The sequence below is a fragment of the Staurois parvus genome, unplaced genomic scaffold (genome assembly GCF_062004578.1).
Source record: "Staurois parvus isolate SC_StPar_1 unplaced genomic scaffold, SC_StPar_1.0 ptg000081l, whole genome shotgun sequence".
Taxonomy (NCBI): domain Eukaryota; kingdom Metazoa; phylum Chordata; class Amphibia; order Anura; family Ranidae; genus Staurois; species Staurois parvus.
Window position 1 is genome coordinate 12999378 of NW_028317877.1, and position 1153433 is coordinate 14152810.

The 1153433-nt window shown below is 42.1% G+C and overlaps 3 protein-coding genes, 1 long non-coding RNA gene and 2 pseudogenes across 6 annotated transcripts; 1 reads left to right on the forward strand and 5 right to left on the reverse strand.

Annotated features, from left to right (window-relative positions):
* Positions 1–795: 795 nt before the first annotated feature.
* On the forward strand, positions 796–37472 carry LOC149468694 (cofilin-2-like). The gene is made up of 4 exons (XM_089669792.1): positions 796–941; positions 24990–25261; positions 29722–29798; positions 32967–37472. Exons 1-4 carry the CDS (start codon positions 939–941, stop codon positions 33074–33076), a joined length of 462 nt encoding a protein of 153 aa, XP_089525918.1. The 5' UTR covers positions 796–938; the 3' UTR covers positions 33077–37472.
* A 37716-nt stretch (positions 37473–75188) lies between these two features.
* Positions 75189–347649, reverse strand: RIN2 (Ras and Rab interactor 2). 3 transcript variants are annotated; one of them, XM_089669795.1, is made up of 13 exons: positions 258837–258967; positions 258669–258755; positions 211368–211468; positions 207136–207266; positions 167494–167680; positions 155382–155493; positions 147233–147305; positions 133589–133680; positions 121805–122899; positions 96097–96402; positions 93272–93403; positions 85819–85982; positions 75189–83803 (listed from the first exon to the last, which is right to left on the reverse strand). In XM_089669795.1, the coding sequence occupies exons 4-13, from the start codon at positions 207264–207266 to the stop codon at positions 83468–83470; spliced, it is 2628 nt and encodes an 875-aa protein (XP_089525921.1). In that variant the 5' UTR covers positions 211368–211468; positions 258669–258755; positions 258837–258967; the 3' UTR covers positions 75189–83467. The 3 variants fall into 3 exon arrangements, with proteins under 3 accessions (XP_089525921.1, XP_089525919.1, XP_089525920.1); XM_089669793.1 differs by lacking the exons at positions 207136–207266; positions 258837–258967 and adding an exon at positions 347358–347649; XM_089669794.1 differs by lacking the exon at positions 207136–207266.
* Positions 347650–384471: 36822 nt separating this feature from the next.
* On the reverse strand, positions 384472–911153 carry SLC24A3 (solute carrier family 24 member 3). Its single transcript, XM_089669796.1, has 17 exons — positions 910530–911153; positions 778401–778553; positions 578843–578919; positions 508786–508860; positions 506886–506970; positions 497081–497184; positions 460421–460495; positions 438361–438386; positions 436431–436484; positions 434369–434502; positions 429516–429676; positions 428398–428668; positions 422829–422995; positions 421294–421408; positions 420251–420363; positions 400660–400725; positions 384472–398971 (listed from the first exon to the last, which is right to left on the reverse strand). Exons 1-17 carry the CDS (start codon positions 910726–910728, stop codon positions 398819–398821), a joined length of 2028 nt encoding a protein of 675 aa, XP_089525922.1. The 5' UTR covers positions 910729–911153; the 3' UTR covers positions 384472–398818.
* LOC149468697 (U2 spliceosomal RNA) lies at positions 779523–779664 on the reverse strand (annotated as a pseudogene).
* Positions 911154–1004241: 93088 nt separating the features above from the next.
* LOC149468698 (uncharacterized) lies at positions 1004242–1005192 on the reverse strand (annotated as a pseudogene).
* Positions 1005193–1075891: 70699 nt separating this feature from the next.
* On the reverse strand, positions 1075892–1081607 carry LOC149468699 (uncharacterized). The gene is made up of 3 exons (XR_016311658.1): positions 1080454–1081607; positions 1079282–1079441; positions 1075892–1076891 (listed from the first exon to the last, which is right to left on the reverse strand). It is a non-coding gene; the product is annotated as an uncharacterized LOC149468699 (long non-coding RNA).
* Between the last annotated feature and the right edge of the window lie 71826 nt (positions 1081608–1153433).

Genomic DNA, 1153433 nt, shown 5'->3' on the forward strand with positions numbered 1-1153433 from the left:
GGGGTCAGTAGGGGGCGCCATGAGATGCCCCTGGTACCTTTCATAGGCTTTTTTGGGTGTGGGTGAGGACACAGGGGCCCCATGATCTCCTATTGCCTGGGGGCCCCATGAGTTGTCAGTCCGCCCCTGCCCCAGCATGTTATCCTATGTGTCCATGCACACATAGACTGTAATCAACGTTTTTTGGCAGTGACATGTTTTGGCTGGAAAAAAAACCCAGGACTAGTGGGTTTCTAGAGGAGTTTTTTAGCTGTAAAAATGCTCTAACGCTGAAAAACGTGGCAAAACACGGTAAAACATTGCAAACCGGCATTTTTGGACTTTTTTGCCCCCCTCCCAATTTTTTTCTGGTAAAGAAAACACTAAAACCGCAAACGTGGAAAAATGCGGCTAAACGCTGATGCAAAAAAATTTTTTAAAAAGATGAAAAGCTCTGATTTTTAACGCGACTTTACACAGCTAACGTTACCAGCATTATCAAAACGTCCAGTGTGCATGAAGACGTACAATCAAGCTCCCCAACAATGTATTTTTATCAATGAAATTGGCCATAGACCTCTTCTAACCAACAGATCATAGGTGCATACCCATTCATCGTGTATTTGACATATCCCAAGGATAACATACTGTATATATTTGAATATATATATATCAACATACAATATATCTTTCAGCTTTTATTACTCTGCCCCACCTCTTCTTTTTTGAATAGCCTATAAGGCAGTGCCACTGCTGCATGGCTAGAAGCTGACACAAGGATAGGCTGTCATCAGTGCTATTCTCTGCCCTTGCAAAGCGCCTCACCTGTAGGAGTGTGAGATATATTACAGACAGAGCTCAGCTTCAGCAGGTGCACACACAAAGGACAGCCCTGCTTCTTAAGTTACCGATAACTCCATCCAGCTTATCCTGAGCTACAGCCAAGCACTCTACCAGGAATGGTAAGTCATTATTTATTGCAAAACTTGCATACTTCTTTGTTTAATATCTATAACTAACATCCTATATAAAAACCAGCTATGTTGTATAAAGTCAATGCCAAGCTTTTACCAAGGAAAACTAATCTAAAATAGCAGAATAAAACAAAGCAAAATAAATAAATAAATAAATAAAGGATCTACGTATTGCCAATGTCTTTCTAATACAAATACGTAGATTTTCTTTCCTTTGATGGAGGATTTGAAGGATGCACGGTACGGGTAAGCAGTTCTGTAAACAAATCATTCAATGTAAGCAGAAGTGTACTATTGAAATACGTGACAATGTGTTTACTTTCTTCAATCATTTGTCCATGAGTCTAAGATATCACAGATAAATCAGATTGTTAAATGAAAAAAAAAAATGACTAAAATATTCCTCTGTTCCGTACTATCCATCGTAACTATTGAATGTTTAAAAAATGTTTTTTATCATAAGAGTTTTCCTTTCTTCTTTTATTTTTTTAACCTGATGTTTTCCATTTGCTTTATAGTTCTTAGAACTTTAAACAATTTCATTACGTATATTTAGCAGTCGTATTAAAAAGATGACATGGATTATGTAGTTAGGCTGAAACCCACAAATGATTAAAGGGAAAGAGGATGACTCAGTACAGCTGTATTATAGAATGACAAAGCTAAGTGGAATAGTCAGCCCTTTCTGAGCCGAAGCTATAGAAGGCAGTGAGTGTACTTACATCATTAATAAGTTATGTGCACCCTCGTTCTTAGGATCATCTCAAAGCTCCAGTCATCTGCTTTCATCTAGGAAATATGTTCTTCGTAAAAGATGATCTTAAGCTTCAATCCTCCTAAACGTATTTGGTTCTTAACTGGAATGTGGCGAGACTGGGAGACCCACTGCTTTTTTATCCTCTATATTTCTAGAAATGAAATCACCACGCAGGGGCGGACTGACAGCTCATGGGGCCCCCGGGCAATAGGGGATCATGGGGCCCCTATGTCCTTCGCCCACACCCAAAAAAGCCTATGAAAAACCCAATGAAAGGTATCAGGGTCACCTCATGGGGCCCCCTACTGACCCCGGGCCCTCGGGCAGTGCCCGAGTGCTCGAATGGTCAGTCCGCCCCTGTCACCACGCCATACTTACCAGCTCTGCTCCTGTCACATGTATGTACTCACCCCCACATACACTGATTAAAAAGGGGTGTTCCTGCCATTGATAGCCCCTGCGTGGGTGTACCTTTTGCCCTGTTGGCATTAGAGCACTGTTTTTACTTTTTTTTATTTTGCATTTTTTTTATCTGTGCAATTGATAGCCCCTGTGTGGGAGTGTTTTATTGCCTCTGCTTTATATTGTTTAAAAAATTAATAAAAACCATTGAAATAGAAAAAGGGGTGTTCCAATGAAACAGGGCAAGTCAGACGGTACTTGTAACCTGCAGTTTACTACACAGGTGCAAAGTCGGAAGCAGTAATGCAATACAGGCTCAGGATGGCAAAGAGCATGCATACACTGCAGAATAATACAGAGCAGATTATGAAAGCTGCACAAACATGGATGCTTCATAGCAATGTCTTTGTGATTCAACCAGTGTAACATGTGGCCTCATAGCCTAAACTCTAAAAGACTTTATAATAACAGAGGGTCTAGATGAGAATAACTAATTCAGTAAAATAGTTCAGAACATAAGCAGCTATTTGCAATTATCCTCATAAAAACCATTCCTCTCAGTGAAGTCCAGGGTAGTTCTGATAACACAGGTGGACAGCTGGAGGGGTCCTAGGCCTGTGGATGGAACGTTATTATTGTGATAGCAATGGAGGTGGGGCTGTTCATAGTAGCTGGGGCTTTTGGATAAGCATCATGCTAATAGGCTTTGGCCTGGCTGCCTGCTTGCTAGTTCTGATTGTGAAGGGCCTCTCACCTGGCTGTGAATCACTGGCCAGCTACCTCTGCTCTGCCAGGCATCACCTCTCTGAGCTGCTGAGGCAGGGAAGTAGATATACTTATTCAGGAACTTATGGAGTTGGGGAAAATGGAGTATGGTGCATGGTGAGTAAATGGGCACTCTGATACAACAACTTCTCCTATTGCAATCTCTATAATGAAAAATAATGGAAACATATATCAGAAAAAATACATAGCCAATGTAGACCAAGGTATAGGGGGCTGAGCCATATGCAACCACTCACACATCATATTGCTATCAAAAAACACATTCCTATGTGTTATGAAAGGTTCCAGACTTCTAACTACCACAGCATTACAGTCAAGTCCTCATTGCTGCCCCTGCATAGTTTTTGTATTTGCGTTTGGTGGTATAGTAGTATAGCGGTGGTAAATATCTTACAGTCTGGCCTACTCTGGCTCCATACGCCTAGAAACGCAATTAATGTCAGAGGCATTTTTCGTACTGTTCGTTTGTCTCAATCCTCTAACTGCTACTATATCTGGATAACAGACTTACTGGCTGGATCGCCAGGGGAAATAAAGGTAAAGTGCTAAAATAAGAAAGCTAATACAGCCACCATATCTAAGAACTTCAACTTAATACCTTTTTTGCTTTGGGTATTATACCACTTTAAGGCTGCCTATTGTGAGTATGATCCAGGATAACAATGTAAGAAGAGACTAGCATGACCAAGCTGTTGCCTTGTTTTTGTGCACATAAATAATGCGCAATTTAATGGTTCAGTTCTGTTACCGGTATACATTTAAATACAAAAAAACCCTAACTGAATTTCATTTACTTGCAAGCAATACCAGGTCAATTCACAAGCTGTTTTTAGGTATTACTTCCTTGATACAGCACCTTATCTTCCACATAATTCCTAAATCTTAAATTATAGGATGTATAGCACACTTTAGCCCATTCTGTGTGTGGTGGTAGTTTACCAACAATAGTGCTTTTATTAGCCTGCCATGTTGTTTTATAGGTAGTTATGGAACAAAAATCAGAATAAAAGTCCATTCATAAGGATAACAGGTTATCACTGCTTAGGATAAAGCCAGCTGCTGATAACTGAGACTACAGTATCTATAGAGGAAAGCAGAAAAGATGTTTAAGGTGGTGATGAAATAATACTTTACAAGTAGAGATAAGCTTTGGCATGTTTGGATGCTCTCCCGAACTCTCCTGGCTGAGACCACCAGAGAGCTATCAGAGGGGTATGTATACTTGTGGCTGCAGGGAAGGGGGGGGGGGGGGGGGCGAGAAATGCCTTGGCCAAAGATGATTGACCTATTACAGGTGACAGCTTTCTGGTGGGCTTGACCACATGGGTTCAGTAGAACATCCAAATACAGCTAAGCTCATCTCTATTCTATATTATAAGACAAATAAAAACCTGTTTATGAGAACATAAGGTTTTAACTGGTAAATGTTAATTTCTTGTGGGAAGTTTACACAACTCTGTGATTTTTATGTTGTTAAATGTAAATTTTTTTTGCAAAACCTAATGATAACATATCCATTTAGGTGAAATTTGCATATCATAAAAAAGAACTATTTAAAAAGATACTTTTTTTTATTTATTTCTTCATTTATTTATGGATTTTGCATATCAACAGTACTAATCTCCAGCAGCTTATTCGCAGCCACATTCTGCCTACATGCATGTGCTCCAACAATTGCATCATATCTCAGGGTGGGTTTCCAGATGGTGACAACAGTGGATCATTACTGTGCAGTGCAGAAGCACAAGTGGCAGACAGGAACAGAGCATTGGCACCAAGGGCCAGAACAAGGACCTTCATAATAGGATCTCCAAGTATTATACTAATGAAAGTTTCACATGTGTCCAAGATGGTGACCGGAGCAGATGCATAGAGAAAGATCTCCGTCGCATCTTGCTGTAATTTGTCTCCATCCAGGGAGTAGATGGGTCCCGCTGACATCGGGGACTCTGGGGGACATTTGTCACTGCTTGGTGAGGGGATCTGGGTTGGATTGACCCCCTCCACGGCCCGGGCGGATCGCTGTCTACGAGGCCTGCCACGGCCTATGCGGGGCCCGGACCCGGCCTGTACTCCATCCAGTCCTGGCAGCTTGGGCCCCGCTGGCATCGGGGACACCCGCAGACCTCTGCTGTTGACTGGAGGGAGGATCCAGATCAGATTGTCCCCCATCCACAGATCTGGAAGATCGCGGCCTACTGTGGTCTACGAGACCTGTTGCAACCCATACTGCACCCAGGCGCGGCTTGGATCCTGGCCAGGTGAGCTGCTACCTGGGGGAGCGGGTACCCTCTGTTGCACCTACATCTAGATCTGATGGACTCCCGCCCGATACCACTCTCTTCATTACTGTGGCTTCCCCTTATTCATCGTCCTTCACCTCTTAGTCCGACGTTGACGTACGCGCTTCAACTTTGGGATTCTATTAATTATTCTGCTGGTCTCATTCTGCCCATTTGCCTTTGCTGCGTTTGCTCCATAACCCATTATTTCCCCCAGGCTTTGACAATCCCGGACAGTTCACATGGTGGCTAGCCCATGGCTTCTGCGATGTGCATTCTTTGCTTTCTCCCACCTGGATGCTCACCTTTGAGACTCTGCATTCTTCTTATGATATGCTGTTGTGGGAGCACTATGACTACCTTCAAGTTCGTCACTTTATCAATTTATTAGCACATGCACATTCGGGACCTATAGGCTTGATCTCTCTTGTCTACTCCGCTATTATTTCTTATAGAACACCCCCGGTTCATTCTTGTCATCAACAATGGCAGTCAGAACTCGTGGGAAATGTCTGGATCAGCAAGAGTGGCAGATCATGACCCAGGCATTGTCTAAATGTTCAAGGAAAGTTATTATTTTAGAAAATGCCCATAAGGTCCTCTATAGATTGTATTACACTCCTGCACGTCTGGCCTGTTTTAATCCCTGCATACTCCCCGACTTGCTTTCAGTGTTGTCAACAAGTAGCCACCATGGCCCATATTTGGTGGACTTGCCCCAAGGTTTGCAGACTGTGGATCAGGGTTTATGCCTTTCTTTGCACTATGTTTCATACAGACATTAAGCACAACCCATACAAGGCACTATTATTTAAACCATTAGTGGGCCTACTTTGTCCTGAGCGGCAGCTGGCATCGCATCTATTCATGCCCACCAAACTAATGATCACAAAGGCCTGAAAGACCCCCCTTCTCAGCTTCAAAGCAGTCAAAAGTCGGATGAATTTTATAATGGTTAATGAGAAACTGACGACTATGCTGTTAGACACTCACACAAAGTTTCTACAGATCTGGCGTCCCTGGCTTGATATAGCCCACCAGTCCAGATTTGACCCTTTTGTCAACATAAGATTTTTTCCATCGCCACCTCCTGGAGCCCTTTATTTGTCTTTTGTCTTTTCTTTCTTCGTTCCTTCCTTTCTCTTCTCTGTTCTGCTTGTTTTCATCATATTTGCGCTGATTGTAACTTTTTTATTTTATATATATATAAGAACCGCACCAGCAATATTATATCTACCTGTTAGACTTCCATGGGAGTCTTGGGCATGGTGTGCCAATGTGCATCTAGTGAGGCTCTGTGTTTCATTTTTCTTGCCTTCTGTATACAGATTTTGTAATAACCTTTGATCTTTGTTTACTAATTTCTTGGTCTCTAAATTGTCTGCCATTTTTGCAAATCATTATGCTTTATTTTATCTTTTCATATACTGTGCTTGTGTACTCAGTTTATTTCCTTGTCTATATTTCAGTGCACTTATTGTACTATTCATCAGAAGACTTGTATGTTTTATTTCTGTTGGTCAGTGCTCTTGTTTATAACCGTTTCTCTGATGCTGTTTATTCTATAATAAAATCCATTGTAAAATAAAGTTTCACATTTAAGAATTTTGAAAACTTTTCAAATTACTTTACAATGACTGGGTTTCGTTATACATTAATGTACACACGTCATGCAATTTCTGTACATTACAAAAATTCATGGTTTATACGAGGCATCGGCAACCTCTGGCATGCTTGCTCAGGTGGGGATATTATGCCTTTTGCACTAGCACCAGTTGCCATTGCAGCAGGTACAATATGTAACACCCCTACATTCTAAAAGGGTAGGGTTTTGAGCTGCTCTAAGGGTTAATGGTAAAGGATTTGAGGCTGATCTGAGGTCTAACATTTAATGCATCGAGGATGCTCTGAGGTCTAAAATTGCATGCATTGAGGTTGATCTGAGATCTGAAGCATTCATTGAGACGGATCTGATATCTGAAGGTGCATTCATTAAGGCTGATCTGAGGTTCAAAGGTGCATGGATTGAGTCTGATCTTAGGTCTGAAGGAGCATGCATTGGTGCTATTATTATGTAGCACTACCCTCAGGGGAGCCGCTTGGTAGATTGGTTTCCCTGTTCATCTACCTTGACTCTGCGAACAACCTCAGCCCTTGATATTAAGCCTGTGAAAATACGTCTCTCTCTCTCCCCCCCCTCTCTCTCTCTCTCTCTCTCTCTCTCTTTCTCTCTCTTCGCAGCTCACATTGGAATTGTAGTCCAATAGTCCATAGTAAAATGTCTTTCCAAAACTTCATCTCCCATGATTCATTGCTGCCAACCATCAAGTCTCCAGAGCTCCTTCTGCTTGTCAGTTCCCCCGGTGGATGGAGACAAGGTAGTGTTAACCAATTCAACCTGAACTCCAGTGGAGACACAGAGACTACTACAGCACAGTGTCCTACATTTCTCTCTGGCTCTAGCCAAGCATCTGGCTACATATATAATATTTTTTATAATTAATAATAGTTTACTTGCTCTTAGCAGTACAACTATACTGTAAGTGCAAAAATTGAAAACGATTTAAGACTACCAAATACTATTTTTCACTGGCACATCGGTTGTCTAATGCTTGTAAAAATGAAACCTTATGTGGAAAAGTTTGCTGGCCCTGCTCTATACAGTCACAGAAGGGACATGCTGTCAAATGATCACAAGAACTGCATGAATGCATCTGTTCCCTTACTCTATCTATACATGACTCTCAGAGCTCCTAATAAAATACAAAATTGTACTTTTAATTATTCAGAGCTGTAATATCTCTAAAAACACACAAAAAAAATTACTGTGTGCATTAGTAAGGAGTAATGTGTAATTTTCCTATTGCTATGGTAACATCTGTTTACCTGGCAATTGTATGGTGTTGGAATACAGGTACTCATAGTTATTTGAAACCTTCAGTAGTGTTTATTAGTGATGAAGAGGTGATGTTACCACTTATTGGATATCACACCATTATCTGCTCTGCCTCTCCACAAACTCCTACAGGAAGTGTGGCAAAATGGACTTCCCCATCTTTGGGGCCGTTTCATACTATTATGGGTTCATTGCTTTAAGGCAGCCTATTCATTTTAAAGGGTTGTTTACATACCAAAATGCACCACAAAAAGGTGCAAGTACAATTTCTGGCAGTGCATGCCCACTGGGAAGGTGCATTGGGGTACCCTTCTTCTATTGCCCATAACATAGAGCAGCATTATTAACCACTTCCCATCCGGCCCATGTACATAAACGGCCAGATGGGAGCAGTGCAGGAGCAGATGGCCGTTTATAAACGTCCTTCGGCATTCCCAACCTGTGCTTGCTCCCTGATTGATTGATTGATTAAAAACTAATTTGGGTAATTTTTTTTACTAAAAAGATAGCTGAATAAATTCTGGCCAAGATGTATGAAGAAAGATTATTTATTTGCAAAATTTTATAAGAAAAACACTTTTTTTTCAAAAATATATAGCAAAAAAATAAAAATCCCAGTGGTGAATAAATACCACCAAAATAAATTTTTATCTTTCTCAAAAAAATGCTGAAAAATTCATATGGGTACAGTGTTGCATTACCGCGCAATTGTCATTCAAAGTGTGATAGCACTGAAAGCTAAAAATTGGCCTGGACAGGAAGAGGGTAAAAGTGTCTGGACTTGAAGTGGTTAATGTAATTAATAATATTCAGAATGAATGGCACTGCAACCCATTGACACATGTAACACAATAAATGGGCAGTCGGCGAAGGAAACAACTGCTTGATTTTTACATTATTACTTCAATAAGCTACATATGGATATGCAATTAAACTATATCTAAACTCCAAAAACAAACATTTATTATAAGGCAGGTTACCAGTCCTTAGATGTAGTGGCTGCAATACTTTTTTTTTTTTTTGGTTGTTTCAGGCTTTTTTCCTATAACTTTAACCTTGTGATTCTGCCAGTAACACACTTGCAATCCTAGGATAACAACACCTACTTGCTGTTCTGTATCAGGACAACAGAAACAAGATAGGACTAAAGAACCCATCTTTTCTCTTATTGTTCATAATGTAGCGGAATGTGTTTCTGTCCTCCTAAGAAAACAATGTAATTGACAACAGTCAGCATCGGCAGGAAGCACAGAAAGCATCAGCTCACAAGATTACAATGCCAGGGTATTTTAAATCTTTGACTTCATGCCAGGGGCGGACTGACAACTCATGGCGCCCCGGGCAATAGGGGATCATGGGCCCCTGTGTCCTTGCCAAAACTTAAAAAAGCCTATGAAAAAGGTACCAGGGGCATCTCATGGGGCCCCCTGCTGACCCCAGGCCCTCGGGCAGTGCCCGAGTTTCCAAATGGTGAGTCCGCCCCTGCTTCATACTTATCTTATGAGACCTCCCAGCAATAGTTTTTGTAATAGACATACAGTAACAAAATTCTAAATGCCTGTCCTTATTCCAGACAGCCATGGCCATATCTATTATAAATGAAAGCTTGTTTTGTAACCTAGACTCACATTTAGACACATGACGTGGGTTCCCTGGAAAGTACCGGGGCTACTGAGAGCTGCATTCAGCACTGACAACTTGTCGGTTGTTCTTGTTCTGCCAACTTCTTGGGTTCTCAGCACCAGGAACAGGGGTGAGAAGGAGATCAGAGGCTAACTAGATCAATCTATCACCTGCAGTGAGAAAGGGTGGCAACAGAAGTCCATTTACAGAACACCTAAAGAGTGCCCCACCCGCACCCTACGCACACTCCCAAGCATGGGGACAGGTTTGTGGGCTACTCACAACCACCTGCAGAAGCAAAAAGATGGCCTGATGATAATATGACCTGCCCTTTAAAGCACACTTGATTTTAAAATGATGGCTTTCAATTATTCTTTTTAGATATACAGTTGCAAGAAAAAGTATGTGAACCCCCTGGGATTACGTGGAGTTTTGCATGAATTGGGCATAAAATGTGCTCTGAACGTCATCTAAGTCACAACAATAGAAGAACACAGTCTGCTGAACATAATACTACACAAACATTAGATGTTGCCATGGTTTAATTGCACATAACATGTAAACATTCACAGTGCAGGGAGGAAAAAGTATGTGAGGCCCTAGCTTAATGACTTCTCCCAGAGCTAATTGGAGCCAGGAGTGAGCCAACCTTGACTCCAATCAGTGTGATTATATTGGATGTGTTGCTGACAGCTGCCCTGCCCTTAAAAAACACACACCTGTTTTGGGTTTACTGGTTTTAAGAAGCACTTTCTGATGTGAACCATGCCTCGCAGAAAAGAGCTCTCAGAAGACCTACGATCAAGAATTGTTGACTTGCATGAAGCTGGAAAGGGTTACAAAAGTATCTCCAAAAGCCTTGATGTTCATGTGTCCACGGTAAGACAGACTGTCTACAAATGGAGAAAGTTAAGCACTGTTGCTACTCTCCCTAGGTATGGTCGTTCTGTAAAAATGACTGCAAGAGCACAGCGCAGAATGCTGCATGAGGTAAAGAAGAATCCCAGAGTGTCAGCTAAAGACCTACAGAAATCTCTGGCACATGCTAACATTTTGTTGACACATCTACAATAAGGAAAACATTAAACAAGAATGGAGTACATGGGAGGACACCACGGAGGAAGCCATTGCTGTCCAAAAAGAATATTGCAGCACGTTTGAAGTTTGCAAAAGAGCACCTGGATATTCCACAGCACTACTGGCAAAATATACTGTGGACAGATGAAACCAAGATTGAGTTGTTTGGGAAGAACACACAACACTATGTGTGGAGAAAAAAAGGCACAGCACACCAACATCAAAACCTCATCCCCACTGTAAAACATGGCGGAGGGAACATCATGGTTTGGGGCTGCTTTGCTGCCTCAGGGCCTGGACGGATTGTTGTCATTGATGGGAAAATGAATTCCAGAGTTTATCAAGACATTTTGCAGGAAAACGTACGACCATCTGTCTGCCAACTGAAGCTCTGCAGAGGATGGGTGATGCAACAGGACAATGACCCAAAGCATACAAGTAATTCAACAAAACAATGGCTGCAACAGCACAGAATACGCCTTCTGGAGTGGCCCAGTCAAAGTCCTGACCTCAACCCGATTGAAATGCTGTGGCATGACCTTAAGAGAGCGATTCACACCAGACATCCCAAGAATATTGCTACACTGAAACAGTTTTGTGAAGAGGAGTGGTCCAAAATTACTCCAGATCGCTGTGCAGGTCTGATCTGCAACTACAGGAAACGTTTGGTTGAGGTTATTGCTGCCAAAGGAGGGTCAACCAGTTATTAAGTCCAAAGGTTCACATACTTTTTCCTCCCTGCACTGTGAATGTTTACATGTTATGTGCAATTAAACCATGGCAACATCTAATGTTTGTGTAGTATTATGTTCAGCAGACTGTGTTCTTCTATTGTTGTGACTTAGATAACGTTCAGAGCACATTTTATGCCCAGTTCATGCAAAACTCCACGTAATCCCAAGGGGTTCACATACTTTTTCTTGCAACTGTACAAACAGAATAGATTTGCTTGATGTAAATAGCCTTATCAATGTGTGGTTTATTATTAAAAAAAAAATCATATTTCTATGTATAATTTGTAATTGTATACAGTATATAAACATGGGAGTAGTAATATCTGTTCACTGCATACTTCGGCTCTGCATCCTCAACTTGTTCACAACAGCATACCCCCTGTGGGGCTAAAATCTCAATACTCATTAACTACTTCCCGTCCAGCCCATGTACATAAACGGCCGGATGGGAGCAGTGCAGGAGCGGGTGGCCATTTATAAACGTCCTTCCGCATTCCCTGCCTGTGCGCGCTCCCTGTGCGTCGCTGTACGGGACCTCTGTGTGAGGTCCCGATCATGTGATCACTGATTGGCCAAGCAGTGATCACATGAATAGTAGTAAGCAAGATGTCACTTGCTGACATCATTGCTTACTACTAGTGAAATCTGTGAATGATCACAGAGGTCACATGGTACAAGGCTATTCACAACAGCCTTGTACAGGGGTGGGCAAACTTTTTGACTTGAGGGCCGCAATGGGTTCATATATTGGACCCGGGGGCCGGACCAAGAGTAGATGAATGATGTGTATGTGTCATCCATAGTAAGTATAGTAATATTCCCCCATAGTAAGCATAGTAATTAATCCCCCATATAGTAATTCATCCCCCATAGTAATTCATCCCCCATATAGTAATTCATCCCCCATAGTAATTCATCCCCCATAGTAATTAATCTCCCATATAGTAATTCATCCCCCATAGTAATTAATCCCCCATATAGTAATTCATCCCCCATATAGTAATTCATCCCGCATATAGTAATTCATCTCCATAGTAATTCATCCCCCATAGTAATTCATCCCCCATATAGTAATTAATCCCCCATATAGTAATTCATCCCCCATAGTAATTCATCCCCCATATAGTAATTAATCCCCCATATAGTAATTCATCCCCCATAGTAATTCATCCCCCATAGTAATTCATCCCCCATATAGTAATTCATCCCCCATAGTAATTCATCCCCCATAGTAATTCATCCCCCATATAGTAATTCATCCCCCATAGTAATTCATCCCCCATATAGTAATTCATCCCCCCTATAGTAATTCATCCCCCATAGTAATTCATCCCCCATATAGTAATTCATCCCCCCTATAGTAATTCATCCCCCCTATAGTAATTAATTCCCCATATTAATTCATCCCCCATATTAAGTCCCCCCTGTGTCAATTCACTTACCTTTGCTCCGCGCGTTCCTCTCGCCGTGTTCCCGCGCGGTTCCGGTGTAGCATGAAAATCTGTCTCCTATGAGGATCTGTCCCCCTCGACGTATCTGCGCATGTGCCAGTTTCAGGCATTAGCAGCCGATCTGCGATCTCCGGCACATGCGCAGATACGTCGAGGGGGACAGATCCTCATAGGAGACAGATTTTCATGCCACACCGGTCTTCAGGGCGGACTGTGAGAGGAGCCTAGCGGGAGCCTAGCTCCGCGGGCCGGATTAAAAGGTCCGCCGGGCCGTAGTTTGCCCATTTCTGGCCTTGTACCACGTGACAAGCTGTGACCAATCATATTTCTCACAGTATTTCTCAATGGCTGCAAGTATGCAGCCAGAGAGAAGGAGAAATTATTGCTTTTACAGCCTTTATGGGTGTAAAAGCAGTCAGTATATAAAAAAAAAATCTTCATCAACCCCCACAAGTAGTGTCATTATGGTGACACTGTACTGTCAGGGTGACAGCATGTTAAAAAAAACACATAAATAAGAATATAAAAAAATAAAATAAAAATGTAAATTTTTGGTTAGAAACTAATTTGGGTTTTGGGTACAGTGTTGCATTACCGCGCAATTGTCATTCAAAGTGTGATAGCACTGAAAGCTGAAAATTGGCCTGGACAGGAAGAGGGTGAAAGTGTCCGGACATGAAGTGGTTAAGCAGGGAGCATGAGTTAGGTCGGCATTTCCCAATCTGGTGTATGCGTATCCCCGGGGGGTTTCTTTTTTATGTTGGAAAAAGGCTGTGACAATGGGAAGACAGATCTTCAGTAGACGGCCCCTCAGTCAGCTTTAGTAGGACCCAGGTCCCAGCATTCAGGCCCTCAGGTAGCCCACCTGAGGCTGCGCAGCAGTAGTTGCCTGGGAGGGCAACGTGCCCTCTCCCAGGCTGGAACGATCCTGTACAGGAAAGGCCCAGAGCCAGGTGTGCTCACTGAATATATATAGCTACCCAGCATGCCATCAGAGCCAGTCTCTCTGGGATAGGCCAGGGCTGCATCAATATTTATGCTGCCATCTGCAAAGCTCCACACCTATTATCCAAAAGCTTCCCAATCTTTCTGGATGCAGAGGAAGCTATCAGGCTGGCAGAGGCTGAGCAGACCTAACTAGCAGAACACAGCAATGCTGATTAGTGTGCAAGTTTTGCTTTTAGCTAGCAACAATTACATCCACACTGTCTACAGAGAGACAAATAAATGTACCTATCAAAATACAAACTAAATCTAACTATCTACACCTAGCACCTATCTAGGAGGGTGCTACATACACAACCACTATTTAATGGCCTGGTGATCTATTTTTGATTAAATCAATTTTTACTGTGTTTTTCTGCCTCCTTGTTACATCCTCTGAATGCTCCTGAACCTCTTCCTTTCTCTCTCAATTCCATTTGTTTGGAATGAGCAGTTCATGTTACAGTCATGCGCACTGCTCTATGCACATCACAAATCCCATGGTCCATAGTAGGGGCGGACTGACAACTCATGGGGCCCCGGGGCAAAAGGGGATCATGGGGCCCCTGTTTCCTTGCCCAAACTCAAAAAAGCCTATGAAAAAGGTACCAGGGGCATCTCATGGGGCCCCCTACTGACCCCGGGCCCTCGGGCAGTGCCCGAGTTTCCAAATGGTCAGTCCGCCCCTGGTCCATAGTTCCTAGTCCATCTCAGGAATGAGCAAGAGAGGGTGACTATGTTCCTCCACAGTGGTAACATGGAAAATGAACATAGCAACCCTCTAACTGGAAGTTGGATCAGAACAGAAATAAATAGAATTTGGAGGTTGAGAACAATAGATGGTACTTTAGGATTTAACAAAGCATGTTTGATAAGAATTTTATTTTATTGTTTTAAACTAGGGTTTAGTGCCACTTTACACACAGCGGAGTTCAAACTCTGCCTGCTGAAGAGGTCTCCAGGGCTTTTTTCAGCCGGAACGTGCCCACCACTAACTGCAGTCACTTCCAGTTACCAGTGACAGGTTCCTCTGCTGGAGGTTCACAAGCTCTTTTCCTAGCGGTGCGCACCTCTCCTGGTGATTTGCGCACATCCCTCCCTGCCCTGCACGATCTCTATGAGAGCAGAGGAGGGAGGGACCAGGGGATGTCCGCAGCCACTTTAGTGTTGTAAGCTGCCCCTCTCTCCTCTCTATGGTGCTCTAGATGAAGGAGAGAGGATCTGGGTGAGAAAGGATGCTTTGTACTGGAACGTTGTGTTAGGTGTGTTTGGAGGGGGGGACCTTTGTACTGGGATGGGAGATAGCTGAAAATTTTGGGTAAACTAACCTGTGAAATATGCTGTTAACCCTGCAACTTGTTCATAGCAAATTCCCAAGCCTTGCAGCCTGTACAAAGCACATTCTGAACACTTCACCCCTTACATAGCACACTCTGAACCCTGCGCTCTGTACGTAGCGCACTCCTGGACCTTCCACCCTGTATATAGCTCACTTCTGAGCCCTTCACCCTGTATGTAACACACTCCTGAACCCTCTGCCCTGTATATAGCTCACTCCCGAGTCCTACACCCTGTACATAGTGCACTCCTCAACCCTGCACCCTGTATGTAGTACACTCCTGAGCTTTGCACCCTGTACATAGCACACTTCTGAGTTCTGTATCCAGTACATAGCACACTCCTGAAACTTGCACCCTGTACGTAAAGCACGCCTAAGCCCTGCACCCTGTACATAGAGCACTCCTGAACCTTGCGCCCTGTACATAAAACACTCCTGGGCCCTGCACACTGAAAACTGTACGTAGCACACACCTGAGCTTTACGCCGTGTACATGGCACACTCCTGAACCCTGAACTCTTTACGTAGCACACTAGTGAGCCTTGCACCCTGTACATAGTGTACTCCTAAGCCTTATGCCCTATACATAGCACACTCCTGAACCCTGCACCCTGTACATTTTTGGGATATCTCTTTGCTGGATAGGGATGTTTCCTTGCTGAATTGGGGATGTCTCCTTGCTGGATAGGGATGTCTCTTTGCTGCATAGGGGACATCTCTTTGCTGGATAGGGAATGTCTCTTTGCTGGATGGGGGTATCTTTTTGCGGAATATTTTGGGCTGTCACTTTGCTGGATTGGAATGTATCTTTGCTGGATTGGGTCATCTCTTTGCTGAATATATGGGGATGTCTCTTTGCTGGATGAGGGGGCATCTCTGATGAATATATGGGGATGTCTCTTTGCTGGATATAAGGGGGCTGTCTATTTGCTGGAGTTCAGGATGCTGTCTCTTTCCTAGATATATGAGGGGGCTGCTTCTTTGCTGGATATATGGGGGACTGTCCACTGTTGCTGAAGAAATCTATTCTTGCTGTAGTGGGTCTCTTATTGCTTTTACTTAAATAACAAATTCTAAGGACTCATGCTCGCCCCTCCAGGTTCCTTGTTCTCTATAGGGAGCCATTCTAAGGGTTGTTCTAGGGGCAGGGACAAGCGTGACCTAGGGGAGAAGGGTGAGTTCCTGCACCTTTTTTCTGAGAGAAAAATCCCTGGCAGTTTCTATTGTACAAAGCCTTTATTACATTTAACAGAGATCACTTACATACAAGTGTGCAATATGTGTTTCATTAATGCATGTGAAAAATATAAAAACTTGCACATATTTAACAGAACTAAAACGTTAATCAGCTGGTTTTGAATTTAAGGAAAAAAACAAAGCAACTTTGGGAACATGTTACCCAAGCAGTGCTTGAAATATAAATACAGTATTTGTAATCCAACTTTCAAAGGTATTCACTGTGATACTCCATTCAAGACAAAATAAAACATTGGCCTGCAGCCTGGGAAACGATTCAATCTTTTCAGGAAGAATGATCTAGCCAGTTGGTTTTAAATTACTCTTCAATCTTTGTGAAAACGTTTCTCTGTCTCATGTTCTATGTAGTTTTTCTCTCTTTATTAATGACCTGAATTAAAATAATTTTGACTAAAAATCGTTTACACTTTACTGGGTTTACTGTGTGTTATCTGCTGAAATTGGCAAAATATTAGGGGAATTTGGATGCAATGCAACAGGTGCAAAGACAACAAGGCATAGCTGGTGCCTTTTATCATTTTACATGTTTTATTATGTGTTACTGGTTGCACTTGCACTGTTTTTGGTTTAAAAAAAAAAAAGTATATATAAACTCAGTTTCTACAATTTATCCTATAAGCTTTATAGTAGAACTATGTCCTTCTTTAAAATAAAAAAAAGAATAAATATATATATATATATATATATATATATATATATATGTGTGTGTGTGTGTGTATCTGTGTGTGTGTGTTGCAGCACATAATCATACATGCATATACATTTACTCTTAGGTCATCCATAGAAGGTTCATTTTTTTTTTTGAACAGCCAACAGACTGGCATCCAGACATGCAAGATGAATTGGGGAATTCTCCCCGTTGCAGCAGAAGTCAGAATACACTGATCAGCGGCTGCAGCCAGCTGACCAACAAAAGTTTTCCAACAGTCCCATTCCACAAGAGTTGATTGTTAGATTAACTTCTGAACTAATGCTGAAGCAGCCGAATTTCAATTATTCTGTGGACAGCTTTAATTCCCCTGCAAAGTCCTACAAATACCAGTTGATCCTAGCAGTGAAGTCCGCCTAATGCATCTTCTTGTGATGTGCAGGCAACAATGCTGCACTGCTTCTGAATTCAGGGCAGAGTTGCCATTCTCAAAAAGGCTGTTCCTGCTTGCACTACCGTGGGATGAAAGAGTGTTTCAGGGGAACGGCTATCAGCATTGTCACATCTGATTCTCAAACCCGTAGCTAGCCAGGCAGCACCTGCCCACACCCAGTCCTGTCCAACTGCTTTATGGATTAGCAGCCCTGCCTCTGTTTCTGCCACCCTTCCACTGTGAGCTGCAGTGCCTGGGGAGGGGGAGGATGTGAGACACAAAGGCTTCATGCACACTGCATCGCCTTCCAGTCTCAGAGGAGTATTTCATATTTTATAAAGAATTGGCACCTAGCCCCTCCTACTATAGCCATCATCTCATGCCTAATGGTTATGTTTTGGCTCGCACCTTCCACCCATTATTTATAATACAAGAAAGCTCACCACATCTCCAGTGCCAAAAAAAAATTAATTTATTAATGTATCTGTGAGATTTTTTTTATAAATATAAACTGATTTACTATGAAATGTAAAATTTATGGAATGTTATTTTGACTTAAGAACACACTGGACTTTTTTAACACTGCTGTTGGGGATGTCTGGCCTTTTCTTTTTTTTTTGCCTCTAAATGCCCCTGTATGTTAGCCTATGTCCTTACACATACAGTTGCAAGAAAAAGTATGTGAACCCCTTGGGATTACGTGGAGTTTTGCATGAACTGGGCATAAAATGTGCTCTGAACGTTATCTAAGTCACAACAATAGAAGAACACAGTCTGCTGAACATAATACTACACAAACATTAGATGTTGCCATGGTTTAATTGCACATAACATGTAAACATTCACAGTGCAGGGAGGAAAAAGTATGTGAACCTTTGGACTTAATAACTGGTTGACCCTCCTTTGGCAGCAATAACCTCAACCAAACGTTTCCTGTAGTTGCAGATCAGACCTGCACAGCGATCTGGAGTAATTTTGGACCACTCCTCTTCACAAAACTGTTTCAGTGTAGCAATATTCTTGGGATGTCTGGTGTGAATCGCTCTCTTAAGGTCATGCCACAGCATTTCAATCGGGTTGAGGTCAGGACTTTGACTGGGCCACTCCAGAAGGCGTATTCTGTGCTGTTGCAGCCATTGTTTTGTTGAATTACTTGTATGCTTTGGGTCATTGTCCTGTTGCATCACCCATCCTCTGCAGAGCTTCAGTTGGCAGACAGATGGTCGTACGTTTTCCTGCAAAATGTCTTGATAAACTCTGGAATTCATTTTCCCATCAATGACAACAATCCGTCCAGGCCCTGAGGCAGCAAAGCAGCCCCAAACCATGATGCTCCCTCCGCCATGTTTTACAGTGGGGATGAGGTTTTGATGTTGGTGTGCTGTGCCTTTTTTTCTCCACACATAGTGTTGTGTGTTCTTCCCAAACAACTCAATCTTGGTTTCATCTGTCCACAGTATATTTTGCCAGTAGTGCTGTGGAATATCCAGGTGCTCTTTTGCAAACTTCAAACGTGCTGCAATATTCTTTTTGGACAGCAATGGCTTCCTCCGTGGTGTCCTCCCATGTACTCCATTCTTGTTTAATGTTTTCCTTATTGTAGATGTGTCAACAAAATGTTAGCATGTGCCAGAGATTTCTGTAGGTCTTTAGCTGACACTCTGGGATTCTTCTTTACCTCATGCAGCATTCTGCGCTGTGCTCTTGCAGTCATTTTTACAGAACGACCATACCTAGGGAGAGTAGCAACAGTGCTTAACTTTCTCCATTTGTAGACAGTCTGTCTTACCGTGGACACATGAACATCAAGGCTTTTGGAGATACTTTTGTAACCCTTTCCAGCTTCATGCAAGTCAACAATTCTTGATCGTAGGTCTTCTGAGAGCTCTTTTCTGCGAGGCATGGTTCACATCAGAAAGTGCTTCGTAAAACCAGTAAACCCAAAACAGGTGTGTGTTTTTTAAGGGCAGGGCAGCTGTCAGCAACACATCCAATATAATCACACTGATTGGAGTCAAGGTTGGCTCACTCCTGGCTCCAATTAGCTCTGGGAGAAGTCATTAAGCTAGGGCCTCACATACTTTTTCCTCCCTGCACTGTGAATGTTTACATGTTATGTGCAATTAAACCATGGCAACATCTAATGTTTGTGTAGTATTATGTTCAGCAGACTGTGTTCTTCTATTGTTGTGACTTAGATGACGTTCAGAGCACATTTTATGCCCAATTCATGCAAAACTCCACGTAATCCCAGGGGGTTCACATACTTTTTCTTGCAACTGTATGTATATAAAACAATTGCGGGCATATCCTTTTTTCTAAAACTGCGGAATTTGCCACCCTTTTTAAGTTTCTTTTCAGTACAACAGGCTTTAAAAGGTTACAAGAAATTACATTTTAACGTGGATTTGAGACAGGCAATTACCCCTCATTTGCTGGAGTGCTTGGGTTACGCTACATCTACTGTGTGTTTTTCCCATTTTGAATCCATATTGTTTAGATCTGTCTTTTCTTTGGCTTTTTTTGCAGCGTTAAGAATTATTATTATAATTATTATTATTCAGGCTTTATATAGCGCCAACAGTTTGCTCAGCGCTTTACAATATAACGGGAGACAATACAGCAACAATACAGTTTAATATAAGAGGGTTAGGAGGGCCCAGCTCCTTGGGGCTTACAATCTAAGTGATTTTTTATTTACTTGCTGCTAGTAAGAACTATCATTCTCAGCTGCAGTTTCAAGATATTTTTATTCATGATAATTTTTTACATCTTTTTATTGGTAAATCAAAAAAGAATCGGCTTGGCAAAGGTTTTTGGATAAGGCTTAATGAATAAAGTGGTTCACCAATTTGTCCTGTAACTCAGATGAAGGATTATTTGCAACTCTGAACTTCCTCAGGTACTGTGCTTTTTATACATGCTGACGGTTCTCCTCTCACGAAATATCAATTTAATAAGGTGCGTAACCTCCTTGGCGGTATTCCCGAGTGTAGCTCGGGGTAAAATTTCAGTACCAAGAGCGGTAACCCCGAGCTACACTCGGGCTTACCATGCGGCGTTGCTCAGGGAGTCCCTGCAGCACTTACCTTGTCCTTCGCTCCCACGATGTGTCCCCTGCAGCGTCCCCGGCCATCTCCTCCTCCGGCTTCCGTGTTCCAGTCTCTGTGACGTCGGGACGTACAGGCGCCGGAACCGGTGGCAAATTTGAAATTTTTTAAAAATGTCATTTTTTTAAAAAATTATTATTATATAGTAAAACATTGCTGTTTCAATGCATTTCACATATATTTTGTCCCTACTGCTTTGTCCTGTGCCCTGCCTACATTTTGACTGTTCTTTCTGTCTGGAAACTTAGAAAAATCCATGGCGTCCAAAAAGCGTCCCTTTAGGTCAAAATCTGTTTTAGACCGGCTAGAGAACAGTGATAGTAAATCAGAACTACTTGCAGAATTGCGTGATAATGATGCAGGGGGGAAATTCATCATCAGACACTGAAAATGATTTTGCGACTTTGTTCAGTGATGTGCGAACTTGGCGCTATATTTCAAATTTCAGTGTTTTTGGTTTGATTATATTATTGAATTCAATTTATTATTATTATATTATTATTTTTTATGAGTATTTATTAAGTAAGTAATTACTAAGAATTGCAGGCCTACAATACATAACACCAAATTTCCATGCAAAAAAATGGTACCGCTTTTGGTGCAAAATTCCTGACATAATCATACCGCCAGGGAGGTTAAGAAATGTCTTTATAAATTGGAATTGTCTCACATAAAAATATCCTCTCATTCATTTCATATAGGAGCAGTCACAGAAGCTTCTAGGTTAGGTTTAGATGAGACAGTTATTAAAAAAATTCGAAGATGGAAATTGAATTGTTTTAAATCATATATCAGACCTGATTCTTACCATTAAAGTATTTAGGTGTCGCTTGGGTGGTCTGGATATTGGGACATTCCTTCATCAATTGGTTGCATGCCCGAGCTGCCAACAGAGTGGACTTGATATTTCGCATAAAAGATGACGTTCAGTTGTTACACTCCTATTATCCAAAGATGGTAATTGTTTTCTCAGAAATAATAGCATGTTTGCGTTGGTTGAAGACATTGTCTCTTAAACCATTTGAAAAAATTTGTAAAAGAATTAATAGGGCTATTCATAAAGTTTTGAGGCTGGTTAATGGGTTTTCATATTGTCATTTGGAATTGGAAGGTGGTTTTATTAATCTGTATAGAGATGACGGCATACATTTATCTGATATAGGTTTAGATATATTGAATGCTGACCTTCATACTTGTTTCGAATTGGCCGCGGTGTGGGTAGTTGTGTGACAGGTGGGGTTTGTTTACCCCCCTGTCTAATGGTATGGTTGATAAGTGTTGTGCTAATAAGTACAGCTTGAGTCGTAGTGGCTAAGCTGGGGCTTTGAGTAATATTAATTTAAGTAAAAATGTTTTACAATTATTAGTAAGATAATATGTAAAAATAAAGAGTTATTATAAAGAATATTTACACCAATAATAAAATAGCCGTGGCCAACTTAGCACCAAAACAATAAGAGTTGTGGTCTTTTATTGTTAAAGAATAAAGAATACTGCCTACAGTCCCATGGTGATTCCGACAAAAAATGTATTTTAATCTCATATACAGAGAGAGAGAGTAGACTACATAATATAGAAATTCTCGACCAATTTATTAGGAAAAACAAGGGTATATACTCAAAAACAAGAAAAGAAAACAATCTGTGGAGCTAAGCAGTAACTCTCTCACACCGGCTCGGAAGGGCAGCAATTGTAGTGATCTGATTGCTTGCTTTCCTTGTTTGTGTGAATGCCCTTTGTTTCCTACTCCAGACCACAGTGACAGGAAGTGATGTACATACAGTAGTTATACATACAACTATGTATAACAGTAGATGGCAGTAGATCCTTAAATTAGATGTATACTTATATTAGTCACAATTACATTTCTATTATCTATCCAGGTAGATAGGTTTTTCCCCTTTTATGATGATAACATTGTACTGCATAACCCTCTTCCAGTCAGTAGGGGGAGTTTCAAGTCTAGCTAAACCATAGACATAATGCAGAGCGCCTGGGATCCTGGGAGGTGTAGTTCGAAGCTGCAGCCATGTATTGGTACAACTGAACTACAGGCCCCTTCAAGTCCATACTGCACCAATACCAACTCTGAGCTGCTGTTGTATCAAATAATTACTATCTCTGGCCCACTTCTCTTCCACCTTGCACTGAACTGTATTGCACCTTTTGCTATTTTACCACATATAAGTTTAAAGAACCATCATAAGTGCACCAGTGCTCATTTTTAAGGGTCCCAATATTAGCCGGCAGAAGATGATCTATAAAGACTGCCTCTATTATCCATCTTGCAAGCCTCACTCATTCCCCTTCACTGTTTATGTTGCTTAGTTCTGGCAGTGCCTATCCAGTCACTTTCGGCCTAGCATAACCACCAATGGTGTGCACTGGCAGTATAGCCCCTGCATTATTAGATCAAGTAGCATTACTGCTTTCTGTTGCATTCTAGGTGGCATTGCTACTGTTTATGCTGATCTGAGTGTTCTATGCCATTTATACTTAGCCCTCACTGTTAGCCACTCTGTATGCTGAACTGTGTTACCACAATTCTTGATTGGTTATTAACTTTACTGAGTAATAACACATTAGGTTTACCCTTGCTAACTGCTTTGGTGCCTGCTTTCAAGATAGTGCTATTATTGGGTGATACGAATTATTTGGCGTGTTTCATTGTTACTTGCTTTTTGCTTAACCTGGTGTGTCAGAGGGGCTGACGCCCTTGAGGAGGTTGCAGCAAAGAACCGAGTATCCATCTTAACCAGGGGCTCTTCAGGGGTAGCATCATGCAGCACTACCCCCTTGGGAGTTGCTGAAGTTTTGGGTCTACCTATAGTCCTACACAGCCAGGTAACACACATTTCTCTCAGTCAGACTTGCATCCAGGAGATAGAGACCAGTCTTTGAGCTTGATTTTTTTGGATTTTATTAGGGGAATTGAACTTGGATAGGGTAAGGGATGTACTGAATGCCCAAGGATAATGACAACAAAGGACAACTCCTTAGCAACTATGTACAAGTCTCTACAGCAAAAATGTATCTCCTATAGTACCACCCTAGATGAATCCTCTCCTCGTCCAGCTGTACTGAGTGAATCCCTGAGCAGGGTATCCAGTGCCTGCCACTGCAGTGTGAACAGTCCCGTGTAAAAAGCTAATCCAGTTTCCCACCAGAGTACTTATTTCCATTTACTTGCCCAGTGGGTGCAGGTTTCCTCACTCAGTCCTTCTCCTGTGCTGCTGGTGGATTGGTGGATGCTACCAGGCTTTCTGGCTGGGTCACTCCTTCCCTGCTGCACAGGTGATCCTCTCTTTGGGGGCCGGTGATGTCTGAGAGCTTTCCTCCCTCCAAGGTCCACTGCCTGTAGGTGAGCTCCTCTCCATCTGGGCCTCCTCCCAGGCTCCTGACCTCCAGCCTCACTTCCTCTCCATCTTCCACCCGAACTCTCCTGCTTCTGGGCAGGCTCAGTTACTCTTAAAGGCTGTCCTGGCCCCTTACCAAGCCTCCTGTTGGGGATTGGCAAGGATTCTCTAAGATTACAGACCAGCCACTCCTCAACTCCGCCCACTGCGTCTAGATCTTTCTCCAAAGTTCTAGTGCAGGTGGGAAGTTCCAGAAAGCTGTTCTGCAGAGCCTCACAGCTCTGACCACAATTTGACCCAGTTAGCTATTACACCCAATCTGCTACTCAGCCCTGCTAGCTAACAATAGGATTCTAGCTCCCCCTAGCTGACTAGGAGGGTGCTACAATTACAATTAGCTTGTGTTTTGTTGTAGTCCTGCTGAAAGGGGAGTTTTTTCTGACCTCCAAAACATCTTGGCTGTTTTTTTTAGTGTAAACAAATCAATTAATTTGGATTCTTTTATCTTTTGGTCTGGTACTCCTTCCATTGGTGTATGTTTTTTTCTGGTAACTGCTGGGTACCCACAGGAGAGTAGCCCTCTTTGTTGTGAGCAGCCTAACCTGAGCCAGTGAGTGTCCTTTCACTGTTTTGTATGAACTCATATTAAAGTAACAGCACCTCTTGGATGCTTTTTTCTTCATTTCAATTGAAATATGACTGCTGTCTAGTTGCAATAGATTGCTTTTTAGTTAATATGTCTGCCATAAGTGACATTTTCATATGGTAAAAACTTTGTTTTTTATTTATCAACATTACCTTTATAGAAAGTCAACCAAATTAAACCTAAACTGAATGAAAACTCAAGAGAGCGATATGCCATGATCTTACCAATGACTATACACATTGTTCTCTATGCAGGCATCAGGTGTCCAGGTTGATGATTCTGTTACCCTCTTGTTCCAAGAGATGAAGTTGAAGAAGTCTGGAAAGAAAGCCGTTTTCTTTGGCTTCAGCAGTGATGAAAAATATATCATTGTGCAGGAGGGGAAGGAAATCTTGTCAGATGACTGTGCAAATTTTTTCCCGAGGTTGAAAGCTCTTTTCCCAGAAAACAAGTGCTGTTACGCTTTGTTGGATATTCATTATGTTACTGGGGAATCAAAGAAGCAAGACCTGATATTTGTAATGTGGTAAGTTATTGGGAACTAACATGCATGCAAAATGTGTTCTTTCCCATGATGGGCTAAGGTCTGTTTTTTAGTTTGTAAACCCAACATTTAATATTCCTGATATGTGCCTGCTGTACAATGTATGAAAACGTATCCTATTTTCTTTGTATTTCCTTTGTGTGAAACCCCTGGTGTTCCTGCCAGTCCCCCTGCTTTTCTAATAAAACCTGACACGGTAAACATGGTAGTACACCATGGTCAGTTCTCTGGCTATGCTGGGAACCCAGCTTGCTCGTCTCCAATTATCAGACACATCCCCCCTGCCTGCTCAGCCTTTCACTGGGAAGATGAGTGTGCTACTGTTTCTCCCCCCCAGCTTTTAAGTAGTTTAGAACAGTGGGAATGTGATCACTTATAAAAAGGGGGGGGGGGTTAGTATTTATAATTTTTATTTAATAACTATACATAAATGTTTTGCCTTTTATTTTGATTTTAAAACTGTGTTGTTTTGCACGGGGAGGGTTTACAATCACTTTAATGCTGCCCTAGGCATATATGAATGATGATATTTTTTGTTTTTTTACAGACTACTTCTTGGCATAATCAGTGCTGCAGGGTTATTATTGCACAATGTTATTTAGAATGCAATGCTGACAATATACTCTCTTATTTCTCTTAATAAAAAACAAAACCCTAAAGTGTCCATTAATTGAGAAACCAATGGTAGCTGGGTATTAAAGTAGAACTTAAGGCAAAACTTTTTTTATTTTATTTTGGATAGAACAAGGAGAGCTATAATCCGTCAGATTTTTTTTTTCGCCATCTGTGTCTCACTACAGAGATTTCCTTTACTTTCTGTCCCATAGCCAAACAGGAAGGGAAAGGAAATCCCTGCAAATTAAGGGAATTTATGGGGACCCCCAGGTCACCAGAACTAGTAAAACGTTAGAAGAGTTCCCCTCTGTTACGTTTCTGGAGACAACCCAAAATATGGGATTTTCTTTTACTTTCACTTTCAATAATAGTAAAGGACAAATAGAGAGGGTGAATCTCTGCAATAGGGACACAGACAGCAATAAAAACTGACAAGCATCAGAATCCCTCTGCATTCTTTCTAAAACTAAAAAAAAAGTTGTAGATATACTTTAAAGTTAAAGTGAATTAAAATTGTAAAGTCTTATCTTCAAGACAACAGTAATAACCCTTCAATATTCCGTAAACACTTCTACTTTAAATAATTCGTAAAATTGCTGATAAATGCCATTTTTCTTGTTTTGTTAGTGAAAAACACGTGACCGCTATGTAACCTTTTCTTCCACATGCTCCGAGGTATGGGGGCGCTTTTCTGAGTCTGCCACTAAAACTACTAAAAGCAGCCCAGTGATAGCTTACACCTTCACTAATATGGTGGCTTTCACCATACCTCTAAATCCACTTTAAAAAAGTAGTATTCCTCACCTAAAAAAAATAAAAATAAAAAAAATCTCCTGCCGGGTATTGGCATAACGTGCTAGTATGCATCACATACTAGGATAGTATGAAGGACTTACCTTAAAACAAAGCACTCCAGTGGCGCACTGTCAATGCTTCAGAGGCTTCCATGTTCACCCTTTTTTCCTTCTGGGTTCACGGTCTCTGGCCGTCTGACTGGCCGAGCCGCAATGACACCACTCCTGTGCATGCACGCAGGAGTCCCGGGCCAGGGCACAGTGCTCTGAAGAAACAGCACGGATATGCCATTCCTTCAGAGCGCATGCGCTGGCTCTTAAGAGTGAATATCTCCTAAACGGTGCATTTTTAGGAGATATTCATTTTACCTACAGGTAGGCTTTATTATAAGTCTACATGTAGGTAAAAGTATACAAAAAGAGTTTACTGCCACTTTAAGTTGGCTTGGCAGAAGTGTCAGAATAGTTATTACAAAGCCAAGCCTGCACAGATGCCTCTTCAGTGCCCTCTAAGTAATTTCAGCAAGAGTATCTGCCTCAGCTGTCAAGATAGAGTGCCTTTTGATCTCACCCTGTGCACCCTATTGTTACTTCACTTCTGTAGCATGATAAGGAAGAATTCACAAACAGTATGGACACAACCCCTGGTATTCTTCACACCATTCTCCAAATTATAGAATCCCTCCTTCCTACCCAACAGTCCCATTCCACCAAGTGGTGTATTTAGGTTTTTGTGCTGCCCTAGGCAACACAAAAATTGGTGCCCCCCCCGCAGAAAGAGTCTGACATTGACCATGAACACATTACAATTCCTCCTGCGCTCCAGGACCCAGGCCGGTGGCGAGTAGGTGAAATCAAACCCAAACGAAATGACCACCAGAGCATGAAAGGTCGTGCAGCTCCAAAACAAGGCTGGGGAAGCCCAAACAATACTGCAAAGTGAAAAAACCAACCTTGCGCATTACCTCAGTAACCAAAATTTATTAGTAAAGGAATGGTACTCACAAACAGCGAATAAAAACAGGCATGTAAGTCCTCCAAGGGACTTCAGAGACAAGAGGCCAGCACGAATCCCATCATGGGGGTAGACACTCAGTCCACTGACGCGTTTCAAAGGTCGTACCTTCTTCCTCAGAGCCCTTTACTAATAAATTTTGGTTACTGAGGTAATGCGCAAGGTTGGTGCGCTTCTTGTTTTTTTCACTTTGAAGTATTGACCATGAACACCCCTGCCCTCCACCCGAGCCTTCCACTACCACTGCCCCCCATACACAAGCCACCATCCCCCATGGCGAGATAGAGAAAGGCACTCACCTTCACAGCTCCGGACATCCTCAGGAACGAGAGTCGGGCTGTGCATACACCGTCATGAAACCCGCAGCCTCTCTCAGAACCCACTAGGTCCCCATACCACATGTGTCCCCTCTTCCATCCCTTCTTCCAAGGGGCAGTGCTGCCCCCCTCCCTGAAAAATGCCACCCTAGGCAGATGCCTTGTTTGCCTTGTGGTAAATACACCCCGGATTCCACCCACAAACCAATCAATAAGGCTCGCTCCACTCTGGCAACACAGTACACTCTTATTTTCACATTTGTGCTTCCCTTCTCCCATAGGAAGAAAGCCTAAATAAAACCATTGGATTAGTAGTCTACAAGTTATACCTCTACTGCTCTATTGGATGAGATGATGCAGTGGAAGACCAATGTACAGTAGATGAAATGTCATGCTCTGTTGACAGTTGTATTCTGACATGAAAAGATTAAAGACTAGCCAACAGTGAATATTAAACATTAAGATGCACAGAGCCACCATAGCCTATGGGCTAGTAGGGGTTCAGTTTTTCATCCAGACATTGCAGTACTGCACCAGCTCCCCTCCTGGTGACCCTAGAGCCATTTGCCTCACATCATCACACTTGTTACAATCTGATTGTATGGTCGCCTTTAGAACTAACAACAATTATGTAGTGTAAGGGTCTGCCTGATTGGATATAAATATTATATAGATTTGTCGCATGTGAAGCAGTTGATACAACTATTGTACAGTCAGATATTATCATGCATAGTGAGTTTTAGGGACTTGAAAAGATTTCCTTTTGGGTATAGGCAAGTACAATTACATGTAAAAAAGTGGGGAATGGTGTGCTCCAGCCTACCAACCCAGACATTACCATGACCTTGAAAAGTCTATAGAGCCTCTACGAATATTCTTATTGTGTGAGGACGTAAACATTTTCTCATGTGAGGGCAGTTTACCTTTACTGAAGCCAAGCAGGCTCAATCATATAAATATTTCATGGTGCGGGAACACAGAACATAGGATATAATAAAAATAAACTTTTATTTTCACTAGATGTTGCTATTTTAATGACAGATATCATGTACGTATTGATGTCCATAAATCATTTATATTATTTCATTTGTACAGTATGTGTGGAAGTCTCAAAACCTATTTATAAAATTTGAAAATAAGAGAAAAAAAGGCAAGGCATTACCGGTGGACACTACAACAATTTCAGATAACACATCCAGCAACAGAGGGCAGAGCAGTCCTTGTATTACTTGTCGGTGAATTTGTGACACTATGCTATACAGGCAGTTATGGGCACCAGAACATTGGTCACTTGGGTGATCCGAACCTTATTTATGATTCTTAAAGTCGTAAAATGTAAATTCAATATACGTAGCAGTTTGGCATGTTTAGATTTGTATTGAAACATTTTCACTGCACTACACTAAACTACACTGCATGGTAACCCCAGGTCTGAGATGCTGTGTGCTTATACAGACAGTGTACTGAGATCCAAACGCCAGGCATTTTTCTTTTCTTTCCAGTTTTGGATATTGTGGGGAAGAGTAAAAAAACGTGTAGCGGTGTGTTACGGAAGAAAAGGTTTTGCTCTGCATGGAGAAAGCAAGAGTTATGATGCCACATGACATATTGTTTGAACATTGCTTTTCACCAATTATTTGATTTTCTGACATTTTAGTTTTGGGTGATTATTTTTTATTAATATACTTTATTTATCTACAGGGCTCCAGAAGATGCACCTATTAAGGAAAAGCTATTATTTGCAAGCTCAAAACCCTACTTAAAACAAGCATTCTCAGGTACAAGGGGAATCAGATTACATTAGATAACATAATTATTCATAATGCCCAACTCTAAATAAAACATTTTTTGATAGGTTCTAAACCTTTCTCACTCTTTGTCATTGTTTTATTGATCTCCTCATCTTGGCAGAACAGGCAGTAAATGAGATTCTACCCACTTCTTGTTTATTTGACTTGTGTTTGACAGAACAGGAAATTAGGGTCAGTCTCCAAACATTCTGTCTATGTCAGGGGTCTCCAAACTTTCTAAACACAGGGCCAGTTTATTCAGACTTTAAGAGGGCCAGACTGTGGCCAGTAGGAGTGGAAATTTTCCTGGCATCAGTAAACATCACCACATAGGCACCACATGGTATCATTGTGAGGAATAGTACCCTATTGTTGGTGTCAGTTGGAGAAATGGTGCCCAATTGTTGTCACCAGTTGGAGAAATGGTGCCCCATTGTTGGCATCAGTTGAAGAAATGGTGCCCCATTGTTGGCATCAGTTGAAGAAATGGTGCCCCATTGTTGGCATCAGTTGAAGAAATGGTGCCCCATTGTTGATGTCAGTTGGAAGAATAGTGTTTCGTATCAGTGGGAGGAATAGTGCCCCAAGGGCCAGATAAAGACAAGTGAAGAGCCGCAGTTTGAGAACCACTGGTCTATGTGACTGGTGTCAGAACAAGAATTGAGGGGAATCCCCCCCACCTCTGAAGGTGACACAGAGAAGTTGATTTATTAAAAGCATATAGACTGTTTACTTTGCAAGTTCATTTGCACCTTGCAAGAAAATTTTCCACAGAGCTTAGTGAATGAGGTAAAACTCTGCTGACTTCCATTATCCAATCATGTGCAAGCAAAAATGCTGTTTTTTTTTTACATGTTTATTGCATATGATTGAGTATTCTTTGCCAAGTGAAGCTTTACCACATTCACTAAGCTCTGGGGAAAATTCCCTTGCAGAGTGTATTTGCCTTTACTAAATCAACACCACAGTGTAATAAAAGCACATTTTCTAGTGTAGTGAAGAAAGATTAGAGCCTTTGTCAGGCTTTTAATGCTGTCACTGCCTCCATGAGGGAAATTTTCCATCACTTTCTGTCCAGGTGATGGGAGGCAGAAATAACAGGAAGTAAAGGGAGATGTCGCCTAACAAAAAAATAAAGGTAGAATGTAAAGCTGACCAAATTTAATAAATAGATTGAAAAAAAACTCATTCCATTCCTTCCTTGCGAACATTGTTGCTGGAAGTAATTTCTTAAACAAGGAAAAGCCGATAAGTTGAACAAGCCTTACTCTTTTTATTTTTTTTTTTTTATATATAGGCATTCTTCACATTGTTCTCAACTATGGTAATGTTGGTTGAAATCCTTCATAGGGTCTAATCCAAAAAACCAACATAAACAAAATAGAGGAGCAAAGTAAGGACTTCACCCTTTAAGAATTCTGTTTGCTATGGACAACTCAAGTTCTTAGTTTCTTTCTAACTTTGATGGCTCACCTCTGAAATATGAAATACTAATCGGGGAGCTAAAAGGAAACATGTAGATAAACTTTAACAAACAGTGCTGTGCAAGACTCATGTGCTATGGACAGGGTTAAAAACTTATATAGTGCATAACATATGTGTAAATCCTCCTTATAAAGTGCATGTAACAACCAATGTGCAAATATCACAAATACAATATAATAGTTTTGCAATATTTAACTCCCACATGACTGTTCAAATCCTTATGAATTGTGCAAAAGTCCTCTGTTTAAAATGTCAATATATTCTCATTCGTGCAACCTCCTGCCGTGTTGAAAATGCCTTCCCCACCAACACACATATATATTCTCACCTCCTGTATTTGACCTATATGTATTTAGGTCAAATAGCGCTTTTCCCTTATAACCCAGGTAGGTATGTTTTTCTCTTTCTATCCAGTCTCCGTCACACTCTAATCCAGATTGATCTTCCTATTCTTTATAGAGCATATCCTCCAAAAATTCAGAAAAATGCACATCATAGTGTATCTCTTGCATCCACCAACATTTATTAAAAATAAGTTGCACTCAGATAAAAAATGCCCAACTGGGACACTGCAGTTTAACAGCCTGTATTCACTTTCCAAGTCCGGCGTTCTTGGGTAACTCATAAGATGGCGACTTGCAAACTTCCAGTAGTGCGGCTGGACGTCATCGGCCTACAATATGTGGTACATCACAACACGTGACTTCATAGAACCTGAAGAGAGAAGCCTAAGCTTGCACTAGGTTTTTTGTCCTAAATGGACTCAAAAAGTTGTATAACTAATGGGGGTTTTCAAACTGTCTAGTTTTCTCCACTACCATGCACAATATACCTAAATCATAACTTCTGACAAAATCCTTTTCATACCTTTAGGGTCCTACATAGTCCTTTTTCAGTGCAATTAGGTAACATCTTTTTTCTACAGACTTGCTAAAATGCCTCCCCTTTCTCTTCCTTGGACAGCACAATTCCTGGTGTATTTTCAGCTATCACCAAAATCAGCAAGGTTACCAAACAGATCAGTACCGGTGTTGTATCACTGCCCCCTCTACTTGCTTGTGTCATTCACAAAGGTTAACCTGTAATGATGCTGCTATTTTTTAGCACAGCATTAGATGGACATTAACCAATAAGAATTTGATGCAAATTGTCCAATGACAATACGCATAAATTGACCAATCAGCAGATCACAAAGCTAACCAATTAGAAAAAAGTAATGTACCCAAAGCCAAGTCTTCTCAAATATAATGAGACTATTGTTAAGACATACAAAGGGACATTCCAGTAAGTGGGGCCCATCCTGTGTGTGGGACGCCTCTAATCTTTGACTAGCAATTCACATACGCTGTTTAAGCAATAGTAATATACTAACATAGAGAAATTAAAATAAGAGTCAATAACAAAAAAAATACCTCTCACAGGGCAATATGTTCTATTAATTTACCTTGTTTTAAACAAATCCGTTCCTGGGAGAAGTGATTAAGACTTGTCACTAATTGAATAAGAGAAAGATAAAAGAACGATGATGGGTAAACTGATAAGTACCACACTCTAACACGAAGGAAATAGAGTTATTTTCTATCATATAAACTAATCATATGATCTCATGTTGTTAAATGACTATGGAAGTATGATCTTACATTGGTAACAACATTTTTTCTCTGTGTTTAGGAGTGAACAAACAGTGGGAGCTTCACAGCCAAGATGACCTTACAGTCGATCAGCTGGCACAAAAACTTACAAGTTGCAAAATGAAATCCTTGGAAGGTCATCAATTGTAGACAGCCATTCAGTGCCAGTAACATAGACAGTTTGCAAATGTAGCAACACTATTTCTGGTGGAGCTGAACCCCAAAAATGTAAATATTAAATGGAATAAAAGTACATATCCAGAAACACTACAACATGACAGCAATGTGCTTCTATTAGGACAGAATAAGATATACCAAACACTTTTTTTCATTTTAGATAGTTTGGGAATGGTTGCAACCCATGTCAGGTTATATTGTCAAGTGTGTCTCAGAGGGGAAATTTCTCTTCACGTTCTGCCTTATACAGTACACAGGGCAGGAAGTGAGAGGAATCTCTTCAAAGTAAAGGAATCCCTTTTTAATTATTTGAGCAAGTGTCTCTGCTAAAAAACGAATTCTCCTCTATTCTTGTTCTAAGGACAATGCAAAATGTTTGTTTATCTCTCGTTTTCTCTCCTGGTGAAAATTAAAACAAAAATAGTATGAACAACTTCAAAACTGGGCATTTATGACATTTCTCACATGCATGTAACAATCGGCATTGTTTTGCTAGAAAAATACGTAGAACCCCCAAACACTATATATTGCCTGAAAGCAAAGTCCCTGGAAAATAATATACTGGGTGTTTCAAGTGTTTACATCACATGATGTTTGCACAGCAGTTTATCAAACACAAATTTTCAGGGAAAAATAAATTTTAACAAATCAAAACCGGAAGTGACTAAATCCTTGCCTCCAGTTTCTGATATTACAGAGGGGGAGGAACAATGGAACTTCCTCTCATTCTTTGCAGTGGGATGGGAGAGCCCAGTAAAGGCGGTGGTGGGAGGAGAGGTTCCCCCCTCCAGGGTCTGTAAAAATGATCAAGCAGCTGTACAGCCACTTTAATCACATTTTCTAGATGGGGAATCGCCCGCTGAAAGGAATGGTACAACCATCATGTCTGTAGGTGCAACCATGATCCTGGTATAACCACCTCAATACGAGGATGTATATATGTACGGCAGTATTAACCACTTGCCTACTGGGCACTTTTACCTCCTTCCTGCCCAGGCCAATTTTAAGCTTTCAGTGCTGTCGCACTTTGAATGACAATTGCGCGGTCATGCAGCATTGTACCCATATGAAATTTTATCATTTTTTCACACAAATAGAGCTTTCTTTTGATAGTAATAAAAAAAATTTGAAGAAAAAAAGGGTCTCTTTCTTTCTATTATAAAATTTTGCAAACAGGTATTTTTTTTTTTTTACTGATGTGCATTGATGAGGCTGCACTGATGGGCACTGATGGGCACTGATGAGGCGGTACTGATAGGTAGCACTAATGAGGCAGCACTGGTGGGCATTGATGAGGAGACACTGATGATGCACTGATATGCAGCAATGATGGGCACTGATAGGAGGCACTGGCTGATAACACCGACTGGAGGCACTGACAGACAGCACTGATGGGTGGAACTGATAGGCACTGCTGGGCAGCACTGATGGTTGACACTGCTGGGTAATACTGATGAGTGACACTGCTGGGAATACTGATGAGTGACACTGCTGGGTGGCACTAATAATCAGGGCATTGATCTCCCCTGTCACATTTGCCGGTTATCGGCACTACTTTCCTCACTCTGTGACTGTATTTACATTCACTGGACTGGACACAGCTGATCATGTGGTTAAAGGCCGCTGTCACTGGCCTTTTACCTCATCCATGATCAGCTGTGTTCGTAGGACACAGCGATCACCAACAGTGCCGGGGGAGCACAGGGGGTGTGTTCTGGGAGGACGTCCATGGGCGCCCTCCCAGAACTGGACAGCCGCACTGTAGCCGTCTTTCAGCTATAGCACGGTTGGCAAGCGGTTAAGGTGGTTAAGACAGGTTCCAACCCCTCACCAATCTATCTAAAACTTGAAAACGTTTTGATTTTACATTATTGTCACCAAAACACAAAGAAGGAGGAAACCAACATTTTTTCAGCTGTGACCTGAACAGGAGGAGAGGGGAAATCTTCCAAGGGACACTTTTGTAGTGACTACTACTACTCTCTAAGAGGATTACCTCTCACGTTGAAATTCTTATGATTTTCATATGCATTTTTTTGACTGATATTTGCAACAAGTTTATTTTTGGGGTTAAGTTCCACTTAGGGCAATATTTATAGTAGCTTGGTTTAAATATTTTACTACAGTACAGTTTTTTTTTTATATTTTACAAAACTCAGTCATATGTACTAGGCAAGCTTTTCAAATGTAAAGCTCTTTGTAATGTCAATATCTGAAAGTATATTTCAAATGTTACCTTATATGAGAAATAACCTGCTGGCAAGAATCAAAATCAATATATGCCTTCCTAGCTTCAATGTGGTTGTCTAGTTTAGGACAGTAAATGTCATATTTAGACATCCGTTGTCTATATGCAATTTGATCACTGTAGAACATCAAAACTATTAATAATTTAACCCACTTGACAGTTTTTAAACGGTTAAAAACCTCAATAGAATCATCAGTTTTAGAAATAATATACCGTATTTTTCGCTCCATAAGACGCACTTTTTCCCCCCAAAAAAATGGGGGGGAAAGGTCTGTGCGCCTTATGGAGCAAATATGGCCATGTTAGAATAGCTGGCCGGCTGCTCGACTGTGAAGAAGAACCCGCTCCTCTGTCCTACTTGTTCCTCGGTCCAGCAGTGTCCCGCTTCCATCAGCTGTCTTCTTCCCCTTGCGTCGGCATCTTCAGTGTGGGCACCCGGCTATGACAGCTTGTGGCTTCACAGCCAGGTGCCCTCTGTGGATGTGCGAGAAGCGCTGCCCTTTGTCAATGGCCCTGTAGTCTTGTGGGACCTGCCACGTGCCCCTCAAGACTATGAGGGGGAGAGGGGGAGGACAACTCCGCAGAAGTGGGAGCGGGTACCTGTTAAATTTGGGTACCACCCCCCCCCCCCCAAAGGTCCGCAGTCTCTGGTCATCTCCTGTACTATGTACGCAGTCTCTGGTCTTTTCCTGTACTGTGTCCGCAGTCTCTGGTCATCTCCTGTACTATGTCCGCAGTCTCTGGTCATCTCCTGTACTATGTCTGCAGTCTCTGGTCATCTTCTGTACTGTGTCCACAGTCTCTGGTCATCTCCTGCACTGTGTTCGCAGTCTCTGGTCATCTCCTGTAGTATGCCCGCAGTCTCTGGTCATGTCCCGTACTGTGTTCGCAGTCTCTGGTCATCTCCCGTACTGTGTCCGCAGTCTCTGGTCATCTCCCGTACTGTGTCCACAGTCTCTGGTCATCTCCTGTACTGTGTCTGCAGTCTCTGGTCATCTCCTGTACTGTGTCCACAGTCTCTGGTCATCTCCTGTACTGTGTCCGCAGTCTCTGGTCATCTCCTGTACTGTGTCCGCAGTCTCTGGTCATGTCCTGTACTGTGTTCGCAGTCTCTGGTCATCTCCTGTACTGTGTCCGCAGTCTCTGGTCATGTCCTGTACTGTGTCCGCAGTCTCTGGTCATCTCCTGTACTCATCTCCTGTACTATGTAGACAGTCTCTGGTCATCTCCTGTACTGTGTCGGCAGTATCTGGTCATGTCCTGTACTGTGTCCACAGTCTCTGGTCATCTCCTGTACTATGTCCGCAGTCTCTGGTCATCCCCTGTACTGTCCGCAGTCTCTGGTCATCTCCTGTAGTATGTCCGCAGTCTCTGTCATCTCCTGTACTGTGTTCGCAGTCTCTGGTCATCTCCTGTACTATGTCTGCAATCTCTGGTCATCTCCTGTACTATGTTCGCAGTCTCTGGTCATCTCTTGTACTATGTCTGCAGTCCATTGGTACAGAATGTTTTTTTTCTTGTTTTCCTCCTCTAAAATCTAGGTGTGTCTTATGGTCAGGTGTGCCTTATGGAGCAACAAATACGGTATATTTCTTGCTTATGTGTTTTTAGAGGTCTAATCTTTAATTCCTATTAGTTAAGGAATGTTTGAGTAGATAAAGCATTGCTAATATCCCATTGCTATTCTGAATACTGCCCATCTCTATAGATAGATATATGAGCTTCCTGCCAGGAATATATAATGTATGTTGTACATTTTTCAGCACTTTCCTTGCACCAGATACACGATACAAGCTGACGATTCTCTGGGATTACCAGTAACAAATGATTCACATAGAGATCAACTAACCAAACATCCTAATGTGTTCCTTTGTAGTAGTACCTCCTGTTTTTGATTGGCACATTTTAAGGTTGGCTTTGATATGTTCGCCTTTCCAGGATGTCCACCCGCTGTGATAGTAATACTATGTGGTTTGAGGAATTGTACAATCCATATTTCTAAAGTATGAAATGTAGGGAATGGTGATGCAACCTGCTAAATTCAATGAAATTATTTTAAATGACTGAAAACTGACAAAATTATGAAATGTTGTAAGCAAAATAAAATCAAGCAAATATGAACTGATTTTCATTCTTTGTGTTTTGCCCCATTGAAAAAAATATTACCCCAGTAAAAAAAATATTTTTTCACTTACAATCATACCCTTTTGAAACATTAAAGTAAATAAAACATTGATAATATGATTTATATGAACCATGTTGGAGCTACCAGCGGTGCAGAATGCTTTTCGCACAGCGCAGGATATTTACACTGGGATCTCAGAGCTTGGGAGGTCTCTTCTGGACCTAGGAGTCTTGTATATGAGGAGAAAAGTTTCTGTAAGTACAAGAATATTTTCTGCACAAGCAAAAGTGTGCTGCCAGGGCAATACCCTGCCAAGCAGGCCAAGGAGGGACCAGGGGTGGACTGACAACTCATGGGGCCCTCGGATCATGTGGCCCCTGTGTTCTTGCCCAAACTCAAAAAAGCCTATGAAAAAGGTACCAGGGGCATCTCATGGGGCCCCCTACTGACCCCGGGCCCTCGGGCAGTGCCCGAGTGCTCAAATGGTCAGTTCGCCCCTGGAGCAGACAGCTTACACCACGGGTGTCAAACTGGCGGCACTCCAGCTGTTGCCAAACTACAAGTCCCATGAGGCATTGCAAGACTGACAGTTACCAGCATGACTTCCAAAGGCAGAGGCATGATGGGACTTGTAGTTTCGCAACAGCTGGAGGTCCACCAGTTTAACACCACACTGACAGCCTGCAGGAGCCATGGATTGTGGAGCTGCTGATCGTGGGTGCAATGTTTTACAGGCTCCTAATAAAACAAATAAATGCACATTTTTGCCTGCAAAAAGATGTCCATTTATTTTTCTTTTTTAAAGGTGAATTTTTCCTTTAAGGGAATTGTACAAAAACAGGAATAACATAAAAACTGTAGAATATATTGCCTCGAGAGCAGAGGTGTCAAACTGGAGGCCCTCCAGCTGTTGCAAAACTACATGTCCCATCATGCCTCTGCTTTTGGAAGTCATGCTTGTAACTGTCAGTCTTGCAATGCCTCATGGGACTTGTAGTTTGGCAAAAGCTGGAGGGCTGCCAGGTTGACACCCATGATGTAGGATGTCAAGGCTCTGCCCCCTGATGTAGCTTCACCATGGCGTCTTTCATTCACAGTGTACTGATATAGAGAGTGGCACTGACGTCATCATGTCAGCACAGCTCTCTTCAACAGTAAGGACCGCTCAGTCCAGAGAAGAGGTAAAGATGTAAAGGACCGTGTAGTATTACATTTCTGGCCTGAAGACTTTGGAAAAGGTTAGTATAAAAGATAAAACAAAATATTTAAGGGGAAGGGGGGGCACAAGGACAAGCGGGTTGTTTAACCACTTGCCCTCCTGAGGATTTACCCCCCTTCCTGACCAGGCCAGTTTTTTGCGCTGCGTCACTTTAACTGACAATTGCGCGGTCATGCAACGCTGCACCCAAATTAAATTTATGTCCTTTTTTCTCATGAATTGAGCTTTCTTTCGGTGGTATTTGATCGCCTGTGCGTTTTTTTTGCACTATGAAAAAAAAAGGCTGACAATTGTGAGAAAATTAACAATATTTGTGACTTTGCTATTAAACATGTCCAGTAAAAAAAAATAAAAAAATAAAATTTCATCATAAATTTAGGCCAAAATGTATTCTGCTACATGTCTTTGCTAAAACAAAATCCCAATACCTTGGTCTATGTGAAAGTTATAGCGTTTACAAATGGTTTACAAATGGTGGTATATATACTGTGATTTTTTATTTTATTTTTTATTTTTACTAGTAATGACAGTGATCAGCGACTTATAGCGGGACTGCGGCAGTCATTCTGACACTGGGGGGAACTGACTTGGTGTCACTGACATCCCCAGTGACACCAATACAGTAATCAAAGCTAAAAAAAACACTGACACTGTACTAAGGGCACTGGGCAGGAAGGGGTTAACATAAGGGGCGCTCAAAGGGTTAATGGTGTGCTGTTTTACTTGTGTCTGTGCTTTACATTGTAATCACACTGGTTTGGATGGCAGTGCTGTGCACAGCCATCCAAAGCAGTGTGCACGAGCTGACAGGGAGGAGAACTGTATTGTTTGCTACTGAGATGCTCGGCAATCACCGGGTGCCAGCGAGCTCTCTACCCGGAAATGCAAAATCACATATAAGGTGCCCTGTAGCAGCATATCTGCTATAGGGAGGTCGGGAAGTGGATAAAGAATAAGTTCATCTTTCCACAAAAATTAATGCACTTTTTTGCAGGTTCAAAATGTGTGTTTATTATTTTTTTGTGTTAGGAGCCTGTAAAGCATTGTCCCAGCGATCAGCAGACCAGCAGATTGCTGGTGTCACACAGGTCTCCTGCTCCACTGTCAGTGTATCTGCTTGCCCATACATCACATACAGACAAGCCGGTAGTTGCTGACAGGAAGACTCAATGAACACTCTGGTAGTTCATTGAGGACTACAAACCGCCCGCTCTGTTTTTGAAAAGTGTCAGCTAGTACGGAAAACTCACGTGCTTCTGTAACGGGGAAGAAGGGGTGGATAATCGGGCAGCGACTGCAGGACCAGGAGCATGTTACACCCTAAAAACGAGTGGTACATGTAACATTTTCCCAAAGGTGGACTTATCCTTTAAAGCCGAATTCAAAGCACAATAATTTCCATATATTTCTCAATAGCAAAAAAGGATATAAATCCACTTTGTGTGCACCAAATGCCTTAGTAAACCAAGATGTTACTTTGTAAAAGTAGCAGAGACATCAGGGCTGCTGTTAGAAACCATAGCCCCCCCCAAAAAAAAATAGTTTACTGTGATTCCGTTATGAATGAGCACAGTGCGTGATCAGTACTGATGACGTACTGTGTTCATTCAGGAAAGAATTGGGCTAGTAAATGTGACATGTTTAATGGACCCTTCCCCCACTCTCCATCCTGAAGGATGCTATTGTATGCCTGCAGCTGCCGGTAAGAATGAGAGGAGGGAAGCCGGCAGCACTGTGGGAGTACACAGGGGGGCCTGGGCAGCAGGGGGAAAGGTATAGTGCACAGGGGGGGTGATGGGTGTGACGAGGTAGCAATTACTGGAACAGATCCCCTGTATGTCTCTCTCTGCAGCAGCTGAAAGCAAGTGGGAGGGAGAGGAGAGGAAGCCAGCTTCCAGCTGCTGCAGAAAGAGCCATATAGGGTTCCAGTAACTGACCCCCTGCCATGCCGATCACCCTTCCTGCCCACATCCAATTCACCAAGGGTGTCTGGGCCCCCCTGCTGGACTGGGCCCCGTACAGGAGGGCTGGTGGTACCCCCTCATCCACAGCCCTGGACATCATCACTGTGCTGTACATAGCCCGTGCAGAGAGCAGAAGTGCTTGACCTACCACAGGCTGCCTGCAGAAAATGTCAGGAGGGGGACAGATAGAAGACCATCCAGTACAAGGAAGGAGAGCAGCAGTGACCGGTCTTCATTACAGGAACGTCTTGCACTGAGGGAAAGGTTCACACTGGATTACTGCACACATCTAAAAGTATACGACAAAGCATACCAAGAGCCCAGTAAGAATACACATGACTCTTATATTTATACAGTATATTCTGGAGTTCAGCTTTAATGTGTTACTAAACCCCGGACCCTGCATTCACTATATCTGGTCTCCCACAGTACACACAACATGGAAATGCAATTATTTTAGTAAATATAAACTGCTAAATACCTTCTCTCATCAGCAGTTACAGCAGTCTTGTGACTTCTATCAGTGTCTGGCTGAGCACTGGTTAAAGCTTGTAAGAGTTTTCATTCTGCTCTAGGAAGATGCAAGACCCCTGACCTCTGTCTGGACAGTGCTAATTGGCCCTGTGCTAATCACGTGCACTCTCCCAGGAAAAATTAAACCTCTCTAGCAATACAAACCAAACTGAGCATGTGACTACACACATATGTCTTAGGAGATAAGAGGGGGGCACTGGAAGAAGGGGAGGATCAGAAAAGCCAGGATTAAACAGCCTTTTTACACAATGCAGATTAACCCCTTAGGTTCCACAGTGAGTATAAGAAGCATGCTTTACTGCATATACAGACTGGTTTTACTGTTGTGGGTTTAGTAACACTTTAACCGCCTCCCGTTCGGCCGTTGTATATAAACAGTGGCAGTGCAGGGGCGGGTGGCCATTTATAAACGGCCTCCCTGCCCCCTATTTGTGCACACTCCCTCTGGACACAGTGGAACACCGATTGTCATATGGGACCTCAGTGATTACATGTAGAGTAGTAAGCAAGATGTCACTTCTGACATCATTGCTTACTACTTGTGAAATCTGTGAATGATCACGGAGGTCACATGGTACAAGGCTATTCACAACAGCCTTGTACCATGTGCCAAGCTGTGACCAATCACAGCTTACACAGTATTTCATAATGGCTGCAAGAATGCAGCCAGAAAGAAGGAGAAATTATTGCTTTTACAGCCTTTATGGGTGTAAAAGCAATCAGTGTAAAAAATAAAAAATTTACATCACCCCACACAAGCAGTACAGTGTCACTATGGTGACACTGTACTGCTAGGGTGACAGTATGTAAAAAAAAACAAAAAACATAAATAATAATATAAAAAAATAAAATAAGAATGTAAAAAAAAATTAAAAGATTATAATATTTGGTTATAAACTAATTTGGGTTATTTAGTTTTTTTACTAAAAAGATAACAATGCATTTTGGCCAAGATTTATGATGAAATAATATTTATTTGCAAAATTTTATAAGAAAAACATTTTTCAATATTTTTGGACTTTTTCATTTATATAGTAAAAAAAAAATAAAAATCACAAGCGGTGAATAAATACCACCAAAATAAACCTTTATCTGTCTCAAAACAATGCTAAAAAATTCATATGGGCACAGTGTTGCATGACCGCGCAATTGTCATTCAAAGTGTGATAGCGCTGAAAGCTGAAAATTGGCCTGGACAGGAAGGGGGTAAAAGTGTCCAGACTTGAAGTGGTTAAGAAGGGAAAAGCAAGAAAACTGCAGTTGGGCTTTAATACTAAGATTTATATTACCATAATAATAATAATAATAATAATAATTTATAGTGCCATCAGTCTGTTGCTATACAAAGTGGCTAAATGGTTAGCATTTCCACCTGGCAGCACTAGGGTCATAGGTTCAAGTCCCAGCCAAGGCACCACCTGCCTGGAGTTTGCATGTTCTCCCTGTGCCTGTGTGGGTTTCCTCTGGGTACTTCAGTTTCCTTCCACACTCCAAAGACATGCTGGGAGGTTAATTGGCTCCTCTCTAAATTGCCCCTAGTATGTGCATGTATGAATGTAAGTTAAGGACCCTAGATTGTATGCCCCTTGAGGGTTAGGGACTGATGGGAATGTACAATATATATGTAAAGCGCGTAAATTGACGGCGCTATAGAAGTACCTGAAATAAATAAATAAATACAAAGTCATAGTCATAAAAGTGACATATTCCTAGCAGAATAGTTCTGGTTCACACTGATTTCTTTCACTAGGTTTCAGTGCCATCTGGAGTCACTGTTCAGTAGTTACATTACTGTATATCTTCTGATTAAATAAAACCTGTCCATAGGGAAATATGGGGCTGCCATTTTCCATGAGCTACCATGATGATTATCATTAACCTGAGCTGAGACCAAACTCCAGATATAAAAGGCACAAATGAACACAGCTCTGTATTCATGAATAAATCATTAAATTGATTTTTTAATGTTTACATGTAAATACTCAAGATGGACCTTGTATCAGAAGTCAAAAGTAAATGGTGAGCGCTAGAGAGCTGGAGCTGCTTGCACCAAAAAGGAAGTGACAAACCCAAAGTATAAATATATCAAAGCAGTGAACATATAACATATATACATATTATGCAGCTGAGCATTGGATTACCAGAATAAATAAATAAAATATTGCAAATCAATATATAAATAGAGCTCTTTAAAGTGCAACAGTTTAAAGTCTTTCTAGTGACAGTCCTATAAAGAGTCTCTCCAGTAAAACAATTCCAAAAATTGCTGAATCCCAAAAAGTGCTCCTCTCCTTTGCAAGGTCCTCCTTCACCATGCACTCACTAGAAGGCCACTTGATCAATAGCCTGTAGCTCAACCAATAGGGAACCTCCGTTTCTCACTCCTCAATACCGTTACCAATGCGACCAGGAGCCTAGAGAAAAACACAAGATGGCTACCGATCCGGACTTCAAAAATGGCGACATGACGTCAGAACGTAGGCTCCACTTAACGCATTTCATGCACACGTTCATCCTCAGGGATCCTCAGAAGGTTGTTTACCGTCATGTATAGAATGCATAAAACCTTGAGCCTTTAGAACCAAATTTAACCACTCGCCTACTGGGCACTTTTGCCCCCTTCATGCCCAGGCCAATTTTCAGCTTTCAGCGCTGTCACGCTTTGAATGACAATTGTACGGTCATGCAACACTGTACCCATATGACATTTTTATAATTTTTTCACACAGATAGAGTTTTCTTTTGGTGGTATTTAATCACCACTGGGGTTTTTATTTTTTGCTCTATAAACAAAAAAAGAGCAAAAAATGTGAAAAAGAAAGTTTTTCTTAGTTTCAATTATAACATTTTGAAAACAGGTAATTTTTCTCCTTCGCTGATGTGCGTTGATGAGGCTGCACTGATAGGCAGCACTGATGGGCACTGATAGGCAGCACTGATGGGCACTGATGAGGTGGCACAGATAGGCAGCACTGATGGGCACTGATAGGCTGCGCTGATGAGGTGGCACAGATAGGCAGCACTGATGGGCACTGATGAGGAGGCACTGATGATGCTGCACTGATATGCAACAATGATGGGTACTGACTGATAGCACTGACTGATAGCACTGACTGGCAACACTGCTGGGCAGCACTGATGGGCACAGCAGCTGGGTAGCACTGATGGGTGGCACTGCTGGGCACTGATCATTAGGGCACTGATGATCAGTGCCCTGATGATCAGTGTCGATCTGCTCTGTGACAGCTGCCGGTTATCGGTAGATCTTTCATCACGCTGTGACAGCATAAGGAAAGTACTGCTGATAACCAGCCACTGTATTTGGTGGTTATCCACTTGCCTACCAGGCACTTCTATCCCCTTCTTGCCCAAACCAATTTTCAGCTTTCAGCGCTGTCGCACTGTGAATGACAATTGCACGATCATGCAACATTGTACCCATATGAAATTTTTATCATTTTTTTCACACAAATAGAGCTTTCTTTTGGTTGCATTTAATCAGTGTTTTATTTTTTGCGCTATAACCAAAAAAAGAGCAAAAAATTTGAAAAAAAAAGTTTTTCTTCATTATAGCATAAAATTTTGCAAACAGGTAATTTTTCTCCTTCACTAATGTGCGTTGATGAGGCTGCACTGATAGGCAGCACTAATGGGCACAGATAGGCAGCATTGATGGGCACTGATGAGGTGGCACTGATAGGAGGCACTGATGATGCTGCACTGATAGGCGGCACTGATGGGCAGCACTGCTGGAAAGCATTGATGGGTGGCACTGCTGGGCACAGGTGGGTGTCCCATCAGGGTGCAGGTGGGCAGCACTGCTGGGCACAGGTGGGTGGCACAGGTGGGCGGCACTGCTGGGCACTGATCATCAGTGCCGATCACTTCTCTGACAATTGCCGGTTATCATTAGTACTTTCCTCACGCTGTGACAGTGAGAGGAAAGTGCAGCCGATAATCGGCAACTGTATTTACTCGGTGATTTGCTGTGTCTTTGGACACAGCTGATTACGTGGTAAAAGGCCACTGTGATTGGTTGTTTATGGTAGGACACAGCGATCACCAGCGGCGCCGGGTGTGCATCACTGGGGGTGAGAAGAGGGCATGTTCTGGAATGACATCCATGGACGTTGTCCCAGAACCAGATAACCGCTCTGTAGCCGTCCTTTGGCTATAGCACGGTAGGGAACTGGTAATTGGCTATAGCACAATAAAACTGGTAATTACCACTGGGTTTATTTTTTTTGCTAAATAAACAAAAAAGACCAAACATTTTGAAAAAGAAAAAACATTTTTCTTAGATTGTGTATGAAATTTTGCAAATAAGTAATTGTTCATCTTCACTGATGTGCTCTGATGAGGCTGCACTGATGGGTACTGATTGGCTGCACTGATGGGCAGTGATGGGCATAGATGAGAAGGCGCTGAGGAGGCTGCACTGATAAGCAGTGATGGGACTGCACTGATAATCAAGGCACTGATGATCAATGCACTGCTTATCAGTGTAAATGTCCCCATCACAGGATTGCTGTTTATCGACTTTTCTTTCCTCACACAGTGAAAACACTGAGGAAAGGAAATGCAGATAGCCTGCAACATGCAATATGTGATCAGCTGTAATTGGACACAGCTGATGACATGGTAAAGGGCCACTGTGATTGGCCCTTAACCTCAACCTGTAATCAGCTGTGTCCAAAGGAGATATGGTGCGCAGGGGGCGGTGCTTTGGGAGCCATTATTCGGCTTTAGCCCGGTTCTAAAGTGGTTAAGAGTAGACAGACACTACACCAGATGAAAGGCTAAGGGATCATTGTGGATAGTAAGAGTTCCTATGACTCCCCCATTGCCCGGCGGGGGCAACCAATATAGGCGGCCATGTTGTTCAGCCCCCCAAAAAGTCAACCATGAGATTTTATTTGTTATTCTCTTTTTCTGTTTTAAACAAGAGACCAAACAGCTCTGATCCCTCTGTCGGGACATAGCTATAATTCCAAAAGTACATCTTCAGGCATTCAGCTTGAGTAAACAAGGGTCTAGGAGTCTGGACACTTCAAAAAGCTTAGGCATAAACATTCTGCTATTTCATACTTAGCAGATAAATAATAAACAGCCATTTGCAAGCTGCAAATAACTAATAGAATGCTTTAGCAATAAATTTGTAACAGGAACATTCTTATCAGTCCATTGAGATGACACATGCAGGCCCTCTCACACTTATTAACCAATACACAAATCAGTCTGGGTGCCAAAGCAAACTATTCAGCTTGACTACTTATGATCTTAACAGATATCCATCCTGGTCTCAAACCCCTTATGAGTTGTAAATAGCTCAGCTGGTGGACAGCCTAAATCCACATTCCTGTCTGACTGGATATTAGCAAAGAACCCAGAACATTGGTGTATTTCATAACATCTTAAATTATAACAATACAGCCAGAATAAAGGAAATATTTACCTTTATCAGTTAATTAGCAGCTTTCTGAGCCCAAACACCGCTACCTTAGGTAGTACCAAGAGCAGAACTGGACCAATTCCTCTAAGTGGAACAGATATCCTACATTCCTCATATTTACTGTATATTCATTCAAAAGGCATTTTCACACTGGACAGTAATATGCAAGTTAGCATATTGTAACCTTTAGCTATACAAAGATATTGATACCTATAGAAAACTGGATCTGTGGTATGATCCTAAACGCAGCAACATCCCAGCGTAAATAATTATTTGCCTAATTACCTAAACCCAGTGACAATCACTCTGTCTGTTGGCTTTTAGATTATGGTCCCACAATCTTTGTGAATGATGAGTCTCAGAGTGTCATTGTTGCATATCAGTGACTTGTATGAAAAAGTATCATATTCTCCTTGTATTGCTTCCTTTTGTGTAAAATTCCTGGTGTTCTGTCAGTTACTCTGCTTTCTTATCACAAACTGACAACACTAGGCATGAGAGCACAGCATGGCCAGTTTTCTAGCTGTTCTGGGAACTCAGGCTGCTCTCCTCCAATGATCAGACTTGTCCTGCCACCTCCCATCTCAAACAACCATTTACTGGGAAGACCGTTGTACTGCTGTTTCTCCTCAGCTCCCTTAGTTCCTTGTACAGCTGAGAAGAGAGGTTATGTGATCATTTATATAAAAAAGAGGGAAAAAATATATTTAAAATGTTTTTATATTTGTACATAAATGTTTTCCTTTTCTTTTCTATTTTACACTGCATGGGTTGTAAGGGTCTACACATACTGTACTTTTAATATGCCATCATGAATAAGTTGCATAATTATCTGTATGGAGCTAAGAATGGATAATAGTCCTTTGATGTATGTCCTAACCACAGCTGTGGTTGCCACAAAACGTTGCTGGCTGGCTGCCTTATCCAATGATCAATTCACTCTGAAGTATAAACCTAGCCCAAAGCTTTTATTATCAAAAACAGTGAATGGGAAGATCATTCTGGTCCCAGATTTGGGGATCTTTGTGCTATTGCTGTAATAGTTGAAGATCAAGTGGCCTTTTTTGAGATTCAGCTTATAGACTCCATAGGCAGTTGACCAGAAACTGTGCCGGACAATTTAGCCTACCCTGCTGCATTGGGATAATTTGAGAACTGCTCCATATCTCTACAGTGGATGATCAGATGTCAAAAGACTAACCCCTAACTGGTCCTCTGTATAGTGCCAAAGACCAAGAAATGTTGAGTGTAGTCAGTCCGTAAGAGATTGAGAGAAATTTAAGATAGATAAAGAACTGCTCTGTTGTGTGGTATTGTATTATGACCACCATGGGATAGACAACTCCCATATTGTTTCCAAAAGATGTTTTTCAGAAGTCTGCATGATCACAATGGTCATCTGGGACCTGAAAAAACATATGGCCTATTTCAGGACCATTTTTATTGGCCCAAGATGAGAGATACCTTGACTAGTCTATGTAGACATTGCCTCAGGTGTTTACAGGGGAAAGCCCTGACAGCTTAGGCTCCTCCAATGAAGAACGTACAGAGTTTGGGCTCTATGGGCTTAGTCTGTATAGATTATCTCTGCACTGACAATGATTCGAGAGGAATTAGAAATGTACTGTGGTGACCAACCACTTTACTCGATACACCCAAGCTTTTCCTACCAAGGATCAAAAGGCAATTAGAGTTGTGAGAGTGCTTTGTGCCTACCCCACAGATTACACTCAGATGAGGGCAGATATTTTGAGAGCAAGCTACTTAAAGTTTTCCTTCGGCTGCTGAATATTCCCAGAAGTCAAACCACCCCTTATGAAAGTCATGCTCTCCCTGAGAGATTCAACAGGACCTTATATGCCAAGTACCCTGCAGGCTGACAAGCATACCTGGAGCCACAGGGTTGAAGCCTTGGTCCATGAGGGCATAGAACAGGTACTAATGCTGGCAGGGCGGAGGACAGGGGTCACCATTGGCAGGGCGGAAGACAGGGGTCACTGCTGGAAGGACAGAGGATAGGGACCACCGCTGAAAGGACAGAGGACAGGGGACACCACTGGAAGGACAGAGGACAGGGGACACCACTGGAAGGACAGAGGACAGGGGTCCCTGCTGGAAGGAGAGAGGACAGGGGTCACCGCTGAAAGCACTACAAAACAAGGAAAAGGTCACCACGGGAAGGAGCACAGGCAGCAAGTTCTCCTCTTTGGCTCTTCCCCACACAACACAGAGCTGAAATCCAATTATCATTCACTCAGCTACGATCTGGACATTGTGCACATCATAGTTGAGTGAAAGAGAATCGGATTTCAGAGGGAGGTAGAAAACTGAGAGAGAGAAAGTCCTAGACCACATGTCCTGTACATGAAAAAGCTGCTGCTAAATCCAGACCAGAAAGGATCAAAGCGGAGTTCCAGCTGGGAAAAAAAAAAAGTCAGCAGCTACAAAAACTGTAGCTGCTGACTTTTAAAACACAGCCACTTACCTGTCTCTCGGTTCAGCGGTGTTCTCACCATGGCTGGTTTCACCAACCGTCTTCTCTCCCTGACACCGGCATCTTCAGTGTGGGCACCCGGCTGTGACAGCTTGAGGCTTCACAGTCAGGTGCCCACTGGGCTTTGTGAATGGCCCCGTAATCTTCTGGGAAATACAAATGCTCCTGCGCTTAGGGATGGACTCGATGCAGGCTACAACCACATTAAGAATGTCCTGGAACATGCACACCTTGCTGCCCTCAAATGGACCGGGGGAATCCAAATATACTGAATGGGGAAAAAAAAAGAGAGGGCGCACAGGCCTAGTGCATTACCATAAAAAATGTTTAATAAAAAATAAAGTAGGTGTTGTACTCACAAATGACAATATAGTCAAGGTACATCATAAGGAACAGCTGGGTCAACACTGTGCTGAATAACAGTCCGCAATAGGGAGTGTAGACATCCAATAGTCTGACGCGTTTCGAGGAAATGCCTCTTCCTCAGAGCCACTCAGAGTTATTTTTTATTAAACATTTTTTATGGTAATGCACTAGGCCTGTGCGCCCTCTGTTTTTTCTTTCCTCATTTGTTATCTTCTGGGACCTGTCACGTGTCCCAGATGACTACGTGGAGGGAGGGAGTGGAGGACAACTTCTGCTTCCGATCTCCTAGGTGATCGCAGTGGAGCGGGTACCTGACAAATTCGGGTACCCGCTCCCCAAAGGTGCCAATCTTTAATGGGGAGCGGGGGGCAAACCATTAAAGCGGAACTTCCCCTTTTGGGTGGAACTCCGCTTTAATAGGCAAGTTCTTCTATGTTAAATAGTTTATTATTGTTGCAAATAGCTTCTGGGTGTATATAAACAAAACTCTAAAGACTGGTGAGAGAAGTATATTTGTCTCCTAATTATCTTACATGCACTATACCAGATAATAAGGACTGCGATAAAGTGTGCGTTGTGAGCACTCACGTCAAATGGTAGCGCATTAAGGACATAGCCACTCAATGAAACCTTCTTTTTAAAGGCTTTTCTTGCCCATTTTTATTAAAAGACATTTTAAAAAACAAAACTGGTCAGTCTCCCACACAGAGGTTTTCAGCTTTACATACAAAGAAATGTGCAGTCTCATGGCTTGAACATACATCACTGTAGCTCAGGCTTTACTCTTCAAGCCCTTGTGTGTCTCCTACAGACCATGACAGCGTACCACTGCGGACCTCTCTTGAAAGCTTGGTCCTTACACTTGGCAGCCCGTTGCTGCTCTGGCTCCCATCTCCACCTCTGGGCAGAGACCTCCTCTATCTGCTGGGATAGAGCCCAGAACCCTAGTTAGGTTATTACTTAAAGCCCTGCATACACCTGTACAATTAGTGTGCTGGTGGTTCACAAAACATGGACCCAGTATTGGAGATTTCATCCCTCTCAGATCACTTTGAAATCTCAAGGCTCCAGGTCCCAAAATGGACTTTACGAATCAATGAGAAAACTGAAAAGCCAGTTTCCTCTGCATTACACAAACCCCCTGGAGCACCTCAACATGCCTGGTTGAAAATCCTGGGTTATAACTAGAGATGAGCGAATCGAAGTATCCGAAGTGGAATTCGAGTCGAATATCGGAAAAATTTCGATTCGTGCCGAATCCGAAAAATAGCCTAATTCGGACGCGCGAATCGAAATTTTTCAGAAAATGGCGGCTGACATGTGCGGCGACGGAGCGGGGATGTCTGGGAAGGCGCGCAGACAAGGCGCGCTGACCCATAATGCATTCCTCAACTACATGTGATCGCATCAGCCAATCAGCAGCCAGCCAGCCAGCACTGTGTAATGGTCGAGCTATAAATAGCGGCCATTTTGGAATTCTTCATTTGCCTGCAGTTATTGAACAGAGGCAGACCGCTCTGTACTAGGGACAGGGACAGAGTTAGGGCCACAGAAACGATAATTGGGGACAGAGAAAAGTTACTTAGGGACAGAGAACCATTACTCAGGGACACAGACTTGTTAATGAGGGCCACAGAATCGTTATTTAGGGACAAAGAAACGCTAGTTAGGGCCACAGAATTCATAATCAGGGACAGACAGAATTGTTACTCAGTGCCAGAGAATTGTTACTTAGGGCCACAGAAACGTTATTAGGGCCACAGAATTTTTACTCAGGGACAGACAGAATTGTTACTCAGTGCCAGAGAATTGTTACTCAGGGACAGACAGAATTGTTACTGAGTGCCAGAGAATTGTTACTTAGGGCCACAGAAACGTTATTAGGGCCACAGAATTTTTACTCAGGGACAGACAGAATTGTTACTGAGTGCCAGAGAATTGTTACTCAGGGACAGACAGAATTGTTACTGAGTGCCAGAGAATTGTTACTTAGGGCCACAGAAACTTTAATTAGGGCCACAGAATTTTTACTCAGGGACAGACAGAATTGTTACTGAGTGCCAGAGAATTGTTACTCAGGGACAGACAGAATTGTTACTGAGTGCCAGAGAATTGTTACTTAGGGCCACAGAAACTTTACTTAGGGCCACAGAATTTTTACTCAGGGACAGACAGAATTGTTACTGAGTGCCAGAGAATTGTTACTCAGGGACAGACAGAATTGTTACTGAGTGCCAGAGAATTGTTACTCAGGGCCCCAGAAACTTTACTTAGGGCCACAGAATTTTTACTCAGGGACAGACAGAATTGTTACTGAGTGCCAGAGAATTGTTACTCAGGGACAGACAGAATTGTTACTGAGTGCCAGAGAATTGTTACTTAGGGCCACAGAAACTTTACTTAGGGCCACAGAATTGTTACTCGCACAGACACAGAATTGTTACTCGCACAGACACAGAATTGTTACTGAAGGCCACAGAACTGTTACTTAGGGCCACAGAATTGTTACTCGCACAGACACAGAATTGTTACTCGCACAGACACAGAACTGTTACTGAGGGCCACAGAACTGTTACTTAGGGCCACAGAATTGTTACTCGCACAGACACAGAATTGTTACTCAGGGACACAGAACTGTTACTTAGGGACAAAGAAACGCTAGTTAGGGCCACAGAATTCATACTCAGGGACAGACAGAATTGTTACGGAGTGCCAGAGAATTGTTACTCTGGGCCACAGAAACTTTACTTAGGGCCACAGAATTTTTACTCAGGGACAGACAGAATTGTTACTGAGTGCCAGAGAATTGTTACTCAGGGACAGACAGAATTGTTACGGAGTGCCAGAGAATTGTTACTCAGGGCCACAGAAACTTTACTTAGGGCCACAGAATTTTTACTCAGGGACAGACAGAATTGTTACTGAGTGCCAGAGAATTGTTACTCAGGGACAGACAGAATTGTTACTGAGTGCCAGAGAATTGTTACTTAGGGCCACAGAAACTTTACTTAGGGCCACAGAATTGTTACTCGCACAGACACAGAATTGTTACTCGCACAGACACAGAACTGTTACTGAGGGCCACAGAAACTTTACTTAGGGCCACAGAATTGTTACTCGCACAGACACAGAATTGTTACTCGCACAGACACAGAACTGTTACTGAGGGCCACAGAACTGTTACTTAGGGCCACAGAATTGTTACTCGCACAGACACAGAATTGTTACTCAGTGCCACAGAACTGTTACTTAGGGACAAAGAAACGCTAGTTAGGGCCACGGAATTCATACTCAGGGACAGACAGAATTGTTACGGAGTGCCAGAGAATTGTTACTCAGGGCCACAGAAACTTTACTTAGGGCCACAGAATTTTTACTCAGGGACAGACAGAATTGTTACTGAGTGCCAGAGAATTGTTACTCAGGGACAGACAGAATTGTTACGGAGTGCCAGAGAATTGTTACTCAGGGCCACAGAAACTTTACTTAGGGCCAGAGAATTTTTACTCAGGGACAGACAGAATTGTTACTGAGTGCCAGAGAATTGTTACTCAGGGACAGACAGAATTGTTACTGAGTGCCAGATAATTGTTACTCAGGGCCCCAGAAACTTTACTTAGGGCCACAGAATTTTTACTCAGGGACAGACAGAATTGTTACTGAGTGCCAGAGAATTGTTACTCAGGGACAGACAGAATTGTTACTGAGTGCCAGAGAATTGTTACTTAGGGCCACAGAAACTTTACTTAGGGCCACAGAATTGTTACTCGCACAGACACAGAATTGTTACTCGCACAGACACAGAATTGTTACTGAAGGCCACAGAACTGTTACTTAGGGCCACAGAATTGTTACTCGCACAGACACAGAATTGTTACTCGCACAGACACAGAACTGTTACTGAGGGCCACAGAACTGTTACTTAGGGCCACAGAATTGTTACTCGCACAGACACAGAATTGTTACTCAGGGCCACAGAACTGTTACTTAGGGACAAAGAAACGCTAGTTAGGGCCACAGAATTCATACTCAGGGACAGACAGAATTGTTACGGAGTGCCAGAGAATTGTTACTCAGGGCCACAGAAACTTTACTTAGGGCCACAGAATTTTTACTCAGGGACAGACAGAATTGTTACGGAGTGCCAGAGAATTGTTACTCAGGGACAGACAGAATTGTTACGGAGTGCCAGAGAATTGTTACTCAGGGACAGACAGAATTGTTACTGAGTGCCAGAGAATTGTTACTTAGGGCCACAGAAACTTTAATTAGGGCCACAGAATTTTTACTCAGGGACAGACAGAATTGTTACTGAGTGCCAGAGAATTGTTACTCAGGGACAGACAGAATTGTTACGGAGTGCCAGAGAATTGTTACTCAGGGCCACAGAAACTTTACTTAGGGCCACAGAATTTTTACTCAGGGACAGACAGAATTGTTACTGAGTGCCAGAGAATTGTTACTCAGGGACAGACAGAATTGTTACGGAGTGCCAGAGAATTGTTACTCAGGGCCACAGAAACTTTACTTAGGGCCACAGAATTTTTACTCAGGGACAGACAGAATTGTTACTGAGTGCCAGAGAATTGTTACTCAGGGACAGACAGAATTGTTACTGAGTGCCAGATAATTGTTACTTAGGGCCACAGAAACGTTATTAGGGCCACAGAATTGTTACTCAGGGACAGACAGAATTGTTACTGAGTGCCAGAGAATTGTTACTTAGGGCCACAGAAACTTTAGTTAGGGCCACAGAATTGTTACTCAGGGACAGACACAGAATTGTTACTGAGGGCCACAGAACTGTTACTTAGGGCCACAGAATTGTTACTCGCACAGACACAGAATTGTTACTGAGGACCACAGAACTGTTACTTAGGGCCACAGAATTGTTACTCGCACAGACACAGAATTGTTACACAGGGACACAGAACTGTTACTGAGGGCCACAGAACCGTTACTTAGGGCCACAGAATTGTTACTCGCACAGACACAGAATTGTTACTCGCACAGACACAGAATTGTTACTGAGGGCCACAGAACTGTTACTTGGGGCCACAGAAACGTTAATCAGGGACACAGAATTGTTACTGAGGGCCACAGAACTGTTACTTAGGGCCACAGAATTGTTACTTGCACAGACACAGAATTGTTACACAGGGACACAGAACTGTTACTGAGGGCCACAGAACCGTTACTTAGGGCCACAGAATTGTTACTCGCACAGACAGAATTGTTACTCGCACAGACACAGAATTGTTACTCGCACAGACACAGAATTGTTACTCAGGGCCACAGAACTGTTACTGAGGGCCACAGAACTGTTACTTAGGGCCACAGAATTGTTACTCGCACAGACACAGAATTCTTACTCGCACAGACACAGAATTGTTACTCAGGGAAACAGAACTGTTACTGAGGGCCACAGAACTGTTACTTAGGGCCACAGAATTGTTTCTCGCACAGACACAGAATTGTTACTCGCACAGACACAGAATTGTTACTGAGGGCCACAGAACTGTTACTTGGGGCCACAGAAACGTTAATCAGGGACACAGAATTGTTACTGAGGGCCACAGAACTGTTACTTAGGGCCACAGAATTGTTACTCGCACAGACACAGAATTGTTACTCAGGGACACAGAATTGTTACTCAGGGACACATAATCGTTTAATTAAAGAGTATGTCAGACAACATGCAGAGGAGTGGCAGAGGAGGCAATGTTTTAGGAGCGAGCAGACGTGGCAGCAGAGGAAGGGGTCGAGGCAGCACTATTCGCAGCCAGAGGCCAGTGCTCCCGGTGTCATCCAGCGGTCGTGTCTCCACCGACAACCCTGCCGTCGTCGATTGGTTGGCTCGGTCGTCTTCCTCTTCCCAGGTCACCTCTGACACCTACAGCCAACGGTCGGTGGGTACGTCAGACACAACCGTTAGTTGGCATGGCCCGGGACCAAGCCCACTGAAATCACGTGTCCTCTACCTGCCCCTGTCCTTTGGTGTTCCCTCACCAAGCGAAGTATCGCATGCTGTGGGCTCAGCCCCACTGTACAGTGAGGAAGAGCTAACAGAGGGCGGTCAGGAACGGGGAGAGACATCCGCCTTTTCAGCAGCCAGGCGAAGAAGTAGTGGCGAGGAGAGTGGCTCGGTAGCCGGTCTAGAGACAGGTCTGTCTCCTGACCCAGACGCAGCCGAGGGGGCTAGTAGTGAGGCGGAGACCCTACTTGATGATGAGGAGGTTGATCGCACTTGGCAGCCTCGTCGTCATCAGGCAATTTCTTCCGCATCATCAGGAGAAGAGGGTGGCAGCTTGGCAGCGAGCAAAACAGTCGGTGGGTTGCCCAGGAGACAGCAGCAGGGTCGCAGCAGTGTCAGTGGAGCCAAACGGCCACGGAGTAGAGCACCAGCTCCACTGCAGCCTACCACCACGGCCAGTAGTGGTGCCGGTGTGCACGGAGGAAGCAGCAGTCAGCCAGTGAGGAGTATCGGGGGCAAAGTTTCCTACTCGGCGGTGTGGCAATTTTTCGTCAAGCCGCCCGAGGAAGTAAACGTAGCCGTATGTCGACTATGTGGCCAGAAAGTCAAGCGTGGCCAGGGGGCCCATGTTGGGACTACAGCGTTGCGGCAGCATATGCAGCGTCGCCATTTGGTGGCCTGGGAAAACCGTGATAAAGATACGGCGGTTCTGCCCGCCCCAGCCCCCGCTCCATCACCCGCTCCGTTACTTGCTCCGTCACCCGACGTCAATCGCCCTCCATCAGCCAGTCAAGGCTCCAACACCTCTGCTGAGGGGAGTTGTCGCTCGTTGGCATCTTCCGCTCGTTCAGATGCTCCTTCTCCTGCTACTCCTCTTCACGGATTCCGTCAGCAGTCTTTCTTGGAATCCGTTTCCAAGAGACAACAGTTTGCGAGCACGCACCCGACGGTGCAAAAGCTGAACGTCCTCCTGTCCAAGTTGCTGGTGCTGCAGTCCCTCCCTTTCCAAGTGGTGGACTCAGCACCTTTCAGAGAAATGATGGCTTGTGCCGCGCCGCGGTGGAGAGTGCCAAGCCGTCATTTCTTCGCCAAAAAGGCAGTGCCAGCCCTGCATTCACATGTAGAAGACATGGTGGGCCAGTCTTTGAGCATGTCGGTCTCTGCCAAAGTGCACGGCAGCGCCGACGTGTGGAGCTGTAACTATGGTCAGGGACAGTACATGTCATTTACGGCCCACTGGGTGAACGTGGTGATGTCACAGCCGCACCAGCAACTTGGACAGGTCACGCCGCTTTTGCCTCCACGTTTGCACGTCCTTGGTCCGGCAAAGATGTCCGCCTCTACCACCTCTTCTTCCGCCGTGTCCTCAGCCGCCACCCCCGTGCCAAGTCCCATTACCCGACCGGCATATCACATGTGCAGGGCGCAACGGTGTCACGCTGTTCTGCACCTGGTATGCCTTGGCGAACGTAGTCACACAGGGGAGGAACTTCTGAGTGTAATGAAGAGAGAAATCGACAGATGGCTGTCTCCGCGCAAACTGAAAATCGGAACCATGTTGACCGACAACGGAAAGAACATGGTGTCTGCTCTGCGTCAAGGAAGGTTGTGCCATGCGCCATGCATGGCTCACGTGTTCAATCTGGTTGTCAAGCGGTTCTTAAAATCCACCATCCCACTGCAAGACATCCTTAAAATGTCACGTAAACTTTGCATGCATTTCAGCCATTCCTACACCGCAAAGCACACCCTCCTTGAGCTGCAGCGGCAGAACGGAATTCCACAGCATCGCCTGATCTGCGACGTTGCAACAAGGTGGAATTCAACCCTACACATGTTAGACCGCCTTTACGAACAGCGAAAGGCCATCACCGATTTCCTGATGTTACAAGCGGATAAAGGTACTCCCCTGTGTAACTTCGATGTCAGCCATTGGCAGCTCATGCGTGACACCTGCCGCTTGCTCAGGCCCTTTGAGGAGGCCACGCTATTCGTGAGTCGGCAGGACTATGGGATGAACGACGTCATTCCTCTGTTGCACGTCCTTGAACAAATGCTGTTAACAATGGCTGGTCAGGGTGAGGTAGACGTGGCGCACAGATCTCAACGCCACATGACCCCTGTGGGGGCAGGACAGGAAGAAGAGGAGGAGGTAGAGGAGGACATTTGTGCTCAGGAATTATTGAGTGAAATGGGTGGTTTTTCCACTCAGCGGACAGGAGTGGAGGAGCAGGAGCATCTGGTAGAGGAGGAGGAGGAGGAGACAGAGGACCCAGACGCACCGTGGCAGTATGCTGTGGAGATGGAGGCAGGGAGTCCCTCGCATTCCTTGGCACAAATGGCCCATAGCATGCTCGGTTGCTTGCGTAGCGACAGCCGAATAATAACCATCAGACAGAGGGATGACTTTTGGCTGTCCACCTTGTTGGACCCTCGCTACCGTTCCAAAATGGTGGCCTTTTTCACACCTGCTGAGAGGGAGGCCAAAATAACGTACTATAAAAACCACCTATGTAGTCAGTTGGTCTCTGCCTTTGTGCGCCAACGTCCATCCTCAGACACTGTGGGCCCTGTGTGCTCGCGTTCCGCTGCCATGGCAGCAGGGGAGGGGTGGGGTGGTAGGAGCAGTGGCAGCTCCACCAGCAGCGGCTGCCTCAGTCTGCAGTCGATGATGAGTAGCTTTCTTCACCAGCGCAGTGAGGAAACTACTAACCAGCCGCAGCAGCAGCAGCAGCATCAGGTGGACCTGGAGCAGGACCTCAAACAACAGGCTTGGGCCTACTTGGACAGCACCCTGCCAACCGAGGTAGACAATCCCCTTGACTACAGGGCAACGAAACTTGACCTTTGGCCCCAACTAGCTGAATTTGCCCTTGAAAGGCTGTCATGCCCGGCCAGTAGCGTGGCATCGGAGCGCGTGTTTAGTGCGGCAGGAGGTATTGTAACTCCGCGGAGGACACGACTGTCCACCCAAAGTGTGGAGAGACTCACGTTTGTGAAAATGAATCAGGCGTGGATTAGTCTGGATTTCAAACCACCAGTTCCTGACACAACTGACTAAATCCGCCATGAATCATGCCTCAAACATGTGCCACTTTGAGGTCTCCTCACACACTGCTGGTGTGTTGAATTTTTTGACATAGGGTGCTGGCAGATTATGGGCCTCCTATAGCTGCTGCCAGGCCCCTAATCTGCCATAGGCCCCTATATACCGCTTCCTCATGCTGCTGCCAGGTCCAGAGTCTCTCATGGGTCCCTGTACGGCCTCCCATTGCTGCTGTCTCCATCGCCACACTCTGCCATGTGCCACTTTCAGGTCTCCTCACACACTGCTGGTGTGTTGAATTTTTTGACATAGGGTGCTGGCAGATTACGGGCCTCCCATAGCTGCTGCCAGGCCCCTAATCTGCCATAGGCCCCTATATACCGCCTCCTCATGCTGCTGCCAGGTCCAGAGTCTGTCATGGGTCCCTGTACGGCCTCCCATTGCTGCTGTCTCCATCGCCACACTCTGCCATGTGCCACTTTCAGGTCTCCTCACACACTGCTGGTGTGTAGAATTTTTTGACATAGGGTGCTGGCAGATTACGGGCCTCCCATAGCTGCTGCCAGGCCCCTAATCTGCCATGGGCCCCTATATACCGCCTCCTCATGCTGCTGCCAGGTCCACAGTGTCTCATGCCATGTGCCACTTTCAGGTCTCCTCACACTGCTGGTGTGTTGAATTTTTTGACATAGGGTGCTGGCAGATTATGGGCCTCCTATAGCTGCTGCCAGGCCCCTAATCTGCCATAGGCCCCTATATACCGCTTCCTCATGCTGCTGCCAGGTCCAGAGTCTCTCATGGGTCCCTGTACGGCCTCCCATTGCTGCTGTCTCCATCGCCACACTCTGCCATGTGCCACTTTCAGGTCTCCTCACACACTGCTGGTGTGTAGAATTTTTTGACATAGGGTGCTGGCAGATTATGGGCCTCCCATAGCTGCTGCCAGGCCCCTAATCTGCCATAGGCCCCTATATACCGCCTCCTCATGCTGCTGCCAGGTCCAGAGTCTGTCATGGGTCCCTGTACGGCCTCCCATTGCTGCTGTCTCCATCGCCACACTCTGCCATGTGCCACTTTCAGGTCTCCTCACACACTGCTGGTGTGTTGAATTTTTTGACATAGGGTGCTGGCAGATTACGGGCCTCCCATAGCTGCTGCCAGGCCCCTAATCTGCCATAGGCCCCTATATACCGCCTCCTCATGCTGCTGCCAGGTCCAGAGTCTGTCATGGGTCCCTGTACGGCCTCCCATTGCTGCTGTCTCCATCGCCACACTCTGCCATGTGCCACTTTCAGGTCTCACACACTGCTGGTGTGTAGAATTTTTTGACATAGGGTGCTGGCAGATTACGGGCCTCCCATAGCTGCTGCCAGGCCCCTAATCTGCCATAGGCCCCTATATACCGCCTCCTCATGCTGCTGCCAGGTCCAGAGTCTGTCATGGGTCCCTGTACGGCCTCCCATTGCTGCTGTCTCCATCGCCACACTCTGCCATGTGCCACTTTCAGGTCTCCTCACACACTGCTGGTGTGTTGAATTTTTTGACATAGGGTGCTGGCAGATTACGGGCCTCCCATAGCTGCTGCCAGGCCCCTAATCTGCCATAGGCCCCTATATACCACCTCCTCATGCTGCTGCCAGGTCCAGAGTCTCTCATGGGTCCCTGTACGGCCTCCCATTGCTGCTGTCTCCATCGCCACACTCTGCCATGTGCCACTTTCAGGTCTCACACACTGCTGGTGTGTAGAATTTTTTGACATAGGGTGCTGGCAGATTACGGGCCTCCCATAGCTGCTGCCAGGCCCCTAATCTGCCATAGGCCCCTATATACCGCCTCCTCATGCTGCTGCCAGGTCCAGAGTCTCTCATGGGTCCCTGTACGGCCTCCCATTGCTGCTGTCTCCATCGCCACACTCTGCCATGTGCCACTTTCAGGTCTCCTCACACTGCTGGTGTATTCCATTTTTTGTCATAGGGTGCTGGCAGATTACGGGCCTCCCATAGCTGCTGCCAGGCCCCTAATCTGCCATGGGCCCCTATACCGCCTCCTCATGCTGCTGCCAGGTCCAGAGTCTCTCATGGGTCCCTGTCCAAGTTGCTGCTGCCAGGCTCGTAATCTGTCATGCGCCCCTGTACCGCCTCCTCATGCTGCTGCCAGGTCCAGAGTGTGTCATGGGCCCCCGTACCGACTCCAAATGCTGCTGCCAGGCCCGTAATCTGTCATGGGCCCCTGTACCGCCTCCCCATGCTGCTGCCAGGTCCAGATTGTGTCATGGGTCCCTGTACGGCCTCCCATTGCTGCTGCCAGGCCTGTAATCTGCCATGGGCCCCCGTACCGACTCCTCATGCTGCTGCCAGGCCCGTAATCTGCCATGGGCCCCTGTACCGCCTCCTCATGCTGCTGCCAGGTCCAGAGTGTGTCATGGGTCCCTGTACGGCCTCCCATTGCTGCTGTCTCTATCGCCACACTCTGCCATGTGCCACTTTCAGGTCTCCTCACACTGCTGGTGGTTTCCATTTTTGTCATAGGGTGCTGTATGGCCTCCCATTGCTGCTGCCTCCACCGCCACACTGTGGCTCCACACTCTGGTTTTGGCCCCGTGACTGGCCAAATGAGTGAAGTGTGCGGTGATTCTAAGATCGACGGCACTCATCTGCATGTCATACTGCCTGACAGTATTATTTCTCTTCCCCAGCAGACTCCAAGGGCATTTAAATTAAAGGTACAGTGTTCAGCACTAATATTAAGTCTCTCTGAAGCCTAGAAACACCCTTTTTTAAGTTAAATTCACAGCGAATATATTCGACTCGAATCAAAATTTTTCTACGAATTCGCCGAATCAGTCGAATCGAATTTTTGAATACTTCGCTCATCTCTAGTTATAACCTCTTTGCACACCATGGTAGGGCACAGAACTGCCACGGCATGTATAGTGGTCACCTTCCTGTATGTTAGTTGGTGAACATGTTTATTGCAATAGATTTTATATGCAGCTCCTTTTAGTCTAGTTAACCCTGACCATTCTGGTCTGGGATTCTATATCTAGGTTTAGCTCAAGGCTCAATAACCAGCATAGGCTGGAGCCAGGATAGGCATCCAAAGACCACTTCTGGTAGTTAAAGGTCCGGTTGCATGACAGATTACTACTAGGGACTAAGCACAGAGTAGATAGACTGACTCTGAGTTCCAGCTGAACGCATTGAGCAGAATAAAATAAACATTCCCCAATAGACAATAGTCTTACCCCAGCACTCACAGTTTACAACTTCAAATCAGGGTTGCTGTTGGAAATCATGGGGCCCCATCAGCCAACCTGACAGGGTCCCCTTCCCATACACAAAAAACACAGTTTATTATGCTTCAGTTATAAATTAACACATTGAGTGATGGCTACCAATTGCTCATTTTGTTTATTCAGGAAAAGAAGGGGTTGGTAACTGGACCCTTTCTCCATTCTCCATCCTGAAGGATCCTATTGCAGCTTTCAGTGTACTGCAGTGTGCTTCAACTGCTGGATGGAGAGGAGAGAAGCCAACAGCATTGCAAGGGTGAGGGGGGCCTAGGCTGCAGGGAACAGTATTGTACACAGGGAGGGTGATGGGTGTGGTGGGGGGGCTTTGAGCAATTAGTGGAATCAATCCTCTGCATGGCTCTCTCTACTGCAGTTGAAAGTCAGCTGGCTGTAATTGCCCCCCGCTGTGCTGATCACCCTCCCTGCCCACATCCTATTCACCCAGATTCCTGGGCCCCCTGCTGGCCTGGGCCCCGTACAGGAGGACTGGTGGTACCCCCTTATCCACGGCCCTGCTTCCAATGCTGCTCTCAGTGCTGTTTCTCTGAACTTACATTCTTCAAAGGAAAACGTTAACAGTGGACAGTGCAGTCTCCAGTCAGTCTATTCGTTGGGAGGAGCAGGGAAATGCCTTACCATCCTAGGCTATGGGGCTGTCTGTTTTCATTGATACACACAGTGTAGGTGTCAGGAATGGAGATTTTTTATTTAAATGTATTATGAGCATACATATCCATCCTTAACTTATATATAAAAGTACAAAATATAATAAATAAATACAAAACTAAACAAAGAAACTGAAAAAATCCCAACAACCCCTGTGGGAGAAATAATAAACAAAGAACATAAAAGTCCATAACCTGAAAGGAAAAAACGGAATTTATGTACAATATTTACAGTACAAGGCCTTTATGGCCAAGACCATATAAGTAGGAGCCTCTATGGCTCAGACATAAACATAAACCATAAACAATTTCCCTTCAAACCTGCCGCTTACGGCCTATATAGCCTAAACTATATATAAAAAACCTAACCATTATATACACTATGGGGGAGGGCTAAGGAACCCGCAGATCTTCCAGATCTGACCCCTACAACCTACCATGCAAAAGGCTACCAACGAAAAAGCTAGGGAGTGCAAGAGGCAGAAAACAGGGACAGTTCCCATCACCCGAGATCAACAGACCGCAGCAACAGGCTTGATGTTCCTCCACGCCTCCATCCAAGCCCTACGCCGCAGCCAGTCTTTCTCAAGACCCCGAATTTTCCCAACCTCACCAAGGATGTCACTCACCATCACCTGAACAGGGAGGACCTTCTGCCAAATGGAGACCTGACACCGTGCCATCCAAGTGTAGTAACGGACAACTAAGTTAACTAGAAACAAGGTGTCCAAATCAAAACCCATGCGACGCTCGAATGCTCCGTACACCCACTCCGCATACGATATGCGATGGAGGAAAGGGACACCCAGAGCCCCTCCCACCTGTTTATACACCTCTACATTAAAGGGGCACTGAAGCAAGAAGTGGTCCATAGTCTCCACTTCACCCCCACACTCCGACCTCGGAAAACCACGGTCATCCGGAGGACGGTACTTCAGGTTACCCCTCACGTAGAGCCTGCCGTGGAAGGCGAGCCAGGCCTGGACCCGCAACTTCAGGGGGATCCGCTCCAGATTTATCAATCGCAAACCCTCCCTCATAACATGGCTCAGGCAATCTCTCAAGGCCAGCGACGCATGGAAAGCAGATGCCACAATCCTCTCACCCAGGAGCCTCCTAGGGAGGGACCGGACCTCCTCCACAGTCACATTGCACCGCCGGAGTAACTTCAGGCATGGGGCCACATAAGCCGGGAGCTCACCATGCTTGACCCGCAGGCTTCTCACTGGCCCGCCATTCTCCCAACTGCGCAGAAAGGGTCCAAACCAGATCCGGAACAGTCCTACCCATGCAGGCGGTCTCTCTGCCAACATGCTACCAAAGTTATGTTTCAAGAACATCAGAGAGAAAAAGACCACCGGGTTGACCATACCTAGGCCACCCTCCCGCCTGGATGAGTAAGTCACGTCCCTCTTGACGAGGTTCAGCCGATTCCCCCATAACATCTGGAAGAAACAGCTATAGATCCTCGTATAGAGCGATTCTGGCAAAAGGCAAAGGAAGCTGACGTACAAAAAGACTGAGAGCAGGAAAGTCTTGATCAAGTCAACCCTTTCCCTCAAGGAGAGGCGCCACCCCTTCCAGCATCTCACTTTGACCTCGGCATCCGACAGCTTGGATTCCCAATTTTGCTTGCTGTAATCAGCAGGGCCAAAATTGATGCCCAACACTTTGATGTTTGGCCGAGACACCGGGAAGGCATCCGGGAGTGAGAAGCTCTCACCCTCCCTGCCCATCCAGAGAACTTCACATTTGTCCTGATTGACCTTGGAACCCGATGCCTCGGCATACTGATCCATTACTGAAACCACCTCCTGCGCCTCCTCTGGTCCAGAAATGAAAACAGAAACGTCATCAGCAGAAGCCACAACTCTCAAAGGCGGATCTCCAGTGGCAACCACCGGCACCCCACTCACCGCCCCGCCATCTAGCCTCCTGACGAAGGGGTCGATGGCAAAGGCATAGAGCAAGGGACTCAGCGGGCACCCCTGGCGCACCCCAGATCCAACCTCAAAGGGCTGCCCAACCCAACCATTCACCAACATGAAGCTCTCAGCCCCTTGGTACAATGTCTTCAACCAGCCGATGAACCTCCCCTCCAAACCATACCAGTCCAGGAGATGCCAGAGGTACTTGTGATCAACTCAATCAAAGGCCTTTGCCTGATCCACCGCCAGCAAGTACTTTCCCCATCCTTCAGCCTTACATCGCTCCAGAGCCTCCCGGACAACTAACACCGCTGTAAAGGTACTCCTGCCCTGAACCGAGCAATGCTGCTGACGAGAAAGCAAACTGTCTGCCACTGACGACAAGCGCCAGAACAAGATCTTCGCCAGAACCTTTCTATCGACATTGAGGAGGCTGATGGGGCGCCAGTTCTCAAAAGCCGAAGGATCCTTACCCTTTGACAGGAGGATAACTGCAGACTGTCTCATGGAAGGAGGGAGAGATCCCTCATCCAGACAGCTGTTATACACTTCCGCGAGACGAGGTGCCAGGCAGGATTTAAAAGCCTTAAAAAATTTGGCTGTCAGACCGTCTGGCCCAGGAGAATTTTTAATGGCCAGACTATCAATCGCTCTGGACACCTCTTCTGCAGTAATCTCCCCAGTCAAACTCGCCAGAGGGACATCACTGTCCAGACCAGGCGTGGATTCCAAAAAGCTCGACATCCCTCTCCGGTCAAGGTGCTTCTCACTCAGTAAATCCGCATAAAAGGACCTGGAGACCTCCAGAATCCCCAACCTGGATTTAGTCAGGGACCCCGTACTATCCCTCAGAGCAGAGATCGTCTTAACTGCTGCACTCCGTTTGCAATTCTGGAAAGGATCGGGCGAGTGGTATTTCCCATAATCCTTCTCCAGAACCAAAGAGGCATACTGGAGTTTCCTAAGGAGAAGCTTCACCTCCGAGATTGCCCCCGAATCTCCACCGCTAGAAACAAGGCGGTCGAGCTTCCTCCGCAACTGCTGGTAGGCGTTATACTGTTTAAACTGCCCTCTCTTACCAATAGCCTTGAAAAACCTGCTGATCCGCACTTTGGTGAGCTCCCACCACTCAGACTTACTGCCGCAGAAATCCAGCACCGTCTCCTCCGCCTGAAAGAACTCCTCGAAAGATTGTCTCACCTCCTCGTCCTCCAGCAGAGACGAATTCATCCTCCAGATGCCCTTTCCTCTCAGCGGCGTGTCTGAAATATTCAAGGTGACAGATAGCATAAGGTGATCGGAAAACTCCACCGCCCGACACTCAGGTGCCAAGAAGGCAGAGTTCTCCTTCAAAAAAAACCTGTCTATCCTACTCTGGCTATTACCTCTCCTATAGGTGAAACCCGTGCCGTCTGGGACACTTTGAATCCAAGCGTCAACCAGACCTGCCTCCCTGACTATAGCATTTAGAAAAACGCTATCATATCCCAGCCTGTCAGTGAAGCCTCTCCTGTCCTTGGGCCTAGTAATGGTGTTAAAATCACCTCCAAAGACTACCAGCCGGGATGTAAAGAGGTAAGGTTTAATCCTCGCAAAGAGGTTCTTCTTGTCCCACTTGGACTGTGGACCATAGATATTAATGAGACGGAGCTCTTGCCCCTTACGAGAACATCCAGAATCAGACATCTTCCAATCTCTACCTTATCCGCCGACACATTACCATGCCGGTAAAAAGGCTGTAAGGCTCAGCCGCAAGAGACCAGTAGGAGGGCCCACGCCTCCACTCACGCTTGGCCAGATGGACATCAGCCAAGGTGGGCAACCTGGTCTCCTGCAAAAAGAAAATATCAGCTTCCATCCCACTGATCATAAATAAGGCTGTTTCTCTAGCACTTACAGACTTCAGGCTGGCAACATTAATAGTTGCCACCTTTATCGGAGCGGGAACTGCCATTAAGATAATTGAGAGGGACGTTTCTTAATCCTCCTCTTGACTTTCTTGGCAGGGTCCCTCACTCTCTTAAGAGACCCCCCAGCATCCTCGTCCTCCATCGGGGAAGCGGGATCACCTGACCCCTCCTCCTCCCCTGACAAAGCCCCAAACCTATTCCCCAGGGCCACATCCCCCACCTCTAAAGAGGACACCGACCCCGCTGAGGACAAAACTGGCTTACTCCGCCTACCCACCAGGGACCACCCCTCCTCCACCTGAGCCCCCGCTGGAGCAGAACCCTGGGACTCCCGGGACTCCCTACCGGGCTTCCCACTCCGCCGCAGCAGCAAGAGCACGGGGGGAGCAGACACTGAGGGACTAGACCTAGCCTCAACCATCCCGGCCCCTTTAGCAGCCTCCCTCAGCTGTTTCTTACTCCTGGGAGGAGGAACCGGCACACAAGGGGGAACAACAGAGGTCTATGACCTCTCTCCTGCTAAGGGGGGGGCCCTCCCCTGACCATTTGAGCTGAACAACATTTCGCCTTGCAGCGGAAGTGGGTAGGTTACCTGCCCTTGCCCGGGCCGATCCCACTGACCCCTGACCTCCCCTAACTGCAGCGGAGTAACTGAGCCCTGATCTAGCCCCAGGGGCACTCAACACCAAGGGGGCATGACCAGGGGAAGCTGCCACACCAGCAGCAGCAACTGAAGGGGCAGACGCAGATGAGCCAGGACCTGGGGGAGCCCGGGGCTGAGGACCACCCATACCAGCAGGAGAACCCACTTGAGCCTGACCCGCAGGAGCCTGGACCTGAAAACCTGGAGCCCCTTGAGGAGAAACCGGGTGACCTTCTGGTTGCACACAAGAGGCCACCATGCCCCCCAAAGGGGCAGGGCCTAGTGGGACCACCAACGGAGGGGAAACACCCTTAGCCAGAACTTTAGGGCTAACCTGCACCTCAGACAAATTTGCAGGCATTATACCCGCTACCCCAGTGTCCACAACCATCTCACCAACACACTCAGCAGAGTCCTTCTCCTTCTGTACAGACAGTGGCTCCCCTGCCTTTGCCAACACGTCCTTGGGGATGCGTTGCAGCATGACAAAGACATGCTCTTTCACCACCGGCTTAGCCGGCTTGCGGGGGATGACATCACTTTCAGCTTCTTCCTCCGAGTCCTCGGACGTAAACCTGAAGTCGGCTCCACGCAGCTCCGCAACCGCCTCTGCCAGGAACCGCAATCCGCCCACCATCTCTGCCTCCTCCACCTGGGTCCCCCAATCCACAGGCAGCTGCCCAGGGGGGAGGGACTCTGATGATCCTGCGACCACGCTGTCTTCCATTTTAGGCACCATTTTCTCTGAGGGTGCTGCGGGCTCAGCCTGCCCCTGCTCCTGCTCACCTTCCACCGGCAACTCCCCCGACAATTCCTCCACCGAGGAGGCCTCCTCCACCGGACCCCGCATCGCCGCAACTCTGCAGCTTCTTGCAGCCTTAAATCTCGCTTCATTCAGATACTTTTCACTTAGGACGCCGCTCTTGCGCTGCAGCGTCGCCACATACCTCCCCTGCTGGGACACACGTAATTCCAGCGCCTGCAGGCTTGGTTTCATGGCCTGCCGCTTTGTAGACCATACCCAGTCGTAAGATGACCGGAGCTTCTTTAGCTCGAGAGTCAGTTTCTGGAGCTTGGCTTCCTCCTTCTCTACTAACCTGGCCCGAGCGGCCACACGGTCCCGGTAGGCAGAGTAAACTTCCCTCTTCCTAGGGGCCGTTCCCAGGTCCTCTACTGGTGGAAAAGAGAGGCCGGTACTAGGCCCCTCCAGGGCCTTCTCCTCGCTGGACCCAGGCCCAGGATCCGCCATCCTGCCCGGGCTGGGCAGGGCACTTTAGCCCCAGGCTTCTCGGGCCTACCTGGGGCTTAGCAGAGCACAGTCCAACACAGCCTCTCCACATGGTGTCAGGAATGGACTCACCAATAGTGGTGGGACGCACCTGCCTTGTGGGCTGCAGTACCAGGGCTGGCCAGCGGGTGCTCTCAGCAAGCAGAAGCTCACTCCTGCAGTCAGCCATCAGCTGAAGCTGATTGCAGGAGGTGTATTTGAGCAGGACCAGGCCTGTGATCAGTGCCTTGGTCTATTGTTTCCCATGAGCCCCTGTACCTGGTATCCTGTGTTCCTGTTCTACTGACTATCTCATTTGTTGCCGACCCTGCCTGATCCTGACCTCTGCTGACTTCTCCTGCTTGATCCCTGGCTTGCCTGACCATCCTTCTGCCTGATCCTCTGTACCGCGCTGCCCGTGAGTTACTGAACCCGACTTGTGACCCTGACTATTCTCTGCCTGCTCCTCGGTACCTCGCTGCCCACACGTTGCTGACCTGGCCTGCCTGACTACACCTGACACTACCCAGACGATCCATCCATCCCGCACGGATCTGTCCCTGTTACCAGGTCTGCCAGCCTCTTCACGTCAGGCTTTCCCACGGTACATACCCTTGGCGGACCCCTCTACCACAGTTGGGTGCACTCAGGGGCCGCGACCTGGTCTCAGTCCTGCGCCAAGTCCATCCCCACCATCAGGGGCTCTGGTGAAAAGGCAGACTGGGGCTTAGACTCCACGCCCTGGGGAATCCCGTTCTGTGGGTACTAGAGATCCCGCCGGGTGGTGCCTGACAGCACCTAATGGCCTGCCTGACGATTCCACCTCTCCAGCCCTGACTACGCCTGTGTTCCTGAAGCCTGCTACTTCCCTGTGTCAGTCCACACATTTCTGGTCATACCCGGATCCCTAACAGTAGGGATAAACAACACCAGTCCTTGCATGCAAGGGTGGCTCCATAGGGTACTGCAAAAAAAGGAGACACCCTGAAACAGGAAACCTGGGCCAGCGGTCATGGTATCAGCCTAAACTGGAACAATGGCAAGGATTAAAAGATAAAGAGTCTGTATACCAAGTAAGGGATTAAATTAGCTGCTGAAATTGAGGATTTAATCTTACCTTAATGTTTAGGCCTCAGGATTAATTACTGGTTATGTTACAAAAACTGGCTTTCACAAACTTGTGTTCTAAAAAAAAAAAACCTTGGTATTAGGAGGATAAAATACCTATAATAACTTCCTTCTTCTTTGGAAGATGTAGTTTTGCTATATAGCCACTAGGTGGTAGCGCGTGGTAAGAAAAGAAGAAACCAACTTTTATAAAAGCAAAAACTGTCCTAAAGTAATATTTTTTTTTCATAAAGAAACATTGTCACTTTGTCTTTTCAGGGCACCCAAGAGCAGCAATCAGGACAAATCAGCATGCATTCATTCACTTTATGTATTAAAATAAATACTAAACAAAAACCTGAACTGGATGACATTTTATTTTTTTTCTTAAAAAAAAAAACAGAAAACAAAAGCGTTTTAACGTTTGTCATGTTCTGTTGCATCTCAGTCCAGCCTCTACCTGTCACTGGTCAGAGCGGGTTCTCTGATGATGAACATGCTTGTGCAATAGGCGTTTGAATGGCTGCTTAAATGTTCCACTGGAAGCACAAAGGACAGAGTGGCAACCCAGGAAAGAAATTGGGAGACAGGGAAATAGTGTAGTCACACCAGAAAGTTTCTGGGCAGAGACCTTCATGGCAGGATAAACTGGTTTCATTTTATTAAATGCAGCAGACTTAAAAAGATTGATATTTACTTAGCATGATAACCCCTTAATAACCAAGATCAAAAAAAATCCTTATGCCTGAGCCCAGTTCTGTAACGTTGTCAAATGTTAGTAAGATTGTGGGCTTTCTCTTGGTGGTAACTGGTAATGTATATGTACCAAAACTTTGGCTGTATGATTTTATGCTATTACCATGACCTACCAATGAGAAAAACCTCCAAATTAAATGTTCTTAAGCCTGGCAATCATGTTGAGACCAAATATACATTGCTCACAAAAATGAAAGGAACACTTTGAACACACATCAGATCTCAATGGGGAAAAATCTCATGTTGGATATTTATACTGATATAGACTGGGTAATGTGTTAGGAATGTAAGGATGCCCCATCGTTTGATGGAAATTAAAATGATCAACCTGCAGAGGACTGAATTCAAAGACACCCAAAAATCAAAGTGAAAAAATGATGCAGCAGGCTAGTCCATTTTGCTGAAATTTCATTGCAGTAGCTCAAAATGGTCCTCAGTAGTTTGTATGGCCCCATGTGCTTGTATGCATGCCTGACAATGTTGGGGCATGCTCCTAATGAGATGATGGATGGTGTCCTGGGGTATTTCCTCCCAGATCTGGACCAGGGCATCACTGAGCTCCTGGACAGTCTGAGGTACAACCTGGCAGCATCGGCTGGATAGAAACTTGATATCCCAGAGGTGTTTTATTGGATTTCAGGCGAGTGTGGGGGCCATTCAATGGTATCAATTCCTTCATCCTCCAGGAACTGCCTGCATAGTCTCACCACATGAGGCCGGGCATTGTCATGAACCAGGAGGAACTCAGGACCCACTGCACCAGCGTAGGGCCTGACAATGGGTCCAAGGATTTCATCCCGATACCTAATGGCAGTCAGGGTGCCGTTGTCTAGTCTGTAGAGGTCTGTGTGTCCCTCCATGGATATGCCTCCCCAGACCATCACTGTCCCACCACCAAAATGGTCATGCTGAACGATGTTACAGGCAGCATAACTTTCTCCACGGCTTCTCCAGACCCTTTCATGTCTGTCACATGTGAACCTGCTCTCATCTGTGAAAAGCACAGGGCGCCAGTGGCGGACCTGCCAATTCTGGTGTATAATGGCAAATGCCAATCAAGCTCTATGGTGCCAGGCAGTGAGCACCCACTAGAGGATGTCAGGCCCTCTGACCACCCTCATGAAGTCTGTTCCTGATTGTTTGGTCAGAGACATTCACACCAGTGGCCTGCTGAAGGTCATTATGTAGGACTCTGCCAGTACTCATCCTGTTCCTCCTTGCACAAAGGAGCAGATACCTGTTCTGCTGATGGGTTAAGGACCTTCTACAGCCCTGTCCAGCTCTCCTAGAATAACTGTCTGTCTCCTGGAATCTCCTCCATACTCTTGAGACTGTGCTGAGAGACACAGCAAACCTTCTGGCACCTTGTTCCTAGGAAATGTAATGAGGAATAAATGCTGAAGTCATAGAGGCAAATCACATGGAAACATTTTGATCTTGTCATTTATCCATGCAATTGGGAAGTATTCCCCAGATAGTGACTTGTTTGTCCAGTTGCTCATTCACCATACTGTATCTGTAGAGGAGCAGTGTAGTCACCAATTGACAAGAAATGTATTAAGACTACAAATACCTCCCCCCTCCACAACTCCATAAAATAAGGGGATGTGTTAAATAAAGCAGAGTTCCACCCAAAAGGAGAAGTTCTGCTTTAAAGACTGGTCATCCGCTCACCATTAAGGATTGGCACCTTTGGGGAGCGGGTACCCGAAATGGACAGGTACCTGCTCCCACTTTTGCTGCAATCTCTTAGGCAATCGGAAGCTGTCCTCCCTCCCTCCCCGTAGTCTTCTGGGACACGTGACAGGTCCCAGAAGACTACGGGGCCATTCAGGAAGCGCAACGCTACTTGCACATGTGCAGTGGGCACCCGGCTGTGAAGCCGCAAGCTGTCACCGCCAGGTGCCCACACTGAAGATGTTGCGCCTGGAATACAGGATGGCCGATGAAACGGGCTACTGGGAGGACACCGCGGAATCATGGGACACGTGAATGGCTGTTTTATAAAAGTCAGCAGCTACAGTTTTTGTAGCTGCTGACTTACTTTTATTACAGTGTGAGTGGAACTCCGCTTTAAGTAATTCACAGAAGGAACAATGCTAACTTAAAGTATTACTAAACACAGAACCCTGAATTCACTATATCTGGTCTGCCACAGTACACAGAACATGGAAATGCAATCATTTTGTAAATATAAACTGCTAAATACCTTTTCTCATCAGCAGCATATAGCAGTCTCGTGACTTCTAGCAGTGTCTGTCCAAGCACTGCTAAATCTTGTAGGAGTTTTCATTCTGCTCTGACTGTCCTATGAGGCTGCATAACCCCTGACCCTCTCTTTGGACAGAGCTGATTGACCCTGTGCTGATCACATGCACTCGCCCAAGAAAAAAAAAATCTAGCAATACACACTAAATTGAGCATGGGCAGAGTGATTCCTAGATCTCTGTATTATCAGCAGATGTATTGGGGACAGTAGAACGAGGGGAGGATCAGAGAAGACAGGATCAAACAGCCTTTTTACACAATGCGGAGGATTAACTCCGTAGGTTCCACAGTGAGCTTATCAAGCATGCTTTACTGGAAATACAGACTGATTTTACTGTTGTGGATGAGGTAACAAGCACAGGAAATGATCCGCTCAATGGATTTCTGGCAGTATCACAAGGTACATTTGCACTTATCGAACAGATATAAAACAAATAAATATACAAATAAAAGAAATCCATTATTAGGGCTATTTCACTTGACAATTTACTCCACCAGATCACCCTAAGCAGGAAGCTCCGCTTTTAAGAATCACCCCCCCCCCAACATTATTGGCAAGTTATTTGGGGGGGGGGACAGTTTTGGCAGGTACCTACTCCCACCTCTGTTGGAATCACCTAGGTGATTCCGCTGGAAGTTCTCATGCAGGCACGGAGGACCCAAAAAATCATCTAAGAAACGGCCTGGGTGAGAACGATGTTGAATCCCTGGACAGGTAAGTGTCCTTTTATTAATAGGCAGCAGATAAAATGTTTGTAACTGCTAACCTTTATTTTCTTATTCTAGCGACTGACGATCCTCTTTAACCGCTTGCCCTCTGCCCTGTAGTAGAAGCAGTGGTGTATTTATGTTTTGTGCTGCCCTAGGCAACACAAAAATTGTGTGCCGCCCCCCCCCCCCTCCCCCATTGAGAGAACAAGAGAATTCAATGAGTGTGTGTATATGATTCTCTTCCCACTGTCTTCTCCATCTCTCCCCCTCTTTCTCTCACTCTCTTCTCTTTCCCCCTCTTCTCTATGTCCCCTACTAGCACATATTCCCCCTATTCCTTCTAGCTAATATCACCCCCCCTTCCCAAAATCCACATGACACTTCCTAGAAAAAGTGGAGAGGAAAGAGCCAGGAGGAGGTGAGCTATGTTGTGTTCTCTGGGCTCTCCCTCCTGTCGTCAATGCAGCACATGATAGATCGTATGGGACTGCGCACACACACAGTATGATTACCACACCCTACCTCCTCTAAGGGCTGCTGATCTCCGGGCAGCAGGAAATGTGGGTAGGGGGTGGTAATCATACTGTGTGTGCAAGCAGTTCCATACAATCTATCCTTGATCCTGTTTCATGTGCTGCATGGATGACAGGAAGGAGAGCCCAGAGAACACAACACAGCTCACCGCCTCCTGGCTCTTTCCTCTCTGCCACATCTCCTCTCCCTGCTCCAGGCTTTCCCCTGGTCACAGCTCTAAGTGCAGGTGGGGGAAGGAGCACAGCGGCACCTCAGGAAAACCAGGGCACCCCCTTGATCCAGCCAGGTCTGTCTCTCCCTCCAGCAGCAAAAAAACGGCGGGAGGGAGAGGGGGAGAAACTGGGTTTCTGCTGCTGGAGGGAGAAATACACAGGGCATCGTTCTGCAACTGCTCTCCCCCACCACACCGATCCTCCTGCTGTCTGGGCCACTTACTGCAGTACTGGTGGTACCCCTCATATGGCGGCCCTGCATGGGTCAGTCCACCGCTGCTCACCAGGTCCCTTCTTCTGGGGGGCAGTGCCGCCCCCCTAAAATTGCCGCCCTAGGCAAATGCCTTGTGTGGCTCGCGGTAAATACACCGCTGAGTAGAAGTACTGCTACAGGATGGTAGGGCTGCACAAAATCACGTATATATGATTTGCACTTCTGGGTAGGATGCGCATGCACCGCCCTACTCACGCCGCTAATTGGCAGCAAGGGATATCAGTCACCGGGTCCAAGCAGGCACTCGGCGATCATTGGCGAAAGCTGACAGGGGAGAGACCTGTGTGTAAACAACACAGGTCTCTCTCCTGTCAACAAGGACATGCTGCTTTGTATTTCTCTGCATAGCAGAAAAATACAAAACAGCATGTTTCCATAGTAAAACAGCATACAGCACGTCAAACACACACAGCACACAGTTAACCCTTTGATCGCCCCAGATGTTAACCCCTTCCTGCCCAGTGTCATTAGTGCAGTCAGTGCCTTTTATTAGCACTGATCACGGTATTAGTGTCACTGGGGATGTCAGTGGCAGTCAGTTCCCACCCAGTGTCAGAATGCCCGCTTCAGTCCCGCTATAAGTCGCCGATCGCTGCCATTACTAGTATAAAAAAAAAATAATTCCAATTTATATACCGCCATTTGTAGCTGCTATAACTTTCAAGTAAACCAATTAATTTACATGTATTGGGATTTTTTTTTTTGGCAATGACATGTAGCAGAATACATTTTGGCCTAAATTTATGATGAAATATGATTTTTAAATTTTTTTTACTGGATATGTTTTATAGCAAGAAGTCAAAAATATTGTGTTTTTTTTCAAAATTGTTGGTCCTTTTTTGTTTATAGCGCAAAAATTAAAACCACAGACGTGATCAAATACCTCCGAAAGAAAGCTATTTGTGGGAAAAAAAGGACAAAAATATCATTTGGGTGCAGCGTTGCATGACCTCGCAATTGTCAGTTAAAGTAACGCAGCGCCATATCGCAAAAAATGGCCTGGTTGAGAAGTGGGGGTAAACCCCCTTGAGGGCAAGTGGTTAATATACAGTTGTTTGCTTCCAAAAAAGTTTATTATAAAAGAAACACTAGAGTCTTAACCAAAACCACAATACCATTTATTATGTGCAAAATACATAAATGTCACAAGGTACAGTTAAACGCAGGAAGGCTCATCTACTTTACGCAAAGCTGACCAATTTTACAAGTCACCTTTCACCTGATACAGATTGAAACATAACTTTATGCTTTGCATTGAATACACAAATATTTCCTTATATTTTTTCCATTTTTCCTTTTATCCTAAAAGCAACCTACATAACAAATGACTATAAATAATTAGTGTTTTATGATATCATATACGTATCTTGCACAATCTAACTAAAATTTCGGGTATGTTCCAGCAAACCCATCTCAAGATTTCTTTCAAATTCTCTTCCAATACATTGTGTGAGATGTCTGGACCAGCAGACCAGTACAGTACTGTTACAAACCTATATTACAAATACGTATCACTTACTACATCCTTCTTATCATCTGCCGCTTCTCTTATAAAAGACCTTGCCTGACTTCTCTCAATACCTTCCAGAATCCCTTTCAGTGCTGGCACAACAGAACATTTCGAAGGGCTGCATCTAGGTACCCATTACCAACCCTTAATTATTCTAATTCGCTTTGCACATACTGCTCTCCTAATTACCAAAATTGGGAGTTACGAAAATGCTTTTCTGCCCTTTAAAATCTAAAGCTTATTTCACCAATACGTTCCAAACCTGTGCATGTGATGATTTCACTTAATATAGTTTACCTGGTGCAGTATTTTATTACAATATCACTAAAGGCATTTTTTTTTCAGATTTTGGATAGAATATTGAGGGGTCAGACCACTGTCAGGTGTTTATTGCTGACTGTGTCCCCCATTATGAAGATTCACTCTTATTGTCCTGAATAAAAGTAAGGGCGAATCCAACATGTTGTCACCAAAACAAGAATAGGAGGGGAAACCTTCCAGTGGGGACTCTCTGGGGTTTATTTACTAAAGCTGGAGAGTCCAAAATCAGACTCCCTTCTGCATAGAAACCAATCAGCTTCTAACCTCAGCTTGTTCAATGAAGCTTTGGCAATGAAACCTGGAAGCTGATTGGTTTCTATGCAGAAGGGAGTCTGATTTTGGACTCTCCAGCTTTAGTAAATAAACCCCTCTGTGACAACTGTCTAAGAGGGTAATTTCTTAATTCTGCTAACATATCTTCTCATTTCCTGTTGTATCCACAGTACAGAAAGTGACGGGAAATCTCCCCAATGAAACTCTAACTGCAAAAAACCCCCCAAAAACTGACAGCAATTTCAGCCCTCTCCTTAATCTATTATGAAACTACTGCCATGGTTTTTTTTCTAATAAACTAGTTGTTTTCACTATTTTAACTCCTTTGTTATATCTTGGTGCTGCTAATCTCCTGCAGCCTCATGTATATACTCCAGTGATGGGTGCATGCCATTGCTCCGGTGGGTTTCCGGACAGTGACAACAATGTATCATGCTTGTTCAATGTGCGTCACCACAGCTGATTGTGGTGTCCACTGCGAGAGCATGTAACAGGTTGACAACGCAGGAACGCTATTAACGGGCTGGGACAGAATGTTGTCACCCAATAACAGGAAATGCCTGAACAGAAGACATTCTTTCTATTGAAAGATGCAGATTTAGAAATACTGAAAAGGATTATTAAAATGACAAAAAAAAGTTAAAACTTAGCGACTGGGTTTACGTATACTTTAAATACTAATTTAAACCAACCCATCGTTCTTTACACATTCATGAATAAGCATTTAGGCCAGAGTCAATGTTAACAAAAGATACATGATTGAAATACATGGGTACAAGAAGGAAGGGGCTTTGTTAGTATTATTAATTACTAAAAATTACAGAAAAATCACTTTTATATCAGAGTTAATTTTTTTAATATAACATGTACATAAAAATAAGACAATGCCACTATCTTCTATCACCAGACAGACTCAATATTTTTATCCCCAGCAGTTTGGACCAGAAATTATTTTTGACTGGAACGTGAGCACATTTTTATTGAAGTCAGCAGTACAAACTGTAGACTTTTTAAACTCAAAATAAACATATTCTTGTGGATTAGCCAAAACATAAATGGAGATTTGGACCCCCAACTGGTAAATTTGCAAGAGTGGCAGTCTGTAGTCTCTTAATAATCAGGGGGAGTTGTTGATAGCAAAGTCCTGCAATATGAATACCTATACAGTGCTACGAGCATCGGTGACACAAGGGACACTACACCACCAGCCACCATCATTCCACTGGATGGGGGGTTCACTTTTCACTTGAAGAGACCCTGCCAATAAAACAAAAAATTGTTGCAGGTATGTACATACCTGCAGCTCCTCCTAATCCCTCCTGTGAACTCTACACCTACAACTATTTTTTTTATTTTTTATTTTAATCACAGATTTTCTAAAAATTATGTTTTATGACATCTCGAAACAGTAATTTTTCTACATTTTGGAAGAAAAGACAAACTACTGTATTACTGTATTTAAAATTCTTCATCATGTCAATAGTATTTTTCAAGACATTGCTCTACAGAAACATAATTATAGAAACGGCCACACATTGTACAAAGTACATTATTTTAACAGGTCTACAATTTTGTAACACATTCTGACATCAAAATGTTATTTCTTTCTGCTCTAAAAAGATAAACTTATCATGGGGGGGGGGGTAAAATATTACAGTCCATTCACATATCTTCACACAGCAACGTTTGTTTCCGTGAGTTGAGGTGCATTGCATTCAGTTTGAATGTGCATTCAACATGGTTCAAAATACAAAAACTGTCCCTGCGATATTTTAGGCAACACAGTGCAACAAAGTCAACAGACCATTAAAGTATAACTAAAAGTAAAACTCTTTTTTATTTTTTACATTTGGATAGAGTGGAGATGGATTAGAACACCTATTAGGTTTTTATTTCAGTCTGTGTCCCTGTTAGGGGGATTTACCGTCTCTAATTATCTTGTTTATCATTATCATCAAAAGTGAAAGTAAAAGAAAACCCAAATTTTGGTTAGTCCTAAAAAAAGTAGGGGAGGGGAAATTTTCCAATGGACACACTAATTCTGGTGACCTGAGGGTCCCCAAGGAACTCCTTTAATTTGTAGGGAATTCATCTCACTTCCCCAATGGTGAATTCATCTCACTTCCCCAATGGGACACAGATGGTAGAAAATAAAACTATCAGGGATTATACATCTCTCCTACTCTATCCAAAATGAAAGAAAAAAAAAGGTTTTGCCTATAGTTCTACTTTAAAATATCTGCATTGTGGTGCATTATAGGACAGGTGCATTAGGGTTCACTGTATACACATTGGGGTGGCATTTAGAATGAATGGCAGCACCCCGGTATGTTGCAATACTGCGCATAGTGCTAATCTACAGTAAAACCCCCTGCTATGACCCCAGCCTTAAATTACTCACACGACCCAATTGTAATATACAAAAGATTCTGTAGATCACATTAAATCACTTCAATGTGCCAGAACATGGACAATTGACATTATCAAGTAGATAGGTTGAACATTTTTACGGGTTGTTTTTTTCTATTACAGTCATGATCAAATGGAACAATTATCTAAAAATTAAGCAAATACAAAAAACTGAATTTCAGTGTCATTCAATGCATATCCCTGTATAAATGGGCAACATAGTTTATATTATTTATTATCAGTTTTATTTTGTTATCAGTTTTATGGTATTATCAGTTTGGATAAAAAGGATTTCAATGTTTGGAATAAGCAGTAGTTTGCAATGGAGCAACACATTCGTAGTCCACTGCCCTATCGCCATCCTTCACTTGCACATATCCTCTCTTTTACTTCTCCATCTTTCCTGCAAAAGGTAGACACGGCATGTAACAGACTCCTTTTGACAGCAAAGATACAAAAACACATACACGATCAACCTTCTAAAAACATTATGAAAATACAAATCAAACAATCTCATAAAGCAGAAATTGTCAATGACAATTTGTGTTATATGCAGTAAAAATACAAAGTCTACTACAACATATACTGTAAATGAGATACTCTAGAGCCAGCAAGAGATATTCTTTATATATTAAATGTTAACCCACATGCATATTACTGACCTATAGATAAAATAAGAAATCCTTACAGTTTGCCTGAAACTGCCATAGAACTCTATGCATGTATCTAAAATGAAAAACTAGTCTTTTTTTTATGTATTTTTCAACTTTTAAATAATATATATAGATTACTGTGATGCACTGCATCAAACAGCCTTGTCAAATAAGTGCTGGAAATGGCAAATATCCAGCAACTAAATAGATACTTAGACATCGAAAGATAATATTTTGGCATACTTTAAAGAGTGTGTTGTATTAACCAAAGCTGAAATAAAAGTAACTGTATTTTGCACAGTGGAAAAAAAAATATGGCACAAGCCTTCCCTTACAAGCATATTTGAAGTCTTGAAAGAATTTGGTTTTAAAAAGTAAATAACAGATCATTTGACAGTAAATAGTATGGAATGTGTTTTCCATATACACAATACTAGGATATCAAAGTTCCCAACTCAAAGAGAATCTAAAGTTTTCCAAAAGAAAGGTGTTTGGTTTTTTAGTTTACAGTATATTTAAAGGGTCCTGTGTGACAGTCTAAACCAGGGGTCTCCAAACTATTTAAGCAAAGGGCCAGTTTACTGTCTTTCAGGCATTAGGAGGGCCGGACTGTGGTCAGTGGGAGTCAAAAATGCCCCTGTATAACGGGAGGAATAGTGCCCCATTGTTGCTATCAATGAAAATAATAGTACCCCATTGATGGTGTCAGTAGGGGCAATGGAGCTCCAACATTGGTGTCAGTTGGTGGAATACTGCCCCAAGGGCCAGACAAAGACAAGCAAAGGGCCACAGTTTGGAGACTACTGGTCTAAACAAATCCCAAATCCAGTTACAGTGTGATCCACAAGCCCTAACAAAAGGAAAAAAAAACCCCTTTCCCCCACCACCAATTCAACCAAATCCTCCTTTATGTGTTTCTCACAGTCTTCCCCTCCCAGACATTGAAGCTCACAGTGGGAGGGTTTCAGCCACAGAGGAGTCCTGCCATACCATAAAATGGTGGGTTGAAATAGGAATGCCAGGTCCTGACTGGCTGGCTACAGTGAAAATGCTGATAGCCATGCCCCATGCAACATCACAAGATGTAATAAAAATATACTATAATTTCCCTTTAGTAGACTGCAGAGCTCATTGGAATATGTATAATTAGGGGCAGACTTTGTCAACTTTTTTTTAGCCCAGAAGACACCTTAGAATCATTTTCAGATATCAGGGACTCCCTGCTTAGGGAGTCATTAGGAAAATACCCCTTATCTTGGTGGTCAGTGGGAGAATGTCGCTCTTACAATGGTGGTTAGTCAGCTAAAAAGGTCATTGGTGTCATGCTTCTGGCTCTGCCAAGTGGTGATGGACCTGAAACTATCAAGGCACCATTAGATCAGAGGTCATTTAGTCACAGCTCAAGGAACCCCCAATCATCCTCTGCAGAAAACCTGGGTCTGAGAATGGCTAACGTAGAGGAACTAAGCTCCCCAACATCCACATAAATATTACTTTTGCTCTGAAATCAGCATTTACTTTCTTTCATCCTGCCTTACCTAGCTGGCAGCCTTCTAAGCAAACTGACCGACCAATACTTTCATAATAATTATACAAGGGACAAATGACTCATTTGTCTCTGTATTGAAAGCAAAAAGTTCAAGAACCACTAAGCTAGGCAAACCAAAATGAATCTGTGTAATAATCTATGTGAATTGCTTGATTCTATCCTAAAACAGCAATTGAAAAACTTGCTCCATAATACTTATATTAGACAGATATATTTAAGTATTGTGTTATTTACATGGTCTTGGCTCAGCAAAAGCTTTGTATGAACAAATGAAGTTATTTTTTTCGCAAGGAAAGACTGAATATAGAAGAATATGTAATACTATGATTATATGTCTGACATCTGAAATGGGGATTTTGATGAACTCATGCTTCTAAACCACTGGCCACCCCCCAGTAGTGCTGATATTAACAATGTTAAAGCCGAAGGCAGGATAGATGATGCGATTTTCTTTCCTGCAACCCGTGGTGCTCGATTTCCCCATCAACACAATCAGTGTTGATGGGGGAATCCCTCCCGCAGAGCTATTTTGTTCTCTTGGCGTGGGGGCATGGGGAGCTGTCCCTGCCAGGAGAACACAGTGATTATTGCTAGCGGCTATAGCTGATGGCAATAATCACATGCTAGAAATCCAACATGCTGGTTGTACCAAAGTCTATTGGTGGATTGATTTGGGTAACATCAGCCTTAGCATACATGGATCGAATCTCAGCCAGTCCCTGCTGAACTGGCAGAGATTCAAACCATCTATGGCTGGCTTAAGTTTGCCTTGAACAAAAAAAATCCGCACAAAGGATACGACTTGCATTCAATGAGGTGGGTTGTGCTGGTGTGTCCTCCTTTCACTGAAATCTTCCTTCTTTGATGGCCACCCCCACCCCTACAATATTCGGGTGCTTCAGGCATTTTTAGATCTAAAGGAGATGTCATCAAGTGTGACAACCAGCTCTTTATGGCCAGCTCCTCCATTCATGGAAAACGGTACTACAGCTTCTATGAATAAAATACAATTTCTGAATGGAGGGAATAGACCTATCAATCATCTGTTCACCCTCCATTCATAGATCATGTCTCATTCATGGAAACTGTAATAACAACTTCTATGAATGCAGCAACTGAGTTTAAAGGACAGGCATAATTGAGCACTCCTGATGAGTGCCTGTAACAGCTCTTATTTCTATAAATCCCTCCACGCCAAAATATTACAGCGGCAGGGGTGGGGGGGGGGGGCATGGGAAGAGGAAGATTTTAGTGAAATGAGAACCCAGCAGCACAAGGGACACATCCTACTGAAGGCAAGTCATATCCCTTGTGCTGATTTTAATATGTTTTAGCAATTTCAAATCAAGGGAAGTACAAGAGCAATATTATATTTACAGAACACCTAGCTATACTATAGACACCGGTGCCTGCCAATTTTTGAATTGGAAATTCTTGAGAATTCTAGTAAAGAAACACTAGAACCCAAGTGGAATTCTTGTGCAGTGTAACTACATTCCTTGTGTTGATTTACATCTGGAGTAAAAAAAGCTGGAGCAAAAGGAGAGCAGTCTGAGGGCCCCTTCACAACACAACAAGTGTAGTGTTGCACATGAAACAGCTGTTAGAAGGGCCTATTTTGTTGTCCTGTGAGATGTTTCAAGAAATAACATTTTGTATAGGTAGCAAGTGCTTTGGAACCTTTTCTGGAGTGAAGAAATAATGCTCTATTTTAACATCAGCTGCGAAAGGCAGCAAAGAGAGTGAGCCTGACCAAACACAAGAATAACTGTCTAGATGTGAAGGGACCCTTAATCTTTCAAAGGAAGCAATATTAATATTTTGCTGGCACATGATAGGTAATTTCAGTGTTTCAAGTTCAGGCAGAAACACAAAGTTCAAAAAAGTAAATCAATGGGCATCTTTGTATTTATAAACACTACTAGCCTATAAATTTGCACGTAAAGTTTTGTCCCAAGCATTAAGACACGAAAGACTGAAAAGGTGTTATAGAACCCATGTCAGCTAGTTTTGTCTAGTGATAACACCAAATTTATTATATTTAGCCATTTTACCATAACCTAAACACTAAAAATGTTTATGTTACCATATGATTGACAATAAAATAGCTGCTTATAAAAAAAGTAAATTATAAAAGTACATGATGCATACATAATACAAAAAATGAACATCATTCCTAATCCACAACTCTGGAAATTTACAAGTATGACAAGTCTTACAATGTGTGTTTTATAGAAAATTTCAGTGCTGACAAATGCTGTAGTTACTCCCATACACTTAACTGTGAAAAAAAACAAAAAACAAAAACCCGTTTGATAAAATAAAAAAAGATGCACAGAGGATTTATGGTCCTTCACACTGTTACTTTTCAATTTGAAATATCAAATACTAATGCCAACGGCATGGGACTAAAAGCCATGACCTCTAGGTAGGGGATTGCTTCTTTCTGTGTAAGTCCACAGCTCAAAGTGATATTCTGGGCTTGGAGAAAACCCCATCCCGATGCAGTCAGTACTTCTTCACATCCTGACCTCTGACATACATTTTTACAGGAGTAAAAGAGTACACAGAATGCCCAACAAAGCAATTTTCTGCCCCTAGATTACAATCACTCTGACGGACTGCCATTCTGAGCGCCAAATTAGCCAAGGTGACGGCTCTCAGAAATCTGCATCTTCATCGTTCTCATCGTTGTCATCATTATAGTTGATGAGCCCTTGAGGGTCGTTATTGATGCGTTTGTATACAAAATGAAAGACTTGGAGGTTTGGTCGACTGTGAAGTTCAGCTTTAATTTTCTGTGGGTATGTGTCTTCACTGAGCTGCTGCCAAGTTTCATCAATATAAAGGAAGAGACCATAATTTTCAGGGTCCTGGATGTTAAACCGCTGAGCGCACATCTGGCAGACATCTTCGGTCGTGGTGTAAGGCCTAACAATTAGTGTCTTGCCGGTACAGCCATTATCTACTTCTTGAAGGGCAACTCTCAAATAATTCTGTAACCGTGAAAAAAAAATACAGAACGTCACCGAATTACATTTAGACCAGGATCATAATTCTGCATAGCCATCACACTGCCATACACATATTGTATGGCTGACAGATGTTCCCTCAAGATAAAAACAAAATGGCAGGGTTCTCTTTAAGGTTCAAATACTAAGGGGGCATCCAAATAATTAGATGGCACTGTATCCAACCACCATCTCATATCCCAATTCTCCTCAATATATTGTATATCTGAGTAAAGCAAAACTCTGTCCTTGCTTGCCTCTTTCCCTCCAGCTTCAGCACAGGCCTGACAGGCCAAACTGAAGTGCGCAAGAAATGGCCAAAGAATCTATTAGAGTGGTTAGGGTCTGTAAAGTATCATGCCCCAGAAGTGGTAGTGCAGATTTTATTGCATACACACTTTTTTTTAGCTATCAAGATATAATAGTCAAACTATAGATGCTATTGTTTTTATTGATGCCTAGCAGTTTTGCTGTGTTCATATATCATAACTACACATCATTTCTATGCAGTGGATGGATACAATTTTACATACCAAAGACATCTGACAACTGAAATTAGTACGTTGTATTGATCAATGCACATCAATTTACTAATCTGTCAATTTTATCAACAATAATTTATTAAATATGCAGGACATCATTAACAGGAAAAATGACAAATGATATAATGACTGCGCTCTTAAAGTGGTTCTACAGCATAAGGTTTTTTTTTCTTTTAACTTAATGCGTGCTAAAATTGTTTTTTTTTTTTTAACTTAATGCATTCTAAAATTGTTTTTTTTTTTTAACTTAATGCATGCTAAAATTGTTTTGTTTGTTTTTTCACCTTAATGCATTCTATGCATTAAGAAGGTAAAAAACCTTCTTGAGGTTATTTACTAAAACTAGAGCGTGGAAATCTGGTGCAGCTCTGCATAAAATTCGCATGAAGCATCAGCTTCCAAGTTTTATTGCCAAAGTTTAATTGAACAAGCGGAATTTAGAAGCTGACAAGCTACCATGCATAGCTGCACCAGATTTTGAGTGCACCCGTTTTAGTAAATCTCCCCCTCTGTCTCACAGGATCCACCCTTCACCCCCCTTATACTTACCTGAGCCCATTCTCAATCCACCATCGTGCATGAAAGCAGCGGCTCTCTCCCTCCTCACAGGGCAAGATTGATAGCAGCAGGATACATTGCTTCCCACTGCTGTCAATCAAATTCTGTAATGAGGGAGTGGAGGGCAGTGACGAGCTGTGCTGTCTGTGTCCATAGACGCAGACAAGGTGGCTTGGGATCAGAAAGCAGCTTTCTATGGGGGCACTCGCCGAACAGTTGGAGCCAGGAGCACTGGCAGGGGACCCCAGAAGAAGAGAATCGGGGCTGCAAAACCACGGCACAGACCAGGTATGACATGTTTGGTTTTTTATTTAAAAAAATGAAGTTTTACAATCACTTTAAACTTGCTAAAGTTGTCAGTACATACTGTAATTTGACGTAAATCTAATTCAAATTTACCAACATCTAATTATTGTGGGGATATAATGTATTCTCTTTAGATCAAATCAGGTAAGCTCCTGAATTTCAGAGTTTTTGGCAAATCTATAGGATATTGTTAAATCAGATTGTTAAATATTTGGGCAGCTTTACTCTCCCATCTCCTATTCCATCTTCGCATTTTTTTGGTGTTGTGTAATGTAGGGAAGGGTTAGAACATGTGCTAGGTTATTGTTGCTATTGTTATCTATGTCCCTATATGGGAGAGTTCTCCTCATTTCGTGGTGGTGAATAAACAGAAAATGAGAGGAGTTTTCCCAACAAAGGCTCAGACTACAAAAAATCCTACCATAAAAAGGAGGTTCTAACCCTTGCCCATTCTGTGAAAAGAAAACCCGGTGTTATTGCTGTGTGCTTCCTCTTCTGATGATCACAACGGGGACACAAACAGAGATGAAACAAATTAAACAATGGCTGGAGGAGTTCCAGTTTAATATAATGGGCCTGAGGTGTTAATATTACCTGGAAGTCATCAATGGATGGAATGGTCCTGTTTGCAGTTCTTCTCTTGTGCCATTGCTTTAATGTGTCTCTGGTCTCTGAATTTAACAGTCGAGCTGCTTGCTCTTCCTGAAAGTTCTTTATCAAGGAAAGTGCTCCATATGCACTTGTCAAGTAATAGCCTCCTAAGGGAATACAAATATACCATGTAAATGTACAGCTAAGAACAATATGACAGTTTTTTTTGTAGTTTGAACAGACCTGTTACCCATGTGCCTTTGGGGCGGCAATTTTGATGGTTAAATTAGTGTAGGTGTAGTGATATCACTAATTCATGAGCACCTGGTGCCCTCTAAGGTCCTAGTGAACTCAGACGCATATATGATCATCTTGGAATTTACAAAGTCACGGGGCAAGTCTGCTTCTATTATGTATGGCTGACTTGTACGATTTGAAGAAATAGTGCATTTATGTGCATTAAATGCTTTACATAAATGGCTGGATCAATACTATGTTTCCTAAATTCATGATATCTATATAGCACATAGACAAGATGACAGTGTTTCTTTAACCACTTCCAGACCGGACACTTTTACCCCCTTCCTGACCAGGGCAATTTTCAGCTTTTAGCGCTATCACACTTTGAATGACAATTGCGCGGTCATGCAACACTGTACCCAAATGAATTTTTTACCATTTTTTTGAGATAGATAAAGCTTTATTTTGGTGGTATTTATTCACCACTGGGATTTGTATTTTTTTTGCTATGTAAATGAAATGTCCAAAAAATTTGAAAAAAAGTGTTTTTTTTATAAAATTTTGCAAATAAATAATATTTCATCATAAATCTTAGCCAAAATTTATTCCGTTATCTTTTTAGTAAAAAAAAAAAATCCAAATTAGTTTATAAGCAAAAATTATAATTTTTAAACATTTTTTTTTACATTTTTATTTTATTTTTTTATATTATTATTTTTTATTTTTATTTTTATTTTTTTACATACTGTCACCCTAGTAGTACAGTGTCACCATGGTGACACTACTACTTGTGAGGGGTGATGAAGATTTTTTTTTTTTTTTACACTGATTGCTTTTACACCCATATAGGATATAAAAGCAATCATTTCTCTTTCTCTCTGTCTGCATTCTTGCACTCATTGAAAAGAACTGAGTGAGCTGTGATTGGTCATAGCTTGTCACATGGTACAAGGCTTTTGTGAATAGCCGTGTACCATGTGACCTCTGTGATCATTCACAGATTTCACACATAGTAAGCAATGATGTCAGAAGTGACATCTTGCTTACTACTTTGCATGTGATCACTGATTGGCCAATCAGTGATCACATGATCGGGACCTCGTACAGAGGTCCCGTCCGACGATCGGTGTTTCACTGTGTCCGGAGGACACAGCGGGCACCGGATCGCGGTGCTGCGCGCTCCCAGGGAGCGCGCACAAGCAGGGTGCGGGGAGGCCGTTTATAGACGGCCACCCGACCCTGCAGTGCCACCGTCCGGCTGTTTATATACAACGGCCGGTCGGGAAGTGGTTAAAGAACATTAGAATTAAGGAAAGGGTGGATCTGTAAACTTGCTTAACCACTGCCAGTCTGGCCCATGTATATAAACAGTTGGACGGGAGCAATGCAGGAGTGGGTGGCTGTTATAAACGTCCTCCCCGCTTCCCTGACTGTATGAACTCCCTGGGAGCGCGCGGCAACCGCGATCTGGTGCCCACTGTGTCTGGAGGACACAGCAGAACACTGACCACTGTACGGGACCTCTGTTTGAGGTCTCGATCATGTGATCACTGATTGGCCAATCAGTGATCACATGAATAGTAGTAAGCAAGATGTCACTTCTGACATCATTGCTTACTACTAGTGAAATCTGTGAATGATCACAGAGGTCACACGGTACAAGGTGTAGCATTTGTACGTACAGAGATGGATGTGAACCTCCATTTTGCCAAAGGCCCTCCATCTTGTATCATTTCTACTCCAAATCAGCTTCCCCCCTCCCTTTCTGTTGAGTGACACGTGGTCCCTGTGTGCTGGGTTCAGAAGTGCACAGGCAATCAGGCACAGCGGGACAGCTTCATGGTTATAAATCCCAAATTAGCTGGTGCCTGGGTGTCTGTTAGCTTCTCAATCTGAGATAATGGTAAAGCCATAAACCAGTCCTTCACTGGGCTTCAAACGCATTCCTAGGTAGCCGTAAAACAGGCCTCACATTTAAAACCCACTTTTCCCTATAATTTCATATCTTAAGGTAGGAATTAATTACATAAAAATAAAGCACATATTCGAATAGCTCAGCTTAATGCGAGTCATCTGATATCTTACACCCCTGGATTACGTATGCAGGAGAGCAGAAAGCCATATAGTTCTAGCTGGAATAGTGAACTATGCCATATTTGATGTCTGGACGTTCAGAATATCATTCTGCAGATCATCCTACCCATGGATAGAATTGACCCTGGTATAAGGGATTTTGGTTCTAGCCTGAGTCCCCCACCTAAAACACCCCTCCCCAAATGAGGCGATTGGGTCTCTGCTGTAAGAAGACACCCTGCTGAGTTCCTAGAAAAAAAGATGTCAGGTTTGGAGAAGTAAGTTGAAGTTGAAGAATTCTCCCTTTTTAACATCAGGAACCAACTTTGGGAGAAAAGGACCCTTTTGCTGTGACCCTTGAAGCTGTTTAAACCAAGGCTGACGGCAAGTATTCTACCTCTCTAACTTTCTTTCTGTTATCTCTCTGTTGTGTTATTGCTCTCTGTATTTATATATATATATTGGCTACATCTTTTTCTGTAAATATTTTTATTGCACCATTTTGACCTTTTTAGTAATAAATCTTATTTTATGAAAAGTGTTGAACTGTTTCTAAAGCTCTTTATTGCAAACTAAGAATCCCTGTCTCTGAAGAGCGCTACTGTGTGTTTTAAACTTCTGTATATCTCTGCCTGCGATGACAGTGTGTATACAGACGCTTATTCAAACATCATAGTGTTATTGCTAAGATTGGTGAGTTTCCTCTTTCTCTGTACAAAAAGGCGGTGGTAGCAGTGTGAAGGGTTAATTGCATAATTAACCTGACCCAGTAACAATCGCTCTCAGGCTGCGGTACATAGATTGTGGTCCATTAGCTGGAAAATCTTTGTGCAGGGTGCAGCTGAGCGTGGTATTGTTACGCAAGTGACAACGCAGATTTAGATTGGCTAGTCCTTTGGGCACGAGTTGGTGAGAAGGGCTGGGGGTCTGATGCCGTGTCCGTCACACCACCTACCTCCAGTCCGATCTAGTCTGCTAAAGAAAGAAAAACATGGAAGGGGATCTGCCCCTTTCCACCTAGGTGGACCAGAAGGCAGTTGAGTGTTAACGGACAGCGGAATCTGTTTATTCCTGGCTGCCCAAAGAGGCAGGCTCTATTAAATGTGAGCAGATATCCTGCTGATCGGTGAAAGGGGCCTAAAGTTTGACTGTACAATCAAGATTTACCAAAACTATGTAACATAAGGGCCTATTCAAACAGTCCATTCAATTTGTATCCAATCAGGTAGCACATTCTTGTGGGGGATTATATAGACAGTTTGTAACGAGTATCTTGAACATAACAGATTTCCCTGGGTTTTGGGATTGTTCAGGAATCTCTAAAACCAACCTCAAAGAGCCAGTATATGGAGATGCCTACTATTCAATTTAAGTTATGTTTTCGGAACAACATCACAACTTATTTTAAACTGAGACTTCAGCATTGTAAGTATTTTAAGTGTCTGGCAGGTCTACTTATCCTGTTATCTTACTTCAAAAGAGCTTTGCCTTTATACGTATTTATATCCAATTTCTCTCTTCTTTATGTTCGTTATCTCTGGTTATCAGGCTCTGTACTGTGAAATATTTTTACCATGTCACAGCACAGTTTCTATTTGCAGGCATGGGGTAGGCAAGTTCAGGAAGGGGGGAGGAGGTCCCCTCCGGTTATCTAAGACATACCACTCTCTCAACAGGATGGAACTATTTAGCTAAATTTGACCATAATAACATAGGAATTCTGTAATGGAAAAATCAGCTGTAGAGAATAATGTTCCATGGTTTCAAGAAAAAAACAGAACATAGTTACATAGCCTCTCTCTTCATGGTAGCAGTACAGAATCATGCAATGGTTTATATATCCATATTTTAGGTGTTACAGTACCATGGGTAGGCAGCCTTGGCACTCCAGCTGTGCTACAACTACAAATCCCATCATGCCTCTGCCTTGGGGAGTTGTGCTTGTCAGTCTTGCAGTGCCTCATGGAACTTGTAGTTCTACAACAGCTGGAGTGTTGCGGTTGCCTACCCCTAAACACCATTGTGTGACACTCAGAGATAGAAAGAAGCGCCATTATTTCCAAACTGAAAAATGTTGAACATTATCAAGTTAACACTGCCAAGGCTTTTAAAGTGGAACGTTAGTCAGAAAATGAAGACCTGCTAGATTACTTCAGCCTGGCCCCATTTGCAAGTAATACTTATCTCACCCTCCTCTGCAGATGCTCAGTAGCTCTGTGCTGAAAATCTAGAGGCCGATCTACTGAAAACCTAAAGATTTACTGCTGCTCAGGGGCTCTGGGCTTAAGCAAAGTGGCAGAAGAATCAGGAGCAATGTTGGAGGCAATTTACAGCACACATTCATTTTGGTAGCATAATTTTTAATGTGGAATGTATGTTCCCTGCTAAAGAACATTACTTTTTGTCAAGTTGTTATGGGTAAAGTTTTGTTTTAAAGCGGTAGTAAACTGCAGCTTTGAAAAAAAAAATTTTTTTTTAAAGAATCCCCTGTAAGGTAATGTCATAATGTATTAGTATGCATCACATACTAGCAAATTATGAAGGATTTACCTTAACCACTTCAAGTCCGGACACTTTCACCCCCTTCCTGTCCAGGCCAATTTTCAGCTTTCAGTGCTATCACACTTTGAATGACAATTGCGTGGTCATGTAACACTGTACCCATATTAATTTTTTAGCATTTTTTTTTAAACAGATAAAACTTTATTTTGGTGGTATTTATTCACCACTGGGATTTTTATTTTTTTGCTATATAAATTACAAAGTCCAAACATTTTGAAAAAAAAAAAGTGTTTTTCTTATAGAATTTTGCAAATAAATATTCCTTCTTCATAAATCTTGGCCAAAATATTTCCTTTTAGTAAAAAAAAAAAAAAATAACCCAAATTAGTTTATAACCAAAAATTGTAATTTTTAAAAAAATGTTTTACATTTTTATTTTTTTTTATATTATTATATTTTTTTTCTTCAACACCATTGACACCATATTGACACTGTACTACTTGTGGGGGGTGAACATTTTTTGTTCTTTTTTTACACTGATTACGTTTACACCCATAAAGGCTGTAAAAGCAATCATTTCTCCTTCTTTCTGGCTGCATTTTTGCAGCCATTGAGAAATACAGTGAGAGCTGTGATTAGTCACAGCTTGTCACATGGTACAAGGCTGTTGTGAATAGCCTTGTACCATGTGATCATTCACAGATTTCACTAGTAGTAAGCAATTTTGTCAGGAAGTGACATCTTGCTTACTACTATTCATGTGATCACTGATTGGCCAATCAGTGATCACATGATCGGGACCTCACGCAGAGGTCCCGTACAGCGATCATTGTTCCGCTGTGTCCGGATTGAGGTACGCCCGCTCACAGGGAGCGCGCACAGGAAGGGAATGCAGGAGGACGTTTATAAACGACCTCCCGCTTCTGCACTGCTCCCGTCCACCCATTTATGTACATGGGCCAGATGGGAAGTGGTTAAAAAGAAGCCCTCCAGCGGTGCGCTGTCTTCTTCACTCAGTCTTCCTTCCAGGTTCATGAGCTCTGGCCGTTTGATTGACCAAGCCATGATGATGTCAGTCCCATGCATGTGTGCGGGTATGCCATTCCTTCAGAGCGCATACGCTGGTGATGTCACCGGCTGGTGCTCACTAGAATATCTCCTTGACGGTGCACATATAGGAAATACTCATTTTACCTACAGGTAAGCTTTATTATTAATTTATCTGTAGGTAAAAGTATAAAAAAAGAGTTTACTACCATTTTAAATCAGAATTTATAGATCTACTCAAATGAAAGAGAAAACATTAAACCTGATGTTTTGTTAGGCTACATTCACATTAACAGCCTGTACCTGTATTATTATGCAGCACACTAAAATAACTGTAACTCTGAGCAAATGGTGCCAAACTGTACCGGCCATTTACATTTATTTAAGTATACTGACAGATTTATTTTAGTATTGTTATTATTATACAGGATTTACATAGTGTCAACAGTTTACGCAGCACTTTACAACAAAAGGCCAGACAGTACAATTACAATACAAATGAATTCAGGAAGATTCAGAGGGCCCTGTACATTATTAGTGTAAATATATAGTGTATATATCAGATTTGACTATATCAGGTAAGCTGATATGTGGCACTGATGTGCACTGGTAAGCACTGATGAGCACTGACAGGTGGCATTGATGGACACTGACAAGTGGCATTGATGGACACTGGCAGGTGGCACTGATGGGGCTACACTGATCATCAGGGCACATTGATCATCAGGGCACTGATGATCAGTGTACATGTCCCCTCTGAGTAATGCCGATTACCGGCTCTCCTCTCCTCACAAGCTGTCAGCTTGACAGCTCATGAGGAGAGAAATGCAGATAACCGGCATTTCCTTTTTTACATGCGATCAGCTGTGATTGGACACAGCTGATCACATGACAGAGCCGACGTCTTCAGCTCTTTCCATTGATCAGTGATCCGCTGTGTCCCTGGGACACAGCGCTCCACTGATTGCTGTGATGCGCACCCCCGGGGGAGCGCACGCGTGGTCATAGTGGGAGAACTGCCTTGCGCCCCTCATTTCTTTATGGGAGGCGGTTTAGTAAACATCTTTGAGAATGATCAGGATTGGTCATCATGCTAAATACAAGAAGCAATCATGAGTGTTGATTTATCCAGTCTCTGTGATCCTTTTTTAAATACAAGTAATGCACTCTAAAGCAATCCAGCTTTTTAAAAGATCTCTTGCGTGACAATATTTAACCAGGTGAGCTTTTTATAGGGACAGTAAATGCAACATTAACGTGGGCATTTGGAATCACTGCAAAGTCAAGTCAAATAAATGTAAAACCTCCATGTATATTAACCCATACAGTTCAAATACACTGGAAGAGTTACTGCTGAGAGATGACCTTTCCTTTCTCAGGTGTATATAACAAGTCTGTTTATACAATACCACTCCTAAACCAGAAAGATGAAGAGCCCACATGTGCTTCACTGTGGTGGGTGCAGTAAATGAGTCCTTTATTGCAAGAAAAATCTGCAGCATGCACAATCTTTTAACACACTGCAACTTTAATGATAGGGCAGAACTCTTTTCACACGATTTCTTTATTAAAAAGGTTTAAAAGCAAATCCTACCTTCTCCGTGCAGTAGAGCTGGGTCCAATAACTCCATCATGTACTCAATTTCAGTGTCAATTTCCAGCATGTCACACTGAGCAATGACATAAGTTAGAACTGGCAAAAAATCATCTGCTCCATACATCCTCCCTAGAAGACAGATTAAATATAATTAAATCTAGACAGGGGGAGAAGATTGTATTATATACTGAGCAACATAAGATGATCAATGTCATGTTATGAATATTTTCATATATTCCTGTGTCCTATTCACATCAGGTCAATGGGACTGCATTGGGTGGTCCTGCCCAGCGCAGTCCCAACAAATGGACAAGGCAAACTGCCTTATGTACTATTTGTGCAATTCACACCACTTCACTGGCTGAAGTAGGCCAGGCACTATTTTTTTCTTCATTGCAGCGTGTCACGGCGAACCAAGAAACATGAACAGAATGTAATTTTGTGACAAACCAAAAAGGTTGAAAAAAGTAAACAGTCCAATATGCTGTAATCAGTTCATCAACGCTGTGTACTTCAAAGCACACACTAATGGCCGAATTAGAACGCCGGCACCAAAAGAAACTGATTAGTGAATGTCAGATTCCATTAATTTACTTTCACAAAATATTTTTACAATGTAGACTGGATTCTAACATACAGTTGTTTATTTTGAACACAGTAGGGAAGGAACAATGTGGAAATCAGATTTTCAGATTTTGCTTTGTTGTCTGTGTTCCCACTGAGCAGATTTCACTCACCTCGTCTGTCATCACTGGGACACAAAGTAGGGGGAAATTTCTCCTCCAAATGACCAGACAACTACAAAACGTAGATTTTATAACACTTCCTCACTCTATTCTACATAGAACAAATTCTGAAACAGCATCACACAAACTTCCATATGGTTTTTCTCCACCATATATGCAGCAGGTAATATTGCAATCTTATCATTGTGCTGGTAGTATTTGTCTTAACAGCAAGTGGTGCTTGGATTTATATGAAGTGACTTCCTGGAAAAGAATACTGTATACTGACTCTAGTGGTGACAGCATTAGAAGGGACATATTGATCAAAAAGAGAAGTTTAGGATTTAAAAACCCCCCAAAATTTATACTCACCTAGATGGATGCAGCATTGGTCTGATATTGCATCTGTCTCCCGCCTCTATACCAAGAACTGTGAGATCAAAGACTGCTGATCGCTCAGTTCTCGGTCTTCAGTGAGCAGAGAGTTGCAGACTGTCAGTCACCAGATCTCTGCACAGCCACTCCAGGGCTCTCTGAACGCCAGGCTTCACAAAGGGCGGAAAGGGGTGGCTAAGGCTCTCAGCAGTGCAGTGAGAGACTGGGCCAACTGCCAGTCCAGGCATCTTGGTGGATTCCAACATTAAAGTTGGGATCTCTCCAGACCTGGACCAGCTGAGTGACATCAGTCAACAGAGGGCTTTAGCCTTCTGTCGGCTGAATAGGGGTCACATGAGTGCAGAACTAAGTGATCTCCAGAAGATGTAGGGCCAAAAGAGCTTTGTCCCTACTTCTCCTTTAATACATGGCCCAGATGATTACATCTGATTCGATGAGCTTCAGTGTTCATTCTGGAGAATCTAATCCTACACTTGATTCTTTTTGAATATCAAGGCACTGGCCAAATTGGCAGGAAAATCAAGAGGATGCAATTCCATAACTATATGGTAGGTAAGTTGTAGAAAATATGAGCATGTGGTAAAACTAATGGGTAAAATGGACAATGGGGGGAGAATTACTAAAACTGGAGTGAGCAAAATCTGGTGCAGTTCTGCACAGAAACCAGAAATCAGACTCCAGGTTTTAATGTCAAAGCTTAGCTGAACAAGCTGAAATTAGAAGCTGATAGTCTATCATGCACAGCTGCCACAGATTCTCAGTGTACTAGTTTTAGTAAATTTTCCCCAATGAGTCATTACAACTATGACAATGTTGCAAAACCAAAGGTGGGTAGCACAGGTAATAACATCCCCTTTTGGCCCTGAAACACATTCCATACAGTTATAATTATTTTATCAAGTATTCTTGAGCTGACTGTATAATAGAACACAGCACAGGTGACTCTTACGAAAATATCACCTAAAGATCTAGCTTTTTCTTGCTTTACCTTTATGTTAGTTCAGTGTGCAAAAGTGATACAAGCTAAGCAGTATGTGTTGATACATGAATTTGTGTTGTACCATGACAATGTCTCTAGATCAGTCTCTCAACCATTTTAAGAAACAGGAATCCGTGAAATAACTTTCCAGTATCATGGAGTCCCTGCTAAAAATTATTATATCTACAGCTCTTGACACATTAATGTGATGATCACTGAGAAGAATGCTCCCTATGGCTTCATGCACACTGGGCTCTTCTAAACACTTCAATAAGCACCCATTAAGCCGCGTTTTTACAAATGTGTTTTAGGTATTTGGCACTTGGGCATTTATTCATTTCATTGGCCAGAATATTAATTTATTATGGCCACTGAGATGAAAAACGCTCAAGCGTTAGTTTTAACACACGTTTACCCGCGTTTGGGCATGTCATGTTTTTCTTTTTTTTGTCAAAACGCTTCTCTTTTTGATGTTTTTTTTCTGCCTCTAAACTCCTGTAAAAGCCTATAGTGTGCATGGTTACCTAGGTTAACACGGAGGGGAATTTGGAGACAGAGAAAAAAATTCTCAAACACCTGCAAAAGCTGCATATTTGAGCTCAAGTGTGCATGAGGCCTAGATTCCCTGTCAGTGGTTATTCATCAGGTGTACTGTAGATATATGTGTGCCACAGGTGAATAATAACATGACTCCTTGCCCATTACTACCAGTTCCAATGTACCTGAGTTATTCTCCATGCACGTATAGATGAGTTTGCAGATTCTCAGTAGCAGCATCACTTTCTTCTCTGGGGAGTACATTTTTTGCATGGTGTACAACTTGACTTTGATCTTTTCCACATCGACAGATTCTGGGGTTGGGGTGAGAACCCCCAGCTCCTGAGGGGTCCTCTGTTTTACTAATAACAGGTTCTCCTTCAGCTGCCTCCACGAACCGTCTGCAGTACGGAAGTTCTTTAGCATGTTTTCTATATATCCTTTCAGTGGCTTTAATATACACTTGTGCATTGCTTTTTCCAGGACTATATCTGAAAAACAGAAGGGGAGCATGTTATTGTAATCAAGGTGAATTAGTAATAGCCTTTCCAGTATTATATTGAAAAAAAAAACAACAAAAAAACAAACAATGTTGAATTGTCAGGTGACTATCTTGCAGAGCTGTGGCGTCTTCCATCCCAGAAGGATTTTCTTACCTCCCACCCAAGTCTTTCAGTATATTTAGTTTGCCCTAAACCTTCGGGACCAAAATCATCTTCTTTCAGCCTCCCTTGACACCTTGAGCCTGTGAAGACAGACTTTAGGATTGTATCTATGGACAAATACAGCATAACAGGTATGGTCTATTTGCATTTGAAATCAGTTTGAGAGGCTTCTAAGAACATTCAAAGTTCATTACCAGTTAGGTGCATGTGATTTTCAGATTATCCCCTCCAGACCTTTAAAGTGTTACTAGACCCATGACCCTGCATTCACTATATCTGGTCTCCCACAGTACACACAACATAGAAAAACAATTATTGTAGTAAATATAAACTGCTAAATACCTTTTGTCATCAGCAGTTAGAGCAGTCTTGTGACTTCTATCAGTGTTCAGCAGAGCACTGGTTACAGCTTGTAGGAGGAGTTTTCATTCTCCCCTGATTGTCCTGTGAGGCTGCATAATCCTTAACCCTCTGTCTGGACAGTGCTGATTGGCCCTGTACTGAACAAATGCACCCTCCCAAGAAAAAACAAAAAACCTCTCTAGCAATACACACTGAACTGAGCATGTGCTGATAGAGGCTCTATTCTATCAGCAGATGGATTGGGGACTGTGGAAAAAGGGGAGTATCAGAGAAGAGAGGATCAAACAGCCTTTTTACATAATGCAGGGGATTAACTCCTTAGGTTCTACATTGAGTATAACAAGCAGACTGACTTTACTGTAGTGGGTTTAGTAACACTTGTATCATTCCTGTCTGATGCTTTATTGCTTTGCTATCTGCAAGAATTACTTCTGACAAGTTTTCCTGCGTGCTTTGCTGCATATACAAACTGATTTTACTGTTGTGGGTTTAGTAACACTTTAAATTCTCTTGGTATGACCTTACACAGTCATTTGACACTTGAATGGATGTACTGATTCAGTTATCTGTATGATACAGCATAAAAAGTCACATTTGCCTTTGGCCATGTGAATTGAAAAGGCTGTTGATTCTGGTATGATGACTTCTTGTGGATTGAGCCAATAATGACTTCTATCAGTGTCCGCCGAGCACTGGTTAAAGCTTGTAGGAGGAGTTTTCTTTCTGCTCTAGGAGGATGCAGAACCCCTGACCTCTGTTTGCACAGAGCTGATTGGCCCTGTGCTGATCACATGCACTCTCACAGATTAGCTGTCTTTTTTTTTTGTGGTGTTTGGATGTGTTCCAGCTCATTTCTGTGCAGACATTATTGCAGCAGTGTCTAACATATTTTCTTTCATGTGAAACCTCAAAGTATGGTGTACCAGGTCCATTTGAGTACCGGGAAAATGCTTTGCAAGCATTTTTCATGATGAAAAAAGCCTCTGGACAGCATCTGGAAATGGAAGAGTTAAAAAAAAATTTGAAAGACAAAAGCTTATAAACGCGGTTAGCCGTGTTTGAAACGCTGATAAAATCTACTCCTGAACGCAAGTTTGGTGCATTCAAAAAAACGACTGTAAACTCAACTGCCTTTAAATGACTGTAAACGGCATAGTGGACATGGACACATAGGAAAACATTAGGGAGAGTTCAGGGGCTGCTAAATAAAAACGCAGAAAAGCTCCTAAACGTGAGTTTACCAGCCGCAGTGTACATGGAGCCTAAGTGTCACATTATTACAAGGGAATGCTCATTAGCGTCACATAGAAAGTACATTCATTGTAGGGACAGCCCAAGTAGCTGATAAAAGCCAAAAAAATCAGGTGTCATAATATCACAATCTAGTATCTATAATTAGAAAGGGCTTTCATATTTTGTAAAGAATTTCTACATAGAAATTCCAAGTACTAGAATAGCTTCAAGCTCCATGTAACCTAAATAGCAATACCACAATAGAGACTTCTCACATGCTTGTCAGTGTTAACAACAAAGCTTCTACAGTTTACTAACAGAAATCCATGTGAGACCCAACCATGGTTACTTTATAAATCACATAAATACAGCAAACGAAAATGTTAGTCAGTGAAAATGACAAACATAAAAACTCACTAATTGATAAATGCATTATGACTTTTGTCCCTTGTTTTTCTAATTATTAGCGCTTATTCACACTGTATTTGTTTTAACCACTTGCCCTTCAGAGGATTTACTCCTCTTCCTGACCAGGCCATTTTTTGCATTACTTTAACTGACAATTGCACGGTCATGCAACGCTGTACCCAAATGAAATTTATGTCCTTTTTTCTCATAAATGGAGCTTTCTTTCAGTGATATTTAATCGCCTCTGCATTTTGTTTTTTTTTTTTATGCTATAAACAAAAAAATCGATAATTTTGAAAAAGAAAACCAAAATTTTTGAATTTTTGTTATAAAACATATTAAAAATAAAAATAAATTAAAAAATCTAATTTCGTCATAAATTTAGACCAAAATGTATTCTGCTAAATGTCTTTGCTAAAAAAAAATAACAATACGTGTAAATTAATTGGTTTACGTGAAAGTTATAGCGTTTACAAATGGCGGTATATATACTGGAATTTTTGTTTTTGTTAATACTAGTAATGGCGGCGATAAGCGACTTATAACAGGACTGCAGCATTCTGACACTGGGGGGGGAACTGACTGTCACTGACATCCCCAGTGACACCAATACAGTGATCAGTGCTAATAAAAAGCACCGACACTGTACTAATGACACTGGGCAGGAAGGGGTTAACATCTGGTATGATCAAAGGGTTAACTGTGTGCTGTTTTACTGTGTTGTCTGTGTGTGCTTTACTATGTAAGCATGCTGCTTTGTATTACTCTGCTATGCAGAGCAATACAGAGCAGCATGCTGCTGCTGACAGGGGGGAGATCTGTATTGTTTACATACAGACCTCTCCCCTGTCAGTGTTCCTCGGCGATCGCCGGGTGCCGGCAAGGAATCTCTGTGCGGGACCCAGTGATCGACAGCTGTAGCCGCCAATGGCGGTGTGGGTAGGGTGGAACATGTGCGCCTGTACCCGCAAATGCAAACTCACATATATACATATATATACACACGTGACTTTGCACAGCCCTGCCGCCCTGTAGCAGTAGTTCTGCTATAGGGCGGTAAAGCAGCGGTTAATAAAGTTATAAAAAAACAACACTGCAGTGCATCATAACAATGCACTGCATCGCTCCTTCACAGTGCACACAGGTGCTCTTTTTAACTCTGTATTACACATGCTTCTGTAGTAAATGGGCCTAAAGTGTACTTAAGCCAAACCCTTCATGTTTTTTGTTTGTTTAGGACAGGGAGGGCAACAACTTTTATCAGGATTACATCACCAATCTTGTCTCCAAATTTCACCCAAACCGTCCTCTCCGCTCCTCGTATGACCTCCTGCTCTCTAGTTCCCTTGTCTCCTCCTCCCATGCTTGTCTCTAGGACTTCTCCAGAGCCTCCCCCACCCTCTAGAACTCTCTACCCCAATCTATCAGACCATTGCCTACTCTGCCCACTTTTCGGCGATCTCTGAAAACCTATCTCATCAGGGAAGCCTATCCTGCCTTCAGCTAATAACCGAATCTTCTATTCCTCCTACCAGTCCATTCCCCACATTTATTACCTTTTGTACCACTAGCCCCTCCCTTTTAGATATTAAGCTCCAAGGAGCAGGGCCCTCCTTTCCCTCTTGTATTGAACTGTATTGTTGCTGTATTGTCTCCCTTTATTTTGTAAAGCGCTGAGCAAACTGTTGGCGCTATATAAATCCTGTATAATAATAATATTGCTGCCTTTGTGGCTGGTGAGGAGATATACTCTCTGTAATTGTCCTGATATTTATTGGGAAACCTAAAATTTTACAGATATCACAGAAACAGGCAGTGAGAGGAAATCCTCCAAAGGGGATCCCATTGTGTCTCCATGACGGGACAGGAAATGTCAACAACTGGACACATAGCATAAAAAAAAGAAAAATTGATAGGGATTTGAGCTGTTCTTTACATTATCTAAAAAAAACCAGGGTGGTGTTGCCCCAATCATTGTGTCTTATCGGGTCATTTTTTAAAAAAAATTTTTTAAAATCTAAACATTGAAAGATAGCCTTGGAACAAGAAGGACTTACCATGAAAATTTAACTGTTAGCGCAAAAAAAATCAGTACTCAACTATGTTGCTGCAGGTACAACAATGCGGCTACAATCACCTTAAAGTAGAATTCCAGGTTACAATCTTACTAGTCTTAAAAATGTTCCCTCCCTGTGTCGGCCAGTAATGGCCGCTCAACAACGGCTGATAAAACCTAAAATGGTGACATCACCCATAGGCCCCAATGGCCCATGTGTTGTTGGAACGCCCTCTTCTCCCCTGCAGCCGCCGCTGGCTGACACAGGGGAGCCGAATCACGTGACTGGATCGGAGCAGGCTGAAAATAGTACATACGTCTTTCTTACACAGGTTAGTTAACATAGGTGTTGGGAGGAGGAGCATTTTTAAGGTTTGCCTGAAATTCTACTTTCAGCATGAGTTTTAAGCAAATAAATGGCTTGCATGTGGTCGGAATTTGTTTTTCTTATTATTTATAACACTCAGTTCTGCTTGACCTACATTTGACATGAATATGTGTACCCTCAAGGTTCTTGACAACAGGTCCAGATGAACCACACTCATGGGCCTGCTGGCACTGAAGTTCATCATATTGGGAATATGTACCTAATGACACCTCAGTCTTCTCTATGCCAAGCAGTAAAAGTCCTTTTGGCATATTATTACAGTGAAAAGTTATTATTCACTTTACAGTTTCCTTTATTTTGACAGATTTACATTGTTTGGTCAGATCTTGTTGTCAGTGCTTGTAGCAGATGAATAAAATGTCCCTGGGGTGGAAGATGTTTTTACAGGATGATGACTTTACCATGTAGGAATATTGCACTGCTTTGTGTCATTTTGTAATAGAGATGTTTGAGTGCTTGTGTTTGAGAGTGATCGAGATATACAAAAAATATTGTGAAGCTTACTAAAAAAAAAGAGTGGATCCAAACAGGGGCGGACTGACCATTTGGAAACTCGGGCACTGCCTGAGGGCCCGGGGTCTGTGGGGGGCCCCATGAGATGCCCCTAGTACCTTTTTCATAGGCTTTTTTGAGTTTGGGCTAGGACACAGGGGCCCCATGATCCCCTATTGCCCGGGGGCCCCATGTGTTGTCAGTCTAAAAAAAGTCCAGGGACGTATTTACTACAAGGCAAACAAGGCATTTGTCTAGGGCAGCATTTTTCAGGGGGGCAGCGCTGTCCCCCGGAAGGGATGGAAGAAGGGGCACATGCAGCATGGGAACCAGGAGGGATTCGAGAGAGGCTGTGGGCTGCTTGATGGTGTATGAAGAGCCAGACTCTTGTTCCTGGGGATGTCAGGAGCTGTGAAGGTGAGTGTCTTATCTCTCTCTCCGGGGGGGGGGGGGGGGGGTTGTGGTAGTGGAAGGCTCTCTTCGGTTGGGGGGGGGGGATGGGGGGTTTTGGTCAATGTCAGGCTCTCTTTGTGAGGGAGGGGGGTGATGGTCGGGGTCAGGGTCTCTCCATGGGGGGGGGGGCTGATTTTTGTGTTGCCTAGGGCAGCACAAAACCTAAATACACCACTGCTTACATCACTTTTTAAAGTTGGGAAAAACAACATATAGATTATGGTTTAATTTCTCAATTCTTTCAGTTATTCATTCTTTTCCATTTTATTTATTTATTTCAGTTACTTATATAGCGCCATCAATTTACGCAGTGCTTTTACATACATATTATATATTCACATCAGTCCCTAACCCACAAGGGGCGTACAATCTAAGGTCCCTAACTCACATTCATATATACACATACTTGCCAATTTAGACTGGATCCAATTAACCTACCAGCATGTCTTTGGAGTGTGGGAGGAAACCGGAGTACCTGGAGGAAACCCACGCAGGCACAGGGAGAACATGCAAACTCCAGGCAGGTGGTGCCGTGGTTGGGATTTGACCCGATTACCCTAGTACTGCCAGGCAGAGGTGCTAACCATTTAGCCACTGTGCTGCCCTAATGACGGATGTTTCTTCTCAGAGATGCCTCTGAAATTGTCCACATCTATGTCAAACTCCACTTCAAAGTGCCCCAGTTTGTTAAAAAGAAGTCAACATAAACGTGCGCTGCCTTAAAGTGGTTCTAAAGCTAAAACATTTTTTACAATAATACAATCTATGCACAAGGGTCCTTTCACATGGTTTCGTATGTCCGTTTTTCATCGGTCTGTTTACGGATGAAAAAACTGACCCCCGTGTATTTCTATAGACTTGCGGATGTAAACGGATGAACATCTTTTTACATCCGTTAATGTCCGGCATCTGTTTTTTTGAATGGAAGAAAACCCTATTTTTCTTGCGCAAAAACCCCTGGAATGAACGAAAAACGGATGTCGACGGATGTAAACGGACCAAAAACAGATGTAAAAGGACATAAATGGGTGAAAACTGACAAAAACTGATGTAAACGGATAAACAGATGTAAACCAATGTAAACAAATGAAAAATTGATGTAAACGGATGAAAAAAACGGATGTAAACTCATTCATTTTTTTCTTTGAAAAAATATGACTGAACTGAAGAAAAAACGCCTGTGTGAAAGGACCCTAAAGGTACTAAAAGTTTTGGCACTTGCTGTGGCCCCCCCCCACTTACCCAAGTTCTCTATCCAGTGCTGTGCCCTTCGGCAGTTCTTCTCCTCTGTCTTTCCTTTCACATAGGAGGATTGGGCAGCAGCGGGAGCCACTGGCTCCCTCTGCTGTCAGTCAAATCCTGAGCAAGCGAGGGACGGCACCGAACTGGGCACACACACAGCCTGGCTCAGGAGCGAGTCTGCGCATCTGCCCCCCACAGCAAGCAGCTTGCTATGGGGGCGGACACAGAAAAGGAGTGGACAGGGCCAACGAGGGAGCCCAGAAGAGGAGGTTCAGTTAGGTATTAAATGTTTCTTTCTAATTTTAAAAATGCCTTTAGCCCGGGTTCACATATATGTGGTGCGTTATATCGCATTTGATTCGCACAGGAACCGCACTCCTGTGCAAATCACATGCGATTTGTGTGCGGTGTGATCGCAGCCATACATCGCATTGTGCCCTCACCAAAAACGTGCAGAACCCTTTTTTTGGTCTGCACTAGAATTGGATCGCATGGGTATTCACACCTATGTGATCCAATTCTTCACATCGCACTGCGTTTTGTCCATATCAGAGATGTGTTACTCAAAAGACATGCAAGCATCACTAATCAGACCAATCCTCATTCTCGCGTTCCCCTCGTGCAATGTGCTGCTTATAGCATTGTCCAAATGACTGGAGCTAACTCATTGGTTTCACTATGGAATATTTGGATATTGAAACAAAAGTCTGACTGTTCCTACAGATCAACAACTTTAATGCTTCATATTAATGGTTAGCTCAAATAAAAGAGTAAACTGTTGTGAATTGCAGTGTAGTTGTATAGAGCAATCGCATATAAAAGCACCATGTTTATTCCCGTAAGATAGCGCCACACTGGAATCCTGTGCTGTCATCAGTGCAAAAAGTAAATATAATTTCTCCAATGAGGCACATACAACAATAAAAACCTGACAGATGTTCTAACCCTTCCGCACTACAAAAAATCCTCATGTAGCACCAGCCAAACAATAAAATGAGATATTGTAAATTACAGTACCTTGACTTACAGTGGGCCTAGCATCCCATATATATTTTCTATAGGCATTTATTTTGCCTCTGAAGGAGATCATAATACTGCACTGCAGCTTGACATTGATTTTTAACAGTCCGCTGACACACCGCCTGCACAGAACATCTTGGCCTCCCGAGTGCATAAACATGAGCTTTCTGCATTCTGATGGGCTTCTGCGCCCATGTAAATGAGCCCTCAAGTGCTGTCCAAAGATACAGTTATTTGACTGTAACTCATTTACTGCTTTTTATGAAAGAAGATGCACCTTTTTATATACATTTGCTGTATATTACTTTATACTAGGGATCCCAAATGAGTGGTCTGACGACTTCCGCTTCCAATCGCCTAGATGATCGCTGCAGAAGTGGGAGCGGGTACCTGGCAAATTCGTGTACCCCCCCCCCCCCTTCCGCTCCCCAAAGGTGCCAATCCTTAATGGGGAGCAGGGGACCAATCTTTAAAGCAGAATTTCCTCTTTTGGGTGGAACTCTGCTTTAAATACCAGATTTTCTGGTTTATGATTGCTCATTAAATCATCCAGTACACAATTCTAATAATTTTTTTTAATAGGAATAATAAGAAATGACAACAATGTCATTTACTGTGGAGATGGCAAGAAAAGTAATAAGGGACACTTGTACAAGTACAAATATATGGAACCAAATGCAAATGAAAATAATGCATTCTTCACCCACTCCTCAATGAGAATGTGCTCCTTGACTTTCCTCGTCTATCCTCCATCCTACTTGGAATAATACATATTTATCTGACCTTATTACAGGTCCCTTCAATTGGACGTTATTCTTTATGCATTAAAGTGGACCTTTCATTAATACATCATTAATACTTTTCCGAACTGTCAAAATGTAATGAAACAGTATAATTTTTTTGAAAAATTCTGTACCTTAATCAAATAAAGCAGGCATTGAACTGAAGATCAGTGTGTTACGGGCAGACTCCCTTAGGATATGATTTTGATGCGGTTTGCAGTGGGATTATGTACTGCGACTTTTGTTGCATTTTGGATAAGGTTTGCTTATTCTATGGGGCAAAATTGCACTGTAAATCACACCAAAGTAACAAAGGACCCTTTCCCAAAGATGGATCGCACCTCTGCTGCATTGATGTGAACAGGCACCATAGGAAGCAATGTGATTTCCCTTGTCATGCAATTACGTGAGATCCATTTCACATCTGAAATCACATCAGTGATCAGATTGCAATATTGGAAAAAAAAGCAGATGAAGGGGCAGCACAGTGGCTTATTGGTTATCACTCTTGCATTGCAGCATTAGGATACTTGGTTTGAATCCTGACCAGGGCACTAACTGCATGGAGTGTGAATGTTCTCCCTGTGCTTGATTAGGCCTTCTTCCACACTCCAAGGACATTTTTATTTATTTATTACAGGTACTTATATAGAGCCATCAATTTACACAGCGCTATATATATATATACAGTGGGGATCGAAAGTTTGGGCACCCCAGCTAAATATTTGTATTAATGTGCATAAAGAAGCCAAGGAAAGATGGAAAAATCTCCAAAAGGCATCAAATTACAGATTAGACATTCTTATAATATGTCAACAAAAGTTAGATTTTATTTCTATCATTTACACTTTCAAAATAACAGAAAACAAAAAAATGGCGTCTGCAAAAGTTTGGGCACCCTGCAGAGTTAATATCTTGTACTGCCCCCTTTGGCAAGTATCACAGCTTGTAAACGCTTTTTGTAGCCAGCCGAGAGTCTTTCAATTCTTGTTTGAGGTATCTTTGCCCATTCTTCCTTACAAAAGTCTTCCAGTTCTTTAAGATTTCTGGGATGTCTGTCACGCACTGCTCTTTTAAGGTCTATCTATAGATTTTCAATTATGTTGAGGTCAGGAGATTGTGAAGGCCATGGCAAAACCTTCAGTTCACGCCTCTTGATGTAATCCCCCGTGGATTTCGAGGTGTGTTTAGGATCATTATCCATTTGTAGAAGCCATCCTCTCTTTAACTTCAGCTTTTCACAGATGGCATCAAGTTACCATCCAAAATTTGCTGAAATTTTATTGAATCCATTTTTCCTTCTACTCGTGAGATGTTCCCTGTGCCACTGGCTGCAACACAACCCCAAAGCATGATTGATCCAACCCCATGCTTAACAGTTGGACAAGGTTCTTTTCATTAAATTCTGTGCCCCTTCTTCTCCAAACGTACGTTTGCTCATTCCGGCCAAAAAGTTCAATTTTAACCTCATCGGTCCACAGAACTTGTTTCCAAAATGCATCAGGCTTGTCTATATGTTCATTTGCAAAGTTTAAACGGTGATTTTTGTGGTGAGGACGTAGAAGAGGTTTTCTTCTGATGACTCTTCCATGAAGACCATATTTGTACAAGTATCTCTTTATAGTGGAATAGTGTACCACAACTCCAGTGTCTGCCAGATCTTTCTGGAGGGATCGTGCAGTCAAACGTGGGTTTTGAATTGTTTTTCTCACAATCCTGCGAGCTGTTCTGTCTGATATTTTTCTTGGTCTTCCAGATCTTGCTTTAACTTCCACTGTTCCTGATGACTGCCATTTCTTAATTACATTCCGAACAGAGGATATTGACATCTGAAAATGCTTTGCTATCTTCTTATAGCCTTCCCAGCTTTGTGAGCGTCAACTATTTTCAGTTTCAGTTTTCTAGACAACTGCTTAGAAGAACCCATGGTGCTGATTGTTGGGGCAAGGTCAGATGAGTCTGGGCATTTAAAACCTTTGAGATTGACATCACCTGGTCTTCCCAGACGATGATTGAGAACAGTCCATGACACTGGCAGGTCTCAGCTTTGCAAAGGGGGCAGTGCATGCTATAAATTCTGCAGGGTGCCCAAACTTTTGCAGTCGCCATTTTTTTGTTTTCTGTTATTTTGAAAGTGTAAATGATGGAAATAAAATCTAACTTTTGTTGACATATTATAAGAATGTCTAATCTGTAATTTGATGCCTTTTGGAGATTTTTCCATCTTTCCTTGGCTTCTTTATGCACATTAATACAAATTTTTAGCTGGGGTGCCCAAACTTTCGATCCCCACTGTATATATATATATATATATATATATAGTAACATAGTTAGTCTGGCTGAAAAAAGACAAACGTCCATCCAGTTCAACCATTAAAAAAAAAAAGAAAGAAAAAAAAAGTTATGATCCTATACCCACAGTTGATCCAGAGGAAGGCAAATAAAACCCAGCAAAGCGTATTGCAATTTGCTCCTGCAGGGAAACAAATTCCTTCCTGATTCCCCGAGAGGCAATTGGATATTCCCTGGATCAACTTTACCTATAAATGTTAGTATCCAGTTATATTCTGTGTATCCAAGAAAGAATCCAGGCCTTTTCTAAAGCAATCCACAGAACCAACTCTTGAGGGAGTCTATTCCACTTTTTCACAGCTCTCACTGTGAAGAAACCTTTCCGTGTTTGGAGATTTCTTTTCCTCCAGACGTAGTGCCCCCTTGTCCTCTGTGATGACCTCAGGGTGAATAGCTCTACACTGAGTTCAGCATATGAACCACTGATGTATTTATACATGTTGATCATATCCCCCTTAATCTCCTCTTCTCAAGAGAGAATAAATTCAGTTCCTCTAATCTTTCCTCGTAGCTGATCTCCTCCATACCTCTTATCAGTTTGGTTGCCCTTCTCTGTACTTTCTCCATTTCCCCAATGTTCATTTTGTGAATTGGTGCCCAAAACTGAACTGCATATTCCAGATGAGGTCTTACTAATGATTTGTACAGGGGTAATATGATATCTCTCTCTCTGGAGTCTATACCTCGTTTAATACAAGAGAGGATTTTGCTCGCTTTAGAAACCGCAGCTGGGCATTGCATGCCATTATTAAGCTTGTGATCTACCAGAACCCCCATATCCTTCTCCACCATTGGTTCCCCCAGTTGTACCCCCCCCCCCCTAGTATGTATGATGCATGCATATTCTTAGCCCCCAAGTGCATAACCTTACATTTATCAACATTAAATCTCATTTGCCGCATAGTTGCCCAATTAAACAGTGCATTATATATATTGCATATTCACATCAGTCCCTAACCCTCAAGGAGTGTACAATCTAAAGTCCCTACCTTACATTCATACATACACATACTAGGGCCAATTTAGACAGGCTCCAATTAACCTACCAGCATGTCTTTGGCATGTGGGAGGAAACCGGAGTACCCAGAGCAAACCCATGCAGGCACAGAGAGAACATGGAAACTCCAGGCAGGTGGTGCCGTGGTTGGAATTCAAACCAACGACCAGTACTGCCAGGCGGAAGTGCTAACCATTTAGCCACTGCTGCCCACGACCTGCTAGTAGGTTAGTTGGCTCCTGTCAAAATTGACCCTACTACACAGTATGTATGTGAGATAGGGACCTTAGAATGTAAGCTCCTTGAGGGCAGGGACTGATGTGAATATACAATATATAAACAGTATATATATATATATATATATATATATATATATATATATATATATATAAACATTCACAGTGTGAATTACTGGCTCCATATGAATACCTGTAATAAAGTTTAATAAATAATGAAGGCATGGTCAAGGGCAGTACTATTACAAATTTTACATGTACATGAAACAGAGGAGTGTACAGCGATAAGGGAAGCAAGACAATATGCAAGGTTTGCCCTCTGTCTCACACCTGCGAAAACCGACCAGCTAGCAAATCCCCCGAGTATCCAAAAAACCTAATCTGTGCACAGGAAAAACATTAAAACAATGCACACTCTCTAATTCTCAAGCTGGTACCATTCACAAATTACAAGCTTTTTGAGAATCCTTGCAGCAGACTGGCACACAGACTGTGCACACCAGGGGCGGACTGACCATTTGGAAACCCGGGCACTGCCTGAGGTCAGTAGGGGGCCCCATGAGATGTCCCTGGTACCTTTTTCATAGGCTTTTTTGAGATTGGGCAAGGACACAGGGGCCCCATGATCCCCTATTGCCCAGGGGCCCCATGAGTTGTCAGTCCGCCCCTGGTGCACACTGCTCTCACTAGCAGTTAAAGCAGAACTAAAGGGGTTAATACTCACTTTTCACACTCCCTCACTGGTTCCAGCACGTTATCCTGTGTGCCAATCTCTGGCCACCTTCATTGGCAGGTGCGGGATGACGTCGCCCCTGCACATGCCCAGGAGGCCGTCATCACAACACACAGAGACCAGCACATCACTGTAAACTAAGCTCTGCATGTGCAGCTCAGTTTACGGCACCAGAAAAGACAGTAAGCAGGTGGGTAAAGGCATTTTATTGCAGAAGAGACATTGCATGTCTGGGCCGAAGCCAGGTGCACTCTATGCCTTAGGGACCAGCCAAAGCTGGTCCACCAAGTACCTGGTGAGGGGTCCTCCTCTGGATGGGAAGACACAAAAGACCCAAAGGCCACAAACCCGCCCTCCAACTCATTATTACACAATCAGATGATATTTAAGCTCAGTACATTTTAAAAAGTAATTAGAATATCTTGGGTGGAAACATAAAAATTATTATACAGCAGCTCATAGAGATCGCTTGTGTGAGAAGAACACTAAAGTACACAATGGAAATGCAAATATTGAAACCATGAGCTCACAACATACATTTTCATTGCCAGACTTCATAAATAATAAGTTGTATAATATTTTCATTTATTCTCATCTTTTGCCAACTTTTTAAACTGTTCTAAAATGATCTTTTGTGCCAATACTAAAATGAAACAGAAGAGCAATAGGCTGGCCAATCACCTTACAGACTTTTCTTACAATCCACTTCTCTGGCCCATGCAATAAATTCCAGTGCTACCACAAAAGCTGAATCTGATGGTGATTGCATGTATCTCAATGTGATATCCTACTGGCAGCCACAAAGACTTGCACACTTCATATAAGACATTCTTCTCAATGAGATATTTGTCTTCTGTAGCACTGGGGCCCACTAGTCAGGCACTAAGGCTACTGTATGGCGACTGTCCAAGTTGAAAGCCTCTGTGTACAACATGCCAATACTTCTGCCACTGGAAGGACACTGTATTGGCCAATTCTTGCCTGAGGATCATGAAATCAGGAGTAAGAATCAGCAGTTAAATGGGCTCCCTAATACAATCATTTAATTTTATTACTGCAGTTTTTCTCATATGTCAAGTGGAGATTATTGTTTAATACCATGCAGGCTTAATAGACCCCAAAATCTGATTGTAACTTGAACTGTGACACCAACATAACTACAGGCATCCAGGTACTGGAAAGGTCCAAGTACCTGAGTGCTCTACATCTGCCGATTCATTTGCTGAGCACATAGCTGTGAGGGCGTATGGCTCATAGTCTTGGAGGGTCTGTTACAGTGGATCCAGGAGAAAGTGCATATAATCCATACTTCACCGTTCTTCAGTGGGCATTTTCTCATTGACCTTCATCATACAAGCACTTTTAAATCATTAACCCACAACTTTTAGTGAAAAAGCACGACAACACAATAAACATATGTCTGTTTAAAGTGAAGAAATATAATAGTATTAGTGGGCTTGTAAACCTGGTTGATAATGCCTATTATACAAAGTAAATAAGTTACCACAATGCTTGATCCCTATGTAATCCAGTAATAAAGCCTAATCTTGAAATAACTAGCTTTGTCCAATTAAGCTTTCTATGTATGTGGTGAGTATGAAACTGAAAAACTTTAGTAGTGTGTATAAAGCTCTTGTATGACAGCTGCTGACCACATAAGCTGGATAAGTTAGATTTGGCAAACAAATTTCCATATTTGTTACAGATCAGGATACGCGTGGTAGTTTTATGTATGGGCCTCTATTAGGTTCCTGCTCAGCATTACCAAGGATCCTAGATACCAGTAATGTTGAGAGGACTGGAAGACAACTGGGCTACCAACAGGCCACCCTTGAATGCACCATCAAATTTCACAGCAGAGAAACATGCTTGATGATCTTCTACAGGTTGCTTTCATCCCCAGCTGTGCCTTTGGTTTATCTATGGACCCTTACTATACTTCAGGATACAGTAGTGACAAAGAGGCTGGTGGAACCAGGGACCAGTTTCACAGCAGAAAAACTTGCTTGAAGATCTTCTACAGGTTCTTTCATCCCCAGCTGTGCCTTTGGTTTATCTATGGACCCCTATTATACTTCAGGATACAGTAGTGACACATAGGCTGGAGGAACCAGGTACCAGGTTCACAGTAGAGAAACTTGCTTGAAGATCTTCTACAAGTTCTTTCATCTCCAGCTGTGCCTTTGGTTTATCTATGGACCCTTACTATACTTCAGGATACAGTAGTGACACAGAGACTGGTGGAACCAGGGACCAGGTTCACAGCAGAGAAACTTGCTTGAAGATCTTCTACTGGATGCTTTCATCCCCAGCTTTGCCTTTGGTTTATCTATGGACCCTTACTATACTTCAGGATACAGTAGTGACACAGAGGCTGGTGGAACCAGGGACTGGGCATTTAACACACTATGTAATGCTGAATGTAGAAGCACTTTAAGCTAGCTTCTTTCTTCAACGCAGCGGAGTTCAGCGGCATAAGTAGTGGGATGGGTAAGTATTAAAAGAAGAATTACACTCTTTTCTCCTTTAGAACAAAGGAAGCTGCCATCTTAGCCTCTGTTTGATCTGTAGCTGCCATAGTGCACATGTGATCAACTATGATACCAGCCATTTGATGGCTTGACAGTTTGGCTGACAGAAAGAGCAACTCTGACTGTGTTTTGTGAAACTGTTAAATCAATAAGTTTAGTTCCACTTTAACCATCTATTTTGCATGGTTTCATTTTTTGGTAACCCTGCTTAAAGCAGAACTAAACCCATTGATTTAATGGCTTCAAAAAAGAATTACATTCCCAGTATCCCGGGAATACTGTCACATTTGCTTGTGGTCTCAACCAAACTGTCAAACCAGCAAATGCCTGGTGTCATAACTGATTACATGTGCAGCATCATGGCAGCTGTAGATAAAAAGAGGCTAAGATGGCAGCTTCCTTGGCTGAAAAGGACAGTAGGGTTTAGTTCCACTTTAACTTTCCATGAAAAATCCTGTACATTCCTTCCATGTTGCCAAAACCTCTTCCCATATGCGTGCTCCATATACAAGATCTGACAAAAATATACAACCTTTGGCAAGAGTAAAGACATGCATAGAAAATACACTAAAGTATTTTTATCGTCAATATTTTTAAAATTTGTAAAGAGTTCATAAAAGTTAAAACTCCTGTCAATCTATGACCTAATAGAGAGATTTCCTTCATTTCTTTTCCTATAGATCACATAGGAAGTGAGGAAATCTTGTTATCATCAGTACAAATGCCCACATTGCAAGATTTCCTCTCTACTACTGTTCTGGTAATGAATCAAAATTTTGGATTTTCCATCACTTCGTGACAGTGACAATGGTCACCAGGACAAATAGAGAGGGTGAAATCTTCCAAGTGAGCACACAGGCAGCAATATAAACCTGACAGTGGATCTAAGCCTTGACCACTTTATCCTAAACTAAAGAAAAAAAAAAGTTAGTCATTGTAACAGGTTCCCTTTAATGGTACCCACATTAGCGTGAAGGGCAATTCATATCAACACCAATATTTGTAGGATACAAGTATACATGTCTATGTACTTGTTGGGGAAAACATCTTTCAATAGCTAGATAATTTATGTGGCTGTTAACTAATAGAACACTAAAAAGTTTAAGGAGATAACCTCTCCATATATCATTTATATGTTCTGAATATTAGTGTATTTCAAAATAATTTCAAGAACAAAGTTTATTTTTAGCTGGATAGCTGCGTTGACATGCATTGCAAAAATTAAAACCAACACAGCTGAAAAAGTTAAAAATAGTATGACAGCTTCATAGGCATTGACTATAGGTTTAACAATAAGGGAAAACTCCCCCCACCCACAGGTAAGTTTTTAATAGCGCTTACATACTATTAGTAGAGAGGTTGCTGAAGGGAATGTCGTCCTATAAATAGCCATATTGTTGTTATTCTGGTCTGTTTACCTCCTTGGGAAATTCATCTCCTCCGCAATGCTGACTACATCAATGGTTAAATTATTTCACTCCAAACCGCAGCTAAGTTTCAAGTATTAGTCACAAGTTTCTGTCTGCATTATTGAGCAATCATGTGGGATGGCAGACAGGTTATATCATGACTTCAGCATTAAAAAGTAAACATGGTATAGACAAAATAACTTCGTAATGGCCAATCAGCTTATTTGCTGCACCCATCTTCTTCAATGGTCACCACTTTGCACCTTCAATTTTGCTCTAACACTGGCAATTAAAATGTAGCAATGGTAAGTAAGCCCGGGAGATCATAATACATAATAGGGGAAGGTTACTAAAACTGGTGAACACAGGATCTGGTGCAGCTTATACCTTCAGCTTGTTCAATTAAACTTTGACAATAAGGCCTGGTTCACACCTGTGTGGGTGGTTGCGGAAACAGCAGCGGTTCCCACACCCGCAACCAATTTGCGCTGATCTGTAGAGATGCGGAGCGATGCCATTTATTCTTAATGGCACCCCCACGCATCTCAACCCGCAGCAGGTTTGCGGGTGCAGGTACCACAGGGAAATCGCATGGTGCAAAAGCACCATATGATATCCTTTTGGCTGTGTTTTGAAAAAGTGAATGCACCTTTTTTCTGCAGGAGCAAAAGGCACAGCAGCCCATTCAAAAGAATATGCACAGGTGTGAACCAGGCCTCACTTAGAAGTTTACTGGTTACAATGCACAGCTGCTCCAGAATCTGTGTGCACAAGTTTTAGTAAGGCCAATTTCACACGGGAGTTCCATTCGTCTGTTTTTCAACTGTCCTTTTACGGATGAAAAATGGACACCCATGTATTTCTGTGGACTAGCAGATGTAAATGGATGATCATCTATTTACATCCGTTAATGTTCGTATCCATTAACATCTGTTTTTTTTTTTTTAACGGAAGAAAACCCTATTTTTCTTCCGTTAAAAAAACAGAACAGACAAAAAATGGATGTAAAATGGACAAACACGGATGTAAATGAATGAAAAACAGATGTAAGCGGACCAACACTGATGTAAACGGACAAAAACAGATGTTACCGGATTAATGTAAGTGGACAAAAACGGATGTAAACTGATAAAAAAACAATGTGAACTGATGAAAAACTGACATAAACTGATGAAAACTGATCCCCTTTTTTATTGTAAAAAACGTGACTGAACTGATGAAAAAAACAGAACGCCCCTGTGAAAGGGGCCTCCCTCCCCCCCTTAGTGTAAAAGTAATACAGGAGTACCTTGGTTTACAAATTTCATGTGTTCTGTGGGACTTTTCGTATTGCAAAAAAATCGTAAACCATAAGAATGCATTGAAAACCAATTAATCCGTTCCGGAGGTCAGAAAAAAGTAAAAAAAAAGTATTTTCTGTGCAAAACTCTTTATAAAGTGCACTTTAAAGGCATAAATACTGTACAAGGACATGATTAAAAATTAATTTGTGAATGCATTGAAAACCAATTAATCCGTTAGTATTGTGAAAAAAACTTGTAAATGCATTGAAAACTAATTATTCTGTTCCAGGGGTCAGAAAAAATAAAAAAAAAGTCTTATCTGTTCAAAACTCTTTATAAAGTGCACTTTAAAGGCATAGTACTGTACAGGGACATGATTAAAAAAAATGTGTAAATGCATTGAAAACCAATTAATCCGTTTGTATTGCGAAAAAAGTTTGTAAACCGAGGCATTAGTTTCAATGAATTTTCATTCATAAACCGAAAATGACGTTAACCGAGGTGTTCATAAACCGAGGTACGCCTGTACTAATGTTTATAAATATACTATTAGTGGCTGAATGAGGAAGTTAAGGGAAGAATAAAACTTCCCAATGATAAAACGGAAGCATTTTATCATTTACACTAGTAGGATGCAGCAGTGTACTAATATGAGTGTAATGGTAATGAATGGTGCCAATCAGATGGTTAGCCCTCACTTACACAAGGCAATTACATTCGTACCCCATGCAGGGCAGTGATTTAATGGCACAGGGAAGCACAGTTGTTGTGTGCATCCCCATGCCAGCAACCGGGGTGCATTTGGGGCCATGCACCAGCATGTCACATTGGAGGCAGCGGCTGTATCTATGCAGCCACTATGTTCCAACAGACAACAAAGGTTTGACTGCCGGAATAGGTAGGCATGCAACACCTTTGCATCCCCGTGTTGAACTTCACAATGTGTCTGATTGCTGTCTACAAATAAACTAGTATGTGTATTTTAATCAGTTTATTTTGTACGAAATACACATTGTAGTCAACCTGTTGGGGGGGGAGACCAAAACACAGCCACCCCACCTTGTGCAAGGACCCCCCCCCAATGCCTATACTTAATTTGACTACTACCCAGATCTCTGTCACTGCCCCTACACAGTTACCAGCAATTGTTAACAATACCAAATATTGTTGACAATTTCACACTCAATGCATGCCCACTTCTTCCATGTCATAGCATTTGGGCCTACTGACTGGCCACTCATTGCAGGAAGGCGGAAGGCATGTCACATGCTCCTAATGGTGGGAAACAGGTGACATGTCACATGTGCCTCCATACCTCAAAGTACCAGGTTGCATAGTAATGGATATAGGTCTGAGCAGTAGTAACATTCTTATAGACAGAAAAGATTCCCAGCACTGAATTTGAAGGTAGGCTGGTCCCCCCCTCCATTGGGGTGGCTTCATCTGATATAAATTGATGTGAATGCACTTTCCTTCAACACACATTTATGTGTTGCTGAAAACCCCCAATTCAGTAGATGTTGCTGGTGTAAAATAAACCTAATAGTGAACACATGGGCAATTTTCTTTTTTTCTTTTACATTGTAGAGCTCTAAAGAACAAAGACTGTTTTTATATATGTCAAGCCTATATCCCTTCAGGCATTAAAAATATATAAAAACATATATACATTCTGTAGAACAGACCTGCTAATATATGTGCATTGGGAATGGTACCAGGAATAGCTACCCACAGAAACCCGTAGGTGGAACAGATACTTGTATGGGTTATTCATGTCTATAGATGGAGGGAGGGAGAATACACTTGTAGACAACACTCGAGTCACAGGTAGAAACTTTCCCTGAATGCTGCCACTCCTCTCCACGAAGAAGCAAGCGTAGGCCACCTTCAGCTGTTATGCTATTGTGGAATTATACATTTCGTCATGACATGCCAGGCAGGTAATGTCTAACGCTGGGAGCTTGGATCCAAAATGTTCTTTTTCTGACACTTCACAGGAAAAGAAATGTTCCTTTTATTGTCTATGTGCAATACAAATAGAAGAACATCTCAGGTTAAATACAGACATAGGACCCAAGAGTTTACAATGCACTGTGCCATTTGTAAAAATATTGTTTAATGCAAATGCAATACCCATAGGCCTTTTCAGTCACCTATAGAGCGTGGCTGAAACATTCCAAGTGTTTACATTCCTATATCCTGACGTATATCCAGGACACTTGAAGTGGTAGACTGACGGTCCTGGAAACTTAGGTCAAGAATTCTTTTGTGCTATTGCAGCACTTAGCAAACCTGTGCTGGTAGTATCCTGTATCCCTCATGATCTGATCCGTGGAGCTGCCACAGTAACCTCGGAATATGGAAGTAATATTTGAGTCTGAAGATTAAGGTGCCACACATTATTCCAAACGTATAATAGATGTTACAGCCTGAAATGCATCGGCAGCAGCATCTATGATACATTTGAAATCAAATCTCATTTTGAACTCTAACACATTACTATGGTGTCTTAATCTTCACACTCAAATATTCAAGGACACAGCAGACATTAGGCAGGAGTGAGTGCGTTTCATGGTTTAAAAGCCACACATGCTGTGCATGCCCAGTGTGTTCTCTCTCACCCTATCCTAGCAGCAGCTGAACTTGGCAGCGTTGGTGTATATATATACATATACAGTTGCAAGAAAAAGTATGTGAACCCCTTGGGATTACATGGAGTTTTGCATGAATTGGGCATAAAATGTGTTCTGAACGTCATCTAAGTCACAACAATAGAAGAACACAGTCTGCTGAACATAATACTACACAAACATTAGATGTTGCCATGGTTTAACTGCACATAACATGTAAACATTCACAGTGCAGGGAGGAAAAAGTATGTGAACCTTTGGACTTAATAACTGGTTGACCCTCCTTTGGCAACAATAACCTCAACCAAACGTTTCCTGTAGTTGCAGATCAGACCTGCACAACGATCTGGAGTAATTTTGGACCACTCTTCTTCACAAAACTGTTTCAGTGTAGCAATATTCTTGGGATGTCTGGTGTGAATCGCTCTCTTAAGGTCATGCCACAGCATTTCAATCGGGTTGAGGTCAGGACTCTGACTGGGCCACTCCAGAAGGCCTATTCTGTGCTGTTGCAGCCATTGTTTTGTTGAATTACTTGTATGCTTTGGGTCATTGTCCTGTTGCATCACCCATCCTCTGCGGAGCTTCAGTTGGCGGACAGATGGTCGTACGTTTTCCTGCAGAATGTCTTGATAAACTCTGGAATTCATTTTCCCTCAATGACAACAATCCGTCCAGGCCCTGAGGCAGCAAAGCAGCCCCAAACCATGATGCTCCCTCCGCCATGTTTTACAGTGGGGATGAGGTTTTGATGTTGGTGTGCTGTGCCTTTTTTTCTCCACACATAGTGTTGTGTGTTCTTCCCAAACAACTCAATCTTGGTTTCATCTGTCCAAAGTATATTTTGCCAGTAGTGCTGTGGAACATCCAGGTGCTCTTTTGCAAACTTCAAACGTGCTGCAATATTCTTTTTGGACAGCAATGGCTTCCTCCGTGGTGTCCTCTCATGTACTCCATTCTTGTTTAATGTTTTCCTTATTGTAGATGTGTCAACAAAAATGTTAGCATGTGCCAGAGATTTCTGTAGGTCTTTAGCTGACACTCTGGGATTCTTCTTTACCTCATGCAGCATTCTGTGCTGTGCTCTTGCAGTCATTTGTACAGGACGACCGCGCCTAGGGAGAGTAGCAACAGTGCTAAACTTTCTCCATTTGTAGACAGTCTGTCTTACCGTGGACACATGAACATCAAGGCTTTTGGAGATACTTTTGTAACCCTTTCCAGCTTCATGCAAGTCAACTATTCTTGATCGTAGGTTTTCTGAGAGCTCTTTTCTGCGAGGCATGGTTCACATCAGACAGTGCTTCTTGAAACCAATAAACCCAAAACAGGTGTGTGTTTTTTAAGGGCAGGACAGCTGTCAACAACACATCCAATATCATCACACTGATTGGAGTCAAGGTTGGCTCACTCCTGGTTCCAATTAGCTCTGGGAGAAGTCATTAAGCTAGGGCTTCACATACTTTTTCCTCCCTGCACTGTGAATGTTTACATGTTATGTGCAATTAAACCATGGCAACATCTTATGTTTGTGTAGTATTATGTTCAGCAGACTGTGTTCTTCTATTGTTGTGACTTAGATGACGTTCAGAGCACATTTTATGCCCAATTCATGCACAACTCCACGTAATCCCAAGGGGTTCACATACTTTTTCTTGCAACTGTATATATATCTATATATATATATATACACACACATCGGCCACTTTATAGGGCATACCTGTTCAATTGCTTGGTAACATAAATGACCAATCAGCCAATCACATGTCAGCAGCTCAATGCATTTAGGCATCTAGACGTGGTGAAGACGACTATTCAATGAGCGTCAGTTGTGTGGACGAAAATGCCTTGTTGATGTCTGAGGTCAGGGGAGAATGGGCAGACTGGTTGCTGCGACATTCAGATGGTAGGGTCAGAATTTGGAGTACACAACATGAAAGCATGGATCTATCCTGCCTTGTATCAACAGGCTGGTGGTGGTGTGATGGTGTGGGGGTTATTTTCTTGGCACTAGCAAGGTGTACCTCCTAATAAAGTGGCCAATGAGTGCATATATAATCTCTACATACACACACTATAAAAACAACACAACACAGTTAAAGATACACTATATTGCCAAAGGTATTAAGACACCCCTCCAAATCATTGGATTCAGGTGTTCCAATCACCTCCATGGACACAGGTGTATAAAATCAAGCACCTAGGCATGCAGACTGATTCTACAAACATTTGTGAAAGAATGGGTCGCTATCAGGAGCTCACTGAATTCAAGCGTAGTACCACTAGATGCTATCTGGTGCAATTACCTGAAGATCTCCACTGCTACACCTGAATACTGGGTCATTCTGATAAAGTAGTAGTATTAAAACCTGCCTCTTCCCCTTTCCTTTTGGTCCATTACTATGATGGCCTGCCTTACTGGGCAGTAAGAAATGTGTATGAGCAGGAAGGGGCGGGCAAACTTTGACACTGACAGGAAGTGAATGACAGGCATTTGCATGTAGCAGGAGGGATTTGTAGTCTACTATAGCTACGTACAGGCATCCCTACTAACACTACCAACCACAGGACACTCTCCAAATAACTAAATGTGTCAAGTTCTGATTTGTTGTAATTCCATGGCAAATGTTTGATTCTGTATGATGGACAGTTAATGTTTTGGAAATGCTTTAATCTTATCAAAGCTAACCCATTTGGATCGGAACCACCACCTCTCACTTGTTCAGTTTAGGCGATGGAAACCTAGAACTATCAGATTTGTACATTCATGTTTATTATCAGATCTGTTAGGGCCATGTATGTGCAGGGGCGGACTGACAACTCATGGGGCCCCCGGGCAATAGGGGATCATGGGACCCCTGTGTCCTTGCCCAAACTCAAAAAAGCCTATGAAAAAGTTACCAGGGGCATCTCATGGGGCCCCCTACTGACACCGGGCCCTTGGGCAGTGCCCGAGTTTCCAAATGGTCAGTCTGCCCGTGTATGTGAGAACCTCAAACAAAAGCTGGTACTTTACCTAATATAAACAGCACCTATTAAATAATCTTGAAATTTACTTTTGTGGGATTACATTGCATATCTATGGATGATTATCACACATATCAATATTCTTCAGGATAAAACATAGGGGTTGATTTACTAAAACTGGAAAGTGCAAAATCTGGTGCAGCTGTGTATGGTAGCCAATCAGCTTCTAATTTCAGCTTGTTTGATTAAGCTTTTAAAAAAAAAAATAAAATCTGGAAGATGATTGGTTTCTATGCAGAGCTGCACCAGATTTTGCACTCTCCAGTTTTAGTAAGTCAACCCCACTGTGTTCTGCAGCTTAGGAGTTAAGAACATTTATGCTGGCGAGTGAGACTAGCAGAAGACTATTTTAATTAGTGTTGCTGGTGCCAGTCCAGAGACATGTTATTCTGAATTTTATTTCCACATGAAAACCTGGATTCAAAGCTGGGAGTAGCTTGGCAGGGCACCTTCTTGGCTAAAAACAAAAAAAACAAGAAAAATGGGGTGGGATCAAGGAGCAGAAATTCCTGAGGGCAGCTAAAAGTGCTGGGACTGGTGAAAGTGAATCTCTGAACTGCCAAAAGAGATGACTGTAATACAACACCAAAACATAGAATAAAACTTCATTTTAAAAGTCTAGATCATTGGTCCCCAAACTTTCTAAACAAAGGGCCAAAATTATTGTCTTTCAGACTTTAGGGGACCAGACTGTGGCCAATGGGATTTGATTATTTCCTGACATTAGTGCGAGTAAACATTGTCACTTTGGTATTAGGGGGAGGGCCCTATTGTTGGTGCCAGAGGTAGAATAGTCTTGTATCAGAAGGGTAAAACAGTGCCTCAAGGGCTGGATAAAGGCAACAAAGGGCCGCAACCAGCCCCCAGACCGAAGTTTGGAGACCACTGGTCTAGCTCTTTGTAAAAGACCAACTAAACCGCACACACCACCACATATAATTCTTTCCAAAATTCACATACTTTAAACTCTATATTCATTACTTTTCATGCACACAACGCTAATTTATTCTGTAATAACCCATGAAGGCCATCTAACCACAAAGCTATAGACTTTTGCAAAATGTTATGATTACCCAAGTCAATGATCACGTGCAGCCACAGCCAGAATACAGAGACGTCAACAGTACAGAGTATCCTGTCCAGGACTAGAACAGCATCAGTTTCCCCGGCAAAATATTACGCAATACACAGCAAGTGTGTTCTATTATTTATGGCGAGTCCCCCCCCCCGTACTATGTTTATACATCTTGGGTTATGACTTTAATGGATAAATATAAAACATCTGGGGGTCGTGCATATGTGTATATGGGAGCTGCACTGATGCCCTGATATCACATAAAAGACAAAAACAGAGCAAACCAAACATATGTTTAACATACTTATTTTTGAAGTGCTAACAAAAATATTCCATGTCACTTCTGGATAATAATTCATACTTAAGGGCAACAATTTTAAGGTAGATCGAGAAAAAGAAAAACTGCATATGTAGGGTGAAATGAGTTCCAGAGGGTAGCTTTCATGTGACTTTCAAGATGTTGTGTAATCAGTACCTGCTGTGTGTGACTGTTATAGAAGAATTGAATTTCCTCTTACCTATCTGATCTTCTGGAATCAGGGATTCGATTGGTGGGTCCAGTTCGGAGCTCTGTGACAAATAGTTTTTGACTTGTGTCATAAATTGTCGGATAGTGTGTAACATATCTGTGCTAGAGACGTGGCAGTCCTTGTTTTCCTGCAGAAAGCTGATATAATCCTGCACAAGGCATCCAAAATAAGTCCGTTTGTCCCTGGACATGGCTGTAATCTTTTTGACCATCTTCTTCTCTGGAGTCACCAAAGAGTTGAAGACTCCACTAACTTTACGCAGGTGAGTTTTCATAATTTTGGACAGACCCAAAGAAGTCCCTCTTTTTTTCCGAGACTTAACGGGTGGTGCCATGCTTTCTTGGTCGCTTTCTTCCTCACAATCTTCCAAGCTGTCACCTTCGTAAAAAGGGGGCACCATGCGGTCATACTCAAAGGAGTCCGATGATGACGTAGAGATGCTCATATCACTCAAGCGCTGCACACGCAATGTGCCAGATGACTTGCAGTTCTGAGTCAAAGTAACATTCTGCATGGTCTTCTGTGGAGGCGATTCCTCGGGCTGAGATTCAAAAGATGATCTACAGGAACTACTTAGCGATGGTGTTTGGTCGTTGCTTTGCCACCTGTTAATGGTGGCCTGCTTCTTCAGGCGAGGAGGAGGAATCGGTGTAGCAGTTTTAGAAGGGGAGTCTAAGTTAATGTTCCTGCTATTAATAAGTGTTTCTGGCATGCTTGGCTCTGGCTGCACAGCTCTGAACAGCTGAAGGCTTGTGCGATGACTGTTAATGGAAGGGGGAGGGGGTCTGGGAGGTGGTGATCTTGTCTTCTTTATGCCATTTGCTTCATGGGCTCTGCTGCTCTCCCTCTTCAAACTTCCCCCTGAATCCTCACTGTGCACTTTTAAGAACAGAGGATTTATGAAACACAGAGCTCCGTTGGTCTGGCTACATTCCAATTCTGAAGGCGTTCTGGTGTGGAGAGAATGCACGCCGTTTATAAGAGGTAGATGTTGAGACTCCCTCTTGACGTGGCCCTGGGGGAGAGGCTTGTGAAAAGCTGGAGCATATTTTGATTGTATGTTTATAGGAGACTTCCAAAAGTCTGCAAAATGTAACACAGAAAAAAATCTTAGAATCAATGTGTGAAAACACTCATTTAAGCCTACTGCCAACAATGATTTACAAAATCAATGACTCTCACAAGTTAATAAGTAACAATTGAAAGAAGTAAAAAAAATAAAGAGTTGAATACAAATGCATATTAAATATAACATTATAGCAAAAGAGTACGAAAAACAAACCATGACACTTTCATACACTGATGAGTAAATCTCAAAAAAGGTCTAGAGAGTTTACAGCCTTCCATATGAGTTACTAAAATTGTCTCATCATCACTGTAAACATCCTTGATTATTGCAGCATAGACTCTGCTTGTGCAGTTTTCAGTTGGCATGGCTCCAGCTCTATCTATGCTACTAAAATGACACTAAGGCTAGGTTTCCACCTATGCAGGTTGCGTTTGAGCTGTTTCTGCATTGCGTTTTTTAAGCATTTTTGCCATGTTTTTAAAGCGTTTTTTTTCTTCATTTTTTAAAAACAATTTTCTTGCTGCTAGGCAGATTTAAAATGCAAAACGCGTCAAAAACGCAATACATGTTTTTTTGCAGCGCCTCCACTGAAGTCTATAGAACCAAAAACTTTGCATTCAAAAAAGTTCCTGACCCTTTCCAAAAAACGCGTTGGGTGAAAATATGCAGATGTGAACATGTTCCATTGGAAATCATGTAAACTGGACTGTACTGGGTTTCTGCAAAACGCAGCAGAAAACGGTGTGAACCTAGAGGTACCGGATTTTTGCTGCATAAGACGCACCTGACCATAAGACACACCTAGGTTTTAGAAGAGGAAAACAAGAAAAAAATATTCTGAACCAATGGACTGCATACATAGTACAGGAGATAACCAGGGACCGCGGACACAGTACAGGAGATGACCAGGGACTGCGGACACAGTACAGGAGATGACCAGAGACTGCGGACATAGTACAGGAGATGACCAGAGACTGCGGGCATAGTACAGGAGATGACCAGAGACTGCGGACATACAGTAGTACAGGAGATTACCAGAGAATGCGGACACAGCACAGGAGATGACCAGAGATTGTGGACACAGCTCAGGGGATGACCAGAGACTGTGGACACAGCTCAGGGGATGACCAGAGACTGAGGACATAGCACAGGAGATGACCAGAGACTGTGGACATTATTATTTTATTACTATTAATATTATACAGGATTTATATAGCACCAACAGTTTGCTAAGCGCTTTACAATATAATAGCACAAGGAATGACCAGAGACTGTGGACATAGCACAGGGGATGACCAGAGACTGTGGACACAGTACAGGGAATGACCAGAGACTGTGGACCTTTGGGGGGGGGTACCTGAATATGACAGGCACCTGCTCCCACTTCTGCGGAGTTGTCCTCCCTCCCCATCTTCTGGGACACGTGACATGTCCCAGAAGACTGCCGGACCATTCACAAAGCGTATCGTTTCTCGCGCATGAGCAGTGGGTACCCGGCAGTGAAGCAGCATCCTGTGTGATTCATAGTGTGAACCTAGGCTTAATAATAGAAGACCAGCATTTCACATTTTGTAAATGAGATCGGATAAGTAAAAAAAAAATAAATACATTTAGAATTAAGTTTTTTTATGAAAACTGAAAATACTCAGGGCTGCTAATAAGCAATTTACTAAAACTACTTCATCTAGTAAGGCTTCATGCACATTGGGACATTGGGTGTTTAGCCCTTGTGCATGACATTCTGGCATTTTCATGCACAGATGCCTCATCTAGCCCCATTGCCGGCAGCCTGGAAAGCTCTATGAGAAGTTAAAATCTGTGACAGATGTGAAACGGTCTGAAGAAGCCGTGGAGAACGTTATGCTGCCCCTAACATTGCTCAGCATGACCGTTTTTTGGTGGTGGGTCAGTGATGGTCTGGAGAGGCATATCCATGGAGGGATGCACAGACCTCTACAAGATATACAATGGCACCCATACTGCCATTAGGTATCGGTATGAAATCCTTGGACCCATTGTCAGACCCTACGCTGGTGCAGTGGGTCCTGGGTTCCTCCTGGTGCAGGACAATGCCTGGCCTCATGTGGCAAGAGTATGCAGGCAGATCCTGGAGGATGAAGGAATTAATAACAATGAATGGCCCCCTCGCTCACCTGACCTAAATCCAATAGAATAACTCTGATATAATGTTTCGGTCCATCCGATGCCGCCAGGTTGCACCTCAGACTGTCTAGGAGCTCGGTGATGCCCTGGTCCAAATCTGAGAGGAAATACCCCAGGACACCATCTGTTGTCTCATTAGGAGCATGCCCTGACGTTGTCAGGCATGCATACAAGCATGTGGGGGCCATACAAACTACTGGAGTACCATTTTGAGTTGCTGCAATGAAATTTCAGCAAAATGGACTAGCCTGCTGCATCATTTTTTCACTTTGATTGTCTGGGTGTCTTTGAATTCAGTCCTCTGTAGGTTGATCAATTTCATTTCCACCAAATGATGGGGCATCCTTATGTTTCTAACACATTATCCAATCCATACAAGTATAGATATCCAGCATGATATTTTTCCCCATTGAGATTTGAAGTGTTTTCAAATTGTTCCTTTAATTTTTTGAGAAGTGTACATTAAATAACTTTAGGACCAATCTAGAATATATGAAAGCATAGAAAAACTAAAGCTTTACCCATATCAGCCAGATTAATACTTTTATTGTCTGCTCTGTCTTGGAAAAATAAGATATGGAATCTGACTAGTTACTATAAGCAACAATGACCCTTTATCATCCAGCAATATGAGTCCATTTATGCATTCAGTAAACTCCACAAACATGCAGTGATTTTCATACATTTTGAATTTCAACACCATTTCTCTATGCACAGAGTACAAAGCGTGACTAACACAATAATGTTTTATGCTTACTGATTTAGAATGAATGTATGTTCTCTTGCATAGCACATAAAGACAGTTTTGCACAAAGAGCATGCAAGGCAAAAGAGCTGAAAAGATCCTCTTTTTCTCTCCCACTCAGTAAGCCTCTGCCCAGATCATCAGCTGCTTCATTTTTTTTTCTCTGCTTAGCGCCTGTAAACACACAGCTGCACGAGTCTGGATTGCAAAACTTGGATTTGTGCATAGTGCGTGTTAAGAAAAATGACATGCTCTGTGCTTTTCAAGATTCTAACAATGAGTAACAGGAAACTCTGTTAATAAATCTAACATATGTCTGCCCTACTTGTCGGAGGCCCAAGACAGCACTAGCATCGCAAAAAAGACGAGCCAATCTGTTTATCTTAAATGGTCCAAGTAGGTTGACTGAAAATCTGTTTTTAGTAAGATGCCAAAGTTAGTAAGATTGGATTTAGCTTTAAGATTACAAAAGCAACAGAGTTTTATTCTGTGTATTATGCTTTCAAGAGGTCCTTTTAAATGAACAAACTGGTCCGCAACATAAGTAAAGAAAGCCATGAAAATGTAAGATCTACTTATGCAGGGTCGAATTCCAAATAAATTTTCTTTATAAAATTAGAATTTTCGTGCATTTTGTAATCCGATGGTGCCACCATTGATTTCGAAATTTGACCAACCAAGCCTTCAATTTCACCTCGTGTTGCTACAGAAAAGAATTTTCGTGGCCCAGAATTTTCTTTTCATCTCACAGCTCATGCTCATCTCTTTCTCGTTTACATCTCCTGCATGATTCTCCCATCATTGATTCAAAATTAGTTAATTTTTTAAAAAATTTCCAACATGCCCGATCACTCAAATTTGATGGTCACACGCAAATCGTCTGTTTCTGTGACCCACTAATGGTGTTAAATTCGAACGAAAATTCTTAGAAAAGATTTTCTAAAGAAAATTCTTTCTGAATTCAATCCAAGTATGGCCGGATTTACCTGGGCGCTCCTCGCCTCCTGATTATACAACTCTCAGTAATATGTATCAAAAAAGATTGTAGAAAAATGAAAAAATACCCACCTAACACCATGGCTCCTAATTTTATCCCGTAGGCACCAATGACATCACTGGGCCACTCCACTGGATCTTGGGAAAGCTTAGGATCCCGAATTTCATGAGAAGGTGCACTGTGTAGGTTCCGGCACTTGAGCGATTTAGGATAGTCAGCTTTCCCAGGATCCTGCAAAATGATCCAATGACATCATTCACACATATACAAGCCCTCTGGGAGTAGGGGTGTATAGTAAATTTTTTGTTCATTATTTTTCAATTTTTTGTTTTCTAAACTGAGCTTCTTTTTTAATCATAAAAGGACTGCTATAAATGAATCACCTTGAAAAACAAAGTGATGTTTTTTCCTTTTATTCTCCAGAAAAAGAAAGTATCGGATTAAACTGTTCTTATTGCAGATATTGAAGAGATAATAAAAGTGATAAAATAGGAATCCTAGCTGGCAACATTAAAGATAAACTGCACTCCCCTTTCCTCCTCCTTTTCTGTATATTATCTATATTAGGGGTTAAAATTTCGAGTCCAGACCTACTAGCCAGTCACAAAACTTAATCTCCACCAGTTGCCCCACCCAACCTTGCCCAGGTCCGCCCCCAACCCTGGCCCGCCCCAAACCTGGGAGCTGGGTTATACATTACTGTATACATATAAAGATAATGGAAAGAAGCGCCTTAGTACTTTATGTTGTAAAGCTGCTAAGCACAAGTGAGGTACCAATAACCCCTAAAAGTCCGTAATGTATATGTAAATAAAGTGCAGCGCTTAAAAAATCACAAAAATGGCAAGTATTAGATCAAGATAAAAAGTCCTCCTGCAAATCAATGAAAGAGTATAGGTGCTCAGGTGTCTTGATCCTGGTATCCGTGTACATATATGATAAAGCAATGCGCACTCACCAGACCCGCATAAAGTATGCGCCTTTGTATATAAATAATCCAGATGTCATCCGGTAATGGGTGGTCCTCCCTCTGCTGTGTATGAGGCTGTTGATCCTCTCCAATTGGGGGTCCACCTGGTGTTTACTGGTGAGAGATATGGTCCGGGTCCTTCCGGTATATCCAGGAGTAGGTCTGTAAATTAGAGTGCTCTCACCAGCTCCGCGTGTGACAGCAGCCAGCAAGGTGAAAAATCCTGGGTACAGTCAGTGTACAGAGCAAGACAAAAGCCCTCCGCCAACTCCGTGCTCCCCTGCCTGACTGCACCACAACCTTGCTGGCTGCTGTCACACGCGGAGCTGTTGAGAGCACTCTAATTTACAGACCTACTCCTGGATATACCGGAAGGACCCGGACCATATCTCTCACCAGTAAACACCAGGTGGACCCCCAATTGGAGAGGATCAACAGCCTCATACACAGCAGAGGGAGGACCACCCATTACCGGATGACATCTGGATTATTTATATACAAAGGCGCATACTTTATGCGGGTCTGGTGGGTGCGCATTGCTTTATCATATATGTACACAGATACCAGGATCAAGACACCTGAGCACCTATACTCTTTCATTGATTTGCAGGAGGACTTTTTATCTTGATCTAATACTTGCCATTTTTGTGATTTTTTAAGCACTGCACTTTATTTACATATACATTACTGTATACATGTCATATCACTATAATGGAGTACAGGGGAGCTGGGATATACATTACTGTATACATGTCATATCACTATAATGGAGTACAGGGGAGCTGGGATATACATACTGTATACATGTCATATCACTATAATGGAGTACAGGGGAGCTGGGATATACATTACTGTATACATGTCATATCACTATAATGGAGTACAGGGGAGCTGGGATATACATTACTGTATACATGTCATATCACTATAATGGAGTACAGGGGAGCTGGGATATACATACTGTATACATGTCATATCACTATAATGGAGTACAGGGGAGCTGGGATATACATTACTGAGTAATGTATTTCCCAGCTCCCCTGTACTCCATTATTGTCATAGGACAAAAACTCGTGTCCCGTGTTGTGACAAAAACTTTTTTTAAATCCACTGACCGCATTAGTTACATACACCATCCGTTTTTTTAATTCTACACCCGTTTTTCTTTTGACACATCCCGGAGTGTTAGTGGTATTCTCCCCACATTCCGGAATTGTGACCACTATCACTATCATTTGGCTTCGGGAAAATGGTCACCGGTATTTTTTGATTGGCCACTCCTTCCGGGTCTCCGAGAACATGGTGCCGCATAATTGATTTTGCGCCTTGCAGGCTATTGAAATGGAGCCTGCATGCAACGTTAGCAGTGGGCATACCCCTGAAGACGTGCATGCGCACGAAACGTGTCAGAGTGGAGCCACACTTGCTGCCGAATGCCGGAGCGGTGGCCATCTTGGTACTCTATTTACATCTTTTACTATATACTCCATGTGGATTGTTTTTACTGATTCTTACAATAAAATACTGCACTATATACCATTTCTGGGCTCCTGTGGTGAGCTGTTCTTCCTAGGAGAGGGTCCATCTGCAGTTTGCCCTTGGTGGAGCATTCCATATAGAGGCGTCTGGCTGTTTCCTATTTCCTGATGTGATGTGCTTACATGCTGTTTACCAGTAGTTTTCTGGTGAGTTTACATCTGACAGAGGTGGTGGATTCCTTCACTGGATCATTTCACAGTTTTTACACCGTGATTGCTGTGCCTTATAGTCCCACAGACATTATTTATTATAATATATATGGACTTTATTTATTTTCACTTTATATGTTACCTTTGTGCTAGCTGCTTTAGATTTATTTCCAGTGCTCGCCTATACTTGACATTCTTTATTTACATACTAGAAAAAAAAATTGTGGGAGCGGTGCACCGGAGCCCCCACCCGCTGCAGCCCGAAGCTCAGCCGCAGCGCCCGGCAAGGCAGGGCGGGGCCTCCCGCGCGGCCTAAGATACCGAAGCCCGCCAGGCCAGCAGGTGGACGACAGCCACCGGGAACCCCCCGACCCTCCGTGCTCCTGGATGGGGGAGCGGTGCCACCGTAGCCCCCACCGCGCAGCCCGGAGCTCTGGCACTACAGTGCCCGGCCAGGCGGGGCGGTGCCTCCCGCATGGCCTAGGACACCACAGGCCGCTGGGCCCTGGTCACCACCGGCCTAGCTCAAACTACCACCGCCCACACAGCAGCAGGGAGGAGGCCACCATAAGGCCCCATAAGCCTCCCTGGGCCTCCAACAGTCCGCCACGGCGCCAGACCCAGCAGGGCCTGCTGCAGCCTACAATGACCTTTCCATCACAGCCAACAACGCCACCATCAGCCCCACCCCGCAAGCCAGAGTACTAGGTGTCATTCTAGACTCCAATCTGTCTTTCAAGCCCCAGGTCCAATCGCTGACAAATTTATGCAGACTCCACCTCCGCAACACCTCCAAAATACGCATGTTCCTAACTCCAGAAACTACAAAGCAACTCATTCACTCCCTTATTATATCACGACTTGACTACTGTAACTCCCTCCTCGCTGGCCTACCTCAACACAGGCTATCCCCGCTTCAGTCTATCCTGAATTCTGCGGCCAGACTCATCCACCTTACTAACCACTCCATATCCACCACCCCCCTCTGCCAATCCCTCCACCGCCTTCCGATTGCCCAACGCATAAAATTCAAATTATTAACATTGACGTACAAAGCTGTTCATAACACTGCCCCAAACTACATCACCGACCTGATATCCATCTACCACCCAAAACGCACTCTCCGCTCCTCACAAGACCTCCTACTCTCTAGTTCCCTGGTCTCCTCCTCCCATGCCCATCTCCAGGACTTCTCCAGGGCTTCCCCCAACCTCTGGAACTCACTACCCCAATCCATCAGACTGTCACCTACCCTCCTCACCTTTAGGCGCACCCTGAAAACCCATCTCTTCAGAGAAGCCTACCCTGCCCTCACCTAATTGCCGATCTCCTCCCCTCTTCCCACCACTCCAACCCCCACAGCTATTTCCTCCTGTACCACTCTCCCCTCCCTCCTAGATTGTAAGCTCCAAGGAGTAGGGCCCTTGAACCCCTTGTGTATTGTATTGTATTGTTACTGTACTGTCTCGTATTATAATGTACAGCGCTGAGCAAACTGTTGGCGCTATATAAATACTAAATAATAATAATGTACTGGTACTGATTCCTCTTTTATGTGAAGGATGAAATAAAATTGTATTTTTCTATTTTTTGAGATGCTGAGGTGCTGGATTTACACTTTTACACTGGATGTTGCTATGCTATAGTACTGCAGTTATCCAGGCACGCTGCTCTCTATCCCATCCGAATGATTGCTGTGGGCTGTAGGGGTTGCAGCACTATTCCCATTGATACATAGGAATTGTGTAGACATCCAAAACCTCTGAGACTGCTTCCTAGAGCTATCATTCAAGTGACATTCTATAGTGGTTCACTTTGCTCCTTACCCAGCAGCTGCATAAAAGGTTTTTGTAGAGAGGTGAAGGGAGAGGCAAAAAAACTGGGCCAGCACAGACAGTAAACAGACACAAGAGAGTGAAGGCCCATGAGTTAGAAAGGAGGCTCTCTGCTAGGGAGGTGACTCTCCTGAAGTACCTCGATTTACGAACGCCTCGGTTAATGTAATTTTCGGTTTACGAATGAAAATCTATTGAAAATAATGCCTCGGTTTACGAATTTTTTTGCAATAAGAACGGATTAATTGGTTTTCAATGCATTTACAATTTTTTTTGTAATCATGTCTCTGTACAGTACTATGCCTTTAAAGAGCACTTTATAAAGATTTTTGAACAGATAAGACCTTTTTTCTACTTTTTTCTGACCTCCGGAACGGATGAATAGGTTTTCAATGCATTCCTATGGGAAACCGCATTTCAGTTTACAAATTTTTCGCAATACGAAAAGTCCCACAGAACAAATTGAATTCGTAAACCGAGGTACGTCTGTAGTCAAATTTTCTAATAAGTTCACAACCATGCTGCAAGTCAATAAAAAATTATTTATGCAGAAGTAGAACATTTCATGTGAGATTTTGTTATGTGCTTTTAACGTTCACTTCTTTGGTGACAGGGTCGATTTTTGTTTTAACCACTTCAAGTCCGGACACTTTTACCCCCTTCCTGTCCAGGCCAATTTTCAGCTTTCAGTGCTATCACACTTTGAATGACAATTGCGCGGTCATGCAACACTGTACCAATATGACTTTTTTAGCATTATTTTGAGACAGATAAAGCTTTATTTGGGTGGTATTTATTCACCACTGGGATTTTTATTTTTTTTGCTATGTAAATGAAAATGTCCAAACATTTTGAAAAAAAATGTTTTTCTTATAAAAGTTTGCAAATAAATAATATTTCATCATAAATCTTGGCCAAAATTGATTCCGTTATCTTTTTAGTGAAAAAAATATAACCCAAATTAGTTTATAACCAAAAATTATAATTATTAAACTTTTTTTTACATTTTTATTTTATTTTTTTTATATTATTTATTTATTTTTTTCCATACTGTCACCCTAGCAGTACAGTGTCTGACACTGTACTACTTGTGGGGGTGATGTTTTGTTTTTTTTTTTACACTGATTGCTTTTACACCCATAAAGGCTGTAAAAGCAATCATTTCTCCTTCTCTCTGGCTGCATTCTTGCAGACATTGAAAACTACTGTGATTGGTCACAGCTTGTCACATGGTACAAGGCTGTTATGAATAGCCTTGTACCATGTGACCTCTGATCATTCACAGATTTCACATGTAGTAAGCAATGATGTCAGAAGTGACATCTTGTTTACTACTCTGCATGTGATCACCTCACACAGAGTTCTCGTACGACGATCGGTGTTCCACTGTGTCCGGAGGACACAGCGGGCACCGGATCGCGGTGCTGCCCGCTCCCAGGGAGCGCGCACAAGCAGGGGGCGGGGAGGCCGTTTATAAACGGCCACCCGACCCTGCACTGCCACCGTCCGGCCATTTATATACAATGGCCAGATGGGAGGTGGTTAAAGAGAATATGCTACAAAGCAAAGGCCCCTGCTTTCCTTTTAGATGGCCTACATCTAAGGCAGTGGTATTGAACCAATTCTGCATCATTTAAGGAGACGTCTTTGTCCCTAGTCCTCAACAATAATAACATGTCAGAATGTATACCTTTCAACAGTTTGATAGAAGTGGCTCAATAAAAATAAAAGAAGTTTTCATCTACTTGTATTGTGAATGCAAAGTACGCCTATACACAAACCCAGTTTTTAAGGGCTCATGCATACGGGCATATTGGGGTAAATTAAGTAAGATATGGCCCTATTTTAATGCCCGGGAGCTACAGGTGTTGTGTATAGAAAGGGACACTAGTATTTTACGAATTGATGCCTATAGCTATGCCTATCTGAAGCCATGAGCTTCAGCCTATCAGATGACGTTTACTAATCTACTATATGTGTAGTAATTTATAGACCTCTTAGCCTCATTTTCTTAATGCCATGCCAGACAGATAATTCCTTCAGATTTTTTGACTTGAGGTTGTCACCCTGTATGATATGCTGAATCTGTATAGCGTTGTTGATTTCTCACCTGTTTGCCGCTTTACACCTATTCTGTAATGCCTTCTGAGAAATGTACACCAATTCTTATTGTTGGTATGACTCTCTTATTCAATAAAAAATATTATGGTAAAAAAAAGAAAAGAAAAAAAAAAAAAGGGCACTGGGAACAGGTTTACCCACATTAAAAGGGTCTAATTAAAGCTCTTTTTTTTGTTCTACTTACCGATTCCCAGCTGAGAAATCTCTTCTAGCTCAGCTTCAGATTTTGCTGTTGCAATAGCATGAGGCAACTTCAAGGTGAAGGGTAGAACATCCCTGAAGGTAGAAACAAATATCAATAAATTATACTGTAGCTGTTACTGTCATACGTAGGAAAAAGTACAAATTGACAAGAACATTTCTCAGAATTACATTATGTGTGCCTAAGACAATCTCTTACATCCTTAGCCTCAAGCTGATTCTTTTGCAATGGACAGTCTACAAAAAAGTGTGCATTTACGTCTTGGGAACCAGAACAAAGTGTTAGGATAACAGCAACACAACTAGAGCAATACGCGTGCAGACATTTATTCCTTGAAGGGATTATTTTAAGGCCTAATGCACACTGGATGTTTAAAATTTACAAGAGTTTGACTTTTTTTTTTTTTGCCTCCAAACGCCCCTCTATGTTGTCATGTATCCATGTACACATAGGTGTTTACGAGCCTTTAGAGGTAGGAAACAAACCCTCAAAACTTTCAGAAGAGGAGTGTTTTAGTGGAAAAAATGTCAAACACCCAAAGGCACAGTAACGTTAGACGCATTTAGCATCATTCACACGTTATTGCATTCTAATTGCCAGAATACATTATTATTCTGGCCAATAGAAAGCATTAACACCAAATGCGCATCCAAAAGGCGGCTTCAAGTGCGTTTTTTGAACCTGTGTTTTCCTCCCGTGGAGCAAAGGCATCCAGGGGAGGAAAAAAACGTCCCGTGCACATGAGGCCGAAGGCTGAATTCTGGACAGGTATAAAGCTTCACAAAACCACAGTAGAGATGTAGGAGTAATCTGGAGGAACCAGTGCCTTCAGCAGGGGCAGGATTTACAACAGACCTTGGAAGTGTTGGTAGACAGCGAGCTGTAGCTCACCAGTTAAAGCTTGTAGGAGGAGTTTTCTATCTGCTCTAGAAGGCTACAGAACCCCTGACCTCTGTCTGGACAGTGCTGATTGGCCCTGTGTTGATCGCATGCACCGTCCCAAGAAAAAAAAAGAAACATCTCTAGCAATACACACCAAACTGAGCATGTGCAAAGTGACTCCACATCATATGTCTTATCAGGATATAAGAGAGGGAGACTGGAAGAAAAGGTGGATCAGAGAAGTCAGGATCAAACAGCCTTTTTACACAATGCAGAGGCTTAACCCCTTAGGTTCCACAGTGAGTAGAACAAGCATGCTTTACTGTATATACAGACTGATTTTACTGTTGTGGGATTAGTAACACTTTAAGCCAACAGGGAGAGAGCACAGCCTCCTCCAGCAACCCAGGAAGCTGTGCAGGCCTCCCGTGAACCACCTAGTAACCAATGAAGTCATGGATTGCTAAGGGCATGTCGGGTGGCCCACACAGCTTCCTGGGTTGCTGACAGAAGTACAGATAGCAGCAGGGAGGAGAAGAGAGGCAGGGAGAGATGCAGGCTGTGCTCTCCCCCTCCTGTCTGTACACAGGTGTTAACATAGGATCGCTCTCTGATTAGACTGTACAGGGCTTGATTTAAATCCCGGTCTCCTCCCCACACTGTTTCTGTCCCAGCAGGTAAAATTGTGGGTACAGCGAGGTAATCAAACCCTGCAAAATCTGATCTAAGTGTGTTCTGCGTTCTCTCTGGGATACTGTCAGGTGGGAGAGGAGATGGAGGAGGTTGGGGGAGAGCACAGCCCACGCCTCCTCTGGTTTTTTCCTCCTCTTTGCCACTGTCACTACTCCTGTAGTGATCAGAGGTTTGTGATAGGAGATTTGGAGGGGGGGGGGGAGGAGAAACAGAACTTTGTGCTAGGAGGTAGGATTTTGGGAGGGGGGTGGATTTACAACCTACCGACCACTTAACTCTGCCTTACAAACTACATTTTAGTGTGTGGAAAGCGGTAAAACATGCAAAATCACGCATTATCCCGCACTGCACAAACTGTGCTGCCTTTTACAGACTCGGGTGGGTGCCATTAATTCCCAATGGCACTCCCACGCATTTATCAAATGTGCGTACGTTGGCGCCTGCTAAAACACATGGTCTCGCCAGACCACATGTTTTGTGCGGCGCAATTTAAAAAAAATCATGCCAGCAACTTTTTTGTGTGTTTCACGAGTATAGAGCAACCCATCAAAGAACCTCTTGGTGTGAACAAACCTTCAGACTGGTGTGCCCTGGGATTGTGCGCAATTCTAAAGGGTGTCTTGACTGAACATTTTTCTTAGGCAGTATTGATATTTTAGGAGTTTTCTAAGAACAGATCTGAAAAATCTGGACTTATCCCAGTACATTAAAAACCTTTATTAGTTTAGTTTGCAGATACCGTTTTACCAAGAAACTGTACATTCTGGCTCACAGAGCCACACTCATTTCACACAGAAAACTCACATGCTATTCATTCATGCAGACCTTTATTTCTGTAAGCTGTTGGACAGCTTCCAGGCTGCTGTATACAATGGGGTTTTTGGCCTATCCTTCCTATATAACCTCAAATAAACTTTTCTTTCAAGCTGTGTTTAAAGTCTGCTGGGTCCTGCAGGCGAACAAAGCTTTTTGAGGTTAGTTCATGTGATCTTTCCTTGTCCTCCTTCTTTTGACCTAACTGCTTATAGGATGCTAATTCCACATAACAAAGGAAACATGAAACCCATCCCTGGGCAAAATGTTGAATTGTCTTTAGTACTCTTGTCATGGAAGTCTTTTGTGTGTGAGACAAAGAATTGCTTGCTGTCAGAACCTTATGAGATAAAAACATTGTATTCTGAAAAAGTATAAAATGTGCATTTCATGGTCCTCAAAAAAAAAAGTCCCCGTCTTTGGACCAAAACTTTGCAAGGTGTGTGGACAAGGCAACCTCTGTCAAAGTGGAAAAACCAATCCCTAATTCTGTTTTGGACCGTAATCACCATCTCCAGCATTACCCACATGAAATCTTGTTTTACCCAAGCAATTTGACAGCAATTCACCCTTCCAGCCAAGTAACTCCAATGGTTATGGTCAGACCCAAGCTCAATGGAAGAATAGTGATGGGACTATGTCATTAAAACAGGCGGTTTCGCCAAAATTTGGGGATCAAGTCCTTAGGCCCCAAGAGTAAAAGACTGGATAAACAGAGTGGAAAATATCTATAGGTTGGAGGAGTTACATAATATTAAGGTAGATAAATTAAATAAATTTAGAAAAACATGGAGTAGCTGGTTAAATTTTAAAACATCTACAAAATATCTGAACGTAATTGCAGTCTAACTAGAATATATTAGAGGAAGTCTAACTGAGATCCCGAGAGAAAGAAAGGATGTAAGATGGAGGGGTATAGAAATGGACAGAGAACCATGAGGGAGGAAAATGGAAGTGGAAGAGAATGTGGACAGGGGTATGAGGGGGGTGGGAGGGGGGGAAGAAGGGTGGGGAAGGGAAAATGTGTTTCAAAGGGAACTTAGATATTGGGGATGTACTTGTGATGTGTATTTCCATCTTATTTTTATTATGTTTTGGATGTTCTTCTTTGTATCAGAAAAATTTAATAAATAAATTATATAAAAAAAACAAAACAGGTGGTTTAACACATTTTTCACACCTCCCATCCTATTTTGGAGTATAATTTTGAGCAAATCTACATCTGTCTTGATAGTGATCGTAAAAGGGTTTACCTGGGTGACTATAAGGCCTCGTTCACACCTTTGGGGAAGAGACTAAAGTTTTTCTGCTTACGTTCTGCAAGGGCATAAAGAAAACAATTGTTCTTCATGCGCCCTGTTCACACCACAACACTAGTATTATGAGTGTTTTTTTTCTGTGCAGGAACCTCTGCAAGTGAAATCTGTGCATTTTTTTCCATCACTTTTTATGCATATATGGTGTGAACGAGGCCTAAACGTTTGGTTCCTGGCACTCATTAAAGCAGAGGAAGCTACTTGTGTGGGTGGCAATATATAGATAAAGCGAAGCTCCTCCTAAAAGGGGAAGTTTCGCTTTAAGCCTTTGTCCCCCACTCCCCATTAAGGATTGGCACATTTGGGGTGCGGGTACCCAAATTTGACAGGTACCCGCTCGCACTTCTGCTGCGATCGCCTAGGCGATTGGAAGTGGAAGTTGTCCTCCACCCACCCTCCCCGTAGTCTTCTGGGACATGTGATAGGTCCCAAAAGACTACGGGGCCATTCGCAAAGTGCAGCACTTCTCAAGCATGCACAGTGGGCCCCCGGCTGTGAAGCTGTAAGCTGTCACAGCCGGGTGCCCACACTAAAGATGCCAGCGCCAGGGAAAGAAGATGGCCGGTGAAACCAGCGGTGGTGAGGACACCGCTGGACCAAGGGACAAGTAAGAGGCTGTATTTTAAAAGTCAGCAAATACAGTTTTTGTAGCTGCTGACTTTTATTTATTTTTTTCAGCTGCTTTAACATTATAGAGCAAGTCCAGTTGAATGCTACTAACTACCATGACCTGATTAAATGAAAACCTTCACAGACTGACATATTACCATTGCTCTAACTTAAAGTGTTACTAAACCCATGACAGTAACATCAGTCTGTATATACAGTAAAGCATGCTTGTTATACTCACCGAGGAACCTAAGGGGTTAATCCTCCGCATTGTGTAAAAAGGTTGTTTGATCCTGACTTCTCTGATCCACCCTTTCTTCCAGTCTCCCCCTCTTATCTCCTAATAAGACATATTGTGTGGAGTCACTTTGCACATGCTCAGTTTGGTGTGTATTGCTAGAGAGTTTTTTTTTTTTCTTGTGACGGTGCATGCGATTAACACAGGGCCAATCAGCACTGTCTAGACAGGGGTCAGGAGTTCTGCAGCCTCCTAGAGCATAAAGAAAACTCCTCCTACAGGTTTTAACACGTGCTCACCTGAACACTGATAGAAGTCACAAGACTGCTCTAACTGCTGATGAGAAAAGGTATTTAGCAATTTATATTTATTCAGGAAATCCTTTGTCATATATTAAAGCTCAGATTCAGGGAAAACACAAATTATTGCAGATCTGTATTCATTAATACATCATCAAATGTACTTTTTTTTTTGTTACAACGAAGCAGGTATACAGCTCCCATATATGTATTTTATCTTTGTATTTAGCTTTTTACCTGGATCTCATATTTGTTTGTTGAAAAAAGACAACAAATAAAACACATCAGTTAAAAAATGTAGACAATATTATAGAAGTAAAACAGACTATTTAATGGTTTATTTTATTTTCCAGTTTCCCCTTAATGAGAACTCACTCGTTTTTTTTTTACAAACTGAGGCTGATATATTAACGACCATTTCTTGACAGATGACAGAAAAGTTCAATGAGTTTTGTAGTGTGATTCATTGTTCCTCTGGTTTTCTACACACTGAACCTGCTTCTGTTTTGTTTATACACACGGGTTAGGGAAAAGTCCCTTAGGAAGTGGAAAATAAGATCACATTGCACCCAGCAGTGGCACAAACCCATCATTAGCCTGCTCAGTCCTGAGAGTACTCCGGAGCATTGGGTGCAGATGACCTTACGTCCCTTCCATTCACAGGAGCAGATATTATTACATCTTTCCTTGGTCTGCAGCCCAGACAAACATTATCCTCAATGACCCGATAACATGAGCATGTCACTAACATTCCTTAATAAAGGCTCTTTACACACACATCCTATAATAATGCTTCTACTTTGCGGCTGAAACCACAGATTTCTATCATCACAATGCAAGCACCAATGGATTTTACAGAACATTTTAAATCAGGACACTGAAAGTTCAAGAATAATAATGACAATAAATAGGCGGCAGCAATAATAAAATGGTTCTCCAAGTTTATTACAAACCTCTCATTAAAAAACGCATGTTTACACAATAAAAATAAGCTTTGATAATAAAGAAGAACTCCACCCACACGTGTTTAGTTTTCACCATAGAGTAATTATAGTGCCTTGTGTGTACAATTAGGCCTCCAGAGACCTGTTCTGATGTTCCCCTGATGCCTTCTACCCCTTTCTGCTCCCAATGCTGAGCCTGACAGTATGGAGTCCAAATAGTTTGCAAACAAATGAAAGGCTAACACATGGAGCAAGGGAAAGTAAGACATATTTATAGGGGGGGCTACAGTATACGGACGTCTGACCACCGCTAGTGGCCGTCCTGAACAGTATCTGGTCAGTGTTTACTTCCATTTCATTTTATCCTTACCATTCATTGTTTTGTTACCTTCTGATATAATAAACTCAGTGTATATGGTACCACGCTATGTGGTGTCCCTGATTGGGCTCTCTTCAATGAGAGTCCCCACTTGCAGAACCTGCTCAAAAAAGGGCAGATGGTGACACGTTTGAGACACGTTTAAGAATCTTGGAGTGCCTACCCCGAGTTGCGATTGGAAGGTGTATGACCCTGACCTTACCTTGGCAGTAGATGACCGCTACCTGATGTAACAGGATAAATCTCACATGCGTATTTTTGACGCACTTCTGGTGAGTGCGCATTTTTTACCCCAGATTCACCGTGTGGTACACTGGAACTCTGCCCCACGCACTCATTAGGATCTATTGGATCCCCACGTTAAGCCTTCATTTATCTTGGGACTTTTTATTCACTCAATTTCACCTCAGTGTGATCTGATATTTGCACTTGATTTTATGCTATAATATGATGTTTTTATTTATGTTATTTTAGCGCTGCACCTTATATGTATGTACTCTGTTGGAAGGTTTTTTCTTGGTTACCTTTTTTGGTGTTCTAGCTGCTATCTTTTATAGATTCTTGGATAGCGCTCACATATTACCTCTTTAAGACATATTTATAAGGCTAGGTGCGGTGCAGATTGAAGCTCGGGTTTCACAGCTAATTGATACAGTACTTGTTCACAGGTTCACGTTAGGTTCAGCACAGGATTAGCTCAGGATCTTATCTTGTTCACACATGTGCGGTTTATAAAACGGTTCCCATAGAAGTCAATAGCCTGTAATCCGCACCTGAACCTGAAGCCACTGCTCAGAAATCGTACAGGACTCTTTTTCAAACCGCAATTAGTCCGCAGCGCCCGTGCACCGGACATATGTGAACAGGCACCATAGGAAGCAATGGTATTTCACATGTCAAGTGGGTTGGATGCGGTTCAAACCGCATCCAATCAGCATATATGTGAACTGACCCCTAATTTTTTTCTTAGGCCTCTTTCACATGGGTGGCAGAATTCACTGCCACTTTAGACCTAATGTCAGGGCTCTGTCCTCGGCAGAGGTGTTAGGAGACTTGGCACCCCTGCCAGTACCTTGCATGGCCGCAGAAGTTCACATCGGCTCAAATTTGGCTCCAAATAGCCTTTATAAGGAAGCCCTGTCCTACTCTCAGGTGCTGGTTGATCTCTGGCTTCTGTGATTTCCTGATACCGACTCAGCTTGCTTTTGGACCTGTCTTCTCTACTTAACCCCTGATCGGACCAAGTCTTGGCTAACGAATATTCCCTCTTGCTCCTCTGTGTATGACCTCAGCTATCCCATCTGACTACGTCTGCTCTGATTTCCAACTGGTACCTGACCTTGGCTTTGAACTGGCTATCCTGTGATCCTGTTTCCCAGAAGGCTACATACCTCACACAGGCACCACCTGTCTGCAGATCCCATCTCAGTGCATCAGCTGTGCTCCTGGGTGGACCACCAATGAGCACTCCTACAGGCAACCTGTGCCACTTTGGGTCTGACTCCTGCTGTCCCACTCTCAGGGGCGTCTGGAACTTAGCCGCAAGGGAAGCCCTCTCTCCATTGGCCTCCATCACCAGGTACGTGATACCTAAGTTGATAGGCGGATCCCTTTGATAACATGTGCACGAAATGCGTCCTGCATATTGACGTCACGCCGCCGCACCCTCACGGAAGTCGGGTGGCCAATTTTGTTAGCGGAATTTACATGCCATTTGTTTGCTCCACGTGGATACCTTTCATATTTATTTTGCTCACTATAGCGCCGCTTCAGGGCACTTCACCCATAGTACTTTGTTGTGCTTATTCACCTATAGTCACTTAGACATTTTATTCATGTATTTAATTATTTGATTTATAACGCTGTATTATTGAGTGATTTATCATTATCTCATTTTCTTTATGAGCGCTGCACTTCCCTTTTTGCTTTATCTAAGCTGACAGCCGGTTTACAGACACTTAGGAGGTAATACTGCTGGCACATGCTCATTTTTTGGTTTCAAGGGAATTTTTCCTACCTCCATCACCCCAATTTTATGTTGAACAACCACGTTGCAAGTGCCATCCCGATGTTAGGCATGTGTTTGCAGCATAGTCCCATTGGCATCAATGGCAATGTTTGATGGTGTCAGACTTAAAGCGGTTGTAAACCTCAGACATGAAATACGAACAAAGCATATCCCTCTATAGTGTGTACTTGTCTCAGTTAGGGGCATTAAGGGTCGGTATCACACCATGCCTGCATCAGAATCGCACAGCAATGCGCTGTGCATTCCTGCTTGACTCACATGCGGCTATGTCAGGTGCAATTTCAAGCCCAATCAATCATTTTGAGAAAAAAAAAAATCGCACCATACAGTGCCAAAAGTAGTGTGTGCACTACTTTTTAAAACACACTGTAACTGGATTGCATAGTAGAAAAGTACCATGTGATCCGGTGTGGGAAATGCACTGCGTGTGTGACCTGTGTTTGGACTGTTTAATGACACCCGCTGCAGATTCCAAAAGCAGTGCGTTTTGCATGCAGGTTGAATCACACAGGAACGCACAGTGCAAATCTGATGAGGGCATGGTGTGAAGAGGCCCTAAAGTGATACTAAACCCAGGACCCTGCATTCACTATATCTGGTCTCCCACAGTACACACAACATGGAAATTCAATTATTTTAGTAAATATAAACTGCTAAATACCTTTTCTCATCAGCAGTTCGAACAGTCTTGTGACTTTCTATCAGTGTTCAGAAGAGCAGAGCACTGATTAAAGTTTGTAGGAGGAGTTTTCATTCTCCCCTGATTGACCTATGGGGCTGCGTAACCCCCGACGCTCTCTCTGGACAGTGTTGATTGGCCCTGTGCTGATCACATGCACTCTCCCAATAAAAAACAAAAAAACCTCTAGCAATACACACCAAACTGAGCATGTGCAATTTGCCCCCAAGGCTCTGTTTCATCAGCAGATGGATTGGGGACAGTAGAAGGGGAGGATCAGAGAAGACAGGATCAAACATCCTTACACAATGCAGAGGATTAACCCCTTAGCTTACACAGTGAGTACAACAAGCAGACTGACTTTACTGTGGTGGGTTTAGTAACACCTGTGTCATTTCTGTCTGATGCTATAATTCCTATGCTATCTGCAGGAATTACTTCTGATAAGTTTTCCTGACATCAACCTAACAAAAAGGTAGCAGGGAGGGACTTCCAGCACACAGTCTGTGATTGCCAGCCTCAGATTTGTTCCTGTGTGCTGTGGGAAGGGGAGGGGGGGGGTGCCCCTTCTTCCCAATCAACTCTCAGAGCTCTCCTCACTGAGCTCTGCAGAGTGCAACTTCTCTGCCCCCTCACAGGAGCCTGCTGGAAAATATTTGGCTAAGCAGTTGCTGCATCCAATTAAATGCTCAGCAGGGGGATTTGTCCCTCCACGCTGTTTAGCATTGTAAAGGTACTTGCAGACTGAACCAAAGAAATCTAACAGTGTATGGTCAACCAATCAGAATCTTCCCTTACAGGGAAGCTCATCTTTTAAATAAAAATGACCCCATAAAATTGACCCCATATCTCTCCATAAAGAGGACCTGTCACTAAATATTTCTATCACAAGAGATGCATGCATTTCTTGTGATAAGAATAAAAAAGATTAAACAATTTTTAAAGGGACAGTGCAAAAAAAAAAACAAAACATAATTTTTTTTTAAAGTTTAAAGTGCCCCCGTCCCCCCCGTGCTCTCAAGTAGTGGTATAATCTAGGCCATGCCCACATATGTAAATGGAGTTCAAACCACACACGTGAGGTATCGCCATGAACGTTGGAGCAAGAGCAATAATTCTCGCACTAGACCTTCTCTGCAACTTTACACTGCTAACCTGTAGAAATCTTTAAAGCATCACCCATGGAGATTTTTAAGTACCGCAGTTTCACGCCATTCCATGAGTGTGCGTACTTTTAAAGTGTGGCATGTTGAGTATCTATTTACTAGCCGGAACATCCTCTTTCATATTTTACAAAACAATTGGGGTATATATTTGTTTTTTTTCATCAAAGTGTATTTTTTTCCCAAAAATATATATGCATTTTTAAAAACTGCGCATTTCGGTTTTGCGGCACCAGAATTTCGGTTTTGAATTTTCGTTTGCGGCACCAGAATTTTAATTTCGGTGCACCACTAGTTAATGCATGATCTGATACTTGGTAAAATTGATGTTAATGTGTGATACCCATAGCGAATGTCAGTAACACCCAAAAAAATGTTTGATTAAAATGTAATTTAAAAAAAGTTATACATTGTAATCTAATGTGATCTACCATGAATGCCAACCGATTTAAAGGGGAATTACCAATACAATAGCAACTACTAACACCACATAAGCCTAAATAAAGTAAAATGTGTCCAATATATCACAGCATAGATACAGAAACCTGGCAGTCTTAACCCAGCCATAGCTTTTGGACAAGGCCCGTCTTTCAAAAGCTCCAAAAGATGGTATAATGCACATTTGGTTCTTTCATAAACATGTGCAGCATAGTGCTAGTGATCCTGAAAAGCAGGGACAGTCTCTGCTTTCACAGGATGTTCCCTAAAAGAATGTGCTCGTGTTTTATTTTATTTTTCATTTCCACTCTGCATCTGCCTATGATTTGCTCTTTTTTATTTAGGCTGCCTGTCTTGAAACTGTACTTCTCACCAATAGTCAATGAAGGAGAAATTTTGTTGGGCTAACCTAGTATCCACTCACTTTATTCATTTGGCACTATAGTTAAAAATACACTGAGGACACATGGATACATGTATTCCCCATTTTCGGAGCATACAAATGATGAAATGCATTTTATGACTTGTTTAGGGCTCCAAAATGTTCCTTTGCAAGGTGGTGCTTTAATAGAGCCACCCAACACGTTTGTATTAAGCCTTGGATCTTGGTGGTCCAAGTGGATCATCTTAAAGCCTAAATGCAGCCAAAATAAAAAACAGCAAAATCAGCACAGGGGACATAACTTGAAGTCAGTAGGATGTGTCCCTTATAGTGCTGCCTCTCTTATAAGTTAAATCTTCCTATGTCCAATGTCTCCCATCACCGCAATTTTCAGGTGTGGTAGGGGTTAACAGAACAAACACTGTTACAGACCTTCTTCTATGAAAGCAAAGATCTACGAATGGAGGGGATGAAACCTTTCAACCATCCACCTGTTCTCCATTCAGAGGTTGCTTTCCATTCATAGAAGCTGTAGTATCAGCTTCTACTGTATGAATGGAGCCACTGGGCAGAAAGGGCAGGCATAGTTATTCAGTGACTTGGGAAGCATGGACAGAGGAGGATTTCACGTAAAAGAAGACCGATCAGCACAAGGGACACTTCCTACTGAATGTAAGTTATGTCCCTTGTGCTGATTTTTCTGTTTTTTGTTTTTTTTTTTATTTTGGATGCACTTAGGCTTTAAAATCTCCTACCCATAAGTGCATTAGGTGCATACAATGTAACATTCTCGCTTTTGTCCATGCTCCAGGGAGACAGTACAGTGGCAATACAACAAAAAACAAGAGTATTAAGAGGGCCCGGCTCATAAGAGCTTACAATATAATTGAGTGGGGCATGCAGAGACAGATATAATGCCTGACAGTACTAGGATAGAATAAGAAAGTGCCCAGATAATGCAGATATGCAAAGGGAACCTACAGAGCCATGCACGATTATGCTTATATCCTTGCGTTTATGCTGGGCACTGGTAGGAGAGTATGGCATCTAGATCAGGGGTCTCCAAACGATGGCCCTCCAGGTATTGAGGAACTGCAAGTTCCATGAGGCCTTGCAAGACTCTGACCGCCACAGGAAAGATTCCCAGAGGCATGATGGGACTTGTAGTACTTCAACAGCTGGAGGGCCATACTTCGGAGACCCCTGATCTAGATCAGAGGTCTTCAAACTGCGGCCGTTTGCTTGCTTTTATCCAGCCCTTGGGGCACTATTTTATCCACTGAAACCAACAATGAAGCATAATTCCCCTCACTGATACCAATGATGGGGCACAATTCCTCCCAATGATGGAGCACAGTTTCTCCTAGTGACTCCAGCAAGGGGGGCCCCAATGACACCAGAGAAGGGGCACAATTCCTCCCACTCACACCAATGATGGGGCACAATTCCTCCCACTGACACCAAAGAAGGTGCATTGTTTTTTTCCCCACTGACACCAGGACCTTTCTACTCCCAATGGCCACAGTGCAGCCCCCCTAAAGTCTTAAAGCGGAGTTTCAGTTGATTTAAAAAAAAAAAATAGAAGTCAGCAGCTACAAAAACTGTAGCTACTGACTTTTAAAATACGGACACTTACCTGTCCCTCGGTCCAGCGGTGTCCTCACCACAGCTGGTTTCACTTCTCTCCCCAGCGCTGGCATCTTCAGTGTGGGCACCTGGCTGTGACAGCTTGTGGCTTCACAGCAGTGTGCCACTGCACATGTGCGAGTAGCGCTGCGGTTTGTGAATGGTCCCGTACAGGGGCGGACTGACAACTCATGGGGCCCCCGGGCAATAGGGGATCATGGGGCCCCTGTGTCCCTGCCCAAACTCAAAAAAGCCTATGAAAAAGGTACCAGGGGCATCTCATGGGGCCCCCTACTGACCCCGGGCCCTCGGGCAGCGCCCGAGTTTCCAAATGGTCAGTCCGCCACTGGTCCCGTAGACTTCTGGGACCTGTCATGAGTCCCAGAAGACTATGGGGAGGGAGGGGGGAGGACAGCTTCCTTAGGCGATTGCAGCGGAAGTGGGAATCTGTCAAATTCAGGTACCCCCTCCCCAAAAGGTACCAATCCTTAACAGGGAGCGGGGGACAATGCATTGAAGCGGGAACTTTCCCTTTTGGGTGGAGCTCCGCTTTAATGACAGTAAACTGGCCCTTTGTTTAGAAAGTTTGGGGACCCCTGATCATGATCATAGAGAGCCATACAAGATAGCACAATATGTATATGCCAACCAGTGTTTTAAAAGAACAATTACTTACATTTTTTGAAGAGCTTGCAGCAGGCAAGCACGTGCGTACTCGGTGGGCAGAGCAATGCTTCTACATACATTCCCTGCACTGTATTATGTGCCTGCGATAATCGCCCAGTGCGGGCCCAAACAGAAAACAACCGCTTCCTTGCATCCACAAGTCTGCAAGAAATCGAATTAACTTCCCCACTAACACCGACTGATTGATACAAGTTATGCTTCTCTGCCGCTTACCCTTCATCCAAAGCCGATCACAACCAGGCCGCAGCAGAGATGAAGCACAAATAACTGATGTATACTAAACCTTCCCCAACTGCAATTTTATACTGGGTATTCAACAACTATTAAATCTACTGCCAGTTGGCAATATGTTTTGAATACTGACCCTTTAAATAAAACATAACTAGTGATGTGTCAGAACAGCATCAAGAAATGTTTAACACAATATCATACAGAAGCATCCATCTTACCTGCTAATGCAGTAGAACGCAACAAGCCTGAAGAGATCTGCAAAGCTGATTCCAGAGCCTTCCAAGGAAAAAGCTGCGGAGACAAAAGATAATAGTCACCATTTAAGACCACAAACTCGATGAGGTTAAATCTGATCCTGGTGTTTTTCTGCAGAGGGTAAGCAGTAATGTTTTGCAACTATCAAACAAAGCAGTGTTCTCCTAATTGAAAACAACTGTGGCGGGTGCACTTCTTTGCCAAGACAGCAATTCAGCTAAATATACGGAGCCTGGAAGTTGGGTCCTTTTCCTCATTCCAGGAACATGCTCTCATCCACAAAAAATGGGTCAAAACAGATCCGAGTTGCACAACGCAAAAGTAACAAAACAAAACAAAAGCCCTCACATGATTCTCTGCGCAGTCTGTTGTCGTTCACTGAAATCTACTATTAGTAGTAGTTTTCTCTGCATGGTTTAGCATCAGTAACAACTATGGATGTTTTTCTTTTGAAGGGAACTTTCCCCTACGGGTATTTGTGGAAATAAACTTGAAGTGGAACTTCACTCTCTCAATCAATATTAATCCTAATGCTGCTAGTATTAATAAACAGATAGGAAAGTATATCATGTTTACTTGTCTTAAACCTTTTTTTTCTTTTATATTTCTTTAGTTATTTCCTGGTTTCCATGCCTAGGAAAATTATGACGTACATCTTAGGTAGCTTCAGGAGGGAAGGGAGGGTTCTCAGCTCAGCTAAAGCCTGAGCTAAGGACAGATGGATTCCAGGAAGTAAATGCTATATAAATCAGGGCTTGACAAATCTGCTTTGAATCTAGGAGCCAGGTGGGGGGCAGTGTGACAGGTGGAAGGGCAGCATCGCAGGAGGGGGGCAGTGTCGCAGGAGGAAGGCAGCAGGATAGGAGGGGGGCAGTGTCACAAGGACAAAATGAAGGCAGCGAGACAAGGGAACAGCGTCACAGGGGTGGCAGTGGGACAGATGGGGAGTAGTGGGACAGGTGGGGGAATTGTAATGGGAGAGGGCAATGGGTCAGGTGTTGGGCAGCGGGACAGCATCATAGGAGGGTTGCGTCACATGAAGGGAGCAAATCCAACACAACAAACACTTTACTCCTGCGCTAGGAAAGGACTCAGTAGACCCAATAGGAATGTTCTGGAATTTTTTGGAATATGCACTGCTTGCTGCCCTCAACAGACCGGGGTGGTCCGAATACACTGGATACAAATGGAGAAACAGAAAAAGGGCCCTTTTCCTGTTTCTCCATTTGTATCCACATGAAGGGGGCAGCATCACAGAAGGGGGGAGGGAAATAGGTGGGGGGCAGCATCACAGGACGGGAGCAGTGGGACAGGTGGGGAGCAGCATCACAGGTGGGAAGCAGTGTCACAGGAGGGGGGAAGAGGGATAGGTGGGGGACAGTATCATAGTAGGGGGGCAGCAAAATAGGTGAGGGACAGTGTCACAGGAGGGGGGCAACGAGACAGGTTGGGGCAGTGGGACAGATGGGGGGCAGTGTCACAGGAGGGGGACAGGGACAGGTGGGGGACAGAGAGACAGGTGGGAAAGTAGCAAGACGAGGGGGGGGGAGAAGTAGCAGGACCGGGGGGGGAGTAGAAGGACAGGTGGGGGAGTAGAAGGACCAGTGGGGAGTAGCAAAACAGGCGGGGTGCAGCAAGACAGGTGGGGGGGCAGCGGGGCAGCTCTTACTTGTCTAGCAGTGGCTCCTCCAGATGCCTGCCTGCTTGCTGTCGTTGGTTAGAGGGGGGGGGGAGCGGCACGGTGCTGGAGGTGGGTTGTCCTCTATCGCACAGGTGGCGTCCTCCGCTTCATGGGCTCTAGGGGGGTTCTGTGGTGTTCTCCAGGGGGGTGGCTTTTGTGGAGCTGTGCAGCTCTGTGTTCCACCTGGACTCTGTACACGGGGAGGGATGGGGGAGACTCTGGGGGTCCACTCTGTGCGGAGGGGTAGAGGTGCCGGCCGAGGACGTGGGGTGGGGAACAACAGAGCAGTGAGGCCTGAGGGGGCCCAGACGCCAGGACGTAATTTCTGGTCACCATGGCGATCTGGGAATTGTCGAGCCCTGATATAAACAAGATGGCCATTGCCAGAAATACCAGGGGTGGTTTTTAAAATGAAACCTCAGCAAAATAAAGCGTGGAGACGTAGATGGATGGGGGAGTTTGCTTTGAATAGTAACAGTGAATTAAATAGCATTTTTGGTTTGTAATGCTCACATTCAGTGCAATTCCACTTTAACTCTTAAAAACTGTGAGTGTGTTATATCAAACACTTACCTTCCTGCCTGCAATTGTCTATTGAATGGACACTAAGCTTCGCATTCCCGTGCCGGAATGACTGACTCCTGTGTATCTGAACAGGATGGTGTCGCTCCCCAACCGGCAATCAAAAGGTTTAAAATCTGGCACCTGGTAGTAGCTTGGAAGAAGATGACAGCGGCCAGTGAGAGGTGTAACCACTGCATCACTGGAAGGTGGAGGTGAGCACTTTGGGGGGTTTAGTTCCACTTTAAGTACATAAGTTATATATCACTGCAATAAACCAATACAAGAGGTGAGGGGAAATCTTCCTATGGCAACTGATGACAAATGTCGAACATTTCCCTCACAATGTAGGAATTTTCTCTCCTCTTCCTTGGCAGTCTCACCAATGGGCTCATTGGTAAAAATAAATTGGCAGGAGTTTTCATCCTTTCACTATCAGATGCAGCTGTGCACAGTGCTGGATTGCTTCTCCCCTCTCTTCCCCTTCCCACAAAGAAGGGAGAGGATAGAGACATATAAAATGTTTTTACCTTAAGGCAAGGAATACATTTAGGTAAAAAAAACATTTTTAGTATGACTTTAAGCATATTAGGTATCACTTTGGAAGTAATCAACATTAGCCATTAATGAGTGCATCTTTCTCATTAACCTTCGTAGAACATTCAAATGAACATGGGATTTATAATCCACAGTTTGGGATTAGATTCATTCATCATTCTCCGGTTTGCACTAAAACAAAACGAAACTAAAAAAGCTAGAATCTTGAGGGCCAGTGTGTACTTGTCTTATTGCACGCTTTCTGTGAAGGCATATGAAGATTATAGCAGCGGGTGAGGAGTGCCAGGCATAAATATAAAGTCTTCAAAACACCATTCAGTTGAAGTACAATGATCACTTATTAGTATATGACATAAAACATAGCCACCACGTTTCATGGAACTGGAGCTCCCCCTTCGTTAGAGCTTTGGTTCTGTTGGCCAAGGACATTGAAGTCAATATGTGTGTTCCAGAATGTCTGCTATGCTTGCATGGTTGAAGGGACTTACTCTAAGGACTTTACCCTAGTCAAGTCCCCCCAGACCTTCTCACTACCAACAAGCACTACCTCCCAAACACACTACAAAAGATCTGTGAAAGCAAGCAGATATAATCCTGCATTTGTTTGGCACAGCAAGGCACATCCTGGTGTGAGTATGATGTTGTGTGCTTATGTGTTAGACAAATTTTCTCCTGAATACTAGCTTGGCACATAAATGGCACATTTAAAATCAGGGACAGATACCAGGGTTCTAAAAAAAAAAAAAGTAGAGGCAATAATGAACAATCTGCATTATGCATAAGACAACAATCATTGCAGCGACCCTTCTCCTCTACTTTTCTCCCAAATAGGACTCAAGACTGCCAGTTTTGCCCAATGTACAGGTGGAAAGGGTTAATGGCTTGAGAACCATATTGGTGTAACTAAATACAGCCAAACTGGTTACGATAAATAAAAGCACAATACATTTTGTCAGTGAACTGCAGAAAGCCAAAAACAGTCTTTTTTTCAAGTAAGTATAGTAGTTTCAGTTATTTATGCTGAACTTTATTTGACACAAACAGTTGCAACCCCATATATTCCATTTTTTTGTACAGTACTGCAGAACCTGTTAAAACACTTTGTTCTACAACAATGCCTATTTTAGACTTTTTTGGGACAGAGTCAAAAAGAAAATGTAATTTCAGCTTGGGCAGGGGATGAAAGAGGGCTATCACAGAGAATCTGAGAATGAGACATGTCCTGAGCCCACTGTCTCCATACAGTAGAATGCAGCTCTGTCAAAGATCCTCAACTAATAGACAGGAAACCACCAAATCACCCTCGATGTGAAAACCACAAATCTTCCTACAGTAACAGCCCTAGAAAACCAAAAACATTAATTCGTTTTTATAGAAGAGCTTTTATGTACAGTAGGTTACAATTTCCATATGCACACTGTACTTCGGATACATTAGACTGCAATAACGTCTTGCTGGAACTGGTGTCCTCAATGGATGAGTTACCCTCACATCCTGTTCTGGTGACAAATATATATATTTTTTTATTTCCCATCACTCTTTGGAAAATTTCTAACATTTCCTTATTTCAAATAAAATGTTTTGGGTAAAGATACAATTAAAAAAACTCATCTTCAGTCACGCAGGAGAAAACAACGTCCAATAAACATCCCTTTATATAAAGAACAAAGTAATTTAAACTCATTGGCCCTTTAATAATGAAGTAGTGAACTACAGCTCTTGTGAATGTCCTAATTAAATCATTTTGCTTTCAACTGTTAGGTCTCAGGTTAATCAAATTAAAAGACAAGTGCCCTCAAATGAACTCACACAGTGCTGCCAAATAGGTTTTTGTTGGCGCACAGAAGACACTCCATCACCTCCACACAATGCAGAGATTGGTTTAGTTGGCAAAAACAAACCAAAACCCATGGATTCTCAAGGAACAAACGAAAGACGAAGACGCCTGAAATACGCGGATTATTTTTTATACTGATAGGGCTCAGCGATTAGCCTCTTTTTTTGGGCTTTGTATGAACAGATTTGTACACTGGGATCAGCGATGACAGTAACCAACAGTACAGCATGGTGAGATACTTACAACTGCAATAAGTCACTGGGAGGTGTGCTGTGAGTTACATCTCATATACTGTGAGTGTTTTATAACATATTTTAAAGCAGACCTTTACTGCCATTTGCTAATTATTTATTTCAGGTACTTATATAGCGCCGCCAATTTATGCAGCACTTTACATGTATAGTGTGAATTCACATCAGTCACTGCCCTCAACGAGCTTATAATCTAAGATCCCCAACTCAAATTCATACATACAGTCAGGTCCATAAATATTGGGACATCAACACAATTCTAACATTTTTGGCTCTATACACCACCACAATGGATTTGAAATGAAACGAACAAGATGTGCTTTAACTGCAGACTGTCAGCTTTAATTTGAGGGTATTTACATCCACATCAGGTGAACGGTGTAGGAATTACAACAGTTTGCATATGTGCCTCCCACTTCTTAAGGGACCAAAAATAATGGGACAGAATAATAATCATAAATCAAACTTTCACTTTTTAATACTTGGTTGCAAATCCTTTGCAGTCAATTACAGCCTGAAGTCTGGAACGCATAGACATCACCAGATGCTGGGTTTCATCCCTGGTGATGCTCTGCCAGGCCTCTACTGCAACTGTTTTCAGTTCCTGCTTGTTCTTGGGGCATTTTCCCTTCAGTATTGTCTCCAGCAAGTGAAATGCATGCTGGATTCAGGATTCAGGTCAGGTGATTGACTTGGCCATTGCATAACATTCCACTTCTTTCCCTTAAAAAACTCTTTGGTTGCTTTTGCAGTATGCTTTGGGTCATTGTCCATCTGCACTGTGAAACGTCCAATGAGTTGTGAAGCATTTGGCTGAATAAGAGCAGATATTATTCCCGAAACACTTCAGAATTCATCCTGCTGCTTTTGTCAGCAGTCACATCATCAATAAATACAAGAGAACCAGTTCCATTGGCAGCCATACATGCCCACGCCATGACACTACCACCACCATGCTTCACTGATGAGGTGGTATGCTTAGGATCATGAGCAGTTCCTTTCCTTCTCCATACTCTTCTCTTCCCATCACTCTGGTACAAGTTGATCTTGGTCTCATCTGTCCATAGGATGTTGTTCCAGAACTGTGAAGGCTTTTTTAGATGTCGTTTGGCAAACTCTAATCTGGCCTTCCTGTTTTTGAGGCTCACCAATGGTTTACATCTTGTGGTGAACCCTCTGTATTCACTCTGGTGAAGTCTTCTCTTGATTGTTGACTTTGACACACATACACCTACCTCCTGGAGAGTGTTCTTGATCTGGCCAACTGTTGTGAAGGGTGGTTTCTTCACCAGGGAAAGAATTCTTTGGTCATCCACCACAGTTGTTTTCCGTGGTCTTCCAAGTCTTTTGGTGTTGCTGAGCTCACCGGTGCGTTCCTTCTTTTTAAGAATGTTCCAAACAGTTGTTTTGGCCATGCCTAATGTTTTTGCTATCTCTCTGATGGGTTTGTTTTTTTTTTTCAGCCTAATGATGGCTGGCTTCACTGATAGTGACAGCTCTTTGGATCTCATCTTGAGAGTTGACAGCAACAGATTCCAAATGCAAATAGCACACTTGAAACGAACTCTGGACCTTTTATCTGCTCATTGTAATTGGGATAATGAGGGAATAACACACACCTGGCCATGGAATAGCTGAGAAGCCAATTGTCCCATTACTTTTGGTCCCTTAAGAAGTGGGAGGCACATATGCAAACTGTTGTAATTCCTACACCGTTCACCTGATTTGGATGTAAATACCCTCAAATTAAAGCTGACAGTCTGCAGTTAAAGCACATCTTGTTCGTTTCATTTCAAATCCATTGTGGTGGTGTATAGAGCCAAAAATGTTAGAATTGTGTCGATGTCCCAATATTTATGGACCTGACTGTATACTGGGGTCAAGGAAGACAGAAGCCAATCTATCAGCATGTCTTTAGAGTATGGGAGAAAACTGGAGTACCCGGTTGAAACCCACACAGGCACAGGGAGAACATGCAAACTCCAGGTGGAAAGTGCAGTGCATGACGTTCAAACCAACGACCCAAGTGCTGCCAGGAAAAAAGTGTTAGCCACTGTGCTGCCCATTGTTATTACTCCCCATCTCCTTTTAGTAAATTGCAAATACATTTTTTGGGGGTGGGGGACTAGGCAATACTGACATCCTTCCACCCAAAGCCTCCTGGGATATCTACATCATGCTACCCAAGAGGCTTCGGGGCTATCTTAACACCCTGTGCATGCATTATCAGGGGCAGGATGCTAGGACCCGGAAGAGACAGCTGGCTCCAGATGCAGAGAATACAGCTGCGTGAGACTCGGAATTTGGCGGCCTTCAGATTAGGACTAAAGAGTATGCTGGAATTGCTAGACATGTGAGTATTGGAAGATAATGTAGGAAACCAGGTATGACAGCAAAGAGAAAAAAACTAATATGGGGTGGGGGGGCTAAGTTCCTCTTTATGTCAAAAATATATATATTTTTTGGTTTTGGATAGGGTATGAAAGTTTTTTTTTTCTCTCTCTCTGTCCCATTCATTCCCATTTGCCACAGGAAGGCAAGCAAATCTCCTCAAAGTGAAGGAAATCAGTTTACCCCGAAACAGGTGTTATCCATTGGAAGACAGAAATAAAATATACCTGTGCTCAAATCCCATTAGCTTGTACATGTATATAATCAATCAGGTGATAAAGGGGCATGACCACATGTTAACACTAGAAATTCTGAATGAACCCCCTGTGCAATGCTATATACCCTTTCTAGCAAACTTTGCAATAAAAAACAGGGATTTTTAGTTCACACATATTACAATGAATGTTTAGGATGGCCAACTACGTCAAAGTTTGCCCCATGTTGCCACTGTGTCTACAGTAGCATGTGTAGAGCAGAGTTGGTCTGGTCCTTGAACAATAGCTATGATGCAGTTAGCCAGCTTAAACATCACTGTTTTTATTGCAAAGTTTGCTAGAAAGGGTATATAGCAGTGTGCGTAGGGTTCATCCATTGGAAGACTTTGCAGAGTTCCAGTGGCAACTCAAAGGATTGACTTTTCCCTTACTTTCAATGGTCACCAGGACCAATAGAGAGGGTAACCTCCACAGTGGAGACAAAGACAGCAATAAAAACCAGACAGGGCTGCTAACCCTTTCTACACTAACCAAAACAAAGCAAAAAGAAAGCTTGGGCTTTGGATATACTTTACAACAAAGGAATATAACACTAGTAAATAGCATTTGGTGACTTACTGTAAGAGCTTTCTTTTATCACAAACTCCTGGAAGCAGGATCCAAACTCATCTGGCACTCGAAGAGATATGACTTTTTTCTGAAGCTTTGAAGACTTTCGCACCAAAAAAGTCTGTGAACAGGAAAATTTAAAAGGGAAAATGAAAATACTTTCTGGGAATAGTGCTATATACAGTTGACTGTAATATAATTGTATATTTCATGCAACAAATTGTGAAGACTGAAAATAAATACATTCAGGACACGTTAGGCTACATGCACACAAGCAGCTGGGGTTTTAGGGCACCCGGGAGACACATGTGCAGCGTCCAGCCTTGCTTCCAGCAGCCTGTCAAAATCTATCATATCTATACATGGAGCCTGGACACTGTATGTGCTTTTAGGGCCATATACACTTTCAAAGTACTCAAACCCCAAGCAGATCGAGGCATAGAAAAAACATGAATACTTGTAGAGAACAGTTATACGTTCTGTTAGGCCCCTTTCACATGGGGCGGACTCAGACTGCAATCCACTTGCTCAGTGGGGGATCTGTCTACTGATCCCTACTGAGCAGGCAGATGACAGGTCTGTGTCCGCTCCACTTATGCAGAGCGAGCACGGACACAGCCCACTCTCCTGTATGGGCAGGCGGATGTAAACGGACCACCTCAGGGGCGTATTTGCCACAAGCCAAACAAGGCATTTGCCTAGGGTGGCATTTTTAGTGGGGCGACACTGCCCCCTGGAAGAAGGGACATATGCGGCATGGGGACCAGGTGGGATTCGAGAGAGGCTGCTTGATAGTGTATGCAGAGCCCAACTGTTATTCCCAGGGATATCCAGAGACAGGAAGGTATCTTTCTCTCTGTCTCCATGGGTGGGGGGGTAGGGGAGGTATTAGTGGAAGGCTATCCTGGGTGGGGGTGTTTTTAATCACTGTCAGGCTCTCTCCACAGGAGGGGGGACGGGGACACTGGTGTTGGTAGGTGTCAGACTCTCTCTGCCGGGGAGGCCTAGGGCAGCACAAAACCTGAATACACCAATGGACCACCTGTCCGTTTACACCTGACTACCATCCGATCTGCTGGACATCTTTTGGAGGATCAGATCGGAATGCATGTAGTTGGGTGTAAACGGACACATGACCGTTTACACCCACCACTCCATAGAAGAAAATGGAGGTTCTGATCAGATCCACCCGAAACACCGACAGGTGGACCTGATCAGAACATTCATGTGAAAGGAACCTTACAGAATATATTTAATGAATACACTTTCATATAATATAATTCATAATACTACATAACACAGTTCTTCTCATTAATCACCAAACAGCCAAGCACACTGAATGTGAAACATATGAGATCTTGCAGCCAGACCTCAGTGTAAAGCCATGTGATCTCTAAAGTCCCATTTACACTTAGTGCATTAATACAATGCATTATTGTACGCAGACCCTCATGAACCACAATGTACAAATTGTTCACATCTGTGTACTGTGGTTTGCTAAACTGAAAATGCTTTGAGGTATGCTGGCAAAGTGTGTTGGGGGTGCCATTCTAAATAAATGTCAATGCAATGCACTACAGATATTGCTGCAGTAAGGCACATTTTGGGACCTTAGGCTGGAAACACACAACTGAAACCAAAGCAAACCCAGCAATACGCATGCCAATGAGTGTTGTAATAACAGAGGCAGGGCCGTGGATAAGGGGGTACCAGTGGTTCTCCTGTACAGGGCCCAGACTAGCAGGGGAGCCCAGGCAGCTGGGTGAATCGGATGTGGGCAGGGAGGGTCCTCGACACAGCGGGGACCTGATCCCATGTATGGCTGTCTCTGCAGCACCTCCCGATGCACCATACATTTCCCCATGGTGCCCAAGCCCCTTCTGCGTGTCCCTCCACCCCTGGAATGCTGCCGGCTTCTCTCCTCTCCTTCCCAGCAGCAAACACACTATAGGATCCTCAGATGAATAGTGGGGGAAGGGTCCATAAATATGTCAAATTTACCAGCCCTTCCTTTCCTGAATGAACACAATGAATGATCGCTACCGATCACTCGCTGTGTTCATTCATAACTGAAGCATAGTAAACTGTGTTTATGTTGGGGGCCCTGTCACGTCATGATTTCTAACAGCAGCCCTGAACACAGGTCAATGCATATTGATATACCTTAATGCTTAGTGCAATCACAACGCATCTTTAGAAGCACATCAACATATACTGACATGAGTTTAGATGGATTTCCTTTTTAGTTCAATGGAAAATATTATAGGGGAATACACACCAAAACGGGAAGCTGCGTTTCTGGCCTTAGGGGCCCATTCACACCTTGGTGTGCTGCATTGACATGTGTCTTTTTGTGTCATGTTAAGGCAAAATGAGTGGGCTCGCAACATTCAAAAATGTCTAAACAAAAAAAAACAGCCATGCATCATTTTTTGCAATGCAGTGCGCCACAACACATTACCATGTCTCATGGTGTACTGCAAAGTATGTATGTTGTGTGCTGCAAAGCATATGTGTTAGAGCTGTGTTGTCTTTGTGCATTGGGGAAACATTCAAAATGAATGGCACTGCAACAGGTGAATGAATGCAACATGCATTATTGCAATGCAAAAGTGTGATTCGGCTCTAAAGGATATGCTATACCTGCTAAAGGTCACATATGAGAGATGCAAAAGATGTCTGGGAAATTGGGAGAGAGGATAAACTGTCAGACATATATAATTGTATGACAATTTTGTATGCCCTTATAGCAACTATGAGTAACAATGGTATATTCTCCATGCTTTTAAAATAAATTAAATAATTATTGAAAAACAGGCTTTGAATAAACAACTCATGTGGCTTTAAAACGTTAAACAACAAAAAAAAGTCAAATGATTTATTTAGCCATACAGAGGCATACTGTACACTATCCATTGATGGGATCACATTTTCCATACAGTCACACACGTGAATAGGAAGGCCGGAGGAATACCAGTCAGCCTCCGGTATGAAAGATAAGAGTACTGACTCTGTGCTGTGACTCATATTTAAAGTGGCACTAAACTCAATTCAAGTATGTATTCTTAACGCAAAAAGTGCCTTCTATTGCTCTCAGCGTCCTTCAAATTCCTTTTTGGTTTTTTTTGCCGCTGTGATCTGACTTCCTGTTAGAGGGTGGCTATGTCTGTTCTCAATGGTGACACAGTATGGGGGAATGTAGCCAACCTTTTTTTGCTCGCTCTCAAGATGGACTAGGGACTATGGGATTTGTAGTGTGTATATGACTACAACGAACATGTCCTGCTGGTTCCAAACAAACAGAAGTGAGGGGGAAAAGGACAGGAGCAGGACAGGACCTCACAGAACTTTCCAAGGAGCCAGCAGAACACGGTAAGAAACAATTCCAGGAAAGATAGATTGCAGGACCTTAAAGCGGGGCCTCACCCGAATGGGGAAGTTCCTCTTGTCTGCCTCCCCCCCAACCCTCCTCTGTCTAAAATGACCCTTTTTTTTTTCTGGAGGGGGGGATTGCCTAGCTGATTGCCTATGCGATCCAAGTGGAAGTTCGCCCCTTCACCTGCAACTATCTGGGACACGTCACAGGTCCCATAAGGCTGTGAGACCATTCACAAAGCGCACTGCAAGCAGTCAACGTCCCAAAGTAAACATGCCGGGGAGCCAAAGACAGGCAAAAAGCTGACTTGAATAAGCATGGAACTGGATCCCTGGACAGGTAAGTGTCCTATTACTAAAAGTCAGCAGCTACAGCATTTGTAGCTGCTGACTTTTAATTTTTTAATTTCTAGGGTGAAGAACTTTAACTAGTGGATATGTAAGGAATTAATCTAGTGTCAATATAACTCTTTCCACACTGCAGCAAAACCAATCACAACCCAGTAATAAAAATACGTTTACCTGCACACTTTATATAGGTTTGAATCTTTTATTATTTTTTTTTTGGGCAGTTGATGGCAGCCAGCTTTTCAAACATAAAAAACCAGAGGAAAACACATAAAAGTACTCCAGTTTTATCCCCAATGTACACCCTGACTGAGCTGATCAATAAAAAATAGATGTAAACCCTTATTATCTCACGACTCGACTACTGCAACTCCCTCCTCACCAGCCTACCTCATCACAGACTATCCCCGCTTCAGTCTATCCTGAACTCAGCGGCCAGACTCATCCACCTTACCAACCGCTCCGCATCTGCCACCCCTCTCTGTCATTCCCTCCATTGGCTTCCGATTGCCCAACGCATTAAATTCAAACCACTAACATTGACATACAAAGCCATTCATAACACTTCCCCAAACTACCTCACCGACCTGATACCCAAATACCACCCAACCCGTACTCTTCGCTCCTCACAAGACCTCCTACTTTCTAGCTCCCTGGTCTCCTCCTCCCAAGCCCGACTGCAGGTCTTCTCCAGGACTTCCCCTATCCTCTGGAACTCACTACCTCAATCCATCAGACTGTCACCTACCCTCCTCACCTTTAGGCGCACCCTGAAAACCCATCTCTTCAGGGAAGCCTACCCCACCCTCACCTAACAGCCGATCTCCTACCACTCCATCCCCCATAGCCACTTCCTCCTGTACCACTATCCCCTCCCTCCTAGATTGTAAGCTCGAAAGAGCAGGGCCCTCGAACCCCTTGTGTATTGTTTTGTTACTGTATTGTCTCATGTACTGTCCCCCACTATATTGTGCAGCACTGAGCAAACTTTTTGGCGCTATATAAACACTGTATAATAATAATAATTGAATGGTATTGTGTTTAGTATATCACATGACCTTAATAAACACCTATATTCATTAGTTGTTCAAGCTCTCAGAAATTCATCAAGCTGTATACGGAATGTGTGCTTTTCATAGTTTCTAGGGTGGAGATTTCCTTGAGAGAAGAAATGAATGGCAAGGTTCCAGTCCAATTCACTGCACTCCAAGAGCACACAGCGCCAAGCTCTATTTTATCCTGTGAAGCTCAGCATATTTCCAGCCCGCACAAATCTAGTAGCTCAGAAGTTCGATCAAAGTTTGGAAACATAATCACTGAGCAGTTCTAAGAAAACACACTTTCACTAAGCAAAGATGAGCAACTCCAAAAATAATTTAGCTGTGCACCTTTCACTACCAACACTTGTGTTACATAAAAATAGTATAACCAACTGATGTGTGCGTTCCAATAGCTGCAGCTGTTGAGGTCCAGGAATGTCATACGGAGGATGAGATCCAGAGGGAACTGTAAGTTTACATAATGGACTATTGTTTCGGACTGTTAACATTTGCAAGCAACAGGTGCTAGGCAGTACAAAACTATTCTGCATTTGACCGTATGTGTGATTTACATGTGCTATGATCTCTGTAAGTATATTTAAAAAGGAACTGTTGGGGAAGGTTTCTAATATAGCAAAAGGAATCCAGTCATTTAACTCTATGGGTATGTCAGGCCCAACGATGCCTGTGTCTTATTTTGGACCTTCTGATAAGTGCAAAAAATGCAAGATTTCTAGCATGATCAACAAGTTGATCATTTTCTAGGCTCTCTGCCAATGCCACATTTTCATAATTTACACTATATGAAGCTATCTGGGAGGATTAAAGCTTAAAGTGGTTGTTAATTCTCAAGGTTTTTACCTTCATGCATTCTATGCATGAAGGTAAAAAATCTTCTGTGTTGAGTAACCCCCTCCAGCACCCCTAATACTTACCTGAGCCCCATCACGATCCAGCAATGTGCACGAGAGCCTTGGCTCTCCAGGGACTCTCCCTCCTCACTGGCTAAGACAGCAGCGGAAGCCACTGAACAAACTCCACCAACTCTTGAATACAAAATTCTATTTTCTTTATCATTCATTGAGGAACACAGAAACTGATGGGTTCAAATGGCATTTTTTGATGTGCTAAAGCAAGGGTGTCAAACTGGCGACCCTCCAGCTGTTGCTAAACTACAAGTCCCATGAGGCATTGCAAGATTGACAGTTACAAGCATGACTCCCAAAGGCAGAGGCATGATGGGAAATAGTTTTGCAACAGCTGGAGGGCCGTCAGTTTGACACCTGTGTGCTAAAGGAACCAAATCGAAATCCCACAGAGTGACAGGAGAAATAAAAGGTGTAGACATATGAGAAACACCCTACATGAAGGTTAGAGGTCTCTGAAAAAAAATTGGAAGGGCTGAGATTTTCCCCTTGATGGTACATGGGGTCAAATGCTTGCCCAGAACTAATTCTAAAATGTTAGGATGTTTCACAGAACATTTTCTGGGATTACATTTTTCTTTTGCACAAAGCAAAGCAGGGGAATACTTTCCAATTGTAATGGTAGACTTTACTGGTAAGTGAGTTTCCTGGATTTTGGCATTGTAGGAATCACAAAGGCCCCTATTACTCAAGACCTTGACTTCAACATCCATGTCGTTATAGCCAGTGACCGAGAAAACAGGATGGTAAACCAATTCTTGTGACAGAAGGTCAGGACAATCTGGAAGAGCCCACAGAGGGCCTGCCAACAGCCTGATCAGGCCAGAGTACCACATCCATCTGGGCTATTCCGGAGCTATGAGTATCACTGGAATTAACTCCATCCCCATCCTGCAAAGCAAACAAGGAAGGAGTTCTATGAGAGGAAAGGTGTTGATCAGAGTGTACTGATCTCACTGAGCCACAAGACCATCCACAGCTTCTGCCAAAGGATCTCTGAATTTAGAGACAAACATGTCCAGTTTGTTGTTGAACCTGGAGGTCAAGAGGTCCACATGCATCTGTGACACAGGTTCTTGAGCAGCTCCAGGTGTAGGGCCCATTATCCCAGATCTGGTTGAGAACATCTGCCTGCCAAATGCTACGCCTGTAACGCAAATGGCGGACTATGCTAGAACAAGAAGTTCTGTCCAGCACAAAATCATACTACTTCTCTTGCTGCAGCAATATCTCTTATTCCTCCTTGATGGTTGCTGTACGCCACTGCTGTGGAGTTGTCCAACTGTATCTCGATTGGATGACCCACCAGCCGGGTGTCCAGAATTGTAGGTTTAACTAAGTTGCCTAGAGCTACAGAATGTTGATTAGAAGATAGGAGTACAGGAGAAACCAAGTCTCCTGTACTATAAGGTGTTCAGGACCACTCACCAACCTGTCAGACTGCCATCTTTAGTGAGAATTCTTCAACAAATTGCAGGTACTTTCCCAACTCCAGAGCTGGATTTGCAAACACAATCCGTGGCTCTGCTCATGCAGTGTAATCATTGCACATGCAGAGAAGAATCTGAGCTATCTGCAAACATCTCACCTCTTGTACACACTGTGTAATCTGGAGGGGATCTATGTTCTTGAATACTGCTACAACCCCTTTGTTAACCAGGTGCAGTCCCAGCACCATTTTTAATTTCATACCTGAAATAGGTCTATCTGCTTTGGTAAAGGGGTGCATGCCACATGTACCAGCTATACTTAGTTATTTCTCCCCCATGAGTCTTCACCGACAGGGTCACACCAGAGGCTGTGCGAAACTCTGGACCTGGAAAGCGCTCTGCCTTAGTACACAAAGGTCTGGAAAGTGCCACAATGTCGAACAAAGTACCCAAACTCACATTTCAGACAGGCCCCACGTTTGATCAATCTAGCAGGGCACAGGTATGGCCTGCAAAGCTATTGCTGAGGATACGCTGATTTTTCTCTGCTGCAGTAACATAACACACACAGGTCTCGTTTCTTTCCCAGCTTGAGACTGGACAGTAAAATGAGAAGAAACTCAATATTCTGCTACTCTGCTCTCTTCTCCTATTAGCATACCCCCTTGGTAGCATTTGAGCACTGCAGTACAACTAAACTGACTGGCTCCTTGAGCGGATGCTCCCTCTCCAAGTCTGAGCTGTGCTGTATAGGGGACTGTCAAGTCAATTGTAAGTACTGATATATATATACTGTATATCATCAGGTACTTAGCTACATTAGTGTATTAATAAATACAGAGCGGCATTATTTATATTAGCTTAGAGCTCATATTTAGGCTCCATGCACACTGGGTGTTTTGAGAACGCAGGTAACGTTAGTTAAAAACTTGACTTTTTCAGCTTCTTTTAAGCATTTTTTCTTTAGTGTTTAGTGGCATTGTCCCACGGTTTCCGTGTATGCAGTTTTTAGCTTTTTTGTCTTACCAAAAAAAAAAAAATTTTTCTGATCATAAAAACACCCAAAATTGCAGTTTTACCACGGTTTTCAGCATTAGAGCATTTTTACAGCTAAAAAAAAGGCCTCTAGAAACCCACTAGTCCTGGGTTTTTTCTCCAGCCAAAAAACATCCCTGCCAAAAAATGTTGATTACAGTCTATGTGCATGGACACATAGGATAACATGCTGGGGGGTTTACTGGCTGTAGAAAGAAACGTCAAAAGCCAAAAACAACCGCTCTAAAAATGTCCAGTGTGCATGAGGACTTAAAAGAAATTTCTGTTATAAGCAAAAGGTGAAACTCAATTCAAACACTTAACATGTTCTTCCTTTACTCTGTATGACAAAGACGCATGGGACAGTTAATGATAACCATTTCATATACGGTAACCGATAACCACATACTATAACACTATAAAAGAAGAGTAGCGATGCAAGATATCTAATCACCAGTCCTGGCCAATGACAATCAAGGAGAGGAGATTGTTTCATATATTGGTCAACTATCTAGGGGCGGCACAGTGGCTAAATGGTTAGCATTTCCGCCTGGCAGTACTAGCGTCACTGGTTCGAATCCCAACCATGGCACCACCTGCCTGGAGTTTGCATGTTCTCCCTGTGCTTGCGTGGGTTTCCTCGGGGTTCTCCGGTTTCCTCCCACACTCCAAAGACATGCTGGTAGGTTAATTAGCTCCTGTCTAAATTGTCCCTAGTATGTGTATGCAAGTTAGGGACCTTAGATTGTACACCCCTTGAGGGTTAGGGACTGATGTGAATATACAATATATATATGTAAAGCGCTGCATAAATTGACGACGCTATATAAGTACCTGAAATAAATAATAAATAAATAACTATCTACCAGATGATTTGGCTGAGATTTTTAATATTAAACTCTGCAATTAGACATCTGAATTCCTGCGAGTAGCTTCCCCAAAGTAACTCCCGCTGAAGCGCCCCCTAAAAACATTGCAAGGGAAGCCATATTACATGCTACAAACTGCCTATAATTTGACTTCATATAGGCATCTTCTGATATAAGCAGTGAACCAATGACAGAACCAGGGGGTGGGAGTGAAGAATTCTAAATTCACAATATGAATTATATTACCATTTTTTTTGGAAGACAGAAATATAAAATCACTGTTAGCGCAATAATTATAGCTAACTGCAATAGAAACACTTTTTTCGAAAATATTAAACTACAAAATGGCTTGGCCAAGTGTTACACATTATATATACAGTATATTATTAACTACACTGGTCACTTCTATGAGGAATAAATAATTGTACTGGAGGATAAGAGAGCACTGGTGAATACTTGACATCCGTGCACACCCACCATTACAGCAAATATCAGAACATCTTTTTCAAGCCTGTAGCTGACCACACACAGATAAAAAAACTTTCCCCTACATGCCAAGTATCCCATAACTTCCGTGACACAGTAGTGTGGTGTTCTGGCAATGACCAACATTACAAAAGCATTCTGGAGAGGAGAGTCATTCATGGGGGTCAGTCGGCCAAGTGGATGTTTTGTATGAATTATTTGGTTATGACTCTGTTGTGCACCCAACTAGTAAGAAGATTAACCTTTGAAGCTATGTTTATTTGGGAACTACTGTATCTTTCCACTTTAATGGCCAAATTTAATAAATACAAGGACGTAATCTCAGGAGGGGGTGGAGAAAACACAATCTTTAAATAACCAGGAATGAAGATACTTTAAAGTGGTTGTAAACCCTTAAATATGTCCAGTAAAGTGACTGGCCGCAGGTGCTACACAGGGATGAAACAAATCATCATACATAAGTTATACCTGTTTATCTGCAGCCCTCTCTCCTTTGCAGAATTTATACAGCTTGTCAGAAAGCAGGGGGCGGGGAGCTGAAGTTACACTTTGCAGAGCTCAGTGATTGGAGGGAAGAGACTCTACCCCTCCCCCCCTTTAAAAAGGAACAGAGCTGAGTGTCAGAAACCATAATCCCGGTGGGGACAGAAAGTGCAGTTAAACTCACACCTTTAATGATATAGCAAAAATAACACAGTTTAAGAATGTAGTCAAAAACAGAAGCCAGGGTTTGGATGACAGCAGGTAATTAGATAAGCTGGGGACAGGAAACCAGAAGTCGGCGTAGCCAGGAGAAAAAAAACAGGAACAGGAATTATAAGAGCAGTGAGCCAGACAGAGTTGTACACAGGGACACTAGAGATAATAGATCACGCAATGGCAAGGAGGAAATGAGCAAAGCTGCTAAAACAGCAATTAGGGCTGGCTGTGGACTGGACTAATAAGACAGGTAACGGTATCCAGGTGAGTCACTGTGGAGACATTGTTGGCTGGTAATTAAACGACAGCTGAGCAGGTTCTGAGCACTGAAGGAAAAGTACTGCTCGTTAAGTAGCTGGAGCCCAGCCCTGACACTGAGGCTGTCAATCACAGGCTGTGTGCTGTAAATCCCTCCCCTGTCACTTTTTTCTCAGAAAAACTTGTTAGAAGTGACTCATACAGATAGCAGAGGACCGAGGCAGCGATTGAGAGAAATACACACTCTAGAGTATATATTATATATATATATCTATATATATATATATATATATATATATATATATATATATATATATATATATATATATATAGAGTATAGAGTATATATGTATATATTTCATGTCAAAGATTTACAACCTCTTTAACCACTTCAAGTCCGGACACTTTTACCCCCTTCCTGTCCAGGCCAATTTTCAGCTTTCAGTGCTATCACACTACCAATAACAATTGCGCGGTCATGCAACACTGTACCCATATGAAATTTTTTTTTTTTTTTTTTGAGACAGATAAAACTTTATTTTGGTGGTATTTATTCACCACTGGGATTTTAATTTTTTTTTTTGCTATATAAATGAAAATGTCCAAAAATTTTGAAAAAGTGTTTTTCTTATAAAATTTAGCAAATAATCTTTCTTCATAAATCTTGGCCAAAATGTATTCAGTTATCTTTTTAGTAATAAAAAAAAAAAAAAAAAAAATAACCCAAATTTTTCTAAATTTTGTTTTACATTTTTTATATTATTATTTATGTTTTTTTTACATACTGTCACCCTAGCAGTACAGTGTTGTCACCATAGTGACACTGTACTACTTGTGGGGGTTGATGAAGATTTTTTTTTTTTTTTTTTTTACACGGATTGCTTTTATACCCATAAAGGCTGTAAAATCAATCATTTCTCTTTCTCTCTGGCTTCATTCTTTCAGCCATTGAGAAATACTGTGTGAGCTGTGATTGTTCACAGCTTGTCAAATGGTACAAGGCTGTTGTGAATAGCCTTGTACCATGTGATCTCTGTAATCATTCACAGATTTCACATGTAGTAAGCAATGATGTCAGAAGTGACATCTTGCTTACTACTCTTCATGTGATCACTGGTTGGCCAATCGCTGACCACATGATCGGGACCTCACACAGAGGTCCGGTACAGCGATTGGTGTTCCGCTGTGTCCGACACCGGATAGTGATGCTGCGCACTGCCAGGGAGAGCGCACAAGCAGGGAGCGGGGAGGACGTTTCTAAACGGCCACCCGCCCCTGCACCTCTCCCGTCCGGCCGTTTATATACATGGGACGGACAGAAAGTGGTTAAAGCCTTACTTTGGGCCAGCTTTGTCTCTCCATAGAAGGGAGGAAAAGGGGGGGTTGAAGAGAGTGGGGAGAAAAGAAGAGGTAAAAAAGGAGAAACTAGGACTGATAGGAGGGAGGTGAAGAAGGGTTAACAACCAGTCATATTATCAATTTTACTGTCATACAGGAACAAAATAGGAGAATCCAGTCACTGCGTACCATAAGACATTTAATAAATAAAATATGTTTTAATGCTAAAAGTATCTCTGATCACTAGTGAACACCAGTGCATTATTTCTTAACAGATAAGACAGGGCTATCAGCAAAACAAGGTAAGTGGTACGTACCGCGGGTGGCTGGTCCTGCAAGATATCCCCAACACTGTCATCTCCCAGACTAAGTTGAAGCCAGATGGAGTGAGTGTGTAGAAGCTTATCCAGGATGCTGGGCTTGTAGGCCACACTCTCATAGCCAGAATCTCGAAGGAAAGCTTTTTTCTCCAGAAGTATGTTTTTCTCCATCTCTTTCTCAATACTGCAGAAAAGAAACAGAAAACATAAATTAAACCTCCCAGCACTGCCCACAAGCGATGGAAACACATAACATGTACAGATTTGGTTTATGCATCTAGTGTAACCAAAGTGGCAATCATGGACTAAATCATTTTTGCATTAAAAGCAGTCCTGGTGCCAGATGGAAAAAAAAACAAAAACAAGGACAATAGTGGAACTGGGACTTTCTGAGCTGCCCTTGTGTTTAAATCAACTGCTGCTTTCAGCATGTTGGCAGTAAATATCTTTATTGCAGCTCATCCTAGATTTGTAATATGAACTGCGATCATTTCATACATGACCCCCAGTGAAGGCTTGTCAAGCCTTAAACATGTTAGGTACGTGGCATAGCCGCTTTGAATTAAAGTCCATTTGTTTTTTTTGTACAAACCTCTCTGAAATACCAAAAACTACTGAACTAGCTGTAGGGTATGTTTCTTTCTATAGGACCTTCTCACGTCAAATGGAGGGCGATTTTCAATGTTGTATACTGTACAGTTCCTCCTTGGAAGATTCACCCTATTTGTCCTGATAAACATTATAACTGGGACAGACAGTGATAGGAATCCAAAATTTTACAGCTGCCACGAGAACAGGAGTAAAAGGGGAACTCTTCCAATGGAGACAGTTGTTCCATTGACAACTTAGGCTCCTTTCACACAAAGGGTCCAATCCACCTGTCAGTTTCTCAAGCAGACCTGATCAGATGGTCTATTCACCCCTATGGACCGGTGGGTATAAATGGACTTGTGTTCACTTACACCCACCTAACTCTGGTCTAATCTGGTCTAGCATGTTCTTGTTGGTAGGAGAAAGACCTATGTTGTTTATGCACAGGTCTCTCCCCTACCAGTGTTACTTGGCAATTGCCGGGACTCTACAGCCGGGACCCGGTGATTGACATCTGTAGCTGCAAATGGCAGCACAGGTAGGGCGAAGCAAGCACACACACGCACCCCTATCTGGAAATGCAAATCACGTATATATACACGTGATTTTGCACATCCCTGCCACTCTGTATATAGGGCAGAGCGGAAGCGGTTAAACATTTAAAGCTCAAAGGGAAAGCTACATGAAGTTTTCAGCATAGAGGTTTCACAATGCCTTGTTGACAGCATCAGCCCTTAGTTTAAAATGTTTCCAAACATTAGTGTCTCATTAATTAATTCCATATTGTTGGAAGTCAGGCGTAATTCGTAGTTTCTTCTCTACAGCCTCTGTATTGCATGCTCTTTAAATTTAATGTGCCATTCCTGCTGGAATTCTTTATTAGGGTGTTGATGTCTGAGCAAGTGCACATTCCTCACCACCGCCAAGCTGTGTAGCAATGCCGCCTGCCTGCTTGTCGCCTGAACTGCTGCTCTGTACTATAGGGAAAACAATCCAATAAACAAGGCTGTTAATGGGCTTGACAAAAGAATTGCAGGTTTGGTTCTAGATGCTACCAGCTAACAGATGACTAATTCTATGTTACAGAGCAGTGTCTATGATCATCACTATCACATTACACAGTTTTCTACTAACCAGTCCAGTTATCTGGTTCTCGCACTCCCCCTACTGGGCACAAAGATTATGAACTCGGAAAACAAAAAACCATAAAAGTTAGGTGATGAGGTGCATGAAAAGTACTGTTCACGTGGTTTTTATATATATATATATATATATATATATATATATATATATATATATCCTTGCAAATTCCTTTAACAATAAAGAACTTCAATATGATCTACAATACCCATATACAAAAATAATATAAAATAACCATGCAATATATTCCATTATCATCTTAGGAAAACTACAATCATTCCTTTGTAGAAAAATACAAAGCAAACATGATTAGCATTACCTTCCCATATCTGCCACTGTCAGGGATCTTTCCCATCTATAATCCTATAATAAGCACAAACAGCTCTCATCAATAGAACGCTATATGTCCTTCCTCTTCTCATTGAAGAGCACAATGTAAGCTGTGCTTTCACCCAATACCATAGAGCAAGGGGGTTGATGGGTGAGAATATGTGATTGGGGGACTCTCTGTTGGGGACTCTGATGTGATGGGGAGACTCAAGTGTAGGGGCCCTCTGATGTAAACGGGCAAAACCTCTGATGTAAACGGGCAAAACAGAGGTTTTTGAACTTCTAGTTAAGAATGTTAAGGACTGTTGTCAAAATCTGAACTAAGCATTTGGCTACACAGGTATTTTTTTTATTAATATTATTATTATTAGGTTTTGCTTTAAACATACAAATTCAGAAAATACGGAGCAGTGGTTAAACACATGTACACCACCATGTTTAGAAGGTAACCGTTGCACTCAAGACAGGAAAATAAAGACAACCCAGCTCCAAGCAATGTGTCCTTGGATATTGATAATTGTGTGTAGACCACAAAGGCAGTGAATATGTTAAAATATTATATAGATTTGCCCTGGTGACTTTTCATCACTGAATCATGTTCCACAGCGCAAAGACAAAACGAATTGCAATGAATTCACACTGAGATTGGTAATGAATCTGTGTTGGTTACTGTCCGGAGAGTAAGCCAAAGATGCTGTAGAAAGAAGAGAAAAAGAGTGGAAAGATAGGAAAACAGAAAGGGGGATAGTAATGGGCATGGGGAAGAGTATGTGTCCAAACATGGGGGGGTGTATTAGGGGTGACATCTGCCCTTATTATGTAAATTTGGGTCCAAAAGTTCCGGATTATATTGTTTTTCTCTAGGTTATGGTTTATTCTTGCTGATAGAGGCTCCCTAGGCTCACATCATTAACACAATTAAGGAGTTCTAGTTTGGGTGGGGGGGTAGTAGAATTTTTTTCCATTTTAGTCCTATCAACCACAGCATGACTGTTAGTACATGTGAAATGAGTTTATTCTTGGACGATGTTAGGTGTGGGAATTGTAGTCCTAGTACATGATGGGTGGGATTAGGAAGCACCTAAGAGCCAAGGATCTTGGATATTATGTCCTACACATTTGTCCAAGAAAGTCTTCATACCGAGACAAAACCAGTGCATGCTAAATGCTTATTTTACTTTCTGGCAGTCAATTGACTAGGCAAGGACTACACAAACATTTTAAGTAGCTCAAAACTGCTGTGAAGATCTAAAATAGGGATCAATTACTAGAAGACTCACAAGAAACAAAAAGTAAAAAAAAAAAAAGTGCATACACGCTGAGTTCCTATATTGGTGGGTGAATGCACAAGTCATTACATTCTGAACCCGTTACTATTCCCCCCCAAAAATTCAAATAACAAGTGGGTAAGTGCACTTAACATTGTTTTCTTTTGGGAAAGGTGTTTTGGCCATACTTCTCATGGGGGCCGCACAAATACATACATACATATATATATATATATATATATATATATATATATATATATATACTTACATACTGTAGTTCTGCACTCCTGTGAGCCAGATTAAGCCGACAGCCAGCTACAGCCCACTACTAGTTGAGTCGGTACAGACAATGGAAGGATCCCACTATATTGTCGGGGTTCACCCAGATGACTCACCGAAGACTGGCTCAGCCTCTCAGCCTGAGCCAGCAGCACCCACCCCCTGCACTGCCCCGTGCTCCAGCAAGCACTGAAGGGGCACAGCAGACAGTCGGTGACTGACAGTCACAGCTCTCTGCTCAGTGGAGACTGAGAACTGAGCAATCAGTGGTCATGTGATCATTCAGTTCTCAGTCATAGAGCCGGCGGGGGACAGCTGAAGCATCAGATTGATACTATATCATGCAGGTGAGTATGAATGTTTATTTGTAATCGTGCACTTCTCCTTTACACTTGCCATACACTTAGAAAAAGAAAGTGGTTGGTTTAATCAATTTTTGTTGAAGGACCCTTCTAGAAGATTTTCCGCTGAACAGTGGTTGCATCCAGTCAGATGCAACCTCTGTTCAAGTACTTTAGCTGTCAAAGTACAATAGCTCTGGTGTGAGATTCATCCATTGAGACTGTACAGTGTGGATGGGGTAAACCGTTTGTCCCAATGGATGGGGTACACAGTTTGTCTCAATGCAGAGTCCTTTCTAGCCCTTTAGCAGCGGCAGCCACTGAGGCAAGCAAAGGGATACCATTTGGACTTTTAAAGACTTTCTCTTTTTTGCCATAAACTACTGAAGCCACTCGAACTCGATTTCTATCAGTGTGCCAGACATCTTTTTTTCTTTAGTGTGAATGGGGTAACTTGTCAGGTTTTTTTCGTTCAACCCTCAAGCTGAAAGGAAAAAAAAACTGTGTATGGACAACTTCTCTGAAGTTTTTCACTCTACAAACAAAACAAAACAGAAAAAAAAAAATCAGAATACCACCTTAAGTCTAGCTCCTCTGTCTCATACTTATCAAATCCAATTTAGGCACTGTGTAATCTCAGATGCCAAAGCTGTCCTTGCCTTAGGGAGCTCACAGAGAGCCCAATCTTTGCTAGTGAAAACCATAAAGAGTACTTGTCATTGTACACAGAGGTTTTTTGAGTCATTTTTAAAAAAAAAATTATAGATGTGCGTGAAACTATTTCCCCCTTTTTTATACAGAAATACAACAAGACTGTCAGCATAAATGCATCATCCCAGTCCTGGACACTAACTCTGCAGACCCTGATGGTATAAGTAGCCATTTTTTGTGAGATACTTACCAATTTGGCAGTCTCTGGAATTGTAAATGTTCAGTACTGTTTGAATGGTATTTATGATACCTACTGTTTAATAACAGTACTGAACATTTGCAATAGAATGGTTTTCTGCTTTGCTTCTGAAAGATAAAATTCTATTGCAAATGTTCAGTACTGTTATTAAACAGTAGGTATCATAAATACCATTCAAACAGTACTGAACATTTACAATAGAATTTTATCTTTCAGAAGCAAAGCCGAAAACCATTTTCTCCAAAAAGGCAGGTCCAGGTTTTCACATGAAAAAAAGATTATGACATCAAGTGTTCTTTATTATGTCAAACATTCCATTTCGGGTTTTTTTCCCAATTTGAAAAAATTATGCAAAATAGGAGTTTCATAATTGGCACTTGGAGAAGAATGTATATAATTTGAAAAAGAACTGCTACTGCCATCTTTAAATTGCAAGCTCCGGGCTGTCATCTGTATCCTTCCTTCACTACTTGGGTGTCTCTCGTCTCTAGAAAAAGCATCTTAAAAGAGAAGTGTGGGTTTGTTTTTTTTCCCCCAAAATTATACTTACCTAGGTGGATACAACATCGGCCCGTTGCTGAAACTGTCCCCCGCTGGCTATAAGGGTAAGAACTCAGCAATCACATGACCGCTGATTGCTGAGTTCTCACCGCCGCTGTGAGCAGATAGCGGCGACTGTCAGTCACCACTGTCTGTTCTACCCCCCCAAGCTCACTGGAGTGCCGGGCTGTGGAGGGGAGGGAGCGGCTGGCTCAGGTCACTGAGAAGCTGAGCCAGGTGCAGCTCCAGACTCCAGGGTGGATCCCGACTTTAAAGTTGGATCTTTCCCCAGCCTGGACCGGCTGAGTGACCTCAGCTGGCAGCAGGCTGAAGCCCACTGTCAGCTGAAAACAGGTCACAGGAGTGCAGAACAAACAACACAGGAGAAGTACAGCCAAAAGAGCTTTTACTGTACTTCTTTAAGCTTGGTTCTAGGTGCACCAAGAAGCAAAGACAGATTACATTTCTATAACTCTTTCCTCCAAGAACCAGCCAACAAGGGAAACTATATCGTATATACAGTATATCCTAGTAGGTTGTCTTTGAAGTAGATCCATATTCCAAAAGTGGATATCTACTGCTATCTAATAAAGCAGACATTATCAACCAGGGTTCCATTGAACTCTAAGATTTCTCTAAAAGGTTGCTAGGGGTTCCTTAAGCTGTGGCTAATTGATCTACCATTTGATGGAGCCTTTGATGAGCTTTAAAGCAGTCTGTACGGGTGGCATTCTAAACACCACTGTAAGGGGTCATTCTTTCTACTTACCACCAATGTAGGGGGTTTTTACCTAAAGACACCCAATAGACCAACCATAGCAGAGACCCTGAGACATTCACATTTTTTTTTTCAAGGGTTCTTCTGTGGTAAAATTGTTGAGAAAGGTGCTCCTGCTTACTGTAGTCTCAGGCGCAGTATCAGAATATTACACACACTACTGATTTTAAAAGAGAAGTATGGCCAAAGCTATTTTGGCTATACATCTCCTATGTATCACAGGAGTACACTTCAGTCTGTACTCCTGGGACCCATTTTCAGTCAACAGCAGGCTAAAGCCTGCTGTGGGCTGACGTCACCTCTCCTACGTATCACTGCAGTGCACTTTGTTCTGCACTCCTGGGACCTGTTTTCAGCCAACAGCAGGCTAAAGCCTGCTCTTGGCTGACATCACTCAGCCGGTCCAGGCTCTGTAAAGATCCAACTTTAAACTCAGCCTCCACTTAGACCGCTCAGTTTTTGGTCTTAGAGGTGCCGGGGGACAGATGCAGCACCAGACCTAGGCTGCATCCACCTAGGTGAATATGATATGTGTTTTTGAAACCCAAACTTCTCTTCTAGTGACTCCTAATCTCACAATATCTGGAGTATCCTCAAAGAACCACAGTACTAGGGTCTCCACAATCCTACTTCAGTTCTGTGGATTTGTGCTTTCGCTTCTTCCTCTGCTGCTTCTTGATCATTCACCCCACCAGTTATCAGGAGGTCCACACAAAGACACAGCATGGACAAGGCATGGAAAACCGGTCCTGGGAAAAGATCAGCCTATAGAAAATACTGCTGATTAGTCGTTTGTCCTCTGCTTGACTTTTTGGGGCACAGCTTTCACAGTACAATCCTTTTTAAACTATTCTACATCAGTAGGCTTCCTTAACATAAAAAAGAAAATGTATTCAGAAGAAAATCATATCATGTTGCTTTACTTTACTTCTGCCACTTTGCTGCAGTGCATATTACGCTATTCATTATATATATCTATATCACTGAATGCACATAGCAGAGCGTTCCACGTACAAGAAATCAGACCTTTGCAAGATGACTTGTCCCACTCACCCCTCTCTGTACTATGTACAATAAGTATTGTAAGTGTGTTTATAAAATTTCCTGCATCCCACAGTCCAGCACATCCTGTATGACTTCTCATTGCTGCCGACAATTAGAAATATGCAGTCCTGGCGGCAGGACTTCTGGGGAAAAAATGAGAACATCAGAGAAAATCTGGTAAACACATTAGAAATGGAAGTTCTGCTTTCATTTTATAGCCAGCTGGATGGACCTCATTCAAATGAAACCAGTCTCTGTGCATGGCAATAACAAATACAAACCAATCCCAATTATTCTTTTCCAAATATATTTACATTTTTTTTTAAACATTTCAAACACACAGGAAAGTAATTCTTACTTGGAGGAGCTCCACCAACAACTTTTAATTTAGTTTTGTGGGTAGAGAAAAGGGTAGATGGAAATACAGAGAAAGATAACGTAGCTCCCAAATGTCCCTGATTTGGATGGACTATCCCTCTTATGGAACCTCTTTCCTCCTCATTTGTCCCTTTTTTGGAACCCCTCTGCACCTCTTTCCTCCTCATTTGTCCCTCTTTTGGGACCCCTCGGTACCTCTTTCCTCCTCACTTGTCCCTCTTCTGGAACCCCTCTGTACCTCTTTCCTCCTCATTTGTCCCTCTTCTGGAACCCCTCTGTACCTCTTTCCTCCTCATTTCTAACTCTTCTGGAACCCCTCTGTACCTCTTTCCTCCTCATTTGTAACTCTTCTGGAACCCCTCTGTACCTCTTTCCTCCTCATTTGTCCCTTTTTTGGAACCCCTCTGTACCTCTTTCCTCATTTGTCCCTCTTCTGGAACCTCTCTGTACCTCTTTCCTCCTCATCTGTCCCTCTTTTGGAACCCCTCTGTACCTCTTTCCTCCTCATTTGCCTCTCTTTTTCATCTGATGTATAGACCTCTATAAAGAAATATACTAGAAAAATTATATTGCAGTAAACCTTATATCCAACAACTAAATCATCACATCTGATCGCTTGAAATGCTAATACAGAAAAAGTAGTGTTAAAATAATAACCTGTTGGTTAACCAATCGTTTTTTGTATATCTATTCTTCATGACCACCATGATGTCACATGGTCCTTTACCTACATACCTTATACTAAAAAAGGTGTCCCTCTTTCTCATATTAGAAAGGTGGGAGGTATATGATAAAAATAATGGGAAGACAAACCATTTAGGGCTCATTTGTACTTGCACTAGCCCTCTAAAGAGAGGTCCACATTGGATCATTTTACAGAGGGCACTTGGCAGGCAGTAAGGAGCCAGTATGTTGCCTCCTCAACGCTTGTGTTAACCCATAAAAGCCTGCATCATCACTTAAATAAGTCATATTGTGTGGACAATACTGCCCAGTGAACGAGGCAGGAGGAACCATTTTGCTGCATGGGCCACGGCAAGTGTATATACCCATATAGCTGCCTTTGTAGGCTAATAAGGGAGTAAGAATGCAGCTCAACTACCTGTTTTTACCGCCCCGTCACCTCCCCAGCCTTCTCAACTGCAAGTGTGAACTAGGCCTAAGTGCTATCTTCAATTTAATCTGATTTCATCCTTTTGCTCCCTGTTTTGAAGAGTAACAGCAAGAGTTGTGTCCTGAACTGGAAGTAACTAAAAAGGGATGGATTGCATTTTTGTGTTTCAGCACCAATGCCATGACCCTTCTGACCGTACTAGTGGCTACAGCTATAGGATGGAGGCCAAGGTGTACAGAGAATATTCACAGAAAGGCTTCCTGTGGTCTTCTTCCTGAAATGAAATGGACCACACAGTATTGCACAGATTAGATGAATCCATAGCAGCAGTGGTTTCACATACCCACTTCCCATGGACACCAAAGCATTTTTAATACATAGTCAGGGCCATGGACAATGGGGTACCACCAGTCATCCTGTACAAGGCCCAGGCCAGCAGGGTCTTGGGAATTGGATGTGGGCAGGGAGGGTGATCGGCATCACGAGGGCACAATTACTGGAACTGATTCCCTGTATCGCTCTCCCTGCAGCAGCTGAAAGCTGTTTTTTTCTCCTCTCCCTACCGCTGACTTTCAGATGCTGCAGAGAGAGCCACACAGCGGATCAGTTCCAGTAATGGCCGGCTACACTCCTCTCCTTCCCACCGGCAGCTGCAAGCACATGATAGGATTTTTTTTAGGATGGAGAGTGGGGGAAGGGTCTACATTTACCAGCCCCTTCCTTTCCTAAATGAACACAATGAGTGATCTTTTTTTTTTTTGGGGGGGGGGGGTGGCTGTCAGCCTAGCTGTATAGGGCCCTGTGGTTTCTAATAGTTGCTCTCAAACCTTCTTCTCATTAGTTCCAAAGAACGATGCAAGCCAAGTGCTTCTCTGTACTCCACATCCAAATGACAAAAAGAGCAGCAACATGTTCAATGTCTGAAACAGCTCTTTATTTACGATTTCTAATGCCTAATGGAGGGTTTTGGAGAAATGGTCCTAAATTGTATCTAAATCTTAGGATATTATGTCTGAAATATGTCATCTGTATACTGAAGTTGTAACTAAAGAACTATTTCATACATTGCATGTCCTACTATCTGCTGTCACCTGACATCAATTTTTACTTAATTTCCATTTAAATGATGGCCTCGGGGCACCTCCACCACACACCCTTGGATCACAATTTAGAACGTATGTTCTGTATCCACTTTGCATGATTGAATCATTCAAAGGAATTGCTAGAAATTGCTTATTTCCAGTATATTTTGGCTTGGAATACATGATGAAAACGGATTCCAAAGCTCGCATTAAGCAAATAAACAACATGCAAAGCAGCAGAATAAAAGCCAAGCAGATACAAAACCTTCAAAAAAAAAAAAAAAGACTCAGGGAAAATAAATCCGTATCACTGAATATCCCTGAATTGTTACAGTGCTGGAAGGCAGGTTAAAGCACTGCCAATAGAACTACCTTTCTGGCAGTGATAATAAACCCTCCAGTTTTTTAAGCACTTTCAAGAGCTGATTTAATTATTTACAGAGTACGCAGCTTTTTATCTTTTAATCTTTCCCTACGTTCCTGTTTAGGCTGGTGCCGTGATCACTGCCCCAGGTCTTCAGGTTACACAGGGGCTCCTTACTTTTGCGGTGTCCTGTGAAGTCACCCTACCGTGCAGGGACGAGAGTTGTGCCTTCTTACACTGTGTGCATCAATAGAAACACACAGCCCCATAGCCTAGGATAGCAAAGCACTAGCAACTACTAAATACATAAACAATACATATGTTTTAGGACATACAGCCATATTTAACATAAAAAAAAAGTTCCTACAAATCTGAATTTGAACTTTCATTCATAAGATTACAGCCAATTCAAACTGAATTGGTGAACAGAAACACTGATCTTTATATTGCTTCATAGGATATTATTTTAAAGCCACAAGTTAAGAATTTTTAGAACCCAAAGATGAAACCATATTAAACAGTTCACTATGTGAAGACTAAGGACCTGGTGTACACTTCAGTGCACTTCATAGCACATTGTGGTGTCACTGAACATGTATTCTCTGCAGTTTCCAGGAAGGATGGGTCTTCTGCAGATCTATCCATGAAAATAAAAGTGTATTTTACATACAGTGCTACTCCTCCCTATGATCCATACCAAAATGCCCAGATAAAAACTGTTCCACTAACAATGAAACTACACAATTCTGTACAGAAGTCAATTCTTACGCTTTTGATGTGGTTTTTGTGTGGCACAGCTCATTTAAAACACTACGAACCGTTTATACGAAAGAGTGGAGAGAATGCGAGATTTTAATCATGTTTAGAGGGAAATACAGCTTTTACTGGATGTTTAAAGTTTTAAAGCCCAACTCCAGCTAAAACGTTGTATTGTACAAAGGAAATAAGGCCTGGTTACAAGGTATCTTACAGCAGAATTCTGGGATATCACTAACTAATCTTGGAACTGCTCCCACACCCTTCTAGCACCTATACTAACTAACCTATAGAAGGTTTCTCAACCTTTTCAACACAGAGGAACCTTTGAAATAACTTTAATCCGGTCTCAAGAAACCTCTGCTAAAAATTACTGTATCTATATGAGGACATAGTAATAAAAACTTAATGTATATCTAAAATTATACTAGATAGATACATAATGAGAGTGGAGAGGGATAGGAACACCTGTTTTTAAAGATGTCTGTTCCTCATTAAGGAGATTCACCCCTCTCTAATTGTCCTTTATATCATTATCACCGAGAGTGAAAGAAAAAGAAAATCTCAAATTCTTGGTTGCCACCAGAACAGAAATAGAGAAGAATTCTTCCAATCGGGACACTAATTCTGCTGACAACCAGGGATTTGCTCACTTTGGAAGGATTTCCTCTCTCTTACGGTTTTGGCTGTGGGACAGAAAGTGAAGAAAAATCTCCCCAATGGGACTCTATCCAAAATGTAAAAAAGTCAGCCTAGGTAGACCATGGTGTACCTTGCCTCTATCAGGAGTCTTGAGCCCTGGGAGGTTCAGGCTAGAGGCTCTTTCTCTTCTGAGGATTGGCCATACCATTCCCTCTGTGCACTTTTTTGTGTGCTATGATTTCACGGTTAACTTTCTTTGTTCACAGGGGTTTGGACAAATCACCACACCAAGGAATGTAAAATAATTAAATAAATAAATAGGAGTGTCCTTGGGGAAGCAGATGATTCCCACAGACATTCATGCTCTGCTCCCTGAAGGTTTTAACCCTTTAAAATTTGACATAATATTCATTCAATCATCACTGGTATAATAAGCCCTGATTAAGGAGCTCCTTAACTCTCCATGAAACGCATTGGCTTGTTTCATTGTGATATACCATTTTTAAATGAAAATATTTGGTCTCCTCAACCAGTATTGTGTTGCTCCATCTCTCTTAAATCCCCTTGATATTGTCCAAAGCAGCTCCTGGAAGTAACTCTGCAAGAAAGAAACCTAACCCAAGTCACCGCATTTCACTTTCCATGTTCCACTCTGCATTGTGAACGTAAACCCACTTTGAATCATGCACCTCTGACCCACTTCTTCTCAACTGGAAGAGGTTCAGTTTTTTTTTCCCAATATAAAAATTGTTTTTAAAAAGCTGAGTCTATATTTAGGTTACTTCTGTAGAAATGATGAAATTAAAACTAAGGGCTCATGTACACTGCAGCTGATAGGAGCTGTTCAGCATTTTTTCAGCAGCCCCTGAACTCACCCTAATGTTTTCCTATGTGTCCATCTACACATCGTCGTTTACAGGCAGTTGAGTTTACGTTCGTTTTTTTGAACGCAGAAAACTTGCGTTCAGCAGTAGATTTTATCAGCGTTTCAAACGCAAAATGCTTTTAAATGTGTGTAAACGCAGCTAAACATGGCTAACTGCATTTATAGAGATTTGCATTTGAAACATTTTTTTTAACTCTTCCATTTCCAGATGCTATCCAGAGCGTTTTTTTCATCATGAAAAATGCATGCAAAGCGTTTTTCTGGTACTCAAATGGACCTGGTACACCATACATTTAGGTTTTGCATGAAAAAAAAATCTGTTAGACACTGCTGCAATAATTTCTGCACAGAAATGAACTGGAACATATCCAAACACCACAAAAAAAAAAAAGACAGCTAATCTAATCTTTATTTCTCTCAAAATGTCTGAAATAGTTAATTCCATACTGTTTTTGTATGCCCAGTGCATTCTGGGCATTTTGGAAGGTCTCCTGAGGTTAGCTTTCAAAAAACCGCTTCTAAACGCAAACACGCTATGCAAATGCAGCCAGACTTTTTTTAACCACTTGCCCTCCTGAGGATTTACCCCCCTTAATGACCAGGCCTCTTTTTGCTACTCGGCGCTGCACTAATTCAACTGATAATTGCGTGGTCATGCAATGCTGCACCCAAACAAAATTTACGTCCTTTTTTTCACACAAATAGAGCTTTCTTTCGGTGGTATTTGATCACCTGTGCGCTTTTTATTTTTCATGTTATAAACAAAAAAAGGCCAAAAATTTTGAAGAAAAACAATATTTTTTACTTTCAGCTATAAAAAATATATAGTAAATTCAAAGTTGGTTATAAATTTAGGCCAAAATGTATTCTGCTACACGTTTTTGGTAAAAAAAAATCCCAATGAGTGTATATTGATTGCTTTGTGTGAAAGTTATAGCGTCTACAAACTATGGTATAGATACTGCAATTTATGCCATTTTTCTGCTATACAGCGCTGCGCTAGTTTAACGGACAATTGCGCGGTCATGCACATAAATGAAATTTACATCCTTTTTTTCCCACAAATTGAGCTTTCTTTTGGTGGTATTTGATTGCCTGTGCGATTTTTATTTTTTGCGCTATAAAAAAAAAAGGCTGACAATTTTGAGGGAAAAAAACAATATTTCTGACTTTTTGCTATAAAACATGTCCAGTAAAAAAAAATGTAAAAATCAAATTTAGTCATAAATTTCTGCCAAAATGCATTCTGCGACATGTCTTTGCTAAAAAAAAAAACCAATACATGTAAATTAATTGGTTTACGTGAAAGTTATAGCGTTTACAACTGGCGGGAAAGACACTGGGATTTTTAGGTTTTTTTTATACTAATAATGGCGGCGATCAGCGACTTATGGTGGCGATCAGTGACTTATGGCGGCGATCAGCGACTTATGGCGGGACTGCGGCGGACATTCTGACATTGGGGGGTACTGACTTGGGGTCACTGACATCCCCAGTGACACCAATACAGTGATCAGTGCAAAAAAAAAAAAAAAACACTGACACTGTACTAATGGCAATGGAAGGGGTTACGTTTATTTTTAGGGAAAGGGTTAACTGTGTGAGGGGAGTGTTTTACTAGGGGGCGGGGGTGTGTACTGCAGGGAACACCGCTGATCGGGAGACAGAAACTCTTCTGTCCCGATCAGCATGTCCTGGAGCTGTCAGGGAACTGACAGAAAGCACAGCTACTGCAGCTGTGCTCTCTGTCAGCGATTACCGCCGCTCACCGGGACATAGCCGGTAACGACCGGCTGTGACCCGGCGACTGACATCCGCGGCTGTGACCGGTGGGACAGGTAGGGCGGCAGCGCGCCACGCGTGCGCCCTCTACCTGTTGACAAAAAATAAACGTTTTAAAACATGCTTTTGCCCAGCCGTGCCGCCCTGCCGCCGTATTTATACAGTGGCTGGGCAGCATGTGGTTAACATATGTTTTCCAGCAGTCGGTTTCCATCATTCAGAAGTGCCTCGTGTACATGGGGTCTAAGCTTTACACAAAGCCACCAAAAAATCTACAAAATATTTGAAGGTGATTTTTAGCTACGTGTACAGTCCACAACCTGAAGAGACTTCTATATTTGCGATGCATATTTATAGGTTCTAGGGGAATTTCGGCAACTAGAGTGATAAAGTTTTATAAGAAGTAAAACTGTTCTCTAAACCTTATAGACAGATTCCTGTAGTGTAATCACGCTATAATTTAAATTGCAGAAGTGCTTTGTTGGCTATTCATGATGTTAAAGAATGCCATTACCTTAGATGTACACATTTAGTGCCGCGTGTTGCAATAAGGGGCTCATACATGTATTTATTATCAGGCAGATTGACATGGAAGAAAAGGCATAACTGTTGCTTCGTCATTGCTGTGATATTTCCTGCACATTTTTTTCCCACTAAATTGCCATCTAAATATGTTTTTTCAACTTTTTCTATTTGGTCACCTGAACGCAAAGCTAAGGCTGGTCCGTGTGTCTCTGCTGGCCCACAACGCTATTAAATCCCACAGTGCAGTTACAACACTCCCCAGCGTCCAATCCGAAGTGTTCGGCAGAGTGTTCACACCGTTCAAATCGCAACAATAATAAAAAGAGGATAGAGCTGGAGCTTTCTAAACGTTTCTAAACGTGTCCCCCCCCCCCCGCATTCATTGCCTGTGAACGCGCCCTAGGCACTGCAATCGCTGTACGGGACCTCTGTGTGAGGTCCCGATTCATGTGATCACTGATTGGCCAGTCAGTGATCACATGAATAGTAGTAAGCAAGATGTCACTTCCTGACAACATTGCTTACGACTAGTGAAATCTGTGAATGATCACAGAGGTCACATGGTACAAGGCTATTCACAACAGCCTTGTACCATGTGACAAGCTGTGACCAATCACTGCTCACACAGTATTTCTCAATGGCTTTAAGAATGCAGCCAGAGAGAAGGAGAAAATTATTGCTTTTACAGCCTTTATGGATATAAAAGCAATCAGTGTAAAATAAAAAAAAAATCTTCTTAACCCCCACAAGTAGTACAGTGTCACCATGGTGACACTGTACTGCTAGGTTGACAGTATGTAAAAAAAAAAAAAAATAATAATTAAAAAAAATTAAAACAAATTATAAATTTTAGTTATAAACTAATTTGGGTTATTTTTTTTCTACTAAAAAGATAACTGAATATATTTTGGCCAAGATTTATGAAGAAAGATTATATATTTGCAGAATTTTATCAGAAAGACACTTTTTTTCAAAATTGTTGGACTTTTTCATTTATATAGAAAAAAAATATAAAAATCCCAGTGGTGAGTAAATACCACCAAATTAAAGCTTTTATCAAAAAATTGGCCTGGACAGGAAGGGGGTAAAAGTGTCCAGACTTGCAGTGGTTAATAATTATGTTGTTGTGTAGCTGTTCCTTCAACTTTAAGTTGCTTCAAGCTCAGATATCAAAATAATTGGACGATGTGTGTTGGTATATGAGAAGTGCATCTGTCTGTTTATGAAGCAACTGAAGTGTATATTAACCACTTGACCTCCAGAGGATTTACTCCCCTTAATGACCAGGCCTCTTTTTGCTACTCGGCGCTGCACTAATTCAACTGATAACTGCGTGGTCATGCAATGCTGCAACCAAACGAAATTTACGTCTTTTTTTCACACAAATAGAGCTTTCTTTCGGTGGTATTTGATCACCTGTGCGCTTTTTATTTTTCACGCTATAAACAAAAAAAGGCCAAAAATTTTGAAGAAAAACAATATTTTTTACTTTCAGCTATAACAAATATATAGTAAACTCAAAGTTAGTTATAAATGTAGGCCAAAATGTATTCTGCTACATGTTTTTGGTAAAAAAAATCCCAATAAGTGTATATTGATTGCTTTGTGTGAAAGTTATAGCGTCTACAAACTATGGTATAGATACTGCAATTCATGCCATTTTTTTTGCTATACATCGCTGCGCTAGTTTAACGGACAATTGCGTGGTCATGCAATATGGTACATAAATGAAATTTACATACTTTTTTTTCCCACAAATTGAGCTTTCTTTTGGTGGTATTTGATCGCCTGTGCAGTTTTTATTTTTTGTGCTATAAAAAAAAAATGCTGACAATTTTGAGGAAAAAAAAAATATTTTGGACTTTTTGCTATAAAATATGTCCAGTAAAAAAAAATGTAAAAATCAAATTTAGTCATAAATTTCTGCCAAAATGCATTCTGCGACATGTCTTTGCTAAAAAAAAAAACCCAATACGTGTAAATTAATTGGTTTACGTGAAAGTTATAGCGTTTACAAATGGCGGGAAAGATACTGGGATTTTAGGTTTTTTTTATACAAATAATGGCGGCGATCAGCGACTTATGGCGGCGATCAGTGACTTATGGCGGGACTGCGGCATACATTCTGACATTGGGGGGTACTGACTTGGGTTCACTGACATCCCCAGTGACACCAATACAGTGATCAGTGCAAAAAAAAAAACACTGACACTGTACTAATGGCACTGGGGAGGAAGGGGTTAAGTTTATTATTCAGGAAAAGGGTTAACTGTGTGAGGGGAGTGTTTTAGTAGGGGCGGGGGTGTGTACTGCAGGGAACACCACTGATCAGGAGAGAGAAACTCTTCTGTCCCGATCAGTGTGTCCAGGAGCTGTCAGGGAACTGACAGAAAGCACAGCTACTGCAGCTGTGCTCTCTGTCAGCGATTGCCGCCGATCGCCGGGACATAGCCGGTAACGCCCGGCTGTGTCCCGGCGACTGACATCCGCGGCTGTGATCGGAGGGACAGGTAGGGTGGCGGCGCGCCTCGAGTGCGCCCCCTACCTGTTTTAAAAACACACGTTTTAAAACGTGGTTTTGCCCAGCCGTGCCGCCCTGCCAACGTATTTATACAGTGGCTGGGCGTTATGTGGTTAAGGTATAACTAAAGGCAAATCTTTATGGTCTTAGTTGTGGATAGAGTGGAGTTGGATTAGAACACCTATCAGGTTATTACTGTTGTCTGTGCCCCCATAAGGGAGATTCACCCTCTCAATTCATCCAGTTTACCAAAGTGAAGTAAAAAAAAAAAAAAAATCACAAATTTTGGGTTGTCCCCAGAAAAAGAAAAGAGGGGAAATCTTCCACTGGGGACACTAGTTCTAGTGACCTTGGACTCCAATAGATTCCCTTAATTTGTAGGGATTTCCTCTCCTGTTTGGCTATTCAACAGGAAGTGAAGGTAAATCTCCACAATGAGACACAGATGGTGAAAAAAAAAAAAATATGAAAGGGTTTATAACCCTCCCTTACTTTATCCAAAATTTAAAAATTGTGTGCCTATAGTTCTACTTTTACCTATTGTTTACTGCCCTGTATTGCTTAACTGCCATTTTTGACAATGGGACTGTTTTACTATGGGCTTGTTTACATGTGCTGCTCTCGCCTGCTAAAGCCTAGTACATACATTCATAAAATTGTCTGAAAAAAATACTGCTTTCGAAGCTTTCGTTCGATAATCTGACCGTTAGTACACAGCTTTCGTCCGAAATTATTTGAAGGGACAAGCACGTAAAGTTTTCTCATCAAATCATATGGTTTTGTTTAATCAGTACAGTTTTCGACCGAAAATACAATACAAATACATTGCATCACTTCCCAATTTTCTTTCTGTTGTACAAGAATTCTCATAACTTTAGTAACTTCTTCACTTTCAATATGAGACTAGCATGCAAAAAAAAAAATGGACAATCATTTCATTTTCGTTTCAATTTTTTTTTCTTTTTTGACAGCTGAATGGGCTTTTTGAATGAAAAAACACACTGACACCACAAGCCTAGACTCTGGTTCACAGTTGTGGCACAGAACCATTAGTTGAGTATGCACGCACCACAGGGGGCTCATTTTTGCTGTGTCACAGAGCAAAGCATAGGGGCTGCAGCATGGGCACACCCTCATCTGGCTGTCTTTAAGTGTTACTAAACCCAGGACCCTGCTGATTGCCCCTGTGCCGATCATATGCACCCTCCCAAAAGAAAAAAAAAAAAAAACCTCTAGCAATAGACACCAAACTGAGCGTGTGCAGAATGCCTCCTAGAGCTTGGTACTATCAGCAGATGGACAGGGGACTTTGGAAGAAGTGGAGGATCAGAGAAGACAGGATCAAACAGCCTTTTTTACACAATGCAGAGGATTAGCCCCTTAGGTTCCACAGGGAGTATGACAAGCATGCTTTACTGCTTATACAGACTGATTTTACTGTTGTGGGTTTAGTAACACTACAAGTTTAAGGGTGGGGGGTGGGTGTAAAAATGCCGCTCAAGTGCCTATTTTGTACTGCCCCCAACCTCTCAACCACAAGTGTAAACTAATACAGGCCATAGACGGGCGGTTTATCGGCCGAATTGTCGGGCGATAAACAAAAAATCGGTCGGTGCCGTTACCGATGCTGCCACCATCGTCCATGAAAAACGGCTGTTTTTCGTGGATTTTCCAGCATGACCAATAAAAGTAAACGAGACGATCCACCAAAAACGGCTGACGGGTGGGCACCACTAACGGTGTGAATATAGGCCGATTTTTCGTGCGGATGAAAAATCAGCCGATGAACGACCCGTCTATGGCCTGCATAAGGCTAAAGGATTTAATCATTTGCCGCCCGCCCTATGGCCGAATGGCGGCCGGCAAATGTCATCAGCATTCCGGGTGGACGCCATATGGCGTCCTCCCGCACATGCGCAGATTGTGCTCCTGCAGAGCCGCGCAGCGACGCGATCTGTCACCGGCCGTGTACCTCGGACACGGCCGATGACAGATCTGAGTATCGGCGCCCGTTGCCCCAATCGCAGCAGGTCACATGACAGTTATATACAATGGATGGCTTCATTCATGCCATCCATTGTATAATAGTGTCTAGCTGTGAATGGTCACAGCTAATCACATGCACATGTCATGTGATTAGCTGTGGCCAAATCACAGCTAAGCACAAAAAAAAAAAAAACCTGTATGAATCGATGTCATTCAGGTAAGTGCTTGCTTATAGCAAAGTAATTCTTTGCTATAAGCAAATTGTGTAAGAAAAAAAATACTGATCACTTCCCCAAAGTAGTACAATGTTACTATGGTAACATTGTACTACTTTGGTCATTGTGAAATATGAAAAAAAAAATCTTAAAAAAAGAAAAAAAATGTAATAAAAAATAAAAAAAATAAAAAATATATATATATATATATTTTTTTATTTTTTCATACTGTCACCAGTCAGTGTCCCTGATCACCGCCATGCCAGTTATATGATGACGCTGTACTGCACTGGTGACAATTTGAAAAAAAAAAACAGTGGAAATAATGTTTTTAATTTTTTCATTTTCCGAAAAATTATGACAAAAAAAATACAACTTCAAAAGACTCGCCATGCCTCTTATGAAGTACGTTGGACTGTCTACTTTGCAAAAAGGGGTCATTTGGGGGATATCTGTACTGTTCTGACATTCTTGGACCTCAAGAAATTAGATTGGCTGTCAGTACTTCAGGATTGATCAATATTCAGATTTATACCATAGTTTGTGAACTCTATAACTTTCCTACAAACTAAAAAATACATCCTAATTTGGGTTATTTTCACCAAAGACATGTAGCAGAATACATTTTGGCCTAAATTTATGAAGAACAATTATTTATTTGCAAACTTTTATAACAGAAACAAAGAAAAACGAGTGTTTTTTTCAAAATTTTTGGTCTTTTTTTGTTAATTTAGCAAAAAATAAAAACCCCAGCGGTGATTAAATACCACCAAAAGAAAGCTCTAGTTGTGTGAAGAAAATTATAAAATTTTAGTTTGTATGACCGCGCAATTGTCATTCAAAGTGTGAGAGCGCTGAAACCTGAAAACTGGCCTGGGCAGGAAGGTGTAAAAGTGCCCGGTATTGAATTGGTTAAGAATCTTTACACTTTACATTTTGTGAATGTTTGTGGCCAAATCTATGAAAGTTCTGGCTGTCCAAACTCAAGCTGGTAAGAATGAAAAACAAGGGCTCGAGCCCGAAAGCATGGGCATCCCTTATTTAAAAAAAAAAAATTCTCCTCAGGAATAGGTAGGAATTAGGTTAGGGCCCCTTTAAGAAATCTGACAGGGAAAAAAGCGGGAAGAGAATAACCACGTGGCCTTGGAAAAAGCAGGGGAAAAAAATCACTTGACATAGAACATTCTGGAATTTTGGGGGCTCATTACATAAAGGGCACTCCGTGACAGAATTCTCACAGTTGGTCAGAGTTGGCCAACGGGCTCCCTTGTCGCAAGGCACTGACTATGTGGTTTGTGTCACCTTTTCTATAGAAAAGGGGGACTTATTGATAGAAATATTTCAGATAGCTCGAGTCCTTAACCCCTTGGCGCCAGCGTCTCCTGGCCCTTTAAGGGTTTCAGAAGCAGAGGCAGGGTTTAGAGTCATGTGACCGCCGTGACACGCCGTCACATGATCGGGAAAGGTCCCGATCGAAAGAGGAGATCGGGAGCTTTCCCTGAGTACCAGACATGTGTGCTGGGGGCGCGCACTTTCAGCACGTTTTTTTTTTTAATAGAACGCAAATGTGCGGACGCTCAGCGTCTAGGCCCAGACGCCGGGAAGCCGCACATTTGCTTTCGGCCAGCGCCAAGAGGTTAACGTCTGAGCAAGTTTATTCATGGTTGATGATTAAAGTGTAATAGTTTTGAATAAATTATATTGCAAATTTAATTTATGTTATGTGTAATTACCAATAAAAGTGCCGCGGCCAAAAATGTATGCCAAAAGAAGAAATATTGTGTGTGTATCATTATATAAATTGAAATGAATTAAGTATAGTTATTTCGGGGAAGAGGGATAACATGATCCTGCATTCCCATGATATCTACATGTGGAGAACAGTGTACACGCTAAAACCAGTTTGGTAATGTACAGTAAAAACGCTCATTAATTGACCCAGACACTGCACTAGCGACCCCTTGATTGCACATTTCAGTGCAGATGGAGGCACTGAAGCCATCAGAACTTGGAACAGCAGGAGCGTTTGCTACACATTACTTAACCTCTTCATGCCGGCCGCACACAAATTTGTGGCCTCCTGGCGTCTGGGCCTAGACGCCAAGCGGTCGCACATTTGCGTTCTATTAACAAAGGACATATGTGCCAAGAGCGTGCGCCCTGCGCGCTCCCAGCACGCGTCCGGTACTCACAGAAAGGTCCCGATCTTCTCTTTCGATCGGGACCTTTCCCGATCATGTGATCGCTGTGATGGCGCGTCATGGCGGTCACATGTCCCTAAACCCCGCCCCGCCTCCCGGCATCTGGAACCCTTAAAGGGCCGGGAGGCGCCAGCGTGAAGGGGTTATAGTAGAGCTCCAGTCTCAAATAAAAGTCAGCAGTTACAAAAACTGTAGTTGCTGACTTTTAGCAACCATTCACCTGTCCCTCGATCTAGCAGTGTGTTCACCGCAGACGGATTTACCACCCGTCTCTGTCCCCAACATCTAAGTGCGGACACCAGGCAATGACAGTTTGCGGCTTCACAGCTGGGTGCCCACTGCTCATGCACGAGTAGCGCTGAGCACTGTGAATGGTCCCGCAGCCTTCTGGGATCTGTCACATGTCCCAGAAGACTGCAGGGGGAGTGGGGGCTAAAACCCCCACTTCTGATCACCTAGGTCAAGGGTGTCGGACTGGCGGCCCTCCAGCTGTTGCGAAACTACAAGTCCCACCATGACTCTGCTCTTGGCAGTCATGCTTGTAACTGTCAATCCTGCAATGTCCCATGGGACTTGTAGTTTGGCAACAGCTGGAGGGCCACCAGTTTGACACCCGTGACCTAGGCTATCAGAGCGTAAACCTGTCAAAATCGGGTAACCGCTCCCCAAAAGTGCCAGTTCCTAATGAGGAGTGGGGGACGAGTCATTAAAGTGGAATGTCCCCTTTTGGGTTGAGCTCCGCTTTAAGTTCTTTGCAATGAGTCGGATGGTTTGAAAAAGCCATGCCTGTTCTTGAACACAAAAGTAAATGGTCTAAAACACATGAATTCACAGTCCATTTGCCTTGCTTTATTTTTCGCTGATTTTAATTTTGTTTGCAACGTTTGACAAGCATTAGTGACTTGTAAAAGTTATAAAAACCTCAATTCAAGTCAACTGCAGAGCACCATGAAATCACTATAAATGCTCATAAGGTGGTCTGCCCGAGTTTCCTTAGAACTCAAACCAAGTTTTTTTTATTTTTTTATAGTGTTCTGAAAACTTCAGACAACTCTTTACAAACACCTCTTAAATATATCTAACACACATAAAAACTATAGGTGTTTCTGAAGGACTTTAACAAGATTTTCTTTCAACACTCTTGGTGCTGGGTATTACTACCGACACGCTTCTGGTCTGGCAAATATGTAAAGCTTTGTAAATTTCAGGTTGCAACCCCAAAGAAGTTCGCAAATCAGCTTGTGTAACAGCCAGCAAAAAAAACAAAAATAAATAAATAAATTAGGAGCAAGTGTATGGTTTCATCTTCCAAAAGAAGCAAATCATCTGAGGTTCCCAAACTGATTGCCCATGAACCAATTGAACAATCCTGCACAGTGATCTACAGTTCAACACCCTAAACCAGAAAAAGCTACTATTAATGGACTGCCATGGGCTTTGCATAGATAATCCTAAAAAAACTGACAAAAAATGGAGGACTAACAAAATAAACTAGACACCAGCCATATTCCCTTATAGCATATGTAAAACCTCACCTTGAAAAAAACCTATTCAGTTTGAAATAGAAATGAAAGGCAAATCACTTTTTTCCCCTGTTTTATAAGTGATAACATACCCTTTAAGATCTTTATGCAGCTGAGAACAGAGAACTGGGGCAGGAGATACAGCAGTACACAGAACTTCCTGGTGAATGAATGTGTGGGAGCAAGGGGGGTGGCGTATGAGCAGAAGTCTGATTATTGGAGGAGAGCAGATTGAGTTTCCAGCACAGCCAGCAAACTGATCACACTGTACTCATATGGCTAGTGTGGTCAATTTTTAATAGGAAAGCAGAGGGACTGTTAGGAACACCAGTGATTTCACACAAAGGAAGCAATACAAAGAACAGAATACTTACATACATGTACATGCTACAGCAGAAGCATGTCAGGAATAGGAAATGTTGAGTTTACATATTCTTTATTGAGCATATATTGAACAGAAAAGTATTAAAACACATATAGGTATACCGAATTCCCTTGTTTGGTATAGGTGTAGGGTGTGTGTGTGTGTGTTTAATATATATATATATATACACACACACACACACACACACACACACACAGTTAGGTCCATATATATTTGGACACAGGCACAATTTTAGTTTTTTTCAGGTATTTACCAAAACATATTCAAGCTATAGTTATATAATGGATATGAACTGAAAGTGCACACTCTCAGGTTTAATTTGAGGGTATGTACATCCAAATTGGAGGAAGGGTTTAGGAATTACAGCTCTTAAGAGTAGCCATCCACCTTTTTCAAGGGACCAAAAGTAATTGGACAATTGAATATAATCATAAATAAAATGTTCATTTTTAATATTTTGTTGAGAATCCTTTACTGGCAATGACTACCTGAACATGGTGGTGGCAGTGTGACTGTTTGCGGCTGCTTTGCAGCTTTAGGACCTGGACAACTTGCCATAATTGATGGAATCATGAATTCTGTGCTGCACCAGAAAATCCTGAAGGAGAATGTCCAGTCATCAGTCCAAGACCTCAAGCTCAAGCGCACTTGGGTTATGCAGCAGGACAATGTTCCGAAACACACCAGCAAATGCATTTCAGAATGGCACAGGAAAAAAAAAATTAAGGTTTTGGAGTGGTCTAGTCAAAGTTCATACTTGCATTCAATTGAGATGCTGTGGCATGACCTTAAACAGGCTATTCATGCTCAAAAACCCTCCAATGTGGCTGAACTAAAACAATTCTGCATAGAAAAGGGGGCTAAGTTCCTTCACAGCGATGTGAAAGAGTCATTGGCAGTTATCACAAACGCTTGATACAGTTGTTGCCACCAAGGGTGGCACAACCAGTTATTAGGTTTTGGGGCCATTACGGTACTTTTTCACATAGGACTAGGCAGGTTTCCTTAATAAATGAAATCATCATTTAAAAGCTGCATTTTGTATTTATTGGGTTATCTTTGTGTAATATTAAAATTTGTTTGATGATCTGAATCATTTAGGGGTGACAATTATGGCCTATCCACTGTGCTTTGTGTTTCATAAGTGCACAGAAAGTGGCGGTCATACTGACAGTGAAGCCCAACTAATAACACTGGGGTAGACACTCTTCCAATGGATTTAATATTCTGGACTGTTAGTTTGACAGCCCAGTATTGTAGAGTGAAGGAGAAGGTTAAGGCAATACAGAGCCAGAGCAGACGCCTGCCTCAATTTCTTCCCCCATCACTATCACCACAGCACCCCAGGCCAGAACCTCGTCTGCCTCTGCATCGGGACTAACTTTGTGGACTAACCAATGTCGCCAGCAACATTAACCCTACCTATAGCCTAACACTAACCTTCCCTGTAACCCCAAGCCTCCCACTAACCCTGCCTTACAATAACTTAATCTCTTGATGCATATTCACCTCAACAGCATTATAGGCAAAACTAGTTCTTATAAGCAGGGACCTCTTCTGCTGAAACACTGAATACATAGATCAGTGCTGCAGCCATTGACTGCATGTGCTGATCGAATGCCGATTTTTCAGCTTGATTATTCAACAGAAGCTGGTCATTAGAACAGACAATGGTACACACGAACCAAAAGTTGGACAGGTCCCTGCTGAGCCAGCTGACTTTTGGTACATGTACAGTGGGGCAAAAAAGTATTTAGTCAGCCACCAATTGTGCAAGTTCTCCCACTTAAAAAGATGAGAGAGGCCTGTAATTGGCATCATAGGTAGACCTCAACTATGAGAGACAAAATGAGAAAACAAATCCAGACAGACAATCACATTGGCTGATTTGGAAAGAATTTATTTGCAAATTATGGTGGAAAATAAGTATTTGGTCACCTACAAACAAGCAAGATTTCTGGCTCTCACAGACCTGTACCTTCTTCTTTAAGAGGCTCCTCTGTCCTGCACTCATTACCTGTATCAATGGCACCTGTTTGAACTTGTTATCAGTATAAAAGACATCTGTCCACAACCTCAAACAGTCACACTCCAAACTCCACTATGGTGAAGATCAAAGAGCTGTCGAAGGACACCAGAAACAAAATTGTAGACCTGCACCAGGCTGGGAAGACTGAATCTGCAATAGGCAAACAGCTTGGTGTGAACAAATCAACTGCGAGAGCAATAATTAGAAAATGGAAGACATACAAGACCACTGATAATCTCCCTCGATCTGGGGCTCCACGCAGTGGGGTCAAAATGATCACAAGAATGGTGAGCAAAAATCCCAGGACCACACGGGGGGACCTAGTGAATGACCTGCAGAGAGCTGGGACCAACGTAACAAAGGCTACCATCAGTAACACACTACGCCGCCAGGGACTCTGCTTAAGCCAGTACATGTCCGGGCCCATCTGAAGTTTGCTAGAGAGCATTTGGATGATCCAGAAGAGGATTGGGAGAATGTCATATGGTCAGATGAAACCAAAATAGAACTGTTTGGTAGAAACGCAACTCGTCCTGTTTGGAGGAGAGAGAATGCTGAGTTGCATCCAAAGATCACCATACCTACTGTGAAGCATGGGGGTGGCAACATCATGCTTTGGGGCTGTTTCTCCGCAAAGGGACCAGGACGACTGATCCATGTACAGGACAGAATGAATGGGGCCATGTATCGTGAGATTTTGAGTGCAAACCTCCTTCCATCAGCAAGGGCATTGAAGATGAAACGTGGCTGGGTCTTCCAACATGACAATGATCCCAAACATACCGCATGGGCAACGAAGTAGTGGCTTTGTAAGAAGCATTTCAAGGTCCTGGAGTGGCCTAGCCAGTCTCCAGATCTCAACCCCATAGAAAACCTTTGGAGGGAGTTGAAAGTCTGTGTTGCCCAGCGACAGCCCCAAAACATCACTGCTCTAGAGGAGATCTGCATGGAGGAATGGGCCAACATACCAGCAACAGTGTGTGCCAACCTTGTGAAGACTTACAGGAAACGTTTGACCTCTGTCATTGCCAACAAAGGATATATAACAAAGTATTCAGATGAACTTTTGATATTGACCAAATACTTATTTTCCACCATAATTTGCAAATAAATTCTTTCCAAAGCAGCCAATGTGATAGTCTGGATTTGTTTTCTCATTTTGTCTCTCATAGTTGAGGTCTACCTATGATGCCAATTACAGGCCTCTCTCATTTTTTAAGTGGGAGAACTTGCACAATTGGTGGCTGACTAAATACTTTTTTTCCCCCCTGTATACACAGCTTAACCATATGTTTTCATAGGTCAAGAATACATTTTAATGACAGGTAGACAAGGCAGAAACGACTTGGTCTAGGCTGCGCTTTGGGAAAGAATGGTCCTTTATTATTTTGAGATAACATACTGTACCTCTTTCTTACCAGGAATAAACAACTGTTGTTCCCCAACGCCCAGCCTAGACCAAATGGTTGCTGTCTACCACCAATCATTACCTGCAGTAAGTTGCCCATGCAGGCTTAGATTTCCATTAGAATGTTCAAAGAAAAAACAAACATTCATTAGAACATTATTTCTTGCCATCACAGAGTCAATTAAGTTAGTTCAAAAGTCCTAACATTTCATCCAGACCAGCTATTTGAATGGCGTCCCAGATGTATCAAATATGTTTCATTACAATAGGTGAGATGTTTCCAGAACAAAAATCATATTCACAGTTAGAAATTTGTTCTCTCAAGAAAAAATTTCCATCTATCTTCTTTTGAATTTTCTTGTCACCACAGTCAAAATAAACTTCAATTTGACCTCACCTTTATAAAATAAAAAGTTTTGATAACAAACATTTTTTAATGAATTTCTACTGGTGTATGGCTAGCTTAAGTGGAAGCAAAGTCTCCATTTAAAAAATTGTGAGCAGGCAGGCTCTATATTGCTGAAGAAACATGCAATGTCTCCTCTGCAATAAAATAAACCTACCTACCTGCTCGCAGTCTACTTTAGAAGGTATGCATGCGCAGCCCAGTTTATATTCTGACACAGATCCTGTACCCCTCTCCATCCAATGAAGACGGCCACAGTCCGATACCTGGAAGAGGCTAGGTAGAAGATACTGACGCTTGGTTTGTTAAAGGAAAAGCAGAAATAGTGGACATTAGTTCTGCTTTAGGTCTATAGTTTTCTTTTTATTAGGATTCAATAACTAATAGGTCAGCATTGCCTGATCACATTATTATTTTAAGATATTGTACTCCTTTCTTGACAGTAATAATGCCCACCTATTGATTCAGCTAAAGTATGAATTGTAATGACCGGTCTACTTTAAACAAAACTTTTCCTTGTCTCCTCCTCCCATGCTCATCTCCAGGACTTCTCCAGAGCTTCTCCCAATCTCTGGAACTCTCTACCCCAATTTATCAGGCTATCGCCTACTCTGCTCACTTTTAGGTGATCTCTGAAAACCTCTCTCTTCAGGGAAGCCTATCCTGCCCTCAGCTAATAAAGGAATCTTCTATTCCTCCTACCAGTCCATCCCCCACAGATAGTACCTTTTGTACCACTAGCCCTTCCCTCTTAGATTGCAAGCTCCAAGGAGCAGGGTCCTCCTAACACTCTTGTATTGAACCAGGGGCGGACTGACCATTTGGAAACTCGGGCCCTGCCCAAGGGCCCGGGGTCAGTAGGGGGCCCCATGAGATGCCCAGTACCTTTTTCATAGGCTTTTTTGAGTTTGGGCAAGGACACAGGGGCCCCATGATCCCCTATTGCCCGGGGGCCCCATAAATTGTCAGTCCGCCCCTGTATTGAACTGTATTGTTGCTGTATTGTCTCCCATTATATTGTAAAGCGCTAAGCAAACTGTTGGCGCTATATAAATCCTGTATAATAATAATAATAATTTACTTTATATTTACCTGCAAGTAACAAAGCTTTTACATAATTTTCCCTGGAATGTCCCAATGCAAGCATTTGTTTGCTCAGATTAATAACTGTAAATTAGAGATAGTCCATACTAATTTACATAGTGTGTTTGCATAGCTGGATCATGTGACTACTGGATAAACAGAAACGGTTCTGATTAGTCACCAAGACTTTTTTCCATGAACTCTCAATCTTCAGGCTCAAAGCAGCCTACAATATGGCTGACACAAAGCATTCATTAATGGCTCAATCCACATAGAAGTCATCATACCAGAATCAACAGCCTTTTCAATTCACATGGCCCAAGGCAAATGTGACTTTTTATGCTGTATCATACAGATAACTGAATCAGTACATCCATTCAAGTGTCAAATGACTGTGTAAGGTCATACCAAGAGAATTTAAATTGTTACTAAACCCACAACAGTAAAATCAGTCTGTATATGCAGTAAAGCATGCTTGTTATACTCAATGTGGAACATAGGGGGTTATTCCCCGCATTGTGTAAAAAGGCTGTTTGATCCAGTCTTCTTGGATCCTCCCCTTCTTCCACAGTCCCCAATCCATCTGCTGATAGAACAGAGCCTTTGGGGGCATACTGTACATACTCAGTTTGGTGTGCATTGCTGGAGAGTTTTTTTTTCTTGGGAGGAAGCATTTGTTCAGCACAGGGCCAATCAGCACTGTCCAGACAGAGGGTTATTCAGCCACACAGGACAATCAGGGGAGAATGAAAACTCCTCCTACAAGCTGTAACCAGTGCTCTGCTGAACACTGATAGAAGTCACAAAACTGCTATATACTGCTGATGAGAAAAGATATTTAGCAGTTTATATTTACTAAAATAATTGCATTTCCATGTTCTGTGTACTGAGTAAGACCAGATATAGGGAATTCAGGGTCCTGGATTTAGTAACACTTTCATTAGAATTAATGTAAAGCTGAATATACAGGGGTTTTTTTTCATTCAACCAGCGGCTTGAACGAAAAAAACCGATAGATCCCCACATGATCCCCAGCTGACTTTCGATACGTGTGTAACGGGCCTTAGATATATGTCTGCAAAGTCTCTCTTCTTAAATAATGCCAACTAAATTAAACACTGTGTCCAGGGTGTGTCCATCTTCGCCAAGTCTGTCTACTCTTACTGCTTGAATGGCCGGGCCATGATGACGTCACTCCATACATGTGCAGGGGAGTCACATCATCATTGCACAGGTTAGGTGCCATAAATGCATGCTGAGCTTCACATGCGTGGTTCAGTATACATGACAACTGGCAGGCAGGAGGAAGCATTTATTACAGAAGAGACTCAGGTGCAAGTAAGCATTTAAAATACTTAATTCTTCTGTGCTTGTATCTGCATTTTTTTAAGATGATGACAGAGTATCTTATGATTGTCCTACAGTGATAATATCATACACTGTCACTGTACTAATGACACTGGCTGGGAAGGGGTTAACATCTAGGGCAATCAAGGGGTTAAGTGTGTGCCTAACAATGTATAATGTGTGGATTATGTGCTGCTTTTACTAAAACATCTCTTTGTATCATCACCCACAATCACAGTGGGTGTTGGCGGGGGTGGGGAGAAGGTGTGCATGCGCAAGCCCTAAACTAGGGAACGTACCAGTATGTCGCTGTGCTTGCACGGGCCCTCTTCCTCAGTAAAGGCGGACGGCGGGCAATCTAGAAGTAGTTGATGATCTATCCCAAGTGATTTTATATTTTGAACAAAAACCTTTAGGTTCCATGCGCACTAGCTTAACCATTTGCCCTCCAGAGGATTTACCCCCCCCCCCCCTCCTGACCTGGCCATTTTTTTTGCGATACGGCGCTGCGCTACTTTAACTGACAATTGTGTGGTCATGCAACACTGTACGTAAATTAAATGTATGTCCTTTTTTTGCCACCGAGATTTCTTTTGGTGGTATTTGATCACCTCTGCGTTTTTTAGTTTTTGCGCTATAAAGAAGAAAAAAGACTGACACTTTTGAAAAAAAAAAATATATATATTTTGACTTTTTGCTAATAAACATGTCCTTTAAAAAAAAAGTAAAAAATTTAATTTCTTCATAAATTTAGGCCAAAATGTATTCTGTTACATGTCTTTGCTAAAAATAAAATCCCAATATATGTAAATAAATTGGTTTACAAGAAAGTTATAGTGTCTACAAATGGCGGTATATATACTGGAATTTTTAAGTTTTATACTCGTAATGGCGGCGATCAGCGATCTGCTGTGCAGAGAAATACAAAGCAGCATATTCTTGCTGGCAGGAGAGAAACGTGTTGTTTACACACAGGTCTCTACCCTGTCAGCTTTCCCCGACGATTGCAGGGTACTGGCAGGGTAGGGAGGCGCACGCGCTCCCTACCCGGAAATGCAAATCATATGTGTATATATATATATATATATATATATATATATATATATATATATATATGTGTGTGTGTGTGTGTGTTTTTGTGTAGCCCTGCTGCCCTTTAGCAGTAGTTCTACTATAGGGCGGCGGGAAAGCGGTTTAAAAAAAAAAATGCTGCTAGAGGAGTTTAGCATTTTGCCTGTAGAAGCAACCAATGTTATCCTGTGTTCATGCAAGGTAATCTAGAGGTGTTTTTTTAAGCCCAGCATTTAGAGGCAGAAAAAAAACCTTCTCTTTTGCATTATTTATAGGCAAATAAAAAACGCTAGTACAAAAAACACTCAAAATTAGTGTTTTTTTTCCTACCAAAAGCACTGGCATTTTTTAACACCTTCCTGCACGCCTATAGCAGATTGATGCCCAGGCGGGACACTCCTCCTTGTGCTTGCTGTCATATGACGTCCTGTCAAAACAAGCCATCAGCCACCAGCTGTGTCCACAGGACACAGCCAATGACATATCACTACACCAGCCCATTGCCAGTGTTATGTGACCGATGTGACCAATCACAGCAGATCACATGTCCGTTGTATACAATGGATGGCTTCCTGTCATGCCATCCATTGTATACAATTAAGTTTTAGCTGCGACTGGTCAAAGCAGTCACATGACACAGACGGGGCCATTCACAGCCCATCTGTATCATGTTATCAGCTTTGCCCAATCACAGCTAATCACAACAAAAGACTGAATGAATCAGTTTCATTCAGTAACAATGATTGCAAATATCAATGAAATACATTGGTATTAGCAATCATAATGTGTTAAAAAAGAAAAAAAAAATCCTGATCACTTGCCAAGAGTAGTTCAATGTTACTATGGTAACATTGTATTGCTTTGGTCACAGTAAGTTGAAAAAAAAAAAAACAAGCTAATAAATAAAAATATTATAGAAAATTTGAAAAAAATACAAATTAAATCATTATTATTATTAGTTTTATTATTTTCACCAACGAAATGTAGCAGAATACATTTTGCCCTAAATTTATGAAGAAATGTTATTTATTTGCAAAATATTATAACAGAAACAAAAAAAAAATTTTTTTCAAAAGTTTCAGGTTATTTTTGTTTTATTTAGTAAAAAATAAAAAAACTCAGTGGTGATTAAAAACCACCAAAAGAAAGCTCTATTTGTGTGAAAAAAATGATAACAATTTCATATGGGTACAGTGTTGCATGACTGCGCAATTGTCATTCAAAATGCGACAGCGCTGAAAGCTAAAAACTGGCCTGGGCAGGAAGGGGGTAAAAGTGCCCGGTATTGAAGTGGTTAAGCTAATGTGCATGGAGCTTTAGGGCTCATGTACACGGAACGTTTGGAGAACACTGCTGAACGCTGGAAATTGACAGCAGGAAAATGCAGGTTAAAAAAAAAAAACCTTCATTTTGCCACGTTTGCATACCGCATTTATGCACGTTTATGTGTGTTTGTGTTTAGAATCATTTTTTAAAGATAAGGACAGGAGAACCTCCCAAATGCCCAGAATTCACTGAAAAGTGGCAAATTATTAACTATTTCAGACTGTTTCAGAGAAATACACAGAGTAGAAGCAGAGACAGCAGTATGTGTTGACATTATCTAGGTGTGAGTTGCTCATTAACATTTCTTTTGTTTCCAAGGGTAGCAAAAGGTGTCTGCTGGAGTGAGTCATTAAGGCCACCTGACAATGGGTCTTCATGAAGAATTTGAGGTGTGAACGATCATTAACATATCTTTTGTTTCCAAGGGTGGGAGAGGTCAGAGGCGAGAACTGGTCATCACAATGTGTGACAAGCTTGGTAGGAACCTCCTGTGTTAAGTGTTTTGTCCATCTGAGCACCTTGAAAATTCTTTGCATGCATTTTTCACGATGAAAAATGGCTCTGGACAGCATCGGGAACTGGAAGAGTTAAAAAAAAATTTCAACCGCAAACGCTTATAAACGTGATTTGCCGCGTTTTGCGTTTGAAACGCTGATAAAATTGATGTCTGAACGCAAGTTTGTTGTGTTAAAAGAAACGACTGTAAACTCAACTGCCTGTAAACGAAGATGTACATGGACACATAGGAAAACAGGGTGAGTTCCTCAGGGGCTGCTGAAAAAAACGCTGAACAGCTCCTAAAGGTGCGTTTATCAGCTGCAGTGTACATGAGCCCTTAATAACACAGAAAAAGACACAAAAACATTGACTGTAGCTTATCGCTATTTCTAGCTGTCCACCAAGATGCCAGAAGTGCATATGGCTTAGGTCTGACGGGGATTAGCAACTACTTGCCTACAGTAATGTTAACAAGAAGCTTTATTTGGATTCATTTTATAATACCATAGTGGTCAGTAAAACATGCAGTCAGACTAAACTATAGAAAACGGCTAATAATTCCCAGAAACATTCTACATATGGAATTCAGTTAACGTCAACTGACGTATTCAAGATGCTTAGTACAGAATTAATATTAGTGTGTCAGCAATTATAACCACAAATTACAAATTCATGCACTTAGGTTTCTGGTTAGTTGGAAACGAAGAACTACGACTTGTCTGAAAAAACTAAACATTTTATTCAGGCTCGTGCCATCAGCTCAGTATTTACACACACTGTAATTTTCTGGGTGAGACATACGTTAATTGGGAAGGAAGTCATGATTCCAGTCACTGGAGCTGGTTTACTAAAGGCAACTAGGGAGTTCACTTTACAATGGCAGTTGCAGTTTTCAAGGGAATGTGCCTCCGAGTTTAGTGAATGAGGTGAACCTCTTCCTTAATCCAATTATATGCAAGCATAAAATGCTGGTTTTTATTTCCCTTGTACGTGATTGGGTATTCACATTCCCTAAGCTCTTGGGAAAATTCCCTTGCAAAGTGAACAGCCTATCTGCTTTTTGTAAATCAAACATTTATCATATCACATAGGGCCTGAATATGGAGTATTTCGTTTTTTTTATTTGTAAACTATGCCATGCACAGCACAGTATTTACCGAATTTTACAGCGTATAAGACAACTTTTTATACTTAAAAGCATACCCCAAAAAATCAGGGGTTGTCTTATACGTGGGGTATACAATGTGAACCTTTAGTTTGTTTGGGCCAAGCTGGCTCAAAACAAACATCCCTAATTTGTCAGCCCGATGAATGTGCGGTAATACCGTTTGTACGTAGCTTCACATCACGGCGAGAGATGTATTCTATTATTGAATACAGAGCCTGCTCGGATTGGCTGAGTCAGAGAGGCAGGCTGATGATCTCACAACCTCAGCCAATCCGAGCAGGCTCTGTATTCATTAATAGAATACATGGCTCGCCGTGATTGGCTCAGCGCATCATACTGTATATAGCTGAAGCTACGTACATACAGTATTACCGCACATCCAGCGGGATGACAAAGTAGGGATGTTTGTTTTGAGCCAGCTTGGCCCAAACTAACTAAAGGTTCACATTGTATACCCCGCGTATAAGACAACCCCCGATTTTTGGGGTATGCTTTTAAGTATAAAAAGTTGTCTTATACGCTGGAAAATTCGGTTCAGTTCGTTTTTAGCCAGCTTGGCTCAGCTCGGTATACTGTATAACTGTATACTGTATGTAGCCGAAGCTACGGTACATACAGTATTACCGCACATCCAGCGGGCTGACAGATTAGTGGGTGTATATTTACTCAAATCTGATGTTTTAAAATGGTGTTGGCTCAGAAGGGAGGTAGTCTTATATGGCGAGTATAGCCCAAAACCTATGTTTTAACTGGAAATTTAGGGGGTCGTCTTATACACCCAGTCGCCTTATACGCAGGCAAATATGGTACATATTCTGAAAAAGCAATAAAAGCTTTTTGAAATATTCCCCCATTTGCCTCTCTAAGCACAAGCATTGTGGAGGAATACATTTTCAAAGTTCACAGCACAGACACTAAATTTGTAGATTTTTTTTTTTTCCAGCCGATGTTTCTAAGCTGTTAGAAACCAACTCTGGAGTCTTTGTTGTGATCTTTAAGGATGGTTAAGAATGAAAAACTTCACATTTAAAGCAGCTAGAGAGGTCATGTATGGCTTGTTTTATTTGCTTTTAGGTTGGTCTCACACTGATATGCTGCGGTTTGGCCGCAGTATGGGTGTATCTGCGATTTTCATGCAATTTACCAGTGGTTTTTGCCACGGTCCCATAGAATTCTATTTGGTCAAGCATTTTTGCCACGTTTTCAAATAACATGGCAAAAACACACAATCTCATAGAAAGCGTATGGGACTGCAGCTAAAAATGCAGGTGAAAAGTAAAAATCACAGATACACGTGCGTAAACTGCAGCATACCAGTGTGAAACCAGGTTTACATGTGCATGTCAGGTAAATATTGTCTGCTAAAAGGAGATTATGTAACAGATGGGTTCAACCTTAATTTAAACATTGGGGTTGGTGTAATAAAGGCAAATGGGCTGTTCACGTTGAAGGGAAGTTGCACCAGAGTTTAGTGAATAAGATGACGGTCTGCTGACTTCCATCACCAATCACACACAAGCAAAACTGCAATTTATTTTTATTGATTTTCCTTGCAAGTGATTGAGTATATTTTTGTCTCATTCACTAAACTCTGGGGCCACTTGCCTTGTAAAGTGAACAGACTATTTGTCTATAGTAAAGCAACCCCCATGTGTAAATATTACTACCAGAGTCTGATGGCACAATAAAGCCATCTAAATAGAGATAATGGCTCTCAAAGGTTGATTTTAGAGAACTAGGGATGTAATATGAGCAGCAAGCACCTCTCAATGCAAACATTTAGGCCTCATGCACACAGGACGTTTAACTCTTCTAGAATCCAGAAGTGTTTTGCAGAAAAAAATGCCTGATGCTTGTAAGGTCTCATGCACACAGGACATTAAAAAAAACTCTCCCAGAAGCCAGGCAGCAGAAAAAAACACTGATGCTTGTAAAAGTGTCTAACACTTTTACAAGCGTTTAGGAGCGTTTACAGGCATCAATCGCTTAGGCGTTAATTCATTTAATTGGTCATAATAATAATTTATTGTGGAAATTGAAATTATTTAGCACGCAAGCGCTAAACACGCCTAGCATTAACACACGTTTGGGCACATTTGCAAGCAGCAAGCATTTTTTTCAGCCAAAACGTTGCTGCTCCAGGACGCACTGGCTCTGGTTTTTTTTTACTGCCTGTAAAAGCCCCTGTCACTAAAAGCTTTTAAATGCCATAGTGTGCAGGAACACATAAAATAACATGCAAGGGAATTTAGAAGCAGTAAAATAAAAAAAAAAACACCTGAAGATCCAAGCGGCAGGAAAAACACCCTGTATGCATGAGACCTAAAAGCATCCAAAGCTTTTACAAGCTTTTAGAGGCGTCAAGCTCTTGGGTGCGGATTCATTTCATTGGCCGGAATAAATCATTTATTCTGGCCATTAAAATGAATTCATGCTCAAGAGCTAAAACATACCTAGCGTTAACACACGTTTAGGCACATTTGCAAGCACCAAGCATTTTTTTCTGCCAAAACGTTGCTGCTCCAGGACGCACTGGGCCTGGGGTTTTTTTTTTTTACTGCCTCTAAAGGCCCTTGCCACTAAAAGCTTTAAAACCATAGTGTGCATAAACACATAAAATAACAAGGAAGGGGAAAAAAAAGCAGCAGGAAAAATGCCGTGTATGCATGAGGCCTAAAAGCGTCTAAAGTTTTTACAAGCTTTTAGAGTCATCAAGGTCTTGGGTGCTGATTCATTTAATTGGCCAGAATAAATCATTTATTCTGGCCATTAAAATGAATTAATGCTCAAGCAGCACGTTTAGCAGCTTTGAGCAGCATCAAGTGTTTTTTATGCCCAAACTCTGCTGCTTCTGGACGCACTGGCCGTGAGGTTTTTTTCCTGCCTCTAAAAGCCCCTGCCACTAAAAGCTTCTAAAAGTCTGTGTGTGCATGGACACATAGGATAACATGGAGGGGCGTTTGGAAGCAGTAAAAAAAACAAACAAACAAAAAAAAAATCTTGATGCTCCTAAAAATGGCTGCAAAAATGCCCTGAGGTCTTAAAGGTGTCAAATTTATCTCAGCTAAAACATGAGTTCCTATCTATCCCACCCTATTAGATTGTAAGCTCTTGTGAGCAGTGCCCTCTTGTATGCTATTGTATTGCAACTGTACTGTCTCCCTTTATATTGTAAAGCGCTGCAGAAACTGTTGGCGCTATATAAGTCCTGTATTATAATAATAATATCTAATAAAAGAGATCCTAAACCTCAGCAAAAATATTGGCCATCAGAGACTGTAGTTGTCCAGTTCTGGGATACATACTATTTTAACCCCCCTGGCAGTATTCCCGAGTGTAGCTCGGGGTAAAGTTTCAGCACCACAAGCGGTAACCCCGAGATACACTCGGGAATACACTGCAGTGTTGCTCAGGCATCCCTTCTGCACTTACCTTGTCCTTCGCGATGTCCCCCCTGCACCGTCCCCAGACATCTCCTCCGGCCGATGCCGGCATCTGTCTTCCGGATTCCGTTCCCTGCAATGTTGGGACGTATGGGGGACGGAACGGCGGGAAATTTAAAAATGTCAAAAAGTGACATTCGCTAATTACACTAAAATCACACAGCATAACATTACTGTATCAAACCATTTCACATACATTTTGTCCCGAGTGCTTTGTCCTGTGCCCTGCCTGCATTTTTACTGTTCTTTCTGTCTGGAAACTGAGAAATGTCCATGGCGTCCAAAAAGCGTCCCTTTAGGTCAAAAGCGGTTTTAGACCAGCTAGAGAACAGTGATAGTAAATCAGAACCACTTGCAGAATTAAGTGATAATGATTCGTGGGGAAATTCGTCATCAGACACTGAAAACGATTTTGTGACTTTGCTCAGTGATGTGCGAACTTGGCGCTATATTTCAAATTTCAGTGTTTTTGGCTTGATTACATTATTGAATTAAATGTATTATTATTATATTTTTATATTTTATATTATTATTTTTTTATGATTATTTAATAAATTATAATTTATGATTTCATGTTTCAAATTTTAACATACCCGGGATGTTTACTAGACTCTTGTTCGGACTGATTTGAGTTATTCCTAAAAATTACAGGCCTACAATAAAAAAAAATACTTATTTCCATGCAAAAAAATGTAGCGCTTTGATCACAGAAATACTGTCATAATCAGACCGCTAGGGAGGTTAATAATGTCAATGTACCATGTTAATACTGTCCATATATCGAGTGAACACATAAAATAATACACTTTTTAAACTATAATTTAATTGAAATTTTATTAATTTAAATTATATTATTTAAATTTAATTAATAATTAAAAAGTTACACTATATAACTAGTTATCTTCCCTTAAAGCAAAAACTTCAGGCAAATCTTTTCTCTTTCGTTTTACATGGATATGAAATGGTGAGACGCTCTGTCCGGTATGTCAGGATGTCTGTGTTGCTGTATGGGAGATAACAGAGACAGAAAGGGAAACCCCAAAGTTGGCAACCATCGTTGGAGAAATAGGGGAGGGGAAATGTCCTGGGCAGATTTCCTCTTGTTTTCTGTAATGTCTCCAGAACAGGAAGTGAAGGGAAATGGACCCAGTGGGGACATAGAGGGTAACTCAAATCTGACAGAGGATCTAAGCCTTTCCCACTTTAAAAAAAGAACCTTTTGGCTTGAGTTCTACTTTAGGCTTTCATAATCTTATTATGTGAGCACATACGGTGAAAATGCCACACACATCATAGCTATTACACATAGTTTGAAACAATGGATCTGGCTGACTTGACAAATATGTCAGTTTATGTAACTTGTCCGACATGCAAACATCATTTCTTATTATCACTGATTATCTCTGTTCTTAAAGTTCATAGCATGCAGGGAATCTGTACATCCTACTTGTACTGTGGTCAATAACCTAGATGTTATCACATTCAATGGATATGTGGGTGTACACAGCAGTCATTCGCTAGTCAGTTCTGATAATAAAATGTTACTAAACCCACAACAGTAAAATCAGTCTGTATATGTAGTAAAGCATGCTTGTTATACTCATTGAGAAATCTAAGGGGTTTTCTCTTCTGCATTGTGTAAAAAGGCTGTTTGATCCTTTCTTCTCTGATCCTCCCCTTTTTCAAGCGACCACCTCTTATCTCCTGATAAGACAGACTGAACCGTAGGCATTTTGCACATGCTCAGTTTGGTGTGTATTGATAGAGAGGTTTTTGTTTTCGTGGGAGAATGCATGTGATCAGCACAGGGCCAATCAGCACAGTCCAGGCAGAGGGTCAGGGGTTTTGCATCCTCCTAGAGCAGAAAGAAAACTCCTAGAAGCTTTAGCTAGTGCTTTGCTAACCACTGATAGAAGCCACAAGACTGCTCTAATTTCTGATGAGAAAAGGTATTTAGCAGTTTATATTTACTAAAATAATTGCATTTCCATGTTGTGTGTATTGTGGGAGACCACATATAGTGAATGCAGGGTCCTGGGTTTAGTAACACTTTCAGATAATTCAAGACAAGTATATAGCTTGCTAAACAATCAAATAACTCTATTTCTTTTCAAACATCAAGTTCTAGTACAGGGGTTTTAACCTGGGATAATGGAACCAAATGAATGGAATGTGGGACTGGATATCTTAAAATTGTTAGATTACAATCTAACTAATAATCTGACCATTAAATTATAATAACTATCAACATTTTCACTGGCAGTATTGGGGTCGCTCACCAACCAGATGTCTGATCGCTCAGCTCAAATTGGCTTGATGTGTCAGATGACATGTGAGTAACATTGTCAGTAATTGTCAGGCTCGATTGCACAAAAGCAACAGCTAAATCTTGTGATTTGACATACAGCATCTGTAAACAATCATACAGTATACATATACAATTATTATTAAAGTGTATCTCCACTTTCATGGGGAAAAAAATGGCACATGAAAAAAAATAATATAGTGTACACAATTGTGACACATGTCATATTGTACTTGAATGTTATTAAAAATGACCTTTCCTTTTCAATCTGCTGTGCTATAATTGTATGTAAAATGCAAATGCAATATGGCTACCAGAAGGAATTCTGCACACAGATGGTGTACAGAAAGCCCGACAGAACTGTCATGTCCTGCTTGTGTGTTTGGCTTAATGATTTTCCCAGAAGTCTGCACTAAGATATAAGTCAGATTTTGGGCATCCCGGGAACAAAAATGTCATTTTTGGTGAGATACCCCCAAAGGGAAATCATCCGCCTGCTTAGATGGTGCCTTTGTGACTGAAGTTGCCAATTTATTTGCGGTGTCACGAGGTACAGTAGTAAAGGTTATGATGGCCTATACAGTTTCTGGGAAAACGTGGTCTGATCAGCATAAGCAAACTCAACATGGTCAACTGGCCGAAAGAGACAAAATGACAGTGCACAGGATTGTGACCCGGAACAAGAAAACAACTGCTGCAAAAGTGACTGCTGAGCTCAATCTCAGTCCCAGGAAGATTGAGATTGAGCTCTGCAGTCACTTTTGTGTGTATGTATATATATATACACACACACACACACACATATATATACATTCAGGTCCATAAATACTGGGACATCGACACAATTCTAACATTTTTGGCTCTATACACCACCAAAATGGATTTGAAATGAAACAAACAAGATGTGCTTTAACTGCAGACTCTCAGCTTTAATTTGAGGGTATTTACATCCAATTCAGGTGAACGGTGTAGGAATTACAACAGTTTGCATATGTGCCTCCCACTTGTTAAGGGACCAAAAGTAATGGGACAATTGGCTTCTCAGCTGTTCCATGGCCAGGTGTGTGTTATTCCCTCATTATCCCAATTACAATGAGCAAATAAAAGGTCCAGAGTTCATTTCAAGTGTGCTATTTGCATTTGGAATCTGTTGCTGTCAACTCTCAAGATGAGATCCAAAGAGATGTCACTAACAGTGAAGCAAGCCATCATTAGGCTGAAAAAATAAAACAAACCCATCAGAGAGATAGCAAAAACATTAGGCGTGGCCAAAACAACTGTTTGGAACATTCTTAAAAAGAAGGAACGCACCGGTGAGCTCAGCAACACCAAACGACCCGGAAGAGCACGGAAAACAACTGTGGTGGATGACCAAAGAATTCTTTCCCTGGTGAAGAAAACACCCTTCACAACAGTTGGCCAGATCAAGAACACTCTCCAGGAGGTAGGTGTATGTGTGTCAAAGTCAACAATCAAGAGAAGACTTCACCAGAGTGAATACAGAGGGTTCACCACAAGATGTAAACCATTGGTGAGCCTCAAAAACAGGAAGGCCAGATTAGAGTTTGCCAAACGACATCTAAAAAAGCCTTCACAGTTCTGGAACAACATCCTATGGACAGATGAGACCAATATCAACTTGTACCAGAGTGATGGGAAGAGAAGAGTATGGAGAAGGAAAGGAACTGCTCATGATCCTAAGCATACCACCTCATCAGTGAAGCATGGTGGTGGTAGTGTCATGGCGTGGGTATGTATGGCTGTCAATGGAACTGATTCTCTTGTATTTATTGATGATGTGACTGCTGACAAAAGCAGCAGGATGAATTCTGAAGTGTTTCGGGCAATATTATCTGCTCATATTCAGCCAAATGCTTCAGAACTCATTGGACGCCGCTTCACAGTGCAGATGGACAATGACCCAAAGCATACTGCAAAAGCAACCAAAGAGTTTAAGGGAAAGAAGTGGAATGTTATGCAATGGCCAAGTCAATCACCTGACCTGAATCCGATTGAGCATTTCACTTGCTGAAGATAAAACTGAAGGGAAAATGCCCCAAGAACAAGCAGGAACTGAAGACAGTTGCAGTAGAGACCTGGCAGCGCATCACCAGGGATGAAACCCAGCGTCTGGTGATGTCTATGCGTTCCAGACTTCAGGCTGTAATTGACTGCAAAGGATTTGCAACCAAGTATTAAAAAGTGAAAGTTTGATTTATGATTATTATTCTGTCCCATTACTTTTGGTCCCTTAACAAGTGGGAGGCACATATGCAAACTGTTGTAATTCCTACACCGTTCACCTGATTTGGATGTAAATGTCAAATTAAAGCTGGAAGTCTGCAGTTAAAGCACATCTTGTTCGTTTCATTTCAAATCCATTGTGGTGGTGTATCGAGCCAAAAATGGTAGAATTGTGTCGATGTCCCAATATTTATGGACCTGACTGTATAGATAGATAGATAGATAGATAGATAGATATGTATACATAGATACACATATATACACATATACTTAAGTCCTTATAATATATTTTCTTTCAACTGTTCTGTTCTTGGCTACCCATATTTAATGTAAAATCAAACTACTGCATCTTGAGAAGGTTTACTGGTATTAAACCCACCTGATTTTTTTTTACAGTCTGGTGAGAATTTATAGGGACACAGTATATTGGGGAATTTCATATGGGTCTGTAATCAAACAAAGTTACAAAATCCCTGCAGTAGCAGAGTCTCAGCTTTTTCATTCTTCTAGGACATATTAATTAAAAACATTCTAAAATAACTTTTTTTTTTTAATATTCTGCACTTAAGATTCCATGATGATAGTTCAATAACACAGTCTTGGTATGTTTGAAAGACACATTTGGAAAAAAACTCCATATAGCTAAGCAGCATGGTATCCGTGTGTCTTACTAGTAAAACTTTGAAGAGTAATGGCAGAAGGAAGACCAAGTGGTCCATCAAGCCTGCCCCATTTTTTTCTATATGTTTTTTTTTTCTTTTTACTTTTTGATAGGAGTATAGAGCATGGCAGTTATGATAATGTTCTCCTAAAAACAGCATATATAGAACATTAGGTGTTTGTGCCATTGAGAGTTTTTTTTTATTGTTTAAATCAAATTAAAAAAAAAAAAGGAACATTGATTTGGATCATTTTTTTTCTGTGTTTTAGTGGATGTTAGACTACTTTCACACTGTTCCGCTGAAAAATGCATCAAAAACACGTGTTTTTGCTGCTTTTTTGCTGTGGTGCGTTGCCTTTTTGATGCATTCGTGCTGCGTTTTTCCCCACAGGACAAAGCACTTCCCACAGGTGCGTCGCGTTTTTGCAGTTTCCATTAATTTCAGTGGACAGATGCTTTTTTTTGTGTGTTTTTTTTAAACTGAACACTCATGCACCAAAAATGCAGCAAGCAGGATTTTTTTTCCACTACTAAAGCGCAACGGATCAGTGAGAAGTTTTCTTCCGCCTTTCTTTCACTTCGTTAACTGAAGAATGCACCAAAAGCGGATCAGTGTGAAAGCAGCCTTACTTGGGGCTTCCACCTCGGTATGTTGGTGAAGGGGATGATTCCACGTCAACTCTTAAGGTCTCACTGGCATGCAAAAAGACTTGAGCACCTCTACATGGACTATCGCGTCTTATCAACATGAAATGTTGTAATTTCAGTAAAATCTAATATAAAACAATCATCACACAATAAGCGACCTAAGAAAGTTCAACAGTCAAATATAACTACTAAGATCACCCAATATTAATACTCACAAATAAATACAGGAGAGTTATTCATAAATATGGTTGGTGAACTAAATGCTTGAAATTATTTGTTCATGATCCATTGGTGGCATAAAAGAGGAAAAAAGTAGAGCTGAAAATCTCAGCAACAACCTACTAAGTGGAGACCAACAAAAGAGGTTATATTGAATAAATTGCACTGATTTTTTATTTATTTTCTTATATAATGTTTCTGTTTTTTTTATTTCTGCTTTAATTAATTATAAGTTCTACAAAGGCTCAAAATAAAGGTCAGCATGTTCAAATGCCAAAGGTAACAGCAAATAGTGACTCAGTACTGTGTAAATAGAGACCTATCAGCACAGAAAGCTTCTAACAACTAAATTCAACAGCTCTAGTTAACTTCATACGTAAAAAAACAAAATCTCAAAAAACTGAGACAGGTAAAAAGTAAGGCTTTGTAGTCACCTCAAGCACTTGTCGGGCTCTTCTTCATCTCGGACACTGAATTCTGTCTGGACCATCTCCTGTTTCAGTTCTCCGATCTCTGTGGCGATGGTGTCAATGAGCTGGGGAAGGACAAAACACACTGACGTGAGCTGGTTGGAGAGGCGTGTTAGCAGGCAGGTTTAGTCACTTTGCTGTGAACAGGCAGCATAACTGTACGCCCTGAACTTCCCGTATCAGACAAGAGCATGAATCAGTGGCACAGAGGATGCAGCAAAGTAAACACGTCATTTTATACAATACATATAACAAATGACACTAGATCCCCCCCACCTCAGGCAATAACATACTTTCCCAGAGCATTTCCAAAACCCTTACCAGTTATCAACCACCGTCCTTACATCTATGGGATCAAAGTATCACAGGTACTAAATATTATGACTTAAAGCGATACTAAAGGTTCATTAAAAAAACAAACAAACATGTTATATTTACCTGTTCTGTGCAGTAGTTTTGCACAGAGCAGCCCAAAACCTCCTATTCTTGGGTCTCCCGCCTTCCTGTTGGGTGCCCCCATAGTAAGCAGTTTGTTATGGGGGCACCTGAGTAGGCGCACTCTCAAGCCTCTGCTCTGTGTGTCCATTCACACACAGAGCTGTGGCTCGGCCCCACCCCCTCTGTCTCCTCATTGGCTCACTGGCTGTGATTGACAGCAGCAGGAGCCAATGGTTCCTGCTGCTGTCTCAGCCAATGAGGAGGCACAGACTAGAGACAGTCGAGGTTCTCATGGACATCGCTGGATCGTGATGGGGCTCAGGTAAGTATTAGGGAGGCTGGGGGACTGCTGAATACAGAATGGTTTTTACCTTCATGCATAGAATGCATGAAGGTAAAAAACCTTGAGCCTTTACAACCACTTTAAAGGTAACATTTTACACTCAATTTCTCAAAGGGATTCTACTTTTCAAAATAACATTCTTCACTTTTTCCCACTTTTGTGATTACATAGAAAGAAAAGAACAGAGGAGAACAAAACAATGTGGCTAAGGGCTCATTGACACGGGCAGCAAAAAGTAGGTGGTTGAGCAATTGTTTTAAAGAACTGGGATAAGCAAAAAAAATTGTGATGCAACGATATATCAGCCAGCGAAGATGATAGGCTAAAAATATTGTTATCGGAGTTTTGCTGATAGAAAAAAAAAAAGCGCTGATAATGATAACTGACTTTAAAGTAAAATCGCATCCTATTGACTTTAATGCAAAATCGAGTCCAACTTACTTCAGTGGAAAAACACCCACTATTGACTTCAATGCAAAATTGCATCCCACTGACTTCAATGCAAAAATGCATCCCATTGACTTCAATGCAAAAAATGTGTCCCACGGACTTCAATGCAAAAATGCGTCCCATTGAATTCAATGCAAAAATGTGCCCCACTGACTTCAATGCAAAAATGTGTCCCATTGACTTCAATGCAAAATTGCATCCCATTGACCTTAATGCAAAAGCACCCCTATTGACTTCAATGCAAAATCGTGTCCCATTGATTTCAATACAAAAACACTCTAAGATTTTAATTTTATATATATTTCATTTTATTTTCTGTCCAATTTTTGTGTTTCTTTCAGTAAAAGTTATTTTACGTTACAGGAATGTATTTTTTATATTCATATTCATTTAAATTCATGATTTTAATTAAAACATTGAACATAATACAATTATATAAAAAGAATATATATATATATATATATATTTTTTTTTTTTTAATTTATTTTTTTTTTTAACTGTCAATTTTGGTTTTCAGCCAATTGCATCTGGAATTTTTTGTTTTGGTCAAGAATTTTCATTTTGGTGCACCAATAAAAAAAAAAAAAAAAATCACGCATTTGTACACAAAACACTAAATGAATACCATTTTGAAAATCCTTACTATTTTGGAGAAAATTCTCATGATTTCATCTCTGTAATTCAAAAGATAACAGCATCTGTTCTGCCAAAAAGGAGGTGTAACAGCAGGGATTGCATCATATCCTCTCCTCTCTCTCTGCAGCAAAAGGAAACTACAGTTCCCATCAACCACAGGGAATTGTAGTAAATGTGGGCGGGTACACTAGGCCTTTACATGTTAATTATGTCTGTGAGTCTCAGTCTGCGCACCACTGCAAGTTGGGCTGAATTACATCACTGCTTTCTGGAGAAAGAACTACAGAAGGGAGGCGCCTAGACCTAGGCTGGGGGAATAAGAGGCATAGCAGCCACCGGCTTTACAAACAGGAAACCAAAGCGAATTAACGGTTTGATTTAAAAACTAATAGGCTTTTAAAGAACAACTACTTAGTGAAGCAGAAGATGGATGACATATTCAGTGAAGGCAGGAAATCAGCAACAAGGACATGTAAAGAAGTTTTTGCCTGTAGGTCTGCAGTAAACAGACTAGCAAGGAGTACCAGATAGTGAAATTTAAAGTGTTACTAAACCCACAACAGTAAAATCAGTCTGTATATGCAGTAAAGCTTGCTTGTTATACTCACTGTGGAACCTAAGGGGTTAAGCCTCTGCATTGTGTAAAAAGGATGTTTGATCCCGACTTCTCTGATCCTCCCCTTCTTCCACGTTATCCATTTCATCTCCTGATAGAACAGAGCCTTCGGCACTCTGCACATGCTCAGTTGGGTGTGTATTGCTAGAGAGTTTTTTATTGTTCTTTGGAGAGTGCATGTGATCAGCACAGGGCCAATCAGCACTGTCCAGACAGTGGGTCAGGGGTTATGCATTCTCATAGGTCAGCTAGAGCAGAATAAAAACTCCTCCTACAAGATCAACCTGTGCTCTGCTGGACACTGATAGAAGCCACAAGACTGCTCTAACTGCTGATGAGAAAAGGTATTTAGCAGTTTATATTTACTACAATAATTGCATTTCCATGTTCTGTGTACTGTGGGAGACCAGATATAGTGAGTGCAGGGTCCTGCGTTTAGTAACACTTTAACCACTTCAAGTCACCCCCTTCTAGTCCAGGCTAATTTTCAGCTTTCAGTGCTATCACACTTTGAATGACAATTGCACAGTCATGCAACACTGTAACCATATGAATTTTTTAGCATTTTTTTGAGACACATAAAACTTTATTTTGGTGGTATTTATTCACCACTGGGATTTTTATTATTTTGCTATATAAATGAAAAAGTCCAAAAATGTTCAACAAAAAAAAGTGTTTTTCTACAAACATTTTGAAAATAAAAAATCTTTCTTCATAAACCTTGGGCAAAATGTATTCATCTATCTTTTTAGTAAAAAAAAATAATCCAAATTAGTTTATAACCAAAAATTATAATTAAAAAAAAAAAATTACATTTTTATTTTATTTTCCCATAAAGGCTGTAAAAGCAATCATTTCTCCTCTCTGGCTGCATTCCTGCAGCCATTGAGAAATACTGTGAGAGCTGTGATTGGTCACAGCTTGGCACATGGTACAAGGCTGTTGTGAATAGCCTTGTACCATGTGATCATTCACAGATTTCACTAGTCGTAAGCAATGTTGTCAGGAAGTGACATCTTGCTTACTACTATTCATGTGATCACTGACTGGCCAATCAGTGATCACATGAATCAGGACCTCACACAGAGGTCCCGTACAGCGATCGCGGTGCCTAGGACGCGTTCACAGGCAATGGATGCAGGGGGGACGTTTAGAAACACCCCCCCCGCATTGGCAGCGCTCCTGTCCGGCTCTTTATCTACATGGGCCGGACAGGAAGTAGTTAAGAGAGAAATATCAGCGATCTTGTCTAGGGGCTGTATTCACCTAAAGCCTGCCATACATGGCTCAAATTTTGACAGATTCCTTGTAACGTCCTCTGTGAGCTCTCAAACCTCTCCATTTCCTCGCACTTCTATTTGTTTGGAACAAGCAGTCCATGTTAGCTGCGGTCCCATACACTGCTCTATGCACACTACACATCCCATAGTCCATCTCAGGAGTAAACAATAGAGGGTGGCCATGTTCCTACATGTATTGGGACCATGGAGAGCAAATGTAGCCACCTCTACCAGGAAGTCAGATCTCAGCAGCAATGAAAATTGGAGGCGAGCAATAGAAGGGACTTTTTGAGGCAAGAATGCAGAGTTAAATAGAATTTTCCTTAAAGCAGAGCTTAGTGTCACTTCAAATATCACATTTTGGGTAAGGGTTAAGTGTTATTGTCAGGCAATAAAAAAGGAGAAAAGGATTATGGGCCAAATACTTCATGCTGGGCTCCTGTCACAAACAAATCTCTCCAAACTATGGCCCTCCAGGTGTTGAAGTACTACAAGTCCCATCATGCCTCTGCCTCTAGGAGTCTTGCCTGTGGCTGTCAGAGGCTTGCAAGGCCTCATGGGACTTGCAGTTCCTCAACACCTGGGGGGCCATAGCTTGGAGACCCCTGCACCTAGTCTAAAAATGATTTGTTAATCTTAGATATTTGTGAGGAGGGAATTGTGATGTCTTTGTGAAAATTTGGAGGGCTCTATATGTATCACTTACACTGCACTTATTACATCACTGGACAGTCTTAATGGTGCCCATAGACAACACTCATTAATAAATCTGCTTCTCCTCAAGAGAATAACTTTCTACCACGTTACTCCGTCTACTCATACCGGGCCAGAATATTACTGACACCAATGATAAGGCACTATTCCTCCCACTGACACCAATGATGGGGCACTATTCCTCCCGCTGACACCAAAAATAGGGCACTATGCCTCCTACCGACACTAATGATAGGGCACTATTACTCCCACTGACACCAATGATGAGGCACTATTCCTTCCACTGACATCAATGATGGAGCACTATTTCACCCACTGACACCAATGATGGGGAACTATTCCTTCCATGGACACCAATAATGGGACATTACTCCTCCCACTGAAACCAATGATAGGGCACTATTCCTCTTACTGACATCAATGATGGGGCACTATTCCTCCCACTGACACCAATGATGGGGCACTATTCCTCTTACTGACATCAATGATGGGGCACTATTCCTCCCACTGACACCAATGATGGGGCACTATTCCTCCCACTGACACCAATGATGGGGCACTATTCCTCCCACTGACACCAATGATGGGGCACTATTCCTCCCACTGACACCAATGATGGAGCACTATTCCTCCCACTGAAGCCAACAATTTGAAACTATTCCTCCCACTGATGGGGCACTATTCCTCCCACTGACACCAATGATGGGGCACTATTCCTTCCACTGACATCAATGATGGAGCACTATTTCACCCACTGACACCAATGATGGGGAACTATTCCTTCCATGGACACCAATAACCAATAATTACTCCTCCCACTGAAACCAATGATAGGGTACTATTCCTCTTACTGACATCAATGATGGGGCACTATTCCTCCCACTGACACCAATGATGGAGCACTATTCCTCCCACTGACACCAATGATGGAGCACTATTCCTTCCACTGACACCAATGATGGAGCACTATTCCTCCCACTGACACCAATGATGGAGCACTATTCCTCCCACTGAAGCCAACAATTTGAAACTATTCCTCCCACTGATGGGGCACTATTCCTCCCACTGACACCAATGATGGAGCACTATTATTATCACTGAAGCCAACAATGGGACACTATTCCTTCCACTGACACCAACAATTTGAAACTATTCCTCCCACCGATGGGGAACTATCTCTCCCGTTAATACAAATGATGAGGCATTGTTTACTCCCACTGATGAAAGGACATTTTCTTCTCCCACTGGCCACAGTCCGGCCCCCCTAAAGACTGAAGGTCAAATAAACTGGCCCTTCGTTTATAACAGTTTGGAGACCCCTGGTCTAGCGGATCAGATGACAGTCAGATGTCAATGGACAGGTGGTCCATTTACATCTGACTGCCTCATAGAGAACAGTGAGCTGTGTCCGTGTCCGCTCTGCACAAGTGGAGTTGACATGGACTGGTCATCCGCCTGCTCAGCGGGAACAGCGGACAGGTCCCCTGCTGAGCAGGCAGATCCGCTTGGTGGAGTCCACCCTGTGTGAAAGAGGCCAAAGTGTAGAAAAGTGCAAAAATGCTTCCCTGGGAACTTGAGTGCGGGGCATTTTTTTTACGCCCCTGTACATTGTGTGTAAATACGTGCTTATCGCCTTAAGAGGCATTAAAAAAAAAAATGCCAGCCACCCCTGAAAGCAGCGTTTTAACGGCTGGGTGCATAAGACCTAAAGTTGGCCAAACACTTGTAGATTTTCAAACATTCACACAAGCTTTCTCATCAGTGAATTCAATGATGTGATTAAAGTACTTCCTTGCTTGTAACATTGGGGAATTAATGGACTTTCCCTAACAAAAACTACATTCATTTCTTGGAAAACCTTTTTTGGAATCGAACACATGTCTTTCTGTTCCTTTGAATTTTATCGCCAGAGTGGTCCAAAGCCACTGTCGATCTGATAGCACTAATGATTAGAAAATCGAAGGAGTGTTCTTCTGCTAGTGTATGGCCAGCTTTAGGCCATCCTAATCTACACACTTTGCCCGTATTGAGCACCCAGTTTATAACCACCACTGTGCAACCTACCAATCAGATCTAATCAGGTCCGCCTGTCAGTTTTTCAGGCAGACCTAACTGGTCGGATGGTCCATGGACAGGCGGGTGTAAATGGACTGGGATCCCCTATGACTAAGTCAGGAGTGACGAAACGCGTCAGGGCGTGGCTGTGCGACGACCAAAAGTGACGCTACCCGGAACCGGAAGTGATGCGGGAGCATCTGAGACAGAAGGCCGGCGATGGTGAGAGCACTGATTCGGCTTTCCTTACACTAAGAGGTTACTAAAGCTACCATCTTTGGGCTTTTCATTTATTTTCATCTTGTAAGTGGCACTCTATTGTAGCAATAAAGAATCGTTTAGTTGGTACTGCACCATTTGGGCCTTTCTCGGTTTTTTTTCTCCTACATGGTCATTTGAGTTTGGATCATTGGGAGGAGGAATTTGTGTGCTGGAGTTTGGGAGAGCTTGTCCTGGGATTCCAATGTTTCAAGATTAAGGAGAATAAAACATCACAGTGGTCTGATTAATTTCTTGGAAAATCATCCATTAAAGCCTAGTGTGCCAACCATGAGAGTGGGAGGCAACACTTTTTGGTGAGTGCACACCTGAGAGGGGAGCACTGCACATATATTAATGTATTTATTTTTGCACAAGCTTTCCTCACGGGGTGATTGTTTTGTGGACAGATTCATTTGGACTTTCTTTTTGGAATATCATTAATTTTCGCTATTTCATTAATTATTTTTTATGTGCAAAATATTATTTATTTTATTTATATATTTTTATAAGAGGTCTCTGCACTGATAATTGATTTATGCGCCACCTGAATACTTTTTGATGTGTTTTCTTTCTTTGAGACTCAGATTAAGCCTGCTAAAAAAAAAAGATGAATGGAGGAGGGCTGCATCCTCTTCCGTTTGAGTGGACTGGATCAGAGGCAGCTGGGTGTAAACAGAGAGTCCATTTACACAAGGCTTTGTCCGTTTCCACTCAATCCCATAGACACCTGTGGAGAGATCGCAAAACAGGCGTTGGGAAAAGGAACCCTTCCAATCTGAGAGACCTGAAGAAGTTGGAGAAAGAAGAGTGATCCAAAATTTCAGTAGAGAGGTGTAAGAAACGCATTGATGGTTACAGGAAGCCATTGACTTCAGTTCCAAGGGGCGGGCTGCCAGATATTAAGTTGAGGGTGCCAATAATTTTGTCCAGTCCATTTTTGGAGTTTTGGGTGGAATGTGTCTGATTTGGCTTTTTATTTCTCCACTTTTTTGTGTCATACCAATACAAAGAAATAAACATGAGAAGACTTAAACACTTGTAATTGCAACAATTTTCTGGGCAAAGTGGTGCATAAGACATGCTGGCAGGTTAATTGGATCCTGTCTAAATTGTCCCTAGTATGTGTATGTATGAATGTGAGTTATGGACCTTAGACTGTACACCCCTTGAGGGTTAGGGACTGATGTTAATGTTCAATATATATGTGTAAAGCGCTGCGTTAATTGACGGCGCTACATAAGTACCTGAAATAAATAAATTAATTATCTGACAGAAATGCAGGGGTGCCAATATTTTGGCCATGACTGTGTACGGATATAACTTCTGACTCTTTTACATCCTGAATATTTAAATGTTCATAAGACATTTGTAATTTTATGAGCCTATGTGTATTATTGCACGTTAAGAGTAAATACCACCTGGCATCGGCTTCTCTTCCAATCTTTCTTTTCTCCTCTTACCCCCACTTTTTCTATACTACCTCTTTACATACATTGTTCTATGAATATCATTATAGCCATCATCTGCTCTCTCTTAGACAGACATACTTCATATCATAAATGTTATATCTGTTGAATTATCCCAGGATCGGGCCATTGATCAAAATTCCCTATTGACTCAGTCAATTCAATAGTACTCAATATCCACGGGCGATATATTCCTGTGTAAATGATACTCTTAGTTTTCCAGTTTTAACCATATAAATGACCATGCACAGATATATACTGTTTTTTGGTATCATGTATTTCCTATGTATTACTTAATGAACGGATATTAAACTACCGGGCACTTAAACCCCCTTCCTGCCAAGGCCAATTTTTAGCTTTCAGTGCGGAATTTGAATGACAATTGCACGGTCATGCAACACTGTACACATGGAATTTTTATCATTTTTTCACACAAATAGAGCTTTCTTTTGGTGGTATTTACTTGCCGCCGGGTGTTTTTTTTTTTTGTGCTACAAAAAAAAAGAGCAAAAAGTTTACATTAAAAAAACATTTTTCCTTGTTTCTATTATAAAATTTAGCAAACAGGTATTTTTTCTCATTCACTGATGTGCGTTGATTAGGCAGCACTGCTGGGCACTGATAGGTGGCACTCATGAGGTGGAACAGATAGGCAGCACTGATCAGTAGCTTTGATGAGCTGACACGGATGATGCTGCACTGATATGCAACAATGATGGGCACTAACTGGCGGCACTGCTGGGTGGCACTGCTGGGCACAGGTGGGTGGCACTGCTGGGCACAGGTGGGTGGCACTGCTGGGCACTTGTGGGCGGCACTGCTGGCACTGATCATCAGTGCCGATCCTTCCTCTGACAATTGCCCATTATCGGCAGTACTTTCCTCGCGCTGTGACAGCGTGAGGAAAGTGCAGCCAATAAACTGCAACTGCATTTACTGGTGATCTGCTGTGTCATTGGACACAGCTGATCACGTTCTAAAAGGCCGCTGTGATTGGCGTTTGCCGGGTGCGAGCGTTCTAGGAGGATGTCATATGACACCCTCATAGAACTGGACAACCGCGCTGTAGCCATCATTTGGCTATAACGTGGTTGGTAAGTGGTTAAACAAAATAATATCTTGTGGACTATCATGCTTAGGTTCAAAAAGATAGAAGAGAGTTTACTACCATTTAAGAAATATGAAAAATGCACAGAATTCTATACTGTGTACTTATCTCTCTCCAAAGCTCTGAATGCCATTTTTCTCTGCTGTTCTACTCTTCTGTTATCAACATGAGTTACATCTGGCAGCTTTTTCCGACACCAAGACCTTAAAAGGTGACAGGGGAGGGAGCTGCAGCACTCAGCCTGTGACTCATATCCACAGCTGCACTTGTTCTGCATACTGTGTGAAGGGGAGTGTGTCCCTTCCCTCCAGTCAGGGCTCAGAGCTGTCGGCTCAGTAAAGACTTTAGATCCCTGCCCCCTGCTGCTTGAGTGAAGAAGAAATCCTTTCATCTTTGTGTTTTCAGAAAGATCTACAGAAGAAGAAATGTATGCAGATACACAGCTAGAACTAATGTAGGAGATTTTGTTTAATCTCTGTGTATCACCTAATGGTAGCCACTTCACTGGGTATATGTAAGGGTTTACAACCACTTTGCACTAAAATCTTATAAAAGCTTTAAAATGTTAATTAGTTACTTTTCTGTGTATTTACAGTTTCCTAAAAAAAAATGAATGTTGCTATACTGCATTTATTTCCATAAATACAGCAGATTTCTCCATTACTGTCATTCTCAATGACAGCTCTACCCATCCATGGCCACTCCAAGAATATTTTATGGGATGGTTTCCCTTATACACGCATAATAAAACACAACTACCTTTCTGGAAAAAAATAAAGCACAAATGCTGGCAAAATCTGTCTTCTGCTGAATTATTAGCTTGTAGTGGGTGGCAGCTCGTTGTTTCAGAATAACGCTAGGCATCAGATGAACTTTGTAAGGAAGGCTACAGACCAGGGGTCTCCAAACTTTCTAGGCAAAGGGCTAGTTTACCTTCAGACTTTAGGAGGGCTGGACCTGAGTAGAAAAGGTCCCGATGTCAGTGGAGCAAAAACAATGCCCCATCTTTGGTGTCAGTTGGAGGAATTGTGCCACATTGTTGGTGTCAGTGAGAGGAATTGTGCCCCTTCATCGGTGTCATTGGGAGAAATTGCGACCCATCGTTGGCGTCATTGGGAGGCAATGTGCCCCATAATTAGTGTCATATGGAGGAATAGCGTCCCATCATTTGTGTCAGTAGGGGAAAGTATGCCCCATCAGTGGTGTCAGTGGGCCCCATTGTTGGTGTTACTGGGAGAAATTGTGCCCCATAGTTGGGTGTCATTGGGAGGAATTGTGCCCCATCATTGGTGTCAGTGGGGGGAATTATGCCCAATTGTTGAGATCAGTGGATGAAATAGTGCCCCAAGGGCCAGATAAAAGCAAGCGAAGGGTCGCATCTGGCCCTCAAGCCGCAGTTTGGAGACCACTGCTATAGACTGCAATTTTTCTTTCCTGCTACCACGGGTTTCAGGAAACAAAATTGATCGATTCACTGATCGACACAGTCAATGCGGGAAGCCATCCCTGCTTGGAGAACACAGTGATTACTGGCAATAATTGCATGCTAAAAATGGATTGACTTGGGCACAATCAGCCTGCCTATAGATGGATCAAATCTCAGACAGTTGCTGCTGAACAGGCCAAGATTTGAACAATCTATGGCCTGCTTAAATATAAGTTCACTTTTTAAAAAATGATATAAAAAATGCACATTTTTTTTCAGGTATAAAGATGCGCATATACTATTTTTTTAAGGAGCCTGGAAAGCATTGCACCAGCGATCAGCAGATCGCTGGTGCCATGCAGGACTCCTGCAGCCTGTCAGTGTTAGCTGTCTGTCTGTACCCACTCCTGCAGCCTGGCAGTGGGAGCGGTCTACCTGTACCCACTCCTGCAGCCTGTCAGTGAGAGCTGTCTGCCTGTGCCCACTCCTGCAGCCTGTCAGTGAGAGCTGTCTGCCTGTGCCCACTCCTGCAGCCTGTCAGTGAGAGCTGTCTGCCTGTGCCCACTCCTGCAGCCTGTCAGTGGGAGCTGTCTGCCTGTACCCACTCCCGCAGCCTGTCAGTGGGTGCGGTCTACCTGTACCCACTCCCGCAGCCTGTCAGTGGGAGCTGTCTGCCTGTACCCACTCCTGCAGCCTGTCAGTGGGATCTGTCTGCCTGTACCCACTCCTGCAGCCTGTCAATGGGAGCTGTCTGCCTGTACCCACTCCTGCAGCCTGTCAGTGGGAGCTGTCTGCCTGTACCCACTCCTGCAGCCTGTCAGTGGGAGCTGTCTGCCTGTACCCATTCCTGTAGCCTGTCAGTGGGAGCAGTCTGCCTGTACCCACTCTTGTAGCCTGTCAGTGGGAGCTGTCTGCCTGTACCCACTCCTGCAGCCTGTCAGTGGGAGCTGTCTGCCTGTACCCACTCCTGCAGCCTGTCAGTGGGAGCTGTCTGCCTGTACCCACTCCTGCAGCCTGTCAGTGGGAGCTACTGATCAACTAACATATATGAAGGGGTTCCAATGACAAGACACAAATTTAAAAAAAAACAAAACAAAAAACCTTCAAGTAGTTGAAAAGTCTAAATTTGTTAATGCATTCTCTGTAAAAATGCTCCAGTACCTGTCCTAGCTTCCTCATCCAAAAACACTTACCTAACTTCATGGTTCCAGCGCTGCATCCTAATGTCATGGCTCCAGAGCTGCATCCGGCTCCAGCACCGCTCCCCCACTTCCGGCTTTCACAGAAGAAACTAAAGGCAGCAAAGCCATGGGCTCCTGCTGCCATCAGTCAATAGGGGAAACATGGCTTACTAGTGCTGTTTCTGTCTATGGAAGCACACAGCCCGGCTTGGGAGCGCACCTCCTTAGCATCCAGCTTGAGAAGCCAACAGTGCCAGTGGGGACTGCTAGAAGTGGAGGAAAAGAGGAAAGCAGAAAGTATAACCTCTTTTTTTTTTAGGATTACTTTAAAGGGTAACTCCACTTTTGTTAAGAAAAAAAAACAATCCCACTGGGTGACAAACGTACATTATAAGGATTTTAAAAGTAGATTCCTACCTGTTACTTTAGAAGTGATTAACCCTTTAGGGGAATCTCACCAAAACTAACATTTTTGTTGCAGAGAATGCCTAAAATCTAACTTAGTATCATAGTGCAGACTTCTGGGAATATCATTAGGCCAATTACACAAGCAGGAAATGACATCTCTGGTCGCTGGTACTCTGAGTACAGAACACCTCCAGGATGCCATATTGCATTGAATTTTTTTGAATTTGTCACGTGTCCCAGAAGACTACACGGGAAGGGGGAGCAAAACTTCTGCTTCCGATTGCCTAAGCAATTGCAGCGTAAGTGGGTACCTGTCAAAATTGGGTACCATCTCCCCTCCCCCCACTTCCCAAAGGTGTCAATTCTTAACAGGGAGCAGAGAACGAGACCTTAAAGCGGAACTTCCCCTTTTGGGTGGAGCTCTGCTTAAAATTTTGCCCCAATAGCACTGATCGAATGTACCAGGATTTTCGCTGGACAAACAAATAAGCACATTTTTTTTTCTTAATACACCGCCTAAAGGTGGGCCTCAACGCCAGTAGGACCAATAGTTTACAATCATCAATTCAACTATTTCCAAAGCAAAAAATCTGCATACGAATGTTCAAATATCTCAAGAGTTTTTCAAACTCTGCCATACAAAAATGTCTATTTCCTACAGGATGAATGTATATATGCAGTGTAAATCCATTATCATTCTGACAGATAACTCCTGACCTTGTATTTCAAATAAGTATCCGCTATAATGTGAGGAGTGGGGATGAGTACTTCCGGTTTCCAACGTTTGGGAATTGTAATCGCAGTCACCTTTCTAAGGCAATTTCCCTTTGTGAAGAATAAGGGAATATGTCGAATTTTAAGAAGAATTGCTTTTTTTTTTTTAACTACTAGCCTACAGGGCACTTATACCCCCTTCCTGCCCAGGCCAATTTCCAGCTTTCAGCGATGTCACACTTTGAATGACAATTGCGCAGTCATGCAACACTGTATCCATATGAAATTTTTTGCATTTTTTTGTGACTAATAGAGCTTTATTTTGGTGGTATTTAATCACCTCTGGGTTTTTTATTTTTTCTCAAACAAACCAAAAACCACAGAAAATTTTGAAAAAAAAGTTTTTCTCTTAGTTTTTGTTATAACATTTTGTAAATAAGTGATTTTTCTCCTTCACTGATATGTGCTAATGAGGCTGCACTGATAGGCTGCACTGATGGACACTGATAGGTGGCACTGATGGGCATTGACAGGCATCACTGATGGGCACTGAAAGGTAGCACTGATATATGGGACTGATAGGCGACACTGACTGGCACTGACAGGCGGCACTGATGAGCACTGATAGGCGGCACTGACTGGCGCTGATGGGTGACACTGAAAGGTAGCTCAGATGGGTGACACTGAAAGGCAGCTCAGATGGGCACTGATATGTGGCATTGATGTGCACTGGTAGCACTGATATGTGGCACTGGCACGAGGCACTGATGAGCACTAACACAATGGACACTGACAGGTGGCACTTCTGGGGTTACAATGATCATCAGGGCACACTGATCATCAGTGCCCTGATGATCAGTGTACATGTCCCCTCCGCGGAAAGCCGATCAGCATGACAGCTCGAGAGGAGAGAAATGCTGATAACCGGCATTTCCCTGTTACATGTGATCAGCTGTGATTGGACACAGCTGATCACATGACCGAGCCGACACCTTCGGCTCTTTCCGTGATCGGTGATCCGCTGTGTCCGAGGGACACAGCGCACAGCCAATCACCACACTGTGCACTCCCTGAGCCACGCATGCGCGGTGAGAATGGGAGGAGATCATATGACGTCCTCCCAGAACGAAAACCACCTTGTGTCCGTCATATTACTATATGGCGGGCGGAAGGTGGTTAAATCTTTTATTAAACTCTTTTTTTTCCATTACAAAAACACAGCAAAGTATCATTTACAAAATATAAACATTCCCCTAAGTTTTGCAATCCAACCTCCCCACTCACCCTCCCTCACCCAAATCCCCTTACAATTTACCCTGGTCCATATAGCTCTTCCCTTCTCTTTCCAACTCTCCATTTTATACCGGTGATCTTTCTCCTCAGTCCTCACTTCCGACTCTTCCGATTGCTTCTAACCGACTAAGTGCAATTACTGCAAATACAATGAACAAGAACGGCAAAGTGCGTAATCCTAGACTGCTGTACAGCCGGCCTGATGATGTTTCTATGGTATTTCTATTGTTAAATCATTTCGTAAGTAAAAGATCAAATAGAGAATACAGTGAGTCCTCAGATACACATTGGCTTATTTATCAAGGGAGTAACAAAAGAAATATTGTTGTAATCCAGAGAAACCAATCATATCAGAATGGTGCTCCAAGGATTTCGAAGGTCCTGAGACCACTTCAACCCAAGTCACAGATGCCAGAGCCCAACTTTTGACTTCACCAGTCAATAATACACTCAACCAAACCATTTCTCTTGTACACTGTGTCTAGGTGACGATAAACTACATCTAAACATTTGACATTCACAATATATTGCTGATTTACTGAAGACTGTGCACTTTGCAAGTGCAGTAGCACTCATTTTCCCCAGAACTTTGTGAATGTGGTGAGGGCTCTGTTGATTTCCATCTCCTCTTCCACAGTCTCCAATTCATCTGCTGATAGTACAGGGCTCTAGGAGTCACCCTGTACATGCGTGGTTTGGTGTGTATTGCTAGAGAGGGCGCATGTGATCAGCACAGGGCCAATTAGTGCTCTCCAGAGAGGGTCAGAGGTTATGCAAAGAGAAAAAAAAAAGCCACTTATAGACCTGGGTAGGTGACCAGTTTTTTCTTTGTATGTTAATTTTGAGGTTCAGTGGGTGCAATGGACACCCTGGCTGCCGTTGTGCTACATGCTGGGTGTCAGGTGCGCTCCCATGACCTTAATGAGGTTCACCTGCCCTTGTTTCTATCCATTTAAATGCATGTGCCTCCATTGTGAGGACTCTCAAGATTTATAGAGTTAGGACCACAGATACTCAGGGTGTCGTGATGTGGCTCTGTGGCTTACGTATGTATTTGCAAATGTGTGCTAACTAAACCCCTGTTTTTAAACGCATGTTCTTAGACAGGTTAATTTGGTTTTTGATAGTTGGCTAACTGGCTGTCAGTTTGAACTGGCTTTCTTATCCCCCTCTTTTGATAAGTTATACTTTTCCATGTTCCTTGCCGACAATAGCCATTATTAGACTGGGGTAGGCTGGCAAGTTGAACTGGATAGTCCTATTTTTTACTCAGAGGTTATGCAGCCTCATAGGACAGTCAGAGGAGAATGAAAACTCCTTCTACAAGCTTTAACCAGTGCTCAGCTGGACACTGACAGAAGTCACAAGACTGCTATAAACTGCTGATGAGAAAAGGTATTTTGCAGTTTATATTTACTAAAATAGAATTTCCAGGTTCTGTGTACTGTGGAAGACTGGACATAGTGAATGCAGGGTCATGGGTTTAGGATTGAATTCTTCCCACCAAACACCTCTGTAAGGGGCATCCTTTCCTTGACCACCAAGGTAAGGGACACACTTCCTCTCACTGAACATAACTGTAAGGAGTCACCTCTCTCATTGACCATTATGGAAGCGGTCACTTTCATAGTGGCCACCAATGTATGGGGACATCTCTCCCACTGATGACATGATTAAGAAAAACAGTGAACACCAATGCAATAACATATTTCTACGTTACAAATTATTTTACCATTCAGAGCAAGGGGGTGCTAAAAATTGATCCACATTGGGTGTAAAATACTTTAGGTATACCACATGTGCTTGAGAAGCCAATCACCATGACATTGTTATGTGAGAAGGAAGCAGAAATGGTAACCCTGGGTAAGTGACAACACAGGGCTCCAACACAGTAACTCAGCAGTAGAAGAGTGTGGGGATGGTTCGAGTTATATACCTAGTGAAGTGATTGGCCTTATGTCATACGCAGAGATGAAACAAATCCTCCTATTAAGTTGCACCTGTTTATTTGCAGTTTTTTCTTGAATGTGTTGAATTTATAAAGCTGTTCTAAGCTGTCAGAAAAAAGGGGTGCGGGAGCTAAAATTACACTCTGCAGAGCTCAGTGAGGAGAGCTCTGAGAGATGATTGGAAGCAACACACCAGAAAAAGGGGCAGAGAGTTGAAATTACACTCTTCAGAGCTCAGTGAGGAGAGCTCTGAGAGCTGATTGGAGGGAAGCAACCCACCAGAAATAAGGGGCGGAGAGCTGAAATTACACTTTGCAGAGCTTAGTGAGGAGAGCTCTGAGAGCTGATTGGAGGGAAGCAACCCCTCCCCGTGCCATCTGTACAGCGCACAGGAACAAAGCTGCGGCTGTCAATCTGTTGGAGATCTATCCCGTCACCATTTTTCTCTTGGTGTCAGAAAAACAAATAGCAGAGGCATGAGGAAGCAGACAGAAATGACACTTAAAGTGTTACTAAACCCACAACAGTAAAATCAGTCCTTATATGCAGTAAAGCATGCTTGTTTTACTCACTGTGGAACCTAAGGGGTTAATCCTCTGCATTGTGTAAAAAGGCTGTTTGATCCTGTCTTCTCTGCCCCTCCTCCTGTTGATATTACCACCTGATACAGACTGAATCCTTGGTCACATTCACATGCTCAGTTTGGTGTGTATTGCTAAAGAGGTTTTTTTTTTCCTTTGCAGGGTGCATGTGATCAGCACAGGGCCTATCAGCACTGTCCAGACAGCGGGTCAGAGGTTTCACATCCTTCTATAGAAGAAAGAAAACTCCTCCTACAAGCTTTAACCAGTGCTCTGCTGAAGTCACAAGACTGATATATACCGCTGATGAGAAAAGGTATTTAGCACTTTATATTTATTAAAATAATTGCATTTCCATGTTCTGTGTACTGTGGGAGACCAGATATAGTGAATGCAGGGTCCGGGGTTTAGTAACACTTTAATGCCTTGAATAGAAACACATTATAGATGGATATACTTTGTTCACATTTCATGCCTGAGGTTTACAACCACTTTAAGCACCAGTGGATGAGGGGTCTCTTTTCAAGGATAGCCTGTCAAGTCTTTAGGACCTTGTTTACTCTAGCAGACAGGCACAGTAAAAATAGGAGGCTAAGCCACAGTTTTAATGCCCCATTACAACCAAGGTGCAAGTTAGCATAGTTACCAGCCACGTTAGTATGTACTGCCACTGTTGCACTGTGGACTGGCAAAAATTAAACCAAAGGTCATGTTGGGCAGGCAGTACTGCTGCTGGCCATTCAAGTGAATAGGGCTGCAATGCTGCAGGCTTTATTAAGGGTGAAAACAGACATCCAGAAGGTGACATTATGCCTCCAAACTGAATGTCAAATATTTTGAAATGCAAACCACCACGGATCACTTTTTAGGTGGGAAGCAATAATGGCTGGAAGTGTAAACAAGCCCTAAAGTCAGACAAATGCACACTCCAGGATATGCCACTATGCACATTACAACTTTGATTTCAACTGCATTTTTCAGTTCTGCCGCCATCGTACAAGAAACATATTGTTGCTATGTTTGTGTCTCCTATTAAACATTGTGAGACATGGCAGAGTTATGCTTTACATCCTCCCAGCTACTTCCTGCTACTGTACAAATTGTCTTTGGAAATGAGCCAAACATAAAATAATAAAATACTGGATGGATCCGCTTTTTTTAGAATTGAGAATAATGAACGGATGTAGATGTGACCTTGCCAAGACACTAGAAAAATTTCAGAGGAACGGGATTTCACAATACGTACATCTATAAAACCACTAGATTTAGTTTTTTTTTTAGGAAAAGGAAACAACGTTCAGCATGGATTGCAATACATATGGCTGCCCATCCCTATCTACCTGGGCTTGTTCTCCACATTGCCGGAACCATACGACTTTTATCCCAGACTAGCTTCACATCGCTGTTGTGATTCATGAGTAAAAAGCTATTTCCTTTCCTTCACTTTATAAATTCAGTAACCAATCGGGGTTGCGTTACCAAACATGTTGTTTTAAACCAGTACATTCACGTGAATGGGCTGCCAATGAACCCCAATGGAGGAAGAAATGTCACTGTCCTTCCTGATACAGCATACCACCATATACATGCCAGGAGTGGTGCACTGTAGTGCGAACGTGTTGTGTCCGAGTGTTGGATGCCATTCCAAATAAATAGCAATGCTGTACACATTTCCATGCATTGCAGTCATTTTATCAGATGTTAGCGCAAGGCATGGGTGGGAATGGGCACTTACCCCACTTCCCTCCAATCAGAACTTTTTTGTGTTGCTTGCTAGGTGTCACACAGCCACCACTCAGCAGTCTTTTTGACAAGCTCTTCAATACATGCACAAAAGAATCTCCCTTCATTCTTGGGCTCCATGTACACGGGATGTTTGGAAAACACTTCTGAACGATGGAAACTGACTGCTGGAAAACGTAGGTTTAATAACGTCTGTTTAGCCGCGTTTACATATTGCGTTTATGCGCATTTGCTTTTAGAAGCGTTTTTTTAAAGATAACCTCAGGCAACCTTCCAAAATGCACAGAATGCCCTTAAAAACAGTAAAAAATTTTACTATTTCAGACATTTTGAGAGGAATAGAGAGAGCAGAAGCAGAGAGAGCAGTGTGTGTTGAGATTAGCTGTCTTTTCTGGTTGTATTCACTATGGATCCCATCGTGAGCATAATGTGGCATGTTCTACCATTTTTTCCTTCACACAAAACCTGGAACTGACTGCGCTGATGTACTGGGTCCATTTAAGTACATGTTAAACACTTTGCATGCATTTTTTATGATGAAAAAAGCTCTGGACAGCATCTGGAAATGGAACCGTTAGAAAAAACGCTTCTAAACGCAAACACTTATAAACACGATTAGCCGCGTTTACAAGTGTTTGAAACGCTGATAAAATCTACTCCTGAAGGTACGTTTGGTGCGTTCAAAAAACTGACTGTAAACTCAACTGCCTGTAAATGACATAGTGTACATGGACACATAGGAAAACATTAAGGAGAGTTCAGGGGCTGCTGAAAAAAAACACTGAACAGCTCCAGAACGTCAGTTTATCAGCTGCAGTTTACATGAACCCTTGTGGAAAGATTGTCTATTTTGTGCCCCAATGGTGGATGGTAGGGATCAACAGAGACTGAGAAGAGCCTGGCCAGGGGATTTTTCAAGAGTGGCAGCTGTGCGGCACCCAGCAGGCGGCACAGCAAAGACCTCAGAGAAGCAAGGACATCCAAGGATGGCACTTGGGGGGAGTTGCTGGCAGAGGACAGGGGGAGCATTATGCCCAGGTTCACATATATGCGGCTCGATACATCTCATGTGATTCGCACAGGAACTGCACTGCATTCCTGTGCAAATCACATGTGACTTGTGTGCGCTGCGATTGGAGCCATACATTTTGTATGGCTCTAATCGCACCGCACCCACACCAAAAAGGTGCAGGACTCTTTTGGGTCCACACTAGGAACGGATCGCTTGCGTATTCACACCTATGAGATCCGATTCTGCACATCGCACCGCATTTTGCGGACTGATTTCGGGTTGTTAACTCAACATACACACCCACAGCGGTTCGCATGAATGGGGCTCGATTCTGATGTGGTGCGGAATTCGCACAGAAAACGCTGCAAATTCTGCACCACATGATTGTGAACCCAGGCTTAACATGGTTGTAAACCTCATGCATGAAATATGAATAAAGCATAAATAAATCTCTCTATAGTGTGTACTTGTCTCAATCCAGAGCACTAACCAGAGGAAGGAGACAGCAGAGAGAAATGACACTATCAGCATGAGTCACTTATGATGAATTTTCCTGATACCAAGAGAAAAAATGGTGAGAGGTCTGTGATTGACAGCCTAAGCTCTGTTCTTGTCTGCTGTGTTATGGGGTGTGCATCCTTTTCCTCAAATCAGCTCTCCTCACTTAAGTAACTTCAGCTCCCAGTCCCCAGATTTTCAGAGCTGAGAGATCCTGTGTAAATCCTGCACTGTAAATGGATGTGGGGGAAATATGGCTATAGATAAACTGGTACAAATTATGTATCAGGATTTCTTTCACCTCTGTGTATCACCTGAGTCCAGTCACTTCTCTGGGTATATGGAAGGGTTTACAACCACTTTAAAGGATAATAGTTTCCCATTAATGTGGAAGTAAACTTGTAAAATGCAAAATCCGTTGACAGGCAGAGCTTTTATAACAGAAGATACCCTAGAGGTCTCTTCTGTCATAAATCTTCCCCCGTCTGTCAATGGGTAATGTGATTGGAGCCGCACATGCGCAGTTCAGACAACCAGGGGCCTCTCTGCATGCTGAAGCAATGTGACGCCCATGCGCAGGAGTGACGCCACTTCTGCCTGGCCATTCAGGCGGCCCAAGATTCCAAAACCGGAAGGAAGACCGGATGAAGATGGAAGCGCCGGGAAGCTGTGGTAACGCAGCGCTGGAGGGCTCAGTTTGTACGTACGTCTGCAGTATGCACTAGTATTCGATGCATACTAGTATATTATGACTCACACCTGCAGTGGGGCACATTATTTTATATTGTAAAAGAGACTTTAATACCACTTTAAAATGGTAATAAACTTTAAAGTAAATATATTATAGCTTACCAGTTCTTAGATGGCTGCATTAATTTTCTTTTTTTCTTTTATTTTCATCTGGTGATATGACCAGTAAGTCTGTTGTTTTTCAACAGAACAAGCTCTACTGCAAATGTATAAATTAAGAGTGTTGAGACAAACCATTTACCACTGACAGCGCGCTTACAATCATCAGCGTTTTTTTTTTTCAGGCAAAACCTTTATCCCAAAAGAAAAAAAAACAGCTAATGTAACTGCTTCTGTAACTGCAGTGTGAGCTGCAGTTTGGTTTCAATATGTTGGTGTATCTAAATCTGCTAGTACATCTAACACTAACCCTCCTTCTCCCAGGATTAACAATGCTGCTGCCTGCTGTGCCCCCTGTGCTCCTTCATCCAGTAGAATATGGCACTTTAATACAGGTGGTGTGTTACTGGCCAGATCACAAGGTGAAACAGAAGAGAAAAAAAGCGTTAAAAAGAAAACTAATACAGCCACTACATCTGATGGTTGGTAAGATGATATTTATTACATGGTTTTGCGTTTAATACCACGTAAAGCAAATCGCTGTGCAACGTCAAAGCTTTACTCTAAAATCTCAGGCGTAACTAAACCGCAAGATCCTCAGAGTAGTTTAATTTAGACCTAAATCCAACCATCAAAAAATTAAATACTCTTTTAACATGTTAATAGAATTTTGAACGTAAATTTAAAGCTGAATTTCAAGCAGATATAAAAGATACAAATGAATGAAACTCTGCATGAATTCATGTAATGAATTGCAATCCACTGTGCTTAGACTGGGAGAGAAAGAAGCAGCACAAGGAGCCAACCAGATGTGCTGCAGTGCTCATGTGCCAACAAGGAACATTCTGATAGGACAGAGTTGCGGAATCACTGCATTGCTTCTCCTTCAGTTACCAGTCCCAGGCTGGGGTAGGGACAAGGCATGTAAGTATTACTTAACTGCAGTAGAGGAAACTTGTCTGCTGCCCTGCCAGAGATTGTGCTGTTTGACAGAGCTGTATAAATCTGAAAACTGGATGGACAGCTGCCTCCTGCCCCCCAAATATTTACAGGAGCCCGATCTCGATCCAGCTCTGTGCCAGAGAGCGGTAGTGCAGCTCTCTCTCCCCCTACTCACTGGACACAGTGAGAGCAGCCATTGGCTCCTGTAGCTGTCAAACAAATCCAGTGATGAGGGAGCAGAGGGCAGGGTCAAGCAACTCAGGATCAAGCCCACACGAGTACCCCTCTAGCAAGTGGTTTGCTGGGCTTGGGGGGGTACTTGGAAAGCAGGAGGAGCCAGGAGCACTGGCGGGGAGCCCCAGAAGATGTGGATCAGGGCTGCTCTGCACAAAAAAAGATCCTTTACAGTCACTTTACATGTTTGTATATGAATTTCATCTGTATTTAGCTGGCTGCCTGGAGTTCACTTTTACAGTCATTAAAATAATACCTAATAGTCTCCTTTTATGAAGGTCTTTGTACAGGCACTTCCTGTTATGGTGTGACAACGCTTTGTCCTGGTTTCAAACTGCTCTTCAGTGAGGTCTGTAAGTGGCCATATGTAGGCATATAATTGCAATTAATAAATTCATTTAGAACATGATGAGAAGATTATTTTCAGCAATCCTTCTCTTTATATGTATATACATTAGTAAAAAGACTATACGTTCCCTTTCAAGTGTATGTCAGGACATAATTAAAAAAACATTAAAAAAACATGTGCAATACATTTTTCCAATGCACGCCCATTTCTCCATGCTTTATTCCTTTAAAGTCAAGTACTGGAAAATAAAACTGGTGTCAGCCCTGCCCAGTTTTATTTTGCTGAGTTACAGAATATCTTCTGTTCTTCTAATTTCCGTAACATGGGAGAGGGAGAAAGAACTAGGGATGGGGCTGATTAGACTCCTTGAAATAACAGATACATGTATATGTATGTATAACAAAACACTTTTCAGCTGAACATTTAACAGACTGAAAGGTTCTGGAAAGGGAAATGGACAGGAAACTTTACAGTATTTTATATTACCCACAGAGTTTAGAGACAGGATTGGGAAAGTTCAGTTCTTCCTTTACTCTTTCAAGTGTTTATTATCCCATTTAAAAGTAACATATACTAGTTTACTGAAAAATGCCTTAAAAAATAAATCAACTGCTTTAACACATTAAATAAAAACCAAATAACAGTGTTATTAAAAAATATTTAAGGATTCCTTTATTACGATCTTCATATCGGATTGCGTTCAGTGAATTTCCCAAGTATCCTTCAAAATAGGCATAAAGCATAACAAAGGAAGTACACATTCAAACAATCATGCTGAACAATTTCTATTGACATGGAAAGTTTGTTTATGCTTGAGGTCATGGAGTATTGAGTCTTGGCGTATTTTCTGAACCTCTTCCTTCTAGAAGATCATTGGTTTAAACGTTTAAAGAAAACATGGTAAGTAGGGACTTTCGGCTGTCCTTCAAATACTGGCTATAAGGAAACTTCACAAGACAAATGGAAATGTCTGTGAACAGCAATAGTTAGGAAGCAGGTAAACAGATTCACAATCATGAAAAATGATTTTTAGTACTGAACAGGAAATAAAAGAAAAAATAATGTAAAGAAAAGAGACAAAAGAAACAAAAATCGTAAAGTCGCTCACATTTGGTATTCATGGGGAAATGCAGCTTTATAGTGGTGGCTAGTGGAAAAATAGAGACCCTTATATTGGTTGTCAATGGAAAAGAGAACCTTAGATTACTGGTCAGTGTAATAGAGAACACTACAGTTGGTGTCAGTGAAAGAGAGACCCTTATATTAATAGTCAATGGAAAAGAGAATGTTACACTGGTGGTCAGGCAAATAGAGACCCTTATATTGGTGGTCAGTGGAAAAGAGAACCTTAGATTACTGGTCAGTGGAATAGAGAACACTACAGTTGGTGTCAGTGAAAAAGAGACCCTTATATTATTGGTCAATGGAATACAGACCCTTACATTGGTGGTCAGTGGAAAAGAGACACTTATACACGGCTTATAAAAATTAAAGGAACACTTTGAAAACACATTAGATCTCAATGGGGGAAAATATCATGCTGGGTACCTATACTGATATGGACTGGGTAATGTGTTTGGAATGTAAGGATGTCCAATCGTTTGATGGAAATGAAAATTATCAACCTACAGAGGACTGAATTCAAAGACACCCCGAAAATCAAAGTGAAAAAATTATGCAGTAGGCTATTACATTTTGCTTAAATATCATTGCAGCAATTCAAAATAGTACTCAGTAGTTTGTATGGCCCCCACGTACTTGTATGCATGCCTAACAACATCAGGGCATGCTCCTAATGAGCCGACAGATGGTGTCCTGGGGTATTTCCTCCCAGATCTGGACCAGGGCATCATTGAGCTCCTGGACAGTCTGAGGTGCAACCTGGCGATGGACCGAAATATGATATCGCAGAGGTGTTCTATTGGATTTAGGTCAGGTGAGCATGGGGGCCATTCAGTGGTATCAATTCTTTCATCCTCCAGCAACTGCCTGCATACTCTCACCACATGAGGCCGGGCATTGACATGCACCAGGAGGAACCCAGGACCCACTGCACCAGCATAGGGTCTGACAATGGGTCCAAGGATTTCATCCTGATACCTAATGGCAGTCAGGGTGCCATTGTCTAGTCTGTAGAGGTCTGTGTGCCCCTCCATGGATATGCCTCCCCAGACCATCACTAACCCACCACCAAAACAGTCATGCTGAACGATGTTACAGGCAGCAAAACATTCTCCACGGCTTCTCCAGACCCTTTCACGTCTCTAATATGTGCACAGGGTGAACCTGCTATCATCTGTGAAAAGCACAGGGTGCCAGTGGCGGACCTTCCAATTCTGGTGTTCAATGGAAAATGCCAATCAAGCTCTATGGTGTTGGGCATTGAGCACAGGGCCCACTAGAGGATGTCAGGCCCTCAGGCCTCCCTCATGAAGTCTGTTTCTGATTGTTTGGTCAGCGACATTCACACTAGTGGCCTGCTGGATGTCATTTTGTATGGCTCTGGCAGTGCTCATCCTGTTCATCCTTGCACAAAGGAGCAGATACCGGTCCTACAGGTGGGTTAAGAACCTTCTACGGTCCTGTCCAACTCTCCTAGAGTAACTGCCTGTCACCTGGAATCTCCTACATGCTCTTGAGACTGTGCTGGGAGACACAATAAACCTTCTGGCAATGGCGCATATTGATGTGCCATCCTGGAGGAGTTGGGCTGCCTGTGCATCCTCAGTACAGTCCAGGTATTGCCTCATGCTACCATTAGTGACACTGACCCTAGCCAAATGCAAAACGAGTGCAAAACTGTCAGAAAAGATGAGTAGGAAAACAAATGTCAGTGGCCTCCACCAGTAAAACCATTCCTGTTTTGGGGGCCGTCTCATTTTTGCCCATCTAGTGCACCTGTTGTTAATTTCATTAACACCAAAGCAGCTGAAACTGATTAACAAATCCCTCTGCTACTTAACTGACCAGATCAATATCCCAGGAGTTTAATTGGCTTGATGCTATACTCTGATTAAAAAGTGTTCCTTTAATTTTTTAAGAAGTGTATTAATGGCTAGGGGAATAGAGATCCTTACATTGGTGGGCAACAGAATAGAGACCCTTATATTAGTGGTCAGTGGAAAAAGAGACTCTTATATTATTGGCCAGTAGAAAAGATACCCTTACATTTGTGGCCAGTGGAAGGAGAGTCTTACATAAATGGTCAGGGGAAAAGAGGCCCTTATATTAATGGCCAGTGGAAAAAGATATCCTTACAATTGTGGTCAGTGGAAAAGATACCCTTACAATTGTGGTCAGTGGAAAAGATATCCTTACAATTGTGGTCAGTGGAAAAAGATATCCTTACAATTGTGGTCAGTGGAAAAGATACCCTTACAATTGTGGTCAGTGGAAAAGATACCCTTACAATTGTGGTCAGTGGAAAAGATACCCTTACAATTGTGGTCAGTGGAAAAGATACCCTTACAATTGTGGTCAGTGGAAAAGATACCCTTACAATTGTGGTCAGTGGAAAAGATACCCTTACAATTGTGGTCAGTGGAAAAGAGACTCTTACATAAATGTTCAGGGGAAAACAAGCCCTTATATTAATGGCCGGTAGAAAAGATACCCTTACAATTGTGGTCAGTAGAAAAGAGACTCTTACATTAATTGGCAGTGGAGAGAGACCCTGAAATTGGTGGCCAGTGGAAGAAGGCCCCCCTACACATGTAGGAAGAACACTCTGATATATTAGTGGTCAGTGGGAAGAATTACAATTACAGTGGTCAAAGTGCTATTCACCTATGTTGAGGATTGCTTGTACCATGCTGTCGGCCCTGCTGAGCAACATTTGAGCAGGAACTATGCAGGCCCTTTAAGATGGGAGACTAACTTACCCCTGCTCAAAGGACCCCTAACAACATCTGGATTGAGGAAAGCTATATATAATTCCTGATTAGAAGCAGTAGAGCAATTCTACTCAAGTGACATATTTTTCTAGCCTAACGGAAGCCTATCAGGAATTCTAGCAGCCCACTCCTGCCTCAGATTACATTGATGGTATTTTCAAGGGGAACAGGAAGAGCTGGCGGAACATGAACAGGAATTATCTAGTGATAGTTTGCACCTCCACTATTATGCTGGTTGTCTTGCACCACACAGCACTGTAGAATGGATGACAACGTGAATCTAGGCAAAATATCAGCTGCAGAATGTGTGATGGATAAGGTTACCTGAGTCCAGGTCTCCATCCCAGTGTATTCAAAGACACAGTAAACCAAACCCCATTGCTCTTTAAATTGCTCTTCAAATTGTACAAGCAGTTACTGACCCCTCCATGATGTACAAGCAAGATTCCATCCAACTTTCTGCACAGAATAGGATTGAAAAATATATTACCTTTCCCCGCCTCATGAAATTACAAAATGCAGGATATAGGAAAGAATAAAGTAGTAACTCGATCAAAGAATATGAAGAAAACAGAAAGCAATGTGTGGTTATTTCCTCATTATAAATTCACGTATGTATATTGTTATAAAACAGAAAATGATTCTAATGGTTTGTTTTTCTTTTTAATACCAAGCATGTTATACTTACCTGCTCTGTGTAATCATTTTGCACACTGCAGCCCCAAATCTCTTCTGGGATCCCCTGCCGGCGTTCCTGGCTCCTCCTCCATTCTGAGTGCCTCCATAGCAAGCTGCTTGCTATGGGGGCACTCGTTTGGGCTCACTCCCGAGCTGGACACTGTGGGAAATATTTAATATATTGAACAGTGAAAACTCTGGTACAACTCTGCATACTAACCAATCAGCTTCCAGGTTTTATTGCCAAAGCTTAACTGAATAAGCTAAAGTTAGAAGCTGATTGGCTACCATGCACAGCTGTACCAGATTCTGAGTGCATCAATTTTAGTAAAATCTACCATGCACAGCTGTACCGGATTCTGAGTGCATCAATTTTAGTAAAATCTACCATGCACAGCTGTACCAGATTCTGAGTGCATCAATTTTAGTAAAATCTACCCGTGTGACCATTGACAGCATTGAGCATATACAGTACAGGCATTTTTGGCCCAAAGAAGTGCCTGTAAACATGCGTATTCATTCGTGGTTTAATGCCCAAAGAATCCCAGTCCTATAGAATACTCTCCTTTCATTGCCTAGCCCAGAATGCAAATGCCTGAAGCTTAATACCCAAACAAAAAATGCATTTAAAAGGCTTGCAAAATGCCTAAAAAAAGCCTGAAAAAACAAACCCCAAAAAACTTTAAAATTTAGAATCTGCTCTGCTCATGTGTGAACTGCATAGGTGAAGTTAGAGCTGAAAACTACAACAAATGCAATTTTTAAACACATCAGGAACTGCATATGCATATGCTGTTGTTATAGGCCAATGTGCTACACAGGAATCTGTCACATATGCAGAGATATCAGGCATTAAAAAGACAACACAATATCTGGTGAAAATTTAAAAAAAATAAATAAATATAGTTCTCTACACTGACATGTTGAATATGCTGGTTTCTCCTCCTCCTCTCCAGTGCTCTATGCTGACATATTAACCACTTGCCCTCCTGAGGATTTACCCCCCTTCCTGACCAGGCCATTTTTTGGATTACGGCGCTGCGTTACTTTAACTGACTTTAATTGCGCGGTCATGCAACACTACACCCAAATTCAATTTACGATCTTTTTTTCCCCACAAACTGAGCTTTCTTTTGGTGGTATTTGATCACCTGTGTTTTTTTATTTTTTGTGCTATAAAAAAAAAGACTGACAATTTAAAAAAAAAACAATATTTTAGACTTTTTGCTATTAAACATGTCCAGTAAAAATTTTTTTAAAAAATCAAATTTCACCATAAATTTAGGCCAAAATGTATTCTGGTACATGTCTTTGCTAAAAAAAAAATCCCAATTTATTGTAAATTAATTGGTTTATGTGAAAATTATAGTGTTTACAAATGGCAATATAGATACTGGAATTGTTTCTTTTTCTACTAGTAATGGCGGCAATCAGTGACTTATAGCGTGGACTGCGGCTGACATTCTGACACTGTGGAGAACTGACGTGGTGTCACTGACATCCCCAGTGACACCAATACAGTGATCAGTGCTAAAAAAAAAAAAAAAAAAAACACTGACACTATACTAATGGCACTGGGCAGGAAGGAGTTAACATGAGGGGCGATCAAAGGGTTAACTGTGTGCAGGGAGTTTTTTTACTAGGGGGCGGTGTTTGTGTGCTTCACTGTAATAACACTGCTCTGGATGGCTGTGCTGTTCTTACGAAAATTACAATTTGCAAAAATAGAAAAAAAGACATAACATTTAAAACAGATACAAAGGTTATTTAATTGTATTATACTTAATCATCAAGGTCCTGACTCCGAAGCAGAATTTTTGTGGCAGACACATGTTTCCAAATGTGCTATCCAAGCTCTTTTGCAAACCAGCAAGATTGAAAACTGGAACCACAGTGCTAGGCTGCAGGAACTGAGTGCAGTAGAAAAGAAACCCACCAAGCTTACTTCCCTTCGAAACCGGAAAATATCTACCACATCACTGGCTGAAGCTATTGGGACCCTGGTACACCCATCCACACTGGAAACAGAATAGTTCGGAGAAGAGCTGTGACCAAGAAGGACTGCAAGGTGTAAACAAAGCCAAGCTACTTACAGTGCCTTGAAAAAGTATTCATACCCCATGAAATTTTCCACATTTTGTCATGTTACAACCAAAACTTTAAATATTTTATTGTATTCAGCCCCCCTGAGTCAATACTTTATAGAACCACCTTTCGCTGCAATTCCAGCTGCATGTCTTTTTGGGTATGTCTCTACAAGCTTTGCACAGCTAGAGAGTGAAATTTTTAAAATAGCTCAAGCTCTGTCAGATAGGATGTAGGGTGTCTGTAAACAGCAATTTTCAAGTCTTGCCACAGATTCTCAATTGGATTTAGATCTGGACTTTGACTGGGCCATTCTATCACATGAATATGCTTTGATCTAAACCATTCCATTGTAGCTCTGGCTATATGTTTAGGGTCGTTGTTCTGCTGGAAGGTGAACCTCCGCCCCAGTCTCAAGTCTCTTGCAGACTCTAGCAGGTTTTCTTCTAAGATTGCCCTGTATTTGGCTCCATCCATCTTCCCATCAACTCTGACCAGCTTCCCTGTCCCTGCTGAAGAAAAGCATCCCCACAACATGATGCTGCCACCACAATGTTTCACGGTTGGGATGGTGTGTTCAGGTTGATGTGCAGTGTTCGTTTTCTGCCACACACACAGCGTTTTGCTTTTAGGCCAGAAAGTTCAATTTTAGTCTCATCTGACCAGAGCACCTTCTTCCACGTTTGCTGTGTCCCCCACATGGCTTCTCGCAAACTGCAAATGGGACTTCTTATGGCTTTCTTTTAACAATGGCTTTCTTCTTGCCACTCTTCCATAAAGGCCAGATTTGTTGAGTGCATGACTAAAAGTTGTCCTGTAGACTTATTCTCCTACCTAGGCTGTGAATCTCTGCAGCTCCTCCAGAGTTACCATGGGCCTCTTGGCTGCTTCTCTGATTAATGCTCTCCTTGCCCGGCCTGTCAGTTTAAGCGGATGGTCATGTTTTGGTAAGTTTGCAGTTGTGCCATACTCTGTTTTCGGATGATGGATTGAACAGTGCTCAGTGAGATGTTCAATGCTTGGGATATTTTTTTAAACCTAACCCTGCTTTAAACTTCTCCACAACTTTATCCCTGACCTATCTGGTGTGTTCTTTGGCCTTCATGATGCTGTTTATTCACTAATGTTCTCTAACAAACCTCTGAGGGCTTCACAGAACAGCCTGAGTTCACACTCAGTACAGAGTGGTATATCGCATGTGATTTGCACAGGAACAGCACCGCATTCCTGTGCAAATCACACGCGAATTGGTTAAGGTGCAATTTGAGACATACATTTTGTATGGCTCAAATCGCACCGCATCCGCACTAGAATTCTGCACATTGCACCACGTTTTGCAGACCAATTTCGGGGAGTTGTTAACATACACACCCGCTACGGTTCGCATGAACAGGGTGCGACTGTGATGCGGAGCCGCGAATTCCGCAACGCATCAGTTTGAACACAGGCTTATACTGAGATTAAATTACGCACAGGTGGACTCTATTTACTAATTAGGTGACTTCTGAAGGCAATTGGTTTCACTAGATTTTAGTTAGGGGTATCAGAGTAAAGGGGGCTGAATACAAATGCATGCCACATTTTTCAGATATTTATTTGTAAAAATGTTTGAAAACCATTTATCTGTTTTCTTTCACTTCTCAATTATGTGCCACTTTGTGTTGGTCTATCACATAACATCCCAATAAAATACATTTACATGTTTGGTTGTAACATGACAAAATGTGGAAAATTTCAAGGGCTATGAATACTTCAAGGCACTATATGCAATAAAATACAAGGACTGCGTTGCATGGCTAGCAAGTCAAAATCTGACTCTAGCAGAAGACCGTGTATCCACCAAAGGGCTGGAAAATAGCACATGTATACGGAGACATGGTGGAGTTTCATGCAATACCTTCTAGGAGGTGTCTCAACAGAGTCAAAATCTGTAGCAGAAAGAACAACAAGGAATTATGCAACAGATAGTATGACCTCCTTAACCTCCCTGGCGGTATGATTATTTCAGATTTTTGGTGCTGAAAGCAGTACATTTTTTTGCATGGAAATATGTATTTTTTTTTATTGTAGGCCTGTAATTTTTAGAAATAACTCACTGAAATCTGTCCGAACAAGAGTCTAGTAAACATCCTGGGTATGATAAAATTTGAAACACAAAATCATAAATTCTAATTTAATAAATAATCATAAAAATAATAATATAATAATAAATTTAATTCAATAATATAATCAAACCAAAAACACTGAAATTTGAAATAGAGCGCCAAGTTCGCACATCACTGAGCAAAGTCGCAAAATCGTTTTCAATGTCTGATGACGAATTTCCCCACGAATCATTATCACTCAATTCTGCAAGTGGTTCTGATTTACTATCGCTGTTCTCTAGTTGGTCTAAAACCGCTTTTGACCTAAAGGAAAGCTTTTCGGACGCCATGGACGTTTCTCAGTTTCCAGGCAGAAAGAACAGTAAAAATGTGGGCAGGGCACAGGACAAAGCACTAGGGACAAAATGTATGTGAAATGGTTTGATACAGTAATGTTATACTATGTGATTTTAGCGAATGTCACTTTTTGTCATTTTTGAATTTCCCGCCGTTCACTCCCCCGTACGTCCCGACGCTCACAGGGGACGGAACCCAGAAGACAGCTGCCGGCATCCGCCGGATTACATTACCGGGGACACTGCAGGAGGGACATCGGGGGAGCGCAGGACAAGGTAAGTGATCGAGGGATCGTGGAGCAGCGCCGCACAGTATTCCCGAGTGTAGCTTGGGGTTACCGCTTGTGGTACTGAAACTTTACCCCGAGAATACTGCCAGGGAGGTTAAAGACCTGATCACACCACCATCAAGCCAGTCTAGGATTATTTGCAAAGACAGAAGGATGCAAGACATCCAAAGTCCTCTGGAACTATGGCAAGTTCTCCAGAAGACCTAAAACAACCTACAACACAAGCACATTCAGAAACTGCCCCAGAGAAGTGCTTCAGTGTTAAAAGCAAAGAGTGACAGTCCATATTCCCATCGTATACATTCCCGGAATGAGCTCTTGAAAGTACCGGGTGCTACAGCAACCACCAACTGGATACTGGAGCATGCAAGACACTATGTACATTTTCGCCAACACAATGTGGATCTTCAATTTAGTCCAAACATTTTTTAACTGAAGAAAGATCACAGAGAAATGCAATGTTTCGGAGCTGTGTAGGACCCCTTCATCAGGCATGTAAGGTGGAAAGCAAAGCATGGCCAGACTGACTAAAGACATTTACAGGAGAAGTTGAGGTTTGCCCAGAACTTTCTCTATATATACAATATGTATGGTTCAGCTGTTTTGACTGAATATAACTTCTGCTCTTGTTTTTTTTTTGGTTTTCCAATTTCAGCCTGCACAGCATACAATATTTGACCTCTAAAAGGAATAGCATGATTGTAGTGACCAACCAGATAGCGCTGTTTGAGTTCCCACCAGCACTCCTTCATTCAAGGTTCTAATTTTACTGTAAACTCATGACGTCGCTGCCCCAAGTTACATAGATATTGGAGTGAGGTTCTCCAATTTATTTCTCTAGTATCGCAATACACTGTCCTCCAGGAACCCTTGCAATGTCTGCTGGGGGCACTGGACCAAGAACTGTTCCAACCAGGAGTGTATATTATGGTATCTAGACTTTTATATCTGGCTAGGAAGTTGATAGCAAGGTACTGGCTATCATCGGCTGCCCCGACAATGGATAGATTATGTTAATTCTTTACTCCGGCAGGAAAAATTCATGTACCAACATCACAATGCTTATCGTAAGTTCCAGCTGGTATGGCAGGGTTGGCTGGATACACCTGGGCTTGGCCCTCCTCAATTGATAGCGGATCGACTTTTGCAGGTGTGATATTTTATATCAGGTGTGTGGCTCCACTCCTCCCCTTGGAGGAGATCATGTGCATCTCCCATTTTTTCTGATGAGACATCTTGGGTGAACCAGAGGTGTTGATGATATGGGTTTTTTTTATAGTTTGAAGGCATGTTTTGGGCTTTGTTCCTTTCGCCCCCATTTCTGCTTGCATCTGTACAGGAACGAATAAAAAGGAAAAAGCAAGGTACGGTCAAGAAAGTTTTGAATCCTTGCGGTCTCTGTTTTGTTTGATTATTATTTCTGTTATTCTGTCCATTACGGGATCTGTGTATCCACATTGCTCTATTAATGTGTAATCCTGCTGATGCATTAATGTCATTGTGGATTCTGTAAGTACTGTGCCATTTTCTCTATTATCTTGACAATAAAAGTTGTTTGGATTTTTACATTTAAAAAAACCCATGACGTAGTCACAAAGATCTTTATGAGCCAATTTCACTTTGATATTGGAATCTTCCACAAAGGTTCACTGTAAAGGTCTATTATCCAACAGTTTTTTCTGTGTTTTTATAAACTACATGTTAGATGCAGGTCATCCAATCACATTTTTTAATGTCCAACCTCTTTCTCCGTGGTAAAAAAATAATGATCCATCTCATAAATGAGAAGAGTATTTTATTTGTAACGTGAGCAGCAAGGCATGCAGGGCGTGATACCAACATCCTCCTGTGCACAGCCATGTCCTCAGATGATCTGCCACACTCTCAGCATGCACCCAGGAATATTCCGCTACACAACAAAGGAATACACTCTTGGCAGATTGGGCTAAAATTGAGAAACCTTTGAAGACACTTCGAAAAAAATAATGTTTGTTGTAAAAATAATTAATTGCTTACAGCATCAAACCTGCCAAATCGGAAAGACTTTGTGGGAAGACGTGTCGTGTGTCATGTTTTTATTGTGCGCGTGCTGAAAGTTGCTGAAACAGATTAACAGCACTTGAATCTGTTGGTTTATTTTGAATACAGTAGTGGAAAAAATGATTTTTAAGGCTGATTTTAAGGAAGAGCCTATTTAATACCCTTGTATCTTAACATTTGTCCCACGTTCTTCTTCTAGATTTGACCATTACTTATTACAGGTATTTATAAAGCACTGACCATTTGCACAACACTTGACATATTGTATGTTCACATCAGTCCCTGCCCTCAAGGAGATTATCATTGAAGGTCCCTATGCCACATACATACTGTACACATACTAGCACCAATTTACACAGGAGCCAATTAACCTACCACCATGTCTTTGCAGTCTTGATGGAAGCCAAAGTACCCAAAGGAAACTCATGCAAGCACAAGGAGAACATGCAAACTCCATGTAGGTTGGGATAGAAACTGATGACCCTTTGTTTTGTTATGTTTTTGGGGTTGTATTTGATATGTGCAAAGAGAGATCACAGAAATGCTTATAACTATAACATTTATTACAAGTAATGACAGATACAGATAAAGAAATTATAACAAGAATACTCAACTAAAGATGCTGTTTCCACCATAGGTCCCTCCAATTATATGGCATAGGTGGCCACAGACGCATGCATAACGCAGCTCTGACACGAGACAAATATTTCCAGCCTAGCTGTTTGTTATATACTGGACTTGTGGGTAAGGAATGGACAACCCACCCCTCCTGCAAACAACATGATGACCTAAGAAAGATGGCAGAAGAGTGGCCTGGCTTGTCCATATAGGCCCATTTCTTTTGTTATTTAAGGTAATCAGACTTTGTCCTTGTATAGCCCTTTAACCAAGGCTTGGAGGCATTCTTAAACATTAGTGAGCCATGATATTAATAAGGAAATATGTAATATGCAATTTCCCCATCACCCTTATTGCCCTTTCACATGGGGTGGCTTCTGTCCTGATCAGCAGGGGATCGTTCTGATGATCCCCTGTTGATCGGAGCAGAGCGGGCAGATGACAGGTCCGTTTCCCCTCAATTTATGCAGAGCGGACACTGACAGAGCCCACTCTGCTGTCCATTTAGAATGGCTGCCTCTGATCCAGTCCACCCAAATGGAAGAGGACGGACTTCCCCTCCATTTTTTTTTCTAGCGTGCCTGATCGGACCCAAAAGTAGGCAGTTCATTTACATCCACCAGTCCTTAGGGAGGAATGGACCTTCCAATCAGGTCTGCCTGAAAAACTGACAGGCAGACCTGATTGGGTTCACCTGTGTGAAAGGGGCCTAATGTTGCAAGGCAGAAATCATAACCATGAACTACTGTGCTGCCCCAACAGAGGTCTTTGATTTTGGAATCTCCAGGAGTCAGTAGTTTACACAATGGAAGTGAGACTCTCAGTGAAATCCTAAACAGTTAAATGAGAACACAGAGGTGTCATGATGACAGAAGATGCAATGTTGACAAAAACCAAAAGGGTGTATTACTGTCATTAGTACAGTTCACAGTTTGTCACCTAAGTGAGATGCAATTCTGCAGGGAGAACAGTTGTTTTGGCCATCAGTCCAAGTGGTGGAACAGTTGTTAAAATAAGGCTCTATTCATGTGCACAAAGAGGGGCCCAGCAATAGTGACAGGAAAATATATGGTATGTTATGCAGTCATGAGGTTTTAAGTGCTGAGTGTCCAATTTCCCCAAGAGTCAGGCAGCGCTTAACTCCACTCCAATATTACACTAAGATGCCTGCGATATTAACTCATATGCAGTATTAAGTTGTGGAAATGTAAAGTAAATGATTTGCCTAGCAAATTTTAAAATGAAAAATGCACAAAAATGCAGCGTTCACTGCATTATTCAGGTTCCCTCTGGCACTGTCCCTTGCAGAGATTCCACCCCCATGTCTAACCATGAGTCCCTTTCCGGGTTGAATGACAGCAAGCATCATTCAACTCACTTCCTGAGCACCCAGGCTGTCAGGGATGAAATATGTCGCCAGAAAACCGACATGCTTGTGTCAAAATGCAATTCTCTTTATCATTTTTGTTTAATCACATAGAAAGGCAACATTTTGGAGATTATGCAGACACCCATCATCACTACAGCTTGTAGCAGAAAACAAACACAGGAAATCCAGGGTACCTGCAAATAGTGTGTGCTGTGGTGAACTAGCAAATGGCACTGCCACAACAAAAGTCCAAAAAAAATTACATCACCAGCACATCATATCCCAAAATGCAGGCAGAACATTTAATCATCATCTGTGATGTTTTGAGACCACCAGGGACACCATTATCAGGAAGCAGGTCTCTGCTGCCAATATATCCCAGACCAATTAGCTGAGCTCTGTTCTTCAGCATTTGGTTCACAGCAAACTAATTCAGGTATTACTGTTTAGAGTGAAACTAAACCACTAAATAAATGGCCTCCTGTCCCACCATCTTAACAACTTCGGCATATGCACATACACTATGTTGCCAAAAGTATTGGGACGCCTGCCTTTACATGCACATGAACTTTAATGGCCTCCCAAGCTTAGGTTGTACGGTTCAATATTGAGTTGGTCCACCCTTTAGAGTTAGAACAGCTTCAACTCTTCTGGGAAGGCTGTCCACAAGATTTAGGAGTGTGTCTATGGGAATGTATGATCATTCTATAGATAGTTAATTAGATACTGTTTAAATTGCCCCTAGTATGTGTATGTATGAATGTAAGTTAGGAACCTTAGATTGTACGCCTCTTGAGGGTTAGGGACTGATGTGAATGTACAATATATGTATATGTAAAGTGCTGCGTAAATTGACGGTGCTATATAAGTACCTGCAAGAAAATAACAATTCTTACAGAAGTGCATTTGTGACATCAGGCACTAATGTCAGACGAAAAGGCCTGTCTCGAAGTCTCCACTCTAATTCATTCCAAAGGTGTTCTATTGGGTTACAGACAGGACTCTGTGCAGGCCAGTCAAGCCAGCCCACCCCAAACTTGCTCATCCATGTCATTACAGACCTTGTGCACTGGTGCACAGTCATGTTGGAACAGGAAGAGGCCATCCCCAAACTGTTTCCACAAAGTTGGAAGTATGAAATTGTCCAAAATGTCTTGGTACCTGACACCTTAAGAGTTCCCTTCACTGGAACTAAGGGGCCAAACCCAACCCCTGAAAAACAACCCCACACCATATTCCCCCTCCACCAAACTTTACACTTGACACAATGCAGTCAGGCAAGTACCATTCTCCTGGCAACCGCCAAACACAGACATGTCCATCAGATTGCCAGACATTGATTGCCATGATTCATCACTCGAGAAAATATGTCCAGTGGCGGCGTGCTTTACACCACTGCATCCTACGCTTTGGTTTGCACTTGGTGATGTAAGGCTTGGATGCAGCAGCTTAGCCATGGAAACCCATTCCATGAAGCTCTCTATGCACGGATGTTGTGCTAATTTGAAGGCCACATGAAATTTGGACCTCTTTAGCTATTGAGTCTGCAGACAGTTTGTAACTTCTGCGCTTCAGAATGCACGGACCCTGCTCTGTCATTTTATGTGGCTGTTGTTCCCAGTTGCTTCCACTTTGTGAGAATACCACGAACAGTTGTACGTGCAATATTTAGTAGCAAGAAAATTTCACAGATGGACTTATTGCACAGGTGACAACCTATCACAGTACCACACTTGAATTCACTGAGCTCCTGAGAGCCACCCATTCTTTCACAAATGTTTGTAGAAGCAGTCTGCATGTCTAGGTACTTGATCTTATACACCTGTGGCCATGGAGGTGATTGGAACACCTGAATCCAATGATTTGGAGGGGTGTCCCAATACTTTTGGCAATATAGTGTATGTACCTCCGGTGTCTTCCAGGTATCTAGGACTTGGCGTGTCAAGATTTCTGCACATACAAAGAAATTCTTCCAGCTTCTGGCATATTTCCACTATACCACCAGGAAGCATTTGTGCACACTACAGCAAATCCATCGCACACGGTTGCTGCTTAGTAACACACTGGGATGGATTTACTAAAGGCAAGTAGATTGTACACCTTGCAAGTGCAGTTGCACTAATTCCCAGAGCTTATTAAACGTGGCAAAGTTTTACTTCGTAAAGAAAACCCAATCAGGTGCAAGGAAAAAAAAAAAATCTTTGCTTGCACCTGATTGGATAATGAAAATCAGCAGAGCTTTACCAAATTCACTTAGCGTTGGGGAAAATGAGTGCAACTGCACTTGCAAAGTGCACAAATCTAGTTGTCTTTAGTATATCCATCCCACGGCCTCCTTGGATAACTGTGATGTAGTTATCCCAGGAGGCAGCAGGGCCCAGCCTAGGCCAGAAACCCAGAAGTGATACTTTGCAGTGAAATAGAAATCAAAAAGGCAACAAATAGTATAAAAATGTTTAGCTTTTTCAATAGGGGGCAGGAGGGATAAAAAAAAAAAGTTTGTTAGAATGAGTTTACTTCTGCTTTAAGGCGCCTTTCAGCAAGGGGGCAGTAAAAGTAAACAGTTACATTTATGTGCATAAATAGGCATTTTAAATGCATTTATGTGATTTGCATTGCATAAAAATGCAGAAATGCAGCACAAGGCACCAGATTTTTAGAGTGAACAGGGCACAAAGCAAACAAATTGTTTTTTGTGTGCCTTTGTAGAGACCTGCCTTACAGTCAACCATAGTCTGTATGGTCCAGTTGAATTCACTGCATTGTCTACTTCCAATCTTATTATGCATTTGAAGGGAACATGGCTGGAGTGTGAATTCCTCCTTTACTAAATGAGCTTCCATGCATGAATCAAAGCTTCTGCCTAATGTCTGTGGTTTTTTTCTGCTCTTCTGATGCAAGTGTAATGAGGAATTGCTCCTTTGAGCGAGAACATCTTGAAGGACATTTACAACCTCAGACTGGCCACATGTCATCAGTTACGTAACCTCATCATGAAACAGTTCTAAACGCTTTTTTGTTCTCAGCTGAAAGTAGAATTTTTCACTAATCAGCGTGATGATGAAGTGAGTACAGATTACAGTCATATAATTATATCATATTCATGTTATCTCACATTGCCAAACTCCATTTGTATTTATGGCAGATAATACTTGGAGGGGTCTCCTGGTAATTAAGTCTCTATGTGACGGTCAGACTTTGACTCGCTAGTTGCCAGGAATGAATACTTATAAACTGGATCCAATAAAACAATTCTTTTTCAAATTTTGCATTCCTATACTATACCTATTTTCTATTATAATTAGGACAATAAAAATTTATATCTACCCAAAACATGTTTTTTAAAGGTTCAAATCAAGTTGGGAAGGTTTAGAACCTTTGTCCAATTTACACTGCTGTCTGTGTCTCCATGGATGGGTTTAACCTTTCCTATTTGTCTTGGTGACCACTGTCACCATATAACAAAAATTGATGGGAATTATGAGGGTTTTAACCAATCCATATTCTATTCATAATTAAAAAAGGGTGGCTTATTATTATACTTTTTAAAATTCATAAATTAAAAAAAAAACTCTTGGCAACTCATTTTTTTTGTAATATTTCTTTTGCACAGATTATTTTTATTACATGGTATACTCAGTTTTCTAATTAGGAAACCCATCAAAATGTGCAAACCAAATTCCAGCACTTTCTACCAATATATTCTTAATGGGGGGGGGGCATGTCCCTTCTCTGAATCAAGAAGCGTAGGGGTGTGTATGTGTTGTGTGCAATCTCCTGCTATTCAGACAGCCTTCAAAAAAGCTGATGGTTTGCCTCAAGCTAACAATTTAAAAAATAATAAAATATAACATACTCCAGCAAAAAAACAGATCCCACTAGTCACACTATATAGTACAGATGGACAAATCCCCCTGACTGGAATACTGTATTCTGACAGCCAGTGACAGCTGTTAGAATACCTAAATCAGTGACTGCATCTAAGAGGATGCAGCTGCTGTTTGGCTGATAATTTTCCTCCTGGCTCCTATCAATTTTTCAACTGAAGTAAGTCTAGCAGGAGCAGACCATCAGGGCCACCAACTAAGTGAATTTTTGCCTGTCTAGGGCAGCTTTACACTTTAAGGGAGACTATGAGGTGTGTTACGAATGAAACAAAGAACGGTGTCAAGTTCTTTAGGGAGAACAGTGAAAGACCCTCCCAGCAAAGGATCCTAGGCAGGCAAGGCACCCAAGGTCCATTTTCCTTGCACTTATGACCCACCATACTAGGTAGAAGTAGATGTGATTTCCCACAAAGGTATTCACAAACTGATGCTTGAGCATCCATACAACTGTGGAGCTGATTAATATGCAGAGGAGATTGCAGGAAGGCAATAGGGCCCACATGCGCACCAGATAAATGGCGAGAATATGTGCAGTAATTCCACAGGGAGAGAATTGCACACAAGCAGCAGGGCCTAAGAGCCCGCACAACTGCAGTAGGGACTGCTTGATTACTAGATTCCAATATAACACAGTTCCATTTTCTGCCATCAGGCATACGACCAATGTGACAGCTTGAGCCGGCCAGGCTTCCTGTACTCAGGGGAAAGTTCTATTCACCACAGCTCAAGTCCTTAGAAGGCAACACATTTAGGATCCAGGGAATGTGCTGCTCCCACTAGCCCTTGCTCCTCTGGTGGGAACACTCCCTAGCGAGTCTTTGAGAACAGGGTTTCACCAGACAGTTGCACCATGGCCACGGACCTGAAAAGCACTCTAAGGCTAATTCGCATGTTGCACACAGGTGCCTAGGCTTCTCAAAGAGTTCAGCTCACCCTGCGTTCCCTCTCCCAGAGCATGTCTCTGTGCTTACATCAGGAATTTGAAGGCTGAAGGCAACTGAGAAACTGCTGGGAGTGGGAAGCAGGGTGAGCTGAGCAGCTAGGATGACAACCTTGAAAATCTTCAATTCTTTTGATGTGATCTTTGAAGATGAATTGTTCTAAAACAGTGATGGCGAACCTATGGCACGCGTGCCAGAGCTGGCACGCAGAGCCATCTCAGTGGGCACGCCAGGAAGAAGAGGACAATGAACGCACACGGACCACGCACATTGACCAGCCATCCAGATCTCGTCCACACTGGACCCCCATCAAACTACATCTCCCACATGTCTCTGGGGTCTGGGTGGGTGTGGACGAGAAGAAACGGCTCCTATGCGGATCTGGCACCAGGGGTGATGTAGCCAGGGATGGGCGTGGAAAAGAGGAAGAGGCTCCCACACTGCTCCGGGGCCAGGGGCGACGTGTTCAGCGTGGATGGGAATGAGCTGCTGGGTTGGAAGCCACACCGACACTGCCAGAGGTGAGATTAACTGCTTGCCAACCATGCTATAGCCAAAAGATGGCTACAGCGTGGTTGTCTAGTTCTGGGAGGGTGTCCCAGAACGCGAACCCAGTGGCACACACCCTGCGCTGCCAGTGATCGCTGTGTCCTACGGATACAGATGATCACATGATAAGGTAAAAGGCCAATCACAGCAGGCTTTTACCACGTGATCAACTGTATCCAATGACACAGCTGATCACAATGTAAATACAGTTGCTGGTTATCGGCTGCACGCTGTCACGGATTGAAGAAAGTACTGCAGATAACCGGCAAATGTGACAGGGGAGATCTGCACTAATAGTCAGGGCACTGATTATCAGTGCCGTTCAGCAGTGCCCAGCAATGCCGCCCAGCAGTGCCCAGCAGTGTCATCCATCAGTGCCCAGAAGTGTCACCCGTCAGTGCCCAGCAGTGCCACCTGTCAGTGCTGCCCAGCAGTTCCACCTGTCAGTGCTGCCCAGCAGTGCCACCCATCAATAATGCCCAGCAGTGCCGCCAGTCAGTGCCGCCTGTCAGTGCCCCCAGTTGGTGCTGTCAGTGCCGCTTATCAGTGCCCATCATTGCTGCATATCAGTGCATCATCAGTGCCTCCTCATCAATGCCCACCAGTGCCGCCTCATCAGTGCTACCTATCTGTGCCACCTCATCAATGCCCATCAGTGCTGCCTATCAGTGCAGCCTCACCAACGCACATCAAAGAAGAAATATTACCGGTTTGCAATAGAATAATAGAAGCACAGAAAACCTTTTATGTTTTTAATTTTTTGCTCTTTTTTCATTTATAGTGCAAAAAATAAAACACCCAGTGGTGATTAAATACCACCAAAAAAAGCTCTATTTGTGTGAAAAAATTAGTGTTGCATGACCGCACAATTGTCATTGTCAAGTGCAACAGCACTGAAAGCTGAAAATTGGCCTGGGCAGGAAGGGGGTAGAAGTACCCGGTAGGCAAGTGGGTAATTGCAGTGTTGGCACTTTGAAATAAAAAAGTTGGTTTTGTGGTGCAGTTTTGGGCACTCGGGCTCAAAAAGGTTTGCCATCACTGTTCTAGAGTGTCTGCAGCTACAGAGGTTGGTGAATGTTTGTTTTTAAGCTCCTATACTGCTTGCTAAGAATATGGAAATAATTAAATATCCAAGGCATTTAAGGGCAATCAGTATAGCAAAATACTAAAGGAAGGGTAAAAAGACCAAACTATCTATACAAATTTGTGTCCTTTTAAAGAAGAATGTTATACATATACATATTACATATATATTCAGTTGTCTTTATCTCACATTATAGCAGAGTCCCAGTTACAACATTTCCTTTAAGTTTGGAAATATAAGAGGTAGAACTTTTGTTGTTTTTGCTGTCCTGTGCCCTGTTGGGGAAATATTCTCTCAGCTCCTGTCTTAGTCAAAATGTTACAAGTGACGCAGTTATGAGGGGAATTATTTCTAACAGGAATACAACAGCAACATTTTTTTGTTGGGCGAGGCCAGACCTTCAATTAGCTTTTTATTCCTGTCTTTGGTCCTGCTGGAAATTTCTGTTCACTTCCTCTTCCTATTACAATGTTGTTGCCAAGGCACAAAGCGAGTAAAAATCTGGCCAAAAGAAAAAACAGCAAAAATAACCTGACACAAATTCTAAATGTTCCCCCATTTTAAAATAAAAGGTTTTGCATGGAGCATTTCCTATAAGAGAGATTCCTAAAATATTTCAGTTTTTTTAAGCTGTCCCAATAATGTATATAGAAAACAAGATCTTCCTAACTGACAGCACGCTCACTTCTTACCATGTACCATGGAATGTAAACATTTTCCTTACTGGCACTGGAATAAATTGTAGGGACTGTAAAGGAACACAAACTACAGTGTGTTACATAGCCCATAATTTGTTCTATATCAGAGTGCTCCGCCATAGAGCCAAGCCTAGAACACATACGTTTCCACATGTGGTTTTGCTTTGTACAAATCTGCAGCGAAGGGAAAAGCTTATAAGCTTCCAAGCTTTACTTGGAAAATTGATGGGAAAATTGAACTGACGAAAATAGCAGGTGCCTAAATAAATCACCACTCTAGTTCAGAAGCTGTAACATTTTGTCTTTTAAGTCTTTAATGCCAGGGCCAAGAATTAAGATGTTAAAGACAAAGTAAAGTGTATATTCAGAAAGCATATGATGCAGTAATTACTGCAGCGATAGCCTATTCTTGCCATTTTCACATCTTTATATGATTGCTTGTTTCTCTTTTTTTTGATAGTATTGAAGTGGAACTGAACTCAAAAGGTCTCGTTCACATGGGACATAGAACAGCATACACCTATGTGAGGGCCTTGTTTAGCCGCACAGGTGTTTCGTGCATCCCTTTACTTGCAGTCCCATTGATGTCAACTGTGACTGACACAGTGCTGCTCCCAATTTGACATTTGTGTGGGTTCACGGCCCCCAACGCACACCTGTGCAGCCCCATGCAGGTAAGCATGGCCCTCACAAAGGCATATGCTGTCGTATGCCGTGTGTGAATGAGGCCAAAGTGAATATTTGTTATGTTATAGGGACCACCTAGAAATGTTAAATGTGCCCTAAAAACTTACCTATTGAAACTCCTATTGAAAAATAGAAGCGTATTTCCTTGTATGTGAGGGTGCCTAGGCACTCCTGTGTCTACAGCCTCATACCCAAATATCTGTAGTGAGATCTAAAGCACTGCTGCCTCTGACTTCTAGGCTCAGGAGATTTTGAGTGAGATTTGATGATTTCACAGCTATGCTGCTCTCTGCTTTGCTGGAGACTCTGACATGAGGAAGCAAAGCCCTGCCTACCTCCAAACATAGACACAGTGCGATACAAGGAATGGTAAGTCAGTAGCGGAAACAGATAATTTACAGAGGGTTCGCAAGCAATACTGGTGGCAAGTCATTTACCCTTCATTCTACTTTTTTTGTGCAGCTTCCAAATTTCAACTCCTCTATTAAAGATATTTTTATAATAAAGCCCAACTCCAGGAAACTTAAAAATGATTGCTTGTTTAGGAGTAGGGGACTAGTTAGAGAAGAGTTACTTACTGATCCTCCACTCCTTCATGCTGCTAGACTCGTTCCCACAGCATCTTCTCCCTATGCTCCACCAATGTAAAGTCCTGACATCATCAAGACCAATGCATGGCTCATAGCCCAGGGCCTGACAAATTAGCTTTGAATCTAGGAGCCAGCTAAAAAAATTAGTTGGCAGGTGGGGGGACAGCAGAACAAAAAAAGGGGCAGGGGGACAAGAGGGGGTCAGCAGGACAGGAGAGGGAAGTGTCTTGGGAGGGGGTCAGCGGAACAGTTGGGGGACAGGAGGGGGAAGTGTTACGGGAAGGGGGCAGCAGGACAGGTGGAAGGCAGCATCACAGGAAGAGGGCAGCAGGACAGGTAGGGGGGCAGTGTCACACACACCTTGGGAAGCACCAGTCCTCCCAGCTCTCAATTGTCCTGCAGCGGTTCCTCCAAATGGTGACAGTGGAGAGGATCTGATTCCAGGAGGGGTTGCTGAGCCTGTGTGCCATCTCTACCAGGATCTACGGCAGCAGCTGCCACAAATAGCGAGGGGTCCTCCACTAACACTTCCTGGCCTCAGCCACCCCGCGCAGCCTGGAGCACACTGCTGTTCCTGACTGAAACTTGCCAGACAGTGGGTCCCAACTGCTCCCTGCACACACCTGGGATCTGCCCTCCAATCCACTCTTCTCTGCATCCTGGCAGCTAGTCCGCTCTGACAGCAGCTCCACTTGGATGCACAAAGCAGTTGTGATTATATGTATGGTTTACTAACACATGTCAAAGTTGCAAAATTGTGCTTTGGCATTTACTTTTGTTTTATCCTTAGGTGCAAAGGGGTTAATAAGAATATTCACATAAAGCGGATCTGTTTTACATGTAAAATGATAATACAATATATTCATTCTAAAGATAATGCAGGAAACAATTTATAATCCGCCATGATATGAAACACATAGGCATGACATTTATTCAAACCATACATGGGTCACATCTTGACTGGTTCAGCAGGGATTGTCAGAGATTCAATCCATCTATGGGCAGGTTGGTTGTACTGAAGTCAATCCATCGATCAACTTCAGTACAACCAGCCTGTTGGATTTTTTGCATGTGATCACTGCCGGGAGGATCCCCCCAGAGGTGTAACAAGCTGGCAGTGCCTCTTCTCTGATGTGCTCCTGGATGCGGTCAAACTCCTTCCTCCTCCACGTTCAGGGTTAAAAGCCCTGCGGTGTACCTGAAGCTGCCGAAGGACTGCCAAGGTAAGAAAGCCTCGTCTTCCCCTAGCCTAGACCTTACAAACCTTTAACCCTTGCAGTGGGGAGGTGGGGGGACGCTGTTTTTTTTTCTTCGAGCCCAGGGTTAGCTTCTAAGTTTACTGGTCAGTTTTGAGCCTTGTGCAAAGTGAATATGATCTACCCAATACCATAGTGTACCTTTAGCTGACTACTATTCCTCTACCTATTCACGTTCAATAAAAATGAACAGTAGCTGACAGTGGTAAACACACAAGGTAGGCACAGACAGTGGTGGATTACAAGGACAGAATGGAGGCTGTCCTGGGACTGAGACTTTTTTGAGGGCTTATGAGGATGCTAAAAAAAAGTTAGATTTTTAGTACTGTTTGACAAGCCTTAAGACTGGCCATTACAACATACAAATCAGACTAGATGCATCCAGTTGGCTGGGTCTAAAATGTAATAAGGCAAGTCTCCAAAAAAAAGTGTAGAATACCTGTTATTCTTAGAGAACACCTGTTACAAAACCTGTTATACCTGATTAGTGCCTTACCATGCTGCTCCTGGCCAGGGTGAGATCTTTTCATGGGCCCTGAAGAAGGTGACACCTGCAGGACCTCTTTCATAGCAGGAGTGTAGACTGTGCATGGGCGGTCTTCACTTTCTGATTGACCTTTGTGAACAATCAGTCAGATGCAGGTGGGCGTATGGTCCGCACTCTGTTCATGAAATAGCCTGCTCAGGTTCCACATTCAACTTATAGGGTTCAAGGATTATTATACACAACAGGGGCTGGGTCACCTTTAGCCTGGATTGATCACCCCCAAACAAATGCCATCCATTACAATGGACTTAAGTCACCAGCACACAATGTGATTTGTCAATGCTTTTAGCTTTCAAGACTACTATGTCTGAATAAACCACTATTCTTTAACCCTATGTTATCAAAGACTCCGCTGTCTAGGTAGCCATATCCAGACAGTCTTGCAAGATACTACCAATCATGTGATAATTGCCATTTTAGCAAACCTACATGACAACAGTCAAACAGAAGCAGATATTGACCAAAATAATTAGGCAACATCCTGTTGTTCTCCAAGTAATTGCTGAGATATGCTCCAATGTCACTCGTCTCTGCAGGATGTTACCATAATGGTGTACGTGAAGGCTTTTTGATCGAATAGTTTTCTAAACAAAACTTTGCTCAATAAAAAGACCTCTCCCACTGAAAATACAATCTACCTGGCTGTCAAGCCAATCAAATTGCTTCAATCAATATATATCAGGCATTCTTTTTTGCTGCATACTTATTAGAGGTTAGAGGAACTTGTTGTGCCCCATTGCCCTTCCCTTTGTATTACCAGTCTTATGCTGCTAAAGTTTCCTTTCCCCTGTAGAGGGTATTGCTGAACCTCTACAATGTCCCACTTTGCATTATTCGGTGAAATAAATTAACCCAAATAAATAAATATTAAATCAAATGGCAAGCAAAAAATAACGAGAAGTAAAAATAAAAAAAAAAAGCAGAAAGTCCGTAGCACAGCTTAACAAACTTACCAGATCGTTTCATCACAGAGAGCCCGTGCTACTGAGCAGCTGCCTGTCTGTGCGAGACTTCTGTCCACCAGCTGCTCATTCACAAGAAGTAAAAACGGCAAGGTTTCCACTTACCTTAAAGAAGCTCTCCCCCGGCCAGCATACTTCCATTGTCATCCGGGCAGTCTTGTTCTGGATGGCTCCTCTGTTTCTCCAGTTCTTCTGAAAAGAAAGACATGTTAATGGTTAGTGTAGTCTGTAGGAAATTCCTCTGAAAGCCACAGAATCAGTCACAACACGCACCCTGCCAAGATCTTTTCCGTCAACAGTGCCCGGCTATTTCTTCCCTAGCTCAGCCCCTTCTAGCCCATTGCATGCCTGGTTCATAGGCTCGGAAAGGGGGCTGAGCACCCTCCTATAGAACTGAGTGGTCAGTGACTGGCGTGGGAAGACTGTTTACTTCTCCCTCTGCAGTTCCTCCAGAGAAGAAGAGAGAGCAATTGTTGTGTGCGAGTGTCCTTGTCACTTGATGGAGGGCACTGACAGCAATAGAGGAGTTAATTCACCCGGCACAGCTGGAATAACACCATTCCCCAGCACTCTGAGTGCAGACCTGCCAGGTGGATCTGCTACTGATTGAGAAGAAAGTCTTCCAGTTAACTATTAACTCTTAACATATGGACTTGAGAGGCCGCTAGAATGGGAAAACTTTCCCCTTTAAACCAAACATCAGTACTGCCTGAATGTAGGAACCTTTGATGTATTCTACAGAAAATTCTAGACATTATGTCTGCCGATGAGATCATACTCTACTGACACTGTCAATCCACCTTCCTGCTGCTGAGATTGGTGAAAGAACTACAAAAACAGATACAGAAGAGACAGTTCACCTGCTCTGGCCATAAGGCGTAAAATAGCTGCTGCAAAGGGCATCTGGTGGTTTGTTTTTTTTCAGTGCCTATGAACACAGCTGCATGTTATTTAATACGGCCATGCACACGTAGTAGATGTTTTTACGTGCAGTGTTCAGTGGCATACAAACAAAAAAAAAGATCCAAAATTTGCAATCAGGGCAAAAAGTATTGTTTGCCACTAGAACACCAAGAATCTCCAGAATGGGTCCAAAGCTTTATTCAGCGATCACATCATGGTTGCAATAACAACATTTCAGAGCCATGCAGGACCCCTTCATCAGGCATGTGACATCACATACCTGATGAAGGGGTCCTTTGTAGCTCTGAAACATTAGTTGAATAAAGCTCCATTCTGGAGATCCTTGGTGTGTCGGTGACATACTTCTTGCCTTGAATCTTCAGTTTCCAGCCAGCTGGTAACTGCAACATCCATTCACATTTACAGCCAATTTCAGGAACGTATGCATGGGAATATTGTGCTTAAAGTGTTACTAAACCCTGGACCCTGCAGGCACTATATCTGGTCTCCCACAGTACACAGAACATGGAAATGCAATTATTTTAGTAAATATAAACTGCTTTTCTCATCAGCAGTTAGAGTAGTCTTGTGACTTCAGCAGAGCACTGGTTAAAGCTTGTAGGAGGAGTTTCCCTTCTGCTCTAGGAGGCAGTGAAACCTCTGACCCTCAGTCAGGACAGTGCTGATTGGCCCTGTGCTGATCACATGCACCCTTCCAAGAAAAAAAAAACCCTTTCTAGCAATACACAGCAAACTGAGCATGTGCATGTGACCACAGGTTCGGTCTGTATCAGGTGGTCATTTCAACAAGAGGAGGGGCAGAGAAGAAAGGATCAAAACAGCATTTTTACACAATGTAGAAGATTAACCCCTTAGATTCCGCAGTGAGTATAACAAGCATGCTTTACTGCATATACAGACTGATTTTACTGTTGTAAACCCTCTCTAGCAATACACACCAAACTGAGCATGTGCACGTGACCACAGGTTCGGTCTGTATCAGGTGGTCATTTCAACAAGGAGGGGCAGAGAAGAAGGGATCAAAACAGCCTTTTATTATGGCAGAAAAACATCCAGCATATTTGGAGCATACCTGTGTGCATGAGGCCTTACAGTCAGATAGGAAAATGTGTGCAGGTCTGTGGACCAGGAATGGTCAAATTCCATGAGCCAGGTAGCCAGTGATCCTTAAAGATGAACTCTGGGACAAGTATAAATTCTCCTTTGCAGTGGGGCTGTAACTGCACTGTAAGGGTTGTATGCTGGCTTATGCCTGGGGCACTGCTGCAAGACCAGCGCCTTCTCCCCTTCACCCTGGCAGTTGGATGCACCCGACATCATCAAAGGGCTATAGCCCTGCACTGGCCGTGAGGACGCCAAGGGACAGTCCACTGCCAGAACGGTGTCTTATGGGGATAAGTAAAAAGGGAACCCCCTGCTAAAAATGGCTGTATCTAAAACTCATGATATATTTGTGTGATGGTCAGTGGGAAGAATGTTTCTTACACTTGCGGTCATTGCGAAGAATTACCCCCTTATAAATAGCTAAAAAGATCATTGTTGTCAGTGGTAACTTATCTGAGAGGCAGAAATTGCTCAAAGAGCCCCTAGAAACCTCTGGAGGAACCCCAGTTGAGAAACCCTGCCCTAGACATAAACGAACATTTAACCCTGGCAGTGTGGGCCAAGTCCCACTGCAAGGAAGGACTTTTAATTTTGGGGGAGTTGGGCTTTAAAAATCACAGTTGGCGCCTAACTTTTGAGGTTTTCTTTGATGATTAATGGAGTTGGCTCCAAAATCCTGCTGGCTCATGGACTGAACAGGCAGGCTCCGGAATTACTTATTTGTCTACCTCTGCTGTATACAATCCCAGATCATAAAAAACATTGATGAGACAAGACATCAAGGAGGCTGGATTTTAAGCAGCCATCGCTTTCACTGCTGAGCACTGCAGTTACCAGCTAATCCTCAATGCTATCCCAACCTTATAAAGTATTTTTAAAATTGAATTAAAATGACAGTAGAAATCTATGATGCAGCCATCAGCAGCAACTAATTCCACCCAGAAAACAACATGGTCAGGTGAAGTGGAATGGCTACTGCTGAGTTCTAGGCACCGTTTTACGGGAGCCATGTACATCTCAGACAGCATGGAGGTAAGCGTCATCAACAAATTTCAAAGACCTCCCACTGTACTTTCCAGATATATTTTACTCAGCTTTCCTTTAAGACAAAGTAAGAAGAAATTACGGCCACAGAATGCACTTGTTTTTGCACGCATGTATTCTACTTGTGTGACCATTTTCTTTACAATGGGGACCATCAATCAAGCAATGTACGGCAATTACGGCATCTCACAGAAGTGAGTATACCCCTCACATTTTTGTAAATATTTTATTCTATTTTTTCATGTGACAACACTGAAGAAATGACACTTTGCTACAATGTAAAGTAGTGAATGTACAGCTTGTATAACAGTGTCAATTTGCTGTCCCCTCAAAATAACTCAACACACAGCCATTAATGTCTAAACCGCTGGCAACAAAAGTGAGTACACCCCTAGGTGAAAAATGTCCAAATTGGGCCCAATTAGCCATTTTACCTCCCCGGTGTCATGTGACTCGTTATTGTTACAAGGTCTCAAGTCTCAGACATTATGTATGGCTCAAATTGCAACACATCCACACTTATAATGTGCAGGACCCGCACTAGAATCAGATTGCATTGGTATTCACACCAATGTGATCCAATTCTGCACATCGCACCGCGTTTTGCGGATCAATTTCAGGGTGTTGTTAAGTTAACCTACACACCCGCAGTGGTTCGAATGAACAGGGTGCGATTGAGATGCAGTCTCAGGTCTCAGACATTATGTATGGCTCAAATCGCAACGCATCCGCACCTAAAAGGTGCAGGACCCTTTTTTGGATCCGCACTACAATCGGATCGGATGGGTATTCACACCTATGAGATCCGATTCTGCACATCGCACTACATTTTGCGGATCGATTTCAGGGTTTTGGTAACATACACACCCGCAGCGATTCGAATGAATGGGGTGTGATTGTGATGCGGTTTGGAATTCGCTAGGAATTCCGCACCACATCAGTATGAACCCAGGTTCAATCCCCACCGCATATAAGTGAATCAGCTCTAAAGGTCCAATTTATTTTATTTATTTCAGAAACTTATACAGCGTCGTCAATTTACGCAGCGTTTTACACATATATATTATACATTCACATCAGTCCCTAACCCTCAAGGTGTGTACAATCTAAAGTCCCTAACTCACATTCATACATACACATATTAAGGCCAATTTAGACAGGAACCAATTAACCTACCAGAACCTCTTAACTACAAGAGGTTTATAAGCGCTTGATAGTACTCATACAGGTGCTGCCATACATGTTCCACCAATCAAAATCTGGGAAACAACTTCTTATTTTGTAAGAATCTAATGCTCTCTGTATAAACAATGTTTTGTTACTTCCAAAAAAGCCACCAATTATACTCACACAGCATATAAGAATAAAATGTATCCAAATATATGAATAGTAGTGAGAAAAGCTATTTACAATAGCAGTCAGAAGATCCAATCACTCATGTGCCGGTAATTGCTTACTCCCTTAGAGCCAAGTATTGGCTCAACAGAAGAGTGATGACATCACGCACAGGGGTGTGACTCCGTCCTTACAAGTTGTGTCCCAGAGGCAGGACTTCATTGGAGGGCAGCAGACACCCCGTGCTATCAACTCTTACCCTAAGTTCACACCTAAGAGTTTTTCTGCAGCATTTTGCGGAAATGCTGTACAGTCCATTTAACATGATTTCCTATGGGAAAGGTTCACATCTTTGCGTTTTCACCCGGTGCATTTTTTGGAACGGGTCAGGGACTTTTCTGAATGAAAAAAAGTTGCTTTTTGGTTCTATAGACTTCAATGGGAATGCTGCATAAAAGCATGTATTGTGTTTTTGCTGCTTTTTTTGCTGCGTTTTGCATTTAAAATTTGCCTAGCAACAAGAAAAATGTAAAAAAAATTAACAAACGCGCCAAAAACGAAAGTGCAAAAATGCAACGCAAGACGCAATGCAGAAATGCATCAAACCTGCATAGGTGTGCACCTAGACCTACATAGCGTTCAAGTGTTGTCATTGAAACCAACAAATTTGTCGCATTATGCAAGCTCTGTGCGGTATCTGTTCCATGCTACTTTACACGGATGTATTACAGACATTTTATATTGACATATGTTTAAGAAAAGCTACAAATGGCATAATCCTCATATATAACATCATTTAAACTGCATGTTCTCTCAAATTACACAGAAACATCCAAATATTATAAACGTAATCAACTATATTGCCAGCTACTGCAGTTATTTCCAGCTTCTCCAGGGGCCCCATCGAGTAGGGGATATGCATACTTCCATTATACTAAGCTGGATCAATGTAAGTATACAATACAAATACCTCCAGGAGTTCAGCTTTAATAGCTTTTCTGGGGGAAGATGGAAAATCCCTTTAAAAACCCATCCATTCAAAATGTGCTTTCCTGTCTGTACAGCTTTCCTCTGACAGCAAAGACGTTGTTTGCACTGCAACTGGATTGCTGTTGTGTGTTTCATAATCACTGACCCCCTAAGGCCTCATGACCACAGGATGTTTTTTTTTCCTCCCCTGGACACCTACACTATATTGTCAAAAGTATTGGTACTCCTGCCTTTAGACAAACATGAATTTTAATGGCATCCCAGTCTTAGTCTGTAGGGTTCACTATTGAGTTGGCCCACCCTTTCCAGCTATAACAGCTTCAACTCTTCTGGGAAGGCTGTCCACAAGGTTTAGGAGTGTCTATGGGAATGTTTGACCATTCCTCCAGAAGTGCATTTGTGAGGTCAGGCACTGATGTCGGATGAGAAGGCCTGGCTCAAAGTCTTCACTCTAATTCATCCATAGATGTTCTATTGGGTTGAGATCAGGACTCTGAGCAGGTCAGTCAAGTTCTTCCACCCCAAACTCGCTCATCCATGCTTTTATGGACCTTGCTTTGTGCACTGGTGCGCAGTCATGTTGGAATAGGAAGGAGCCATCCCCAAACTGTTCCCACAAAGTTGGAAGTATGAAATTGTCGAAAATGTCTTGGTATGCTGACGCCTTAAGAGTTTCCTTCACTGGAACTAAGGGGACAAGCCCAACCCCTGAAAAACAACTCCACACCATAATCCTCCTCCACCAAACATTACACTTGGCACAATGCAGTCAGGCAAGTACCGTTTTCCTGGCAATCGCCAAACCTAGACATGTCCATAGGATTGCCAGACAGAGAAGCGTGATTCATCACTCCAGAGAACGCATCTCCACTGCTCTAGAGTCCACTGGCAGCGTACTTTACACCACCACTGCATCTGGCGCTTTGCATTGCACTTGGTGATGTAAGGCTTGGATGCAGCTGCTCGACCTTGGAACCCCATTCCATGAAAAACTCTCTACGCACTGTTGTTGTGCTAATCTGAAGGCCACACAAAGTTTGGAGGTCTTTACCTATTGACTCTGCAGACCGTTGCCGACTTCTGCGCACTTCAGCATGCGCTGACCCCGCTCTGTCATTGTACGTGGCCTAGCAATTTGTGACTGAGTTGTTCCCAGTTGCTTCCACTTAGTATAATACCACTAACATTTGACAGTGGAATATTTAGTAGCAAGGAAATTTCACGGATGGACTTATTGCACAGGTGGCAACCTATCACAGTACCATGCTTGAATTCACTGAGCTCCTGAGAGCGACCCATTCTTTCACAAATGTTTGTAGAAGCAGTCTGCATGCCTAGGTGCTTGATTTCATACACCTGTGGCCATGGAGGTGACTGAAACATCTAAATCCAATGATTTGGAGGGGTGTCCCAATACTTTTGGCATTATAGGTGTTCGTTTATGAACCAGCGGTCAATGATCACTGCTCAGTTCTCCGGAATTCTCGGAGAACGCAGTTCTCCTGTGAATGCCTTTTATGAAACGGTGTAGATCAGTTCTGCAAACGAAGGGAGAACGGTCTACAAACGCTGGAAAACAGCTGCTTTTACTATAATCTCACAAAGATTACAGTAAAAGATCAGTTTACTAAGCAAAGGTAAATTATCGCTGCTTAGTTTGCGGATTCTCCAGCTCTGGACTGGAAAATCTGGAGGGAGAACACAGATCTCCTGTGAAGGGCTGAACATGTTCTACGCTGATCTCCTGAGTGTCATAAACTGTGAATGACCAGAGAATAGCTACGATCCTCTGAATCACAGCTATTCTCTGTGTCATAAACGGACACCATAGTGTATGTTCCAAGGGAGTAAAACACAGCTGAAAAAAAAAACAAAAAAAAAAAACACACCTAAAGCCATGTTTTGCATGCGAGTTAATGCAATCTGTTGGCCAGAATATTCATTTATTCTGGCCATTAGAATGCAATTACCAAATAAGGGTTAATGTGCATTTTGTGCTTTTTTCCACCCAAATGCTCCTCTCCTGAACACGCTGCCTCTATACACCTGTAAATGCGTTGTGTGCATGGACAGATAGGTTTAGATTTAGTAAAACTGGAGCACTCAGAATCTGGTGTAGTTGTGCATGGTAGCCAATCAGCTTCTAACTTCAGCTTGTTCAATTAAGCTTTGACAATAAAACCTGGAAGCTGATTGGTTTCTATACAGAGCTGCACCAGATTTTTCACTCTCCAATTTAAGTAAATAACCCCCATTTTTGAGGCAGAAAAAAAAAATGTTTATAAAGCTTCATGTACATGAGCAGCTCCTAAACTCGTGTTTAGGGGCTTTTGGCATTTTTTTGCCAAAGCTCCTAAATTCAACTCCATAAAAGCCTAAGTGTCCATGTACACATAGGCTTTTAGTAGAGTTTAGGAGCTGCCGCGATTAGGTGAAGTTAAACCTCCCTCTCCTGAACGCAAGATAGGAACGTTTTGACTGCTGACTGTGTGTAAATGCAAAACCGTGGCAAAATCGCGGTAGGCTCGGCTTTACTGCGATTTGCATTTTCCCGCAGCCCGCTGTCAGGGTAGGCTCATGTACATGGAGCCTAAAAGTGGGGGTTTTCTTTCGTCCTGAGTGCATGAGGCCTTAGAAGCAATGATAAGGATCTTCTCAGAACTTTTCATATAAACCACACTTGAATCTAGCCTGCCTAGGAGCTGCCGTGATTAGGTGAGGGTAAACCTCCCTCTCCTGAACGCAGGATAGGAACGTTTTGACCACTGACTGCGTGAAAATGCAAAACCGCGGCAAAATCGCGGTAGGCTTGGCTTTGCATTTTCCTGCAGCCAGGGGTCAGGGTAGGCTCGTGTACATGGAGCCTAAAAGTGGGGCGGGGGTTCGTCCTGAGTGCATTAGGCCTTAGATGCAATGAGAAGGATCTTCTCAGAACTATTCATATAAACCACACTTGAATCTAGCCTGCCTAGGAGCTGCCGGGATTTGGTGAGGTTAAACCTCCCTCTCCTGAACGCAGGATAGGAACGTTTTGACCACTGACTGCGTGAAAATGCAAAACCGCGGCAAAATCGCGGTAGGCTTGGCTTTGCATTTTCCTGCAGCCAGGGGTCAGGGTAGGCTCGTGTACATGGAGCCTAAAAGTGGGGCGGGGGTTCGTCCTGAGTGCATTAGGCCTTAGATGCAATGAGAAGGATCTTCTCAGAACTTTTCATATAAACCACACTTGAATCTAGCCTGCCTAGGAGCTGCCGGGATTTGGTGAGGTTAAACCTCCCTCTCCTGAACGCAGGATAGGAACGTTTTGACCACTGACTGCGTGAAAATACAGAACTGCGGCAAAATCGCGGTAGGCTCGGCTTTGCATTTTCCTGCAGCCAGGGGTCAGGGTAGGCTCGTGTACATGGAGCCAAAAAGTATGTTTTTTTTTCATCCTGAGTGCATGAGGCCTTAGATGCAATAAGGATCTTCTTAGAACTTTTCATATAAACCACACTTGAATCTAGCCTGCCTAGGAGCTGATGTGTATATGTTTTTTATTAATGGCAATCAAGGAGTAATTGTTCTACTCCAAATAATTAAGTCATTTGGTACTGCTGACGTGTACACTTTTGGCAAGTGTGAACTTTCAAGATATGTCCGCTTACTAACCACTGAACTGAGCTTATCATTCCAATCCTGTTCCCTTTGGGTAAACTTCCGAGCCATGACGCCTGCCTGGCACAGGTGCAGAGAGCCCTTCCCAAACACAATGGGGCCGCAGTGCAAAGGTCCATACAAAATCCTGCCTTTCAGCAACGCTCCGCCTGGCTTTATTTGTATTAAATACCCCCTACGCATAAAGGAGGGATGTGGTTTTGTTTAACTTTCTTAAGAATGTAAAGAATCCCCCCCTGTTAAGCCGGTGACCCCGCTAGGATCCCATATCAAAGTGTGCAGTACATGTCATGGAATACACTGCACCTGGAGCTGTCGTAGCCAAGCAGTGAAAGTACGGGCCCATAGAACAGATCAGCACTTATCCTGACCACACCTCGTATATGAATGTGCGGAGAACTGATTAGAATAAGTTATACGGGTTCAGATGTGAACTCATAATGGAACACAGCCAAGTTATTCTGTTTAAGCTGTGTTTTCATCCGTGCAGTTATGTAATCTGCATCCAAATTCCAAGCATAATATTAATCTTCTGAGATGTGCAAATTCCACTGCTGTGCAACTGGAATCTGAACTGCATTGGATTTTGCTAATGTATCTTTCAGCTCCCTACATCTAAGGCGATGTTTACATTTTTGGTTGAGAGCAGTAAAAGCAGGAGGTTGAGCCTCATTTTTATCACCACTCAACCTCTCCCCTTTAAGTTGCAAAGGCAGCTGGACAGGGCTGTATACTTGCTGCGCCACAGTAAAGCTGGCCATACATTATACAATTTTCTTATTCAATTTCCTTTAGATTTGCCTTCAGCTATATGTAGTCCAAGGGCCTGCCTAATTGCATACAAATTGAGAGCGTTAGACTCCATGCACACTGGCGTTTTTTTTTTTAAGCTCCTAGAAGCATTTTTTCTTTCTGCTCCTAGACGCTAAATAGTGGTATCCTATGTGTTCATGAACACTACTTTAGGCTATTAGCGTTTTTTGAGCTTCAGCATCTAGGAGCAGAAAAAAAATATTTTTGTAAAGTTTTTTGGAGCGTTTTTAAAGCAGGAAAAAAAAACACTAAACACTCCTAAAACAGCTTTTTCTTTTTTACATGTACTGTAAACATGCTAATAAAATGCTAGTGCTCCTAAATGCTACTAAAAAATGCATTACCAGCATTTTTATCCAGTGTTCACTAGTGTGTACAAGAAAATTGTACAGTTGCAAGAAAAAGTATGTGAACCCCTTGGGATTACGTGGAGTTTTGCATGAATTGGGCATAAAATGTGCTCTGAACATCATCTAAGTCACAACAATAGAAGAACACAGTCTGCTGAACATAATACTACACAAACATTAGATGTTGCCATGGTTTAATTGCACATAACATGTAAACATTCACAGTGGCCTACCTAAGAATTACACCTCCTGTCAGTACTACCCACTGAATACGATCTATTCAAGTGAGGCCACATCACAACTGCCCTGTAACCACATGCAATGCACGTACCTGTGGCATGGTGGTATCCAACTTTTAGGGGTTAAAACAGATGGTGAGGAGTCAATAAATCTTTGCTCACCACCTGTCAAATGCCCTCTTAGGCTAGGTTCACATATGTGTGGGTGGTGCGGCTGCGGATCCACACAATACCACCCGCACAGAGGAATGCGGACCAGCGCGTGGGTGCAATTAGTTCTGACACGCCGTCCGCACTGGAAAACGCAACCATACTGGGAACCGAGGTTCCCATGCAGGCTGCGTTTTCAGAAGTGAAGGTACTTCTTCCCTCAAATGAATGGGCTCTTGTGTCCGTGCAAAACGCGGCCCGCATCGCCGCATATATGTGAACCAGGGGTTAAAAGCGATCCAATGCAGATCACTCTTTAGAGGGTAATGCATGTGTAAAGGAGCCATAACAGATGATAGCGCTTCATAGAGAATTAAGATTAGTGGTTCTTTAAGACAGGGGTGCCAGTACACACTGATTTTGGGCCAGATTAGGAAGTTTTAAGGGATTCTAAACATTCGATTTTTTAAAAATAATAAACACATTATACTTCCGCCTGGCAGTACTAGGATCGCTGGTTCAAATCCCAACCCCGGCACCACCTGCCTGGAGTTCGCATGTTCTCCTTGTGACTGTGTGGGTTTCCTCCGGGTACTCCCGTTTCCTCCCACACTCCAAAGACATGCTGGTAGGTTAATTGGCTCCTGTCTAAATTAGCCCTAGTATGTATATGTATGTATGTGAGTTAGGGACTTTAGATTGTACACTCCTTGAGGGTTAGGGACTGATGTGAATGTACAATATATGTATGTAAAGCTCTGCGTAAATTGACAGCGCTATAAAGTACCTGAAATAAATAAATACTTACGAATCATTAGTAATACCTCATCTGGAATATGCAGTTCAGTTTTGGGCACCGATTCACAAAAAGAACATTGTGGAACTGGAGAAAGAACAGAGAAGGGCAACCAAACTGATAAGAGGCATGGAGGAGCTCAGCTATGAGGAAAGGTTAGAGGAACTGAATTTATTCTCTCTTGGGAAGAGGAGATTAAGGAGGGATATGATCAACTTGTATAAATACATCAGTGGTTCATATCGTGAACTCGGTGTAGTTATTCACCCTGAGGTCATCACAGAGAAAAGGGGGCACTCTTTACGTCTGGAGGATTTAGAGATTTAATCTGCAAACATGAAAGGTTTCTTCACAGTGAAAGCTGTGACAATGTGGAATAGACTCCCTCAAGAGTTGGTTCTGGCCAGCTCAGTGGATTGCTTTAAAAAAGTCCTGGATTCTTTCTTGGATACACAGAATATAACTGGTTACTATTTATAGGTAAAGTTGATCCAGGGAATATCCGATTGCCTCTCGGGGGATCAGGAAGGAATTTTGTTCCCTGCAGGAGCAAATTGGATCATGCTTTGCTGGGGGTTTTTTTGCCTTCCTCTGGATCAACTGTGGGTGTAGGATTATAACTTTTTTTTTCTTTTTTAATGGTTGAACTGGATGGACTTTTGTCTTTCTTCAGCCAGACATGTAACTTACCTGCTGTGTGTAATGATTTTGCACACAGCAGCTCCAATTCTCTTCTAGGGTCCCCCGCTGGTTCTCCTGGCTCCTCCCTCCTGTCGAGTACTCCACCAAGGAAGCTGCTTGCCAAGAAAGGTACTTATGCGGCTTTGCTCCTGACCCCTGCTGCCTGTGTCCATAGACACAGACAGTGGGGCTTTACCCTGCTCCTTGCGCCTTCGTCATAGATTCTGACTGACAGCAACAGGAGCCAATGGCTTTTGCTACTATCAATCTGCCCTGTGAGGGGGAGAGAGAGCCGCTGCTCTCGTGCACAGCACTGGATCAATAATTCAGGTAAGTATAAGGGGGCTGGGGGGGGGCTCAAATGTGCAAGTATTGGTGTACAGACACAGGTGTATTTCGGTCTGTCATTGATTTTGATAGGTTGCTGGCAGAAGCCTGTATGCTGCACTTGTGACTCTCAGCCAGAGAATTGCACCCAAACATTTGCTGCATGGTCTCCCTGCAGCTGTGTCCTTGTGTCCTTAAAGTAGTACCAGTATTCAACAACATAATTCAGGAGAGCACAGGCTGCTGCCTACGGAACAGATCCACAAATAAACAAGGGTGTCTGTTCAAGTGCATGAAAGTTACTATATTCTGCTTTGGTTTTTAACCACTTGCCCTCCAGAGGCTTTACCCCCCTTCCTGACCAGGCCATTTTTTGCGATATGGCACTGCCTCAGTTTGACTGACAATTGTGCAGTCAAGCAATGCTGCACCCAAATGAAATTTATGTCCTTTTTCCCCCCACAAATAGAGCTTTCTTTTGGTGGTATTTGATCGCCTCTGCGGTTTTTATTTTTTCTTTTGTGCTATAAACTAAATAAAACCAACAAATTTAAAAGAAAAAATTTTTTTTTTACTTTTTGCTATAAAACATATCCAGTAAAAAAAAAAAAAAAAAAAAATCAACTCTTTGTCATAAATTTAGGCCAAAATGTATTCTGCTACATGTCTTTGCTAAAAAAAAAATCCCAATACATGTAAATTAATTGGTTTACGTGAAAGTTATACCGTCTAAAAATGGCGGTATAGATACTGAAATTTTTTTTTATACTAGTAATGGCTGCAATCAGCGACTTATAGCGGAACTGAGGTGGCCATTCTGACACTGGGGGGAACTGTCACTGGCATCCCCAGTAATAAATAATAAAAAGCACTGACACTGTACTAAAGACACTGGGCAGGAAGGGGTTAACATCTGGGGCGATCAAAGGGTTAACTGTGTGCGTTTTACTAGGGAGGCATGCTGTTTTGTATTGCTCTGCTATGCAGAGCAATACAAAGCAGCATGCTGGAGCTGACAGGGGAGAGATCTGTATTGTTTACACACAGAGCTCTCCCCCGTCAGTGATACTCGGCGATCACTGGGTGCTGGCAGGGAATTTCTGGCCAGAACCCGCTGATCGACAGCAGTAGCCGCCAATGGCAGCGTGTGTAAGGCACACACTCCCCCTACCCTAAAATACAAAATCACATATGTATATACATGATTTTGCACAGGTTTGCGCCCTCTAGCAGTAGTTTTTCTATAGAGCGGTCGGGATGCGGTCAAGGCTCCATTCACAAGGCGGGTCCAATCTGGTCCACAAAAAAAAAAAAAAAAGAGAGAGATCCGTCCTTTTCCATTTTGGTGGATTGGATCAGAGGGTAGTCAGGTGTAAACAATCAGTCCATTTACTCTCGGCCACCTACAAAGCAGAGCAGGCTCTGTCCATATCCTCTCTGCAGAAGCTGATCAGCCATGGACCTGTCATCCACCCGCTCTGCTCTTATCTGAGCAGGGGATCTGTGAGTGGATCTTCTGCTGATCTGGAAGGTGTCCACACCATGTGAAACGTCACTATATGAAGTTCCCTACGTTGTTAACACATAAATACAAATTATTCTTGCTTAAAACAAGGACACCCATCTAAGGTTCTAAATATCAGCTAGTGCATCCATCTGTATAAAAAAAAACAAATTTACATACAGCATGACTTTTTGAGCAAATAGATGACAACCCCAATTCCAAAAAAGTTACATAAAACAGAATGCAATGATTTGCAAATCTCATAAGCCCATATTTTATTCACAATAGAAAACATGTCAAATATTAAAACCGAGAATATGTACCATTTTATGAAGAAAAAAAAAAAAGGTCATTTTGAAATCGATGGCAGCAACACATCCCAACTTTTCTGGAATTGGGATTGTATTTGCTTGGTATGCATCAACATTCCAAGTCTCCTTTCTATGACGCTATCAGGCATGTCTTCTCCTCAGAGACCTAGTTGAGGATTTTCTTTCTTCACATCTAGTGGACACGCCAAGATTAGCAAAGCTACAACATGTGTGCGTCCAGGTCTCCGGGGAGATTATGTGGACTGCTATGATGAAAAAAAATCTGCATAACCAAACAAGATTTTTTTTTTTAACCCACGTTTCATACATTATATTTTAATTTTAACTGCTATTTATTTCTAAAACAATTATTAAATTCCTCATTATATTATGATGAAGGATTGAGCAATGAAGTGGCAACTTTGTGCCACCCACTCTGACTCATTAACATCCAGCCACCTCCCATGTTCAAATATGTGCAGAGAGATATAGGGACAGATGATCAGGCGGCACATTTGTACTGCAAGTGTTGCTTCTATCAATTTCTGGAAAGTGTCTTCAGCTTCAATAATGATGTAACTTCAATTTTACAAAAGCTTGTTCAATTAAGCTTTGACAATAAAACCTGGAAGCTGATTGGTTTCTATGCAGAGCTGCTCCAGATTTTGCACTGTCCAGTTTTAGTAAATCAACCCCAGTGTGTGACTAAGCAAGTGACACCCTTATTGCAGCACGGTTATTATAATGCCAATTTCCTGCTCGATGAATAAGTGGCAGGAGAGGCTTCAAAACTGAAACAGTATACAGCAGCATCATTCCCGGATGTGCTGTGTGGCTATGAGAACTGCACAACCACCTGAACAGAATTACAAATATTTCAGATCGTTCCCATACATTATTATTATTATACAGGATTTATATAGCGCCAACAGTTTGCTCAGCGCTGTACATTATAATGGGAGACAGTACACAAGACAGTACAGTAACAATACGATTGAATACACGAGGGGTTCAAGGGCCCTGCTCCTTGGAGCTTACAATCTAGGAGGGAGGGGATAGTGGTACAGGAGGAAATAGCTGTGGGGGATGGAGTGGTAGGAAGAGTGAAGGAGTTCAGTAATTAGATGAGGGCGGGGTAGGCTTCCCTGAAGAGATAGGTTTTCAGAGTGCGCCTAAAGGTGAGGGAGTAGGTGATAGTCTGATGGATTGGGGTAGGGAGTTCCAGAGGATGGGGGAAGCCCTGGAGAAGTCCTGGAGATGGGCATGGGAGAAAACCAGGGAACTAGAGAGTAGGAGGTCTTGTGAGGAGCGGAGTGTACATTTTGGGTGGTATTTGGATACCAGATTGGTGATATAGTTTGGGGCAGTATTATGAACAGCTTTATACGTCAATGTTAGTATTTTGAATTTTATCCGTTGGGCAATCGGAAGCCAGTGGAGGGATTGGCAGAGAGGGGTGGCGGATACGGAGCGGTTAGTAAGGTGGATGAGTCTGGCCGCATCATTCAAGATAGACTGAAGCGGGGATAGCCTGCGGTGAGGTGAGACAATGAGGAGGGAGTTACAGTAGTCAAGGCGTGATATGATGAGGGAGTGAATGAGTTGCTTAGTGGTTTCTGGGGTTAGGAACGGATGTATTTTGGAGATGTTACATATACATATAATTCTTAGCTGTCTGCATGGACTCCCACCTCCCTTTACGGAAATAAAAGGAGTTTTAGCTTAAAATATGATCATTCTTATATACACAAATAATGAATTACATGCCAAACTGACATCCATCTATGATGAAAAGTTATATAATTGTTAACTGAAATCAAATAATAAGATTAACTACAGTATATGCCAACACATACACACAGAGAAATGTATTGAAAAACCTAACAAGCTCTTTTTAGGAACGGCGATGTGAATCCTTCCAGAGGAAAACATCAATGATCATCCATGGATCTGAACATATTTTATTATCATTACTTAGAAAAGAAAAGGCCTTCTTTCTATAGAGTTAATGAGATGCTATAATAAAGAAAGGAGAGAAGACAGAACGGGAAGGGTTCCGGATGTCGGGATCTGCACTATTTCCTTGTGGGTACAGCTGCACTAACACAAAGCTGAACTTCAGCTGCTCAGTTTATCAAATGTTGGCTCCAGCTAACCATTTTTAATGGCTGACTGCAGACCTTTAGAAAATAAGTCTAAAAAAATTCTGAGTGCATCTGTGTTCACTTGTCTTATTGCTGGACAAAAACACACAACGTAAACAAGGAAACAATTCCTTATAGAAAGGAAGCATTTTTTCCCCCCAAAAAAAAGAAATACATAATAATACAATAATAATAATACTGTTGAACATAATATTATTATACAGTATTTATATAGCGCCAATAGTTTGCTCAGCACTGTACATTATAATGGGAGACAATACACGAGACAGTTCAGAAACAATACAATACACGAGGGGTTCCAGGGCCCTGCTCCTTGGAGCTTACAATCTAGGAGGGAGGGGACAGTGGTACAGGAGGAAATAGCTGTGGGGGGTGGAGTGGTGGGGAGAGCATAACAATAGAACATAATATAGAATACCATTCTAAAATAATATATAAAAGAATTTATATCAACACTGTTTATACTCCAGAAACCCTTCCAGCAATGTTTGTACTCACAACATATCAAGAAGATATACAACATACCAATACACAACATATACAGAAAGAAAAGCTGAAGACGAATTCTTCTTAACATTGCATGGAGGGTGAGTCTAGGCTTTAGATCTCATTTCACACCAGATTTATTTATTTATTACAGGTACTTATATAGCGCCATCAATTTACACACACATACTCTTTCTACATTCGCATCAGTCCCTACCCTCAAGGAGCTTACAACCTAAAGGAGGAGCTTACAATCTAATACTGTAACGTTGATTACAGTCTATGTGTGCATGGTCACATAAGATAACATGCTGGGGGGTGTACTGGCTGTAGGAAAAATGCCAAAAGCCAAAAACAGCCGCTGTAAAAATGTCCAGTGTGCATGAGGACTTAGGCTAGGTTCACACCTGTGCAGTATGCATTTGATCCGTTTCTGCAGTGCTTTTGCATTTTTGCACATGCGTGGTTTTTTCTTTTTTCAACTTGCTGCTGGGCAGAAAAAAAAACGCAAAACGCATCAAAAACGCACTACACGCTTTTCTGCATCGTCTCCATTGAAGTCTATAGAACCAAAAACGCAACCTTTTGCATTTAAAAAGGTCCCTGACCCTTTCCAAAAAAAGCACTGGGTGAAAACGATGAGGTGTGAACCTGTCCCATAAGAAAATAGTGTTAAATGGACTGCTGTGCGTTTCTGGAAAACGCAGCGAAAAAACACATAGGTGTGAACCTAGACTTAGTGAATCTACCCTACAGTATTCAAAAAAAAAAAAAAATCACAATCCATGGAGGAAATAATTATACTCCGGAAAGGGAAACACAGTCTTATACCAGAATTATACGGGTCAGCCGGGGATAGAGAGTTTGCTGTGTTCATACGCAGCTTAACTCCACCTCTGGATGCAGCTGCACTCTGTGCCACAAATAAACTGTCCGATCAGCTGCGGCCAAAACTCAGCAGAAATGCCTTCTGCACCCAGATTTGGTTGAGGGCTCTATTCACATACAACCACTCAGATAGGGTGGCTCCCATTCCCAAGTTTTCTTTTTTCCCCGCAGAGTTATTATTATTATTATACAGGATTTATATAGCTCCTAGATTGTAAGCTCCGAGGATCAGGCCCTCAAATCCCTCTTGTATTGAACTGTATTGTTGCTGTATTGTCTCCCGTTATATTGTAAAGTGCTGAGCAAACTGTTGGCGCTATATAAATCCTGTAAAATAATAATAATATAGCGCCAACAGTTTGCTCAACACTTTACAATATAACGGGAGACAATACAGCAACAATACAGTTCAATACAAGAGGGATAGGAGGGCCCTGCTCCTCGGAGCTTACAATCTAGGAGTTCAACTTTAAGGCTTCTTTCACATTTGTGGTAGGCTGACCACCAAAGCAGATTGCTTTTTAGACGGCAGTACAGCACTGGCTGACAGGTGTTCAGGAGGCCTACTGCTACCTTCCTAATTCTTGTTTTTCACTTTTTTTTTTCTTTAAAATTGCAATTTTACTGTGTGGGTCCCTGAGTGTTTGGGCTCGTGGTCATGGTGCAGCCCCATTGAACTTTAATGGCGAGTATGACAAGCGGTGCCACCTGTCAAACTCTGCAGCTCAAGTTAAAAATGTCATGGCCATGATGCTTTCCTTCCGGGTGTACAACCCTGATTGGCTGTATTGTTACATTTTAGGTTGGCAAGCCAACCTAGGTTGGTAAAGCCGCAGCTCAGCCGCCTGTTTTTACCTCCCCACTGATCGCTTGTGTAAAGGAGGCCTAAATGCAAAATGTTTCTGCTTAACTGGGACATCCCTGGGCAGCACAGTGGCTAAATGGTTAGCACTTCCACCTGGCAGTACTAGGGTCGTTGGTTCAAATCCCAGCCACGGCACCACCTGCCTGGAGTTTGCATGTTCTCCCTGTGGCTGTGTGGGTTTCCTCCGGGTACTCCGTTTTCCTCCCACGCTCCAAAGACATGCTGGTAGGTGAATTGGCTCCTGTCTAAATTGGCCCTAGTATATGTATTAATGTGAGATAGGGACCTTAGATTGTACACCCGTTGAGGGTTAGGGACTGATGTGAATGTACAATATATGTATGTAAAGCACTGCGTAAATTGACGGCGTTATATGTACCTGAAACAAATAAATAAATCCCTGATCTGACAGCAATATAGGGGCTGCCATTGCAGACCTCCTTCTCTATATACTCCTAGATTGTAAGCTCCAAGGATCAGGTCCTCCTATCCCTCTCGTATTGTTGCTGTATTGTCTCCCTTTATATTGTAAAGTGCTGAGCAAACTGTTGGAGCTATATAAATCCTGTATAATAATAATAATAAACTAGTTTCCTGAATGTCTCGTCTCAGTACTCTGAGTGTTCCTTGTCTCTATACTTGCTTTAGGTCTCAGAATGTACTATTAGCACCACACTACAGGGCACCTAGCATTTTCAAAAGAAGAGTCCACTATGGCAGCCTACAGATTTCTTCCATGACAGATTCACATTAAATTGTCCCTCCAAATAGAAGTACAATGCAAGAAAGCTTACTGTATAAACAAATGAGTCTGCAGCCTATTAGATACCTTTCTATAAAAACAGTATATAATTACAATGTATTGGGATTTTCACTTGAAATGAATATTCTGCTGGAGACAATGCACAGCCCACAGAAAGTCAGCAGTCTTGGAATTCATTGTAATGATGACAATGGGAAAGGCCTGGCTGCTCTCTCTGCCTGTATCAGGATGGAATTCTAAACAATGTAGGGAGGGGTAGACCTCTGACAGGGCAAGTTAAATAAAGGACTGAGAATCTAAGAAGAAGGAATGTTGAAAGGTATTCCATAGGCTCCATCTACTCTAATCAAAGATACGCTGAGCACTTATTCAGTAATGCAGGCCATAGACGGGTTGTTTAATCGGCCGAATTTTCATCCGCACGAAAACAATCGGCCGATATTCACGCCGTTAGTGGGGCCAGCCCGTCAGCCATTTTTGGCGGATCTTCTCATTTATTTTTATTGGTCATGCTGGAAAATCCATGAAAATCTGCCTTTTTTCGTGGACATTGTTGGCAACATCGGCAACGGAACCGATTTTCGTTATTGGCCGACAATTTGGCCGATAAACGGCCCATCTATGGCCTGCGTAAGGTTGTACAAAGAATTCTGAGCACTAAGCCCTGGTTCACATATATGGGCTGTGCGGGCCGCATTTTGCGCGAGCACGAGAGCCCATTCATTTGAATGGACTCCCGTGCCCATTGACACGCAGGGAAGAAGTCCCTGCACTTCTGAAAATTCAACCTGCACGGGAACCTCAGTTCCCAGTATGGTTGCCGTACACATGCCCCATACCCGGAAATACCAAGATCACGTATATATACAAGAGATTTTGCGCAGCCCTGTTGGATTAGTTCTGCTATAGGGCGGACGGGAAATGGTTAAAAGAAATTTTTTTTTTCTATAGAATTGTATTGTATTCAACTTTTTAATAATATCATAAATTTAAATGAAGATGAATTTAAAAAATACAATTTAGTAACGTGAAATACATTTTATTGAAAGTAACACAAAAATTGAACAGAATATAAAATTAAATTATATACAATTAAAAAACTTAATTAGAAGCATTTTTGCGTTGAAGTCAACGGGAGGCGATTTTGCATTGAAGTTAATCATTATTATCGGCAATTTTTTATTTATTTATTTATTTTTTTCTATCGGCAAAACGTTGATAACCCTATTTTAAACTAATGACTTTCGGCGGCTGATATAGTGATGCATCACTAACAGCAACCAGAATTCATCTCACTGAAGTGCAGGGAATGATCACAAATTCAGTCATATGCTATGGGATTCTGTTTTCTCTTAAATACTATGTAATAATATGTGCCTGCTGTACCGTATACTTATATGAAAAAGTGTCCTGTTCTCTCTGTATTGCTTCATTTGTGTGAAATCCCTGGTGTTCCTGGCAGTCCCTCTGGTTTCCTAATACAAACTGACCACACTAGGCAGGAAAGCAGAGCGTGGTCAATTCTATATTTATTCTGGGAACGGTTTTATTATTTCTGTACACAAGTATTTTGTCTTTCATTTCTATTTTAAATTGAATGGATTGTTTTACATATACATTAAAGAATATACTCCCATAAGAGTTCCAAATAAACCCAAAGTGGTACAAAGCAGCACTTACATCATTCCTAACAAGAAGCCCTCAACAACAGTGTATCCAAGGCTAAGTTCACAAGCGTGCGCTGTGTTTTTGGTGCAATGCGCGTTGCGGAAGATTTTACACACGTTATTGGAGCGTTCCCATTGACCTCTAATAAAATGCGTGTTCACGGAAGTGCATCAATGATTCCAAAAGCAGGACTATCATGAAAATGCACATTTTAATAGAGGTCAATGGGAACACTCCTAAAATCATGTGTTAAACGTGCCACAAGCACCGCACCAATAACACAGTGAACACGTATGAACCCAACCTTCAATGTTTTAACTATTTTACTGGGGTTTTTTTTCCATTTTCTGTATTCGCAGGAGAACTTTACAGTTACGGAATACTGAAAATGGACAAAGAGGATATAAAAGTACTAAGATTACAAAGCAGATGGAAGAGAATTAAAATGGACCTCCAGGAAAACAATGATTTTTTTTTTTAAGTATTTTGGATATAAACGAGTTACCTCTAAGGCCCCCTTCATGCGGGTACCGCCTGGTCCATGTATAGATCCCCTACTGAATCAGAGCAGAAAGAGACAGATGTGACTTGTGACATCTGTGCCCCTGCATTATTTCCCAGCATCTACAAACCAGAGCTTTCCATACCAATGCTGAATCTACTAGCAACCAGAAGAAAATGGACTTGGGCTGATTTACATCAGACTACCTTTGATCCATCACATTTAGGTCCAGAAAAAAACAGAAAACGGGCCAGTTCCATTTTATTGCTTTGGACCTGAACGGATTTAGGGGCAACGTGGTGTAAACAGACATTCAAAGACTAACATTGAGATTTGGATCAGGTCCACTTGAAAAACAGACAGACGTTTGATCAAACCTGTGGGCCAAAGGGGCCCCCATCCATTCATTTACTCTCCCCGTCCTTTCCCCCATCCATTCATTTACTCTCCCCGTCCTTTCCCCCATCCATTCACAAAAGCGTTATATTCTGTTCAAGGTGTTCTGTATATGAACAAGGGAAGAGCCTGCCGTTTACCCTCCCCTCCTCCATTCAGTAATCAGGTGACTCTTTGGCTGCCCAAATCACTTCTACAAAAAGTCAGCAGCCCATTATAAATCATAAACAAACTCTCAGCTATTATAGAGCCCGTGAGTTAGTTTACATGCCGCTACCCTAGTGTATTTTCTTCGGGCGGCTATTTTCTTTATGTCACCGCTCCAGTACTGTCTCCAGCGCCAACACGGCTCGCAGGAGACACTGACTACACAGGAATCATAGGACCACAGGCTTCTGCTGCCGTCAAAATCCTGTGAGGAGGTATGGCTTACCAGCGCTGTGTGTGTCTATGGACACACGTAGCCCGCATTGGGAGTGCACGGGTGCCCGCATACCACACGGCTTGCTAAGAGGGCACTCGGAGTAAGAAGAAGTAGACAACGCTGGAGGGGGACAGCCAAACAGGAAGTAAGGGACCGTTCTGCAATATCGTTGCACAGAGCAGGTAAGTATGTAAGAGAAAAAACACCCTTTAATATTACTTTAGGAAATGCATACAAGTATTAAACTATTCTATTATATCCATCTTTAATTTGATTTAAACTTTTAAATCTATTTATTTTTCATGTCGATTAGCAGTATTTTGTCCCAAGAAGTGACAGTAGAATGCTAATAACAACAACAGCAACAACAAGAAGGACAGAAGACATAAATAGGAAGTATCTATATAAAGCAAAATGTCTGCTTGTTGCTATGGATGTAAATAGCAGAGAAGATTTTTGCAGTCTTAGCACTTTTAGAATTCTGATTCCAGATAATAGCGATACACACCCACAATCACAAGATCACACAATTAATTAGCTTGAGTAATACATTTACATTTATTCGTCTTTTTATCAAGTTTTCTGCAAATCTTTGTACTATTCCCACAAAAATATTAATTATGTGATTGTAAGCACATCAAATCAGACATTTCTCTACACGCAGGCAAAAAAACACTGGAGAAGAAAGTGACCTTTGCAGCCTATATGGATGTTCATTGACTTTGGCTTCATGTACACAAGCAGCTCCTAAACTCGAGTAAAAGCCTAAGTGTCCATGTACACACAGGCTTTTAGCAGAGTTTAGGAGCTGCCGCGTTTAGGTGAGGTTAACCTCCCTGGCGGTATGATTATTTCCAATTTTTGGCGCTGAAAGCGGTAACATTTTTTTGCATGGAAATATGTAGTTTTTTTATTGTAGGCTGTAATTTTTAGGAAGAACTCACTGAAATCTGTCCGAACAAGAGTCTAGTAAACATTCCGGATATGATAAAACTTGAAACACGAAATCATAAATTATAATTTATTAAATAATCATAAAAAATAATAATATATTTAATTCAATAATATAATCAAACCAAAAACACTGAAATTTGAAATACAGAATCAAATTCGCACATCGCTGAGTAAAGTCGCAAAATCGTTTTCAGTGTCTGATGACGAATTTCCCCCACGAATCATTATCACTCAATTCTGCAAGTGGTTCTGATTTACTATCGCTGTTCTCTAGCTGGTCTAAAACCACTTTTGACATAAAGGGACGCTTTTTGGACGCCATGGACATTTCTCAGTTTCCAGGCAGAAAGAACAGTCAAAATGCAGGCAGGGCACAGGACAAAGCACTCGGGACAAAATATATGTGAAATGCATTGAAACAGCAATGTTTTACTATATAATAATCATTTTAAAAAAAAATGACATTTTTTAAAAATGTCAAATTTGCTGCCGGTTCCGGCGCCCGTACGTCCCGACGTCACAGGGACCGGAAGACGGAAGCTGGATGCCGGCATCGGCCGGAGGAGATGGCCGGGGAGGCTGCAGGGGACACATCGTGGGAGCGAAGGACAAGGTAAACGCTGCAGGGACCCCCTGAGCAACGCCGCATGGTAAGCCCGAGTGTAGCTCGGGGTTACCGCTCTTGGTACTGACATTTTACCCCGAGATACACTCGGGAATACCGCCAGGGAGGTTAAACCTTCCTCTTCTGAACGCAGAAGAATAGCATTCAAGATAGGAATGTTTTGACAGCCGTCCGCGGGAAAACACGGCAAAATCACAGTACAGTGGTTGCTGCGATTTGCGTTGTCCCGCGGCCAGCGGTCAGGGTAGGCTCATGTACATGGAGCCTTAAAGTGATTTGAAAGCTTAAAAGAGAAGTATGGGATGGCTTTTTTTTTTCAAAATCATACTTACCTAGGTGGATGCCGCATCTGTCCCCCACTGGTGTGAGAACTCAACGATCACATGACTGCCGATCGCTGAGTTCTCACCGCTGCTGTAGACACTGACAGTCAAGGGGAGGGTGCAGCTGGCTCAGGCTCTAGCTGAGGGTGGATCCAAAACTTTAAAGTCGGGATCTTTCCCCTACCTGGACCGACTGAGTGACGTAGTCGATAGTAGGTTTCAGCCTACTGTCAGCTGAAAACAGGTCAAAGGAGCGCAGAATGAACTGCACTCCTGTGATCCACAGTAGTACAGCCAAAAGGCTGTACTTCTCCTTTAAGGCTTTTTTAAATAAAAAAAAAGTTATACTCACCTGCTCTGCAATGACTTTGCACAGAGCAGTCCAGATCTTTCTCTTCTAGGGCTCCCCACCGATCCTTGTCTCCTCGGCAAGTGTCCCCACAGAACCCACTTCCTATGGGGACATTCGTTCCCGAGTCACGCTACCTGCATCCATAGACACATATAGTTACATAGTTTGGCTGAAAAAAGACAAAAGTCCATCCAGTTCAACCATTAAAAAAAAAAGTTATAATCCTACACCCACAGTTGATCCAGAGGAAGGCAAAAAAAACAGTAAAGCATGATCCAATTTGCTCCTACAGGGCAAAAAATTCCTTCCTGATCCCCTGAGAGGCAATCGGATATTCCCTGGATCAACTTTACCTATAAATGTTAGTATCCAGTTATATTCTGTGTATCTAAGAAAGAATCCAGGACTTTTTTAAAGCAATCCACTGAGCTGGCCAGAACCAACTCTTGAAGGAGTCTATTCCACATTTTCACAGCTCTTACTGTGAAGAAACCTTTCCGTGTTTGGAGATTACAATTCTTTTCCTCCAGACGTAAAGAGTGCCCCCTTGTCCTTTGCGATGACCTCAAGGTGAATAGCTCTACACTGAGTTCACTATATGAACCACTGATGTATTTATACATGTTGATCATATCCCCCCTTAATCTCCTCTTCTCAAGAGAGAATAAATTCAGTTCCTCTAATCTTTCCTCGTAGCTGATCTCCTCCATGCCCGTTATCAGTTTGGTTGCCCTTCTCTGTACTTTCTCCAGTTCCCCAATGTTCTTTTTGTGAATTGGTGCCCAAAACTGAACTGCATATTCCAGATGAGGTCTTACTAATGATTTGTCCCGGGGTAATATGATATCTCTCTCTGGAGTCTATACCTCTTTTAATACAAGAGAGGATATTGCTCGCTTTAGAAACCGCAGCTTGGCATTGCATGCCATTATTAAGCTTGTGATCTACCAGAACTCCCAGATCCTTCTCCACCATTGATTCCCCCAGTTGTACTCCCCCTAGTATGTATGATGCATGCATATTCTTAGCCCCCAAGTGCATAACCTTACATTTATCAACATTAAACCTCATTTGCCACATAGTTGCCTAATTAAACAGTGCATTGAGGTTGGCTTGTAAGTTGAAGACATCCTGTAAGGACGTTATTCCACTGCACAGCTTGGTGTCATCTGCAAAGACAGAAATGGGATTTATAATCCCAGACCCTATATCGTTTATAAATATATTAAAGGGTAAGGGCCCCAACACTGAACCTTGGGGTACACCACTGACAACCCTAGACCATGCAGAGTATGAATCATTAACCACTACTCTCTGAATACGATCTTTCAGACAGTTTTCTATCCATTTGCATATGGATTTTTCCAAGCCTGTAGACTTTACCTTACACATCTAAATGATTCAGAGAAGGATTGGGAGAAAGTGCTGTGGTCAGATGAGACCAAAATTGAGCTCTTTGGCATTAACTCAGCTCCCCATGTTTGCAGGAAGAAAATGCTGATTATGACCTTAAGAACACCATCCCTACAGTCAAGCACAGAGGTGGAAACATTATGCTTTTAGGCTGTTTCTCTGCTAAAGGTACAGGCCGACATTGTTACATTGAGGGACCAATGGACCGGTCCATGTATAGTAAAATCTTGGATGAAAACCTTCTTCCCTCAGCCAGAACACTGAAGATGGGTTGTGGATGGGTCTTCCAGCATGACAATGACCCAAAACATTCCGCCAAGGCAAAAAAGGAGCGGCTTAAGAAGAAGCACACTAAGGTCATGGAGTGGTCTAGCCAGTCTTCAGACCATAGTCCTATAAAAAATTTATGGAGGAAGCTGAAACTTCGAGTTGTCAAGCAACAGCCAAGAAACCTTAAGTATTTAGAGAAGATCTGTAAAGAAGAGAGGCCCAAAATCCCTCCTGAGATGTGTACAAACCTGGTAACCAACTACAAGAAACGTCTTACCTCTGTGCTTGCCAACAAGGGTTTCTCCACCAAGAACTAAGTCATGTTTTGCTTGGGAATCAAATACTTATTTTACTCACTGAACTGCAACTCAAATTTATAACATTTGTATCCTGTGTTTTTTCTGAATTTTTGGTTGATATGCCATCTCTCTCATTTAAAATAAACCTATGATAAAAATTATAGATTAATTATTTCTTTGTAAGTGGACAAACTTAAAAAATCTGCAGGGCATCAAATAATTATTTTGCCCACTGTATATTTTGCCTGATATGGCACCATTAAAGTAAACTTGAAGTAAAGGGATATAACTTGTACTTCTAAGGGAGCATACACTATATTTCCACAGAAGAAAGAACAAGAATACCTGTGTAAGCCTTTGTACCTTGGGAGTCATAACTTGGAGCTTACACAGAGCTGTAGATACATTTCATCACACCTGATTATACTTACCTGCAGTTCAGCAGGGGAATCCAAGTGATATAACTTGTACTTACAGGTATGAAGGAGCATGTGACTCACTCCTTTCCTTCCATAAGACAGCATTTGTGCATTGGACTGGTCACTCAGATACCCAGCACTTTCACAGTGAGTCCCCAACACCACATAAGCCCCAAGCTGTATCTGCAAGATCTGAGAACTTACACAGGGTTTCTTTTCCTTTAACAAGCAAATGGAGCAGTGGGGGACCTTACAAGTTTCCTTTAAGGCCTGATGCACATTGGACATTTCTCTAGCTCTCCTAGACATCTCTCCTCTTGGCAGCAGCATTTTGGCATAAAAAATGCTTGACGCTTGTAAAAGTATTTAAAGCGTATAGACACGTTTAGACGCGTTAAGTGTTTTGTCATTAATTCATTTACCTGGCCAGAATAATAATTTCTTCTGGCCACTGAAATTATTATTATTATTATACAGTATTTATATAGCGCCAAAGGGTATGCTCAGCGCTGTACAGTAGCAAGGGGGGCATAACATGAGACAGACAGTAACAATACACTACACGAGGGGTTCGAGGGCCCTGCTCTTTCGAGCTTACAGTCTAGGAGGGAGTTGAAGGTGGCACAGGAGGAGATGGCTGTGGGGGATGGAATGGTGGGTGGAGTGGAGGAGGTTAGTTGTTAGGTGAGGTCGGGTGTTAGGTGAGGTTGGGGTAGGCTTCCCTGAAGAGGAGGGTTTTCAGGGTGCGCCTGAAGGTGAGGGGGGTAGGTGACAGTCTGATGGATTGGGGTAGTGAGTTCCAGAGGATGGGGGAAGTCCTGGAGAAGTCCTGCAATCGGGCGTGGGAGGAGGAGACCAGGTAGCTAGAGAGCAGGAGGTCCTGTGAGGAGCAGAGGGCACGGGTAGGGTAGTATCTGGGTATCAGGTCAGTTATGTAGTTTGGGGCGGCATTGTGAATGGCCAGGGTTAGCAGCTTGAACTTGATGCGTTGGGCAATCGGGAGCCAATGAAGGGATTGGCAGAGGGGGGAGGCAGATGTGGAGCGCTTGGTGAGGTGGATGAGTCTGGCCGCTGAGTTTAGGATCGACTGGAGTGGGGATAGCGTTCGTTTGGGTAGGCCAGTGAGAAGGGAATTGCAATAGTCCAGGCGTGAGATAATGAGGGAGTGTACGAGTTGTTTAGTAGTGTCTGGGGTGAGGAATGTGCGTATCTTGGAGATGTTGCGGAGGTGGAGCCTGCAAGATCTAGATAGCAGTTGGATGTGGGGTAAGAAGGAGCGGTGGAAGTCCAGGGTGACACCCAGGACTTTGGTGTGTGGGGTGGGAGAGATGGTGGCGTTGTTAGTAGAGGAGAGTTAGGAGAGTTGATGGAGAGGATGGGGGGGCACGGGGTGGGGGGGAAGACAAGGAGCTCGGTTTTGGATAGGTTAAGTTTGAGGAAATGGAACGACATCCAGTCTGATATGTCGTTTAGGAGGTGGGCGATGCGGGCAGAGAGTGAGGGGGTAAGGTGGGGGGTGGAGAGGTGTCGTCGGCACGAAATGAACACTAAAGCCTAAGATTAATGCACCTTTACATGGATCAAGCATTTTTTTCTGACAAAAACGCTGCTGCTCCTAGATGCAGTGGCAGCGGGGGGGGGGGGGGGTTTCTGCCTCTAAACACCTATGCCTCTAAAACCCTAGGTGTGCATGGACACATAGGCTAACATGCAGGGGTGATTGGAGGCGAAAACAAAATGCAGCAGAAAATATGTCCAGTGTACATGAGGTTAAAATCGGGGTCCCCTGTAGCTACTTTAACCACCTTTTGCCCGTCATATAAGGAAATGACGGGCAGGCGGTGGTTCTCTCATTCCGGGAGGATATCATATGACATCCTCCCACTTTAACTGTACATGCGCCCCGGGGGCACGCAGTGTGGCAATCAGTTGTGTGCTGTGTCCCTTGGAACACAGCGGATCACCAATCAGAGTAAAGAGCCGATGACGTCGGCTCTGTCATGTGATCAGCTGTGTCCAATCACAGCTGATCACATGTAAATAGAAAATGTCGGTTATCGGCAGATCTCTCCTCATACTGACAGCGCGTGAGGAAAGGAGAGCCTGTAATTGGCATTCCTCAGAGGGGTCATCTACACTGATCATCAGAGCACTATTGATTATCACTATCACTGCAGCCTATCAGTGCCCATTACGGCAGCCTCATTAGCACACATCTGTGAAGGAAACAATTTACTTATTTACAAAATTTTACAACAGAAACTAAGAAAAAACTTTTTTTTCAAAATTTTCTGTTTTTTTTTACTTTGTTTAGCAAAAAATAAAATTCCCGGTGGTGATTAAATACCACGAAAAGGAAGTTCTATATGTCTCAAAAAAATGATAAAACATTTGTTTTGATACAATGTTGCATGACTGCGCAATTGTCATTCAAAGTGAGACAGCTCTGAAAGCTGAAAAGTGGCCGGGGCAGGAAGGGGGTAAAAGTGCCCAGTAGACAAGTGGCTAAACCTAGCTTTTTTTCACTCCTCATCTTTACCACATGCCTACAGAAGAAGGAACAACAATCTGTGTGTAAGCTCTTGGAACTTGAAACACAACTTAGAGCTTACACAGAGGTGAAGATATAAAAATCATATTTAAAGGAATACATAGGTGTTTAAAAAGGTGTTTTTTATAACCGTGTTTCTCAACCTTTATTCAGTCAAGGCACCCTTTACAATTATGGACAGTAATGAGGCACCCCATTCTAAAATGGGGTGCCTCTAGAGACTGTCCATAATTATAAAAGGGCACTCCATTCTAAAATGTGAAAAACTATTCTATTATTTTTATATAACGCAGCAACATCTACACATGTAGGACACCCAACATTAGAGGCGGTTTATTCTTCCAAAGCAAATACACTTTTGCACACTGGTACTGACTAGTATTCCAGTGTTTCTCTTCTCCCTCAGTTTTTTTCCATCACTGAGCTAATGTGACCCCAGCACTGATGGAGAGGGGCAGGGGAGGGTCAAACTAGGATGCCGTGGAGGCAGTTGATATCCTCCTCATCAACTGATGAAGTCATTGGATGTCAGGACACCGGAGGCTAGAAGATCGTAATGGTGCATAATGAAAACCTGTGGCTTTGTGTAACTAAAAGGCAGGCTTGTTCCACCTGCTGGCTTGTATACATGTTTTGGGCAATGCACCACTGATGAAACCTCAAGGCACCCTGGTTAAAAAAGCTGTTTTATAATCTGTATGTAGTTTTAAAGGTTGATTCCCCAAAAATACACTTTTGCATCCATATGCTGCAATTGTCATTGCTGAAAGAAAAGTATTTTATTGCCTATACCAACCAATGATATTCTGGCTGTATTTCTGAACGTTAAAGCATAAAAAAAGATCTGCTTTGGTGGTATTAATCAGAATAAACAAAAAAGACCTCTAAATAAAATGTAAGATAAGTGTTCATCTGAGCCATGCCATCTGTCTCTGCCATCGTGTTATTAAAGTGCAGACAAATGGCGCTGTATGGAGAGAACAGGTGGATCAGATCACGTATCCCCAGGACCCTCAGTGTGGACAGCAAATGGACAAAACACAGATTGTGCCTTTTTTTTTTTAAATTAATCAGTACATGCACATGGGTGCATTTGCTCATGGAGCATAAACACACTGCATATTTCTGCTGCCCGGGATGTCCTAGAGCTGCGTACAGCTACCCATAGACCTGAATAGGTGTCACTCCTTTATCACTAATAAAGCATTCATGCAGAGTTTGGAGTTGCCAGCTCTTCCTGCGTTTTGTATCATGAATAGGTAAAGGCAGCTGTAAGCAGCAATTTCCGTAAAGTAGCACACAACCATAATGCACTAAACTCACCTAAAGGCCCATACAGCTGCCCTCACCCGTTCATTTCTATGGGCAGTTGTACGCAGCTCTAGGACATCCCGGACACCAAAATTACACAGTCTTTACGCTTAACATTTTGTTGTAGTCAACTACGTTCAAAGAAGATTTGATGCTATGCTATCAGTGAGATCTAAGGCAGCAGTGCCTTAGATCTCACACTGCAGATATACAGCTATGAGGCTGCAGGCACAGGAGTTCTAGTCACTCTTCGCAAACCAGAAGTGCACTGTTATTTTTCAGGACAAATTCCAGACAAAGGGTACATTTTTCAGAGTACTGATTAGTAGAATCAATATTTCTAGATATTCCTTAGAACATAGAAAATCTTACATTTTTGCGTTTGTGTCTACTGTAAAAATCTAAGGGCCCATTTTTAGTTCCATATTACGTTTGTTCACATGAACGGTTCCACAACCAACGGTAAACACACATTACATGTGTTGCTGCATTGCACTTGCATTCATTCTAAATGGCACTCCAACATACTGTAAACAGCAAAGCACCATAGTTACACATTTTGTGACAAGTCTGATTTTCAGGATATTTTGGTGCATTGGCAGCTCATTATTTTCAATGGGCTATCTTAATGAGACTCAAGTTAAGCTGTGACATAACACTCGATAACACATGTGCATGAATGCACCACAAAAATATCAATGGGCACTAAAAGTAACAATTCATAATCTGTAGGCCAAGGCCTACAGTGCCGCTTATATACTCTGTTATCTATAGGTCTATACATCATGCTAATGTCTCTCCAAGTTAGTAAATAGCCCACCATAATCACTGAAGATCTAGTTCTCATCTAGAAGACAACATGTCTGACAAAATCATTGAAGAACTAGTCTTCTTCTAAAAGATAGCATGTCTGACAAAATCACTGAAAACCTTAGTCTTCTTCTAGGAGATAGCATGTCTGACAAAACCACTGAAGACCTTAGTCTTCTTCTAGAAGATAGCATGTCTGACAAAACCACTTATATACTCTGTTATCTATAGATCTATACATCATGCTAATGGCTCTCCAAGTTAGTAAATAGCCTACCATAAATCACAGAAGGTCTAGTCTTCTTCTAGAAGATAGCATGTCTGACAAAATCACTGAAGACCTCAGTCTTCTTGAAGATAACATGTTTGACATAATCAAGGAAGACCTATTTTTCTTTTATAAAATATCATGTCTGACATTATTCTAGAAGACAAGGTCTTCAATGATTATCACTGAATACCTAGTCTTCTTCTAGAAGATAGCATGTCTGACAAAATCACCAAAGACCTTAATCTTCTTCTAGAAGATAGCATGTCTGACAAAATCACTGAAGACCTTAATCTTCTTGAAGATAACATGTTTGACATAATCAAGGAAGACCTATTTTTCTTTTAAAAAATAGCATGTCTGACAATCGCTGAAGACCTTGTCTTCTTCTAGAATAATCACTGAATACCTAGTCTTCTTCTAGAAGATAGCATGCCTGACAAAATCACTGAAGACCTTAATCTTCTTCTAGAAGATAGCATGTCTGACAAAATCACTGAAGATCTTAATCTTCTTAAAGATAAAATCTTTGACATAATCAAGGAAGACCTATTTTTTGTTTACAAAATAGCATGTCTGACAATCACTGAAGACCTTGTCTTCTTCTAGAATAATCACTGAAGACCTAGTCTTCTTTTAGAAGATAGAATGTCTGACAAAATCACTGAAGACCTAGTTTTCTTCTGGAAAATAGCATGTCACTGAATACCTAATATTTTTCTAAAAGATAGCATTACTGACATAATCACTAAAGACCTAGTCTTTTTCTAGAAGATTGCTATATCTGATATAATCACTGAAGGGCTAGGCTTCTTCCAAAAGATAGCATGTCTATTATAATCTTCTATAAATCCTAAAAATCTAGAAGATATATATATATATATATATATATATATATATATATATATATATAAATATAAAAGACGATATATTGAAGATAGCACATCTGACATACTCACTAAAGACCTAATCTTTTAGAAACAAAAGATAGCATGTCATGCAGAATCACTGAGAACCAAGAATTCTACTAGAAGACAGCATACCAAACTGATTGCCAAGGCAGGTACACCATCTTACCTTCCACATGATCTGGCATATACAAACCTGATTCACATGATCTCCACATGATCTGGCATGTACCTCCAGAAAATGCAATTTCAGGCTTATTGAGTTTAATGACTATGTGAAAAGTGCCAATGAAATCCACTCAGTCCCTTACCCAACGAGCAAATCATAATCTGACATGTTAAGATGGGTTACTGCATATTAAACATGGTAATTGTACTTTGTTCTGCTGCTGTGTGCAAACTGCTAAACCTGTCTTTCTACAAAACAAAATATGCTTAGCCTTAAGACAGAATGATGAAATCCCTTGCAGAAAAAAAAAAATTCCACTTTAAACTTTAGACGTTTCATCTTGAGGCCATTCTGAGATTTAGTTGAAAGAGACACACACAAGCCTCTATGGGGAATTCTACCATAAATGATACATCATTGACGTCATTGTGTACAGATGAGGCATTATGCTACAGGATCCTTGTCTGAACAGCACTGAAAACTGCTCAAGCAGGATTAACCAGTATCTTCCGCAACTAAAACCGGAATGCAGCGAAGTTATAACAAGCATCTTTTCTTTACAATATGCTGGGTTTGATGCACTGAGGAGGTCTATTTTCCCTTCTAAAGCCTGATGCCTTTTAGGTTTTAAATGTTATTTGTTTTAAAGCTGAACTCTAGGATTAAAGCAAAAAAAAAAATACCATTATAGCACTACATCTTCCCGTGCTACATAAAATTTTGAGGGCCATTCAAACTACAGAAAACACAGTCTGGAAGCAATTCTGCATGCGCATTTTTTATGTGTTCTGGTGCATTTTTTCCCCTCTTTTTTTTCTTCACCTTAAATAAAGATACGTGCGTTTTTCCACATTCTAGTAGAGTTCAGTGCAGAACAAAATAAATCCTGTTCTATTTTTTTTCAGGAACTGGAACACACTGGCACTGGCCACACTGGTATGAACTATGCCACTGAAAACCATATAACCTACTACCCATGCGCTTTTGATGCAGAAAAAAAATGCACTGGAGTACATGTATTGTGAACCGGCCCTAAATCTAGCAGTAGAGTAATAAGGTGTAAGATCCTGTTTCTTGCTTTGACAGGTTTCCAGAGCTCAACTCTTCAATACCCTGGGTTGTGGGTGGACTGCTGCTGTCCTCACATACAATTCTACGCATTCTATGTTAGCTGCATCATGCAGTTACCACCAGCTGTAGTGCCTTCGAGAACTGGCTTCATAGAACCGGTCACACAGGGTGGAAGAAGCCTGATGGCACAAGGAATAATCGTACCTTTAGAACATTAAGGACATCCCCAAACCTTGTGAGTTTAAGGGCACCCTGACTGTTAGGAACCTGCTCCCAGCATTCCAGGAACAAGCATGCTTCCATGTTCCTAACCTGCACTTCCAAGTTCCAAATCCCACATATGTGCTGTGCACTCTTCCTCTGATGCTTCCGGGTGAGGGACAGCATATTGTACAGTGTGTATAAAAGAATCACCCATTTTAAAATAATCACACTTTGTTGCTTTGCAGTTGTAAATGAAGGCAGACACAGTTTTTGTTTTATCCAGCTGTGCAAAAAAAAAAAAAGGTTCAAAAAAACAAAATCACCGAGTTGGAATATAGATCACCCCCCCCCCTTCTAAAATGACTCAATCAAGTTTAGCTAACCACCTTCTCAATGGCGCACAAAGCCATCTGATTTTCAACTGTGATCAGCTGTAGTCATTTTGATTAGCTCAGCATAAAAAGAGCTTTCCTGGGGGGCGCTCGTGAGCAGCAACCAGGATGGTTGCCTTTTAGATCTGTGCTGTGGCCGCCGGACACATCGGCCGATTTCTGTCCCTCAGGGGGGGTCCCCCTGCTCCTTTTCTGGCCCCTCGCTACCCTGGTGCCCCGATGGGCAAAAAAACGCCGGCCGCCCGTGCCTCCAGCTCCCGCCGGGCGGCGCCGGAGTTTGCGGCCTACCCGCCGGAGGTCGCGGCTGAAGCCGCGGCCTCGATTTTGGGCCGGCCGCCGACCACTTCCAGGACCTCGGCCGCGGATTCGCGGCTCCCGCCCGAGACCTTAAATGGAGCCCCAGCCGCAATTTTGGGTCCCATGCCATCACCATCTGCAGGTGAGTCGGATCATGGCAGTGTGGAGGACCCGTCCCAGCAGTCTCCCATGCCATTGGAGCCACCCCAGCAGTCTCCCATGCCATCTCTGCGGGATGCTGAGCTCCTGCGCCGCTTCCAGTTTATGTTACAATCAGAATTGTCCTCCGCCACCTCCAAGCTGGCCGACCGTCTCTCACGGGAAATTCGGGAGTTGGGCAGCCGGACGAGCGACCTTGAAGATAAAATGGATGCTGCGGCTACGGTCCTTGAAAATCACGAGCAGGATTTATGCGACCTCAAGAAAGAATTGGCGGACACGCTGCTACGGCTTGAGGATTTTGAAAATCGTTCCCGCCGTGGCAATTTGCGGTTAAGGGGTATCCCGGAAACGGTTACGGATCTTACCTCCACTGCTACTGCTCTGTTCCAGGAGCTGACGCCCGCCATTCCCATTGACCGTCTTGAATTTGATCGCATACATCGTGCCTTGGGCCCCAGACGACCGGATGGGCCCTCGAGAGACATTATCATCAAGTTCACTTATTACCGCACTAAGGAAACCATCCTCTTGGCGGCCAGAAATAAACCTGATCTCAGCTTCCAGGGGCATCGCTATCAGCTCTTTGCGGACCTCTCCCAGACCACTCTACAAAAGCGCCGCCAGTTGAAGCCCTTTACTTCGGTCCTGGTGAAACATAGTATTAAATACGCCTGGGGCTTTCCGTTCCGCCTCACCTTCACCTACCGGGACCGCAGTCACTCTGTGGCTACACCAGAGGAGGCTCACTCTCTCCTGGAATCCTTACACCTTCTTTCGCCGGAGGCTGCGGATCGGAGCCCAGTTCATTCATCTGGATCACCGGCAAGGCCGCTTCCTCCGAGCCGCATCTGGGAGCGGTCGTCCAATAGGAAGAGGGCCCTTTCTCAGACCCCTTCGCGATCAAGTCCTTCCTGTTCTTCTCCGGGCTGAAGATGCGTCCTGAATTTTCCATGTATCATCTCACCGATGAACTCTCTGACGGGACCGTGAGTTTGGCCCTTGGGGCTCCCCCAGTTTGTTTGCATTTCGGGTTGGTACTGCTCCTTGGGCCCCGGGGTGGGAGGTTGACCCGGTGGGCCTGGTTGGGTGGAAGGGGGTTGGCTCCTATGGTTCTCTGGGTTCCTATGGGGAGGTTATCGCGGAGGTTCCTGCTCCTGGGACTTTTAGTTTCATTACGTTTTATTACATTATATTATGTTTTTTGCTTTTTTGCCCTCTGAGGGCTTCAGTTTTGATGTTTCCATTTGCAGCCATGTGTCCGGTGGTAGAGTTACCCCTAATTGTATCCTTCATGTGTTGGATGCGCGTCACCATTGGTGTGACACAATTGCACTGTTATGTATACTTTTTATGTCTTTTTCCTTTTTTCTTTCTTTGTTCTTTTCTTTTTCTCTGTTTTTTTTCGTTTTTGTTTTCTGCAGGGTTCTGGGACGCCATGGTCCGATCACCATTGGGAGTGGAGATTGCTGGCTGCTTTGGGCTTTTTTCTGCTGAGCGTGTTGCGTTGATACCGCCATGGCCTCACCCCTTTTGAAAATACATTCACAAAATGTTCAAGGCTTCAATTCGCCTCAGAAACGGGCTAAAGTTTTTCATCATCTCAAATCGCAACAAATTGATGTGGTATGTCTACAGGAGACCAGGTTTTCTCAGTCCTCCGCTCCGCGTTATCTTTCACCTCACTATCCCATCTTTTACACGGCCTCGGCTTCTGAGAAGCGTCGGGGTGTTCTGATAGCTTTTAAACGCAATCTCCCCTTTGTCTGTTCTAGGCATATAGCGGACCCCACGGGCAGGTATTTGCTTCTGCAGGGCACCCTCTGGGACCAGGAGGTTACCTTTGTCTCTTACTACGCGCCTAACCGTTTCCAGCATAAATTCTTTTCGCATCTTTGCACCATTGTTTCTCGACATTCTAAGGGTCTTCTTCTTGTTATGGGGGATTCGAATGTTACCTTGGATTCCACATTGGTTAGGCGCTACGCACGGGGAGCGACCCCCTCTCATGACTTGGTGTTAGAGGAACGTATGCGCTCTCTTTTGCGGACGGCGGGGCTAGCGGACGTCTGGAGGGAACTTCATCCAACTGAACGCGACTTTACGTTCTATTCCAATCCCCATGATAGTTTTTGTAGAATTGATCATATATTCATGCAGGTCCAGCAGCTCCCCTCGGTCCGGCGGATAACTATTCCTTCCTCACCCTGGTCAGATCATGATCCCTTGGTACTCCTCCTTGCCCTTTCTGGGTCAGAACGGCGCCCTTTTCATTGGCGCATCAATGACTCTTTACTGACCACTCAGGCTACCTGCCAACAAATAGAATTCTTTTTACGGACATACTTTGCGGAAAACTCGGGATCGGTCTCTTCAGCAGTGCCCCTATGGGAAGCGCATAAGGCCACGGTGCGGGGTCATGTTATACAGCTGGCTGCGGTCCGGAAGCGGGAGCGGGAACGCCGACTCTTGGAGCTTCATTCTCTCCTGGCCTCTGCGGATGCGCGTTGGAAGTCATCTCCATCCGTGGCCCATAAACGCGCTCGGGACGCTCTGGCGACAGAATTGGACCTCCTCGCCTCTTCGGAGGCGGAACGGGCCCTGCGTTGGACCAGACATAAATTTTATTCCTGCGCTAATAAGCCCGGTCCCATGCTAGCCAGGAAACTCAATTCTGTGGGGAAGCCCCATAAACCAATTCGACTTCGACTTTCCACAGGTGGCTGTACTTCTAATCCCCAGCAGATTGTTTCCCGATTCTCGGACTTCCTTTCGCGCCTCTATGCTGCCCCAGATCCTTTCCCTGTGGCCCAGGCAGAGGCATTCTTTCAAGACCTCCATCTTCCCGGATTAACCGAGGCAGCACAGGCGGCCCTCAATGCTGGTGTCACCGTACCGGAAGTGCTCCAAGCGATCAAGTCTTTACGGTCCACCGCGGCCCCAGGTCCCGACGGCTTCTCCGGTCTCTATTATAAAAAATTCTCAGCCCTATTGGCGCCTTGTTTAGCGGCCTATTTCAATGAGTTACGACAGGGCTCTTTGCCCTCTCCGGATGCACTTAGGGCACATATCTCTATGATTCCTAAGACGACCGACGATGTCCAGGAACCGCAAGCCTTCCGGCCCATTTCTCTTCTTAATGAAGACCTGAAGATATTGGGCAAGATCCTTAGTTTTCGCATCAATAAATATTTGTGTAGCTTGGTCCACAGGGACCAAGTAGGGTTCGTCCCCGGGAGGCAGGCGGGTGATAACGTCCGTAAGGTGGTCCATCTTATACATTTTCTGCAACAACGGAAAATCCCAGGATTCCTACTGTCCTTGGACATATATAAAGCTTTTGATTCTCTATCTTGGGAATATCTGCGGTTTGTGCTGTCTCGTTGGGGTTTCGGGGATTCTATCCTCTCTTGGATTCAGGCCTTGTATTCCTTTCCTTCGGCCTCCGTTAAATACGCTGGGTATTTCTCGGATCCCTTTCCTGTTGGGCGAGGGACGAGGCAGGGTTGCCCGCTGTCCCCGGCGCTCTTTGTCCTGGCGCTTGAGCCACTGGCTTTAGCGCTCCGGACCGATTGCAATATATCGGGGGTTCCATATGCGGGACAGGAGTTTAAGCTGAGCCTCTTTGCGGACGATGCCCTCTTGACCCTTACTAATCCTCTGATGACGCTTCCTAACTTGCAACGAGTTCTTGAGCGCTTCTCCTTGATTTCGGGTCTACGTATCAATTTAGATAAAACCGTCGCTCTCAATATTACTTTGGCTTCAGATTTGGTTTCGCGCCTACAATCCCACTTCCCTTACCGGTGGGCTTCCTCTTCTCTGGAATACTTGGGCATTCGCTTGACCCCCACCTATGACTCCCTTTTTGCTGCAAATTATTATCCTTTGCTTAGCTCTTTATCTTCTCTTATGCATTCCTGGCAATTTCCGCACCTGTCTTGGATAGGACGGGTTCATTCAGTGAAAATGACCATTTTGCCGAAATTGTTATATTATTTTCGCACCCTCCCTGTGCGGGTTCCTCCTCACTTTCTTCGGTTGCTTCAGGCGAAGTTTATGCGTTTTATTTGGGCCGATAAACACCCCAGAGTCTCTAGAAACACGCTCTTTGCTCATAGACTCCAGGGTGGTCTTGGGGTACCCAATGTAACTAAGTATTATCAGGCGAGCCAGATTGCCCCGCTGTCTATGTTGCATGCTTCCTCCGATGTTCCTCTCTGGGTCCTGCTGGAACTACCTAATTGTGCCCCTATCGCACTGTCAACACTCCTATGGCTTCCCCCTGCCCTGCGCCCTATGGCGCTGAGTCCGATGTTGCTCCATGGCCTACAAGTCTGGGACTCAGTACGTTACTCCAGTGGCCTGATGTCACCCTTTTTGCCCTTGCTTCCAATCGTTAACAACCCTCTTTTCCCACCGGGTCTAGATCACCCGAGGGCATTCTCTTGGTGGGTGGCTCATGGTTTCTCACAGGTGCAACACTTTTTGACTTTTCGGTCCTTTCCCACCTGGAATGTCCTTCGGGAGTCTCGGGATGTTCCCCCAGCAGAATTTTTTCGGTACCTTCAATTGCGGCACTGGCTACTTTCGCTGAGGGCCACTTCTGCTTTCCCATATCAGAAATCTGCCTTTGAACGGCTTTGCCAGCAGCACCCGGGCGCCCCAGGCCTTATCTCCCTTCTTTACGCAGCTTTGAACAGACGCTCGTCTCACACTTCTCTTTCATATGTTGTTCAGTGGGAACGCGACCTGGGAGTGGCTGTGGATCCGGAGGACTGGAGTAGGGCCTGGTCACTCATAGCTAAATGTTCATTTAATACGACCACGCTGGAAGCAGCCTACAAGGTGTTGTTCCGTTGGTACTGGGTTCCAGCTCGTCTGGCCCAGGCTAACCCTGCCTGTAGTGATCGATGTTTTCGGGGTTGTGGCCATCGCGGCGATGTACTGCATATCTGGTGGTCATGCCCGAGGTTGGTTCGTTTTTGGTCTCGTGTGTTTGGCCTCCTTTTCACTTTGTTCCATCTCTCTATACGCCAGGATGCTCGGTATGCTTTGCTTCATTGCCCCATACCGGGCCTTTTGGCTCGTCAGCAGCGGTTGGCTTCCTATTTGTTTTTATCGGCTACTAGGACAATTGCTCAGGCCTGGAAGAGTCCGTTTGTACTTTTCCAGGGGGTGCGGGATCGTATGACTACTATGATGCTCAACGAACAGATGTCGAGTATATGCAACGACTCTCAACATAAATTTTTGAAAGTTTGGGAGCCTTGGTTGCAATACGCCTTTCCCACGCTCCCCCCGACCAGTGTGGGGAGGTAATGGAGTTTGGTATTGGCGCTCGTGGACCCCTGCTCTTTGGTGTGGTTTTTTTTTTTTTTTTTTTTTTTTTTTCCCTTTCTTCTCTGCTCTTCTTCTCTCCTTTTCTGTTTGTTTTGATGTGACAGTGGACAGCTGTCTTTAGTTGAGATAATCAAAGTCTCACTGATGTTACTGTAATCTATGTGCCATTGATAGCCCCTGCGTGGGCATACGTTTTGCCTTATTAGAATTAGAGCGTTGTCTGCTCTATTTTGCCTTTTTTATTGGTGCAATTGATAGCCCCTGCGTGGGCGTATTTTGTTGCTTGTGTTTTACACTGTTTAAAATTAATAAAAACCATTGAAATACAAAAAACTGGAGCAAAAGATAAAAAAAAAAAAAAAAAAAGAGCTTTCCTGCAACATTTCAGTCCCTGATAGTACAACTGAAGCAAACAATCAAGTATGGGTTGCAAGGCACTGATCAAGGTACTGATCAAAAGATCTCTGGGATAAAGTTGTGGGTAGAAAAGGAATGGCTACAAAAAAAATTTCAAAGGCTTTATCAATGGGTAGAAGCACAGTGAAGTCTATTATTAAGAAGTTGAAAGTATTTGGTACCACACAGACCCTTCCCTGGATCAGGACGTTCCTCCAAACTGGATGAAAGAGCCATGAGAAAACTGAACCAAAGAAACAAAAAAAAGGACAAATTACGGACTTTAGAGGCACTGCAACAAAAATATCTTTAACCTCTTCGTGCCGGACGCACGCAAATGTGCGGCCCCCCGGCCTCTGGGGATTGACGCCAAGTGGCCGCACATTTGCATGCAATTAAGAAAAACATATGTGCTGAGAGCGCGCGCCCTGCGCACTCCCAACACACATGTCCAGTACTCACGGAAAGGTCCCGATCTCCTCTTTTTCGATCGGGACCTTTCCCGATCATGTGACGGCGAATCACATCGGTCACATGACCCTAAAACCCCGTCCCACCTCCCGGCTTCTGAAACCCTTAAAGGGCCAGGAGGTGCCGGCGCCAAGGGGTTAAAATCACTTTATTATTTGAATGTAGACCATCACATAGCAATACATACAGATTACTCGCTAAGAATGCAAGACTCCCAGGAGAGGGGTGGCGCATTCTATGCAAATTACAAAACTCGTCAATAATTGTTAAAATTAATACAAAATAAGTACACCCTTTCCCCAAAAAGAAAGGTAGCAATTGTAATAGAGGTAAAAGATGTTGTGCTAACCTTCCAAAATTGAAGACTGCAAAATTGATATTATCGTTGATTTTAAAGCCCAAAAGGGCCACTTAAAAATATTCCCTGAAGTAAACAACGTAGAAAAGATATATTAAGGCCCCTGGAGATTCTACTCAGCCAAAATGGTTACTAACCAGCATTTGTAAAATCTGAAAGGATCAAAAAAAGGGGGGAAAAATAATGAAAATTCTTATTAGGAAGGATATTTAGACGTATTACCATTGTATTATCATACATATTAGGAGACTGGCCAGAGATCTACAGCAACTCTGAAGCAGTTGCAGCAATCTGTGTCAAAGAGTGGTCAATGTGTGCTTGTGACAATATCACAAATGCTCCACAAATGTGGCTTGTATGGGATGGCTATACTTTGGAGAATATCTCTATTACATCCATATCCAACATATCTACGTAGATTGGAACCTTTTAGCTGGGGATCAGCTTCGGTCATGCTTTGAATATGTGGTTTTGTCCACTTGGCCTACCTCTGCACCCTTTGGATCCAAATGGTTATGGTTCTTGTTGGCTTCTTATGAACTTTTTGATGCCATCATCTGAATTATATGTTATATCTCCCTGAGAAAGCAGGCTATTGTCCTGCAAAACGTGTCAGAGAAAAGATCAATGTAAAATCTTGGGAGCAATCACATCAACTATGTTTCTTATGTCATCCAGGGATATGCTTTGTATTGTCATGCAATAAGCCTGTTATTTTGTACAAGCTACACGTGCTTTTTAATATGAGCTATGTGAATGCTCAAAATCTCAACCACAACTGTGGTTTTAAGATGATTCAATAAAGCTGTAACCTTTTATATTTTGAGTATTATATCTTCGTTTTGGTGTGGTGCCTTCTAAAGCCCCATTAGCTTTTTCTAGTTAGGGTCCCTATGTTTTCCAGTGGCTTGTATGGGAGGGTTGCAAGAAAAAAGCCACTCAAAGGCCACATGCAGTGACGAGCTTTGCCAAAACAAGCCTTGAAGATTCTGAGGCCACATGGAAAAAGGTGTTATGGTCAGATGAAATTAAAATTGAATTATTTGGCCACAACACCAAACGATATATCTGGCGGAAATACAATACAGCGCACCATCCAAACAACACCATTACTACAGTGAAGCATGGAGGTGGCAATGTCATGTTATGGGGGTGTTTATCTGCCACAGGGACTGCTGCACTTGTTAGGATAGTAGGAAAAATAGATGGGGCAAAATACGGCAAATTCTTGAGGGAGTTCTGCTGCCCTCAGTCAGAAAGTTGTAAATGGGAAACAAGGTTCACCTTCCAAAGCACATAGCAAAATGACCACACAGTGGTTGAAGGAAAAAAGATGAATGTCCTTGCATGGCCTGATCAGAGCCCAGACTTAAACCCCATTGAAAATCTGTGGAATGACTTGAAGATTGCAGTCCACAAACGGTCGCCATCAAATTTAACTGAACTCAAACAGTTCTGCAAAGAAGAGTGGGCAAATATTGCAAAGTCTAGATGTGCAAAGTTAGTAGAGACATATCCCAACAGACTAAAGGCGGGAATAAAAGCAAAAGGTAGTTCAACAATATAATGACACAAGGGGGTGATCCTTTTTCCAACTCAGTGATTCTGTTTTTGATTTATTTCAATCTTTCACTTGAACGTTATAAGTTGCAGCAAATACAGCTAGATAAAACAAAACCTGTGTCTGTCTTCATTTCAGGCTGCAGAGCAACAAAATGTGATTATTTTAAAAGCGGGCGATTCTTTTCTATACCCACTGTAAATGCAAGGGTTTGCAACATATAATTGCACTCTCCCTTGGGATGCAGGGAGCAATCTCCTGACAGTCGGGATGCCTGGAACTTGGGCAAGATAGGCTGATCACTTCAGTGGTAGTCTTCTGGCAGGCTATGGGGATGTCCCAAGCTGAAGTTTATGTATGGATATTTTTTCATAGCTACATTGGTCCAACTTGGACCCATGTAAATACTCATGTTCATACCTGGCTGATCCATCTAGAAGCTGAAAATCACACCGCTACTCCAGTGATTGCAGCTAGCTCCTGGGTCTCATGCCAAGTGGCTGCCCTGCGGCTTAGTGGACACAGGAGTCCACTGACTCGGCACAGGAGCCATTCGGGCAGGTATGGAACACACACACACTGGTCCAAGCTGGACCAATGTAACTATACAAAAATGTCCATAAAGGAGAATACTGCAGTACGGCACAGTGTTTTTTTTTTTTTCACATGCTGGGGCCCCTACGCTACAAGAAGAAAAATGTTTCTATAGTTTATCTAATGGTTGAACATTGTTTAGACCTCTAAATATAGCCTTTTAACATGTTGTCTCCGTTTCTGAAACTCTTAGAGTGACTAATAGGTAAATCAGCTTTTGTTTTTATAAAATGACATTTGTTTTATGTGGCCTGTTTAGAAGCAAATAGGGATTTTTTTTGTTAAAGTGACACTAAACTCTAGTTTAAGAAAACATACATTAAATTGGTTTTTAAAGTGATTAAATCAATTTTTTTTATAAACCAAATATATATGAAAACCCTATGTATTATTTTTCAGCTCCTCACTGTTGTGTGTTGAAACACCAATAGAAATCAATATAGAAAAAGTGTACCACAACTAAAATGTGTATAATCCAATATAAATGTGCAAAAAAAATATGAAATATGTTATTTTATTTTTTTTAAAGGGAAATGCATGAAAATGCATCAAACACAATAAGTGATATAACTGATAATATGAATAAAGTGCAATGAATAACGCAATAACAAATGTGCAAAAAAATGTTTTTAAATAAAAATTGCAAACGAATGTAAATGCATAAAACCCATTAAGGGAATATATATTGAGAGAGAGATTGATTAATAATTCATATTCCCCTTATAAACTTCATAAATACTAAAAAATGCATGTAAACACATACACATTCAACTAATATCAACAAATGCAAAAAGCTAAATTCATAAAAAGTCCCAGAATATCCAGTGTTAAATTTCTTTTTTCAAAATATCATGTTTCGTGACATGCATATGTCATGCGTGCTCAATATAAAATTGCTGATGTTCTCGACCACAGTGAACCAGTATATATACACCGCCATTTGTAGTTGGTAGAACTTTCATGTAAAGCAATTAATTTACATGTATTGGGATTTTTGTTTTAACAGACATGTAGCAGAATACATTTTGGCCTAAATTTATGAAGAAATTTGATTTTTTTTTTTTTTTTTTACTGGATATGTTTTGTTTTATAGCAAAATGTCAAAAATATTGGGGTTTTTTTTCAAAATTGTCGGTCTTTTTTGTTTATAGCATAAAAATGCACAGGTGATCAAATACCACCAAAAGAAAGCTCTATTTATGGGGAAAAAAGGACATAAATTTTATTTGGATGCAGCATTGCATGACCGTGAAATTGTCAGTTAAAGTAATGCAGGCCATAGACGGTTCCTTTATCGGTCGATTTTTCATCCGAAAAAATAATCGCGGCTCCTCCGCATTTCGTTTATCGGTCATGCTGGAAAATTCGTGAAAAACAGCCGATTTTCGCAATCATTGGTGGCAACATCGGTTTAAGAGAACAATCGATGTTTAGTTTTTCAGACGAAAAATCGGCTGATAAATGAACCGTCTATGGCCTACATAATGCAGTGCCTTATCACAAAAAATGGCCTGGTCAGGAAGGGGGGTAAACAGGGGCGGACTGACCATTTGGGAACTCGGGCACTGCCCAGGGTCAGTAGGGGGCCCCATGAGATTCCCCTGGTACCTTTCATAGGCTTTTTTGGGTGTGGTTTGAGTGTGGGCGAGGCCCCATGATCCCCTATTGCCCGGGGGCCCCATGAGTTGTCAGTCCGCCCCGGGGGGTAAATCCTCTGGAGGGCAAGTGGTTAACAGAACAGGTGAGTTAAAGAATGAGAACGTGGATTGGATATAGGATTCATTTTGATCCCAGCCTGTGTTCTCTTCACAACGTTTTCTGTGCGAATTCTGCAGAATCACACCCCGTTCATGCAAACTGCTGCGGGTGCGTATGTTAAGTTAACAACACCCAGAAATCAGTGCGCAAAACACGCTGCGATGTGCAGAATTGGATTGCATAGGTGTGAATACCCATGCGAACCGATTCTAGTGAGGACCAAAAAAAGGGTCCTGCACCTTTTTGGTGCGGATGCTGTGCGATTTGAGCCATACATAATGTAGGGCTCAAATCGCACCGCACAGAGTTCGCATGTGAATGCGGTGCAGTTCCTGTGCGAATCACATGCGATGTACCGTACCGCATTAGTGTGAACCCAGCCTGAAACCGGTCTCCGGCCAGGCTGAAGAGATCGTTATTATAAAGATGCTTCAAAAAGATGGTTTAAAAAAATGCTGCTCGTTTGTTTTTCAATTGCACTCTTCCCTTTGCTCTCCTTCCAACATAGCCTTTAATCCTATTTCAAAGCAGTTCTGTGTTTTGTTACCAGGCAGTGTTGTTTTCTCCCTATGGAGAAATGGCTCCCAATCACACAACCTCCCTACATATAGTTTACTGGAGGAACAATCATGAAATGTGGAGTTGCATTAGTTTTTTTCCCACTGTTTTCACCTGGTGATAAGTCCAGTAACACACCTCTTGTATTAGAGTGCCCCCACTGTGGATGAAGGAGCACAGGGGCAACAACAGACAGCAGCATTGTTAGTCTGGGGAGAGGTGAGTTTTAGATGTACTAGCAGAGTTAAATACACTAACAAATTAAAGCCAAACTCCAGCTAATACTTTAGCAGCAGTTACATCAGACAGTTTTGTTCCTTTTGAGATAAAGGTTTTACATGAATAAATAAAAGCTGATCATTGTAAGAACCCCGTCAGTGGTAAATGGTTTCTGTCAATGCTTATAACTAATACATTTGCAGGAGAGTTTGTTCTGTTGAAAAATAAACAGACCTATTGGCAGGATCACTAGGTGAAAATAAAAGAAAGAAAGCCTAAAAAAGAAAAATGACTACAGCCATCACATCTAAGAATTGGTAAGCTGCAATATAATAAAATGTTTGCTTTTGGCTTTAATATCACTTTATTACAAACAGGGCTTAGCAGTGCCTACACTAGTAAATGCTCCATCACATGCAAACATCTTGTATAATTTTCCAGTCCTAATGAGAGAGATTGACATCGAGATAATAAATGATTTCTGGAATATTTATTTACAGTCCCTCAATATCCTGTGTACAAAGGCCAAAATGCATTCCATGTGCCATTAAGAAATTCCTCAAAATAGCCAACCGTATTGCCCCAGACGTGAATTATCCAAACTTACAACATTCCACAATGAACAGCACTTCAACTCAACATTTCCCCAGACGTAGGCTGAGCAGTATGCAGAGTATGCTTTACCTGCTTCAAAACAATCAAACTGCACAACTATACAGAGTACGACCCTTATACGATCTTCAACAAAAAGTTCCGTGGTTTTTCTACTTACCACCTAACTGAACTGTTTACCTTTAAAAAAAAAAAATGCATTCTCTACATTAAAGTGTGAATAACTGGTTTCCGCCCAGCCAACAGCAGATTGGCAGCCGGGCAGTCCTTTTGTCCCTGCAGATGGACATCATATGACTTCCCCAGAGGCACGCAGCAGTGATCGGTGGTGAGCTGTGTCCTTCGGACACAGATTATCACCGATCAGGGTGAAGAGACGTTGGCCTTTTTACCACGTGATCAGCTGTGTCCAATCATAGCTGATCACATGTAAACAAATGCCAGGCATTTCCTTTCCACAGCGCTGTGGCTTTCCTGTGACAGGTGAAGTTTGCACTGATAACACAGGTCTGCAACTAAAAAGCTGTTTGATTATTTTCATCTAATTTCCATGTATCTTGGTGTGCTGAAAACAAATAAAATATTGAAAAAACTCCTAGACGTCTTGATTTGCCACAAAATGCAAAATTGTCTTCAAATTTATCAACTTTTTTTAATTTTTGGTATTTTTTTTATATTATGGGTTTTTAACCAAATGTAAAGTCCAAATTACTATTAATTCACATAGGTGCATTTAAGAAAACCTTAAAGGGGTTGTCCAAGTTATGTAAAAAAAAATATAGCACTGTAAATCTGATGGTCAGCAATATATAGTACATAAGCTAAGCAAGTTTTAGGGAAAAAAAATTCTATTTCCTCATTTCCCTGGTTCTCTTCTGGCCCTTTGTTGTTATTTGCAGGTAAACAATCTCTGCCCCTCCCCCCCTGCAAAGGGGGTGAATACAAGTGCTGCTCTGAGTGACATGTCTGACTACTGGGATACTCAGCAGCATGCTGTATGTGTAAGCCTCAGCCCTGAGTCTGGGCTTCTAATGGTAGAAGGGGTTAATCTTCCCTGAAGAATCTAGTGGGTGGGATACCAAATAGTAAAAAATAGGTTTAGAGGTTCAAATATAAATTACTGTATCACCCAATATATGGCTTCCATCCAGTAGCCAAAAAATATGCAGACCAACAAAGAGATTTGTGAAAAGAGATTCACAAGAAAGTGGCTACATTATGGACAGAATGCGATACTCAGAAAAATTTCCAAAAATTATGCTTTATTACACATTAATGATTGACAATCGGGCAATCGCCCTGGTTTACCATCACCTCAGTATGAGACAATACACACAGACCTAAAACCATTAAAATCACACCAAGACCGGTCTGGATATATATGTGCTGCAAAGGCTATGACAACCATAGTCTAAAGCATTTGCAGCACCACACATTGGTTACACTCCCTGTAGGAGGTGTTTTCAAAAAATTGTACCATAGGTATATAATATCCCATGCTATGCATATAAGCAAATACAGTTACCACGTGGAGAGATGCATAACCCTAAGCCTATACAAGGCAATGTGGGTAAAAAATTGAATGAAAAAAGGGGGGGGATAATTCCCAGTAATATAATTATGGATTCCAAATACCCTTGTTTTCTGTGTCTATGGGACAGCCGAGACCGACAAAATCACTGGACAGCCGAGGGTGCTAACAGTCGGTGAAAAAAATGTCCTCCGAGTAACTTTGGTACCTTCCCATAAACTTCTTCTACCGCCTCTCCACATAAAATTGGGATTGATGAAGCAATTCGTAAAATCACTTCCAAGAGATGGAGAATGCTACAAATACTTGGTCACCCGGTTTCCAGGCCTGTCGGAGGCAAAATTGAAGGAAGATGAAGATGTGTTCGTCGGACCAGACATTAGAGGGCTTATAGTTGATCAAGAGTTTGTCAATACCATAACGGATCCTCAAAAAGAAGAGTGGATTGCATTTAAAGAAGTCGTACAGAAATTTTTAGGCAATAACAAAGATCCTCACTACAAAAAGATATTCGGACGAATGCTGAAAGCATTTCAAGCTTTAGGTTGCCTGATGAGTTTGAAAGTGAATTTCCTCCAGTCCCACCTTGGCTACTTTCCTGAAAAATTTGGGAGCTGTGAGTGAGGAACAAGGTGAACGATTCCACCAAGACATTAAAGAGATGGAAAGGAGATACCAGGGAACATGGAGCATTACAATGATGGCAGAGTACTATTGGATGCGGAGGATGCACCAAGAGGAGCCTCACAGGGAAGAAGAATCGAGTTTAGTGTGTGTAGGTGAGCTCATTTCAGTTCAAAAAAGGATTTTCATGAAAAAATTGTAATAAAACTTTAATAAGTCTATTTCCATTTATTTTGAGGTATTGCCTTATTTAACATAGTTACCTAAATTGTCAGGAAACGTGATGTCCTATGACAAAATGGAGGTCATTTTCAGATTCAGCGCACCAAAAAACATAAAGATTACATGGAATAACCAAAACAGCTCTTGAAAAAAAATTTTTTGCAGACCTGTGTAATCAGGGCACTGATCATCAGTGCAGCCCCATCAGTGCCAATCCATGTCCATCAGTGCAGCCTCATCAGTGTCACCTTATCAGTGACCTTCAGTGCCCATCAGCGCAGCCTCATCAATGCAGCCTATCAGGGCCCATCAGTGCACCTCATCAGCACACATCAGTGAAGAAAATTTACTTACCGGTATTTGCAAATTTTTATAACAAAAACTAAGAAAAAGGATTTTTTTTTCCAAAATGTCTTGTTTAGAAAAATATTTAAAACAAAAAATAAACAAACCAGTGGTGATTAACCAGTTCGACAGTGTTATAGCCAAAAGATGGCTACAGAGTATCGGCTAGTTCTGGGAGGGCGTCCATGGACATCCTCCCAGAATTACACCCCTGGGGCACGCACTAAGCGGGATCTGTGATCGCTGTGTTCTTCGAACAAAGCTGATCACATGAATAAGGAACGGGCCAATCACAGCTACTTTTATCATGTGATCAGCTGTTTCCAATCACAGCTGATCACCGGGTAAATAGGAAATGCTGCTTATCGGCAGTCCTCTCATGCTGGCAGCGCGTGAGAAGAGCCGGTAAACAGCATTTCGCAGGGGGGACATCTACACTGATCAGTGTCCTGGTGATCAGTGTAGCCTCATCAATGTGGCCAATAGTGCCCATCTGTGCTGGCAATCAGTGCCCATCTGTGCTGGCAATCAGTGCCCGTCAGTGCAACCTAACAGTGCCAGTGTCACCTATCAATGCCCAGTGCCACCTAACAGTGCCCATCAGTGTCATCTATCAGTGCCCATCCGTGCCACCTAACAGTGGTCATCAGTGCTGCCCATCAATGCTGCCTAACAGTGATCATCAATGCCGTCTATCAGTGCAGCCTATCAGTGAAGGAAAAAAATTACTTATTTACAAAACTTTATAACAGAAACTAAGAAACATTTTTTTTTCAAAACTTTTGGTCTTTTTTAGTTTGTTTAGCAAAAAATAAAAAAACCCAGTGGTGATTAAATACCACCAAAAGAAAAAACTCTATTTGTCTCAAAAAAATTATAAAAATTTAGTTTGGGTACAGTGTTGCATGACCGTGCAATTGTCATTCAAAGTATGAAAGCGCTGAAAGCAGAGAATTGTTCTGGGCAGGAAGGGGGTAAAAGTGCCCGGTGGGCAAGTGGTTAAGTACCATCAAAAGAAATCTCTGTCTCAAAAAACAATTAAAATTGCATTTGGATACAGTGTTGCATGACAACGTAATTGTCATTCTAATTGCAGCAGCATTGAAAGCTGAAAATTGGCCTGGGCAGAAAGGTGTGTCCAATCACAACTGATCACATGTAAACAAATGCCAGTTATTGGCATTTCCTTTCCACAGCGCTGAGGCTTTCCTGTAACAGGGGATGTTTGCACTGATCATCAGTGCAGCCCCATCAGTGCCAATCCATGTCCATCAGTGCAGCCTCATCAATACCACCTTATCAGTGACCCTTAGTACCCATCAGTGCAGCCTCATCAGTGCCACCTTATCAGTGACCTTCAGTACCCATCAGTGCAGCCTCATCAGTGCCCATCAATGCAGCCTATTTATTCTGGCCATTGGAATGAATGACCACTCAAGCACTAAACGCACCTAGTGTTTAGGCATGATTTAAATGCTTCTCTCCTGAATATGCAAGTAGTATTTTTTTTCCTTTACAGCCTGTAAATGCTCCTATAAAGCCTACGTGAGCATGGCCACATAGGCTACCATAGAGATGCATTTAGAGGCTGAGAAAAAAAAAAAAAAACGTCCGTAAAAGCGGTACTCTCAAGTCTGTTTAGAAATGAATACAACTGAGGCACACTGCTGTGCTCACTACAGGACACAGTAGCCACATGGAGGTCGGCATGAGGAAATAATGAGCACAGTGGTGGACACAAGAGACTGACAAGCCATGAAATGTTGATTTCAAGAGAGAATTTCTCTGCAAACGGATAGGCGTTAGTGGCGCAACATACGGGAGGTATTTACTTTCGTTTTCCAGAGGTTGCTTTTTTGTTCAATTCAATTTTCCTAACAAGGTTTCTTTAACCATTTGCCTACCGGGCACTTTTACCCCCTTCCTGCCCAGGCCAATTTTCAGCTTTCAGCACTGTCGCACTTTGAATGACAATTGCGCGGTCATGCAACACTGTACCCAAACAAGATTTTTATCATCTTTTTGAGACATATAGAGATTTCTGTTGGTGGTATTTAATCACCACTGGGATTTTTATTTTTTGGTAAACAAACTAAAAAATACTGAAACTTTTGATGGGCACTGATAGGCGACACTGACTAGCACTGATAGTTGGCACCGAAAGGCAGCACTGATGGGCACCGATATGTGGTATTGATGTGCACTGGTAGGCACTGATGTGCACTGGTATGTGGCATTGATGGGCAATTACAAATGGCATTGGTAGGCACTGACAGGTGGCACTGATGGGGATACACTGATCATCAGTGCTCTGATGATCAGTGTAGATGTCCCCTCTGAGGAATGCAGATTACCGACTCTCCTCTCCTCACGAGCTGTCAGTGTGAGGAGAGGACTGCCGATAACTGGCATTTCCTATTTACATGTGATCAGCTGTGATTGGACACAGCTGATCAAATGACAGAGCTGACATCATCGGCTCTTTACTCCAATCGGTGAGCCCATGTGTCTCAGGGACAAAGCGCACCACCGATCGGCACGCATGCGCAGTTAAAGTGGGAGGACGTCATAGGAACGCGAGAACCACCGCCAGCCTGTCCGTCATTTCATTATATGGCGGGTGGGAGGCAGTTAATGTAGCTCTTTCCCAATCTTTTTGGCCTTGGAGAACCCCTGTTCATATCTACAGCTAACTGTATATTAGTGTGGTGATCAGGGGGATACATTCTTCTTACATTTGTGGTCAGTGGGACAAACCTGAGAAGGTAGTTACTCATCCAAGTGGCAGAAGTGGCTCCTTGCTCCAGGAAGCCCTAGCAACCTCTGGAGGAACCTTGGATTTCATGGAACTCTGGCTGAGAAAGCCTGCTTTAAAATGTATCACTCACCAAAAGTCTTCCGCTGGTAGAACACACACAAGTGACATGTTACCTTTTACTCCAGATGATGTCACCTTTCTACAGCTAATCCCGGAAAACAAGTCTTTTCTTGTTCTGTCTGCTTCAAACTCAAAGTTCAAAGCAACATACCACAATGTGCTGAGTAATGAAAACAGAGAGAACTATCTACGGACTCCACATACATGTATGTACACAAAATATTGCTTGTGAGCAGCATGAATCGTCTTTTAGGCTCCATGCACACTAGCATTTTTTTTTTAAGCTCCATAAAAGCTGCAAAAAATAGTGGTTAAAAAAATGCTGGTAAAAGTATTTGAGTGTTTAGCGTTTTTGCAGTACATGTAGAAAAAATCCAAGAAGAAAAAAAGCTGTTAGAAATGTTTTAGTAGCGTTTAGGATCATTTAGCGGTTTTGCTGGAAAAACGCTCCAAAAACTCTACAAAAATTTTTTTTCGGCTCATAGATGCTGAAGCTCAAAAAAATACTACTTAGCTTCTAGGAGCAGGAAAAAAAAATGCTAACACCAACTTCTAGGAACTTAAAAAAAAAACGCTAGAGTGCATGGAGCCTTAATGATCTCACTGTAAGATAAGACTACCGACTGACTTCATGGCTGGGCAAAAGCTGACCATATGCTTTTCTTTTACTGTACAGGCAGTCCCCGGGTTACGTACAAGATAGGGACTGTAGGTTTGTTCATAAGTCGAATTTGTTCATAAGTTGAATCAGGCACTTTTATAAGCACTAACTACTAACCAAACGACAGGATATTAGTTTACGTTTTTGTAATAAGGTTACAGAAAGCAGTAAAACCTCAAGAGGCTCTAAACTGGTGTTTTGCATAAGAACTGCAGCTTGGACACATGTTTGCCTTAACATATTTAACTTTTATGTGCATGTAAATGTTTAAACATCAAATTCAACATTCAAATATTATACTGTAAACTCTTGTACAGTGTAGAGTACAACTTTAAACTATCTTGGCTAAACTACACTGTACTGTAATGTACTGTATGAGAGAACTCTGCTCTCCTTTACACAGCACACGCTGCCCCCTCCCCCCTGCACAGACGGAGGATCACTTCAGTGAGCAGCCTGACAGCCTCTCCTTTCCTCTCCCCGGAGGTGCAGACAGACAGTCTTAAATCACTTTGGAGATAGTGGGCAGACACTGCTAGCCCCACAAGTAACGAGCAATGGATGTCTCTGTCTCTTATGTCTCTCTGATGTCTCTTATCAGCTAGTCTCTTATCAGCTTGCTGCACAAGAATGCTGACAGCTTGACTTCCGGTCCCGAGGGAAGTGTACGTAAGTATGAGTATTACGTAAGCCGAATGTACTTAACTCGGGGACTGCCTGTACTTTCAGGGAAAGTTGCAACTATCCCCCACCCCCACAGACTACAGGAAGCCCTTGAAGTGGTTGTAAACCTCAGACATGAAATATGAACAAAGCATATCACTCTATAGTGTGTACTTGTCTCAATTAAGAGCAGGTAGTGTCCTCTGTCATCAGCATGAGCCACCTCTGGCAAGTTTTCCTGACACCAAAAGAAAAAATGGTGACAGGGGGAGGGCACAGCCTGTGAATTATATCCTCAGCTCTATTGCTGTGTGCTTTGTTGAGGAGGTGTGTCCCTTCCTCCAATCAGTTCTCACAGAACGCTGCAATTTGTAGTTTCAGCTCTGCGCCCTCTTTTTTCTGTCAGCACAGACAAGCTTAATAAATTCTGGACTTTTAACAGATGTGGAGAAGACTACAGATAGACTGGTACAGCTTATGTAGGAGGATTTGTTTTATCTCTGTGTATCACCTGAGGCCAGTCCCTTCAATGGGTATATGTAAGGGTTTACAACCACTTTACTCTGCCAGCTGTGACATATGTATGTGTGTGATCATCTCTATCTATCCATCCATTCAGTCGTATCCGACACTTGGCGATTGCATGGACCGTCACTCGCAAGCGACTTTTTACATGAATTCTCTTGTAAAATGGCTAAGGATGCAAGTAGGCCAATTTAGACAGGAGCCAATTAACCTACCGGCATGTCTTTGGAGTGTGGGAGGAAACCAGAATACCCGGAGGAAACCCATGCAAGCACAGGGAGAACATGCAAACTCCATGCAGGAGGCACCATGGTTGGGAATTGAACCCATGACCCATTTACTGCACGGCAGACGCGCTAAGCACTAAGCCACTATGCCGCCTGTGTGTGATCATAAGAAGCCATTTATTATCACATAGTTGTTTGGCTCCTTTTTAAATCATAATGATAACAGAAATCACCCAAATGGCCCTGATCAAAAGTTTCCATACCCTGGAATGTTTGGCCTTGGTACAGACACACAAAGGTGACAGACAGGTTAAAATTGCAATTAAAGGTTCATTTCTCACATTTGTGACTTTTTACATTGCATTTAGTGTCTGTGTATAGAAAATAATCAGTTAGTTTGTTAGCTCTCAGGTGGATGCATTGAGCAGGCTAGATACTGAGCCACGGGGACAAGAACTGTCAAAAGTCCAGCACAACAAGGTAATGGTACTTTATAAAGATGGAAAGGGATACAAAAAGATCTCGAAAGCTTTGAAAATGCCAGTTAGTACTGCTCAAGCACTTGTTAAGAACTGTAAGGTTCAGGGATCTCTTGATCCCAAGCCAAGGTCCGGCAGACCAAGAAGGATTGCAGCCAAAACTGCCAAAAGAATTGTTCAGGATACAAAGAAAAACCCACAGGTAACCTCAGAATAAGTTATAGGATTCTCTGGAAAAAGACGTTGTGATTTTTCATTTTTGTTTTTTAAGTAGAAAAATAAGAAAATACTTGAACAAAAATTAGCTGTATGGTTGAGTTGCCAGAAAAAAGCCTTAACTGCGCCAATGCCACAAAAAAGCCAGGTTACATTATGCCTGACAACATCTTGACATGCCTCACCAGGCTTTTTTGTAGCATTGGTGCAGGTTTCTTTCTGGCAACTCGACTATACAGCTCATATTTATTCAAGTATTGTCATATTGTGCTCCTTGAAAACAACCACGCCATCTTTTTCCAGAGCAGCCCGTATTTCTCCTGAGGTTACCTTTTCTTTGGGTTATTCTTTGTATTCCGAACAAATCTTCTGGCAATTGTGGCTGCAAACTTCCTAGGTCTACCTGACCTTGGCATCAAGAGATCCTCGAACTTTCCACTTCTTAATAGGTGATTGAACAGTACTGATTGGCATATTCAAGGATTTGGATATCTTTATCTCCCTTTCCTTCTTTATAAAGTTCCATTACCTTTTTAGCCATGTCTTTTGACAGTTCTTTTCCTGCATCTCATGGCTTATTATCTAGCCTGCTCAGTGCATTCACCTGAGAGCTAACAAACTCACTATTTATACACAGACACTAATTGCAATGTAAAAAGTCACATATGTAGAAAATTAACTATTAATTGCCATTTTAACCCGTGTGTCACCTTGTGTGTCTGTACCAAGGCCAAACATACCAGGAGGTGTAAACTTTTGATCAGGGCCATTTGGGTGATTTCTGTTATCATTATGATTTAAAAAGGGAGCCAAACAACTATGTGATAACAAATGGCGTCATATGATCACTATCATTAACCAGTTGCCGCCCGGCCTATAGCCAGATGGCTCGCCCCTCCGGGTGGACGCCACATCTAAAAAATGTGAATATAAAAAACACACCCAAATACATATGTAGCTGCTATAACACAAAACCCTCTCTCATATATGGGCAAGATCAATAAATGAATAAAAATAGCGTGCAGCGCTACAAATCGTGAAATTTCAATAGCAAAAATAATTAAATAGTGAATATAAGTGATAATCATATAAAAGTCCAAAAGAAATTGCTTCTTAATAGAATATCCTTCCTCCTGTGATCTCCTGGTGCCCCAACCTCAGAAATGTGCACAATTCCTCCACCAGATGTCTGCTCACCTCCAGCAGTGCGACCTCACATATATTATGCTCGGTCTAACCGCACTTTTGGTCCCATAATGAACTCAACTTGATGAGTAATGGATCCCAATGGCTCGCTCCAAATGCACCCCTCATCGGCAATACTCCTCATAAATAAAAAACTTCACATAGTGTGTACCCTTTAAAAAGCTTTATTTACCACTAAAACACTTCCAAAAGTGAAAAGTGTGTGCCGTCAAAGTCAGCTGAAATATACTACAGCGTTATGGGCTCCAAGCATGACACCATGTCAAATAAAAACCGTGTGACACAATAGCAAACAGGGCCCTAAAAGTGTTACCAGAGTGTTCCACGATCTGCAGTGTCTTGGAGAGATGTATACCATCGCTATGATAAATGCCGATGCCTCCTTGCGTCGTGACGTCATCTACAAGCTCCTCCCCGACACGTTTCATCACCGATCACGTGACTTTATCAAGGGGATCTGATTGGCCCATCTCTCAAAGACTTATGACTATTTTATTCTCACTTTTCCAGTGCCGCAACCATCAATGCAAAATACCTGGTGGTTTGGGGCATGGAAAAGCATGTGAACCCCTTTTGATATCGGGATGAAGAGTCATGACAACATTACATCCTCCAACAACGAGTATTTTGATGGTGCTGCGATGATGGAGGAACAGTGGGGGAGCCAGACCCTGTCACTTTGACCTGAATTGGCCAGGTGACAGGGTGTCTTCAAGTGCTCTTCACTTCACAGCAGTCATCTAGGACCTGCTCTCTGCACCTCCATCTCCCTATATACAATATGCAGGCCTCACGCTCGTATATAGAATTTATTCAGGGAAGACAGATACAGTTCCCAGAGAATCAGGGACAGAGATTTGAGTGTATATTGGACAATACATGCCCTCAAGACAATTTTCCTGATGATGTAGACGTTCCCTGCTGTTTCTGTAGGCTGTATGTCCTTGAAAAGAGACAACAAATGCATCAAATACAATACAAAACGTACAATACTAGTCTGTCAGCCTGCATGACAACATGTGTGTGAACTTGTCCTGACCACAACCATCATAGAACTTGTTTTGAAGATAACGCTCTGTGACCTTCACTCCTTTCATCTACAATCGCTTTAGCCTGGTTTCTCACTGACAGTTAAGCTTTCCTCCAGTTTGTTTTCCGTCAAATGCAGTAAAAAGATGGCAGATCAAAGAATAATTGGAGCTCCCTGGCGGCTTCTATTTATCATGAAGAAAAACTCCTTCATGGCATAATGACAATTTGTATATTTTCTCATCTTTAAGCAGGAATAGTCCTATGCATATCTTCCTGTATAGATCCACTATATACTGTAAGTACTAGGGTCGTTGGTTCGAATCCCAGCCACAGCACCACCTGCCTGGACTTTGCATGTTCTCCCTGTGCCTGCGTGGGTTTCCTCCGGGTACTTCGGTTTCCTCCCACACTCCAAAGACATGCTAGGTTAATTGGATCCTGTCTAAACTGGCCCTAGTATGTGTATGTATGAGTGTGAGTTAGGGACCTTAGATTGTACGCCCCCCTTGAGGGTTAGGGACTGATGTGAATGTACAATATATATGTAAAGCGCTGCATAAATTGATGGCGCTATACAAGTACCTGAAATAAATAAATATGTGTGATTTTCTAATTATGTAACATACACCTACACACACACATACTAATAACAACTATGGCCCACGGTAGGGAGCAGTAGAAGAAATAACACGTGTCCATTGTGCTGTTGGAAAATGAGTGACAGAAATCTGGAGCAGCGAATTAGCATTGGCAAAAGTGAGAGTGAAACTTCATCTCTGCTACAACAGGCTAACGGTGAACATTCAATGAAGAACTCAGGTGTTATTTACTGGTATGGGTGGTTTAGCCATGTGACCACTGGAAGGTTTTATCCCTCTCATGACCAAGCCAATTTTTTTGCTATTCGACACTGCGCTATCAACTTGTAATTTATAGGTCATGCAACATCACACCCAGATTAAATTTATATACTTTTTTGCACACCAATAGAGCTTTCTTTTGGTGGTATTTGATCACCACTGTTTTTTTTATTACTTATTATATAAATAAAAAGATTTTAGAATATATATATATATATATATATATATATCTCCTCTATTACTAGCATAAAAAAAATCTAGTATACCGTGTATACCTTAGTTTGTGGACGCTATGAATTTGACACAAACCGACATATACTTTGAGATTTTGGTTTTACCAAAGACATCCAGCATGATACATCGTGGCCTAAATTTATGAAGAAATTAAATTTTCAACAATGTTTACATACATATATATACATACATATATACATACATACATACACACACACATACTGTGTATACTGTATATATATATATATATATATATATATATATATATATATATGTACACATATACATATACACACACTTATTTTTTTAATTTAGTATTAATTTATATATTTAATTGCAAATATATATATATGTAGCATAATACATTGAGACCTAAATTTATGAAGAAATTTAATTTTCAAAAATGTTTAAATGTATATTAACAATCTGACAATAAGTAACACTGGGTGAGAGGTGGACAAATTGACACTATCAGTGACACTAATACTGTGATCAGTGATACTATACACTGTCACTGTACTGATGACACTAGCTGGGAAGGGGTTAACATCACAATGTAATCAAGGGGTTAAGTGTGTACCTAACAAGTGTTGTTATTTCCTCTGTGCAGAGTCCTGGACACAGCCAATCAGCAGGTCTCAGCCATGAATAATTGGCTAAAACTTGTTGACAAAATCCTGCAGTGTCCAATCACAGTGGGAGCTAGAGAAGGGAGGATTGGGGGCACCCTGAACCCAGAAGAAGGCCAACGTACAGGTATGTGATGGTGTCTGAACATGCCGCCAGCAGTAAAAATGACTGGACAGGTCGGCAAGTGGCTAATGGATACAAAGAAAAACAAAAATAGAGGGCGCACAAGCCTAGTGCATTATTGTAAAAAATGTATTGGAAGGATAAAAAGTAAGTATCGTACTCACAATAGGCAAACAGGTCAAAGGCACATCACACTAAACAGCAGTGTCCAGTCCACATAGCACATAAGTCCAAAAAAATGGAACCCTTCCAACAGGCTATGAGGAAGTGGTTGAGACCTTGAAACGCGTTAGCCTGTTGGAAGTCGAGGGTTCCATTTTTGTGGACTTATATACTATGTGGACTGGACACTGCTGTTTAGTGTGATGTGCCTTTGACCAGTTTGCCTATTGTGAGTACGATACTTACTTTTCATCCTTCCAATAAATGTTTCCGATAATGCACTAGGCCAGTGCGCCCTCTGTTTTTCTTTGTAACCAGTGACATTGGACTACCCTGGTCTGTTGAGGGCAGCAAGGAGTGCATTTTCCAGGATATCTGTGATGTTACCACAACCCTAGCCGAGTCCATCCCAAAGCGCAGGAGTACAGAGTTTGTAGCAAGTGGTTAAGGAGTGGGAAGATGTCCACAATGACACAAAGGTGGGCAGCCAAAAGCTCAAAGAACAGACGCAAATGTGGACAGAGTGCAATCCCTCATGCGCTCAAGATCGGAGACTGAATGTGCAAATGATGACAGAAGAATTGAACATGAACAGGGAAACAGTATGGCAGATTCTAATGGAGAATTTGGGAATGAGACAGATTTCCACAAAGATGGAACTCGAATCTTGACAGAAAATCAGAAAGAAAACAGTCTTCAGATTTCATGCAATGTTTTGAAAAATGCCAAAAAGGTGTTTGACAGGTTATTACAGGTCCATTCTGGGAATTAAATGGTCATAGCACGAATGTCATTTATCACATCCATATAGTGACCTAAAAAGGAACTACAATCTTCTCTCCGGTTTTTTATCCCGCTACACAAAACATATTCACAGGCCCAATGATTTAGAGGTTCTGTAGGTACTACAGCCACTGATCGAGAACATTTTCCAAAATCAATGTGTGGAGTGGGCATAGCCAACACAATGATCCAAATCTGACCAGTCCCTTACTGAATTTTGATCAGTGTACAGCCAGCTTAAGAATTAAGGCAGCCCATAAAATGAGTCAATTTTTTTAGGTTCAACTCCCCACTGAGCTATTGTATTCTGATAGCAAGGAGACTTCCCCGCCATCAGAATACACTGATCAGCATTGCGGACCATAGCTTGCAGCACCGACAGAGAATGGAAAATCCAACAGGGAGGTTGTAAAGAAGTTTATCTGCAAATCAACTTCTGTAATCCCCCCTGCCCATACATGCATTCAAATTTGGCTGACCCTGCTGAACTGGCTGTATTTTGATCCACGTATGGCCAGCTTTTGTGAGCCAAGGGGGGTTGGAGGTCTCTACAAGGACAATGAAAGAGCAAGGTGACATTGTCTCTAAGATATTCAAAGAATGAGAAGGGATGCTGAATTTGCATGTATGATCTGATCTACGTCAAGCGCACGGATGGCCTGCTGAGAATACAAACATGCCAGCTCAGGCCAAGCACGCATGTTTGTTTCTATGGAGGAGGAGAAATATGTAGGACTAGCAGAGGCTCATGGCTTCTGTTCCAGCAGACAACACAGGCAAAGGCTTTTATAGAAGCGAGTAAGTATTAGCCACTTCGGTTTAAACATTTATGGTAACTGCAATTACATATGAATAATTCATTGCATGTTAAAGTTGCCTGTATGGGCTGTATGAGAAGATTTATGGCACAATTTGTCCAGATTCCATCAGAAAGAAGCAGGTGATAAAACAACTAACAGAAGCAATTACTTTGTAGAAAAAAAAAAGTACCCTAAAAATAATTTCAAGCCTGCAGAATCATTTTAGGAACAAGAAGTTCTGCTAAAATTGAGTTCGTACATATTTGACGCTAAGAGCTTTTAACCGATTCCAGTCCGATAGCTATACCAGAAGAGAAGAAACCGTGGGAACCAAACAAGGATTAATTTATGTCTAGAAGATGCTATTAACAGAAACCACTTAGCCTCAAGGGGTCTGTGAGCAATCAATCACCAACCGTGATAGAACTCCTGAGGATTGGAAAGCACCAACCTTCTACTTCTCATTACTGTACAGCAAAGTATCAATTTTACAGAAAACCTGTACTAAGAGATATACTAGAGCTGTTCTCTCTGCAAATGCTAATTCCCCGGTTGACATGTTACTACACTTGAACCATTCTCAAGAAGCTGGACACATATCCTTAGAACTATCCCTGAACTCAAATGCAAGAAGATAAACCATTAACAGATATGGCCATACCATAATAAACACAGGCAATCCCATTTAAAGAGCAATTCCAGGCAATATGTGATGGTAATCAGTGAGCTTCTATTGGTGTCCAGAAAAACCTGCGGCTATGCAGAAGTCATAGTCACAAAGTTTACTTTAACCGCTTCCCGACCGCCCTATAGCAGAAATACTGCTACAGGGTGGCACGAGTGCACAAAATCATATATATATATATATATATATATATATACATATACATATATATACATACACACAGTGGGGATCGAAAGTTTGGGCACCCCAGCTAAAAATTTGTATTAATGTGCATAAAGAAGCCAAGGAAAGATGGAAAAATCGACAAAAAGGCATCAAATTACAGATCAGACATTTTTATAAAATGTCAACAAAAGTTAGATTTTATTTCCATCATTTACACTTTCAAAATAACAGAAAACAAAAAAATGGCATCTGCAAAAGTTTGGGCACCCTGCAGAATTTATAGCATGCACTGCCCCCTTTGCAAAGCTGAGACCTGCCAGTGTCATGGATTGTTCTCAGTCATCGTCTGGGAAGACCAGGTGATGTCAATCTCAAAGGTTTTAAATGCCCAGACTCATCTGACCTTGCCCCAACAATCAGCACCATGGGTTCTTCTAAGCAGTTGTCTAGAAAACTGAAACTGAAAATAGTTGACGCTCATAAAGCTGGAGAAGGCTATAAGAAGATAGCAAAGCGTTTTCAGATGTCAATATCCTCTGTTCGGAATGTAATTAAGAAATGGCAGTCATCAGGAACAGTGGAAGTTAAAGCAAGATCTGGAAGACCAAGAAAAATATCAGACAGAACAGCTCGCAGGATTGTGAGAAAAACAATTCAAAACCCACGTTTGACTGCACGATCCCTCCAGAAAGATCTGGCAGACACTGGAGTTGTGGTACACTATTCCACTATAAAGAGATACTTGTACAAATATGGTCTTCATGGAAGAGTCATCAGAAGAAAACCTCTTCTACGTCCTCACCACAAAAATCATCGTTTGAACTTTGCAAATGAACATAGACAAGCCTGATGCATTTTGGAAACAAGTTCTGTGGACCGATGAGGTTAAAATTTAACTTTTTGGCCGGAATGAGCAAAAGGTACGTTTGGAGAAGAAGGGGCACAGAATTTAATGAAAACAACCTCTGTCCAACTGTTAGGCATGGGGTTGGATCAATCTTGCTTTGGGATTGTGTTGCAGCCAGTGGCACAGGGAACATCTCACGAGTAGAAGGAAAAATGGATTCAATAAAATTTCAGCAAATTTTGGATGGTAACTTGATGCCATCTGTGAAAAAGCTGAAGTTAAAGAGAGGATGGCTTCTACAAATGGATAATGATCCTAAACACACCTCGAAATCCACGGGGGATTACATCAAGAGGCGTAAACTGAAGGTTTTGCCATGGCCTTCACAATCTCCTGACCTCAACATAATTGAAAATCTATGGATAGACCTTAAAAGAGCAGTGCGTGACAGACAGCCCAGAAATCTCAAAGAACTGGAAGACTTTTGTAAGGAAGAATGTGCAAAGATACCTCAAACAAGAATTGAAAGACTCTTGGCTGGCTACAAAAAGCGTTTACAAGCTGTGATACTTGCCAAAGGGGGCAGTACAAGATATTAACTCTGCAGGGTGCCCAAACTTTTGCAGACGCCATTTTTTTGTTTTCTGTTATTTTGAAAGTGTAAATGATGGAAATAAAATCTAACTTTTGTTGACATATTATAAGAATGTCTAATCTGTAATTTGATGCCTTTTGGAGATTTGTCCATCTTTCCTTGGCTTCTTTATGCACATTAATACAAATTTTTAGCTGGGGTGCCCAAACTTTCGATCCCCACTGTATATATAACATACATATACACACACACGCGCAGTTGTGTTCAAAATAATAGCAGTCAGACATCACTAACCTGATCAATCACTGTTTGTGGTAGAAATGATATTTCTACATGGCAAATACTTTACTAGCAGGTGTAGTAGAGTAATAGAAATCCAACAGACCCAACAGTCATGACATGCATGCTGCTGATTCTGTGTAATTGAATCACTAATTGAAAGGGGCATGTTCAAAATAATAGCAGTATGGAGTTCTATTAGTGAGGTCATTCATTCTTTGAAAAACAGGTGGCAATTATTGCCCTTATTTAAGGAAGGAAGGCAGCAAATGTTGTACATGCTGGTTACAGTGCATTTCTCTCTAAAATTCTGAGGAAAATGGGTCGTTCCCGACATTGTTCAGAAGAACAGCGTACCTTGATTAAAAAGTTGATTGGAGAGGGGAAAACATATAAAGAAGTGCAGAAAATTATAGGCTGCTCAGCTAAAATGATCGCAAATGCTTTAAAATGGCAACCAAAACCTGAAAGACGTGGAAGAAAGCTAAAAACTACCATTCCAATGGATAGAAGAATAGCCAAAATGGCAAGGACTCAGCCAACAATCAGCTCCAGGAAGATCAAAGAAGGTCTAAAGTTACCTGTGAGTACTGTTACAATTAGAAGACACCTATGTGAAGCCAAGCTATCTGCAAGAAGCCCCCGCAAAGTCCCACTGTTGAAAAAAAGACACGCTGAAGAGGTTACAATTTGCCAAAGAGCACATTGACTGGCCTAAAGAGAAATGGCGCAACATTTTGTGGACTAATGAAAGTAAGATTGTTCTTTTTGGGTCTAATGGCCGGAGACAGTTTGTCAGACGACCCCCAAACACTGAATTCAAGCCACAGTACACTGTGAAGACAGTGAAGTCTGGTTGCGCAAGCATCATGATATGAGGATGTTTCTCATACTACGGTGTTGGGCCTATTTATCGCATACCAGGGATCATGGATCAGTTTGAATACATCAGAATACTTGAAGAGGTCATGCTGCCTTATGCTGAAGAGGAAATGCCCTTGAAATGGGTGTTCCAACAAGACAACGACCCCAAACACACCAGTAAACATGCAACATCTTGGTTCCAGACCAACAAGATTGACGTTATGGAGTGGCCAGCCCAATCCCCGGATCTTAATCCAATAGAAAACTTGTGGGGTGACATCAAAAATGCAGTTTCTGAGGCAAAACCAAGAAATAGAGAAGAACTGTGGAATGTAGTCCAATCATCCTGGGCTGGAATACCTGTTCACAGGTGCCAGAAGTTGGTTGACTCCATGCAACACAGATGTACAGCAGTTCTCAGAAACAGTGCTTATACAAATAAATATTCATTAAGTGATTCAAAGGAAAGAAAAATCTTCAAACATTTTTCAGTTTATATAGTGAATGTTTTGAGTTTGTAAAGAAGAACACAAACACTGCTATTTTTTTGAACAGTCTAATATTCACTTTTCTTCATTTTTTTTTAGAGGAACAACACAAATATGATATATTTTTCTTCATGTTTTGATTTGGAATAGAATGTGTAGTGTTCCCAATGCATTTGTGTGTATGGAAATAAAAGCTATTAGAAGGATTTTGAGCTTTATTCACTTTTTCAACACACTGCTATTATTTTGAACACAAGTGTACGTGATTTTGCATTTACGCGGCTGTCAATCACTGGGTCACGGCTGGTGATTACTCACCGGTGCCCGGTGATTTCCGAGGATCTCTGACAGGGTGGATAACTGTTTTATTTACTAACAATTCTCCCTGTCGGCTCAAGCACACTGCTTTGGATGGCTGTGCACAGCACAGCCATCCAAAGCAGTGTGATTACAGAGAAGCACACAGATGCCGCCCCCTATTAAAACACCCCAGCACACAGTTAACCCTTTGAACGTCCCTCCTATTAACCCCTTCCTGCCCAGTGCCATTAGTACAGTGTCAGTGCTTTTTTTTTTTAGCACTGATCACTGTATTGGTGTCACTGGGGGTGTCAGTGACACCAAGACAGTTCCTCCCAGTGTCAGAATGCCCGCTGCAGTCCCGCTATAAGTCGCTGATCGCTGCCATTACTAGTAAAAATAAAAAAATCCCAGTATATATACCGCCATTTGTAAACTTTCACGAAAACCAATTAATTTACATGTGTCAGGATTTTTTTTTTTTTTAGCAAAGACATGTAGCAGAATACATTTTGATGTAAATTTATGCCGAAATTTGATTTGATTTTTTTACTGGACATGTTTAATAGCAAAAAAATCAAAAATAGTTTTTTTTTTCTCAAAATTGTTGGTCTTTTTTTCTTTATAGCGCAAAATATTTTAAAAAGAAAAAAAACGCACAGGCGATCAAATACCATCGAAATAAAGCTCTTTCGTCCTTTTGTGGGAAAAAAGGACGTAAATTTAATTTGGGTGCAGCGTTGCATGACCGCACAATTGTCAGTTAACGTAATGCAGCGCCGTAACACAAAAAATGACCTGGTCAGAAAGGGGGGGGGGGGAATCCTCAGGAGGGAAAGTGGTTAATACGAGTTTGGTGTACTACCCTGTAACCAGACCTCATACTGCTACACTAACAGACAGTAGGAATATATTTCTGTTCTCTGCGGTGTGACGTCTCCCTCTCTGCTCCCTGTTAGCAATCACAATAAGGCCCCGTTAACAATTAGCGATTCATAACTGAAATCAGAATCAGTGCAATTCTGCCTGCAATTCCAACCAGTGCTAAAATCACTGCAAAACAAGCAACAGGTGAATGCCGTTCATTCATTCATTCCTAATGGCACCCCAAACGTGATGCGATTTTGTCGTGACTGTCAAGCAACAAAACACGCCTTGCTCAGGGCCAAAATTTTGTCCCTGAGCTTCTTTGCCATGACATATGCGCATAGGGAATCCCATTCAAGTTTGCACAAGTCACTGCACTTTGCACCACATTACTGAATGGATCCAATAAGTGGTAAGATCTGTGTTCTGTGACTCATCTGACTTAAAGTGGTCCTAACGGTTCAAGGTTATTTACCTTTGTGTATGCTATGCATAAAGGTAAAAAAAAAAAAAACTTCTGTGTGCAGCAACCCCCCTAGGCCCCCCAATCCTTAGAGAACCCTCCAATCCAGCGACCTTCATGACAGCCTCTGCTGTCTGGGGACTCTTCCTTCTCATTTGCTCCTGCTGCTGTCAAACAAAGCCAGTGAGCCAACAAGTAAAGAGCCGGGGGCGAGTCGAGCTGTGGCTCCATGTGTCTTATGGACCCATACAGCATTGGCTTAGGGACAAGTACACAGTGGTGCCCCCAGTGTGAGCGGCGTGCCCTGGGGGCACTGCTCAAGGGAGAGGGGCCTGGAATGCCAGTGGGGACCCAAAAAGAAGAGGATCGAGGCAGCTCTATGCAAAATCACTGCACAGAGCAGGTAAGTATAGACATGTTTGTTATTTTAGGAAGAGAAAAAAAAAAAACAAAGCTTTAGTGTCACTTTAATACCCTTCACAAGATCCTTGTGACTCCTTTGATAAAGTGTTATTCTCACACAGAATGAGTCTGATCATGTCCTATTAAAAAACACTCTTCCTTTTAGCTCTGTAACTACAATCTCATCCAGTCTATTCCTTTGAGGTTTCCACCTTCTGCACCACCTTCCAAATACCAATTTTCCCAACTTCTCCCTCAACTACTATTTACGAAGAACTCTCTTTAAAAAAGGAAGTTATTCATCTGCATTCTTCTTCCAGACTGGAAAAGATCTGTAGGCAATGCCAAAGGCAATTGCCATTCAAAGCCCACAATCCACCCATCTCTGTGGTTTTGAGTGTTGGCCGATGGAGCCAGTCAATGCTCCCTACATAGAATGAGCAAACAAGTTGGCCGCACACCAATTACATCAGCCTTTACAAAGCTATATTATCACAGGACTAGACCACAGAAGAGTCCACCCGGACCAAGCCTCACTCTAGTTTGAGACTTGGTCTGGTCAGACTCTACTGTGACTTAGAGAGGGGCTTGATCCCACGTTGAGTGGAGCCTAGAGTGAGGCTTGGCCCCGCCTAGAGTGAGGCTTGGCCCCGCCTAGAGTGAGGCTTGGCCCCGCCTAGAGTGAGGCTTGGCCCCGCCTAGAGTGAGGCTTCAGTGGAGCCCGTCAATGCCCCCTACGTGGAATGAACAAACAAGTTGGCCACACGCCAATTACATCAGCCTTTACAAAACTATATTATCACAGAACTGGATCACAGAAGAGTCCACCCAGACCAATCCTCACTCTAGTTTGAGACTTGGTCTGGGCAGACTCTACTGTGATTTAGAGTGGAGCTTGGTCCCGCCTGCAGTGAGGCTCGGTCCCGCCTGCAGTGAGGCTTCGTCTAGGCGGACTCTTCTGTGATCTAGTGTGAGGCTTTATCTGGGTGGACTATTCCGTGCCCTAGTTTGAGGTATCGTCTGACCTAGTGTGAGACTTGGCATGGGTGGACTCTTCTGTGATCTAGTCCAAGAATACTAAAGCAATGGGAAAGTAGATGATATTGAGTACAGCCAAAACATTTGTTCAAAGGTCTGTAGACAACCTGAACTGAAGACCACTTTCAATGATCCCAGACTGATGACTAGCCATAAACAAGGCATTTAATGTATATGTACTGAAGATCACTGGCCTTCCAACCCACACTGATCAACACAACACTCCACCCCCACTGTCTACTACAGTGACTACCAGCTGCACCACACTCATCATTACTGTTTCTCTAGATCCACAGTGCTTAGAAGGCTTCATACATGTTATTATTATTATTATTATTATACAGTATTTATAAAGCGCCAATAGTTCGCTCAGCGCTGTGCATTACAAAAGGGGGACAGAACATGTGACAGAACAATACCAATACAATGCAAAACATGAGGGGATTGAGGGCCCTACTCTTTCAAGCTTACAATCTAGGAGGGAGGGGATGGTGGCACAGGAGGAGATAGCTGTGGGGGATGGAGTGGTAGGAAGAGTGGAGGAGGTCGGTCAAGTTAGCAGGGGGTGGGGTAGGCTTCCCTGAAGAGATGGGTTTTCAGGGTGCGCCTAAAGGAGAGGAGAGTAGGTGATAATCTGATGGGTTGGGGCAGGGAGTTCCAGAGGATGGGTGACACCCTGGAGAAGTCCTGGAGGCAGGCATGGGAGGAGGAGACCAGGGAACTAGAGAGAACGAGGTCTTGTGAGGAGCGGAGTGTGCGTGCTGGGTGGTACTTGGATATTAGGTCAGTGATGTAGTTCGGGGCAGTGTGGTGGACGGCTTTGTACATCAGAGTTAGGATTTTGAATTTGATTCGTTAAGCAATCGGAAGCCAGTGGAGGGATTGGCAGAGGGGGGTGGCGGAAACGGAGCGGTTGGAAACGTGAATGAGTCTGGCAGCCGTATTCAGGATCGACTGAAGTGGGGATAGCCAGCGGCGAGGCAGGCCAGTGAGGAGGGAGTTGCAGTAGTCGAGTCGTGATATGATGAGGGAGTGGATGAGCTGTTTTGTGGTTTCTGGGGTTAGGAACGTGCGGATTTTGGCGATGTTGCGGAGGTGGAGTCTGCACGAGTTTGTTAAAGATTGGACTTGGGGCTGGAAGGATAGGTTGGAGTCCAGAATGACACCAAGTACTCTGGCCTGCAGGGCGGGTTTGATATTGGTGTTGTTGGATGTGATGGAGAAGTCAATGGGGGGGTGGGGTCCGGGCTGGGGGGAAGACAAGAAACTCGGTTTTGGAGAGGTTCAGTTTAAGGAAGTGGAGCGACATCCAATCTGATATGTCGCTCAGTAGGTGTGTGATTCGGGCAGAGACCGAGGGGGTGAGGTGGGGGGTTGAGAGATAGATTTGTGTGTCGTCGGCATAGAGGTGGTAGTTGAAGCCGTGAGAGTGTATGAGTTGGCCAAGGGAGGAGGTGTAGATGGAGAAGAGAAGGGGCCCGAGGACAGAGCCTTGAGGGACCCCAACAGAGAGGGGGAGTGAGGGGGAGGTGGTAGCATTATAGGTAACGCTGAAGGAGCGCTGAGACAGGTAGGATGAGAGCCAGGAGAGAGCAGAATCTCTGAGGCCGAGGGAGTGTAGTTTTTTGAGGAGGAGGGGGTGGTCGACTGTGTCAAAGGCCGCATAGAGGTCATGGAGTAAGAGCACTGAATAGTGGCCATTAGCTTTGGCGGTTAGAAGGTCGTTGGAGAGTTTGAGTAAGGCGGTTTCGGTGGAGTGTAGGGGACGGAAGCCAGACTGTAGGGGATCGAGAAGGTGGTTGTCGTTGAGGTGAGAGCATAGGCGGGTGTAGAAGAGGCGCTTGAGGAGTTTAGATGTAAATGGGAGAAGGGAGATGGGTCTGAGGTTGTTAGGGTCATTGGGGTCCAGGGAGGGCTTTTTAAGTATGGGGGTGATGTGTGCATGTTTCAGAGGGGAGGGGAAAGTGCCTGAGGAGAGGGAGAGATTGAAGATGTGGGTGAGGGAGCGTAGGATGGAGGGGGAGGGAGGTCGTAGGAGTTGTGAGGGGATAGGGTCGAGGGGGCAGGTGGTGAGGCGAGCATCAGAGAGGATCTTGGAGACTTCCTCATTGGTAGTAAGGTCAAAGGTGCGGAGTATTGGGGGAGCTTCAGTATGAGGAATGTATGGTGGGGTGGAAGTGGAGGTCAGAGCAGTGGTGGGGCCGTGGGAGAGGGGTGATGAGGGGGTAGCTGAGTGAGGGGGAACGGGGTTGGAGGGAGTTTGTGCAGTGACGAAGTCCCTGCGGGTTATGTCGAGGGGGAGGGGGGATGAGGGGGTAGCTGTGTGAGAGGGGATGGGTTGAGAGGGCGTGTGAGTTGCGGCAATGTCCTTGCGAATTGTGTCAATCTTGTTTTTGAAGTGATTGGCAATCTCAAGGGCAGTGAGTGAAGTGCTGGGTGGAGGTGGGGGTGGCGAGAGTAGAGAGTTGAAGGTGGAGAAGAGTCGGCGAGGATTGGAGGAGAGGGTCTTGATGAGGGTCAGGAAGTAGGCTTGTTTGGCTGTGGAAGGCAGTTGTCCACTTTTATATCACCACCATTTAACAAATGGCCAGATATCTGCTAGTTCCAGAATTCCACAATCTGAGCACCCACCCTACCTCAAAATGTAAGCTGTCCTTTCTGTTTTGAAGAGGATGAAACAGATGCACAGGGGTTCATTTTGGATTACTATCAAAGTCTTCCTAAAAACTAATAAATGGATGAAACACTACCCTATTACTATGGCAGAACCTAGCCACAGTAATTTCCTAAATTTCCCAGCTGAATAAACAAACTGGAACAAGAAAATGGTTGGCTCAGGGCATTCAGACAAGTGAGTCAGAAGAATTGACAGAACTGGAATAAGGATGAAGGTGGACAGATGAATTGGCTTGGTCGAGAATAGAGCAGAATACATTATAAATAAACTACATTACTTTGCCACAGTATTCCTTCAGCATAATAAAGAACTTGTGGTTTTGGCAATATCATCAAAATGCAAAGAAAGAAAACAAAACTAAAAAAAAAAAAACCACTGTATATATCAAATAAAAGAATATCAACATTTATGCCAACAGTTTTTTTTCTCTAATACTGACCTTGTAAATTGAACTCCTGATAGATAAAAATCATTATTTTGTGCAATTTTCAGGTAGTACAGGAAAAGTAACCGAAATTAAGGTTAAAGCTGAATTTAAAGTATGGCATTTTTCTTGACCAATATTCTGTAAGTGTGTATGTGCCTTAGCTGAGCGATCCCTGGAGAAGCAGAAAAGAACTGTAGTAGGCACTACTACTCCAGTGATCACTGCCGTCTTCCAGCTCCCATGCTGAGCTGGTGTCCCGCTGCTTAACCACTTGCCCTCCAGAAGATTTACCCCCCTTCCTGACCAGGCCATTTTTTGCGATACGGTGCTGCATTACTTTAACTGACAATTGCGCGGTCATGCAATGCTGCACCCAAATGAAATTTACACCCCTTTTTCCCCACGAATAGAGCTTTCTTTCGGTGGTATTTGATCGCCTTTTTATTTTTTGCACTATGGAAAAAAAAAGGACCGACAATTTTAAGAAAAATACAATATTTTTTACTTTTTGCTATTAAACATGTCCAGTAAAAAAATAAAAAAAATCAAATTTCGTCATAAATTTAGGACAAAATGTATTCTGCTACATGTCTTTGCTCAAAAAAATCCCAATACGTGTAAAGGAATTGGTTTGAAAGTTGTAGGGGTATGTATACTGGGATTTTTTCATTTTTTTATTTTTTACTAGTAATGGCGGAAATCAGCGACTTATAGCGGGACTGCAGGGGGCAGCCTGAAACTGGGGGGAACTGACTTGGTGTCACTGACATCCCCAGTGACACAAATACAGTGATCAGTACTAACAAAAAAAAAAAAAAAAAAAAGCACTGACACTGTGGTAGGAAGAGGTTAACATGTGAGGCGATCAAAGGGCTAACTGTGTGCTGTTTCCCAATAAGCTGTGTCTGTGATTTCAACAGACTGCTATGCAGAGCCATACAAAGCAGTGTGCAGAAGCTGATAGAGGAGAGAACTGTAATATTTACATTCAATTCCCTCCCTCCATCGGTAATGTTCGGCGATCACCAGCGAGTAATCACCGGCCGGAACCCGGTGATTGACAGCCGAGGCCATGAATAGCGGCGCAGGTAGGGTGCGCGCACCCCCTCCCAGGAAATGTACTAATGGCACTGGGCAGGAAGGGGTTAACATGTGGGGCGATCAAAGGATTAACTGTGTGCCGTTTCACTGTAAACTGTGTCTGTGCTTTCATCTGTAAGCACACTGCTTTGCATGGCTCTGCTATGCAGAGCCATACAAAGCAGTGAGCAGGAGCTGACAGAGGAGACAACTGTATTGTTTACATACAGTTCCCTTCCTTCATCGGTAATGCTCGGCGATCACCGGGTGCCGGCGAGTAATCACCGGCTGGGACCCGGTGATTGACAGCCGAGGCCGTGAATAGCGCCGCGGGTAGGGCGCGTGCGCCCCCTCCCTGGGAATGCAAACGTCAAGTATATATTCACCTGATTTTGTGACCCCCCGCCCTGTAGCAGTAGATCTGCTATAGGGCAGCGGGAAAGCGATTAATTTCTTGAAGCATTGTGGATGTTAAACAACTGCCAATACCACGAGTGTGCATTACAGGATAACAGTGAGAAGAGCTGGGAGTTAGGAGCAGAACGTTGTCACCTTACAACAGGAACTGCTCCTGACATGGACCTTCATGGAGGGATCACCAGATAATATTTAGGCTCCATGCACACTTGGCATTTTAAGAACGCTGGTAGCGTTAGCTGTGTAAAAACACAAGTTTTTCAGTGTTTCTGCATTAGTGTTTAGCCGTGTTTTTTGTACACACACAAAAAATTTGCTCAAAAAAACACCCAAAAATGCTAGTTTGCCATGTTTTTCAGCGGTAGAGCGTTTTTACAGCTACACGCTCCTCTAGAAACCCACTAGTTCTGGGTTTTTTTTTCCCCAGCCAAAAAACACTGATTAAAGCCTATGTACGCATGGTCACATAGGATAACATGCTGGGGAGTTTACTGGCTGTAGTAAAAAACGCCAAAAGCCAAAAACAGCCGCTGTAAAAACGTCCAGTGTGCACGAGGACTTAAATGAAAGCTGAAGATTCAAAATGATGGCAAATAACGGCTGATGCTAAATTAACATATTGAAGCCAATATGACTTTTGACGTTATTGGGTTTACATATATTTTAAGAGGAAGATCTTCATTTTCTGCCATTCGTTGAAGAACACATTGCCCCCTCCCCTTGGTTCTCCTCATTTAGCCCCTCACCTTATCTCAGCCCCTCACTTCTCCTTCCTCCCTTGTTCCTCATTCAGTGATATATTGTAAAAATAAACTTGAATGCAGCAACGAATACAGAATGAGTGATCTTTCACATACACAGGAATCTTGATATCTCAGCAGTTATCCGCTGCAGTCATGATGGTGCATACAAGGCATGATAAACTAAATGCAGGGACAGGTCACACCTTAGAAAATTTGTTGTGTAGATATTGAGATCTAGGATTCCTGATCATACCTTCATCCAGAATAGAACACTAAGGCTCCATGTATACGGGACGTTTGGAAAACATTTCTGAACGATGGAAACTGACTGCTGGAAAATGTAGGTTAAAAAACGTCTGTTTAGCTGCGTTTGCATACCGTGTTTATGCACGTTTGCGTTTAGAAGCATTTTTAAAGATAACCTCAGGAGACCTTCCAAAATGCCCAGAATGCACTGAAAAACAGTAAAAAATTAACTATTTCAGACATTTTGGGAGAAATAGAGAGAGCAGAAGCAGAGAAAGCAGTATGTGTTGAGATGACCTGTCTTTTCTGGTTGTTTTCACTATGGATCCCATCATGAGCATAATGCGGCACGTTCTACCATTTTTTCCTTCACACGAAACCTGGAACTGACTGCGCTGGTGTACCGGGTCCATTTGAACACATGGAAAACACTTTGCATGCATTTCTGATGATGAAAAAAGGCTCAGCATCTGGATATGGAACAGTTAAAAAACCCTTCCAAAACGCAAACGCTTATAAACGTAGTTAACCGCATTTACAAGCGTTTGAAACACTGATAAAATCTACTCCTGAACGCAAGTTTGGTGCATTAAAAAAAACGACTGTAAACTCAACTGCCTGTAAACAACTATAAACGACGATGTGTACATGGACACATAGGAAAACATTAGGGAGAGTTCAGGGGCTGCTGAAAAAAACGCAGAAAAGCTCCTAAACGTGAGTTTATCAGCTGCAGTGTACATGAATCCTAAACACCAACACTTTTAGTCTCAATACATGAGCACATTTCTTAACTACTTGAGCTCCGGAGAAGGTTTTACCCTCTTCATGACCAGGACACTTTTTGCTATTCAGCACTACGCTACTCACTGGTAATTGTGCGGTCATGCAACACGTGTGAAAAAAATTATTTAAAATGTAATTTCGTGTACAAAGTAGAGCTTTCTTTTGGTGGCATTTGATTGCCAAACGGTTTCTGCTATAAAAAAGATCCAATGAAAAAAAAAAAAAAAAAAATCTAATTTCTTCATAAATTTAGGCCAAAATTTATTCTGCTACATGCCTTTGGTTAAAAAAAAAAAAGTGTATACTGATTGGTTTGTGTAAAAATGATAGCATCTACAAACTATAGTATATATACATTGGAATGTTTTATTTTTTTTTTATACTTGTAATAGTGGGAAAATGATAGTGCGGCAGACAATCTGACACTAACATCACTAAGTTTTTTAGCATTTTTACATTAGCGTTTAGCTGCATTTTTCCGTGTTTCCATTTTTATTGGCTTTTTTTTTTTTTTTTTTAAAACACACAAAAAATAAATTTTTTTGCTCCAAAAACACAGGTTTGATGCATTTTTTTAGCATTAGAGCGTTTTTACAGCTAAAAAACTAGAAACCCACTAGTCCTGTTTTTTTTTTCCAGCCAAAAACACTGATTGAAGCCTATGTGTGCATGGACACATAGGATCCCATGCTGGGGAGTTTACTGGCTGTAAAAAAAAAAAAACACCAAAAGCAGCAGCTGTAAAAACGTTGTTTAGCAACACAGGGCTCTGGGCTATGATTGGACACAGACAATCAGCAGGTCTCAGCCATGAAACATTGGCTGAAACCTGTTGACAGAATTCTGTTGTCACAATCACAGTGGCAGTTGCTTGGGGGGCACTGCCTACATACAAGTATGTGAATGTGCCTGTACAAGCCACCCACCCGCAATAAAATGCAGGCGAGCAGCAAGTGGTTAAAGGTTAACTAAACCCAAGAATAAAAATGGAACACATTGCAGCTTTCTGGTGGCTGCATTAGTGTTTTTTTCAGCAAAGAACATTTCATCAAGAACAAAAAATACTAGTGGTGCACCGAAATTAAAATTCTGGTGCCGAAACCAATACTCAAAATTCAGAAAGCATGTGGCCGAAGCCGAACCGAAAGGTCTATGTATGTGGGGAGGCTCCAATTTTTATTTTATTTTTTCTACTTTCATGTATATTTTTATTTTTGTTAACTTACGATTTTATTGCTATCACATAGGGGCCTGCCATCCTCGCCTCCTCCTGTGGGACCCGCCTACAGCGCCAGCCGTGCAACACCTTGGCATTGCAGACATCCATTTGTGAGGTGCAGCACAGATGACATCCTCCTCCTTACATATTGATGCCTGATATCTACCCACGTCTTGTGAGTTTTTATAATCTTGTGTGCAATAAACTTTTATATTCATACTGCACTTAGTCTGGCGCACTTCTCTTTCTTCTCCGGGCTTAAAGTATGAACCCGGGCTTAAAGTATGAACCCGGGCTTAAAGTATGAACCCCGGGCTTAAAGTATGAACCCCGGGCTTAAAGTATGAACCCCGGGCTTAAAGTATGTACCCCGGGCTTAAAGTATGAACCCCGGGCTTAAAGTATGAACCCCGGGCTTAAAGTATGTACCCGGGCTTAAAGTATGTACCCGGGCTTAAAGTATGTACCCGGGCTTAAAGTATGAACCCCGGGCTTAAAGTATGTACCCGGGCTTAAAGTAAAAGTGCACACCTGTAACCCACAAGATACACATGGCCAAAAAAGCTTTGGTCATACTTCTCTTAATATCCTTCTACACCCCAGTCACACCAATCCAGTCTTTGAAATCGTGCGACTTACAGAGAAGTCACAAGATTTCAAAGTCGGATGACATGCTGATTTGAGGTGCGATTTGCAAGACATCTGACACAGATGTCTGTGCAAATCACACCAAAAGTAGAGCATGCACCACTTTAACCACTTCCCGCCCGGCCATTGTATATAAACAGCCAGACGGTGGCAGTACAGGGGCGGGTGGCCATTTATAAATGGACTCCCCGCACCCTGCTTGTGCACGCTCCCTGATAGCGCGCAGTACCACGATCCGGTGCTCGCTGTGTCCTCTGGACACAGTGGAACACCGATCGTCGTACAGACCTCTGTGCGAGGTCCCGATCACATGCAAAGTTGTAAGCAAGATGTCACTTCTGACATCATTGCTTACTATGTGTGAAATCTGTGAATGATCACAGAGGTCACATGGTACAAGGCTATTCACAACAGCCTTGTACCATGTGACCAATCACAGCTCACACAGTATTTCTCAATGGCTGCAAGAATGCAGCCAGAGAGAAGGAGAAATGATTGCTTTTACAATCTTTATGGCTGTAAAAGCAATCAGTGTATCAGTGTATAAAAAATAAAAAAAAAATCTTCATCAACCCCCACAAGCAGTACACTGTACTGCTAGGGTGACAGTACATAAAAAAAAATAATATAAAAAAATAAAATAAAAATGTAAAATATTTTTTTTTTAATTATAATTTTTGGTTATTATTATTATTATACAGTATTTATAAAGCGCCAATAGTTCGCTCAGTGCTGTACATTACAAAGGGGGACAGAACATGTGACAGAACAATAACAATACAATGCAAAACATGAGGGGATTGAGGGCCCTGCTCTTTCGAGCTTACAATCTAGGAGGTTATAGGTGGTTATAAACTAATTTGGGCTTTTTTTTTTTTTTTTTAATAAAAAGATAGATGAATACATTTTGGCCAAGATTTAAGAAGAAAGATTATTTATTTGCAAAATTTTTTAAGAAAAACACTTTTTCCAAAATTTTTGGACTTTTATTTATATAGCAAAAAAAAATAAAAATCCCAGTGGTGAATAAATACCACCAAAATAAAGCTTTATCTATCTCAAAACAATGCAAAAAAATTCATATGGGTACAGTGTTGCATGACCGCGCAATTGTCAAAGTGTGATAGCACTGAAAGCTGAAAATTGGCCTGGACAGGAAGGGGGTAAAGGGACTCGAAGTGGTTAAAATCCATGCGGCTCCGACCAAGTCAGAACTGCATCTATATAACCGATGTAATTGCGGACAATAGGGTGCGACTTGCCATGCGATTTACAAGTCGTATGGCATGCAAATCACATGCCAAATTGCACCCGGTGTAACCGGGGTCTTACGTTTACCTTGTATAAATGTTGGTCAAAAAAAAAAAAAAAATCTTATTGAAAAAGCAGTTACAAGCAGCAGTCCCTGTACCGGAAAAGTATAATGCGTTTCCATTAGACACATATTTGGAGTTATTGTAGTGTTTATGTTAAAGTAATTATGACATGACTTTCACATTCTACAATCACCAAATCCCAAAACCACAATCACTGTACACTAAAGACACTACCAGGTGTCCGAACGTCCCATCAAATTCCGAACAGCACCTCCAAGGTCCTGAGAGACAACATGGATGTCAGCGCTGGTCACCTTCTTAGGCTCCATGCACACTAGCATTTATTTTTAAGATTAAAAAAAAGCTGGATAAAATCCACTGGAAATAGCATTTTTAGGAAAATTTGTGTTTTATTAGCATTTTTACAGTACATGTAGAAGAAAAAAAAAAGGGATAGAAAAAAAAGTTGTTGTTGTTAGGAATGTTTAGGAGCTTTTAGCTTTTTTTTCTGCTGGAAAAACACTCCAAAAAAACACTACAAAACTATTTTTTTTTTCTGCTCATAGACGCTGAAGCTCAAAAAATGCGAATATCCTAAAGTAGTGTGCGTGGACACAGAGGATAACACTATTTAGCTTCTAGAAGCAGAAAAAAATGCTAATAGCCTCTAGGAGCTTAAAAAAATGCCAGTGTGCATGGAGCCTTACTCTTGCTAATGGCCCATTTTCTTTAAAAATAGTCCATACTGTATACTACCAATTCTCCAAGGGTATGCAAACCTTTGAGCACAGCTGTATATTCCCTTACACATTTGTAAATCATTTTTAGATGTACAGTTAGGTCCATACATATTTGGACACAGGCACAATTTTACATTTTTTCCAGGTATTTACCAAAATGTAATCAAGCTATACTTATATAATGGATATGGGCTGAAAGTGTACACTCTCAGGTTTAATTTGAGGGAATGTACATCCAAATTGGAGAAAAGGTTTAGGAATTACAGCTCTTAAGAGTAGCTACCCCCCCCTTTTTTTCAAGAGGCCAAAAGTAAATGGACAATTGAATCAAAAGCTGTTTCATGGCCAGATGTGGGCTACTGCTTCGTTATTTGTTCATCAATTAAGCAGGTCGAAAATCGTCCGAAAAAAGAAAAAACAAAATCGGCTGATTTTTGCACTGTTATTGGTTTAGTTGGTCAGCCGGTTTTTGCACAGTTATTTTTATTGGGGAGGAGAAGGGGGGAGGAGGAGGAGGAGGGAGGGAGGAGGGGGGAGGAGGGAGGAGAAGAGGGAGAAGAAGGAGGAGGAGAAGAAGGAGGAGGAGAAGAAGGAGGAGGAGGAGAAGGAGAAGGAGAAGAAGGAGAAGGAGAAGAAGGAGAAGGAGAAGGAGAAGAAGGAGGAGAAGAAGGAGGAGAAGAAGAAGAAGGAGAAGAAGAAGGAGGAGAAGAATAAGGAGGAGAAGAATAAGGAGGAGAAGAATAAGGAGGAGAAGAATAAGGAGGAGAAGAATAAGGAGGAGAAGAATAAGGAGGAGAAGAATAAGGAGGAGAAGAATAAGGAGGAGAAGAATAAGGAGGAGGAGAAGAATAAGGAGGAGAAGAAGAAGGAGGAGAAGAAGGAGGAGGAGAAGAAGGAGGAGGAGGAGAAGGAGGAGGAGAAGAAGGAGGAGGAGAAGAAGGAGGAGGAGGAGAAGGAGGAGAAGAAGGAGGAGAAGAAGGAGGAGAAGAAGGAGGAGAAGAAGAAGAAGGAGAAGAAGGAGGAGAAGAAGAAGAAGGAGAAGAAGGAGGAGAAGGAGAAGAAGGAGAAGGAGAAGAAGGAGGAGAAGAAGATGGAGAAGGAGGAGAAGAAGAAGGAGGAGGAGGAGAAGAAGAAGGAGGAGGAGAAGAAGGAGGAGGAGAAGAAGAAGGAGGAGGAGAAGAAGAAGGAGGAGGAGGAGAAGAAGAAGGAGGAGGAGGAGAAGAAGGAGGAGGAGGAGAAGAAGGAGGAGGAGAAGAAGAAGGAGAAGGAGGAGAAGAAGGAGAAGGAGGAGAAGAAGAAGGAGAAGAAGAAGAAGGAGAAGAAGAAGAAGGAGAAGAAGAAGAAGAAGGAGGAGAAGAAGAAGAAGGAGAAGAAGAAGAAGGAGAAGAAGAAGAAGAAGGAGGAGAAGAATAAAGAGGAGAAGAAGAAGGAGAAGGAGAAGAAGGAGGAGGAGAAGAAGGAGGAGGAGAAGAAGGAGGAGGAGAAGAAGAAGGAGGAGGAGAAGAAGAAGGAGGAGAAGAAGAAGAAGAATGAGAAGAATTAGATATTTTATATGAAAAAGTCTTGCGGTTGCAATTGTATCCATTTGTATCCAAATAAAAACAAACAATGTATTTGTATTTCTGTCACATTGTATGGTGTGCTCCTCTATCTCTGTCAAACTGGTTTCTTGTCCCATTCTTTCGTGAGCATTGGTGGCAGCATCGGCAATGGCCCATCTATGGCCGGCATAAGTGTGGTATTTGCAATCTGTTGCTGTGAACCTACATCATGCGCTCAAAGGAGCTGTCCATGCAAGTAAAACAGGCCATTGTAAGGCTTCGAAAACAAAACAAATCCAGTCAGAGAGATAGCATCAACATTAGGAGTGGCCAAATCAACAGTTTGGTACATTCCGAGGAAAGAAGAACGCACTGGTGAGCTCAGCAACATAAAAAGGCATGGACGTCCACAGTGGTGGATGAACGCAAGATCTTCCCTATGGTAAAGAAAAACCCATTCACAACATCCAAACAAGTGAAGGACACTCTCCAGGAGGTGGGCGTATTGTCAAAGTCTACAATCAAGAGAAGACTTCACGAGAGCAAATACAGAGGGTTCACCACAAGGTTCAAAGCATTCACAAGCATGAAGAATAGAAAAGGTAGATTAGACTTTGCCAAAAAAACGTGTTTCAGTTGCTTTTTTTTCTGCATCCAAAATGCACAAAAAGTAGGTTATATGGTTGTCAATGTAATAGTTCACATCAGTGCTTGCAGCTCCAGTACCTTCCTGTTGCAGAAAAAAAAAGTAGAACATGCAGCATTTTTCTGCACAGAACTGTACTGGAATGCGGTCAGGCTACTTTCACACTTATTCACAGCAAAAGTGCACAGGCATTTTTACCACACTGAGCGTCTTTTAAAGGACACGTGACTTAAAAACTGCACCAAAAAACGCATCTCAGAAGCTTTTTTGAGGCATTTTCCATTAATTTCAATGGAAAGAGGTGCTTTTGGGAAATTTTTTTTAACTCACCAAACATGCCCAAAAAGATGCTGCAAGCAGGAGTTTTTACACCACACCGCAACGCAAAAACATAAATAGATATACATAGGGAAGCATTTTTCTTGAGCATTTCAGGCGCTTTTTTTAATGCAAAAATGCTTCAAAAACTCCTCAGTGTAAAAGTAGCCTAACATGCATCAAAAACGAATTGGAACGCACATGTTTCTATTTAAATTGAAGAAAAAGAGGGGGGAAAAAAATTAACTGGAATGCATTAAAAAAAACGCACAGGAACGCGTAATAAAATGCGCATGCAGAAATGCATTCGAAATGCATCTGGACTGCTTCTCTATAGTGTGAACCGGCCCTGAATGATTGAGTTACTGCCATGTGATTGGCTGATTAGCAATTTGTGTTACCAAGCAATTGAATAGGTGTACCTAATAAAGTGGCCGGGGAGTGCAGGGTTCCAGAATATGAACATAAAGCCGTACAGGCAGATACAGAGGGGAGAATCATTTCTAGCACATGGCGATCATTAATAAAAATCAATGTTACTATTACTGCTGTATGGATAACCACAGACCCAGATGACACCATCGAAGCTACCAAGTCTCTGCTTGCAGACATTCGGCGCGGAGTATAATGTGCTAGTATTTGGCACCCGTCCTTCCCTCCATCTGTCATAGATTTCATACAATCATTGCACACAAAACATTTCATTCACGGTTTCCCAGCCTATCGTAGTATACAATTCTCCAATAATAACATACATAGTAAGATTTACACTTTGCCGGCCCTGTATAATCTGTAGAATAGATCACTAAACGATATTCCCGATAGACAGCCTTCTGCATTCTGCTACCTGAATACAGACATGGCCTGGCAACATCACTTTGGCATTTGGAAGAACAGCAGATGTATCTAAGGGGAGCCAGGCTCACATCAATCAAACCAAGCAATGCAACAGATCGAAAGCTACAGTGCAGCCTGACTTCACACTTCTGCAGTGCGGAACATTGCATGTGATTCGTACAGGAACCGCATCGCAGGAACCGCACCACAGAAACCACACCGCAGAAACTGCACCGCAGGAACCGCACCGCATTCCTCTGCAAATCACATGTGAATTCTGTACGGTGCGATTTGAGACATACAATTTGTATGGCTCAAATCGCACAGCATCACAAAGGTGCAGGACCACTTTTGTTGTCCGCATTAGAATCAGATCGCATGGGGGGTATTCTCACCCATGCAATCCGATTCTGCACATCGCACCGCGTTTTGCGAACAGATTTTGGGGTGTTAGCTTAACATACACACCCACAGCGGTTCGCATGAATAAGGTGCGACTATGTTGCGATACAGAAACCAGTGCAAACTCTGCAATGCATCAGTGTGAACCCAGGATCAGGGGAAAAAATAACTTCTCACTGCCCCCATTCCCACTTGCAAGGATAAATGTTCATTTTTGCCTAGGGACCAGGAAAAGGGACGTTTAGGGCTTGCTTACGCCTGCAGTGGGGAAGAGGAAGGGGGGGAGGGGTGTTGTTTAAACTCTACTGCTGAGCCTGTACCCAGTCTGTCTGGTCCCCCCGGGCCCTGCACCCACTCTGTCTGGTCCCCCCGGACCCTGCACCCACTCTATTCGGTCTCCCCAGACCCTGCACCAACTCTATCCGGTCTCCCCGAACCCTGCACCCACTCTATCCGGTCTCCCCGGTCCCTGCACCCACTCTATCCGGTCTCCTTGGTCCCTGCACCCACTCTATCCGGTCTCCCCGGTCCCTGCACCCACTCTATCCGGTCTCCCCGGTCCCTGCACCCACGCTATCCGGTCTCCCCGCTCCCTGCACCCACTCTATCCGGTCTCCCCGGTCCCTGCACCCACTCTATCCGGTCTCCTTGGTCCCTGCACCCACTCTATCCGGTCTCCCCGGTCCCTGCACCCACTCTATCCGGTCTCCCCGGTCCCTGCACCCACTCTATCCGGTCTCCCCGGTCCCTGCATCCACTCTATCCAGTCTCCACGAACCCTGCATTCACTATATCTGGTCCCCCCGAACCTTGCATTCACTCTATCCGGTCCGTCCGTCCCCCCGGACCCTGCATCCACTCTATCCGGTCTCCCACAGTACACAGAACACGGAAGTGCAATTCTTTTAGTAAATATAAACTGCTATGTTTGCTTATTTTAAATAAAAAATTATTTAACGACATAACACCATTGCGGTCCTTTGATCATCTCCTCCGGAGGAATATCCGTGTATTGCACAAGAAGATTCCTTCTGGAGTCTGTCAGATCACGCTGAGGAGGCGGTGAAAGCATCCTATCAGTGACATGTGCGCTGAGTGCGAGCAAACAAGCATGTATTGATCTCTGGAAAGTGAGATCAATACTTTTGGTAAGAGGCTGATCATTTATTTGGTGGAGGAATCAAGTTTGCTCGCCACCTTGAATCTGGGAGAACATATGTGGGACTGAGCACTTTTTCACTTTTCATATGTCTGCTTTCACTTTTCATATGTCTGCTTTCACTTTTCATATGGCGGATTGAATTTATTTATTATAAAGTTGTGGTTTGTTAGCCCTTTTATGTATTGAGAGGATTCAACAAGTGTACATTGTATTGCTATAAATGTAGCCGTGCGCACCCAGTGTAGGAGGGCTATTATTTGACTTTTTTGGGAGCGGCACTCTTTTTGGTTTTAAGCGCAAATCCTTTTTTTATCTAAGTAGTTTTAACAAGGCCACATAAATGCAGCCGCTCTGAGTCAAGGCCCACCCACCAAGCGGCGACATATATATTTATTTTATTACAGGTACTTATTTAGCACCGTCAATTTACACAGCGCTTTACACATATATTGTACATTTATATCAGTCCCTAACCCTCAAGGGGTGTACAATCTAAGGTCCCTAACTTGCATTCATACACAGACATCCTAGGGTCAGTTTAGACAGGAACCAATTCACCTACCAGCATGTCTTTGGAGTGTGGGAGGAAACCCACACAGGCACATGGAGAACATGCAAACTCCAGGCAGGTGGTGCCATGGTTAGGATTCGAACCAACAACCCTAGTACTGCCAGGTGGAAGCGCTAACCATTTAGCCACTGCATGCGGAGGTTAAATTATCGCTTGTCCAGCAGATCCAGAGTTGTCCTGAAGCCATGCACTGCGAATTTTGGCACCCTGACCCACAATGACGCAGATGCTCTGCCCCCGGCTGTCTGTGACTTGGCTCCCGCAGCCTCCTGGGATATGTGACGGGGAGGGGTTCCCATAGGGCAGGGATAGGCAACCTGAGAGCCGCAGGACTACAAGTTCCATCATGCCTCTGCACGTCATAACTGTAACTGTCAGTTTTGTAATCTTTGCAATGCCTCATGGGAAATGTAGTTCCACAACAGCTAGAGAGCCACAGGTTGCCTACCCCTGCCATAGGGCTATAGGAGATGGGGGAACCGGCAGAAAAAAAAAAAACAGAAAAGCCACCAAAATCCTATTATTATTGTGGAGGGAGGCAAAGGCATGAAGCCAAACTTGATTTGTGGAGTGGAGTCTCGCTGTAAGCGATGAATCAAAGACTATTATTTATGAAGGATTTTCAAGCCCAGGCAGGATCTACTCCTCAGATGTGAACGCTGCAGTGTCATGAGGAACGCACAGCGAGGGACGTACAGCGAGAAACACACAGCGAGGGATGCACAGCGAGTACAGCGAGAAACACACAGCGAGGGACGTACAGCGAGTAACACACAGCGAGGGACGTACAGCAAGGAACACACAGCGAGGGACACACAGCGAGGGACGTACAACAAGGAACACACAGCGAGGAACACACAGCGAGGGACGCACAGCGAGTACAGCGAGGAACACACAGCGAGGGACGTACAGCGAGTAACACACAGCGAGGGACGTACAGCAAGGAACACACAGCGAGGGACACACAGCGAGTACAGCGAGGGAGGCGCAGCGAGGGAGGCACAGCGAGTACAGTGAGGAACACACAGCGAGGGACGTACAACAAGGAACACACAGCGAGGAACACACAGCGAGGGACGCACAGCGAGTACAGCGAGGAACACACAGCGAGGGACGCACAGCGAGTACCACACAGCGAGGGACGTACAGCAAGGAATACACAGGGAGGGACACACAGCGAGCACAGCGAGGGAGGCACAGCGAGTACAGCGAGGGACGTACAGCGAGGGACACATAGCAAGGGACGCACAGTGAGTACAGCAAGGGAGGCACAGCGAGGAAGGAACAACGAGGAACGCATAGCGAGGAACATACAGCTTCCATCCATAGACTTCATAGAGATTCCCCCTGTACCACACACTACGAGGGGTTCCCATCATATCACTTCCACACTGACCCTAGCTTCACACCTATGTGTTTTGCAAAAACGCACTACAGTCCATTGAACATGGTTTCCTATGGGACACGTTCACATCTCCACGTTTTCACCCGGTGCGTTTTTTGGAAAGGGTCAGGGACATTTTTTAAACCGCAAAAAAATTAGCGTTTTTGGTTCTATAGACTTCAATGGAAACTCTGCAGAAAATCATGTAGTGCGTTTTTGATGCATTTTGCGTTTTAAAACTGCCTAGCAACAAGAAACAAAATCAAACAACATTTTAAAAAAAGCGAAACGCAGCAAAAACGCATGTGCAAAACCACAAAACGCACTGCAGAAACAGATCAAACGTGAACTGCATAGGTGTGAATCTAGCCACAGGGCCGGTTCACACCATAGAAATGCAGTCCGGATGCATTTTGCACACGCGTTTTGGTGCATTTTTCACACGTTTGGTGCGTTTTTTATGCATTACAGTTCATTTTTTCCCCCTTTTTCTTCAATTGAAATAGGGACATGTGTGTTCCAGTGCATTTTTGGTGCGTTTCAGTGAAGTTCTGTGCAGAAAAAAATGCAGCCTGTTCTATTTTTTTTTCCTACATCTGGAACACACTGGAACTGCAAGCCCTGATGTGAACTATGACATGGACAACCATATAACCACTTTCTCTGAGTTTTGGATGAAGTAACTGAAATGCATGTAGTGTGAATTGGCCCTTAGGTGTGAATCTAGCTACAGGGCCGGTTCACACTATAGAAACGCAGTCCAGATGCGTTTCGGATGCGTTTTTGCATGCACGTTTTTGGTGTGTTCCGGTGCATTTTTTATACATTCCAGTTCATATATTCCCCCTTTCTTTTTCTTCACTTGAAATAGGGACATGTGCATTCCAGTGCATTTTTGGTGCCTTCCAGTGCGTTTTACTGCGTTCCAGTGCAGTTCTGGCCTTAGGGCCAGTTCACCCTACAGAAATGCAATCCGGATGCATACAGTTCACACCACACGCAGTTCTGATGCAGTTTTGATGCCGTTTGCCATGATCTAGTATGGTTCTGCACAGAAGAAATGCAGCACGTACTACTTTTTTTTCTGCACCGGAAACTGATTGCACTGGTGTGAACTAGGGCCATTGGGATACATGGGAAACACAGTGCATGCATTTTTGATGCAGAAAAAAAGTGCACAGAACTGCATCTAGTGTGAACTAGCCCTTAGACTCACAAGAGCCCATGGATTACCATCCCGGATTCCAGGCCCCCCACCGCTCTGCCCATTGATCTATGCCGGACCTTGTATTCACTTTTTATTGGATGACAACTGCCTGTGTCCAGGGCTGCTCAGAGGATCTGTTTGCATGGACCCGCTCAGATGAGATGATCAGTGGTAGTGACGGCCACTGATCTGCACAGAGCACATATCTGACAGCCACCTCCGCTGCTGGCCAGGTCCCAGACACTGATTGCAGGCTGGATTTAGCTAAAGAGCCAGGCAGGGATCTGCTGATCCTCAGTGGCAGCCTCCTGTGTGAATGTGGCTTTAGAAAATGAGCTATACCCCGGTGCACACAGGATTCATTTACACATGCGGTTTGGACCGCCTGCAACTGTCCCCCTTTAATTTGCAAATAGTAGCGAATGAGTGAGGGAGTTTCATTGCTGCGCTCACAATACTTCATGACAAAAATTACTCAACATGCAACAACCTGTCTAAGCAGAGAAGCATCACAACTACATGCCAAAAGGTAGGAACATTGTTGTTCAGTCGTCACCTTGCCTCCTCACTGCCTGTTCATCACCCCTGAAAAGTGATCCAAATGCAGATCGCTCTTCAGAGGAGCACAAATCTACCCGAAATGCACATGCAATAGCCTGTGGTTTTTTAATATATGTTACAAACCTTTTTGATGTTTTTGTTTCATTTGCCGTATGTTATTAATCTGCAATATATGGCGTGCTGGTGGGGAAGGAGCCCATAGGACATAATGCCTTGTTCTTGGGATGGACAGTGCTAATGTGAATGAGCCCCAATGGGAGAGTCAGCACCCTGAACATCACCTTAATACTCAGCTGGACAGGTAATGTTCCAGACCGGGGATCAAGGGGTGCTCCCCCCATTATAGTCATTGTACAAGGGGGTGCTCACTACCACATTACAGTCAGTGTCAGATCAGCGTGTGCCCCCCCCCCCATTACATTCAGTGTCAGATCAGCATGTGCCCCCCCCCCCATTACATTCAGTGTCAGATCAGCGTGTGCCCCCCCCCATTACAGTCAGTATCAGATCAGCGTGTGCCCCCCCATTACATTCAGTGTCAGATCAGCGTGTGCCCCCCCCCCATTACATTCAGTGTCAGATCAGCGTGTGCCCCTCCCATTACATTCAGTGTCAGATCAGCGTGTGCCCCCCCCATTACGATCAGTGTCAGATCAGCATGGGCCCCCCCATTACGATCAGTGTCAGATGAGGGGGGCCCCCCATTACAGTGTCAGATGAGGGGGTGCCCCCATTACAGTGTCAGATGAGGGGGTGCCCCCCATTACAGTGTCAGATGAGGGGGTGCCCCCATTACAGTGTCAGATGAGGGGGTGCCCCCCATTACAGTGTCAGATGAGGGGTGTCCCCCCATAAAATAACCAGTGTCAGAGCAGAGATGCCCCCCCCCATATTACAACCAGTGTCAGAGCACAGGGTGCCCCCCATTACAATCAGTGTCAGAGCAGAGGGGTCCCCCATTACAATCAGTGTCAGAGCAGAGGGTGCCCCCCATTACAATCAGTGTCAGATGAGGGGTCCCCCATTACAATCAGTGTCAGATGAGGGGTCCCCCCATATTACAACCAGTGTCAGATGAGGGGGTCCCCCCATATTACAACCAGTGTCAGATGAGGGGGTCCCCCCCCCATATTACAATCAGTGTCAGATGAAGGGTCTGCCATTACAATCAGTTTCAGAGCAGAGGGTGCCCCCCCCCCCCATATTACAACCAGTGTCAGATGAGGGGTCCCCCATTACAATCAGTGTCAGAGCTGAGGGTGCCCCCCCCCATATTACAACCAGTGTCAGAGCAGAGGTGCCCCCCCATATTACAATCAGTGTCAGAGCTGAGGGTGCCCCCCCCATATTACAACCAGTGTCAGACCAGAGGGTGCCCCCCATTACAATCAGTGTCAGAGCAGAGGGTGCCCCCCCATATTACAACCCCCCCCCCCCCCCCCCCCCCGTGTCCTCCTCCCTAGTACTCGGAGTAGTAGAAGTCTCTCTATAAGTTGTAGTTGATGCCAGCTGATCGGTGCAGACAGACGATCCAAGGGGGGGCACCTGCCCCGGGTGAGCTGTGATCGGGCAGAGCCCCATACACCGGGCGATCCCTCCCACAAGCCGGGTCCCCCTCCTCCTACCTGCCAAGGTGCCCCTTCCTCCGGGGAGGACAGCTGGGTCCCGGCTGCTGGTCCGGAGAGGTCCCGGTGCCCGGTGTGTGCTGGGAGCACAATGTACCTTCCCTCACCCCCCCGAGACATTCATAGAGCTGCCAGGCTCCAGGACTCATCCCAGGGCGCATGTGCACTCCCGGCCGGCCCCCCTCCCCCCCGCCGCCTGCTCCGGGTGAGACAATGACAAGACTTAGGAGGAGGAGGGGGAGGGGCCGAGCCCGGGACGAGGACCACTTCACTGTCCTGTCACCTGGGAGTGTGTCCCTGCATGGACATTGGTCATCTCAGGGGGCGGGGTCCGTGCTGCAACACAGGTACGACCTGCTCCCAGCATGAGCTCCAGTATAGCCAATGGTGTGCGACACCACCAACCCACACTGAGGGGTGCAACAGTGCTGTACTTACTGTCCACACAGAACATGAAAAACGTCCCTGTGCTGGTGGTGTCACTGAAAAGGAAAAACGTCCGTGTGCTGGTGGTGTCACTGAAAAGGAAAACTGTCCCTGTGCTGGTGGTGTCGCTGGAAAGGAAAAACGTCCCTGTGCTGGTGGTGTCGCTGGAAAAGAAAAACGTCCCTGTGCTGGTGGTGTCACTGAAAAGGAAAAACGTCCCTGTGCTGGTGGTGTCACTGAAAAGGAAAACTGTCCCTGTGCTGGTGGTGTCACTGAAAAGGAAAAACGTCCCTGTGCTGGTGGTGTCGCTGGAAAAGAAAAACGTCCCTGTGCTGGTGGTGTCGCTGGAAAAGAAAAACGTCCCTGTGCTGGTGGTGTCACTGAAAAGGAAAACTGTCCCTGTGCTGGTGGTGTCACTGAAAAGGAAAAACGTCCCTGTGCTGGTGGTGTCGCTGGAAAAGAAAAACGTCCCTGTGCTGGTGGTGTCGCTGGAAAAGAAAAACGTCCCTGTGCTGGTGGTGTCGCTGGAAAAGAAAAACGTCCCTGTGCTGGTGGTGTCGCTGGAAAAGAAAAACGTCCCTGTGCTGGTGGTGTCACTGGAAAAGAAAAACACCCCTGTGCTGCTGGTGTCACTTGAAAGGGAAAATGTCCCTGTGCTAGTGGTGTTACTAGACAGGACAAACACCCCTTTGCTGATGGTGTCACTGGAAAGGAAAAAAGTCCCTGTGCTGTTGGTGTCACTGGAAAGGAAAAAAGTCCCTGTGCTGGTGGTGTCATGGAAAGAAAAAAAGTCCCTGTGCTGGTTGTGTCACTGGAAAGGAAAAAAATCCCTTGGCTGGTGGTGCCATTGGAAAGGGAAAACGCCCCTGTGCTGGTGGTGTCACTGAAAAGGAAAAAAGTCCCTGTGAACCAGGGGTAATAGATGAAGCTGCATCGTTAGTAACTGATTAAATCACCTGCTGAAAAAGCTTAACCACTTGACAACCAGTGACACCTGTACGTGGTTATACTGGGCTGATGCCTGCAGCTGTGAAATTGTTTTTCCGTGCTGACCGTCAATTTTTCTTGTAAAAGCAATCCTATCAGCTAAGTAGCCTCTGGATTGCTTTTACAGACGATGGGAGGGGATGTCCTCAGGAGACCCGAGTGACCAACCAGCACTTCTACCGGCTGACCATAGAGGTAATCAGGGACCAGAAGAGCTCAGATCTCCTCTATGATATAGGAAACCGGAAGCGACGAGCATTCATCAGTTCCAGTTTCCCGGATTAGCATCATTTTTAGATTGGGAAAGCATTAGATCACACTACTCTTGGTGTCACCAGATTCCTTTAACCCCCCTGGAGGTATTCCCGAGTGTAGCTCGGGGTAAAGTTTCAGCGCCACAAGCAGTAACCCCGAGCTACACTTGGGAACACCATGCGGCGCTGCTGCGGGATCTGTTCTTCACTTACCTTGTCCTGCGCTCCCGCGATGTCCTTCCTTCGGTGTCCCCGGCAATGTAATCCAGCGGATGCCGGCATCTGTCATCTGGGTTCCGTCCCCTGCGAGCATCGGGACATACGGGGACGGAACGGCGGGAAATTTGAAGATTGTAAAAGTGACATTCACTAAATTCACTAAAATCACATAGTATAACATTACTGTATCAAACCATTTCACATACATTTTGTCCCTACTGCTTTGTCCTGTGCCCTGCCTGCATTTTTACTGTTCTTTCTGCCTGGAAACTGAGAAACATCCATGGCGTCCAAAAAGCGTCCCTTTAGGTCAAAATCAGTTTTAGACCAGCTAGAGAACAGCGATAGTAAATCAGAACCACTTGCAGAATTGAGTGATAATGATTCATGGGGGAAATTCGTCATCAGACACTGAAAACGATTTTGCGACTTTGTTCAGTGATGTGCGAACTTGGCGCTATATTTCAAATTTCAGTGTTTTTGGTTTGATTACATTATTAAATTAAATTTATTATTTTATTATTTTTTATGATTATTATATTATAATTTATGATTTTGTGTTTCAAGTTTTATCATACCCGGGATGTTTACTAGACTCTTGTTCGGACAGATTTCAGTGAGTTATTCCTAAAAATTACAGGCCTACAATAAAAAAACGACATATTTCCATGCAAAAAAATGTACCACTTTCAGCACAGAACTATGGACATAATCAGACCGCTAGGGAGGTTAAGGTTAGAGGCAGGGGCGGACTGACCACTCATGGGGCCCCACGGGCAATAGGGGATCATGGGGCCCCTGTGTTCTTGCCCAAACTCAAAAAAGCCTATGAAAAAGGTACCAGGGGCATCTCATGGCCCCCCTACTGACCCCGGGCCCTCGGGCAGTGCCCGAGTTTCCAAATGGTCAGTCCGCCCCTGGTTACACTTAAAATGTTTAGATAAAGAATGTTCTAAGAATGTTTATTTCACAATTCTAACCATCTGCTTTACTGGCTGGATCACCAGGTGAAAAGGAAAATGGAAAAAAAAAACTAATGCAGCCACCACATCTAAAAATTGGTGAGCTGCAATTGAATACATTTTTGCTTTCAGGTTTACTACGGCTTTAGGGTTACATTGTTTGGATTGGAAGCGAGGATAAATACCACTAAAAATTTTTGAAAATAAGTCCCGAGATACTTATTTTCCTGTAAACCTGTTGCAATAATGTCTTTAAAAAGTATTATAAACAGTCCGGCAATTTTACAAGCCCTAGGACTGCACTGCTACATGCAATGATCTATTCTAAAATAAAGACTGCCTCTCACTGAGCAGTCCTTCAAATAGATGCCATGACAATTTTGACGTTTTTAGTGCTCCTATATATATTCTTCCAGCAAAGTTCAGGGATTGAAGATCCATATAAACATCAGTTACCTACACAAGTTCTTTGTTGTGTGTACTGTCCCATATGGAAGAAAAATTTATTTGAAATATATTTTAAAAATATTCTTCCCAAATATATTGACATATATTTGAAATACTACAATTTTGGCCATATTCAATATATTTCAATATATATATATATATACATACAGTTGCAAGAAAAAGTATGTGAACCCCTTGGGATTACGTGGAGTTTTGCATGAATTGGGCATAAAATGTGCTCTGAACGTCATCTAAGTCACAACAATAGAAGAACACAGTCTGCTGAACATAATACTACACAAACATTAGATGTTGCCATGGTTTAATTGCACATAACATGTAAACATTCACAGTGCAGAGGAAAAAGTATGTGAGGCCCTAGCTTAATGACTTCTCCCAGAGCTAATTGGAGCCAGGAGTGAGCCAACCTTGACTCCAATCAGTGTGATGATATTGGATGTGTTGCTGACAGCTGTCCTGCCCTTAAAAAACACACACCTGTTTTGGGTTTACTGGTTTCAAGAAGCACTGTCTGATGTGAACCATGCCTCGCAGGAAAGAGCTCTCAGAAGACCTACGATCAAGAATTGTTGACTTGCATGAAGCTGGAAAGGGTTACAAAAGTATCTCCAAAAGCCTTGATGTTCATGTGTCCACAGCAAGACAGACTGTGTACAAATGGAGAAAGTTTAGGAATGTTGCTACTCTCCCTAGGAGTGGTCGTCCTGTAAAAATGACTGCAAGAGCACAGCGCAGAATGCTGCATGAGGTAAAGAAGAATCCCAGAGTGTCAGCTAAAGAGCTACAGAAATCTCTGGCACATGCTAACATTGTTGTTGACACATCTACAATAAGGAAAACATTAAACAAGAATGGAGTACATGGGAGGACACCACGGAGGAAGCCATTGCTGTCCAAAAAGAATATTGCAGCACGTTTGAAGTTTGCAAAAGAGCACCTGGATGTTCCACAGCACTACTGGCAGAATATACTGTGGACAGATGAAACCAAGATTGAGTTGTTTGGGAAGAACACACAACACTATGTGTGGAGAAAAAAAGGCCCAGCACACCAACATCAAAACCTCATCCCCACTGTAAAACATGGTGGAGGGAGCATCATGGTTTGGGGCTGCTTTGCTGCCTCAGGGCCTGGACGGATTGTTGTCATTGATGGAAAAATGAATTCCAGAGTTTATCAAGACATTTTGCAGGAAAATGTACGACCATCTGTCCGCCAACTGAAGCTCCGCAGAGGATGGGTGATGCAACAGGACAATGACCCAAAGCATACAAGTAATTCAACAAAACAATGGCTGCAACAGCACAGAATACGCCTTCTGGAGTGGCCCAGTCAGAGTCCTGACCTCAACCCGATTGAAATGCTGTGGCATGACCTTAAGAGGGCGATTCACACCAGACATCCCAAGAATATTGCTACACTGAAACAGTTTTGTGAAGAGGAGTGGTCCAAAATTACTCCAGATCGTTGTGCAGGTCTGATCTGCAACTGCAGGAAATGTTTGGTTGAGGTTATTGTTGCCAAAGGAGGGTCAACCAGTTATTAAGTCCAAAGGTTCACATACTTTTTCCTCCCTGTACTGTGAATGTTTACATGTTATGTGCAATTAAACCATGGCAACATCTAATGTTTGTGTAGTATTATGTTCAGCAGACTGTGTTCTTCTATTGTTGTGACTTAGATGACGTTCAGAGCACATTTTATGCCCAATTCATGCAAAACTCCACGTAATCCCAAGGGGTTCACATACTTTTTCTTGCAACTGTATATATATACTGCATGTTGAAATTTATTTTTTATATATTACAAAATATAAGAAAAATATATATATTTTTAAAATATATTCTTCAGATTTTTTGTAACATATAAAAAAGTCTATTTAACATATATTTTTACATATATTTTGAAATGCATTCCAAAAATGTAGATTTGTATTTTTAAAGACATATATTTACTTATTTTTAAAATATTTTTCATATATTTTGTAATAAAAACACACTTCATTATACAGTATATATATATATATATATATATATATATATATATATATATAAATACATTTATTTAAATATATTTTGAAATATATTGAATATGGCCAAAATTGTAGTATTTCAAATATATGTCAATATATTTGAGAAGAATATTTTTAAAATATATTTTTCTTCCATGTGGGGTGGGAGACCAGATATAGTGAATGCAGGGTCCTGGGTTTAGCAACACTTTAATTTATTTTTTCTAATCCTTAGTGGAGTCAAATTGAAGTCCCTTTTCGACAGCAGTGACGAGAAAATTTGAGGGAGCAGGATGGAAAATATTTTTTGAACAAACAAATGTCTATTGTATATCTAGTGTATATGATTTTTATTCGTTAAAAGTCCATTCATTCCAAAATCAAATGTTAAAAGTAAACAAAATCTTTTGAACAACATTCAAATGTTCAGAGAATTTTTTTACAAATTTTCCTAAGACGTTTCCCAAGAATTTTCACTCATAATGCTGTAATCCATCTGTGACCAGCTTAAAGCTATTTTCAAATTTTTTTTAACAGGCCAGGCTGTCCAGACAAAGTAGCAGCCAGAGTGTTCAGATAAACCATTTATCACTGGCAGGGGTGCTTATAATGGTTAGCTTTTATTTATTTATGCAAAACCTTTATCCCAGAAGGAAAAAAAATGCTGTAACTGCTTATAAAGTGTTATGTGGAGTTCAGCTTCAATTTGTTATTCAAGTCCATCTAAATCTGCCAGGCTAAACACTACCCTCTCCCCAGACGAAATTGTTGCTGTACAAAGGTGTCTGCTTTTCTACTTCATCCAGAATGCAGACACCCTAAAGCCTAGGTTAGCTAAGCTAAGTTTTACTGCCCCCTACCGGTCCTCCTTAACCACTTGCCTTCCAGAGGATTTACCCCCCTTACTGACCAGGCCATTTTTTGCATTACGCAGCTGTGTTACGTTAACTGGCAATTGCGCAGTCATGCAATGCTGCACCCAAATTAAATTTACATCCTTTATTTCCCGCGAATAGAGCTTTCTTTCAGTGGTATTTGATCGCCTGTGCATTTTTTATTTTTTTGTGCTATATAAAAAAAAAGACCGACAATTTTGTGAAAAAAAAAACAATATTTTTGACGTTTTGCTATTAAACATGTCCAGTAAAAAAATTTAAAAAATCAAAATTTTTAATAAATTTAGGCCAAAATGTATTCTGCTACATGTCTTTGCTAAAAAAAAATCCCAATACGTGTAAATTAATTGGTTACGTGAAAGTTATAGCGTTTACTAATGGCGGTATATATACTGGAATTTTTTTATTTAATTTTTACTAATAATGGTGGCGATCAGCGGGACTGCGAGGGGCATTCTGAGACTGGGGAGAACTGACTTGGTGTCACTGACATCCCCAGTGACACCAATACAGTGATCAGTGCTAAAAAAAAAAGCACTGACACTGTACTAATGGCACTGGGCAGGAAGGGGTTAACATGAGGGGCGATCAAAGGGTTAACTGTGTGTGTGTTACTATGTGCTGTGTCCGTGTGCTTCACTGTAAGAACACTGCTTTGCATGGCTGTGCAGTGCACAGCCATCCAAAGCAGTGTGCACGAGCTGAAAGGGAGGAGAACTGTTTTGTTTACAAACAGTTCTCCTCCCCGTCGGAGATGCAATCACCGGGCGCCGGCGAGTAATCACCAGTGCACCCCCTACCCAGAAATGCAAAATTACACACATATATATATATATATATATATTTGTGTGATTTTGCACACCCGTGTCGCCCTGTAGCAGTATTTCTGCTATAGGGTGGTCGGGAAGCGGTTAAAGCAGTAGTAAACTGCAAGAAAGAAGAAAGGAAAAAAAAAGTCCTCTGCAAGGTAATGTCATAATGTACTAGTATGCATTGCATACTAGCACATTATGTAAAACTTAATTTAAAATGAAACCCTCCAGCAGTACGCTGCAGAGGTTTCCATCTTCACCCAGTCCTTCCGTGTGTGTCCTTCCGTGTGCTATGACATCACTACCACGCATGCGCGCGGGAGTTCTGGGCCATGGCACGGGTATGCCATCCTATCAGAGCGCATGCACCAGCTTTAGGAACGACAGAATATTAATTTTATCTACAGGCAAGCTCTATTGTAAACTTACCTGTAGGTAACGTTAAAAAAAAATGAGTTTATTACCACTTTAACCGCCTCCTGCCCGCCATATAAGGAAATGACGAGCGCAAGGCGGTTCTCTCATTCTGGGAGGACGTTATATGACATCCTCCCACTCTAACTGCGCATGCGCAGCTCTGGGGGCACGCAGCGTGGCGATCGGTGGTGCGCTGTGTCCCTCGAACACAGCAGATCATTGATCAATGGAAAGAGCCGTGTCATGTGATCAGCTGTATCCAATCACAGCTGATCGCATGTAAATAAGGAAATGCCGGTTATCGGCATTTCTCTTCTCACAAGCTGGCACACTGACAGCTCGTGAGGAGAGGAAAGCCAGTAATCGGCATTCCTCAGAGGGAACATGCACACTGATCATCAGGGCACTGATGATCAGTGTGCCCTGATGATCAGTGTAGCCCCATCAATGCCAGCTGTCAGTGCTCATCAATGCCACATGCCAGTGCCCATCAGTGCCACATCAATGCCACATATTAGTGCCCATTAGAGCTGCCTTTCAGTGCCACCTATCAGTGCCAGTCAGTGCCACCTGTCAATGCCAGTCAGTGTCACCTATCAGTGCTGCCAATCATTGCTGCTTATCAGTGCCCGTCAGTGCCACCTAACAGTGCCAGTCAGTGCCACCTATCAGTGCCATATATGAGTGCTGCCTTTCAGTGCCCATCAGTGATGCCTGTCAATGCCCATCAGTGCCACCTACCAGTGCCTCCTCATCAGTGCCGCCTATCTGTGACCATCACTGCAGCCTCATTAACGCACATCAGCGAAGGCGAAAAATCACTTATTTACAACATTTTATAACAGAAACTAAGAAAAAACTTTTTTTTTTCAAAGTTTTCAGATGTTTTTGGTTTGTTTAGCAAAAAAATAAAAAACCCAGAGATGATTAAATACCACCAAAAGAAAGCTCTATCTGTCTCAAAAAAATTATTTCATATGGGTACACTGTTGCATGATCGCGCAATTGTCATTCAAAGTGTGAGAGCGCTGAAAGCTGAAAATTGGCCTGGGCAGGAGGGGGGTATGAGTGCCCTGTAGGTAAGTGGTTAAGCTGCAATGGCAGCAAACAGGGATATACACATGCTGCGGTCGCGATGCTTGGCTTGGCACTTTCAGCAAAAGTGAACCTATATTTTCGCAATCAGTGGGCAGCAAGCCAGTTAAACGCGATCCAAGTGAATGAGGAAGTTCTGCAAGTGGTTGTGACACATTTGTTCAGCAATATGGGATTAAAACAGGCAGCAAGGAAGCATCACATATTTACCGTTTTTCAGACAAACAGTCCTGCAAATCTACTTAAAAGAGAAGCATGGACAAAACATTTGGCCGTATTTGTCTTTTGGGTCACAGTAGTACGTTAACCATTGTTCTCCTTTAACCAACTGTGGCCACAAAGCATGCAAGAAAATCCACCACCTTCTGCAAATGTAATCAGTGCCACGTGTCCACCTGGACAAACAGCAGAGCCTGCCCCTGTCCTGCAGCAGGCAGCTTGCTGTGATATCAGCCCCTGCTCTGAGCTGCTGAATTTGCAAAAGGACTTCTATGTGCTCAAGACATTTAGTCATCGGTCCCACTGCTGCAATTTAAAATCACGCAATTTGTGTGCAATTTCTGGAGACTTTATTTCTACTTGAGAAGATTTTCAATGATTCCTTGCAATTTGCAATGCGATTTGCGTTATATTCTATGTATGTGAAATCGCAACTGCAGTAAAGGCAATGCAAGAACTACTGTAGAAGTCGCGCCATAGCAAATCACACATATCAAGTCAATGACATTCACATTCATTAGATGTGATTTCAGGTGTAATTTCAGTTCGCAAATTGTACCGGTATGACCGGGCACTAAGTTACTGGAGTCTACTGCGAGCAAACTCCCCGATGAAGATGTGCTGACAGCTCTGCAATCGTGTCAGTATACCTCAGTTCACTGGCTCCAGAAACAAAACGGCTACAAATACACTGAACCATATCCAGCACTTCAGCCAGAGTGCAGGGAGTGTGGGACAGGGGTAGGCTCTGCTGCAGGATCCAGGCTGACCATCGGCACTGACCACTGTAGTAGAGAGTGCTGGTTTTGCTGACATCCTCTGAGAGAAGCTGGATCACCAGCATTGGATCCAGGGGAGGAACTTGAGCACAAGGTGGTGGTTATTGGTTCTTCTGGGCTACGTTGGGCACTGTGGGCGGGATCATTTGCCCCGTACATGGGGTACCTTTGCTGTATCGTGGCCATCAATTCCCTGGAATAAGGCAGGGACCACTTTCAGGAAAAGTAAACCTTATGGATATCCTCCAGGTTAGGGATGGACTATACACTACATATATTGTGTGAATAAACGGGACTCCAGTTACCCCTCTGGTCCCATGCCAATGCACTCCTTGACAGTAACTGTTGCATTTAAGAGGGACACGCTGAGCCTATGCCCACTCCACCCTTTCCAGTATAATTCTGTCACTTCACTCCCAGTGACAGAATGGGGTCCTGTCATTCACATAGCACAGACCTCAGGCATGCACTTCTGTTCCTCTTGCTCTTCTGTACCTGGCAACTAGACTGACCCACATGGAAGAAAAATATATTTGAAATATATTTTAAAAATATTCTTCCCAAATATATTGACATATTTGAAATACTACAATTTTAGCTATATTCAATATATTTCAAAATAAATTTCAATTAAAAAAAATAATAAAATTATATATATATATATATTGTGATACCATCAAAATGATAGAGCTTTTCTTTTTAAAAGCACACAGCAACTCGCTTCTTCTTTTTAAAGGCCTTTTAGCCCAATTTTATTTAAACGAAAGTTCAATAAATGCTTCCCACGCAGGGGTATCCACCATCAATCAAATGAACCAATATTCAGCCTTCTGGCTCTCTCAGGTATACCGCTTTACATCTGTCTCTTACAGACTCCTTCCAAAAGGGCCTTTAACACACAGCTAGCCCCTTGCTGCTTCTGGCTTCCACTTCACCTAGGTGGAGCCCTCCTGACTCCTGGGAACTGACCTCTTGTCTGCCGGGGTGGAGCCCAGAACCATAGTCAGGGTCTTATTTAAAGCCCTTCACACACCTGTATCATTAGTGTGCTGGGGATTCAGAAAACATGGACCCGGGATTGGAGATTTCATCCCTCCCAGATCACTTAGAAATCTCCAGGCTCAAGATCCCAAAACATACTTTACAAATAAATGGGGAAACTGAAAAGTCAGTTTCCTCTGCATCAAATAAACCCTCTGGAGTCCCTCAACCTGTCTGGTTGAGAATCCTGGGTTATAAACTGGATTTTGACCGGATGCCGCACTGCCACAATATATATATATATATATATATATATATATATATACCGTATTTGCCGGCGTATAAGACGACTTTTTGACCCTTGAAAATCTTCTCAAAAGTCGGGGGTCGTCTTATACGCCGGTACACATGTTAGGGGGGCTGCGGCATTAAGTACAGGGGTTTGCAGGGGCTGACGTCTCTTACCTGGATCCAGTCCCACGACGATCCGGTCCAGGAAGCGCGGCGTCTCCTTCAGTTCGGTCACTGGATGTTCGTGCGGCTGCGCGGCTCCGCCTCCTCACCGGTGATTGGCCGCCAGAACTGTAGCTCGGGAAAGGCACACAGGCGGCCAATCACCGGCGAGGGGGCGGAGCCGAGCGGCCCCGCGAAAATTGAGTGCCGGAGCAGCAGGTAAGTGCTCTGTGTAGAGGTGCTGCTGCAACCACATATGCTGGCTGCAGCAGCACCGTACTAGAACAGGGTCAGCAAGTGTCAGTGGGAGGAATAGTGCCCCATCATTGGTGTCACTGATACCAATGATGGGGCACTATTCCTCCCACTGATACCAATGATGGGGCACTATTCCTCCCACTGACACCAACGATGGGGCACTATTCCTCCCCCCCACTGACACCAACGATGGGGCACTATTCCTCCCCCCCACTGACACCAACGATGGGGCACTATTCCCCCCCCCCACTGACACCAACGATGGGGCACTATTCCACCCCCCACTGACACCAATGATGGGGCAATATTCCACCCCTCACTGACACCAATGATGGGACACCATTCCTCCCACTGACACCAATGATGGGGCACTATTCCTGCCACTGATACCAATGATGGGGCACCTATTCCCCCCACTGATACCAATGATGGGGCACTATTCCTCCCACTGATGCCAATGATGGGGCACCATTCCTGCCACTGATACCAATGAAGGGGCACCTATTCCCCCCACTGATACCAATGATGGGGCACTATTCCTCCCACTGATACCAATGATGGGGCACTATTCCTCCCACTGACATCAATGATGGGGCACTATTCCTCTCACTGACACCAATGATGGGGCACTATTCCTCCCACTGACATCAATGATGGGGCACTATTCCTCCCACTGGTGTGCATTGGAAGAGGGGTAGTCTTATACGGCGAGTATAGCCCAAACACTACATTTTAGCAGGAAAAGTAGGGGGGTCGTCTTATACGCCCAGTCGTCTTATACGCCGGCAAATACGGTATATATAATATACTGCATGTTGAAATATAAATATTTTTAAAAATACATTTCAAATATACTGTGTGTCTTTAAAAAAACAAATCTACATTTGTGGAATGCATTTACAAATATATGTTAACATGACTTTTTTATATGTTAAAAAAAATCTGAAGAATGTATTTTAAAAAAAATATATATTTAAAAATATATTTTTAAAAAATATATTCTTCAGATTTTTTTTACCATATAAAGTAATTTTAACATATATTTTTACATATATTTGTAAATGCATTCCAAAAATGTAGATTTGTATTTTTAAAGAGTATATTTGAAAATGTATTTTTAAAAATATTTTTCATATATTTTGTAATAAAAGCACATTTTAACATACAGTGTGTGTGTGTGTGTGTATATATATGTGTGTGTGTGTGGGTATGTGTGTATGGACTTCTCCAGGGCTTCCCCCATCCTCTGGAACTCATTACCCCAATCCATCAGACTGTCACCTACCCTCCTCACCTTTAGGCGCACCCTGAAAACCCATCTCTTCAGAGAAGCCTACCCAGCCCTCACCTAATTGCTGATCTCCTCCGCTCTTCCCACCACTCCATCCCCCACAGCTATTTCCTCCTGTACCACTCTCCCCTCCCTCCTAGATTGTAAGCTCCAAGGAGCAGGGCCCTCGAACCCCTCGTGCATTGTATTGTTACTGTATCGTGTACTGTCTCCCATTATAATGTACAGCGCTGAGCAAACTATTGGCGCTATATAAATACTGTATAATAATAAATAATAATAGATTTATTTAGTGAATGTGGCCAAAATTGTAGTATTTCAAATATAAGTCAATATATTTGGGAAGAATACTTTTAAAATATATTTTTCTTCCATGTGGGGAGGGCCACTGTGACGCTGACCTGCTCCTGTTGCTATGCAGACAGACCACTGGGTAGAGAGACCCAGAAGCAACCCCCTCACTACTGGAGGATCCCTCGCCTTGTACCGGTCCTCACAACAGGCTGCTTGCTCTGGTTACTAGACTTCCGTTAAACTTGGCAACTACTTGCTCCTCTTCCGAACCATGTTAATTCTTGCAGAGTCTGACTTCATAACCCAATGTGATTTAACTGACCCAAGCTTCAAATGTCTATCTGTAGTGTGCCGGTTACTTTCATACACCCCTTACGAATAACTTCAGACCAGGAAGAACAATTCAAAGGTTTTACTGATTAAACTCAGCATAACAGCCCAAACAGAACAGTAAGTCTCTCCCTAACCGACTATCTGTGGCTGCCACATCATACCTGCATAGGTAGTGTCCATTAGTGGTAAATCCAAAATGGCAGTAGTCTATGATAATGGTGTCCCAGTGAGTCGGTGTCTTCAGAATGGACTATAGCTCCCAAAAAACCTTTTACATGACAGTGTTCATGCAGATCCCCAAGCAGATTTCAGCGGGGACTCTCCTGATTTGATCCCCTTTCCTTATATAAATTTCCCCTGGACAGGTAGGTCGGACCCAGCAAAATCCCGCAAGGCGTACAAACATTAACCTCTTTCCTCTGACTGTGCAGCCATAACTAACTTACAGTAGGAAAGCTACAAGCTCTTAGGTGTGAATTGAAGCTCAGGTGTCACAGGTAATTGACACAGTACTTGACACTCAAAGAGTGGAAACTGGGAGCTTATGTACTGGTGAATCAAGACTATGAAATACTAACCCAATGAGCTGCTGTTTTCAATAAACAGAAAAGACAAATGATATGAGTCACAAGTAAATCCTCATAAAAACAGCGCTTCATCTGTCATAGCCATAATAGTTTGTTTGCAATGATAACAATGATGAAACACATAGTAACAAAAAATCAAAGTGAATAAAAGAATATAATGATCAGGGGCGGACTAACAACTCATGGGGCCCCCGGGCAATAGGGGATCATGGGGCCCCTGTGTCCTTGCCCAAACTCAAAAAAGCCTATAAAAAAGGTACAAGGGGCATCTCATGGGGCCCCATACTGACCCCGCCTCTCGGGCAGTGCCCGAGTTTCCAAATGGTCAGTCCGCCTCTGATAATAATATATCTTCCACCAAAGTGTAGTAGAGTGAAGTAAGGATAAAGTCCACCACATAGATCTTTTAAGGAAAAGTCTCTATAATTCATATAGATCCGCTCCAACACCACCGTGTTTCTTAGGTGACTATCTCCCCATCAGACTACACACTCACCAGAACATGGTGTTATATAGGCACAACAATAATCCTCCTCATGGTCCCGCAATCTCCATCACAAATAATGGTCCAATTGATCCGGTTCATAAATATAAAGCACAAATGAACCACATAGCATAATTCCATTTATAAATTGAATAAAATAACACATAAAGATGAATACAATTAGCATCAAATAAAATAGTAGGAGCACTTGTCACTGCATGTAATATGCCACTGGCATCTCACCACACTTCCGTGCACAGCCCGCTGTTTCACTTCTGGGTAGGAGAGACAACATCACATCAGGTGAATATGCTGACATCATGTATGGTCACGCCCTGACACGTTTCGTCATCACAGCTGCCTCTGAGGGTGTCACGTGCTCCTACAATTTTATTTGATGTGAATTTTATTCGTCTTTATGTGAATGTTATTTTATGGGGGTTAATATGGAATAAACTGTATAAAGGGAATTACGCTATGTGGTTCATTTGTGCTTTATATTTATGAACCGGATGTGGGTGCAGTTTGACATCTTTACCCTGGGCGCTAAGTGACCTTGTCCCAGTCTTTCTGCCAACTAGTATTCTTAGGAAGAAATCACAGGGTTTCTTTTTACACTTCAGAGAATGAAGAAGAACTATGTACAGTTAATAAGCAATCAAACATATACATGAGCCATACCTAATTAACTGAGTGATGAACAGAGTATGTCAAAAACGTCTAGCATTTGCTGGCTACATTTTACAAAAGATCGTTAACACACTTTTTGATGCTGTTTACTCTAGCATTGCATTATGCTTCTGTGTGTTCTGTGCTATAGGGCAATGGTCTCCAAACTGCAGTCCTTGGGCCAGATGCAGCCCTTTGCTTACTTTATCCAGCCCTTGAAATACTAGTCTTACTGCTGATATGAGGCACTATTCCTTCTACTGACATTAATAAGGAGACACCATTGCTTTCACTGACACCAACATAAGGGCTTTATTCTTCCCATTGAAAGCAACAATGGGGAACTATTGCTCCCACTGATTCAATAATTTATTTATTTTTATTTTATTTATTTCAGGTATTTATATAGCACCATCAATTTACACAGAGCTTTACATATATATTGTAAATTCACATCAGTCCCTGACCCTCAAAGGATGTACAATCTAAGGTCCCTAACTCACATTCATACATACACATACTAGGGACAATTTAGAAAGGATCCAATTCACCTACCAGCATGTCTTTGGAGTGTGGGAGCTAACTGGAGTACCCGGAGGAAACCCACGCAGTCACAGGGAGAACATGCAAACTCCAGGCAGGTGGTGCCGGGGTTGGGAATCGAACCTGCAACCCTAGTACTGCCAGGCAGAAGTGCTAACCATTTAGCCACTGTGCTGCCCTATGGTGCACTCTTCCTCTCATTAATACCAATGATGAGGCATTCTTCCTCTCATTAATACCAATGATGTGGCACTCCTCCTACTACTACTACAAACCACACATGCTATGTAGTTTTTTTTTCTCATCCCACTGACCACCACGCCTGAGGAATTGATAATTCCCACTGGCCCCAGTCTGCCCCCCCCGAAATCTGAAGGACTGTAAACTGGCCATTTGTTTAGAGAGTATGGAGACCCTGCTATACGGCCCTAGAGTAGGCACAACAGCCGGCTGACATTTTCTGTAAATTAAATAGTTGGGGTGAATTACCCCAGCAAGTGAAATAATGCCAATGCAAAAAATAAAGTGTAAGTTATTAAGGCACATTTATGTGATTGTGCCCCTGGAGAGGCTGGTATGAACAATTTCTCCCTGTAAATGTGCCTGGTATAAATACAACAGTGAAACAAGGAGGACTGCTCAGAACAGGCCACATACCCAGAGGGCTATTCATGACACATCTCTTTATTAGACCTCCGGGTTGCCTGTAACAGTAATGACATTCTTGCAGACATAGATCAGCATAGATTTGGGTAATGATAGTCTCAGAACACATTTTCAGTGTGTAGGTAAGGCCACTAAAGCACAGTTAAATTTATTCTGTAGTATTTAAAGATTTCTGAGCTTGACAAGACAGCAGGGAACTAGTGTGTGAGCAAGATCTGGATAATAAAGACGTAGATTAATTGCCAGGGACGGTTTACCGCTGCTGCTGAGAGTAACACAGTAAAATTCAGCGTGTAAAACATAAACTGTACTCCATAAATGTAAATCCTCCTGATTGTAGCACGTTACGTCATATTGCTTTGCGCTGTTGATCTGTTGTAGAAATTAGGTTTATTTGACTGCTATTGATTCCAATCTAAAATACAAAATCTTTGCAATGATAAAGGTAATAGTATTACAATAAAGTAGTAATAATGTTTTATGTGTACTTGAAAAAAGAAAACTCTACGCACCTCTGGAAATGAAAATAGAGCCCTAGGATCAAAATAGATGTAAACCTCAACCAGGGGCGGACTGACAATTCATGGGGCCCCTGTGTCCTTGCCCAAACTCAAAAAAGCCTATGAAAAAGGTACCAGGGGCATCTCATGGGGCCCCCTACTGACCCCGGGCCCTCGGGCAGTGCCCAAGTTTCCAAATGGTCAGTCCACCCCTGACCTCAACTGAATGACATGTTTGCTAAAACCTTTTTTTACTGAATGCAAGAATAATACAATTGATATGGACAAAGGGTTCTGGACGGACACACTTCTTCTCCTAACACAGCAATAACAGACTTGCCAATTCTTCCATGCTCTGTCCAAACCTAAGAAAAAAAAATTAGTCTTTAGATACATTTTAACCACTTGCCTACTGCGCACTTATACCCCCTTCATGCCTAGGCCCATTGTCAGTTTTCAGTGCTGTCGCACTTTGAATGACAATTGTGCGGTCATTCAACACTGAACCCATATGAAATTTTTATAATTTTTTCACACAAATAGAGCTTTCTTTTGGTGGTATGTACTCGCCGCTTGGTGTTTTATTTTTTGCGCTATAAACCAAAAAAGAGCAAACATTTTGAAAAAAAAAAGTTTTTTTTGTTTCTATTACTGTATAAAATTTTGCAAACAGGTAATTTTTCTCCTTCACTGATGTGCGTTGATGAGGCTGCACTGATAGGCAGCACTGATGGGCACTGATAGGCGGCACTGATGAGGTGGCATGGATAGGCAGCACTGATATGCAATAATGATGGACACTGATGGGTGGCACTGACTGATGGCACTGACTGGCGGCACTGCTGGGCACTGATGGGTGGCACTGATGGGCACTGGTGGGTGGCACTGCTGTGCACTTGTAGGCGGCACTGCTGAGCACTTGTGGGTAACACTGATGGGCACTGGTGGGTGGCACTGATGAGCACTGACTGGCGGCAATGCTGAGCACTGATGGGTGGCACTGATGGGCACTGGTGGGTGGCACTGCTGAGCAATTGTAGGCGGCACTGCTGGGCACTTGTGGGTGGCACTGCTGGGCACAGGTGGGTGGCACAGGTGGGCGGCACTGCTGGGCACTGATCATCAGGGCACTGATTGGTGACGATCTGTCCTCTGACAATTGCCGGTTATCGGTAGTACTTTCCTCACGCTGTGGTAGCATGAGAAAAGTGCAGCCAATAACTGGCAACTGCATTTACCGGTGATCTGCTGTGTCATTGGACACAGCTGATCACGTGGTAAAAGGTTGCTGTGATTGGCCTTTTACCACATCACGTGATCAGCTGTGTCCATAGGACACCAATCATGTAGATTGCCGGGTGCGTGCCCCTGGGGGTGCGCGGGAGGGCGCATTCTGGGAGGACATCATATGACGCCCTCCTAGAACTGGCCTGCCGTGGTGAAGCCGTCATTCGGCTATCTGCGGTTGGCAAGTGGTTAAACAAGGGCCTCTTCACCTCAACTCTGGTTTGGTGGTTGTGGGGGTCTGGGGGCAGGAGACCTATCAGAAATTGTAAGCTTCCTTTAGCAATAATGCCCCCCCCCAGATACTGCCCCCCCCATGTGAATAAATAGGGCTTACCTCGAGCCGAATTACATCTCCCTGCCACTAAAATAAACGAAGGGGTAGGGTCACCCGGGTGACATCATTGACTAAACATGGACATGTCAAACATTTAGCTGTCTTTATCTTTAGGTTATTTTTTTGTAAATGAGTAGGGCGCCGTGTACCTTCATTCATTCACAAAGGGGCTTCCAGATTCTAATAAGCCCCCACCCACAGACACCCACAACTACTGGGCCAGCATTGTGGGGAAGAGGCCACACACAGTGTTGCCAACCTCCCGAAGTGAAATTTACTGACAGGACCAATTTTTTCACTGACAAAACTCATGAAATTAACTGACAGAGCCACATTTTTTACTGACACTTCAAAAAAAGTACATAATATGATTGTTTTCAGTGTCAATATCAATATTTAAACTACAAACATGTAAATAGTGCTATTTTCAAGTGTAACAAAATGTAAAAAAAATGTCATCATTTACATGAAGGTCAGGTTTATAAAACCCAGCACAGAGTTCCCCCTTACATCAGAGTCTGCAGGGTTCCCCTTTACAGTGCAAGAAAGAATTCTGCAGACCCTGATATAGAACTCTGAGGACTCTGTTGTAATGGGGGATACTGTAGACTCTTGTGTAAAGGGAAACTCTGATGTAAGTGTGTCTCTTGTCATCAGAGCCCCCCTTGCATAAGAGTTCACAGAGCTCCCCCTAACATCAGAGTCCACGGAGTTCCCCTGTACATTTGAGTCCACAAGGTTCCCCCTTACAATGTAAGTGTTAACTCAGCGGAGCCTGATGTGAAGAGGAACTATGTGGACCCTGATATGAAGGGGAACGCTGCAGACCATCTGTGATGTAAAGGGGAACTCTCATGTAAGGGGATCTATGGTATCCATAGCCCCCTATTTCCTTACACAAGAGTCCACAGAGTCCCCCCTTACAACAGAGTCTGCAGGATGCTCCCTTACAGTACAAGGGGGAACTCTGTGGATCCTGATTTAAAAGGGAATGCTAAGGACCATGATGTAAGGGAGAATGCTGGTGTAAAGGGGAACCCCGGGATGAGTCACTGGTTGTTAGGTTGGTGGCAGGTGCCTGCTCCCTGACAACAAGTATCCCTGAGCAGGAGTTGTGACATTTACCAGTGGCAGTAATACTGCTGCTAACTAAGGAGAATGCGTCCTCATGCGCTGTCACCAACTAAGAAGTAACTGTGAGCTGCTGCAAGCACCCTAATGTGTTCCCTCAAACCAATTCAAAATATACACAATATTGCCAAAAGTATTGGTACTCCTGCCTTTCCACGCACATGAACTTTAATAGCATTCCAGTTTTAGTCCGTAGGGTTCAATATTGAGTTGGCCCACCCTTTGCAGCTATAATGGCTTCAACTCTTCTGGGAAGGCTGTCCACAAGGTTTAGGAGTGTCTATGGGAAGGTTTGACCGTTCTTCCAGAAGCGCATTTGTGAGGCCAGGCACTGATGTCGGGCGAGAAGGCCTGGCTTGCAGTCTCCGCTCTATTTCACTCCAAAAGTGTTCTCTCGGGTTGAGATCAGATCTCTGTGCAGGCCAGTCAAGTTCCTCCACCCCAAACTCGCTCATCCATGTCTTTATGGGCCTTGCTTTGTGCATTGCTGCGCAGTCATGTTGGAACAGGAAGAGCCATCCCCAAACTGTTTCCACAAAGTTGGGAGCATGAAATTGTCCAAAATTTTTGGTATGCTGATGCCTAAAGAATTCCCTTCACTGGAACTAAGGGGCCAACCCCAACCCCTGAAAAACAACCCCACACCATAATTCCCACTCCACCAAACTTTACACTTGGCACAATGCAGTCAGGCAAGCACCGTTCTCCTGGCAACCACCAAATCCAGACACGTCCATTGGATTGCCAGACATAGAAGCTGATTGGTCACTCCAGAGAACAAGTCTCCACTGTTCTAGAGTCCAGTGGCAGCGTGCTTTACACCACTGCATCCGACGCTTTGCATTGCACTTGGTGATGTAAGGTTTGGATGCAGCTGCTCGGCCATGGAAACCCATTCCATGAAGCTCTTTACGCACTGTTGTGCTAATCTGAAGGCTACACCAAGTTTGGATGTCTTTAGCTATTGACTCTGCAGACAGTTGGTGACTTCTACGCACAGTGCGCTTCAGCATGCGCTGATCCCACTCTCATTTTACGTGGCCTACCACTTGGTGGCTGAGTTGCTGTTCCCAGTTGCTTTCACTTTGTTATAATCCCACTAACAGTTGAGCGTGGAATATTTAGTGGTAAGGAAATGTCACAAATGGACTTATTGCACATGTGGCAACCTATCACGGTACCACTCTTGGATTCACTGAGCTCCTGAGAGCGACCCATTCTTTCACAAATGTTTGTAGAATCAGTCTGCATGCCTAGGTGCTTGACTGTATACACCTGTGGCCATGGAGGTGATTGGAACACCTGAATCCAATGATTTGGAGGGCAAGCCCAATACTTTTTGCAATTTGGTGTATATATACATTGATGCTGTGCTACTCACAAAATTATATTCAAACTCCAGTGAAATAGTTAATAAATCAAACCTCAAAGAACCTCTATATCTTCATAATAACCATGAGTGATAGGTAAAAAGTGAAAAAAGTTTACCAAATAAATAGTATATTATAGTATAGTTAAGTAAACGGCCAGCTGAACGACCCCCTAAATGATGACACTAATATGTGGTGTAAACATACCAAAGTGTATATATAAAAGATATGTGAAATAAATACCTTGAGTAAACATCTGGATGGGCACCACTCAAAATGGTGTCACTAAATAAACATGAACATAACACAGTGCCTATGTCTGAACATAAATAAATTGCATAGAATAATTTTTAAGCACCCTGCTGAGCAACTCACCAAAACCAAGTAATATTATCAAATGAATATTATAAGTGCAAAGAATAAAGTCCCAATAAAAAAAAGATAATAAAGTTCCAAACAGTCTGTTATGCAAAATCTTCAATTCTTTAGATAAATCCACCAGTGACCTTGTACTACTGTATAAGGTAATCACCACTTGTGCTCCTCCACCTTTCAGTATGCATGCTCACCTTAATGTTTGACCTATAGACTATATCAGGAGCTGACTGACAACTCATGGGGCCCCCGGGCAATAGGGGATCATGGGGCCACTGTGTCCTTGCCCACACCCAAAAAAGCCTATAAAAAAGGTGCCAGGGGCATTTCATGGGTCCCCCTACTGACCCTGGGCCCTCGGGCAGTGCCCGAGTGCTCGAATGGTCAGTCCGCCCCTGGACTATATAGGTCACATGCGCTCTTATCAGATGAATCTCTTAATAGATCTTTTAGATATCTCTATGTAAAGTCTTCTAGGTTTGCTAGGTATATTTGTTGTTTTTTAGATAAATGCTGATTTTGGTTAGAGCAAGGGAGGGTTATAACCCTTGTCAGATTTTCTTTCTGCCACCTGTGTCCCATTGCGGAGATTTACCTTCACTTCCTGTCCCATAGCCAAAACAGGAAGTTAGAGCAAGGGAGGGTTATAACCCTTGTCAGATTTTCTTTCTGCCACCTGTGTCCCATTGCGGAGATTTACCTTCACTTCCTGTCCCATAGCCAAAACAGGAAGTGAGAGGAAATCCCTGAAAATTAAGGAAATGCCTTGGGGACCCCCAGGTCACCAAAACTAGTGTCCCCATTGGAAGATTTCCTCTCTATTAGTTTTCTGGTGACAAGCCAAAATTTGGGATATTGTTTTACTTTCACTTTCAATAATAACGGTAAACGGGATAGATAGAGAGGGTGAATCTCATCAGCGGGGGCACAGACAGCAATAAAAACTGACAGGCCTTCTAATCCCTCTGCACTCTATCCAAAAAAAAAAATTGCTTTTAGTTATACTTTAAGGGAAAGCTGTTGTGAGAGATGTCATTGCTGAATTTCGTTACTGAAGATAAACTGTTCTGTATTCACATCATTGTGTTGAGAAGGGAGCCATCTGTTGGACATTCACTGCAATTGCTTCTGAACCAGGAAACAGGAGGTTTCACTCACACAGCAGTCTTGTTTCAGTTTAGTTTCCAGAAGAACACCAGTGAAGGCCTCCTTCTCCCTTTGATACACATATGCCTGTAAGTTCATCCATTGTGATTGTTAAAGTCACATACAGTACATAGCTAGATCACATTTCAGTATATTTAATGGGATTTGTAGGTAGCTGTTTGTAAGAAATGTGTTCATTGTATGTATTTGTGAGAGACGTATTTACAAGCATATTGTAACTTCAGTGTATGTGATTGTATTGCAGTTTTACAGAACTATTCACAGAAGTAAATTCAGTTTTGCAATGAAACACAACGCTGCTTCAGTTTTGTTACCTAGCTGTTGACTAACCATTAGTAGAACTGAGCTGGGTGGAAAAATATCGACAGAACAGTCGGTGCATACTATTAGATGCAGTCAGTGTTCAACTGCATGAATACAAAAGCCAACAGTGGAAATTCCTAATAAATAATCAGCCGATTTTCGTTCTGTTAGTGAGTCAATGGCACCGGACGATTTTCATGGTTCCTCCCCTTTTCGGTGATTGGGCATGTTGGAAAATTTGTGAAAAACGACCGATTTTCGACTCAATGATGGTCAAATAGTATGATCGTTTTTCCGAAAAGAATATGCGCATGAGCCATGACCTGGAAGGAACAGAAGTTTTGCCTGTTATATGGGGTGAACCTTATGACTCGGTCAGCCAATTTTCGAAATCAATGATGGCACCATCGGATTACCGAGCAAATGACGTTTCCGATTTCCGGACAAAAAATCGTTCGGAATTCGAACCATGTATGGCCTGCATTAGTGTGGAGAGGAGAATCATTTGTTTTTTTTCCTCATTCAGCCCACAGGCTGAAAAATAGAATTCAAGTTGTGTATAGCTGCAGAATAAGGGCACAGAGGTGCCCAGTGTGGTTCCTAAAAATTGGCCACTAGATATTGCCAGGACTGTCTTAATGCATGGGCACTGCTCAGGGGCCCCAGGTGCATGGGAGCCCCATAATAATCTTACATTAGACTCTGCCACTATTGGCTGACAGGAGATGTGATAGCAGCATCACTTGCTACTCCTGTCAGCAGGGAGGAGGAGAAGCACAGCAGGGCTTCCTAGTCTTGACAAGTGTGGCCAGGCAGGGACAGGCAACTGCTATATTTTTGTAGTATTCTAGGACAGTTAACACTGAACTGCAGAGCTGGAGTGGGGAGTAATGGGAAGTAATGGGCAGAGATGTGCACGGGGAAAGCTGCATCCTGAGTCTCGACCTTTCCCTCTTCCTTTCCATGTAGTACTGTGTACATAGGCATCTTACTCGATGGTGCAAGTGCCAAAACCTGGTCAGCCAGGTACAGTAATGCAGGCCATAGATGAGTCGAAAATCGGCTGATTTTTCGGCCGAAAAAAAAAATCAGTCGATTTTCGCACAATTAATCGGTTAATTGGTCAGCCGTTTTTCTGGATTTTGGCACTTTTTTTTATCAGTAAAGTTGGAAACAAAATCGGCCGATTTTGCTGATCGGCAGATTTTCGCAGCAATGATGGGCAAATCGGCCGATCTTTTTACCGCTAAAAAATCTGAGCATGAGCCGTGACCTGCAAGAAAAAGAAGAAAAGAAAAAGAAGAAGAAAAAGAATAAGAATTCCAGTCCGCTATTATATTTGACATGAAAAAGTATTGTGGTTGCAACAATGTATCTAATTGTATCCGAATAAAACCATCTGTATCCAAAATGGATACAAATAGATACATTGTTGCAACCGCTATACTTTTTCATGTCAAATATAATAGCGGAGCTCTCTACAGGGACAGAAGTAATTAAATGCTGGCCGTAGACAGGACGAAAATCGGACGATTTTTTTTTATCGTTGGTGGTAACGTCGGCTTATTGAACAACTGATTTTTCGTTTTCTTTAAAAAAACGGCCGGTTTTCCACCCGTCTATGGCCTGCATAAGCTGTGGTTTTTCAAAAGGTTATGTATGTATGTGAGTGTGTACGTATGTTTGTGAGTTTGTGTATGTATGTAAATGAGTGTGTGTATGTATGTGTGTGAATTTATGTATGTACTATATGTATGTGAATTTGTATTTATGTGTGTGAGTTTATGTATGTGAGTGTGCATGCATTTGTGTGAGTTTATGTATGTGAACATGTTTGTATGTATGTGAGTGTGTATGAGTTCATATATGTATGTACTGTATGTGAGTGTTCATGTATGTATGTGAGTGTGTATGTATGTATGTGTGTGAGTTTATGTGTACATGTGTGTGTATGTACATATGTATGTGTTTGCATAGGTATATTTATATGCATGTATGTATGTCTGTACGTTATTATTAGGCCTTGGTCACCCGTGCGAGGGCAATATTTGTCAAGGGCCAGCCATGTTTGTTTGCACAGGCATGGGATGCACATGTACCATGCATGCTCCCAATTTGACATCCATATGGGTGTGGGTCCCCAAACGCAGACTGTGTGGATTTGGGGACCCATACCCACATAGGTGCCAGATTGTGAGCAGTGGCGGTTTCCTTTCAGTCTCTGCAACCTAACAGACATGAATGTGGCTGCCTGCATGAGGACACCCTGAACACATGTGCATTATCCTGCCTGTATGGGAAAACATGGCCCTCACACGGGTGTAGGCTTATGTATGCCCGTGTAAACAAGGCCTAACAGTAATGTACAGACATACATAAATACAGGCCACTGACAGGCTGGGAGAGGCATTTTTGACAGGGGGGCAGTGTGTACAGGGAAGGGGATAGTGTAAAAAAAGGAGAGGGAGCAGAGTGTGCTGGTGAAACGTGGGTCAGTGTATACAAGTGTAACATCCTCCAGGTTAGTTAGATAAGCTTTTTTGTTAGATGGAGGTTGAGTAGCAGCCTGGGATGAGTCAGCCTGGGAGTGAAGTAGTAAATTCACCTCAGCACAGGCTGGCAGGTTCTACAGGCCAGGGCTTATGGAGCCCTCCCACCTTTCCAGAAATCTGAGAACTTTCTGGAACAGGGGTAGGGGAGGAGGCCCAGATGTGCATGTGTAATTGACTTTGGCCAATCCCCTGGCAGGAGGCTGGGCATGGTGACCAGGGAAACCCTCAAATATGATAGAACCTGGGGAGAGAGGCAAGTCAGGCGGAAGATGGACTGAGAGGAAGACTGGAGTGGGGGAGCCTACCTTCAGGCTGGTTGCTGGACAGCAGGATCTCCACTTCCTAAAATCTCCTGGGGAGGACATCCTGAGCAGCAGGGAAGGAGCCAGCCCAGCGAAAGGTCTGAAAGCAGTTACCAACCCACCATGCTGACAGGACAGGACAGTGTAAGTGCTCTAAAGTAACTAGTCTTTACCTGGGACTGCTTAACTGAAAGCTATTTGGATGCCCTCAGCATTGTTGGGTGAAGAGGAGGATTCATCCGGGGTCTGCAGAAATTCATCAAAAACTGAACAGTCCACCCTTTTTGTACATAGTTGCTAAGAAGTTTGCCTCAAGTTCAAGCCAGCTCAAGGACTCTTTTACTGACTCTAAAAGGTACAAGTGTGAAAAATGCATGTTGCCGGGCCATTCAGAGCATAGGGGAACCCAAATAAAACTCAGCAGCCCTGACGAGGGTAGTGCTACACAAGGAAGGCAGTGTGTAGAGAAGGCTGGACAGTGTGTACAATAATCCTGTGAATGACCAAGATTCAGGGCCCCCTATCCAAGCACTATCTAGGCCTGACCCTGCTTAGTTTCCACGATTGGACAAGAACGGGTGCATTCAGGGTGGTGTGGCCTTACCCCCAATGTCTATTGTTAACAGCAATATGTGAAATCAAAATACTTTACATGAACCGTGATATTGTGATAATATGCAAAAACATAAATCAACAGAAGCATCGGATACACGCTACTGAGCATGTGTGAAGGAACGGTGGCCATCTTTGATGCTGGAATTCCATGTTGCTGTACCATGTAATATGCTGTGTTACTTCTGGATGTTTGGAAGTGCTTAGACATAAATTCCTTTTTATGGGTGGTTTTATGCTATGTGCCTCCTGTGTCCATTGCTCCTCCTGGATCCTAAGTGGTCCAGCATATATCAGGCAGGAATGGGTTAAAAAGTACAAGTGCCCCCTACTAATTTCAGCAGTTGATGCCCAGGATTACATTATGTGGTGCTTCTGCATGTTTTGAAAGTTTTATTTTCCTGAAGTTTCACCTTGTATCTGATTGCTGGCCCTGCATTCCAATGTAATGGTGGCTCCTTTGCCTGCAGGGCCTTATGGAGCCCCATTGTAGTCCCATTCATGCACACTTCTGTGAGAGACAACAGCAGACTGACGTAAGGCCCACACTACAGGCACAGGTAGCATGGGAGCTATAGACACACAGAGATATGCATTTGCTCCTCCTCCTGAGTGGAAGTATTTGAACGCAGCTTGAAATGGGCATGCACCTGGGATGGTGCTATGCATTATGGGACATGTAGTTCGGAGGAGAGGGATCAGGTAGCTTTGAGTGAAGCACTCACTCCTTGACTGGAAGTGTGCGGAAGTTACACAGAAGAAAACAATAGTTGTGGCTGTAAAAACAGAAAACGGTACGTGTTTTTGGAATTTTTTTAAAGGATTAGTTTGTTGTGTTGTACTGAATGTGTCTATACTGATGTAATTCTGAAAAATGGAGCCCATAGTAAAACTTTGAAGGCCAAATGTAAGAATTAGGCTCAATCTACCCCTGCAGTGTTAGGTCTGGGCGAGACTACATTACTTACCTAACATCCCTCTCCAGGCAGGCTTTGGTGCTCTTCTATTCTCCATCTGGTGATCTGGGCTATGGATGGTCCCTCTGCGTCATCACATACAATGCAGGGTGTGTAACTGTGGTAAGGAACACCTTAGAGAAGAGCTTTCACATGGTCACATGGATGGAGGAAGCCTACGGGTGCAAGGAGTAAGATAAGTATTACTCCTTTTTCCTGCATCCCTAGACTTAACAAGTAGGTAACCCTTTTGGTGCAAGTGGTGGGGGACGGGGAATAGAGAAGGATCAACCTGCATGACATGCTCATGCAATATTCGTAATAGATGTCACCCAAACCATTCATGAAAATTCCATTTTTCTTTTAGATACAAATGTACTTATCTGTCAAGTATTCAAGTGCTGAGGCTTAGCAAGCCACAAGCTTTCTCTACAGCACAGGCTAGCGGAGAAGTAACTCGTTCTCTTTAACAAACGTGTTTCAATGTGTCCTGAAATTCCTTTTACCACTATAGAGTGTCTCTGGGGATTTGTTGATTTGGCATTTCTTCCAAACCTAAAATCAATTAAAAAAAAAACAGTACCAGGCAATGCCTTCACCTCCTGCCGAAACTGGCACCACTTCGTTCATCACTATGATTTATATTACCCAGCCAAAAATAACAGTGAAGACAATGATGGCACCATAAAGTGCAGTGCAGCGCTGTACAAATAAATATGTATAAAATTCCTAATGAACTGAATCCGGTAATGCGACTTCAATAAATATAAAGTGCAGAAAGGATGTAAATGTTGCCACAATGAATACACTAAATATGTGCATATAAAGTGCAAAAAAACTATTAAAGCCACAGATGAGTGATTAAAGTGGATTTAATCCACTTTAATCAATAAGCTAAGCACTTAATGCATAGGGTGCAGGCTTTAGCTATTACATAAGTAATGCCTGCACCCTATGATTAAGTGCTTAGCACGAAACGCATCAGGAGAAGGGTCTACAGCATCCAGACGTCACGCCACCCCAGGCGGCCATCTTTACCTTCATGCGTCAGTGGTTTTTATTCTCCTTGTTTGTACCCTATTTGGAATAAACACCCCATTTGAAATACACTATCACGCTATGTGGCATTATTCTTGGGCTTTCTGTGAGTTTCACCACTTGCAGACGCCTTTTTAGAAGTATCCTGAGGCAGTGATAGCGTTTTGAGGGTCATTGAAGAGAATGGGAGCAACAACCTGACCTTACCTGTGATCTGGCTGACCGATTAAGACTAGTAGTGATCTCAAATGAGCATTTATTGATCACTTCTGGTGAGGGCACAATTTTTTTATTTTCAACCACATCACCTATCACTTCAGATATAGAGGAATAGAGCACTTTGAGTCAACACCTGCTACAATCCTCAAGTTATCACCTGGACTTTTGATATTTATTCCACTTTAATCACTCATCTGTGGCTTTATTAGTTTTTTTGCACTTTATATGCAAATATTTAGTGTATTCATTGTGGCAACATTTACATCCTTTCTGCACTTTATATTTATTAAAGTCACATTACCGGATTCAGTTCATTAGGAATTTAATACATATTTATTTGTACAGCGCAGCACTGCACTTTATGATTATTGGCTCTTGGAGGTTCTATGGTACCTTATGTGTCCTAGCAGCTGTATACTATTAGCACTCGCTTAAATTTCACCTTACAATGATGGCACCATGGACTGGAAAGAAGAGAAAAGCAATCTCTACTACTTACCAGGGGCAGACTGACCATTTGGAAACTCAGGCACTTGCCGAGGGCCAGGGGTCAGTAGGGGGCCCCATGAGATGCCCCTGGTATCTTTTTCATAGGCTTTTTTGAGTTTGGGCAAGGACACAGGGGCCCCATGATCCCCTACTGCCCGGGGCCCCATGAGTTGTCAGTCCGCCCCTGCTACTTACCTCAATTTTTAAAACTGCTAGCTAGATGACTAAGTATATAAAGAATCTCCTGGTTTTCTGCTTTTGACAGCCTGAATTCCAAACCTGTTGTTGTTTCCAGATTTCAAATATACTGTACATGGAACATAAAGCACAGATGTGTTTGGAGAACAGTCAGGAAAAGCTCAGCATGGGGCATCTAGACAGTAATAATATTGAAATTATTGCCAGTATAAAGTCTGTTTGCTCCAGCTTTAAAAATTGACACTTACAGTACTGGCTGTACTCTGCCATTGCATAATACGGCTACATTCACACTACCCTCCTACGTCTGGTTTATTTAAACGAAGGAAAAATGATCCGAGAAGTAATACTTCCCAGATCACGTTCTACTTGTTTAAAGGTACTTGCACTTACATGTGTTTACATACATCTACACGTAACTAATCTGCCCCTGAACACACAGACTTCTATTTTCTCTAAACACAACTACACAAAATGCAACTAATTGCAGGTAATCACACACAGAGAATTCATAAAGAGTATCTATGACACTGTTTAGAATTCTAGAAACACAGCATCAGTGGGACTTTTCTGGTACTCCACAGTATATATTCTTTGCAGTCAATTTCTAGGGATCAAACTAAACTGCTCAAAGGAGCAGGGGCGGACTGACCATTTGGAAACTCGGGCATGGGGTCAGTAGGGGGCCCCATGAGATGCCCCTGGAACCTTTTTCATAGGCTTTTTTGAGTTTGGGCAGGACACAAGGGCCCCATGATCCCCTATTGCCCGGGGGCCCCATGAGTTGTCAGTCCGCCCCTGCAAAGGAGGAGGTTTTAAAGCAAGAAGAAGATGCCCTGCAAGCCAGATTACTAACCTGGGGCTACAGCAAATTCTGTTTAAGGGCCAGTTCACACTACATGCGTTTCAGTTGCTTTTTTTTCTGCATCCAAAACGCACAGAAATTAGGTTATTTGGTTTGGTAGGTTATATGATAGTTCACATCAGTGCTTGCAGTTCTAATGCGTTCAGGATTCAGAAAAAAAAATAAAACATGCTCCATATTTTCTACACAGAACTGTACTGGAATGCGGTAAACGCATCAAAAACGCACCAGAATGCACTGGAATGTACCAAAAACGCAATGGAACACACATCCCTATTTCAATTGAAGAAAAAGAGAGGGGAAACAAATTACTGGAATGCATAAAAAATGCACTGGAACACGTCAAAAAAGCATTGGAATGTGCCAAAAACGCATCTGGACTGATTTCTATAGTGTGCACTGGCCCTTAAGAAACACACATATTAGAGAGTGGCCTAAAAACACAAGATACTCTAATATTTGGTAAGTACCCATATGTCCAAGCAGAATGTGGTAAAAACGCACCATGACAGATGGTGCGATGAGTACATACAGTTGCAAGAAAAAGTATGTGAACCCCTTGGGATTACGTGGAGTTTTGCATGAATTAGGCATAAAATGTGCTCTGAACGTCATCTAAGTCACAACAATAGAAGAACACAGTCTGCTGAACATAATACTACACAAACATTACATGTTGCCATGGTTTAATTGCACATAACATGTAAACATTCACAGTGCAGGGAGGAAAAAGTATGTGAGGCCCTAGCTTAATGACTTCTCCCAGAGCTAATTGGAGCCAGGAGTGAGCCAACCTTGACTCCAATCAGCGTGATGATATTGGATGTGTTGCTGACAGCTGTCCTGCCCTTAAAAAACACACACCTGTTTTGGGTTTACTGGTTTCAAGAAGCACTGTCTGATGTGAACCATGCCTCGCAGAAAAGAGCTCTCAGAAGACCTACCATCAAGAATTGTTGACTTGCATGAAGCTGGAAAGGGTTACAAAAGTATCTCCAAAAGCCTTGATGTTCATGTGTCCACAGCAAGACAGACTGTGTACAAATGGAGAAAGTTTATCACTGTTGCTACTCTCCCTAGGCGTGGTCGTCCTGTAAAAATGACTGCAAGAGCACAGCGCAGAATGCTGCATGAGGTAAAGAAGAATCCCAGAGTGTCAGCTAAACACCTACAGAAATCTCTGGCACATGCTAACATTTTTGTTGACACATCTACAATAAGGAAAACATTAAACAAGAATGGAGTACATGGGAGGACACCACGGAGGAAGCCATTGCTGTCCAAAAAGAATATTGCAGCACGTTTGAAGTTTGCAAAAGAGCACCTGGATGTTCCACAGCACTACTGGCAAAATATACTGTGGACAGGTGAAACCAAGATTGAGTTGTTTGGGAAGAACACACAACACTATGTGTGGAGAAAAAAAGGCACAGCACACCAACATCAAAACCTCATCTCCACTGTGAAACATGGCGGAGGGAGCATCATGGTTTGGGGCTGCTTTGCTGCCTCAGGGCCTGGACGGATTGTTGTCATTGATGGGAAAATGAATTCCAGAGTTTATCAAGACATTTTGCAGGAAAACGTACGACCATCTGTCCGCCAACTGAAGCTCCGCAGAGGATGGGCGATGCAACAGGACAATGACCCAAAGCATACAAGTAATTCAACAAAACAATGGCTGCAACAGCACAGAATACGCCTTCTGGAGTGGCCCAGTCAGAGTCCTGACCTCAACCAGATTGAAATGCTGTGGCATGACCTTAAGAGAGCGATTCACACCAGACATCCCAAGAATATTGCTACACTGAAACAGTTTTGTGAAGAGGAGTGGTTCAAAATGACTCCAGATCGTTGTGCAGGTCTGATCTGCAACTACAGGAAACGTTTGGTTGAGGTTATTGCTGCCAAAGGAGGGTCAACCAGGTACTAAGTCCAAAGGTTCACATACTTTTTCCTCCCTGCACTGTGAATGTTTACATGTTATGTGCAATTAAACCATGGCAACATGTAATGTTTGTGTAGTATTATGTTCAGCAGACTGTGTTCTTCTATTGTTGTGACTTAGATGACGTTCAGAGCACATTTTATGCCCAATTCATGCAAATCTCCATGTAATCCCAAGGGGTTCACATACTTTTTCTTGCAACTGTATGGAAGTGTAGATATGGAAAATGCACTGGAAAACGTCAAAAAAGCAATGGAATGCGCCAAAAACGCGTCAAAAACGCATCTGGACTGATTTCTGTAGTGTGAACTGGCCCTTAAGAAACAAAGCATATTAGAGAGTGGCCAAAAAACACAAGATACTCTAATATTTGGTAAGTACCCATATGTCCCAGCAGAAGGTGGTAAAAGCGCACCATGACAGATGGTGCGGTGAGTACATATGGAAGTGTCTAAGTGTACCCGAGCCACAGTTTTCAAGCCACCAAGAGTGATTTTTGGACTTAATGTAAGAGTGGAGTCTGGGATGCTCCATTTATCATGAGCAGGTCATAATCAAGCAGGCTGGAGAGAGGGATCAAACCTGGTTCAGAAAATGGCGGGTGTAAATGGACATATGTCCGTTTACACCCGCTGCTACATGGAGGTTCTGATCTGAAAAATGGGCAGGAACGGATCATTCATGTGAAAGAGCCCTATCTATAATTATTTGGAATTGGCTGAAAAGTACAGAGAGCAAATTAGAAACCAATTACCTTGCAGCCTGCAGTCCTTACCCCCATCCCAGTTAGAAGCTATAATCATCATTATTATTAATTATTTTCATTGTCATACATGTTGTAGTGTAGAAATAGATGGTTCAGTGTGGGCAACTGTCCCTGGGCCCACATAGTAATGGGAGTCACAGCAGAATTGCTCCATGCATACCAGCAGTGTGCTCACATTATATGTACAGAAAAAAGTTTTTCTCTAATTTGTGTTTTCCTGAGGGGTTTGAACTAATAGAAGGTTTACTCTGCTGCTTTAAAAATATTCTATACCATAGTTTATTCACTGAAATAACAATAAAATATGTTGAATTATAAAAGGTTGGGCTGCTCGAACTTTAAAACCCAATTAAAGTAACATAAATAGATATGTGTAGTGCTACCCCCGGAGGAGCTGCTTGTATTTTTGCCCTGGTTTCCCCTTACTTCTCCCCACAGCCAGGCACAGTGTATTTCTTCAGCCAAATACACACACAATTCCGCTCCTTGTCTCCAATGACCAGTCTAGTGGATGTTTGTTTTTGGAGTTTTATTGTAGAACTGGGGTTAGGGACAGGGGGTGTAGTAGGATACTCCAAAATTAGAATGATTCAAACTGAAGACATCTGAATTTATCTCTTAGTCGAGCAGTATTGAAGTCCTGACTGAAAGCAAATGGGGTGGGGGAGTGATTGGAGGAATAGGTGTGCTTGGATGGGGGGGATCTTAGAGACATATGCAGGCCATAGACGGGTGGAAAACCGGCCGTTTTTAAAAAAAAAAGAAACGAAAAATCGGTCGTTCAATAGGCCGACGTTACCACCAATGGTAAAAAAAAACAGCCGATTTTCATCCCATCTACGGCCGACATTTAATTACTTCTGTCCCTTGCAGAGAGCTCCGCTATTATATTTGACATGAAAAAGTCTTGCGGTTGCAACAATGTATCTATTTGTATCCATTTTGGATACAGATGTTTTTATTCGGATACAAATAGATACATTGTTGAAACCGCATGACTTTTTCATGTCGAATATAATAGCAGACTGGAATGCTTCTTCTTCTTTTTCTTCTTCTCTTCTTCTTCTCTTCTTCTTTTTATTCTTCTTGCAGGTCAAGGCTCATGCGCAGATTTTGTATCGGTAAAATGATCGGCCGATTTGCCCATCATTGCCGATCGGCAAAATCGGCTGATTTTTTTCCAACTTTACCGATAAAAAAAATGTGCCAAAACCCCTGAAAAATGGCCGACCAATAACCCATTAATGGTGCAAAAATTGGCCTATTTTTGTTTTGGCTGAAAATTTTTTGACCCGTCTATGGCCTGCAATAGATGTGCTGGGGGGGGGGGGGAGAAGTTGGACACATAGGTGGGCTAGGAGGGGGGGCATCTGTGAATAGGGCAGAGCTTCACAGAAGACCGAAAAGCTTTTAACCCCTGCAGCGGAAGTTCAGAGACAAGAAGATGGGGCATCCCTGTACAGAAGATTTCTCCAGGATCTCCAGCAGCACGGGATAACCTTCACCACTGGTAAGTATATGACCACTGGTAAGTACACTCACTAAAGCTATAGAGATTTTTTTTAGCTAACCTTTATCTTTAACCGCCTCCCACAGACCCTTCCTAGGTCAAAACTTTGCTCCAAACTGGATGAAAGAGCCAGGAGGAAACTGGACAGAGAGGCTACTGCGAGGCCTACAGCAAATTCTCCAGAAATGTGGCTTGTATGGGAGGGTTACAAGAAAAAAGGCACTCCTTAAAAAAGGACACATGCAATCATGACTGAGCTTTGCAAAAATGCACCTTGAAGATTCTGAGGCCACATGAAAAAAGGTGTTCTGGTCAGACAAGACTACATTGAATTATTTGGTCTCAATACTAACCGATGTATCTGGCAGAAATCCAATACAGCTCACCATCCAAATAACACCATTCCTACAGTGAAGCATGGAGGTGGCAATGTCATGTTATGGGGGTGTTTCTCTGCCACAGGGACTGGAGCACTTGTCAGGATAAAAGGAAAAATGGATGGAGCAAAATACCGCCATATTCTTGAGGAAACTCTGCTCTCCTCTGCAAGAAAGTTGTCAATAGGAAGAAGGTTTACCTTCCAACATGATAATGACCCAAAGCACACAGCAAGAATGACCACACAGTGGTTGAAGAAGAAAAAGGTGAAAGTCCTTGCATGGCCTAGTCGGAGCCCAGACTTAAACCCCATTGAAAATCTGTGGAATGACTTGAAGATTGCAGCCCACAAACGGTCACCATCAAATTTAACTGAACTTGTGCAGTTCTGCAACGAAGAGTGGGCAAAAATTGCAAATATTAGCTGTGCAAAGTTATTAGAGACATATCCCAAAAGACTAAAGGCTGGAATTAAAGTAAAAGGTGGTTCAACATAACTAAAACAAGGGGATGATCCTTTTTCCAACTCAATGATTCTGTTTTTGAATTTTTGAATTTTTTTTTCTAACATGTTGGTGTTATATCTTTCTCTTGGATGTTATAGCTTGCACTGAGTAAAACAAAAAATGTGTCAGTCTTCATTTCAGGCTGCAAAGCAACAAAATCTGATTATTTTAAAAGGGGGTTATTTTTTTCTATACCCACAATAATTGATAACTCTTCTAAAGCAGTGTTTCTCAACCTTTGTTTAGTCACAACACCCTTTAACCACTTCAAGTCCAGACACTTTCACCCCCTTCCTGTCCAGGCCAATTTTCAGCTTTCAGTGCTGTCACACTTTGAATGACAATTGCGCGGTCATGCAACACTGTACCCATATGAATTTTTTTGAGACAGATAAAACTTTATTTTGGTGGTATTTATTCACCGCTGGGATTTTTATTTTTTTTGCTATATAAATGAAAGAGTCCAAACATTTTGAAAAAAAAAGTGTTTTTCTTATAAAATTTTGCAAATAAATAATCTTTCTTCATAAATCTTGGCCAAAATCTATTCATCTATCTTTCTAGTAAAAAAAAACAAAAACAAATTAGTTTATAACTAAAAATTATAATTTTTCAAAAACATTTTTTACATTTTTATTTTATTTTTTATATTTTCAGTTTTTTTTTTTTTATGTTTTTACACTGATTGCTTTTACACCCATAAAGGCTGTAAAAGCAATAATTTCTCCTCTCTTTATTGAGAAATACTGTAAGAGCTGTGATTGGTCAAGGCTGTTGTGAATAGCCTTGTACCATGTGACCTCTGTGATCATTCACAGATTTCACACATAGTAAGCAATGATGTCAGGAAGTGACATCTTGTTTACTACTGTTCCTGTGATCACTGATTGGCCAATCAGTGATCAAATGAATCGGGACCTCACACAGAGGTCCTGTACAGCGACCGGAGGACACAGCGAGCACCGGATCACGGAGCCGCGCGCTCCCAGGGAGCCCGCGCAGGCAGTGAATGCAGAGACCGTTTATAAATGGCCCACCTGCTCCTGCACTGCTCCTGTCCGGCTGTTTATGTACATGGGCCGGATGGGAAGCGGTTAAATTTATTATTATTATACAGGATTTATATAGCGCCAACAGTTTGTGCAGCACTTTACAAAATGAAGGTAGACATTACAGTTACAAAACAATTTGGTACTACATTCTGAAATGTAAAAAAACCTAAACTAATAATTTCACAGAATACAGCAGCATCCACACATGGACAATCAACATTAGAGGTGATTAATTCTCACAAAGCAAATACACATTTGCACACTGGTACTGACTAGTATTCCATTGTTTCTCTTCTCTCCCAGTTGCTCTCCCTCATTCAGCTAATGTTATATCAGTAGTAATAAAATAAAATATAGTGAGCGCTTCCCAATGTAGCAGCTGGCACCTCAAGGTAACCAAATGAAACCCAAAAGTACAATAAATATAATAAAGTGCAGTGCTGAATATTCAATTATAGGTCAATCGGCAATCACCATTACAGCAGTGTTGATCCCCCACTGAAGATGTGTTTAGCATGAAAGGCTTCACGCCGCTGCAGCCACGAGTTGGTCCGGTGGCCATCTTAGCTAAGGGTCAGTCTCTCCTATGTTTGTTTTTATCCACTTTTATTGTTAATAAAGCTACTTGGAATATAAAGTCTTCACCCACGTACCGCTGTGCTGCCCATTTCTTGAAGGAGGACCCTAAGCCACCGTACCTCTTCACAAGGTGGATTTATTAATGCGCATATCCTATGCGCATCTGGTAAGTGCGCAATTTTACCAGTTTTCCCGAGCACCACTACCCTGATCTTCTGGCTCACTCGGATGTTAATATCACATATGTCTACGGACTTATTCACACTAACGACCTTATTGTGACCTATTATTGAATATTCAGTGCTGCACTTTATTATATTTAATGTTACATCAGTGATGACAGAGAGGGGCAGGGGAGGTGCAAACAAGGATGCTGTGCAGGCGTCCTCCTTATCCACCGATGAAGTCATTGGATGTTAGGACGCCGTCAGCTAGAAGGTTATTTTTGGGCAAATTTAGGCATTTTGCCAAGGTACACCTAAAGAAACCTGAAGGCACCCTGGTGGAGAAAAGGCTGTTCTAAAGAAAGGAAACATATTTTATAATTAAGTACACAAATAAGAACCCGGGACAATGTTTTCTTTTATACTTTATACCCTATGACATGAATCAAAGTGATTTTTTTCTTTTTACAATTTATTACTGGCAGTTTCTGCAATCTGTACACCACTAAATCTACAAACCATTTCTTGGCAAAACCATTCATCAGTCAAAAGTAATATATGCCATTATTTGGTGACATTTTTACATACCATTGTAGATAGAGCTCAAGAAGAAACAAAACAAACAAAAAAGCTTAGGCTGTACAGCTAGGAAGCATTCTGAAGTGTTCAAGTAAAAACTGGATATGCAAATAATTGGATGGAAATTGGATGTTATAAATAAACTTTAAAGTATGAATTATGGTAACAGCTGTTGCATAATCCACTGCCCTCGGAATATTGCTCTTTTCTGAAGTATTTACCCTATAAATATTGTTAGTGCATACCAATGTCAGTGTTACCTGATATTCTACAAACAATATTGCAATATGCACATAACAAAATAAGTGTGGAAAAATGCACTAAGATCAGTGAAATCATTTTCACTTAACATTGACTACAGGTGAATCTTCTCAGAACGTGCTATGACAGTGATTTATCTACTTGCACTACATATGTAGAGAATGTCATATTTACTTCTTTAAAAAATATGCCCCTTAGTCTGTAAGGTACAATATTAAAGGGACGCTAAGCACATTCTTTTCTCTCTTTAACACATGTATTTGCTACTCAAAAAAATATTTTGCAGCTTACCAATTCTTCAATGTGGTGGCTGCATTAGTTTTAATTTTTAGGTTTTGTTTATTTTCAACTAGTGATCCGACTGGCAAGTCTGTTATTTTTTTTCAACTTCCTTTAACAGACCAAGCTGTCCAGCAAAAGTGTCAATGTTTCAGACAAAACCATTTAACACTGACAGGGGTCCTTACAATGGTCAGCCTTTATTCATTGATGTAAAAACTGTATCCCAAAAGGAAAAAAAAGTTGCTTTAACATCTTAAAGAGCTAGCTGGAATTTAGCTTTAATGCTTTAGTCAAGTCCATGAAAATCTGCTAGTGCATCTAGCACTACGCCTTCCCCAAGTTGTCAATGCTGCTGTCCAGATAAAAATTGGTAAGCTGCAATATATTAAAATGTAATTTTTTGTGGGCTAATCCCCCTTTAAAGTGCATAGGAATTCACTATACACTTTATTAGTTTTATTTTTTTATGCCCTTTTTCTCTATTTTTACTTTGTGATTCTGCCAGTAACACACTTCCTGTCCTTGGATGACAATGCTTACTTCCTACCTGTATCTACAGTATAGAGAATCAGCATTGCCACCCTTGGACAGAAAGTGTGTTGGGACTACAGAACATTCCCCAGTCAATTTCACAGCATGGTTGGAGGTGTTCTATAGTTCTCAGAGATAACATTGCAGACTGCGCAAGGCAGAACTAGATTTCTGGCAAGATATTTAACTGACCAAAAGAGTAGCAAATAAGAGAAGTTACACTTTACCTGTCACTGTGGATGCACAATGGCGGCATGAACCATCCACCAGCAAGGTCACATTACCCTTCATCACTAAAGTCATATTATTATTATTAATATTATTATTATTATTATACAGGATTTATATAGTGCCAACAGTTTGCTCAGCGCTTTACAGTATAAGTCATACAACAAACTATTGCTCTATTAAAGTTTAATCACACCTGGAAAAGACTGGCTTGAAAGCTTTGAGAAGGAATTAAATATGTGTACATGTACGATTAGCTCTGTAATGAAAAGTATTAAAACTTTCATAGAAGCTGTAAAAGTAGGAAAATATTCTATCCCTTATATTTACAATAGACAAATAAAATAAATGATGAAAAATATGATGTTAGAATCCCTTTCATCTTGGAAGAATGTGCCAGGATTTCTGGTAGATAGGATGGATGAAACTGATGAAGTAGTCAATAAAACCTTTTTCAGAGAAAAGTGCAAATAATGATTTTTAATGAATATTTAATCAGTCCTGATTCCAAATTTATACAGTATTACTTCTACACTTCAGCTATTATAAAAATGTACTAACAATTTAAAATTCTATTTGGTTCTACTTAGGATTATTTATCCATATATATATATATATATATATATACTGTATATATACTGTATATATATTTATATCTTGATTCACAACACAAAATGCTACAAATAGAAAAATATTCTATTGCAGAGTGCTTGAATGTATTTATATCTTACATTTGTAAATGCAAGTCTGCATCTCATATATTTCCAAACGACCTCTGACCCTTACCTCTCTAGCTAAAAAGTGAATGGAACACATGTACAAAATACCAGATGTATACTTTTTTTTTTTTTGCTGTTGTATCTGTTTCATAGGAGAGTTCCCAATTACACAAAAGGGGCAAAGGCCTATACATATCTCCCAGCAAGAGGAAGTCCAATAAGTCAAAGTGCACTCCATCTTAAATCATCAAAATGAAGCACAGCTTAACCCATGGTTTTCTATATCTATCCAGACTGGTACCCCATTTGCCAGTAAGTACCCAAGAATGCAAACCATTGCTTTTACTTTAGGAGTAATTCACAAGGAACCATTGTCTTTAGATATTAGGTATCCATACATGAGTCATTTTGAATGGGATTATGACCATGACTTGCTGTTTACATGGGATCAGACTTTCAACCTTTTTACCTCAGGAGAACCCCTAAAATAATCGTCAAAATTTAGGAAACCTTTATTAAAAGCAATTCATCTGAAATCAAGGGGGGGGGGAAATGTCCCATACATTTGTGGGCAGTGGAAGGAATGCCCCCCATACAGTGGTGATCAGAATGTCACCCCAGAGATATGAAACAAGGAACTAAGCAAGCACCATCAGATGGGAGATCAGTTGGCCAAAAATCAAGCAACCCCTAGCAACCTCTGAAGGAATGCTATGGTTCCACAGAACCCTAGTTGAGACTGGCTGGATTAGATATAACAAAAATGACTGCTGATTTAAATCAACTGGGATGGTTGATGATCACAAAGGTTCATTTTATGTATAATCTTCTTACTGCTTATGTGAGCCTACAGATCAAAATGCTAGTTTTTTCTCACTTTTTTCCTTACAACAGTTTGCCCAAATCTGCCAAAGAAATGATCACCTTAACGTCCACTCAACCATATATGCTTGTTTTCTATGTACATCTTTAAAGGCGGTCATAGACGGATCCAGGAATCTATACATTTATGGGCAGCTGGTTGTACTGAAGTTGATCCACTGCTCAACGTCAGTACAACCAGCCTGTCTGGTTTATTTTTCCTGGCCATTGTCAGCAGCTTTAGCCTTATCTCCTGATCACTGTATTCTACCTGTGGGGAAGGCTCCCTGTGCTCCCCACTGGCACAACACAATAGCGCTGCAGGAGGGATCCCCCCTAAAACACTGACTTTGTTATGATGGGGGAATTGAGCAATTTTGTTTCCTTCAACACGTGGTTGATGGAAAGAAAATTACATAATGTATGCTCTGCTTAAGATACCCATACAGAAGGCCAGATCATTGTATGATTCCAGCTTAATCATGTGATTTTGGGGGGGAGTGGGTACCTGGATTTGACAGGTACCCGCTCCCACTTCTGGCTCAGTTCGCTGCAGTGAACTAACCCCGAAGTTCAGTCCCCCATCTTTCCCCGCAGCCTTCTGGAACACTTCACAGGTCCCAGAAGACTGCGGCCCATTCACAAAATTCTTCGCTCATGTGCAGTAGGAAACTGGCTGTGAAGCTGCAAGCCTTTACTGCTGGTTTACCTTAGTCAAGGTGACAGTGCCAGCACCCAATAGCCGATTGAAGAATCTGCTTGGGTAGGACACCATTGGATGCTTGGATAGGCAAGTGCCCTAATATTAAGTCAGCAGCTACAGTATTTGTAGCTGGTGACTTTTTTTTTGGGGGGGGAACTCCTCTTTAAGTTAGCACCTTTGTTATTAAAGGAAAATCAAGATTCACTTGAGGCATGTACAATATTGTGTATATTGGAGAATCAGTCTCATTAGGTTCTATGGAATCTGTATAATACTAATAGAATCCTTCATGTATGGATTACCTCCTGAAAAGCCTCAGTGGCTTCTTGGGAATCACTAACTTGTATTCTGCCTCTAGAAAATGGCTGCATTCATTGTGTAATTGGTATTTGTTCTTTAAAGAGGTTATCCAGAAATTAGTTGACTCTTTCCACTTACTCAATTCAGTTGTTTATAGCCCTTTACTCATTCTTGTTCACAGAAGAGCTGAGGCCTGAGACCGCATTTGAAACCTGCCAATACTGAGATGAACTGCTAGGCAAAGACCTACTATAGATACATATACTGCAGAACTGAAACGGTATCTGTAGTAGCATCTCTCCTAATCAATAGCTGGTCCCAGCAAAACCGATATTACATAGGGGATCTACAGGCAGGGTGTCTTCAGGCAGCCCTCACTGTTCCAACAGAAATGAATGAAATGAGGGCCGTAGATTTCCAAACATCCCTACTTAATAAGTATGAAGAGATTATTAATTTCTTGGAGAACCTTTTAAAAATAAAATTAGCCTGTGCAGACTCTAGGTTTTCAAACAATATCCTACCCATCAAATAATGATTAACAATTTAACAACACACAGATTAATGAAAACAAAGAGAAAAAAAAAATCAAACAAAAGGAGGTTAAATTAATATTGTGCAATATCAGTACATAAAGGTTTCAAAACATCCCTTTTTATCCAATTCAGCAAATATTTACATACATCTAAAATAATTCAAATTATTCCTAGATAGTATTGATCCATAAGTTAAGGTGAACAAAGCCTATATAAACAAATATTCAATATTTCTCAAATACAGCAAAATCATAATTAAAACAAAGCTATCAGTGAACAGGGGATCAGATCTCATTCTGGGTAAAGTCCAGTGATGCTTGTACGGAGTCAAAGCAGCTGTACTAGAAAGTGTTCTCACATACATGCAATAAAAGAGGGGAAACTTTACTGGGTTTCTTTTTTTTTTAACATATTTTAGTTTTTTTTAAAATCTTGAATTAAAAAATCATGTTTTCTTACAGAATCTTTTTTTTCAAGGGCCTGGGGCATATATCCAGATATTATCTACGTTATAGTGCCTTTGTAAAAGAAATTCTAAACTAATACTAATAAAACACAGCCAATAAAAAGCAACACAAAAAGATCAATACATTGTAAAAGAGAGGCAACAACAAGGAGATATGCAACAAACATAAAATAAACTCTAGCCTAAAATTAGTTTGACTACCACACTTGCATGTGTATTTTAAATGCTGATCTCTGTTACCTTTACCCTCCTTTTTACGTTTGGGAGATCTGTTTTATAGATTTTGTGAACAGTTGCACATGACGAGTTTTTTTAAGCCTAGCTATGTAACTGTGTATGAAACTCCAGCAATGCCGACTAGTGGAAGTAAAGTGTAAAGCTTCACTACAGCTGCCGACTATGGAATATATGGAAACCTATTTCAGTCATAAGCATGTATATGTGAAACTTTTGGAGATTACGTGATACCCTTTGTTGGCTGCCTGACTTAATTATGAAAACTTTCAAAACACGTTGGGTTTCCTTGTCAGGCATTATACAATACTAGTTTTAAAAACAACATATTTATTAACAGAACAATGTGGTATGATAACTAACGAAGGAACCCAATGCATTTTCAGACCCTGCACTTGTACTAACTTACAAAAGTCAATAAAGGTCCCAATAAAAAAAGCAAGGTCCATAAAGACATGCATGAGCGAGTTTGGGGTGGAGGAACTTGACTGGCCTGCACAGAGTCCTGACCTCAACTGGATAGAACACCTTTGGGATGAATTACAGTGGAGACTGTGAGCCAGGCCTTCTTGTCCGACATCAGTGCCTGACCTCACAAATGCACTTCTAGAAGAATGGTCAAACATTCCCATAGACACACTCCTAAACATTGTGGACAGCCTTCCCAGAAGAGTTGAAGCTGTTATAGCTGCAAATGGTGGGCCATTTCAATATTGAACCCTATGGACTAAGACTAGGATGCCATTAACCACTTGCCCTCCTGAGGATTCACTTTCACTTAAACACCATTGATGGTCAAAGCAGAACTCAACGTTCAAAGGCATCAAAGTAAAGCTGGCCATAGATGACTCAGGTTTTTCGATCAGCTGATGAAAAAAAAAAATGAATGGATTCCCCAATTCACACAAGGCATACAGATGGAGGAATTCTCCCTGCTTTTGTATTCTGACAGCTGGGACTGCTCCGTTGTCTGAATACAATGATCAGTGCTGCAGCCGTCTGGCTGCAGGCATTAGTTGAATGAAAATTTACCAGCAGTCCCCTTCAAGAGGTGTCGAGCATTAGGCTGATTCTTCTTGAATGGGAACAGCCATAGATGGATCAAAATTTGGCCAGTCCCTGCTGAATTTTGATTCATTAATGACCAGCTTAAGTGTTTGCTCAAAGTCCCCGCTCATACTCCCAGAGAACATATGCTCTTTATACAGTATATCTTAATCTATATAATGTAGTGGTCTTGTAATTGCTCTAGTCTCATTCTTCTCCTTCCTGTGGTATGGCAGTGGGCAGGGAGCAGTAGCTACTTGTCCCAGAAGTCTGTATGGTTCATGTTGCTGATTGTGATTTTAAATCAGTACCATAGTCCCTGCAAAGCCCTTTGGATCCTAGGCCCAGGTTTTACACAGGACACCTACGTCTTTTTAAGTTGAAATAAGCCCTGCCCTCTCAAAGCTAAGCTCCACTGCTCCATTCAACTTTTAAATGCCAAAGCCTCCAATGCCCACTGGGGCCTAAGAACAACATGGGTCTGGAACCCAAGGAACCTTATGGGGAGGAACTTATATAGCTACTTGCAGGCACCACAAAGTATTTGCACTTCAACACTATTTTTTTTTTTGGTACTTTTTTTTGACAAGAACAGGTTCACCTAAACCCTTGTATACAAGGAATTAAAGAAATTTTAACACTATAAATACACCAGAGTATGGTATTGTTGAAATGCAATTCTTTGGATGGAAGACATGTTCTGTGCACAGCAGATGTACTTTCAGAGCTCTAATTGACAGACTTTGGCATCATGTTAGGATCAGTCCACCATGCTAATGGATCAGCTGTGACAATAGAGATACATAATTTTTACTGCAGCTGCTTTACAGCATATTTGTACAGTGGAGAGGGTAAAGTAGGTATCATAAGGATCACTGAGCCCTTTGACACAAAAAAATCTCTTACCAGTTACAGAAAAAAAGAATTACCCTGGTCAAACCACTGTGTAAGCAGTAAGCAGAGAGCCAAATAATAAATTTAGCAACAAAGTTAATAGATATAAAACATTAAAATGTATCTCAAACTTTGATCAAGGTACCAAAAAACCACTGCTAAACCAAAGTAAACTAATGTTTTATATCTTGTCATACGTATACTTTGTTTTACAAATAAAAATGTAATATAGGGTCCAGACAGGACCCCAAAGCACTATGGGTTTGAAAAGAAAGAGCACAAGAGAAGCTGGTATTTTTCAGACTCTCTAAAGGGAGGAAAAAGTGAGTTCCCTGACTCATGCATGAGATCTAAATTTAAGCTTGAGCTGCTGAGCTCTGTAAACTGCTGTTTTTGAACAGAGGCGGTAATGAGTCTATGTAATACATGTAAAAACAGGCTGCGAACGCCTCCTGCTCCCTGGTATTAAACTACAAATTATTCATATAAAATACATAATTTGCCTGACTAGAAAAAAAAAAAACATTTAGAAAGAGTTACTTTTTTACTCCCAGCATTTAAATATATATACAAAATAACTATGCATTCTCTTTAAAGGGAAATTACTGCATTCTAGACTAATTGTAATATTTGTAAATATTTGTTTGTAAAACAAAGTTTTTATAAAATCTAAAAATAACATAAAACATCAGTTTCTAAGTTTGTAAGCCTGCCCCCAAAAATTACATTTCCCTTTAAATGTTGTTTTTCTTCTTGATCAGTCAGCCATTGATAAGCAGCAGCATGAAAAGCAGATGACAATCACCCCCGGCCTTAAGAAGTGTCAGTATTCTTCTACAGAACTCTTCATTGCCATTTACAAATCTTTAAATGTTTCTCTTTACAGAAGCACAGTAGAGCCTTCTTAAAACAGAAGACATCTCTCACCTTGATCACAATTCCAAAAAATAAGGGGCTTTTACCTTACTTTAGGATAGTGGAGGGGGCATGCAAATAGTTCCTTAAGGCAGGCCATAGATGGGATGAAAATTGGCAGATTTTTCGGCTGGAAAACAAAAATTGGCCGATTTTCACACTGTTAATGGGTTAATTGGTCGGCCGTTTTTCTGGATTTTGGCACATTTTTTTATCAGTAAAGTTGGAAACAAATCGACCAATTTTGCCAATCGGCCGATTTTCGCGGCAATGATGGGCAAATCGGCCGATCTTTTTACCGATAAAAAATCTGCACATGAGCCGTGACCTGCAAGAAAAAGAAGAAGAAAAAAGAAGAAAAAGAAGAAGAAGAATTCCAGTCCGCTATTCTATTTGACATGAAAAAGTATTGCGGTTGCAACAATGTATCTATTTATATCCGCATAAAACCATCTGTATCCAAAATGGATACAAATAGATACAAAGTTGCAACCGCTATACTTTTTCATGTCAAATATAATAACGGAGCTCTCTGCAGGGACAGAAGTAATTAAATGCCGGCCATAGACGGGACGAATATCGGCCAATTTTTTTTTACCGTTGGTGGTAATCTCGGCCTATTGAATGACCGATTTTTCGTTTTTTTTTTTTAAAAAACGTCCGGTTTTCGACCCATCTATGGCCTGCATTAGTCTCTGTTCACACCTATGCAGTTTGCTTTTTGTCCATTTTGCAGTGCTTTTCGCAGTTCATTTTGCATTTTTCTACATGCGTTTTTGCCGTGATTTTGCCACGATTTGTTTTTTGTTCAGCTCTTTTTTTTTTATTTACTTTTGTTTTTCTTTTGCTGGGCAGAATAAAAATTCAAAACGCAAACTGCAGCAAAAACGCACTACCATCCATTTCAGCATGTTCTCCATTGAACTCTATTGTAGCAAAAATGCTTTTTGCATTTAAAAAAATTCCCTGACTCTTTCCAAAATGGCAGCAGCTGCTCAAAAAAGCATAGATGTGAACATGTTCCATAGGAAACCATGTTAAATGGACTGTAGTGCGTTTCTGCAAAAAGCACGAAAAAACGTATTGGTGTGAACGGAGCCTAATGCTTCTAGGCCATCTGTGCAAAATGTCCTTATTGTGAAATGCAGAAAGTGACTAGTACAAAGGGAGTTACTTACTAAAGCTGTAGATTTTTAAGGTATCTAAGTAAACCTTTGTTCACCTTTAACATTAGGCCATGTGCAAATTAATTTTAAATTAAGAATTTTTCTTTACAAATTATTGAATGGAGGGCATACAACTTCACTGAGTCAAGTTAAATATATTCCAATTTTGTAAATCAACCCCAGTTGATTAAACAGTTTTTAAAAATTCAAGGTGATTCATTAAACTAAGTGGTGAGCTACTAATGCTATCCAGCAAACAAAACAATTGTGCTAAAGTTAACCCCAGGCCTAAACAATATTAATCTCAGGATCTTAATTATACACTTGATAAAAATGGCCTGCCTAAGGCAGCCCATAGATTAGTATTTTTTTTTCTTTTTTTCATTCAACCAGCAGGTTGAACGAAAAAAAAAGATGACTTGATTCCCCCATCCACACTCTCAGTGTGGATTGGAGAATCCTCCCTGCCGAGTTATTTTATTCTGACAATGGGGACACTTCCCCACCATCAGAATACACTGATGAGCACAACAGGTTTTGCCTGTTGAAAGGACACAAAAGTGTAGCAGCCAGCAGTTGCCTTGTGCTCCCCTTCTGTAAGCATACTACATACTACTTAAAAGCAATAGAAATGGAGCTCCATCTTATTTTTCTAGTCTGAGAATTGCTGTGCAAAGGATTAAAGGAGGCTGATAATATGACAAAATCTTCCCTATACTACTTTTAGGTTAAAATATGTTTAACTTTTTTTTTAATAAATACATATCTGAATGAAATTGTGCGCTATGCATGTAGTTCAACTTTCTAATTCCCTGCAGCACCTGCAGCACCTCACAGAGTCAATGGGAGTGTATTTCCTGAAACCTATGTTACACAACTTTGTCTCACTCTGTTTCTGCTTTCACTGATCATATTACAGCAGGTTTGAATGCTTGATTGTGATTGGTGGTTGAGAAACATCTTTGACTCTTTCCACATGTGACTTTCTGTAGGTGAGAGCAGGGGCGGACTGAAAACTCATGGGGCCCCCAGGCAATAGGGGATCATGGGGCCCCTGTGTCCTTGCTCATATTCAAAATACACCCAAAAAAGCCTATAAAAGGTACCAGGGGCATTTCATGGGGCCCCATACTGACCCCGGGCCCTTGGGCAGTGCCCGAGTGCTCGAATGGTCAGTCTGCCCCTGGGTGAGAGTCTTCAAAGGGTATGTATTGGACATGAACTACAAACTGGGATTCACCAGGTTACAGATAATAGGAGCTTAAGTGGACTCGTATAGTCTAAAGCAGGGGTATCCAAACTATGGCCCTCCAGATGTTGAGGAACTTCAAGTCCCATGAGGCCTTGCAAGACTCTATCAGCCACAGGAAGACTCCCAGAGGCAGAGGCATGATGGGACTTGTAATACTTCAACAGCTGGAGGGCCATAGTTTGGAGACCCCTGGTCTAAAGTACTGAGCAGGTAGCCTGTACTTCCTGGGTACAGCTAAAGATTTTCAATTATGACAGCAGCTTTCCTTCAATGTTTTAGTTATGTAACATTTTAGTCATTTCTAATACTGCTGCTTTAACTCACATTTCACGATTTACTTTAACAGATTTCACTTAATACAGATGTTAATGTACGATAGGTAATTTAACAGAAATTGTCTCACACTTAACAGAAAATAAGAATGAGGTGAATAAATTAATAACAGCTTATTGACTCTGAACAATGAATATATAAAATACAAAGCGACGTTGCAATTATGGTTTCCAACTAGGGCAGGTGACTCCAGGTAGGTAGAAAAAAAAAGAAGGCTGAAACGAAAAATGACAGACTGACAGCTCATAATCAATTCTAACACAAATGTGCCAATACTGATAACATCCAAAACAAGAGGTAAAATACCAAAGTGTAGTCTTTTATGAAAAAAATGTACAGCCTTGATTTGCTAAAGTATAACAGATGCAGGGAAGGACTGGAAAGCTTTGGCATAGGGCAGCTATATATCTTTCAAGGTAGATTTCTGTAGACTAAAAAAAATGTACCCAGTAAAGTGTACTATAGTGTTGCAGTTATTGGTGAAAGGTGGGTTTTACTAAATGATATGCTTTATTGTGTATCAACAAAATACATAGTTGTAGACTTTGTGTGGACATATAGAAGAGAAACTGAGTACAGTAAAAACAACTTTATTATGTACCATTAAAAATCTATTACACAACATTAAAAATTACTCTCTACATAGGGGTTCACAAAATGCAAAGATTCTGATTACAATTCACATGTGGATGCAAAGCGTTTCGGGAATCCTTCTTCAGGTGCACATTTGACCGATTCAGTACACTGAAACCCACTCCTAATGTTTTAATAGAGTAATATCAATCAGTAGAGTAGACTGGAATTCACAGGATAACCTCCAGGATGGATTGGCGTGAACTGAGTTTGCTTCTAAGATACTTATTAAGAGCCCCCTTTTTGGAATATATTTGCCTTGACTACCATGCTGTCTTTATGGTGACTTACCTACATTGGGTCTGAAAGGTTCCCCATTGGGAAGTTAGTCCTTCTATTTTAAGATTATGTATATAGGACCATTGGATGTTTACTGCATGTACCTGATTTTCCCACCCGAGAGGCAGTGGCTTCTCCTTGGTCTACTCATTTGCACCTCTATGCTATGAATTCCAGTCTACCCTACTGATTGATACTACCCTATTAAAGATTAGGAGTGGGTTTCAGTGTATTGATTCTGTCACATGTGCTCCTAAAGAAGGATTCCCAAAAAGCGTTGAGTCCACAAGTAAATTTTAATAGGAATCTTTTTATGTTGTGAACCTTTATGTGGAGAGTAATTTTTAATATTGTGTAATAGAATAATAAAGTTGTTTTTACAGTACTCAGGTTCTCTTCTATATGGCCACACAAAGTCCATGACTACATATTTTGTTCATAGTCATGCATGATTTGCTCATATTCAAAATACACCCAAAAAAGCCTATAAAAGGTACCAGGGGCATTTCATGGGGCCCCCTACTGTGGTAAATGCCCCTCTTCTCCCCAACCCAGTCCTCCCTTTACCAGATGTATGTCTTACATCTTTATGGCAAATAATGTTATAAGTTTATGAAGTGAGTATAATATCCATTTGGTTTTAATTTTAAATATAATAACTCTTTTGCCAAAAAATGGAATTGATAGATATTTTCCCAATGTGCTATAAAACTAAAGCCCCTCGCAACTGTATGCTAATGTTTTCACTTCACTGTTGCAAATTATTTTAAAAAATACTTCCTAATAATTACAGTTTCTGTTCCACTAAGTCATGTCTACATTCACAATATAGGCTTGCCTTTCTTCATAGGAATGGCCGGCCAATGTCACACTATATATAGTATAGATTCTGGAGCCATACTGGTTATAATAGATGTCTCTGCTCTGAAGGAAGATCATTGTAGAATTCTAAAACACAGTGACAATAAGATTTCCTATGTACAATTAACATTCATATTCTTTATCTGGAAGGATTGATAAGGGGTACAGGAAGATATTCTTAAAATGGTATCTTTAAAAAAATACACAATTTATCCATCAATAAACTCTTTATCTCATATATTATTTAGGACATTGCACCACAATGGGATAGTTGCATATTAATATATATATATATATATATATATATATATATATATATATATATATATATATATGCGCGCACACACACAAACACACACATATTAGATATATATAGATATGTTTTATATGTTTACAAAAATAAGCATTGCAGTGCATATGTCCACTAAAATCCCTGAATTACTGTTAGCTTTCATAACTTAGAGAAACTACTGCTAAATTTCCTCAGATAGAATTCCTCTCTGCATATGTATAATAAATTAAAGATTTACACTACAAAAAATGGTTGGTTTGTGGTAACTGGGGCTAACATTTGAATACATAATCTCTGCCTTGTTTAATGCCATAATAGAAGATTTATTTTCTAAAGCTCTAAATACAATATGGACAGATCCAGTGTATACATCATAAGTGTTCATGTTGTATCATCATCGAATAGCATCTGTGCAAAATATGCCTTTAAGAAACCAGTGTCCATAACTGTATTTAGCAAATTATATAAGACTAGTTTACTTAGAGATCAGGGCCTGCTATAAAACGCTTATACAAAAATACTGTACCAGGCAGATTTAACTTAGAACATATACCAAGGGACCTTCAATTATGACCATGTAGCTTTGGATATAACAATAAACTTTACATACTGCCAAATTTACCCATCTGCATCAAATTCTTCTGCTGAGCACCAGTCCAGCACTGGAAATACACAAACGGATGGGCTTTACAACCACTGTCAAGTCATCTGACCAAGTCAAGGATGCTGTGAAAACCCATCTCTAGAAAAATCTACCTTTTATCCATTTATTTTAAGAAAGAAGATTTGTTCTTTGTATAAAATGCTGTCCAATGATCTCACCGTAAAATAAATTATCAATACGATCAATTCTTCTTAAAAAGTTCATGTAACGATCATCTATTCAGTTGTCTGTTGTTGTTCTCACAGTCCATCAAAGGAGATTACTTTCATGTTAACAAGGGAAAGTGTTTCAGCTATTTTATCCCATGATATTTCTCATAATAACTGATTACTGGTAATGAATCGTTCCTATTATTCTGCAATGTTTGAACAATATCAAGTCATAAATTACATTAGTCCAAATAACTTAAAACAGAATGGTTTGTAGCAGACATAATTTGGGCTGGCTTGAGGCCAGTTAGCAGCCTTTTCATCTGGAACCCTGGTCACTGTATAAAAGGATAATTACCAACAAGTGTTGGAATTTCTAACAGTGAAAAAAAAAGTGGAACATGATTTCTGTAGAAGGTTTTGTCCCCATGAAATAAACAGGGAGAGAAGGAAGTAAGAAATTCTCATGAACAGTGACCAGTTGACGACCTCCTTGTGCAGGACACAGGTCGCACTTCTGTATTGCACCAAAGAGTAGGATGAAGTCTCATCAACCAATCGGCTCGATGGATCAGATTCCTCCCCTGCACATTGGCAAGTTCACAAATGTAAAGACATTGAATTCTGTGAGGATGGAAATACACAGGAAGACGCCATAGAGGAGAAGACATGCCACACCCAGCTTCTTGTCCAGTTTCCACTTGTTTAGATGAACACCACATACCTAAGTGAATAAACAACCAAAACAGTCAGCACCTTGCCAAGAATTCTATGACAGCCAATTAAAAAAAATGACACAAATAGGCATTACTGAAGGAAATTATGTATAATTTAAAGAATTCTGTAAAGAGAAAAAAATGGAGCTATGACCCAATACAACCAAGACATAAAAATATAATTAATTGTTAGAGGCTAGAGAGACTTTTCAAATTTTTATAAAGCAGTAGATGATTGTATAGGAAAAGAGCAGAAATTATTATTTAAAGTAATTCTGTATTGGTACAGAACATGTAAAACAAGCACAGAATCAGAGAAGCTTCAACAGGGGTTCACGTCAAAAGGTGTGCTGCGTTTTCCAGTATTTGACAGGAAAAGACTGAACTTGACCTGCTTTGCCTGCAATTCAGACTCCTGCATTTGATGTACCTGAATCACTTAGGGTCTTTTCACACGGTGTGGACTCTGCCTGCTGATCACTGCTGAGCAGGCGGATGACAGGTCCGTTTAAGCTCTGCTCTACGGTCGTATGTAAATGGACCACCTCTCCATTTACACCCGATTGCCATCTGATAGAAGGGGAACAGATCCCCATCCATCTTTTTTAGCGGATTTGATTGGATGTAGGCAGGTGTAAACAGACACATTTCTATTTACATCCACCTTTCTGTAGTGGAGAATGGAGGTTTTGATTGGGTCCACCTGAAAAATGCACAAGCGAACCCGATTGGAACGTTCATGTGAAAGGGGTATTAGGGTGCCCATCGGCATGAGCCCTAAGTTAGCTAAGCAGGTGGTGCTGCATTGTGGGATGAGGAAGGGGTGTTCCTGCTTTCTCCAAACCTAGAAGATGGGGGATTTTCTGAGGGTCCTTTGATGTTGGAAGATGGCTTTGTGTTATATAGAAGTATAATCTGGTACCCCATGGTACAAAATATATAAAACTTATCTTAACATGGTAAGAATCTATGTAGTGTTTCTTTAAAGCAAATCTAAACCCAAGAACAAAAAGTGAATATAATTCAGCTTAGCAGTCCTTAGATTTGTTGGCTTCATTAGTTTTAATTTTTAGGCTTTTGCCCTTTTTCTTTCACCTGGTTATCTGGCCAGTAACACATTTCCTGTCCTAGGGTGACCCTAGAACAGGAAGTGCTTTAGGACTACAAATCACTTCCTCTTCTTCATAACTCATGGCTAAGACCGTAAGGGTGAAACATATCAGCGAGGGGCAGTCTCCAGGTGGGGATGAGCTCTGTTGCTTGTGTGGCTGAATAAAAATTTACTGAGCCTAGTGCTGTCATCAGTGTGCATCTTCACGTTTTCTATCTATCTTCACAGTTTGAGGACAGGCTCCTTAAACCGGCACCCAATCAGCTTTACTGAAGCCACACAGGATGTTATCCTAATGCATCATCATCTAAATATTACCAAGTAACGGGATTAACTATTTTCTGGTCATTATAGCAAACAAAAAAATTATATAGGTAGGTTGGGACATCATTCTTTGGATCCAGGAAGAAAATCCACAAAATAAGGACTCGGCTTTGATCTTATAAGGTTTAACCTCTACAGAATGGAGTAGGAGTATGTTATACCACACTGCAATTGAATGTTCCTGTTTTATCACTTTTTATTTTGTTTGCAAGACACACAGCATTTTATCTATCCATGAAAACAAGAAATATAACGACATACCGTAACAAACAAGGAAGCCAGAAGCAAAGCGACAGAGTAGATCAGGCCTCTGCTGTTCAGATGGATCTATAATAGAGGACAATAAGAGTATTACATATAGAAAATAAGAATCTGACACACTGTTACATAACGCAAAGTTTTCATTGAATGGTAACATAAATACATTATTTTTTTTTACTTTTTACAGATAATAATCATTTCAGTATGCTGCTGAACAGCAATAAAATGCATGCATATACAATGCATGCCAAGTACAATATTATGTGTTTGCAATGATTTACCCTTGATGCAAAAATTCCTGCCATTGCCAGGCTGAATATGACAGAACGTTTGTTACAGCTTTAACCACCAGAGTGATGGAACCCTTACCCCCTTTCTCATTGGACTAAAGAGCACCCACAGATCATAATTCCAATATGAAAAGACCACTATCGACCTACAAGTACATCATTTAAGGGGATTTCATATACAAGTAGTATGGAATTTGAAGTTGTATACCAACCTGTCTTTTATCATGTTGTATCTCAAGTTAGGAATGCCTAATACAATAAAAACCTTTGATTTGCCCCCTATTATCATTACAGTAATATTTAGGGACACATGCTAAATTACACACATATATTTAAATTGGTAAGAGGAAGATACTACATATGGTTTGTGTCAGGGCAGGAACGCTGGAATGGGCAGGCAGGCCTATGGTACAGTCACGCTGCGACTGACGACAGCCACTACCCACAGACCAGAGTCCCTCAGGGCGCGGAGTCTAAGCCCCAGGCTACCCTTCACCAGAGCCCCTGATGGTGGGGATGGACTTGACGCAGCCTGAGACCAGGTCGCGGCCCCCGAGTGACCCCAGCTGCGATAACGACTGCCGCCAATGGCGTACAGCTGGTGGGAGCTAGATGGGAACACGAGTAGAGTAATCAGAGAAGCTGGGTCAATAACAACGGAGCAGACAGTACTAGACGGTAGGCAAAGAATACTCAGGTCACGGGCCAGGTTCAGCAACGGAAGGTCAGGTAAAGGGTTAACGCAGAGAGTAGTCTTGTCCAAGCCGAGTCGGTTACCAGGAGAGCAATGGGAACAACACAAGAACTTGCAACAGGGCAACATACAGAACACAAGTGCAGAGCACACTTGCAGACAGCAGGTTTAAATGTGCTCAACCACACCCTTCTGAGGAGGAGCCGCAGAAGCCTGAAGGCATAAAGGTTCCCACCATGCTTTGCAGAAAACCAAGATGGATGCCAGCTCATGGAGATGCACAAGCTCTGAAGAAAGGTAGGACCTTGACAGTACCTCCTCCTCAAGGGCCCCTCCCCCTCCGTGGCTCAACAAAAGGTTTCTGAGGAAATCGGGCGTGAAAAGCGCGGAGGAGGGCAGGAGCATGAACATCCGCGGAAGGAACCCAGGAACGTTCTTCGGGACCATAACCACGCCAATGGACCAAAAACTGTACCCGACCGCGGACCAACCGAGAATCCAAGATGCGGCTCACCTCATACTCCTCATGGCCGTCGACCCTGATAGGACGAGGCCGAGGCGGAGAGGCAGTAAAGTGATTACAGATCAGAGGTTTCAACAGGGATACGTGGAAGACATTGGAGATGTGCATCCCAGGAGGAAGAGCAAGGGCATAGGCAACCGGGTTCACCCTGCGAAGAATGCGGAAAGGACCAACAAAACGGGGGGCCAGCTTTGGTGCGGGCACCCGAAGCTTGAGGTTGCGAGTGGATAACCACACCCGATCTCCGACCTGGTATGAGGGAGCGGGCAACCGTCTACGATCAGCCTGGAGCTTCTGGCGCTGTGCTGAGTCCTTCAAGGACCTCTGAATCTGCCCCCATGAGGAGCGCAGAGCAGCCAGGTGGTTATCCACAGCCGGAATGTCCTGTGGAGAGAACAACTCAGGCAATACAGCGGGTTGGAACCCATAGTTGGCCATGAAGGGGGACATCCCAGAGGAGGAGTTGACAGCTGAGTTCCTCGCAAACTCTGCCCATGGCAGGAGATCGACCCAATTGTCCTGATGATCCGATATATAGCAACGAAGGAATTGTTCCAGGGCCTGGTTGGAACGCTCCACAGCCCCATTGGACTGAGGGTGGTAGGCCGAAGAGAAAGAAAGCTCGATACCCAACTGGGAGCAGAAGGCGCGCCAGAACCTGGACACAAACTGGCTCCCACGGTCCGAGACAATCACCTTGGGCAACCCGTGCAAGCGAAAGATCTCCTTGGCGAAAACCGTAGCCAGTTCTTGTGCAGTCGGCAATTTCTTGAACGGAACGCAATGGCACATCTTAGAAAAACGATCGATCACCATAAGAATGACCGTATGACCTTGAGACGCAAGAAGATCCACAATAAAATCCATGCCCAGGTGTGACCAGGGACGCTTCCCATTGGGAATGGGTTGCAGAAGGCCCAATGGAAGGTGCCGAGGAGATTCATTCTGGGCACAGACCGAACAAGCTGCTACATATGAGGCGATGTCAGAACGGAGAGATGGCCACCAGAATAACCGAGAAACGACCCAGGACCTACCAGGATGACCGGCAGTCTTGGAATTATGGTAGGTATGTAGCAAGCGGGTACGCAATCCCTCAGGTACAAAACATCTTCCAGCCGGTCTCTCAGGGGGAGCGTTAGTTTGAGCCGCCAAAATCTGCTCCCCAAGGGGAGAAGTCAGGTTGGTACGAATGGCAGCCAGGATCTGGTTTGGAGGAATGACCGAGGTCGGCTCAGTGTCCTCCCTGGACAGCTCAGAGTATTGCCGTGACAAGGCATCAGCCCTGACATTCTTGGAACCAGGCAAGTAAGAGACCACATAGTTAAAACGTGACAAAAACAGAGCCCACCTGGCCTGACGGGGTGTCAACCTCTTAGCCTCCGAGAGATATGTGAGGTTCTTGTGGTCAGTGAGAACTAGGACCGGGACCACAGAACCCTCAAGCAGGTGCCTCCATTCCTTGAGAGCCAGAATAATGGGCAACAACTCCCTGTCTCCAATCTGGTAGTTGCACTCTGCAGAGGAAAGCTTCTTGGAGTAGAACCCACAAGGAAGTAGGGGTCCCTCGGGTGACCGAAGCTGGGACAAGAGGGCGCCTACTCCTGTCTCAGATGCATCAACCTCGAGAACAAAAGGTAACCCAGGATTGGGATGAGACAGAATTGGGGCCGAAGTGAAGGCGGCTTTCAGAGCCTTGAAAGCTGAGATGGCCTCGGGTGACCACTCGTGAGGGTTACTGCCCTTCTTGGTCAGATCTGAGAGAGGTTTGGACAGTGTGGAAAAGTTCCTGATAAACTTCCGATAATAGTTGGCAAATCCCAAAAAGCGCTGAATGGACCGAAGACCACTGGGACGAGGCCACTGCAGAACCGCTGAAACCTTCTCAGGGTCCATAGAAAAACCCACCGGGGAAATGATGTAGCCCAAAAAGGCAACCTGGGATTGGTGAAATTCACACTTCTCGAGCTTACAGAAAAGCTCGTTTTCACGTAACCGTTGCAGCACCCGCTTAACATCCTGGATATGAGTCTCCATAGACGCAGAGTAAACCAGGATGTCGTCCAAGTAAACCACCACGCACTGCTGCAACAAGTCACGTAAGACATCGTTAATAAACTCCTGAAAGACCGCGGGTGCGTTACACAACCCGAAGGGCATAACCAGGTATTCATAGTGGCCGGTTCTGGTGTTGAACGCGGTCTTCCACTCATCGCCCTCCTTGATCCGTACAAGGTTGTAGGCAGCCCTAAGGTCGAGTTTAGTAAAGACCGTTGCTCCCTTGAGGCGATCAAACAACTCGGTGATCAACGGAATAAGATAAGCATTTTTAATCGTGATCCGATTGAGACCCCTAAAATCAATGCAGGGTCTCAGCTCACCTCCCTTCTTTTTCACGAAAAAAAACCCAGCTCCTGCTGGAGACGTAGACTTGCGAATGTGCCCCCAAGAAAGCGCATCCGCAACGTATTCCTCCATGGCCTGATTCTCTGCCACCGAAAGAGGATACACCCTGCCACGCGGAGGAGTAGCACCAGTTTGTAAGGTTATGGCACAATCGTAAGGACGATGAGGAGGCAGGGCACCGGCGCGCACCTTGTCAAACACGTCCAGGTACTCCCCATATTCAGTGGGCAGCACAAAGTCCGAGGAGGTGCACAGCACCTTAACCGGACCACGGATGCAACCAGCCCCACACCGTGGTGACCATGAGAGAATCTCGGCCGATCGCCAATCAGAGGTCAGATTGTGCCTCTGAAGCCAGGGATAGCCCAAAACCACGGAGTAGTGCGGGGAAGAAATTACCTGGAAACAGGCCAATTCCCTGTGAACAGCCCCAATAGCTACCTCCACCGGCAGGGTCTCGTGGGTAACCTGCGATGGCTGCAAGGGCCTGCCATCTATCGCCTCAAGAACCAATGGAGTCTCTCGAGCCTGCAGAGGAATGGAGTACTGGGCCGCAAACGAACTATCCATAAACAAACCACCAGCCCCAGAGTTTACCAGCGCCTGGGCCGTCATCGAGCCTCCTGCCCAAGAGAGGACAACGGTGATAAGCGGTTTATCTTTACGGGAAACCGGGGACGAGGAAACTCCACCCAAGATCTGCCCCCGACAGGATCTCAGGTGCGGGCATTTCCCGGACGGACCGGACAGGACTGCCGAAAATGCCCCCCGAGTCCACAGTACAGGCAGCGACCCTCCCGACGCCGAGAGGCCCGCTCCCCCTTGGAAAGGCGAGCAAACCCCAGCTGCATGGGCTCACTACCAGACAAACCATCCCCAGGAGGCGTGGGAGGAGAGGGAGGCACGGGTGGGACAGAAAACGTAGGCGCCAAACGGTTAGGAGGCCTCCGCAGCCGCTCCTTAATGAAGGCCTCTCTCTGAGCCTGGTGTCAATCAAGATTAGGAAGGAGATGAGTGCCTCTAACTCCACAGGCAGTTCTTTGGCTGTGATCTCGTCCTTCAACGCATCAGAGAGACCATGAGAGAAAGCAGCCACTAGAGCCTCATTGTTCCAACCCACCTCTGCCGCCAAAGTACGAAATTCGATGGCGTACTCGGCAACGGTTCGTGAACCCTGATGCATGGACATGAGCAATTTGGCAGCAGAAGCGGAGCGAGCGGGTACGTCGAATACCGTACGGAAGGAGGCAACGAAACGGGTAAACACGTGAATCACCGGGTCATTCCTCTCCCATAAGAGATTAGCCCAGGCCAAGGCCCTATCAGAGAGTAGCGAGATTAGGAAGCCCACCTTTGCCCTCTCAGTAGGGAAAGCGTGAGGTATTAATTCAAAGTAAATCCCCACTTGGTTAAGGAAACCACGACACTGACTCAGTTCCCCCCCCAAAGTGCTGAGGAAGAGGGGCAGAACCAGTCATACCTCTGGGTACCGCGGGTTCCGCAACAGATGCGGAGGTAGGTGCAACAACCGGAGCAACAGTGGGAGAGTCCACCGGAGTAACAACTGACCTAATAGCCCCAGGGGTAAGGTGCGCTGTGTGTGCAAGCAGAGCCTGCAACGCCTGAGCGAACTGATCCAACAAGCGATCCTGTTGGTCAAGTCTGGCGAGTAACATAGGGATCGAAGGCGTACCTGCACCATCAGGATTCATGGCACTTGTGTAATGTCAGGGCAGGAACGCTGGAATGGGCAGGCAGGCCTATGGTACGGTCACGCTGCGACTGACGACAGCCACTACCCACAGACCAGAGTCCCTCAGGGCGCGGAGTCTAAGCCCCAGGCTACCCTTCACCAGGGTCCCTGATGGTGGGGATGGACTTCACGCAGCCTGAGACCAGGTCGCGGCCCCCGAGTGACCCCAGCTGCGATAACGACTGCCGCCAATGGCGTACAGCTGGTGGGAGCTAGATGGGAACACGAGTAGAGTAATCAGACAAGCTGGGTCAATAACAACGGAGCAGACAGTACTAGACGGTAGGCAAAGAATACTCAGGTCACGGACCAGGTTCAGCAACGGAAGGTCAGGTAAAGGGTTAACGCAGAGAGTAGTCTTGTCCAAGCCGAGTCAGTTATCAGGAGAGCAATGGGAACAACACAAGAGCTTGCAACAGGGCAACATACAGGACACAAGTGCAGAGCACACTTGCAGACAGCAGGTTTAAATGTGCTCAACCACACCCTTCTGAGGAGGAGCCGCAGAAGCCTGAAGGCATAAAGGTTCCCACCATGCTTTGCAGAAAACCAAGATGGATGCCAGCTCATGGAGATGCACAAGCTCTGAAGAAAGGTAGGACCTTGACAGTTCGTTATAGATATCAACACCTTGGTCCCTCTCCCTCTCAGCAAATTCTTTGCCTTTGGGTTTCAAAACTAAACACATACATGATATGATTCTAGGAAGTAAGTAACTTTCAATAGCGCAAATGAAGAGAATTACATAATTTTCTATAATTTTATTATATATTGAATGTCTACACCTTAAGTTTCAATTTGCATTAGGATGATATATATATATATATATATATATATATATATATATATATATATACATACATATATACACACCATATATATTTAATATACTGTATATGTGTGTACTATTCAGAATACCTCTGGATTCTTGAAGAAGCTAAACTGTGAAACGTGTACAACTCTCATTGTCGGGTTTCATGACATCTGTAATATATTGTATATGGATATAGGATGCTTATGTTACATTGGATTAACTCAGATGAAATGTGAAGGTTGGCCTACAGAGAATTGGATATATATCATTATGTATGGGTTTGCGCATTGATATTAGGTGGCATCCTTTTTTTATGATGTAATTAATGTTTTAATTCTTTGTGTATAATAACATTTGTGAAGACTATTTTTAATATATACAATGTCAATCTGTTATTGATGGTAGGCAGCCTTAAAATCCACATATTCTTTAGTAATTATGTTTGCTTCCAATCTGAAGACAATGCACACAACCCAGATCTTCATCATAGATTAATAACCACACAAGGCTTCCTCAATGAGCTGATAGCTAACACTGAAGATCTCCCGTCAAGTGTTGAATCACATGCAGACCCCATCATCCTGGATTTGAAGGTAACCTGCTAGAACTGACAACATACTCCAAGCCAACCAACAATTCATGGATGGCCCAGCTTTACTTGCAGTGATCTCTCACCTACAGTATAGTGGTGTTTGTGTTCTGGTAGCAAACTGAGACAGGCAGCTGTTTTGGATACTGTATTCTGTGTGAGAGATGGAGGTAAGACGCTAACATGCCAATTGTAGTTTGATCTCATGGTCAGGATATAAACTATTTTGAAGTGTACAAGGTCTCTGGTTGGCAGTTTATGGACACGATAAGACCTCTAGGGGCAATTCATTTGAAATTCACAGTAGTGCTAGACCAAAATGTTTTGAGACTCTGAAGAGTTTATTTAATAATAAAATACCAAAAGGACAAGCTAACTTGTTTTGGGGGTATTAATGGGCACTTTCATCATGGATTAAAATTGCTAGTAATAATTTGGATGGTCTCAAGCTTGAATGAGTAAAATTATAAAAATCAAGACTTTTACCAATAGACTTCCGTACAACTAGACCAGGGGTGTCAAACTGGTGGCCCTCCAGCTGTTGCGAAACTACAAGTCCCATCATGCCTCTGCCTTTGGGAGTCATGCTTGTAGCTGTCAATCTTGCAATGCCTCATGGGACTTTTAGTTTGGCAACAGCTGGAGGGCCGTCACTTTGACACCCATGAACTAGACTGTCTGTATTGTTGCACTCAATCAGCGCCACAGGCTATAGATGGCAGCACTGGTCAGTATATTTTGAAGGTGGGAAAGTCTCTCTGTTGACAGAATACAATAACTCAATAGGAAGGATTCCCCATCCACCTTGAATGTGTGGATGGGAGAATTAGTTTTTTCTTTTTTCATTCAACTCACTAGTTGAAGGGAAAAAAACAACTAGTCTTTGGGCTGTTTAAGAATGACGTTCGGGTCTGTGGCAAATCATAAACTTTCATTTGATGGTGTCTGCAAAATTTCAAGGCCAACTCTACTTGGCAGAGCCAACTGCATGGCACTGATTTTTTTTAGCTGGGTAGCATGCTAATTATCACTGTAATGGGGACATTCTTCCCACTGGCCACCAATGTAAGGAAAATTTTTTTACTGACCTCCAATATATTGGTTTAAGCATGGGTTCACCGAGACCTGAAAATGATTTCAAGGGTTCCTCTAGGTCAAAAAGGTTGAAAAAGCCTGGTGAGTTGGAGCATGTTCACTTTAAGCACCCACTCAATAATTTCTCTTTTCTTATTAAACAAAAAGTATGAATAAAAGGTCATGAACATTTATAAAGCATTCAGAGTTTTCATTAACAGCTGAACTTTGCAAGCTGATAGTCATATCTAATAGGGAGTTTTATGTGCTGATGTAATTTGTACAGGAAATAATGTCATGCTTTTTACCAATTAACTTCACATTCCATAACTAAGAATTGCTTGAAGCTGTCAAATTCACAAATTAGGAATGTTAGTGTACAAAATGATCCTCACATTTAGACTTACATGTACACCTTGTCCCACATTCCAGCATCCTTCTTCCTTATACATTTAATGGTTGGACTGGATGGACTTTTGTCTTTTTTCGGCCAGACTAACTATGTAACTTTATGTTGCTGCCAGCAATAGCACAAACCACAGGATATAGAACAGGACTTGTCAGTGTTTTAGGAATTAACTGCCCCAGCTGCCTCTGTTAATTTGTTTACCACCATAGCTAACCTGCTGAAAACTTCAAATATACATTCTGTAGTGACTAAGTGCTGTTGAATGAAATGCATCTGTGTTTGTCAACAGATCTAATACATTTACAAAGCAACAGACCGTAATTGTATAAAAAATATAGTAAAATACTTGTTATGCGTAACTTACAGAATGTAACTATATTTGAGCACCACAAACTGAAAACACTATTTAATTCCTTTTATATAGTTACAGCCAGGGGTGGACTGACAACTCATGGGGCCCCCGGCAATAGGGAATCATGGGGCCCCTGTGTCCTTGCCCAAACTCAAAAAACCTATGAAAAAAGTACCAGGGGCATCTCATGGGGCCCCCTACTGACACTGGGCCCTCGGGCAGTGCCCGAGTTTCCAAATGGTCAGTCCGCCCCTGGTTACAGCTAACTCGCACGTCCATCCAAGTCTCTGTGTTTTATTTGGTGGACATATCACTTTGAAAAACACCCCCGAACATTTCTAGCCAAGGCCATCTTGAGTAAAGGCAGATGATTCATGCAGCATTTACTTCCTGGAATCCATCTGCTTTTAGCTCAGGCATGCAGGCAAGGTGTGCTAGGCTGAGAAAGCCCCTCCTTCAGATGAAAGAAAAACAAAAATGCTAATGAAGACTCCTGGGATGTATGACATCATTTTGGCCTAGGCCAGAAACCAGGAAGCAACTGAAAAAAATGTAGAAAAAAGGTTAAAACAAGAAAATATATAATTCCTTCCTATCTATTTAGTAATACTAGCAGCATAAGGAATGAAATAGTTAATGTTGACTGAGAGAGTTCTGCTCGTTTGCATCCTTCCCCCTCCACTGCCACATTTGGCACTTTTTGGGGGGAAGCGAGTACCTAGTTTTGACAGGTACCCACTCCCACTTCTGGGTAAGCTTGCCACGACAATCTTTCGGCTTCTCCTTCTTCCCCCCCCCGCAGCCTTCTGGGACACACACGGTCCCAGAAGACTGCGGGAGCAATCACACAGCACAGCATGGCTTGCACAGTAGACCGTTTCCCTTGCCCAGATGCCAGCTCCTGCACCCAAAGCAGATTAAAGAATTGGCTCAGGATATCGCTGGATCCCTGGACAGGTAACTGCCCTTATATTAAAAGTCAGCAGCTACAGGATTTGTTGCTGATGACTTTTAATTTTTTAGGTGGAGACTGGAGCTCAGTACTTTAAGGCACACTTGGCTTCAATATAGGACTCCTGGTTGCCTCATTGTTTTTTGGATTTAGATGTTCATGGCATGGCAAGAAGAATCATATATGGAAGCATATATGGAAGCTTGCTGTATCTGCCTTTATCTATGATTGTGTGTATGCAGCAGAGACGTGTCGCAGCCAGCATTATCAACAGGTACTTGCTATCCTCAGTCTTACTAGTAGTTTATTTCACCAAACCAGCAAAGAAGAGGCTGCTATGTCCATACCATATAACCCCTCTCCTCACCCAAATGCTAAAAGTTCACATAATCCATAAATTAAGCTTTAATATGTAATCTGCAATTAATCTACTGCAGGGGTTAAATACTCAATAGGTGTAAGTATGCCAGAATAAGGAGAAATACTTTAATCCACACCCTAGCAGGCAACCTAGGTATGGGTGACCAGTCCAGTGATACCTACTCTCTAATGGTGTGGTCACATGCTTGCACCCTTCACATGCAATTCAGTTATAGTGGTATTAAAACATTGTAAAAAAAAATCTTCTCCCTGCAAGTTAAAAGCATGATGTGCTAGTATGGATTGCATACTAGCACATTAAGAAAGACTTACCTGAAAACGAAGCCCTCCAGCGGAGCACTGTCACGACTCCTCGAGGCTTCCATCTTCAACCGGTCTTCCTTCCGAGTTCACGAGCTGTGGCCATCTGATTGGCCAAGGCGCGATGTCGTCACTCCAGCGCATGCGCAAAGAGTCATGGTCACGGCACGGCTCTCTCAATGGATGGCACGCCATCCATTGAGAGTGTGGTACACATGCATAGGGGAAGTCACCGGCACTTCTGCAGTAAATATCTCCTAAACGGTGCTGTTTAAAAGTATTTACAGTACCTACGAGTAAGACTTATTAAAGGCTTACCTGTAGGTAAAAGGTGCAAAATAGAGTTTACTTCCACTTTAATAACCCTGCATTGTGTTTGAGCGAGAAGAGGAGAGTGGTGGAGCCTGCTGGAATGGGTACTATGGGGAAATGAGGTAGTAATAGGGCCTCTTCCTCTACCCCTAGAAATAACAAGTATTTAACCTTTGCATTGTGGATGGACCTCACTGCAAGGGTATTTTTGTGTTCCAACCCGAAGTTCAGTTATAACTTGACCCTAAGGCTGGCTGTGGGGACGTGCAGCGTGGTGTGGCGGCAGTAAAGACACAGAGTCCAGTTGCAAATTAACTTGAAACTTGAATTAAAGAGAATGCTTGCCCCTGACATTCCTGGACAGCTCATTGGTCTTTGCCATGGTGGAGAGTTTGGAATTGTTTGATTGCTACTGAGCAGGGCCCTCCTATCCCTCTTGTATTGAACTGTACTGTTGCTGTATTGTCTCCCGTTATGTTGTAAAGCGCTGAGCAAACTGTTGGTGCTATATAAATCCTGTATAATAATAATGTGGACAGGTGTCTTTTATACAGGTAACAAATTGAGATTAGCAGCACTCCCTTTAAGAGACTGCTTCTAATCTCAGCTTGTTACCTGTATTTAAAACACCTAGTAGCCAGAAATCCTGCTGAATGATAGGGATCAAATACTTATTTCCCTCATGAACATCCAAATCAGTGCATAATTTGTTAGACATGCATTTCTTTTGAATTTTTTGTTGCTATTCTGCCTCTCAGTGTTACAATACACCTACCATTCGATTTTTAGACTGATCATTTCTTTGTGAGTGGGCAAACATTCAAAATCAGCAGGGAATCAAATACTTATTTCCTTCACTGTATCGTGGCACATTACAGTGCCATTCTTTTTGAATAGCACCCCAACAATAACCAAACATGCCTTCTATGTAGCTGCATTGCAGTATACCATATCAGACTACACAGGTTATAGGGTTCCTAACACCTAACTCTTTACTAAACCCTTAACCTTGTTTGAACCCTTACTTATATTTGTCTTTAACCTTAAAACACAACCAAATAAGTGGCACTGAAGATAAAATAAAAAATTAGATATGTAATGCACTCTGTCACTAGCATTAAAAACGGCATTTGTTTTTCGGAGTTCTCCCCCCAACACACATATTAGGCGAACTCTTAAAAAATATACTGCTAGGGGAAGAAGCTGATGTATTAGGTAGATATATTTTTAAATTCCAAAGTTTTATTTGTTTTTATTGTTTCATGTGATGTTTTTACATGGTAGATACAGGGGTCTAACTAATAGACCTCATATTTTAATGCAAGGTCTGCTCTAACTCCATCAAATCCATATTTACTTTGTCATCACCAAAGTGCTTAACCGCTTCCTGACCGCCCTATAGCAGAAGTACTGCTACAAGACGGCAGGGCTGCACAAAATCACGTAAATAAATGTGATTTCCGGGTATGGGGCGCGGGCACTGCCCTACCTGCGCCACCATTGGCGGCTACAGCTGTCGATCACCAGGTCCCGATCTGAGATTTTCTGCTGGCACCCAGCAATCGCCAAGGAACACTGACAGAAGAGAGTTCTGTATGTAAACAATACAGATCTCTCCCCTGTCAGCACCAGCATGCTGCTTTGTATTGCTCTGCATAGCAGAGCAATACAAAGCAACATGCTTACACAGTAAAGCACACACAGACAAAATAGTAAAACAGCACACAGTTAACCCTTTGATCGCCCCAGATTTTAAACCCTTCCTGCCCGGTGTCATTAGTACAGTGTCAGTGCTTTTTATTAGCACTGATCACTGTATTAGTGTCAGTGGGGATGTCAGTGGCAGTTAGTCAGTTCCCCCCAGTGTCAGAATGCCTGTTGCAGTCCTGCTATAAGTCGCTGATTGCCGCCATTATTAGTATAAAAAAAAAAAAATTCCTGTATATATACTGCCATTTGTAGACGCTATAACTTTCACGTAAACCAGTTAATTTCCACGTATTGGGAATTTTATTTTTTAGCAAAGACATGTAGCTGAATACATTTTGGCCTAAATTTATGATGAAATTTGATCTTTTAAATTTTTTTACTGGATATGTTTTATAGCAAAAAGTCAAAAATATTGTGTTTTTTTTATTTGTAAGGTTTTTTTATTTATAGCGCAAATTAAAAAAACGCACAGGCGGTCAAATACCACCGAAAGAAAGCTCTATATGTAGAAAAAAAGGACATAAATTTAATTTGGGTGCATGAGTTGCATGACCGCACATTTGTCAGTTAAAATAACGCAGTGCCGTATCGCAAAAAATTGCCTGGTCAGGAATAGGGGTAAATCCTCTGGAGGGCAAGTGGTTAACCATCCTATGCCAGTATCAGAGCCAGGGGCGGACTGACCATTTGGAAACTCGGGCACTGCCCAAGGGCCCGGGGTCAGTAGGGGGCCCCATGAGATGCCCCTGGTACCTTTTTCATAGACTTTTTTGAGTTTGGGCAAGGACACAGGGGCCCCATGATCCCCTATTGCCCGGGGGCCCCATGAGTGGTCAGTCCGCCCCTGATCAGAGCCCAAACTACCAAGTCTTTGTGCAAAAAAGAAGCTGTGTCAAATGCAGGGGCAACAACTAAATGATTCTAAAGACATGTTATCCAACTTTAAATGTTGCCGGTGGTGATTGTTTGCATTAACTAAGCCCATACAAATATTGTCTAAAGGTATCAAATCTGCTAATATCTCCTTCCAGCCACACAGTGTGTATGGGCAGGAAACAATTTTCTGCAAGGTATCCAATTTACGAAGAATATTATATTAATAAATATATTACTGTGTAATCAGGAATGACATAATTTATATTTTTCATTTTTGCAATCACTAAATGAAGCAAACTATAAACACATCTGCCACACAGGACAGAAGGCTTTTCTTCAGCTAGCAGTGTGTGAGTGCCCTGGGGGAAGGAATACTAGCCAAGGAATTTTCTCGGCTGGGAAGTACAAATGAGTGTGATGGATCTCATTGCTGGCCTTTCCTGGAGCATTATCTGTAATTCAGCGGACAGACACTGTGCTGGCAAGGCCTGCTCATTTCCATTTCAAGATAGGCTTAGCTACTTTTTTGATTAAAACAGACAGATAACTGAAACACATTGATCACACATTTCAATGAGTTATTATAAAGGTTATATAAAGTTACTTTATACTGATTATATTTGTACTTCGCCTGATTTTTTAATATTTTCATGATCATGTTTCTGATATCACTATATGAACAATTGAGTACTGTCCATGATCCTTTTTTTATTTGCACTAACATACAATTTTGAGGACAAGCTTTCGGGGAATGTCCCCTTCTTCAGGTCTAAGCAGTACACGCTATATAAATCCTGTATAATAATAATTATATGGATTGATGTTTTCCTGCAGTAAATATCCACATGTCACATTGAACAGAGAAAAAAAATCCATTATATACTTCAATGCTGCCTTTGTTTACTTTCCTGTACCTGCAATAGTGTTCAGTGTGGTTGATAGAACAGAGCTCCTACAGCTGGCCATGTGCTGGAAGATTTTCAAACGAATGTTCATTGTACATGTTCAAGTACATTCTAAGTACGCGGCTCAAAAAAATTAAAGGAACAATTTGAAAACACATCAGATCTCAATGGGTAAAAATATCATGCTGGATATTTATACTAATATGGACTGGGTAATGTGTTAGGAAATAAAAAATGATGCAGCAGGCTAGTCCATTTTGCTGAAATTGCATTGCAGTAAATCAAAATGGTACTCAGTAGTTTGTATGACCCCCCACATGCTTGTATGCATGCCTGAGAACATTGGGGCATGCTCCTAATGAGACGACGGATGGTGTCCTGGGGTATTTCCTCCCAGATCTGGACCAGGGCATCACTGAGCTCCTGGACAGTCTGAGGTGCAACCTGACATCGTCGGATGGACCGAAACATGATATCCCAGAAGTGATCTATTGGATTTAGGTCAGGCGAGTGTGGGGGCCATTCAATGGTATCAATTCCTTCATCCTCCAGGAACTGCCTGCATACTCTCGTTACCTGAGGCCGGGCATTGTCGTGCACCAGGAGGAACCCAAGACCCACTGCACCAGTGTAGGGTCTGAAAATGGGTCCAAGCATTTCATCCCAATACCTAATGGCAGTCAGGGTGCCATTGTCTAGCTTGTAGATGTCTGTGCGTCCCTCCATGGATATGCCTCCCCAGACCATCACTGACCCACCACCAAAACGGTCATGCTGAACGATGTTACAAGCAGCATAACATTCTCCGTGGCTTCTCTAGACCCTTTCACGTCTGTGACGTGCTCAGGGTGAACCTGCTCTCATCTGTGAAAAGCACAGGATAGCAGTAGCTGACCTGGCAATTCTTGTCTTCAATGGCAAATGCCAATTGAGCTCTATGGTGCCAGGCAGTGAGCACAGGGCCCACTAGAGGATGTCAGGCCACCCTGAAGTCTGTTTCTGATTGTTTGGTCAGAGACATTCACACCAGTGGCCTGCTGGAGGTCTTTTTGTAGGGCTCTGGCAGTACTCACCCTGTTCCTCTTTTCACAAAGGAGCAGATACTGGTCCTGCTGATGGGTTAAGGAACCTATACGGCCCTGTCCAGCTCTCCTATAGTAGCTGCCTGTCTCCTGGAATCTCCTCCATGCTCTTGAGACTATACTGGGAGACCCAGCAAACCTTCTGGCAATGGCACATATTGATGTGCCATCCTGGAGGAGTTGGACTGCTTGTGCAACCTCTGTAGCATCCAGGTATCAGCTCATGCTACCAGTAGTGACATTAACCCTAGCCAAATGCAAAACTAGTGAAAAACAGTCAATAAAGATAAGTAGGAAAAAAAATATCAATGTCCTCCAATGTAAAACTATTCCTGTTTTGGGGGTTGTCTCATTGTTGTCCATCTAGTGCACCTGTTGTTAATTTCATTAACTCCAAAGCAGCTGAAACTGATTAACAACCCCCTCTGCTACTTAACTAACCAGATTAATATCCTAGGAGTTTATTTGACTTGATGCTTTACTCTGATTAAAACTGTTCCTTTAATTTTTTTGAGCAGTGTACATTCCATGGAAAGTACTTAAAAAATGTATTTTGTTTTAACATTCAATTTTGCAATGAATAGGCTTTCCCGAACGAAAACCGCATCCATTGTTAGAAATGTGTTGATTCGAAAAAAGTTTCCCATCCTTCTCTTTCAAAATTTCTCCTCACTGCGCCTGAAAATGAACTTCAATTTGACTTCACTAATGATTACAAAATCAAATGAACATTCTTAAAATGCAAAATTTCGGATGAAATTCTACTAGTGTAGAGACAGATTTAAGCTGGCCATAGATAGCTTGCATTTCAGTCTATTGAGCAGGAAATTTGATCTGTGGATGGCCCTGCAAGCAACATCCTTATCAGATGCAGGCACTGTTGGGGTATTCAGGTAGCCATGGCTGATGAATACAACAGCTGGTAGTGGAGATTCTTCCATCCACACTCTTTAGGGTGAATGGAGGAATCAATTGTTTTTCTAAATAATCTAAACAGATGCTATGCAAGGATGGGATGCCTTAGTCAGTTGAAATTGATGGCTCTCCAGGGTATCATCCTGGGTATATACAGAGATTAGAATAAATTCAAAGTTAGGACTTTAAATATACCACTAGGAACCAAAACAAATCAAACTCTTTTCGTAAAAACAAAATATTTATTACAAGGTGTAACTTGAAAAAGTCAAAGATATGACCATCGTAAAATTTGTGTAATATATATCATGCTGTATATGCAGGTCTTGGTTGGACATACTATGCTTTCTATCTGGACAGGAAGGAGGAGGTTCCTTGAGGACACTACTACCATTTGAGTATATTTGACCTCAATATCATCAAACTAGACGATATAATCATTCAGAGCTTGTGATTGTGCTGAATTACAATACTCTATAGGGAGTTTATTTGGGGCCTTATGGAACCAGGGATCCTTCCTATGGGTCGTTGGGTGCATGTTTAGACATATATACCCCTGTTGCCATTTGATTGCCCCTCTACACTTTATTGTGAGCTTATATTTATTGTATTCAGTGAAATCTCTTGTCTTTAAACAGTCCCAAGAAACACGTAGACCTATCAAAGGACATGTGAGCAGCACTAGGGTTGTTGGTTCAAATGCCTGCATAGCATCAACATCATCTAGCAGTAGATAAAGGATCTTTACAAGCATCATCGGGAAGGAGATCACTACACTGGTATAGTTCCAGTGAGAGGAGGCAAATTAGGACATGAAGTGTCTCTTCAGGTACTTGCCATTGAACATCAATGATGGTGTTCCTTTCATTCCACGGACAACAACAGAAGTGTTTCATCCCACTGACACCAAAAGTATTTGGATGAAGGCAGGGTTCAACCCAATGATAGTAACCGAGGGGGGTAGGGGATTATACTACTGACATCACTTGGGGGAGGTTGTATAACACACTGACAGCAACTAGGGGGTGCTTGCTAGTTTTTCATAGACCATAATCCATGAAGGTTTATTTGATTATTTCCAATTTTACTGTTGGAGATTTCCAGGGTCTTGTGATTGAGATGTTTACTGCTGAGAGTGTCTAAAAAGGCTTCCAGATTCCAGGAATAGATTGGTTTAATAAAACCATGTGTGGGTCTTAAAGTATATTAATATGAGTTATTAAGTAAATAAATGAGAAGTATGTCACCAGCACACAGAGGATCTTCAGAATGGGTCCAAAGTTTTATTCAGCGATCACATCATAGTTACAAAAGTGACGTTTTAGAGCATCATAGGGCCCCTTCATCAGGCATGTGAGGCTCTTAAACGTTGCATTTGCAATTATTATATAATCACTGAATAAAGCTTTGGACCCATTCTGGAGATCCCCGGTGTGCTGGTGACATACTCCTCGCTTTGAATGGCTTTGGTTTCCACCCGGTGGTCTCTGCAGCACCCACTTACATTTACAGCCACTTTCAGGAATGTGTGCATTGGGAATATTGTGCTTGAATTAAGTAAATAAGAGTACATATGCTGCTCAAGATTTGATTTTAGAGCACGACCACAGGGTATGGCACATTATTATTATTATTATACAGGATTTATATAGTGCCAACAGTTTGCTCAGCGCTTTACAATATAAAGGGAGACAATACAGCAACAATACAGTTCAATACAAGAGGGATAGGAGGGCCCTGCTCCTTGGAGCTTACAATCTAGGATTGGGGGAGATTTACTAAAACTGGTGCACTCGGAATCTGGTGTAGCTGTTCATGGTAGCCAATCAGCTGCTAACTTCAGCTTGTTCGATTAAGCTTTGACAATAAAACATGGAAGCTGATTGGTTTCTATGCAGAGTTGTGCCAGATTTTGCACCATGCAGTTTTAGTAACTAACTTCAATTGCTCCTCTTTTGCGTTCAATTATCTACAGGATGAGTTTTCTTTTTTTTATATTTGCCTTTATGAGAGACATGTTTATTACATTCTATTAAACTGTTTGTTTAAAAAAAAAAAGAAGGAATTACAGCTTACTTGTTATGCATAGTGTGGGGCCGAGTCAAATGATGAATATGACACTTGATATTAATTCTACTGTTTTCAAAGAAGTTCACTTTCCAAGACTAGAGGCCAATAAATAACAGACTAACTTAGAACTCACTGTCTGTTTCTTGTACAGATTTATCTAAGATTGTTTATGAACTAACTGCAGGGAATCAGACATGTCTAATCCGATAGTGACAGCACTCGACCAGTGCACATAATACTCATAATACAATAATCCCAAAATGGAAACTATATGTGGCTATGTTGTTCAGTGTAGACTCCAAAGATTACATAAGAGAAGATCATCTAAACAAAAAGTCTGCGGTAGCACTGATCACAAAGTATTGCATGAACATGGCTTGATCTTTTCTGGCTTTAGAAAGCTACACATTGCAGTTACAATATAAGACTCAGGCAAGACAAATGGCTCCACATAGAACAGGTCATCAGATAGTGGGCCTTACAACCTCGACATTCAGTACATTCATCTCTGAAATTAATATTGGAGATTGCCAACTCTATGTAGATTTTGTATGTATGTGATTAAAGAACACCTTTTCTTAAACCTCACATATCCAATACTTTACTCTGTTTGGCTATATGGAGGTATCACTAGTCATTTGCCCCGTTTCCTCATAAATGGGTATTGCTGTATACAGAGGGCTGTCACTATTTAGGTCAGGGGTGGCATGAGGTGGAGGAGGTAGGGAGAGCTATTTGGGTATCAGGTGGGGGCAGGGGGCTTTAAATGTTTGGGTAACATTACACATGAGGTGAGGGAGAGCAGTCAGAAATTTGGGTCAAGGGTGGCATGAGGTGGAGAGATGGCTCAAAACTATTTGGGTCAGTTGTGGCATGAGGTGAGGAGAGGGCTGTCACTCTTTGGGGGGGGGGGGGGGGCATGAGGTAGTGGAGGACAGAGGCCCATCCCTATTTGGCTCAGGGGTGCTATTGGGTGTTGGGAAGGAGCTGTAAATATGTGGGACTTGAGAAGTAAGAGGTAGAGGGAAGGGGGTGTCACTGTTTGGGTAGGGGTGGCATAAGATGGGGTGAAGGCTGTCACTATTTGGGTCAGGAATTATGTGAGGTGTGTGTATGAAGGAGAGGAATGTCTCACAAAAGCTACAAAATTGTTAAACAAATGTAGATTGGATGTAATAACTTACATATGAGCCATAGTCCACTGCTAGTGTCTGTAGCGCCCATGGAAGTCCAAGTCCAATAAGAATGTCAAATACATTGCTCCCAATGGAATTTGACACAGCCATATCACCCATTCCTAAAAAAAGAAAGAATTAATCAGTGTGTTTCATTGTCACTCTTTTTTTCTAATTCTTAAAGAAAGCTCTGTTGGGTCCTAAGTTCAGTTCGGCACTGACACTGATTTTTATGTTCTTGCTGTGTTTTTATGGGATTTTTACCTAAATCCAAAAAACATGTTTACCTATATAACCTATATATCTGTGGGACATTCCAACTGTGAGAAAAGTGAATGTTGCTGGTCTAGGGCTCAAAGGGACGTATATGTTGGCTCCTCTCACCCTCTACACACATTAATTGAAACTTTGAAGGCCATTTTCAATCTAAAATGAATATGTCCTTTGCTGATACTTATCCTTTTTTTGCTACCCCACCACTCTATTCAGTGTTGGGAGCTGAAGGAAATACCTGGTACATCCAGATATGGGGGGACGTGTGACTCAATCTATGGGACATTGTTCAACCAATCACCGATGTCCATATCCATGTGTAAACTATGACTCCAGCAACTCATATCTTACTCAGGAGTTTACTTTACTCCCAACAGCTGAAGAGAGTAACACGAAAATAAAAGGAGGGTAAATATATGCTGCTGGGGAGACCTAAGTTAAGGTAAACATTTTGCTTTGCCTTGTGTATGGAAAGCATAGGTTCACATTAGGCACCCCAGGTGTCTGAAATGTCCAGGGGGCTACTGGGGTGATTGAGAATCTTTCCTCCTTCACACCTAAACCACACTTTTGTTTATTAATGTAATGGGCAGGCTCTATGCCCGCCAGTAAACACCGGCGATGTGCCCTTTTCAGCCATACAACCTCAGTTACACAGTATACTACTCTTAGTGCAAAAAGTATTTTGCAGGTGGGTGAAAAATTTGACCAATCCACATCCTTCATGATGATTATCTCAGGTCTCTCCATTCAGAAGATGGACTATGGACTACACTAACCTTGTCTTGCTACTATCAGGCTGGCCATACAGTCTGGTACACTTGTTCCAGCTGCTAGGAATGTGATCCCCATAATCACATCTGGAATTCCTAAGGTGTAGCCAATGATTGTGACCTGGAAAACAGCAATACAAAATGTAACCATCACCATTTCAGAAATGCTAAAATGGACAGAATTTATTTAATTTGTACGTTCTATACCATGTATGTTATACACGAAGTCTTGTTTAGGAATGCAAAATATTTACACATTGATCAAAGCTACCTTTGCTAGCAATAACACAATGCATGTCTATGTATAATAATGAGTTGTTCCCTAAGCCCCCGGTCACATCAAAGCCGATTTTGAAATCGTGCGACTTACATTGAAGCCGCATGATTCAAAAATCAGGTGACCTGCCGACTTCAGTTGTGATTTGCAAGCCATCTGATACAGATGTCTATGCAAATCGCAACAAAAGTAGTGCATGTACTATTTTAGAAATCGGTGCGGCTCCGACCAAGTCGCACCAATATGACCGCTCTAATAGAGGACAATAGGGTGTGACTTGGCATACGATTTGCAAGTCACCTGTCATGCAAATGCCAATTCGCACGATGTGACCGGGGTGTTAGGCTTTTTTCCCCACATCTAATAACTGGTAAGCTGCAATATGTTATACTATATAATAATATTTTTGTTTATGGGTTTAATACTGCCTCAATCTCTTAGGTCATAATTATTGGTTAGTAACAGAGGCGGACTGACCATTCGAGCACTCGGGCACTGCCCGAGGACTTGGGGTCAGTAGGGGGCCCCGTGAAATGCCCCTGGTACATTTTTTATAGGCTTTTTTGAGTGTGGGCAAGGACACAGGGGCCCCATGATCCCCTATTGCCCGGGGGCCCCATGAGTTGTCAGTCTGCCCCTGGTTAGTAAAATATGTCTTTGTAAAAAGTCTACAGCAAGCTCTATGGGTTCTAGTGCTATGTTTACTCTCGGGACATTACAATTAAGGTTTCTGTATTCCTTTGTCTATGGCAAGAGTTTCAAAGTTTCAACTTGGGCTTACAGATGATGATCAATGCTATGGCTGAGTTTACCAGAAGCCTTTTAAAAGAAAATATATGCAGAACACTGACTAGGAGAGTATATGTCGTTAAAGAAAATGCTATCACAATGACTGAGATTGGATGGTGACACTAAGGGGTTTATTTACTAAGGCCGGAGAGTCCAAAATCAGACTCCCTTCTGCATACAAACCAATCAGCTTCTAACCTCAGCTTGTTCAATGAAGCTTTGGCAATGAAACCTGGAAGCTGATTGGTTTCTATGCAGAAGGGAGTCTGATTTTGGACTCTCCAGCTTTAGTAAATAAACCCCTATTTGTTCTCTGCCTATTGCTCTGAGTGAAGTCTAACAAAACTGAAAACAAGATGGCAGTACCCATGATAAGCATTCAAAGCCTAACAATTTTCAACAGATTAAGAAATAAATAAACCTGATTTATTGCTCTAAACTACACAACTGAGTTATACTCAAAGGTCTTACTTACCATCCAGACCATCACATAAGAAAAAGCTGCAATCCAGATGGAGGATGAGCCAAAAGTAACCATAAACCATTTCTCCCAGCGTGGCTTAGCACAGTTAGGTACCGTGAAGTACATAAGGAAAGATAATGGCCATGTTACTATCCATTTTGCTCTGTCAGCTGCTCCAGCTGTTAGGGGAAGAGACAAAGGCATTGTGATATGTCAGATACAATAAAAGGAATGAGTATAGAAAACAAGTAAGTCCACTAGAAGACATTAAGCAAATATCTTTGTTTCTTCCCACCTGTATTTTTTCTGTCTTGTACTAAACTGCCTCAGTGTCAGGACCTGGATCACTTTCTGGTGTCCACCTGCGGGTGTCTCCCAGCAGCCAGCAAACCCCAGTAATCAATTTCTGCCTGATGCTGGCTCCTGGGAGGGTATTGAGGTCCTCCCATACTAGTGCCTCTCGCTCCAGTGTTTTTCTGCTGACAGATCCTGTTTGCCATTGATCCTGATGTTCCCCCTGCCCTCTACACTGTACTCTGTACCCTGCTGCCTTATACCTGATCTCCCTTGTTCCTGATTCCAGTTTATGTTCCCTCTTCCCATTTGCTCCCTGCACCTCCAGTTTTTCCTCATTTGCAATTATTATATAATCACTGAATAAAGTGATTTCTCTGTTCCCCATATTGTATATAGTATGCTGTAGTTAGGATTTCTGTTTGCCAGGTTTATTAGTTAGGTATTCTGTCAATGGGTTTTAAGTTCACTTATATTTTTAGGTTTGCTGTGTGCTGTTGTTTAGATGGAATTTGATCCACTGTAAAAATAAATCTCACTTAAAACATACACAGTCTGATCTCAGTCTGCTGAATGTAGCCACGCAGATCTGGCCATCTCTGCTGCAGATTCCTGACAATCAGTTTGCTATTGTTCTGTAGCATCTAGTGGCAGTTTAGGGCCATTACAACTTGTTCACTTATATGTTTTGGTGTCTCCCTCTATCCTCCCCTGTCCTGTTTAGAGCTAGTTAGTTCAGTCCTAGCTAGACCCTCCCTACGTCTTCTATGGTCCGTCAGTCAGTTTTTCTCAAAGATAACATTTAGAAAATGCATTGTCTTCTTAAAATTCAAAAGACTGGAAAATGTTCTGTCCACTACAATTAGCTCAAAAGCCTTTTGTTAGATCTGTTCGATATGTGCCTGCTGAGACTGCCATAAATCTTGTAGGCTGATAAAATCGTATGCCTCTGCTAACAGTTGTTGGTTAGTATTGTTCTTGGCCATCTCTGTGGACTAAAAATTACCTCCCACCTATGTTATGGAGAATGAGAGAGGAGTGGGTGTTCTATAGCGTTGTCCCATGGTGACAACATTGCTGCTCCATAGATAACACTTAGTGAGTGAGTGTTGTTATTCTAGGACAGGAAGTGTTTAATTTGCAGGATCCTCAGGTATAGGGAAAAAAATTGAAAAAGGAAAACTAATGCAGCCACTACAATTAAGACCAGATAACTTCACTACATTTTTTATTATTTTCTTGGATTTAGATACACTCTAAATGTGCTAGCAGCTTAAAATATGATCACAACCAAGACTGTAAGTGGCCATTGAGAGGTTAGAGGTAATACCTATGACACATGGCCTCTGGTTAGGGATGCCAACTGTCTGTTTTATATAGACAGTTTGTAAAAATATAGGCAAAATTCCTTGCCCATTAATGTTTGTTTTCTCCCTGTTAGATTGGTGGCCAGTGAAAATGCCCATTACTTTGGTGGTCAGTGTAAAATGTGCTTGTAATGGCTAGGAAAGTAATGAGATTTTCAGATTTTATATTATTCTCCTTCTGACACTGATGCCGGGTATCATCCTTTCCACTTATCACCAAAACCAGACTTTTTTCTGATTGCTGACATCACGGCATCCCCCGACTGACCAACCATGTTGGCCATTATTTTCCTCCCAAGAACCACTGATAAAAGGTCCTTTGCCCTTTTTTACCCCTAACATCAGATCTTCTCTTCCCTGCCAGAATGGTAAATTGACTTTTACATAACTGGACACTGTTCCAATAATTATTTTTTCGTGTGCTCCATTTCTAATAGAACTGGGAAGAGCCAAAAGACGAAACGGCAAAAAGTCAAGAATTAAAGCCCAATGCTTTTAGCAGAAAGCAAAACTATCTAATACCATTCCAAAAAAGCTGTGAAAACTCTGGAATCTATTTTCCGTTAGAAAGAATCCAGCTAAAGTGGCTTAAAGTAAAACCACAGGAAAAATCATTACAGATCCATTGGCCTACATTCATTGCATTCCTAAATTTATTGTAAACATTTTTGCTATTGTAGGTTGAGAATCCTACTTGTTTATTTAATAATGCTTTTTAAATCTCAATTCCAGCCAATTTCTGTGGTTTGTATACATTTTAGCTGTCATTGATGTTGAAAAATACTTATATGTGTTCATCTGCTGCCATCTAGTGGCTGCATGTAAGAAATTAGATACTACCATAATCCTCAACACCTGTCATCTATCTATCTATCTATCTATCTATCTATCTATCTATCTATCTATCTATCTATCTATCTATCTCACAATTACAGAGTTGTTTGCACCATTATACATGATGGGATGGGAGTATTACAGTTATTCCTGACAGCTATGCCGCAGAAAAGATTTGTCTGTAATATATTATTCATAAAATCACAAACTAAAATTTAGATTTTTTTTTTTTTGGTGAAATTTTGTATAATATTACTTTCACTGGGCTGTAATTGATCCCCTGTATTAAGATCCATTGGCTGAGGTTGACTGGCTTGCCTTGTTTAATACTGATTTTCACTATTAGTTACTCAAGGTTATCTTTATAAGGCAATGTAAAGAGCAATACTTTTCTTCAAATTTCACATTTTCTTTAGTTTTTAGCAGCCTGAATAATGAAAGATCATTGCTGATTAGTTTCTGTGAGATACAGCATTAGAATAGCAAAGAACAATTAAGAACACACTCAGCAATCATTTTTTTTTGTTGTTTTGTCTGCTGCTAAGAGAAGGAAGGAGAAATCAGAAAAGTTACATGCAGATACATAAAAACAAAAAGTGGTCAAAGTCTCATAGTTTGTTTTCTTTAAAATGTAGCCACAGCCTGAGTAAAAAGCCTGTCTCTTGTCAGCATGCTGCAGAATGGAGCCCTTGCTGTCTGCTGGGAAACAGTGTCACAATGAGACTACGTGTAGGAGGGGAGCAGAATAGATTAACTATGTGGAGATTAAATGAGATGCTTATACAACACCCGGATCTAGAAAAAAGGTTAAAGAAGGAATTAGAGCAATTTTTTATACTGAATGAGACTGAGGAGGTATCTGAGGCACACAAGGCATATATTAGGGGAATTTTGATCTCGATGGGGGCGGAAAAAAAGAAAGACCAGGAGAAAAAAATAAGATTGGTGACAGAGGAGTTGTATAACTTAGAACTTTTACATAAGAAGAAACTAGACTCAGAAATACTTCAGAAGATAACCCTTAAAAGAGAACTAAAAGATCTTATGGAAGTGGAAACAAGGAGGATCTTTAATAGGGTCTCAAAGGAATGGTATCAGTGGGGAATCGACTTGGGAAATTGCTAATGAAAAGACTAAAGGAAAAGAAATCAAAGAATTATATTGAAAAATTAAAGAAGAAAAAGGAGAATTGGTACTGTATATTCCACCACTGACATTGCTAATATGTTTCAAAAATATTATAGTAGGTTGTATGATGTAAAGAATGGGGACTGGAAAGCAACGGAGGAGAAAAGGAAGGGAAAAAGGCAGAAATATCTAAAGGAGGTGGGTCTACCAAGAATTCCAGAAGAAAAGTTAGAGGCCCTAGAGAGAGTCATCTCCCAGGAAGAAATTATTTTGACATTGAAGAGTACGGCAGTGGGAAAGAGTCCAGGTCCTGATGGTTATACGGTGGGTTACTATAAGAAATTTAAAGATATACTGGTCCCTAGATTGGAGAAGGGCTGGGGATGAGAGAAGAATCATTGCAAGCATATATAAAATCATACTCAAAGAAGGGAAAGACGGTGAGCAATGCGCCAGATATAGACCTATATCATTATTAAATATTGATACAAAGTTATATGCGAAAGTATTAGCAACTAGGATGAAAGAACTGATGCCGGAATGGATACATCTGGATCAGGTGGGATTCATCCCCGCAAGAGAAGGGAAAGACAATGGATTGAAATCAGAGAGAGAGAGAAGCTGCCGACAATAATATTGTCGATTGATGCCAAAAAAGCTTTTGATATGGTAGACTGGGGTTTTATGATGGATACATTAGAGGCATTGGGTTTAGGGCCTAAAATGCTAAAATGGATAAAAGGGCTTTACAGTGGACCATCAGCTGCAGTAAAGGTTAACGGGTCCCTTTCACAGTTTATTAAAATGATGACTGGTACAAGAATGTGCGGGTGTGGGAATAAGAGAACAATAGCTCACATATGGTGGGATTGCCCTAAAATTCAGAAGTTCTGGCAGGAAATAATTCAATATATAGAGGAGATATCAGGGATAATTGTACAGAGGGACCCGTGGGAGTGTATATTTTATAACACCGAGACTTCTGTGAAACAATACAAAAATAGTGTATTATATCATCTAATTAGTGCAGCCAAAAGTCTTATCCCTAAATATTGGTTAGCCCAAGAGCCCCCAAAAATAAAGGAGTGGATAAAGAGAGTCGAATACATATATAAGATGGAGGAGTTGTATCATATGGATGAGAACATAATGGAAAATTGAAAGAAGTGTGGAGTAGATGGTATGATTTTAAATCATCTGAAAGATATAGGGAAGTGGTAGGAGCTTAAGGTAGGAAGTGTGGGGAGAATTGGTAAGGGTAACTGAGTAGCTATGGAACTTTAGATGAAGGAAAGGGATATAGACTTATACAAGAAAATATAAAGGAAGATACTGAAAGAATTTGGAATGTGGACCGGGGATATGGGTGGGTTGAAAATAAGTGTGGGTGGTGTAGGGAACAGGTACTAAGTATGTAGTGTTTATGTATTTAAGAATCGGTGGACATAATATTGATTTTTGTGATGAAAAAAAAAAATTCATAAAAGAGAACACCATTAAAAAAAAAAAAATGTAAACTTAAGCCAGCCATAGATGGTTTGAATCTCAGTCATTTCAGCTGAGATTCAAACCATCTATGGGCAGGCTGATTGTACCCAATTCAATTGTTGTATGATGGCTATAGCCACTAGCAATAATCACTCCTGTTCTCCTGGCTGGGAGGGCATTCCCCACTCCACCTGCTGGGAGAGCACAATAGCTCTGCGGGAGGGATTTCTCCATTGATACTGACTGCAATGATGGAGGAGTCAATCAAAGATTTTCTTTCCTGTAACCTGTGTCTGCAGGTATTGCATCATCTAAGGCCAATTTGATTTTAAGCTCAGTAACAATAGGATCATTTTGTACCAATATTTTCTAACAATACCTGACATTATATGTTGGAGAAGTACAAACCAATATTTCATGTTTGACAATTTTCAAGGCTTTTCAACCAACTTCAGCTGAATGGGACTTACAGGGAAGCTCAAAAGGTGTGAAAGGCCCATCATTATCATCATCCTCTTCTTCTTCTTCCTCATCATTTTCATTATTTTCGTTGTCTTCATTTTCATTTTCAGTCTCATTGCCAGCTTCAGCCACATCTTCATCTTTTCTGGTACCATTGGCATTCCTCTCTGTTGAGTTCCCTGGGCCTGTCCCATTCTCAACTGCATGTTTGATTGGAATCTTTATAGAGACTTCTGACTCTCCATTAGCATAGCCTCGGCTGTTTATCAATCTCTGTCTCTGCAAGGGAAAATCCAGTGTAAAAATAATGTATGGCAAAGTTGCATTTGCTTGTTGAAAATCTGCCCAAAAAGCAAAGCTTTGGGCAGACTACGGTCTTCAAGTACTTGCAAATTCATAACAAGCAGTAAATACGCTTTAAAGAAGCTCTCACGGTCCTCTGTAGCTGTAGGCATTATGGGGCAATTAATCTTCAATTTTCACAGCAGATCTTGGCAGTCCTGCTCCACCTGCTCCTGTTTTATGCTTTATATTTACATTAGAGAATAGAAAGCTGGAAGGCTGCCAAGTCACTTCCGGAAGGAAGGGCAAGGTGACTTGAGTCACGGCAGTGAGTAAAATGTACTTAGCTGCAAACTTTTAGGAAGAATTGTTCCATAGGGCACCTACAGAGGTCAGTGAGCACTTGTTTTAAATATTTTTTATTTCTTGTTAATAATATTCAAATGGTTTAATGTCCAAAGCCTGGCCACAGGTTCACTTTAAGGGCAAATGAGATGACTTATTTTCCGTTGAACGCACAGGGGGTGGGGTGATCCCTCTCTCAGCTGGTCATATAGATGGCACTACCAAAGACAAGAGTTTCATTTTGCCTTGAACTATGAAACATGTAAAATGTACATACATGAAAAATGTAGGTAATTTTCTGGTGAAATTATGATTTTTTTTAGACTTTAGAATTTATTTGAAGAGGCTATTATATTGCACTCAGCAGCCTTCTAGTTTGTAATCCAAATCCAGCAACCTCTGCTCTGCCTAAAATTCCATACAAAAATTATTCACAGCAGTGCTGTAAATGTATGATTGTGAAATCTTTGACATTGTATACATACTGTTAAACACTTACCTCATTTATCAGCATGCGACTGGCCATAGAAAGGCGAGTCTTGGGGGGGAAGTGGCTTGTTATCATGATTCTCAGACCAGCCTCAGAGAATGATAATTGATGAGGATACGCTGACAGGATCTCATCTACCATGATCACCGACGTTTTACGATGGAAATTACCTGTAAGCAAAATGAATATAGAGCAATAGGCATGGAGTTATAGGTTTCACTCTAGAGATTTTGCTTTTGTGTGAGTTTAATTTCCATAGAATATTAAAACACATCTACATGACTTGAAGCCTACAGGCCGTGGCAGTGCCAGAAAATGTTCTTTCCTGGTGCCTTGCCAATACTTAAAATGGAAGAAAAGCCTTAGGTTGCCCATAGATGGATTAAAATTCAGCTGTTTCAGCAGGGACTGGCTGAATTTCAATCCATGTATGGGCACTGTGGTTGTACAAAAGTCAATCTAACAATCAGCTTCTGTACAACCACCTAGCTGGTGGTTGTACAACCTTGCTAGTTGAATGAAAAAACGGACTAATCTATGGCCAACTTAAGTCTTACTATTCTTAAAAAAGTTCCCTTCCCTCTCTTCCTACCTGTCCTGCCTAACCTGTAAAAAAAATTACTGTATGTGCACTTACCTATTTTTAGTCCGCTAAGGTCCAGTCATGTGATCCCACTGGGAATTCCAGAAGCTGTGCCATCACCCATAGGATTCCATGGCCCAGCAGTTGACGACTCTCCCCCTTCTCCCCTGCACCAGCCGCTCATTGACACAGGGGAGATTGTAGTAGTTATGGAATCATGTGACCAGCAGATTAAAAATAGGTAAGTACACACATCTTTTTTTTAGGGCCAGTTCACACTACAAGCCAAAATGCCAGAAAGTAAGTTATCTGGTTGTGAATGTCATAGTTCACGTCACTGCTTGCAGTTGCAGTGCATTCTGATTGCAGAAAAAAAGTAGAATCTGCTGCATTTTTTCCATACAGACTGCAGTAAAAAGCATCAAAAACGCACCGGAATGAATTGGAACGCATATTAACACACAACAAATGCACTGGAACACACATTTCCCTATTTAAATTGAAGAAAAAGAGGGAAAAAAAATGAACTGGAATGCATAAAAACACACTGGAACATGTCAAAAATGCATAAAAAATGCATCAGAACACGTAAAAAACATGCATGTGGGAAACCAATTTGGACTGTGTTTCTATAGTGTGAACTGGCCCTAAAGCTCCTTTCACGCAGTTTGCTTTTTGTCTGTTTTGCAGTGCTTTTCAGTTTGTTTTGCATTTTTCTACACATGTTTTTGATGCATTTTTACTGAGTTTTATTCAGCTTTTTATTTAACATGGAATTTTTTTTGTTGCTGGGCAGAATAAAAATGCAAAATGTGGCAAAAACGTGGCAAAATGCATTTCAGCAGCTTCTCCATTGAACTCTGTTGTAGCGAAAATGCTGCTTTTTTGCTTTTAAAAAAGTCCCCGACCCTTTCCAAAAATACAGCAGCTCAAAAAGCATAGATGTGAGCATGTTCCATAGGAAACCATGTTAAATGGACTGTAGCGTGTTTCAGCAAAGAGCACTAAAAAATGAATTGGTGTGAACGGAGCCTAAAACTTTCTCCATACTGATAAAACGCAATACCAATAAATGCAGTTGTGTGTCACGCAGGGGAGGATTGACCATTTGGAAACTCGGGCACTGCCCAAGGGCCCAGGTTAGTAGGGGGCCCCCCATGAGATGCCCCTGGTACTTTTTTCATAGGCTTTTTTGAGTTTGGGCAAGGACACAGGGGCCCCATGATCCCCTATTGCCCGGGGGCTCCATGAGTTGTCACTCCGCCCCTGGTGTCACGTAAAATAAAAACATTAAATAGGAGAGTGAGGGGCAGTACTAGAAGTCAACCAAGTATGCTGCATACAAATATACTGACAAGACCTCTTCTGATCCTTCAGGCTGGGTTCACACTGATGTGTTCCGGAATTTGCAGCGGTTTCTGTACAAATTCCACACCGCATCAGAATCATACCCCGTTCATGCAAACCGCTGCGGGTGTGTATGTTAACTTAACAACACCCCGAAATCAATCCCCAAACGCGGTGCGATGTGCAGGATCGGATCGCATAGGTGTGAATACCCATGCGAACCGATGCTGCCCAAAAGAGGGTCCTGCACCTTTTTGGTGTGGGTGCGGTGCGATTTGAGCCATACAAAATGATTGGTTCCAATCATACCACACATAAATTGCAATGCGGTGCGGTTCCTATGCGAATCACATACGATATACCAGACTGCATATATGTGAACCCAGCCTCAGTTTTCCAGTCAAAGGATGGAGAGCAGGGAGGTGACCAAGCTGTATTGTTTAACAACAACATAGGAAAATCAGGTCACCAGCTTGGCTCTGTTGTCTGCCAGAGTAATGCCAGGTACATACAATGAGTTTCAGCGGGCTGAAGGAAAAAAAAACTGGGGAGCTGGAGAGGATGTTTCTGTACTAATTATGCGATGTTAGTACAGCAATCTCCCTGCTAAAATATTGTGTTCTGACAGGGGGACTGCCCTCCTGTCAGAACCCACTGGTCAGCACTCGCAGCCATTGGCCGCAGGAGCTGATCGGATGGAAATCGACAGATGTTTTTCTAGCAAGCCCGTTTCACAGAAGCCAGACGTTCGGCCGGCTTCTGTCGGACAGGTTGCTGTACACAAGGGCTGAACGTCGGACAGTCTCTGTTGATACCAGCAGATATATGGCCTGTATGTACTAGGCTTAAATCTCAGAACTGAATGGACAGAAATTAGAGTCCTTTGCTTTGTAAAACAGCTCATAGATATTTTTTTTTTACTAGCAGCGACTTTTTACGGGACTGGGGGACTGCGGCGGACATTCTGACACTGGGGGGGGGGCTAACTTGGTGTCACTGACACCCCAGTGACACCAATACAGTGATCAGTGCTAAAAAAAAGCACTGACACTTTACTAGTGGCACTGGGAAGGAAGGAGTTAATGTGAGGGGCGATCAAAGGGTTAACTGTGTGCTGGGAGTGTTTTACTAGGGGGCGGGGAGTGTGTTCTTCTCTGTAAGCACACTGAATGGAATGGCTGTACTGTGCACAGCCATCCCGAGCAGTGTGCTCGAGCTGACAGGGAGGAAGATTGTTTGTAAACAAAACAATCTTCCTCCCCATCGGAGATGCTCGGTAATCACCAGGTGCCGGCGGGTAATTACCGGCCAGGACCTGGTGATTGACATCTGCAGCTGCAAATGGCGGTGCGAGTAGGGCACGTACATATACGTGATTCTGCGCACATGTGCCGCCTTGTAACAGTATATCTGCTATAGGGCGTTCCTAAACAGTTAAAGTGGTTGTAATCTCTTACGTACACCCAGGGAAGTGAATGGCTTCAGAGAAGCAAATCCCCCTACATAAGTTCTACCTGTTTATCATCAACCCTCTCTTCTCTACATCTGTTCAAAGTCCAGAATTTATATAGCTTGTCTGAGGGTTCTGAAAACAGGGGGCGGAGAGCTGAAATTACACAGTGCAGAGCTCTGTGAGGAGAGCTCTGAGTGCTGATTGGAGGAAAAAGATGCACCCCCTTCCACACAGCTCTCAGGAACAGAGCTGAGGCTGTCAAATTGCTAGAGGTCCTTCCCCATCATCATTTTTCTCTTGGTCTCAGGAAAACTTTTCAGAAGCGATTCATGCTGATAGCAGAGGAATGAAGCAGCAGACAGACATGACACTTAGTGCTCCTAATTGAGACAAGTATAGAGGGATATGCTTTGCCCATATTTCATGTCTGAAGTTTACAACAAAGCTAAACCACCAGAATCTAAAACTGAGGTATCAGTTCCTGTGCACTTTCTTTTTCAGATACAGGAATAATTATAAGTTGGCCATAGACAACTCGAATTTTGGCTGACTCCTGCTGAATCAGGCAAATTTCAAGCTGTGGCTGACCCTGCAATAACCATCCATCTCTGCAAAAATTGATTTATAAATCAACTGAGCCAGATGAAAAATTGTCAGCTGAACAATAACGGCATCTTCTCAGGTCCAGCCACTGTTCCGGCATTCACGCCGACATGAATGCTGTAGCTGCCTGTATAATAAAGCTGCCATTGAAGATTCTTTTATGGAGCAGCACAGTGGCTAAATGGTTAGCACTTCCATCTGGCAGTACTAGGGTCATTGGTTCGAATCCCAGCCTCGGCACCACCTGCCTGGCGTTTGCATGTTCTCCCTGTGCCTGCATGGTTTTCCTCCAGTTACTCTGGTTTCCTCCCAAAGACATGCTGGTAGGTTAATTAGAACCTGTCTAAATTGGCCCAAGTATGTGTATAAATGTAAGTTAGGGACCTTAGATTGTACACCCCTTGAGGGTTAGGGACTGATATGAATGTACAATATATATTGTAAAGAGCTGTGTAAATTGATGGCACTTTATAAGTACCTGTAATAAATAAAAAAATAAATGCACGCTGTTAGCATTGATGGGAAAATGAACTGATAATCTTTTGTTCTGCCCGAAGGCTGAATGAGAGAAGATAGAGCTGTGTATGGCCTAAATTGGGAGATATTGTTTCAAAATGAATGTTCTCCTATTATACTGTAGCTAATATGGTGAAGTTTTATTCACTTTGTTTTTATCCAATCACGTGCAAACAAAAATATATGCGTGAATACCCCAACAGTGGCTGGACCCGAGAAAGATGCAGTTACTATTCAGCTGATAATTTTTCATCTGGCACAGTTGATTTATAAATCGATTTTTTTCTTAAATCTGTGCACATCTGTTATATTCTGTAATATATTGTGCATGTAAAAAACTTACCGAGTGATTGCTATTACCTTTTTTGAGTAAGACCACAGTTGCATCACAGTTTACGTTGTCATCTAATTCCGCATTACTTGCTAGTCCATTTGCCATGTTTGCTGCTCCCTTTTTTCTCTTTTCAAAGCATTGATGTATGCAGGAGTTGAACCTAAATCAAAATATCCTTAATTAAATGTCAAAATCAGAATGCTAGGGTATTCAAAGAACATTGATATAACCACCGGACCAGTTCAATACGATATATTAACATGATCACTTAACATGACCTGTACTATATAATTTGTAATATTATTCTATCTGCAGTCTGTAGATGAACATTCCTCATGCTGTCCTGCTCTAAGGGAATGTTATCCTAAACCCTGTCCCTCATCAATTGCCCCATTTGATGCTGACAACTTCGGTCCCTAGCAATGATTTGGAATCAGAGTGGTACCTCATCATCACGTGACTGCTTTGCAATCTATTATATAACAAGCTACAGGTTCATTTAAAAAATTGCCATTACAGCATGAAGAGGGCAGGTTGCCACTGTTTAATACTATAATTGTCAAAAACAGTATGCAAAAAAAAAAAATCCTTGTTTTGCATTTCACATGCAAAGTTCTGGATCACTTCCTGACTTTTGAAAGGCTTGCCTAGGTGCTCATGTTCTTGTAGCCTCATAGCTGTATATTTGTATTGTGAGATCATCAAAGCACATGTCGTCCACTCCTTCCTCTGATAACTGCTGTGTTCATGAGATTTGAAATGTCTTCCTAAACACAGCAGTGAAAATTGTTAATGTCACTATTATACTGCTCATAGTTCTTCTGAGGCCTTGAGATCCTTTATTGTGAGTGAGCATCGCCCTGATTCATTAAAGCGGAGTTCCACCCAACAGGGGAAGTTCCGCTTTAATGCTTTGTCCCCTGCTCCCCATTAAGAACTGACACCTTTGGAGAGTGGGTATCCGAATTTGGCAGTTACCCACTCCCACTTCTGCTGCGATCGCCTAGGCTCTCTCCCTCCCCGTAGTCTTCTGGGACACGTGATAGGTCCCAGAAGACTGGGCTATTCAAAAAGCACAGCGCTTCTTGTGCATGCGCAGTGGGCACCCGGATGTGAAGCCACAAGCTGTCACAGCTGGGTGCCCACACTAAAGATGCCAGAGCCAGGGAGAGAAGATGGCCGGTGAAACCAGCTGTGATGAGGACACTGCTGGACCGAGGGACAGGAAAGTGGCTGTATTTTTAAAGTCAGCAGCTACATTTTTTGTAGCTGCTGACTTTTTTTTTCCAGCTGGAACTCCGCTTTAATTCTGTAGATCCCTTCACTAGTTATCACTTCATTAGATCAGTGTTTTACAGCCTTTTTTTTCAGCCAAGGCACCCTTTAAAATTATGCACAGTCTCGAGGCACCCCATTGTCAAATGTAAAGAACTAAATTGATAGTTTTACAAAGTGCAGCAACATCCATGAATATAGTACTTTTCTTTTGTATTTTATTCTATTCTTTTATATTCTGTTCTTTTTTCCTCTATTCTTTTCTATTCCTTTAATTTCTATTCTATTCTATTCTTGTTTTTTAATTTGTATCTGAATTTGTTTTCCGAATTTGAATTTGTTTTCAAATTTGTTTTCGAATTTGATTCGATTAGAATTTCAACCAAATTTTGATTTGTTTTTTCGAATTCATTCAAATTTCTTACTATTGTAACTTGGATACATCCGAATCTCCATATAATGAAAAATTTGTCCAAATTTCGATCCCGAACGAAACAAAACCTAGCTACTTTACCAAGATAGCCATTCCATACTGAGACATAGCTTAGAATAAGGCATTGTAGGTCAGTTGTAGGTAAAAAAAAAACAGCTGCAGGGAGACCACAGTTAAAATTGCCGACTAATTCTTTGTCCTCCACTTGACTTCTTTTTAACCCAACTTCCACAGCATAGACCCTTTTTAATTGTTATTTATACTAAAACAGCCATGCTACCTTAAACCTGTTTTTTCTCATTATATGAAAATTAACTGTATTATTGAGAACTGTTTCAGAGTAAAAATAACAGAAGTCAGAAAGAGCTATCACTACTTACTTCATTATGAGGATGTAAACTGCATACATTAGAACCAAAATCATAGACTCCCACCTTCAAAGAGAGCAAAAAAAGAATTTAGCTAACAAGACAAGCCAAATGATAATGTCTAAAAAACACATATAAAAGATACATATTTATCTAATACAGTTACATAGTTAAAGTGGAATGCCAGACAACCTTTTTTTTTTTTGTTTTAGATATTGTAAAATCACTTTCAGGTTTATATTGCTGTCTGTTTCCCTCAAGAGCCACAAAGTTATGGCTTTAGAGACACAATTAAGTTGTGTTGTAATAAAAAGTTCTAGTCCACCCTTAAAATGTAAATTCCACTACTGGTTTTGCTATGGAGACATATTTTGCAGGCATTCTGCGATTAAAGTGATTCTAAAGGCATACATTAAAAAAAAAATAACAAACGTGGCTAAAATTACCTGCTCTGTGTAGTGGTTTTGCACAGAGCAGCCCGGATCCTCTTCTCGGGTCCCCCCAGCAGTGCTACTGGCCCCTCCCTCCTGTCAGGTGCTCCCACAGCAAGCGCTTGCTATGGGGCACCCAAAAATGCGCACTCCCCAGCTGCTGCCCTGTGTGTCCATTCACACAAGGAGCCGCGGCTCAGACCAGCCCCCTCTCTCTTCTCTTTGGCTCATTGGCTGTAATTGACAGCAGTGGGAGCCAATATCTCCCGCTGTTGTCTCAGCCTATGAGAGGGGGTCCCAGGGTGGCCAAGACTCCAGTGCACATCACTGGATCAAGAGGGGGCTTAGGTGAGTATTAGGGGGGCTGGGGGGGATGCTGCATATTAAAGGTTTTTTACCTTCATACAGTACATAGAATGGATGAAGGTAAAAAACCTTGAGCCTTTACAACTACTTTAAACCTACGAAACTATAATGGTTTTCAGTCACTGGTATGCTATTATTTTATGTTCACATATTTATACATAACAATCACTTTGCAAATAATGATGGGCTTTCTAAAAAGAAAGCCTAGCACTTCCTGCTTGTTTTGTTTTAGCATTGGTGTACAACTGACAAATGTCTACTACTCAATTTTAAGCACACTGGCTGCAGATATGCTTTTCATAGAACGTTGTGCATAGACAAGATAGAAATACATACAGAATGTTGATACAAAATGTTCTAAGTAGTTAAAGTGTTACCAAACCCACAACAGTAAAATCAGTCTGTATATGCAGTAAAGCATGCTTCTTATACTCACTGTGGAACCTACGTGGTTAATCCTCTGCATTGTGTAAAAAGGCTGTTTGATCCTTTCTTCTCTGTTCCTCCCCGTTTTCAAGCGACCACCACTTATCTCCAGACTGAACTGTAGTCATGCACATGCTCAGTTTGGTGTGTATTGCTAAGGAGGTTTTTTTTTTTCTTAGGAGAGTGCATGTGATCAGCACAGGGCCAATCAGCACTGTCAAGACAGAGGTCAGGAGATTTGTATCCTCCTAGAGCAAAAAGAAAACTCCTCATACAAGTTTTAGCTAGTTGTGGGCAGGACACAGATAGAAGCCACAAAACTGCTTTAATTGCTGATGAGAAAAGGTATTTAGCAGTTTATATTTACTAAAATAATTGCACTTCCATGTTCTGTGTACTGTGGGAGACCAGATATAGTGGATACAGGGTCTGGGGTTTAGTAACACTTTAAGTATTTTTTTATTTTTAGCTCTGTGACCAATTTAGACAGAAAAGAGTGCAGCTTGTCCAGGGAACATTTTCATAGTAAAACAATTGTATCTTTTCCTAAACATTTGTATCTTTTTCCTATGGAGTAGAAATATGCACAACGATGAAGACATTTTACAAATTGCTGTAAAAGGGCATTACTATTAAATTCAATGCAAGCTATTATTGTGGATACTTTGCCAACACAACTACACTGTAGATTGAGGAGGTAATTAAAAATATTTACTTACCAGGAGACCTTTTCATCATAAATAAACTGTAAAAACAAAGTTAAAGTACACATTAATAACATGTCATCTAAAGGCCATATTTTATATCTAGGCTGTAGACTTTTTTGAGAAATTGTTTAAGTGATATAATTAGTTTATGTTACAGAATGTTTCAAAGTTTCTGAGACTGCTTCACAGATCATGTCCTTATGTGTGCAGGATCAATAAAAGTGCAAAACCAAGTCTGATCTTCATCTACATCTTCATAATAAATTGTCTCCCGTTATATTGTAAAGCACTGAGCAAACTGTTGGCGCTATATAAATCCTGTATAATAATAATAATACATTGTTATATAGAAAGTATACCATTTACAGGGCCATATTTTTACTGATCAAACAATTAAGGTGTCCTTTTATGACACAGAGAATAGCTGCGATTCAACGGATCTCAGCTATTCTCTGGTCATTCACAGTTTATAACACTCAGGAGATCATGTCAGCCCTTCTCTGGAGATCTGTGTTCTCCCTCCAGATTCTCCAGCCCAGAGCTGGAGAATCAGAGGGACCGAAAACTAAGCAGAGATAGTTTACCTCTGCTTAGTAAACTGATCTTTTACTATAATCTCGAGAGATTATAGTAAAATGAGCCGTTTTTCAGAGTTTGTAGACCGTTCTCCAGTGTTTGGAGACCGTTCTCCCTTCGTTCGGAGAACTGCTTCATAAACTGCATTCACAGGAGAACTGTGTTCTCCGAGAATGCCGGAGAACTGAGCAGCGATCTATTACCGCTGGTTCACAAACGGACACCTATGTCCTATGATGGAAATACCATGGAGTTGATTTACTAAAGGGCTGTTCACTTTGCAAGGGATCTTTCACTTTTCAGGGGTCCTTTAGCTTACTGAATGTAATGAAAATTCACTTTTGCACAAATACCCAATCACATGCAAGGGAAATTCTGGGGAACTCTTGGGAAAATGTCCCTGCAAAGTAAACAGTCTATTTGTCTTCTTGTATTCTCCCCCTGAGGCCCTTTACAAAACTGATTTGTTCAGCTCATAGTTCTGAAAAAGAGACTTTGTGTTTTTATATATGACAAAGCAAATCAAACCTGCACTGAATGGATGGGAACGTTTAACTCAATAACTGGAAGATCTAACTTTGTTAACATTCTTTTCAAAAAGTCTATATCAGCAGAAAAAAGTGTTGGGCTCTTTTAGTCTAGCCCGGCAGTTCTGACAAAAAAAAATCTAAAGAGCCTTTTTTTCCGTTTTTCCTGCTTGAGTGGCATCTGCAGGGAGGAAGAGGCTGGAGTAAGCTGTGATTGGTTACCAGTGCAACAAAGGGACAGGACCCATCCGTAGAAGCAAGTCATGATGATTCTAATTGGCTGGATGTCCAAGAAGTTAAGCCTCACCCACCATGGAGGCAAGAAAAGGAGAGTTTTCTGGGATCCATGTGGGGCAAGTGGTCCAGAGGGGAGCCCTGGAATGGTTGCAGAAACCATGTGGTCACCATGCTACTTGTCAGATGTGTGTGCTGCAAATTCCCAAGCACCATTTGGAGTATCCCTATTGTTTTGCCACAAAGTGCTGCTGCTGAAACAATTACCCAGAAACGGCTGTAGACCTGAGTGAGAACCCAGCAGCCTGCCTGCTCCACCTGATGGAGAGGTCCGTCTAATTGTACAAGTCTTCTCTTACTATCTACTTGGTGAATGTAGCAAAGGCTTGCATCCCAGCTATGTGGAAGCAGACACTACCCCCCGACTAGGTCACTGTGCTATTCCAAAGTCAACCATATTCTCCATATGGAGGACTTAACAGCAACACTTCACAACACTGAGGAGGCCTTCAGAGAAAGGTGGAGGCCCTGGAGACACTTTACCTGTACCAATAAATATCTACAGGTCATGTCTCAAGCTAACCCTGACCTTTCTTAAAGTACCCCGTGGGGGGGAGCTTATTTTCTCCAGGAATCTGAACTGGAGACTGGAGAGCAGTCTCTTCTTTTTCTTTCTTACTACTTTCTGCTACCCTTGTTCTCTTTTAGTTCCTGTCAGCAAACTTGCCACAGTAGGTAACCAGCGCTTTGATTTTGTGCAGTACCTGCACAGACAGTTCACTCAGGCAGCTCTATGTAGGTTAAGCTCTAAATTGAATATCACGTTAGAATATTTCTCTTCTTATATAACTCCGAGTATCTGATTGAAGTATGTCTGTATTACCCCATGTGTTGCAATCTCTTTTCTCATTTATGTGGGGTGAAATTCGGAAATGTGATGTAGTTATCGACTCTAATGCTCTGTATTAGAAACCTTTGTAAGAAGGTTTCCATAAATAAAGATTAAAAAAAAAACCCAGAAAGCTGGCTTGGAAGGTGTGCCCACTGCCCAGACATAGGGACAAGTCCCTTTTGCTAGCCATTGTGGGATCATTGAAGCCCCTGGAACTAACTGCCACCCTTTGACGAGATCTTTAACCACTTGCTTTTCTGTTAGTACTCCAACGCTCCATAGCATGGGCCCCATGCTTCATGTCATCAACACATTGGCCAGAAATTGGGTAGGATCAGAGCGTTAGTTATCCCAGTTGGATGTCAGGGATGTAGGATACTTTATCAAGTTGAAATTTACTTACAGGGCTTTGCAGTCCAATAAAACCCATTGAAACATTCTCAAGTGTGATGTGGTGTCATTTGGATACTGGTAAGGTATAGTCATCACTAGTGGAGAAAAGAAGGGACCTAAGCATTGAGCGCTACAAAGCCGTTCCCCAATCTGTCTAAAACTAAAAAACTTTCAGAATAGATATACCTTATCCCAAATCAGCCATTTTTAACTCTTTCCAATTTGAACTCTTTACTCCTGCTATTTTTGGTTTATTTTGTTCTTTTTCCATTTTAATTGGAGTGTGTATATCACTGTTTCATGACTCCAGTCTTCAAAGACCAGCACAAGGTCATGTTTGGTCATCTAGGCAGCTGCAAAGCTATGATAACTGGTCACAGTGTTACAGAAACTTATTTTTTAAAGATCTGTATACACTTCTAAGTATGTTCTGAAAAAAGCTGACTAAAAGAGATTAAACCACATTGAAGAAACCATTCATGCATAAATCCAAATAATTATTAGCAATTCACAAACCTTTTCTCAGAAATGTAAATGAGCTTGCTTTATCATTTAAAGTCCACAACTGCTGTAGACATTTTTTGGGGCTGATTTACTAAAAGCTTGATTTTATTTTATTTCCCTTGAGCCTGATAGGGTATTAGAGGTGAACAAATTCAGGAGTGAAAATAATAGGGTTATAGACTTATCTGTAAAAATCCTTTTCTTGGAATACAGTACAGGACAAAGGATCTTTAGTCTTAACCATGCAAGGGTGCAGGTAAGTGTTCTCATACTTCATTGATCTTCCTGGACTTCAGTAACTGCCTGCCTGTATTGGAGGTATAAGTAGAGAGCTATGCTGACAGTCTGCAGGAACCTGACATTGCTGCCGCGATCTGCTGATCATAGGTGCAATGCTTTACAGGCTGCTAAGGGGAAAAAAAACTAAATGCACATTTTTTTTTTACCTGCACCTTTTCTTTTTTTTTTAAAAGATGAACTTATCCTTTAAACCAGGGGTAGGCAACCCTAAAGAGGTGGAGATCTACCTGAACAACATGGAAGAAGTCAAAGATCACCGGGCACAGTGTTGCCTCCTCACACCTGATTTAAACCTCTAATTGCCATACTACCGTGTCACAGTCACAATAATGGGTTTAAATCAGGTGATATGGAGGCAACATAACGTCTCCTCACCACCTGTCAAACGCACTGGGATCACTTTGCAGAGGAGCAGCAGTGCCTACTGCACCTGTGAATGAGCCCTTATTTGTAATTGGCAGCGGCACCCTAAAAGCTTGTTCACATGTAAAGCTGGGGTGGGAAAACACTGTGGTTGAATCCCTACCCCCTTTCGCTGCTGAGGCAGCAGCCAAAGTTGTACATATGCCGCAGCAAGAATTACACCCCCCTGTTGCTTTTGGTGGGTGCTACCACCTGTCAACCGAGACCCATTAAAGTAAATGGGCCACTGTGCAATTGCCCTGCAACTGTATGCTTCTGCAGGGTCCAAGGCCTGACGCACGTGGTGAGAAAGCAACACACCGTTGCCTGTTTAACCCCTTGTTTGCGGTACTGCACAAGGTTGAAGGGCAATTGCAGAGTGGCCTCATTCTTTTGAATGGGTCATGCTTGGCATGTGCTACACGCACCAACCATGACAGGGTGTAAGACCAGCACTACAGAGGAGACATCAACTTATGCAGCTCTTGTTCCCTACTACAGCTCCAACTTTACAAGCAGTTCCTCTGCATTGCATTTTGTTTGATGCTCTGGAATGGCATGTCAGCAAGCCCAGACCAAGATCTACCAGTCACCTAGCTGAGATATACTGGTAGATCACGATCTACTGGTTTCTGACCCCTGCTTTAAAGCAAACCTTGAGTGCATATGAGCTTGACATGCCTTCTCTATGAGAATTTTGCAACATGTTGCAATATTCCTGAAGCCACTAGATGGCATCTTAATACTATCATTCTTGCTCCTAACTCTCACCCTGTTGTGCTGTTTAAATTTTTTTGCAAAAGGAGGAAAAAAGGCAAAAAGGTATTACCTAGGTTTGGGTGCTGAAAAAAGAAAACTGTCAATCTAGCAATCATCAGAATGGAAAATATATCAGATACACAATTTACATGTATGGGAAGTCAAAATGCTAGTGCATTTTAAAAGGCTATTGACTTTCTTGCACGAATTTCTATACATTTTAAATATACATGTATACTACTACTTCCTAATACATTGCGACTGATAAAAAAAAGAACTTCAGAAAATGCCTAGCGTTATCCTACATGGCGCTATGAATCTAAATGACCATTAGCTGCAAGAAGAGCATCGTCATCATCTTCAGATAGTTTATGGTCATATTGCACTACTTCAATTGCTGCGGCAGAGGTCGTTCCTCATTCCAGGGGAGATTTAAAAGAAATTGAAGTCAGATGAATTGTGCTGAAAATGACAGCATTTAAGGCTGAATGCGATCATAGAACACGACTTAACACCCTGAAGGAGCAATAAAGCAAAGGTTTATTCCCACAAATCACTCTTCCTACTCTCATGCACATCAGTAGTATGTACACTTCTGTAGAATCCTCCATCTGTTCACAATTCACTGTTTATTAGGAGCACACAATTGTGGATATCATGCTTTATTTTTTCTTTTTTAACCATTTAACTAGATATGTGGTACACAAGCAGCCTTGCAGAGAAGGGGGTCACAGAAGTCAAAACATATTATTTTTCCTTAACTCCCCACCTCAATAAAAACATACAGTATATGGTGTTAGTCCTTCAGCTCCTTCACTGCCTCCCATCCACAATATAAACATATAGAAGACTGGCCTTTCAGCTCCTTTAGGGCCCCCTTTTCACAACAGAAATGTACAAAGGACTAGCCCAGAGGCATAGCTTGATGCCTGGGGCCCTGATGTAAAAGCTGACCTGGGGCCCTCCCCACTACCACCCAACACTTCCACCATGCACCAAGTTTCTCCAAGTGGCTTTCGAGTTAGGCAGGTCATAGATGGTGGAATGAAAGAAAATTGTTTGATTCCTCCATCAACACAGTCAATGTTGATCCTACAGGGCTACTGTGTTCTGCCGGCAGGGAGCCTTACTGGCTGGCCAAACACAATTCTCACTGCTGGCGGCTATAGCCAACAGCAGTGATTGCATATAAAAAAATCTTACAGACTGATTTTACTGAAGTGGACTGATGAAAGAAAACTCTTCCTGTACGCACTGTTCCCTCTTGCGCACATTGTCCTCCCTGTACGCACTGCTTCCTCCTGTGCATATTGCACCCCTCCTGTATATATTACCCCCCCACCATACACATTGTCCCTCTTCTATACATATTATCCCCAGCCCTGTACACAATGCCCCCTCCTGTACATATTACCCCCCCCTACACACTTGTCATCCTTGTGATATTAGTTAAGACAACAGCCCCCTCCTGTACATATTACCCCCCTCCCTGTACACAATTCCTCCCTCTTGTACATATTACCCCCTCCTAATAAAGATTATAGCCCTCCTGTACACAATGCCCCCTCCTGTACTTATTACTCCCCCTGTATACAATGACCCCTTCCCATACATATTACCCCCTCCCTGTGCACAGTGCCTCCTCCTGCACATATTACCCCCCCCTCCCTGTGCACAATGTCTCCTCCTGTACATATTACCCCCTCCCTGTGCACATTGTCCCCTCCTATACACATTACCCCCATCCCTGTACACAATGCTCCCTCCTGTACATATTACCCCCTCCCTGTGCACATTGTCCCCTCCTATACACATTACCCCCATCCCTGTACACAATGCTCCCTCCTGTACATATTACCCCCCTCCCTGTACACAATGCTCCCTCCTGTACATATTACCCCCCTCCCTGTACAAAATTTCCCTTCCTGTTCACATTACCCTCCCTCCCCCAGACACACATTGCCCCCTTCATACTGGCGCCCATCACCCGTTCCCTACTCCCCCATATTACCCCCCTCCCTTTTACAAAATTTCCCTTCCTGAACACATTACCCCCGCTCCCTCCCCCACATACATTACCCCCCTCCCTGTGCATAATGTCTCCTCCTGTACATACTACCCCCTCCTTGTGCATATTGACCCCTCTTGTACATATTACCCCCCCTCTCTGTGCACATTGTCCTCTCCTGTACATATTACCCCGCTCCCTGTGCACAATGTCCCTTCCTGTACATATTACCCCTCTCCCTGTGCACAATGTCCCTTCCTGTACATATTACCCCCCTCTCTGTATAAAACTTCCCTTGCTGTACACATTACCCCCCCTCCCCCACACACACATTGCCCCCCTCCATACTGGCGCCCATCACCCTCCCCCTACTCCCCCATATTACCCTCTCCCTTTACAAAATTTCCTTTCCTGTACACATTACCCCCCTTCTCTCCCCCACACACATTGCCCCCTACATATTTGCCCCCATCGCCCTCCCCCTACACACTGCCTCCTTGCATGCTGTCCCCAGAAAGCTGTGAATCCGCCTCTCTCTGCTCACATTCTACCTATCACACCCCCCGGAGTACATGTAAGGACGGCAGAATGTAGCTACGTGTGGATTAGAGGCTCCCCGAAAATAAGCCTGCTGCTTACCTGGGGCAACCAGAACATTAGAGATCCAACATTCTGTTACAGGCTGTTGCTACAGGTTCAGTGCAGAATCACTGTACTGACCATCTGTGACCTCCCGGGCCCCGTGGAGCGTGGAAGGGGTCACAGGTGCGACTCTATACACGCTGGATAACAGCTCATCAATACACTTTATAACTTTTCCCTTACTTCAGTTATGCAGCATTTCTGAGCCGCTACTGCCTGCTTATACTGGACTTCACAAACCCAATAACCTGTCATCTAACTCCCTGTGAGATGAATTTGTATGTTCCACTTGAATACTAGGGAGCTGTACTCTGTACTAAACCTGTGCTTACTCCGGAGGCCTCACTCCTTCTGGGTCGCTAGGATGCCCCATACCATGATGTCAGACCCACTATTGGGGCTCCAATCACTAGAGAAAGAACGTAAGCCCTAAAGCTCTTTTACTACTAGGTCCTCTACTAGTACGGTAGTCATTAACAAAGGCAATAAGCCTCTTCTGAATAGCTTCACTGTTTCTTAGACATTTGTATTGCATCTTCTCTATCTCATCTTGTCCCTTTTTAAGCCCTGTTCTTTGTGATACACCACACATGCATTGCACCCCTTTAATTGTGTCCTCAAGAAACTTCAGACCAGGCCACACTGAACAACAATATACATTCTTTACTGAAGTAAACAAACAATTCACATGGTATCTTCAATATACATTTGTGTACATGTTTTGTTAAGTACTCCATAGCTATTCTCCTGGTGACCATAAATGCCCATGAGGTACTCATACCATGTAAAATTGAGAAAGTCTTTAAGTCCCAAAGTCCATTTAGCAGTAGCATAAGTCCATATTCCTGGTACCCCAATCGGGCTCCCAAAGGTTTAGTTAAGTGCAAGAAGAAGTTCACATCCTTAGCAGCATTCTGTTTCTTAAGTGGGGAGACCTGGAGCTGTACCTCCGGCCATCTTACTTACTGTGGCATCTCTGAGAGGGGTGTCCCTCCTTTTTTATGTAATTGCTCCAGTAGAGGGTGGTACTTCTCCAAAAAGCCCAGGAAAACCTGGTAGCAGTGTTAACCCTTATTTCTCAGGAAGCACCACCTCAGCAGGGCAAGCACAACTAAAAATAGTAATCAACTCCCATTAGAATATAAAGTTTTGCAAAGAAATGCAAAAAAAGTTATCAAAACCACAAATAGAAGGTAAAGCAGTTATTAAAAACTGGAAGGTATGCCACTGTATTAGGGCAGTAGGTTAGTCCTGGTCTACATATGTGTAACAAAGATGTTTCCGTATAACTGGTAATATCATACCTGTGAAAACAGTAATTCAATTTCATCTGCTAATATTGTAAAAAGAACTTGTTACCCATTATACATTTTAAAGTGAACGTAGCTTCAGAAACCTCTCCTCTATGCACTTTTGAACTACATTCATTGATTTCTAGGGCCTGACTTCTGAACTAAGCCCTTCATATGGCATGCCAGTGACATCACCCTTATCAATGAATAACAGTTAAAAAAATAGTCATAGAATAAAGTGAAGCCAGATCACAAGCAGCAAAAAAAGATGGTATTTTACAGTAGCCTTACAATAGAGGGTTTCTAGCTATAAAGCACAACAGAAGGAATTTTGTGGCGTTTGCTTTTAGGTATGATTTTTACTTGTAAAATTTAGCATTGGCAGGTATGGCGTGACCATCAAGCCTAATACTATCTTCAAATACTCCACAACACTATATTTCTAGTTAGGGTATGTCAAATTGAAATGTACTGTACTTTACAGCAATAGATAGAAAGAAAATAAACCTAGTACTAAGTATAGTTGAAGTTTTCAGATACAAATGGTCATCTATGAAAAATAACAGTATTTAAAGAGGCTCTTCACTGCCCACACCATTTTTTTTATCCCCGCTTACTGGGTGGTGTGTTGTTCACATTTCAGATACTCACCCACCCAGAGGATCCAGCATTGTCCTACTGACATCCTCTTTTCTTCTGCCACTGCTCGGTCCTGTCCCGCCATGTTGCTTGCGACATCATCGAGAGCCCCACCTGCTCTTCCAGGTTCAGCTGGCATGCCTCCTGATGACATGGCACTAGGCTCGCCTCCCTCCTCCTTTCTTAATGAAGGGTTATGTCTACTGGGATATGTGATGTGCATATCCCAGGAGGCACAGTGAGCACTGTGCTCATCATTCTCCTAGGCGAGCGACATGCATGGGAGTGGGGCCACACATTTTTTTATAAAATAATGTAAAGAAACACACAAACAAACAACAACAAAATAGCACTATTCACAAAGTGAAGGGGAGGAGGGGTGGATTGTAGGGCACTGTACCCAGAGGGTGAAGATCCACTTTGAGGAACAATCATTTCCTTTGCCAATATTCACAAAATTTGCAGCTAATATGCACTATTAAGCTTATAAACCACTCATCAGTCTATATCCAGTGAACAAAAACTATGCTCCAGCTTTTCTCCACAGTTATTACCTTATTATTTGGGCATCACTATCTTCCCTCTTGCACTGCACAGGGATGGAGAAGCCAGGCTGTCAACATAGACAGAGATGAGGGCATAGCTGTTGACTTTTGCTAAGAAGTCAACATTAGCATTTAAGTAATAGCACTATTTAGAGAAGAAGGGCATTTAAACACCTGGTGGAGTGGATCACAAATGTAACGCTATGTGGAATGTAAATGTAGTGTTATTATGCATAACACCATGGGGGGGGGGGGTTTACTAAAACTGGAGCAATCAGAATTTGGTGTAGCTGTGCATGGTAGCCAATCAGCTTCTAACTTCAGCTTGTTCATTTAAGCTTTGGCAATAAAACCCTGGAAGCTGATTGGTTTCTATGCAGAGTTGCACCAGATTTTGCATTTTCCAGTCTTAGTAAATAACCCCCTATGTTGTAATTAGAATGTAAAGGTTAAAGGTTTGCTTGACGCTTTATTTTGCAGCTTCCAGACATACTCCATTCAGGTCCAAATTGTTTATGGTGCATTTGTGGGCACTTGCCATAGGTCACTTTACAGCAGTATTAATTCAGGCCTTCTCTAATTAAAACTCTTGAATTGCTAGAGACAATGTTCCCTGCATACCCTGTAACCTTCTATCATAATAGAGAATCTGGATAGTATGATATGCTATGATTTATGGTTCCACAACAGCTGTAGTACCTCTGGTGGGAAAGGCTGTCTTGTAGAATTTATCTCTATTGAGAACATGACTACACAGTGCTATGCTTATAAGACAACTGTACTTTTATTGGTTGTTTTTTAAATGACCCCCTCCTGCCCTACTAATCTCCCAAAGTCATATGCTTACCTTTCCCATCTCTTCCAAGGTCTTTGCTGTTCTCCTCCCAGGGCCACTGTTTGCAAAGTCTCCTAGCTATGCTCTTCTTCCATGCCTGCAGATGGAAAGACTATTTCTTATATGTCCCAACAGTGGACAGCCTCCCCATAAATGGAGCTTTATCTTCTCTGCATGCCTAATAAACAGATAGCCCAACCAGAAGTCTTCCAGTGGCTTCCTGCTGGCCACACTGTAAAAATCTCGGAGGAAGGACAGGTAAATATAAAACTTTAAGGTTAGCTCAGAAAAAGGGGGTCATTTAAAAGAAAACTGTACTTGAATTACATTTATCCTTTAACTTTCACTAAATAAACCTAAAGGTTGCATGCTAAATATTTCAGCTCCATACTGAGTCACGATAAAGAATAATTTTCTCTAGAGCCACTCATGGTAAACATTTTATCTAAGAATTCTGGCATATTTCTGAACTGTGAGATATATTCACATAATTATGTCCTCTTATCTTAGAATGTTTATGTATTATATTAAACCGTAAAACATATTTCAGAGCTCCTTTATTTTTAAGTTGGTCTAAAGCAATTTCTTATTTCTAAATTCTATGTTAACAAGTGAGACTTCTTAAAAGAACATCAACAAATTTTTATCCTATATATATATAAACCTTTTAGTGTCAGTGAAAAATTATGTACAAAAGTCTGAATAACTATTCCTCCATATTCTGCTTTATCATCCCCGTGTATATCCAAAAAAAGCGTATACCTCCAAAAGAAAAGAAAAGTAAAATAATGTATTATCCTCAATTAAATATATACGTCACAAAAATAATATTATCAAACGTGCAAATATGAAAAAGATTCGAATCGTGAACACGTGAATCATGAAAACACTCTGTGTACACTCTATATACATATGTGAACACTCTGTGTACACTCCTATATACACATTTGTGAACACTTCTAGGTGATTGGATTGCATACAATTACCCTAAATCAAGTATTAGCAAGCCTTTAGAGTACACCCTGGGCTCTCACTCCAGTATCGGTGTTATTTCCCTCTGGACTCTCACTCCAGTGCATGTAAGACTCCCAGGATTGGATTCCAAGCTTCAATCAGGTATTAGTTCTCCTCATTCATCTAACATCCTTGTGTGTCATTCATAAATAGAGAGAAAGAAGTCCACATAGTGTAGTATATTTAAATAGATCTATTACATTTATTAATACTGCTTACACTTAGGTTTCCATCAATCAGCAGCAAATTCCCATGTCCCAGGCATGAGCAGCTTCCTGGAACGCTGAAGTGCTGAATACCCTCAACAAAGATGGCCGCTCCGCCACTTCCGGTTCCCATGTAACGTCAAATGTCACGTCCCTTGACGCGTTTCGTCACTTCCAGGCTTCCTCATAAGGGATGCACACGTCTGAACGGCAGCTCCTCTTAACTCCATCTACCTAATTGGCAGTGAGTCATGTTCAGCCATTTTTAACCAGGGCAGGATGCGATGTTGCCACAAACTAATAATACGGCTTACTTGGTCATCACAACAATCTATTCTAAAGCAATATTTTATCCTAAACTAATATTTTGTATAAATATAACCAACATATATAAGTACAAGATATACAACAGATTATATAGGGAACACAATATGTGGGGAACATATTACAAATATACAGTAGTAAACACATAAAAACTATCTATTGTTTCTTCTTCTTCTTATTATTATTATTCTTATTATTATTAATAAACATCTATTGCACTCTTATAATGGTATATCCTAGGAAATGATCTTTACTATAATAACAAAATATTAATGGGGATTATCTTATTCATTCAAATGAACCTATTTTCATACATGACAGAATAGATTGTTGTGATGACCAAATAAGCCGTATTATAAGTTTGTGGCAACATCACGTCCTGCCCTGGTTAAAAATGGCTGAACATGACTCATTGCCATTTAGGCAGAAGGAGTTAAGAGGAGCCGCCGTCAGACGTGTGCATCTCTTATGAGGAAGTCCGGAAGTGACAAAACGCGTCAAGGGATGTGACATTTGACGTTACACCGGAAGTGGCGGAGCGACCATCTTTGTTGAGGGTATTTGGCACTTCAGCTTTCCAGGAATCTGCTCATGCCTGGGACATGGGAATTTGCTGCTGATTGATGGAAACCTAAGTGTAAGCAGTATTAATAAATGTACTAGAACTATTTAAATATACTACACTATGTGGGCTTCTTTCTCTCTATTTATGAATGACACACAAGGATGTTAGATGAATGAGGAGAACTAATACCTGATTGAAGCTTGGAATCCAATCCTGGGAGTCTTACATGCACTGGAGTGAGATTCCAGGGGGAAGTAATACCGATACCGGAGTGAGAGTCCAGGGTGTACTCTAAAGGCTTGCTAATACTTGATTTAGGGTAATTGTATGCAATCCAGTCACCTAGAAGTGTTCACAAATGTGTATATAGGAGTGTACACAGAGTGTTCGCATATGTATATAGAGTGTACACAGAGTGTTTTCATGATTCACATGTTGTTCACAATTTGAATCTTTTTCATATTTGCACGTTTGACAATATTATTTTTGTGACGTATATATTTAATTGAGGATAATACACTAGTTTAGTTTTCTTGTCTTTTGGAGGTATACGCTTTTTTGGATATACACGGGGATGATAAAGCAGATTATGGAGGAATAATTATTTGGACTTTTCTACATAATTTTTCACTGACACTAAAAGGTTTATATATATAATTTTTTTTTTCAAGGGTGAAAGTGGGACTTTGGAGTGTCATATAGGGTTGTATCATATTTATTTGATTTATTTTGAATACCGAATTTATATCAACATTTTTTTATTCTAGACCTAAAGCTGAGCTGTAGTTTTCACAGTGCCCTTTTATTATTTATTGTTGTGCAACAGAATTTGAGATTTCACTCATGGTATGCTATTCCTGTAAGCAGATGGTTCAGATACAACCTGAGCATCTGTTGGAACCCAGTCTTATAAACATATAATAGCACTAACAAAACAGAAGGGATAGAATGGTCAAGGTTGAATTCACACAGCTGTTCTCCATATAATTTGATTTTAATGTCACCCACACATAGGTAAACCAAGCACCTCTGGTTTAGAATACATGTTTACCAGATTTTTTTCAGATACCTAAAACCTCATATAAACTTTATATTTCTGTAAGTGCAAAAATATACAGCATCCAATGTAGTGATCATCTGAGACTGTGTATGATATAAAGAAAACCTACACTTCCAGAACTGAGAACCTGTAAAAAGAAAGTAAGAATTGTAGCCACATTTGTATATATGAGAGATATAGAGGGTTATTTACTAAAACTGCATGGTGCAAAATCTGGTGCAGCTCTGCATAGAAACCAATCAGCTTCCAGGTTTTATTGTCAAAGCTTAATTGAACAAGCTGAAGTTAAAAAGCCGATCGTTACTATGCACAGCTGCACTAGATTCTGAGTCCTCCAGTTTTTGTAAATCTCCCCCATAGTCTTAGTGTGCATCACACTGGGCACAGTTGAACTGAACCATGTCCTAGTTCAGTTGTCCCCCCTCCTTACTCCTTTGCTGGTGTGAACTCACACTAGACTATAAGGAAGTATCCATGGGCACACCTACATCATCACCTCTGCCAAACAGACCACAGTGATATGGAGAGTTCTGTGCTCAGGCATGGTTTGCACTCACACTGATACAAACTGTACTGGGTCACAAATGAACCATGCTTGGGACCACCTCTTCAAAGAGATCCCGGGCACGCATAACCATGCCTGAGCACGGTTCGGAGCACTCACACTACACATATGAAAGAGGGGGTTGAACCAATGCAATGTGAGTACACCCTTAGTGAGTGTAACACTGTGTATTTTGTTAACAAAGCCTTTTTTTATACAGTACTGGTGAACGCATTGACACTACAATTCTGAATTATCACTTGCTTTAAAAAAAAAGTTAATCAGCATTTATGAATTGCCACTATCTTGTGTATCATAGGTAGGTTACAAACTTAAAGTTCAGATAAAGGCTCCTGTTTGACAGTTTAAACAATTACCAAATCCAGTTATTATGTGATGCACACAACTTGTATCGTAAACAAAAATCTTCCTTTACTGTCTGTGAATAAGCCAGTTGCATAATGAATTGCTGCAGCACATATTTTTAATGGAAGATTATAGTTCTACTTTAAGTTTCAAGGGCACACTGCACAACGCTTGTATTATATTATAATATTTTACTTGAGTCAGTTATAATTCTAGGGACCCACTTAAGCAGGCCAGAGACATGAGATGACAGTTGCATAATCCAGCCATAATGTCAGAAGGAAAACCTGTCCCAACCACTATTGTGTCCCTCTCTTCCAAGATTAAGTGTGTGTCAGTGCCACTTTCTTCTGCATTGTCTTAAAGTGGATGTAAATCCATACACACAGTATACCCAGTAAAGTGGCTAGCCTCAGGTAATACACAGAGATGAAACAAAATCTCCTACATAAATTGTACCTGTTTATCTGGAGTCTTCTTTTCTCTACATCCATTCAAAGTGCTGAATTTATAAATCTTGTCTGAGTAATCAGAAAAAAGGGGGCGAAGAGCTGAAATTACACACTGCAGAGCTTAGTGAGGAGACCTCTGAGAGCTGATTGGAGGAAAGAGACCCCCCCCCTTTCACACAGGAACAGAGCTGAGGCTGTCAATCTGCTGGAGGTCTCTCCACTGTCACCATTTTCTCTTGGTGTCAGGAAAACTTGTCAGAAGTGATTCATGGAGATAGCAGAGGAACAAAGCAGCAGACAGAAATGACACTTAGTGCTCTTAACTGAGACAAGTACACACTATAAGGGGGTATGCTTTGTTGATATTTCATGTCTGAGGTTTACAATCATTTCAAGGAATAAATTGTAGGCACCTGCAAAGCGACCTTCCAATAGCAACTTCCAACAGAGCTGAAAGTCACAGTTGACTCCCAAGCCACTAATTGAAGATCATTGTTCTAGGAAAAGGTACAATTTAATTGGTCTCACGGGCATAAGCAGGGTTAAAGAGCCTACTAAAACATGCCCAATAAAAGAAGACATACACATGACATAGTTCAAACTGGGAACAAATGTGGCAAATCACTGGAGGAGTCGCACTGAGAAGTTCGAAATAAGCCATATCATCCATTATTACAGGGGGAATTGGAAAACGAGCTAAAAGCCTGTGTCCATCTCCCAACTGTAACAAAAGGATTTGACTCAATTATGTATCTGTATTGTTTACAATCAATTATCTCCACATCATTTCCCATATGTAATGCAAAGGCATTATGTATCATTCATAGAGAATCTCTTCCAAATCCCGTTCATATAAACTTATTGGTCGCATGCCAAATCATTTCAGCTGCAACGGCTCGATAAGAATATTTTGCAGTCAACAATTTCCTTATCTAGCCAACGGACTGATGTAAAAAAAAAAAAAAAATCTCTCTTTCAAGCAGCTGTTGGATTGACTGTATAATGAGCCTGAGATTATGTTAATTATGATAATGCAAACTGCACTTAAATTTCAATCAGCTAAGCAGGTTAAGGTGGCAATGTGACAGAAAACATTCTGCCATAACGACACTGGACAGGGCACAGTCATCTTGCATCATTTAGATGAACTTACTTCGGTGACCGTCTCGGCATCTCTGATGCTAGACATCTAAGTAGCATGCAGATTGCTGAGCACGTAGCCGGAGAAAAGTGCCTTTTATTTTCACTTGGCAGCTGCTTCAGATGTAAGCAAATGTTAATTTATTTCTTTACATAGCATGCAGATGGCACTGAAGTTTATCAAGATGGCAGAGCTGTGTGCCTCACTGGAGACACAAAGGGGCCTATTTATAAAGCTGTCACTGAATCCAGGCATTCACTGAAGTGGATTCACCAGCTATTTTAGTTGCATTATAATAGTCTGTTAGCCAGAGCCAAATTATCCACAAAGCAACGTAAGCAGAAGCTAGGGACCCAGTGGATGTTCATGGGACCCAACTACCGCATTTATTCTCCTGAAGTTAATTAGGCGGATAGCACAATTGGTCAAAGCTCTGCACCTGCCTGTCACTTTAGTGATGATGCACTTGTAGGCAGTAGGGATGAGCCAACAGTTTGGGTCAAACTTTGGCTGTTTGGGCGTTGGGACAAATGTCCAAACTTTTGCTAATCCAGACCCCTGTTCAGCAGGAGCCGACCATCATATATAGAAATGGTATTTCTACTGATTCTGTATATAACAGTTTCCCACTATTATGCCCCTAGGAACTGCTGATATCACCAGGAATCCCTGCCACATAAATAAAGAGGGCGGGAAAGCAGTGACATCACTGCCAAAATATGGTTATGTCACCATTATCCACGCCCTGTCATTGGAGGGGTTTTTTTTTGGCGAGTCAGCAGGTGGAGGGTATCTTGACTACCCCATACTCATTAATGTGGGGAAGGTTTATTATTAAAGGGAGGCTTCCAGATTCCAATAAGCCCCCACCTGCAGACCCCAAAACCACCAGACAGGGCGGTGGGGAAAAGGCACTTGTCCTCATTAACACGGACACCCCCGAGGCATGTTATTTAAAAGAATTTGGCATTTTTAAGTTTCACATTTTCACTCTTCCTGGCTGAATGGAATTTTGTTATATTATTTTTTTTCTATTAGTACATGTTACCTTGGGCAGTTCCCCTCCCCCCCCTATGCTAGTTTTCTGAAACCTCCTTGCTCCTTAGCTCAGAAAGTGGGTATTTTTAATTTAACAGATTTGGCTCCCATTCAGGTTCGGCATCCGCACTTCTTTGAAGTTCGCCAAACCCTACTCAAACTGAACACAGGGCTGGTGGGCTCTTCCCTAGTATTCAGATAGTGTCTAAAGGGTCAGGCCATACCAGTACACACAGTACAAATGTGGCAGCTCTGCTGTGCCTTTGGTTTTCGTAAACATTGTCAATTGAGGGGATAGGGGGCTACAGGTGCTACCTTGCCTAGTTACTATGAGCAGTGTATAGGCATGAATTAGCTTGATCTATTGACCACAAAGAACTATGCTACTTTCCCGACTATTGATTCAGAATGCTATTATGAAAACATGGATATGATACTTATCCAGTCCATGTTTTTAGATTCAGTATTTATGTATACATATTTTAAAAATGCCCAAAACATATCACAAAGCAGTTTTTGTATATTTTGTCTAAATGTACACTTTAATCAATACTGGAAATTAAGCCTTAGCACCCAACTGTCCCTCATTTGTAGGGCCTATCCCTTTTTTGGAAACAAATGTGCACACCTCTATAGAAAAATGTATTATTTAACAATCAACCCAACCTCTAACCTACTGCATTTGTTATTTTGAAATCTAAGTACAAAGTAAACGTAGTGGTGAAAAATATACTTGTGGAATTAAGCAATCCTTTTCGTGTATTCATTATTTATTGTGCGTGCATTTGGGGGCATATCAGGGGTATGTTCTTTTCCCTGTAGCACCCTCCTAGTTAGGCGATAGGATTTGTATAGTTAGGTTAAGCATAGCTGTGTTTCTCTGCATAACAGAGAGACTGATAGGAAAATATAATTGGGCTCTGCTTAACAGAGTGCTGTGATGGATTAGTTAGGTCTGCTTGTGATGCTATGGGGTTGTTTGAGTTTGTCTGAGTTCTGCCTGGCTTCAGGAAGCAATGAGAGACTTCCAGAACATGGGTAGGGGCCAGGCAAATGAAGAACATGAATATGGATACAGCACTGGCCAATTGCAGGGGAAGGTGGCCCCATTGCATGCTGGGAGTGGTATTTATGTTCTATGAGCTTATGGGTTTAGCGTCTTTCCCTGGAGTGGATTGCACCAAGCCAGGCTGGAGGCAGGCTTCCTCGCTTGGTACTTACTGCCATGCAACCTCAGGTGGGTTGACCTGAGGGCCCTGGAGTTAGAGAGAGTGACCCTGGCTCTACACTAAGCTGACTAAGGGGAGCTGTCTGCCAAATATCTTTCTGGTATCATTGAAGAGAGAGTGGCATGGAAGATTGAAAGGAGGCAACCATTCTGTCCTTGGCCTTGTGAGATCTTGGGGACTCTGTGGGCTTTGCTACCCCTCTGGTGCTTGATAGTCAACGTGGGTCTGAGAAAAGGGAATACTGAGCTCCTAGTTTTCACCCCAGCCCGCGCCCCCCCCCCGACTTCTCCTTTAAGACTAACAACACACCATCAGTCCCTCCCCTCAAGCCAAAGTACTAGGTGTCATCCTAGACTCCAATCTGTCCTTGCAGCCTCAGGTCCATTCGCTGACAAACTCATGTAGACTTCACCTCCGCAACATCTTCAAAATATGTCCATTCCTAACCCCGGAAACTACTAAGCAACTCATTCACTCCCTTATTATATCACGCCTCAACTACTGTAACTCCCTCCTCATCAGCTTACCTCACCGCAGGCTATCCCCGCTTCAGTCTATCCTGAATTCTGCGGCCAGACTCATCCACCTTACTAACCCCTCTGTATGCACCACCCCTCTCTGCCAATCCCTCCACTGGCTTTCGATTGCCCAACGGATAAAATTCAAAATGCTAACTTCGACGTATAAAGATGTTCCTAATACTGCGCCAAACTACATCACTGATCTGGTATCCAAATACCACCCAAAATGTACTCTCCGCTCCTCACAAGACCTCCTACTCTCTAGTTCACTGATCTCCTCCTCCCATGCCCGTCTCCAGGACTTCTCCAGGGCTTCCCCATCCTCTGGAACTCCCTACCCCAATCCATCAGACTATCACCTACTCTCCTCACCTTTAGGCGCACTCTGAAAACCTATCGCTTCAGGGAAGCCTACCCCGCCCTCAGCTAATTACTGAACTCCTCCACTCTTCCTACCACTCCATCCCCCACAGCTATTTCCTCCTGTACCACTATCCCCTCCCTCCTAGATTGTAAGCTCCAAGGAGCAGGGCCCTCAAACCCCTCGTGTATTGAATCGTATTGTTACTGTACTGTCTCGTGTACTGTCTCCCATTATAATGTACAGCGCTGAGTAAACTGTTGGCGCTATATAAATCCTGTATAATAATAATAATACTGGCTAGTGTTCTGAAGAGCTTGTCCGACGGGTGCTATTGCAAAGGACTTTTCTCAGTGCTATTACTTCTGGACTGCTATAGTCCACCGTAACAGGTCTGTACCTGAGGAGCTCAGACCTGCAACTACTACTACTGCTAAAGGGACTTTGCTTACTCCTAAACTACTTGTTACTGCACCTTAAAGAGAAGTCTGCTATCTGCTTTCAGTCAGGATTTCAATACTGCTCAACTAAGAGATAAGTTCAGATGTCCTTAGTGTGAATAGTTCTAATGTTGGAGTATCCTACTACAATTCCCCATCCCTATCCCCAGTTCTACAATAAAACTCCAAATACAAACATCCACTAGACTGGTCATTGAAGAAAATGAGCAGAAGTGTGTGCGTGTATTTTGCTGAAGAAATATAGTACACGGTGTCTGGCTTTGGGGTGAAGTAAGGGGAAGCCAGAGCAAAAATACAAGCGGCACTCAAGAGGGCAGTGCTACACCCCACATACTATGCACTATAATATGTATGATGAAGCTTTGATAAACATACAATCAATGCAGTCAGCTTTCCCAGTATCTCGGTTTCTCATGTATAGCTGTTTTCTTGGCCCCATTCTTTCTTAAAATCCACTTGTTTCCAGTAACAAGGTATTCTGGGAATAGTAACTCTGCATTCAGGTGATTATGAAGGGAATGTATTCTGAATTCCATCCTTTCAAGGAACCCTACTCTTTTTCAGACAGAAACAAAGAAAATCTGCATAGCACAGAATTGTGTGAGACGACACTCAACCCAACAAATTAAAACCCAACTGAAGTCACAGAAATAGATTCTACTAACATCCTCCATTTCTGTTACAGCATGTTACAGCATGTCTGAATACAACTGTGTAATGCAATAGCAACCAGACATCGGCCTCTCTGCTTTGTTGGCTCCCTAATCTAATGGATCTCATCTGATACATCTCTTCTTCTCATGAGTACAAGTCTGTGCGAGGACAATTGTAATGAGTGGTGTTACTGTTATGCATCTATGCTGCAATGGAGCCCTGGAGTGGGAGGGCAGGAAGTGCATAAGAAAAAAAAACCTGTATTTTAAAGTTTATGAAAAAGCTAATTTTGTATGGATTGTTGCAAACATGTCATCTCTTTATTGTTTACAAACTATTTATTGAAAAGGAGAAAAAAAAATTTGCCAGCTATTGACCAAAGTGGCATACAAAAATACAGAAAATGTACAGCAAATACCAGGATATTCACAGCGTATAGTAATAGAAAGATAAAATAGCAGTACAACAAAAAATAAAAACCAAGTGTTCCCTAGTCACAATTGGCCTACAAAATACAGTCAAGGATGAAGCCGTATCAGTTCCATAATGAGTATAACCTAGGCTAGGAACAATGGTCATTCGGCAGACCAAGAATCCCATCTCTTTGAGAACAGATGGGGTTTGTCAATTAAGGTATAGACATTTTTTTCCATGAGCAAGATAGAATCTATTCTTGCCATAACTGTAGAATGTCAGAATGTAGAATGTAACTCAGCCAGTGATGCTGGAAGAATCTACAAAGAGGCCATTTACTGTGAACAAACTCTCTGAAAAAGGTACTTTCAAACACTCAATTAAAAAAATAGAAACCAATTTTCATTTTGTACCAGTCATCTGCATATATTTGAAATGTCATCAGTTGAGTTTTCATCTGCTTTAGGGTATCTCCAAGCAAAAACAGTTCAAATTCATAGAGGAATATAAAGAGAAGGAAAGCTATGATTATTAATTTGCGCTTTAAGGTCAATTCAGGTGACTTCATTGTCAGCCCATTTTCACTGATGTTATCAGTTCCCTGTGTCAAAGTTACCTGTTTAAAGAAACCTGTCAAAAGAACAATATGGAAACTACCATTGTAGGACTCAAGGTATTTCAAGATACACTATAGAATGTGATATTACATAAACATAAAACAGGAGTGCTCAACTTTTGGATCAGGATCCTAACTATAAACCATAATCTTTTCTGTGGAGCACCTGGTTTTCAAGATATCCTACATAATGACTCTTGAATCGTATTGTCTTGGACTAGACTGCAGAACAAGGGAAAACTGACACTTGAGTTCCCAGAGCAATGAAAAATGTCTGCTCATATACCAGTTGTTCAGAGAAAGTACTCATTTCCCTACCACATAAAGTAGGTACACATTCCACAGCACAGGCTTGCTTGTAATGACATACTGTATATAGGTTTTCCTTATAGTATCTCAATTGAGGAAAGGGTGCTATTAACATTTACTTCTGCTTCTTGCTTATGCTAAAAAGTACATTAATTTAATAAACATCTATAATGTCATATGTTAAAACATTTTATTGATAACATGATCAATTCATTGCCAGTCATTAGAAATAGTCATACATATACTTACCACAATGAGTGCGACAACAGACAGTGTGTAATAGGAGGCATCTCGCAACAAGCACCAGGAGGACAAGACGACAACCTGCCAACATATAGACATTAGAGGTATTAGAGCAGTTGAACTGGAAGCACAAGACCCATCGGGACCTTCTTGCCAAAAACTGGAGGAAAGCAAACATTTGTGTTGCCCTTCATAAGTAAAAACATTTCAGCTTAAATATTCTAATCTGCAAGACAGACTACAGCTAGAATGTGATGCTTTGGCAAAATCACCTCTTTTCCTTCCTACCTTTAAATTTAATTAATCAGTCATAGATTCTGCAGCTGTACCACAAACTCCAGTTGTAATTGTTGTAGGAGAAAACCGTAGGTAGAAAGCATATTTACCTATATCACAAAAGTATCTGGCCTGCTTAGCATAGCAATTTTTAAAGCTATTTGATTAGTAATTTTGTTCTTCATAAGACTCCTTGGTTGCCTGTGAACCAAAGGGCATTTTTAGGCCAAGGCCTCATGAGGTTTGAGGAAACCTGAGATCTGGGGCGGACTGATAATTCGAGCACTCGGGCACTGCCCGAGGGCCTAGGGTCAGTAGGGGGCTCCATGAGATGCCCCTGGTACCTTTCATTGGCTTTTTCATGGGCTTCTTTGGGTGTGGGCGAGGACACGGGGGCCCCATGATCCCCTATTGCCCGGGGGCCCCATGAGTTGTCAGTCCGCCCCTGTCTGAGATGTATGACATTTTCTCAGTTTGCTCAATGAACTACACCCTTCTTTTTCAACTGGGACCAATCACAAAAAAAGCAACCGATTGAATGAGATTGTTTATGCAATTTAAAGCCTAATTACATTTCAGACAATTGACAATAAAATGAATGACCTACAGAGAAGTCTAGTGCTGCTTGTCTTCGAGTTTGAAAGGTGCCCAGCATTATCTGACCCAATTCCTGTAAGCCCATGACATCATGGCTCAGCCTCCTACTATCACAGGAGTGCAGCACCATGTAATGAGAGCATTTGGGATCCACCTACCACTAAAGAAAGAAGAGGGCAAAAGAGACCTGTGATGTTACCAGGCTAGACATAAAACATGTGGAAAAATCTGCTCCAGTGTGGGGGGGGTAGAGGAATGGAAGCATGCCTACGAGCCCAGAACTGGGCTTTAATCCTACTGCTTGAACTCTATGTACAAACTTGTAATTATGTTAGATTAATATGATAAATATGTATGAATGTGCATAAAAATGAATGTTTAAAAACTAGCTATTGTCTATGATGTGAAACAGTTCAAATATCTTAATTAATTGATAATTAAAGAAGCCTGTCATAGGGTTGCATTTATTCAAATTTATTCTTGCTGCCTTCATAGGCTGACTGTAATGCCAATCTGCAGCAGTTGTAAAAATGGTGTTTCCAGCTAACAGTAAAAGAACATAATTCTGACCAATTAGGAAAGGAAGGATGATGCCATTGTATCAAGGTAGATGTAATTGCAGCTGTGGACATCTAATTTCTGAAGGTAAAGCTGATTCTTACACAGAGTTCTCACAGCTGCTATTACAGAATTGCTAAGGAGCCAGGGGCGGACTGACAACTCATGGGGCCCCCGGGCAATAGGGGATCATGGGCCCCTGTGTCCTTGCCCAAACTCAAAAAAGCCTATGAAAAAGGTACCAGGGGCATCTCATGGGGCCCACTACTGACCCCGGGCCCTCAGGCAGTGCCCGAGTTTCCAATTGGTCAGTCTACCCCTGTAAGGAGCTTTGACATATAGTAGGAGCTTATAACATCTTCAAAGAAAGGTATTGTTAGGAATGTAAGGGACAATTTAAGACATTCATGTGCCTCATTCGGTAATATTTGATTGTACTCATGGGCAGGCTTTGTGTACCCACTGGAGAAATTCACAACAGTCTCAAGAAGCAATTGGACAGGGAGTCTGGTAAGATATTAGATATATAAGGTTTGTAGAGTGGTCCTATTACCAAGAAAAGCTATGTAGTATAGGGGCAGAATAAGCCAAACCTTTATACCTCATTATCAACCTGCAATAACCGACTTTATCAAAATGATAGCTTTTGGTCTCCTGGAGTGCTATGATTGATCAATGCATGAAGCATCACAAGACTTTGTTACATTTCCATACAGTATATTCCAAACAAGCACAATGATATTCATGTTTCTGTCTGTAAGTGGGTGAGGGTCACAACTTTATTGTTCCACTGATTCCTCCATAGACTGCTAGATTGAAACTCCTTCTGGAGACCCATACTCAAATGATAAAACAGTTATTTATAGCTGATAAGCACTAAGCAGCAAACTACTGTCCTAGTAACTACAACAAACCTTAAGATGTTACTTCTTAAGGAGGGAAAAGAAATAGTTGGTCATCTGGGATTCATTAAAGGTGATCTTACGGAAAGCTCTTGTCACATAACCATTAGAAGGAAAAATAAAAGTAATAGATTATGGTAGTATGTATACAAAGTGTATGGCTGAATAGGTTTTTTATGTTTTATTACACAAATTACAATTTGTTATTTTCTATTGCTGGAAATGTTCAGTGCAAAGCTGTTGTGAACACTGTAGTTACCTGCTGTTTTACTGACTACTAAGCTATTCTATACGCTTATTCACCCCTTATAATTAATTCTCCTCTAGTTGCCTACTGCCTGCTAAATGCAATCTGTTGTATAAATTTTCCAGCACGGCACCACAACTGTGGCAGTGTGAATAAACATGCCTGCTGGCCATGCTAACTTGCGGCTGAGCGACCGGGGGGAGGAGGAGGGGGGGGGGGGTAAAAAGAGAATGGCCAGTACTGTTTTTTAAAATGCAACTCCGATGGGGTTTAGATGCAGCACTCAAACTTTCCTAAACGTACCCCAAATCCAAATTCAGCTCATTAGTACTCAACAGGAAGGGACAGGATATATTTCCAATGTCAGGCAAATACCCTCTTTAACAGTAAAACAGAACAAGTGTTCCTATTGGAAGAAGTTCTGGTGGGAACTAAAAATTTTGAAATGTATCCCATATTGGTGATTGAGACAATTAGAGAGAGCGAATGTCCCTAACAGGGACACAGACAGCAATTAAAACTTGATAGTGGTCTAACACCTCACCACTCTAACCCAATCTAAAAAAATGCCTTTAGTCAATCTTTAAACATACTGTTGCATTTACATTGCCCCAGAAATGCTAAATCTGTTGATCCTGCCAGTTTCTTCCTCTTTCTGGGTGACAAAGCTGATTACAGTCTCCCAATGCTGTGGCAGTGTTGTCACATTCCCATGCCTATTCCCACAAGGGGAAGGCAGGACAAGGTGTTGAAGCACAGAGTGCCTGGAAGGTCCTGTAGTCAGGTAGTGAGACCACAGGCAGCAAAGCATCCATGCCCACCCTGCAGTGTTTCTCTAACAAGGACGCACAGCTGATAGTGATGGCTCCCTCCATGACCAGAGACTTCAAATTCAATCCAACCCTCAGCAGTGCCGAGTACAGCCAACGTAGGAGTTATGGTGGTCACATGACTTCTGAAAAAAATTATAAAAGTGGTTCTAAACTTAAACTTTTTTCACCATAATGCATTCCCTGCATTAGGGTAAAAAACAGTTTACAGTTTCTCGTCCTCCCTCATCTCCCTCTCTTCACTCAGGGATGAGATAAATAGGGGAAGCAGGTCCTTACCTTGGACCACTGGAACATCTTCTTCCCTCTCTTTCCAGCCAGAGAAAACAGGTTCTTTGAGTAAGTGTTAGTACCTTTTTTTACATCTGCACAGTTGGCCCTTTAGATAACATTATGTGTGTTTATATTAGTTATTATCTATGTCTCTGTACAGATGTGTAATACATACCTCTCCCTCTGCACTGGTTCATCCCCACGTCTGTCTCACAGTGAGGGGTCTTTCCTGGTTCTGTAGATCAATCCCTGTGTGGGTCCTTGGCATCCTAGAAGTGGGTAAGCTCTACAGCTCAGCCTGGTGTTTACATGTATGTTGATATTTTGTACCCATGTTTTGCCTTGGTTAGTAATGACTTACTTTTTAGATCAAAAAATTTTACGCCTCTGTTCCTGCCTCCTAAAGAAGCTGCAAACACTGAGGATCTCATTACGGTTGCAGATTGCCTTTTCTTGTATTGTACTATACACTATGTTCTGGGGTGCTAGATCTATGGATGTATAGTTGCCAAGAGAAAACACTCTCCATGATATGAGAGGCTGTTTTAAATGTATTTGTGCATAATGGAGATTTTAAATTTGATGTTGCAATAAAACGTATACTTTTGAGACAACATTGTGGTATATGTCGATGGGGAACCAAGAAAGTCCATTTTCATTTTTATTGAATACTAGATGGTTCTGAAAGTATCTGAGTTTCTAGATAAACTTTAGAAACTTTCCTTTTTTTTTTTTTAGGAAATCTTATTTCAAAATGAAGTAAGCGACTAATTTTAACAACATACAGTTGTGTTCAAAATAATAGCAGTCAGACATCACTAACCTGGTCAATCACTGTTTTTGGTAGAAATGATATTTCTACATGGCAAATAATTTACTATCAGGTGTAGTAGAGTAATAGAAATCTAACAGACCCAACAGCCATGACATGCATGCTACTGATTCTGTGTGATTGAATCACTAAATGAAAGGGGCATGTTCAAAATAATAGCAGTGTGGAGTTCTATTAGTGAGGTCATTCATTCTTTGAAAAACAGGTGGCAATTATTGCCCTTATTTAAGGAAGGAAGGCAGCAAATGTTGTACATGCTGGTTACAGTGCATTTCTCTCTGAAATTCTGAGGAAAATGGGTCGTTCCAGACATTGTTCAGAAGAACAGCGTACCTTGATTAAAAAGTTGATTGGAGAGGGGAAAACATATAAAGAAGTGCAGAAAATAATAGGCTGCTCAGCTAAAATGATCGCAAATGCTTTAAAATGGCAACCAAAACCTGAAAGACGTGGAAGAAAGCGAAAAACTACCATTCGAATGGATAGAAGAATAGCCAAAATGGCAAGGACTCAGCCAACAATCAGCTCCAGGAAGATCAAAGAAGGTCTAAAGTTACCTGTGAGTACTGTTACAATTAGAAGATGCCTATGTGAAGCCAAGCTATCTGCAAGAAGCCCCCGCAAAGTCTCACTGCTGAAAAAAGACGTGTGCTGAAGAGGTTACAATTTGCCAAAGAGCACATTGACTGGCCTAAAGAGAAATGGACCAACAGTTTGTGGACTGATGAAAGTAAGATTCTTCTTTTTGGGTCTAGTGGCCGGAGACAGTTTGTCAGACGACCCCCAAACACTGAATTCAAGCCACAGTACACTGTGAAGACAGTGAAGCGTGGTTGTGCAAGCATCATGATATGGGGATGTTTCTCATACTACGGTGTTGGGCCTATTTATAGCATACCAGGGATCATGGATCAGTTTGAATACATCAGAATACTTGAAGAGGTCATGCTGCCTTATGCTGAAGAGGAAATGCCCTTGAAATGGGTGTTCCAACAAGACAACGACCCCAAACACCCCAGTAAACGTGCAACATCTTGGTTCCAGACCAACAAGATTGACGCTATGGAGTGGCCAGCCCAATCCCCAAGTCTTAATCCAATAGAAAACGTGTGGGGTGACATAAAAAATGCAGTTTCTGAGGCAAAACCAAGAAATAGAGAAGAACTGTGGAATGTAGTCCAATCATCCTGGGCTGGAATACCTGATCACAGGTGCCAGAAGTTGGTTGACTCCATGCAACACAGATGTACAGCAGTTCTCAGAAACAGTGCTTATACAACTAAATATTCATTAAGTGATTCAAAGGAAAGCAAAATCTTTAAACATTTTTCAGTTTATATAGTGAATGTTTGAGTTTGTAAAGAAGAATACAAACACTGCTATTTTTTTGAACAGTCTAATATTCACTTTTCTTCAATTTTTTTAGAGGAAAAACACAAATTTGATATATTTTTCTTCATGTTTTGATTTGGAATAGAATGTGTAGTGTTCCCAATGCATTTGTGTGTATGGAAATAAAAGCTATTAGAAGGATTTTGAGCTTTATTCACTTTTTTCAACACACTGCTATTATTTTGAACACAACTGTATGTGCTCATTGAGCTACATTAATGTAGAACTAAGGCACATTTTTTTCATCTTGGATAGAGCAAGGGAAGGTTATTATTTTTACCATATGTGTCTTCTTTGAGTAAATATCCACAGATCCACAGCCAAAACAGGAAGTAAGAGGAAATCTTTCCAAAGTGAGGGAATCCCTCACTGTCACCAGGGTCACATGGCAGGTGGAATGATCACATCCCAGTGGTGCAGTGAATAAGAACAGACAGGAGGTTCAGCCACTGTCAGTGGTCCTTGGTGAGGGAAATGTACAGCCACCCTAAATGGAACTCGTTGGCTCAGTCATTTTTTCTACCCTTATCTATCTTGCCGTCAACCATTCCTATTGACCTCCAAACAAAGGAACGTGCAGTGCATGCATTCTTTCCACAGGCTTTATCAACAAATCATACACCACTTCTGTTTTTCTATGAAGTGTCACATTCCTCCCTAAAAAAGTTGTTTTACTTGTAAACATCATATTCTAAAATGGATTTATGTCACATCAGATTTTTTAAACTGTAGGCTGATAAAAATCTGGATATGCTTACAACAAAAATATTGCTTCCTTTAGAGGCCTGCACCCAATGTTGACTGTGCAATCAAGTGTAAATGTAATTCCACTTAAGTGAAAGCAATCAGTGAATTGTTAATGTGGTATCTGGAATCTGTTTGTTTTATGGCTGAAAACAAGAGTTAAACAGTGTTAACACTTACCCCATGCAAGCATTCCCTTTCTCTTACCCATCACATTTCTCAGTAAAGTCCAAAGGGCAATATGTGCTTTCAATTGGCAAAATAAAAGGCAGTGATTATACAACCCCTTCTCACCTACCTGGATCCCTGTATCGGATAATCTCACAATCAAATTGCATAGCTATGCATGCTCGCCCTTATTGTAGATTAGTACTGCCATATCCCAAAAAGATTGGGTAACGTTAGACCTTGTGAGGAAATCAAATGAAAAGAAACGCGTTGAGCGGAAGTGATGTCATTGTGCAGGAGCACCCGTAAGTACCAGAATTGTGATTTTATAGGGACTTTTACATTTTATGTGGATATAATCTTTTAAAACAAAGTGCTTTGTGGTATTCATCTTTACTACACTATAGAAGTGTTGTAGTTTAATACCAGTCTGAGCTGTGCAGTGGAAGGGGTGTCTTTATTTAGAGGAGTGGAGGAGAGGATTTGGAGGAGTTCTGGTTCCTTTCTACATGGGAAAGGTCTGGTAGTGAGGAGGGGAGTACCTGGATGTCGTATCACTTGCCTATACCTAGGGAAAGCATTTCATTCTTAAGGGAGTTATGCAAATCTGGTAAGCCTTTTTTCACCTAAAGTGTTAGAACAGGAGTCTCCAAACTTTCTAATGGAAGGGCCAATTTGCTGTACTTCATATCTTAGGGTGGCTGGACTGTGCCCAGTGGGAGTAAACAATGTCCAAGGGGTGAGAAAAGTTGGCTGTCAGTGGGAGGAATAGTGCCCCATTTTAGTTTTCAGTGGAAGGAATAATGCCCCATCATTGGTGGCAGTGGAAGGAATAGTGTCCCATTGTAGGTGTTAGTAGCAGGAAGTATGCTCCATTGCTGGTGTCAGTGGCAGGAATAATGCCTCAAGGGCCAGATAAAGGAGAGCAAAGGGCCGAAGTTTGGAGACCACTGAGTTAGAATCCTTATGTTTAAAGGGGCGGTTAAACATATTGTAATGTGAGTATAATAGCCTATGAAATTAATATTATGAATCTTAACATATGCTACTCTATGGGAGTATTTTTGTTTTAATACTGGTCCTGAGGAGATGTGGTTAAAAGGTGAACCATGACCTTAACTGGAGGATTGGCAGAGAGGAGCTGGGGAGTGTGGTGGTCTCTGTACATGTTTAGAGAATCTCTGGAGAGGGGGATAGCTGTAAGGTCCTGCTGACCATGCTTACCTGTAGAAAATGCACATAGACTCACTTACTTACGAGTCAGAGAAATCTGGTGAGCCTTTCATCTAAATAAAATATTGGGATCCTTATTTCTTAGGACTTATGTCTTAAGGGTTTTTATATATGTACTTATGAGAGCATAAAACTTTGTGAATAAAACATCTTTGATATTAAATATACAGTGGGGATCGAAAGTTTGGGCACCCCAGCTAAAAATTTGTATTAATGTGCATAAAGAAGCCAAGGAAAGATGGAAAAATCTCCAAAAGGCATCAAATTACAGATTAGACATTCTTATATGTCAACAAAAGTTAGATTTTATTTCCATCATTTACACTTTCAAAATAACAGAAAACAAAAAAATGGCGTCTGCAAAAGTTTGGGCACCCTGCAGAATTTATAGCATGCACTGCCCCCTTTGCCAAGCTGAGACCTGCCAGTGTCATGGATTGTTCTCAATCATCGTCTGGGAAGACCAGGTGATGTCAAGCTCAAAGGTTTTCCTCGGCTTCTTTATGCACATTAATACAAATTTTTAGCTGGGGTGCCCAAACTTTCAATCCCCACTGTATATTACATTATGGAGATGTTTTGTATTGATGATGGTTTTGAGCCAAGGGACATAAGGAGTGGACTCGGACTGCAACCAGGAAAGTAGAGGAGAGGAGTAGGAGGCTGAGGCAGGTCCTGCTTAAGAGTGTATACAAAAGCCCTGGTGGAAAGGGATGAACCTAGATGTCTGATTAATTATATACATTTGTGGAGAGAGTTTTTGACTCATTAATTTATAAGGGGTCATGGCAATCTGATAAGCCTTGTGTATTTTACTGATTTCCATTATTATAGCACGTTTTATGGTTGCACTATATTGTCAGATAAAGCAAGTCTTGAACACTATAATAAGACATATAACATTAATGTACCAATTTGTGCAAAAATAAATAAATGTATATATTAATATATCTATCTATCTATCTATCTATCTATCTATCTATCTATCTATCTATCTATCTATCTATATATATATATATATATATATATATATATATAACATATAACAATATTGTCTAGAAAATATATGAGCAAAATATATATATTTTATTCTTAATAATACCTAAACAATTTGTAATAAAAAAAAGGCCTTCAATTCATATATTTGATTCTTGTGTTTCCTAAAGTGTTCACCACCACACCGTGCTCCTCCACCTACAAACGGTGATCGGAGACTACCTTTTTTTTATACATGCTAATTATACCAGTGTCAGTGAAGACACTGAGAAATGTGAGTGTGATGTGTGGTTTTTAAATGGAACAAAGCATTTTAAATGGTTTATGCTATGGAGCTCCCTCTTTCTTTTCTTCCATACGGTTACATGTATATGAATGAGGAACGCTCAGCCAAAGGGTTATAGGAGTTATACTGACATCTCTGCTCCAAGAGCTAATGTGCTGTAGCTAGTTTATGATTTGACCAGCCTGGAGCTCTGGTGAGTTTATTTATTTTGTTTGGTGGTGGCGGAGCACGGTGTGGTGGTGAACACTTTAGGAAACACAAGAATCAAATATATGAATTGAAGGACTTTTTTTTACTACAAATTGTTTATGTATTATATATATTTTTTGCACATATATTTTCTGCACAATATTGTTATAAATATATATATATATATATATATTTTTTTTTTTCATTTGCACAAATTGGTACATCAGCGTTATATGTCTTATGATATGCTATATGTCTTATGATGGGGGACGTTCTATGATTTGTTATATCAATTAGAATATATGGACTATATGATACATATAACACTTTTTTAGTGTTTGTTTGCATTTAGCACTTTTGTCTTTGCAATTTAGCACTTTTCTTTTATGGTTTGCATACCTATATAAGTTTGGTATATGAGAAGAGTATACTATCAGGGTGTTGGGGAGCGCTGTTTAATACCTTTTATTCAGTAACCCTATGGCGATGTCAGGGACTGCATTCCAGGCCCCCCATATAAAAAAATTTGACCACCACTGCTCGATCCTTTTCCCACTGTGTGTGTTTTTGTTGCAATTTCCATCTCCACTGGAAAGAGTTGCCATCACTTCTAGTCCTATTAACCCCCTGTAAATGAGTAGAAATAGGAACACAGAGAGCAATAAATACTAGAGAGTGGTTCAACCCCTTCCCAATGCTGCAAAGTTTTTTTTTTTTTTTGAATCTTTGAATATTTATTTGTAAAATAAATATTCTATATGAATAGTAAAAAAAACAGATATAAAGTTTACTTTAAATAAATAAATAATAAACACAAGGGCCTTACTTACCTTCAGTTAGATGTATTCCTTGTGCTGCTGTTTTCTTTTTTTTAGCAGTAACCTTCCCCCTCACCTTGCCACCATATTCTTCTGGTGATCTATGATCTGCAGGTATTGCATTCTTAGATCACAATTCATTTATAGAAGCTGTATTACCTGCTATGCAAGGAGGACCTGGGTAGAAATGGAGGGCACAGTTGGGCACTCTTGATGAGTGCCTGTGACAGCTTCCTTAGTTTTATTTAACCCCTCCACACCAGAAGATTTCTACAGCAGGGGTGGAGGGGGGTGGGGGTGCATCAGTGGAGGAAGATTTATGATAAATGAGGACACAGCAGCACAAGGGACACATCACACAGAAGTAATCTGCCTTTTGCGTTTTTTTAAATTAAATTTAGGCATTAAAGCAGTATTAAACCCAAAACCAAAAATGTAAAATATGGCAGCTTACTAATCATTAGATGTGGTGGCTGCATTCATTTTCTTTTTTTATGACTTTTTCCCTATGTTTTCACCTGGTGATCTAGCCAGTAAATAAGGCCATTGACATGATATATATATAAGTACCTGAAATAAATAAATAAATCCAGTTCAGCGGAGATCGGCCAAGATTTGAACCATGTATGGGCAGGCTGAATGTACACAAGTCGATCAATCAACTTGAGTAGAACCAGCCTGTCAGGTTTTGTATGCGATTATTGCTAGCAGCTATTATAGCCACTACTCGCTGTGTTCTTCGGGCTGGGATCTCTCCAATTACGGTACCCCTCGCTAAGAGAACACAATAACTCAGCGGGAGGGATTTCCCCAACTACACTGACTGTGGTTGCAAGGAAGAAAGACACATGGCCTATGGCTGGCTTAACATACCTCCTGTATTAGAGTGTCTATGCTCTGAATGAAGGAGCAGAGGTTCACCATTGGACAGCAGCATTGTTAATCTGGGGGGAGGTTGTTTAGATGTACTAGCAAATTTAGATTCACAAACAAATTGAAACTGAACTCAAGATAACACTTTATAAGTAGTTAGAGCAAGCAGTTGTTTTCAATTTGGAAAACAGGTTATACATGAATAAGTAAAAGCTGATCCTTGTAAGCACCCCGTCAGTGTTAAATGGTTTATCTCAACCCTCAAATTGGTACATCTGCAGGACAGCTTGTTCTGTTGAAAAAAACCAGACCTACTATCAGAATCACCAGGTTAAAATAAAGGAAATAAAGCCTGAAAAAGAAACCAAATGCAGCTATCACATCTAAGAATTGGTAAGCTGCAATATAATAAATGTTTGCTTTTGGGTTTATTACCACTTTAATAAACTTTAAAACATTTAAATAAAATTGCCCCCATAAGATTACAGTTTCTTTTTTTTCTTTTTTTAAACAAAGCTTTATTTGAGTTTTTCAATTTACATAAACTCAGCGGATGAAACACTCCAAGGATGCATCATGGCAACAAAGTAACTTATGTAACAGAACTGATAGATTGACCAATATGAGCAATATAATATTTTGCATAGAAAACTGATCAGAAAGATTCACGAAATGTCAGCAGTTAGAACCTCTGAACAGAAACTCTGAAGGCAGATGAGACAAAAGAGGGGAGGCATTGTGAGTCAGTAGAGTGTGTAGAGGATGTGTAAAGGTGAGCTATGATATATATCCAAGGATAAGAAGGTCAGGAGATATCACAGAACTTTGAATGGGAACTGGGGTGCTTAGAGTATGTCAGTTGTCATGCGTAAGACGTGGATGTTGAAGTAGAAGAGAAGCGTATGAAGAGGAGATAATCAAAAAAAAGAAGGAGCAGAGAAGATAGGTAGATCTATTCAGAAGGAGAAGAAAGTGGAGAAGGAAGCTTGTATGGAGAAAAGATGGGAAAAAAAAAGAGAGAGGTGGAAAAAATGATGTTGGAACGGGCCAGAGGATCCCCTCCCAAGAAGTCGTTGAGAATATTTGGTAATGAGCCGAGCGCTGTGTTTTGAGAGAATAGAGCTAGAGGCAACTCCCTGTATCAAAAATTGATATACGTGTTGTAAGTCCTCGCTGATTAAGAGTGGGGGGGAGAGGTTATAAAAGAATGTGCGATGAAGAGGAAGTATAAAGAAAATGGTAGAAGAGGTAGGTGAAAGGAAATATGGCTTGGTTGCCTAGGTTGGCTAGAAGTGGTGTGAGAGCAGCAACAAACGAGTATTGTAAGTGTTTTAGATATAGTCATGCACATCTTAAATCCTCATAAATCAAAACAATATGTCCGGATTTACTGGATCATGTTTCCAGATTGGGGCATCACAGAAGAGCCATGAAGGAAAAACTGATGCTCTGTGGTTGGAAAGGATTTTTGAACATAGAGTCTCCATTTTCGATTATATTGATCCTCTCTGTGCTGGAGGGATGAGGTGAGGAAGTGGAGCTGGTCCAGACGAAGAAGTGCATTAAGAGCTGACTTGACATCCGAGATATTTGGAGGACTGTTGGAGACCCATTTTTTCAATATGGCTCTCCTCGCGACCATCAGGCAAGAGGACAGCCATGGTTTTGTGGCTCGGAGAATGGCAAGCTGAAGCGGATGAGCCCCTGTGGAGACCGATTCCAAATTGCCGAAGAGAAGAGGTAAAGGGTCCCTTGGTAGTTGTAGAGAAGTGATGAAGGCAATATAGCTGAGTAGTTGGGACCAAAAAGAAGATATTAGTTGGCAATCCCAAAATCTGTGTTTCAGCGAAGGTTTATAGTGTCCACACAAAGGGCAGGTAGACACCGAGGGATTCCCACGGACATACAGGCATGGCATATAGGCACGGTGCATTAACTTTAATTGTTGCTCTCGCCAGAACTCATTTGAGTTGAAGGCACAGGTATTGTTGAAACCAGTGAGGATTTGATCCATTGAGAGTGTGTTGTCAAAGTCTCTGATCCAAGGAGAAGTAGGAGTGGAGGCCTCTAGAGGGTGCACATAGTGTAGGTTTAATGGTCCATAGATGTGGGGTATCTTGTATTTTTGATTTCTAACTAAGATGTCTATGAACGAGGAACGGAAGCGACCAGATTTAACCAATGTTATCTTGTTCACATAATTACAAACTTGCAATACATACAGAAAATGGTGAGGAGGTGGATTGAAAGAAGTTGAAATCTGAGAAAAAGATAAAGGAAAGCCAGAGGCCGTGTCGTATAATTGGCTAACTAGTTTGAGGTCCCTTTCCAACCATAGAACCATAGAGCTGCGTGTTGTTGAGGGACAGAAAAAGCAGGATTACGATGTATGGGGAGGAAACGGGAAACCCATGGGGATACACCTAATTTACGTCTGATCTCCCTCCATGTGATAAGGGTATCACGGATGAGTGGATTATATTTTAAGTGTGGAGGTAGTGAGTTAGGGTTTGAATGTAAAAGGGCTGCAAGATCGAAAGGATGGGCCATGGCAGATTCCAGTTGCAGATTAGAATAGTTGGAGGATTTGGTCAACCAATCTATACACACCCGTAAGATGCAGGAGAGATTATATACTCTGATATTTGGAAGACCAATTCCCCCCTCACATCTAGGCAGACATAGCTTATGCAGGGCAATGCGTGACCGACGTCCTTTCCAAATAAATGTAGAGAGCGCTTTGTTTAGTCTAAGTATGTTCGTATGCTTAAGTAGTAGAGGGATGGTCTGAAGAGGGTATAACAATTTCGGGAAGCTCACCATCTTGAAGATGTGGGCTCTCCCTACAAGTGACAGTGGTAACTCTTTCCATACCTCTAGTTCGCCTATAATTTTTTGAATTGTTGGTGAAAAATTGAGCGAGTAGAGAGAAGAGGCAAGTTTTCCAATTTTGATTCCTAAGTATGTAATATGATAAGGGGCAATTTTGAAATGAGAATTATGAGCCCATGAGGGAGTGCGTGCATGGAATAAGGGAAGGACTTCGCTTTTCGTGAAGTTAATACGAAGACCCGAACAGTGCCTGAAGGCTGTGAAAATATCCTGTATATAGGGCAGGTCATGAGTTGGGTTGGCAGTGAAAATTAAAATGTCATCAGCAAACAAGGCTAAACGTAGATCTTGTTGAGCTATTTGGACTCCGTGCAGCTGTGAGTGGAACAGAAGGAAGCAGGCTAAGGGTTCCAGGGCCAAATTGAAGAGCAGGGGGGATAAGGGGCACCCTTGTCTTGTTCCTTTACGCAGTTTAATAGGGGTAGATGTGTGCCCTGCAGCAACCACCTGTGCTGTAGGAGCTGAGTACATAGCTTGGACTACATGAGTGAAAGGGCCTGAGAAGCCAAATCTATGTAAAACCATCTGCAGCCACTGGAAGTTAACATTATCGAAGGCCTTTTCAGCATCAAGAGAGATTATCACTAGATCTTGGTGAGGATTAATTTTAGCATGATTTAACACTGCTAGTACTTTGCGGATGTTTGAGGCAGCAGAGCGTCCTTGTATGAAGCCCGCTTGAGAGGGATGAATGATGGAAGGCAAGATAATTGCTAAACGATTTGCGATAATTTTTGATAGAATTTTGGCATCTAAATTTAGAAGGGAGATCGGCCTATAGGAACCTGGGTCAGACGGGTCTTTGTCTTTCTTTGCTATTAATTTTATATGTGCCTGAAAGGCAGACGGAAGATAGGCACCCCCTTCTAGTATAGAGCAGTAAACTGATTGCAGGGTAGGAGAAAGGGTTGTGGCCATGAGTTTATAGAACTCAGAAGTGTATCCGTCTGGGCCAGGGGCTTTACCATTAGCCAGAGTTTTTATAGTGGATTGAATATCAGATTGAGATATAGGAGCATTAAGAGATTGGAGTGCTACGGGATCGATTTGAGGAAGAGCAATGCCTTCTAGAAAAGACAAAGCCTGTGATTGGTCAATAGGGTCGGGGCCATATAGTTTAGCGTAGAAACTTTCCAATATGGAAACAATTTCTTCAGGGGAGTGTTTCAATATACCCTGAGAGTCCTTGAGGGAGGTGAATTGTGTAGGAGTAAACGGTTTACGGCACAAGCGAGCCAGGAGTTTGCCCGGCTTGTTGCCAAATTTATGATACTGTAAATCAAGATGTGATTGGTGCATGGATTCTTGTGCTGTTGCCCATGTTTCAAATTGGTGTTTTGCCTCTAGCCAAGCTTTCCTCTGTTCATGTGTGTTGGAGTCAGCCAAATTTTTTTGAGTCCGTTGGAGTCGGTTGCTAGCTTCTGTGTATTTTAGAGCGACCTTTTTCTTATATGCCGATGTAAAGGCGATGATTTTACCACGTAAAACCGCCTTTCCCGTTTCCCAAAATAGGTTAGGATTGGATAAGTGAGCTGCATTGGTGATCTGAAAGTCTGTCCAAGTATCTTGGAGTTGACGTAACACCTCCTGGTTATTTGCTAAGAAGGAAGGAAAGCGCCACGTTTTGTGAGATTGTGTGTTGTTAAGATAGTTGAGGGTTATGGATATGGGAGAATGATCCGAAATAACTATGTCATGTATATCTGAGGAAGATGTGTATTGCAAAGCAATAGAATTGCAAAAAAAATAGTCTATTCTGGAAAGCGAATGGTGTACCGGAGAAAAGAAGGTGAATTCCTTCCCATCTGGGTGGGCTAAACGCCAAATGTCTGTTAATTGTGTTCTAGTGATTTTGACTTATCTTCAAAGGCATTCATAAGTGAATTGAAGTCCCCTCCGACTACTAAAGGTAGGTGGATGTAGGCGGACAGCTTTGAGGACAGGTCCTGAAAAAACTGTTTTGACGGTGAGTTTGGAGCATAAATATTGGTGAGGACCAGTGATTGAGAGCCTACTTTGAGGTGTACCGCTAGGAATCTGCCTGCCTCATCAGTGTTAACCGAGATTATGTCAGGTGCGAGCTTTTTGTGTATCAGAATGAGCACGCCCGCTTTATTATTGAGTGAGGGAGAACCTATAACGTGCCCTACCCAAAGTTTCTTCATGCGAACAAAGTCAGATTGGTCTAAGTGTGTTTCTTGGAGTAGTGCTATATCTGCTCTAAGTCGGCGGAGATGGCGGAGAATAGCCATGCGTTTATGAGGTGATCTTAAGCCCTTGACATTCCAAGAATAAATACGTATCATTAGGTCACGTGATAGGAGGTGAGTACAAAGGTAGTGGACTTACAGTTTTGTAGGGTGGAGCCAGCTATCCCCCCATTACCGCCCAATCTCTGATGAAGTGTGGTCGACTCCCAAGGAAGGGGTGATTCTCCAGAAAAATATAAGAAAAAAGAACAGAAGAAAGGAGAGAGAGAGTGGAACATGGTGGCCCAACTGGGGCCTATCAGAAGAGCAAAACAAACAAAAAACCATAACAGTGTATTGGACTTCACATAAATCTGCATGCTGTCCCTGTACTGCGACCAACATAACCGGGAAATAGCAGAGTAATGATCTGCAGCAGTGGCTCATTGGAGTTGTTGAGAGGGCAGGGGAGCATGGCCCCCATGCCTAAATGGCATCGCCAAAGGGAAAAGAGGCTCAACAAATCGAATGACCAGAGCGGAACCGTGGTCGAGGCAAGGCACAGAGAAGGGATGACACAGTAAGTATAAGTATATGCTATCAAGCAGAATGAGAGGAAAGTACCACAGGACCAACTAAGTTATTGCTTTCTAACAGCTGGTATAGCTATCTGTGGACTGAAGATGATAGCTAAAGGCACAAGAAACTTTTAGTCAGTTAAATGAGGCAGGTGGTCCAATTCGTGGAGTAAACCGTATAGCGCCTGAGAGAGTGCGCCAGCTCAGGATTGGCGAGATTTAGAGGGAGCAAAGTTGGTACGTGGGCGTTTCGGTGGATCCTTGCGAGGGCTTCGCTGATCTCTAGGGCCTGAGGTGCGAGGGTGAGGCGACGTCGCACCATCCGTAGCCATCAAAGAATCTTGTAAATATTGAGCGGCTTCTTCAGGGTGGACGAAAGACTTTGTATCGCCAGAAGGTGTAGTAAAGCGGAGAGTAGCCGGATAAGCCAGGGTGAATTTGTAGCCCCTTTGGTGGAGCGTGGCACATATTTCCTGAAAGGCCTTACGTTTGCGGGATACTTCTTGCGAGTAATCGGCAAATAGGAGTAATTTGTGACCATCTACTTGTAGGGATCGAGAATTGCGGAAAGAATTAAGAATAGACACTCGATCAGCATAGTTGAGATACTTCACTATCACCGATCGCGGTGTACGGCGGTCATTCGAAGGCGGCCCCAGGCGATGGGCTCTCTCGACCTGACACAAAGTGGTTAGACCTAGAGCTGAAGGTATACGTGTGGAGCATAATTCTGGAAGCACCCCGGTTGAAAATGATTCTGGAAGGCCCACTATGCGCAGATTATTTCTGCGTGAGCGATTTTCTAAATCATCCAACTTGTCTAGGATGGATTGGTGCGTACGATTGGTTTGAAGTGCACCTGAGCGCAGCGAGTGAACATCGTCCTCCAAATCTGACAGACGCTGTTCCACTTCAGTTAAACGTTTACTATGATCACCTATGTCTTTTCTGATCTGTTCAATGCCTGTGGCTATTGCATGATCCACGGCTTGTGTAATTGTGGGCAGGAGAATGGCAGCGACTGCTTGAGCAATTTTTTCATACATTTCTGAGGAACTACAGGTGCCAGGAGTAGAGGTCAGGGCTGGTATAATTATATCAGTGTGTGCAGGGAGGGTGTGTACATCTGCACCAGCGTTTATGACAGCCTCTGTGCCTGTGTCCATTGAATTAACATGGGCGGCGGCCATCTTGGCTGCAGGAGGGGGAGAGCCGTATCCCTCTCCCCTCATGGTGGGACCTGAGCTCTGAGGAGTCGGCAGGAGGAATCGCTCCATGCCGGAGGCACTGAGGATCGTGCGGGGGGGCCAGTGGGGAGCTCCTGAAGCCGCTGACAGATGTCCCCTATGCAGAATGCCGGCTTTGTATGCGGGGATCCCGGGAGCCGCGGGTCTCACCTCCTCACAGCATCAGCGCCAGAACCGGAAGTCACAGTTTCTTTTTAATATGTAAATAATGAAGATATACGTATGTATCCTGGTTGATTTGGATATGTAACAGCCTGTCCTCAGGGGCGGACTGACCATTTGGAAACTCAGGCATTGCCCGAGGGCCTGGGGTCAGTAGGGGCCCCATGAGATGCCCCTGGTACCTTTTTCATAGGGTTTTTTGAGTTTGGGCAAGGACACAGGGGCCCCATAATCCCCTATTGCCCGGGGGCCCCATGGGTTGTCAGTCCGCCCCTGCCTGTCCTATTATTATTATTATTACTACGAGTTTATATAGCGCCAAAGGGTTTGCTCAGCGCTGTACAATAGGGGGGACAATACATGGCACAGTACAACAACAACAAACAACGTACGAGGGGTAAGAGGGCCCTACTCTTACGAGCTTACAATCTATTACTATTCAGAAACCATGATTTGTAGATAAAAGGAAAGAATAATAAAAAAGTACCATACTTTCTGCATGCCGCAAACAAAATAATAATATCCCAGGAAAGAAAACAACTGGAGGTGTTTATTCTGAAAAGTGGAGCCAGAAATGACAACCTCATTTTCAGTGCCTTTTTTTAAATTTCACATTAGGTCGAGAAGGCAACTAAACGTGCCCAACAGCTTTCAGGATAAACATGCAATATGATATTGTTCTGCTTTTGAGAGGAAAGATGTGAATTTGCACAAAAATAAAGTACCTTACATTACCTAGAACAATAATCGGGAACAGACTTGGTGCAGTGCATTTGCATACCAAAGCAATAAAGTACAAAAACTTCAAAAACTTCTCAGACTGTTATCAGTGGTTGCCAGCTTTACCGAATGCATAGAGTACTAACTGTAATATTTTGAATTCCCCAAATAATGATAAAAAGATTAGGTGGCAAAGGGTCACAGGATTTATACTTTGTTTTTCTTTAGAAGAGCACGTGGCTTCCAGCTGTATGTCAGTCTATGCTGTATTAACAAGCTCTTTAGATCTCAGCACAAGGAACAAAGAATTAAAGAATGTCAGATGTTTCCTCTGAAAAAAGAACAATTACTTTGTGAAAATTCGTGAGCCATAGCAAACTTTTTTTCTTGTGTTTTATTTTAACCAGTTAGCAAACTTTGAAACCACAATTACCGAGAGCTCTGGCATACCAATGGGGTCTGAGGTTGAGTGAGCTGAGGTCAGGGATGGTTGATATGAAACCATGGGGTTCACTTAATAAAGGCAAGTAGATTTTTCACTTTGCAAGGGAAGATGCACTTTCCAAGGGAATTTTCCCCAGGTGAGGCTCTAATGACTTCTAAAATATCATCCAATCATGTGCAAGCAAAAATGTTTTTTTTTTTAATTTCCTTTCATATGTAAAGGGATGTTTGGAAGTGGCAATGAAGTTATTGTTCAAACTTGCTCCCAGTTTATGGGGTGAAAAGTAGTTCACGGTCTTACTACTAGAGGAGGCTTTTCCCCTGATTATAAGTAGGCTGAGTACAAGCACAAAGTAGAGTAAAGTAAAGAAAAGTGAGAGTAGGAGTTCCTGGTCTGGTCCCCATGGGACTTTGAAGGGCTAGGAAAGCAGCAATGTAGGAATCTGTAAAGATTACTTCCCATGGCTGGGGAACACCATGACATCCTGCATATCTTGTTAGGCACAGCCAAGAGCACAATAAAGAAGGAAACCTATTCATGAGCAGACCTGAAAACCGCATTTGAAAAGAGTGACTGTATGTGATTGCCATTGCAAGCAAGTAAACTCTTGAACAGAAATGTGGAATTATCTCTCTTACTCCAGGCTGTGACCTATTCTGGGGCAAGCACTTGGCATGGCCAGGGGGAAATAGGGCAATGTGGTGCACTGAGTGTGTCAGGATGTCACAGTAAGAACTAATCATTTATTACTCCCTCGGGGGGTCCAAGCATGAGTGTGGGCCAGAGGTCCGCTGGTGGTACCCAAAGATGTAACATAAGAACAACATTTTCTTGGCTCCGCTTAAACACGTGAATGGGTATTCTTTGCAAATTTCATCAAATTCGCTATGCTCCTTGGAAAAATCCAGCAACTTCCAATGCACAGTAAACAGACTATTTGCCTTTAATAAATCAACCCTATGAGTGATAAGAAGGAGAGCGACTTCACTAGAAAACAGGTTATGTGATGCCCAAGGCCAGGACAGGACGTTCACTCAGTTAAAATGGTACCTGTATTAAAGTGCACCCAAGTAAACTGTCAGCATGAGTTAAAGCAGAACTCCAGTCAAAAATAACAAGATAAAATGAATGACATGTATTCAATTTGGCAGCAAGCTGTTCCAGCTGTATCTAGGTGCCCTTGCAGATAAATATAACATCATCAATGAAACATATCAACATGACGAGGTTCTCGTCAAGTTTACCATTGGTCCAGATCTAGGTCATATGTGGTCCCATCTTCTTTTGTACCTCACTAGTGTTCCAAAACTGTTATGGACATCTTTACTTACCAATAGTGAGCCAAGGGAAGGGAGGCCAAATTAATTTTAGAAACAAAAGTAAAAATTTGTACAGAATGCACCAGATATTGGGTTTCCTGGACTGTCTTACAGACCCCTTCCTTTGCCTGCATTTAACTCATTCTGTTTACAGGAGTGATATTTAGTACAGGTATTTTTTAAAACACTTTCTAACACCCCCATATACTTAGCAAACATACTCATCACATCTACCCACCTTAGATTTCTTTCAGTGGATCAGCAGGCTGACAAGATCCACGCTCTAAACATATCTACCCAACCAGCAGCCTTCCCCATTGTCTACTATGACCCATTTCCTGTCACCACTTTCTTGTACGTTCCAGTGCTGACAGTGTTCACACTAAAGCTCATACTAAAGCACAAATTACAATGTGATTGTACAATCTCCTTTAGATCTACCAACAACTATGTAGTGCAAGGGTCTGCTTAAGTGGATACAAATTGATTGGATAGATTTGGTAGGTCCTCCTATTGCATAGTTTTGGTAAATCTAATGTTCACATTTCTAAAATTGTTCGGGCAGATAACAACGCCATAATCTTGTTCATGGGTTACGCTCATGTACAGAATTTTGGCTTTATTATAACTATAAGATATATTTTGCTGTGTTGGCCAACATTTTTTAGATTTTGTGTAACTCAAAATAGGTCAGTTGGTCTCTTTATCTTTCTTTCAAAAGATTTTACAGAAATTATTGGGGAAAAAACAATTAGGGAAAATTACCCCATAAATCATACTGTATTTGTGGGAATTCTGCAATAATTAAAATATTTATTTTTAACATGATGTTTAGATGTCCAGACCTGAAAAACGTTGCAGCAAAACATTCTCTTCAACTTTGAAGGAGCACTACAATCTTTTTAATGTGGTCCAAATTGAGATATTGTTTTATTTAATTTGAAACTGTGAAATATGAAGAATTTCATATTGGTTAATTTCAAGGGGCACCCATTTTAGCTTTAGGCGTGCGTTGATCCTCCAACGGTTTGGGTATTGACCTCCACACAGCCCTATATTTCCCACCAAGCTGGTTCTGGGGATGAATCTGTCAAATCAGGAAAAATGTCAATATTTTCATTAGCCTCCTGCACAGAAACAATTCACTACATGGCCATGCTTTGTGAGGCTGGCTCTTTCAGGATCTGATCACAGAGGGCAATGCAACAGAGGTAGTAATTGCTACTTATTTTACACCGCTGAGGCAAGCCAAGAAAATCCTTGTTATATTTATGTAGTGAAATGAGCTGTCATAGATCAGCAGGGAGGAAATAATAAGACATATTTTTGTTTCAGGTCTAAAACTGAAAGGCGCGTATTAAAGCTCTATTAGGATTAAGTGCCGATGAGAGAGTTGTGGGAGCCTCAGAGTGGCAATTAATAGAAAGGTAAACAAGCAGAGAGGAAATGACCTGTTGTAGAGTCTCCTAGTGTCTGACAGGCTGCCAGATGTATAACACACAGAACAAGAAGGTAAGATAGTAATACGTTATTTCAACAGGTATATTCTATTCCTCTAAAGGGACAGAGTGACGTATTGTTTGCTCTTAGCGACCAGCAAAATGTAGTGTTTCATTTTATACATTATAAGGTTGATCTGGTTTGCATGAATGATCCAGTTGCCTTCAGGCACCAAGCTTGGGCAATGGGTCCCTGATGTTTCGGTTTGTGTCAATGTACCAGGGATGAGTGAAAAAGTGAAGAACACTGGCACACCTTGTAAACTCTGCCTATCTTGGAGTTTGGGGATCAGGGCAGATTGTGATGCTGGTTGATAGCCGTGGGTCTCATGGGGCACTGTACAGGGTATGTGACTATTATCAGTGGTGTATTTAGGTTTTGTGCTGCCCTAGGCAACACAAATATTGTCTGCCCCCATGGACACCGACCATCACAACCCCCCTCCCATGGAGAGAGCCTGACATTGACCAACAACACCCCTGCCCCCCACCCAGAAGAGCCTTCCACTACCCCCCCCAGTGATAGAGAGACAAACATCTTCACAGCTCCGGACATCCCCAGGAATGAGAGCCAGGCTCTACATACACCATCAAGCAGCCTGCAGCCTCTCTCAGATCCCACCTGGTTCCCATCGTGCATGTGTCCCTTCTTTCATCCCTTCTTCTGGGGGAGGTGCTGCCTCCCTGAAAAATGCTGCCCTAAGCAAGTGCCTTGTGGTAAATACACCCCTGACTATTATACAGGGGTTGCAAAAGCTGTGGTAGTAGTTGGTTACAAAATTATATAGCACATTTCTAAAGACAAGAGAGCATAGCTAATATTTTTATGTGTCCAAAGAATATCGGAGTCTTCAGCTGGTGCCTAAGACTATGAAACATGAGCAATCAATCAGGTTTTCTGTGTCAAGAAAGACCTCCAACTCATACACACCTTGCAACTCTCAAAACAGACTGTGAAAGTCTTAACTGTAATACTACAAACACACCAGAGCGCTGGCATAGAGAATGAGATCGGATTTATTAAGTAAAAAACTGAATAATATGTACTCAGAAGCATAAAACCATCATTGCCTGTCATCAAGAATCCACTGGCCCCAAACTGTTCAAAAGATGCCAGATTTCTCTATAAACTGAGCAATGATTAAGCAGAGAGTATATGATCTGTATGATCTCAAATAAAATGCTTTTGGCTAACATCTTTCAAGGACCTGATCATATTTATTAGATTCTCTTGTGAAGCCCAGCTCACAATCCTATGGTAAACTTGTGACCTCCTAGGAATTGCCCTTACCTATGTAGCAAGTACGTCTGGGGGGACTGCATCAAACTATGCATGCAGCCTCTTAGCAGAGGTTCTTTTAACATAGGTTTCCTTTAGCCTGGGTTCACACTTGTGCGGTGCAGCATATCACATGTCATTCGCACAGGAATTGCACTGCATTCCTGTGCAAATCACATGTGAATTCTGTGCAGCGTGATTTGAGACATTGGCTTAAATCAGACAGCATCAGAAACCAAAAAGGTGCAGGACCCTCTTTTTGGTCTGCACTATAATCGGATTGCATGGGTATTGACACCTATGTGATCCGATTCTGCACATCGCACCGCGTTTTGCAGACCAATTTCAGGGTGTTGTTAATTTAACATACACACCCGCAGCAGTTCACGTGAACGGGTGCGATTGTGATGCGGTGCGGAATTCGCATTGAAAATGCTGAAAATTCAGTGTGAACCCAGGCTGAAGAGGCCAGCAACACATCTACTTTGCATGTGTGCACCCAATTACCTAAAGTGATACTAAACCCATTTGTACATGTTGGTACATATGGACTGTGAATGATAGCATTAACATCATGGTCCACATAAAACATGATGAATGAATGATTCTAAATACCTTTTTTAGATGTTCTGTAACCCAGTCATTTGATCATTTTCATGTTCCTATTCAACTCAATGGATAATATGTGGACGGAGCTTATTCCCTTCTTGTGATGCATTCCACGTACCACTGCATGATCCTGATGTTCGCCTGGGGCCACACAAAGCTGATTGGTGCTTGAAATCAATCAAAATATAATAACGTTCTTAAACTGCAGTGATGATACAGTTCATGGCTGCAGTTTCATCTCTGGCCCACAGTGCCAAGTGTCTATGCTGGACTTTACCAGGTTTAAAAATGTTGCCCTTATGCATTGTGGAATGATGGTCCTGTTATCCATACGTTGGTGTCAGTCGGACCTGATATAGTTCATGGCTGCAGTTTCATTTCCAGTCCACAGTGACAGGTATCGATAGCAGTAATATGGAATTAAAATTCCCAGAGTTTTGGTCAGTAAAATGTTCTTCCTGCAGAGGTCTAAATCACGTTCGTGCAACGACTCAGAACCTTCACATCACGGCCCCCCCACATTTATATCACAGCTCCCTTCTAACATCAATGTTCTCAGTCCCCCCTCACATCACAGCTGCCCCCTTTATGTTACAGTTACCACCCCCCCCATTACCTCACAGTTCCCCCTTCACATCAGTGTCCCCTGTCCCTCCTTAATCCAGTCTCTTCATAGCAGTGACTTCATCCCTTCTTCAGAGCAGTGCTCACCCCCTCTCCCCTTCAGAGCACTGTCTTCACCCCACCCCCATTCACCTCCACCTTCAGAGCACTGTCTTCACCCCACCCCCATTCACCTCCACCTTCAGGGCACTGTCTTCAACCCATCCCCATTCACCTCCACCTTCAGAGCACTGTCTTCACCCCACCCCCACCCCCATTCACCTCCACCTTCAGAGCACTGTCTTCACCCCACCCCCATTCACCTCCACCTTCAGGGCACTGTCTTCAACCCATCCCCATTCACCTCCACCTTCAGAGCACTGTCTTCACCCCACCCCCACCCCCATTCACCTCCACCTTAAGAGCACTGTCTGCAGGCAGGCAGGCAGTGCACAGGACAAAGCACTAGGGACAAAATGTATGTGAAATGGTTTGATACAGTAATGTTTTACTATGTGATTTTAGTGTATTTAGTGAATGTCACTTTTCAACATTTTTAAATTTCCCGCCAGTTCCGTCCCCGTACGTCCCGATGCTCGCAGGGACCAGAACCCTGAAGACAGATGCCGGCATCGGCCGGAGGACATTGCCGGGGAAGCTGCAGGGGGGACATCGCGGGAGCGCAGGACAAGGTAAATGCAGAAGGGATCCCGGAGCAACACTGCAGGGTATTCCCAAGTGTAGCTCGGAGTTACCTCTTGTGATGCTGAGACTTTACCCCGAGCTACACTCAGGAATACCTCCAGGGAGGTTAAGAGTAACTAAGCCTGCTCAGCAGCAGAAGGAGAGTTCAGATGAAAGATGGAGAGGAAGTGAGGCTGAAGAGAAGGAGCCTGGGAGGGGGCCCAGATGGAGGCGGGCTCACCTACAGGCAGAGGACCTTGGAAGGAGAAAAGCTCTGGACTTCACCGCCCCCAGAGCGAGGACCAACTTTGCAGCAGGGAAGGAGCGGCCCAGCAAAAGGCCTGGTAACAGCCATCAACCCACCAGAAGCACAGGAGAAGGACTGAGTGAGTAAACCTGCACCCCCTGGGCCAGTAAGGGAAAAGAGGCACTCTGGTGGGAAACTGGATTAGCTTTTAATCTAAATGAAAGATTGTTCAGGCACTGGATCCCCTGCCCAGGGATTCACCCAGTACAGCTGGATGAGGACAGGATTCATCTAGCGTCTGGGAAGGTACTATAGGAGATGCTGGCTAGCTCTTCAGAAGGATTTGTGCTGTAAAGACTAAGGAGCTTGTCCTCAGTTGCCATTGCCCTTGGGCATTCCATACACCCCTTACTCCATCCAAGTTCAATTCCCCTAATAAAACTTAATAACAAAGCTCAAGGACTGTTTACTGTCCAATGTAGAAAGGAGATACCACTCAGTCAAATGAAAAACAGCAAACCAAAATCGGTGCAGACCCTGTTTTGCCACCACGTAACATGCAAATGAAAAGCAGGGTTGGCTGCACATCGGAGGAATGATGTAAAAAGTACAAATAATTTATTGATCCATAGAAGGACACAAGAGACACCAGGACATGAGCATAGCTGTTAACGTGTTTCACACGATCACATGCTTAATCATAACTGATTTCTGTCTCCTGGATGAACGTCTGTGTGAGGGAAATGCGTGTTGCCTGGCTGTGTGGGACTATAAGGGGACCCAAACTTCAGCAACTCCTAAAGGGGTAGTGCTACACTTGTTAAAAAAAGTATCTATTCTTAACTTTAAAAATGCCTTCAAAATCCTATCTTAGCTGCTGTGATCTAAATTCCTGGAGGGTGGCTATGTTCATTCTCCATGGAACCATTGCAGGAACATATCCACTGCTTCTTGCTTGCTCCCCATATGGACCAGGGACTATGGACTGTGTACTATGCATAGGGCAGCGCACATGAATGCAACTAATGTACATTGCTTCTTCCAAACAAACAGAAGTGAAGGGGAGTATCAGCGGTTTGGGAGCTTCAAAAGGACATAACAAGGAGGCAGAAAAAAACAGTAGGAAATAATTTCATAAAGAAACAGATTACAGGCCCATTAAATAGTAAAAATATCCAAGAACTACCAGAAGGCTCAATACTCTGTCCTGAATTTTTATGAACGGGCCACAAAATGGGTATTGAGAAATACTATGGAGTTTATTGGAGGGTGAATAGCGGTATCTGGTCTCTTTTATAAATCAGCCTTTTAGTCTTTGCCTTTCATAAAGCATCAACATTAACAATGACCTGACAATGGGGTCTGATCTAAAAATACTATTTGCCCCACATTCAGTCCATTACACAAATGTGAGAGCTTCTTCATTATTTTATGATTTTCATATGAGATCCCACACTCCTCTTCATTTCTGTTGTTTCAGTTCAGTAATAAACACAACAGGTTAAGCCCAGAATAAATACAAAAATCACTGAAATGTAATCACACAAGCAGTGGACAGTGACAGCACAAGTCTGATTTACTTTCTGTCAGTGAAATTAAAGCTTAAAAGATTAGGCCTCATGCAAGATAGCCTTATGGAAGCACTAAACAGAAAAAAATAAATCTTAATCTCTCCAATAAACAATGCTAGCGGGATATTAAATTCATTTTTCATGAAATTCCTATGGTGTTTAAAGAATGATATATTCAAATGATTTGTTGCTGTGTTTGTCAGAATATTAAGGAAATGTTTTACACGTATATAGTTAAATAGATAACCAATATAAAATAAAACAGTTTCAAATGTGAGTAACTTTCTTCACAGGTGTAATTCATATATAAGAAAATGAAAAAAAAACCAAACCAGACAGGTTCTAAAGTGAAAATATAATTTTTGGTTTTCTTTTTTTTTCTATTGGTTGAACTGGAAGGAATTGTGTCTGTTTTTCAGCCTAGATAACTATGTGACTATGTAAGATATATAAGTGAAAGTGATACGCATAAAGTGATTCTAAAGCAGGCATCATTAAATGGCGGACTGTGGTCCAGATCCGGACCAAGTGACAATCCCATCCGGACTGACACAGTCCCGCCATTTAGGAGCCTGGTCTCATGCTCTCTTTTCAGTCAAAAGCTCCTGTGCATGGGTGTAGAGGGCTGAAGACAGGGAGGTATGGTGGAACCCAAATAAATGCGAAATTCGAATGGATAAGCCAAGCCTTGCTGCTCTTGTGTACGACAGGGGAAATCAGGAATAACTGCAGGAAAAAATGGCTCTGAGGAAGAGGATTTCCCTCAAAATGCGTCAGCCTTTCTTTTGCCCTTGGATGGCACTTCTTTTATGTTGGGGCTCTTGGTGCCATATGGAGCATATTTCCAGTGATTGTCATTTGTTATGCGATTTTTCACTTCTTGTTTGTGAGTATATTTCAACTTTCATTCAATAAATTGCTATATGGGATAATGCGCTAGGCTCATGCTCTCTTTTGCCTAGCTTCGCTGTTTACTTTCCCCAGCCTCCGTGTTATCATCCTCACAGCAGGGCAGTGAACGGGAGAGACGGTAGCTCTAAACAGAATGCGGGAGCTGCAAGCGAATGATTGGTTGCTAGGATGCTGGGCAGTCCTAGCAACCAATCACCAGCTTGTTAACAAGTAAAGTTTGGCAGCTTCTGTCCTCCTTCCAGATCTGCCCTGTAGGACTGTAAGTAACAGTGTGAAGCTGAAAACTCTGCTTTGAAAGGGAAAGGGAGGGAAGCAGTGCTCTGAAGTGAATGGGGGGGAGGGGGGGATGGACAGTGCTCTGAAGGAGCGGAGGTGAGGACAGTGCTCTGAAGGGGGGGAGGGGGAACAGTGTTGAGAAGGAGGGGATAAGGACAGTGCTCTGAAAGGGGAGGTGAATGGGGGGTGAAGACAGTGCTCTGAAGGGGTAGAGGAAGGAGGCCAGTGCTCTGAAGGGGGGAAGATGAGAGTACAGTGCTCTGAAGGGGGGATAAAGACAGTGTTCTAAAGAGGGGAGGTGAATGGGGGGTTGAGGACAGTGCTCTGATGGGGGGGGAGGGATGAGGTCAGTGCTCTGAAGGGGGGGTGAGGACACTGCACTGAAGAAGGGGAGCGGTGAGGACAGTGCTCTGAAGGGGGGAAGGGGGGAGAGATGAAGAAAGTGCTCTGAAGGGGGGGGAGAGATGATGACAGTGCTCTGAAGGGGGGGGGGAGAGATGATGACAGTGCTCTGAAGGGGGGGGGGGTAGATGAGGACAGTGCTCTGAAGGGGGGGAGAGATGATGACAGTGCTCTGAAGGGGGGGGGGGGGTAGATGAGGACAGTGCTCTGAAGGAGGATGTGAGGACAGTGTTTTGAAGGGGGAGGTGAATTGGGGGGTGAGGACAGTACACTGAAGAGGTGATGGGTATGAGAACAGCACTCTGAAAGGGGGGGGGGGGGTGAGGACAGTGCTCTGAAGGCGAGAGGAGGGTGAGGACACTGCTCTAAGGGGGGGGGGACTGCGCACTGAATGGGGGTGAGCACGGTGCTCTGAAGAGGGGCTGAAGCAACTGCTATGAAGGGATTGGGTAAAAGAGGGACAGGGGACACTGATATGAAGGGGGAAATGTGACATAAGGGTGGGGGGAACTGAGACATAAAGGGGAAAACTGTGATGTGAGGGGGGGGATTGAGGACACTGATGTACAAAAGGGAACTGTGACTTAAATGTAGGGGCTGTGGTGTGAAGGTTCTGAGTCATTGCAGAAAAATGTGATTCGGACCTGAAAGAAAATTTTACTGACTGAACCTTTGTGAATTTAAATTCTATATTACTGTTTTAAAGGCTCATCATTTTTTACCTCAATGCAATCTCTGCATTAAGGTAATAAATGTCCCAGTAATTGTATCACCCACTCGCCTCCCTATATACTTACCTGAGTCCTATCTCAATCAAGTGCTGTGTCCGTCTGCAATAGCTCTCTCCTCTCTCTGCTCACGGAGGCAGCAGTGGGAGCCATTGGTTCTTGCTGCTGTCTATCAAATCCTGTGAGCAGAGAGCAGGGGGCAGGACTGAGCCATGCTGTGTGTATCAATAGCCACACACTGCCCAGCCATGGATCGCACCAGCAGGTGCGTCCCCATAGGATGCAGCTTCCTATGGTGGCACACTGAAAAGTGGAGGACCCTGGAGTGCCAGATGGGGAACCCAAAAGAGAATGTTTGGGGCCAATTTGTGCAATACCATTTCATAGAGCAAGCATGTATAACTTGTTCGTTTTGTAAACAACACAGATCTCTCTACTGACAGTGGGGATGTACTGGTATATGCTTTGCACGGAAAAAACTGTCACATCCTCTAGTAAAACAGCACACAGTCAACACATTGCATATAGTTAGGCACACAGTTAAACATTTGATTGCCCCAGATGTTAGCCCCTTCCTGCCCAGTGTAATTGGTATAGTGTCAGTGCATTTTATTAGCACTGTATTAGTATCACTGGTCATGTCAGTTAGACAATGTCAGAATGCCCGCCATACTATCACAGTCCCACTATAAGTCACTGATCGCCGCCATTACTAGTATCTAAAAAAATTCCAGTATATATACAAATATATATTTGTAGATGCTTTAATTTTCATGCAAACCAATTAATATACACTTATTGGGATTTTTTACCAAAGACATGTAGAAGAATGCATTTTGGCCTACATTTATTGTAGTACTACCCTCGTAATGGCCGCTGTGTTGTGGGTACCCCTATGCTCTCTCTGTACAGCCAGGCAACAAGTATTTCACACACAGACTTGCATCCAATTAGAGAGTAATCAGTCCGTGGGCTTGGTTTTGTTGTTTTGTTAGGGGAAATTAACTTGGATAGGGAACTAGGGATTATGGGATGCCCAGTTTGGCTTGAATCAATGAAGGGGGGACACTTCCTTCCTATGTACAAAGGCAAATCCTGGACTGTTCTATTCTTGAAAGCTGTCAGTCGTGGTGGATCAGTACCAACAGCCCTTTATGGGCGAGAAACTATCAGCCCCTCAAAAATCAGCTTAACTTCTTGTAACTACATGCAGGGATATCTTCTTTCCCCCTATAGAGCTGCTTCCGGCTCTACAGCCTGCAAACACTACCAGCCCTCCTGGCTTCTCTGAAGATCTCCCCGAACAAGGATAAAGGCGTGAGCCCAGCACTGTCCTTAGAAAGCTTGCTATGTGTGGCAGTCTTTCCCCTTGTAGATCCCAGAGAGCGCTGCTGTACTCACTCTGTTCACTTTGCTCCCTGCTGCTCCAGGTCTCAATCCCATTCACGCTACTCTGCTGAAAGTATCCTCCTGACCCAGCCCGAGCCCAACCTAGAAGCTGGCCCCCCCTAGATCCCTCCCAGGCGCCGACAGTCTCCTTAGAACTCCATCTTCCACCCGACTATTCTGTAAGCCTGACTCAGTGGCCAGGCCACCACTCTACCAGGGCTTCCAGACCTTGGATTGGCCAGACTCCCATAAACATGCAGATTAGGTCTCCACCCCTTAGTGCTTACCGACTTCTGGAAGGTCCTATGGTCCTCCAGAGTTAGGAAGAGGCGATAGCGCTACAAACTATTAAGTCATCCAACTGACCTGCACTAACCTGACCTCAATCACAGACTCACGCAATTACCATGAGTCATACACAAGGATTTAACCTATAATACACTACACTATTCTAGTAGCACACTAGAGGGTGCTACATTATAAAGACATTTTATATTTTGATGGGATAAAGTATGTTTTATAGCAAAAAGTGAAAATATTTGTTTTTTTACAATTTTCAGCTTTTTTTCATTTATAGTACAACAAATAAACAACCCAGTGGTGATCAAATACCACCAAAGGAAAGCTCCACTTGTGTGAAAAAAAATTATGTAAATTTAATTTGTGTACAGTGTTGCATGACAGCAATAATCAGTTAAAGCAGCACAACTCCGTACAGCAAAAAATGACCTGGTTGTGAAGGGAGGTAAATCTTCCAGAGGGCAAGTGTTTATTTCTATGTATATTTTAGTTGATGTACATATGGGAGACATATTTGTTCTTGTGCCTACCCTGCTCCCTATCCTAAAATAATCTCTGCAATATTTAACGATATGAAACACCTATAAAAGCACTGACATGGTGCCATTCCTTGTAGCATGATCCTGGGGCACAGGGTGACTGGATGACGTACCCAAGAAAGTGGGTTCTTGACAATCTAGGCTCACATGAAGTGGACTGGTTGATGTTGGATGGAAAGGCAACACCATCCAATGGCACAGAGGACTTACTAAAGGGGGAAGCTCCAGCATGCCTAGCCAATTTATAAAAAAATCTATAACTGGAGTTGTGTTTTAAAAAGGAACTCAGGATACAGGATAGAGCTTCTTATACATTTCAGCTAAATTGAAATCTATTACCATTTATAGTCCTCCCAAAGACCATTTATAGTCCTCCCAAACCCCCCCTCCCTATCCTTCTCCTCCTTCGAGGCCCACTGCGTCCGACTATTCTCCCCAACCCCCCTGAAGATTGCTGTGATATACCGGCCTCCTGGATCCATACCCCGCTTCCTGGATGACTTCTCCTCCTGGCTACCCTTCTTCCTCTCCTCTGAGCTACCCACCATCATCCTTGGGGATTTCAACATCCCTGTCAACCTCGACAACCCAGACACAGCCCGTCTCCTCCACCTAACCTCCTCCTTTGCACTTGCACAGTGCATACAATCCACCACCCACTCCGACGGAAATATCCTCGACCTTGTCTTCTCCAACTGCTGCGCTCCCCACAACCTCACTAACACCCCCTTCCCTCTCTCTGACCACAACCTGATCACCTTCTCTATCTCCTCGTCCTCCAACGCCTACCCCTCCAAATGTCACACTACTACCAGCCGTAACCTCCGCAACCTTAACCCTGCCCCCTCCACTCTGCAGCTGATCAACTCCACGACCGCATCCTCCCCCTGTCCTGCCCCGACTTGGCTTTGACCGCCTACAACAATGCGCTCTCAACAGCCCTTGACTCACTAGCGCCTTTAACCACACGCAACATCAGACCCCGACCGCTCCAGCCCTGGCAGACTGATCACACCAAAACCCTCAAACGACAAAGTCGTGCCCTGGAGCGACTATGGCGCAAAACCAAATCCCAACAAGCCTTCACCCGCTACAAATCTGCCTTCCACACCTACACCTCCTCCCTCCATGCTGCCAAACAGGCCTACTTCTTGACCCTCATCAAGGCCCTCTCCTCCAATCCTCGCCGACTCTTCTCTGCCTTCAACTCTCTACTCTCTCCACCCCCCCCTCCACCCAGCACATCACTCACTGCCCTTGAGATTGCCAATCACTTCAAAAACAAGATTGACACAATTCGCAAGGATATTGCTGCAACTCACACACCCTCTCACACAGCTACCCCCTTATCCCCCCTCCCCCTCGACATAACCCGCAGGGACTTCGTCGCTGCTCAAACTCTCTCCAACCCCCTTCACCCTCACTCAGCTACCCCCTCATCACCCCTCTCCCATGGCCCCACCACTGCTCTGACCTCCTCTTCCACCCCACCCTACATTCCTCATACTGAAGCTCCCCCCACACTCCGCACCTTTGACCTTACTACCATCGAGGAAGTCTCCAAGATCCTCTCTGATGCCCGCCTCACCACCTGCCCCCTCGACCCTATCCCCTCACAACTCCTATGACCTTCCTCCTCCTCCATCCTATGCTCCCTCACCCACATCTTCAATCTCTCCCTCTCCTCAGGCACTTTCCCCTCCCCTCTGAAACATGCACACATCACCCCCATACTTAAAAAGCCCTCCCTGGACCCCAATGACCCGAACAACCTCAGACTCATCTCCCTGCTCCCATTTACATCTAAACTCCTCGAGCGCCTAGTCTACACCCGCCTATGCTCTCACCTCAACGACAACAACCTCCTTGATCCCCTACAGTCCGGCTTCCGTCCCCTACACTCTACCGAAACCGCCTTACTCAAACTCTCCAATGACCTGCTAACCGCCAAAGCTAATGGCCACTATTCAGTGCTCCTACTCCTTGACCTCTCTGCGGCCTTCGACACAGTCGACCACCCCCTCCTCCTCAAAAAACTACACTCCCTCGGCCTCAGAGACTCTGCTCTCTCCTGGCTCTCATCCTACCTGTCACAACGCTCCTTCAGCGTTACCTATAATGCTACCACCTCCCCCTCACTCCCCCTCTCTGTTGGGGTCCCTCAAGGCTCTGTCCTTGGGCCCCTTCTCTTCTCCATCTATACCTCCTCCCTTGGCCAACTCATACACTCTCACGGCTTCAACTACCACCTCTATGCCGACGACACACAAATCTATCTCTCAACCCCCCACCTCACCCCCTTGGTCTCAGCCCGAATCACACACCTACTGAGCGACATATCAGACTGGATGTCGCTCCACTTCCTTAAATTGAACCTCTCCAAAACCGAGTTTCTTGTCTTCCCCCCAGCCCGGACACCACCCCCCATTGACTTCTCCGTCACATCCAACAATGCTACCATCAAACCCGCCCCGCAGGCCAGAGTACTGGGTGTCATTCTGGACTCCAACCTATCCTTCCAGCCCCAAGTCCAATCTTTAACAAACTCGTGCAGACTCCACCTCCGCAACATCGCCAAAATCCGCACGTTCCTAACCCCAGAAACCACTAAACAGCTCATCCACTCTCTCATCATATCACGACTCGACTACTGCAACTCCCTCCTCACTGGCCTGCCTCGCCGCTGGCTATCCCCGCTTCAGTCCATCCTGAATACGGCTGCCAGACTCATTCACCTTTCCAACCGCTCCATCTCCGCCACCCCCCTCTGCCAATCCCTCCACTGGCTTCCGATTGCGCAACGGATCAAATTCAAAATCCTAACGCTGACGTACAAAGCTGTCCACCATACTGCCCCGAACTACATCATCGACCTAATATCCAAGTACCGCCCAACACGCACACTCCGCTCCTCACAAGACCTCCTTCTCTCTAGTTCCCTGGTCTCCTCCTCCCATGCCCGCCTCCAGGACTTCTCCAGGGTGTCACCCATCCTCTGGAACTCCCTGCCCCAACCCATCAGATTATCACCTACTCTTCTCTCCTTTAGGCGCACCCTGAAAACCCATCTCTTCAGGGAAGCCTACCCCACCCCCTGCTAACTTGCCGACCACCTCCACTCTTCCTACCACCCCATCCCCTACAGCTATCCCCTCCTGTGCCACCACCCCCTCCCTCCTAGATTGTAAGCTCGAAAGAGCAGGGCCCTCGAACCCCTCGTGTATCACATTGTATTGGTATTGTTCTGGCACATGTTCTGTCCCCCTTTGTAATGTACAGCGCTGAGCGAACTATTGGCGCTTTATAAATACTGTATAATAATAATAATAATAATTTATTTTAAAGCTTTGTTTAAAAAAAATACAGGGTGTGCCTATGACAATGGATTCACAAATCATTATGGATTTTTCTAAAGAGAGAATGCAGCATATACTGTTTATTTCTCTATCTTCAAACTGAGCAAACTGTAAAGAAAAGGCAGGATGGGGTAGAGTCACAGCACAGACTTTTTCGATATATATATATATATATATATATATATATATATATATAAAATTATAAATATATATATAGTAGCTTGAGCTACTGAGCACTGATAACAAGAAGCTTTTCAGCACAGCAAAAGGGTATAGACATGAAAATAATACAAAGCCACAATACATTCCCTCCAAATTTAGACCCAATGCATATATATTTATATATATATATATATATATATATATATATATATTCTTTTACATGTATCAATCCTGAAGGAGGGGTAATTCTATTATCTCTGAAACGAGTTGGTTATCAACTTATATACAATATTCATATGCAAAAAACTGTGTCATCATATTGTCCTACTTTGCACTCCATTTCTAATGCACTTGAAGGTCCCTAAACTATTTGGGGTTAACCCTGGTTTAATAGTAGCTTAATTGCTATTCTCACACAACTAACACACAATTCCCTACATCATCTGGAACTTTAAGATCCAGAGCCACTTTTGACCAAACCCTTGACATCGTAATGGTCAGCCTACGACTTACCTCGCCCACCTAAACCTTTTGCTAAATTTGATGTATAATCTCCAGATAGGTCTGTTTGAAATAATACACTAAATAGAAAAAGTCACAGTATAAATGCAAATAGGATGTTTTCCTATATAGAAAAATAAAATGTAAAAAAAACTATGCCAAAAAAAAAATGTAAATATGAAAATCTCTTATGATGGAGCTAATCTTTGATATAAATGCATGCCTAGTTTGAAAAATACCACAGGCTTATGCCATTAGATGTGAAAATGTAATAGAATGCAGTTGAAGATTAAAGGGTATTAGAAAATAGACATAAAGTAGAAAAACATGCACAACAACAAAGGGAAAGCATAAAAGCCAGAAGAAGATCAGCCAGTTTAGAAATGACACTCATTTGTTGACACACAGCACAGAAAAAATGGATCTCAGACTACTTTATTTATAAAGCATGGACAGGAAAAATGACACCAATGTTATTATGCAGTTCTAAGACCCTCAAAATGAAAAGCTCAGGGAGACATGTGCTCATAGCTTGCTTAGCTCCAAATTGCAGAATTTAGGCCAGAAGTTGCAAATGTTGAGGCCTTACTGACAAAGTGAAACCATGGACAGAGAGGCATATAACTTAATATTCCACTATATATACATCAATGATGAGCAATGCGGTCTGTAAAGTCATATGAAGCTTTTCTGCTTCCCCTATATGGCTATGGCCTTTGAGACTTGATAGTATATTGTTAAAACCTAGGATCAATATAAAATGTTGTATCTTTTTTTGTTCCAATTCTATCCATCATAAAACAATGCACGTTATGGAGTTATAAGAATTAAAATAACTCCTACCTGTCCTGCAAACAGTCCACACACTCCAATAATACAGAGAATGTTAAATACAGCTGAGCCAACAATGGTTCCAACACCAACATCTCCTTTTGTGATGAATACTCCTGTAAGAAAAGTCAAAATATGATTATGAATTTCTTATAAAATAGTATAAAGCCACTGGCTTAAAATATACCTCTAACCGGTATATCAGAGAATGCAATCTAAGCTGGGAAAAGAACTCGTTGTCTATGCTGAGCAAACAAAACTGAATATAAACTCAATGGGGAGTGGATCCCTGCTGCATCTGAGGTCTGTTTGGCAGCATATTAAAGTGATTGTAAATGTCAGACATGAAAACTGAACAAGCGTGTTCTTGGCTCAATCTAAACCACATAGTATCATTTCTCTCGGCTGTCTCCTTTCTCTGTTATTTGAGTCGACACCAGACAATCTCAGGTGACAGCCCTGTCACCCCCCTGGAGAACACCACAGGTGACTGACAGCCTCAACTGTCCATGTGATCCTATGACAGGGTGGAGGAGGTGTGTTCATTAACTTCACTCAGGTTTCAGATTACACTGAGTTGTTAATAGTGTGGGAAGATCAATCACTGGGGTTATGAATGTTTGTTGGACTCTAGCCAGTCCCTGGGAGACTGATGTAGGTGTAGTTGGGGAGAAGATAAATATTTTGGAGGATCTGATTAGTCTCTCTCTCTCCTGGGGCTTCTCCCCCAGGTGGAAGCATGTGTGTTCCAGAGAAGCTATTACTACAAGGCTTCAGCTGGTGCTGTGGGCTAAGGACCTGAAGGAAATTGCCTGACAACGCTCAGCTGGAGAGGTGTGATCCTTTCTCCATTAGCTACAGGTATAGAAGTGCTTGTTGAGGGTTAGACACCAAAAAGTGCTGCTTATACTAGTTGTAAAGGCTAAAGGTTTTTAACCTTCATGCATCGAAGGGGGTAAGTCGTGGCTCTATGTGTCTTATGGTCACATAGAGCAGGGCCCGGGAGTGAGTATGCACCCATGTCCTTATAACAATCGGCTTGCTATTGGTGGCACTGATCAAAGGAGAGGAGCCAGAAGTTCCACAAGTGGACCTCTGTGCAAAACCATTACACAAAGCAGGTAAATACGACATGTTTGTTATTAAAAGAAAACAACCAAAAAAACCCCCAAAGCTTTAATATCATATTAAGGACTGTGATTGCTCACTGCTTATATAGGGTTACAGATTAACTGACTGTCCCCTCTTCTATCATCATTATCTTTTAGCTTGCTCCTACAGGGCCTAATACTGCTAGAACATAAATATTCAGGAAGATGTCCTCCAAGATTTGTGCGTGTTTTGGGTATTCTCAACCCTCCTCCCTTCATTTTAGCGCAAGACCTGCAAAAAAATCTTATAAAGACTTTTAGACTGGAGCTTGAATTTATTGTTGTTCTTCTGGGACTAGAAACAGGGCTGAAAACCTCTGAACAGGTAAGGGGGACCCAATTTTTTCCAGCAACTCAATCAGGGGTCATTGCTACACCTACAGTATATGGACAAAGAGGAATTCTGGCCTAAAACAAGGTTCTCTAGAAATCCCTTAAAGCATGTCTTAAATACCAAGGTCTGCTAATTCCGAGGATCCTTCTTAAAATATATGTGAAGCCTCACCCGGTAAACAACCTATTCAGTTTAAAATAGTAATGAAAGGCAAAACGTGTGTGTGTGCATATATACTGTATATATATATATATATATATATATGTATATTTTTTTTTTATTAGGGTGCAGAAACATCAGCACATTGATCTTCCCAGTGAATAGCTGTACAGGAAGGGGGGAGGCATGTCACCAAAAGTCTTGGCTATTGGAAGTTAGGCAGGCTGTGCTCCCAGTACAGTCAGAAAACTGACCACACTGAGATTAATGTGCTATCGCGCCTAGCATGGTCAATGTGAAATAAGAAAGCAAAGGGACTGCCAGGAACACCAGGTATTTTATACAAAGGAAGCAATACAAAGAGTACAGGATACTTTTGAACACATTTACATGGTACAACAGATGCAAATCAGGACTATGAAATGTAGGGATAACCTATCCTTTTTTTTGCTGTTGAAAATGGATAAAGGATAACACACCTATATTTAATTTTTAAAGTGGAACTCCAGTCAAATGCCTTTACACTAGCATTACTCTTATGATCTTCTGACCAGATATCACTTAAAGTGGAGCTCTTAGCCCGCACCCCTCATGTTTTTTTGTCTTGGTCAAGAAGAGAGTATTAATTTTTGCAATTGTAACACCCTGCAGTGATACTGCTTGCAGGATGTTAGATGAACACAAGATGGCAGTGCTCTGTGGTTCAGTTATACAGACTCTATTGAAAAGAAGCCTTGTTGGACTTGTATGCTGGCAGCAGGACTTTGATGTTTAGATAACATGTGAACAGAATATATTTCCTAGAGTAGCTGGATAAGGGGTGGGGGTATATAAATACAGAAGCCTGGGAACCAAAAGGGAGGAGGTGGATGTGTGAAGACGGCTGTGCGGGATGCTGGAGACCCGGGCTGGCTCAGACCTCAGAGAGTGAAGACTTTAGAAGGAAGCACAGACTACTGGCAGCCCCTACCCCCTACTGGGAGACTATCTGCCATATTACTGAGGCTACAGACCAGGTGAGTGAATCCCATACTCCAATAATTACCAGTTGCAAGTGACATTGTAAAGTTCAGTTGCCTTCTTTTCAGTTCAGTTCAGCATACTTTGTTTCATAGTTACTCACTAAGGCCTAGATCGTCTGGTCTATCCAGCCCTGCAGCCTACTGATTATTGCATTATCAACATCTTAAATCACAGGACTTGGCTACAAAATATGCACCCTGCAGGCAAAACTACATTAGTGTCTCAGTTCCAATCTGATCTAATCACCAAGGAACTTCCTCATCACACTAGTTTACAACCCTTTAATGAGGGATTAAACCCTGCTGAATTCTGTATCTGCCCTTCTCTACAATCTCACTTTAATCCTAGACTTTATTCTTTGTGTTAAAGAGATATCATTATAATCCAACATCACTTAAAGGAGAAGTTCCTTTTTCTCCATGTCTCCAATCTTGCTTTTTCCCCAGGAAAGATCAGAACCTTTATGTGCACCAACTAGGGTCCCATCGAGTATGCAGAAGATTGGACAAATCTGTGTTAAGTAAACAAAACAAACAAGAGGGACATTGACGCATTTAACAAAAGAATCCATTTGCAGAATTAAACCCAGTCACTAGTGACTGAGAACCCAAGTGTGAGTTAGTCTGACAGTTGACAATTCCTTCCAGCTCACTTGGGTAGAAATATATCAGAGCTGGGACTGCTGTTTAAATTATGATTTGCAGGACATCTAAAAAAAATGATCAAAGTGGTACAGTGTTGCAACACTTGTTTGAATCTGTAGAGTGTTTAACTTTTATTCTACGCACATATACCACTGTCTTTTGTTGTGCTTTCATGCTTTACATTCTGATTTGAATATAACCAGGACATCAGTTCACTCTAAACTGTGTGTGGTTTCAAGTCAGGGGGTCCTCCTGGTGAAAGGTTTAAGGTGGTGTCAATAAGGGATGGGCTTCCAAGGCGGGCTTGGGACTGACAGGGAACCCAAAAATGCTCAGCGGACCTTAAGGAGGTAGCATTACACAATATCTGCTCTGAAGATACATTTAGACAGTGATGGCTAACTGTATGTTTAAGAGCAGGGCTGTTTTTCATCATGTTCCCTGCATTATCGCACACAGTACAAACAGTGTATGCAATTAACAGTTTGAAAGAGGCACAGTATGTTTATTTTCAGTTGTGTACATACTGATATTTTGGAAGCCTTCCTCTTGCTTTCATTCACCCATTTCAATCTTTTCAGAACCATTTTTATGGTCCTGAATGAAAGGAATTCTTTCCAATTAGACAAAGCAGTCTAGAAATTAACATTGTGGAAATGAGTTTCACTGCGTTTCTTTTCTGGTTAGCAGTGCTTATTATGTTTTTAACAAAAACTATGAAAAGACAGTGTCGGGAACAGCTATGAGATTAGGAATAATACATGTTTGGAAAGAGCATGGGTCCTATCCTGAATAGAAAGTGAAGTGTTGGAAGGACCCTAAAACATAAAGGGCAATTCATGTTTTTAGTACAAGCACTACAGAAGCTCTGAATTAAAAAAAAAATGTGCCAAAAAAGAACAGTGGGGCAGCAAGTTAGAAGCTGGCAATTATAGGCCATTGAGTTTAACATTGGTTGTAGTCAAGTTAATGGAATCATTCCTAAAAAGAAGGATCATTAATCACTTAAAAACACACAACTTGCTGGATCCAAAGCAGCATGGCTTTACCAAGGGCAGATCATGTCAGACTAATCTGATTGGATTTTTTGATTATATTGCCAATGATTTGGACCAGGGTGGTGCTGTGGACATAGCATATCTTGACTTCAGCAAGGCATTCAATACAATTCCACATAATGATCTAATACAAAGGTTGTACAAGCTAGGACTTAGCCCTTGGGTGGTTTAGTGGATATGCAGCTGGCTAAAGAATAGATACCAGAGTGTGGTTGTAAATGGAGTTCACTCGGAAAAGAGACCAGTCACTAGTGGTGTACCGCAAGGCTCTGTACTAGGTCCTGCTCTATTTAATCTATGTGTAACTGATATAACTAAAGGTTTGTTGGGTAGGGTATGTCTTTTTGCTGATGACACAAAGGTGTGTAATAGGGTTGATATCCCTGGAGGTGTTTATAACATGGAACATAATTTGGCATTGCTGGAAGACTGGTCAAAACAATGGAAACTGCAGTTCAATGTTTCTAAATTTAAAATAATTCACCTAGGGAAAAAGAACCCCGTGACAGAGTACAACATTGGGGGTACAGTGTTGGTCAGCACTTCAGAGGAAAAGGACTTGAGGGTACATATTGCAGATGATTGCAAAATGAGCAAACAGTGTGGCCAGGCAGCGGGGAAAGTGAAGAGAATTCTAGGATGCATCACTAGAGGGGTCAGTGTGTTGGGAGCAAGCATAGGTACAGAAGCTCGGGATTATAACTCAATTTACAGCTGCATGTATGCATTATGCAGTTGGCAGGAGGTTAACCAAATGATAGTGAAAATTAGCAACTCACTGGGAAAAAAGAATACACTGAGATATGGGGAGTAGAAAATAACTGACAAAAGACCTACATAACAAGGTAATGGCACTTTATAAAGATGGAAAAGGATATAAAAAGATATCCAAAGCCTTGAATATGCTAGTCAGTACTGTTCACTCTCTTATTAAGAAGTGGAATGTTTGGGGATCTCTTGATACCAAGTCAAGGTCAGGTACACCAAGAAAAATTGCAGCCACAACTGCCAGAAGAATTGTTCAGGATACAAAGAAAAACACAGATGTAACCTCAGGAGAAACATGGGCTGCTCTGGAAAAAGACGGTCTGGTTGTTTCAAGGAGCACAATACGACGATACTTGAACAAAAATGAGCTGTGTGGTCAAGTTTATAAAAAGAAGACTTTACTGTGCCAATATTCACAAAAAAGCCCAGTTACAATATGCCCGACAACACCTTGACATGCCTTACAGCTTCTGGCACACTGCAATCTTTAGTGACAAGCCCAAAAAAAAGCTTTATGGTTACAACCATAAGCGCTATGTTTGGAGAGGGGTCCGCAAGGCCTTTGGCAATAAGAATATCATCCCCACTGTGAAGCATGGTGGCTCACTGATGCTTTCTATTGGTGTGTGAGCTCTAAAGGCATGAGGAATCTTGTGAAAATTGATGGCAAGATGAATGCAGCATGCTGTCAGAAAATACTGGCAGACAATTTACATTCTTCCACAGGAAAGCTGCGCATGGGATACTCTTGGAATTTTTAGCATAACAATGACTCTAAGAACAAGACAAAGTTGACCCTCCAGTGGCTACAGCAGAAAAAGGTAAAGGTTCTTGAATGGCCATCACAGTCTTCTGACCTTAATATCATTGAGCCACTCTGGGGAGATCTCAAACATGAGGTTCATGCAAGAAAACTAGACTTTGCATGACCTGGAGGCATTTTGCCAAGACAATCGGGCAGCTGTACCACCTGAAAGAATTCAGGGCCTCATAGATAACTATTACAAAAGCATGTACAGTGTCATTGAGGCTAAAGGGGGCAATACAGTAATAAGAACTAAGGGTATGCAGACTTTTGAATAGGGGTCATTTTGTTTGTTTACATGTTGTCATGTTTTGTTTTATGATTGTGCTATTCTGTTACGACCTACAGTGGAATATGAATCCCATAAGACATATAGGAAATGTGTTTTGCCTGCTCACTTGTGTTTTCTTTAAAAATGGTCCATACTGTATATTGTATTACTAATTCTTCAAGGGTATGCAAACTTTTGAGCAAAACTGTATGTAAACGTTGCTCAAATCTTACATGCGTACAGCATACAGATAACTTTTTACACAGGATCTTGCTTCCAGTTTCTGCTATCAAGATCCTGTGTACTAGTTGCTGTATTTTTATATACTGTAGACAAGTGCATGTAACATTAATATGCTTTTTTAATGCTAGAAAGTGCCTGAATTGGACAGTCTCCTTCAGTCTACTGTATAGAAGAACTCAGAGTAGCACAAGGAGCCAATCAGGTATGTTGCAGTGCAAAAACATGCTAATAGGAGATGAAATCAAAGTGACAGAGAGATGAGTTCATTAAGTTGCCCAGGCATGGGTCAATTTTTTTATTCGGCCAGCCAGCTCAATGAAAAAAACTAACCTTATTTCCACATCTACACATTCGGTGTGGATGCAAGAATCCTCAGCACTGTTAGAATACAAAGACACAGCGGGGAGGATTCTCGCATCAATCACCCCCCCCCCCCCCGCCTGCTGTCAAAATACACTGATCAGTGCCACAGCCTATTGGCTGCAACACTGATAAAACTGATTAAAAACATTTCCAGCAGTCCCATTCATTAGATATCAGTTGATAGACTGACTTCTCATGAATGGGAATGGCCATACAGGTGAAACTCGAAAAATTAGAATATCGTGCAAAAGTTCTTTTTTTTCTGTAATGCAACTTAAAAGGTGAAACTAATATATGAGATAGACTCATTACATGCAAAGCAAGATAGTTCAAGCCGTGATTTGTCATAATTGTGATGATTATGGCTTACAGCTCCCCATAAAGCTCGTCTGTGGAAGGCAGCATGAAGTGCTCCAAAATCTCATGGTAGACGGCTGCGTTGACCCTGGACTTAATGAAGCACAGTGGACCAACACCAGCAGATGACATGGCTCCCCAAATCAACACAGACTGTGGAAACTTCACACTGGACTTCAAGCATCTTGCAGTGTGTGCCTCTCCATTCTTCCTCCATACTCTGGGTCCTTGGTTTCCAAATGAGATGCAAAAGTTGCTCTCATCAGAAAAGAGGACTTTGGACCACTGAGCAACAGACCAGGTCTGTTTTTCTTTAGCCCAGGTAAGACGCTTCTGATGTTGTTTGTTGTTCAGGAGCGGCTTGACAAGAGGAATATGACATTTGAAGCCCATGTCCAGGATCCGTCTGTGTGTGGTGGCTCTTGATGCACTGACTCCAGCCTCAGTCCACTCCTTGTGAAAGTCCCCAACACTTTTGAATGGCCTTTTCCTGACCATCTTCTCCAGGCTGTGGTCATCCCTGCTGCTTGTGCACCTTTTTCCTCCACACTTTTCCCTTCCACATAATTTTCTATTAATGTGCTTTGATACAGCACTTTGGGAACATCCAACTTCTTTTGCAATTACCTTTTGAGGCTTTCCCTCCTTATGGAGGGTGTCAATAATGGTTTGCTGCACAACTGTCAGATCAGCAGTCTTTCCCATGATTGTGATTCCTACTGAACCAGACTGAAAGATCATTTAAAGGATCAGGAACCCTTTGCAGGTGTTATTGCTTAATTAGCTGATCAAAATGGGACACTTTGAGCCTAGAATATTGCACCTTTTCACAATATTCAAATTTTCTGAGATTGTGGATTTGGGGTTTTCATGAGCTGTAAGCCATAATCATCACAATGATGACAAATCATGGCTTGAACTATCTTGCTTTGCATGTAATGAGTCTATCTCATATATTAGCTTTACCTTTTAAGTTGCATTACTGAAATAAATGAACTTTTGCACGATATTCTAATTTTTCGAGTTTCACCTGTATATGGATCAATATTCAGACGACTCCAGCTGATCCGCTCAAATTTCTATAAATGTGTGGCCATCTTTAGTGTACTGTTTTTTTCACTATCCAATCTCAAGCAAGGGGTGTGGAAGAGACTTGTAACTGAAAGTGAAACTGCAGCAGAAAAAGATCAGGCCCCTGCCAGACAGCACTAATCCATGTGGTATGTATTTATCTGCGTGTCTAGAAGCTTGCCCCTCTTGTTTAACTAAACTTTTTTTTTTTTACCTTTGTATAGCGTGGGGAAGGGTTAGAACCTATATTGTATTTTTAGTGTAATCTGCAGCTTCCTCACCAAGATTTAATTTATATTCCCCAGACAGAAAGTGAGAGAAGATTTCTGACAGAAATAAAGATAAAATCATTTTTAGTAGACTAGGAAAAGGACTGGAACCCTTGACATCTTTTTATTTTTGTCTGTGCTCTTACAGATTTTCACTCACTTTCTGTCTGGTGAAACTCTTGTCACTGATGAAGCCAGGTACTTGGCTATGATGAACAAGTTACGACAGTTTGCAGCAGCTCTTTAAACTATCATTGAACAGATATGTTGATTCATCTCACTGTCTGCCTCCCTCAGCAAGGGGAGCCAGGAGGTGAAGGAGCTCCATAGACTTCTATGCTGGCTGCAGTGGAATGTGGGAAATGAAGTTCAGAAAGGGAGCCATAATGTGGACTTCTATTAACCATTGAATTGCATGTCCCATAGGGAGACTGCTAAGAGGAGGGAAAATAGCTGCATTTTCTCAGGCTGTAGAGGACACAGCTTCCTTTTTTTGCCATGAAGGAAGCTGGAGAGTGCACATTTTTGTCTAGTGTGCACCATCACTGCTGCATAATGACGGCCTGAGTAAGATCCAGAGTGCTAAGTCCAGATGTGCCAACAGCCAGAGGGTAGACTAATCTCTGTGTGTGACCGGATGGTGAGCTGCAATATCACTGGGACTGGTGAGCTGCTGCGGTGGGGATGTACAATCTGCTGCTAGAGAGACTGAGCCCTTTAGGAACTGCCCATACAGCTATCTATTAGCCTTATTGTTGCCTGCAGGCTTGACTGAGGCTATTCTCATGTGCACCAGTTGTATAACTGGGCCCCAACACTAGCTGGCTGAAGAATTAGGACTAAAGACTGCCCCTTTACAGCTGCTACACAGAGACTTTTACCTATTGCTAATGCTAAGAGCTCAGGGGACATTGCACCATATCCTAGCCATTCTCCTACAGTGCACTCTAGACTAGAGTTATTATTATTATTCATATTGCAGGTAATACTTATATGCACTGTTTGTTGCTGACTTTTCAGATTCATGAGTACAGAACTCTGTTCTAAGCTACGTACCTCGGCATACTGATTATACTGTCTAGCAGACTGTGTCTGAACCTACCTTCTGTGTGTTAATTTATCTTCAAACTACCATTTATTCTAACTCGCAGCAATACACTGAGTTCATTTACCACTAAACAGACTTGTGTTTACATGAATTGGGGAACTACAGAAGATAACTCTGTCCTTGAATATAGATACATGAGCTAATGAATGAATGGCTTTATCTGTAACACAAGCATTATTATATGATATCATACCTATGACAGATGTAAAGAGCTCTGGTGCAGAACTGCCAGCAGCCATGAAAGTAGCTCCTGCCACATCTTCACTGAGTTGTAGCCTCTGCAGGATACAGATAAACATGTTTACACATGTACACATTTATGTTATAATAGATCAAGTGAATGCACATTAGTTCATGCAACAGTTCATACTTGCAATCTCTCCCACTGTAACCTTTTAACAAAATAAGCTTTGTTATGCTATTCTCTAAAATTGACTAAAAGCCTTTGTGTTCACTTCATTTTGGTGTCTTGAGCATCTCTATCTTTAGGCAGTTTTAACCCAAAGCCAACTTATCTGTTGCAGAATCCAGCTTTAATTACAGTACCACAATATGTCCATAGAACCTCAGCCCATCCTTTTTTGTTTTGAATACAGTGAAGAGGAATAAAACACCTATAATGTTTTCATTGCAGCCTTTGTTCCTTTAGGAATTATTATACTCACTTCTTATCCTCAGCACAGTGGTCACCAAGACAGTAAGTGAGGAGACATCTTTCCAACAGGGACATGAAAAGCACCATCCTATTGCATTTTTGTTATGTGAAGGACCTATTTAAGGTAAATAATGTCCTATATGTATACTCACTGGGGGGATTCCTTTAACTTACTGTTCCAGTGACATTAATTACCGGGATAGCAAATGAGGGAAAATCTTCCCAGTGTAGACACCCTGCTCAGTCTAACCCTCTCTCCTCATGGCCCAAAAATGGGAAGCTGAGAAGATTTTGTTGATGCTGAGGACTAACTCAAGATACTTATAGGTCTTGTGCTTCAATATGGGAGCACTGGAGTAATACTAGAACTTCCATGGGTCTGAAGCTATAGTCAAAATCAAACATTAAGAATGCATAGGAATCTTTGCTTTGCTTGAAGTTACTCCAGGCAGGTGGGAGTGAGGATCAGTGTGAGGAAGACTGATCATCCATATCCAGAGACTATTAGCAGTGAGAAACTGATGCAGTTTTTAGGCATTCTGTCTGTTCCTTTGCCTTTCTAAAGTTCTGCAATAAAATCCCAGAACAGGCATCCAAAGGCTGGACTGGTTTAATTTAAAGTAAATGAGTATGCTTGTGAGGAAAGATATTTACATCACAGATAGGCATTCACTTGAATTCAAAAGGTCTACCTGAATGTAAACATTGCCATATGGAAATTAAGTCCCATACCCCTAAATGAGCAGTGTTTTAGCCTTCAGTTCAGTTACCACAGGTGCAAGATATATTAGTAACCATGTGAAAATGATTGATTAGACTACCAAGATGGCTGCACATATTATATTTTACTTGTTATTAACAAGAGACATCCAAATAATTGGTTGATACATCTAAGGCCTCATGCACACGGGACATGTTAAACACCACCTTTAGAGGCGTTTTTTTTTCTACCTCCAAATGCCCCTCAATCTTAGCTTTTGTGTCCTTGCACAAATAGGGTTTACAGGCATTTAGAGGTAGGGGCGTTTAGAGGTAAAAAAAACCCAGGGCCAGCACGTTCAGGAGGGGAGCATTCCAGTGTCAAAATATGCTTGACTTGTGTAAATTAGTCTAAACACACTTTAGTGTTTGGCATGTCAAGCACTTGACCATTCATTCATTCCATTGGCCAGAATATATTAATATTCCAGCCAATGGAATGAATGAATGCCCAAGTACTTGACACACCTAAATACGCTTGGAAAATGCAGCTTTAGGTGCATTTTTAATGCTGCATTTTCCTCCTCTGTAGCATAGGCATCCAGTGGGAGGACAAAATACATCCTGTTTGCATGGGGTTTTATTGATGTATCCATCAATCAATTATTACATTCAGCCTTCTGACAACAGGAAAAGAAAGTATATTCCAATTATAAATAGTCTCACAGTGCACACTTACTTCACAAATCTTCTCCAAGGATGGGACAAAGAAGTCATCGCATACAATGGCGAGAGCATAGAACATGTACATAGCCTGAAAGGACAGAAAACAGTTTTAACTTAGACATAACAATGTATAGATATATAATAATTACTCCAACAATTGTGAAAACTTACACAATTCCTGTCCTTTATAATTAGCAATTAACAATAAATAAGAGTTTGATCCTAGATCTATACACAATAACAATGAACATATAGAGATACAGCATATGGACTATGACACTGAAACCTGTTCACGTTCTACATATTCAAGACATAATGAATAAACCTAATTTATGACATGGCTGTAACATGTATCATTGGGTATGAAAATACAAATAAAATCAGAATGTTTATTAAGCTAAAAGCTAAAGTTACTTTTTCAGTAAACTATTATTCTCACACAGCCTCTGGCACTGCACAGGCAGGACAGTGCTTCCAACCCTTCCCCACTTTTCAAAAAATAGAACATTTTAAATTGCTACTTGTGATCCCATTGGAGAGATTCCCACTTACATCTGGTCTTGATGACCACAGAAGAAAGAGGACACAAACAGTTATAAAAGCCTTCAAGAGGTTCTAATCCTACAATTATCTAGTAAAAACTTAAATATGTGTCTAAAAATCAGCTTTAAAGCAGCTTTATACCCTTACCGGATGATTTTTAGAGGTTTTACTAAAGTTGGAGAGTGCAAAATCAAGCTCACCTATACATAGCAACCAATCAGGTTCCAGGTTTTATGGCAAAAGCTTAATTTAACAAGCTGACGTTAGAAGCTGATTGGTTTCTTTGTAGAAATGAGCCTGATTTTGCACTCTCCAGCTTTAGTAAATAAACCCTTTAGTTTGCTAAAGCACAGTGTAACATAAAAAATTGCTATTTTCCCCCCAAAAAGTTTATTTTCATCATTTTTACATCTCAGCACTTCTTGTCTCCTCTACCATCTTGGAACCATTTTCTCACTATATGCACTTGCTCCATTGCTCAGGACCCATTTACTGAGAGGCACAATGGTGGACCACGATTGAATTATGATAGTTGAAAACAAACAATACTTATAATAGTAAACTCTTCAATAATAAAAGAACAGTGAGTTGTGCTGTCATTATTTTCCTGAGTGTGTAGAATATTAAAACAGATATGTAAGGCTGACTAGAATATACCATTTATCGACTATAAGGGCTGTGTCCATTCATAGTCCATTCATAGCCAAAGCTGAAGGTGCAAGGGAAGAGTCACAAAACCTTCCATATCTTCCCAAATTTTTGAGAGCTCCCCCTGGGAGTGTAAGTTAAGCTTTTTAAGTGTGGGATGGAATTCTATCTATCCAGCCACATGTTGTAGGGGGTTGGGGGATAACCAGTGTTGTAATAGTATTGTACCTATGTTTGGCTCAGGGGAACATTGATGATGGAATGTTTGATTAATAGCATCAAACACATCTTGCCAGTAGCAACCTCATTTTGATCACCACCAGAACATATAGTTAAGATCCTTCTGTCCTCAGATGTACCTGGGGCATAATAGTGAGTCTCTGTGGGAGATACAGTACATTATTTAAGGGGTCCAATATATTCTGTAAAGCAGGAATAACTATTACAACTCAAGGATATTGACATCTAAGGGATTGTTTGCAGGGCCTCAAGCCACTGCTTATCTATAAGGGTAGGTTCCCAGGTCTTAAATGTATTTTTAATTAAAGGCTAATGTTAAAGGGAGTAAGTTCTGACAAGTAATTAGATATTAAACATGATATATTTTGGATGTTAACGCCTTCTTACAGAAAGATCCAGCTATGAGTAAGATCAAGTCCATTTTGTATATTGTAAGTTCAGTGCGCTTTCCGTGTCTAGTAAGAGCATGATGCAGTTGAAAATATGTAAAAACCATAAATCGTGGGAGAGAAAACAGTTCGAAGTCACTAGAAAAATGTGAGTGTACCAGTAAGGCATAATTGCGATTGGTAGGTAATACCATATTTTTCTACAATTCTGAATCTCCAATTTTTATTAATTGAGGTAGAGATTTATTCTTCCATGGGGAAGGGTGGAGTATAATCATTACCCTGACATTTCAAAATTAGTTTCATATGGAGCCAAGTTTTGTGGCTCAAATTGAGAGTAGGGAGGGGCGTATGCTTTAGAGTGGTAGCAAATTCCAGGTTGAGATGTTAGCACATTAAAAAATGATGATGTCAGATTTCTATTAAGGATGTCCCTTAGTCAATTTGGCTGCACAAGTGGAAATACACTTGAAAGGAACTCTTCCCTCTGTGTAGTCTATGTACACTTTACACATCTGGAAAAACAGGAAAAACCCTTGGCTATGAACACGATTTACACCCTGGTGCTCCTCTGCCATATGTGTCACGAACATTGCAATAATGTGTGTATGTTTACATTGCAAGTTAAATTTTGACTTTAATCTATATAAAATGTCAGGTGCAGTAAACTGCCTTTGTTGGGGTGATCTGTTACATGGTGCAGAAGTGGCTCCTGAGCTCAGAAATGTGACACTGGATAAAGAAAGTGGCTTAGGGCAGGGGTATCTGCTCGCTGTGTGCACCCTACTCATTTATTGTCTGCCAATCGCTGACCACTGGCATCAGCTGCCAACACCAAGCAGTGGGGCCTGAGGAGGTGAGGGGAAGACACACTAACATCACGTGACACACTTACATACTTACATTGTATGTACATTTGTGACTCCTGCCTTCAAAGTTACCAATTACTTTGAGCTTTGAGCTCTGCTTTATTTGCTACTGACCCCTGCATTCTGTGTTACTTACTCTTGAGCTCTGAAGTCTGCATTACTCACAACTGACTTCTGAACTCTGCTGAATTAATTACTTTGGACCCCTGCCCTTTGCATTACAAATCCTGACCTCTGAAGTCTACATTACTCACTCCTGCCCCCTGCACTCCATACTGCTGACCCCTGAACTCTGCATTACTTACTCCTGCCCCCTGCACTCTGCACTCCATACTGCTGACCCCTGAACTCTGCATTACTTACTCCTGACCCCTGCACTCTGCACTACACTTCTGACCCCTGCACTCTGCGCTACATATTGCTGACCTCTGAACTCTGTGTTATTTACTTTTGAACAGTGCCCTCAGTACATGATACTGACCTCTGAACTCTGCGTTACCTACTGCTGATCCCTGCACTCTTCTTTACATACTATTGATCTTTGAACTCTGCATTACTGACTCCTGTAATCTGCATTATATATTGACCTCTTCGTTACTTACTGCCAGATATCTGCACTGTGAATGAAAGTGAATACCATGCTTCTTACTGAAGCTAAAAAGGTAGGATAAGTTTATGCTTTTACAGTGGCATAAATATTATTTTATTTTTCAAAGTTTTTTTTTCAAATCCTCCTTTTTCAATAGTTAATAGAGCCTTGCTAGCTTATCTCCTTAAAAAAGGGCACTGCATTCAGGTGATCTTTCTGTATTGCCACACTACAAGCCATACACGGTAAAGTAGCAACCACTTTATGGCCAATGTGCAGCTTTTTCTTCTTGATACTGTCAAGGCATCTGTCCTAACTCTGCATGCATATCTTGGTACCTCTTGTTTGACATATATTTATTTATTTTTAAAAATAGGGCCATGATTTTGTTGGTGTGGCTACAAATGGGGGTACAGTTTTATGGGTGTGGGTAAAGTGGATGTGGTCAATAGGGAGTCTCCAGATTTAATTTAGAAAATCTGGTAACTGTAGCTCAGCACCAATGGACAAAATGATCCTTACGAAGGAATGAATGCTTGCAAAGGAACATAGTGCTGTACTCATTGATATTGGAAAATTGGACTTTTAGAGCCCACAAGTGTTCTAATATGCAGCCAAAGCTGAATTCATATAGACACTTCAGTTTGTTCATATTGAGCAACATTTCTTTTATTAGACCTGAGGCTCCACAGCTAATGGAAAATCACGAGAAGTGCTGCAAGAGACAAAATACATTGCCTCATTTTAGGCACAGCCTTACCAAAAGCGTGCTGACAGCACTAAATCCAATTCTCTATATGAAGAGTTCTTCCAAACAACAGATAATAAGAAGGAATTTGATCTGCAAAATAGATCTTCATGGTCTATTCTGCAAACAGGACAATCATCTTTAAACAGAGAACTCGCCCTTTAATTTCCTACTTGCAATTGAGTTCAGGGAAACTATTTTTCTGCCAAGCTGACTTTGCGGGATGTTAGTAAATAGGATTTGATATACAAGAATATCAAATGCTTGGCCTTAAGTTCACTTTAGTAACGCTGAAGAAATGTACGAAAAAAAACCTCTTCTTTTCCGTATTCTTATACTGTGAAAATAATCAATTGTCCTTGCATGAAAGGTTTCCAGCAGCCTTTATACTTTGAGACTATTATGATTATAGAGATTCCAGAAAATATGATTTATACTTCAGTTGCATGGCATTATGTGAGAGGAAGGGATAAATGCTGCCTGTGTTGGGAGCTGTTTAATGTCCCTGTGTCCTTAGATGTCATGAAAATGATCAGAGTGAAGGAATGCACAATGAAAATTGCCCATCTCTGATGATCCTACACTGCTGTTCTGCTCTTTTGTTGTCTTTTTATAGTTCAGTATGCTGCTGGGACCTTTGTGTGCTCTCTAACCCACCACTGATAGAAAAAAAAGGGACAGATCATCCATCGATGCACTTATCACCTTAGTACTCTGTATTCCTTGCCTCTGGGAAGACTATGAAGTCAAGTTTCTATTCCACTGTGACTGCAATGAATTTTTTTCCTCTCTGCTGCCCAACTGACCCAGCTAGGCATAGATGATAACTTTAAATTGCAATGCTTCTAGCAATAGGAGAACCTAAGGTTGTAGGTCATCCCTTGGTTCACAAAATAAATGCAGCTGATAAAACTGGTATAGAAATACCACAAAATGCCACAACAGAAAAGAGCAAATCTATGCATTTGTTGCAGAAGTGAAAAAATAAAACTGTTTTGTACTTAAAAAATTAAGATTAGCCATCTAATAGGGAACATCTAGAAATGGTGATTGTGACTAAGCAATACCCATTCAAATCTACCTTTTGCCTTGAACTGATCCTGTAAAATAGCACTTAACTTCCTGACATCTGACTGTTCTTTGCCTTAAATAAAAAACAGGTTGATACTTACCTGCTTTGTACAATCCACTTCTGTGGTCCCCCTGCTGGCTCTATCTACTCTTCTGTGAGTACCCCCATAGCAAGCAAGTGTGCTTCCAAGCCTGGATGTGTGTGTGTCCATAGACTTTCTATATTACAAACCCAAAAGGGGAGAGTTGACTGATCCTATGGAGGCACTATATATTTGGCTTGGTTTCTTTCAAAATGTATGTGCACCCGTTCCCTGGTATGACCTGGCAACACTTTGGAAAAAAATTACTACATCTGCCCATTCCTACCTTAGCAACTCAGGGCAAGGCCCTGTTGAATGTTCCTTTCACAGTGGATAAGGTCCAGTCTGCAATATTGTCCTTTCCCAATGGCAAAACCCTTTGCTCAGATGGTATTCCCCCTGAGGGGTATAAACTGTATGTAGAGCAGCTGATCAGCTACTCTCTGTGACTTTTATGTGCAGTTTCATTAACTGGGGACACTGCCTAAATCCATGTATTAGACGCATGTTGTTTTTATTAAGAAGCCAGAGAAAATCCCTCTCTGCTGTGGATTCCATAGACTAATTTACTTACTCAATATGGATCTAAAAATCCTCACAGAGGTGAAAAAAACTGTCCAAGGTGGTCGATACTTTCGTGGATTTTGACCAAACCAGTTTTATTCCCCAAAAGCCCACTCACAGCAACATAAACAGATGCTCTTTACTCATATTCAGGCTTCTAACACAAATGGAGGCAGTAAGGTAGTTGTGCCTGTGGATATTGAAAAAAAATTGGATTCAGCAGACTGTGGCTACATTTGTGTGGTTGTGGAGAGAATGGGTTTTGGCAATTTCTTCCTGAAATGGATTGATATATTATACAGTCATTCCCAGGCATCCATAAAAACAAGGAATCTGTCCTCTTTCATGTGAAACTAAGTACTTGCCAGGGGTGTCCTCTCTTGCCCACCATATTTGATTAAATGATGAATCCTATAACTGTGACCCTCAACACTTCGATATATGGCCTTATACTTCATAAACTAGAGGAAAAAATGGTGTAGTACACCAACGGCATGCTCCTATTTCTGCAGGATTCTAATATTTTTTGCAATCTGCCTTTCTGTGGACTAAAAATAAATGAGGGCAAAATGTAAATACTCCCACTTGACCCCATATCAGATGTAGTGTGAGACAGCTCATTGCCTCTCCAATCAGTTGCTGAAATTACTTGGGCATATGAATAAGCAAAAAGGTAGCTGACTTTGTAAATTTGAACTTTTTACCTCTCCTGCACTTAGTTAAAATCAGCTCCCTGCGGAATGCTCCCATCTGGATTCCACTGTCCCTGTTTAAACAATTAGACTGGTACATGTCTTCATTTATACAGAATAATGGGTCCCTGCACCACAGCTTATCCACTCTGAGACTGCCCTTGACCTCTGGTGAACTAGCACCAATTTTTTTTTTCAATATTTTTTGACTGGTCACCTTTACTTGCCCACAACTGGCTCACTGTAAATGAAGACAATGCCTCCGTTGTAATGGAGGTGGCTGTTTCGGGTTCATATGAGGCACTACAATCCCTCCTTTGCAGGGGCTGTCGAGTCCCATACCCCCTTAACCCGCTCTATGAAAGCGACTATTAAAGCTTGGAATAGGTATAATGTACTCTCTAATACCAAATATGGCCAGTGGTCTCCAAGTATGCCTTTGTGGAACAATCCAAATCCCCTTCTCTTTCAGCTGCTGGAGCCAGCCATATGGACAACAAGAGGCATTAAAGTTTTAAAAGATTTGTTGGTTAACAACAAACTATTATCATTTACAGTGTTACAATCTAAATATTCTCTCCCGAGCTGGTATTTTTTATTATCTTCAGCTGTTTCATGTTGTGCTTCTCAATTTAATTTGACCAATGTCACTTTATCCACATCTAGTATGAAGTATCTCATGCAAGCTTAGCATTGTCTAAGGCCCACTCAACTTTTTACAAGGCAAATGCATAGAAAAGTTGTCATTAGATATCCCTAGTCTTGATAATGATGATTGGGAAGATGTGGGGGACTATATATTCCAACAACTAGTCTCTGCTGGGGACAAACTAATACAATTTAAATTTATCCACCACTACTACTGGCTACATTTTCAGCCGATCACTCGGTCATACAATCTTTTTACGCTCATCCAAAATTAAGCATGTATTTGTCCTAGATTATACAAGTAATTCTATCTGTCACTAATATCCAGATTCCTCTAGACCTGAATGTCTGTTTACTGAGTCTTGTGGAGCCACTTAAAAATTACCAGAACATTACTTGGTTTGCAAATTAGGCCCGGAAGGTGACTGTGATTCATTGGTGGTCTTCTGCCCCTCCAAATGGTAAGTGAAGTGGAAGTCTTTGATACGTTCTGTTCTCCCATTGTACAAGGTTGCCTACAACAGCAGAGGTTGTCCGACTAAATTTGACAAGGTCTGGTCTCCCTGATTGAATTCCAAGTCTGAGTACACGCCTCATCGATAATTTTCTGTGGAATTAGTCATGTGATACATTAGTTCCCTATTATTAGGCTTATCTACACTATCTCTATAAATATCCCTTCTGTCTTCTATCTTTAACTTTTGAATCACAACTTATGTTGTTAAGTGGCCGCATTGCTCTTTGAGAACCTGTTGGTATTGTGTGTGTGTAGGGACCTAGAGATATGGCTGAACAGCTAAAGCCCTCTTTCAGCTGACACCACAGAACCACTCAAAGCTCTGGAAGGATCCAGACCACGTTGTCAGAATCCACCAAGATGCCTAATTTGTAGCTGAAGCACATGACTGAGAGCCTGAGTCAGCCCAGTGCTCTAGTGAGTCTGTTTTTCTGGTGTGATCATGTTTCACTAAGGTGATTTGCTGATTGCTCCTGTCTGGTTCTGGAGGAAGCTTCCAGAAAAGAGAATAGGAGAGTCAATTACCGATATATGGATATGTATTAGACCCTGCTCAATCCCTGGGAATAGGGTGCCCAGAAGGTGGCTGGGGAGGTTATAAATATTTGGGAGGCCTTTTTCCCTCTCTGGGGATGGTTCCAGTTCTCCTGGAACTGCTGCTCCTAAGAGGCAGCTAATGTGTGAAAAGAGTTGGGCCTCAGCAGGTGCTGAGGGCCTGGAGAATAAATGCTAAAGTTCTTTTTGCTGGAGAGCTTAATCTTGAAGTCTGGTCTGGACAGCTGTCCTAGGGCATTATGAGTAAGACCTTGTCTTGGACTCTCAGGTGCTCATGTGCTAGAGGAAATTGAGTGCCAGAGGTTACTGGATGGACTGAGACTGCTCTGACATAGACCTTTATTACTGGTCATTCTTTATTACCTCCAGTCAAGACTGTTTCAAGAGGACTTTGTAAGAAGTTTGTCCTCCTGTTGATTTCTGGTGTGATTTGTAGTACCCTGAACTCTTAAAGTGTTACTAAATACAGGACAGTAAAATTAGTCTGTATATGCACTAAAGCATGCTTGTTATACTCGCTGTGACACCTAAGGGGTTACTCCTTTGCATTGTGTAAAAAGGATGTTTGATCCCGTCTTCTCTGATCCTCCCCTTCTTCTCCTGTCCCCAGTTCATCTGCTGATAGAACAGAGCCTTGGGGGCAAGCTGCACATGATCAGTTTCGCGTGTATTGTTAGAGAGGTATTTTTTTCTTGGGAGGGTGCATGTGATCAGCACAAGGCCAATCAACACTGTCCAGATAGAGGGTCAGGGGTTATGCAGCATCATAGGACAATCAGGGGAGAATGAAAATTCTTCCTACAAGCTTTAACCAGTGCTCTGCTGGACACTGATAGAAGTCACAAGACTGCTCTAACTACTGATGAGAAAAGGTATTTAGCAGTTTATATTTACTAATATAATTGCATTTCCATGTTCTTTGTACTGTGGAAGACCAGACATAGTAAATGCAGGGTCCTAGGTTTAGTAACGCTTTAAATATCCTGTTCACGTTTCTGCAAACAAAATCCACACAAAGATATGCCCTAGACTGAGCATGTGTTGTCAGTGTGCTTGCAACTGGGTCTGTACGATTGTGGGAGAACCCATCTTTTTTCAGCTTCTCCTCCAGAGCAGAGCACTACACAAAGAACACCCAATCACATGCAAGGAAAATAAAGTATTTTTTTTTGCATATGACTAGATGCAGCAACAGGACCTCACCTCGTTTCCTAAGCTAAGGTAAAATTCCCTTGCACAATCAACAGCCTATTTGTCTTTAGTAAATCTACACAGCTGGGACATGAACAGCAGTAGAAACAATCATCCTAATCCTTCCCTACTCTATCCAGTTATTTTGGCAACATATACACTTTAATTTTAGTCACTTGGAGAACAACTATCAGACTATAAGTAATGTAAAGAGCAGTGGTACACAGCAACAAATAAGCCATTATATTTCATTGTGAATGATCTAAACTGATAAAAAGTGAGACCGGATTGGTTGCCGCTTTGCACGTCATTATCGTTTTTTGCAGTGCTAAATAGGTCACACTATGTTCTGTATGTAATGTCCCCCAAGTGTGGCCACTGTTTTGTTGGAGATTTTATTCACTATACATTTTGTTTATAATACAGCAGGACATTTTTTTATTAGCCTAATATAGTAATTCAGAAGGAATTCAATGTGATATCCTGTTGTTTGCAGATGTTCATGAAAGGGAATGAATTTACAGCCAACTGAGCCAACCACAAGAGGTATAAGAAGTGAATGCATCAAATATGCTCACCAGGATACCCTTTGTAACTTTTGTAGAATGTTCCTTGTTTCTTTACTTTTATATGACCTAGATACGAAATGAGATGTCGAATGCTAGCTAAGAGGTCAAAAGATTATGCACATCACATGTCTGACTGAACAACATCAAACCACAAAAGTTACTGTACAATAATGCAGATCATAATCATACTTTTTGCCAACATATCCAGTGTGTCTGTGTTTGCGTGTGTTACAGTATAAGTCATCATACTTACCATACTAGTGGGCAAGGCCAGAGCTGCATGATGCCTAAATTTGAGCCAGAGGGCAGCTATGGTTTGCATACATCTAGTGGTTTCAACACCATTACTCCTTTGCTAAAAATGGAAAACCCTTCTACCTGGACATATACACTGTATGTGTGTGTATATATATATATATATATATATATATATGTGATTTTGTTTTCTCAGACTTTACTGTACATTGAAGAAGCTGCTTGTCTTGGAGTCAGACATCAAGTTTCTTGGCGTTTGTTTGAGGGGATGCTTCTCAAATACCGTTGGATATAAGGGTAACATAGATACTATTGTTGTGTTTCAGTTGACAGTTGGGTCAGTCTATTGTGCTGTAACCATGGTCAAGCACAGCTTGACCTTTTGTCATATATGACATATGGCATGTATAATACCACAGTGACATCTTGAGGTTGAATTGGAAAATGTTTCTTCCATTGAAACACATTACTGTGAAAGGAACTGACCAATCAGATGCCCTCTGGCTCCAACTGTCATCGCTGCAGGGAGAGGAAATCCCCGCAGCTTTCTCTCCTCTCCTACCAATGACACTCAGCATGGGGTAAATGCAGGAAGGTTTCCTGCACCGCTCCTGTGTGAACACGGGCTATGACAAGGCTGGGGTCACACAGGAGCAGTGAGGAAACCTCATGTGATTTGGACAGGAATCGCATTCGTGTTCATATCGCATGCTATTCTTTCCCGTGCAATTTGTGTACATTAACGCACATTGCACCGCAAAGTATCAGTTAAGGTATCAGCGAGTACTTGACCGAAAGTTTTGGTACTCGTACTCGCCGATAAAAAACACTATCAGTGCATCCCTAGACTGAATGTAATATTAGGCATATGTAATGTAGCACCCTCCTAGATAGGTGCTAGGATAAGTACATTATAGTTGGTTCCTCTGCTTAACAGGAGAACTGTTTGGAAAATCTAATTAGGCTGTCTGCTTAACAGAGAGCTGCAATTTTTAGTGGTGCTAGTTCTGCCCTGATTTCCATTGCTTTGCTACTCCTCTGGTGCTTTATAGTCAGCGTGGGTCCGAAAAAGGGGACACTGGCTGGTGTCCTGAAGAGGACTGTCCTTTAAACCCCTCTCTGACATTGGGACTTTGCTCAAGGCTGGTACTTAAAGAATTTCTGTCCTCAACTGTAATTAGTTCTATTCATGGACTATCTTACTAAATTCCCCAACCCTATCCAAGTTCTCCAAAAATAAAACAACAAAACTAACAACCCCTAGACTGAGCATTGGAGACAACGAGCAAAAGTGTGTGTGCACCTGGCTGTGAAATTCCCTTGTGCCGGGCTGTGGGGTGAAATTAGGGAAGACCTGAACCAGGGGAGGACTGACAACTCATGGGGCCCCCCGGGCAATAACTGATTATGGGGCCCCTGTGTCCTTGCCCAAACTCAAAAAAGCCTATGAAAAAGGTACCAGATGCATCTCATGGGGCCCCTACTGACTCCGGGCCCTCGGGCAGTGCCCGAGTTTCCAAATGGTCAGTCCGCCCCTGACCTGGACATTAATACTACGGCTCTTACGGGGGGTAAGCTCTACAGTAATGTTAACAAATTGTCAGAAGCGCGAGCCAGGGACCCAAGATGAGGAGGATAGAGGATGCTTTGTGCAAACACACTGCACAGAGCAGGTAAGTATGACATGCTTTTCATTTTTAAACTGCCTTTAATATCACTGTGATGCCACTACAGGTCTTCTGTTGCTGGCTGCTGACGCCTGCTTCACAATAAGTTCAATAAGGGTGCAAGATGGGCACAGGAGTTTATAAGTTAGCCCTATAGAAAAATGAGAACAATGGGACAAATCCTTTTGAACTGGCAAATATAATTTGCTCCAAATTTGGTGCCCGATGCCATTATAACCCTACATAATGACCAAACTAATGCACCCAAATTGATAATATTAGATGAAATGTTCTCTTTATCTGTGTTCCTATCTTATTGGTATTTATTAGAAGTTATTTAACTTATGAAGTCTGTCTCTTAAGACCACAAAATCAATGTTAGCTGCTTACTAACACACTACACAAAAAATTACAAGTACTGATGCTTCCATTATGAATAAGATTTACGATCACACCAAGAACAATAAACTCAGAATGAGACAAGACACATAAAAATAATCAGTACAAAAACCTCTATCCAACAAAACTAATCTAATGTGAAAATGCTAACACACAAGAGAATCTAAATATAAGCCATTACATGTTTGACGTGCCAGCAAAAAATCTTCCTGTTTACGCCGAGGGAGAAGCAGAAATTGAAATAATCTCTACAGAATTATCACTGGTATTGAAATACCACAAACAAGAGCTGCTTAGGGGCGCCATTCTTTCTTATATTCTTGGCTACCAGCTGCAGCTGAATAGCAGATGTCTACATAGCACTAACCTTACTGTTTTCTTGTCTAAGCCTTCAGTCCCTTGTCGATTCTTGCCATTTAGGATCTTCTGACAGCATGTAATAGTTTTTTTGTCTTTCATTCTTTTGCACTAAGTGACTGTCATTAATTTGCCAATCTCACTTTTTCAATTCCGCATCCATTTTTTGTCTGCCAAAATGAAAAATGAAACGACACTTCGAAATAGAGATTTTCCCTTATCAGTCCCTAACATATAGTAGATGAAGCCATCCTGAGCCTTTGATAGTTATCTATATCTCCTACTACATTACATTGTACTGCAAATAACCTGAATTTCTATGTAAGGAAGAAAAGTATGCAGCTGCTGGGGAGAACACACTTCATTCTTTACATCGTTTAATTTATAATTGTTAATAATCTTTGTCTGTAGCCTTTACACATTGTTGTACAATTGTAGCAGTATTATAGCAATAAATGGAAATTGTAGAAATATAAATGACCTCTGTGGTCATGGAATTCAAGGGCTCCAGCCATACAGACCATGTGACTGCTATTGGGCCCTAAAGCTCAGGGGACCCTATACTGGCTTTCGCCACAGTAATTTATGCAAGTAGCAATATCAGCTACCTGGATGATACATTTTCATAAAATGAATGCATAGTTGGAGAAGCTGTGTATGCTTGTTCTAAAGGCATTTAGTATTCTGTATCACTCAAGAAATAGCCACTCAAACCTTTAGAGCAGGGGTTTCTAAACTTTTTTAAAAAAGAGCCAGTTTATGGTCCCTGAGATCTTAGGGGGGGTCGGAGTTTGCCCAATGGGAATAAACAATGCCCAATTTTTGGTATTAGAAGGAGAAATAGTTGGTGTCCGTGGGAGAAATAGTGCCCCGTATTTGTTGTCAGTGGAAGAAATTATGCCCCATACTTGGTGTCAGTGAAAGGCATTATGCCCCATTTTTAGTGTCTGTGGCAGGAAATTTGCCCCATCGTTGGTGTTAGTGGCAGGAATAATACCTGAAGGGCCGGATGAAGGCAAGCAAAGGGCAACATCTGGCCCCAGGGTCGTGGTTTAGAGACCACTGGTATAAAGCCAACTAGTTTAGACACAGTAAGAACTAAAGGCAAGCAATAACCTCTGCAGTAACCAAAATATGTCATATAATTAACTTGTATCTAGCTCTTCTGTTGAAAAAAAAAACATACTTCTGACATGTGAATAAATCATCATACTTATGTACTTACATGTTCCTTGTGCCACATTTCCTGTTGCCAAAACAGCAGCTATAAAAACTTATTGTTTTAATTAGTATCTATTTCCAATGAGGCAATATCTATCCTTTTTATCATCTTATCACCAGAAAAAGAAACAGAGTTGTGTGGTGAACAACACAAAAATAATTTGCGCTAGTAAATACATAAATGTTCCAAAAAACAATTAACAAAAGAGTTGTGTGGTGTGCTACAATCAGGGCTTTTTTTCAGGTGGAGTGCGGGGGAACGCAGTTCTGGCACTTCCTGCACTGAATGTAATGGCAAAGGGTGCTGGGGTGTCTATTGATGCTGGCTGATGGGGATCTATTGTTGCTTGAAGGGATCTGTTTTTGTGGGGGAGATCTATTGTTTCTCGGGAAGACTATTGTTGCTGGTGGGGGATCTATTGTTACTAGGGGTGGGCCTTATGTTGCTGGGGGGTCAATTGTTGCCGGGAGGGTTCTACTGTTCAGGGAGGAGTCTATTGTTGCTGACTGCTGAAGGGTCTAATTATACTGGCTGCCAGTGGTCTACTGTTGCTGGAGGAGTATTTTGTTGCCGGTGATCCATTGTTGCTGTGGAGATCTAGTGTTGCTGGGGGGTGTCTATTGTTTCTAGCTGCAGGGGATCTATTTTACTGCTGTTCTTGTTATCATTAACAAATTCCATACAAATTACTTAGCAGAACAAAATGATACTTGGTTCTGTATTCTTTAAAAGTGCAGTACTGGGAGGTGGGTAGGAGGGTGGAACCAAGGAACAGTGCTCGGAGGTTGGTAGGGGCGGAGACAAGGTGTGACTTGCAAAAGAAGAGTTCCTGCACCTGTTCTTTGAGGAAAAAAGCCCTGGCTACAATGATTATCAAGTCCTGTACCAAACCAGTACAAGACCTAGTTTTAGTAGTGTTAGTACAGGGGTGTCAAACTCCATTTCATCGCAGGCCATATCAGCATTATGGTTGCCCTCAAAGGTTGTATCTGTAAGACTAGAACTCCTGAGCACCCCATCATCAGATGTCAAGAATCCCACACCCTCCCTAACATCACTGGCATCCCCTTTGGGGGCAGAGCTGTAAAATTAAAGTGCAGGGTCTGGAGGAGGACCAAAGGAGAAGTGGAGCCAGTTACCAGAGTCTGCTGAAGACTGGGACCAGGGGAGGCAGAGGTGAGGGAGTGCTGTAGCTGCACTGAGAGGTGCGGGATTTCTATTCTCCTCTCTGCTGCCAACTGCTTAGACAAGGTGGGACGTAGACAAGGGGGTGTCATAGACACCTCTTAGAATTCCATTGGGGCACAGCACCAAAAGTGTTGGTGCTTGTGCATAGTTCATGTACCTGTCTCAGACAGTTGCATGAATTTGTTCATGTCTGCACTGGGGAAGGAGGGTCCACACTGACTCCCAAGTGTACACATTAGGCCACATGGCTGTCACACTGACAGGTGCTAGGCTGAGGAGTTTTATATTAGTGGTGGGCAAAGCCTGATGGGGAACTGAGAGACTAGTTCCTCATCAGTTTTGATTGACAATGCATTGAAGTGGGCAGATCCGAACCTGCGGTCCAGTCTAATAGCAACTTTCAAATTCGCCCACTGTTGTGCACTGTCACTCAACAGTGAAGTGGAACTGATGGGGAACTAATCTCTCAGTTCCCCATGAAATATTTTTTTCAGTGGGAACGTAGTTCCGGCACCTCCTGCACTAAATGTATGTAATGGCAAAGGGTGCTGGGGTATGCTGGAGGGTCTATTGATGCTGGCTGCTGGGGGATCTATTGTTGCTTTGAAGGGATCACTACTTTTGATTGACAATGCTTTGACGTGGACATATCTGTAGCTGCAGTTCAGTCTAATAGCAACTTTCAAATCCGCCCACTGCTGTGCGCTGTCCCCCAACATTGAAGTTTACCTGATGGGGATCTAGTCTCTCAGTTCCCCATGAAACTTCCCCCACCCAGTGACAAACTTTCTTCCAAATATAGACATCAGCTGTAATTCCCACACTTTTGCCTACATTTAGAGTTTGACTGAGGAATCTCCTGGCCGACAGTCTATCTATTGATCTATTGCTATGGCATCAACAAATTCTTAAAAAGGCGGCAGTAAAAACTACCTGAATTTACCGCACTTGTCGGTAATGGTATCGGCCCTGAGCACAAATGCTTGCCTTAGTTAAGCCTAGGAAGTTCCTAAAGAATACGTCAACCCAAAATGTCATATTCCTGATGTATGCCTGCTGTACCAAGTGCCTGTAAGAAAATGTATCCTGTTCTATTTGCATTGCTTCCTCTGTGTGAAATTCTTGGTGTTTAGACATGTGCTATGTGTTTTGATTCATCTTTTTGGACAAAATTTACATTTTTGGAGATTCTGATATATCTGAATCTCCAAAGTGGACACAGAAAGGAATGGCAAGGAATAAGAAAAACATTGTAATGAAATTAAAGAATGCATTGGTTTCATTCAAATCATGTCACATGATGCAATAGTATTTTGGGACCATGGGGAAGCTAATTAAATTTTCAAATTCGTTCGATAACTTGGATTCGGATAACGAATGGATCTGAGTTTTGTTCTATTTGTTAATTTCGAATGCACATGACGCCAGTCAATATTGGTCAATAAGCTCATGCCATTTCCCTTGGTGGGTTAGACTAGCATCGAAAATATCAAACCTGATTTGAGTTCATCCGATTCGATAATATATCAAATCTTCTTGAAAAACTGCAAAATTTTCCAAATCCACCCTGACCAACGAATATAAGAAACAAATTCTGAAAATTAATTGGTTCAACATAACGAACATGACAAAACAAAATTCTTCAATGAACTAATGCATCCGAAACAAAATGAAAATTTCCTGCATTCACATGTCTGCTGGTGTTCCTGCCAGTCACTCTGCTTTTCCTATTAAAAACTGAACATGCTAGGCATGAGAGCACAGCATGGTCAGTTCTCTAGCTGTGCTGAGAACTCGGACTGCTCTCCTCCAATGATCAGACCCGTGCTGACACTCCCCCTGCACATCCATTCACAGGGAAGATTGCTATACTGCTGTTTCTTGTTCCCCCAGCTCTCTAAGATACTTATGCTGCTAAGAACAGAGGAAATGTGATCACTGATAAAAAAGGGAAAAAAACTATTTATAATGTTTTTTTATATACACAAATGTTCTATCTTTTATTTCTGTTTCTGTTTTACAAGGTGAGGGTTCACTTACACTTTAAGGGAGCTACTTCCAGAAAACTGTCCAATGAACAGCATGAATATAGATACAGTCCTGGCCAATTGCAGGGGAGTATGCCCCATTTCATGCTGGCAGCAGTATTTATGTTCTGTGAGCACATGGGCTCAGCATCTTTCCCGAGAGAGGATTGAACAAGCCAGGTTGGAGGCAGGCTGCCTCACCCAGCACTTGCTGCCATGCGGACCTCAGGCGTGTGACCTGAAAGCATGAAATTAGAGAAAGTGACCTTGGTTCTACAGTGAACTGACTGCGGGGAGCTGTTTACCAAAGATCTGTCTGGTATCACAAGAGAGAGTGTCGCTTGGAAGATTGGAAGGAGGTTGCCATTCTGTCCTTGGACTTGTGGGTACAAACACTGAGAGATCTTGGGGATTGTGTGCTTTACTACCGCTGTGGTGCTTAACCACTTACGCCTGGCCTATGATCAAATGGCGGCCAGGCGAACACTTCATCCCTCCAGGAGGGCGTCATATGATGTCCTTCCTGGATCGCACATTGCACATGCCCGCAGGGCCGCTCTGTGGCAAGATCTGTCACCGGCTGTGTACCTCGGACACAGCCGATGACAGATCAGTGTACCGGCCCCATTGCCAGTACCATGTGACCTGCTGTGACCAATCACAGCAGGTCACATGACAGTTGTATGCAATGGATGGTTTCCTTTCATGCCATTCATTGTATACAACTGTGTCTAACTGTGAATGGTCACAGCGATCACATGCACAAGCTGGGCCAATCACAGCCCATCTGTGTCATGTGATTAGCCGTGGCCAATCACAGCTAATCACAACAAAAAAACCTGAATGAATCGATTTCATTCACTTAAATGCTTACTTATAGCAAAGAAATTCTTTGCTATAAGCAATCAAATTGTGTAAAAAAAAATAAAAATACCGATCACTTCCCCAAAGTAGTACAATGTTACTATGGTAACATTATACTACTTTAGGCATAGTGTAATATGAAAAAAAAAACCCTTTAAAAAAGAGAAAAAATGTAATACAAAATAAAAAAATAATAAAAAATAAAAAAAAATTATCTTCTTTTTTTTCTTTTCGTACTGACACCAGTCAGTGTCCCTGATCACCGCCACACCAGTTATATGCTGATGCTATACTGCACTGGTGACAGTATGTAAAAAAAAATTGTGAAAATTATTATTTTAATTTCTTCATTTTCCGAAATATTATGACAAAAGAATTAAAATTTAAAAAAATTTGCCATGCCTGTTATGAAATATGTAGGACTGTTTACTTTGCAAAAAGGGGTCATTTGGGGGATATCTGTACTGTTCTGACATTCTTGGGCCTAAAGAAATTAGTTTGGCTGTCAGTGTTTCAGGATTGATCAATTTTCAGATATATCCCATAGTTTGTGAACTCTATAACTTTCCTACAGACTAAATAATAAACACTGATTTGGGTTATTTTCACCAAAGAAATGTAGCAGAATACATCTTGGCCTAAATTTATGAAGAACAATTATTTATTTGCAAACTTTTATAACAAAAGCAAAGAAAAAATGTGTTTTCTTTTTCAAATTTTTTTGTCTTTTTTTGTTAATTTAGCAAAAAATTAAAAACCCAGTGGTGATTAAACACCACCAAAAGAAAGCTCTAGTTGTGTGAAGAAAATGATAACATTTTAGTTTGGTTACAGTGTTGCATGACCGTGCAATTGTCATTCAAAGTGTGAGAGCGCTGAAACCTGAAAGTTGGCCTGGGCAGGAGGGGGATAAAAGTACCCGGTATTGAAGTGGTTAATAGTCAGCATGTGTCTGATAAAAAAAGGAACACTGGTTGGTGTTCTAAAGAGCTTATCCAACTGTTGATACTGCAAAGGACTTTGCTCAGTTCTCTTACTTCTGGACTTCCACAGTCTACAGTAACAGGTCTGTACCTGAGGAGCTCAGCCCTGTAACTACTACTACTGCTAAAGGGACTTTGCTTACTCCTAAACTACTTGCTGCTACAATTTAAAGTCGGCTATCTGCTTTCAGCCAAGGCTTCAAAAGTGCTCAACTAAGAGATCAGCTAGATGTCCTCAGTGTGAATAGTTCTAATCTTGGAGTATCCTACTAAATTCCCCATCCCTATCCCCAGTTCTACAATAAAATTCCAAAAACAAACATCCCCTAGACTGGTCAATGAAGACAACGTGCGAAGGTGTGTGTTTACCTGGCTGTGGAAAATACTTTACGCATGGCTGCGGGGGGTGAAGAAGGGAGAAACCTGGGCAAAAATACAAGTGGCTCCTCTGGGGGTAGCGCTACACATATTATTATTATTATTATACAGGATTTATATCGCGCCAACAGTTTGCTCAGCGCTTTACAATATAACGGGAGACAAAACAGCAACAATACAGTTCAATACAAGAGGGATAGGAGGGCCCTGCTCCTTGGAGCTTACAATCTAAGACATGTGCATCTGCACTTATAGTTTTCTCTTAGTACCCCTGCAAAGTTCCAGAAATATCTGTTCAGTCTGTCAGTGAGGTCTACCTTCTTGTGATGGTGTGGCAAATATGATGCAGTGTTCCTGAGTTCAGAGCAGTCCTGAATTCTCATATAGGCTACACCTGCTTATACTACAGTGGGATGAACAAATGTTGCAGGGGGCATTGTCATTGTCATCGCAGTCTTCTTTGTTGCTGAAACCCTTCTATCGCAAAAATAAAACAATTTCTCCTGCGCATGGGTGTGATGAACCTGTGAGCTGCAGAGCCTGGGAAGGGAAGCATGTGAGACACAAATGAAGGAGGATTTGGCTCAGTCAGGGAAGGTTAAGAGATAAAGAGAAGATGAGGTGTTATACCACCCAGGGGCGGACTGACCATTTGGAAACTCGGGCACTGCCCGAGGGCCCGGGGTCAGTAGGGGGCCCCATGAGATGCTCCTGGTACCTTTTTCATAGGCTTTTTAGAGTTTGGGCAAGGACACAGAGGCCCCATGATCCCCAATTGCCTGGGGGCCCCATGAGTTATCAGTCCGCCCCTGATAGCACCCTAACATATCTTCCTGTCTTGGGATGACAATGCTGCTTCTCCATGGATACAGTTAGTTAGTAGTGTTACCCAAGCCCAGGAGTCGATTTGAGGAAAGGGATTCATCCCCAAAATGCGCTAGCAAGCCGAACACACTGACAGTCGGAACACCCTGCACTTTGTTGCGGCCATCTCTATTATACAAAGCTTTACATACATGCTATGTCTGTGAGTATGTTTTTGGATAATCTTGGATAATGCACTAGGTGTTTGCGCCACCTGTTTGCTCTTTTTCCAGTTGTTGATTCCCCCATCTAAGGAGGGCTGCATCACTGAATCATTATCCATAGGCCACTCCTGTCCTGGTTCCCTTGGCCTCCCTTTGGCATTTGATTCCTGGAGCGCTTGAGAGTACACACTGTTATATAGCTTAGGTATGACAAAATCCCTGTAATGCATTTTCTTCTTTTAAAACAAAGATGAAGTTTCATTTTAAGAAAACTGAATCCATCTGACCTAATCTATGAGCCAGAATGTTGATGTACGTAATATACAGTGTCTGACAGGTCAAGCTTTGAAAGCAGTTCAGTAAGTTGAAGCTCTCAATGCATTCCTGCAAAGTTTGGATATTGAATCTTCAGCACAGCTGATTCAGACCTCTGGTTCAGGAATGAGACGGAAAGACAGCAGAAGACTAGAGACTACATGTGCCATGTTTATAGTGTCTTTAAATCCTTTGAAAACATAGAAGCAGTGAAAGCCACATAATTTTTTACTATCCACATATTAGTTGTATATTCATTTAAAACATGTTTTTTTTTTATTGTACTTTAATACTGAAGTTTAGGTATGGATAATTTTGCATAGTTATCTTGTTCTAGCTTGGACCAATATACAGTTGCAAGAAAAAGTATGTGAACCCCTTGGGATTACATGGAGTTTTGCATTAATTGGGCATAAAATGTGCTCTGAACGTCATCTAAGTCACAACAGTAGAAGAACACAGTCTGCTAAACATAATACTACACAAACATTAGATGTTGCCATGGTTTAATTGCACATAACATGTAAACATTCACAGTGCAGGGAGGAAAAAGTATGTGAACCTTTGGACTTAATAACTGGTTGACCCTCCTTTGGCAGCAATAACCTCAACCAAACGTTTCCTATAGTTGCAGATCAGACCTGCACAACGATCTGGAGTAATTTTGGACCACTCCTCTTAACTGTTTCAGTGTAGCAATATTCTTGGGATGTCTGGTGTGAATTGCTCTCTTAAGGTCATGCCACAGCATTTCAATCGGGTTGAGGTCAGGACTCTGACTGGGCCACTCCAGAAGGCGTAGTCTGTGCTGTTGCAGCCATTGTTTTGTTGAATTACTTGTATGCTTTGGGTCATTGTCCTGTTGCATCACCCATCCTCTGCGGAGCTTCAGTTGGCAGACAGATGGTCGTACGTTTTCCTGCAAAATGTCTTGATAAACTCTGGAATTTATTTTCCCATCAATGACAACAATCCATCCAGGCCCTGAGGCAGCAAAGCAGCCCCAAACCATGATGCTCCCTCCGCCATGTTTTACAGTGGGGATGAGGTTTTGATGTTGGTGTGCTGTGCCTTTTTTTCTCCACACATAGTGTTGTGTGTTCTTCCCAAACAACTCAATCTTGGTTTCATCTGTCCACAGTATATTTTGCCAGTAGTGCTGTGGAAGATCCAGGTGCTCTTTTGCAAACTTCAAACGTGCTGCAATATTCTTTTTGGACAGCAATGGCTTCCTCCGTGGTGTCCTCCCATGTACTCCATTCTTGTTTAATGTTTTCCTTATTGTAGATGTGTCAACAAAAATGTTAGCATGTGCCAGAGATTTCTGTAGGTCTTTAGCTGACACTCTGGGATTCTTCTTTACCTCATGCAGCATTCTGCGCTGTGCTCTTGCAGTCATTTTTACAGGACAACCACGCCTAGGGAAAGTAGCAACAGTGCTAAACTTTCTCCATTTGTAGACAGTCTGTCTTACCGTGGACACATGAACATCAAGGCTTTTGGAGATACTTTTGTAACCCTTTCCAGCTTCATGCAAGTCAACAATTCTTGGTCGTAGGTCTTCTGAGAGCTCTTTTCTACGAGGCATGGTTCACATCAGACAGTGCTTCTTGAAACCAGTAAACCCAAAACAGGTGTGTGTTTTTTAAGGGCAGGACAGCTGTCAGCAACACATCCAATATCATCACACTGATTGGAGTCAAGGTTGGCTCACTCCTGGCTCCAATTAGCTCTGGGAGAAGTCATTAAGCTAGGGCCTCACATACTTTTTCCTCCCTGCACCGTGAATGTTTACATGTTATGTGCAATTAAACCATGGCAACATCTAATGTTTGTGTAGTATTATGTTCAGCAGACTGTGTTCTTCTATTGTTGTGACTTAGATGACGTTCAGAGCACATTTTATGCCCAATTCATGCAAAACTCCACGTAATCCCAAGGGGTTCACATACTTTTTCTTGCAACTGTAAGCATGTATGTGTCATTCATTGCTGATCCCCATTAAAGCTGGAAATCACTGTAGTAAGCACTGTAGCCAGACCCAGAAGCAAGCAGCAATCACTGTAGTAGTGATGAGTACTACAATAATTTCTTGCTTCCATGAGGATCTTCCAGGTATGACACATGCATACTGTAACTATCCAACATATTAATTACTCAGCTTTATGCTTTAAATGTTAACACGCGGTGTTGCAATAGTTAGAGTGAATGTGTAAAGGGGTGTTAGAGGCCAGAGGGAGCCACAATAAAGACACTGTGCTGCAGCTGTTCTTGTACTCACACAGGACTCCTATGTTGATAAAGTCAGGGCAGTTCAGCCTCCACCCACTAGCGAGAACCGGTGGGACATAAGGGCTAAAAAGAATATATAGCTGCGCTAGATGGTAGAAGATGTCGTTTATAAAGAGAACAGTTGATGAAGGACAGACTAAAATCCCCAGAGGAGAGAAAGGAAAGTGGGTAGAGGGAGTGCAGTTTTCCCTGGCAAGGAAAAAAATGTCAGTGTCTTTCTGTGGGAGTGTAATAGCAACTTTGGGAATACCAGGAAAACTCCAGACATGAACTTGCGGAAAACAAGCTGTTTATTTAACCAGCGCTGGCTGACTTAGCAAGGACTAGTGTTGCAAGCTACGTGCCTTGTAAAAGCATCTCCCATGGTGTATATACAATGATTACATTACAATGCATATATTTCCTCTTTACTTGTTATACGTTTGAAATACATTCTAAGCAGTACAACACAGGATATAATCTTTTGTGGTTTGCACATTTAGCTAGCAGACTGTTCCACAGGAAATGAGGCGGAGAAAGCGAGCTGATGGCTTGGTTCTGCAAACAGATGCATTAGAAACCTTACAGCTTAAAGGGGAACTCTGCAATATTTGGGTGCTGCCACAGGAGAACTGTTTATAGTTAGCAGAGGCACCTTATGCTTGAGTTGCAAGCCAAGTCTTCAGGGACTAGAGGCTGGAGTTGCAGAGGAGAGATCCATATTGAGGGCAGAGCTAGAAGAGGTCCTAGCTACCAGGCATACAAGCTGGATTTTGAAGAGCGCACAAGGCTCATGAAGGGTCACTTGTTGTGTTCACATTACCACTGCTAACATAGGTATACTGATCTTTACTAGGAAGCATTATCATTAATCACTGAATCCATCCAAAGGGGCAGTAAAATGCACTACTTTACAGACTGGGCCCCGACAAATAGCTGGCAGAAAATTAAAAACCAATTAAGTTTTGAGTGCTCCATGGTGATCCTTCACTGAGTTTGCCCATAGCTAGCGACATCCCTTGTGAGCTGCATAACGAGGGAACTTTGGAATGTCCATTGCCTACTCTCTAATAAGAACCATTGCTATAGGTTACTATACTAGATACCACTAGATGCTGCTATTGCTCATATCATGATGTCTGCTGGATGTATCCCTGACATATAAGTGTGAGTCACCATAATCTAATGCCAATATCTACTAATCTGTTTAGAGTGCTAACTCTTTCTGACACCAACTGATATATTCTTGCAAAGTCGCTTACTCTTAATTTTATCAATATACTTTACTAGTTAACCAGTCCAGTGTCTTCTGGTGCCTTTTTATAGTTATGTACAAAATACTTATATTTGTTCATATTTTTGTACCCAGCCTGGTGTGTCAGAGGGGACACCACTATTTGCAGAGTCGTGGCACCAGAACAGAGAACCCAACACATTTAGCAGCTCCTCCTAGGGTAATATGAAATTACAATTTCATATACGTACATATCTATGGAAGAGCATCTTTATCACCCTAGGATGTTTTTCTGATTTGATCCAAAAACACCTTCCTCTATCCTCATGGGGTTGTTTTTGTAGCTTATAGAAGAGAACTGGGAAAGCTGTTTGAGATTTCAGTTCAGTGCACTGGAAGGTAATCCTCCACCACATCCAAAGATTGATAAACTACAATACAATACAATTTTGTTCTTAGGTTTAGACACACTTTGAAGATTACCATACATAGATTGATATTCGGTTAGTTCAACAGGGATTGGCAGCGCTGATCAGTGTATTCTGACAGCAGGGAAGTCTCCCTGCTGTCATAACACAATAGCTCAGAGAGAGTGATTTCCCCATCCCCCAGGTGCAGGACCCATGAAGAGAGCAGGTAGGTATTACGTTTGTTATTTTAAAGAAATAAATGTACCTTTACAATTACTTTAATATGCTAACAGCACTGAACAATGTTGTCCCAAAACTACACAGTTGGACAATTCCTAAATTGTTAATGCTGTCCTGTATCCATTAATATTTTAAGGGAACACAGTGGAGAGTTTCTTTAAGGTTCACTTAATCATTTTCGTGGAAAGGAAGCTTGTAATACTAAATTGAGGGGAAAGTTTATTGTTCAACTAAACCTTTTCTGGGGGATTAAAATCATAATTGGTTCAATGTAATTACATTTTCTCACTTTTTAAAATAACATTATTTATTTAAATTTATGGCCTGCAATCTGTTTCTGCTCTGGGTTTTAAAGTGTGTAATCTCTATTACAAGAAAGTCTGAAAAAACTGTTACTTGCCACTAGGTAAGGATTTACTTAATCTTTGCTCTTCCTTATTGCAATACCTGATTCCTAACTTTCTGAATGGGAATGAAGGAAGACTTTTAGCACCACATCATAAGTAAAAGACACCCCCAGCTTTGTGGAATCATGAATAATTCATATGTAAAATATGATCAGTTAAACACACTGATTTTTTTTTTTACCACTGTGTTTCCTATATGCTTGCATTTGAAAATAACTAATACAATTATTTAGATGTTGTATGAACACTTTAGCATAAATTAATGCTTTTGATAATGCTTCTTTTCAGTTAGTGATCTCACCTACAGCTTCCCCAAGCACTAACCAGCCCACCAGCAGTGACCAAATGACCAACATACACTCAGTCATTCTTTTCTTGCAGATTTTTTTGGCTCATTGTCCAAGGAAGAAAGGATTAGGGATTTTAGGCTATCCAAAATAGTATTCGAATGACTTCAACCCCTCTCACAGACTTGTAGTGTGCCTTTATATTGAGACCAGGGGCGGACTGACCATTTGGAAACTCGGGCACTGCTGGAGGGCCCGGGGTCAGTAGGGGGCCCCATGAGATGCCCCTGGTACCTTTTTCATAGGCTTTTTTGAGTTTGGGCAAGGACACAGGGGCCCCATGATCCCCTATTGCCCGGGGGCCCCATGAGTTGTCAGTCCACCCCTGGTTGAGACCAGCAACCTTTAGTTGTATGCCTTTAAGTCGAGACCACCAATGGAATAAGCACACATTTTCTGAAGTCACTCCCCTTTATTAGCTACCTTCCTGTCTACCAGGCCATAGTCTAGGCCTTTTTTCAATCTCTGAGACTTGACTCTAAAATGGTTTCCTCTCCAGGCAGCAGGCATGGGTAGCAAAGTGTCTCTTCTTTAGCTACAGCCAATCCTAGGAAAGGACCCTTCTAGAAAGGCTCCCCATATATTAATCTCTTTCCCTAGCCCACATCTCTGGTGATAAACCTCCTAATGATTGTAATCCATAATAATATATCTGCTTGCTGTATCTACTGCAGACAACACTCTCCAGGAGTAGGCAGAAGTAAACAATGTCCTAGGTTTAGAGGAAACCCAAACGTTCAGACTGGCTTACTATTTGGAATAGGGATACTCCAGTTTATGGCAGGTTCCCCACACTATAAAGGGATCTTCTATTAAACACCCCAGCAAATTACACTTTCTACATAGGAGTAAACAAATGAAGAGTCCAGCCAGAAAACTAATTTAGTGGTGATACATTATGAAAGAAAATGCATCCAAAGGCACCAATGAAATAAAGTGCATAAACACAGATGTCAGAATGACCAAACATGTAGGATGGGGTTAGATGACCATCTCGCACCCTAGATATAAGCTTACTGCTGGGATCTATGACTGAGATTGCTGCCCGATCCAATTACTGTTGATAACAAGTTGTGATTATTTAGTGCAACATATGCACTTGCTAAATATAAGTTTACTGGATTTGTTTTATGTGTTTTAATAAAGCAGTACTATACTATACAATATTTACTTTGTCTGATATTAGAGGTTGCATTGGACACTAGTTTATAAGATATACCACCTCACCTGCTTGCTCTTGAGTACATGCAGGAGATCGTTATAAGTACTGTGACTGTATGAGGTTCTGTCACTGTGGAATTGGTCAGCAAAAGGACACAGGGTTTGCACTTTTGCTGAGTGCAGGATGAAGGAGCATTTGTTTTGAGTGGAGAAAACTGCTTCTGCAGCTTTCTCCAGGTTTTGGTATTCCTGGGTGGGGCTCCGTAGTTTGGAAGTTCCATAGTCTCATGGGTAGAATAGAATAGAATCTCCAACCCAGTGACCGGTTTTGTGGAGGATCAGCAGGATCAGCAGGATGTGTCCTCAGGTGCTCAGAGGCCTTATGATGAAAGTTTGGTAATACCTCAGGGCTCCACCCAAGGGAGACAGAAGGACTCATACAGGAGTAAGAAAGGCTGCATGTGACAGCCAGAGCATGATTGTCTACAAGAGGCAGATAATGATCTGAGGAGCTGTGGCTACATGGTGTTAGAGTGAAGCCATCTGCACTGGAGAACCTATGGTCTGGATGACCATCATACAAAGCAGAGGTGCTGCAATTAAAGCTGACTGAGAGCTTAAGAGCCAGGTGGGCTAGCATTTTTCATTTCTACATATTGCTGGAGAAGAACCCCTGTGTGGGAAGACGTATGTGTTATAGACTTTTCATTTTTCTTTTAATAAAAGTGGGCTGATAGTTCAAACCATCTTTATCATTTAGGTTGTACTCTTGTAGTCTTGTTGTCTTGAATAATGGGGGAATGGATTTAAACCTCAACTATTTCATTGCTGTCTGTGACTTCACCAGGGCCTTCTTAATAGCATTATGGGCCCCTGGGTAAAATCATGCTTTGGGGCCCCTACCAGGCTGCCCGAATTTACACACCTACTCTCAAGAATTAAAGTATAAATAATTGATAGAAATAAACATATAGTTATTACTACTTTCACTAACAATGATTTTAAACAATAAGAAAACATGTCATAAATCAAAGACTAATCAACATAAAGGACACAGTACGGGGGGAGGCAGAAGAGCACACTATGGGGGGATAAGGAAAGCACAGTACAGGGAGATCAGGAGAGCACAGTATGGGGGTTCAGGACAGCAAAGTATGGGGGGATAAGGAGAGCACAGTATGGGGGGATCACTGATCACTCATTTTAAACAATAAGAAAACATGTCATAAATCAAAGACTAATCAACATAAAGGGCACAGTACGGGGGGAGGCAGAAGAGCACACTATGGGGGGAATAAGGAAAGCACAGTACAGGGAGATCAGGAGAGCACAGTATGGGGGTTCAGGACAGCAAAGTATGGGGGGATAAGGAGAGCACAGTATGGGGGGATCAGAAGGACACACATTAGGTTCCAAGGCACTGCCTGGGACATTGCCATCCTGGGTCAGTTTGGTAAAAAGCACGACTGTCCCAGAAAATCTAGGACAGTTGGTAAGTATGATGTAATGCAAAATTATACAAAAAAAAATCATACAAAAAGAATATAATAATTAAATAGTGGGGGCGTGTCCAAGATGGCGATCGGACAAGTCGCCTGAACTGGAGCTCCGACGGCTCATCTCCTCATCCACAGGCATCCACCTGCATCCAGCATACATCAGAGGGCAGGGGTGAGTGTGAGACTCACCTGTCCCCGCGACATCCCTGCTGGGCAGCTTCGGGCGCTGTTGGCGCCACTCGGAGGCGGTGACCGGGTGCGGCCTTGTTGCGGCCGGGTGGAGCCGCGGAGTCCACCGGCATCCAGCATACATCAGAGGGCAGGGGTGAGTGTGAGACTCCCCCGTCCCCGCGACATCCCTGCTGGGCAGCTTCGGGCGCTGTTGGCGCCACTCGGAGGCGGTGACCGGGTGCGGCCTTGTTGCGGCCGGGTGGAGCCGCGGAGTCCTCCGGGTCACATCGGGCCGGTCGGTGGTGACAGAGCACGCGGTGCAGAGGTGGGAAGGGGGAAGACTGGTCACCCCCCCTCCCACTCGTTCAGTGAACGAGCCGCCTGTCGTCCCTCCATTCCAGACGGGACGACAGGAACATAAGTGTCACCCTCCCTCCCCCCATATGTGAAACAGGGGCGGTGTGGAGTAGTGAGGCCTAGTGAGCCCAGGACCTCTCCCATCAGGGTACAGGCTGAGTACGTTTCCAGTCCAGGGAAAATCATCATACATGAGCACATTCCTTCTCCCACAGAGAACTGCCAGCACTTCACGATCCATTGGGTCACCCCCACACAAACCCAGGAAATATCGGCATATTGTAGAGGCCTTGCTACAGCCTTTACAACAGGAAGCTGTGCTGAGGATAGGCCTATAGAAGACATCCCATACAGATTCATATAAAGGGAAGGCAGTGGTAATCCCTGTATTCGCACGTCCGCACAGCAGAAACCATTGACCCCCCTGTTTTGCTTATCCTTTCCTGCACGCTGAGGCATATAGTGCAATTCTGGGCCTGTTGTAAACTACCTATTCTCATTTTCACATATCTGTTCTGGGGGATCCAGCTTGACCCCAAAGAAAATGGCAATATAATACCGTGAGCCTTGACACACGTAGGTGGGGCTACGCAATCTTCACAGAGAGACGACGCAAACATGGGGAAGGCAGACAGAAAAGCTACTACTCCTCGCTCCAGATCCCCTCGCCGTACAGGTGGTCCTGCTAATCGCAGTATCCCGGAGCTATTCCGGTCTCACACTCCGGATCACGCAGAATCCTCTTCTATTGCATCACCATTACATTCGCCTACAAAGGAGATTCCATCACAGTCTATTAGTTTGACAACAGTTGCCACAACAGCTGCCATAACTGGACATGTCGAACCTCCCCCTCTCACCATCGGGGATTTGAAAGCAGTTGCATCAGATATTAAAGGGACTCTTTCAGCGGCAATAGCTGAGTTACATATTGACCTGCAGGCAGTGGCGCATAGGCTGGATGCAGTGGAGGATAAAGTTAGTATGCAAGGCCTTGCTATTCATGAGGTGCGCAAGCAGGTTGACACGCACACAATGCACCTAAGAGAGCTCGATCGTCATATTGAGGACTTGGATAATAGGGGAAGAAGACATAACTTGCGGGTGCGCGGTGTACCGGAAGCAATAGAGTCTGACCAGCTCGCCCAAGTTCTTTTAACCATCTTTAATGATCTTTTGGAAAGACCGCATGAATCTCCAATTGAGATCGAACGTCTCCATAGGGCCCTACGTCCCAAAGGCAGAGACACTGACCCACCGAGAGATATAGTTTGCTGCCTAGTCGACTTCCGACTTAAAGAGGAAATATTACGTAGAGCTCGGGACAAACAGCGCTTGTTTTACCAGGAAACGGAAATTAAATTATTTCAGGATCTCTCCCATCTCACCCTGCAACGTAGGAAAGACCTGCGCCCCTTACTAGATTTACTTCGCTCTAAAGGTATCGCCTACCGTTGGAAGTTTCCGTTTGGTCTTGCTGCAACACATATGGGGAGATCAGCTCTCATGAGATTTCCGGAAGACCTTGCACCATTCTGTGAAACCTTGAATATCCCTTTACCGGATATACCTAACTGGTCCAGTGTTTCTTCTTTACAATTGCAGCTAGATGAAAGCCCCATGGAAGCACAATCTGCTGGCCACTTATCTGGAGAAAGACGACGCAAATCTTCACACCCAGCTTCAACTTCCCCGGTACGAAGAAGGCTTATTAATGGTGACAGTTTACCAGCATCGCCTGCACACCGCAAGGCGCGTCATGAATGACCTTTTCCCGTTTTCTGATATTCATGCTCATGAGTATAAACACCCCCACAGTCTGAGGCTGCTTTACTAGTGAATCGAGTAGGTTTTGTTATTTTTTATCCACGGTTCCTTTATGTGACATACCTAACATCACCTGTACTTCTCAGGGGTATGTGTATCGCATCAAATTGCCGAGCTTCATATATGTAATATGTATCAATCATATATATTCGTTTTGTAGGCATGTAAGTGCTGAGGTATCCTCATTTGTGTTATGTAAGAGAGATGTTGGGATCTGTGGAGCTATTGGTTGTGTACCTGCTGGTATTGAAGGGTTCTTTTTTGCTTGGCTAGTGCGCAATACTATGGTTCTGAAAAGCTATTTGTCTTGATCTTGCAGATAAATTCTCCATAAGCCTTGAAATGCCTCGGGACTAGCCTATACGCTTGTACATACCATCTTTGGTGGGACGGGGGATGGGGGCTTGTAAGGATCAGTAGTGTACCGAGATGTGTTTATCTCTCCTGAAGCATCCTAAACAATAATACCAATAATATGGATTCATGAGATTTCGTACCATCTTGGTGTACTGATGTACGTGCTTGCCTCTGACCCTTGTCTCTTAATTAGATCAATGCTAATATTATATTAATAGTCTATTCGCATTATTCATTTGCTCTCCTTACATTATGTTCGTCTTACAAAACTCTTGGAATACCTCTATCTGCAATTCAGTTTATGATATGTTACATACCTCCTAACTAGATGTGAATACTGTGGTACTTTTGATTTGGAGTATGAGCCCATACTATATGATTTTCACATGTATAGTTTACTCCGTGGATGGGTACAATTTGGCCCTATACATTTAGCTGGTCTGCTTTGACGCAGGCTCATGTTGGGCCACAGATTATAGATGCTTCTTCCCCAGCAACCTATCTCTGTTTTGTAGGCGATGGGGTGTTCAACACTACTTAGGATCCCTCAGTTGGGATTATTACTTACATTATCTTTGGAAAACGGTTTCAGGAGATATTTGGCCCTTGGCTTACATCTCAGTTTCGGCATAAGGGATTTTGTTGCTCCTGCCATGCACTGTTTCATGTACAGTAGCTATCTTTATCCGAAATTGAAATGGCCTATGCAGACCCTTTTCAAGTGACTCGAGTGTTTATGTGGTACGGTTTAAAGTATCTTTTAGGAAATGACAGATCACAGATTGCATTGTGTATAACTCGTGATAACATAATATGTATATGGTAAAATAGGCTACGCTCAATTGCATAATGTATTTCCGATGACTGTCCAAGTTATGTCATACAGTTTTAAATATTGGGTCTTATCCTTTGGCATACATTCACTTTTACACCTATTGTTGCACATCACTGTTTACGAGCCTTGATAGGGTCCAAGTGACTACCTACAACATTGAGTTTATCATGATGTTGCATATAATACTTTTAGCATACATCCCTCCCCTGCTACACTCCACTTATCTCTCGATACAAGTTAGCCACTTCCCACCTACGTATATGTGTCAAGGACACATCATATTGGATCATTCCCCCTCTACACCTTTTATTCAGGAGAGTTAGGCCTCTTTAGAACTATACTGTATATTCTTAATACGGCCGTCTCTGGGTTTGACACCTCTCCGACAGTATATTCGAGATTCTCACACAACGTCTTGCAAACAACCATTCCATAGGAGCTTTACTATGAGATAGAATAGCTGGACTATTCTGCCTCTGGAGTCGAGTTTTAAAGGAAGTTGAAGGAACATAGATTAATACATACATACGGGCATATATGAAACACACCTGACACTTCTCTTCTTTTCTACCTAATTTTTTGACTCTGTTCCTTTATAATTTAGTTTCTATTTCAACAGTTTAGAAACTCTATATTAATCTTTTTTCTTCTGATACCCCCTTGTCCCCCCCTATCACTACCCCTACCCCCTCCCCCCCCCCCTTTTTTTTTCTCTCTCTCTCTCTTTCTCTCTTCGCCTTCCCCTTCCTCTCCCTGCCTAAGCGATACGTATCAAGCACACTTATAGCCCTCAAACAACCAGTTCGTGTAGATTTCATAATGGCTAATAAACACGCATCTAAACAGTCATTTCGCACACTTTCCGTGGCCTCTCTCAACGCAAGGGGCCTAAATGTGCCTGAAAAACGCTCGCAACTACTCACTTATATGAAAAGCTTACGTGCAGATGTGATCTTTGTCCAAGAAACTCATTTTCGAGCAGACCAAGTCCCTAAATTCTCTAATGTTAACTACCCCACGGCATATCACTCAGTTAATGCGGAAGTAAAAGCTAAGGGGGTATCCATTTTGCTTTCTAAAACGCTCCCGTTTGAACTTACTGAGTCTCTTGAAGATCCCGAGGGAAGGTTCCTTTTTCTCAAAGGCACCCTCTTTAATAAACCACTTACCCTAGTCAATGTTTATAGTCCCAATACTGCACAAGTAAGCTTTTTTCGTAAAATCACCAAGTTACTTGCTACATTTCAATCGGGTATCCTGATTCTGGGAGGCGATTTTAATGTAGCTCTGAACCCACTGGAAGATACGTCCTCGGGGTTTTCCTCCATACCGTTCCAAGCACTCAAACAAATTAAAATTGAATTGAAAGACCTTCTCCTTCATGATACATGGCGTACCCTTCACCCTTCAGACAGAGATTATACCTTTTATTCTGCTCCTCACAAACGCCACTCTAGAATCGACTACTTCTTTCTCTCGCAAAAAGATTTAAATACCTTGCAGTCTGCCTCGATCGAACCAAAGATCCTCTCAGATCACCACCCGATTATGATAACTTTGCAATTCCTGGATACACCAGGCATATCCAAAATATGGAGACTGGATCCATTTCTCCTTACGGATTCATCAGTTACCCTCCAGATCCGTGATTCTTTGACAAACTACTTTCGAGAAAATACATCCTTGGAAACGACCCCTCTCGTACGGTGGGAAGCGCACAAATGTGTAATACGTGGACTTATAATGTCAATCTCAGCTGCGCGAAAACGTCGGGCTCAAGCATCATTTTATTCTTTATTGCAAAAAGTTCGCTCACTTGAGGGCACACATAAACGATCTATAGCCTTAAGATCGGCTACTGAACTAGATCGAGCACGACAACAACTCCGCGATGTCGTAGAAAAGAGAACTAAGCGTAATTTTACTCTACAACAGAAGCTTTTCTATGAACATGGCAATAAGAGTGGCAAATTTCTTGCCCGGGCGCTACAATCTAAAAAGGCAGCTCGACACATTTATCAGCTCCATTCCAAGCATGGACGCCTACTGAAAACATCGTCGGAAATCGCGGCGGAATTTGAAGAGTTTTACTCTAACCTATACAACCTACCTTTACAGCCCAAACCAACAGGTGACATTAGGCCACGTAAGACCATTATACAGGCCTTCCTCACGCAATATCTCCCCAAATCAGTTTCAAGGACACAAGCGAAAGAATTAGAGGGAGCTTTGACGCTACAGGAACTACAACAGGCTATTACACAGTTGAAACCTGGTAAAAGCCCAGGACCCGATGGCTTTATCAACTCTTACTACAAATCTTTTCTTGACATTTTAGCGCTTCCATTTCTACAGGCCTTCAACACATTAGACACACCAGGACAATCTATGAGTCATCTTTCGGAGGCCCACATTACGGTTATACCCAAAGAGAATAAGGACCAAACTTCTACAGTGAATTATCGTCCGATTTCGCTATTAAATGTTGATCTAAAGATCTTTGCTAAAATTCTGGCTAACCGTTTACTACCTGTTATAGAATCCATCATATCTCCGGACCAGGTGGGCTTTGTTCCGGGCAGAGAGGCCAGAGATAACACAATTAGGGCCATTAATATACATCACTGGCTACTTCAAAAGCGACAACCTGGATTTTTTCTCTCTTTAGATGCCGAAAAGGCGTTTGACAGACTAGCATGGGATTACCTGGAGGCAGTTTTGATTGGACTGGGACTGCCTTTGCGCTTTTTGACTTTTATTATGTCTCTATATATAGCCCCCACAGCGCGAGTGCGCGTTAATGGTCGCCTTTCGGACTCCTTCTCAATTGGCAACGGGACCAGACAGGGATGCCCCTTGTCACCCCTCTTATTTATCCTTACATTGGAACCTTTATTGAATTGCATTAAGGATAATGCTAACATCAAGGGGATTTTGATCAATGGCAAACTACATAAAGTGGCAGCCTTTGCTGATGACATACTTCTTTTCCTAACAGACCCGCATATCACGTTACCGAACTTGCTACAAGATTTCAAACTATTTCAGTACTTGGCTAACTTTAAAATCAATTTTTCTAAATCTCAAGCACTTAATGTATCATTAACTCCGGATGTGTTGAAACAAGCGACATCAAATTTTCCTTTTACTTGGCAACGTGAAGCTATCACTTATTTAGGAATCCAATTACCAACACATCTTTCGGAATTATATACAAAAAATTTTCTACCCCTCTTACGTGACATCTCCAAAGACCTACAGACATGGAATAAACCCTGGTTTTCTTGGTTTGGTAGGGCAGCTATACTAAAGATGAACGTGCTCCCCAGAATATTATATCTATTGCAGACAATACCAATTCAATTACCAAACTCATTCTTCAAATCCTATAGAACGCTCTGTACCTCCTTTCTTTGGTATAATAAACGCCCCAGAATTAGCTTTGCCCAACTCACCATGCCCAAGAAGAGTGGAGGTATAGGACTTCCGGATATTAACCGTTATTACAGGTCCTGTCACCTAGCCAGAATAGTGGACTGGACAACAAACCACACTCGTAAGGTGTGGGTTGGTGTAGAGGCTGATTTCTCAAAGATACCACTCTCCACCTCCCCGTGGCTGAAAACCTCTCACGTCCCTTCCGAGTTTCGAGAACACCCACTTATAGGTCCCACTCTATGCTGTAGTGATCAGTTGTTCCAGAAAAAAGAACTATCTTCCTTTCCGAGCCCTCTTACTCCTATCAAATTGAATCCGGACTTTATTCCAGGGATTTCTCCGACCTTTCTCGCTGGGTATGGCCGTGATGAGAATCTTACAGTGGGTCAATTCTTCAAAGATTCTAGCCTCTTATCTAAAGAAGACATTGCAAAGACGTGGCCATCCATTACACTAACACCGTGGATGTATAGACAAATCCACCATTTCTTACGTAACTCCCCACATCTAAAAGACTATTCAAGACCGCTTACTGCATTTGAGAAGCTCTGCTTTACGGACATCCCCCAGAGGCATGTAATATCTAAGCTCTATTCCTATCTTGAAAGTACTAACACATCTCATTCGCGGAAGACCTGTTCAGCCTGGCAACGTGACCTACAACTTCAAATCTCACCAGAGGACTGGGACCACATTTACGACCATATGCATAAAGGCTCCATTTGTGTCTCTACACAAGAAGGCAATTATAAATTATTTTCCAGATGGTACAGAGTTCCGTCTGTGGTTCGTAAATTTGATCCTAACGCCTCAGATCTATGCTGGAGATGTTCCCGGGCAACAGGTACTCTTCTACATATCTGGTGGGACTGCCCACGGCTGCAACCCTTCTGGAGAAAAGTTTTGGACATAATCACACAAGTAACTACATACACCCTAGACTTTACCCCAGCACAATGTCTACTTCATCATTCCTCACTTTCTGTGAGGACTTATCGTAGGTCGCTTGCTTTACACATGATAAATGCGGCAAGACAGTGTATTCCGGTCCATTGGCGATCAGAATACGTTCCCACCGTGCGAGAGTGGATTCTTAGGATCATCAGGATCGCAGAGATGGAGGAGCTGATTTCAGTGGCAAAAGAACACCCCGAGAGATTCAGGAAGACTTGGGCGTGTTGGACTCATTTCCAAACTACCGATACTTATCATTGTCTAATGAAGGAATGAGCGAGAGGAGATTTGGTGACACGGAAACCCCTAGAACGTTCACCTCAGGAATAGTTCCATTACGGGACTTTAACGAAATTGTATTTCTAAGTAAAGATTGAATCTGTCTCAGCCTGGAAGCTGCTAACTGATATGACTGGTTTGGTTATGCATATTTAGTTATATACCTCATCCTTCCCCCACTCACCTCCCCCCCCTTTTTTTTTTTTTTTCCTTTCTCTCTCTCTCTCTCTCTCTCTCTCTCTTCCTCTGTATTCGTCCCCTATGTCCCTCCTCGCCCCACTATGATATTTTTCCTCATACTCTTCCTCCATTCCCTTGCTCGTCTCATTCCCATCTCTTCTTTCTCTCTGTTTCACCTCTTTACCATATTCTAACTAACTATATTTTTCATAAGGTACAGAGTACTTACAGACACACAGGTGTAACAATACTCCTCAAATCCAATCTATAATGTTCAGGTACGGAAACCTAAGACATATATGCCTTGAGTTGCCACGACTATTGTTATATACCTCACTGTCCTGTTTCTTTAGATCTCCCTACACAAGGACTAATGTACTCCGTATTTCTATAAATTACATACTGCTAACATCATTGCTATGGATATACTATGCCTTCCCCTTAGGACTGTATTTCAGGTTGAGCTACGATTTACTTATATGTCTTGAACCCGTCTGCGTTACGGGAGAACATGCTTAAAGACTTGCGCGGACTGCGATCCGTATTTGTTTATGACTTGTTATGCCTTTCATATCTCAATAAAATTTCTTGGAAAAAAAAAAATAAAAAAAAATAATTAAATAGTTCCACTCCAAAAAATAGAATATGGTGAGTAGAATGAAATTGAAAGTCCTTATTCCAAGACCCTTGGCCAGTGTTCACACCCGATTGTGCTAAAATCAAACGGGTGTGAACACTGGTCAAGGGTCTTGGGATAAAGGACTTTCAATTTCATTCTACTCACCATATTCTATTTTTTGGAGTGGGACTATTTAATTATTATTTTTATTTGTATTTTTTTTGTATTATTTACTATATTTTTTTGAGTGTTTATTTATTTGCGCTGTTTTGATGGTTTTTTGTTATTTTATTAGTGTTGACACTAAGGAGCAGCAGCATTTGTTTGGGAATTATTTTACAATATATTTTTTGGCGCTGGTGATTTTTTGTATACATGCAAAATTATCATTAGACCCCAATCCACCTGGGGCCCATGGGCAGTGCCCAAGGGTACCCATGCATTAGGACAGCCCTGGACTTCACTATGGACATTTCTGCTTAATTTATGTTAAGAAATGGGGATCGTACAAAAGACTGGCAGCAATATTACCCTGTTACAAGGAGAGGACATGGGGGACGGAAATAAAAGCTCAATCAAAGTTCTAAGCCTTCTGTATTTGATCTAAAACAAAAGAACAGGTCTTGCTGGAGTTCATCCTAAATAATTGTACTTGTAACGCTTGAGCTGTGGACAGCAGAGGCAGTACAAAACGTCCTCTGTAATCACACTGTACATATTTCAAGGGTTTGTGTAGACCTTGACCAGTGTTTCTTCCTTCAGTCACTTACAGACATCAGTGAACATGCATTGTAATATATCATTTAAAATGATATTTGGAAAGCATTTGCATGTTACAAAAAACAGCCAGATATAAAGAGATTATGGGATTAATGAAGTTATAATTAGCTAAGCTTTAAAAGACACAAATGGCAAATAAATGCATCTGTGATTTCTTTAAGGGCACCTTGCAAATGAAAACCTGTGATTGATTTGTTTGTCAAAATACTGCTGAGGAGCGCACAGGAGAGATCATATAATGGCTTATGCAGAAATAGATTTGCTATATTTAGGTCACTTTCAAAGAAGGTTACAGAATTCGGAGGCATTAGCGATACAAAAGCTCTGTATTCCGTTGCCAATTCACCAATGCCTCACTTCTGTGCGCCCTGTATTTCAGGTATGCTATGAGTACTAGAAACAAGAGCTTATACATTATTAATTACCCTTATATATTTATTACAATACTTGATATCCCTCCTGGCACGACAGACATTTTAAGAATGTTTGGAGAGGAAGCATCAAACTAAATAGAAATGGAACCGCAGCTACACAAACCAGAATAAAAAAACTATGTGTACAGTCAAACCGTTTTCTCTTAGATACAGTAGGTAAGTTTTAGAACCCCTGACAAGTTCGTATTGCTGTCTTTGCCCTTGCTGGGTAGATTCAACTTCTCTCTTTCTCCTGCCATCTGTTATCATCAGAACAGAAAGTGATGACAAATCCAAAATTTTACAGTTGTCACGAGAACAAGAGCTAAGGAAAAATTCAACACTTTGGACGCCGGCTCCATTGCTTTTTGTGACTATAGTGAAGAAACATATTCCCAATGGAACACGACAACAAAAATAAACCGACAAAGTAACCCTACCTTGCTATATTAAAAAAACCCAAAACATTTGGCTATCTATACACTAAAGCAGGAAAACAGTTTATTAGATAGATGGAATTCAAATATGTCAATGTCAAAATACAGGTAGTTCTATACCCAAGATGTATTTGGTGCATTTCTTTTACAAAAGCTTAAACAAGAAAGGTGTCTCACCACATGGCAATTGCCGCACATGCGCAATTGTCTGCAGAATCCAGCAGCTCCATACTTCGGTGGCTATGTTGCTTGCATAGTGTGGGTCAGACCACTGGACTACGCTGACAGGGATGTTTGCTTGCCTCAAAATGGGGACTGTCCCAGCAAATAAGGATGAATAGTAACCTTACCTTAGTATGGGTCATTCCACTCCTCACTAAGGTTCTGTCTTCAAAAAGAGCTTTGACTGAGCCAAAATGGCCACCAGCTGCAGACACTTTGAGGTTGAGTTACTTAAACTGGAGAGTGCAAAATCTAGTACAGCTCTGCTCATAAACCAATCAGCTGGAGACGACAGATCTGGGGATGAATCAATTAATTCTGCAGCCAACAGCACAAGGGACACTTCTCATTGACTGTAAGTAATGTCCTTTGTGCTGATTTTTTTCAAAACATTTCTTAGACTAAGTTCAAGCTTTAACTTACTTCTGTCTGTCTTTCTGTTGGAGACCTTCCTTTACTTCCTGTCTTGTGAAAAGTTTGTCCCAGGACAAGAAGTGAATGAAATCTCTCTATATCGTGGTTGGGCACATTTTTTTTTAGTTTACTTGTTCTACAAATGTATCTAATACCAAAAAAATTTTAGCACGGGGAAGGATTGCTGTCCAGGTCTCAGTAAAGGTGGCAATGGATGGATTGAAATTCAGCAGGGGCTGGTAAAACTTTGATCCATGTGTTGCCACTGTAATTGATCTACCAATCAACTTCTGTTCAACTGTCCTGTCATATAAAAGCCAATGACTGCAGCTCTGATCTGTGTATTCTGAGTCTCCCCGCTGTCAGAATACAGGAGCACAGCAGAAAGGCTTCCCTCTTCCATTGACACAAATCGACATACATGGTTCATATTTTTCCATTCAGCCAGCAGGCTGAACAAAAAAATCTGAACCGATTCCACCACCCACACATTCAAGATGGAAGAGGGAAGTCTCTCTGCTGTGCTTCTGTATTCTGACAGCGGGGAGACTCAGAATACACAGATCAGAGCTGAAGCCATTGGCTTTTATATGACAGGACAGTTGAACAGAAGTTGATTGGTAGATCAACTACAGTGGCAACACATGGATTGAAGTTTGACCGATCCCTGCTGCATTTCGATTCATCTATTGCCACCTTTACTAGGACCTGGACAGCAATCCTTCCCAATGCTATCCAGATACATTTTTTTTGCCATTAAGTACACTTTTAGAATAAGTAAACTAAAAAAAAAAGTGCCCAACCACGATATATCCCTTTTATACATTTGTGAGCAGCATTTTACGGCACACAGCATGCTCGTTATAATTTGTTGCCACCCAAACAACACATGAATGTCTTATCACAAGCAGTTTTATTGAATAGATCTTGGCATTGTGTATAGTTCTATAAAAGCAGCTGCAGAGAGAGTTCACCCTGTACTCAGTTTGCTGTGTTTTTGGTAGACATGTCAATGTTATGTGATAGGTCCATTTTAAGGCACTATCTCTTAAATGCAGGAGTCCCTTTACCTTTGAACATTTCACAGAATGAAACAACAGTAAAAAGTCCCATAGCAGTATCTAATATAAAAAAGAGAAACACTGCACTGTTCAGTTATTGTATGTCTGTTGATGAAACATTTCCCGTACACCAAAGGTGTCCTAGTGTCATATGCCACAGAGACTGTGATTTTATAAAAGATTATTTTGTATTCCTATATCCCGTAAGCTTTGGTTTGATAACTACCTAAATGCAAGAAGACTTGCCGAGCAGAACTTTATCACGCTGCAAAGCAGACGTGATTCATCTGGAATCAAATAGTCGAGTCTACAGTGACTCACGGATCTTTTGTCCATTGCTGTTTAAATAGATTTCCTGGAGAGAAATCACAACATAAAGTTGAGCAAGAGTTCCCGTGGTGTTGATATTTTGGAAGAAAGGTTTGTTATAATTGATAGCAAGTCCCATCAAACCCTGTAGTTATTCCATCAATAAATCCACTCACTTCAGCTTTCAAATGTAAGAAAAAATAACGAATAAAATAAAGTACACTAAAAGGTTTTTTCAGGCGCTCTTACCCTGTAGGGACACTTTGACGCAAAGCGTAGTAAATGTGTTTTCAGTTCTGGGCCAGCATGTTATTTTAAGATAAATCTTCAACAAATCTTGTATAGGGTAATAATAGAAGCCAAAAACAACTATATGAGTCTATAGTATACATAAAAGAAAATATATACACTGTGTTTCCAAAATATTTTCTTGACTTTAAATATAAACTTATGATCTGGCCTTTCCAGAATAAGCAAGCTTATTTTTCCTACTATTTATTTAGGCTTGTGAAACACACACACAGCTTTCAAAATAGATTGCTGGACATAGAGGTGATGATATGGAAAGATGGTTATGAAAATGGGAATTAGGAGAGATGAGAGACTCGTACATTGCTTTAAAGTGCATCTGTGCAAAATGAAACAAAAAATAAAAAACAATACTCAATACATTTCCAATGTTTGGTCTCTCTACAAATGCTGCAAGTACAGAAAAATACCTGTTGAGCCCCTAACTTACATTTTGAGCTGACAAGCCTGCTGAAATCAAGGGCAGTGTTGTCAGCTCTGTCTGAGGTCTCTCCTTCTGGACTACAGAACACCCCTACCTCCTCAGTTCCATAACCCCTCTTTGTTCTTTAATCCAGGACTGGAGGACTGAAGAAGGGCTGAAAACACTGCTTGGGATTTTTAGAGGCACTGTGTTGTCAACTCACAAGGGGAAGGGAGGAGGTTTCTGGATTTCTGGCAAGATCAACAGTTAATTTTCTGTAGTTGCAGCATTTTTAAAGAAAAAAAAACATGGGAAATTTGCATGCACTATAGACATGTATTGAATATGTTTTTTTGCCTACACATACACCTAGACATACAGTTTATAGGACCAATAAATATATTCTTGCCCACATACTGTCAAACTGAGTAATCATTTGATTTTGTTTTGTTTTTTCAAACTGTGAAATTTTTAATCAGCTTTGTTCAAAACATTTATGTCGAATAAACAAAACGTAATTGGATTGGTTGGACAATGTTTTTTTTTTTAATCACAATAAAGTTTATTGAACAGAACACAAAAAAACTCGAGAGTATCCGTTTAATGATAAAAGAGACAATCTACACCCAATTAAATGTCACTTGAGTATACAAGCATACAAAACCGTCAACATTGTTACATAGTATATATTGTATAGTATAAGTACAACCTCAGCCCATTTAAAATAATTCAAGGTGGAAATCAAGTATTAATAATGTACATACAATTAAACAAAGAACCTGGGGGTAAATGCATACTAGGGATACTATAAAGGCCAAGGGATAGTCCTGAAGAACTGAACCTCATCCTAGCATCCGGTGGAAAACAAGCTCCACAGGGGCTAAACTAGGTACAGACAGCGATCCATCCCATATTCTATCAAATTTGATAGGGTAACCACAATATTGGTATATGATTTTTTTTGTAGCGAAGGGTAGTGTTCATATTAGTGAGCCAGTACTGCTGGGATGGGGGTAAAGATCTTTTCCAGAACTGAAGGGCCTAAAAGAGGGCTATGTCCAGAACCACAGGATCCAAGATACCAAGTATACAAGACAAAGGGACTAAAGATAAATTTAATTGATAAGCCTGATTGATTGTATGAAGGACGGTGTCCGAGTATGTTCGGCACCTAGGACAAAGAGGGTCTGCCAATAAGCCCATTTTATGAAGTTTGAGAGGAGTATAATGTACTCTAAGTAATATACACAACTGGGATAAGCATTATGACACATTCAAGGAGCCAAAATACACTGCCTCCATAGCTTCCTCCCATTGATCTCCCATCAGTTCCCCCACATCCGGCTCCCATTGTATTCTACCCTTCAGGGAAAGTTGTCCAACTACAGCTCAAGCAGCTGTGAGTAGCAATTAGATATTAAACCCTTAGTGGAAGCAACTTATTACATCATGGAAAACACTGGAGTGGGAGAGAGACAAAAATCAGAGGGAAAACAATGAGCTATCACAGCATGCCATAGTTGCATGTAATAGAAATGCATCTGCTGAGGGAGCCCAAATTTTTTCCGGAGACTTGAAAAAGACATCAACTGATTACCAACAGATACCTGCTCAACGTGGTTAATACCATATACTTGCCACTTGGTGGCATACTGAAGCTTAACTAGTTCTGGATATGTTGGATTGTTCCATAGGTACTAAAGCTAGTATACCCCACTATGCTAAACCTTATGCATCAGCCTATACTGTATGTGGGGAAAGATTTGTTTGGCTTAACAAAGGAATGGGATTCCAACCCCTCGGGCAAGGACGTGGAGTTAACAAAGCGGAGAATCACAGTCAAAGTAGTATCACAAGGGTATAAGGTGTCACAATTAGAGGGGGACATATCTATCACCATGTATTGATATATATACTCACCGGCCACTTTATTAGGTACACCTTGCTAGTACTGGGTTGGACCCCCTTTTGCCTTCAGAACTGTCTTAATTTTTCATGGCATAGATTCAACAAGGTGACATGATAGCATCACGCAGTTGCTGCAGATTTATTGGCTGAACATTCATGATGCAAATCTCCCGTTCCACCACATCCCAAAGGTACTCTATTGGATTGAAATCCGGTGAAGGTGGAGGCCATTGGAGTACAGTGAACTCATTGTCATGTTCAAAAAACCAGTTTGAGATGATCTGAGCTTTGTGACATGGTGCATTATCCTGCTGGAAGTAGTCATCAGAAGATGGGTACACTGTAGTCATAAAAGGATGGGCATGGTCAGCAACAATACTCAGGTAGGCCTTGGCATTTAAACAATGCTCAACTGGTACTAAGGGGCCCAAAGTATGCCAAGAAAATATCCCCCACACTATTACACCACCCCTACCAGCCTGAACCATTGATACAAGGCAGGATGGATCCATGCTTTCATGTTGTTTACGCCAAATTCTGACCCTACTATCTGAATGTCACAGCTGAAATCGAGACCCAACAGACCATGCAGTATTTTTTAATCTTTTATTGTAATGTTTTGGTGAACCTGTGTGAATTGTAGCCTCCATTTCATGTTCTTAGTTGACAGGAGTGGCATCCGGTGTGGTCTTCTGCTGCTGTAGCCCATCTACTTAAAGGTTCAGTGTGTTGTGAGTTCAGAGATGGTATTCTGCATACCTTGGTTGTAACGAGTAGTTATTTGAGTTACTGTTGCCTTTCTATAATCTTGAACCAGTCTGCCCATTCTCCTCTGACCTCTGACATCAAGAAGGCATTTTAATCCACTCAGGTATTTTTTGGACCATTTTCTGTAAACCCTAGAGATGGTTATGCATGAAAATTTCAGTAGATCAGCAGTTTCTGAAATACTCAGACCAGTCCGTCTGGCACCAACAACCATGTCACATTCAAAGTCACTTAAATCCCCTTTCTTCTCCATTCTGATGCTCAGTTTAAACTTCAGCAAGTCGTCTTCACCACATCTAGATGCCTACATGCATTGAGTTGCTGCCATGTGATTGGCTGATTAGCAATTTGTGTTACTAAGCAATCAAACAGCTGTATCTAATAAAGTGGCCGGTGAGTGTATAGCCATATAATATAGCTATAATATAGCCAAGGGTGTGGGAACGTAATTCTCCCTACAGATTTCGGGTGTTGAAGTTGCTCTAGCCTTATCCAAGGAGAGCCCCGTTTCCATAAAAGGGAGTGGTAAAGGGAGTTTACTATACGGAAAGTTTTAATGGGCATAGCCACAGAGGAGTTGTGTAGAAAATATAGTATTTGAGGCATCATTTATCAAGTATCATTTTAACTAAATTGGCCCGGGTTAGACAATGTTTGGTCATTTTCTATTTTGTGTTGAATAAAGAAAAGTTACTGGATGAGTTAGGCAATGTTTGGTCATTTTCTATTGTTATGTTGAAAAAAAAGTTATCATATAAGTTAGACAACATTTGGTCATGTTCAATATTTATGTTGAATAAAAAAAGTTATTGGATGGGTTGGGCATTGTTTGGTCATTTTCTATTTTTATGTTGAAGAAAGAAAAAGTTATTGGATGAGTTGGACAATGTTTGGTCATTTTCTATTGTTATATGGAATAAAAACAATATTGGATGAGTTTTACACTGTTTGTTAAATTTTTATTGTTATGTTGAATAAACAAAAGTAATTTGATGGGTTGGACATTGGTCTTTTTTTATTTTTAAGTTGATAAAACATTTTTTCAAAAAGGTTGGTGTGTGTTGTGTCATTTAACATTCATATTTCAGCTTTCTGGAGCAAAGACAATTGATCAAAGGAAAACTGCATGCTATATTCAAATTAATTTTGTTTTTGCAGGTTTCCAACTATAAATTTTAGAATTTTTAAGGAAAAAAAATTAATGAACACGTTGCAGGTGCCTAATTCATTTTTGCATGCATTTGTCATCTTGTTATGTTTTACACCGTAATGTCGATTCTCTGGCTGGTGCATAGTTTTGCGTATTCATGCCGTGCCCTGTGTTTGTGAGCCTTTGGTACTGTGGCTATATACCGTGTTTCCCCGAAAATAAGACATATATAATAATACCCATAAAATAAGCCATAGCAGGATTTCTAAGCATTTGCTCAATATAAGCCATACCCCGAAAATAAGACATAGTGATAGGCATGGCTATGCAGCGTACTGGCGCGGAGCCGGGCAGCCCTTCTCATCTCCCCCATTGTGACAGCTGCTATCTCGAAGGTGAACAGAGAGGTTACGGGCAGCCCCATCAACAAGGTCGGCTCCCGGTCATTCTTTGTGTGCTGCAAGCGGATTCATAGAGGAGGCAGTGAAGAGGTAGAAAGTGAAAGTAAAAGTCTCCTCAGTGAAGTGAGGAGCAGGACGCTCTGCTTTAGATACCGTATTGTGTCCTCAGGGGGAAGAAGTAAAGCTGTGCCTGCTGTTTTACTCAGCACTGTGGGTCTCTCTCCCCAGCACTGACCAGCAACAGTCTGTGGGTCTCTCTCACCCCCCACAAACACCAGTAAAGCTGCTGCTCCCCAGCACTGACCAGCAACAGTCTGTGGGTCTCTCTCACCCCCCACAAACACCAGTAAAGCTGCTTCTCCCCAGCACTGACCAGCAACAGTCTGTGGGACTCTCTCACCCCCCACAAACACCAGTAAAGCTGATACTCCCCAGCACTGACCAGCAACAGTCTGTGGGTCTCTCTCACCCCCCACAAACACCAGTAAAGCTGATACTCCCCAGCACTGACCAGCAACAGTCTGTGGGTCTCTCTCACCCCCCACAAACACCAGTAAAGCTGCTTCTCCCCAGCACTGACCAGCAACAGTCTGTGGGTCTCTCTCACCCCCCACAAACACCAGTAAAGCTGATACTCCCCAGCACTGACCAGCAACAGTCTGTGGGTCTCTCTCACCCCCCACAAACACCAGTAAAGCTGCTTCTCCCCAGCACTGACGAGCAACAGTCTGTGGGTCTCTCTCACCCCCCACAAACACCAGTAAAGCTGATACTCCCCAGCACTGACCAGCAAGAGTCTGTGGGTCTCTCTCATCCCCCACAAACACCAGTAAAGCTGCTTCTCCCCAGCACTGACCAGCAACAGTCTGTGGGTCTCTCTCACCCCCCACAAACACCAGGGGATAGGGGAAACGCTTCAGCTTAAGATGACTTAACTATATTTGAATAAATGTAGATTGTTTTACCATACTTAATAAAAATAAGACATCCCCTGAAAATAAGCCATAGTGTGTCTTCTTGAGGAAAAATAAATATAAGACAGTGTCTTATTTTCGGGGAAACACAGTATATGGAGGACAGGCTAGTCTCAGGAAGTCTGCTCTCTGAGTCCAGTGCGGGAAGTGCTGCCGAGAGGACCAGTCAGGATATGAATTTTGTTCTTTGTCAGGATCCCGTCAAAGGGCCTGTTCATAGGGGCCAGGAACTATGGACTTTTCTATAAGGACATTTGCTATGGACATTCTCCAATTCCAGGTATGGGTAGCACCGGTTCTCTTTATTGCGTCTATGCTATGAATCATATCATATGAATAAGTAGTAGTTTTATGTGTATGTAAAGAACCTGAACTTTACAGTAAAAACAAACTTGATTTAAGCAAGACGTTGTCAGGGGCTCTTACTAATAGAACAAGTTAAGTTTAACCTTGGTATATCCAGTAAACCTCACAATGGGAGCTAAGCCAATCAGCCTTGGACTGCAACAGAACAGTTGTACTAGGAAATTCTCTAAAAGAAGTACATCTACCATATTTAATATTCTAAGTTGGGGCACTCTACCCATGGTGGCGCCAAGGTGGCAGGTGAGGACTCGTCTTAGACAGTTGTCCTCATTGGAGCATTTCACCTTTATTCCTCTTCCTGCAACAAATTGAAAATGTTACATTCCCCATTCCCTGCCCTGGTAACAGTGGTCACCAAGACAGGTGTCTTAGAGAATCTCTACAGAGGAGACACAAGAAGTATAAGGCTCCATGCACACTGGGCATTTTGATAAGGCCGGTATCGCTAGCTAATTAAAGTCTTTTTTAGTAGTTTTTAGCGGGGGGTTTTGTCATGGTTTGCAGCGTTTTACCGCGTTTTGTCGTGTTTTTCAGCATTAGAGCATTTTTACAGCTAAAAATCTCCTCTAGAAACTCATTAGTCCTGGGGTTTTTTCCAGCCAAAAACATCCCAGCCAAAAAAACGTTGATTACAGTCTATGTGTGCATGGACACATAGGATAACATGCTGGGGGGTTTACTGGCTGTAGAAAAAAACAATAAAAGCCAAAAACAGCAGCTGTAAAAACGTCAAGTGTGCATGAGGACTAAAAATCTAGCAGGGATGTCAACACTAAAAACAAATAAAATAAGGCTTTACATATGCATTAAATGCCCCAGATATCATTTTAAAAATCAGCAAAATGCACCTCTTATCTATGGCTGTCCTCCACAGTTATTCATTTCTTTCACTAGATGTCCTCAGTCTTTAAGACTGACACCCAACATCATTCAGCCCAGAAGACTGAGGACATAATGTGAGGGCAGTATGCAATAGACCCACTTCCTGGGAAGAGGAGGGGTTCACCGTAGTTACCTGAAAAAGTATTAACAAAATTGCAAAAATCATTGCTGGAAGGCATCCTCATATGGAGATGTACTAAGGGTTGAGAATGAAAGGCTAAAATGTAAATGGCCTGTACAAGCAGTCATTCTAACTGGATCAACAGAATCTTTTCACACTTAAAATTTATCTTTATGAGTATAACTTTCCTGGACCCAGATTTACAATGTGCACAAAACAGATGCATGCTGAAACATAATGGAACCGATTCAAGAAAAATAAAATGAGCACAAACTTGGAGTTGTTGACCACAGTGAACAATGATATTTTGTGTTTTTTTTTAATTAGCAAATGAAAGGCAAAATCTGATTGGACATTGATGGCAACCACCTCCAATTCTTCCCATTTTCTTTTCTGCAGTTTGTGAATCACCCTCAATGCGTATTAAATTTTAATGTGTTTTTGAATGGACCTTGACATAATTTGAGATATTTCATCTATCATTGTGTTTGCATTTTCATGTTGCTAAGTGCCTGCTACCAATTAGATTATTTTCAAATTTATTTAAACGAAAGGCTAGGGGACTGTTCATACTATGGGTGTTGACTGGTGCAAGGCACTGCTCCCCACTTCCAGCACAGAACAGACACCAACCTGCATGCTAAATGGATTGTGTTTGCATGCAGGCATGTGGGACTGACCTCTAAAGTTTTTCTTTATCTGAGGAAAGTAGTGATATTGTAAATTTGAGTAAAGAGAGTTAAGCTTTTTTTAACACACAGTTACCTTTTAAGTGTCTGCTACTATATATTTTATTGAACAAATCTGCTATATATTTCTTTCAAACAACAGAGTACATTCATTGATGTAGCAATTGAACAGCAGTTAATGCAATGAGATGCTGAAGAAGACTACAATAAGCATGCTGTGCATGACTTACCATTCAAAACAACATAACTCAATCAGCACCATCTAGCACAAATCAATATTACATTTCAATGACAAACACACAAAGTTCCATGACCGAGATAATAAAATCACACGCACAATTAAAACTACTTCAACAGAAACATTGCTCATCACATTCCCCCAGCTCACCAACTCTATGTGGTTTCTTTACAAAAAGGTGTAGAGATTTTTCACTTTGCAGATGAATGTGCACTTTCACAAAGTATTGATTCATGAAATGGCAAAAATTCCATTTGTTTTGCTCTTGTACGTAAGTGGAGATTTATTAAAATTGAAACTTGCAAAATCTGGCGCAGCTCTGCATAGAAACCAATCTTCCAGGTTTTACTGTCAAAGCCTAAATGCACAAGCTGAAGTTAGAAGCTGATTGAATGCCACGCAAAGCTGCACCAAATTCTGAGTGCTCCAGTAAATCAATCTTACGTGTGTAAGTTATTTCCTTTGTGCAATTAATCTTTTTTGAGACCTTTCCATTGTCCAATTTAGTTGTTTTGTGCAATGCCTCTTATGTTTGCCTTTGAAATTTCTGCTACTAAAGAAAAGTGTTTTTTTTTATTTTACTCCATAGCAATAATTGTTTTGTGCTAACTTCTTGGTAATGATTCAATTATTTTATGATACTGTGCAATGTGCCGACAATCTCTTTAACATGTTGACCACTAGGACCCTTGCTTTTGTGCTAGTTTAACCATTTCTTAGTAACACTTTGTGGTCCTGTGGCACTGTATCACGTGATAGGCAGAAATGCTTTGATTCACATGGCTGGATTCCTGAATAGCCTACATAGGCTGTGGTCTGGGGGGCAAGGTTGTAAGAGGGCATACAGCCATGATGTTACTGACTGTCAGAAAAATATTCCTATGGAAAATATAATGCTTAAGACTTCTGCCATATCTGCCAGTGCCATCCATCTGGGGTCTTGTTCTTGTACATTTTCATTGGTGGAATTGTGTACATTTTGTTCCCTCACCCTTACTTTAAAACTAGAATCCAACTGCTGGCCTGATTTCACCACTCTTGGTTATCATTAGAGATGAGCGAATCGAACTTGGCGAAGTGGAATTCGTTTTGAATATTAGGAAAAATTTGATTTGCGCCGAATCCGAATATTAGCAAACTTCGGATGCGCGAATCGAATTTTCCCCAATCGGCCGATTTTCATCCCTTCTACAGCCGGCAAAAAGTGTCCCTGCAGAGAGCTCCGCTATTTCTGACAGTTCTCTGACAGTTCCTTCACATTTACAGCGGTTGAAACATTGTATCTATTTGTTTCCATTTAGGATACAGATGTTTTTATTCGGAAACAAATAGATACAATGTTTCAACCGCTGTAAATGTGAAGGAACTGTCAGAGAACTGTCAGAAATAGCGGAGCTCTCTGCAGATACACTTTTTGCTGGAATGGAATTCTTCTTATTTTCATCCTACTTCTTCTTCTTCTTCATCCTCATCCTCTTCTTCTTCTTCATCCTCATCCTCTTCTTCTTCTTCATCCTCATCCTCTTCTTCATCCTCATTCTCTTCTTCTTCATCCTCATCCTCTTCTTCTTCATCCTCATCCTCTTCTTCTTCTTCATCCTCATCCTCCTCTTCTTCTTCTTCTTCATCCTCATCCTCTTCTTCTTCTTCTTCTTCTTCCTCACCATCATCCTCTTCTTCTTCTTCATCCTCATCCTCTTCTTCATCCTCATCCTCTTCTTCTTCTTCTTCTTCTTCTTCTTCATCCTCATCCTCTTCTTCTTCTTCTTCCTCATCCTCTTCTTCTTCTTCATCCTCATCCTCATCCTCTTCTTCTTCTTCTTCTTCCTCATCCTCTTCTTCTTCTTCTTCTTCTTCTTCTTCTTCTTCTTCCTCATCCTCTTCTTCTTCTTCTTCTTCTTCTTCATCCTCATCCTCTTCTTCTTCCTCATCCTCTTATTCTTCATCCTCATCCTCTTCTTCTTCTTCTTCTTCATCCTCATCCTCTTCTTCTTCTTCATCCTCATCTTCTTCTTCTTCTTCTTCCTCATCCTCTTCTTCTTCTTCTTCATCTTCTTCTTCATCCTCATCCTCTTCTTCTTCTTCTTCTTATTCCTCATCCTCTTCTTCTTCTTCTTCTTCTTCATCCTCATCCTCCTTCTTCTTCTTCTTCATCCTCATCTTCTTCTTCATCCTCATCCTCTTCTTCTTCTTCTTCTTCTTCTTCTTCATCCTCATCCTCTTCTTCTTCTTCTTCCTCATCCTCATCCTCTTCTTCTTCTTCTTCTTCATCCTCATCCTCTTCTTCTTCTTCCTCATCCTCTTCTTCTTCTTCTTCATCCTCATCCTCTTCTTCTTCTTCTTCTTCTTCTTCTTCCTCATCCTCTTCTTCTTCTTCTTCTTCTTCATCCTCATCCTCTTCTTCTTCTTCTTCCTCATCCTCATCCTCTTCTTCTTCTTCTTCTTCTTCTTCTTCATCCTCATCCTCTTCTTCTTCTTCTTCCTCATCTTCTTCTTCCTCATCCTCATCCTCTTCTTCTTCTTCCTCATCCTCTTCTTCTTCTTCTTCTTCATCCTCATCTTCTTCTTCTTCATCCTCATCCTCTTCTTCTTCTTCCTCATCCTCATCTTCTTCTTCTTCACCCCCATCCTCATCCTCTTCTTCTTCTTCTTCATCCTCATCCTCTTCTTCTTCTTCTTCTTCATCCTCATCTTCTTCTTCTTCATCCTCATCCTCTTCTTTTTCTTCTTCTTCTTCTGCTTCCTCTTCTTCTTCAATTGAAGCTGCTTCTGCTCCGCCACTCTGCCATTGGACTCTTGATAGTCGTCTCCCCACACTGCTGCTGGGGGGACTTTTTAACATAGGCTTCTGTATGGCCTTCAATTTAAGCTGCTTACGCTTCGCCACTCTGCCATGGGCCCCTGTACCGCCTCCTCATGCTGCTGCCAGGTCCAGAGTGTGTCATGGGTCCCTGTACGGCCTCCCATTGCTGCTGTCTCCATCGCCACACTCTGCCATGTGCCACTTTCAGGTCTCCTCACACTGCTGGTGGGTTCCATTTTGTCATAGGGTGCTGTATGGCCTCCCATTGCTGCTGCCTCCACCGCCACACTGTGGCTCCACACTCTGGTTTTGGCCCGTGACTGCCCAAATGAGTGAAGTGTGCGGTGATTCTAAGATCGACGGCACTCATCTGCATGTCATACTGACTGACAGTATTATTTCTCTTCCCCAGCAGACTCCAAGGGCATTTAAATTAAAGGTACAGTGTTCTGCACTAATATAAAGGCTCTCTGAAGCCTAGAAACCCTTTTAATAAGTTAAATTCGCAGCGAATAAATTCGCATCGAATCGAATTTATTCTGCAAATTCGGCGAATCAGCCGAATCGAATTTTTGAATAATTCGCTCATCTCTAGTTATCATTGTGAGCAAGTCCATATCCTTGTGAGCAAGCCAAGAGCAGTGAAATGTGTCAAGTAAAGTTGGTTTTTGGGTGGAGACATGATTGTATGCAGTATTTTTTTCCATTCAATAAACAGAGAAAGAGTAGCTAAGTTCTGGAATTCTTAGCAAATATTTTTCATATTTCTAATGCTGCTAGATACTTATGGTCTTATTCAGTAAACAATGTTAGCACGACATAGTAACTGCAAGCTACAGCGACCCAGAGCACACAATCAGAATTCACTTTAATGAAGTCAGATCAGCATAACTGCCTTCTAATTGGTTGCTATGGGTATTGTAATTTGCAATTTGTATACAGTGCTTTGCTCCTTCTATGCTTTTATTGTATGGTAAGCCCATTTGTACTGATGAAATATAACTGTAATACTTTATTAAAACTGGAATATTACAGATGTACATGCAATCACCAAGCCTGAAAAGGCCCCTTTTGGGCATTGCCTTAGATGAGTTATTGCATGCAAGCTAGTAATGCTCCCCACTTAACAAGTTAACAAAAAAGTTATGCCTTTTATAAGTAAATATACAGAAGTCTTAGAGGTGTTTGTCCCAAGTGCTCAACCCCTTTCCCTTATCTGAGGAGCATTTTCTAGCTTTTGCTGCAATTAACATGCCATTACTCAGAATCCACTGTCCATGAACAACTGCCCTGCCTTTTCCAAGTGCTACACCCAGTGCCATTGAGGGCTATTGTCCATTCTCCTCTATAGTCCAAATGCCACACTCCATCATTCCCCTCCCCATCCAAAACCCATTGTTCAGCATCTCTTGCCCAAAATGCCACTGCCTAGCACCCTCACCACCACACAAAAGCCACTATACAGCTTCTCTTCCCTCTGCATAGGCTCCCAGTCCATGATCCACTGCAGTACACATATGTTGCTAGTATATACATATATAAATAATGTAATGTTAGATAGTTAAAGTGCTATATATTTTTTGTTGCAGAAGCCAGATGTGGTCTCACCTGTTGCACAGCCTTAAGCAACAATTGAATCACTAAGGCTTGGGCTACAGCATACACAAATAAACATATACATTTATGTTACAGCAGTATATTCCATTTAACTGCATCAGTGACTGCAGAAATCTTGTTCACTCCAAATCCAACTAAGTCCCCCCTGTGGATTTATCCTTTTGAAAATCTGAAGCCTGTGATGTGTATCCTTGCTATTTGAAATAATTCTAAGTTTCATTGTAAATAATTTCTTAATGTATATACAGTATATATATATATATATATATATATATCTGGGAAAAAGTATTTGCCCCCTTCCTGATTTTTTTTTTTTTTGTATATTTGTCACACTTAATAGATTCAGATCATCAAACATTTCAATATTACACAAAGATAACCCAGGTAAATACAAAATGCAGTTTTTAAATGATGATTTCATTTATTGAGGAGAAAAAAGCTGTCCAAACCTGCGTGGCCCTATGTGAAAAAGTAATTGCCCCCATTGCTAAATCATGAATGAACTGTGATTAACCACATATTTTTGAAAGCTGAATTCAATTTCACTTGCCACACCCAGGCCTGATTACTACCAGACCTGTTGAATCAAGAAATCACTTAAATAAAAGGTCTTTGATAATGTGAAGCACGCTAAAAGATCTAAAAAAAAGCAACACATCATGTTGCAAAATAAAGAAATTCAAGCACAGATGAGAAACAAAGTAATTGACATGTATCAGTCTGAAAAGGGTTACACAGCCATTTCTAAGGCTTTGAGACTCCAATGAACCATGGCGAGAGCCATTATCCACAAATGGAGAAAATTTGGAACAGTAGTGAACCTTCCCATGTGTGGCTGGCCTGCCAAAATTACTCCAAGAGCACAATGCTGACTCATTCAGGAGGTCATAAAAGAACCCAGAACAACATCTGAACAACTGCAGGCCTCACTTGCTTCAGTTAAGGTCAATGTTCATGATCCAACAATAAGAAAGAGACTGGACAAAAATGGCATCCATGGGAGAATTCCAAGGCGAAAGCCACTGGTGACCAAAAAGAACGCAAATGTTTGTCTCACGTTAGTCAAAAAACATCTTGACTTTTGGGCATCTTGACTTTTGGGCAAATGTTCTGTGGACTGATGAGACAAATGTTGAACTTTTTGGAAGGTGTGCCTCCAGTTACATATTGTGTAAAAAATAACATAGCATTTAATAAAAAGAACATCGTACCAACAATCAAACATGGTGGTGCTGGTGTGATGTTTTGGAGCTGCTTTGCAGCTTCAGGACCTGGCTGACTTACCATAATTGATGGAACCATGAATTCCACTTCAGAAAATCCTTACAGAGAATATCTGGCCATCGTTTGTGACCTCAAGCTCAAGCATACTTGGATTATTCAGCAGGACAATGATCCAAAACACACTAGCAAGTCCACCTCTGAATGGCTCAAAAGAAAAAAAACAGGCCATTCATGCTTGAAAACCCTCCAATGTGGCTGAATTTAAACAATTCTGCAAAGAACAGTGAGCCAAAATTCCTCCACAGCAATGTGAAAGACTCATTACCAGTTATCAGAAACGCTTGATTACAGTTGTTGCCGCCAAGGGTGGCACAACCAGTTATTAGGTTTAGGGGGAAATTACTTCTTCACATAGGGCTAGGCAGGTTTGGACAGCTTTTTTCCTTAACAAATGAAATCATCATTCAAAAACTGTATTGTATTTAATTGGGTTATCTTTTCGTAAAATTAAAATTTGTTTGATGATCTGAATCATTTAAGTGTAACAAATATGCAAAAAAAAAAAATCAGGACGGGGCAAGTACTTTTTCACTTTTTTTGTTTATGTACGTACATATATATATATATATATATATATATATATATATATATATATATATATATATATATAGGAGCTGTGTAGCTTTATCAGTGGAAGGCTGGTCGAGTTTTCATGGGCAAGCACAAAGACTGACCATGGGACCAAGTTCAATGTTAAAGCCTATGTCCACTCGACCATTTTGATTAGAGTATGGAACGATTGGAATCCCTGTTGGGTTTTTACTGATATCTCTTGGACATGGCATACACCTTAGCAGTAACTTTTTTAAACACCGGAAATACTAAAAGCTCTTTGTCTGAAATTCAAACTGTTGGAGTACATTAACTCACACAAGTTTTAAGCATTATGCAGCGTGTTAAACTGTGCTGTGTTAGAGTAGTCCCTTTATTGTAATGGGCTACCTACCACCACACCAAAACTTACCAGAAAGTTGCAAGCCCTATTTTATGTAATGCAATGCACCACAGTGCATGGTTGTGCAATACTGTACATTGTGTTATGCATTGGAATGGCATTAAGTATAAATTACACTGCAGTGCACTATCATAACGCATGGTTTGTCCCATTGCCAAAGTGGAACAGTGTGAACCCAGCCACAGACAGCATCAATTTCCTTATGTGTACCATCACACTAATATAGTGGTGTGGACAAAACACATTTGCCATATTAAAAAAAAAAAGTCGAAATCGCACAGCATTGCATAGGCCATGAACTGAAGGTCGGTGAATGGCAGCAGAGGCACCACAAATCCATATCAGAATAGGGTGGTGTGCTGCCATCAGTTCTGGCCAAAACACACTTGCACTACATCATGCTGTATATACTGTATTTTTTCCTGATGTATGGATCTTAGTGCCCTATGTTCATAAGATTCTGCATCATCTACTAAAGACGCCAAAAACAGAATTTTCAATTTTCTGAGACATGTCCTCAGGAAATGTGCCGGCTGTTAATTGCTGACCATCTTTTAATAAAAATGCTAGTTGTTTGCCAACATCTCAATTCAATACTCTGAGTCACTAACCTGGAAAAACAAGCAGTAAGTAAAGTCATACTGTAATGAGAACTCATTTGTGGGGAATTCAATAAAGCTGCTGCGCCACGTTTCTGACATTAATCACTCTTGTTAATGTACTGTGCCAAATTCATGAAACATCGACGACACTTTTGGTTCTGACAGCAAGTCGTGCACCAAAGTCAAGTATTTCTGAAATATGCCACTTTTACATGCCAGTGCCAAAATTCAAAATAAAATACAAATAGTTTGTATCTTATGAAAGTGGATCTAATTAAAGGAAACGTATAGCTATATTTCTCCTATGGTTCACAGGAGTGCAGTTAGTTCTGCCCTCTAGTGACCCGTTTTCAGCCGACAGTGGGTGAAGTCCATAGTTGGCGGATGTCACAGAGCCGGTCCAGTCTCTGAAAAGATCCCAACCATATTGTCAAGGTCCATCCAGAAGCCTGAACCGGCAACTGGGTCAGCCTTCCATTGATCTGCTGAGAGCCTGAGCCAGCCCCTCCTGCCCCCTCCACATCCCAGTGCTCCAGTGAGCGCTGGAGGGACAGAGCAGAGAGCCGGTGACTGACAGTCATGGCTCTCTGCTCAGATCAGAGGGGGAGAACTGAGGGGCAATCCGGGTGCTTGTAAGCTCAGTTCTTTTTGCAGATCCAGGGGGGCTTGGATTGATGCTACCTCCACCTAGGTGAGTATAATGTTTTTCTTTATTAAAGCCTATACTTTTTTAAGACAAACTCTCTTAGGACATACAGAGAGAGAAACTGGTGTAGACGGTTTTGCAAAAGTGTTTATCGTGCATTCTAAAAGTTGTGCAGCATGCACCAAATCAAATCCAAGTTCTAGACAGGTACATGAATTTGGCACATGCCGCACCACTTTTAGAAGGCACGAGAGACACTTTTGCATAATCTGTCTGTGCCAATGTTTATGAAATCCAGAGATTATCTGTTGAGAGGTTCCAGCTCAGTGACTCAGAAAGAACAGAAGCCATTGTTCCAGCATGACAGCCAGACAGCTAGCATTTTCAGAAGGAGAGGAAAAGAAGAGGACAGCAGTTGCTGCCTGTGTATTTCTTTCTGTATAAATTTCTTTTAATGCTCTCTGAAGTCCCTGAAAAACTGAAAAGCAGATAAAACGTATCCCTTTGCCTTTTGCTAGAAAATGGAATGAACTTTTAAAGTTTCACTTTAATGTTTCTTTTATTTAAGATGGTTATTCAAGTTTTTATCTGTCAGATGTATTCCAAACAAACCTAAAAGTATTTCTGTTTAATTAACAATTAATTGAGAGATATTTGCATAGCTTGCACTGCGTTTTTGAGTAATTTATTGAGCATAGAACATGCTATCTTTGGTATACATTATTAGCTAAAAATAGGAGAAATGATGTTACATAGTATACTGACCTACATACTGTAGCTACTAATGTAAGCAGTCACGTGGGAATGAACGATATTATGTGACTATTGCTATTACATTTTATTACATTCACAAACTTGTCTCTATAAATACATTTATAATTACATTTAAATCATTATTTGCAGTATTGCTGGTATGAATATTTGGTTATGTATACTACTATTTACGTAATGCTGGTGTGATCATTAGGTCATGAATGATATGGTATGATCTGGTTGCCATCAGAGCTGGTACTAAAGTTAAGTGCTCACGTTCCTGTGCGAATCCTGTGCGATGTGAATACGGTGTGTTTTCAGCCCATTCATTTGAATGGGCTGAAATCGCACTGCACTGCACCAAAGGTAGTGCATGCACTTATTTAAAAAAACACACTGCAACCAGATTGTAGGGCACTTCTGTGCCATGTGATCCAGTGCAGACAAATGCACTACATCTGCGACCTGTGTTTGGGGTGGTATTAGCATTGTATTCACATCCACTGCAGAACGCTAATGCAGTACAATTTGAACGCGGCGTGAGAAACCTGCACTGAACGTGGGTTTCCAGCACCACGTTCTGGTGTAAAAGGGCCCTAAAAGTACTAGAATTTCTAAAGGCACCTGCAGTACTTAGAAATGGCTGGCAAAAATTCATATGCATTAAAGCAAACCTTTCCACAGGAAACATATTTAGGCAGCAACAGTATAAGAGGTAATCACTAGAGATGAGCGAATTATTCAAAAATTCGATTCGACTGATTCGGCGAATTCGTGAAAAAATTTCGATTCGAGTCGAATATATTCGCTGCGAATTTAACTTATAAATGGGTGTTTCTAGGCTTCAGAGAGCCTAGGTGCAGAACACTGTACCTTTAATTTAAATGCCCTTGGAGTCTGCTGGGGAAGAGAAATAATACTGTCAGTCAGTATGACATGCAGATGAGTGCCGTCGATCTTAGAATCACCGCACACTTCACCCATTTGGGCAGTCACGGGGCCAAAACCAGAGTGTGGAGCCACAGTGTGGCGGTGGAGGCAGCAGCAATGGGAGGCCATACAGCACCCTTTGACAAAATGGAACCCACCAGCAGTGTGAGGAGACCTGAAAGTGGCACATGGCAGAGTGTGGCGATGGAGACAGCAGCAATGGGAGGCCGTACAGGGACCCATGAGACACTGTGGACCTGGCAGCAGCATGAGGAGGCGGTACGGGGGCCCATGGCAGATTACGGGCCTGGCAGCAGCAATGGGAGGCCATACAGGGACCCATGACACACTCTGGACCTGGCAGCAGCATGAGGAGGCGGTACAGGGGCCCATGACAGATTACGGGCCTGGCAGCAGCATGAGGAGTCGGTACGGGGGCCCATGGCAGATTACGGGCCTGGCAGCAGCAATGGGAGACCATACAGCACCCTATGACAAAATGGAAACCCACCAGCAGTGTGAGGAGACCTGAAAGTGACACATGGCAGAGTGTGGCGATGGAGACAGCAGCAATGGGAGGCGGTACAGGGACCCATGAGACACTGTGGACCTGGCAGCAGCATGACGAGGCGGTACAGGGGCCCATGGCAGATTAAGGCCTGGCAGCAGCAATGGGAGGCCCGTAATCTGCCAGCACCCTATGACAAAATGGAACCCTGGGCTGGGGCAGGCAGAACCGCCGTATCTTTATCACGGTTTTCCCAGGCCACCGAATGGCGACGCTGCATATGCTGACGCAACGCTGTAGTCCCAACATGGGCCCCCTGGCCACATGGCAGATTAAGGCCTGGCAGCAGCAATGGGAGGCCCGTAATCTGCCAGCACCCTATGACAAAATGGAACCCTGGGCTGGGGCAGGCAGAACCGCCGTATCTTTATCACGGTTTTCCCAGGCCACCGAATGGCGACGCTGCATATGCTGACGCAACGCTGTAGTCCCAACATGGGCCCCCTGGCCACGCTTGACTTTCTGGCCACATAGTCGACATACGGCTACGTTTACTTCCTCGGGCGGCTTGACGAAAAATTGCCACACCGCCGAGTAGGAAACTTTGCCCCCGCTACTCCTCACTGGCTGACTGCTACTTCCTCTGTGCACACCGGCACCACTACTGGCCGTGGTGGTAGGCTGCAGTGGAGCTGGTGCTCTACTCCGTGGCCGTTTGCCTCCACTGACACTGCTGCGACCCTGCTGCCTCCTGGCAGCAGCAATGGGGAGGAGGAGGCGGTACAGGGGCCCATGGCAGATTAGGGGCCTGGCAGCAGCAATGGGAGGCCCGTAATCTGCCAGCACCCTATGACAAAAAATGGAACACACCAGCAGTGTGAGGAGACCTGAAAGTGGCACTGCCGCACTAAACACGCGCTCAGATGCCACGCTACTGGCCGGGCATGACAGCCTTTCAAGGGCAAATTCAGCTAGTTGGGGCCAAAGGTCAAGTTTCGTTGCCCAGTAGTCAAGGGGATTGTCTACCTCGGTTGGCAGGGTGCTGTCCAAGTAGGCCCAAGCCTGTTGTTTGAGGTCCTGCTCCAGGTCCACCTGATGCTGCTGCTGCTGCGGCTGGTTAGTAGTTTCCTCACTGCGCTGGTGAAGAAAGCTACTCATCATCGACTGCAGACTGAGGCAGCCGCTGCTGGTGGATCTGCCACTGCTCCTACCACCCCACCCCTCCCCTGCTGCCATGGCAGCGGAACGCGAGCGCACAGGGCCCACAGTGTCTGAGGATGGACGTTGGCGCACAAAGGCAGAGACCAACTGACTACATAGGTGGTTTTTATAGTACGTTATTTTGGCCTCCCTCTCAGCAGGTGTGAAAAAGGCCACCATTTTTGAACGGTAGCGAGGGTCCAACAAGGTGGACAGCCAAAAGTCATCCCTCTGTCTGATGGTTATTATTCGGCTGTCGCTACGCAAGCAAGCGAGCATGCTATGGGCCATTTGTGCCAAGGAATGCGAGGGACTCCCTGCCTCCATCTCCACAGCATACTGCCACGGTGCGTCTGGGTCCTCTGTCTCCTCCTCCTCCTCCTCTACCAGATTCTCCTGCTCCTCCACTCCTGTCCGCTGAGTGGAAAAACCACCCATTTCACTCAATAATTCCTGAGCAAAAATGTCCTCCTCTACCTCCTCCTCTTCTTCCTGTCCTGCCCCCACAGGGGTCATGTGGCGTTGAGATCTGTGCGCCACGTCTACCGCACCCTGACCAGCCATTGTTAACAGCATTTGTTCCAGGACGTGCAACAGAGGAATGACGTCGTTCATCCCATAGTCCTGCCGACTCACGAATAGCGTGGCCTCCTCAAAGGGCCTGAGCAAGCTGCAGGTGTCACGCATGAGCTGCCAATGGCTGACATCGAAGTTACACAGGGGAGTACCTTTATCCGCTTGTAACATCAGGAAATCGGTGATGGCCTTTCGCTGTTCGTAAAGGCGGTCTAACATGTGTAGGGTTGAATTCCACCTTGTTGCAACGTCGCAGATCAGGCGATGCTGTGGAATTCCGTTCTGCCGCTGCAGCTCAAGGAGGGTGTGCTTTGCGGTGTAGGAATGGCTGAAATGCATGCAAAGTTTACGTGACATTTTAAGGATGTCTTGCAGTGGGATGGTGGATTTTAGGAACCGCTTGACAACCAGATTGAACACGTGAGCCATGCATGGCGCATGGCACAACCTTCCTTGACGCAGAGCAGACACCATGTTCTTTCCGTTGTCAGTCAACATGGTTCCGATTTTCAGTTTGCGCGGAGACAGCCATCTGTCGATTTCTCTGTTCATTACACTGAGAAGTTCCTCCCCTGTGTGACTACGTTCGCCAAGGCATACCAGGTGCAGCACAGCGTGACACCGTTGCGCCCTGCACATGTGATATGCCGGTTGGGTAATGGGACTTGGCACGGGGGTGGCGGCTGAGGACACGGCGGAAGAAGAGGTGGTAGTAGCGGACATCTTTTGTGGACCAAGGACGTGCAAACGTGGAGGCAAAAGCTGCGTGACCTGTCCAAGTTGCTGGTGCGGCTGTGCCGGCACCACGTTCACCCAGTGGGCCGTAAATGACATGTACTGTCCCTGACCGTAGTTACAGCTCCACACGTCGGCGCTGCCGTGCACTTTGGCAGAGACCGACATGCTCAAAGACTGGCCCACCATCTCTTCTACATGTGAATGCAGGGCTGGCACTGCCTTTTTGGCGAAGAAATGACGGCTTGGCACTCTCCACCGCGGCGCGGCACAAGCCATCATTTCTCAGAAAGGTGCTGAGTCCACCACTTGGAAAGGGAGGGACTGCAGCACCAGCAACTTGGACAGGAGGACGTTCAGCTTTTGCACCGTCGGGTGCGTGCTCGCAAACTGTTGTCTCTTGGAAACGGATTCCAAGAAAGACTGCTGACGGAATCTGTGAAGAGGAGTAGCAGGAGAAGGAGCATCTGAACGAGCGGAAGATGGCAACGAGTGACAACTCCCCTCAGCAGAGGTGTTGGAGCCTTGACTGGCTGATAGAGGGCGATTGACGTCGGGTGACGGAGCAAGTAACGGAGCGGGTGATGGAGCGGGGGCTGGGGCAGGCAGAACCGCCGTATCTTTATCACGGTTTTCCCAGGCCACCAAATGGCGACGCTGCATATGCTGACGCAACGCTGTAGTCCCAACATGGGCCCCCTGGCCACGCTTGACTTTCTGGCTACATAGTCGACATACGGCTACGTTTACTTCCTCGGGCGGCTTGACGAAAAATTGCCACACCGCCGAGTAGGAAACTTTGCCCCCGATACTCCTCACTGGCTGACTGCTACTTCCTCCGTGCACACCGGCACCACTACTGGCCGTGGTGGTAGGCTGCAGTGGAGCTGGTGCTCTACTCCGTGGCCGTTTGCCTCCACTGACACTGCTGCGACCCTGCTGCCTCCTGGGCAACCCACCGACTGTTTTGCTCGCTGCCAAGCTGCCACCCTCTTCTCCTGATGATGCGGAAGCAATAGCCTGATGACGACGAGGCTGCCAAGTGCGATCAGCCTCATCATCATCAAGTAGGGTCTCCGCCTCACTACTAGCCCCCTCGGCTGCGTGTGGGTCAGGAGACAGACCTGTCTCTAGACCGGCTACCGAGCCACTCTCCTCGCCACTACTTATTCGCCTGGCTGCTGAAGAGGCGGATGTCTCCCCCCGTTCCTGACCGCCCTCTGTTAGCTCTTCCTCACTGTACAGTGGGGCTGAGCCCACAGCATGCGATACTTCGCTTGGTGAGGGAACACCAAAGGACAGGGGCAGGTCGAGGACACGTGATTTCAGTGGGCTTGCTCCCGGCCATGCCAACTAACGGTTGTGTCTGACGTACCCACCGACCGTTGGCTGTAGGTGTCAGAGGTGACCTGGGAAGAGGAAGACGACCGAGCCAACCAATCGATGACGGCAGGGTTGTCGGTGGAGACACGACCGCTGGATGACACCGGGAGCAATGGCCTCTGGCTGCGACTAGTGCTGCCTCGACCCCTTCCTCTGCTGCCACGTCTGCTCGCTCCTAAAACATTGCCTCCTCTGCCACTCCTCTGCATGTTGTCTGACATACTCTTTAATTCAACGATTATGTGTCCCTGAGTAACAATTCTGTGTCCCTGAGTAACAATTCTGTGTCTGTCCCTGAGTAACAATTCTGTGTCCCTGAGTAACAATTCTGTGTCCCTCAGTAACACTTCTGTGTCCCTCAGTAACAATTCTGTGTCCCTCAGTAAAAATTCTGTGTCTGTCCCTGAGTAACAATTCTGTGTCCCTCAGTAACAATTCTGTGTCCCTCAGTAACAATTCTGTGTCTGTCCCTGAGTAACAATTGTGTGTCCCTCAGTAACAATTCTGTGTTTCTCAGTAACAATTCTGTGTCCCTCAGTAACAATTCTGTGTCTGTCCCTGAGTAACAATTCTGTGTCTGTCCCTGAGTAACAATTCTGTGTCCCTCAGTAACAATTCTGTGTCCCTGAGTAACAATTCTGTGTCTGTCCCTGAGTAACAATTCTGTGTCCCTGAGTAACAATTCTGTGTCTGTCCCTGAGTAACAATTCTGTGTCCCTCAGTAACAATTCTGTGTCCCTGAGTAACAATTCTGTGTCCCTCAGTAACAATTCTGTGTCCCTCAGTAACAATTCTGTGTCTGTCCCTGAGTAACAATTCTGTGTCCCTGAGTAACAATTCTGTGTCCCTCAGTAACAATTCTGTGTCTGTCCCTGAGTAACAATTCTGTGTCCCTGAGTAACAATTCTGTGTCCCTGAGTAACAATTCTGTGTCCCTCAGTAACAATTCTGTGTCCCTCAGTAACAATTCTGTGTCTGTCCCTCAGTAACAATTCTGTGTCCCTGAGTAACAATTCTGTGTCCCTCAGTAACAATTCTGTGTCCCTGAGTAACAATTCTGTGTCCCTCGGTAACAATTCTGTGTCCCTCAGTAACAATTCTGTGTCTGTCCCTTAGCAACAATTCTGTGTCTGTCCCTGAGTAACAATTCTGTGTCCCCGAGTAACAATTCTGTGTCCCTGAGTAACAATTCTGTGTCCCTCAGTAACAATTCTGTGTCCCTCAGTAACAATTCTGTGTCTGTCCCTGAGTAACAATTCTGTTTCCCTGAGTAACAATTCTGTGTCCCTGAGTAACAATTCTGTGTCCCTCAGTAACAATTCTGTGTCCCTCAGTAACAATTCTGTGTCTGTCCCTCAGTAACAATTCTGTGTCTGTCCCTGAGTAACAATTCTGTGTCCCTGAGTAACAATTATGTGTCCCTGAGTAACAATTCTGTGTCCCTCAGTAACAACTCTGTGTCCCTCAGTAACAATTCTGTGTCTGTCCCTGAGTAACAATTCTGTGTCTGTCCCTGAGTAACAATTCTGTGTCCCTCAGTAACAATTCTGTGTCCCTCAGTAACAATTCTGTGTCTGTCCCTCAGTAACAATTCTGTGTCTGTCCCTGAGTAACAATTCTGTGTCCCTCAGTAACAATTCTGTGTCCCTCAGTAACAATTCTGTGTCTGTCCCTGAGTAACAATTCTGTGTCCCTCAGTAACAATTCTGTGTCCCTCAGTAACAATTCTGTGTCCTTCAGTAACAATTCTGTGTCTGTCCCTGAGTAACAATTCTGTGTCCCTCAGTAACAATTCTGTGTCCCTCAATAACAATTCTGTGTCCCTCAGTAACAATTCTGTGTCCCTCAGTAACAATTCTGTGTCTGTCCCTCAGTAACAATTCTGTGTCTGTCCCTCAGTAACAATTCTGTGTCTGTCCCTGAGTAACAATTCTGTGTCTGTCCCTGAGTAACAATTCTGTGTCCCTTGGTAACAATTCTGTGGCCCTAAGTAACGTTTCTGTGGCCCTAAGTAACGTTTCTGTGGCCCTAAGTAACGATTCTGTGGCCCTATGTAAAGTTTCTGTGGCCCTAAGTAACGTTTCTGTGGCCCTAAGTAACAATTCTGTGGCCCTAAGTAACGTTTCTGTGTCCCTAAGTAACGTTTCTGTGGCCCTAAGTAACGATTCTGTGGCCCTAAGTAACGATTCTGTGGCCCTAAGTAACGTTTCTGTGGCCCTAAGTAACGTTTCTGTGGCCCTAAGTAACGATTCTGTGGCCCTAAGTAAAGTTTCTGTGGCCCTAAGTAACGTTTCTGTGGCCCTAAGTAACGATTCTGTGGCCCTAAGTAACGTTTCTGTGGCCCTAAGTAACGTTTCTGTGTCCCTAAGTAACGTTTCTGTGTCCCTAAGTAACGATTCTGTGGCCCTAAGTAACGTTTCTGTGGCCCTAAGTAACGTTTCTCTGGCCCTAAGTAACGTTTCTGTGTCCCTAAGTAACGTTTCTCTGGCCCTAAGTAACGTTTCTCTGGCCCTAAGTAATGTTTCTCTGGCCCTAACTCTCTCCCTCAATACAGACAGCTCTGCCTCTCTTGAATGACTGGAGGCAAATGGAGAATTCTAAAATGGCCGCCATTTATAGCTCGACCATTACACAGTGCTGGCTGGCTGGCTGCTGATTGGCTAATGCGATCACATGTCATGAATGAATGCATTATGGGTCAGCGCGCCTTGTCTGCGCGCCTTCCCAGACATCCCCGCTCCGTCGCCGCACATGTCACCGCCATTTTAGGAAAAATTTCGATTCGCGCATCCGAAGTATGCTAATTTTTGGATTCGTCGCGAACCGAAATTTTCCTAATATTCGAAACGAATTCCACTTCGCCTAGTTCGATTCGCTCATCTCTAGTAATCACCCTCAGGAACACATCTACCAATAGGCTCTGTTCACTAATCTGTAAACCATGAATTATTTGCCTAAATAATCTTTTATGAGATTGCTATTTTCATGGCTCTTATTGCTGAAAATAATGTTTGTTTTAGTTTAGTGAATTGAGCTTGCCTGTGAGAGTATCATTAGATCCCTGACATTTTATGGTGCTCTAACAATGCAAATGTCAAATTTTCTATTTAAAATTGAGTGCTCAACCACCCCTTCCACCTCCTGCATCTAGCTGTTAGTCTTTAAAGCTCAACTTGGAAATATTTTTTTGTTTTGTTTTGTTTTTTAAACCAAGGCTCCAGTCTGTGTCCCTGGCTGCAATATTTACCTCTTCTCTGGGGCCATCCACCATAGTATCTCTTCTCCACCACAAGATGCCCTCAGACTATTGGGTTGAATGATGCTGAGCTGGAGCCCGGCTTGGGCTTTAAAAAGGATAGCAGAGCTCAATAACTAACAGGTAGGCATGGAAAGCAGGTGATGACATATAAACAGTGATAATATTTCTAAGAGAGTAGACTCCTTTATCCACCCTCTGAAACTTTATCACCAGCAGTACTTTTTTGAAGGCTTTCAATTTCTATTACCTGGGGCTAGTCCCCTCTAAAACAGAGATGAGCTATTGGAATATTGTGGTATAATGGTCTAGGTATGGTGGACCATTTTGTTTTAGCATATTGTTACTGTCGCTTCCTGTTCTGTTTCTGTTGATACAGTGGTTTGCCCATACTTGCTCATCTACTGACCTTGCACAGGTAAACAACGCAGAAATTCAGACATCTCCTGATACAACCATTCAAGGTTTTGGTCTTTTCACTAAGACGTATTTAAAAAAGAAGTAGACTAAGATGCAAAAGTAGCATTTCTACATGGGAGGGCTAATGTAATAAAACAAAAAAAAACAACAAACATAGACTTTTTTATCATGTTGGCAGCCAAGCAGTCCATTGCAAAAGCATAAAAACAACAAATAACCAATATTTAGAAAGAAAAAGTTACTGAACAATTTCATGGCTAATACAAGTCTTCTGAGTGTTCTTTCACGATTCCTACTGTATAAACAATATTTTGTAGCCATAATCAATAATTTATAGGAAAAGTCCTAAAAATCTAGTCAGCCTGCATTGCCCAGGCACATGCAGGATTAACATTTTCATGATTAAATCATTACGTAATCAGATACAAGCCCTGTACAACCAGATGAACTGACTACCATCATCCACATCCAACCCAACCCAACATCTCACACTCTCCTTTCCCTGTCCATCTTCCTAAAGCTACATTTTCTTTTTCTATATTGATCCAGCTATGGGTCCAACTCTCCCAGTATGGATCTATCTGTACTACTTAGCACCCTAGAAGTACCACACCTCATGTTTCTTTCTTTTCCTCTTTTCAGACATAGAAATTCTTGCAACTTACCGTATATATATACCCATGAATCTGAAAAATATGATTCAATCCAAATCTGTACTACAATGCCAAATAATATCTGATATGACAATATATTGTATAATTTCTGTTTGAGCCATGTACACCTATTATTTCTTGCTATATATGTAACCTGAATGACATTACCTTTTTATTGGTAATGGAACTGGCATAGGAATGCACATGGTTTCAGGGCCACATAATCATGTCCTTCGTAAGTGGCTTCTGGAGCATGATGAATGATATGACAATATAGCTGTGAAATGTAGATGAAGGAGAATTACAAATGGCAATGGCACGAGGGGGCTGGATACCCCATCAGTAAGAGTGTAGACTCCTTTATCCACCCTTTGAAACCTTTTATTGGTAATGGAACTGGCATAGGAATGAACATGCTTTCAGGGCCACATAATCATGTCCTTCATAAGTGGCTTCTGGAGCATGATGAATGACACGACAATATAGCTCTGAAATGTAGATGAAGGAGAATTACAAATGGCAATGGCATAAGGGGCTGGATACCCCATCACTGGTCACGCTCTAAGAAGTATAAATAATTATTAGGCGACTGTATCAGTGTTTTTATGCAAGTGAAATTTAAAAATGACATAACTCATTTTTGTGACCTATATAAAATAACCTCTTCTGATGGCTGATGTGATTACATGTTCACAGAAATCAAACTTTCTAATTTCCATAAATTTCACAGTGAGGGATGCAGAGTACCAGTAGGTTTCAGCGGTTTTCCATCAAGACAGCTTTTCAAAGGCACAAGCAAAGGTTTTGCTATACTATTATTCTGAATTCTATTTTTACTCAAATCTTTTGGACCAAGTGGGGGGCAGGTTTCAGGATTTTACTGACATCTGTGGCCCCCACTGGAACATTCAAGTTATTTGTCCTGAGAGAGAATTAAAGGAAAATCCAAAATATAGTTGTCACCAGAGCAGGCATAGAGAGTAAATGTTAACCTATAACTACTGTCTAAAACGTGATTTCTCATCACTTTGATAATACTTCATCTTACTTCCTGTTGTGTCTCTTGAGGGGGTTAAGGAAAATCTCTCCAACTGGAAACATACAGCAAGCAAGCAAATAAAAAATGACAGAGGTTCTAAGCATTCTCCCACTCTGTCCAACCATAAAAAAGTTTTGGCTATAGATGATACAGTTAAGGTTATCATCCAATAGGTTTATCAGATAGAAATGAGGAATACCGTACTATTTTTCTAATTAATGACAACATTTCTGTACATCAGGATGATAATCTGAGTAATGCACATTTACCATGGTAGGATGAAAAGTACAGTTACACAATCTCTAAATCTATATATGTATCTGGCTATCTTACAACTTTAGCTATTATATCAAAAGAAATAGGAAGGTTTTGGCTAGAAACATCTACATCAGGCATTCTTAACCAGAGTTCTGTTGAACCCTAGAAATTCTCCAGAATAGGCTAGGGCTTCCTAGAGCTGTGGATAATTGACCATCCATCTGATGGTGCCTTCCCAGTTCCAGGACTACTGTCACTTGGCAGAGCCAGCAGCATGACACAAATAATATTTTCAGCTGATTGTAAAGGTGGCCTTCTAACAGAGTAAGGGGTCATTCCTCCCACTGACCACCAATGTATTTGGCATTTTACTTAGGACCCCTGATGAACTAATTCTAGTAAGGGTTCCCGGACACATGGAAATTTTTCCAAGGGTTTCTCTTGGATAAAACATACTGATATGAGTACATACTAAGATATGACTTTGTGTGTATATTGTTCAAATCTAAAGTACCTGCCAAGGGTGCATTTACTGCAAGGAAAACAAGGCATTTGTCTTGGGCATCATTTTTCAGGGGAAGGCACTGCCCCTCGGCATTGGCACACAGGAGCCAATATGTTTTTAAGGCTTGCTTGCATCAGTCTCTGCTACATGGGATCTGATCTGTGAGAGGACGGTGTACACCGGATCTGCAGGGCACACACAGGCTGGAGCCGGTAGAGAGAAAAAGCGGAATTTCTAGATGAGGAAGGAGCCTCTACTGATTGGTGAGTGCTGCCTGGGAGCAGCCAGAGCTTGGTTCTGCCCCTTTCCTGTGTGGGGATCTGGGGAGGGCAGAGCAGAGGGTGCTGTCTGTGGATGGGAGCCTGGCCTGAGGGGGGGGAGATACTGACTGGGGATGGAGGGGGGGGGGGGGTCACACAATTTTTGTGTTGCCTAGGGCAGCACAAAACCTAAATACATCACTGGTACCAGCTGGCAGAGACTCGCGGTAAGTAACTATTTCTTAAGGGTTTTTGTACTCAGGCGAAATAAACAGGGAAAGTAGATGAGGAAAGGTTCCTCTTAAAAGAAGAAAAGAAAATAAATCTGTCTATTGCTGGATTTACCTGTGTGCACAGATCTAATATGCCTAGGTTTGGTTTGAGAATTTTCAGTTATCCCCAATTAATGTTTATACTCTAGATATAATAGAACAGTCTTTTAGGGACTCAGTATATCTAACTCTTTTCCATTGTCTCCAATTTCCATGTGTGGTATTCTGTGGCCGATAATAATCAGGGATTAGATTTGGCTAGTTAGCAACATGATCCAAATATTTTTGCATCGAATTAGGAAAGCTCAGCTGACTAAAAAATACAAGTACAAGGTTTGTGTGCACATATATATACCAAATACAAAAGCAAAAAATAGAAACTTACACATAGTACATGTAGAATGACTGCTCCATGCCGTCTGTCCTCATTTGAGAAGATGTCACTGGGGAATTCATGAAGTGCTAAAAGGTTAAAATGACTCTGTTAGTAGAGCTGATATAATATTGCTGGTAACATCATAAACGCAACTTAAAAAAATACTCCCATAAATTACAGAACAATTGAGAATTTGCAGACTGGACACATTTTTTTTTTAACAGAGAGAGACTGTACACAAGTTTGCTAACCAAGCAATTAACAGCATAGGATTCTTAAAGTGTATCTAAGAACAAAAATGTAAGCTTAGCAGGCCTTAGATGTGGTGGATAATTCTTTTTGTCCTAAGGTGATGATGTTCACTGTATCTGTATCTATAGAGAAGCTGTCTTGTTGCCTTGAACTAAGATATATAACAGGATTTCAGGACACCTCCACCTTTTCTCTTCTCCATAACATGGGGGAGAGGTGTCCTGTAGTCTCCAGAAGTAGCTGAGAATGATATAGTGGATAACAGTGCAGAATAGGCAGAGTGTAGAGGTTATCAGCTCTCAAAATTTCTGGAGTGTTCAAGAGGCATTTTTGAAAGGCTAAAACAAAACACTTTTACCTGTAATTTTAAGACCAAAAGGAAGCAAATAAAAACAGTAAATTGTTAGGCTTTATATACACTGTAACATGCTAGCACATCATAACTTGACATTGAAAGTTTAGGAATATTTGGTGTAATCCTTGTCTGGATCTTAATTTGTATCACAGCTCTGTGCCTAGTTTACAAGGACTGTCCACTAGCCATGGCCACTGCAGCAGAGTATATCACTGTTAGAGTGTTAATTTCTATGAAATTACCAATAATGCCACAAAAATAGCAAATTTTCATTAAATGTTACAGGTTTCTTAAGTGGGGACTAGAGTTATTAACTCTCTGGTTTGGAGACCTTATTGCTTGAGTCCCCAAGAGATATACAAACTTAGTATATATTTAAGCTCACTAGCATGTAACTACAGCTGAAATGTGCATTTTTGGATGGAATAACCCATTTGTAGGATGTCATTTTGTCTCTCCTACTTTTCTCGTTAGCAAGATACTGGGCCAGTGGTGGATCAAGTCATATTAGTTTAGCACCCTCCTAGTTAGGTGCTAGGATGTGTATAGTTAGGTTAAGCATAGCTGTGCTTCCCTGCTTACCAGAGAGTGCTGTGATTGACTAGTCAGGTCTGCTCATGATGCTCTGGTGCTGTTTGAGTTGTTCTGAGTTCTGCCTGCCTTCAGGAAGCTATGAAAGCCTTCCAGAACATGGGTAGGGGCTAGGCAAATAAACAGCATGAATAGGGATACGGCCCTGGCCAATTGCAAGGGAATGTAGTCACATTCCATGCTGGGAGTGGTATTTATGTTCTGAGAGCACATGGATCAGTGTCTTTCCCGGGAGTGGATTGCACCAAGCCAGGCTGGAGGCAGGCAGCCTCACCTTGCAATGGGATGCCATGCAACCTCAGGTGGGTCAACCTGAGGGCCTGATGCTAGAGAGTGACCCTGGTTCTACAGTAAGCTGACTGAGGGGAGTTGTCTGCCAAAGCTCTGTCTGGTATCACTGGAAGGTTTCACTTGGAAGATTGGAAGGAGGCAACCATTTTGTCCTTGGGTCTTGTGAGTACTGACATTGAGGTATTTGGGGGACACTGTGTGCTTGCTACCTCCCCTTGTGTTTGATAGTCTTCATGGGTCTGGAAAAAGGGAACACTGGCTAGTGTTCTGAAGAGCTTGTCCAAGTATTGCTACTGCAAAGGACTTTGGTCAGCTACGTTACCTTTGGGCTGTTGTAGTCTGTCGTAACTGGCTTACACCTGAGGAGCTCATCCCTGTAACTACTACTGCAAAAAGGGACTTTGTTCAGTCAGAAACTACAAAGTAAAGGGAAGTCTGCTATCTACTATCAGCCAAGACTTCATACGTGTTCAACTAACAGATCAGCTAGATGTCCTCAGTGTGATTAGTTCTGATTTTGGAGTATCCTACTACAATGTCTCATCCCCAGTTCTACAATAAACTCCAAATACACTATATATAAACAAAAATGCAGCGCTCTTAGATAAAAGTATTGATAAACACAGTCCGGTGAAAACAGTGCTCCGTGATTCCCAGTGCAAATGGTAGAAATTCACACTAACCAGAAAGCGTATAAGTAATACGCATGTGTATATATATATCCTGAAGACTCCCCTCTCTTCTCAGGTCTGGTAAGGGAAATAGCTGGGAAAGATGGAAATCCTACGCCCTCATGTGGTGAAAAGGTGGTCCAGCAGGTCAGAGAAGTATCAATCTGGATAAGCCTCCACAGGAGCTGACACAGGGATCACTAGGGCTGCAAGGATTGAAGAAGCTCCTGAGTCTGGTGGCACCCTTGAAATCCCATGACACAATGACTTTAACAACTGTAAATTGTGGGCAAAGTTATTCACTGGTGGCTGCACACAGTCCTTTGATGTGGTGGTTTCATTAGTTTTATTTTTCCAGACTTTTCTCCAGACTTTTATCAATACTTTTCTCTAAGAGCGCTGCATTTTTGTTTATATATGAATTTTGGGACTTTTTATGCGTTTTCCTTTAATGTCCAGCTGCTTTAAATTGTTGATGAGCGCTTACTATATATATTTTATTATCCTCCAAATACACTATGCCTGACTGTGAGGGAAAGCAAGGTGAGTCCATGGAAAATACAAACAGCTCCTTCAGGGGTAGTGCCATATTAGGAAAAGGGGTTGCTGCACCTTGGTGATTCTGGTGCTAACTATGTGTTGCCAGTAAAGAAATCTCCTGTCTGAAATTAGCCTTACTGAAACACACCTAGAACTTAACCTTTTCACAATAAAGCAGACACCATAATGACCCAGAACATGTCTAGAATTTTACTCAAATTGACTTCCAAAGCCTATTCCTTGCCCCCCTCACCCTGCCCTATGGTTAGTTGTTACGACAGAACACATCATAAACAAAATTAAGCATGCCGGAGGATGACAGTGGCACTGGTACACACTACCCATGCTGCTTATCTTGGTTGTGGGGGAACAGTAGTAACTGGGCAAAATGTTCTAACCAGTTCATTTAATGTTCCCTGTAAGAGTAGCTGGCAAGCAGTGTTACAAATCCAGCTTCCCAAGTCTATCCAAAACTAAGAAAGAAAAAAATCTTAGCTGGATTTGAACTTTAAACCTCAAATCAAGGCAAAACTCTTTTTTAGATTTAATCGAGAAGGTAATGGTTGGAGCCTATGTTGAGTTTTTAATGCTGTCCTTGTTCTCACTGGGGAGATTTTTCCTCACGTGCTATATTTTAATGAATGTCAAACAGAATACAAAGTAGAGGAAAATCTCCTCAGCATTAAAGCAGTAACTCAAACCACAGAAATACAGAAAGCAGCTCCAGAGGAAAACTGGGTGCAAGAGTCCAAGATCAAGATCAATTTCAATTATTGGTTAAAAAAAAAAGTCTAATAAAAACAGCAAACACGTTTAAGGGACAACACCACTGCTCTTTCATAAGGGTTCAACATAGGATAAAACGTGGATGAACTTGAAGAAAACAGTGACTTCACAGATCTGTTTTAGAACCAATACTGAACTTTCCACATGAAGTAACAATTTGATAGCAGTTGGCTAGCAGTCATTGCCATTCTGCATCTCTATAGTTTGAGCCATAAAACCTGACAGAAGTTCAAACCCTTCTTCATTCTATCTAAAACTAACACTAGACATCTTACCGTTGGAAAGAATAGAAATTTTGTTTTTCTTTTTCATAAAACATTTTTTATTAGTTTTGTGGCACATTGGCAAGAGTACACAAATAGCTTTTTTATCTATGTCAAGATAAAAGCAAGTAAGATACAGTTGTACAACACAATTATAATGCCTGAATGAGATGAACAGAAATATGAAGTAAATCCTACAGATGTCTGGCTCAAGCTACCATATAAATGGTTTCTATGCAGGATTAAGAGCACTCTAAGTGAAAGGGGGCCAGGTCAGGTGCTGGACCGACCTCTAGTTGTTTAAGAAAGAATGTGCATCTCCTATAGGGTGATAATCTATGCAAGGCAGGTTTAAATTCATGTCAAAGGGGAACTATTTTAAAGGGTTTGGAGAAAGAAAGAGGAAAGGGAGAGGGAAAAAAGACAAGGGGAATAGGAAAAAAGGAAAGGGGAAGAAGAGAGGTGTCCGATGGGAGGTTTAGCCAAGCTAGATAGGAGGATGCAATCAGATTTCTTGTTTATCCTAGGAAGGGTAGGAGTTTTGGTGAAGTACAGAAATCAATCCAAGAAAACCACAGGTCCTGAAACGTTCAGTTTTCATTGGCATCTGTAGTAGCTCCTTCATCACCAAAATGTAACAATGGTAGACTTTCAGTGTTTAGGGATCAAGGCCTGACCAGTTAGAACAAGAAACTGAAACAAGCCCTATTTTTTTATGTACCCTGGGATCATGGACAGGAGAGCTACTGTATTTCTGGTGTTTCCAGCTACGTTCTTCCCATAATTAAGTTGCTTAACTAAAATATAGATTTTGAAAGTGGTCTGATCATGGGACAAGACCACTACAGGTGAAAATGTGTACCACCTGGCTCTCCATATCTTCAACATTGGTTTGAAATCAACCAAATAATCCTTTTTAATATAACCTTCTGAGCCATCTAGTCAGAATTTTGAAATTTCTGTCTTGTGCTTGTGAGCCTATAGTTAGTTTGAAGGCAAAGTGAAAAGCTTTATCCCAGTTCTCTGAGGAAAGGGCATGTTCCCTCTCCTCTCCCAGTCTCAGACATAGAAGGGGCAGTTGGGAAAAGCTTTTGATAGCAGGATGCCATATAGTTTCGGCGTGGGGGCATGTGTTAGAAAGATATAGGTCCTCAAATGGGGTCAGGTCCAGGTGAAGCTGTCCTGTCATGTTGAGTTTTTCATAGAAGTGTTGAAGTTGAAAATAGCATAGCCACTGTCTGTGGCGTGGTGAGGAAGGGGTTGTGATCTCTTGCAGGGTATGAATGCGGTTTGAACCGCATCCAATCCGCATGACGTGAAATAACATTGCTTCCTATTGTGCCCTGGCAGTGCACTGGCAGTGCGGATTCAGTTTGAGAAAGAGTCATATACAATTTCAGAGCAGTGCCATTAGATTCATGTGCAGATTACAGGCTGTTGACTTTTATGGGAACTGTTTCTAAACCGCACATGTGTGAACAGGATCAAATCCTGACCTAATCCTGTCCTTAACCTGACGTGAACCGCTGAACAACAACTGTGTCAATTATCTGTGAAACCTGAGCTTCAATCCACATCGCATGTGTGAATCAGCTCTGATGGTTGGGTGGGTGGGTCCACAGTAGTGAAAATAACAGTAATGGTGTTATGTCTCTTTCTAATTCATCCGATTGTTTGGATTGGTTGTGATGGAACCCGTGCAAGATTTTACACAGTACAGTATTACTACAGAATGGTAAAGTTTGAGATGAGGCAAGCCTGCACCTCCCGCAACTTTACACTTGACCAAAATGAGCCAGGGAGCGAGGCCAGAGACATTCGAGTAATACAGAATGTCCAGAGTGGGAAGAAATTTGGGGGACCCGAATCTGTATGGTTTGAAGAAAAAAAGAAACAGGGGGAGGATGTCCATCTAGTAGAGGGATATCCATCCTAGCCAGGAGTGCTTTAAGGTTGACCAGGGAAGTAAAGAGAAAGTTTAGTTTAAAAGGTTGTATTTATTAAAAATGTTCCTGTGTACACAAAAACTTTTCTCACACTATCCAAAATTAAAGGAAAGTTTAGCTTGAGTAGTGCTTTCAAGCTCAATTCTACTTCTGACTGAAATTCATAAATAGGCACATGATTCTCCAAATTTATTATCATTGATTCAAAAAAGATAAGATGTTTCCAAAGACTCAAGAGCATATTACTCAAAATGTACACAATACGTACAGTAAAACAAGCTAAGGAAAATGAACTTGAAATGCACAATACGTTCTTTGATGGGTAAACTGGACATAAGATAAAGCTTCACATGTAGTACAACTAGCTGTTTTTCAAAGATTCTTGTGGCACTGACTCACCCAGTGACATTAAAGCCAGCTGTTTAAGACCGGCTGTAACCACAGTTCCAGTCTAATAATTGTTGATGCAGGTTGAGGGCTAAAGAGTTTAGACTGAGAGGTCTTGGCAGGGGGCCACATGTGCCAGCAATCAACTGATTATGAAAGTACATCTGTATTGTACTTCAAAGAATGCCTGGCTGGGTTAAATCATCGCTTCCACTTACCTGATCCAAGAATACTTTTCTACAAATTGTCTTTTTATTTACTGTACCTTTCGAGTCCCATCACAAAGATATGCACTGCGCCCTTTGTTTGCTTTGCACTTGGCTGGAAAATTGGGAAACTAAATCCTGCACAAAGTGTTTTGAATCTGGCCAGACAAGCAGATGGGGAAGTTCACAGAAGAACACTAGATTTGGCCATCAATGATGCACTCAAGCCAAATGCCAGTATATTGTGAAGGACAGATAAAACAGTTTTACAAGAACTGCAGGCATACTAATAGGGTGCTTGTATTCCTGAATCTTCCATTACCAGACGTTTTTCATATCCAAGCAGTTGTTCCTGCTTACACATTCAAACGTGTAAACTACCTAACAGTTGGGATTGTTTATATGCTTGCAATCAAGAGGTATAGATCAGAATGTATACTCAAAACAGACTTGTACACCATTTTAAAGGCAGCGCCCTCTAAGTGCAGTATAAATGGTCTTAATTAGTAAAAATATATAGTAATACAGGCCACTCACAAGGATAAGTAGAATAGCGCTTGTAGTGTAAAGAACATCTGCTTATGTGAAAGAGTATGGAGCCTCTAGGCGAATGGTTAGAACCAGAATCTGGCGGTGATGTTGGTGGCTTCCAGCATGTTCTCCGAATTCCGGGATTTCCTCAGCGCAAAGGAGACGTCGCTTCCGGTCATGTGATGGCGGGGGTTGGCACACATTCGGTGCATGTGTGCTCCCTCATCAGGCCTGATATAGTCCTTCCAGGACCATTCATAAGGACTTTTATCATGTATCACTTATTATTTATTATTCATTATGTTCGCATATATATATATATATATATATATATATTTACATGCATATTTTCCTTCATCCTAAACTCTGGCCGCAAATGCTATCTTAACCCCCTCTTGGAGTGTGCCAAACACCCAATTTTCTACTTTTATTAGCAATGTTGTAGTTGTGCACCTCTCCAATCAAAGTTTCTCTATGATACCAAAGTCTTACATTGCTTAAAGTGGCACTAAACTCTGGTTTAGCAAAAACATTATTTTCAAGTATGTATTCTTAAAAGAGAAGTAGGGCTTTTTTTTCCTATTTATACTTACCTAGGTGGATGCAGCATTGGTTCAATGCTGCATCTGTCCCCCCCGGATCTAAGAGTGGGAACTAATTGATCACATGACCGCTGATCGCTGAGTTCTCCTCTCCGCACTGAGCAGAGAGCAGGACTGTCAGTCACAGCTGTCTGCTCAGCCCCCCCCCAGCACTCAATGGAGTGCTGGGCTATGGAGGGGGAGGAAACAGCTGGCTCAGGCTCTCAGGGACTTGCTGGGAGGCTGAGCCTGGTGCCACTACAGACTCTGGGGTGGATCCCGACTTTGAAGTTGGGATCTTTCCCCAGCCTGGACCCGCTAAGTGATGTCAGCCGACAGCGGACTTCAGTCTGCTGTCAGATGAAACTGGTTACAGGAGTGCAGAACGAACTTCACTCCTATGATCCACAGGAGAAGTACAGCCAAAAAAGCTTTAGCTGTATATCTCCTTTAAGTTAAAAAATACCTCCTATTTTCCTTGGCCTCCTTTGAATCTCAAAATTCAGTTTTTTGCTGCTGATCTACTTCCTGTTAGAAGTGTTTCTATGGTCCCACTGTATGTAGGAATGTAGCCACCCTCTCTTGCTCACCCCCAAGATGGACTGGGTACTATGGACCATGGGATTTGTAATGTGCATAGACCAGTGTACATGAACACAACTAATGTGCACTGTTTGTCCAAGCAAATGGAAATGGAGCTCACGGATAGTGTTAAAATGAGGCAGAAAAGCACAATAATAAACGATTTAATGAAAAATAGATTGCAGGACCATTAAGTAGTGGACATGTATGTATTAATTTTGTAGAATAAGGATATCGTTTAGTGTAACTTTTATTTTGTGGCCTGTCCCTGGATAAAAGCCATACCCACCCCTTGATTACACCCTCTCCATCTGCTTTTGACCTGTGAGTTCAGTGACCAATAAGTGCGCTTGTATTGAACAGCAGGCGGGGGTGCTTAGCTGTGGTGGGGCAGAATTAACACCTAAGTCAGAGCTGTTAAGCTCTTAGTACCGGGATCTAGGAGACATTTATAATGGGCCTTTCTAAGAATAAAGAAATTTTGCAAGGAAGACACCAAATGCATATCAAATTCAAGTCCTTTTGCATTCTATCAAGAAATTGGCAATCGTATATCTGTTTTGCAGAAAAAAAAATTCTGCACTGAATGTAAAAAAATGTATCATTGCACTTGCAATATTTTTTCACTTTAAGGAAGGGATCATACTAAAATTGGTCAGAAGCATTTTTAACCTGGTATACGGTTACAACCGACTTCAAGAGATATATGCATACAAAAGAATATGCAAACTAATACTGTAGTTGATCCATTGTAGTAATCTCACACTGCATCTCTGGCTTGATTAATTCTTCCCAATGATGGCAACTTTGAGCATGGAGGCTCCCAAAACAGCATGGTAACTTGCCTCAATTAGTGTCGCTTGAAAAGCCTAATAACTACCAAACCTTCCTCTTGGGGGCATTACATTACTGAAATAGAAAGTTCACTCACAGGGAGGGTTTTAACTGAGCTGTTAAAGTCTCAAACCTCTCTTACTCATTTTGACAGTCACCAGCTGTGATAGTGTCTGAATGATACAATATAATTAACTTTTCACAAGATGTGAGATTCTATTCTGGTGTGATGGGGATGCCCTTCACCTGTAACATATACAACATAAAACAGCTGATCCTAAAAAGACCCATTAAGTGAACAGATCTGCATTTTCATTGAGATGAATCACCTGTAGGCTTCTACCCATAGGTATTAATAATTCATCTTTAAAGCTTTCTCTATAATACCACAATTCAATTCACACATCCACACAATAATTCATGAGGATGAATGCACATTAAATGGAATGTATAGGTTTTTTTTTGATACATTGTTTATACATTTATTATGTCTAGGAATTAAAAAATAAAATGGCAAAAATGTTTTTATTCATTCAAGTAAATATAAAATAATGCTTATAAATAGATCATATTTAAAAATTAAAGCCATCAGGTGGAGTTCATTGCTTTGCTATAAAAAAAAGCCTATCATTTACAAAGCTCAATAGCTGAAGATCAATTACACAGATGGCTAGTAAGTTTCAGTTTCAGAAAGACAGTCTTGCTTGAGGTGATTGTAGCCATATTAGTGCACTTGCGACAGAAACAATTGAGTAGTGCCTGTGATACTTTTATTATTTGCACTAACGTACAATTTTTCAAGGCCAAGCATTCGGGTTGTACCCCCCTTTTTCAAGGTCCAATCAGTACTAATGAACACAGTTTTAGCAGTCTCTGTTTATGTAGTATGTTAAAAGAATGTTAAAATATGACAATCTTTAGGAAAAAAAAAAACAAAGAATGATATTTGACACAAATGATAGTGGCCTAAATCTAGACTGGGGTTTTCTAAATCACTATCCAACAGTTTTATGACCCCCTCTGTGTATTGGGTTTTTTTTTTTCAAAATTGTCCATCTTTTTTCATTTATATTGCAAAAAAATTTAAAAAAATCAGTGGTTATTAGATACCACCAAAAGAAAGCTCTATTTGTGAGAAAAAAAAATATAAAAATGTATTAGTTTGGGTAAAGTGTTGCGTGACTGCGCAATTGTCAGTTGTCGAATAGCAAAAAATAGCCTGGTCATGAAGGGGGTAAAACCTTCTGGACGGCAAGTGGTTAAACAAGAAATATTCTACACTTCATTTATACTCTAGTATGGTGTCTTTTTAATATAGAAGGATCTGTTTTATGTGACATGTTAACATCAGGAAAACAAATCTTATTTTTTCTGTCCTGAAAATAAATCACTGTCATTGGTCTGCAGCTTAAAATAGTTTCAATCCCTAATAAAGGAGAATATTGCACTGGAGGTTTGACCTGTTTTTCCATTAACCTACAGTCAGCTTGGGAAGTGTAAAGCTGAACTGGTTAACATTGATCTTTCTTGTTCCAAAAAAGGACACTGTGTATTCTTCTACCTATCAATCAGACCACAAGAATAATACCTACTAGTCTTCCAGCACACGTATCTCCATATGTTGTCTATGTTGTACTCAATGATGACGAACTTTCAAAGGATGACAATGACATCACTGTTTCCATGGGAACACAGCAGCAGAACAAAGGACATTTCTAGTGGGGAACTATCTGGTTATACGTCTGTTTAGGAAAAATGTGTATGTTCTGAACTGATGGAATAGAAAAAAAAAATCTGTATTTCTGAACTAATAAATCAATAATAAATTAATTATGTATATAATGCCAAATTATTTTTTTTTTTAAAGCACAGAATGTAATAACACTAATTGTATATAAAAAGTTCATGAGATGGCAAAGATATGGCAAAAGAAGACAGATTAATGGAAACACACAGATGTCTAAAAGATGTCTAAGATTGCCAACTTCGATAATTCATCATTACGTGGTTTTCCAGGCACAGTTCATTAAATGCAGAAATTGAGATTACATAGACTCTCAGATAAAATGAACTTTCCTGAATTTTTTAAAGCAAGTCAATGAATTTGCATCTTCCATAAATTTACTACTGACCATGTGTTGGTGTTATATTTAACATTAGATGTTCAGTTAAAGTGATACTAAACCCAGGACCCTGCATTCACTATACCCGGTCTCCCACAGTACATAGAATATGGAAATGCAATTATTTTAGTAAATATAAACTGCTAAACACCTTTTCTCATCAGCAATTAGAGCGGTCTTGTGACTTCAGCTGAGCACTGGTTAAAGCTTGTAGGAGGAGTTTTCTTTCTGCTGTAGGAGGATGTGAAACCTCTGACCCTCTGTCTGGACAGTGCTGATTGGCCCTGTGAAGATCACATGCACCCTCTCAAGAAAAAAAAAAAACCCTCTCTAGCAATACACATCAAACTGAGCATGTGCATGTGACCACGGGTTCAGTCTGTATCAGGTGGTCATTTCAACAAGAGGAGGGGCAAAGAAGAAAGGATCAAATAGCCCCTTAGATCTACAGTGAGTATAACAAGCATGCTTTACTGTATATACAGACTGATTTTATTGTTGTGAGTTCAGTAACACTTTCAACATAGCTTCACATTATAGTTTCTGTATAGCTGGACAATTTCTTTTAAATTATGGAAAGAGCAGGGAAGGGTAAAAGTGCATCTTATTCCAAGAACAAAAATGTAATGTTTTGTAAATGTGGTGGCTGCATTAGTTTTCTTTTTTTCTCAGGCTCTCTCCTTTCTTTTCCTCTGGTAATACTACCAGTAACACATTTCCTATCCTAGGGTGACAACACTCACTCACAGTATTGTATCTATGGGGCAACAGTGTTGTCACCCTAGGACAGAAAGTGTGGACAAACAGTATTCTGTCTATATAAAATGGAAGTTGCTTTATCTGTGCTGAATTGACAGAGATCACTTCTTAATTTCATACACATGGAGATCTTTGTAGCTAGGGTTGGAAAGGCAAAAACTGCTTTATGAGCTATTGTTGGAATACAATGTTCATGTATTCTTTGTGCAACAACTACACCTTAGTATTCAGTAGAGATATATTCTTCAACCAGTAGATGGCAGTGTTTATAAGTTTGTAGCTGTATCTATGACTATTATCTGAATAAAGTTCCTGTTTCCTATTTGCAGAGAAGGAGCAAATAAACACGTGGACTGTGCACTGTCTATTCTGTAGGTTTAACAGTTATCCTATATTGTCAGCCCTGTCCCAGTGTACATTTTAAAACAATTTGCAAACTAAGGGAGCGATTTAGACACTGGAGAGGTCAGGAAGCTGTTTCCCTCTTTCCTTTCTTACTGTTCTCTACAAAAATGTAGATTAAAAAGTTGATTTTTGAAAAGTGGTACTTTATTTATAAACTATGAAAGACTACACAGCGAATAGAGGCACAAGCAATATTTCTAAAGATACGTTTTCATGAAAACAATCTCTAACCTTCTCCTACCTGCACAATTCCCATAAGGAAATATTTTAAATAATTTAACTTCAAAATGTCAATATAATTACAAAAGGTTAAGTGAATATTAAACGCAGATTGTCATATACAGTCAGTTTATCATTCTGGGTGAAATCTTCTATAAGGCCTAATCATACCTAAATGCGAAAACTATGCAAATATCTACTATTTGAAAACAAGATTTAAAGACTAGATACAAAGAGAAATTCTGAACAATTGCTTCAACCATTACAGATTTAATTGTGAACAATCATAGAACAAAAATATTAATAGAGGTGAATATTTAATTAGAATTTGTTACAGGTATAAGCAAAAGAATTTCTAAAATAACAAATAATATTATCAGACAATAAAGGTTTTTTTTTAATTGCTAAGAAAAAAGTATAATACCTTATTAAGATATCTTGTGTTCTTACAACAACATTTTAATCATATTGTCATCACAACTCTAATATTTTATATGCTTTTATTTGCCAATATTATTAGTAATATTTGTATCCGCGAGAAGGAGCACTTACTAACTGCTATGGGACAATAAACTTTAAAACTAGCCAATTGAAGGGCCAGATGATGGTCCTTAGTATGCTCTAAGCACTTATCCCCACTTGTGTCTTCATATCCCATTTTGGCTCCCACTAGACACAACCCAATTATTTTTTCAGCACCTCTTAACCATCCAGAGAGTGGACCTCATGGAACATAAAAGACATCTTCTGTTATGATCTTTGCAGAGCTGCAATGTGGACAGAAGTTCACAATTGTGGTCTCTGATGGCCATGGCAGCCAACAAGTCCACCAAGCCTGCGTTATACCGAAAAAAGATAACCCTGAACATACCACTGCATCAGCCACTTGTATGTAACACTGTTCAACAAATTTTTATTTTTTGCCAGTTTTGGAAACAAAAGGATCCATTTCTTAATGAATTTCACATTCTGAGTTCAAATATAACAATGAAATTTGTCAATTGGCTCTAGTTTTTCTGTAAACGGAAAGTTTTCTACTATAGGCGTAATGACTACATAATGCACAATAATTATATAGATAGATGTCTTTCCACAAATATAAAGCAAGTGATATTGACTACATAACAAAGCCTAAATGGCATAATATATTGCATAGGATTACCAAGAAAAATTACAGCCATAAGCTAAGTTGAATCATTTTAATACTTAGGATTCTCACTAGTTTTGTCTTCAGTTTGTGTCGGTTTTGCTTCCCTTGGCTTTTCTCTTGTATTCGAGGAAAGGGCTATCTCTTACAACTGCACGTGACTACACGCTTCAGGTTCTTCCTCACTTGACTCAACCACGAAGGATTCTGGTGCTTTAGGAATTGGTAGCCCCTCTCCATGAGGAACTGGACGTATTGCCGAATATTTGGATAGTGCACAGATAACTTTTTCTTCTTATTTAGCCCTTTTACAATTGGAGGCACCATACAGAAGTAACAATTACTAACATGATCTGTTGGCTCTCTCCAAATCATTGGCACAGCGAAAGGCATAGATGCCTTTTTTCCATTCAACCATTGCTCCAGTGCCGTCCCACAAGAATTGCAGCATATATGTGGTGCCCAGCTCTTGTCCTGGTCTCCTATCTTGCAGCCAAAATACAAGTTGTAGGCTTTCTTAATCATTCCTGTTATCCTCCTTTTTTGTGAGATAAAAGTTATTTCACCGCAGATATAGCAGAAATTATCTGCTTTATTCACACAAGTTCGAGGCATTACTGAGTAGCCTATATAAGCATAAAACGAAATGTAAAGACGCTGTCGAACTACAATCAGCTACAGATACTGCAGCTTTTATGCAGTGAAGTGATGCAATTAAAGGCTAATATTGCATCATCTCAGTATACATGCAATTTTCTATTGGTCACCAGTATCAATTGCGCAATATGCAGCTGAAGTTGCATCATAATTTTGAATGGCTTACGTCATTAGATGGGTGAATATATCATGGAAACTAGAGCCAATCAACATTTTTTAGGGTCATTTTCGTTTTCAGCACCCCAAAATTATGTAAGATTAGCTAATTTTATGCCCAAAACTTTTTACCTGTTGAACAGTGTAATAAGATAGAAAGCTTTGTGCAAATGTATATATAACAAATGCCAACCAAAAAACACGAGGGGTCCTCCATTCAAAGCAAAGATTAAAAATAAAACAAATCACATTGATTTATAGTGTTATCAGTATTTATTTTCTGTCTTTCGGTCTTTTTACACGTATGTTGTCCTTACTTCTTTGTAGGCCCTAAAAATGTCATGGGTCCTGGTCATAATAAGAAAAAATTCTATACTTAGTAAATATGGTACCCACCAATCTATTTGAAGCTGAACTTCAGCCAAAAAGTGAACATACAATATGAGCTGTTTTACCTGTCAAATAATTTGTGTTTCTGTCTATCCAATTCTGAGATTTACATGGCTCTGCCATAAAGCACAATCTGATTTTTCTTTGCACCAGTAAATAACACTTACATATCTCGGCCCTCACCCAGCCTGTGACTAGACAGCTCATCTATCACTCTGTTCACTCCTCCTATCAGCATGATCCTTGTTAGCACATGAAAACTTCAGTGTAACTAATTGGCTACTTGTGCTGATTCTCCCTCCCCATGTCTGAGCTCTACTGTGCAGTGGATTGAAAGAGGCAGGTACTTACATTTCTTGTAGTTTATGATGTATTAATGAACATAGTGCTACATGAATATGTGCCTTTTGTATATCAGCTTTAAGGCTGAAAATAATTATTATTAATTAAAATAATATTAAAATAATTATTTTGCAATACAATTCTTTGATATTATTCAGAATAGCATGCTTTGGCTATATTAAGTAGTATATAAGTAGTATATCAGCAATAGTAATATATTAACAATGAATGCTGGACTGATTTCTTTTACTTATACACAAGAAAGGGGCAGCCCCTTTATTACTGACATAATCAGATGAAATGCATTTAAAGAGCTTAAAAAACTAGCTAGAGCCTTTGAGTACAACAATCATTGCATAAAAATGAATACACTTCTTTTTAGGGAAGGGAAACTTAGTGCCTAAATATTTCTGCAGTGACTGATAGGATAACTAGTAAAATATCTATGCATGAGCTAAATATAAGAGGGCTGAAAACAGATGTTTTCATTTTCTCCTGCTTAATCTGTGAAATGAGTCACTGTGTGTTTGATTCCTTACATTCAATTCGGAGGAACAAGATATGGTAAATGAAGCAAGAACTGCATGTTCCTATGCTTTACTGCACAAGGAAATGCTCAAATGGGAAGCCAATGATGCTTCAAAAGTTTTCCGAATATGACATTTAAATCTTATTAATTTGCAAAACTGTAACCTTTTGTGGCGGAACTCCTTTTGAACTCTGAGCATGATATTTACAACACTTAGAGCACAGATTTACACTTGCTGGCTTTGGCATTGGAAAGGCATGGTGATCAAAACAGTAAAAGTTACAAAAAACAAATTATATATATATATATATATATATATAATATCAAGTTAAGTAAACTCCTGGGATATTGATCTGGTCAGTTAAGTAGCAGAGGGGGTTGATAATCAGTTTCAGCTGCTTTGGTGTTAATGAAATTAACAACAGGTGCACTAGATGGGCAACAATGAGACGACCCCCAAAACAAGAATGGTTTTACAGGTGGAGGCAACTGATATTTTTTTCTCTACTCATCTTTTCTGACTGTTTTTCACTAGTTTTGCATTTGGCTAGGGTCAGTGTCACTACTGGTAGCATGAGGCGACACCTGGACCCTATAGAGATGGTACAGGCAGTCAAACTCCTCCAGGATGGTACTCCACTCATTAATCTAACTTAGTAGCACCTGTCTGAGCTCTTTAAAGACACCTGTCCACCCACAGTCAGTCAGACGCCAACTACTACCATGGGAAAGACCAAAGAGCTGTCAAAAGACACCAGAGACAAAATTGTGGACCTCCACAAGGCTAGGAAGGGCTACAGGGCAATTGCCAAGCAGCTTGGTGAAAATAGATCAACTGTTGGAGCAATTGTTAGAAAATGGAAGAGGCTAAAGACGACACGGGGCTCCATGCAGGATCTCACCTCGTGGGGTATCACTGATGATAAGATAGGTGAGGAATCAGCCCAGAACTACAAGGGAGGAGCTGCTCAATGACATGAAGAGAGCTGGGACCACAGTTTCAAAGGTCACTGTCGGTAGAACACTACGCCGTCATGGTTTCAAATCATGCATTGCACGGAAGGTTCCCCTGCTCAAGTCATCACATGTCCAGGCCCGTCTGAAGTTTGCCAATGACCATCTGGATGATCCAGAGGAAGCATGGGAGAAAGTCATGTGGTCAGATGAGACCAAAGTAGAACTTTTTGGTCCAAACTTCACTCGTGTTTGGAGGAAAAAGGATGAGTTGCATCCCAAGAACACCATCCCTACTGTGAAGCATGGGGGTTGTAACATCATGCTTTGGGGGTGCTTTTCTGCAAAGGGGACAGGACGACTGCATTGTATTAAGGAGACGATGAATGGGGCCATTTATTGTGAGATTTTGAGCAACAACCTCCTTCCCTCAGTCAGAGAATTGAAGATGGGTCGTGGCTGGGTCTTCCAACATGACAACGATCCGAAGCATACAGCCAGGATAACCAAGGAGTGGCTCCGTAAGAAGCATATCAAAGTTCTGGAGTGGCCTAGCCAGTCTCCAGACCTAAATCCAATAGAACATCTTGGGAGGGAGCTGAAACTCTATGTTGCTCAGCGACAGCCCCAAAACCTGACAGATCTAGAGGAGATCTGTGTGGAGGAGTGGGCCAAAATCCCTGTTGCAGTGTGTGCAAACCTGGTCAAGATCTACAGGAAACGTTTGACCTCTGTAATTACACACAAAGGCTTCTGTACCAAATATTAACACTGATTTTCTCAGGTGTTCAAATACTTATGTTCAGCAGTGCAAGACAAATAAATTCTTTAACAATCATACAATGTGATTTCCTGAATTTTGTTTTTTAAATTCTGTCTCTCAGAGTGGGAATGCACCTACAATGTGAATTTCAGACACCTCCATGATTTCTAAGTGGGAGAACTTGCAAAATCGCAGGGTGTTCAAATACTTCTGTTCCTCAGTGTATATACACATTAGTAGTGACACCATTGATTATAACTTAAAACTAATCATATGACTGCAATAAAATGTCTAAACTAAAGATAAACTGCAGGATGATATAAAAGATACAAATTAATGTAACTCTATATTAATTAATACATAATTAAAGTGGAACTATACTCACCTAAACTCCAGCGATGTGGCATCCCGGAGCTCCCTGCCTGACCGCTGACGTCTTTGGGTGGCTGGCTTCTGGGTGTGGATCGCCGGCCACTGTCATTTGCTGGGTGGGAATGACGTCACTCCCGCGCATGCAAGGAAGTTCAGTCAGATTCAGCATTGCCAAATTTGTACAGTGAGCTACGTTTGCACGGCTCATTGTATAGGGGCGGACATACAGGTACGTAACTTTAATGCAGAAGAGATAAAGCATGTCTCTCCTGCATTAATATTCCTGCCTGTTCGCCCTTTTTATGCTTGGACCTAAAGTTCCACTTTAAATACATTTTTAAATGCAAGCAGAGTAAATATCTGAATTTAAAGTGATTGTAAACCTCCGGATTTTATTTTTTAAAAATAAAAATATGTTAGACTTACATGCTTTATGTGCTTTGTGCACAGAGCAGCCCCGATCCTCCTCTTCTTGGGTCTCCTGCAGGTGCTTTCCACTCTCCCCCCTTGCTGAGTGCCCCCATAGCAAACCTCTTGCTATGGGGCACTCATGCTTGCTTGCTCCCTCCAAGTTAACGAGCGCCAAAGCTAATTTTACACTCTATTGGTAGCTATGGCTCAGAACACACTCAAATTCAAATGACTCAGTTTATAATCCCGATAACAAACACAAGTGGCCCCCCCTTTTTTCAGGTCCAATTTACATTTATGCGACATCACATGCATGTCAACGCATACTTGGCATCCTATTATTTTAAATAGGTCTAGTTCACATATGCGCGTTGCATTACATCACATCATGGAAAGTAGTTCAGGTAAGTCTTTCATCCATCAGTGAGCATCAGTGGCCTATAGAGGTCAACTAGAGCACATGAAAATCCATGGTTACTGAGACCAGCAACAGGCCATACACCCTTGGTATGCATATATTACATTTTTTTAGATACAGTGTCCATAGTTCCTGATGAAGCAGGAATTCTGAGAAACATGTTGAATTTCACCCTTGTTTCTTTATCATAATCAGCTTAAGACAACTGAACAATTTCCTAAATGCTCAGACATGCAAAGTGCTGATGGGTGGCCATCAAGGGTATCATGCTGCTTTGTTCTACCTCTAAAGCCTAGTACACATGATCAGAAAATTGCACAGAAAATTGTATGATAATCTGATCGCTCATACACAGCTTTCATCTGAAATAATTTGAGGGAGCAAGCATGAAACTTTTTCTTGCAAGATACCAGATTGTGTGATTTTCATTTAATTAGTATAGTTTTCGTCTAAAAATACAATAAAATATATTACATCACTTCCTAATTTATTTTCTGTCATCCAAGGATTTTCGTATCTTTAGTAGCCTCTTCATTTTTTATATGAGACTAGCATGCAAAATAACAAACGATCATTCGTCCTATATTCTCATCGTGTTTACGGGGCTTAAGCAGACAGTACTCTAGGCAAAGTGTACATGATTGGTTAGTAAAGAACTGGCAGCTTCTCTTTGAAGCAATACAAGTAACTAAATAAAATAATGATTGCTCATTTGTGAAACCTACAATACATTTTTAAAACCTGTTACTTTATTTCAATCACAGAGCTATACATAAAAGTTACTTTAATTCCCTAATTGAATAATCCTGTTGTAAGTATGCCCCAGAGCAACTTTGACATTCTGCAATCTTTGCCCTCTGAGATATACAGCGAATTACTGATTCTGCATTTTAAATACCAAAATAATAATCATTTCTCATCTTCCCAAGAAAATATACTGGAAATCAGCTTGACACCAACCCTGACATTATTCTACCTTTGATTAACGGCACCCTGTATATGTAAACTATTGCATAAATGAAGCAAAAACAGCAAGAACAAACCATTGCTATTTTTCAACTACAGTTCAATAGTACAGTCCAACTAATAAAAAGCTTATCTTAACTAAAACAAGTAAAAGCAACATAAAGCATTACAATTTAGGGGCAAAAGATTAGGTATGAGGAGGAAGCTCTCTGTGCCTACTTTTACCATCTTAAGTTTGCTTTATTAGCTTAAGTCCAAATCCGGTCAAGTTTGCTTTTTTTTGTCTTTTTTTTTTTAATTTTTGGATAATGAAAGAGTAAATACTTCTGTCAAGTTTTTATTGTTGTCCAGACCCTGTTGGAAAGATTTCACTCCAATCTCACCCCAAAGCAGGACAGGATACAGGGTGATGACAACCTAACCATTTTACTGAAAAATGTATGTAACTAGAACTGCCAGGGCCCCCGATGGAAGAAACCATGAAGGGCCCCCTGACCCCCGCCAGGGCCATTTCCACTGATCCCAGGGTGCTTTACTCCAATGGCGGGGTCCTTTATTATGGTCCTGCAAGGGGACCCTTTCACATGTTCTGCAGCTAGCCTCCTTCCTGCCAACTTGGGTCCCCCCTCACAGTGGTGGAAAGCCAGGACCCAGTCACAAGTGCGACCTTTGTGATACTGGTAGTTTTGCCACTGGTTGCAGATTTTGTTGCATCACTTTCTTCCCACTGGAGAGATTCCCCATCACTGCCTGTCCCAACAGGAAGCAAGGTAGAAAACTTCCTTTAAGGGCAACAGTCTGAAAATAAAAACCTGACAGATGTTCTACTATTTACCTGGTCTGTTAAATAAAAAAAATATCACTAGAGTTATTTTAGAGTATTTTCCCATATACGTGAATGACTATTGACCATAACCTGTAGTAATGGGAAGTTGACTCCATGCATATATCTAAGTCTATATAAATATATATTAATAATGATAAATAATTTCAAAGTCAATATCTTGGTATTTAAATATATTCATCAGTAGTTACAGGTTTAGGTCACAGGGTATGGCAAAAAATAAAGAAATTCATCCACAAAGAATTCATTAAAAAGTCATCTATAAAACAGAATGCGTTGATCATAAAAAATGCATATAGGTAGATAAATATTTCAAATAACCTTTGTAGGTAAAGGACTCATTCACTTAGAATTCATTAGAAATCATCTCATACACAGTTGTTTCAGATATCTTCAAGCCTTAAAATTCATAATGCATGCAAATAAATGACTGCAGTTAGTTCATACATTTCCAATTGCCATAGGAATATGAATTATAGGAACATTTTAAATAAACAGTAGCTGCTAATAATAGTGAGGGCCTTATTACTATGTTCAGTCTACTGCGTTTCCAGTACTGATGGCTTCTGCAATATGGATAAAGCGGTGGCTCTAGACTGCAGGTCCCACTGTTAGAGGACTGCACTTAACACCTGGATGCCAGTCTACTGGGAGTCATCTGTCATTTGTTCATATTGGAAACTGGTTGCAAATGTTGCCCTATGGAAACATTTAATACATGACTCTAAAATGTCTCTTTTTTTAATGTAATTATTCCATTAAAGGACATTTATCTGGTGTTTACAGTTATGAATCAGTTAATTTAAATTTTATAACATATTAAAAATGTTCTCCTAATTCTAAAATCTAAATATTCAATGTTTAAAAAAAACAGTTTGATAATTGTTTTAGACAGAATTATAGTAGATTATTTTAATTGTGACACAGTAAAATTGACTAAACAATCTAAAGACAAAGGCTAAAATCCTACCATATTGGGGGGAAATAGTCAATGAGGAAAGTGAAATACTGTAGATCATATTGTTATTGCTATATCATTGCTATGCATGCAGAATAGGAAAATAGAGTTATCTGTAAAGGATGATTGTGACATCTTCTTAAAATCAATGTACAATCCTTTGTGTTGCAAGGTATTATCTCAAAATACTGCCATCTGCTTAAAGTGACTCTGTCACTTATGCAGCATTCACACCTAAGCATTCCGTAAATGCAGAGAGAAACATGCTTTTCTGCTTTCGTTTCTGAAAATGAGCAAAAAATGCAGCATATAACGCATCGTGCTTACTTGTTAATGGTACCCCAAATTGGTGTAGCAGTTCTGTGTTTTGGAACAACAGCGTGACAAAACACGTGAAAATTAATAAAAATGTGCTTGGCTTAGTGCCAAAAAAAGGGTACATGAGCTATTTTGGCATTTTGGTCACGTGTAGCGCAGCCCATTCAAGTGAGTCGCATGACAAACGCGCCAAAAGCATGGCACAAAAAAACACAAAGCTTTACTCAGGTGTAAATACAACTTTAAAAAAATAAAACAGTTAGTGGGTATTAAAATCAGGCAACTAGAGGTATTTCCACATAAATGTAACAAACTTCATTGTCCCCAACAGTGCCTGAATTCCAGGTTTTTCCCAGTGAAGTGCCACTTCCTGATGATGATCCATTGATTGAAACTGGTCAAAATTTGAAGACGCAACTTCTGCTGACATAATTTCCGCCCTTTGGTATGCATGTTGGAACACTGCGGCCATCTTGGTTCCTATTCACAGGCATCAACGCTGAATACACTGAGTGCCAGGTTATGGGCACTTTGCTTGTGAGTTTTAATTTATGCGCGGTCCACATGGTATTTTGTTTGTTTTTGTGTTATTGGTTCACAAATTAGGACTGCAGTGTATACTTATCAAAGTTGCATGAATATTTATTCCTAAGCACAACAGCACTATATTTTATGTATTTAGATTTAGCAGCCTTGTAGTAAAGTAACTAAGGCGAAACCTATGAAAACACAGAGAGATAAACCAAGGGTGGACTGACAACTCATGGGGCCCCCGGGCAATAGGGGATCATGGGGCCCCTGTGTCCTTGCCCAAACTCAAAAAAGCCTATGAAAAAGGTACCAGGGGCATCTCATGGGGCCCCCTACTGACCCCGGGCCCTCGGGCAGTGCCCGAGTTTCCAAATGGTCAGTCTGCCCTTGGTATAAACGTTACTCAGTAGGCTGATTAGAATCAGACGGAAGACCCCAGTGCTACAGGGCCAAACATCATGTCACCTGTAATATTTAAATATTAGTCTTGCTTATGCCAGACAAAATTCACTCTCACAAGTACAGTCATTTCAACCTCCTCATTTTGGGTGCAGTCAAACACTGTCATGCTGCACTGTTGTGTAAAAACATTTCAACTCCAAGTAGGGTTTTATTTCAGTAATTAAATAGGAGGGGGTGGGAGAGGGATGTATGTGGCAGGCAACAGGCTGGAAAGGGGCTTTAAATAGTTAGTAGCTTCAAAACTTTATACAGGTACATATCTTTAAAAACCAAACTGCCCCTTTCCCAACATTTCTCCTTCCCTGTATGCTGGGCAGACTGACAACTCATGGGGCCCCCGGGCAATAGGGGATCATGTGGCCCCTGTGTCCTTGCCCAAACTCAAAAAAGCCTATGAAAAAGGTACCAGGGGCATCTCATGGGGCCCCCTACTGACCCCGGGCCCTCGGGCAGTGCCCGAGTTTCCAAATGGTCAGTCTGCCCTTGGTATAAACGTTACTCAGTAGGCTGATTAGAATCAGACGGAAGACCCCAGTGCTACAGGACCATGTTGCTAAACATCATGTCACCTGTAATATTTAAATCTTAGTCTTGCTTATGCCAGACAAAGTTCACTCTACAGTCAAAGTACAGTCATTTCAACCTCCTCATTTGGGTGCAGTCAAACACTGTCATGCTGCACTGTTGTGTAAAAAAATCTAAAACTTGCTAAGCTTCCTGGAATTCAAAGGCTTAAAGCTATTACACATCAATGTTATTTTACATTAGAGATTCTGCTAAGAATGTTAACATGATTTAATCAGGATTCTGGAAACCAACTACCTTTTATGTTATGGGGAGGGGGGATTAGGTTTACCTGTAAATGCTGTTTCAAATTTCAGAATAGTTCTGTATGCATTTGGTCTGCATGATGAGTTGCTGAAACAGTCCTGCTTAGTCTGATTATTTCTACAGTGTGGTTAGGCATGCTAAGTGTTGCAGGCAGCTGTTCAGTGCTTCCTGGCATCGTTCAATTTTGAGGCTGTTTGTTCAGCAACATCATCTGTAGTGCAGAGAATCTACATAGTAGTGAATCAAAGCACTGTACCGCCAAACATGGAAACACACTTCTTCAACTGTCAGATGAAACATTGCAGCTGAAAATGTATTAATTGGCATTTTGGCATAACTAAATGAACACAATGTAAATTAAGAAATTATTTGGTTATGAAAAGTGTGCTCCCCTATTATTATTTCAGGTCAATTTAGCGCTGTCATTCTATGCAGCACTTAACATATATATTGTACATTCACATCAGTCCCTAACTCTCAAGGGGTGTACAATGTAAGGTCAGGGGAATATTTATCACAAGGCAAACAAGGCATTTGCCTAGGGCGGCATTTTTTAGGGGGGCAGCGCTACCCCCCGGAGGAAGGGACATATGCGGCATGGGGACCAGGAGGGATCCGAGACAGGCTATGGGCTGCTTGATGGGGTATGCATCTGTCGTTCCCAGGGAAATCTAGAGCTGTGAAGGTGAGTGTCTCTCTGGGGTTTGGTTTTAGTGGAAGGCTCTCTCGGGTGGGGATGGGGCAGGGGTGTTATTGATCACTGTCAGGCTCTCTCCGTGGGGGGGGGGGGGTCTGGTGTTGGTCAGTGTCAGGCTCTCTCTGCTGGCGGGCATCTGATTTTTGTGTTGCACAAAACCTAAATACACCGCTGTCTAAGGTCCCTAACTTTCATTCACACATACTTGGACCAATTTAGACAGGAGTCAATTAACCTACCAGCATGTCTTTGGAGTGTGGGAGGAAACCCATGCCAGCACAGGGAGAACATGCAAACTCCAGGCAGGTGGTGGCATGGTTGGAATTCGAACCAATGAACCTAGAACTGGCAGGCAGAAGTGCTAACCATGTAGCCACTGTGCTCTCTTGTTATGTTTCAAGCCTTTTGCAAAATGTATTGTGCACAACGCCCTATGACCACAGCTTCTAAATGTCCCTCACCTGGAGGGACTGTCCTAAATTTGGCACCAAATCCCTATGCCCATTTTTTCTTAGCATTTGTCTTTTTTTGTCTAATTTGTAGACCTCAAGAAATGTGACCCACACTTCCCAGCTGAGGGCTAGTGGCAAAGACCTGACATTCCTCAGTCTGCACCACCATTCATCCATGTGACATAGACAGTTCAAACTATTTAAAATGTACTGTAAATCATGTACATATCTCCAGGGCTTGATTTGTTACCCTTTCTCTTCTTCATTTCACGCTTTACCCAGAAAACACTGGAGACACACAGGAATGTGGCATACATAAATTCTGGTTCTAAATCTCTACAAACGTATTCTTAAAGTGGACCTTTCCCCTCAAAACAAAAATCCCCTGCAGCAAGCAAGCCTGCAAGTGTTTCTCAAATCATCGGGGAGTAGTTTCTTAAATAAGAAAAAAAAATTAAATACTTGCCTTTTATTGCAGTTCATTTTCTGATTTCTCAAGGCACTGGTGACACAGCACCCAAAGGTGTACCATTTCGCTGAGATCCCACTCAGATATTTGCTCAAGATCCCACAAGATTTTGTTAAAACTTGTGAGATCTTGTGGAAAAGGCATTTATTTGTAATTTTTCAACAGATAAGAGATTGGGATCAAACACAGATGTCATCAGTGGGCAAGCACAGGGAAGAAACCAGCCATTGAAAATGTTCTTTTTTAAGATGGTGATGCAGGAAGAGGAGCACAGGCAGTATCGATTCGTGGTAGTATCCAGGACCGTTAAAAAAAGCTTGTTACTAGAGGTCAGTAAACTTATCTTACTGGATTTATTCATTAGTGCTGCAAGTGTATTGAGGGGAGGTCCACTTAAATTATGTACATTGTCAGTGATTCCATATGGGGCTTGTTCAGATGGGTGACACCTCTACGGTGGAACACTTTTTTTAGAGGGTGATTGACAAGCAGTTGGGAGGCCATGTGTCTTCTCCTCTCTATCTCTTTTAGCCAGGAAAAGGCTGAACAACCACAGCACAAGAGTGTGACTTCCATGCAGTTTCAGAATGGGTGCTTCATGGTGGTGCTGACCACATTGTGGTCAGTGGTGGTACTGCCCACTGTATGTGACGGGGGTTTAACTTTTGCTATTGGATGTGTATAGCCTTGAGCAGCTGCATATTCTTCTTTAGGTAAATGTTTTGGGGGCAGTAAGGCCACCCCCTGGCTGCCCATGTGAATGCGACCTTAATGTATTTTTTTGCACTGGTATTAAAAAAGCCTAATATATAAAGTAAACTCAACTTCTGAAGGTACCAATATTATCCTTTACATTTCACACAGATTTTATGCCTTATTTCAACAGCAGACACAACTGCTTTGAAAGTGTTTAGACTTGTTCCATACTACAACACACATTCCTCAGTATAAATGAAGTAAGTGATTCATTCAATATTTAAAAATGCACCTTGATAAATATGAAATATTGACATTTTTTTGGAAGAAGAATTTAGTGAACATATATAAGCATGTTGTTGCCATCAGCTGTGGTGCTATATTTGCATCGAAGGGACTCATACAGCAGCATACAGGTATCTGGACATTATTATGCACAAAAGAAATATTTCCAGCAATGCAAAAGACAACACAGGAAAACCGATAATATATTGTGATCTCACCAAGTTACAGAAAAAAGGAAACATCTGTCCTTTTGAATACCTAGCAACCCCCCAGTGTAGTGTTTACTACCCCTTCTGTTACCGGTTAGTACACAAATGTGAAAATTAAAGGGCAGCTGCACAGAAAATTGATATTTCAGTTTTGTATTATAGCTAGTAAGGTGAGTCACATAAGCACTAAAATACCACGTGAGTTATTTTATGAAGTCATGCGGTATTTTGGTAGGGAAAACTTGCAGTAAATTAATGCCATCAGTAGGGTATTTATTCACAGTGGTAAATGCCGCAGAAGATGCGTCCTTCAGGTCTGGTATGGATTTTAAGGAGAACCCTACATCTAAATTAAACCAGACTTCGAGGGCAACCCCACACCAAAACCATATGTCTAAATGGTGCCGGGTCCCCCCAAACCATACTGGACTTTGAGGGTAACCCCACACCAAACTTTTTAAAAAAAATGGTGTAGGGGTCCCCCAAAATCCATACCAGACCCTTATTCGAGCATGCAGCCTAGCAGGTGAGGAAAAGGGGGGCTAGCAGCATCCCCCCTCCTGAACCATACCAGGCCACATGCCCTCAACATGGGCCTCTTCCCCACAACCCTGGCTAGTGACTGTAGAGGTCTGCAGGTGGGGGGCTTATCAGAATCAGGAAGCCCCCTTTAACAAGGGGGGCCCCAGATCCCAGCCCCCCAATTGAATGAGTATAGGGTAAAATGTTTTTTGACAAATTCTTTATTAAAAAGGTTTTCTTAAAAATTGTCCTCTGATGTAGATCCAGCTTTATCATGATGAATGTCGACTGCCGACCCAAAAAAAGAGAAAAAAAAAGGCATTTCCTGATGAAGGCTCCTGCTGAATGACAGCACTGCCGCCTCCCACCGCTAAATAAAACAAAGGGATGGGGCCACCCATTGATGTCATTGGGTGACCCTAGCCCCTTATGACATCATCGACCCAGCATGCCCTGGTGACAACTGATGACTCATCGGTTGTTAAGGACATGGCACTCCACTCCTTACAACCATGTTGTTTACTGGTTGTTAAGGATGCCAGTGGCTGCCGACTCCTTAACTATCGCATGCCTAAACCACTATTTATTTACCATATATATTTATTTATTTCCTTTTGTGAACTGACTTTAGCTCCTGTTTTACGCGGTATTTACTGAGTGTTTTTGCTTCATGCCATAAACACCGCATAAAGCAATAGTGAATTGGCATTTTCAGGATCGCATTCAGTATTTGGGAAAACACCTAAATACCATATGATATTTGCTTTTGTGAATGGAGCCCAGTGTCATGCCAAATAATGTTTGCACTATGTGGTCCCCAATACTAAACTCTAAACCTGTCAAGTTTTTATTGCTGTCTGTTCGTCCTGGTGAGCAGGGGCGGTGCCCGAGGGCCCGGGGTCAGTAGGGGGATGCCCCTGGTACCTTTCATTGGCTTTTTCATAGGCTTTTTTGGGTGTGGGCGAGCACACAGGGGCCCCATGATCCCCTATTGCCCGGGGGCCCCATGAGTTGTCAGTCCACCCCTGCTGGTGAGTACTGTGATTGAGACAGACATGAAGGAAAAGTCAACATGTTGAGTTGTCACCAAAATAAGAAGAGATAAAAAATTTTTCACTTAGACTACCAGCAGTTGCTTGTGCATTTTTCCTTTGCTGGTTACACATGGATTGGAGTGGCTGTCAATGTTTGGTTTTCACCCAAGTCCTACATCTATTTCTAAACCTAATCACAGTGCCCCCCCCCTCAGCTTTACTTAATATAGCAAACATCTCCCACATGGAAGAAAATATATTTGAGATATATTTTAAAAATATTCTTCCCAAATATATAGACATATATTTGAAATGCTACAATTTTGGCCGTATTCAATATATTTCAATGTTGAAATGAGTTTTAAAATGTTAAAAAAAATCTGAAGAATATATTTAAAAAAAATATATTTTTCAAAATATATATTTTTTAAATATATTAATCAGATTTTTTGAAAAATCATGTCATGTTAACATATATTTTTACATATATTTGTAAATGCATTCCAAAAATGTAGATTTGTATTTTTAAAGATATACAGTATTTGAAATGTATTTTTAAAAATATTTTTCATATATTTTGTAATAAAATCAAATTTCAACATGCAGTATATATATATATATATAGACACACACACACATATATATACAGTGTGTGTATATATATATATATATATATATATATATATATATATATATATACTGCATGTTGAAATTTGATTTTATTACAAAATATATGAAAAATAAATATTTATTTATTTTTTAAATATATTGAATATAGCCAAAATTGTAGCATTTCAAATATATGTCAATATATTTGGAAAGAATATTTTTTAAATATATTTCAAATATATTTTTCTTCCATATGGGCTGCCTCAAAAGTGTGTGTGTGGGGGGTCTCTAATATCAAGAGTCTGAAATAAATTGGAACTTTGGAGCAAATCCATGTTTAGACCTATATAAACATTTACATTTAATACAGATATTTTGTTCAACTTTGATGTTGGCTGAAAGACATTGTAACATAAACAGCTGATATTATTAATAATATTAGCAGTAAAGGAAAAGGTGGGATAGCTCTCAGTCCCCCAAAACATCTCATATGTAGCAATTTCTGTTTGAATATATAAAAAGTTCATTTGTTTGCTTCTTAAAATAATACTAAAGTCTGCAGGTATTAAAAAAACCTTCCCCGTGCAAGTTAAGGTCATTATGTGCTAGTATGCAATGTATACTAGCATATTCTGAAAAACGTACCTGTAAAAGGGATCCCTCCAGGGGGGCGCTGTCATCTTCACCCGGTCCTTCTTCTGGGTTTGCAGGTTCTGGCTGTTTGAATGGCTGAGCCACGCAGATGTCACTTCATCATGCGCACAGGAGCCATGATCACAGCACAGCACTGTTAATGGACGGCATACTTGAGTATGCTGTCTGTTCAGAGTGCAGTGTGCATGCACCAGTGACGTCACCAGCTGCTACAAACGTGAATATTTCCTAAACATTTCCTAAGGGGTGGCGCAGTAGCTTAGTGGTTAGCACTTCCACCTGGCAGTACTATTGGTTCAAATCCCAACCACAGCACCACCTGCTTGGAATTTGCATGTTCTCCCTGTGCCTGCATGGGTTTCCTCTGGGTACTCTGGTTTCCTCCCACACTCCAAAGACATGCTGGTAGGTTAATTGGATCCTGTCTAAATTGTCCATAGTATGTGTATGTATGAATGTGAGTTAGGGACCTTAGATTCTACACCCCTTGAGGGGTAGGGACTGATGTGACTGTACAATATATATGTAAAGCACTGTGTAAATTGACAGTACTATATAAGTACCTGAAATAAATAAACTGTGCACATTTAGACGATATTCTTTGTATCTACAGGTAAGCTTAGCTGTAGATAAAATTGACCATGCAGTGTTTACTACAGCTTTAATTGCTCCAGTCACCAATGGTCTATTCAGTTATAGGTAAAAGATCAATGAAGTAATTTCCATTTAAAGTGAACCTGTAATTCACCAGTGTCCCCCAACCCATTCCACCCCTGCAGCTCTCTAAAATTCCAATGCAAATGTATGCAGGTCAAAGCATGCTCTCCACTTGCCCTTAAACTGGTTATAAACCTCAGTCATGAAAGCCATCTGGAAAAAATGAGGAAGGGTTGTAACAGCGCAAACACTGCAAAGTCCTGGGAAATGGTAGTATGGGTGATGGTGGTATTAGTGGCTACTGTATGAAGAGCGTAGGATTCCGTGTGGCACTGAGGGCAAGGCTTCCAAATAAGCTGTAGCAACTTCTGTAGATGAGAAAAAGGAGAGAAGCGCCTCTAAGTGCAATAAGTCTTTTAATTCAAGTCTAAATGTAGAAACACTCACATGTGTGAAGTAATCATAAGCATAAAAACCGTGGTTAACAATAGTTAACGGTGGGGTGGTAACCCGGGTGAAGAGCCGTCATCTCTCTGCGATGTGGGGAGGTCAGCTCTCGGCTGGAACAGCGTGGTGGCTGGAGGGGGAACAGTGGTGAGGCCAGCCTTCATGCACGTCCTCCCTCAAAGCCGGATGGAACGCACGCTGGAACGTAGCGGCGGCGTGGCCGTGATGACGTCAGATCCCAGGGTGCACTGCGACGCGTTTCGGAGCATGCACTGGCCGTGGAAGGCGGAAGTGCACTCCTTTTTCAAGCTGCTTGAAAAAGGAGTGCACTTCCGCCTTCCACGGCCAGTGCATGCTCCGAAACGCGTCGCAGTGCACCCTGGGATCTGACGTCATCACGGCCACGCCGCCGCTACGTTCCAGCGTGCGTTCCATCCGGCTTTGAGGGAGGACGTGCATGAAGGCTGGCCTCACCACTGTTCCCCCTCCAGCCACCACGCTGTTCCAGCCGAGAGCTGACCTCCCCACATCGCAGAGAGATGACGGCTCTTCACCCGGGTTACCACCCCACCGTTAACTATTGTTAACCACGGTTTTTATGCTTATGATTACTTCACACATGTGAGTGTTTCTACATTTAGACTTGAATTAAAAGACTTATTGCACTTAGAGGCGCTTCTCTCCTTTTTCTCATGAAAGCCATCTGGTGCTTAGTTACTCTGTTATAAGCATGTTTCACTTTTGACAAGTTGTCCTGACACCAGAGACAAAATGGTGACAGGGGAGGGAGCTCAGCACACAGCTGGTCTATTCACAATACAGCTCTGCATCATTCCTTTGTTCCTGTGCCCTGTGTGAAGGGGGTGTGTGCTCCTTTCAGGTCTCACAAACTCTACAAGAGCTCTAACTGCAGCTCCCCGCCCCCTCCTCTGTGATATTGACAGATGCAGAAGGATTTTACCTAAATTCAGCCCTTCTGAAGGGATGTAGAAAACAGATAAACAAGTAAAACTTATGGAAGAGTATTTGTTTCATCTGTATGTAGCATCTGAGGCCAGTCACTTCACTGGGTATATGAGAAGGTTTACAACCACTTTAATGTGACAATGATCCAGCCGATTGGACTTTCAGGCATGAAATGCTGATTTGCAGGGCTGAATGGACAGTCACATATTTATTGATACACATACATTTATAGGAGTACACAGGTGTACTGCCAGACTATTTGAAAGTTCACTATACAAAATAATAAAATAGTGGCTACATTATGGTATTACTGACCAAGCAGCAATCAGAATAAAGCAGTAAATTATTACAGCGGAAAATGGTGATATATGGTTGGCTGGGAAAAGGTAGGCTGGATCTATGATAAAGCAGCCAATCAAACAACAACAGTTAAAAGCCATTGGAATAGAAAATGTCTAACTGGCTGATGTAAGCAACATGCCAATTTTAATGAAACTGAAATGACAGGTGTTGCTCAAGGCTCTGCAGGGTCAGGGGCAGACTGACCATTCGAGCACTGCTCGAGGACCCAGGGTCAGTAGGGGGCCCCATGAAATGCCCCTGGTGCCTTTTAAAGGCTTTTTTGGGTGTGCATTGAGCGTGGGCAAGGACACAGGGGCCCCATGATCCCCTATTGCCCGGGGGCCCCATGAGTTGTCAGTCCGCCCCTGTGCCGGGTCCTCTTATATCGCAACCGTTTGGAGTTCAAACAAAGACAGAGATTGTCCCAGTTCTAGACATCTAGTGCAAAAAGGGTAAAAGTCCTGGAAGTCGCACATCTCTGGAAAATCCTGTGGGAAGGTGTGTGTGATAGCCTCGGCCCGGGCTTGTGGGGGAAAGGGTTAATCACTTTTTCTTGTCTTATGCTACTTTTAATGATTCTGATTAGAGATGAGCGAATTATTAAAAAATTCGATTCGGCTGATTCGCCGAATTTGCGGGAGAAATTCGATTCAATGCGAATTTATTTGCTGCGAATTTAACTTATTAAAAGGGTTTTTAGGCTTCAGAGAGCCTTTATATTAGTGCAGAACACTGTACCTTTAATTTAAATGCCCTTGGAGTCTGCTGGGGAAGAGAAATAATACTGTCAGTCAGTATGACATGCAGATGAGTGCCGTCGATCTTAGAATCACCGCACACTTCACTCATTTGGGCAGTCACGGGGCACGACGAAGAAGAAGAAGAAGAGAAGAAGAATGAAAAGAAGAAGAAGAAGAATGAAAAGAAGAAGAAGAAGAATGAAAAGAAGAAGGAAAAGAAGAAGAAGAAGAATGAAAAGAAGAAGAAGAAGAATGAAAAGAAGAATGAGAAGAAGAATGAAAAGAAGAATGAAAAGAAGAATGAGAAGAATGAAAAGAAGAATGAAAAGAAGAAGAAGAAGAATGAAAAGAAGAATGAGAAGAAGAATGAAAAGAAGAATGAAAAGAAGAATGAGAAGAATGAAAAGAAGAAGAAGAAGAAGAATGAAAAGAAGAAGAAGAAGAATGAAAAGAAGAATGAAAAGAAGAAGAAGAAGAATGAAAAGAAGAAGAAGAAGAATGAAAAGAGGAATGAAAAGAAGAAGAAGAAGAATGAAAAGAAGAAGAAGAAGAAGAATGAAAAGAAGAAGAAGAATGAAAAGAAGAAGAAGAAGAATGAAAAGAAGAATGAGAAGAAGAATGAAAAGAAGAATGAAAAGAAGAATGAGAAGAATGAAAAGAAGAATGAAAAGAAGAAGAAGAAGAATGAAAAGAAGAAGAAGAATGAAAAGAAGAAGAAGAAGAAGAAGAATGAAAAGAAGAATGAAAAGAAGAAGAAGAAGAATGAAAAGAAGAAGAAGAAGAATGAAAAGAAGAATGAGAAGAAGAATGAAAAGAAGAATGAAAAGAAGAATGAGAAGAATGAAAAGAAGAATGAAAAGAAGAAGAAGAAGAATGAAAAGAAGAAGAAGAAGAATGAAAAGAAGAATGAAAAGAAGAAGAAGAATGAAAAGAAGAAGAAGAAGAATGAAAAGAAGAATGAAAAGAAGAAGAAGAATGAAAAGAAGAAGAAGAAGAAGAATGAAAAGAAGAAGAAGAAGAATGAAAAGAAGAATGAGAAGAAGAATGAAAAGAAGAATGAAAAGAAGAATGAGAAGAATGAAAAGAAGAATGAAAAGAAGAAGAAGAAGAATGAAAAGAAGAAGAAGAAGAATGAAAAGAAGAATGAAAAGAAGAAGAAGAAGAATGAAAAGAAGAATGAAAAGAAGAAGAAGAAGAATGAAAAGAAGAATGAGAAGAAGAATGAAAAGAAGAATGAAAAGAAGAAGAAGAAGAATGAAAAGAAGAATGAAAAGAAGAAGAAGAAGAAGAATGAAAAGAAGAAGAAGAAGAATGAAAAGAAGAATGAAAAGAAGAAGAAGAAGAATGAAAAGAAGAATGAAAAGAAGAAGAAGAAGAATGAAAAGAAGAAGAAGAAGAATGAAAAGAAGAATGAAAAGAAGAAGAAGAATGAAAAGAAGAAGAAGAAGAATGAAAAGAAGAAGAAGAAGAAGAATGAAAAGAAGAAGAAGAAAGAAGAATTCCAGTACAGCAAAAAGTGTATCTGCAGAGAGCTCCGCTATTTCTGACAGTTCCTTCACATTTACAGCGGTTGAAACATTGTATCTATTTATTTCCGAATAAAAACATCTGTATCCTAAATGGAAACAAATAGATACAATGTTTCAACCGCTGTAAATGTGAAGGAACTGTCAGAGAACTGTCAGAAATAGCGGAGCTCTCTGCAGTGACACTTTTTGCCGGCTGATCGGGAAAAATTCGATTCGTGCATCCGAAGTTTGCTAAAATTCGGATTCGGTGCGAATCGAATTTTTCCTAATATTCGAAACGAATTCCACTTCGCCAAGTTCGATTCGCTCATCTCTAATTCTGATATATCAGCATTTAATTTCTCCCTCCCAGCTAGAGAACTTTGGTCTAATCAATACTGAATGTTTATTCTAGCCACTGTTTATTCAAATCTTTAATAGGTCATGACAGCCTGAACCGATTTCTCTAATATTAAGCTAGCTACAAGTATTGAAGTTTGATATCTGCAAACTACAGAAATTAGCTTAGTCTGTTACATATTAACAACTATTAGAATGAGATCATTTTATGGAATTTTCCTTGCTAATAATGCTTTGATTGGTTGAATTGATATTGGTTGTAATATTCTGATTGGATGGAGGGACATCCCTCCCTTAGTAACTGTTTGTATTTAATCCCATCACATGCTACCATTAAATGAGCACACTTAGAGCCTACCTGTCTTCTGGTCTTTATTGTGTGTTCCCAGAATTCTGAGGGGTCTCCCAGATCATCCGAGGGGCAAATTAACTCCTTCCTAGCAAGGCTCCAACCAGGCCATACCTCCCAATGCATTTCAGTTCTCCCCCGGAGGTTAGTCACCAAGGCTAAGCTCCAGGGGCAGAGCGAAGCGCATTGGGAGGCATGGACTGGTTGGAGCTCGGGCTGAGGCTGTCACACACACCTTCCCACAGGGTTTTGCAGATATGTGCCACTTCCAGGACTTTTACCCTTTTCCACTAGGTGCCAATTTTGTATTTCAATGTTTTTATTAATTTATAAACAGAAAGCAACAAAACATGCCCACGCAGGGGCTATCAATTGCACATAAAAAAAATAAATTAAAAAAAATTTAAAAAACAGTGCTCTAACACCAGTAGAGCAAAAGGTGACTAGGTGCCAATTTTAACCTCTAATGCAAGCCATAGACGGGTCGAAAATGGGCTGATTTTTCGTCCGGAAAAAAAAATCGTCCGATTTTCGCACTGTTAATGGGTTAATTGGTCGGTCATTTTTTGGGGTTTTGACATATTTTTTTTATCGGTAAAGTTGGAAAAAGATTTTCCTGGCATTGATGGGCAAATCGGCCAATCGTTTACCGATACAAAATCTGCGCATGAGCCGTGACCTGCAAGAAGAAGAAGAAAAGAAGAAGAAAAAGAAGAAGAATTCCAGCCCGCTATTATATTTGACATGAAAAAGTCATACGGTTTCAACAATGTATCTATTTGTATCCAAATAAAAACATCTGTATCCGAAATGGATACAAATAGATACATTGTTGCAACCGCAAGACTTTATCATGTCAAATATAATAGCGGAACTTTCTGCAGGGACAGAAGTAATTAAATGTCGGCTGTAGTTGGGACGAAAATCGGCCGATTTTTTTTACCGTTGGTGGTAACGTCGGCCCATTGAATGACCGATTTTTCATTTTTTTTTTTAAAATGGCCGGTTTTCGACCCATCTATGGCCTGCATAAGACAAACAGTATTGGCTAATTCAGTAGAAAAAAATATGTCAATTGCAGTAAAAATGAGGTTATACTTCAATGTAAACCATAATATTTAGTTTGCTAAAGTCCTGTTTATCATAAAAAGTTGCCTTTTTTAAAAAAATAAAAAACTATTTTCATCTTGTTTTATCTTTTGTTGCATTTCAGTATTGCTGATTGTCTGCAGCCTCCATGCAGCCACTTTTTGTCTACTTGCATGGATCCCAGCAACGGAAGACAGGTTTACTGACAGTGACAAAAACAGACCAGTGTGTGCCGACTGTGTTGAAATGGCCACGTGTAGCCTCCATTTAAGCCTGTCAGGAAAAGGTAACAATGCAGACACACAACCAGGGGCGGACTGACAACTCATGGGGCCCCCGGGCAATAGGGGATCATGGGGCCCCTGTGTTCTTGCCCAAACTAAAAAAAAGCCTATGAAAAAGGTACCAGGGGCATCAAAAGCCCCCTACTGACCCCGGGCCCTCAGGCAGTGCCCGAGTTTCCAAATGGTCAGTCCGTCCCTGCACACAACTGGGAGACAGTGACAAAGCACTGTCCCTCTGAAACAGGAAATGCCTAAACAAGGACTCTTATGGCAGGATCATCGGATATTATTTTATTGAAAGCTGCAAATTTAAAAATAATGAAAATGACTTTTGAAATGACATTCTATATGCTAAAGCCTACAGTATATGAGGTTTTAGTGATCAGGTTTACATATATTTTAATGAGTTTTAAATAAAACCTTTTCTTTGCACTTGCTCTAATAAAAATGTTCCTTTGTATAATCCCTTCTATATCGGAGTAAGCATTTAACCATTTGCCCTCCAGAGGATTCACCCCCCTTCCTGACCAGGCCATTTTTTGCGACACGGCGCTGTGTTACTTTAACTGACAATTGCGTCGTCATGCAACGTTGCATCCAAATAAAATGTATATCCTTTTTTTCCCCACAAATAGAGCTTTCTTTCGGTGGTATTTGATCCCCTTTACGTTTTTTTATTTTTTCAGCTATAAAAATAAGACCGCCAATTTTGAAAAAAAAAAATATTTTTGCCTTTTTGCTATAAAACATATCCAGTGAAAAAAAAATTTAAAAATCAAATTTCTTAATAACGTTTGGCCAGAATGTATTCTGCTACATGCAGTCCTTGTAGAGAATCTCCGTCCGGGACCCAGTGATTGACATCCGTAGCCGCCAATGGCGGTGCAGGTAGGCCGGTGAAAAATGCAAATCACGCTCCCTTTCGCATCATAAGCCCCTTCACATCAGAGTCCCAGTTTCCCATCAGAAACCCCCCATTGCATAAAAACCCTCCTTCCATCAGATTCCCACTTTTACATCAGGGTCTTTCTTTCACATTAGGATCTCCTTTTCACATCATAAGCCCCTTCACATCAGAGTCCCAGTTTCCCATCAGAAGCTCCCCATTGCATCAAAGCCCCCCTTCCTTTAGATTTCCACTTTCACATCAGGTTCTCCTTTTCACATCATAAGTCCCTTCACATCAAAGTCCTCCTTTCCCATCAGAAGCCCCCCATTGCATCAAAGTCCCCCTTCCATCAGATTCCCACTTTCCCATCAGGGTCTCCCTTTCACATCTTAATCCTCTTCACATCAGAGCCCCCCTCCCTTTTCTTCAGAGTCCACCTTTCACATCAGAAGCCCCATCACATCAGGGTCTCCCTTTGACTTCATAAGCCCCTGCACATCAGAGTCCCAGTTTCCCATCAGAAGCTCTCCATTGCATCAAAGCCCCCTTCCTTAAGATTTCCACTTTCACATCAGGGTCTCCCTTTCACATCATAAGCCCCTTCACATCAGAGTCCTCCTTTCCCATCAGAAGCTCCCCATTGCATCAAAGCCCCCCTTCCTTCAGATTTCCACTTTCACATCAGGGTCTCCCTTTCACATCATAAGCCCCTTCACATCAGAGTCCTCCTTTCCCATCAGAAGCTCCCCATTGCATCAAAGCCCCCCTTCCATCAGATTCCCACTTTCCCATCAGGGTCTCCCTTTCACATCTTAAGCCCCTTCACATCAGAGTCCCCCTCCCTTTTCTTCAGAGTCCACCTTTCACATCAGAAGCCCCCATCACATCAGGGTCTCCCTTTGACTTCATAAGCCCCTTCACATCAGAGTCCCAGTTTCCCATCAGAAGCCCCCCCATTGCATCAAAGCCCCCTTCCATCAGATTCCCACTTTCATCATCAGGGTCTCCCTTTCACTTCATTAGCCCCTTCACATCAGAGTTCTCCTTTTCCATCAGAAGGTCCCCATTACATCAAAGCCCCCCTTCCTTCAGATTTCCACTTTCACATCAGGGTCTCCCTTTCACATCATAAGACCCTTTACAACAGAGTCCCCCTCCTTTTTTCTTCAGAGTCCTCCTTTCACATCAGAAGCCCCCATCACATCAGAGTTGCTGTAGGTGGGGTAGAATTGGATGTGGTACACTCTCTGTAGTTTGGGGGCCCCTGCCCCAGAGCAATGACTCGGAGAGTTCTGAAATCAAAGGATCAGCATAGTATCTAAACAACTAGAAGGATCCCAGCAATGGCAGCGTACTTGTCTTCCTATTGATTTATAAACTCCAAGAAGTGCAATGAGACTTGGAATGATACAATCTTTTGATAAACTGAAATGTCCGAAACAACATAAAGATGGAACATCATCTGTTCTGCACTGTGTTGAAACGATTATTAGGATATTAACAAAACAGAACATTGCAGAATACAAGCAAGGATCAAGTTCCATAATAAATATGAACAATATAGCACAGTAAAATCAACATTTTCTCTCTTGCTCATCATGTGTTTCTTAACACACATCTAGCCCATGGCCTAATTTCATTCCTAATTATGTTTTGTCAGTTGGACATCGCATGTTCCAGGTCTGCTCCTCTGTGCGGCCAATAGACCCAGCTGTATTCTCTCTTCTTTGGCACCAGTTTACAATCACCAGGGACATCAAGGAAATACTGAGCATTAATAGACTCTGGTTACAGAATCTGTATTTTGCTAAAGTCGCTGAACTATTCCAGCTGGTTGTAATTACAAAACAAAAGAAAAGATTATTAGAACCTGGGGCGGGAGGACAACTCATGATCCTGCTCGTGTCAGAATGACATTCTCCAGCCTGAGCATTGTACTGACAGTATCCTTATAAGGGGTAATGTCAGTACTATGTAATCAGGATGTCTGACCTAGAAATCTCACTGCTCATGTCTGAAGAAACATTCGCGAGAAGGACACCAGGATGGATGTACAAGGCAAACATTTAATTGACCTTATAAAGGGCAAATTGACTGTAACATATAACTACATCCAAAGCTTTTGCTTTTTGTTTGTTCATTTTAGCCAAAGTAGGAAATGTTTAAAGCTTCTTAGATTGTAAGCTCCGAGGAGCAGGGCCCTCCTAACCAGGGGCGGACTGACAACTCCTGGGGCCCCTGGGCAATATGGGATCATGGGGCCCCTGTGCCCTTGCCCAAACTCAAAAAAGCCTATGAAAATGGTACCAGGGGCCCCCAACTGACCCCGGGCAGTGCCCGAGTTTCCAAATGGTCAGTCCGCCCCTGCTCCTAACCCTCTTGTATTGAACTGTATCATTGCTGTATTGTCTCCCTTTATTTTGTAAAGCACTGAGCAAACTGTTGGCACTATATAAATCCTGTATAATAATAAAGCTGAACTCCAGGAATTTTATTTTTTGCATTGTACATGTTTTGCTCAATGTAAGTATCCATATCTGATTTTCCAGAGGGCTGATGGCTAAGCTGACAGTCATTGCAGTAGTCTGCAGTACATGCAGTAGGAGCCATGATCTTCTGGGTTCTGTACGAGCGGCTTCCCCTTCTGCGCACTGACAACAGCTGGTTACTCCCTCAGCACCTCTGCCATTCATAGAAAGTCTTGTGTTGTTTTTTTTCCAGTGAATACAAGGCATTTTCTGATTGGATGAGGTGGAGAGGAAGGGCAGTGACATCATGATTTGACCTTATTCAATCAGAGAATGCCTTGTAATCACAGGAAAAAAATAAAAGCATTCTGTTGTGGAAGTGGTTGCAGTTCAGAATGAGTGCCCCCGTTTTTTAAGTGTGCAGAGGGGAAGCCTCTTGAACAGATCTCAGAAGATCATTGTTATATGTAGCATGGGCTATTACAAACATTTACAGTATCCATAGTGGCCCTCCAGATATCAGATATGAATACTTACATCAAGCCAAGTTGGCCCATTGTAAGTATTTAGATTCAGAATAGTTTATTAATCCTAGAGAGAAATTGTTATTATTATTAAAATAGAATTCCTGGATTTCAGCTTTAAAGCCCCTGTAAGTTTTTTTCCCTTCTCTTTTTCCAATTAGGGAGATTTCTCTTCAGTTCCTTTCCCACAGACACAACAGAAAGCAAGATGAAATCTCTCCAAAGGAAGTCATGATAGTAGTGACAAAAACAGTCATCCCAAATTGAAGATTTCTCCTTTCTTTCTGTTCTGGTGACAACTCAAAAGTTTGAATTTTCTCTCCATTCATTCCTGGTGACAATGGTCATCTAGGCAAATATCATGCATCTACTCATTGGGTGCACAAACAACAATAAAAACCTGGCAGGGCTAACCTTTCCCTTTGTTGTCCAAAACTACACTTTAAAGCAACCCTGTACACCTAGTATACCTGGACTTGCATTCTGAAAAACTGGAGCGCTCTGCTATACATTTAGCAATCAGCTGCAGCAATCACTGGCTCCAGACTACATAATACAGTGTTCCCTCGCCACTTCGCGCTTCATGTTTTGCGGCTTCAGTGCTTCGCGGGTCAGCAGCCACATTGTGGAAAGGAGTGTTGTTTCATGTTGATGCGCGAGAGAGAAGGATCCCTGCATGTTAACCAAAGAGATGAGTTGACTCAGAGTACTGTACTGTACATACCACGGGCTTTCAGAAAGGCGCGTGATTGGTTTCCAGTGTGACATCGACCAATAAGAGTACGAGTGGATTTATCCCTGTGAGTTGATTGTCTGCGCATCATTGCAGCCTCACCTAGCATCTTCTCTTGTTGTATCTCGCCAGTCTTGTCCATGATGTTGACTGTCTTGCATACATTCCTGGGGGCAAACACTACTTCGTGGTTTTTCAGCTTTCGCGGAAAGTTCTGGTCCCATTAACAGCGAAAAACGAGGGATCACTGTACACCTCATTACTAATGCTGCCCATCACAGATATAGGCCAATAGTTAGAAACAATTGTTGTACGGTAGAGCACAGCCAGTGAACACAAGAACTGGCAGCTATTTGGATTTGGGTTTGTTCACACTAGTGGCTGTGGAGCAGTAAAAGTTTGCAGTTCAACCACGCTTTTTACTGGACCCCAGCTTCTGCCCCCTTCAGAGGCGTAGCTAGGATATTTTTTGCGCCCAGGGACGAACGGCCCTGTACCTTGGTGCCCGTGTACATATGTACCCCCCTGCCCCCCCTGCTACACCTCTGGCCCCCTTTAGCTGTATAGGCAGTGGCCAGGGGTGTACACATGCCATGGTTACAAAGCTTTTTGATTAGTGGCTGTACCAGGATTTATACCCCCTGTCAAACAAATGGGGCACTCTGCAAGCGCCTCGCGACCTTGTGCAATACACAGCCCCCCCCAGAGTGCTGGGCTGTAGAGGTGGCAGAAGCAGGTAGCTCAGGCTCTCAGTGGCTTGCTGGGAGGTTGATCCAGCTGCCAGTCAGGCATCTGTGCAGATCCCAACATTATTGTCAGGATTCCTGTAGAGTTTGGACCGCCTATGTGAGGTCAGCCGACAACCGGCTTTAAGCTGCATTCACACATGGACGTTTTGTAGCTTGAAGCTCGAAGCTCCAAAAAAGCTCAGACTTAAAAAAATCAATTGTTCTCTATGTTGCCTGTTCACACCTGATCTTGGAAACAGGCACCATAGAGAGCAATTGAGTTTTTAAGTTTGAGTCTTTTTGGAACTTCGACCTTCAAGCTACAAAATGCTCAAAAGTGAATACAGCCTTAGCCGCTAGAGTGCTGAACAAAGTGCACTCTTGTGATCCATAGGAGAAATAGGGCTGAAACAGCTTTGATCATACTTCTCCTTTAAGTGCATCCCAGTTTTCAGGGCACCTGGAGGGCGCTACAGTGATTTGCATTTGATGGTATCTGCAAGTGTAGGTTTATTAACTCATACCTACGGGTATATTTTAAAGTGTATTTCCACGTTTGCAGCTTAATTGTTATAACACCTACGTTGTATTTGTTACATGTTCCCATTTACAGCATAACTTAAAAAAAAAACCTTAAAAGTTGCTACTCACCTTTTTTACATGCGTTTTACTTGCTTAAAAATACTACCTAGCTTTCCTCTTCTTTGTATAGTGAGGTGAGTGGCTGTCAAGGTATGTTTGCTATAAATAACCCTGTCTGCACTGTGCTGGCAGATCTCATTATCAGTTGTAAATTATATTAGCACACTGTCTTAACAAAGGAATAAACATTTCAAGGCTTGGATAATACATTGTACACTAATGTCTTCTGCAGTAAGGCACTGTCCATCAGTTTGTCCCACGCAATGCAATTGTTTAATAGCTTTGAGTAGTAAGTAAAACCTGCTTCAAAAAAACAACTAAAAAGAAATATGAACAAAAAAACATATTTAAAGCGGAGTTCCACTCGACCTATCAAAAAATAAAAGTCAGCAGCTACAAAAACTATAGCTGCTGACATTTAAAAAACAGCCACTTACTTGTCCCTTGGTCCCGTGGTGTGTCCCCCACAGCACGTTTTACCGGCCGTCCTGTATTCCAAGAGGCCGGCACCTTCAGTGTGGGCACCCGGCTGTGATAGCTTGCAGCTTCACAGCTGGTTACCCACTGCGCATGCACTTCATGAATGGTCCTGTAGTCTTCTGGGACCTGTCACGTGTCCCAAAAGACTACAGGGAGGGAGGGAGGACACCTTCCGTTTTCAATCGCCTAGGCGTTCGGACCAAAAGTGGGAGCGGGTACCTCTCAAATTCGGGTACCCGCTCCCCAAAGGTGCCAATCCTTAATGGGAAGCGGGGGAACAGTCCTAAAGCGGAGCTTCCGCTTTTAGGTGGAGCTCCACTTTAAGAAACACCACTATATGGTTTTTTTCATATTCCTTACCTTTTTAGTTGTTTTTTTGAAGCGGGTTTTACTTACTACTCCAAGCTATTAAACAATTGCATTTAGAGGGACAGACTGAGGGACAGTACCTTTCTGCACAAGAAATTAGTATACAATGTCATATCCAAGCCTTTGTTTTCCTTTGACTGAAAAAGTGGAAATACACTTTAATCTATTAATTTGGAACTGAGCAGGGTAAGTGCCGTGTGTCATTTATGATCACTTTTGAGTCTTTTGATCCTGGTAAAGGGGGGAGGGCAAGGGAAGAATGTAGATGGAGATTGTAAGTATTGGTTTGGTGTAAATAGCTGTGGATGTTTACTGGTTTATGATAAAGAGCCTGATCTATATTTAGCTCATGATGACTTCAGTGGGTTCCCCCATGCTGCTCAGAATGATCTTTCTGGCAGCCAGATTGGGACAATGCAAAAGACATTGCTCCCATACACACCATTGGAGGAACACAGCTATAGCCTGTATCGGTGAAGGATGCTGCCTCTCAGTGCCATCACTGGTTAAGAGCATTGGGAGCTGCTTTCACTTGCCATATGTCATCACTATTATTCACCACTTCTCATTACTTCTTCTACTTGATGTGCTTTACAGAAACAAGCACGCATAGGGGTAGGTAGAAAGATAGTAAGGTAATGTCTGTTTGAGGATCTATTCTGGGCCAGAATGGACCAGAGTTTTTGTTCACCAGTTATGCACCATTGTGTTATTTAATAGCAAAATAATTCCTACTTGGCAGTGGTAATGTCCTCATTTTTCATAACCTATTTCATATATTGTTTAAAAGAATCACTATGAGTCATCTTAAAATATGTACAGAAAATGAATAATTATTTGTAAAAAGAAAACAGGCACAAAAGTTGCTGTATGTGTATATATATTTATATATATCTAATCTCATCTAATTTAATTTAGTCTTCCTTTGTGTTTATGTTAGAAAGTCATTAAAAGCATTATTATTATTATTATAATACATGATTTATATAGTGCCAACAGTTTGCTCAGCGCTTTACAAAATGAAGGTAGACATTACAGTTACAATACAATTTGGTACAAGAGGAAACAGAGGGCCCTGCTCATTAGAGCTTACAATCTAGCATGCCATCAGTCTTCTTATAGAGAACCTGTGACCAGACTATGGACACTAAAGTATTCACATATTCTGAACAAGAAGTAAAAACACCTTAAAACTAGTCATCATTCACCTCTGTAGCTATTGGCATTGTGGAGGAATTCATTTTCAAAATACAGGAACTGAAATCTTAGCATTTTTCTATGAGGGCAGATCTTGGCTAGCTGTCAATTCTCTAAAGTAAACAACCAACTTAGTGTTTCTAAGGTGTTAGAAACCAATTGAAACCCAACTCTAAAGTAATTTTTTAGATCTTTGAGAATTTGGGGGGATAAATAACTTCCCAATTAAAGGAGCTAGAGATGTAAGTGAAGGCTTGTTTTAAAACGATTTTCTTGCTTGTTGGAATTAATATCCATAGTCAAATAGTTTAATATCCATAGCTTGGAGATTAGGGAGTCCCTTGTATGGCCCACTCTCATCCTGATATCTCTCTCTCTGGAGTCTATACCTCTTTTAATACAAGAGAGGATTTTGCTTGCGTTAGAAACCGCAGCTTGTCATTGCATGCCATTATTAAGCTTGTGATCTACCAGAACTCCCAGATCCTTCTCCACCACTGATTCCCCTAGTTGTACTCTCCCTAGTATGTATGATGCATGCATATTCTTAGCCCCCCAAGTGCATAACCTTACATTTACCAATATCGCAGGACAAGGTAAGTGAAACTGGGAATCCCTGAGCAACGCTGCAGGGTAATCCCGAGTGTAGCTCGGGTTTACTGCTTTTGCCACTGATAATTAACCCTGAGCTACACTCGAGAATACCTCCAGGGAGGATAAACCTCATTTGCCACATAGTTGCCCAATTAAACATTGAGGTCGGCTTGTAAGTTGAAGACATCCTGTAAGGACGTTATTCCACTGCACAGATTGGTCATCTGCAAAGACTGAAATGGTATTTAAAATCCCAGACCCTATATCATTTATAAATATATTTAAAATTAAGGGTCCCAACACTGAACCCTGGGGTACACCACTGACAACCCTAGACCATTCAGAGTGTGAATCATTAACCACTACTCTCTGAATACAATCTTTGTGATTTACAGTTATGTGGACTTCATTCACTCTGTTCACATCCATAGGAAGCGGTTGACAATGGCTGAAGAGAGAACGAGGATGCAGAATTTATTGAAGTTTAGGACAGGGAGCGAGGCAAACATAAGTTGGGAAGAAGTTGACCAGATATAGTGATCTTCTTCAGAGGGAATTTTCATTCACCCCTAAAAGGCCTAAAGAGAGAGGAGTATCACTGTCTGCAGCTGGAAATGCATTTGTTCAAGACTAGTAAGAACCTTGTCCAATGATGGCAGAAGACTGTCATCTTGGGATGTATGGTTGCCATCTGCCACTTCTGTTAGTGGAGAGCATTTACTGATTTCATTCATCCTTGACCACAGTGAGGAATTGAAGCTTGGCACTGCAAGCTATTTTTAAATTAATGATCTACCAGAACACCCAGATTATTCTCCGCCATTGACTCCCCAGTTGTACTCCTCCTAGAATGTATGATGTATGCATGTTTTAGTCCCCATAGTTGGACTTGTGGAGTCCACTGCATCAAATGCGTTGGATGTAATTATTGTTTTCTTCATGAGAGCATCAGTAGGCCTAAAGACAATTTGTTTACTTTAGATCTGCTTTAAACTGCTCTGACTTTCTCCGATATCATTATTAGGACTGTATAATATCATCAATCAATCATGACTACTTTATATTGTTATTGTGCATTGTAAGTAATGAGTCAAAGCTAAAGCATTTTGTACCTATATAATATTTATATTCAATACCAATTCAATTTTTTGCATGCTTTTATATGTGTTTCTTCAATACTTAGCCACCCATATATGTAATGTCATATGGTTTACATCACTATGAACAATTTCAGTTGCTATATACATATTCCTAGCGTACAGTATATAATTTGACTTCACATCATAGTTCCTCTGATGCCCGCAGCACTTTAGTATCTGGCCTTATTCTCTAATCAGGCAAACACACATTTGCAAATAAACATAAAAACCTGTCACTCCTACTGTTCATTGTCACCAACTCTCAAACTCAGACCATGCTAGGTATTATTTCTGAAACATTTCTGAAAAGTATTGTGTGATTTTAATTGCTTGTGGATGATACAGTGATACATATCAATATGACCTTCAAGTTATGTCTATGTATATTCTAGAGACTTAATGTTTTTCTGTAAAAGACATGATTTTATTCTTCTTGTCATTAAGGTACTTTAACATTTTCTTAAAAAATAGAAAATGAATTTACAAAAATACTATTTTTTATTGTAGTTTCGCTGTCAAAGGTTTAATGGTAAGCAATAGTGATTAGCAATAGGTTCTGCTTCACTGTGTCTTTTCATCAATAGATAGAAGTCAAGCTGCAGTGATTTATCTCGCTTTAACAATAATTTCTGTTTTCAAGTCCATAGTTCCCAATTTACTATTTTACTAAACATTATAAAAATGCTTTTTCCAGATGTCCATGTTGATATATTAACGGATATAAACATTTAAACTGTCAACTTTGCTGGTGGTGTTGGTAGCTGTCAAAGCAGGACTGAAATATAGCCCCCCCCCCAGCTTGCTGTAGCTGGGACCTCGATGAACATGGGCTTGGGGTGAGGGGTAGCCACCCACGACCTGAACAGGTGGAATCCCTTGCAGGAAGACAATGCTGTTATGCAACTCAAACTATTTATACTTCTTTCCAGCAACCATCTGTGTAGTCTCCCACACAGATTGGCTGAGACAGTATAAATAATCATGTTGCCTATTTACCTTACTCCACACTTATCTCCCAGAACAACCTAGAATGTTCTAGAAAGAAGGGAAGAGCAATCAAACCGGCAGTCTGTGAAATCCAGAACAGCCAAAAGCAATCGCAATCAACAATGCTCCAATGACTACAGAGGAGTCAAAAACTAAATGTACCTAACAGCCTAGCAGCCTATCTAGGAGTGTGATACACAATTATCTAGGAGGCAGGGCTGTATTTGCTTATCAATTTCTCATTCTCACCATAAGTTTTTAGTGAATAAGAACACACACAAACAATTAAAAAATGAATATTTACCTATTTTACTAACAGACTGTTGGTAACAGAAATAGCAGTCTTAGCATTATTCCCCGTGTAATTCTCAGCTGGTCCTTATGTATAGTCACCTCTTGCACTGTAGGTCACCGAGTTTCGATGTCATGAAGGCAATACTTCCTATTTTTGTTATACTGCAGCCTAAGCTTTTAATTTAAAGTGGTTGTAAACCATTACATAAACCTAGTGAAGTGACTGGCCTCGGATGATACACAGAGATGAAACAAATCCTCCTACATAAATTGTACCTGTCTATCTGCAGCCTTCTCTTCTCTACATCTGTTCAAAGTGCATAATTTATACAGCTTGTCTGACCTTTCAGAAAGCAGGGGGACGGGGAGCTGAGGTTACACTATGCAGAGTTTGGTGAGAGCTGATTGGATGGAAGGGACACCTCCCCCTTCACACAGCACACACAAACAGAGCTGAGGATGTCAATCACAGGCTGTCTGCTGGAGCTCCCTCCCCTGTCACCTTTTTTCCTTTTGGTGTCAGGAAAATTTGTCAGAAGTGACTCATACAGATATCAGAGGAACAAGGCAAGAGAGGGAAATGACACTTAGTGCCCTGGATTGAGACAAATACACACTATAGAAGGATATGCTGTGTTCACATTTCATGTCAGAGGTTTACAACCACTTTATGCAAGCATTATAAGTAACATTACATGAGCCTTGTACCCTAATGTGAAATCCTGGATGTATTTTGGCATGTATCATTTATCAGCAGACCAATACACCTTAGAAATGTAGAGAATATGTAGAAATAGAACAAAGTGCCTCCTGTTCTTTGTCTACAACTTGCAATAATGTGAGTTGTACAGAGGTGATGTCAACTTCTGGAATATTCGTTGCTTGAGCACTAATTACTCATTTCCACATTCATATTATATTTACCAATTCTCACTTAGTATTGGTTCCTGCTACACTAAAGTACAACAATTCATAATTGTCAATTACATAAGAACATTTCAATTTTCACCACAAACCAATTTTCTTGCCTATACTTGTCAAGACTACAAGCATGCAAAAATGATGTGTTTAATAAAATAAAACATCATAATGCTCTAAATACAGTCAGAAATGTGCATATTCTTGAGTTATTTCTTATCATAGAAGCTATATAAATAAATTGAGCATTGTATTAATATTCATATACAACAGTATTATTTATTACTATTATTAATGTGTTTATTTTTGGTAGTGTTTTTAACTATATTAGAACAGCGGTTCCAGTGAAACTTCAGATTTTTCTGACAAACAGCACCAGACAATAGAAAAATCTTATTATCAAGCAAACCAGTGGAGAACATAATGGACCTGATTCACTAATGGATGTGCGTGAATGTTTTCACTTTGTGCTGCAAGAGCAAGCAAATCTGCTGGAGACTTTACCATTTCTTTGCAATGTGCTCAAAACATGTGCACAGGCTATTGTAAGTACACCAGGTGAGTATTTTTTTCAGTGGCTTTTGGGTGTGTAAGTGCAGTAAGCATGTATCTACAGGAAAGAGGAACATATAGTAATACAGTACATATACAAAAAAAGTATATATATACAGTGTATATATATATATATAAATATATATACACCGGTATATATATATACACACACACACACACACACACTATACTGCCAAAAGTATTGGGACACCCCTCCAAATCATTGGATTCGGGAGTTCCAATCACCTCCATCACCACAGGTGTATAAAATCAAGCACCTAGGCATGCAGACTGCTTCTACAAACATTTGTGAAAGAATGGGTCACTCTCAGGAGCTCAGTGAATTCCAACGTGGTAGCATGACAGGTTGCCACCTGTGCAATAAGTCCATCCATTAAATTTCCTTGCTACTAAATATTTCACGGTCAACTGTTAGTGGAGTTATAACAAACTGTAAGCCACTGAGAACAACAGTAACTCAGCCATGAAGTGGTAGGCCACGTAAAATTACATAGCGGGTCAGCGCATGCTGAAGCGCACAGTGCACAGAAGTCGCCAACTGTCCGCAGAGTCAATATCTAAAGACCTCCAAAGTTCGTGTGGCCTTCAGATTAGTACATCAGTGCATAGAGAGCTTCATGGAGTGCAGGGGTGGACTGACCATTTGGAAACTCGGGCACTGCCCGAGGGCCCGGGGTCAGTAGGGGGCCCCATGAGATGCCCCTGGTACCTTTTTCATAGGCTTTTTTTAGTCTGGGCAAGGACACAGAGGCCCCATGATCCCCTATGATTGGCCCTATGAGTTGTCAGTCCACCCCTGATGGAGTGGGTTTCCATGGTCAAGTAGCTGCATCCAAGCCTTACATCACCAAGTGCAATGCAAAGCATCAGATGCAGTAGTGTTAAGCATGCCGACACTGGACTCTAGAGCAGTGGAGACCTGTTCTCTGGAGTGATGATTCACGCTTCTCTGTCTGTGTCTGGCAGTTACCATGACAACGGTACTTGCCTGACTGCATTGTTCCAAGTGTAAAGCTTGGTGGAGGGGGGAATTATGGTGTGGTGTTGTTTTTCAGGAGTTGGACTTGGCCCCTTAGTTCCAGTGAAGGGAACTCTTAAGGCATCAGCATAACAAGACATTTTGGAAAATTTCATGCTCCCAACTTTGTGGGAACAGTTTGGGGATGGCCTCTTCCTGTTCCAACATGACTGCGCACCAGTGCACAAAGCAAGGTCCATAAAGACATGTTTGGGGTGGAGAAACTTGACTGGCCTGCAGAGAGTCCTGACCTCAACCCGATAGAACACCTTTGGGATGAATTAGAGCGTAGACTATGAACCAGGCCTTCTCGTCTGACATCAGTGCCTGACCTCAAAAAGAGGAAGAATGGTCAAACATTCCCATGTACACACTCCTAAACGTTCCCAGAAGAGTTGAAGCTGTTATCTCTGCAAAGGGTGAGCCAACTCCATATTGAACCTTACTGACTAAGACTGAGATGCCATTAAAGTTCATGTGCGTGTAAAGGCAGGCATCCCAATACTTTTAGCAATATAGTGTGTGTGTGTATATATATATATATATATATATATATATACAGTCAGGTCCATAAATATTGGGACATCGACACAATTCTAACATTTTTGGCCCTATATACCACCACAATGGATTTGAAATGAAACGAACAAGATGTGCTTTAACTGCAGACTGTCAGCTTTAATTTGAGTGTATTTACATCCAAATCAGGTGAACGGTGTAGGAATTACAACAGTTTGCATATGTGCCTCCCACTTATTAAGGGACCAAAAGTAATGGGACAGAATAATAATCATAAATCAAACTTTCACTTTTTAATACTTGGTTACAAATCCTTTGCAGTCAATTACAGCCTGAAGTGTGGAACGCATAGACATCACCAGACGCTGGGTTTCATCCCTGGTGATGCTCTGCCAGGCCTCTACTGCAACTGTCTTCAGTTCCTGCTTGTTCTTGGGGCATTTTCCCTTCAGTTTTGTCTTCAGCAAGTGAAATGCATGCTCAATCGGATTCAGGTCAGGTGATTGACTTGGCCATTGCAGAACATTCCACTTCTTTCCCTTAAAAAACTCTTTGGTTGCTTTTGCAGTATGCTTTGGGTCATTGTCCATCTGCACTGTGAAGCGGCGTCCAATGAGTTCTGAAGCATTTGGCTGAATATGAGCAGATAATATTGCCCGAAACACTTCAGAATTCATCCTGCTGCTTTTGTCAGCAGTCACATCATCAATAAATACAAGAGAACCAGTTCCATTGGCAGCCATACATGCCCACGCCATGACACTACCACCACCATGCTTCACTGATGAGGTGGTATGCTTAGGATCATGAGCAGTTCCTTTCCTTCTCCATACTCTCTCTTCCCATCACTCTGGTACAAGTTGATCTTGCTCTCATCTGTCCATAGGATGTTGTTCCAGAACTTTGAAGGCTTTTTTAGATGTTGTTTGGCAAACTCTAATCTGGCCTTCCTGTTTTTGAGGCTCACCAATGGTTTACATCTTGTGGTGAACCTTCTGTATTCACTCTGGTGAAGTCTTCTCTTGATTATTGACTTTGACACACATACACCTACCTCCTGGAGAGTGTTCTTGATCTGGCCAACTGTTGTGAAGGTTGTTTTCTTCACCAGGGAAAGAATTCTTCGGTCTTCCACTACAGTTGTTTTCCGTGGTCTTCCGGGTCTTTTGGTGTTGCTGAGCTCACCGGTGCGTTCCTTCTTTTTAAGAATGTTCCAAACAGTTGTTTTGGCCACGCCTAATGTTTTTACTATCTCTCTGATGGGTTTGTTTTGTTTTTTCAGCCTAATGATGGCTTGCTTCACTGATAGGCACAGCTCTTTGGATCTCATCTTGAGAGTTGACAGCAACAGATTCCAAATGCAAATAGCACACTTGAAATGAACTCTGGACCTTTTATCTGCTCATTGTAATTGGGATAATGAGGAAATAACACACACCTGGCCATGGAACGGCTGAGAAGCCAATTGTCCCATTACTTTTGGTCCCTTAATAAGTGGGAGGCACATATGCAAACTGTTGTAATTCCTACACCGTTCACCTGATTTGAATGTAAATACCCTCAAATTAAAGCTGACAGTCTGCAGTTAAAGCACATCTTGTTCATTTCATTTCAAATCCATTGTGGTGGTGTATAGAGCCAAAAATGTTAGAATTGTGTCGATGTCCCAATATTTATGGACCTGACTGTATATATATATACACACACACACATACTCACCAGCCTCTTGATTAGGTATTTGGTTCAATTGCTTGATAACACAAATTGCTAAGCAGCCATTCAAATGGCAGCAACTCAATGCATTTAGGGATCGAGATGTGGTGAAGACAAATTGCTGAAGTTCAAACCGAGCATCAGAATGGGGAAGAATGGGGATTTAAGTGATTTTGAAAGTGGCATGGTTGTTGCTGCCAGACGGACTGGTCTGAGTATTTCAAAAACTGCTGATCTTCTGGGATTTTCACGTACAACCACCTCTAGGATTTACAGAGAATTTTCCGAAAATTAGAAAATATCCAGTGAGTGGCAGTTGTGTGGGCAAAAATACCTTGTTGATGTCAGAGGAGAATGGGCAGACTGGTTTGAGATTATCGAAAGGCAACAGTAACTCAAATAACTTGTTACAACCAAGGTATGCAGAATACCATCTCTGAACGCACAACACGTCGAACCTTGAAGCAGATGGACTACAGCAGCAGAAGACCACACCAGCTGCCACTCCTGTCAACTAAGAACAGGAAACAGAGGCTACAAATCGCAAAGGCTCACCAAAATTGGACAATAGGATATTGGAAAAACATTGATGGTCTGATTTCCCTAGACATGGTTGTGCGTGAAAATCCCAGATGATCAGCAGTTTTTGAAATACTCAGACCAGCCTGTCTGTCACCGACAACCATGCCACATTCAAAGTCACTTAAATCCCCATTTCTTCCCCATTCTGATGCTCGGTTTGAACTTCAGCAAGTCATCTTCATCAAGTTTAGATGCCTAAATGCATTGAGTTGCTGCCATGTAATTGGCTGATTAGTAATTTGTGTTACGAAGCAATTGAACAGGTGTACCTAATAAAGAGGCCGGTGAGTGTATATATATATATATATATATATATATATATATATAGTGCTCCGCATAAATGAGTACACCCCAACAGATTTGTCAGAAAACCTTTCCTTTCAGAGTCAAAATTTTCTATTGAACACTATACTACAAAATGCTACCACAAAAGCGGGCCATTGATTGCAAACAAGATCTGTTAATTTGCGCACACAAAAAAGTATTTTTTCTAACAAAATTAATTCAAGATCATATTGGAAAATGAATACACCCCAATGAAAATCTTAGGATTTTAGCTAAATTCTAGACAGCAAAATCCTAATTAACTAGAATTCAGCTACAGATGAGTCTATCATCATGAGCTTCTTGGTTCTAGGCTGTTCACACTTTTTCATCGCAGTTCGTGTTAGCTCCTCATTCTTCAACCGTTATGTTATGGCTCCGCAAAAGTGTATTAATTCGCCAGTTTCTGTTTCATCTGTGGTGAATATACAGTGTTGAAGCAACAGCAGAATATTACAGACTTTGTGAAAAAAGTATACTTTGCATACTTTGGACTAAACATTGGAGATCAAGATAAAGTTTGGGCGTCTCATAAAGTGTGCAAATGGTGTGTTGAGGACCTCCGAAACTGGTTCAAGGGTAAGAAAAAATCTTTCCGTTATGGGATTCCTATGGTATGGCGAGAGCAAAAGAACCATAGTGACGACTGTTACTTTTGTTCATGCAATGTGAAAGGGTTTAATTCCAAATGGAAGCATTCCATTTCATACCCCTATCTTCACTCAGCAATTCGTCCCATCCCCCTTGGCACAGATATACCAGTACCCAAGCCCCCTGCTACCTTGGAAGAGATACCTAGCTCCGATGAAGGTGAAGTCATACCTGAACCAGATGACGAATCAAGTTCTGACTTTGAAGATGATACAAGACCAAAATTATTTTTGGAGGAGATGAATGATTTGGTAAGAGACTTGAATCTTCCCAAAGATGCCGCTGAGTTACTCGGATCAAGGCTGAAAAGCAGGAATTTATTGTTGCCAGGAGTGTCATCTTCATGGTTCAGACATTGTGAAAAGGAGTTCGTTCCTTACTTCTCTCAGGAAGACAAGTTGGTTTATTGCATCAATCTCGAAGGTCTGATGGGTCAATTTAAAATCCAATATGATTCAGAGCAATGGCGTCTTTTTATAGATTCTTCAAAAAGAAGTCTCAAAGCAGTTTTACTCCACAACGGTGGTTTTTACGCTTCCATACCTGTAGGTCCCAGGTTTATTCCTCATTTTGCTTCACAGGCTGCTCCCCTGGCCAATTTGACAAAAGAGAAGGAGTCTGTCATGGTCAAATGCACCCCTGAAGCAGAAGCAGCTTTTGAGGCCTTAAAACGGGCCTTATGTAAACAGTTAGTGTTGTACTCCCCAGATTTTTCAAGGGACTTTGTGGTCCAGACCGATGCCTCAGATGTGGGGTTAGGAGCTGTGTGGTCTCAGGTTTTCAAGGGGGAAGAACACCCCATCATTTACCTCAGCCGGACGTTAAAGCCCCATGAAGAGAATTATGCCACCATTGAGAGAGTGCTTAGCAATAAAGTGGGCTCTAGATTCTCTCCAGTACTATCTCTTGGGAAGACAGGTTGAACTGGTAACCGATCATGCTCCCTTAACGTGGATGGCACAAAACAGAGAAATCAATAGGAGATTGAATAGGTGGTTACTAGCCCTTCAAGAATTTAGATTTGTCATAAAACATCGCCCCAGTGTTAGAATGGGGAATGCAGTTGCCCTGCCCCGAGTACACGCATACTTAGCAATCTGTGTTCCAACCCCAAGGTTGAAACAAGAGGGGGGGGGGGTATGTGACAGGAGGTCAGGAAGAAGTAAGGGATGTGTTCAGGATGGAAGGTATGTTTGTCCCAGGTTTATGTTATACACTGACTGTTTCTCCTTTGGTGCTGTGTAGTGAGCCTGTCTAGCTAACTGATGATTTAATGAGCTCAGGTATAGCGAGTTAAGGGCTCTGGGCTCTATAAAACTCTCAGGCTGCTTAGAGAGGATGCTCCAACCTGGAACCAGTCTACTGTGCAGGACAGACTGGGGAGCAACCAAACCATCCTCTGATGAGAGAAACTCTGTGTGATCTTAGACTGTGTGAACACTCTGTGTCTCAGCAGCGATAGGCTGTATTCAGACAGCTAGATAGGAACCTGTGTCTGCAGTTAGACGCCCAGTGTGGCAAGGCTTTATTTTCTATTTGTATTTTTTTTTTGCTGTTTTGACTATATGCACCATGTGTTCACCAGACTTGTAAATAAAGCACCAATTTATTCACCAAGATCCTGCTGTCATGTTGAGCCTCTTTCACGGTGCCCTGACCCATCCAGGGGGTCAAGCACAACCCGCTACTGGGCTAATCCCTCAAAATATATATATATATATATATATATATATATATATATATAATTTTTTTTTTCTAAAAACCTTTTTGCCAAGATGAGCAATTTGCAATTCTTTGAACAGTAATCTTACTTTTCTTTCACTAAAGAGAGTAAAGCATTAGGGCTAGGGAAGTGTCATCCCAACATCTTCTGCAATTTAAGACCCAACTCACGCTTAGGTCAACAAAGTCAGACTAGAGTGATGTTTCTAATTAATCATGTCTCCAGCAAATTTTACGACAGCCTAATTGGAGACATTTCCTGCAGCTAAAGTTTAACTGCTATTTTAAAATCAGTTTAGGAACAACGCCGTGTGTGTGTATTACTATTAAACAGCTATAACAATGTACTGTAGTTTACAAGAATTACCTAATCTAGAATAAAATAAAAAAATGTTATGTCTGCTTTGTTTTTAAGTCAAACTTCCCCAAAATACCCATAATACCTTTGACTACACATATCATTTATCCTTAGAAAGGACCTAAATACTGGGCTGGAGCACTGGTTAAAGGATTACTTAATACTGCACACTAGGAATTAGCTCCCAGTTCAGTATGAATTTTACTTGTTTGGAGGATCAGCTAGCAGCTGTAGTGGGAAACGAAACATAGCATGACATGCTGATGGATCCCAGGTGATGTCATTCATTAAATATGGTCATGTCAATATTTGGTCAATGATGTTACAGGCTATATACCACCCCTATGGAGCTGTCGTTTGGGGTGAGTGAGTAATAGGACTGGGTGGGCACCATTTATTGTAGTTCCTGAGGAACTGCATTGTTGGATAATGTGATTGACAGTGGATTTACATTGTGGGACTTTTTGGGGGGTTTTCTTTTTTTAAATAAATTACTTGTTGAAAAATGTGCTGTTTTTATTTACTGCTTATTCTTTGTGAATGTACTTTATGACCCTTACTTATTCGCATGGGGGATCACTTATTTTTAAAGGAGCATTCCATATTTCAATATGCCCCATGCTGGCAGACCCCTAAAACCACCAGGGTTGTAGGAAAGAGGATCTTGTCCTTATAACAGGGAACAAGATGTTTTGCCAGAGGGCTATCCCCTGGCAAAGGGGCCTTCTATGGTTCAGGAGGTTGGAGGCACATGCTTATGACTCCCTTTACTGGCTTACCAGGCTGCACGCTCAGATAAGAGTTTGATTTGGATTTTGGTGAGGACTACTCCACACAAGGGGCAGTCACCTACAAGTAAATATAGAGATAATCAGGAGTAATAGCCCAGCTCAAACCCCCTTTCTATCAACTGGTCCAAACAATACTAGACTTCCAGAATACTTGGAGGAGAATAGAAATGTTCTTATAAGGCACTATAAATAGAAAGAGAAAGATTTAAAATGATTGAATAATCTATCCTGCCTATTTCAGCTCAGAACACAGACAGAAATCTTATCAGTCCCTTTTTCCATCAGGTCTAATATGATCTCCCAACATGCTTTAGGCAGTATATCAGCAAACTATTTATGTTCCTGGTGGGGGCGGCTGCATAATGAAATCAAAAGAAATACCCTGTGGTCCTTTTATATGCACAAACCATAGGACAGGACCATATTGTGCTTAACATTAACACTCATTTATTGCCAAACAAAGCACTCAACTACAGGAGACAATAATATATTTTTTTCTTTTTGGTATTTCTAATTTTTTGCTTAACTAGTTGCCAATTGTATTGCACTTGCATTACTTATTCTATCTTAGGGTATTCAGTTTGGTTAACATAACATGATACACCTGAAGAAGTTCTGAAGGCAAAATCTAAGGCCATTGCCCTTAACTGCAAGTAAACAAGGACAAATTGTTTCTAGAAACAGCCACTAGACCAGCTTAAACTGCTAGTAAACAAGGACAAATTGTTTCTAGAAGCAACCACTAGACCAGCTTAAATGGAAGTGCCACCACTGTGTGCCTGTAGGAGTTTTTTTACCACTCTGTGACAATATGAGCACGGTTGGCAAACGAGGAGGCCACCTAGAGAACCTCCAGTGGGAGCGGGTGCTGAAGTAAAGTGGGTTAAGTTATGAATAGGGAAATACTGTATAGAAATAAATTGTGAAAAGTATAAATTCATATTGTGTGTTAATTTAACTCAAGTCTACTTTAGCCTGCCAGAGCCTGGGATATTCTATATATATATATATATATTGGTGAGCAGATAAGTATGAGAAATATGAAGATGGGTAGTCACTGTAGCTGCAGTATATACAATATGTGTATCTTGAAGGGTTGGACAGGCACATAAGTACTACAGGACTAAAAAATATTAACACTAGTAATGGGGTAGTTATGCTTGGTAGTAGTCTGTGAGAAGGGATGTCTTACTACGGACATCAAAATGTTCAGAAATTATTATGTGTAAAAAAGACCTGAGCTTTGAGCCTGTGCCCAAAAAATACTGTTGGCTCCCTGGAATAAATTGTTTTCCCCATTTTTGACATTGCAGGCCTTTGTATGTAATGTGTGTCTGTATGGAGACAGTCATCTTAGTAGAGGAGCAGGGCTTTGCTTCCTCATGGCAGAGCAGCCCCCTGATGATTGGTGGTCATATGACAGAGGAATAATCATACAGAAGAAGTAGAGATAACAGAGATCTACAAAATGGATGAAATAGGATCTTAATTTACTTGCAGAGAGCCTTATCTGTAGTTCCTCATGTACAGCTTTCTCTCCAGCAAGGAGAACACAGTACTGGCATCACCTAATCTCATTCCAAATTTTATGAGAATAGCAATCAATTTTACATTGGATGAACATACACTTAAGATATACAACCAGGAGGCTGTAGGCACAGGTATACAGTATATTCTTCAAGAGAAATTCAATGCAAAGGGTAAAAGTTTTAGGGTACTACATATTTATTACAAGAACTTATAGTACCACCTATTTACTCAGCCCTTACATATATTATACATTATACATATATTATACATTTACATCAGTCCCTGCCCTTAAGGCGCTTACAATCTAAGGTCCTTAACTCACATTCATACTAGGGACAATTTAGACAGGTACCAATTAACCTACCAACATGTCCTCAGAGCAGGGGAGGAAACCCACACAGAAACAGGGAGAACTGTTTCAAAATCAGAGCTAAACGGATCAAGACTTCACTTTTTACCTCTGTTTTCATATCTGTTTACATCTTTTCTACATCCGTTTACAACCGTTTTCCATCCGTTTCCATCCATTTTTTTTGAAGAAAAATAGGGGTTTCTTCCGTTCAAAAAAACAGAGATTAACAGATGATCATCCGTTTACATCCACTAGTCCATAGAAATACATGGGTGTCCATTTTTCATCGGTAAACGGACAGATGAAAAACAGACATACAGAACACCCATGTGAACCCTTAGAAAGGGAGAAGTACATAACTCAGCAACAATGAACACCATAAGGCATGGGCTACACCAGCAATGACATCTCTCTGCTAATTACCAGTGCAGACTTCTGGAGATCTTCACACTATGGATATGAAATTAACTCTTTAAGCTGAAGTGTGGAAAGGCCCAAATTTATGACACTATCAATTACACTTAATAGTTTCTATTCACAAAGCTAACATGCTAGGATGAGGATCACTGTTTTAAAAAAGTGACATTTTTTTTCAGCTGACTTCATATAGATTTGAAATAAAGATTTGAGATTACTGTAATTTACACTCTTATGTAAAGCTTTGTGAATTGAGCCAAATGTTTTTAATATCTCATTGTTTCTGTATTCTATTTACACAATGCGTTTGCTTAATTTACAGATTATATTTATAATGTTGCTTGTTTTTGATACACTGGTTTATTCATTCTCTTGATTATCCATTTTAGGCAAATGCATTTACTGCTGGGATGTGCATCATTTGAAGTTGAACTCTGGATATTAGACAAACTATACCCTTGCAGTGGGGCCTTACTGCTCTGCAAGGGTTAAATGCATGTTTAGTCTAGGGTGCAGGGATAAAGTGTATTGTTTACAGTATATCTTGCCCTAGTGCTTTTCTCTTTTGTTTAAAGCTCTGGTCTGTGATATTTCCTTCAATGTCATCACATACAGTGTAGGGCTATTGTATGTACGTTATGCATGAAGAGGTGAGCATGCTGCCTGATCAGGAGTGGACTGACCATTTGGAAACTCGGCACTGCCCGAGGACCCAGGGTCAGTAGGGGGCCCCATGAGATGCCCCTGGTACCTTTTTCATAGGCTTTTTTGAGTTTGGGCAAGGGCACAGGGACCCATGATCCCCTATTGCCCGGGGGCCCCACAAGTTGTCAATCCGCCCCTGTGCCTGAAGATCCTTAAAGAGGAGGCTTCACGAGAAAAAAATAGTTTTCAAAATACCCTTCTTACATAAAAATCCCACATCCCCTACAGATCAGCTGAAAATTCAATTCAGGCTGATAAAGAGAGTGGCTGCACTGGCTGCAAAGAAAAGAAGCAGAGCAGTGGGTATCAGATTCATAGTCCTTCCTATGTGAAATACAGGAGCATTATATTAAATGCAATGGTGTTGGGTAGGTGTTTACTCAAAGGGTCTGTCAATGTCCAGATATGTCAGTAGTCGAGCTGAGAATTCCTAGTGAAATTGTTTAAGAAATAAATGCAATTCACTTTTGATGATACAGTAGCTGCATAGAAACATGTTTTACAGGAGGCAGTGAATGTTACATCCATTTGAACACGCTTTTTTTTTTTCTTTTGTGGATGTACTAAGTACCAGACTTATTCACTGTGTATTGATAGATCGATAGATGCAAGGTGAAGAGAAGCCTCTGGTCCATTATAAGCAACTGTGGTCAGACCCACCAGTTTTCTTTCCATTTCCAGCGGTGTCAAAAGTAGATAGGAGAAGCATTCTGCAATGCAGGTTAAAGTGTACGTGTTGCTTGCTGCCTGATACCACTTTGACATGGCAGACCAGGAACATGTTTAAAAAATAATAGTTTTGAAAAATCATTATCATTCTCATTATGAAAAATGAAAAGGTGACTTGGGCCATATACCAGATAGAACTAAGCTGCTATAGTCTTAAGATGCCCCATATGATGTCAATAAACAGCTACATGGGACAGGCATAGATTTCTGGTGCCCAAACTATGGAGGAATGTATCTCTAGGCACTGGTGTCTATTATTCCTGATATCTTTATGTCATGGCTTACTGACACACCTTGATTTACCTAATGTTGGTTTGTTACCAACTGAAGATGGTTTTCTGCTATACTATGAATGCTATGAAGCCCCTATAATTTTTATATTTTTTGTACTCGTAATATTGATAGATACCAAAAAGCAAATTTTAACCACCTAACTGTAATTTCTCAAATTTAAACATCTATTTGATACTACTAATATCTTTTGGATGTGTTTCCTAAACATTTTTTATTTTGTTCTGTACAATTGAACTGTCTGACTTGACATGTAAATGTCAATTCTTTGAATAAAGTTTAATGTGAAAAATGAAAAGGTGAACTGACTCCAAATATGCCAGCCACCCCTCTGGACCCAGCTGCACATAGCAGGCATCATGTCCCATGCTGCTGATATAGAAGTTCATTTACCGCATGCAACAATACACAGTGGATACACTCTCCTGTGCTATGTATTGTGATGTATGGACTGCTACTCAGGCAGCACAGGGCGTCACAGCTGAGGGTTGGCCAGAATATTTGGAGTTAGTTACTCTTTTAACATTCCTCATTAAAGAATATGTTCACCTTTGGAACATGTTACGTGTTCCATCTGTATTTAGGCTTCAACATGTAACATGTTCTAACCCCTACCCCATGTCTTCTCCCCTTACCCACTGTAGTTTTTCAAAAACAGACAGAGTTGTAGTTTTAGTGGACTGCAGGGGCACTGATGGGCACTCTCTTAGTGGCTCTTAAACAGAAATTCTGTATCTCTGTAGGACATGTCTGCAGGAGCCAACATTGCACCAATGAGCTACTCAACATGCAATGCTTTCCAGACTGGACTGCTGCAGGAAAAAAATAATAAATTCACATTTTTTTTCAGCAATAATATGTTTTTGTTTTTTTTTTCTATTAAGGTGAATTTATTCTTTAAGTGTAACCTACCCTTTAAGATATCATACTAAAAAATGCCTTAATTTCATTGGCTTCAGAGGTGACAGTGTGCAGGTCTACTTGAAAGTGCTGTATATCCTAGATCCACCTAATCAACAGCTCATGAAAAAGGCTCCCTAAATCCCAATGTTCACTCCTGATCTCCTATAACTGAAAGAACCAGGCAGGCTACTGGCTCTAGGAGATGAACAAGGGTAGTGGGGGAGTGAGACAATGGAGGCTATCAAGAAAATGTGTTCTTTTCCCTGGATAGACAAACTACAAAGTTCTTATTACGTACCTTCGAGCTAATCTATTAAGGCAGTGCAGAAAGCAATGGTGGCATGTGATGGGTACTAACCTTTATGTAGCATGCAATCATCATACACTTTTCAGTTAAGACTAATCAGAAAGAGTAAATATATACAAAATGGTTGCACCTTCCCTAAATAACTGATATCTAAATGTGTGCACCAGAAACCATGTGACTCAATATATAGCTCTAAATAATCATCAATATAAAATAGTAATATTATAACAACAAGCCTTAAATTGTTACTCAGTCCCAATTAATAATATGCAAACATCTGTATAGTCTGATATATATATATATATATACTGTATATATATTATATATATACACATACATATATATATGTAACAGTGATCATTGTGACAACTTTCACCATCCGTGCTCATAAATATGAAGTGACTCCTATAACTATTCAAAATTGCAGGTCAAAGCTAACGATGAGTTCAATTTTGAATGGTGATGGGAGTCACTTCATATTTATGAACATGGATGGTGGAAGATGTCAAAATGAAATGAAGTGTTTGAAAATCACTCTTACTTATATATGTGACTAATTATACATATGTTTGCATATTATTATTCAGGACTGAATAACACTTGGAGGCTTGTGTTTGTAATATTATTATTTGATATTGGTGATTATTTACACAGCCCCATGGTTTCTGGGGCACATATTTAGATATCACTTATTTAGGAAAGATGCAACCAGGGGCGGACTGACCATTTGGAAACTCGGGCACTGCACGAGGGCCCGGGGTCAGTAGGGGGCCCTATGAGATGCCCCTGGTACCATTTTGATAGGCTTTTTTGAGTTTGGGCAAGGACACAGCGGCCCCATGATCCCCTCTTGCCCGGGGGCCCCATGAGTTGTCAGTCCGCCCCTGGATGCAACCATTTTTTTATATATTTACTTTGACTGTGGGCTGGGGGAGCCCTGTCCTTTGATTGCAGCCACCCATATAAGCTAGTTTTCTTTTCTTTTTCATCTAAGGGAAAGTGGCCCTGTGGTAGCACGGGATAACACATATTATTAATCAGAAAGAGGTAAGCTGATTTTTGGTAACATTTGCTGACCAACTCATTTGCCTTATTGAACAAGCCCAAGTGTTCTTAGAATGAATGATGTATTTGGTATATTTCATATGCTTAGATGTGCTGTTTTATATGCTGTACATGTTTCCATGTGAAGCCAAGAAAGAATATGTTATAGCGCCTATTCCACTGTCCAGGTTCCTAGGAAACATAGCGTACATCTGTCTATGTGAAATCCCTTCCTTTCACAGAGCAGTTTAAGCATGTTTTGTTTTCTCTTGACCCGTGCAAGTAAACCAAGGAGAAGAAAGCTTCAATTTTCTGCATGAATCTGCAAGAGCACTGTACGCAGCCCTGCTGTTCATAAGAATGTGTGGAGTAGGAATCCAGCCAGCCACAAGTGCTGACAGCTTCATCCAACATCCTATGTGTATGGGCAACGCACGTGAGATGACAGCTCTATCTATTCCAATTATTTCTGCACCCTATTGAGCTCAAGAGAGTGTAATGTGTAGAGATTCACAAGCTATTCTACACTTAGATTTGGGGAATACGTAAAAACTTCCACAGACACATTAATCATTCACTATTTGTTCAATAGGAAATGAGGTCTTCCTACAGATATTGAAAACCTGCCTTGAAGCACAAGCTACATCAATTACACCTAATGCCATGGATTAACTGAATATAGTGAACACAGTTCTGGAAATAAAATTGTCTGAGAGCACATCATTGATCTACAGCTACAAATGGAACTTGCTTTTGTCTCCTGTGTCTTTTTTTTATTTTGTGAAAGTATTTACTTTTGTCATGATTTCTTTTCATGCTTTTAAATAACATAACACATTGTAGTAAAAAAAATAGCAGTTTAGTAAATACAGTTTGTAGATGTATTAAACAGGTTTCATTACGATGTGGCTATTCTTTCTGAATGAAAACCACTCTCACAGTTTAAATTTTTCAAATTTCTAAGAACGGTTTTCCATCTTGATCCTTTGAATTCCCTCATCACTATTAGAGATGAGCGAAGTATTCAAAAATTCGATTCGACTGATTCGGCGAATTCGTGGACAATATTCGATTCGAGTCGAATATATTCGCTGTGAATTTAACTTAAAAAAGGGTGTTTCTAGGCTTCAGAGAGACTTAATATTAGTGCAGAACACTGTACCTTTAATTTAAATGCCCTTGGAGTCTGCTGGGGAAGAGAAATAATACTGTCAGTCAGTATGACATGCAGATGAGTGCCGTCGATCTTAGAATCACCGCACACTTCACTCATTTGGCCAGTCACGGGGCCAAAACCAGTGTTTGGAGCCACAGTGTGGCGGTGGAGGCAGCAGCAATGGGAGGCCATACAGCAACCTATGACAAAATGGAAACCAGCAGGAGTGTGAGGAGACCTCAAAGTGGCACATGGCAGAGTGGGAGCAATGGGAGGCGGTACAGGGACCCATGTCACACTGTGGACCCAGCAGCAGCGTGACGAGGCGGTACGGGGGCCCATGGCAGATTTGGGGCCTGGCAGCACCTATGGGAGGCCTGTAATCTGCCAGCAACCTATGACAAAATGGAAACCAGCAGGAGTGTGAGGAGACCTGAAAGTGGCACATGGCAGAGTGGGAGCAATGGGAGGCGGTACAGGGACCCATGTCACACTGTAGACCCAGCAGCAGCGTGACCAGGCGGTACGGGGGCCCATGGCAGATTACAGGCCTGGCAGCAGCAATGGGAGGCCCGTAATCTGCCAGCACCCTATGACAAAAAATGGAACACACCAGCAGTGTGTGAGGAGACCTGAAAGTGGCACATGGCAGAGTGTGGCGATGGAGACAGCAGCAATGGGAGGCCGTACAGGGACCCATGAGAGACTCTGGACCTGGCAGCAGCATGAGGAGGCGGTATAGGGGCCCATGGCAGATTAGGGGCCTGGCAGCAGCTATAGGAGGCCCGTAATCTGCCAGCACCCTATGACAAAAAATTGAACACACCAGCAGTGTGTGAGGAGACCTGAAAGTGGCACATGGCAGAGTGTGGCGATGGAGACAGCAGCAATGGGAGGCCGTACAGGGACCCATGAGAGACTCTGGACCTGGCAGCAGCATAAGGAGGCGGTATAGGGGCCCATGGCAGATTAGGGGCCTGGCAGCAGCTATAGGAGGCCCGTAATCTGCCAGCACCCTATGTCAAAAAATTCAACACACCAGCAGTGTGAGGAGACCTGAAAGTGGCACATGGCAGAGTGTGGCGATAGAGACAGCAGCAATGGGAGGCCGTACAGGGACCCATGACAGACTCTGGACTTGGCAGCAGCATGAGGAGGCGGTATAGGGGCCCATGGCAGATTAGGGGCCTGGCAGCAGCTATGGGAGGCCCGTAATCTGCCAGCACCCTATGTCAAAAAATTCAACACACCAGCAGTGTGAGGAGACCTGAAAGTGGCACATGGCATGAGAGACTGTGGACCTGGCAGCAGCATGAGGAGGCGGTATAGGGGCCCATGGCAGATTAGGGGCCTGGCAGCAGCTATAGGAGGCCCGTAATCTGCCAGCACCCTATGTCAAAAAATTCAACAGACCAGCAGTGTGAGGAGACCTGAAAGTGGCACATGGCAGAGTGTGGCGATGGAGACAGCAGCAATGGGAGGCCGTACAGGGACCCATGACAGACTCTGGACCTGGCAGCAGCATGAGGAGGCGGTATATAGGGGCCCATGGCAGATTAGGGGCCTGGCAGCAGCTATGGGAGGCCCGTAATCTGCCAGCACCCTATGTCAAAAACTTCAACACACCAGCAGTGTGAGGAGACCTGAAAGTGGCACATGTTTGGGGCATGATTCATGGCGGATTTAGTCAGTTGTGTCAGGAACTGGTGGTTTGAAATCCAGACTAATCCACGCCTGATTCATTTTCACAAACGTGAGTCTCTCCACACTTTGGGTGGACAGTCGTGTCCTCCGCGGAGTTACAATACCTCCTGCCGCACTAAACACGCGCTCCGATGCCACGCTACTGGCCGGGCATGACAGCCTTTCAAGGGCAAATTCAGCTAGTTGGGGCCAAAGGTCAAGTTTCGTTGCCCAGTAGTCAAGGGGATTGTCTACCTCGGTTGGCAGGGTGCTGTCCAAGTAGGCCCAAGCCTGTTGTTTGAGCTCCTGCTCCAGGTCCACCTGATGCTGCTGCTGCTGCGGCTGGTTAGTAGTTTCCTCACTGCGCTGGTGAAGAAAGCTACTCATCATCGACTGCAGACTGAGGCAGCCGCTGCTGGTAGAGCTGCCACTGCTCCTACCACCCCACCCCTCCCCTGCTGCCATGGCAGCGGAACGCGAGCACACAGGGCCCACAGTGTCTGAGGATGGACGTTGACGCACAAAGGCAGAGACCAACTGACTACATAGGTGGTTTTTATAGTACGTTATTTTGGCCTCCCTCTCAGCAGGTGTGAAAAAGGCCACCATTTTTGAACGGTAGCGAGGGTCCAACAAGGTGGACAGCCAATAGTCATCCCTCTGTCTGATGGTTATTATTCGGCTGTCGCTACGCAAGCAACCGAGCATGCTATGGGCCATTTGTGCCAAGGAATGCGAGGGACTCCCTGCCTCCATCTCCACAGCATACTGCCACGGTGCGTCTGGGTCCTCTGTCTCCTCCTCCTCCTCCTCTACCACATGCTCCTGCTCCTCCACTCCTGTCCGCTGAGTGGAAAAACCACCCATTTCACTCAATAATTCCTGAGCACAAATGTCCTCCTCTACCTCCTCCTCTTCTTCCTGTCCTGCCCCCACAGGGGTCATGTGGCGTTGAGATCTGTGCGCCACGTCTACCGCACCCTGACCAGCCATTGTTAACAGCATTTGTTCCAGGACGTGCAACAGAGGAATGACGTCGTTCATCCCATAGTCCTGCCGACTCACGAATAGCGTGGCCTCCTCAAAGGGCCTGAGCAAGCGGCAGGTGTCACGCATGAGCTGCCAATGGCTGACATCAAAGTTACACAGGGGAGTACCTTTATCCGCTTGTAACATCAGGAAATCGGTGATAACCTTTCGCTGTTCGTAAAGGCGGTCTAACATGTGTAGGGTTGAATTCCACCTTGTTGCAACGTCGCAGATCAGGCGATGCTGTGCAATTCCGTTCTGCCGCTGCAGCTCAAGGAGGGTGTGCTTTGCGGTGTAGGAATGGCTGAAATGCATGCAAAGTTTACGTGACATTTTAAGGATGTCTTGCAGTGGGATGGTGGATTTTAGGAACCGTTTGACAACCAGATTGAACACGTGAGCCATGCATGGCGCATGGCACAACCTTCCTTGACGCAGAGCAGACACCATGTTCTTTCCGTTGTCGGTCAACATGGTTCCGATTTTCAGTTTGCGCGGAGACAGCCATCTGTCGATTTCTCTGTTCATTACACTCAGAAGTTCCTCCCCTGTGTGACTACGTTCGCCAAGGCATACCAGGTGCAGCACAGCGTGACACCGTTGCGCCCTGCACATGTGATATGCCGGTCGGGTAATGGGACTTGGCACGGGGGTGGCGGCTGAGGACACGGCGGAAGAAGAGGTGGTAGAGGCGGACATCTTTTGTGGACCAAGGACGTGCAAACGTGGAGGCAAAAGCGGCGTGACCTGTCCAAGTTGCTGGTGCGGCTGTGACGGCACCACGTTCACCCAGTGGGCTGTAAATGACATGTACTGTCCCTGACCGTAGTTACAGCTCCACACGTCGGCGCTGCCGTGCACTTTGGCAGAGACCGACATGCTCAAAGACTGGCCCACCATCTCTTCTACATGTGAATGCAGGGCTGGCACTGCCTTTTTGGCGAAGAAATGACGGCTTGGCACTCTCCACCGCGGCGCGGCACAAGCCATCATTTCTCGGAAAGGTGCTGAGTCCACCACTTGGAAAGGGAGGGACTGCAGCACCAGCAACTTGGACAGGAGGACGTTCAGCTTTTGCACCGTCGGGTGCGTGCTCGCAAACTGTTGTCTCTTGGAAACGGATTCCAAGAAAGACTGCTGACGGAATCCGTGAAGAGGAGTAGCAGGAGAAGGAGCATCTGAACGAGCGGAAGATGCCAACGAGCGACAACTCCCCTCAGCAGAGGTGTTGGAGCCTTGACTGGCTGATGGAGGGCGATTGACGTCGGGTGACAGAGCAAGTAACGGAGCGGGTGATGGATCGGGGGCTGGGGCGGGCAGAACCGCCGTATCTTTATCACGGTTTTCCCAGGCCACCAAATGGCGACGCTGCATATGCTGCCGCAACGCTGTAATCCCAACATGGGCCCCCTGGCCACGCTTGACTTTCTGGCCACATAGTCGACATACGGCTACGTTTACTTCCTCGGGCGGCTTGACAAAAAATTGCCACACCGCCGAGTAGGAAACTTTGCCCCCCGATACTCCTCACTGGCTGACTGCTGCTTCCTCCGTGCACACCGGCACCACTACTGGCCGTGGTGGTAGGCTGCAGTGGAGCTGGTGCTCTACTCCGTGGCCGTTTGGCTCCACTGACACTGCTGCGACCCTGCTGCCTCCTGGGCAACCCACCGACTGTTTCGCTTGCTGCCAAGCTGCCACCCTCTTCTCCTGATGATGCGGAAGAAATTGCCTGATGACGACGAGGCTGCCAAGTGCGATCAACCTCCTCATCATCAAGTAGGGTCTCCGCCTCACTACTAGCCCCCTCGGCTGCGTCTGGGTCAGGAGACAGACCTGTCTCTAGACCGGCTACCGAGCCACTCTCCTCGCCACTACTTCTTCGCCTGGCTGCTGAAAAGGCGGATGTCTCCCCCTGTTCCTGACCGCCCTCTGTTAGCTCTTCCTCACTGTACAGTGGGTCTGAGCCCACAGCATGCGATACTTCGCTTGGTGAGGGAACACCAAAGGACAGGGGCAGGTAGAGGACACGTGATTTCAGTGGGCTTGGTCCCGGGCCATGCCAACTAACGGTTGTGTCTGACGTACCCACCGACCGTTGGCTGTAGGTGTCAGAGGTGACCTGGGAAGAGGAAGACGACCGAGCCAACCAATCGATGACGGCAGGGTTGTCGGTGGAGACACGACCGCTGGATGACACCGGGAGCACTGGCCTCTGGCTGCGAATAGTGCTGCCTCTACCCCTTCCTCTGCTGCCACGTCTGCTCGCTCCTAAAACATTGCCTCCTCTGCCACTCCTCTGCATGTTGTCTGACATACTCTTTAATTCAACGATTCTGTGTCCCTGAGTAACAATTCCGTGTCCCTGAGTAACAATTCTGTGTCTGTCCCTGAGTAACAATTCTGTGGCCCTAAGTAACGGTTCTGTGGCCCTCAGTAACAATTCTGTGTCCCTGAGTAACGTTTCTGTGGCCCTAAGTAACGGTTCTGTGGCCCTCAGTAACAATTCTGTGTCCCTGAGTAACAATTCTGTGTCTGTCCCTGAGTAACAATTCTGTGGCCCTAAGTAACGGTTCTGTGGCCCTCAGTAACAATTCTGTGTCCCTGAGTAACAATTCTGTGTCTGTCCCTGAGTAACAATTCTGTGGCCCTAAGTAACGGTTCTGTGGCCCTCAGTAACAATTCTGTGTCCCTGAGTAACGTTTCTGTGGCCCTAAGTAACGGTTCTGTGGCCCTCAGTAACAATTCTGTGTCCCTGAGTAACAATTCTGTGTCTGTCCCTGAGTAACAATTCTGTGGCCCTAAGTAACGGTTCTGTGGCCCTCAGTAACAATTCTGTGTCCCTGAGTAACAATTCTGTGGCCCTAAGTAACGGTTCTGTGGCCCTCAGTAACAATTCTGTGTCCCTGAGTAACAATTCTGTGTCTGTCCCTGAGTAACAATTCTGTGGCCCTAAGTAACGGTTCTGTGGCCCTCAGTAACAATTCTGTGTCCCTGAGTAACAATTCTGTGGCCCTAAGTAACGGTTCTGTGGCCCTCAGTAACAATTCTGTGTCCCTGAGTAACGTTTCTGTGGCCCTAAGTAACGGTTCTGTGGCCCTCAGTAACAATTCTGTGTCCCTGAGTAACAATTCTGTGTCTGTCCCTGAGTAACAATTCTGTGGCCCTAAGTAACGCTTCTGTGGCCCTCAGTAACAATTCTGTGTCCCTGAGTAACGGTTCTGTGGCCCTAAGTAACAGTTCTGTGGCCCTCAGTAACAATTCTGTGTCCCTCAGTAACGTTTCTGTGGCCCTAAGTAACGGTTCTGTGGCCCTCAGTAACAATTCTGTGTCCCTGAGTAACAATTCTGTGTCTGTCCCTGAGTAACAATTCTGTGGCCCTAAGTAACGGTTCTGTGGCCCTCAGTAACAATTCTGTGTCCCTCAGTAACAATTCTGTGTCTGTCCCTGAGTAACAATTCTGTGGCCCTAAGTAACGGTTCTGTGGCCCTCAGTAACAATTCTGTGTCCCTGAGTAACGTTTCTGTGGCCTTAAGTAACAATTCTGTGGCCCTCAGTAACAATTCTGTGTCTGTCCCTGAGTAACAATTCTGTGGCCCTAAGTAACGGTTCTGTGGCCCTCAGTAACAATTCTGTGTCCCTGAGTAATGTTTCTGTGGCCCTAAGTAACAATTCTGTGGCCCTCAGTAACAATTCTGTGTCTGTCCCTGAGTAACAATTCTGTGGCCCTAAGTAACGGTTCTGTGGCCCTCAGTAACAATTCTGTGTCCCTGAGTAACGTTTCTGTGGCCCTAAGTAACAATTCTGTGGCCCTCAGTAACAATTCTGTGTCTGTCCCTGAGTAACAATTCTGTGGCCCTAAGTAACGGTTCTGTGGCCTTCAGTAACAATTCTGTGTCCCTCAGTAACAATTCTGTGGCCCTAAGTAACGGTTCTGTGGCCCTCAGTAACAATTCTGTGTCCCTGAGTAACAATTCTGTGGCCCTAAGTAACGGTTCTGTGGCCCTCAGTAACAATTCTGTGTCCCTGAGTAACAATTCTGTGGCCCTAAGTAACAGTTCTGTGGCCCTCAGTAACAATTCTGTGTCCCTCAGTAACAATTCTGTGTCTGTCCCTGAGTAACAATTCTGTGTCTGTCCCTGAGTAACAATTCTGTGGCCCTAAGTAACGCTTCTGTGGCCCTCAGTAACAATTCTGTGTCCCTGAGTAACGTTTCTGTGGCCCTAAGTAACAATTCTGTGGCCCTCAGTAACAATTCTGTGTCTGTCCCTGAGTAACAATTCTGTGGCCCTAAGTAACGGTTCTGTGGCCCTCAGTAACAATTCTGTGTCCCTGAGTAACGTTTCTGTGGCCCTAAGTAACAATTCTGTGGCCCTCAGTAACAATTCTGTGTCTGTCCCTGAGTAACAATTCTGTGGCCCTAAGTAACGGTTCTGTGGCCCTCAGTAACAATTCTGTGTCCCTGAGTAACGTTTCTGTGGCCCTAAGTAACAATTCTGTGGCCCTCAGTAACAATTCTGTGTCCGTCCCTGAGTAACAATTCTGTGGCCCTAAGTAACGGTTCTGTGGCCCTCAGTAACAATTCTGTGTCCCTCAGTAACAATTCTGTGGCCCTAAGTAACGGTTCTGTGGCCCTCAGTAACAATTCTGTGTCCCTGAGTAACAATTCTGTGGCCCTAAGTAACAGTTCTGTGGCCCTCAGTAACAATTCTGTGTCCCTCAGTAACAATTCTGTGTCTGTCCCTGAGTAACAATTCTGTGGCCCTAACTAACGTTTCTGTGGCCCTAAGTAACAGTTCTGTGGCCCTCAGTAACAATTCTGTGTCCCTGAGTAACGTTTCTGTGGCCCTAAGTAACAATTCTGTGGCCCTCAGTAACAATTCTGTGTCTGTCCCTGAGTAACAATTCTGTGGCCCTAAGTAACGGTTCTGTGGCCCTCAGTAACAATTCTGTGTCCCTGAGTAACAATTCTGTGTCTGTCCCTGAGTAACAATTCTGTGGCCCTAAGTAACGGTTCTGTGGCCCTCAGTAACAATTCTGTGTCCCTGAGTAACAATTCTGTGGCCCTAAGTAACGGTTCTGTGGCCCTCAGTAACAATTCTGTGTCCCTGAGTAACAATTCTGTGTCTGTCCCTGAGTAACAATTCTGTGGCCCTAAGTAACGGTTCTGTGGCCCTCAGTAACAATTCTGTGTCCCTGAGTAACAATTCTGTGTCTGTCCCTGAGTAACAATTCTGTGGCCCCAAGTAACGGTTCTGTGGCCCTCAGTAACAATTCTGTGTCCCTGAGTAACAATTCTGTGGCCCTAAGTAACGGTTCTGTGGCCCTCAGTAACAATTCTGTGTCCCTGAGTAACAATTCTGTGTCTGTCCCTGAGTAACAATTCTGTGGCCCTAAGTAACGGTTCTGTGTCCCTCAGTAACAATTCTGTGTCCCTGAGTAACAATTCTGTGGCCCTAAGTAACAGTTCTGTGGCCCTCAGTAACAATTCTGTGTCCCTCAGTAACAATTCTGTGTCTGTCCCTGAGTAACAATTCTGTGGCCCTAACTAACGTTTCTGTGGCCCTAAGTAACAGTTCTGTGGCCCTCAGTAACAATTCTGTGTCCCTGAGTAACGTTTCTGTGGCCCTAAGTAACAATTCTGTGGCCCTCAGTAACAATTCTGTGTCTGTCCCTTAGTAACGTTTCTGTGGCCCTAACTAACGTTTCTGTGGCCCTAAGTAACAGTTCTGTGGCCCTCAGTAACAATTCTGTGGCCCTGAGTAACGTTTCTGTGGCCCTAAGTAACAATTCTGTGGCCCTCAGTAACAATTCTGTCTGTCCCTGAGTAACAATTCTGTGGCCCTAACTAGCGTTTCTGTGGCCCTAAGTAACGATTCTGTGGCCCTCACTAACAATTCTGTGTCCCTGAGTAATGTTTCTCTGTCCCTAAGTAACGTTTCTCTGTCCCTAAGTAACGTTTCTCTGTCCCCAAGTAACGTTTCTGTGGCCCTAACTCTGTCCCTAATACAGAGCGGTCTGCCTCTCTTGAATGACTGGAGGCAAATGAAGAATTCTAAAATGGCCGCCATTTATAGCTCGACCATTACACAGTGCTGGCTGGCTGGCTGCTGATTGGCTAATGCGATCACATGTCATTAAGGAATGCATTATGGGTCAGCGCGCCTTGTCTGCGCGCCTTCCCAGACATCCCCGCTCCGTCGCCGCACATGTCCGCCGCCATTTTAGGAAAAATTTCGATTCGTGCGTCCGAAGTAGGCTATTTTTCGGATTCGGCGCGAATCGAAAATTTTCCAATATTCTAAACGAATTCCACTTTGCCTACTTCGATTCGCTCATCTCTAATCACTATCATCACATTTGACTCCATTAGAACACATGTGTCAAACACAAGGCCCGTGTACTGAATCCGGCCCGCCAGCCCATTGCATGTTGCTCTCACACCTTTCCTGCAGCTGCTGCACCCCCCTTGCCTCCACCCAACACTTTGTCTCAGCAGTCGGTAGAACAGAGTAGGACAGAACTCCTCTGCCAGATCATGTACTTCTCCATGCAGCTGTGGAGAGGCTCATCTCCCCCCCCCCCCCATTTCAGAAGTCAGCAGCAGAGAGGAGGACAGAACTCCTTTAACAGATCATGTGCTTCTCTGCAACCACAGCACCCCCTTGTTTCCATATCCCTTAATCTCAGCATTGAACAGACTCTGGCAGCTGACACCAGCCCTCCTCTGGTCCTGCTTCAGACCCTGCACTTTCTGTTTCCCAGTTCTCCCCCAGGTTCTTCCTGGCGACAGCACAAGGAATGTGGGTGCACTGTGATCTAAGGTAGGTTGGGGGACTCCTGACTTCTGATAGTGGGGGGCTCTTGACATCTGATGTACGGGGGCTTGGACTGCTCTGGACATCTGATTATAACAATTATGAGAATAATACAATTCTATGCCAGTTGAAAAGGAGGATCGCACACCACTGGTATCATCCACAAGAAACATTATTGGAGACTGCTCAGGCAGAAAACAGTGGCAGAACCATGCTCTGTCTGAGCAGTCTCCAATAAAGTTTTTTGTGGATGATACCAGCAGTGTGCGACCTTCCTTTTCAGACTTGCACCATCTGCTACAGGGGTGTGAATGGGCTCAGTGCTGCTCTGCACCTGCCCTTCACAGCTTAAATCTTATGTTATTACTAAAACCAGTAATAATCAAATGCAGAGTCAATTGTTTAATATGATAAAGAATAGATACATTTATATTGATTGTTTTACAGATACAACTGGCCCTTTGAGGGCTACCATAATACTGATGCGACCCACAATGAAATTGAGTTAGAAAATTGAAGAAACTGGGCGAAAAAACAAAACAAAATTTTAGAACAAAATTCTACTAGTATATGGCCAGCCTAAACAATATCATTCTGAGGTGCTCTAGGAACTCCAATAGATGTCAACTGGTTACAGGAGGTGTAACTTTAAACCACATATGAGATGTATCTTTTTTTGTCTTAGAGGAAAAGATATCAATTTAATAAAGCCCTTTTTCTGAGAATGGGACAAGGTAGTGATGTAACGATGAACCAGGAAATCCTGCAGGCAGCAGTTGAAAGTGGAAACTGGCCACTATGCTCAACAAGATGTCCTATAGAATATGCATTGACTGCTTCCCTGGCTAGAAATCTGTTGATAAGTGTACATCTTCATCACTGAATGTATTGCCATGCAGATCCAATGAGTTGAATACTTTCAGAGTCACAACAGGTATGCAGATAAGGACTTCAGGGTTTTTTAAGAATTTTCAGATTTACATAATTGTTTTGGGTCATTAACTCAAGAAAGTCAATAAAGTATTAAAGTGCTTTTTTCTTACTGTAAGGAAGAAGTAAAGCCCCTATCAGGTTATGTTTTTCCCTGATGGGGAGATTTCCCTTTATTCCTGTCTTGGAGACACAAGACGTTAGATGAAATCTATCCAAAGTGAATTGAATTTTCATCCTAGAGAGCTAGTTAATTGGAACATGCTTCTCAAATGAAGGATTTTATTCCCTGCTTACTCTAGTAACAAACTATAAAATCTTGGGTTTCACCTCCCTTTCTGTCTTATTGGTAATAGTCACCAGGACAATAGAGAGGTAAATCTCCTCACCAAGGACAGCATTAGAAACTTGGAATATGTGTAACTGAGGCACTGGATTTGATTGGAGATCAAACAAATTCATTTGGGGTGCAATGACTCCAGCGAGGCTGCCTTTAAAACAAACAGGTTGGCCCTATAAACGGGAGGAACATCAAGTTTGGAAGCTATCTATATAAAGTTCAAAAAGAGGGCCAGATCAATGAACTGAGAGTCCAAAAACGTTTAATACTGGAGTTTGTTCAGCTAAACAATACAAAATAGCCAACACATTTTGAGGGGTATGCCCATTTTTCAAGGCTCGGATATTGTATAAACCTGGGAGAATTGTTAAATGCGAGAAATGTGTTAGAATCTCCACAATTAGTTGTTTTATTTGTCAGACAAATTATCCTAACAATGGCTTTTCTGTATCAAATACCCTTTAAGTACAGTTTTTATATTTACCAAAAATGAACAACAAGTACTATTTATCATCCTTTTAGCTATATTCATATGAGGACAAGTGTTGAATATTTGACATTATGCATTTCTATTAGAAGCAATGAGGAAATTAGTGAATGTATTAACAAGTTAGTCCAGATACTAATCGAGCATTGAATTACAGCTCCTGTCCCCTGGCTATACTAATCATTATGCAGATGTTTAAATGAAGAAGGGAAAAAGAAAATCATTAAATCAATTCTATGATTATGCATGTGTGCCTTGAGTGTACCACAGGAAGGCTCTACATAGTGATTTGATTGTGCATACATTAAAACAAATGAACACTCCAAACACAAGTATTTTCCTTGCATCATGTAGAAATGCATATTTATTACAAGAAATATAAGCTGGCTTAATCCTGGCATAATGTGCTCCACTTCTATTTTGTCCAATTATGAAACGATGAGCACCTGTAATTATAAATAAATATGCACCTCTGCTGACACCTATCCTTAGAAACTTTTTTCCATTTATGTTATGTCTTTCATAGTATAAACTGTGCATGTTAAATTGGTAGCTCAATTTGCTCCAAGAATGCCACTTGGTGGCCTAGTCTCAAACTGTCTTTATTTCAAAAAATATTTTCCATGGGCAGTCTGCTTAAAGCATAATTGTGGATTAATTAAAAATGACATACAGGTGAAACTCGAAAAATTAGAATATCGTGCAAAGGTTCATTGATTTCAGTAATGAAACTTAAAAGGTGAAACTAATATATGAGACAGACTCATTACATGCAAAGCAAGATAGTTCAAGCCGTGATTTGTCATAATTGTGATGATTATGGCTTACAGCTCATGAAAACCCCAAATCCACAATCTCAGAAAATTAGAATATTGTGAAAAGGTGCAAAATACTAGGCTCAAAGTGTCCCACTCTAATCAGATAATTAAGCCATAACACCTGCAAAGGGTTCCTGAGCATTTAAATGGTCTCTCAATTTGGTTCAGTAGGAATCTCAATCATGGGAAAGACTGCTGACCTGACAGTTGTGCAGAAAACCATCATTGACACCCTCCATAAGGAGGGAAAGCCTCAAAAGGTAATTGCAAAAGAAGTTGGATGATCCCAAAGTGCTATATCAAAGCACATTAATAGAAAGTTATGTGGAAGGGAAAAGTGTGGAAGAAAAGGGTGCACAAGCAGCAGGGATGACCACAGCCTGGAGAGGATTGTCAGGAAAAAGCCATTCAAAAGTGTTGGGGACTTTCACACAGAGTGGACTGAGGCTGGAGTCAGTGCATCAAGACCCACCACACACAGACGGATCCTGGACATGGGCTTCAAATGTCGTATTCCTCTTGTCAAGCCGCTCCTGAACAACAAACAATGTCAGAAGCGTCTTACCTGGGCTAAAGAAAAACAGATCTGGTCTGTTGCTCAGTGGTCCAAAGTCCTCTTTTCTGATGAGAGCAACTTTTGCATCTCATTTGGAAACCAAGGACCCAGAGTATGGAGGAAGAATGGAGAGGCACACACTGCAAGATGCTTGAAGTCCAGTGTGAAGTTCCCACAGTCTGTGTTGATTTGGGGAGCCATGTCATCTGCTGGTGTTGCTCCATTGTGCTTCATTAAGTCCAGGGTCAAAGCAGCCGTCTACCAGGAGATTTTGGAGCACTTCATGCTTCCTTCTGCAGACGAGCTTTATGGGGATGCTGACTTCATTTTCCAGCAGGACTTGGCACCTGCCCACACTGCCAAAAGCACCAAAACCTGGTTCAATGACCGTGGGATTACTGTGCTTGATTGGCCAGCACTCGCAGAAGTGCAATGCAGAAGAGCTGAAGGCCGCTATTGAAGTATCCTGGTCTTCCATAACACCTCAGCAGTGCCACAGGCTGATAGCTTCCATGCCACTCCCCATTGAGGCAGTAATTGCTGGAAAAGGGGCCCAAACCAAGTACTGAGTACAAATGCATCTTTATACTTTTCAGAGGTCCGATATTGCTCTATGTACAATCCTTGTTTTATTGATTGCATGTAATATTCTAATTTTCTGAGATTGTGGATTTGGGGTTTTCATGAGCTGTAAGCCATAATCATCACAATTATGACAAATCACGGCTTGAACTCTCTTGCTTTGCATGTAATGAGTCTATCTCATATATTAGTTTCACCTTTTAAGTTTCTGCACTGAAATAAATGAACTTTTGCACGATATTCTAATTTTTCGAGTTTCACCTGTATAATGCAGTCTATTACTGGCATAACCACAGTTTTTTTATTAGGGTGCACCCTATGGCATAGCTTTAGTACCTCTTTAGCTTGCAAGTACATCAGTTATTCTTCACTTTCCTGTAATGGAGACAATGCTGTTTGTTCTACAGTAAAATTAAACAGCAGCATTAGTTACCCTCTAAATCTCGGTATACTGCATTTGAAATGCAGCTGAAGATGCTATAGTCTTAATTGTATTATTTTGGATACCACTATCAGCTTTGATTTTCAGGTCCAACAGCCACTCATACAGTGATAATATTGGGTCACTAGCTCTTTACCTTGTCCATTCAGAAAACATTAGGTATTATTTTCACAGAATGAAAGATGTTCTATGAATGGATGGAGGGAGGGGAGATCTCCACACATGCATCAACAGAACACTTTGTATTCTGTGAAAAAAACATAAGATATTTTCTGGACGTGGTGGCAAATGAGTGACCCAATATCATAACTGTACGTGTGGAGGTTTAGCCAGAACATCAAAGCTGACAGTAAATCCAACCTCTGTAACTATAATTTCTACTGGACAGCTTGGTTTGTTACAGAAAGTTGAAGAAATAAGAGAACTACTGGCAGGATCAACAGGTAATAAAACTATGGTGTGAGGGCATTAAGAAAAACAAAAACATATTGCATTGAACACTTTCTTGACCGATAATGTACACAAGAGACTTCTTATTTTTATCAGACCTGAAAAATTCTGCAGTCTCAATCACTCCAATTATGCCAAATCACACACTTCCGTTATACCCTGAAGAGGCTAGCAGATGATATTACTATGCAGACTGTCTTTGAAAGTAGATGTTTTCAGAGTAAAGCTCAAAGGGGTGGAATTTCGTCCTTATATAAATTGTTTGTGGTGACTCCCAATAAACTCACATATAGGCTGGCTTGGGAAGGAGACCTGGAGACAACGATTAATGAGGAGCACTGCAATTCCTGGACTTCTATAATCCACAAGGGCATTTTGAATATTCAGCTGATTGAGGCCAATTATAAGATGAACTCCCGATGGTACCTAGTCCCAACCAGACTATCTAAAATGTATCCTGAGGTCTCTTCATGATGTGTTTGAGGCTGCAGTCAAGAGGGTTCAATACTACACACATGGTGAACCTGTTTAAGATTAGGAGATTCTGGACACTGGTACATGCCTTGATATTTGCTGTGACTTTGGTTAACATCCCTAAGAGTGCTCATGTAGCTCTTTTAAATGAACCAGCGGATGGTATTCCCAAACATACACAATCATTAATTTTCTACCTATTTTTAGCAGCAAAGATAGCTAAAGCCACTGCAAGGAAATTCCCAGTAGTTGATATTTCTCTTATGAAAAGGAAACTTACGTGGATCATGTTAACTGAGAAGTTAGTCAGTATACTCCAAGACAAACAGGCTAAATTCAAGAAGGTTTGGGATCTGTGGCTTTGCTACCTACAAGTCCCATCTGAATAGGCACTGACCCGTGGTGGGGGGCGGGGTTCCTGCTAGACTTTCTGTCTTACCTTTCTTCTTTTACTTTATCCCTTCTACTTTTTGATTCTTTTCTTTAGCTCTGTGCTGGACTGGTTGGTTACCTGGCAAACACCTACACCACCTGAAGGGCAATAGTTCTATGTATAGACAGAAATGGAGCCTGAGAATGTGCCTTAGCCTGTCTTGATATCATTGAAGTTTTGATAATCATGGACAATGCTGTCTCTAAGTGATTGTTATACATGTTTGACCGTTTCTTTTTTGGAAATGATGATATCTGTGTATCTTCCAACCAGTTACCCTCGCCTCTCTTCCCTTCCCCTTGTTTTCCTGACCCTACCCCTTTACCCAATATGTAAATCACTTTGCGCTTATTTGACTGAGCCTGTCATATGATAGGTGTTCTTCCACAATGTACCCATAAGAATATGGTTCTATTGTCCAGTTCAACCATTGTGTATGCTTTGATTGTAAGTTTACTGACTATACTGACATCGCTTCTTGTAAAACCTTGAAAACCCCATAAAAATCTATTGACATTAAGAAAAACAAAAACTGCTATGTTAATGCTAGTGACAAACTATATCATACTGCACTGTATACAGTATGTCATTATCTAGTTTGCCCATAGTTACACTTTAATTATTTATTCTTGATGTTCATAATAGAGTAATGAAGGATTATGGAAAGCTGTTCCCAGTTACTACATAGGACCGCATGTATGTTTTTGCCTTTTCATTTATGCTATGTCACATATAGATTTCTCTATTTTGAATGGAATGTGGAAGGGTTTGACACAAATCTGAAGAGGTGTAAAGTCCGAACAATAGTGTCATTCTCTGGCTAAACAACAGAGTGGCTAAACAGTTCAATTGCAACTTGTTGCCATTATGGAGTTTTGCTGCAAGTCAGTTACATGTGTTCCCTTTCTCTTCTCCAAGTAATCATCTGATTGTCCAACACCTTTAGTACTTGTCAAGCTTCTCCTCACACCCTTCCAGGGACATGGACTTGTTTTAACAACTGTCAGGCCTGTACTCACACCAATTCAAACGTGATTAGCTTCAGGAACACAATGATGGGGAGCAGATGGTCAACAAGGACATATTTAGGAGATGCAGACTTGTTTGTTTTGGACTTGATATGATGCCTTCTCTTATTTTTTATAATGTTTTGTAATTAAATATATATATATATTTAATTACAAAACATTATATATATATTATTATGTTTTGGAATATATATATATTACAAAACATAATATATATATATTCCAATACTGTTAGAATGAACAGGAGTAAGCCATGAGATTATTCAGAGCCAACATATTGGAGTATAATGGGAATATAATGAATGTATAGAATGTTCAGTCTCATAAATGCTAATCAATATTTAAAAAAATAGTTTTTCTGGCACATATAAAGAGGTATTTGATAAACTACAGCATAATTACGATAAACCTTTTCATGATATACCCATACTGCTCCCACTCAACAGGCTAAAGCAGACACTAAGGTTTAAAAATCATCACTGCAAAACACATATATGTTTAAGAGATAACTCGACTATTGAAAAAGGCAAAGACAGATATATATATATATATATATATATATATATATATGTATAGATAGATAGATAGATAGATATAGAAAATCTGCAGAAAAACATAAACATGTCTCACTGTTTGTCTGATTCTAAACCTTACTGCCTCTCGTCATCTATTTCCTGCTTTTATAACAATATAAACGTTTAGCAAAATTCTCCTTTCCATCACTTCCAGTGCTGCCTTTGTGTGTACAGTATGGAATATGTGCACTCCTGCTGAGAACTAAAACTGGACGTGCATCAGCTTGCTGCGCCAAAACATCCGGTGACAGATCCATTCCAGGACAGCATATCTAGGTGGGTGATTCTTCAGCTTGTAGTGTCCTATGTCTAAAGATGGTTGATTTTTTTTTTCTTGTCAGCCAACGGGCTGATTGAAAAAAAGCAAATGGATTTCCCATCCACACATACAAGGTTGATGGAGGAAACCTCCCTGCTGCACCATTGTATTTTGACAGGACTCCTCTACTGTCAGAATACACTAAACAGCGGCTGCAGCTGCTGATCGACAAAAGTTTTCCAACCATCCTATTTCACAATCATTAGATTGACTTCTGTTGAGTGGGAATGACCATAGATGGAGAGAAATTCGGCCAGCCCCGCCTGAACAGGATGAACTTTGATCCACCTGTGGGCAGCTTAAGTCTTCCCAATCATGGACTGAAGGCATCATAAACTTCTGGACTGTGTTAGGGGACATGCACAGTTCCAAAATCACTTTTTAGTCCTCATGCACACTGGACGTTTTGATAACGCTGGTAACATTAGCTGTGTAAAGTCAAGTTAAAAACATGAGTTTTTCAGCTTCTTTTAGCGTTTTTGCATTAGCGTTTAGCGACGTTTTGCCATGTTTAGCAGCATTTTCCTGCGCTTGCTTTTTAAATGTTTTTTTTACCGAAAAAAAACTTTGGGGGATAAAAAAACAGGCAAAAATGGCAGTTTGCGGTGGTTTACCGCGTTTTTCAGCGTTAGAGCATTTTTACAGCTAAAAAACTCCTCTAGAAACTCACTAGTCCTGTTTTTTTTTTCAGCCAAAAATGTCCCTGCCAAAAAACGTTGATTATAGTCTACGTGTGCATGGACACATAGGATAACATGCTGGTGGGTTTACTGGCTGTAGAAAAAAATTAAAAAGCCAAAAACAGCAGCTATAAAAAGTCCAGTGTGCATGAGGACTAAAGAGGAACAGTTCCACTGTTACATACTGTGAGCAGGGCAAGCTTTTTATCGCAGAAGAGACATGCGATCTCTCTTTTGCAATAAAATATACATACCTGTCTGCTCGCATGCGCAGCTCAGCTTACACTGGTCGGCCAAATCCCTGTGTGATAGAATGTCTAGCTTCTGCGCTGGAGTGATGCCATCCCACGCCAGCCAATGAAGATGGCCAAAAACAGTACACAGAGGAAGATACTGGTACTGGCAAGGGACCATCGAAAAGGTAAGATTTGATAGTAGCCACCTAATCCCTTTAAAACGGAATGCATATTAATTACACAGGTTCTGTGGCTGATTAAGGTGGTAATTAAACTCACCTAGTGTCTTATTTGCATTAACCTCTTTCCACCGGCTGAACGCAAATGTGCGTTCTCCTGGCATCTGGGCCTAGACGCTGGGCGGCCGCACATTTGTGTTCTATTAAAAAAAATATATATGTGCTGAGAGTGCGCGCTGTGCGCGCTTCCAGCAGACGTCTGGTACTCACGGAAAGGTCCCGATCTCCTCTTTCGATCAGGGTCATGTGACAGCTTGTCATGGCAGTCACATGACCCTAAACCCTGCACTGCTTTCTGGTTACTGAAACCCTTAAAGGGCTGGGAGGCGCCGGCGCCAAGGGATTAAATTAGCCTCAGAACCTGTGTAATTAATACGTGCTCGGTTTTAAAGGGATTAGGTGGCAACCCTAGTATCAATACTTACCTTTGGAAACCCTAATTGATACCTTTAGTTCCACTTTATGTTTAAGTATTTTTATTGAAAGATTTTAATACAAAAACAAAACAAAGTACATTTAGTTCCACTTTAAAAGGTAAGATGTCAAAAAGGTAGGAGGTGAGAGAATGTCATGAGAAATACATGAAGGTCACTGCTGACATCTGCTTTGGGAATGTCAGTCCTCTGGTTGTCATGCTCATGCATTGGCTTCACTTCTTTCTAAGTTTCTGACCTGGAAGAATGACACTCTTCTGACATTCATTTACAGCCAGAGAAAGCCAAGCAACTAGTATTTTCAAAAGAGAGCCAGCAATGGCAGTCTCCATGTTTTCTCATGAAAGAGTTACATTGAGCTAAAAACAACTTTGCCTTTAATGTATTTATTTGCCTACTTGCTTGTTTAAAGTGCCTTTGTTATGACAGGTACTCTTTACAGCATTTGCTAGAACACTGTAGTCATCGAATTAATAAAGGACTATAGCTGGTGAGTGAATGTACAGCATGAACTGGGAAAACAAAGTACAGCGCAGACACAGGGAAATCCACTCTAATTCTAGTAAAGCTGCATGCACTGATTAGATCCAATTCACTACCTAACCCTTCCTCAAGTTATGTAATGCTTGAAATCCAAATGCCCTGAAGGGCTTAAGTTATAAATCAGCTGTGATGTCATACCTCTGAACAGTTGCTAGGGAAACCGTTTCCACTACTGCCATATGTCTATGGCACAGTATGTTAGTATCCCAGATCATCGTCACATGGGAGCAAAACTCTACAGAGTTGTCACAGTCGGCAGTATATTGCACAGATGACAATTGAATGATACCTGGTTTCCATCAGCCTGGACACATTTATGTAACAACAGACATAGGCTGACCATACACTAATAGAAGTTATATGGGGCAGCACAGTGGCTAAATGGTTAACACTTCCACCTGGCAGTTCTAGGGTCGTTGGTTCAAATCCCAGCAATGGCACCTCCTGCCTGGAGATTGCATGTTCTCCCTGTGCCTGCGTGGCTTTCCTCTCCAGTTTTTTCCCCACACTCCAAAGACATGCAGGTAGGTTATTTGGATCCTGTCTAAATTGTCCCTAGTATGTGCATGTAAGTTCGGGACCTTAGTTTGTACACCCCTTGAGGGTTAGGGAATGATGTGAATGCAAAATATATATATAAAGCACTGCATAAATTGACATCACTATATAAGTACCTGAAATAAATAATTTAGTTCGAAATTTCATTTTAAGAACATTTGTATGATTTTCTAATTGTTAATGATGTCAAATAAGTGTTCATTTTAGACAGCCGAGACAAGAAAATTTGAAGGAGCAGGATGGAAATTTTTTCTCAAACATACAAGCTTCTAAAAGTGAATTTGATTTTTGTTCGTAAAGGTCCATTGTTTTCCAAAATCAAATGTTAAAAGGAAAGGAGATCCTTTTGGGCAACAATAGCCAAGTCTTTAAATGTACTGGGAATTTTTATACAAATGTTTGTTAATTCGAAAATTAACTAGTGTATGGCCAGCTATATGATGCCTTGCCATGGTTGGTTGCATTGCTTCACTTACATAGACTAGTCATTTTCTGCATATAGCATAACGCAGGGGCCTCCAAACTTTCTAAATAAAGTTTACTGTCCTTCAGAGTTTGGGGGGGGGGGGGACAATTGTGCCCAATGGGAGTCAACAATGCCCAATCTCTGGTATTAGGGGAATAAATCGTTGGTGTCATTGGGAGGAATAGTGCCCCATTGTTGGTGTCAGTGGTAGGAATTATGCACCGTTGTTGGTATCAGTGGTAGGAATTATGCCCCATTGTTGGTGTCAGTGGTAGGAATTATGCCCCATTGTTGGTGTCAGTGACAGGAATAATGCCTCATGGACTGGATAAAGGCAAGCAAAGGGCCACATCTGGCCCCAGGGCCGTAGTTTAGAGACCACTGGTATAAAGCCAACTATAGCCTTCATATACAACTCTAAAGATCCCATTCCTCTATTCCTGCTCTGGTATCCACTCAAAATTTGGGATTTTCTCCCATGTTCAGTTCCAATGATGTTGTTTACCAGGGAAAAAAGAGAGTATCTGGGCTTGTGTCAATGGCTTCAGTCTAAGATACTTCTACGATCATTTCAAATTCATTAGCAGGTGCATGTGACCTGCGGATGATCTTCCAATCTGCAAGTGACCTGTTTCAAGCAGGTTTTGCATTAATGTAGGCTTGAATAGGGGTAAAGCAAAACCCCCTTAAACGGAACAAATGCCCATAGACACATGCCCAAATCACCCTAATGCAGATAAAAATACAAAATAAAAAACAAAAAAACAACAGGGACTCTAACCACTTAAACTCAATCAAAAACTCTTTGCCTTTAGAAAAATGTTAGGCTCACAATATATGTAACAATCTTACCGTACAACAATCGATTTGTATCCTGTCAGGCAGGCCCTTGAATTAGATATTTGTGGTCGAGCTAAAGGAGATTGTACAACCGGATTGGAGTGTTTATGATCAGCCTTAGAAATGGTATTTATGCGTCATCAGAGGACGAAAATTCAGGTGATATGTTTGTTTAGGTTTATATATAGCAAAGTAAAGTTAGAATTTGTGTCAAGTTTGTATTGCTATCTGTGGGATTGGCCTACTAAAGGAAATAATCCCAGAATTTAGTGAATGCAGTGAAAATTTGCAAAGAATAACCAATAACATACAAGAAAAATAGTAAAAAAATTTGATTGCACGTGATTGGGTGATGGAAGTCAGCAGGGCTTTCACCTCATTCACAAAGCTTTGGGGAGTATTTACTTGCAAAGCCAACTTCCTTTGCAAAGTGAACATTCTATCTGCCTTTAATAAATCCACCCTGTGTCTCCATCAGGAAGATTTTCAGTTCAAGGACACGGGGGGGAGGGGGGGGCATGTTTCTAATAGGAGCATAGGAACTCATTTGTATCTTTTACACTGGTGAAGGATTGCTATCAATCCCAAAGTGTTATTGATGATTTGTCCTCCCTAGTTACCCATTGACACTAGTCATTTGCACAGGAATACAAAAAACCTTATCTTTAAATTATGCAAGACAAAACTAAAAACATATTTCATTGTTTTATCAAGTAGATCCACACAAATCATTCCTTTATGCCCCCTTAGCAAACTGTACATCTACTACTATTTATAGCTCAGATACAGCCTCCAGTATCTCTATATAGTGGGCTGCATCTGAGCTATAAATAGCAGTTTCCATATAAACGCATTTGTTTCAGTCTTGTAAACCTTTGCAATAGCAGTTATGGAGTCAGGTGATGGTGAAGGGACCATCTCCCGCCATTACCCACTGACCTCTATTTACAGGGTCAGCTGACTTAGGACTTAGTGTATGCTTCCTTGATGTGCAATGACAAGCTATGGATCGTGATTTGTCATAATGTGTTTTTAAAAGACTTAGATTTGATTGAGTTAAATGGCAAATGCAGGTCAAAACAACCAAAATGCAACATGAAGAGCACAGCAACACAATGCGCTGATGTAAGCAGGCTCAATTGAGTTCCAAGGATTTTCTGATGTACATGTATGTTGTCTGCAGTAGAAAATGTGCAAAAATGCATGAAAATACCTCTGGTGTGAACAAATCATAAAGTCCAACTCCAGCCAAAGGTTTTTAGGTTTTGGAATTATTTGGAAAAAGTAAGTCATTTTATCAAGTTTTTTGTTTTCCATTACCTTCCTAGGGAAATTGCACCTCATTTCCTGTCCTCTTGACAGTAATGCAGGCCATAGACGGGTCGAAATCTGGGCGATTTTTCGGCCAGAAAAAAACATTGGATGATTTTCGCACTGTTAGTGGGTTAATTGGTCGGCTGTTTTTCGGGATTTTGGCACTTTTTTTTATTGGTGAAGTTGGAAAACAATTGGCCAATTTTGCCGATCGGCCGATTTTCCTGGCAATGATGGGCAAATTGACCAATCTTTTTACCGATAAAAAATCTGCGCATGAGCTGTGACCTGCAAGAAGAAGAAAAAGGAGAAGAAAAAGAAGAAGAAAAAGAATAAGAATTCCAGTCCGCTATTATATTTGACATGAAAAAGTATTGCGGTTGCAACAATGTATCTATTTGTATCTGAATAAAAAACATCTGTATCCGAAATGGATACATATAGATACATTGTTGCAACCGCAATACTTTTTCATGTCAAATATAATAGCGGAGCTCTCTGCAGGGACAGAAGTAAGTAAATGACGGCCGTAGGCGGGACGAAAATTGGCGATTTTTTTTACCGTTGGTGGTAACGTCGACCTATTGAATGACCGATTTTTTAATTTTTTTTTAAAAGAAACGGACGGTTTTCGAACCGTCTATGGCCTGCATTAGGCAAGAAATCTGAAGGAAAGTTGCCATTAGGACAGGAAAATTCTATTCCATACCTTCAATGTCCAAAACGTAAAAAAATTGTTTTGGCTAAATTAGGCTTTCATCAACACCCTGAACAAATGAAACAACAAACATGTCTTACCTGTAAGGAGAGCTTTCAACAACATTTTACAAATCGTGCTTACAATAAAGTACAATCCTATCTGTGTCTGTATGAGCAGTATCAAAAAATGTATTTCATTTACAGCATATACACGATTACCAATTTTATGTACTGTGATTCTGTACTTTGTATGTTCTTAGCAGTCAAACTAATTTCAATACTGCACAGCAGCATTAAAAGGTGCCTGTTCTCTCCATCACAATGTAAAAGACATCCCGCGGTTGGAGCTAAAGTAAAATATCAATAGAGTGGAAAGCACAGCCCACTGCTTCCAAACCAACCTGAAGGGGTACTTTTCTAGTACCATACTATTTATAAAGTTCTAAAGGTTGTAATTAAAAAAAAAAACAATACCAAACATGTTATACTTACCTGCTCTGTGTAATGGTTTTGCACAGGGCAGCCCCGATCCTCTTCTTTTTGGGTCCCTCGCATGCTGTCCTGGCTCCACTCCCAGGCTACTTTCACACTAAGGAGTTTTTCAAGCATTTTTGCATTAAAAAAAGCGTATGAAAAGCTCAAAAAAACTGCTTCTCTATGTATGTAAATATATAGATATGTATGTTTTCACACTGAGGCGTTGCGCTTGCGGGGCGGTGTAAAAACTACTGCTTGCAGCAACTTTGGGGCATGTTTGGGGAGTTAAAAAAACACCTAAAAAAGCCCTTTCCCATTGAAATCAATGAAAAATGCCCATTAAACACCCATGAGAAGCGTTTCTGGTGCAGTTTTAAGTCATGTGTCTTTTAAAAAATGCAGCAAAAACGCGGTAAAGACACCTATGCGTTTTGGAGGCATTTTTGCAGCGGATCAGTGTGAAAGTAGCCTTAGAAAAGTGTGGAATAACTAACCCTCCCTCCTGGGGTATAGTAGCATTGATCTGGAAAGGCGCGGTCAGGTCAAACCCCATATAAAATAAAAACTATGTTGCAGTGTTCAAACAAAGTAAGATGGGACTGCCATAGGCAGAACTCTGAAGAGGTACAACATTTTTGGCAGCAATTTTCACTGTGGATTTCCTGCCTAACCAGTATATCTGTAGAAATAAAGTTTGTTAAGTGGGTCAGCATAGGAGGATCATTTGCTCTGTAGAGAGAATTGTGGTGGCTAGTGAGGTGTACACCCAAGTTTTACAAAACTGTGCTCAGACCAAGAAAAAGGAAACAATGTATGCAGGGTTTGGTGCTCCGCCATAGTTAAAGAGATAATCAAGACCCTATGTTGAATGCATTTGACCTCTAATACAGAAATTTGAGCAAAACTGTCAAGAAAAGGGAGTATGTTTGAGGTGGATACAAGCTGAGAGGCAAGAGAAAGTAGGACATCCACCACAAACATACAAAGCTTTTTCTGGGTGCCTGAAACCTCAACCCCTTTTTTGTGTGGATCGTTACAGATTAGTTTTGTTAGTGGGTTCAGTTGCTAGTGCGAACAGTAGGGGAGACAGGGAACACCCTTGCTTAGTCCCCTTAGTTATGGGCAACATGTCTGATTTGTATCCCACATAACGGAGATGTGCTCTTAGACTCTCATATATCGTATTTGATAATTTATCTTCATTACTATTTTTACTATAATAGTTACTGTAACTTACTTGTTTAATAATGTTAGGAACAAAGAACAGTCACCTATAACAACCAGATTTTGTTTTTACATGACTGTCTAGAGTGGGGGTCAGCAACCAGTAGATCTGGGTGACTGGTAGATCGCAGTCTGGGCTTGCTGACCCGCCATCCCAGAGCATCAAACCGAGTACAATACAGAGGAACTGTAAAGTTGGAGCTGTAGAAAGGAGCAAGAACCACATAATCCAATACCCCCTCTGTAGTACCAGCTCCCGTCCCATGCAGAGTGATACCAACTGCACTCCACCTCTTATCCCGGCTAGCGTTCTCCAGAGTAGTGCCAGCAGCAGGAAAGAAAAGATCTTCAGGTCAGTGTGAAGCAATACACTGGGCATAATAATATAGGCCAGCCAGGGGCGGACTGACTATTCATGGGGCCCCCAGGCAATAGGGAATCATAGGGGCCCCTGTGTCCTTGCCCAAACTCAAAAAAGCCTATGAAAAAGGTACTAGGGGCATCTCATGGGGCCCCCTACTGACCCGGGCCCTCGAGCAGTGCCTGAGTTTCCAAATGGTCAGTCCGCCCCTGAGGCCAGCTTTCACGCTGTTGCACTGTGGTTTACCCACACCGCGGATGCAGTGCAGTGTACCTGCAGCTTTCCTGCAGGTTTGCTGCGCTTAGCCATACACTTCTATTATATCCTGTGGCTCTGGTGCACTTTCTGAAAGCACACCAAAACTCCTGAATGCAAGCGATCCAAGTGTGTTTGACAGGTGGTGAGGAGGCGATACGTTGCCTCCTCACCACCTGATTTAAACCCATTATTGCTGCGAAATGCATGCAATTGCTAGACGGTAGTACAGCAATTAGAGGTTTAAATCAGGTGTGAGGAGGCAACACTGTGTCCAGGGATCTTTGACTACTCCCAAGAGTAAGATCTCCATGAGTAAGGTCCCAAGATCTCCACCTCTTCAAGGTTGCCTACCCCTGGTCTAGTGTAAAAATAAATCAAAGCAGGTGCAATGGGTTATTGAACATCACTATAGCTCTTTGCATTGCCTTATTAACATTTATGTGCAGATGAAAATACCAGAACAGAAACTTCAAGAAAGTATTGTAAACCATTGTCAGCAGCTGTTATCCAGCAGCCTAATAGAAACCCATACAAGTATGTGATCAGCAATTTGTGTCCATTAATAGTACTGTTCTAGCGATGCATTGTGTGCTTCCAGGCCAAAGGTAGATATTGACTTCTTGTAGTAATTATATAGCGGGACTTTGTTGGAAAGCAAAGCATTTTGCCAAAGGACAAATACAACCATCTCTCAGTAAGTCTCAGTACAAGGAGAATAGAACATTTATATATATCTATTAATCTTAAGCACAAAATACATTGTGTGAACATAAGGCACATATGCTAAAATGTTAACACTGTAGCAGGTCTATCTTTAGTTACTCTAAACTGTGGATTTTTAAAAACATCTTCAATAAACAAACCAAAATAATATACAGGCGTTACAAATTTAATGTGTTCTCCAGGACGTTTCGTATTGCGAAAAATTTGTAAACCAAAACGCAGTTTCCCATAGGAATACATTGAAAACCAATTAATCCATTCCGGAGGTCAGAAAAAAGTAAAAAAAAAGTATTTGATCTGTTCAAAACTCTTTATAAAGTGCATTTTAAAGGTATAAATACTGTACAGGGACATGATTAAAAATTAATTTGTAAATGCATTGAAAACTAATTAATCCGTTCCGGATGTCAGAAAAAAGTTAAAAAAAAGTCTGATCTGTTCAAAACTCTTTATAATGTGCACTTTAAAGGCATAAATACTGTACAGGGACATGATTAAAAAAAAATTAGTAAATGCATTGAAAACCAATTAATCCATTCCGGAAGTCAGAAAAAAGCAAAAAAAAAGTCTTATCTGTTCAAAACCCTTTATAAAGTGCACTTTAAAGGCACAGTCCCAGAGTTATAAACCTCCCAGGCGCAATGCATCCTGGAGAAACTTGCTTCGTATTACGAAAAAAATTCGTAAACCGAGGCATTATTTTCAATGGATTTTCATTCGTAAACGGAAAATTTCATTAACCGAGGCGTTCGTAAACTGAGGTACGCCTGTATATGCTGTAATGTATAGTGCCGATACCTATGCCGATACCTATGAAATAATTTCTTTAATCTAAAGTAGTTCTCTTTTTATCGCAGTCTTGCCTTTAGACACAGCCAATAACTTAACTTGCCTAAGCTCCTCTCCATTCACCTAAGCCTGAAATACTAAAGGTGCCTGCAGACATAAGAGAATGTCCAGTTCAGCTGATGACCAGCATCATTCAACCTGATTCCAGTAAGCCCAGGCTGTCATGGACACACTCCCTTTAAGTCTGTCTATACTCCAGCCTGAGGTCACAGTACTGTTGCACAGAATGGCACTGACATGTCTTTATATCCCACTAGTAGAAGAGAGAAAGGGAGGAAGAAGACCGACTTGATGATAGAGAACATGCCTTCAAAAAAGATAAAGCTGTCTAAATATTTTTTTAAATAAATGTGGTGGAGGACTCAAAGGAGACGCTGAGGGCAGAGGCCTGGGAGGTTGTTTTGCCCAACCTGGACTTTAAAATAAAACTCCAATCCAGGGGCGGACTGACCATTTGGAAACTCGGGCACTGCCCAAGGGCCCGGGGTCAGTAGGGGGCCCCATGAGATGCCCCTGGTACCTTTTTCATAGGCTTTTTTGAGTTTTGGCAAGGACACAGGGGCCCCATGATCCCCTATTGCCCGGGGGCCCCATGAGTTGTCAGTCTGCCCCTGCTCCAATCACAAATTAAAAAAAAATCTAGCATATACAATTGTGACACAAGCTATATTGTAATATAATGTTATTAAAATTACTTTTACTTTTCAACTGTAATTTTCTATTAAACGCAATGCAATATGGCAATTTCGAGGCGCTCTGTACACAAATGGCGTACAGTACTGCCCCCAGAAATGTAATTTCCCACATTTTTCATTGGCCCAGTGATTTGCCCAGAAGTCTGCACTGGTATACAAATCAGAATTTGGGCATCCCCTGCAACAAATATTTAAGTTTTGGTGAGATACTCCCAAATGGTTTCTCCCACCTAAGGGATTCAGACCCTGCCCCTTTCCTAGTTAGAAGCCTACAAGTGCAGTAGCTGATTGATAATTGTAAAGTCACCCCTATTCATATTCACTTTGCGCATGGACACAGATAGACAAACAGCTATTTCTTCAGACTAGCAAAAGGTAGAAATCTGAAACAAAGTTTGTTGAAATCCCTGCAATGTATATAGATCACCCAGAGGGGAAAGTTTTCTTCTCAATGAAAATGGAGTTACTCTTTTAGTCTTTAGACAACTCATGGCTGACCAAAATAGCTATTAAAGTGGAGCTCCACCCATAAGGGGAAGTTCCGCTTTAAGCCTTTGTCCACCGCTCCCCATTAAGAATTGACACCTTTGGGGAGCAGGTACCCAAATTTGACAGGTACCTTCTCCCACTTCTGCTCTGGTCGCCTAGGCAATTGGTGAGTGGAAGTTGTCTTCCCCCTCTCCCTCCCTGTAGTCTTCTGGGACACGTGGCAGGTCCCAGAACACCATGGGGCCATTCACAAAGCGCAGTACTTCTCGCGCATGCACAGTGGGTGCCCAGCTGTGAAGCCAGAAGCTGTCACAGCCGGGTGCCCACACTGAAGATGCCGGCGCCAGGGAGAGAAGACGGCCAGTGAAACCAGCGGTGGTGAGGACACCGCTGGACCAAGGGACAGGTAAGTATCTGCATTTTAAAAGTCAGCAGCTACAGTTTTTGTAGCTGCTGACTTTTTTTTTAATTTCAGGTGGAACTCCGCTTTAAGGCCTTAGCAGTTCATCAATCACTCTTGCTCTTTTCCCTTCTCTAATTTCAGCACCAAAAGCAGAAACTCTCACCGTGAGTTTGATCTGAAAATGCAGCTGATGTTCACAGGAAATTAAATATAATAAATATATGAAATTACAATAACCCACAGTTTACAAAAGTTTGGTAACTTCAATGAAAAAAAAAACCCCTACATGCTGTTCACAATAATTATACATTTATCTATCGTGCTTTCTTTGAGGAAGCAGGGCAACTGGAGACACGACATTGAATCAGAAGGTTACCGTTTTCTTTCAACTACTTTCTTCTGACCTTTAAAAGGTAGTGAAATGTCAGTGGCGCCGGATATGGGGTATGTGCAGACTGAGTCTTCATTTAACGTAAGACCAGAGACAGGCCAGGCTGAAGACATATTCATACTCTATTCCCTCTTCCTCTGTCTCTTGATCTTTCTCTCTCTCTCATTTATATAGCATATTTCCTATATTGGTATGCACTTGTTGCAATACTTTCACAGTAAAATAATCACTGTTTCCTTTGACTAGTAATGTTTTATGCTTTTTTCCAGCGCAAACAGAAATGAGCTATCAGCTGTATTCTTATACTGTGTTTCAGCAATTGACTTGACATTGAGGTTGAACTCCAGGCAAGTATTTATAAAAAAAAACAAACAATACATGCAGTTATATATGTATAAAATGTTTTAATGTGGTTAATATAAATAACTGAAGATCACTTTAATCTTGATTTCAGCCTCTTGCTATCAGCAGCACTCAGAGAGTGAGGGGTGGAACTAGGAGCCAATCAGGTGTCCTTCACTCACAAGTGCCTATGAGAAACATGCTTACAGGAGGAGAGGGCGGAGAGATAATCAGTCTGCTGCTGTGTTTTCATTGTCCAAACACAGGCTGGCCCAGTGAGTTGACCTCTTTGCATTTCCATTTGTGTGGGGGGTTATCCTTTTCTGTTCTTTTCTTTCCCTTATGAGGAGTTGAGTCTTGAATATTCTATTGCTGGACACATTTTCATTTATAGATATATAGATGGTTTCCACAGTTTCCTCATAAAGCAGATCTATTGTCAGGACCTGGATCACCTGCTGGTGGCACTGTGAGTCCCAGAGTGGGAGGTTGTAGTTTTGGTGTCCACCAGCAGGATTCTCCCAGCAGGTAGAAGATCCTTGTAATAAGTCTTTACCAGATGCTGGCTGTTGGGAGAGTATTTATTCTCTCTTCTGCTACTACACTTCGTGTCAGTGTTTTGCTTTGCTTTTTCCCCCTTCCCATTTGTTCCCTGCATTGCAAGTCTAACCTGTTTATCAGTGTTCCCCATATTTGCACATATTGTATATAGTTAGTTTGCAGGCTTCCTGTTACTTAGTTAGGCATTTTAGTTCTATGGGTATAGTTCACTTGTATCTTCATGTTTGCTTGATTCCTGATTGCTGGATTTTTTTTGTTTTACCATTAATAAATTAACTTTACTATATATAGTCTGGTCTCCGTTTCTAAGTGTAGCCCAGCCGCCCTGCACACCTCTGCTGCTGATTCCTGACATCGGTCTGAGAAACACATTGAATAGAACCCTGCTATTTCACTAGACTATGGTGAACTTTGTGCTACTTGAGGGTATTGTCTGTGAGCATTTCTTCAATTTACAAGCACTAGCTGCAAAACCCATCACATTAATTTTCAGATCTTTACTTTACTGTGTATTAATGGGTTTTAAAATATTGTTATAAAAATAATATTGCATATTTTTAATGAAAATCTGGTTATACATCTTGTGACTATCAGTAGCACCTGAAAGGTACCACAGTCCTTGTTGTTTATAATAAAGAATAAAAGGCAATATGTTATACAAGATATCCAAGACTATAACTGTTTAAGGAACAGATACACTGCCAGTAGCCAAAATCCAAACACAGAAAGGAATTTGACTCTGAACGCAAATAATTTCAGTTATCCATTGAGTCATCCAACTCGGAAAGTACCTTTCCAACTGACAATTCTGTTTTCAGCAACACGGAAGCTGAAGCCTACTTAGTAGCAGCTGTGCCTTTATGATTAATTCTGCTGAAAAAAAAAAGAAAATGGAAATGTGATTCTTGGAGCTCACCAAATAAATCCTGGGAATTTAGGGGATAGAATTTAAAAAGAACCAGTGATTAAGCTATCTGTCTGGGACGTTTCTGATATAAGTGGAATTTTGATTCCGATGCTGTGTACTAGCTTTGGGTCAGTAAAAAGCTGAAGACTAATCTATTTATGGTATATTTTGCCTTTCCCGGCTCCTCCCTCCAACCCTCCTCATCAACATGCTAATAACATTTTTAAATAAAATCTTTCCATTTTGATTACATATTTGTAGTGCTACTCCCATAGGAGCTATAGGAATATTTGGGGCAGTGGCCAAATGGTTATTACTTCCGCCTGGCAGTATTAAGGTCATCAGTTCAAATCCCAATCATGAAACCACCTGCCTGGAGGTTGCATGTTCTCCCTGTGCCTGTGTGGGTTTTCCCTGGGTTTCCTCCTACACTCCAAAGACAGGTTAATTGGATCCTGTTCAAATTGGCCCTAGTATGTGTATGTATGAATGTAAGTTAGGGAACTTAGATTGCACACCCGTTGAGGGTTAGGGACTGATGTGGATGTACAATATATATGTAAAGCACTGCATACATTGATGGCACTATATAAGTACCTGTAATAAATAAATAATATTGTCCAGGTCTTCCAAGCTTTGCCCCACAGCCAGGCACATGGACAAAGCTCTTCGGAACAGCAGTAAATTTCCCCTTTAGCTAGACCAGCAGCTGTCTCCATAGCCCCAGAGGGGTTTAAATAGCACACAGTCTTTCAAGTCCTTTAAAGGTGTCTGTACTCACAAGGCCCAAGAGCAGATGGTTGCCTTCCTTTGTGATACCAAACCAGATCTTCAGTAGTCAGCTTTAGCAGAACCTGGGTCTAAGCTTTCAGGTCGCTCCCCTAAGGTCTACGGCAGTAGATCCAGCAGCATTGCCCTTTCCAGGCAGGAACAATCCTATACAGGAAAGACCCTGAACACAGTCTGCTCGCTGAATATATACAGTTACCTAGCATGCCTTCAGAGCCTCTCTCCCTGGGATAGGCCAGGGTTATATCAATATTCATGCTGCCATCAGCATAGCTCCACACCTATTATCCAGAAGCTTCTCAAGCTTTCTGGATGCAGAGGGAGTTATCAGACTGGCTGCAGCTGATCACACTGAACAGACATAACTAGCAGAACACAGCAACACTGATTACAGTGTTAAGTTATGCTTTTACCTACAACAGCAAATACAGCCACAGTTTACAGGGTGACAACTAAATTTACCTATCAAAATATGAACTAAATCTATCTATCTAAACCTAGCACCTATCTAGGAGGGTGCTACATACTTTATTTCAAACCCAGTGATGCCATCATTGGATCTCTGTGCTTCTGTATGCAAGCAGATAATTGCTGGTGAGACGGGACAGCAAGATGCTTTCTCTCAAGATCCTTCAACCCAAATACAAGCAGAAGGCTGGCGCTTGGAAAGATTTATGCAAATACTAAAATGCTTTAATGAATGGATGTCATTTGCATTCCTAGGAAGGCTGCCAGTGCATGCAGACTGTCCTAAGTAACACTCAATTTTAATGCTGAGCCTCCATGATTGAAAAAACTGAAATCCTATGAATGAAAGGAGTAGGCCAGGGACAGTCATGCTAGAATGGAAAGAGCTAGATAATGCTGGACTTCACCAGCAAGGAAATAAGGCCATTTTATCTGACCTAATGCACACTGTGAGAAGCTCACAGTGTGCAGTGAAATCAGATTTCAAGCAATTTCAGTGCAGGAGACAAGTACAAGTGCCTGTACAATAGTACAAAAGTCTAAAGTAAGGCTAGATTCATACTGTGCCATTTCCCTTTGGCCGAATTTGCGCAGGCACAGTTCCCATGCATTTGTGTCTGGGGGCTGCACAATAAATAAACTATTAAGTATAACATTTAATGTGATAAATAAATACTTCACATATCAAGAATGCTGAGAGCAATTGCACAGAATTAATATAAAAGGTAAGGCACGTTAATTACCAGTAAGGATTGCTACAGATGAATACAGTGCTATTGTAGCCACATGCATAGGAATACATCTGAATTGATATCCAACAAAATTAAAGAATAATTCCATTCAACTGGATTTAGTTGTCCCTCTCTGTAAATATTACCTATAGAAATAAGCAATGTTTTACACATTTTCCATGAAACCATCTATTCTTTCTTAGGGAATGTCCCCATTCAAGCCTTGTTCTTGCACACTTTATACAGGCAGACTGTGCTGGAGGTGAAATGTACCGTGCTTAGATTTAGTGTATTTAAACAATCAGAGAAATGAAGCAACAGTCAAAACATACATGTCGTCTATGCCATCCAGTATGCCAGATTCTTGGGTACATTTTATTTAAAGGGTAAATGTAAAAGGGTGTCAGACTGAGAAATGAGCTAAAAACAGCAATCAAAAAATGCCCACTGGTAAAATTATACAAACACATTGAGCAGACTGCCACAGGGGCTATATGAATTAAAGCGGAACTAAACCCATCAATTTAACAGTTTCATAAATCAGCATGTGTCGGGAACGCTGTCACATTTGCGTGTGCTCTCAACCAAACTGTCAAACCATCAAATGACTGCTGTCATATCTGCAAGTGTACAATCCAAACGCACACGTTCCTGCATTAAAAATGGCAGTGTGTATAAGTGGGTGCTGCAGCGACCAACGACTGGAACTGTACAGAATCGGCAAGGGAGAAAGTCACCAGCACACCGTGCATCACCAATATGGGTCCAAAAATTTTAATGAATGATCACATAGTTACAGCATAGCAACGTTTCGGAGTCTTGCATGAGCCCTTCATCAGGCATGTGAAGGGGTCCTGCGAGACTCCGAAATGTTGCCTTGCTGTAACTGTGTGATCGTTCATTAAAACTTTTGGACCCATATTGGTGATCCTCGGTGTGCTGGTGACTTTCTCCCGTTCTGGTGTCATAACTGATCACATGTGCAGCATCATGGCAGTTGCAAATCAAAAAGAGGCTAAGATGGCAGCTTCCTTGGCTGAAAACAATAGGAGGGGTTAGTTCTGCTTTAAAAGCAGTATGAGTAAAATGAATCATATTGTCCCCCTTTGTGCTGTGTCATGGAAACAGTATGAGTTGTCATCCAACTGCCATTTTCTGATGTTTATGAAGTTTACAGTTACACGCTAAAGCCCAATCAAAGCCACAGAAATGCTGTAGATATGCAGTTAGATAGACGTTGTCATAGAGTTACAGTATCTTCAATCTACTGTTAGCAGGTAGACTTAGTCAGACACCTCCCCTTGCAGAGGGTCCATTCATACCAGCTGCTGGTGTGTGCTGCAATCCAGCTGGATAACTGCAGTGCTAATGCAGTGATCCCAAGGCATCACACCACTCTTTTTAAAACAAACTTTATTGAAGTGTCACATAGTGACATTTTTTTAAGTTCTATTGGCCACCATGTAGTGTGATGTGGTGGATTGCGCTGCTCTGAAAAAAAAAAGTACAGCCAGCTGTACTTCTTTCAGTGCACACCACTGCAACATGGTGGTGTGAACCAGGCATATAGGAGACAAGGCATTTTGCCTTGTCTTGTGGTTGGACTGCACTGGAAAATCTGCCCAATGAAGTCCCACAGCAGCCGGTGTGAATGAACCCTTACTGTGTCAGGATATTTTTCATGGGGCTAAACAGGCTGAACTGCTGTAATACTGACACTCAGTGGCTGAATATCTCCTTGCCATGGGAACTCTGCCATTTTGAAGTCTCTATCTGCTCAACCCAGCTCTGATGAAGAAGGGAGCACCCTTCGAAACGCGTTAGCCTTCATCCCCCCCCCCTTTCGATTTACCTGTAACCCTGTTTGGATTATGGTTACTTATGCCTGTTATACCATCACTTTGTGAGTATATTTCCTTAATAATAAAATTAGTCACTATTTATTGAGGTAATGCGCAAGGTTTGTGCGCTCTTTCTTTCATCTTCCTCTATATTTTTCATGGGGGCCATGGCTGTTATTCAACTATGCCAGAACAGACCACTGCAGTGTGAGGGTAGGAAGTAGTATGAGGGAGGTATTTTAAAGCATTTTAAAGCAAAACTTGTCATAAGATGTAGGGGTACAGGACTATAAAGAAATAAAAAGGCTTGAGACTTCAGTTGCACTTTAAGGTTCAACGTTGTGGGAGATTTTCAATTTTGAATGCTTTATTCATTTTAATTTTACTTTGTGCCAAATATTTTGTATTTCAATGATTTTTATTAACTTTTTTAAACAATTTAACATTGTGCCAAATAATTTAATACAAAATCTTATGAGTTTAAAATTGGATGTAATGTGTTTGTCAAAAGTATTTGTAAAAAATTTGCTCCCTCGCGGGCAGCACAGTGGCTAAATAGTTAGCACTTCCTCCTGGCAGTACCAAGGCTGTTGGTTTGAATCCCATCCAGGGCACCACCTGCCTGGAGTTTGCATGTTCTGCCTGTGTGGGTTTCCTCCAGGCACTCCAGTTTCCTCCCACACTCCAAAGACATGCTGGTAGGTTAATTGGATCCTGTCTAAATTGTCCCTAGTATGTGTATGTATGAATGTGAGTTAGGGACCTTAGATTGTACACCCCTTGAGGGTTAGGGACTGATGTGAATGTACAATATATATATGTAAAGAGCTGCGTAAATTGACGGCGCTATATAAGTACCTGAAATAAATAAAATAATAAATAAAATAAGTGATACCTCACATGTGTGGAGCAATTAATGTTAACTACACATGCTCACCTTGCAGGGGGCTTGTTACGTGGTGTGTGTGCGAGGATGATGGGGGTGGTTCAATTTTCTTTACTTTATTGATAATAAAAGGGGCAAAGAAGCTCCTACATAATATCATGGGCAGGTGATGAGTACTCCTAATAGAGACATTGGGGTTGCCTGTCTCCCCTGCCCTACAATGCAGCTATTCAAGCACAGATCATGCTAAAATAGCTGCATCCTTGGTTACACTAATTGAGGAATGACAGCTGTGACTTTAGAAGTGATGTAATACACTTTTCTTCTTGGGTCATAAGTCACAAGAGGGATCGGGTAATGGGTGCTCACTGACTTATTCTTTCTGTAACCAGGGAAGCTATATCCTGCTTTCCCTGGCTTTCTGGTAAAACGGGAGAGCCCTGGGAGCCACATGGTCTGCCAGCAAGGGAGGCACCCATTTGAAAATCCCGTAAAAGTGGTTGGGTAGCTCTAAAGCCCTATGCAGGCTCTTAAAGCTGGTATCAAGGTCAAAGCTGCAGCTGATTTAACCTCTTGTCTACCATGATGTTTATAAACACACCTTGGAAGACAAGTGGTTAAAGTAGAATTTTTGGCTATACCATACCTCCCATTGCTCTTCATACATTTTAGCTCGAATTGCAGTTTAAATACTGTACCTCTTCTCCTTGTTTTTCTATGCAATCATCAAAGCTCTGTCTCCTCTGTACAGTGTGTGCCTGGGGGTAGGAAACTCTCTCCCTCTCTGACAACATTTAAAATAGTGGATGTCAGTGGGTGATGTCACTGCTCTATGATATTCATCCTAATGGTTGGCACTGCACATTGCAGAGAGGAGCTGGAGAATTAAATAAAAAAGGTATCTAAATTGTGATTTATGCCAAAAAGTATAACAAAACGAAGGGAGGCACTCGGTAGGCAGCATTTAAAAGTTGGGGTATGGCATAGTTTAAAAAGTATACTTTTGTTTTTTTAACTAAAAAATGGTCGTCTATAGCCACAGTTGTATTCTACATTCATATCACAGCATCTAGTGGTAAAACCAGAATGCCAGCACTGGGCATTAATATATGATGCTCCATTAAAACAAGACAGTGCTATGTAAACAAAGACAAACTTACCTCTGTACATTATAGCACCTTAAAACAGAGCAGTTGCAAGAACATTCCACCTTAATGTCCAAATATTTACCTGTCGATACACACTGCTGAAATATGTAATCCTGGTTACTACAAACAAGGAAAGTATATCTTTTTCAGTAGCTTGCAATGAACGAGGTCTAACATGGCTCTCGATTAGTAAGCCTATAGCAATACATTTCCAGGCACCCCCCTGTAAATATTTGGTTAAGATGTATTCACTTCCCCAGTCATTCTGTGCTTCATTAGAGGCTTAACAAGATGAACCAAGGCTGAAAGGGAGTGTGATTTACGAGTCAGCACTTGAATAATATATATAAGAGCAAGGAACAAAATTCTTTTCTTCTTTCCATTAACAGCCCTGTTTAATTTCAAAACACCAACGCTATTGCCCTGCTTATCTTTGATGTCATCTGCTCTAATGATTAAGTGAAAGGCTTGAATTCAAAGCTAGTGCTATTGCATCAAATCTTGCCATGTATATCAATTTTCTTAAATCCCATCCAGGGCCAAAGTGTAAAGCCAAATATTTCAAAACAAAATGCAGTCGTACTCCTAATGTTTTATTTATGGGCACAAATTTGCCAGGTTTGTCCAAGTCTTGAAAATGAGGGTACAAAAATCCTATATTTTTAAAAAAGAAGACTATTAACCTATTGCTGCAACACCTTGAAGCCACATATATTGAATATATTGGTGCCGTTGTCATTGTTCAGTGCTGGGAGTGCACTCACTCGATGCCCCAAGCACTGTGCCAGCTGTCACCAACAGCTCCCACTCAATGTTTACAATTAGGAGGGGGTATGACAACCAATCACAGTGTTCAGGAGTCTGTCTATTGGCCTTCACTGTAAAGAACCCTATAAAAGGGGGGACGCTTATAGTAAGGAGTTTGCTCATAAAGGAAACGCTGACCTGGTGTGCACACACTTGAATCAGAAGTACACCCCTGTCTCCCTACTACATAGTCCACTTAAAGAGGAATTAAGCTTTGGAAGCTGTGCTCATAAAGGCATGACCCTTTAAAGCCCATGACCAAGGACAAGACACCAATATTGCCTGTGATCTCTCTGTAGCTGATCTTTCCCCAGTACAAACGTACAATGCCTTGTTCCTCACAGTCTCTCTGTGAGGAGGTGGCCATCTTGATACAGGCAGGGTTCATATCCTCATGTACGCACCTCCAGCAAGAGCAACAGTGAGTAGCTGTTAGGGATCCGGGTATGACCAGAAATGTGTGGCAACACAGGTGTAGTCAGGGCTGGAGAGGTGGAATGGTCAGGCAGGCCATTTGGCACTGTTAAGCACTGCCTAGCGGCGTCTCTAGCAGCCCACAGCATGGGGTTCTTTAGGGTGCGGGGTTCAAGTCCCAATCTGCTTATTCACCAGGGCCCCTGATGGTGGGGATGGACTTGGAGCAGACTGAGACCAGGTCATGACCCCTGAGTACGTCCGGCAATTGTAGAGAGCGTCCTCAGAGGTGTGCGGGGAAAGGAGCCTGACGTGAAGAGGCTGGCAGACCTTGTAATAGGGACAGATCTGTGCAGGATGGATGGATCGTCTGGGTAGCGTAAGGCGTAGTCAGGCAGGCCAGGTCAGGCAGAGAATGGTCAGGGTCACAAGCCGTGTTCAGAAACTCACGGGCAGCGCGGTACAGAGGATCAGGCAGAAGGATGGTCAGGCAAGCCAGGGGTTAAACAGGAAACAGTCAGCAGGGTCAGGAACAATGCAGAGGTCAGCAACAGAAGATTCACAGGATACCAGGTACAGGGGATCATGGGAAACAAACACCAAGGCACTGATTGCAGGCCTGGTCCTGCTTAAATAGACCTCCTGCAATCAGCCTCAGGTGATGGCTTGATTGCAGGAGTGAGACCCTGGCTGCTGAAAGCACCCTCTGGTAGGAGCTGGTACTGCAGCCCACAGAGCAAGTGAGCCACAGCACCACCAGTGGTGAGTCCATTCCTGACAGTAGCACTGTAGTGACATCACCAAATCTCACTCCAAATCCAATGAGACTAGTACTTAGAGGCAGAAGTACAATAATCTCATACTGCCTAAGTACCTTTACATACCAAGAAGGGCACTGCTATTTTTCAAGGAGAATTTCAGATAAAAGGTACCTTTCTTTAGGGTATTGTTTAGGCACAAATAACATTTTCAAATGTTTACTTCTTAAGTTCATTTCCAACTAAGAGATTTAGGAAGGGGCATTTGTAAGAATATGAATCTTCACTCCTAAAGTGGTTCTAAACTCTAAAGATTTTTTACCTTAATGCATTCTATAAAGTCTACAATAAAGTCTAAATGATAATTTAAAAAGCTAGTCCATCATATTGTATCATGACTAACACAGCAAATACCAGTTGCCTTTTTTAAATACTCTAAAGTGAATTTGTCCTTAGAAAATACTAGAAAAATAACATAACTTTGTGACAGGAGGCACCACATGATGTTGGTAAATTGCAGTTTCCTTCCATCATTTCACTCAAGGGGGGTAAAAACCTGGAGAGAACACAGTATGAAAATCTGCCCAAGGTTAGTGCTCAAGCATGCCCCTGTACTGTGCAATTAAATTCAAGCCTTAAAGATCTATTGTAAACATTGAGGAGGCCCTACTTCAGCTAAATTCAAGAATTGTATTTTGGGAGGTCACCAAGTTTGGCAACTAGCACTCATGAAGAGGAATTATGACAATACTCTTGTATTTTTCTACCAGCACTGATTATTCTAGTTCAAACAGTACATTCTAGAGATAGTTTCCCTTAAAACTGGACTCCAGGCTGGAAAGTAAGCCTTTGGAGTGGGGGCCCCCGCACTACAGGGGTAATATGCTCTTTAAGTCTAGGGGGTACACAAATAAGGAGTGATACTTATGTTATTCCTGTCTCAAGCAGGTTTCCTCCATTCATGCAACCGGTACAGCGTTGCTGCCTCTCAGGTGCTCTTGACAGCTGCCTTAGAAATAACAAGTATTCAACCCGTGCAGGGCCGACTGTAGGAATACTTTTTTTTACAATCCTTGAGTTCAGCTTTAAGTGCTTCAGACTCTTCTACATGGAGACCACAACTGTAATGATAGTTCTTTTAAGATATTTCAAGCTTTTTCTGTGTGCAGATCTGGTTTTCCATTTCAGGATCTCATTTGAGGAAAGAACTTTTCTGCCATAATACTAGTAAACCTCTGCAACAAGTGACCCAATAACTCTAACCAGTAATGAAAAGCCAAAGGATTATTCATCACCGCGAGCCAGCCTCACACAAATCCTGCTAGCTCATATCCCAACTGTACATGTGGGATGCGAATAAGCAGAAATGAAGCCAATGGAGGAAAAAAATTGCTGTGGAGCTCATACTGACTGGCCACTTCTACACTGGAGTTTTCCACATTAAACTTGTGTAACAGTACAGAGGCCACCAGTCATCCAAGCAAAGGTCCATTCACTCTGGCTCCAGTAAACAGTCTAGGGGTTGTATTTTTAAGATTTATTGCTAGAAGAACTTGCAACAGGAAAATGATTGGGGCATGGGATACTCCAAAATGACTAGAAAACAGTTAGGAGGCAATCTTCTCCCAAAGTAAATGTAAATACTGAACAGTCTACTCCCTCAGAGCTAAAGACCATGGGGGTGCAAAACACCCTGGCATCTCATTACATTGTCCCAATTAACACTTTCTGGTACCCAGTGTAGCTTTAGGACATTACACATTAACAGGGATCACTTATAGGGTCTTTACACTCAAGTCCCAGGACTGCTGTCTCCTTCCAGCTTAATCCAGACATCACTCAGTGAACGAAACAATCCTCCTCCAGACCAGTCCCCTTGAAGAAAGCTTGCAGTCTGATCCAGGCTACTGCTAGGTTCCAGCACAGCAGCTTTTGAAACCTTGCAGATCAGCAACCCAGCCCTTTAGCTTCCTCAGGGCCAACAGCCCTCCCTGAGGCTGGGAACTCTCCTTCCTGGGGAAAGACAATCTCTCCAGGAATTCATATTTATTGGCTTCCCAAGCCACCATCAGGGCACCACTTCCCAGGGATTGCCTAGGCCCTGATCACTATTCAGATTGGTCATTTGAATTCTCTCTCCCTAAGCATGAAAGACCTCTTCAAGATGCAGGGCAAGACATCAAACACCCAGCCCATGTAACCATGAACAGACCAAACCAGACAATCTCTGCTCACTTGAATACAGAAGGAACAAAAAAACTAATTTACATAGCAACCTAACTAGGAGGGTGCTACATCTGCAATCATGTTTTGTAAAGATTTAGAATCTGAATAATAATTTAGCTATTTAGTTCCACTATTTTTGTTTGATAAAAGAACCGTTATTCTTTAAAGTGTTAAGTGCGTCCTCGGGCCAGTCCACCATAAATAGGCAAGTAGCAAATCTGTTTTGTTTTAGAGTATTCTGGAAAGTTTACACAGTTCTTCTTTGTAATTCAATACAGATATTTCACGAAAACATTCTGGCAGGGAGGACTGACTCATTAAACTTGTGACCCCCGTCATCACCATTATTAACACAGAAGGGACCAGTTACCTCCAAAAAGTAAATAAATAAGGCAGCCACTGAAAGATTGGGGATCCAGCACAATGTCTGTTGTCTTCATGAATAGGAAGGAGAGGGCTCTTCTCTCAGATTTTCAGCAGCTCATCTCTCCCACACACCTGATATTGCTCCACTGAACAATAGGGTTTAATTCTTATTCTCCAATATGACAAAGGCTTTAACTTATTGTACAGTGATGAAATTCTAGAACGGTCATCAGCCATGTGCAACGTGTAGCAATGGTCATACTGACTCACTAGATGTGCAAACTATAAGAAGGATACGTGTAAGTATTGGAGAGAAAAAACATTTATCACCCCCCCCCCATTTATATGGATTGTATGAATACATTCTCTATAACTGTATCCATGTATAAAATAAAAAATGAAATATTCTGTATTCTTTGCTGCTGTTCAACCAAGAATGGAGATTGAGAACTGTCTGTGGCTAGTAAAACTCTTCCTTATAGTATATACTCATAGTAAGTAACATAAAAGAGTAGTTCCAGCTTAACCCTAACTATTCCTAAAATTGCCCCTTCTTAATACCTATGCTTACTAACATGTGTAACCAGGGGCGGACTGACCATTTGGAAACTCGGGCACTGCCGGAGGTCAACGGGGGCCCCCATGATATGCCCCTGGTACCTTTTTCATAGGCTTTTTTGAGTTTGGGCAAGGACACAGGGGCCCCATGATCCCCTATTGTCCAGGGGGCCCCATGAGTTGTCAGTCCGCCCCTGTGTGTAATAAAGATGCATATACTTATCTTTTTTCAGCTTGCTCCAGTCCCATCACATGATCTCCCCTGTGCCAGCGAGTGGCAGCTTCAGGGGAGAGGTGACAGTACACCAGAACAGCTTGCAAAGTCTGAAATGGTGACATTACCCATAGGCTTCAACAGCCCATCCATTGTCAGAGCTTCTATATATGATCAAACAATAGTGCTGCGCTCCCGTGCTAATTAATTATAATACAAAAAAATTTAAATCCATAAAAAATTACAATTGTGTCAAAAAAATTGTAAATAAATAAAGAATGAATATTTAAATCATTTTCCTAAAAAATATATATATATATCTAAAAATAATACATTTCATAAATCCCATCAACAAGTGTCCAGAAACATATAATAAAAAAAAAGGAAATGATTGAAATGATTCCCCCTGATGAAGCCACGTGACCGGTGGCGTAACACGTAGGAGAGGGGCTCTGACGTCACCACGCCCAGTCGGCTTGTCACGGTGAGTACAGCAAGTGTTCAGTGCACACAAGGATTTATACGAAGGCTTGCTTTATATTGTTTTCCTGTAAGTGGGGTTACTGGCTTGGGAATAAAGAGGTTTTAAAAGGATAAAGCACTATCTCTGGCTTTCTCTTTGTTTGCACTATATATGTGGAGTATTGGAGTGGATATAAGGAGGAAAAGACCCCTGGAGGGGGAGTATTGGAGTGGATATAAGGAGGAATAGGACCCCTGGAGGTGAGAAGGAGGAATATCCATCCATCCATTTATCCTCAGACCATAAGATACTATTAAGTGGAGAGATACCAGGTGGATAAGACCTGGTGGATGATTAGAAAACCACAGCGTGGAACCATCCAAAGGAACTTAGGAGCTCCAGCATATATATCTATCCTGTTAGGATAAGAACAGCTATTTTAGCCCACTAAATGGGCTGGAAAAAGAGGTGAGCGTACAATAGAGTATTTTTTCATGCCGCAGCCATTTAAGTGTTTGAAATATATCCATCTGCTGTCTTGATAAGATTTCATGAAAGGAGGATTTTTTTTTTATATATATATATAAATATATATATATGTTTTATTATATGTTTCTGGACACTTGTTGATGGGATTTCTGAAATTTATTATTTTTAGATATATATATATATATATTTTTAGGAAAATGATTTAAATATTAATTCTTTATTTATTTACAATTTTTTGACACAATTTTAATTTTTTATGGATTCAAATTTTTTAGTATTATAATTAATTAGCACGGGAGCGCAGCACTATTGTTTGATCATATATTAGATATTAACACTATTCATGAGTTGGTGTAAGGTGTTAGCAAACCAATTTGTGCATATATAAAAGGTGGATTGTTATTTTGGTTTATTTTTATTGTCTGAATTTCACCATATTAGCTTACGAGCAATTATTCACACTTCATTGTCAGAGCTTCCTCCTCCTCCCTGAAGATTTGCTGGCTGACACAGGGGAGCCGGATCATATGACAGGACGCCAGCGGCCTGAAAATAGGTACAAATATGCATCTTTCTTACACAACTTAGCAAAGGTATTGGGGGGAATAGATAGGACAGTTTTAAGAGTAAATAGGGTTAAGCTGCAATTGCACTTTAAAAGTACAATTATATCTGATGTATATCAATTAATTTGATCCAATCTTAAGAATTACACAGCTCTGCCATGTAGCACAGTTCTGCCTGGCAGAGGAAGGAACCTAATCTTTCTATGCAGCAGTTTCACTTTCACATACAGGTCCTCTCCCAACCCCCACCCTGTGTTTGGACAGTAAAAGGCGAAGCAGCACACAGATGAGCTCATCTTTCTGTCTCTCCGCTCTCTCCTCCTATCAGTTGCTCTCTGCAGTGCAACATAATTGGCTTCTTGTGCTGCTTTCCCTCTTCACTGAGTTCTACTGAACAGAGACTGCAACTAGACAAGCCTAATTTGTTATGTTATGAATCAAAATATGAATGAAATTTTCTTTTTTTGGAGATTCTGAATCTCTGAATCACAACAGTAAGGAGTTTCAGCTAATCTAAAATACAATAAATTATAACAAAACAACAAATTCATTTGTATTCATTTGTTTCATTTGAATGACATGATGCAATAGTTTGGGCCTTTTGTTAATGTTTGAAGCATCCAAAATAACGTAACAGCATAACGAATGATCCAAAATAATTTGAATCCATTTTGTTTTTATTTTGCATTGACATTTTTCATTATAAGAAAAAAAGCACTACATGTGAAATGAAATGTTTTTTGTAGATGAGTAAAAATAATGAATTTATTATGTATAAATACTTGTTACGATAATATAATTTCTCACATTTTGTTATCAAAGGTTTTGTTGTGCAAAGGTTACAGAGAACAAATATTTAAACCCTCACATAGGTAAAGTACAATACATTACCCAGCAACCCTCACTCAAGGAACCATTTAGGTTATTATAGCTGCCTCTTCTAGAAGCTGCATTATAGGCAATGAGGAATATTTTTGTACAATTAATTATGGCTTTCCATTCAAGCTAAGTCATAATTACTAGGTAGAAAACACCATCCATTCTTATTATCTGTTAAAACCAGTACCTGGTGTTAATTGCTACAAATCCAAGTTGTCACAATATGAATTAATTATAGCCAACAGCTCACCTGTAACAGCTGAGGTTTTAAAGGGAACTAATACCAGAAACAGGTTCATGTTCCAGGAGGGACTGTACGCAGTCAGCACTTTTCTTCCCCAAGCTTCCAGCAGTCATAATCCACCACCAACCAAGCAGAGGTTCCTATGGAGGTTTCCACTTTCTAAGCCAGTTGAAAAATTACATAACTGTTACTTTTCCTAATATGGGCAAATTAATGGTTCACTTTAGCTACTAGTCACAACTGGCTTCCTATTTGCTCTACTTTTATTGGCCTCCAACACCTGACCATAACAAATATGCCCCTCCTCCCAATTCCTCCTTTTCCCAACAGTCATACATATAATCCATATTTTTCCCTACCTCCAGGGCTGGTGCTAGACTATTTTGCACCCTAGGCAAGATCAGCTACTTGTGCGCCCCCCCCCCCAAAAAAAAAATAAATTAAAAAACAGTAGAACATATTAAATCAACAAAACATGAAACTGCTAAAATTCTTTTAATTTGCAAAAATAAGTGCCATAAGATTCCACCATCACAATATTAGATAAGACAAAATCAGTGTCACAGACAGACTGTATCTGTGGCTGGCAGTGGCAGGGTGACAGTTGCAGTGAGTGGTGGGTGATGGATCTACACTCTAGCAGATCCCAGGCTGGAATTCCCCAGGCAATGAGGGGAGATTAAACTCTGTGACAGCATGCAGGTGAACTAAACGATCCCACACAGTGACAGATCCGACACAATCCGACACAAAACACCACAGATCAACAGGCCCAGCAGGCACTAGAAGAGCAGGCTGTGGGATTGTGATGATGTCCTCACTGACTGACACATTGCCCATGTGATGGATGTCCACGAGACATCAGAGTCAGACATTACCTTCATCCACAGGTGCAGCTCCACCTGCACTGATGAATGGGAAGAGAGGGGCTGGAATTCCACAGTGATCAGCAGCCACCGGCCTTCTTGCAGTAAGTGACTGAGTCTAAGAGGAACACTGGAAGGAACCGCAGCTCAGCTGCTACACTGGTCCCAGCCACCCGGCATCTTCCTCTGTCCTTTCTTCCTCCCCTCTGCTCAGTTGAAGGATCATTCATGATGTGGCATCATCCCACACAGAGAGAATGCCCTTAGGTGGCAGTGTGCCCTAGGTGGCCACCTAGTTTGCCTAGTGGAAGCACTGGCCCTGTCTACCCAGCTTTTTTATGACTACTGAAAGGTTAATTGAATAACATTGATTATCTCATTACAATAACATCTGAAAGTCGGTGGGATATATTAGGTAGTGAGTAAACATGTTGTCCCTGAAGTTGAAAGAATGGGCGTCACAGTTTGTAGTATATGGGGCTGACCCCTGTCCACAGCCAAAAGCTCCTATAATGGGCAAGTGAGCATGAAAACTGGACCATGGAGCAAAAGAAGAAGGTGGCCTGGTTCGATGAGTCATGTTTTCTTTTACATCATGTGGATGGCAGTGTGTGTGCGCATCTCTTTCCAGGGGAAAAAATGGCACCAGGATGCAGTATGGGAAGAAGTCAAGCTGGCAGAAGCAGTGTGATAGTTTGTGCAATGTTGTGCTGGGAAACCTTACTCCTGCCATTCATGTGGATGTTACTTTGATACCTACCACTAGCTAAACATTGTTGCTGACCAAGTACACCCCATCATGGAAACGGTATTCTCTGATGGCAGTGGCCTCTTTCAGCAAGATAATGCAACCTGCCACACTGCAAAAATGGGTCAAGAATGGTTTCAGGAACACAGCCCTGATCCATCAAGGTAAGGCAACAACGACAACTTAGAGGACACGGCAACAACACAAAGTTGTTGCCTTGTCCTCCAAGTTCTCCAGATTTCAGAAAAACTGAATATCTATGAGATATGATGGAAAAACAAGTCTGATCCATGGAGGCCCAATCTTGCAAGTTACAGATCTTAAGGGATCTGCTACTGACAGCTTATTGCCAGATACCACAGCTTACCTTCAGACATCTAGCGACGTCCATGTCTCGATGGATCAGGGCAGTTTTGCCAGCAAAAGGGGCTATTTTGGTACTAAAAGTGGAACCTACTCAACATTAGGTGGGTGGTCAAAGTTATGGCTGACTGTTGTATACAGTTTATATACTGTATCCACACACACACATTAATCCCCCAGTCCCTACCACAGACACTCTACTCACCCCCATTCTCTGCAGCCACATATATTTTACTTCCCCCCTCACTTGATAAACACAACCACCCACTGTCCCATTCCAGCAAGTAGAAAGGTGGACGCTGCTCCACTTCAGCAGACAGAAGGCCATATGTAGCACTACAAAAGAATGTATACAGATTGCACCCCAGAATGTATACAGATTGCACCCCACAGCTGAATAACATATTGGCACTGTTGTGGAGGACTGGAACTACAATTCAACAAAGCCAGCACTGTTTATACAATTATCATATATAACTCACTCTTTGATGATAAACTTGGGGACAGCATGCCCAGGGTACATTTTATTTATTGTTAATAGTACTCATCAGAGCAGGCCAAATGATGGCACAGGGAGTGGTATAGGCATAAATATTGCCCAGGGGTATGCTTGCTTGTGGACTTGTCACCAGGATCTTTCCAGTGTAGTAGAGTGCTTGAAGGTTGCCACAAAGCCAAGACAACATCATATTAACAAAAATGCCATGCTGCAACATCAAGAAAATGCCATGTACCAGCCATGTCAAATTACAAAGTCAGGATACCATGACGGTACTAAAAGTGTTGTATTATACAAACACCACATTAAGTGCTATGTTACAATGCCAAGATAATGCCTTGTTAACAGATGTGCAATACTACAAGTGGGAGAAATGTCATGCTACTAAAGATAGCTTGTTATAAAGCCAATGTAATGGCATACTACTAAAGGGCGCCTTATTACAAAACTATACTAATGCCTTATTAATAGAGATGCCATGTAAGAAAGCCAGCATTAATCCAGAGCAATTACAGGTGCCATGCTACAAAGCCAATATAATGTGAAACTACAGTAATAGAGGTGCCTTGTTACAAGGTCATTGTATTGCCATGCAATTAAAGGGTGCATTGAAAAAAAAAAGCCAGGGCAATGTCATGGTATTGGAGGTGCCATGCTATTGGAGAAGTCATGTTACAAAGCCAGGATAATGCCATGCTACTAGAGGTGCCAAACTAATAGAAATGCAATGTTACCATGAAAGGATAGTGCCATGCTACTAGAGGTGTCATGTTAAAAAGTCAGAATCATGCCATTCTGCAAAGTGAAACAAAAAACAAGAAGCGCACCAACCTTGCGCATTACCTCAGTAACAGAATTTATTAATAGAAGATAGGTACTCACAAACAACGAATAAAATCAGGCATGTAGTCCTCAAAGGGACTTCAAAGTTAAGAAGCCAGCGCGAATCCCATCATGGGGGTATACACTCAGTAATACTGACGCGTTTCGAAGGCTATGCCTTTTTCTACCAGAGGTGCCATGTCACCAAGCCAGGATATTGGAGAAGTCATGTTACAAAGCCAGGATAATTCCATGCTACTAGAGGTGTCATATTATCAAGTTAGGGGAATGCCACACTAATAGAAATGCAATGTTACCATGAAAGGATAGTGCCATGCTACTAAAAGTGTCATATTAAAAAGTCAGAATCATGCCATTCTACCAGAGGTGCCATGTCACCAAGCCAGGATATTGGAGAAGTCATATTACAAAGCCAGGATAATGCCATGTTACTAGAGGTGTCATATTATCAACTCAGGGGAATGCCACACTAATAGAAATGCAATGTTACCATGAAAGGATAGTGCCATGCTACTAGAGGTGTCATTAGTGTATTGCCATACAATTAAAGGGTGCATTGAAAAAAAAAGCCAGGGCAATGTCATGGTATTGGAGGTGCCATGCTATTGGAGAAGTCATGTTACAAAGCCAGGATAATGCCATACTACTAGAAGTGTCAAATTATCAAGTCAGGGGAATGTCACACTAATAGAAATGCAATGTTACCATGAAAGGATAGTGCCATGCTACTAAAAGTGTCATGTTAAAAAGTTAGGATCATGCCATGCTACCAGAGGTGCCATGTCACCAAGCCAGGATATTGGAGAAGTCATGTTACAAAGCCAGGATAATTCCATGCTACTAGAGGTGTCATATTATCAAGTCAGGGGAATGCCACACTAATAGAAATACAATGTTACCATGAAAGGATAGTGCCATGTTTCTAAAAGTGTCATGTTAAAAAGTCAGGATCATGCCATGCTACCAGAGGTGCCATATCACCAAGCCATGATAATGCCACATTTATAATGGTGCCATGTTGCAAAGCCAGGATAATGCTAAGTTAATAGGGGTTTCATGGAACCAAGCTAGAATAATGCCATGTTACAAAGCCAGGATAATGCCATACATCTACTTTGTTTATCTCAGTTTAAAAAGGGGGCGCATACAAAAAAAGAAAGGAGATGGGACTGCCTTGTGAGGAGGCTGTGGACTACCAACATAAGTTGTACTGTATCAACACTAGTGAAGAATACTTCTGTCTCCACTAGGATCTATATAGAGGTGGTTGCTCTCAATGCTCATAGAGGTCCAAGCCTAGTTTCACTAATGGTAATAACTATGGCAGATACTTCAATGATTTACTGATAATATGGGAAGGAGGCCCAAACACCATCCAGATGTTGTCCAACTCTTCAATAATAACCAAGGATAACTTACCTTCAATAGCCATTAAGATCCACATAGCACTACTTTTTTTCCCCGCAACTCATTATCACAGAAGACCAATCTAATCTAAAACCATTTTAAAGTAGACAATAATAGCTACAATACGCTTATTGTAGGTAATTGCTATAAAAGTTGGAAAACAAATATACCATATGACCAGTTCCAACAAATACACTTTCTGTAATCAAGACAAATTATTACAAAGAAATTCAAAGCTGAAACTACAGAGTAAACCAGAGAATCTTTACTGTTCCAGAATCTAAAATATAAAAGACAACCCCAAAAATTTAACACAAATTTCATAACCAGATATAACACTAAACAGTGAAGAAATTAAAAATATTTTGAAGATGCATTGCCATATATATATTGCAATGACCCCTACACCATTATTCATGACATATTATGGCCCCAAGGATACTTATCCTTCAGCTGAGTATTTTACTAATGCACTTTTTGTATTTCTTTAATGTTTGCCTTTTACACCTGCTTTGTATATATTTTTTCTTACTATAGAAGGCTTATCCATTATGCTAAGCATCTCTATTCCTGCTGCTTTAATTGTTTCCGTGTTATTAATACATCCACCAAATCATCTACCTTGTAAAATGTGTTTGTAAAACTTTATACAAGGTTTCCAATTTTTGTTCATTTTCCCAGTCTCACAGCCCACTACCCTTGTGCCATTTAGTTGAAATGCACCGATCATCCAGGAAGGAGAACGTGCGTTCAGTATTATAGTGGCTCATGTACAACCTGCCTGCCCATACAGACTTTTCTCATTACTGAATGCCTGACGTTTCAGATTCCTTCTAGTAAGTATTCTCCTCTAGAGTTCCAGATCTCCACTTCTTCACACCACTTCTCTACAAAACGTATCTCTATGTAGCCCAGCTTCTACACTTGCTCCCCATTTGATTAAAATTCCACACTACTATAATTTATATGGCTCCTATCAACCTTGGTATCCCATTTAGATTATGAACTGATATATAAATTAGTTTATGAAGATTTGGGCCTATTATATCAACATGCATTATTGTAAGTCTGTAATTGTATCCTTTCCTTGAAGCGTAGATATTTAAAGTACCTTCTCTTTATCAATTGTTATTTTTAAGGACATGTACTATAGTAGACTTATTATTAAATGTTATTATTTTTTTATTTTCAGACATTTTATATTAGTAGGAAATCACAGTGCTTTTTTCTTTTTATAATATTATGACCTAAAGATAATAGGGTCAGTATCATATCTTATTTTTAACCACTTGCCCTCCAGAGGATTTACCCCCCTTCCTGACCAGGCCATTTTTTGTGTTACGGCACTGCGTTACTTTAACTGACAATTACACGGTCATGCAACTCTGCACCCAAATTAAATTTACGTCCTTTTTTCCCATAGAGCTTTCTTTTGGTGGTATTTGATCACCTGTGCATTTTTATTTGTTACGCTATAAAAAAAAAACAGACAATTCTGAGAAAAACACAATATTTTTTACTTTTTGCTATTAAACATGTCCAGTAAAAAAATTTTAAAAATCACATTTCATCATAAACTTAGGTCAAAATGTATTCTGCTCCATTTTGACCTAAATTTATGATGAAATTTGATTTTTAAAATTTTGCTAAAAAAAAAATCTTAATACGTGTAAATTATCTGGTTTACGCAAAAGTTATAGCGTTTACAAATGGCAGTATAGATACTGGAATTTTTTTTCTTTACTAGCAATGATGGTGATCAGGGACTGCGGGACTGCAGCAGGCATTCTGACACTGGGGGGAACTGACTTGGTGTCACTGACATCCCCAGTGACACCAATATAGTGATCAGTGCTAATAAAAGCACTGACATTGTAGTAATGGACCTGGGCAGGAAGGGGTTAACGTGTGGGGCGATCAAAGGGTTAACTGTGTGCTGTTTCACAGTAAGCTGTGTGTTTGCTTTCAACTGTAAGAACACTGCTTTGTATGGCTCTGCTATGCAGAGCCATACAAAGCAGTGTGCTGGAGCTGACAGGGGAGAGAACTGTATTGTTTAGAAACAGTTCTCTCCCCCCGTTGGTAATACGGATGCCGGTGAGTAATCATCGTCCGGAACCCGGCGACTGACAGCCGAGGCGGCGAACAGCGGCGTGGATAGAGCTCTCGTGCGTCCCCTACCTGGTGATGTAAAATCACGTATATATACAGTACATGTGATTTTGCACACCCCTGACGCCCTGTAGCAGTATTCCTGCTATAGGGCGGTGGGAAAGATGTTAATGACACGTTATTAGTTAAATATCCCCCCCCTTCCTCTCTCTTCTCCTTTTATTTTTTATTTAGAAAAGCGACCATTCAAAACAAACTTGTTATACTGGTGATAAATGGTTAATAAATGTTCAATCAAAAAGTAATCCATGCATTTTGGGTCTTTACCTCTGACTTGCAAATTCCTTCCTATTGGGGACCTTATCTACCTGAGGGTGCCTCTGCCTTTTGATATCTACAGACTTTCTCAGCTTTTCCACATTGGGTAATGCTTCACTAATACAGGTTCCATGTTACATAGCCAGGATAATCCCATGCTAATACACTGGTGAATAAATGGTCAATGAATGTTCAATCAAAAAGTAATCCATGCATTTTGGGTCTTTACCTCTGACTTGCAAATTCCTTCCTATTGGGGGCATTATCTACCTGAGGGTGCCTCTGCCTTCTGATATTTACAGACTTTCTCAGCTTTTTCCACATAGGGTAATGCTATACTAATGCAGGTTCCATGTTACATAGCCAGGATAATCCCATGCTAATACACTGGTGAATAAATGGTCAATAAATGTTCAATCAAAAAGTAATCCATGCATTTTGGGTCTTTGACTCTGACTTGCAAATTCCTTCCTATTGGGGACCTTATCTACCTGAGGGTGCCTCTGCATCCTGTTATCTACAGACTTTCTCTGCATTTTCTACATAGGGTAATGCTATACTAAAACAGGTTCCATGTTACATAGCCAGGATAATCCCATGCTAATACAGGTTCCATGTTACAAAGCCAGGATAATCCCATTCTACTACTGATGCCATGTTACAAAGCTAGGATAATGCTACGTTACAAAGCCTAGATATCACCATATTAACTTAGTTGCCGTTTTACATATAAGGGACTGCCGCATCCTACAGCTATTGGGTGTCCTTCTCCACTTGCTTCCATTAACGTATTAAGAAGCTACTGCAAAATCTTGAAAATCTTTACAAATACAGCAATGGATCTCTTAAAAATGACATCTTTTACCTTATATATAATATGTTTTCTCAGAGGTTTAGTATGTCTATACAGTTTTGTCTTGAAACAAATAAAAAATCTGTTGATTTAATTTCAGCAACTACCAGGCATAGCTGGGTTTCTACAAAAGAAAATGAAAGAAAAAATATCTGGGATGCTCTTTATAACGTGTCAGATCACAGCTGTCAACTACGTACCTGTCTGGTGTCTATACGCTAATTCCTTTCCTGCACGTTAATACAACACCCTTAATTGAGTGGGTTGCTGATACAGCTACTGACCTCCTGATATAAATTCAAAGATAATAATACACCAAACTCATTCATGACACCACCACAAACACATTTGAAATAGGCCAAGCCTCATTTATATATATACAGTATATGTTCAAAGTAAAACCATTTTGAAATTTAATACCCAGACCACAGACTGGAATCAGCCAAAATAATGTGTAAAGGCTCACAGTCCAGAAACATGACTGAATCAGCAATTTCCAAAGTTTTATTGCTCCAATAGTACAAATTAAAAAAAAATGCAGATTGTTAAACGCTGGGTTATGCCGAGTCAGGATTTTTTTTTTTTTTGGAGGGGGATGCCTTTTTATAAGGTAAATGGAAGAAAATTTTCTACTTTGTTTACAAACGTTATTATTATTAACCCCTTGGCGTCAGCGCCTCCCGGCCCTTTAAGGGTTTCAGAAGCCGGGAGGCGGGGAGGGGTTTTAGGGTCATGTGACCACCGTGATTCGCTGTCATGGCAGTCACATGATCAGGAAAGGTCCCGATCGAAAGAGGAGATCGGGACCTTTCTGCAAGTACTGGACATATGTGCTGGGAGCGCACAGGGCGCGCGCTCTCGGCACATATGTTTTTCTTAATTGCAAGCATATGTGCGGTCACTCGGCATCAAGGCCCAGACGCCGGGAGGCCGCACATTTGCGTGCGGCCTGCGCCAAGAGGTTAAGGGATAGACTGCAAGAATAGCACAACTTCATGAGGTATAGTATACATCAAGAAAAAGGCACATAAGTAATAAACAGTATTATAAAACACAATCACAGAAAAATAAAGTTCAAGTACATGGGTGAGGTAGGCAGTAAGATATGCAGAACAACCACTCAACCAACAAAGATTCAATACCAATCAATCTATGATAGTCTATCAGTCAAACAATAAATGCTGATGTGTTTTCCAACCATCTCATTTTCTGTTGAATATGTGCATCCTATCCAGCAATGTATAGTGAATACCTTCCAAGAGCATCACTATATCAACACAAAAATATTCTACTTTAACCACTGTATAGTGTAATTATTAAAAAAAAAAAAAAAAAGAATTGGGCTGTTCTAGTCAAGAACAACTACTGGAGTTGATTCCTCAAAAAAAAGGAAAAGCAGATGAGTAAAAACTGAAACTGTTGACCATTGTTGGTATTGGCAAAAAATAACATTTTTTAATAATTTTTCCATTCTCTACTTTTCAAAAAACAGACCCACAGACAGTTAGTCCCGTTGCACACTGGAGTAAAAAATGCTGAGTTTTTTTGCTGATATGAGATGCTCTATTGTCTATGGGGAACTGTTCACAGGTGAGTAAAGATCAAGCATGGAGTACAGAGCAGAAAAACAAAAATAGAAGGTTTTTCATTTGAGTACAGTAATTTACTCACGTGCAGGGGCGGACTGACAACTCATGGGGCCCCCGGGCAATAGGGGACCATGGGGCCCCTATGTCCTTGCCCAAACTCAAAAAAGCCTATGAAAAAGGTACCAGGGGCTTCTCATGGGGCCCCCTACTGACCCCAGGCCCTCGGGCAGTGCCCGAGTTTCCAAATGGTCAGACCGCCCCTGCTAACGTGTTTACTTGTTTAGTCCCCTTGCAAACAAGCATCATAAATTACTGATGTTTACTCAGGAACTTGTGACGTCCGTGTGCAAGGGGCCACAATACTGGCAATGAAGAAGAATTGTACTTATCTATACGCTTACACACCATTACTCACCTATACTCAACATTACTCAGGTCTTCATATGCAGTTTTTGGCCCCTTACACATGGGCGTCACAAGTTCCTGAGTAAACATCAGCACATTATGCAAGGGGCCTTAAAGTGGTAGTAAAGTACCCCCCCCCCCATTTCCCCTTGCATCGCATATTGGCATATTATGAGAGACTTACCTTAAAACAAAGCCCTCCAGTGGTGCGCTGTCACCACTGACAGGGCTTCCATCTTCATCCAGTCTTCCTTCCAGGTTCATGGACTCCGGATGTTTGAATGCACATGGGAGACAAGGCCACGGCACAGGGCTCTGAAAGGGCAGTGCGCATGAGCCGGTGACGTCACCAGCTGTAGAAGTAGTAAACATCTCCTAAACAGTGCACATTTAGGAGATATTCCTTGTACCTACCTGGAAGCTTTAATGTAAGCTTGCCTGTAGGTACAAGTCACCAAGCGGTTTTTACTACCATTTTAACCCCTTCACACCTAAGGGTAAAACAAATCGTAAAGCCTAAGTAAAATTTTACAACTTTGACATGTGTTAGTAAAACCGAACATATCATCACAACTACTTTGTACAGTCAGGTGAATTATACCGCGTTTTTTTCATGACAAATTGGGCTTTCATTGGGTGGTAAATGGTAATGGATATCTCCTGATTTTTTTTTATTATCAAAGGAAAACTGGCCCAATATAGTAAAAAAAATATATTTTTTTAAATTTAGCTGTGTGTTTCTTGTTACGACCATAACCTACCACCAAAGAACAACCCAAAATAAATTTTCCAGCTCTTGACGATCGCAGTGATACCATATATGTGTATGTTACTTGTTGTTTGTACCTGTACTACAGCCCAGAAACAATAGCGCACATTTTGTTTTTTTTTGGGGGGGGGGTTTACCCAAAACACATTGATACTAACTGACACTGATACCAAATTTAAAAAAAAAGAAAAATTACTGAACTTTGACCTTGACCTTGGACCCTGACCTTGACCTAAACACTAACCTTGGCATTGAACTAGATCCAACCTTGATCTAGGTATTTTTTCTTTATTTTTTATTTTATTTTTTTTAATATTTATTTATTTATCTATATTTTTTTTAACAGTTTGTTTTTTGTTTGTTTTTTTTACCTAAAACACACTGACACTAACTGACACTGATACCAAATTTAAAAATAAGAAAAATTCCTGAACTTTGACCTTTACCTTTGACCCTGACCTTGACCCAAACACTAACCCTGGCACTGAACTAGATCCAACCTTGATCTAGGTATTTTTTCTTTTCTTTTTTTTATATTTCCTTATTTATCTATCTTTTTTTTTTTTTAACAGTTTTTTTTTTCTCTCTACAAGGAGATAGATACAATGTATCTCTCTCCTCCATTCAGAGAGAAAAAAAAACAAGGGAGGCGGACTTCACAGTGACTGATCACTGTGATAGCCAATCAGAGGCTATCACAGCAATCATGTGACCTGGAATCGGGAGTCCTGGGTCCCAATCATTAGAACGGGACCCGGGGTTCTCAGTGACAGAACAAAGACAGGTACGCAAATATGCAGCCCCGGGGAAAAAAGCTCAGTTCTGTGAGTCCGCATATTTGTGTGATGTCGGCGGGAAGGGGTAATATAATAAACAATATTGTCAAAATTCTAGAAAATTATTTTTATAATCCAAACATTTATTGATGGAGAATACTATGCACAAAATACCACAGTAATGGCTCATTCACACAACCATTGAACAGTAAAAGCAGGTGATTGAGCCACAGTTTTACCACTCTCTGACCACCCACCTAAACAAGAAGATTCAGCTGTTCAGGGCTGTATACATTCCACAACCATGAAAAAATTATATCCCTTGTCACATTCAGCAGGCAAGACAAAAATGTTGGGTGACCATCGGGTGGTAGATGGCCACTCCTAGGAATATTCACAGTGTCATGTCCCTATTATGGATATACTGTATATGTCAGAAACAAAGCTTATGGACTTTAAAGGCACATAAATTCGGTACACAGAAGATAAAAGCAAATATTACTTTATTAACATGTCACATATTAAAATATGGCAACCGTGCATTAAAATTGCATTGCACAATAAACACAGCATATCCCCCCCACCACCATCAACCACAACAAAGCTGTTCCAATGGAAGTAGGTAGGAATGGTAAATATACTTTTCTCCCTTCAGAGGATGGGGAATGTCCAAGCTGTGTGAGGAATACCCAACAAGCATCGATGTGGGAGCACATTAGTTTGGTGACGGACAGTCCGAGAACCCCAACCAAAAAATCAGGTACAGAACGAATACCAGCATTATCGTCATCATAATCCAAGAAACAAGGATCAGTAATCAAGAACACCTCTGTAGATAAAGTGATGTGTCTCCTATATAAGCCTAGAGGGCATATAAGGCAACCATTACCTGTAAACCAAGGGGCTGAAAAACCCTCAGTAGATGATCTGCACTATCGAACATGAAAGGCAATTAGCGTGCTAACTCTTAACCAAAAAGAAGACCCATGTGACAGCCATAGAATGCCCTCATGTTGTTGAGGGAGACCTTAGATCATCTATTGGGGGTTTATCAACTCCTTGGTTTACGGATAATGGTTGCCTTATATATAGGCCTATATAGGAGACACGTTACTTTATCTACAGAGGTTTATGCTGTTCTGATCCTTGTTTATTGGATTATGGTGACAATGATGCTGTTATTCGCTTTCTTTCGGTGATATTTGATCGCCTGTGTGTTCTCGATTACTGATCCTTGTTTATTGGATTATGGTGACAATGATGCTGTTATTCGCTTTCTTTCGGTAGTATTTGATCGCCTGTGTGTTCTCGATTACTGATCCTTGTTTATTGGATTATGGTGACAATGATGCTTTATTTCCGTGATATTTGATCGCCTGTGTGTTCTCGATTACTGATCCTTGTTTATTGGATTATGGTGACAATGATGCTGTTATTCGCTTTCTTTCGGTAGTATTTGATCGCCTGTGTGTTCTCGATTACTGATCCTTGTTTATTGGATTATGGTGACAATGATGCTTTCTTTCGGTAGTATTTGATCGCCTGTGTGTTCTCGATTACTGATCCTTGTTTATTGGATTATGGTGACAATTAGAGATGAGCGAAGAAATGAAAAATTCGATTCGACTGATTCGGCGAATTCGTGGACAATATTCGATTCGAGTCGAATAAATTCGCTGTGAATTTAACTTAAAAAAGGGTGTTTCTAGGCTTCAGAGAGACTTAATATTAGTGCAGAACACTGTACCTTTAATTTAAATGCCCTTGGAGTCTGCTGGGGAAGAGAAATAATACTGTCAGTCAGTATGACATGCAGATGAGTGCCGTCGATCTTAGAATCACCGCACACTTCACTCATTTGGGCAGTCACGGGGCCAAAACCAGAGTGTGGAGCCACAGTGTGGCGGTGGAGGCAGCAGCAATGGGAGGCCATACAGCACCCTATGACAAAAATGGAAACCACCAGCAGTGTGAGGAGACCTGAAAGTGGCACATGGCAGAGTGTGGCGATAGAGACAGCAGCAATGGGAGGCCGTACAGGGACCCATGACACACTCTGGACCTGGCAGCAGCATGAGGAGGCGGTACAGGGGCCCATGACAGATTACGGGCCTGGCAGCAGCATGAGGAGTCGGTACAGGGGCCCATGGCAGATTACGGGCCTGGCAGCAGCAATGGGAGGCCGTACAGGGACCCATGACACACTCTGGACCTGGCAGCAGCATGGGGAGGCGGTACAGGGGCCCATGACAGATTACGGGCCTGGCAGCAGCATGAGGAGTCGGTACGGGGGCCCATGACACACTCTGGACCTGGCAGCAGCATGAGGAGGCGGTACAGGGGCGCATGACAGATTACGAGCCTGGCAGCAGCAACTTGGACAGGAGGACGTTCAGCTTCTGCACCGTCGGGTGCGTGCTCGCAAACTGTTGTCTCTTGGAAACGGATTCCAAGAAAGACTGCTGACGGAATCCGTGAAGATGAGTAGCAGGAGAAGGAGCATCTGAACGAGCGGAATATGCCAACAAGCGACAATAGGGGCCCATGACAGATTACGGGCCTGGCAGCAGCATGAGGAGTCGGTACGGGGGCCCATGGCAGATTACGGGCCTGGCAGCAGCTATGGGAGGCCCGTAATCTGCCAGCACCCTATGACAAAAAATGGAACCCACCAGCAGTGTGAGGAGACCTGAAAGTGGCACATGGCAGAGTGTGGCGATGGAGACAGCAGCAATGGGAGGCCGTACAGGGACCCATGAGAGACTCTGGACCTGGCAGCAGCATGAGGAGGCGGTATAGGGGCCCATGGCAGATTAGGGGCCTGGCAGCAGCTATGGGAGGCCCGTAATCTGCCAGCACCCTATGACAAAAAATGGAACACACCAGCAGTGTGAGGAGACCTGAAAGTGGCACATGGCAGAGTGTGGCGATGGAGGCAGCAGCAATGGGAGGCCGTACAGGGACCCATGAGAGACTCTGGACTTGGCAGCAGCATGAGGAGGCGGTATAGGGGCCCATGGCAGATTAGGGGCCTGGCAGCAGCTATGGGAGGCCCGTAATCTGCCAGCACCCTATGACAAAAAATGGAACACACCAGCAGTGTGAGGAGACCTGAAAGTGGCACATGTTTGGGGCATGATTCATGGCGGATTTAGTCAGTTGTGTCAGGAACTGGTGGTTTGAAATCCAGACTAATCCACGCCTGATTCATTTTCACAAACGTGAGTCTCTCCACACTTTGGGTGGACAGTCGTGTCCTCCGCGGAGTTGCAATACCTCCTGCCGCACTAAACACGCGCTCCGATGCCACGCTACTGGCCGGGCATGACAGCCTTTCAAGGGCAAATTCAGCTAGTTGGGGCCAAAGGTCAAGTTTCGTTGCCCAGTAGTCAAGGGGATTGTCTACCTCGGTTGGCAGGGTGCTGTCCAAGTAGGCCTAAGCCTGTTGTTTGAGGTCCTGCTCCAGGTCCACCTGATGCTGCTGCTGCTGCTGCGGCTGGTTAGTAGTTTCCTCACTGCGCTGGTGAAGAAAGCTACTCATCATCGACTGCAGACTGAGGCAGCCGCTGCTGGTGGAGCTGCCACTGCTCCTACCACCCCACCCCTCCCCTGCTGCCATGGCAGCGGAACACGAGCGCACAGGGCCCACAGTGTCTGAGGATGGACGTTGGCGCAGACAGGCAGAGACCAGCTGACTACATAGGTGTTTTTTATAGTACGTTATTTTGGCCTCCCTCTCAGCAGGTGTGAAAAAGGCCACCATTTTTGAACGGTAGCGAGGGTCCAACAAGGTGGACAGCCAAAAGTCATCCCTCTGTCTGATGGTTATTATTCGGCTGTCGCTACGCAAGCAACCGAGCATGCTATGGGCCATTTGTGCCAAGGAATGCGAGGGACTCCCTGCCTCCATCTCCACAGCATACTGCCACGGTGCGTCTAGGTCCTCTGTCTCCTCTTCCTCCTCCTCTACCAGATGCTCCTGCTCCTCCACTCCTGTCCGCTGAGTGGAAAAACCACCCATTTCACTCAATAATTCCTGAGCACCAATGTCCTCCTCTACCTCCTCCTCTTCTTCCAGTCCTGCCCCCACAGGGGCCATGTGGCGTTGAGATCTGTGCGCCACGTCTACCGCACCCTGACCAGCCATTGTTAACAGCATTTGTTCCAGGACGTGCAACAGAGGAATGACGTCGTTCATCCCATAGTCCTGCCGACTCACGAATAGCGTGGCCTCCTCAAAGGGCCTGAGCAAGCGCAGGTGTCACGCATGAGCTGCCAATGGCTGACATCTAAGTTACACAGGGAGTACCTTTATCTGCTTTTAACATCAGGAAATCTGTGATGGCCTTTTGCTGTTCGTAAAGGCGGTCTAACATATGTAGGGTTGAATTCCACGTTGTTGCAACGTCACAGCATGAGGAGTCGGTATAAGGGCCCATGGCAGATTAGGGGCCTGGCAGCAGTTATGGGAGGCCCATAATCTGCCAGCACCCTATGACAAAAAATGGAACACACCAGCAGTGTGAGGAGACCTGAAAGTGGCACATGGCAGAGTGTGGCGATGGAGACAGCAGCAATGGGAGGCCGTACAGGGACCCATGAGAGACTCTGGACCTGGCAGCAGCATGAGGAGGCGGTATATAGGGGCCTACGGCAGATTAGGGGCCTGGCAGCAGCTATAGGAGGCCCGTAATCTGCCAGCACCCTATGTCAAAAAATTCAACACACCAGCAGTGTGTGAGGAGACCTGAAAGTGGCACATGGCAGAGTGTGGCGATGGAGACAGCAGCAATGGGAGGCCGTACAGGGACCCATGACAGACTCTGGACTTGGCAGCAGCATGAGGAGGCGGTATATAGGGGCCCATGGCAGATTAGGGGCCTGGCAGCAGCTATAGGAGGCCCGTAATCTGCCAGCACCCTATGTCAAAAAATTCAACACACCAGCAGTGTGAGGAGACCTGAAAGTGGCACATGGCAGAGTGTGGCGATGGAGACAGCAGCAATGGGAGGCCGTACAGGGACCCATGACAGACTCTGAACTTGGCAGCAGCATGAGGAGGCGGTATATAGGGGCCCATGGCAGATTAGGGGCCTGGCAGCAGCTATGGGAGGCCCGTAATCTGCCAGCACCCTATGTCAAAAAATTCTACACACCAGCAGTGTGTGAGGAGACCTGAAAGTGGCACATGGCAGAGTGTGGCGATGGAGACAGCAGCAATGGGAGGCCGTACAGGGACCCATGACAGACTCTGGACTTGGCAGCAGCATGAGGAGGCGGTATATAGGGGCCCATGGCAGATTAGGGGCCTGGCAGCAGCTATGGGAGGCCCGTAATCTGCCTGCACCCTATGTCAAAAAATTTAACACACCAGCAGTGTGAAGAGACCTGAAAGTGGCACATGGCAGCAGACTGTGGCGATGGAGACAGCAGCAATGGGAGGCCGTACAGGGACCATGACAGACTCTGGACTTGGCAGCAGCATGAGGAGGCGGTATATAGGGGCCCATGGCAGATTAGGGGCCTGCCAGCAGCTATGTGAGGCCCGTAATCTGCCTGCACCCTATGTCAAAAAATTTAACACACCAGCAGTGTGAAGAGACCTGAAAGTGGCACATGGCAGCAGAGTGTGGCGATGGAGACAGCAGCAATGGGAGGCCGTACAGGGACCCATGAGAGACTCTAGACTTGGCAGCAGCATGAGGAGGCGGTATATAGGGGCCCATGGCAGATTAGGGGCCTGGCAGCAGCTATAGGAGGCCCGTAATCTGCCAGCACCCTATGTCAAAAAATTCAACACACCAGCAGTGTGTGAGGAGAAATGAAAGTGGCACATGGCAGAGTGTGGCGATGGAGACAGCAGCAATGGGAGGCCGTACAGGGACCCATGACAGACTCTGGACTTGGCAGCAGCATGAGGAGGCGGTATATAGGGGCCCATGGCAGATTAGGGGCCTGGCAGCAGCTATGTGAGGCCCGTAATCTGCCTGCACCCTATGTCAAAAAATTAAACACACCAGCAGTGTGAAGAGACCTGAAAGTGGCACATGGCAGCAGAGTGTGGCGATGGAGACAGCAGCAATGGGAGGCCGTACAGGGACCATGACAGACTCTGGACTTGGCAGCAGCATGAGGAGGCGGTATATAGGGGCCCATGGCAGATTAGGGGCCTGCCAGCAGCTATGTGAGGCCCGTAATCTGCCTGCACCCTATGTCAAAAAATTTAACACACCAGCAGTGTGAAGAGACCTGAAAGTGGCACATGGCAGCAGAGTGTGGCGATGGAGACAGCAGCAATGGGAGGCCGTACAGGGACCCATGACAGACTCTGGACTTGGCAGCAGCATGAGGAGGCGGTATATAGGGGCCCATGGCAGATTAGGGGCCTGGCAGCAGCTATAGGAGGCCCGTAATCTGCCAGCACCCTATGTCAAAAAATTCAACACACCAGCAGTGTGAGGAGACCTGAAAGTGGCACATGGCAGAGTGTGGCGATGGAGACAGCAGCAATGGGAGGCCGTACAGGGACCCATGACAGACTCTGAACTTGGCAGCAGCATGAGGAGGCGGTATATAGGGGCCCATGGCAGATTAGGGGCCTGGCAGCAGCTATGTGAGGCCCGTAATCTGCCTGCACCCTATGTCAAAAAATTTAACACACCAGCAGTGTGAAGAGACCTGAAAGTGGCACATGGCAGCAGACTGTGGCGATGGAGACAGCAGCAATGGGAGGCCGTACAGGGACCATGACAGACTCTGGACTTGGCAGCAGCATGAGGAGGCGGTATATAGGGGCCCATGGCAGATTAGGGGCCTGGCAGCAGCTATGTGAGGCCCGTAATCTGCCTGCACCCTATGTCAAAAAATTTAACACACCAGCAGTGTGAAGAGACCTGAAAGTGGCACATGGCAGCAGAGTGTGGCGATGGAGACAGCAGCAATGGGAGGCCGTACAGGGACCATGACAGACTCTGGACTTGGCAGCAGCATGAGGAGGCGGTATATAGGGGCCCATGGCAGATTAGGGGCCTGCCAGCAGCTATGTGAGGCCCGTAATCTGCCTGCACCCTATGTCAAAAAATTTAACACACCAGCAGTGTGAAGAGACCTGAAAGTGGCACATGGCAGCAGAGTGTGGCGATGGAGACAGCAGCAATGGGAGGCCGTACAGGGACCCATGAGAGACTCTAGACTTGGCAGCAGCATGAGGAGGCGGTATATAGGGGCCCATGGCAGATTAGGGGCCTGGCAGCAGCTATGTGAGGCCCGTAATCTGCCTGCACCCTATGTCAAAAAATTTAACACACCAGCAGTGTGAAGAGACCTGAAAGTGGCACATGGCAGCAGAGTGTGGCGATGGAGACAGCAGCAATGGGAGGCCGTACAGGGACCCATGAGAGACTCTAGACTTGGCAGCAGCATGAGGAGGCGGTATATAGGGGCCCATGGCAGATTAGGGGCCTGGCAGCAGCTATGTGAGGCCCGTAATCTGCCTGCACCCTATGTCAAAAAATTTAACACACCAGCAGTGTGAAGAGACCTGAAAGTGGCACATGGCAGCAGAGTGTGGCGATGGAGACAGCAGCAATGGGAGGCCGTACAGGGACCCATGAGAGACTCTAGACTTGGCAGCAGCATGAGGAGGCGGTATATAGGGGCCCATGGCAGATTAGGGGCCTGGCAGCAGCTATGTGAGGCCCGTAATCTGCCTGCACCCTATGTCAAAAAATTTAACACACCAGCAGTGTGAAGAGACCTGAAAGTGGCACATGGCAGCAGAGTGTGGCGATGGAGACAGCAGCAATGGGAGGCCGTACAGGGACCCATGACAGACTCTGGACTTGGCAGCAGCATGAGGAGGCGGTATATAGGGGCCCATGGCAGATTAGGGGCCTGGCAGCAGCTATGTGAGGCCCGTAATCTGCCTGCACCCTATGTCAAAAAATTAAACACACCAGCAGTGTGAAGAGACCTGAAAGTGGCACATGGCAGCAGAGTGTGGCGATGGAGACAGCAGCAATGGGAGGCCGTACAGGGACCCATGAGAGACTCTAGACTTGGCAGCAGCATGAGGAGGCGGTATATAGGGGCCCATGGCAGATTAGGGGCCTGGCAGCAGCTATGTGAGGCCCGTAATCTGCCTGCACCCTATGTCAAAAAATTTAACACACCAGCAGTGTGAAGAGACCTGAAAGTGGCACATGGCAGCAGAGTGTGGCGATGGAGACAGCAGCAATGGGAGGCCGTACAGGGACCCATGACAGACTCTGGACTTGGCAGCAGCATGAGGAGGCGGTATATAGGGGCCCATGGCAGATTAGGGGCCTGGCAGCAGCTATGTGAGGCCCGTAATCTGCCTGCACCCTATGTCAAAAAATTAAACACACCAGCAGTGTGAAGAGACCTGAAAGTGGCACATGGCAGCAGAGTGTGGCGATGGAGACAGCAGCAATGGGAGGCCGTACAGGGACCCATGAGAGACTCTAGACTTGGCAGCAGCATGAGGAGGCGGTATATAGGGGCCCATGGCAGATTAGGGGCCTGGCAGCAGCTATGTGAGGCCCGTAATCTGCCTGCACCCTATGTCAAAAAATTTAACACACCAGCAGTGTGAAGAGACCTGAAAGTGGCACATGGCAGCAGAGTGTGGCGATGGAGACAGCAGCAATGGGAGGCCGTACAGGGACCCATGACAGACTCTGGACTTGGCAGCAGCATGAGGAGGCGGTATATAGGGGCCCATGGCAGATTAGGGGCCTGGCAGCAGCTATGTGAGGCCCGTAATCTGCCTGCACCCTATGTCAAAAAATTAAACACACCAGCAGTGTGAAGAGACCTGAAAGTGGCACATGGCAGCAGAGTGTGGCGATGGAGACAGCAGCAATGGGAGGCCGTACAGGGACCCATGAGAGACTCTAGACTTGGCAGCAGCATGAGGAGGCGGTATATAGGGGCCCATGGCAGATTAGGGGCCTGGCAGCAGCTATGTGAGGCCCGTAATCTGCCTGCACCCTATGTCAAAAAATTTAACACACCAGCAGTGTGAAGAGACCTGAAAGTGGCACATGGCAGCAGAGTGTGGCGATGGAGACAGCAGCAATGGGAGGCCGTACAGGGACCCATGACAGACTCTGGACTTGGCAGCAGCATGAGGAGGCGGTATATAGGGGCCCATGGCAGATTAGGGGCCTGGCAGCAGCTATGTGAGGCCCGTAATCTGCCTGCACCCTATGTCAAAAAATTAAACACACCAGCAGTGTGAAGAGACCTGAAAGTGGCACATGGCAGCAGAGTGTGGCGATGGAGACAGCAGCAATGGGAGGCCGTACAGGGACCATGACAGACTCTGGACTTGGCAGCAGCATGAGGAGGCGGTATATAGGGGCCCATGGCAGATTAGGGGCCTGCCAGCAGCTATGTGAGGCCCGTAATCTGCCTGCACCCTATGTCAAAAAATTTAACACACCAGCAGTGTGAAGAGACCTGAAAGTGGCACATGGCAGCAGAGTGTGGCGATGGAGACAGCAGCAATGGGAGGCCGTACAGGGACCCATGAGAGACTCTAGACTTGGCAGCAGCATGAGGAGGCGGTATATAGGGGCCCATGGCAGATTAGGGGCCTGGCAGCAGCTATGTGAGGCCCGTAATCTGCCTGCACCCTATGTCAAAAAATTTAACACACCAGCAGTGTGAAGAGACCTGAAAGTGGCACATGGCAGCAGAGTGTGGCGATGGAGACAGCAGCAATGGGAGGCCGTACAGGGACCCATGAGAGACTCTAGACTTGGCAGCAGCATGAGGAGGCGGTATATAGGGGCCCATGGCAGATTAGGGGCCTGGCAGCAGCTATGTGAGGCCCGTAATCTGCCTGCACCCTATGTCAAAAAATTTAACACACCAGCAGTGTGAAGAGACCTGAAAGTGGCACATGGCAGCAGAGTGTGGCGATGGAGACAGCAGCAATGGGAGGCCGTACAGGGACCCATGACAGACTCTGGACTTGGCAGCAGCATGAGGAGGCGGTATATAGGGGCCCATGGCAGATTAGGGGCCTGGCAGCAGCTATGTGAGGCCCGTAATCTGCCTGCACCCTATGTCAAAAAATTAAACACACCAGCAGTGTGAAGAGACCTGAAAGTGGCACATGGCAGCAGAGTGTGGCGATGGAGACAGCAGCAATGGGAGGCCGTACAGGGACCCATGAGAGACTCTAGACTTGGCAGCAGCATGAGGAGGCGGTATATAGGGGCCCATGGCAGATTAGGGGCCTGGCAGCAGCTATGTGAGGCCCGTAATCTGCCTGCACCCTATGTCAAAAAATTTAACACACCAGCAGTGTGAAGAGACCTGAAAGTGGCACATGGCAGCAGAGTGTGGCGATGGAGACAGCAGCAATGGGAGGCCGTACAGGGACCCATGACAGACTCTGGACTTGGCAGCAGCATGAGGAGGCGGTATATAGGGGCCCATGGCAGATTAGGGGCCTGGCAGCAGCTATAGGAGGCCCGTAATCTGCCTGCACCCTATGTCAAAAAATTTAACACACCAGCAGTGTGAGGAGACCTGAAAGTGGCACATGTTTGAGGCATGATTCATGGCGGATTTAGTCAGTTGTGTCAGGAACTGGTGGTTTGAAATCCAGACTAATCCACGCCTGATTCATTTTCACAAACGTGAGTCTCTCCACACTTTGGGTGGACAGTCGTGTCCTCCGCGGAGTTACAATACCTCCTGCCGCACTAAACACGCGCTCCGATGCCACGCTACTGGCCGGGCATGACAGCCTTTCAAGGGCAAATTCAGCTAGTTGGGGCCAAAGGTCAAGTTTCGTTGCCCAGTAGTCAAGGGGATTGTCTACCTCGGTTGGCAGGGTGCTGTCCAAGTAGGCCCAAGCCTGTTGTTTGAGCTCCTGCTCCAGGTCCACCTGATGCTGCTGCTGCTGCTGCGGCTGGTTAGTAGTTTCCTCACTGCGCTGGTGAAGAAAGCTACTCATCATCGACTGCAGACTGAGGCAGCCGCTGCTGGTGGAGCTGCCACTGCTCCTACCACCCCACCCCTCCCCTGCTGCCATGCCAGCGGAACGCGAGCGCACAGGGCCCACAGTGTCTGAGGATGGACGTTGGCGCACAAAGGCAGAGACCAACTGACTACATAGGTGGTTTTTATAGTACGTAATTTTGGCCTCCCTCTCAGCAGGTGTGAAAAAGGCCACCATTTTGGACCGGTAGCGAGGGTCCAACAAGGTGGACAGCCAAAAGTCATCCCTCTGTCTGATGGTTATTATTCGGCTGTCGCTACGCAAGCAACCGAGCATGCTATGGGCCATTTGTGCCAAGGAATGCGAGGGACTCCCTGCCTCCATCTCCACAGCATACTGCCACGGTGCGTCTGGGTCCTCTGTCTCCTCCTCCTCCTCCTCTACCAGATGCTCCTGCTCCTCCACTCCTGTCCGCTGAGTGGAAAAACCACCCATTTCACTCAATAATTCCTGAGCACAAATGTCCTCCTCTACCTCCTCCTCTTCTTCCTGTCCTGCCCCCACAGGGGTCATGTGGCGTTGAGATCTGTGCGCCACGTCTACCGCACCCTGACCAGCCATTGTTAACAGCATTTGTTCCAGGACGTGCAACAGAGGAATGACGTCGTTCATCCCATAGTCCTGCCGACTCACGAATAGCGTGGCCTCCTCAAAGGGCCTGAGCAAGCGGCAGGTGTCACGCATGAGCTGCCAATGGCTGACATCTAAGTTACACAGGGGAGTACCTTTATCCGCTTGTAACATCAGGAAATCGGTGATGGCCTTTCGCTGCTCGTAAAGGCGGTCTAACATGTGTAGGGTTGAATTCCACCTTGTTGCAACGTCGCAGATCAGGCGATGCTGTGGAATTCCGTTCTGCCGCTGCAGCTCAATGAGGGTGTTCTTTGCGGTGTAGGAATGGCTGAAATGCATGCACAGTTTACGTGACATTTTAAGGATGTCTTGCAGTGGGATGGTGGATTTTAGGAACCGCTTGACAACCAGATTGAACACGTGAGCCATGCATGGCGCATGGCACAACCTTCCTTGACGCAGAGCAGACACCATGTTCTTTCCGTTGTCAGTCAACATGGTTCCGATTTTTAGTTTGCGCGGAGACAGCCATCTGTCGATTTCTCTGTTCATTACACTCAGCAGTTCCTCCCCTGTGTGACTACGTTCGCCAAGGCATACCAGGTGCAGCACAGCGTGACACCGTTGCGCCCTGCACATGTGATATGCCGGTCGGGTAATGGGACTTGGCACGGGGGTGGCGGCTGAGGACACGGCGGAAAAAGAGGTGGTAGAGGCGGACATGCTTGCTGGACCAAGGACGTGCAAACGTGGAGGCAAAAGCATCGTGACCTGTCCAAGTTGCTGGTGCGGCTGTGCCGGCACCACGTTCACCCAGTGGGCCGTAAATGACATGTACTGTCCCTGACCGTAGTTACAGCTCCACACGTCGGCGCTGCCGTGCACTTTGGCAGAGACCGACATGCTCAAAGACTGGCCCACCATCTCTTCTACATGTGAATGCAGGGCTGGCACTGCCTTTTGGGCAAAGAAATGACGGCTTGGCACTCTCCACCGCGGCGCGGCACAAGCCATCATTTCTCGGAAAGGTGCTGAGTCCACCAGTTGGAAAGGGAGGGACTGCAGCACCAGCAACTTGGACAGGAGGACGTTCAGCTTTTGCACCGTCGGGTGCGTGCTCGCAAACTGTTGTCTCTTGGATACGGATTCCAAGAAAGACTGTTGACGGAATCCGAGAAGAGGAGTAGCAGGAGAAGGAGCATCTGAACGAGCGGAAGATGCCAATGAGCGACAACTCCCCTCAGCAGAGGTGTTGGAGCCTTGACTGGCTGATAGAGGGCGATTGACGACGTCGGGTGACGGAGCAAGTAACGGAGCGGGTGATGGAGCGGGGGCTGGGGCAGGCAGAACCGCCGTATGTTTATCACGGTTTTCCCAGGCCACCGAATGGTGACGCTGCATATGCTGACGCAACGCTGTAGTCCCAACATGGGCCCCCTGGCCACGCTTGCATTTCTGGCCACATAGTCGACATACGGCTACGTTTACTTCCTCGGGCGGCTTGAGGAAAAATTGCCACACCACCGAGTAGGAAACTTTGCCCCCGCTACTCTTCACTGGCTGACTGCTACTTCCTCCGTGCGCACCGGCACCACTACTGGCCGTGGTGGTAGGCTGCAGTGGAGCTGGTGCTCTACTCCGTGGACGTTTGGCTCCACTGACACTGATGCGACCCTGCTGCTGTCTCCTGGGCAACCCACCGACTGTTTTGCTCGCTGCCAAGCTGCCACCCTCTTCTCCTGATGATGCGGAAGAAATTGCCTGATGACGACGAGGCTGCCAAGTGCGATCAACCTCCTCATCATCAAGTAGGGTCTCCGCCTCACTACTAGCCCCCTCGGCTGCGTCTGGGTCAGGAGACAGACCTGTCTCTAGACCGGCTACCGAGCCACTCTCCTCGCCAGTACTTGTTCGCTTGGCTGCTGAAAAGGCCGATGTCTCCCCCCGTTCCTGACCGCCCTCTGTTAGCTCTTCCTCACTGTACAGTGGGGCTGAGCCCACAGCATGCGATACTTCGCTTGGTGAGGGAACAGCAAAGGACAGGGGCAGGTAGAGGACACGTGATTTCAGTGGGCTTGGTCCCGGGCCATGCCAACTAACGGTTGTGTCTGACGTACCCACCGACCGTTGGCTGTAGGTGTCAGAGGTGACCTGGGAAGAGGAAGACGACCGAGCCAACCAATCAATGACGGCAGGGTTGTCGGTGGAGACACGACCGCTGGATGACACCGGGAGCACTGGCCTCTGGCTGCGAATACTGCTGCCTCGACCCCTTCCTCTGCTGCCACGTCTGCTCGCTCCTAAAACATTGCCTCCTCTGCCACTCCTCTGCATGTTGTCTGACATACTATTTAATTCAACGATTAGGTGTCCCTGAGTAACAATTCTCTGGCACTCAGTAACAATTCTGTCTGTCCCTGAGTATGAATTCTGTGGCCCTGAGTAACAATTCTGTGTCTGTGCGAGTAACAATTCTGTGTCTGTGCGAGTAACAATTCTGTGTCTGTGCAAGTAACAATTTTGTGTCTGTGCGAGTAACAATTCTCTGGCACTCAGTAACAATTCTGTCTGTCCCTGAGTAACAATTCTCTGGCACTCAGTAACAATTCTGTCTGTCCCTGAGTAACAATTCTCTGGCACTCAGTAACAATTCTGTCTGTCCCTGAGTATGAATTCTGTGGCCCTGAGTAACAATTCTGTGTCTGTGCGAGTAACAATTCTGTGTCTGTGCAAGTAACAATTTTGTGTCTGTGCGAGTAACAATTCTCTGGCACTCAGTAACAATTCTGTCTGTCCCTGAGTAACAATTCTCTGGCACTCAGTAACAATTCTGTCTGTCCCTGAGTAACAATTCTCTGGCACTCAGTAACAATTCTGTCTGTCCCTGAGTAACAATTCTCTGGCACTCAGTAACAATTCTGTCTGTCCCTGAGTAACAATTCTCTGGCGCTCAGTAACAATTCTGTCTGTCCCTGAGTATGAATTCTGTGGCCCTGAGTAACAATTCTGTGTCTGTGCGAGTAACAATTCTGTGTCTGTGCAAGTAACAATTTTGTGTCTGTGCGAGTAACAATTCTCTGGCACTCAGTAACAATTCTGTCTGTCCCTGAGTAACAATTCTCTGGCACTCAGTAACAATTCTGTCTGTCCCTGAGTAACAATTCTCTGGCACTCAGTAACAATTCTGTCTGTCCCTGAGTATGAATTCTGTGGCCCTGAGTAACAATTCTGTGTCTGCGCGAGTAACAATTCTGTGTCTGTGCAAGTAACAATTTTGTGTCTGTGCGAGTAACAATTCTCTGGCACTCAGTAACAATTCTGTCTGTCCCTGAGTAACAATTCTCTGGCGCTCAGTAACAATTCTGTCTGTCCCTGAGTATGAATTCTGTGGCCCTGAGTAACAATTCTGTGTCTGTGCGAGTAACAATTCTGTGTCTGTGCAAGTAACAATTTTGTGTCTGTGCGAGTAACAATTCTCTGGCACTCAGTAACAATTCTGTCTGTCCCTGAGTAACAATTCTCTGGCACTCAGTAACAATTCTGTCTGTCCCTGAGTAACAATTCTCTGGCACTCAGTAACAATTCTGTCTGTCCCTGAGTAACAATTCTCTGGCACTCAGTAACAATTCTGTCTGTCCCTGAGTAACAATTCTCTGGCGCTCAGTAACAATTCTGTCTGTCCCTGAGTATGAATTCTGTGGCCCTGAGTAACAATTCTGTGTCTGTGCGAGTAACAATTCTGTGTCTGTGCAAGTAACAATTTTGTGTCTGTGCGAGTAACAATTCTCTGGCACTCAGTAACAATTCTGTCTGTCCCTGAGTAACAATTCTCTGGCACTCAGTAACAATTCTGTCTGTCCCTGAGTAACAATTCTCTGGCACTCAGTAACAATTCTGTCTGTCCCTGAGTAACAATTTTCTGGCACTCAGTAACAATTCTGTCTGTCCCTGAGTATGAATTCTGTGGCCCTGAGTAACAATTCTGTGTCTGCGCGAGTAACAATTCTGTGTCTGTGCAAGTAACAATTTTGTGTCTGTGCGAGTAACAATTCTCTGGCACTCAGTAACAATTCTGTCTGTCCCTGAGTAACAATTCTCTGGCACTCAGTAACAATTCTGTCTGTCCCTGAGTAACAATTCTCTGGCACTCAGTAACAATTCTGTCTGTCCCTGAGTATGAATTCTGTGGCCCTGAGTAACAATTCTGTGTCTGTGCGAGTAACAATTCTGTGTCTGTGCAAGTAACAATTTTGTGTCTGTGCGAGTAACAATTCTCTGGCACTCAGTAACAATTCTGTCTGTCCCTGAGTAACAATTCTCTGGCACTCAGTAACAATTCTGTCTGTCCCTGAGTAACAATTCTCTGGCACTCAGTAACAATTCTGTCTGTCCCTGAGTATGAATTCTGTGGCCCTGAGTAACAATTCTGTGTCTGTGCGAGTAACAATTCTGTGTCTGTGCAAGTAACAATTTTGTGTCTGTGCGAGTAACAATTCTCTGGCACTCAGTAACAATTCTGTCTGTCCCTGAGTAACAATTCTCTGGCACTCAGTAACAATTCTGTCTGTCCCTGAGTAACAATTCTCTGGCACTCAGTAACAATTCTGTCTGTCCCTGAGTAACAATTCTCTGGCACTCAGTAACAATTCTGTCTGTCCCTGAGTAACAATTCTCTGGCGCTCAGTAACAATTCTGTCTGTCCCTGAGTATGAATTCTGTGGCCCTGAGTAACAATTCTGTGTCTGTGCGAGTAACAATTCTGTGTCTGTGCAAGTAACAATTTTGTGTCTGTGCGAGTAACAATTCTCTGGCACTCAGTAACAATTCTGTCTGTCCCTGAGTAACAATTCTCTGGCACTCAGTAACAATTCTGTCTGTCCCTGAGTAACAATTCTCTGGCACTCAGTAACAATTCTGTCTGTCCCTGAGTATGAATTCTGTGGCCCTGAGTAACAATTCTGTGTCTGCGCGAGTAACAATTCTGTGTCTGTGCAAGTAACAATTTTGTGTCTGTGCGAGTAACAATTCTCTGGCACTCAGTAACAATTCTGTCTGTCCCTGAGTAACAATTCTCTGGCACTCAGTAACAATTCTGTCTGTCCCTGAGTATCAATTCTCTGGCACTCAGTAACAATTCTGTCTGTCCCTGAGTAACAATTCTCTGGCACTCAGTAACAATTCTGTCTGTCCCTGAGTAACAATTCTCTGGCACTCAGTAACAATTCTGTCTGTCCCTGAGTAACAATTCTCTGGCACTCAGTAACAATTCTGTCTGTCCCTGAGTAACAATTCTCTGGCACTCAGTAACAATTCTGTCTGTCCCTGAGTAACAATTCTGTCTGTCCCTGAGAATGAATTCTGTGGCCCTGAGTAAGAATTCTCTGGCACTCAGTAACAATTCTGTCTGTCCCTGAGTAACAATTCTCTGGCACTCAGTAACAATTCTGTCTGTCCCTGAGTAAAAATTCTGTGGCCCTAATAACGTTTCTGTGGCCCTAAGTAACAATTCTCTGGCACTGAGTAACAATTCTGTCTGTCCCTGAGTATGAATTCTGTGGCCCTAACTAGCGTTTCTTTGTCCCTAAATAACGATTCTGTGGCCCTCATTAACAAGTCTGTGTCCCTGAGTAATGGTTCTCTGTCCCTAAGTAACTTCTCTCTGTCCCCAATTCTCGTTTCTGTGGCCCTAACTCTGTCCCTGTCCCTAGTACAGAGCGGTCTGCCTCTGTTCAATGACTGCAGGCAAATGAAGATTTCCAAAATGGCCGCTATATATACCTCGACCATTACACAGTGCTGGCTGGCTGGCTGCTGATTGGCTGATGCGATCACATGTCGTTGAGGAATGCATTATGGGGCAGCGCGCCTTGTCTGCGCGCCTTCCCCGACATCCCCGCTCCGTCGCCGCACATGTCAGCCGCCATTTTCGGAAAAATTTCGATTCGCGCGTCCGAATTAGGCTGTTTTTCGGATTCGGCACGAATCGAAATTTTTCCGATATTCGACTCGAATTCCACTTCGGATACTTCGATTCGCTCATCTCTAGTGACAATGATGCTTTCTTTCGGTGATATTTGATCGCCTATGTGTTCTCGATTACTGATCCTTGTTTATTGGATTATGGTGACAATGATGCTGTTATTCACTTTCTTTCGGTGGTATTTGATCGCCTGTGTGTTTTTTATTTTTTGCTCTATAAAAAAAAAGACCCACAATTTTAAGCAAAAAAACCCTATATTTTTGGCTTTTTGCTAATAACCATTTGACTTCCTGAGGATCCCCCCACCTTTCTGACCAGGCCATTTTTTGTGTTATTTTAACTGACAATTACGCGGTCATGCATGCTGCACCCAAATTAAATTTACGTCCTTTTTTTCCCCACGAATTGAGCTTTCTTTCGATGGTATTTGATCGCCTGTGCGTTTTTTATTTTTTTTTTGTTTACAAATAGTTCTCCCCCCCTCCTTCGGAGATGCTTGGCAATCACTGGGCGCTGGTGAGTAATCACCGGCCGAGACCTGGTGAGGCTGCAGATGGCGGCGCGGGTAGGACGCACGCTAGGCACGCACGCCCCCTACCCAGGGATGCAAAATCACATTTATATACGTGATTTTGCACACCCATGCCGCCCTGTAGCTGTAAAGGAATATCACTAAAGAAGGACTATAGGCAAGTCACTAAATAGATAGATATAACACCTATCCATAAATTCTCTTACGAACCACTCCTGAGGTTTACTCGCATCTGCCAGACAATAGAGCCTGGTACCTGCGCTAACTCTTTATCTCTACAGTTAAAGTAGTACAGCTTAATTAAAACGGAGCTCCACTTTAAACACTCATCTCCTGCACCCTGTCAAGAATTGGCACCTTTGAGGAGCAGGGAAGGAAAGTGGGTACTTGATTTTGATAGGTACCCGCTCCCACTCCCGCTCTGACCACCTAGGCAATTAGAAGCAGAAGTTGTCCTCAACGCACAGCCATGCAAAGCAGTATGCAGAAGCTGACAGAGGAGAGAACTGTATTGTTTACAAACAGTTCCCCCCCCCCATCAGAGATGCTTGGCTATCAGCGGGCGCCGGTGAGTAATCACCAGCCGGGACCTGGTGATTGACAGCCAAGGCCGCGAATGGCAGTGCGGGTAGGGCAAACACAAGGCAAGTGCACGCCCCTTACCCAGAAATGCGAAATCATATATATATTTATATATATATATATATATATATATACACGTGATTTCGCGCACCCGTGCCGCCCTGTAGCAGTACTTCTGTAAAGCTGGAAACGAATAATACATTTTATTACACATGACAGGTCCCAGAGGACTGCAGGACCATTCACAATGCTCACACAGGTGCAGTGGGCACCCAATTGTGAAGCTGTAAGCTGCCACAGTTCAGATGCTGGTACCAAGGACAGAGGACGGCTGGTGAACCCAGGAGTGAGCACACCGCTGAATCGAGTGACAGGTGAGTGAATTTTTTTTTTTATAAAAGTCAACAGTTACAGTTTTTGTAGCTGCTGACTTTTATTTTTTTTTCCACAGGAGACTTGAGCTCCTTTTTAAGTACCTACCCCAGATTGGAACAGACTAGTGAAGGAATAGGAACACACTGGGAGATGTCCTTCCAGAGTCCAGGGCAAGGATGCAGAACTGCACCTCCCTCACCCGCTGCTAATGCATGACATAGAATGGGTGTACCTCCCTGTGCTTATTCTCTGCCACCTTTGCTCCAGCTGCTCATGGTTGGCATAGGGTGAGCACTGCACATGCATGGTCAATTACTTGCTTTCTTGCAATTAGAAGGTACATAGTTTCACATACAGAGTGTGTTTTTAGTGTGAGCCGTCACAGTGTGACAGCACATCTGAAGCATGCACCCTAGGCAGCTGCCCCTCTTGCCCACCCCTTTTCCCTGCCTTGCACTGATGAGGTCATCCCTCCAGTCAGCAAACATTCTGTATCAGTACTACCTGATTATCTTACAGTACTAACTCCTTCTCTCACAGTCTGAGTTGTATTTCCATACGCTAAATAATAATTGTACCATGATTATTTATTTATTTTAGGAACTTATATAGTGCCATAATTTTACACAGTGCTTTATATATATATATTGCACATTCACACCTTGACAAATTAGACTAATTGCAAGTCTTTTATATTTGCCTTTAGTGTTGATTTAAAGGGATTCTGTAAAAAAAAAAAAGATGTTTACAGGCATACAGTGCAGGAGGTGTCTGCACATACCGCAGAAGCTTGTGCTTCCCCACTGCTTTTCCATTTGAATAGGGCAAAGTTGCACCACTTTCTGGTAGTGTCAATGTCTGCCCAGTCCTTCCTGTCTCCAAGACATTCCTGTTGACCCATCGTGCCTTACAGGCCAATAGGAATTTACAGAAAATAGAAGGGGTTGGCAAGCATTGACACTCCAGGAAGTGTCGGAGCTTTGCTCATCATTTGGACATAGTGGAGGGGAACTGCAGGCTGCTGATGATTCAAGGTGCCTGTACTTTACACCTGCTAACAGCTTATAAGCAATTTTTTTGCTGTTATATTTTAGCAAACATGGAAGTTTTTATCTCTCTGCTTTTTCTCAAACGCAAAAACAAGTCATGTGGACTATTATGAATGAAAAGCTGTGAATAGAATCTGTAATGAACATGAAACGTAGTTAGTGCTACAATGCTCTTAAGCATACAGAATATAACTGGACAACAATAATGTTTAATAAAACCTTACTGATACAAGAATAAAAACTAATTAATAATGAAGTCAGTTATGTGCGCCAATACTTTTTTTTTTTTAATAAACAGGAGAATTTAAGATTTTACTACAGAAGAGAAGTTTAAATCAAATAGTGTACTTTTAATCCTGCTTCACAGCTTTATGATACAGCCAAGGCTGAAAGGTTCTTCTACGGTATTTGTCTAAGAGTGAAAGAAATTTGATTTATTACTTACAGAATTATGTTTTTATTAAACTGGGTTGTGAAGAAGATCTGTGGGGGTTTAACCAAGACTATGACCTTGACCAAGTACAATTCTCATTGTCTGTGAATGGAGTAGATATATGACATAATACCATCTCCAAAGGTTCATCTATGTCTGTAAAAATTGATCTGTGTAATAAAGTATTCCCTAAAATATAAAATGAGTGGAATGGCTCAACTTTAAAAGAATATGTTGCCTTGTAAGTGACTGAATGGAAGTATAAAAGCTCAGTTTAAGGACCCATTCATACCACTGAGGTCCCTTGTGGTGGTCAAAATGAGTCGGTTGAATTGGTCGTACTTGCCGGGTGATACTGCCACCGGGCATGATAGTAGGAATACATTTTTCCAAACTGCAATGCAAGATATCATTTCTGTGGCATATGATATCTTGCAGCTTAAGAGGAAGTGGTAGGGGGCAGTAAAACATGGCTCATCCATGTGCTTTTTTACCAACCTCCCAACCACAAGTGTAAACAAAGCTCTAATCATGTGTTTATAAATACAAAGCTGTGTTTGTGCCTGTATTTTAATTTTTTTCAAAATGAGATGTTTTCTGTTTCATATCTGGGCGTTTTTTATAGGCAGAATCGCCATGATTATGCCCGCGATCTCAAAACACTGCAAAAAGACATATAGGGGTTGATTTACTAAAGGTACCGTAAATAGGCTGTGCACCATACAAGGTGCAGTTGCACTCTGCAAGTGGAATTGTTCCAGAGCTTAGTAAATGAGATAAACATTCACTTTGCAAGGAGTAACCAATCAAGTGCAAGGAAAATTGAAAAAAAAAAGCACTTTTGCTTGCACATGATTGGATGATGGAAGTCAGCAGATCTTCTGCTCATTTATTAACCGATTCCCGTCCACCCTATAGCACAAATACTGCTATAGGGCGGCACGGGTGCGCAAAATCACGTATTTCATCCAACACCACTTGTGCATATTACAGGAAGTGAGGGACATCCTCTCATTGGTGTCAACGGAGCAAGTGTCCCCATTAGAGGACTTGCCTTCTTTTTCACTTCCATTGACACCAGGACACCACCAGGACAAACAGAGAGGGAGAATCCCCACACCAGGGACACAGGCAGCTCTAAACACCTGACAGGGGTTCTACCACTGTATCCTAAATAAAAAAAAAAACTGTTTGGAATTTAGGTACGCTTTGGGGATGTGCTGCATTTTGTACTGGATTAGTAGAGCTTTTTTTTATTTTTTCTAAATCCTCCTCATTATAAGTCTTTAAAATGTTCTTCTCACCATAAGGAAATTAAGTCAACACAGTAGGGCAGGGCAATCTTCAAGCGATTCTAAAGGTAAATTTTTTTTGTAAAATAACAAACATGTCTATACTTACCTGCTATGTGCAGTGGTTTTGCACAGAGCAGCCTGGATCCTCCTCTTCTTGGGTCCTCCGCAGGCTCTCCTGGCTTCTTCTGTCTGTCAGGTGCCCCCACAACAAGCAGCTTGCTATGGGGGCACCCACTGCTCCGTGTGTCCAGTTACACATGGAGCCATGGCTTGGCCCCACCCCCTCATTGGCTGACTGGCTGTGATTGACAGCAGTGGGAGCCAAGGGCTTCCGCTTGCTATCTCAGCCATTGAGGAGGCAGAGACCCAGGGCAGCCGAGGCTGTCATTTACATTGATGGATCGCGTTGAGGCTCAGGTAAGTATTGGGGGGGCTGGGGGCACTACTGCACACAGAAGATATTTTGCCTTCATGCAGGTAAAAAAACTTCAGCCTTTACAACCACATTAAAGAGGTGGAAATTGACCTGAACAACATGGGAGAAGTCAAAGATCACCAGGCACAGTTCCCTCCAGTGTCACCTCCTCACACCTGATTTAAATCTCTAATTGTCGTACTACCAAGTCACAATCGCGTACATTGCATGGCACTCATGGCTTTAAAACAGGTGGTGAGAACAGGGGTGGACTGACCATTTGGAAACTCGGGCACTGCCCAAGAGCCCGGGGTCAGTAGGGGGCCCCATGAAATGCCCCTGGTACCTTTTTCATAGGTTTTTTGAGTTTGGGCAAGTACACAGGGGCCCCATGATCTCCTATTGCCCAGGGGCCCCATGAGTTGTCAGTCCGCCCCTGGGTGAGAAGGCAGCATATTGCCTCCTCACTACCTGTCAAACACACTTGAATCGACACCTCCAACTTTACAAGTCGTCTCTCTGTATTGCACTCTGTTTGATGCTCTGGGATGGCGGGTCAACAAGCCCAGACCGCGATCTACCAGTCACCTGGCCATGATCTATTGGTAGATCCTGATTTACTGTTTGCTGGCTCCCACAGTAGGGAATGCTCATGCCTGTACATACTGGAAAAGTTTACCTGCAACTGGAAATAGCTAAAAGTGGTTATTCTAGTGTACTGCTAGAGGATTTCTTTTAAGTCTCAATAAGTTCCAATCCACAATGTACCGTGAACTCTGTTCCACAATGATTAACACAATTTGAAGCAGAAGTAGCATGAATGCAGATAAGAGCCCAAAAATGAACACACTGGTTATGCAGCTGCAGGCTTGTTTCTCATAGAAATATTTTTGCAGGACCATTTTACATTCCCAGTATAAAGAACTTTTCCCTCTAAATGGGTTAAGGATGAAATAACCCCCCACCCCAGTTTCCTGGGGTCAGTGAAAAGATTCTGGCTCCTATCTGGAACCCTGTTAGAAGGAACATTAAAAATATGTTATCTCTACATTTCAAATTCCTTATATGTGGCTGTTGTACAATGTACTTGTGTTAAAAAATATCCTGTTCAATTTTCATTGCTTCTTTTGTGTGAAATGCCTGGTGTTCCTGCCAGTCCCACTGCTTATTTCAAACTGACCATGCCAGACATAGAAGCACACCCTTTCCAGCTTGGTCAGTTTTCTGGCTGTGCTGGGAGAACAGCCTGCATGTCCTCCATTGGCCAAGATGTGTGTTGACAGGCCTCCCTGCACAGCCATTCATCAAGAAAATAAATGTACTGCTTTTTCTCCACCCCTAGCTCTCTAAGTACTCACGAGAACAGAAAACAGAGATGTGATCGCTTGGGGAAAACTTTTTTTATATATATATTTAAATTATTCATACTGTATATTTATGCACACACAAATGTTTTGCCTTTCATTTCTGTTTTAAACTGAATGGTGTGTTTTACAAGGTGAGGGTTTACATATACTTTAACCACATCCCAGCAGCCCTATAGCAGATATATTACTACAGAGCGGCAGGTGTGCGCAAAATCATGTATATATACCTGATTTTGTATTTCCAGGTAGGAGTCGTGACTGCTTTGTTTACTAACAGTCCTCCTCCCTGTCGGCTCAGGCACACTGCTCTGGATGGCTGTGGACAGCACAGCCATCCAGAGCATGGTGCTTACAGTGAAACACCAACACACCGCCCCCCAGTAAAACTCCCAGCACACAGTTAACCCTTTGATCACTCATGTTAACCCCTTCCTTCCCATTGCCATTAGTACAGTGCCAGTGCTTTTTTTTCACACTGATCACAGTATTGGTGTCACTGGGGATGTCAGTGACACCAAATCAGTTTCCCCCAGTGTCAAAATGCCTACCGCAGTCCTGCTATAAGTCGCTGATCGCCACCATTACTATTAAAAATAAAAATCCCAGTATATATACCGCCATTTGTAAACGCTATAACTTTCACGTAAACCAATTAATTTACACGTATTGGGAATTTTTTTTAGCAAAAACATGTAGCAGAATACATTTTGGCCTAAATTTATGATGAATTTTGATTTTTTAATTTTTTTTTTTAATTTTTTTTTTTATAGTGCAAAAAATTAAAAATGCACAAGCGATCCAATACCACCGAAAGAAAGCTCAATTTGTGGGAAAAAAGGACGTAAATTTCATTTGGGTGCAGTGTTGCCTGACCGCGCAATTGTCAGTTAAAGTAAAGCAGCGCAGTAACGCCAAAAAATTCAAAGTGACAGTGTTCACTGTATAATAATGTCATCAAGCTGTGCCCAATGCAGATGGAAGTAAGAGCCTGCAAGAAATCATAGACTGCCTCCTGGAGACAACAGTCAACAGACAGAAAGCGGAGGATCATTTGTTCTTGAGTGTCCTTCATGAACCCTATTATTTTCATTTTCACGTTCTCTGTAGAAAATGCTTTGTTTGCTGTCCTACTACCAAACTTAAGGCAGGAATGTGCAAAGTCAGTATTGCCATGTGATGGGAAAGTGAAAGTGTATATATTTAATTTGGCATTTAGAATGTGCAAAGCTGCTTCTGATAGAAAAAAAAAATAACGTGCTTTATAGGCCTTTCGATCTTTCAGCAAGTCTTTAGTTTTATAAGAAATATACTGTTTCTGCTTATGGTCATTTCCACAACCATACACCAAGTAACTATACAGTACATCTCCCCCAGGGAGATTAGAAAATGCCCTGGCATTATTCTGAGTGGTGAGTGGGAGTATAAAATTGTTTCAAGGTTGGTGATCAGTGGAATTAAAAAAATGACCTAGGGTTTGGGGTCAGTGAAAGGAATAATGCCCCATCCTTGTTATCGGTGGAAGAAACCACAAACAAAAATGTACACCTAGGTTGATTTCTCCTGGAGTTAGACCAACGGTGCTCCAAAGCTCACAGTGTCTTTCTGGTACTTTAAACAGCTTAAGAGTATAAGGTGAAGAGCCAGCAACTTGTTGTCCCAATAAAAGTACTTTATTCATAAAGAGTACAGGGTGCAAATTACAGCAGCGTACGCGTTTCGGTAAAAAACATTATTCATATTCTATGAATAAGGTTTTTATCAAAACGCGTAAGCTGCTGTAACTTGCACCCTGTACTCTTTATGAATAAAGTACTTTTGTCGGGACAATGAGTTTCCGGCTCTTCACCTTATACTCTTATGTGGTGGAAGAAATGGTGTCTCATTATTGCAGTCAATGGTTGGTGTCAGTGGAAGGAGCAGTTTCCCATCATTGGTGTCAGTGGGAGGGATAGTGCCTCATCATTGGTATCAAAAGGAGGAATAGTGCCCCATCAATGGGATCATTGGAAGGAATAATGCCACAGATCAAGTTAATGATATGCCAAGGGCTTCTTTTGGCTCATGGGGGGGCAGTTTGAGAACCTTTGCATTAAATGGTCATATTAACGTTAAATTATTTTCTGTGTTTCCAGTCTTTGGCTCATAGTCCCCCATCTGTGGCTCCTTAAGTCTAAAAATCTAGACAACATTTTCTGCACCTAGAGTTTTTTTTGCATACCTCTCAACTTTTTTGGGACACATTGTAACTCCAAATATCCAGGGAAAGACAACAAAGACAGTAAACCACAAAGCAAAAAATCATTGATGTTTTTTCTCCATCATTTTTCATTTTTATTGGCTTTTTTAAAATACCAAATGAAACAGTTTAGAGGCTAGATGAAGGGTTTGGTACAGTAAAACACAGTTTGATAGTTAGATTCTTTATATAGGTCTATACAGTTGTGACCAAAATTATTCAACCCCCACTGAAATTGAGTGTTTTGGCCAGTTTGACATTGCTTTTGATCATTCAGTCATCTTGCTTACATTTACATTAAAGAGGCACTTGTAGGTCAGACAAATATAACATAACAGTTATAATGAAATAACCACAAATGTCTTTTCTGTGCTCACAGCATTATCAGTTTTATTCAACCCCCAAGTGACATTCAATCTTAGTACTTAGTACAGCATCCTTTTACAGTTATAACAGCTTTTAAACGTGAAGCATAGCTTGACACAAGTGTCTTGCAGCGATCTACGGGTATCTTCGCCCATTCTTCATGGGCAAAGGCCTCCAGTTCAGTCACATTCTTAGGCTTGCGCACTGCAACTGCTTTCTTTAAGTCCCACCAGAGGTTCTCAATCGGATTTAAGTCTGGTGACTGCGATGGCCACTCCAAAATGTTCCAGCCTTTCCTCTGCAACCATGCTCTAGTGGACTTGGAGGTATGCTTGGGATCATTGTCCTGTTGAAAGGTCCAACGTCTCCCAAGCCTCAGGTGTGTGACGGACTGCATCACGTTTCCATCCAATATCTCCTGGTACTGAAGAGAATTCATGGTACCTTGCACACGCTGAAGCTTCCCTGTACCTGCAGAAGCAAAACAGCCCCAAAGCATGATTGACCCTCCACCATGCTTCACAGTAGGCAAGGTGTTCTTTTCATCATAGGCCTTGTTCTTCCTCCTCCAAACATAGCGTTGATCCATGGGCCCAAACAGTTCTAATTTTGTTTCATCAGTCCACAGAACACTATCCCACAACTTTTGTGGTTTGTCCACATGGCTTTTGGCATACTGCAGTCGACTCTTCTTATTCTTTGGAGACAGCAAGGGGGTACGCCTGGGAGTTCTGGCACGGAGGCCTTCATTACGCAGTGTGCGTCTTATTGTCTGGGCTGAAACTTCTGTACCCACATCTGACAAATCTTTTCTCAGTTCCTCAGCAGTCACACGGGGACTTCTCTCCACTCTACGCTTCAGGTAGCGCACAGCAGTCGAAGTCAGCATCTTCTTTCTGCCACGACCAGGTAGCGTTTCAACAGTGCCCTTTGCCTTGAATTTGCGAATGATGCTTCCTAAGGTGTCTCTTGGTATGTTTAACATCTTTGCAATCTTCTTATAGCCATTGCCCTTCCTGTGAAGAGAAATCACCTCTTCTCTTGTCTTCCTGGACCATTCTCTTGCCTTCACCATGTTTGTAACCACACCAGTAAATGTCTAGAAGGAGCTGAGTATCACAGTCATTTTAAAGCTGCCTAATTGGTGCTTATTATGCTTGATTGCTGCTCGGTGACATCCACAGGTGTTTTCAATACCTGATGGAAAGCACCTGTATGAACCTCTGTTCTTCAGAGTGGTAGTCTTTAAGGGGTTGAATAATTGTGGCAATGAAGAAACCACATAAGAACCATTTACTACTGTATTACATAAACAATTGATGTCATTTTAGTTGCATTTGGGTAGTTACAACGTCCTTGTAGGATTTGATTCTGAATACAATTCCAAATGTACACTATAGTCCCTAAACCCCTTTACAGCATTGGGGGTTGAATAATTTTGGTCACAACTGTACATCAAACTAAAATGAGCAACAAATAAGGAGAAAAAAAGAAAAAAGGATTTTTTTTCCAAAAGAGGGACCTATGTCTATTTCAGGTCTATATATCAACCAAAAAAGTAACAAATAAGAGGGAAGAGGAACAAAGAAAGTTTGATTCCAAAAGAGGGACAGTTGCAACCTATATCTGTGTTCCACAATATGCTTCCTGAAAAGGCCTGAAATAGGCAATAATGGAGCTACTTATGTATATCTTATATACGGTACTTTATGTTTCATTTTAGCAACCCGGGTAGGTCCTTTCTCTATGTGGGTCTATGCTAAACTCATAGCTGGTGTGTAAGAGATTCTGAGAGCCTAATAATAAGAATGATTAGCTGTAATAACAAAAAATACAGCTTAACAAATACGTTTTAGAAATATTTAGCTTTAGCGATATTTACAAAACCACCCCCCCAAATGTCTATAATAAATTTTTACGTTTTGTATTTTGTTCCCGCCTGCTTCTGTTCTGAAGACATCACATTCTTATGGACTGCCAAAAATGTTCCAATTGAGAGGTTCTACAAAGAGGATGAGGTCAATATAGAGCTACTGCAAACTAGCCAACTAGCCAATTGGTTTTTTTCCAAACCAATAGCTCATCTGCCTGGCACAGATGAAAATGTGTTCTCTGTTTATAATCCATTGATTTTGTATGTTCTTTGACCAGCGTGGCAACACAATTTAAATAAGACAGATAGGTGAGTGTTAGCAGAAAAATTCTGCATAGATGTAGGGTTGAGTGTTCACATCAGATCAAGAACACGTTTGTCTGAATGGTGATTAACCTTTAACAAAGGGGATGAAGGTCATAGTAAAAAGAGGTAGATATGAGGGATATTTATATTGATCATTGCTGCTGAGGCTAGTAAAGGGAAATCTAAAACTCACAATGCTGAAACATATACATCAATCGTTAGTAGAGTGACTGGTTTAGGCTCCATGTACACCGGCTTAAAAAAATACCAGTGCTCTAGGCAGAAAAAAATACTAATTTGAAGCATTTTTTGTACTAGCGTTTAGAAACATTTATTGTTTTTTTCTGCCAGAAAAATGCTCTAAAAAACGCAAAAAAAGAAGGATTTTTTTCTGCTTTTAAACACTGAGTTAAAAAAACACCTCTAGACTAAATAATGTGCATGAACACATAGAATAACATTAGTTACTTCTTCAGGCAAAAGGTTACACTCCTCTAGGAGCATTATTGTTTAAGCCAGTGTGCATGGAGCCTTAAAAACACGAGAATTTGCAATGCACATACACATTAGAGTTTTTTCAAAATATACATTGCCATGGGGACTACGTGTTTAATATAATAATTATTGCAAATGTAATTTAAGAACCCAAAAGGGAATTAACATGATGCCTGAGAGCACCAAATTTAAGACCTTCCTCTATTAAGGCAGTAACTTTTCTGGGTAAGCCTACAAAGATTTTTCAGAGCCCAAAGCACACAAATTCAGATTTATAGTTTAGTGACCCAGAGGAATTGACTTTAAGCAGAACTACTGTAAATTGTACATCTGAGATGTAAAAAAGTTAATTATTAACCTCAGAAATAATTAGCCACAAATAACATTTGGTTGAGGGCTTTAACAGTCTGAAACTATTAATTTATTTATGTGACTTCATCATGACTGGTCCTAAAATATTTGTCTATCAATCCAAACTTGGGATGGCAACTTCTTCCCATCTGAGATGCTGGTCCACTAGTGATGTTGAGAACTGCAGAGATTGCGCTCTTGTGTGCATTCTTTTGTTAATTGCCATTGTTTACATATAGCCATAGTAACAGTGCAATGAATTTGTATAGGCGTACCATTACAACAGTAAACTGCTTTTAGGCAGGAAACTAAAGTGTCTCCCCGAGGGTGCAGTCAGCAAGTCTTACATTATAAGGTTAGTTCTTTTTGTGGCACTTGGATAGAAGCACTGGGCAGCTCTGCCTACACTACTGCCCCCACGTTAAACAGGCCTACACCCAAGCCACAGTAAGAGGTATGATGCCCCAACCACATGGTTTTAAGCAGCTGATCTTCAGCACAAAACAAAAAGCTGCAAAACATGGACCTTTATGGTGGGAACAACAGATTTGTATTAACAAAAGCTGCAGATTTGAAAATATTGATTTTTTTTTTTATGGACAAGTGTCCAAAGGAGGAGGAATCTGAAGATATGCTTCAGGGGAGTGGAACCAGAGAGTAGCCCCATTGAGGGAAAACGTGTTTGACCTGGAAATTGACAGGCCCAATTGTGAAGTTAAGTGCATGAGTGAATTGGTGGTGGAAGTCACTGCACAATTTTATGGTACATTGATCAAGAGGTGGATTTCTGGAGGATTAGGAGTCATAAATTAAAAGGAGAATAATATTAGAGACTTGAATACTCATGTATTTAATATTGAAGATTCATGCACTAGATTTAAGCATTTACTGTATTATGTTTTATTATTTTTTTTTATTTATTATGTTTATGAGAAGTATGTGAATGTTTTGGGGTAGGCGCAGAAAAACTCACATTAATTGATGTTTCAATTCAGGTTTCAGGGACTGCGTTTAAATTTACTTAACAACAAAAGCATCCAGCATGTTGGAGTAGAGTACCAGCATTTGCTACAGAAGAGCTAATGGATTCAGGCTTGCACTTTCCACTTACAAAGCAATATTTTCACTGAGTAAGCCACTGCGGCCTTACTACATCATGCTTGGAAAAAAGGACTTGAAGAAGGAAGGAGGACTGCTGGAAGCAAAGCAATAGGAGCAAGGGAGTCAGTCTTGTGGAGTAACTGGAAGTTGAAAGACCAGAATGGGGTTGTTGGGTACATGGTAGATCAGGAGTAGGTTATTGGAATCAGAGGTAACTAGGGGTGAAGAGGTTACCAGCATTCAAGAATTGGCATTATGGGTTGACACACATGGCCACAAATCTTACGGGGGGAATATTATTTTGTGACTGAAAACTGAGGTTGGCTGAGCACTGAAAAAAAAATATACTGGGGCTATGAAAAATACAGAAGGACAATGGAAAGCATAGTCAAAAGGAAGAGAGGAAGGAAAGGCTTAAAGGGCATCCAATTAGGAGGTGTAACAGAAACGTAACACTCATTCAGCTACTTGAAGATGTGGGTGGTACATAAGAAAAGGGAATGTGGGATTGCCTTGACAGCCCTCAGTGTGACATACACAAAGCATTTTACTTTAATTAACTATAAAATTGTAGTGCACTATACAGTACCTTTCATGAAAAATATTTTCAGAAAAAAGGTGAAAATGATATTGCAGTAAGAAACTAATTTGTTAAATGACTTGCTAATATGGAAAAGACATACTGATGCTTACAGCGAACGTTTTCCCCCTTTCACTGAAAATCACATCAGTATGCAGCTCCGCAGCATTTTACAATCATTAGTTAAACATTTTTGCTTTTACTTACAAGTACTCATTTTCCACTTTCTGGATGAGCAAGGCACTGGTGATGTCACCAGAGCCTCACAACAGCATACTGGGAAGTTCCTGTCACATGTCCTAGAAGACTGACTAAGGGGTCTAGGTAGAGTTCCAAGAAGTAAATAGAAATGGATTACTCTGCCCTTCGAGAAAATGGCTGTGAGAAGAACAACTAGAAAAATGATGCATATGCCATTACTTAAAATTTCTAAAGGTACCATTGTTGTAATGTATATGGTAAGGGTGAAATTTATCTTTAAAGCAGTATAACATTAGGACACCAGCATAAATTAAAAACTGCATGTGCCTGTGTTGCTGAAAATGATTTAAAAATGTCATGTTCATGTGTTCCTGAGATTTAGGTCTGAGCTTCACATACTGGAAGCATTGAAATTAATTGAAAACAGAAACTCTTTAACAGTCTTCATTCTATGAATAACTTTTTCCACTATCAGAGAATTTACAGCATGTTCTACTATTAAACATTGTATGAGCGCTAGGGTCCACATTTTATATTGTGATAGCTTTTATTTTGGATATTGTTTCAAAAGTCTGTAGATGCTACACATGGTGACGATGTGGTGATGTCTACAATGACTATACCAAATGGTTTAAAATCTTTATGTACACACCGAAAAAGTAAGTATTGAAATGCACTTCGACAGTCCCACGAATGATTTCAGAAATACAATAAAAAATTTAAAACAATACTAACTTTCCAGTTTATAATGTCATTTTCATAGAGCAAGTAAAGACAAGCAAGATAACCAATTTCTTTGCTGGTATTAAAAATTATGTTTATTCATAGCTTGGAAGAGACCATTTCATGCAAACAAAAATAGTGTAGTGCTTTAATGACCCCACACCCCCCAAACAAATGAATACCAAGTATGATGAAAAACGTGCCACAAAAAACAATATAAAAAAAAAAATATATCACGTGCCTAAATCTTAGTGCTCAATATTATGCATATAACGACTGAAAAAACATGTGACAAAATGAATGATTAAATCAAGATGAACCCCTAAAATGAGAGGGGTATACAGTGATTAAGTGAACAAATGTGATCAAACGCAGCATCAATCAAAAACAATGTCCATAAACTTGTGCTTCAAACTCCATGCATCATCGTGTGGTGAAAGAGACTGTGAATGTGTCTACTCAAATCCTCAAATGGCAAGATTGCCTCCTCACCTCCCCTTTGCGACCCAATGGGCCACTTCACTTTCAGGATCACCCAGGATCCTACTCCAACACTGGCAGGTGATTCTGGGACCTGTAGTTCCTCTCCAAAAAACCAGGTGTCACAGGAAGGTTTTCTGTTTAAAGATATCTCACACCCCACAGGGTGAGAGAAAAGAATCCTCCATAGTGTAGTATGCAATATGTTCTTTAATAGCAGAATAAAAATGCCCACTCACATAAACTGTGTCATCCACAGCAAATCCTTCATGCCTGAGTATAGTGCATGAAATAGGGGACTTTCAGGTTCCTCAAAATGGCGTCCGATGCCGGAAGTGCATCACCGCGCTCCGGAAGCTGCGTCGCGGCGTACCTACGCGTTACGTCACCAACCTTGTGACTTCCTCGGGGTATCACCATTGGTACGCAGCTCACTCCTTTTATACCCATGTAACTACGATCTCCCTGGTATCCGCTAGCAATAGTAGCGCTGAGAGGAGAAGCGGATACCAGGGAGATCGTAGTTAGATGGGTATAAAAGGAGTGAGCTGCGTACCAATGGTGATACCCCGAGGAAGTCACGAGGTTGGTGACGTAACGCGTAGGTACGCCGTGACGCAATTTCCGGAGCGCGGTGACGCACTTAAAGCGTCGGACACCATTTTGAGGAACCTGAAAGTCCCCTATTTCATGCAATATACTCAGGCATGAAGGATTTGCTGTGGATGACACAGTTTATGTGAGTAGACACATTCACAGTCTCTTTCACCACACGATGCTGCATGGAATTTGAAGCACAAGTTTATGGACATTATTTTTGATTGATGCTGCATTTAATCAAGTTTGTTCACTTAATCACTGTATACCCCTCTCATTTTAGGGGTTCATCTTGATTTAATCATTCATTTTGTCACGTTTTTTCAGTCATTGTTATATGCACTAATATTGAGCACTAAGATTTAAGCACGTGATATATTTTTTTTTTTATATTGTTTTTTGTGGCACGTTTTTCATCATACTTGGCATTCATTTGTTTGGGGGGTGTGGGGTCATTAGAGCGCTGAACTATTTTTGTTTGCATTATTTGATCACTGTTAAGCTATCAGTTAGAGTATCAGCTGCTGGTGTGTTGCTTCCACAAGCACAGGAGGACTGTTTAACCATTTTTTGGAAGAGACCATTGCTTTCTCTTACTATCCCATCTACTATGCAAACTATAATTTCCCCCTACACTCCAAAGATACTCTGGTAGATACATTGGCTCCTAGCCAAAGAAGATTGCATAATGCTTGGCCAGCCTTAGTAATACCATATTGATAAAGGGAAAATGATAGTGACCAGCACTTTCTACCATTTAGGCAGGACTGTCCTTGGATGTCATAGGGAATGGCAGTTGATGTTCTTCCTCACTCAATTCTAATAAACACGTTTGTATGGGTGAAGTAAAACATTATATAGGTACCAACATCTTAATTTATTACGTAAACCAAGCACAGTATAATATAGCAGGACTTTCAAGACACCAATATTAGTCATATCCAATCCAACTGGTAAATTGGTATCAAAATGTTTATTGACAATAATAAAAAGTGCCTTTCTATGTTGTTGTCTGTTCTTGTATGGAGGGATATAGCTTTGATGGTCATAACTTCTTCACATGAAATTGGCTTAATTACAGGATTGCTGAACTGGTTCATGGATATGAGCCTTCATGCTGGAGTGCTCCTATTTAAGGGTTTACTTTATGTCCTCCTGAATATGGACCTCTCTGCAGACTGAAATGAGATGGCACACATGGATATCGTTGCAAGCTTCTGTTTTGTGTGAATTATCTGATGTTAAACATACTAGTACTCTCTTCAAAAAGACTATGAGGGTTGATGTGCTAAAAGCAAATATACTTTTCTATTTCTAGGAAAGTTGCACTTTGCGATGGAATTTTCCTCACAGTTTAGTGAATGAAGTGAAGCTCTGCTGACTTCCATCATCAAATCATGTAGAAGAAAAATAGTGGGGTTTTTTTTTACATTTTCCTTGAACATGATATGTTTTGCAAAGTGAAATTTCACTGCATTTACTAAGCTCTGGGGAAACTTCCCTTGCAAAGTGAATGGCCTATTTGCCTTTAGTAAATCAGCCCTATGAATCCGAGAAACACATTGAGAATAATTAGCCTCACCATCATCACCCCTCACATTGATGTAGATAAAATATTGTTTTAAAAATATATGTAAAACTGATATATTGAATATTACATTCAAAGACATAAAGTTAAGGGGGAAGATGCATGTATATGAGTAACATTTTATTATTGGTATAAATAACTTACCATTTTGACAGTCGGACTGGTTATGACTTATATTGGTTCCTTAAAAGTCACACTATATTATACTATGGAATTGATTTAATAAAACTGCAGAGTACAACATCTAGTTCTAGTTTTTTTATCAAAGTTTAATTGAACAAGCTGAATTTAGAAGCTGATTGGCTACCATGCACAGCTACACCCGATTTTGCACTCTCCAGTTTCAGTAAATCAACCCCTATGTGTGGGTAATGGTCTTCCTTGCAAGTGATGAGTTCAATTCCAAAAAAATAGGCAAGTTCTGTTTAAGTCTTCCTGGGGAAGACTAATAATAACCCAAGCAAACAAAGCTGGGAGAAACTGATAAAGCTGTTCACAGCAACCAATTCGTTTTTAAAGCCCAACTGTATCCTCCTAATTTATTATTGTGATGCAGTCAGGTTTCATATACAGCAATACATATGCCTTTTTTTTAACTTTTTTATCTGCTTAGTGTTGCAAAAAGTGCTGGCAGCATAAGAGAGTCGGATTGTCCACTCACACACCATCAGCAACCCAATTCTCTGATGTGTCCCCTGAACACCGTTCTGATTAACAGTACTGTTCATGGAAAGTGATGCTGATTAGAGCTGTGTTTGGTGGAGCATGTCAGAATTCAGGAGAGCTTGTGTGTTAGAGCCACTGTCTGGCTCTCCTATGTGCTGGTAGTACAGGGCTATTCAACCCTTGCTTCCAGAAATTAGCTGATTAAAAAATAAAAAGATGGCTGGTTTAGTTGAGCTTTACCTTTAAAGTAAAACAAAGAATCAGGCTACTCCAAATAATGGTTCTAGTTATCTTTCCTCTCACTTTTGTAAATTAGTCCCGCTGTCAGAGAGACAGCTTTCTAGCCACAATGTTACACGCTGTCTGATAGTAAGTTCATGGAGAACAAGCATTAGCTTCTTCACCTACAGCTAAAGAGTGATGTCTGAAGGAAAGCCCTGGAATGTACCTAATTAACAACAGATGAGGCTACGGAAGTGTGTAATGATTAGCAATGTTCACACTTTGTGGTAATATTCTATTGGACAATTCCAATTGAAAAGACAGAGAAACTCTCCTAGATTAGTAAAACTCATTTAATGTGCACTGAACTAAATACAACATTAAAGGAAAAAAAAAAAAATCTAATTTTACCCATAGACAATTTTCTGTCATAATTACATATTATTTCCTACATATAGTGAGATATGCTCAAGTGTAAAGTGCTAATTATGTCTATGTTAATGCTGAAACTACTAATGAATATTATATGCCTGTTGAAAGCCATTAGCGTGATGTCTAGTGGCCTCCAGATTTTCAGTACTCTACATTTTTAAATACACATTCACAGATGAGCTGCTACACATATCTTGTTTTATTACATCAAGCTACATTTCTTGAGTAAGGCAATTATTTTTATTTTAACGGTGTGCATTTACATATCGGGCTGATAATCTAATTATAACTTTCATGTCAATACATTCTTAGGCTTACTATGTAAAAATAAACTTCCATTTGTGCCATCAAGTGCGTAGATCTTTTAAAATAGGATAACTCTTATTCAATACTGCTTTAGGCCATATTCACTTTGTTGCATGCATGTTGCCATTGATTGTGTGATTACATACTTAGTGGTAAGGCAGAGATGCCATTTTACTGGGTTTCCATCGTACCACAACTGATCTATCCACTGTCCCACAGCACACAGACGGTTCACATCTGTGTGTTGTGGTGCGCTAAAACATTGGCCTGTGGTGCTGCTTTGGGCAGGGGCATATTTACCGTGAGGCAAATAAGGCATTTACTTTTGGTGGCATTTTTCAGGGGGGTGCACGATTTTTGTGTTGCCTAGGGCAGCACAAAACCTAAATACACCACTGGCTTTGGGATGTGTGTCAACATGAATGGTACAGCAATGCACCATGGTAAGGAGCATGTTACCACACTGCAAATATGTGAATTTGGCCTTAAAGATATTCCTAGGCAACAGATGATTGTAGCATAGTATGTACAAATGCAACAGGATTGGGTTACAGTCTACTTTTAAGAAAAGCTAGCCAAAATGTGCCTATAATGAGAAAAGGGACCACAGTGGATGGAATTTGAATTGGTGGGTTTGGTGCTGTTCTTCATTGCTCCAATCATCTACTAAGCACAACTTTACAGGTTACAGTAAAAGCGTGATAAGGTATACAATGTACTGTGAGTTTTAGATTTAAATAGGTATGTACGATGCAATACTAGTTGGGTTGCTTCATGATGACCAAGTAACATCAGTAGGTCTACAAATGCCATGACAGCAGGCCCACAACAAAATATACTACGTGGCAAAAATGTTTAGAAGTGCCTTACCATTGCACCTACACTATATGGTCGAAAGTATGTGAACACTCCTCCAAATTAATGTTTTCAAGAAACATCCCCATGCCAATGAATTTGATGTTGAGGAACAGGTGTGGCCTACACAGATCCTAAATCTCAACCCTAATGAACACCTCTGGGATGAATGGGAATGCCAATTGTTAGCCAGGTCTTATTGTACAACATCAGTACCTGACCTCACAAATGCTCTTTTTTCCCACATTCCCACAGATACACTCCAAAATATTGGGGAAAACTTCCCAGAATAGTAGAGACTGCTATAAACTGCACTGGGGGAAGAGAGACATCTGTTTATTAATGCCCATGGCGGAATGGGATATCCAACAAGCTCAAATAGCTGTAACGAGCAGGTGTCCATGAGATATACTGTATACATTTACAACCCTTCAGACCTTTTATATAGTACAGGATGTGATCAACATGCCTGATGAAGGGGTCCTGCGAGACTCTGAAACGTTACCTTACTATACCTATGTGATCTTCATTAAAACTTTTGGACCCATATTGGTGATTCTGTTCGGTTCCAGCCGACAGTTGCTGCAGCACCCACTTATACACACAGCCATTTTTAACGCAGGAACATGTGCATATGGGTTGTACACTTGAAGTGCTGGTGACATTCTCCTTTGCAATGTGAAGACTTGACATGTGGGATATCTATTTACTTGTGCCAGTCCATATTTTATACTTTATTTTAAAAAATTCTGTAATTCCTAAACCATTATGCTAATATCATGTGACAAAACTTGACACTACCATTGATTTATTCTCTAGGGTGTCTCATTTCAGAAAATATATCATGTTTTTTTACCCCAACTTGGGGGGCTAATTAGCAGCCATTGGAACCTTTTCACTTTCAGGGCCTATGCAAAGGAGCCCTAAACTGATCTCTTTCATGCATATGTAAAAAATTATTAAAATTACTATAGTGCCCTCCTAGTTAGCTAGGATGAATCCTGATTGTCAGAGAGGAGGGCTGAGTAGCAGCCTGGATGTGATAATCAGGAGGTGAAATTTTGGTCAGGACTGAGAGGCTCTGCAGGCCAGCCCTCTGGAATTTCCCCCTGCTCTAGAGCTTTGGAGAAAGGTCTAGAGGCAGTGGGTGGATCTAAGGAGAGGCTGGCTTGTACTCTTGAGGGATCCTGGTCAATCCCCAACAGGAGGCTTGGCAAGGGGACAGGACAACCCTTAAGGTAGGGAGCCTGCTCAGCAAGAGAGGAGTAGAGGAGGAGGAAGAGGAGAAAAGAAGGAGACGTGAGGTTGAGGTGTAAGGGCCTGAGAGGGAGCCAAGGATGAAAGGGGCTCACCTCCAGGAGTGATGCTTGAAAGGAGGAAAGCTGTGGATTTCACTGGCCCCCTGAGAGAGGACCACCTGGCAGCAGAGAAGGAGCAGTCCAGCTTAAAGGCCTGGTAGCAGCCACCAACCCAACAGCAGCACGGGAGAAGGACTCAGTGACTACACCTACACCCCCTGGGCCAGAAAGTTTGGTGGGAAACCTAACTCGCTCTACAGCTGGGATTATTGTCTTTCTAGTAGTTACTACTGCATCCCCTGTCCAGGGATTCCTCCATACAGCCGGATTGAGGAGCATCTGGGGTTGGGGAGGTATATTGGAAGATGCTGGCTAGCTCTCCAGAAGAGGATTTTTGTGCATAAGACTTGTAATATAGTTTTAGGAAGTTTGCCCTCAGTTGCCATTTCCTTGGGCATCCCATACACCCCTTACCCCATCCAAGCTCTAATCCCCTAATAAAACTTCAAAACAAAGCTCAAGAATTGGTTTCTGTTCCCTGGTGCAAGTCTGAGTGAAGGAAATGTGTGACGTCTTGCTGTGCAGGTTCTTCATGAACTCCTAAGGGGGTAGTGCTACATTATTATAGTTTCTTTTATAGTACATTTTTATCAATGTAAGCATAAGCAGTCAGGTGATATAAAGAAGCTGGAGATGGAACCTGAAGTGAGCATAAAGAAGAACAATAAATATATTTCAAAGTTAATTAAATTGTTGGTTAGCAGATTTAAATGTCAGCCTTGTATTCATTATACTGAATGCTCTTGCTCTCAGCTTATAAAATGCTGAGTAACAAACTGCTCACTGCGAAATACTACAGCATGCAAAGAAAGAAACCGTTTAAATCCCAGAAATAGCATTTGTAATTCTGCTTTCGGAAGTCTCTGAATGATGTGTGTAGGCGGGTAGAAGACTTAGAATTCAGTATTTACATTCCCAGATGTCTACTTCAGATCGGTATTTAATGACAAAAGACATCATTTTATTGCTGGATGATAAAACTGAGCCATTACCCTGTACAAATGAGTGCAGTGTAGCTACAAGGGCTGCTGATTTTTCTTCTTCTACAGATTCAAAAGCTGAACATTGACTGCTGCTGGACTAAATACAGGTCCCTTAAGTTCCCCACTGTAAACAAACAGGTATTTTATAACAAAAATAAAATGTAAAAAAAAAAAAAAAGTCAAATATATGAATAACAATGCTCTGGGGGTTATTTAAAACAGTACGTTTTAGGCCTCATGCACACAGGACGTTTTGCAACCTCTCCTTTGTCTTTCCTCTTGGTGGCATTGTTTTGGCAGAAAAAACGCTTGATGCCTGTAACGTTTGTAATGTGTTTAGGCATGTTTAGCTGTGTCAAGAGCTTGGGTGCTAATTCATTTAATTATCCAGAATAATATTTTAATCTGATCATTGAAATTAATTAATGATTGAGCGCTAAACGCACCTAGCACTTAGGCACATTTAGACACCTTTACAGGCATCAGTGTTTGCAGGCGACAGTGTTTTTTTGTTCTGCCTCTAAACTCCTCTAAACACCTATGTGTGCATGGACATACAGGGGTAAGTTTAGTGACAGAAGATACCATTCAATCCTGTCCTTAATTGTGGTGTTGGCCTCAGCCGTCGCTCCGGCCATGCCCTCTGATGTGTTCACCCAGCCCACCAGGGCTTGGTCACAGATCTCATAGGCAGGGGCATATTTACCACTAGGCAAACAAGGTATTTGCCTAGGGCGGCATTTTTCAGGGGCAGCGTTGCCCCCCGGAAGAAGGGGCACACGTGGTATGGGGACCAGGTGGGATCCGAGAGATGCGGCAGGCTGCGTGACGTTGTATGCAAAGCCCCGACTCTCGTTTCTAGGGATGTCTGGAACTGTGCAGATCAGTGTCTTTCTCTCTCTCGACGTGGAAGGGGGGGGTGTTCGGTGGCCAGTGTATGGGGGGCACTAATGGAAGCCTTCCTCAGGTGGGGCAGGGATGTTGTTGGTAACTGTCAGGCTCTCTCCACGGGAGTGGGGTGGTGTTTGTTGGTGTCAGGCTCTCTCTTGGGGGGGGGGCATTTTTGTGTTGCCTAGGGCAGCACAAAACCTATATACACCACTGGTCATAGGGGTTGTTTACTAAAACTGGAGAGTGCAAAATCTGGTGCAGCTCTGCATAGAAACCAATCAACTTCCAGGTTTTATTGCCAAAGCTTAACTGAACAAGCTGAAGTTAGAAGCCGATTGGCTACCATGCACAACTACACCAGATTCCGAGTGCTCCAGTTTTAGTGAATCTCTCTCATAGGCTAACATGCAGGGGCGTTTAGAGGCAGAAAAAAAAATACCAGACGCCCCTAGGAGCATCAAAAAAACATCCAGTGTGCATGAGGCCTTAAATGGGTACCTTAGAATTTTTATTAATAGTTGTAGTAGTCATTGTAGCAATACAAACTTACTGTTACAAATACTATTACGTGCTAAAATATTAAATCAATAAAAAAAACTATTTCAAAAATATTAGTACAGAAATTACTTGAATGTAATCACAAGCAAAATAGTTAAAATGTGCGTACAGATAACATTTTTATATTTTTTGGAAAGCTTGGGAAAGGATTGGAACCCGCTGTCAGATTAGAGCAATTTCCACTTACTTCCTGTTCTCCTGACATTTATCCAGACAAGAATTGAGAGTAACTCTCCAACACCTAAACAGACAGAAACATTTTTTTTTCCTTTAGTAGAGTAAGGGAAAGCTAGAACCCCTGGCAGATTTTTATTTCTCTCTGTGTTTCTGTTCACAGATTTTCCCTCACTTTCTGTCTGGTAGAACTGTTATTAGCAGGACAGGAATTGAGGGTAAATTTCCCTATCAGAGCCTAAAAACCCAACAGGAGTTCTAATATTTTCCCACCCAATCCAATTCTTGGAAAAACAGTTTTTTGCTTGACATACACTTTAAAATGCGTCATTTTTTTAAGCATATAATGTTGGTTTTGTCTGATCAAATTAATCATCTTCATTTAAAAATACCACTAATGCTATATTTAGTATTTTTGTTTTAGATTATGTACTGAAGGGTTGGTACCCCTTTGCTTACATATGCAACAATAAAGCTGGCGATAGATGGATGCTTTTTTTTTTTTGATCAGCCAGTAGGCTGATAAAAAAACTGAATGGATCCGCTCATCCACACATTCGAGACAGAAAAGGGAATCCTCTCCGCTGTGCTACTGTATTTGGGCAAACCGAGCTCCTCCATTGCTGGAGTATACTGATGAGCAATACAGCTGATTGGCAAGTGCAGATCAAGTGAAAATATACCAACAGACTCATTTAGTCATTTAGGAGAAGTCGATCACTAGATCAACTCCACTTGAACAGGAACTGCCAAAATGTATTCAAAATGTGACTGGTCCTTTTTGAACTGGCTGAATTTTGGTCCATGTATGGCCTGCTTAACCGCTTCCCTATAGACGGCGGACGGGTAGCAGTGCTAACGCACCTGACTCACAGAATGCACACCCGGGAGCCCAGCGATCCTAGTGTCACCCGGACACAGCAGATCACATTACTGCTGTGTCTGGATGACCACATGGGATTTTACCATGTGATTGTTATGTCCAATCACAGCAATCACGTAGTAAACAATAGAAACTGAAAGTAAAGATCATTTCTCTCTGCTCTCATTGTGAGAGCAGAGTGAACCATAGCCGCAGCCTATGTGTATACAGCAGCCTGTCAGGCTGCTTCTACACTCCCAGACTGCAGTGCCAGCAATCCCAGATCATTGCCCCAGTGTCCATGATCACTGTCCAACTGTCCCTGATCACTGCCCTAGTGTAGTATAAATATGAAATGCAGCCAGGACTTGTCACCTGTCCCAGTACTCACAAAAATGCCACCATACCAGTGTCCTGATCACAGCCATACCCCATACCAGCGTCATGATCACTGCCTTATGCCATATCAACACCCTGATCAATGCCAAGCCAATGCCCTGATCAGCGCCATACACCATACCAGCATCCTGATCACAGCCATACCCCATATCAGTGTTCTGATCACCCCATATGCCATACCAGTGTCCTGATCACCGCCATACCCCATACCAGCAACCTTATCACTGCCATACCCCATACCAGCATTCTCATCATCCCATATGTCATACCAGCGTCCTGATAACCTCCATACACCATACCAGTACCCTGATCACCACCATACCAGCATAATGATCACTGCCATATGTCATATCAACACCCTGCTCACTGCCACATGCCATACCAGTGCCCTGACAACCACCATATCCCATACCAGTGCCCTGATCACCGCCATATACCATACCAGTTCCCTGATCACCGCCATACACCATACCAGTGCCCTGATCACCGCCATATACCATACCAGTTCCCTGATGACCGCCATACCCAATATCAGTTCCCTGATCACCACAATACACCATACCAGCATCCTGATCACAGCCATACCCCATATCAGTGTTCTGATCACCCCAAATTCCATACCACTGTCCTGATCACCGCCATACCCCATAGCAGCATCCTGATCACTGCAATACCCCATACTAGCATTCTGATTATCCCATATGTCATACCAGTGGCCTGATAACTTCCATATACCATACCAATGCCCTGATCGCCGCCATACTCCATACCAGTGTCCGGCATTTTAGGGTCTCAGCTGATCAATCCCATAGTTTGTAGTCTCTATAACTTTCACACAGACTAAATAATATACACTGCTTTGGGTTATTTTTACCCCAGAAATGTAGCAGAATACATTTTGGTCTAAATTTATAAGTAAGATTATTTATTTGCAAAACGTTATAATAAAAACTAATCAAAAAATTTTTTTTATTTAAATAAACAGTATTTTTTTATTTATATAGTAAAAAATAAAAACCCAGTGGTGATCAAATATCACCAAAAGAAAGCTCTATCTGTCTAAAAAAAACTGATAAAAATTTCACATGGGTACAGTGTTACATGACTCAAAGTGTAACAGCGCTAAAAGCTGAAAATTAGCCTGGTCTAGAAGGGGTTGAAAGTGTCTGGACCTAAAGTGGTTAATAAATATCCTAGAACTGAGGGATTTCCCCTCCTAGACAGTTATCACCAGTGTTGGTGTCCCTTTGGAAGATTTACCCTCACCTTTTGTTTTGGTGACAACTGGGAGACAATGGTCATGACTTCAAATAGAGGTGTGAAGCTCCTCAACAAGGCAGCAGACAGCAAACTGACAGAGGCTATAGGCCTCTATTTTTGTTTTTAAAAAAACGTTTTGCTTTTACATACACTTCAAAAGAAAATACTATTATAGGCTATTCACTTTGCAAAGGAATTTGTACTTTTCAAGGGAATTTTCCCTTATCTGAGTGATTGCTGACTTCCATCATCCAATCATGTGCAAACAAATATACTTTTTGTTTATTTTCCTTGCATGCGATTAGGTATTTTTGGCAAAATTAATTTTCACCACATTCACTATGCTGAGGGAAAATGACCTTGCAAAGCGAATAACCTACTTGCCTTTAGTAAATCAGGCCCAATGTTTGTATTTGCTTTACAAGCTAGGCAGATGCTGAAAGTTTCTATATTTGTCAAAACGAATCAAATGACCCTTATTACAGTATGGCATCCTCTGCAGTAAGAAATGAATTCACTTCTAAGAATAGGTTCATGTTTGTGATTTTCTGAGTGCCGTATTTGCGGGGGTACAGCAGCCAATTAATTTGAATGGAATGCTGGGCCTATGTTTTACTACAGGAAAAAGGTTCCTGCACCTTTTTTTAAAACATGGCCACATGAAAACTGCATGGTGTTTTAGCACCATGTGTTTCTGTGTGTGGGAAACTGAACTGCATTTTTCAGTGCGTTAGTACCACCAGCTATGCAGATGCCCCACTCAGTAGTACCCCCAGCTCCGCTGATTCCCCACTCAATATTAACCCCTGCTCCGTTGATTCCCTGCTCAGTAGTAACCCCCAGCTTTGCTGATCCCCCACCTCTGCTGATCCTGCACTCAGTATTAACCCCTAGCTCTGCTGATCCCCCACCTCTGCTGATCCTGCACTCAGTATTAACCCCCAGCTCTGCTGATCCCCCACTTCTGCTGATCCTGCACTCAGTATTAACCCCCAGCTCTGCTGATCACCTACTTAGTAGTAACCCCAGCTCTGCTGATCTCCCACTTCTGCTGATCCCACATTCGGTAGTAACCCCCCAGCTCTGCTGATTCCCCACTCAGTAGTAACTCTCAGCTCTGCTGATCCCCCACTCAGTAGTAATCCCCAGCTATGCCAATCCCCCGCTCAGTAGTAATCCCCAGCTCTGCTGATTCCCCACTCAGTAGTAACCACCAGCTCTGGTGATCCTCCTCTCTCTCACCTTCCGCTATATTGCTCCCACACTGTGAACTACATGCTAGTTTCTCCTGTTCCAGTCTCTCAGCTCTGCTGATCCTCTGCTGAGCCACCCCGCCATCTCTCTCCAGTCCCCCTCACCTTTTGCTATAGCATTCCCATGTTGCACACTACATGTGCCATCTGCTAGTTGCTCTACTCTAGTCCAGTCCCTACTCACCTTCCTGCATCAGATGTGATGTCTGCACCAAGAATATATACACATGACCTGGAAGTGACTGCTGATGACATCTTTCCGGTTTGCTTGTTGGTTTCCCAGTGCATCCTGGAAAATGTCATACCTGCAATAGCTCCAAAAAAAGCAAAACTAACTCTGAATAAATGTCCCTCAAAGCTGCAGGTGTTTCTAGCAAGCTTTGTCATAGACTTCTATGGAGGATTTGGAGAAGCTTTGAAACACCAAGAAAGTGACATAGGGTATAATTTTTGAAGTGAAGCAAAGGAGAGCAAAGTAGACACAACGTGTGAACTGGACTGTACCATGTTGTTTAGTGACAGATGCTCTGATTGGCATTCAGAGTGTTTTAACCTCCTCCTGCCCACCATATAAGGAAATGACGGGAGGGCGGCGGTTCTCTGATTCTGGGAGGACGTCATATGACGTCCTTCCACTCTAGCTGCGCATGCGCCCCCCGGGGATGTGAAGTATGGTGATTGGTGGTGCGTTGTGTCCCTGAGACACAGCAGATCACCAATCGCAGTAAAGAGCCGATGACATAGGCTCTATCATGTGTCCAATCACAGCTGATCGCATGGAAATATGTAAATGCCGGTTATCGGCAGTCCTCTCCTCATGCTCACAGTGTGACAGGAGAGGAGAGCCGGTAAGAGACATTCCTCAGATGGGATATGTAAACTGATCATCAGTGCCCTGACGATCAGTGTAGCCCCATCAGTGCCACTTGTCAGTGCACATAATTGCCATCTGTCAGTGCCCATCAATGCCACATACCAGTGCCCATCACTGCACATCAATGCCACATATCAGTGTCTACCATCAGTTCACATCAATGCCACATATCAGTGCCCATCAGAGCTGCCTTTCAGTGCCAACTATCAGTGCCAGACAGTGCTGCCAGTCAGAGCCGCTTATCGGTGTCCATCATTGCCGCCTATCAGTGACAGTCAGTGCTGCCTATCAGTACCCATCAGTGCCACCTAACAGTTTCAATCAGTGCCGTCTATCAGTGCCAGTCACTTGCGCCTATCAGTGCGCATCATTGCCGCCTATCAGTGCCATATATGAATGCTGCCTTTCAGTACCCATCAGTGATGCCTGTCAATGACCACCAGTGATGCTTATCAATGCCCATCAGTGCCTCCTCATCAGTGCTGCCTATCATTGCCCATCACTGGAGCCTCATTAGCGCACATCAGTGAAGAAGAAAAATTACTTATTTACAAAATTTTATAACAGAAACTAAGAAAAATTTTTGTTTGAAAAATTTTCAGTCTTTTTTAGTTTGTTTAGCAAAAAATAAAAACCCAGTGGTGGTTAAATACCACCAAAAGAAAGCTCTATATGTCTCAAAAAAATGATAAAAATTTTGTTTGGGTACAGTGTTGCATGACCGCGCAATTGTCATTCAAAATGCAACAGTGCTGAAAGCTGGCCTGGGCAGGAAGGGAGTAAAAGTGCCCAGTAGGCAAGTGGGTAAAAAAAAGCGTGCCCAATGTCACATTTTATATACAAGCCCTAAGCGTTAATGAGACCCCCGCGCATTTTCATAAATTAGCACATTTTTAGTGCGGCTGCATGCAAGTGCGGGAACACGTGTTTTACACGCATTCCCACACCTGCGCAAATGTGAACCTAACCTAAAGGAATGTGGCTGCTTTTAGCCTTACGTCACAGACAATGCACCAGGCAGTTATAATGAAACTAACACTCCCATTCAGTGTCTGGTCACTAGGGAAAAAAAATAGCCCGGGCAATTAATGGGTTAAGCAGCAATAAATTGCATACCTGTGTAGTTGTAAATAGAAAGTTGCATTTTATGGTCCTTCTTAGTTAAAGGTTTAGGGAATCATTACAATTTCTAATTACATATGGCATATTCAAGCATCATTAATACAACACATATGTTTTTTTCAAGATTGGTCCAGCAGAGGATTTCAATTAAAATTACAGAGTGTGAGAATATTTAAATGCCATTAAAGCAAAAATAAGTGCTTTGAAATATTTCAAAGAAAGGACCTGAATACCCAGTGCTGCAATGTTCTTCTGTTTCCATATCCAGATAAAACAACCTATATAAATATTTGATACTTTAGAAATATTAAAATATGGCTGGTGATTTTTTTAACCACACTGATTAAACTGTGCTGATCCAATGAGATACAAAGCTGCCCTGAAACATTAAAGGGAATCTGATTTGTTTTCTTTATTTTTTTCTGCTTCCCCCCCTAAAAGCGGGATTAAATCCAAAAGCAAACATTTATTATATTGCAGTTTACCAATTCTTAGATGTGATGGCTGCATTAGCTTTCTTTTTTAGGCTTTCTTTCATTTACTTTCATCTGGTAATCCAGCCAGTAAATCTGTTGTTTTCCAAAAGAACGAGCTATCCAGCAGAATGCATCAGTTTACGTGGAAAAGAAAAAACATTTAACACTGTTTTTGGGGGGGAGTTAAAACGCCGACTGTATGCAAATATTCGGCCTCCGGCAGCTGGGCCTTGATGCCGAGCGGGTCGCATATTTGCGTACCATTTGAAAACACATGTGCTAAGAGCGCACACCCTGTTGGTGTCTCACGGAAAGGTACTGATCGCCCCTTGCGATCGGGACCTCTTCCAATCTTGTGACCGCCGTGACAGCGAATCACGGCCGTCACATGACCCTAAAACCCTGCCCCGCCTCCCGGTGTCTGAAACCCCTTAAAGGGCCGGGAGGTGCCAGCGTAAAGAGGTTAATGTATTTAAATGTGCTAATACATTTACCACTCCCCTCCCTCCCAGACTGTAAATGGTGCTGTCTGCTGTGCCTCCAGCGCTCTAATACAGGAGGTGTGTTACTGGCAGGAAAAAGTGAAAAACTTCAGCCATCATATTTAACAACGTTTTTGGTTTTAGGTTTAATAGTGCTTTAAAGCAGAACTAAACTCTATCCGAGGACCACAAAAACTAAAAACACTATTTGATTCATTTTAATATTCGTAGCAAACTCACACATTTATTTTGTTGAGAAATCACTTTGAAAAACATCCCTAGTATTTCTAGCCATGGCCATCTTGAGAAAGGGCAGATGATTCATGTAGCATTTACTTCCTGGAATCCATCTGCTCTTAGCTCAGGCATCCAGACAGGAGGGTATGCTCAGCTGAGAAAGTCCCTCCTCTCCTCCTCCAGATAAAAATTTTAAAAATCTCCATGATTTCTGGGAAGTATGACATCATTTTGGCCTAGGCCAGAAACCAGGAAGCAACTGAATAAATGTTAAAAAAAAGAAAGAAAAAGAAGTAAATAAAATATACCTTGCTATCTATTTACTAGAGCTAGTAGCTTACAGATTAAAACAGTTAATGTTGTTTGATAGAGCTTAGTTCTGCTTTGATAGATGTAGTCTTATCAATGGGTGTAATTTTCAAACCTTGTTTGTATAGCATGCTTACTTTGTAATTACATATGTACATGGGACTAGCTACAATTGCATATGCAAGTCAACTGAGACTTTCAAATTTATGGGTCAGCTGAGACCCATCACGATTCAAAGAGTACAATCTCTGGAAAGCTCATTCTGTAGTCAATGTAATCTCACCTTTTATTCAGCAAAGGTAGAAGAGTAGGAAAATGTTTAAAAAATGTTTATGAAAGTTTCTTTTAAAACAACCCCCACCAGGGGCGCACTGACCATCTGGAAACTCGGGAACTGCCCGGGGTCAGTAGGGGGCCCCATGAGATGCCCCTGGTACCTTTTTCATAGGCTTTTTTGAGTTTGGGCAAGGGCACAGGGGCCCCATGATCCCCTATTGCCCGGGGGGAACCATGAGTTGTCAGTCCGCCCCTGACCCCCACTAAGGATGAGCTGAACTGCCCTGGGTTCAATTCAAGCAGAGTTCAGCAAAATTAAACAAGGTTCGAATTCTGAACCTGATCCCCACTGAAATCAATGGAAGCCGAATCTATCAAATTTAAAATGCCCATTTTCTGGGCTAATAGCCAAGAAGGTATCAAACAATAGCATGGGTCGGGGGCACTGACCTGGGAAACATGTTTCACTGCAAAAAAACTTTAAAAAAATTCCAAACAAGGGGCAGTGATTTTTAAATGCCTAAAGTAGAACATTAACATGCCTAATTCCTTTACCCGCTTCCTGACCACCCTATAGCAGAAATACTGCTACAGGGCAGCACGGGTGCAAAAAATCACACACACACACACATATATATATATATATATATATATATATATATATATATATATGATGGAAATAAGTATTTGATCTCCTGCTGATTTTGAATGTTTGCCCACTCACAAAGAAATGATCAGTCTAAAAATCGATTGGTAGGTGTATTGTAACACTGAAGAGACAAAGTAGCAACAAAAAATTCAAAAGAAATGCATGTCTAACAAATGATGCACTGATTGCATGTTCATGAGGGAAATAAGTATTTGATCCCTTCTCAAAACATGACTTAGTACTTGGTGGCAAATCCCTTGTTGGCAATCACAGAGGTCAAACGTTTACTGTAGTTGGCCACCAGGTTTGCACACATCTCAGGAGGGATTTTGGCCCACTCCTCTTGGCAGATCCTCTCCAAGTCATTAAGGTTTGGTGGCTGACGTTTGGCAACTCGAACTTTCAGCTCCCTCCACAGATGTTCAATTGGATTAAGGTCTGGAGACTGGCTAGGCCACTCCAGGACCTTAATGTGCTTCTTCTTGAGCCACTCCTTTGTTGCCTTGGCCATGTGTATTGGGTCATTGTCATGCTGGAACACCCATCCACGACCCATTTTCAATGCCCTGGCTGAGGGAAGAAGGTTCTCACCCAAGATTTGATGGTGCATTGCCCCGTCCATCGTCCCTTTGATGTGGTGCATATGCACACACACATGATTTTGCAGTTCCGGGTAAGGGGCACGCACATCACCCTAAACGCGCCGCCATTCGCGGTCACGGCTGTCAACCAACGGTCCTGGCTTGTGGCGCCCATTGATTACCGAGGATCTTTGACGGGAAGGAGAACTGTTTTGTTTACTAACAGTTCTCCTCCCTGTCAGCTCGGGCACACTGCTTTAGATGGCTATGCACAGCACAGCCATCTAAAGCATTGTGCTTACAGTGAAGCACACAGACACTGCCCCATAGTAAAATACACCTAGCACACAGTTAACCCTTTGATCGCCCCTCATGTTAACCCCTTCCTGCCCAGTGCCATTAGTACAGTGTCAGTACTTTTTTTTAGCACTGATCACTGATTTTAGCACTGGTGTTGCTGGGGATGTCAGTGACACCAAGTCAGTTCCCCCCAGTTTCAGAATGTCTGCTGCAGTCCCGCTAGAAGTCGCTGATCACCGACATTACTAGTAGAAAAATAAAAAAATATCCAAGTATATACCGCCATTTGTAAACGCTATAACTTTCACGTAAACCAATTAATTTACACGTATTGGGATTTTTTTGTAGCAAAGACATGTAGCAGAATACATTTTGACCTAAATTTACTGGACATGTTTAATAGCAAAAAGTCAAAAATATTGTTTTTTTCTCTCAAAATTGTCAGCCTTTTTTTTTATAGCACAAAAAATAAAAAAATGCACAGGCGATCAAATACCACAGAAAGAATGCTCAATTAGTGGGAAAAAAAGAACGTAAATTGCATTTGGGTGCAGTGTTGCATGACCGCTCAATTGTCAGTTAAAGTAACACAGCGCTGTAATGCAAAAAATGGTCTGGTCAGGAAGGGGGGTAAATCCTCTGGAGGGCAAGTGGTTACATAACATTTCTGGGGGTACCCTAATCCTGCCTGTGCTGGGGCACTTCTCTGTGATGTACAGAAATTTATTTTATGAATGGAGGAAGCGGGACATAGTCAGCAATCTTGAGGAGTGCATATGACACATCCTTTGGCTCTATTAAACCTCGTGGCACCGCCTGGTGTACTTTGATTTTATTTTAGAGATTTCTCCTGTCTATGGTGAAGCAGCCTACTGCAAGTGTCAGCACATGTATAGTCTAACTCTGTATATGGATTCTAATTGGTTTACAGTTTTTGTATTTATCAAGGGCATATTGCTCCCTTAGAGTGGGGGACTGGACAGTTTTTGCAGGGGTGGGGGGGGGGGATGAGGGGGCTAAAGATTTCAACTAAAGCAGCAGTTTACCAGCACAAGGGACACTTTGCATTGCCTGTGAATAATGTCACTTCTGCTTATTTTTTAAAAACATTTTTTTCACTAAACTTAGACTTTAATTAAAAATAAAACTAGAATGCTTTTTGTAGGAATTGTGTTTTGATTTTTGTATAGGGCTACTTTTATGAGAAAAGTTATGGGGCATATATGGGGCAAACCAAGAAAACAAAGTCCAGTCCCCCACTCTAAGGGAGCAATATGCCCAAGTAACTTGATAAATGCAAAAACTGTAAATCAATTAGAATCCATATACAGACTATACATGTGCTGACACTTGCAGTAGGCTTCACCATAGACAGGAGAAATCTCTAAAATAAAATCAAAGTACACCAGGGGGTGCCAACCAAGTGCAGCACATTAAAAAGCTTTAATAATAAAGTGCAATTAGCAACTCACATGCTGTAACATACAAAGCGCATTAATAGAGATGCAGAACAATGTCAGGACCCTCATGCTTGGATGTGATGTCACACTAAGGAGGACCAGCCACGGGGGGGCAAGGCAACAGGTTTCAAGGCACTCTAGCTCCTTTGTCAAACCAAAGAACCAATAGTGCTTTGAAAAGTGTTACCTCACCCCCTAGTGGCAGGTCCTCCTCGGTGTGACATCATATCCACCCTTGTGTTCCAAGGTGGTTTCTTAAGACTTCCTGGTTTGGCTGCTGAGCGGTCTTCCTATGGTCACAAGCTGCAGTGTCATTCACAGCTTTTCCAAGCACAAGGGTCCTGACATCGTTCTACAGCTCTATTAATGCTCTTTGCATCTTACAGTATGTGAGTTGCTAATTGCACTTTATTAATAAAGTTTTTTTAATAAGCTGCACTTAGTTGGCGCCTCCTGGTGTTCTTTCATTTTATTTTAGGGATTTTTTCCCATTGTACAGACTGTCAAACAAGAGAAAAGAGAGATATTTCCATGTTTTGTAAACTATAAAGAGGATTCTGACTCCTCCAAACACCCCTTGCACTTGCTTCACCCCTATGGTTCTCTTGCTGATGGGCTGAAGAGAGAAACAAAATGATCAATAATCATCATAATTTTAAGGCTTGGTGCTGCCCCTTCTAGCCCTGCTACCATATGCACCTGCCCATGCATACCTTCTGATAAATACAACCCTGCTTACAGTGTCACTCATAAATACAAGGGAGAGATAGAAATGGATAAAACGAAGAACAGACTAGAATGAGAATAGTTACTTAAACTGTCACCATGTGCAATAATTCTAGTTACATTTATGTCAAAAAGACGTCAGGATTTTACCCATCACACATGCTAATTATAAGCTGTTCATGAAGTGGGACAGGAGTCAGCAGCAAATCAATACTCTATTCATGGCTGATTGCTAGTCAATATGATGAACTGAACAGAGAAGCCCATAGCAGAGTGATGGGTACCCAGGGGGGCCTTGTAATTAACCCGCTAATGAGGAAAAGATCCATAATTTTTTTCAGAATTGAATGTAAGTGATCACTGAACTTAGAAAAGATTCAAATGCATCTACATATCTATCAGGAAATGTAAGAAACAGTTTGTGATCTTGATACATTTTAACTACTTTGTGTACATTTCACTTTTTCATATTCAAATGTGTTGAGTACAAGTGATCATCATTGCACAAATAAAACAAACTTCTATTTTTTGCATTGAAGAATGTTGATTTAGGTACTAACATAACTCCAAAGCTATGATTTGTTCCATCTTCGTTTTTGTATCTCAAAATTGCTTTTCTTTCCATTCTCTGATTCCAGAGATGTTGATTAGAGCTCAACTAAAATCTCACACTGTATCCCTTTATAGCAGGGGTCTACAAACTTTCTAAACAAAGGGCCAGTTTACTGTCCTTCATACTTTAGGGGGGACCAGACTGAGGCTACTGGAAGTAGAAATATGTTCCATCTCTGGTTTCACTGAGAGGAATTGTGCCCCATCGTTGGTGTCATTGGGAGGTATTGTGCCCCATCATTGGTGTCATTGGGAGAAATTGTGCCCCATTGTTGATGTTATTCTGAGGAATTGTACTTCTTCGTTGGTGTCAGTGGGGTGAATTATGCCCCATTGTTGATGTCACTGGGAGGAATTGTGCCCCGGCATTGTGTCAGGGAATGTGCATATCTATGCGCAGAACCCCTGTTAGCCCTGCTCGTGGCCGATTAGCGAATGCGTGTGCGCCATGATGCACACAGGTGCATGCAAGTGTGCATGTGCGATGGCGCAATGGCACCAGGCGGTCTATTTAAGCTGGGCTAGTGCCTTGCATTAGTGCCATTTGATCTATTATTTTTGAGCATCTGTGCATTCTGTTACCTGTGATTTCTGATCTGTTATTGACGGTGCTTGAACGCTGCCTGTACGGGCCCCTGGCCTGCCATTTATGCTTACTCTGCCTGCTAGTTGCCGACCCGGACCTCCTGACCTTGCCTTACTCTGCTCCTGCACCCAGATCAGCTTATCCTTGCCTGCATCCATCTCCTGCACTTCTGCCTGCATGCCATCTGCCAGTCTGCTCCTGCCAGAGTGTCGTCTTCCAAGCCTCCAAGCCATTCCTGTACTTCTGCCAGTGTGCCATCCGCCAGCTGCTCCTGCATTCCTGACGCACATCAACATCTATCTGCAGAAGTCCTACCAGGCACTCATGCACCTGTGTGCTCCGGCGCTCCCTGTTACTCTACTAGGGCTCCTGAGCCAGAGCTGTAAGGGTGGCCTTCCTCTGCACTTCAGGTTCTACCACCAGGTAACTTACACATTGGGAGGAATTGTGCTCCATTGTTCATGTCATTCTGAGGAGTTGTACCCTTTTGTTGTTGTCAGTGGGGTGAATTATGTCCCATTGTTTGTGTCATTGGGGGGAATAATGCCCCATTGTTGGTGCCAGAGGATGAAATATTGCCCCAAGGGATGGATAGAAGCAAGCAAAGGACCACATCCAGCCCCTGGGCTACAGCTTGGAAACTACTGCCTTATAGTACGGTGCTCTGTATGTTATCATGTGTGACTAATTTTGCTTGAAAATTCCTTAAAAGATGTTCCTTCCCCTCTCCAGCATTCTCTCCTGACGTAGCTGCATAGAAGCCACCCTTTCATCCCAAATGTCTTCACAGAGGCTTGTATTGTAGAGAAGAACAGTGTTTGACCAGCTATGTTACTGATTACTAAAAGTGTAGGTTGGAACTCTGGCACCGCTGTAAAATGGATGGATGTAAAATATGGTGCCTTTAGATCCCTAGTGCACACAGTTTTATATGGATCTGATCGCAGCAGTATTGTAAGCTATGGGCCCATTATCACAGCTGTGTTTTGGTCTGTAGCATTTAGCTGCCAAGAAAAATCTGCATACAAGGTTTAATTCTGACCATATTTTACGCAGTATATATGTAAACGTGTGCGCACATTTCTACATTGTGTAAATGCACATGACCATGTGCACCAATGCCTAGTGAATCCATGGCCAGGGGGAGATGTAAAAAAAGTGTATGGACCTGTATACAATCTGCAAATACCCATCTCCACTCATATGGATTTAAGTAAATATGTGTTTGTACGAGTTGTGATACACTACAGACTACTTTTTTCTGATTCTGCATAAATTTAAAACCCATGTGCAGGAGGACTAAATTATGAATATTGAGGGTGTTAATAATACCCATCTGACTATGTATAAAGTTCTATGACTTTATTGGGCTTTAAATGAGAAGTAGGGCCAACGCTCTTTTAGTCCTATTTCTTCTATGGATCACAGGAGTGCACTTCGTTCTGCACTCATGTGACCTGTTTTCAGCCAACAGCAGGCTCATGTTTGCTATCAGTTCAGGTCACAAAGCCGGTCCAGACTCTGTAGAGACCCTGACTTTCTACTGTTACCCCGTATGGTGTACACTGAAAGAGGGCAGATGCATATTTTAAGCTCCAAGCTCTCACCATCAAGAAGGTATCAGGATACAACATAATTATTCTTTGCTTATCCTTGCTGACTTTGCAGAGCAGTTGAGATTATTTTGGTCAAATTCAGCCAGAGAACTGGGGCAGGGGATTCTGAAAACTGTAGAAAAGCTGATAGCATGGCTTTCACTTGTTCTAAACCAGGGGAGTACACTATGATATAGTTCCATAGCAAAACTGCTAAGGGGTCTCATGCCTCTCTACTCTTTATCCCCAAGGCAACTCTTGGGGCTCTCCAAACCTTTTTCACCTTTTAGTGATACAGAATCCTATTTGTCTTTATGGTAATCTTATGGAGGTACCTAAAGTATACTGTATATACATTCATTTTAGGTATACATTGAATTCTTTTGCTACCAGTATACTTTATTAAATAGGTAGACATTGCTGGGCTTCATAGAAGCTGCTAGAAGTCTTGCTGTTGCTAGTTACATCCTTGTTTGTAGGCCCTTAACACATGTCAATGATAGCTATGTATGCCATCTTCAGCAAGGCCTTCTGGTTCTAATTTTCACAAGAACCATGAAAAAGGGTGGATTCTGCTAAATCAGGTAGGATCTAAAAAATAAAGAAGTGCCATCACACAAATGTCTACAGGCCTTGCGCACTGTGTATGGAACGTCTAGCACTCCTGATCCATCACAGCTGCTGGTCTCATTCCAGCATCCTGGTTTTGGCTATGATGCACTCTCCCTGTCTGTCTGCAAGGTGATTGATGTGGCCAGTCTCTAGGTGGTGACTGGCCTGATTTAAGCCAGCCAAGCCTGCAGTGTCATGCTTGTGATAGCATTTGTGACATGTGCTGCAAGCTCCCTGTCTGTCTGTCCTGCTCTGCTCTTTGGATTCCCTTGTTGAAAACTTTGGATCGGATATCAGCTATTCTCTGAACACTAAGGAGAAAATATTTGGTGCCGTGAGGGGGAAGCAAAGGTTATAAGTCCACTGGATATAATACTCCTAGATGATAATAGTCCAAATAGACCATATAGGTCAGTGACCAAAAGTCCACTCAGCAGCGATTACCGAGATGTTGGTGTGAGGAAGGAGTGCATGCTCCGCAAAGCATCACCACGTCTGTCCATCACATCCAGTCATAATGTCACATCCACCTCTCTCTGCATTTATGCCAACCAGGAAGTTCTGGGAACCTCCGGTGCAGCCTGTCAGCAGGACCACAGCAACTGTCCCATCTGATGGACCAGGAACAGGATCTGTGATGGCAGCCTATATAGTGTTACATGCTTGGTTTCACCTTTGTTTGTGAGTGCATTTTACTCTTTGACCAATAAAGCTGTTTTACTTACTACACTTAGCTGATGCTTGTCCCTTCTCCTCCTTCACTATTCTCTAAACTCGGCCTGCCTTTTGACTATGGATCTGACCCTGACTATCCTGAACTTTGCATGCCTTGTACTTGGACTGTCACTGAACCACTCTGCATGTCTGCCAATTGCAAGTACCTGTTTGCTGTGCTCAGTTCGTGCCTGCCCCGGTGTGATAGCCAGGCACTATAGCTTTGTGCATAAGTCCTGGGGCAACCGAGTACCCAGTAGGTCTACTTGCCTTATAGGAAAGCTATAGGTGAAGAACAAAGAAGCCAGCTGTGCCTGACCACCTGCGTTGGGGTAAGCATGACACTGTTGCTGCAGGCTGTTGCCTGAGGCAGGCCATGGACAAATATTCAGACAGCCAAGGCAAACTATTAAAACAAATCAGTTTTCTTTAAGCTTTTTTCCTCCAAAAAGTCAGACATGGATCTTACAAAATACCGGAAAGCAGGGAATTTACCATGCTTTTACAGTTCTGCTATTTAACACCCATTTATTGGAAAACTACCAATTACTTTTTATCTAAGGAACTATAAAAGGAACACAATCTGCTCTAAACTGAGTGATCTAGAACAGCTTAGCAAGATCAACAAGCAGAAAACCCACAGACATGCAAATACTTATACTTCAGATGTTGTTATTATATATGACTATAGAAGTTTACAGAAAAGATTTGCTTCGCTTTACAGCTGATGGCTTTAGAAGAAAAATGGAACTGCTACTGACAATTGTAAAACTTTTTTAGTGAACATGCAATATTTCTAGCAACAATTCCAGTGAACTTCTGGTGCATCTGCCACAGCTATCCAACTGGAAGTGGGAGCCAGTACCCATCAAAACCAGGTACCTGCTCTCCCCCCCAAAAAATATGTTCCAAATGTGGCAGAGGAGGGGGAGGAAGAGCGGAACTTGCCCTTTTGGGTGAAGTTCCACTTTAATCACTTGAGAATGAGCCTCTTCATCTTTAAAGTAGAACTATAGGCAAAACATTTTTTTTTTCATTTTGGTTATTATAAAATGAGTAAACCCATTTCAGGTTTTTTGCCATCGGTGTCCCATTGGGGAGATTTACCTTTACTTCCTGTCCCATAGCCAAAACAGGAAGTGATAGGAAATCCCTGTCCCCCATCACCCCTCCTGCTGCCCTCTGGTGCCTCTCTGGGCTTTCTAGTCCCACCGGTGAGCCCAGTCTGAAGTCAGTGGTTCCACTGGCTTACCATAGAGCTGACCGGAGACTGGAACATCCCCAATCATCTCTATGGTATATAAAACCGAGTATTTAGTAGCTTCCAGTTTCAGCAGCTTGTTTACAGGCCATTACAGGCAAGGGAAAGTTTCATATCAAACCAATCTAAGTTTGGTACAAAGCTTTCCGAAGCTTTCAAGTGCAGAAGAGAGATCTGGGGTCTAATAGACCACAGATGTCTCAGTAAAGAGGACCTGTCACTGCCTATTGCTATCACAAGGGATGTTTACATTGCTTGTGGTAACAATAAACGTGATTTAAATAATTAAATGGACAGTGTTAAAATAAATAAATAAATAAATGATGATGATGAAAAAAAAAATTAAAGTGCCTTCCCCCCTTGAAGGCGACTTCATATGTAGGTCACTAACTCATATGTAAATGATGTTTGCACCACACATGTGAGGTATTGTCATTAACGTTATAGTGAAAGCAATCATTTTTGCACTAGACCTCTTGTGTAACTCTAAGTTGGTAAACTGTAAAGGTTCACCTATGGAGATTTTTAAGTACCATAGTTTGTTGCCATTCCACGAGCGTATGCAATTTTAAAGCATGGCATGTTAGGTATCTATTTACTAGATGTCACTTTATCTTTTATTTTTTTACCAAATAATTGGGTATTATATTGTTTTTTGTGTGATAAAATAATGAAAGTGTTCTTTTTCCCAAGAAATTGCTTTTGAAAAACGGTTGCGCAAATACCATGTGTAGCACCCTCCTAGATATGTGCTAGGTTTAGATAGATAGATTTATTTTGTATTTTGATAGGTAAATTTAGCGGTCATGGTGTAGACAGTTTTAATTGTTGTTAGGTAAAAGCATAACTTGCACACTGTAATCAGTGCTTCTGTGTTTTGCTAGTTACAGTAGGTCTGCTCAGTATGCTCAGCCTCTGCCAGCTTGATAGCACCCACTGCACCCAGAAAGCTTGAGAAGCTTCTGGATAATAGGTGTGGAGCTATGCAGATGGAAGCAAGATGATTGGTACAGCCCTGGCCTATCCCAGAGAGAGAGGCTCTGATGGCATGCTGGATAACTGTATATATTCAGTAAGCACACAGAATTCGGGGACTTATCCTTTATAGGATTGGTCCAGCCTGGAGGGGGCATGTTGCCCTTCCAGGCAATGCTACTAGGTGTATTGCTATAGGCCTCAGGTGAGTGACCTGAGGGCCTGAATGCTGAGATCTGACTTCTGCTATGCTGATTGAGGGGCTGTTTACTGAAGATCTGGCTGGGTATCACGGAGGAAGGCAACCAGCTGATCATGGGCCTTGTGAGTACAGGCACCCCCAAAGGATCTTAGAGACTGTGTGCTACCTAAACCCCTCTGGTGCTAGGAAGTCAGCTGTGGGTCTAGCTAAAGGGGACACCGACTGGTGTCCCGAAGAGCTTTGTCTACTAAACCTCCTACCTAAAGGGACTTTGCTCTAGCTACTACTACTGCTACTGCTGCCTTAAAGTTGAAGTCTACTGTTTGTTTTAAGCATGGACTTTGTTATAGCTTATCTGAAAAAATACCTAAAGTCCTCAGCTGTACATAGTTCTTGTTTTTGGGGTATCCCACTTCATTCTCTCAACCTGATCCAACTTCTCCAAAAATAAAAACAACAAAAACATCACCCTTAGATTTGTCATTGAAGACACATGTGAGTGAGCTTATGTGCCTGGCTGGGCCTCTCGGCATTAAGGTCCATCCCCGAGAGACCGCACATATGTGTGTGGCCAGTGGGAAGGAGTAAAGGTTAGTCTTACAGACAGGTTAGGCAAACATTTTTGCTCCTAATGGAAAGTGTTTGTAATTCCTAACTTCTCTTATTTTCTCCCTTTCGAACTGTTGAAATATATGTTACCTCAAAATTTTATATTTCTGATATATACCTGCTGTACAATGTACTTGCATGAAAAAGTATCCTTTTGTATTGCTTCCTTTGTGTGAAATACCTGGTGTTTCTGCCAGTCCCTCTGCTTTCCTATTAAAAACTGACCACACTAGGTACGAAAGCACAGCCTGGCCAGTTTTCTGGCTTTTCTGGGAACTCTTCCTGCTTTCCTCCAATGATTAGACTTCTGCTGACATGCCCCCCCCCCTTCTTGCACAGCCATTCATTGGAAAGACCAGTGCACTGATGTTTCTCCTCCCCTAGCTCTCTGAGTTCCTTATACAACTGAAAACAGAGGGTATGTGATCACTTATAAAAAAAGAAAAATAAAAAAAGGTCTTTATAATGTTTTCATATATATACACAAATGATTTGCCTTTCATTTGTATTTTAAACTGAATGGGTTGTTTTACAAGGTGAGTGTTCACATATACTTTGAAGGATCTTTGTTCTAGTTGTTCAAGAAGTGCAAAAAGTACATGTTGATGATGCTGCCTCTGCACTGTTATGAGCTAGCTTTGCTCCCAGTTTTCTATGTCAGGGGTGCCAAACTGGTGGCCCTCCAAGCTGTTGCAAAACTACAAGTTCCATCATGCCTCTGCCTTTGGGAGTCATACTTATAACTGTCAATCTTGCAATGCCTCATGGGACTCATGGGTAGTTTGGCAACAGCTGGAGGGCCACCAGTTTGACACCCATGCTGTATGTGAACACCTCTCCTCTATAATTTGTAGATGATAAAAGATGTTCTGTAGTTGTAAACCACCTCCTGTGATGGGATGACTATGCTGCTCCTCCACAGATACAGTATAGTGAGTAAGCGTTGTCCTTATAGGACAGGAAATTAAAAAGGAAAATGTAAAAGAAAAATAGGCTGAAAAAAGAAAATAAATGCAGTCACCACATCCAGGGACTGCTAAACTGCAATATTTTACATTTTTGCTAATCTTTATGCTAATCTACATTTGAATTAGTTATTAACTCAAAGCTGTACTAAACACTTTAATATGAACAAGTAAAAAAATTGACATCAGGTTTTACTAAGCTTGTGATAGAAGGTCCTTTATGGAGAAGGTGGGGGGATTTTTTTAAATCTTTTTTTCTTTAACCCTATATATGCATGTCTATGTTTCATGTTTTCTTTCACACAACATTTCAATTTTAGTTTCTGTAAAAAACAATTGCTGTAAAGATACCGCTGTCCTAGAGATTTCCGCCATCAATTGCATGTGACAAAGGAAAGGGCTGAAGCTGGGACTCAGACATAAATGATCTCCTATTGAAAGCAAAGATAAAAATAGATTCGGTGGAGATGAGACAGTAATTCTTTTTATCTTTGTGCAAATGGAAGTTCAGAAGACTAGTGATCATAATCTGTAGATATTCATGATATCACAGTCACATGATACAGATAGTGAAAGGAATGCAATCTCCATAGAAACTACATTCTGCTATGTAACAAATTAAAACATCAAACATATACTAAAGACTGGACCCAAATGCTGTTAAAACTTTAAATGACTGTTGTATTATTATTATTATTATTATTATTATTATAATACAAGATTTTTACAGTGCCAATAGTTTGCGCAGGGCTTCACAATGTGAGGGCAAACAGAACAGTTTTAATACAATTCAATACAGGAGGAATCAGAGGGCCCTGCGAGTTAGAGCTTACAATTTAAAAGGGAGGGCCAAGTGATACAAAAGGTAATAACTCTGAGGGATGAGCCCATTGAGAAAATGCATGTACAGTTGTTAGGTGGGGACAGGATAGGCTTCTCTGAAAAGAAAAGTTTTGAGGGATCACCTAAAAGTGGACAGAGTAGGAGATAGTTGGACAGATTGGGGTAGGGAATTCCATAGGATGGGAGAGGCTTGGGAGAAGTCATCCAGGCGGGCATGAGAGGAGGTGACAAAGGAACTAGAGAGCAGGAGGTCTTCGGGGGGGAACGAAGAGTGCGATTTGTTGGTATTTTGAGACTAAGTTAGTGATGTAGCTGGGAGCCGAGTTGCGGATGGCTTTGTAAGTGGATGTTAGTATTTTGAATTTAATCCGTTGAATGAGTGACAGCCAATGGAGGGAAAGGCAGAGAGGGGTAGCAGACACTGAACAGCTGGTAAGGTGCATGAGTCTGACAACAGCATCCATGATTGACTGAAGGGGGAAAGCCTATGTAAAGTTAAGCCAATGAGGAGGGAGTTGCAGTTGTCGAAGCAAGAAATATCCTGGGAGTGAATTAGCAGCTTTGTGGTGTCATTGGTTAGAAAGGGGCGTATTTTGGAGATTTGCAGAGGTTGAGATGGTAAGCTTTGGAAAGTGATTGGATGTGGGGTCGAAAGGAGAGTTCAGAGTCCAGGATTACACTTAGCACTCTGGCATGTGGGGATGGGTTGATGGTTGTTGCATTGATCTTGACAGAGAAGTCAGGGGAAGGGGCACGTGGGGGAGGAAATATTAAGAGCTTGGTTTTGGATTGAGTTTGAGTATGTGAGACAGTTGCATATTAAACATTATTCATACCATATTTTTAGTGGTTTGCTGACTTTCCATTCTTTTTCTTAGCAGGGTATGCATCTCTCATTAAACACAAGGGAATTTTAGACTTAAAAGTAAAACTGAACTCAAAAAGTGAAGACTTGTTATCTTATCTGAAACTTGGCACTCCACTGAGCAGTTGAAGTTTCCATATTGGAGACCGCAGTGGGGCAGAACCCTCCTAAGGACTAAAGCCGGCCATAGAAGGTTTAAATCTCAGCTGGTTCAGCAGGCACTGGCCAAGAATTGAACCATGTATAGCAAGGCTGAATGTACCCAAGTTTTTGATCAATCAACTTGGGTACAACCAGCCTGTCAGCTTTTACATGTGAATATTGCTAGTGGCTCTTATAGCCACTAGCAGTGATCGATGTGTTCTCCTGTCAGGGACTGTTCCCCTGCCTCCCCACCACTGGAAGAACACAATGGCTCAGCAGGATGGATTCCCCCATCAACACTGAATGTGTTGATGGGAAAATCAAGCAATTTTCTTTGCTGGAGGAGGGGAGAGTTGGTGGGGTTATAGTGGAAGGGAGGCTAGGTGGGGAGGTAGGTTGAGCATTGGTGATGTCCTTACGGATTGCGCCGATCTTGTTTTGGAAGTGGTTGGCAATCTCGTGGGCGGTGAGTGAGGTACTGGGTGGGGGTGGGGGGGGGGAGTAGGGAGTTGAAAGCGGAGAAAAGCCAGCGAGGATTGGAGGAGAGGGTGTTGATGAGGGTTACGAAGTAAGCTTGTTTGGCGGCGTGGAGGGAGGAGGTGTAGGTGAGGAAGGTGGATTTGTAGAGGGAGAACGCTCGAGGGGATCTGGTTTTGCACCACAGTCACTCCAGCACGCGACTGCGTCGTTTAAGATTTTTAGTGTGGTCGTTCTGCCAGGGTTGAAGCGGTCGGGGTCTAATGCTACGTGTGGTTAGGGGTGCTAAGGAGTCTAAGGCAGCTGACAGCGAGTTGTTATATGCAGCAGTGGCCAGGTCAGGGCATGACAGTGGAAGGATTCTGTCATACAGACGGTCAGCTGCAGAGTGGAGAGGGGCTGGGTTCAGGTTGCGGAGGTTACGGCTGGTGATGGTTTGACGTTGGGGGGGGGAGGTGTTAGAGGACGGGGAGATGGAGAATGTAATGAGGTTGTGAACATATAAAAAATATAAAGCAGGTGTTATTCCAATTTGATGCAAATGTGTAAATATATTTTAAATTAATTGCAAAGACTTAGAATACTCTGCAGACAAGTGTACTAGGCAGTCAGCAAACACGGTTTTAATGGGAGTTGATGGCCTACTTCCAGAAGCACACAAGAACAGATGCCCTTTAATCCCTTTTAAGAACTTTTAAAAACACAACTTTGCTTACCTTTTTCGCACACAGAAGGCATAATATGCAGCAGGTGCTTCAACAGGCAGGTACTGACCATCTGCTAAAGAGGTTGTCATCACTATCACCGAAAGCCACATGGGGCTGTGACCACGATCACAAAAGTATCACCTTTTCAACTTTAACCATATTAGGTCTAAACAAAAGTTTCTCAATTGCCTTCTAAATTCCTTATAAAATAACATGTTTATTGTTAAAAAAAACTGCTAAGGACATAATAAATGTTTAGCATTGTTTAAATAAATCCAGGAATACATGCGTCCACTCCCACACCCACATTGTGAAATGACTATCTTATGTAAGGAGGATGCAAAACAACTGTAATATAGTATGATACCTTATGTAGGTCATATAATATTAATAAGCGTGTCTAGGGGAACTGGGGCAAGCAGCTGGTGGTATGTTACAATAAAACATTGACTGTGGTGTTAAAGTACAATGCTGAGGCTCACAATTTCAAGATACTATTCTATAACCAATGACATCTGAAATTAATTTTCAGAGGCACATAAATGTCAGGCAGGTGAATGTCATTGTTGCATTAAAAATGATAAACACCGACCTGGAATATTGCAGCTACCGATATAACCTGACCTCTGGACGTAAAATTAGAAAATGCTCTTACAATAAACCTTTCAGTAAATTTACAAGAGCAAATTCCTGAATTACTGACAATGCACAACATACATCTGCAATATATATATATATCTATATTGTTTTACTGTTAAAAGGGCAGTGGATTATTTTAGGCTGAGATGATGTCATCAGTCTTCTTCAGGCAAAAGGAAGCATTTGCTTAGTTCTTTGAGCCCAGTGATCAGACTGCAGTATAGTTAGTGTGTAGTAAATCACAAGATGAGGGGCTGCAGCAGAAGGCACATATAAATATAGTCATGAACTGCAGAATTTACATTTTGTTATCTCTACGGGTAGCAGAGTGGCTAAATGTTTAGTGCATCTACCTGGCAGTACTAGGGTCATTGGTTCAAATCCCAGCCACAGCAACACCTCCGTGGTGTTTGCATGTTCTCCCTGTGTCTGTGTGGGTTTCCTCTGGGTACTCCAGTTTCCTCCCACACTGCAAAGACATGCTGGTAGGTTAATTGGATCCTGTCTAAATTGGTCCTAGTATGTGTATGTATGAACATGAGTTAGGGACCTTAGATTGCAAACCCTTTGAGGGTTAGGGACTGATGTAAAGGTACAATATATAAGTAAAGCACTAAGTAAATTGACAGTGCTATACCTAAAATAAATAAATAAAATCTCTGAGCTGGCATCTAAGGCTGACCATGCACTATTAGATTTTTTATGCTCACCCTCTGAGCTGCACACTGAACCAGCTAGATGGTGGCCTTGGGAGCTTTCTCATACTTCTGAGCCTTGTTTATTCTCCACTCTATCACCACCTGCTTGCCCCAGGTAGCTTTTATTGTGTTGGTGGGGATACTGAAGAAGGGAAAAGAGGAGGCACACACCCCAGTGAAACTTCTGCATGTTGAATAAGGGGTAAATTGCTAAGGAGAAAGGAAAGGGTCCATCTTTAGTCTTCAGCAGTTTGGCAAGACTAAGGAGGTACCCTACAAAGCAGACACTTCTGCGACTCCATCTGGAACCCCTACTTTCTCTCCCAAGTTCATAGGGAAAACTGATTCTGTTATTTCAGACATGGACACTGTTGGGGATGCTGAGTTTCCAGATACTTTGAGTACATGTGCCTCCTCAAGTATTACTGAACAGTTTCAAGGAGAGAAGAACATATCTTGGTTGCAGTACAAGAGTGTGGCTCCTCTGTCATATTGTTGATACCCAGATTTAGGCAATTAGAGAGGAACCAACTGTGTTTTTTATCAAATATGATTTTAAAAAAAAGTTTGTGAGTTTATTTTGGCCTTGGAAGGCAGAATAAGTGATAAGGAAGATGCGGAACGTTCTTTAAAATAAGAAATTCATTCTCTTAAGTTAAAATAGAATGGCAGTGCTGATAAATTAGATGACACTGAAAAAATTTTTTTACCTCCTTTTTTGCAGTTGGGAGAGCACATAGGGTTCTGATCCAGACCCCTTTATCTGGAGGATTGCCAAGACCAGCTTGATTATTTGACTATCTGGATAGGGCTATTATCTTACAAAAAGCATGCGGCCTTCAGAAAATACCAATAAAGGGAGAAATGATCTCTCTCTAACTGGATTTTTTTTTTAGATTTAAAGGAAAAGAGACACGTTTCAGGAAATTAAAAAAACTTTAAAATTGCTATATGCTATGTTCTACCCAACACAGCTGCTACGGGATAAACTCACTTCTTTGAAACACCAGTTAATGCAAATTCTAGGTTTGATACAAATGAAAAATATTTATGATGGTTATTGCTGGGAAAATACCATGTTTGGTTTTCCTAAGGCACACCACTTTTTATTACTTTTTAAATTATGTCTAAGGGATCTATGAGAAGTGTGGGTTGTCTCTTAGTCTAGGTTCACATGTATGCGTTTTCCACTGCATTTTGCAGAAATGCACAGCAGTCCATTTAAAGTGTTACTAAACCCACAACAGTAAAATCAATCTGTATATGCAAGCAAGCAAAGCATTATACTCACTGTGGAACCTAAGGGGTTAAGCCATTGCATTGTGTAAAAAGGCTACTTGATCCTGTTTTCTCTGCCCCTCCTCTTGTTCAAATATCATCCTGATAAGACAGACTGAACCTGTAGCCACATGCACATCCTCAGTTTAGCTAGAGAGGTTTTTGTTTTTTCTTGGGAGAGTGCATGTGATCAACACAGGGCTAATCAGCACTGTCCAGACAGAGGTCAGGGGTTTTGCATCCTCCTAGAGCAGAAAGAAAAACTACAAGCTTTAACATGTGCTCTGCTAAAGTCACAAAACTGCTCTAACTGCTGATGAGAAAAGGTATTTAGCTGTTTATATTTACTAAAATAATTGCACTTCCATGTTCTGTGCACCGTGGGAGACCAAATATAGTGAATGCAGGGTCCTGGGTTTAGTAACACTTTAACGATTTCCTATGGGACAGGTTCACACCTCTACATTTTCACGGCTTCTGGAAAGGGTCAGGGCCCCTATGTCCTCACCCACACTCAAAAAACACCCAAAAAAAGCCTATGAAAGGTACTAGGGGCATCTTGTGGGGCCCCCTAATGACCCTGGGCCCTCGGGCAGTGCCTGAGTACCCTAATGGTCAGCCCGCCCCTGGCTCTACACCATTGACTGCTAAGAATAGATATTTTCCTGATATTACTGATTTCAGAAGAGAACCTATGTAAATATAAAATGGTGTTGTATGAGAGTGATGCTCATTTGTTTCCAGAAGATACCAGTTGATCTTTAGGGTCTACAATAGCTATTATGTTCAGCTTTGATCTTCTTTGAGGGATACTTATATATTTAGATACATTTTGTTACCCATTGATGATTGGAAATTCCCTTTACCCAATTCTGCTACTTCTATTAAAATTGGCACTTCTTTTAAATACTTAGCTGTTAATTTTTTTTTCATCCTAAGGAATACATGTTTTTAAATATAGATGCACTTTTTTTTTAATATAAATTTCATGCTCTGGAGAAAGAGGATTTCTAAGCCCAGCCTTACAAATGATATATAAAATGTGGAGAACAGTCAAGGATATATTGGGGATTACGCGTTTTATTTCTTTTTCACCAGTTTGGGATAATTCTTTTTTCACATGGCAAAGTTGGAGGGATTTGCTCTCTGGAAATAGAGGGGCATTTTTTGGTTTACTCAATTATATCATAACGGTTCTTTAAAGTCATTGCAATGCTTGCAAGAGGAATTTTCTATACCAAAAAAATGTTTTTCCTATATTCACAGTTGTGTGTAATTAGCTGTCAAGAGAAAATAACTTTTATGATACACTTTAACATACTAGTAATACAGGATATATTAATGTCTAACTGCACAAAGGTGTTATCTCTGTCTGTGTATAGTATTTGAATTCAAATATGTATTACCCTTAGTTACTTCATAGAGCAGATCTTACAGATAGCTCCACTTACACTTGATGTGGTCAGGCCTTGGGAGATCTTATTCATATTTTTCAGAGATACTGTAAATTGTTCCAATATTATTTGGTCTGAACCTCTGATGACAGCTTTCACAATATAGAGAAATCAAAAACAGAAGTAAAAGGTTATATTTTCAAAGTTGACTGTGTATATGAAAAGCCTTAACATGGTGGACATACCACAGGAGCAGAAAGGCCACTGCACCTAATAGACTATGGCTATGGCAAGCTTAGTAGATTGTTTTAAAAAAGTCCTGGACTCTTTCTTAAATTCAAAAAATATAACTGGATACTAATATTTATAGGTAAAGTTGATCCAGGGAATGTCCAATTGCCTCTTGGGGGATCAGGAAGGATTTTTTTCCCCACTGGAGCAGATTGGATCATGCTTTTGGTTTTTTTTGCCTTCCTCCAGATCCACTTTGGGTATAGGATTGTGTATATGAAGGTACTTTTTTTCATCTGTGAGTTGAACTAGATGGACTATGGTGTCTTTTTTCAACCAGACTAACATGTATCTATGTACACAAATATTTTCTGCTTTGGTAACTACCTTCATTTGTAATTTATGTCATTAAAGCCTTTTTTTAATATCAGCCATCTTGCAATATATATTTAGTGGCCCTTTATATATTGCTTTGCAACTTTGATGTGTATGTTGCTAGTTATTAGATAGTTAGCTTTCATATATAACATCAAATTTGTCTAGGGCGTGGGTGCTGTAAAACCTGGAGCAAACCTAGCTGATATAACTAAACAACTACAACTTGTAATTATTATGTAAGATGTTTTATGGTTAAAATAATTCACAGACAACCTAATTATAATTCCCTAGCTATACCTTTCTGTGCCATTAATAGTGTAACAAGCATGTATTTGTTTTGACAAGCATTCTTGTGCTGAGTTATATAAATTATGAAGCAAGGTACTTTTCATCTGTTAATACAGAAACTAATGAAATTTCTTTTATGATGTTTTGTCATTTTAGTATCTCACCAACTTTAACGCACATTCTAGTGAGGTACAGCAATTAACTCTGAAGCACTGATATATACTGCAGCTGGATTCACTTTTCAAAATGGAAACTTTCCCATTTTTTATACAAATTATGAACTATGTGATTTCATTTTCCAACTGCATACACAACTGTTCATGATAATAATCATAATAAGTAACGTTTTATCTTCAAATTTCCTTTCATACAATCACACCAAAGACTTAATAAAGAAAGTAGCAAACAATTGCAGCATTTCGAAAAAACTTTTTTACTAGTATAGTAAAATATGAGGTATATCAATAGCAAGAGTTTTATAACTGCACAACTAGAAATGTTCCTTTTGTGGATATGTGAAGATGTATCAAGCAGTGTGTTGGAAGTGCCATTGGGTCTTTCTGTACAGAAATTAGGCTATATAGCCACAGGATTGGCTAAATCAGACAGGGCTAAACATATTTTAGAAAACTATGTAGATGCCTTATCAAAAGTCACAATTGAAGTAACAAGGTTTGACTGAAAAAGAAAGTTGGAATTTTTTTGAACATCAGTAACATACAGGTCAGACTTTAAACTTTTTAATTTTTATTAAATAAATAATAAAGGAAAATTATGATGTGCCCATACCAAGAAAGATAAAAGAGTTCTTGTACAATGGCAATGTAGCTACCTTTAATTACCTTCAACGCTGCCCTGATCTGCCATTTGAATACCAGAAAAACCAGTACTTTTGGTAGCCCTATTTGCTTCCCATAATTCAGCACTCTCTGCCTTAGAAGCCAATGTCCAGGACTAAGCACTGTCATGATAGGGGTAGGGGCGTTTGTTTAGTGCTGTATACAATTTTAATTCCAAAAAGTCAAAATTTTGGGAGCTGTTGTTGTGGTAGGGAAGGGTCTGCAGGAAAGGCAAGCAAGCCAGGTTATGGTGAGCCTATTTTGGTCAACATACTGATTATCTTTAAACATAAACTTTGTTATACTGATGTCCCTTTAGATTGTATTTATTTCTATAGCTATATATATATATTTATTTTTCTAAATTGTACCTATTCTATTCTAAATTTATTTCCATAAGTTAACATATTTTATGTAATTTACTGCAGTCATCACAATGTGAGGTTTTTTTTGGTCAAAATGGACATAATTATTAAATAAAATTAATTCCTTAAAGTTGTATAAGCAAGAAATATAATATGGACTTAATTAAACACATCTGCAAATGGTGTTCTCTCAGACTCGCTCATGATATGCACCAGATGTCTACTGTTGCAATTGGTAGAGTACCAGGATGCTGTTGCCATGATGATCACATGAATAGATTTTAGTATGCATTGCTCGGTACTGCTGCAAAATTGTATGCAGAGCCATTAATCTACTGTAGTTTTTATAGACCTGCCCATATATCCAAATTATTCATTTGCCAAAGCAAGCTCTAGAAAAATCTCATGTACAAATTACATAATTTTATCATTATAAGAACATGAACATTCTTAACAAATGACACTCTTTAGCTTTAAAGTTTAAAATATAAAATGTATTATTACAGTGTGTGGCCCTGCCACTGTGAGCATGAGGCTAAAACACAGGATTCACACAGGATTCACACAAAGCCAGAGTGCAAAGCTCCAGGATGTTAATTTTGAATATAGAAAGCTGTGTTTTAAGCTTTCAGGTTTTGAAATCCCAGATCAGGGCCTGGATTGTTAAGGTTCCAAAGTGTTTTAAGCAGTTGCAGTTTTTTGTGAAGAATGCTGGCAGAAGAGCTGTGTGTTCCTAAAGAAGACTGCACCCCGTGTTAATGGGGTCCTTGTCCCTGGACTGTGAAAGTAGGGACAGCTACATGGATCTGAGAGACCAAGAAAGTTGAGGAGGCTAGTGAGTCCGGGGGCTGGAGGCAGTGAAATCAGGAAGTCTCTGGTAGAGTGAGCAAGCCCTGGGGGTAGGAGCTGGAGAACCTTGTTTAGTGGTCAGGAGTGGACCTGGGCAGGGAGGTGCCACAATCTAAAAGGTCTGAGGGATCAGTAATCATAGCAGTGGTGCTGTGAAAGCATAGCTAGGTGGGCTAGCATTTTCTTAAGTAAATTTTTTTTTTATGCTGAAGAACCCCTGCATAGGAATCTATGTTTAGGGATTTTGTTTTCAATAAAACTGAGCTGCCATGCCCATGAAAACTAGTTTGGACTGGTGCAAAGCTCATCTACCACACATCCCCTAGATCTCTTTATATGACCCCACACGACAAAAATGTGTAGTTTATTTGGATTTATCCTTCCTTTTTGACAAAAAGGTGTTTTTTCTCAAATATTAACTGACTATATAATGGCTTTAGGTCAGTTTTATTTTTCTAGTTTTTGTCTATAAGTTTTTAAATGGCTGCTTTATATCTTTTTTTAATGTGCAGTATAATTTTCTATTATAATTTCTAGTCTTTGTTTTACTGATTATCATTTAGTACATGGTGCACCTAGACTTCCCAGCATGGTGTGTGTGAGTGAGCACTGCAACAGCTGTTGCCTTTCAGCTTGTGCTATTGAACTCTATTAACTTGTTCAACGGGCCTAAGGAAACAAAGAAAAATACTGTAAAAGGAGCCTAAAGCTCCACCTACTGACTAGATCTAAGGTTATACGTAAAATATTTATACACAATATTTAAGAATTATATGACTAAATGGATTTTGTTATTTATAACTATGATGAAGAAAATGTATACTGAACCACTCTCCGCTACTTTAAAAAGTGATTTCGAGCATTATAAGTACTAATAACAGAGACTTTATGACATGTTGAGAAATCTTTGTATGACCTAATGTTGATTCCTTTTTTTTTTTCTTTTTTTTTTTTAACTGTGTGTTGGCTAAGCCTGGAGGAAGGTGAGAGAAAGGGTCCCATTGATAAGGTCCCAAATCTCTCACCCGCCATTGCTGGGACATCTGCTAGTTTAGAAAGCAGATAGACATCCAACAAAAACACAGATTACCAGACATAATATATATTTAAATGTTAAACACCCAGTTTTTGATAACCTTATGTTCCCCCAAAATAGAAAAAGTTTAGAAGTGATGTATTTCATACTTAACATAGAAATCCTTTTCTTACATCAGAGACCACTACTTTGCCTAACTACATAGAGGAAAAGTGTTTCATTGACGGTCACATGAGGTTAGTTAGCTAATAGCTTACAATGTTACTAATGAGAAAAACAATTTTCAACTGTAGACTAATTAAATATTGGTAGTTTTATTTTTCAAAGCTGTTTATCCTGCATATGATAATACTTAGATGAATAACGTGATTGAAAGTCTAAATGAGTAACTCCTGCTGTAATCACTTGAAACGCCCTTCTCCTGACAAAGTACAGAGATAATAGAATTAATTTTGTCTATTTACTTTTTTTGCTTACTTACCAAATTTTGAGAAAACTGTTTATATGGACATTGTTCATTCTTTTCCACAGACCCTTTAGTAGGACAAGGGACCAAAACCTGTATACTGGCCACCTGATCTCTGTCAAAGGGGAGGACCAATGTACAGGGGACAACTGTTGATTGGTGGGCTTTGAAAGAATGTCTACCTTAAGCCTTTTTAGCAAGGCCTATGGCCACATATAGAGCTTTACAATATCAAGCAATTGTATATATAGTACTTGTTTACTCTAACTGTATGATCTAACTCCATATTTAGTGGGGAAAAAGAATCAATGCGGTTGCTAATTTAGTTCTGTGACCACATACTGCGAGTTATTTTTACCATTTGTTTTTTTTTTCTATCTTAAAATAACTTTGATATGATTTTACATTTTAGATGCTTATTCCACATGTTTGTTATTGTAATAAATACGGAGATTTGTACAGAAGCCACATTTTTTGAGTTACTGTAAAATATCAGTGGCAATGGGAGTACATTGTTTCAACCACTGGCCAATTCACAGACTCACATTGTGAGATGTAACAATAAAGAATAATTATTGTATAGCAAACCAGGAAGTAGGCTCTGCATATGCAGCATGGAAAAATTGGCTACCCCATGTACTTATCAAATAACAAAAATTATTTTTTTGTTTTTTTTTACCATTAAATATTAGTAACACGATAAAAGGAGAAAACATGACCATGTAGCTAAATAGCAATTTTTGAGGACAACTGATTTTATACAACTTTTTTTGAAAGAAAACTTACTGAAAGGCTTTTTATAAACAATTATAACATACTGTATCAAATAACGACAAATGAGGCTATGCTTTTTTTTTTCCATATTTAGCAAAAACTACAAGAAATACAAAGGGTGTTACACTTTCCATCACACAACACGCGCTGAATGGACAGTGTTTTTCTCAGTGTCAAGACTGTTTACCAGCACACACTTTCAAGTTGTCACTCTGCACCAGGAACCAAAAATAGATGGGCAACCCACAGTTATTCCCTGCCAGGACAGGCATTAAAAAAGTACATGCAATGAATTATTAGCACTGCTGGCACTGAGTGCTTTTCCATCATTGATCATTCAAGAGCCAATATGACCATCAAGGTTTTGGCAAGGTGTAAAAAGAATGGCTCTGGAGGACATCCACTGCACATAATATGAATGCACTAGTGTTTGGCCATTGGGGCCAGAGAAAAAACTAGACTTTTAGGATCTCAAAAAGCTTCCATTTAGTATTTAAAGCCTTAAGGGCATGTTTGGCCTTTGAACAATACCTGGCAAATGCCAAATAATCAGAATGAGACCTTGTTTGACAGTACTGAATTGTCTTGGAACACTGTTTTATCTGGAATCAGGTTACACTGAAAAAGGATGAATAGGAATAAATGTTTGCATAAACCCATGAGGCAGGAAATCAGTGCCATCTCTCGTTTCAACATTTCCCGCTATTAAATTTATGGTGTACTTGCTGCAAACTGGAGATCATAAAGGAGACATTTAGTATCTGGTGATTGATGCGCTATATAATGAGAGAATCGGAGCCAGGATTAGTGTCATCAGCTACCCAATCTGCGAAGCTCCTTACTTTCCAACAGCTTTGAAAGGAGGAAAACTCATGACATAAATGTGTTATGATCAGTAAATGTGCAAATCACGAGTTTAAAATCAGAGCCCATAAGAAAATAAGCATTTACCCCCTCCCCACAAACACACATCACGTCAGATAAACCACAAAATCACGGCCAGACCTACTCAGCTATAATTATAGTTAATGTGGAGGGGGTTCCACTGAGGATTAGATCATGATATCTGTGCATTTAATTTAAAATGTATACATCATAAAGTTACACTGGAGTCTTTAAATAATTAAAAAAGGATTTGCCTGGAATGATGACTGTGTACAGTATGTAAGTATGGAAGCTTTCCACCAAGTGAAAGAAAACATGGGGGTCTCTTTTTTCTGTATAATGCTTTCACAGAATAGGTCATCGACTGAATAATCAGACAAAGAATAACTGTAACTTGCAGTTTACTAAACAGGTGCACAACTACAAGCAATATTGCAAAACAGGCTCAGGATAGCAAAGAGCATGTATACACTGCAGAATATTACAAACAGATTTTGAAAGCTGCAGACATGGACTATTCATAGCAATGTCTCTTTGGCTGATTCAGGGTATAAAAACACTACTCATTACTTCAGTAAAACAGTTCAAAGCCCAAACAGAAACTTGCAATTGTCATCATAAGCACTATTCCCCCAGTGAAGTCCATGGTAGCTCTGATAACACAGGAGAACAGCTGGAGGAATCCAAGGCCTGAGCCGGTTGGGGGGCCTTGGATAAATAGTAATCAGTGGAGGACTTTCACAATAGCTGGGTCTTGTGCTATTAGATTCCAGCCTTATTGCCCACATACAGGTTTTGACAGTGGAGGGCCTCTCAACTGGTTGCAAATCACTTGCCCAGATACCTCTATAAGATCAAATGTGGTCTCCCTGACCTGTTGAGGGAGGGAAGCTGCAGAACGTATTTTTTTTTGTTGGGGGGAGCTATGGTAAAAGAAGTTAAAGGGGCCCGCATTTGCATCTGAATAGGTGAATAAATGGGTACGCTGCTACAATGATGACATGATGTTCAATTTGTATTTGCACTCATTTGCCCAACATAGAAAATAACATTACAAAATAAAAAATTGTTTCCACAACAGAAATATGATAAATAATATGGTTAATATGTCTTTGTTGATTTGGATGCACTGAAACATTATACGTACTGTACATACAAACATAATACATTCAAAAAATCCAGGAAGATTAATTAAAAAGCTTTCAGGGTGGTAAGCGTTACTTGAAGCTTGAAAGTTACACATACTTCCATGGCATCCTTCATGAGATACAGTAATTTAGAATCCAGTCCCTTCAAGCTGTGCTCTCATTGCCCACATGCTTCTGGCTTTTGCGCACTGTAGTGTTTAAGACCCCGTTCACACTTGAGCGTTTTACAGCTCAAAGCTTGACACTCAGAAACACCCAACAAGTAAAATCCTATTATTTTCAATGGCCCCTGTTCACACTTGAGCGTTCTGTTGCCTGTAACAAATCGCCTGTTGCTCAAAAAAGTACTTGCGCTACTTTTTAGGCAGACCTGAGTGTTTTGTCTTCATACACTTGAATGGAAAACACCTGAACAGTAGGAATGAGCACTTTTTCAAGCGTTTTTTCAAGCATTTTTTAGGCATTTTCAGTTCAAACTGCAGCTCTTTCTATTTCTATTGGCCAAAGCAAAAATACCTAAATTAAAACCGCCTACAATATCTTTAAATCTGCTAAAAAAAAAGCTCAAAAACGCCTGAAAAAAAAAACGCTTGAAAAAATGCCTGAACGTGTGAATGTAGCTTTGATTGAAAATGATAGCCCTAAAGAATACTTTTCTTTGGGGCTAACTTCTGCAATTAAAATGCTGCAGAGCTCAAAGACTGTATTCTAAAACAGTGCAGAGTGTAGGAATGGAAATGTGCAATTTACATAAAAGTTTACGCTAAAAGGTGAAAGTCATAAATCAACAGCTAACAGTAAGCAAACCATTAGATACAAGAATGGTAAGATCAAATAAACCAAACTCATAAAACAAAAACAAAACTAATAACAGTCCAGTATGTGTATCTATAGTAAAATGTCCATGCAAGCTAAAGAACTCCACTGTGAATTATAGGTGAAATCATCTTCATATAAATCTCCACATAATAGTGTAGAAAACTCCTCCAGCTGAAAAAAAACACACTCAGTGCTCCCTCACCATTGCCTAGATCAAAGGATTACCAGAACAGTATGACCCTCAGAATGAGAAGTCATAGAACACTTGAAAGCAATTAGCTGAAATCTTGGATATGTGATGTCGCCACTTCACTCCACCATATATCGGCAGCCACTCAGGAAAATGTTCATGAAAAAATGAGAATGCGCCACATGTGTAAAATCAACGGTATCAAATATTTATTAAAAAACAGTGCTACATATTAAAACAAAGACAGTGCTGTACATATCAAACTCCCCAGAGGAATATGCAGATTGCTTCTGGATTTCGTAATACGTGATGATGTCAGGAGCTTTGGCTCTGCCCTACATGTTTCGTCAAGAATGACATCTTCCAGAGCCCTGGACTGTCAGGGAGCGAGGAGCCAGACACACAAGGAGGTGCAATTAAAGGTAGGTTCATTAATATAAAAATAAGACAAGAGTCTATGCAAGTCCAACAGCGGAAATCATAGCCAAAGCTGAGGTCAAGAGCCAGGAAGAATCGTCGCCAGAGCCGGGATCAGGAGCCAGGAAGAATGGTCGCCAGAGTCGGGATCAGGAGCCAGGAGGAGTCTTAGCGAAAGCCGAGTCGGTATCCAGGAAAGCAATGAGTAGCTAAACAGGAGCTTGCTGTTGTGCAAGAGACAGGATGGACTTGCATAGACTCTTGTCTTATTTTTATATTAATAAACCTACCTTTAATTGCACCTCCTTGTGTGTCTGGCTCCTCGCTCCCTGACACTACACGAATCCCATGGACAGCCACAAACAGCAGACTTATATGTGATAAGCCGCCACCTCCTGGGGGAGGAGCCACAGAGGGCTGAAAGCATAAAGGATCCCACAATGCTTTGCAGACACCTAAAATGGATGCCAGCACATGGAGCAGCACAAGGTCTGAGGAAAGGTAGGACCTTGACATGGACACAATGCTATTTTCCTCATCAAATTTATAATTCATTGCTTTGCATGAATCAATTAATACAATATATATAGTATATATTCACCAAGAAATAATCATACACTCAACTGTTTTTTTTTAAACCAGATAACCACCTAATTTTTTCCCCTTCCCGATTCCTCCTTTCAATGAATGACCATACTTCTGTAAGGGTTTAGAACATAATTATTTGGTGAACTGCACACTATGCCAAAATCCTGTAATTGCCCTGGAGATAGCGACTGTTATGTCTGCTATATGAATAAAATCTTGTGAAGTGTATATCAAAAAGATTATGGCATGTTATCATCATTCTAGATCACACAAGACAATTCTGGCTGTATACACAGACAGGCTAAGAGATTTATGTCCAATAGAGAAACAAAATAACACGACTCAGCCTATGGCAACCCGTCAGATTCCATCCCAGATTTTCCTCGTAAAGTACAAGTCCATTATTCAATAATTAGCTCAAGCATGGCAGAATGAGAATAGAAAATCCTGTAAAATAAAGGTACCACTTTTCATATTACTCATGCCAAAGCTGATGCACGTATATTGTAGCCAGTATATCAAATCCAGTGAAATCTTATTGGCATTTGGTTTGTGGTTTTGCAGCCAGAGCTCATGTAAGCAAACCCTAGTACAATGCATTCCATACAGTCTTACATACTATATTTGTCTTCAAACCAGAATGTATTTTTACATCTTTATGCAAACCAACTTTATTCAGCTGTTTCCTATTATGTTATACTGCCGATGTCCCTACAGCTTTGCTTTTATATTTCTGCATGTGCACAGAAAATGAAATAAACAAACTAAAGCAGAACTCCTGCCAAAAAGTTAAATGCACATCTGAAATGCATAGAGTATACAGTGTGTGCCAAAATGTTATAATTGGGTTCATATACTCTTGTGATTCACACACTGCTTCCATGCTACATAGTCAGAAGTAAGGGTGATAGCAATATTCACTATGGCAGCTATGTAGCTTCCCATGTCACTCTCCCCTCAGCCTGCTCATTGGACTTTGAGCCTGGGTTCACATATATGCGGTGCGGTATATTGCATGTGATTCGCACAGGAACCGCACCAAATTCCTGTGCAAATCACATGCCATTTGCGTGGGGTGCAATTGGAGCCATACATTTTGTATGGCTCTAATTGCACCGCACCCGCACCAAAAAGGTACAGGACCCTTTTTTTGGTCCACACTAGAATCAGATCGCATGGGTATGCACACCTATGCGATCCGATTCCGCACATTGCACCACATTTGCGGACTGCTTTTGGGGTGTTGTTAACATACACACCCGCAACGGTTCGCATGAACGCGGTACGATTCTGATGCGGCGCAGAATTTGTACTGAAAATGCTGCGAATTCCACACCGCATTAGTGTGAATGACAATTATAACAATGAAGTCCTCCCTGTGTTTTCTTGTAAAAGGCCTACAAACACACAAACACTTGCCTCCAATGTGTTATAATGACTGCACTATGCAATGAAACAGGATCATATTTTCCCTCCTTTGTACTTATTTATAAGGAGTGGATTGCTGCATAACGAACATAAGCATGGTCTATGGTGGCAGGTTTGCCTGTGGCAGTACTCAGCCACTCATATGTAGTGTTTCTGTCTCTGTAATACATTCCCATATACTATAAAAGGGTACAGACTGCTGCCCTACCTGCCAATCCATCAGGGCCCTCACTGCTGCTGAACCAGCACTTGGTGGACAATGTATTCTGTACAGTTGACCTACTCTTACTTGGTACATTATTATTATACAGTATTTATAGAGCGCCAGAAGGTTTGCTCAGCGCTGTACATTATAGTGGGGGACAGAGCATGAGACAATACAGTAACAAAACAATACATGAGGGGTTCGAGGGCCCTGCTCTTTCGAGCTTACAATCTAGGAGGAAGGGGATAGTGGTACAGGAGGAAGTGGCTGTAGGGGATGGAGTGGTAGGAGGAGTGGAGGAGATCGGCTGTTAAGTGAGGGTGGGATAGGCTTCCCTGAAGAGATGGGTTTTCAGGGTGTGCCTAAAGGTGAGGAGGGTAGGTGACAGTCTGATGGATTGGGGTAGTGAGTTCCAGAGGATGGGGGAAGTCCTGGAGAAGTCCTGCAGTCGGGCGTGGGAGGAGGAGACCAGGGAGCTAGACAGTAGGAGGTCTTGTGAGGAGCGAAGAGTACAGGTTGGGTGGTATTTGGGTATCAGGTCGGTGAGGTAGTTTGGGGCAGCGTTATGGATGGCTTTGTACGTCAGTGTTAGTATTTTGAATTTAATGCGTTGGGCAATCGGAAGCCAGTGGAGGGAATGACAGAGGGGGGGTGGCAAGGTGGATGAGTCTGGCCACTGAGTTCAGGATAGACTGAAGTGGGGATAGCCTTTGTTGGGGTAGGCCGGAGAAGGGAGTTGCAGTAGTCTAGACGTGAGATAATGAGGGAGTGAACGAGCTGTTTAGTAGTGTCTGGGGTAGGAACGTACGTATTTTGGAGATGTTGCGGAGGTGGAGCCTGCATGAGTTTGCCAGCGATTGGACATGGGGTTGGAAGGACAGGTTTGATTCTAGAGTGACACCTAGGACTTTGGCTTGCGGGGTGGGACTGATGGTGGCATTATTGGTACATCTGGAGGCAAACTGCTAGAGGACTGGGGCAGCACTTTTCTCTACTCTTTTTGTTTCTAGGTTTACTGGCAGAGTGGGTAATATGCCACTTTTAGCCCCTCTGCCTTACCTTGGTAGTGGGATACTAAACATAGCCAGTCAACTAGGCCTTGAGGGTAACACAGTTAGGGGCAGTAAGTATAAATTCAGACATATTTCTGGATATTCAGGGGCTTAAGGAAGGTAAAAGAGAAGTTGAGGGGTTTTTTTTAAATTTAATCATACTTACTTAGGTGAATGCAGCATTGATGCGATGCTGCATTTGTCCCCCACCTGCTCTAAGGGTGAGAACTGAGCAATTAGACACCACTGCTGGCTCAGTTCTCCTCACCGCTTTGAGCAGAGAACAGTGACTGTCTGCTCTGTCAAACTCCCTGGAAGGCTGGGCCAGGTGCCGGTCCAGACTCCTGGGTGGAATCTGACCATATGGTCGCGATCTTTCCCCAGCCTGGACCAGCTCTATATAAATAAATACAATGGTATTAGATATTTCCTTGGCTACAGAATCACAGGTTAAAACAGAGATATCAGTTATGGAACATAGTAGTTTCTGTAAGCTTTTGTTTTGAATAAAAACTTTTGAAATGTGCAGTTTAAAACACTGTTAAATCACATTGTACCATGGTAAGCAAAACCATTTTTGTTTATTTTACCCACAAATAAAACACATCAAGAACCTAAAAAGCACCAACAGGAAAAAGTAAAGCCAGTATTTTATCTACAGCCTTTTTATCCAGTTATGTTCAAAGCCTTGTACTGCAAACTATTCAATAACATTGAACAATAAAACGTACAGAAAATGAATACCACCTACCTGGTTCAGTGCAGTTCTTGCGATGTCTGTGGTCTCCATGGATTTCAGTGAAATTCTCCTCATCCATCCAAAGTAATCCCCTTCCATTACCATTGGAATTGACTTCCAATGGGTGTCTCTGATCACTCTCTGTAGCAGCATTGCCTCCATAGCCTGCCAATAAATGAAACAGAGTTAATTAAAAAATGACCCTTTGCAATTACTTTCAGTATTGGATAGTATATCACAGGAATTCCATAATACATACTGTATATACATAAGTACATAAATACAAAGGTGCCCAAACTATCATGTAAAATTGATATTGTAAAGTAAATTAAACTAAACCAATTAGATATTGTCATCTACAACTTACTGGTTGTTTCCTAGAAAATGTTTATAAAACAACTAAAACCTAGAACAAAAATCCACTGTATTGATGCCTACAGTTCGTAGATGTGCTGGTTGCCTTTCCTTTCTTTTTTTCTTTTTTTAAGCTAAGAACATTTTCAAAAAGTTCAGAAAATTCCCATTGATCTTGCCAGAAATGCAATGTCTTTATATTTTCCGGTGAAATGCACAGAAGAATATATTCCTTCCTAGCTTTTTGTGTTTTTGCATGGTGCGCAAAAACAAAAGAGAACCCTCGGTTCAGGGGAGGATAGAACCTAATGGCCACACATCCTCCGCCTAGACTTCAGGGAAAGGACCCAAAGACCACACCCTCCATCCAAATGAAAAGAAACACAGAAACAAAAGTGCATAGTGACAAACACATTAAGATAAAAATAATTTAAATAAATAAGTGCCAGTTCAAGTGTGTTGGCTAAGCCTTGCAACCTGGTAAGAATAATTGCCCTATCCAAAAGGACTGGACCAAGAGGCGCTGTGCAGGAAAAGCAATAGGTAATGTGGCCATGCGCTTATTTTCACTGTGGGTTTCCCACACCCAACTGATACTAAGAGCATCCCTGGGGTAATCAACTTCCAGGGGGCTCTCTGCCTGCCCAGCCTATGACTAGACCAGGTAGCACCCATCATTAAAATCAGGAGGCATTGGGCCCCTCCACTTCATCACTGTGGAATTACCCCTGTGCACCACCTTACTCAATGAGCACCCTGGTTTTTCAACAGGACAAACCTTTAGAGTCTACATCATACCAGCAGGCATACAGAACAGCCAGCCATTTTTATTAAAAAGTCAGAATGACGGCGGAGCACCCCTACTGGACACTGATAAGAACAGATACTATACTTGATCTTAACCAAAAGGCAGAGAAGCAATAGAAGGCCAAAAATATCTTCATTCTAACTATCTTCTGTAATCTACCAATTGCCATGCCCTCCATGTAATGGAGATGAAGAGATCCAGGCATGTTTGTAGTCCGTATGAGGAGAGCGGAGTGGGGTGACAACCATAGGTCCCTCTGTAGATACAGTGGAGGAGTGACGTACCCAGCCAAGGACAGGAAGTGTGTTTTTGTAGGACTACCAGGTAAAAATAAAGCAAAAGAAGTGTGCAAAAAAGAAAAAAAATATGGCCATTGCAACAAGGAACAGTAATCTACAATATATAACATTTTTGGTTTTGGGTTTAGATGTCCTTTATGGAATCCAGAAGTCTTTGAACAGCTATGAGCTACCCACTCACCACTCGGTGGGAAAGCATGAATAACTGGCTCATAGAGTCACTGTATGGATCTGAAACCTGAATTCTGTAGGAATTAGTGCCTGTACAGCTAAAAGTATAAATTAAACAAACCATGCTTGCTTAAGAATAAATAAATATTGATTTATTAATGAATATAGAGCTGAGTCAATCTGTGTATATTTGTGTATCTGTGTCTGTATCTGTGTATTATATTTGCTCGGAGTACAGCTTTAAAGCAGCAGGAAGTGAGAAGTCTGGAACCAATAGGCACGACACCAAGTAAAATTCAGGTACTCACGCTGCTTGCATTTAAGTAAAACATTTTTTTAGATATTTCAGAATAGAAAACTGCATTGTTGTGTGTCCATTATTTCTGTCTGGAGTTCAAATTTTAAAAGTAACTTTATGTCCTTAATAGCTGAGGCAGGTCTTAATCAACGAACAACATAAATCACCATTGCTGCAGTATGCGCCCCTGTATTTTATATGACTACAAATAGTTTAATGATTTTAATAATAAGTATAGTACTTTCCTACTCTTTATGCTTTTTCTGTGTGTCATGACAAACAAAATCATACTTCATATATTCTCTCTTATGTTGAATGTCGTGATTGTAGTGGTACATGGCTGGCATAATACTGGGTAAGAGATATTATTGTTGAATACCCAGAAAATATTTATAATATAATTTCCACAAAGGGCTCCACAGCAAGACACTGCAGACTAAATATCTCTTTGGATCTGCTGGATCTAGAGGGACTAGGAAGAAATGTAAATGTGAACACAACATTAAAGCAGATTACATAGAATAATGGGGAACCAGCCTACCTATCTGCCTAAATAAAGCAGGGTGGATTGGGTAAAAAAGAAAAGGAGTGATACTTACCTCTGCCCTCGCTGCCAACTATCCACCATGTCCTAAAAAAAGCTATTATATTCCTTTCCCTAAATTCATACGTTGGCAGTTCTTAGCCAAGAAAGGGCCATAGATAGTACTTGTAAATTCTAGCCTACCAGTTTGTACTCTCTGTTGGCCCCCTGTTCCAAAAAAAAGTAAGAGGTAAATGTTCACCAGCCTACTAGGGTGGTTCTCTTTAAGCTTTAATGAACCTGGACATCTCTTTGTGTGATTTCATTTTCAAACCAATATAAATTGGACAGAGTTGTTGGCTGCATTCATTTGAAAATCAAATTTCACATCCAGGACAAAGTTAAAGTGTTACTAAACCCTGGACCCTGCATTCACTCTATCTGGTCTCCCACAGTACACAGAACATGGAAATGCAATTATTTTAGTAAATATAAACTGCTAAATACCTTTTCTCATCAGCAGTTAGAGCAGTCTTATGACTTCTATCAGTGTTCTGCAGAGCACATGTTAAAGCTTGTAGGAGAAATTTTCATTGTGCTCTAGGAGGATGCAGAACCCCTGACCTCTTTCTGGACAGTGCTGATTGGCCCTGTGCTGATCCCATGCATTCTCCCAAGAAAAAAAAAACCTCTCTAGCAATACACACGAAGCTGAGCATGTGCAGAGTGTCTCCACTCAATATGTCTTATCAGGAGATAAGAGGGGGACACTGGAAGAAGGGGAGGATCAGAAAAGTCAGGATCAAACAGCCTTTTTACACAATGCAGAAGATTAACCTCTTAGGTTCCACAGTAAGTATAACAAGCATGCTTTACTGCATATACAGACTAATTTCACTGTTATGGGTTTAGTAACACTTTAAGTAACTATTAAAGGGAGACCATGTTGGTCATTCTGTTACATGTATCTCTACAACTCCCATATGTCAGAATGTCAGAGAACTAACCTCTGACCCAAAAAAGTATGGTCCCAGTATATTAAATTGAAGGTAATTTTATTACTTTCATATGGTAAATGCTATTTGTGCTGCTGCATTATTTAAGCAAAGCTAATTATAGTTAAAAAGTTAATTACACATTGAAAAATGTGATGTCAGAATATGGTGTTTTTGACATCCGTGAAAATCATACTGTTCCTTAAAAACACATACAGCTGAAGAGAATTTCTCAAGCATACAGTATGTAAGTGGTGCTTTTTCCATATTGCCTTTAGCGTGGCATTAAAAGGACCCTCTCTCCACAGTACGGTGTTTAAAAAAAGTTTTGCCTTGTTAAATGTCCCCCATGGCGATGTTCAGATCCCCATTCCCTTTTTTGAAAATAACTTGCCTATTAGACTTGAGAATGACTAGAATTCAGTATCCAGATTTGACCCCAATTGACTTGGATATCATTTACTTCTAGGTTTTGGTTTGTGACTTTCTGTTTCAATAAGGTTTTATTGAGCACATTGAATAATATGTAGGCAAACAAACATCTAGTTTCACCGTGATACATATGTAGATGTAAAGTACAAGGTGTACACAACCTGTTCTTGACGTAAATAGGAAACTTGCACAAGTGTACCACAACATGGAGACCCCGACAGTCTACAATGTAGGAATAACGTCCGACAAACTCAACAAGTCATTAGGTTCCAATAAGGATGGATAAGGGAGAGGGGAGACCCCACATTAGTGGAATAAGTTGTACACGGAGGAAAGCACCCAAAAAACACAAAGTACCTGGTAAACCTCCCAAGGGCGTCTCTCTTTAAATAGGAAATGGTGATGGGATCCCCATTTGATAAAATATGAAGTGTGAAATCTCAGCGTCAAATTCAAAGTGTTGACAAAGAAAATGGAAAAGCAGAGAAATAGAAAGATAAAGAGAGAAAAAAGTAAGGGTTGTGGGTTAGAGTTGGGCCAAGGCTGACTCCCCTCCACAGGTAGAATCTCCACGAAATGTTTAAATCTGGTCAAAGTAACCACAGTGGATCATTTTGATTCCCCACTAAATAGCTGGAAATCCAGGGATTCCATACTTTCATGATTTTTTACATTGTCATGTAGGACAACGGCTAATTTTTCATTATGAAGTTTCATGACATTTTTTGTTTCACCTGTGCTATAGTTGGGATACCCGATTTCCCGACTCTCGGTAAAGTTTATTTTGCTGCAGTAAAGATGAACCGGATTCAAAAACTCCTTGCAAACAGAACCTGGGCAGATTTTTCCTCCATTACAGGATTTTAGGCAAGTTAACTAACACATACTGGCACTGTTAATTTTGGTCTTCGTATGTAGGTTTCAAGGCCAGCCCACAGTATTTTCTTATGACAGGTGTTCTTCAAAATTAGACATCTATTAGAGTGGATGCTGTGGGGAACACTACAGCCCCTCATTCCAGTTAAGAACTGTGCATTACAAAGTTCAAAAGTTCTTGGGCTGTGGGGTACCTGATACTCTGCTGGGTGTAAAACTGCTACATTTTTCATTTGTCTGAATTTGTGTTTCTGGAGGTGAACCAGGGCTGTCTTCTGTTTCGTTAGGGCTTGGATGAGTAAGATTTAGATTTTTCTTTTCTTTTTTTCAAAAATATTTTTTATGTTTGCTTATTATGCAATGAGGGAGACTTGAATTTGGTGTTAAAGCAGAGCTCCACCCAAAAGGGGAAGTTCCGCTTTAAGGACTGCTCCCCCGCTCACCATTAAGGATTGGTACCTTTGGGGGGCGTGGGGGAGCGGGTACCCGAATTTGACAGGTACCAGATCCCAATTGCGGTCAGACTGCCTAGGCCAGTGATGGCGAACCTTTTTGAGCCCGAGTGCCCAAACTGCAACCCAAAACCAACTTATTTCTTTCAAAGTGCCAACACTGCAATGAAACCTGAATATCGAGCTTTTGGTTTAGAAAAAACAACTCGTACAGTAGTGCAAACTAATTAACAGTACAGGGATGACCAGAGACTGCGGACACAGTACAGGGATGACCAGAGACTGCGGACACAGTACAGGGATGACCAGAGACTGCGGACACAGTACAGGGATGACCAGAACTGCGGACAGTACAGGGATGACCAGAGACTGCGGACACAGTACAGGGATGACCAGAGACTGCGGACACAGTACAGGGATGACCAGAGACTGCGGACACAGTACAGGGATGACCAGAGACTGCGGACACAGTACAGGAGATGACCAGAGACTGCGGACACAGTACAGGAGATGACCAGAGACTGCGGACACAGTACAGGGATGACCAGAGACTGCGGACACAGTACAGGGATGACCAGAGACTGCGGACACAGTACAGGGATGACCAGAGACTGCGGACACAGTACAGGGATGACCAGAGACTGCGGACACAGTACAGGGATGACCAGAGACTGCGGACACAGTACAGGGATGACCAGAGACTGCGGACACAGTACAGGGATGACCAGAGACTGCGGACACAGTACAGGGATGACCAGAGACTGGGGACACAGCACAGGGATGACCAGAGACTGGGGACACAGCACAGGGATGACCAGAGACTGGGGACACAGCACAGGGATGACCAGAGACTGGGGACACAGCACAGGGATGACCAGAGACTGGGGACACAGCACAGGGATGACCAGAGACTGGGGACACAGCACAGGGATGACCAGAGACTGGGGACACAGCACAGGGATGACCAGAGACTGGGGACACAGCACAGGGATGACCAGAGACTGGGGACACAGCACAGGGATGACCAGAGACTGGGGACACAGCACAGGGATGACCAGAGACTGGGGACACAGCACAGGGATGACCAGAGACTGGGGACACAGCACAGGGATGACCAGAGACTGGGGACACAGCACAGGGATGACTGCTGACCTTTGGGGAGGGAGGGGGAGCGGGTACCTGAATTTGACAGGTACCCGCTCTTACTTCCGCTGAGTTTTTTTTTTTTATCTTACCTGTTCCTCGATCCAGCCGCGCGCTGTCTTCCCGGCTTCTGTAGTGTGGGCGCTCGTCGGACAGCCGGATGCCCAGTGCGCATGCGCGAGAAGCGCTGCGCTTTGTGATTGGTCCGGCGGCTTCTGGGATCTGTCATGTGTCCCAGGTACCGCCTTACCATTCACAAGGAGCACTGCTTCTTGTGCATGCGCACTTGGGACCCGGCTGTCACGCACACTACAGCCGGGAAGACAGCGCGCCGCTGGATTCTCCTGGCGTGCCCACAGATAAGGCTCGGCGTGCCGGCTGTGGCACGCGTGCCACGGGTTCGCCACCACTGGCCTAGGCGATCGGAAACGGAAGGTGTCCTCCCTCCTTCCCTCCCCATTGTCTTCTGGGACATGTGAGGTCCCAGTAGACTACAGGACCATTCATGAAGCGCAGCGCTACTCGTGCATGCAGTGGGCACCCGGCTGTGAAGCTGCAAGCAGTCACAGCCAGGTGCCCACACTGAGGATGCCAGCCTCCAGGAATCCCGGACGGCCAGTGAAACGGGCTGCAGGGGACACACCACGGGACCGAGGGACAGGTAAGTGGCTGTTTTTTAAAAGTCAGCAGCTACAGTTTTTGTAGATGCTGACTTTTAGTTTTTGACAGGATGAGTGGAACTCAGCTTTAACCAGCTTTATTGTCTCTTATACAGATTTATTTTGAACTTATATCTCATGATCACATGTTGCTTATTTATATATGAAAACCTTTTTTTGTTAAAATGTATAGTTTGCTTTAATAAAACAGTATCATTACTGGATTGCTTGTCTATCTAGGAATGAAACTGCTTCGGAGAAACCTTCATGAAACCTATTTAGCTTGTAGTGTATATCAGGTGTGTGCATGTAGTAGTTCTTTCAGAACAAGTAAAAAAGCCTGGGGCTCAAACATAATATGGAACTCTGATACTCACAATAAGTGCTATACTATGCCATTTATTCAGGTAGTATTTTTAATTTTTCCCCATGGTGTTATCAAAACTTTGAAGGCTGGCCATTTGCATAGACAGCATAAAACTAGAGGAAATTATATTAGATGTACTGCTCACAGTAGTCATTGCCATCTATCCCATAAGGACATTATAACATACCTTTAGTTGATCGCTACGTTCAACATTAACTTCTTTGAGAATTGGGCTTTAGCCAGAAAATGGTACATTTTGTTGACCTAACAGATCAAATCAAAGAAAACTCAAACTGATGTGCAGTCAACTTTTAGATGTTGTTAAATTGATTGCCAAGTGATTGTTGGTGATTGGAAATTGGATTTTACTGTTTATATATAAAGAACTATTTGTAGTCATATACTCTAGGTTTGATAAAGGATAATTATGCGATCCAAAATGTTGCCTTACAAGATGAAGTAATCCTTCTTTGCTGTCGACGGTGATAATGTCTATAGTGTTCTCTGCTTGGAATAAACCATGGATTTGTTTTGCAAGAAACAAACTCCCTTGTGCCAACTATTATTTATATGTGGAATATTGCGGGCCTCCCTCCAAGGTGCCTGGAGGGTTATAGTCATTGAACAGGGGCATCTCTCCTATTGTGCAATTCATTTCTTAGAGGATTAACACAAAAATTTTATGACACGTGGCAACATCTTTATGACTATGGGAACTATTTTTGACCCAATAGAGAGCCCCTACATCAGGAATGGGCAATTCATTATCCTAAGGACCAACATGAGAAACTAGGACTGCTGTGGAAGGCCAAACTCAATTTTAATTTTCGGCATAGGAAAGTCGGTATGTACTTACATACAGTACAACATACAGAGTACAAACACCTAGTGCTAGGAATAATAGGTATAACTGCTTATGAAACAGGCTTCTTTCAGACAGGCAGTTGGGCAGGGGGAACAGACAGCTGAGCCACAGTTTTAGCGCCTCCTGGCCACCCAGCCAAACTGTTAAACAATAGCCAGGTAGGGGCTGTATGCATGCCGCAGCATTTTTTCTTGGGCTGCAGGGTTTGACAAGCAGCACCCATGAGTTCAATACAATTGACACAATTTCAGTGCGGTATGTAACATTATAGAATTAATCATCCATCATCATACAATAAGTTGGAGATATAACATCTCCTCACTGTCTCTCAAATGCCCACTGAAAAGCACTGTGACTGGAAGGAGAGAGCCTGATATCAGTACAATAGGGATTTCTGCAGATCCTGACCTGGAGTGAAGAAAAAGGTGCACGACTCCTGGGGCTTGCAGGCGCTAACACAGGAAGAACTTGAGCGGGCAGGGGAGTGGTGGGAGAGTGTCAGGACATCACCTACGCAATGCTCTCTCACCAGAACTGAGCCACCCGCAGTACCAATCAGCTTCTCAGGCTCTCTCCTTCCAGTTCTTGCAGCTCTCCACACAGACACCTTTTAGTGTGCCTCATGCTGATGGTTGAGGCATCAAGGGCCGAATAGGGACAACCAAAGGGCCCTGCGGCTGCAGTTTGCCCAGGTCTGCCCTACATGGACCAATTCCTGGACTGTGTATGAACACCAAATCAAACAAACTGTAATTACAAAATTACATATGGGAACATGTACAGAGTGTCATACCACCTGGGGGAAGTTCAAACACTTCCCTTACATTAAGTGTTGATGAAGCTCTCTGCTTCAACATTAACATGGCAAAGAAAAGGATGGGGTTTCACATCCTCTGGAATTATACATTGTGACAGTATTTTATCAAACACTAATCTGCATGCTTACCTCCTAAGCATACATTACCCCTCCTCCCAGTATAAATCCACCCCCCTATTGAAATCCCCTTTTGCAGCAAAGTTTTTGCCCCCCTCCCCCAACTAAAACCCTCTCTCTACCCATATGCCCCCAGAAAAAATCACCCTCCAAAAAATGTTCCCCTCCTGGAAAAAATCCTCTAACCATCAAAAATCCCCCCAAAGTTCCCCTCCTAGCACAAACACCCCCCAAACATCCATACTAGCACAAATCCCCCCCCCCAAAAAAAATCCCCTCCTAGAACAAATCCCTTCCCCCCCTTCCATATCACCTTTTCTAGCACAATCCCCATCCTAGCACAAATCCTCTCCTCCTCCCAACACAAATCCCCCCGAAATACCACTCCTAGCATACCTCTCCAAATTTCCCTTCCTAGAACCATTCTTACCCCCCTGCCCCCATATTCCTCCTCTACCCATATGCCCCCAGAAAAAAAACCCCTCCAAAAAATTTTCCCCTCCTGGCACAAATCCTCATTCCATCAAAAATCCCCCCAAAGTTTCCCTCCTAGAACAAACACCCCCCAAACATTCATACTAGCACTAATTCCCCCCCCCAAAAAAAAAATCCCCTCCTAGAACAAATTCCTCCCCCCCTTCCCCCCAAAGCTCCCCTCCTAGCACAAATACCCCCCACACATCCATAATAGCACCCCCCCAAAAAAAAAATCCCCTCCTAGAACAAATCCCTCCTTCCCCCCTTCCATATCACCTTTTCTAACACAATCCCCATCCTAGCACAAATCCTCTCCTCCTCCTCCCAACACAAATCCCCCCAAATTACCACTCCTAGCATACCTCTCCAAATTTCCCCTCCTAGAACCATTCTTACCCCCCTGCCCCCAAATTCCTCCTGCCAGCACAAATCCCCTCCCCTCAAACTCCTTGTGGTGCTCCCCCCCCCCCACCTCACATGATACCATAGTACCCAAGGCAGCTGTTCCTCCTGCCCACCCCTTGTCCCGATCCTGACCTCAAGCCTTGTAAAAATTTCACAAGAAAGTTTGGTGCTAACATATTAGTTTTGGAAACAAAGGTTCTTTATTTGGTGATGAATGTATTATATAAATTGTCTGTAATCTTCAAACAGGTTATTAGCTATAAATCAGAGGGTAATGAGGATGTGTATTGCAGGCATTAGTAAAGCCATTGTAGGGCACGGTTCCAAATGATTATTGCACAGACAGAAAAGACAATTACTAGCACAGTTTAGGAGAAACATGAAAGATCAGTGACCCACAGTCAATCAGTTGACCCTCAATCCCATGATAAACTAACATAATGAAGAGCTTCTGTAGACTCTTATTCAGTTTGTCATGATATGTCTCCACACCGAACTGTGTGGTTCAAGATTGTGCTTGTCTTCGCTGCATGCTATTTTGTAATATTCTGAGTTCTTGGCAGCCTCTTAAATCTTCATGGAAAATAACTGCTGATTCCTGCCATACCAGTGCATCAGTATGAGAAAGTGACTGTTTCTTCAATACATTGTAATGCAATATCATGGCTGTATGCTGGAGTATACCTTCTCTCCTACTGGTGCAGAAGTCAGCATGCCGGTATTGTCTCAGCCACGATCATTTATTATTCAAGTACTGTATTCCCGGCTTGGCGAGATCTCAAATGACCTGCACGAGATGCATTAACTGTAGACAGTTATCGAGGGAAATTCTGAACCCCCACTTTCCTCATGCATATAATGCTTTCCGCTTAAAGAAGAGCTCCCGGAAAAATGCTTTGCTATACTGTATATTAGTAGATTGACAATGTATGGGCCATCTTTCAGTGCAATTCATTCAATATACCTACATCTCAAATATACATACAACATAGACACAGAAATGTATTCCAGGGAACCCCTTAAAATTTTAGAGGTACCAACTTTCCATAGGTGTAATGAAACCACCAGTTATTGTTAGTTAAAAATCATATTTTTTATACAATTGAAACTGCAAAATCCTTAAATGATCATAGAATTCTCCATTGATTACTAGAAAAAAGACACATTGAAGAGGTACTAACCCCCCAGCATCCATACAAATCCTCAAATTGATTTCAGTCACACCATCAAAGCTTGAAAGCTTTATTTTCAGGTACTTATTTAGTGTCAATTTATTCAGCGCTTCACATATATATTGTACATTCACATCAGTCCCTACCCTCAAGAAGCTCACAATCTAATGTTCCTAACTCATATTCCTACATACACATATTAGGGCCAAATTGACCGACCAGCATGTCTTTGGAGTATGAGAGGAAACCGGATATCTGGAGGAAACCCACACAGACCACAAAAACTCCAGGCAGGAGGTGTTGTGGTTGGAACTCGAACTGGTGATCCTAATGCTGCTAGTTGAAAGTGCTAACCACTTAGCTACTGTAAAATATAATATATATATACTGTATATATCTATTTATATCTATATATATATATATATACACAGGTGAAACTTGAAAAATTAGAATATCGTGCAAAAGTTCATTTAATTCAGTAATGCAACTTAAAAGGTGAAACTAATATATGAGATAGACTCATTACATGCAAAGCAAGATAGTTCAAGCTGTGATTTGTCATAATTGTGACCCCAAATCCACAATCTCAGCAAATTAGAATATTACATGCAATCAATAAAACAAGGATTGTACATAGAACAATATCGGACCTCTGAAAAGTATAACCATGCATATGTACTCAGTACTTGGTTTGGGCCCCTTTTGCAGCAATTACTGCCTCAATGCGGCGTGGCATGGAGGCTATCAGCCTGTGGCACTGCTGAGGTGTTATGGAAGACCAGGATGCTTCAATAGCGGCCTTCAGCTCTTCTGAATTGTTCGGTCTCATGTTTCTCATCTTTCTCTTGGCAACGCCCCATAGATTCTCCATGGGGTTCAGGTCAGGCGAGTTTGCTGGCCAATCAAGCACAGTAATCCCACGGTCAATGAACCAGGTTTTGGTGCTTTTGGCAGTGTGGGCAGGTGCCAAGTCCTGCTGGAAAATGAAGTCAGCATCCCCATAAAGCTCGTCTGTGGAAGGAAGCATGAAGTGCTCCTAAATCTCCTGGTAGACGGCTGCATTAACCCTGGACTTAATGAAGCACAATGGACCAACACCAGCAGATGACATGGCTCCCCAAATCAACACAGACTGTGGAAACTTCACACTGAACTTCAAGCATCTTGCAGTGTGTGCCTCTCCATTCTTCCTCCATACTCTGGGTCCTTGGTTTCCAAATGAGATGCAAAAGTTGCTCTCATCAGAAAAGAAGACTTTGGACCACTGAGCAACAGACCATGTCTGTGTTTCTTTAGCCCAGGTAAGATGTTGTTTGTTGTTCAGGAGCAGCTTGACAAGAGGAATACGACATTTAAAGCCCATGTCCAGGATCCGTCTGTGTGTGGTGGCTCTTGATGCACTGACTCCAGCCTCAGTCCACTCCTTGTGAAAGTCCCCAACGACTTTTGAATGGCCTTTTCCTGACAATCCTCTCCAGGCTGCTGTCATCCCTACTGCTTGTGCACCTTTTTCTTCCACACTTTTCCCTTCCACATAACTTTCTATTAATGTGCTTTGATACAGCACTTTGGGAACATCCAACTTCTTTTGCAATTACCTTTTGAGGCTTTCCCTCCTTATGGAGGGTGTCAATGATGGTTTTCTGCACAACTGTCAGGTCAGCAGTCTTTCCCATGATTGTGATTCCTACTGAACCAGACTGAGAGACCATTTAAAGGCTCAGGAACCCTTTGCAGGTGTTATTGCTTAATTAGCTATTAGAGTGGGACACTTTGAGCCTAGAATATTGCACCTTTTCACAATATTCTAATTTTCTGAGATTGTGGATTTGGGGTTTTCCTGAGCTGTAAGCCATAATCATCACAATTATGACAAATCACGGCTTGAACTACCGTGCTTTGCATGTAATGAGTCTATCTCATATATTAGTTTCACCTTTTAAGTTGCATTACTGAAATAAATGAACTTTTCCATGATATTCTAATTTTTTGAGTTTCACCTGTATATATACACAGTGGGGATCGAAAGTTTGGGCACCCCAGCTAAAAATTTGTATTAATGTGCATAAAGAAGCCAAGGAAAGATGGAAAAATCTCCAAAAGGCATCAAATTACAGATTAGACATTCTTATAATATGTCAACAAAAGTTAGATTTTATTTCCATCATTTACACTTTCAAAATAACAGAAAACATAAAAATGGCGTCTGCAAAAGTTTGGGCACCCTGCAGAGTTAATATCTTGTACTGCCCCCTTTGGCAAGTATCACAGCTTGTAAACGCTTTTTGTAGCCAGCCAAGAGTCTTTCAATTCTTCTTTGAGGTATCTTTGCCCATTCTTCCTTACAAAAGTCTTCCAGTTCTTTGAGATTTCTGGGCTGTCTGTCACGCACTGCTCTTTTAAGGTCTATCCATGGATTTTCAATTATGTTGAGGTCAGGAGATTGTGAAGGCCATGGCAAAACCTTCAGTTTACGCCTCTTGATGTAATCCCCCGTGGATTTCGAGGTGTGTTTAGGATCGTTATCCATTTGTAGAAGCCATCCTCTCTTTAACTTCAGCTTTTTCACAGATGGCATCAAGTTACCATTCAAAATTTGCTGAAATTTTATTGAATCCATTTTTCCTTCTACTCGTGAGATGTTCCCTGTGCCACTGGCTGCAACACAACAGCAAAGCATGATTGATCCAACCCCATGCCTAACAGTTGGACAGAGGTTCTTTTCATTAAATTCTGTGCCCCTTCTTCTCCAAACGTACCTTTGCTCATTCCTGCCAAAAAGTTCAATTTTAACCTCATCGGTCCACAGAACTTGTTTCCAAAATGCATCAGGCTTGTCTATATGTTCATTTGCAAAGTTCAAACGATGATTTTTGTGGTGAGGACGTAGAAGAGGTTTTCTTCTGATGACTCTTCCATGAAGACCATATTTGTACAAGTATCTCTTTATAGTGGAATAGTGTACCACAACTCCAGTGTCTGCCAGATCTTTCTGGAGGGATCGTGCAGTCAAACGTGGGTTTTGAATTGTTTTTCTCACAATCCTGCGAGCTGTTCTGTCTGATATTTTTCTTGGTCTTCCAGATCTTGCTTTAACTTCCTCTGTTCCTGATGACTGCCATTTCTTAATTACATTCCTAACAGAGGATATTGACATCTGATAATGCTTTGCTATCTTCTTATAGCCTTCTCCAGCTTTGTGAGCGTCAACTATTTTCAGTTTCAGTTTTCTAGACAACTGCTTAGAAGAACCCATGGTGCTGATTGTTGGGGCAAGGTCAGATGAGTCTGGGCATTTACAAACCTTTGAGATTGACATCACCTGGTCTGCCCAGACGATGATTGAGAACAATCCATGACATTGGCAGGTCTCAGCTTTGCAAAGGGGGCAGTGCATGCTATAAATTCTGCAGGGTGCCCAAACTTTTGCAGACGCCATTTTTTTGTTTTCTGTTATTTTGAAAGTGTAAATGATGGAAATAAAATCTAACTTTTGTTGACATATTATAAGAATGTCTAAACTGTAATTTGATGCCTTTTGGAGATTTTTCCATCTTTCCTTGGCTTCTTTATGCACATTAATACAAATTTTTAGCTGGGGTGCCCAAACTTTCGATCCCCACTGTATTAGTATTTATTTAGGGACCCTGTTATCTGTTTATTGTGAAATTGCTTCTTACTGTGTTTTTCTGAGTCTCAAACCTTTCCTGTTCTACCTCACATTAGTTTGGAACAAGCAGTACATGTTAGTTGATGGGGGCAATAACATCATTCGCCTAGGTGAATGACGGAGGATGGGGGGGGGTTAAACTTAGTAAAAAAACTGTAAAAAAAAAAAAAGGCCCAGACGTATGTGCAGGTGGGTTGTATACAGAGCAGTATAAATGGGTGAAAATCTGTTTTAAAGTGTTAGTAAACCCAGAACCCAGCATTCATATATCTGGTCTCCCACAGTACACACAGCATGGAAGTGCGATTATTTTAGTAAATATAAACTGATAAATACCTTTTCTTATAAGCAGTTAGAGCAGTCTTGTGACTTATATCAGTGTTCAGCAAAGCACTGGTTAAAGCTTGTAGGAGGAGTTTTCTTTCTGTTCTAGGAGGATGCAAAACCCCTGTCCTCTGTCTGGACAGTGCTGATTGGCCCTGTGCTGATCACACATACTCTCCCAAGAAAAAAAAACCTCTCTAGCAATACACACTAAACTGAGCATGTGCAGAATGGCTACAGTTCAGTCTGTCTTATCAGGAGATGAGATGTGGACATTTGAACAAGAGGAGGAGCAGAGAAGTCAGGATCAAACAGCATTTTTACACAATGCAGAGGATTAGCCCATTAGGTTCCACAGTGAGTATAACAAGCATGCTTTACTGCATATACAAACTGATTTTACTGTTGTGGGTTTACTAACACTTTAATTTCTATATCTTGGCCATAGGTTTACTTTAAATTGTGCAGTAGGCACTATTAATAGTACCGTAAAATAACCAATGTAATAAGGTCAAAGTCAGATATTAAGTGCTCTACATTTTCCTATTCTGTCAACTATTCAACCTATTTTGTTTTATCTCTTGTGCTGAAAATAGATACAGTATGGTGTCCTCGCCTGAAAATCTAGTAAGAATAATGATATGCCTGCTGGATGACAAACCTGTCCTCCTTGACTGCAAAAAATGTCAAGAGCTGATGAGTGACTTGTAAAAAAATCACAAAGCTATAATGTAGGGCTCTTCCCACAAGCTGCTGCTCCAGGAATACAGAGACTGCAAGGCAACATTGGAAGCATCAATTTTATAAGCAATAAATGTAAAAGATGTTGTTTTTGTATATGTCGTTTTTTTTTCACATATTAGAAAATTGTCTAGCTAGATGTCTTGCATCAGGAGCTGTTTTAACCTTCCAGGAGCCATATCTCCTTAAAGTGGAAGTTCAGTCAAAATCTAACTAAGGCTAAACCTGCTCCCAGCCCCGTTCTAAGACTATTCTATCTAACCTGTGAAAGAAAAGAGTACCTATCTAGCAGCCGGCTTCAGTGTAGAGGAGGGATCGCCAACAGCAAATGTCACCCATGGCTTACTATGGGGCATCCTTCAGCAGCCCCTCCTCTACGCTGAAACCGGTGCTGGGACCTGATCATGTGACTGCACTGGAATGGCCTCAGAACAGGTTAAAAAAGGGTCTTTTCTTTTCACAGGTTAGACAGATTAGTCTTAGAATGGGCGAGGGAGGAGGTTTAGTCTTAGTTAGATTTTCACTGAATTTCCACTTTAAAGACTCAGCCCACCCAAACATATTTTCATTTTTGGTAGGTGCAAAGTGATCATTTCTACTCCAAAGTCTTAAGGTGGGTACACACCTAAGAAAATCAGAAGAAAAATTCGGTATGATCAAGGATGGTTCAATTTTTGTATAGTGTGTACACAACTTTCGACATCCAATTCAGACTTTCAAAATTTACATTTCCAAAGGGTCCAATTCCAAAATTTTTCTCGTATGTGAACAGAACTAATGATTTTGTTTAATGTGTACTGTTTTCGTACCAGAAAAATTGGATAGGAAAGAATGCGCATGATCAGAAACAACATTAATCTATGCTACAACGATTCTACATTACATTGTCATTTGAGAATTTTCATACAATTAGTACCATACTCGAGTTTGACTTGAGGTAAAACATCGAGAAAAACCAGACGATCATTCGCCCAATTTTCTTATAGTATGCATCCTGCTTAACTCACCCTGCTGCTTAGAGCAGTGGTTATCCAATGTGCGAGGTGCCGTAGGTAATGTTAAAGAAGCCTACCACAGACTGCGGATATACTAGAGAAGATAGTCAGACTGCAGATTGGTACTGATCTTTAGGCTAGAAACCATCAGCAGAAGTCAGAGACTGGGGACATGTTACGTGAAACTTCTAGAAATCACTGACAATATTGACCCTTTGCCATGCAACATATAGGGCAGCACAGTGGCTAAATGGTTAGTACTTCCACCTGGCAGTACTAGGGTCACTGGTTCAAATCCCAACCACGGCACCACTTTCCTGGAGTTTGCATGTTCTCCCTATGTCTGTGTGGGTTTCTTCCAGGTACGTACTCCGGTTTCCTCTCACACTCCAAAGACATGCTGGTAGGTTAATTGGATCCTGTCTAAATTGTAGTATATGAATGTGAATTAGAGACCTTAGATCAGAGTTCCTCAACCTTTTTTTCAGTCAAGGCACCCTTTAAAATTATGGACAGTCTTGAGGCACCCCATTGTAAAATGTGAAAAACTATTCTAATAGTTTTATATAACACAGCAACATCCACATGTATTCCAATGTTTCTCTTCTCCCTCAGTTTTTCTCCATCACTGAGCTGATGTGACCCCAACACTGATGGAGAGGGGCGGGGGGAGGGTCAAACTAGGCTGCTGTGCAGGCAGCTGACATCCTCCTTATCAACTGATGATGTCATTGGTTTTTAGCACACCGGCAGCTAGAAGGTCATAATGGTGAACAATGGAAACCTGTGGCTTTGTGTAACTAAAAGGCAGACTTGTTCCACCCGCTGGCTCGTATACAAGTGTTGGGCAATAGACATTTTGCCAAGGCACCCCTTTAGAAAACTCAAGGCACCCCAGGGTGCCTGGGCTCACTGGTTGAGAAAGGCTGCTTTAGATTGTATGCCCCTTGAGGGTTAGGGACAGGGGCGGACTGACAACTCATGGGGCCCCCGGGCAATAGGGGATCATGGGACCCCTGTGTCCTTGCCCACACTCAAAGCACACCCAAAAAGCATATAAAAGTTGCCAGGGGCATTTCATGGGGCCCCCTACTGACCTGGGCCCTCGAGCAGTGCCCGAGTGCTCAAAAGGTCAGTCCGCCCCTGGTTAGAGACTAATGTGAATGTGCAACATATATGTAAAGCACTGCATAAATTGTTGGCGCTATATAAGAACCTGAAATAATAATAATGCTGACACACTGATTATTGGGGCTGCACTAGTAACTATGGGTTGCCTGTGGTCCTCATGCTGTAGGTTGGGCAAAAGGACCTCAGAGTTAATAAGATATAAGGAAAAGGGAAGCACAGTGGCTAAATGGTTAGCACCTCCACCTTGCAGCACTAGGGTTGTTGGTTCAAATCCCAACCACGGCACCACCTGCCTGGAGCTTGCATGTTCTTCTTGTGACTGCATGGGTTTCCTCCCGGTATTCCAGTTTCCTCCCAAAGACATGCAGGTAGGTTAAGCAGATCCTGTCTAAATTGGCCCTAGTATGTGTATATATCAATGAAAGTTAGGGACCTTAGAATTGTACACTCCTTGAGTGTTAGGGACTGATGTGAATGTACAATATATATATATATATATATATATATAAAGCGCTGCATAAATTGATGGCGCTATATAAGTAGCTGAAATAAATACACAATTCTATTGATAATGGCTGTAGTGGGAGGGCAAAACTGCAAGCACAAATACAAAAATCTGTGATCTAAAACATCTATGAAAACCACTCTGTACTGACCTTGCACCAGACCTGTAAAAGAGCAGCATTACCAGAAAGTCTGCTAACAAATGGAACTTTCTAAAATGAACATAACATGCACATTGTAATGTTGCATTTGTACTAATGCTTATCAGGTCTTAACGCTGCTCTAAAAGGACCCACCAGAGTAAACAGAAATTTGGAGTCCATCCAGCTCTGGGAATTAAAGCCTGTGTGAGTGTACGGATTCCCATCTGTTTTCAAATCAATAACGAGTCTTTTTCCATGAGTTTTATTCATTTAACCCACTTCCATCGTCTGGAGGGCTTTATTTGCACTATAAAAACGAGTCGGCTGATTGATTTTCATCATTATTTTTAAAGCCTTCCAAGATTTGCATTCACGGTTGTAAACTTGCCTGGATGGACGGCTAATGTCCAGAATTACATTTATAATATTTATTTGGCAGCTCATTTGAGCAGCTAATCACTAGCAATTACATCATTTAAATCAAAATTAAAAACATTATCTTGAATTGTTTTTACAGCACTTAAAACACAAACTTGTAAGCCAGACGGCTCATGTTTCGGCCTTTGTTTTTTTTTTGTTTCCCCATTTTACGATGGAGCATACAATTATTGTACTTTTATCCTCTCTGATTTTTCTAAAAGGCTAACTCAACACATTTGTTTATTAACCTGCTGAACTCGCACTAGTGGAGTGCCATACAAACAAGCTGTATAGGAGGAAAACAAAAAGCTTAGTTTTCCGTTCAAAGCCTGCTCTCCAAGCTCCAAGCTGATGCATTGTCCAAAGGTGTCCTGTCTGTCCTCAAGTACTCTCTACCCTGAACCATAGCAAGGTGCACACTAGATTGGGTATGGAACCACAAGAGCACCTCTGGAGAAGGTAGAGGGCTGGAGCTTGCAGACCTGGCTTCCATAGGTAGACTCAAATATATGTACTTATAAAGGGGAAGGGGGCATGGATTACATGCCAAAAGCTGGGCATTCAGGACATATTTGGAGGGTGAATTTCATAGAAAATAATCATTCATGAGCACAGAAAATATAGGGAAGGGAGTAGGAAAATATTTTACCTGGCATTTCCTTTAAAGCTGAACTTCAACCAAAAATGATTTTTGGACATTTGCACCGAAAACTAAATTACCACTAATGAGGTGTGTGACATGTGTGCCTGCTGCTACATTAGGGAAATCTTTTACTTTTATTTAGCTCAAACAGTACAATAAGTATCCAACTTCCAGTACTGAAACTTACAAATCTGGCTCCAGTACACAGATCATAGCAGGCTCTTCTAGTGACACTTGCATTCTTTTCACCCAATACAATTCATTCTGTGAATGGAGGAGGTGTGGATGAATGCCACAGTCTCTTCTCCTTCAATCACAGAATGCCTTGCCTTGTGTGAAAATAATGCAAGGCATTTTCTGAATGTATTAGCAATCAACCTGCTATCACCTGTATACTACAGCCGGATTTGTACATTTCAATGTGCTTGCTGTACAAACTGAAGATATGTAAAAGTTTTCCCTTGCACAGCAGCAGTCACATCTGTCACACAATAAACCCGTCCCTCAATAGTAGATCCCTCCCAACAACAATAGACCACTCCTTGAACAATAGATCCCACCAGAAACAATATATCCCAAGCAGCTAATATCAATGGACCCCCAAGCACACCCCAGTACCCCTTGCCATTAAATTAATTTATTTTTACAGTGCAAATGTCCAAAAATAATTTTTGGCTGAAATGCAGCTTTAAAGCCCAACTTCAGGAAAAACTCGCAGTGGGGTACTTTTACTTACCTGATCCTCTGCTGTCCTGGCAGATGGCGCTCCCCTGTGCTCCAATGGTGTCATCATATTCAATTCAGGGCTAAAGACCCTGCATTGGTCTTGATGATGTCAGGACATTAGAGTGCTAGAGCGTGGGATAGAAGAGGCTGAAGGGACTGATCTGGCAGCGCCGAGGAGCAGAGAAGTGGGTAAGTTAATCCAGGGCTGGGCTTTTTTTTCTTAGAGGATAGGTGCAGGTACTCCCCCCCCAATTCCAAGTCACCCCTTGTTCCCCCCCCTACCCATCTCTGAGTATCATCCCTTGGTTCCACCCCTACACACTTCCGAGTACTGCCCCTTGTAGAGAAAACAGAACCAAGTATCATTTTGTGGAGTCATTTGTATGGAATTTGTTAATGATCACAAGAAAAGCAGTAAAATAGATCCCCTGCAGCCAACAAGAATACACCCGTCAGCAACAATATATTCCTCCCCAGGAACAATAGACCCCCCCAGAAACAAAATACCCCTCCAGCAACAGTAGATCTCCCAGAAGTCAGCATTAACAGACCCTCCAGCAGCCAACACTAGACGCGTCCCTCAATAGTAGATCCCTCCCTGCAACAATAGACCACTCCTTCAACAATAGATTCCACCATCAATAGATCCCAAGCAGCTAACATCAATGGACCCCCAAGCACACCCCAGTACCCCTTGCCATTAAAAACATTCAGTGCTGGAGGTGCAGGAACTGAGTCTCCCAGCGTTCCCACTGAAAAAAAGCCCTGAATCAATCTACTTTTCTGTAGACCTAAACAATCAATTACCCCTTGCAGTGCAAGAGCAGTCCCACTGTAAGGGATCATTTTTAATTTTAAAGTTTCCTGGAATTCAGCTTTAATGTAGATTTGTGTGACAGTAACTGCAAATTTCAGATTTAACAATAAAATAACCATATTATGCTATTCCATTACATTCAGGTACAACATGCCCTAGTGCCCAAATTCTCTAGTGGTTTCCCATCCCTCACACCAATGTTGTTACTGGATGTTGTATATGGAGAAGTGCCCTGTAAACCAATTTCTTTTTTATATGATCTTCTGATTACCCCAGAGGCATCTGATTTGGCCTACTCTCTTAAATCTCGGTAACAGACATTGGGATTATTAATGATGAGGCATGGGAGTAAACTCTAGATAACTGTAAGCAGGTCTCGACTAAGTTGTCTGACCGCCTTACCCAACTCGACATAATGCATAGGGCATATCTCACTACAACTTGTTTAGCACAGTTTGGAACTGACAGGGATCCCTATTGTCCTAAATGCCATGTGTCCCTGGTCACATTTCTCCATTTGGTTTGGCAATGCCCACGGATAAATGGATTTTGGGCCCAGGTAGTCCAATTTTTACATGACCATATGGATTCTCCTGTACCCTTGGATCCAAACCCATGTTTGTTGGGAATAATTCACACTTCAGACGCTGATAGGCATTTGACTATTTTTTTTTCATGAAACGTTGTTTAGTGGCAGGAAATTGGTAGCCTGTCATTGGATACAGGCACTTCCTCCAACTTTGGAAGAGTGGATAGCAGATGTTAATAATACTCTATCCTTGAGGAAATTGATATATGTTAATAGAGGATGTCCAACAAATATAATAAAATATGGGATCGTTGGTTACAATCTACGGAAACTTGCACCTAGATGGGATGGGTCTGTTACACTGGGATGTAGTCACTGGCCAAACCGCCCCTGCAGTAAATGGCTTTATACTCTGTACAGGTCTCTATTTCCATGCCATGCTTGGTATCTTATTTACATTGTCGCCATGTTGATTTTCTTTGGTTTTGTTTACTTGGTTTTCTACAATTCCTGTATAATCTTTATACAACACAATTATTTGTACTGTTAAATTTCTGTTTTATTTTTCATTCAATAAAGATTTTGCCTTTTTTGGTAGAAAAAAAAAAAAGATAAACTAGCCAAATAGGTTTCATGGTTCTGGAATTTTTTGGGGGGCAGCCCTTAGTGCAGTGACAGGCTAAGCTTGGCATTATCTAATTATGCTCTCTGAAGCTCTGTATATATTCCTATGAATAATCTGCACAGAAATAGTTTATCACATACCGTCTTTCATATCATCCGAAGGAAAATAGGGAGTAATTACAAGTCTGCCACAGGAGTAACTTGCTTCAAATGATTAGCGAGATTAGAAGTCCCTTAAGTGTACATCAAGGCATAAAGGAAAAACTAAAATATTCATATCTCCCCATGTTTTATCCTTTTAAAATACTCCAAGCAAAGAAAAATAACTGTTCATCTGCTGGAAATCCAGTGTGCTCCAAACCCATTGTTTGAGATGACAACACAGTGGGGTTGATTTCCTAAAGGCAGGTAGGCTGCTCATTTTGCAGGGGACGTTGCACATTGCAAGGGAATTTCCCCCAAAGCTTAGTGACTCCCATTATCCTCCACTCCCCTGGTCTGCTGACTTTCATCATCCAATCATGCGCAAGCATAAATGCCTTTTTATTTTGTATTGTCCTTGCATGTGATTGGGTACTCTTTGCAAAGTGAAAAGTGTATACACATACATACAATAATCTCTTTCTCATCAAATCAGTGATGCTGCCTTGACTCCCAAGAGGCTGTCCACACACTGTGTTTGACGAAAAGGTTCTCGGGAGATGTAGTTCTGGGCTCATGCCTACATAAATAGGAATTGGTCTCCCAGTAACTGCACCTCACATCAATTTTACAATCCTGGCAATGATGTCACAGGGAGTTTTAAGGACTATTTCTTGCTAAAAGAACATGAAGAATATGATGCTAAGCTCAAAAACACTGGGACATGACCTCAAACTAGCAGGAGGAAAGTTCAAAACTAATCTTAGAAATTATTATTTTAGCAAAAGTTGATGCTTAGAATAAACTTCCAGCAGAGGATGTGAGTCAGTCAACAGTAAATGGATTCAAACATGCTTGGAACAAACATAGGCCTATACTCAGACCAAAAAGTAAAAAAACAAAGTAACACAGTTATCAAAAACGTTGGGACAGACTCAATGGACCTGGTCTTTTTTCTGCTGTCACTCTTCTATGTAAAGGGAAAAAATGTTGTGACACAGAGGAGGGGAAAGAGGTTTGGGGATTAATTTGGGTTATTCTTATACAAACTCTTAAATTGTCTTGCTATGGAGCCACATCACACATTTATGTCCCTGCAAAAGAAAAAAAAAACAAAACACATTTTTGGACAGTTTTGCTCTTTAGCTCAGTATGTAGTAAAATGTAACTTTTCATTGTTGCATTACAAATTCTCGTTAAACAGTATTTTTTTTTTCTGTTTTCTTACATCTTGCGTAACGCCATCAAAGTGTATTTTTAAAAGCTTAAGTGGTCTCCTGAAGAAGTTCTCCACAAACAATAGATATCTTACTTAAGCTCTGACTAAACAAGATAAGAAATGTCCCAGAGCCCTTTGATTTGTTTACTAATGTTCTATTTTCCAAACCCTAATCTGTGATAAAAATCTAAGTTATGTGCCAATGAAGAAGAGATGTAAATTCAGTTTCCACTGTTCCATCTGCATGCACGTCACAGAGAAGCGGTACCTCGTACCTCTGGCCATCTCGTGCATATGCAGTGTTTGCTAATACTTTAGTAAATAGGTCACCGCTCCTAGTGAGGCTGGCAGCTGCCCAATGCACCAGAGAATTCTGCCGCAGGTACATGACAGATCTGTTGCTAAAGCCTATGAAAAATGAGCAGCTGAAAGGCTTTAGGTGTTGACAGGTTAGACTCATGGATTATATTATTTTTGTATATATTGATTGTAAACTATGGACCTGAATTGTGCAAAGATGCCAAAAAAAGAATTACCTGCTAATCTCCAAATTGCTCATAAATGGAATATAATGTATCCTGTTTGTCTTTGTGTTACGAGCAAAGGATTTAAGTTACAATGCTCAATTAAACATATTTATTTGGGGCATTTTTATAAAATGGTACCTTTTTGGCAGCTAAGTGTAACTGTCCTGAAAATAATTTATGATAATGTACAAGATTAGGGTAACTGCCTATTAAGGCACAATCAGCACCTTACTGCCTTCATTCCTCAACTGTAAACCTGTGAGACAGTCCTTCCCGCAAAATAATATTCAGGTTTCAATGAACCCCTACTAAACTGAATTGACTAAAGCAGGACAAATGTCCTCCATACAATGGTCAGAATTCTTACAGACAACTAGACCTGCCAAGTGACATTGGACCCAGAATTCTGCAAGCACAGCAAATGGGAGGTCAATTGGCTATGGCTCAAGGAACCCAATATCTGAAGGATATCTAGGGTTCCACAGAACACTGGATGAGCATGACTGCTATAAAATTAGTTTTTTCCTGAAATCCCCCTAGGAGCCACAGGCTGACAAGGATCCCAATGTCTGAAGATTAAACGTTCATTAATCAATAAATTCTATCAATTCATGGTGGTGTACCTAAAGCCAATATATTTTTGGATGGAGAGTTTTTTTTATAGGTTTTTATTACTGTCTGAGCCTCTGCTGGGAAGATTCAACCTCTTTATTTACCCTGGAGACTTTTGTCATTGAGACAGAGAAGAACTGAAAATCCAAATTTTTACAGTTGTCGCAGGAACAGCAACAAGGTTAAAATGTTTAGTAGGGTCAACTGCTCTGGTGGCATCTGTCGAAGAGAGAATTTCACTTTATTTTGGACAGATATTCTTTGACTTTCTTTTGTGTCTCTGGCACAGGAAAATGTATCTAATGGGACACACACACACACACACACCTTAAAAAGTGTTAATCTTTACTTTCTTTTCAAAACTAAAAACAGTTTTGGCTTTAGATATACCTTTACATTCCATTATATTTAAAGGATATTAACCACTGGACCTCCAGAAGGTTTTATGGTTTTATTCATCATGAGGCATTTTTGCTATTCAGCACTGTGCTACTTTAATTGGCAACTGCTCGGTCATGCATATATATATATGAAAATTGATCAATCCTGATCTAATTTCTTGAGGCCCTAAATGAAATTTATATCATTCTTCCACACAAATAGAGATTGCTTTTGGTGGTATTTAATCAATAAATTCTTTTTTTTGTTTTGTTATATAAAACAAGAAAAAAAACCCCTAAATTTTGAAAAAAAGTTTTTCTTAGGGTCCGCCTGTCCGTTTTTCAGGCGGACACACTTGGACCACCCATAGACCTCCATGGTCTGCTGACACCCGCCGGCATCTGACCGGATCCTGCACGCCAAAAACAGATGGATGGGGATCCCTTTCCATCCGACTGCCCCATAGGAAAAAACAGGCTGTGTCTGCTCTGCAGCAGCGGAGTGGACACAGACCTGTCATCTGCTTGCTCAGCAGGGATCAGCAGAGAGATCCCCCACTGAGCAAACTAATCCGCTGGCAGGTCTGCCCCTTCTTTCTTTATAAATTTAGGCAGAAATGTAGTCTGCTACATTTTTTGGGTAAAAATAACCCAAATCAATATAAATTATTTAGTCTGTGTGAAAGTTTTCTAGTAGTAGTCAAAATATGGTATATATATATGAAGATTGATCAATCCTGATCTCATTTCTTGAGGCTTTAAAATGCCAGGAGAGTACAGGAAAGTAGGTATTTAGTAAGAGGTATGGTGAGTTTTTTGAAGTTGTAATTTTTGTCACAATTTTTTAGAAAATTAAGAAATTAAATAAAATTTGGGGGTTTATTTTGGCAATTTATTTTTTACATATTGACACCAGCACAGTACAGCGTTCTCATATGACTGCTGTGGCAGTGATCACTGATACTGACTGGTGACAGTATGTAAAAAAGTAAAGGATTTTTTATTAATTTTTTTAAAATTTTTAATTTTTTACCTACTACCTACCTACTGAACCTAGTATTTCAGTGTCACCATAGTGATCAGGGATTTTTTTTATACTGTTATTGCTTATAACAGGGATGATCAGTGATATAAGCAATAGTTTTAGCTGTCATCTATGTCTTTCCATTCATGACAGCTTGCTTACTGTTGACATGTGATTGGTTACAGCTAATCACATGGTATAGGGTGCCAAGTACCATGTGATAGCTGTGGTCCAATCACAACATCACAACGCTAAGCAAGCTGTTCATGAATGAAAACTGATAGTGACAGTTTGCTTACATAAATATTATCTGATCACTATGATTAGTCATAGCGAGCACACGATAGCCTGGCCGCTCACAGTGACCGGGTATAGAGCACCTTGACCCACTGTGTCCACTGAACACAGTGATCATGGTATTTCTCCCCTGTATGACCCAAGGGGGTACATTACGGTACATCACAATGCCTGTAGCTGCTGCCAGTCCCCAGTATAAGTATTGTGGGCGAGACAGCAAGTGATTAAAGGCACTACTGTAATTATCAGAAAGGTAAAATAAGGTGATGATATGTTCTTAATCTCAGCAAATGTTACATGTTTTTCCACCCACTCTCTGCTCACTGGATTTAACCGACAGCTGCAGAAACCAATGGCTCCCGCTGCTCTCAGCCAAGCCTGTGAGAGAGCAGAAAGAGGAAGAAAGACCTGCAGATGGGAAGAGCACTGGATCAATACAGGACTCAAGTAAGTATTTGGGGGGAGGGGAAAAAAAGGGCACTAAAAGGTTTTACCTTAATGCATAGACTGCATTAATGTAGAAAAAACATTATGACTTTAGAATCACTTTTAATATTCTACAAAGCATACAAAATAAATAGGTAAATGCCTAAAAATCACCAAACAAATGTGTCAATGACAAGAACAATGTAGAAAAGTCAACAAAAGACAATGAAATTGTCGACATAGCTGCAAAAGTCCACAGATAGAGTATATTTAAAATTGAATATTAATCCATGAAATACACAACGAAAAAAAAAAATAACCGAAGAGCCATCTAAAATACGACATGTCTTTCCATATGTCATTAAAGGTTCTAGATAGGAGTCCTTATTTGGTATTAGCTCTGGGAATTCTACTTCCTAAACATTAAAGTATAGTATATCTAAAGCCCAAATCTTTTTTTTTATTCGTTATGGATAGAGTATAGAGTTATTTGCCATCTGTGTCCCACTGGGTAGATTTTTGTTTCACTTCCTGTCTCAAGTAAGTGGAGATCTCTCTTAAGTAAGGGAAGTCCTCTTAGACCATTCTTACAAGAAAAAGTGTCCGTTGTGGTAATGTTTAGGTGACAGCTGTGTAAAAGTGTACATTTCATTGCTTAAAGTATCTCCAAAACCCAAAAATGTACTTTTCCTTTGAGCAGTGGGTGGCCCTGTCGGCACCCTTCCACCCGACATCCTTCAATGCAAAAATCAAAGGTGCCAGGTGGATAATTCTCAGCCAAACAGTGACATTGTTTGGCAGGGCCCATTGTATTTTGACAACCAGCAATCCTTGTTTGACAGAAGGTGATCTCATAGCCGGTTTCTGTCAAACAAGCTTGCTGGAAAACCAACGGTCAATTGGCATCTGATCAGTGCTTTCAGCCAAAGGCTGCGAGCACTGACCAGTGTGTTCTGGGGGGGCACCCCCTGTCAGAACACAATAGCTCAACGGGTATATTTGTATTACTTAATAGCATTTTTAGTTCAGCAAAAAGCGTCATACCAGAAATCTGTTGGTTTCAAATTTATGTCCATCTAGATTATAAAAGTGGTGTATTGGCAGCTGCTTTAATATACATTTGGGGATTGGTCCATAGCGCGAATATTTAATTTTTATTCTAGATGCAAAATTTTGGATTCTCCATGCCAATGGTCAGCCATATTGTATATAGAGAGTGAATCTTCCCAGCAGGGACACGGACAGCAGTTAAAACCTTTATTCAACTTCCTTTTACAATGAGTCCAAACACATGACAATTGAGGACAATTTTTTTTTAACAAGACAGACAAACTCTGTGTACATTTTAAACAAGTTACTAAATGCCAGCTCGTGATCTAAAAAATAAAAAAAAAAGTTTCTAAAACTCAAATTATTCACCATTTAAGCAAATGTCTTGCTAAATGTCTTAAAAGCATTGTAAATGGAATGTCTAAACGGTCAAGACTGTATACAATACAAACTTGTATATGCATAAACCTAAAGTGGAAATTCCTGTACAACATAGGCAGGACATCCACAGCACTACAATTTACCTTTATTTTTCAGAAGAAGTAGTGATCATGTCAAACTTTGTGTAGTAAAGCAGATGAATATCACTGCAGAACATATGTTTAGTGATTGTACTGGGCCTTTTGCCTAGATATCACTATTCTAACTGATACAATTCATACTGCATCACTTAGAGCTGCCCAAAGTCTTGGAACAAATAGAACACTTTCACGTTGGATCTGTAATCTTAAGTCTTCAGAATGGTAAATTTGCTACTTGTCCAACTGCAAACTACAATTTACAATTAACATCTCAGCATGTACTGCAAGAAACATTATTTTGGTTTGTACAGATCTTTGTTACGAAACGCCCACAAAGTTGCATATTTCAATGACAGTCACAATGGGGGCCAGATTTAGATATAGAAAAAAAGGTATATAAAATCTGCTGTCTGACATAGAAAATATAATTTCTTATGTTATTCAGTATATCATTTGGATTTTAACTCTCATTTTAAAGTAAACCTGTGTTTTACCCATGCAATGGTTCACGTTAATAGCAGCACCACTGGCAGCACACACTTAAGGTTGGAATACACGATTAGAAAATCGACCGATTGGTCATCCAACGTCCAAGAGGCGTTCGTTCGTTGGTCGAAATCGGGGCCCACATTAACCAATCTAAAAAAATCATTCAACGGGCAATACATAGTGTTGATGTCTTCTGTACAAGTGGAAGTGATGTAGTGTGCGTGTGACCTTGTAGCCGTGCTCTTCCGGCCAGAATGAGCGATATACACAACAATTAACAGCAATGAGTAGAATATAGTTTATTACATGACCTATATACATAAATAGTGATACATAAAAATATAATATGTATCATTCTGGTTTCATCATCTCATTAGGCCAATCTACTTTTAACATTTGGATTTTTTGTTCGTGTTTATGAAGATTCCTTGGACATAGACATCCGGGTCATCTTCTGTCATGCGTGATAGCGCTTGATAGATTTTTTGCATACAACCACCATACCACAGCATAGAAAATTGGTCGTTCGTATGGGAAACGACAACATTTTTCATTGTTGTTCAACCGGATTTTTTCGTTCACAATATCATTATCGGTTAAAAACATCCTGCTCATCAAGAAAGAGAAAATCGTTCGATCAGTGGTTCCACGAAATGTTTTGTACGATTTTCCTATCGTGTGTACGGGGCATTAGCTTCCCTTCAGTCTTCTGCTCATTACTTCTGAGAATGGGGATCATGTGTCTCTTTCCATTTCCTGTCTTGTGACAGCAGTAGTTTTTGGCCATTGGCCGTTCAGATACCCAGCCCAGGAGCAGGAGAGACACCCTTGGGTGCTGATTGGAGGGGGCACAGATCAAGATGGAGCTTTTCCTCACTCTGCTCTCCAGCTGTCTCCTGAGCTCTAAAAAGACCAATCCATCAAAATACAGATCAGCTTTGCTGACTATTTACACTGGGAGATCAGCTATCCCAAAGTGAAGGCTGTCCATGCACTTTTTTAGAAGCTTCTAATAAACAGATTGTAGATGAAAGCTGTTACACAGACAGCAGATCTTCACTGATTACACTGGGAGAGCTGACCTCCCAGGGTACACGAAATTTGTGGTGCTAAATTGCCAATATGTCAACATACAAAAAAAAAATCCTGATCACTATCCAAGAGTAGTACAGTGTTACTATGGTAACACTGTATTGCTCTTGTCGTAGTATGTACAAAAATGTAGTAAACAAGAAACAAAATGACAAAAAAATTAAAAAATGGATTTAAATGTTTTGTTTTTCTACATACTGTTACCTGTCACTGATCGCTGCCACACCAGTTATATGATGACGCTGTACTGCACTAGTGACAGTATGAAAAAAAAATGTGGAAATTTTTTTTCTACTTTCTTAATTTTCCAAAAAATTGTGACAAAAAAATTACAACTTCAAAAAGCTCGCCATGCCTCTTACTAAATAACTTGGACTGTCTAATTTCCAAAAAGGGGTCATTTGAGGGTTATTTATACTGTCATAGCGTTTTCAAGCAACAAGAAATGAGATAGACGTCAGTACATCAGAACTGATCAATTTTCAGATACGGTATATACAGAATACCATAGTTTGTAGACTCTATAACTTTCCTACAGACTAAATAGCATACACTTTGGATTATTTTTACCGATAAATGTTGCAGAATACATTTTGACCTAAATTTATGAAGAAAGATTATTTATTTGGAAAAATGTTTAACAAAAACATGTTTTGTTTTTTAAATGTCGGTTTTTCTTATTTATTTAACAAAAAATTTAAAAAACCCAGTAGTGATTAAATACCACCAAAAGAAAGCTCTATTTGTGTGAGCAAAATGATAAAATTTTAATTTACGTACAGTGTTGCATGACCGCACAATTGTCATTCAAAGTGTGACAGTGCTGAAAGCTGAAAATTGGCCTGGGCAGGGAGGGGGTGAAAGTGTCCAATATTGAAGAGGTTAAAATAGGTGACAGAGAGGCATATAGGGTGACAAGGGGAAGGTTAAGAGTAGGGACTATGGAAGCTAAGCAAAGGTATAAATTAGGACTAAACACTGATATTTAATAGTGCTGGAACCATGTGGAAGACTATTCAGTCAGCCACAGGTTATAATAAAAGACAGGCTGACATACTAGGCCTCTTTACCAGAGAAACTGAACCAGTTTCCTGCCCTTTTTGATCATCAAAATAATTATATAATTACTAGGTTTCCTGCGTTTGGGTATGTTAAAGGTTAATGAGAGGAAATCTTCTGGGCCTGATAACATCCCAGAGATCAGATTTGTTTGATAACTTCTGTCTTTCAAGAATCCATGCTGTCTGTTGCTTAAAATTTTATTAAACCCTCCAGTATCTTCCCAACTATAGAATTTGAACAGGTCTTTAGTTACTTGGTAAAGACTTTGATCCTTTTTTAGATATGGGCACCACATTGGCCTTACACCAATCCAGTGGTACTTTGCCAGTCATTAAAGGGTCCCTAAAAATTAGAAACAATGATAGATCTCAATTCCTTTAGGACCCGTGGGTGTATGCCATCTGGTCCAGGTGCTTTATTCACCTTTATTCTGTCTAAATATTTCAGGACCATATGAATATTGAGCCACTGTGGATCATTTGGGACTGCGCTATTATCATCCTTATTATGGACATAAGCTCCCCATGCTCCTTTGTATACACAGAGCTGAAGAAGCCTCTTTGTCTCCAGTCACCCACTCTAGATTATTTTGTAAATGGCCTACATGCTCAGACCTGACCTTTTTACTATTAATATATTTAACTAATTTTGAGGGGTTTGTCCTACTATGTTTTTTAATTTCCAAGGCCCTGATTTCCTTTTTACATATTCTGTTATATTTCAGATTATTTTGTAAATGGCCTACATGCTCAGACCTGACCTTTTTACTATTAATATATTTAAAGAATTTTGAGGGGTTTGTCCTACTATATTTTTTAATTTTCAAGGTCCGGATTTCTTTTTTACATATTCTGTTATATTCCTTGTTAGAAGTAAATGATAATAGTGTTTCTTCATTTTTATATTTTTTTAAAAGCTCTTCTCTTATGTATAGCTTTTTTAACTTTGGCTGTCAACCTTTTTAGCCTTTTAAACGTATTGCCTATGGGAATATATTTTGCAGTGTGTTTCCATACAGTCTTTTTGAAGAATTCACATTTCTGTTATGTGTCAATCGAAGCCAATATTCCCTCCCAGTCTAAGTCTTGGAGAGCAGCCCTCATCCTTGGAAAATTTTCTCTTAAAGTTGAGTGTTTCTATCTTATTAGTATGTGCTTGTTGTTTACAGCTAACATTAAATTAAATCATGTTATGGTCACTGCTACCCATATGAACATTAGTAATAGGCTCTGCATGGTCTGAGATTACTAGGTCCAGCAGAACATCATCCCTAGTTGGGGCCTCTATGAACTGTACCATAAAATTGTCTTGTAATTGGTTTATACATTTTTGCCTTTTAACTGTTCCTGCAGTGCCATTACGCCGGTAGTTAAAATCCCCCATTATTATCACTCTCCCAGTCCTTGCAGCCCTTTCGATCTGTGCAAGGAGCTGAGTCTCCACCTCTTCATTAACACTGGGTGGCCTATAACAAACTCCAATGATTACCTTTGTAGTACGCATCCCCATGTGCAGTTCCACCCATAATGCTTCAGCCTCACACTCTCCATCAACTATGTTCTCATTCACACTCACTTTGACATCACTTCTCACATACAGACAGACACCACCACTTTTCCTTTTTACCCTGTCTTTCTGAAAGAAAGCATAGCCAGGAATATTTATAGCCCAGTCATGTGAAGAATGAAGCCAAGATTCAGCAATACCAATAAAATCATAATTCTCTTCGTGCACCTAAGCTTCCAACTAACCGATTTTGTCTGGCAGACTTCTGACATTGGTGAACAAACACTTTAATGCACACGTATTTTGCTTATTTTTTTACTTTAGTACAAATCGTACCATTTCCAATGTTTTTTTGTTGCATGGGAACCTTCTTATCAGCTTTCACCTGCCTGCTAACCCTCCCCCCATCTTTCCCCATTCCAGCCATCAATAGGGACCCCTGTCTGGCCTGTCTGCCCCATTATAATTTGATTCTCCCTCCCCCCTCAATCCTAGTTTAAATACTCCTCTAGCCTTCCCATAAACCTCTCCCCCAGCACAACAGACCACCTTCCATTTAGGTGCAAACCATATTTAGCATATAGGTTGTACGCCAATGAAACGTTAGCCCAGTGCTCTAGAATCCCAAATCTTTCCCTCTTACACCAGGTCTTTAGCCATGCATTCAGTTCTCTAATCTCCCCCTGTCTTTTCTGTGTTGCACATGGCACAGGCAATATTTCAGATAATATTACCTTGGAGGTCCTTCCCTTCAACTTGCAGCCTAGTTCTGTAAGTTGATTCTTAAGGAGCCTCCACCTTCCATGTATTCTGTCATTGGTTCCAACATTAACCAAGACAGCTGGGTCATGTCTAGCTGCTCCTAGAAATTTATCAACCCGGTCCACCACATGCCGAGCCCTGGCACCAGAGAGACAGCAAACCATTTGGTTGAGGTGATCATGGGGACAGATTATTCTATCAGTCCTTCTGATTATAGAATCCCCTATTACCACAAACTGTCTAGGCATTCCCGCACTACCCTCCCAACCCCTACTAGATGAGCCGCTCTCTTGGCTGTTAGGGATAGCAGTGATATCTAGGGCTGCCACCCCTGAGTTTGCCATCATTTAAAGTTAAATGTAGCTAGGATGAAAGAAATAATTATCAATTTTAGGAGAGAAAGGGATGTAAGCTAGGAGCTTGATGGGATGGAGGTTGAGAGGGTAGAGGAGCTTCGCTTTCTGGGAACAATAATTAGGAAGGATTTGTCATGGACAGGGCACATATCATGTTGGGGGGGGGGGGCAAGGATCATAAGAGACTGTATTTTTTAAGGAAGCTAGGAAGGACGGACTTTTCAGAATGGGCCCTCATTAGCTTCTATAAAGCTGTAATTGAAAGTGTACTAACAGATCACATTTCTTTTTGGCAAGGATCGTGCATAGTCCATGCCAAAAATACCTTGCAGTGGGTAATAAAAATGGCACAGAAGATTACTGCAGGGGTACTGAGCATTTAGAAATTGGAGGAGGGCCTTTGGAAGGCGATTACTATTTTGAAAACCATTTCACATCCTGGTAATTTTCTGTATACATTGCTACCATCTGAGCATAAAAATATCTGCTCTTGCACCACCAGGTTGCAGAATAGATCCTTTCCTCGATCCATGTGGCTCTTGAATGCTAGAGGTGTTTTGGAATAAACTGATTGGGGTTTATATATTTATTATGGCATGTGTGTTGTTTTCAGTTAAGTGTATTTTTTGTTAGGTGTGGAATTATTTCAATGGGGAAGTGGGAGAGTTTAAAGCTGTATTTCCTTTTATGATTGCTATTATAAAATAATAATATTTTTTTTTTATTCTGATTAATTGCTTCATCACATTATTCCCTTAGATTTATTTTTAACATTCATTTGGTAAATTGCATTAACATAATTTAGGTGCCTTTATAAAAGGGACAAATCCACAGAATGAAATTCACTTTGGATAAGTTAGAAGATACCTTAATTCCTGGACGGAGAACTGATTTTGATTATCACTATGTTAATGAAACTCTGGTTCTGTTTCCCCAATACATATGATCAAATTGCATTAACTAAATCACTTCACAACACCTATCCCATCCTATTTGGTTTCCCATGGACCAAAACATGGTAATCTTAAGACTGTCGTTTTAATACTGGCCTAGCCAAACAGCACATGGATTTCAAATGGAATAATATATCAAATAACATACCTTTATTGTTGCTAACTTTAGTTAATTTTCTTGCATAAAGTCACAATGTACCAAATAGACTTTCCAGTTATATTATGACCAGTCAAATACTGTGACTGGTAATAAATATAACTGGAATATCTCCCAAATATAACTCACATCAACATTATTTAGCCTTAATTATTATTGAGAAAGCACTTAAATAAGCATAATTGTTTGTTTCAATACAAGCATCACATAGGCTGTAATTCTCTACTGTGCAAACTAATATTATGGTAAGTGATCCTGGGGACCCACCAGACAGAGTGCTACAAATCAGGGCCCATGTAGCTTTGATAATGACTAGTGCTGTTCTGATATGTTAGATGAACCCACCATTTATGCTTCTTATTTATATAGCACACACACCTTTCTGTATCAATTTTTAAGTGTGTATACTATATAGCCAACATGTTTTGTTCATTTTGAACAAAGAAGTAAAGGAGTAGATCCCCTGTCCAGTTTTATGGCTCTATGTCCCAACTGGGTCACACCTCCTATTTGGCCTGGGCACCACGATCACTGTGACAGAAAATTATGGGAAAGCCAAAATGTTAGCGTTGGTATTAGAACAAGCAGTGAGGGGAAATCTTCTATTGGTGGCATCTCACTTTGTGTAGACTTCCTCTTACTTGTTGCTGCATCCCTGGGACTGGTACTGAAGGGAAATCTCACCCTCCCCCATGATACAGACAGCAAAAAAAAAGAAAAAACTAGAAGGGATTTTCCATCCAAAGCTAAAAATATTTACCTATACATGAGAATAAATGAGCACGTGGAACCATTCATGTCATTCTTCAAATAGGCTTACAATCCAATGACTCCACCAGAGTCATGTTCACATATATTGGTATAACTCTAGATTATGGGAGACAATTCACAGACATATGGAAAGTACATTTATTTATTACAGGTACTTATATAGTGCTGTCAATTAACACAGCTCTTCACATATGTATTGTACATTCACATCAGTCCCTAACTCTCAAGGGGTGTACAATCTAAGGTCCTAAACTTACATTCATACATACACGGGCCAATTTTAGACAGGAGCCAATTCACCTACCAGCATGTCTTTGGAGTGTAGGAGGAAACCCACACAGGCACAAGGAGAACATGCAAACTCCAGGCAGGTGGTGCTGTGGTTGGGATTTGAACCAACAACCCTAGTACTGCCAGGTGGAAGTGTTAACCATTTAGCCACTGTGCTGTCCAAATGCAAACCCAATGCAGACAGAGTGTCTCTGGGGGAAGAGGGGTAGTCAATTCACGACTACAATAAAATAAGGTACATATGCTAGGTCCATATCCACTGTGCTACTCAACACATAATACAATTTTCAAATATGTTTTAGAATACATTTTTCTAACTATAGCATACTTTACACATATCATGCAGCACAGAAAACATTTACAATGAACACTACAGCCAAGGGTTTGACATTTTCAGTATATAGTAACTAATTGTTATACATATTTCATATGAGAAATGCTAACAGCCACATTTTCACATATAAATCCCTTGGCAGGAGTTAAATGTTAAGCTGCATGTGACCATTATGATCCAATCCATACTCTGCGGTGCTAGATAACATCTTCAATTACAATAAAAGCTCTTGAAAGTTCAATGATAACAGGGTAAGGAATCAGGAATACTCATATTCCATATGATAGCAATTTCATACCAACATGTTAATAGGTAAAAGTATGGAAGGAGCTATAGAGCTGAAACACAAAGCTGGGATTCTTTTGGATAAAAATAACTAAAAAAAATGTTATACTGAAACACTGTCTGTATGTATGCACATTGTCATATATGTCTGTATGGTGCAAAGTGACCCTTCTACCTACCCACTGACCTTACATTAGCCTAGGTTCACACTAGTGCTACTGCATGATGATATGTTTTTCAGTACGTTTTTGTACTGTGACTTCACTCTTTTTAAGCATTTTTCATGCTTCATGCATTTCTTTGTAGGAGAAGGAAAATTGATTTTATACACAGAATTAAAAAGCACATACTTGGTTTTACATGCATTTTATACATGTTTTTGGTTAGTTTTTCTTTCTTTCTCATATACATCTTGTACCAAACAATTAAATTCCTCAAGTAATTGTCAGTATGGGAATCTGATTTCAGTTTACCACCTTGGCAAAAGCTACAGAATATTGTTGAAAGCCAAGAAAATGTCATGGTGTTCAATAACAGAAGTCATACTGTATATACTGTTTTTATAAGATGGTGCTAAACTGAACCCTACGGACTAAGACGGGGTGCGATTAAAGTTCCCATCCAAATACTTTTGGCAATATAGTGTATTTGGAGGTGCTTTCTAAATAATTGACTGGGAATAAGCTGGTCAGAGGGGATTCAGAACTCCCACAGTGGAACTAAACTCAAAAGCTGAGTTATAGGGGAAAGTATAGGGAAAATTTGGAAATGCTAACTGTGCTTAAAACAGTACCTTGAAACATGTACCTTTTTGTCCAGAATCCTTTCTATAAATGGTAGTGCAGTTCCTAGTGAGGGTGCCTAGACACCCTGTGCCTACAGCCTCATACCTGTATATCTACAGCATGAGATCTAAGGCACGGATTCCTCCAACTCATCTTTAGTTCTAGGTAGTAGCTCAGAAACGACAGAAATCATTGGATGAACATAACAGCCAGAGCCGGGAAATAGCAATTTCAGAAATACAGTCCAACAATGGCAGCCTCCTTATATTCTACAAACAGGTTTCCTTTAAAAAATGATCATACCTACCTTTGTTTTGTAACTGCTTTTACTGCCTGTTTTTGTCCCTTGTTTAATGTACTGCTGGCCATATTACCTCTGATGGACTCTGCATTTATCTAATCTCTCTATTCATCGTCTCCCTATTCATTGTTATGTAAGGGATATTTACTGCATGTCGATGCTGTACAGTCAATACCGTTTTCATTTAAGATATACTGACATATCTGGTAATTAGGGAATCTGCCTGGGTTTGGACTGCAGGGGGAAGGGGTTTGTGGAATCGTGCTTGAAATCCACAAAACCCAAACCTAACTGCAAACCCCATTGAAGTCTTTGAAAGATAATGCTTAATTCTGGCCATTTTCAAGGTTAATAGGCAAACTATAATTAAAAAGAGCACAGGGAGCTAGGCAATGCCATGGGGGACATTTACCAAAGTATACCTGATACCTGATTTTTTTTTTTTTTTGAAGTGGTAATAGGCCTGTGCTGCTGATGGAACAGTTCTAAAAGTAATAGGAAAGTTTACTATTGAAAAAAATAAAGCTGGCCAGTGATAAAACATTTTAATAGTATAGTTACAAGCTTCTTTTTTCTACATTGACCTAAATGATTAATAAAATGTCATAACAATGCACAAAAAGACTAATCCCACATGCTCTGAACCCCCTAATATCCCCAGATTCGCAGCTTTTCCCAAAATATTCCAAATACAGACTTCATGTTTATATTTAGTAGAAATTGGCTAGCATTATAGCAGTATGCGAGCACTTGAATATGGAGCTAAAAAAGAGACAAAGCAGGTTTTATCTTGCGATACAAATTAGTCTATTATTAGGGAAGCAGCTTAGTCACACAGCAATGTAAGAGGGAGAGATGAAGCACATGTGTTCTTGAAGTAAAAATAAAAAAGTGTAATATTTGAGAAACAATAATCACAAATGGTGTACAGTGGTTGAACAGTGCAGATCAAGATAGCTGTAAGCTGCAAACCTAAAAAAAAGTTACAGAAACCCATCCCCAAGTCTAATGATATGAACTTTTGTCCAAGTTACCTCTACCCATTACAATCTAGTGTTTTTTGAATGGCCAGTAATCCCAGGAGACAGCGGCGAATCATGGTGACACTCATGCCACTAGGAAAAGTAAAGAAGGCGTGGCTGATGTAAGAATATATATATATATATATATATATATATATATATATATATACAGTCATGGCCGAAATTGTTGGCACCCTTGATATTTTTCCTGAAAATCAAGTATTTCACACAAAAAAGGTATTGCATTAACACATGTTTTGCTATACACATGTTTATTCCCTTTGTATGTATTGGAACAAATATAAAACAGAGGCAGAAAAGCAAATATGACATAATGTCACACAAAACCCCAAAAATGGGCTGGACAAAAGTATTGGCACCCTTAACTTAATATTTGGTTGCACACCCTTTGGAAAACATAACTGAAATCAGTCGCTTCCTATAACCATCAATAAGCTTCTGACACCTCTCACCCGGAATTTTGGACCACTCTTCCTTTGCAAACAGCTCCAGGTCTCTCTTATTGGAAGGACACCTTTTCCCAACAGCAATTTTAAGATCTCTCCACAGGTGTTCAATGGGATTTAGATCTGGGCTCATTGCTGGCCACTTCAGAACTCTCCAGCGCTTCTTTGCCATCCATTTCTGAGTGCTTTTTGACGTATGTTTGGGGTCATTGTCCTGCTGGAAGACCCAGGATCTTGGACGCAAACCCAGCTTTCTGACACTGGGCCCTACAGTGCGACCCAAAATCCTTTGGTAATCCTCAGATTTCATGATGCCTTGCACACAGTCAAGGCACCCAGTGCCAGAGGCAGCAAAACAACCCCAAAACATCATTGAACCTCCACCATATTTTACCGTAGGTACTGTGTTTTGTTCTTTGTAGGCCTCATTCCGTTTTCGGTAAACAGTAGAATGATGTGCTTTACCGAAAAGCTCTATCTTGGTCTCATCTGTCCACAAGACGTTTTCCCAGAAGGCTTTTGGCTTACTCAAGTACATTTTGGCAAACTGTAGTCTTGCTTTTTTATGTCTCTGTGTCAGCAGTGGGGTCCTCCTGGGTCTCCTGCCATAGCGTTTCATTTCATTTAAATGTCGACGGATAGTTCGCGCTGACACTGATGCTCCCTGAGCCTGCAGGACAGCTTGAATGTCTTTGGAACATGTTTGGGGCTGCTTATCCACCATCCGGACTATTCTGCGTTGCAATCTTTCATCAATTTTCCTCATCCGTCCACGACCAGGGAGATTAGCTACAGTGCCATGGGTTGCAAACTTCTTGATAATGTTGCGCACTGTGGACAAAGGCAAATCTAGTTCTCTGGAGATGGACTTGTAACCTTGAGATTGTTGATATTTTGCCACAATTTTGGTTCTCAGGTCCTCAGACAGTTCTCGTCTCCTCTTTCTGTTGTCCATGCTTAGTGTGGCACAGACAGACACACAATGCAAAGGTTAAGTGAACGTCTCTCCTTTTTATCTGCTTTCAGGTGTGATTTCTATATTGCCCACACCTGTTACTTGCCCCAGGTGAGTTTACAGGAGCATCACATGCTTGTAACATTCTTATTTATCCGCAGTTGTGAAAGGGTGCCAATACTTTTGTCCAGCCCATTTTTGGAGGTTTGTGTGACATTATGTCGAATTTGCTTTCTTTCCTCCCTTTTTTTGTTTTGTCCCAATACACACAAAGGGAATAAACATGTGTATAGCAAAACATGTGTTAATGCAATACGTTTCGTGAGAAATACATGATTTCCTGGAGAAATATCAAGGGTGCCAACAATTTCGGCCATGACTGTATATATATATATATAGTGAAGGAAATAAGTAAAGACCAAAGAGCTATCCAAAGATGTCAGGGACAAGATTGTACACAAGGCTGGACTGGGCTACAAATCTATTGTCAATCAGCTTGGTGAGAAGGTGACAATAGTTGGTGCAATCATTTGCAAATGGAAGAAACATAAAACAACTGCCGGTCTCCCTAGGTTTGGTGCACCATGCAAGATCTCACCTCGTGGAGTGTCAATAATCATGAGAAAAGTGAGGAATCATCCCAGAACTTTACGTGAGGATCTTGTCAATGATCTCCAGGCAGCTGGGACCACAGTCACCAAGAAAACAATTGATAACACACTACTCTGACAAGGATTGAAATCCTGCAGTGCCCGCAAGGTCCCTCTGCTCAAGAAAGCACATGTCCAAACCCGTCTGAAGTTTGCCACTGAACATCTGAATGATGCAGAGGAGGACTGGTTGAAAGTGTTGTGGTCAGATGAGACCAAAATCGAGCTCTTTGGCATCAACTCAACTTGCCGTGTTTGGAGGAGGAGGAATGCTGCCTATGATCCCAAGAACACCATCCCAACTGTCAAACATGGTGGTGGAAACATTCTGCTTTGGGGGTGTTTTTCTGCTAAGGGGACAGGACAACTGCACCGCATCAAAGGAACGATGGACGGGGCAATGTACTGTCAAATCTTGGGTGAGAACCTTCTTCCCTCAGCCAGGGCATTGAAAACGGGTCGTGGATAGGTGTTCCAGCATGACAATGACCCAAAACACATGGCCAAAGCAACAAAGGAGTGGCTCAAGAAGAAGCACATTAAGGTCCTGACTTTAATCCGACTGAAAATCTGTGGAGGGAGCTGAAAGTTTGAGTTGCCACCAAACCTTAATGACTTGGAGAGGATCTGCCAAGAGCGGGACAAAATCCTTCCTCAGATGTGTGCAAACCTGGTGGCCAACTACAGGAAACGTCTGATCTCTGTGATTGCCAACAAAGGATTTGCCACCAAGTACTAAGTCATGTTTTGTGAAGGGATCAAATATTTATTTCCCTCATGAACATACAAATCAGTGCATAATTTGTTAGACATGCATTTCTTTTGGATTTTTTGTTGCTATGCTGTCTCTCAGTGTTACAATACACCTACCATTCAATTTTTAGACTGATCATTTCTTTGTGAGTGGGCAAACATTAAAAATCAGCAGGGGATCAAATACTATATATATATAGAGCTAATAATATGCACTGTCACTGTACTAATGACACTGAGCAGGAAAGGGTTAACATCTAGGGTTATCAAGGGGTGAAATGTGTGTCTAACAAGTGTTTATGTGTGTACTGTGTGCTACTTTTACTGTGGATCGAGTTGTTTCATTCCCTGTTTAGCAGGGAATGAACAAACAACGAGATCCACTGTCACTGAACACAGCTCTGTGTTGTTTACATTCACAGAGCTGTGTTCAGTGAAACTTAGAGCTGAGTGCCAGCGATCAGTCATTGGCCAGGACCCATTGATCTGCATGTGCTGTAACGAATCACAGCACAGCCGGGCTAGTGGGCATGCATGCACGTGCCCCCTGCCGAAGGGTGTAAATCACATACTAGGTGGCATATAGGGGGCAGCACAGTTGCTAAATGGTTAGCACTTCCGCCTGGGAGCACTGGGGTTGTTGGTTCAAATCCCAACCATGGCACCACCTGCCCAGAGCCCACATGCCCCCCACATGCCCCCCCCCCCCCCCCCCCGAGCACCCCAGCCTCCCCTCACACTCTAAAGACATGCTGGTAGGTTATTTGGATCCTGTCTAAATTTGCCCTAGTATCTGTATGTATGAATGTAAATTAGCGACTTTAAATTGTACACCCCTTGAGGGTTAGGGACCTATGTGAATATACAATATATATGTAAAGCACTGCGTAAATAAGTACCTGAAATAAAAATAAATAAACCTTCACAATACTTTTCCACAAAGCATATTAATCATATTACAACAATCTAAACACCATAGTTTATAGCAAAATTATTAAAAGTGTTACTAAACCCACAGCAGTAAAATCAGTCTGTATATGCAGTAAAACTTGCTTGTTATACTCACTGTGGAACCTAAGCGGTTAACCTGCATTATGTAAACCAGCTGTTTGATCCTGTCTTCTCTGATCCTCCTCTTCTTCTACTGTCCCCAATCCAATTGCTAATAGAACAGAGCCTTGGGTGCAAGCTGCACATGCTCAGTTTGAAGTGTATTGCTAGAAAGGTTTTTCTTTTTTGGGAGGGTGCATATGATCTGCACAGGGTCAATCAGGGCTGTCCAGACAGAGGGTCAGGGGTTATGCAGCCTCATAGGACAATCAGGTAAAAATTAAAACTTTTCCTACAAGCTCTAACCAGTGCTCTGCTTGATACTGATAGACGTCACAAGACTGCTATATACTGCTGATAAGAAAAGGTATTTAGAAGTTTATATTTACTAAAATAATTGCATTTCCATGTTCTGTGTACTGTGGGAGACCAGATATAGTGAATGTAGAGTCCTGGGTTTAGTAACACTTTACTCTAAAACAAGGGTCCTCAAACTTTTTAAATGGGGCCAGTTCACTGTCCCTCAGACCGTTGGAGGGCTGGACTATAGTTTAAAAAAAAAACAATGAACAAATTCGGACACAGTACAGGACATAACCAGAGACTGCGGACATACAGCGGCGGCGGGAATACTGGGCTGGCTGCTCCATAAGACGCACAGACATTTCCCCCCAAGTGAGTCTTATGGAGCTAAATATACGGTAAATGCAGGACACCTTGTTGGGTCAGATCCGTGTACAATGTAAAGAGAGAGGGGGGGAAGATAAGGAGGGGAGAGAGAGAGAGAGGAGGGGGGTAGAGAGAGAGGAAAGGGGGCGGGGAGAGAGGGGGAGGGGCAGAGAGAAAGAGGAGGGGGAAGGGGAGAGAGAGAGAGGAGGGGGAGAGAGGGGGGAGGGGAGGGGAGGGAGAGGAGGGGGGGAGAGGAGGGGGAGAGAGGAGGGGGGGAGAGAGATGAGGGGGAGAGAGAGAGAGGAGGGGGGAGGGAGGGGATGGGGGAGAGAGAGAGAGGAGGGTGGGGAGAGAGAGGAAGGGGGGGAGGGGGAGGGAGAGAAGAGAGAGGGATAGGGAGAGAGGAGAGAGGGGGAAAGAGAGAGGGAGGAGATCGATAATCTATTGCACTTATCTATGGTCCGTGGCCGTGATACCCAACATGCAGCGATGGAGTCTCCTCTCTTGCTCCCCCTCTTCATGGTCAGCTCTAGGCTCCGCCCTCCGGCCATGACAGTTGCATGCACTGATCAGAATAGATGGCCGGCTGGCTGCAGAGAGGCCAGGTGAGTGGTGCGGGTTCATAAGCCAAGCCCACCTTCCCCTGTTCTAGAATTGCTGATCCCGTCCTCCTGCCTCCTGCCCGAGCCCTGCCGAGCTCTCCCGACCTGCCAAACCCCAGTCCCTTGCCTCGTGGCAGATACGCCCCTGCCCGGTGGGCCAGATAAATATCCTCGGCGGGCTGCATGTGGCCCGCGGGCCGTAGTTTGAGGACCCCTGCTCTAAAACATACATACATATAACATTATACTGTTTTTATATGTTTTCATATTTATATGTTAAAGCAAATATATTTTTCTGTACATAGTATATAAAACGTGTGCCTACACTCAGCTTTCTATTGTTGTCTGTTTTCTCCTATATGTGGACATAGCATCAGATATTTTTTCATGCTATGTGAATCTGTGATAAGTACGTATTCATGCACATTTTAAATGAACAGTCCACTTTAACTCTTTAGGAAAAATTACATTTCTATGATATTAAAGGTGTGCTTTTATTGCATTTCTGTCATTATGGGCAGGTTTCTGCTTTCTTATGGTTCAGAAGCTTAGGGGATTTAGGTCTGCTGGTTTGGTAGTACAGCAATTGTACGCATTTTTTTATCTAAAAGAATGCAATGTAAAATGAAACCCAGCTGCTGTGCACGGAAGTCAAATGTTTTATCCACTAAGCCATGCAACCTCTTCAAAGTTTAATTTGAGGTTTGGTTCTTGAAGCAAAAGGTCAATGATTAATTCTATAAGTCTTTTAGCAGGCTAGAGAGTACAGGGTATTTTTATTCTCTTTACAAACTCACTTCTAAATTGCTAACTTAGTAGATGCACAAACTATAAAACAACCTCTGTAACGTCTCTGTTACATTACTGTACAATGTAAAAAAAGCTAATAAACTTGAAATAAGTATGTTTCTAAGTTCACAGGTGGGTCAACATCACAGACATATGTAAAAGATTCAGAAATATCCCAGATGTTGAAATATTTTTTAGTATACATCTGAAAGTTATAGTGAATCTAAAGCCAACACTATTTTTTATTAGTTTGGATGGAGCATGGAATGGTTACAACCTCCCCCAACGGGACACAGCACAAAAAATAGGCTTTTTTTACCATTCCCTATTTTGTCAAAATAGAAACATTTTTCTCTGGTCCTCAGAACTCGTGAACTGTTGCACAAAATACTTATCCTGCTTTACATCAGATTATGTTATGTACCCTAAGATGTTTAAAACAAATCAGCCAACCATTTTAATTTTTTTTAAAGAAAAAGAGTATTATTATTATACAAAATTTATATAGCATCAACCAGGGGCAGACTGACGACTCATGGGGCCCTCGGCAATAGGGGATCATGGGGCCCCTGTGTCCTCACCCATACTCAAAAAAGACTATGAAAGGTACCAGGGGCATCTCATTGGGCTCCCTACTGACCCAGGCCCTCAGGCAGTGCCTGAGTGCCCGAATGGTCAGTCCGCCCCAGGTGCCAACAGTTTGCAGAGCACTTTACAACATGAGGGTAGACAGTACAGTTACAATACAATTCAATACAAGAGGAATCAGAGGGCTCTGCTTGTTAAAGCTTACAATCTAGGAGGGAGACTAAAAGCTGGCAATGAAAGGTTCTTGCCAATATTTTTGTTATCCATAAAAGTCATCTTTTCTGTGTACTCCTTTGGTCCTGGTAAAACTTCTTTGTGAAGACCTCTACTTTCCCACACTTCAGCGTTAATCTCTGCCCTTGGAGTTAGTCCATGTCCACCCACCATCCCTCAATGTCAGTGTCTTTTATCCAAATTCCCACCACTCTATAGCAGAAATACTGCTACAGGGCGGCAGGGCTGCGTAAAATCACATATATATACATGATTTTGCATTACTGGGTAGGGGGCATGCGCCAGCATTTGGAGATCGCCGAGTATCACTGACGGGGGAGAGACCTGTATGTAAACAATACAAATATCTCCCCTGGCAGCTCCTGCACATTGCTTTGTATTGCTCTGCATAGAGCCACCATTGGCAGCCTCAGCTGTCGATCACTGGGTACCGGCTGGTGATTCCCCATCGGCACCCAGCGATTGCCAAGTATCACTGATGGGGGAGAGACCGGTATGTAAACAATACAGATCTCTCCCCTGGCAGCTCCTGCACATTGCTTTGTATTGCTCTGCATAGAGCCGCCATTGGTGGCCTCAGTTGTCGATCACTGGGTCCTGGCCGGTGATTCCCCACCGGCACTCAGTGATTGCCAAGTATCACTGATGGAGGAGAGACCAGTATGTAAACAATACAGATCTCTCCCCTGGCAGCTCCTGCACATTGCTTTGTATTGCGCTGCATAGAGCCGCCATTGGCGGCCTCAGTTGTCGATCACCGGGTCCCGGACGGTGATTTCCCACTGGCATCAAGCGATCGCCAAGTATCACTGACGGGGGAGAGACCTGTATGTAAACTATACAGATCTCTCTACTGTCAGCTACTGAACATTGCATTGTATTGCTCTGTATAGCAGAGCAATACAAAGCAATGTGCTTACACAGTGAAAGACACACACAGCACACAATAAAACAGCACACAGCACACAGTTAACCCTTTGATCCCCCCCAGATGTTAACCCCTTGCTGCTTAATACCTTTAGTACAGTGTCAGTGCTTTTTATTAGCACTGATTACTGTATTAGTGTCACTGGGGATGTCAGAATGCCCGCCACAGTCACACAGTCCCACAATCCTGCTATAAGTCACTGATAGCCACCATTACTAGTATAAAAAAATTGGGATTTTTGTTTAAGCAGAATACATTTTGGCCTAAATTTATGATGAAATTTGTTTTTTTACATTTTTTACTGGACATGTTTAATAGCAAAAAGTCAAAAAGATTGCTTTTGTTCTCAAAATTGTCAGTCTTTTTTTGTTAATAGCATACAAAATAAAAACTGCACAGGTGACCAAATACCACCAAAAGAAAGCTCCATTTGTGGAAAAAAGGATATAAATTTCACTTGGGTGCATTGTTGCGTGACCTCGCAATTGTCAAGTAAAGTAATGAAAAATGGCCTGGTCAGGAAGGGGCCTGGTCAGGAAGGGGGGTAAAACCTCTGGAGGGCAAGTGGTTAAACTATGGGTCAGGACCCAACTGGGTCGAAGATATGTACCGAATGGATTGCTGCTATACTTTGTGTCCAAGAGAAAAATCAGTAAATTGTTGGCAAGTGATATTTACTAGGATTGGCAGAGCAGACACCCTAAAAACGGGTGGGACATGTAACATGTTCCCAAAGGTGAACCTATCCTTTAACCCCTTCTCAGTCAGTGTCATTAGTACAGTGACAGTGTATAGTATTATCATTGTATTATTGTCACTGGTGATGGCAGTGGCGGTTAGTCAGTGTCAATTAGTGTCCAATTGCCCTCCACATTACCCCAGCCTCATAATAAATTGCTGATTGCACTATAATTTTCACGCGCATCATCTCATCCAAGACATGTAGCAGAACACATTTTGACCAAATATTATGAATAAAACTAGATTTTTTTTTTCTTTCGGATGTTTTATAGCTGAAAGTAAATATTGTTGTTTTTTTTCAAAAATGTTGGTCTTTTTTTCTTTATAAAGCAAAAAAAAAGTAAAAAAGCCAGCAGTGATTAAATACCATCAAAACAAAACTCTATTTGTGTGAAAAAAAATTATAAAAATTTTGTTTGGGTACAGCATTGCATGACCGTGAAATTACTAGTTAAAATAGTGCAGTTTAGTATAGCACAAAATGGCCTGTTCATAAAGCGGGTAAAATATTTCGGAGCTGACATGGTTAAAACATAAATTGCACATATTGGATACTCACATTAGAAATTCTTGCTACTAATAGCATATAAATGGCTGCAGCTTAAATCGATCCAGGTGCTCAGGTCGATGGCCACTGTGCGTTATGATGTCAGCTGCCTTTCTACACGTTACATCACACGATGACATCATCAGGGGCATGTTTTAAGTAAACAGGTTTTATTCTGCTTACCGCACTATGAGGTTTGGTTTCTTTCTCTTGTTTTCCTACCTTATAAGCCTATTCAGGTAAGAGCCTGAAATAATCTTTCCCTTTGGTGTATTGGGACTAATTCTCACAAGCGCTTATGGCTACTTATTGAATAAAGAGCCATATACTTCACTGGATATATCTGCAAGCCCTGAAAGTTGAATATTGTGTCTACACTACACTTTTCATTTCACAGAGAATTGGTCACAAATTGTATTGCGTATAGTTGGCTGAATATCGGAAATTTTTCTCTTTTGTTGCTTGACAAGCGTCTCCCTTCCATGTGCTCCTTGCTGTGAAGGCCAGTTACAGACTGGGTCAGTGGACATTTGTACTGTTGAATTGTTGGTGAGATGGGCTCACTGGACACCTTGGCTGCCATTGTGCTTCATGCTGGGTGTCCAGTGCGCTCCTGTACCTTTAAGGAGGAGTGGGCTCCCTCTGGTTTACCTGCCCTTGGTCTATCCATTAAACATGTGCCTCTACTATGGGGGCTCTCAAAATTTGTAGAGTTAGGAACTACAGAATATCGGGGTGCCGTGATGAGGCTCTGTAGCTTACGCATGTATTTGCAAATGTGTGCTAACTAAACCCCTGTTTTTAATGCACACTGTTAGACAGGTTAATTCAGTTTGGTTGCAGGCTGGTTGGCAAATTGAGCTGGGAATTGTTCTCTTTTCTTGTTTGACGTGTGTGCCCTTCCACATGCTCCTTGCTGTGAAGACCAGTCATAAACTGGGGCAGTGGCAATTTTTTGTACTGTTGAATATCAGTAGTTCACTGCGATTTATCTCAGTCACTTAAGTTTGTTATGTGAAGCACAAAAGCAAATAGATTGTTATCATTCCCATTTGTACTGTTATTTTAAATATGTCATCTATTTTATATACTGTATATTTTTCATGTGCATATTGTTCATGAAATTCACTTTACTATTTTTACAGATTTTTTTAGTATTTAGCACTGCATATTTATGTTTATAGTTTCAAAAACAGTGTTTTGTCTATGTAAGGGTAAATCCTTTGAGGTGAATCAGCTGGGTAGCTACTCAACCTACAATGCCACAACATTTGGTAAAAGTTGCCTTCTTGGATCCCGTGTAGGGTAACAAATTTCTTATTTGAGTCCTCAGCAGGGCGGACTGACAACTCATGGGGCCTCCAGGCAACAGGGGGTCATGGGGCCCCTGTGTCCTTGCCCACACTCAAAGCACACCCAAAAAAGCATATAAAAAGGTACCAGGGGCATTTCATGGGGCCCCTTACTGACCCCAGGCCCTCGGGCAGTGCCTGCGTGCTTGAATGGTCAGTCCGCCCCTGGTCCTCAGATTAAAAAGTTGAAGACCTCTAGCTTTATGTAATGATATTGTCCCTACTGGCCGCAGAGGTACTCTTACTAGAGCTATTGGTATCACTGAGAGACGATTTATCTTATTCTATGACACTTCTACTTGACTGGTCAAACCAATGTGAGTTCACTGTGTTGCTGGCCAATTTTTGGCCCATGTGTACCTGGCTTAAACTGGCAGGGCTGAAAATACTGTTTAGGATTTCTATGCAGCACAAAAAGGAAGTAAGAAGCTCATTGGATTTTTAGGTTTTTCTGTACTTGATGGGTTTGTATAGGTAAATGTGTATATATTGGAGAAATGTGTATTGAATATGTTTTTTTATACTTTAAAGTTAATATTTATCAAGAAACAGCAAGTAAATAGTTCAAAGTGCTTCAAAACCAGCATTGCACAGTATTTAGAAATTTAGTTGCATCAACTTGGCAGCAAAGCTTCCTTGCAAATTCTTTTAAATTGATGAGAACTATAATTAGCTTTAAGCTTTTACTTGGGCATTTTTCAAAGATACTAATTCATTTTCAACTACGATCTGCAGAAATTACAGTTGGCTGACTGGTTGCTATAGGCAGCAAGAAATGTTCTTGTTTGTACACTTCTCAAAAATAAGCCCCTTGGCACAGGGGGGCAAGGATTCCTGGAAATCCCATCCTTAATCATGGTTAGTTGAAGGCTGTAATGAAAACACTATTTCAAAGACATTATATTACCAAATACAGGCCATCTCCAAGTTTCATACATCCAACTTCCATACAACTCAGACTTACAAATGGAGGGAGACAACAGGAAGTGAGAGGAAATCTACCCCTAGGAACGGAAATTCACTCCTGTAAGAGATATCATGGGAAAAAGGTGTCTCTACTGATGCTTTATAACTAATCCTTGTTTCCACAACAATCCAACAACTAGTGGTGCACCAAAATGAAAATTTTGGTGCTGAAACTGAAACCGAAAATTCAGGATGCACTTGGCCAAAAACTGAAACCGAAATGGACAGTTTTTAAAAATTAATATATTTTCAAACGCAATTTTAATGATTAAAAAAAACACAATATATACCCAAATGTTTTGTAAAATATGAAAGATGATGTTACGCCCAGTAAATAGATACCAAGCATGTCATGCTTTAAAATTGTGCATGCTCGTGGAATGGCGTCAAACTACGGTACTTAAAAATCTTCATGGGTGACAATTTAAACATTTCTACAGGTTGCCAGTGTAAAGTTACAGAGGAGGTCTAGTGCAAGAATTATTGCTCTTGCTCTGACGTTTGTGGTGATACCTCATATGTGTGGTTTGAACACCATTTACATATGTGGGCAGTATGCGTTCACCACTATGTGCAAGTACGGGGGGCACTTTAAACTTTTTTTTTTAATTTATGTAATTTTTTTTTTACACTGTCCCTTTAAAAAAAAAGAATTTGAATCACTTTTATTCCTATCACAAGGAATGCATGCATCACTTGAGATAGAAATAAGTAGTGACAAGTCCTCTTTATGGAGAAATGTGGGGTCAATAAGACCCCACATCTCTCCTCTACAATGTAAAGTATAAGATCAAAAAAGGCATTGCTCTAGTGCTTTACAAAAAAAATGGCCTTGCTAACAAGGTGCCAGAATCAGAAGTGACGTCGCTCCGGTCCTCCAAGGGCATAGAGATGGGTGAAGGCTATCTTTCCTTCACTTATCTCTATGCCCAGCGCCAGGATTGTTCGGTGGTTTCTCAGGTAAGACTGAGAACCACTGTGCGGAGGCGACTGGCGAGCGGCGGGGCTATTTTTTGCACCTGTATCAGTGCTTATTTTCATATTGGCCAATAGAGGTGTTTTTGGCCAAAACTTCGAAATTTCGATGCATCCCTACCAACAACCCAAAATTTTCAAAATCCAATTGTCACAGGGACAGATAGTGAGGTGAGATCTTCTGAACAGGGGCACAGACAGCAACACAAACATTTCCTATGCTATCCAAAAAACTTAAAAATAATTGTTTTGGCTGGAGTTACACTTAAAAAATGTACATGTTCCATTTTACATACAAATTCAAATTAAAAACAAACCTACAAAAAATATCTTGTTTCCTGCCTGTACTATAGCAATGGAATAATGTATACTTTATAAGCAAAGTTGGAGCTTTACTTTGGGAGTTACAGATGAAGTTCAAATAATGTTTTACCTTTTGAATGGAGTGGGAAAGGGTTATGAACTATTTTTGGATTGGACCACAGAGAGAGCTGCAAACCGTTAATGTGCAAAAGATTAGGAACGGCCACCTTCATATTCCCTGCTTAGAGACCTCCCACACTAACGCATTTTACCACATCAGATTTAGTCACATCTCAGCTGGCAGTTCCAGGAGATAGCAGGAGTGTACGCCTCAAGTGCAAGATATCTGTGTTCTATTTCTGGATTGTACTGATGTCTGTGTCCTTGTAGGGGGAGATTTCCTTCAGTTCCTCTCCCTGTAATGTGGTTTTACACTAAAGGAAAGTGATAAGAAATCCCTTTAATAGGGTAGCAACAGCAAAAAAAACTTGGTTTTAGCAAAGTGTTAGAACCTCCTGTTACCGAAGGGTCATAGTAATGGCAAATGAAGGAAAATAACACACAAAGACAAGCACTTTATCCACATGTACAAACACAAGTTTAGGCTGGAGTTGGACCAGAAAATTAAAAAATGAGTTAAATACCGTATGTGCTAATATTTTATGCAGTAGTGAAACAGTAAATTAAATATTCTTTGTCAAATCATGGATAGAATGTGTTCTGTATAAGTTAAAGTAGGACTAAAATCAGCATTATGACATATTGTGCCATATGTGACATATTGTGCCAGTTGGCTGTGATACAATAACCTCCCAAAGCACTCCTCTCTAAGGATGCAATGTTATCTTATCTATCTATGTTATCTTAAAAATCTTATGAATCTTCCTTGCTGCACTGTTGCTGCTGCTGCCATCTTTGCCCACTCACATATTGTTGTGCTGTATGCACTATATTGCCAAAAGTAATGGGACACCCCTCCAAATCATTGGATTCGGGTGTTCCAATCCCCTCCATGGTCACAGGTGTATAAAACCAAGCACCTAGACATGCAGACTGCTTCTACAAACATTTGTGAAAGAATGGGTCGCTCTCAGGAGCTCAGTGAATTAAAGAGTGGTACCGTGATAGGTTGCCACCTGTGCAATAAGTCCATCCATGAAATTTCCTTGCTACTAAATATTCCACGGTCAACTGTTAGTGGATTTAAAACAAAGTGGAAGAAACTGGGAACAACAACTCAGCCACAAAGTGGCAGAACACTTCAAATGGTCAGTGCATGCTGAAGCGCACAGTGCGCAGACGTTGCCAACTGGCTACATAGTCAATAGCTAAAGACCTCCAAACTTCATGTGGCCTTCAGATTAGCACAACAACAGTGTGTAGTGAACTTCATGGAATGGGTTTCCATGGCTGAGCAGCTGCATCCAAGCCTTACATCACCAAGTGCAATGCAAAGTGTCGGATACAGTGGTGTAAATCACATTGCCACTGGACTCTAGAGCTGTGGAGACGTGTTCTCTGGAGTGACAAATCACCCTTCTCTGTCTAGCAATACGATGGACATGTCTGGGTTTTGCAGTTGCCAGGAGAACGGTACTTGCCTGACTGCATTGTGCCAAGTGTAAAGTGTGGTGGAGGGAGATTATGGTGTGGAGTTGTTTTTCAGGGGTTGGGCTTGGCCCCTTAGTTCCAGTAAAGGGAACTCTTAAGGTGTCAGCATACCAAGACATTTTGGACAATTTCATGCTCCCAACTTTGTGGGAACAGTTTGGGGATGGCCCCTTCCTGTTCCAACATGACTGCACATCAGTGCACAAAGCAAGGTCCATAATGACATGGATGAGCGCGTTTGGGGTGGAGGAACTTGACTGGCCTTTGGGAAGAATTAGAGTGGAGACTGTGAGCCAGGCCTTCTCATCCAACATCAGTGCCTGACCTCACAAATGTGCTTCTGGAAGAATGGTCAAACATTCCCATAGACACACTCCTAAACCTTGTGGACAGCATCCCCATAGTTGAAACTATGGGGAGGCTGTCCACAAGGCTGGGAAAACTCAATATTGAACACTATGGACTAAGACTGGGATGCCATAATGGCAATATAGTGTATGTATATATATATATATATATATATATATATATATATATATACTGTATACACATGTTTAGATAGTATACAGTATATGTTTTATATGTCGTACTTACTTGGCTTGGCATATTCTAGGAGGCCTAATGAGTGAGAGAAATTTCTAATATTTCTGCATCCAGCAAATTCTTTACAATTTTAATCACATGTATGTGATGTTTTTAATTTTGTAACAATTTTGTAATAAACCTGCACCTTTTTAACAGCTTTGTGTTAGTCTGGACAACCAAAAAGTAAATTTCTATTAAATGTATCCTTGTTTTCCCAGAATGTGGTGCCCTATACCAATCCGCATACACAATTTTTTACTTGAATATCTTTACCCAGTTGTCTTCCAGGGTTGGTGTCTTCTCCAGTCCGGGATGACATAACTTGTACACATGATTTAATCCCAGAATACAAGGCATGCCAAAATTGTACGCTATGAAGAAAGTTGTTATCAGGCAAGTCAGAAGCTTAAGAAGCAAAGGAGACAGTTCCAAGAGTAGTCACGGCACACTGGCGACCATTCCCTAAAGGTTATCGCATGCGTTATGTCGGTCATGTGACCACAAATTTCATGCGATACTGAAAATGTCAATTCACTGTTGCTAGTATGCAGTATTTACCGCAAATAGTAAAAACGCTTGGTAAATACTGCATAAAAAGACCTTACAGTCAATTCACAAAAGGAAATAAATAATTAAATGCATGCGGTAAATAAGTAGTGGTCAAGGAATGCGGTATGTACTGGTAACTGTCAGTAACTGTCATGGTTATCAAGGAGTGGGCGGCCGGCATGTCCTTAAGAACCTATGAGTCATCAGCGGTCAGCAGGGTTCCCCACAATGAAAAATTAAGCAAAAAAACAGCGTGGGATTCTCCCATCCATACCAAGCCCTCAGGGTCAGGTTTGATGGGAACATCCATGCCAGAATAAAGAAAAAAATGGCATGGGGTCCCCCCAAAATACAAACCAGACCCTTATCTGAGCATGTAGCCCAGCAGGCCGTACCAGGCCACATGCCCTCAACATGAGGGGTTGCTTTGGGGCGGGGGGGCTCCCCACCCCAAAGCACCTCATCCCCATGTTGATGGGGACAAGGGCCTCTTCCCCACAACTCTGGCCAGTGGTTGTAAGAGTCTGTGGGTGAGGGGCTTATCAGAATCTGGATGGATCTGGAATGGTACCCCTACTCATTCACCAAAAAAAAGTGTACTGTAAAAATCAACAGGAGGCAGTTTTTGACAAGTCCTTTATGAAAAGGACAGTCATTTAATAACTGAGGGGTGGGGCCACCAATGACATTGCTGGGCGACCCCATCCTCTTATGTTGTCATCGAGCATGCCCCTGCCCAAAAGCAAACCCCCCCATTTTGAGGGCATGTGGCCTGGTATAGTTCAGGACCAGCCAGGCTGCATGCTCAAATAAGGGTCTGGTATGGATTTTGGGGGGCCCCTGCACCATTTTTCTTTATTTTGGCACGGGGTTCCCCTCAAAAATCATACCAGACCTGAAGGGCTTAGCTTGGATGGAAAAACCCAACCTACACCATATTTTTTCTTAATTTATAATTGCCAGCAATTCTTTTTTTTACATTCAGCTGTCAGTGGGGAACCCACTGACAGCTGATACCTTACCACATGGTTTCACTACTAAAATACTGCATGACTTAATAAAATAACTCATTATATTTTAATAGTGTTTTTTAATGAATGCCAACTTTAAAAAAAAAAAAAGTTGTGCAGTATCCCACTTCATCCAAGTATGCATTAGTGAATGGTCCCCTCTATGTTTAAAGTAAATGTCCAGGTGCTCACCTACAAAAAAATCCATATAAATCCAAAACTGGTTTAGAGGCACTGACATGTTTTGCAAAGGAGGAAGATAAAAAAAGCAGTATTTCTATTGTTAACATTTTGATGAAGCTCAGTCCATCTTCCTCAAGATGGAGACATATAGGGGGATATTTATAAAGATTCATTAGCTGGTGGTGAATTAATCACTGTCATGTAAAACACCCGCACCTAGAATACCTGCAGTGAATGTTTGTTGAGAATCAAATTCACTGCTTTATGCCCCACAGAGTTTCCTCTGAAGAAGCCTACCTGCTAGCATTTTTTACGGACTGTAGTTTCTCCTTTAAAACATATAAAATAAACATATGTTGTGTAGGATTAAAAAAAACAAGTTTGTGTTGCCATTTATAGCAAGCAAAATGGGAAAATGAGCTTCTACGAAGAGAGGGAAATGCCTTCGCAGGTAAGAGATTAGAATCACTGGTGAGAGCAAAACCTCTGAGTTAGGAATTCACTTGAGGGGTTATTTAAAATTCAAAATACTTATTGATGGAAAAAAACTGGTACAGGTTTGTTACTGGCCTGTTAAAGTAAACCTGCCACAAACATAGGTAATTCAAACCGAACAAATGGTGAAAAAACTCACAGGCATTCCTCACTCACGGGTTACCTTCACTGCATTTCAAAATGGTCAGTAGATCCAGAATCCTGAAACAGGAGAGCTAAAGTGGACCTAGACTAAAGCTGGCCACACGCCTGTGGACTGAGCGAAAAACAAATTCCTCCATCCACGCAAAATAGCACAGATGTACCAATCTTCAATCTCCCAAACCAATAATACCAATCTCCCGCTGCCACTATTGAGTCCTGAATGCTGACGCCACTGACAAAATACCTGAGCAGTGTCTCATTCTGATTGTATGCAGGTGTTGTTCACCAATTTTTCTTTCTTCCTTTGATTTTTAAAGGAATGATGTCCAGTCAGAGGTTGCCAACCAGACCAACCAACCAAAGAGCAGACTTCAGTTAGTTCATTATGCAATTCGATCTATGGATGGCCATATTAAAGTGGTTCTAAAGTAGGGTTGCCACCTCATTCTTAAAACCCGAACACATATTAATTACACAGGTTCTGTGGCTGCTTAAGGTGGAAATTAAACTCCCTTAGTGGTTTATCCGTATTAAATTAGCCTCAGAACCTGTGTAATTACTATGTGTTTGGGTTTAAAGGGATGAGGGGGCAACCCTATTCTAAAGTCTCAAGATTTTTCATCTTCATGCATTCTATGAATCATTCTAACACTCACCTGAGCCCCCTCTTGATCCAGCAATGTCCACAAGAGCCTTGGTTCTCCAGGCACTCTCACTCCTGAGGTAGCAATGGCCAATGGCTCCTGCTGCTGTCAATCACAGCCAGTAAACCAATCAGGAGAGGGAGGGGATGGGGACAAACGTCTTTTGTGTGTAAATGGACACGGAGAGCACATCTGCTTAGGTGCCCCCATAGCAAGATGTTTTTTATGGGGGCATCCAACAGGAGAGAGGGACCAGGAGCGCCGGCGGGGGACCCAAGAGGAGATGGGCTGCTCTGTGCAAAACCATTACACACAGCAGGCAAGTATAGACATGTTTGTTATTTGTAAGAAAAAAAACAAGACTTTAATATCACTTTAAGGCTCCAAGCACACTGGCAATTTAGCCCTTGTGATTGGAGATTTGGTATTTGACTGCGGGCGGAGGGCACAGGTGAGCCATCCAGCCTTGCTCCAGGCAGCCTGTCAAACTCTATGAGAAGCTGAAAACTGGTGCAGCAGGACAAGGCTGGATGGTGCGCCTAGCAGTATGTATATTTACGGCAGTACGCACCCAGGGCCGAGCGTTCGGAAACCCAGAAGTCTGTGTTCCTGGCATTCATCACTGGGTGCATACTGCCCAAAATGTACATACTGGTAGGTGCACCATCCATCCCCAGTAGCTGTCAGCATCTTATAGTTTGACAGACTGCCTGCAGAGGGACTGGACAGAACACTTGTGCCCTCCATCCACAGCTAAACACCAGAGCTCCTGCATTAGACAGCAGAACTCTATTAAAAATGAAAACATAAATACAAAGTATAGCTTTGGCTGCAATAGTCATCTTACCCCCACAGTACTTCTTGTCTGCCAATAGATGTCCTCAGTCTTCAAGGTTGAATGACAGCCAGAATCATTTAGCCACTAGTTCTGAGCCCAGGCTGTCATGAGCTTGCCCCAACCCTGTGACTAGACAGTGAAGAAGAAGCAGCACCATTATGAACTTATCTCTCTTTAATTTTGCTGTCTGCTTGTATCAGCATGCTCCTTGTCTGCAGATGAATTGATTGTCTCCTACTGTTTCAGATACTTTCACTGCTTGCATAAAATATATAAATAAATAAATGTAATTATTTATTACTGAACACAGAACTAAATTAACTAATTTCTACCATAATGCCAGCTTATATTGTTTCAGGGCTACATGGTGCAATTTCTTTTTTGTTTTGATTTTTTTTTGGGGCGGGGGGGTTTGCAGACTAGCTCATAAGTGTACTGAGAAAACGCTTGTTCTGTTTGTACTGTACAAATCCCTTCTTCATGCACTTTAATTTAAAAGGTAGTTAGAAATTGGGGTGGCTGCCACATTTGGTTACTGGAAGGCATTTCTGCTGAACTGGCCGACATTCAATCTATGTATGACCTGACCACCTTTACCCATTAACTATTCTTCCACAAAAGCCAGACAAAACATAAACATGGAGTAATTTGCACCTTTGCATATGTTTACTTTAAATATCCAATCAGATTTTAAAAAATTGAAGTTTCTGGAACATTATTATTATTATTATACAGTATTTATAAAGCGCCAATAGTTCGCTCAGTGCTGTACATTACAGAGGGGGACAGAACATGTGACAGAACAATACCAATACAATGCAAAACATGAGGGGATTGAGGGCCCTGCTCTTTCGAGCTTACAATCTAGGAACATGACTGGGCATTCCATTGTTCCACCTTCTTAAGGAGAAGCACTCCTTTAGTAGACTGTACAGAATCTTTGGTTGGCTGTATTTTTCCAATGACCACCCTCCACCACCATACCCACCTAAACTAAATGTTTGAGGATTGAATTCATTGCACACTGTTGTCCCCATAATTCAGAATGTTTTTTGGTTTTATCATCACGATGATCACAAGCTTTCTGTATGCATTTATTTTGTAATTACAAAATTGAAGACTTTTTTCACATAAAAGATTACTAAGTAATAGAAGCAGAACTGAGCATTTTGGAGGAAACTCTTTACTTAAGATTAAAAATCAAACTCTATAATAATTTCCTATAAAATACCATAAAAATAAGAGGTTTAAGGCATATGTAAAGCCAAAAATAAATAAGTATTACTGTCATGTTTCACATGACTGTCATATTGACTGTCATATGCCTTTAAGTGTTCTCTGTATTTTGTTTCTGCTCCTCCCTTTCCTTTGGTTTAGTTAATGCTGTATAGATAGCCCACCCCTTCCCAGTAATGCATTGCAGCTTCTAGCCTCATGTCATGAAGCAGGTCACATTATGATCTTTTGACCTATCAGATGTTCATTGTTGTAAGATTCTCTCAGTTAATGGAATAAACTTCACAAGATCTACAAGATATCATCTCAATTGAGTCACTGACTGTGGTATCCAACTGAGATTGGAGTTATCGCTATCTCATCACAACTGTAAGTTACAGAGATCACACTTTCAATGCTTAGATTGGAGAGACAGAACAATTACATTGCAGTTTACAATCCTTAGATGTGGTAGCTGCATTTTATTTTCTTTTAGCAGTTTTATTTCCTTTATTTTCACCTGCTATTCATGTAAGTATTACACTTCCTGTGCAAGAGTGACAACACTCACTGTAATGTATCTATGGAGGAATAGAGATATAGGGGTTGGAGGAGAAGGGTCCATGGTACATGGTGGGGAGCCCAGGCATCTAACACTCCTGAAATGAGTAATGGAGACTGAAGTGCTGGAGGAGAGGTAATGGACATGGACTGCCGGACAGGTAAGAAAATGACCACTTCTGCTGCAAGGTGCTGTCATTTTGAATCCTTAGAGCTCTTTCACATGGATGGTGGGGACAGTAAAAACAGGCACCTGAGACATGGTTTTACTACCTCCTGGCCACCCACCCAAATCCTACCGTTAAAGCCTTATTGGTCTGTAAACATCCTGCTGCCCCAATGTACCACCTGTCAAACTCTCCTGTTGAGATTAATGGGGTCAAACTGCAACCGTGAGTCAAAAACGTAGCTTGTAGTTGTGGCATGCTTTCGCAATTTAAAATTGCTGTTTGGCAATTAAACACAAAAAAGAAAGAAAACAGGGATCAGTAGCACCTCCTGAAGGCCTACTATAATACCCTCCACCCAGGGCTAGTGCTAAACTATTTTGCACCCTAGCCAAGACTTGTCTTCCACATTCAGAGCTGGCATACTCTGATGATGACTGCCATTGAGATTGCTGGTTTCTGGACTTATGGAAAGATTTTGAAGTTCTATTATTTGGGGGGGGGGGGGGAAGAATTTGCAGGGAAAAAAGCAGGGGGAGGCATCACTGAGTTAAACACTCACAAGAAAGAAATACAATGTCACTTATCATCGACAATAGTCACCATCAGTCCTTCCCACTCTAAGGATCAGCCAATATAGGTCTGAAGCCATGGATGAAGAGACAGAGAGATGCCAGGACGCCGCCGGTCAACCGAAAGGGCCTGGGCCAGTTTGGAATGCACACGAAGCAAACGTGACATCACAGGGGGAAGATCCGATGCCTTGGAGGACAGGCTATGTACTCAGAGCTCTCTGCTCCTTCTAGAAGCCTGGTAGCACACTGCTGTATCCCACTACTTATGGGCACAGCTAGGCGAACTACAGATAGCAGAATTACATTTTTTGAAACAATTTTGTCTTTAATAATGGTGCTGGCATCTTTATGTAAATTAAAATACATTTTACAGTTTCATGTTTTGTTGATTTAATATTTTCTACTGTTTTTTAATTTAATTTTTTTTTTTGGGGGGGGGGTGCAAGTAGCTGGTCTTGCCTAGGGTGCAAAATAGTCTAGCACTGGCCCTGCCTGCTGAAACGTTATTGTTGGGGATCTCTCCCCCCACTCCAGGCATTACATCTAGGATTGTGCTGTGATTTGAACACCCTGCCCCCCCTATAGAATATATTCACCTGTTTATAATCCATAAATCTCTATAATACTAATATTGTTGGCCATCCAGTTGGATTCAATTTCCAGTCACATATGTACAAATGGAGCATTACACTGCCACAAATCAATTTCCTGAGAACTGCTGGCTGATTGTCTCTATAATGTGTAAAGACTCATCAATGCATGTGGCCTAATTGTGAAACAAAGAAGGAAACGTGCTTGGTTGTTACGGTACATTCAACAAATAAAATAGGCCCATTAGCTGCAATACAATGCACTGTAATTACATTTATGGTTTTCTGATGCCAGTTTCGATCTAAAGAAAACAATGTGTCAGTGGTCTGGATGCTATGTCAGTGAGCTATGAAACCACAAACACCATGACTGACATTTCCTGACTTTGGGAAGATAAGGTTTCATAAGAGGAAAGCCATGGGTGAATATCTGTTATGGAAAAAACTGTGCTCTTTGTTATAATAAAATTGTATTTTAGGAACTTGATCAAATGCACAGTACATAACCATGTAGGGATAGCTTAATTTAAAAAACAAAAACAAAAAAAACTTCATTTTTGATGAAGGTTGTCCTTTAACCACTTGCCCTCCAGATTTACCCCGCTTCCTGACCAGGCCATTTTTGTGATATGGTGCTGCATTATTTTAACTGACAATTGTGTGGTCATGCAATGCTGTACATAAATGAAATGTATGTCCTTTTTTACCCACAAACAGAGCTTTCTTTCGGTGGTATTTAATTTTTTGCGCTATAAACAAAAAAAGACCGACAATTTAAAAAAAAAATATATTTTTTGCTATAAAACATATTCAATAAACAAATTTTTAAAATCTAATTTCTTCACAAATTTAGGCCAAAATGTATTCTTTAACATGTCTTTGCTAAAAAAAATAAATAATATGTGTAAATTAATAGGTTTATGTGAAAGTTATACCGTTTACAAATGGCAGTATATATATATTGGAATTTTTCTTTTTTTTTATATACTAGTAATGGCGTCGATCAGCGACTTATAGCGGGACTGAGGTGGGCATTCTGACATTGGGTGGGAGCTGACTAACTGTCACTGACATCTCCAGTGACACCAATACAGTGATTAGTGTAATAATAAAAAGCATTGACACTGTACTAATGACACTGGGCAGGAAGGGGTTAACATCTGGGGCAATCAAAGGGTTAACCGTGTGCTGTTTTATTGTGTGCTGTGTTTTACTAGGCAGCAGAGCAGAAAGATATAAAACAGCATGTCCATGCTTACAGGAGAGAGACCTGAGTTGTTTACACACAGATCTCTCCCCTGTCAGCTTTCCCAGACCATCACTGAGTCAGGAGGACCCGGTGATTGGCAACTCTAGCCACCAATAGCGGCGCAGGTAGGGTGGTGCGTGCGTGTGCACCTTACCCGGTAATGCAGATCACGTACATAGATAGGGTGGAGGGCAAGTGATTAAAGAATATGTTACCCCAGCATTTTATATTTGTGATATGTGCCTGTTGTACTTATGTTAAAAAAGTATCCTGCTCTCCTTCTTTGTGTTAAATACCTGATGTTCCTGCCAGTCCCTGTGCTTTCCAGCATGGTCAGTTTTCTGGATGTGTCGGCAGAACAGTGTGCCTGTCCTCCAATAATTGGGGTTGGGCTGGGCTGACCCTCGACCCCCCCCCCCCTTCCACACACACACAGCCATTCACTGGGAAGATCGATGTACTGTTGTTTCTCCACCCTTAGCTTTCTAAACCCCTTATGCAGCTGGAAATAGAGATTGTTAAAAAAAAGGTATTTATAATGTTTTATATATACACAGATGTTTTTCTTTTCATTTCTATTTTAAACTGAATGGGTTGTTTTACATATACTTTAAAGATTCTGTCCTCTCCACTCAGTGTAACCTTCAGAGCAGTATACTGTAAATACCTTCAGATATCATCTGAAGCACTGCAGACAGAGTTTATGCTGGGAGAGCTAGGTCAGTTCATGTGCTAACAAGGAGCATACTGATAGGGGAGCAAAGTGTTAAAGAAATGAGCTCATCAGCATATTGCTTCTCCTTGGCTGTCCCTTGGTTTTGGTTGGGGGAAAAGGCCTGTAGGTGTTACTTAGTTGCAACAGACTAGAATCAAGTCAACTCAGACCTGTATTTACAGAAATGCAAAACCTTTGGCAGGTTAAAATGCCCCATAGAGGATATATATATATATTTATAATCTGTGTATTTAGTGGTTTGCCTGGAGTTCAGCTTTAAAGGGCATTTTCTTTTTCCAAAAGTCAACTGTTAGGATGACCAGATAAAAATAAAGGAAGGAATGCCTGTACAGTAGAGCTTGAATGCGAGGGGAAGAGGAAGCACTGTTCATGTGCTGATTAAAAACATGCTGATAGGAAGAGAAAGCAAGTAACTCATCACTGTGCTGCTTCTCCTTTCACTGTCCAGTCACAATCTGAGGCAGGTCCAGGGCAATCAGGGCTTAGGGGAGATGGGATAAATGCAGGCCATGAGACTGAAGGCATCAAGCAGCAGAAAAATGTACTGAATGTATGTGCCCTCACCATTTTTGTGAAGCTTTTTTTTTCAATCTGGAAGCAGCTCAGTGTACATGTCAAGTACAGATGTCAATGTATTCCAATTCTGCTGCTGAATGCAGTGTGTCTGCTTGCATTTTTGAATCGTTGTGTTGAAGTAAAGCTGTGGGCATAACACTCATGTGAATCTACTTTAAAAGTTCACATCCTATGCAAATGTTCCCAAATATTTGTGGATTGAAGCTTGTTCCTTGACGTCAGAACATGTTATCCATTTTTCAATATGTCATCATAAAAGGAGTGATCGCAAAAAACACACACAGATTGGCGCAAACTTCTCGTGCATTACTACCAAACAAATTTATTAAATCCTGAAGACAATTGGACACTCACAAATATAAAAAAACCATCAGCCTTATAACACAAAAACTCCAACCGTAGGTGGTGTCCCCTGTCCTCGGACCACACAGATGGAAGGCTGAAGCATTTCAGGGAACTGGCCCCCTTCTTCTTCAGTGCAACTTTATTTCACTTAGTCCCACTACATCATAATATAATGTATGAAATTATACTGCTACATAGGCAACACACAGTTATATTTCTAAAAATTAAAGAAATATTACATTATAAAAGAAAAAGGCTCCAGCCAAAGTATTTGATGTACGTACTACAGAAAGTTTGAAGTTTAGGTGATACTCTTTGTTGTTACAGAATGCTTTCACCTATCTTTGTCAGGTTTTATATACATTTACAGGCTTTATATATATATTTGAGAACTGTATAAAGTCTGGTGAAGGGATCTGAGGCATCCCAAAAGCTTCAATCTTTATTAACTTAAAGAATATCTACATTTTCTTTACAGTTCTGTCCCCTGTGGGACAAAGTACATGGAGCCCTTTGTCTCATATTTCTAAGTGCTTTCTATAAGGTCTGACCTGCCTTCTCCCCTTCTGACGTAGATGATCAAACAACAATTTGCACCGGTTTCTGTGTGAATTCTGCACTACATCATAATAGCACCCCGTTCATGCGAAACGGTGCGGGTGTGTATGTTACGTTAACAACAGCCCGAAATCGGTCTGCAAAGCGTGTTGTGATCTGCAGAATCGGATCACACGGATGTGAATACCCATGCCATCTGATTCTAGTGAGGACCAAAAAAAGGTTCCTGCACCTTTTTGGTGCGGATGTGGTGTGATTTGAGCCATACAAAATGTATGGCTCAAATTGCACTGCAGAGAATTCGCATGTGATTTGCACAGAAATGCAGTGCTGTTCCTGTGCGAAACACATGCGATATTCTGCACCGCAGTAGTGTGAATCCCATGTTTATAAGTGGTTTTTAACCCTAATTATGAGGTTTAACCTGCCCACCCCCTCTCCAATTCAGCAACAACTTTGAAGGAGATGGGTTGACTCATAGTTGCAGGAGAAGGGATGGGCAGGTTGAACCTCATAATTAGGGTTAAAAACCACTTATAAACATGAGACACATGACAAGGGTAGAATATATGCCTTCCAACCTGAAACCTGGCCTGCTAGGCCATACCCTCCACCAACCCAGATATTCAAAAAGGACACAAACCAGGTTTGGAATTAAAATGGCCATAACAGCCTTTTATTAACCAATAAATTATTTCAATATAAATAACATAACATTCCTAAAATAGAAACAGAGGAAAAACTTGGTGGTCTTTTGAGGACAACAAACCCAACTTATCTTTTTGTGGAAAACTTTTCCTTAAACTTAGGCCCCCAGCTTCAACCTGCCATCTTGGGGACAATCCTACTTATCCCCAGCTGCAACACACAAGCTCGGAAATAACCCTACTTATCCGCAGTGACCTCCATTTTACCTATTCTGAGTTAACCCCTTGTAAACAGGAATGTACCGAGGTCCCCAAACCACCGATGGGTCCCGAACCATTCTATATCCAGAATTCTTTCCTCCTCCAAAGACCAACCACTGCCAGGCTGCCTTGACAACTCAAGCACAAGAACGATGGAGAAGGCTGCCTTGACAACTCAAGCACAAGAACGATGGAGAGTAAGGGTGGGAAGACTGGACTCCTGCGGTTCAGCACTCCCCCCTAACCTCCTGTGACCCCTCCCAGACACCAGCCCTCCAATCAGGTAAGCTCTACTTTAAATGTCCAAACTTCCTTCACTTTCTACCCTTACTAGCTTGTCCCACTATTCACCCCATCATGTCTGTCCTAGTTTTTTTATTGCTCCGGACCTAACTGTACTGTATGTACTTTGTCCCATAGAGAACAGAACTGCAAAATAAACATGCAGATCTTCTTTAAGTTATTAAAGATTCAAGCTTTTGGGATGCTCTAAATCGCTTTACCAGGCTTTATAAAAATGATGGTAGGTTCTTTAAGTTAGCAGATAAAGGGTATCACTTAAACATCAAACTTTTGGCATTATTCAATAGCTAACACAGAGGAATACTCTATGAATGCTTTCACCAAAAGCAAAAAGTTCTCTACCAAGCAACCCTTGTCTTCCACAACTTTTTCTCTTGTATTTTTAGGTCGTAAAACCTTAAAGAGTCAAAGAAAAAGACAAAGAAATAGACTTTCCTCCACTTTCCTGCTACAGGAGTTGCGCATGGTGTCGAACTATGACTGAAATTCAATACACTGTGTCCAGATGTTTGTGCTGAGTGATGTGGCCATTACTCATCTGACAGCATAGAGCACAGGAGTGTGAGTGCAGCAAGCACCATTTCACAAAGACAAAAAGGGTTTTTAAGGCATTACCAGCCAAAAATTAGTCAACATCATAACATACAGGGATACAGGAGTATAATGAGATAAACTCTTTTGGACAGTTTTTACTACTCTATTATCATCTCTTTTTATGCATTACCATGTGATTGGTATATTATTGTGTGTCTCACATGCTCAATATTGCACCATAGAAAATGTTGACAATGTTACTTCAATCATGTCCCTATATTAAAAAAAACAGATTATGCCATTCCTCTGGAACCCTTTTTAACACTTGAAGAAAACTGTCCCATCCAATCACAACCTACTTGATTAAAGTGTTACTAAACCCACAACAGTAAATTCAGTCCGTATATGCAGTAAAGCATGCTTGTTATACTCATGCTGGAACCTAAGGGGTAAATCCTCTGCATTGTATAAAAAGGCTGTTTTATCCTGTCTTCTCTGATCCTCCCCCTTCTTCCACAGTCCCCAATCCATCTACTGAGAGAACAGAGACTTGGGGGCAAGTCGCACATGCTCAGTTTGGTGTACATTGTTAGAGAGGGTTTTTTTCTATTGGGAGAGTGCATGTGATCAGCACAGGGCCAATCAGCACTGTCCAGACAAAGGGTCAGTGGTCATGGAGCCTCATAGGACAATCAGGGGAGAATGAAAACTCCTCCTATAAGCTTTAACCAGTGCTCTGCTGGGCACTGATAGAAGTCACAAGACTACTATATACTGCAAAAGGCTGTTTGATCCTGACTTTTCTGATCCTCCCTTTCTTCCAGTGTCCCCCCTCTTATCTCCTGATAAGACATATCGTGTGGAGACACTCTGCACATGCTCAGCTTGGCGTGTATTGCTAGAGAGGTTTTTTTTTTTCTTGGGAGAATGCATGTGATCAGCACAGGGCCAATCAGCACTGTCCAGACAGAGGTCAGGGGTTCTGAATCCTAGACCACAATGAAAAATTCTCCTACAAGCTTTAACATGTGCAGATCAACAGATCAGGCCACCTATTCTACTGCTTGATTGACTAACCCAGTTTGTACAAAATCTGCTCAGCCTACAATGGCTCTGGAACTTCTTGAGAGTTGTTACTACTGGTTTTCCCAAGTTAGAACCATCTACTCACTCCCCTTTTGTTTGTCTTAATAGGAACTCTTGTACAAACAGATCATTCCTGTTTAGAGCAAAAGCTGGGACAAAAGTCACCTACAGGTATTGTATGTTCATGAGGAATTGTTTTTACCACCAACTGGCCCTTAATAAGTTAACAGCTCATAAACCTTTTATGACTATATAATCTAAACACAATGCAAAATACAGCACTAGGTCACATCAAAGGACAAATAACAAAAGCGTCCTACCCACACGATCAACAATTCTTGCAACGTGTTTGTCTCATGATTTTATGTTAAGTAATTTGTATTGCATACTTTGGGCCTGATGCACGCTATTTACATACCTGTAATAATAATAATAATACTATTTTAATAATGTTAACGCTTCCAACCATAATTTTTACATTTGGTTGCTCACCGATTTCTATGGGCAACAAGATATTTTCTTCTTAGTAACCTCTTCCTACTTAAACCCCATGTGGCAAAAAAATTGTTCAGTCAGCGCAATCTTTCAAAAGTGACAAACAATCTGGTGTAAACAAAAAAGTATATAAACAATAAATAAAATAATACAAAATAAGTGTTGGAGAAGTGCAGCGCAATTCCCTATATTCACCCCCCTTCTTAACCACTTGCCATCCTGAGGATTTACCCCACTTTCTGACTAGGCCATATTTCTGACCGATGACATATCACTACACCGGCCCGTTGCCAGTGTCATGGGACCGCTGCCAGTGTCATGGGACCGCTGTGACCAATCACAGCAGATCACATGTCAATTGTATACAATGGATGGCTTCCTGTCATACCATCCATTGTATACAATTATGTTGTTAGCTGTGACTGGTCAAGGCAGTCACATGATACAGACAGGGCCAATCACAGCCCATCTGTATCATGTGATCAGTTTTGCCCAATCACAGCTAATCACGACAAAAGACTGAATGAATCAGTTTCATTCAGTAACAATGATTGCAAATATCAACAAAATACATTGGTATTAGCAATCATAATGTGTTAAAAAAAAATTTAAAATCCTGATCACTTGCCCAGAGTAGTTCGATGTTACTATGTCAACATTGTATTGCTTTGGTTACAATGTGCTGAAAAAAAAAATAGTAAAACAAAGAAAAAATTTAATAAAAAATAATAGAAACATTTGAAAAAAAAATGCAAATTCAATTATTATTATTTTCACCAAAGAAATGTAGCAGAATACATTTTGACCTAAATTTATGAAGAAATGTTATTTATTTGCAAAATTTTATAACAGGAACGAAGAATGAAGAAAAGTGCATTTTTTTCAAATGTTTCAGGTGTTTGTTGTTAAATACCACCAAAACAAAGCTCTATTTTCATGAAAAAAAATGATAAAAATATCATATGGGTACAGTGTTGCATGACCACGCAATTGTCATTCAAAGTGTGACAGCGCTGAAAGATAAAAATTGGCCTGGACAGGAAGGGGGTGCCCGGTATTGAAGTGGTTAAGAAGGGCGGTGAATATAGGGAGTTGCACTGCACTTTCTTCAGAGGAATGATCTTTGCTGGTGACAAATGTGAGAATTGCTTGCTATATGTGATCAGTTCATTACCAAAAATGTACATGAAAACAAGCTCATAAGCACCCAAAGTGCTTTACTCCTACTTCGCTGTGTTTGAAAGACTGCAATACAACATCAAGACATCCCTTTAGATCAGGGTCAGTAACCTGTAGATCGTGGCCAGGTGACTGGTAGATCATGGTCTGGGCTTGCTGAATCACCATCCCAGAGCATCAGAGTAGAATGCAGAGGGACTACTTGTAAAGTTGGAGCTGTAGTGGGGAGCAAGAGCAGCATAAGCCGATGCCTTCTCTGTAGTGCTGGCTCCTGTCCTGTCCCATATGGCTACCCCACGTCCAATTGCTATCAAGATCATGCAGGCTCTACCTCCGCAACATCTTCAAGATACGCACAATCCTCACCCCAGACACTATTAAACAACTCGTACACTCCCTCATTATCTCACGCCTGGACTATTGCAACTCCCTTCTCACTGGCCTACCCAAAACGAACGCTATCCCCACTCCAGTCGATTCTGAACTCAGCAGTGAGACTCATCCACCTCACCATCCGCTCCACATCCGCCACCCCCCTCTGCCAATCCCTTCACTGGCTCCCGATTGCCCAGCGCATCAAATTCAAACTGCTAACCCTGACCTACAAAGCCATTCACAACACCGCCCCAAACTACATAACCGACCTGATACCCAAATACTACCCTACCCATGCCCTTCGCTCCTCACAGGTCCTCCTACTCTCTAGTTCCCTGGTCTCCTCCTCCCACGCCCGATTGCAGGATTTCTCCAGGACTTCCCCCATCCTCTGGAATTCCCTACCCCAATCCATCAGACTGTCACCTACCCTCATCACCTTCAGGCGCACCCTGAAGACCCACCTCTTCAGGGAAGCCTACCCCACCCTCACCTAACAGCTGACCTCCTCCACTCCTCCCACCACTTCATTCCCCACAGCCATTTCCTCCTGTACCACTTCCCCTCCCTCCTAGATTGTAAGCTCGAAAGAGCAGGGCCCTCGAACCCCTCGTGTATTGTATTGTTACTGTCTTGTCTCATGTACTGTCCCCCTTACTATTGTACAGCGCTGAGCATACCCTTTGGCGCTATATAAATACTGTATAATAATAATAATATGGTGTGATACTAACTGCACTCCACCTCTTATCCTGGCTAGAGGTCCCCAGAGTGGTGCCAGCAACAGGAAAGAAGAGATCAATGTGAAGCAATGCACTGGGCATAATAGTATTGGGCTGCTTTCACACTGATGTGCTGCGGTTTACCCACACCGCGGGTGCAGCTTTCCTGCAGTTTAGCCATAGACTTCTATTATATCCTGCAGGTGTGGTGCACTTTCTGAAAGCACATCAAAACTCTTGAATGCAGGAGTTTTGGTGTGCTTTCAGAAAGTGCACCACACCTGCAGGATATAACAGAGGTCTATGGCAAAGCACAACTGAACAAGAAAGTTGCCAATGCACTGTTCTGCACCCTCGGTGCAGGTAAACCGCAGAACATCAGCAGCCTTATAGGGGGCTCAGAACAGTAAGGGTTCATTTACATTTGCAGTTTGGGAGGGGGGTAGTAAAACCCCATAGTTAAGACATGTTTTTACCATTACTCAGACTACTCAGTCTATCCATTAAATACATGTGCCTCTACTATGGGGGCTCTCAAAATTCATTAGGAACTGCAGAATATTTGGGTGCCATGAAAAGGCTCTGCAACGTGCGCATGTATTTGCAAATGTGTGCTAACTAAACAGTTTTTAACGCGTACTGTTAGGTTAATTCGGTTTGTTTGCAAGCTGGTTGGTAAGTTGAGCTGGGAATTTTTCTCTTTTATTGTTTGACATGCATTGCCCTTCCATGTGCTTCTTGCTCTGAAGGCCACTTATAGACTGGGGCTCAATCCATCAAAACATAACACTTTCATCTGGATTTTGAACATACCAAATTACTCCTGAGCTGTGTCAGAGAAGTAAAAAAAAGGCAGTTGGCTGCTTTGGAAGTGGAAGATATGGAAGTTTTACTGGCAGGAAGCAAGATATTACAACAGAAGAATTGCCATTGCTGACCTTTCTCTGAAGACACTAATTACCTGGCTGTCCCTGGCTTTAGCACAGTGTTGGTCACTGACCAGGAACAAGTATGCAGATTCAAAAGTTAAGCTGGCCATAGAAGACTCAGTGTCAATGGATTCCTTCATCCACACAAGCGATGGGGTTGGCTTCCCTGCTGCGATATTGTATTTTGACAGCAGGACTCCTCCGCTGTCAGAATATATTGATAAGCGCTACAGCTGATTGTCTGCAAGTGCTGATCAATAAAAATATACCAAGAGTCCTATTCAAGAGGGGTCAATCATTAGATTGACTCCTCTCCAACTGGAAAGGCCTTAGATGGACCAAATTTCGGATGCTGAACTGAAAAAATTTTGATCCATCTTTGGCCAGCTTTAGAGTGATGTCAGGACACTCCTGATCAGCATACTTGCTCCAGGTCAGTATATCTGAAAACATTAGAGACAGAAATACAGAAGGCTCTGTCCTTGGATCCCTTCTCTTCTCCATCTACACCTCCTCCCTTGTAAACTCATACACTCCCACGGCTTCAACTATCACCTCTACGCTGATGACACTCAAATTTACCTCTCCACCCCTCAACTCACCCCTACAGTCTCCGCCCGCATCACTCACCTCCTAAACAACATCTCAGACTGGATGTCGCTCCATTTCCTCAAGCTTAACCTCTCCATAACCGAGCACCTCGTCTGTCCCCCTGCCCACGACCCCCCCCACCCTATCCATCACTACCAACAACACCACCATCAATCCTGCCCAGCAAGCCAAAGTCCTTGGCGTCACTTTGGACTCAAACCTTTCCTTCCAACCTCATGTCAAATCACTTACAAACACATGCAGGCTCCACCTCCGCAACATTGCCAAGATACACTCCTTCCTTACCCCAGACACCACTAAGCTACTCGTGCACTCCCTGATTGTCTCACGCCTTGACTACTGCAACTCCCTTCTCAACGGCCTGCCCCAGCGCAGGCTCTCCCCGCTTCATAACACCCTGAACTCAGCGGCTAGACTCATCCATCTTACCAACCGCTCCACCTCTGCCACCCCCCTCTTCCTATCCCTCCACTGGCTCCCGGTTGCCCAACGCATCAAATTCAAACTGCTAACTCTGACCTACAAAGCCATTCACAACACTGCCCCTACCTACCTCACCAACTTGATTCCCAAGTACCACCCTACCCGTACCCTTCGCTCCTCACAGGACCTCCTTCTGTCTTGCTCCCTTTTGTATGTTTACTTGATTTTGTATAAAGAAAAGGTGTTTATTTATATTTTGATCAACTTTCAAACGTGGAAGTGAATTACTTTTTCTACAAGAGTGGGATTTATTTAGTTAGTCTTGTGCTAATTGATAAATATATGTCTTGCTCCCTGGTCTCCTCCTCCCACGCACGACTGCAAGACTTCTCCAGGTCCTCCCCCATCCTCTGGAACTCACTACCCCAATCCATCAGATTGTTGCCTTCCCTCCTCACCTTCAGGCGCTCCCTGAAAACCCACCTCTTCAGGGAAGTCTACCCCACCCTTACCTAACAGCCGTCCTCCTTCATTCCTCCTACCACTCCACCCCCCACAGCCACTTCCTCCTGTACCACTACCCCCTCCCTCCTAGATTGTAAGCTCGAAAGAGTAGGGCCCTCTAACCCCTCATGTGCTGTTTGTTGTTGTTGTACTGTTTCATGTATTGTCCCCCCCTCTATTGTACAGCGCTGAGCAAACCCTTTGGAGCTATATAAACTTGATGTAATAATAATAATATTTTCTTACTGCAAGTTATGTTTAAATATGTTTTAGCATCAAAGATACTACATCCCTTTCAACAGCATGTGTGACTCCCCAAAAAAGAAGAATGTTGTTCAAATCCATGCTATGTATTGTCAGTATGAACACATGTACACTATATATTTCATGAGATATTTCTTGTTTGCCCAGCTTGAATCCTTTCATTAAATGTGTCATACAGTCATGACTTATTCTGCGTTCCTGCTAATTTGACCTGTGTCTCTTTTATCTCCTCTATGAGTTCTCTATTATATCCTTTTGATAAATGAGCTCACTACACAAGCAGTTTATCATTTTCCCCTGCAACCTTTCCACTCCATCAAAAACCTATTTTTGTCTTTCCTGAATTTTTTTGGCTTGGAATATGGAGCTAGTGTACTCATGAAGAATATTGATGGGGATTTGCAGCAGAAAGTGAAGGTGATTTCAAGTGATGATGTCCATGAAATAATACAATTGCAAATCTAGGTTGTAAAATGTTCATGGTAAGTTTATACTGATTAAAGTCTATAGTAAATCAACACCAATGTAAAAATGTAGTACACAAAAAAATATATATACACTGTTCAAAACAAATTAAAGGAACACTTTGAAAACACATCAGATCTCAATGGGGAAAGGTATGCTGAATATCTATACTGATATGGACTGGGTAATGTGTTTGGAATGTAAGGATGCCCCATTGTTTGATGGAAATGAAAATGATCAACCTACAGAGGACTGAATTCAAAGACACCCCAAAAATTAAAGTGAAAAAATGATGCGGCAGGCCATTTTGCTGAAATTTCATTGCAGCAAGTCAAAATGGTACTCAGTACTTTGTATGGCCCCCACGTGATTGTATGCATGCCTGACAACTTTGGGGCATGCTGCTAATGAGACGACGGATGGTGTCCTGGGGTATTTCCTCCCATATCTGGACCAGGGCATCACTGGGCTCCTGGACAGTCTGAGATGCAACCTGGCGGCATGATATCCCAGAGGTGTTCTATTGGATTTAGGTCAGGTGAGCGTGGGGGCCATTCAATGGTATCAATTCCTTCATCCTCCAGGAACTGCCTGCATACTCTCGCCACATGAGGCCGGGCATTATCGTGCACCAGGAGGAACCCAGGACCCACTGCACCGGCATAGGGTCTGACAATGGGCCCAGACCATCACTGACCCACCACCAAAATGGTCATGCTGAACGATATTACAGGCAGCATAATGTTCTCCACAGCTTTTCCAGACCCTTTCACATCTGTCACATGAGCTCACGGTGAACCTGTTCTCATCTGTGAAAAGCACAGGGCACCAGTGGCAGACCTGCCAATTTTGGTGTTCAATGGCAAATGCCAAATGAGCTCTATGGTGCCGGGTAGTGAGCACAGGGCCCACTAGAGGACATCGGGCCCTCAGGCCACCGTCATGAAGTTTGTTTCTGATTGTTTGGTCAGAGACATTCACACCAGTAGCCTGCTGGAGGTCATTTTGTAGGGCTCTGGCAGTACTCATCCTGTTCCTCCTTGCACAAAGGAGCAGATACTGGTCCTGCTGATGGGTTAAGGCCCTTCTACGGCCCTGTCCAGCTCTCCTAGAGTAACTGCGTGTCTCCTGGAATCTCCTCCATGCTCTTGAGACTGTGCTGGGAGACACAGCAAACCTTCTGGCAGTGGCACGTATTGATGTGCCATCCTGGAGGAGTTGTGCAACCTCTGTAGGGTCCTCATGCTACCAGTATTGACACTGACCCTAGCCAAATGCATAACTAGTGAAAAACAGTCAGAAAAGATGAGTAGGGAAAAAAATGTCAGTGGCCTCCACCTGTAAAATCATTCCTGTTTTGGGGGTCACCTCATTGTTGCCTCTTTGATAATAAGAAAAAAATCAGGAGATATCCATTACCATTTACCACCAAATGAAAGCCCAATTTGTCCTGAAAAAAAACAAGGTATAACTCACCTGGATGTACAGAGTAGTAGTGATGATGTGTACGGTTTTACTAACACATGTCAACGTTGCAAAATTGTGCTTAGGCATTTAGATTTGTTTTGCCCTTAGGCATGGAGGGGTTAAAGTGGAAGTTCACTCTCTCAATCAACATGAACTATTTTGAATCCTTATGCTGCTAGTATTAGCAAATAGATAGGAAAGCATATCATATTTACTTGTTTCAAACTTTTTGGTTACATTTCTTCAGTTACTTCCTGGTTTCCATGCCCAGGCAAATGATGTCATACATCCCAGCAGTCTTCAGGAGAGCAGGGAGGGTTCTCAGTTTAGCCAATGCCTGAGTCAAACCCAGGTTACCAAACCCAGGACCCAGAACCCAAGTTACTAAACCCAGGACCCTTCATTCACTATATCTAGTGTCCCACAGTACACAGAACATGGATATGCAGTTATTTTAGTAAATATAAACTGCTAAATACCTTTTCTCATCAGCAGTTAGAGCAGTCTTGTGGCTTCTATCTGTGCCCAGCCCACTACTAGCTAAAGCTTGTAGGAGGAGTTTTCTTTCTGCTCTAGGAGGATGGAAATACCCTGATGCTCTGTCTGGACAGTGCTGGTTGGCCCTGTGCTGATCACATGCACTCTCCCAAGAAAAAAAAACTCCCTAGCAATATACACCAAATTGAGCATGTGCATGCCTACAGTTCAGTCTGGAGATAAGAGGTGGCCGCTTGAAAAAGGGGAGGAACAGAGAAGAAAGGATCAAACACCCTTTTTACACAATGCAGACGATTAACCCCTTAGGTTCCATAGTGAGCATAACAAGCATGCTTTACTGCATATACAGACTGATCTTACTGTTGTGGGTTTAGTAACACTTTAAGGGCAGAGGTATTCCAGGAAGTAAATGATACATGAATCATCTGCCCTTACTCAAGGTGACCACTGCCAGGGTATTTTTCAAAGTGATTTCTTAGCAACATAAAGCATGGAGACATGGATGGATGGGTGAGTTTGCTTTGAATATTAAAAATGATTTAACCTCTTCCCATCCTGCCCATGTTGATAAATGGCCGGACAGGAGTGCTGCTGATGTGGGTGGACATTTCTAAATGTCCCCCAGCATCCATTGCCTGGGAGCACGTGGCACCGCGATCAGTGCCCGCTGTGTCCTGAGGACACAGCGGAACACAGATCGCTATACGGGACTTCTGTGTGAGGTCCCGATTCATGTGATCACTGATTGGCCAATCAGTGATCACATGAATAGTACTAAACAAGATGTCACTTCCTGACATCATTGCTTACTACTTACCTATTCACAACAGCCTTGTACCATGTGCCAAGCTGTGACCAATCACAGCTCGCACAGTATTTTTCAATGGCTGCAGGAATGCAGCCAGAGAGGAGAAATGATTGCTTTTACAGCCGTTATGGGTGTAAAAGCAATCAGTATAAAAAAAAAGAAAAAAATATTCATCACCCCCACAAGTAGTACAGAGTCACTATGGTGACACTTTACTGCTAGGGTGACAGCATGTTAAAAAAAACATAAATATTAATATAAAAAATGAAATAAAAATGTAAACAAAAATTTGAAAAATTATAATTTTTGGTTATAAATTAATTTTATTTTTTTTACTAAAAAGATAGATTAATACATTTTGGCCAAGATTTATAAAATAATAAAATAAAATAATAAAATAATAAAATAAAAATCCCAGTGGTGAATAAATACCACCAAAATAAAGTTTATCTGTCTCAAAAAAATGCCAAAAAATTCATATGGGTACAGTGTTGCATGGGCACGCAATTGTCATTCAAAGTGTCAATAAAAACAAATTAACTTGTGAGCCACTGAGGTATACTTAAAAAATATGAGTATTAGGTCGCTGGTTAATATGCCCACTCTCATAGGATGTGCGTTTATCAACAAAATATTTAAATAATTACCATGCTCTAATACCATCAAAAAGTGTAATCAAAAAGTGCAAAGTGCTTATGAAATAAATATAAATAAAAATAATTTATATAACGTGACTGATGTAAACAAATAAATAAAAAATAAAAAAGTATAAAAATAAAATTAATACAATGATATACTAACAAATCATTATATGTGCAATCCTCATATAAATGTGCAAATATTCCATTTGTAAACCTCAGAAAAATTCATGATGTAATATAAAAAGTTCACTGTGAAATAAACAGCAATACTGTCCCAAATGTGACTGTGCAAATGAGTATCCAGCCAAGACAGATATACTCTCCTTCGGTATGAAGATAAGATCTTTGCAATAATGTTGTAAACCTGTGTGACTGCAGGGCTTTGAGGGATACTCCCTCCTTTGATCCACTCCTTAATCCTCTGCCTTTGTGTTCCTCGTATATCTCATGCAAAATAGAAATAAAGAATATGGTGTCTTATCCCAGAGGTAAAAACAGCTTTAATGTGCTTCCACAATGCACTCACATGTCATATAATACATTGCACTTTTAGATATATCAAAATCCGCAGCTTGCAGCTAAAACAGAGCAGAGGGTGTGTGTCCACACACCTTCAGTACTCGCCGTATAGTAGATAGAGTGCGCGGTGAACTCACTGCCCCTCCCCAACGCGTTGCACTACAGAGATTTCGTAGCTTCGTCCGGGGGATGATGGGCCAAGATTTATGAAGAAAGATTATATATTTGCAAAATATTATGAGAAATTTTTGGACTTTTTCATTTATATAGAAAAAAAATAAAAATCCCAGTGGTGAATAAATACCACCAAAATAAAGTTTATCTGTCTCAAAAAAAATGCCAAAAAATTCATATGGGTACAGTGTTGCATAGGCACGCAATTGTCATTCAAAGTGTGATAGCACTGAAAGATTAAAAATGACCTGGTTGTCCAGCTGTTGAGCTCGCCCTGATGTCTTCACATAGGATGCCAGACCAGTAGTGCATTGTACATGAGGACATGAGGGCCCAAACAAAACTTGGAGTGTCAAAGAGAAGAGGTAATTGACGGAAGTCTGCCTAAGCAATAAATAAGTATTGCAACTTGTTCCACTAGTCCAAGACTCAAAGGGCACTAACTTCTGAAATGGGGAAGGTAGGGGGGCCCTGCTATAATACATATATTTTTTATCATGGAATTCAGCTTTAAGTACAGCTGAACCAGGAGTGATAGGTGTTGAAATAAATAAAAGAAAATATACTTAGGTGAGTAAAGTATGTGAATTTAAGTCATTGAAATGCACACCGACACTGGGACTACAAGTCCCATAATGCATTATGCCTTGAGCTGTAAAGGGCATTAGTTTATTATTTGTTTGGACTTAACAAGCATAGCTAGTTTATGGTAAGTATCCTTGAGACACCAATAACCATAGCTCCGCCAGTGGTAGCACCCAAAAGCAGTGTCTAGATCAGGGGTGGGCAAACTTTTTGACTTGAGGGCCGCAATGGGTTCATATATTGGACCCGGGGGCCGGACCAAGAGTAGATGAATGATGTGTATGTGTCATCCATAGTAAGTATAGTAATATTCCCCCATAGTAAGCATAGTAATTAATCCCCCATATAGTAATTCATCCCCCATAGTAATTCATCTCCCCTATAGTAATTCATCCCCCCTATAGTAATTCATCCCCCATAGTAATTCATCCCCCATATAGTAATTCATCCCCCATAGTAATTCATCCCCCATATAGTAATTCATCCCCCATATAGTAATTCATCCCCCATAGTAATTCATTCCCCATAGTAATTCATCCCCCATATAGTAATTCATCCCCCATAGTAATTCATCCCCCATATAGTAATTCATCCACCATAGTAATTCATCCCCCATAGTAATTCATCCCCCATAGAGTAATTCATCCCCCCTATAGTAATTCATCCCCCATATAGTAATTCATCCCCTCTATAGTAATTCATCCCCCCTATAGTAATTCATCCCCCATATAGTAATTCATCCCCCATAGTAATTCATCCCCCCTATAGTAATTCATCCCCCCTATATTAAGTCATCCCCCATATTAAGTCCCCCCTGTGTCAATTCACTTACCTTTGCTCCGCGCGTTCCTCTCGCCGTGTTCCCGCGCCGTTCCGGTGTAACATGAAAATCTGTCTCCTATGAGGATCTGTCCCCCTCGACGTATCTGCGCATGTGCCAGTTTCAGGCATTAGCAGCCGATCGGCGATCTCCGGCACATGCGCAGATACGTCGAGGGGGGCAGATCCTCATAGGAGACAGATTTTCATGCTACACCGGTCTTCAGGGCGGACTGTGAGAGGAGCCTAGCTCCGCGGGCCGGATTAAAAAGTCCGCCGGGCCGTATACGGCCCGCGGGCCGTAGTTTGCCCATTACTGGTCTAGATCATAATGATGATGCTACTGTAGCCCAAAAAGCTACAGAGGAATGGGCAAATGATAGAAAAGTGAGGCTGGAACTGGCTGTAAATCACTTTCAGTAGCACAGCTGGAATGTTAAAGCTACACAAAACAATATCCTTATTTTTTAAAAATAATCCAATGCATCCATTACTTTATGGACATTTAACCTCTTTTTTAATTAAATTGTGTCTTACTGTGTTTCCTGCATCCTCCAAATGTACTCTGTGAGATTCTGAAACTGTTATTTTTCACCCTCATTTCTGTTTGATTGGAATGAGCAGTGCACCTTAGCTGAGGTCTTATGCTCATAGTCCAGTGGTGGGCAACCTTTTTTTTCAACTGAGCCAAATCTCGCCAAAACCACGATTGAAATTTATTTTGAGAGCCACATTTTTAAAACTGAAAATACATCCCCCATATAGTAATTCATTCCCCATAGTAATTCATCCCCCATAGTAATTCATCCCCCATATAGTAATTCATCCCCCATAGTAATTCATCCCCCATATAGTAATTCATCCCCCATAGTAATTCATCCCCCATAGTAATTCATCCCCCATATAGTTATTCATCCCCCATAGTAATTAATCCCCCATATAGTAATTCATCCCCCATAGTAATTCATCCCCCATATAGTAATTCATCCCCCATAGTAATTCATCCCCCATATAGTAATTCATCCCCCATAGTAATTAATCCCCCATATAGTAATTCATCCCCCATAGTAATTCATCCCCCATATAGTAATTCATCCCCCATAGTAATTAATCCCCCATATAGTAATTCATCCCCCATAGTAATTCATCCCCCATATAGTAATTCATCCCCCCTATAGTAATTCATCCCCCATAGTAATTCATCCCCCATATAGTAATTCATCCCCCCTATAGTAATTCATCCCCCCTATAGTAATTCATTCCCCATATTGTGTCAATTCACTTACCCTTGCTCCGTGCATTCCTCTCGCCGTGTTCCCACTCCGTTCCGGTCTTCAGGGCGGACTGTGAGAGGAGAGGAGTTCGTCACGCTGCCCCGCCTACATCCTGACAGCCAATGTTTGCCACGCTCCGCGGGCCGGATTAAAAGGTCCGCCGGGCCGTAGTTTGCCCATTGCTGGGCTAGCTGCAGAGTCCTGACTTTTGGGGCGGCCGCCCGAGAGGAGGGAGGGGAGCGGGAGCCCGGCACACAGAAGAGCCGCATTGAAGTGTGTAAAGAGCCGCATGTGGCTCGCGAGCCGCGGCTTGCCGACCACTGTCATAGTCCATTTCAGTAGAGAGCAAGAGAGGGTGGCTACGTTCCTGCATACAGTCAGGGCTGCAATTAGAAACCACGGGGCCCCATACAGCCAACTTGACAACCCCCCCCCCAAAAAAAAACAGTTTACTATGCTTCAGTTATAAATGAACACATAGGTGATCAGTATCGGTCACTGATTGTGTTCATTTAACCGTTTCAATACCGTGTGATTTTACACCTTCCTGCCCAGGCCATTTTTCAGGTTTCAGCGCTCTCACACTTTGAATGACAATTGCGCGGTCATACAACACTGTACCCAAACTAAAATTTTAGCATTTTCTTCACACAACTAGAGCTTTCTTTTGGTGGTATTTAATCACCGCTGGGGTTTTTATTTTTTGCTAAATTAACAAAAAAAGACCAAAAATTTTGAAAAAAAAACACATTTTTCTTTGTTTCTGTTATAAAAGTTTACAAATAAATAATTGTTCTTCATAAATTTAGGCCAAGATGTATTCTGCTACATGTCTTTGGTGAAAATAACCCAAATTAGGATGTATTATTTAGTTTGTAGGAAAGTTATAGAGTTCACAAACTATGGTATAGATCTGAATATTGATCAATCCTGAAGTACTGACAGCCAATCTAATTTCTTGAGGTCCAAGAATGTCAGAATAGTACAGATATCCCCAAATGACCCCTTTTTGCAGAGTAGACAGTCCGACGTACTTCATAAGAGGCATGGCGAGTTTTTTGAAGTTGTATTTTTTTGTCATAATTTTTCGGAAAATGAAAAAATTAAAAAAATTATTTTCACTATTTTTTTTTTTTACATACTGTCACCAGTGCAGTACAGCGTCTTCATATAACTGGCATGGCGGTGAACATGGACACTGACTGGTGACAGTATGAAAAAAAAAAATATATATATATTTTTTTTATTTTTTTTAATTTTTTTATTATATATAATTTTTTATTACATTTTTTTAAAGATTTTTTTTTCATATTTCACTATGACCAAAGTAGTACAATGTTACCATAGTAACATTGTACTACTTTGGGGGAGTGATCAGTATTTTTTTTTTTTTTTTTTTTATACACAGTTTGCTTATAGCAAAGAATTACTTTGCTATAAGCAAGCATTTAGCTGAATGAAATCGATTCATTCAACTTTTTTTTTTTTTTTGTGCTTAGCTGTGATTTGGTCACAGCTAATCACATGACATGTGCATGTGACCTGCTGTGACCATTCACAGCTAGGCACTAGTATACAATGGATGGCATCATGAATGAAGCCATCCATTGTATACAACTATCATGTGACCTGCTGTGATTGGTCACAGCAGGTCACATGGTACCAGCTACGGGAGCCGGTACTCGGATCTGTCATCGGCCGTGTCCAAGGTGCACGGCCCGTGACAGATCCCGCTGCTGCGCCGCTCTGCTGTGCCGCAAACTGCGCATGTGCGGGAGCACGCCAAATGGCATGCACCTGGAATTTAGGAGCGCATTTCAAGCCGCCAAACGGCCATTGGCCGGGCGGCTAATGGTTAAGAAGGGGCTGGTAAATGTGACATATTCCCTTTCCCCACTCTCCATCCTGAAGGATCCTATTGTGTGCTTGCAGCTGCCGGTGGAAAGGAGAGGAGGGAATCCAGCAGCACTGCAGGTGTAGGGGCACACAGGTAGGCCTGGGCAACAGGGGGAAATGTATGGTGGACAGGGAGGGTGATGGGTGCTACAGGAAGGGAAATTATTTTATTTTTATTTTTTTTATTTCAGGTACTTATATAGCGCTGTCAATTTATACAGCGCTTTACATATACAGGTGAAACTCAAAAAATTAGAATATCGTGCAAAAGTTCATTTATTTCAGTAATGCAACTTAAAAGGTTAAATTAATATATGAGGTAGACTCATTACATGCAAAGCAAGATAGTTCAAGCCGTGATTTGTCATAATTGTGATGATAATGGGTTACAGCTCATGAAAACCCCAAATCCACAATCTCAGAAAATTAGAATATTACATGCAATCAATAAAACAAGGATTGTACATAGAACAATATCGGACCTCTGAAAAGTATAAGCATGCAGATGTGCTCAGTACTTGGTTTGGGCCCCTTTTGCAGCAGTTACTGCCTCAATGCGGCGTGGCATGGAAGCTATCAGCCTGTGGCACTGCTGAGGTGTTATGGAAGATCAGGATGCTTCAATAGCGGCCTTCAGCTCTTCTTCACTGTTTGGTCTCATGTCTCTCATCTTTCTATTGACAATGCCCCATAGATTCTCTATGGGGTTCAGGTCAGGCGAGTTTGCTGGCTAATCAAGCACAGTAATTCCACGGTCATTGAACCAGGTTTTGGTGCTTTTGGCAGTGCGGGCAGGTGCCATGTCGTGCTGGAAAATGAAGTCAGCATCCCCATAAAGCTCATCTGCGGAAGGAAGCATGAAGTGCTCCAAAATCTCCTGGTAGACGGCTGCGTTGACCCTGGACTTAATGAAGCACAGTGGACCAACACCTATAGATGACATGACTCCCCAAATCAACACAGACTATGGATACGTCACAAGCATCTTGCAGTGTGTGCCTCTCCATTCTTCCTCCATACTCTGGGTCCTTGGTTTCCAAATGAGATGCAAAAGTTGCTCTCATCAGAAAAGAGGACTTTGGACCACTGAGCAACAGACCAGGTCAGTTTTTCTTTAGCCTAGGTAAGACGCTTCTGACGTTGTTTGTTGTTCAGGAGTGGCTTGACAAGAGGAATACGACATTTGAAGCCCATGTCCAAGATCCGTCTGTGTGTGGTGGCTCTTGATGCACTGACTCCAGCCTCAGTCCACTCCTTGTGAAAGTCCCCAACACTTTTGAATGGCCTTTTCCTGACAGTCCTCTCCAGGCTGATGTCATCCCTGCTGCTTGTGCACCTTTTTCTTCCACACTTTTCCCTTCCACATAACTTTCTATTAATGTGCTTTGATACAGCACTTTGGAAACATCCAACTTCTTTTGAAATTACCTTTTGAGGCTTTCCCTCCTTATGGAGGGTGTCAATGATGGTTTTCTGCACAACTGTCAGGTCAGCAGCCTTTCCCATGATTGTGATTCCTACTGAACCAGACTGAGAGACCATTTAAAGGCTCAGGAACCCTTTGCAGGTGTTATGGCGTAATTAGCTGATTAGAGTGGGACACTTTCAGCCTAGAATATTGCACCTTTTCACAATATTCTAATTTTCTGAGATCGTGGATTTGGGGTTTTCATGAGCTGTAAGCCATAATCATCACAATTATAACAAATCACGGCTTGAACTATCTTGCTTTGCATGTAATGAGTCTATCTCATATATTAGTTTCACCTTTTAAGTTGCATTACTGAAATAAATGAACTTTTGCATGATATTCTAATTTTTTGAGTTTAACCTGTATATTGTACATTCACAGCAGTCCCTGACCCTCAAGGGGCATACAATCTAAAGGTCCCTAATCTAAAGGTCCCAAGGAAACTCACGCAGGCACTGGGAGAACATGCAAACTGCAGGCAGGAGGTGCCGTGGCTGGGATTCAAACCAACAACCCTAGTGCTGCCAGGCAGAAGTGCTAACCATTTAGCCACTGTGCTTACTGGAACTGATCCCCTGTATGGTTCTCAGCAGCTGAAAGCCAGCAGAAGGGATAAGAAGCCAGCTTTCAGCTGCTGCAGAGACAGCCATACAGGGGATTGGTTCCAGCTCCCGCAAGACCGATCACCCTCCCTGCCCACATCTGATTCTGCCTGGGCCCCTTACAGGAGGACTGGTGGTACCCCCTTATCCACGGCCCTGAATACAGTGGGACCTTGGAGAACAAATGTACCCACCTTCTAACAGGAAGTTGGATCACAGCAGTAAAAAAAAGGAATATGTAGTTTCAGAGGAGGCTGAGAGCAATAGAAGGTGTCATGTAAGGGAATACCAGAATAAAAAAGCCAAAAATGGCAGTTCCCATATTTCAGATATGACAGGTGTGTTTTATGACTGTGATCTGCACAGTCCAGCTTTACAGTATTTGAAAAGTATTATTCTGACAAAGGAATTAGGGATCTTGCAAATTATAGTACTTTGCTTTTTTGATAATCTGCTGGATAACAGCAGGATGCAAAAGAAAAATCCGATCCCTGAGTGAGCGGGAGAGGACTAGACATATCAGAAACATTTTTCTATGTTAACAACTAGAAATTGTCACCAGTGTACAAATGGCTTAAAAACTATTAAGGGCAAGGATCAGTGACCTATTACACTAAGAATACACCTGCATATTAAAAGGCATAAATACAATTCATACAATTTTGTATAAAACACAACAAAATAGCACCTGGCTTACAGTTCTCTTTCACTGGTATATTTTGCCATCTTTAGTGATTAAAGTGATTGTAAACCTTCACCTTGTAAAGCAATCCATTCAATTTAAAATATAAATGAAAGGCAAAACATTTGTGTATAGATATAAAAAGTATAAACACCTTTTATTTCCCTTTGTTTTCAGTTGATTGAGAGATGTGGAAGGAGAAACAGCAGCACACTGACCTTCCCAGTGAATGGCTGTGCAGGCAGGGGCATGTCAGGTAAAGGGAATACCAGATACAGGAATTTTATGGGTGCATGAACAATATAATTTAGAAGTGTAAAGAAGATCAAGAACGGGATCCCCCCATGATCTGCTTGCCCACATAAGTGAAATCCTGAAAACTGGAGCTCTGCTTTAACAAAATACTTCTAACCCAAATGTAACTTTTCTGTTAACAGCCTTTAAATCAACATTGCTAAAACTAAAGGTCTGATGCTATTTATTTTCTCTGTGAAAAGCTTTTATCGATCCTCGTCAGGTTCCATACAGTTTAATATTTCCCCTTCCACTTAAAGGAATAAAAAAAACCTAATTAAATAAGCAGATAACCAAAATGAAAGCAGTAAAAGAACATTTCTCCTTTGCCTTGTGGGAGTTTTAAAATACTTGGTAATCTGCCTGTGTTATTTAAAGAACAACAGGAAAAGCCTGAACATGTCAGCCAGGAGAAAAGAATATTCATGCACAGTTGTGTTGGGAGATGCGTTGGCTAAAACCACCTGCTTAATGACAGCGTCTAGATAAATAAAAAAACATAGTAGTAAGCAGAAATTAAAGTGAAGCCTGTTTATGAAGTCGTCATTGTATATTACCCCATATGTTTAAAATATACCGAATTTTCTTCCTGGCTAAAATGCTGTATGCTGCAGTATGCTATTTGGAATCCTAGCTCAATAATCATCTTAAAGTGCAACCAGCCAAAATTTTTTCTTTTATTATTGGAGAAAATTTGGGGAAATTGGTGGAAATTTAACCTCGCTTTGTGACCTGGTGAGTGTTCTTAGTGTAGGGATATTCTAAATACTTTAAGGTCCTGTTGTGTCTTCAGGGCAGGATGTCTGGGGAAAACACCAACTAGGACAAAAGCATTTAGCCCCTCTCATACAGGCCGGATTCCATTGCCATCAGCAGGGAATCTGTGAACTCATCCCCTGTTGATCAGCACACAGTGGACAGATGATACATCCATGTCCACTCAGAGTCTAGAGAGCAGGCAAGGGCAGCCCGCTTTGCTCTATGGTCGGCAAGGAGCAAATGGAGTTTGCTGTTCATTTACACCCAGCTACCTCTTCTCCACCTAAAAACGGAAGATTTCCCAATTTTTTTTATAGGAGGACTGATCTGACCCAGAGTTAGGTGGGTCTTGAAGCACACAAGTCCGTTTACACCCGCTTGTCCATAAGGATGAATGAACCTTCTCATCAAGTCTGCCTGAAAAACTAATAAGTGGACCTGATCGGAACGCCCATCTGAAAGGGGCCCAAAAGAAAAACCTGAAAAACATCCAAATTCTCCACTTCACATCCCAATCAAATAGTCCCACTAAGTACCTGAATTTGCCTTGGTTTTAGCTTCTTGTAGTTTACTGTACAACAGAGCTCAGACAAGGGGGATAAGCAGCACAAGAAGCATGATGATGTTGAAAAGAGCACAGTCACAGAGAGATCAGCTCATCAGTCTGCTGCTTCTCTTTTCAATGTCCAGTCACAGAGTGAAGACTGAAGGGTGACCTGCAGCACAGAAAGATCAGGTACCTTCTACTACTAGACAGGACTGTGCTGTGGGACAAAGCTGTCCAAATATCCGCGCTGAATGGACAGGAATACAAGTCCTTTGACAGGTAAAACAGCCCTCATCTATTTTGTGTGCTTTATCTGTATATTTAGTTGGTCTGGAGTTCAGCATTAAAATCCAACTCCAGGAAACTATAAAATGACCTGGTGCCGTGGGGGTGTACCCACACTGCGAGGGCTAACTGCTCCTTTGGTTTAGGGGACAGAAGAAGTGACTTTACTTACCTGATCCTTTTGCTCCAACAGCAGATAGCGCTCCCCCACACTCCAGCAGCGGACTGTTCCTCAGCGTCCTCACATCCATTGCAGAGCTATAGACCCTGCTCTGGTCTTGATGACACCAGAACCTTAGACCCATGGAGCATAGAGGAGAAGATGTAGTAGGGACTGGTTTAGCAACAGGGAGGAGTGTATGAAGGGGTAAGTAAATCCGCTTTTCTATGTCTCCAAAACCTAAAGAGTTGTCAGAGGGGCCAGGGGAACGAAAAAGCCTCTTTTATGTAGTAAAGGAAGGCCCAGACTTCCAACATGGTTCAATCCCCTTCTTGCCTTGTGGGAGCAAGGTACTTTTGCTCCCATGAGGCTTTTGATGATGTCATCCAAGGTAGCACTGAAGAGACGTTCTTACTAGAAGGACTGATCTGCCAAATCCTTTTTGGAAGTCTGGTCAGCACCACCACTGAGACAGAGAACTTGGAAGGAGCAGCACAGGATCCAAGGATGCATCACAAATGTACTTCTGGACCTGGAAAACTGGTCTACCAGATCCATGTATACTTATGGTCAAGAATCAGAAAAGCTGTCCGTTAATGAACGTAAGAGAAACCTGCTTTTCTGTGTCTCCTAGACCTAAAGGAGTAGTTACACTTGTAGTATGGACACAGCCTCACTGCAAGGGATAATTTCATAGTTGACTGAAGTTGAGCTTTATAGGAACCCTACCAAAATTTATAGGCTGTGAATGGAGGTCTCTCATTCTGAAAATGAAAGTTTTCATGCTGATGTTTTAGCTTTAACACATTCTATTTCAATGACCCAGAAAAAGTGTAAAGGTTTTTTAAAGTGATCTCCCGCTTTCCTTTTTTATATACTTATTTTGCAGATCTGACTCAGAAGTACAAAAGCCAGGAATGGCAGTTCCCATATTTCTGACATGACAGGTGTGTTTTATGACTGTGATCTGCACACTCCAGCTTTACAGTATTTGAAAAGTATTATTCTGACAAAGGAATTAGGGATCTAGCAGATTATAGTACTTTGCTTTTTGATAATCTGCTGGTTAACAGCAGGATGCAAAAGAAAAATCCAGTCCCTGAGTGCGTGGGAGAAGACTAGACATATCAGAAACATTTTTCTATGTTAACAACTAGAAATTGTCACCAGTGTACAAATGGCTTAAAAACTATTAAGGGCAAGGATCAGTGACCTATTACACTAAGAATACACCTGCATATTAAAAGGCATAAATACAATTCATACAATTTTGTATAAAACACAACAAAATAGCACCTGGCTTACAGTTCTCTTTCACTGGTATATGTTGCCATCTTTAGTGATTAAAGTGATTGTAAATCTTCACCTTGTAAAGTAATCTATTCAATGTAAAATATAAATGAAAGGCAAAACATTTGTGTATAGATATAAACAGTATAAACACCTTTTATTTCCCTCTGTTTTCAGCTGAATGAGAGATGTGGAAGGAGAAACAACAGCACACTGACCTTCCCAGTGAATGGCTGTGCAGGCAGGGGCATGTCAGGAGAAGTCTGATCATTGGAGGAGAGCAGATCGAGTTCCAGCATAGCTAGAAAATTGACCACAGTGTGTTCTGCTGCCTGGTGTGGTCAGTTTTCATTGAAAAGCAGAGGGACTGTCAGGAACACCAGTAATTTCACACAATGGAAGCAATATCAAGAGAACAGGATACTTTTTCATACAAGTACATGGTGCATCATGCACATATCTGAAATACGAAATGTTGGGTGTACATATCCTCAAGTGTAAATTTTAAAATCCACTATTTATGGTCCTGTACCAACATTGTATATGGTTTTTAACTGATTACTTATTAAAAATGCATCAAAATATCTTTTTCTTTCAGTTAAAATGTTGCTTTCTCCTCTTGCACTACAGTGATCTGTGCTGACAGAGCTGAGTAACAGCAACACCCACATCACCATTGTCTTACAGCCATGTAGAGGAAGAGAGGAGGCATGTCTGATACATTTTACAGAGCATCAGTTCGATCGGCCCTTTAACATGGGTGAATTCCATGCCAATCAGCAGAGGATCCGCTCACAGATCCGCTTGTGATCGGAGCAGAGAGGGTGAATAACACATCCGTGTCCACTCAGTATCTGCAGAGTGGACATTGACAGACCCCATTCTGTTGTATGGATGGCCAGGAGTAAACGGCCACCCAAATGGAAGAGGATGTAGTCCTTCATTTTTTTAGGGGGCCTGATCAGACCTGGATGTAGGCAGGTATAAACAGACACAGGTTCGTTTACACCCACCAGTCCACAGGAATGTATGATCCACCCAGTCAAGTCTGCCTCAAAACAGGTGAACCTAATCAGATCACTCATGTGAAAGTTCCCTAACTTTTGGCCCTTTAAATTGTACAATGATTTTTAAAATCTCTGCATTGCTACTGTAACAGCAAAGTGGATGAAAAGGGAGGTTGTCTTGCCAGTTTGGGAGGAACAAGGACTGTGAGGGAGCGCAGGTATGGTGAGTATATATCTTTAGCAGGCCATATAAAAGGGATTCTGACAGTTCAAAATGGACATATCAGACCAATAAACTCATTCACAAAACAGCATGTCAGCTTATTTCTAGCTACTGGTGAACACAACTAAACACCAAACATTTTTTTAATCATATAATGTTCATCATATGCAGGGCTTTTTTTCAGCGGGAACATGGGGGAACCCAGTTCCAGGACCTCCAGCACTGAAAGTATGTAATGCCAAGGGGTTCTGGAGTGTGCTGGAGGATCTATTAATGCTGGTGGGGGATGTAAGGTTGCTGGTGGGATGTCTTATATTACTGGGGGGGTTACTGGGAAAGATCTACTTTTGAGGGTGGGGTGTATTGATGCTGGCTACTGGGGGATCTTTTGTTGCTGGGGTAGCATATTGTTCCTGGTTGCAGAGGATCTCTTTTACTGCTTTCCTTATTATCAATAACAAATTCCATACAAATGACTTAGCAATACAAAATGATACTTGGTTCTGTATTCCCTAAAAGGGGCAATTCTGTGAGGGGGGTAGGGGGTGGAACTATGGGACCAGTTTCAGCAGCTCCAGCACTGAAAGTATGTAATGCCAAGGGGTTCTGGGGTGTGCTGGAGGGTCTATTATTGCTGGTGCGGGATCTAATGTTGCTGGTGGGATGTCCTATATTACTGGGGCATTACTGGGAGAGATCTACTTTTGAGGGTGGGGTGTATTGATGCAGGCTACTGGGAGATCTTTTGTTGCTGGGGTAGCATATTGTTCCTGGTTGCAGAGGATCTCTTTTACTGCTTTCGTTATTATCAATAACAAATTCCATACAAATGCCTTAGCACTACAAAATGATACTTGTATTCCCTAAAAGAGACAATTCTGTGAGGGGGGTAGGGGGTGGAACTAAGGGATGGTGTTTGGACATGGGTGAGGGGTGGAGACAAGGGGTACCTAGGAAAGGGGGAGTACCTGCACCTATTCTCTGATAAAAAAAAAAAGCCCCGATCATATGTAATAATTTTCTTTTCATTAGTAGATTTTTTCCATGTCTGAGTTTGAATCTTCTGTAAACTGTCATAATGTAATGTGATCAAACATAGGCTCTTTTCAGCAGGTAAAATGTGGTACCATACCAATAGCAACAAATTTCCAATAGGGGAAAGTGTCTGACCCTTTTTTTATAACATTTGCAAGTCTCACTCCTTTGCAAGTTAAAGCAGTTGTAAACCTCTGACATGAAATATGAACAAAGCATATCCTTCTATAGTGTGTACTTTGCTCAACACAAAGCACCAAGTGTGATTTTTGTCTGCTGCCTTGTTCCTTCTGCATAAGTAATTTCTGACAGGCTGTGTGGACTCCGAGGGATCGAGGGGGAGCTTCAACACACAGCCTGAGATTGACAGCTTTAGCTGTGCATGTTTTCCTTTGCTATTGTGTAGAGCGGAGTGTGTCCAATCGCTCCACTTAGATCTCAGATTACACTCAGCTCTGCTGTCTGAGCTTTGTGGTGTGTGACATCAGATCCTCACCCCCTGCCTTCTGAAGCTTGGAGATGCTGTGTAAAATGTGTGTTTTAGAAGACTGTAGAGAAGAGATGGCAGCAGATAAACAGGTCCAACTTATGTAGAAGGATTTGTCTCATTTCTATGTTTCATCTGAAGCTTGTCACTGCACTGGGTTTACAATCACATTAACAAGTATAAAAATTAATATATGTGCTACCATACAGTTACATTATGTTTACTTTTTATGCAAGGTATTAGGAATTGAGCAAGCACAAATATTTGTGGTCCTAAAAAAGTCACTAGAGAGGCACTCAGTTGCAGGGTGGCATGTAGAGTAGAAAAGGTGTCCACTGGCTCAGTGTGTAAACATTCTCAGCCAATTGAATGTTTAACTTGGCACTGAGCTACGTTAAAGCAGTATTATACTCAAAACAAACATTTATTATATTGCAACTTACCAATTCTATGATGCTTCATTCATTTTCTTTTTTTTTTAGGCTTTTTAACTTTTATTTTCACCTGGCGATCCTGCCAGTAGGTCTGTAGTTTTTCAACAGAACAAGCTGCTCTGCAAATGTAGCAGTTAGAGGGTTGAGACAAACCATTTACCACTCACAGGAGTGCTTACAAGGGTCAGCTTCTTTTATTTATTTCTGTAAAACTTTTATCCCAAAAGGAAAAAACAGTTGCTGTACCTGATTATAAAGTGTTTGCTGGAGTTTGGCTTCACGTTGTTAGTATATTTAAATTTGTTAGTGCATGTAACACCCGCCCTCCCAATTAGCAATGCTGCTGTAAAAGGGTATCTCTGTGCTGTTTCATCCAGTGTGGGAGCACTCTAATACAGGAGGTGTATTACTGTCCACATCGGAAGGTGAAAACAGAGGGGAAACAGCCTAAGAAAACTAATGCAACCACCACATCTATTGAATGGTAAGGTGCAGTATAATACATTTTTAGATTTGGGTTTAATATCGCTTTAAAATTAAACAAAACTGTCTTTACTTGACACTATAGTCCAGTTTATTTGTATTTTTACGCAGAAAGGTATGTAAACAGTATTAATTTTATTGCGCAAGTGCATAGTCAAATGGTTCAACTCAAGAAAAAAAAATTGCTCAAATACCTGCAGACAATGCACAGCAAATCAGCTTTAATTCTTCACTATCTCTATTGTGTGGAAATCAGAGATGATAAAAAAATGGACACTAAAAGGGCACATCTCTCTTCCAACATTTCACGACTGTTTGAGACGCATGCTTGTTGCCAGTTAAAACCTTCATAATGTGTGCTTATCAAATAATCCTTCCAATGCAAGAATTCAATCTTCCTTCCCATTGTGCTAACAACTCTATTGGAGGCTCTGAAACACACTGTGCTGTCATACACAGAATGGACAGTCTAATCTCAGTAAATGGACATTTCACAGATTACAGAAATACCAAAGACTTTATGAAAGGTTCAATCAATATTTTGCTGTTTCTTAGGTGGCAAATATCAGTTCCAGCAGTTTCGCCTACACTACATGTTAACCTGTCTGGGAATGTCCTTATTCATTTTGATCACATTTGACAAACAGCAAAAAATTACTGAAAAAATTGTTGATAGCTTCCCTAGTCTAGACAAAGTTCAACCTATATTCAATGGCACCCACCGACAAAAAAGGGACTTTATACGATATGTACCAAAAGTGGAAGATTACAACCCAAAATTACAACATAATATTTAAACATTTAAAGGGTTAGATCAGTGGTGTATTTAGGTTTTGTGCTGCCCTAGGCAACACAAAAATCAGATGTCCCCCCTTCTCCCCGATGGAGAGAGCCTGACAGTGACCAACACCAGACCCCCACCCCATGGAGAGGGCCTGACAGTGATCAACAACACCCTTACCCCCCCCCACACGAGAGAGATTCCACTAATACTAATACTTGCCTCCAAGGGTGGGAGAGTTTTATTGTCCTTGCAGCCCAGTGCAGCGGTCCTGGGGTTTGAAAACCCTGCTGTTCTTCCTCTTCTTTCCCTTGAGAATTTGGGACAGATTAGAGCCAATCTGATTGGTCAGTGTGGTTATGTGCTGGCACTAACCAATCAGAACTGCTCTGATCTGTCCCAGCGTCCTTAGGGAAAGAAGAGGAAGAACAGCATGGATTTCATACCACAAGACCGCTGCATTTGGCTGTGAGGACAGTGAAATGTATCACCCTTCAGTAAGTGCAATGAATACTGGAGGGAGTAGGGAGGGTGTAGGGCAGCATAGTGGCTAAATGGTTAGCACTCTCCGCCTGCCAGTATTAGGGTCATTGGTTCAAATCCCAACCACAGCACCACCTGTCTGGAAATGCATGTTCTCACTATGCCTGCGTGGGTTTCCTCCAGGTACTCCAGTTTCCTCCCACACTCCAAAGACATGCGGGTACGTTGATTGGAACCTGTCTAAATTGGCCCTAGTATATGTATGAATGTACGTTAGGGACATTGGATTGTACGGCCCTTGAGGGTTAGGCAGTGGTGTATCTAGGCTATGTGCTGCCCTAGGCAACACCAACATCGTCTGCCCACATGGACACCGACCAACAGCACCCCCCCTTCCTCCTCCCACAGAGAGCCTGACATTGACCAAAAACTCCTCTGATCCCCACCTGGGAGAATCTTCCACTACCCCCCCCCCCCCCGTGATAGAAATAAAGACACCCATCTTCACAGCTCCAGACATCCCCGGGCACGAGAGTCAGGCTCTACATAGAACATCAAGCAGCCTGCAGCCTGGTGCGCGTGTCCCTTATTCCATCTCTTCTTCTGGGGGGGATGTGCTGCTCCCCTGAAAAATGCCACCCTAGGCAAGTGCCTTGTTTGCCTTGTGGTAAATACGCCCCTGGGGTTACGGACTAATGAGAATGTACAATATATATGTAAAGCGCTGCGTAAATTGACAACTCTATATAAGTACCTGTAATAAATAAATTTGCCTTTTTATTTTTTCCTGAAACCGTGAACTAACCCTTTACAAATGCATTCCTTAATTGTTCCTTTAATAAAACTTTCTTCTTATGTTGATACAAATACTAGTTGGGATCTGGATTTGCACAAAATGTAAGTGGAAGTTAGACTTCAATTACTGTATATGTATGTGTTAGTCGTTATTTTCAACACAGAGATGTGGATAAGGAAACCACTCAACCTAGTATGTCATTTTTAGAGAAGTAGGTGCTGGTAGATTTTAGTGTGGTGCTCTTGGAGCTAAGTAACAATTTGAATGCTTCCCTACCTGTACTGAATCTCTAAAGTGGTCCATAACGCGTATCCCTTAACATTGAACCTACCTCTAAAATAAGCCCTTAACTCTTAATCCAATCCCTAGTGCTTAACCCTCTACATAACCCTTAGCTCTTACCCCTTTAAAGTGGTTGTACAGGCTCAAGGTTTTTTACCTTCATGCATTCTATTACCCCAGCCCCCCAAAAAACGTACCTGCACCCCATCTCAATCCAGCGATGTGCAGGAGAGCCTCAGCTCTCTCTCCTCTCTGGCTGAGACAGCAGCGTTAGGCATGGGCTCCCATCTTCTCAATCATAGCCAGTGAGCCAATGAGAAGGTGGGGTGGGGTTGGGCTATGTGTGAATGGACATGCAGATCAGCGGCTTGGGAGTGAGCCTGCTCGGGTGCACCCAGAGCAAGAAGCTTGCCATGGGGGAACTAGGCAGGAGGAAGGGGCCAGGAGCATCAGCGGGGACCGAAGAGAAGAGGAAGATCTGGACTGCTCTGTGCAAAAACACAGCACAGAGCAGGTATGTATAACATGTTTGTTATATTTTTAATTGCCTTTAATATCACGTCAAGTTTGTCCTTATGTTGCATGGTAAATCTAAAGGAGATTGTACAGAGATTGTACAATGAGACTGTATGGTGTATGGTGAGCTTAAAATTGCTAGGAGATTGTACAGAGATTGTACAATGAGACTGTATGGTGTATGGTGAGCTTAAAATTGCTATAATCCTTTTCTAAAAAAAAATATATATATATTGAGGGGGTAAAGAAAAAAATAAAGGCAAAACATGGTGGAACAATTCAATACTGACCTTCAGTATTTCACTAACGTTCAGAAATTGGCCTCAACTGGGTTAAGTAATATCAGGGAAAAATAATACCTAACAATGAATTAACCTTGTCACTGCCACAGGGCAGAACATTTGAAGCTATTAGATGAAAAGCGCAGAATTAGAAATTATGACAGAGACATCTCACCTTGAAGTGTCCAAAACATAGACAAAATCAGAGATAGACTCAGCCCATCAGGCTACACCTGTATCTAAAATATTACTTTTGGGAAGGCTGACTCTCTAGTAAAAAAAATTAAAACATAAATGTATAAGATCTTTTTTAATTTACAATTTCAAATGTACTGTATTTCATGTTTATGCAACTTAAATCCATCTGAATTTCTTTCATCTTTAATGAACTACCATTTAGCTCTACTTAATACTTTATGCCAGAGGGTATCTTTTGGAGAGGCCCAAATTCAGAAAGCCCACAGTGAATTCTAATGTGAAGTCAAACCTATCAACTATAGTCATTCTCATGGTGGTGCTCAGGGCTTTTTTTTATATAAATTTGCTTTTCCCAATTCTTGCATATCTGTGCCAGTTATATTTTTTTTGTCCTTGGGAACCCAGTTTTCGAATAATTTTCTATCATTTGTTAGGGTGACGTTAAGGCCAATGGAAATTAATAAAGGCTCTTGCTTCGAGAGGCATGCTAACATTTATGCAGATAAAGAATCATCCTGACATGTTTTTTTTTAGATATTTCATGCATTTATTCAGCAGGTTTTGATTTGAACAGTACAGAACCAGCTAAACACTTGACTTAAACTCAAGCAAATCACTATCAGCTGCAAATCAGAATAAAAACTCCATCTAAACAAAGTTTATTTATTTAAAATATTCAGTAACCACAGCGGCTTAACTCTTACCATAGCAGGCCATGTGGCTGCTATTTCGGCCAGTGGAAGTTGTCCTGATGACAGTGCCTGCAAAAGAACAAATCCTGATATTTCTGTAGTATCTCCATCCCAATCCACCAACTGTTTAAAAGTGAAATTTATATCTGGCTCTTTCTGTGCCATCAATTAAAGGGGACTATTATCAAGGAGTGATCTAAGACACTCTTGGCCACCAAATAAAGGACATTTTATTAAGGAGGAATATAAGACACGGATGGCAACAGTTCAAGGGGACTTTTATCAAGAAGGAATTTAAGACAGTCTTGTCCACCAAATAAGGGATACTTTTATCAAGGGGTGATATAAGACATGGCTGGCCAGCAATTAAAGGGGACTATTATCAAGAAGGGACCTAAAACACTCTTGCCCACAAATAAATGATACTTTTATCAAGGGGAATATATTGGCCACCAATTAAAGGGGGCTATTATCAAGAAGGAATCTAAGACATTCTTGGCCACCAATTAAAGGAGACTTTTATCAAGGGGGTTAAAGAACACAGCTGGCCACCAATTAAATGGGACTGTTATCAAGTGGGGATGTAAGACACTGCTGCCCACCAGTTAAAGGGCACTATTATCAAGGAGGATGAAAAGACATTGCTGGCCATCAAACAATGGTGGCTTTTCAATATAGAGAGCATTAGACACCAATGATGACCAATGTAAAAGGGTGCAAAAAATGCTACCATTGCATACAAATGTAAAGGAGACTGTGAGATATAAATTAGAATGCCTGTTTGCTTTGCTGGAGCAGTGGCACTAAATGGAAACTATAAGGGTTTCTAGTCAATTCTATTAACTTTTTTAAATGTTTGCGTTTAAGGGGAGATAGCAGTGGGGCAGAACTACAGGGAATTCATGTGCCTTGTAGTTTGCTAAAAAATATTTGCGCATGTGTTTACCGTGCCAAGTATCCACAACTGGTTAAAACTATTCCAGTACTGTCAAATATAAAATTAAAGCCACTCCGCAATCCACCTACACTCATCCATACCTCAGGGAGCCCATTCAATAAAACTATCTATCTATCGCTATGCTCTTCAAAGTTCCCATTTTATTACCTTTACCATGATTTGTAAAGCATTAACTATCAAATGTACTGTACTGTATGTTTCTATATTGTTGTCTCTTCCACAATCACTTTGAGAAAATCTAGTTTGGCAGGAGGCCATAGTCTCAGCATACTCAGCAAAAAAACTGTGAACTTGAAATTCTGCCTGGCTTTAAAAAAGAAATATATCCAGTGGAAAATCATTATTTTATCTCTCCCTGTGGACTTTGTTACTATCAATAGTACAGTTACATGAAATATATATTGAAATAACACATGCCTTTTTTTTATTTCTGTTGCAAGAATAGGATCAATCACTGGTGGAGCATGCATCCAGTAAATGAAACAGATGCACACCCTTTTTGTCTGACACCCATCCCATGGAAAGGAAGTTTTACAATGGGGGCGACAGACTGCAATAAAAACCTTCCAACCATTCAGAAGCTATCTACAAATGTTTTCAATACTACCTGTGTTCCTATTTGGGATATTTTATCTTACTTACTGCTCTGATTGGCACCCACAAAAAAAGAGAAACGCATGTCTATTGAAATGTCACCCTAGGGACATGAAAATATAGAAAATCATGACATACACAATGGATGACCAAGCTTATTCTAGCATTTTGTGATAAAGGGCTGCAGAAAATGGTTTATTAAAGGGAATTACTTTTATTTTTTTTTCTTTATTTTTCTTTATAATTTTGAATATACTGTAGGTGAATGCAAAAAAAGGCTGTTCACTATGCAAGGAAAGTTGCACTTTGCAAGAAAACTTCACCGAGACCTTAGTAAGTGACATTTCACTTTACAAAGAATACCCAATCTTATGCAAGAAAAAACACCCTAATTTTTGCTTGCACAGGATTGGATGGTAGAAGTCAGCAGAGTTTCACCTCAGTCACCTCCCTCTTTAGTAAATCAACCTGTGGTGAATCTACCCAGCAAAAATACAAACAGCAATAAAAACTATAGTTTTAGGCCTTCCACAAGGTATCTAAAACTGAAAAAAAAGTTTGGGCTATACTTAAACTTAAAATATATGTGAATCCTTACTTTGTAAAATAACCCATTGCATTTAAAATAGAAATGAAAGGCAAAACTTGTGTATATATACAGTTAGGTCCATATATATTTGGACACAGGCACAATTTTAGTTTTTTTCAGGTATTTACCAAAACATATTCAAGCTATAGTTATATAATGGATATGGGCTGAAAGTGCACACACACAGTTTAATTTGAGGATATGTACATCCAAAGTGGAAGAAGAGTTTATGAATTACAGCTCTTAAGAGTAGCCATCCAGCCTTTTTTCAAGGGACCAAAAGTAATTGGACAATTGAATAAAAAGCTGTTTCATGGCCAGGTGTGGGCTACTCCTTCATTATTTCTTCATTAATTAAGCAGGTGAAAGATCTGGAGTTGATTCTAAGTGTGGTATTTACATTTGGAATCTATTGCTGTGAACCTACACCATGCATTCAAAGGAGCTGTCTATGCAAGTGAAAAGAGGCTTCAAAAACCAAGACAAATCCATCAGAGAGATAGCAGCAACATTAGGAGTGGCAGGACAGACAAACAGAACAGGATACTTTTTAACACAAGTGTATAGTACAGCAGGCGAATATCAAGAATAATAATTTTTTTGGGGTAACATATTCTTTAAGTCATTCAGTTACTTATACAGACAATACAGTACAATTCACCAGTAAAATCCAAATTTCATTATCAATAGTTACGTATATGTTTACTACCCTGGCAACCCTTTTGACCAGCTTACTCTAAACACATAATGCCTATGATTGTCTGGGGAATGTGTATTCAATATACCCAGGTTACCTATCCTAACCAAGTTCAGTGCCTAAAGCACAAACCACAACTGCTGCTTCCACAACACGAGCAAAACTACAATCACACAAACATGGGTAATGGTGTCTTAAAGAGGAGCCCCAGTCATATTTGTAAAAATTAAAAGTCAGCAGATCCAAAAACTGTAGTTTCTGACTTAAACAGACACTCACCTGTTCCAGGATCCAGCTCTGTGCTCACCCGAGCCAATTTCTTTACCTGTCTTTGTTCCCTGGTGCCGGCATCTTAACTGTGGGCTTCCAGCTGTGACCGCTTGGGGCTTCATAGCCGGGTGTCCACTGCAAATGTATGAGCTGTGCTGTGCATTGTGAATGGTCCCGCAGTCTTCTGGGACCTGTGACCCAGAAGACTGCAGAGGGGGGGGAGTAGAACTTTTTCTCCCAGGTTATCCTAGTGAAAGTGGGAGCTGGTACCTGTTAAATCCAGGTACCCCCCCCCCCAAAAAAAGGTGAAATTTCCTAAAGAGAAGCGAAGGAGGAGGAGGCCCTAAAGAACTTCTCCTTTTAGGTGAAGCTCTGCTTTAAAGGCCATATGAGTTCAAGTATGGCAAGTAATGTTTTGACTCAAACAATGATGCTCCCTGCCACATCACTCCTGACCACATTCTCTTCTGCCATGCCTCTGGTACCCAACCTCATTCCACTTGCAATGTTCTGGTCTATCCTGCGAAATGGGATTGTGGAAAATTTTGAACTATGTACAAAATAATACATATATTAAATCTATGCATGTTCTGTTTTGTCCGTAGCGTGAAAACAAGAAATCAAATTTTGTAGTTCAGCATGGATCTTTAAAAAATACAGCAATCTCTTTTTAATTAAGTTATTTATGGGATCACGCACATTAAATTTTATAAACACATTCTATATACTGTTTTTATTCATGGAAATGTATTATTTTTTTGTGTACACAATAGTAGAAACATATGAAATGTATGAAAGCCGAAAAAATAATTTTGCACGTATGCCATCCATCAATGAAATTACAGCCGTCATTTTAAAAGCACACGATGGAAGATTAAAGCAAATATCTGATTAGTTGCAATGCCAAATGACAGTAATATTGAAAATGGACCCTTTAGAAAAAGCTCCATCTGACTTGCTCCTGTAAGGTTCCTGTATCTTTGGGAGATGTGGAACAGGACGGGTGTAATGAATTTGACACAACAGGTAAATTAAAAGCGACAGCCATATCATCTTTACGGAATGCCCAGTATATACCGTATTTAAAAGCGTAGCAAGACATATAATTGATGAGTGTATGCTGGTGGTTCACATGTTGCAGAAACACACTTATTAGATACGAACTGAAAAATTCCTGTGAATAAGAGAAAAGTGTGCTTGAAAGGATACTTCATGTATGTTCACACTGCCTTTTAGAGTTTCCTTCTCATCCCTGCCATGAAGATCAAAGGGAATTATTAAGTGTGCTGGGGTGGCTTGAAAAATGAAAGTAGCCATTGACAAGCAAGAAGCTATAAAAAAGTATTTTTTTTTTTTTTCTATAAATCATTTTATAAAGAATTATAAATAAACAATTTTCTAATTTATCATAACTGTTGTTACTCTTAGGGAATTAGTAACTACTGAAATATTTGGCGTAATACACTTTATTCAGTCCCAGCAACACGGAGAAGATAGTAGACATGTGAAATGTCTGCTAAGTGCACTATTATGATTTTTGTATGTATGGGGCCTGACATGGACCCCAGAACAGTTTTTTACTGTAAGCATGTGTTCAAAGTTAGGATATGCATATTACAATCCTCATTTTCATTCAAACACAAAAGGTATTAAATTAATTGGATATCCGCTCCATGATTCCATACATCTGTGTATTTAGAATGATGAAATGAATTTAAAGCATCAGCTGGATCCCTGTTTTTTATAATAGGGTTTTTTACAATAGAACAGGAAACATGCAAATCCCTTTTCCTATCCACAGCTATGCTGAATCTATTCAATTACTGGGTTATAAAGGACATTTATCACTCTTTATGGCTTCTGGACCAGGAGAGTTTTCTCGCTCTGTCATTTATAGGACACCTTTCATGACAGAAACATGGAAGTGGCCCAGGGCTAAGTCCTTTTTCTGAAAATGCAAATTGCCTAGTTATCATCCTGAGCCTCTTGTGTCCATACATTCAAACTCTGACTCCAAACTAGTATGCACATAGGGACTTTTTATTGAATTTCTCTGACTTTCTGCTCCAGGCCTGTGATTCAGAAAATCTTAAAGCAAAACTGTCACTGATTTAGTGCTACCCCCATAAGGGCCGCTGGATATTACTTGTCCTCTTGCGCTGCTCTGACCCTGGGAACTTCTGAGCCCTTTTGACACTACAGGGGTGTCAAACTGGTGGCCCTCCAGTTGTTGTGAAACTACAAGTCCCATCATGCCTCTACCTTTGGGAGTCATGCTTGTAACTGTCAATTTTGCAATGCCTTATGGGACTTGTAGTTTGGCAACAGTTGGAGGGCCGCCAGTTTGACACCCGTGCTAGGCTCTGACATGCTGTATCCTCCTTTAAATGAACCATGGACACAACTTAACTGAACATAGCGACTTCTGTATTGATTAAAGCAAACAATGGATTTCAAGGTGTCAGACAGCCAAGCCCTGGGATAGCATCCAAAACTTGCTGGGTGGAACACCAGATAATTAGACACTTTAGGACAAAGCAAACAGTAATGAATAATAACATTTAAATATGCAAAGAATGTTAGACACTAAATATTTGAATGTACCCAGGGAAATCCCTGGTGTTAAGGAAGGGGGGAAGGGAGTTATCATTGGAGAGGGGCTTGACTGTAGGGGACCCTAAACTTATGGTGAATAGGTAAAGCGGAGTTCCAGCTAAAAAATAAATAAATAAAAGTCAGCAGCTGTTGACTTTTAAAATACAACCACTTACCTGTCATTCGGTCCAGCGGTGTCCTCACCATTGCTGGTTTCATTGGCTGTCTTCTCTCCTTGGCGCCGGCATCTGCAGTGTGGGCACCTGGCTGTGACAGCTTGCAGCTTCACAGCCGGGTGTCCACTGCGCATGCGCAAGAAGCGCAGCGTTTTGTGAATGGCCCCGTAGTCTTCTGGGACCTGTCACGTGTCTCAGAAGACTGCAGGGAGGGAGGGGGGAGGACGACTGGACGACTTACACTTCCGATCGCCTAGGTGAGGGCAGCAGAAGTGGGAGAGGGTACCTGTCAAATTCAGGTACCCGCTCCCCCCCCCACTCCCCAAAGGTGCCAATTCTTAATGGGGAGCGGGGGGCAAAACAAAACTTCCCCTTTTGGGTAGAGCTCCGTTTTAAGCTGTAATTGGGCCAACTCACATCCTGCAGATAAAAGAATAAGGGAAGTCCAAATGTCAGGCCTGAACATAGTCTTCGCTGGCACATTGGAGCTTAGTAAGTTGAAGGAAATATCCTCGGTGGACTTAAGCAATCAGTAAACAAGTAATGGGTGCACCGAAGTAGCAAATTCCTTTATGATCCGGATTATGGCGTCTGCATGCAGTGTCCATGTGCTGAGTGTTGCTGAAGAGAGGGATTTGGGCTCAAGTCTGCTCACTAGATCCTGGAATTAAAATGAAATGGATAGAAGTGTCGTGCTGCTAACAAGTGACAGTGAATATGAATATACGGACAAAAACGTGACTAAAAGTCCCAAAAGATAATGAAACATAAATAATAAATAGAATCCCTGATGAAGTCACATGGTGCGTGACGATACGCGTGGGGAGGAGTCGGGCGACGTCAGCGCTCCAACGCTGATCTGACAGGCAGGATTTTGCTCTCCTTTGATTGCTTTGGCCGTTGTTTTTAATGCATTTTTGACACAGTTACCATGTGAGTTCATATGCCTTAATAATTTATATGACTTTTAAAGAAGCATACTGCACTATGGTCTTCTTTGTGGTTGTTGAGTTTTATTCACAGAGCTGGCTGTACTGAAATCAGGTACCATATGTAAAGGTCCAGCGTGATTCATAAGGTGAAGATTGCCCACAGAAGAGCAAGTTATGTGTTACCCCCACTAATAGGGGAGATGCTTTTCTGAACTGTGTTCACATACAGGTCCATGTGAGAAGGTCCTGGACGTCTATGTTCACTTTGGTGATTCATGTTTATTGGAGATTTACAGCACTGGGAATTTGGGTGCAATCACCAGCAGGAAGATATTTCACTCATTTGGATTTTTTGAAGAATTCTATTTATTATTTATGTTTCATTATCTTTTGGGACAATTAGTCACGTTTTTGCCTGTATATTCATATTCATTGTCATTTGTTAATAGTGCGACACTTTTATCCTTTTCATTTTGTTTTTTATGTTTACACAGATAACACGTGTCTGCAGCAGCTCATTACTTAGTATCCATTTAGCTATTTGGCAGCACACAATTTCTTTTTGTTTTTTATCGGATCCTGAAAGTAGTCGGCACACACAGAAAGCAATGCAGGGTCTGCACTCCAGCCAGTGTAAGGATGGACACAACAGGTTGGATGTGAACTCATTGGCACAGGTTGGTGCCCGTAGTGCAGTGACAGGGAGTCCTCTAAAGTTGCACAGTGGTGAAGGAACAGGAATGGCTTACAGGCTCTGGGTAGGCCGTGGTCGTGGTGGGTAGCTCCGGAGTCCAGATATGCCTGAACACAAGACTACAAATCCAACTGTCCTTTGCTTCTGGTCTCAGGAATATGATGCAAGCGGCCCGGTCTAAGCATAGCACTAGAGGGAGAACAGAACAATCTGCAGCAATGAAGGTAATATCCACTGCATTCATTTTATCGTAGCTGGCACCTGGCTACACTGACATTTTAAGAAAATCAAGATAGCTTTTTAAAATACATTCCTAACACGTCCAAAAACTGTCATTATTGCTGCCGATCTTTGCTCTCTCACATAGCTACAGCCTGTTCTGGAATCTTCAAAACGTAAAGAGATTGGACACCTGGGTCTCCCAACTGCTCACTGTAGTCTCCCCACATTGCTTACCAGACTTCAGATTAATCCAAACCCAAGAACAATATATATATATATATATATATATATATATATATATATATTGTTCTTGGGTTTGGAATAATTAACTTAACTGTCTTTAGATGCTGTGGCTGCATCCATTTTCATTTTTACCCTAGAAATATATGCAGCATGTACATAATATAACTGTTGATTTTGCCAGAAAATCAGTGTCTTTGTAACTTCTTCTGAATTAGAACGACATATCATGGTCCATTTTCTAAGCTATTGTCTGTCATCTACTGATTCTCCTGCTCCTCATGTAATGCAGATGAACAGAGAAAGACATGTCTGAAGTCCAGCCTGGCTGACAACCATGGCTATCTCAATAGATACTATGGAGAGGGTGAGAGTAGACACCCTAGAACAGAAAGCATTTTATTAACAGGATTACCAGCTGGAACAAAACAGAAATGAAAGCTTGCTGAAGAAAAATCAAATGCAGTCACTTCATTTAAGGACTGGTAAGCTTCAATTTATTACATTTTTGTTTTTGTGTGTAGATACTGTATGCTTTAAGTAAAAAGAACAAATAAATTACCCCTTCTGAATGCCTCATTGTAGGCACTCTGGGGTTAATTTACTAAAAGTGGAGAGTGGGAAATCTGGTGCAGCTCTGCATAGAAACCAATCAGCTTCCAGGCTTTTTTTTCTTTGTCAAAGCATATTTGAACAAGCTGAAGTTAGAAGCTGATTGGCTACCATGCACAGCTGCACCAGATTTTGCATTCTCCAGTGTTAGTAAATCAACCCCATGGCATTTTGATCTGCATGTGTGGTTAGATAGTGGTCACCCACCACTATTTTTTATGTGAGTCCCAGAATGTGTTTAAACAAAGTATAATTCCAGGCAAACATCCTTTTTTGAGACTTTATTGTTGTCTATGGTCCCATTGGGAAACTTTTTGCTTGCTCCCTGGCATTGGCCATGCCAATTTCCATAGTATATTGGATTTCTTGGTAATGGCACTTAGGTCCACAAAAAATATAAGGGTTTCATTTGTTTTATAAACAAGACGTGTAATATATACAGTATATATCAACCCCATGGCCTTTTGATGTGCATGTGTGGTTAGATAGTGGTCACCCACCACTATTTATTATGTTAGTCCCAGAATGAGTTTAAACAAAGTATAATTCCAGGCAAACATCCTTTTTTGGGACTTTATTAATGTCTATGGTCCCATTGGGAAAATGTTTGCTCACTCCCTGGCATTGGCCATGCTAATTTCCATACAGGGGCGGACTGACAACTCATGGGGCCCCCGGGCAATAGGGGATCATGGGGCCCCTGTGTCCTTGCCCAAACTCAAAAAAGCCTATGAAAAAGGTACCAGGGGCATCTCATGGGGCCCCCTACTGACCCCGGGCCCTCGGGCAGTGCCCGAGTTTCCAAATGGCCAGTCCGCCCCTGTTTCCATAGCATATTGATTTCTTGGTAATGGCACTTAGGTCCACAAAAAATATAAGGTTTTCATTTGTTTTATAAACAAGACATGTGTAACATATACAGTACATATAGTATAGATAATATATACACATACATATACACACACACGGTATAGAGTATATTGTTTTCTAGAAGCACTGCCAGTGTCATCTGTTTTATCTTGTCCAGTATAAATATCAGTTTCTGCTTTTAAACCTGCTAATGTCAGCAATACATCAGCAAAAAAATCCAAGCTTCCCTAGTTTCATAATACAGAAAACACAAGCTGGTTTACAAACATTTTGCTGCTCACAGTGACCAATCAGTTTTCAAATGGTGCTTTTCTATTAAAAATTAGAAACAAGTTGCGTGCCTTCTTTGCAAAAACACTGAAAATAGGACAAAAGGTTGTACGCATACAAGCAAGTACGTTTTATTTAAAAACACTTTAAATAATGGTCTCCCTACAAGAAAACAAACAGTTTTTACCTAACCCACTGCTCAATTGATTTCCAGTATTTAGGATGCAAGAGTGATGTAGGAGTTGGAAGATGGAACTGTAGAGCAAAGCGGGGGACCGGGCATCCAACACGCCCAGAATTGTATCTCAAGCTGAAGATTCTTCAGCCACCAAAGCTCTTTAAGAGAGCAAAGACCAGTGGTAAGCATTAACTTTTGTCCTGGTTTGACTGTCAGTTTCAACCACCATATGACGTTATTTTCTGCCTTTTTCCTTCCATGTCTATAAGTGTCTATGTTCAAATACGTCTTTGTTTTAGCGCATTAAAAGTAATACTTTTATTTACTTTAATTACTTAAAACATATCTAAATCCAAAAACAAACCACCCTTAGACGAGTTGGCTTCATCCATTTCATTTTTCTAGGCTTTTTCTCTTGATTTTAATCTGGTAATTCTGGGAATAACACTTTTTGTCCCTGGGTGGCTACACTCATTTCTCCACTGCATCTGTAGAGGAAGCCATGGTTGTCCCACAGGCTGGGATTCAAACAGGTCTGTTTTTGCTCATCTCTATTAGGCCTCATGTACACATGAACTCCCCTAGACGTTTAACTCTCCTGACAGCAGAAAAATTCTAAACGAGGCAACGTGTGTAAACGCAGTACCACATTTAGTGCTTGGTTGTTATTCATTGGATTGGCCAGAGTATTTTCCATTGACATGAATAAATGCCCAAGTGCTAAACGCGGCTAGCATGTAGACGCATTTAGACGCATCTACATGAGTTTTTGACAAGTTTGGCATTTGTTGACCAAAATGTTCCTCTCCTGAATGCAATTCTTCTGCGTTCAGGAGAGGAACATTTAACTGCCCCTAATCTCTGCTGCTCCTAAAAGCTGGTAAAAGCCTATGTGTACATGGACACATAGGCTTTTATTGAGTTGAGTTTAGAGACTTTGGCAAAAAAACACCAAAAGCTCCTAAACTCATGCTTGGGAACAGCAGTGTATAAAAGGCCTAACTTAAAAGGATTAATTGAATGAATTCCTTTTCAGCTCACAGGAGGTGACAAGGATACTGCATTTATAGCAAGCTCGGCCAGTATTTTCTGTACATGCTAACATTTTTTGTAGCCTAAAAAATGAAAACTAATGTAGCTACCACAAGGACTTGGTAAACTGTGACATATTACATTTTTGTTTTTGGGTTTAGATACGCTTTTATTTAATTAAAGGAAATGACATTGAGCACTACTGAAATCTAATACAACCACAACACATAATCCCAATGCAAATTGAGAAAACAAAAAGAGCCCTTCAGTGGAAACAGTGGAAAAACTGTTTATGGGATCCCCATGGTTTCTAACAACCCTACACAGCATGTCACAAACCATAACAACGTGGCGGAAGGTACAGACGCAGAACTCTCCCTACTGACTGCCAGTGCTGTTGAAGCAGTATAAGCCCAGACAACAAAATGTTCTGGGTCCCTGGTTTGTCAGAATAGAAAATTTGCATATAAGAAGCATTCCCAGCTTCAGAAAAGGAGAAACATAGTCAGTGTGAAATCTAAACAACTCTGCCATAAAAAAGTAAGCAGCAAATTGTGTTTAGATTGGAGTGCTTCTGGAAACTGGTCACACTCAGTGTGCAACATCCAGTTTTTACTGATGTTCAGACTGTGGAATGCCACGGTGGCATCCCAGAATGCAATGTGGGGCACCAGGCACCTCTCAGTAAGTTGCTGAACCCCACATTGCATAGAGGGGTACTGTGGGTTGTGCTTCAGTGACAGATTAGTACAAGTTCAATTTTGTATTATACGAGTACAAACCCTACAGCAGATCTAGATTGCAACACTACAGCAGATCTAGAGTACAACACCCTACAGCAGATCTAGAGTACAACACCCTACAGCAGATCTAGAGTACAACACCCTACAGCAGATCTAGAGTACAACACCCTACAGCAGATCTAGAGTGCAACACCCTACAGCAAATCTAGATTTCAACACCCTACAGCGGATCTAGAGTGCAACACCTTACAGCAGATCTAGAGTACAACACCCTACAGCAAATCTAGATTTCAACACCCTACAGCGGATCTAGAGTGCAACACCTTACAGCAGATCTAGAGTACAACACCCTACAGCAAATCTAGATTTCAAAACCCTACAGCAGATCTAGAGTGCAACACCCTACAGCAGATCTAGAGTACAACGCCCTACAGCGGATCTAGAGTGCAACACCCTACAGTAGATCTAGAGTGCAACACCCTACAGCAGATCTAGAGTACAACGCCCTACAGCGGATCTAGAGTGCAACACCCTACAGCGGATCTAGAGTACAACAACCTACAGCAGATCTAGAGTGCAACACCCTACAGCAGATCTAGAGTGCAACACCCTACAGCAGATCTAGAGTGCAACACCCTACAGCAGATCTAGAGTGCAACACCCTACAGCAGATCTAGAGTACAACACCCTACAGCGGATCTAGAATGCAACACCCTATAGCAGATCTAGAGTACAACACCCTACAGCAGATCTAGAGTGCAACAACCTACAGCAGATCTAGAGTGCAACACCCTACAGCGGATTTAGAGTGCAACACCCTACAGCGGATCTAGAGTGCAACACCCTACAGCGGATCTAGAGTGCAACACCCTACAGCGGATCTAGAGTGCAACACCCTACAGCGGATCTAGAGTGCAACACCCTACAGCGGATCTAGAGTGCAACACCCTACAGCGGATCTAGAGTACAACACCCTACAGCGGATCTAGAGTACAACACCCTACAGCAGATCTAGAGTACAACACCCTACAGCAGATCTAGAGTACAACACCCTACAGCAGATCTAGAGTACAACACCCTACCCTACAGCAGATCTAGAGTACAACACCCTACAGCAGATCTAGAGTACAACATGCTACAGCGGATCTAGAGTACAACATGCTACAGCGGATCTAGAGTGCAACACCCTACAGCAGATCTAGAAAAAAAAAGACTCTGCAGACTGGCACTGGGCCTACGTATCAAACTGGCAGGCCTAGTTTCATACGTAGGCAGCAATATTAGCTGATCTTTAATGTAAACCTATCATGTGATTATACTGTCAAACACACTGGGAACCTTTACCTCTGCTCCCCCACTATTCCAGTGATATCTTTAAATCTACAATGGCATCAGCAATTGTGTACAATACCAAGTATTGTCAACAATATCAAACTTTATGGTACTCCCCCCACTACCACCTGCACCCATGTCAATGAGGGCCTCGTGGCTAGCCATTCAGGCATTATTTGAAAGCAAGTGGCATGTCAAATGTTCCTCTACGGCCAGATATACTGGGGTTTCTACAGATCAGAAGAGGGAATCATTGATAATGAGTGGGACAGTTTTAGCACTTTATTTAAAAATCTAATTTGCTTTAAAGTGGTTGTAAACCCTTCCATATACACAGTGTAGTGACTGGCCTCAAGTGGTACTTAGAGATGAAACAAATCCTCCACTGAAGGTGGTGCTTGACCTGAGTGGTACCACAGCTGGAGTGCAAATCAAGGGAAACAGGGTTTCTTTATAGTTTCCTGGGTTTTGGAAGCAGCGTTCTGGTTGGCTAAGCTGCATCCAGGTGACTCCTGGTGGCCATCTTGGGTCAGCAAAGCCTTTTATAAGTCCCTGCCCCCATGTTTTGGCATGCTTTTGTGAAGTGGGTAGAGTAGGGAGAGAGACCCCGCCTGTAAGGGAAAGTGATTAGTGGCAGGGAAAGGTTTCTGACGAGAAGGGACAGGTTAGAGATTCACCATCTTGCAAGGAAGCTTCTCCTTTGGGACCAGACCAGCCATGCCGAACTCCGCCATCTGAACAGACGCTGATGGCACATCTCCTCCACTGTATCTCTGCATTTGAACTAAACTGTGAGTGCTGCCCTAATGGAGCTCTCCCACTGGGGTGTTTATCGTTTAATATATTCCTCAATATAAGTCCAACATTTTATTGCAAACCAGACTCTGTGTCTTCACTGCCACCGCACCATGCTGAACCTCCCCACATACATGTAGGTTGTACCTGTTTATCTGCAGCTGCTCTTCTCTACAGCTGTGGAGAACGTATACAGCTTGTATGACCTTTCAGAAGCAGGGGGTGGGGAGCTGAAGTTAAACACCAGAGAGCTCAGTGAGGAGAGCTCTGAGACCTGATTGGAGGGAAAGTACATACCCCCCTTCACACATCACACAGGAACAGAGCTGAGGCTGTAAATCACAGCCTGTGTGCTAGAGCTCCCCCCTCCTCTGTTTTAGCTCTTGGTGTCAGGAAAATTTGTCAGAAGTGACTCATGCAGATAGCAGAGGAACACAGCAGTAAAGAGAAAAGACACTTAGCACTCTGGATTAGTACAAGTACACACTATAGTTTTACATAGTCTGGTTGAAAAAAGACATAAGTCCATCACGTTCATAGAGTGATATGCTTTGCTCATATTTCATGTCTGACATTTACAACCACTTTAAGGACATTAGGGTAAATCTCAAGTTCCTTTTCCTATGTAAATACACAAATTTACAAATAACCTTATGCATAAGGCCTCATACATATGTAGAATGTAAATGCTACAACAAAATGCATCACATCCAGCATTTACAAAGCATGTAACAAGCATCAAGATGATTTATTGAGCCCTTTATAGCACTCTTCACTTTTTGCTGAAACTGACATCAGATGTCCATATATAGGACTACAAATCCTATTATTACAGCAGGTAGTACATTCTACCATATGTTATTTTTTTTCCTAATTACCATGATCATCGGTTTTATTAAAATACATCTATTTTATATTAAAAATAAAGTTAACTAGGAATAAGAATGACACCTACTTATGGCACTATAGAAAAATTTACTTAATGCAGTGATATTGGATAAAACATCTCCATATATACATGTCAGGACTGTAAGATGTCTGCAGGAGTCCTCTGCATGATGGCTTCCAGATCAATGTCATGAGTCGTTCTCCTTCCCCACCTGCGTAATATGGAGTCATCATCTAAGAACAGCCTTGACAGCCAAGACGCTGAGCCTCAAACTTAGACCTTTAAAGGGAATCGAAAAAACAAGAGCTCTCTATACACATCACAAAGTACTACTGAAACTGGTCACAACCAGAACGTTTTCATATAGTATCCCACATGGAAGAAAAATATATTTGAAATATATTTGAAAAGTATTCTTCCCAAATATATTGCCATATATTTGAAATGCTACAATTCTGGCCATATTCAATATATTTAAAAAAAATAATATATATATATATATATATATTGCATGTTGAAATGCGTTTAGAATATATATATGTTAAATTATATGTTAAAATGACTTTTTTTTTAAATATATTCTTCAGATTTTTTTTACATATAAAAAAGTAATTTTAGCATACATTTTTATATATATTTGTAAACACATTCCAAAAATGTAGATTTATATTTTTAAAGACATACAGTATATTTGAAATGTATTTTTAAAAACATTTTTTATATATTTTGTAATAAAAATGCATTTCAACACGCAGTATATATATTGAAATATACATTGAAATATATTGAATATGGCCAAAATTGTAGCATTTCAAATATATAGCAATATATTTGGGAAGAATATTTTTAAAATATATTTCAAATATATTTTTCTTCCATATGGGATGTCACAGCTGCTTGGATCATTCATTAGACAACCTGGGGAGTAAGGTTAATGCTATATTTTAATTGAACATACATGATCACTAGAAACTTAGTGTTGCTAAAGGCAAAATGTTTTTTGGTTTTGGATACATTGGAAAGGGATTAGGACACCTGCCAGATTTTGTTGCTGTCTGTGCTCCCTTTATCATTGAAAGTGAGATAAAATCCCAAATTTTGGGTTGACATCAGAACACTAATAGAGGGGAAGTTTTCCAAAGGGGACACTAGTTTCGGTGGCCCTGGTGACACACTGGGAATCCCTCACTTTAAAGGGGATTTTCTCTCACTTCCTGTTTTGGCTATGGGACAGGAAATGAAGAAAAAATTCCCCAACGGGACACACGAAAAAAAAAAAGCTGAGGTGGGTTATAACCCACACTTACTCTATGCAAAATAAAAAAACACGTTAAGCCTAACCTAACTAACATGGAAATTAGGCTACTTGACCTCCACAGTCATAATACCAAAAGTGCAGAATGAAAAGTCAGCATAAGACAGTCTAGTAGGAATATCAAAGGGTATATAATTGTGTTTAGCTTATCTATAATAGTTATCTTTACTGCTATCGCAGTTATATGATCAGGTCCGGATTGTCATCACCGAAAGCCTGCAGGCACACTACTTCTGCCACCTAAAGCAGATTCCTATTGCCAGGATCATCCTTTTTATATGGAACATGTTCATGTTTTGCTTGAGCTGATGTTGGCTGAGAACGTTGTGACAACATGTGAATAAGCTTTAAAACTGAACTCCGGGCTAAACAAATATTGTCTTAAATACAAGATCCATGTGTAATCTTACTTAAATCTTTCTAATTTTACAAGATAATACCTAGATCTGCAAAGGCATTTGTTGCACACAAAATGGATTTATATTATTTGTGACTATTATGGAATATATTTTACAGAAAGTTTATGTCTTCAGAGTTTAAGTAATGACTTGTCCCATAGTAATGCAGGGAAAACATGCCACTTTGATTCTGCCACTTAAAGGCACGTGCCTACTGTACCTATTAGTAATCCTGGGTCTGTATGTAATTAACACCTTCCCGCCTGGCCTATGGCCTATATGACGTCCTGTCAAAACGAGCCACTCATTGGGCCGCACAACTGTGCGATCTGTCACCGGCTGTGTCCACGGGACACAGCTGATGATATATCACTACACCGGCCCATTGCTGGTGTCATGTGATCGCTGTGACCAATCACAGCAGATCATATGTCAATTGTATACAATGGATGGCTTCCTGTCATACCATCCATTGTATACAATTATGTTGTTAGCTGTAATTGGTCAAAGCATTCACATGGTACAGCCAGGGCCAATCACAGTCCATCTGTATCATGTTATCAGCTTTGCCCAATCACAGCTAATCACAACAAAAGACTGAATGAATCAGTTTAATTCGGTAACAATGATTGCAAATATCAATGAAATACATTGGTATTAGCAATCATAATGTATTAAAAAAAAAAAAGAAAAAAATTCTGATCACTTGCCCAGAGTAGTTCAATGTTACTATGGTACCATTGTATTGCTTTGGTCACAGTGTGTTGAAAAAAAATAGTAAAAAAAAGAAAGAATAATGTAATAAAAAATAGAAAAGTTAGAAAACAAAATACAAATTAAATTATTATTATTATTATATGTATTATTTTCACCAAAGAAATATAGCAGAATACATTTTGACCTAAATGTATGAAGAAATGTTATTTATTTGAAAAATTTTATAACAGGAACGAAGAAAAGTGTGTTTCTTTTTTCAAAAGTTTCAGGTTTGTTTTGTATTATTTAGCAAAAAATAAAACACCCAGTGGTGATTAAATACCACCAAAAGAAAGCTCTATTTGTGTGAAAAAAATTTTTTTCATATGGGTACAGTGTTGCATGACCGCGCAATTGTCATTCAAATTGTGACAGCGCTGAAAGCTGAAAATTGGCCTGGGCAGGAAGGGGGTATAAGTGCCTAGTATTGAAGTGGTTAAAATACACTTGTCTGACCTTATGCATAAGGAGCACCTTCAGAAGTCTAAAAAGGCACTGCTGGGCCCCAGCAAACCCGGTTTGCTCTAATCCAGCTTTTCTCAACTGGAGTGCCACCTGAGGTCCTCAGTGGTGCCGCAGCATCCTGGTTGAGAAAGGCTGTCTGATCCGACCGCTCTTGCTCCCGTTCCTCCGCCAAACTGTACATCGGCATAGCAGGCACATTTTTGGTTGTCACCCGAACATGAATGTAAACACACGCAGCAGAAATTTGCTGATCTGGGCAATGTATGGCCAGGAATGACCATATGAATACACCTGAAAGCCAAACGCAGTGCAGTGCAGCGTACCAGCTATCTTTACTGCTCTTTACCCACTTGCCCTCCTGAGGATTTACCCCCCTTAATGACCAGGCCTTTTTTTGCTACTCGGCGCTGCACTAATTCAACTGATAATTGCGCGGTCATGCAATGCTGTTCCCAAATGAAATTTACGTCCTTTTTTTCACACAAATAGAACTTTCTTTCGGTGGTATTTGATCACCTGTGCGCTTTTTATTTTTCACGCTATAAACAAAAAAAGACCAAAAATTTTAAAGAAAAACAATATTTTTTACTTTCAGCTATAAAAAATATATAGTAAACTCAAAGTTAGTCATAAATTTAGGCCAAAATGTATTCTGCTCCATGTTTTTGGTAAATAAAATCCCAATAAGTGTATATTGATTGCTTTGTGTGAAAGTTATAGCGTCTACAAACTATGGTATAGATACTACAATTTACGCCATTTTTTTGCTATACAGCACTGCGCTAGTTTAACAGACAATTGCGCGGTCATGCAATACGGTACATAAATTAAATTTACATCCTTTTTTCCCACAAATTGAGCTTTCTTTCTGTGGTATTTGATTGCCTGTGCGTTTTTTATTTTTTGCGCTATAAAAAAAGGCTGACAATTTTGAGGAAAAAAAAACAATATTTTGGACGTTTTGCTATAAAACATGTCCAGTAAAAAAAAATGTAAAAATCAAATTTAGTCATAAATTTCTTCCAAAATGTATTCTGCGACATGTCTTTGCTAAACAAAAACCCCAATACGTGTAAATTAATTGGTTTATGTGAAAGTTATAGCGTTTACAAATAGCGGGAAAGATACTGGGATTTTAAAAAAAAATTTATACTAATAATGGCGGCCATCAGTGACTTATGGCAGGACTGCGGCAGACATTCTAACACTGGGAGGGAACTGACTTGGGGTCACTGACATCCCCAGTGACACCAATACAGTGATCAGTGCAAAAAAAAAAAAACAAAACACTGACACTGTACTAATGGCACTGGGGAGGAAGGGGTTAACTTTTTTATTTACTGAAAGGGTTAACTGTGTGAGGGGAGTGTTTTACTAGGGGGTGGGGGTGTGTACTGCAGGGGAACACGCTGATCTGGAGAGATAAACTCTTCTCTCCGGACCAGCATGTCAGGAGCTGACAGGGGACTGACAGAAAGCACAGCTGCAGTGTAAACACTGCAGCCGTCCTGTCTGTTAGTGATTGCCGCTAATCACTGGGACATGGTAGGTAATGATCGGCCGTGACCCGGCGACTGCCACCCGCGATCGGCGGGACGGATAGGGCAGGCACGCGCCTCGCGTGTGCCCCCTACCTGTTTTGCAAACGCACGTTTTAAAATGTGGTTTTGCCCAGACGTGCCGACCTGCCACCGTATTTCTACAGTGGCTGGTCGGCAAGAAGTTAACAGTGGGACACAATACGGGAAACTTCTGTTCCATGTGCATTTCCCACACTGTGGGTGTCAGTATAATCCTTACAACACCCCAAATGCAGATTGCAAACGCAGTGTGTTTGCCTGCACCGGATCACATGGTGCCACAGTACCATGCAATCTGGTGCAGTGCATTTTTGAGAAGTAGTACATGAACTACTTTTGGTGACCCACAATTTCAGCCCATTCAAATGATTGCACTGAAAATCATACCACTCCGGTCCATGTTTCTGTGCATATCGGCCCTTAAAGCTGAAATTTCGTTTTTTGGCTGTTTTGTTTTGCTATGCAGCACCAGGGACATAACTTACCTGTAATGAAGGTTGACCCATGCCGGGCTGGCTGTAGACATCCTCTCCTCACAGTGCTGATCTTCCGCTGGGGTTAGCATCACCCACTGATTGCTAAAGAGTTGCACCACACAACTGTCCCTCCCATCTGCTTCGTCCAATAGAACCCATACTATTCTTTCCAAGAATGCATTTTGCTCTGTGATTGGAAAACACAGATCCTGTCATTCATCTACCCATTCTCCATTCACTGAACGCTTTGTGTTCTGGAAAAGGATAGAAAAAGAAATGGGGAATTTAATAAGGGGCCCCCCTTTTCTTATGGGACTGTGGCAGGGGGGAAATTTTAAGTCTTCCCGCTGTATATATACAGTGGAGAAACTTCTAGAACACAGGTGTCAGACACAAGGCCCGTGGGCTAAATCCGGCCCTCCAGGCCATTTCATGTGGCCCTCACACCTCTCTTGAAGGTACCCCCTCATCTCCGCCCCGCCTTGTCTCAGCAGTTGGCAGCAGAGAAGAGAATACAACTCCTCTGCCAAATCCTGCACCTCTCAGTGCAGCTGCAGCACCCTCTCATCTCTGCCTCTCCTGGTCTCAGCATTTAATAGACTCCGGAAACTGACTCCACTCCTCCTCTGGTCCTCCTCCAGACCCTGTGCTTTCTGCTTTCCAGCTCTGCCACCAAAGGGGGTGTACAGTGATGTTAGAGAGGGTGTGGGATTCTTGACATCTGATGTAATGGAGGGGTGGGGTGCTCTGGACATCTAGTCCTACAGATACAACCGGCCCTTTGAGGGCAACCATAATGCTAATAAGGCCCACTATGAAATGGAGTTTGACACCCCTCTTCTAGAAGGTCGGCAGGTTTTTAGTCCCTCTATTCAGTATGGGGTGAAGAAAAACCATTAAAAGTTTTAAGCCCCCCGTTATAAATTAATATGATGAGGAAGTTTCTAGAAAATGGGAGTTTTAAGCCACCCACTGCACCTGGGCATACCTGGAAGGCAAATTAGTCAATCATAAGAGGACTAAGAGAGAGGAGAGGGCTATAAAAGGGGGGTTCCGGTCATAGGCGAAGCAGGCACCTGGGAGGCATCTCTATGGTGCTCCCCTCCCACCCGCCCCTTTTTGTTGTCGAGGCCAATTATTATTGGTGAAGTCACCTTTTTTCAAAGGAGGACAAGTAAATAAGTATGTTTAATTGAAATAAGATGGATCGTTAGCTTGGTATGGTTAATAAGTTGCTGTTTTAATATGTACAGCTTGAGTCGTAGTGACCAAGCTGGTGTTGTGTAGTGATACTTTAAGAAAAAATGTTTAAAATATTAATATTGAGTTAATATGTACAAATAAAGAGTTATTATAAAAAAATTATACTTATCTATACCAATAATAAAATGGCCGGGGCCAAGTTATTACCAAAAAACTTGTTGTTGTCTTTTAATTGATTAAAGAATAAAGCATACTGCCTACAGTCCCATAGTACAAGCTCTATGAATGAAGGAGGCAGTCAGAAGGAGCAAGTCAGCAACAGAAGTCTTTTCCACTTGCAGTGGATGATTTGAGTGGTCCAGATGATCAGTGCTGTGGGTAGGACCCAATGGTAATGGAGAGAAGATGAGCGGCAACCGGCCATGGGGCGCATTTCTGTAGTTATCCCCTGGAACTCTCTACCGCAATTTATCAGACTATCGCCTACTCTGCTCACTTTTAGGCAATCTCTGAAAATTTATCTCTTCAGGGAAGGCTATCCTGCTGCTGCCCTCAGTTAGTAATGGAATCTTCTATTCCTTCTATCAGTTCATCCACCACAGTTACTACCTTTTGTTCCACTAGCCCCTCCCTCTTAGATTGTAAGCTCTAAGGAGCAAGGCTGTCCTAACCCTCTTGTATTGAAGCTGTATTGTTTCCTGTTACATTGTAAAGGGCTGAGCAAACTGTTGGTGCTATATTTGTTTATGTATTATTTATTTCAGGTACTTATATAGCGCCATCAATGTATGCAGTGCTTTACATATATATTGTATATTCACATCAGTCACTAACCTTCAAGGGGTGTACAATCTAAGGTCCCTAACTCACATTCATACCTACACATACTAGGGACAATTTAGACAAGATCCAATTCACCTACCAGCAAGTCTTTGGAGTGTGGGAGGAAACCCACACAGGCACAGGGAGAACATGCAAACTCCAGTGCCGTGGCTTGGATTTGAACCAACAACCCTAGTATTGCCAGGCGGAAGCGCTAACCATTTAGCCACTGTGCTGCATATAATCCTGAATAATAATAATAGTTATGTCCCTGCAGCTACATAGTGGAAAAAAAAATATTAACTAAACATCACTAAAGTTTAAAGTGACCCTGTCATGATTTTTATTCATACAACAATGCAGTTTTTAGCAGGAGGAACCAGTGAGAGTTGTGGAGGACCCAGAAAATGGAAACTCCTAGAAGTGTTGGGTTTTCAAAAGAATTGGAGGGACCATTCTATTTGATTGGATCAGTCTTTGGACATGTGGGTAGCAGGAAAGGTAAGTATGTCCAGTCTGGCAGGGTATTTGGTTTGGGCAGATAAAAGTCATGATTGGGTCCCTTTACTTTCTGAGACACTGTCCAGGAATGAACATGCAGGCAGTGAAGCCTGAACGACAGTCTCTCTGTCAGTGGCGGACTGACCATTTGGAAACTCGGGCACTGCCCAAGGGCCCGGGGTCAGTAGGGGGCCCCATGAGATGCCCCTGGTACCCTTTTCATAGGCTTTTTTGAGTTTGGACAAGGACATAGGGGCCCCATGATCCCCTATTGCCCGGGGGCCCCATGAGTTGTCAGTCCGCCCTTGCTCTCTGTATTTTCCTCTCCCGAAGCAGGAGGGTCAACATTGCTGGCATGTAGAGGAGGAGGACATCACACATACCATACCTGCTTTACAAGTGTTTAGGTTATAGGTGTGATAATAAATTACATAACCTCTCCAAGCATTCACTGTGTACAATATCTGCGACACATTTCTACATTGTTTTTACTGTTGGGTGCAGTATTATTGCTCTAGCTTTTTTTAGTTAATTGAATAGCACATATACTTATTTAATAATACTGTGTACACATACACTTCCTTCACATAAATATCTGGTAATAATGTAATAATAGAATATGTTATCCTGAATAGCATACAGTTTTTTTGTACACGGCATGTCTACATTCCAGGAGCTTTTAATCATAGTGATACAACTACGCGTCTCCCTACAGCCTTAGTCATGCTAAAATAGCGATGATCGTAAACCTGACACCGGATATTAAACAGACAACAGTAAAATCTTCTCTAAAACCCACAAATGTTAAGAAGGTTTTCATTTTAGTGACTTGACCAACGGAGGTTATACCGCTCTATTAGGATAGGTTGATTTTATTTTCTGTAACCACTTCAATACCGAGCACTTATACCCCCTTCCTGCCCAGGCCAATTTTCAGCTTTCAGCGCTGTCGCACTATGAATGACAATTGCGCGGTCATGCAACACTGTACCCATATGACATTTTTATCATTTTTTTCCACACAAATAGAGCTTTCTTTTGGTGGTATTTAATCACCACTGAGTTTTTCATTTTTTGCTAAATAAAACAAAAAAACACTCAAAGCCTTTGAAAAAAACGCACTTTTCTTCGTTTCTGTTATAAAATGTTGGAAATAAATAAAATTTCTTCATAAATTTAGGTCAAAATTTATTCTGGTACATTTCTTTGGTAAAAATAATAATAATAATTGAATTTGTATTTTTTTCAAATGTTTTTATTTTTTATAAAACATTTTCTTTTTTTTACTATTTTATTTTTCAGCACACTGTGACCAAAGCAATACAATGTTACTATAGTAACATTGAACTACTCTGGGCAAGTGATCAGGATTTTTTTTTTTACACATTATGATTGCTAATACAATTCATTGATTTTTGCAATCATTGTTACTGAATGAAACTGATTCATTCAGTCTTTTGCTGTGATTAGCTGTGATTGGGCAAAGCTGATCACATGATACAGATGGGCTGTGATTGGCCCTGTCTGTATCATGTGACTGCTTTGACCAGTCAGAGCTAACAACATAATTGTATTCAATGGATGGAATGACAGGAAGTCATCCATTGTATGCAACTGACATGTGATCTGCTGTGATTAGTCACAGCAGTCACATGACACTGGCAACGGGCCGGTATACTGATATGTCATCAGCTGTGTCCCGTGGACACAGCTGGTGACAGATCGCGCTGCTGCGTGGCCCCGTGAGTGGCTCGTTTTGACAGGACGTCATATGACGCCCAGTCACAACGGCAAGTGTCCCGCCAGGCCTATAGCAGATGAATAGCCGAGTGGGACACTCACCGTTGTGACTGGGTGTCATATGACGTCCTGTCAAAATGAGCCGTTCACGTGGCCGCAGATGTTAAAGCAAACCCATGCTGTGACCATGCAGGTACAGGTTCACTTTAAAGCTGAACACTGAGCAGGAAAACTTTTATTCAAATATATACTAATGGCCACAGGGAATGTACAGTAAATCCACTTTGTGAAGAGAAGGGTTTTCAGGGATTGCCTAAAAGTGGACAAAGTAGGTGATAGTCAGATGGATCGGGGTAGGGAGTTCCAGAGGATGGGAGAGGCTTGGGAGAAGTCTTGGAGCCGAGCATGGGAGAAGGTGACAAGGGTGCTAGAGAGCAGGAGGTCTTAGCAGGAACAAAGAGAACGTTTAGATTGGTATTCAGTGACTAAGTTAGTGATGTTGCTGGGGGTCGAGTTGTGAATGGCTTTGTAAGTTGTTGTTAGTATTTTGAATTTAATTTGTTGGGTGAGTAGAAACCAGTGGAGGGATTGGCAGAGAGGGGTAGCAGATACTGATGAGTCTGGCAGCAGCATTCATGAGATGGCAGCCTGATTAGGTAGTAACCTGAATAGGGAATAGAGATAGAGAGAGAGGAAGAATCAAATGTACAGATACTGTGTGTTGTGATAACTTAATGCCTAGTAAAGTGTTTGGTCTGAAGTCCTTCTAAAGGGGTGCAATAAGGTACCTGGTGTATCCAAAAGGGGGATGAAGAGAACAAGTAAGAGAGCCACAATGAAAGGGTTAACCATGAACAGGAGTTGACAAGAAGTCATGTCCAACGAGCAGATGCTATGGGTAACCAAGAACTGGTGGGAATGCTATAGCAGCCAGCCAGTGGGAGAGTGGTACCAGGCATGGGTGACGGTGTACTCTGGAGGTCGGTGCTCTAACTCCTGCTCTAGAATTTGGTGCCCCTAGGGCAGTGGTCGGCAAGCCGCGGCTCACGAGCCACATGCGGCTCTTTACAAACTTAAATGCGGCTCTTCTGTGTGCCGGGCGCCCGCTCCCCTCCCTCCTCTTGGGCGGCCGCCCGCTCCCCTCCCTCCTCTCGGGCGCCCGCTCCCCTCCCTCCTCTCGGGCGGCCGCCCCCCTCCCTCCTCTCGGGCGCCCGCTCCCCTCCCTCCTCTCGGGCGGCCGCCCCAAAAGTCAGGACTCTGCAGCTGTCAGGATGTAGGCGGGGCAGCCAGGATGTAGGCGGGGCAGCGTGACGAACTCCTCTCCTCTCACAGTCCGCCCTGAAGACCAGAACGGCGCGGGAACACGGCGAGAGGAACGCGCGGAGCAAAGGTAAGTGAATTGACACAATATGGGGAATGAATTACTATAGGGGGGATGAATTACTATGGGGGATGAATTACTATATGGGGGATGAATTACTATGGGGGATGAATTACTATATGGGGGATGAATTACTATAGGGGGGATGAATTACTATATGGGGGATGAATTACTATATGGGGGATGAATTACTATATGGGGGATGAATTACTATGGGGGATGAATTACTATATGGGGGATGAATTACTATGGGGGATGAATTACTATATGGGGGATGAATTACTATATGGGGGATGAATTACTATGGGGGATGAATTACTATATGGGGGATGAATTACTATATGGGGGATGAATTACTATGGGGGATGAATTACTATGGGGGATGAATTACTATGGGGGATGAATTACTATATGGGGGATGAATTACTATGGGGGATGAATTACTATATGAGGGATGAATTACTATATGGGGGATGAATTACTATGGGGGATGAATTACTATGGGGGATGAATTACTATGGGGGATGAATTACTATATGGGGGATGAATTACTATATGGGGGATTAATTACTATGGGGGATGAATTACTATGGGGGATGAATTACTATATGGGGGATGTATGTTCAGTTTTAAAAATGTGGCTCTCAAAATAAATTTCAATCGTGGTTTTGGCGAGATTTGGCTCAGTTGAAAAAAAAGGTTGCCCACCACTGCCCTAGGGCATTCAAGAAAAAAGAAAGAAAAACAAAAAAAAAACCTCTCTAGCAACACACACCAAACTGAGCATGTGCAGAGTGTCTCCACATGATATGCTTTATCAGGAGATAAGAGGGGGCACTGGAAAAAGGGGAGGATCAGAGAAGACAGGATCAAACAGCCTTTTGCAGAATATAGTAGTCTTGTGACTTCTATCAGTGCCCAGCAGAGCACTGGTTAAAGCTCATAGCACATTTTTACACAGTGCCAAGGTTTAACTCCTTAGGTTTCACAGGGAGTATAACAAGCATGCTTTACTACATATACAGACTGATTCTACTGTTGTGGGTTTAGTAACACTTTAGTGACCACTTACCCGTCTAAATTATCCTTAGCCCGCCCATATACTGCCCCAGTGGCCCATTAGGCAACAAAATGCATGCCAGTAGCAGAGTAGGCCAAGGGCATATGTGACAGCAGAAAGGACAGGAAATTGTAAACATGAGGCACACATATCCTAATAAAATGTATAAAAACAAGTAAAAGAGGTTAATAAAATGTTGGCATCCCTGCAATGGACTTTTTTTTCTCATGAAAGACATGTGTCTGTTTACAGCCAGGATGTAAACCCTAGCAGGAGGCCTTGTTTCCCCAGCAAGTTCCATACAGAGCTAGCTGCCTAAATTAACTCCAATTGAATAAATTGTACTTTACCAAAGCTCTGTGTATGCTAAATTGTTCTTTTTTTGTTTTGTTTTATTTTGTTTTTTAATTAAAATACCGGTTTTCACTTTCTTTTACCTCTACAGTCTGATTGCAGCCATTTCCTGTCTACATGCATGCACACTGGTGATGACTGCATGACATTTCTCAGGGCAGGTTTTCTGAAGGCCACAACAGTGGACTAGGACTGTATAATGTGTGAGGCCACTTGCAGCCCTTATCAGCCTGAGTCACAGGGTGACAACACAGGAGAACAACTGAGAGACAGGGATAGAGTGTTGTCACCCTATACCAGGAAGTGCTTGAATAAAAAAAACAGGTTTAATTTTAACAAATACTGATGATTGAAAAAAAGTGAAAAAGTAATTTAGGCCTCATGCAAACAGATGCTAAAATGCTGTGTTTAGATCCATGCAGTGTTTTTTGTGGGGGTTTTTTAACGCAGATCTAATAACCACTTCCCGTCCGGCCCATGTACATAAATGGCTGGATGGGAGCAGTGCAGGAGTGGGTTGCCATTCATAAGCGGCGCCTGCATTTTTAGGCTTTGCACGCTCCCTGGGAGCGCGCAGCACCACAATCCAGTGCCCGCTGTATGGTACCTCTGTGTGAGGTCCCAATCATGTGATAACTGATTGGCCAATCAGTGATCACATGAATAGTAGTAAGCAACATGTCACTTCTGACATCATTGCTTGCTACTAGTGAAATCTGTGAATGATCACATGGTACAAGGCTATTCACAACAGCCTTGTACCATGTGACAAGCTGTGACCAATCACAGCTCTCACAGTATTTCTCAATGGCTGCAAGAATACAGCCAGAGAGAAGGAGAAATTACTGCTTTTACAGCCTTTACGGGTAAAAAGCAATCAGTGTAAAAAAAAAAATCGTCATCACCCCCCACAAGTAGTACAGTGTCACTATGGTGACACTGTACTGCTAGGGTGACAGTATGCAAAAAAAAACATAAATAATAATATGAAAAAAAAATTAAAATGTAAAAAAATTTAAAAAAAATTTAAATTTTGTTTATAAACTAACTTGGGTTATTTTTTATTTACTAAGAAGATAACCGAATAAATGTTGGCCAAGATTTATGAAGAAAGATTATTTATTTGCAAAATTTTATAAGAAAAACACTTTTTTCAAAATGTTTGGACTTTTTCATTTATATAGCAAAGAAAATAAAATAAAAATGCCAGTGGTGAAAAAATACCACAAAAATAAAGTTTTTTTATGTCTCAAAAAATGCTAAAATAATTCTTATGGGTACAGTGTTGTATGACCGCGCAATTACCATTCAAAGTGTGATAGCACTGAAACCTGAAAATTGGCCTGGGCAGGAAGGGGGTAAAAGTGTCCGGACTTGAAGTGGTTAAATACAAGGTGTCCATGCACATGCGGACATTTAACTCTGCTTACTAGACTAGCATTCAGAGACTTAAAATTGAATTACTTGAGTCCTGCGTCTGGGGAAGAGTATTTTGGTGTTTTTTTTACCCATGTACAGGCCTGTCACTCTATAACAGGAAGTGCCTAAACAAAGACTTTCATTGTACAATCACTCGGTATTATTTTGATAGACATGTATATTTGAAAAAAATTGAAAATGTCAATTATGCTTAATGCTCATAAATGCCAGAAATGCTGTGTTTAGATCCATATGTTGTTTGTTTTTTCTAAGGAACTGAATGCAGTTCTGTTAGGGCGAATTTGCGGTGCAGAGCGCTAGGAACAATTCATTGCTCTGGCCGCTCTGTGTAGCCGGCTGTGCAGTGTGATGTGCAATTTAGCGAGTCACATGACTTCCTTTTTTTGTTAAGTGTGCAAAACTTGCATTTCATTCATGGCTGCGCTGCCAATGACATTGCAGTGCGATTCGGCCTGGTGAGCTGTGATTAAATGTAGCATGTCTGCATTGTGCGGCAGTACAGCTAGGCTATGTTGCAGTGTGAATGGGAAAAATAGTGATCACGTGTTTCCTTTGTGTCCCTGAGGTGATGGACATTTTACTGCGCATGTAGTGTGAATTGGCCCTTAAAGTGTTACTAAACTCAGACCCTGCATTCACTCTATGTGGTCTCCCACAGTACACAGAACATGGAAATGCAAATATTCTAGTAAATATAAACTGCTAAATATCTTTTTTCATCAGCAGTATATAGCAGTCTTGTGACTTCTATCAGTGTCCAGCAGAGCACTGGTTAAAGCTTGTAGGAGTTTTCATTCTCCTCTGACAGTCCTATGAGGCTGCATAACCCCTGACGCTCTGTCTGGACAGTGCTGATTGACCCTGTGCTGATCACATGCATCCTCCCAAAGAAAAAAATTGAGCATATGCATAGTGACTCCTATACTATCAGCAGACGGATTGGGGACAGTAGAAGAAGGGGAGGTTTAGAGAAGACAGGGTCAAACAGCCTTTTTACACAATACAGAGGATTAACCCCTTAGGTTCCACAGTGAGTATAACAAGCATGTGTTTTCTTTGTGTCCCTGAGGTGACAGACATTTTACTGTGCATATAGTGTGAATTGGCCCTTAAAGTGTTACTAAACCCAGGACCCTGCATTCACTATATCTGGTCTCCCACAGTACACAGAACATGGAAATGCAACTATTCTAGTAAATATAAACTGCTAAATATCTTTTTTCATCAGCAGTATATAGCAGTCTTGTAACTCCTATCAGTGTCCAGCAGAGCACTGGTTAAAGCTTGTAGTAGGAGTTTTCGTTCTCCTCTGACTGTCCTATGAGGCTGCATAACCCCTGACCCTCTGTCTGGACTGTGCTGATTGACCCTGTGCTGATCACATGCACCCTCCCAAAGAATGAAAAAAACTTTCTAGCAATACACACCAAACTGAGCATGTGCAGAGTGACTCCTATACTATCAACAGATGGATTGGAGACAGTAGAAGGGAAGGATCAGAGAAGACAGGGTCAAACAGCCTTTTTACACAATGCAGAGGATTAACCCCGTAGGTTCCACAGTGAGTATAACAAGCATGCCTTACTGCATATACTGACTGATTTTACTGTTGTGAGTTTAGTAACACTTTAAGTCCAATGTGTCCCTGCACATGGGGGCATTTACCTTCAGTGTTCAAAATAATAAAAACTGAATCGTGTCTTGTGTTCAGAGAAGAGTATTTTGGCTTTTTTTTTTATGCACGTAGGCACCGAAAATCCTGGAAAACGCCAGTAAATGTATGCTCACGTTTTTTTTTAAAAAGTGGTTCTAAAGGTAAAAGGTTTGTTACCTTAATAAATTCTTTGCATTAAGGTAGAAGACCTTCTCTGTGCAGCAGCCCCCTCAGTCCCCTAAATACTTACCTGAGCCTGATTGCGGTCCAGAGCTGTGTCTTTTCTCACCGGCCATCAACTCCTGCTGCTGTCAATCACAGCCAGTGAGAAAGAAGTGGGGAACAGGGCCAAGTCATGCTGTGTGTGTCAACAGACACACACAGCGCAAGTCAGGATCTAGCTCATATGAGTGCCCCCACAGCAAGCGGCTTGCTGTGGGGGCACTCTGACAGGTGGGAAGAGCCAGGAGTGCAGGAAGGGGAAACCAAAAGGGCTGCTCTGTGCAAAGCAGGTAAGTATGACATTTTTATTATGTTTAAAATAGATGATCCTTTAAAATCACTTTAATATTGTAGCCACTAGAAGGAATATATGCATGTACACTTTTGAACATTTATGCGCCATTACATGCATTTTTTACACCTGATCTTTCTGCCATCTTCTGTATGATCCAGCAATTATATGATTTTTATTTATGCTGTGCATGAGCCCTTAAAATTACGTTCACACGTTAAAGCCTACATGAGATTTGAATGATTGAAATTGCATTACTGCTAATAGGAACCCTAAATGCTTGCTATCTACAAACATGTGGGTATTAATAGCTAGGCTCCGTGTACACTGCAGCTGATAAACTCACGTTTAGGAGCTTTTCTGCATTTTTTTCAGCAGCCCCTGAACTCTCCCTAATGTTTTCCTATGTTGTTTACAGGCAGTTGAGTTTACAGTCGTTTTTTTTTAACGCACCAAACTTGCGTTCAGGAGTAGATTTTATCAGCGTTTCAAACGCCAAATGCTTGTAAATGCGTGAAAACACGGCTAACCGCGTTTATAGGCATTTGCGTTTAGAAAATTATTTTAACTCTTCCATTTCCAGATGCTGTCCAGAGCCTTTTTTTATCATGAAAAATGCATGCAAAGTGTTTTCCCTGTTCTCAAACGGACCTGGTACACCATACTTTGAGGTTTCGCATAAAAGAAAATATGTTAGACACTGCTGTAATAATTTCTGCACAGAAATGAGCTGGAACACATCCAAACACCACAAAAAAAAAAAAGACAGCTAATCTCAACAAATACTGCTCTCTCTGCTTCTGCTCTCTCTATTTCTCTCAAAATGTCTGAAATAGTTAATTTTTTACTGTTTTTCAGTGCATTCTGGGCATTTTGGAAGGTCTCCTGAAGTTATCTTTAACCCCTTCACGCCAGGGCCTCCCGGCCCTTTTAGAGATGCAGAAGCCGGGAGGCAGGGCGGAGTTCAGGGTCATGTGACCACCATGACACGCCGTCATGGCGGTCACATGATCGGGAAAGGTCCGGATCAGGGGCGGACTGACAACTCATGGGGCCCCCGGGCAATAGGGGATCATGGGGCCCCTGTGTCCTTGGCCACAATCAGAGCACACCCAAAAAAGCCTTTAAAGAAAGGTAACAGGGGCATTTCATGGGGCCCCCTACTGACCCCGGGCCCTCGGGCAGTGCCTGAGTGTTCGAATGGTCAGTCCGCCCCTGGTCCCAATTGAAAGAGGAGATCGGGACCTTTCCGTGAGTACCAGACATGTGTGCTGGGAGCGCGCAGGGCGTGCGCTCTCGGCACATATGTCCTTTTTTAATACAGCGCAAATGTGCGGCCGCTCGGCGTCTAGGCCCAGACGCCGGGAGGCCGCACATTTGCGTGCGGCCGGGGTGAAGAGGTTAAAAAACGCTTCTAAACACAAATGCTCATAGATGCGGTATGCAAACGCGGCTAAACAGACGTTTTTAACCTACGTTTTCCAGCAGTCAGTTTCCATCGTTCAGAAGTGTCCTGTGTACATGGGGCCTCACAGTGAAGAGTATATAGAAGTCATCAACAAAAATAAAGCATTTGGAAGATGGGATTTGCCCCAAGTGCAGTATAAAAGTTATCTTTTTTGTTCCATATTCACAGTCACCACTGCGATTTGCTGCGCACCGCACGCTGTATCGACCTATGAGTATCTTTGGCCAGACAAATGTAATCCATAAGCTTTGTCTGATCTCTCTTTCATGCATGTAATTGATGCTGGCTGAATCCTGGCATTAGAATCATTCCTTATATATATTTTTCCCCCCAAACTGTTTTTGCAAACTCAGTGTTTTATATAGGTCATGGCTAGGAATACTGCGGTTTTTTCAGCTGTTGAGCGAACACCCCCACGATTAAACAAACAACCAGGGATAGTTGTAGCTGCGAAACAGCTGGACAGCCACAGGTAGCCCCTGCTTCTAGGTCAGTTATTTTTGACAGCCCCCCTGTGGATTCGCCATGCTCTGCCTCCCATTTGGCGCGCTCGACCCTCTACACCTGTCCTTCACTTCATTACGCTTTAACCACAAGGTTACAAACACGTTGTCGGCTGTCAATCCAAACATTTTTCTGATCTCAGAAGACATGATCATTGTCCAGCTGCTGGAAAAGCAGCTGCTTTCTGCAAATACGCTCTGTACAGAGCAATGTCGTTTTCACCTGATCACAAAACACTTTCTTCGTCACTCTGTGTCAGTCTTCTGTGCTTCCTTCAGCAATTTGTGTCAACATGAATCACATCCTTGGAAATAAGAGCACTGGTAGCACTGGGAATTGTAACACAGTGTCCCCACAAGACAAGTTCTCCCAAATGCTCATCTACATTAAACATCGCAGCACTTTTAGCATGCGTGACATGTCAGCTCCTTTTTTTTTTTTAGCTCACAGGGGCACTTTATTCATCGTAATATTACTAAAGGGAAGGGGAATGATTGTATAGATCGATTAGAAAAGGAATGATCTCCCAATTTAAAAGGAAGTGAATGAGGAGGTCATCCCTATATTACCAAAGCTGTACTATTTCAATTGATACAGTCATGATAAACCGTGACCTTTCAGCTAAAGATTAGGAGAAAAAAATATCACAAAAAAATTGGTTTCTATTAACTGTACATGGTTAATTTATATAATAATAAATGTATTCAGTATAATATGTTTTTTCTTTTTTTTTCTAATGCCTTTATAGGTTTTTCAATATTTATTAAAGACCATGGTCTCTGGCAAAACTGATATTGGGACAAATTATAACTGTCTCATGGGGGCTCACTTTTTATTCACATTAAATTTCATTTATTTTTTATTTTATTTATTTATTACAGGTATTTTTAAATTAAATCTTATTAAATGTAAAAAAAAAACAAAAAAAAAAACACTGCTTTTGTCAACGCTCAAGCTACAAACCCGTCACTGTCATTTTTTCTGGACAGCTTACTTAATTATTCTTATCATATAGACAGTATATATTTTATTATTGATATTATTGTTATCATTATCATCATCAGTAGTAGGATCAGTCTATTATGATTACTACTACTACTGATACTACTACTGATGATGATAATGATAACAATAATATCAGTAATAGTAGTTGTATCAGTCTATTATGATTACTACTATTATTTCTATTATATCGGATTGATATAGGGCCACCAGTTTGTGCAAAATTAGGGGGACAGTACTGTTACAATACAATTTAAGACAAGACTGTTAGTATTGCCCTGCTAGTGTGAGTTTACAATCTACATATAAATTTGGAAAAAAAAATAAAGCCATGAGAATTTAAAAATATTTATATTCTGATTAATATTTCATTTATTTTATTAATATTTTCATACAGTTATCAGAATGCTTTTTTTGTTTGTTTGTGGCATGAGCCTTTAAGAAACCCTTTCAGATAGTTTGTATGCGAATGTCTAATGAACCATTGCTAGCTGCAGCAGCGACATAGTTAATTCCAGGGCACCTACCTATACCATTAGAGTAACAAGTCTTCATCTATTTCACGTCAAAGTGTTTTACCTAGTGTGAAATACTGAGCCTTGCCAACCTCCAATGTGATGAATGAGCACCACACACGGAAGGATTCACATTCTTTAAAAGGTATATTTAAGCTTGGGTAGAGAAAGCTTTATTTTAACACTGGCTGATCAACATTTCAGTGCACAATTTTGTTAGTCTTAAATGGCAGATCACCTCCAGCTTGCTGGTCAGTTTTTTTCTACTTAGAAGAATTAGCCTTGACCCAAGAGCTTCTGTCTAATATAGATAGACACAAAGCTTATAAGAAGAGTACAGATCTCCCATGTACTAGGTGAAAGAGTGTCCTCTATATTAGCAGAGTTTGGGCATACGGTAAAACCAGAAGGTGAATGTCAACAGACTGAAAAATAAACGTCACCCCTACAATAACGTATTAAATTCAGTACAAGCATATTAAGCATGAAGCATAATAAAAGGAGATCCTAGGGTATTGCAGCAGAACTGCAAAATACATGTCATTCAGTCCACTTCAAGTTCTGTGTAATTAGGTCCAGCACCTCTACTGACAGCAGTTGCATATTCTGGCAGGCATCATGTTTTAAAGGGCAGCTGACCAAGACTGTGGGTATCTGGATGATCCTGAGCAAAGCAAAACACAGTACAACTGCCCTTTGCCCCTTCTTAAATTAACTCTATAACAACCACAGACAAGCCAACTGTCACCCCCTGAATAACATAAAACAGCAACTGTTTTCAGAAGCTCTAAGGGCAGCGTGCTGGGAAGGGGCTAGTGCCATCTTCTCTGGCAGTACTGTCTGTCACCCATTAAAGTCAGCTCACACACAAGGCAGGTAGTCTGGTACCCAAGTTTAAAGACAACCAGTCATGGATGGACTTATACAAGAATCTATCTCAGCCTCTCTCAACCAGGGTTCTGTGGAACCTTAGAGTTCCTCCAGTGGTTGATAGGAGTTCCTCAATCTATGGTTGATTGACCTCTCACCCAAGAGCACCTACGTAACTGACAGTTGGCAGAACCAGAAGAATGACAGCAATCATCTTTTTAGCTGTCTAATGGTGGCATTCTAATCAGCACTCTAAGGGGAACATTCTTCACACTATCAATGTATGGGATTTTCTTCCATCTGACCTCAATTATTTAACTTTAGCAGGGGCTCCCCGAGGCACAAAAATTATGTAAAGGGTTCTTCTGGAGTAATAAGGTTCAGCAGGCTTAATGCTGGCTTTCCTATGAAGGTTTATGGTCAGTTTGAGAATGATCCTTGAAGGTAAGACTCAGAAGTGACGGTCTCATAAAAGATTGCAGTTTGGACTCGTGTTCAGAACACATCCTGTTTTACCGCTCCTAAGTAGGCATAACACTTCTAAACACAAAACCTTATAGTTCCTTACCTTCCTCTTAACTATTTAGCTCTATCCACACTTAGGAGACAAAAAGGGTTATGAGCATACAGCCTGACTTTGAGTGACCTTTCACTGCTAAATCGAAGGACTTATAGCCATCCATAGGCAGAGTAAGTTAAGAGAAACCCGTAACAAAAACATATATATATGAAGACTGCCACAATGACCCTCCAGTCACTAAAATGGAATAAGTATGCTCATCAGAAGTTATCGCTTTACCGTGGCTTTACTTGTCTGGGAGATAAAACACAAAGCCCAGCCAAGTAGCACCTTCAGAAGGAGGTCAGTAATAGTCCCGGTCACCATACATATTCCAATCTGGGAGGTCAGTAACAGTCCCTATCATAGAGGTCACCATACACTTTCCAATCCGGGAGGTCAGTAATAGTCCCTATCATAGAGGTCACCATACACTTTTCAATCCGGGAGGTCAGTAATAGTCCCTATCATAGAGGTCACCATACACTTTCCAATCTGGGAGATCAGTAATAGTCCCTATCATAGAGGTCACCATACACATTCCAATCCGGGAGGTCAGTAATCGTCCCTATCATAGAGGCCACCATGCACGTTCCAATCCGGGAGGTCAGTAATCGTCTTTATCATAGAGGTCACCATACACTTTCCAATCTGGGAGGTCAGTAATAGTCCCTATCACAGAGGTCACCATCCACATTCCAATCTGGGAGATCAGTAATAGTCCCTATCATAGAAGTCACCATGCACGTTCCAATCCGGGAGGTCAGTAATAGTCCCTATCATAGAGGTCACCATGCACGTTCCAATCCGGGAGGTCAGTAATAGTCCCTATCATAGAGGTCATCATACACGTTCCAATCCGGGAGGTCAGTAATAGTCCCTATCATAGAAGTCACCATGCACGTTCCAATCTGGGAGGTCAGTAATAGTCCCTATCATAGAGGTCATCATAAACATTCCAATCTGGGAGGTCAGTAATAGTCCCTATCATAGAGATCACCATACACTTTCCAATCTGGGAGGTTAGTAATAGTCCGTATCATAGAAGTCACCATGCACATTCCAATCTGGGAGGTCAGTAATAGTCCCTATCATAGAGGTCACCATAAACATTCCAATCTGGGAGGTCAGTAATAGTCCCTATCATAGAGATCACCATACACATTCCAATTTGGAAGGTCAATGATAGTCCAAAAAACATAGAGGTCACCATACACATTCCAATCTGGGAGGTCAGTAATAGTCCCTATCATAGAGGTCACCATACACGTTCCAATCTGTACAATCAACTTTTGCAATATGAGGACTATACCTTATCTTTCAGTCAAGCAGACCCTCACACTACATAGTTGTTGGTAGATCTAAAAGAGAATGTCCAATCAGATTGTAACGTGTGTGGTGAGCGATAGTTCTTTTTGTACATATTTCCAATCTAAATCCTCCATTGGTAAGCCTACACGTCAATGGAATATTCCGAATCTTGGCTAAACCTGGCCACGACCGGTTCTCTTCAGCATCATTTAGAGCAGATGAACTTGAAGAACTCACCTGATTTCCCTGCCCAGTGGGAGAGTGATGATCCAACCAGCATTAGACATCCCATGAAGCACATCTGCCCCAGCAGCAACGCTTTCCTTTTCCTGCGGGTCCTGCTCCTCCGCTGGCTGCTCTCCTCCAGCATCCCTGGCAGGGCAGGCAGCTGCTCTCCCCGGCTCAGCATGTTCCCCGTGCTCATGGCCACATTCATCCAAAGCACACTCACTTGCGAAGACAATAGATCTCGGTGTCCTCCGTGCACAGAGGGCAGAGGCTGCACAGCGCAGACGGCAGACACACACGCGTAAAAGTCCGGCTCCTTGCACTGTGCGCCCTAATCCATGTTACACGCGTCTGGGCTGATCACAGCGAAGAGTTTACTGTGTCGGTGACGCTGAGCAGCATGATGCAGGCAGAGAAAGGACTCTGGGCTCTGTGTGCTGCTGATGATCATGGATAGCTGCTGAGACTGAATACTGGATTAATTCACAGAGCATCTGTCTGATCAAAGATCCCCGGGGAGAGCGGGTTACACAGAGACACAGGCAGAGCTCCCATTAAACAAAGGCAAGGAGAGAGAGAGAGAGAGTGCTTACTGCTCAAACTTTACAATCAGCACGCTATTGCTTCCAATTCCTCAGACTTCTCTATTCTCCGCCCTTGCTTCTCCTTCCCACCCCTCCCAGGTTTATTTTCCTCTTTCACTGCTCTTGTGAGGCTCTCTTACCACAGGGACTGTACAATCTGGATTAGATCTCTTACATACACTCTACTCCAGTGACTCAAGTCCATGAGTCTGGGAGGAAGTCTTTATTTTCCATAGGTGATCATCGTCTGGGCCCGTCTTCACCCGTCTTCACCCTATTCTTCCCTGGAGAGATGTGGCGTAATCAAAGTTTTACTATTTATATATTTTTTTTTGTTTTTGTTTTTTTTTTTACCAGCATATCTGAACCCATAACCAGCATATCTCCAAATCATATCTAAACCCAAAAATAAAAATTTTTATATATTGCAGCTTGCCAGTCTTTAACCTCCCTAGCAGTCTGATTATGTCCATATAGTCTGTGCTCAAAGCGGTACTTTTTTTTGCATGGAAATATGTATTTTTTTTCTTGGAGGCCTGTCATTTTTAGGAATAACTCACTGAAATCTGTCCAAACAAGAGTCTAGTAAACATGATAAAATTTGAAACACGAAATCATAAATTATCATTTAATAAATAATCATAAAAAATAATAATAAATTTAATTCAATAATATAATCAAACCAAAAACACTGAAATTTGAAATAGAGCGCCAAGTTCGCACATCACTGAGCAAAGTCGCAAAATCGTTTTCAGTGTCTGATGACGAATTTCCCCACGAATCATTATCACTTAATTCTGCAAGTGGTTCTGATTTACTATCGCTGTTCTCTATCTGGTTTAAAACCACTTTTGACATAAAGGGGGAGATTTACTAAAGCTGGTTCACTCAGAATCTGGTACACTTGTGCATGGTAGCCAATCAGCTTCTAACCTCAGCTTGTTCTATTAAGTTTTGGCAATAAAACCTGAAAGTTGATTGGTTTCAGTGCAGAAGTGCACCTGATTTTGCACTTTCCAGCTTAGTAAATAAACCCCAAAGGGATGCTTTTTGGACGACATGGACGTTTCTCAGTTTCCAGGCAGAAAGAACAGTAAAAATGCATGCAGGGCACAGGACAAAGCACTCGGGACAAAATGTATGTGAAATGGTTTGATACAGTGATGTTATACTGTGTGATTTTAGTGTATTTAGTGACTGTCACTTTTTCACATTATTAAATTTCCCGCTGTTCTGTCCCCCGTACGTCCTGACGTCGCAGGGAACAGAACCCAGAAGATAGATGCCGGCATCAGCCAGAGGACATTGCCAGGGACACTGCAGGAGGGACATTGCGGGAGCGCAGGACAAGGTAAGTGATAGAGGGATCCCGTAGCAGCGCTGCAAGGTATTCCCGAGTGTAGCTTGGGGTTACCCAGGGGCGGACTGACAACTCATGGGGCCCCCGGGCAATAGGGGATCATGGGGTCTCTGTGTCCTTGCCCAAACCAAAAGCATATGAAAAAGGTACCAGGGGCATCTCATGGGGCCCCCTACTGACCCCGGACCCTTGGGCAGTGCCCGAGTTTCCAAATGGTCAGTCCGCCCCTGGGGTTACCACTTGTGGTGCTGAAACTTTACCCCAAGCTACACTCGTGGGAGGTTAAAGCATATGTAAACTCATGGAAATGAAAGGCAAAACATTTGCGTACAGATAATAAAAAAATTATAAACACTATTTCTCCTTTTTTTCACCTCAGCTGCATAGAGAGGTGGGGGAGGAGAAACAGCAGTACACTGGTTTTCCCAGTGAATGGCTGTCCAGAATTAATTGACATTAACAATTAGGCTTCATTTACATCTGCGTTTTTCTGAATGCGTGTCCACCCCCCCACCGATTTCAGAAATGCACTGCAAACGCAGATCACGCTGGTGTTTCTGAAAAAAGGGCAAAGCGCATGTTTTCTGTGCAGATCGTCGCATGTTTGGAAACGTGCAGAGGTGAACGCATCGTAAATGGCAATACGAGCATGACGCACATTGCTGCGCATTTTCAAAATATACAGCAAAGCGCACGGTGGCTTGTGGGTTGCCATGTGTCCAGAAACGCGTAGATGCGAACAAATGGTAATGCAAGTGCGACATGTGTTGTTGCTCATTTGCAAAATGCACGGCAAAGTGTGCGTGTTTCCTTACAGGTTGTCGTGCATTCAGAAACGTGCAGATGTGAATGAATGGTAAGGCAACGTTGTCAGGCGTGTTGCCAGGCGTTTTTAAAATGCATGGCAAATCGTGGATATTTCCTGCGGGTTGCCGTGCGTTTGGAAATGCGCAGATACAAAGGATAGGTAGCACAAGTGCAGCGCGCAGTGGTGCATGTTTTCAAAAAGCACAGAAAAGCACACATTTTCTGTGGTTTGCCATGCTTTCCGAAACGCGAACATGAGAATGCAGCTTATATAGTAACTCAAGCGTGACACATAGAGATGAGCGAAGTATTCAAAAATTCGATTCGACTGATTCGGCGAATTCGTAGAAAAATTTCGATTCGAGTCGAATATATTCGCTGTGAATTTAACTTAAAAAAGGGTGTTTCTAGGCTTCAGAGAGACTTAATATTAGTGCTGAACACTGTACCTTTAATTTAAATGCCCTTGGAGTCTGCTGGGGAAGAGAAATAATACTGTCAGGCAGTATGACATGCAGATGAGTGCCGTCGATCTTAGAATCACCGCACACTTCACTCATTTGGGCAGTCACGGGGCCAAAACCAGAGTGTGGAGCCACAGTGTGGCGGTGGAGGCAGCAGCAATGGGAGGCCATACAGCACCCTATGACAAAAATGGAAACCACCAGCAGTGTGAGGAGACCTGAAAGTGGCACATGGCAGAGTGTGGCGATAGAGACAGCAGCAATGGGAGGCCGTACAGGGACCCATGACACACTCTGGACCTGGCAGCAGCATGAGGAGGCGGTACAGGGGCCCATGGCAGATTACGGGCCTGGCAGCAGCATGAGGAGTCGGTACGGGGGCCCATGGCAGATTACAGGCCTGGCAGCAGCAATGGGAGGCCGTACAGGGACCCATGACACAATCTGGACGTGGCAGCAGCATGGGGAGGCGGTACAGGGGCCCATGACAGATTACGGGCCTGGCAGCAGCATTTGGAGTCGGTACGGGGGCCCATGACACACTCTGGACCTGGCAGCAGCATGAGGAGGCGGTACAGGGGCGCATGACAGATTACGAGCCTGGCAGCAGCAACTTGGACAGGAGGACGTTCAGTTTCTGCACCGTCTGGTGCGTGCTCGCAAACTGTTGTCTCTTGGAAACGGATTCCAAGAAAGACTGCTGACGGAATCCGTGAAGAGGAGTAGCAGGAGAAGGAGCATCTGAACGAGCGGAATATGCCAACAAGCGACAACAGGGGCCCATGGCAGATTAGGGGCCTGGCAGCAGCTATGGGAGGCCCGTAATCTGCCAGCACCCTATGACAAAAAATGGAACCCACCAGCAGTGTGAGGAGACCTGAAAGTGGCACATGGCAGAGTGTGGCGATGGAGACAGCAGCAATGGGAGGCCGTACAGGGACCCATGACACACTCTGGACCTGGCAGCAGCATGAGGAGGCGGTATATAGGGGCCTATGGCAGATTAGGGGCCTGGCAGCAGCTATGGGAGGCCCGTAATCTGCCAGCACCCTATGTCAAAAAATTCTACACACCAGCAGTGTGTGAGACCTGAAAGTGGCACATGGCAGAGTGTGGCGATGGAGACAGCAGCAATGGGAGGCCGTACAGGGACCCATGAGAGACTCTGGACTTGGCAGCAGCATGAGGAGGCGGTATAGGGGCCCATGGCAGATTAGGGGCCTGGCAGCAGCTATGGGAGGCCCGTAATCTGCCAGCACCCTATGACAAAAAATGGAACACACCAGCAGTGTGAGGAGACCTGAAAGTGGCACATGTTTGGGGCATGATTCATGGCGGATTTAGTCAGTTGTGTCAGGAACTGGTGGTTTGAAATCCAGACTAATCCACGCCTGATTCATTTTCACAAACGTCAGTCTCTCCACACTTTGGGTGGACAGTCGTGTCCTCCGCGGAGTTGCAATACCTCCTGCCGCACTAAACACGCGCTCCGATGCCACGCTACTGGCCGGGCATGACAGCCTTTCAAGGGCAAATTCAGCTAGTTGGGGCCAAAGGTCAAGTTTCGTTGCCCAGTAGTCAAGGGGATTGTCTACCTCGGTTGGCAGGGTGCTGTCCAAGTAGGCCTAAGCCTGTTGTTTGAGGTCCTGCTCCAGGTCCACCTGATGCTGCTGCTGCTGCTGCTGCTGCTGCTGCTGCTGCGGCTGGTTAGTAGTTTCCTCACTGCGCTGGTGAAGAAAGCTACTCATCATCGACTGCAGACTGAGGCAGCCGCTGCTGGTGGAGCTGCCACTGCTCCTACCACCCCACCCCTCCCCTGCTGCCATGGCAGCGGAACGCGAGCGCACAGGGCCCACAGTGTCTGAGGATGGACGTTGGCGCAGACAGGCAGAGACCAGCTGACTACATAGGTGGTTTTTATAGTACGTTATTTTGGCCTCCCTCTCAGCAGGTGTGAAAAAGGCCACCATTTTTGAACGGTAGCGAGGGTCCAACAAGGTGGACAGCCAAAAGTCATCCCTCTGTCTGATGGTTATTATTCGGCTGTCGCTACGCAAGCAAGCGAGCATGCTATGGGCCATTTGTGCCAAGGAATGCGAGGGACTCCCTGCCTCCATCTCCACAGCATACTGCCACGGTGCGTCTGGGTCCTCTGTCTCCTCCTCCTCCTCCTCCTCTACCAGATGCTCCTGCTCCTCCACTCCTGTCCGCTGAGTGGAAAAACCACCCATTTCACTCAATAATTCCTGAGCACCAATGTCCTCCTCTACCTCCTCCTCTTCTTCCTGTCCTGCCCCCACAGGGGTCATGTGGCGTTGAGATCTGTGCGCCACGTCTACCGCACCCTGACCAGCCATTGTTAACAGCATTTGTTCCAGGACGTGCAACAGAGGAATGACGTCGTTCATCCCATAGTCCTGCCGACTCACGAATAGCGTGGCCTCCTCAAAGGGCCTGAGCAAGCGCAGGTGTCACGCATGAGCTGCCAATGGCTGACATCTAAGTTACACAGGGAGTACCTTTATCCGCTTTTAACATCAGGAAATCGGTGATGGCCTTTCGCTGTTCGTAAAGGCGGTCTAACATATGTAGGGTTGAATTCCACCTTGTTGCAACGTCACAGCATGAGGAGTCGGTACGGGGGCCCATGGCAGATTACGTGCCTGGCAGCAGCAATGGGAGGCCCGTAATCTGCCAGCACCCTATGTCAAAAAATTCAACACACCAGCAGTGTGAGGAGACCTGAAAGTGGCACATGGCAGAGTGTGGCTATGGAGACAGCAGCAATGGGAGGCCGTACAGGGACCCATGACACACTCTGGACTTGGCAGCAGCATGAGGAGGCGGTATAGGGGCCCATGGCAGATTAGGGGCCTGGCAGCAGCAATGGGAGGCCCGTAATCTGCCAGCACCCTATGTCAAAAAATTCAACACACCAGCAGTGTGAGGAGACCTGAAAGTGGCACATGGCATGAGACACTGTGGACCTGGCAGCAGCATGAGGAGGCGGTATATAGGGGCCCATGGCAGATTAGGGGCCTGGCAGCAGCTATGGGAGGCCCGTAATCTGCCAGCACCCTATGTCAAAAAATTCAACACACCAGCAGTGTGTGAGGAGACCTGAAAGTGGCACATGGCAGAGTGTGGCGATGGAGACAGCAGCAATGGGAGGCCGTACAGGGACCCATGACAGACTCTGGACCTGGCAGCAGCATGAGGAAGCGGTATATAGGGGCCTATGGCAGATTAGGGGCCTGGCAGCAGCTATGGGAGGCCCGTAATCTGCCAGCACCCTATGTCAAAAAATTCTACACACCAGCAGTGTGTGAGGAGACCTGAAAGTGGCACATGGCAGAGTGTGGCGATGGAGACAGCAGCAATGGGAGGCCGTACAGGGACCCATGAGAGACTCTGGACCTGGCAGCAGCATGAGGAAGCGGTATATAGGGGCCTATGGCAGATTAGGGGCCTGGCAGCAGCTATAGGAGGCCCATAATCTGCCAGCACCCTATGTCAAAAAATTCAACACACCAGCAGTGTGAGGAGACCTGAAAGTGGCACATGGCATGAGACACTGTGGACCTGGCAGCAGCATGAGGAGGCGGTATATAGGGGCCCATGGCAGATTAGGGGCCTGGCAGCAGCTATGGGAGGCCCGTAATCTGCCAGCACCCTATGTCAAAAAATTCAACACACCAGCAGTGTGTGAGGAGACCTGAAAGTGGCACATGGCAGAGTGTGGCGATGGAGACAGCAGCAATGGGAGGCCGTACAGGGACCCATGACAGACTCTGGACCTGGCAGCAGCATGAGGAAGCGGTATATAGGGGCCTATGGCAGATTAGGGGCCTGGCAGCAGCTATGGGAGGCCCGTAATCTGCCAGCACCCTATGTCAAAAAATTCTACACACCAGCAGTGTGTGAGGAGACCTGAAAGTGGCACATGGCAGAGTGTGGCGATGGAGACAGCAGCAATGGGAGGCCGTACAGGGACCCATGAGAGACTCTGGACCTGGCAGCAGCATGAGGAGGCGGTATATAGGGGCCTATGGCAGATTAGGGGCCTGGCAGCAGCTATGGGAGGCCCGTAATCTGCCAGCACCCTATGTCAAAAAATTCTACACACCAGCAGTGTGTGAGGAGACCTGAAAGTGGCACATGGCAGAGTGTGGCGATGGAGACAGCAGCAATGGGAGGCCGTACAGGGACCCATGACAGACTCTGGACCTGGCAGCAGCATGAGGAGGCGGTATATAGGGGCCCATGGCAGATTAGGGGCCTGGCAGCAGCAATGGGAGGCCCGTAATCTGCCAGCACCCTATGTCAAAAAATTCTACACACCAGCAGTGTGAGGAGACCTGAAAGTGGCACATGGCAGAGTGTGGCGATGGAGACAGCAGCAATGGGAGGCCGTACAGGGACCCATGACAGACTCTGGACCTGGCAGCAGCATGAGGAGGCGGTATATAGGGGCCTATGGCAGATTAGGGGCCTGGCAGCAGCTATGGGAGGCCCTTAATCTGCCAGCACCCTATGTCAAAAAATTCTACACACCAGCAGTGTGTGAGGAGACCTGAAAGTGGCACATGGCAGAGTGTGGCGATGGAGACAGCAGCAATGGGAGGCCGTACAGGGACCCATGAGAGACTCTGGACCTGGCAGCAGCATGAGGAGGCGGTATATAGGGGCCTATGGCAGATTAGGGGCCTGGCAGCAGCTATGGGAGGCCCATAATCTGCCAGCACCCTATGTCAAAAAATTCTACACACCAGCAGTGTGTGAGGAGACCTGAAAGTGGCACATGGCAGAGTGTGGCGATGGAGACAGCAGCAATGGGAGGCCGTACAGGGACCCATGACAGACTCTGGACCTGGCAGCAGCATGAGGAGGCGGTATATAGGGGCCCATGGCAGATTAGGGGCCTGGCAGCAGCAATGGGAGGCCCGTAATCTGCCAGCACCCTATGTCAAAAAATTCTACACACCAGCAGTGTGAGGAGACCTGAAAGTGGCACATGGCAGAGTGTGGCAATGGAGACAGCAGCAATGGGAGGCCGTACAGGGACCCATGACAGACTCTGGACCTGGCAGCAGCATGAGGAGGCGGTATATAGGGGCCTATGGCAGATTAGGGGCCTGGCAGCAGCTATGGGAGGCCCGTAATCTGCCAGCACCCTATGTCAAAAAACTGAACACACCAGCAGTGTGTGAGGAGACCTGAAAGTGGCACATGGCAGTGTGGCGATGGAGACAGCAGCAATGGGAGGTCTCCCATTGTCCCAACATGGCCCAAATAGTCCCAACATGGGCCCCCTGGCCACGCTTGACTTTCTGGCCACATAGTCGACATACGGCTACGTTTACTGCCACACCGCCGAGTAGGAAACTTTGCCCCCGATACTCCTCACTGGCTGACTGCTGCTTCCTCCGTGCACACCGGCACCACTACTGGCCGTGGTGGTAGGCTGCAGTGGAGCTGGTGCTCTACTCTGTGGCCGTTTGGCTCCACTGACACTGCTTCCACTGACACTGCTGCGACCCTCCTGCTGTCTCCTGGGCAACCCACCGACTGTTTCGCTCACTGCCAAGCTGCCACCCTCTTCTCCTGATGATGCGGAAGAAATTGCCTGATGACGACGAGGCTGCCAAGTGCGATCAACCTCCTCATCATCAAGTAGGGTCTCCGCCTCACTACTAGCCCCCTCGGCTGCGTCTGGGTCAGGAGACAGACCTGTCTCTAGACCGGCTACCGGGCCACTCTCCTCGCCACTACTTCTTCGCCTAGCTGCTGAAAAGGCGGATGTCTCCCCCCGTTCCTGACCGCCCTCTGTTAGCTCTTCCTCACTGTACAGTGGGGCTGAGCCCACAGCATGCGATACTTCGCTTGGTGAGGGAACACCAAAGGACAGGGGCAGGTAGAGGACACGTGATTTCAGTGGGCTAGGTCCCGGGCCATGCCAACTAACGGTTGTGTCTGACGTACCCACCGACCGTTGGCTGTAGGTGTCAGAGGTGACCTGGGAAGAGGAAGACGACCGAGCCAACCAATCGACGACGGCAGGGTTGTCGGTGGAGACACGACCGCTGGATGACACCGGGAGCACTGGCCTCTGGCTGCGAATAGTGCTGCCTCGACCCCTTCCTCTGCTGCCACGTCTGCTCGCTCCTAAAACATTGCCTCCTCTGCCACTCCTCTGCATGTTGTCTGACATACTCTTTAATTAAACGATTATGTGTCCCTGAGTAACAATTCTGTGTCCCTGAGTAACAATTCTGTGTCTGTGCGAGTAACAATTCTGTGGCCCTAAGTAACAGTTCTGTGGCCCTCAGTAACAATTCTGTGTCCCTGATTAACGTTTCTGTGGCCCCAAGTAACAGTTCTGTGGCCCTCAGTAACAATTCTGTGTCTGTGCGAGTAACAATTCTGTGGCCCTAAGTAAAGTTTCTGTGGCCCTAAGTAACAATTCTCTGGCACTCAGTAACAATTCTGTCTGTCCCTGAGTAACAATTCTCTGGCACTCAGTAACAATTCTGTCTGTCCCTGAGTAAAAATTCTGTGGCCCTAAGTAAAGTTTCTGGGGCCCTGAGTAACAATTATCTGGCACTCAGTAACAATTCTGTCTGTCCCTGAGTAACAATTCTCTGGCACTCAGTAACAATTCTGTCTGTCCCTGAGTAAAAATTCTCTGGCCCTAAGTAAAGTTTCTGTGGCCCTGAGTAACAATTCTCTGGCACTCCGTAACAATTCTGTCTGTCCCTGAGTAACAATTCTCTGGCACTCAGTAACAATTCTGTCTGTCCCTGAGTAAAAATTCTGTGGCCCTAATTAAAGTTTCTGTGGCCCTAAGTAACAATTCTCTGGCACTCAGTAACAATTCTGTCTGTCCCTGAGTAACAATTCTCTGGCACTCCGTAACAATTCTGTCTGTCCCTGAGTAACAATTCTCTGGCACTCAGTAACAATTCTGTCTGTCCCTGAGTAAAAATTCTGTGGCCCTAATTAAAGTTTCTGTGGCCCTAAGTAACAATTCTCTGGCACTCAGTAACAATTCTGTCTGTCCCTGAGTAACAATTCTCTGGCACTCCGTAACAATTCTGTCTGTCCCTGAGTAAAAATTCTGTGGCCCTAAGTAAAGTTTCTGTGGCCCTGAGTAACAATTCTCTGGCACTCCGTAACAATTCTGTCTGTCCCTGAGTATGAATTCCGTGGCCCTAACTAGCGTTTCTTTGTCCCTAAGTAAAGTTTCTGTGGCCCTCAGTAACAGTTCTGTGTCTGTGCGAGTAACAATTCTGTGTCTGTGCGAGTAACAATTCTGTGGCCCTAAGTAAAGTTTCTTTGGCCCTAAGTAACAATTCTCTGGCACTCCGTAACAATTCTGTCTGTCCCTGAGTAACAATTCTCTGGCACTCAGTAACAATTCTGTCTGTCCCTGAGTAAAAATTCTGTGGCCCTAAGTAAAGTTTCTGTGGCCCTGAGTAACAATTCTCTGGCACTCCGTAACAATTCTGTCTGTCCCTGAGTAACAATTCTCTGGCACTCAGTAACAATTCTGTCTGTCCCTGAGTAAAAATTCTGTGGCCCTAAGTAAAGTTTCTGTGGCCCAGAGTAACAATTCTCTGGCACTCCGTAACAATTCTGTCTGTCCCTGAGTATGAATTCTGTGGCCCTAACTAGCGTTTCTTTGTCCCTAAGTAACAGTTCTGTGGCCCTGAGTAACAATTCTGTGTCTGTGCGAGTAACAATTCTGTGGCCCTAAGTAACAGTTCTGTGGCCCTCAGTAACAGTTCTGTGTCTGTGCGAGTAACAATTCTGTGTCTGTGCGAGTAACAATTCTGTGGCCCTAAGTAACAGTTCTGTGGCCTTCAGTAACAATTCTGTGTCTGTGCGAGTAACAATTCTGTGTCTGTGCGAGTAACAATTCTGTGGCCCTAAGTAAAGTTTCTGTGGCCCTAAGTAACAATTCTCTGGCACTCAGTAACAATTCTGTCTGTCCCTGAGTAACAATTCTCTGGCACTCAGTAACAATTCTGTCTGTCCCTGAGTAAAAATTCTGTGGCCCTAAGTAAAGTTTCTGGGGCCCTGAGTAACAATTCTCTGGCACTCAGTAACAATTCTGTCTGTCCCTGAGTAACAATTCTCTGGCACTGAGTAACAATTCTGTCTGTCCCTGAGTAAAAATTCTGTGGCCCTAAGTAAAGTTTCTGTGGCCCTAAGTAACAATTCTCTGGCACTCAGTAACAATTCTGTCTGTCCCTGAGTAACAATTCTCTGGCACTCAGTAACAATTCTGTCTGTCCCTGAGTAACAATTCTCTGGCACTCAGTAACAATTCTGTCTGTCCCTGAGTAAAAATTCTGTGGCCCTAAGTAAAGTTTCTGGGGCCCTGAGTAACAATTATCTGGCACTCAGTAACAATTCTGTCTGTCCCTGAGTAACAATTCTCTGGCACTCAGTAACAATTCTGTCTGTCCCTGAGTAAAAATTCTGTGGCCCTAAGTAAAGTTTCTGTGGCCCTGAGTAACAATTCTCTGGCACTCCGTAACAATTCTGTCTGTCCCTGAGTATGAATTCCGTGGCCCTAACTAGCGTTTCTTTGTCCCTAAGTAAAGTTTCTGTGGCCCTCAGTAACAGTTCTGTGTCTGTGCGAGTAACAATTCTGTGTCTGTGCGAGTAACAATTCTGTGGCCCTAAGTAAAGTTTCTGTGGCCCTAAGTAACAATTCTCTGGCACTCCGTAACAATTCTGTCTGTCCCTGAGTAACAATTCTCTGGCACTCAGTAACAATTCTGTCTGTCCCTGAGTAAAAATTCTGTGGCCCTAAGTAAAGTTTCTGTGGCCCTGAGTAACAATTCTCTGGCACTCCGTAACAATTCTGTCTGTCCCTGAGTAACAATTCTCTGGCACTCAGTAACAATTCTGTCTGTCCCTGAGTAAAAATTCTGTGGCCCTAAGTAAAGTTTCTGTGGCCCAGAGTAACAATTCTCTGGCACTCCGTAACAATTCTGTCTGTCCCTGAGTATGAATTCTGTGGTCCTAACTAGCGTTTCTTTGTCCCTAAGTAACAGTTCTGTGGCCCTGAGTAACAATTCTGTGTCTGTGCGAGTAACAATTCTGTGGCCCTAAGTAACAGTTCTGTGGCCCTCAGTAACAGTTCTGTGTCTGTGCGAGTAACAATTCTGTGTCTGTGCGAGTAACAATTCTGTGGCCCTAAGTAACATTTCTGTGGCCTTCAGTAACAATTCTGTGTCTGTGCGAGTAACAATTCTGTGTCTGTGCGAGTAACAATTCTGTGGCCCTAAGTAAAGTTTCTGTGGCCCTAAGTAACAATTCTCTGGCACTCAGTAACAATTCTGTCTGTCCCTGAGTAACAATTCTCTGGCACTGAGTAACAATTCTGTCTGTCCCTGAGTAAAAATTCTGTGGCCCTAATTAAAGTTTCTGTGGCCCTAAGTAACAATTCTCTGGCACTCAGTAACAATTCTGTCTGTCCCTGAGTAACAATTCTCTGGCACTCAGTAACAATTCTGTCTGTCCCTGAGTAACAATTCTGTGGCCCTAATAACGTTTCTGTGGCCCTAAGTAACAATTCTCTGGCACTGAGTAACAATTCTGTCTGTCCCTGATTATGAATTCTGTGGCCCTAACTAGCGTTTCTTTGTCCCTAAATAACGATTCTGTGGCCCTCATTAACAAGTCTGTGTCCCTGAGTAATGGTTCTCTGTCCCTAAGTAACTTTTCTCTGTCCCCAATTATCGTTTCTGTGGCCCTAACTCTGTCCCTGTCCCTAGTACAGAGCGGTCTGCCTCTGTTCAATAACTGCAGGCAAATGAAGAATTCCAAAATGGCCGCTATTTATAGCTCGACCATTACACAGTGCTGGCTGGCTGGCTGCTGATAGGCTGATGCGATCACATGTAGTTGAGGAATGCATTATGGGTCAGCGCGCCTTGTCTGCGCGCCTTCCCAGACATCCCCGCTCCGTCGCCGCACATGTCAGCCGCCATTTTCTGAAAAATTTCGATTCGCGCGTCCGAATTAGGCTATTTTTCGGATTCGGCACGAATCGAAATTTTTCCGATATTCGACTCGAATTCCACTTCGGATACTTCGATTCGCTCATCTCTAGTGACACACATTGACACACATTTTTTAAATGCACGGCAAAGCGTGCGATTTCTTCTGGGTTACCATGTAGATGCAAACGCAGCCTAAATGGCACCATGAGCGTGCCACACATTTGGTGGGCGTTATTACGTGTTTTCTAAACACACAGCAAAAAGTGTGTTTTCTGTGCGGGTTGCATGCCTTCAGAAAGACGTAGATGCAAACGCGGCATAAATTACAACGCTGCAAATTTGCCTCATTTTTCTAAAACGCAGATTGCTACGTTTTCAGAAATGCGCAGATGTGAATGCAGGCTAATTGTTAATGACACCCCAATCACGGTTAGCAGATGCGTGTTTTGCTGCCAAAATGAGCGCTGCATTTGTCATGCGTAGGGCAGCCCATTCAAGGGAATGGGCTAGACTAAATGCGATGTATGTTTACACGTAAAGAAACGCAAAAAAAATTCGAGCAGTGTTTCTGCTATACTCAGCTGTGCATGTGATGTACTAGGGAGGATGTTTTTAGGCAGCAAGGATGACAGGTGAAGGTTAAAAAAGACTGCCTTAGAAGTCTCAGCAAAGTGGCTGTAATTACGACAAATGTAGGACTTGCTGGAGATTTTACATTGAAGTCTATGGGAGTTGTGCATGACAAGAGTTGCCAAAAAGTAGTGCAAGAATTATTTTTTTTATCGCAGCAACTCAAGTTGTGGCAATTAGGAGAGCACCCAATAAAATCTAAGTGCTTTCCCCTACAATTTTACATGTCGCCAGAATGTTGAAAGTCGCTGAAATATCGCTCTAGTGTGAACCAGACACACATTTTTTTTGCTTGAAAAAAAAAAAAACTGCAAAAATCCACACCCACACTAAACGCAAGATGCTTGAAAATCAAGAAGTACTTTAAAATACTCTACAAACATGTCAAAACACACTCAAAGCTCAAAAAGTCGTATGAGCTACTTTGTTGCGATTGGCGCACATAGGGCAGCCCATTGGAATGAATTGGCTGTTCTATGCATGTAATCTTATGCATTCACACTATAGCATTTCATGAATGCATGGAAAATCCTGCGAGTCTGCACATGTTTACGAAACATGCAAAAAAAACAGCTGTATTGGCAGTGACACTCATTGCTACTAATGGCACCGAAAACACTGTAAAACAGACACACGTTTTTGTGCACAAAAAACATGCAGCAATGTCAAAATATGCAATGCGTGAAGCTCAAAAAGTGAATGAATACCTACTGAATGTAAGCACCATTTGTCTACTGCATTACTGACACTGCCTTGTGTTTGATAAGTGCCTAGTTGCTAATATTGATTGTGGAAGAAGGTTTAACGTTATTTTCCACTGCTGATTACTCAGCATAGCCACACATACAGTACACTATAGTGGCAAAAGTATTGGGACACCCCTCCAAATCCTTGGATTCAGGTGTTTGCATCACCTCCATGGCCACAGGTGTATAAAATCAAGCACCTAGGCATGCAGACTGCTTCTACAAACATTTGTGAAAGAATGGGTCACTCTCAGGAGCTCAGTGAATTCAAGCGTGGTACCGTGATAGGTTGCCACCTGTGAAATAAATCCATTCGTGAAATTTTCTTGCTATTAAATATTCCATGGTCAACTGCAGGGGTGGACTGACCATTTGGAAACTAGGGCACTGCCCGAGGGCCCGGGGTCAGTAGGGGGCCCCATGAGATGCCCCTGGTACCTTTTGCATAGGCTTTTTTGAGTTTGGTCAAGGACAAAGGGGCCCTATGATCCCCTATTGCCCGGGGGCCCCATGAGTTGTCAGTCCGCCCCTGGTCAACTGTTAGTGGTATTATAACAATTTTAGAATGGGGTGCCTCAAGACTGTCCATAATTTTAAAAGGGCACCCCATTCAAATGTAAAAAAAACTATTGTAATAGTTTTATAAAACACAGCAACATCCACACATGTAGGACACCCAACATTAGAGGCGGTTTATTCTTCCAAAGCAAATACACTTCTGCACACTGGTACTGACTAGTATTCCAGTGTTTCTCTTCTCCCTCAGTTTTTCTCCATCACTGAGCTAATGTGACCCCAGCACTGATGGAGACTGCCCATAATTTTACAGGGTGCCTTGACTGAAAAAAGGTTGAGAAACACTGCTCTAGATAATGTCCTGAACTGTAGTTTTTTTTTTAAATTATACAAGGGTTCTTCAAAAAGTTTTCATACTTTATTTGACTAGTCACATGACACTCTCAGATACGTCCAATAACTACTCCTCCCGCCCTCACCGTTTCCAATGAAAATATAAAAGTGCGGAAACTTTTTGAAGACTCCTCGTATTTTTAACCAGTTGCTGCTCGGCCTATAGACAGATGGCGGCCGGGTGAACAGCTCGTCTATCTGGGTGGATGCCATATGGCATCCTTTCAGGCAAGTACATTGCGCCTGCCCGCAGGGACACGGCCGATGACAGATCTGTGTACTGACCCCATTGCCAGTACCATGTGACCTGCTGTGACCAATCACAGCAGGTCACATGACAGTTGTATACAATGGATGGCTTCCTTTCATGCCATCCATTGTATAGAAGTATGGCTAGCTGTGAATGGTCACAGCAATCACATGCACAAGCTGGGCTAATCACAGCCTATCTGTGTCTTGTGATTAGCTGTGGCCAAATCACAGCTAAGCACAAAAAAAGCCCTGAATGAATTCTTTGCTATAAGCAAATTGTGTAAAAAAAATAAATACTGATCACTTCCCCAAAGTAGTACAATGTTACTATGGTAACATTATACTACTTTGGTCATAGTAAAATATGAAAAAAAAACTTAAAAAAGAGAAAAAAATGTAATAAAAAATAATAAAAAAGTAAAAAAAAAAGACCCCTTTTCCCAAGGTAGACAGTCCAACGTATTTCATAAGAGGCATGGCGAGTTTTTTGAAGTTGTCATTATTTGTCATAATTTTTCGGAAATGAAGAAATTAAAAAAATGATTTTCACAATTTTTTTTTTCATATTGTCACCAGTCAGTGTCCCTGATCACCGCCATGCCAGTTATATGATGACGCTGTACTGCACTGGTGACAGTACGTAAAAAAAAATTGTGAAAATCATTTTTTTAATTTCTTCATTTCCGAAAAAGTATGACAAAAAAATGACAACTTCACAAAAACTCGCCATGCCTCTTATGAAATACGTCGGACTGTCTACTTTGCAAAAAGGGGTCATTTGGGGGATATCTGTACTGTTCTGACATTCTTGGACTTCAAGAAATTAGATTGGCTGTCAGTACTTCAGGACTGATCAATATTCAGATCTATACCATAGTTTGTGAACTCTATAACTTTCCTACAGACTAAATAATACATCCTAATTTGGGTTATTTTCACCAAAGACATGTAGCAGAATACATCTCGGCCTAAATTTATGAAGAACAATTATTTATTTGCAAACTTTTATAACAGAAACAAAGAAAAATGTGTTTTTTTTTCAAAGTTTTTGTTTTTTTTTTGTTAATTTAGCAAAACCCCGATGGTGATTAAATACCACCAAAAGAAAGCTCTAGTTGTGTGAAGAAAATGATAACATTTTAGTTTGGGTACAATGTTGTATGACCGCGCAATTGTCATTCAAAGTGTGAGAGCGCTGAAACCTTAAAATTGGCCTGGGCAGGAAGGGGGTATAAGTGCCCGGTATGGAAGAGGTTAAAGCGAGAATGCAATTGACAGCAAGGCTCCTTTCACACAGGGGGACTCCACCAGCGGATCAGCCTGATCAGCAGGGAATCTGTCTGCTGATTCCTGCTGAGCAGGCGGATGGCAGGTCTGTGTCCGTTCCACTTATGCAGAGCGGACACAGACATAGCCTGCTTTGTTCTATGAGCGGTCGGATGTAAACAGACCGCCTGTCTGTTTATACCAAACTGCCATATGATCCAATAGACCACGGGTGTCAAACTGACGGCCCTCCAGCTGTTGCCAAACTACAAGTCCCATGAGGCATTGCAAGATTGACAGTTACAAGCATGACTTCCAAAGGCAGAGACATGATGGGACTAGTTTTGCAACAGCTGGAGGGCCACCAGTTTGACACCCCTGCACTAGACGGACGGGGAACTGATCCCCATCCAGCTGCTTTTAGCAGATCGGATCTGATGCAGGTGGGTGTAAACAGACACATATCTATTTACATCTGCCGCTTTATAGAGACCAATGGAAAGTACGAATGATCCATTTGTGTGAAAGGGACCTAAGAGTGGCCACAACATTTGGCCAATGAAACAAGATAAGAATAACAATGTACAGTTTGTTAGTAGGCTTGGTGACAAACTACCAGCGCTGTGTTCAGGAGTAAATCGTAAGAAGCAATTGGAAATCTTTTGTGTCAGTGAAAACTGTAACTTTAAATTGTAACTGTAACTTTTAATTGAATGGGATCTTATTTGCAATTAAAGTTTCAAACTAAACTTCACACTACATTGTCAGTATTGAAAAGAAAACGCGCATGACACTTATGTGCAAAACAAACTCATCAGACTATTCTGCCTGGCAGTACTAAGATCGTTGGTTCAAATCCCAGCCATGGCACCACCTGCCTGGAGTTTGCATGTTCTTCCTGTGCCTGCGTGGGTTTCCTCCAGGTACTCTGGTTTCCTCCCACACTCCAAAGACATGCTGGTAGGTTAATTGGATCTTGTCTAAATTGGCCCTAGTATGTGTATGTATGAGTGTAAGCTAGGGACCTTTAGATTGTACGCCCCTTGAGGGTTAGGGACTGATGTGAATGTGCAATATATATGTAAAGCACTGCGTAAATGGATGGCGCTATATAAATACCTGTAATAAATAAATATGTGACCAAAGCTTATGGTCAAAAGCAGTTATAAAGTAGTCTTTTTCTCCAACACCAAAGTCTTCCTCTGACCAAAACTATCACCTCAGTTCATCTAACGCAATGTAAAAAAAAGGATTTGCTCCATATGGTGTTATGGTGCAATATCAAGTCTGTTACAAACAACTCCCGTACACTCACTTCTTTAGGTGAATAAACCTACACATAAAGACAAAAAGCATATGCCAGATCCAACCAACTGCATTGCTCACATCTCTGAGTGGTGTATCTCACCCACCAGCTTCAACCCTTATGAACCGATTACCGTTTCTCTGCACCAGCCTTCCATGTACCTGTAGCAATTGGTGGGCAGTAACACTGCTGTATGTGACGTATTTAAAGCGATACTAAAGGTTCTTTTTTTTTTTTGTAAAATGACAAACATGTTATACTTACCTGCTGTGTGCAGTGAAGCCTGGTTTGCACAGTGAAGCCTGGTTCCTTTCTGTTGTGTGCCCCCATAGCAAGCAATTTGCTATGGGGGCACTCGAGCAGGCTGTTCCCAAGCCGCTGCTCCGTGTGTCCATTCACACAAGGAGCTGTGGCTTGGCTCTGCCCCCTCTATCCCCTCATTGGCAGACTGGCTGTGATTGACAGCAGCAGGAGCTAACGGCTCCTGCTTGGTGTCTCAGCCAATGAGGAGGCAGAGACCTGGGACAGCCGAGGCTGTTGTGCACATCGATGGATCGTGATGGGACTTAGGTAAGTAATGAAGGGGCTGGGGGCACTGCTGCACACAGAAGGTTTTTTTTACCTTCATGCATAGAATGCATGAAGGTACAAAACCTTGAGCCTTTACAACCACTTTAACTGAATGGTATTTCCATTCCAAAACCCTGTCGTTCTGACAGTATCCCCTCCTGAATGTTTTCAGCTGCAGATCACTCCTCAAATCACTCAGAGATTCACCCCCGGTTCACATATATGCAGCCATGTGGGCCGCGTTTTGCTTGGGCACGAGAGCCCATTCATTTGAAAGGACTCCCGTGCCCGTGACATGCAGGGAAGAAATCCCTGCACGTCTTTGGAAAACGCAATCTACATGGGAACCTCGGTTCCCAGTACGGTTGCGTTTTCCAGTACGGGTCCACATTTCTCTGTGTGGGTGGTGCGGCTGCACGGATTTTCGTGCGGATCTGCAGCAGCACCACCCGCACAGATGTGAACCTAGGGTCAGAGACCAATGCAGGTGTAAATGAGCTCTAACTCACCACTTCTCAGCTCAAATTACTCTCCATGGTTCAGTTCACTGAATTTGTGATCTGAGTTTTTGATAAATTTATACATTTTTAAATTGCTGTTTTATATCTGTGTAGCGCTACACCCGCAGGGGCCACTTGATAATGCTTGTCCCCAGTGGTTGCTCTGACCTTGCAAGCTTCCCAACACTTCTGACACTCTGGGTTCAATTATATTTCAATGGTATGAATTAATAATGCAAGAGACACGATTCTTTAGTATATTAGGCTCACTCAAATGAGTAGACCACAGAATGAAGGTTTCAGAGGTACATCCCCAGTTAATGCAAAAAAGCAAAACACTGATAAAATAAAAATAACCAAATAGCAATAACAAATGGTACGTTGTAACTATGTAACTGCAATACTAGCATCAGGAAGAGGAAGAAAAGGCTTGATGGCTTATCAGCTTCCTCTGGGCCGTCAGTGTCACAATAATGAAGGCAAAACATTATGCAAATACACTGCTCAAAAAAATTAAAGGAACACTTTTTAATCAGAGTATAGCATCAAGTCAATCAAACTCCTGGGATATTGATCTGGCCAGTTAAGTTGCAAAGGGGATTGTTAATCAGCTTCAGCTGTCGTGAAATTAACGACAGGTGCACTAGATGGGCAACAATAAGATGACCCCCAAAACAGGAATGGTTTTACAGGTGAAGGCCACTGACATTTTTTTCTCTACGCATGTTTTCTGACTGTTTTTCACTAGTTTTGCATTTGGTTAGTGTCAGTGTCACTACTGGTAGCATGAGGCGATACTTGGACCCTACAGAGGTAACATAGGCAGTCCAGCTCCTCTAGGATGCCAATATGTGCCATTGGCAAGTTTGCTTTGTCTCCCAGCACAGTCTCAAGAGCATGGAGGAGATACCAGGAGACAGTTACTCTAGGAGAGCTGGACAAGGCCATAGAAGTTCCTTAACACATCAGCAGGACCAGTATATGCTCCTTTGTGCAATGAGGAACAGGACGAGCACTGCCAGAGTCCTACAAAATGACCTCCAGCAGGCCAACAGTGTGAATGTCTCTGAGCAAACAATCAGAAACAAACTTCATGAGGGTAGTCAGAGGGCCCAACATCCTCTAGTGGGCCCTGTGCTCACTGTCTGGCACCATAGATCTCGATTGGCATTTGCCATTGAACACCAGAATTGGCAGGATCACCACTAGATTGCACCTCAGACTTTCCAGGAGCTCAGTGATGCCCTGGTCCAGATCTGGGAGGAAATACCCCAGGGACACCATCCGCCGTCTGCATAATTTTTTCACTGATTTTCGGGGTGTCTTTGAATTCAGTCCTCTGTAGGTTGATAATTTTAATTTCCATCAAACGATGGGGCATCCTTACGTTTCTAACACATTACCCAGTCCATATCAGTATAGATATTCAGCATGATATTTTTCCCCATTAAGATATGATGTGTTTTCTAAGTGTTCCATTATTTATTTGAGCAATATATATATATATATATATATATTGGCATAAATGGGTATAGACACCCTAATTTGAATAACAATGAATTAGATGCGAAAAGGTCCCTTTAACTAGAGATAGCAACTTAAGTTCTGAGATGTTCCTGATGTGATAGTAGCCATTATCTTCTGCTAGCAATGGTGGGGCCCATATACAGTAGTAAGTAATGGTAATTCAATGAAGATAACAGACACCACAGGCCACAGGCTGTGTTAAATACTTAAAGCAAAGATCTCTTGGTACTGAGGTGTAAAGGTGTCTACATTCAGTGTCTCTAGAATGCTGTCAGAAAGAGGTTGGGCATCCACCCTCTTACCAATCCCATGGATAGCACGGCCTCCTAGAAACAGGGTCTTGCACAGACCCTTGGCTGTTCACAGAGAGGTGCAGAGTTACTGCCTGACAACCTGTCAGCACAGCAAGCAGAGATGACTGGCTGAAGACTAGATAGTGACAGTCCCAATGCAGAGAAGCTGATGCAATCTTGACATGGTGATCTGCATCACCACTGTGCTGAACTGGTTAGTAGCCAGAAATCTGTCTCTGGAGGAAAACAGCAGTCCCCCTGTGTTCAGCTCTGAGTCCTGCACCAACAGAGCGAGCAAGTTCCTTGCTATAGAATATATCTGCTCTCCCAACAACCTTCTGGTTCCCTAGCTCTCTGGTAGCTGTAGGTCAATCAGCACTCAGAAATGCAGTATGCATTGGCTATAGGCCTACAGGTCCCAGGATCCTCTGCTGTCAGAAGAACTGGATCCACTCTGCTAACAGTAAGTAATGTCCAGGGCTGACCATTTGGAAACTATACTCGAGGGCCCGGGTCAGTAGGGGGCCCCATGAGATGCCCCTGGTACCTTTTTCATAGGCTCTTTTGAGTTTGGGCAAGGACACAGGGGCCCCATGATCCCCTATTGCTTGGGGGCCCCATGAATTGTCAGTCCGCCCCTGGTGATGTCCCAGTACTGGGTAAAAGGGGGAAAACGATTAACCATAGTCCGATCTGCAAATGTCCCTGAATGGCATAATGATATAGCCAGCACCTGGCTACATCTGTTTTTCATAATCCTCACAATCTTTGTTTTACAAATACACATATAACACATAAAAATAATTCTCAATGCATTATAGGTTAAATAAAGAGATGGTACAGCAAGCAACACCTGATTTTCAGCTCCCCTTGTCTGATAAAAACCTCCTACTGAGTTGTATGACCAGTTGCTCCTTTATGGTGACTCTGTGGAGTTCTGTATATGACCTTTTTCAGCACAACTGAAATTTGAGACAACTTAATATGTGAAAAAAAACTTAGAGCTCCATCTGCTGGTATAAAATCGGATCTCTGAGTGTACTACAAACTGTCAATTATGAATTAAAGGCAGTCTGACCACCGTCTGCAGAGGTCATCTGTAAGTGGTGAGCTTATTTTCACATTATAAATCAACCTCTCATTTCTTATTTACGGATGGGAGTAGTCTGATTAACCCATAGAGCATGACACTTATAGATCTGTCAGATTAAACCTTCCCCATACAAAGAATATTTAGATCTATGTTTTGGACAAAACTGAGACATGCCATGAAAACCCTGTGCAGCCACATACTTTAAATCATCAAACTGTTGTTCATCTATGGCTGACAGGATTGCCACTCCATGATAATTGGAGCGGCAGGTAGGGCTGCAAATGACCATTCTTTTATTTTTTGTTTTTGCTCCATATGACACCTGGCAGTCTTTGATAGGTTGCAGTCTGATTAACACTCAAGGAACAACTTCTGTAAGAAAGCATCATATCCAGAATTAAAAGGTAAAGCATAGGATATGGACATTATGGGGATAATTGATGTGTCCATCAGTGGTTCTGTACACTGCAATTCACTTTTTTTCAACAGTATGGATATGATTATGTTTAGTATATACTCATGGTTATTTTTAAGAAAGGACAGTCATGATTTATCCAATTCACGCTTAGGCCTCATGCACACTGGACGTTTTGATAACGCTGGTAATGTTAGTCACATTGAAAACGTGAGATTTTTAGCGTTTTTGCATTAGCGGTTTGCTGCGTTTAGCAGCGTTTTCCTGTGTTTTTCCACGTTTGCGTTTTTAGCGGGTTTTTTTAACAAAAAAAATATTTTTTTGGGAAAAAAAAAGTCCAAAAACACTGGCGTTTTACCACATTTGCCACGTTTTCAGTGTTAGAGCGTTTTTACAGCTAACAAACTCCTCTAGAAACCCACTAGTCCTGGGTTTTTTTTCCAGCATAAAAACATTGATTACAGACTATGTGTGCATGAACACATAGGATAACATGTTGAGGGGTTTACTAGCTGTAGAAAAAAACGTCACAAGCCAAAAACAGCAACTGTAAAAACGTCCAGTGTGCATGAGGACTTAGCACTCATAGGGTTAAAGGAAACCTGCTCAGAAAATATGGGTGCTACTGTTGAAGATCTCATTCTGAAGGTGATTGCTGCCTGGCTACGTCTAGCTTCACTATTTTCTAAATCCCTGATCCAGAAAAAAAACATATAGCCAGTGAAGTCAGAACTCATGATCTCTTTAATTGTCTTGGTCAGTATATAATATATGCTGTAAGCCTGTTGTGTGGGTCTGCACCAGGGGCGGACTGACAACTCATGGGGCCCCCGGGCAATAGGGGATCATGGAGCCCCTGTGTCCTTGCCCAAACTCAAAAAGGCTATGAAAAAGGTACCAGGGGCATCTCATGGGGCCCCCTACTGACCCTGGGCCCTCGGGCAGTGCCCGAGTTTCCAAATGGTCAGTCCACCCCTGGTCTGCACACAACTTGGACAAAAAATGAACTCCATGAGCATAGGAGTTGCTTGATCATAAGGCACTGATTCTCAATCATAAGTGCATATTCGTTGGAGAATAAGGTCCGCCCACTCCTTGCTGTCATCAGCTCTACATTTTCCCTCTCCTGCATAATTTTGCTGAAAAGCTACCAAGGCACACATAAAACAAATATATATATAAATACTGTATATATATATATATATATATATATATATATATATACATATATACAGTATATATATATAAAAGAGGATGTCTTCTAAACTAGCTTCAAAAATAATTTCTTCTTAGTATGCAGAGGGAAGGGAATATAGAGTTTATATAGTTTCTATTTTTTGCATACGATCAGCTCACTCCTCTGACTTCCACTAGTCATCCAAATGCCCTCCCCCTCATATAACCCCCAAATAATGCCAATCCAGGATTGATAACAAAGCACTCATTTCAGAGGGTCAGCCCTCCCCAAATTGCACTGGATGAATGCTTGCAAGATCAACGGATCACAATTCTATTGTTTCAAAATATTATTTGTTGCTTGAAAACATTTGTCTACACAACACATGAAATTTATGGTCAAATTAGATTTGATTTTCTGCCAGGAGTAATCATTGCTTCTGAAAAATGTTTTTTTTTAACCTGTAATATGATCACATTGTTAGGTTTATGGTCAGCATTATGAATATTCTGGATATCTGCATGATTGGCTCTTAAAATGCGATTTGATTTACATCTAAGCCCTGGTTCACACTGAATACGACTTTGAAATCACGCTACTTCACTCAAATGTGCAGATCAGTGTGATTTGTACCTCCGATTTCACTGCAGCTTGTGACTTCATCAACACAAGTCAATGCAAATCACAATGAAATCGTAAAAAGTAGTGTAGGGACTATTTTTTAAATTAGGCTACTTCAAATCACACGGATGAAGACAGTGCCATAGAAATACATAAGATGCAACTTCAGGTGCGATTTGTAAATTGCATGTTGCACCTGTGTGAACCAGGGCTAAAGGCACATTCACGCCTTCACATTCAGGTGTGTTGTGTTAACTTATAAACACACGTTTCGCTGGGCTCTGCATGGGTTGAATTAAGGCAAAGCATGCATTTGAATGAGCTGCCCACACACTAAAGCACACAAAAAAATACTTGCATCATTTTTAGCAATGCGGCGACCATAGCACGCGATGTAGTGGTTGGGGTGGCATTTAAAATGAACAGCATTACAGAGCAATACCACAATGCAATACTGTGAATGGGCCCCATATCATACTGATAACTAAAGACAGTCTTATTTAAATAAAAGCACAATTTGTTTTATTATGTATTTACTGAATTAATTATTAGTGGAAAAAAAGGTTGAAAAAGAAAAAAATAACTACATTTGGAGAAAAACATTTTTATCATTTCTCACAGAAATCCATCTACATGTAAATTATTAAGTGAAAATTAAGCAACTCTTTCAGTGCACACATATTGGATTGTAAAAAAATGAATAAATTAGGTACAGACAGCATGTAGTCACAGTGCAGCTATTGATCAGCAAATTCACCGCTGCTTGTACCTGCTGTGATATTGTATATTTGATCTATTCCTACTAAGAGCTAAGGGTACAGACAATCAAGCTGGTCTATGTGTCAAATGTGCCATTTGCAAAAATGTGTTGCACAACTGTTATTGTAAATTGTATATACCTAAAAGGGAAAACAGATTACTTATTAGTGTAATTGTGTGATTTCCAGCAAGCCTGACACCTGTAGTGCCTTGCCCTAGACTGGATAGATTTCGTTTTTGGCTCTGCTGTACTCAGCTGAGCAGAAATTTATTGTTTAGGTCTGGTCATGTCTCAATAAACCTGTTGGTTGATAAATCCTGTTTCTGGAAGAAGCTTCCAGAAATGAGAGTAGGATGATCAATCTTTGGGTTATGAATATTTATCTGAGCTCAACCAATCCCTGGGAGGGGGAACCCAGAATGTGTGTCTGGGGAGCAGATAAATGTTTGGAAGGGTTTCTTCAGAGGTCTCTCTCTCCTGGATTCTCCCCTTGGGAGGCAGTCTGTTTGTTACAGATGAGCTGTTGCTGTTAGGCCTTGGCATGTGCTTGGCTGAGGGCCTTGAAGGAACATGAATGGATTTGCTGGAGGACACTACCTTAGGACGTTGGGCTGGGAAAGAAACCCTTTCACTGAAGAGTCCCACAGGGAAGCTGGATATTGTGAGTAGGACTTTTTCCCTGGACTTCCAGGTGTGTATGTGCATTAAGGGTTAAACACCAGAGGTTGCTACAAGGACTGTGATAGCTCTTACAGAGTCTCATACTAGCTGCCTGTCCCCTCTACCTCCAGAAATACTTAAGTCTGCTACTGAGGAACATTGCACAGAGTCTGTCCTCCTCTGCTTGCTTGTGTTTTTTTGAAGTATCTTCCCTAAAAGTGAACCTTTGGAAAGCAACAGGTTCATTCCACTGCCGCCCTCTCCAGCTTCACATTCTAATTTTGCTATCCTCCTCACTACTCCATTGGGCTCTGAGGAGTGAAGAAAATACCTGGTACTTTCAAATATCAGGGAAATGTGATTCAGTTCTCCTACTACATGGTAGCACTAGTGATTTGCTATTGGGCACTTCTATCCAGGTCTGGTCACTGACCTTCATTGTATAGTGTACTGGCATAGTTTACCATCATTACTATAAGTAAACCAGTACAGAGCAATGATGCATAGTTGAGTGCATGTAGACAGAAAGTGTTTTTTAAAGGCTGGAGAAAATTAACAGCACTGAGTTTGTGTAGCACTACCCTCTTAGGAGTCGCTGAAGATTTGGGTCCCCTTATAGTCCTGCACAGCCAGGTAACACGCATTTCTATCAGACCTTGCACACAGGAGACAGTAAACAGTCCTTGAACTTGTTTTTTGTTTTTTTATTAGGTGTATTGGACTTGGATGGGGTTGTGGGGATGCCCAGGGGGACTGTAAACTGAGGACAAACTCCTTAGCAACTATGGACAAGTCCTTTAGTCAGCAAAGTCTCTTAGTTGGAAGAGCTCTCCAACCCTCCAGATGTACAACCTCAGACCTCAGATGAATTCTCCTCTTCATTCAGCTCCCTGAAGGAATCCCTGGGCAAGGGGACTCAGAATCTGCCACTTTAACACCTGCAGGCCCAGATGGGGGCTAGTCAGGTTTCCCATCAGAATACCCTCTCCCCTTATCTGACCCGGGGGGTTGGGATTACTCACTCAGTCCTCTCCTGCAAGCTTTTGGGTTGGTGGTTGCCTCCAGGCCTTACGCTGGGCTGGCTCCTTCCCTGCTATCCAGGTTGTCCTCTCTCAGGGGATAGTTTAGGATAAGAGATCCTCCCTTCCAGCTCCTGTCTGCAGGTGGGCCCCTCTCCTGGGCACCCTCCCAGGCTCCTCACTCCAGCCTTCTCACTTCATCTTCCACTCCAACTCTCCTGCTCCTGAGCAGGCTCTCTCACTCTTAAGGGCTTTCCTGAACCCATACCAAGCCTCCTGCTTGGGGATTGGTCAGGATCCCCTAAGAGCGCAGACCAGTTCTTCCTCACACCAACCCATTGAGTTCTAGAGACTTCTCCAAGTCTCTAGATCAAGGGGGAGGTATCAGAGAGCTGATCTGCAGAGCCTCTCAGCAGTGACCCAAATTCGACCCTCTGACTATAACCCAGGCTGCTTCTCAGCCATCTAACTAAAAAAATAATTAGTTAGCTCCCCCTGACTAACTAAGAGGGTGCTACATTTGTGATACACAGTGCTTTAGCAAACTAAATTAATTCTAGCTACTACATTTGTTTGTGCCCATCCAACAACCTTCTTTCTCCTGATGAGCATCTCATATCTGAAGCACAAATTGATGCACAGTAGCACCCAGCACTCGTGTTTGAGCCCTTACTGGTTCCTGTTGGTTGGATTAAAGAATCTTTTATATAACACTTAGTTAATATAGAAACCATTTAGTCAGTTAAATACTAGCATAATCTTTTATATTGTTAAAGCTAGTAGGATCATTAATATTAATAGAAAAATTATCCTTATTATGACAAAGCCGGAAAAGATTTCTGAAAATAAGACACCAGCAGTTTGTTGGCATAAGGGATTTGCACATAATCCTGGAATTACATGTTGGAAAACTGCAGCCCATACTAAAAGTAATTCTCTGTTGTTGACTGAAGGGTCCTTAACATTTTGCATGTGTCACCAGATCAGTGCTGTCATATTTGTCCTTCTGGTGCATGAGCAGGTGGACATAGAGAAAGTGAATACCTTGAAAACAGGCCCTTTCATTACCACTGGGTGAGCTCTTCTAGTGAAGCAATAAAAGTTAACAGGGACAGAATCATCAACTCAAGCCACCATTATCTCCCAATGCTAACAAAATAATAATAAAACATTAAAAAAAAAAATTATTAATTACAGTAATTTATTATAACAAAGTGAAATTAAAAAATAAAGCATTAAAAAATTAAATTAAAATATTTAAATAAAAATTGGGCAGAGAGTTTCGCAAACAGTTGGCTTTGGGTATTACCCAGGATCAATGTGTGACAAATAATCTTATTTTGGTGCTCATGTGTACATTGCATGATAGTGCTGGAAGGTTCAGGGAGAACAGATGAGCCGTGTAATGGGGGGCTGGTAAGTATCTCGGGGGGAAAGGAAGACAAGCCATTGCAATTATTCATTCTATATAACACAGCACTTTAGTGTGGGATGCACAGCATAAGATAAATTGGCTAACACTACTGGGCTGCAGACCTAATTGCATTCCATGCTGTCTCAGTGGGATATTGGCATACTTTAGGGGCTTGGAAGGTGTCATTCCATTTTCATCAAATGAAATGCATAAAAGCTAAATTTCACAGCACTCTAGGAAGTAGAAAACACTGAAATGCTATTAATACCTGAAATAAAATATAACTAATTTACTAGTATAAAACAATTAATTTTGTTTTCATATCAGTGTGCAGCTAAAGCTTTAATGTACACTGTAGACTGGAGCTCATGTTCACACCTATGATATAGAAAAACAGTCTTATTCAGTAAGGCAATGACCCAACTGCAAGGTGTAATAATCTATAACAGCAAATCAAAATTCATCTTTTAAAGAATTGGCTTCTGTATAATGAATCAGATCTAATCTGCAGCACATTACAGAAAAAGCATAAAAGTGTAAAATTATAAAATGAAAAACAAAACAAAATACTGTTGGGTCTATAATTAGGCCTCATTAAAAAAAAGTGCCCTTCTGGGGTTTTCTGCAAATGCTTGCAGCTGAGATCCCAGGTGTTCCAATCAATGGTGACTGCTGATCTTATACAGCTGAATGATAGGCTTTCTCCACTGTAGGTGGCGCTTGACTAGAGCTGTACTGCAGCTGGAGGGGAAGTCAAGAGAAACTTGGTTTACTCTATGGTTCCCTTGGTCCTCTAGAGCAGTGTTTTGGTTGGCTTTGCTGTATCCAGGTGACCCTGGTGGCCATTTTGGGTGACGCAGAGTTTTTAAGTTTTTTAAACATATATATATATATATATATATATATATATATATACACTTTTTTTCAAGAAATGTATTCAAGTTTTTAGGATGATACACGTAAACAGATCAGTAAACAGTAATATAAGCAATGTAAATTCTGGGGAGTGGGATCATGTACCCTTCAAGAAATGGGGGTATAGGGGTAGAACAATTCCCTTTCCAATGCAGTTTGGCTATATGATGGAATTGTTAGTGGACCATTCTCTCCTCACTTTTACAGCTAATACAGTGGATTATATTAAAAAAGGTGTGTAACAATTAACAGTATCCTGAATTACTGTGGAAAAATATAAACCAAAACCAGTAACCATATTTTTACACTTCTAACCTGGAGTGTTAGTCTAGATGAGGAGATCCCAAAATATGCTAGCTCGTAATCATGGGCATAGTCTTGATTTAAGGGTTTGGTATGATAGGTTGGTGGGGGGGAGGATAAGGGGGTTCCCCCCTCTGCTATTTTTAGTTGCGAGTCTGAATGGAATGTGGGCACGTCAGGTATTGCACATAGTCTGGCAATTCCACATACTGGTGTCAGCATGCCCATGTAGAAGTATAATGTGTAGGTGTCTCTCTGGCTTGATGAACAAGTTCTCCCATTTGTGCAATTTTGGCAATACGGCAAAGCCAATCTGTTATCATTAGGGGATTTGTCGTGCGCCAGTGTATTGGAACACACATCTTTGCTGCATTGACTAGATGCATGGTTAATGACCGGTGATACGTTTTCCTAGAGAGGGTAGTGTGGTGAAGGAGAAATTGTATTGGGGTGTAATCAAATGTATATGTTGTGATTTGACTGATTAGACAATAAACTTCCTTCCAATGGGGTTGAATAATTGGGCAAGACCACCATATATGCAGGAGAGCCCCAGGGTCTTCTTCTCATCGCCAACATTTGGGGGATATCACAAGTGAGATTTTATGAAGTCGTAAAGGGGTTCTATACCAATGTGAGAGGATTTTAAACCCATTTTCTTGCATGGAGACATTTACTGTGCTCTTGTGGACGTGAAAGAAGACACGCTCCCTTTCCTCTGCAGAGAGAGATGGATTTAGTTTTTGCCAGCGTAGACAAGTTTTACTAGATTTGGGTTGGTTGTCGGCAAATAATATAGAGTAGGTATCTGAAATTAGATATCTCTGTGGTTCTTTATGCATGTATAATACTTCAAAGAGTATGCATTGTTGAGACCACTCAGGAAGATGAGAGGGGTGTCCTAGAAAGTGTGTCAGTTGCATATATTGCCAGTAGGGGAACAACTGGCATGTCATGCAGAGAAGCTAATGAAGCTTGTGTTAAAAAGACTCCCCTATTGAAGAAGTGTTCAGCTTGCATATGTGCCTGGGGCCATATGTCAGATAGGCAAGTTTCAACAGGATTTATGGAAAATCTGTAGAGTGGGGCCAATTAGAGGGTGTGCCTTACAATCCGGAGGTGTATGGCATGAAGCTAACCATGGTAGTTGGTGGAGAGGTAATGATAGAAAATTTTGTTCAAGTCGAACCCAGGCTTTAACAATGGAGTGTACTTCCAGTCAACTATTCTGGATAAGTGGCAAGCCCAGTGATATCAAGTAATATCTGGGAGGCCTCCCCCTCCCTTCAGTTTGGGGATTATGAGTCTATCATAGCTCATTTGTGGGTGAATGAACTATGATAGACTCATTGAGCTATGAACAGGAGAATGTCATCTGCGAAGGCAGCGAGTTTGTGGGTGTGACCCGAGATAGTGCCCCCTTTGATATCAGGGTTAATTTTTAGCCAGTGGAGTATCGGCTCCAGGGTTAAAACAAAAATTAGAGGGGACAGGGGGCATCCCTGCCGGGTTCCACTGGATATGGAGAAGGCATCCGACAGGTGGCCGTTGACTTGGACTTTCGCGATGGGATTCAAATATAATGCTAGTATAAAGTGTAGCACGCATTCTTTTAGTCCAAGTGCTTGCAGCATCGCAGTCATGTAATCCCAAGTAGTCAGGGGTTTGGGAATATATTGTTGTAAAAAGTCAGTGATTTGTTCATGCCTAGATTCCATCTCTACAAATTCTTTGGGGAAGGAAGGTTTTATAATTTGGAATAGTATTGTACAAATTGGTCTGTTATGTCTGCATTGGATACTACTTTGTGGCCTGCAAGATTAGTTGAGGAGTGTACCTTTGTTACTACTTTTTTAGGTTGCAATGCTCTCCCTAGTTATTTCCCTGATTTGTTTCCATATTCATAAAAGACTCTTTGGGGTAACATAAATTTGCGTGTGGTAATTTTACCTAGCTCTTCTAGGAGGTCTGTTCTAGCTTCAGTGAGAGCCTCTAGGTCAGTGATGGCGAACCTTTTTGAGCCCGAGTGCCCAAACTGCAACCCAAAACCAACTTATTTCTTTCAAAGTGCCAACACTGCAATGAAACCTGAATATCGAGCTTTTGGTTTAGAAAAAACAACTCGTACAGTAGTGCAAACTAATTAACAGTACAGGGATGACCAGAGACTGCGGACACAGTACAGGGATGACCAGAGACTTCGGACACAGTACAGGGATGACCAGAGACTGCGGACACAGTACAGGGATGACCAGAGACTGCGGACAGTACAGGGATGACCAGAGACTGCGGACACAGTACAGGAGATGACCAGAGACTGCGGACACAGTACAGGGATGACCAGAGACTGCGGACACAGTACAGGGATGACCAGAGACTGCAGACACAGTACAGGGATGACCAGAGACAGCAGACACAGTACAGGGATGACCAGAGACTGCAGACACAGTACAGGGATGACCAGAGACTGCGGACAGTACAGGGATGACCAGAGACTGCGGACACAGTACAGGGATGACCAGAGACTGCGGACACAGTACAGGAGATGACCAGAGACTGCGGACAGTACAGGGATGACCAGAGACTGCGGACACAGTACAGGAGATGACCAGAGACTGTGGACACAGTACAGGGATGACCAGAGACTGCGGACACAGTACAGGAGATGATCAGAGACTGCGGACACAGTACAGGAGATGACCAGAGACTGCGGACACAGTACAGGAGATGACCAGAGACTGCGAACAGTACAGGAGATGACCAGAGACTGCGGACAGTACAGGAGATGACCAGAGACTGCGGACAGTACAGGGATGACCAGAGACTGCGGACACAGTACAGGGATGACCAGAGACTGCGGACAGTACAGGGATGACCAGAGACTGCGGACACAGTACAGGAGATGACCAGAGACTGCGGACACAGTACAGGGATGACCAGAGACTGCAGACACAGTACAGGGATGACCAGTGACTGCGGACAGTACAGGGATGACCAGAGACTGCGGAAAGTACAGGAGATGACCAGAGACTGCGGACAGTACAGGGATGACCAGAGACTGCGGACATAGTACAGGGATGACCAGTGACTGCGGACAGTACAGGGATGACCAGAGACTGCGGACAGTACAGGGATGACCAGAGACTGCGAACACAGTACAGGGATGACCAGAGACTGCGGACACAGTACAGGGATGACCAGAGACTGCGGACACAGTACAGGGATGACCAGAGACTGCGGACACAGTACAGGAGATGACCAGAGACTGCGGACACAGTACAGGGATGACCAGAGACTGCGGACACAGTACAGGAGATGACCAGAGACTGCGGACAGCACAGGGATGACCAGAGACTGCGGACACAGTACAGGGATGACCAGAGACTGCGGACAGCACAGGGATGACCAGAGACTGCGAACAGTACAGGGGATGACCAGAGACTGCGGACAGCACAGGGATGACCAGAGACTGCGGACAGCACAGGGATGACCAGAGACTGCGGACAGCACAGGGATGACCAGAGACTGCGGACAGTACAGAGATGACTGCTGACCTTTGGGGAGGGAGGGGGAGCAGGTACCTGAATTTGACAGGTACCCGCTCTTACTTCCGCAGAGTTTTTTTTTATCTTACCTGTTCCTTTATCCAGCCGCGCGCTGTCTTCCCGGCTTCTGTAGTGTGGGCGCTCGTCGGACAGCCGGATGCCCAGTGCGCATGCGCGAGAAGCGCTGCGCTTTGTGATTGGTCCGGCGGCTTCTGGGATCTGTCATGTGTCCCAGGTACCGCCTTACCATTCACAAAGAGCACTGCTTCTTGTGCATGCGCACTTGGGACCCGGCTGTCACGCACACTACAGCCGGGAAGACAGCGCGCCGCTGGATTCTCCTGGCGTGCCCACAGATAAGGCTCGGCGTGCCGGCTGTGGCACGCGTGCCACGGGTTCGCCATCACTGCTCTAGGTCTTTGATAGCTCATGACTGCTTATGGGCCTGTTCAAGTGAGGAGATGTGACTGAGTAGGTTGTTTATAAAGGATTGGCATTCCTTCCGTTGCTTGGAGGCCATAGCAATTAACTCTCCTCGTATGACGCACTTGTATGCTTCCCATTGAGTAATTTTCGATACATCAGGACAATCGTTCTCCACGAAGCAGTGGTGCAGGCGCTGCTGTATGATGGACACCACTACAGGGTCTGTAAGTAATGAGAGATTAATATGCCATGTTGGCAGATGGGAAGTTACACTTGAGAGCTGTAGTGTCATGGAGATGGGATGGTGGTCAGATAAGAACATGGGGGTCAATGGATGCTGACAATTAGATCTTGTTGCGAAAAAATGAAACAATCAAGTCTGGTGTATCGTTGATGGAGAGTTGAGAAATAGGTGTAGTCTTGTACCTTGGGATTTAACGTGATCCAGGTATCATGCAGAAGTAACTCTCTGAATTGTGACTTAATCACTTGCAGAGTTTTATAGGAGAAGGAGGAGTTTCAAGTCAATGTGTCTAGGATTAGGTGTAGAGGTAGGTTGAAATTTCCTCCCAGAATAAGAATGCTCTTATAGAAGGGAGTGAGGAGATGTAGATCTGACCAGAAAAAGGACCCTTGATGAGTGTTAGGGGCATAAACGTTTTCTAGCCTAATGGGTTTCCCATGGATCTCTCCTTTTAAAAAGAGGTATCTTCCTTCCTCGTCCACAAGAGAGTTACTGCTAAAAAAAACACTTTTTAATCAGATTATAGCATCAAGTCAATTAAACTCCTGGGATATTGATCTGGTCAGTTAAATAGCAGAGGGGGCTGTTAATCAGTTTCAGGCGCTTTGGTATTAACCACTTCCAGACCGGACACTTTTACCCCCTTCCTGACCAGGGCAATTTTCAGCTTTTAGCGCTATCACACTTTGAATGACAATTGCGCGGTCATGCAACACTGTACCCAAATGAATTTTTTACCATTTTTTTGAGATAGATAAAGCTTTTTTTTTGGTGGTATTTATTCACCACTGGGATTTGTATTTTTTTTGCTATGTAAATGAAATGTCCAAAAATTTTGAAAAAAAGTGTTTTTTTTATAAACTTTTGCAAATAAATAATATTTCATCATAAATATTAGCCAAAATTTATTCCGTTATCTCTTTAGTAAAAAAAAAAAAATCCAAATTAGTTTATAAGCAAAAATTATAATTTTTAAACATTTTTTTTTACATTTTTATTTTATTTTTTTATATTATTATTTTTTATTTTTATTTTATTTTTTTACATACTGTCACCCTAGTAGTACAGTGTCACCATGGTGACACTGTACTACTTGTGAGGGGTGATGAAGATTTTTTTTTTTTTTTTTACACTGATTGCTTTTACACCCATATAGGGTGTAAAAGCAATCATTTCTCTTTCTCTCTGTGTGCATTCTTGCACTCATTGAGATGAACTGAGTGAGCTGTGATTGGTCACAGCTTGTCACATGGTACAAGGCTTTTGTGAATAGCCTTGTACCATGTGACCTCTGTGATCATTCACAGATTTCACACATAGTAAGAAATGATGTCAGAAGTGACATCTTGCTTACTACTTTGCATGTGATCACTGATTGGCCAATCAGTGATCACATGATTGGGACCTCGTACAGAGGTCCCGTCCGACGATCGGTGTTTCACTGTGTCCGGAGGACACAGCGGGCACCAGATCGCGGTGCTGCGCGCTCCCAGGGAGCGCGCACAAGCAGGGTGCGGGGAGGCCGTTTATAGACGGCCACCCGACCCTGCAGTGCCACCGTCCTGCCGTTTATATACAACGGCCGGTTGGGAAGTGGTTAATGAAACTACCAACAGGTGCACTAGATGGGCTACAATGAGATAACCCCTAAAACAGGAATGGTTTTACAGATGGAGGCCACTGACATTTTTTTCCCTACTCATCTTTTCTAAACTGTTTTTCACTAGTTTTGCATTTGGAGATGGATTACATGGTATATGCCACTAGGATCAGATTTGGGCCATTGTAGCCTTTTGATATCACATGCTTAAATATCTCCAATCCTGCTAGACTGACAGAGCAGATAAATAAATTAGAAAGGAGGATTACACCCCTATACACTTTCTCTCCTTCCTGTGCAGCAAAATGGGTATAGGAGTTCCAGAAATCCATGTCTCAAGAGATGTGGAGTTCCATTTTGGGTAGCTAATATGCTGGTGAATGTCATGACAGTGGAAGCAAACTACAAGCTGTTATTTAGGTAGTACCTATCACCCATGGGTATCTCTAAAACATCTTCCAGCTACCGCAAAGTTCTTTTGAAGCCTGCTGCAACTTTCATGGCACTTTTGGGCACGCATGGTAGGAATGTCCTAAGATGAGAAGCTTCTGGGCCCGAGTCTTCACTAGAAGAAAAATATCAAAAACCTGATAATCCCAAACAATGCACTTTCTGGAATTTAAAAAATAGCCTCAGAGACCATGTTTTCTCAACATCTCACAACATTCCAAAAAAGGTGAACAATACAAGTAATCCAGGACCTCATGGACAAACAACCATTTACTTCCCAATTTTAGTCTGATGGTAATATTTGATGATATTGGATATTATCCATTTTTCATCTTAAACCAATTATAGTAACTACCCAGCCTCTTTTTTTTCTCTCTTATCTTGCCTCTAGTTTCTTTCTTCTTTTTTTCTGCTCTCTATCCCTTTTCCTTGATTTCCCTTTCTTCTGTCCTATATAGCTGCAGTTCTATTTTTACCCCTATTCCCATTTTCAGTCTGTATAGTTCATAGAATTTACTTTTCTATCTACCCAAACTCTTAGGGCCAGGGGGACTTTTGGGAAACCACTGGGATCCCAGGAAATCTTATGGTTGTACATATCTAAAACATTGGTGTTTTTTTTATTAACTACACCCATAGATGTAATTGATCAATCTTTTATTATCCATTCCAATCCAATATTATTCAGCCTTCTGAGAGTTCTGTGATTCTATCTAAGAATGTCTTGGAAATATTTAGTCAGATTTTTTTTATTGAACATTTATTGGGAAAAAAAGGACACTGTACTTATGTGCTGGATGTATAAATAAATATCACAAAACCTGGCTCTGAGTCACTTTGGGTAGGGGCTCATGGAACCCAGCTTACTTTGCTGAGGTTGGGAGACACCTGTCTCAGCTCCCCATATCTCTCTTATGTGCAAGTCACCCTGTGTCTCTTAGGGGCACAGGGTGACTAATGGACCCTGAGAATGCGGTTGGAATTACTTCAGATGGGACAGTAATATTTATCAGCCATATGAAGACTATTCCTGGTTGTTGACTCTGAACTAGACATGTGAATTGAAGGAACCTGACCTTCTGCTCTGTAGTGAGAGCCTAATTCATCAAACCATTGTCTAGGTGTGAATTCCCATTCAACTTTTGTTTAGGTCACCCAGCTAGCTAACCTAATTAAGTTACTGTTTAGAGTGTTATGTCTATTTCTGTATATAGCTGTGTTTGCATATGATTATGTGATCAGTCTCAGTGTGTATTGTTTAAAAAGCCTGTTTGACTTTAAAATAAAGAGTTCCGTGTTCAGACAGACTTATGTCGTCTAGTCTTGTATGGTCGGCTGTGGCGTCTAGTGTCGGTGTTTGGACGGGGAGGCGGTATTCTAATGGAAGTACTCAAGCGCAGACTGGGTCAGTTCCGTTACACTGGCAATACCCCACTGTACTTAAAGCTTTGAGAGAACTTTAAACAGTTTATTTGGAGCAAGCTGGTCCAAACACACTATTTTCTTCACTAACAGATGCAGTGGCTGTGAGCATTGTATGAACTCTATGTAGCCTCAGCTACGTACAGTATACAGTGCTGTGTTCTGGCAGCGGGGACGGGAATGTCCCATCCCGCACCCTGAGCAAAATCAAGTCAGGCTGAGAGCTACTCAGCCATTCACATGCAGCTTTGTGTTCTATGAATGAATAGAAAGCTTCCTTTGGTTGGCTGAGGTGGAGACTGTGATGTTATCCCTCCACCTCAATCAATCAGAGGAAGCTTTCTATTCATTCATAGAATACAAGGCTCCCTGTAAATGGCTAATCAGCACTCAGCCCGAGTGCTCCTGGATTTTTTTCCAGGAGCGGGATGTGAAATTCCTGTTCTGCTATTGAAACACAGTGCTATATACTGTATATATAGCTATGTACATAGAAAGTATACAGCACTCATAGCTGCTGCTTCTGTTAGTGAAAGAAATAGTTTGTTTGGACCAGCTTGGTCCAAATGAACTATTAAAAATTCACTAAACATGGAGTCTTCTTAAAGAAGAATTCTAAGCATTATATATTTTTACATAGTTACACTGGCCTAGCTTGGACTAATGTAACTATGTATATACCATACCTGGGTGAAGTCCCTGGAAACCAGAAGCAGACACCACTACTCCATTGGTTTTCATTTGCTTCTGGGACCCGTGCTGAGTGGCTGGCCTGATGCATAGTGAACAGAGGAGGTTGGCTGCTCAGCACAGACACCCCTCAGAGAATGCTTTGCATTTTCTGAATTAAAGCAAAGCATCCTCTGATTGGATGAGGTGGAGAGGTGGGGTGGTGACATTGACAAATGTAACTATGTAAAAATATACCAACATGAAACTCCTTAAGAACATAACATACAGAGGAAGCATAGGGAGGTAACCAGCAAGAGGATTGGAGATGATACTTTAACAGACAATAGTTGCTGCTCAAGCCCCCATTTCCATAAATGCCACATAAACAGTGGAAAAAGATGAGGATGGTTGCTTTTCAAGTAGCTCATTCCCCTTATTGCAATCAACAAACTGTAGAACCCTGTTTATAAAATTAAAGAAAAATGGAAAAAAGTTGTTGGCTGTAGTGGTCATCTTTGTTTCTCTGGGATCTATGGATGACAACCACACAACTCTCCTTTTTCTCCATGTTTCATAGAGAGGGTGATTTCACTCCTCTGCAAGTGTGTACACACATTAGGACATTGCCCTTTCATTTGAATGCACCACCAGCAATGATCACATGAAAATAGTATGGTTACAAGATGAATTATTGTGTACCTATAGTGTAAATACCTTACATTAGATATACATTATATTTGCATATATGTATATCTATTGCACCCAGCAAAATGTAGCCTGAAACGGAGCCAGGTCAATTGTAGTGGACAGCAAAACTGTTTAGATAATCTATTAAAACCTATTGTTAGTTCTGTGACCTTGCAGGATAATTCCTGGGTATAATCTAAAAAAGCCACACACCAATGACATCTTCACATGCAAAACCTTATGCTAATAAGCTTTGGCACATGGTTTCACCCCGGGGACCACAGGTGGTGGGAGGAGCACCGTGGTTCAGGCAGTGAATACAGTCCAGTTGCAGTAAGACTTGGATCTTGTATTGAATAGAATGCCAATGTTACAAACACCCTGGTGGGGAACTCACAGTGTAATGCAGTCAGATGTGGCTGGGGAAAGGTGCTGACAGCGTGTGCTTGAGGGGGAGGTGTGTGGCCTGGCCTGGCCGATCTGGTCCGATCCCAAGAGGGGAGACTTCTGCCAGAATAGTAAGTCCTCATCCTTTTCTTCCTCATTAGGAACCTTTCCCTACTCCTAGTTACTCTCTCTAACAAGCAGGGTCTCTCTACCTACACTATCCACTTGCAAAATAAGCACCAAGACCCATACGCAGGGACTTAAATAGACCTTGCTGACCCAAGATCACATGGCCTCAGTGTAGCCAACTGAAATACTACTCAATTGACCCAGAAAACCATAGAAAAACAGTGTTTCCCTTGGACTTCCTCTCTACATTGTGGTATCACTTGGGTTGAGCGCCACCTACAGTGGAGAAAACAGACTGCACCTGCCTACAGGTACTTGCCTCATTTGAGTGCTGGGGGCCAAAAACAGGCACTCGTTAGCAAAGCAGCCATCTCCTTACTAGCTTCAGTGTTGACCAGCTGTGCGCTAAGGAGGAGAACCTTGTCGGATTTGGTATGGATGATGGGTCGAAGCTAACTGTGCACTAAGAAGGAGCACCTTGTCTGATTTGGTATGGATGATGGGTTCGAAGCTAACTGTGCACTAAGAAGGAGCAGCTTGTCTGATTTCATATGGATGATGGGTTCGAAGCTAACTGTGCACTAAGAAGGAGCACCTTGTCTGATTTGGTATGGATGATGGGTTCAAAGCTAACTGTGCACTAAGGATGAGCACTTTGTCTGATTTGGTATGGATAATGGGTTTGAAGCTACAGTAACTGTGCACTAAGGATGAGCACCTTGTCTGATTTGGTATGGATGATGGGTTTGAAGCTAACTGTGCACTAAGAAGGAGCACCTTGTCTCATTTGGTATGGATGATGGGTTCGAAGCTAAGTGTGCACTAAGGAGGAGCACCTTGTCTGATTTGGTATGGATGATGGGTTTGAAGCTACAGTAACTGTGCACTAAGATGGAGCACCTTGTCTGATTTGGTATAGATGATGGGTTCGAAGCTAACTGTGCACTAAGAAGGAGCACCTTGTCTGATTTGGTATTGATGATGGGTTCGAATCTAATTATGCACTAAGAAGGAGTACCTTGTCTGATTTGGTATGGATGATGGGTTTGAAGCTACATTAACTGTGCACTAAGGATGAGCACCTTGTCTGATTTGGTATGGATGATGGGTTCGAAGCTAACTGTGTACTAAGAAGGAGCAGCTTGTCTGATTTGGTATGGATGATGGGTTCGAAGCTAACTGTGCACTAAGAAGGAGCACCTTGTCTCATTTGGTATGGATGATGGGTTTGAAGCTACAGTAACTGTGCACTAAGGATGAGCACCTTGTCTGATTTGGTATGGATGATGGGTTTGAAGTTAACTGTGCACTAAGGAGGAGAACCTTGTCTGATTTGGTATGGATGATGGGTTAGAAGCTAACTGTGCACTAAGAAGGAGCACCTTGTCTGATTTGGTATGGATGATGGGTTTGAAGCTACAGTAGCTGTGCACTAAGATGGAGCACCTTGTCTGATTTGGTATAGATGATGGGTTAGAAGCTAACTATGCACTAAGAAGGAGCACCTTGTCTGATTTGGTATAGATGATGGGTTCGAAGCTAACTGTGCACTAAGAAGGAGCAGCTTGTCTGATTTCATATGGATGATGGGTTCGAAGCTAACTGTGCACTAAGAAGGAGCACCTTGTCTGATTTCATATGGATGATGGGTTCGAAGCTAACTGTGCACTAAGAAGGAGCACCTTGTCTGATTTGGTATGGATGATGGGTTCAAAGCTAACTGTGCACTAAGGATGAGCACTTTGTCTGATTTGGTATGGATGATGGGTTTGAAGCTACAGTAACTGTGCACTAAGGATGAGCACCTTGCCTGATTTAGTATGGATGATGGGTTCGAAGCTAACTGTGCACTAAGAAGGAGCACCTTGTCTCATTTGGTATGGATGATGGGTTCGAAGCTACAGTAACTGTGCACTAAGATGGAGCACCTTGTCTGATTTGGTATAGATGATGGGTTTGAAGCTACAGTAACTGTGCACTAAGATGGAGCACCTTGTCTGATTTGGTATAGATGATGGGTTCGAAGCTAACTGTGCACTAAGAAGGAGCACCTTGTCTGATTTGGTATTGATGATGGGTTCGAATCTAACTATGCACTAAGAAGGAGTACCTTGTCTGATTTGGTATGGATGATGGGTTTGAAGCTACATTAACTGTGCACTAAGGATGAGCACCTTGTCTGATTTGGTATGGATGATGGGTTCGAAGCTAACTGTGCACTAAGAAGGAGCAGCTTGTCTGATTTGGTATGGATGATGGGTTCGAAGCTAACTGTGCACTAAGAAGGAGCACCTTGTCTCATTTGGTATGGATGATGGGTTTGAAGCTACAGTAACTGTGCACTAAGGATGAGCACCTTGTCTGATTTGGTATGGATGATGGGTTTGAAGTTAACTGTGCACTAAGGAGGAGAACCCTGTCTGATTTGGTATGGATGATGGGTTAGAAGCTAACTGTGCACTAAGAAGGAGCACCTTGTCTGATTTGGTATGGATGATGGGTTTGAAGCTACAGTAACTGTGCACTAAGATGGAGCACCTTGTCTGATTTGGTATAGATGATGGGTTAGAAGCTAACTATGCACTAAGAAGGAGCACCTTGTCTGATTTGGTATAGATGATGGGTTTGAATCTAACTGTGCACTAAGAAGGAGCACCTTGTCTGATTTGGTATGGATGATGGGTTTGAAGTTAACTGTGCACTAAGGAGGAGAACATTGTCTGATTTGGTATGGATGATGGGTTCAAAGCAAACTGTGAACTCATCATGACTGACTACTATAAAAAGGTGGTGCTTCCTCTTTAAAGATCACAATACCGATCTTACATTCTATTGTTGCATGATTCTGCAGCAATAGAAAGTAAAAGGGAAAGCCGTGAGAAATGGTGCCTCTGTTGAATATGAATTTCCCTGCAATGCCTATAGCTACAGAGGTTAATAAAGGCTTGATTTAAAGTGAATTTGTTGTATTCTTTAATTATAATTACATTATGTAATTACATTATGATATTATGGGAAAAAAAGTATTTTATAAAATACTTTAGTGTGTATAGTCCAGACACAGATTCATGTGACTGTGATGTCTACAGTCAGCTTAAGTAAAAGATCAAAATGTGCACAACATGCATTTATTTTAACATATACAATAGTAATGCTGCATTAATATTTTTACTTTAAAGCCAATAAATAGCAGATGACAATGACACAGCAGTCAATACATCAGCTGATTAAGGAAGTCTCTGGTGTGTATACAAAGCAGAAGAAAAGACCTTGATGACCTTGCTGTCATCTCTTCTGTGCCGCAAGAGGCATTGTTGGTCTTGGAGGATATCTTTTCCCTTACTTTTCATATTGCCTTATCTCCAGGACTTATATTGACTGACATTATTCTTTCAGAGAATTGGCATAGCAGAAAAACAATATGTGAACTTTTTCATTTTTCTGCAACTTTAAAGAACTTGGTTATAAAATGATCTTTAAAACTTTGCTCCAAGAGAGTTTTAGAATATCATAAAATTAATCTTGTTTCATGCAGAGTGTTGCCTTTTTTTATTACAATGCGGTTAGTCAGATGTCCATTTTATAGATAAAAACTATGCTTAAGCATATTCTGTCTTTAGAAAAATAACATAAAAACACTTCAGGTCTCAATCCCGTCAGAGAGTGCTGATGCAGGTGGAAACATGGCTTTATCCTAGATTCACACTTATGCAGATTTCAGTGCATTTTCCAGATTGCAGAAATGCGCTACAGTTCATTTAACATGTTTTCCTATGGATCTAGTTCACATCTGTGTATTTTGAGTCGGTGCGAATTTTTGAGAGGGTCAGGGACTCTTTTCCCAAAGAAGATTGCGTTTTTCGTGCAATAGACTTCAATGGAACCGCACCAAGAATGGAAGTATTGCATTTTTTATGTGTTTTTTATGCATTTTGCATTTCATATGACATTAGATTGGTTGTTAGTGCCTGGTCATACCGCTGTGATTAGGGAATTGAAATCATACCTGAAATCACATCTAATGAATGTGAATGTCAGTGTCTTAACATTTGCGATTTGCTGCAGCATAATTTCTAAAGTAGTTCTTGCATGACTTTTTCTGCAGTTTTGTTGCGATTTCACATACATAGAATACAATGGAAATTGCACTGCAAATTGCAAAAAATCATTGAAAATCTTCACAAGTAGCAATAAAGTCTTCAGAAATCATGCTGAAATTGCACACAAATCGTGCGATTTTAAACTGTAGAGGTGTGACCGGTGACTTAAGGAGCGAACGACCACCAGCATCCTTAACACCCGGACACATTGAGTGTGACTTGGCATACGATTTGTATGCTAGGTGACTTGAAAATCGTATGCCAAGTTGCACCCTACTGTCCACAATTAAAGCGGTCAAATTGGTGTGGTTCTGACTTGGTTGGAGCCACACCGATTTTTAAAGTACTACATGTACTACTTTTGGTGCGATTTGCATAGACAAATCGCACCTGAAATCAGCATGTCCCCGAGTTTGAAATTGTGTGACTTCACTGTAAGACGCACGATTTCAAAGTCGGGCTTGACGTGACTGGGGTGTAACAATCAGTAAACAACATGGTTGTTAAGGAGTAGGCGGCTGCCACGTCCTTAACAACTGATGAGACATCAGCTGTCAGTGGAGAACCCCGCTGACAGCTGATGACTCATCGGTTGTTAAGGACGTGGCGACCGCCCACTCCTTAACAACCATGTTGTTTACTGGTTGTTAACCCCATTACGCCGGCTGCACGCAAATGTGCGGCCGCCCGGCGTCTGGGCCTAGACGGCGAGCGGCCGCACATTTGTGTTCATGTAACAAAAAACATATGCGCTGAGAGCGCGCGCCCTGTGCGCTCCCAGCATACATGTGAGGTGCTCACGGAAAGGTCCTGATCCTCTTTCAATCGGGACCTTTCTCGATGATGTGACCGGCTGTGACGTGACGTCACGGCGCCCACATGACACTTAGCCACTCCCTGTCCCGCCCACCTACCGACGCAGGAACTCCTCTTCACACCGTGACGATCCGGTGTGAAGGGGTTAAGGACACTGTCGTCCGTCCGCTCCAAGAAAACCAGGTACAGTCATAGAAAGCACAATACGCAAAATACATCAAAAATGCATCAAAACCTGGTTTTAAAAAAAAATGAAAAATGCACTCAGAAAATGCATCAACCGCATTATGCATAGATGTGAACCTAGCCTTAGATCAGAAGTGTACAATTATGCATTTTAAATATAGACCAGCCTGCATGTTAATTAAATGTTATAGGCGACACTAAGAGACTGATTACAACCATTGTGCATCTAGAACTGAATTCCCTGTGTTTTGTATCTTGCTGCCAGTAATTAAAGGGTTACCTGTGGTGTGGTTTGGAACAAAGTTCAAGTATCCCATAAAACATGTCAGTTTTTTTATACTCACCACACCATAACATCCCTGAATACGGAACTGTGCCCTAACCACTGGCATCCCTGACTTAGCAGTTCTGATGCAAACAGAAGGATGACCAAAGCAGTATTGGGCAGAACACACACAGGGTAAAGGACAAGGCCTCCTACAAACACACATCCAACACTTGAATGATGACCAACATCAAATAGAAGAGTATATTGTAGTGTAGGGCAAAGGGTGGGCAACCGCCGCCCTCCATCAGTTGTAGAACTACAAGTCCCAGTATGCCTCTGGGAGTCATGCTTATAACTGTCAGTAGTGCAATGCCTCATGGGACGTGTAATTCCACAATAGCGGGGGGGCACAGTTGCCCACTTCTGGCATAGACCCTCATCATACACATTTTTCCCTGGGACAGCAATAAAAAAATAGCATGGGTTCCAATCATTTTACATTGTTTTTTAAAAACGTGTTGTATCTGTGTGCGCACTGGAGAGATTTCCCATCACTTCCTATCTCATGAAACATGATTTCATTGTATCTGTGTGCGCACTGGAGAGATTTCCCATCACTTCCTATCTCATGAAACATGATTTCATTTGCATTACCTAACAGTACATTATGGCAGACAATGCTGAGGCTGTGGTTTCTATGAAGTGTGTCTATGAGCCCTCTTGATGAGAAGAGTTAAGATCTTTTCACACCATACTGCACATAAAAACGCATGTTTTGTATTGAAGATGCATGTGCATTGATGCGCATTAAACATGCATTATCACATGCATTTCCTTTGCGTTATGTTGCACTTTTATGCACGGTGGCATCCATTCTCATGTCATCTGTTGTGAAATGGCAGGTCCCTGGAAGATTTACAGTTTATTTTCTATAATTTTTCTTCCTATTATGTTCTGCTGAAATGCGTTCATGTGCATTGCATTAAAACGCAGACCGTTTGCATTTTAACACATCGTAAACACACAACATTGTGGTGGGAGTGAGACACATAGAAAACCTTTGTTCTCTATGTGCGGTGATCTGTGTTGGTCTGATGTGGAAAAATGCAGGTCACTGCACATAGTGCATTAGGCCGGGTTTGCTGATGCAGGGCTGTGGAAGAGAGAGGGTTAAGAGGGGCGTGTTTAAATATAGACATTCAATAGAGAAGATGGGACTTTCGGGTGCATGAACATGAATACAAAACATTAAAAAGTTATATAATTTTTATTTCGTATTTTTGTAATAAACACAAGAAAGGAAAAAATACAGAAACATAAAAACAATTTCAGTTCTAAGAATACCAACTGAGATTCAAACTTGGTTAGGTAAATGTAGTCACTCCCTACATGTTTCGCCTTCAGGGGAGATTTTTTGAGGAAATTTCTACTGCCAAGGCAGTCTAAAGGTATATCAAAGAAAATTTGTTTTTGATATACCTTTAGACTGCCTTGGCTGTAGAATTTTCCTCAAAAAATCTCTCCTGAAGAAGCCCGTGAGGGCAAAACATGTAGGGAGTAACTACATTTACCTAACCAAGTTTGAATCTCAGTTGGTATTAGAACTGAAATTGTTTTTATGTTTCTGTATTTTTTCCCTTTCTTGTGTTTTTTACAAAAATACAAAATAAAAATTATATAACTTTTTAATGTTTGGTATTCATGTTCATGCACCCCACACTGGTGGGGTGTGGTGGGGAGGGGTTAAACTAGGCTGAAGAGGGGTTTTGTGGGAGGTGGTCTTTCTTGTATCACCATTCCCAGCACGGGCAGCGTTGGACGAGCTTCTCCCACCCACCCTCCCCTTTTTATTGTTTCCATTGGGCAGTTACTGCTGCTCTGGGTTTGCAGTTGCGTTGGCTTCGGGGCTGGCATTGGGCGGCTGTTCAGCAAGCTAACATTGGACGCATTGCTTTTGGGGGGCAGAGGTATCAAGGTTTATGAAGGCAGTGATGGTATACAGTTTACAATAAATAGGGTTGGGCGCATCTTAGGTATGGGTGTACCTTCCCTACTTAGCGCAGCAGGAATGGGTTCTTGGATTGGTGGGGCTGTATCGGATGGTGATTTAGGAAGGGGTTTTCCCCGAGCCAGTGTATGTGTGACTGGGTGCCTTAATTTGTAAGATGGTGGCAGATACAGCTGGGTATTAGTTTTCCGTGCCTTCAAAAACCTATCATTTGTGGTAATTTTTTGTTATGATTTTACATACGATGAAAATTGATGTATGTATTTTGTATTGATGTTATTTAAATACTGTAAACTGGCTGCTATGGACATTTAAATTCCAAAGTTAAGTGTTTTGTGTTTTATTGTTATGTTAGGTGTGGGGTGGTTTTAGAAGTGGTGGTTGGTGTCATAGCAGCTGAGCTATAGGTAATACCCCATGTAGCTGGCCAGCTAAGACCAGTCCTAGGTTGTTAATATGGTTCACATATATGTGTATACCAAACCTGCCAATAACCTCAGTATAGTATATATGTGCATATGTTAAAGCCAAAAGCAAAATCATTGCTGTAATTTATGTCTTTGATTGTTATATGACATTTATATATTCATTGTGTTAGCAGAAGCAGAAAAGGAAAATATGCCTTTAAGAGTTAGTTAAAGATGAGCCAATCACAGACAGCCTCACACTGTACAGAGCCTTAACCAATCCCAGCCAGTTTCACATTTATGCCTGTGTAAAACTCCCTGCTAGGATTTTCTAGAGACACATGCTCACCAGACAGAAGAGGAAACAGACAGTTCCAATCAGAGAAGCTTTATGGAGACAGAGAAGGCCAAATAGGTATTTAATGCACTTGTGTGTTCCTCTATTGTTTAACAGTGCAGGTAGATCTGTGTCTAAAAATGTTGTATGTGTTTACTTTAGTTCCACCGAACTTATCGAATTTATCGAACTTATCGAATATAACGAATTTATAAATCCAAGTGAATTTGTCAATCTATCAAAATATACAGAACAAATTTATCAAATCTATTGAACCTATCGAGATAAGCTATCGAATCAAACCACTGTAATATGAAAGAAATAAGCTACTGTATGATAAATGAAACAAGCCATTGTAAGCAGTGTTATATGAAGAAGATTGAAGTTATTAAAGAAGTTAACTAAAGTATTCGGTGTGCTCTTTAAACCTACTGCATCCATAGAGCGGCATTGGAGGAATTACAGAGTAAAGTCAGTCTAATCAACAAAGAAACAGCAATTGCATAATTTTTCTAATGCCACAGCGCACAAGGCATCAAAGGGTGCTGCGCCTGCCACACCCCAGTCATGTGAACAAGCCCCAATGTTCTGCCTAATTCCCTGGTTTACATACCTGTAAACCAGCCTTTCTCAACCAGGGAGCCCAGGCACTGTCAGGGCTCCGGGTATGACCAGAGGTGTGTGGACTGACCCAGGGAAACGCAGGCTTCAGATATAGTATAAACAATATAATTTATTTAAGACTAAACAATACATAAACGCAGTGCAAGACTAAACATAAACACAGTGCAAACAAATCAAACCAAAACCCCCAACAGATAACAAATGAACAATACTAAGCGTAGTCGGGCAGGCCGTGTCGGTAGCAAATGGGCAGGCAAGGTACAAAGGAGCAGGCAGAGCGTAGTCAGACGGGCTGGGTCAGGAACAATCAGGCAGACAAGGTACCAAAGGAGCAGACTGGAGAGTGGTCAGGAATAGCAGAGGTCAGGACAGGCGGAGTTCAATCAGAGTCAGGGATCAAGCAGGATCAGACAGGAAGCAGACAGGATGCAGGTACAGGGGCTCTTGGGAAACATACACCAAGGCCCTGATTGCAAGTCTGGCCATTCCTTATATGCACCTCCTGCAATCAGCCTCAGGTGTTTTGGCTGACTGCAGGAGTGAGCCTTTGGTTCCTGAGAGCACCCGCTGGCCAGTCCTGGTACTGTAACCCACAAGGTAGGTGAGTCCCACCACTATTGGCGAGTCCATTCCTGACAGGCACCCTGGGGTGCCTTGAGGTTTCTTCAGGTATGCCTTGGCAAAATGTCTAAAAATTGCCCAAAGCTTGTATACAAGCCAGCAGGTGGAACAAGTCTGCCTTTAAGTTACACAAAGCCACAGGTTTCCATTGTGCACCATTATGACCTTCTAGACACCAGCATCCTGACATCCAATGACATCATCAGTTGATGAGGATGTCAGATGCCTGCACAGCATCTTAGTTTGACCCTCCCCTGCCCCTCTCCATCAGTGCTGGGGTAAAATTAGCTCAGTGATGGAGAAAAGAGAAGAGAAACACTTCCAGAAGAGAAACACTGGAATACTAGTCAGTACCAGTGTACAAAAGTGTATTTCCTTTGGAAGAATAAATCACCTCTAATGTCAGGTGTCCTACATGTGTGGATGTTGCTGCGTTATATAAATCTATTAGAATAGTTTTTCACATTTTAGAATGGGGTGCCCTTTTAAAATTATGGACAGTCTTGAGGCACCCCATTTTATAATGGGGGTGACTCAAGACTGTCCATAATTTTAAAGGGTGCCTCAGGACTGTCCATAATTTTAATGGGTGTCTTGAATAAAAAGTGATTGAGAAACACTGCTGTAAACCATAGCCTTTACATCAAACAAGCAATCGTAGAGTCTGGCAGATTTGAAAAGCAGCCTAAAGCTCCACCTACTGGCTTAAATGAAGAATGCAAAATAATACTATGCAATATTTTTCAATTTGCTGGTTTGTTTATATGTTTTGTCCTGGCCATAATAATGAAGAAAAGAATGTACAAACTGCCACATATTCCCTTTAAAGGTGCTGTTATCCTTTAAGCAGGGGTGGACTGACAACTCATGGGGCCCCTGGGCAATAGGGGATCATAGGGCCCCTGTGTCCTTGCCCAAACTCAAAAAAGCCTATGAAAAAGGTACCAGGGGCATCTCATGGGGCCCCCTACTGACCCCGGGCCCTCGGGCAGTGCCCGAGTTTCCAAATGGTCAGTCCGCCCCTGCCTTTAAGTATGTTATAGCATAACAGTTTTCTTTAAAAAATACATAAATATGGCTTATCACTTGTACAATTAAATAAGTACAAACAAAATAATCTTAAGAGACAAAAATCAACAGTGCCAGTAAGGTGATTTCAATAATTTATTTGGAAGGTGCTTTTTATAAAGCAGGGGTCTCCAAACTTTCTAAACAAAGGGCAAGTTTACTGGCTTTCAGACTTTAGGGGGGCCGGACTGTGGCCATTGGGAGTACAAATTGTCCTGCGCCATTGGGAGTAAACAATGCATCTTTGGCATTAGGGAGAGGAATAGTGCCCTATTCTTGGTGTAAGTTGGAGAAATAGTGCCTCATCGTTGGCGTCAGTTGGAAGAATAGTGCCCCGTTGTTAGTGTCAGTGGGAGGAATAGTGCCCAATTGTTGGTGTAAATGGGAGGAATAGTGCCCCATCGTAGGTGTCAATGGGAGGAAGAGTGCACCATCATAGGTGTCAATGGGAAAAATAGTGCCCCATCGTAGGTGTCGATGGGAGGAAGAGTGCCTCATCATGGGTGTCAATGGGAAAAATAGTGCCCCATCTTAGGTGTCGATGGGAGGAATAGTGTTGTTGTTATGTCAGTAGAAGGCCCCAAGGGCTGGATAAGGGCAAGCAAAGGGCCGCATCCAGCCCCCTAGCCTTAATTTGGAGACCACTGTTATAAAGGATTGCTTATAGTTATTTTATGATCTGATCCTTTGTGTGGGTGTTTCAGAAGTGTACAAAAGAAAGTTCATTTTATACTCTGGCTGGTTGTGGCTAGCTCCTGTTTTGCTGCATGGGCAACACATTATCTCTGGCTATTTCAGCATTTACAATTCTTAGCCAAAAAAGGATGGAACTAGGCCATGTTCTGAAAGAAGCCTTCCCTTTGTCAAAGATATAACAGCTTTGTTAAACCCACTTCCTCTGAGCCCAGGTCATCCTGAACCCATTTCAGCCTATGCCTGGATAGTCAAAAGGGAAGCAGCATAATGATCAGCTCATTTCTATGTCACTCTGCTATCACTCTGCTCTTAATAGCAAGCTCCTTGTCAGCACATGAACTGATTGCCTCCTTATGATGCTGCTTCTTCTCATACTCCATCCCTGCTATACAGTCTAACACCAGGTCAATTTCAATTTTATTTTAAATAAATGCATGTCATTATGCATTTATGATTACAGAGCTGTCTCAATTTGTGTCTTTTATATGTGCCTAGAGTTCAGCTTTACCATACATTGATAAAATATTTTACAAGGTGGTCATACCCCCCCTTAATATGAATACCCACCCTTCCCCAATACCCCCCCTTCTTAAAGATGAATGCTTTCTGTCCATCTCATCTTTTCTCACAGATAAGTTCCTCCATGTCACTTATTATTTTTGTTGCGCTTCTCTACAACCTTTCAGGTTCCAGAACATCACCATTATTAACTGATGCCCAAAGTTATGTGCAAAATTACATAAGATGACCGATCCAGTACATTACACTTAGATTTTGTACTGCTATAATATAGTAATTTGTATATTTATAGAATCATCTCTGATGCTCTCCAGATGAAGCAGGCTAATTGATACCTGTGAAACGCATTGAGACACCTTCATCCCACTGGACTGACTGCAACAATTACGTTGATATATCTGATATATACTGTCTAAGTGAGTTTGATACAAGACTGGGTCAGCGCAAGGTGGATTAGCATAAGAAATTCTTGAACAATGTAGAATGCAACAAACTGTGTCCATATACACTTTTTATTTGAGGACATTGTATGATAGAGTTCCAGGGTTAACATCCAATTGAAATCAGTTTTTTTGATAAAATTGATGCTCCAATCTGTCTGCAATAGTTTTCCCTTATCAGGTTGGTTTGGGATGTTTGCACATTGAATGAAGGGGAAAATAATGGAGGCCTGGTCTTCTAGATAAAAAAGAGAAGACAAAGTATTATTTACTGTTCGGTCATATTATTTCCATAAGTAAGGAAATTATACCAGAGGTAAGTAACTGCTTGTAGTGGAAGTGGCCACCACAATCCAAGTGCTCCTGTGCTTTAGGCTCCCTTTCATTCTATGCACATAAATGATCATAGAGTTCATTTTTCTCTATGGTAAAGGCTTATATTTACTATTCCACTCGCCTACTGGGGCAATTTTAAATTGTTTGCATACGTGTTAAAATTTGCATTTTTTCTAGAAAACTACGTACAACACCCAAACATTATACACTTACCAGCCACTTTATTAGATACACCTGTTAAATTGCTTGGTAACACAAATTGCTAATCAGCCAATCACATGGCAGCAACTCAATGTATCTAGATATGGTGAAGACGACTTGCTGAAGGTCAAACCAAGCATCAGAATGGGGAAGAAAGAATTTAAGTGATTTTGAACGTGGCATGGTTGTTGGTACCAAATGGACTGGTCTGAGCAGTTAAAAAGCTGCTGATCTGCTGGGATTTTCATCCACAACCATCTCTAGGGTTTACAGAGAATGGTCAGAAAAAGAGAAAATATCCAGTGAGCCGTAGTTGTGTGGACAAAAATGCCTTGCTGATGTCAGAGGAGAATGGGCAGACTGGTTCAAGATGATAGAAAGGCAACAGTAACTGATGTCAATATGGACCAAAATTTCTGAGGAATGTTGCCAACAGCTTGTTGAATTTTTGCCAAGAAGAATGAAGGCAGTTCTGAAGGCAAAAGGGGTCCAACCTGGTACTAGAAAGGTGTACCTAACAGAGGTGCCCTGTAGAATAATTTAAAAAAACTTTACAGGTTATTAGTGAAGAGTACTGTGAATTAGGGCACTAGAAGTATTGCTTTCACTCTGATGTTTGGTGTGATACCTCACATGTGTGGTACAATGTGTTTGCATTTGCATGTACTGTATGTGCGGAGGAAGGGGGGACAGGGGTGCTTTAAATTTATACATTTGTATGTATTTATTTATTTTTTTACACTTTGTACAGTTTTTTTTTTCATTTAACCATTTAACTTTATTGCTATCACAATGGGAAGGTGACAGGTACTCTATATGGAGATTGTTCTTGGTTAGGTGCCTTCATGGCTGCAACAGCTAGTAAATGACAGCTCTGAAACAAGTAACAAAATCCTCTTCAGTGACAATCATTCATCACTGAGGAGATGGGGAAAGGCTGTTCCATCAACCCTGTGGGGGGCAGTATCTACTGCGCCCACGCTCCCCAGAAGAACGGGAGAGCCCAAGAACAACCATGGGGGGCGGTGGTTCAATCTTTGGAGTGCTGTAAAAGTGAATGCTTCACTGTACAGCTGTCTAGATCCCTTTTACAAGAAAGCCAGTTGCCAAATGAAAAAACTATACCAGCCATGATCCTAATATACAAACAAATTAACTTGCGAGCCACTGAGGTATATTATAAAAATATGAGTATTAGATCGCTGGTTAATATGCCCACTCTCTTGTGATGTGCGTTTATCAACAAAATATTTAAATAATTACCGCACTCTAATATCATCAAAAAGGTGTAATCAAAAAGTGCAAAAGTGTTTATAAATAAATAAATAAAAATAATAATTGTTGATGTGCCGTGACTAATTAAATAAATAAAATAAAGCATGTGAAAATTGATACAATCATATCATATTAGCAGATCACTATATGCGCTATCCTTATAACAATGTGCAAATCTTCCATTTGTAAACCTCAAGAAAAATCAATAATATAATATAAAAATGCAATAATATGAAAAATAATTCAAAAATAAATAAAATAAAATAAAAAGTCTATTGTGAGAAAACTGTCCCAATGTGCAAATGAATATCCAGCCTGAACAGATATACTCTCCTTCGGTGTGAAGATAAGATCTTTGCAGTGATGTTGTAAACCTGTGTGACTGCAGGACTGTGTCGGATACTCCCTCCTTTGATCCACTCCTTAATCCTCTGCCTTTATATTCCTCGTATGTCTCATGCAAAAAAAGAGATAAAAGATATGGTGTCTTATCCCAGGGGTAAAGCAGCTTTAATGTGCTTCCATGTTGCACTCACATTTAATATAATACAATTGCGCTTTGTATATACAAGATCCCACAGCTTGCAGCTAAAACAGAGCGGAGGGTGTGTGTCCACACACCTGCAGTACTCGCTGTATGGTAGATAGAATGCGCGGTGATGTCACTGCCCCTCCCCAACGCGTTGCGCTACAGGGCGAAGCTACAAAATCCCTGTAGCGCAACGCGTTGGAGAGGGGCAGTGACGTCACCGCGCATTCTATCTACGATATGGCGAGTACTGAAGGTGTGTGGACACACACCCTCCACTCTGTTTTAGCTGCAAGCTGTGGGATCTTGTATATACAAAGCGCAATTGTATTATATTAAATGTGAGTGCAACATGGAAGCACATTAAAGCTGCTTTACCCCTGGGATAAGACACCATATCTTTTATCTCTTTTTTTGCATGAGACACACGAGGAATATAAAGGCAGAGGATTAAGGAGTGGATCAAAGGAGGGAGTATCCCTCACAGTCCTGCAGTCACACAGGTTTACAACATCACTGCAAAGATCTTATCTTCACACTGAAGGAGAGTATATCTGTTCAGGCTGGATATTTATTTGCACATTGGGACAGTTTTCTCACAATAGACTTTTTATTTTATTTTATTTATTTTTGAATTATTTTTCATATTATTGCATTTTTATATTATTGATTTTTCTTGAGGTTTACAAATGGCAGATTTGCACATTGTTATAAGGATAGCACATATAGCGATCTGCTAATATGATATGATTGTATCAATTTTTCACATGCTTTATTTTATTTATTTAATTAGTCACGGCACATCAACAATTATTATTTTTATTTATTTATTTATGATCCTAATATAACCACTTGCTAACAGGATGTTTTAATACTTTGGTTAGCAGGTGGTTAAAGTATATCTAAACCCAAGAACAAAATGTTTTTTATGCTGCAGCTTACCACTGATAGATGAATTTGTTTTCTTTTTTTCAGGCTATTTATATATTTTTTTCAAATACAGCATTCCTGTTGATTCTGCCAGAAATCTTGAGACTATGTAACGTTTTGTGGATAGAACTGAAATCTAAAACAATGTTATTAGCCTTGTCTTTAACCACTTCCCGTCTGCCCATAGCCTATAAATGGTAGACGGGAAGCAGTGTCGATGAGGCTAGTGTACCTGTACTTCAGCCCACTCCTGGGCGGCTTACAGAGTGGATACCCAGGAGTCTGGCAGTCCTAGCGTCACCCGGACACAGAGGATCACATTACCGCTGTGTCCGGGTGATTACATGGTATTTTATCATGTAATTGCTGTGTCCAATCACTGCTTGTACACTCAGAGACTGCTGTGCCAACCACCCTACTGTATCTGATCACTGCCCTAGTTTAGTCCTAATAAAAAATGCAGCCAGCCCTATCACCTGTCCCAATGCTCACACAAACACAGCCATATACCTTACCAATGTCCTGGTCACCACCATACCCCATATCAGTGCCACATTCACCTCCATATGCCATGCCAACACCCTGATCACTGCCGTACGCTGTACCAGCACCCTAATCACCGGCATATGCAATAACAGCACCCTGATCTCCACCATACACCATGCCAATGTCCTGGTCACCACCATACCCTATACCAGTACCACATTCACCACCATATGCCAAACCAACACCCTGATCACTGCCATACGCCATACCAGCACCCTAATCACCTCCATATGCAATACCAGCACCCTGATCTCCACCATACACCATACCAATGTCCTGGTCACCACCATACCCTATACCAGGACCACATTCACTGCCATATGCCATACCAACACCTTGATCACTGTCATACGCCGTACCAGCACCTTAATCACCGCCATATGCAATACCAGCACCCTGATCTCCACCATACACCATACCAATGTCCTGGTCACCACCATATCCTATACCAGTGCCACATTCACCGCCATATGCCATACCAACACCCTGATCACTGCCATATGCCATACCAGCACCCTAATCACCTCCGTACGCCATACCAGCACTCTAACCACCTCCATATGCAATACCAACACCCTGATCACTGCCATACGCCATACCAGCACCCTAATCACCTCCATATGCAATACCAGCACCCTGATCTCCACCATACATCATACAAATGTCCTGGTCATCACTATACCCTATACCAGTACCACATTCACCGCCATATGCCATACCAACACCCTGATCACTGCCATATGCCATACCAGCGCCCTAATCACCATCATACAAGCGTTCTGATCAACCCACATGCCATACCATCATCCTGATCTCCTCCATACAGCTTACCTGAGCCCTTATCACCACCATGCACCATACCAGTGTTCTGATCACCCCACATGCCATACCATCATCCTAATCTCCTCTATACAGCTTACCTGCGCCCTTATCACCACCATACACCACACCAGTGTTCTGATCACTCCATATGCCATACCAGCATCCTGATCACCGCCATACCCCATACCAGCATCTTGATCACCGCCATACCAGCATCCTGATCTCCACCATACCAGCATCCTGATCACCACCATACCTCAGACCAACTTCCTGGTTACTGCCACACCCCATATCAGTGTCTGTCATTTTAGGGTCTCAACTGATCAATTTTCATATATATATATATTCCATAGTTTGTAGAATCTATAACTTTCAAACAGACTAAATAATATACACTGTTTTGGGTTATTTTTACCCAAAAATGTAGCAGAATACATTTTGGCCTAAATATATGAAGAAAGATTCTTTATTTGCAAAATTGTATAACAAAACCTAAGCAAAAAATGTATTTTTTTTAAACTTTTCAGTATTTTTTCATTTATATAGCAAAAACTAAGTGTTGCATGACTGAGTAATTGAAAGCTGAAAATTGGCCTGGACTGGAAGGGGGTGAAAGTGTCTGGACTTGAAGTGGTTAATTAACAATGGAAGCACCTCATATATTACTTAAAGAATGAAAGCAAGAACAGGCACTTCTGCACTATAGGGGTTGATTTATTAAAACTGGAGAGTGCAAAATCTGGTGCAGCTCTGCATAGAAACTAATCAGCTTCCATTTTTTTTCTGTCAAAGCCTAATTGAACAAGCTAAAGTGAGAAGCTGATTGGCTACAATGCACAGCTGCACCTGATTTTGCACTCTCCAGTTTTAGTAAATCAGCCTCTATGTTCGTTTTGAATACCCAAATATATGCAGAGCATAAAACAAAAAAGCAAGATTGTATCTTTTAAATGATTAGATGACTGAAATGAACACAACATCACTTTATTTATTAGCCACTTGGTAACCGTGCTACAGCCAAATGATGGCTACAGCGCGGTTACCCAGTTCTGGGAGGGCGTCATATGACGTCCTCTCAAAACATGCCCTCCCGCACGCCTCCTATGGACACAGCTGATCATGTGATGAGGTAAAAGGCCAATGACACAGCAGATCATGGAGTAAAGACAGTTGCAGGTTATCGGCTGCACTTTCGTGTGAGGAAAATACTGCCAATAACCAGCAGCTGTCACAGGGCTGTCACAGAGCAGATCGGCACTGATCATCAGGGCACTGAAAATCAGTGCCCTGCAGTGTCACCTGCAAGTGCCCTGCAGTGCCTCCCACCAGTGCCCAGCAGTGCCACACATCAGTGCTGCCCAGCATTTGCACCCATCAGTGCTACCCAGCAGTTGCACCCATCAGTGCCCCGAAGTGTTGCCAGTCAGTGCCATCAGTCAGTGCTGTCAGTGCCATCAGTCAGCACCGCCCATCAGTGTTGCCCATCTGTGCCCCTCAGTGCTGCCTATCGGTGATCATCATTGCTGCATATCAGTGCAGCATCATCAGTGCCTCCTCATCAATGCCCAGCAGTGCTGCTTCATCAGTACCCATTAGTGCAGCCTCATCAACTCACATCAGTGAAGGTGAAAAATTACCTGTTTGCAAAATTTTATAACAGAAACAAATATCAACTTTTTTTTTTTAATTTTTTGCTATTTTTGTTTATAGTGCAAAAAATAAAAAATCCAGTGGAGATTAAATACCACCAAAAGAAAGCTCTATGTGTGTGAAAAAAATTATTAAAATTTAATATGGGTACAGTGTTGCATGACCACATAATTGTAATTCAAAGTGTGACAGCGCTGAAAGCTGAAAATTGGCCTGGGCAGGAAGGGGGTACAAGTGCCTGGTAGGCAAGTGGTTAAGCTAGATGAACATTGTCTACTTCTTTAGTAAATAAACCACACAATTGATGATAATGCTCACATGGCTCACAATACACAGGAAAGAAAATGTTTAAAATGTATTCTAAGCTGCAGCTCAGAATGCAATGTAAGTAAAGCCGGCCAAACACTGTAAAATTTCTCTCGCTCAACCCCTCAGGCTGAACAAGAGAGATGACCTAATTCCCAGCCGGCACACATAGCTGTTAGAATACCCAAACAGTGGCTCCATCTGATTGGATGCAGTCGCTGTATGGCTGACAATTTACCACTTGGCCCCTTCATTTTTTAGATTGAAGGATGTCAGACAGAAGTACCCACAGGGCCACCCACGTCTCGAATTGTGGCAGGTTTGCCACGAACCAACTGAAATATATGGTCAGCTTTGAAGATCCAATATCCAATCTGCAAAAAAAAAAAATAATAATAACTTTTTTTTACTAGTATTAGTAAAGTGCTTGTACATGAATCTGATCTTTGACTAACCTTTTATAATGTACTAAAATCCACTAGCAGAGTTAAAGATTTCCATTCTTCAAGTGTTTACTTTGTAGGCAAGATGACATTACACTACATTAGCTCAGGATAAGGGCAAGGACCCAGCAACACACACTTTGGCCAGTGTTAGATTGAGATTTGGTAAATACGCTTTGTTCAAGTATTCCTCATTTTGAATAATACAGCATCCTGATCTTTACCTGCTCTAACTTGCCCAAGATTTTCTGTTGGGGCCAGCCATTTATAATGAGTTCACAAAAGCTGCAAATTAAATAATACACGAAGTGACATGTAAGCAGAAAGGCAAACCACAGGATAAACTCTTTCCAGCTAATAATACAGACATATTCAGAGACATTGTTTGACAATATTTATAACACTAGTGGTATTGTTTGACTACAGATTTATGATCTGCTGGTTGAATGTGCTGAATGTATTCTAGACCAGTTGTATTGTGATCAGAATATTTATTATTATCATTATTATTATATAAAGAAAATGCCTTATAGCCAGTATATATAAGTAAAACCATTAGAACTGAATGTTTTTTTTTTTATTTAATCCATGTTTTTCTACTGGATGCTTTAGGCTTTATGTATATGGGACACTTCTGAATGATGGAAACTGACTGCTGGAAAACGTAGGTTAAAAAACCGATTAACCGCATTTATGAGCATTTGCGTTTAGAAGCATTTTCTAAAGATATCCTCAGGAAACATTCCAAAATGCCCAGAATGCACTGAAAAACAGTAAAAAAATTTTACTATTTTAGACATTTTGAGAGAAAGAAAGAGAGCAGAAGCAGAGAGAGCAGTATTTGTTGAGATGACTTTCTGTGCAGAAATTATAGCAGCAGTGTCTAACATATTTTCTTTCATGTGAAACCTCAAAGTATGGTATACCAGGTCCATTTGAGTACCGGGAAAACGCATTTATAGCATTTTTCATGATGAAAAAAGGCTCTGGATAGAATCTGGAAATGGAAGAGTTAAAAAAAATTTCCAGAAGCAAACGCTTATAAACGCAGTTATACGCGTTTACAAGCGTTTGGCGTTTGAAACGCTGATAAAATCTACTCCCAAACGCAAAATTGGTGCATTAAAACGAGTGTAAACTCAACTGCTTGTAAACGAAGAAGTGTACATGGACACATAGGAAAACATTAGGGAGAGTTCAGGGGCTGCTGAAAAAAAAAACCGCAGAAAAGTTCCTAAACGTGAGTTTATCAGCTGCAGTGTACATGGAGCCTTAGTTTGCTAAAGCACTGTGTATTATAGGAAAATGCCATACTTTTTTCTTTTCATAAATACCCTATTTGTCCTTTTTTTCATTCTTTGGTGCATTTCAGTGCTTCTGATCGCATGTGGCTTCTTTCAGCTGCTTCCTGTCAAAATACATGCACTCCAGAGACAGGCACATGTCATTGCTCAGGGTGGGTTTCCTGATGGTGGCACAGAGGCAGGGAGTATCAGGAGGAGGACATTCATGGCAGGATCACCATGCGTTTTTTTTACTGAGGATTATTTTAATAAAAGCTGCAAATTAAAAAAAAAATAAGAATAATTTTGAAATTATATTTACATGGTAAATCTTGACTTTTCGGCCAAATACTGGTGGGGCCCTAAGTGGGCTATTTATAACTAATTTGCTGTTTGAAATCCTCAGCATTCGCACAGCCATCGCAAACAATCTTCCTTATGTGTCTATTTTCCTGATTCCGGTATTTCAAGAAAATACAGCATTATGGACACTAGCTGGAGTTTTATGATCATAGGAATTACACATACAGTGAGGAACAGAAGTATTTGAACACCCTGCGATTTTGCAAGTTCTCCCACTTAGAAATCATGGAGGGGTCTGAAATTCACATTGTAGGTGCATTCCCACTCTGAGAGACAGAATTAAAAAAAAAATTCAGGAAATCACATTGTATGATTTTTAAAGAATTTATTTGTCTTGCATTGCTGAACATAAGTATTTGAACACCTGAGAAAATCAGTGTTAATATTTGGTACAGAAGACTTTGTCTGCAATTACAGACGTCAAACGTTTCCTGTAGTTCTTGACCAGGTTTACACACACTGCAACAGGGATTTTGGCCCTCTCCTCGACACAGATCTCCTCTAGATCTGTCAGGATTCGGGGCTGTCACTGAGCAACACGGAGTTTCAGCTCCCTCCAAAGATATTCTATTGGATTTAGGTCTGGAGACTGGCTAGGCCACTCCAGAACCTTGATATGCTTCTTTCGGAGCCACTCCTTGGTTATCCTGGCTGTGTGCTGTCATGTTGGAAGACCCAGCCACAACCCATCTTCAACTACCTTTGAAACTGTGGTCCCAGCTCTCTTCATGTCATTGACCAGCTCCTCCCTTGTAGTTCTGGGCTGATTCCTCACCTTTCTTATCATCAGTGATACCCCACGAGGTGAGATCTTGCATGGAGCCCCAGTCCGAGAGAGACTGACAGTCGTCTTTAGCCTCTTCCATTTTCTAACAATTGCTCCAACAGTTGATCTATTTTCACCAAGCTGCTTGGCAATTGCCCCGTAGCCCTTTCCAGCCTTGTGGAGGTCCACAATTTTGTCTCTGGTGTCTTTTGACAGCTCTTTGGTCTTGCCCATGGTAGTAGTTGGTGTCTGACTGACTGTGGGGTGGACAGGTGTCTTTAAAGAGCTCAGACAGGTGCTACTAAGTTAGATTAATGAGTGGAGTAGAGGTGGACTTTTAAAAGGCACAGTAACAGGTCTTTGAGAGCCAGAATTCTTGCTGTTTCTCAGGTGTTCAAATACTTATGTTCAGCAGTGCAAGACAAATAAATTCTTTAAAAATCATATAATGTGATTTCCTGATTTTTTTTTTTAATTCTGTCTCTCAGAGTGGGAATGCACCTACAATGTGAATTTCAGACCCCTCCATGATTTCTAAGTGGGAGAACTTGCAAAATCGCAGGGTGTTCAAATACTTCTGTTCCTCACTGTATTAGACACCTTACAGGGATTATTAGCAAGGCCTGTGTGAATACTGAGCCTTTTGCACAGCAAAACATTTTGAAATAGACCCCTTTATGTACCAATATAAGATAATTATGTGCCAATATAAAGTAATTATATTTATAGAAAAATCCTTCTGGTGAGAGAAATTATTCTAGTTGTTTCTAAATAGGTTTTCAGTTGCTTATGTGTTTATTCTGAGTTGCTCTTTCTTTTACAATGGATTTTATTATAGACAACATAACAACAAAGAAACAGTCAAAAGCAAGATCACTGACACAAAAGAATAAAGTATACAATTCTTCTGATGAAGGACATGACAAATGCACTGAAGTATTGACAAAGAAAGAAACTGAGCACATAAACACAACACAAAAAAGCGTGGAAAGAAACCTGATACATTGCCTTAATAGCAAACAAGTAATGACCAATGGGCTAGTGAGGGTCAAAGATAAATCACAAAAAAATCACTTACAGAGGGTAGGAAAAGTTGGGCAGGGAGCTGCACTGGACGCACAACGGTACTCCACACCAAGGACTCTCGAGAAAGTCTGACAGGTATATAAAACATTGCAGGTACAATTCTCTAGGAGTATTACAATCAGCGCAAATAACATGAAGACTAACAAAAACAAAGGAGAGGAAGAAGAAAAAAGAAAAGAAGGGAGAAACAAGGATAGTTAAGACAAAGAAAGGGCTCCAGGGTATCGCGTCAGGAGAGTCTTATATCGAGAGAAGGGTCTGGTCAAATCTAGATGATTGGGCCATATCAATCCAAGGGCGCCAGATCTGCAAAAACTTTGGCTGGGTGTCTAACAGCATGGCCATCAGCTTCTCATTAACCATTCTAAAATTCATCTGGTTCTTAACGGCCTCGAAGCTAAGAAGAGGAGTTTTCCAATCTCTCGCGAACGTTAATTTGGTAGCCATAAATAGATGCGATGCCAGCTGTATGTAGGCCTACTAATGGTTTATATAATAGCACCTTGTATGGGTTGCGCTTAGTATCTGTGTGTAACATAGTGCGGAGAAGGGCCTGAGTTGCTCTTTCAATCACATTGACCTATATGGAGAGAAAAGTAAATGTAGCCAGGTGCATGCTATATCAGTATGCTTTTCAGGGACATTTACAGAGGATTTATCCTTTCCCCCTAGTGCCCAGTACTGGGACTGCTACATCACTTCCTGCTAGCAGAGTGGATCCAGTTCTTCTGGCAGCAGAGGATCTTGCGGCATGTAGTCCTGTGGGCAATGCATACTTTATTTCTGAGTGCTAATTGAACTACCACTACCAGAGAGTTAGCGAACCAGAGGGATGTAGGGAGAGCAGATATATTCTACAGCAAGGGACAGGCCTGCTCTCTTGGCGTTGGATTCAGAGCTGAACACAGGGGGACTGCCATTTTTGTCCAGAAACAGATCCTTGGCCTACTGCTGCTGGACTCTGCACATACGTTCAGTGCAATGGTGAAGCCAATCACCACACCGGGATATGATCAGCTTCTCTGCATCAGGACTGTCACTGTCCGATCTTCACACAGACATCTTTGCTCATCGTGCTGAAAAGACCGTCAGGTGCCCAACTGCTTTCTCACATCATTCTAGAGACAATGCATGCAGACACCTTTACACCTCAGTATCAGGAGATATTTGCTTTGAGCAGTACCACAGCCTGTTTAACTTAATTGACTTACGAGTATTCACTACTGTTTATGGGCCCCACCATTGCTAGCAGAAGACAACAGATAGCACCATATCAAGAACTTTAAACATCACAGGACTGTTAAAAGGACCTCTTCTTTTCTAAGGCCATTGTTATTCAAATTAGGATGCTTATATCTATTTATGTCGGAATATATAGTTACATAATTCTCTGCATCCACCATTGTGGCTCTGATGGCCTAGAGGGAGCTGATAAGTCAACAAGCCTTTTCTTCCCCCTCTTACTGCTGCTGTTGTGGTCTAATGGTTGAAGCTCATTACTCATGACTGTATAATTTGTTAAATGTTGCTATTTGATTATTCCCATTTTACTGGTGTTCTATTTTATGTGTTAACTGGGGTTTTATTTCCTAAACCCCTTATTCTTGTGGTGTACTCTTTTAAACAAATACTAATATAGAGGTGTTACTAAAGAACTGTGTCTTTTGCATTATTATCCTATGCTGTTGAAATATGTCTGAACCCAGAGTGTCAGGAGGCTTGCAAAGTCAGGGCAACCACTGAGGACAAGCATTATCAAGCGGGCCCTGCAGGGGTAGCGCTACATAAACAAATGCCCATATGTACAAGTCTTGTCCTGTGGAGAAGTTAGAGCTTTTGTTGCTGTGTTATCACTCATCTTCTGTTATAGATGAGTAGGAATAAGCTAGGAAAAATAATCCTAGCTCCTGTGAAGCAATGCAGGCTTTCTGTGTTGTGTTATCTGCGAGCTGTGCTGTCACTCAGCATAATGTACTGAAAACAGAGGGTACAGGCACAATTATTTTCAAGGCTGTCAAATACTAGTCTACAAAGCTGCTGCCCTGCCATAACATAGCAGTAGAAACATTTATTTATTGCTTTTATTCAGTGCTGGCTTACTTTAAAACAACATCCCATCTTTTTCGCAGAACAGGTTTTTTTTTACCACTTGCCCTCCGCAAGACTTATCCCCCTTAATGACAAGGCCATTTTTTGCTATTCGGCACTGCATTATTGCAACTGGTAATTGCGCGGTCATGCAATGCTATACCCAAATGAAATGTATGTCCTTTTTTCCACACAAATAGAGCTTTCTTCTGGTGGTATTTAAGCACCAATGGGTTTTTTCATTTTTTGTGATATATTTTGAAAAAAAAAACCAATTTTTTACTTTCGGTTATAAAAAATATATAGTAAACTCAAAGTTAGTCATACATTTAGGCCAAAATGTACTCTACTGCATGTCTTTGGTAAAATAAAATACCAATATATGTATATTAATTGGTTTATGTGAAAGTTATAGCGTCTACAAACTATGGTATATATATATACTGGAGTTTAGGCAGCTTTTACTTTCTGACTGCCTATCACATTTCTTGAGGAGCTAAAATGCCAGGGCAGTACAAATCCCCCCAAATTACCCCTTTTTTGGAAAGCAGACATGGGGATACCACATGTGAGAGACTTTTTGGCAGCCACATACAAGCCCCCAAAATCCAATGACCACCTCCAGGCTTTCAAAGGGCATATTTCCTCACTTCCCCACTACCTATCAAATTTCGGAGGCCCTAAAATGCCAGGATAGTACAAACACCCCCCCAAATGAGGAATTTGATAAGAGACATGATGAGTATTTTGCAGATGTCATTTTTGTCACAGGGTTTTGAAAAAGAAAAAAAAAGGAAAAAATAAATTTTCATTTTCTTTCTTCGTATTCCAAAAACTTGTGGCAATAAATGAAATCTGCAAAATACTCACCATGCCCCTTAGCAAAAACCTTGGAGTGTCTACTTTCCAAAAAAGGGTCACCCGGGGAAGGGGGGGGGGGGGGTGATTAAACTATCCTGGCATTTCAGGGCCAAAATTAGAAGCTTATGCCACACATCACCCACTCTTCTAACCACTTGAAGACAAAGCCTTTTCTGACACTTTTTGTTAACTTGCGAAAACTGTTTTTTTTGTTAGAAAATTACTTTGAACCCCCAAACATTATATATATATATATATATATATATATATATATATATATATATTTATTTATTTATTTTATTTTTTAAAGCAGAGACCCTAGAGAATAAAACGATGAGTGTAGAAATTTTTTGTCTCACTCGGTATTTGCGCAGCAATTTTTCAAATGCACATTTTTGGGAAAAAAAATAAACTTTTTAGGATTTGAATGCACAAAAACACAATATATTGTCCAATTGTTTGATAAAATATAAAAGATGATGTTGCCAAACATGACATGCTTTAAAATTGCCTGTGCAACGGTGATTATGTAAATTTGCAATATCCATAGGCAACGCCGTAAAAGCCTCTTTAGATTTACACAGGAGGTCTAGTGCTAGAATTACTGCCCTCAATCTGAGGCTTGTGGTGATACCTCACTTGCATGGTACAATCTCTGTTTACATAACGCCATGGGACTGCTGTTTGCGTCAGATTGATTCATAAAAGCTTTTTTGTCATAGTGATCACGTGATCGCATAGCGATCACGTGATCACCAGGTCCCAATTAACGGGATTCTTATTCTGCTGTGTCTGGTGAACACAGAAAACATGGGGGGGTAGGTTTACGGGTACGTCGCTGGTCCTGTAGCTGCCGCCCGTCCGAAATACATTGCAGGCGGGAAGCCCGAAAATTGTTAATGTAAACTGGTGGCCAGGCTACCCAAATGGAAGAAAAATATATTTTAAATATATTTTAAAAACATTGTTCCCAAATATATTGACATATATTTGAAATACTACAATTTTGGCCATATTCAAAATATATATATATATATATATATATATATATATATATATAAACATACTGTATGTTGAAATGCATTTTTTATATATTACAAAATATATAAAAAATATTTTTTAAAATATATATTTTTTAAACATGTTCTTCAGTTATTTTTTACATATAAAAAAGTCATTTTAACATATATTTGTATTCCAAAAATGAAGATTAAAAGGTATTTTTAACCAATAGCTGCCCAGCCAATAGACGTTTGGCGGGCGGCAAAATGCTGTAGATTTCCAGGTGGACACCATATGGCGTACTCCCGGTCATGCGCAGTTTTGGCGGTTGCAGAGCTGCGCGATCTGTCACCGGCCGTGTACCTCGGACACGGTTGATGACAGATCTGAGTACCATGTGCCTGCTGTGACCAATCACAGCAGGTCACTAGACAGTTGTGTACAATTGATGGCTTCATTCATGCCATCCATTGTATACTAGTGTCTAACTGTGAATGGTCACAGCGATCACATGCACATGTCATGTGATTAGCTGTGGCCAAATCACAGCTAAGCACAAAAAAAAAAAAAAAGCCTGAATGAATCGATGTCATTCAGGTAAATGCTTGCTTATAGCAAAGTAATTCTTTGCTATAAGCAAATTGTGTACAAAAAAAAAAAAATACTGATCACTTCCCCAAAGTAGTACAATGTTACTATGGTAACATTGTACTACTTTGGACATAGTGAAGTATGAGAAAAAATCTTAAAAAAAAGGAAAAAAAAAAGTAATAAAAAATTTAAAATAATAAAATTTTTTTAAAAATTAAAAAAGAAAATATATATATTTATTTTTTTTCATACTGTCACCAGTCAGTGTCCCTGATCACTGCCATGCCAGTTATATGATGACGCTGTACTGCACTGGTGACAGTATGTAAAAAAAATAAATAAATAAATAATTAATTTATTAATTTTTTTAATTTTTTCATTTTCCGAAAAATTATGACAAAAAAAATACAACTTCAAAAAACTCGCCATGTATGTCGGACTGTCTACTTTGCAAAAAGGGGTCATTTGGAGGATATCTGTACTGTTCTGACATTCTTGGACCTCAAGAAATTAGATTGGCTGTCAGTACTTCAGGATTGATCAATATTCAGATCTATACCATAGTTTGTGAACTCTATAACTTTCCTACAAACTAAAAAATACATCCTAATTTGGGTTATTTTCACCAAAGACATGTAGCAGAATACATATTGGCCTAAATTTATGAAGAATAATTGATTATTTGCAAACTTTTATAACAGAAACAAAGAAAAACGTGTTTTGTTTTTTTTCAAAATTTTCGGTCTTTTTTTGTTAATTTAGCAAAAAATACAAACCCCCATTGGTGATTAAATACCACCAAAAGAAAGCCCTAGTTGTGTGAAGAAAATGATAAAATTTTAGTTTGGGTACAATGTTGTATGACCGCGCAATTGTCATTCAAAGTGTGAGAGTGCTGAAACATGAAAAATGGCCTGGGCAGGAAGGGGGTAAAAGTGCCCGGTATGGAAATAGTTAAAGATATACAGTATATTTGAAAATTTATTTTTACTAATATTTTTCATATATTTTGTAATATATAAAAAAAAGCATTTCAACATTCAGTATATATATATATATATATATATATATATATAATTTTTTTTTTTTATATTGAATACGGTCAAAAGTGTAGTATTTCAAATATATGTCAATATATTTGGGAATAATATTTTTAATATATATTTAAAATATATTTTTCTTTCATGTGGGTATGGACATTGAGGTATTTACATATTTCATAAGTTAAACTAATCTTCATCCATACATGGATCTGAGTGTGTTTGTGTATTACTTCCAGATCTGTGCACTTATCCCAGGATGAAACTTTGTGCAAGAGCTTCCTGTAATAAGGTCTGTTCACTGTTGCTCTCTGCTTGAGCTGGGTGACTGGTCTTGTATCTGCCCCCTTCTGTTGGTTTTTGCAGGCACACTATACTGGGTGCTCATGCTGGATTCCACCCACATCCCTGCTCTCTGTAAAGGCTTTATACAGTCCAGTAATGACTTAACTACTACTTTAACAAGATAACAACTGGGTTTGCATTTGGTGCGCAGAATGTGGATTTAAATACTTTCTGGCTATTGAGGAAGATATTAACAAGAAAGCTTTTGTGTCTGGAGTCCAGCTTTAACAAGCCCTCACTGACCTCTGAAGCTGCAGGTACTATGAAGCAATTCATCCCCAAAATAGCAGAGGCGTGGAATTCAGCTTTTTAGAAGCTCAGATCATTGTATTTTCCATTCTGAGAGCTCCTGTTTTGTGTTTATATTACAGATTGAAAGACTGGGAACCTGCTGAGGGGTAGGGAAGGGCAGTGTGAATTGAAAGGATGAGTCACTGCTGCGGGGGGAACTCGGCTGCTGATAGAATGATGTGAAAAACTTCAGTTTTAAGATTCTCACTGGCTATCATAGTCAGTGTCAGTGGTGTATTTAGGTTTCATGCTGCCCTAGGCAACACAAAATTGGCTCCCTCCTACGGGAGACCCTGACACTGACCAGCACCCCCCTTCCCCACGAAGAGAGCCTGACATTGACCAACAACACCCCCACCCGAGAGAGCCTTCCACCACCCCCCATACACTGCCAACCCTGCAAGTGAGAAGACACTCACCTTCACAGCTCCAGACATCCCCGAGAACAAGGGTCAGTCTCCGCATAGGCCATCAAGCAACCTGCAGCCTCACTCAGATCCCACCTGGTCCCCATGCTACGTGTGTCCCATCTTCCATTCCTTCTTTTGGGGGGTTGTGCTGCCCGCCTGAAAAATGCCTCTGTCCCCCTGAAAGATGTTGCTGCCCCCTGAAAAACGCTCCCTAGGCAAATGCCTTGTTTTCCTTGTGGTAAATACGCCCCTGGTCCTAGTAGTTAGAAAAACAGAAAAAAACTAAGTCATTTAACTTTTCAGATAAACCAATTCCTTTATTGGAGAAAAGACACTAAAAAGGTGTCAGGTCATTTCTTTTATTTACCACTGGGTTCTTTTTAGAGCCTCAAAACCCCTACTCTATCATACTTCAATACTGTTTTAGATTTGAATAGTTTCATATTTGAATACTGACTGCTGTGGATTGTATACCACCTGTATAGATCACTCAATGACTGTGTACCATAGCAAGAGGACATGTTAGCTCCAAAGGGTCAGTAACTTGTTCCAATAAACTGTAGTGTATTAGCACATATCGAGTTAAAAAGGGGCTCCTTGCCTTTGCATTTCAGCCAGTCCTGGACCTAATCATAGCACACAATGACCCATCCAGTCTTCTGAAGAGCAATGGTTCTCAATAACTGGTCCACTGCCTGGTACTGGGAGGCAGCCTTCCCTCTGCGGCCCCTAGTTTACTGTTCTTACAGCTTTAGTTGTTAGAGCAGTAGGGGGGGGGGGGCGCCGCTCGGCAGAAGTGCACTTTCCTGTCCCACCAAAAGAACATTCTCTTCCCGGGCTTGTATTATCTATTGCTGAAGTTGCATGCTGCCCTCATCTTGAGATCTTTTCTATGCTCTCTCCCTGGCTCAGTGCTGCCTCAGTGATCACTCTTCTTTTATTGATACCCAGTGTAGTGCTCATCGCAAAGGAGCCACTGAGAATGACCCAGATTTCCCTTAGCTGTTCAGAAGCTGCCTAGGCCTAGGCACCAGTTCCAAGTACACTGATTAATACGTGCTCGGCCTAGGGGATGTATTTTTGTAGATTTAGTGCAGTGCTTAAAACATTAAAGAGGGATGAGGATGCAGGATACTCCAAGACACAAAACAAATACAGGAGGACAAATTTCCAATCACAAATTCTTTTGTAGATGCCATTGTAGGAGGTAGGGACGATAGCCAGCTAATCTGAGACTTTGAATGAGCAATCCCAGTCCTTACAGCAACCTCTGCCATTAATCCCCAAAGAACATGCACACTTGGAGTCTTAGGCCAAGGTCCTACTTACAATGTCAAGGACAGCTGGTATCCACTCAGCTTCCCTGCATTACTCTTCAGTGAGAGAGGAGGTCTTTTTCCAGCCCAGCTTCCACAGGTGATCCCCTCCAGCAAATATCTTTCAGTCCATGTTCCTTCATGCCCTGGCAAGTACATGCTGAGGCCTAGCAAAAACTCTTTAATATGCTGGCTGCCTCTCAGGGGCAGCAGTCCCAGGAGAATAACACTTCCCGAACAAGCTCTCCAAACATTTATCTTCTCCCCAGCCACCTTCTGGGTGCCCCCTCAGGGATTGGCTGGGGTAAGATAAATATTCATAATTCAGTGGCCGACCCTCTTACTCTACCTCTGAAAGCTTCTTCCAAAGGCAGACAGCAGCAATCACCCACCAAGATTAGGAAAACCGGGCTAGACTTACCATATAGATTGCTGCTCCACTGAGTACAGTGGAGCCAAAAAACAAGATTTAGACTGAATAGGGAAGGGGGCTATACAAGTTTGAAAGTGCTTGTTGCAAGTTTGTATCCTTTCTGACTGTTTTGTGCATGTTGTTTCATGAGTCACATTGCAAAAATGTCTACTCCAGGAACTTAGCATGTATATTATTATTATACAGTATTTATAAAGCGCCAATAGTTTGCTCAGCGCTGTACATTACAAAGGGGGACAGAACATGTGACAGAACAATACCAATACAATGCAAAACATGAGTGGATTGAGGGCCCTGCTCTTTCGAGCTTACAATCTACGTGATTTCGCATTTTTGTTGTAGGGGGTGTGTGCGTGGCGGGCATGAACCCTACCCGTGCCACCATTCGCGACAGCGGATGTGAATCACTGGGTCCCAGCCGGTGATTACTTGCTAGTGCCCAGAGATAACCGAGGATCGCCGACGGGGAGGAAAACTGTTTTGTTTACTAACAGTTCTCCTCCCTGTCAGCTCGGGCACACTGCTTTGGATGGTTGTGCACAGCACAGCCATCCAAAGCAGTGTGCTTACAGTGAAGCAAACAGACACCACCCCATAGTAAAACACACCCAGCACACAGCTAACCCTTTGATCACCCCTCATGTTAACCCCTTCCTGCCCAGTGCCATTAGTACAATGTCAGTGCTTTTTTTAGCACTGATCACTGTATTGGTGTCACTGGGGATGTCAGTGACTCCAAGTCAGTTCCCCAGTGTCAGAATGTCCACTGCAGTCTCGCTACAAGTCACTGATCACCGCCATTACTAGTAAAAATAAAAAAAAATTAAAAATCCCAGTATATAAACTTACCATTTGTAAACACTATAGCTTTCATGTAAACCAATTAATTTACACATATTGGGATTGTTTTTAAGGAAAAATGTAACATAATACATTTTGGCCTAAATTTATGACGACATTTGATTTTTTAAATTTTATTACTGGAAATGTTTAATAGCAAAATGTCAAAAATATAGTTTTTTTTCTCAAAATTGTCAGTCTTTTTTTTTATAGTGCAAAAAATAAAAAACGCACAGGCGATCAAATACCACCGAAATAAAGCTCTATTCATGGGCAAAAAACGACGTAAATTGCATTTGGGTGCAGAGTTGAATGACCGTTTAATTGTCAGTTAAAGTAACGCAGCACTGCAACAAAATGGCCCTGTCTGGAAGGGGGGTAAATCATCAGGAGGGTGAATTGAAAACTCTCGGAACTAACAGGGAAATTAGATTTCACTGTTGCTGTGGGATACAACTGCAATCATGTGCTATATTTCTCTTCATTTTTAATGGCTCAGCCCTATAGCCTGTTATGATAATAATCTGGGTGTTTAGTATCGCGGGTAGGATCGCGACGATTCTACACATGATCCCAAAACGCTGTGACAAATCGCACCACTCATGTTTAGGTAGTATTCATTTATAATGGCATCTAAAATGTGGTATGTTTCTTTTGGGGTGACAAGCTTTGTGCAATGAGTTTTGCCGTGTGATTTATCATGCAACAATTGTGGGGCAATCACACCACTTTTTAGGTGCCATTGAAAATGCAGGATACATTCTTTTTAATGTAGGAACACACAATGGTGCCTGCAAGCTGCTTTATAATTTGATACATAACTAGAGGTATATACCGTATTTTCCGGCGTATAAGACGACTTTTCAACCCCTGAAAATCTTCTGAAAAGTCGGGGGTCGTCTTATACGCCAGTGCGAGCCGGTGTCAGGGCGGCACTTTTTCGAGGGGCGGCGCGGCGCCGCCCCCCCCTCCTCCTCCAACGGACACCAAGTACAGGGGTGGGCAGAGGGGCTGCTGTACCTTACTTGGCTCCGGTCCCACGACGATCCGGTCCAGGAAGCGCGGCTGCTCCTTCTTTCAGTTCGGCCGCTCGATGGTCACGTGGCCGCTCGGCTCCACCTCCTCACCGGTGATTGGGCGCCAGCACTGGAAAGGCACACAGGCGACCAATCACCGGCGAGGAGGCGGAGACGAGCGGCCCCACGAAAATCGAGAGGCCGCACTGGAAGAAGGAGCAATCTCCTTTTTTAGATTGCATCAAAAATAATGAATATGGGCTTGGATTTACCTGTAATATTGAGAGGGAATCGGCCAATTTTTTAGATTTGACTATTTTTAAATATGAAAACAGAATTTGTTTTAAAACCTTTTTTAAGGTAACAGATAGGAATGGTTTTATTCCTACTACCAGCTGTCATCACCCCCAATGGATTCGGGGAATCCCTATTGGACAATTCATAAGAATAATGAGGAATTGTTCAAGATTAGAGGACTATATTTCCCAATCTGAAGTGATAAAACAAAGATTTGTGATGAAAGGGTATAATCCAATGGAATTGGAAAAAACAAGATTCAAAATTAGCAAAAACTACATAGGGGAAACGAAGATGAAGGCTAAAAATAAGACCAAAGAGGATAAAAATATAGCGGAGTATGCGTTTATTTCAAAATTCAATTGTCAATACAAAGAGGTAGAAGGTATTTTTAAAAGATATTGGCCCATTCTGAAAAAAGATTATATATTAGGAAATGTGTTACCAACTCGACCTCAGTTTATAGGAAAAGTGACAACCTGAGAAGTATGCTAGTGAAGGGGGTTATTTCACCCCCTAAAAAAACAAGGATGTTTGATTTACAGGGGTTTTACCCTTGCAAAAAATGTAGGATTTGTAGGGTAACTGGTATTAAGGATAAGAAAATTACAAGTTGCAAATCCGTATATACAGGGGAAAATTTTGATATAAAAAAATTGATTACATGTGACACCAAGTATGTTACATATGTGTTAGAATGCCCTTGCCCATTACAATATGTAGGTAGAACCAAAAGAAACCTAGGTATCAGACTAAAGGAACATGTGGCCAATATAATGAAAGGCAAAAAGGACCATAGTGTTTCACGACATTTCAAAGAATATCATAATTCTGACCCTAGGGGTATTAAGTTTTGTGGTATAGACATGGTGGATGCTCATTGGAGGGGTAGCAATAGGGTAAAAAGTATTTCACAGAATGAGACCTATTGGATTTATAAACTGAATACTTTGAGACCTTATGGTTTAAATATAGAATTAGATTTGAACTGTTTCATTTCAGATTTTTAATCAGATTTTACTGGAAATATTATAGATAAGTTCTAATCTAATGTTACTTACCTTATAGGAAAATTATATTAATCCTATTTCTATTGAGGGAAGTGTATATGGAATTATGAAATTTATATTTGGACAGATGGAGGTAATGTAATATGATTTTAAAATGTGAGAGAATAATCGCTTGGAGTTCTAGTAATGAATTGATGTATATTTGTAACTGTTTTTATGAATTTTATTTATTAATTTTAGTGATAAGATTTTATGTAATGTATCTTAAGTCAATGTGATGGTGTGTTAAAAAAAAGAGAAATAAATGATAGGTGTTTGACTATAGCAATAGGGAACGTGATTGATAATAAAGAGTAGAGGAGTCAGATATATTTAGATATGTATATGTTTGTGATAGGAAGATAATATATTTATATATCAATATGCTATGAACGAGATTGGGGGTTTTGTAATTTTAAGGGTATTTTAATAATATTAGAGGTATTTTAGATTATGACCAGTAGAGGGAGTAGTGGGATCTTTTCTGTAATACTATATAGGGATATTGATATGTATTTATAGATGGAGAGAGGTATATACTATTTAGATGCAGAGAGGTATATACTATATAGATACTAGTGACTATATAGATATAGGAGATTGAGTAGATGTATAATTATGTATATGTTATGTATGATATTTTTGGTGTATTGTCACCTGATGATATGGGATATTGTATGCGATACGCTATTCAGTGGAGGAGTATTTGTATCTACTCTAGGGATAGGGTATACATGGAGGTGGATAATCTGTGATGAATTGTTCCCTATATTTTATGTGATTCGGCGAAAGTGGGATGGCCTTCAGATTGGTATGGGCGGCTGTTTTCCAGCTTCCAAGATGGCGATTTGTGGCGCTAGTCATGGAGGAAGGGTAGTATATAAGGGGCCGATGCGCAGACGTCTGTATCCTTTGAAAAAGTCACCGGAAGTGACGAAACGCATCAGAGACACGTGACGTCAGACGCATTAACATTGACAGGAAGTGCGATCGCGGCCATCTTGGAAGTGGGAACATGTGGCCAGTGTTCCCTAGCTTGTCTGCTTGTACACCTTGATGAGGAGAAGCTGTTTTACTCTTACTGCAATGTAAGTTGTTGAATAAAGTCTGTCATTTATTTGAATCTACCATATGTAACTTGGATTTTCTTATGAGGAGAATGGAAGATATATTACTTTATTGGACCTAATATTGGATGGATTTCTACAGCCAAGGAGATCTATATCTAGCCCTGTTTGTGGTTATAGAGGGTAATTATCCATCTTACACAAGGAGTTGGAGATCACGGTTTTGGTTGGGGATGTGTGTTTGATCACTTATTGCAAGTGTGGTGTCACTAAGTTGTAGTGTCATAAGTGTCACAGATTCACATAGTGGATGTGATTTGCATTTGTCTCACTGGTCATAGATTTGGTGACACGGATACCTATATTAATAATATATGCTGATATTCACATAGAGAGGTAATATATATATATATATATATATATATATATTTTTTTTTTTTTTTGTTTGTTTTCTGCTTAAGTGTTTTCATAAGTAGTGCATGGTGCACTGTTAAGAGCACGTGTGTTTTGATTTCTAAAAAGGTATGACACTATGTAAAGTTTTTTCTTTTTGAGGTATATGGGCATCAGAATGTACGGGTGTTGAGAAAAAGGATTTTTTCGTGGAAAAGAAGAAAAAAAGAGACTTTATTGAACATTGGGTTATTGAATATTTGTTTATAAAAGTGGGGTGTGTTTTGAGATTTTGGACTTTTATTTTAAGAAAAGTTTTTTTTGATATTAGCCGCTCCTCTCCCCCACTGACACTAACGATGGGGCAATATTCCTCCTCCACACTGACACCAACGATGGGGCACTGTTCCTCCCCCACTGACACCAACGATGAGGCACTGTTCCTCCCCCTCTGACACCAACGATGAGGCACTGTTCCTCTCCCACTGACACCAACGATGAGGCACTGTTCTCCCCACTGATACCAACGATGGGGCACTATTCCTCCTCCCCACTGACACCAACGATGGGGCACTATTCCTCCCACTGACACCAATGATGGAGCACTATTCCTCCCACTGACACCAATGATGGAGCACTATTCCTCCCACTGACACCAATGATGGGACACTATTCCTCCCACTGACACCAATGATGAGGCACGATTCTTCCCACTGACACCAATGATGGGGCACTATTCCTCCCACTGACTAATGATGGGGCACTATTCCTCCCACTGACTAATGATGGGGCACTATTCCTCACACACTGACACTAATGATGGGGCACCATCATTGGTGTCAGTGGGAGGAATAGTGTCCCATCATTGGTATCAGTGGGAGGAATACTGCCCCATCATTGGTGTCAGTGGATGAAATAGTGCCCCATCATTGGTGTCAGTGGGAGGAGTAGTGCCTCATCATTGGTGTCAGTGGGAGGAATAGCACCCCATCATTGGAATACCATATTGAAATCAAATCTGATGTTTTTTCATTTTTATTTGGTGTGCGTTGGAAGAGGGGTAGTCTTATACGGCGAGTATAGCTCAAACCCTATATTTTAGCAGGAAAAGTAGGGGGTCGTCTTATACGCCCAGTCGTCTTATACACCGGAAAATACGGTATATATATATATATATATATATATATATATATATATATATATATATATACACACACTGCATGTTGAAATGCATTTTTATTACAAAATATATGAAAATTATTTCTAAAAATACATTTCAAATATACTGTATGTCTTTAAAAACACAAATCTACATTTTTGGAATGCATTTGCAAATATATGTTAAAATGACTTTTTTATATGTTAAAAAAAAATCTGAAGAATATATTTTAAAAATATATTTTAAAAAATATAAATTTTTTAAATATATTCTTTTTTTTAACATCTAAAAAAGTCATTTTAACATATATTTTTACATATATTTGTAAATGCCTTCCAAAAATGTAGATTTGTATTTTTAAAGACATACAGTATATTTGAAATGTATTTTTAAAAATGTTTTTCATATATTTTGTAATAAAAACGTATTTCAACATGCAGTATATATATATATATATATATATATATATATATATATTTATCAAAATATATTGAACATGGCCAAAATTGTAGCATTTCAAATATATGTCAATATATTTGAGAAGTATATTTTTAAAATATATTTCAAATATATTTTTCTTCCATACGGGAAACCACTCCCCAAATTAGAGATCCCGAAAACATGGACTAGAGCACACATTTTATATAAAATGTCAGTACAGACAAAGTATAACTTATGAATTGCAGTATTGATACAAGACAAATGCTAATGATACACACATAACACACAGAATACTAACAGCGCCACCTATTTACAAACATAGACTATAATGCAGAACATGATACAATGCAGAAACAGGGGATGCATATAAAGAATGATATCCCTAAATACCAAAAACTGTAACTCAGATTCTGGGCAAATATACAGACAGATGTAATATTGATTAATTGATATGTGTGCTGTAGTCCATGTTTGTTCTGTGTTGGCTCTGGATTGGCCAAAATGCATCATAAAGGGAAACCTTTGTTTTAGCTTGATATGTGCTAATAAATTTCAGTTTTATTGAAACAAGTTGATGGCCCTTTTAATTTTTAGTTGCTATTCTCACCAGGGGGTGGGTGTTACCATGCCCCACCATCTACTACATTATGACACTGCTGGGTGAGCTTGTAGCGGGGGAGGAAATAGGGTGGTGGGTATTTGTCACATTTCTCAATTAACTTGTTGGGCGCCAAGTCTGGGAAACACGAGAGGCTGACCCTCTTCTGGGCTACAATAGGAATCTTGTACAGGGTCATGCTCTCCACTTCACGTACATGGGGTACCCTTGCTTTAGTTCTGTTTTCATCAAGGCCCTGGGACAAGTCTGAGGTTGCTTTCAGGGAATACTCGACCTTAAGTTGGTCCTCTTCTCTTAGAGTTGAATTTACACCATGTATACCAGCACAACAACTGTTCTACAGTTAAAGCGGAGTTCCACCCAAAAGGGGAAGTTCCTCTTTAAAGACTGGTGCCCCGCTCCCCATTAAGAATTGGCACCTTTAGGGAGCGGGTACCCAAAATTGACAGGTACCTGCTCTCACTTCCACTGCAAATGCCTAGGTGATCGGAAGAGGAAATTGTCCTCCTACCCTCCCTCCACGTAGTCTTCTAGGACACGTGACAGAAGCCATGGCCTACGGGGCCATTCAGGAAGCGCAGCTCTACTCACACATGCTCAATGGGCACCCCGCTGTGAAGCCACAAGCTGTCACAGCCGGGTGCCCACACTGAAGATGCTGGCAACTAGAACATCAGACGGCTGGTGAAACAGGCTGCGGGGAGGACACCGCGGTATCGTGGGACAGATGAGTGGCTGTTTTTTGAAAGTTAACTCTCAGGTCCTTGTGTAAATGTACATCTTCCCACTGTAGCTTGCAATTATGCAGGCCATGCCAAACACTGACCACAGCCACCTGTCCCACTTTCGCACTACCGGTCCCAGTAGCAGCATGGAACCCTGCCGTGTAGCCCATAGTGCGGGCTTCATTGTGCACTTGACTTTAACTTGAGAGATGGAATGCTGCATAGGGAGTGCCAACAACATCTTCCTCATGGCTAGAGGCAATTCCACCTATAACAGGCACATGTTCCGACAGGCTGCTTGCTAACTGTACCTTCATTGCCCATTGCAACCACTTGCATTAAGGTGACTCTTAGCATGTTAGCTCTTCATACCCCATGTGACAGTGACCCAAGCTGTAGACCTAGTGTGTCACAGTGCCGATTACTTCCATTGCACCCCTCAGACCTCATACCAGGCAAAAGACAATTCTTTACTGAATTAAAGTGCAGCATTATAAAAAAGGTCCAAAGCAGACAAATTAGTCCAGCAGAAATTCAATAAACAGTCAACATTCCTAAGTCCCTAGTCCTTACTCCTAACCATGCTATGTGCTGCCCCTGCCTACCTGCAAAAGTAGAATTCTTGCAATCTCAGGGTCCAAAGGCATTTTCCAGCATATGGCATCTTCGGAGCAAGCCCCACATTCTGATGACTTTACATCTTGGTGGCAGACTGACATCCTTACACTCCTCTCAGGTGCAGCTTTCATTAGGGAACTGGAAAAAACGGGCAAGACTGCAGAACACCAGAAGTAGCAGGCCCAGGTAATCACACTGATGAAACCTTCTGACTCAGCCCACTGTCCCCTGTCTCAGGCGTAGTGGGTTGAACCATAGGATCCCACCAAAAAGCCAAATGACCAGAAAAGACATTAACCCCTATCTTCCTGTCCAGAACAGCACCTATCTAACTACTTTCAACCTGCTTACAAGCTGTCTGTTTTTGTCTTCAATTCGGCATGAGTATGCAGTTTTAGATTTTCTAAAAGTCTGAATAGGCATATACACTTTAGATATATATAATTAGATTTCCTTACTTCCTAACAGCTGCTGAGATACAATATGTACCACACAGGGAGTGAGCTGTTATCGGTCAACACACCAAAAGACTTGTTGTCAGGAATGGACTTGCCAATAACGGTGGGACTCACCTGCCTTGTGGGCTGCAGTACCAGGGCTGGCCAGCGGGTGCTCTCAGCAATCAGAGATTCACCCCTGCAGTCAGCCAAAACACCTGAAGCTGATTGCAGGGGTTGTATTTAAGGAATGGCCAGACTCACAGTCAGGGCCTTGGTGTGTGTTTTTCCATGGGCCCCTGTATCTTGTCACCTGCATTCCTGTTTCTGCCTGACTTGTTGCCGACCCTGCCTGATCCTGACCTCTGCAGACTTCTCCTGTTTGATCCCTGGCTTATGACCCTGACCATTCTCTCCGCCTGCTCCTCCTGTACCTACCTGCCCGATAGTTATCAACCCGGCCTGCCTGACTACGTTGTGCTCTATATGTGTATGTACCTGTGTATCTGTATCAGTTTAGGTTTGGGTTTGTTTCCCCTTGTTGTATGTATTTGTGTTAGCTTGGGGTTTGGTGCACTGCGTTTATATTTGTATTGTTAGTCTCAATAAATTATATTATTTACTATATCTGAAGCCTACTTTCCCTGTGTCAGTCCACACACTTCTGGTCACACCCGCATCCCTGACACTTGTATAGTGAGAAAAAGCAGTAAAGCCCAATTACTAGGGATGCACCGAAATTTCAGTGGCAGAAGACACCCCTTTCGGCCATTGCCAAAATGAAAAAAGCACCGATACATGTGCTGAAAAAACCCCGCTCCTTGCTGCTGCCCACCCCTTGCCACTGCCCACCCACCGTGGCCTCCACACCTTGCCGCTGCCTGCCCGCCGGCCACTGCCGCCACCAGTCGCCGTTCGGTAGTTCTCAGCCTTACCTGAGAGACCATCGATCCCGGCGCTGGGCATAGAGATGAGTGAAGGAAAGATGGCTGCCACTCTCTATGCCCTTGGAGGACTGGAGCGATTAAAGTGCCCCTGTCCCCCTGTGCTCTCACATAGTGGTGAATACTTACGTAGGCATATGTAAATGGTGTTCAAACCACACATGTGAGGTATCTCCATGAACGTCAGAGCAAGAGCAATAATTCTCGCACTAGACCTCCTCTGTAACTTTACACTGCTAACCTGTAGAAATGTTTAAAGCATCACCCATGGAGATTTTTAAGTAACAAAGTTTCACGCCATTCCAGAAGTGTGCACAATTTTAAAGCGTGACATGTTTGGTATCTATTTACTCGCCGTAACATCCTCTTTCATATTTTACAAAAAATTGGGGTATATATTGTTTTTTTTTAATCAAAGTGTATTTTTTGCCCAAAAAATATATATTTATTTTTAAAAACTGCACATTTCGATTTTCAGCCAAGTGCATTTTGAATTTTTGGTTTCGGCACCAGAATTTTCATTTCGGTGCACCACTATCAATTACTGTGTAGCACCTGGTACAGCCAAAAGAGTGCATTGGTGAATCATTCTTGTTTGCCTATTGCTATAAATATTTTTTAACATCACAGCCAGAAGAAGAATTTAAAATGCCAATGTTCCCACAATACAAATTATCACAGTGGTGTAAAGTCTGTCTGTCATTTTCTGCAATATTGAATGCAATATGGCAACCTGGAGTGTACAGACCACCCCCAGAAATGTCATTTGCTGCCTGTGTGATTGGCTTATTGATTGTCCCAAAAGCCTGCACTAGATTTATGCATCCTCTGAAATAGAAATTTTAGTTTTGATGCGAATACTTCTAAAAGGATGCCGACACTGCAGCTTTTCTCATCAGAACACAAGGAATTCTCCACAATCAAAGCACATAGTGGAATAAATAGCTTTTTTACAGAGCAGAAAAGGGTAGGACTATGCAACAAAGTTTGCTATAATCCCTGAAATGTACATAGATTACCCAGAGGCAGGGGCGGACTGACCATTTGGAAACTCAGGCACTGCCTGCGGGCCCGGGGTCAGTAGGGGGCCCCATGAGATGCCCCTGGTACCTTTTTAATAGGCTTTTTTGAGTTTGGGCAAGGAAACAGTGGCCCCATGATCCCCTATTGCCCAGGGGGCAATAGGCCAGCTTCAGTTTTCTGCTTTTCTATTTGTGCTGTACTTTTGCTATCCATCTGAAATGGAAAACTTGGGAAACTTATGCCAATTTCCGCAGACATGTGCCATACATATCAAACGGTCACCCCATCCTGTACCCTTGGATCCCCTGTAATCATCCATATACCCATCGCACATATTCCTGGAATAGGCTCTAAAATAATGGGTGCTGGTTCCCCTGTTCACAACACACTGGAGCAGAAAGCAGAGTCAGCCTATGTGTTTATAGTTTCTCCCATATTCATCTATAATTTAAATATGAAAACAAAGTCATTTAAAACTTTAGCAAAATTATAATAATACTATTTACACCCAGCTCAGTTTTTCAGCATTTTGTAGCTTTTTTGCATTAGCGTTTAGCTGCGTTTTTCCACATTTTCATTTTTTAGCGTTTTTTTCCGTACACAAAAAAAATTTTGCTCAAAAAAAGTCCACAAACACAATTTTTCAGCATTAGAGCGTTTTTACAGCTTAAAAACTCCTCTAGAAACCCATTAGTTCTGGGTTTTTTTCCAGCCAAAAAACTCCCTGCCAAAAAACACTGATTACAGCCTAAGTGTGCATGGACACATAGGATAACATGCTGGTAGGTTTACTGGCTCTAGAAAAAAAAAGTCAAAAGCCAAAAATAGCAGCTTAAAAAACGTCCAGTGTGCATGAGGTCCTAAGAGGGAGAGAGCAGTCCATCTCTTTATTCCCAATGTGTCTGAATTCTTCCCCTGCCTCTTCCTGCCTTAAGATGAGTATGCAAAATATAGGATATCAATTAACTGGTGACCAAATGGAAAATAAAAAGCAAACATGTTTATTGTCATTTATGAACAGACAATCTCTTCAAGGTTGTGCCTGGGGCCTTTTCCTCTGTACTGTTCAGAGACACAATTCATTCCAATGCAGAACTCGATACAAGACAGGTTTCATCTGGATTTCAACTTCACTCATTTATACTGGGACTTATTTTATAGATATTATAAAAAATTAATTACTGGCAGCTCTCATCTGTGTTTTGAGCTTAGACAGTTTTGGTCTTGTAGTAAGTTTAATCCACTATATTTTATAGCACATGATAATTTATAAATCAGTATTACAGAAAAACTGAAAGCAAAGAAATAAAATAAAAAATACACTTTTTTAAGCTTCCTGAAGTACGGCTATAAACACTAGGGAGGGTCACAAATAAACCATATGGCGAGAGGCTATTCTACATAATATCATGATCATTATTGTGTATTCAGCAATATCTACAGCATAGAACCATTACTTTCTCAGCTGAAGAAAGCTGATAATCTTGGTTTTAAAAGAAAACTATAATAATTTGGTGTCAATTTTAGTTTGTATTTGAAAGATTGTAAGTTTTTAAAGTAAATCTGTGCTTTGTCCATAAGAGTCAAGGTTCATGATCTCAAGGAGGCCTCACCAGCTCCACACACTTGCCTATTCTTCATTCCTTTACCTCTTTGTTCTGCTGCCAAAAACAATGAATATTATTCCTATATAAGCTCCAAGTTGCAAATTGTGCCTTACATAAGGCCGAGGAGTCTTGCCACCCTAATGAGAAAATGCTGGGTGCTTGAGCGGCCAATCACCAAGTTCCAGAATAGTCATGTGTCACAAGATGGAAAGTAGTTACTTGCTCCTCCAAACCCCAAAACACTGTTAATTTTGTTTAACCCTAGCAACTGAATGGAACAGTGAGGGAGGGAAGTGAAAGAATATTTGTAACATTAATTGGACTGCCATTGAAGTGAAACTGCGTCTTTGACAAACATTTTGGGGTTGTAAATTTTGGAAATATAATTATTATAGTATTTCTGCAAAGATCATCATATGTAAATAAGTTACCATTCATATTGTCCTTGTCAAGTGAACATTATTATTTTTAATTAATATAATCACAAAATCCAGTTTGTTAATGATCATAAAAGTCCAATTGTATGGTTCGATAAAGGCCCAGACTGGCCATAGGGCACAGCGGGCAGGGCCAACAGGAGGAGCAGCAGTGATGGCTCCTGAAGACAAGCAGGAAGCGCTGCTGACACACGGACACCTCCTCGGCCAGCCGCTGCACTGAAGGGAGAACGGAGGCCTCTGTTCTTCACCCACGGCCGCCGAAACACTGTGACAGGTCTGTAGCGGCGATGGATGGGGCTGTCTCTGCTGGAGGGGCTGTCTCTTTGCTGGAGGGGCTGTCTCTTTGCCCAGTTGGTTCCAGCAAAGAGACATCCCAGTCTAGCAAGGAGGCAGCCCACTACAAGGGACATCCCGATTCAGCAAAGAGACATCCCGTCTTTGCTATATGGGTATGTCTCTTTGCTGGATGGGCTGTCTCTTTGCTGGATGGTCTGTCTCTTTGCTGGGCTGGGCTGTCTCTTTGCCCAGTTGGGTCCAGCAAAGAGACATCCCAATCCAGCAAGGAGACAGCCAAGTCCAAGAAGGAACATCCCCATCCAGCAAAGAGATATCCCTGTACAGCAAAGATACATCCCAATCCAGCAAAGAGACAGCCATGTCCAAGAAGGGACATCCCCATCCAACAAAGAGACATCTCTGTCCAGCAGCAAGGCATTAGACCAAACACGAATTCTTCTGCGCTCTAGGACCCAGGCAGGTGGCAAATAGATGGAACCAAAACTGGAAAAACAGCGACCACCAGTGCTTCAAAGGTTGTGCAGCTCCAAACAAGGCTGGGGAAGCCCGAACAACACTGCAAAGCGAAATAAAAACGAGAAGCGCACAAACCTTGCGCATTACCTCAGTAAACAGAAGTTTATTAAAAAGAAAGGTACTCACAAACAGCGAATAAAATCAGGCATGTAAGTCCTCACAGGGACTTCAGAGATAGAGGGCCAGCACGAGTCCCATCATGGGGGTAAGCACTCAGTTCATCTGACGCGTTTCGAAGGCCAGACCTTCTGAGCTCTGATGAAGAAGGTCTGGCCTTCGAAACGCATCAGCTGAACTGAGTGCTTACCCCCACGATGGGACTCGCTCTGGCCCTCTATCTCTGAAGTCCCTGTGAGGACTTACATGCCTGATTTTATTCGCTGTTTGTGAGTACCTTTCTTTTTAATAAACTTCTGTTTACTGAGGTAATGCGCAAGGTTTGTGCGCTTCTCGTTTTTATTTCGCTTTGCAGCAACAAGGCATCCCATCTTTGCTATATGGGGATGTCTCATTGCTGGATTGGGCCATCTCTTTGAATAAATATGGGGCACTGTGATTAGATCTCTAGTGGCACTGTAATGTACAGAGGCACTGTGATATAAAGTGGTCTGCACTGTAATCAATACCGACTCCATGAATATTCCGTCTCCAACTGCCCCCAAGAATGACCTTGCACCCCCCCCCCCCCCCCAGAAATTGGCGGCTCAGTCTAAATTGTCTGGGCCTATTTTTTGTCCAAGTCCGGGCCTGGTTCGGTATAATTAACAATCATGTTTTGCAATCAATTTAAATGCTTTTTTACTGATCAGATCTAATTAGTCAATTAAAGTGATTAATTTAGTTTCAGTTAGATGGAATGCAAATGAAAATTTCTTAAGCAGTCCATAGATTACACAATTTTCTTTCCTTCTTTCACGTGTGGAAGGAAAGAAAATTGCTCAATTTCCCCATCAACATGATTTTGTTCTGCCTGTGGGGAGGTTTTGATTCGAATCCTGTCTAAAGCTGGCCATACACTGTTAATGTTTTTGTTATGATTCAGCCAGTAAACTGAACAAAGAACTAACAGATTGCTCTATCTACTTCATTTGTTTTTCCCTCACTTGGACATTTTATTTTGACAGCAACATCCACCATTGTCAGAATGCACTGATCAGTGACTGTAGCTGATTGGTTGCAGCCACTGATCAAGGAAAATTTGCCAAATGTCCCTTTGACAGAAGTCAATCAAATGATCATCATCTGTCAAGCAGGGACTGCTGCACACTGAGCTAGTCAAATTTCGATCAGTGTATGCCTAGCTTTGCTATGTCTTAACCCTTTTCCTGCTGCCCTATAGCACAAATACTGCTACAGGGCAGCAGGGGTGCGCAAAATCATGTATATATACATGAGTTTGCATTTCCAGGTAGGGGGCGTGCACAAGCCCGTGTATCACAGACAGGGGAGAGACCTGTATGTGAACAATACAGATCTCTCCCTTGTCAGCTCCTGCATAGCAGAGCCATAGTGTGCTTACAGTTTAAAGCACACACACAGCACACAGTAAAACAGCACATAGTTAACCCTTTGATCGCTCCAGATGTTAACCACTTCCTGCCCAGTGTCATTATTGTAGTGTCAGTGCTTTTTATTAGCACTGATCACTGTATTGGTGTCACTGGGGATGTCAGCTGGAAAAAGGAATCCTTCCAATCTAAGAGACCTGGAGCAAAAGAGTGGTCCAAAATTCCAGTAGAGAAATGTAAGAAACTCATTGATGGTTACAGGAAGCTACTGATTTCAGTTAGTTTTTCAAAGGGGTGTGCTACTAAATATTAAATTGAGGGTGCCAATAATTTTATCCAGTCCATTTTTAGGGTTTAGCATGGAAATTGTCAGATTTGGCCTTTTGTTTCTTCACTTTTTTGTGTCATACCAATAGAAACAAAAGAAATAAACACGAGAATGCCTAAACACTTGTAATTGCAACAATTTTCTGGGCGAAGTGGTGCATTATCTGACAGAAATGCAGGGGTGCCAATATTTTTGGCCATGACTGTAGCATCAGATGTCACAGAAAGGTGACAGGGATCCCCCCATTTTTTATTGCTACAAAATATTTATTGCAAATAAAAGTAATACAGTACCAATAAGAAAAATATACACAGTATATTAAAGTTGGTAGAATAAATGCTATACAGAGTCCTGTGTATTTCTTGACCACCTGCAACATTCACTTTCCTCCATGGTAACTTCTGTTTGCAGAACTCAAGAGATTAACTTTACCTACAACCAGTAAGAGCGCAATGGTGTTCTTTGGCAATTAGGAGAATGATGCATTCATTTAAGTGCAGTACAAAAGATCTCGTATCAATTATTGGTTGGTATGTGTTAACGAAGGCAATTATGTCACTTACCCAAGTTCAAGTTGCCCACTCTGTACGCAAAAGTCAAAATTAATGAAATCCATCTAGTTGCTATGGTCCATTTGTGGTGAAAAAGAACTGCCAAGTGAATATTCTGTGAGAACTATATGTCTATATAGGGGTAAATCAATATGTTGCTGTCCCCGCTTGATGGAAGTCAATTGTTTGAATTCTGTTGATTCTTTTTTGCAATCAGCAGCTGCAGCTAATCACTGGCTGAAAAAAAATAACAGTGTATGGCCAGCTTAAATCTGTTCCCAGGCCAGCGTATAGTTGGGTCTAAAATTATACAGGGAAGAACAAACTGGTGATGCAAGAAATACATTTGTCAAGGAAAATTTCAAGTATATGCTATGGGAACCATCAGGAAAAGTGTTAAGTGTGCAGTTTGAAATGTAGTTTGCCTCGAAATGCCATCTCTTTCAGACTGACAACTGACGACTAAGGCATTTCGATAAAAGAGGAATTTTAATCTTACCATGATCTGCATAGATCAGCCTTTCTCAGCCAGGGTTCCATGTAACCCTAGGAATCCCCCAGTGGTTGTTAGCGGTTCCTTGAGCAATAAGCAACTTTTGCCTCTCAGATAAGTAACCACTGGCAGCAATAATCTTTTTAACTATCTGTAAGGAGGAATTCTTACCAATAACCACAAATGTAAGGAGAAAACTCCCCAGAGAGCATCACACTAATGTATCATAATCTGTAGATAAAGTAGTTATGGACAGGGGCCTAGGCCCAGAAAGTTAATACAAGGGGTCCTCCATGTCAAAAAGTTTAAGAAAGGCTAGCATAGAGAAACCCAGAGATCCAGTAATGATGTCACTAAGGTATGTGATGAAATTGGAAAGGTTTTATTTAAACATATTATTAGCATGTTAATGAAGGGAAGAAGGAATAAAATATATAACCAGAATACACTTTACCTTTATTTACATTTTGAATCTGTTGAGGAGACCATAGAAGAATGATCACTGGGATTGGTTTAACTGTTTATTAATCCAAGATTATCAAAATGATCCTAAACATATCAATGTACCATTTTATCTGGTAAATTCAGAACACCTCTGTTTGTAGGCCTAGTTAAGATATTATGTTTAGTTCTAGGCTTCTGTACACTTCAGATATAATTCAAAGTTGAAATGAAATCGAATATTATCAGGTGTGACTAGAAAATTAGATAAGGATCTAAAGTGGAAGATCTTTGGTAGTATAACCATTTTCTTTGAGACAACCCACTATAAATTAAATATTAGTTTGATGACTAAATAAAATGGGGTCTGGGGATTGCCATATAAATCTGAAGTTAAGCTAAGTCTAAGTTCTTAGGGAAAATAAATTGCCGATGCTTCAGGTTTTGCTCAGTTAATATGAACACCAGAGACCTGAGTAAATTGGAAAAAAAAAATTATGAGGAAAAAGCTAAATGAAGCTCAAGCGTAATCAGAGATAATTATCCAACTTTATTATGACCATTGTACTTGAACGGTAACCACATTACAAAGATGTTGATGTTAAGTGACGATCTTTTGAGAACACTGGGTGTAAAAAGGCTTGATATTTTAGGATTTCTTTTGAGCTTCATTTAACCTTTTCCATAAAAACGTGTTGTTGTTTATACTATACTGTTTGGTGAGTCAGTCCAGTTTCTGCAGAAAAACTATGAGAAATTGTGTTTTATACATTTGTTAAAGGATTCAAAAAATGAAATTGATGAATGTCAGTGGCTTTGTCTAATCAAATATGATTAACATTAAGCACAATTTTTTATTATTTTTCTGTTTTGATGTAGTCAGTGATATGTTTGTTTTCACTCAACGGTATGTTCAATAGAACAACCAAAAATAAAGGGATAGCCCAGTCTGCTTTTTTATACTTTACTTTTACACTTTGTTACATTTACATTACCTTTTTATAAGGAATAATGTTTTAATAACAATCATAGGTAATACACTAGAATATTTGCAAATTCACCTTATAAGGTACGTATTTTTCTACTTAGTATAAAAGTCATCGGGAATAGAAACATAGAATTTTAAGAAAAAGGAAAAAGATAGAGGGTTTCTTCAAGCAGAGATGTAATATATATAATATATAAAATATATATATAAAATGAAATAATAATCTATAGAAAGGAAAATATAACAATTATGATAAATGCAAGCTGATAGCGAAAAACAAAGAGGCTAAGGTTTTGCAAAAATAGAACTTTCTATCCTGAACTTTGAAAATACCTCAAAAGTGTGAATATGTTTTTTTGCCACAGAAGGAGAAGATGCCGAGCCAGGAGTTTGCATATTTGCACATACATTCGCCGGACCAGTGCAGAGTATGGAGATGAGAGCTGCTGTCCACTGACCCTTGGGTTACCATCTTTTTTCTCCAAAAAAACCCAAGGGTATGAGGAGGTGTTGGGATATAGTAAAACCAGTGTGATTTACGCCAGTCACACTGCTGAGTTGCGGTTTGGCTGAAGTGTGGGTGTATATGTGGTTTTTGGCATGTTTTAGCTGCAGTCCTGTAGATTTTCTATTAGATCCAGCATTTCAGGTGCGCTTTCTAAAAGTGCACCAAAAATGCAACATTCAGGACTTTTGGTAAAAAAGCTCCAGAAACACACAACCTAATAGAAAGTCTACTGGACCACAACTAAAACCACGGAGACATCCTTACTGCAGTCAAACTGCAACTCAGCAATGTGAAACCAGCCTTACTGAACATAATAAAGAGAGACAGGTTTTCATTAAAGTTATTCTAACTTTAAGAAAGTTGTTCTTTCTTCTGAGGACTACAGTAGGTTAATTGCGAATTGTATTTAGTTATTTGAGCATTTCATAAAAGTACTACCTGATGTATTTAGTGCAATATGAACAAAAATAAAAAAAAGCAAAGTTTGGAAGTTTACATAAAAGTAATAGAAAACAAAACAGTGAAAAAATAACTGAAATGAGAATAAAGCAATGAAGTGTTATTAAAACTAATCATGGTTATATAAAACAGCTATAAACCTACAAGTCTGAAATGAAAAATGTACAAAGCATATCTTCATATAATGTACTTGCCTCAATCTATAGCAACTGCATCTGTCACTTCTGACAGTATTATTTTTTAGCATGAATCGCTAAGAAAGTGCTGGCTTACTTAGAGTTTAGGGGGATCTATAGAATGTGCAGAAATGTATTACACAGTATGTATTTTGGAAATGCTCTATTGCTTGTCTGTATGAAAATAAAGTTGAACAAATCTGAATAGTCCATGAGGGGGGTGAAATAATTTAAATTGGTTACTAATCTTCATTAATAACGTAGAATCAATAAGAAGTGTTACCATTAAGTAATCATTTTATTCTTCCTGTGCAGATTTGGAAGCCTCTTTTACACAAAGATTATGAAAATTAACTAAAAATGAATGCTTTATAAAAAAAAACAAAAAAAAAACTGCTTAGCTGAATATTTAGTTTATTTTCTTTTAACTTAAAGTGTTACTAAACTCACAATAATAAAATCAGTCTGTATATGCAGTAAAGCATGCTTGTTATATTCACTGTGGATCCTAAGAGATTAATCCTCTCTGTAATAACTTTGTTTGATCCTGACTTTTCTGATCCTCCCCTTCTTCCAGTGCCCCCCTCTTATCTCCTGATAAGACATATCATGTGGAGCCACTCTGCACATGCTCAGTTTGGTGTGTATTGCTAGAGATATTTTTTTTATTCTTGGGAGAGTTTGTGTGATCAGCACAGGACCAATCAGCACTGTCCAGACAGATCAAGGGGTTCTGCATCCTCCTAGAGCAAAATGGAAACTCCTCCTTCAAGCTTTAACCAGTGCTCTGCTGAACACTGATAGATGTCACAAGACTGCTCTTACTGCTGATGAGAAAAGGTTGTTAGCAGTTTATATTTACTAAAATAATTGCATTTACATGTTCTGTGTACTGTGGGAGACCAGCACACAGGACATGGAAGTTCTCTCTCTTCCCTCTCTCTCTCTCTTCCCTCTCTCTCTTTTCCCTCTCTCCCCTACTACCACACATTTCCTCCATTCCACCTAGCAAATACCACCCCCCTTTCCAAAATCCACATGACACTTCCTAGAAAAGGTAGAGAGGAAAGAGCCAAGAGGAGGTGAGCTATGTTGTGTTCTCTGGGCTCTCCCTCCTATCATCCACCCAGCACATGATGCACTATCACCCCCACCTCCTCCAATGACTGCTTATCTCTGGGCAGCAGGAAATGTGGGTAGGGGGTGGTAATCATACTGTGTGTGCAGGCAGTCCCATACGATCTATTCGTGATCTTGTCTCATTTGCTGTATGAACGACAAGAGGGAGAGTCCAGAGAACATAACACAGCTCACCTCCTCCCGGTTGTTTCCTCTCCACCACTTCTCCTCTCCCTGCTTCAGGCTGTCCCCTGGTCCTGGCTCTGGGTGCGGGAGGGGGAAGGAGCTCAGCGGAGAGCGGTCACTTAGGAACATCAGGGCACCCCTCCATCCAGCCAGGTCTGTCTCTCCCTCCAGCAACAGAAAGCCAATGGGAGGGAGATGGGGAGAAACCAGTTTTCAGATGCTGAAGGGAGAGATACTGTGCATCCTTCTGCAACTGCTCTCCCCCACCACAATGATTTTCTTCCTTTCCGGGCCACCCACAGGAGTACCAGTGGTACCCTACAGATGGTGGCCCTGCATGGATCTTTCCGCTGCTGCTCACCAGGTCCCTTCTTCTGGAGGGTGGTGCCACCCTCCTAAAAATTTCCACCCTAGGCAAACGCCTTGTTTGCCTCACGGTAGATAAGCCCCTGGCTGTGGGGGCACCTGACAGACAGGAGGAGCCAGGAAGGCCTGCGGGGGAGGATCCAGGCTGCTTTGTGCAAGACCACTGCACACAGCAGGTAAGTATACACATGTATGTTATTTTACAAAAAATAATGAACCTTTAGAATCTTTATTGCCCAAGCACTTGATGCGCCTAAATGCATTTACAAGCCCAAGGCATTTGTTCTGCCAAAAAGCTGCTGCCAGGACCTAAGAAATCTAGGAGAGATGATCTCTGTCCAGGCCTTAAAAAAGAAAACTAATGCAGCCACCATATCTAAGGATTGGTAAGGTACAATATATTACAGTTTTCTAGGCTTGGTAATGCTTGAAGTTAATGAGTTCCATTTTATCTTTGTTAATGCGAAAGCAGCCAGATGGACTTTGCTCTTCTTTGTTAGCTCCATAATGAATATAGCTATCAGCTTATGCAAATAAAGATTGGTTTATAACAGAATGCTGCTATATCCTTTGAAAATTATAAAGAACATTTCTCACTAGAATCTGCTCAATGAGAAGAGAGATAGGTATAAAAACCTGACAGGGGTTCTAACTGCTCCTCACTTTTCTAAACATAAGTGCTTTTATTGCTGTTTGTACCCCTGCTTAAGGCTCCATGTACACTGATGCTCCTAAACGCGAGTTTAGGAGCTTTTGCCATTTTTTGCCAAAGTCCCTGAACTAAATTCAATAAAAGCCTCTGTGTCCATGCTTTTACCAGAGTTTAGGAGCAGCAGAGTTTAGAGGCAGTTAAATGTTCCTCTGCTGAATGCAGAATAATCGCTTTCAGGAGAGGAATATTTTGTCCAAAAAAGCTCTAAAAAAAAGAAACGTGTGTAGTCACATTTAGCGCTTGGGCGTTTATCCATGTCAATGGAAAATACTCTGGCCAATCAACTGAATAAACTTCCAAGCGTTATACTCAGGTAAACGTGGTACCGCGTTTACACATGTTTTTGCCACATATAGCTTTTTTCTGCTGCCAGGAGAGTTTAGCTATTAAGTGAGTTCATGTGTACATGAGGCCTAAGAGGTTCTGCTCACTTTCTCTCTGGGGGACTGTTGAGTCAGGTTAGGGTGTCCCCAAACGAGAACTTTCAGATGAGTTAGTGAGTGCAAATTGATAAAGAAAGGTGTATTTATTACACTGCCGTGGAGATAATATAGTATATAGAAGTTCACCTCGTATGAGGTGGACCAAGGTAAGCAATATATCTAAACTCTTAAGCTTTAAACTGATTATATATATATATATATATATATATATATATATATATAGTCATACAGTCCTGGCGTGTTGTATAAAGTCCAGGCATGATCATGTAGTTTTAGTCCAATCAGATCCTTATATGCTTAACAGCAAGCTTAGAGTTATATGAGTGTTAACATCATGTGACTAGTCCAAAAAAGAAACTTGTGGTCATCCGCCATGACAGTTGCAGGTTCAAACTGGTTTGACCACAAGATGCTATTCTTAAACTTGAAACAGGAATGTAGGCGGCTAGTTCCCCATGTGGATGCTTACGTCACAGGCACAAACTTCAAACCACATTTCCTAAGTAAAAGAAAGCTCTTAAAAATGATAATATATATATATATATATATATATATATATATTTACAAGAACCTTTATTGTTAGACCCCCAATATTTCTACTCAGGACTAAACAAGAAGTGAGGGTCAAGCTTCCCCCCCCCATAAAAGGAATGTTCAGTGGCTTGTGATTGTTCAATGCTTATTAGACTAGAAATGTAGAAACACATGTGCTGGTCCAGATCATTGGTAAAATGAATATCCACACCAGTACCAAGTTAACATAATAATCTGGCTGTCATGATCAAGGGTCAGGCTTGAAGACCAGTTGCTAAAGGCTCACCTGAAACCAGCAGGATAGGTACACAGGCAGATCACCGTGGCAGAGGAGTGGGCTTACCCAAAGTGCGGAGTCTAAGTACCAACCGGTGTTCACCAGAGCTCCTGATGGTGGAGATGGTTTTGCTGCGTATTAGCACCAGGTCGCTGTCCTCAGGATCACCTCACCAGGAGGTGAGCAAGCAGAGGTCCAGTAGCGTATTAAGCAGGTAAGGATCAATTGGAAGCATGGTCAGTAAACAAGCCAAGGTCGGTAATGAGCAGTCGCAGGTTGCGATCAGGCTTATATCAGGAAGTTCATGGGAGGAGCAAGGGGTTCAAGGTTCATGACAAACAAGATCAAGGTAGTATCATCCAAATAATTTGTCAAGGGAGCTGTCCAGCATTCCAGGTGGCTCAGCAAGAAGAAACATTGCCATTCACCGCAGAAGTCCCAGATTCGGACCCAGGCTCTGACAGTACTCCCCTCCTCACAGGATGTCCCCTGGACGTCTTAGGACCAGGCTTGTGGGGCAACCTCTGGTGGAATTCTCTTGTTAATCTAGGAGCATAAACATTTTCCTTAGGCTCCCAAGAATTCTCCTCTTGCACATATCCTTCCCATTGGACAAGGTATTGCAATTTTTTTCTAAACATCCTAGAGTCAAGAATCTTCTCTACCACATATTCTTCTTCACTCTGTACCTTAACAGGTGGAGGAGGTGGAAGAATTCTTCCAGAGAAAGGATTTTCATGAAATGGTTTGAATAGCGATACTTGAAAAACAGGGTGAATCTTCATACTGTCAGGAAGTTTTAAGCGAACGGTGACTGGGTTGATCTGAGCAGAAATCTGGAAAGGTCCAACAAACTTTTGTCCCAACTTTGCAGATGGAACATGAACCTTCAGATTTTTGGTTGATAGCCAAACCTTGTCACCCACATGATTCCTGAGCCCCCCCCAAAATTTTAATCAACTTTGCCTGAATCTACTGTAATGTAGTTAATCTGTTGGCAACAGCAGGAATTTGAGTTGCGATAGGGAGATCAGGAATAAAAACTGGATGATACCCCATATTGAGGAAAAAAGGGCTTTGGGAGGTTGAGCTATGTTTAGCATTGTTATAGGCAAACTCTGCCGTAGGAAGATAGTCCACCCAGTCATCCTGAAGATAACTGACAAAACACCGAAGGTACTGCTCCAAAGTTTTATTGGTCCTCTAGGTCTGACCATTAGACTGAGGATGAAAATCAGAGGACAGGTTAATTGTTACTCCTAAAGCTGAACAAAATCTTTTCCAAAATTTTGATGTAAACTGTACTCCTCTGTCAGATACCACATCATCAGGAAAAACATCTCGAACCATCAACACCGCAGGTTTGTTCAGCAGAAGGTACCCTCTTAACAGGTATAAAATGAGCCATCTTAGTAAGATGATCGACGACTACCAAGATAGTGGTAATTTCTTTTGAGGGAGGTAATTCAACTACAAAGTCCATAGAAATTGACCCCCAAGGTCTTGATGGAACAGGAAGTGGCTGGAGCAACCCCAAAGGAGAAGCGTCTTATGGCGTGTGCATGTCAGACAGGAGGCCACATAGCGTTTGACATCTTTCTTATAACTAGGCCACCAGAAGGAATGTGACAATAGTTCATCTGTCTTAGAAATCCCAAAATGTCCCGCAAGTTTAGAGTCATGAACTAATTTGAGGGCTTCCACCCGAGCAGACTCAGGTACATAGAGATGATGTGCTTGAGTCCAAAAGCCGTTCTTGTAATCAAGGTTAATGTCATTAGGAGGATCATTGAGAAGTGGGTCATTCTCATACCCCTCTTTGAGAAGACTCAAGAATGTCTTCGTACTTGTGGCCGCTAGGAAGTTCTTTTGAGTTAGGATTGAACATTCAGAGTTTCCTTCCTGGGGAGGCTCAGACAACATTCTTCGATCCAGGTCGATACGATATAATAAAATTGAATCTGGAAAAGAATAAATACCAAGGTGCTTGTCTAGAAGACAATCTCTTGGCTGAGTGAATGAATGCCAGATTTTTATGATCAGTGAGAACAGTTACAGGATGATTAGCCCCTTCCAGCAGATTCCTCCATTCAGAAAAGGCTTTGGTAATTGCCAATAACTCTTTATTCCCAATGTCGTAATTCCTTTCGGCTGAGGACATCAAACGAGAGAAGTAGGCACAAGGATGAAGCTGCATTTTTTCATCACTTTGCTGAGACAGGATAGCTCCCACGGCAGAGTCAGAAGCATCCACTTCTACTATAAAGGGTAGTTTAGGATCAGAATGTACCAAAATTGGTGCAGAAGTGAAAAGAGTTTTTAGCTTTCCAAAAGTAGCCTGTGCCTCAGGGGTCCACGCGAAGGGTACCCCTTTCTTTGTCAGTTGTGTAATTGGAACTATCACCTTAGAAAAGGTTCTTATGAATTTTCTGTAGCAGTTGGCAAACCCGATGAAACATTGAATTTCCTTAACTTTTCCAGGGGCTGACCAATCTACCACTGCTTTGATCTTCTCGGGATCCATGCTCACTCCTTCTGGAGAAATGATATAGCCTAAGAACTGGATTTGGGTTTGTTCAAACTCGCATTTCTCCAATTTAATGTAAAGTCTATTCTTCCTTAATCTTTCAAAGACAGTGCAAACATGTTTGCGGTGCTCCTCCCAATTATCAGAAAAGATAAGAATATTATAAAGATAAGCAATTACAAATTGGTCCAACAGATCATGAAAAACAAGTTTTGTAAAGATTTTGGCAGAACGAAGTCTTTCCAACATTTCAGAGATCAAGGGTAATGTATTGTGGTTTTTAATAGTGAACGAAGAACAGGGCTGCTCCTGAAGGAGATGTTGAGTGTCTAATAAAGCCCTTCTCTAAATTCTCATCAAGCCACTCCCTGAGCACCTTTAATTCAGGCTCCGACAGATTGAAAAGGTGGCCAAAAGGTAATTCTGCCCCTCAAAGGGACAATCATATGGGTGCTGAGGAGGTAATTGATCGGCATTTTTCTTGTCACAGACATCCCAGAACTCATGGTAATGTGGAGGCAAGTTGTCATATGACTGGATAGCTACCATATCAATTTGTGATTCCTTGGCGGGTGAAGAACTTGGTCGACAAAGTTATCTACAGTATTTTTCACAGTTGGGGGGCATAAAACCTATAGTCCGTGCTCCCCAGTTGATGGAGGGATTGTGAGTGGAGAAACAAGGAATGCCCAGGATGATAGGAAACTTGGGTGACGTAATCAGCTGAAAGCTGATGGTCTCACAATGGTCAGCCTCGAACTGCAGGGGAACCATTTTATGGGTAACAGGTCCTGAAGATAGGGGTGAACCATCAACTGTCTCCATATCAATAGGGGTAAATGTATTTCTTGCTTGAATATTATTGCTGTGGGCAAATTCTATATCCATAAAGTTCCCCCCACCCCCGGAGTCCATAATAGCTGACCAGGAGATTTAACGGCCCTCGAAGTTTAATGGGGATGACAAAATGAGAGAGAAGAGAGTTCACTTTATTTTCTTCAGGAATCAGTGGTTAGACAGACTGGCTAATAGAGCTTATTTGTTCAGTCACAATCACATCAGCCATAGCAATTGTTTTTCTAACTTTATTAGGACAATTAACTGCATAATGACCAGAGTCCCCACAATATAGACATAAGTTCTCTGAATGTCTTTTCTCTCTCTCCTGAATGGAAATGGATCTCTTGATAGCATCAACCTGCATAGGCTTGAGATTGTTAGAACCCAGAGAGACTTTTGAATCCTGCTGAACAAATGAACTAGCAGAGAGCATGCCACCATTATTTCCAAAACATTCACAGCTCTCCTTCCTCCTTTCTGTAAGTATTTGATCAATTCAGATACATAATTGGATGAAGGCCTCAAGATCATTAGGAGTATCTACTCTGGCAAGCTCATCCTTTAAAAAAAAGGCTTTTTTGTGCTGCAGGGTTCCAAGTGGTATCTGTGATCCAACATCTGAATTTGGCTGTGTATTCAGCGACAGAGCATTTACCCTGCTGCAGACTATGCAACTTTGCTTCAGCAGTAGGACAACGGTTGGGATCATCAAAAACCTGATTCATCGCGGTCAAAAAGGTATCAAAATTATTCAGAGTGCCATTGTCTTGTTCTATATAAGGGGATGCCCAAACTAGAGCTTCCCCAGTCAGAAGTCCAATAATAAACATTACCTTCTTTTTCTCTGAAGGAAATGTAGCAGGGTGCATTTGGAAATGTATACGACATTGATTAAGGAAACCTCTATAATGGCAGCAGTCTCCATTAAACTTAGATGGTTGGGGCCTGGTTCATATGTCAGTTAGTATCACCTCGGTCCAGCAGTTGTCTCTGCAGAGTATGAATCTCTCCCTGTTGCCTATCCAATATACTTTCTAGTTTGGCAACTTTTTCTTGATGGGTAAACCCGAATTCCTGCAGCTCAGCAATTTGCTGCCTAAGAGCAGCCACAACATTTGCTATAGCGCCCTCCATGTGTGGGCAAGATTATTCTGTCACGATCAGGGGTCAGGCTTGAAGACCAGTTGCTATAGCAGTGGAAAGGCTCACCTGAAACCAGCAGGATAGGTACACAGGCAGATCACCGTGGCGGAGGAGTGGGCTCACCCGAGGTGAGGAGTCTAAGTACCAACCAGTGTTCACTAGAGCTCCTGATGGTGGAGATGAATTTTGCTGTGTGTTAGCACCAGGTCACGGTCCTCAGGATCATCCCACCAGGAGGTGAGCAAGCAGAGGTCCAGTAGCATATTAAGCAGTTAAGGATCAAACGGAAGCGTGGTCAGTAAACAAGCCAAGTTCGGTAATGAGCAGTCGCAGGTTGGGATCAGGCAGAAGCGTAGTCGAGAACAAGCCAAGGGTCAATAACGAGTGGTAGCAAAATATGGCTAACAACAGAGAAGGCAAGGAGCAAGATACTGGCTGGAAAGCATAATAATCTGGAAAACAGGAAGTGCAGAGACATGGCTTATAGCAGGAGGTTCATGGGAGGAGCAAGGGGTTCAAAGTTCATGACAAACAAGGTCAAGCTAGGATCATCCAAATAATTGTCAAGGAAGCTGTCCAGCATTCCAGGTGGCTCAGCAAGAAGAAACATTGCCGCTCACCCCAGAAGGCCCAAGTTCAGACCCAGGCTCTGCCACTGGCATTTGTGCAATCCCTTCCCATGCATGCATACAGTAGGGAATGGATTAAAGCATGCCTCTCAATACACAATATAGTGTGAACATAGTGCTGAAATTAGATAAAATTATTTAAATAAATTTAACAATATCACTTCACAATTTATTTTTTAGATATTTTTAAAAATATAAGGAAAAACAGGAAAGCTCAATGCAGCTTTAATTTCATTTTTATAGGCTCAGATAGAGTATTTACTCTACCATATGAATGATAAATCCTTTTGACTAAAAGGATATTGCAGTTTTTATGTAGCCTAGCAAAATGGTAGAGCTCAATGTCATAGCATTAACTAATTCATAAAAGCGTTTTTCTTCTTTTGACATTACACTTAGATGAACACAGGAAAAAAATATTCTGTTTGGATAAATTGGTAGTATAATAGTAGGATAAGATCAAGTCAGGTTTATGTGGACAGAAATTAGTACAGTGGCGACATTTTCACAGGTTTATGATTCTTAAAAATACCGAATGACATTTCCCTTGCTTGCGTGAGTGTTTGACGCTCATGCAGTAAACACAAATGTCAACCAAACCATCCAAAGTCATATCAAAACAAAAGCACTGCGCTATATGAAAAAACAAGTGTATCCACCTAAAAACTAGAAAACAATCAGCAAATAAAAGCTGAAATGTAATATGATACAATAGCCCATGAACTACATATCAAGACAATAGATGTGTAAGAAATATGATATAATGCGTGCAATCAATAATGGTGGTGACTAAACAAATAAATAAAAGTCCTTGATGCAATGATATCCAGTGCACAAACAGAAAAAGAGTGCTCAGTGGAATAAATGGCTGCACGCGCAATTTATATGAACTGCAGTGCTAGGTAGAGTGAAGTGACATCCAAATGTGGAAAAGAGACATCCATGAAATTATTCACCACCATACACCCACCAGTACCAAGACCAAAAAGGATTGTAACAAAAGATCCTCCAAGATATGCATATCTCCTCTCCAAACACAATACAACAAATACAATCCACGTGGAATGAAAAAACTGCGGCTGCAGTAATTCCATGTGGAATGTATTTGTTTGTTACGATTTTAAATAAATACTACACTATATACCTCCATCTTGGGCTCTGTGTGGTGAGCTCTTTTTTCAGGACACACTACTGAAGGTCACGCAGCAGCCCTGAGAGGTGGAGATATGCATATCTTGGAGGGTCTTTTGTTACAAGCCTTTTTGGTCTTGGTTCTGGTGGGTGCATGGATACGAAGGATTTCACAGATGTCTCTTTTCCACATTTGGATGTCACTTCACTCTACCTAAGACTGTGGTTCATATAAATTGCGGGTGCAGCCATTTATTCCACTGAGCACTCTTTTTGTGTTTGAGCACTGGATATCATTGCATCACAGACTTTTATTTATTTGGACTGTTTGTTTAGTCACCACCATTAACCGTTTGCCGACCAGCAGTAGATATACTGCGGCAGGGTGGCACTGCTGCGCAAAATCACATATATATACATAACTTTGCATTTCGGGAAGGGGGCACATGCGATGTACTGCGGCAGGGTGGCACTGCTGCGCAAAATCACTTATATACTGTGACAGTGTGGCAATCTGTCACCCAGGATTCTCAACAAGGCAGGTTGAGGGGCTCCAGGGTAAGTGTTTGATACGGAGGAAAGTGGCTTTTCACTTTCCTCCTTTGTTTGTAAGGTCTGTTTTGGGATCTGAAGCCTGGAGATTTCAAAGAGATCTGGGAGGGATGAAATCTCCAATCCTGGGACCAGGTTTTGGAAATGGCCAGGATACTGATTGCACAGGTGTGTGCGGGCCTTTTCATAGAGTCAGGACCAGGGTTCTGGGCTCCACCTCAGCAGACAGGAGTCAGGAGGGCTCCAACCTGGCAGACAGGTGGTCACTGCCTTGAAGTCAGGTGGGCTTCACCTAGGAGAGGTGGAAGCCAAAAGCAGCAAGGGGCTGCTTGGGAGTAGCTGTGTGCTAGTGGCTAGCTGTGTGCGAGAGCCATTTTTTAAGGAGTATTCAGGAGACAGATGTAAGCCTGAAGAGAAAGGCTAGAGAAAGAGTGTTTATATCTGAGAGAGCCAGGAGGCTGAATTTTGTTTATGTGGATGATAGATACCCCTGTGTGGGAAACTTCTGATGTTTTGAACTTTCATTTAAATAAAAGTGGGCTAAAAAGGCCTTAAAAAGCAAGTGAGTTGCTGTGTGTGTTTAACAAAGCTCCACCCTTTGAAGCGAGTTCCCACAATACATAATTTTGCATTTCGCATAGGGGGCGCGTGCAAGGCTCGCGACTGCCCTACCTGCGCTGGCGCTCCACAGCCAGTGATTACCCGCCAGAACCTGGTGATTACCGGCAAACACTGACAGGGAGCACAGCTGCATTGTTTACACTGCAGCTCTCCTCTCTGTCAGTTTGAGCACACTGACCTGGATGGATGAGCTGAACCTTCCAGATCAGTGTGTTACAGTGAAGCACACCCCCCCTTCCCCCTAGTGAAACATTCTCCTCACACAGTTAACCCTTTGATTGCCTCCAAATTACATTACATTACATCGAGTTTATATAGCGCCAAAGGGTTTGCTCAGCGCTGTACAATAGAGGGGGGGGGACAATACATGAAACATTACAGCAACTACAAACAGCACACAAGGGGTTATAGGGCCCTACTCTTTTGAGCTTACAATCTAGGAGGGAGGGGGTAGTGGTACAGGAGGAAGTGGCTGTCGGGGATGGAGTGGTAGGAGGAATGAAGGAGAGCAGCAGTTAGGTGAGGGTGGGGTAGGCTTCCCTGAAGAGGTGGGTTTTCAGGGAGCACCTGAAGGTGAGGAGGGAAGGTGACAGTCTGATGGATTGGGGTAGTGAGTTCCAGAGGATGGGGGAGGACCTGGAGAAGTCTTGCAGATGTGCGTGTGAGGAGGAGACCAGGGAGCAAGATAGAAGGAGGTCCTGTGAAGAGCGAAGGGTACGGGTAGGGTGGTACTTGGGAATCAAGTTGGTTAGGTAGTTAGGGGCAGTGTTGTGAACGGCTTTGTAGGTCAGAGTGAGTAGTTTGAATTTGATGCGTTGGGCGATAGGGAGCCAGTGGAGGGATAGGCAGAGGGGGGTGGCAGAGGTGGAGCGGTTGGTGAGGTGGATGAGTCTAGCCGCTGAGTTCAGGATGGTCTGAAGCGGGGAGAGCCTGCACTGGGGTAGGCCGGTGAGGAGGGAGTTGCAGTAGTCAAGGCGTGAGATAATCAGGGAGTGTACTAGAAGTTTAGTGGTGTCTGGGGTAAGGAAGGTGCGTATTTTGGCGATATTGCGGAGGTGGAGTCTGCATGTGTTTGTAAGTGATTTGACATGAGGTTGGAAGGAGAGGTTAGAGTCCAGAATGACTCCAAGGACTTTGGCTTGCGGGGCGGGATTGATGGTGGTGATGTTAGTAGTGATGGCTAAGATGGGGGGGCGCGGGCAGGGGGGAAGACGAGAAGCTCGGTTTTGGAGAGGTTAAGCTTGAGGAAATGGAGCGACATCCAGTCAGAGATGTCGTTTAGGAGGTGAGTGATGCGGGCGGAGAAACTGGGGGTGAGGTGGGGGGTGGAGAGATACATTTGAGTGTCATCAGCGTAGAGGTGGTAGTTGAAGCCGTGGGAGTGTATGAGTTTGCCAAGGGAGGAGGTGTAGATGGAGAAGAGAAGGGGTCCAAGGACAGAGCCCTGGGGGACCCCAACAGAGAGGGGGAGGGAAGGGGAGGTGGCACCATTGTAGGAAACGCTGAAGGAGCGTCGGGATAGGTAAGAGGAGAACCAGGAGAGAGCGGTGTCTCTGATGCCAAGGGAGAGTAGTTTATTAAGGAGGAGGGATGGTCAACTGTGTCGAAGGCCGCGGAGAGGTCCAGGAGGAGGAGGACAGAGTAGTCGCCTTTGGCTATTCCTCCCCAGTGCCATTAGTACAGTGTCAGTGTTTTTTTTTTCGCACTGATCACTGTATTGGTGTCACTGGGGATGTCAGTGACCTCAAGTCAGTTCACCCCCAGTGTCAGAATGTCCGCCTCAGTCCCGCAGTCTTTCCATAAGTCGCTGATCGCCGCCATTATTAGTATAAACAAAAACAATTCCAGTATCTATACCGCCATTTGTAGACACTATAACTTTCACGTAAAGCAATTAAATTACACATATTGTGATTTTTTTTAGCAAAGACATGTTTTAGAATACATTTTGGCCTACATTTCTGAAAAAATGTGAGTTTTACTGGACAAGTTTTATAGCAAAAAGTCCAAAATACAGTTTTCTTTTCTCAAAATTGATGGTCTTTTTTTTATAGCGCAAAAAATTAAAAATGCACAGACGATCAAGTACTACCAAAAGAAAGCTCAATTCGTGGGGGGAAAAGGACATAAATTTAATTTTGGTGCAGCGTTGCATGACCGTGCAATTGTCAGTTAAAGTAGAGCAGCGTCACAACACAAACCGCTTCTGTAATGATTGCACGCATTATATCATATTTCTTACACATCTATTGTCTTGATATGCAGTAACATTCATGGGCTATTGTATCATATTAAATTTCACCTTTTATTTGCTGATTGTTTTCTAGTTTTTAGGTGGATACACTTGTTTTTTCATATAACTTGCTTTTCATATAACGCAACGCTTTTGTTTTGATATGCTTGTTGTGATGTGGAGTGAGTTCGCCATTTGTGCTAGCTGCTTCCAGTTTGCTCTTAGCGCTCACTCTACAAAGTTTGTTTTAGACCATCCAAAGTGTTTGTAAGGACCATATGAGGAGGGGATTTGTTATAGTTATCTATAATTTTCTAAATTAATGCATTTTTTACATTTTTTTCTTCATGCCTGGATTAGTGAAGACCTGATACAGCCCCATATATAACTCTTCATCGGTACATCATTAATATGGGCAAATAATAGATCCCCATTTTAGTGATATATTGTTCCAGGACATAGATGGATGTGTTCTGCCCTTGTCAAAGAAACCACAACAGATAATTGCACTTTACCTGAAAGTGTTACTAAACTCAGGACTCTGCATTCACGCTATCTGGTCTCCCACAGTACAATATGGAAGTGCAATTATTTTAGTAAATATAAACTGCTAAATATATTTTCTCATCAGCAGTTAGAGCAGTCTTGTGACTTCAGCTGAGCACTGGTTAAAGCTTGTAGGAGTTTTCTTTCTGCTCTAGGAGGATGCATGCCCCTTGACCTCTGTCTGGACAGTGCTGATTGGCCCTGTGCTGATCACATGCACTGTCCCAAGAAAAATAAAACCTCTCTAGCAATACACACCAAACTGAGCTTGTTGTCTCAACACCAAATGTTTTATAAGGAGATAAGAGGGGGACATTGGAAGAAGGGAAGGATCAGAGAAATAAAGATCAAACAGCTTTTTTACACAATACACATGATTAATCCCTTAGGTTCCACAGTGGGTATAACAAGCATGTTTTACTGCATATAAAGACTGATTTTACTGTTGTGTGTTTAGTAACACTTTAAAATACAATGTGAAATAATTGTGTTTGCCTGTGCTTTTATGAAGAATCCTACTGAGCAATATCAGTATTGTAAGCCCAACAGTTGGTTGATTCAGCATTACAACCTGTTGAGACCCACTACAGCCACTATTTTAAAATGGAGCTGTAGGAAGCTGTGCAATTTAAACATGGCACATTGAAGTTGTTTTATTAAAGGCAAATAGACTGTTCACTTTGCAAGGAAAGTTGCACTATAATGTAGCCATAGAAATCTTATATCTTACCCATATGTGCATTGATGAAATCAGCCAGTGCATTCAAGATCATATTTCAGCCTAGGTGATGGCCTAGAGAGCTTCAAGGCTGCCAAAATTGGCATCAACTATTGCTGCCTTTCAACATTATAGAAATGTACTATGTTTACCTTCTTTCTCCAGCTCCCAAGGAATCTAATCATTTCCGCAGTCAGTGTACTGCCATTATCTGTATTGTCCTCAAGTCATCCTAACTCTCTCTTTTGCCTGCTGCTCCCATCCAACCCCTGACCTAGCTGATCTAGGCAATCTAGACTAGGGCCAGCAGCTTCAGAAGACCCAACTTGAGACTACTGACACAGCTCCTCATATGGCTGCTAGTGCAATAAATAAGGATATACCTAGTCACAAACAGAACCAACAGACAATAGGGTGCTAAACATCCTCTAATGGGGTTCAATTCTATCAGGCCCAGAGCGACTGGCAACCAAAGAAGTAGATGGTCATAGCATGCCATAAATTACACAGCACAGTAGGTGAACATTTAATGTAAAAAGTGACAATACAGCAATTAACAGATACACATAAATAACATGGATACATATAGGGGCATATTTACCACAAGGCAAACAAGGCATTTGCCTAGGGTGGCATTTTTTAAGGGGGGCAGCAGCATTTTTCAGGGGGGCAGTGCCGCCCCACAAAAGAAGGGATGGAAGAAAGAACACACACAGCATGGAGACCAGGGGGGATCTGAGAGAGGCTGGGAGCTGCTTGATGGTGTATGCAAAGCCTGACTCTTGTTCCTGGGAATGTCCAGAGCTGTGAAGGGTGGGGGGGTTGCCAGTGTATGGGGGGCGGTGGTAGTGGAAGGCTCTCTCTTGGGGGGTGTTGTTGGTCAATGTCAAGCTCTTATTGTGGGGGGGGGGGTGTTTGTCAGTGTCAGGGTCTCTCCGTGGGGGGGGCGATTTTTGTGTTGCCTATGGCAGCATGAAACCTAAATACACCACTGGATACATAACGATAGAGGGAGAGAGAGGAATAAAAGAGCAGGTTAATCTATGAGAAAAACGTTGACCTGAGAGAGTGAGATCTCAACAAAAATTTTTTTCAGGGTTACCCTCTTACTCAGGTGAAACCTAATAACGGCATGCTCCAGCACTCCCAACAAGCTCTAACCGTATTGTAAGTGTCCAAACTTTGCCTGTTCAGTAAAGAGCGACATTGAGGTGTACAGGAAAAAAAATAAACCTATACCTAACGTGTGCCTGCACGTTATATCTGCTAGTAGCTTTATTTTTGTAAGGGACATTGTCATTTTATGTTATACACATAGTATAACATTGGATAGGGAATAAAACGATTACTACTTTAAAGGAAAAGATAAATGATGTATCAATGACAAAGGAGACACAAAGCACTATGGGTTTAAAAAAACAGAACAACAGGAGATGCTTCTTTTCCCTGTCAGTGGCCTAATACAAAGCTGTCTAAAGTAATGGGGATGAGTCATTTCTTAGACTTGTTCACTTTTGTATGTAAATGTCACCATGAGATATTGTGATTTGCAAACAACAGTATTTTATCAACAGAGGAGCTAAGTAATGCCTGGAAAGCATGTGAAAACAAACCAAGAGTGCCATCTGATGGCCAGAATGAAAATACAAAATGTATTTGTAACACCCTGCTGCAATGTCAGTTGCAGGATGTTGAAACAGACACAAGATGGCAGTGTCCTGCAACTCAGTGACACATACTCTAGCAAAAGCTTTATGGATCTTATAGGCTGAACTACAGGACATTATTAGAAGGCTGCTAATTGGGGGACTACATTTTCCCCAAAACAGCTGTCATGTGGGCAGAGGCATATAAATGTGGAAGCCCTGGAACAGGAAGTGAGAGGGGAGAGAGCTGGAGAGCAGAAATAGAGAGAGTTGTGCTGACTGCTGCAGGGCTAGAGAGCAGAGAGGCATGTAGGAGTTGCTGACTGCTAGCCTTGCCACCCTGTTCAGCAAGACAGTCTGCCAGCAGGTGACCCTTAGCATGGTGACTGGAGGAATCGCTTCAGGTGAGATCGGAGAACCTTTGGGGGGCCCCATCCATTGAGAGAGACTTCCAGGACCTGCTGGAAGCCACTGATCGGGTAAGAGAGTCCCATACACCAGTCGCACAAGTGAACACTGACATTCTTCTTATATCTACCACTTTCCTGCACACAGTTGCGGACATTATATACAAATAACACGTGTTGTAGCCTAGTTTCCCCGGCTTTTGAACATATTTGCAGCACAGTCCAGTCATCAAAGCTGACCACAGTGCACGCCTTCTGTAGGCCACACCACATCACTGCTCCCTTAACCAATGGCCTGCCCTCTTAAAGGAACCTCTACCACCATTGCCATTGGTTACTGCAACCAAAAGCAGAGTTGCCATTTGCCAGCAAGTGCTTCTGACAACTTCTGCCATCTTCCTGCCTAAAATTTGTAACCTGCTCAGTGCATTAAAGGGACACCACCCAAGTCAAGTGCCACTTAAAGGGATAGCACTTGTCCTGCCTTCTTCCTTCCCTTATATGAATCCTTTGAGGGACTGTCACCTTCATCTCTTCCTACTGGTACACCAACTGGGCCCCAATGAGCACACAGAAGATTTCTTATAGCACTTAAAGGGACATTGACTACCCTAGTTAAAAAAACCTCTTTCCTAGCTCAGATTTAAACCTTGCCATCACCTTTGATAGTTTTCATTGCTCACTGGGGATTGACAACACCTCAGGTTGGAGGTATTGGGTTAACTTCTGAAAAGCAAGCCTGCTAACAGTTGTAAGCTGTGTACCGGGGTGGGCTCCCCAGGATACAGTGAAGTCACGAACGAGGAAAGCAACCCCAACACCAGCTTTTGCCACAACAGAATTTTACTTAGATGTGGCAAATAAACACAACCACAAATGCTGGAAACATACAATAAATTTACATACACCCAGCCCAAAGGCTGAGACCCTTGTGCTGCACAGCACGGCGCCTTCTGATGGATGAAGGTAGAAAGTGAAGTAATTTACCTTCTGGCGGGCACAAATAAGCTGCCACACCTTACCTGTTATTACCCTAAAAGAGCAGGAATCAGTGTATGGGTGTATGGTATAGGCTAGCCTGCGGTGCAGCACAACAGCTTACAATCTTACACAAATCTACAGTATTCCCTCTCCCATAACTGGTCCTGTAGCACGTGCCTGAGTATTCCTTCTGAGCAAAACGCCAGTCTGGCTTGAGTTTGTAGGATTCTATCAGCTCTCCAATGTGAAATGTCACTTTAAGTTGTGGAGTCCTTCCAATAATCAGTAATAACACTTGTGGCCTGACACAAAGAGAGACCGTAACTAACTAACTATAGACCTGGACTCAGTCTCAAGGCGCCAACACTGAAATGAGGTGTATGCACGATCTTACCGACCCGGCTCTGCTTTGCATCCACTGGTGACTCTGAACAGAACAAATGTCTCTCCAACAAGCATGCGGTCTTGCCGTATATGTTGCTTAGTTCCTCTGCTCTCATCAGCCTCCCTGGCAGCAATCTCATCAGCATTCCTGGCAGCAATCTCATCAGCTTCCTTGCAGCAATCTCATCAGCATTCCTGGCAGCAATCTCATCAGCTTCACTCAGCTGCAGCTCTGGCCACCGAGGGACGCCCTCACACCTGGATGTCATCAGATTCTCAGCTCACACAGCCCCCCATTCACCATGCTCCAAAACATGGCTTCTCCCTCTCCTTCCTGTTCTTTCCAACTCTGTGTGCAAAACAAATATCTATGCAGTCTGAGGCTGTGTTAGAAAAACAGTGACATCTTGTGGCTAAACCGCAGAATGTCAGTCAAAACATTAATTTACTTCCACACAAACAGTGTTCAAACAATGAGAGCTGTTTCCCCATCTCACACATTGATTGAGATTCTGCTGTATTTGTTGTTTCTTTGCTTAGAGTTGCTAAGAGGAACAATTGCCATCACACACACCTATACTACTGTGTGCTGTTTAACCAAGCTTACATTGGAGGTTAATATAAACATCATATCAGTTTACTCCAATTTGTGTGTAAGTCTACTTTCTGGTGGTAATTTACTCCGGTGAAATGAGTACAGTTGTGTCAGCAGGGGTTGGGCTTTCAGAAAAGGGTCCAGAACAACAGGCAGCCCGAAAATAACTCAGCGACTCCCAAGGGGGTAGTGCTACATATTTATTTACAGTATTTTATTTTTACCTTTTTTAGCACTGACCATAATATATATTTTCTTTAAACAACACTAAAAAATAAAACTGAAATTTGCACATTTATGCATAGGAGGAACTCCAGCTATTCTAAAATGTTGTTTTCATTGCAATTCATCTTTAGAAGGAAAATGCCTTTGATAATGATTTTTTCTGTATTAACAACCTTTTTTGTTTGGTTCATTTACTGCCCTTGTGCATCACTATAGGCCGCCAGTCTATGGGGCTATGGTTCACAGGTGGTGTTCTTAGACACCAGTAATGAAATAATCACTGTCTGCCACAGAGGAATGATATATTTGAAATTACTGGGCAGCATGCTGAATTATGAAGGCATCAGTTTTATTCCTTAGAGTTTCTTGAACCGGGAGGCAAGTCAATAAACAAAGGCTAATTACTTATCATTGTTAACACATTCTATACCCCAGAAATGTGTATTATGTGTAGTGTATTATTTAGCTGATTGATGTGTGGTGTGGTCTCCTATGAGTTATCCTACAGCATTCATATTAAATATATTGTCTAGCCATGAGACATGCAAACATTCATATCAGCAGTGGCAGATTAAGTGCACCTTGGGCCCTGGTCTGGTTTCTTTTCATACCCCCTGCTATTTAGGAACATACAGATGGTCAAGATGGTACAGACGGCCCGAACGATTTCTTGTCATTCATCAGCCAACCAGGGAGCTGTCATATGTGGGGTGAGAGTCCATCAGGAGCAGGATCATCATGTATAGGCCATCCTGTGTATAGCAATGGCTTGTAATGACATCATGATTACCGTTGGATCTAAATCACTGGAAGATATGATTGATGTTGAACTTACATTGTGGGACTTTTTTTAATTTATTTTTTTGTCACATTGTGCATGTTTGTTAATTTTCTTTAGGTTCACATGTTTAGTCGACTTTTAGTTTACTTTGAGTTTTCTTCAGTTTCATAGCGGGGCAGGATATCTGGGGACTTCTTATCACACATCACAAATCCCCACATCCAATGGCTAGGAATGTAGCGATGAGCCCATGGCAAGGTACCCTCCCAACACTGAGAGCATGTGTCTGCCTATGGTTCAAGAGGTGCGGACCACATGTGTGCTGGCCTACTTCCTTTTCCTGGCCATCCAAGCTGCATGCCTGAATAAGGGTCTAGTATGGATTTTGGGGGGAACCCTATTTTATGAACAAAATGAAACTGGCTAGGAAATGGCTAGGAAAAAGAGCAGAGGATTGTGGGACCTGTAGTCCGGCAGTCAACTTTCACTGCATTTTAAAGTCCCTTCTGAACTACAAATTCCAGAAAGCTGATCCAACAAAGGAATATGGGAGAGCTGATATATTTGACTGCTTATTGCAGACCCAGGGACATCTGCGCAGCTGCAAGGCAGATCACCACGCAGTGCTTTCACAACTGTTCTCCACTATCCAGCGATCCTCACAGCCCTTCTCAGAATCATCTGCCAAGGCTGTCAGTGCACTAGCAGCCTGCTGTATAACCACTGCTTCTTCTGCAAAGTTATAAAAAATTGTGCAATTCATCCTGTAGTGCCAGAGACCACATCTGTATTGTGATTTGTGAGGGGGCAGCTGCCCACCTTTCTGTTACCCATTTGTATAAAGACACTGCTAGCAGACTAAGTCAAAGACTTAGTTTAACTAAGTCAGTCAAGGAATCTTTGTTTTGATACTTCCCTAGTTCTGTTTACAGACCTGACCAAGTCATTCTTCACTATTCTTCACCTTTAAAGGGCTCCAACATACTAACAGAAGAAACTATCCCCAAACTTTGGATTGACTCTAATCTATATCCACAACTACTCATCACTTACTTAAAGAGCCACCCCTTCTTTATATCAGTATCCAAAAAAAGTCATTCATATGGTCCCAATGCGTTGCACCAGTGCTCACGAGGGACCTGGCAGTTTTCTTAAGCCTCTCCCCCACAACCAGTGTTGCATTCTCCACAGACACCATTGATGCGCAGTGGTTATTCACAATCTGCTGACATTATTTAAAAATTTGAAAATCACCTTGTGTTACCATTGCTTAGTCCTTCAAATTGTTTACATTGCTGTAAATAGTTTGCAGCTCCTTAAGTGTTAACTTGAGCCATTTTTGAGGTATTCAGTATAACTGTGATTACCGAAATATTGTGCCCATTGCCCTTTTTACTCTGTGCTGGGTATTATTGGCAGCCGGTTTGGTGAACATTGTTGGACTACCCATGTCTGAACCTAGAGTGTCAGAAGGGTTGAGGAGTTTGCAGGATCAGGGCAGCACCAGAGGACAAGCATCATCCAGCGGCTCCTATGGGAGTAGCGCTACATGTGCTTTGCTTATTACTGCCCCTGAACCACTCAGATTCCATTCTCACTGCTTTCTGTTTGACTTTGAAGAAGGGCAGATGCATACATTTTACAGAAGGAGACATCCTCCTTCCAGCTAGAATTACTCTAGGATCTCCCAAAGTGTCTACCTCATATAGCGCAGAGAGGGACAATGCTGTTGCAATTTCATCAGCATACCTGCAGCACTGTCAGGCCTCTCCCAGAAACAATGTGGACTGGAGAAACTGAGAGTATCACCAGATAAAAAGATGAACAAGAAAAGGCATTGGTGATTGTAGGAGTAGGAACATAGGGGACTACACAATTCACAGTCCAAAAATGCTTGAAAGTGGTTGTAAACCCCTGAAAATAAAAAAACGAACAAAGCATATCCTTCTATAGTGTGTACTGGCCTCATCCCAAAGCACATAGTGTGATTTATGGCTGCCTGACATTCCTCTGCTATTTGCATGAGTCACTTCTGACAGTCTAAACCAGCATCAAGCAACCCTGGAACATGGCCCAGCTTCCCCTGCAGCACACACCAGGTCAGTGACAGCATAAGCTGTGCATGTTTCCCTATGAGACTTTGTAGAGGAGGAGGGGTGTCTTTACCTTCACTCAGGTCTCAGAATACACTCAGCTCCTTGCTCTATTGCTGTGCAGTAAGTCATATCCAATCTCCGTCTGCCTTCTGAAGCTAAACTTCTGAATGGCTGTAGAGGAGAGATGGCTACAGATAAACAGGTACAAATTATGTAGAAGGATTTGATAAATCTTTGTGTATCACCTGCAGCTAGTCACTTAACTGTGTAAGGCCCCTTTCATACAGAAAAGCAAGCAAAGATTCTGATTGGCTGCTATGACTAACAGCTGCAGTCCTGCTGCAGGTTTTGGAAATCATCTCCTGCTCATTTACACCAGCACAGTTGTGCTGTTGTGGGCAGAGTTGCCAAACGCAAGCGCAATGCAAAGTCAAATCAGTTTTTCAGTGAAGTGTGTTGTGATGCACTACACTCCATTGCAATGTACTGTAGTGAAAAAAAAATGAATGAAATATCAATTTTCTGTCATTCCAGTAAGGTTTAAAAAGTAAACAGTGTAATTCATCATTTCAATGTATTGCTCCCTTTACAGCCTGATCAGCAATCACAGTATGACTCAGCCGCGGGTGGGAATGATCCATAAGTCCTCATGCACACTTGATGTTTTTACAGCGGCTGTTTTTGGCTTTTGATGTTTTTTTTTCTACAGCTAGTAAACCCCCCAGCATGTTATCCTATGTGTTCATGCATGCATAGACTGTAATCCACATTTTTAGGTAGGGACGTTTTTTGGCTGGAAAAAAAAAACAGGACTAGTGTGTTTCTAGAGGAATTTTTTAGCTGTAAAAACGCTAACGCTGGAAAACGCGTTAAAATGCCGCAAACCGGCATTTTTGTATGTTTTTCGACCAGAAAAAAAAATATTTTTTGGGTAAAAAAATGCTAAAGAACACAAACGCAGAAAAACGCCACTAAATGCACCAAAACGCTGCTAAACGCTAATGCACATAATGCTAAAATAAGCTGAAAAACTCACGTTTTTAACGTGACTTTACACACTTAATGTTACCAGCATTATCAAAACGTCCAGTGTGCATGAGGACTTAGGCTGGCCATACACTATACAATTTTCTGTTCAATTTCTGCCCAATTTCCTGTAGATTTACCTTCAACTATGTAGTGCAAGGCAGTGTCCGACAAAAGCTTTTGTGAAGAAGTCGGAAGTGACAAAACGCGTCAAGGAAGTGACGTCTGACGTAAACGTAAAAACTGGAAGTTGCAGAGCGGCCATCTTGATTGAGATTTTTTCATTCACTGATTGACATTTTTCAGAGGATTCATTTTCCATATTAAGGTGGAGTAAAAAAGTTTTTTTCCATTTGTTTTATTGTAAGCATAACTTTATTAAACTAAATCCCTTTTATCATGACATACTACACTATAAAGATTTTGTATTGACCCTCATTATGCTACCACATGGAGAGTGAAAGCAGGGATGGTCGGATGAGGAGAGCCTTTTACGTTTAAGAAAGTGTTTAATCCGGTAAGGTGCATGGTGTGCAGGGGCGGACTGACAACTCATGGGGCCCCCGGGCAATAGGGGATCATGGGGCCCCTGTGTCCTTGCCCAAACTCAAAAAAGCCTATGAAAAAGGTACTAGGGGCATCTCATGGGGCCCCATACTGACCCCAGGCCCTCGGGAAGTGCCCGAGTTTCCAAATGGTCAGTCCGCCCCTGATGGTGTGTAAGGTGACAGGGAGTGCATTTCACATTTACATGTGTACCATGAATATTAGGGAAGCACTTTTTTTTGTATCCAAAAGGATATTGCACAATTATTGTTTTTTTTGTAGGAAAAATTGAAGAAAGAAAAGGACGGATTGGAGCATGGTTTTTGGAGTATATGAAATTGAGAGCTAGAGACAAGATTTGATAGGGTAAGGGTGTTTAATACAGCCATTTAGATGTGGACACTAAATGGGGTGACACGTCAGTAACCACAGGGTGATTATATGATATTTTGTATATTTATGTGGGATAATGCATTATAATAAATTTTCTTTTATTTAAGGTTTTCACGGATTAAAAGAAATATCTCCATGAAGATGGATTAAAATTTTGGGAGCACATATAATATTTTTGAGGATATCACAGACTCCAAAAGATTGTTACCAGGGGTGGACTGACAACAATTAATGGGGCCCCCGGACAATAGGGGATCATGGGGCCCCTGTGTCCTTGCCCAAACTCAAAAAAGCCTATGAAAAAGGTACCAGGGGCATCTCATGGGGCCCCCTACTGCCCCCGGGCCCTCGGGCAGTGCCCGAGTTTCCAAATGGTCAGTTCGCCCCTGATTGTTACACCGACTTTTTGAACTTTTGGGGGAGAAAGTGGAACTTTTTTGTGTCTAGGGAGATTTGGAAATATTTTGAGTGATTATTGTTAGGTTAACCGCATTTGTGTGATTATGTAGTGCAAGGTTAATATATCAATAGTGCTCAAATGTCACTCAATTGCGCCCACTTCAGACTATTATGATTGCAATAATTAATCCATGCTGCCACTTTAAGATTAAAATTATTTTGTAACATATTCCACAAACTGAACAGTGAAAAAAGTAGCGCAAACACTTTACAGTGTTAAAACTAATAATGATACTACTGCTATAAGTGATGGGTAGACATTGAGAGGGACCTCAGTAACCTCTCTCTATATACCCATATCCACATATACCACTTAGTAATCCAAATGATGATAAAAAAACATATACAAAAAAAATCTATAACTGGTAAAACATCATACCACACCAACCATATAAAAAATCATATAAAAAAATCATAAATAAAAGTGATAAAGTCCATTTCCAAGAACTAAATAGAAAAGTCCCATGGTGCAAGGAATGGTGCTCAAAAGACTTCTTTCTGTACTCTTAGTGTATCCTCCACTTGGGTGTACACTCAGGGGCGGACTGACAGCTCATGGGGCCCCCGGGCGATAGGGGATCATGGGGCCCCTGTGTCCTTGCCCAAACTCAAAAAAGCCTATGAAAAAGGTACCAGGGGCATCTCATGGGGCCCCCTACTGACCCCGGGCCCTCGGGCAGTGCCCGAGTTTCCAAATGGTCAGTTCGCCCCTGTGTATCCTCACCAAATGGATGATATATGCAAGCAGGTAAGGATTAATTCCAATATAAGCAGTAGTATCATTATTAGTTTTAACACTGTAAAGTGCGCTACTTTTTTCACTGTTCAGTTTGTGGAATATGTTCAAAAATATTTAGTGCAAGGGCCTGCTTAATTGGATACAATTGTAAGTGTTATTTCGGTTTGACCTCATATCATATGGTTTAATAAAAAGCAATTTTCGAAAGAGAATTGTGTAATGTATGGCCATGTATTGTGGTCAAATAGTCTATCCTTGATTATTATTCCCAGGGTCTGAAATTTGGCTTGCCTGTGCTGCCCCATAGTAATATTCAACCTGAACTGAAAAGGAGATGCACAGCAGAAACATTTTCTTCTTAATTATCCCTTAAAACATCCTGTAGGGTTGCTAGTTCAGACACAAAATAGATATATAAAAGCAGTTGATTAGGTCGCTGCAGGGGCCAGGAAAAGACTATATAATCAGGGTAATAAATATGTGCACCATCATACAGTATGTTTTAATCAGACGTGGAAAAGCTTTCCAGGTCACAAAAATTCTGTTAATATTCAGATATATCCTGAAAGCAATCTGCATAGATGAGCTTAGTCCATGCCAACATAATCTACTGTAGATCCAACTCAGATGCAGCAGAGGCCACAATCACTAGAGGGTCTCCCACAGGTTATTGTTAAGTATTTTAAATAATCACATTTTCTTTATTACTTTCAGCCAAGCTTCGGCTAAATGTACAGATTTGCTTGTGATAGGGCACATATGTGTGCCAGCTTAGGATAACTTGTAGAATTCTATGCATTCTTTTATTGTATGTAGATGGAACTGGAGGAATTCAGAAACAGATCCAACTGCCGTAGGGAATAATCTTATAAATCTTTGTCTGAACACCATGATCTACAAAGAAGTGCATAATGCACTGACTGCTTGCATTTCTGTTTTTATGTTGTGTGTCTAATTCTCAGTATCATTATTACATGATAGTTAAAAACAGGTATAACAAATGTAGCATTCTTGGTGGTACCCCCAAAGATATGGTGGGCTGACATTCCACCTCACGATGAAGATCTTTTAAACCCTGTACACGCAATATGTAAAGAAATCGTCCAGTTTTCCTTGATGTCTAGCAACAGGTCGAAACTGAGGATGGTACTAATTGTACTAAAATTCTCATGCAACAAATGCTTTTGATTGTTTATTGTTTCTGATCATGCGCAGTCTTTATCTGATTTTTCTCGTTTGAAAACAGCACACATTAAAGAAAATCTTTAATGTTCTGTTCACGTACTAGAAAAAGTTTGGCGTTTGTCTCTTCAGAAATTTTTGTTTGGATAATCTGAATTGGATGTCGAAAAGGTGTGTTCTTTTTCCTGTACTAGAGTATATTGTTGTACTACAAGAGTCTGCAGGCCAATAACAGGTATTCTGAACTCCCTACTCCTCTCTTCCTACAGTTTAAGTGTGGGTTAATAAACTACTTTTGGTTTGCATATTAAAGTGACCATCTGTTCACATGTCTCAGTATTGCCTAAAGTAGGGTACACACTATGAGAAAATCAGAAAAAAAATTCTGCATGAGGCATGAATGTTCGATTTGCGTGTAGTGTGCCCACACCTTTCGACATCCCGCATAGGCAAGCAGATATACAGACAGGTCTGCAGGAGACCTGAATGGCATCAGTGATCTGCTGGGCGCTAGTGCAATACTTTGCAGGCTTCTGGAGCAAAAAAATATTAAATGCTCATTTTTTTACCTGCAAAAAAAGTGCATTTTTTTTTTTTTAAAAAAGGTGAACTTATTCTTTAATGGTAACAGCTAGTAAAAAATGTTTTACAATATATTAGTCTATTGGTCCTCTTAAAAGTCACAGGGTAACAGAAGTAATAAGGTTTTCAGGGCAGGTTAGGTGCATTATATACCCCCAGTGTGCTTTAGCTCTGATTTGGGGCCTATTAATATTGGAGCTTATAACAGCTTTAGTAGTAACCTTCTAAATGATACGGCTTGATATAATAAGGCTTTTTTAAATGTATTAAATACATACCCTAATACAGGTGAAACTCGAAAAATTAGAATATCGTGCAAAAGTTCATTTATTTCAGTAATGCAACTTAAAAGGTGAAACTAATATATGAAATAGAATCATTACATGCACAGCAAGATAGTTCTAGCCGTGATTTGTCATAATTGTGATGATTATGGCTTACAGCTCAGGAAAACCCAAAATCCACAATCTCAGAAAATTAGAATATTGTGAAAAGGTGCAATATTCTAGGCTCAAAGTGTCCCATTCTAATCAGCTAATTAAGCCATAACACCTGCAAAGGGTTCCTGAGCCTTTAAATGATCTCTCGGTCTGGTTCAGTAGGAATCACAATCATGGGAAAGACTGCTGACCTGACAGTTGTGCTGAAAACCATCATTGACACCCTCCATAAGGAGGGAAAGCCTCAAAAGGTAATTGCAAAATAAGTTGGATGTTCCCAAATTGCTGTATCAAAGCACATTAATAGAAAGTTATGTGGAAGGGAAAAGTGTGGAAGAAAAAGGTGCACAAGCAGCAGGGATGACCACAGCCTGGAGAGGATTGTCAGGAAAAGGCCATTCAAAAGTGTTTCACTAGGACTGATGCTGGAGTCAGTGCATCAAGAGCCAGCACACACAGACGGATCCTGGACATGGGCTTCAAATGTCGTATTCCTCTTGTCAAGCTGCTCCTGAACAACAAACAACATCAGAAGCATCTTACCTGGACTAAAGAAAAATAGACCTGGTCTGTTGCTCAGTGGTCCAAAGTCCTCTTTTCTGATGAGAGCAACTTTTGCATCTCATTTGGAAACCAAGGACCCGGAGTATGGAAGAAGAATGGAGAGGCACAAACTGCAAGATGCTTGAAGTCCAGTATGAAGTTTCCACAGTCTGTGTTGATTTTGGGAGCCATGGCATCTGCTGGTGTTGGTCCACTGTGCTTCATTAAGTCCAGGGTCAACGCAGCCATCTACCAGGAGATTTTGGAGCATTTCATGCTTCCTTCTGCAGACGAGCTTTATGGGGATGCTGCCTTCATTTTCCAGCAGGACTTGACACCTGCCCACACTGCCAAAAGCACCAAAACCTGGTTCAATGACCGTGGGATTACTGTGCTTGATTGGCCAGCAAACTCCCCTGACCTCAACCCCATAGAGAATCTATGGGGCATTGCCAAGAGAAAGATGAGAGACATGAGACTGGACAATGCAGAAGAGCTGAAGGCCGCTATTGAAGCATCCTGGTCTTCCATAACACCTCAGCAGTGCCACAGGCTGATAGCTTCCACCACGCCACATTGAGGCAGTAATTGCTGCAAAATGGGCCCAAACCAAGTACTGAGTACATCTGCATGCTTATACTTTTCAGAGGTCCGATATTGTTCTATGTACAATCCTTGTTTTATTGATTGCATGTAATATTCTAATTTTCTGAGATTGTGGATTTGGGGTTTTCATAAGCTGTAAGCCATAATCATCACAATTATGACAAATCACGGCTTGAACTATCTTACTTTGCATGTAATGAGTCTATCTCATATATTAGTTTCACCTTTTAAGTTGCATTACTGAAATAAATGAACTTTCACATGATATTCTAATTTTTCAAGTTTCACCTGTATATAGACCAGGCTGACAATCCTGTGGACAGGACATTGTGCACGATGCTTATACATGCCACCATCTCTTTTTGGTCATTGTTAATACTTCATAACCATAGTTTAGGACAAGGACCTACTGTATACTGTAGTCCATATAAAAAACCTTTTATACTTTCTGTCAAAAACTTAACACATCTATAAAACAGTTCTCTATTGTACCACTTAAGAATGTGATTCTAAGTCCTCATGCACACAGGACGTTTTGATAATGCTGGTAACGTTAGCTGTGTAAAGTCACGTTAAAAACATGAGTTTATCAGCTTTTTTTAGCATTTCTGCATTAGCATTTAGCATTGTTTTTCCACGTTTGCATTTTTTAGCAATTTTTTTCCCACCAAAAAAATTTTTGGGGGGGATCAAAAAGATGTTCCAAAACGCCGGTTTGCAGCATTTTACCGCGTTTTGCTGCGTTTTTCAGTGTTAGAGCGTTTTTACAGCTAAAAAAACTCCTCTAGAAACCCACTAGTCCTGGGTTTTTTTTCCAGCCAAAAAACATCCCAGCCAAAAAACGTTGATTACAATCTATGTGTGCATGTGCACATAGGATAACATGCTGGGGAGTTTACTGGCTGTAGAAAAAAATGTCAAAAGCCAAAAACAGCAGCTGTAAAAACATGAAGTGTGCATGAGGACTAATGTACCTTCATCAACAGACATCATCTCCCCAAAAGCCCAGATTTAATAACTTGTAGAAGGGGCTATTCAAAACTACTAGGGTGCAGGAGATCCTTGTAGTGACAACCACCAAGCAATTCGACAACCACTCACTATATCAGGAATCCCTTATGCTATGGAGTTGAGTGTGTGTTCTAGGTAGAAACCCCTCTGACACCAAATGAAACATGCCAGACGTCTTTGTGTTCTACTAGGGATTTACACATGACAGAGACACTTTAAGTGTATTGTTGCCCTTCACTTAAAGTTCATGGATAGCCAAAACATTTTTTTTTAACTTTGGAAAAATTAGGTAGACATGCTCGCCCAACCTGACTTTTAAAGAACAATTTTCCTGGAGTTAAGCTTTAAAGACAAACACAAATATCAACTATATACCGCAATGCATATCGTACACAATGCTATATAGCATGTTGCTGAATGCAGTCTAAAGGGATGTAGGTGTTAAAAACTGATTGCTAGCCTCTACTGAAAATCCATGCAGTATAAAATTAGACATGTTGTGAAATTGACTTCACCTTATAATAAATGAAGTCTCAATGGTTTCTCAGATTGTAAGCTATTAATTTGATGCTACTCATTCTTTTGTTTTAGGTGAATGAAAACCAAATTATTTTCTTTATTTTAAATCAGACCTATAATTAAAACCTCAAGCTTGGCTGTCTAACAGGGATTTATTAGCTCAGTTTTATGTGACAAATCAATCAGTAAAAATGTACCTATAGCTTCTGTTTTCTGATTAGAAACAACAGAGCTATTGCACGCATTTTACAGTGCCTAGTGACCCTCCATTCTTTTGGCCTGACATGAGCTCAGATGTTTGCCATCATCAGGCATATAGCACATACTGCAGTGGTGGTCAACTGGAAAATTATAGAGGGCCTCAAGGGTGGCCCTTTGACATCTCCAGAGGACCACACAATAGCAGCACATTTTCGCACCCCAATACCAAAGCATTTTGGTCATGCTGCAATTTTTTGCAGCACATCACAATACATACTGATGAAGATGGAATACAATAACCTACAGCATTAGTGTTAGTGGACGCAATAAGAAACATAGAAAAGTGATGGCAGAAAAAGACCCAGTGGCCCATCGAGTTTGCTTACGTTTTTTTCTTTTTGTGGTTTTTTTTTTTTTGGGGGGGTGGGAAGAGGATTTGATTTTTTTTGTTAACTTTTTGTCTGAGTATAGATCTATGCTTGTACCAAGCATGTTTGAAGCTATTTACTGTTGACTGGCTCACTTCCTCTGCTGTAAATGTATTCCAAGCATCAACTACTCTTTCAGTAAAACAGTACTTTCTGAGATTAGTTTTGAATCTAATTAGTTTTCCTCCAGTTAGTTTATGGTCATGTCCCCGTTCTCTTGATTTTGGTTTCGTGTTGAAAATACTGCCCTTCTGAAGCTTATTCACCCCCTTGATATATTCAAAGGTTTCAATCATGTCTCCCCTTTCCCTTCTTTCCTCCAGACTGTACATGTTAAGTTTATGAAGTCGCTCTTGATATGTTTTATTCCACAGACCTTTCACCATTTTTGTTACCTGTCTCTTGACTTGTTCTATCTTATCAATATTTTTTGTAAGTGAGGTCTCCAGAACTGGACACCGTATTATAAATGAGGTCGGTCTGACTAAAGATCTATATAGGGGAATCAGGACCTCCTTCCTCCTGCTCCCTCTAGTGATGCATCTTAGAATTCTGTTCGCTTTCCCCACTGCCTGGCCTGTTTGCTCATTTTGCAATCATCTGAAATAAGTACCCCCAAGTCCTTTTCCTCTAAAGTGCTGGCCAACATTGTACCCCCTATTTTGTACTCTCTCAGGGGACTCTTTTTCCCTAGGTGCATTATTTTACTGCAATTTCCAATTTTTTGATCAATGCCAAATCATGTTCCATGTTACAGACAGGGATATCAACCCTATTGCACACCTTTGTGTCATCAGCAAAAAGACATACCTTACCCAACAAAGCTTTAGTTGTATCATTTACATATAGATTAAATAGAACTGGACCTAGTACAGAGCCTTGTGGTACACCACTAGTGACTGGTCTCTTTTCTGAATGAACCCCATTTACAACTGCACTCTGGTATCTATCCTTTAGCCAGCTGCATATCCACTGATCCACTCAAGGGCTAACTCCTAGCTTGTACAACTGTTGTATTAGATCATTATGTGGAACTGTATCAAATGCCTTACTGAAATCAAGGTATTCTATTTTCACAGAACCACCTTGGTCATAAACATTGGTAATATAGTAAAAAATTTCAATCAGATTAGTCTGACAATATCTGCCCTCAGTAAAGCTATGCTGCTTTGGATCTAGCAAGTTGTGTGTTTTATGTGATCAATGATCCTTCTTTTCAGGAGTGATTCCATTAACTTGACTACAATAGATGTTTTTGTTTTTTTTTCTTTATTATTTTTTTCAATACAAAAAGAGTATCTAATACACTCAAAAATATTAAGAATTTCATCAATACATCAATTCCATTTGCATCCTCTTATCCCCTATTCTCAGTGGGTCTGGGGCAAGTCAAAAGTTGGGAATCAAGCTCTTAGCCGCACTGATTAGATGATATAGTACCCTGTTCTAATGTAGTTTTACTAAAGGTTCAAACTTATAAAATAAACATGTCCACGGGTATCTCTGTGCAGTAATCCCACTTATTTCATGAATATATTGTAATATTCCCTTCCAGAAATCCTGTATTTTCGGGCAATCCCACCATATGTGTGCCATTGTTCCCTTTTCCCCACATCCTCTCCAACACAAAATTGAAACATCTACTTTATGTGCCTTACTCAGTGTAATATACCATCTAGCCAAGCATTTGTAATTCATTTCAACTGTGCTCATATTCATCACCTCATGTGTTAATTTAAATATTTTATTCTTTTGTTGCTCGTTCAATTTTGTTCTAATTTCCTGTTCTAATTTTTCCAAGAACTCGGGAGGATTAGTACCCTCCATATCCACAAGAATCTTATAAATCTGGGAGGTACCTTGGTTAGGGGCTATAGTTATATTCAACAGTTTTTCAAATGGATACATATCCTCCAAAGTCCTCAGTGGTTGTGGGAGTGTGGAAAAAAAATGGCCTAACTGGTCATACCGCAACTCGTCTAAAGTAAAAAATAAGCCTTTTTTTTTTCTTTAAATTAGAAAAAGTGTGCAATTTCCCCTTATTCAATATATATTTCAAATGTGCATTGAGATCTTTGATCCATTTCCCAGAAATATTATCCTTTCCTGGGGGGGGGGGGGAATATTCAGTTCCCATCAAAACTGAGTTATATTTCCAACTCTTTTGCTTATACATTCTATCCCAAACACTTAAAATTTTCTTTGTCAGTGGACTAATATTTACATCTAATGTGCAAAATTTATGTGGTACCCAAACCATCATCCCTAACTGTGTCTTACTCAAAATCCCCTCCATATTCATCCAACCTTTCCCTTGTGAGTTAAATATCCAGTCTATTATTCATGATAATATCACCACTTGATAATATTTCTTAACATTTGGCACACCCAAACCCCCATTCCCTTTTGCCCTACACAATACCTCATACCTGATTCTCGGTTTCTTATTTGCCCAGATAAACTTAAGTATCATCTTCTTTATTATCTCAATGAAAGATCCTGGTAGATGTACTGGGAGCATGTGAAACTTATACAGGATTTTTGGTACTATCACCATCTTAACCAGGTTTATACAACCTATCCAGGAAGCACCACCTTTTGACAATCTCCCCAGCTCCTCTTTTATTTCATTTACTAATGGGATATAATTTGCCTGGTACAAGGCTTTTATTGAAGAAGTTAATTATATTTCCAAGTAGCCTATTTCCTTTTCCCTCCAAGTAAATGAAAAGTCTTTTTGTAGACTCAGCTTCTCAACGTTTGGTATATTAATGTTTAAGATCTCTGACTTTGCAGGGCTTATTTTCTGATTTGATATCTTGCCATAATGTTTTAATAGTCTCATTAAATTAGGCAACGTTATTCTAGGATTTACAATATAGAACAACATGTCGTCGACATATGCTGCCACCTTGTGCTCTACTTCACCTATCTTTATTCCTGTTATGTCTACACACTTTCTTACCCTTGCCAGGACAGATTCCAGGGATAAAACAAATAATAAAGGAGAAAGTGGGCATCCTTGTCTGGTTCCATTATACATTTTAAAGAACTGAGAGAGGGTTCCGTTGACCTTAGCCGCAGCTGACTGAACGCTATAAAGCCCTTTTATCCACTTTAACATTTTAGGCCCTATTCCTAAGACTTCTAATGTAGCAATCATGAAACCCCAATTGAAACTGTTGAAAGCCTTTTTGGCATCAATTGACAGGAATAATGTCGGCAGTTTCTCTCTTTTTACTCTTTGTAGGAGGAGCAATGATCTCAGACCATTGTCCCTGCCTTCTCTCCCCGGAATGAATCCTACCTGATCCAGGTGTATCCACTCTGGCATCAACTCCTTCAGTCTGGTTGCCAACACCTTAACATACAATTTGGTGTCAATGTTTAGTAGGGATATGTAACTGGCACACTGAGTGCTATATTTCCCTTCTTTAAGTATAATCGTTATATGTGCCTGCAATGACTCCTCCCTCATTTACAGTTCCTCCCCTATTGCATTCATATAACCACACATTTTAGGGACTAGGAGATCTTTTTAAATTTAAATTTTTATTAATAACCCACAGTATATCCACCCTGGCCAGGGCTCTTTCTTTTAGCCGTGTTTTTTAGGGCCAAGGTGATTTCCTCCAGGGCAATAGGTCTCTCTAGGGCTTCTAATTTTTCTTCTGCTTGGTAACTCCACTTCATTTAAATATTGCTGTATATTTTTCTTCTTTTCCTCCTCCAATTCTTTTTGGTTTCTGGGGCTCACATCGTACAGCTGACTATAATATTTTTGGAACCTATTAGCGATATCTGTAGTGGCGTACACCATTTCTCCTTTATCATCTTTAATTTTTTCTACAATGTTTTTGGATTTCTTTTCCTTTAGTTTTCTCATCAAGTATTTTCCAGGTCTATTCCCCCACTGATATATTTCTTTTGAGACCCTGTTGAATATTCTTCTTGACTCCTGTTCCATAAGATCTTTTAATTCATCTCTTTTAATAATTATCTTCTGATATGCGTCTGTACCTGTCTTCTTTTTGTGTAACTGTTCTAACTTGTAGAGCTCCTCCATCACTGTCTTTATTTTTTTCCCTCATTCTTTCTTTTTTTCTGCTTCCATCAAAATCAATATACCTCTGATAAATGCTTTATGTTCCTCCCAGATTATGGACACCTCCTCAGTCTCATTGAGCTCAAAAAATTGCTCAATTTCCTGCCTTAACTTTTTTTCTAATTCAGGATCCTGTATAACAGTGGTTCTCAACCTTTCTAACGCCGCGACCCCTTAATACAGTTCCTCATGTTGTGGTGACCCCCAACCATAAAATTATTTTCGTTGCTACTTCAGAACTGTAATTTTGCAGTGGGAGGAATAGTGCCCCATCATTGGTATCAGTGGGAGGACTAGCGCCCCATCATTGGTATCAGTGGGAGGAATAGTGTCCCATCGTTGGTATCAGTGGGAGGAATAGTGCCCCATCACTGATGTCAGTGGGAGGAATAGTGTCCCATCGTTGGTATCAGTGGGAGGAATAGTGTCCCGCCATTGGTGTCAGTGGGAGGAATAGTGCCCCATCATTGGTATCAGTGGGAGGAATAGTGCCCCATCATTGGTATCAGTGGGAGGACTAGCGCCCCATCACTGATGTCAGTGGAGGAATAGTGTCCCATCGTTGGTATCAGTGGGAGGAATAGTGCCCCATCGTTGGTGTCAGTGGGAGGAATAGTGCCCCATCATTGGTATCAGTGGGAGGAATAGTGCCCCATCATTGGTGTCAGTGGGAGGAATAGTGCCCCATCATTGGTGTCAGTGGGGGGAATAGTGCCCCATCATTGGTGTCAGTGGGAGGAATAGTGTCCCATCATTGGTGTCAGTGGGAGGAATAGTGCCCCATCATTGGTATCAGTGGGAGGAATAGTGTCCCATCATTGGTGTCAGTGGGAGGAATAGTGCCCCATCATTGGTGTCAGTGGGAGGAATAGTGCCCCATCATTGGTGTCAGTGGGAGGAATAGTGCCCCATCATTGGTGTCAGTGGGAGGAATAGTGCCCCATCATTGGTATCAGTGGGAGGAATAGTGCCCCATCATTGGTGTCAGTGGGAGGAATAGTGCCCCATCATTGGTATCAGTGGGAGGAATAGTGCCCCATCATTGGTATCAGTGGGAGGAATAGTGCCCCATCATTGGTGTCAGTGGGAGGAATAGTGCCTATCATTGGTGTCAGTGGGGGGAGGAATAGTGCCCCATCGTTGGTGTCAGTGGGGGGAGGAATAGTGCCTATCATTGGTGTCAGTGGGGGGAGGAATAGTGCCCCATCGTTGGTGTCAGTGGGGGGAGGAATAGTGCCCCATCGTTGGTGTCAGTGGGGGGAGGAATAGTGCCCCATCGTTGGTGTCAGTGGGGGGAGGAATAGTGCCCCATCGTTGGTGTCAGTGGGGGGAGGAATAGTGCCCCATCGTTGGTGTCAGTGGGGGGAGGAATAGTGCCTATCGTTGGTGTCAGTGGGGGGAGGAATAGTGCCTATCATTGGTGTCAGTGGGGGGAGGAATAGTGCCTATCATTGGTGCCAGTGGGAGGAATAGTGCCCCATCGTTGGTGTCAGTGGGAGGAATAGTGCCGCATCGTTGGTGTCAGTGGGGGGAGGAATAGTGCCTATCATTGGTGTCAGTGGGGGGAGGAATAGTGCCCCATCGTTGGTGTCAGTAGGGGGAGGAATAGTGCCCCATCGTTGGTGTCAGTGGGGGGAGGAATAGTGCCCCATCGTTGGTGTCAGTGGGGGGAGGAATAGTGCCCCATCGTTGGTGTCAGTGGGGGGAGGAATAGTGCCCCATCGTTGGTGTCAGTGGGGGGAGGAATAGTGCCCCATCATTGGTGTCAGTGGGAGGAATAGTGCCCCATCGTTGGTGTCAGTGGGAGGAATAGTGCCCCATCGTTGGTGTCAGTGGGAGGAATAGTGCCCCATCGTTGGTGTCAGTGGGGGGAGGAATAGTGCCTATCATTGGTGTCAGTGGGGGGAGGAATAGTGCCCCATCGTTGGTGTCAGTGGGGGGAGGAATAGTGCCTATCATTGGTGTCAGTGGGGGGAGGAATAGTGCCCCATCGTTGGTGTCAGTGGGGGGAGGAATAGTGCCCCATCGTTGGTATTAGTGACACAAATGATGGGGCACTATTCCTCCCACTGACACCAATGATACTTACCTTGCTGACCCCTGCTCCAGCCTGGGCTTGCTCTCTCCCTCTCCCATCTACAGCCTGCAGAAGCAAAATTTGCACTTACCTGTTAGCTGTCTTCCTTCTCTGGCCTCTCTCCTCTTCACTCGGTCCTGCAGCTCCCTCGATCTTCTTCGATCTGCGCGCTCTGCCGCTCGGCTCCTCCTCTCCAAGCTCCACCTCCTCGCCGGTGATTGGCCGCCTGTGTGCCTCTCCTGAGCTACAGTTCCGGTGGCCAATCAGCGGCGAGGAGGCGGAGCTGTTGAGTGATCCCGGAGGTGTGGCCAGGTTACAGGGGCAGCATATCATCCCGCCCACAGATCGCGAGACAGAGCAGCGGTGTCTCGGTTCCTAAGACCATCGGAAATATGTGTTTTCCGATGGTCTTAGGCGACCCCTGGGAAATGGTCGTTCGACCCCCAAAGGGGTCGCGACCCCCAGGTTGAGAACCGCTGCTGTATAAGCATCTCATTTAATCTCCACATAGGTTTTTTTTCATGGTCCCTTGTCTCATTGTGACAGGAGTATGATCAGAAATAGGCATAACCTCTATGTTCGCACTAACCAAGGACTCTAATTGTCTTTGTTTGATCATTATATAATCTAGTCTTGAATAGGATCCCTGTACTGGGGAGAAGAAGGTGTAATTTCTTTCACTTGGATGTTTTACTCTCCAAGTGTTGGTCAATTGACATTGATATAATAATCCCTTCAATAGCTTTGATTTCTTACCCACCTCTCTACATATACAGGATGACGCATCTAGCTGGGGGTCCAAACACAGATTTACATCTCCAGCTACAACCAGACTACCCTTTTTAAATTCAGAAAGTTTCCTTAACACACCCTCCAAGAATGTTACTGGGTTTTTATTTGTGCAATAGATATTAACTAGTGTATATTTCTTGTAATTTTTGCCTCAGAAATAGATATTGGCTCTCTGGGTCCTCCATTCTTCCCTCCAAGATAAAACTCACAGACTACAATAGATGTTAAACTCCCTGGCCTTTAATTGCCAGCTTCTACCTTGCTGCCCTTCTTGTAAATAGGTAAAATATTAATCGTCTGCCAGTCATGGGGAACTTCTCCAGTGCACTCCTGTACCTGTACCTTTAAGAAGGGGTGGGTTCCCTCAGGTCTACCTGCCCTTGGTCTATCCATTAAATACATGTGCCTCTACTATAAGGGCTCTCAAAATTTGTAGACTTAGGAACTACAGAATATCGGGGTGCCGTGACGTGGCTCTGTAGCTTACGCATGTATTTGCAAATGTGTGCTAACTAAACCCCTGTTTTTAACGCAAACTGTTAGACAGGTTAATTTGGTTTGTTTGCGGGCTGGTTGGCAAGTTGAGCTGGGAATGCTTCTCTTTTCTTGTTTGACGTGCTTCACCCTTCCATGTGCTCCTTGCTGTGAAAGCCAGTTACAGACTGGGGCAGTGGCCATTTTTTGTACTAACCAAAGATAGCTGGCTGTTTCAAAAATACTGCTGTTCAAACTATGCACTTTTGTCCTGCTGTATTTCTGTATGGCTGCACTTCCAACGAGCAAAGTCTACAGCGTAAGGTCTACAGAGTTGCTACCCCTCTTAAATACAACAGGTTACCTCTCTTACAAATGTTAATTGATAACACCCAGTACTCAACATTTGCTAATTGATAACATCCAGTACTCAACACCTCAGCAGCACAAAAATAATTACTCCAGTACCAATTTTGGTGTCAGTGGATGAAATAATAAACACCAACATTGGTGCCAGTGGACACAATACTGAATCTCAATATTGGTGCGAGTAGAAGCAATAATAACCTTCAACATTGGCATCTGTGGACACAATAATAACCCCCAAGCATTGCTCTCCATGAACTCAATAATAACCCAAAGCAGTGGTAGATTGGCCAGGCCCTGGAAATGTTAGGAAATTCAACATTTCATCGGGTTTGCCAACTTCTACAGAGAATTCATAAGAAACGTCTCGAAGGTGATTGCTCCAATTACGCAGCTGACAAAGAAAGGGGTACCCTTCGTGTTGACACCTGAGACACAGGCTACTTTTGGAAAGCTAAAAACTCTTTTCACTTCTGCACCAATTTTGGTACATCCTGATCCTGAACTACCCTTTATAATGGAAGTAGATGCTTCTGACTGCCGTGGGAGCTATCCTGTCTCAGCGTAGTGTTGAAAAGATGCAGCTTCATCCTTGTGCTTACTTCTCCCGTTTGATGTCAATTATGACATTGGGAATAAAGAGTTACTGGCAATTAGGAAGCCTTTTCTGAATTGAGGCATCTGCTGGAAGAGGATAATTATCCTGTAACTGTTCTCACTGATCATGATCATAAAAATCTTGAATTCATTCGCTGTGTCAAGAGATTGTCTTTTAGACAAACACGTTGGTCTTTATTCTTTTTCAGATTCAATTTTATTATCTCGTATCGACCTGGACCGAAGAATGGTAAGATCGATGCCTTATCAAGGATGTTGTCTGAGCCTCCCCAGGAAGGCGACTCTGAATGTTCAATCCTAATTCAAAAGAACTTCCTAGCGGCCACAAGTACCAAGACATTCTTGAGTCTTCTCAAAGAGGGGTATGAGAATGACTCACTTCTCAATCATCCTCCTAAGGACATTAACCTTGAATACAAGAACAGCTTTTGGACTCAAGCACATCGTCTCTATGTACCTGAATCTGCTCTGGTTGAAGACCTCAAATTAGTTCATGACTCTAAACTTGCGGGACATTTTGGGGTTTCTAAGACAGATGAACTTTTGCCATGTTACCTCTGGTGCCCTGGTTATAAGAAAGATGTCAAACGCTATGTGGCCTCCTGTCTGACGTGCACACGCCATAAGACACCCCGAGCTTCTCCTTTGGGGTTGCTCCAGCCACTTCCTGTTCCATAAAGACCTTGGGGGTTAATTTCTATGGACTTTGTGGTCGATTTACCTCCCTCAAAAGAAATTACCACTATCTTGATAGTCATTGACCGTCTTATACTGCTTAAGGGGGTACCTTCTGCTGAGCAAACTGCAGAGTTGATGGTTCGAGATGTTTTTAAACTACATGAAATTCTTGATGTTCTGGTATCTGACATAGGAGTACAGTTTACTTCAAAATTTTGGAAAAGCTAAAAGCTTTTGTTCAGATTTAGGTGTAACAATTAACCTGTCCTCTGCTTTTTATCCTCAGTCTAATGGTCAGACCGAGAGGACCAATCAAACTTTGGAGCAGCACCTTCGGTGTTTTGTCATTTATCTTCAGGACGACTGGGTGGACTATCTTCCTATGGCAAAGTTCGCCTATAACAATTCTAAATATAGCTCCACCTCCCACAGCCCTTTTTTCCTCATTACTGGGTATCATCCAGTTTTTATTCCTGATCTCCCTATCACAACTCAAATTCTTGCTGCTGCCAACAGATTAACTACATTGCAGTAGATTCAGGCAAAGTTGATCAAGACTTTGGGGGAGGCTCGGGAATGTTATAAAAAGGCTGCCGACAGACATCGCAGTTCACCTCCTACCTTTCATGTGGGCAACAAGGTTTGGCTGTCAACCAAAAATCTAAAGGTTCATGTTCCATCTGCAAAATTGGGCCAAATGTTTGTGGGACCTTTCCAGATTTCTGCTTAGATCAACCCAGTCACCTTTCACTTAAAACTTCCTGACAGTATTAAGATTCACCCTGTTTTTCACATATTGCTATTCAAACCATTTCATGAAAACCCTTTCTCTGGAAGATTTCTTCCACCTCCTCCACCAGTTGAGATACAGGGTGAAGAAGAATATGTGGTGGAAAAAATTCTTGACTCTAGGATGTTTAGAAATATCTTGTTCAATGGGAAGGATATGGGCAAGAGGTGAATTCTTGGGAGTCTGAGGAAACTGTTCATTGTCCTAGATTAACAAGTGAATTCCACCAGAGGTTTCCCCACAAGTCTGCTCCTAAGACGTCCAGGGGACACCCTGTTTTGAGGGGAGTACTGTCAGATTCTGAACCTGGGCCACTGCGGTGAGTGGCAATGTTGCTTCTTGCTGAACCACCTGGAATGCTGGACAGCTCTCTTGACAAATATTTGAATGATTCTCCCTTGACTTTGTTTGTCATGAATCTTGAACACCTTGCTCCTCCCATGAACTTCCTGATATAGGCCATGTCTCTGCACTTCCTGTTTTCCAGATTATTGTGCTTTCCAGCCAGTATCTTGCTCCTTGCCTTCTCTGTTGTCATCCATATTTTGCTACCACTCATTATTGACCCTTGGCTTGTTCTTGACTATATTTCTGCCTGATCCCAACCTTCGACTGATCATTACTGACCTTGGCTTGTTTACTGACTATGCTTCTGTTTGATCCTTATCTGCTGAATACACTACTGGACTTCCGCAGCAAAATCCATCACCACCATCAGGAGCTCTGGTGAAAACCGGTTAGTACTTAGACTCTGAACCTCAGGTGAGCCCACTCCTCCGCCACGGTGACCTGCCTGTGTACCTATCCTGCTGGTGTGAGCCCTTCCACTGCTATAGCAACTGGTCTTCGAGCTTGACCCCTGATCGCGACATTGTCTCTTTTTTTTTCTTAATCAACTTTATGGAGAGATCTGGGGTCTATTAGATCTCAGATCTCTCCTCTGCCCTCTGCCAAAGCAGCCAATCAAGCTGAGATCTGTTTGATTGGCTGCTTTACAAGCTGGTAACAGCTTGTAAGGAAACAAAATGAAACCAGAAGTGATGAAATCCTTATCTCTTCCTGTTTCTGATCTCAGAGCAGTATTAAACTTGGGTAGTACCCCACAAAATGAGATGCAGGTTTTAACAAGAAGTTTCAGGGGTGGGCAGAAGCACCTGTTGGTTAGGGCTAATTCCTCTGTAGGCCGCAGTAGCAATAATGAAAGGTGTCCCTTGATAAATGTGGGCCACTTGCAAGAACAGCAGTGGTGTGGCGTGGCCTGCAGAGGACAGTCACTGCAGCAAACTCTGATGACTAGATTAACTAGGCCTTAACATGTGTAACTGGTGAACAAAGTCAGTAACTAGATAGAGAATGGCTGGTTTGAGAAAACATCAGTGTTAGGCGGCTGAAGAATGGGATTCTCTCACAGAGTGGGAAGAACAGCCTGTGACAGTGCTGCTCTGATCACTTCATTAGAAAGAGAACTGCCAGCAGAAAAAAATGGTACTGGGAACTCAACCATGATCTCGGTATAACCACCTCAACATGAGGCCATATATACTGTATATACATATGGTGGTATAGAGGTGGTTAATCCCTTGCTTCAGTGGCATCTATGTTCTTTCCCCTCCATCAGCACAACCTTATGAAACAAAGTAGGTTTTTTGATCCAGTTGCCTTTTGCACTGGTTGCCAATATAGAGAACCCACCAGAGGGCACATGATAGGGTATTTCTGTGCCTGGAACCTCCAGTGGATTCTCATTAAAATACAGGTTCATACACAAGACTAAATGACAGCTTTCTGCAGGAGCATACATTAAAAATATTATTGATGTGCATAGGGATTGATTTAATGTATTTTGGAAGAGCAGGAGAACTCAGAGGCTTCACACACAAAAAAAAGGATTAGGCCAGGGGTTACACTAAGTTCAGGCACTAGAGACACATGCCTCACAAATCCTTTCTGATGCCTGTGACTGTTTCAGCATCATCTCCCGGCATTACTGAAAGCGGAACTCAATTTGCATGGTGTCCCCAGAACTCTTACCATAATATGCACAGAATACTGGCTCTTCCCCAATGACTAATAGTCTTCTGTGTGACTTTACTTCTATGACAAATGGCGTTTTCTGTGTCTTCCATGTAGCTAATGATGTTGTGTGTGACTTTTACTCTGTGACAGATGGCATGTACTCCTAGAAGTTCAGATTCAATTAAACCTTGTCTTCATTAACTGCACAAATACTTTGAGCGCTGATAAATTGCTATGGTAATTATGCAGGACTATGCTTACCATTCACACAGGAGAGTTGCGTTAATGCGCAAAACGTGGCAATGCACAATCCTCCTGTTGGTGCTCTGAGCTGAATGCCATCTCAATGCACCTCTAAAATTGCACCTCAGCACATCACAGCGCACTGTGATGAGATAAGATGTATGGAGGAAAAAATGCAGCCTGACCTAGATTCTTGTGCATTGGGGTTCATTTCAGCTGATTTATGTGGAAGTGGCTGTTTAATCCAGAGCAGTGCAAACACATGTCTTTGCAACAACAACACATCAAATTCTTTTGTGAATGTAAGGTGCCAAGAAGTGTCCTAGGTTTAGATGCTAAGAATGCCTCTCAACCACTTGTCACATTTGTTAAAATCTGCATTGTATGCTAGAAATTACTGTAAACTTCCCTCCCCTTTCACTGTATATTGTATACTGTATATTTTCTGAAAGCAAAGACCCTGGAGATTAAAATGGTGGGAGTTACAATTTTTATGTTACACAATATTTGTGTTATCTATCAAACACATATTTTAAGTAAAAAAATAGACTAAAATGAATTTTAGTGCAAACAAACACAATATTATACCCTTAAAATACTCTTAAAATTGTGCACATCTGTGGAATCATGTGCCAGAATTTCTATGAGAGGAACTATACTTACATATGTTCTCCAACTGAAATCATGGTTATTTTAAACTGAATAGGCCCCAAAAATCCAGGGTCACTTTCAGGTCTCAGTTCATTCAGGATACAATATCTTTGCCAACTGAGATTTTTTTTTTTTCTTGATTAAAATTTTGTTTATGCACAAAAGACAAACTACCATATTTTTCGCTCCATAAGACACACTTTTTTCCCCCCAAAAAAGGGGGGAAAATGTCAGTGCGTCTTATGGAGCGAATGTAAAGCGGCCGGTCAGAATATCGGGCCGGCCGCTCAGCTCTTCTCTCCTGCAGGACCTTACATTTTCCTCACTCCAGCGCTGCAGTCTTCCCGCGGTGGCTTCTGTGACGGCCGGGTGCCCACTGCGCATGCGCAAAAAGCGTTGTGCTTTGTGAATGGTCCGGCGTCTTCTGGGACACATGACAGGTCTCAGAAGGCTCCGGGCCATTCACAAAGCGCAGCACTTCTCGCGCATGCGCAGTGGGCACCCGGCTATCACAGAAGCCGCCACGGGAAGAAGAAGGAAGGACAACTCCACGGAAGTAGGAGCGGGTACCTGTCAAATTCAGGACCCGTTCCCCCTCCCTCCCCAAAGGTCCGTAGTCTCTGGTAATCTACTTTACTGTCTGCAGTCTCTGGTCATTCCCTGTACTATGTCCGCAGTCCCTGGTCATCTCCTTTACTGTCTGCAGTCTCTGGTCATTCCCTGTACTATGTCCGCAGTCTCTGGTCATTCCCTGTACTGTGTCCGCAGTCTCTATTCATCTCCTGTACTATGTCCGCAGTCTCTGGTCATCTCCTGTACTAGGTCCGCAGTCTCTGGTCATCTCCTGTACTGTGTCCGCAGTCTCTGGTCATCTCCTGTACTGTGTCCGCAGTCTCTGGTCATTCCCTGTACTGTGTCCGCAGTCTCTGGTCATCTCCTGTACTATGTCCGCAGTCCCTGGTCATCTCCTGTACTATGTCCACAGTCTCTGGTCATCTCCTGTACTGTGTCCGCAGTCTCTGGTCATCTCCTGTACTGTGTCCGCAGTCTCTGGTCATCCCCTGTACTGTATCCGCAGTCTCTGGTTATCTCCTGTACTGTGTCCGCAGTCTCTGGTCATCTCCTGTACTGTGTCTGCAGTCCATTGGTTCGGAATACTTTTTTTCTTGTTTTTCTTCTCTAAAACCTAGGCGCATCTTATGGTCAGGTGCATCTTATGGAGCGAAAAATACGGTATATAAATATATACACTATATTGCCAAAAGTATTGGGGCACCCCTCCAAATCATTGGATTCAGGTGTTCCAATCACCTCCATGGCCACAGGTGTATAAAATCAAGCACCTAGGCATGTAGAATACTTCTACAAATATTTGTGAAAGAATGGGTCACTCTCAGGAGCTCAGTGAAGTGTGGTACCGTGATAGCTTGCCACCTGTGCAATAAATCCATCCGTGAAATTTCCTTGCTACTAAATATTCCAGCTGTTAGTGGTATTAAAACAAAGTGGAAGTAACTGGGAACAATAGCAACTCAGCCACGAAGTGGTAGGCCACATAAAATGACAGAGTGGGGTCAGTGCATGCTGAAGTGCACAGTGTGCAAAAGTCACCAACTATCTGTAGAGTCAATAGCTAAAGACCTCTAAACGTCGTGCGGTCTTCAGATTAGCACAACAACAGTGCATAGAGAGCTTCATGAAATGGGTTTCCATGGTTTAGCAGCTACATCCAAGCATAACATCACCAAATGCGATGCAAAGTGATGAATGCAGTGGCATAAAGCACCCGCCACTGAAATCTAAAGCAGTAGAGACGTGTTCTCTGGGGTGACAAATCACGCTTCTCTGTGTGGCAATCCAATGGATGTGTCTGGGTTTCGCGGTTGCCAGGAGAACAGTAATTGCCTGACTGCATTGTGCCAAGTGTAAAGTTTTGTGGAGGGGGGATTATGGTGTGGGGTTTTTTTCAGGGGTTGGGCTTGGCCCCTTAGTTCCAGTGAAGGGAGCTCTTAAGGCGTTTTGGACAATTTCATGCTTCCAACTTTGTGGGAACAGTTTGGGGATGGCCCCTTCCTGTTCCAACATGAGTGCGCACCAGTGCACAAAGCAAGGTCCATAAAGACATGGATGAGTGAGTTTGGGGTGAAGGAACTTGACTGGCCTGCACAGAGTCTTGACCTCAACCCGATAGAATGCCTTTGGGATGAATTAGAGCAAAGACTGCAAGCCAGGCCTTCTCGTTAGACATCAGTGGCTGACCTCACAAATACGCTTCTGGATGAATGGTCAAAACATTCCCATAGACACACTCCTAAACCTTGTGGACAGCCTTCCCAGAAGAGTTGAAGCTGTTATAGCTGCAAAGGGTTGGGCCAACTTAATATTGAACCCTATGGGCTAAGACTGTGCTGCCATAAAAGTTCATGTACGTGTAAAGGCATGCATCCCAGTACTTTTGGCAATATAGTGTATTCTGGGGATTTTGCTTGACTAGATTAATAAGCTTATTGTCATTTTTCTTGGTGTAACCTAATTGTTCTCCTCACGATAGCATAACCACCCAAATTTTGTTTTGGTCTCGGGCCATATTGGCATACATATTTTGCATAGTCTGACTCTTATTCCTTCTGCAGGGGAATAACCGTTGAAATTCCGTAAAACACAGACTATTGTCTGATAGTTATTGTTGGTTATTTTGTCTATGTGGAGAAGTTAATTATTGAATGTATTCATACATATATAAGAGAGAGAGAATATAATCTTTGGTTACTGATACATTTTGGAACTCCTCTTAGAATTATCTTGGTATCTTGGTGTCTATGTGCATTGAAATCCAACTACTATATTATGTGTTTGTATGCGACTTATTGTGAATAAATATTAATTTATTTCATTATTTCAAAACCATCTTACACTGATCGAATTTGTGTTTTTAAAAAAAGAATTTGTTTGTCTAAAAGTTAACTCAGAATTATTAATTACGTCAGTTAAATTATTTTTATAAATTACTCTTATATTTGTAGGCACCTTTAGCTGACTGAATTAATTGTCCAGGTGTTTCCTGGCATAACACACAAGATACAATGGTATCCAAATTTCTCCTTAGACGTTGCCTTAAAGGATAAGTTCACCTTTTAACAAAAAATAATAAATGCACATTTTTTTGCAAGTAAAAAAATGTGCATGTATTATTTTTTGGTTTCTCAAGCCTTTAAAGCATTGCACCAGCAATCAGCAGATCGCTGGTGCCATGCAGGTCTCCTGCAGACCTATCAGTGTTGTGTGTACACCCTGTACGAGCAAGCAGATACTTACTGACAGACTCAATGAACTACCACAGCGTTCCAATGCTGACTCACCAGCGGAGGGAGACATAGCCTTCTGCTGCTGTCAGTCAAATCCTGTGAGGAGGAGGAGGTGGGAGTCAGGGCTGAGCCATGTTTGTCTATGGATGCACACAGCCCTGTTTGGGATTGAACCAGCATGAGGGCCCCCATAAAAACAGCATGCTATGGGGGCACTTGGAAAAGAGGAGCAGCCAAGATTGTCGACTTGATATTATGTAAGATTTTATTAAAGGTTTACCTGATTAGAATTCTACTTTAGCAATAAATATATATTTATTTATTTTTTTTAAAGGAAAAGTACACTATGTTTTACTTTCCCATTCTGGTGCTTGATCATAAACCTGAAGTCTACAAGCACTGGCACCTTAAATAAACATGATGCATTGCAGCTCATAGCAATGGGTCACAATCACTGACCTCTGCTTAAGCAAAGAAGACAAAGAAGGCTTTAAATTATTAGGGCAGAAGTGATTTATCTCTCGGCAACAGTAAGAGGAAATAAAAACTGTCAAAGTGTGACTTATGCTGCCGTTGTCACAAATCCTGCTTTCAATGGTTTACTAAAGCAGACTTTTAAAACAGAAGCCAGTCCTGCCTCTGGGGAAGTAAGGTAACAGCAGCCTCTTTCATTCTAATTGTCACATGCAGGTGAGCCAATTATAACATCCGTATGAATGGACAAAATTTGTTTAAGGAGCTGGGCCATTTATTTGTATGTTTAGCTACGTTATGTTGTGATATTTTTGTTCTTTAGTAATGATGAACTAAAAAAAAAATACTGATACTATAATGTACCATAAAGGTGCAAAAAAAAATAATTATAACTTTAACAGGACAGGATCACTGACAGACCTTTGTCAAATTAGCTCTTCACCTTCTTGTTGCAAAGTTATTGTCTGAATGTGGAATTTTAACGCTTACTATTGTATCTATTTAAAAAAAGAAAGCAGCATTTTGCTGATTTTGAGCTACATACTGATAGCAGGACAATGTACACTCCTTCAATTTCACTGACAGTGTGAAACATACTCTGGAGCTGGTCTACAGCTCTGAAATCAGATGATGTCTGCTTGCAGAGGTTATTATTTAGTTATTACAGGCAGGGCTGCTGTTGGAAACCACGGGGCCCCATACAGCCAACATGACAGGGCCCTCCTCCCCAAACAAAAGCACAGTTTACTAAGCTTCATTTATGAAGGAAGACAATGAGTGATTGGTACAGGTCACTCATTGTGTTCATTCAGGAAAGGAAGGGCGGTAAATTTGACATATTTCCCAGAACCTTCCTCCACTTTCCATCCTGAAGGATCCTATTGTGTGCTTGCAGCTGTCGGTGGGAAGGAGAGGATAGAGGCCGGAAGCACTGCAGATGTGGGGCCACACAGGGGGGCCAGGGCAGCAGGGGGAAAACATTGTACACCATGAGGGTGATGAGTGCGGAGGGGGGTCAATTACAGGAACTGATCCCCTGTATAGCTTTCTCTGCAGCAGCTGAAAGCCATCAGGAGGCAGTGGAGAAGAAGCCAGCTTTCAGCTGCTGCAGAGAGAACCATACAGGGGATCAGTTCCAGGTATTGACCCTTCACCCCCCATGCCGATCAACCTCCTTGCCCACATCTGATTAACCCAACTGCCTGGGCCCCCTTGCTGGTCTTGGTCCCATACAGGAGGACTGGTGGTACCCCCTTATCCAAAGCCCTGATTACAGGTACTTATATAGCGCCATCAATTTTCACAGTGCTTTACATATATATTGTACATTCACATCAGTCCCTACTCTCAAGGAGCTTACAATCTATGGTCCCTAACTGACATTCATATGCTAGGTCTAACTTAGACAGAAGCCAATTACCCTACCAGCATGTCTTTGGAGTGTGGGAGTAAACCAGAGGAAACCCACACAGGAGAACATGCAAACTTCAGGCAGCTAGTGCTGTGGTTGGTATTCAAACTTATGACCCTAGTGCTGCCAGGCAGAAGTGCTAACCACTTAGCCACTGTGTTGCCTATTAGCCTCTGTTCAGTAAGAAGAGACTTATCACAATACTTTTAAGCCCCATACACATGATGAGAATATCAGACGAACAGTCACCTGTTTTTTTTTGCCTGCTAGTCTCACATCGAAAGTAAAAAGGTTGCTAAAGATACGAAAATTCTCCTATAAAAGTAAAGAATTTCGAAAGTGATGTCATGTATTGTATTGTATTTGTATTGTATTTTCAGACGACTACTGTACTGATTGAACGAAAATCGGATGATCTGGTATAGTACGAGAAACATTTTTGTGCTTGTCCCTTCGGATATTGTCACACGAATTGTCGTGATCGGCTCTCGAAAGCTGTGTACTAACGATCCAATTATCGGACGATCAGTCCTCGTACAAAAATGTTCATATGATTTTCTTATAGTGTTTATGGGGCATTAGGATCTAAATTATAGAAAGCCCTTAGCTGTGATGCCCCTTTTAAAAAAATGGGAACATGGGCCACAGCTAGGGAAGAGTGGAATCATGTTGGCAAAACTGTTAGTTACTAATTTCTTTATTCAAAAGGTATTTTTTTTTACAGAGGATGTTTTCAGGCCCTGTTCGCATATAGTTTGGTGACCTACATTTTAAGACACTGGATGAATGCAGGTCACAGAGGTGACATGAAATGCACAGGACAGGATCACATGTCACTGTACAGCAGTACTGCTGTAAAGTGACATGAATGAAATGTTACTTCTGTGCACTTCAAACAAAGTTAGTACAAAACAAATTTAAAAAGGAGCTGTGTGATGCATTGAAACACACATCACACTGCCCATTGCCACTGGCTCACTGCAGCCAGAACAGACAGCTGCTGCACATTAAAAAACTGTGGACTTCATGGACAAGATATGTGGCTCAATTCTCTCTCAATCAACTTCCAGGAAACTCCTCTTTATAAAGATAACAAAGTCCTGCAATCTGGAGTTTCTGACCCAGCTAGCAGGGACAGGAAGTGATGTACATAAATAACTCTGACAGTAGGATATACAGCCAGTTACAATTACAGACACTAGAGGGCAGCAGATCCCTACAGAAGATTTAGGTTTCCCTTGATGATGATGCTGCAGTAATTCAACCTCTGATACTAGATGCATGGATGATACCTGCAGTAATGTACAGGTCACTGACACGTCTGCTTTTTCAGGATTTGCCTGGATGATCTTGCAGTACTACACAATTCCACACCTGTGATGGTCGGTGCAGGAAGGGTACTGCTGTAATGTACCAGTCACTGATCTTTTTGCTTTTCCTAGTTTTCCTTATATGATCCTATAGTACTGCAAGAATTTACATCTATAATGGTTGATGCAGGGAGGGTATTGCATGTATTGTTCACTGATCCTTCTGTTCTTCTGGGATTTCCATGGATTAGTACCAGAAAGCCATGAACAGGAGCATAAATCACTTCTAAATGCATTGTCATGTAAGATTTGATTCTTTTCTTCCATATATGATATTCATAGAAAAAAGTCTTTGATGACCCTAATGCCGAGGTACAAAATTCACTTCTATGCAATCAAAGAAACTTCTTCTTTCTGTCTATGTTTCCAGCTGTGTGGCCCTTTCAAACGTCTTAAAAGATTTGCTATGGTTGAATAATTAATTTAGTACAGTAAAATGATATCCAGCACTGTCATAACTGAAGGGGCACCCATATTGCTTTACTGCAGTCTACGGTAGCATTTAATACATAGAAATGATATTGAAGGAGCATTCATATATTAAAGATTCTGTACAGAGCCCCACCGAACAAACAGTGCACAGTCCACATGTGTTTATCTTCTGCTTCAATACAAACAGGAAACAGGAACTTTATTATAGAGAAAAGACATAGAGTTTAACCATAGATACAGCTGAAAACGTATAAACACTGCCATCTACTGGTTGAAGAATATATCCCTACTGAATACTGTTGGTGTAGTTGTTGCACAAAAATACATGAACACAGTATTCCAACACCATATCACATCACAAAAATGTATTGCTTGAATATTGGTATCAGCAATATTGTCAGGAATGGACTCGCCAATAGTGGTGGGACTCACCTGCCTTGTGGGTTGCAGTACCAGGACTGGCCAGCGGGTGCTCTCAGCAACCAGAGGCTCACTTCTGCAGTCAGCCAAAACACCTGAGGCTGATTGCAGGAGGTGCATATAAGGAATGGCCAGACTTACAATCAGGGCCTTGGTGTATGTTTCCCAAGAGCCCCTGTACCTGCATCCTGTCTGCTTCCTGTCTGATCCTGCTTGATCCCTGACTCTGATTGAACTCCGCCTGTCCTGACCTCTGCAATTCCTGACCACTCTCCAGTCTGCTCCTTTGGTACCTTGTCTGCCTGATTGTTCCTGACCCGGCCTGTCTGACTACGCTCTGCCTGCTCCTTTGTACCTTGCCTGCCCGTTTGCTACCGACCCAGCCTGCCCAACTACGCTTAGTATTGTTCTTTTGTTATCTGTTGGGGGTTTTGGTTTGGTTTGTTTGCACTGTGTTTATGTTTAGTCTTGCACTGCGTTTATGTATTGTTTAGTCTTAAATAAATTATATTGTTTATACTATATCTGAAGCCTGCATTTCCCTGTGTCAGTCTACACACCTCTGGTCATACCCGGAGTTCCTGACAAATATTACCTTTGGATTGGTACCGGTCATGTTTCACATGACTCTCATATTGACTGTCGTATGCCTTTAAGTGTTTTCTATATTTTGTTTCTGCTCCTCCTTTTCTTTTGGTTTAGGTAATGCTGTATAGATAGCCAACCCCTTTTCCCAGAAATGCATTGCAGCTCTAGCCTCATGTCATGAAGCTGGACACATTATGATCTTTTGACCTATCGAATGTTCATTGTTGTAAGATTCTCTCAGTTTATGGAATAAACTTCACAAGATCTACAAGATGTTTTATTGATTGAGTCACTGACTGTGGTATCCAACTGAGATTGGGGTCATCGCTATCTCATTACAACTGTAAGTTACAGAGATCACACTATCAATGCTTAGATTAGAGACAGAACAGTACCCCTATTCATCTACTGCAATCAAGGAGTAGCAACATTTACAGGACATTTTAACTGTATTTGAGCCAGTGAAGACAGAAATATAGAAGTTGCCACTACTGATTTGTTTTAAATAGTATGTTGAATGAGTCACTGCATTAAAACAGGCAAGTAGCCAGTCCTTCATGTACGAAGATTGCAGTCCCATTCTACACACTTTTTTAAGGATAGTGATTCACTAGGTCATAGAGCCATGACAAAAAAGATTGGAACCTACAAATCTGTCTTTCTTTGCTCCTCAACTGCTCCTTTCAGCCTGCAGGAGTGAAGAAAATACTCAGTACTTCTAGTCTACTTCTATGGAGAAGCATATGACATACTCCATGTGATAACACTGGTACTTGCTGATTGGCTCAGCACTGTCACATGGGAGCAAGTAGTCCTGAGAAAGCTCCAGCTAATGTGACCAGGAGCTCAGAAAAAGATTATTTTTCTTGGCTGAAAGGGAAGAGTGGGGGAAAAACAAGGTGAGTATATTCTGAAGGGGAGGTCAATATTAACCACTTGCCCTCCAGAAGATTTACCTCCTTCATGACCAGGCCATTTTTTGCGATACGGCGCTGCATTACTTTAACTGACAGTTGCATGGTCATGCCACACTGTACATAAATTAAATTTATGTCTCATAGATTGTAAGCTCCAAGGAGCAGGGCCCTCGTATCCCTCTTGTATTGAACTGTATTGTTAATGTATTGTGTCCCGTTATATTGTAAAGCGCTGAGCAAACTGTTGGCGCTATATAAATCCTGAATAATAATAATAAAGTCATTTGTTTCCCCATAAATTGAGCTTTATTTTGGTGGTATTTGATCACCTCTGCTTTTTTATTGTTTGCACTATAAACAAAAATAGACTGACAATTTTGAAAAAAAAAATTTTTTACTTTTTGCTATAAAACATATCCAATAAAAATAAAATTTAAAAATTATTTTTTTTCATAAATTTAAGCCAATATGTAGTCTGCTACACGCCTTTGGTAAAAAAAAATCCCTATAAGTGTATATTAATTGGTTTATGTGAAAGTTATAGCGTCTAGAAATGGCAGTTTATATACTGGAATTATTATTATTTTTTTTATACTAGTAATGGTGGCAATCAGGGACTTATAGAGGGACTGCAGCAAGCATTCTGACACTGGGTGGGAACTGACTAACTGCCACTGATATCTCCAGTGACACTAATACAGTGATCAATGCTAATAAATAGCACTGATCACTGTACTAATGACACTGGGAAGGAAGAGGTTAACATCTGGGGCAATCAAAGGGTTGCTGTGCAGAGAGATAGAAAGTAGCACTTCCCTGCTGACAGGAGAGAGATCTGTGTTGTTTACACACAGATTTCTCCCCTCTCAGTGATTGACATCCGCTGCAACCAATAGCAGCATGGGTAGGGCAGCGTGTACACCCCCCCCCCCCACCTGGAACTGAAAAATCACATATAGATCTCTCCTCTGTCAGCTTCTCTGCCGATCACCGAGTCCTGGCCATGAATCGCTTGCCGGGACTTGGTGATTGACATTTTTGGGATCCAATGGCTGCATGGTGGGCAGCGCGCCCCCCTACCCGGAAATGCAAAATCACGTATATCTACTATAGGGCGGTCCTGAAATGGTTAAAGTGAACCTGTTTCTATTCCCTTCACCTTGAGAAGTAAGGAAATGTTTAAACATCAGTGTCTTCAACGCTTCTGGAAGTGTTGGTTGCCTGTCCCCTGCCCCATATCATGATGTGTCCTGTAGTGAGAGAGGAGTCAGAAGATGAAACCACAAAACATGATGGAGGACATAGACACCCCACACTCATGGAAGTGTTAAATACCAAAGACACTGATGGAGACTGAAGCACTGAACAGATTGAAGACAGGAGACACAAGCCACCACAGGGGTCAATATAATCGCCATTCTTTTGCAGGGTACTACAGATATTTTTTTTTTTTCAATTAAAGAGAGCAGTGATATTAAACTCTCAGTTTTATCAGTAGCTGATTTAAGTATGCAACTTTTTTTATCTTCTGATAATTTCCTAAACTCCTTTTTAAGCTGTTTTAATGACTGCTGCCCCAAGTCTTCTGTTTCAGGGTGGCATCCTATAAAGCCAGAGTTGTGTCTCCCGACGCTGTGTGCATTAATAGAAACACGCAGCCCTGTAGCCTAGCATGGCAAGGCACTCCACTGCTCCTCCTTCCTCCCTCTCATCTTCAAGTTAATAGACTGGTTCCAGACTGTACTGTCCACTGTTAAAGTGATTCTAAAAGTTTTTTTTTTTTAAGAAAAAATAACAAACATGCCTATACTTACCTGCTATGTGCAGTGGTTTTGTACAGAGGAGTCTGGATCCTCCTCTACTCGGGTCCCTTGCAGACTCTCCTGGCTCCTCCCTCCTGTTGGGTGCCCCCACAGCAAGCAGATTTCTATGGGGGGCACCTACTGCTCCATGTGTCCATTCACACACAAAGCAGCAGCTCGGCCCCACCCCCTCTCTTTTCTCACTGGCTGTGATTGGCAGCAGTGGGAGCAAATGGCTCCCGCTTCTGTCTCAGCCTATGAGAAGAGGGAGTCCCGGGATAGTCTAGACTCCAGTGCACATTGCTGGATCGAGAGGGGGCTTAGGTGAGTATTGGGGGGGCTGTGTGGGATGCTGCACACAGAAGGTTTTTTACCTTTATGCATAGAATGCATGAAGGTAAAAAACCTTGAGCCTATCGAACCACTTTAAGTCTTTCATGTGAAGACTGGAAGCTCATGGAAAAAGCAGGAGCCAACAGCATTGAATGTTGTAAACTGCAGGTGTTGGGGTAAGATCTTTAGCATGCAGTAAAGGTTACCACTAAATGTTTTTTTTATTGTGCTCAATGTGTTGAGGTGGTTGTAAACCTCAGACATGAAACATGAACAAGTATATTCCTTTACAGTTTGTTTTTGTTGTAATCCAAAGCTCTAGGTGTCATTTATGTCCATTGCCTCATTCCTCTGCTCTAAGCATGAGTTCCTTCTGACAAGTTTTCCTGACACCAAGAGAAAAATGGTGATAGAGGAGGGACCTCCAGCTGATTGACAGCCTCAACTCTGTTCCTGTGTGCTGTGTGGAGGGGGGGGGTGTCAATTCCCTTCAATCAGCTCTCAGAGCTCTGCTCACTGCTGTAACTTCAGCTTCTCGCCCCCTGCTTTTTTTGAGCTAAGAGATCCTGTGTAAGTTCTGCACTTTCAGTGGATGTAGGGGAAAGATAGTTGCAGATAAACAGGTTTAATTGATATAGGAGGATTTGTTTCATATCTGTGTATCATCTAAGGCCAGTCACTTCACTGGGTATATGTGAGGGTTTACAACCACTTACTTGCCCTCCGCCCTATAGCAGAAGAACTGCTATAGGGCTGCACAAAATCACGTATATATACGTGATTTGCATTCCTGAGTAGGGGGCTGTCATGCGCGCCTCTCTACCTGTGCCGCTATTGGTGGCTAGAGATGTCGATCACCGGGTCCCAGACAGCGATTCCTGACTGACACTCAGCGATCGCCGGGTAAAGATGACAGGGGAAAGACCTGTGTGTAAACAACATAGGTCTCGCTCCTGTCAGCATGGACATGCTGTTTTGTATCTCTCTGCACAGCATGCACAACATGTCTCTATAGTAAAAGACACACAGCACACAGTAAACCATTTGATCACCCCACATGTTAACCCCTTCCTGCCCAGTGCCATTAGTACAGTGTCAGTACTTTTTATTAGCACTGATCACTATATTAATGTCATTGGGGATGTCAGTGTCAGTTATTCAGTTCCCACCCAGGGTTAGAATGCCAGCTGCAGTCCCGCAGTCTTGCTATAAGTCGCTGATTGCCGCCATTACTAGTATAAAAAAGATAAAAATAAAAATTCCAGTATATATACCACCATTTGTAGACACTATAACTTTCACGTAAACCAATTAATTTACACGTATTGGGATTTTTTGTTAGCAAAAACATGTAGCAGAATACGTTTTGGCCTCAATTTATGAAGATATTTGATTTTTAAAATTTTTTATTGGATATGTTTTATATCAAAGTAAAAATATTGGAGTTTTTTTCAAAATTGTCAGATTTTTTGTTTATAGCGCAAAAAATAAAAACTGCATTGGTGATTGAATACCACCAAAAGAAAGCACTATTTCTAGGTAAAAAAAAGGACATGAATTTCATTTATGTACAGCGTTGCATGACCGTGCAATTGTCAGTTAAAGTAACGCAGCACCGTATCTCAAAAAATGGCCTGGTTAGAAAGGGGGGTAAATCCTCTGGAGGGCAAATGGTTGAGCAAAAAAAAAACCTACTATTTTAAAGCCGGTGATGCTCAGAGCAGAAATGGCTGCCTCTGAACAGGATGAAAACTTCACATATGTGGTAGGAAGCAAAATGAGAGCATTGATTTAAACATATAATCATTAGCACCGGCCACAGTTAATTGATGTAAACCTGATACCAATTTTGATTACCCTCCCAAATGCTCTGCTAAAATATACTTCTATCTATGCTCATATTAAATAAGAAGATTTACAGCAAACATGTGAAGCTATTTGTGTGATTAAATCTTATCTTCAACACAACTGACAAAGTTCATAACATTTATTTATAATTAAATCTGGAGCTGTCTATTGAGGAAGTCTCCGGGGTATTTTAATGTAAGAACATCATGTTTGATTCGAGTCTAAATTTCTGCTGTCAGCACACCTGCTGAATTACATCTCAGCTCAGAAACAGGAAATCACACTTCCCTAATAGTAACACTTCTGTAAAGTGTAAATTCTGTGAACAAAATCATAAAAAAACACAAAAATATTTCATTATCTCAATGGATTTGTCTGAATCCTACCGTCGTTTTTGTAAAATCATAGGTATCACATATAGTAAAATATTGTTTGTATTACTTGACACTAAATTGCAGGAAAATTGCTGAAATACTTGAGTGTAACCTACTGTGGTAGCACCCAGATATAGCAGAGTTCCCCTTTAAACACTTCTAGCAGCCTGTGTTTGTAAAAGCAAAGTTTTTAGTTCATTTCCCCCCCCCCCTTATTTCCTGTGAGTAATGTGTACCAGCTTGTAGCTAGTACCCTTATCTGCAGCTGCTATCCCAAGGTTATATTTTGCAGAGTTTAGAAAGCCTTTTGAGTGTATAGAAACTGAAAGAAGAAATGTATGCATTGTGACGTAATCATCAGTATATACGCTTGTAAGAAGTAGATACAAATCACTAGGCTTTGCAGGCATGTGCCTGGCTGGGTCACTCAGCACTGTTTTAATAAATCACTTGTTTTCATCAAGGTCTGTGTCCAGAGTTTCCTGGTTTTCCAAAATTGCTACTACACTACAAAAAAAGGAATCCAATTTGTATATTGAAAGTGAAATAACCATTTAGAAATTGTCATATCTGACAAAGGATTTGTAATTCTGTACAGCCACTTTGTGATGTGTACACCTCTACAAGAAAACATAGCCAAGTGAATGACTCGGTTTTCTTACTTAGAGTTCAAGTGGCTGTAAACCTCCATAGCACTACCCCCTTAGGAGTTGCAAGAGAAGATTTGGGTCCCCCTATAGTCCTGCAGAGGCAGGCATCACACAACTTCATAAAAGAGTCAGAAATCAGTCCTCGAGCTTTGGTTTAGGGAATTTGAACTGGGATAGGGTTAGGGGTGTACAGGATGCCTAAGGATACTGATGAACTGAGTACAACTTCCTGGAACTATTTACAAGCCTTCTCTGCAGAGCAGTCTCTGTTGGAGAGCTAGCCAGTGTCTCCTTAGTGTACCAACCCAGACCTTAGATGAACTTCTTTTCACCCAGCAATCTGGAGGTATCCCTGAACAGGGGATCTGGTTCCTCTCACTTTAAGAGATAGACAGTCACTGGTAGGTGGCCAGTCTGGTTTTCCACCAGAGTGCTCCTTCCCCTATCTGCCCAGTGGGTGTAGCATTACTCACTCAGATCCTCTCCTGTACTGCTTATGGGTTGGTGGCTGCTACCATGCCTATCAGCTGGGCCACTCCTTCCCTGCCATACAGGTAATTCTTTCTCAGGGAACCGCTGAGCTCTGAGTTTTCCTCCTTTCCAGCTCCAGGACTGAAGGTAAGCCCCATCACACTGGGCCTCTTCGCATCCTCCTTGCAGCCTTACATCTTCCTCACGATCTTCCACCCGAACTCTCCTGCTACAACACTTTTAAGGGTGTCCCAGCCCTTTGCCAACCTCCTGTTGGGGATTGGCTAGGATCCGTGGAGAGTGCAACCACCCACTCCTCAGATCCACCCACTGCCTTTAGGGTCTTCCTCCAAAGCTCTAAAGCAGGGGGGAAATTTCAGAGGGGCTGGCCTCTCAGCCCTGACCAAAATGTGACCCGACTCTGGCTATTACACCTGCGCTGCTGCTCAGCCACTGTCTAACCATTGTAGTCTAGCTCCCCCTAGCTACCTAGGAGAGTGCTACACCTAAGATGTAAAATATGAACAAAGCATATCCCTCCCTAATGTATATTTGTCTCATCCTGCAATTCAACATTTAAATCTTAACTCCACGCTTTTTTCCCATTTATAGATCAAAATCAGGTACCAAAAATCAATGTGTGTGTGTGTGTAGAGATGCCTTGCTGTACAGAGTTGAAGAGTTGAAAGAGAAATGCGTTGTTAAAGTAGTTGTAAACCTCAGACATGAAATATGAACAAAACATATCACTTTATAGTGTGTGCTTGTCTATCCAGAGCACTAAGTATAATTTCTGTCTGCTGCCTCTTTCCTCTACTATCAGCATGAATAACTTCTGACAAGTTTTCCTGACACCAAGAGGGAAAAAGGTGACAGGGTAGGTATCTCCAGCACACAGTCTGTGATTGACAGCCTGAGCTCTGTTTCTATGTGCTGTGTGAAGAGAGTGTGTCCCCTCCCTCCAATCAGCTCTCAGAGCTTTCCTCATGAAGCCCTGCAGTGTGTAACCTCAGCTCTTTGCCCCATTTTCTGAAAGGTCAGACAAGCTTAATAAATTCTGTACTTTGCATGGATGTAGAGAAGAGAATGCTTCAAATAAACAGACCTCATGTATGAGGATTTGTTTCATCTTTGTGTATCTCAGAGGGCAGTCATTTCACTGGGTTTATGTAAGGGTTTACAACCACTTTAAAACTGCGTATTACTTGTTACCTAACAAAATGTCTAATGGAAAAGTTGTGCTGCATGTTCCCTATATATCTCTACCACCTGGCTAGCCATGTCCATAAGTATTGACCCCCAAAATTCTTTCATGACAGGTAAACTTTAATTGTTAAAGAGAAGCTCCATCCAAAAAGGGGAAGTTCTGCTTTAAGTCTTTGTCCCCTGCTCCCCATTAAGGATTGGCACCTTTGGGGGCTGGGGGGGGAGCGGGTACCCAAATTTGACAGGTACCTGCTACAACTTCCACTGCGATTGCCTAAGGTGATCAGAAGCGGAGGTTGTCCTACCCCCTCCCTCCCTGTAGTCTTCTAGGACATATGACAGGTCCCTGAAGACTACAGGGCCATTCACAAAGCGCAGTGCTTCTCGCGCATGCGCAGTGGGCACCCAGCTGTGAAGCCACAAGCTGTCACAGCCGGTTGCCCACACTGAAGATGCTGGTGCCAGGGAGAGAAGACAGCCGGTGAAACCAGCCATGGTGAGGACACCGCTGGACCGAAGGACAGATAAGTGACTGTATTTTAAAAGTCAGCAGCTACAGTTTTTGTAGCTGCTGACTTCTTTTTTTTTTTCAGCTGGAACTCTGCTTTAACTAGGTCATGTCAAAAAGCAATCCTTGGGATGAAAGTTTGATCATTTTAGCATACAGATGTAAGTTCTTAACTAACTGAATGCATAGGTGATACAAAAATTAGGTTGGCACAGCAAGAACCAGTCTAAGGAAGGGGAAATGAGATGTTGACCTCTGGTAATGTAGAAGAATGGAAGGATCCTTTAATTGACAGTATGTAAACTAAACCAGCCCCCTCTGCACTGCCTGTATCCCTCTCTTTGTCTGGCTTTGGGAATCAGGAGCATTGAAGTGGCCCCCTGTATGAATGAAGCCAACAAACAGAGATTGCATGCTTTATTTATAAATATGCTGTAACAATACTGTAGCAGCGCACAGATCAAACACTTTTCCTTTGATCTACACATAATGTCATTTCCAGCAAACCTGCAGCTGTCAAGAAAAAGCATTTTCCTGGATTTTTTTCCATTTCAGCTTTTAGCTAATTTGTACACCTGTATATATTTATCCTAAAATATGATATAATGTTTCTGATTAAAAAATATGAGAAAAGTAGTATAATAAAAAGAAATTCATTGAAGTAGAAGCTTGGTCACAGGGTCACTAAGCTGCATGAGTTCTTTTAACTGTGTTTGTTGTTTTACTTCAAAATGATTTTCTCTAGATGTTAAATTGACATAAATACCACATAGCTGTGAAATTGCATTTTTTTTGCATGAAACAACAATTTCGCTAGAGCAAATCTTTATAATTATTTTATTTCATGAATCATTATTTTATCTTCACCTTCGATGGTTCATTTTGCTATTCTTTTCAAGACACCTCATAGACAATACATTTGTCCACAGCATTGGGACTTGTAGTGTAGCTCTGTAGTGCAGTGGTGTCCCTAAGCAGGTGTGGGGGGGTGCGCACCGCACCGGGTGACACCTATTGCACGGGGTGACACCGGACCCTCTCCACGAGCTCCACAAAAAGGAAAGTTGTAAAGCAAGCTGACAATCCCCGCAAGATGGATCAGATCTGCGGATTGAGCATAATGGAGTCCGATCCATTATGCTCCCCAATCCGCAGATCCGATCAATCTTGTGGGGATCGTCGGCTTGCTTTAAAACTTTCCTTTTCGTGGACGTCGTGGAGAGATCAGTTAACCCCATATAGGTTGCAAGCCAACGATCCCCGCAGGATAAATCAGATCTGCGGATTGGGGAGCATAATGGATCGGACTCTGATCCATTATGCTCAATCCGCAGATCCATCCATTCTGCGGGGACCGTCAGAAGGGGTGACACCAAGTGTTACCGCACCAGGTGACACCAACTTTATGGACGCCCCTGCTCTAGTGTACAAAGCCAACCATAGATGGATCGAATCTCGGCTGGTTAAGCAGGGACCGGCCAAAATTTGATCCATCTGTGGGCAGGCTGGTTGTATTGACGTCGTTCCAGCCCGACAAATTTTTTTGCATGTGATCACTGCGTAGCTATAGCAACCAGCAGTGATCAATGTCTTGTGCCTGCAGGGAAGGATCCCCACACACCTCGCTGGCAGAATACAATTGCACTGTGAGAGGGATTCCCACATCAACACTGACTGTGGTGGAAGAAAAGAAAATTGTATGATTTTTGGCTTGCTTATCACTGTTACAAATAATCACCATCATTTGTGTAATATATTTACTTCCTATGTTCATCTGCTCCATCTAGTGGCCATAATGCTGTATTTTCGTGAAATACCCCAATCAGGAAAGTACCACATTATGGCCACTAGACGGAGCAGACAATCATAAGAGGTAAACATATTACACAAATTACAGTGATTATTTGTGAAAGCTTGTCGATTATTTGATATATTAAAAGCCCCCTAAAGTACAACTAAATGTTCCTGTATAACAGTCTAAACAAGTACCAAATCCAATTACTATGTGATGTACAACCCATCTGGAAGAAACATATATTTGAAATATATTTTAAAAATATTCTTCCCAAATATATTGACGTATATTTGAAATGCTGCAATTTTGGCCATATTCAATATATTTCAATATATATATATATATATATATACAGTGAGGAACAGAAGTATTTGAACACCCTGCGATTTTGCAAGTTCTCCCACTTAGAAATCATGGAGGGGTCTGAAATTCACATTGTGGGTGCATTCCCACTCTGAGAGACAGAATTTAAAAAAACAATTCAGGAAATCACATTGTATGATTTTTAAAGAATTTATTTGTCTTGCACTGCTGAACATAAGTATTTGAACACCTAAGAAACAGCAAGAATTCTGGCTCTTAAAGACCTGTTACTGTGCCTTTAAAACGTCCACCTCTACTCCACTCATTAATCTAACTTAGTAGCACCTGTCTGAGCTCTTTAAAGACACCTGTCCACCCCACAGTCAGTCAGACGCCAACTACTACCATGGGAAAGATCAAACAGCTGTCAAAAGACACCAGAGACAAAATTGTGGACCTCCACAAGGCTGGAAAGGGCTACAGGGCAATTGCCAAGCTGCTTGGTGAAAATAGATCAACTGTTGGAGCAATTGTTAGAAAATGGAAGAGGCTAAAGACGACTGTCAGTCTCCCTCGGACTGGGGCTCCATGCAAGATCTCGCCTCATGGGGTATCACTGATGATAAGAAAGGTGAGGAATCAGCTCAGAACTACAAGGGAGGAGCTGGTCAATGACATGAAGAGAGCTGGGACCACAGTTTTAAAGGTCACTGTCGGTAGAACACTACGCCACAAGTATTCATTGGGAGCCTGCTGGTTACTGTGCTGGTAGCAGGGAGTGCACTCTCAGCATGGTAAAGTGTTTACATAGGGAGGCATATATGTGGCCACTCAGCATTAAAGCCCACCCACTGAGTGGCCACATATGTGTACAGCCAGTGGAAAGTGGTTAAAATTGTGGCCAACTCAATAACATCCCTCCTGATCTGTGGCCAACTCAGTAACAAGGAACACCTTTTATCTCAAACCATATAGAAAAATACACATACCTGCCACACTCTTTCATGCAGACCATGAAAAATTAAAGCACAAAAAATGATTGGTTAAATTGACAAATGCTTTTTCCATACTTCTTTTGGCTTTTAATTGTTTTTCAAAATACCATATGCAATAATTTAAAGGTTGAGTGAATGGCTTACTGCAGTAAAATATGTTTGACTTTTTTTAAATTGCAGACCAACAGGAGGGACAACTGAGTAGGAAAGAGTGGGTTACGGATTTGGTTCCAAGATGAGGGCAATCCTTCCAAATAAGGGATGGTTGGTAGCTGTGCAATACGGTACAATTATATTTATATGTCATATGTCCACTTATGTTCTCAAATCACTGTGAATTTTGTATTTAAAATCAAATTTATTTTCTGCTATTGACAACCTTACAGGGCAAATAGGGCCAGACCAGTGCTAGATTATCTACTCTGCAGTCAGACAGCTTGGCAGGAGAAAATAAATATGTAATATGTAAAAATAGGTATTTGTTTATGTCACGTTATAGGGGCCCTGCCAATTATTACTTCTGCTTAATCTTATCATTAATTCCTTGTGCCAAACGTCCCCAGATTTAATTACTGTATGTCCTCCGTGTCATTCGGCAAATGGCCCAAATTCAATTACCGTAGTTTCCTCCTTCCTGCCAGCTTGCTAAATGTCCACAAATTTCATTAAACTATTTTCTCCACCAGGTCCCTTGATGTCCCCAGTGGCCCAGTGTCACCCTGGCCCCCTCACTGTTGTCCCCTGTCTCTAGCCTGTTTCTCTCCCCGTTACCAAATGACCCCCCTCCACCTCTCATCCTGCCACGCAGGACGAGAGGTGCGGCTTTCACCACCCCTGCCACTATCTTCTCCTCCTCCAATGCGGCCGGAGAGGAGAAGGTAGCGAGGTTCACACCTCTCCGGGGAGAGGTGCAAACCTCCTGCGAGGATGTTCCAGGCTGCCGCGTCAGACTGACGCCACGCCAGCCCTGTCATCCGCAGCACGGGCACGGGAAGTTCCCTTGCTTAGAGATGTGGACAAAGGTTGCGCTCGTGTCCAGGGGGAGTGCCTCGTTGCCAGGCAACAAGGCACACCAGCTCTGGCCTGCCCTGGTTGCCAAGATGACCGTAGAGCATCCTGCATCAGCTTAAGAAGCTGATGCCGGGCGCTCCGGTCATCTTCTCCACTGTGCAGCCACCGAGGGAGCCCAGCTGCGGCAGGACCCTCGTGACTAGACTCTTCCAAGACCCCCACCTAAGAGGGGGACCGCATCCAAGCCCTACCTGAGACCCCAGCCTAGGGGGATTGCCTGCCAGCTGCCTGAGACCCCAGTCTAGGGGGGAGATTGCCTGCCAGCTGCCTGAGACCCCAGTCCAGGGTGGAGATTGCCTGCCAGCTGCCTGAGACCCCAGTCCATGGGGGAGATTGCCTGCCAGCTGCCTGAGACCCCAGTCTAGGGGGGAGATTGCCTGCAAGCTGCCTGAGACCCCAGTCTAGGGGGGAGATTGCCTGCCAGCTGCCTGAGACCCTAGCCCAAAAGGAGAGACCACCCGCCTATTCCAGACCCCAACAGGTACCTGTGTCTTACTTTCTATCCCTGGGAGACCAGGCACCCTGTCAGATCCATGAGCATATGTTTTCCCCTGTTTTACCTGAACTGTTCCTGTGATGACCCCCTACCCTCCTTGTTGGATTGCAATCTGCTACAGAGACTTGTCCTTTGCTCTCGGTACTGGACTACAAGTGTTTTAGCCCCTCCATGCTGCCCCTTACTGGCGAGGTCAACCTCCCTGCATTCCCTCCATTGAGTGACTGTCATCTTTTTGTCTCAATAAAGCTTTGTGCATTTGCCATCTACTCTGTGTGTTCTGTCCTGCCTACCCTCCGTCACAGTTTATTATTATGAAAAACACAGATTTACAAATATACAAAATTACTTATTATATATTATAATAACTGCACCAAAAATCACATTAGTTCCTTATGGTGATGAAATAAGTCTCCTTACTTCTCTCCATGGCTGGATCTAGGGGAATGCTAGGATGGGCTGTGCCCACCAGATTTCAGTTCCAACCCCCCCCCCCAAGGCCCCCTGTCCATCCCCCTCCTCCCCAGTCACTGTTCCTGGCCACTGAGCTCCTTTAGTATCCCACCACAGCACACAGCTCTTCCTCCCCACCCTACACATAGCTGAGATCCCATTCCCTTACACACAGCCACAATCTGCACAGTGTGTAGCTGGCTACTGCAGCTGCACTACCATTCCCACCAGGGAATTTCACAAGTCAGAACTTCAAAATAGCAGCTAGCTGCACACTGCAGATTGTGGCTGTGTGTGAGGGAATGTGACCTACGCTTATGTGTAATGTAGGGAGCAGAAATTGTGTGCAGTGCAGGGATGATAAATAAGCTTTGCTAGTGGTGATCCCTGTCCTCTGCCTCTCCAACAGTGATCTCTGTCCTCTGCCTTTCCAGTGGTATTCCCTGTAGTCTGCCCTGCTAGTGGTGATCCCAGTCCTCTGCCTCTCCAGCGGTGATCTCTGTACTCTGCCCTGCCATTGGTGATCTCTGTCCTCTGCCCTGCCAGTGGTGAGCTCTGTCCTCTGCCCTGCCAGTGGTGATCTCTGTCCTCTGCTCTGCCATTGGTGATGACTGTCCCCTGCCTCTCCAGCAGTGATCTCTGTGCTCTGCCCTGTCAGTGACTATCTCTGTTCTCTGCCCTGTCAGTGACGGTTCCTGTACTCTGCCCTGTCACTGAAAATCCCTGTACTCTACCCTGCCAGTGGTGATCCTAGGCCTCTGCCCTGCCAGTGATGATCCCAGGTGTCTGCCCTGCCAGGGGTGATCCCTGTTCCTCTCCAGCGGTGATACTTGTTCTCTGCTTCTCCATCAGTGACCCCTGTCCTCCGCCCTGCCAGTGGTAATCCCAGGCCTCTGCTCTGCCAGTTGTGATCCCAGGCCTCTGCTCTGCCAGTGGTGATCCCAGGCCTCTGCTCTGCCAGTGGTGATCCCAGGCCTCTGCCTTTTCAGTGGTGATCCCTGCGCTCTACCTCTCCAGCTGTGATACCTGTTCTCTGCTTCTCCATCAGTTTCCCCTGCCCTCTGCCCTGCCAGCAGTGACCGCTATCTTCCACCCTGCTGATCCCTGTCCTCGGCTCAGCTAACCTCTGTCCTCTGCTGTAATCACCCCCTGTACACTGCCCTACCAATTTACTAATTCCTGTACAATCACATCATCTAAGTGGTTAGCACTTCCGCCTAGCAGCACTAAGTTATCGGTTTGAATCTCAACCATGGCATTACCTGTGTGGAGTTTGCACGTTCTCCCTGTGCCTGCGTGGGTTTCCTTTGGGTACTTAAGTTTCCTCCCACACTCCAAAGACATGCTGGTAGGTTAATTTGTTCCTGTCTAAATTAGCCCTAGTATATATATGAATCTGAGTCAGGGACCTTAGATTGTAAGCTCCCTGAGGGTTTAGGGACTTATGTGAATGTTCAATATATATTTAAAAACCGCTGTGTGATGGCACCATATAAGAACCTATAATAAATAAAAGAAATCCCCTGCTGACCTCTGTACACTGCCCTACAAGCTGCTGACCCCTGATATTTTTACATCAGACAGGGTACATCCAGACCTGTTTCTCCCCATAGACAAACTGGAATATCCAGGTGCAAATTTGCAAGTCATGGTGGACCAAAAATAATTGTTATTAAGGACAGATTGTAAACTGTTTAAAATGAAAGCTTTCCTTCATATTCATACTCTAATCTTGTATTAGAAAGTGTTTTAAAGCTTGAACATCCTTTTTGTATGCAACAATGGTATAATACACATAATGACTAGAGAATGAGCAAATCTGCCGGGGTTTGATTTATGAGGGATTCATCAAATCCTGTGTGAAGTATGTTAAATCTGAACTTAACGTTGAACCCCAATTAAGTCTATGTTGATAGGAGGGAAGCTGAATCTTGATACTAAACTTTGGCCATTTTCAAAGCTAATAGGCAAGACAATGTCAGAAAAGGGTATGGAGAGCTGGTCGCTGCCATGGGGACATGAACCAATGCAAGAAAAAAAAGTACCATACAGCAGGGAGAGTTTTTTTTAATGTAGCTTTAAAGTGGTTGTAAAACTTAGACATGAAATATGAACAAAGCACTAAGAGTCTTTTATTTCTGCTGCTATTTTCCTCTGCTATCAGTATGAATCACTTCTGGCAAGTTTTCCTGACACCAAAAGAAAAAAAGGTGACGGGAAGAATCTCCAGCTGATTGACTATCCCAGCTCTGTTCTTGTGTGCTGTGGTGGGAAGGGTGTCCCTTCCATCCAATCAGCTCTCAAATCTCTCCTCACTGAGCTCTCCTCACTGAGCTCAGTTCTCCACCCTCATTTTTCTGACAGTTCAAACAAGCGTTATGAATTATGGACTTTGAACGGATGTAGAGAAGAGAAGACAGAAGATAAACAGGTACAACCAGGGGCGGACTGACCATTTGGAAACTCGGCACTGCCCGAGGGCCCGGGGTCAGTAGGGGCCCCCATGAGATGCCTTGGTACCATTTTCATAGGCTTTTTTGAGTTTGGGCATGGACACAGGGGCCCCATGATCCCCTATTGCCCAGGGGTCCCATGAGTTGTCAGTCCGTCACTGCTTTGCAAACTAATTCTGTCCCCATTTTTGAGGAAGATTGGGAACCGTGGGATCTTTACATTTCTGATTTGCCTACTCCACAGTCTGATATTGATGGCTAATTTATTGCTATATATTGACGTTATATGTACCTATATGTCTTTCATCAATAAACCTGTTTCTCTGTTTCATTTATTTTATTGCTTTGTGCTTGTTATTTTGAGATTCTATGTCCTGTAAATCATTTTGAAAATCAATAAAAAATAAATTACAAGAAAAAAAAAGAGAGAGTAGTTTCCTTTTCTCGTTTTGTTCAGTGAGGAATCAGCTTCAACAGTCCCGTCAAAGGCCAATGAACTATAACATCAAGAAATTTAGGGAAAAATACAATGCAAAAATTTGTCTTTCAAGGCATTTCCTAATGAACAACCTAAAGAAGCTTCAGAATTCTTTGGTTTGTTCGGCACAGAAGGAAATGTCTTGTCCTGTACATTTCATACCTGTGCTGGTTTAGTGCAGTCTTTAGGAAGATCAGCTTGTTCAACAGACTTTAGCTCAAGGAGCAGAGCAGAGAGCGGTAACTGACAGTCACCAGCTCTCTGGTCATGGAGCACTAAGAACTGAGTGATCAGTGGCAATCTTAGAGCAACGGGGGACAGATGCAGCATGGGACCTAGGTAAAGATGATTTCTGAAAAAAAAAATAAAGTATAACTGAAGGTAATTTTTTCTTTTTAGGTTTGGATAGAGTGGAGCTAGTTTAGAATACATAATAGGTTTTTATTGCAGGTTGTGTCCATTAGGGAAATTCAGCCTCTCTACTTGTCCTATTTACAATTACCATTGAATGTGAAAGTAAAAGTGAAGCCCTACCGCCTTAGAAGTCGCTGAAGATTTGGGCCCCCCTATAGTTATGCACAGCCTGGCAACACGCATTTCCCACCGACTTGCATTCCAGAGACCGTGAACAGTCTTTGAACCTGGTTTTTTAAAGTTTATTAGAGGTGTTAAACTTAGATGCGGTTGAGGGGTGTATGGGATGTCCAAGGAACTGAGGACAACTTCCTGGCAACTACAGCGGGGCAAAAAGTATTTAGTCAGCCACCAATTGTACAAGTTCTCCCACTTTAAAAGATTAGAGAGAGGCCTGTAATTGGCATCATAGGTAGACCTCAACTATGAGAGACAAAATGAGAAAAAAAATCCAGACAATCATATTGGCTGATTTGGAAATAATTTATTTGCAAACTATGGTGGAAAATAAGTATTTGGTCAATATCAAAAGTTCACCTCAATACTTTGTTATATATCCTTTGTTGGCAATGACAGAGGTCAAACGTTTTCTGTAAGTCTTCACAAGGTTGGCACACACTGTTGCTGGTATGTTGGCCCATTCCTCCATGCAGATCTCCTCTAGAGCAGTGATGTTTGGGGCTGTCGCTGGGCAACACGGACTTTCAACTCCCTCCAAAGGTTTTCTATGGGGTTGTGATCTGGAGACTGGCTAGGCCACTCCAGGACCTTGAAATGCTTCTTACGAAGCCACTCCTTCATTGCCCGGGTGGTATGTTTGGGATCATTGTCATGTTGGAAGACCCAGCCATGTTTCATCTTCAATGCCCTTGCTGATGGAAGGAGGTTTGCACTCAAAATCTCACGATACATGGCCCCATTCGTTCTGTCCTGTACATGGATAAGTCGTCCTCGTCCCTTTGTGGAGAAACAGCCCCAAAGCATGATGTTGCCACCCCCATGCTTCACAGTAGGTATGGTGTTCTTTGGATGCAACTCAGCATTCTCTCTCCTGCAAACACGAGGAGTTGTGTTTCTACCAAACAGTTCTATTTTGGTTTCATCTGACCATATGATATTCTCCCAATCCTCTTCTGGATCATCCAAATGCTCTCTAGCAAACTTCAGACGGGTCCGGACATGTGCTGGCTTAAGCAGGGGGACACGTCTGGCACTGCAGGATCTGAGTCCCTGGCGGCGTAGTGTGTTACTGATGGTAGCCTTTGTTACGTTGGTCCCAGCTCTCTGCAGGTCATTCACTAGGTCCCCCCGTGTGGTCCTGGGATTTTTGCTCACTGTTATTGTGATCATTTTGACCCCACAGGGTGAGATCTTGGGTGGAGCCCCAGATCGAGGGAGATTATCAGTGGTCTTGTATGTCTTCCATTTTCTAATTATTGCTCCCACAGTTGATTTGTTCACACCAAACTGCTTGCCTATTGCAGATTCAGTCTTCCCAGCCTGGTGCAGGTCTACACTTTTTTGTTTCTGGTGTCCTGCGACAGCTCTTTGGTCTTCACCATAGTGGAGTTTGGAGTGTGACTGTTTGAGGTTGTGGACAGGTGTCTTTTATACTGATAACAAGTTCAAACAGGTGCCATTGATACAGGTAATGAGTGCAGGACAGAGGAGCCTCTTAAAGAAGAAGGTACAGGTCTGTGAGAGCCAGAAATCTTGCTTGTTTGTAGGTGATGAAATACTTATTTTCCACCATAATTTGCAATTAAATTCTTTCCAAATCAGCCAATTTGATTGTCTGGATATTGTTTCTCATTTTGTCTCTCAAAGTTGAGGTCTACCTATGATGCCAATTACAGGCCTCTTTCATCTTTTTGGCTTTCTAAATACTTTTTTGCCCCACTGTATATACAAGTCCAAGATAGGAACTTCTCTTCTTTGAGAGCTCTCCAGCCTCTCCTGGCGTACCACCCCAGATCCCAGATAAATCATCTTCTTTACCCAGCTGTTTAAGAAATAGACTTGTTCATTTTGAACTGTTATGCTGAAGTTCAGTCAGTAAAGTTATAATAACTGTTCTGAGCCTGGTCTGAGGTTATTAAAGGGGTGCACAGGGGCTCTGGCATATCCAAAATAACCAGGGTCTGTAAAGTACATATGGGGTATGAAGTTACACTACATGAGGTTACACTACAGCAAGAAGAGGTTTAACTCAGTAAGTCAAGGAAGAGTAACTGAACACAAGACACAAAGCAACTATTCATAGGCGTGGCACCTGGTAAGGTGGCAGGTCCCCTGATAGTGAGGGGGTCACTAATTGGCTACCTCCCAACCAAGCCATCTCCAATAGCAATCAGGAGCAGACTTGTGTTATGGAGATCCATGGCCTGGACACAAGGTACAGAAAGAGAAGAAGTTCACAGTGAGCACGCATGAGGTCCATGCTTTGTGCTTGGTGGGACCTCATTCTGTTACTGGGAGTGAGGTAACATAGGTACTCTTGACTGATGGAACGGGAGCAAGCTTAGTGCATCTCTCCTAATGCAACAACTATGGAAAGCACAGTTTGTAGCAACATGGGATACCACGTTTCACAGGAACTCTGTATTTTTACGGCACACAGTGTTGGCTGATCTTTAAGTCAAGGAACTGCCTTAATGATAGATTTTTAACATGACAGCAGTCTCTGCCTGGTCCCAGGTATTGTTGGGCACACTCCCAAGGCAAAGCTACCCCACGTGCATGGGCAAAGTTAGGCCCCACCCACAACTTTATGTTTTTATTTTGTGCTTAATGTGTTAAGCTAAAAAGCTGAGGGTTTAATACTACCTTAAACTGTATGTGGATTGTGCTGAATCAGCAGATCTGTCCGGACAGATTGAGATCTATGGAGGTATGTCAATACCAATATGTCAATGCATAAAGCAGCATAAGAAACACAAAACATAAATGAAACAGAAGATAGAGGGAGGGACATGAGGAAGATTGAGGGTGACAGGAAGTGGATAGTAAGAAATACGTCAAAAGATGAAATCCCCTAAGGAAAGGGAGTGAGAGGATTAAACAGAGAAATGACAGAGGAGGTAATAGTTCCAGATATCAACAAAACAATGTATGGGATCATAATCATACATATGAATGATATATGGACAATGAAATAAGCAGGAATAATAGGAGGGAAGAAAAAAAAAAGATGATGGGCATCTCTTTAGCTCTAAAACACTTTCTAAGAGGAGAGTATGAATGTAAGAAAGAAAGATTTCATTTTAGAATGTGTAGAATTTGTCCTCAATAAAAATTATTATTGGTTTGATGGTAATTCTGTGCAGAAGGTGGGTCAGACATGGGTTGCAAATTTGTACCTGGGTATGCAAATGTGTTTCTGGGAATCTGGAAGTATTTATCCAACTGTTATGAGGAACTATGTTGATATATTGATAACCGCACAGCAGGAATGGAAAGAACAGAGGAACTTTCTTGGTGTGAGGTTAAAGAGGATCTTCAATGTCTCCTCAAAAAATATTACAGATACTGTAGCTATTGACACTTATCTGTCCAGGGATCCAGTGTTGTCCTAAACTGAACCAGTTCTTCACCGGTCTTTGGGTCTCCAGCACTGGCATGTTTACTAATGAAAGCTGGCTGTGAGTCCTAGCTAATTTACAGCTGGCATCCTACTGTGCATGCATGAGGTGCGCTGTGCTTTGTGAATGGTCCCACAGTTTTCTGGGACCTCTGAAATTTCCCATTAAATTGCGGGCAGGAAGCAGGGGGTGAACTTCCGCTTGGATCGCCTAAGCCCAGGTTACCACTCCCTTCAAAGAAAAGTGTGTTCAAAAGTGTTAGAGTATGGGGCAGGAGGCGGAAAAACAGAACTTTCCGCTTTAAGAACTTATTGAACAGATTGGAATTTGGATTTTTAATACCTACAGTAGAGAAGAAGTTTTTTGTTAGATGTTAAGATTGCATAATTAAATATTAAATTAACCAGTAGGATTTATAAACACACTGACATGAATAGTTTTTTTAAGGGTAGATATCTGTCTAGGTTAAGAATATACCTGAAGGCCAATTTTTTTGATTAGACATAATTGGATGGATTGGGATGTTTTCAAAGAACAAGGGGCAGAGATGGCAAACAATTTATACAAAAAAAGGTTACATGAACAGCATTTAGAGATGCTGAGAATAAAAATAAAAGGGAGTTGATAAAGGGAGAAGGCATTGTTCAAGAAAAAAGAAAATATAGATAAAATCCCTTTTATTATAAATTATGAGACAGTAATTGGGTGTGTAGAAGCCAGAAGGTCAAATTGCAATCAGGAGCTGAAAGGATTTTCCCCTGCTCTAGAGCTTTAAGGCTTTGGAGGCAGTGGCTGGATCTGAGGAGTGGCTCGCTTGCACTCTTGAGGGATCCTAGCCAATCCCCAACAGAAGCTTGGCAAGGGGATGGGCACCCTTTAAAGTGTGGGAGCCTGCTCCGTTGGAGGGAGAGAGTTTGAGTGGAAGATAGTGAGGAAGATGTGAGGCTGAAGGCAGGAGGCTGCGAGGAGACCCAGTGGGATGGGGACTACCTGCAGGCCTGAAACTGGAAAGGGAGAAGTTCAGAGGCTCACTGGCCCCCAGAGTGAGGTCCACCTGTGTGGCAGGGAAGGAGCGGCCCAGCTGGAAAGGCCTGGAAGCAGCCACCGACCCATCAGCGGTACAGGAGAGAGTCTGAGTGAGCACCCCTGCACTCCCTGGGTGGTTAGGAACACTCTGGTGGGAAACCAGATTTGCCACCTACCAATGACTGTTCATCTCTTAAAGTGACAGGAACCGGATCCCTTGTTCAGAGATACCTCCAGATTGCTGGGTGAAGAGGAGATGTTCCTCAAGGGTCTGGGGTGGTATATTGGGAGAGTCTAGCTAGCTCTCCATTAGACACTGTGCTGCAGAGAAGGCTTGTAAATAGTTCTCAGTTGTCCTCAGTTTATCGATTTCATTTGGCATCCGGTACACCCCTAACCCTATCCCAGTTCAATTCCCCTAAATAAAACAACAAAACCAAAGCTCAAGGACTGATTTCTGACTCTGGATGCAAGTTTTGGTGAAGATGTGTGATGCTTGGCTGTGCAGGACTATAGGGGGACTCAAATCCTCTAGCGACTCCTAAGGGGATAGTGCTACATTCATATAAATGTGCATGAATAAAACTGTGATACAATCCACCATTCTTGATTAAGTCCACATAAACAGATCATATTCTGTAATAGCAGTCAATGCCACCAAACTTCTCCTTATGGATTGATTCATTACAAAGGTGTTACTTATGTTGCACCTTTAATCAAATCATTCAAACTCCATAAACTCAACTGAGCTCCCCCAGGGCTCAAGCAATTATCCCGAGAACTCTCACTCAGCAAATCTAGCAATCCTCTCAGCTCAGGTGACAAAGTATGAATCACGGCTCAAAAGGATGCAATAACTGACATAGTGCTCACTGAGGTATTTTTATTCACAAAAGAAAGAAAACAGTGTTGCTAAACTCGTGACCCTGCATTCACTATATTCTGTCTTTCACAGTGCACAGAACATAGAAATGCAATTATTTTAGTAAATGTAAACTGCTAAATACCTTTTCTCATCAGCAGGATATACTGTAGCAGTCTTGTGAGTTCTTCCAGTGTCCATCCAAGTACTGGTTCATCTTGTAGGAGGAGTTTTCATTCTCATCTAACTGTCATATCAGGCTGTATAACCCCTGACCCTCCATCTAGACTATGCTGATTGGCCCTGTGCAGATCACATGCACCCTCCCCCCAAAAAAAACTCTCTAGCAATACACACCAAACAGAGCATCTTCAGACTTGCCACTGCTGGATTAACTACGGCAGATGGATTGGGGACAGCAAAAGAAGGGGAGCCTTTTACATAATGTGAAGGATTAAACCCTTAGGTTCCATGGTGAGTATAGCAATCATGCATTACTGCATATACAGACTGATTTTACTGTTGTGGGGTTAGTAACACTTTAAGGATGGAATCATAAAAAAGTACATAAAAGTGTATAGTGTAAGAGTATAATGAAACAATGTATAACTTGCAATTCTGAGGGCTGGATCCCCCAGATTCATTCCAGATGCACTTCTGCATGTTCTTTTTTAAGCATTCCAGCATGTTTTTTGATGCTTTTTATGCGTTTCCGGATGCGTTCTAGCTGCCTTTTGTCCTGCTTTTTTAGGCCTTTTCAGTTGAACAATCTTTATTTTCATCAAACCAATGCTTTTATTGTGCTTCCTTTTTATGTTTTTTTTTCACTGTACTGGGGTCCGGTGCATTTTTCATGCTTTTTACTGCATTCCAGTACAATTCTGTGCAGGAAAAAAGCAGCATGTTGTACTTTTTTTTACAACTGAAAAGCACTGGAACGCACTGTGCTGGTGTGAACTATGCCATTTAAATCCATATAACCTACTTTCTATGCTTTTTTTTATGCAAAAATAAAGCACTGCACTGCATGTGGTGTGAATAGGCCCTGAATGAGTGGTGTACCTGTTGTAGTGCAGTTGCTCCCATTGTAATAAATTGTAAGTGTAACACCCTGCTATTATTCAGACTGCAGGATGTTAAAATAGACACAAGGTGGCAGTGTCCTTCAACTCAGTGGCACACATCCTAGTGAAAAGCTTTTATGGATTTTGTAGGCTGAACTGCAGGACATTGTTAGAAAGATGCTAATTGGAGGACTACATTTTCCAGAAGAGCTGGCATGTGGAAAGAGGCATATAAATGTAGAAGCCCAGAAACAGAGACAGGAAGTAAGCTCGGAGAGAACTAGAAGGAAGGTGTGAGGGGAGAGCTGTGCAGAACACCGGAGGACAGGACCAGGCTGCAGAGAGAGAGAGAGAATGAGGAACAGCCGACTGCCACCATTGCCAATTAATCTGGAGAACTACCCTGTCGACCAGCAACCCGGAGTGTTGCAGAAAGCAAGGAATTCTACAGAAGGAACCGCTGGGGGCCACATTTACAGTGAAATCATCAGCGACTCAGATGATGACACAAAGCGGATTAGAGAGTCCAAATCTCCAACCAATTAAGTTGTCACTGACATTCTCTTGCATCAGCCATTCTCCATACAGTTACTGACATTGTTCACCATTTACACATGTTGAGGCCTAGTCCACCCAGTCTATATTGAGACCTAGACCACCCTGTTTGCTACACATCTCCAGCATAATCCAATCATCAGAGCCTGCTGCAGTGTCTGCCCTCTACAGGCCAAGCTACCTCACTGTTTCCTCTGCAATTGGCTTATATCCATCAAGGAAAACTTATCATTGTTGCCATTTGCTACTGCAGCCTGCATTTCATCTTGTGCCTTAAGTGGGTACTGCCCAAGCTGAATAACCCTTAAAGGGATATTGCATGTGCTTGCATAAATCCTTCTGAGGGACTTCCCCTTTTGCAACCAAGGAGATCTGAATTCTTGTAGTGTACCAACTGGGCCCCAACAAGTGTGCAGAAGACCTGTCACTGCAGTTAAAGGAACTGTAGCCTTCCTAATTAAAGAGCTCTTTCTTCATCTCAGATTTGAACCTTGCCACCAACTTCTGAGAGCCCGAAGTGAGCCAACCTTATTCCTTAGTAATTCTCCTTTGCTCACTGGGCTCAGAAACATCTCAGAGTTGAGGCTCTTGGTTACATTCTGATTTGTAGGATGTCCAGAACTGATTGAGATTTTTTTCTGTATGTGCTGGCCTTTGCCTTTAAAGTTACTAAGAGTAATAACTATTATTATTTACAAGCCTATAATTTTGTGCCACTTTACTATACTGCTCATACTCAACTTTAATATAAATAAAGTATCAGTTCACTCTAATTTGTGTGTGAGTCCATTTTCTTGTAATATTATGAGAGATTACTCTGACCTGAAGTGTACGGTAGTGTCAGCAGGGTTTGGACATTCAGAGTGGGGTCAAGAGTGACAGGGAGCTCGAAAATAACTCAGCGACCCACAAGAGGGTAGTGAATGTTGGGGTGGCAATACATTATACAATTTTCTTGAGATTTTTGCTTTAGATTTACCAAAACCATATAATATGAGGTCAAACCTAAACAACACTTTAATTCTATCCAATTAAGCAGACCCTTGCACTACGTAGTTGAAGGTAAATCTAAAGGAAATTGGGCAGAAATTGGACAGAAATTTGTAAGAAAATTCGTATAGTGTATGGCCAGCCCTATGTTACTTGTGTGGAATAGGGAGCGGATTAGAAATATTAGGAAGGGTGTAAAAGCCATAGTATGTAAGTTTACCTTAAAAAGAGTCATGCTTGGCATTCTGTTTATGGAGATCAAACGGATGCGGAAGGAATAATGGGGAGATGATACCGTTAGATATCTATCTAGGAAAGAAGGTAAGTGGACATATAGAGTAATTACTTTACATCTTAAAGGACTCAACAAGGAGTTTGATCATAACTGTTTCCATACAGTGGGTGAAATATTAAGGTACATAAAAGTAGCGCACTCATAATGTGTCAAGAAGTGCTGTATTTCTGATGCTATGGGACAATTGTCAAGATATGAATACAATACAAGTGCAATTTTAACAAAGCTGTATGTTGATTTAAAATACAACATTAGAGAAGATGGTTCTTCTTTTGTAGTTACACAGTTTTCTTGAACTAGTTTGAAATCTGCAACACTGACGTGGTAAGTGGTATCATCTGAGTAGATCCATTGGCAAGTAATCAGGCAATTATGTGAAAGAGTGTGTTTATCTAATGCAGAGAAAAGCATTGACAAGGATTAATGCAGTATATGAGTTAGATACAACTCGGGTTGCCACCTCATCCCTTTAAAACAGAACACATATTAATTACACAGATTCTGATGCTGATTTCATGAAGACAAGGTACTAAGGGAGTTTAATTACCACCTTAATAAGCCACAGAACCTGTGTAATTAAAATGTGTTCAGTTTTAAAGGGATGAGGTGGCAACCCTAGATACAACACATAGTAAAACTGTGATATTAAGCTTTCAGAATGATGGGGAGCGGAACCAACAAAATAAACAGCAGCTTCTGTGACATTTGGTTTGTTTTATGTGTAGCAATTGACAAATGCCTTGCAGGTGAAAAGTTTAGAAATGTTTGGATTAGTTAATTAACTTTTATAATGACTGGCAAATATACAATTAGCAAAAGAGAATTGTGTGTTTTGGATTATTAAACCTTTGTGTGTGCTGTAGGTGAGTGTTATATTGTTAATTTTTTGGCATAAGAAACAGGAGAAAAGTGTTACAATAGTCATCACCAGTGAGACTGGTGTGCTCAGAAATGTAAAATGTCCAGAAATTTTGAAGTCATAGAAAAAAAAGTTTTTTTCACGTTTTTGTTCCGGAAAAAATGGAAATTTTAAAAAAACATTCAGTGTGAAGATGTTTTACAAATCGAAAGTCTTTCTGCTTTCAGCAGAAATTGCACCATGGAAATGTTTCCGTACTCTAGGTGTTGGTCTTCCCATTTTTCTGAAAGAAGGAAAAGAAAAACAATTTAAAGACCATAGTTACATAGATAGTCTGGCTGAAAAAAGACAAAAGTCCATCCAGTGAAACCATAGAAAAAAGTTATAATCCTATACCCACAGTTGATCCAGAGGAAGGCAAAAACACCCAGCAAAGCATGGTCCAATTTGCACCTGCTGGGAAAAAAATTCCTTCCTGATCCCCCGAGAGGCAATCGGATATTCCCTGGATCAACTTTACCTATAAATGTTAGTATCCAGTTATATTCTGTGTATCTAAGAAAGAATCCAGGCCTTTTTTGAAGCAATCAACTGAGCTGGCCAGAACCAACTCTTGAGGGAGTCTATTCCACATTTTCACAGCTCTCACTGTGAAGAAACCTTTCCTTGTTTGGAGATTAAATGTATTTTCCTCCAGATGTAAAGAGTGCCCACTTGTCCTCTGTGATGACCTCAGGGTGAATAGCTCTACACCGAGTTCACTATATGAACCACTGATGTATTTATACATGTTGATCATATCCCCTCTTAATCTCCTCTTCTCAAGAGAGAATACATTCAGTTCCTCTAATCTTTCCTCAAAGACCAGACTATTGGTAAACATTATGCTGTGATGGTGGAGAACATTCATAGGAATAATTCAAAGGTTATAAAGGTAAACTATTTTGTCAGACAAATATACCCTCTGTACCTGTCAATTAAGGCCTGAGAAGACAAAAACTATCATTTACTGTAACCCAACAATCACCCAACTGTAGGAGGCACAAGATGGAGCCCACAAGCAAACTAAACTGGAGCTTTTTCCCTTGCTGTGCTCCCTAGTGGCAGAAATGCATATTGTCTGAGAACTGCATAGAAAAGTACAGTGTTACTTGAATTGTATTCCAGGATATGCTTGTCTTCAGCTGAGAGAACTTGTAATAATTTAAGACTTTACATAAAGTCTCAGAAATCTTTCATTAAGTTAAGGTCTACACGTAAATATAGTTTGAATACTATGCCATGGATATATTATTGATCATTGTAAAAGAATACATTTCACAATCCTTTTTTTTCCAATTTTTCCACAAAAAAACAAAAAATGGTCTTGGAAATTTTTTGTTACCAGTTTTTCCAGTTTTCTTTTTAAGGCCTTCCATCTCTAGGTGTGTTTCAGGTATTTATTTTTTGTCTGTATACCTTAGGGTCGTTGCACACAATACTGATGTATGAATGGCAAATCCTCCTGGCAGTAAGTTCCTGCCCAAAAAACATTATTATGGTCTGTATAATGTAGTGTGTGCATTTATGCACAGTTACCTATTTACATGCTTAAAAATCCTTCTAGCTCTAAAAATGCTAAAGAATATAGGGGAAGTGTGATTTTCATTTGCATGTATGTGCATACAATACAAATGAGTAACACAGGTTTTTGTATTTTTCTTATTACTTATCTAAATGTCGCGCTAGTGTATGGATATTTACACACCTGTGTGGACAGGTCCATTGAAAGCAATAGGTTGCATTCAGATCAGTAAGAAAAAGCCCATCTGCTTTAAAGAGATACGAAACCCAGGACACTGCATTCACTATATCTGGTCTCCTACAGTACACACAACATTGAAATGCAATTATTTTAGTAAATATAAACTGCTAAATACCTTTTCTTAATAGCAGTAAGAGCAGTCGTGTGACTTCAGCAGAGCACTGGTTAAAGTGTGTAGGAGGAGTTTTCTTTCTGCTGTAGGAGGATGTGAAACTCTTGACCGTCTGTCCTGACAGTGCTGATTGGCCCTGTGCTGATCACATGCACTCTCCCAAGAAAAAAAAACCTCTCTAGGAATACTAACCAAACTGAACATGTGCATGTGACTACGGATTCAGTCTGTATCAGGTGGTCAATTCAACAAGAGGAGGAGCAGAGAAGAAAGGTTCAAACAGCCTTTTTACACAATGCAGAGGATTAACCCCTTAGGTTCCACAGTGAGTAAAACAAGTATGCTTTACTGCATATACAGACTGATTTTACTGTTGTGGGTTTAGTAACACTTTAAAACATGCCATTTTTTATGTCTGTGTGCAATAGCTTTTAGAGTTTCATTTTTCAGGATGTGATTACATTAAGTTTGCTGTGCATTTCCCCTGATTTAATCCCTTCCTGCCCACACCTCCTGGCCCTTAAGGAGGTTTTAGATGCTGGGAGGCAGAGGTGGGTATTTCTGTCATGTGACCGCAATGATTGGCTTTCACAGTGGTCACAGGATCGAAAAGCTCCCAATCGCAAGTAGAGATGGGGAGCTTTCCATTACCCACCGGTAATTGTGCCAGGAGCACGTGGCACAGCATTGTTTACATTTTCCTACGAATACACCGTATAACAATCTTAAGGTCCATAGAAGGTCCATATATGCTTACGTAGGTGAAGAAACTTCTGCAAGTACTGATATGATGTGAAGTCATATGCATTCCTCTGCTGATATAACTTGCTGGCAAGCGTTTTCCTATGCAAAACGGGCTCTGTGCACATGACAGACAGTTATCAAGAGCCATGGTAAGCAGAGGTATTCTACATTACCTATTAAAAGAAGCACAATATAAAACAAAATTAAAACAAGACACGAAATAAAACAGAACACATACCATATATTCAGCTTGGACAACAACAAATTTAACAACCCCCCAAAAAAGTGGAACTGTGACCACCCACAGTGGATCTCTCCCCTGTTCTGCCATTTCCATACTGGACATGCCTCTCTTTCATGGTTTGAGGCATTCCAAAGCAATGCAGAGAGAGCTAATGGGGAAACTGAGCTGACCACTGATGCATTACAATCCCAGTACCAGCAGAATGGAAGAACAGGACTTTAGTTTTGCTTTAATATTAGTTGCCCTTATACACAATTTATCCAAATACATGGAGAAAACAACTGGCCATCACACCTATATGAGTTGAAGGACATCCCCTTACAGAACTATGAGTATTAACTTGGAGTTGACTAAACCCCCTCCCTCCAGTCTGGCTATAACGACCTCCACTTTTCTGGGAAGGCTTTGCACAAGATTGTGAAATGTATCGGTAAGAATGTGTACCCATTCCACCAAAATATTATTTGTGAGATCAGATATTAATGTTGGACAAGAAGGCCTTGCCTTCCCACTTAATTCCAAATGTGTTTATTAGAGTTACGGTTGGGACTGTGTGCAGGCAATTTGAATCCCACCACACCAAACTAATCATATTATGTCTTTATAGACCTGTGTACCTGTGCACAGTCATGCTTGCTACTGTTGTCACAAGGTTAGACTCACACAATTGTCTAAATGTGTATGTATACTGTGAATTTAATAGTACCATGAAACACCTGAGCTCAATGATTTAGAGAGGAGTTCATATACTTTTGGCCATATAATCAGTACTGTATGTTGGTAAGGTGTCCACAAACATCTGGCAAGTAGGAGTATTTTAAATATAAAAAAAAAGAACAGTTTAAAGCAATTACCTTAAAGAAAACATGCTTTGCCAATGCAGGACAAAGCAAATGGTGGGTAGCCCCACTACCAGTACAAACTCAGCTTACCATACTTACCAGTCTTTCCCATTATTTCTAGATATGGGGGTGCATGTGACTTGCTTCAGCACTGGTGCTTGGAGATTGGTTGCTCAGGCACCCAACAATTTCATATGATGATGAAAGAAAGTCTTCTTCCCTTTGTAACCCTTAAGTTGTGAACTGGAGTTTATACGGGGCTTCGTCCTTCACTCCCTGTGGCCAAAGAGAGTGGAAGGCAAGCAAAGGTTAGATTAGAATGTGTAGCTGGAGGGGCACAGCGCTAAGTATGAACCCAATTTTATGTCCTACCTGGGCAAAGCACAGGTTCAATTATATGCAGACCTACCAAAAAACAACTGGGATAATTGGCCACTGTTCTGGCATTTAACATAGAAACACTTTTTCTGTGGTTGTAATGTGACCTGTGATGTCACTTTAAGCTGCAAGACAGGCATGAAAAATGTCCTGTGCTCAGTGCTGGGCTTTCAGACAAAGATAGAATATATTCTTCCGAGCAAGAATTTTTCAAAGGTTTTTCAAAACTTTATTCAAAACTCCAACCTGGCAGCTATGTATTTCTCCCTGAGGAACTAGTTATAGAGAAAATCAGGAGTGTAGATCTTCTATCAACCCTGTAGGAGAAATGGATGTATCCCCTCAGATGTTTGGACCAAGGTCCCAACCTAAATCAGAAGAAAATGAAGATAGTTAATCAATGTATTATATGTGTTTCCAGTTCTTTAAATAAAATGTTCCAGTTTTGCAAAGATATAGAAGTGATAATCCATGTGGATGAACAACTTTATGAATCAAATTCTATCAGCTCCTGAGGTGTCCATGCAGAATGCCCAAAAAAAGCTGAACTGTAGCCATCTAAAAAAAACTATATAATGTCATCTTTATGTTTAACTTTATCTGGCTTCAATTTGAATTCACGAAATTGGCACTTACCAACCTGTCTGGATGTAGTGTGGTCATAGGTATGGGTCTGATGGGGAGATTCAGAAAAACATGCTTCCCCCACTCAGTAATCTCACTACATAATCTGTGCTTGACATACCATGGGCATACCAATGGCTGCTCTATTCTAACTCACAAAACCTTCTGTACATGCAGTGGCCACAGATATTCCCCTGCTACCATGCATTGGCTGTCAATAGGGGAAGCTGCAACTGATTTCAAATACAAATCCTTGAATTTCACAGCTAATAAATATATTTCACAACATTACATCCATAGAAGTGAGAGGTTACACCAGCACAACTGCATGGCTATTACGGAGACCTGCAAACTGACAGACAAAAAAGTCACCCTGGGGATACGTACTGTTAAATTCTGCATGTTGCATTTGAAGAACTCCTAAATAGGACGTACATATAGAATCATAACTTTCTTTCAAGTACATCTCTGCAACAGAGTTCAGGAGTAAGGAGTTAGGTACAAATCTGATTGCCTGCAGACACTTGTTTGCTAAGTACCACTCAGTGCTGATAGAGTGGAAAGAAAGTACGGTGTTATCATTCTGAAGAGTCCCTTCCTTAGCGATGATATACAGCCTGGAAAGGTTGACAATGCATGGAAGGGCCAACAAAGAGAATTTCACAGGTCGGGACCCAGAAGACGTCCTCTACCAGTATATCTAAACTCTATCTGGACAATAGTTCTTTTTCTATAGCCCCATGTATAATTACCAATTTCTATTTTTTTTTTTGATTAACATAGTTGTTTTCAACTCTTGTCAGCATTCAGTATTGCTGATTTACTCCAACCTCTTATAAAAACTGTCTACATGCACCCCTTCCCTGATCTGATGCACATTTATGCTCTGGATTAGTTTCCTGATGGTTTAATGGTTCCTGTGATAATGGTGCCTAATCATCATGTGCTCGCACAACCACATGTGGTCTCCAGCAGGGTGGAAGTCACAGGATGACATCACATGAGCACAGTTGGGAGGCAGCTGTCACCTGCTAATAGGATTGCCTGAACAAAGACCTTCATTGCAGCACCACCAAGTATCAAAGCTGCACATTTAAAGATGATTAAAATAAGTTCTGGAATTACAACATGTTAAAGATCAGATGAGCAAAAGTGCAATAATACTCCTGCACAGCTAAAAGTAAAAAAAAAAAAATTCATATTTGCTGCTGCCAGAGTCTATGTAGTGCTCCTCACACCAAATTGTGTCATTAAATAAATAGGAGGAACTGACATAACGTGATGTCATCGCCGCCGAAGCCACGTGTAAGCCTGGCGGCCATCTTTAATAGGGTCAGTGCTGCTTAACTCTGTATTTACTCTGCAATTATTTTGCATTCCTACCCTGTATCATTTTATCACTTACTGGAATAAAAAGGTTTTTGAAATACTACACTATGGGCACCTGTTTTATGGCTCCTCTATAGAGCTATTAAACTTTCAGATGACCCCCGGCGATTGAATACCCAGAGGAAGGGAGCCCTGTATCCAGGCTGAGCACCCATCCATCCTAAAGGGGACCTCTGGATCTAGCAGATTTCCTTATTATCCCAAGACTTGATGACCAATCGATAGAAGGAAGCTCACCATATACCTGACACATTCCGCCTATCTAAGAGATCCTTGGTGGTTATATTTATATGCGCATTACCTATGCGCTTCCGGTGAGTGCGCAATTTTACTGTTGGTTTCAGTCACAAGCTTGTTAGAAATCTGCTGCAAAGAGGATCATTTATTCACGTTTTTGAACTTCTCACCTACTTATAATTAATTTCCTAAATTGGATGAACTCATATTCATATGTTTTATGTCTATTTATCAGTGCTGCACTTTAGATTTCTTATTGTCGTTTGAAGGTTTATTGTGGTTACCTTTTAGTGTTACAGCTGCTAATTGAGAGTGCTCACTTTACCATTTTGTTACCACTAAATAAATATGTGACTGCAGGGATTCCCTCTGTCAAAGCCATGTAGGTGGCGTAACGTGTAAGAGGCGGAGCCGGTGACCTGAGAGTGTGCACAAAGTTCAGGCGGAAGATAACCGCTGCTCCATAAGTTTTTGAAGAACAGTGTTGTTTATGTTTTAAGGGGACAGTGGCAAGATAAATTCTATGAATATACAGTATATGGATCCACAAGCTGCAGCCTCTAAATTCCCATACCATCAGGGACACATCTTGGATTATTTGCAAGTTGTTATCTGAAGTACACCAGTGATTGTGCAAAAAATATTGTGAGTGTTTTAATTTTAAGCCTTTTTAATAGATTTGTTTTTTTAATGGAAAGCAGTATGATGTTTGTAACATTTTTTCCGACTGTTAATCTCTGGATATATGGCCATGGGTATATAATCAAGAGGAAGGAATCACAGGATTTCCAGCAGACTGACACATCAGAGTGATTGAACCTTAAAGGGATAAGAGCATTTTGACCGAAATAGTAGTAGGTCATATCCTTGAAGTGAGCTACTATATGGTGGTGGAAGATTTATCACATGGTGGTTGATATTATTGCAGAAGAACAAGAGAACACTATAACACATATGCACTCACCGGTCACTTTATTAGGTACACCTTGCTAGTACTGGGTTGGATACCCTTCAAAACTGAATGGGACTGGCTTAATTCTTCACGGCAAAGATTCAACAAGGTGTTGGAAACATTCCTCAGAGAATTTGTCCATGTTGACATGAGTTACTGTTGCCTTTCTGTCATCTCAAACCAGTCTGCCCATTCTTCTCTGACCTCTGACATCAATAAGGCATTTTTGTCCACACTATTGCCACTTACTAGATATTTTCTCTTTTTCGGACCATTCTCTATAAACCCTAGAGATTTTTGTGCATGAAAATACCAGTAGATTAGCAATTTTTCAAATACTCAGACCAGCCAATCTGGCACCAACAACCATGCCAATGTCAAAGTCACTTAAATCCCCTTTCTTCCCCATTCTGAAGCTTAGTTTGGACTTCAGCAAGTTGTTGTCACCACGTCTACTTGCCTAAATGCACTGAGTTGCTGCCATGTGATTGGCCGATTAGCAATTTGTGTTACCAAGCAATTGAACAGGTGTATCTAATAAAGTGGCTGGTGAGTGTATGCTTGGACATTTATGGCATTTTATTTATAATGAGATATAGTGGATATTAAAAGACTTTCATTTATTTTATGTCTTACATGTGGAATTTCACTACTTAAGTAATGTTATGTGATTTATTTTTTATCTATTTATATATATGAGTATTGGTTTTGCAGTGCTGAGTCACATATTTATTCAAAGATCTGATGAGATTTACTAATGTGGTTCGGGTCTAATGTAAAGAAAAGGGACATTCTTTCAAGGACAGATAGGTGCATATGTTGGACAGTAGGACAAATGGTTTGTTAGAGGTATGAAAGAAGCCATCTATGTTAAACTGGATTAACCATTCCCAAACAGAGGTATCAGCTTTGAATCTCAGCTGTCATCCATACACAATGCTGTATTAACAGCTTAACCCTGGTAATTGGCCATGTAACTCAAACAATTACCACCTGTTTCAGACCCCTATGACACTGGCATGATTGGATTATTTAATTAGAACACAGTGGTTTCACAAACATTCGCACCTCTTAACATTTTTCTGGATGATCGACAACTGCCTTGACACATTCAATGGCTTGATTAAGGTGACTGAGATACCATGAGGCTATAAATGCTTGAGTACGTTCCTGATACTTATGCAAGCTGAGAAAGACAATTGGATGAGTGGCGAAACTGTCTTCATCATTACAGAACAAGCCCAGTTGAATGTGACTAACTGCTACTAGCTATACTACAAACTGGATAAATGTATACCTTTACTCTTTTTAACTGAATGACATCTAGTAATAACCAAAGGCAATCCACACGTACAGATTACAAACTCCTTTTGGTAAACCACTTGTTATTGGTTATATCCATTAAAGGGTAGAAAAGGAGTACAGAAAAAGAGATACACATCACAATTTGCCAGGTCTACTGTATGTCTACAGATATAAGAATGCCATACAAAAAACCTGACAAATGGGCTTTAAAAGCAGCAGTATGACTAATTTCACTACTAGAAACTATGTTGGAGGTGATAATATGGAACATGATAAGATATAGACATTGACTTTAGAATTACTCTAAATTCATTTGAGACATGTGTCAGTAAAATACAGAGGGTCAGCGAATACAAATATAACACTTATTTTCTCTTTCCTTGTGAAACCAAATTACTAGTCTATTGCTGAAACCTTGTTATTGTCCATCAGGTAAGAACATGCCAACTGTTAATTAAATCCTTCAAATACTTTTAGTTTTTCTGATTTATTTATTATGCTGGAGATAGGGGAGATACAAACTGAGTTTTAAAGATTCTCCCTTAAAGAATATGTAACCCCAACATTTCCCATTCCTGATATGTGCCTGCTGTACCATGTACTTGTAGAAAGAAAGTAACCTGTTCTCTTTGTATTGCTTCCGTGGTGTAAACACCTTGGTGTTCCTGCCAGTTGCTCTGCTTTCCTAAAAACTGACTACACTAGGCATGAGAGCACAACATTGTCAGTTTGCTAGCTGTGCTGGAAACTCAATCCTCCCATGATCAGACTTCTGCACACACACCCCAGCATTCATTGGGATGTTCAGTGTTTGCTGTTTCTCCTTCCTCAACTCTCTGTTCTCATAGGGAGCTTAGAGGTTATGTGATCACTTATAAAACATGGAATAAAATATTATGTTTATTTTTTTTTTTTCTACAGTATACGCATGTTTACATACAGTTGTTTTACAAGCTGAGGGTTTACATATACTTTAAACGAAATGTGAATGAAACCAAGAGGCAGGTACATTTATGCAGAAAATATACTAACTGAAATTAGATCTTATAAGCAAAAATTGGCCTAGGTAACATTATTGAGCCCCAAATACTTTTTAAATTAGCATTTAAAGGTATCATATATTTTCTGATAGAAAATTACAAGATTTTTATTCTTTTGATTGATTTAAATAGTGTGGATTATTCTTAAAATGTTTCTGATTTTTGTTGTGTTTCCAAATTTGCAGTGGTCCATAAGTAAAAGATCTCACCAATTATAATTATTTATAACCTCATATCCATGCCCAACTCCCATTTTCACAATCAGGATGTGCAATATCATACCAGATCAGCAGCGCTGATCAGCGTATTGTAACTGCAGGGAATCTGTTCATCTTTTTTCAGTCAGCCCACCGGCTGATAAAAAAAAACCTGATCCATGTACAGGTGAAACTCGAAAAATTAGAATATTGTGCAAAAGTTCATTTATTTCAGTAATGCAACTTAAAGGGTGAAACTAATATATGAGATAGAATCATTACAGGCAAAGCAAGATAGTTCAAACCGTGATTTGTCATAATTGTGATGATTATGGCTTACAGCTCATGAAAACCCCAAATCCACAATCTCAGAAAATTAGAATATTGTGAAAAGGTACGATATTCTAGGCTCAAAGTGTCCCACTCTAATCAGCTAATTAAGCCATAACACCTGCAAAGGGTTCCTGAGCCTTTAAATGGTCTCTCAGTCTGGTTCAGTAGGAATCACAATCATTGGAAAGACTGCTGACCTGACAGTTGTGCAGAAAACCATCATTGACACCCTCCATAAGGAGGGAAAACCTCAAAAGGTAATTGCAAAAGAAGTTGGATGTTCCCAAAGTGCTGTATCAAAGCACATTAATAGAAAGTTATGTGGAAGGGAAAAGTGTGGAAGAAAAAGGTGCACAAGCAGCAGGGATGACCGCAGCCTGGAGAGGATTGTCAGGAAAACGCCATTCAAAAGTGTTGGGGACTTTCACAAGGAGTGGACTGAGGCTGGAGTCAGTGCATCAAGAACCAGCACACACAGACGGATCCTGGACATGGGCTTCAAATTTTGTATTCCTCTTGTCCAGCCGCTCCTGAACAACAAACATCAGAAGCGTCTTACCTGGGCTAAAGAAAAACAGACTTGGTCTGTTGCTCAGTGGTCCAAAGTCCTCTTTTCTGGTGAAAGCAACTTTTGCATCTCATTTGGAAACCAACGACCCAGAGTATGGAGGAAGAATGGAGAGGCACACACTGCAAGATGCTTGAAGTCCAGTGTGAAGTTTCCACAGTCTGTGTGGATTTGGGGAGCCATGTCATCTGCTGGTGTTGATCCACTGTGCTTCATTAAGTCCAGGGTCAATGCAGCAGTCTACCAGGAGATTTTGGAGCACTTCATGCTTCCTTCCGCAGATGAGCTTTATGGGGATGCTGACTTCATTTTCCAGCAGGACTTGGCACCTGCCCACACTGCCAAAAGCACCAAAACCTGGTTCAATTACCGTGAGATTATTGTGCTTGATTGGCCAGCAAACTCGCCTGACCTGCACCCCATGGAGAATCTATGGGGCATTGCCAAGAGAAAGATGAGAAACATGAGACCGAACAATTCAGAAGAGCTGAAGGCCGCTATTGAAGCATCCTGGTCTTCCATAACACCTCAGCAGTGCCACAGGCTGATAGCTTCCATGCCACGCCGCATTGAGGCAGTAATCGCTGCAAAAGGGGCCCAAACCAAGTACTGAGTACATATGCATGCTTATACTTTTCAGAGGTCCGATATTGTTCTATGTACAATCCTTGTTTTATTGATTGCATGTAATATTCTAATTTTCTGAGATTGTGGATTTGGGGTCACAATTATGACAAATCACAGCTTGAACTATCTTGCTTTGCATGTACTGAGTCTATCTCATATATTAGTTTCACCTTTTAAGTTGCATTACTGAAATAAATTAACTTTTGCACGATATTCTAATTTTTCGAGTTTCACCTATATGTCCAGCTTTAGATAGGATAGCAAAGGGAATGGCATGGTTTACCTTAAAAATGGAACTTAAAGTGGAACTGCACTGCATCTGGATACTACAAACCAAAAATGCCATATAATTCATTTTTAATATTCAAAACAAACTCTTCCATCCACACCCTTGGGTGGAACTTGGCTCGATATATAGGTTCAGCTCCCACCTGAATCTGGTGACACCTCCGATTATACCCAGAACACTCCGACACTCTGAGAATATTTTTTATGGGTTTTATTGAAGAAGATAAACCCTGAAAAAGAACTAGCTGATTTAACACAGGTAATGTACATAAAACACAGATACCACTTTGCATAACACAGTTAGTAAGAAGTCACAATGCACTCGCCAAAGACTCCAAAAACTGACTAGTATCACACTGACTAGGGTGGCATATGAGAGTGGCATTGCCACATGAAACAATAACTGTTAATGAGATTTAGCAGCTTATTGACATTTGCCATAGCAGTACTATCTAGAGCAGAAATGTCCTACCTAACCACTGGCCAGTGGGATGAAACTTAAAGTCTCTCAACATTGGGGCCCTTTAATCAATGGAAGAGCACTCACTCTCTGCATGGGAGAGTATTTGTAATCCAGCGGTAGCAGGATAGCACAGTCTCCTTTAAGCATAATTTTCCAGTGAACATTGCAATAGAAAAAAACAACACTTCAACAAAATCTTTACCATACAGGTGAAATCCTGATATACTGACACTTGCTCAGTATATTCAGAGCAGCAAGCTTCTGTGGGGATTTGGAACTAAAACACACTCTTCAGCAACAGCACAAGTTTTGAGGAGACAATCACCAGTAATATCCAGAGACAGAGTTCTCTCATCAATCAGCAGCAGGAATAGCTAATTCTAAACAGATTGGGCTTTCCAAGATCTGTGTCACTCTGAGAATCAGAGAGCAGGCTTTCTCATGACCATTCTCCAGAGATGAACAGCAAATGCAGCAATATCAAAATCCCCTTTCATCACAGAGTACTCACTGTTTCTGGATTGTACTCTAGATAGCATTAGACATTAGTAGAAATCCTCTCTTTCAGCAGCTCCAAACTCTGAGAGACACATGCACTTGAGTGGCTGTAATCCTGAGTGTCAGGCAGGACAATCCTTGATTTGCACACTGTCCTCCTGCAACAATTCCTCTGCTACACACTCCCAGCCCAGCCCATGGGCTCTAGCAGCACAGAGAGTGAGACTCTGTGACTTTACACCAGGAGCCCTTGCTCCATGGGTCCCCTCAAAATGTCTCCTTCCCCACACGTGCTTCTTCTTCCTTTTTCCTCTCTCCTTTCCTCCACAGCCAATCATAAGTTCAGCTGCAACAGTGCTGCTATGGGTGGATCCTTCTCAGCTGTAGCAACCACCAATCAGAGCACAGTCCTGCTTTCCCTGTCTGTCACTCACAAAGAGGGAAAAGAAAAAAAATGCTTTGCAACTGTTGTTTAAGATTTAAAGCAACCAGCACATCTCTACACAAGTCTCCATGATTTATTGCTAAGAAATCATTTGGAAAAACACCTCCTGGCATTTCTGGCAGTGGCCATCTTGAGTAAGGGCAGATGATTCATGTAGCAGTTACTTCCTGGAATCTATCTGTCCTTAGCTCAGGCATTGGCTGAGCCGAGAACACTCCCTTCCCTCTTAAAGACTCCTGAGCTGTATGACATCATTTGCCCAGGCATGGAAACCAAGAAGTAAATGAAGGAATGCAAACAAAAAAGGTTAAAATAAGTAAATATGATATACTTTCCTATCTATTTACTAATACTAGCAGCATAAGGATTAGAAATAGTCAATGTTGATTGAGAGAGTGAAGTTCCACTTTAACTGTAAAAAAATTGCTAACAGGAATACTTTTTATTGCAGAAAAGGCGCACTATGTGTAACTTAGTATGAAATCTCAGCATGACTTGGCATGATCCTGGGCTAGCCAATCAAAGTGATCAAACATACCGAACATGGAAGAAGAACAGATGAAGAATCAGTGGTGGTGATGGAGCCTGTGGACTTCACATCGCTGGAAAGAGGTGAGTATAGTGAATTTTACATCCATTTTAAGCCTAGAGGCTCAGAGAATGATAAAAAGTCAATGGGAAACATATCTTATAATCACATCCGAAATACCTGTTTATGGTGGACTAATCCTTTAAACTGCAAAGACAAAACGTTGCACAACAGCATTAGCTTGCTTGGAAATAAACAAGACAGAACCAACACCGATCATTGTAATGGACTAGATAAATGGTTGGAACCTCAGTCATGCTGGCACATCTCTCATTTAATAACTGTCTGTTTATAGTGCAAACACTGCTATCTGCTGTTACTTTAGTTATTGATTTATTTGAAAAATACAAATTGTTGATTATGTGCCATGTTCACACAATATATGTGCAGTGGTGTGTGTTGCCTAAAATTACAGCATGTCTGCATTTTTACACAGCACAAAGAACGCCACTCCATATCAGCCAACCGCAGTGCATAAAGTTAAAGGAAATCTATGGTCATAGAATACTTTTTCATTTTATATCATCACATTGTAATAACGATACAAACAATAGATCTTATAGACAATCCAATATTCTGTAAGCGTACTTGAAAATCTCTCTTCATGTTGTGAGTTCTGCCTGTCTGTTGGCCATCTCTATCCACAACGTTCTGGATTCCTTGCTTGCTTTGCAGCTTCTTCTCTACTGTTTGCTTTCAATTTCTAAGGACTATATATCCCATGGTATCTTACTGCCTGCAGACAATGATTCCTGTACTGACTCCGACTCCTGAAACTCTTCCTGTCATCACCCCTGTAGTTCAGAAGGCAACCTCTGTGAAATTTGTCACACAGCAATTCCTATCAACAGGGCATAGTAAATGTGTGTCACAGAAATCAAGGAAGTAAATGTGTGGAGATCTTTACAGAATAAGTTTACAAGCTTTCAGATTGTTCAGATTAATAGGAGTAGGAATAGATGTACTTTAAATGAGGTGTTCTTTTGTAACTTTGAATAAAATTTTTTAAAATGCAAACAGTAAGATGCATTTTAACAATGTTTCACGTGGCCATAGAGCATAATGTGTGGCTGTTTCTGTGAACAAGCCTTTAAGAAATAAACATAAATAATGAATTTAGGGGGCATGGCTAGGATGTGAGAGAGGAAGGACGCTTCGTGCTCCGTGCCATCCTGCAAGAATCTGGCTCCATCGCTGATACTATGCCTTTCCTCAGCGCCCTTTTGACGTCTGCTTGGTGGAGAGATCAGTCGTGTCGTCTAAAAAGAAAGCTCCAGCAGTTCAGACTCCATGGCCCAGAGACCATCGTGTGTCCGGGTCACGTGTGCCACCTCCGCCATCTTGCCTGGTCTGGTGTACTCCTGTCCTTCTCTGGGTAAATCGGTGGCACGCATGGAGGCTCGAGCCATCACTCTGGGCGGCACTGCGGTTCCTGCTTTGCACCCTGCAGCTCCCTCAGATGCAGCACCTACGCTGGAGGGAGAACCCCCCTCTGAGACCATTACCAGGCCTATTCTGGAGGCCATAGACAGCTGTAAAATGGCCCTCATGTTGAGGATTGATTATCTGCCAACCAAATGCACTCTGATCTGTCATGACCTGGACAAGATCAGAGGCAGGAAGACAGGAGCATCTCTCTGAGATAGAGGATACAGCTGTCATATCTCACCCACCTATGTGGTGGAGAGGGCCCAACATGTACCAACTGGTGACTGACTCTCAGGTGCTTTTTTGAGCTTTCATGGCGGATACTGGCGGAGGCTTGCAAGCAACCTGAGTTGTGCTATGCACATGCTAAGATAATGCTATTCCCTGATTTCTCTGCTGAAATGCAAAGAAAACGCTGTTCCTCTACTGAACGCCTATGGGACAAAGGCCTACTGTATATTATGCTTTATCTGAACAAGCTCTGGATAGAGTACTGAAGTTTCATGAAGTTCTTCGATAACCCATCGAGGCCAACGACTAGCTGGACACTATTTGATCCTGCTTGTTGCTGCACCTCCCCTCTGATTCTCTTACCTTTATTGCTCGTTTCATTATGGCTTACTGATTCTCAACATTTCAGTTGTTGCCATACAGTTACTGGTTTCCTTTGACACTCATTCATCTGAACATCTCTGGATATGGATGGCGACTTGTGACTTCCTATGGCTCTTTATCCGGGCAAGCAGAACTCCTTGGAATACAAGCACACATCATTAGCGGTGAACTTCTTTTTCTGTTTGTTCTCTTTTTTTCACTTGGAGGGATTCCAGGCTTTCATTTGCAAGAGGACTCTACTTGGTCTCATATTGGGTAAACGTGTTTCCCCTTTGCAAACAGTTGTCCGGCCGCGTGCAATTTGGGATACAGGGGTTTATATATGTTTTCAACTGGTGTATATCATGGCTATCTCATTTAATATAGTGTCAATGTGGAATGACACTAGCCATTCCAATAGTGGAATGTTCAGGGTCTAAATGACAAGATTAAAAGAGTTGCAGTTTTTTCATATTTAACCACTAGCCTACAGGGCACTTATACCCCCTTCCTGCCCAGGCCAATTTCCAGCTTTCAGCGCTGTCACACTTTAAATGACAATTGCGCGGTCATGCAACATTGTACCCATATGAAATTTTTTGCATTTTTTTGAGACAGATAGAGCTTTACTTTGGTGGTATTTAATCAACTCTGGGTTTTTTATTTTTTCTTAAACAAACCAAAAACCACTGAAAATTTTGAAAAAAAAATTTTTTTTCTTAGTTTTTGTTATACAATTTTGTAAATAAGTGATTTTTCGACTTCACTGATGTGCGCTAATGAGGCTGCAGTGATGGGCACTGATAGGTTGCACTGATGGACACTGATAGGTGGCACTGATCAGGAGGCACTGGTAGGTTGCACTGATGGGCATTGACAGGCATCACTGATGGGCAGTGAAAGGCAGCACTGATACATGAAAGTGATATATGGCACTGATAGGCAGCACTGATAGGCAGCACTGACTGGCACTGATAGGTGGCATTGACTGGCACTGTTAAGCAGCACTGACTGGCACTGTTAGGCATCACTGACTGGCACAGATAGGCGGCACTGATTGGCAGCACTGATTGGCATTGATAGGTGGCACTGACTGGCACTGATGGGTGACATAGAAAGGCAGCCCAGATGGGCACTGATATGTGGCATTGATGTGCACTGGTATGCACTGATATGTGGCATTGATGTGGCACTGATGGGCACTGGCACGTGGCACTGATGGGCACTGACAGGTGGCACTTCTGGGGCCACACTGATCATCAGGGCACACTGATCATCAGTGCCCTGATGATCAGTGTACATGTCCTCTCCGTGGAAAGCCGATTACCGGCTCTCCTCTCGAGCTGTCAGCGTAATAGCTCGAGAGGAGAGAAATGCCGATAACCGGCATTTCCATGTTTACACGTGATCAGCTGTGATTGGACGCAGCTGATCACATGACCGAGCCGACATCTTCGCTGCGCACTCCCTGAGCCACGCATGTGCAGTGAGAATGGTAGGACATCATATGACGTCCTATCAGAACGAGAGAACCACCTTGCGCCAGTCTTTGTACTATAGGGCGGGCGGAAGGTGGTAAAAGTGGTCAGGCTGCATGTGGTGCTCCTGCAGGAGACTCATCTGGATCCTTACTTACTTTTCATTGGCTGTGGATCCAGAGGACTTTTCATGCCACCTACTCCTCCTAAGCACAGGAAGTATTCATTATTTTTAGTAAGGCGGTCCCTGGCTCAATCCAACAGGCGATCTCTGACCGGTGAGGGGGCGATATGTGGCCCTGGTTCTGGATATGTTCCAGACTAAACTGGTTATTGTATGTATGCTGCATATATACCACCACCATTTCAGCAGCAACTATTGTATAATCTTTTAGTGGTTTTGGTGCCCTTCATGCATTTGCCACTCGTCCTGGCTGGGGATTTTAATACCATCCTTGACAGTGTGTTGGACACTTCAAATCTGGCTAGTCCGGGTTTTGCTAATCTCCTTTCATGGGCCTCCACAGCTCAAGTTACAAAAATTTGGCGGTGGAAACATCCTACCTTGAAAAGTTTCTTCTGCTTCTCAAGAGCCCATAAAATCGAGAATAGACCTGGCCTTGACCACTGCCCCTTTTTTAAACTTGGTTCATGAAACATCCCATTTTGCAGGGGGACTGTCAGATCATGATCCACTCATGCTAACTCTGGCGATAGTAGCTGGAGCTGGCGGGAATGCATGGAGGTTGTTTCCGAGATGGTTGCAAACTGAGCAGGTGGAGAGACGGGTTGAAACCCCAATGGCTGCCTTTTGGCAAACTAACCCCTGTTCAGTAGAGGTCCCAATAGTTTTGGACGCATTTAAAGCGGTGATGAGAGGGGCATATTTATCTGCCATTAAACCTACTAGAAAACATTTGAATTCCTTACACAAGGAATTGAATGAAAAGATGAGGAGTGGAAATGTGCGGAGGATTATGCAGCCACTCCAAATTAAAATACTTATACTGCCTTACTTGAGTTGAAACCTAAGTTGTCCCTACACGACACTGGCCTAGCGCATACCTCTCTCCTTCATAGGGTGAATCCCTTTTTGAGAAAGGGGATAAGAATGGAAAATTGCTGGCCATGTTGGTCGCTCATCAATGCATTCAAGTTAGTATCTTCTGCATTAGGACACTTTAAGGAGATCTAGTCATGAATCCCTTGGATATTATGACTGTATTTATGGAATACTACTCGGAGCTCTATGCCCCATTCCCCAGTACGACGAGGCAGGGCTGACTTCCCTATTGTCGAGTGTTCCCCTGCCATCCTTAGGAGAGGGTGTGGCTAGATAGGGACATCACAGATTCAGATAATGAAGCTCCTACTAGGGCACAGTGCATGCTACTTGGTTTACTTGTTTTTTATGCTCGCAAAGCTATTATTCTCCATTGGAAGAAACAGTCAGTGCCTTCCCTGTCATTCTGGAAAGGGATGATCAGTAAATCCATGCCATATTATAAAGCTACTTACCTAAGGAGAGGGTGTCCCAAAAAAATTTATAACGTTTGGCAACCCTGGCTAGATAGCTAGTCTACTAGTGCTTAGATGTTAGAAGATGCTTAGAAACGTACGCTATCCCTAACAGGCCCACACTCCTGCATGTTATTAGTGGTCGCTGTTGGGAGTGTCCACAAATGCAGCTTAGTACGTTTCCCTGTGATTTTTATTAGACCTGGTGGTATGCTGGTGTGACACTACTGTATATTGCATAGTAGTTTTGTAGTTCCTGATTTGTTCTGGGGAAAACATTGGTAAAATACCCACTGCAGAGACCCTTTGAGGTTTCCGGACACCTGCATGTTGATGTCTAGTCCGGATGGGCATGCCTGCAATGGTGGTGGTGGTGGTGGTGGGGGGGGGGGGGGTTGGGGGGCAGAATAGAATGTGCAACTGTTTTTTTTTTCTATATGGTTTTTGGATTTCTTTCCTTTGCTGGTCAATCATTCAGTGACTGGTCCTGTGTGACCAATTCAAGCCTTACACTAGCAGCTATTGTCTATTACGTTTTTTGTATGTTTTACAAATAATTAATAAACAGAAATTTACAAAAAAAGAATAATGCATTTCAATAATATCAGGAGTGTAAATGTAATGGAATAAAATCTTTGCATCTCAGTATTGAATTTACACTGGGAAAGAATGCCATTTGTGATGAATACTAAAGGTCTATGAATACGAAGGGAGTAGCTGCAATTGCTAAGCTTCATGATCTAGAAAGATCTAAAAAGAAGAAATAAATAAAATAAAGAAATAAATAAGATTAAAAAAATATGTGTATGAGTTATTATTCACGCTACTGCGCTGTGAGCAACATTTTAAAAACGTTTTTTAAAAATTGTGGTACAGAATTACACTAGAACAAAAACATCTCACAGTTCATAGATATGTTTATTAACCACCTGCTGACCACTTACAGTAAATATACTGTGAGCATGCGGCAGGTGCAGGCACAATCACGTACATGTACATGATGGGCCTTCTTCCAGGTTTGGGACGCTCGCGTGTGCGCCCTGTGCCAGCCCATGCTGTGTCAAGCACACAGTTAACCCTTTGATTGACCCTAGATGTTAACCCCTTCCCAGCCATTGTCAGTACAGTGACAGTGTACATTATTAGCACTGATCACTGTATTAGTGTCACTACTAATGTCAGAGTCAATTAGTCAGTTAGTGTACCTCCCAGCTAGCATCAGCTAGTGCCAGATTGCCTGCAACACCATCAGAGTCGCTAATCACTGCTATTACCAATATAGCTTCATAGACAGTGTTAATTTCTCTCGACCAAAATTTTTTCGCTGACTAAATTAACACTATTTTAGTCAACTGAAATATGACTAAAACTAAAACAATTCAGATGGCTAAAGTATGATTAAAACTAAAATAGCATTTTAGTCAAAAGACTATGACTAAGCCTAAATCAGAATTTTATGTCACAATTAACACTGCACTTCCACATAAAAATAAGTAGGGGGCATCTACTAAGCTGCTGAAAGAACAAAAAATAGGAAAACAGCTTTTATTATTTTTTTCTTAATATGTAATGTTGGTAATATATTCAAGTAATATATGCAATGGCATCACAGCCAACAAAGTTTACTGTTTTTTAGGCTTTTTTATATTGTAAAGTTGCACCTCTGTTTGTCAAAAAGCAATATTTTTGTTTGTTTATGAAACTTGGTTATATTTATAAAGATGTTATATATCACAATGGCTAAATTTGTGTCTGCAGTTCATGTTCAAAACCTTAATACCATAAATATTAACATGATTTTAGTCAACTAAAATGTAGGAGATTTTAGTCAACTAAAATGTACTGGAGATTTTAGTTGACTAAAATACAACTAAAGCAATTCAGATGACTAAAACACGACTAAAACTAAAACGGCATTTTAGTCAAAAGACTAAAATATTGATGTAATTTCATGAAAGTTTACGACAAAATGAACACTGGTCATAACTGTGTAAATTCTAGCATATATACAGTACCATAGTTTGTAGGCACTATAACTTTCAAGCAAACCAATTAACATACACTTATTTGGATTTTTTTTTACCAAAGACATATAACAGAATACATTTTGGCCTACATTTATGAAGAATCTTGATTTTTTTCTTGGATTTGTTTTCTAACAAAATAAGTAGAAAATATATTTTTTCCAAAGTGTTCAGTCTTTTTTTATTTTGTAATAAAAAATCCAGTGGTGATTAAATACCACCCAAAAAGGTGCTGAATAGAAAAAAATGCCCTGGGCATGAAAGGGGTAAACCCCCCCTTGAGTCTGTGAGTCCACTTTGTACAGGTGCCCATAGTATGGGTCCATGGAATTCGGTGTTATGCAGCCAGCAATCCTATGCTTTTCCCATATCATAACTGCATGATGAAGGTCAAATCTGTGACTCAGTCACACTTCTAGATGCTGTAGTGTGACAGCGCTGGCTCATCTTAATTAAACATTTCCGGGAGAAATGTCTGCCTCCCTTGAAGAGAGCAAAGGCACGGTCTGCATTTAATTAAATGTCAATTAATTTTTGAAAACATGGTTTTAAGCTTGAAAATTAACATCTGAACAAGATATGCCATTTGTTTGATTAGATTCCATATCTCCAGTGACTTTTCTAGATTAGTCATAGCTCACAATGTCTTGAATCCATTATTTTTCATCTAATTATAGGTATATATGACAGATTCCTATTATTGGTGATAATTCCTTATTGATCAGTATGTTTATAATTCATGTTTGGTCTTTAAACATGAATTCCTGGTATGGATTCTTTATACATGTCTAGTTAAAATGGCCCAGCTTGGACCAATGTTTCTATGCATAAATCTTACCTGGTTGATGCCCCTGGAAGCTGGAAATGGAAATATATGACAGATTCCTATTATTGGTGATAATTCCTTATTGATTATAATTCAAGTTTGGTCTTTAACCACTTGCCTACCGGGCACTTATACCGCCTTCCTTACCAGGCCAATTTTCAGCTTTCAGTGCTGTTGCACTTTGAATGACAATTACGTGGTCATGCAACATTGTACCCATATGAAATTGTTATCATTTTTTTATCACAAATAGAACTTGCATTTGGTGGTATTTACTCACTGCTGGGTGTTTTACTTTTTGCACTATAAACAAAAAAATAGCAAAAAGTTGAAAGAAAAAGTTTCTTTGTTTCTATTATACAATTTTGCAAACAGGTAATTTTTCTACTTCACTTATGTGTGTTAATGAGGCTGCACTGATAGACAGCACTGATGGGCACTGATAGGTGGCACTGATGGGCACTGATAGGCAGCACTGATAGGCAGCACTTATGAGGTGGCACGGATAGGCGGTACTGATAGTCAGCACTGACTGGCGGCACTGCTGGGCACTGACTGGCGGCACTGCTGAGCACTGATTGGTGGCATTGCTGGGCACCGGCTGGCGCAACTGCCGGACACTGACTAGCTGCACTGCTGGGTGGCACTGACTGGCAACACTGCTGGGCTGCACTGATGGGCACTAGTGGGTGGCACTGGTGGGCACTAATGGGTTGCACTGGTGGGCACAGGTGGGTGGTACTGCTGGGCACAGGTGGGCAGCACTGCTGGGCACAGGTGGGTGGCACTGGTGGGCACAGGGGGGCAGCACTGCTGGGCACAGGTGGGTGGCACTGCTGGGCACAGGTGGGTGGCACTGGTGGGCACAGGGGGGCAGCACTGCTGGGCACAGGTGGGTGGAACTGGTGGGTGGCACAGCTGGGCACCAATGATCGGTGCCGATCCCTGCTCTGACAACTGCCGGTTCTCGGCAGTACTTTCCTCACGCTCTGACAGCGTACCACCCAACAAACGCAACCCATTCGACTGAATGCGGCCACGCCACAAGCAGTTGTGGAACAATAATATGGGTTTTAGAGGTTAAAACAGGCAGAGTTGAGGTGACATAATACCTCCTCACTGACTATCGAACGCCCTCCAGCGATCCTCCACATGTCATTCTTCAGAGGGCAACTCTTGTATAACCAAGCCATAAATTCATATTATATTCAGTGTTGGGAGGATGATAACCATTTGATGGATGTCCTGTTACATAAAATTATAGTTTAAAAAAACAACTCTAGCATTGTATTATTTAGTATAGATGTGAATGTTTTCAGTACTATAAAAATCTTTTTCCATGACCTAAATAATATGTTAGAAGTCACAGGAGCTTCTGAAGCCAGTAAGAAAAGAAAAGATGAAAATCACTGTACTTATTTATGTATATCACATTGGAGTTCAGCAACTCAGATGTCACTGAGAATTCATCTCTTGATCACATCAGTATGAAACCAGGATTCTACAAACAAGTCAGAAAGCTTGATGATTGTTTGGAGAATGCGCCGGTGGTACATTATCACTAGCTAAACACTTCCATAACAAAAATTTCTTAACTTAGCAAATCCCACTTGGGGTTTTTCCATTGCCTGTGCCAATGTTATATCAAAAAAGGGTTGGGTGCGGGGGAACGCAACTTTATCGTATTTGTTTCCTTGGCAGAATGTTCTCAAGAAACTGTGTTAAAAGCTAAATGAAAACTTTATACATAATAATGAGTATAACATAAGGCAGGGACAAAGTTTGTGTACTATATTTTCTTTTATTCCTGCAATGGCCATACATGTTGCAATCTGAATGTACAATCTCTGTAATTCTCTTTTTACATTTACTAAAATAGTGTAAAGTGAGTTCCTACCTAAATAAAATTCATTTAAAGTGTTACTAAACCCAGGACCCTGTATTCATTAAATCTGGTCTCCAACAGTACACAGAACATGGAAATGCAATTATTTTAGTAAATATAAACTGCTAAATACCTTTTCTCATCAGCAGTATATAGCAGTCTTGTGACTTCTATCAGTGACCTCCTGAGCACTGGTTAATCTTGTAGGAGGAGTTTTTTCCTCTGTCTTATGAGGCTTCATGACCCCTTACCCTCTGTCTGGACAGTGCTGATTGGCCCTGTGCCAATGACATGCACCTAAGAGAAAAAAAACTCTCTAGCAATACACACCAAACTGAGCATGTGCAGAGTGTCTCCTAGGGCTCTGTACTGTTAGATTGGGGACTGTGGAAGAAAGGGAGGATCACAGAAGACAGGATCAAACATCCTTCTTACACAATGCAGAGGATTAACCCCTTAGATTTCACATATAACAAGCATGCCTTACTGCATATACAGACTGATTTTAATGTTATTAGTTTAGTGGCACCTTAAGTTTTTATCTAATCTGGGTATCTGAAGATGATTGTAGAATCCGAATGTAGTATGGTTGGTCAGCTTTAGGCCACACTCACGCTAATGGGGCCATTTGTAATTAGCTGTGGGAGACCCATTAAAAGCTGACAGGTCTCACAGATATTCACAGATATTCACAGCTGATTGCATGTAATCACTCTTGCAGCTAATACCTGCTGTTGGCATACAGTGTTCATGTATTTTGCAACAACTACTTCAGTGTTCAGTAGAGATATATTCTTCATCCAGTAGATGGCAGTGTTTATTATTATTATTATTATGCAGTGTTTATATAGCGCCAAAACGTTTGCTCAGCGCTGTACAATATAGTGGGGGACAGTACATGAGACAATACAGTAACAAAACAATATACGAGAGGTTCAAGGGCCCTGCTCTTTCGAGCTTACAAGCTCCATCTATGGTTAAACTCTTTGTCTTTTCTCTATAATAAAGTTCCTGTTTCCTGTTTTGCAGTGAAGCAGTAGAAAAACACATGTGGACTATGCACTGTTTGTTCTGTAGGGCTATAAACAGAATCTCTAACACCTGCAGATGATCAACCCTGGACGCAGACAGTCTTCATCCAGGTTCGATCTTTTGCAGGTAGTCACGCCATGAGCAATTACATTTGGCTGCAATTAGCTGCAGGAGTTGTCAGCCTCCCATTGCTTTCAAGCATAATACTGGTAACCCCTGATAATAGCCCCACTTGCAAGTGTAAATGGGGCCTAAAGACAGAAAGAAAGACTTCGCAGATTCACTGGCTATTAATAAAAGAATGCATTTATACATACAGTATATATATATATATATATACAGTGTGTGTGTGTGTGTATATATATATATATATATATATATATATATGTATATTTGCTACAGGTATGAAGTACCAAGTTTGTTCTGTGATTTATCAAAATAAATATAAACTTGCACAACAGAAAAATATATATATAAACCTTCAGAAATGTAAATACTGCTGTTCTAAAAAACAATCCAATAAACTTTTAAACACTCCACAGTGCAAATAAATTATATATAAAAATTAAACTACTCAAAATAAAAGTCCCCAAAAAATTATATATAAAGTCCACAAAAATATATATAAATTGTGCTCAATCCCAAAAAAAGAAACGTGCTTCAAAATTCTTCAAACAAATGTGCTCACACCATCCGTGATTAATGCTCTATCCCCACTCACCAGATGGAGTGGACTCTTTGCTGGTATGGCAAAAGAGTCAAACAAGCTTACAGTGACTGGGCATGTCCTCCCAGATAACTCTGTACTCAATATCCTCCAGAGACTTGGTCTTGGATAACGCCCTGGAGGAGGGCAAAACGCATCAATGTATTTCCAGTTCCGGTGGGTGTGTGGTGACGTCACTTCTGGTGAGTGGAACGCATGCTGGTTTGCGGCGTTCCAGAGTGATTTCCTGCTGTTTGGAAAGGGATTTCGATTTATCTTTGCCAGTCCACTTCTACAAAAGAATTAAGCCTTATAATATGAGCCTTTGTGCCTATTATGAAAGCCTGAATACTATTTTAAACATGTGAGTACATAGAAGGCAGCCTTTTTTTTATAAAATTAAAGCTTTTTTACAAAATGAAAGCTTTTTTACAGTATTGCACTATTTGTTGTTTTTTGTTTTGTTTTCCATTGTCATCCAATCGTGGGAGTCGTTTCTGGAGGATATTGAGTACAGAGTTATCTGGGAGGACATGCCCAGTCACTGTAAGCTTGTTTGACTCTTTTGCCATACCAGCAAAGAGTCCACTCCATCTGGTGAGTAGGGATAGAGCATTAATCATGGATGGTGTGGGCACATTTGTTTCAAGAATATTGGAGCATATTTCTTTTTTTGGGATTGAGCACAATTTATATATATTTTTTTGTGGACTTTATATATAATTTTTTGGGGGACTTTTGTTCTGTGATTTGCCTCTTTTATCATGAAACCAAAATTATGTGTTTGCTACAAACTGAATACATATGTGGTTTGTTTTTTTTCTATCATCTTTTTTTAACAAGCGTGCAAAAAAAAAAATTCATCTAAGGAGAGCAGGGATAGGTAATAGATGCTAATTAGGACTTTGAAGAGATCCAGTAATAGGGGATTAATCAGGGACAAAGATACTGTCAGCTCTATCACCTACTGTATACACAGTGGATTTTGTAAATCCTCTTTGGTACAGTTACACTGGTGATTAAATCTCTTTGCTACAATAGGATTTAACTACTGTTGCCCATAATTCTATTAGCAGATTAGGGAGCTTGACCCCAAAAGGTAGGTAGTGGTGGTGTACTAATGGGTTTCTAAGATTTCTACATATACCTATATTGGAGGGGTGATAGGACTGTTATTCATCCTTGTGGGGTGTGAATTTTATTTGGAGTGGGCAATAGAGTATAAATATGGTCTAATAGTATATGGCTGAGATATATAGAACAGTATTGTTAGGGATCTTTTTGCATGATAATATTTAAAAAATGAAGATTGAACTTTAACCTTTGAATTACTTTCATGCAAAGCATCTTGAAATTGGTAGCCAAAGTGTTTGGGGGATGACATCTAGATCGCAAAGCTCAGTAATTTCATATGCAGGGTCCAGGGCATTGGAAAATGGTGGGTGCAGGCACAGTGATACTTTTTCTTACTGAATATATTTCCCTCCCACTGCATATGTACAAACTGGAGCGCAGCCGCCCAACATTCCAGAACACACATACACAATGATTTCTAGTGATTTTGTGTGATATTTATTCTTATTATTATTTTAAAGATGTATCATACCAGTGCCCACATGAAACTACTTGCATTCCTTTTTCATTTTCAGTCTACAAATATCCTATGTCTTTTTGCTTTAGTGCCTTAAAAAGTGGCGAATGAACTTCCTTATGAAGTGGCCATTGGAAGTCACAAAACGTGATGATGGTACAGTTTGTCTTTTAAAAGATCATCTTCTTCAGCTGTCAGTTTGTAAAAAAAGTTTGGTGCAACCTACATATGTGTAATATACAGTAGTGATGGTCATCTACATCTAGCTGCCGAAGTGCACACTTCTTCAGTGTTAGCCCACAAAAGCATGTACATGAGAAAACTCCAGAAACAAACCCTTCTGTGAGTTAGTGTGTCATGAGTTTCCATTAGTTTCAGATCCTAGTAGAATGTTGGGTTGGTACAATTAAAATGTATTAGAAGATCATTTGCAAAGGGAGGCCCAAGGTTTGGACTACCTAGGGACCTCCACAGACTTTAATCCAGCGCTGGTTACATGTGCATCTTATGTTAAATAATTACCACAATTCACGTACAAGAGATTTTTGGGCATCCCCTCCTTTATGGGTACCTTGGATCATCACCACATCCTACTCTTTGGGTTTTGGGGCCATGCTCCCTAATCATTACATACTGAGAAACCACAAAGTTTGGCACAGGATTCTCTGGAAGTACCCTAACAAGCATAGGATGTGGCCTCCGTGTGATTGGCAGTGATATTCTCTGCATGCCCTATAGAAAGGTTGCAGGATCTCTGCTCCAGGCTTCTTGCAACCTCCCAGATGTGAGTATCCGCATACATGATATTATTTATAGTAGCCAGCCTACAACTAGGCTCCACACAGCTATACCACGTTTAAAAGTATTACAACTAGTGCCCCAACACTCATAGCTACCGCCCCACATAGCACGGACCGACCCAAACCTTTACCCCCCTGGGTCCATCTGTGTCTTCTGTCTGCTCGGAGAGTGTTACTGAGGGCCTGGATATCTCCTCACACCCCCACCCTGTCCTCTGTCAAGAAAGATCTGAAATCACTTTTATACCTGGCAAAATTGGATACCCTGGTCCAAAATTTTGGCCCCAACAAGCGTTTTTTCACACGTTGGAGGGCCTTTATCGAACATACGCTCTCCCAACGGGAAATAAATCAACTTATGGTTACATTTCAATACACCACCTGGTATGCTAAATCCAAACTGGCTAATACCCTAGGTCACCTGAAGGTCTCGGACCCTACATCTATTATGGGAAATGATTCCCCCCACCCTGGGGGACTTTCTCTTACACCTGTAGGGCAAATTGAGTAGAAGTCGTTAGCCCAAGACCCTATCCCTCAGGGATTCTTATTCAGTATTTTTGTTCTAATCCTTGGGAATCTGATGTAAATGCACTCCTGCCCATGTGAAGTCTCCTTTCTGTTAATATGAACTGATATGTGCCACTTTGGGGCAGAGTCAAGGTCTCCAGTCCTGAACTTGATTCTCTCCCATATATATATGAATATGACATGTCTCACTCGTGAATGACAAGCTTTCCTCTGCTTATTTGTCTTGCAGGGCACATTCCATTTAGTTATTCTGTTGATCTGCTTTTCATTTGTTGTTTTTGTTTTCTGCCTGGTTCCTATGTATCGTGATCCTAAATATTATTCTCCTTTTGTTACATTGTGAAACGAAAAATTGAAAATCTGAATAAAAACAATAAAAAAATTAAAAAAAAGTATTACATTTTTTTTTCCCTTTTCAATTCCACAGGTAGCCCTACAATAGAGAAAACTGAGATCCACAGCCTAGCTCCACTGTCTGGCAGGGCTGTGTAGATTTTAGGACTGGCTTGACAGAAATACAACATCTTTTTTTTTAGGTTCCATTTATGTAACACAACTGAGTACAGTATTTAGCTGTTTAACTGGAGTTCAGCTTTAATAATAGGTCTTTTTTTATAGAACTGTTTACAAGCAAATGCCTTGATATCTATCCAATTACAGAAGCTGCTAGTTGTGCTGCATCACAGAGATTTGCTTGCTCAAGTCTGTAAATTGTAATCTATGAAGGACAGCCAGTAAATTAGTTCTTGCCTTTTCAGGAGGTGCAGACCAGACACAGCACATGTAAATAAACACTTACTGTCAATAACAGACTGGAAATTTCAAGCATGGAATTTTTGTGATAATTATATACAAGGAAGCAAACTCCTCATTACCTGCTGTTTTTGCAGAATTTTATTTTAAACTCATGTGTATTTTATAGTATGAATTTTGCATTGCCTAATTATTGGCTCAACAAGAAGTGCTTTTTAAACTTTTTCCACCCTTGCTCCTTTGCTCCTGACTCCAGTGACAGCTGTATGTCAATGCTAAGGTCAGATATCCTGATAGTGACTAAAGATGAGCTAAGGTTCGAACCAAACCCAGTTCAACCTGAATCAACAAGAAACTGTCACGTGACAGCAGTCCACCGGTCCAATCAGCTGAGGCCATTGACCTAATATGGCCACTGGCATCTTTGTCCCTGGAGCGAAGATGCTGGTGGCCACATTGGGACAATAATATTTGTTACAGGTACTTATATAGTGCCAACAACTTACACAATGATTTACATATATATTGTACATTCACATCAGTCCCTAACCTTCAATGGGCGTACAATCTATGGTCTAACACTTACATCCATACATACACATACTGTACTTGGGCCAATTTAGACAGGAGTCAATTAACCTACCAGCATGTCTTTGGAGTGGAGGAAACTGGAGTACCTGGAGGAAACCCGAAAAACATGAAAACTCCAGGCAGGTGGTGGCGTGGTTGGAATTTGAACCAATGACCCTAGTACTGCCAGGCAGAAGTGCTAACCATTTAACCACTGTGCATCCCGTATCTCCAGCATCTCTACCCATTTGTTATGTGTGGCTGCAGGGCAGGAATTTCACAAGAAAATCTGATTGGGCTGGATACCTGCTGTCATGTGACAATTTCCCATGGACTGATTTCACCCTGAATCTTAGCCCATCCCTAATATTGACAAAAGTGGACCATCCCTGCCTACTAAGTGAAAGCACAGCTGCCTATATTTTCCACTGGGCGGGATTGGTGGTGAGGATCAGGATGTGCCCTTACACAAAATGAAAATACAACAAAAGCTAGTAGGTGTGCTGATCAGAGAAACCCTGAAACTGTAGTTTCACTTGGTATAATTCATCAGTCAGTTTGGCCTTGCAGCTCTCTAGGTGATCCACTGGGTGGTGGGTAACATCTAAATAAACAGAGAAAGGGTGAGAGCGCACGTCTGCCCTAGTGTGATCTTCTCACAGGACCCAGTTTTGAATTAGGTGCTTCCTGATAGACCCAATGTTGTATTAAGAATGTCAAGAGTCTTGCCACCAGTCAGTTAAAAGACGGTCCCTGCAGGATTAAGAACATCCCCATGTATTTTATTATGATAAGATCCTATAAATGCAAATTAAATAGGTGTAAGGTTTGTAGTTTTGTGTCCCATTGTAAAAAACAAATTTACTAGAAAAGATGGAAGGGAATTTGATATCAAACAATTAATTTGCTATAGTACACAGTACACTCAATTCATAGAGAAAAATCGGGATAAGCATTGTGTTCCCCGTCATTTTTCTCAGGTACATGGGGGTAGTATGGAGGGTTTAGAGCTATTGGCATCGAGGCCATACCCATGCCCTGCCCTGAAAGTGAGAGGTTCTCCAGACTGTGTATGCAAGAGACTTTTTGGTTTTTTACCCTGAATATCATGTCCTCTGATGGGCTAAATGAAGAATTTGAGATAAGCACACTTATCTAATAGAGTTCCATATGAAATTAGTATATGGTTTAGAATAAATATGGTGGGGCCCATCAGCCAGCGTCACCTGCCATTCATTAAGCGTGTATATCCTTTGGTAGGTCTAATACCCATACTATATAACAAAATTGAAATAAAATTATATAGGACATGTATGGTGTGCCAGCATGCAATACGATACAGCATAGGCTGGCACACTGTCTGACTTATGACCCTTCGTATGCCTCCAATATAGGTGTGGGATATAGTGTCCAATATAGGCGTCCAATATAGTGTAAGCATGGGAGGGTCATCATTAATTTATTAGTTTACTCTTTTTTAGCCTTGGAAACAGGGTAGTGCAGTACATACAAAACTGTAGTACATTTTTTTATATTTAATTATTTTAGATTTATTTTTTATATATTGCAATGTAATTTACATACAGCTCAAGTTTTATATCAGGGTCTAATTATAATATACATTTCTGATTATATATTCTTTTTCATTTTTTTATTGAATTATTCATATATTTGTTTTTATAGTAATTGTGGCACTGTTGATACATTTTTGGTTGCTGTTGTCCATCAAAATGTTATAGGCATAAATTAGCTTCTCCTGGAATGGCCCCTTTAAGATATGGAGCAGAGGAGGGGACGCAAGGTTTCTCTCTATATAAAACAATGCCTTTCCAATGTGAACATGACTTGATAAACAAGGCCATGCAACTCTGCTGTAGGCTCTCTCCTCCTCCAGTTTATATTTGTGATGGAGAACTTCCTTTGGTGCGCGGCACCAGCGGGACCGAGAATATGTGCAGTGGACTGGGCACGTTACAGCCGCCACAGCTCCATCATGGCAGTCTGTTTTGAGTTAAGATCTACAGCTGTCAGCAAGCTGATTGTACATTACACTCTCCAACCCAGATCTTACAGCGGTGACCCAGGGGTGGAGGTTGAGTCCTCTTAAATGCTTATACTACTACTGCTAAATGTAAGTGCAATGATTAAAGTTTTAAACTGTTGTATTTAATAAATGGTATCACATTAGTGCAGGCGTGCGCTCTCTTCCTTCGTCCCATATGGAAGAAAAATATATTTGACATATATTTAAAAAATGTTCTTCCAAAATATATTGACATATATTTGAAATACTACCATTTTGGTCATTTTCAATATATTTCAATAAATAAATATATATATATATATATATATATATACTGTATGTTTAAATGCGTTTTTATTACAAAATATATAAAAAATATTTTTAAAAATACATTTTAAATATACTGTATGTCTTTAAAAATACAAATCAACATGTTTGGAATGTATTTACAAATGTATGTAAAAATATATGTTAAAATTACTTTGTTAAAAAAATCTGAAGAATATATTTAAAAAAAAATATTTTTAAAAATATATTTTTTTAAAATATAGTCTTCAGATTTTTTAACACATAAAAAAGTCATTTTAACATATATTTTTACACATATTTGTAAATGCATTCCAAAAATGTAGATTTGTATTTTTAAAGACATACAGTATATTTGAAAATGTATTTTTAAAAATATTTTTCATATATTTCGTAATATAAACACATTTCAGCATACATATATATGTTTATTAAAATATATGGAATGTGGCCAAAAATGTAGTATTTCAAATATATGTCAATATATTTGGGAATAATATTTTTAAAATATATTTCAAATATATTTTTCTTCCATGTGGGTCTGTTTCCTTTTCTCTGTTACACAAAATGACACCTTGGTAAAGACAAAGCACTTGGAATAGTCACTGGAATCTAAGAAAAGGTAAGCCTGCAAGAGACGTATGAATTTTACCACTGTTGTGTACTACCATTTTTAACTGTCCTTTTCACATTATACAAGATTTGGGTGAATTCCTCTTTAACAAGGTGCGTCCTGGAAGGATTATACATCTTGAAAATTACCAGATTTGAAAATTGATGATTACTGGAAGCTGAAGATTTCAGAATATTGAAAATTACTATTGAATTTACCATTTTCTATTTTATATGAAATTGTAGTCATCGGGTTTAGATCTTCCTAATGTTGTAAGACTCAGCACACAGTAAATACTCCTCAAATGAAGTATGTGCTCACTAAAAGTGATCAGGATTTATTAATTAATTATATGTGGACATACTTCCAAATTTAGAACCTGAGAAGAAAGGAAGCCTTAGGACAGAGAAGACTTGTCGCGCAAACATGAGCATTGCTGAATTGTGCTAAATATTGGATATGGCCTAAATCAACATGATATAGTAGAGTCTGAGCATATGTAATGTATACACTGTACACAATCTGCAGGCCTTATATCCCAAACCTACTCCATAATTACTGTTCTATGAGCGAGAGTCTCACTGACATAAACATAAAGGAAAAAATAAATAAATAAATATATATATACAGTCATGGCCGAAATTGTTGGCACCCTTGATATTTTTCCTGAAAATCAAGTATTTCACACAAAAAAGGTATTGCATTAACACATGTTTTGCTATACACATGTTTATTCCCTTTGTATGTATTGGAACAAATATAAAACAGAGGCAGAAAAGCAAATATGACATAATGTCACACAAAACCCCAAAAATGGGCTGGACAAAAGTATTGGCACCCTTAACTTAATATTTGGTTGCACACCCTTTGGAAAACATAACTGAAATCAGTCGCTTCCTATAACCATCAATAAGCTTCTGACACCTCTCACCCGGAATTTTGGACCACTCTTCCTTTGCAAACAGCTCCAGGTCTCTCTTATTGGAAGGACACCTTTTCCCAACAGCAATTTTAAGATCTCTCCACAGGTGTTCAATGGGATTTAGATCTGGGCTCATTGCTGGCCACTTCAGAACTCTCCAGCGCTTCTTTGCCATCCATTTCTGAGTGCTTTTTGACGTATGTTTGGGGTCATTGTCCTGCTGGAAGACCCAGGATCTTGGACGCAAACCCAGCTTTCTGACACTGGGCCCTACAGTGCGACCCAAAATCCTTTGGTAATCCTCAGATTTCATGATGCCTTGCACACAGTCAAGGCACCCAGTGCCAGAGGCAGCAAAACAACCCCAAAACATCATTGAACCTCCACCATATTTTACCGTAGGTACTGTGTTTTGTTCTTTGTAGGCCTCATTCCGTTTTCGGTAAACAGTAGAATGATGTGCTTTACCGAAAAGCTCTATCTTGGTCTCATCTGTCCACAAGACGTTTTCCCAGAAGGCTTTTGGCTTACTCAAGTACATTTTGGCAAACTGTAGTCTTGCTTTTTTATGTCTCTGTGTCAGCAGTGGGGTCCTCCTGGGTCTCCTGCCATAGCGTTTCATTTCATTTAAATGTCGACGGATAGTTCGCGCTGACACTGATGCTCCCTGAGCCTGCAGGACAGCTTGAATGTCTTTGGAACATGTTTGGGGCTGCTTATCCACCATCCGGACTATTCTGCGTTGCAATCTTTCATCAATTTTCCTCATCCGTCCACGACCAGGGAGATTAGCTACAGTGCCATGGGTTGCAAACTTCTTGATAATGTTGCGCACTGTGGACAAAGGCAAATCTAGTTCTCTGGAGATGGACTTGTAACCTTGAGATTGTTGATATTTTGCCACAATTTTGGTTCTCAGGTCCTCAGACAGTTCTCGTCTCCTCTTTCTGTTGTCCATGCTTAGTGTGGCACAGACAGACACACAATGCAAAGGTTAAGTGAACGTCTCTCCTTTTTATCTGCTTTCAGGTGTGATTTCTATATTGCCCACACCTGTTACTTGCCCCAGGTGAGTTTACAGGAGCATCACATGCTTGTAACATTCTTATTTATCCGCAGTTGTGAAAGGGTGCCAATACTTTTGTCCAGCCCATTTTTGGAGGTTTGTGTGACATTATGTCGAATTTGCTTTCTTTCCTCCCTTTTTTTGTTTTGTCCCAATACACACAAAGGGAATAAACATGTGTATAGCAAAACATGTGTTAATGCAATACGTTTCGTGAGAAATACATGATTTCCTGGAGAAATATCAAGGGTGCCAACAATTTCGGCCATGACTGTATATATATATATATATACCCACCAGCTACTTTATTAGGTACACCTTGCTAGTACCGGGTTGAATCCCCTTTTGCCTTTAGGACTGCATTAATTCTTTGTGGCACACAGTCAACAAGGTGTTGAAAACATTCCTCCGAGATTTTGGTCCTTATTGACATGATAGTATCACACAGTTGCTGCAGATTTGTCGGCTGCACATCCATGACGCGAATCTCCTATTCCAACACATCATAAAGATGCTCTATTGGATTGAGATATGGTGACTGTGGAGGCCATTGGAGTACAGTGAACTGTCATGTTCAAGAAACCAGTTTGAGATGATTTGAGCTGTGTGACATGGTGCATTATCCTGCTATCCTCAGAAGATGGGTACACTGTAGTCATAAAAGGATGGAGATGGTCAGCAACAATGCTCAGTTTCCTTCTGCCCTATAGCAGCTTTACTTCTACAGGGCGGACTCTCTTGGCAAAATCATGAAAATATACATGATCCGCGCTCCTGTCATGTTTACGGGCAGGGGCCGTGTACACTGGCCCAGTGGTGGTGTGATTTGGTAAAGCACAGACCACTCACCAGATTGATGCCAATCTTGTTTGCCTGGACCTGCTGATCAGCTGTACCAAATCAGAGGTCTTCCTGTGCCTATGTTTACATTACACAGGCACAGGAAATGATGCAATCTTCTCTCCCGGGAGCACATTCCATTTCAGAGAGAGAAGAAAGCAGATCCATGTGAGTAAAAGCAGCACACTTTTACAGTAAAAGCACAGTTAAGTTACATTTAACTCCCTGATCACGCCCAGTTAATACTTTCACTGTCCAGTCACCAGTGTCATTAGTACTGTGTACAGATTTTTTTACTGATCACTGCCTTGTCTCTGGCGACTTCAGATAGCATTAGTGTTAGTTAGCATCAGTTAGCATCCCTCCAAGATGGCATTAGATTGCCCTCCACTATATCAGTCATCATATTTAACCCTTTGATTGCCAGGAACACTCTCACATATACAATAAACCTTGATTGTTAGTATAGTGTCTGAACAGATCAATATCTTTGATCAGATCAGAACTATACAAACATTCACAATAGTATAGTGTCCCCAAAAATGCAGCGTTAGCAGGATCAGCCCCAACACCTATCAGCACCTGCATTTAGCCCCTACACTTAAACCCCCCCCCACCCTTCTCCCCCAGCAAGTGCAATGTGAGTAGGTCACTGTCACTTGATACATTGCACACAAAGCTGCAGGGTTAGCGAGATCAGGCATGATCTCTGCTAGCACTAGCAGGTAGATTTTTTTTTTGTAGAGGTTCACGCAGCCCCTGACAGCCAGGTGCTTGTTTTCACCTGAATCGCACTAGGTACCTATAAATTTGGTGGCCAAAAAGTCCAACGAAAGCTTGGCAAGTGAAAAGGCCTACAGGATTCTGAGTAGATCAGATGAGAGCAAAGGGGAAGCCTCACTGACAGAATCAGGCTCAGAATACAAACCTGTAGAGAGCAGTGGCACTCTGACAGATATCTCAGAGGATGGAGAAGAGGTCCCTGCTAAGGTTAGGAATACCCAACCCCATTCCCAGGTTGCTGAGGTGTTAGAATTGCATGATGATTCTCATATGCAGCAGAGTGCCAGTACTAGTACCGCTCTACCTTTTGGTGAACTGGCGAGCACCAGCGGCCTAGTGCATCCTGGTCTTTACATACCAGCACTGCAGCATCACTTGGTGACATGGCGAGTCCCATAAGTGCAGTACAAGCTGGTGCTGTGGCTAGCACAAGCACTGTCCCGCAACCACCGAGAATTCAAAAACAGGCCCATAGAGCCCATAGTGTTCTTCTGGATGTGCCTGCAAATTCTGATTGGCAGCCCACAAATTCTGCAGTACCTGTACTTCCCCCATTCACTGCCCAAGCTGGAATTCAGGTAGAAACAACAAATTTAACTACTTCCCTTGATTTTTTGGAGCTGTTTTTCATGGAAGATCTTAATGGATTGATTGTGGATCAAAGCAATTTATATGCATAACAATTTATTGCCGCCAACCCAAAATCAAACCTTGCCAGACCATTTGCATGGAAACCTAGTACGGTTTGCGAATTGAAAGTTTTTTGGGCCTAACCCTCAACATGGGCATTACTAAAGAATGAGTTGCGGTTGCATTGGTCCACAGACCCAATTCATCATATGCCCGTGTTCTCTGCTACCATGGCCAGGCATAGATATGAGAATATATTGCGATTTATGCATTTCAACGACAATACACACTGCCGTTCTCAGGGTAACCCTGAATATGATAGGCTACACAAAATTCAGCCCCTCATAAACCACCTTTAACCAGAAATTCGCAAATGTGCATACTCTTCAGCAAAACATCTGCATTGATGAGTCCCTTAATAATTTTTCTGCCCGCGTTGCATTCAAACAACTTCTCCCCAGCAAGCGTGCCAGATATGGGGTCAAAATTTATAAGACCTGTGAGAGGGCAACAGGCTATACATGTAACTTTTGGATTTAAGAGGGAAAAGATAGTGACGTGGAGCCCCTCGGATGCCCAGACTTCATGGGGGAGCAGTGGCAGGATAGTTTGTGACTTGATGTCACCCTTTTTCCATATGGGGTATCACTTATACGTGGACAATTTTTATACAAGCATGCCACTATTTAGACATTTGTACAATCTTGGAACTGGCACATATGGCACGGTGCAACCTAATTGCCGGGGCTTCACCCAGTGGCTTATAGATACCCATCTTAGAAAAGGGGATAAAACCTGCTTGAAAAATCATGAATTGCTTGCAGTGAAGTGGTGGGACAAATGGAATGTTTCCATCCTGTCTTCCATTCACGTAGACACATCCATCCAAATTTCCACAGCAGCAGCTGTTAAAAAGCTGCTCTGTGTCCACGACTATAATCTTAACATGGGAGGGGTGGACTTCAACGACCAGATGATGAAGCTGTACTTAGTATCCCGTAAAGCCAGATGCTTGTACAAAAAAAGTGTCTGTATATTTATTTCAGTTGACTCTGTACAACGCTTTTGGGCATTGCAAAGCAACTGGACAAAGTGGATCCTTCCACAAACTGAAGAAAGAAATAATCACAGCCCTTTTGTATCCAGAAGTTGCTGTGGCCCAAACCCCCAATCCAGATGCAGTGAGCCAGCTGCATGAGAGGCATTTTCCCGATGCCATTCCTTGTACCCCAACCCAAAAGTCACCCCAAAAAAGATGTATCTGTAGCAGACCCAAACACCTGGAGTTTACAGTTTTAAAAAGTTCAATAAAATTAAAAATTAAAAAAAACATAAAAAAATTAAAAAGTAAAAAAAATAAAATAAAAAAAATAAAAAGTAGTTGTCATTTTATTGAGTTACTGTTTTATTGCTAACCATTGTTGTTTTCTTTGCAGGCATGCCATTCAGCTGCAGCACCAATCTTTTTATTCTGACAACAACAGGGCATGCTCTCAGAATATATGTCAGTGTGTGCAGCGCTGCTGGATGAGATTTTTCATCCGCAGTTAAAAAAAGAACATATATGCCCAAGCATGGGGGCCTGGGGTGGCCAGTGGGTGGATCGCTCCTATGCTTCAGGATATATATTTTATAATATTTTTTGGCACAGATTTCAATTATAAAAGTTATTTTATTACTGTATTGTTACTTTTCTATTGTTACTGTTTTATTGTTAACTGTTGTTGTTTTCTTTGCAGGAACACCATTCAGCTGCAGCACCAATCTGTTTTTGCTGACAGCACCAGGGCGTGCTCTCAGAATATATGTTAGTGTTTGCAGCTACCGGATGAGATTGTTCATCTGCAGTTAAAAAAGAATATATATACCCAAGCATGGGGGCCTGGGGTGGCCAGTGGGTGGATCACTTCTATGCTTTGGCATATTGTTTTCATATTTTTTGGCACAGATTTCAATAAAAAATGTTGGTTTATTGATGTCCTGTTCTAATGCTACTGTTTTATTGTTAACTGTTGTTTTCTTTGCAGGAACACCATTCAGCTGCTGCACTGATCTTTTTATTCTGACAGCAACAGCTTGTGCTCTCAGAATATACGTCAGTTCATGCAGTGCTGCTGGATGATATTTCCCATCCGCAGTTAAAAAAAAGAACATATATGGCCAAGCATGGGGGCGTGGGCTGGTGAGTAGGTGGATTGCTCCTATGCTTTGGAATATATTTTTGAAAAACGTTTTGCTCAACAAGGACCAGCAATGTATTGATACATCACTGGACTTTGAGTGGTTATATCATGATGATGCCTGCAGATGCAGGCATCTTCCTGGCATCACTTATTTACAGCCGGTGGTTGGCCTTCATGTAAAAGCAGTGGGGGGAGATGCCCCCCCCTGCTGCCTTCCACGTTTTTTTTGGGCAGTCCCATCCCATCGGAGAACCTAAGCATGCAGCAGGTATAGCTGCAATCATCTCTATAGTCTAAAAAAACGGAAGCTACAAGCATTTTAGCATTTACTTTGGTTTTGCACCATTTTTAAATTGGGAAAGCATCAGACGATTTAAGGGCAGAGACGATATCTAGAGTCTAATGGACCCCAGATTTCTCAGAAAAGAATACCTGTCACTGCCTATTGCTTTTACAGAGGATATTTACATTCCCTGTGATAACAATAAAAGTAATAAAAAAAAAATGAAAGGGGCAGTGTAAAAAAAATAAAAATAAATAAATATTAAAATAATATTAAAAAATTAAAGCACCCTCGTCCCCCCGCGCGCATGCACTGGAGTACACATGCATCGGCCCCGTGTCGGTATGTAAACAACGGTTGTACCATGCATGTGAGGTATCGTCAGATCAAGGGCAGTAATTCTAGCACTACACCTTCTGTGTAAATCTGAAGTGGTAGCCTGTGAAGGCTTTTAAATCGTCTCCTATGGATATTAAAAATATATTCATATTTTTAAAAATACATTTCAAATGCCGTGCACAGTTTTAAAACATGTCATGTTTGGTATCTATTTACTCAGAATAATATCATCTTTTTTAGTTTATCAAACAATAGGCCAATATATTGTTCTTTTGTCCATTAAAATTCAAAAAGTGTTTTTTTTCAATACTTCTTCGCAAGTACTTTATGAAATAAAATATTGCAACACCCACCATTTTATTTTTTAAGGCGTCTGCTTTAAAAAAATATACATAATTTTTAGGAGTTCAAAGTCATTTTTTACCAAAAAATACAGATTTTTTTCATGTGAACAAAAAGTGTCAGAAAAGGCTTGGTCTTCAAGTGATTAGAAGAGTGAGTGATGTGTGGCATAAGCTTCTAATGCTGGGCATAAAATGACAAGATAGCACCCCCCCCCCATGACTCCTTTTTGGAAAGTAGACACCCCAAACTATTTGCTGAGAGGCATGCTCAGTTAATAGAATATATTTTTTACCACAAGTTTTTGAAAAATTACAAATGTTTTTTGCACACAAAGTTGTCATTAAATGATATATTGCTCACACATGCCATAGGTATATGTGGAATTGCACCCCAAAATACATTCTGCTACTTCTCCTGAGTATGGGGATACCACATGTGAGAGACTTTTTGGCAGTCTAGCTGCTACACAAACCCAAAATCTAGTAATCCAGTAAGGGCATTATTTCCTCATTTAAGACCTGAATCATTTATATGGATCTTTAATTAGACTTCATTTAGAATACTAAAATATAAATATTCAGTTGACGTTCAGGTTGTACTATAGAACAATTACTAAAAACACACAGAATCTGGTGCAGCTGTGCACAGCAACCAATCAGCTTCTAACTTCAGCTTGTTCCATTAAGCTCAAACAATAAAACCTAGAAGCTGATTGGGTACTATGTGCAGCTGTACCAGATTCTATGTGCACCAGTTTTAGTAAGTCTCCCCCAAAGTGTCAAAAAAGAGAAAGCAAAATACTGTTTTCAGATCCATTTTAGGGAGTAACAACAACAATCTAACACTGTCCGTACCCATTTGGAAGAAAAATATATTTGAAATATATTTTAAAAATATACTTCCCAAATATATTGACATATATTTGAAATGCTACAATTTGGCCATATTCTATATATTTCAAAATATATTTCAATAAATACATATATATATATACTTAGAGATGAGCGAAGAAATGAAAAATTCGATTCGACTGATTCGGCGAATTCGTGGACAATATTCGATTCGAGTCGAATAAATTCGCTGTGAATTTAACTTAAAAAAGGGTGTTTCTAGGCTTCAGAGAGACTTAATATTAGTGCAGAACACTGTACCTTTAATTTAAATGCCCTTGGAGTCTGCTGGGGAAGAGAAATAATACTGTCAGTCAGTATGACATGCAGATGAGTGCCGTCGATCTTAGAATCACCGCACACTTCACTCATTTGGGCAGTCACGGGGCCAAAACCAGAGTGTGGAGCCACAGTGTGGCGGTGGAGGCAGCAGCAATGGGAGGCCATACAGCACCCTATGACAAAAATGGAAACCACCAGCAGTGTGAGGAGACCTGAAAGTGGCACATGGCAGAGTGTGGCGATAGAGACAGCAGCAATGGGAGGCCGTACAGGGACCCATGACACACTCTGGACCTGGCAGCAGCATGAGGAGGCGGTACAGGGGCCCATGACAGATTACGGGCCTGGCAGCAGCATGAGGAGTCGGTACAGGGGCCCATGGCAGATTACGGGCCTGGCAGCAGCAATGGGAGGCCGTACAGGGACCCATGACACACTCTGGACCTGGCAGCAGCATGGGGAGGCGGTACAGGGGCCCATGACAGATTACGGGCCTGGCAGCAGCATGAGGAGTCGGTACGGGGGCCCATGACACACTCTGGACCTGGCAGCAGCATGAGGAGGCGGTACAGGGGCGCATGACAGATTACGAGCCTGGCAGCAGCAACTTGGACAGGAGGACGTTCAGCTTCTGCACCGTCGGGTGCGTGCTCGCAAACTGTTGTCTCTTGGAAACGGATTCCAAGAAAGACTGCTGACGGAATCCGTGAAGAGGAGTAGCAGGAGAAGGAGCATCTGAACGAGCGGAATATGCCAACAAGCGACAACAGGGGCCCATGACAGATTACGGGCCTGGCAGCAGCATGAGGAGTCGGTACGGGGGCCCATGGCAGATTACGGGCCTGGCAGCAGCTATGGGAGGCCCGTAATCTGCCAGCACCCTATGACAAAAAATGGAACCCACCAGCAGTGTGAGGAGACCTGAAAGTGGCACATGGCAGAGTGTGGCGATGGAGACAGCAGCAATGGGAGGCCGTACAGGGACCCATGAGAGACTCTGGACCTGGCAGCAGCATGAGGAGGCGGTATAGGGGCCCATGGCAGATTAGGGGCCTGGCAGCAGCTATGGGAGGCCCGTAATCTGCCAGCACCCTATGACAAAAAATGGAACACACCAGCAGTGTGAGGAGACCTGAAAGTGGCACATGGCAGAGTGTGGCGATGGAGGCAGCAGCAATGGGAGGCCGTACAGGGACCCATGAGAGACTCTGGACTTGGCAGCAGCATGAGGAGGCGGTATAGGGGCCCATGGCAGATTAGGGGCCTGGCAGCAGCTATGGGAGGCCCGTAATCTGCCAGCACCCTATGACAAAAAATGGAACACACCAGCAGTGTGAGGAGACCTGAAAGTGGCACATGTTTGGGGCATGATTCATGGCGGATTTAGTCAGTTGTGTCAGGAACTGGTGGTTTGAAATCCAGACTAATCCACGCCTGATTCATTTTCACAAACGTGAGTCTCTCCACACTTTGGGTGGACAGTCGTGTCCTCCGCGGAGTTGCAATACCTCCTGCCGCACTAAACACGCGCTCCGATGCCACGCTACTGGCCGGGCATGACAGCCTTTCAAGGGCAAATTCAGCTAGTTGGGGCCAAAGGTCAAGTTTCGTTGCCCAGTAGTCAAGGGGATTGTCTACCTCGGTTGGCAGGGTGCTGTCCAAGTAGGCCTAAGCCTGTTGTTTGAGGTCCTGCTCCAGGTCCACCTGATGCTGCTGCTGCTGCTGCGGCTGGTTAGTAGTTTCCTCACTGCGCTGGTGAAGAAAGCTACTCATCATCGACTGCAGACTGAGGCAGCCGCTGCTGGTGGAGCTGCCACTGCTCCTACCACCCCACCCCTCCCCTGCTGCCATGGCAGCGGAACACGAGCGCACAGGGCCCACAGTGTCTGAGGATGGACGTTGGCGCAGACAGGCAGAGACCAGCTGACTACATAGGTGTTTTTTATAGTACGTTATTTTGGCCTCCCTCTCAGCAGGTGTGAAAAAGGCCACCATTTTTGAACGGTAGCGAGGGTCCAACAAGGTGGACAGCCAAAAGTCATCCCTCTGTCTGATGGTTATTATTCGGCTGTCGCTACGCAAGCAACCGAGCATGCTATGGGCCATTTGTGCCAAGGAATGCGAGGGACTCCCTGCCTCCATCTCCACAGCATACTGCCACGGTGCGTCTAGGTCCTCTGTCTCCTCTTCCTCCTCCTCTACCAGATGCTCCTGCTCCTCCACTCCTGTCCGCTGAGTGGAAAAACCACCCATTTCACTCAATAATTCCTGAGCACCAATGTCCTCCTCTACCTCCTCCTCTTCTTCCAGTCCTGCCCCCACAGGGGCCATGTGGCGTTGAGATCTGTGCGCCACGTCTACCGCACCCTGACCAGCCATTGTTAACAGCATTTGTTCCAGGACGTGCAACAGAGGAATGACGTCGTTCATCCCATAGTCCTGCCGACTCACGAATAGCGTGGCCTCCTCAAAGGGCCTGAGCAAGCGCAGGTGTCACGCATGAGCTGCCAATGGCTGACATCTAAGTTACACAGGGAGTACCTTTATCTGCTTTTAACCTCAGGAAATCTGTGATGGCCTTTTGCTGTTCGTAAAGGCGGTCTAACATATGTAGGGTTGAATTCCACCTTGTTGCAACGTCACAGCATGAGGAGGCGGTATATAGGGGCCCATGGCAGATTAGGGGCCTGGCAGCAGCTATAGGAGGCCCGTAATCTGCCAGCACCCTATGTCAAAAAATTCAACACACCAGCAGTGTGAGGAGACCTGAAAGTGGCACATGGCAGAGTGTGGCGATGGAGACAGCAGCAATGGGAGGCCGTACAGGGACCCATGACAGACTCTGGACTTGGCAGCAGCATGAGGAGGCGGTATATAGGGGCCCATGGCAGATTAGGGGCCTGGCAGCAGCTATGGGAGGCCCGTAATCTGCCAGCACCCTATGTCAAAAAATTCTACACACCAGCAGTGTGTGAGGAGACCTGAAAGTGGCACATGGCAGAGTGTGGCGATGGAGACAGCAGCAATGGGAGGCCGTACAGGGACCCATGACAGACTCTGGACTTGGCAGCAGCATGAGGAGGCGGTATATAGGGGCCCATGGCAGATTAGGGGCCTGGCAGCAGCTATGGGAGGCCCGTAATCTGCCAGCACCCTATGTCAAAAAATTCAACACACCAGCAGTGTGTGAGGAGACCTGAAAGTGGCACATGGCAGAGTGTGGCGATGGAGAAAGCAGCAATGGGAGGCCGTACAGGGACCCATGAGAGACTCTGGACCTGGCAGCAGCATGAGGAGGCGGTATATAGGGGCCTATGGCAGATTAGGGGCCTGGCAGCAGCTATAGGAGGCCCGTAATCTGCCAGCACCCTATGTCAAAAAATTGAACACACCAGCAGTGTGTGAGGAGACCTGAAAGTGGCACATGGCAGAGTGTGGCGATGGAGACAGCAGCAATGGGAGGCCGTACAGGGACCCATGAGAGACTCTGGACCTGGCAGCAGCATGAGGAGGCGGTATATAGGGGCCTATGGCAGATTAGGGGCCTGGCAGCAGCTATAGGAGGCCCGTAATCTGCCAGCACCCTATGTCAAAAAATTCAACACACCAGCAGTGTGAGGAGACCTGAAAGTGGCACATGGCAGAGTGTGGCGATGGAGACAGCAGCAATGGGAGGCCGTACAGGCACCCATGAGAGACTCTGGACCTGGCAGCAGCATGAGGAGGCGGTATATAGGGGCCTATGGCAGATTAGGGGCCTGGCAGCAGCTATGTGAGGCCCGTAATCTGCCTGCACCCTATGTCAAAAAATTTAACACACCAGCAGTGTGAAGAGACCTGAAAGTGGCACATGGCAGCAGAGTGTGGCGATGGAGACAGCAGCAATGGGAGGCCGTACAGGGACCCATGAGAGACTCTAGACTTGGCAGCAGCATGAGGAGGCGGTATATAGGGGCCCATGGCAGATTAGGGGCCTGGCAGCAGCTATGTGAGGCCCGTAATCTGCCTGCACCCTATGTCAAAAAATTTAACACACCAGCAGTGTGAAGAGACCTGAAAGTGGCACATGGCAGCAGAGTGTGGCGATGGAGACAGCAGCAATGGGAGGCCGTACAGGGACCCATGACAGACTCTGGACTTGGCAGCAGCATGAGGAGGCGGTATATAGGGGCCCATGGCAGATTAGGGGCCTGGCAGCAGCTATGTGAGGCCCGTAATCTGCCTGCACCCTATGTCAAAAAATTTAACACACCAGCAGTGTGAAGAGACCTGAAAGTGGCACATGGCAGCAGAGTGTGGCGATGGAGACAGCAGCAATGGGAGGCCGTACAGGGACCCATGACAGACTCTGGACTTGGCAGCAGCATGAGGAGGCGGTATATAGGGGCCCATGGCAGATTAGGGGCCTGGCAGCAGCTATGTGAGGCCCGTAATCTGCCTGCACCCTATGTCAAAAAATTTAACACACCAGCAGTGTGAAGAGACCTGAAAGTGGCACATGGCAGCAGAGTGTGGCGATGGAGACAGCAGCAATGGGAGGCCGTACAGGGACCCATGAGAGACTCTGGACTTGGCAGCAGCATGAGGAGGCGGTATATAGGGGCCCATGGCAGATTAGGGGCCTGGCAGCAGCTATGTGAGGCCCGTAATCTGCCTGCACCCTATGTCAAAAAATTTAACACACCAGCAGTGTGAAGAGACCTGAAAGTGGCACATGGCAGCAGAGTGTGGCGATGGAGACAGCAGCAATGGGAGGCCGTACAGGGACCCATGACAGACTCTAGACTTGGCAGCAGCATGAGGAGGCGGTATATAGGGGCCCATGGCAGATTAGGGGCCTGGCAGCAGCTATGTGAGGCCCGTAATCTGCCTGCACCCTATGTCAAAAAATTTAACACACCAGCAGTGTGAAGAGACCTGAAAGTGGCACATGGCAGCAGAGTGTGGCGATGGAGACAGCAGCAATGGGAGGCCGTACAGGGACCCATGACAGACTCTAGACTTGGCAGCAGCATGAGGAGGCGGTATATAGGGGCCCATGGCAGATTAGGGGCCTGGCAGCAGCTATGTGAGGCCCGTAATCTGCCTGCACCCTATGTCAAAAAATTTAACACACCAGCAGTGTGAAGAGACCTGAAAGTGGCACATGGCAGCAGAGTGTGGCGATGGAGACAGCAGCAATGGGAGGCCGTACAGGGACCCATGACAGACTCTGGACTTGGCAGCAGCATGAGGAGGCGGTATATAGGGGCCCATGGCAGATTAGGGGCCTGGCAGCAGCTATGTGAGGCCCGTAATCTGCCTGCACCCTATGTCAAAAAATTAAACACACCAGCAGTGTGAAGAGACCTGAAAGTGGCACATGGCAGCAGAGTGTGGCGATGGAGACAGCAGCAATGGGAGGCCGTACAGGGACCATGACAGACTCTGGACTTGGCAGCAGCATGAGGAGGCGGTATATAGGGGCCCATGGCAGATTAGGGGCCTGGCAGCAGCTATGTGAGGCCCGTAATCTGCCTGCACCCTATGTCAAAAAATTTAACACACCAGCAGTGTGAAGAGACCTGAAAGTGGCACATGGCAGAGTGTGGCGATGGAGACAGCAGCAATGGGAGGCCGTACAGGGACCCATGAGAGACTCTAGACTTGGCAGCAGCATGAGGAGGCGGTATATAGGGGCCCATGGCAGATTAGGGGCCTGGCAGCAGCTATGTGAGGCCCGTAATCTGCCTGCACCCTATGTCAAAAAATTTAACACACCAGCAGTGTGAAGAGACCTGAAAGTGGCACATGGCAGCAGAGTGTGGCGATGGAGACAGCAGCAATGGGAGGCCGTACAGGGACCATGACAGACTCTGGACTTGGCAGCAGCATGAGGAGGCGGTATATAGGGGCCCATGGCAGATTAGGGGCCTGGCAGCAGCTATGTGAGGCCCGTAATCTGCCTGCACCCTATGTCAAAAAATTAAACACACCAGCAGTGTGAAGAGACCTGAAAGTGGCACATGGCAGCAGAGTGTGGCGATGGAGACAGCAGCAATGGGAGGCCGTACAGGGACCCATGAGAGACTCTGGACCTAGCAGCAGCATGAGGAGGCGGTATATAGGGGCCTATGGCAGATTAGGGGCCTGGCAGCAGCTATAGGAGGCCCGTAATCTGCCAGCACCCTATGTCAAAAAATTAAACACACCAGCAGTGTGAGGAGACCTGAAAGTGGCACATGTTTGAGGCATGATTCATGGCGGATTTAGTCAGTTGTGTCAGGAACTGGTGGTTTGAAATCCAGACTAATCCACGCCTGATTCATTTTCACAAACGTGAGTCTCTCCACACTTTGGGTGGACAGTCGTGTCCTCCGCGGAGTTACAATACCTCCTGCCGCACTAAACACGCGCTCCGATGCCACGCTACTGGCCGGGCATGACAGCCTTTCAAGGGCAAATTCAGCTAGTTGGGGCCAAAGGTCAAGTTTCGTTGCCCAGTAGTCAAGGGGATTGTCTACCTCGGTTGGCAGGGTGCTGTCCAAGTAGGCCCAAGCCTGTTGTTTGAGCTCCTGCTCCAGGTCCACCTGATGCTGCTGCTGCTGCTGCGGCTGGTTAGTAGTTTCCTCACTGCGCTGGTGAAGAAAGCTACTCATCATCGACTGCAGACTGAGGCAGCCGCTGCTGGTGGAGCTGCCACTGCTCCTACCACCCCACCCCTCCCCTGCTGCCATGCCAGCGGAACGCGAGCGCACAGGGCCCACAGTGTCTGAGGATGGACGTTGGCGCACAAAGGCAGAGACCAACTGACTACATAGGTGGTTTTTATAGTACGTAATTTTGGCCTCCCTCTCAGCAGGTGTGAAAAAGGCCACCATTTTGGACCGGTAGCGAGGGTCCAACAAGGTGGACAGCCAAAAGTCATCCCTCTGTCTGATGGTTATTATTCGGCTGTCGCTACGCAAGCAACCGAGCATGCTATGGGCCATTTGTGCCAAGGAATGCGAGGGACTCCCTGCCTCCATCTCCACAGCATACTGCCACGGTGCGTCTGGGTCCTCTGTCTCCTCCTCCTCCTCCTCTACCAGATGCTCCTGCTCCTCCACTCCTGTCCGCTGAGTGGAAAAACCACCCATTTCACTCAATAATTCCTGAGCACAAATGTCCTCCTCTACCTCCTCCTCTTCTTCCTGTCCTGCCCCCACAGGGGTCATGTGGCGTTGAGATCTGTGCGCCACGTCTACCGCACCCTGACCAGCCATTGTTAACAGCATTTGTTCCAGGACGTGCAACAGAGGAATGACGTCGTTCATCCCATAGTCCTGCCGACTCACGAATAGCGTGGCCTCCTCAAAGGGCCTGAGCAAGCGGCAGGTGTCACGCATGAGCTGCCAATGGCTGACATCTAAGTTACACAGGGGAGTACCTTTATCCGCTTGTAACATCAGGAAATCGGTGATGGCCTTTCGCTGCTCGTAAAGGCGGTCTAACATGTGTAGGGTTGAATTCCACCTTGTTGCAACGTCGCAGATCAGGCGATGCTGTGGAATTCCGTTCTGCCGCTGCAGCTCAATGAGGGTGTTCTTTGCGGTGTAGGAATGGCTGAAATGCATGCACAGTTTACGTGACATTTTAAGGATGTCTTGCAGTGGGATGGTGGATTTTAGGAACCGCTTGACAACCAGATTGAACACGTGAGCCATGCATGGCGCATGGCACAACCTTCCTTGACGCAGAGCAGACACCATGTTCTTTCCGTTGTCAGTCAACATGGTTCCGATTTTTAGTTTGCGCGGAGACAGCCATCTGTCGATTTCTCTGTTCATTACACTCAGCAGTTCCTCCCCTGTGTGACTACGTTCGCCAAGGCATACCAGGTGCAGCACAGCGTGACACCGTTGCGCCCTGCACATGTGATATGCCGGTCGGGTAATGGGACTTGGCACGGGGGTGGCGGCTGAGGACACGGCGGAAAAAGAGGTGGTAGAGGCGGACATGCTTGCTGGACCAAGGACGTGCAAACGTGGAGGCAAAAGCGTCGTGACCTGTCCAAGTTGCTGGTGCGGCTGTGCCGGCACCACGTTCACCCAGTGGGCCGTAAATGACATGTACTGTCCCTGACCGTAGTTACAGCTCCACACGTCGGCGCTGCCGTGCACTTTGGCAGAGACCGACATGCTCAAAGACTGGCCCACCATCTCTTCTACATGTGAATGCAGGGCTGGCACTGCCTTTTGGGCAAAGAAATGACGGCTTGGCACTCTCCACCGCGGCGCGGCACAAGCCATCATTTCTCGGAAAGGTGCTGAGTCCACCAGTTGGAAAGGGAGGGACTGCAGCACCAGCAACTTGGACAGGAGGACGTTCAGCTTTTGCACCGTCGGGTGCGTGCTCGCAAACTGTTGTCTCTTGGATACGGATTCCAAGAAAGACTGTTGACGGAATCCGAGAAGAGGAGTAGCAGGAGAAGGAGCATCTGAACGAGCGGAAGATGCCAATGAGCGACAACTCCCCTCAGCAGAGGTGTTGGAGCCTTGACTGGCTGATAGAGGGCGATTGACGACGTCGGGTGACGGAGCAAGTAACGGAGCGGGTGATGGAGCGGGGGCTGGGGCAGGCAGAACCGCCGTATGTTTATCACGGTTTTCCCAGGCCACCGAATGGTGACGCTGCATATGCTGACGCAACGCTGTAGTCCCAACATGGGCCCCCTGGCCACGCTTGCATTTCTGGCCACATAGTCGACATACGGCTACGTTTACTTCCTCGGGCGGCTTGAGGAAAAATTGCCACACCACCGAGTAGGAAACTTTGCCCCCGCTACTCTTCACTGGCTGACTGCTACTTCCTCCGTGCGCACCGGCACCACTACTGGCCGTGGTGGTAGGCTGCAGTGGAGCTGGTGCTCTACTCCGTGGACGTTTGGCTCCACTGACACTGATGCGACCCTGCTGCTGTCTCCTGGGCAACCCACCGACTGTTTTGCTCGCTGCCAAGCTGCCACCCTCTTCTCCTGATGATGCGGAAGAAATTGCCTGATGACGACGAGGCTGCCAAGTGCGATCAACCTCCTCATCATCAAGTAGGGTCTCCGCCTCACTACTAGCCCCCTCGGCTGCGTCTGGGTCAGGAGACAGACCTGTCTCTAGACCGGCTACCGAGCCACTCTCCTCGCCAGTACTTGTTCGCTTGGCTGCTGAAAAGGCCGATGTCTCCCCCCGTTCCTGACCGCCCTCTGTTAGCTCTTCCTCACTGTACAGTGGGGCTGAGCCCACAGCATGCGATACTTCGCTTGGTGAGGGAACAGCAAAGGACAGGGGCAGGTAGAGGACACGTGATTTCAGTGGGCTTGGTCCCGGGCCATGCCAACTAACGGTTGTGTCTGACGTACCCACCGACCGTTGGCTGTAGGTGTCAGAGGTGACCTGGGAAGAGGAAGACGACCGAGCCAACCAATCAATGACGGCAGGGTTGTCGGTGGAGACACGACCGCTGGATGACACCGGGAGCACTGGCCTCTGGCTGCGAATACTGCTGCCTCGACCCCTTCCTCTGCTGCCACGTCTGCTCGCTCCTAAAACATTGCCTCCTCTGCCACTCCTCTGCATGTTGTCTGACATACTATTTAATTCAACGATTAGGTGTCCCTGAGTAACAATTCTCTGGCACTCAGTAACAATTCTGTCTGTCCCTGAGTATGAATTCTGTGGCCCTGAGTAACAATTCTGTGTCTGTGCGAGTAACAATTCTGTGTCTGTGCGAGTAACAATTCTGTGTCTGTGCAAGTAACAATTTTGTGTCTGTGCGAGTAACAATTCTCTGGCACTCAGTAACAATTCTGTCTGTCCCTGAGTAACAATTCTCTGGCACTCAGTAACAATTCTGTCTGTCCCTGAGTAACAATTCTCTGGCACTCAGTAACAATTCTGTCTGTCCCTGAGTATGAATTCTGTGGCCCTGAGTAACAATTCTGTGTCTGTGCGAGTAACAATTCTGTGTCTGTGCAAGTAACAATTTTGTGTCTGTGCGAGTAACAATTCTCTGGCACTCAGTAACAATTCTGTCTGTCCCTGAGTAACAATTCTCTGGCACTCAGTAACAATTCTGTCTGTCCCTGAGTAACAATTCTCTGGCACTCAGTAACAATTCTGTCTATCCCTGAGTATGAATTCTGTGGCCCTGAGTAACAATTCTGTGTCTGTGCGAGTAACAATTCTGTGTCTGTGCAAGTAACAATTTTGTGTCTGTGCGAGTAACAATTCTCTGGCACTCAGTAACAATTCTGTCTGTCCCTGAGTAACAATTCTCTGGCACTCAGTAACAATTCTGTCTGTCCCTGAGTAACAATTCTCTGGCACTCAGTAACAATTCTGTCTGTCCCTGAGTATGAATTCTGTGGCCCTGAGTAACAATTCTGTGTCTGCGCGAGTAACAATTCTGTGTCTGTGCAAGTAACAATTTTGTGTCTGTGCGAGTAACAATTCTCTGGCACTCAGTAACAATTCTGTCTGTCCCTGAGTAACAATTCTCTGGCACTCAGTAACAATTCTGTCTGTCCCTGAGTAACAATTCTCTGGCACTCAGTAACAATTCTGTCTGTCCCTGAGTAACAATTCTCTGGCACTCAGTAACAATTCTGTGTCTGTGCGAGTAACAATTCTGTGTCTGTGCAAGTAACAATTTTGTGTCTGTGCGAGTAACAATTCTCTGGCACTCAGTAACAATTCTGTCTGTCCCTGAGTAACAATTCTCTGGCACTCAGTAACAATTCTGTCTGTCCCTGAGTAACAATTCTCTGGCACTCAGTAACAATTCTGTCTGTCACTGAGTATGAATTCTGTGGCCCTGAGTAACAATTCTGTGTCTGTGCGAGTAACAATTCTGTGTCTGTGCAAGTAACAATTTTGTGTCTGTGCGAGTAACAATTCTCTGGCACTCAGTAACAATTCTGTCTGTCCCTGAGTAACAATTCTCTGGCACTCAGTAACAATTCTGTCTGTCCCTGAGTAACAATTCTCTGGCACTCAGTAACAATTCTGTCTGTCCCTGAGTATGAATTCTGTGGCCCTGAGTAACAATTCTGTGTCTGTGCGAGTAACAATTCTGTGTCTGTGCAAGTAACAATTTTGTGTCTGTGCGAGTAACAATTCTCTGGCACTCAGTAACAATTCTGTCTGTCCCTGAGTAACAATTCTCTGGCACTCAGTAACAATTCTGTCTGTCCCTGAGTAACAATTCTCTGGCACTCAGTAACAATTCTGTCTGTCCCTGAGTAACAATTCTCTGGCACTCAGTAACAATTCTGTCTGTCCCTGAGTAACAATTCTCTGGCGCTCAGTAACAATTCTGTCTGTCCCTGAGTATGAATTCTGTGGCCCTGAGTAACAATTCTGTGTCTGTGCGAGTAACAATTCTGTGTCTGTGCAAGTAACAATTTTGTGTCTGTGCGAGTAACAATTCTCTGGCACTCAGTAACAATTCTGTCTGTCCCTGAGTAACAATTCTCTGGCACTCAGTAACAATTCTGTCTGTCCCTGAGTATGAATTCTGTGGCCCTGAGTAACAATTCTGTGTCTGTGCGAGTAACAATTCTGTGTCTGTGCAAGTAACAATTTTGTGTCTGTGCGAGTAACAATTCTCTGGCACTCAGTAACAATTCTGTCTGTCCCTGAGTAACAATTCTCTGGCACTCAGTAACAATTCTGTCTGTCCCTGAGTAACAATTCTCTGGCACTCAGTAACAATTCTGTCTGTCCCTGAGTAACAATTCTCTGGCACTCAGTAACAATTCTGTCTGTCCCTGAGTAACAATTCTCTGGCGCTCAGTAACAATTCTGTCTGTCCCTGAGTATGAATTCTGTGGCCCTGAGTAACAATTCTGTGTCTGTGCGAGTAACAATTCTGTGTCTGTGCAAGTAACAATTTTGTGTCTGTGCGAGTAACAATTCTCTGGCACTCAGTAACAATTCTGTCTGTCCCTGAGTAACAATTCTCTGGCACTCAGTAACAATTCTGTCTGTCCCTGAGTAACAATTCTCTGGCACTCAGTAACAATTCTGTCTGTCCCTGAGTATGAATTCTGTGGCCCTGAGTAACAATTCTGTGTCTGTGCGAGTAACAATTCTGTGTCTGTGCAAGTAACAATTTTGTGTCTGTGCGAGTAACAATTCTCTGGCACTCAGTAACAATTCTGTCTGTCCCTGAGTAACAATTCTCTGGCACTCAGTAACAATTCTGTCTGTCCCTGAGTAACAATTCTCTGGCACTCAGTAACAATTCTGTCTATCCCTGAGTATGAATTCTGTGGCCCTGAGTAACAATTCTGTGTCTGTGCGAGTAACAATTCTGTGTCTGTGCAAGTAACAATTTTGTGTCTGTGCGAGTAACAATTCTCTGGCACTCAGTAACAATTCTGTCTGTCCCTGAGTAACAATTCTCTGGCACTCAGTAACAATTCTGTCTGTCCCTGAGTAACAATTCTCTGGCACTCAGTAACAATTCTGTCTGTCCCTGAGTATGAATTCTGTGGCCCTGAGTAACAATTCTGTGTCTGCGCGAGTAACAATTCTGTGTCTGTGCAAGTAACAATTTTGTGTCTGTGCGAGTAACAATTCTCTGGCACTCAGTAACAATTCTGTCTGTCCCTGAGTAACAATTCTCTGGCACTCAGTAACAATTCTGTCTGTCCCTGAGTAACAATTCTCTGGCACTCAGTAACAATTCTGTCTGTCCCTGAGTAACAATTCTCTGGCACTCAGTAACAATTCTGTGTCTGTGCGAGTAACAATTCTGTGTCTGTGCAAGTAACAATTTTGTGTCTGTGCGAGTAACAATTCTCTGGCACTCAGTAACAATTCTGTCTGTCCCTGAGTAACAATTCTCTGGCACTCAGTAACAATTCTGTCTGTCCCTGAGTAACAATTCTCTGGCACTCAGTAACAATTCTGTCTGTCACTGAGTATGAATTCTGTGGCCCTGAGTAACAATTCTGTGTCTGTGCGAGTAACAATTCTGTGTCTGTGCAAGTAACAATTTTGTGTCTGTGCGAGTAACAATTCTCTGGCACTCAGTAACAATTCTGTCTGTCCCTGAGTAACAATTCTCTGGCACTCAGTAACAATTCTGTCTGTCCCTGAGTAACAATTCTCTGGCACTCAGTAACAATTCTGTCTGTCCCTGAGTATGAATTCTGTGGCCCTGAGTAACAATTCTGTGTCTGTGCGAGTAACAATTCTGTGTCTGTGCAAGTAACAATTTTGTGTCTGTGCGAGTAACAATTCTCTGGCACTCAGTAACAATTCTGTCTGTCCCTGAGTAACAATTCTCTGGCACTCAGTAACAATTCTGTCTGTCCCTGAGTAACAATTCTCTGGCACTCAGTAACAATTCTGTCTGTCCCTGAGTAACAATTCTCTGGCACTCAGTAACAATTCTGTCTGTCCCTGAGTAACAATTCTCTGGCGCTCAGTAACAATTCTGTCTGTCCCTGAGTATGAATTCTGTGGCCCTGAGTAACAATTCTGTGTCTGTGCGAGTAACAATTCTGTGTCTGTGCAAGTAACAATTTTGTGTCTGTGCGAGTAACAATTCTCTGGCACTCAGTAACAATTCTGTCTGTCCCTGAGTAACAATTCTCTGGCACTCAGTAACAATTCTGTCTGTCCCTGAGTATGAATTCTGTGGCCCTGAGTAACAATTCTGTGTCTGTGCGAGTAACAATTCTGTGTCTGTGCAAGTAACAATTTTGTGTCTGTGCGAGTAACAATTCTCTGGCACTCAGTAACAATTCTGTCTGTCCCTGAGTAACAATTCTCTGGCACTCAGTAACAATTCTGTCTGTCCCTGAGTAACAATTCTCTGGCACTCAGTAACAATTCTGTCTGTCCCTGAGTAACAATTCTCTGGCACTCAGTAACAATTCTGTCTGTCCCTGAGTAACAATTCTCTGGCACTCAGTAACAATTCTGTCTGTCCCTGAGTAACAATTCTCTGGCACTCAGTAACAATTCTGTCTGTCCCTGAGTAACAATTCTCTGGCACTCAGTAACAATTCTGTCTGTCCCTGAGTAACAATTCTCTGGCACTCAGTAACAATTCTGTCTGTCCCTGAGTAACAATTCTCTGGCACTCAGTAACAATTCTGTCTGTCCCTGAGTAACAATTCTGTCTGTCCCTGAGAATGAATTCTGTGGCCCTGAGTAAGAATTCTCTGGCACTCAGTAACAATTCTGTCTGTCCCTGAGTAACAATTCTCTGGCACTCAGTAACAATTCTGTCTGTCCCTGAGTAAAAATTCTGTGGCCCTAATAACGTTTCTGTGGCCCTAAGTAACAATTCTCTGGCACTGAGTAACAATTCTGTCTGTCCCTGAGTATGAATTCTGTGGCCCTAACTAGCGTTTCTTTGTCCCTAAATAACGATTCTGTGGCCCTCATTAACAAGTCTGTGTCCCTGAGTAATGGTTCTCTGTCCCTAAGTAACTTCTCTCTGTCCCCAATTCTCGTTTCTGTGGCCCTAACTCTGTCCCTGTCCCTAGTACAGAGCGGTCTGCCTCTGTTCAATGACTGCAGGCAAATGAAGATTTCCAAAATGGCCGCTATATATACCTCGACCATTACACAGTGCTGGCTGGCTGGCTGCTGATTGGCTGATGCGATCACATGTCGTTGAGGAATGCATTATGGGGCAGCGCGCCTTGTCTGCGCGCCTTCCCCGACATCCCCGCTCCGTCGCCGCACATGTCAGCCGCCATTTTCGGAAAAATTTCGATTCGCGCGTCCGAATTAGGCTGTTTTTCGGATTCGGCACGAATCGAAATTTTTCCGATATTCGACTCGAATTCCACTTCGGATACTTCGATTCGCTCATCTCTATATATACTGTATGCTGAAATGCATTTTTATTACAAAATATATGAAAAATATTTTAAAAATACATTTCAAATATACTGTATGTCATTAAAAATACAAATCTACATTTTTGGAATGCATTTACAAATATATGTAAAAATATATGTTAAAATTACTTTTTTATATGTTAAAAAAATCTGAAGAATATATTTTAAAAAATATATATTTTTTAAAATATATATTTTTTAAATATATTCTTCAGATTTTTTTGAACATTATCAAGCCATTATCATTTGTTTACATATATTTGTAAATGCATTCCAAAAATGTAAATTTGTATTTTTAAAGACATACAGTATATTTGAAATATATTTGTAAAAATATTTTTCATATACTTTGTAATAAAAACACATTTCAACATATAGTATATATTGAAATATATTTTGAAATATATTGAATACGGCCAAAATTGTAGCATTTCAAATATATGTCAATATATTTGGGAAGAATATTTTTAAGATATATTTCAAATATATTTTTCTTCCATGTGGGTATAGCATGTATGGAATGAAAAGTTCTCGCTGTTCACTTACTGGATCAAGATTGTATGACATTCCACTCATATATGGCTGTTAGGTGCACCCTCAAAGTGCATCTTGTAGACAGAACTACAGTAGTATAGGAATGCAGACAAAACCTGTCAGAGTCTCGGCTGCTGATCTACTGACATGTGGCAATAGAATGGAGAAGACTGCTAGTGTTGCAAGCATTTTATGTGATGTCACACAGCTGCTCACTTCCGATGCATTTCAATTGTAACAACAATCTTTATCAAGGATTACCACAGGAGTGAAGACTCTTTCTTTTATTAACATTGAGTTGCTTAGTTGAACTTTTATTCTGATTATACACCTATTTCGATGTCATTTAGCCTCAGAAAAAATAAGCATAAAATAAAAAAAAAGAATATAAAAAATAAACAATAAGTGAATAAAAACTTCCCCAAAGAAAAGCTAATATCTGAAGATTACGTTTTAAAAACAATGAATTAAAAGCAATGAATTAAAAATCGTTATTACACCCTGTAGGCAATATTGTGTTCAGTTTACAGATCCACTTCATTTAGAATACTGAGTCCATTTCTGAAGACTTAAATTACAAAAAAGATATCGGTAAGATAAAAAAAGTGCAAAGACAGCCAACAAAATGGTAAAGTTTTGAGGAGAGACTGCATAACCTTACTATATGGAGTCTGCAGGAAAAAAGGGAAGGAAAAGACATTACGGAAACCTTTAAAAACATTAAGGGTGTGAAAAAGGCTTAGGAGAGCAGTGTTTTTATTATAAAGTTAACATCAAGAACACAGGGACATGGCCTCAAACTAGAGGGAGGAAAGTTCAAAACTAACATTAGAAAGTATTTTTTTTTTATACTGAAAGAGTATTTGATGTTTGGAATAGACTTCCAGCAAGGGTAGTGGAGTCACTTAGCAATACACAAATTAAAAAATGCTTGGGAGATCATAGGTCTCAGAAAAAAAAGTTAAAAAAGCAACAAAAAAGAAAAGAAAAAAGGGCTAGACTCATCAGATCATGATCTTTTCCTGCCATCATTCTACGTTTCTATTAGCTCAGAGGCTTTTAGCGATTAGAGAGTAAGGCAGAAACAAGTTTATTTACTGTTAGAGCTTAGTTAACCATGTGCCAACACGTTCACAGGAGATATACTGCGAGCAGGCGGCACAGCCAGGCACTGCGATGTATTGGTACGTCGCAGATTGATTCTTGGTTTTGGGTGCACGTGCGGTCTCTGCTAATCTGGGCTGTGATTGGCCACAGCAGTAGTCTGTTAGCAGAGAACAGCCAATGATTTGGGTCGTATATCTATTGATATAGGCTGTAGCTAATCACCGTAAAGCATCCTTACACACAGCTACACACTTTGCAGATTGTGGCTGTGTGTAAGGGAATGTGATCTCAGCTATATGTATTGTGGGGAGGAGGCTGTGTGATGTGCTGAGATGGTAAGACTGGGTGTCACGTACCTGGATAGTGAGCCTGACGTGAAGAGGCAGGCCTCCCGTACAACTCCAGCTCAAGGACCGATGATGGTGGGACAGCGGCCACAGGAGCACGGTGGGGTATGAGTGCCTGTGATCAGTCCAGTAGTAGCTGGTAGGCAGGTGAGCTGCAGGGTGGGCTGAAGGCAAGGAGCAAGATCTGGATGCAGCCATGCTGGATGGATCACTGAGGGGTGCGTTTTGAGGATGCAGGATCAGACGAGCTGGGTTCGGTAGCAGTCGAGGCTGGGCAGATCAGGCATAAACGGCAGGAGGAAGAGTAGCCGGGTCACAGGTCAGGTCAGCAGCTGAAGATTAATCAGACAGGAGCGGAGACAGAAAGGTAATCCAAGGCAAGCCAGAGGTCAGGGCAGGTAGCGGTCAAGCGGAGGTCTGGAACAAGCTGGTTAGTTATCAGGAGTCAATCACAGAAATCAGGGAACACAAGCAGGGACCAAATGGCAATGAGACATTTACTGCAGCCAGTTTAAATAGCCCTTTTGGTGCCAGCATTAGTGATAGGCGTGCACGAGTGCGCGCGTGCACGCCTATGCCCAAACACCCACACATCTGCCCGGTTCGTAATAACTCTGTGTGTGCGCATATTTGTGTGCTGTGGATATCCGCCTGCACTATGGGCAGGCCTTTCCTGACACTGGGGAGGAGGGGGACAGTCAGGGGGCTTTGGGGAGGGGCAGTCAGGGGGCTTTGGGAGCCCACCCCAGCGCCCCCCTAGATCCTGCCATGGGGAGACGTGAAGTGTCTTTTATTCAATCACCATTAGGGACCAAGGTGTAGCTATATGAATGACTACACAGTAGTATGGAGAAGGACGGGAATCTCTTTGTGCTTTTTTTTTTAAGGACTCAATAACCCACATTGGGATTTGAATTTTTTTAATACCTACAGCACAGAAGAGGTTACATTTTAGATGTTAGGATTTAAATGAGGAGCAGTTGTAAACCCATAGACTGTTTTTTTGGGGAGATAGCTGTCATTGCAGCACACGCGTTAATAATAAACCTAAAGAACATTTTCATCAAATATATTACCAACCAACTAAGTTAACATGAGCAAAGGAAGAGGGGGAACAAACAGGAAACATACACTGGAAAACCTAGGAGGCACTATCAGGGGCAGACTGACAACTCATGGGGCCCCCAGCAATAGAGGATCATGGGGCCCCTGTGTCCTTGCCCAAACTCAAAAAAGCCTATGAAAAGGGTACCAGGGGCATCTCATGGGGCCCCCTACTGACCCTGGGCCCTCAGGCAGTGCCCGAGTTTCCAAATGATCAGTCTGCCCTTGGGCACTATTTCATACATCAGCTGAACTTGCCTTTATGCTTTTCTTCTTTATTAGTCTTCTATCCAGCCTGCAGATGGAGCTTTGCGCTTCTTTTTGGATGTTTTCTGATGTCTCCTTTGCTCCTTGTTGCAAATAAACTGTTGTTTACAGAGCTCAAGCTGAAATGAATGGGACATGGTAGTTTATTTACCTCTCTCCTGTTCCCCCAGTTTTATTCAGATTACCATGTTATATAATATACTGTATATACTATATATACGTACAGTGGATATAAAAAGTCTGCTGCTTCCAGCCTCCTCCAAATCTCCAAATCTTCCTTTTTGCTGTTGTGATCTGCCTTCCTAGTAGAGGAAGACTATGTTGGTTCCCCATGGTCCCAATGTACAATATATATATATATATATAGAGAGAGAGAGAGAGGAATTACATTTTAAACCATAGGCATCAGCCAGGTATGATAAGTAGCATAACTGCATTTTTTCATTATTATGTGCTTATTCTTTATAATCCCCACAACCAATAACTCAGTTCCAATCATTTTCCCTGTGAGCATTGTAGGTTTCTGCCTGACAAATACATTTATCACTGACTTCACAGGAATACAGTAAATCTACTTACTAGTCGATAACTTTGCAAGAATATTTTGCATGATTATGCATTAGTTTATTTTTAAAGATATGAATATATTTTGGTGTGCTTTATTAGCTGATATTTACATAATAATTGTTTTGGATTGTAAAAAATTCAGAACTGCCTGAAGGACAGATAACTAGACATAATATGCAGAGCATTTCATATATCAGATTATAAATAGATACAATTTTAATGTGTGATTGGTTTCTGAAAGTGTTTAGGAAGTTCCTGTGTAATGCTTGGCACTATTTAAATTAAGGTTCTGCAGGGAAGTTCAGAGTGGAACTTCAGCTGTTTATATCTCCTGATCCACTGTTTATTTGAAATGTGGTTTTCACTGCAGGTAACTTCTGAAAATGTATTTTTCCATCATATGTTCAGTTAGTTGCCCATATTTGTGACAGGTTTACTTTAAAGTATATCTACAGCAAAAACTATTTTTTTTCCATTTTGGAAAGAGTAGGGAAAGGTCAACCACCTTGTTAGGTTTTATTGCTTTTAATATGATATATTATAAATAAGAAGCTTTGGGTAGCACTTTAGGTAGCAAAATATAAGAACATAGAAATATATACATCATAATTCTACAATACACAATTCCTTTTGTTTCTTTTTTATACCCAAAATGACAACACACATCTAAAAACCTTTAAAAGAACATACCCCTTGATTTCTCTTGAGTAATTTAAAAAAAATGAAAATAGTCATCTTATTATATCCCTGTACGTTTTTCTAAAATATGTCCAGTGTATTCTATTATTCTTTTCTGTTATTCTATTACCTGTTTATTGTGCTCAGTTTTTTAATTTTTTTTAGATCTAATGCATCCGCAATGTTCCCCAGGATTCCATTGAACTAATCTATTAGCCAACAATCTCCTAAGTGGTCGTGATCATCATTTTGTTGAAGGTAGACCTTATTATCCTCTATATACAATAAACAAAAGGGAAATGCACTATAACAAAATGGCATAAAACATAGTGGTGAAGATGCCGAGACTTAAAAGAGAAGTACTGACTTGGATAAAAATATCTGTCCCCCACTGGCTCTGCAGTGAGAACTGAGCGATCAAACACTGCTGATCACTCAGTTCTCCTCTCCATTCTGAACAGAGAGCTGTGACTGTCAGTCTCCGGCTCTCTGCTCTGCCCTGTCTATATGGTCAGGATCTTTCCCGAGCCTGGAACAACTGAGTGACATCTTAAGCCCACTGTCATTTGAAAATGGGTCACAGGAGTACAGAATGAACTGCACTCCTGTGACCTACAGGAGAAGTATAGCCAAAATAGCTTCTCCTTTAATATAGCAAACTTGGACCAAAAACTATATCAAACCATAAATCATATTTAATTATAAAAAATCTTACAGTAAAGTACATATAATGAGAAAAAGTCCCTCTATGAAGAGGTGAAGCTAGAGAAAAATCCAAAGGAGATAGGATGTAAGGAAACCAAACAAATTGTCCCCAGCTCAGACACAACTGTTAGTTGGAACCAGTCTGTGCTGAATTATTATGCCACCACACTGGTTAGGTATGGCCCTGAGGTGCAATGCAGTGTCTGGTGTGAACCATGTGCAGTCCCAACAAACAGCCCGACTGTAACTTGTGAAATGCAGTGGCATGTAAAACCACATCATGTCCAGATGAGGCAATAAGCAAGAAAGTCACCAAGGAGCTCAATGAGGAAAACGTCCAAAGTAAAAGCAATCCTCTTTATTACACAAAAAAATATTTACTTGGAAGGTGGACAGCCAGCTGCTCAGGGATCAGTGGGCTATACCCTGTGTTGCTGAGATTCAGCAGTATCATCTGTATCTCAACATGAGCCCACTTTTGGCCACAGGCGGAGCGGAATCTCAGCAATACTCGGTATAGAACACGGCCTCAAGCAATAAGGTGGGAAGTCTGACAAGGGGTTTGAGAGCATTACCTTACAGCACATCAAGGGTCAGCAGTGGGATATGCTGAGTGGAGCCAAGGATAGGCTTGAACTTTCCTTTAAGTCTCCTAACCCTTCCCTGCCATCCCCATTAGTATGCTTAACCAGGCTTGTGTGTCTTTCACAGTTACTGGAGCAGAAGAAAATAATGTCCCCTAATTACTTCCATTCCCAGGAACTCAATGCCAGCTTGGCAAAACTGCTTATTTTCAGCTACTCCCATTCCAGCTGGTGAAGTCGGTCTCCTTCTGCTAGTTTATGACCTGTGCTGCACCCCTTTGGCAGGTATCCAGCTGCAAAATGTCTCTACATTGCTGGATTGCATGGTCCTGCAAACATGGACAGAAATAATACATCTCCTTTGTGGCACACTGTACAAATTAGATGGCAGCTGGGGAAAATGTAGGAATGGGAAAATGCTGCAGTTGGTGTTGCCTTCCCAGCTCCTGCACTTTTGTGAGGGTTATAGCCCAGTGACCTCTCCCCTCTTCTCTTCAAGGCCTTAGGAGGTGATTTCTCAGAACCACCAGTCCCCCTCAAGCACCGCAAAACCTATGCAACAGCCTAAGCAAAATGCTGCCATGCTGTTTTGCAGCTGGTATGCCTGGGGGACAAGATCCACATTGCTCTTGAGATTCCAGAAGCTCTTCAGGGACAGACAGACTGAGAGGTGACTGATACCAAGCCAAATTGTGCCTAACCAACAACTGTTGCACCACCATGTTCAGGTCATGTACCAGTCAAGGCGTGTGTGTGTGAGCTTTCACAGCCTGAGAGAGTCCAGTGGTTTCCACTTGATATCACTAAAAGACCAGCATTAAAAATCATTAGCCACTGTATTATAAAAACACAAATAAATCAGAAAAGCAAAACTGACAACATATTATTTATTCTTGCCTAATAACTTTTAAGTGGGCAAATGTCATACAAAAACAGAACACAAATGTCTCTATAAAGCCAACTTGACAATCTTTCTACTTCATTGCTGTTTCTTCATGCTGATAAACTCTCTGCCTTATCTCATGTATATAGATTGTCCTGTTAAATTAATTGGTGATTAGGAGTATGAATAGATAGACAGATAGATAGATAGATAGATAGATAAATAGATAGATAGATAGATAGATAATAGTGTTTGTGTTTATGGTTAACAATCCATGTTCCTGTTGACCTGCTCTTAACAACTACATGATCCATTTGCCAAACAATCTTTTATCCATTAGACAGCCATCTACTTAATTCCAGTGAAACAATAGCTATCTGCCAGGAAAGTCCTACCTGGCTATTCAACCTATTCCCTAAGATAACTGAAACATCGAATACTGCCCCTAAACTGATCACTTGCGCAATGATGACTTGATGTCTATGGCCAGTTTTCTCATAACAACTGTAGCAGTGCATGTGGCTGCTATGGGGCCTAGGGATAGAAGGGACCCCAATAGGACAAATTAAACCAAGAAAATCTGTGTGTATGTGGAGATAGCACAAATCCAGGAATGTATCAGTAATGATTGCAAAGGTTGCTCTGTTGACTCTGACCCTGAAACCCTGTGACATTTCAAGTCAAGAACAGCTGACATGATATATAAAGGAGGAGGTTTCAGATTTGTTGCTAGTTATAGATCCCACTTTGCAGCCTGTGCAGTAATGAGAATCTGTTCGCCATAGTGTAGATTTCTTGCCTTTAGAGCTTCTGGTCATCCCAACCGACATTCAGGCTATAAAAAATCCCAAAGTGTCCCTCAGATAAAAATCAACAAGATAGATCTTTGTAGTTCTGCAAAAAAAGAAACCGTTTTAAGATGTTTGTAGAGTAACTATGTGCAGGTGTTCTAACAATTATGTCATAATATAAAACATTGTGACGGTCATTATTGCTACTACTCTTTTTTTTTCTTTTACTACTAGGCCACTTATTTCAAGACTTGCTTGCTGTGGTGGGGGAAGGAGTGGGAGGGTTTACATTTATACTAAAGCCTTGAGATCTGAGATGCTAAAAAAGACTTTGGAGATACTGAGGACACAGTAGTAAGCCTAAAAATTAATGTTAAAAGTGAATTCTATTAACTGTTGACCCCCTTCTTCCCTGACAACTGGCCACAGCACTGGCCATTAGTAATTTACTGACTGTGCTGACAGCTGTCCTTCTACCTCTCACTGATATAGACATACTTTATGTTAGGATCAATAATAGTAAGTGTCACAGATATACAGCTTTGTTGCCTGCAGGCATGCTAGTACAAATAGTTCCATGGCTTTAGGGCCAGTTCACACAGAACGCAGTGCGGGCAACCCGTGTTCCGTGTACATTTCCATTAATGCATTCAAAATGCACTACAACTGTGATCTGCAGCAGGTGTCATTGTTAACTTTAATGACACCCCAAATGCATTTTGCAAATGCAGTGCATTTTCCTGCACCGGATCACATAGTACAGTAGTAAGTAATGCATGCACTATTTTGGTGCAGTCATGAGCACTGAACCCAGATTGCATGTAAATAGCTCAGGAATGCAAAGCACGTTCCTGTGCAATTTATGATGTGAACTGGTACTCAGCCTGCAAAGTTCTGCAAAGTTCTGCTGGTACCTGTTATCCCAAGAACTAGTGTTCAAGACTTGCTGACCACCCGCTGTTGATTCAGTTAGCTACATTCCCAGTCCCAGCCCAGCCAGGCCATTTACCTTTCTTTTTAGGCTGGGCTCATTCCCTCAGGTTTTGCCTAAACAACAGCTAGTGTTCTAGCACCAGGTTCCCCAGGGATTCCAAGAAACTTTGTATTTCCTGAAAAGATTCCTAGTGTTCCCAAGTGTTTTCTAGTGGAGAAGCTTCCTGGTGTGCCTAGCTTCCTGAAAAGAATCCTAGTGATCCCTTATGCTTCCTAGAGTCCATGGTTCCCTGAGAAGATTCCAAATGACCCCAAGACTCCTAGTGTCCTATTTTCTGAGAGGCCCTTTGGTTTCAAATCTGAATATTGAAAGCAATAAGCCTGGACATGGGGGTTGTTAATTGAGAGTTTCAGGCCAGGCTTCTGAGGGGACCCAAAATGGCCTACAGGTATGACAATAATATTACTGAGCATTTTACAAAGCTGCTAGTGTTCTAGCACCAGGTTCCCCAGGGATTCCAAGAAACTTTGTATTTCCTGAAAAGATTCCTAGTGTTCCCAAGTGTTTTCTAGTGGAGAAGCTTCCTAGTGTGCCTAGCTTCCTGAAAAGAATCCTAGTGACTCCCAATGCTTCCTAATGTCCATGGTTCCCTGAGAAGATTCCAAATGACCCCAAAGCTCCTAGTGTCCTATTTTCTGAGAGTCCCTTTGGTTTCAAATCTGAATGTTGAAAGCAAAAGGCCAGGGCATGGGGGTTGTTAATTGAGAGTTTCAAGCCAAGCTTCTGAGGGGACCCAAAATGGCCTACAGGTATGACAATAATATTATTGAACATTTTACAAAGCTGCACAGTTTTTTTTTAATATCCACTGAGGACCATTGATGGCACAGGCTATTTTCTCGAGAAGGTGAATTTTGCCTTTAATCTGTAGTGATGATCTGTCTTTTTATTGCAAGTTGTTATTTTTCATGTTCCAATGCCATATTTTGTCTTTCACAAGAAACATAAATCTCTGCAGGGCAAGATGAAATATTAGAGTGTAATTTTGCAGAAAGTATGAAAAAAAGAAAGATACTAATTACTTGAATACTCCAACAGCAGTATAATGGCTTGTATGCATTAGAATGTGTTGCATCAGAGCCCTTTTTCTCTATAAACAAGTCAATGGGAATACAAAATCAGCTCAGCGCTGCACAGAGGACAGGCAGGAGCACGTCATAAGGGTTCAGAGGCAGCTGTACGCAAGTTGTTCAAATTTCAGCTGTATGCCACATTTGCTGGCCATACTACCCCTAAACTTACAAGTTCACTGGTACTGTCTGATGACTAAGTGGCAACACAATATAGCACATTTCCATTTTTAACCAAATGAAGATAAAAGTATTTCTATACTATAACATAAATACAATCTACTTTTAGCCACGTTCAAAAGAAATCGTAGTCCTACCAATTCTTTTATAACTGTGCTGATGACTCAAGAATTGAGAGGGTCTTTAGATTACAATCCTGCAGATTACACTGGATTCAGACTAGATTCAAAGCTTGACTATTCAGACATATACTGTATGTCTTCACTTCATGAGTAAAAATATTTGTGTAGATCCTCGAATATAAGAAGACTTGTTATCACACGGTATAGCTGAACTTGTGTGACAAGGGCTGCTGTGAGCCCTTCCCATTCAGTACAAAGAAACACCACCTCTTGAGTCCATATATGGTCCAAAAAATCTTTTTTTACATATAAATTGTTTATTGAATAAAAAATACAACGCAAACGGTACATAAATTGTATCCAGTGCCAGAAAAAATTCCATTCCAGATTTACAGAAACACTCAAAGAACAGAATGTCCAACAGAGAAAAGCAAGGATATGGTCACAGGATCCATAGGTCAGGTAACAACCCAGGACTAAATACAGAGCAAAATGATAAGCAAACATCCCATACTGAAAGTTAACAAGGCAGCTCCCATCAACCACTAGACTGTGTCACCAAATATTAGGAGCAAGAAGATGTGAAGTAAAGGAGTTGTACGGTAAGCGGGGAGAGGAAGGGCAGGGAAGAGAGAAAGGAGGAGGGAGTGATAGAGGAGAGGATTAAGATACGATGGAAAGGAGGGATAGGAAAGGAGGGAAGAAGAGAAAAAGGAAGGGGCAGATTAAAGGAGAAGGGAAAGAAGGAGAGGGGATGACGAAATTAGGAGGAAGAAGGAAACATAGGAACAGGGTGGAGGAAGAAGGGGAGGGGAAGGGAGCAACGTTAGAAAGGAAAACAACCATCTCATGGGGGCTCACCATCTAACCTGGAGACACTACATCCACAATAGAGCCCCAAGAATCTATCCAAGCGGACCATATTTTGTCAAATTTTCTTGCACAGTTTCTGTTGATATATATAAGCTTATAAAATGGTAAGACAGAATTTAGTGTTGAGTGCTAGGCAGCAACCATTGACGGGGCAACAGACCTCTATCAGTGAAGTACCTCCCTGTGCGCATAAAAGGTAGCATAACATACAAACAACTTAGTATACCTTTTCAGAGTCAAGTCATCAAAAATGTTAAACAAAAGTCTCTGAATCCAACTTGATGGTTAAAGCACAGACATGATTGAGGTCAGCTGGTACCACTGTCCAGAAGGACAGGGGAGAAGGACAAGACCAGACCATGTGTACAAAAGGATGGCTCAGGCATACCACATCAGGGACAAGAGCAGGATGCAGAGGGATTGATTGCTAATCTTTGTGGGGTATAATAGGACCTATGCAGAAATTTAAGATGAAGCAAACGATCTCTAGCTGAAATCAGGGTGGTGACATAGGAACTCAAACACATAATCTTTATTCGTTAAAGTCCAGGCACTCAAGTATCCTGATTGCCTGGATTTTAACGAATAAAGATTTTGTCGCCCACATATAGATTTTAGCATTGATATTATTCTGCATAGGGCATTTTTCAGAATTACTCTACTTGAAAATACTCAGATTCTTTTGCCCTCTAAAAAGGAACCAAAGCATAAAAATAGTATTTAGGCTATGAGGTTAGAAATTCAGCCATGGAGCCAAAAGATCATTGGGTCTTGCATATAGGAAGCAGACAGTAGAAAAAAAAACAAACTGATGGAAATCAGCAGTGATAGCAGCACCTACCCCAGAGCTATAGTCACACTGTTTCACTTCAGAAGATGGGAGGAGGAAGAAGATGATGCAGGCAATATTGTAGACATGATCAGCCTGTATCATGCACAGTAGCATACTTATTTATTTTATTGTTCTATAGGTATTTATATAGTGCCATCAATTTACACAGCACTTTACATGTATATATATAGTATTCACATCATTAATGCCGTGGTTGGGATTCAAACCAATGACCCTATTACTGCCAGGCAGAAGTGCTTACCTTTAGCCATTGTGCTGCCTTGACAATTGTCTCAGATCCTAAAGGACAGTCCTGGGATTTTGGACACTGTCCTGCAGTGCTTGTGTCCAGCAGTCTGTACCACAGGAGCCAGGACACTGTGCAGAGTGCAGCATCTCAATACCACTTTGTTTATGGCTAGTATTATAATAAAGCATCAGGTGCAACAGGAAAGAACACAATCCAATTTTATAAGCACAAGCAATAAATGTTTGTACTCCTCCCATGCCCGCCTCCAGGACTTCTCCAGGGTGTCACCCATCCTCTGGAACTCCCTTCCCCAACCCATCAGATTATCACCTACTCTCCTCTCCTTTAGGCGTACCCTGAAAACCCATCTCTTCAGGGAAGCCTACCTCACCCCCTGCTAACTTGCTGACCTCCTCCACTCTTCCTACCACTCCATCCCCCACAGCTATCTCCTCCTGTACCACTATCCCGTCCCTTCTATATTGTAAGCTCGAAAGAGCAGGGCCCTCGATCCCCTCATGTTTTGCATTGTATTGGTATTGTTCTGTCACACGTTCTGTCCCCCTTTGTAATGTACAGCGCTGAGTGAACTATTGGCGCTTTATAAATACTGTATAATAATAATAATAATAATAATACTACCCCATGGCAGCTAATCATTTAAATCTGCTTTGAAAAATGATAGTTGGAAATGTGAATTTTAATTTGAATGGCCGATGTTGGTGAGTACAGTTGTAGTACTACCCCTGTAGGAGCTGCTTGAGAATTACCCGAGCATTCCCCACTACTATGCTGGCAGCCAGACACGAGGTATTTTCCTGCAGGCAGGTGCATACACTTTAAGTTCGTTGGAGTCAAAGACCAGTCTAGGGATGCTGTTTTGTAGTTTTATTTTAGAGGAACTTGGATAGGGTTAGAGGTTTGCAGGAGGATTTTCCGAAACAAAACTATTCACAACTTAAGGACACTAGCTGTTCTAAGATGGAGCCCTAGGTATAGTTCCTTGCTGGGAGCAGATAGAAGACTTCTCTGGTAATGGCAGTGTAGTAGTAAAGATGCTTGAGCAAAGTCTCTTGCAGTAAGTGGCAGGTAAACAGAGCTCTTCGGATCACTAGCCAGTAATCCATTTAGCTATCCCCCCTTAGCTGACTAGAAAACAGCAGAGGGGAGTTAACAGCACCAGGTCCCTGAGATCCCATATGTACTCACAGACTCTTGTAGAACACCCAGCAGCTTCTCTCAGTGATACCAGATGGATCCTCAATGGACTGCCCCTCAGTCAGCTTTTAGGAGAACCAAGCCCACTCGTCAGTTCCAATTTCAGGCCCTCAGGTCAACCACTTAAGGCCTCTTGGTCACAATGGCTAGGAAAGGCAAGCCTGCCTTGACCCTGGTGTGGTTGAATCCACTCTGGGAAGGACATTGAGCCCATGTGCTCCTGAATATAAATACCAGCTCCCAGCATGCAATGGAGCCATCCTTCCCTGTAATTGGGCAGAGCTGTATCCATATTCATGCTGTTTATTTGCCTAATTTCCACCTATGTTTTGGAAAGCTCTAGTGGCTTCCAGAAGGCAGGAGGAGCTCAAACAAACTCACCAGCACCAAAGCACCATGAGCAGTTCTGACTAACAGATTGCAGCCCTCTGTTGAGCAGAATGCCAAGAAAAAAAGTACCTACTAGCTCCCTGTTAGACAGAAGAGCAAACTACACTAATCTGACTATTTACATCCTGGCGCCTATACTAGGAGGGAGCTAAACTTATATTGATTTTTATGGCCTGTCACAGGAACAGGAGGTTATGGAAAATCTTTCACTGGTGACAACTGTCTAAGGCCGGCCATACATGGGTCGATTTTCGAACGATTTTTCGTTCGAAAATCGGACCTAAGAATAATTGACGGATTTTCGCTCTGTTAGCGGAGCGATGGCACTGGCTGATTTTTGTGGTTCCTCCCCATTTCGTTTATCGGGCATGCTGGAAAATTCGTGAAAAACGATCAGTGTTCAAAATCATTGGTGGCACCATCGGATTACAGAACAAATTATGTTTTTGATTTGCAATCGAAAAATCGTTCGTAATTCAATCCAAGTATGGCCTTCTTATAATAGGATTTCTTCTCATTAAAAAAAACTGACATATCTCATTCCTTCCAAAGTTTGGCTTTAAAAACACTTTAATTCCTTTGAAGATCCCAATTTAAGAGCTTCAGCTTAGCCTGATTATAGAATTCCTTTGAGAGGATTTGGGTTTCACTGTACATTATGGAAGCTTTGAGGAAGGTTTGCACAGTAAAAGCTCTGTGACTGGGTGCTGTACTGTGTCAGGTGTGGAACAGAAGGTTTTTCAGCTGTATGATGGACTGTTGGGCCAGTGACAGTGGGCTGTCAAGCTACAGTGTTCTGATGAGGCCAGGCTTCAGGCAGCTGGATTTCATCTGTTTTCTTGAACAAACTCGAACAGAAAGAGTAATGGATCTGGCATAGATAAGTTTACAAATCTAAGAGTAAAATGTGAAAATTATGTAACTGCGCTGAGTGCCAAAAAATCCAAACAAATTGAGAACCATAAAACAAACTGTGAAACAATAGCTGCACTCAAAAAATACCAATACAAATACTCAATACATGATATCCAGTTATTGTTGCACTATTGATAAAAAATATACTAATAGTGAGTCACTTATACTTTAAATGTGCTCCTACCAATAATATTACTACGTCAAAATGCATGAAACACCAAACAATGAAAAAGTCTTTTGATGACAAAATGCGAATATGATAAACAGCTGTGTCCACAATGATCCTCCATGTGTGTGGTGGATCATTGTAATAGACATTGTCAAGGGGATCTCTATTGACATACATCAGGGCTGGGTGGAGATTGTGCTGATGTTACCCATGCCTGTCTTGAGCCGACACCAGCAGCGTTTATGACTTACAGTACCTGCTCATTTGTCTTTGAAGTTTGTAAGTGTTTTTTTTAATCTATTTTAATAAATCATTTGTAAGTTATCACACTATCTGGACTATTATCCTTTTTGACCGAGCATACAGTGGATCGCAATAAGGGAGGAAGAGAGGAGGAGAGATACCAAAATCTGTGACACCTCTTTCCATTTAGGATGTTACAAGTAAGATATGTTCATCATCATGCTTTGTCAGACCACCTATAATCTGGGTCTAACTATCCGGTAAGGCTGGCCATACACTATACAATTTTCTTACAATTTTCTGTCCAATTTCTGCCCAATTTCCTCTAGATTTACCTTCAACTATGTGGTACAAGACCCTGCCTAACTGGATACAATTGAAAGTGTTGTTAGGTTTGACCTCATATTATATGGTTTTTGGTAAATCTAAAGCAAAAATCTCAAGGAAATTGTATAATGTATGTCCAGCCTAAGGAACAGGGTGTTTTTTTGTGGTGGTGGGCATGAGAGTCCCTATTTCACTACACATGTGGAGGATTATTGTGGACACAGCTGTTCATTGTAATCGGGATCTTGCCATCAAAAGATCTTTTTGATTGTTTGGTGTTTCTTGCATTTTGACTTATTAATATTATTGGTAGGAGCACATTTAAAGTATAAGTGACTCACTATTAGTATATTCTTTATCAATAGCACAACAATAACTCGATATCTAAGTGTAAAATGGCTTTTATTACATATTTTGACTGGAGCAGTAAGAACCTATCCCTTAATACCAGAGCAAAATGTATCTTTCCCAAGTAGGATAATTTTACTATGAGCAGTAGAGCAGCAAAACTGGCAGAGATTTAGCTTTTTAGCAATAATTGTGCATGGTAGAGATCTGTCTTGGAGTGTTTCCACATTGTTCCTGTGTCTCTTAGTAAACCTACAGCAGTAAAGTAGTATCTATTTTTATTTGTGTGTCCATACATTGTTCAAAGGAAAGGAGGTGCAAATTTTCCCAAGGTAATTGGCAGGGACATTGCTCAACTTGGCTGTCTGAATGAATAAGTCATTACTTTGCAAGCTCCATCAAAGGATAGGGTAGGGATCAAAAAGGGGTCTGCAGAGAGTAATGGGTGAAGCTGCTCACAAAACTGGTCTGCAATGTATGAAGAACAAAAATATACACAGTCACTTATATGCAGAACACTATGAAGAATTAAATTAGGGAAACATGAGGATCAGAACATTATATCTCTTGTTCAGAAATATTTTAAGAAGCAGCGATAAGGTAACCCATATGTAAGAAAAATATATTGACATATATTTGAAATACTACAATTTTGGCCATATTCAATATATTTCAAAATCAATTTCAATAGATATATATATATATATATATATATATATATACAGGTGTGTTCACAATAATAGCAATGTGTTGAAAAAAGTGAATAAAGCTCAAAATCCTTCTAATAGCTTTTATTTCCATACACACAAATGCATTGGGAACACTACACATTCTATTCCAAATCAAAACATGAAGAAAAATATCTCAAATTTGTGTTGTTCCTCTAAAAAAATTGAAGAAAAGTGAATATTAGACTTTTTTTAAAAAAAAATAGCAGCGTTTGTATTCTTCTTTACAAACTCAAACATTCACTATATAAACTGAAAAATGTTTGAAGATTTTGCTTTCCTTTGAATCACTTAATTAATATTTAGTTGTATCAGCACTGTTTCTGAGAACTGCTGTACATCTGTGTTGCATGGAGTCACCCAACTTCTGGCACCTGTGAACAGGTATTCCAGCCCAAGATGATTGGACTACATTTCACAGTTCTTCTCTATTTCTTGGTTTTGCCTCAGAAACTGCATTTTTGATGTCACCCCACAAGTTTTCTATTGGATTAAGATCCGGGGATTGGGCTGGCCACTCCATAACGTCAATCTTGTTGGTCTGGAACCAAGATGTTGCATGTTTACTGGTGTGTTTGGGGTCGTTGTCTTGTTGGAACACCCATTTCAAGGGCATTTCCTCTTCAGGATAAGGCAGCATGACCTCTTCATGTATTCTGATGTATTCAAACTGATCCATGATCCCTGGTATGCGATAAATAGGCCAGTGTACTGTGGCTTGAATTCAGTGTTTGGGGGTCGTCTGACAAAGTGTCTCCGGCCACTAGACCCAAAAAGAACAATCTTACTTTCATCAGTCCACAAAAATGTTGCGCCATTTCTCTTTAGGCCAGTCAATGTGCTCTTTGGCAAATTGCAACCTCTTCAGCACATGTCTTTTTTTCAACAATGGAACTTTGTGGGGGCTTCTTGCAGATAGCTTGGCTTCACATAGGCGTCTTCTAATTGTAACAGTACTCACAGGTAACTTTACACCTTCTTTCATCTTCCTGGAGCTGATTGTTGGCTGAGTCCTTGCCATTTTGGCTATTCTTCTATCCATTCAAATGGTAGTTTTTCGCTTTCTTCTACGTCTTTCAGGTTTTGGTTGCCATTTTAAAGCATTTGCTATCATTTTAGCTGGGCAGCCGATCACTTTCTGCACTTCTTTATATGTTTTCCCCTCTCCAATCAACTTTTTAATCAAGGTACGCTGTTCTTCTGAACAATATATGGAACGACTCATTTTCCTCAGAATTTCAGAGAGAAATGCACTGTAACCAGCATGTACAATATTTGCTGCCTTCCTTCCTTAAATAAGGGCAATAATTGCCACCTGTTTTTCAAAGAATGAATGACCTCACTAATAGAACTCCACACTGCTATTATTTTGAACATGCCCCTTTTAATTAGTGATTCAATTACACAGAATCAGCAGCATGCATGTCATGACTGTTGGGTCTGTTGGATTTCTATTACTCTACTACAGCTGCTAGTAAATTATTTGCCATATAGAAATATCATTTCTACCAAAAACAGTGATTGATCAGGTTAGTGATGTCTGACTGCTATTACTTTGAACACAACTGTATATATATATATATATATATAGTGAAGGAAATAAGTATTTGATCTCCTGCTGATTTTGAATGTTTTCCCACTCACAAAGAAATGATCAGTCTAAAAATCGAGTGGTAGGTGTATTGTAACACTGAGGGACAGAATAGCAACAGAAAATTCAAAAGAAATGCATGTCTAACAAATTATGCACTCATTTGAATGTTCATGAGGAAAATAAGTATTTGAGCAGGGGATCAAATACTTATTTCCTTCAATATATACACAAAATAATTACTAATCAGAAGTGCGTGCCTATCTCACTACATGGCAATCACAACTCTTCTGAATAGGTGCAGTCCTCTGTATTGTTTCACCTCCACTGTTGTGTTCTCCCCATTCAGTGGTTCAATTTCATAGCCAGCAAAAAAATAACAAAAAAGAGTCCCACAATGTAGTATCTCAAACATCCATATTTGACACAAGTAATAAAGGTACTCACAAAAGCTGTACTTGGTAAGTGCATTTTCATGCATAAGTGGTGGTAGTGATCTTTGATCAAAGATTTTTCTACACTTGGAAGAATGATATTGGCGACAGGAAATGTTTAGTCATTGGATTGCTTTATTTGAACCTATTTAATTTGAAATCAATTTTGGTTAAAATAGTATCATATATTATTTGGAAGACAATATTTATTGAATGATTTATTGTGCATAAGACCCCTTTCAGATGAGGCTGACCCATCAGCCGATCTGCTTGCTCACTTGGGGGACTTCTCTGCTGATCTCCACTGAGCAAATGGATGACAAGTCTGTGTCTGCTCTGCACAGACACAGACACAGCCTACTGTTTTCTATGAGGCGGTTGGATGGAAAGAGACCGCCTGTCCATTTCCATCGGACTGTCATCCGATCTGCCAGATGGATGGGGAACGGATCCTCATCCATCTGTTTTTAGCATACATGATCAGGTCCGATGCCGGCAGGTGTCTGCTGGCATCCTCCGCTCCTATGGATGGTTCGATCGGTTTTTCAGGTGGACCCAATCGGACTGTCAGTGTGAAAGGGGCCTAGATTTTCACACTGAAGAATATTTTATATTATTGAATCAGTAATGTAATTATTATTTTGTTATATCATGTATGGGTTTATATTTATTAATAGCCGCTAGTTATTGGTCCAAAATTAAGTTATTTGGTTCACAGTTTTGCCAAATTCCTCACAATTTATTATATCGATCAGTATGGACAGGTTTATACATTTAAAAAGCACCGTGAATTGTTTCTTGTGGAACCTCTTTTTAGCGTCCCTGTCACCTATTTTAAAAAAATCCAAGTACAATCACAGAAAGATCAATTGCTTTAAATTCTTACTTGTGGTGTTTTTTTTTTCCTTTGGATAAATAATTTTATTAACTTGCATTTGAACCTGCTAGAAAATTTTACAACTCCTGGAAGAGTCAATTTCCTACCTCACCCTCCTTTCTCCTTGCACATCATAACCCTCTCTTCTTCTGGGAGTGTCGAATTACTGTTTGTGCTGACCCAGCTCCTTTTCCCCTCAACTCTATTGAGTGACAGCTCTTATGCCTCGTACACACGATAAGAAAATCGTACGAAACATTTTGCGTAACCACTGATCAAACAATTTTCTCTTCATTGATGAGCAGGATGTTTTAACCGATAACGATATTGTGAATGATAAAATCTGACTGAACAACAATGGAAAATGTTGTTTCTCATATATTTTCTATGCGGTGGTATGACGGTCATATGAAAAAAATCTATCAAGCGTTATCACGCATGACAAGAAACAGAAGATGACTCGGATGTTTATGTCCGAGGAATCTTCGTAAACACGAATGAAAAATCCAAATGTTAAAAGTAGATTGGCCTAATGAGATGATGAAACCAGAATGATGCGTATTATATTTTATGTATCACTATTTATGTATATAGGTCATGGAATAAACTATATTATACTCATTGCTGTTAATTGTTGTGTATATATCGCTGGTTCTGGCCTGAAGAGCGTGGCCACAAGGTCACACGCACACTGCATAACTTTCACTTGTACGGAAGACGTCAATACTACGTATTACCCAACGAACAGTTTTTTTAGATTGGTTAACATGGGCCACGATTTCGACCAACGAACGAATGCCTCTCGGTCGTCGGATGACTGATCGGTCGATTTTCTAATCGTGTATTCCCACCTTTAGTCTGCTGGAGCTGCTGACATCACACCCAAGATGGAGGTGCCAATCAGCAGTCTCAGGGTTTTTGGATGCCTACACAAGGGAAACGTTTACAGGTAAATACCATACATAAAATGCATTAAATGCACATATAATCCTATGGAAAGCTTATTGTTGAAATTAATGATATGGCAACAGGTTCTCTTTAACGATGCACACCCATCCCTTTCCTGTGCACAGAGTCTCCCCATAAAACAGCAGACCCTGTTGGAATTATCTAAGAGGATATGCTCAATATTTCTCTGTATTAAGACACAGAACTACAATGGCTGCAAAAATATACTGTGGTTAGTAAATGGCATGCTATGAGATACAATGTCATTTTTACCAGAATGTTCTGGAGTTTACTGCAAAATAAAATAGCACATTATACAATTATAACATTTTATATTGCTAAAATGATAGTCACTTTAATTCCCCCATAGTTTGGGCTGCTGTTGAAGTACACTTATCTAACATGACACGTACAGAGTGATATTCTTTGTACTGAAGGATTTGGTGACTTTTTTAGAGCAAGGATTGTCATGTAATTGCAGTGCATTGTTCTTGCATTTGATGTTTAATTTGTAATGCCACAACATGCTTAGTATATGGAAATTATTGTGGAATCCAATCATGTCCCCGTTCTATGAATACAGAATGGTTACAATTATTATTAGTAAGGTAAGAATTCGAACACAGACAATTTTCTTTAAAGATTCGCCATCTTGCCAATTGTGCAATTCTCAGCATGTAGACTGGAAGAATATATTTTAAGAGGTCGAACAAGTCAATTTATCAGGAACTGCAGTTAGTCTTCTTCTCTTCTGTACTACATAGCTTTCAACCATTGACATGGTATAAAAGACACTTGTGAACAGGTGTCTTTCAGTCTTTTTTATGCTTGATACAAAAGTGCGAAAATGATATAAGTAAATCTTCACAGAACGTTTTTCAGAATCATTCACAGTATTGATCTAGTACTCCTATTTTTTATGTTTGTTATGGCTTAAAAGAACAACAAATT

Excerpts from the sequence above, each read along its gene's own strand:
- LOC149468694 (XM_089669792.1), top strand. Across the intron at positions 25,262-29,721 it reads GACCTGATATTTGTAATGTG|GGCTCCAGAAGATGCACCTA; the intron begins GTAAGTTATTGG and ends ATTTATCTACAG. Across the intron at positions 29,799-32,966 it reads CTTAAAACAAGCATTCTCAG|GAGTGAACAAACAGTGGGAG; the intron begins GTACAAGGGGAA and ends CTCTGTGTTTAG.
- RIN2 (XM_089669793.1), bottom strand. The coding sequence starts at position 347,477 with ATGTCTCGGGGGGGTGAGGGAAGGTACATTGTGCTCCCAGCACACACC. Across the intron at positions 96,403-121,804 it reads GATTCCAGAAGATCAGATAG|ATATAGTCCTGGAAAAAGCA; the intron begins GTAAGAGGAAAT and ends TCTGTTTTTCAG. Across the intron at positions 83,804-85,818 it reads CATCCATTGATGACTTCCAG|AATTATTTGAGAGTTGCCCT; the intron begins GTAATATTAACA and ends TCACGGTTACAG.
- SLC24A3 (XM_089669796.1), bottom strand. The coding sequence starts at position 910,728 with ATGAATGTGGCCATGAGCACGGGGAACATGCTGAGCCGGGGAGAGCAG. Across the intron at positions 420,364-421,293 it reads CCTGATAGTAGCAAGACAAG|GAATGGGTGATATGGCTGTG; the intron begins GTTAGTGTAGTC and ends TTCTTTTTTTAG. Across the intron at positions 398,972-400,659 it reads TGGCTTCCTTGTTTGTTACG|GTATGTGGTGTTCATCTAAA; the intron begins GTATGTCGTTAT and ends TTATTCACTTAG.